At 38.6% G+C, this 937,693-nt stretch overlaps 2 protein-coding genes across 3 annotated transcripts; both read left to right on the forward strand.

The window, feature by feature from the left end:
• The first annotated feature begins 159,802 nt into the window (after window positions 1-159,802).
• On the forward strand, window positions 159,803-905,113 carry GRID2 (glutamate ionotropic receptor delta type subunit 2). 2 transcript variants are annotated; one of them, XM_075149577.1, is made up of 16 exons: window positions 159,803-159,890; window positions 313,327-313,482; window positions 590,484-590,768; window positions 607,680-607,885; window positions 663,946-663,999; window positions 671,717-671,890; window positions 677,084-677,245; window positions 685,476-685,595; window positions 742,787-742,888; window positions 763,598-763,795; window positions 770,716-771,028; window positions 794,020-794,158; window positions 804,474-804,669; window positions 834,729-834,895; window positions 900,104-900,344; window positions 904,418-905,113. In XM_075149577.1, exons 1-16 carry the CDS (start codon window positions 159,803-159,805, stop codon window positions 904,838-904,840), a joined length of 3,024 nt encoding a protein of 1,007 aa, XP_075005678.1. In that variant the 3' UTR covers window positions 904,841-905,113. The 2 variants fall into 2 exon arrangements, with proteins under 2 accessions (XP_075005678.1, XP_075005679.1); XM_075149578.1 differs by lacking the exon at window positions 590,484-590,768.
• Window positions 905,114-921,494: 16,381 nt separating this feature from the next.
• ATOH1 (atonal bHLH transcription factor 1) lies at window positions 921,495-922,376 on the forward strand. The gene has a single exon (XM_075150596.1). The coding sequence runs from the start codon at window positions 921,495-921,497 to the stop codon at window positions 922,374-922,376; it is 882 nt and encodes a 293-aa protein (XP_075006697.1).
• The last annotated feature ends 15,317 nt before the right edge of the window (window positions 922,377-937,693 follow it).

Consider the following 937,693-nt stretch of genomic DNA (forward strand, 5'->3'; position numbering starts at 1 on the left):
TAATATTCAGATTAATACAAGGATTGGTTCGATTAAGAAAAAATTAGACTATGAGCTTGGCAGATATTCTGCAAAGCCATTTCAGCAGCCTGAACTTTCAGGATTCTATTTATTGAGGATTTTAATTTTGTTAGAGCAAATTTTATGACATTATCTGATTTTGAATAGAGCAGGTTTTGTCTAAATATTCTGTAGTGGTAATTTTGGGTATCCAGAGCTGGATACATAAAAATCAAGACAAACATTTGCCAAACTTCTTCATGTTCATGTGTGCATGGCTACTGCCAAAACAGAATGTGCAAAAATTGCAAACACAGCTTGACCGGATTAACTATGGGTATTCAAGACTCCCAGTCCTGCATTGAAACTCATAGTTTAAAGTCCACCAAAAAAGTTACAAATAGTAGTAACAGAATTTCACTACACAGAATCATGTTTTCATCTGAGGAATCCCTTGAGGTTCTGGTAGATTGCAAGGACAGTTGGTTCTTACTAATAATACATTTCAGTCTTGCTCATCTCAAGAGTTGATGTATGCAATTATATTTCAGTTCTGTAAATAAATTAACATACACTGAAATCAAGGAATTTTTTTTCCAGGATACAAATGTACTATACTACATTAAAAAACAAAAACAAAAACACTCTTCAATTTTAACTGTATTTTAACATTGTAACAATGTACTATATCTATAGTTGTTTTTTTCCTGGAAAAATGGACTTTTGGATTACACTTTATTAAAAAAATCCATCTATACATTTCAAAAAGAACATTTTAAATGCTACTATTTTCTTGGAGAATCTTTTATAAAGCTGAAACGTAAAAAAACTGGAGAAAACAGTTCAATTAAAGTGAGGGATATTTTTAAAACGTCATCTTGAAGCTGTTTTGTATCAGTATTTTCAGCATTGTTGTGTTATTTATAATACTAAGTGTAAATCTCACCCAGACAAGGGTATTAGCCACATGTTAATGTACAGTACAGCAGTAACTGTAAAACAGAGGTCCTTTGTTTGATCCTCTTGTGTATATAGTAAATCATAAAGCAAGAGCATGTGGACATTCTTTCAGTGAATTGATTCCTTTGTACTAAAAATCTCTAGTTTTTTAAGAGTTCCATGTATAAAATGATTTATACATTTCTCCAAGGCTGTACATATCCAAAGACATGACACCAGGGGGAAAAGGCACTTATTATTTTTTCCATGGATGTACCTTTTTTCCTTTTTTTATATGTTTCTGCACAACATAGCATAACTGTAAAATTTCTACTGAAAATTACTTCTTGTTGCTTCCGTATCTTTTGGTGTGATAGAGGGCATTTTAAGGAGGAGGAAATCCCCAAAGAAAAGCTGTTTCCATTTGAAGCAGCGTCCCATTTTTTGAAAGAATTACTTTGCAAAAGAAACATTATATCTGTGCCCTAAATATTTTTTAGTAATTTAATAGAGCCACACCTGAAATGGTATATCAACTCTAGACTTATCCTTACTTCCCTTACTAGAGTGCTTCTACAGGATGTGTTTATAAGATACATAACAAGCTAGGGCCAGCCCTGGTCATAAATTATTTAGATGGAAAGAAAACAGTTGTCCGCTACTGTTCTTATATTTGGCTTTCAGAGTAGTGGAAAGGGTTTTTTTTGTATACATTTTGCATGTGAATGAAGTTCAAGCTGTGTGCTTGTGCATACTGGAGCGAGAAGTCTTACTACAAACCTCTCCTCTATTTAGGCTATTTAGCAGCACCGGAAAGCATCCTGCAACATAAATTTCTGCCACCTTTTAAAGGCCGACCCTTTATACGTAAAATGACGTAACTGAAATAGATTCCTTTTTTTTAATCCAGACCCTTACATTTAACTTTATTGCTTTTCATTCCAAAATACACACATCCACATAAATGAAGGGCTTTCCTTACATGTCTTTTTTTCAGGAAATTTTGAAAGAGAGTATATCCAGACTAAGATGTTCACATGAGGTTTGGATAAGCATTTGAAAGCTTACCTAAGGATATTCATGTTTGTTCTACAAGTTCATTGCAGTCACTGCCTAAAAATTGATATTTTTTCCCTTTCCTAAAAGCCAGTTTGGATGTAGTGATTTCTGTCTGCTCTAACTGATTCACTTTATACTGTTAAATATACAGTATACTCTGCAAACTAACAAAAATAGGCTATTTCCAAATCAGTACAGTAGTTTATATGACGTAACTTTTGTGCCATGTCTCCACTGGTTTTATTAGTACAACATTGACTTCAATTAGACTATACTGAGTTAAGTCACCTGACGATTGGGATTGCGGCCTTTAATCCAACTGGTCTCAGTTTATGCGTAGGAGATCTCTGAATTCGGAAATCTTTCCTGGTTTACAGAAAAGACAAGAAAAGATTTGACCTAGCAAAAATGCCAGTTCATAATCTATAGCGAATGTACTTTTTTTTTTCCTTCTTCAAGTTCGAAAGCAAAAAAATCCCTGAAAAACTCTTCGTACATCTACATAGGTCATAAATGAAGCCCCGTAGAGTAACAGTGACCTCTAACAAAACTTTGAAATAAATACCTGGAGCAAAAAATCCAGGGGGGTCTTCTTACAGATGTTTGTAGTGGTCTGAAAGCATAAGTTCTGTGTCTGAGTGCATTAATGAAAAATGTCCTATGGCCTCTTTTCGTCCACGCTCGCCACTGATGATTTTTTTCTGGAGGAGAATTTGCTGTTTGAAGCTTGTTCCAGATGAAGAGGCAGTACTGAGTGAGAAAGTACATTGAAAGTAATGGTGGACGTCTTCTCCCAGCTTGGGGAAACACACAGCCTCATTTCCAGGATGTATTTGAGTGTTGTCCAGTCAGCAAGAAGTTGACAGAGATCCCTCAGGAGAAGAACATACTCAAATCATGCAGGCCATGACTGCCTTTCAACAGAGTTTACTCTAACGTGTCCGATGTAAGGCACTTCCAAGATCATTTGGAAGCTTCAGCAGCTGCAGAACATATCTTGCTGATATTTATTTTTTTAACGATAAAAATGCCATGTGCTGTTTTTAACCTAGTAACCTTTGTCTGTTTGGATCTCGCTTCCTCACTGATGATCTGTCCAGTTTGTGAGAGTGTATCCACTGTGATGCATATGATACTAATGCCTTATAGTATAAAAGACACTGGATATCTGTCCTTTCTGAGGGGCTTGAGATTTGCAGTGTATTTTCAGCGTAGGGCAACCGTCTAGATTTACTTTTCTTCTTCTTCAAGGATCTTCTGTTGTTGCAAAGTTAATGGTAAAGGAACTTACTTATTGAAATATTTTGGAAATGTTTTGTATATTAAAATTTTTTTTTAATATACTTAAAATATCTCTCTGTATCTAAAGAAAAGAAAAAAAAAAGGGAAAAAAAGTAACTTTTATCAGCATAAATTTCCTATAAATCTGAGATTCTCAGTAGCCACAGCTGTCACTTGCATTTTGTACAGCTGTGAAATATTTTTGGACTTGCCATTTTTGTTACCTTCATTACCAGCAAATCATTACCCTAATTATCATTTTTTTGCTCTCAATCCTGTACTTGAAACACACAGGGAGGACTGTTGAGGATTTCTGCAGAAGTAATCCTGGTCCTATGAAAGCAGGGCAACAATAAATTTACCTGAAGGTCTCTGTATGATCCCTGGGGATGGAAAACCTCTTCTGATTGATCTTAACTATGAAAGATTTGTAAGAATATGATGGATGTGGCAAGTGTCATATCTGTTAGTTTTCCAAATCCATATGGAAGTTATAGAGCAGAAAATACTCCACTGAGAAGATTTTTCTAGTGCGCAAATAATATTTCCTTATATTTTGTATTGGAACCCTTGCTGTGTCTCTCTGGATTTCAGAAACACTCCCTTTAGGTATGGACTTGTGCTGATTATGTGCACAGGTTGCACCACAGTATCATTTCTGCTTTAAGAAGGCTCCACTGGATTTTTTTAGAATCTGATCATTGAAATGTTTAATATTTTCTCCCAGAACTGTTGTGCTGCTGCTAGAGTAGTAAGCGGTACATTCACAGAAAAAATTCCGCTTCCTAACTGTTGGTGTTAGGATTCCAATTCTAATGCTGTTAGGTGTTAGAATTCCAATTCTGTTGTTGAGTTGTTACAGCTGATTTACATCTACCCAAAAAGACTCTCAAACTTACTTAAACACCTGTATAAACAAATACATTGCCTGATTTGAGCCTAATAGCCCTAATAGGGTAGTTTTTAAATGTATATGAATATCAACAATAGTAGTAGAATTTTACTTATTTTTATTTTTCTATTATCTCAATGCACTTTATATGAGGACTTAATATGAACTGCAAATTGGCTTGTATTCTTTTTCTTACCTAAACTTGATTACAACAGGGTTCAGAGTTCTCTGCTTAGCTTTAAGCATGTGAACTATCCCATCAAAGTAAAACAATCAAATCCTGCTTCTTTGAAAATGTAACAAACAAATAATATTTTTTCTAACATAAACAATTTCATTCATATTTACTGTTTGAAAGGCATGATGTATAAAAAGTATTTTTACTTATAGCTACATATAAATACTCGTCAAAACCCTCAGATAAGGGTAAGAAACAGCCTCCCTTGTCCAGCTATACCATCAGGCTTTGTTTTTCAAATCATTAAGTTTTTAAAAAAATTTATCTATTTCTTTCCCATGGTTAAGAGTGCAGAAAAAAAAATATGTTTTTGTACATACTATACAGATTGTGTGTAGGGATGATCAATATTACAAGGAGAATATAAGCAATCAGTGGTGCATCTGATGTTGTTTAAGCAAGAGGATCAACAATGTATAAAACTCGGTGTAAGTGGGGAATAGATGTTTTGTAGCTGGGAAAAATCTAATGGAAGGGTAAAGAGTGACAGATTGATAGCTCTTTTTCTGTTCCAAGGGTGGTGGTGCATAGCCATTTTCTGTGAAATACACTGAAGTAATGTTTATAAAATAAATCTCTTGGAATAACAAGAAATGAGATAAAATGGTCACGTAACACCACAAAGTATGGATAAGAGTACTTCGATATTTTGATCAAACAGCATCTGAGTGAATTTACATCTTTTTATTACCAGGGTGTAATCTGTATCTGAATGATAAGTATAAGCAGAACAACACAATTGCATTGTAACATAGAAACAATTCAGACCAAAAAAAGATTGTATCCCTAGAGCCTTGCACTTTGTGTAGTCATTTCTAACTATCTGAAGTAGGTTTGTATAATTGTATTTCATGCAGCCATGGTAATGCCCTTACGCTCAGTATCGGCATACTCTAAACAATAAGGAAACACTGAAGAGAGTCGTGACCCGGGCCCTACATCAAGAACTGCATTTAGTTAATAGGGGTCACGGTTTTGGTTTTACTTTCCAACGAAGGACGATGATTCTTCTGAGCAAAATTTCACACAAATATCTCCACAAACAGTTTGGCCTATGTGAAATTCAAACTGATTCGGGAAGAATTAAAATTAGGCCAACTCTGAGTATTTTTGAAAATTGTACATGTTCTTTAATACTGCTAATGACCATTAGACAGCTTTAGGCATTTTTTTTTTAAAACAGAAGTGTTCTGCTTTATGTATTAAAATTGGACATTATATCTGATCATTTTCTCATTGTGTACTTGTTTATGAGTATCTTGCTGTTGAGGATGGGTTTTGTTTTAAACTACTGACCACTATAAAAATTAAAGGACTAATAAGACATTGATTTTTGCATTATATGCTGCTAAGCATCCATTTAATTTCAATAACAGTACACTGCAAGGCCAGTTGTTATATACTACTGAAAACAATTTTTTAAATGCAATTGGCAATACTGTACAGATTACTTGAATTAGAGGCTTTAAAAGAGTAACAAAGATGCGAAAAAGAGATAAATATTCACTTGAAGATTAAGTATAAATAACGCACTGTTGAAGAGTCTTGAAAAGAGTACAGTTCTACGTGAGGCAATGGAAAGCTTTTTCACTGAACAAACTCTAGTCCAGGATTTCACTTTGATGATTTAGATGGTAACTTAAATTTAAAAAGAAAGAAATGAGAATATTTTTTCTAAGAGATAACACACTTAAAAAGGCAACTTAAAAATCATCTTGGAGCAGAATTTACAATAGTGAAGATATTTGCCCCAAGGTACCTAACTTCCAGTTATGTTCTGAAAAGAAAGCTGTAAAATATTTCTAAGTTCTGATTGGACAAGTTCACTGGTGATTTTAGTTTTACCCTACAAAGCAATAAATGAGTTAAATTCTTGTTCTTATTTAACAGGCAAATATTATTTAATATTTAAAAGTGTTCTAACCTTTGCTTTTAGTATCACAGTACCCCCTGTCCTCTGATTTTTTTCTTTTATGTTCTTATTTTTAATTGTTCTGAGGTTTTGTAACTTGTGTGCAATAAGAACCCGATTGTTTCAAATTTAATCTTTGTGCACTGACTGAAAAAAATACATAGCCTTTGGATACAAACATTGTTGTCTCTGAAGAATATCAAGCAGCATTCTGTTGTTTTTTTAATCAGATTACTGGGATATGATTTCTGTGGGTTACTTTGAAGAGCTATGGCAGTTCATAAAACAGTACTATGGGATTCTATTGGTATTATTTAATGGTCATTTGTTTGTTCCTATTTCAAGTTGGCATTATTTTTACTTTTACATTTGATGGAAAAATTAAATGTTTTTTTTGAATATTTATATGGAATTTTAATTTTAAACCTTACTGTAGAGGTGCACATTCAGATATTTCCATATTTGAAGTAAACATAAAGGGCTCTTACAGTTTTTCTTTCCTTTCTGCCAAAAGAGAATTGGTTAATAAAAATCTTATGTTATTCTATGATGAGCCTGTGTTGGTTTTCTATTGAAATATCTTACATTTCTTTGATTTCATGCTTTTGTTGGTGAAAAACATGTTGCACTTTAATAAACACAAATACTTTTATGACTTAATGTTGTTAGCAATCTGTCACAATCAAAAGACTTATATTATTTTTTCCCTAGGTTCGTTAATCACTTGATGAAAATTGTAGATTTAAGCTATTTAATACTGTGCTAATAAGTACAAACACCTCTTCAGAACTTTTTACACAATCAAAAGGGTATATACAAAAATTCTACTGTGTTGCAGGAAAAAAAAGTTTCCATTCTGCCTCGATATTTTGCAAATTCCTTATTACACTATTTCCTGAGTATCAAAGTAATTTTGCATCCACAACATTTCTCAGTTCCCTACTCCACTTCCCACTTGTTCTTAGTGTGAAAATAGTATTTTCTGTAATTAAAATTAGGCCTAATTTTATTTTTTTCTTCTCTTCAGCTTCTTGTTCTGCAATATTCATTTGCTTATATTATGTGTATATTTGTGTATTGTCTGTCACAGTGTTTCAAGTAAGGATGTTATAAAACGCTCCTCCACTTTGCTTCATTTTCCCTGTAGCATATCTAAATGAGTGTCTTAACCTTCAAAGGCCAAAATCATTACTATTACTTTGATTCAAATATAGAAGAAATAAGCAAGTTATCACATTTGTAAGTGACAAATATGAAATATTTGTCATCACTAACAGTGTTCCATTAATAAGTATGAGGACTGAAGTGATTGCTGATCCTGTCATAACTGACAGTCTAGTGGCCAGCAAAGTCCTACTTCAGCTTATTCCTGCATGTAAATAATTCCTATGGGCTGCATTCTTAGTCCAGCAGGTTTATTTGGGTTTGTTTTTTTTTTTTCATCAACAGTAGTATACCATTTTCAGTCCCAACATTGAAGGCCTCAGCTTGGCCTCCACTTCTGCATCTAGAAATGGCTGTAGCTCATTTCACAGTACTTATGTGTCTACTACTCTGTCAGTAATACTGTTAAAAATATATGTCCTACTCTAAGCTGTTTCTTACCGATATTATACATTCTTCAATAGCTGCTCCATTTCAGTGGTGTACATAGTAATTCTTTGTAGCATTTGAGTACCTTGCAGGAATATGAAGCTTAATAGGTTATTTTACTTTTTTTATATACACATATCTTCCAAGGAAAAATAAAACTGAAATACATTATTTTTATATCAGTAGAAGAATAATTTTTAATCTATGACAGTGTTATACCAGTCCATATTTACACAGAACACTGATATTTTTCTGTGAATTTAAATTACTGTATTATCAGTCTTCTACTCAATGAAGCTAATTTGCACAGGTTATACAAAGTGTTTGGGAGCTAAGGAAACTTCCCCACGTGACAACTCTTCTATGAAGCTTGACTGTGTCCAAAACGATGGACAGCTTAGTCTTTGTCTGTAAAGTGCCTGAGAATTTTTTCACGGTTATGTTATATATGTTTCCTTACTTCCCTGTAAATTGTTCTCATCTTTTATGAAACAACAGGACAGGAATTTATTCCCTATCACATAAATATCTCAAAAGCTACTGGTTACTTGGAATGAAACAACGTTCAGCAGACAGCAAAGTTAATTCCTCACTTGTTTGGTACGTATTATTATTTATAATGTTTTATGTTGTAATAACTCTAAAAATACTATGAATGTTGTCGCTTTAGAAAACCACATATAAGAGAATGAGCTAAGTCTTAATTCATGGTTTCAGATTGAAAAAAATACTAATATAAAATTAAAGGTAATGGATCTCAAAGATTTTTCAAGTGTTGGAAATTGCATAACATAATTTGCATAATTTCTGCACTACTCCGAGCTTGGAGTTGTTATGATCTAGAAGCTTTGTCTGGGAGCTTGTGCACACTAGACGCTTTCACAGTACAAGTATTTGGAGAAGGGGGAGGAATGGGTACAACTAAGAAAGAAAGGGCTGACTATAATATTAGTGCTCCTTGCTTTTCCTTGAGAAGTCAGATTGGAGAGGAAGTTGGAATGTCAGGGTACTTAAAAAATGAAAAATTGTGGTAATACCAGCTTGGTTTTTTGGATAGTATTTCTTCCTTTCTCATACCTGCTCTGACAATTGCTTTTTGCAGCAAAATATTTTGAGGCACTAAAATAGATTGAAGTACCAAAATATCTTTTGTCCAAAAGTTCTCACCCCTAATCTGAAAAAAACAGAATCCACATTCAGCAGACTCCAACAGACTGGAAAGACCATTTAGGGACAGGTACCTGCCCATAAAAAATGAGCTTTTGGAACAAGACACTATTAAGGATTTTCTGCATCAATATCAGAACATGGAAATTTGAGGCCTGTATTAATAGACATTCTAAAATAATTAGTTTCTCATTTTTCTCAGGCTAGGTGAATATGTAGAAATAATAATCCTTTCCTGCAATATTGAACAGTGTGAATAAACTTTAAGTAAAACTGTCTGGGTGTGAGTCTGTTGCCTAGGCAGATATGTAGTGCCATTTCAGATGGGGTACCAAGTGTCTGACTGGTACTAACAGCTCTGCCCCTGGATGTGTACAAGACAAAAAGGTGAAAAAATAAAGACAAAAATCAAGACTCATGCTCCTGCAGAGCAACAACTAGAAGCTGGACATGGTATACCAGGGCATCTAAACTAACAGTGAACAGCTTTGTTTGAGCAACTGATTATTATACTCTATTTCAAAAGTGATTATAAATGAATTAGAAATGAATTTATAAATTGCTATAAATTAATTTCCTTATCCTACCCCTTCAAATGTAATTAACCTTCTAATTCTATTAGAATGTGGAAATTTGAGACTGATATTAATAGGCATTGGTGTACATTCAGTAAAGGAAAATCCCAGACCCAGGAACCTGCTGAGATTTTTTTTTTTCTTTGGAAATGCTTGGGAGTATTTCCTAGTGACTGTTACTTCTGTTCTGATTGGAGGAACAGAAGAAATTCTGGGAGGAGGAAAGGGTCGTTACACCAACACACATGCCCACAGATCACTTCTTTGGCATCCTTCTTTGTGAAACTGCCTTCCTTGACCTGTTAAAAAGTTTTAGCCAAAGTCTACTATCATCACGGACTCTTACAAAGAAATTGGAAAGAAAAATGTATTGGAAGGCCTAGCCATCTGATAGATAAATAATTGGGGAATCATCTCTCCTGTCAGCAACCTGTGCTGTGAAGGATACTTCAAAAGAACTTCCTCTGTGGTCTGTGTGCATGAGAGACAGACATTAAAGACTCCAGAAAATGCAGATGTTTGCAGTGCGGATCAGAAGTAGCCAGAAAGCTAGTGATTTCAGGACACTGATGTGTGAGAGAAAAAAGCACTTAGACAATAAGTGTCCTTTTCTCCCCTGAATCCTGCATTCTCCCATTTAGGTGTGATCATAAACATTGGTAGAGTTGGTAAGGTAAACGTTGAAAGGAAGCTGTTGGCTGCGGCAGTCCTCGGGGAGGTGCAGCAAGCACTCGGCTTGTCTAAGTTGCCCTGGTAGCAATGGCACACCACGGTCTGGTTTGGTCCCCCGCTTTTTTACATGCTGCTGTTTGCTGGTAACAGCTAACTTATTTTTGTTGACTTGTTAATGAATTAATCTGTTCCAAACATCAGGGTTAAAATCTACAGGAAAATACACATGCCACAGTATCAGCTAGCTGCCATCATGGTTCAGATAATCCAGTGATAAATAGGAAACCACAGAATCTGAAGAACTTTTGTTTCCCTCCGTCCTCAGCAGCTGGCAGCTTCTGGATGGCTTGTACTAAAATGGCTTTCCTGTGCTGGCTTGGGGAGGGTAGATTCAAATAACCAGTAAATGTCTTTCACTTGGGGAAAGTTACATATCTTAGTACTTATCAGAGAAATGTCTCCCTTTATGTTAACTGCTTCCTTATATTCCTTATAATGTTTCCTTCCGTATTTCAATGTCTTGCTTCCTTGCATTCTGCAGTTATCATCCTAAACTTAAAAGTAACTTGTACTCCTCTTACAAAATCCTTTGAGAGACTGTTTCTATAACCTGTTCTCTATAAATTACGCTGCTGAAGACCCTTGTCATGTATCTCACTTCTGCTGCTTCTGAGGTAAGTCTGCTAGGGCCAGACCTGGTTGCAGCTGGATTGCTTTCTACAGCAGCTGGCTTATAAAATCAGTGAAGAACTTGGACAGTGGCAGCTGACAGACATGAGACTGAGAGTTGCCTTTCTGCCATGGATGTCTTCTCTCTTGCCCACTTCATGCCGGGACATCCCCTCTCTGTCTTGCTTTCTCCAAGCTTAAATTCCTTCATCTCTCACAAGGGTAGGCCTGGAAAATCAGGCACAGAGGCAACAGGTGTTCTTCAGTACTTCTATAAGAAGTCAAATGCTCTGTCTTTGTGGGGCTGAGTTAAATATTCTATAACATACCCTTTCCCACCTCAAAAATAGTGTTTTTGTGTGTTTGGGTTTTTTTTTTAAGATCTCAGGTGACACATGTTCTGTACCAAGTACCAGAAAGAACATTCAAATTGCTGTACACTTATGGCAGCAGATGCAAACCAAATCATATTGTCTTTATCTCTACTTCAGAGCTAAACTCTTTATGGGGACATAATCAGCCAGCCCTTAATCCTAGACTGCCCCAATGAGGAATGTTCTTCCTGTCTTAAGAAATCAAAAATGCAGTGTTTTAGAGCAGGCTACTTCAAGACAAACCTATGATTTACTTAGCTCATACTTCAACTGCAAGAACCACTTGCACTGATGTGGTTCTAAAGCCTTTCAAAAAGTTGGCTCCATACATACTGGAGGACTGTGCTATAAACTAGACACAAAACCATCCCAGGTTTACCCTCCCCTCTTTCTTTAAGGGTCTTTTTTTTAATAGATGTCATTTCAGTCTAGCTTAATCAATTGCTGTAGAAGTGTTACTGAATAAATAGGTAGTAAACCAACAGAAACACATATGGAACATATGCCCTGATCCATATGGAATGTGTGCTCTGACCTTGATACTATGGTATCAGGTAATTTCACATTCTGCCTTCTGAAATAACTGCAGCTTGTTCCACAGCAGCACGGGCATGTGGCCACCAGGTCACATCATATTATTCAGACCTGCCATATGGGTATTTAATTTATCCAGGTGGTTTTAGCCTTCTGTCTTCTGACATAATGAAAGATCATTGAAGACTTTGTGCAGTTCCCAAACCCCACTTCTACATGTAGCATAACTTCACAGATGCCAAACCTTTAGCCCATAAAAGACCAAATTCACTTTATGCTGTATCACTGAAACTGTGATATGTTTCCCAGTGTAAAACTTTCTGGTGGTAAGTATATCACTGCATGGGCTTTACATATATATAATTGAAATATAACACATAGGAAAACAAGAGCTACGGTTGCTTCTTATTTGGAAGGCATATCATAAAGGTTGCTGATTTCTTATTTTACTTTCTGTGATCATTACAGGCAACTGAGAAAGTCAATTACTTAAGGTATTTATAAAGCAGCAAAATATTCATAGAAATTGCTTAAGCTACTTTAAATATTTATAGAAATAATGACAATTTCCATCTGTCACCCTAAAAATGGTACTGATGGTTGCTCAAGATCTGTAATACTCGAAACTGTCTGGCATTCTGAGAAAGGTGGGGCAGGGAGAGAAGCCATTTGTTTCTCTCCTATGTAGATTAAGAAAATCGTGCATACAATTGTACATATGTAAAAAAAACAGAAAGTGATGTCCATGATGCCTTAGGAAAGCAAGATCTGATTTTTAAATAACAACAACAACAACAACAACAACAAAAAACACCAAAAAAGCAAACCCCACCTTAAACTTTATAAGAATAAGTCTTTCTAACATATTTTTTGTATTTTGATAACTTTGAGTCAAAATAATCAATTTGCAAGACAACCTGGGTGAGCCTATTGATGATTAATCTTCTGGGGAAGGGGTGTGATGTGTGTAGAGAAATGGCTGCAAAATTATTGTTTTGATTTCTTGTCTGAAACGTTACCCTACGGCGTAAAGCTGCTGTCACAGAATTGCTTGATCATCACCACTTCTTGCCGCACACTATGGGTCAACAACCCCATTATCAGCAGTATCGGATGGTGTGGGACACACTGGGACTCTTTAAGCAGTTTCTCATGTACCAGAGAAGCAGAGGACTTCAGCAATCCCTAGATGAGATGCCCTGAGGGTTCCCATTACAGCCACTCTTTCAGTGGCTCCGTTACTGCACTGTAACTGCATCCTGAAGGACAGGCAGCTGCATCTGTGCCTGGATTTAGTATAGCTACGTAATTGTGCTGCTTTTTGGTACTAATAGCAGAAAATGGTATCATCCTTCAGAACAAGTACCTGGCAATCACTTAGGTAAGGTCTGGAGATACCTGGGGCTCTTTGGCCCCGCATTTGTCTTGTAACAAAAAGTGTAGTTTCCTTGATAAATTAGTACCATCCAAGTGGATTCTATGGTCTTAAGGCTGTGGCCATTGCTCTTCTAGTACGCTGCATCTGCACTTTGAGGAAAGATGGTTGCTATTCTGGGCAGTCTAGAGACCTTTCGTCATTGTGGTGGAAGAATTGAACACTTCATTGTGGTGTGCGGAGGACTAAGTCACACTGTGAAGGTATTATCGTTAATTGAAATACAAGCTCTTTGAAGAAACTTCTTCTCCCATTTATAGAATTTGACTCACCAAAAAACCCCTGTCTAACATCCTGCAACAGTACTCTGTTTATATTGTGATGAGCTTTTTGGTACATCATAGCCTAGTCAAACTGCTGATACTTAAGCCTCAGAATGTGGTTTTTGCTTAAAAACATGTCCATCCTCTGCTAAACTAAGGAAAAAAAAAAAGAAAGCTTGATTTCAATAAGTAAACATAAGTTATATATGCTAAACAAAAGAAACACTCAAAATATAACACTTCTAGTCAGATTCACCATGTATTTATGCTTATTTTTGACTAATAATACAAACTCTAGCACAAAAATATTGTAAATGCCTGCTGTGGCACTTTGCTCAACTCTCTTTCATCAACCTCTTTCCCAGGTTTTGTCTAGATTTTAGGGTCGGTCAGAAAACAGACTGGATAAGCTGAGTGAATTAAGTTACAACATGGGACTGGGGGGGGAAACTGTATTTTAAGGACAAGTTGATCAAAGCTCCATAAGCTGGTGCTGTTTGTCAAGGGGAACCACACCCCCACCTCCCGACTAAATTTTTTAAAAAATGTAACCCAGGCAAAGGTTTTTGTGGTGATGTGTTTAATTTTTTTTTTTTAATTTTTTTTTAATCCTCTTGCCCTGCTCTCTTGTGAAGAACCGGGATACACTATTTATCATAGTCCATGGGAACTTCACCACTGCTTCTGAAGGCTTGCAAGGGGCAAAATGTGCCTTTCTCTTATTCAATTTTTCTTGTCAGGGATGTCCTGTGACCTCAGAGTAGGAATGCCTATGTTTTTGTGGCTTTGCTCAGATTCAAAGAGTAAGAATGAAGAAGAAAATAATAAAAAGATTTTCAAGCTAAACATAGCTGTGAGAATCAGCTTTTACAAGTTCAAGGTGAACTTAACGAATTTCTCCTTTAAGAAATAAGCATGGCGGAAAAAATAAGATAATCATTCTATTAAAATCTTATATCCAAATGAAAATGTCAAATAACTTCCTTTAAATGCTTTAATGCACTAGCAAAAGCAAAGCTCTTCATCTCAGCCTGTAGTGTTAAGTTAAGGTAGTTAAGTTCTCCTAAGCAACACTTGACCCTCATAGTACCAATGCTCAGTGAGGAGGGATAAAGAGGGACCCAAAATCAGTTACCTTGGCATCCTGGCACAACCAGGTTTGTAAGTGTGGTTTACTGGAAGAAGTTTTAACTTTAAAACAAGCAAAGGGAAAATCCAGGCAATGCTCTGCCTCCTTGGTTTTCTTAGGAAAACTTTTCCTTTTTCTGGTCTTGTTAGCTGTTAATCCTTGAAATAGAAGTTTAGGTGGGTCACAATTACCTCTTTGGCTGTGCTTCTCACCATTCGCCAAAAAAACAACTGCGGAAAGTCACGTGCTTATTTAAGCAGAAATAAAGTGACAAGTTTTCTTGACTTCAGCATTACAAAGGCTGGCTTCTGGCAGAAGCAGAATAGCAAATCTCTCTATAGGAAAAGAGCAATTACCTTAAGTGTAGCTGCCATACATTATATATGTAAAATTGTCACTTTCTTGACTAATTTGATTACTAAATTACTACTGGTTACACACATACTACCATAGCAGCTATTGTCACAATTTAACCTTGCACTTCATTAAGCTCATAAAAAAAATTCTAGCAAACAGCTCAAACAGTCTAACACAAACATCAGTTATTTTCCATGAGCCACTTTGAGGGCAAGTGGGGTATCACTATAACCTGGAAAGCAACCTTTTGTTGTGCCTTAAATATAGTTCTATAGAACTATAGTTCTGTAGTTCTTAAATAAACTTCTTAAGCTTGACTTTTTCTCCTGCTTGTATTCTCATAAACAACACAGCAATAAGGTTAATTCCTGTTTTACTTCATGTAAAATGCTTAAATGTGTGCATATAATTAATGTCAAGAAGGACTCATGTATTCTGGTGAAGCCTATTGGACATTAATTTGCATTTCGAAAAACAGAATTTATAACCCAGCCTGAACAGATTTTCTGAGATTATCCAGTGGCTATAGCATAAACCAGGATTTGAAACTGTATCGCTTAAATCCAAGTGCTATGCTTCTAAAAGCGCCTTCTCTCAACTTTTCTGTCTAACATCTGCATTTAATTTAAAGTGGTGAAGGTGATTACTACACAAAGTGTCTGGGCAGAAGTTGTAATCTGGAAATTCACCTATTTTATTCATGGCAATCCAAAGGATCCGTCTAAATTCTTACAGATATGTTTTTAAGATAAATCTTTGTCATCTTCTTTGCTGTCTTGTGTGTGTGAACATACAAGGTTTTTTTAAGAGCCTGAGGTGGCTGGAGAGATATATTTGCTGAAACTGATTTTTAAGTTGTTTTTTTTTTTAATTTTCAACAGTGGAAATGTAACTCAAATGAAAATACAGAGCTTTGACAGTAAACATGAACAAAAGTTATTTTAACATGCTTTTTGGAATGAAGTAAAGAATGTATCATAAAATTCTGCTTTCAAAGTATGTCCCTAATGGAAATAATGGTGATTGCGTAAAAATAAAAACAGGTTGCTATATTGGGAGGAAAAACCAGAGTTGTACTTGCCCTTGTCTCTTATTCTTTGCTGTTTGGAATTACAAGGATGTTGCTTGCCAATAATCTGGCTGACAGTCACCTTTCGAAGGTTATTGCTTCCCAGCCGGCAGAAAGCCCAAAGAGGAAGGAGAAATATATGCTTCCTTCTTAATTTGCAAGGACATCTGCTGAATTTCTAGCTTGAGAGAAGAAAATTGAGAAAAGGAGTGGATGGGCACAAGGACAAAGTACTAGGCATCAAAATACCAGGTAGGGCTTCCAGAAACCAGGATGGAACCTTTAAGATGCTGAGAAGATAAGGTATCTTTGAAGGTTGACCCTTCATTAGCCCATCGGTAGTGTTGACAAGTGCTTTCTCTTTGTGTCAGGAGCATATTACGCTTTTCCTTTCATCTTTCTAGGTACTGATAAACCCCATAAAAAAATACTCTTTCTGCTCTATTCCAGTACATATATGCAATTATAGTGACAGCATGTCAGCCTGCACTGCAGGGCAAGGAGTAATACATATCATTTTCTCCAGTCTATTACTATCAAAAAACTGTGTCCTATTCTGTGTGACTTTACAGCGTAGGACCATGTTATCTCTTCCAAGCTGACTGTTTTGAGCTAGGATGGTGTGTGTTCTAGGTGACTAACCATTCTTGGTGTCATATTCCATGCAAGGGCCATCTGGAAGGGTTATCCTCCTCCAAGCATGTGACTAGTGGCACTGTAATAGCATATCCCTCTACCTCAGTCAGGTAACAAAGCTACGTTATGCAAAGAAAAAAAGAAAAGATGAGTCTTCAAAGTTTCAAATACATCGTAAGTAATGCATCATAATGCATCATAGTTTGGATACTGAGAGCTGTGTAAGCAATGATACAAGCTCAATACAGGTTAATCTCTCAAATATTTGGAGACACATGTTTTTTCTAACTGAATGCTATATCTGAGCTATTTTTTGATCCTGAACCAGTTCATAGCAAGTTTTTGTAGTCATCACAGTCCATATAATGTCTGAAACTTGGATGTGCCAGTATCAGCATTGTCAATATTTGCTTCAGTTCCTTGTGGGTTTAGAGTATTCCGGGTTGTAGGTGAGGGTTTTGACCTGATACTTGTAAAATTATTTTTGTCATGAGTAATAAGTCAAATCTAGTTCTACTCAGGTTAATGGGAACTTGTTTCTGATTTGAATGACTAAAATTATGAAAGCCAATTTTAATACTTTGGCTTGCATCAACTATGGATGCAAGTACATAAACATACAGTACTGAAGTGAGATCTAAGTGATTAACTTTTGGTGTCTGGGGAATCAAATGAACTACAATTCCTGTACTTTGTCTTAAAAAAATCAGACTTTAAGGGTTTTTTTTTCTGCTTTTCAGTCCAGAACAAAACTGTAACTGAATAAAAACTCATTAAAAGTTCAGTACAAATGAAGAGTGGCTAGAAAACCCATCCCCTACATAAAAAGTTTTAACAGGTTTAGAGGCAGTCTTCCAATAAAATATTAATCCTTACATACAGGCATATTACTTGTCTGCCCCTCTCCTCCTGTCCCAAATCTCCAACACACAAAACAAAGTGAAGCAAAAGAGAATCCAAGGATAAAGATCTTACTATTGCATTCTACCTTTCAGTAGACAAATACACAAAATACAAATAAAAGTAGAGACATGTATTAACAGCTCTTAATAATTAAACCATTGTTATAAAAACATTTAATGCTCTCATAAAGCATTCTTTTCCATTGTGGTGTTTTGAATATTAATGTACCACAATCACAGTTTTAGGTTTATAATAAAAAACAAATGGTTTATCTATGGCAATGGAAAAATCTGAGAGGCTCTTGGGGACAGGGGTGTTTGGAATTTGCTCCATGAAGTTTTATTCCTCCCTTTCCTTCCCTCAACAATGAATTTTCAGTCAAAAGTCTTGCTGAATGGTTTCTGTTACTTTTGTATCTTGATGTTACAAAAATTGTTAGCAGTGGTTCTGTCCAGCTGCTCTGTCTACTCATTCTGGGACACAGCCAGTGGGATTTGGTTTTTTTGTTCACTGTTAAGTGAACCTCTATGAAATGGTAAAAGCTGAACTCTGAAAGTCCTTTTTAATAATTGTGGAACAGATTTCCTCATTTCTCATGCCAGGAATACCTGTGGCTTTTTTTCAGTATGTTTGTGTGTTCTTTTTCATGCACACATTTGCACTCAAATACCTGCAAAATTATTCATACCAAAACACCCTAAAATGTCTAAGCTTGCAGAGTTTTTTCTTGTATTTAAGAAAATCTGTACCTGTTATTAAATATATGTATTTCATTTCTGACCCAGTTTTGTCTTGTTTTTTTTTGGTGTTAGAAACAGAGGAAGAAAAAACTAGCATGTTTTCAGAAAAGCTATCAAAGATCAGAGATTTATTTTTGTCAGTAAGACAACCAAGGAAAAATATACATTTCCATGATAGAGGGCTTCGGGGTTTTTTTGGCAGCACTTTAAACTATGAAAATAGTTGTAAGACACATGCCTATTCAGTAGGAATTCAGTTAGGTAATTGCTAACTTTTTTTGGAAAGCAAAAAAAGTTGTATGATCCTATAGCCCTTTTAAGTTTTATATAGGGCGTCAACAATGGTCCCAGTTGTAAGTGGTATGGCCTTTACTCATTAATAAGCATACTATGGCCAAAGTGCTCTCATAATAAGAATCATAGAATCATAGAATCATAGAATCATACAGGTTGGAAAAGACCTCTAAGATCATCATGTCCAACCGTCAACCCAACACACCATGCCCACTAAACCATGTGGCCCACTTAAGGGCCTCATCTACACGTCTTTTAAATACTTCCAGGGATGGTGACTCCACCACTTCCCTGGGCAGCCTGTTCCAAGGCCTTTCAGTAAAGAAATTTCACTCTTTCAGTAAAGAAATTTCTCCTAATGTCCAATCTAAACCTCCCTTGGTGCAACTTGAGGCCATTTCCTCTTGTCCTATCGCTAGTTACTTGGCAGAAAAGACCAACACCCACCTCACTACAACCTCCTTTCAGGTAGTTGTAGAGCGTGTTGAGGTCTCCCCTCAGCCTCCTGTTCTCCAGACTAAACAACCCCAGTTCCCTCAGCCGCTCCTCATAAGACTTGTGCTCCAGGCCCTTCACCAGCTTCGTTGCCCTCCTCTGGACTCGCTCCAGCACCTCCATGTCCTTCTTGTAGTGAGGGGCCCAAAACTGAACACAGTGTTCGAGGTGCGGCCTCACCAGTGCCGAGTACAGGGGCACGATCACCTCCCTGCTCCTGCTGGCCACACTATTTCTGATACAGGCCAGGATGCCATTGGCCTTCTTGGCCACCTGAGCACACTGCCGGCTCATGTTCAGCCAGCTGTCAGCCAGCACTCCCAGGTCCTTTTCCTCTGGGCGGCTTTCCAGCCACTCTTCCCCAAGCCTGTAGCGTTGCATGGGAATCTCTTTCTGCAGGGTTGGTTGTGATACTGGCTATGTTTAGGGGTTCTTTTTTTTTTTTCCTTGCTTGGCTCTACTGAGTACAACTGCTTGATTCCAATACATGTCCCAATTCATTAGATAAGGTCTATTGTTTCTCTTTTTGTATCTGGATACCCAGTACTTCAGAAAAGCAAGTGCATCCTTCCTTTACCTTTTGTACAGATGATAATTTTGCAAACCAAGAAGAAAAGTGAACAAGAAAGCCAGTTTATAAATCCTGACTTTGACCTGAATTGGGTTGAAAGAAAAATTTAGTTTTTAGTTCATTTTTATTTTTGCAGACTGTTCTAGGAATTAGCTTTTCCTTGTGATGGATTGTTCTTAAGCCGTTCTAGGAGGATAAATTCAACTTGTATTTTAGATCTTTGCCACTTCCAGCTATTTGTTCCCAGATGAAGTAAAGAAACACCCCTATTACTAAGTCAGCAGAACTTGCTTACAGATTTCCCAACAGGCTCAATACATGCAGAGGGTGGGACTGATTTGCAGAAACACAGTTGAATGTTGAACACTTGCTTGTTTATACATGACCAGTTGTCTTATTCCACTGGGAGCATGACATGAGTTTTCCCCATGATAGCTATGGTTCCCAGAGGGCATGTACTTACACCTCTGCTATTTGCTAAGGAAAAGGACTGTTCTTTACAGTTAATACAGTTTTGTTTCCTTTGGGACAATTTTTTGTGTTGCTTTGACTTTCAACAAAGAGGAGTAAGGACTTAACCTGCACTCAGCCAACTTGCCACTTTCACAATTTAAGCCAAATTTTAGCTGGATTCAGTTAGTAATTGCTATGAACTTTAATCCCTTGCTTCATTCCTGGAGCTCAGCGTGAGTCCTGAAAAAACCTGCCACCTGTCTTGCTCTGCAGGGCAGCCTGGCAATCCTGGCTCCCACCTCTAACGTCTTTTGGCCCCTAATGCTTCCCTAGGGGAGTGCACTGAAATGACAATCTTATCTGCAAAGTGTTGAGTTTGAGGAAAAAAACATATGACAAGAGCTAACAACTCTCCTGACTGTCAATATGGGTTTCTTTCTTTTCCATAATGAGAGAGTAGTAAAGCAATTCAAGATAAGAGCACTTTGGAGGAGAAAATTATCTTTATTGAGGATCTGTAAACCACTATATTTCAGATTCCTTATACAAGGAATCCATGGCATTGAAAAAATGATCCATACCTCATATGGGTTAACATCTGTTATGTTGATGTATGTTATGCGGTAATGCTAATTTTAAAAGTTATTTGATCAGAATTTTTTTCTTCTCATGACTCAAAATGCACAGCCTGTATCAGGATATAGTGGAAACATTTTCCAAGAATGAAGCACATGAGCCTGTTTTGTTTGTTTGTTTGTTTCAAACAGGGTTGCCAAAACCTATAAATAGGAATTGGACTGATTAATGGAAAACAGGTCTCTCTTGACCATTAAACCATGCTTAGAAAGTCCCTAAACCAGTGAATGGCTATTGCCAGAGATGGTATAACTTAAATCTAATATTGCTACATATGCTCTGAGAGTTCAACCTGTTGCTCTTCTTTCCTCTTCCTTCCCATCCCTTTGGGCATCCCTCAACACACAGCTTGAACAGAGTTTGCATTTGGGAAGGTGTTCAGTCTTTATGCTCCTTGATGGGATCAGAAAGTCTAACAAAGGCTATTGTTGCATGTTTTGCCCTTCTTGTACCAAAACTTTTACTTTCACAATAGACACATAGAAATTTGTGCAATTATTCAATTTTATTTACAAGAAGCTTCTAAAGAGTCCGTGGATTAGACATGTTTTGGAAGCCTTGGAGTAGGGTCAACCCAGTTCTCTGAAGTGCAAATAATAGGGAACAGATTTGGAGATGATCCGAAATCTGTTGTGTTAGTGACTAGATTAAGCATTTCTGATTAGCACCTTGTTGGTGAGGAATTCATAGACACATAGAGCTAATTTGGTATTAACAAGGTTGCTAAACAAGCAGCAGACTGGAGGTGATAGTACAAGGCTTGTGTTTGGGCGGAATTTACACGCTTTATTGTAGAAATAGCCGAAAGCTAGAACACTCAACCTTCTAACCTCTGACGAAAATGAGGAACCTAAACTTTTAGGTGACAGTAGACAGAACTATTCAGTCTCTCCTTTCTTCCAGCAATCTTTCTGAAACTTGTCTTTACTGTTAGATTTACATAACGTAACTTCACAAGCCTTTGATCTATATATTGGGTTACAAGAGTTGCAGAACACATGTGAGGAGAAACCGACAGCAAAAAAATGATGAAAAAGTAGGGAAGTTGGGAACATGAGTGTATTCTGATGTGAAACAAAAATATAAACTTGTTGAAATTGAATTAATTTTGACAAAACTTTCGTTTCTAACCTCAGGTGACAGAGTACTTCAGGCAAAACAGAGGAAAACAAATAGCGAAGCTGGAAAGACACATTCTGATGTCTTGTCTTTAGTTGTTTTTAGTAAAAAATAATTGCTGAAGTCATACATGAGATTGTGGCAGGGAGGAGAGGATTGTGCACAAATAGGCAATTTAAAAGGTATACAACAACTGGTATGGATTACAAAGAAGCCTGAACTGCAAAACATGTTGTTCAGAGATGATAGTCTCCAAAACTGTTAATCTGTCCAGGTTACAGTAACAAGGGGAGAGTAGGAGAGCCACACATACAATAACAATTTAAAATAACTTAGTTATTTAGGTCAAACATATCAGGAGAACAAATGCACTGCTATGACAGTCTAATAAATCCCTATGTCTCATGTCCAGGAAGGAAATTTGTCTGGTTTAGAGTAATTCAACTCTAACACAAACTTAACACCTCTTGGCAACCAAATTGTGCATACATTATAAATATTATTAACATTTGAGGTTTTTTATAGGTACACGTCATTGACTACAAGCATTCAAGAGCTGAGTAATACTTTTAAAAAGGACTAAATTCTTGGATAATCTTGTTAAAAAAAAAAAAAAAATTGGAGATATAGGCATGGAGTACTAAGCATTGATTCTCCTGTGGTGAAAGTGAGCTGTTAATGGGGGCATAGAAAGCTTAAATTACATGAGGAAACTCCCTAAGGTCTTCATGATATAGATGTAAATGACAAATTTCATGAAATGTGCTCAGATCAGCACAGAAAAAGGTACCCAACTATGTATTAAAACCTCAATTGTGTTTTTTTTTTTTCTGTGGACATAGAAAGTAATGTGTTTAACTTCAAAGAAAGTTTAATATCAAACAGGAGTCCAAGAAATGCCTGAATGTAAGAGAGAGTATCTTCAGTTAGAGAGTTATAATGAGCACATAGTTGTGGAAGGAACTTAAGGTCACCTTTTTGACAGGAAAAAAAAACAAAACCAAACCAAAACAAATCCCAAACACCCAACTTCCAACATGCAAATTGAACATAAAGCTACTCATCTGGGAAATCAGAAGTACTCCAACAGGGTGATGGCACCACAAAGGGATCTGGAGAGCAAATTGCTTTCTGATTAACTCCCGTGCTTCCAGGGTTTATTTTATTTTGTCTCTGGTTGATGCAGTCGGTACAGTCTGTTACAGTACCTCTTATTCCATACTGCTCGCTTCTTTGATTTTAAACAATGAAGACTTGTTGTTAGGAGTTAGGTAACTAGCAAGTATTGTGTTGGCAGGTGTGTGGCATTGTTAGACCCTAGTAATGATTAACCTTGAAATTAAGAACCATAAATGAACGTGGTCCAGACATGGCTCGGAGACAAACCTCGACCTTATAAGGAAAGAAAGGAACGGGTTCATGAAGAGTTCACTACCCTGCTGACCACCGGAGACCACAGAAGACCCCAAAGACTTTAGTGCGCATGTGTCTAGGATCATGTAATATTATAATTAGTTCTTGGAAATTTAATGAATATGTAAAAGTGAAACTTAAAATATGTATGAGAAGCATGGCGATAAACAGAAAGGTGATTAGACCAGGTGTGCTTGATTTGTAGCAAGTCCACCGAGCACCCAGGCCTGAATAAAACAATATCTCTCCTGAGCGTGTGGAATTGGTTACTTGCACGCCAGGCACGAATCCGCTTTTCGGACAACATGGTGAGGACGAGGACTCAGAGCCAGATCCTGGAAGAGGCTAACCGTCTCCTGTCTTCAGTGAAGGCTCTACACTTCATGCAGTGCATTGGAACTAATCATATTTAACGGGCTCCTTCAGTAAGAGTAGTGTTTCACGGACATCCAGGAGATATTCTACAGGCACAGGGTTAGCCCCTAAGCAAGATAATAATTGAAATACACCTTTTTAAAGGTTTTTATGTGAGTAGAGATAGAAGATGTTGCATTGCTTTTAATGAAATATTAAAAGTAAACTAATTTTCAACACCAGAAACTACTTTTCACTTAAAGACGATCAGAAGTGTGTCAAGTGCAGGAGCCTAGGGGAAACCTAATTACATGTGGCATGGTTTCAGTTACCCACAATATCCTTTGAGGACTAGCATGCCAAGGTTGGGACTACAGATCTGTGACCCTAAATGTTTAAGTATTGTTACCAACTTCGACTTTTCAAACAGTGCCAGGAAATCTTAGCAGCAGCAGGGGGTCCAGCAGAGTGCTCCTTCTATTGTGCTGAAAAGCTGTGCTAGCAAAAATGATGCTATTAGTCTGTCGTTGTAAAGTTTAGTTTACCACCAAAGTGAGCCTCAGGAGGAAAGACGGACAGAGGACAAATCATATTCACTGCATTAAAAAATGTCTGTAAATAAGTTAAATCAACAATAGCTGTAAATTACCCACAAGTTCTTTATGAACACAAATTTTTCCAGAGGTCTATAAATGTGAAACCTATTCACCTCTGACTCATATTTCGAACAAAAAGATAAATAGTTGAAGTACCTTATTTTTCTATTATATTACAGTGAACAGAGAATTTGCTCCTACTTGCAGCAGATGACTACTTCCTTCATCTACCTAGTGTCATTTCAGGCAATATTTTGTAAGAACATCATTAGTGCCATTTCCATGGTTTTTTCTTATAGTCAGTGATAAGACACTGAACAAGTGGCAATGGCAGCATGTAATATCATCATTGCACCTGAATTCACATTGATGTGCCCCTTGCTCCCCAAATATTCAAGTAGAACTAATTTAGAAAGGAGGATGTTGGAATCTGAGCTTGGACAATTGCTTGGTTTATGCAAGTTAAAATTCATGAAAATATATCTGAGTAAATTCTATCTCTTAAACAATTCTCTGCTAAGTTTATTCCAAACCTCTGCTTTTGGAGGCCTGTTTTCAAGTGATGTGCTTTTGTGTGTGTGTGTTCCAAGCAGACGCCAAAAAGGACATTTTTACACAGGGAAGTTTTCTGTGAACTTGGAGTCCACTGAAAGAACTGATATACATCCCTACCATGTACGTATTAGATGGCCCTAAGGCTGTTTGTGAAACACTGGTTTTAGCAAGCTCAGATTTTGTAGTTTTTATTCATACAATTTCCATGTTCTCCTAACAAGAAATTGCATTGAACTTCTCTTCTTCCTCTAACAAAAGAATTGTTGTCTATAAAAAATTGCGAACAGCTCTATGGAAAAAGATAACTAGACAATTTTCTGTTGCCCCAAGGAGATGAGGATTTTGTCCTACATTTCCTTTTTCCTTAAAACACTATGATGTTCACCAATACAATTCTTCTGATAAGAACGGAGGAAGCTATCACCATGAAATACTCTGTGGATGGTCTAAGAATGCTAATACTAATTTTGACTCTGCCTCGTCACGCAAGAATGAGCCTACATGCAGCAGTGATTGTCAGTGACCATTGCTTTGTCAAACACTTGAGATTCCTTTTGCCAATACTAGTAATTGGAGGTGCTTATCCTTGTGAAAATTGCTTATAAGCCTGTTAAACCGGGCAACCAACGCTGGAGCTTTTACCAACATGTTTCTACCACATTCACCGCATAACCCTTACTAGAGTTCGCAATGTGTATTAGAGCATACAACAAAAGGCAGAATGTATGATGTTCCAAGTACTCTCTCTAGTCATCTTCTCATTGTAAAAAGAAGCTGCAATAGAGAAACAACAAACTTCATTGGGAAAGTAAACCACAATGGAATTCCATAAAATGTGTCTACTTAGGTATTTTTAGGTTATTTTAGTGTGAGTTGTTAATCTCCTATTACTCCAGTGCTCACTTAGCATAATTTATGATTTCAATGAAGTTTCAGTAACGAACAGAGTAATGCCACTTAGATATTGGTATCAAGTGTGTTTGTTAATGTATAGATTTACGCAAGGTTCGGTAGATGGAGTCACTTCACTCTAAATTGAACTGTATTCTCAGGATGACTCATCACTTGGAAGGCAGAAGGGGGAAACTGTTGATTAGGCAGCCAAATATGTGAGATAACATCTGTTTAAAGAAGTGGCATTCACACCTGGCATTGTCTCATTGGTAGGGAGACAATTCTGTTTGTGTTAGACAATGTGAAGGATTCTTGTAAAGTAAAGCTAAACATGGATGGGCTGATGACAGTTAGCAAGTCAATTTATAGCTCCTGGAGGCATTCAAAAATGAAGAAAAGCTATGAAATATGATGTGCTAGGTGGTGGTTTTCTCTAATGGATGCAACCAAAGAACAGATTCCCATTATCAGAAAGGCAGAAATTCTGAGAGAATGAGTGTCAGGAGCATATCGATAACAGGTCAGCTGGCTAGAGGGAGAGAGCAAGCCTTCAGATTTAATCCTGAGATATGTTTGAGATGGTTGAGCCAAACTCAGTGCTGCCACAAAGGGATGATCTAAGTATTCCAACCTGTACTCCAAGATAGAAGGTCCCAAACTCTTTCCTGTGTCAGCTTTAGTGCTTGACTGACCTCTTGATCAGCCAGTTCTGCTCAATAAACCTGCAGAAAACATGAACTATTTGTCTCTTTCGGAAACACTTTTCTGTTACTTTGATAAGCCAACCTGATTCACTGAAGAAAGTGCCAGACTTAGACAACTGAAGCACTGTGAGGGCACAAATTAATGGAAGGAGAAAATGGTAGAATCCAATTACTTTTTTTTTGACAGCAGTGAGCCTTTAGTTTGGTACAGCTGTCTTATCATCACCTTTGGATTAAGCAGTTTTTAATTTTAGTTTATTGTTCTGGAGTGTCTTATAATGGTTTGCTTCTCCTCTGGCTACAGCATGATTGAACTTGAGGGGAGAGGGGGGAGGGAAAAATTTATCAGTATCACTTTTCTCTTTCTTTACCTGCACCATAGTAGGTCTTCTACAAAAGCTGTCTTTTACAAAACATGCTAATATTTACCTTTCAGTTTGCCAGAAAGCTTAAAGCCAAACACCAGGGAGCACTGTACAATCTTCTAAACTAAAAAATCTGAACAAAAAAATCTTTATTCCAACTATCCTCCTGCTTTAAGGTTAAATTTTTAGTGTCACGTGGGGAGGCTGGTACCTGGCCTGTCAGTAATAGAGATTTTTGTGCTCTATGCCCACATGCTGCCATAATGGGTGAATATTTTTATCTCATTTATAACCTGCAGTTAGAGACAATCATCATTTCCAGAGAGGTTGTCTCTGGAAATCTAAAATTCTGAAGAGCTTGGGAAGGTGGTTTTTTTGGTGAGAATTTGTAGCTACATATTGAACATATAGGACAAATACCTGTCTGCACAAACCAGAAAAGTTTATGTATAATATACTCCTCTGCACAGTGTCTTTACCGTTTTGAAGTACACAAGTGTAGTCGGGGGGGGAATTAAAAGGACAGATGGAGATAGTATTACAGAAAGAATAATGAAAGAGATGGTACACAACCCTGAAAATATTTGAAGATTTGTGGTGCCCCACATGTTAATTAGCAACACCCATTACAGTAAAAGTAATCTGGAGATTGAACATGACTATCAAGTTCACTTATACTACAAAAATGTTTTGCAACTAAACAACATTATGAAATAACATTGTTTAAGGTCTAGGTTCTGGCATATAAAAAAGTATAGCAAAGAGAATAGTGGATAACCCTGATTTCATAAAAAAACACAGAGAGATATCAGAGGTTCCATAATGCTTCCAAGATATAGTCTGAAGTAATAATGAAAAGTAGTAGAATAATATTGATAAAGATGAAGATGATAGAAATCTGATAATTTAGGTCAATTTATTTGGATTCAGATTTTAGTGCAGATACTTTGTTTTTCGTTTTCTTCTCATTTCAACCCCACTTTGGATGTCCCTCAGTATTTATCAAAAATATAAGCTCCAATTCCTATATCACACAGAGAAACATACATACTTTGGTTTTTCAATATTTTTCTTCTTTATAGCTGATGTTTGAAGGACAACCAACATTAATCACAGTCTAAATGTTACCTTACTACTAGTCATCTTTATTTTCATCACATTTCCCTCCCCTAGTGGTGATTTATCTTTGGTAGAGATCTGCCATTGATGCAAAAGGGAGTAATTGTTTCACTCTATCCTGTTTTTTGTTTGGTTGGGTTTTTTATTGTAGGACAAGACTTGTGAAAACAAAAGACTAGCATGCGATCCTGTTCTTTTTATGTGGACTGTAGCTGCACTTGTATCTCACTATTTGAGATTAGTTTCTGTTCATGATCATATTTAAACTTGCCATGATATAAAGCATTAGCTTTATAGAAGTATCATTCTCTGGCTTATTTCTCTGTTTTCCTGCTCCATAGGTTCACAAGGACTGACCTTTGATTACGTGTCCAGTTAGTTCCCTTGGTTTCTTGCACAGACAAGAATAGTTGTTGTAAATTTTTACACTTTTTCTTCCTAAACATAAGAGTTTGCACTATTGCATGTTGCTCTGCAAGTCTTAACCACAAAATATAAAAATGTTGAACTCCCACACCAATCCTGTAGGTTTTTTTTGAATTGATTATCTCTCAATAATGGCCTCTTCCCTTCTGGTGTGCTCTCCTTAAGGAAAGTTACTCCTTCATCTCACAGGTTTCAGCCACTTGCTGTCTGGGGTTCAATGCCAGGGTCCCCATTGCTCAGTCCTCCCACTCGTTTTAATAACTATGGGACACCGCATTCCCTGCTCCTACACAAAGCTGTTAAACAAAGCTGGCTTAGCTCATCCTTCATCAGCTATAAAAACTCTGTTTGCTATACAGCAGTCCCCCCCCCATCATTCACTACACAAAATACAAAATGTGCACCTGTTTCTGTAAACTACCTTCTGTAATTCTCATGTTTGCTGTCTTCCGACTAGGTTTTCTTCTATGTGTGTTTTTAACCCTCCTCTTAGTCACTCACCTCAACCTGCCTATTATTGCTCTCATGCCCACTCTGATCAAACTCTCTGCTAGGATTCATATTACTTCTCTATTTGCTGCACTGCTGTTGCTCTGAATGCTGAAGTCTCTGAAGATAGACCTGAAAAGGCAATGCAGAAAAGGAGAAAAAAAACCAAAAAGCCCTAAACAACAACAAAAACCAGGCAAAGCAAAGTCCTCAGTATTTATTATCAATGCTTTACAAACATATATTTACAACCTAGTCCTCTTTTATCTTATTATAGATTTTTAAATTTTATGTCAGATCTCAAATTTATAAATGTTCCTGTAGATCACTGATTTTTAAAAAAGCTTTATTCTTTATTTTTGATAAAGGAACATAATTCTGTAGGCAATTCATGAATGGTAAAGAATAGGATCTTTTTTTCATTCTTAAGTATTATAATATCTGAAGTATTATAATTATCTGAAAGAAATACTACAGGAAACAAACACAAATCCAAAACCTGTTCTCAGCTACAATCCTATAAATACAAAGTAATTCCATAGAACAGAGTGAAATTATTCCTTCTTGACATTGCTGCCTCTGAAATCCAATACAGAAACATACAGATACCTATTCCCACCCAATTCCGCAGAAACATACAGATACCTATTCCCACCCCACTTGTTCCTTAGAACATGTAATAAGTCAAAAACATAGTATATAGAGTTTATAATTTTTTTCAGATGACTAAATGGAATAGAGTACAATATTAATACAAATCACATTTCTTGGAGATGAAAATAATCTGTGGACTTTCACTAAATTTGTGCTAGAAAATGTAGTTTTTATTTTTTTATAACCTCTAAGCTTCTTCCAATCCATTAACATTTCACTTAAAAACCTTCTTTGACCCTACATTCACTTCTAATTACCATCCCTTTCTATGCAATGTTATTCAATGCAATAGCTTTTCAGCCTCTCCAGATTCACATAAATTTTAAGCTAACAATGGCATTAAAACCCGAAAGGTATTTTTATCTTACACTTATGAAATGTAATCCCTCTTCGGTACTACATACTAACTCCAGGCACCTCAAGACAGAAAATGGCATGTCTCTTCCACCCATTGATATTCTTCTTGCTGATTCCCCCCAATACTTACATTCAAACTTTTCCAAATATAAAAAGAGTTAAAAAAAAAAATCCAAGCTTCCAAAGCTCTTTTTTTCCCCAGATTATTACTTCAGCCTCATCTGCTTTGTAAACACTATTCTGAATGAGTACGTGAAAAACACTTTCTTTAAACTGACCATTTTCTCTCTCTAAAAGACTTCAAATATAGTGAAAGGGCAATATTTTCTAATAATACAAAGTTGACCACCAGCTAAAAGTAGGACTGTTATTTTTATTGCCATTTCTTTTCTCCTAACAGCAGAGTACAAAGATGGGATTAATACTTAAGAACAACAACAACAACAAAATCCTATCCTACCTAGATTGTAAAATCTTTGAGGTAAGGACCATTTCCATGGATGTTTTTTAAAAAACAAAACATATCTTCTAGCATAGTATATTACATAATAAACTCTGACCGTTGACCGAAAGCCCAAGATACTATAAGAGATTTGAACACAGAAGGAAACATTTTATTTGTTAAGTTGGAAGACAGGACATTCAGGTTTTGTAGTGTGGTGTTTTGCAGAGGGTTCTGTTTTGTGGTTTTTTGTGAGTTTGGTTTGGTTTGGTTTGATTTGATTTTACACACAGGGCAATATATACCTATGGAATTGTGGAAAAAAAATGAAACTGCAAGATAGAGGTTGCGTCAGTGGAGACAAGCACTGCTATTTGTCAAAATGGGTTAGAATAAGTTGCTTTATCAATGGAAAAAAATGCATTTAAAGTAGTCATGAAGTTTTAAAGGAATTTGAAATGGCAAAAGACACTTGAAAAACGTAGTAGGAGAGCTAGTTTGTGGATAGTTATGCTGAAGCGAAATAACTCATTAGAAGTACATCGAAGAAGTAGGAGAAAACTTATTTATATGCCCATGCAGAGACTTTAAGTGATCAAAATGATCCTGGGTTAATAATTTTGGGTAGGGCTTTTCTTTTTTTGAGACAAACTGAAAATGCATTCCTGACTGTATATACATATTTATTATTTTGCATTCTAAAATTCCTGAAATGAGTTAATCCTGAGAAGGACTGTCAGGGTCTGCAAGTACCTTGTCAGTACGAGAACTCTTCAGTTTTATCAACGTTATTTTAGCTCTTGTAAAACTGGTTATCAGCAAACTATTTGCCAAAATAAAAACATTTCAAAATTTCTAACTGGGAGCACATTTTGTAGAATTTGACATTGGTCAAGATGAAATTTCAGAACAGGGTAGCATCATACACTATTCTACATGGCTTTAAGTGAAACTTCATTTTTAATGTGTTGGTGAAAATTTGAGCAATTGACAAATGTACAGACCCAGTGAGTGAGCTGACATATTTATTAGCATAGCCCATGTATGACAGGAAGGTAGGTAAATATCTTTTAGTCCTTTTTTTAAAAAGAAGCAAAGGGTTACAAATTTCACTTTAACAAGAACTTTGTCATTTGAAGTAATTCATACATTAGTTATGCTAAAGTAACTGTGACAGTGGTTACAATGATACTTTTAACTCATTCACACTCCAATTGCTGTGTAGGTGTACATGGAATCATGTGCTGTGGCTCATAAGCTACAGCCTCATAAACTGTTTGAGGATCTGTTTCCTACAGAGCAGCAGAATAAAAGTGTGCCATCGTGCTATGCAATCTATCAATGGCTGGCACTCAAAAAAATTTTACAATATGAAATGCATCATCAACAAACCTTCTAATGCATTTCACTATGTTGTTCTATAACTTTTCAGTGATTTGCATTTCTGAAAACAATATGAGACAATTGATTTGCTAAAGTACATCTTGTATGTAAAATGTTGAGAATGTTAGTGGGTCTGTAGGAAACTCAGGCATCCTAACATGGAAAGACAAGTTTCACTGTTTACAACTACAGCATTGTATATAGACACATCTTAATAGTTCATAATACACAAACCTATACTCAGCTAGATCAAAATTCATCACAGGTTTTGGGGTTGTCAATCTGCAGTAGGTCTGGCACTTACAGTATCAGTGCCCAGTTTCTGACACTGACAATTCAGGGAACATTTGCTCCTTATCTCTGTTTCTGTTCTTGGCTAACAGGATTCTGTTTAGAATAAAGTAATTTGCTTAAGATGAGTGCTTTGAATCTTTTTATTAAGTATCTGAAGCATTTCTCCTTTTTGTGAGGATAATGGAGGTACTGGATCATTGTCATTTCTTATATTTAAGTGTATCCTCTGTATTTAAGTAGTCTTCAAAGCATTCCTTGCTCTTGCAGTAGGTTAGTTTTGCTTGTACTGACAAAAACATTGCTGGTGTTTTTTGGGGGAAACTGTACGATCTTTTTTTAGTAATCCTAAATTTTGCATCATGCTAAGCTTTTTTGGGGGAATTTTTGGGATGACTTTCTTTCCTTATGTTTGTTCCATGTCTCTACTACCAAGAAAGAGCTTATCAAAGGAAGGTGTGAAGTTCTAAGAGGTGAAAAGGACAAGTATCGATGTGGCATGTACACTCATTGTGTCTGCTGAGTTCTTTGTTTGGTATAGCTTTACATTTATTTGTATCACCACACAGACAAAAAGAGATGCTGAAGAAATTATAACATGCAAAGAATTGAACTTCATTAAAAAATTACCTCAGTGAAGAGGAGGAACCATGGAAAAGAAAAACCATCTCACTTATTCAGAAAAGCCTAAAGTAAGCCTAAAGTGCCTAAAGTAACTCTAATCTAAATCAGAAGATGATACATAATTTAAATGAGATATAATTTGTCCCTAGGCCTTGCCCATTCTTTGTTCAAAGCAGTAGGCTTTTAATGCTAAAAAAGCATACAAAAAAAAAGAAGAGTATGGAAGAACAATGAAGAAACAAATAGAGTAGTTTGGGGCAGAAAAAGAGGTCGATTGAAAAAAGGAAAGCCAAATGGGCAGAGGGAAAAAAAAAACCAGAGAAAGTGGGAGAACAAACTCAAAGAAAAGCATAAGGAAAAAGAAGACAGTTCAGAGGGAGAGAGTGTTTCTGGGTGCATTTGTGAGGTTTTGAGATGCAATTTGAGGCAAATTAATTTCAGAAACCCCGGGGGGCTTAGGATAATCACTTGCTATATGTCATCTTTTGTGTTAAGTTGTTTAATTTTGTTCCTTGTAATGTGTATTCTGGAGGGATACTATTACTTCTCTGAGTAATTTAGTGGTATTGTTTGTGTTTGTGTTTGGTTTCCTAGGCATGAAGAACACTTTTTATGCAGTAATAGTTCTATATTCCAAGACAATCTTTTAAGAGGATTTCCCTGGTTTCAGGGCTGGAATGAATTGATTCTCAGTAGATACTTGATTATCGAGTTCAATCACACAATATTTGAAAATAAGTATTTATTAATGTGTATTTTGGCAACTAGTATGGCATGGTTTCAATTAGCAGTACAGTTTGCTTAACTAGAATTAATTTGCAGTAATTATAAATTTGCTCAATTATTTCTAGAAACATCAATTATTTACTAGGAAGCTTAAGAGAATATGTTCAAATGAAGAACTGAATGTTCACAAATAGCAGACATGGAAATACAAAGAAATAAAACCTGTCATATTTTTTTTGTGGAAAGAAAGGATGAGGATAGAAGAAAGAGGCTCAGAACATGAGGACATGTGGTTTTAGATACTTCTGCAATCATAAATGAATTGTTTTACTTAATTAATGCACAATAACCTCATCTCAAATGTGCACATAATTGAAAATTGGCTAAATGCCATTTAAATAATGACATCTCCATATTGTGCATATAAATTGCACATAAATCCTTCAAAAACTCCTGCAGGTGTTAGAAAGGATGTTGACCTGCTTCAAAAGCTAGGTGACTAAATGGAATTGGAGATGCCATTACTTTTTGGCACTCACTCCTGAAATTACAGTCTCTTGACCAGAAAGTGGTATCACATGCATTAAAATGTCCAGGTTTCACGTAAAAGGAGTAAGTGCTAAGTGAATGTGGGGTGTGGGGGAAGAGAAGGAAACTAGATGTTGCAAGGTCTATGAAAGAGACTGAATTAAGCTAACATAGAGTTTCTTCCAGAGTTTGGAAATGAGAAAAGTTAAAGAAACAATGGAAAGAAAGAATAAAAGAAAATTTGTATCTTCTAGGCCTCTTTCTGGCCTCTTCAGCTAACCATTTTTTCTCATCTATGACCAACTTGTCCTTTTTAAGATGGAAATCTAGGGTATCTGCTGTAACTGGTATGGTTGGCAAACACTTTTTTTTATTCCTCTATATTTCTTTCACTATATTCTATTAGTCCTGAGAATACTTTTATTTCTATTTAGCCACTGCAGATGCAACTGCTTTTCAATTTCTCCTCTCTCAGTCCTGGACCATGGAAAAAGACTTGATGGCTAAGAGGATTGCAAAAGTGTGTGTCCTTGAGGGTCACACAGGGGCTTGCTGGCTCTTTATTACTGGTGGAGATGCGTGAGAAGAAAATTATCCAGATTTCAGGGCCAGGCATCAGTGGTCATGCTTCCAACTAAGAAATAAGGACAGGAAACGAAATCTAATACTTCAGAAGTTAAGTAAGTGTCCTGCAAACGGCACCAAGGTACAGTAGAAGTAGAAATCACTCAATATACCATGGCACAATGCCACTTTACTTGATGCTTCTATGGATAAAGCTGTCTTGATTCTTATGTCTATTCCATAAAAAACTAATAAGGCATTTAAATGGTGTTTTTCCAGGCTGAACCTGACACTTGCAGCCTCATACTGAATTTTAATTGATTCTGCTTTAACATCCTGTTGATTTGAGACAGTTTCGTTACAATTATTTGGACTATCACACTCAGTTTATTCACCTAGAGAAATACTTCTGTCAATTACTTTACTGTGTAGAATACAGCATATAAGGTATCTTACAGAATTACAAGTGTTTTATTGTATCATGTGATTTGTATAAGAAACAGAAAGTCAATTTAAATGAACTGTACGAAAGGTTCTTTCAATAAATTCAGTACATAGTTCAATGAATAATGCATTGCTGAAGGTGTTTCTAGATATGGAACGTCAGCTAATTTTACTCACTGTCACTTATTTATAAAATAGTGTTTGATGTTTTTTACCAAAGAGCAGAAAGCCCAGCAGTTGTCTGCTGTGAATGTGTTGATGTTGAATAAGCTCCAGCTGCCTGATTGTTTTAGTCTGAATGAAACACGTTGTGAATTCTTGCAGCCATCGTGTATCAGATAGTCCACATTTCATATGAGTATATGCATATTTAATACACACAATCCTTTTTGATTAGTAAATATTAATGCATTTTCTAAGGTTATTAAATTGGAGTCTGTATCCCTTCACAGAAATGGATGTACATGCAGTAAAATTCATCTGCTGTTTCCTACTGCAGTAATACACTTTTTAAAAAATCTAAAATAAACATATTACTTCATATTCTACGCTTTGATCTCTCTCCTACCCTAACTTACCTCCCACAAAATGACATGAGCTGGCCAGATAGACTTTAACTGCAATAAAACCTAATAATGAAGAAGCCATAGTACTTTGGGGGGAGGGGGGTGACTCTTCCTGTGCAACTGGTCAATTGTATATCTCCAGTCAAAAGGACAAGACACAGGAACTGAAAGAAAAAACAGCATAAAGTTGAGTATGTTTGAACAGGAAGATTGAATGAAGTAGTGGCTCACTGATCTAAGTCATTCCATTGAAATGAAATAGTCCTGCCTGATGTATAAGGGTCTAATCATCTGACATATACCTTGCAAGAAAATACACTTCACAGGACGAACTTTTGCTTTCTAATATGACACTGTGGAGAACTGTGTCCAAATCAGCAAACAGATTTTGGCTGTGTATTAATAGATAGCTTCTAGCTTCCATGGACAACAGCAGTGACAAATTGTCTTGTCTGTTACACGGATGATGAGGACAAAAAAAGATAATAAGACATTTTCTAAGTGTTTTTCTTTTTTTTTAATGCTATAAACCAAAACCACACTGAAATTCTCCTCAGCTTTACTGCAGTGTACCTTCACTACTGCTAGAAACATTGACAGCATCACCTGTATCACTCCTTCCTAAGGTCTTTTTTAAAGAGGTGCTGACTGAAATTATCTAATATAGCAGTCTGCATTCTTCTGGCCCTGAATACTCCTCGTCCCAATATTGTTTGCAATTCACTACACCTAGACAGCGTTTTCCTCCTCCTATTCCCAGCACAGAATGCTCTCAGGTAGCTCCTTCCTTTGTCCCTTCTGCAAGGAGAGACGAAACCACCATTCAGGAAACGTTTTCTTTTCAGAATGTTTTTGCTCTGTTGTGCTACCTCTGAAAAAAGGATGCAGTTTTTGAACACTGAGCATAAAACGAGCCCTGGGTTTTGTTCTCAGATTTAACAAAGAAACAAAGAAAAAAACCCAAAGAGTTAATAATCACTCCCTTTTCTTTAACTCCAGTGGCAACTTGCCATTTCACGTTTTTATTAGTAGACTGATGAATGTCAAAGATATATTTTAGTACAGCAGATGCATGTTGCTGGTTGGAATGTAACTGACACAATAATAGCATTTTGATCTACCAAGTATTCAAAGAAATTAGTTTTTAACATTTGTTATCTTAATCAGTGCAGAGCAGCTGCTTGAAATTTGACTTGGAATATGCTTTAATGGTGAGTTCTGGGTGATGGACTTAGTTGCTTGAACTGCGAGACGTTAAATGCTATTAAAACTATTAAAAGCCTAGCACCTTTAAAAAAAATAACCTTTTAGTATTTTTATTCAATCCAAATTTCCTATCAAATGCCTAGAGAATGAGATCTAAATTCCACACGGAACGAACAGTTACTAATGAGAATAAATATATCAAAATAAGGTTATTTCGTGTGATTGCAGTTTTGAACAGGTTAGGAAATACTGTTTATTCAAGACAATACTTATCACTACTGAAGTAGAAATTACATTTCATGCATCTTTCCTTTGAAAAAACTTTATAGATGTCCTCTGAGATCCAATAGGTAAAAATGCTTCAAAACTTACAGTATAGGGAACAATGTTGTTGGTACACTGTAAGATGAAAACTATAAGCTCATGGTTTATTTAAAAGCATATAGATGACTTGCAGAATACATTACAATATTCAAACTGAGATAAGAAAAGATAGGTTTGCATTCGTATCTTTCATGGGTTATTTAATCTGCTCTGTATAGTTTCCAATTTCAGTACTAATAATACCACATTCTCTTCTGAAATTTTTCATTTGTTGAGTGAAGTTTCTGTCGCTTCTTTGTTAGTAGCGTGTATCTTTTTCTTCTTTCCTTTTCTAGTTAACTTTCATTTACCTGTTGTTTATTTTTTATTTTCTTCCATTTAGAATGGAAATATTTCTTGTACACTGCATTCACAATCACCATCTTCATTATTAATCCTGAGAACAGCATTACTAATGGATTCATTATCATTTTGATCACTTAAAAACAAGTTCATTGTCTGATGAGACGCAATTTTCTTCATATGCGTTTTGAGACCCTTGATTTTCTTTCTTTATAATCTTTGTAGACAACCCTTCCTCACAATCTATAAAGATGACAACTTATGAATAGATTGTTAAGATTCTCCTTATTCCTTATGATACTTTTCCCTGTTGCTTGTCTGTCTATATACGCATGTGGAAAAAAAAGTCCTCTAACATTTTTCAATCTTGTTTAATTACAATGGTTAATTGCTTAAGTTCACTTTATTGAGCTGGATATTTCACTTTAAAGGACCTTGGGACCAACAAAAGAAATCCTTTACCAAAAATAAATATTTATTTTACAATGAGCATTCACTCTCATCATCTCATAAACACACACTCATACATAATTCACTCATTTTAACATATCCTTAGAGGTGTCTTATATAAAATCTGAATTTTTACCTATTTTGTATTGGTACAGTTCTATTAACTTGGAGTAACTTATACCGATGGAACTGACCAGGCTGTTTGAGTGCATGTGCACTTTGTTTAGTACTTATACATAGACTTGTTACAGGTGCTTCAATAGAAGAGTAATTTCAACTTCATGATCTGGTCCTCACTCTGTGTTTGAATACAACTGTGGATGAAGATGCATATGTATGCACCTATACACAAATTAAAAAAAAACCCAACTATATGGCCTATAGTCTAACATATATATCTCTTAGAGAAAATATTCTTGTTTCTTCAGGACCAAATCAGACACTTGACTTTTTAAAAAATATGAATTTTAAGTATGCTTCATAAAATCAAAAGGCCAGGTGCTGCTTAGTGTAAGTTGGCCGCTAACTTAACTGAAAAAGGACTGGTTCCTAACTAAATATGTAAGACCAGACAATGATTTCATTGATTATTGCCTAAAAGCCCCCCCATCCAACCCTGAACCCTAGTAAATTTGTGAAATACAAGCATGTAAATTTTTAAAAGTAAGACATTGTAATGCTGGGTAGGAATGTATGATTTAAAGTATTTCAAATTTATTAGTACAGCATAATCACTAAGAAAATACTCTAAGGTCCATAAAGTATTGAACGTAGTCAAATAAAATAACTTTTTATTGCAAAGAATTATTGGAAATGTGAGCCTCTGTTCTACTAGAACTTGAGATATTCAAAGCCTGTCCGTCAGCCTAACACAAATATGATTTCATTAATTATCATTATATATTTGGTAGAATATCTGACTAGAAAATCATTCTAGATGATATGAAGATAAAATGAGATTTATCCTAAATTAAATCCTCATTAATCAGTCATTCTCATAAAAGTATATGCTTGGCTTTTAATACTTGGAAGGAGCAGAGTCATATGGTATTTTCTGATGTGCTTTAGTTTTACTTAAGATGAAACATTTTATTTCTAACTTACTTCATTTAAAAGGACATATTGCAGAAAACTGTGATGATTTGTCAATCAATCCAAATCCTGAAATGTGACAAATAAGATACTTTTCTGCTCTGATTAGCATGTAATAGTCATGAAGAGTTCAAGAGAAGAATTACTTGTTAGTTTGTCTTGATTTGGATTTTTTGGTGTTTTGTTAGCATGGCAGTTGAAAGAAGAAATTTGAGAAAAAAAAGGCTCCAAAGGGAGAAAATAAAACCTTATTGTTGGATATATAACATAGCATCCAAAATAAATCAATCATCTATTAAACAAATTTCCAAACAGATAAAATTACTTTTTTACCACTTCTCACATCCCTTTTTTTTTCCCCTCCATTGGAGATTAAATAAGACTTTACTAATGGCCCTAAATGGGTCACTAGCGGCCACTGGCTATAAAACACCAGTAATTTCCACATGAAGTCCCATAAGCCTATAGGCTATCACATGAAGTCCTATAAGGAATCCGCAGTTCTAAGAAATTAAATTGCTTTTCCCCAACCCCACCTTCAGTTTAACAAAAATAACCACAAAAGCTTTGGTTTGGGGAACAGAAGCAAACACAGGACTAGTTACTCTAGTTCTGGCTTCCTACTCGTTTGCTGATCAGCAACCTCTTCCTCTGTTGGCAGCTAACAGGGTAAGAAGGGACATAAGATCTGTGCAAAGACGAGCAGCTGCCTATTTTTTCCCATTTTCTGGGCAGGATTTTTCCCTCCTGCTGAAGAAAAGATTTTGTCACTGCTCTTCTGCCCTGCTGTTTTGAGGCAATAGCCTCTCTGCTGGAAAGGAATTGGTGCTCCTCGGTAGGTTCTTCATGTCTGGGCAAGGCCATTTTTTTTCCCTTTGCTTCTTTGCTCAGTTGGGAAGGTTGGGTAATCCTCATGGGTTGCTTGTCAACAGGTGATTTAGCAGCAAGTGCAACAGGTGAGAAGAGTAGTAATAATGATTATACAATTTACATTGGTTTTATATTGGAAAGATGTACTGTTGAGCTCTTGAACCTCTGTAAGGGCCTTACTGATAGGAACCACAGGACACCAACAGTCATAGAATCATAGCATCATAGAATACCAGGTTGGAAGGGACCTCAAGGACCTCAATGCAGAAGAACAGCAACAGGGAAGAGGAATAAGAAGCTCTCATCTAACTGCTTTTCTTCTAGATTATTTAGTACCTCTTCTTAAACCACAGTCCCTACAGTTGTAGTCACTGATTACAAAAAGCTTGAGTTTGTTTGCCCTCCCATGCGTACTTTTTTGAGTTTTTCTATGTTAAGTTTAGCTCATGACATTTCATATACTCTCCCTGTATCTGAACTCTGATTGTTCCAAGGATGAATTTCTCCAATTACCTGGGTTAAATTCAGATCAAGATGTGACATACTGTAGGAAGAAGATTGTTTCTCTTTGACCTCCTGCTCTCAGGGCAATGAACAATTTTTGCTTACAGGGCAAGCTCCTGAACCGCACACACATTGACACCAGGAGCAGACATACAAGAAAATCTGATCTGACCTATGGTACATTTGGCAAAAATCCCAGGTCAATCACCTTTTTTTATGTGATCACACCCAGCCCCCCCACCCCGAATATATGTGTGAAAATCTTTGTGTGCAGATTTCAACATCACTACCATTGCTGATTCTTCAATATTTCTTCTGGATTATTCTTAATGCAGCATTTATCTTAGACTCTAACCAGGCTGCTTTTCTTACTCCTTTTTATTCCCTTCTTATCACAACTCCTAAGTTATTCAGGAAAGACGACTGCTAAAAGGTAATCTACATAAAAAATAAGGGATATAAGTTGGGAAGTTGTACCAAATTCAAGTCTCAAATGCAGGAAATTCTACTGAAGATGGATATGCAGGATATGCAGGGGAAGATGATGTTGAAGAAAGTGAGAAAGGAAAAAGCCAAAGGTATGCAATTTACCGTTCCAGTTCTTTCTTTGCGTCACAGTTTTGTGGACCATTGGAATCAGTGGCACTTCATAATTGATTTTGAACTATTTGTGGTTGTTACAGTTGTACTTTGAACTGGTTTTAGGTTATGATTTTTTTTTTTTTTCCTAGATTGGTTTTAATCTACATCATTGCCTGGTATGATTTGCAGTTTGGTTGCACAAATATTTGGACCAAGGCGAGGGTGGAAGTGGACTGGAAGTGAGTGGAACAGTGTTAGTATGTGTGCCCTTTTGATCAGCAGTATTAGCTGAGATGTGAATCCCCTACTGACAAGAGTTATGTCAGCTCCGGTCCCTGAATATGCTATGCAAGCTGGCATAGATTGCGCTGCCTAAGTAGGACACAGAAACACTTTAATACATCCATTATACTGTATGCCCAATCTAAATAGCACGAAAAATATCTCTGTTACTACAGAGGAAAATTGAATCTTGTTGAGGTTCTCCTTTGGCAGTGGATACATTTTGGGACAAGTCTTAGTTGTTTTTTCATGGCTAAGAAGTAGATTTATATATATAAATTACATATCCTCTAATGATGTAAACTACCCACTGACTTTGGTAATACTATGAAAGTTTGTGTGCACTAACCATGAACCATGAGATATTAAAAAAGGAGGGAAGGGGATCAAGTATAAATTTTGTAAAGGAAGTCAAGACTTTGGGCTAAATGGTCAACCCCTTCTTCAGAGTAATCTTAAATAGAAGAACAAATACTGACAAGAAAATATACTTAAAAGAAAGTTATATGAGTAAAACTATGCAAAACTAGGCTATGCAAGGTATCGAACTCAGGTGATTAACACACACACACATTTTATGGCCAGGAATTCAATAACAACTTTGCATAGCAAATAACTTCACACAGCAAAAGACATTTCTATCCTCAACAAAACTGTGTTTTAAATTCACAAACATATCCTGTTAACAAGAGAAATTAATTAAAATATAGATGAAAAAAATACAAATAAATAAAACATCCTGGGATCTGTAATTTCCAATATAAATTACAACAATTCCTTAGAGATACATTGGAGAACTGTGGTGGAACAAATAAAGGTTATGGCCTTAATGATTCAAAGTAGAAATCAATTTCTAACCACAATACAGCTCCAGTTAATATGAGTAATCAAGAACAATACTCTAAAACTAAAGACAAAAATAGCAAAAAAAAATTATTCTAATAGAAAAAGTGCAATTGTAAGGTTTAAATCTTAGCACCACTCATGTACAGGCTTGGGAACTGAACTAACTGCAATCTCTGCCTGACTTCAAACCTTCCCAAACTGACACTGCTGGTAAGAATATTTCTATCTATATATGCAAAATTGTCAATGGAGTTTGACTTCTGACATGGATGTCAAGACACACCTGGTAATCACACCAAAAAGTGAAACACATTTCAAACTGGATTCTTCCAAAGACCCTAAATGCATATCAACAGATATGCACTCTTAAGTCAGCTATGTGCCTTTGCAGACCTACCTTGAGAAACCTTTCTGTCAAATATTATTAAGAAAGTATTTGGCACCTCTGAATATTTTTAGTGGTTTAGGACTTTCCTCTCCCCTCTTTTTCTGACACTGGATTCCCTTCTTTCTGGTGACTTAGGTTTGTACGCTGCTTCTCCACCACGCTTACCCATGAAGAAAATGTTGAGAGAAAATTACTGAAATTATGTTGTGTATGTATTTGTGGATGAAGTAGAGCATCCAAACATATGATAGATGCCTCTAATCAGAAGGCAGGGAAATTACAGGAGTCAGTAGAATCATACTTATTGCCTATATATATGATCACTTCACTATTGTGGATGCATTTAAAAATTAGGAAAATTGGTAGATCTTTTTATGTCCATACACTGGTGGGCTGCAGGAATAAAATTATCTGAAAAGGCTGACAAAGATAAATATACTCTGGAAATAAAGTAATAGGGCCACAACAATCAACAACCAAAATATTAAAGGTGTTATTGTAAGAATAGAAATTAGCTTAACAAAGGGAAAGTTTAGAAGTATGATCAATTGCTGTCTGAATATAGAGATATGTGAAAGTGATTCTCAGCTGAATATTAGAGAAATGTCCTGACACTGAAAACTACTAATTTTCCACAACTACTTCAAATGTTTTTTCTGGGTTTTGGGGTTTGGTTGGTTGGTTGGTTGACTGGTTTTGTTATTCCTAGAACGGAGGGAAAAGAGCTGCTATGCCTTGTCAAGATTATATCCTCTCTAATCTTTTACGACATCCTTTTTCTGCCATGGAAATCACCTGGAAGCTTGCATGGCTTTAAGACAGGGAGACACCTGGTAGTTGTAATAAGCTATGGCAATGCAATGACAACAGTAAATAACCTTCCTCTAAGCTCAAACATTTTACGGGCCCCTGCTGTATGGAAGGCATTTATTTCAGAAAGTAAAACTTCTTAAAGTCTTAAAGAGCATTCTTCCTCCATTTGCTACCTCAGTTTTCCCTATGTTAGGCTAAGACAATTATTTCTCTTCTCCTCTGACTACCCTAGAAACCTCTCCTTTTTTGCTCTTTCATTTAAGCACACAGCCAAAGAAATCCAACCTCCTATACAATATAATGTTTCGTGCTATTGCTGTCCACAGTAGAGATAAGCAATAGCATAACCTCTTGTTATTCCATGTACTAAGATTTCCCTCCTTATTCTGCTTTTTGAAATGGCATTTTATCAAGATATTTTATAGCCCCTAGGAAACAAACTCTCTAACAACTAAAGACAACAGAAGTCAAAGCCTACTGGAATTTTTCTGTAGTAGAGTCAGTTAATCAGTTAACTGGCAATAAACACAGAATTCAGTCAGTAGTTAATTTGACACCCATTTGCACCTTTAACACTCTCTCACACCCTAATGAAGGGTTGCTCTGGCATTATGAAATATGGATGTGCAAACTGGTAAATGTCCTTAGGCAGTAGATGAGGAACTTTCAGTGCATCTTTCATTTAAAAATCAATTAACCAATTCTTGATAGATACATGATTGGAGAGAATAATTAGAAGGAAAATCTGGGCTACAAATTGTAGCAACTGGATAAAATTTGTAGAAGGGGAAGTTGGGGCTTGAATTTCTTTGGACCCGTTTTATACTTCTTGCTGTTTGTGCTGCATGAGTAAAGGGAATCTGTGTGCTGAACCTGATTTTCTATAGCTTGTGATAAAAGTAACTGAATGTGGGTTGATGGGGAGGGGTGGGGAAGAAAAAGCTTCTGCAGCAATTAAAGTAGTATGAGGCAAAACCAATGTAGTTGAGAATAGGTTCTTGAAACAGGATTAGTGACCATTGGAGAGGCTACTCTGGACACAAGTAGCAAAACATCAACTAACCATGCTGTTTCAAAGTATGTCAAACATAGATTACTGTAGTAAGCATGAAAGTTTTTATTCTGCCATTCATCTCCTCGACAACTTTTAAAGGAAATTACATCTTCTGCACTGTAATTTCTAGGATGTAATTACAATAAAAAGAGTAATTCAAAAAGTGGGAAGGATGGGCTTAATTTTACATTGGAATCGAGGTGGCAACAGCATTCCTCCCAGTGAGCATTCATTTCCTTGAAGAGTCACAGCGCTGAGTAGTGCAATGCCAAGCCACACTTTCAAATTGACAAAATTGCAAGAATTTCTTAATGGGCACTGTCCTGTACATGTACTTTCTCTGTCCTTTGTCAACTTGTAACTTCAGCATCCCAATACTACAAAAATATGTGATGTATTAAGCATTAGTAATACCAAAGTTGAGTTTACAGCCAAACTCAACACAGAAAGCTCGTATTCACGCTAGCAGGACAACCTGTCTTTGTAGGGACCTACTAGTGGTCCCATAAAATATTTCATTGTTTGGGGAAAAAAAATACACAAGAGTTTTAGCTCTCATCTTCTTGAAAATATTTCTGGTTAACTTCTGAAAGATGGTACAGTACTTACACAGCGACTCCTTAGAAGCATGCTCCTGTGTTGGAGAGTGGGATATTTAGAGCCCCATTTCACAGCAGGGATTCCTGACCTGTTGTAAAGGAATTGGTTTTGCAACCTGAGGATAACCAAAGGTTTGTCACTCTGATGTCAGTTCTCCTCTGACATATGTCCTTGCTGAAATCTCTCCTTTGGGATATGTAACCTTCAAACAAGTGAATACAGATCTACTGAGATCCAAATGCTCTTTTATTGTGTGTGAACAAAATGGGTACTTTTGCTTCTCTTCAAGTGCAATGTATCATCCTAATAATGTGCTTTAGTCGCTTCTCTCATCAGATAAAGTTTCACAAGTCTGCTTGGCTTCTTATAATATGCCACTGGTTTTGCTGGTTCACTTATGTGCTTGTCCATAATAGCAATGAAAAGCTAGCATGATGTGTTCCATTAGTAGCAACAGTCTCACAGACAATAGGATATTTTACAATATAAATTTGGATAGCGACAGAATTACATTCAACAGTGAGATTTTAGAAATAGTTAAATCCCCATTTGTAAATTATGGAATAATTCTCTCTCAGTTTCAAGTATAGAAAAGACATGATAGGCCTTGTTAAATGATCCAAAAACTGCAAAGCATATTACTCTCAAACTATCCAGATTAGTGTCTTGATTCATTATAATAGCAGCTGCTGTTCACACTACTAAGACTGAGATTCATTTCTACTGTGGTAGCATTTCTATTCTAAATCATATTGCTCAGAAGTTTATGGCTTAGTCACTTACAGATGGCCTTCAGCCAAAAAATATCTTATAGAGATTGTTCACCTTTATGTAGAGTACAGACACAGGTTTATGTTTTCTGGTTTTCCAGTTATAGAGGGAAATGACAAGAGTGTAGGGATGTGTTCAGGAGCAGAGTAACATAGCTCTACATCAGTGGTGTCAGTAGTAAAAAATCTGAGGCTTTGTCGTTTGAGGAAAAACTTTGCAATAAACTGTTGTGGGATTGGAGATTAAAATGCTCTTCAGTAGGTTATTCTTCATGTCACCATTAGGAATGCCTTGTTTGCTTCATTGTGCATCACGGTTAACTAAGACAACCTTTCTGCAGAACATTAAAAATCACCACATTTTTGTAGGTCAAGGGCTGGATTCTCAGGAAAAGGGAAGGACAGTAATTGGCACTGAGGAGATGATGTGCAAAATGGACATTAAAAAGATTTTGTGTTATATGATTCTGAACCTGTTCAGTATTGACACACTAGGGAAACCTGGATCCTTCTACCCTTTCTTGCTCAATTTCAGAGTGTTCATTTCAGTTCATCTGTTTGTCTTTTATTTTAATTGTCCCTTTAAGGTAGAGAATATCTTTGCAGTGTGTCTAGGAAACATCAAATGCAATGAAGGTCTGTTCTCTCACTCAACCTGTGTCGACATGGTAATGTAGTTATTGAAAAAAAACCCCAAACAACATGTGTATTGCTCTGATTGTGCTGCTTAGAAAAGCAGCATACTGACAGCATGAAATAGAAACCATTAGCCGTAAGCTCCTCAGAGATCCCCTTGTACATAGGTGTTGCAGGGTGAGCCAGTTTTCGGGCAGGCAGATCAATGGGATTCCTTTCTCTTTTTTGTATCTTCACATGGGTGATGGTCATGTGCTATGTATAACCTGAAGCATTTCACACCAATTGGCAATCTGACAGAATAGCAAAGAGGGGAGTTGCATAGCTTATTGTCAGCAACCTACATTCACTGGTCGGGAGTAAATGTTGGGGAGGAATTGTTCATGCTGGTAATATTCAACCAGACTTCTGATGTGCTTGTATACAAGTTTGCTCTGGTGTCACAACATGCTGCTTTGTTGCAAGAACTCCTTGTGATACCTCTAGCTCCCAGGACAAAGATCCTCCCAAACTTTGATTCATCTTATACTCTAAAGAGAAAGAAGACAAATTTCTTCGGTTCAAGGTAAAGTTCCCATAATATAACTGTACATTTTCTATTCCTTTTCTGCATTTGACCTTTTCCAAATTTTGGACAAACCTATTTTCCCTCCCTTTCTTTTGTTTCTTTTTGACGTTGGTGATCTGTCACATCGGATCCCAAATGACCAGTTTTGTGTCATGGCCTTGTTTGGAATTGTACCTTCTATTTTAACTTCTCCTTAATGGGCAAAGTAGGACTTTTCAAAAAGCACAATAGAAAATAGACAATGTACTCCTCATTCTTTGGTGAAAGAAACAGCTGGCTGGCATTCGTGCATTTGAAACCTCCCTTTATTCAAATGGTTTAACAAGGGGATGAGGGATTGATTATACCTGTATTTTGCCAAAGGTTATGTACAGAAAATATGACCTTTTCTTTTCAGTCTACAAAAGGTGTCTCAGAACCACTCAGTAGAAGCCTACTAAATGATATTTTCTTTTGGAAAGCCTTTTCTTTTCTAGCTGAATCCCAATATTACTGTTAACAAGCTATTAAGTGCTGTGCGACATGAAATATAAGTCATTGTAGACTATTTGTGCCAGTATGATATAATACTCTGGTCAGCTCATGTTACAGTTTAATAAAAAAGCCACCTAGATATTTATATGGAACTGATTTTAATAAATACAGTATAGCGTAACATATATTTTACCTTATTAGTCTCAAGGTGAGCTGAAACTGTATTGGCAGCACAATTTAGCATTTATAATATGCTTTTATTAAGACATGTTCAGTAATGCAACTTTCTGAAACTAATCACTTTTATTTGTGTGTTTTTAAACATCTTCAGGGAAGTTGATAGCATTTGTCACTCTGAAATACTGAAGCCTGTTACTGTATTGTTGATATTCCGATGGGCACTATTCATCCATGCTGTACACGGCATGCCTTTTAAACAATTATCTTCTGATCTTAGAGACAGAAGGAGACTATATAACAATACAACATTTTTCCACATAAAGTTTTCCCATGACTTTTTGTTACTCCAGAACACAGAGTTGGAGTTATGACAGGGTGCATATGCAAATACCTGAATGAATGACTGAATTAGCCATTTGCTGTGCTGTCATTGCCCAGGTCAGCAGAGCTTCCAAACTGAGCTTTCCTCCTGTATCATAGAGAAACGGATGCTGGCAGGATCGCCTTTGCCATCTGCAGTAGTGTGAATTTGTTCACCTTAGGTGTGCAAGCATAGGTCTTCCACTGGGATGCTAGTAGTGAGGTGTCCACCAGTGCTTGGGAGAAAGGTATCGGTCATGTAATTCCGAGCAGGCATGTCAAGAAAAAATACTGTGTTTTAATTTTATGATACAAGTTTGATTCACAACAAACAGACCAAGCTTGGGAGAATTCTGTTTGCAGGATCAGTGCAGCTTTCCCTCTGCAGTTTCCTTTCCTCTTAGGTAACACCAGAGAACTATAAGGGTTATATAATTACAGTAAGTCGGATGGTATCTCCTTTTGTCTTGTTTCAGAAACCTACCACAGTAGTGACAGAGAGGATGGCTTTGCTTGTTTTCCATCTACCAGAAATCACTCATTCCAGCATGCCCAAAGAATCTGTGCTTAAGAGCAAAAAAGACAAAGTTATTTGTGATTCTACAGAAATTGCTAAGTATGGACCCTGAGTGATACTGCTGTAGCTGAACGCAGACTTCTGGCTTCACAAAACAAAACTGTTGCTAGAAACATTCAAAAGTAAGCAACAATTCATTGCTAACAGGAAATAAGTAAGGGTTGGAATATAACAGCGTAGCAGGATTTTCTTGGATTTAAAGATCTTGGTTAAAATTTGCAGACTCAGACATCACAAGTGAGAGACATATGTCCATTAAATACCAGGGTCTGCATGCCAGATTTGGCCTTTGTGCTCTGAAAATAAAGATGCATGTGGCAGCAGCGGTGCTGTACAGGAGCAATAATAATACTATTGTGCAAAAATGAGAATTGAACTGAAACTGTAAGTGTCCAATGTGGGGGTCTTGGCTTTGCCCCTGTTGAACAAACAACTACCTATCCAGAAGACAGATTCTGCTTCTCCTGAAGTCAGAGTAATGCCAGTGAATTTACTGGCAAGAAAACCCAATAAGAAAACACCAAAGCAAACTGTGGTTAACTTAGTGTAAATTTGAGATTGTAATGAGGTGGGTGACAGATAAATTGTTTGCTTGGTAATTAATATAAGCATCAGATTATTTTTTTTCCACAACTTTAGAATGAAGTTTTAACACACAAAAAAGAAATTGTTCCGAGTGAAGTGCTTTACTAACAGAAATTGTGAAACATCTACAGGCAGTTCTCCCTGCTACTCAGGCCTTGGCAGAAGATCAGTCATATTCCATTATATGGTAAAATTTTGGCATGCAATGTAGGGGATTTTTAAAAAGTCAGAAATATTTTCACTCAAGACTTAAAAAGACCAGAGTTTTTCATCATAAAGGGCAAATACAAAAATCCTGGATATAGGTGTCTAGGCATTCCAAATCTGCATATTGAGGTTTGTTCACTGAGGCTAGAGGCTGAAGCATTTGTGAGAAATCCTACCTCTTTGGAAGTATCACAGATCTAACCAGCATGGTTAGCATGGTAGAGACTTTATATTGAAAATCTGGAGGGCATCTGACAGCATGTCACATAATCTATAATAGCTAAGCTGAGAATAAGTGATATTCACATAGTTTACAGTGTGCCCATGTAAAATAAGACAATACCATTCTGAGACTGTGAATAAGATAGATACTTTTAAATATTAAGGCACCACTAACCAATACAACAGAACTGGATTTAAATACAGTGTTGCTGGTTTCGCCTAAAAAGGCAGGCCAAAAAGTGATGATAATGGCCATGGTAAAGATTGCATCCATGAGCTTACACCTAACTGGCATCCTTTCAAGGAGCTATTCTTGCTTATACTTTGTTTTGATCTGGCTAGCACAAGTTAAAGACCTGTGACTTCAACTGTGAATTTTTTTTCCTTACCTTTTTCCCTCTTAGAAGACTTGACAAAGTCTATGCCCTCTTTCTTAACCCGTTTTTATTATCTCAGGTACTAAAACCGTTATTCACAATTGCCATCTGTATCGCAGATCTCTAAATGTGCTGGATACAATTCGCCTATCACTTACCTGAGAAGTACATAAAGTAGAAAAAAGTCGTGGAAGAAAATTTGGCTTAAGCAGAATCTCTGCAAGGTTACTTATTGCTCAGAGCCAGTGTGAAAACAGAAAAATATAATATACAGGGTTCATTTAGCAACCTTTGGGTGTCAGGCTGAGGTGAGAATCCTGAAGTGTGATGTCATTGGTGCCAAAATCAACATTTAACTATTGGTGCTACTCCTTAGTAGGGGAAGAAGTTACGAGGAGACAAAAGTTAGTGTGTTCCCTCTGATATTGGTAAAAAGAAAGCTCTATAAGGAATTACATACAGAAAAATGCAATACAGGTGCATTATTGATGATTCTTTGATCTATGATCAATTTTTATAGCATACTGTTGACCTGCACTACCCTATTTCATGTTGCATGCAATAATTGAGGGCTACAGTAGCTGAGAAAGCCTTACCCTTGGCTATTCCCTGCCCTTTCTTTTCTTATGCTGGACCTGTTGTCTTTGTTAGGTTTTTCTTAAAGGCTTGTTTTCTCCATGGGAGTTCTGTATTGGTTATTTCTAATATTTTAAGTCAGATTATAAATGAATGATTAATACCAAAAGAATACAAGTTTGAATTACAGCAGAGCCAGGGAGCTCAACAGCAGGACTTCTTTTTATTCAATAGGTTGTGGAGGGAACAAAAAACCCAAAAAGTTATATGGTATTCTCTTTCCCGCTATTTCTAGTTTTTTTTTTTCCTCTAGCTTCCCATTTAATGAAATGTATTAGCTTGAGCCTCAAAGAAAACAAAGAAAAGAAAAGGAGGGGGAAAGACAACAACTTAAATTTCTTTATGTCCCCCTTAGTATTGGGGAGTGTAGAGGAAAAACAATGTAACCTGCCTATCCTTCAGTGATGTATGGTCTAGGGGCCACAATTAGCCCCTTCTTCTATTTTAAAAACAAGGTCTGTATCACCTTCCTTTGCATCTTTCTCCAAATATGCATATAGGCTGAAATCTGAGAGCAAATTACATGTTCCCTAAGAAATCATAAAATAGGAAGGTATTTGATTCTGCAGCCCTAATAACTAAGGAAAAATGGTTGCCTGAATTAGAAATGCAAAAATTGGAGAATTTGCAGCTATATTCTTATTAAAATTTTATATGGATGAAACAAAAATTCTAAGCAGAAAATTAATTTTGCTTCTACTGTTGCTTATTACAGTGTCTTTTCATAATTAGTGAAAGTCATTTGCAGTGTGATATCCAGAAGTAGTCCTGATATACATATATGAATCTAGAGAGAAGTACATACATGAGTTGTGATAATTTGAATTATTAGGCTAGCTTTTAGGCTGAGAAATGTAGCAGATGCTTTTTCTTAATTGTTTGAACACAGAAGTGAATGGCTGATGCTTGGATAAGTGGGGTACACTTACATAAACTAGCAGCAGAATGAGAAAACTGAAGACAATACCTCTTCCCAAGTTTACTGTCTCCCGTACTTACTTGTGCCACTTCAGTGAAGCTTCATCTTAGAAAAGCCCAGATAAAGCTTTCTCCTCAATTCAGTTAGGTATACATAAATATTTGTATGATTGAGTGCCTAAATTACAAGGAGAACTAAAGAAAGATCCACTTTTCTGGGAATGATTGTTTTATCTTCCTTTTTCTCTCTGTTATGTTTTTTGCATTTTGCACAAATGCAACAACTGTTCAATAACTGAATTTTAAGATGCTCTATTTCCCTCTTTAGTGGAAGGAAAGAGCTGCTTTATTTTGTAATGTAAATAAGCAGGAAATCATAATCCTGGAAGCTCTCATAAGTGCAAATACACTCAAATATTCTTTTTCAATACCCAGTAGTATCAAGGAAAAAACCATATAATTTCTTTCATCACAATAATTCAGTTACTCCTTTTACTCCCTATATTTTATATTTTCTGAAATTGTATCTAATTCCCATTTTTTTTTCTAAAAAGATATTCAAATCAGGATCTCAAAATGTGCAATTTATCCAATATATTCTCAACATACTGTTACTGTATTCATCATTGCATGCAGATAGAATAATTCCAGTAAGTGAAAGCATAGCGGAATTATTGGCAAACTGTGGCTTCTTCTTCCTTTTTGGGGGGTATTGCTCTTAAATGCTTCCTTTTATATCAGTATGCGTCTTTTTAGAGGAGTGGATTCTACCACCTATTACTCATTCTTTCATTCAAAGGCAGACCAAAGCTATGTAACACTTTGAGACAAATATTAAATAAAACTTGACTATTTTTTTAAATCTACCTTTTTAAAAAGCAGTAACTCTGCCAATGTTAAGAGGGCTGCCGAAAACTGTGAAACCACATGCCAGAGGTGAAAGCTGTTAAAAGACCATTGTTTCTAGGGTTGACTAATTTGAGAACAACAGAACAATAAAAGGACAAATGCAGATCCGTAATACTGCTGTGATCCTTGACTGCAACTACATGTCTAATAACTCTCTGCAGTCACAAGATCTTCAGACAGTGATGCTAGGTGAAATAGTGTTGAAAACGTGCATAACATTTCAATATCCAAAGTCCTCGAGTATCCTTAAAAATTTAAATACAAAACCACATTGCTGATTTTAATGTCCATATGAATACCTCTGACTATTTCTTCACGTATGCATTGAGAATTGTATTTTATGTATAAAGCATATCTCCCATGAGCTCCAGGAACAAACTTTAAAGATGAAAATTGATTAATGTTTACTTTGCATACAGGCATGGTAAAAAGGGAGCAACATGCTCACTTCTCAGGTGAAGATGTCTATATTAGTTTGCTAGCATTTAACCCCTGTAAATGTATATTTCTTGTAATAAAAAGACATCTCACTGTGCCTTGAGAATAGTGATCTCTTTTCTAAAGCTGGCTAGACATTATTCTATCACTTTCTATATTTGACTAACTGCCAGCATATTTTCTTGTTTTTCTCCTTTACCCCAGCTGGGATCCGTTATGTGTTGGTTATATGGTAAAACAGAAAAGTTGCTAATACTGTTTCCATCTGGATATTTAAATTAACCAACCTGTGTTGGGAAAATGATACTTTTGCTTTTGAGAGTTAAGAAGAAATGAAATCTAAACTTTACATGCAGTAACAGAAGTCTGGGACCCTATTCATCATATTTGTCCTCAGGACAGCAGCAGTCCAACACGACAGTTTGCAAGGAGTCTAATAGATTACATGGAAGCATAGCCCCAGGGAAGAATGGATGGATAGGAGCTCATCTCCCGTGCATTTCTTTTTGGTGGTCTCATTAGTAAGCAGCATTATCTTCTGTGGTTCTTCTGGGAAGACAGCAGAATTATCAATAATACATTAACATAATTCCCCAAAGAATCATGGACTGGAGGGACAGAACTGCCCATCCATTGATTTGTTGTTATGCCTTGTGTTCAACTACAGTACAGATATTTAGGTTTTGAAAGTTTTCAGGATTTCGTTCATATCTGCATTTAACCCACAATCCTTTTGATTCATCAATCACTTCTTAAAATGCTGTAAGCTGTGAATCTTTTGAATCTATTTGTCCCACTATTTCTAACTGTTACTTCTCTCTAGCAGGAGATGCACTGTCCCCTGAAGTTTTGAAAAAATAAATACTTTCCTGAAAGCTGCACCCCAAACACGTTCCCTACTTTCTATAGAAATGAGGATATAATCGTATAAAGCCTACGCTTCAGCAAGGATCCCCTGGACTATGACATTAGAAGCAAAAGCCACAATTGTTTCCAGCGCTTACTGCATATACACACACCCACACCCACATTTGTACACACGTATATAAAAACATATATATTTTTATGCACAACTCTCCATGCACTGTATCTCCATGGCCCTTCAACTGGAAAAGTTTGTTTCCTGTCAAAATACTTGAAAAGATTCATTATTTACTTTCCAAAGATTACTGTGGTTTGACCTTGGCCTATCAGTTCTTAGACAGATTTGACTGTAATGCTCAGAAAATAAATGTCTCTGCCAAAACCACCTTCTGAAATGCAACTGACAGCTGCTTTCTTTCCAAACCTTGTCCATTAAAGAACTCTTGAGAAAAACAAACAAATTTAAACCTAAAACATGAGAGAAATTAACTTATCTTGGCAGAAACTTGGAGATTATTAATAAACCGTAAAGTGAAGAGATTGACTCTACTCTGCAGGGACACCAGGAATAGTGATCTGTCTTGAAGAGCATTGTTAATAAAAGGGATTGTTGGTTTGAAAAGTTTCTCTTAACTTTTAACATACAGGGTGATAATAACTAACGTCATTATCTCACCTGACTTCAGAGTAGTGGTCTAGCTGCAATGACTCCTTGTCCTGGGAGAGGCAAGCTAGTTGTGTTTGTCTAGTATGTCTAGCCCATTTTGAGTGGCAAACTTAAAAGGTTTTTTGGTCATATGGTGTAGCTAAAAGTTGCATAACATGGGGGTTTTTTGCATTTCTTTAAGGCAAGATTTTTATTGTTCCTTGGTTCAGAGCTCCTATACCGTCCTAAAGAAGTCTGTAAGTCTCAGGACCAAATGTCCCAAACTTTGCCTTGCAAAAAGAATAAATGGCCTGAATCACCTTCCCCTCCCCCAACATCCTTACACTTACATAAGAAGAATCAATTTTTTTTCTTTCTTGGATACTTTCAATTTTTTCCAGAGTCCTTCCCCATCGAGAACCAGTGATTACTATGTAGATAAGCATAAGAAAAATTCCCAGAGCAGTGAGGGAAAACGGTCTTCTGGCATCACTAATTATAACTGCAGAAACATGACCTTGTTTACTCCCGCCCTTTCTTGCTTTCCCTTCATTTTTTGAGAGAGATATTTTTACCCACTCATTACATGATTTTAGTTTATCTGGTACTTCATAATGGATGTAGAGTTTCAGTAATTAGACTGATTTTTAAAATGAGATCAGGGACATCTATTCTGCTTGGAGATTACGGAGTCTAGCACCAGCCATGCTGCTTCTAGGTCTGAGAAGCAGTGTGGGTGCAGGGAGAGTGATTCCAGGTCATGACTTGATATTTTCTCCATACACAGTATGATGGAGATATATCCACAGTATGATGTGGATATAACGGTTGAGTAAGTGGAAAGGTAGAGGTCTTCAAACAGCAATCCCTTGCACAGCACAGATGTGGTATAGCACTTATTTTGAAAGCAGTAGTATAGTAACTGAATGCCCTTCTCTTTCACTGTTCTGTCCACCTCCCTGTCCCAGTGACTAAGCACACATTTGCCAGTAGAATAAAAATATATGCTCTTTGAAAGTAGGACTGAAGTTTTCATTTTATAGTTGCATTAGAAGAATATTATCTAGGGCTCAGGTAACAAACTTAAGAATCAAAACTTGATACAAACACTAATCTTTAAAAGTTTGGAAGACCTCTGGGCCAAGACTTGGAAGCTAGAATCAGTACTTTTCAAGCACATCATATATTTCAAACCCATTAAAGCCAGAGATAAAAAAATTAATAAATCTTCAATTGCAACCCTACACATTTTCAAACAGCTCCAGCCTCACTCTTCTAATACTATCATACTTTTTAATCTCCATCTTCCACAAGCACATAGAAGACTGCTTCTGTTCATGCCTAAAAAGTCTTCAGTTTTGATAGGATTGAGTATTCTAGTTCACGCTTAAAAAGAGTCACTATCCAGAAACAGATTATTTTCTTCCCTTGCCAGTTTCTGCCTCATGGATCTTAACACAGTAGTCATTACTAGAGGATATAGGTCATTTAAAAGAGAAAGAGGAATATCTGTCACTGCTCTCTCTGCTCATACAATAGCCACACTTAATGTCTTTGTACATGACTGTTAAGACACCCAGTTCAGTTTCGTTCTCTACCTGAGGCAATTCTCACACCCTGTTGGGTGAATTGTAGCTATTTTTATGTAAGATGTTTTCCATAATTTCTTTAATATTAAGAGAAAAGGGGAAAAATATGAATAGAAAAAGCGGAGATTATGATATCAGAGTCTCAGGCACATCACTGGGCAGGAGAATCCTATCTTCCATTTACTACTTCAAGGCTTATTCAGAAATTTTACTCTAAAAAAGTCATTTAACTTGCAACACTCCTCTTGCACTAATTTGAGCTCTTTTCTCTATTTTCCTCAAGCAATAAAGCTTTTAATCACGAAATACACTATGTAAGCTCTTCTTTCATATAGCCAAAGTAAGAGATTCATTAACATCACCACTTCCCTCTTTCTCATCTCCCTCCCCTGCACTTTTTCATGGGCTTTAGCCCCACTATAAAACATACAGTCTTGCTCTGTTTTGTGCTTATGACTTATGGATTTTCTTTTGATGCTTTTATCAGTGTTCCTGGCAATTTTTTTACTTATATCCTTTAGTCCAACTTGAAATTAATGAACAATTCCAGAACAAAAATCCATTTATCCTGTGCTGAAGCAGACTACCAATCTCAGGAAGAATTCCTCTGAGAAAACAGAGCTGTCTTTCTCCTCTCTGTCTGGAGAGGAACACCACTGGTGTACATGTACTCACGTAAAGAGCTGTTCTTTCATCTCTTTCCAAGCACCAAATAGCATCACCATAGAGCAGCGTGCTTAGGGTTGTTTGGGGTTTTTCCTTGCTTTTGCTTTATTTTTTAAGACCACCAGCAGGATTTAGATGGCTGTTATAGTGCTTTTTGTAGTCCAATTTCTCACAAGAAGAAACCCTGGCTGATTCAGGATCAACAGCAAAGGCCAAGAGGTAAGACCATGTCCTGGTTCTGACAGCAGATACAGCTGAGGCTGAGTGGTCAACTGGTCTCAGCTGTGCATCAGATGCCACCACCACACTAAAGTGAGAGCCAGTAATGTCTCTTTGGGCAATATTTAATGGGAAAAGAAAGTGCTTAATTTGTTACTTTATGTTTAAAGGAAAAGGACAGTTTGTATCTTCTGTGTAAGCAACAGCATTTCTCCAAATACAGGGCTTTTATCAGTGATGTTTTCTGTGAATAGAAAGAACCTAAAACACTTTTGCTCTGGCCAAGAAGGGTCAACAATATATCTGTAGGCTGTGACAAGGTAATTAGCTATTTTTTTAAAAAAAAAAAGTGATCCATCTGACAGAAACTGTAAGAGAGCAGCAGCATTTTAAAGGTAAGCAATTCAGGTTTGATGGAAGATCTGAGCTGAGGCATTTTGATAATGAGATACACTATCTTTTGCAGCTTGTGTAGTTTGGGTGTCTGTGGAAATTTGGAAATCTGTGGAATTGATCGTAACTAGGTTTCCTTGCTTCTTAGGTGTCCTTAACATGTCAACTTTGATTATACAAATCTTTTAAAGGATATCACAAGAGGCAGAAAAGTTGCTTGCATTTCAGCCCCTCACCCTCTTCTCACAGAAGCCATCCCTGCTGCCCCCTCCCCAATCTTGCCATGTACAAACAATCAGTGATTTTTGGTTTTCCTTGGTGCTTGAGTAACTCCTAATGGCCTTTTCTTGTAGTAGCCATCACCAGGGGTATAAAGGAGAAGGGCAGATTGGAGACAGAGTGCTTTGCTAGCAGGCACTGCTGGAAATACAGGAGCATCCTGAATTCAGGTTGGTGGTAGGATGACATGCAGCCATGATCCATTTTACCATACAGAAATGTGCTAGCATTTAAACATTTATATTTGGGAGCAATCTACTTTGGCAGCAGTAATACTGATGTTCCTGCAGTAGCAATTGTCATTCTCTCAAGAAAAGAGCTAAAAAGGAGATAAAATATATTCAAATGTTATTGCCACCTCTCTGCACCTCTATACTGAGATGGGGTAAAGTAATGGAAAGGAAAGGTAATAATAAAAGTTGAGCCTTGCAAAGTTGAGATGAGATCTTTCAGAGTGCAGTAGCAGGTGTTTCTTTAGTCCTTGCTCCTTTACTGAGACTCAGGGTTCAACAGCATCTTAGCTATCTTAATGGTCTGAGGATATGGGGCAGGAAAATGGCCGTATTGTATAAATACTGCACTGCTCAAAGAAATTTTTCTGGCTGCTTTTCCAGGCTGGCATGGGAGAGCTGAGGGAGGAGGAAACCAAATTCTAGTCCGGTATCTTTTAAGCATCTCCTTTCCGCTGAAAGGGTGTAAACACAAGATTGTCTTTCCTCCATGAATGTTGGGCCCTCCTCCTGCCATTACTTGTTCCTTTCAGTGTTTACAATAGTGTTCAACAGTTGCTTCAATTTACCATCATCTGTTTAATGTTTTTATTCATGTTTGCATGGTAAACAGATTCACAAGCTGATCTTGTGGATTAGTTAATTTCTAAACGTCCCTGATGAACTCTCTTTAAAATTCCATTTAACAGAGCCGTAATTACTCAGCTTCTGTGCGCATCTACAGCACTTCACAGGCTGCTGAGGCCCTGCTGTAAGCCAAGGACACAGGAAGAGCTAGGAGGTTTTAATTCCTCTTAAAGTATTATTATGTAGTTTTCCAAAGAGGTAATTTCTGACCAGAAAATAATTCGTAATAGTAGCCATGGCTTGCTGCTGTAAAAAAGAAATACGGCAGGTAGCTTAAAGGAGAGCAGGGCCCAGTCACTTGAATAGAAAATGAAATAAATTTAATACTTGCCTTGCTTTCTTACTATTCTGTGGCAAAACTCTCCAGTTTTCTCATCTGGAAGATGGCGATAGCAGCACTTCCCTTCTTTAATGACATTTTGAGAGCTATAAATAAACAACCTGGATATAGACTCTTTAGTTTTCCTCTGAGCACATGCTTGTTTTGCTAAAGCTCTTGGTCACAACACATGAGAAAATGAGCTTCTAATTTATCACCACTAAACCCTCCAGAAGGGAAAGTCATAATCGGTTGGGACGTTTTTATGTAGGATGCTCTCCTTCAAGAATTTGAATGCTGTTAACAGAGCATAGTCATCCAGAATGCAAGTCAGTGCTTTTGCTGGTGGTGATACTAAATCTTGGGAAAGAAGTTGGCATTTCATGTGATTTCAATGGTTGTGAGGCAAGCACATAATTTCAAAAACACACTCAAGCATCTAATTATATTTTAGACAACTAAATACTTTAAAAAAATCATATTAATAAATCCTACTTGAACCTGTACAGGTTAGATCATCACAATGTCTTAAAATGGAGGCTGTTGCTTTCATTGACTTTCTATCACTTGTAGAACTTACCGTTGAAACTGTTTTAAACTTTCACATTTTATTTTCGTTTTTACTTAGAGAAACCCAAGAAAACTACAAAAGTGCCCCTGGAAGGACCACATAACCTGTTTTATTTCTTGTAACTATTCACATATCTAAAGGAATAACCATAGAAAACCCTCAACGAGTAAATTATAGCCCCCAAAAGTTCAAATAGATCAACTACTGGCTCATTAACTTAATGGATTTGATTCACTTTTGCACTAATGCTGCTTCAAAAAGCAGGAGTTGTGCGAAGAGGTCTTAGTGTAAATGGCAATCATATTTGAAAAGAGTCAGCACTTGAGTTTAGCCTTGTTTGTGGTAGTAGAAATTTAAAGCATCCTTGTGAAATTGAATATGCCTGATCCTCTGCTACGTTAAGGACGCATCAGTGACATTTTATCAATTTCTAAAGAAGTTTAATTGGAATTGGTTACTGTCAGAACGGACAGATTTGTAAGGAAGGAGATCATAAACATAAGAAAGCACAGAATTCTTGTGTCTTCTGGTATATGATGACAAAATATTTTACTATCTTTTTTTAAAAATGGGATTATTAGAACCACCAACTATGTTACGTTACAAAACAGATTAAACCAAGGCACTAGACTACACTATAAGAGCATGTTTGCAATGCAAATGTAAACAATAAGTCGCTAATGCGTACGTTTACACATTAAAGAAATCTTATAACTGAAGACCTGTCAAAAAATAATATCTGTATACAATCTGAAAAGAACCAGAAAATTTTTTTTTTCTTTGAAATGGTTACAAAAATTTTTCACTTCTAAAATTTGAATATAATTTTTAATACAATGCATTTAAATATAATATATGGTACATAAAGTATTATGTTTATAATTCTTTTGGGTTTGCATTTGCTTTCTTTCCTTTGTGTATAAAAGGAGATGGAAAGGGAAGATAAGAATGCAACAAAATTACTGTCTGGAGAGGAAAACCAACCACAAACCAAAAATCATCCTTTATATTGTCTATTATCTAATTCTCAACATCTTCACTGCAAGAAAAATGTGGGAGGGACTTATTTCAAATAATTTTGACCAGCTCATGCTCTTACAAAGTAACCCATAAACTATGCCCTTTGTCATTACATATTTTGTTATGAACATGTCATCATTCGTTCCCCAGGCATGAAAAATAGAAAGCCAAAAAGGAAAGTGCACTTGTACCTTGAATTATAAAGTATTGTCTTGATTCTCACTTCTACCTTTGCAATAACAATACAACCCTATGAGGAATCTTCATTTACACAGAAGATCCTCCTGTGCTTATATTAATGAATAAATTTCTTGTGAACTATGGAGAACTGGGTCTTCCCCTTGAAAAACTTTCCCATACATATGACTGCATGTCAGAACAACAATTTGAAAGTGCAGTTCCATAATATCTCCTTAATTGGCAATGTCTCAGTGGACAGTTTTGGTCCAGTTCAACAGCTTTCCCAAAACTGTAGGAGGTTGTTTTTCCTTTAAGTGTAAAAAGACTAAATGACATAAAATACTCCACTGTATGAAGATGCAAAAATAAAAATGAGACTCAGTCTGTTTCATCTTTATTTGATCTTTGCTTCTTTAAATTTTTAGTCAGTAACTTCATTATTAATAGAGTAGCTCAGAGTTTCACACCTAATTAATGCCTGGTTAAACGCCGTTTAAAATGTGATTTTTTGTTTCCTTGAAAGGTAATTCTAAGGCCATAGTTTTGTGTACATTTAAATTGGCATAAACTGCCCTTCTGTCTAAAAGAAGCAGTTTCTGTTTGGAGGTTAGTTCTGCATAAATAAATAAGTAAATAAATCTGGCTGGTGTAGCTTTGAGCAAAGATTGTTTCTAGCCCCATTTCATTGGGTAGGCACAGCAATATTCATGTCAGCATCCAGAAGCGGATGGTGCAGAGGCAGGGAAGGGTTGCTTCTTTAGGAGGTAGTGTCCTGGGCAACACCTATCAGGGGAGTTGGGGAATTCTACTTGAACTGTCACCAATTAACACAAATTTCGGATCACTGACCTGCATGTTGATGAAGAGGACACAAACTCTTACACAAACCACTTGAGTGAAAACCTACCCTCCCCAGGCTCAACTTGCCATATTTTTGCCACGGAAATGTCATAACTAGAATATTTTTTGTCTCCCACGCACATGTGTTGTCCTGGCCCGGGCTCCGAATTGAGCAGCTCAATCGGCTGAGCAGACGAATGGAGGGTATTTTTGCCCTGCCACATTTTTTTTTTTTGCTTAGATTTTCGTAGGGATTGCAAAAGGCACATTCTTGACACTCAGACATTTCACATTCTGATTTCAAGCCTTAACTTCAAAGCACAAAAGCTTTCCAGCATAGTGTAACGCACTGTATTTTTGTCCCCTAAATGTAGGCTGAACTATTTTAAATGAAACTTGAAGGAAAAAGAAATCAGTCCGATATAGACATACAACACAGAAAAATTCAGTCTGAGCGGCTTAAGTTTGTCTGCTGTTGTTTCTAGGCTAATTTAGGCCACAAAGGATACAAACTGTGTGTGGAAAATTAGTTTAGCGGGAAAACACCAGACTTTTATAAATTCTCTATGTTCCTACGTATCCTGAATTTAGTTTACTGAAATGAAATTCTTACTGTGGGAAGTTTCCAGCAACATTAGCTAGGGTGTTGCTCTAGATAGATCCTATAATAATTACACAAAGTGTAATCTCAGTTTATAATGCACACAAATGTGTGGCTTGACAGCTGGATGAGCCAGGGTTTCAGGCACTTAACAGACACAGCTGAAGTAAAACTTTCAGCAAAACTCAACTCAGGTGCTGAAAAGTTTCAAAAATCTGGTAGAAATTATCAAAATATGGGTTAATAATGCATTTGGAATTTTTAATTTCACATCTTATTTTAATTCTAATTTCCTATGTTTTTGTAAGGGCAGAAAACTTTTCTTTTTTTACTATGAAAAGGTTTTATTCACCATCGGTGGTACAGCATTCACAACAGCTTCATTATGTGGGATTAGAAAGAAATATGACCTGTAAAAATGCTACTCATTCCTACTACTCATACCCTTATGGGTATATTAGAAAGTGCAAAACAATTATCAAAACTTCAGCCTGATCTAATTGAAAAATCTAATTGAAAAAAGAACCATTGAAATGCTTTAGCCAAAGTAACATAAGGAAATTTAGTGTTAAATATTCAGTATCAAATATCTAAAGGAACTACTTAATGTTATCATACTGTACAATGTTTAATAAAAGTTATAGTTCCCACAGCAATTTTAGTTAATTTTTCTTGTATACCAGTAACATTTCTGAACTACTGTACATGTCATTGTTACGTCTTCAGATGATCAAGCAAGGCAATATTGAAGACTAGTAGAAGATCAATGTGAAACGAAGGACTAAACTGAGGGGTCAGAACTAGCATTATCTATTTATGCAATTATTACCATACATTTGGTAATACTAAATTGGCAGCTCCTGAAGTCACATGAACCTATGATAATATCACTTTTTTTTTCCCCATTACTTCTATTTACATGGTATTGCATTTAATCAAGATATTGTATAGTATGAACGGTACATTTTATAGAATTTTTTAGGATCTATGGAAATATTGAGTTAAAAAAACCCCAGCCTAAAAGACAAGCATTAATCAAAGGAGCAGTCAAAACCCTTATCCTACTGTGCTTGTTTTCCCTAGAGCTGATTCCAGTTTCGTGAAAGACACTTTGATTCTTCTGGTTTTTCAACCATTTCAACCTGATATCTAGTTAAAGGAGAAGAAACTCATTAAATAAAGTTCTGGGCCTGAAGGTTCTAAAGAAAGCTTGCAAGTTTGAACCTTAAAAGCTCATGAAACCGTATATACATGATAGGTAAGTAGTATATATATTCGGATATATAAATATAGAGTGATAGATATTGAAAATTGTGCATAAATACCTTTTTTAATATTTGAATGTTTGTGATACTGCAGAGTGATTAACAACCACATAGTACAGCAGGTGTAGAAAATGAAACACTTGGTGTTTTGTGGCTTTCCATAAACCTGGATGTTGGCCCTTCTCCCTACTAAATACAGCTTTTAAATTTATTTTTAAAGCATCAAAAAGGGCAGGTATTGAAAATTTGCTAATTTCTGGGTCCAGTCTTAGAGGAGGTGGACTTTACTGAGGCATCACTGCAACATGTAGGTGTTCCTAGTAGACCTGTTCAAAAAGAGTCCAACTTCAAAACATTTTGATGGGAAACAGAGGAAAAGAATTAATGAGATCTCTCCCTGTCCTGATAAAAGGTTTATTCTACAGCAATTTTCTGATTTTCCCAGTCTTCAGCTGACGGGATATGTGGATTACAGAGTTGGCCAACATACGACTTGTAGTTTATTAGTGTCCCTAAGGGTGCAAAGGGATAAGCTGTCCCACTGAAGTTGTCTTTCTAAGGAAAGAGGAGCAGGAATTAATACATTCAGGGTAGATGATACTAGTTCTACCTTTTTTCCTGTTTTTCCTGTTTGTTGTCAATGAATAGTTGGCAGCTATGTTGTGGTGGGTTTCTCCTGTTGGTACTTGTGACAAATAATCCTACTTTTATCTGATGTTCACAGTAAGGCAAGCTGCAGTTATTCCATTGTAGATTGCTTCTAACTTGGAGTTGAGCTACTAACTTTAACTGCTTATTTTCAGCGATAACATGAGAGTTTTCCTGTTCATTAAACTGTGGAAGAGTTACCAAGTTAACAGTTGTAGCTACTTCTTGCTGAAGTCATTATGTAAAATTCAGTGACAGGGATGCAATTTACTGATTATGACAAACTGATATTGTCCTCGGATCTGTTAGGAACTCTTCTTACTATTAAAAATACACTAAATCTTTAAGAAGCAATTTCCAATTGCCTACTGGGATAACAATACTTGCAAATTGGTTTTACTGTAGCTTAACCCTGTATTTACTTAAGGAGCTAATAGTAAGTTACTGCTAAGGTGAGGAAAATCTAAGCTGCAGAACGAGGCAGAGTGCAGTTGATGTGAGGTTAAGAGTCTGAGATTTTCTGCTATAAATAATAATAAGGCTAATATCACAATATTAAGGTTTGCTCTCTATTGCTATTAGTCTGGAGATAGATAGAGATCAGGGGATTAGTTTATCCTTATGGTATCTGGTTTGGACCTTAAAAGATTATTCTTCAGATGACATTAACTGGAGCAAAAGCTGAGCCCTCATCAGCAGGGGCTGTGCAGGAATCATCTAAAGCAGGAGTCAGTTCACTGATGCTGTGAATCTCCTGAATCAGGAGAAGAATTCAGTCCTTAAACAACTCATGGTTTGGTAACTCCTAAATGGTGCTTTGACTCCATTTATACCTTTTTTCTGTTCCTACCCACAAACTTTTTCAAACCTACCAGGTCACTAACCAGACACTGTCCATCTTTATCCTCTCTTCAGCATTACTTCTCATAGTCCGTACAGGTCAAACTCTGTACCTCTTGGCTTGGAAACAACAGAGAGGCTTCGTAACCCCGTGATAATGGGTGGCTGTCATGGAAAACTGGAGAGAGTGACTTCTCAGCAGGACTGCCTGGTGGAACTTTTAGTTGGTGGTAGCTAAGATTTCAGTATGCTGTTAGGATCACAGCTTTTGCCTTGCAGTCAGCCTGAACACTGCCAGAGTGTGCAGTGGGGATTTTGCTGTTTTTACTGCCCATAAGCTCACTGTGGTGATGGAGATGTGAACCAGATTTATGTCTCAATGTCTTTTTTTTAGGTGCCATGCTTATGTTTAAATTTTGGAAGTAGGAAATAATGTCCCCTCCCTCTCTTTGAATTTCCTTGTTTTTCAGCTTAACTCCAAACGTGTGCTACTGTTCACATGCACCTACTTTCTTCTATGTCTTTGATCCTTTTATATTTGCTCCATTAAAGTTATCTTTAGATTTGTTTGTCTTTCACTCAGACATCAGTCAGCAGCATTGCCTTTGATGGCTGGATCAGTCTGACATTTGTCTGTGAAAATACAGTAATGTTTCCACAGGGAGGCACCAGTCTTCTGATTTCCTTCTCTAAATTATACAGCCCCTTGCTGGGCGACGTTACAGAGGACGTGCAGCAATCTCTGGCTGCAGCACTGGTTTCTGGGCTTATGGAAAACCGGAATCCACACTGTTTTAGAAACTCTGGACTTGTTGGAAAGATGCATCCAAAATTCATTAGATGATTCTTTTTCCTTCTCTGATTTTCTTGAAAGGTGGAGTCTTATTATGTTAGTAGCTAAGATGTAATGACTTCTTACAAATATTTCTTGCAGATTTATCATAGCTATTCCAAGTGAATGTCATCCGCTGACTCCAAGGCATTGAGTTACTGAAGACTAAACAAATAATTTGAATATTCTGTTATTCAAAATGGAGAGGAACCTTGACTGCTTTCTAGTGTGCATGTACGCCCACTTGCATAGACATAGATGTATCAAAAAGACATATTAGGGTTGGAACCAAAATCAACACAAAGCATTTCCTAGATGCTTTTTAAAAAATAATTGTATCTCAGCAACAGTCTTTGTATTCATGCTTCACTAACAGAGTAAGTGCTGTACACAATAATCTTACCTACATAAAATCATAACAAGAACATTAAAAAGACTGTCCTATCATACTCTAACAATATCCCATGGCACTGCTCACTTTTAAAAAATAATCTGCACTTTTGTGATATGCAGATAAGTATTTTAAACAGCCAAAACACTCTTCAATATCTTCTGCTACTTTAGCCTGCTCTTCAGAGTCCAGGAAAAAAAAAAGGGGGGGTTGGGGAGGGATACAATCAAGTTTGGAGAATAAAATGGTATCTTCTTGCTAGGTTTCAGGAACAGAAAATTTCTCATTTACAAATCTATGCTTCAGGCAAAAGTCAATAAAATATATAAAGATTTTGTAGCCTTGTGAGATTCTGTAGTGCAGAAACTGGATACATTTTTATTGAACTTACCTTTTAGAAATTTATTGAGTAACAGCCATGAAGTTCTGTTTCAGCTTCAGAGCAGCATTGCAGTTTTATTATAGTAACATCCAATTGTAGTGCTCTGCATAAAGCTGTTCAGACATTTGTGCTACATCCTCTCTATTCAGAAGCTTTGTTACAAAGTCAAACAGAAGTCTGAAGTTTGTGATAAAATGGGCTTTAAAAAGATTTCTGATCATGAGCAAATATTGATGTATTATGAAAATGACAGATTATCCATCTTTCTCCCCTCTCTTCTAATTTTAACATTTTAATTCATCCATCAATTTATATACGTCTTGGTTTTGTGTCTTCACGCATTAGTCTATGTCATTTACTTTTTGTTCCCAACAGTTAAGACAGCATTTCAAATTTTCTCCATCTTCTCAAGTATCTTTGATTTTTAGGGTTGTGGGGTTTTTGTGGTGTTTTTTTTTTTTTTGCTATCCATGCTGAATTACCAGTGAATAAGCAGTAAGAGGTACCGAGAGAGAGAGGAGACAAGTAAGACCAGAAATTTTTAGGTTTCTGAAGAACATTCCTTAGGGATCTGAATTTGCATTTGTGGGCAACAGAACTGCAGTTGCTTCTGCTAGCATTTCTTTTTGGAGATGGGAAATGTTTTGTTTCTGGAAATTCATGCCACTGATAATAACTGATTTCTTTTAATCAGATTTATTCTGAAGAACATAACCAAAATGTATTGTTAGGTTCTTCTGGGTTTTTTTTCTTCTGTAAAATCCTTTTTTCATTCTGGTACACAGAAAGCTTGGCACATGTTATAAAAACAATGCAAAATACTTTTAGATAAGACTAATATTCCTGTGGGTATATTTAAATCTTGGAAAAAACATGCACTATAACAAGTCTCCTTGTAAGAAAATTATACTCTTGGAATATATTTTCAAGGGGAAAAAAAAGAAAAAAGCCAGAGATTTTGTTTTTTTCAAGTTTAGCAATAGCACGCAAGAATGTATGACCAGGAGTTGAGAAAGAAATAAAACAAGAAGTAACACAGAGTTAAGGATATTCCTGTATTTTTAACACAGAATGATTTTATAATATTTTTTTTCATTCAAAAGTGATTTGATTTTTGATTCATGGCAAATTCTTTTTCTCAAGGCAAACACTATGCCAATATTAGTCCTAGAATCTTATTTAAAAATAACGTCTTTTTCAGTTATAATTATATTAATTTAATACACATTTAGTGGACAACAGTAAGTTATTGAAAGACAACATTTTAAGCTGTTGCTACTTGTCTCATACTTTATTAAAAGGCAACATTGCTATTGCTATTTCTCAAGATCTTTATGCAGTGCCTTAGGTACTTCAGTGCAAGCTGACATTTTACTGTCATGTTTTAAGATTAGGTCTCCTTCTGGGAAGAACATTAAGATAAAAGAAATACAGTCTGACAGTGAAAATGAATGGTTATATAAAGATATTGCATAAAGCTGTGAAGAAAACCTGTCATATACTTGGCTAGTCTAATGGCATAGCTATTAAAAAATAACTAGTCTAAATCACGTACATTGGCCAGTTATCCTGTCTAGAGGCATCCTTATATACAAAGCAGTTCCAGAAGAATATAGCTATGATGTCTCTGCTGAAAACAAAATCCTTGAACCAGTTCTATTGTCCAGCTTGTAATTTGCCCACATAAGTAGGCACACATGTTGATTTTGGAAATCTGCCCCTAATTAGCAGGTGTTTAATATTCCAAATGTATTTGTTCAGGTATCCACAAGCAAGCAAGCTTCCACTGCTACTCTGCATACAAGGAAATTCTCATCCACAAGTTAGTAATGGAAAGTGAATTGAGTTACAAACAGATGCTGAAAGAGCAGCTAATGTCCTGAAAAGAACGTCTTGCAGCTATTCCATAGTCGTATTAATTAAAAAAAAAAAATTGTAGTAAAGAAGTAAAAATGCAGAATAAATTGGGTATTCTCCTAGGACAGAGGAAAACACATCAAATTGTAGAGGCAGTTCCTGATGATATAATCTGAGAGCTACTCTTATCTGTGCAGACTACTAGTGGAACAAAAGGAGAACAGTGAAACTCTGGACCAGTATTACATAGGCTGAGCTTTTATTACCATGCCTCTTCCCATGGCAGCTTAGTGTGTCATATCAAAGGCATTCTAAATTTACAGTACTAGATAACCTGCTAGCAGTGGGGATGGGTATGCGTGCTTTTCATCCATATTCCAGCAGAGGATTAACGGAAAGTATTTTAAAGAATATAATCTATGCTTTATGAACCATGCTTCAGTAGCTAAAAACCAGGTTACATAGTTGCCAAAAAAAAAAAAAGAAAAAAAGAAAAGAAAAAAGAAAAACACATCCAGCCAGCGGATGTATCGTTATATGCACGAAGCCATAACATATTGCTTCACTATTTCATCATAATTCTCCAGTTTAGAGGGATCACTGCACCACTGTGCAAAACACTTTTGAAAAGAAGGAAGGAGGAGAACACAACCTTAAAGTGACAATATTTTGAGCACCAAAACTGTAATTGCTAATCACTGTATTTGCATTAATACTTTGGTGGAAGAGAGTTACAATCCATCCTTCGCATATACTAATTATTTTAAATAATATTAGTCCTGAGAAAAATCTTGGAAAGGACTTTCAAACAAATTAGCTACAGGTAAGAACTTCTGGGTTTAGTGACTTGTTTGATGGTGCCTTATTTGTGTCTTCAGTGGCTCATTTAATTGTTTTTTTCCTAGGCTTTTATCTGATATTACAGATCAAAATGATTGATCAGACATGCTTAACATCTGTTAAGCATCTGAAAACCCACACCGAGCTTGGTTTTAATGTGAGTGGTTCATACCATTTAACAGGCACAAGTTATTATGGGCGTAAATTAATGAAGAGAGGAGATTATTGTAACAGGTGAAAAGTCAGCAGTAAGCTACCTAAACCTAGAAAATAGGTGTTTGCTCTTATTTCTATGTTACAAATAAAAGAAGTCTTCTGCACCACGTTTGATCCAGTGTCCTTTTGCTGAGATAAGATCCTCCACATCGTATCTGAAATATCTGAAATTCAGGCCATGTTAGTCATGTTAGTTGAGATTTGTTAAAAGTTTGAGTTTTGTGAAAAGTGGGCAAACTTCATAGGTGAACCGCAACCGCCAAGCAGAGTTTTCAACAGAAAAGGCTCCATTCATCTAGTTCCATTCCCAAATCTCCTCAAGTAACTGTTTGTAATTTTTTTTTAAATTGAAGTCAACCATGTGTAAAATCCTCCATAATATTGACACCTATGACTTACAGCTAAATAAGTAAACGTAATATTGTACATCTTCTCCATGTTGCTAATGTTCCAGAGATGATCTGCAACATACAAAGAGATTATTATCATGCAAACAATCTTCTGCTTATCTGGAAGCAGATGGATCCTGTCTTAATAAAATTGCCACACTTTATGCAAATGACAGAACCCTCATGTTTCCACATGTTGGATTGCTCCCGAAGGAGGAAGGCAAACAGATTCTGCTGCTGCTGATGCTGGCATTGTTTCTGTTCCCTTTTGCATGGAACATAACAGCAGATATGTTGTACTCAGAAGTATCACAACCCTTCCCACATATCCTTCTTTTAAAATCATGTGGTGTTTAGAGGAGAGCAACAGGTTTCAAACAGTAACAATTAATTTAGATTTAGAAAGCTGAAAGTGCTGGGTTTGCTTTATTGATACAAGAAAGTGTTGACAGGGAAATAGAAAATCTTCCAGCACATCAAAACTGTTATCAGGAATTCATGTCATTTCTGCACATGGGATAAGATGTAACGATACTAAGCTGTAGACAGAGGATTTATGTAAGGAGGTAATGCAGGAGTTTTTAAGAACAGGTCACGCAAACATCTGCCTGGGGTGTCCTTTTCGATGCTCCAAAAGAGGACGATGAACTAGGCAATCCCATTGGATGCCTTTCAACCCAGCACATCTTTGATTTTCACATCGACAGGTACTTCCCTGGAAAGTTTTGCTGTTCGAAAGAATTAGTTTAATGAAACACAAAGGAAGGTGTTACCCTCTAAATGATAGATATGTTTGAAGGACATCCTGATTAATTGGAAAAGATTTTTGAAGGCCTCCAGTTCTTTACTTTTGCCCATCACTGAACTGTTCTGCTAATTTGGACAAGTAGTTTACAATGTTATTTTTTCCTGAGTGCCACATAAAGAGAAACCCAGCTCTAATTTCAGTCAGATGTGTGGTTGCTACTGCAAAAAGAACAATCTCTTTCTCTATAGGCACTAGGTGACTGTTCACTATCAAAATGTCTCTTGGGATGGTCATACCGATAATTTTATTTTTTAAAATTCAGTGACTGTCTCCTTTAGTAGACAAGTATTTCAGTTTGTTTAGGAAACTTGGGTTTTCATAAAAGTCAGTGGGAAATTGCCCTTTGATTTTAATCCTATTGGGTAACTTTTTTCAGTTTGTTTTCTGTCTTCTGAAATGAACTGGGCCTTAACTCGGAAGAATTTTCTTGGCCCTGATGTTGTAAGTCTATGATTTACTCATACAAGTTTGAAACAGTTAGAAAAGTAGCTTTGAATCTGATACTATTTTTTAAGTAAGGACAAAAAGATGTCTCTAGTTTATGAATCTTTAGGACAGCATCCTTTTTTTTTCAATTAAAATATTTTTTCAATCACTCCACAGGTGCAACAACATTCAGAAGGTCTGATATTTATTTCATTACATCATAACAAAGTGAGTATTTTCAGATAGTTAGCTCCAGCCTTTGTGTCAAAAGAGGATTGCAACTGTGCTGGGAAATAACCAGGCCCTTCATCATCCTTTAGTTTGACTTGCCTCATTTGGCATGAGTCTTGCAGATTTTGTGAGAATAATGGATTTTCTTCTAATTATTCTACTGAAGAACTCATCTCTTCATCTAGGCCACCTTTTCTTTTTTTTTTTTTTTTTAGTTTTAATTTCTTTCCCATTCCTAGTGAAGATCTGTGGATGCTAGGTCCATTACACAGCAATTGGTATTGAAAAGTGTTGCTATATTTCCAGTTGTAACAACTGATGTAGCATAATATGAAGGTGTCCCAGGAGACTTTGCCTCTGTCCAAGCTCTGCTCAGCAGAAAAGCAGTGCTGAAGTTAAGTATTTTTAAGCCACGTGTAGCTTTTCTAGATTTCAGGCCATTTGTAAGCAGCCTGTAAGGAGTGATTTCAGCAAACAGGGATTAGACTCTCCCAGCTGTCTTGCATCAGTGTGCAAGAAAAATGATAATATAAGAGACGATACAAAGGCCACTGTAATTAGAATATTCAGGAGTAATCCTTGTCAGGCTTCTTAGCCAGGTTTATTGATGCTTATAGGGAAGAACTTATAGCTACACCAAAACTTTATAGAATACGGCACAGTCAGCAAGGGAAGAGTTTATGTGAGGTGATGAAAGTAAGTTGTGGTACCTGGCTTTCTTTCTTGAAACTTATCAGATGGTCAAGCTCAGCAATGAAACCTGAACTTCTTTACCTCCCCCATGGTTGCTGTTTTCATTTTTACAGCATCCTTTGTGTGGCTGGTACTTTCCAAACAAAAAAGGGAACTTAAGGGAACTGTGTCTTGCTGCAGAGGCAGTGTATATTAATAGTTAAAAGCCATACAAACCCATATAAAAAAGTGGTTTTCACTTCCACTTTCTGTGCAAAAGTAATGCATGTCCTGGTACATCACGTCATTGTATTTTCAAGCTAAAACCATCCATGTTGTGTTATATTTATCTATGTCTGAAAAAATTATCTTTTGGGATTATGATGTGTATTGTGATATTGCCCCACTTTGGTAATTATTAAATTCCTAATAAACAGTTTTATCACTGAGCTGAGACTCCCAAAGGCATAATTTCTCGAGTGCTGTGACAAGAGATGATAAAGCCAAAGGCTCAGTCTTGTATTTATTTTTATTGTCTCAGAAATGGTGCTACTCTAGAATACGCCAGATTTAAACTGGTATTACTGAGGTGAAAGGTTGAACATAATCTCTCTAACTGCTCATTGCTTTCTTTTTATGCATCTCACCATCTGCTTGCAATTGTTTATTTTTTCCCCTTCCCTGCATACTTGGTATTCTGTCTCTGAGAAGCATTTGAAGGTTGTACTCCTGTCTTCCTTCATTAACATGTCAGAGGGTGCAACTGCCAGGACTAAACGGGCATTGTGTATGGTTCAATGGAAATTGTAATTAATGAGAGTGTAGGCACCCCATAGTCCTGATGTGCCTTTTGCAGACTGTCACTCTAGGTGCCATCTTGTGGCTGCACAGGCTTGTATTGATTGCAGGTTTGCCTCTACCTGGGCATGATGGGTACCCTTCAAAGAAATTTTTCCTAGCTCGAGCATTTACAGAGGAGTATGAAAACCATGGATTTTGGAGGGGCTTGTTACCCCTGTCCTTTGCATATACATTTTATATAATGTTCATACCCAAATGCTACTATGGTAATAGCGATAATGCTTTCTCATTACAGATGTTGATATCTTGTCAATGTTTTATCTAAAGCAAATATCGCTCTCACACCATGGCTTTTTGCTAATGATAGATAGATTATGATAATGAAAAGTTTCTTCCCTCTCCTTGTGCATTTTCTGTATTCCTAGACTTTCTCAATAGTGTTTTTTAGAAAGATAGTTGTTTTGAGATTCTTTCTTAAACTTTTTTAATTACTTTAGATTCATTTTCACCAGGTGCCAGGAAATAGCTAGAGTTGGTTAAGAACAGAAAATCTGGGTTGTATTCTTTGGGTTTGTTTTTGCTTTTTTTTCAAAAGCAAAAGATGCCAACTTGGAAACTTTGTAGTAAAATGGTCAGAATCCTAATGCTCTTTGCCGTATACATGCTTTGAGAGCCACTAACAATTTTAGCTGGTTTGTTCATTTGTTTTTATACTTCATCACCGTTGTCATTTTATCTCTCTGTGAGTCTCCTCTGACACTTTAAACCTGAGTCATACTTGGACTCCCTGACTTCTCTGTGTGCTCTGGAGCCTGAGTCATACAGTAAAGACTTTGTTACACTAGTAACACAGCTTTAGTAATACAGAGTGTTGCTGGACTTCAATTCCTTTGAGGAGAAAAGGCTTCTGTGGTTTTGCCCTTGGTTACCTCATAGTACAAGCAAAGTTTGTATAAAAATATTTGCCTTGGCAGAAGAAGTAATTTCCATTCTTTTCTTATCAGCCACAAATCTTTTGGAGATGTGAAATAAGTACATATATAGTTCAGGAGAAAATTGGCTGTAACAAAAATGCCTCCTGCATAGTGTAATGCCACCAAAGATCTTCAAGGCTATTAGATGGCATACAGTGCAACCAATACAAGGTTGTGATATAAAGCATGTTGTTTCAAATATACTTTCAGAACCATTTATTGGTATGTGAAAACAGAATCCAAGAAGAACAGATGTTTTAGATGTTTATTTCCTATTGAGTTTTCTAGACTTCTTGAATATGTAAATTTGCAGATACTAGCCCATCCAGACACCTGAGGGAATATGAAGCTTGGTTTTGGTTTATTGTATCTATCAAATACATATAAGCTCGGATAACATGTCCAGTTGTCATTCCATTTCTTACGTCTGGGGTAGCTAATTGTGAAAAGATTTTACAGAAATGCATTTCAAGGGACATAATTTAAACTGCTGCCATGTACAGGTGTTTTTGGAAAAGAGATACTATTCAGTGCTGTACATAGCTTTTACATGTCTAATTAAACTGCTAATACATTTGTAGCCTGGCTATCATTATTATTTTAAGATCATGTGAAAGTATCTTTATTTAGCTGAAAGAGTTTTCAAACCAGATCTGTACTCCTATGGACATAAAGATGTACATGGAATTATCTTCCTATGTGGTCAAAAATTAGGTTTTGTTTGAAGTTATCAATTCTTTTGCCAGTCTACAAAATTCATTTACCAGCAACAATTTTTTTCAAGCTAAGACAGAAGTGTCATTCTTTTCGTCTGAATAAGAGTAAAAATAGATCTATAGTAATAGACACAGTCTAAAAATCTTCTTGGTTTTATAGCATATAAATATACTAACATGCAGAGGAGCCTAGTTTTCTCAAATAAATTGTCATCAATGATTCAGAGGGATACATGAATAAATTATGACTAACTAGCATCACATTTATGGTTATTAAGCATGTTTCTTAACTTTAAGCATTAGAACTAAGTAATTTTAAATAACCATCTGTTTTCTTACATTAAATCATGGTATTCTTTCCGTAACTAATATTATGCTTTTAGTCTTCCAGGCAAGATAATAAAGCAAAACAATGAAGATGTTTATATATGAATCCATCACCAAAGAAAAACAAAATGCTAACAAGTATCAAGGAAATAAGTAATTAATGAGTATTGTGAGTGAGCGGTATGATATGCAGCCTTTGAAAGACTGAACAAACAAAACATTAATGTAAGCTTGCTCCTGTTGGTATGTAACCTTCCATGTCTGAGTTATGCCAAATGTTTGCTATGTGGCATTTTAATAACATATAAATGACATTCAGTTCCCAGTCAGGTTGTAAGTTATCCTGAATATTATATACCGTACCCGACTTCTACATATCAACTGCTGGTGCTGTATCTCAAAAGGGTCCATTCCATTGCCTATGTGGTGCAATGTATTCAGCTGGGGACATGGCCATGAAGCCTGTAGATCATGTAGAGGATGCCTGGTTTGCAGTTTGCAATACAAAAATCTTGTGGTGGTTGGATTTGGCTCCATGGGAATACCTGAATAACGTTGCTACGAGATGCTTCAGAGCTGTTCTCCCAGTTCTGAGAGCAGATGGAATTGACGGTATTGAACAGGAATTGTTTCTTGTTAGGGGAATAATTTGTCTGACATGTAGATGGAGGGGAATTTCTTCAAGGCTGCCAGTCCAGTTAAAAGACTTCAGTGTCATTTTTGACTGAAATATCCACAGAAAGATATCTTAGATTACACTTTTAGATAAGTAATTTGCATACATTATGTATTTATGTATCAATTTAAGCCATTGCAGATAATTTCCTCCAACTTCAAACTCTGACTGCTACATACCCCTTATATCAGTCTTTTGCCTATTCAGAATACAGTGGAATGGTCACTCCTGAGCTTGACTGTTTTGATCATATTTATCTTGTTTTGCTTTCTTTGCAATTTTTAAATAGTTTGACTTGATTGGTTTATAAAGTTTTGAATAGAATAGGTTATATTCAAGTTTCTCTCTTTAATCAGAATACCTATGGACAGCCTTTCAGTGCAGAAAACGCATTGGCAGTAGAAGCCTAAACTGAAAAGATCTCATTCCCCGCATGCCCGTTCTTCCCTCAAAATCCAGCTCATTTCACCTCTCAACCAGTATTAAGCGACATGTAAAGGAAAAGGTGCAATGTATATAAATAATCACTGTTTTTCTCATTAAAAGATGAGAAACATTTTTTCAGCTTGCATATAACCTAATTGATCTTCATCTGTACAAGGCAGTTCAGCTGAAGCTGTATTGAAGGGGTATACCTCACATATAAAAACAAACAAAAAAAGCTCTTAAGATTTTTGAAAAGGAACACAAGACCTTCTGATATCATTGCTGGGAACTCATGGTTCTGTTGGAGAGAAGTCTAATTTCGCAGTGGATTTCAGCAAGCAGAATTTTACCCCATACATTTTCTTTCCCTAGCAAAAGAAGGAGGGGTTATTTTAGTCAGTAAAAAACAAATTTAGAATTGGAAACTAGTATAATAATTACCTTAAACAATTACAACAATTAAATCCTTTTGTGACTCTAGCTTATCACACCTTAAAGACTGGTGATTTTTTTAAGGAGTCTGATATTCAACAACATCCTCAGGCTGGGAAAGTCATTGGATTTCTCTCCATTCCCTATAGATAGACCATAAGATAACAAGGTAAAAGCTGAAAAGACCTGTCAGCTCATGTCGTCCATCTCTCTGCTCATTCAACAATCCTCCTTACTGTGCATTTTTAGCACTTTGCAAAGGTCAGGTTTCAGTGTCTCACCAAGCTCTATTGAAAAAATATTGCGGAGTCTAATACATACAATCAATTGTATGGCTGTGGAGCATAGTAACAAGGGCCTGATTCTGGCCTGTCTCTAGTTTTACAATGAACACCCTGCTTTGAATTATTGTTATCAATGTTCATGAGAGGAGAGTCAGAACAATTCAAATGCATCATATTTTTAAGTAAGATTGAATTGTATTTAATTCAATAACACTGTTGTATTTATTCATTCCAAAAGTTGGTTTGAATGTGTCATTCTTAGGTAAATACTTCATAGTACGATGAGCTCTTCTGTTTACTTCTTGTCTGTTGCTTTTTTTGAGGAATATGGATTTAAAGGAAAAAAATCAGTTGCAATTTTATTAATTGTATACTAGAGGGATCCTGTGAGCGTTAACAGCTCATTTTTACTTGTAAGTCAGATTTAAAGACATATTTTTCCTCATTATTCTGAGTAGTTCAAATCAGCAAGCGTTGTCATCGTTGCCATCATTATTATTATTATTTCACAGTAAAGATCTCATTCAACAGCATAAAAAAGGTCAACTACTTCCTTTCCTCTACAGTGAGACTCCAAGTGCTTCCATAATTTTCCTTCAAAACAAAGTGGGTGTTAGTTTAAAACCTCCACGCTCCGCAGGTCATTCTGTATAAGCATTAATCCTTATGTTTCAGAAGAAAATACTGTTTATGTCTGTGATGCTTTGACAGTAACTTTAAATGGATAAACATTGTAAAATGCCTCTTCATTGCCTGTATCTTCAATAAAAAGTCAGATCTGATAGGAGATGAACCCACATGAATACCAGATAGTTAAAGAAATTGGCTTCATGAAAACAAAATAAAGCAATGGATTCTCTCCTGTTAGGATATTGAGTAAATAACACGTTGAAGATATGTTTTTTTAAAACGTAAAATACTTTCTGAGTAGTCTGAGAGTAAAAGATGAGGTTAAATAAAGCTATTCTAGCAGAGTTCTTCAGAGAAGTAAAATGCTCACAGAGCCAAAAGGATCCAGGAAACTTAAAGAAAAAAAAGTTTGAATACTGCCAGTCTGTCAGCCTTGAAATCTGCTTGTGACAGTTTGAGAGACCCAAGCAGCCTTTCTGCATTTGGATTTGCTTTAGCAGGGAAGCCAACAAAGAGGTGACCTCTCCTTGCTCTGTCCGCTCAAGGCCACTAGGGGATCCTACTGACAACAAAAACTCTTGTGAGACGTTTATTGCACACCAAGTCTTGCCTCGGATATTGCACTGAAAGTGGGATTGGTTATAGTCCAGCATGCTATTCTGCACATGTTGCTGCTCCATCCTGATTCCTCTGCAACCTACTGTTTCCTCCTTGCTTTTTAATGTCAACAACAAAACCACAAAATAAAACTCAATAATATCTGTTTATATCTGTTTGTAACAAAAGCAAGAGAATCACACAATCTGCAATGCTGTGAATAATACAGCTAGCTGGGGAAATTACTATCCTTGACACTCATTCATGCCCTATTTTTGAAGATGGAGTATTTAAAAGGCCAATAGAAGAACTGAAATGCAGTAGGACTTTTTATTTTTATTTACTATTTTTCCCTCTACACTCTATCCCTAGAAAGGCTGTAAAGGTCATACAGCTCATTTCACAGCAGGGTGAAGGAGCAGTAGTCATTTTATTGAAGATATTTGGACTAGTGTAGCACACAAAAGAAAATGAAGATGAATAGGGTGTTTGTAGTGGTTGCTGGATGTCCTAGATTGCTCCGGTTTTCACCTTAGCATTACTTCACTGGAGCTTTAGTTAAATTCAGACAATAGCATGTCTGAAGCTACAGGCAAATATTAGACCAAAGAGATCTAAAATTCTATTTGAGGTAAACAGTTACATAAAAGAAGAAGGGGTTCAATTACAGCGTAAGTGCTGTAATTGACATTATTTTTTATTTCACAACTTATAAATATCTTCATAAAACCCTCAAAGTTTCCAAAAGGTATAAGCAACGTTTGCATTTGTGATACACTTCAGAAAGTGTCAGGGTTTCAATACAAGTCAAGGACAGGACATTTATATTTCAAGTCAGTCCTTTTAGAGAATACTCAGCATAACCACCTTGCAGAGACAAGTCTTTGTGAAAGAACTGAGCCTTTCCCACGCAACATTTGCCCACCTTTTGGAAGCAAAATCTTCTGGAAGACTGGCACTCTACTGTGGCAAGTCAACAAGTCCTAATTTCAAGCTGTTTTGCTTTTAATTGTTAAAATTCAGGCTTTTTGTGTAGTTTTGGTAATAAAAAATATAATGTAATCTATTATATACATAGGATTTCTCTCCTTGTTTTTCCTTCACCATTCCAGTTATTTGTTACAAAAGTTATCTGTTACACACAACCTGATATCCCTGGAAAAAAAAAATTGAAATCTGCTAGAGATAACTAAGCAGATTTTTCACCTTGGAGTCCTTTTACAAGTCACTGTAAAATGAAAAAATAGGCCAGAACTTTAATACAATCTTTCCCTTGTGTTTTAGATTCATACAAAAAGACCTACTTCCTTTGTTCTCTACTCCTCAAATTGTGTTTGTCCTGCACACCTGTTACACAGAGTCATACACACAGATTTAATGTTTAGATTGCAGTTTCCAAATGTTGGTGTCTACATTTAGTACATGCCATTATGCACCCAGGGGCAAGACCCTCAGAGGTATTAAAAATCAGTTTGAATTATACAGAAATGCATTTAAGGATCTGTGTCAAGGTGCCTCGAAATGCCGAGACCTAAACGCCATCTGGTTCTATCAAAAGCTAATGTGTTAGACGAGTCAAGCAGTTCTGAAAAATCAGGCCACTTAGAGCTTCAATATGTAACATGCTGAGCAACTCCTGCCCTTCAGGATCAAGCTGCTTTTTAAAAACTTAACTTTGAAATGTTGGACATAATTAATTTTCTGCTACAATTAGTTTGAGGCCAAACAATGGAATACCGTCGCAGATCCAGGCTTTAGCTGGATCCTAAAGACATCCTTGCTTTGAAATGTAATATGCCTGAAGAGAGAGAGAGTTAGTCCCACACTCTTTGTTTCTTATGAGAATTTAAATATTTAATGTGGGAGAATGTAGAATTACATATTATGCCAGTGTACTGAATATAGCTATCTAAGGCACTCTTATTACATATTTCTTTGTTAAATTTGTTCTTCAGAAATCTTTTTGATGATTTATTTCCCATGTCAACAGCCATTATAGAGAACATTACTGAAACATTTCACATTATTGTTAATTTTTCATTAGGTTTTATTATTTTAAATTGGTACACTGTTGCTAAAAAACCACACACACTTTATTAACCAAAACTCCTAATGTAGTAAAACCACATGGTATAATTTCTGCTGAGTTTTTTGTTTGTTTTTCAGTGTTTTATTTATGTTTATCCTTATCCAAGGTTATAAATAATGAATGTTTCTCTCAGTAGGCCTTTGCAGCCTAGTCCTGAAATCCCTGAGGTTCGTGGGGAAAGACTGTTGAGATCCTAAACCTGATATCACCCAGCCTAGTGTTTCTTTTGAAAGACTTTGTTTATACCGTGTACATCTTCAGCATCACTGTTTGTGACTTTCGCTGGTCCACAAGACTTATGTCTGTATATACTTCTAAAAGAAAGTAAGAGAGAAATGGAAATGGTGCTTTGCTGGCAGTTGCCTATTCTTTCATCACACACATAACGTTTCTGCATTATGCTCATTTTTGTTCCTCCTGGTGTTGTCTACAAAAAGAGATTTCTTCATATGAATCTAAACACAAAAAGGATGACGATTTTCACCTGTGCTTAAAACTTGTTTGTATTGCTTGGAAAACAGTTATTGAGGATATTCATAGCTTTGGTACACTTATCTGCTTGCCAGAAACTGCTGTTTTCCACAGCTTTGCTGGGGAAATACCCCGCAAATACCCCAAAAACTTTTCAAACTGTAATTCATGAAAACAATTCTAAAAGCTTAAGGAAGTAGGAGAAAGAAAAGAATGAATCACACACACACACCACGACCACCACTGCCGCCACCCATTGGGTCTGACAGCCAAGAGCATCGATGTTTGTGGTTGGGGGTATTTCCCTGTATATAGTTAAGTGTTCCTTATACATAAAACTAATGAAACAGGTTCCCTTTGTCTGACCAAACAAGCTATGTGTGAGCTGCTCAGCACCTGCTCCAAGCGCATTCATCCCTACCATGTTCAGCCAGGCTTGAATCAGCTGCACAGATCAATTATTGTGATTCCTTACTGTTCAGAAAGAGTGTTAGCAGCTAGCCTAGGTTCAGCCACAGGAGTGTGGTAAGAACTGGCAACAAGTGACATTCATAATGGTCATCAACCGTGTTGTTATTAATGTGAGTACTAAATAGTAAAGACTTTCAAAGATTTAATTTACCTTTTTTGCCACTTAGAGTTACTTGGTTTTGCACTTTACTTGGGTAAGATGATAATGTTGATACATTGCAATTTTCTAATGCATTTTTTCCTTGTAATGCTTAGTTCAAAATTACCAGGAAAAAAATTGAATGAAAAGTAGAATTGAAGTGTGGACATGTTCTCTACTTGTTTCAAGTACATTATACATCTTTTTGGTGTCTGAAACTGATGACATTATCTTAGTTACCAATTGGATGAAAAGTCTAACTACCAAACTGTTTTAAAACAAATTGTTCCATCCAAGTGACATACTTGATGAAGTACCATACCTTATACATTAATATCATCCACTCTAGCTGCCCGCAAAAAAAAAAAAGAGGAAAGAGACTCTCCTCAAAATAAAAATAAGTCCTGAAAGGCCTCTATTGGAAAAGCTAAGATTTCACCAGAAAGTTTGCAGTAGCTTAACAAGCTACTTATGGCCTGGATTTTCTTCTTCCTCTAAGATTTTTCTCCCCTGCTTTCACTAGTTCAGCTGCAGTCTGATACCATAGGGTGACGCTACTACAAAGAAGCTATCCCGAGGACTGTGCCAGGATCCAGCATTCATTGTGCCTAGTACAACTGGAACTCATCACCATTAATTAATACTACCAGAGCAATAACCTGGCACAAGCTTCAGAGGTCAAACAAGCAGCACTCTCATCGTAGCAACAGCAGCTCGGCTCTGTAAGTGTCAGGTGATGATGGTCATTTCCTCTTAGGGTTAGGATGCATACAGCATAAGTAGAAAAAAAAAAAGGATTAAAATATATTATAGCTGATGAGAGAAGCACCCCTTTTTCTCCAGTGTTGGCTTTGAAAATATCCACTTTCAAAACACTGAGATGTTTGAAAAATGTACTGATTTTTAGAGTGTAATTTCTAGTTACGACATAGTTGACTGAAACATGTTTCAGATTCCAGGAGTAGCGAGAAAATCTCCTAACACAAAAAAACTGAAATAAAGAATGCCTTGGAATTGCTGCTCAGACATACGGGTGAATAAACTCATCACCGGCTCTGGCACAGCACAGTTAACACAGAAACACTGTGGCTGTTTCTGTGTACTGATCCCAAGTGGTATGTTGAAAGTGAAACACAGATAAAAAGGAGTGTGGGGTCGATGGAGAAGAAAAAGAGAGACAAATACCAAAGAACTTAGCTTGGAGGGACAGGAGGGCTTGACCAGAATTTTTCTCTAGATGTTTTGTTTACTGAATGTAAATGCTTAAAGTTGTTCAAAGGAGCTAACCAAACTTCCCTCCTGTTCAAAGGATTTTAATGTATCTCACGTGGTGCTTTTAAAAAAATTTTGAACATAGTTTGTTTTCTCTGTGTGTTTTAGGAAGCGATTGATGCTGCTTACAGAAATTCATTAACCTCTTCCCAGTTTCTGCTCCTGTTTTGTCTTTTGTTATTAATGTTTGGCCTTTAAGCAACCTGCTCCAGGTTATTTTGAAATGTTGCTCCATGCCAACGGCACCTTCATTCTGTTGCCTCCAAGCAGGTTCATTAAAATCTCTGTGGAATAGCATGCATTTTATTTGGCATTAATTCTAGCACAGCTCCTGAAACAGCAGTTTCTGATTGATCTTGAAAGCTACTTTGGTTTTGGCCTTACTGCAAACCCCTCTGGTGCACCTTGTGCCTTCTAACAGTGTTCATTACAGCCAGCTTTTCACACAGTTTAAACCCTTGGAAAGCTATTGTTACTTTAAGCTTCAGTGAGAGTTCTTTTTTTTCTTTTTTTTTAAATCTGGGGGTAGCATGGCATAAAACACTAGTAAGCAGTCATTTTTCCCTCTGTTAGTCATCTGCTTTCACCAGAACATCTTTCACATTCTTCTAGTTGTAATACCTTTTTCCTGCATATTGACATGAACTGGCATTTGTTTTCATTTAAGCTATGCCAGTTTGCACAACTTTTTTTACTTTCCATGTTAATGGCCAACATCTTACACTGATATAAATTAGGAAAAAAAAAATATCGGTTTACACTTTTTAAACCAAGTACAATTGCAGTTATTTTTATCTCCCCCCCACCCTGCCTTCCCCCAGCTTTGGAAATTTGTTAAAACAATTGCAAGTAATATTTCTAAATCTTGAGTATCTTCTTACATTTGCAGAGAAATGAGTGTTCATATTTCTGTCTGGCACAAGTAAGTCTTAAATTATAACTATTTTCCAGCAATGAGATGCTTCATCTCTTTTACGGCTTGTCTCAAGGACTGTATTAGTACGTAAAGTACTGCATGGTTCTGTGTTTTTCCTACTGATAAAGTGAAAATTATTCAGAAAACCCAATTACTGCTTTGCTAATGTCTTCTCTGAGTGACATGGCTTTATTGGAGAACAGCTGCTTTATTCTGGCCACTCTCATTCTTACTATTAATTATGGCCATATCTAAAATCCTTACTCTGGGGTAGGACTAAATTGTACTAGGTTTGTAGAAGTGTTTACAAAACAGGGGATTCCTGCCCAAATGGCTCCTGATCTAAACATTAAGCAGAGGACAATGGAGGAATATTTGCAGAGTCAGGCAAAGAGAGGCAATATTGATTAGCTTGGCAGAAAGAGGCCTCAGTACAATGGAGCTTACAGGGCTTAAACCTTGTAAAGATCTTAAAGTTTACAAAGGTGTTCTTAAAGTTTTTTGAAGAAGGATAACAAGAGGGTGAGAGGGTTTTTAAGAAGCAAATTCGGTTCAGCCTGACCATCTTCCCCCTCCAGTAGGATAAGGTGATTCAGACAGATAAAAATGTTAAATTAAATCCACAGCTATACTTTACTCGATCGATGATCTGAAGCTACAAGGACTTTCCACAAGAATGTGTGTTTGTGTCCACATGGAAGGGCACCAAAAGTTAGACTTCATTGCTTGTTGCATGTGTTTGATATGATAGATTTTTATCTGTTAGATAAAGTCCGCCTATGTTTTTCCGCCTGGTGGATATCCACTTTAAAGAACTCGGATGAAGATATTTTCACTCTGCCTTGTCTCAACGATTTCCACAGACAAATAAAAGTTGGTAGGAAATATTTTCTGCTGCCCAGGATTTTTCTGTGTTCAGTTTCACTTCATGACTTTTAATGTAAGATAGCCTTGAACCAACATTTGTAGTAACATTACCTTTTTTTTTTTCCTTTGATGTCACATTAAGACATTCACCATGTTTTTGAGTAGAAATATAACATAATATCAGGTTTTTTAAATGTTTGATGTTGCATTTGCAGCGCCTCCTTTTCTGCCATTTTGGAATGGCACTCAGCTTTCAGCAACACGAGAATTAATTCCTACCTGTCAATTCCTAATATCCATCTTTAAAATCTTCAGACTGCCATGTGCTCTACTTTGCTTCTGAGTTCTGCACTCTAAGTTTTTAAGCTGTGAAACGCAATACTGATGTGTTCAAAGAGCATCTTACTGCTGTTCTCTTTCCCCTCTTCTGTTTCCTTTGCACCTTTCCATTTGACTTGACTATTTTTGGGTATCTTTCTTTAGTATGAACCTGGGCTCATATTGAAAAGTATTTTGAACCCCGAATAACCCCAGTGAAGTCACTAAGGATCTGGCAGAGCAGATTGCCAAGCACAGTGTTCCAAGACCGGCTGAGCTCAGCCCCTGTTCTCCATGGCTATAAAGTAGTTATGTACTTCAATTTTACCAGGCCTCTGACTGCATTAAGGATTACTGATATTCTCTGAAAGTATGTCCTCTGTTAACACCCTTTGCAGTTTTCTCCCCTTCTCCTTCTTGCCTTAAAGCCCTTCCCTTTTCCATTTCCTTACGTGCTTCGCTATGGGCTGCACACTGACTGCTATTTCCTGGTACTACATAGCCTGACTCTGAAGCCATCGCTCTACCTACATAGCACACAAGTGAGAATAATGCCATAGCTTAAGCATGCTCATGCGCATGGAATAAGGATCGTTTATCTCTCTTCCTTTTCTGATTATGTTTGGTCCCACATTAGGTCACTCTCCCTTTCTCTACTTCCGTATTTCTTTACTTTTCTGTGATCTTGCTTTTGGCATTAGACAAAAATAAAGCTTTTGTAAGCCCTGAAAGAGTGGAAAGGTTACAACACTGAGGAAGCTAAGATAACATAATTAATCATTCAAAAAGTCTTATTTCCATAGTTAAACGATGAATGTTCGAAGGCTGTCCCTATCAGTGCTGCATAATGTCATTTATGTTTGTTAAATTTTACCCTTTTATAACAGAAACTTAGGGCGAATGAGTGGTTTAGAGGCCGCTAAAAGAATCACTGTCAAAGGTATTAGCAGAAAGTGATTTTAATAGAAATTTATAAAAGTGCCACTTAACAGAGTTTGATGGCAAGGTTCACTCTATCACTTACTACAGGGATGAAGCATACAAAGGAAAAGAGCATGGGAAGCTGAAAAGTCCTTGACTAGTGTAAACACTATTTAGCAACAACTAGAACATCACTGTGTTATCAACCTTATTCTCAAACTAAATCCGAAACACAGCATTATACCAGCTACTAGGAAGAAAATTAACTCTATCCCAGTCGAAACCAGGACTTCGTGTTAGAGTTGGGTTAAGGACGAAAAGATTAAGGAAGACTATCCTGTTGAGTCACGAGGTTCAGAGTAGACCCGGATGGATCAACCCCTAGTCCCAGACTTGGTCAACGGTATATGTCTAAGGGATTATATGTGTCTAGTAGCAGTCCAAGGTTCATTCACAGTCTTAACACAGATCATAAGATTTTAGCAGACTATATTTACTAGCAGGTACTTCCATCAATTCACACACACATGCACACGGATACAGATAGATAAATATACAAAGATATACCTGTTAAAAATCCCCTCTCGAGTTCAGTGAAATACTCACGTCAAATGTCTTGGTATTTCTCATCGCGCGAAGGGTTGAGCCTCGAGGAGTGTTGCAGCCCAGGTCCCGTGCCAGTCAGCGACAGTCCTCTGAATATCGCAAACTCGAGAGTTTGCAAACTCTGAGGAGGTTCCACTCAGAGGGAGATTCTGAGCCCGCTGCGGTCCAGGAGATCTCGAAGGGCCTCACTTGGGACCGCTGTTTATAGGGTCACAAGATGATTGACTTTAGTCACCCGTCAAAACTCTCAAGGTTTCAGTAACAATAGTATCATTCCATTTGAGCTACGACTCAGATAAGGGTGTCAGGGGATGACAATTATCCCTGCTCTTGTCCTCCACTTGGGCCAGGCAGCAGAAGTTTCTAGAATAATCACTACATTCCCCAACCTCAGCTACGCAAGAGTTCCTGATACAGTAAAGGGACGCTTCACCACCTGACTCATTACACCAAGGCCAAGGTTTAACAGGAGTTTCTGAGATCATGGAGCGGCCCAGGAGGCAGGGGGGAATACACCACCACAACCTACTGTATATCTACACATAAATACACATACTGTACATAGTAATATAAACACATATCATGATATTTACAAAATGACACATCTATCAAAGGGTGAAAATCCAACCAAGACATCCCTGCAGCTCACAAAAAAGAGGAGCTCATATCCAAACTCTCTTTACAGGCTTTTCAAAGTGTAACAGAATTATAAGTGAAGAAACATCTTTTTTAATCAATAACTTGACAAAGACCAGCAATTGCAGCAGAAACAACAGAATAAATTCTCTTTCCTCCAATTGCTTGAATTGTTCCTAATGATAAAAAGACAAACAGTACACATTCACTAAATTACCTTATTTAATGAGAAAACTATAACACATTCAGGCACAACATGCAGAATAAGGAAAATGGAATAAAGGGAAATTAAGAAACATTAATTTCTTCTTTTTTTTGTGGCACAACATACCCCTATTCTGAAAAAAGAGCCGTATTCTGATGCCTTTACTGTGACATGGTAAAGAACTGCTCTACATCTAGCTGCAGGGGCTACAAATGGTGGCAATGCATTTTCTGGGTGGAGTTAGCAATGGAAAGAAACTGGAAGGAAGGCGAAACTCCTCCTGGTTTGCTCTTGGTATAACATAGGCTCACTTAGCAAAATATCTGATAAACATGAAAGAAAGCAAAATAACATATAATCTTTTCAAATGTGTTTCATTGGCTGCGATATGCATCCAGCTACAGTACCCATTTTTGAGCAGACATTTCAGAAAGCTCATCGCTGCTTCTGAATGTCAGCACATTTATACATTCTAATATACACGTGCACTATGAAAACAGAGATGAGGAAGGTTATGGATTTGTATGACTTTTTGGCAGTAGCAAGACCATTTTCACATACTATTGAAATTAGAAAATTAGATTTTAACCTCTAACATCTTTTTAAACACAGCTAGGACATAAGTAAACAGCTGTGCTTATTATAGATCCAGAATGTAATAATAATAAAAAAAAATCTAATTTGAAGCTCACCCTTCCAAAGCATTCCTCTGAGATTAATTCTCTTGGCTCCCAGCTAAGGGAGTGGGAGCCAGAGCTTCTCATTTGCCCGAATTGGGCCCTATGAGAACAGTATGTTTGTTCTTTAACATTGTTCAGTAATATTTAATACCTGGGAAATGCAGATTGCCAGCTGTTACACATCATCTCACAGCAATAACACACTGTGATATTTAAATCTTACAGTTATTTTTGTATGAGTGATACTCAGGAAATTTGAAACTTGTCAGTAAATAAATATTTGAGTGTTTGGCTTAACTTGTTTATTGGTACATCTGCTTGGAAACTTGATAATACCAATCAATATTTCAGAAAATTAAGCTAGTAAAGGTGATTGGATGGGATTTTCTTGTATGTTTGTGCAAGTACATAAGCATGGTCTATTCTGTTCTGCTTGAGCTGTAATAGCAAATTAGGAGGCATCCTCAACTTGGGAAGCAAGTTGGTGGAGCAAGCTGAACCTGCAGTCCTGCCTGCACTGCGCAAGGCTGAACTGTGATGAATCATTGGTTGTCACTCCAGATTTTCTCCTTCTTTTCTCCTGTTTGTGTGGTTTGCTTGTGTGCATGTGTGTGTGTGTGTATTTAGGGTTTTTTTTTTCTGTTTTTGTTCTGAGTGGAAATAAGGTGGCAAGAAAGACTATTCCAGCTGTGAGTGCATATGCAAGAACCAGTGGAGCTTCTGTCCTTTTTTTTTTTTCCCTCCACACCTCCCAGAGAGACAAAAAACCCTGGAGCAGTTACAAATGCAGTTGTCTATCCCCATAAATGCAAAGAGCTCCTAACGGGACAACTGCTGAATGGCTCGGGCGCAGGAACTGCCTGACAGCCGGGCTTTCCTTAGGCAGCACTCATGACTTCAGCGAGGCTGAATCAAGCACTCCACTTTGCAGGCTCACAGGATGCCATTTGGAGAGTACATTTTCAACTGATGTTATTATACAGTATTTAAAGGGAAACAGTAAGACTCCCATGCAGGATGGGACTCCATCTGGACTATGAAAAGTGTATTGCTTAGCAACTGTTCTTCTCAATTTTTTTTTTTTTGTTGCAAGTATATCTCCAAACAAGTCTGTCTGGATGTTTTTTTTTTACCCATTTAAAATACAAACAAACAAAAGAGAAAAAGACTCCAAAACCAAGAGCTGTCTTGTAGCAGAATGCATGGCAATTCCTATAGGTCCATGCCTAAAATCAAGACTACGACCTTGCGTACACCACTACGCATTACCATATAAAAAGACGGACTTTTCTGTAAGGCCCAGCTATCCATGCCTAACTGAATATTCTCTCTTCTTATATTCATTCACTGGCTGTGATTTTATGTCTTTTAAAACAAGTGACGTATTTGAGTTAAGAGCTTCCTTCACTTCCTATACAAACTAAGTATTTTTCTTGTATTTAGATTTCTAAAGTCTGCAGTATATTTGAACTTACGAAACATAAAGCATGAATGCACACAAATGTAAGTATACATATACCCATGCATATTTCTGAAAATCTGGCCATGTATCCCCCTTTATCTAAGAACAGCAGATCACTTTCAAAATATTTATTCAGCTCCTTCTCTTGTTCGATAACTAAGAATCAGCATATATAGGTGGTAAGGTGTCCACCAAAAGATTGAGCAACTTCTTAAAACCATATAGTAACACAGGGTAACCCACTTGTGACTCCTGACTTCGAACAGTTCTTTTGCCACCTCACAGCAGCTATTTTTGCAGAACTGGCTTGTAGGAAACAGTTGGGTCTTATACTGTGAATAGGTTTTTTTGCTAGAAAGGCTATTATGGGGAGATAAATTGATGTAAAATCATAATAGTATAAAAAAGACTTCTAGAAGCTGTAGGTTATTTTCTTCATTTTCAAAGAGTTTATAAATCCTGTTCACTTTATAGTGGAAATGTTCACAGATTATTGGAAGCATTTTTCATTTCCCTTGAGAGAGTACAGGGTTAGAATCCGCTGTGCATGAAGCATCCACATCACACACTGCGTTCTTCTGAAACAATCCTCATACTTGAGCCCTTATGAAAATATTTGTTATCTTTAACACACATTTCTGAAGATTCCTGATTAATATTTGAACTACGCTTGCTGGAACTGAACCTGGCTTTTCACGCAAGAACACCAAGTGGAATAAGGGTCTGATTCCATGACCAATCCTTCTATTCATTAAAAAGAAAATAAAATCATGATGATGTGAGGGTTTTTTTCTTCTCTTTTTTTTTTTTTTCTTGATATATTATATGTTCCTCATGTATTCATGTGTTTTGGAAATCATTTATTTTCTGTATGCCTCAGGTGACACTAGTCATGATTTGTCATTTGAAACAAAGTAAGATTTATTGGTGTGAAAAGAAGCAGCATGCATACTAGACCCACAGTCGAGTTATTGTGGGTTAATGAGCTGCTGTCTATTAGCTGAGGTGCCTTGAACGACCATAGTATCTTCTTAGGCTGCAGTAAATAGAAAGTAAAATATATTAACATAAGGCTCCGTGAAAAGAACCTAACTTTTTAAGAAATGAATAGAAGTGTGAGTGTTTATTTTATGTGCACCATAATTTTTGCTCTCACACTGTTTTTGACAATGATGAATTATTTTTATTCTTTTCTTAGTATTTTTTCTTTATGAAATAAATTTCTGGGATATACATTCCTTTTTATTTGGATGGGCTTTTTGATTTTTTTTTCCTACAATCTGAGGCTATATGGTACTTCCCTTCTTACCATTGTAGTCTTTTTATTTTTAACATGCAAGACAGCTATTCCAGCACAGACATAAAATTAGTTTTGCTTAATGGATTTCTTGTCAAGCATGTGCAAAAGTCTTCATTTGCCTCCAATTTAAATTTTTGTTTTCCTCTGGTGACTCATTTTGCTGCATCTGTGTTTATTCTATAACCTGTGGATAAGGCATGTTTTCCTAGCTGGGAGCTGGCTGGGCTTTTGCTCATGACTGCCATGTGTTGGTTTAGTCTTGCATGCAATTCTGTTTTGATTTCTCTGAAACTGTCACTGTCAGCGTTTCCCGAAGGTGCTCCACACAGCTCTTCTGGGAAGCCCTTCAGGTGGAGTTCCTCTTCAGGCTTATGGAAGACATCACAGATGCTTTGTCCTTTGTAACAAAGTTTATTTCCCTCCAACAAATAGGCATACTTCACTGGTCTCCTGGTCTCAGTGATAGATGATTTATTATTATAGTTCACCTGTTGCTTTATAGATTTTATTTTGGTCACAGTGACTTGATCTGTTTGGGTTTTTTTGTCTTTTACAGTTCCTTATTGGTATCATTTCATTCTGTATCTTTTCTATGAGCTTCAGCCTGCATCACTGTGATTTCTGGCTGACAGGAAGAGGCTTATACACCAGAAAGACTAATGACAAGAAAGAGGTTGAGTGATCGTTTTCTAAGATAAATTTCTAGGCAGCCAACAGTGTGAGTTTGAGAACTGTTTTTTTTATCTATGAGAGACTAAACTTTGTTCAAGCATGCCTGTATGTACTTCTACTTACACTATAAACATTATCTATGTATTTTATTTGTTCTTACTATTACTGTATAAAGGGTAATGTAGGTTGCTTTAATATAATTTAGGCTTTCTGTGGTATCCTCTCTGCCCCTCCCTAAGCATCTCCTTATCTATGCTAGTATTCAGGTGCTTGCATACATAGCTACCAGATGCGCACAAGGCTTGCTGCTTTTCAGAAGACATCCCACTAGTGAGGCTTGTAGTGGCTTTATTTATAAAGGTACATAAAGGTTTATAATGTACATAAAATGCAGGAAAATCTTTTGAGATTACTGAACATATGTGTAGTTTAACTTCAGTCTGGCAGCTGTGGATACCTCTCGGCAGAAAGATGGGAGAGGCCTGTGTGCTGGGGAAGCAGGTGGAGAACATTATGTGACAGGAACACCCCCTGGGAAGAAAGCAGAGGACTCTGAAGGCAGGGAGCTGTTGACATTAGGTTATGAGCATCTCCAGTGGATAAAACCCAATGCATGAAAAAGAAACACCTGAAAAGCAAGGAGAAGACCAAGTCAGATTCCCAAGACAGGTAAGCGTTGCTGTGCTCTGACTGGTGCACCCACGAATCAGATCTTGATGAAGCACAGCTGATGAGTGTTTGTGACACCTTCTTAACCTATAAGTAAAACAGAAGAACCTTTTGGACCAAAAGCTGATGGCCATAAGAGAACAGAGAAACCTTGCTGTTGGCTAAAGTGAGTTTGGTTTTAAGTCCACCTTTTTGCTCTGGTTTTTCTTTGACTTCACCTATCTTCCCTTCACTCTCAACTATTTCTCAACAACTAATACTTGGAGTTGACCTATTTAAAAGAATTTCTCCTGTATGTCTTGTTAATACTGAAGGCATTTATTTCCGGTTGTGACAAAGCTGACTCCTTTTCTGTATGTTTCCCTGGGCAAATAATGGGCCTGATCTTTCTCAGAAGGTGAAACTGTCTTAGAAATTAATGGGAGCTTTACCCAAACAAAGACTGTAAAATTGACCCCATGTATTGCAATGTTATATCAAGTTATAAATAAGTGGGTCAGGTTTCAGCTTGTTGATATCTAGACCTATGGTTTTCACCGTTAAGTGGCTGTTGGGTAATGCTTAGCAGAGTGCAATCTGTGTTGTGTTAGGAATTGTTGTATTTGTGGTGTCTAAGATAAAATGATTCTTGTATCAAGTACCAAATGACTTGTGGAATGTAAAAATCTTCACCCTTTAACATTTGCTTAGGAACAGTTAGTATGTTTCTGTTCTCTCAGAATACTGCAACGGCAGAATTATCCTGAAAATTATTTTAATACGGTTTTGTTCATAAAAAAGAAATATAAACATTAGAGGAAATAGTATTGTATTCTCTCTTTTTTTTTTTCTTTCTTTCTTTCTTTTTTTTTTTTTCTTTATGTGGCTGTCAAGATCATTCTGAGGCTGCTTCTGTGTGGCAGGACCTCCTTATTTAGGCTGAAAAAGCAGGTGTGTTATTAACTTTTTGAGTCATGATATTACAGACTTAGTCTCATGGTAGACTGGCTTACTTACCTCTTCTTACTTGGCACTTTCTACTTTATTAGAGGTTGCTTGTGGCTTTGTCTCCTCCTTTGTTACTAATGTGCTTCAGTGTGAAGTGTTTGTGTGTAAATTACTAGTCACCCCATGTTGTTATGACTCAATGGGATGATAGATTTCTTGTTGAAATGAAAAATGAGTTTTATTTACAACCTTCTCCCCAAAGGTTCTGATGAAGATACCTGAGTACAAAACCATTCCTTCAGAGTCTTTTTGTTCCTCCATTTAAAACTTATTTGATAATGTTGTGTGCAAAAAGAACCTGTGTCAGTGCTGCTGCAAAATTTTGGTTGCATGGGGCTGCATGCATGGTCTCCATAAGCACACACAGATCACTTAAGTTTGTGGAACGAGAAGAGTGCTCTATATACCTTCTTCACTACAGTGTGTATATGTGTTGTGGTTTAACCTGGCAGGCAGCCAAACACCACGCAGCTGCTCACTCACTCCCCCCCCCGGAATTGGAGAGAATCAGAAGGGTAAGAGTGAGAAAAACTCATGGGTTGAGATAAAGACAGTTTAATAGAACAGAAAAGGGAAAATAATAATGATAAGTTTAATAGAACAGAAAAGGGAAAATAATAATGATAATGATAAAATATACAAAATGAGTGATGCACAATGCAATTGCTCACCACCCACGCTGACTGATAACCACGTAGCTATTGCTACTTCCTGGAACATGCCTATCATTCATATACTGAGCATGACATCACATGGTATGGAATACCCTGTTGGCCAGCTAGGCTAGCTGTCCTGGCTGTGCTCCCTCCCAACATTTGTTTTGTTTTCTTTTGTTTTTTTTTTTTCCTTGAGCCGAGTGTCCTTGACTAGCAGGGTACTTAGCAACAACTGAAAACATCAGTGTGTTATCAACATTCTTCTCATACGAAATCCAAAACACAGCACTAGGAAGAAATTTAACTGTACCCCAGCCGAAACCAGGATAGCATAAAAAATTATTTGGGAATCCAACACAGAAAGGCACAATGCAGCTCTGGCTCTCCATGGTTGCAGTAGACTAATTGTAAGCAACGGTGACTGTGGATGCAGTGCTGCCAGATAGTTCTCTATGGGTTTATAAATGTGCATATCAGCCCTCTCACATGACAATATGCACAGATCCCATTACTGCTGTATATTGGCTACCTCTAGCAACTGAATGAGCTCTTAAATGATAGCAGCTACTTTAAGATGCTTGCTGTTTAAAATGCCTCCTACCAAATTACTTGTCAGTCACTGTAAAAAACAGCAGTTATTTCAGCTACTACCAAGCCCTTTCCACTTACAAAGACTGCTTCTCTCCCATTCTGCATATGCCTTTGCAGTGTACAGAACCAGTCAGCCAGGCTAATTCCAAAAACGAGAGGAAAAAGGCAATCTTGGTTACTCTTCTCTTTGGCATTTCCTATTCAGTCTTTCTCATAGGTTTTGAGGCTGGAAATATACAGGATTAAGTGGATTTTACTGCATACAGCATCAACTCTGGGTGTTGTGGATAGGGATATATTCTAGAAAGGGAATCAGCCAGCTAGCACAGGGTAAAAGGTGCAAGACTGAATGTTGTGGCTGGAGTGTACTCTTGCCAACTGAGTCTACGGAAGAGAAATATCTGTGTTGGAAGCAGGCATAGCATCTAAAAGAGATTTACCATGAAACTCCTTTCTTTTCATAATAAGAGCTTGAGGACACTGTAGAACTTTGCTATATGGTAGGACATCTTCTGTCGGGCAGACAGTCTAAGCAAGCGGTATCAAACCCAATTCTCTGAGTTTTCTGTAGCTCTTTTTACTTTTTGTCAGTGCTGCTCTACTGTAAACGATCAATTTTTGCCAAAGACCTTGCCAAGTAACTGATCAGAAAAGATCATCTGCGGACCCCGAGTCTGTCCTTGAGGTGGTAGAGAGGTGAAATAAAATGCAAAGTATTCATATGATTGGCATCTAAATCCAAGCTGTGTTCACTGCCAAAGGTATAACTACAGCTGTTGGCTTAACTTGGTAAGCAGATACCGCTCAAGGGTAAAGATAAGACAAGTCAAGAACAAAGGAAAGACTCAATGCCAAATAGTTCTGTAACTCACAAAATAATTTGCTTTACAACAGCCTTAATATTTTAGCATTTTTATGGCAGGAGTATGAGAACATTCTGAATAATCATATATTATAACATATACCTGTAGAGGCACTTTCCAGTAGATGATATAACATTAGGTCAGATTGGTTTTATATACTGTATTTTCCCTATGAAGTAGGAAGAGTTGGGGACTAAAAAAAAAAAACTTCCAAACCCATAAGCCTGAGCCCTAGTGAATTCTCATATTGCTGTGTACAGGTCATATCCTGGGCTTGTCATGATCTGTGACACAAAGCCTTTCAGAGCATACAGTTTGGCCACAGCAGGCAGTTCATAACCTGAAAGACAAGAATATTCCCAGTGAGAGCTGTGTAGCTGTGCTGTGAAACTCTCTAGAGTTTATAGAGATGCACTTATGTGTTGCCATATTTAAACTCTTAAATTTTGCTACGGTTTCTGGGATAAATAGGATGATTTTGCAGAGACTGTGCCTTAAGAGGTTATCCCTTACTTGCAGGGAAAGCAAGCTAGGTTCCTATATAGCAGAGTCCCCAAAGAATGCCTCAAAAAAGGCAATGTCAAATGCTGCTGGCCTGAAAATTGAGGACTTACACCATTTGGGAAGGGTAAACCTGCTGGGTTTTTTCCTCTCAGCGTTACCTAAAATATGAAGATGTGTTGAGAGACTCTTTTGCCTACCCAGATATGTGAAGACCCTAAGATGCTTGGAAATGGAGAAAATCTGACATCTGCAATGTGACAGCTCCCAGCAAAAGAAATTTTTAAATTTAAGTTAGAGTGTGGAAAATACTTGTATGAAAAAGTGCCTTTTTTCAATATGAGAAATATTATGTGCAGTTGTGAATGGTTATGTGAACTCCATGAACTTGGAAAGCAGTTAATTCTCAGTGTCTATTTTGGGCTCTGGATTGCTTAGCATAGTGAAAAAGGTTCAGGTGCACTTTCCTGCAGCTTTAAACAGCCTAAACAACCTATATAACTTTCAAAATTTTTCCCTGTTTTTTTTTTTTTTGACGGTTGTCTTCTGACTAGTAACATATGAAGAAAAGTTAAGGCAAAAGAAAAAAAAGTCCAAGTCTTTAATCAAGTTTTGCTGACATCATGGACTAATTCAGTGCCACAGATTTGCACTTTGCAACAGCAGGCTTTAAAGAGCCTTGCTAGCAGCTGGAAATCATTATAACCTTGAATTCAGGACCAACACACACACACACACACACCCCCCCCCCTTAAAGTTACAATATTGCTATATGGCTGTAGGAACCCTGGCACTGAAGACACAACAGTCTAAACTTTAGTAAGGCAAAATCTCTAGGGTTTGTAGGCGTGAGAAATAGCAAGCTTTGGTAAAAAAAGCGCTGACTGGGGACCTATCTAAGCTCTTTCACAGGGTTGCAAGCTCAATTCTGGAGCTGCAATTCTGAATCTCCTTTGCAGGTGAGTGCCTATACCCTCTTTCAGAACAGGGCACACTCATGGGGTGTGATGTATACCTTCGAAGCTCTCAGCTAGCAAAGTTGTTTGGCTGGAGCTGCTCCACAAGTGGCAGGACTTTCATAGAGACTTGCTATAAAATAAGCAAGGTCAAATTTGGGTAAAGCTATGCTAAATGCTGATCAGACTGCTGATAACCGCTCAAAGGTAGTGTAAGGCACTCAGCAGTGGAAAGGGGATGGAGAATGGGATGGATTGTCTGTGCTCCTTTCACCTTTATTTTCTGTGCCTCGTGACTGTAAGCAGCCTTAACATTATTGGATGCATTTTATTAATTTAACTTTGCTCTTAGGATGCCAAAGCTTTTTTTTAACTTCCCTGATAAAAAGCCTTTCAAGGATCTCATAACTAGATGCTGAGTAATCAGGTCATAGGCATTTGTGTGTATGCCTAGAAAACAAATTGTGATGTTGAGGTGGCTAGTGCAAACGTTGATACTTGGCAGGATTTGGGGTAGTTTTGAGCAGTTTGTCTCTACCTCCTTGACTTCAAAAAGGTTAGGCTGAGTTAATTTTGGCTTTTTGCAGTGCTGCTGAGGAGACAACAGTGGTACCCACTGACATATTATACTGCTGTAAAGATGAGAATTCATAGTCTGTATTTACTTATCAGTAACTGATATCCTTACAGAGCTTTTTTTTTCCCCTAAGATGCTATTTGTGTTGTTCCAATGTTTTATATACATACAAATATTTAAAAAAATAAGCACCAAAACACTCAAAACCAACAATCCACAAAACTTCATGAAAGTAGGCAGGCAAGCTTTTGATGTTGCTTTATGACTCTGAGATAAATTGGGGTATCAGGAGTTGATGATAATTATAAATGAAACTGTATTTGTCTTTGCTGACCACACTACACCAAGTTAAGATAATTTACATAATATGATCTCCATGTACTGTCAATAACACCTGAAATTTAGAGGAATGAGACTAAGTTTTAGCAAGACATAATGTAATTTTCCTATCTTGATGTCAAGAGAAAAGCTAGAGGAAAAATAAAGACACTGTAGAGCTTGCTTTTGCATTTAAGGTTTATAGCAAGCAGATGATAGTATAACAATTTAAGGGCAATCCATAGTCCCTACTGTAGAAGCCTTAGCACCACGTGGTCCTGGCTGAAAACTATGGCACACATTCCTATCATCAGGAATGATTAATAAAAGGAGTAGGCTTTTCAAAGTATAGTTCTTCTCTCTTAATTAAAACTGCTTTATTGGTGCAGGCTATAAATATTATAAAATACAGTTTAATAGGATATGCTATCTGGTTTTGGTCACAATGTTGCTTTTTTTTAGTTTTGTTCATGTGATTTACAAGGTGTTTGCAGAAAGAAACGAGTATCCAATCTTAACACAAGAATTTGGATGCCCAAACGTCTGTTCAGACACTTTTCCATAAATCTTTAGTCATTTGGGAACTAGAAAGAGGATAAAGGTTTGCAAAGAGACTGAAGACCTAAAAGTAACACTAAAGCTGCTGGTGGCAGGTTTATTTCCCAACGAGGTACATCTGTCTTCCATCTCTGATTGTCTTCCCTTCTTTGGCTCCTCTACAGCTTATGAATAAAATCAAGGTTAATGGTCCTCTGATAAAAGACATGCTAAAGGCTTATCAGAAAGCAGATGCCTGCATTTAAGATAGAGAAGACTTACTGTACAGTAAAGTCTTCTCTAAGTCTAAGAAACCAAAGTGCCCTTTAGCTGTTAGGGTTCTTTCCAGGAGTGCAGATTTGTTTGTGGTGGCTCTGGCAGTTCTGGCTGTGTATGTTTCTACTTCAGAAAGCATAAACTAGCTGCAAATCTTTAGTAATTTGCTCTTGTTGTAGCAATATTCTGTTCTTCTCAAAATGTTCAAACAGCATTTCAGCAAGGAAAGGATATTTATTGGAAATGAGGTTAATATGGTATTTGGATGCTGCAAAGTGAGTTGTTTTCTCACCTTTTGTCCAGTTAAAAAAAAAACTTTAAAAACCTGGTAACTTCTATTTAATGGTCTATCAATATGCAATATGATGAGGAAGCTCAAAGAAAAATGGTTTGCAGGTTGTTATGCGCTGTCATGTGGTAGAGATGGCAATCCTGGATTAGGCAATGCTACTGGTCTATTTTTTAATTTGTCCTTTTTTAAATTGAAGTTACTAAATGCAGCTAGCTAATTTGGCCAAATAACATGAAATAATGCTCTATAAGTATTTCCTAGTATGATGAATTGGTCTATTTTAATTAGCAGTTGCTGTTCTAGCTGGGATGAGACTTTAGCTCAAGCAGATCTAAATCAAGCAGTGCCTGTGCTGATGATGACCCCTGGCCTGTCTAAACAAGTACTCTCTCTGCTGCTGCATGTAGAAGCACGATGACAATATCAAATTGGGGAAATTGCTTGCCATGGATTGCTGAGGAGCCTTGAATTGTTTTTTATCTAAAGCTTTGTATCTTTTAAAATCAGATCACTTAGTACATGGTGAAATAAATACTTGAGAGGGTTTATTATCCAGAATATCTCTTATTATGAAACAGAATTTAAAATCAAGGAGGGGTGAGGGAATAATACCTTCCAAAAGCCTGAAGGCGTAAGACAAAAAAAAAACCAAAACCATGGAGCTTTTCTACCCAGTTCATTATAAAACCATGGGAGATCAGTATCAGGACAGAGCATCATGAAATGTTTCTAAATGCAGAGAATAATAGAAGCATTACATTGAGAAGCAAAGATTCTAAGAAGAAAATACTTTCCACTGCCCTCTGCTGACTGCAGGCTATGTAGTGATCTGATTCCGCTCAGCTGTGTGTGCTTTTCTCAAAGCCGTGCACTTGAGAAGTAGGTGCTAGCTGCATTATGAATGGAACCGTGAAGGTGAGTCATACTTTGAGGATAACTTTTTGCTGCAGGTGCTACTATAATATCTAAAAGCTTTTCTTTATGCTCACCTGCAATGAGCCATGATATATTGGCAGATGTAAAAACCTTTTTCAAGTCAACTTTGACTGCCAGGCTATATCCAGTACTTAATTTTGGTGTACTGTCTTTGTACCTCTGCTGCTCGGAGCCATGTGAATTTTGGGCTCCTAGAAAAGTATGAAACACTGTTCTGTCCTATTTGTATTGCATGATGTCAGTTTTATCCCAGTCACTGAAGTAAAAAAGAAAACAAACAAAAAAATCCCTTAGAACAGAAGTTTGCCCTGCCTTTTCCAGAACAGCATGATAAAACTTTGGAGAGTAGAGGGCAAAGTGGGCTTTAGCATTACAGCATCTTCATGCCATCTCAGCCCTAGGCTGTTTTGGGATCAAAACTGTCTTAAGGGTACTTTAGCATGAAGGTGCTGCAACTTTCCTTTACAGGCGATGCTATCACTAACTGGGCTTAGGATATGATGTGAGAGTAACACAGCTCCTGCTTGCTGACCGTGCTGTGGATTGCTGGGGAGCCTTGACTTATCCACCTAAAGATTAAATCCTTCCACTGTAACTGTTTGTAATCTGGATCTAGTACCAGGTTAGGAAATGCAGTGTTATTGAAGCAGAAGGTTGGGGCTGACTCCAGTACTACAAATCAGAGCAAGAAATATAAGATAATTATCAGCATTATAAGAATTATAGCCCTATATAGTATTTCTATACATTGATTATAATCCTTCTGACATTATTCTACTATCTTTCTCCCCCAACTTCTGTAGTGTCTCTATGCTTTAATTTAAACCAGAAATGTCAACACCCTGCACTAGTTTCTCTGAAGCAACTTATCTGGATGTTATGTGCAGATAGAGTAGTGTGGTCAAGCACCAGACACATTCTTCATTTTCTAAACATAAAAGCCAGCAGCACTTGAAAACTAGGCTAATATTACAGGCCAAGTAATGACTCTGGGTCAGTAGACATATTTCGGTAAATATCACTTGGTTAGGTCAGGTCCCAGAAGTAGATTAATCACAGCAAGACGCTTCCCAGGTAAGTCTTTTCTCCCGTCCTGAGCTCTGTGCAATGTGGCTGAATTTTACCTTGTAGCTCAGGTTAGATACAGTCAAGCTATACAGATGAATTCATGGTATGTAGTCATCGTCGGGTCTGAGGATCGTGTAGATGTGTTAGGCACACTTATTACCATGAGCAAAGCAAAATGTGAGGTAAAGTCTCAATTTTGTAATTAAGTATTTTCCTCAAGCTATTGTTTTTCGTGATTGCACTTCCATTCAGAGTGCTTGCAGGCAGCAGCCTCCTTCTGTTTCGTGTTCAGTATCACAAGTGGTCTTCAGGGTTTCTTGGACGCTGCTGCAGTGCAACCTGTCTTGTTGGCAGCCAGAGCTGCCTCTGAGTCCTGCGTCTTCCTCTCCTGTAGATTTGAAGTACTCCTGGCACTTAAGCAGGAACACGTGGGACCTGCTGTAAGAAAGCATGTGCCCCTGATCTGCTGAGTTCAGAGGCCTCTACATCAGAGAGACAATCTGGAAGGTTATATGACTACACAGTGTGAATGCACCTGAGGGTCAGGACATGGATGGATAATGTAGGTACCCAGCTTATCACACCTGTGGTGTCCAGTATGTTCAGTTTACTGGCTGAAGGCATAATTCTGTATGAAATGCTTGTCTAGCCTCTGCATCCTTAAATCAGGTCAATGATCACAGTTAAATGTAGCTTGGAGGAAGGCAGCGTATAAAAGTCTGTCTTTTTCTTTAGCAAGAAACTTGGTAGCAGCAGCTGTGCCAAGATTAAAGCCTGTACAGTTCTGAATAGTTCCATAGATGGAGCACTTGCAAATTGCAATTATCACTGGTTATAAAAGGTGACCTTGTGAAGGAAGGTAAACCCTAAGAATGCACCTGCAAAATAATGTTTTGCTGGCCTATTCTAAAGGGGGAAAAAAAACCTCTTCATGGTTATGTCTTGTATGTTCAAAACACTTCTGTTCAATCAGTTCCAGCATGTTTTCTAAATGAAATAAATCAACTGTTGCTTTTTCTTGCAAGAAAAGCCCTTTAGAGGAAGGTGCATGGGATTTTACCAATTTTAACTATGGCTGCCACTTGGCTCTTTCGTCTATTGCACCCATCTGATGCAAAATTTTTCAGAAATCTTGTGATCTACAGAATGAATCCCAAACTATGAGGTATGATTGCCTATATATTATTGGCTGCTCCTTTATTTTACTCTGATACCTTTAATTCCTCCTGGAATTGGGGTTGTGCAGTAACTTTCAGGATCAATGGCTACAGAATTGCATTTTAAGGCTGTTGTTTCATTCAGCACCTAAATATTGATAATGGCGATAAAGGGGAGTTTTATTTTGAAAGTAGACTTATAGTTAAAATATCATTGTCATTGGCTTCTTTGATAGAAGATCTATCTATTCTAGATACATCTGTCTATTGACTGAGTTAATTAGCTATTAACTGATTTCAATAACTATCAACCATGTATTTCTATTAAATGAGCACAGTTAATTTAGAAATTATTCATCTTGCAAACTAACTGCTAGCTCTGTAAACAGTTATGGGTACAATTATGATTATGTCTTTCTAGCCTCCATTTGATCACTGGAAGTGGAGCTCTGCAAGCTAATTTAAACTCGCTTCACAATACATTTGCAAAGTATAATTGATTAGTACTTAGTGACTGTTCTCTCAGTTGGGTATAGAAATAGCATGCAGATTATTCAATCTATCCCAATCCTGTAGGGCAAAGAGGAGTAAAATGTATCACCTTTTATTTGACCTGAAGTCAGATGATGTGAGACTGGCTGCTTGTGAAGAGAGTTGAAAGTTGTCATTTTCATATTGTCATTTTTCTGAAGAGGATTGCAAATTAATAGTTCTTTTCAAAGGAGAATTCATTTCCTAACAGACTGCTATAAAGTTTTAAAAATGTATTCATAATCAAATTTGAAGTATTAGTTTGGATTAATACTTTGGACTAAATACACCAGTCTTCAGTGAGAATTAATATATCTTCCTTCTAGTTCTGATATCAAGCCGAGGTTGTGTGTTGCCTTTGTAGACAGAGAATAACTCCACAAACATCACTATTAGAAAAATCATATTTTGTCGAGCACTACAAATTAGTATTTTCCATTTCTGATTCATTAAAATAACAGGATAAGAAAGTCTGCAATGTTTTTTTAGTTTTCAATTATTTTTTGTGGAAAATTACTACAGAGATGAGTCTCCAAAGAATATTACTAGCCCCAAAGACTTGTTTTGAGAAGAGTATCCGCTCCCTCTCATGAAAGATTTATGAGGAATTGCCTTTAAATAGAATGGGTTTTCTCACCCTTTTGATAAACCTTTCTGTCTATATAGCTGCAAGGTGCTTCTTCCATGCCATGACAGCTATAGCCTTTTGGTCAATCAGAGGTTTCCCCAACCTTTTGACAGAACCTGTGAAAAGTATTTGAGGGCATCTGCAGTTATTTCAATGCCTCCTAATTACATTTCCATGCAGAAGTACATAGGGCCTCAAGGGAGCATGTCACTATGTGTGTTTCTCCAGCCCTTCTCTTCTCCTCAGTTCTGCAGGACTCAAGTTCAGTGGACAAATTTCTTTAACTTGAAGAGTCATGAAAAAAAAATATTTCAAAGGTTTAAACCTTTAGAAAGTAACCTATTGGATCCCAAGCACTTTTATTCAGAAAATCAGACACCATTGCAATTGTGCGGTTCTCCTACCCGAGAACTAAAACCCAAATCCTCTTTAAAATCAAATAACCTGAAACTGTTTATTTACTCTAGTGGACACTTTGGGGCTGTGTTGTTTGTTTGTTTTAATTTTGTTTCTATTATGACCTAGTTGTAGGGTAGTTACGTGCCCCATGTCCCCAGGTTTTCTTTGAGGCTCACTAACTAATGCACTCAGGCAGGACAAGGGAAGCTGCAGTTAACGGAAGAAAGAGCTGGTTACTCATTTTTATAATTTGATAACTATTTCAGGAATGGCTGTCCTTTTTTTATATTTACATATGTTTCTACTTGCTGCCAAAGCTGTTTGTTTTCTAGTTTGTCGTTATTATCAATGTCTTTACTACAGTCTATTTACAGATATTTGGTATACAGAAAGACAGCAGCATGTATTGAAACAAAAATGTATGGGTAAATTGTTGGTTTGGATCTCTTTCTTGCTAGTCAAAAAGGATATTGAGGGATAGTTAAGTCAAGAATTGGAAATAATATCTTAATAAGTATTAAGAAATGTATAATATTTCTCCTGGTGTTCACAGCACCTTCTGGAAGGTACAGCGATAGAAATCAGTAAGTGAAAAAAATATTTTGTTTGATAGCCAGATACAAAAACATATTAAATGCTTCCTGACAGGAAGAAGTTGTACAACTACTACAGAACTGTACCGTATGATATTTACTGCACAGCTGTATGCTAAGCCCTTCAGGAAGAAGCAATAAGGGGTGTGCAGTCTAGTGACAAAGGCACTCAGGTGGGACGTGAGGAGTTCTGGACACTGCTCTGTTAAGTGTTTTTATTCCTTACTAAACATTCAGTGTTCACAATATATATATAGTGTATATATATATACACCTATAAATACACGTGTGTGTATATGTATAAAGTATTTCGGAAAGAGAACAGGATGTTCCCTCTCTCCCAGGCTGAGCACACTACTTAGTATGACAGAGCATCAATAGCATGATGCTCTTTCTGGCTCTAGAAGAGAAACTGAACCTGGTCTTCAGTTTCCTGAATTGAGGGTACTAATAACTCTTCCTTAACATAATAAGGGAACCACTGTTGGCATTACCAGAACCAGCACTCAGTTGAGAGGAAAAAGTGATCAGGTCCTTGTGAACAGTTCTGTCTCTTGACTCCTGGGGAGGATTTGGGGCTGGAGCAGCTCAGAGGCAGGTACAGTGTGAGCCCAGTTCAGGATGCAGTGGCTCAGGGAAGGGAAGCGTTCACAGACATTGTTAGCATGGCATTTTACATTGACTAGTTTGAAGATCTTGCCACATTTTGTACAAGTTTTTGCGGTGCCCAGCTCTTCCCCATACATACTATGTAAAACCTTGGCCCCTAATGCTGGGTTTGAGAGGCCAGACCCCTTAAAAAATCAGACTCTTCTGTATCTAACCTGTACTAATGCAAGGCTCCTTACTTAACAATGTTTATAAACAAGAACAGTTATTTGGCAGGTGTTATTCATTTTGTAAATCACTTTACCTTCAGCACTCTGTGTCAGGAAAATTAAAGCCAGATCCATTACATCAAACCATGTTCCAACCTATTAGATCATATCACCGGCTTTTATTCCCTTGCGGGTAAATAATGCAATCTAGGGCTGTCCCTAGTGCAGGGTTATAATTAAGGTCTTTTGTAGGCAGGTGTACAGTTTATCTATTGTTTAGAGCTATGCCAATATGCTGTGGTGAATCTGCTCTCTGGCAGGAGTTCCAATTAGAGGGGTGTGACATTTATCAGAGAGCTAATTAGTGAACGCTATTGTATATGTGAAGAATCTAGTAACACAGGGTGCAGATATCCTTATTTTTGTCCCAGTGCCCTGTTACAACTATTAGTGCTAAATCTGAAGTGTGGTGTCCTAGGCTCCCCCCACCCCACCAGGATTTTCAGACCTGTTGGCATCTTCCCATTTCACACTGAAATTTTCTGTGCTTCCTTCTTGTTTAAAAACGATGAGTTTTCTCTTCCTCCTCTTAAGAGACTGGATTACACTGGCTATCATTTTACTTGACCACTATTAATGTTAGCAGTGGGAATAAATTCTTTTTCGTCAGAAATTCTTTCAAGTTTTAAGTTTACATAGCAAATTTGAAAGATGACAATCAGTTTAGAAATTCGGCTTTATGATCAGCGTTTGGATTCCCGTTAGCCTGTGGACACTTACTATAGGATATCAACAGTAGATTTCAACACAAATGCCCAAACTATTCCAAGTCGTTACTTGTATGTTTAAGTGTATGAATACCAACTTTGTAATTCTCCAACAACTCTCTGGTTTTCATATTTTTTCAGGTAAAATATTTCATTTTCCTAAATATAAAAGTTATATTTTTATATATATTTTTAAAGGGAAAATCAGGACATTATGACACCTTCTTTCTCCTGAGCTGTTCTAATAAACACTGTTACAGGATGCTCGGTATCAAATATGTGTGCACTTTACACAATGATTTTTTTTTCTGATTGACTCCTCCTGTTATAAAACTCAGAAGAGCTTGGAAAAAATGATCCCTCCATGGAAATGAGCTCTATTTTGTCATCACATGAGGAGATGCAAGGTTTTTCTTCTCTTCAGTGACAAAGCTATATAACTATACAACCATTTCCTTGAAATCCTCAGGAAGTCAGGGTTGTCCATGAAAAATAACTACTTAGGTCTCGCAGTCCTTCTTTGGCCAGAATTTTTGGCCGGGGAAATCTGCTAGCATTGCTTTTACCATGTACAGGAGCCTTTGGAATGCCAGGCAAGGAGCTCTATGTAGGGTAGTGTCTTCTGTAATTCCCTAATCTTATTTAAAAAAAAAAACAAAAACAAAAACAAAAACAAAACAACACAAACAAAACAAAAAACAAACAAAAAAAACCCACCACAAAAAAACCACCAACAACCAACCCCAACCCCCCCCCTTTTTTTTTTATGGAGCTTGCAGGTAAGTGTGGATTCTTGGCATTATCCGCAGCTTGTTCATGTCAGACTGCTGTGCACCAGCCCGTGAGGTGGACTGTGGCATTCACTTCAGTGTAGTCCAAAATTACACATCTGAATTATTCATATGAATTATTTATGTATGGTATTATTTAGAATGGAGACGAACCCCTTTCTCTGTAAGGTTGTACATAGAAGCGGCATGTTAGTGTGAAACATTTTGCTTGTGAACACACACGTGGAATATATTATGATGCATTTAAAAAGATCCACAGACTAACCACTGCTTGATTTCTTCAGGCTTATGTATATTTTTGAAGGCTTTTTGCATTTGTAGCTACCATAATGAAGACAGCCTTCTGCAGATACGCTGCTCTCAGAAAGCAAATGCTGCACCTAGGTAAGTAACTAACTTTTTCAGGCACTGCCTTAGGGGGAGAAAAAAATCCAAACTTCTTAAAGGTCACTTTGTAAACCAAGAGTTTGTGTCAAATGCTTCTGCAGCTCCGGACACTCTCTAGTGGTCACTTATAATTGAACACAGTAAGAAAATATCATATCTTGTCTTTTTGTCACTTGTTCTTTACCTCTCTGAGGGGACAACTTCCCTCCTCCCCCACTTGCTTTTGCATTTAGGTAGTTCCATTTCAGTATATCTCACTAAACAATGTTGCAGATGGCCCTATAGGTACTTTTTTTTCCACAGCAGAAAAATTTATCAAAATTATTTCTTTCCCCGATAAGAAAATTTTAGAAAATAAGTGTTAAGTTTCCAATTTTTTTTTTTTAAAAGGAATGAAATGTGAAACTTGATTCTGAAAAATGTTCCTTTCTATGTTTGTCAATCCATTGCATAAGAACAGTGCCAAATTACCTGTGCGTTTGTGCTCCTTTCCCTGGTTTGTACCGCGCTTAGCATGAGATGCATGGTTTTGTCTTGATCCTGGCAGAACACAGTTCAACTATAGAGACTCCTTTGGTGATATTTCTCCCTCCCTGTGCCAGCATCTTCCAGCCTTTCCACCTGCTTCTCTGGCAGCTGGATGGCACGCCACGTCACCTCGTTCAGTCTCGTTTTCCTTGCAGACAATGCTAGACTGCAGACGTTATTTCCGTCACCCTGGCTTTCAAGATGGCTCCTACCGTGCCAAACTGCAGAGGTACTCATGACGTGCAATTTGATAGCTGGCTTTGAGGAGTGCCCACAAACTTTAGTCACTACCTGGAGGCTAGCGGCAGCTGGAAATACCTGCTGGGCAGCTGGGGTTAGGATGTAGAGCCCTGGAATGGCCTGTGCTGCTGCTCAAGGATCTCTGTCCACGTGAGGGTCTCTACCTGCCTTGCTCTTAGGCAGCAGGCAGTGTGGGGTCTAAGCCGTTGGTGACTGCGGGGTGCATATGCAGACAGACAAGCCTTCAACCTTCTTGCAGCACATGTGAAGGAAGAAACAGGAGAAGGGAAGGCAGACTGTTGTCACCAGACTAGAGATACAAAGTTGCTGACATTAAAGTTGCCTGTAGCCATTCTTAGTATGTGAAATTTTGTTTGAATGTTCATCTTAAATGATTATTATTATGAGACAGTACTATTATCGCTAGTGATAAGTTGGTCTTTCTGGAACTTTTTTTTTCCATGATATTTTAATATATTAAGTCAAGTGCGTAGTTTTGCTTTTATTAGCTGCCTGTCTTTAGCATATCTATGGGGAAATTCACAGATGTGGTTAAGCCAAAAGCTTTTAGTAAAGTTTTGGGAGAATATTAAATTACCTGTAGAAATTAATTTTATGAGAATGCTGATGTAACGCTCGCTAAACAGCACATCTATACTTGCCTGAAGCCTATTAAGCTTTACAGACACAACACACTCTGCAAATACTACACTTCACAGCATCCCAGAAATTTAAAATACGTATGGCTTTAAACTCTTGTACCATGCAGATATAGTATATCCCATAGTAATGCACAAGGCAAGATGTACATACAAGATGTAAATCATGTTATTGGAAATGTGCATATATGGTGTCCATCACTGACTACCTCTCTTGCAGCTGGGCTGATATTGCTAGTTGTGTTCATTTCCAGTTGGGCAAATCAGTAAAGAAAATAATCAGTGTGCAGGGTACTTGCCTTATGAAAACATCCACTTTTAGCTGTGCTAACAATAAGTAGCCAGTGAGAGTTATAAATAATGTTTTGAGCCATTGCATCCAAACTGGGAGCTAGTGCCATCCTGCCTTCAGCCTTTCAAGTGCTCATTCAATCACCCTCATCTAACTGCTTAGCATATAACTGTATTTTGAACTTGACCTGACTGTGGTACGAATGCACCTTCATCATTTGCAACAGTAGAAAATAAGTGGGGTCCTTGAAAGAATGATAGGCAAATGAATCTCACTGACGGTAACATCAATTAACTTAGTAATGTATTACAATTGCCATCAGTAAAAAATACAAGCCTGAGCAATCTTTAGCATATCAGAGCTCCACAGGATTCTGGCCTTGCACGCCTTGCCAGTGCAGCATGTTAAAGGGTAAAAACAGCCAAATAATCCTTGCGGAACTAATGAGTAACACTTCAAGTTATACTGGTGGGTCCAGTTCAGCATGCCTGCTCCTCCCTCTCCTCATGCATGCACAGTCCGAGACCATCCTCCATCAAAGCATGCTCTACATAATTGTAATTGATGGGTAAAGAGCTTTCAGAATAACACTGCAAATGCATACCACTAGCAAGCTGGTGTTGGTGTTGCTGGAACCATGCTTATTAATTAGGACTCTGTGGACTTCCAAAACAGTCCATTAGCACACCATGGCTTCAGTGTGCTGCTTCTATCCTTTGGTTCTCTGTTGCTTGTTTTAGCTGCAGAAAGATGGGGCAATTGTGTTAAACAGGCCCTAGAGGCCTTACTGTGGAGGCATGACTTGTCAGTCAAGGTCTGCAAAGAGATATTGCAGGCAATGATGCTTGTTCCCCTCTCTCTGTGAACCCTAGAATATGCACAAGGCAAGGTAGTAACATTTTCACTACTATGCATGTGACTGGCATGGTACCTGCATTTGCAGGACTTAGTTGCAACTTCATAATGAAATAACTCCCATGAAGAGCTAGTTTAGTTTTCGCCTACCCAAAGATGATCCGATAAAGAGCCTTCTTTAGTAATTGTCCTTATACCAGTCTTTGGTTTGTTAGATACAGGATTTCTTGAGGGAAGGTGACTCTTGAGGGAAGGTGACAGAGTTAAATCCAGTTGGCGGCCGGTCACGAGCGGTGTTCCCCAGGGCTCAGTACTGGGGCCGGTCCTGTTCAATATCTTTATCAATGATCTGGACGAGGGAATCGAGTGCTCCCTCAGTAAGTTTGCAGATGACACCAAGTTGATCTGCTCGAGGGTAGGAAGGCTCTGGACAGGCTGGATCGATGGGCTGAGGCCAACTGTATGAGGTTCAACAAGGCCAAGTGCCAGGTCCTGCACTTCGGCCACAACAACCCCAGGCAATGCTACAGGCTTGGAGAAGAGTGGCTGGAAAGCTGCCCAGAGGAAAAGGACCTGGGGGTGCTGATTGACAGCCGGCTGAACATGAGCCGGCAGTGTGCCCAGGTGGCCAAGAAGGCCAACAGCATCCTGGCCTGTATCAGAAAGAGTGTGGCCAGCGGGAGGAGGGAGGTGATCATGCCCCTGTACTTGGCACTGGTGAGGCCGCACCTCGGATCCTGTGTTCATTTTTGGGTCCCTCACTACAAGAAAGACATGGAGGTGCTGGAGCGTGTCCAGAGAAGGGCAAGAAAGCTGGTGAAGGGCCTGGAGCATAAGTCTTATGAGGAGCGGCTGAGGGAACTGGGGTTGTTTAGCCTGGAGAAGAGGAGGCTGAGGGGAGACCTCATCGCACTCTACAACTACCTGACAGGAGGTTGTAGCGAGGTGGGTGTTGGTCTCTTCTCCCAAGTAACTAGCGATAGAACGAGAGGAAATGGCCTCAAGTTGCACCAAGGGAGGTTTAGATTGGATATTAGGAAAAATTTCTTTACTGTAAGAGTGGTCAGGCCTTGGAAGAGGCTGCCCAGGGAAGTGGTTGAGTCACCATCCCTGGAAGTATTTAAAAGACGTGTAGATGAGGCGCTTAGGGACATGGTGTAGTGGGTATGGTGGTGTTGGGTTAACGGTTGAACTCGATGATCTTAGGGGTCTTTTCCAATCGTAATGATATGATTCTATGATTCTTTTTAAAGTTGATGTTATCAGTCCTAAGCTTTTAAATTAAAGCGAGTCCTTGATGGATTTCCTGGTTAAAAAGCTTAATATCCTGCATCATCTTCAAAAAAAAAAAAAAAAAAAAAAAAACCACAAAAACAAAAAACACCAAAAGTCAAGTATTTGAAAGTAAGAAAGTGCAGGAGTACTAACTGCAAGAATACTAATTCTACATGTTGACTTTTTTCTCCCTGTTTCTGTGTGCATTCCAAAGGTAGGACAGCTTTTGTAAAGAAAGAGGAAAAGAGGATGTGACTGACTGTCTACATCATAATATCTACTTAAAAGGGTAGGATTAAGATGGAACTTATTGTAGTGTTTGATTTTCTAATTTAATGTTCTCCTGTTGCAATTTCCATGGTTTCCATTTCTTTTGGAAAGATGATAGTAAAGATTAACGCTTTCTTCAACTCTTAAAATATATATATATATATTTTGCATGTTGGCATTTTCAGTTTTTCCTTTTGCCTCCATTTTCTGAATGCAATGAGAATATGCAATGTGAGGGAATTATTTAATGTTTTTCTTTTCACCTTTTTTAAAAAAAACTTTTGTAAATGACAGCTTTCCCAGATTTATAAATTTTAAAATTTTAATTGGTATCAGGAAAAACATACTTTTTCAGCTTTTTTTCTTGAGGGTGGCAAGGCACCTCCATTTTCTGAAGGTTTTTCTGTTTATTATTTAATTACTTGCATAAAACTGGAGGATTTAAAATGTTTCCAGAATAATCAGAAAGAATCCTAGGCCTGCTGATAGTTTTAAACATATGGAACTTTAGATATGGATGCTAACCTATTTTGAAAATAGTAATTTGCAGGAAAGAACCTACTTGCAAGCTGTGGCTTCCTGAATAATTATTAAAACTTTATTGTTTTCTGTTTTGACATAGCTAGCTACCGTTTTTTGGTAATTTTTTTAATGATAATGACACATTTAAGTTCACAAATGTGGCCATCTCAATTCCTATGAAAATGATGCATACTGTTCAACAGAAGTCTTAAGGATCATTGCAGGGCACTCAACTAATGATGTGATATTTCATTATGCCCTTATCAAGGAATGTACTATGTAATGTGATTGTAAGTGATTTTTTTCAATTAAGGTGTACCAGTTTCCAGTTATAACTCTCTCCCCAGTTAATAACATTTCTTCAGTCTTATTAAGGTATGTTATGCAAGTAACCATTGAGAACTATCATTTAGTTCTTCTGCAAGTAACAAAAGCAAAGAACTAAGGAGACCCAGCTAGTTTGACAGTTCAACCTTACATAAACACTTTTAAACTAGAGCTTGAAAAATAAAGCATAAAGTTTAAACTTCATTTAATCTCCTACATCGAACCTATTCCTGCTGCCCTTATAGCAGAGAAAATGCTCTTTCACCTCTGGTGGTAACTTTATATCCAGGCTTACAGGACACAACTTCTCTTTGCTTTTTAGTGACTCTGTCTTGTGGGAAACAAATATCTGTAATTTCTCAGCAATAAAGGTTCAACAAATTCTGTTAGAGTTCAGTGCAAATGTAACAATCCTGTGCATGTTGAATTGCTGCTATCTACCTAACAAAAGTATAAGGGGTACTATTACTATTCTATTATATTATTATTCCTAATAGCAAGTACACTATATAACTTCCTTCCTTCTCTTTTTTTTTTTTTAAATTTGGATTTTATTAAAATTCAGATCTGAATTCTGCCATTGTTTCTGCTGTTGGGTAGTAATTTTCACTGCAAATAGTAACTCAACGCTACTGGTAATGCAAAGTGTTATTCAACATGATTAAGGGTATTGTAATCAGCCTAAATTGTTAATCTTGTGTAAATACTATCGTATTCTGGAAATGGGAGAAATTGATCTCTTAAAGTGAGTTAGAAATATAATATTAATAAATTGAGATTTACTTGTTTTGTCCAGATTATAAAGCATAAGGGACATTTTTTTTCTTCTGTATCTCAACAGATATTCCATAGTCTAATAGATGTGCAAAGGACATAAATTAGTTTGAACTTCCTTCCTGTGATTTAACGTATTCACATATAGTAATCAAGGCATAGACATCTTCCCTGAGTTATACACTAAAACATAAGTAATAATAGCATAGTTTAAAGACCTCATGGTTGCACTGTCAAGCAGAATATGTTTTTGTCTAGTTCTTATAGGGATGGTTAGCTGGAACATCTGCAATGGGACAGCATGAAGATTTGGGGTCCACCACCACTTCCCCATTCCTTACAGTTTAGATTGTCCCTAACTAAATTCATATTTATATTTAGGTTGGGTAGAAATCAGGGGTTGTAAATGTATGCAAAATATGGGCTGACAGCAATTCCTGCCCTGGACACCTCTAGATGTCTCAGTGATTTGGCAGTGAAGGTGATTACCTGCTCTTAGTCACAACAATGGGCTTCTGGGCATAACAAGGTTGAACTAGACAAAAAGCCTATAGGGCCAGAGAATTAGCATGACAGGACCCAGGTGGGTGAAGGAAAAGAGCAACTTTGCTGCTGAACTTAAAAGGCAATTCCCTTTTTCCTCTCCTCCTTTAAACTTAATGAAAAAAAAAAAAAAAAAGAAAACAATGGTGGAGCAGTGAAAAAGAGACAGTTTCAGACAGTTGATTCAAACTATGAGGAAAGATACAATGAGGTAAAATAGTAGTTTTTGTGACACAGGTTAGGCAAATACATATGGGGGTGGTTTAACTGTGTGCAACAGTGCACTGGTTTCAGGGTCACAACTACACCAGCTGATAAAGTTGCTTTCTTCCTTGGGTTCCCATTCATGTCTGAGAGGATGCAGAGTTACTATGTAAACAAGCACTTCAGGAAAGGTAGTTACTCATGAAAAGTTGCCTGATACTTACAAGTTCTAATTGGACTTTTCCATCTGTCACATCCATTAAGCCATTGCATGTCCATTGTGACTGCAGAGCAGAAACATCTCTTGTGCCATGTAAACAAGCTGTAACTACTTTAATGTGAAAAGAGAAGCATGATGTGATTATAACTAATATTAGACATAGCATTGTAATCCTATGCTAATAGGATGTCTAGATCCTTATGTCTAGATCCTTATACTGTGTTTAGATACAAGTGGAAGCAGTGACACGTTGCAGCAAAGGAACATGATGGAAAAGAATACATTATAATCTATTGCAAATACTTACTGAACAAAATACTAAGGAGATCAACTCTAGACCAGAAGGGCAATCCATAGAAGCTCATGCTGTCAAGGACAAGGCAAAAGAAGAGACTGGCTGGAGGAGAAAACAATATAGTTATCAAATAAGCTTCCTGTAATGAGGAACAAGTACAAGTAAAGGCTTGACAGAAGATCTCACCAAGTAGAATTAAATAATACAAGAAAAACGAAGGACTTGGAGATGAGTTAGACAAAGACTAGGGACAGTAAATGAAGAGAGAGGAGGGAATGGATTGAGGAAATACAAATAAAAATGCATGTGAGAAGACAGGAGATTTACATGAGTATGAAGATGAGGTGTAATAACTTTGAAGCGTGAAGGGGTCTGTCACCAGAGCACAATGAGGTGGTGTACTGTCTGCTGAGAATAAGGACTGACACAAATATGAAAAATTCGCTATCAGACAAGTAAGATTTTTAGAACTGCTGCCCAGTATATGTGGTAAACGTCCAATTCTAGCCGATTTTGAAATTAAGCTTGTTTAGCATCTGAAAATACATTATTTGGCATGGCTATCTGACCAAGACCATCCCTTTTGCTCTTATACACATAGAAAGTGCTGGTACCTAAAAAGAATGGTTTTGATATGTATTCATCACACTCATATGAAAAGATCTCAGACAACAATGAGGTTTCATGGTTGTTTTTTCTTATTAGATCATCTTTGAGTTAGTTTACTTCATAAATGTCACAGAACCTCAGTAGCACACACACCTATAGGACAAGTAGTTGTTTACAGGGAATCCATTGCAGCTCACATGGTGCGACAGGAGATGAATGGAGGCTTCCTGACACCCAAATTAAGGGAACAAAATGAAAATTGAGCATGGAAAGTGCTTAATAGTGCAACAAAAGATAGGGTTGCTAAAGAAAATAAATCTATTTTGTTACAAAATTGTAGCTTAGAGTTGTAAGGTTTAAAAATGGTCACAGCTCTCTAATTGTATCCCATTGTCCCTAATGCATGAATGAGAATAAAAAGAATGTGTATAATGTTTTGATCTGAAACAGTTGTTTTAAAGTAGTGTTCAGATGAAGGAACGAAATTATAATATGCAGTTATTCTTTATTTCATCATTTTAATTCATTATGTCCATAGTTTATTACAAATTTATATAGTCTACAGAGGCTACCAGGACAATCACATGATTTCTTTCTTAATCTAACAGTTGGTAATAAAAATAGAGTTTAAAAGCAGTAAGCAGCCTTTGCTGGGAAAAAAAAAGTTGTGTTAGTGTTTGTTTTAGATCTTGATTACTTTTGTTATGCTGAGCGTTATTGAACGTTTTGTTTCAAGCCACAGCAGTGACTTTTTAAAAATTTTCTTTTCTGAATTTTTGACTGAAACAAACCCAAATTTTAAAGAAACTCAGTCAATACTATTTAATCTAGCTATATAGTAGTACATTTTAAAATAAAAATTATTCACATTTTTATTGAGAAATTCATAAAGTTAGACAGATGAGAGCAAAAGGAGATGAAATAGAGAAAATTGGCCATGCAGCACTTGATTTTCCTCTCCTATCTATAACGTTTGACCTTCAATGATCTTTGTGATCTCTACTTACTTTTTCACTCTATCCAATTGTACTATTTTTCTGCACACACATCCCACTACTAGAAACCTCTTCTTCAAGAGGCTGCTTCTTCCAGATGACAGACACTATCATATTCAGGTCAACAAATTGATATTCCTTTTTGTGGATAAGTGTTACTATTTAGCAGAAGGTTTAAAATGCTTTCCAGAAAGATATTTTATTATCGGGGGCTGTACAGTACCAGCACATAGTGAAATCTTTTACTTTTCCAAAATGGAAGCTGCAAACTGAACTCCAGATGGATTAAAACTCAAAATCTCAAGAGAAAAATGACAAAAGAACTTATTTCCATGTGAACAGATCAAAAAAAAGAGAAAACATGGCATTACCAAAAAGAGCAAAGTCCCCTCAGACTTCCAGTACTATTCCTGCTTTACAGACAACATGTAGCTTTTCCTATACACTATATTCAAAGCGATGTGAAGACAGATCAGTATGGGTAAGGGTATGATTTAGGATGCTTAGAAATAACTTTTAGGATGGATTATCTGTTAAAAAGAAAACAAGTGAGAGGTGCTGATAGCTTGAAGTGTTTTTATTTATACTGGGGATACTGATATCAATTAACACTGGGACAGAGGGCTGTTATCGTAATGGTTTCCCCCTGAGTAGTTAGAATTACAGCTTCCCCTGCCTTCTATTTTAAGTTTCTTAACCTAGGTCCCCCCAAATAATTACTTCTCCATTTTTATTCAATATTATGTTAAGGATTCTGTTCCTGTACAGAGGACTACCACAAAACCAAAAATCTGGGTAAAGCAGGAGTCCCTTTCCTCATGTGTTTTTCCCTTTATTTCTGAAGACACATAACATTGGGGGGGGGGGGGGGGATGTGTAGAGAGAGAGAAAAAAGAATCCCTATACAGATGCCAAATCTTGAAAAGCACAATGGATATAGCCCAAACATACTGAGAAGAGATTAATGTGTTATTTCTATAGGACAGATTGGAAGACTATTAAAAAACAGAGGGAGGGAAGGGCTTAAGGGAGTCCTTCCATGCAGGGAGCCTTAAGGATAAGGAGGACGATAATGATGATGATTAAAGTACGATCCTAGAGCAGAATGTAAAGGTTAGGTGTTATATACAGTATCTGCTAGTAAATTATTATTATGTTCCTTTTCTGTGATGGAAAGGCACTGACATAAAGATTGATTAGATCCAGGTCAACTTTATCAGCTCTGGAAACATAAGTGAATAGATTTCCTTTTGAACAGATACTGTTGACTTGCCTGGCTTGGACCGATTATGTCAAGTAAAACTGTCCTATACCACATGTGTTTTATCCCAGTTATTTCTGTGACCTAGAAATACTTTGCTCACATGGAACTTTGACTTTGAAGAATATAACTTATTATATGAGAAGAGGAAGTGCAATGTAGAGCAAGTCACAGATCCATTGAGACTGAAACCTTGATAACTGAGAGAAAAGAAAAAGTACTTTGATACTCATATGATGCCCTGTAATTGAAACATTGGCTCACTTGAGTTACTGCTCCTATAAATTCAAGTGCACAATATGAAGCGACAATTTTCTCACCGGAAAGAGGCAAGACCTTGGCCCTTTAACAAGATATATTCAAAATAAGGAGGTGCTGCTCTATGCGTTAGCTTCAGAAATATTTGCAGTTTAAGACGTACCAATTAATAAATCACAAATGTCTTAATTTGCTGTTCTCATATGAGAAACTACCTTATTAAGTCATCAGACTGGCATTAAAAGTAATAAATTGCATATACCAAGTTTATTTTTCATAACTGAGAAAAAAGATAATTATCAAGGCTGTAAAAATAATGGTTTGGTTAGATTAGTTATTTATCTTTCAGGAGAGTGGTGTGGAGTTTGTTCTTTTAAAAACTTGATGTGCAAAATGCAAGTGCTTTGCAGAATTTCACCCATCTCTGAAAATGAGCTCTAGTCCTGCACTATAAATGTTCCTTAGCTGTCCTTGCAGACATGTCATCCTCTCCTTGGGCATCCTTAATCACAAATTGCTACGATCATATATAATATTCTGTGCTAAACTATAAGCAATTGTAGAGTAAGGCCCTCACTAACTGGGACTTGCTACTCTGTTTTGCAGTGCTCTTACTCCAGTAAATGGAGTTCTCTCTCACCCATCCCCCTCCAAAGGACATCTGTAAACATTAGAGAATAGAAAACAATTAGAAACTATAGGAAAATTTATGTGTCAATGGCTATTAAAATAATTAAATCATTGGAACAAAAATACTCTGCTGTTTCATCTAGTAGAGATTTTATCCTAATAATTTTCATGCTATAGGAACCTTCTAGCTTAAACAAATTAAAACATGTGATTAAGCTCACGTGTGTGTTGTGAAACTAAGAAAGAGGTTTATAATAATAACCTGGTCACTATCTGCTCTAGTAGAAATATGAGAGTCTTTCCAATGAAGCAGATAATTATTTACAAGCACTCCAGGGTACCCAGCATTGGAACTGTCTAAGAAAGAGAAATTATTTTAATTACTGTTTTAAGTAACTTAATCTCAGAACTGGCAAATTTCTTTTCTCAAGTATTCATGAGCAATTTTTTTCATCAACATGATCTCCCATTACTGAATTCAAGAGCATTTTAAGGCGTTGTAACTTAAGGCAGCGTAGGTTATAAGAACATACCATTTGGCTGCGCTAACAGTAAGTAATGTCCTGCATGAAATTACTTAACATTACTATTTGTAATGCAGCAGCATGTAAACATCTCAGCTACCACTGATGAGCTTGAGACTGCCCCTGTAAAATAATAATCTATATAGTCCACAACGGAGGAGGAAGCAGTGTCCTCCTGTCAGGTGTCAGATTGCCCTGAGTTATATGGGTGCTCTTAGACAAAGCTGCGGCTTGAACACTGTCAAGGGGAGGTAACCACACCAGTGCCCCTCTTCCCAGCAGCTGGAGTAACAGCGGTCAAAATTGTGGAAGCTTGTAAAGTTCAGCCAATGCAATTCAAAACTGTAGGAATGAAACTAGGTGTTAGTCTAGCTAGTTAATTTATGACTTCAGAGGCATGCACTGGGATCCTAAAACTGATCTTCTCCACCTGACTTCTCTGAAGCATTTAATAGTGCTGCAAAGGTAAAAGGGATTTTCAACGGTCTACTTTTTTATCTTTGGGCAACGGACAGAATGTGATGTTATAATGATCAGCTGTAATGCCATTGTGTCTCCAGTGTTGGGTTGGTGAAAGTTGTGGCTTTTCTTGTTCTATCTTGTACTATGTAATATTAAAATGACTGGAATGTGAACTTTATTTGCGTTATTTAAGGCTTTATCTGCTGCTTCTTTTACTTTCTGTGTTTCTCATTCTTCTTGATGGTTGCATAAGGGTTGTATTAATTCTCTAAAGCTAATTTTCCTCACTGGTAAAACAGTTAACAACAAAAAAGGATTTTTCCATCCCTCATATAAATCAGCTTTGTTTTTTTCCTAATCTTTATATCCATCATGAGTAGTTTTCACAATATGTACTTCTGTTGAAATCTCAAATCCACGGACTTCCAAATGACTGCATTAGCACTCTAGTCTAAATTGAATCCATGTGTATTATTAAAGCCCCATGATGCAAAAGAACTGCCAAGAACCTGCAAACAGTTTTGTTTTATTAATGTAATATTGCAAAAGTAGTCCAATGACTGCGATGGGAAAAATAATTCCAAAATGAAAAATACTAGATTCAAAAAATTTTTATAATTTTTCTGCAGTGTTCGCTTGTATCTTGCTGTCTCTGTTAAGTGTGCTTGTTGGAATCTACTATGCTAAAATATTCCTTTCTACCAGACCCCAAAATGTGAGAAGGGTATGATTATGATTGAATCGCTTGCATTTAAAGCATCAATTCCTCATTTAAAAGGTTTGGCTACCTTCCTGGTGTTGCAGATAAAGAAAGAAAATTCTAGCTGTCTAGCACTTATGGTTTTATAAAAAATGGAACTGAATTACTTTTTTCAGCATTAATTTAGTTATGATTTGCACAGATCACTTTCCTACCAGGCAAAGGGCTACAGAAAATCTGGTCATCACTGATTCTTCTTGGGTTTGCCTCAATGTGACACTGAGAGACAGCAGTTGTTGCTAGTAGAGATTCTTGTTTCTAATTCTCTGCCCCTCAAAATCATGAGCACTTTCTTTTGTTTCATAATGTGGATTCGTCTGTGTGAATGGAAAAGTATATATTCTGTACAAACTTGATTATAAAGTATCACCATACAGAGGAAAACTGAACTACTTTTGTCTTCTGAAGTGGAAAATAGAATGTAAATATGTCTGTTCATATACTTTTTATATCTGGTTATTCACTTTTTCTCCCATTACACATATTTCATTCTATTTAAAGTGACTTTGTGGTACCTTTCCTTCATGATAGCAGGAATGTAAGTCAATAAACCAGAGACTAATAAAGACGTAGTATTCATTAGAGATATTACAGCATTGGAGGAGCTTTCTGTAAGCTGAAATCAAATACGCCAGTAGTGTAAATGCATTTCTACCAGGGAAAGTGGCTATCCCAGATCATGGTTTCAGAGAAAATTATTGGTTCATAATTGGACAGTTAATATGTGGAGTTTTTAGATGTTGAATATGGTTCAAAGTTTGTGTTTTCTGCATGTTAAAATGCCCATGTACATATGTTGTTGTGTACCATGGTACATTTGGCAACAGGAGATAGACTACTAGAAAGATTGCTTCGTTTTAAGTGGTAATTTTCCCAGTATTCAGAATGACAGCTTGTTTTTAAATATCTGGACATCTGTGCCTTAAAATTTGCTGAAAGGATAAACCCCACAATAACCACTGACCTGCTATAGCAGTCATATGTGAGGCCTTTACCTGAATCATTGTGCTCAGGGCATTTAATGTGATCTCTGTACAACTGAGTATCTGAAATTTCTAAGTGGATGATATTGTCTCCTTGCTTGCAGCTACAGTACTTCAGTTTTATTTAGTTTTCTGTATTTATAGCTTAACATCATGGAAACTAGATAGTTACAGAGGCTTCTTAGGCTTATCAACAAGAGATATCTGAAAGGTGATGGAATTAGATGACCCAGGAAAGAGATTAGACCTTTCTGCAGAAAATAGCTGTAATTTATGGTGCAGACTAAAGAAAGTTTACTCTTTTTTTTTGTTCACTGTAAAGTTACAGAGCATGTTTTTGTCATCTTCCTTCAAAGATATTTAAAGGCATGGGTTTGTGAGCAAAAAAAGGGTTTGCTGCACTCTTAAGAATGGATTCAAACAGAAACCAAGTCTTGAAGTCTTGATTGGACTTTGGAACTATTAGTGCAGGGCTGTGTCTCTTCCTGGTTTGTTTGGGTTTTTTTGTTTGTTTCTTTTTCTTTTTCTTTTTTTTTCCCCCCTTCATTAGGTAGGAAGGAACAAACCCAGAACAGGCAGACTTAAATCAAAGGCAAAATGTAAAATGGGCAAAATGGTATAGAACGTGACATTTTAATGCAAACTAAGTAAAACATATTTTAACTGCTCAGATGTGTCGATTGTCTTTAACGGAGAGATAGATCCTAAAGCCAGCCTGGACTTCGGTTTGAATAGTATCTTAGTCGCTGTTTGCACACTTTTACCCTAACTTTTAACCACATGAGGACAAGACTAATGTATTCATGTCAAGACCAATTATTAAGGACTTGGTTAGTATAGATAGATGGTGCTAGAAGGTGAGACTTCATGTGTGTATCAAACCCTCTGAGTTGTGTTTTGCTCCTTCAAACATCGCTAAGTGCCATTTAAATACTGTATGTGTCATAAGAGGACTGAACTTGAAAGTCTTGAAGCTGAAATGTTGAACTGAAGTTGAAGTTGGAAAAAGGTCCCAAAGCTGAGATGGATTGAACTGTGTTGGTAAACATGTTCAAATAGTATTGAATATATGATTTCTGTATCCATTCCAGCAAGAATTTGAAGATTAAATTGACTTTTGAAGTATATGTTAAGTGTAGCAACTGAACGACAGCAAGGAGTAAGACATCTCTGTATTACATACTCTACTGAAAATGCTAGTATAGTAGCTCTCCCAATGAGACAAAAAGACACATCAGAAGGACAGAGTAGATAAATCACAAAAACAGGGCAAGCTCTACGAAAACAGGGCCAGAAAAATGGAATAATGGATTCCATTTAAATAAAGTGTTTTATTTAGCTAGTGTCAGACAGGAAAAATTTCTAGGCATCATGACCACAATAAAGTTAGAATTTAAGGTGAGATCTAAAAGGAGACTTTTTTCTGAATACGTCTTCCATAAGAGTTTTTTCTCATGTGCAGAAGGCGTACTGTGGAGGGAGGGAAAAGCCTGGAAGTGGTTTCACCATTAGGTTGTGGTCAATAGAAGTAAATTAAAAGACCCAAGAGAGAAGGGTCAACACTGAAGACAGTCAGACCCAACACCAAAGGCAGTCAAAGCAAACCTGTCCATTCTCGTGCCGTGCAATTGTACTCTGGAGATGCTTAGTTCAACTTTCTTGTCATCAGCAGCCTTTTCCTCTTGGGCAAAACTGCAGGTGTAACTTGACTTTTCTGTCATTAATAAGAGTAGTATTTCACTCTGAGGGCCTGATCCAGCTCCTGTTACTGATTGACATGAACTCCACTGGGAGCAAGAGTTAGCTGTGCCAGAGTAGTGTTTCTTGTCAACTGTGGGAGTCTGGTAGATGTACTCGTTAGGTAGCATACTGCAAAAACCTGTCAGGCCTTCATATTCACAGATAAGTAGTCTCTAAAAAAAATCAGAAATGTAATTAAAATATACTAATGATTTGTAAAACCTGGTTCAAGAAAGTACATTTCACTTGCAGATCAAAGTTGAGACTAGATTTAGCGAAGGGGTTGTTTTCATTTAAAGTGGGCAAATGAAGGGCTATGCAGAAAGATTAATGAGCAAAATTCAGGTTAAAACATTGGAAGTCAATGGTTCAGTTAAGGACAAAGGAAGATAATATAATGGAAAGGTTGTACTGGGACAGGCTGAACTTTTATTTAGCTTGCTATCTTGTCTCTGATAGTGGCTGGGGGGGAAATGCAAATGCTTGAGAGAGAGTATAAGACTGAGGCAAGTGTGTAGAAATACTTCATTACTGTAACAGCCTCAAACCATTTATGACTTGGAAAGTTACTGAGCTAGAAGGGCTTTCTGTGTATTTTTTAACCCTCAAAGGATTTCTTTTCCATGAAGATACCCAGGCTGTCCTTGAGCTTGCAGTAACTTGCAGTATCCTGTGGCCAGGAATCCCACAGCTTTGTTGAACCTCCTCCTTCCTTTTGGTTATATTAAAATTGTCACCCAGTAATTTTTATTTGGGACACCTTAGCTCTTGTATCAGAAGAGGTGGTGATCATTCTATACCTTTGCCCTCCTTGCCATTCGTGATTTAGTAGACAGTTGGTGGACATCCTCTTTATCCAGACTATATGCCTCTATCTATTCATTCGTAGAATAATTCAGGTTGGAAGGATTTCAGGAGGTCTTCAAGTGTAACCTCACTTCTTTGTACAGAATCCATCTAATCCTTTCATCTTCCTTTTTTGAAGACTTTCCAGTTTTACTAGAGCGTATGTACACAGAGGATCACACTGCACAGTCCTTGAAATGCAAGTTTGCTATGAGTTTGTAGAGTGTTGTAATGATGTTTTCTTCTTTGTTCTTTATTCCTTTCTTAGATATTTGTACCTATCTGTCTGTTGTTTTGGTTTGTGGTTTTTTCCTTGGTTTTTTTTTTTTTAACTAACCTCTTTAAACTGCAGGACATAGAAGATTTTATATGTGATAAAGTTGTGTTTGTGAAGAAAAGTCATGTGTGCAAAATTTTTCCAGTTAAAGTACAGGTACTCATTGAAAATCTGAACATACAAAATACGTTACAATTCAGTTGAGAGCTCATTATATCTATGAAGTTTTTTAAGAAAAGTAGTAACTGTCTGTCTACTATTAATATTCATAATAATGACATAAGATTAAGACAAGACCTCGTACTTAACATGATATTAAAGATAGAGGATGATGGAGGAAATTTATCATAGAAAAACTCTCCCTCAATTACTTTTTAAACTCGGGGAAAAAGTAAAATTACAGCATTTTGCGGTAAATAACACAGCATATGTTTAAATTGTGGAATTCATTATCTTATCCACACAAGACTTCTGTTGTATGTATTGTAAATAGCAAATCTATAACCAGGCTTTAGAAAATCTGAATTTTTATCCTAAGAAACTGCAAATTTATATCTCTAGTGTAGACCTGTAGCAGTGGAATTTTGATAACGCTGCATTTCATTTGGATGTGCTTCTGTCAACATAGGTCATACACTTTCATAGGTATGCCACTTTTGATCATATTGGTAGTAATATAAAGATGGCCCACACATGGACAAGGACCCAAGTCTAATGTTATTGAAGGGAATAAACTACATAAAAGTACATCCTTCATCAAAGAATATGTAAAGCAGAGGTAGTATATCACAGAAAGACTGAGGCTGTATCAGACTGAACTTTCCCCTTGCTTCGGACAAATAAAGCTTTCGTGCCAGGTGAGATGTGACAATAGCGGGTATAGAGCCCATTACCCATTCATCCTTTCACATCTGCTATCACTTCTTCAACTAATGTAAAAACTACCTTTTCGCCATCTGTAGAACTGTATCTGCATGGAGTTTTCATGCTGGTCACGGGTATTGCTGAATGCTGTCTAACTTTTATATAAACTTTATTTATAAATGTGCCCCACATTTCGACTTATCTTTAATGTCATACATGCAGCCTTCTGAGGAATAACATGGTATTATTGGCGACTGTGCTTATAGGTAGACTGACTATACAGATGCTGATGATGAGCAAAATGAGGAAACAAGACTTGCCTACTGCTTTATCAGTAGTGGTGAAACCTTAGCTTAATTAGTGTTTCTAACTTTTTGCACCATGCTTCATGGAATTTGCGACTAAGGGAATAAAGTCTAGAAAATTTCACTGACAAAATGATAGGAACCTTAGGAAACTGTAAGGTTTGGAGAAGTCTTGAAGTCAATGGATTCTGGGATATAAAGAAGACAGGCAGGAGACAAGGTGATAATTTTCAAGTATATGTGAATTAGCTGCAGTGAGAGAATGAATTATTTTCCATATTCTCCTATGCATCAAACATGATATAATGGGCATAAAATAAATTAAAGATGTGTTTTGTCATGTTAGAAGAAGTTTTGAAGCAGTTGGAAGGAAGGCTTGAAGAATTTATATCACTAGAAGTTTTAGAAAGATGTTGCAGAAATAATATAGGAGTAGTAGCTACTGGCTTGCTACCAGGAGATCGTCTCTTGCAGATGTTTTCTGTAGGTTTTTTACTCAGGATAGAAGATCTGCAGCAAAGAAGTGATTTTTACCTCCATAATTCTGCAAGAAAAGTAATGTTGAGACTGATTCTTCTGCATTGCACCATCAGATGTTGGTATTAAATGGAACAACAACCTGAAGATGATGTGGAAAAGAGACATAGAAAATGATTGACAGGCTTGAGAAAATGTACTAATGGGCTATTTTAATCTAATAGAAGAATCATAACAAGAACTAATGGCTGGAAGCAGAAGATGCATAAACTTAAATTAGAAATAAGGCACAGATTTTTATGCCAAGAGTGATTAACCTTTGAAACAAACTGCTGCGGGGAAGTGTGGATTGTGTATTTCCTGAAGATTTCAAATTGATACCAAATGTTCATTCTGCCAGTTAGGCTCCAGTTAGGCTTGGTAACAGTCCACAAATAGTCTAATCTAAATTGCAAGTGGAATTGATGTTTGGTTTGGGTTGGGTTTTGGGGGTTGGTTTGTTTTGGTTTATTTTCATTACTAACAGTTATCCTGATCAATTTTGGCTTCTTCCACTCATCTTGCCACAACCACATCACCTACTAACCTTTCTTTTGGATTCTAGTTGGTATCAGCCAACTGAAGCAGTAGTGGAAGCAGAGTTTGGACATGGGAGGGCCGAAATAAACATTAGGTGGTTATTTCTTTCTTTCTTTCTTGTTCTGTTGATTATAGTCAAATCTTGGTTATTTGCATGCTACAGGGAAAATGGGCAAAATTTTAACTGGTGAAATATTGGAAATCAGATTAAATTATGTATTCATGCCTCAAAGACTATGAATGTATTAATTCATATCCAGCTGCTACTAGAAGATGGCAATGGTGCGATTACATCTGTTTTGTAATTTGCACCTTGCCTGACTTAATGCTATTATAGGTCAATTTCTTAAGTAATAAAAGATAATAAAACATTTTTTTTTTCTTTTATGATATCTTGATTTTGGTCTTTAAAGTTCACCCATAAATTGCACTATAAATTTTATGTGCAATGTCATTATTCAGTATTAAATCCAATGTTCTCTGCAGTACTAAATTCAGTGCTTTAACCACAACTATAGTGTACAGAACATTGTAATCAGCCCAATGGGATGATACCACGTTCACATTGCCAGACTCCTGTAAACTTTTTGACTATCATTAAGACTGTAGTCGTGATAACAAAGGTCTTTTCACAACTGTCCTGTATCCTTTTGTATACGTATAAGAATATAGCAGCGTTTTTAAAGTGTAAAAGTTTGCCAGAAGTAAGAAACCAAAAAAGTTTGGGGGGGAGGGGGAATCTCTTTCCTTACTTGACGTTTTATCAATAGGAGAACTCAACAACAAATATTAGGTTCAGTATTCTTTGCTTGCTTAGACCACTTGTTTACTACCTAGTTAATATTTGTATATTCAGTAGTGCCTAAAAACACAATCAAAGCTTGCTCTGCATACAATAAAAACTTGTCCCTGGCTCCTGAGTTATACAGTTTAAGTGTCAGCTTGTAATATCCTTGCTCATTTTGCAAAGATATATACTTTGCAAATAGTCATTTTGGATTAAGCAATGTACCATCCAGAAGGAAGAAAGGATGCGAAATGTGGCCCTAAGGATAAGATTCATCTCCCTTAAATTAGCTATTCGAAGTGCAGTTAGACATTTCCTACTCGATCCCTCTTAATATTGATTCAGCTCCCTGGCCCGGGCAGACACTTCCCTTGTATATCTAATGTACTGTACTTTGAACAGTTAGGAGCTTGACTTACGTGGTGCACTTCTGGGCTCTTAGGCTCCTGCTGTGATTCTTAGAGCTCCCAGCTTTCCCTGCATTGGTTTCTTCATAGATGTCCACTGTTTGCTGTATCTGTCCCAATTCCTTTTTATAGAATCATGTAGATTGGAAAAGACCTTTAAGATCATCAAGTCCAACCATAAACCTAACACTGCCAAGTCCATCACTAAACCATGTCCCTAAATGCCACATCCACAGGTCTTTTAAATACCTGCAGGGATGGTGACTCAACCACCTCCCTGGGCAGCCTGTTCCTTTCTGGTTTTTGCAGAAAGATATCTGAGGTATTCTGTTCCCAATAACCTCATATAAGGTGAGGCCCAGGGGAGCAAGAGTATTGCAGGGAAGACAGAGGCCAAACTGAAAACCATGACAGTGGTTTATGTTTCTTGGCATTGTGCATCAGGATCATCTGGATTTCTCTCCTGCCCACCTCATTGTTTCAGACTTGGTACCTGAAGTAGAGATTGCTTGCTACTTGGTGCAGAGTAGAGGTCTGAGGCAGCAGGGCAGCTATTCTGGATAATTGGAGGGTTTGACACTGGGATACCATCAGTAAGAAACGGTGAGAGTAACAGGAAAAGCTCCTTATCATGAAATGACATGTGGGGAAGAAGTAAAGGGAATGTGCCAAAGACTTTTATGCAGCTCTGTCCTTTATGAAAAAACTCTAGGGGAAGAAGGTGAATTTCAGAAACGCTTTCAGAAGCCTTCAACATTTCAGAGCAAAAGGTGGTGTTGTCTCACCCAACTCACAGATAAGGAGAAATCCCAGATTTATGTAGTTGTGCTCTACAAGCATCTAATAACTCAAAAGATGCTTGCAGACATTTGATCTGATGGGCTAAGTGTGGATCTAATCATTGCTCCTGCTCCCACCTCTGCATGAGTCAGATGTGTCACCTTGAAGAAGTGTCTTTGCTTTCTCTTGCTGCTGGTTTACCTATGCATAATATGAAGACCATAATATCTAGCCAATTAGCTTCTGAATTTCAGTACATGGATGTCGCTAAATTTTGTCCACTATATTAAAGAACTAAAATTATCTAGAGGATGAGCTAATCAGCACTGCTTACTAACACCCATCTACTTGTGAAGCGCTCAGGCATTACGTCAACTGCTGTATGTTTGGATTCATTATGCTAGAGTGGGCCCACATCCATCTCTACAAAGATAGATTATGCAATGCTTACGTTATTCTCTCTCTCAGACCTTGGCTAACAATCTGGGACTGTTATAAATCTGGGATTGTTATAAATCTCTGCTGTAATTTCTATTATACCAGACTGGGAATTGAGTTTTTTCTCTTGTGTGCTTATGGTAATGCATTGCAGGTTACCAAAATTACCACTTATTGTATCCACCAAATGCAAGCCACTAACTGACAAAATTACCAATTACTATAATGCAGGTAATTGTTTTTCTTGAGGTTTTAACTCTTCTTTTATGGGATTCTTAATTCCTTTAGATGTTGTTCGTAACCATCTATCTAGCAAAACAAATAGATCTGCTGCTGCTTCCTCACTTTTAATTATTTTTTTTTTTTTCTTAAATAGGTGTTTCTCATTCATCTTGGGTTCTTATGTGTTTTCTGAGAAAGTTGAAATGGAGTTTTCCACCTTGGAATAAATGTAGCAATAGAATAAGTATCTGTTTTCTGGAGTGTTTTCACTGAACATAGTATGTATGCAGAAGAGCTTATGCGAAAAAAAAAAAGGCAGGGAGGATGGAAACAAGTGGTGTATAAATAGTTTATATCAAAACATTAAGTATTATGTCTAGATATAACTTGATAGTTTTGTCTGTCTTTGTAACTACATTCCTGCAGAAATGCTATTCTATGCTTCCCAGATAACTTTTAGCAAGCTATTTAAGTATTTAACTAAGTTTTTTTTGTGTGGGGTGAATAAGGTAGACAGAAATCTCTCCCTCACAGATACATGCTTAGGGATAATTAGCTAAAGAGCCTAATCTTGCATTTCTTATCCATAGCATGAAAGGTCAGAAGGCACATGTGCCTTCCCAGTGATACTGGCACTTGTATTTGAACCATTCATTTGGAGAGGAGAGCCAGCTCTGTTTACCAGTGAATGAGGATGGAAGACACTTGCTCTCTTCTTTAATTTGTCCCATCTTGGTTTCCACGTACTTTGAGATATCCCCAAAGAATACAAGTTCAGGAAACTGGTAGAGAGACAAAGATTTAGTTTTACAGGTGGTGGTAGGAAACTCTCTTGCAGCAACGGAATTTAAAGTTTGGGGGAGGTTTCTTTTAAAACACTTCACTTGTCCCACGATATCCCATCCCTCTGTTCAAATAGGCATTTTAGTGGTACAGGCCTGGCATCTGTCCTGTGTCTGACTTGCAAACTGAAGTTCTCCAAATGTGTCACCGCCAGTATTGCTACTGGGGTATTGGAGAGAAGCAACACTTTCTGGAGATCCATAATGCAAACTCTTAAATATATTTGTAAGGACTGTAATGAAGTCTGATTATTATATTGTTTCCCAAGAGCTAAAAGCAACCTTTGTCTATATTGAATCAAATATTAAGTGTTTTGCCACTGAATGAAATGCTCTGTCTTATCTGTAAATGCCAGATGGCAGATTATATTTGCTCATCTGTCTTTGAGGAACGTATAGACAAGCTGGTCTTTCTTGCAAAATCTGATAAAAAGCTTGTCTCTCCTTTTGCCCTAGAATTTTAATCAAATTAACTGCTCCCTGCTTGTGATAGGGTTTACCCCATGGGGAAGCCTGCTGCCGTCCACTTGTGCAGTATGGATGCATACTTAATCTGTTGAGATGAGAGACACTTCAAGGATTATAGGGCAGTGAAATGGTCAGCAGGACCCCCTTCCTGTTCACTTCCAGACTTTCTTACTTTTATGTGATCTTTCCTTTTTGTTGCACAGGTAAAAATGTTTGTAAATTAGAAAGTGCTGCTGGTGTAGTATAGTAAGTATATTCTCTCAGGCTTAAATCCTACTTAATAAAAACAAGTTCACAAACATTTAGACATAATATCTGTGTCCTAACCATAGCAAGTAAAACGATAAAAACTAATCTCTTCCAACCCCTAACAGAAATAAACTCTACTCATTTTTAAGGTTCCACTGTGTTTCTAACCTCTTTCTTCAAAGGAATACTTTCTCACTCTATACTACACATTGCCTTTTGTTCCCATCTTTTTCCAGCATATACTAAATCCACAACTACATGAATCCATGGTTGTCTCTTACATTTCAGTTCAGACTTACAAACTTTGTTTAGATACAGTTCTTTACTAAGTTAGATAAGATAGCTGAATCTTTAGTCAAATGTCAAGGGTTAAATTCATGCTGTTGATTTGAATTTCTGTCACCTGCCTTCCTGCACTTCTCTCTACACTATTTTACGTAGTTTCACAAAATGTTTAACAGGTGCTAGAAAAGAAAAGCTGGTTCAGAAAAAATAAAGGTCACTCAAATAAAGACACAAAAATACCAAATGCAGCTAGAAAAGGCTCAACCACTTAAAAGGTCAGATTAAATAAGACACACTGTGGGGTAATTTGCCCCCCAGTTGCTTAACTTTTATGAAAGTTGATGAAAGCTCAAGTGAAAGCTCAGAGGTGAAGGAGCTGTGTTTTTCGAAACAGTTTCTGAAGCAAAATTTGATAAAGATAGATGACTCTTCTGTAAGTTGCCCTTCAAAGATACCTATTCACTGAACAGGTGAATATCTTTGTGCGATGATCACAAAGCAATTGTATCTGCTCTGAGGTCTCATAAAACAAATACTTTCAGATAGAATTATAAAGGGACAGAGGGAAGGAAGTTTAATAGCTGTCTTGGTCTTTGGCGCATCTGCCCTTGAATTTTTGTGTAATGCCTCTGAGTGTTGACAGATTGAAAGCTGTATTATGTGCCACACATTTGCAACTGATAATTTGTTTTTATTAAATGTTTCAATTTTTTTTTCTTATTCTCCTTTGAGAAAAGTAATGTATTTCTGTTACTTGTAGTGTATGTCAGTGAATGCTTTAGGAAGGTCATGTTGTCAAAGAGCTTTCCTGTATGCTTGTGGTAAATTATCTGTTTTACATCCATCTTTTCCCTTTTATGTTATAGAGAAAGGTTCAGTGAGATGTATTCAGAGCAGTTCTGTTTCAAATATAATACTTACCAGTTTTAGGACAACTCTTTGGGCATGGTTCAGAAACTGGTAGGTAATATTCTACTTGCAATGAAAAGAGATCATATGTTTGTGTAAATACATGTGTAAGGTACTATCTTATATATGTTGTTCATAAAGAGTTAACTTATCAGTGAAAGGAAGGAGGAAGAGCTAACACTGGCTATCGAACACGTTTCTCACGTTTGTCTCAGAATCTGGGAAAATCGGCAAAACCTTTGGGAAAATTGTTTTTCATCGTAAGAAATTTCTTATATTTTGTTAGTTGGTGTTCTCCCCAGTTTTCTTCAATGTTTCTGTAGAATGACTGGAAGGCTTAATGAGGAATCATAGGTCACAATACGATAGTCATATGCTTTATTCCAATTATCATTTAGTTACCATTAAGGAGTGTCGTCTTTTGCAGTTGATGCTTTTGTATTTACAGCAATTGTTATTCCACAAGAAAGGGGGTTTGAGGTGTGGTGTTTGGTTGTGTGTGTGTGTTGGGAGGGATTGTTTGTTCTTAATTTTTTACTTTTCTAACTTTCATCCAACTTCCATCTGGAGAGTGCTGTTTCAGACCATATGTAAGCCACACTGGTAATCCTGAATCTGCACTGTGTAGGCATTGAACTACAAGCAGAATTTGCTGGGAATTTACAGACCCTTAAATGGTATTGAATTTCCCTCTTCCAGTGGCTGTTTTTCTTGCAAAGCCGTTGTGTCAATAGCAGAGTTGGTAAAGAACTGAGACTTCATTTGAAGGCCCGGGAGCCTGGCCATGTGCTCTCTGGTGGAGATAGTTCTCACAGTTCTCTCCTTGGTACAAGGAATTAATCTGCAGGACACAAGAAAAAGCCTCTTTTCTCTGGTTACAGGAGTTCTTGAAAATGGATAAATATTGTTCCATGATGTGAAGCTTATGTCTCTCATGAGTGACTGAATTTTGAGGCTTTTGTTTATTGGTCATATTTTAGGCAGAGTGTGTCTGATTGTCTTTTATTGTGCGCTAGTTTTATTGTATTATACGTAAAGCAAAAGCACTGAGAGCTTAGCTCCACACCTGCTTATGTGTCATGTTAACATTAAATAAAAGGTGTATTTACTCACTTGGATAACATTGTTGCCTAAATGTTTTTAGCAGTCTGCCTTTTTTGGTTTTTTGGGGGGTTTTTTTTGGTGTGGTTTTTTTTTTTTTTTTTTGTTAAATAGGCAGTTAACTTGAAATATTCTGGTCAAGATGACTGTTTTTTCCACAGTTCTGTCCCATGTTTGTTCTTAGGGGTTCAGTTTACTCCATCAGCTTTGACATTTAATCTTTGTCAAATTTGCTTTCTGGTTTTCTGGACAGAACAAATTGCTACTACCTGTTAAGTTTGATGTAAATACAAACTTAATGTTAAATCAGGAACTGATGGTTGTCATAGCAGGAAGGAACTTTCCAGTTGAATCGCAATATCTATGTTATTACAATATATGCTTTCTCTGACATAATCAAACACCCCACTTAAAAAAATTCAGTGCAGGAGAACTCTATAGTACCTATGAAATTCATGAGTGTTGAGGGCTTATACTTGAAGGTTAAAGTACATGTTAATTAATAGGACCTTTAGCATACATTTTAATGGACTGGTAAATCTCGTTTGGGTTCTCTTCCATGCTGCTCAGAGTGCTCCTTTTAAAACAGCTGAGATGAGGGATACCTATATGTTCATAAATATACTATACGCAGCATGCCTTTGAATGTGGAAAAAACCCTAAATTAACATACATCAGTGGGACTCTCCTAGATTTTCCTCATGCTAACACAGTATGTGCTTTCATTTTTTTTCTCATGAAGTTGGAGTAAACTTCAGAGATACATATAATTTACGTTATATGTATTTACATTCAATTACAGAATTGATTATTCTTGGATTGACATTTTTGCTTTAAAATTTACATTTTTAGCTATAGGATATATGATGTTATACTGTACTTGTGGCAATCTTGAAAGACATTTTTGTATGCTTTTCAGCCTTCTCCAGAAAGCACAAACAATACCCAATGTATTGTTGGAGACCATGTAGGAGATTTGTAGATGTAGGAGACCATGCAATACAATTAGTAAATATCTGAAGCAATAGCTCCAATAGTTTCTTTGTATACATAATCACTTTATAATTCCAAAAATAGGTGGGTTTGTTCCTGTAACACTACACTAACACTTCACTACAGTAGCATTCCAGTTGTATTTACTTTATTAAGTGTTTTTCTTTGTCTCAGTCTAATTGGGTAGAGTTCTGTGAATAATATTAGTATTTTTAGAAGGCAATAGACTGTGCACTCTTGTGCAAATCTAAGTTCCTATACATTGTTTGATAAAACCAAGCAAAGCAGAGTAGTTCTGTTTAATGTTTGTATTTAAAAAAAAAAAAATTACTAAGACAAATCTGCTGCTAAAGATGCATTTTTCTGACCACGCGCTATGGGATAAAATTCCCCAAATAATGTGTAAGTTTTTGATACTGGCTTTCTACTGAGAGGTAATCTTGAGGTATTCACCGCTTCTAAAAATAGAAGGAATCAAGAATTTTTCATCAAAACGCTCTAGTCGTGGGAGATTTCAGATACCTTCTTTAGCGTCTAACTGCTTACAACTTCTTTTGCGGTTTCAGTTGGATGTGCTATTCTTTATCACTACATCTCAATGTAAATGAGCTGTGTGCTGGGCAAGCAATTATACTTTCCCGGTGACTAAAGCCATTTCTGTACATGGCAGCATGTAAAAATTCAGAATGAAAAATTGTCTAAATGATAAACAACATGAGTTTATGACATTTCTACTGAGCCATGCCAAACAAACTTGTGTTTTACATTCAGTAATTAGTTGATCATGCAGATAAGAGAAGGTAGTAGATGCAGTGAGATAGGGCTTTTTAAATCTTTGCCAGAATAACATTTATTTGTTGTTTTGCTGTCTTTTTTTTTTTAAGGGTGTATTGCTCACTAAAACAGATGCAGTGCTACAAAATGGTTAGAACACGTTACATTGTATTACACTTGAATCCCATTGTGCATGCCATAAGGTAATGTCACTATGATATGGTACTATATTGTTAGCCTGTAATGCTCTCGAGGTCCAATCCAAACCCAACTCAGTTTTCAGTATCTACTGCTCCTGTTTTAAAGTAAAATCAGAAATAAACGTGCACAAGCCAGCTATTAGATTCTTTTGGCATGACCTACTAGGTTTTCAACAAACCCACACTGTTTATTGGCTTTCGCATGTTTACTCCCACATGTTCACATACTGTCTTCCTTACTATATGCCTGATTACTCCTGCTAAAACATAAAGAGCTGTGTGTCCCGTTTCCATGTTTCAATCACAAATTAGCACATCTTCCTTTTGCCAGTCCTCTGTTCTTTCTCCCATTGCCTGATTTCCTCAAGACCGTTTTTATGCCAGGGGGACTTCTTTGGGTTACTTGTTTAAGGAGTAGCAGGCCCCCATTTGAAGATAGGAGCTCATCTCACAGACTTGAGCTGAGCAAACTCCTGAACAGTGGAGGAGGCAGTGCTCGGAGCTGACGGGTTGAATGGACCGACTGGAAGCCTGAGCAGGATGGGAGAAACAGGAACTGAATATACTGATAACACAATAACAACATGGTGCATTTCGAGTCACAAGCTGCAATTAGGTTTTAGCTCTTGTATTACCAAGCCACTTACTCACTTTGCCCTGTTATAACTGCTTAACACTCAACTTTTTTTTTTTTTTTAATTTGAATCATGCCTAACTTATAGAAAGGCATCCAGTTTCATTCTGAAAACTCAAATGCTCCTCTTTTCCTTGGCGTTGTACAGGAATTGTGAATTCCTTTCAAATCTAAAAACCCTGTACCTGATTTACAGCTTCGCCCTGCTTGAGTCTAGAAACCACTGGGCACAATAATCCTGACTCAGCACTTTAAGTGACCAGTCACTGCTAGTGACCAATACAAACTCTAGTACAGCTGAAATAGTCTTTGTGGCTGATTAAAAATTTGTATCAGGCCTTCAACTGAATGAGCAGCACTGAACTGAATTTTTAGCCAGAATGTGAGAAATGGCAAAGGGAAAAAAACTTATTTTTGGATGTTTTAATCGCTTCCAAATATTTTGCTTCCTCTCCATGCGTTATGGCCATTTGCTTTTTACTAGTTTTAGTGAGGATAATATTTTGCCAGGGAGACTGCCTAAAATGTGAGAATTGAGGCTGTGGGTAAAACATCTTTAATGGTTAAGGACAGACTGTCTCTGCTCCTGTTCAGAGGTAAAGAAGAGTGTGAAGGAGTAGGTACTTAGCTTATCCCAGCCAACTCTGTGATTCCAGCCAAATTGTAGAAAGCCTCTTCTAATTTTCCAGCTTCCTGACTGAGAGTAAATAGGTTGAGGGGGGAGTGGAAAGCAGAACAAAATCTGACTTCAGTCCCTGCTCACAGAAGGAGTGTCTTTCCATGGATGAGAAGAAATTATTTCTGTTCTGTATACCATCGTCTTTTCATAGCCTATCTAGGTGTAGAAAATATGTTAATTTCACCAAATAGTAGAAAAATTCATAGCAACAATTAACTCCAGTGGTTACAAAAGCATATGTTAGTTTCTGAACCTTTAAGACACTTGTTCTTATCAAAATACATTTTGAGAGGGAAAGCCCCAAATATAAATTAGAGGTACACTTTGTAGAAAAGGATTTGCACAGATAAATGAACATGATGAATGTATAGGAAAGAAGCTACTGACCATTTGGAAAGGTAATAATAAGGAAAAAAAATGTTGCTAGATTAGGACAGCATGCAGTACTCTTCTAGCCAAAGTACAAAAGAATATTTTTTTTGTCACTTTCAGTGCAATGTATAATAAATACATATATTAATATAAATATATGTTCTTCTCATGTACGAGAAACTGAAAGATAAGATATTTGTATTCCAAGCCCTAATGTTAAAAAGTTTTAGGATTGATCTCTGCTGGCAGATATAATTCTTATTTTTTAAGCCTCTTCTCATTTTTTTTTTATACCTGTCAAGCTAATACTCCTGTTTGTTTATTCCCTCTCTTTCTTTGTACTAATCATTGAAACAAGAACCTACTTGTGATAATGGGTTTGTATGTGGATCGGTGGTGTCATCATGAAAGGGTGACATTGAAGTTAAAAGAAACTACTAAAGAGGGACTCAGGGGAAGTGAAGCTAATTAGTCAGGTTAAAAAGGGATAATTCATTGCAGTCTTTGTCTTAGAAATACATTTCAAAGTTTCATTTCCATTTCAAAGTTGCAGACTTTAACTTGCAGAATTATCATGATGAATGCAGCTGGAGAATAACAATCTGGTTCTTTCTCATTGGTAGCTGAACAATATTCTTAATGGCATGTGTGTCCCATGTCATCATCATTTTAAAAAACTTAGAAGACCACATTTCAGGGTGATCCTTCCCAGTTACTTTGAACACATTTTCCTTCTTTGCTTTTTTTCTTTTTCTTACAAAGCTTAAAATAATATGCACATACATATGAAAATAAAATTCCCTGCCTTTGAAAATCTCGGCAGTTGAAGTTCTGCAGAGGATTGTGTAGCTGTAGGTTAGTTGTATCTATATCTTACAGAATATAGAAGGTACATGAGCAATCAAAATGCCTTCCAGTTATCTTTACCAAAGAGCAAGCTGGTGAGAACTGTGGCAGTCTGTATAATCGAGGTTTTGTTTTAATTCCCTCTAATCAGAATGGAAAACTTTCTGAATAGTTTCACTTGGGTAGATAACTTTTGATCAGCTCTTTCAAGCGAAGTCATTTTAGAATACAAGGAAACTAATGAAATATTACTTCTCTACTTCAAAACAAAAGAAAATACTTTAAAACTTTTCCAGCAATTATAGCTCTGAAACAAGGTAACTTATAATGAGCAGTAGTTTATAATCTGTCAAGTGCATGCTCCAGTAATCATACATTTAACTGGAATGTGCCAAAAAAATCTTGTTTCCAAAACACAAATAATGTTAATTTTATGCTGTCGTCTTAAGCTAAAAATTATACGGTGAAGGAAAGTATCTAGATGGCAGGAAATGATAGAGTTAATATTCCATGCTCCACATTAACTTTACCTATTGTATGTGTATATCGGGACATGTATGTTTTTTCAAATTATATTTATACTACCATACAGCTATTTCTAATATAGACACTCATCTTCTCATGTGATTAACTACAGTTTATGGCAACAGAGTACCTTCATATTGTTTATAGTATAAAAAACCCAACAAGCAATTCCTATTCAACAAGCCAAAAGCTAATTATAACAATGTAAAATAAGAGAGAGAAATATCTGACACGATACCTGAATCTGCAGTTGAGCTAGCTTTACAATTTAAAAGGTATTTGGGAATAAATATATTTTGAAAGCTGAAGAGAACAGGTATACCAATGATTGCTGACTAAATTGGAATATATACTCTTGCCAGAAGAGCTTACCGTATTTGTCTATCCATAAAGGCCTACTGGAGAATTACAAGGAAGCACTTAAAGTGGAAAAGAATGAAAATAATAGCTGAAATACTATAGAGGATGCTTAATCATATAACTTAAGTATTATTATTACTGACAAAACAGAGAACAAAAGTAAAAATAAGATTTCTCCCCTTGCAAGTGTACAGAATAAAATAATTTCTCAAGAAAGAAAGTACTGAAAAATACAGTAAATTGGAGTAACTTAATACAGCATGTAATTTAATACCTGTAACCTACAGAAATTAATTTGCTAGTGTTTTGAATGAAATTATAGTATTGATACATAATATAATTAAAATACCGTAGACATGACCCTTGTGTTTAAAGACCTGATTCCACAAATTAGATAAGCAGCCACAAATCTCACTGAAGTCGACATGTTGTAGCCTTAAAACTCAATGGATTTGAGTATATCTGACGCTTGCAATTCTAATTCTAAGTAATGTGGTCTGAAAAAGATCCTCCATGGGAAGCAAATCCTATAGAAGAAAGACGTAGTACAATTTCTGTAGCAGACAGGTATTCAGAAACTTGAAGACGGTCTAGATGGAAATGCAGGTTCTAATTTGGCAGGTAGGACTATTTAGTGAGGCTGCAGCAGTTAACAATGTGGGCCTTTGATATACAGAATTTTCTTGAAAACATGAATAATCTTTCAGTTCGATGTTCAGAGCTTTTTAATATCTTTGTGTTCTGTGACATTGAAATAAACACAGAGCTATTGTTTATTCAAATAGTAGGCCAGTATACTCAACAATCAATCACCTCCATTTCTTACTACTTTTCTTTAACAATACTGAGCGAGAGAAATCATTGGGAATAATTTTGTTTGTGAAACACTTAAATTGATAACATCTGCCAACAGCCTGGCCACAAAATGCAATAGCAACAAATTTCCCTGTGTGATATGGGGGTTGCTGTCTCCTCCCCCTTGCACTTTAGAGGACCACTTACTCAATTTTCTTTACATAGACAGGTATATTGTAAAGAGACCATGTTAGCTTAGGCTTTCTTCATTTTAAGCTTTTAGCATTTACATTGATGTGAGACAGGGTGGTTCTTGACCTTTTGAAGTCATTTTGCTTTGGCCATTACTCACTTGCAAGCTCATTTGAAGAGCACCTCCGTATCATCCTTAAGGCAAGAACTTCGCTTGTATAATTATTTTACTATGCAAAGGTAAAAAAAAATCTCTGCTTGGTAGTAGATTCTGATAGTTTAGATGTGTTTTTTCCCCTCATTCCAGTGGAATCTTAATTATGCAATTATGTCAGCCAGTCTTTTATGTCAGCAGACAGTCTTTTTCTCAAAAGACTATTTTTTCTATTAGGTAAGTCTGTGAAGTAATCTTTGTTCCATTATGACCAACAAAACCCCGTGGCATTGTGACTTCATTTTTGTTTAATTCCCTTATGACAAGAATTCCCTCTACAGAAGTCCTGTAGAAAGTAGCTCTTAGTTTGCTCACTGCCTATGTAGAATACCGGAGTCACCAGTGATGGGACAAATTTGTGTGGTGTACTTTGTCCTCCCTTCTCCTTTTTGTGTCTGGGTGTTCGAGTGTGTGGTGCGTATTTCTTGATTATTTTGTTGCTGTTTTTAAAATAGCGGAAAGCGGTATGTAACATGGTGTACTGTTGAGTGGGTAGCTAGTCGTGTCTTTTAAAGGATGTCAATTCTCTGTCTGAAATGCCTTTAAAATAAAGTGTTTGAACTGAAGCCTATTGTAGTCAAAAGGAAGATTCTCATTTACTTGCATGTGCAAGTCAAATGGCTCAGATCTGAAAAAGGGTAAGCAGTACTTTATGTGCCTGAATGAACAGTGCCGTTCCTCCAATTAATAGGGCAGCAAACAGGAAACTTGAGATATAAGGTGTTGGTAAATGTTGTTTTCTAATAACATGAGAATTTAAAAAAAAACTTTTTAAACTAAAACTACTAAAATTCTTTCTACAGTTACCCAGGGTAATGTACCATATTAACCTAAAATATCAATGGTAAGTTTCTCTCCATCATTTACAAAAAGAATGAGCCACAGGGAGACTTGCTAAGAAAATTTATCAAACTCCAGAGATATGTCTACTTTTTTTTATTAAGTGATGGGTCATTCAGCCCCATCAGCTGAGGATGAAACTTCTAATTAACTAGGCCATCGTCATAGTTTGAGCAGACATGAGTAGAGCTGTTTAAGACACTGTCATATGTCAGACACAAGACCCCATTTTCCTACATGGTGAAGGTAAATCCAGATATTCTGCTGTGTCAGGAAGCTTAAAATGAAGCAGGTCTTGGCTTCTTCTCTTTAAATGACAGAAGAAATAGAGGGAGATTGATAGGAAAATATATTGGACTGCAAACTAAAAATGGAATCCCCATTCCACATGGGGATGGTTACAAGTAGAGGCCACCTTTCTTCTGTGTAGAGATCACCTTACTTTAACATTGGCCTGTATCCATTCTCATATGTAAAGCAGGACGTAAGAATTGCTTTTAATTTCAATGGGAGTAAAGAGAAATGTGTATTTCTATGAAATAGAAACGCTATGTCTCTATGGTCTGTTGTTCCAGTTCAGTAGAATATTTAATCTATGAATACCAATAAAATGAGGGAAGTTTCTGAGACTGCCTTCTACTGTTCATTCACTTAAAGCCTAAGTAACACTTAAAATATATAGAAATAATAAGCCATTAGCCTAGTTTCAAGAGGCAGGTTGGAGCCAGAGGTCCTTTCCAACCTAAACTATTCTGATTAGTCACTGCAAGAGACAAAACAAGCAACAGCATAAGTACAGTCTTTATATTGAAGTGCAACAGTATATTATCAGAAAACACCATTTTTTTGGGCTTTTTTTTCCTCTCTATTTTAGGTTGAACTCTAGTAAATCTTTACTGGATTTTCAGCTTAGAGTTCATCAGCTAAATTATTCAGATTACAATCTGTTTAGGCTTCTAACAGATCCCAGAAATCACCAGACTCTTCATAAATCATCTCTACAGTGTAGCTGCAAATTATCTGATCCAGAAACATAAAGCATTTTCCTGTAGCTGTTGTAATTGCACAAGTCTGGGTGCTGTATCTGAGGACAAAACCACTCTCTTTTGTGATTCCAGGACTGGGATATTAGCTGCATTTCTGGTTCTTCTGTTGGAAGAGTCATTGTACAACTGATTCTCATCCCTTCTCTCCCCTTTACTCAAGATTTCAGACTTCTAAATATTTAGTTTGGGCTTTTTTTGACAGCTGTTGAGTGCTGCCCTGTGCAAGACACAGGTTACTGTTCAGACCACCCCATGGCTTCCATAAAGCATGTTTGGCAGTGGGAATGGCTGATCCAGAGGTTTGGGCCTAGAAGAATACAGATTTGTAATTTAAACCAGCTATCACTATGTGAAGCTGTCATGGTTTACCTGGCAAGCAGCCAAATACCACGCAGCTGCTTGCTCACTCCCCCCCCTCCCCTACCCCCCCCAGTGGGACGGGGAGAGAATCGGAAGGGTAAGAGTGAGAAAAACTCGTGGGTTGAGTTAAAGACAGTTTAATAGAACAGAAAAGGGAAAATAATAATAATAATGATAGCATATACAAAATGAGTGATGCACAATGCAATTGCTCACCACCTGTGCTGACCGATAAGCAAGTAGCGATTGCTACTTCCTGGATCACGCCTACCATTCATATACTGAGCATGACATCACATGGTATGGAATACCCCGTTGACCAGCTGGTCTGGCTGTCCTGATTATGTTCCCTCCCATCTTGTGTGCCTAGCTCAGTCAGTAGGCACGGGAGCTGTCCTTGGACCACGAAGGCACTTAGCAACAACTGAAAACATCAGTGTGTTATCAACATTCTCCTCATACTAAATCCAAACCACAGCACTAGGAAGAAATTTAACCCTATCCCAGCTGAAACCAGAACAGAAGCTTATGAAATATTTGATCAGGGTGTAGAGCAAATTTTTGATCATTTACACCACCTGTTTGATCATGGTGATTACACTCAGTTCCATCTTGAAACTGTCAGCTTGTGTGACTCTTTATATTCTCCTGCTATTAACTTAAACGTTATAACCGTGGTGAAATTTTTAGACTGGGTCAGTACTCTCCTGTAAAGTAAGAGAGAAGTATGTTTTGATCGGACTTTCTGCCTGGCTGTCGTTACTATAAAAGATGTTGGGGGCAGGGTATGAAGAATGCTGCAGTCTATGCCCCATCCCAAAATTACAGACAAAAATTTAATTAATCAAAATAACAGTGACAATCTCTGTTTTGCTGGGAGCCTCACAGTGCTTACAGCATTGAGGGATCTCACAGATGCAGAGCAAAAGAGCTACGTGACAAACATGGTTGGTCTGTGCACAGGAAGGTCATGCTGAGTGACATCCCCTTGTCTGAGGATCTGCTACATGTTAATATGTGCATCTTCATATTTGAGAGAAAAAAGGGTTGGGGGATTTTTAAGTCTTAGATATTCCAAGTGCTGTTTCCTTCTTTTACACGATTAACATTATTATGGTGTTAAGGATGTCAGGAATGGTATTTGCTATCTCTGCTCGTCTCATGGCCAAGCAGTTAACCTGGGGAGAAGGATAAGGTGCCCCAGCTGCAGGCTGCTGTGCAGGTCTGGGGAGTGCTTAGAGAGGCACAAGACCCTAGCTGTTAAAAAATAAATTGATTGTTTGACTGTGATTATCTGTGAAAAGTCTAGCACCTACGTAGAAAAACATCATGAATGTGAAAGCTGGAAGTGCAGATGTGCGATGAACAGAACTGTGATGTAAACCAGCACCAGTGGTTCATGTCTGTGGTCTAAAATCCAGAAGAAGGGCAGGACTATATTATCTATGATGTAGAATGTATGCAGGTGACTAGGATGCATATCCAGAAACGATGTTTTTGCCATGGAGTTATTACTAGATGTCCTTTAGGATGAAGAAGAGACAGGAGGGAAAACTAGATGAGAATGGGAGTTTAAAGGGGACGTGACAGGTCTTGTGGGCTTTATTCAGTTGTTTATGGGCACAAACTTTTGGGGTTATGCTTTCCTGGCATATAATGCCAAAGGCCATGATGGCTGCTTTCACAGAATCATAGCATACTTTGGGTTGGAAGGGACCTTTAAAGGTCATCTAGTCCAACCCCCCTGCAATGATAGGGACATCTTTGAATAGATCAGGTTGCTCAGAGCCTCCATGCTTTGTTGTTAGTCAGATTCTGAGGGAAAAATTGTGTGTGCAAATAATCACACAAGGTGGTAAATTCCCTAGTGCATAGAAGTCCCCAACCTGAGTATACGTTTCATACACTCCTCAAAATTTTTACCTATTAAACTAAGCAGCCTCCCTCACGCTTTGGGCATTGAGGGCTGCAAAGGTTATCCCCCCAATTCTTTCAGCACTGATGACTTGCAAAAGACCCCTGAGTTACTATTGCCAACAAGATGTAAAAATTTTGAGGGAGGCCTCCAAATCATACAGGAATGGGATTATGGTGAAAACCCAGTGCACATCCTGTGAGAAAGAGGGCAGAGGAAAGGTGAAGGCTTATTGCTTATAGATCCCTTTCAGGATACTATGCTGGCCTCTACTTGCATGTCCATGTATTTGTTTATGTTCTTTAAGCCTAACATTTCTGCGCTTCTTCCTCTCCTCTAGATACTTATCTTCGGAGGGAAAAAGGGGATATTCAGCCCCCTCCATTCGGTGATTTACATATGTGGCCGAAAAGTAAAATATTTGAAACTGTCATGAGTTACAAGGTGATAAATATCAAGTAGGATCCTACTCCTTGGATGGCTATGCAGTCATTGATTGGGTGCTACAGCTTTTGAATTTAATGGGTGCTTTTCCCATGGTGCTATTGAATGCTACCATGAAAATGACTGGAATCCTCTGGCAGGTGCCACCTTTAGATATTTGTATTGCGCAACACAGCAAAAGGTGGACCATGCCAGAGATGCACTTTTCAGCAGTAGGACAAATGCCATTACTCTAATTGCAAGGATCCTATTTTGTATAAATACTTATACATTTATTAAGGCATAGGTGTTTGTCTCTGGTCTCAAATGCAAATAATCAAACAAGAAACACTGAAAGCAGTATCTACTTAAAAATTTTGTGGGCCACAATGTTTTTCCGAGATATGTATACAAGGAATAGAAGATCTTGTGTTGATTCGGAAACACTGAGGTGTCCTTTTTTCTAAGGTCTACCCTAACTGTCAGATGATGTCTCTCTTGATGTAGCTCTGTTCATGGAGTTTTCTGTACAGCTGAGGAAAAATAAAGTAATGCCAAGAAGGGACTCGCTGCACAGGATTACTAGCAGGTCTTGTAAGGTTGACACAAAATCAATCATGAGAGCCACCAAGAAATGGAAGTCATGTGCTTTCCTGAGGTTCTGAAATTCAATATTGATGAATGGTGCATGCCTTGTGGTAAGAGACTCCTTCAGCTTTGGAGTAAAGCAATGGGTTGGCAGTCTGTTGCTTGACCACCTTTTTTTTTTCTTTTTTTCTTTTTTTGTCTTCTTCTTTCTTTGAGGCATAGAATTTACCTGCCAAGGGTTCTTTACAGGATTTTTTTTTTTTTAATGTCCCACACATTTATGAGCACAAACCCCGGTGAAAATCTTTATCTCTGTTACCAATACAGAACCATGTATATGAAAATACCAGTAGCTTGAATAAAGAGTAGAACCTAGATACTTTCTTACACGGTTTCCCACTAAGCTGATATTAAGCAGAATCTGTTACTGAAATGCACAGAGCAAAATAATCTTCAAATATCTCTTCACAAACGATGAAAACAAAAGCCTTTAGACTTGGTGACCTATTATTTTATTGTTGAAAGATATAACTGCTGGATGAACTTTCACAGTCTTCAGCTCACTGTAAATAAAATCCTAAAGGCATTTTAATGCAAGGTTTATACAGTGAGGTCTTGCCAGGAGATGAGAAAGATATCAGAAGTATGTCTCTTTAAATTGTCACTCCAGGTAAAATATGGGCTATTTGTATACTTGTTTTGTAGGATTCTGTGCTCATTATATCTCACTTGTTTTGTTTATTCTTCCTGTTTAATGTTTACTCATTTGTAACATAAAATCTGTCTTGCAGCCCTGCAAGTGTAGCTTAGATCTAACAGTCAAAATGACTTCTTTCCTTTTCACGTATTGTCTGTAGTCGGAGAAAGCCCGCAGGCCTGTCGCTTCCCCTAACTTTTCCTGCGCAACCCAAATCTTTTTGGATTATTCCCCTGGGCTGCTGATCCAAACCCATTTAAGACTAATAGGTATGTACATGTGTAACTGAGTGAATGAGAGAGGGTTTCATAGATACACCTGTGGGTCTGCAGTCTTTGCTGGCAAATCTATTGAAAATGTTGACTGACTGTGGCAACTTGAGAAGTTTTAATTAGGCATGGAATTAATATTTGGAGAAAGCACAAAGTTTAGACAGATACCTTTCTGAGACTAAGTGAATGCCAGGTGAGAAGGAGCAAGTTTTCAAAGTATGTGTTTAAAAAACGGAAAGTAAAAATACATGATCCAATTACTAAAGAAATTTTATGCACTCAAGGAACACCACAAATTGACAGCTTTGAGTGAAATGAGTACATCAGCTGAAAGAAATCAGAATGTCTGAAAGTGAACAAATGATGTGGAAATGGTCTGATGTATCTAGATAAGTTGTTAAAATGTCAGCAGCGTATTACATTAGCAAAATATAGATCCTCATAATTGTCAAGGTCCCACACCTACTTATAAGTATTCTTGGTGATCGAAGTAGCATTGTTAGACATAAAAGACAAATTTAAAGAATATATAAAAATAAATCCATTAGATGTCATTGAGCAGATTTTATTTATGATAAGGGATGATCGATACATACCTATCATAATTAAATTTGCAAGGAAAAAATAAATTAATACATGACAATCTCTTTGATTATTTTCATCAAATTAACTTGTTTTTTTTTTCCCAACTCTGTCTTAAAAGCGATCTGAAAGATTTGTGGACCTATGATTCATGTATAATCTTGAACTTAGCAAATTTTAATCTAATGAGAGGACAAGCCTTCAGGAAAATTCCTGGGCTGAGAAAGAGACTAGGAGTGGAAGTCATACTTTTCCTAAATGCTGTTTGATTGATGTTGTACATTTATTATCACCACGATCATTAACTTCCATGATATGGAAGAACAGCTGAGATAAGACTTTTTTTTTTAGAGAAATGAAATATTTCAGGGGTATCCCATCACCTTTCAGTATATACTATACACCTGTCCAGGATACAGAGAACGAGTTCTGGATTTTTAACTACCATCATTCTACTGCTGATTAATGAAAATAGTTGGTTGATGCTCTGAAGAGGAGTAGTTTAGGTCTGCAGCTCAAATAAAAGCCCTAATGTTTCTAGGCATTCATGAATGTTTAAAGTAAAACTTTGAATCTTGCCTTGCATAGCGGATCACTTTAAGACCTGTTTCATACAGTGAAAACAAACCAGACTTTGAAGAAAATGTGTTTGGTTGCTGAAATATTCATATATTCATATAGATATTATATGTGTATATATATTTTATATATATATGTATGTGTGTATATACATGTAAAGTTAAAATTTAAAAATTTTTTATTGACTTGTGAAACATTAATGCTCCCAGCTTTATCTGAGGTTTTTCTTTACTTTGTTTCTTTACTATTTTGGGGGGTATGTAAGATATCCAATAAAACTAATATTTACATGCCTTATTGAAAGTAAATGGAAATTATTTAAATGTTGAGAGGGAGGACTTTACTGCTGGTATAACAGGCTGTAGCTTTGCTCTTCTGTCTTTTTGGTAGCTTCTTTAGTTCAAAATGATATAAGCACATATTTGATGTTTGGGAGGTTTTGATGGAGTCTCAAAAATATTGTGTCTTTCAAGGAACTTGCAGTTTTCCCCTGTAAAGGAAGGGGGCTTTGCTTGGTTCCCTAGCCAGACAGTATAACATTTTGTCATATAAATGTCCAAGGCATCAAGCATAGAAAGAAAACGAGTATTAACAGAACTTTTAGCAAGAGCTGAAAGCTACGTCAATGTAAACAGAAATACCCTAGGTAAATTCAAAGCCAGTAACAAATTGTGTTTATATTACATACTGTATATGAAAACAATACAGGTAAAGTTGTCTTAATTTCAGAAGTTTTCTAAGGTTCAGTGCTAGTATTCTAAACTGGAATAGTTTTGTACTTTGGGAATAGGTTTTCTTTTTAAAGAAACCTCAGATCTACTCTCAAACGTACAGTATCAATATACCCGTAAATTTAAATTCAAAGTGCACATAAATACTGACCTGGAGGTAAATATATGTGGATTTTTGCCTAGCAACTGTAGGCACTTTTTTGCCTCCTTTTAAACTCTGCTCCACAATCAAATTATGAAACATGACATACTTAGAAAGCAAACTATCTGAACGTATGTGAATATATTTGAAGTTTCCTAATCACTCAGACAAAACCCAATGAAATAACTTATCTTGTCTTTTATATTACTGTGTTGCCTGTTTTGTACCATTATGATAAAAAGATGGCTTACTATGCTGAGCAGGCACTGTTAAAAATAACATGGAAACTTATTTGACGCAGATAGTTTTCACATACAGTACATGTCAGTAACTCTGAGACGATGTGGACTAGAACTGCCCATTAGAAGTCATCAAGCAGAGTGTTTCCCTGAAAACTGGAGACCTACAGGTCTCCTGTGTGATGTCTAAGTGGTGTCATAAATGTCACTAGCCAGATGAAATGTTTTTGAGGGTTTCCCCCCCCTCCCTTATTTGAGGCAAAGATACATGTTTTGGAAATGTGTGTGTGGAAGCTAAGTTGCATGAGGATGCATATTCAAAAAATTATTTTGGTTAAAAATCCAACAACTGAGAGTTGCCTGACAGCTATTATGTATCATTAACACTTAATGTTTATTAATAGTTTTTAACTTTTTTCATAGCACAGCATTAGCTCTGCCCATGGCACCATTCTTTAGCTTTTTCTCTCTAAGATTTTTCAGACTGACTTCTACCAAGGGGTAAAATGTACAAACGGACAAGAGCAATGGGGAGCATTCCTTGTTGCTAAACACTAACCCTGTTTCTCTGTCTCCCTGGCAATTTCCCTCTCATAAAGCATTTTTGTCCCTCCTCTAGATGTACTAAAAGGAGCTGAAACAAAAGGTAGTTGCTTTGATATCAGGCTGGAGTTCAGGAAGAAGTCTGTATGTTATATTCTGCCTTTCTTTGAATGGTTATGGCCTGCTGGGGATGCATCAAGTTGGGAATGGGCTTTTCTGCTTGTACTGACTTTTACTGCAAACTCTTATAAAGACTAGATGAATATATCTTTGATGCTTTCACCTCAGTCTTTCACTTCCTCTTTTTTATTTTTTAAACAAAGATGGGTGCACATCCTTGCCTTTTGCCTTATGTCCCTCAGCACTTTTAAAACCAAAACTGAAAACACAAAACAGTTTCAGTGCCATTGGCTCACTCTGCTATGGCAACTTCAGTGTAACACCTTAGGAAAAAAAAGTGGAGCCATTTATAATATACATGGATTTGGTATGTAATACAAGCAATCTATTTCACAGATGTTTTCAAAGTTTTTAAATCTGTGTCCTTCCTGTAATTAATCTTAAATCTTACCAAGTGCATCCTCAACAAAAGAAAGGAGAAGGAAAAAAAAAAAGAATGACATCTCAGAATAACCGCTAATTCTATGGACAGGGCCATTCGCTGCAAAAGTAGAAGGTCCAAATTAAATCATATGTGAGAATGACCTAAGCAGAGAGTCAATCTCCCTTAGCTAGAGCATTATTTATAGAAAGTGGGACAGCTCTGTCAGATGAAGCTCAGGTGCATTGTTTAAATTGCTGTACCAAGGAGTACTACTGAGCTCCTAGAGCTGCATTTTCACTCTCACTGTGTTGGGCTCTACTCCTAGGTGTGTACGAGAGCCTCTCGCTTGCCAGTGATTTGGTTGTCTAGGGAAGGCAAATGTTTCTGTTCTGGCCAGGTCCCCTCTCGGGGAACCATGACCTGAGAGTTCTGAGCACCATTCAGCCAGACCTTGTTTACAGCCTAATAATTTAGGGACTCACCTGATGTACAGAGATTCACTGTGCTGCCTTAGAGCTTAATCTGTGATGACACTGCTTATTCTGTTTTTTTTTTCTTTGGTTGGGTTTTTTTGGATAGCAATGTATCATGCAAAGGTTTTGTTTCAACCTGGAGGTTTCCTTTTTTTTTTTTTTATAAGAAAAATTAAATTGACGGCAAAACTCCAACCATCTACTTAAATGTACACCATTCTTGAATGAGCCCCTTTGTATTGCTTTGTATACCACAGGAAACTGAGACTGGGATTCAAAATTCACATCCATCAGCTGGCTTAGTATTATTTCCCATAGGGTTCATAAGAGTCCTCTCCTGCTTCAGTCTTTATCCACAGCCCTGTGTTGTTTTATACATGGGTCTGGATAACAAAAGATCATCCAGAAGAAGGAGCACATGTTGTGGGTATTTTTTTCCCCCTTAGTCAAAAATGCTGGAAAAATATCATATTACTACATATGAAACTAGTTTTGCTTCCTCTGGATGCTTTTTGTAAGTCCCCAGAGACTTCTTTTTCTTTCTTTCTTTAAAGGTGGCTTTCTAGCAAATAGGGGAGGTCACTCCCTTATTTCTGCTCCCCTGAGTAGACCCAAAAATTCAGTTCTCACTTCATTCTACTAAAAGTCTGATTTTTGTATTGAAATAATTCTTGTTTTATACCTAGCTTGATAGAAGACAGAGCTAATTAGTCTAAAGTGCTTAATTCATTACCCGATTTTTAAAATTCAGTTCTGGCTGCTGGACTTCGTCCGTGTAACCCTTTTAATGACTATATTCAAGTTCAAGTCCAAGTTTGATAGCCTCCTGTAAAGCCACTTTCTTTTACGAATGAGTAGCTGCTTGCTTTCTATTCGTAGTGAGATTGAAATCAGACTTCTACTTTGTATTGTGCCTGGTAGTTTCATCCAAAGTTGGGGGTAGGAGAATCTCTCTGACAATGTGTTTATTATAGTTGCCTATGCTCTGTCATCTACTAAAGTACATATATTCTTTTTTTTTCGATTTAACTTTGACAGCCAAAAAGGAGACATGGCATTCCTATGGATTGTTGTTTTTTATGCTTCATTTTGTTAAGAACAGCAGTAAAAAAATGTTATGGAGAACTGATAGACAAATCGTATGCCATTAAACTCCAGTCTTTCAAATTTGTATTTGTGTGTTCAGCTTCTTGTACATGGGAAAAGCCTCTGATTTCACTCCAACTCTCTGAAGCAGAAAGTTGAGCAGATGTGTTTAGCCTTGATTTGGTTGAGACTTTAACTGATTTGAAAGAGAGTCAGGTAACCAAGTCTTGATGTTAACACAAGTTTCTGGATACATTCAGAGTTTTAAACCCCTGAGGTGATTTCCTGCTTTCCAGTTTGTGCCAAGATTCACCTGTCAAAAATGTGTTAAATGTGATTTAATGCAGTTATTGTTTCCCCCTCACTGGGTGCTTCCTGTGTCAGTATGAAATTCACTTTGCGAGAGTAGCAGTCTAAAATCTGGAACTGCAGCTCATCAATGAACTTGGAGAAGTCAAGGGCCACAGTCTGATGTGCATACCAGTATCAGCTGTCCTTTGCTCCTTAAGCAATTCCACTATGCTTCCCTGCAATTACTTGAGGAGTAATTTATATTAAAGAACCAAAACTCTATGTATTTGCATATATGTGTCACCATGTCTGTATATATGAAAAAGAGTAAAAGTGGGAAATAACAACACAGTTACAGCAGACCTTCAGTGAAGCAGAACTTGCTGAACCTGAATAACTTTTTGATACCCAAGAGAAGTGTGCAATCAGGCCACAGATATTCAGGCTAAATGGTTTACAGCTTTTCAAATAAGTAGCTCATGTGTCAGTAGAAGTCCATTCAGATTTGTGCGTGTAAGGAGGGTCATAAAACATGTAATTGCTTATCTACAAGAATAATTTATATGCATTTGCAATGTTAAACTACCTGGAGAATTGTCTAATAAAGTAAGTGGAAGGTGGAGGTTTTTTAAGGTGCATAAAGTGCTCAGCTTTTCTTTTCAGACCTTGCTAAGCGTCCGAATTATGTTGTTGTTATAGCATAACATATGCAAGGATTCTGTTTATTGAGCACCTCCCCCTTTCTCCATAAATAAATGAGCAATAGAAGTACTGAATGTTATTGAGCCTTTCGCTACACTTTGACAATATTACTGTCAATATCTTCTTTCCTGAAGATTAAAATGAGGCTTTATGGAGTAACTTGGGGGGGAGGGTGGTTATGCTCTTAATTACTGGGGTGTAGAAAGTATTCAGTGCAAGTAACACTTAAAAGAGCGAAATTATTGTTACCACTTGCCTTTTCAGAACAGACCACAAACTTGAAAGGCAACGGACAACAGAATGGGGCACTTTTTCATCATTCCCAGTGGCGAAATTGTTCTCAGCATTTCACCCAACAGGTAGGTGCTCAGAAATATCTTATACTTCACTGGCCACCTAAATGTATACTGACCATCCTCTTATTTTTTGTGACTTACGCTGATGAAAAAGAGACAGACCAGAAAAGTAAACATTAAAGAGGAAAAATGAAAAGAGATTAAAGAACATGGAGAACAGTAGCAGTTGGAAAGCTTGTAATATAAATAGATAGTGTAGAACTCTTGTGTGTGCATGACGGAGATGATGCAGGAACATTCAATATCTGGAGTCATCCAAAACACATTTTACAGTCATGCTAATAGGAATCATTTCAATTTATCAGCATGACTTACTAATTTGAAGAAAATGTTTAACCTAGTCAAAATAGAAAATGCAGCTTTTTTCTTTTCAAAATTCACTTGTTAGTAATTCTAAGCAAATGAAGTAGGCATCAATGAAAAGTAGGTCATAATAGGAAGATAATTTTACTTCGTGTTTCCTTTTTTCCATCTACTCGCAGGGTTTTATTAGAATTGTATGTTTTCAAGAGGCTTTTTGAAATGAAGTCTTTCTGACTGGCTTTCATTGAAATAGAAGCACTTCAGAGTTGTATGGCCTTTCCAGTCCTATTGGGATGGTTATACAGGGTAAATATTACGTGAAAAGTACTTGCAGAAGCCAGGTCCAACTGAGAAAAATAGGTTGTTTATTTTAATTTTAGGTACTGTACAGACAAAATTGAATTATCTTAAAAATAACTACAAATAATTTATCATGTTAGTAAGGTACTTTCTTCCTTGCCATGTCATCAGATCTAATGGTTCTTTCTTAATTTATGACAGAAATACTGTGGAATAAGGTAAATGTCAAATATAATGATGCTGTTTGTTATGATGAAAACACAGAGAGAAGGAAATTATGTTTAATGCATCAAAGCAAGAAATTTCAAATAGGTTATTTCAGCTACCTTGATTTAGTATTTCTTTTGGGGAGAAAGAATGAAGGAAAGGTGAGGAATTCTTACTGAAAATAACTGTGAAATTGTGCGTCATAAAGAATGGTTAAAGTCTTTTAGATATGGAAACATATTTCTCTCATACATGAAGGACATACGAACTCTTTCAAAGACTACTGGACATACTAATATCCAACTATGTAATGACCAATTAGTGCCTTCTGGCATGAAGAATTATTTGACTGTTCACATAAAGACTAGTGATTTATGTAGTTTTCGAATTTAGCAGTCATCTTTCTCTACCTGGGTCTTCATTTAGTTCAGTTAACTTCTTGTTTGTTGGAAAAACTTGGCACCAATAATTGTATTGGACAGCAAATCTTAGGCAAGACATGAGATTTTATATTGTACTGAGAAATTTTTTTTTAAAAGCCAGAATGCAGAAGGTAGCACACACTATAGCTCCAATATTGTGTTACAACAACTTATCAAATGTTTCTGGGATCCTGATACTAAAAACATGTGCAAGTTCACAGGTAAAAGTAATTTTTTCTCATGTTGCTGCCTCTGCTCGAAGGAGGGCAGATGGTATTCAAATGCACCCAGGAAAGATAGTGGATAGTTTTGGCGGGGAGTTCTCTGTACTGCAACTTGGGAAATCCAAATTCTGCTTTGGATTTTATGACATATGACCTTGGGAATACACTTGACTTGTTTCCCTTCCTGACTTTTGTTTTTCTTGTGTAATCAGAGTATATTGTATTTGTGGTGAGGACTATCTTGTTATGCATTTTGTGCTGCATCTGCCTCAATGAAGGCAGAAGTCTTGCTAGAAGTCCCAATATAACACTAATGATTACTACTAAATAAAAATACAGTAAAAAAATATCTACAGCTTTGCAGGTGCCAGCGTAACTCCAGTGTTAAATAACTAGCAATGCCTGCACTATTTGTCTTTCACAAATAATTGAGTCACATTCTTGTTAAACCACCAAATTTAACAGACTTCCTGCTAACTTTTCCAAATAGGTAAAATAATTTAATGTGCTGGGTTTTGCCTGTGCTTGAACCATGGGCTCACAGAGCAACAATAATTCCATTTTCCAATACTAAGCTTTTCTGACTATCTCTTCCACCACCCGCGGTAGTAAAGACTGAGCTGATTCTGGTCTTGCATGATATGAAGCAAACAGACAGCATGTGGGATTTCTGGTTCAGTGATGACTTCTGACTGGCCTTTCTTTTATTGTCACAGTTGAAACTCCCCCCTCTCTTCTCAGCAGCAGTGAAGATGTAGAATGAGATCAGTTAAAATGGTTTGCTCTTGGTTGGCTCTCTCACTCCATATACTATCCAGAATAGCCTCAGCCCTTCAGGTGCGTGACACTAAAAGGCTACATGAAGAGCTACTCAGATCTGAACTGTGACTTCACCGTGCTCTGACACTGCTCTGCTACTGCTCTGCTGTCTGTCTTTCATCAAAGTTTTTCTACAGATTCCCCTTCACTCTAACGCGTCATGTTCTCAAAGAGAGTTTTCCAGCCTTCCTGACGGCTTCTCCTCTGTGCGCACCTTCCCCAGTGACTGGTGTATTTAGCTTGGTGGCTTCTCCACAGAACATAAGCAGCCCTTGTTCTAGTTATATTATGGCCTGAACCTGTGGCTAGAATGAGCCAAAAGTCATTAACGGTTATCGGGAGAGGAGCTAGGAGTGAGATGGATGGACATCAGACAGAAAACATACACATGTATTTTACCGATTGCTAAGAGTCCTGGCTCTACATTTGTCATTTGTACCCTACCCAAGCTCTTAGACCTGACTGCACACTTGAAGTGACTCCTCTCCTGCTGCCAATAGAAGATCCATAGGCAGAAACTGTAGCTGTGGCTGTGGGTGTCAGCATATCCCCTGCTTCTCTTGCTTCCCCTGCTGGCTTTCTCCACCATTTGTGACTTGCTTTTCACCTGGCATAATTGTGAAGTGGCTTTGGCAGAAAGTGCCTTGCATCTCTTTCACCTTTCTACAGCTCTTGAAGGGAAAGGAAAGAAGGGGTAAAGGGAAGATAGCGGCAAGAGCCATGATTGTGAAATGTGATGAATAATAGGAGGAGGAATATTAGAAAAACACAAAGTGCCAGCAAGAGAGAAGAGTGAAACTGTATATATACAGTGTTGAGGTACGGTAAGGCATCTTCAGGAGGAACCAGGAAGGAGGAGGAAACAACTCTGCAAAGTGGTGAATGAGAGGGAGTTTGAGAGAGATTCTCAGTTGGGTGCTTACAGAGACAGAAGGATTTGGTGTTAGAAGAATTTGGCTTGATATTTAGTACTCACTGGGCAGACGAAGCAAGAGGTGGGAGAATTTATTCTCTTGTTTCCTTTTAACCTAGGCAAGATTGAAAAGATGTTACATATATAGATATCTTGGAGCACGGCATTCTCTCCTATGCCAATGAAATGAATGACTTGACACCATTTTTCCTTCTGTTTTGTTTTCTCAAGGTTTTTTTCTGTTCAGATCCTGCCCAAGAGGTCTTACTGCTATTAGGCACTGTGTTCTCCCTCCAGTAACATAACAGCTTCTAAGTGAGGTACATAACAGGATGGCTCAGGCAGCGCAGGAGATCTATAACACAAGTTTAAAGGGAAGCAAAATAAATCTACCTCGGTAGCAGTCCCTGCTAATTCACTCTGATAACACTGGTTGCTCTAAGGGTTACTTCATAACCACTTTCTGAGTTTTGTGTAGTGAGGCTAAAGGATGAGACACAAGCTCTCAACTAAACTCAATAACAATGTAGTTAAAAAAAAGCAAAAAACTTTTAAATTCTTGCTATGTACTGCACAAAATTTTTTTAATTTCTTCTGCCCAGCAGAATAACTCTTGATTCTGGTTTGGTATTTGTTCTTTTGTGATAAGATATTCAAGGCCATAACATGCACTCTCTGTTGAAATGCGGTAAATATTTGATGTTCTGTTTATTTGTACAATGGCCAAATGAAATTACTTTCTATCTGCATGTGCACATACACACACACACACACACGCTTGCAGATATACACACATTCACATGTTTAAGCTATGGAGAAACAGAATGAAGGAAATTGGATAAAGGATATAATACTTTGCATTTGAAAAAATGAACTAATTTAGTCCTCAAACTATTCCATTAAGTAAAGGCAAGTTTATCCCCATTATTTGGAAGTGGTAATAGAGGCCCAAGAGTGCGTGTTTCACTCAGTGTGACAGGACAGATGCAGTCAATGTCTGGGCCACTACTTAGAATTCAAACAGCCCTATTAACCTGGACCTCTTTCATAATGCAGAAACAACCTTAAAGTTGGCAGTAGGCTAAAGCTTTCATTTAAAGGTTATGTGGCGGTCACTGAAGCAAGTCTACTTCCTAATGGACAGATGTCCTCTTAACTAAAGCCCTCCCAGATGACTTCTTGTTTGAAGCTATGCCAGGTAAAGCGAAGACTGAGTAGACATGTCAACTGAAGTAACCTCTCAGAGCTAGCAGCTTTCCCTGAGAGTCTGGGCAGCAGCTCTTAGTGCCAGAGGAACTTTTGCTTGTGTCACATGGTCTCTTGATAGGTCTGCCAGTCAGTTACTTTGTATCAGTAGTTTAAGAATGCATTTATTTTAAAAAAATATAGCAATGCAAGGTGTGGGGTATTTGTCAGTTTGTGTTTTTAAAACGGGGGAAACTCAGTGTTATTTGTATTGAAATGACATTGTCAAATGGAACATGTTGTCCTACATAAATTAGGGGATGGAGGACCATGGCTGGTTGTCTTACTATCATGAAATACTTATCTGGCCAGCCTTGAGTACACCAAGTTTTAAAGTTAGGCAGATCTTCTCACAGCCTACATCATAATAATCAGAAGTAACAAGAACTGAATTAATATTAATGATAACTTTTTTTTGCCTTGTCACATGTAAATTAGGGTATGATCTGGGAATGGCATCCTTATGGGGAGATCCTGTGCCCACTGAAATGGCTCTCTGCAGGGAGCTGCCTATGCTGATCCGTTTGTCAAATCTGCTTGTTAATCTTTCGAGAGTTGTAGTACTGAGGGTGTTGCAGGGTCCTGTGTTTCATCTACAATGTTACTATTTGTTGGTGACAAATCGGAACTTCCAAATATCATCTGAAGAAAGAAAAAAAAGCACATGCTTCTGTATAGCCATCAAAGAAATATGGAGATTCACAGAATTACTGTAATTTTTCCGTGTCAGGAGCATTCATTTGAAAAATGACCCACAAAGAGTCAAAGAAGAAGTAGAAGCTGCAGTGAAAATGAAAACAAATGATATTAAAAGTCCAGAAATAGAAACCAATCTTAGCAATAGTAGGTGGGCCTTCCTGGCCTTTCTCCCATGTTCAGATGGTATCAATAACAATTTGGGTATGACTGTTACATATTTGTGATTGATGGTTCTCTCCTGTAACAGATGATCAGTTCTTCTTAATCCCACCCCTTAATGCAATAATATTGAATTATCTTATGAAAGAGAGGGGAGTAAATTAGAACCAAGTAAAAGAAATATTATTTTTCACAGCCAGTTGGCACTGCTAGAATTCACTGCTACAGAAGATCACAGAGTTTAATGCTGCTGGTTTTTTTTTTTTATTTATTTTATTTTTAGGATAACTCTTTGACTGTTAACAAGGTTTATAACTATGCAAGGTAAGATGAAAAGGCTAATTGAATATCAGACTTCAAGATAGGAGGTGATAGCTTAGTAGGGTCAGGAAGGAATTTCCCTTACCTCTCTTTCCCACTGTGCACAGCACAGAACAGTGGGATGGGTGCATACTCTTTTTTTTTTATCTGAAGCAATAACTTACAGGCCTTCATGAAAAAGGCATTGGTGCAAATGGACTGGTGGACTAACCTAGGGTGTAATCTGATTTAATCTCATCTAAACAATACACTTGAGTATAAAATATCGCATTCTAATGTGCAAAAGGCGTGTTTAATGCTCATGCATGGGAATGGTAAATACTGGCTATGTAATTTAGTAATGTCATTATAAGGCTTAGCTATTCTGTTTATCTCTCAGCACTGAAGGTCATAAGTGAGACTGTTTTATCACTATGTTAATTTCTTCAAATACCTGAAGGATCCTCCAGGACTTAGAATTAAACAAATCAAAAGTTGACCTCTGCATGGTCAGATCTGTTTGTATGGCCAACCAGATGGGAAAAAGGGTGTAGTATTGTCAAAATTACGCCTTTAGATGAGTGAAAGGCATGTTATACTTTTGTATTTAGCTATCTTTTCTCTGTAGATAGAAGCTCAGGTCCGATTTCTTGGTTAAGGTAGCAGTGTGTTTTGTGTGGGTGTGAGGAAATAAACATTAGATGGACACTTTTCCCCCCCTGCTTCATGTGTTTTACAAGAACATCCTTTCTTTGCTGCTCCTCTAGGGGTTGCATTAATGTGCAACACTGTAATAGCTGATCAGTGGAAATATAAGGTACATCAACCATTAACCACATTTTAGTTAGACTACTAGAAAGAAGACAACTACTCCCTGTTGTTAGAAACGTCGGTTGGTCAATGATGGTGCTTCTCCCATGGATGCTAATGGTGAAGCTGAAGTGATATTGATATAACCGAGGATGTTTTGGGAAGGAAAATGTAGTGAAGGAAGAGCAGCATGGCTGAAACCTGTGGGACTTAAGTTTTGAAAGCGCCTGAGGCAGCAATCACTGAGAATGGTGCTCATGGCTTATTAGGGGCCTGCATTCGCTCAGGTCTGATTACTAGTCTTTTTTTTTTTTTTTGGGAGGGTGGGTGGAGGGATAATATTTTCACAGTATCAGTAACTCCCATTCTGGAATTCTTTTTTCTTTAACTTTTTGCAAATGCTTAGCATATATTGAATAGAAAAGACCATTATCCTTTTTCAACATTTTTCTCTGATACCTTTTCTCTGATACCTCTGAACTAACCACATAGCATAAGATTTTTTCAGTCTATTTAATTGGATGACACCAGTTTTTGTTTTTAGTGAATAAGAATTGAAGAGAATGAAAATGAGGAAGTGCAAATGATTTTTATCTCTGTGGTGGATGCATATTAAGTCAATAATGTGTTCATTATTTAAAGTAAGTTTATTTGAATTTACTTTTTAAATTTACTTCAGTCTCATTCCTCTCAAATTTTCAGTGTTCTTTACCACTGGAATTACTATTCAGAGCTACACTCCAAAAGCATTTTTTATTAGTTAGAGGGTATTTGTGAGCTACAAACTCTTGGCTGTGCCTCCTGTTCTGCTGAATGTCTACAGACTTAAGCGAAAATTTGCATTTAGTGTGGCCAATTCAGGATACTGGATGCTTTAAAGAGTCAGTAAGGATAGCTGGTTTCTAGATAAGACCCCAAAATTCTTAGTATTATCTAAACTGAGGATTAAAAAGTTATAATTTTCCAAAGGTTTCCATTACATTTCCTATTCTGCCTACTGTGCATTGTACATTATTAAAGAGTACTGCTCTGACATGCCCCCCAAAGAAGCGAATTAACATTTCTTGTGAACTCTGTTCTTTTGTGGAGAAGTAATAATGACTCAGGCAGCTCCAAAAGTTTCTCAGAGGAATCAGAATTTATTACTTGTAAAATTAATACCCATTACACTCACTGATACTGTGCATAAACTGCCATTTTTAGAAAAAAAAGCCTTTTTTACTATGTGCTGTTATCAATAACAGATCTGTCACTTGCACAGAAGATATGGGCAAATGCAGCACGAGTGACATAATTTGTGAGACTTTTGCTTCACATTGCTCATCATCTTTTCTTCTCTTTATGTACTACCTTTTCTTTTGTCTCTTAAAGTCAATTTTAGTTGTGATTTGTTACAGCTCTTATAAGAGAGAAAGCCCACTCTAGCCAGTGAAAAGATGAGCCCTGCGTTGTGCTTTGGATCTGGCTTTTGAAGCCTTTTGAGTGTTACCATTTTTAGGGAAGTACTCACCTGCCAATGTGGACTAAGGAAAGTAGAAATTGCTGCTGGTGTTGTTTTGTTTTTTTATAGATTCAATTATCTGGCTCCTTAACACTGATTTAGTTTGTCTTTTCTTAAAAATCTTATTTCTTTCTCTTGAACTAAATCCTTAAATTTTGTAGGTATACAAGTATGCTTGTTAACTAGTTCCATGGCTGAAAGAAGACATATGCAATTCAGGAGAAATACACACATCAGGTATAATGAACTTAATCTAAGTGCTATAACTAAGGAGACGCCTTCAAAAAAGTTGTTTCTGAAGCAAAGGGGTTGATCAACCTCTATTTAGACTTCTAAAAGGACTACCAGGTCTTATCAACGGCTTATGTGAGTTTAGGATATAACCATTATTTTGGAGCAATTCTTTGACTTCTGCATTCTGTCTCTAGTGTGACTAGAAAAATCGAAGTCAGAAGAAAGTGTCATAAGACAGAAAGTGGGGATTTAGACTAGTTTATAGGAACATACTTAACCTCTCTGTGCAATTCTTTGTGTAATGGGGATAATGCATTTGACTACAGCACAAGAAGCCTGAGGATTAATCGGTTAATGAATTCATAGTAACCTGAGCACAAAAAGTGCACTCTAAACATTTTCCCATCAAAATTTCTCCACTACCTAAAGAGAGAGGAAGGAAAAAAGCCAATTCATTGCTTTAAAGAATTGTGAGAATTCTATCAAGAACACAGATAATTAAAGTCATATTAATAGATTTTTAGGTCTTCATTTTCCCCTTGAGGCCAGGTGTCCCTGATTTTTTTTCTTTTGTGGTGGTTTTTTTTCCTTTTCCCCTTCAAGCAATGTCCCTGACTCAGTTGTCAAAGACCAAGAAGCAAAAGTGTCCATCTAGCTTTGAACTTGATACCTGCGGTGGAGTTACAAGGTTAAATAAATGGGGTGTTGTGTTTTTTTTTTTTAGCTGAGCGTAACATTTCAAAAAAGATCTTCTCCCCCCCCTTCCCCTAATGTATTTTTAGGCTGTATGCACTCCTGCCTATGTCTCTTCCTTAGTCCCGGCTGAAGATTTCAAGGGAGATGAGAGCTCTATTTTGTTTCTCCCTTGTATTGCAGATAGGGGGAGGAGGTGGTTATTAGAGAGAAGCGCTCTCGCTCGCTCCCTCTGTTTCTCTCTCTCTGGCTGATAGCACTTATCTCTCGCTCTCTCTCCTTCTCCTAGGTGATCCATTTCTAGGCAACGTGCTGGCTGGTGCTGGAGCTGCCAGCTCTCTCTGCATCCCACCAGCAAAGCAAGCTCCAAAAGCAACCTGCAGACCATCATCTGCTTTCCTCTGCCTTGCTCCGGGCACTCCTCTCGCTCCTGCCCTGTCCAACCACTACCTTGCGCGACAGAGACAGCTCGCTGGGCTTGATTTGCAGATTTCTTTTTTTTTTTTTTTTCCCTCCAGTTGTGGGAAGCAATTTTTTTAAGCGAAGGGTGGGGGGAAATCTCTGCATTACTATCTGCATTACCTTGAAGTTCACTTTGTTTTTTGGCCTTCGGGGGGGCTTTTCCTGCAGGAATCTGGCTGCTGGAAGCGGGATCGCCTGCTCTCCCGGCTGCCCGCTCCTCCTCCCTCGCTGAAGGCGAGCTATTTGCTGCGGGCTCCGGGGGCTTCTCTGGCCAAGAGGGTTTGTGTGTGTGCTTGTGTGTGTGCGTGTCTGCGTGTGTGTGTGTGTGAGCCTGTGCGTGGTGTGGGTTGGAAGTTGCTGTGCAGCAGCCGGGACCGAGCGGATCCCTGGACCCGGAGGAAGGATGGGGATCGTCTGACCAGCAGAGGCGTCTGCTGCCCGCGGCGGCGCCCGGGCTGGATGAATTTGCTGCCGGCGCTCCCAGCAACTCTGGTGCTGCCCAGGAGCCCCCCGAAGTGACGCGGGGATTCGCCCAGGGGAGAGGCGCGCGGAGCCCCGGGCTCGCTCCCTGCCCAGCCGCGGCTGTGCGCCAGACACCGGGATTTACACGCTCCGCCGGCGGCACCTCAAACTCTTGGGTTTCCTGCGCCGCGCTATCCTCCGCGGTGGCACCGTTTGGCGAAGAGATCTGTTGTTATAAAGCCTGGACCTCCGGAGGAGATGGAAGTTTTCTCCCTCATCCTGGTCGTGTCCGTCTGTTGGACTCGAACCTGGAAAGCGGCGATTGCAGATTCAATCATTCATATCGGTAAGGGGGTGCTGCGTCTGCTGGTGCTGCTGGACACTTTTCCAGCTCTCCTTTGCAACCTTCCCTCTCTTGGCAGGCTTCCTCCCCTCGCAGCCCCCGCTCTCTTTTAGCCCTTGCTCGTTTGCCTTTTTTTGTTTGTTCCCCTCTTATAACTGCTTTCCACCAGGATCTTAGGCGTCCTCTTTCCCCCCTACCGCTCTGTGTAAAGGTTTCTTGTCAGCGGGGTATGTGCGTGCTTTAGACCTTGAGGTTTTGCGCGGCTGATGATCTGGGGGGGGCAGAGCTCGGGCACTTCCCCGCAGCCCCTCAGCTCCAGCTTGCCTTCCTCCTGCCCCGGCTCGCCCTCGGGCGCGGGGACCCCAAGCCTCCCCCTATTTCCCACACCACCGTGACAGCCACGCAAAGGCCCCCCTCTTCCTTCCTTCACCCCCCCCCCCCCCCATCCCGCCTTCCTCTTCCGCGGCGGAACAGGTGGTTTGGCAACGTGAGCGCTTCCCCTCCCGCGGGCGGGCGGACGCAGGGGCGGGGGGCTCTGGCTGCCCCGCGCCCCCCTGCCCGGGCCGCCACGCCGCCGGCCGGCCGGGTGCCTCCCGGGGCCGCGGCGCCCGGGATGGATAGCGGCCTCCCCCGTTGGCGACGGGTGCAGGGGGGCAGCTGGCAGCGGCGGCGGGCCCCCCCTCCCGGCCGCGGCGGGGCCGCTCGGGTGATGCCCAGGCACGCCGCTGCCCGCACTCCCAGCCAGGGAGAGGGCGCCGGGCTTCCTCCCTGCCGCCCGTCCCCTCTCTCTCCCCGTGATGCGGAGCCACCCCTGGCCCGGCAGCCCTCCCTCTCGGCGGGCGCATCCTGGGAAGCGCCGAACCCCGCTGCCGAGCGGCGTTTTGTTCCCGCGACTGGCGAGAGCGGGTCGCCCCCTACGCCGGCCGGGGGTGCGCGGGGAGGGAGAGGAGGAGAGGAGGCGCTTCCCCCGCGGCCGCTCGCCCATCTGCAGGCACCGCACGCAGGCGGAGCGGGAGCCTGGAAACGCGGGGGCGGGCGGGCAGCCGGCGCCGTGCTGCCCCGGGGAAGGTGCATTTGGGGGCAGGGGTTTTGGGGAGGTCCCCGGCCCTGTGGCGGCCCCGGCCCTGGGGCAGCCGCTGCTCTCCCCGGGGTTGGCTTTATAAACATGTCTGCCGGTGCCTGTCGTGGGGATCCGTAGCGGATTTCTGTGAAAGGGGAAGTGGGTGGGAAGAGCGTGTGGGAAGCCCGGCCGTCAGGAGCTTTCCTGCAGGACACCGATATTTGGGCAGCGATGCGCCAGCCCTTCGTGTAGCCCCCCGCCCCCCCCCACCGCCACGGGCTACCGCTTCTCTTAGGTACCGCAACTTTATAGGGGTCAGTCCTTACAGCTGTATGCGACTGGAGCATCAAACATTGCAGAGGGGAGGCAGCGCTTTATGCCCTCCTCTTAAAGGGCGAATGCCTTTTTTTTTTTCTTTTTTTTTTTAATTCTCCCCAGTTGTAGACTGTTAAAGCGACACTAGGAGACAGTTACATCTTACGATTTCTTTCTTAAGAGCTTGTAACAAGCCGATCAAATCTTAGGATTTGGGGGGAAATTTGGCTGTGTAGCAGATAAAGAGTTTTTCTTTCCCCTGTCTCCCATCCTCCCGGCTAACGGAGCGTTGCTGGGCGTGCTGTATGCCTTTGCACTAGCATCAAGGGAGACGGCAGCTTTTCTCTCTTCGTGTTAATGACAATTTTGTTTGTTTCACTTGTTTATGTATGATGAATGCAACACATTTTACCACTGATGTTTTTCATAATGCTGTTGGTGATTAGATGCATCAACAGAGTAAATCCTCACTGAAAGCAAAAAAATACCAAAGTAGTTGCTTCTCACACGATTAATTTGTCTTGAGAGACAATTAGTACAAGGGGATTACCTCTTTTTATAGACTGGTTTATGTTGCCATGAAAATGGCAAACTGATAATTGTTACACAGAGCTTTAAATCTATTAGAATGAATACACTGAAAATAAATGACCTGAAATTAGAACTCATTTAACACTAAATGGGTAGACAGCTAAATATTCCTACTTGTACGGCTCCCAGATGAAAATCTGGCCCCTAGTAACACCACCGTATTTTGTGACCTGGATGTTCTGACCACTTTTTGTTTTCTTCCACTTGTACTGAGTAAACTTATGTATAAAATATTTAGACGTATATAATAAACTGTATTTATTTATATGAGTTATGAAAAGCAGTAGCAGGGTACTCTAGAACAAATTAACCACAGAAGAATTCATAAAGCCAAAGAAGAAAACAAAATGCTCAGTTCAGGGGAAAAGAAATACTACCAGAGGTAGTATACTGATGCCTTAGGCAACAAACAAAATAAATGCATTATCTTTTTCTCATTCTACAGTATTAAGGTATTCAAGTGGAAAATATTTTCCCATGTTTGGGAGGGGCAGATGGTCATAAGAAATAACATGTTACCTGTGCATACCCTTTTTCTGATAGCACTCTCTTTTTCAGTAATGTACCTAACTGTCTTGCTTTCCTATGTATTATTTGGTGTGTTTCCTGAAAGGGATGTTTTCTATATCGAATCACGTTATCAGCCATCTCTTAGACAATGACAGAAAATGTTACAATTTAGTGAGTAGGGAATAATGACTTGGTGGTGGCAGTGGGAGAGGTACAGTGACTGATATTTATCTGTGATACGCTTTTTCATATTTCTGTCTTCTGAATGATTATAGCTGCTGCTTTTGATCATTAGAGCAGGTCTGTGTGCATGTAAATGCGCACATTTAAAAATAAACATTTTCCTATATTATATTTTGACCGTTGGTAGGGCTGCTTATAGTCTGTACATTTCTGCTGCCCTGCTATTATAAATAGGAACTGGCAGTTCAGAAAGACTACATTAAGCACTCTTGTGAAAATGTTGAAATGAATCGATTCCACTGTAATTTTCCTTACCCCTATATAAAAAAGAAAGGGGCAGGGTTACCATGTCAAAACTGTGCAATTCTGTATTATGCTGCTTCTCTCAGCCCATGCATTGAGTAATTTCATCAGCCCCACATTACTTGATTGCTTAGAAGTTTCCTAATGATCTGTATGCTGTAGGAAGAATCTGAAAGTCGTGAGTGGAATGGCAATGATTTTGTGTTTTATGAGGCTATTCAAAAAGTCGCTCTGATTTATGTAGCTCGAAAGCTCCAAAGTCTTTGAGATTAGCCACGCTGCCTGATATTTTCTTCATACATCAGGCATCCCACACTCCTCACTCCCTAAACAGGAGTTTAGAACAGTGCTTTAATTAAGCAGGGATTAGGTGGCATTCCTTGTCAACTGCACAGTTTGTGTATGCTTTGTATCTTCTACCGTTGGTCTCGTGCTTTTTTATTTTGTAGTTTGTGCTCATTTTTTTTCCCTTGACATGTACATAGTAATATATTTGTATGTGCATATGGATTTCTTATTGTGCATATAGAAACATATATGCACATACGTGTGTATTAGGTGCAGTAAAATCACCTAGGGCAGCAGTCACATAATATGATACGAAAGTTGTTCCTGAAAAAACACACTTTTAGCCTTTTTAAAGGCTAATTCATGACAGCAGTGTGCAGCCATAGTTCAGGCACCCTGATTACTGCAAGTTGGTTTTTTATGTTTATCAGTGGCTTCAGTCATACGCAGTCAGTTGCGTACTGCTCTTAGCTTTTTTATTTTCAATGGCAAGTTCAGAAATTATATACTATATAATTATATATATGTGCTTTTACATATATTTATACATATGCTTTTAATTTTTTTTTTAATATATACTATATTTTTTTTTCTAAGAGAGAAAATTAGATCTGCTCTTCCCTTACTCCTCTCAGCTTTTAGACTTTGCAGGCCAGGGCTGCTGCATTCCTTGTGTTACACAAGTTCCCAGCATTGCTGCGTCCTGAGTTTTGGTTCATACTTTTAAGCTCTTCTGTACCATTAATAATAATATCAAGGCAATTCCAACATGGGGTCTGTTGCTTACGTCTTCTGTTGATGTGGTAGTGCCCTTAAAATGTAAAATTTTTTTGTAAGGGAAAGGGAGTCATCTAGCTTGGTGGTATGCACATCCATGTTTCATTCTGTAAGCCGTGTACTACAACGCAGCTTGGCTTGTATTGTGTTGTGCATTGGTAATAAGAATTTAATTTGCTGTGCTATTGGTAAAGCCTCATTAGAAGGTATGTAGTGTATGTCACTAACTGTTCATTACAGTATTCTCACATATATTTTGTAAAGCGCAGGACAAGCAAGCAAAACAGATTTATTAAAAACAAATAAATCTCTATGTGTCTATAGTGTCTACAGATGAGTGTTCAGGTCTCTGCTTTCCCTGCTCTAGAATGTGCCAAGGTTACTTGCTTATTTTAAACATACATATGGATGAAGACCTGGAATACAGCGCACTGTGGCTTAGCAGCCAGTAGGTTTTATTAGTAACTATGTTCTACTTAAATGCACAGCATGCATGGCATACTGTGTTTCTATGTGCGCTATTTCTTAAACTCTCTCCCAGGTGCTTAGATTTGTGTCAGTATTCCAGTCCCTATAATGTGTTTTAGTGCTAGTTACTCTGCAGCTAAAGAGGGATAATTTTTCATGCCATATATTATGGCTTGCTATCCTCCAAAGGCATGCTTGCCATTAGGTGTCACTGCTTTCTGGAGTGTTTTAGTGATCACTAGGGGCTTATCCAGAGTCTGTCATAATCCAGGTGAGTTGCTTAGTTGACTTCAGAAGATTTTTAAACTGAGCCTATGGATTGCTGACTACAGCAAGCGGCTTCTTTTCATGTTCTTAAGTAATTCTTAGCGTTACTTCAAGTTCTTTGTCCTTGGTAAAGACGGAGAAAAAAACCCCAGCCATCCGTTTTCAAGTGGTGTCCTAACAAATGCCTGACATGGCATCGCTGCTGCTGCTGTGTGCTTTCAGATGACTACTTATGGATGCACAGAGTCTTTATTCTCACAATGCCATCTTTGAAAAAACACACTGGAGAAAAATCTTTTAAGACTGTGACTACATAAACCTACCAACTAAGGTTCATTTAACTTAATGAACAAAGGCATTAAATATGGTTCTCTTCCACTCCCTGGCCCTGTAAAGCAAGTGGTATTGGCAGGAGATGACTTTTGTAAGCCATTAGGTTACTCCCTAGATATAGACTTGAACTGACATCATTTTCTTCCATTTGATATATAGCTATCTATAATCTGCCATGACAGTCTGTTTTTGCTGAAATTTATTGGAGGCTTTTGCCTTTTGAGGTTTGTATTTTTACTCTTTGTCACTGCTACTCCATTGCTGCTTTTTTTTTTTTCAGCACGCTAACGATGATTTTAAAAATAGACTATATGAAAGAGTAGTTCTATTTGGCTATCAGTTTCTAGTTAATTTTCCTAATCCTGAACTATATATGACAGCATGGTAAAACTCTCTTCATCTACACACTCTCCAACCATAGTTTGTGTTTTAGACCTTTAATGTTTAAAAAACTTATTAGACATAGACAATTACTGTTGCGGTTTGGACTTAAAAATGACCAATAGGAAAAGGAAACAGTATTCATAAAATTATCTATATTTTGAGCAAATGTAAGAAAATAATCAAACTCTGAAAACATGTTATGTAAGTATATATTATGATACATGATAGCTTGATATGTGCAAAATGTGGACTTCAGGTGATACACTGGTAATGAGGCAAACTAGGATATCTTTCTGCATCTGCAAACTCAGATGTCACTTTTTGGTTTTCTTTTTCTTTTTCTTTTAAATTAGATTTGAATTCCAGAAGGAATACTCATTTGTTTGTGCTATCTAGAAGTGCCAAGAGGCAAGTATGACAGTCACAGTCCAGCAGTAAAGCATTACACACAGTTTGCCGGCAAACTGTTGTAGTGGCTGGGAACTGGGCATGAAAGCTCATGTTTCTCAGGAGCATTTTGTACCCCAGACTGACTGGCTGTCTAGCAACTAGCTTCCTACTGGGCTTCTTGGATACGGATGCGATTCCTTTCCTTCTGTGACGTTATTTTATCTTCCTGCACTATCTACTATGTCCATTAGCAAGTAAGAGTAGCAACTGCTGTTTGCTTGCAGTAGTTACCAAAATGAGCTACATTGGCCTTTTTTAGAGTAATGTCGGCCATGGCTTTGTTGCTCGTCTAGATTAGTGGACTGTATTGGAGAAGGTGCAATACTGAACTGGTGCAATGTGGCACTTGGCATGGAATATGTGCTAAATGCATGTGAAGTGAGTGCGCTGCTGCGCTAGTTAAACCATCCTCAACACAAAGTGAGGAAGGCCTGGGCAAAACTGTGTGGGTACGGCTGGCTCGTGCGTTCGAAGCAGCCCAGGGAGAAGGGAAAGTGCTGTTGTCTCCCACTACGAAGTAGAATTTAATTGTGTAGTCTTGATGTAGAAATAGTAATTTAAACATAGAGACTAAAATGGAAGCACCTAGTGGAAGAATGGGTGAGGAAAAGGTGTCTGTCTTGCTATATCTTTCTGTACTTCAGTCTCTTCCCATGAGCACCAGCAGGGCCATTTCCTCTGCTGTTCTTCATTATAGGAGTCAGGCTGTGTTTTCTGGATATTGTTGGCCAAACAGTTTATGTGAGAGACGATGGAGTAAGGGAAAGATTCTCTTGTGTCTGCAATCGCTATAATTAATAATGTTTTTTGTGACTTGGAGAGTTACAACTGATCTGTTTAACAGGGAGGACACAGGCTGAAATTGAAGGTTAGTAGATGAAATGTATTGGCGTTTGGATGACAGTTAGGAAACTTGGCAAGGGAACAGGCTTGAAATTGTGCAGTGCTGTAATTTTGTAAGGTTCAAAATTTATATCCTAGTTTCAGTGATAATATACTTAATTCAGAGAAGGAGGTATTTTGTATTCTGTGTTGTACCACAGAGTGCACTTCAGCTGGAGAGTCTTGTTCCTGCTTTGGTCTGGGGTAACCGCATCAGCTCAAAGTGTTACATTAAAAAAACAAAACAAAACAAAACAAACAAACCATAAAAAGTGTCACTAGCTTAATGAGAAAGCATAATACAGTAAATACAATATTCCTCTGTAGCATTAAAGTTGTAGTGGAAGAGGTGGTACAGAGACAAATACTGTACTTTTAGTCCACTGTAGACTGGTGGATTTGTGAGTGCAGGGTTAGATTTAAAGTAGGTTTTCATTGAACATTAGTTCTGGAATGACAGGGGAGTAGGGTGGAAAAAAAGAGAAAAGGGAAAAAGTTTCCTGAAAGTTATGCCGCGTTTATCTGACAAGCTATGCTCAAGAGGAAATTGAAAAAGAAAATGAGTAAAAATGCAAGGAGCAGAGGAAAATAAGATATCAAAGGCGAGAGCCACTAGCGCTCTCTGTTTCTGTTTCTTCGGGAGCTATATAATATTCCTGTAAGTGCTATGCTAAATGGAAAAGTTCTGAACCAGAAAGGGAAAATGTGAAATACAGAATTTAAATGAAGAATTATATGTGTATTTTAACCTATTAGATAACACTCTGTGCTGAAATGCTAATTATTCCTAATTGTTGTATTTGCTTTACCCATGAATAAAATATCACATATCTAATAAAATATGCAGTGAAAATCACTGTAAAATTCCTCTTGGAGTCTTTCATGCAGATTTAAAGGATTTAATCTTTTACTTCTTCATTGCTTTTTAAATCATTAACTTTCTATAATCAGTTGGATTGCTAAGGCCAATATCCAGTGAACCTAACAATAATTGCTTGTTTTGCAGAACAATTTTTTGTTAGTCCAACCATATCTTTCTCAGAGGCTTAAATCGAGTTGGTGATTTCATTATAATAATTCACTTGTGATAAATCAAAATCAAATAACACTGCTCCGGTGCTGTGGAAAGTAGCTCTGGATGAGAACTCCAGAGAGAGCAAAGGATGGTGTAGCAGCAGACCTGAATGTCAGGCCTGGATTTGCTGTGCCGTATTTTAATGTATACAGATTTAACAATGACCACTTTTGCAAATCCATTTTAAATAGAGAAATGAAAATGTGCATGGGGCAGGCTTCCCTGCCTTGGGACTCCAACTCAGAACCTGTGTTTGGGTCCCAGACCTGATGAAAAGATGGTAACTTGATTTGTTTTTAAAACACGCAGGAGCTCGAGTCTGACTGACTGCCAGCTGAGCTTAGGCTCCTGAGCCATCGGGATGTTTTGAAGATGTCAGTTGTCTTTTTCACAAGAGACTGTTGCAGAGTTACCTCACTGATTGCAACCAGAATTAAAAGTTGTCTGACAGTATATCATGGGCTGAATGCACACAGCGGGGACATCTCTGGACCAAACACTATTAAGCAAGGATATTTGTTGTTGTAGATCCTTTGCCGTCCTGCAGTCTTTATAGTGTTCAGCTTAAAATATCTGAGAATGTTTTTAAATCATTTTATGTACTGGAGAACTGTTAAAGGGAAAAAGATCTGGTTCTCGTTCCGTCAGGCCAGTGTAGAGTACTGGCAGTGTACAGCCAGTGTACAGTACGGGCTGTGTGTTAAATGACAAGTGAAGGTGATAGCTATTATTGGTAGTATTAAAATACACATACTTCTTCTCCCTTTCACTATTTGTATTCATTTCTTTCTCTCTCGTATTCCAAGTTCATGGCAAGCAGTTGTGATGGTTTCTATGTTCTATACTCTTAAATATGTATTTTCTGTCCAGGAAGAACAAAGTTAAACATACCATAACACAAATAACTGTTATTTGGACAGATGAAGCTTTTTACCTTTTTATTTCTCTGGAATTCCGCTTATTTGCCCTCTTCTGAGACAAACATACCCCGAAAAGTTGACTATCCTGCTTAAGGCTAGTCTGTCTTCAGCTCTCCCCTTTGTGAACATACAGACGCAAGCAGTATTGCAGTATATCCACTGATATATTTGCTATAAATATCTTTTAAAATGTACTACACAGGTACTATTTAAATTTCCAGCTCCATGATACAGGCTAATAACTAGCATATACCATGTATAAACACTCACTTTTTCAGTAATCGGAGGGATTATTCTTTCTGAAAATATTTGACTGGATTTTTCTTTAATTTGGGATGACATTAGTATCTACTTTAAGTAACAACACAGAGATTTGGGAGGTTTTTTACTTGCAGGAAGTCATAATGTGAATACAAATCGTGAAATGGCACCCCACTGTGCTAGAAGCTGTACAAATATGAAACAAAAAGTTGGCTGTCAGAAGACTTCAAGATGAAGTAAAAGAGAGGGCTTGGATCTCTCTGTGACTCAGATGGTTTGTACACCAGGATACAAATTTGTAAATCTTTTGGCGTCTTTCAAAAGACAGATTCATTCATTCATGTTCGTGAATGATCACTCTGGGTATGAAGGAATGAAAGCACATAGATATGTCTACCGGGATGTACTGACTCGGCAGATGCGGCGTGGCTGATGTCAGTGTTTCCCTGGTTTGGGGCATGTGGTAACAACAGTTACAGTGCTGTGAGGTAAGAGAGTTGATGGGAAATGGAGGTTAGTGATGTGTGTATAATCATTACCTGCAATGCTTTATTGCCAATAACATTGGTTAAATTGGCAAAATAAAAACAATCATTATCACATCAGCTGCTAACATATTAATCTCTGGCTTTACCTAGTACAAGAACTAATGCATGGTTATGCACATGTGTGCGCACTCTCTCTCTGTTTGGACAAATATTTCATGGTACAGTTTTGGAAGATGTCTGGGTAGAAACAAAAGAGCCCTTTTTGGGAAGGTGGAACAATATATATTGCAAAATGCCTTAGTTTGTTTAAAAGAGATATTTAAATATAACCAGTGATTTTAAAAGCATCCACAGCCTCATTAGCTAGCCTTGCAGAGTTTCTAGAATGTTATTGAAATATTATTGAAACAATCTAGAGAAATGATTTTCCAGCTCCTTGGAGTAGCTCTCCTGTTACGGAATTGGATTGTATCCTGGACATACATGAGAAATGCCCATCTACTTGAAAAAGTTCTCTCACATTTTTGCCAGTGCTGCAAAGAATACAGGGACTACTTCAAATAAAATGGCTGAGGGAAGTGGGCGGGAGAAAAGCGTGTCCTGTATGTAACATATATATGCTAGACAGGGAATGATCAGAAGTGCTTGGTGTCACCATCACAGAGGGTTGATGTCTTAGGGACATCATCGATGCTGTGCCTACCTGCAAGGGGAGGAGGAGTTTGCAGGTAAAGGACAGCACGAGTTGGTGGGAAACAAAGCGTTATCAGCAGCAGTGCTGTGGGGAAGGTTCTGGTGGTGCCTTCTACATGGGAGTTTTGGAAGGGGGTGGAGGGTTGTGGTTAGCAGTGGTGGGAGTTTGTTGGATGGTGGAGGGGTGCAGGAAACATTTGGAGGGAGCTAGCCTGAGTGATGGGCCAGGCTAGCTTTCTAAGAGTACAGGATCCTTCTAGGGAATATCAGGTAATGTTACACTTATGTGGGCTGGAGACTGGGCTTTAAACAGTTGGGACAGGCCATATAGAGGAGGTATATATGTATGCATTTCAGGAAAGTTGGGAAATCCAAAGGAGCGAGGCACTGGAATGGCCCAAGTATTACTGAAAAGAATAATAATATAACGCAAACGATGCATTGAGTACAATATATCTAGAAGATAATACTAAGTTTTAAAGAAACTAAATTATAGATTAGAAAATGGGATTGTTTCTCCCCGTCCAGCCTCTATAGTTTTATTGTAAAGCATTTGATTTCTGTGGTAGATCTTAATTTTTTTTTTTTCTTTAGCTGGTAATTGTACCTGGTTACTTTGTGAGATCCATTGTATCTTTGTATTGCCTAGTACCGTTGTACACAGATACAAACAATGAGTATTGAAAGTGTCATCTTCCACCCCTCTGCTCCCTGGAAAACTCCGAGTGTGTTGTACCCCCCTGTGCCTTAGCATTATCCCTCTGATTAAATAATCTTCCTTAGCTTCCTCTGTGCAGCAGTTCATTGCTGGTCTGTGCTGTGCCTCCATGTAAGCTCAGCTTCTGTGGCTGGCGAGTGGGAGGAAGGGATGCACCAAGCCACAGCTTCTGCTCCATTGACTTTTGACTAATTTAGGAAGGAAGGAAAGGGAAAATAATGCCGCATGCTTCTGGATTCAAAGTCTGTGGTGTCGTCCATGGAGTGAGAGGGAGAGCTCTAGCTTTCTCCTCCTCTCTTGAATAGCTGCATAACTTGCATTAAAAGTTAGACCTCTCTTCAGCGAAGCTCCAGAGTGGTGAGTGGATCTGCTTTCATGCTTATCTTGCGGCATATGTCCTCATTTGGGCTGTTGAGGCTGAAGTCTGGTTTTCTGTCAATATCAGCCTTGTCCAACCCCCATTCAAAGCAGCAAAGGGACAGCCGCTGACTTGTATTTCCTCTAAATGAGACACAATAAGAGTTGGGTATAATAGGTTTTTAAATATTTTTCTGTTTGAGATCAATGATCTCTAATAACAGGGCTGAATGATGTATGGGAGGGGGAGGTAAATACTTCCTCAGGGGAAGGTAGATAATGATAGCACTTGGAAACTGCTATTGCTGAAAATCATCTTCTGCAGGATTTAGGAGTAAAAAAGGAAAAAAAAGCTGTTCATTAAAGTACCATGGGGTTTTTTTTTTTAGCTTTTTTTTTTTTAAAGGGATGCATTTTTTTCCCCCACTTTTTGTAAGACTGCCAAATGTCCCTGAGGCTAGAATTAATTGGCTCTTTGTGTTGTGTCAAGTAAGGAGTACAACTGTTTTCAAAAAATAGTAGGTTTACAGACTCCCATCCAGAACATGAAAGGGAGAGAGAGCTAACTTTATATGAACAAGGTTCTTGCATAATTTTGTACCACTAGCTTGGAGTAACAAATAGACTGTTGAAATTGTCAGTGCTTTGGAAGCAGTTAGTCATCCCTGTAGCCCCCATCCCTTCGTTCTGCCTAATCCTCCCTGTAGAACCAAGCGTGTGCCATTTTCTTTCCCTCTCACCTCCAGGCATCTACAATGAATAATCAAATGTCTGGTACTTAGGAATAACAAGCGTTTGGTTTTTGAGGCAGGTTTCAGAATACGTGCCATGGAGAGGTATTTTGGTGTTAGCATTGCTTTAGTAATACAACAGAGGTTACCAGTTGTGGTTCATTTCACAAATTCCACCCGACCATTTTGGATTCTAAGGTATTTTATAATTTTTAATACTGCTGTTTCCAAGGCCACTTCTCATGATGGTAAGAAGTCAGTGGACAGCAGCAGATGCAGATGTAAGCTTTGAAATGGCTCTTTTATGGAGGGGGTTGAGGAGCTTGTTGCATTAAAATTCCAAAGTGTTAACTGAAACGTAATAATGCTCTGACAAAGTGCTACTACCATCTGCTAGTGAGGATTAGTACTATTTAAAAATCTCCATAATTCCCAGAAAGAGCAGAGGAGTCATGGCGTGAAGAAAAGTCTAACTCTAAATTAGTATTTTAGTTCAAGGAGTCGCAAACTGTTTGTGGGGACCAGTGCCTACTAGAGATTTTGTGTTACACTCAGCTCACATAAAGGAGTAAGTCTTTGTGGTATATGACTAGTGATGCCTGTTTCTAACAGTTTCCAGCTGGGCCCCCAGTTTTGCAGCAGAATCCTTTCTATTTACAACCACTTCTCATTCACATCACAGTAACAATTCAGTGGTAATTACAAATACAGTTTGTATGGCAAAATAACAAGGGAATGTGCTCACCATGGATATTTAGAAAGCTTCGTTCCTTACCATTTAGCTCTCGTGGACTGAGAAACAGTTCTTTTCTTGGGCTTCCTATGGGGTTTTGAACACCACCTAAACACTCAGCCCCTTTTGTATGTGAAACTCGCTCTACACTTAGAGGACGATCTGCTGCTGGAAATGTTCTCAGTAGAGAACATCTCCATCCCCAGACTTCTCTCAGCTGAACATGCAGAAATAATTCAATGTCTAGTAAGAAGAGGGTCAGACCAGTTTCCAACCTATTCCAAAAGCCAGTGTTACTTACTGGTATCTGTTAGGAAATGCTTTCTGTGACAGTATTAAGGCTGCTTTACTCGTATTAATGAACAGCTAAATCTTGCACAATATTTAAAGAAGGGAGCAAGAAGAGAAATCTAATAATGACAGACTACATGTAGCTGTTGATCACCTAGTTTAGGAAGGATTTTGGAGATCCATATTAAAAGATGCATTTTATAAAAATTCCAGTTGAGAAGAAAAGGGAAAATGTGGCCAACCAGAAGCATTTTTGGTGTCTTTCTCTTCCCTCTCCTAAAAAGGATTCACCGAGTTTTATTTATTCACAGTCTTGCACGGATTATAACTAATGCTCTTTAACTAGCTCCGCAGAGAAGTAGATCATATCTCTCATATGCCTTTAGCCGAAATAATTTTCGTCAATATTTCTTGCTGGGGTACAGCTAGCGCGCGCGCGCGTGTGTGTACATATGCCTGTTGGTACAATGTGGTCCATGTAGCTAAGACATACTAAGACCAACTCTCCTGGACGATATACCAGTTCTACCTTTTATCATAGCTTTATATTATTTTTCCATGCTGGAAGTACAACTGGAACTGATTGTATGTTTGAAGAATCAGATCTCTTTCGCTTGTTACTTTAGGTGTAAAGATTTTCACCTCTTCCAAACTGCCCCTCAGGAACCCCTACTGCTTTCCTTTTTTTCATGTGGAAGGGCTGATCACTCATAAAGTTACTTGCTTGAGGCGAGTCACTGGAGATCCAGAGTAAATGCAAGATTTCTTAGCTGACTGTTGCTCAATCCGAGCAGCTATGTTGTACTCTCATTGAGAGGTATTTTGGTTTATCCTATGTGAGAGAGGGAGTAGAGAGAGCCACCTTCTATTTTGTTAGTAAACATCTGTCTGAGGCATGGGGAACAGAGGCTGTTTGTACTGTGAGAATAAGGTCGTATCTTAAGGGTATTCTTGTCATGCTCTTGTTTTTTGCTCAGACAGGTTTTTGTTTCCTTTCATATCTGGTGTATATGGAGAATTAAGAACAGATGGATTTTCCACACATTTACAGTGAATAATAGGTTGATGAAATAGAATTGGCCAGTCCACAGTCGTCAGTCAGTAAACCTGCCCCTTCAAGGGATCTGCATGATGACTGGGTGCTGAGTAATCTCTATCAGGTCTACTGTATGAGAACAAAGTCAGACGTATTCCCACATCATTTTCCCTGCTTGTCTTCCCATATTTAAGTGTTTATCTTCCCTCTTAAAAACTGCTTTAGTACTGACAGATGCAAAGCATATACGAGCAGGAACTGAACTTTATTAAGAGGCAACTTGTGATAGGGCTAGGGAGGGCAATTTCCATCTCATGAATCCCTTATTTTTTGGAAGGACTCACAGCTATTTCTAGCAGCTACCTTTTCATTGATCCCTCTCATTCCCAGCACCTCGACAAAGAATGGGATGGATTTCACCAGGAGCAAGGGAAGAAGCGCTTGTTCTAGTAGCACCAAAGAGTAAGGGATAGGGAAGGGGGGAGGTGGTTTGGTTGCAGGTCATCATGGAGTTCTTGCCTCCAGCACAGAAATGGTGAAATGCTGTACAGTGGACGTGTTCATTATCTGTTTCTTCCTTTAGAATCATGGGGTCTGAACATTTTTAGAACTGTGCAGAAAGGTGCTTTGTGAGATTTTAAAAAAAATCTTTAGAAGTGCTCAGAAACACGTCTTTATGGTGAATCCTCCTCAGTACCTACCCCTATTTATAGGTAAGCAAATGTCTTTTAAAAAGCATGATTGCCAAAAGGTAGAGCAGCCTGGCTGAAAGTGAGTAATGTTGGGGGTCTAAATGAGACAAAACTGAGAGTGAGTTAGCCCAGGAATATCCTGGTATAGTTTGCTGAGAAGCCACCCATGGTAGCTAAACCAGCTGATAGCTTTGTGTCAGGCTGCATGTAATACAGGGCCGGTGTAATGTTGCCCTCCTTCCATTGCCTTCTCACCAAATAAACTAGGACATGCTCCTTGACCACCCGACCTTCCTGCTTTGTGTGTGTGCTATTGCCTACCTTTCTCATTCCCAGAAAGCTTCTTTTATGTCATCCCATCTCAAGTTTGCCCTTATCCTCCTACCACAGAAGCCACTTCCAGGGGAGAGTTAAGGCTTTACCTGCATGCCAGCAGTTTCTTGCGCTCATGAAACGCCAAGGAGTGAAGCCAGGCAAGTGGAGAGTTTTCTGACGCTTGGCTGGTACTTACTGCAAGCAGTTGTCTGTCTCTCTCACCGTGTCTTGGGCCAGTCCCTCCAGACTGAATTTGACACCTGCAATGACATTTTTCATCACAGTATTTGCAAACAATACCCTTGGCTTTTTGGAGATCCAGACCTTTAAGATAATGTGACTGTATATATGTTGATTGGCGTGTAAGCCTTTATGTTGGCATCTGGCACAACTGTTGGAAGGAAATGGAGAAGTTTCTGGGGCAACAGCTTTTCAGGCAATGGCTGTCACTGAAATTCATAGCTAAACGGCAAGAAAAGTGTACCTTGTGTTCCCTGGTGCTATTCATCTAATAGCATTGCTTAGTATCCATGTAATAGTACCTGAGATCATGGCCCTGTTTTATGTGTTGTCTGTGTACATAGTAAAAAGCAGTCCATGGTGAAGTTTCTGTAATCTTGCTGTCTTGTTGTTTCTTGTCAGCTTCATTTACTTGGTCTCATGCCCCAGGACAATGCTCTTGTATTCGTGTTACCAGAAAGGCAAGGGAAAGCTTCAATAACAGTTTTAGCCTGAAACTATGTGGGAAATGTTTCTGCTTCTATTACCTCTTATTTTTCCCCATCTGTGCCGACAGATTATATTTATTAGCACAATATAATTTTTGGAGCCAAAATACTTACTAAAATCCTCTTAAACTGCTTATTTGCTGGTCTGCTTCTTGTAAAATAGGATTTTTAGGTTCTTGCTGGTGTTATTTCCATAGTATACTACAATGCCTTTAAATGGCATTGGTTTGTGTCCTAGGGCTAACTCACCTGGGCACAACACCAAACTCACTTTTCCTTGGTCTTCTGTTCAGTGTACAGTCTATATTCAACTGCTTTTATACACAATCAAAAGTGAAAAGCAGATAGAGAAATTCTGTTTTTTTTCTAACCAATAATCATAAATTGTGCAGCCAAGAAGTTCATGCAGTGGCACAACAAAGGATTTTGCATACATTTGTTTTTATGTCATGCAAAACAATATTTTTGCCTTCAGCTGCTGACCACTGAGGCTGCTGACTGAATACAACCTTCAAATATTTTCAGACTTTAAGTTTTTCCTATTCTGTAAAGATCGGAAAGAACTTGTCATCGTCTCATCTCATCTGCTGAGCAACCCAGACCATAGTGTACATTTGAATGTGTTGCTGGATTTGGATGGAACTTTATTCCTGTGTTATATCTTTTCTAGGTAATAGCTCCTACTGGAACTGTCATCAGGATAAAGACTGCTAGCCATGCTCATTTTTCTCATTTCTAACTGGGATGTGACAAAGGGTTAACAGCATTTTCAAAGTAGTCACTGACTGCTGCTTTTTTTAAGCAGGACATGTAATCCATAGCTCACGTTATTTTCGTAATCCCCGAGGGTTGTGGTTGTGTGGTCACTAACACAGTCTGATAGACATGAATGTGTGTGGATAGTATCTTTTTTAGGGTATATGATGGGGAAAAAAAGAAAAGATTTCCCATATCACACATTAGAAAAAGCTGCCAGAGCCATTTAAGAGGAAGCAAAATGGGCTATAACTCTCTTCTTACAGATGACTGTTTTAGAGTAAACACCATGTCCTCTGTTGTAGAACATTTGGAGAAATAACATGTCTACCATTAGGCCTAAAATCTGTTCTCTGCCTTTTTAGACTCCATCTCACATGACTTCTGAAGTCAGTATGAATCATTCCATTGGCTTTATTGGACTTTGGATCACATCTATGTTTATCTGATTCCTTCTTGTCCTTTTATCCTTCCCTTTTCCCTCCCATCAACTACTTCCTTGCCTTTTTTTATTCAAAGTCATTAGTAGCTGCCAATACTCATAAGCAGCCTTTCAGTAATGCATGTGGAGTATTCATGCGTGTGAGAGCTGAGGGAGACTGATTAGGGAAATCTTCACATTTCCAGATTTAATCATAGGTGGAAATCTCACTGACACATTATTCCTATTATTGTTATAATTTTTTGTATTGCTTTAAGTATTTTTGTCTCAAGAATCAAAAACCTTATTCAGAAGCTGGTTAATTCCCAGTGAGCTTAACGCCTTTCTGAAGCATCGATCACTGTCAACTGTTAAAGACAGGACACAATGGACCATTGGTCTACATTGATGTCTGTCCAGGGCAAGCCCCATATATCTCCTACTCCATGCTTTGTTCTTATTTCCACTAATAGGAAAGGAGATGAAAAGCAATTTTATAGTTAGGGAATAAGACTAGAATTTGTGAAAGGTGGATTCAATTTTGGACTCTTTTCTGACCTTGAGGAAGACATACAATGATTGAAGTATATGAGCTGTCAAAATGAAACCATCAGGGCTCCTTATGAGCTAGAGTTGCATAGGCTGGGTTGTACCCTGTTCAGCTGCTGTCTTGACTTGTTGAACCTCTGTTTTCCATGTGGACAGTTATATCCCCTTACTGAACACCTTTTGTCTCGTCTGCTGAGTTTGCACTCCTCAGGTAGAGCTCTGTCTCATGCTGTGTTGTATCTGCATGGCCAATCACAGTGACACCATTTCAGCTGAAAGCTTTGAAGTTTACTGTACAACTGTTAGTTGTAAAAATGTATTTTTTGCATCAGTAACTAGAACAAGCTATTCTGTTTCAGGAATGCAAAATTTGAATGCAAGCTTATTCTATTATATGCTTCCAAGATGATTGTTTGTGGGTGATGGAGCAGGACTGTTTGCTCGGTTATACTGGAGGGTGGAAAGTGCTGATGTGGATTGCTACCGTTGTGGGCAGGAATTGGGGCTTCAGGTGCAACCTGCAAATATATATGTGTATTTATGAAAGCAGTCAAGCTCTAGCTTGTGTAAAGGTAGCCATGACAGTGTTTCAAATGGCACGGTAAATGCGTCTCTCACGGTATATGAAGCTACCTGTTTCTTTTTTACATATTCTTATCTGCTGTTGCAGACAAACTTGCGTTGTCTGAAGGAATTGCTCTATTTTGCACTTGCTGCAATATTTTCAGTTAGAATCTGGAGTACCCAGTTTGAAAAACTAAAACTGAAAATTGTAAATGATTTCCTGAATTACCAGAGGGTTATTTGTTTGTTGTTTTTTTTTCTCTGATATATAGCAAATTGTAAATCCATTGTATAGCATTGAAATTCACCAAATAGCGGGCAGATTAAAACCCTGTCATATATTCTACAATGCAAGGCAAGTATTAATGTCGAGAAGTGTACATCTCTCTTTGAACTTCTGGTTATATTTCAGGTGGGCTTTACAAGCTTCTTTTGTTTCACACCTTTCTTTCTTCTTACCAAGGCGCTGTCTTTAAATACAAAAGTATTTTGGAGAGCTACGCGCCCATTGGAAATATTAACAGAAGACACTGTAATAGCAGTTACCAGGAATAGCTTGCTACAGATATTGTGTGTTTTTGAAGGAAGGGCACCACTAAATTGATGTGTGCCCTGCAAAATGTATACGACGTGTAAAGCGGTCTGAGTGATCAGATGACTTTCAGAGTAATATGTATCTAAAAATGGTCCACAAGAAGGCCCTAAAAATCATCTCTAGGGTCATTGCTTATGTTCATTTTTCAAATATTTTTTTTTGGGGAAAAATCAGTTCAAAGTTGCCATAAGTATCAAAAAAACAGGTGAGCCATGACACCTGAGCAAAGAAAAAATTACTGAACAGGGGGCCTTCAAGAAGAGTGTTTTCTCTGCATGTCCTTACTTGTATGCTGACACTTGATCAGCTTTATCTTTTTTGTGATTCAGATAATGTCCACTGTTATGTTCTGAAGGATGTCCTACTGTTCTGTTTTGTGCCTGGAGTTTCTATAATTTGGGATTCATCCTCCTCATCTAGCTGTCCTAGTGTGCAAGTGTCAGTCTCTCCAGTTGTGTCTCTTGAGGGCAACAAACTTCCTTCAACTTTCTTTCCCCATTGCATCTGTACAGGTAGCCGAGGTATAAAGCATATCATATACATATTCCTTTATTTGTTATCTTGTTACCTTATTGTAACAAGGTAACAAATCCATGGTTTTGCAGCATCGTATGCTTAAAATATTTGAAGGGATTAAGTTTGAATAAGCTTTCAAAAGTTCATGTACTTCACAGCTTATTTTAAAGTAGTTCAGAGTCTTCATCTGGAAGTCTTGTTAAAATAATGAATATTTTTATGGTATTTCATGTCAGGCCAAGCAGTGTAAAAGTAGGATTTTTTTTTTTAAAGTTACCCAACAATAAGTCTTAAATGTTAAGGATGACTTCACATTTTAGGAAGATTTGGATTGTTTATTATGCTGGCTGGATTAGTCAAATCCTACTTAAAATACTCGTAGCAAGAAATGTCAGCACTCAGTGTAGAACTTTAGCTTTAGGAATATCTTCTAAGCAAATAAGGTCAGATTAGTAGCGCACTTCAGAAGTGAAGAATAATGCTGTGGTTAATGCACTTGACTTGCACTCAGGAGATTCCCAGGGGTTTTTTTCACATTTCCACAAATTCTTGGGTGACATTAGGCAAGTCACTCATCCTGTTTTATTGTGTGAATAACTGTAAGTAGCATGGGCTCCGTCACAATCTTCAGGATATTATTTCGCAATTATTAGGATTTATAAGGGAACATGGAAAAATTGGGGCATCCTGAACAGATAAGCAGTATCCGGAGCTTCAAAACAAACAAACAAAAGCCCCTGCCTTGAGCTTTTCTGTGTCACTTTGAGGCACAGTCAGAACGTTCTGTTCCCTCTGAATGATATGATCTGTAATATATAACTAACGTTGTATTGCCAGATCTTGACAAGGTGATGACAGCATATATATAAAATGTTTTAGTATGGCAGTGGGAATACTTCCTAGACTGTTCATACACATATTTACTTATATAATCACATGCCACTGCATACATTTACTATTTTGTTCCCCCCAATATTCAGAGAGACAATTTACTTGCACCATTACTGAAAATGGAATATTGCTTCTATTTCAACAACTGATTGAAAATAATTATTTGAAGCATTTCCCCATTTCTGATTGAAGGTTTGTTATAGAACCACGGCTGACCCACATGCTGATATCAAAAGTGAGGGTAGTTATATGTAAAGAAAAAAATCCCATACCTTACTCTCTTCTTTTTATTACAGAAATTACATTGGTGGGCATTGGTTATTTTTATAGCTTAATGAAAACTTCCTTGTAAGTTGTCTTTTTTTTGTTTGTTTGTTTGTTTTAATGCTGTGCTGTTTAAAAATGATGCCTCAACTCAGATTGAGACCCGAGTACTTTGGCTATGTGGATATCTGCTATCCAGATTGGTAATGTTAAGACTGGTGTTATTGTAGAGGGTAAACAATTCTTTCTGGTTACTAATGTTTATTTTTCCTGCATACTAAGTATTTTTGCTTCTGTTCCAATATGCATATGTAGCTCTTCTTCTGTGGGTAATTCTGTATTTGTTTGTGTAATCTACAGTGTTTTCTGATAGATTAAGGAACTCATTTGTCTTCTAATTTTCCTCTTCCTTATTCATCGTTTGTAGCTATGTAGAACAATGATTAAGACAAGAGGGAAGAAATGTTGTGTGTTGATTGTTCTTTAAATCCATAGCTGCCTAATAAAAGGGACAGTCAGCTATAAACTCTGTTTATCAGTTAAACATAGTGTTTCTTTTTGGAGGCTGTGTGTGTATGTAGTATTAGCAGGTAGGTGGTAACATTAGCAGGTAACTTGGCCTTCTGTATGTAAATATTGTTATTTTTGTGTACCCTAGTGGCTTTAGTAATGTTTTGCTGATATTCTTGAACTAGACCTAATGCAATATCCAGTTTTGTAGGAAGCAAGTAACTTGGTTTCTGGAGCACAACAGTTCTAAAAACCTCCTACAAGACTCTGTGTCAACTTTGCCCATTGACTTTGCTCTGAATGGAAAAAAGATGTATTTTTTGCTACGTAAAAAGGTAGGAGAAATACATTCCCTGAACTCTGAAGAGAAAGCAAATGAGTGTCCTAGATAAGATTAGTCTATATATTTTAACATTTTAAACCATTCTGGAATTATACTGCGAATTGTTAGATTAGCTGGTCAGAGCTGTGCCGGAGGATGATAGATTTTAGCCATTAGCACATTAGCAATGTGAAAAAGAGAAACACACTTCTATTAACAGGGCTGATGGACCAGTCAAAGTAGCTGGAAACTCATTAGGTGATGTATTTCCATCAACACGTATGTCTGTAGCAATTGAAAAACACTTAAGGAGTTGGAGATTTCAGATTATGATTCAGACACTTGCCTTCAGTAAGGCATTTGTTTTTGTGCTAGCTGTTGGGCTTAGAAACATTTCTTAAAATGCTACAGAGAACTACTCTGCGGTTTCCTAATCCCCATACCGTTGTGCAGCTATCTGATGTCTGCAAAAGGCAAAAGAATTTAAGGTTATGAAGAGCAAAAAGACAAATACAATTTGCAGAATCATTTGCTTGATTTGTGTGTTTTACCATACATGAGATTGGTGTGGAAAACGAACGATGAATACATGACAAATAATACATTTATTTGATCTGTACTTTCAAAATATGAATATAATTGCATTCCAGTACTTGTTTGCAGCAGTGTTTGCTGTCTGTGATAACTTCTGGGCTGCTTGCGGTCAAATGTGAGCAAAATCTGGCTTTCACAGCATCTGATTCAGACTCCATGGCCCCTTGACTTCCAACTGCTGGCTTGAACAACTTCTGCTCTAAGTAATTCGAGTTTTTTATTTTCTAGTAGGAAAACTCTTTTTTTTTTTTTCCCCCCACCCCCCTTCTGTCTGGCAAGTGATGGTCTTCAAAAGATTTCTCTGCAGCAGAAACAAGGAAAAGCCATAAGGACTCCAGTTGTTCTCTCCTTCCTATGTACATCCCTCTGTAAAATATCACATTCTTTTTAATCACAGGTGCCAGGCCACTGCTGCTTTTTCACTCTGTTGTGATGTTTTCCAAGGAGAATTGTTGCTCTTGAAGTAAATGGTAGCTGAGGACAGAGGGAGCAGGTTATCTCAATGTGTTCATGGACTAAAGAAAGTCTGCAGTTTCTCCAGAATAATTTCTTGGCTCAGTCAGTTCCTCTGAGGACAACGGCTTTGAGGTAACTTGCTAGAAAATCAGTGGAATCTTGGACTTTTTGAAAATCAAGTTAAACTCTTCATGAATTTTTAATGAATGGTTCTGTAAAGAAACGCCTTCAGTGTCCACAGCATGTGCTAAATTACAAAGTCTTTCTCTCTCTGTGTAAATGTACAAAGTCACTGAATAATTACCAGATTAGTCACTGAACAGTTACAGTGCTTTAAGGATGAAGACACCTGGCCCAGCTACTCAGCAGAGTTCAGTATTCCGTTAGCCTCTGAGGTGCATCTGGGTTCCCTATCATCTTTTTTCCTGTTGCTACTGTTACCGTTGGTTTTTATGCAAGAAGTTGTGGTGGTATCACTGGCATGTAGGGAAGGAATATGCATGAATTCAGCTTGGATGACCAGCTAGCCCAGTCCCTCAGTTTAGCAGAGACAGAAGTGAATACAGCTCTAGTAAAATTAAGTGGCAAGAAGTCAACTGAAACATAAGTAATATTATTAACTTTATTGTTAAAAAATAACAATAACTTTAGTATCCCAATATATTTACTAACCCAAGAAATACAGGGGAACCACACAGAAAAGGACTTTGCTTAAATTACGTGGTGGTGATGAACAACATTCTTGGTCAGATTGGTCGTTTTCCACTGGTGCCTTATTGACTGAGCTGGTGTTGATCTAATGGCCTGGGAACTAAGTTTAGTTTGTGGCAAGGAGGTTGGGGCTGATTCCTTGTGATCATTGCTGGCCTTGGAAAAGATTATTGAAGCTGTATCTTTCACAGTACTCATGGAAAAGAATCTGTAGGTGAGAATTTTTTCCTGTGGTTCTAGTAACATAAAACTGTAACAAACTTCATTATTCACATAAAAGTAATTTGGGTTAATTAAAGAGAATGAATATTCAATTTCAGTTATCAGAATTTTATTTGGTTTTGTTTCTGTTCTGCTGTAATTTTAATTGCAAATATATATTTTGCCTGTAGCAGTCTTTGGTTAAAAAGAAATACACCTCCATCCGGGGCGGGGGCGGAAATCTCTTTCTTCCAGTTTCTCAAACATCTCCTTCTAACGGTATTCTCCCATCATTACTGATATTCTTTAGAAAGGTCTCCTACCACTAATGCGACTAAGTTAGACAAAGAAAAGTCACTACAGCATAGGAAACATGCAGACCATCCTGTATTTGGCTTTAAACACTAGATTTTATCAGAGGGTCTTGAAAAGGCCATGGATTGTCTCTTCTTGAGCAGTCCCCTTCAGCGTAATTTTCATCGGTTTAAGAAATATGATCTCTTTTGTCTCTCAACTTAATGTTCAGCTGTATTGATTTTGGAAGACTGAGGCATGCAGAACATGCATTATACAGAACATTTTTCAGAGAACTTCAAAGATTTTCAATTTGCTGACATGCAAATTGAATTTAATGTGATTATAAATTTAAACACAAAATTAAATTAAATAACCTTTCTATAATTGTGTATCTATTTTGTAAAAAAAAAAACTTTATATGCATCACGTTACTTTTGTCTTTAAACTGCACACCCTGGTTTTAGGTGCATTGCAAGCATTATGAATTGACAAACTGGTTGAGAAAAAAGCAAACAGATTCTGCTAAATTAAATGGGAAATTAAATGTACTGTATATAAAGAGCATAAAGTATATGAAGATGATTGTTTTTTTTTCAGTCAGCAAGGCTGTGTTTTGCTTTGTTTCTGTACAGGGCTGTTTGTTTCCAGGTGGGAAATACACTCCACCTGAGAGGAGGAAAACTAGCATGCAGCTGTTTTATCTTTTTGTGCCACATTTGCTGATGCAGAGTTAAAACAAAATAATCCCAGCAAGCTAAAATTCCTGGGGGAGCAAAGTGTTAGGTGTGGGGAAATGGTATGGAAGAAGACAGACAACTTTAAACTGCTTTTTCAGAATTTTGCTGGTTAAGGATTGCTTAAGAACTTCTCGCATGTCTGAAGTGAATAAACCGTGGTCTATGAATTTCAGTAAGCAGCTGGTGTAAATGAAGCTTCAGAGGAACGGTGACTGTAACATTTGCCGTTGTCACACTGGTAGCTTACCCCACAAATACGACCACTTTCCAGAGGACGATCCCACGCTGTGGGTGAAACTAGCTCCCCAGAGACTTGAAAATGTCTGAACCCTACAAAGTCACTTAGAAAGCAGGCTGAATCTCAGCAGTGCTGCTTAGTGTAAGAATGACAAGGCTCAGAGTGACTTCTTGTCATACCACCTTTAATGATTTGTGGCTTGGGTTCATGGACTCCCTGGTGAAAGATCTCTCACACACATATGCTTTCTTGGGATTAACAGTAACCTGTAATCAGAAGCAAGAACTGTTTAATACCAAGTAGTAACAAATTCCTAAGCCTCCGGTCTCAATCACCGCCCTGTCAATGCTGCAGAACGAAGTAGGTTTTTCCAGCGGCAGGAGGTGACCCTGCCTGTTGGGGTAATGGGAGCCCCTCCGGCACAGCCATCAGCAGCCTCTTCCCAGCCCGAGAGGGTTAGCTCATATTTATAGCTGTTTTTTTGGCAGGCAGTGCAGGCCATACCATGAGCCGGTGTTCTTTGCCTAGCGAGTGGCAATTTCTTATGGGATTCAGTGTTTCAGCTTGTCCTGTTTGAGGAGAGGAGCTTTCAGGGTTGCTGAGTTTGGGCAGCATTCAAGGCCAGGGGCGCACACTCAAGCTTTGACAAGATTCAAGGCCAGGGATGAATGCATGGTCACACTTGTACAATTTTGCCTTGTAATTTTATTGCATTGCATGTACTTCTCTGTGTGACAGCTTTTGAAGCAAGTGTGATTAAAGCTTAAATATTTCGCTAAGCATCCTGTCTCTTTATACAGAGTTTTGCTGTCCCCGCTGGAACACCATAGTAAATCGCTACTTAGGATTCTCTGTGTGAACGAAGAGCCGGTGGAGTGCTGGTTACATGTAATCAATTGATAGCTAAGGAAATCAAATGCTATTATTACATTTATTTGATGCTGCTTGAAACAAGACTCTCTATAGATTAGATTTATACTCTGTAAGTATAAAACATATAACTTTCCTGCATGCCATATTGATTTATATTAAACCAGAGTAATGCATATTGATTCATATGTGCAATTCTGTTCTGGTGTGTCACAGTCCCTCCAACAGCATCTCCTGGTTTGGTTGCATTTTCTTTTAGTGATATTAAACAGCCCACCATAAATCCAGCTTAACAGGTCTCCAAAGCCTAGCGGCATTGCCCCAGGACGTGGCTATAGGGCAGTTTGCAAAACAACAGGGTAATGATGTTTTACTGTGTTACATTTTGCCCTCTGAGTTGGTGAGAGGCTCTTAGGGTAAGGACACAGTTGCAGGTATTTCTAGTATTATTACCATTAGTATTAGGAATATTGAGAAGTACTCATGTAAATGTGCAGTTTTATTGTTTCTGTTGAATAGGAATAGAATAGTCTATATTTGAACTTCAAAACTGCGAGCCATATGGGCTTGAGCAGAAATTATCAGTTACACATTATGAGAGTCAGAATCTTCTGCTTTCTAGTGGGTACTCATGTAGCATCTGTTTAAAAACATACCATCCACCTCTATTTTAGATCTCTAAATTTTGCTTTAATTAGAAGTGACTTGCCTGTCAGTGGACAATAAAGTGGATAAAGTTGTCTTTGCTAAAGGTATTTATAAGAACTAGGCATGTTCTCTAGTTTTATCTTAACAAGCCTTTTCACTTACAAAGCTTATATGCACACTATTCTGTTCTTTTAATCTCATTTGTTTATGTGGCTATCTTCCCCATACTAAAATTCCCTCCTTTTGAATACCACACCTTTGACCTTTATACTGGAGTTTCAAAGATACGTGCACAACCTAACAGAAATCTCAACTTCTATTCTCCTTTTCTTTCTTGCTTGCTGATTCATACTATAATGAAAACAAACTTTTTACTTTTCTACAATCATTGAGTTAAGAGGATGCTGCCCAGATGAAATCAGTTTGCTCTTGCTGAATTTGTTTGACCCTCTCCTGGACAAACACTAACTGCCTGGTTTTTGTAACACACATCAGAGAACTAGTATCTCTCCTTTGTTTCATTAATGCTTTTTCTATAGAGTCATTTCTTAATGAGATCAGGGACTGGGTAATTTATAATCCTACAGCTGAGGAGGTTACAGTTTATTACGTTAATAGAATAAGTGTTTGCTGCTAAACCACGGAGATCTGCTTAATAAAATAGATGATCTTATGAAGGAAGAAACTTTTCCAACCATTTGGAAGAATATATTCAAAATAACGATTGTGGGCAGGAACCTAGTGATAGGATGCAATCCAAAGGATTGGCTGGAGCTTAAAGGAGTAGACGAAGATGAGTTTATGGGTCTGAATTGAAACCAAGGAGGCTGCTACCTTGAGGAGAGTGTTGTCTAATGCCACCAGAGCTTTATAACCCTTTCTAATTTTTCTGAGCCTTGTTTCCCTCCTTTGTTAACTGTGGATGGTGCACATGCTAGCAGTAATCTTGGCACCTCAAACCATCAGCAGCCATCAGTGAGATTTTCCCTGGCTATTCCCACGGTCTCAGAGACTGGCATGCCACAACTCAACCTGAGCAGAAAATGTGATGCGTGGGGGTACATTACAAGGCCCCAGCAGTCTGGCTGCCCTGTGGTTTCAATTTTGAGGTGAGTGGTGGTGATTTATAATCCAAGTGTGTGTTTCCGCTCTCCTTTTTATGCTGAAGCTGAACGGGATAGATTTTTTTTTTTTTTTGAGATCCTCACTAGCTTAAAAGACATTAGAGTCACTGCTGATATAAAACTCATATTTACAGAAGTTTATAATCGCAACACAAGACTAAATAATTTAGGAAAGCATGTAATATACTTGCTGTGAGTCTTTCTTATTTTTATTTTAAATTAGGCAAAATTTTAGCTTTCAGAGAATTTAATTACAAGTGAGCAACCTATAATGATTGTAGGAACGATAAAAGCTTTCAGACAGCTGTACAGAGGAGGAATACTCCAAAGATGGATCTTTCAAGGAAACAGATTGAGTTGGTTTTTTAGTATTACATGTACATGTTTGTGTGAAATCTCAGACCTATTGCTGTTTTGACAGATGGATTTTGGTTTTATATTGAAATAATTTTATGGATAGTAAAGTCAGTCTTTGAACAAGTCTTTGAGCTTATCATCCATACAGCAAAAGTTCTTTCACTGTCTTGATTTTTGGACAGAAAAGAAAGATAGTATTATGAGAGGGCATCTGCTAGTTAAGAAGAAAACCAAGGAATATAAATCATACATGAAAAAGAAAGAAGTTAAGAAGAAGAATTAAGAATATAAATCATAGATTTAAAAGAGGAAGATTATGAACTCTGTAATAAGAAAGAATTGGGGTCTAGCATAAACAAACACCCCTATAAATTGATAGACTTTTAGGGATTTGAGGAGAAAAATAAGTGCACTGTATTCATTAGTTACAAAGCCCTTCTTCAGTAATAATCTTAAGCAATAGACATGTTTTGTCCTATATGATCTTACCTCTTCATTGGAAACTGAGGTAATGACTATTGACGTTTCCAGGGACTTCTGAAAGTGCTTTAAGCCTATCCTAGTTAGTTGTTCTTCTGTTTGGCAGGTACGTGTAACCTTTTCCTGCAGCAGCAGCTAGTTACTAAAGGATATTCAAGGAAGTACTTTGAACTAATTTGTACAAGCTGTAGTCACTAAAATTTAGGACAGTTGAGAGTTTTCAGCTAGACTTACTAGTATCTCCCCATGTTTTGTTCTGCTTTTGACAGATGTTGCTTTTCACAGATGTGGAGTGAGCTTAAAGTTGCTTTCTGTAGCTTACACTACCACTGTGCTCACGCTTAGATGAACAGTTTATTCTTAAATCAGGATACTTGCATGCAGACAGTGAAACCTAAACCGTTGCTGAGTAGACTTGCATGGGACCTAGGCTTCGCCTGACAATATGGATATTGGGCTTGTTAGGTGTCAACTCCGTTTGCCACCTGGTTCTTAAGAGGAAGAACAAAGCTGGGTATGACAGGCTTTCAGCAGCCTGTCTGGCTTATACATAAGCAGGATGTTCAGGTCTGCTCTCAGGCATTCAGAGCTCTCCTGCCTGGTCCCTTTCTGACCCAAGCCATGAAGAAGTGCTCTAGGAAATTCTAGGCACTAGAATTTGTGCCTAGACTTGCCTTGGACTTAGCATAAGCCATGGATTTACAGCCACGTGTATAGTGCTGGCAAAAATGGAGTTGGGCTTGTTCTGGTTTGTAACACAGACAGATACATTCCCAGCACTAACAGTGCCTTATATACTCTCAGGAGGTTTCAAGGGTTTAATTTTGCTCTGACTGAAATTAGTAATTCAACTCTCCTTCAGTTATAAGGTAGAGTGGGAAGAGAACTGGAGGATATATATTTTCATATTTGATTTTAAATGCTGTTTGGATATTTCTGTTACCAGTAGCTTTACCATTATTAGTTGCATATTACAAATGAGAATAACATATTCACATAGAATAGAACTCAAAAATGTTTGTTTCTTTCTAGTCACCAGTCGTCTTTGTCAAAGTCTCTGTGAGGTGATTATGTTTAGTGGAAACAGGAGAATTTTTAAATCTTAATTTGAAAAGTTCATTTCTACTTGCTTGTTTGAGGTAAATCTGGCTAGAAGTTAATCTACGAATGACATGTTTTTCTGAATCATGGAGCCATTCTACAGTACATTCAGAGTAGCCCGCACTATAGGATTTAACTATTGTATTTATATAGATTATATACCTGATTATTTAGTCTTGTGGTGTTAGAAATCTGGACTAACTCCATAGAATGCTGTTAAACTAGTGACCAGTTGTAGGTACTGGAATTAGTAGTAGTACTATAGTACTTGGAGACTGTGGTCTTTGCCAGGGATTCTACTGTGTTACTACTAAACTGATAAAGAACAAAGATAACTTGAAATTCTAAAGCGCCTACAGTGTGAATACAAGATGAGACAACAGCTGGATGTAGGCAGTTACATCCGGACAGATACTGTGGGACTGGATTAGTCAGCTTTGTAGGCAGTCCCAGAAACATTACTGTAAGAAGGGAGAGGAGAAACAGGTCCAGAATTTCTTTCGGGGGGGGAGAGGGGGAAGGAAAAGTGGGGTTTTTATTAGCTGAGCATCAGTGAAGCATCAGAACTGATATTAGTTGCTAGTATTGCTTGAATTATTGGTAACAAAGGATGAGTAAATAGAAAAGATTACACCAAAATGCTGTCTTCTAATCTTACAGAGAAAATGGAGGTATGTGTTTCACTCCAAGTGATCTTATGACCTTTTATAATCAGTTATCATCAATATCAAGTAAGCACCACTGCTGTGGGCATTGCTTCTTCCTGCTGTTACCTGGATTGTCAGAGGTGAAAGAAAGGCAATGTTGCAGTGTACCCTGAACTGATATTGGTGTGAACAGAGATGTTCACACATGGTGGACTGGACACTTGCTCTTTGAGAGATGCTGTTTTTCCCATCAACTTGTTTTATCCATTAAAAGTCTCAAAAGTCATTTTAAACCATACATCAGTGCTCCCCAAATGAAACTGAAGCCTCAGACTCCTCTCAAATTCATTGCTGTGGAAGGTTATTGTGCTCTTTCGGTTTTGTCAGATATGCTCACCCACCCAAATCTGTCTCCCAAGCATGTGTACATGTGTGTGTGTTTGCCTTTTTTTCTCAAGTAATGTTTTCCAGAATGTCAGTGTCAAATAATAAGGAAAGACATTATTTTGACAGAAGCTCGGGGATGCTGTGACTGGAAGGGGCATGTCCTTCATAGTAAAATCACGGAAACTTTTTACCTTCAAACTGCTGTTCTCCTGGAGGCAGGCCAAGAAGAGCGCAGTGTTTTACAAGCCAGTATGACAAAGGAATAAAATAGTGGGGAAGAAGGGATTTAGGAAATGGAGGTTGTGTGACTATCTAGATGTGATAATTTTTTTTTTTTTTAAATCTGATTTTGCTATTTCAGTTTCTAAACTGTTTGCCAGTGAAAAGCTGGGAAGTAATTACTGTTAACAGTGTTTTCTTTTAATTTGATAAACCTGGGTTGGCTGGAGTGACCGTTTTTAAGCAATTCTTTAAGCTTCGATGAGTCTGTTAGTTTACTGCATCACTTTCTGAAAAAAAGGATGCTAATACTGCAGTCTGTGTCAATAACCTTCCTTTCCATGCAGCTGCTGAGTTCAAATGAAATGCCAACATGGAGAATGGAGGGTGGATTTAACACTGCATGATGATTTTTTCACGTAGAAAGAAGCAAGGGACAAGCACAGGAACTACAGATGGAGGAGTAGCGCATTTTCTTCATTGTTCATTAGTTTGACAGTCCTCGTGGAGTCTGTCAATAGGTAGTACTGAAGCATTCATTTGAGTATTTTGTCCTACTTCCCTTCACCAAAGTTGACTACAAGTCCCGAGCAAAACAAAAAGCCATTATAGTAGGATTTTGGAGCACAATTGCTTATGTCCAGCAAGCTGAAACCCTTTTTCCTAATTTGATGCCAGTGATATTTCCACAGACATCTAGTCCTCTGCAGTGCCAGAATTTCTACCATTTGTCGCAGGCAAATCTGCCTTGGCTTACACAGTCCCTCAAGGCTGATAAGCCTTTCAGACCTACTCAGACAGAGACCCTGGAGTCTGTAAGGTTGAGTCCTCAAACTGAATTCTCCTTTCCAGTTGCATTTGGTATCATACTGGCTTTTCTTTATTATCAACTAGTAATCTAACTCCACTCTACAAGGTAGGATGAAGAAGTTACTGCCCTTGAAAGAATTCAGAAGTCTAAAGATAAGCAAAGCTGTCCTCATACCTGTTTTAAAGGTCTGGACTATGGTGCCTACTCAGCTCAGTTCTGCTGATATATTTCATGCGTGTTCTGGTGCCGCAGAAAGAATTTTTTCTTGCCCCCGATGAATTTCTGCACTGTTTGGATCTGTGACACGCAAGAAAGGTCTGAGTTCCTTTTTAAATCTTTTTCTTTTTTTTTTTTAATTAAAAATTCAGACCTTGATGTATTGCGGAACTGATTGTGGAACTCTGAGACACCAGTTTTGTTTTTGTACTTTAATTATACCCAGCTGTTATCTATAGTTTTATCCTTCATAAGCTTCTTGGAGTAAAAGTCTTTGTTACGTATTTGCACTGTAAGTAGTACAATTGGCTAACAAAGCACTGACATAAAGATGTTATTCAAGTAACACTTGAATAACTGGAAGGAGTCAAACTTTAATTCTTTGAAAATTCTCTTATTGTTTAATTAAAGTGCTAGGGTTGGAAAAAGAAGAAAGAAGCTGTCTCTGTTACAAATTGACTACTTTGTCTCCATGTAGAGGAAAAACAGAATTTTGGTCACATCTCTGAAATATCCAGCAAATTAAATAAAACCAAATCATAAAGATCTGTGCAATCAGGAAAATCTCTAATTAAACAAAAACACTTGTTGTTTTAGAATAAATCAGTGTCTCAGGCTGCCTTTGCGGGCAGTGCAACAAAACCATAAGTCATCGATCTGTTTCTTCCTCTTTGCTATTAGCTGTAATTTTCCTCCCTTCATTCCGGTTGTCTTCCTCCTCACAAGCTGCTAATGCAGATGCGGTCAGGTGATGATTTCTATTAGAAATGTTATCCAGCACTGCTCTGCTGCTTTTTGGAACAAACGAAAGGCTCCACTTGGTCTCAAATGTTTAACTCTGTGATCCTGTCATAGCGAGGTTGGCATCTAAAAGAAAATATTACCAACTTCAAAGCAAACGATACCAAAGTCCTTTCAATCAGAGCTGATGTAAGAGGTAGACACTGACACTAGAGGGTTCTGGCTTGGGCCGAAGCAACAAGAATTACATGTAGCTCCCTAATTGAAAGAGTTGTACAAGCAAGAGAGGACACGCTATTCTGGTAGTTTTCTAGGCTCAGTGCTGACTTATTTTATCCAGCTAAAACTTTCTAGTAGGAGTCTGAGTAAGCTGGCCATCTGAACAGGATGACGAGACCTATGCCCGGGATTTTTTTTGGCCTATGTCCTCTCATTCACTCTGCAGGAAAATACTAATGGATAGGTTTTGGGTGTTATGACCATGGGACTCTTTCCGAGGGCTACTTGGAAAAGACAGGATCCACCTTACAAAGCTGGGAAAAAGCATCTCTGCCAGAAGGCTGGCCAACCTGGTAAGGAGCGCCTTAAACTAGGGGCATGGTCCTGGGCAGCCAGTACTAGGTGGCCCTGCTTGAGCAGGGGGGTTGGACCAAATGCCAGAGGTATCCCCCAACCTCAGCCATTTTGTGGTCTTAATTAACATGTGTATTCAAGTTGCTTCTATTAAAAATGAGCAACTTTTTTAAAACAGTCATGTCTGAGATGATTATTTCCTGTAGATCAACAGAAAATAACTGTGGTAATTGTGTGGGGTTTTAGGAGTGACTGGTGCGTACAGATAAAAAAATATTTCCATTCTGCAGAATATATATAATGGTCTGAATGCCAGGGTTGGAAACTGGTGTTAATCTAGGTGTGATTGCTGGTTCTCTAGACTGCTGCAGGTCTTCTAAACCATTTTCTTTGGGGTTTTGGTTTTTTTGGGGGGGTGTTGATTTTTGGCGTTGAGGTTTTTTTGGGTGTATTGATTTTTTTCCTTTTTTTTTTTTTTTTTTTTCTTTTTTCCTGTTCTGTGTGTAACTTGGGGGTAACGCTTCAGTACTGGAAAGAAGCTGTGAGGAGATTAAGTAGATAACCTCAGAAAACCACTTTGGTTTTAGCAAATGGCTGTCTATGGATATGATAAGCAAAACTTTCTGAGAGGGGATTTGAAGAAGGTACGGTAAACCTCTGTATTTTGATGAATTTGAAATTTGAGAGAAAAGCAAAAGTGAGAGGAAGATACAGAGACTTGAACAGACTGGTTTAGAGTGGGGGAAAAACAGATAGGAAAACAGAGATATATAGGCAAGCAGGGAAGCATACAAAGAAATTTAATCTCTACAGTACAAAGGACAGTCAATGGAGGGGGCAGATAAGAGCTGTGGTCACATCAGCAGAATTAAGAAGGTGGTATCTGTCAGTGCAAGAGTTTGTGTGGAGGCAAATGATTACACACACAATAATCATGTTTTCTTCTTAATAAACGGTTAACAGGAACTTTCTAAAGGCAGCATGTAGAAAATGGCTGGCTTTTTTTTTTTTTAAACTTGTCTGCATAACCTGTGCCATGAACCCCTTTTCCTGCAAGCAGTAGATCTGCCTTTCCTGAAGGAGCAGCAGGATTTGAACCTCAATCTGTCAAATGCAGATAGACCCATTAGTCATTTATTTTGTGTGGTGACTCACTAGGTGACCCAGTCTTACCTTTTCATGTCATCTTGCACAACAAATTAAAACTTGAGTCTGTTACCCAGAAGCAAAATGAGACTGAAAGCTACCGAAAGGCTTTCCTTTCAATTAAGCCTTAAAGTTTATCAGCTGACTTTGGTCCTAGCTTTCTGAAGGCAGATTTGAAGATGCAAATCTGGAATGTTTCTCCTTCCGATAGCTGCAAACTGGAGCTATAGTGAGCTTTCAGGTAAAAAAAAAAAAAAAAGATTTTTCACATACCTGTTGAAATGCTCTATAGTTCTGCCATAGAAACATTTGAATTACTGTGCACTACACTTCACTTACTCCTAACAAACTTAATTAGAATAGCCGCAGTACTGGGATATCTCTCTAAGGGTAACCTAATGATATGGAGATGCAATGACTGCTACTTGATCAGGGTAGAATTAGTCTATGTTCTGCTCAGTGGCACAACAGCTCCCTGGTGCTGTGCTACTAAATGTTGTTTAACCAGGTGATAAATAACTGTGAAATTCTGAATCCTGATCCCTTTTAATGCAGCAGATTGAAATGGGAAGCAAACAAATTGTGGTAAATCTCGTTGGTTTTAAATTTTAATTTGTTCTAAGTTTTATCTTGCTTTTCAGTCAGGGCCTCCTTCCTCCACCAGGAGCGAAAATTTATTTATTTATTTATTTTTAATTTTACAAATGTTTTCTATTCTGTCATATTCCTTTTGTGATTTGAGGGTGACGTTAGACCTTTTCTTTTCAAGCATTTCTTCATTGTTTGCTTCCATTTTGAATTTCCTGTAGAGATTTAAGAAAATATTTGGGGTCACGGTTAGCCGTAACACGAGAGAATATATTTTGTGTTTCAGCTGTTCAGATGTCCAGCTCTCAACAGATGGGGTAAAGCTGCAGGTCAGATGCAAATAACATGATATTTCTGTTTAAATCTACTAAATATCTTCAGAACAGCAGCCCTTTTACCCACTGTCTATTCTTGTCTCTGACCTAAACAAGGAGAAAAACCCAAACAGCTTAGAGAATTGGACGAAAGCCTCAAAAATGAGAACATTTATGATGTATGAGTGTCACAGATGTCAGGGAACTGATGGGCAAGGGTATTGGTCATGGCTGCCAAGGCTACTGATCTCTCTGTTTAGCTGTGTGTACATTTAAGACATAGATTGCTAGATGACACCAGTGATGGATAACAAGATTAGTATATCTTTTATTAAATGAAGTTTAAAAGTTCTGAAGTAATATTGATGTTAATATGGGTCCTGGCCCACATCAGGAGTCACTGGGCACTACTGCAATGCTAATAGGAGTGGTGTTGGGGAGAACCAGGAAGCGCTGAAAAAATGGAATTTTAAAAAGCTTTCAGCTGGAGTTTCTTTCACATCTTATTTGAACTTGCTTACACATCCAGAGTGAAAATTACTGCGTAGAACATTTCCATGAGACCCTTCATCTTTGTTTTACTTAGAAAAAAAAAAAAACAAACCATAAAGAATGGATGTAATGACTGCTTTGTTAGGGAACAGCACACTTTAAAGTTCTGAACAAAAGCTTTTATCTAGTAGCAGGAAATTTTGCTTCTTGGAAGCAGCAGGAAGACACTTCTCTTGTAGGTCTGTGCTTGCCCATATGCAGGTGCTACGTAAGCATTTAGGAAAATTACATTTGTTCAGTGTCGTTGATAATCACAGGAGTTCAAATTCTTTTCTAAGGTGTCCCCAATGTGTAAGCACAAAATTCCAGTGCTGTACAAATAGTACAGGGCTTATTGCTTTTACAGGAATATTTGATGTAAGCAGTCTTGTCAAACAGATAAAAAATTATCCAATAATGTGAATAACTAATAGGCCTTGACTGTAGCTTGAAAAAATGCTGATCCTGATAAGGATCTAAATCGTTCATGATTAAGTTGGATCAGCAGTGAATGATTTTGTGGATCTTTGGCTCCATTCCAAATCAAAGGGTTGGATTTTTGAAAGTGAAGGAATTGGATTTACATGACTTACATTCCAGCTTATTTTGTATTTGAGCAATCAGATGGAGATTTTTCCTAAGTCGGTAAATGTTTGGGTTGCCCAACTCAATGCATCCAGCTTTTTGGGAGTACTAACCATCTGCCTTCTGGGTTTGGGCAGAATCATTAGTCCTTTCCAGAAATATTGACTTTAATCTTTCACTTACTTGGCTGGCTTAGTTCCTAAGCCAGTTAAATTTTTATTTACTGGAAAACTGTCATGTAACAGTAATTGTACCAGTATTTGAAAAGCAGAATGGTAAACTGACTGTAATACAAAAAGAAAATAAATTTAGCAGTGAAGAAGGTCAAAATTTAAACTGACCTGAGCCCCAGTCTAGCAAACAAATATGGGAGAAACTATGAATTTAAGTAGCCTCAGGAACAGTGAAAAAAGGAATCAGGTAGTACTAAGCAGAATAAACCGCCTCAAACACTGTTAAAACTATCACTTCATTATTTTAGGTTGCTATAATAATTGTTTACTTCATTTCTTTTAATGTGTGTTAGGTTGTAATGGGCCAATAAACACTATCCTTTTTCAGGGTATTTACAAATCTGAGAAAAGCATTTTGTATTACTACTTTAAGTGGAACTAATCATGGAATTGAAGTCGTGTTGATGGAATTCATCACCAAACTGCCCATTGACTTCAATGTGTATGACCCATACTAATAAGTCTGCAAGACAGGAACTGCATTTTAGATGTAGCTTGTATGTTGAGGTCTTACCAGTTGTCTATCCAAGTGGAATATGTAGATAACATTCACACAAATAACACCAATCAGCTTATATAGCTTTAAAAGTCAAGCATTCACAATGCTGGACAAATATTCTCCTTGTGTACCTACGTTAATTGTCTTTACATTATGTTCTTTTTTTTGCTCTATACAGCTTCTACCTTACAGTGCATTGGATAGACTGAATGGATTCCCTCTGTGAGCAATTTTGACACTTTGCTTTTACCTTGATGTTCAATGTGTATCGCTATATCTTTTTTACTGCCCTCCATTTAAATTCTTTCTGAAGTCAGAATTACTCACTTGCTCATGAGCCTTTCCATGGCACTCATTGCCATAGTATCTGAGTGCATCACAAACATTAATGAATTTATTTTCACAACAGTGACTTCTGTTGACTTCAGTCACTGTTGCGAGTGCTCAGCACTTCTACAAATCAGACCCTAGGGTCTCCAGGCAGGCAACCAGAAAATGAGAGCATGCAATTGCTGACTGTCTGTGAAAGCCCACTATATGTGGGTTTTTCTCAGGTGGGATTCATAGATGCTTGCTGACAGCAGAGTGTTGGCAAGACTGGGGATTCTTTGGTTGCATTCCAGGCTCTGGTGTGGAATATACTCTATTTACTCCAAATTATCCCATGTCTGATTCCACTTTTTTCCTTTCCTTGTTCTAAGCTCTTTTTCTTCACTGAGACCTTGTTTTCACTACTTAAGCTTCTTGCCAGCGAGTCTCTCTCTCCCTTCTGCCATTGTATGATTCAGTCTTTTTCTTCTTTTTTTTCCCTCCTCTTCTTCCAATTCTCATTATGAGATTCCTGTTCCATTCTCCCTATCCTCTGGATCTAAATCTAAATTTAACTGTTTTCTTCCTGTTCCATTGTCCCATTCCACCACCACCCCAGCTCCCTTACAGTCCTAGGTTTAGTTCAGATCTTTGTTTGCTTTCCTTTATATCAATTCCATTTCTTCACCTTAGCTCCTCCGTCTCAGATTTCTTGCAAAGCAAGTCCAGACTCCGGCTCTCCAAGTTTTCTACATTTTCTTATATCCTACCATTCATATTTCTGTTTGTCCCAATCCTCATCCAAAGTGTTATTTCATTCCTGCTTCCTCTGCTTCTAATGAAGTCCCAGTTTCCCCCCAGGGCCATTCTGGATGCCTTTCCCAAGCATTTTTTCCTTGAATTTTAGACACCCCCCACCCCCCGCCATTTCCCTTCAACCTCCCACTGCCAGTTTCCTTCTTTAGTCACTTTTCTTACCTACCTATGACTGTCACTCGCTTTCCCTCTCCCCTCCATTTTCCCCTTATTCTCCCATACCCCTCCTGATGTCTTTCTTGTCCCCTGTTTGTATTCTTGTCATGAAGGTTCCTTTGCTGTGCTCTGTCCTCCTGTTCCAATAAATCTGGGAAAAGTACTAGAGAAACGAGCTGCCTGTTCTCTGCTCCAATTCCTGGACCTCATTTGCCTGCAGTCTGCTAGAGCTGCAGCTTCAGGGACAGTCTCAGTCAGTCTTGGGCTGGAGCTCATCAGTGTGGAGTAGGCAGTGAATTCAGATCAGAAGAGACCTTGTGAATCAGATGTCAGTGTACATTTGAACTCTCTTGTGTCAGAGGTCCACGAGGGTGGCTGCGGCATACCTTTGAAATGAAACCTGGGGGCACTGGGAAAGGATGCTGAAACAGCAACATGAGGAACACTATCTGTTCTACAACACCAGTTTAATTGCCTTTGTTTAAAAAAGATAAATTAGACTCAGATATTCACTAGAGAAAAAAAGTGCTCAGGTGGTTATAACAATGATAAGGAATTTATAATTGTCATATTGGAATACATTTGTCTGAGTGAAAAATTGACATTACCTACAGATTCCCCCTTCCCCTCCCCCGCCCCTGCTTTTTTTTTCCCCAACAGCCAAAGGTAGATGAGGCATATTCACATCAGGTAATCAACTTTTAGATGAATGCTGTTGTGTCACTGCACTTTGACTTAGCATGTCATAATTTTGTATATATGCAGCTACCTGACTTCTGTGTGCACAGAGAGCTATTCCATTTGTTGGTATACATAAAAGTGGAAGCACTTCCTAGGTTCTCAGTATTTCAGTTGATATAGACTAGTGTAAGGAAACATGAAATATACATTTTTTTCCTTTTCTGTTGAATAGTCACAGCAATTTTATACTGGCTTCTGGGAGAGGTGAATTCTTTTAAATATACATTCCTTACAGAGAGAATCTTAGGGAAATAGTTTTAATTTTGATATGTTGTTAGAGTATAAAGAAAAGTGGAAAACTAGGATTGGAATGGACCTCAAGAGGTAATCCTCTTGCCCCAACTAATTTTATGTGTATCGTTCCAAGCAGATATCTGTCTTGCCTGTTCTAATTACAGACTTTCCACATCCTCGCCAGGCAACTTGTCACAGTCTGTTAGTCTTTTCACTGTTTGAAAGTTTCCATTATGTTTAATATGCATTGTTCTTGCTCCAAGTTGAAGCCATTAATGAACATGGAAAACAGGCTATTCCCATCCTCTTTGTTAGCAGCCTTTTATGTACCTGTGGATTATCATCCTTCATTTCCTCTAGTTTATCTATAACCTATCCTCAGTGATTATTTTGCTAAGCACTGAGATCTCAGATGAGAGAATTTTATTCTGGCTTCATAAGTACTATTTGTGGGAACTTATCTGAAATTCTGAAAAGGCAGATACTATATCCAGGCCAGCAGATGGGTAGATTTAAAGGGCTGAAAAAAGCCTTCCTTGTTTACCTGGACAAAAATTTCTCTACTATATTTCTTTCAGATCTTTGTGGACTATTTTCATACTGAACTTGTTGTCCCTAACAGACTTTTTTTCCACTGTGTGTTGTAGATTTTTCAGGGACTTTGTCTGCCTTAAATTCAGACTGTCAAGGTGCTCCTGCTTCTGTAACTGCATAATGAGTTCAATGCATTTTAGAAGTAACTGGGAACTAAGTTAAATGAAAAACTTTTTCCTTAGACAAAACACTTCTACATCTTTCTCTGAAAAAAAAAAAAAAAAAATTGAAAGCAATTATTAAGAAAATGTCTATTTATACGTGTGAAATTTAGAAAAATGTGTTATGGTTTGGTAAACAAACCACAGAGGATATAAAATGTAAAGGAGCTAAACAGGTTTCGAGGAATGTGAGGGAACACTAAAAACATAGTTAAATTTTAACATGTGGCTTTGGTGTCTAAGCATAACTGTCTATTCAATCGCTTTGCCCAGCAGCATGGACCCACTGCAGTTGTTTTCAGTGCTCCCCATCCTGTGAGCTGATCTAAACATTTTGTTGCCCTGTTTGCATGGCAAGAGGATTGTTCAAATTGGTTTATTTCTTCCTCATCTGCTTTTTCTCAGGTTCCCTGTCTTGGTTTTTAGTAGTTGGCAACCTTGGACTTCACCACCCTGGTGAAGCACAGTAAAGAAACACGAGCTTGGGTGTAAGCAGGTGTATGCAGGACAGGAGGACAGGAATAAGCTTGGGGCGCAATGGGAGAGCAGTTGAACTTGTAAATTGAATTTACTTGCTGAGCCTGGGCTCGAACTCATTCACAGTTGACGGTGAGGATCGGTGAGACCTGATTGTAGGGTAGACATCTCATGTTCTTCTACAGACTGTCTACAGAGAGTGTCACAGTGTGCTTATGAAATAGCTATTAACAAACTTATTGTATTAATCTAATTTTATGATCAGGTGTTTTTTTTGGTTTGGTTTGTTGTTTTTTTTAAAGGCTGCATACCTGACAGCCTGGGCTATGGGAATGAAGCAAAGTTGCATAGATTGGCCTTTGCTTGCTTTATTTGATGCAAGGCACATGGAAAAAGAGGCAGTGGAATAGAAGGCAACATAGTCTGGAAAACTTTGCTCTAAAGAATCAGCATTTGCTGAATATGCAGCGAGTCACACAAACTTTCATGTTTGTTCTTTTCTGGCACCCCCACCTGATATACATGATATTTCACTTGAGGAAGTTTTGAGTGGTTATAACGTTAATCATATCATTGGAAATGTGTTCATAGAGATACATAGTGGGTTCTAAGATATAGTTTTCTAATTAGCCAGCTACAATCAATTGACTCATGGACAATTTTACCTTTAATTGCTGCCCCTCTGTTTCTTCTGTATAATATGGACCACCTAGTTTTACAGGAGAGTTATGATGTTAGATTAATTATGTTTGTTTAAAAGAGGAGTACACTAAGATAATACAATAAGAGATCCATAGAAAGCCCATGAGGAAAGTAATAATTCTGTATTCAGCACAGGGTTTGGATCATGTCCAGTAAATACACTGTGGGATCACACTCTGGGTAGTGAATGTGGAAAGAAAAGATGAATAACTATGAATTGAGTACTATCCATACCCTGCCTCGAACAAAACAGATGTCCTGTAGAAAGATAGTGTTTGAATGTAAATAGAGAATATGCCATATGCATACAAGGATGTCAGGGAGAGTTTGTTTAGATAGGCTTATTTCTGGAATCTTCCAACATCTGAGGTATTGAATTTGCCACTGCCATATTCTTTAAATGCTAAGAATTTCTGTGGGGGGTTGTAAAATTCGTGATACCTGCATTTTATAGGATGCCTAGCTTTAGTTTAGTCTATTGCTATAAAAAGCATACTGGGAGTTTTCTGGAAGGAAAACAAGTATTGGGATAATAACAAGGTAATATATGAAAGAGTAGGTCATGCACGTGGAAAAATAGTGCTATGTAGTAAATAAAATGCAAGGTTATATAGGATAAACAAATTAACTATGTCAGGAAGTAATTAAGAATCCCTATTGAATTTCCTTGCCTAAATTTAGTATGAGTAATAAGACTATGTTGATAAGTGCTTGATCAGTGGAGACAATGAATGTTGCATTCCAGGAGAGGTCAGAGACACTTGTCAGGAAACACAAGAGAAATGTGTTATTTCAGCTTACCATGACTGCTGCCTCCCCATATCAATCGGGTTGTAGCTATCAAGTCATTTCAGACTAAACTTTTAGACAGCATAAATGACTTTTCATTGAGGAAGCTAATCAGAGAATCAATAGAGGGGCAGTTTATTGACACAATGTTATTACCAAAGTACATTCTGTAACAACGTGCTTAAATTCAACATCCTTTCAGGAGCAACAGAAGTCAGAACAACCAATACAGCAGTACTTAATTACGCAAACGGGAGTTTTAGGAAAATGAGGATGTTTAAGAGAAACTGAGAGGCAGCTAAAAAAATCATCTTTACAGATGACATGGATATTGTTTCAAGCCACTGTACTGGAAGCTAAAAAAAAAAAAAAGCATTAAAGCATTTTAGAAAGACCAAATTAAAAAAGCATCATTGTTAAACACCAAGATTAGAGAGATTACTATACACACAAATGTTCTTCACAAAATTGAATCCCCATTCCAATATGAAAAATAAAAAAAAATGTAAAATCTGTTATGTTAAATGTAAAAAAATGCAGTAAGGCAGAGCAAACAAGATTGAGGAAGAACTTCCAAAGACTTTTGTCTAACTCATCAGGCGTGGGATGCTTGTCAGGTAGTCTGTAAGGCCAGTGGAGGATCAGAGTATAAGATGTTGAAGGACAGCACACACACACACACACACACACATACACACACACACACGGATTTGTTGCTGTAACAGTAAATGCAAAATAAATTGGGCAGATTCCCACATGGTAACATCTTTTTTTTGTAGGAGTTGATTAGAGAATGTAATTCAGTAGAAGAGGCAGCAGAGCAAACTGACAAAATAAGCAGTACGTATTGGTTAAAAATATCTAAACCTGGTGGCATTTTCCCAAGAGTTCTAGAGATCCTTTAAGGGTGAAATAGTTAAATTGAACTGTATTTACTGTGTTGCCTCTTGCCTAACGCTTCCTTGGTACCAAAGAGTTGGAATAAGATTAATGTGATGTGAAGCTATAAAACGATTTCTTGAGAGTATCCAGGGAGCTACTAACCAGTAAGCCTGTGTACAGCAAATTGATAGAAACTATAACAAGGAATAGTTATTGGACATATAAATAAGTATGATATACTGGGGAAGACTCAACATGGCTCAGTCATTCCTCACTGTTAGAATTCACTTTGGGGGCTACAGTAATCCTGTTGATACCATCTGCTTAGGTTTCCAGAAATTATTTGAAAATGTTTCTTGCCAAAAAGACTATTGAAAAAACTAACTAGCCATGAGAGAAAATGAGAGGTACTCAACATAGATAAATATGTAAAAAAAAAACCCAACACAACAGGGCGGGAATTAGTGTTCAGTTTTCTTAATGGAGAGGATGTCATAGGATTTTGCACAGGGGTCTGAATATTCTGGAGAAGTGGGTTTATAGTGACCAATGATGAAATTCTCATGAGATTGTCAAACTAGTCAAGATAATGAAGAGAAGGAGCAACTTCAAAGAGCAACAAAAAAGCAGATGAAATTCAGTCTAAGTAAATGTGAGGACATGCACATGGAGGTAGAAAAAAATCCCAATTGCAGTCATACACAGTGATGGGTAACCAATTGATTACTGCTTTTTATGAATGAGATGTAGGTCCTGCAATGAATAACTCTAGGCAGATGTCCTCTCAGGTCTCTATGGCAATCAAAAAAAAAAAAGTGACATTAGAAATTATTCGGAAAAGAGTGGAAAACCCCCAGAAACATTTTTTGTGATTTTGTATAAATTCACAGTATGCCCATGTCTTGAAGACTATCTTAGAAGGATATGTTAGAACTTGCAAAGATAAGAAGAAGAATGACAAAGTTTATTAAAGAATTGCTTTCTCCAAAGTAGCAACTGAATAATCAAGGACTCCTCAGTCTAGAAAAAGATATGACTAAAGGGTATACCCAGAAATCATTGTTAGGCTGAGGGAAGATGAATGGAGACTTATTATTTACAGTTTCTTTCTCTACAAGAACAATAGGGCATCAAATGAAGCTAGCAGAAGGCAGTTTCAAAACAAGCAAGAGAAGATGCTCCTCAGAAGACACAATTAAGCTGTGCAAAACTGTGCTGTTGGGTGTTAGGAATGCTGAGTGGTTTTTATGGATCTAAAAAAGCAAGTGCACAAAAGCAGGGAAAGAGATTTCAGAGGGTTGTTAAATATAAATATACCACCACTGATTGAGAAAGCTCCTAAGCAGCAAATCACTGGAGGTAAGGAGCTTTAGAATGATGGCACAAGTATGGGAAAGGAGACACAAAGTGTGGATTTATGATGAAAGGAAGCAAATAATAACAGTGGTGAGGATGGGAAGGTGTGAATGTGCTATATGAGAAAGGGTGGAGACAGAGAGGAAGAGGAGTGAGCAGAGCTGGTAGAAACTGCAGATGGCTGAAAGTAGCAAGAATGGGAATTTGGCACCAATGCTGGGTAGCACTGATGTAATTTAGAAAAGGAGTGGTATGAAACCCACAAAACCACAAGAGAATGGCAAAGGAAGGGATTTGAAAATTCGTATATTTTGTGTGTGTAGCAATATTTCTTTCTTGGATTGAGTGTTAGAAAGCCTGTTGATCCTGATCTAATAATACGCTGTAGGTTAGTTGATTTGAAATGTTTGATTGAATATTTTTAAAGTACAAGAATCATATTTAAGATATGTTTGCAGGCTATTGTTTTTAAAAAAAGTAACATAAGAATGTTTACGAATCAGAGCTGTCTTGAGATATAAGTTCAAGTACAGTGAAAGTTTCTTAAGTATGTGTTTTCTCACATGTACGATAATGAAATTTGGGATCATCAGCTAGTTTAGTAGAGTTACAGAGCCCATACTGTAACTTCATTCCCGGTCTTGTCATAGACCTCTCTTATATCAGTACTATCTATGTTATTTTGGTTTTATGTTGTTTTGTTCTTTTATTCATTAGTTCTCTATTTTGTCAGAGCACAGTCAGTTTAGCTTTTTAGCATAGCGAGCATCAACAGAAACATCAAAATCTTCCAGGTATCTAAGCAAAAGAAAGTAGAAATGAATCTCTGTGAACTCCATTGCTGCATGTTCTTTAACAAAAATTCCCCAGTGAATGAAATTATATTATAAGCTTTCCAAAGAGTTGATTACAGAGAGGCTGAGGAAAGACCACTGAGTATGAGGTAAGTGGCTATGTTTTACATTAGGCTGAGACATAAAACTAAGGCTGATAAACACAGTGCTTTCAAAGGTATGCTAAAGTTGAACTTAAAGTCATAGTTAATAAAAGAAGCAGGGAAGAGGACTTGTTGCTTACTGAGTAACTTGTTTGCCCAAATCACTGGTTAATCCTTAATATAGTTATTTCTAACATCTAGTTAATTCAGACATGCAAAGCACTTCCCAATTACATATTTTATACAAAACAAAAATTATCCAGTAGAACGACAGTTCTAGGAACTCTGCTAAATCATGTGGATTGCTCTCTAACATCTGCTAGTGAAAGACAAAGATTTTGTGGGGTACAGTTTTGCTAGATATATTTGTCTCACTTAGATTTAAAAGAGAATTAGCTTCCCTTTGAAAGCTGATTCCTTTGATTACTAGCATGCATGGTTTCATTTCCAACCTAATATTCTATGCAGAATGCATTGCACATGACTCCTCAGTAGTTCTGTTATTTATTTGGGCTGCAGTGGGAGCTGGTTCAGAATTGAAAATCCTGTATTATGTGTTGGACAGGTATTAAAGGCAAAGTATGAAACCACAGAAACCACAAGGTTTACCTGATGATTGTTTTTTACTGCAATTAGCTTAGTCTCAGTGTTACTAATTGGATTACAAGTGAAAATGCAAATAACCCTGGGTTTTCAAGGTTTGAATGAGGAATAACCATTTTACAGTAGTTTTTCACACTAAAGGGAGTTCTCTCTGAGGCTTAGGTCTTACCTGTCATTCAGATGGACTGTGATCATGATTTTGGGCCAGCCTGACAAAGTTGCCTGGTAGTTGGTAGTTACCTGCCTATATAAATGCCAGCAGCCATTCTAGGACCTGGGGAGGTTCAGTGAGTTTGAGTTTTCCTTGAGAGATGCAAAAATATCTCTCTTTCCTTCTCTTTCACTGGTTGTCTGAAGATTGTTTCCGAGCTGGCATGTGATATGGAGATCAGATTATCTCCCTTTTTTTAGGGATGAGATTAGGAGAATCCTCCTGTTGACTTTAAGGTGTCTCTGAGGTTGTCAATGAAAGTTGATGCCATGTCATTTGGTTTGCAGGTATCTAATTTCTGTATCATACAGAACATTTCACAAGACTATTTGGTGACTGTTACTTCCTCAGATAGGCCTTCATAATAGTCCCAGTTTTTAGGTCTGATTTTGTGGCCAAATTTGGTGAGTTATTTGATTTGACTCCGGTATACTTACAGAGAGCTTGGGTCTTTGCTTGACTGAGTTTTCTTACATCGCGTTTTTAAATGCATTCTGATTTGAAGCAGAATGCTGTTTTTCTGCAGATGGAGCCTTTTTTGTCTGTCATATTTATTTGTGTTTTTCACATTTTCTGCATAAAGTGAAGGCAATTACTCTACCCTCATTTTGTTTAGAGGTTTTTCATTGGGCTTGCAGTGTTACTTCCATTATCATCCATTTCTGGAAACTTTTTTTATTTGTAGTTCTATGAAATGCTCAAACTGCATATCTGCATCAGTTTTATCTCTCTGGCATAGTCTGTCCATCTAGGAGTACTTATCAGTGGTGAAAGAACATTGCCTGTCTAAGAGCAGTTATCAGTGATAAAAGGACTTCTGCAGAAAAGAAAGGAAAGGGATATTTTACAATGAGTTGTAGAGATATTCAGGAGAATGTTTTGTATTTGTGATTCTGGGGTCCTGATGCAACTTTTATTGAAATAGTGACTTCAAATGGATAGCGTTTGGTTTCAGGCATAAACGGTTTGTTAGGAAATAGCACACTGAGTTGTGTTTTAGGTAGGAATTGTAAGATTCCTTAGAGACTGATCTGCCACTTCTAGTACATGCTGGACTGCCATTTAAGTCACTGGGAGTCTGGGATGCCTGAAAAATAATCAGGTTGTTTCATCCACTTTAGATTTTTTTTTTCTTTATTTTAAGCAATTCATTGTAGTGAATTGTCACTGGGTAAAAGGACAGGTATATTTTAGGTCCTCACACCTGTTTGAAGAATCTATACCATCTGCCCAGTATTGCTGAGAATTGACCAATCCAGTGTTTTATTGCTCTGAATCACTAACAGGGAATGCTATTATACATGCTCACATGCTGTTGTCCTTCATTTGATGAATACTAACAAAACATTAAAAAGTGCTGATATAATACAATGGATAAAAGTATAAGCCTCTTGATTGATAGTTTCACTTAAACAGTACTGTGACAAAATAGTGTAAACCATATTTCTTAATTCTTTCAATACATAACTATACAGGGTTCCCCCCCTGCTGCCCCCACCCATCCCTAGGCCCTGTTGATCTCAAATGCACTTGAGTCGTCAGGGGAAAGCTCAGTGAGGTCATCAAAACACAAATATTGGGAGAGGAATACTGTTTTCCAGAATAATTTAAAATTATGTGGCTGGAGATGTTACTGTTGCCAGGTAATCTGAATATTTAATTGGAGCTCTTTAAGTGTGTTTTGAGTGATCTCATGGCAATCTTTGCTACCAGTATGATGAGACAAATGCACTTCAAGACCTATTAAGACAAGTGATATCCGTGTGAATGATACTATTTGAAATGACTCTACCAAAAACTCTGGCAGTGCTCTTTTATACTGCCCAAAATTCTACTACTAGACAAGCAACTTTTAACCAGGACGGCCACAATGAGAGCTTGGTGTGATATTTATGTAGATCTGTATTTGCAAATGAATTTGTTGGTGGTTTTTTTCTATCTTTACAGGTCCTATGATTCTTTTTCCTTCAGCTGTAAATGACACGGAAATGCTTTCTTTCACATCAATTGATGGATCTTTCTTCAATTGCTTCTGAAATGTAGAGGGTTTCACTTTCATTTCAGTCCATTTCATTTTTTTCCATTTTATAAACACAATATACAAACACATACATTAAAGAGGTTCTTGTGCATGCATGTTCTGGTGTCAAGTGACAGTTTCATGAAGACTACTGTGAATGTTGTTAGACTAAAGATAAGTTCCTAAATGTACCTATCGTTATACATGTTAAGTGTTAGACTAATCATAGATTTAGATTTAGATATAGATATCTTTATTTACATAAGGACAGACACAGTTTCAACAGAGAAGGGTATTTTTATTATGGGATATTAAAGTTGGCAAGTAACAATATACACTTCACTGATATTTCCAGTGGAAATCTTAATTCCTTTGGAGATCTATAGACACCATGTTAAAAAAGACTGACAAACTTAATTACAGTTGCTTCATAGTTAAACTTTCAGCTGTGCACTGAATAATAAAATCATTTTTTCTATATTTTATTCATTATCCCTTCTTACTGAAGACCTAAAATTGAAAGATTCATTAATGTTTTCTATAATTATATGTGCTTTCAATAAAAATTTGTTTTTACTTGATATAATTACCATTTGCATGTAGTAATTGAAATAAATTTGCTTATGTAAATCAGAGTACTTCTTAGCATAAAGCTACTTTTAATAACCATGTAATTTTATGAAGTTCTTTATTCCTTTAAACCAGATCTTGTTTTCTAATTTGTATATGCCTAACATACAAATTACTTGTGTTCCCCATATCTCACTAACGTTTTACATAGTTTTAATTGCTAAACTTCTTTTCAAGTACTTTGAATGGGAGAGTTACACTGTCTTTCACACTTCTGGCAAATAGGATTTTATTTTATGACCCTCTACATAATGAAGAGACTTCCACTGTAGCGAGGTGGGTGTTGGTCTCTTCTGCCAAGTAAAAAGCGATAGGACGAGAGGAAATGGCCTCAAGTTGCACCAGGGGAGGTTTAGATTGGACATTAGGAAAAATTTCTTCACTGAAAGGGTTGTCAAGCATTGGAACAGGCTGCCCAGGGAAGTGGTGGAGTTGCCATCCCTGGAGGTATTTAAAAGACGTGTAGATGTGGCACTTAGGGACATGGTTTAGTGGTGGACTTGGGAATGCTAGGTTAACGGTTGGACTTGATGGTCTTAAAGGTATTTTCCAACCTAAACGATTCTATGATTCCATGATTTGAAAAGCAGATTAAATAGCAAACCCCAAGCTAGTCCTCTTCTTTCCTTCCAACAAAGTCCATGCAGTAGCAGAGACAACGAATTTAGGTGTAATCCATGCACCTTCTCCCCTCAGTGGTCCTTCTAATTACACAAAAGAAGATTTTAAAAACTACTACTAATAAAAGTTGCTTCTTTGTTTCCTATGTCTTCCACAACCACGTGGCTGTGTGCATGGCAGTGCACTAAAACTGATGCAGTCAACTGTTGCTTTGTTTTCTTTTTATTTGCGAGTATCTGGTGCTACTAATATAGTTACCCAGCGTAGTTGTTTGTAGATGGAATTTGTTGCTTACCGGTGCTGTAGGAAGTGAAACTGGGAGAAGACCTTTGCTCAAGAACTTTGAATATTTCATCATTACCAGTCCCTTTTCTTACTTTCTTACTCAATTCTATTTTTTATGGTCTTGTTTGACATTTTTGGCAGCTCTGTTAATTAAGCAGAAGTTATCCCTGATTAATGTACTGTAAGCTGCTTCTGAAATGCTATAAATAATGTGGTGATTAATTGCTGTATCCAAATGCAGTCATCCCTTAGCATATTTCACAGATGGATTGTTTTGGTGAAATGATGTCCCATTCTCATCCATATTAGAGACATTGATTGCAGAAAAACTTATCACTCAGTTTTTCTGTTTTCTTCCAAATAATTTATGTCTCTTGATCATTAGGACAATCTATATAGAGAAACCATTTTGAAAATACAGATGTAATATTCCTGCGCATTCTGTACAAGACCATGCATTGCAATTGAAAGAGAATAACATGAAATGTCTGAGCTCTGGAATTTTCAACTTTGTTCAGTTCTTAAAAGAATGTTTACTAACCACGCACAAAGAAAATATACTCCTTGGCAGATAAGGAAAAGATTTTAATATCGGTTAGTAAAACAACTGTGGTTTTCATGTTTTTTCTTGCAAGGCAGGCATAAAATACACAGACAGAAGTGTGATTTTTTTAAGTTGGTAATGTCCAATTTGGGTCAGAGAAAAGGCTGAGTATAATGAACCAAAAGCTTATATTAATATTTCTGAATAAATTATCTTTATTTGAGATTCTGGTTTTAAACATACTAACTGGAAGGAGACTAGTAGTGCTAAAATCAGCAAAGATTTTTCAGAATTTGTCCCTTTCAGAAAAGGAATTCTCTGTACCACAACAGCAGAACTGTTCTACTTGATTTTTAGATCTGCTTAATATTTTGCTTCTACTAACATTGACAGAAAGCCAGTTATCTTTTCCCACACCTGTGAATAGAGTATTTTAAATTGTGTGTGTGTATATACATAGATGCATGCATGCACAAAGAAACCTGTGGGAAAAAGGTGGCACTTAGCAATACAGACAAAGCACCGGCTTGAAATCAAAGATCTAACAGGGTAGTTGGACATTTTCATGTGGATACCTAATTAGAGTAACCTGCTCCAATGACTTTTGTATGGGGGTGGACACTATTGGTCATGGTTCTGTATTGGCCATGAAGGCCTGCCTATTTGCTTCATAGTCCACTGGATCAGACTCTGGCTGTGTTTCAAGGACTGCAGCAGTGAAACAATGTGGTTCAGAAATTTTGGACTGTTACTCTCTGTGAGAAAGTGTGTTTGTCCAGATGGGATCTCACTGAAGGACAAGTCTATGGGTTTATTATAGAGGAGGGGGTAGGGGTGACTGTTATTTATAGGAAATTTCTAGTCTCAAATGCTTTGAATATCACCTTGCAATCGATCTTACTTTCTACTTCTCTGTTAGGACTGAGTCATGAGCAGTTTGTAGTAATATAATAGTAATATAACAAAATCAAACTTGCATCATGACTCCACTTAATAAATCTTTTGTTTAGTTTGTTTAGGAATAATTTAGAATGATTATATTAGCTTAGTGTATAAACATTAGGATTATCCCATCATTTTAGAGAAGACGTTTTTGAAAATTCTTTAACCTCAATTTCCTCCTCAATTTTTCTAGAAACCCAGATGGTAAATCTAAGTGCTATCTCTGTTAAGAGCCCTTGCTCATTCAGCAGGAAATAATATCATCCCTGGTCCAGACTGTGGGCTTCTTTGTTTCTACGTGGCCTTAATGATGACAGTGGGATTCTTTGCTGATACGAAGAAACGGCTGACAGTCTCAGCCCATTGCCTTTAAACATGGTGTTTAAGAAGTATGGTTTGCTTTAGCTTATTAATAAAGTTGTCTTGATTCCAACATAAAAACAGTATTGAACTCTTTCTTTCGCTCTCAAAAAAAAAAAAAAAATACTGACCTCTCTTTATGACTCAATAGCAACAGCCTTAAAGATGATTGTCTCTCAATTTGGAGACTGTCTTCACAGTCCAGATTTGTACCATAATCTTCTATTCCAGTACGAGAGGAGAAATGTATTTCTGTAATTGTCCTGGGTAATTCAGAGAGCAGAGGAAAATGAACTGCTGGTATGTCCTTTTTTATAAGTGGCGATGTTTCTTTTCTTTACCATCTTGATATTGTGTTTGTATTGATGTGCAAAATGCATTACTTGAAAATGGAGAAGTTAAATCTTCCTGCATTTGCAAGCACAAAAACCAGTGAGAAAAGATAACATGGAAAGCTAGGGAATTCTCAGTTTAAAGATTTGTAGGAAAATGTAGGTGTTGTGGCATTTGAAATAGCTCCAATCATTACTGATACTTCTAGCTGACCTATTGTTATCTTTAGTCTAATTAGTAATTAAGTCTGTGTGCTGATCTCAACTTCTTACTTCTTTCTGTACAGTTGAGAAAGTATGCTAGTATTGCTTCAAAACTTCCCCCTCCCATTTGAATAGACTTTACAACAGATAAAGTAAATGCATAAATATATAGAGAAAGAAGATAAAAATAAAATATTTCATCAGGTATTTCCTGAATTGATACCATCAATATAGAGTTCTTTGTATGTTTTAGAATCTGCCCTACATTTGAAAGTACTCTCATACGATATTTATTGTAGATGTTTAGAGTGGAGTAATGTACTTCTGTTCATAAGGTGCAAACAGATAACCCTGAGAGCACTATGAACAAAATATTTAACAAAAATAATGTATATATTATAGCATATTTTTTATGTGCTTTTTTAAGCCTCAGGAATATCTTCCCATGTGTTTTACATGCACCATTTAGATCAGTAATTTATGAAAACATCAAGTATAGCATACATTCAAACTGCAAACACAGCTGTTAATAAGAAGGGCAGTATATTTGCAAACAGATGTTGCGCTGAACCAACCTGCCCTGCTCTTTCTAATAGGAATTAAAAATCAGCTTACTAGGAGTTCAGCTGGCAGGTATTCTTCACCAGTTGTCTGTTACTATTGACCATTTTTCCAATTAGTGCTCTCCTTATGATCATAGGACAAAAAGGCGTTGCTTCGTCAGCCTATATATAAGGCGGCAGAGAAAAATCCTAAATCTTAAGGACAGTGCTTCGCTTCCCCTTCCCAAGAGAGAGATATTGTCAGATATATCCTAGAAGTGAGCCATAGAAATTGAAGCCTAAAATCACTTCAGTCATTTTGCAAACTCTGATTCTCAAAATAATGTCATGTGCTACCAAAAGTTTGAGAGAACTGAAATGTGAAAAAACTGAGAAAGATATCTTTCGGCTGAGGACAAAGCCAGGAGAACAATTACTAAACTAAGGATATAAAGTTTCACATTTGGTGGGTAGGGAGATAACAGATTAACTATGAAGAATGTCGTAGTGATTTGTAAGACTGTATCAAGGAGAAAACAGCATGCAAGGGCTTGTGATACATTATATATAATTTCTGTACTGAAATGTACAAAAAGAAATGATGTGAATGCAGCTGATAGCTGCTAACTGTGAAATATCATTGGTAAGATTAAATGTCTGGATAGAGAAAAAACACTTCAGAGTGCAAATCTGGTAATCTTTGAAGAAAAGATGTTGGCCCATAATATGAGTGCCATTAAGAAATGAACAATATTGCACCACTGCAGGGGGCAGGCTATACATAAAAACAACTTCTCTTGTGGTGACTTACACCTTAGCAAGAGGTATTGTGTTTCACTGCACCTATATTGGATATTATGGGGTAATAAGGAATGTGATATTTTGAAGATGTTCACTTAGAGTTGCCAGTTGATCTCTATCTCAAGAGCTATGCGCTATAAGAAATACAAGAAGCTGATTTTCTTTTAGGTTTTTGGTGGGGGGAGGGGGTTGGTTGGTTTTTGTTGTTGTTTTTGTTTGTTTGTGGGGGTTTTTTGGTTTTGGCGTGGTTTTTGTGGTGTTTTGTTTTTTTTCTTTTTTTTTTTTTTTTAATTCAGCTGGTATTTGATGATCTTAGCTTTGCTACTCTATGTTGATGTGTACCTTGTGCATTTCCTTGCAAGATCGGGGTTAAACTCCTCCTGTTGAAGGGATTCAGATCCTTCCCCCTTATTGGCATAATTGTATAAAATAATTGGTTTGTCTTCTGCCATCTTGGGAAGTCAGAAATGCAAGTCTATTAAGCTTTTTAATTAACTGTTTAAAAAATGTAGTTGTTTTAAGTGAACAGATGTAGTACACTCCAAACTATAACATATACTTTCCTAAAAGCTAGGATGGAACACATCTTTTTTCACTAAGTGTCCTAATTTGTGGTCTAAAATGCAGTAGATATACTGTCAAATATCTATATATTTTTTTAAATGGTCGTCCAGAAAGAAGTGTTATATACTCACCTTTCAGAAATTTAGAATTCAAGGTCAAATTAATTTTAAAATATAGTGTGGAAGTAAAGTTTTATTGAAACAGCTTTTATAAAGGTGACACCTTTTACAGTGGCCTTTTTAAATTGAAAGAGTGTAAATTACACATTTTTGAGGGCATAAAAGCTACGGCCAAACTGCATTTCCTGGAATAAGGACACTTAGTTTCTCTTGCAGATGGGAATTTATATTTTGCAGTATACTGTCAGAGAGTCGGTAAAACTCAATTTCAACTCATATTTAACGTTCACTTTTTCACAGACTTTTCTAACTAATGGACAAGTTAGTAGAGCCTATAGGAAAACTAAAATCCAATGACAATTGGTAAGACGTGTAGAATCATTCTGTTGTGGTGGAAGAAATTTACTTTCCATAGTCAGCAAAGAAAATAGACCTACAACTGGAATAAAATATGTGCTTTTAAATATCTGGTTAAAACAGTCAAGTTCTGTATCTTTTTTTTACTTTTGGGTAAACCACTCCCCAGGTATCTCTGTAAGAAATGAAGAATCAAATCATAATCATCTGCTTTACTTTAAATTTTGAGTGGCTAACTTGAATTGAGTTGTTCTTTTGAAGTAAGTGGGATTATGTGCTTAAAATTAATCATGTGTTTATGTACTTTGTAATGGAGTTATCTTAATTTGCAAGATACTGAAGTCTTCTGACTTTTAAAGGCAAAGTTCATATCCATTATGTATGTCTGTCACATAAGTATGAAAAACTTTACCATAGCTGCAATGTTAGGTAACATTTTCAAATTTACACAGGAAATCTGTACTCTGGTATTCAGTTTTATGTGCATGGTGCTCACACTGGGCAGCATATGAGGGGAAAAAAGTTCTGTGAGAAGTGTTCTCCTATCTGAGAGTATTGCAGTCAATGAGAATTTGCCTTTCTGTATCTGCAGCCTACAGCCTTCATGTTACTATTCTGCCTGTGGTGGGTTGGACGGCTGCCAGATGCCCACCCAGCCACTATCTCACGCTCTCTCCTCAACAGGACAAGGGGAGAAAACAAGATGAGAAAGCTCTTGGGTGAAGATAAAGACACAGAGATTACTTACCTATTACATCATGGGCAGAACAGACATAGAATCACAGAATCATTAAGGTTAGAAAAGACCTCTAAGATCATCGAGTTCAACCATCAACCCAACACCACCATACCCAATACACCATGTCCCTAAGCACCTCATCTACACGTCTTCTAAATACTTCCAGGGATGGTCACTCAACCACTTCCCTGGGCAGCCTGTTCCAAGGCCTGACCACTCTTTCAGTAAAGAAATTTCTCCTAATGTCCAGTCTAAACCTCCCTTGGTGCAACTTGAGGCCGTTTCCTTTCGTCCTATCGCTCGTTACTTGGGAGAAGAGACCAACACCCACCTCGCTACAACCTCCTTTCAGGTAGTTGTAGAGTGTGATGAAGTCTCCCCTCAGCGTCCTCTTCTCCAGACTAAACAGTCCCAGTTCCCTCAGCCGCTCCTCATAAGACTTATGCTCCAGGCCCTTCAGCAGCTTCGTTGCCCTTCTCTGGACATGACTTGGGGAAAATTAATTTAATGTTCTGCTAATTAAAAATAGAGTTAGGATGGTGAGAAACAAAAACAAAAATTAAAACACCTTTCCCTCCCCCAGCTTCTTTCTCCACTCAACTTCACTTCTTCATTCCCAGCTCCTCTACCTGCTCCCCCCTTAGTGGTGCAGGGGGATGGGGAGTGGGGATTGCAGTCAGTCCATAACAGCTCCTCTCACTGTTCCCCTGCTCCAGCGTGGGTTCTTCATGGGCTGCAGTCCTTCAGGATAAACTTGCTCCAGCGTGGGCTCTCCATGGGCTTCAGCATGGATATCTGCTCGGGTGCCTGGGGCACCTCCTCCTCCTCCTTCCTCACTGACCTTGGAGTTTGCAGGGCTGTTTCTCACACTTTTTTGTTTTCCCCCCTATCTCTTCTCTACCAATTGCTACACAGTTGTCTTTTTTTTTTTTTTTTTTACCCTTTCTTAAACACACTCTCCCCGAGGCGCCGCCATCTTGGCTGCGGGGCTCAGCCGTGCCCTGCGGGGGGTCGGTCTGAGCTGGCTGGAACCGGCTGTGTCCGGCCCGGGGCAGCCCCGGCCTCTCTGCACAGACACCGCCCTGCAGCCCCTACTGCCAGCGCCTGGGCGCCTGCACCCGGTACAGCATCCCACACCTTCTGCCATCCGCTGGTAGCTTATTGTGTTTTATAGGTTTTGTGAAGGAGTTTTTTTGAGAAATGTTCTTCAATTTAAGCATTCGTGCACAGTGGGGAACAAAATCAAATCTTTCTTCCAGGGCCTGATTTGACAACAGCAAAAGCAAGCTGATAGTGTGTAAAAAATAAATATACTCTGTATTTATTTGTTTTTGCATAACCATATATTGACAAAGGTGGGGAGCATTTTTTGAGGTGTTTTGGACATCAGGAAGGCAACCAGAAAATACTTTTGAGAGAGGTAGAAAGATTTTCCTCATTTTTTGGGAAAGAACAGTATTACCTTGTGTCACTTGGGTGTCACTGACTTGTCAAAGTAATGGAAGCTGCAGAAAGCAAGAAAGCATCACCAGTGAATTGACCAAAGCAGCAATAATCACACATGTATATTTGAGGTAACTATTAAGATTTCCATATTCAACAAATGAAATACTGTTGTGAAGCTCTACTTTTATCTTTGGGTGATGCAAAAAATTGTGAAGATTTCCTCCAAATCTTCTTGCCTGTTTGGTGCTTTGCCCAGGAAAGACTGAGATGGGATATTATATTGATAATTATTTACAGAAAAAATCAGGCCCACAACTACAACAACTGCTTTATGACTAGCAGATTAATAGCTGTAGGTAGATATTGTCAATAGGACACAGTCAAATTTTGAAGCTGAATGCCAGAGATCATGCTGCTTCTGGGCCCCTGCCGGGCCTCAGCAGATCTGTGGCAATATTGGCTATTTCTCCAGAAGAAAAGGATTTTGGGGGGGGGCAGGAAACCTTTATATTTTGCAAACATTAACTACCTGGAGCTATGAATGCAGCAAAATTGTTATTTCCTGAACTAACCTAATTCCTAAGTAATCAGCAACAAGTGAATTATTAATTGTTAGCTCTAGCAGTGGACTTTTTCCCCTCCACTGAAAACACTGATAGCACTGACTGAAACACAGTACGATTCAAATAGTTTTACCTTAAAATAACTGCAGTTATCAAAATAACATTATTTCTAATATCCCAAATGCTGTACAAAATTAAGAGTTATAGTCTGTCATTTTTTCTTTGAGTAGTCCATAATATGGATTTATTACGCAAGGTAGCAAGATTTCTCTCCCCAGCTTTGGACAGTTGGACCTAGAACGGACAGAAGTTTCTGTACTCAGTATAGCAAGGTACAGGTCAGGGTACTGCTTGATATCCCAGTCTTAGATGGGAAGGGCTGAAGAATAACAGTAAACAAGATGATGCTTTTGGCCAGATGCACAGGGTGCAATGGAAAAACATGTGCAAAAATGTGTTGGCATTCCAAAATGTGTTTAAAGTTGTTAACATTCTCCTGTCTCCATCAGAGAACTCTAGCATGTTTATTTCTAGACAGAAGAAAAAATGCTTCTGTTATAATCCTGAAATTCATGATTCTTCTGTTCTATGTCTGAAGGCAAAAAATGAGAACTGAGCCCCAACCAACCATGTTAATTTGTGAAATTGTGCAGTGGATTAATGCCTCCATTTCCTATACTGGGATATTAAAAAAATCAGTATTACTATGAAAAAGTGATTCTATGTAACAAACCAGCCTATCAGTGATCATTATTCTCTCTGATGTAAAGCAGAGTATAAACACCAGAAATTTTACATGTATGTCTTCATGTGCATATTCTGTATTAATCTTTATGCTGATCAGAACTCATCTGCATTACATGTTTCAAATTAATAGATATATTAAATGCACTTTAGTCATGCATTTCTAGATGTATTTGCATATAAGTTATTTATAACAGTAGGAGAGGTGACAATTTTGAGAGAAAAAAGATATCTGGAGAAGTATGGTTATTTGCTTATTGTTATCAGGAACACATAATTAACATAAAGCATTGGCATTTATGTTTCCCTTATCAACAGAAAAAAATAGTATAAAAGATTTCTATAACTAAACACTATAGTTTTCTATTTCTAAACACTATAGTTTTAAAATGTTTATGGATAAATCACTAAAAGCACTTGGCGATATGTCCATGATATGGGGCTGCTTTCATGGTTACAGCTTTACCCAACATGTTGGAGGCTGTTAGAATTATTTTGTTTTCCCTATTCTAATGAAGATACAAAATTGATTATTGAAACTTCGAATTATTTTCAGTAGTTATGGCTTTCTAGTTATGGCTGTCTACGCTTTCTTGTTTGAACTGGAAGCCCTTCCCTACAGTGTGGACGGAAAAAATAGGTGAAACTTAACAGAGCAATTTTTGAAAGGTTTTTCATCTATTGAGACAAGCATTCAGTCAGAATTTCTAGTATTCGTGACTCTACCACCAATAGCGTTGATTGATAAGTATAGGGTCTACTTAAATAATTGAGGCTGTGGGATGTCTTTGGCTACGGGATCTTCTGTATCAGCAAAAATCTCAAAAAAGTGAACATTTCCCAAAGACATTATTTCTTTACCTGTGTTCAACTGTAGCTTATCATTTGCATTACTTAGATACAGCCACTGAATATATGTAATATCTATGGTGCTGCGTAAGGTCACCCAACTTATTTTAACTTTTTTTTGTGTGGTTTTAATAGAGAATAGGAAATGCTTCTCTGTAGCTTCTTGTCCTCAGCTTCCTCTCATTCAATTGATCTATTTATACATTTTTTGCTTGTGAACTCTTTTAAAAGGTATTGTTAGCATAATGAGGTACATGTTATGCATTGGTGGTAGAGCATTCTTTTATTCCCACCCCGCTGGGAATAATAGCCCCATAGTAGCTTTAGGGAAAGTTTTTTTTTTTCACCTGGACCAAGACAGCATCTCAGTATGGGTTAAATCATACTTTAAACTGCCTAAACACCAATTTCAGAGGCAAAATTACCTCAGATATTATTATAATATAATTTGATTAAGGAAACTGGTCATCTGGTTGGAAAAAAATGTTATGACTTGGGAAGGACAGAATGTACTTAAGATGTTGAAATCCTCATAAATAAGCTGTTTCTTTCATGATGGTAGTTTTATACAGAAGATAATAGAATGAGATCTGTGATGATCATGATTAATAATGAAGAGTAAACAGATGTTTTGCAAAATGGATTTTGTATGAAATGTTTGATTTGTTTAAGGAGAGAAAACAGGTTCAGGTCCTCATCTAATATAAATTGTTATAGCTCCATGGAGAACAGTAGTATAGATGCTGAAATATAATTCTGTATCTGTGGAGGTATTTTTAGCCTACAGAAGAATAGCAATAGCATTAGATGATCAAAATATAACATTATTTAATACAACCAGACTTACTTTTACATAATGAAATTGTGAAGTATTTAGTTATGTGCCTTTTTATTATTTGCTGTGCAGTTGTTTTTACTTTTTAAATCAATTTTTTTTTTGCATGGGTGGAAAGAAGACCAGGGAAGTTAATTCTGAAGTCAAGACTATTTACTACTTTGAAGTAATAGTTCAGCATTTGGTACTGGCTTGTTTTCTCTTATTTATTCCCTTTTAGATATTTGCCTGACTGGTATATCTAAAGCTCATACAGTGTGACCCTTATAGATTGTGCTGAGCAATCCTTTCCTTTCTGGTAGTAAGAGACAACATGGAAGTCTTTGGTTTGGCCCTAGTTAATGAAAAGTTGAATTTGTTAACGGTACATTTAGGCTGAAAGTTTGTATTTCTGCCACTCTTAAGTGCTCTTCTTACTTGTATCTGGAAATGTTTTTTAACCTACATAGCTTGACATCATTGCCCCTGTGTTGTCCTCTAGCTGTATGGGCTACCATTTATTAGTTGTTGGAAACAGATGCGATTCCTGTAATAACTGAATAAAGAAACCCCGACAGCTACTTTCAGCCCATCTCAATATAATAATTTTGGCTAAAATACAAGATAAATTAGTGCTGATTGAATTTAATTATGAGTGTACAAGACCCAATCTGCAAGGACAGAATGACTATGCAAAGGAGCATAGTACCACCACTGCTGTGGCTGGCTTTATGGGGTTATTTTATGTATGGTGTATAAAGCTGCAAGTATATTACATTAATGGAGCTGGACATGACCTAAAATATACTTTGATTTATTATGTTAGATGGGAAAGAGCAAATTTTGGTCAAAGTGCCCCAATCAGTCAAACCACTGCTTAATTGTTTGCCTGGTGGAACTCTACAGACCCAGAAAGTGATATTTTTGCCATGTCCACATTCTTCAACTGTATTGGATATGCATGAAATATGTAGCATTTACCTGCTTAGAGTGTTAAGAAGATTGCTTCCTTTGTATAAAGAATGAAAAATACTGCTTTTTCTTAACAGTGTGTGATAAGTTCTGTGATTCGGAAGAGAAATGGTATCATTTCTACACAAATTATTTCAGTACAGCTTATAAACTTATAGCCTTTAAACACAGCCATTTGATCATGTTAATATTACAGAGGGTTTTGAATGCAGCCTTCTTAAACTTGCGGGCTGGGGAGCAAATAATATATGTATTGGAGTGCAGCGTTTATTCTTGTGTGCTCTCTTCACACACCCTTGAATTTAGGAGTGGGATGACATCATAGCATTATGCTCTGGTTAATTGTCAACATCCCAGGAGCAGAAGCAAAACAGCAGGTTGCTGTGGCTTTATTATGAAGTACAGTATAATTTAAAACATTATTTAAATAAAAATACTTTAGATTCAATGTGTTGTCACCGAAATCCAGATACCCAGAGAGGCCTTCAGTACAAGCACAGACTTGGAAGTGGAGGAGACTTAAAGTTGGGGAGGGTGTGTGAGAGAAAGAAAGGGAGAGAAAAATCAACAGACATAACAATGAAAAAAAATTCTCCAGAGATATCTGTGGCAACAGTTTTAAAAGTAGCCTTTATCTAGATGTGCTGGAGACCTTCTATATGGTTTTGGGAAGAATTCTCAGGCTAAATCAGCTGAAGGGTATGGAGTGCCTCTGCTAGTCTTTATTTTCTGTCTTTCGGTTTGTACCTCAAGTCAGGTAATGTATTTTATTTTCTGCTAACACACACAAATCTCTATGTTGCATCCACATGCAGCAGGTTCATTTTTACCTTGCTTCTCTGTCACCTGCTCTGTATCTTGGCTAGTATGCATTAAACTTTCCACCTATACATAACTGTAGATTAAATCAAACCTTCCAACTCTGTATCTTATTTTAAAGTTGGGTTTTTTTTTTTTACTTATGTTTTTGGTAAATAAAATTTAACCCATACAGTTCCTATCTGTACAAAAAACCCAGTTGTTATGAAATGTGCATGGTAAATATGTGTACTTCTGCTAGGTGTATTCCTGTTAGACTGAGATCCATATATTCATGGTTGCTTGTTGTGATCAGGCAACAATTGTTTAGATCCCCAATGGTTGCAGGATTAGAGAGTAAATTTAAATACCAATTCAAATAAGCAGTTGTTTATCAGCCATTAATTTGTGTGTGTTGTCTCCTTTCTTTTCTTTTGAAGGACAAAAGCAATTTTTTATAAACAGCACATTAAAATATCGGTGAAAATATGACTAGATTCTGCAATAGGGCAGTGGCGATTTATGCCAGCTGAAGAGTCTTGTCAGAGGAATCTGACTAGGCAAAGACTTAGCATATGTTAACTTGCAAGTAGATGCACAAATCTTTACAGAAGCTGTGTCTTCATAACTTGTCTCTCCTAATGATATTATTTGTCTTCGTGAAACACCAGAACAGTACTTATCTTATGGGATATATGACATATTGAGGTAAAGAAGAAGGTTTACGTGGATTGAATTCTGTGATCAATCAGACAAGATGATAGTTTCAATTTTCTTCCTGTTGTTGTTCTTCTCCCCCAAAATAAATATACACATTAGCTCAAATGAAAGAGATTGTCATTCACAGACATTCCTAAAGTGCACAGAGGGAATATATTCTAAGTGATTCTCCATATTTTCAGGGCAAGGCTGCTCTCTACCAGCTCTATATTAAAAGGCAGTTGTGGCCAGATGTGCTGTTTGTGACTCATGTGCCCCAGTGTATAAATCGTGAGCTACTGCTAGTGAAGCGCATCCTCACTCTCAGACCTGTAGTAACGTTTCCCCTTCCTGACGGCTGCTTGCTCTCTGGCTCCCCATCCATAGCAGACCCTTTGTAAGCATTCCCTCCCATGATATACACTTAACACACAGTGTTAAAACTTTTGGCTCCTTAACAGAGAATGCCTATGTCTATACTCTCTTAGCAGAGTCAGTGCTAAATAAACTACACTGTCTTTATCTTCAAAATGTTATGAATTGCCCTGTATCACTAGTAACTGCATTGTGCATCCAAACATGCGTTGAGTTCTTTGAGGGTACTGTAATTGAATTAGCAAAATTCAGGCTTGATTAATTCGTCATTGTAATCAGGTTTCTAAACAATTCACGATAGTCTTGGTAACTTAACTCTGAGGGAATGATAAATAGCTTTTTATGAAGGATTAAGTAATAGCTGACCCTGCTTTGGGCAGGAGGTTGGACCAGATAACCTGATGAAGTCCCTTTGAACCTGAATTATTCTATGATTCTATGAAAAACTATTAGCATACATTTCCAAATGCAGATCTTCAGCTGACATGATTCAGAAGACTTCCTTCAGAAACAATAAGCCCAGGTCACTTCACAGTTACCCTAAATTTTTATGTCACTAATTACTTTTTTTTTAAACTAGCAAATTTTAATTGTCATACTATGTCCTGATGAATATGCCTTTCACCTCGGGCCTTAAATTATGCTATAAATATTAGTTATGCCTCAGGATTCTTTGCAATATTATAAAGTACCATAGACTCCAGTTGTAAAATAATCAGTGGCACAGCTAGGAGAAGATTCCAGGAGTCCTAAACCTTGATTTCCAGCTATAATCAACACCATGCTTTCTCAACACCAACCATCATGCTGATTTGCTGTGCATCAGGATATGTATGTTGCTCACAGCATTCCATGTAAATAACCATCTTTATTCAAAATTTATATTAGATGTATACTGATTAAAAAAAAAAAAAAAGACTTCCTGCCACAGGCACAGCAACTTTTCCAAATGTGAAAATTATATAAGTCTGTCATGCACTATGACATTCAATATAGTACTTCATGACACGCAACATTGGCATATGTGAAAGCTCTGGGAAAAATATGCAGAAGGGCAAAGACATACTCCTTACATTCTGCTTGTGCTAGGTTTGTATTTTCTGTCTCAAAATTGTCATTGCAGGCCTAGAAAGAACCTTTGATGTTTAAAACACACAATGTGTCACAAGAACAGCCTGAGGAAGGAGATGCAAAGGCAAAGGAAGAAGGATCATTCTCTGTTTGCCCTTTGCATTCATCAGCGTCTTTGTCTTGTTCCATCTGCCAGCAGAAGTTATGGGTAAAATAGCATCAAGATGAGACAAAGCTTTTGTGAGTCCAGCTATCATCCAAAACCAGCATCACCTCCTGCAAATTACTATGAGTTTTAGATAACCTGTCTACTGTAATACCTTGTTAGGAGTAGCTGAGTGATCCAGACGGCTTTTATGTTGCCTTCTAACTACTCACAGTTCAGCCTTAATTTTTGCCCCTTTGAATCTGAAAAAGTTAAAGTTTACGAACCGTGGGAAATAGAGTAGGGATTTTCTAGTCTGCCAGTAACTTGTTACCATGGTTCTTAATGAAATGCACTTTCATCTGTTAGTGTCATCTTTGACTAAGTTCACACTATGATTGACTCCCAAACCAGATGTAAATTTGCCTTTGTCCTCATCAGTCCAAGAGCGAAGGTAACGCTACAGAGTGCTTGCCCTTAGTAATCTCTACATCCCTTTATTGTAATGATTATTTCTGGTCTTTTTTGGGTGGTTTTTTTTGTTTGGTTTTGGTACAGACTAACTGAAATAATGCGAAGCCTGTGTTGTGGTCTGCTGATGTTGTATTTTTGAAGTAACAGAACAAGGGTAGGTGTTACATGCCATGGGACTTGGTATAAGGATGCATGAGAGTGGCACAGAGCTCGCTGGGAAACTGTTGGAAAAAATGTTCCAGGTCTGCATGGGGGAGTCAAATGAGGTGTAATCTTGTCCATACTGCATATGGGAAATAATATCTGGAGCAAAATTATCTCAGAGTGAGCTGGGGGACTTGCTTGTAAAGATGGTTTGTAAGTGTGGAAAATTAGAGGATCAGGACTCAGGAGCTCATGATAACAGAGTCATGCTTGATAATGTACTGAAAAACCCATTGAATTTTCCAAGCTGTGTTGAATGTGTCTTGAAAATTTAAATGGGGTAAATGTGTAGGATGGAAATAGATGGCCTCTTCCACCCAATGTGAGGAGGTTCCTAAAAATTCAGGCTCTTTTCTGAAGACATTAGAGAAGAGAAAGGAATAGGAGTTTTTCTTAACTCCATTTGCAAATATGGTTTATTATAGAGTAGGAGAAAAAAATTAGGGAAGAAAAACTGACAGTATGTTTTTCTTCCTATATAAAGCGTGAAGAATATTCTTCTGTCACACCTTATTACATAAAAAGACAAAACTGACCTTTTTTTCTGATTTGTCCTTAAAAAATACATGCTGCAAACAATGAGATTTGCTTCTATTATGGGATACTTAACCCTTAATAGCTTACTTAAAACATTGTATTATTCTTTAAATATGCATTTACTATTTAAAAGAAAATCCTGTGTCATTAATTTACTAACAGCAAGTGTTGCCTTCTGCTTTTCTCACAGCATCTCTAAAAATACTGCTACTTTAATTAATTCCATTTCCACTAACTACTTTATAGTACATTGTTGGGTCTTGTCGTTTAGAAATTTTGGACAAAACAAAACAAAAAAAAGGATTTTAATGTTTTCCTCACCTCTTGCTTACTGAAGGTAAAAGCCATGTGACAATATGTGGCATACCTGGAAGATCCTATTTTGTTGGTTTTTCTTTTCTGTTTTGTTCTCATTTTTAGTAGTTAGTAAAGACTAACTAGTAGTAATAGAAATTGGTCTCACATTAATGAAATATAGTTTTTATTTCAACAATAGTTACAGACCTTTCCCTATAATAATATTTTTATTAGTTCTAAATATTGTTTAATACCTCATATTTGCTGTTACTGAAGTCTTGGAAAGTTAACTTTTACATTTATTTCCACTGTTAAAATGTTGTTATAACTCTCGCAGATGTTTTCTGTTCTCTGAGGGAATGGCAAGGAAGAGGTAAAAATTTGAAAAACATCATTTGCATTGTTACATAGAAGTATGAATTTTTTAAAATGTTGTTTATTTTTCCTTCCTAGGGAATTAATTATGTCTGTTCCATTGAGAACAGTTGTCAACTTAAAGCTCTTAAAGTTTTACAGTCAAGTAATTAACAAGAGACTTGGATACTGTCATCTGTGTTAACAGTTTTATGATGAATGTTACTTAGTGTAAAATTACCTTGCACCGTTCCTATCCGCTTCACTGCTGCAGGAATTTATCCACTTTACAATCAAAGAAAGTAAACATGACTTGCTGCTTGTAGAACAGAACAGTATTTGTAATAACGTGCAAATTTTCAATAACTGTTAAAATCGCAGTAGCTGAGCTTCATCTTCTACCTGATGGATGGTATGTGGTAGAAGTGCCTCTCTGAGGGCACCTCCCTGCTATAACATATTACCAACTCCTATTCAGAAAGTAAGAGATCATCTGAAAAGTGGGTGTTGCTGCATGAAGAGAGAGAATGTGATGGCAACACACTGGTCAAACGGTGCACACCAGTTTTTCATTAAATCCCTGTAAAGCAATTTCTGCTTTGTAAAAATAGTGGAGGATGATCCTTTGGGATAAGGCTTAGGGTTTTTTTGTGGTGAGTTCTCTGTGAGGACACAGCTTCTGCTGGTGCAGAAGGGAGGAAGGTGTAATGTGAATACATCTCTGAGTCAGCTCATTTATATGAGCATCGTCACAACTTATTTATGGTAAGTGAGTTTCATTCCCAAATGCTATTTATTTCCCTTGGCGAAGGCTGCAGAGGGAGGCAAGTCCTGGGGAAAAAACCAACTGGATATCTCTGAGCCTCAGTTCAGTATGTGAAACCCCCTTATTTTCTAGTAAAAGACCTTATACTACCTATGTTGTGTACACATGAATGAAAATGAAAGTTAGCCCTACCAAAAGTGCTAACTATTATGTGAGCATGTATCAAGCAGATGCTTGACTGTTGTGTTTAGAGGTATTCGGGTCTGAGTCCAAACTGGTTCTTGAAATGAATTTATTGATATTTAGCTACTGACCTCTTTGCTGCGGAATGTGAACTTAGTTATTATATAAATTCACCTCTAGTTGTACCATTATTTGTGAAGGCAACATAAGACTTGGTGGGACAGTGGCTTTTGACTTTATGCCAAGGGCATGTAAAGCACTCCAGCCATCAGTCCATAATCTGCGTGACCAAAATACTGTATTGATTGAATTTGAGCACTTTGTTAAATGACACAACTGGTGTTTAAATTAATAGGAGTAGGGAGGCATTTTCACAAAAGATGTATTTGGCCTTGGCATATTGGGATGGTATATAAGCCAAGCTGCTTTGCTTTTTCCTGCTACCACTTCCCTTGCCTTCCCTGCCTGTGCCAGAAACATTGTTCAGATGCCATATTTGCAATTTGTGCCCATCCTCTGACTGCTTTGCCTCAGCTGTGTAATTAACATTACTACCTAGATTACAACTGAATTAAGTTTAAGTTCTTACAGGAGTTTAAATCACTTAGTCAAGGCTATTTTGGCTCAGTTTGGTTCTTTGCCGTTTTTAAGTGAGAAAAAGAACCTCTCCTTAAAAAGAACCTCTTCTGTTTTGGTCCAGGCATTCAAATTGAGTCTACACACTTTAACTACATTTTTTTTTCCCCCAAGTTGTTTTTTTTTTTTTCTCAAGGCAAGAATGACTTCTCTGTTCCTCTTTATATAAGCCACAGTCACCCAAACAAGTCAGTTTGGTACTGCTTTCAATCCCTGGGCCAATGTTTCAAGTTTCTGAGTTAGCTGTCTTACCTGGACCTGGTCTTACATCTTGCATGGGCAGGTAGTGCAGTGCTAGGAACATGCTTTGGAGTTCAAACCAACACCCTTTCTGCCTAGCTCTTCTGATTCATCACATAGTGATTACAATTCCCTAAAGACATGGAGAATAAAACCTAGTCCCCTTCCAATGGTATTTTAAAATAGTGTGATATAATGCTGCTTTTTTTCTAAAGGGGATCTAAAAAACCAAGTAGACGGTATTTGCTATCAAATATCTGTTCCTAGAGCTGTTCAGTTAGTGTACTACCTCAGCTTAATGAAACATTTTGGTTAGGAGAACTGTTGGCCACAAATTCAATTATGCTCTGCTACAACCTGTCCTCAGAAAACACTTTGCTCAAACCTCTTTCTCTACTTTCAGTTCTATATATGAAATTTGCAAAATGAAGAAATTTTCCAGCAGAGTTCCAGTTGGATTAAGGACAGAGTTAAGCTACATTAAATCAGATTTTATATACTGTCATTGTTGATCTTAATACAGTAAGGTTAGTTTTACTTGGTGGTACCTTGAACGTAACATCTACTATCTTCTGAGAATGAAAAATGTGTTCTGATCTGATGGGGACTTTCAAATGCCACTTTCAGAACTAAACTGTAGTTTTGTCTAAATTTGCTCCAATCTCTTGTTTTTCTCTTTTTACCAGATCTTCTTTGTCTTTTTTTACTGCTTCGTACAAAAGAAAGAATTCACAATTAAGTGTGTATCATGTTATTAAAATGATTTTTCTGTTTAATCAATATAATTTTGTTCTTGGTAACAGTGCTGGGCTTTGGATTGCTTTTTTATAAAGCTTGCTAGAAATCAGTTTTCTTCATGACTTGCCCAGCAGAAGCGTGGGAAATAAATAGTGTAGAAAAAGGTGGCTCTCATAGTTGCTGCAAGAGATCTCTGGGGAAACTTTTCTCTGAGTGGCACCTCAGCCTAGAAAATAAGTGGGACTAACTAATATATAACCAAGTGTGTTGCCCTAGAATGAAAGTGAGACTTTTGTTCTCACTTTTACATCTTTTTGCATCTAATTCAGCAGTGTTTAAGCAACTACCTAATTTTAAATGCATGAACAACCCAATTGATTTCACATGCTGAAGTGCCTTAAACTCTAGGGCAATGCACGTGGCCTTTTATTCCTTTTGAGAAGAGGAACATCGGTGTTTGGGTCAGCATAAGAATTATATTTCTATTGTAAGGAATTGGAGGCATTCCTTCCAGGAGAATATTCATAAGAATTACATTTGTTGCCTTGAAGTGAGAGTTGTTAAGAGCAAGTTATTGTAATGTTAGAAATGGTAATATTTTATGGAAGTAATTTCAAGAATGATTGTTTATATCTTTCTCTTTTTTAAATTTTCCTTTTCACCAAGCAAGCATGATGATATTGTGACATCTTTTAGCTACTGCACTTCAGTCTCCTTATAATGCAAGGGTTCTGCCAGGTAAAAGATGTCTTTCGATTTCTGATTGGAATAGTGTTCATCAAATGTCAGAGAAGAAGTTTTTGGGTTTTAGCTTTTTTTTTTTCCCCTGGGATAAGAAGATCCCCGCGGTGATTCCTTGAAAAATGTAAGACTTTCAGGAAAGTAGGAATAAGGAGGATATTTGAAGTCAATAGGACTATCACAGAATGTAAAATCCATACATTTGTGTGTTTGTGGAGGGGCATGTTCTGCGTTTTGCTGCAGGGAAGTCAGTGTCGGAATAAGGTGTTCATTTATACTTCTGTGAACCTTATTGTTTTGTTTTCAGTAATAAATTACTGGTGGCATATAGAATTTTGTTGTTGTTGTTTGCCATTGCGTGAATTAATGTATATCATATGTAACTAACCTTAAAGCACTGGCAAAAAACCAAGTGATTTGGTACATTTCAGGAATAACTCATGTCAGCGCTAATTAAAGTTTGAGAACAACTTTAGTATTTTTGCATTTGAATAATTGGGGTATATTATCTTTCTACAGAATATCTACATATGTGCTTTGGGGAATTCTGTGGATGTAGCGTTGACTTGTGCACTATTGGAAGCAGCTCTAGAAAAATCACTGTTGTATCAGTTGGAGCTAAATATTAGAAAGAGGTGAAAACCAGTTTTAGTTAAAATGAACATTTCAAAGCTTACTTCCTGTCTTTTCATTCCTATCTGTTCCTTCCTGCATCCCACAAGAATAAAGTCATAGTTCGGGGTGAAATAGAGTACATAATTTTTTTTTCTTGTTTAGTTTACTTGTTGTTTTACTAGCCTTTCAACTGAGGAGATGTATTTGTGTGTTAGACTCTGTTTATTACCTGAGAGTGATCAAGCTATGTAGCATGTGAGAGTTAGGAAATTGAACCTGCTGCTTGTATTTGCTGGTGATTCAGATGTTTCTATTGTTCATACAACATTAATGATGCTTTTTGCTAAATTGCCTCTCCAAACTAAAAAATGCTAGAGAAATGAGCGACTTTATTCTCCTGTTTTGATGGTAGCATAGTCAAATATATTAGTCCCCAAATCAGTTGTTCAGATATTAGAAAAGACAGCTTCATTAGCAGTATAAGGTTTATATAAACGATCATGCAGAAAGGATTTTCTTGCTGTCCTTTCTACGGTGTTTCTGTGTATCTCTTTGGTTTCATGATGTAGAACTGCAGAATCACTCAGGTCAGAAGAGATCTTAGGAGGTCCCCAGTCCAAAGTCCTGCTCAAAGCACAATCAGCATTAAATTCAGACCATGTTGCTCAGGGCTCTAAAGTCTCTGAGAACAGACCTTCCACAACCTCTCTGGGTTCTGATGCTTCATTATCCTCATGGTGAAACCCTTTTTTATCTCCCCTTTAACCAGTTGGAACCACCCTTTTATGGCTGTTGTCTCTCAACCTTCCACTGTGCACCACCATGAATAACCTGGCTCTGTTTTCTTAATAGCCTCCTTGTAGGTAATGGGGGCCTGCCGTTAAGTCCCCTGGAGCCTTTTCTCTTCAAGGCTGAATAAATCCTGTTTTCTCCAGCCCCTGACCATCTTGGTGGCCCTTCAGTGGATTCACTCAAGTTTACCATAATCTTCCCTGTAGGCTAATCTTTCCAGCAGGCTATCAGCCTTCATTTATTCCAGAGTCCACTGCTGACTCATCTTTAGCCAAACAGCCAAAAGGACGCCTGGATCCTTCTCAGCAAAGCTCCTAATCTGGCACTTAGCCCCAGTAGTACCAGTGGAAAGGGTCAGTCCATCCCAGGTGCAGGACTTTGCTTTGCCCTTGTTGAATTTCATGAGGTTCCTCATGAAATATTTATTTATATAACAATAGTGTATTGTTTAATTAATTTGTACTTTGTTGTACGGTGTGTCTTACAACCTATGTTCACAAAAAAACATAGAAAGGTAGACCAGGAAAAATCTCAGGAAGTTATCCAATTCATTCTATCTGCTTGGGGCAGGATTATGATGCTATTGTATGCTGATGCTGAGATATACCATACATCCATTTTTTAAAAATTTTATATAGTAGTATGCATTAGCTGTGAAAGCATTTATATTTTTTACAACACTGCATATTAAGTATTATCACTATGAGGGGAGAAAAACAATGGCTTAGTAGATAAGACATTCACTTGCAAATTAAGAGACTTGTACCTTGTCATTGACCTGTTATATACCTTTAACAAAGGTTCTGCTTGTATTTCTCACACTTCTTTTTTCATCCAGTTGTCAAAGCATGACATTCTTCCTGCCACCTATGGTGAACAAGTAGTAGAACTATGGCATCTTCTTGCTTTAAAATTTAGTAGAGTATTGAACCTTCATTCTCAATGTAATGTTTATGTTCTCCAATGGCTTACAAACTGGGGTATGAGGTAACACAGAAAAATAAATAATGGCTTTAATTGAGATGAAAGAACATACCTTTAAGCAGGTCATGGTTATACTGAAATTTAGAAAACCAACAGAAAAATCAGCAATTGCTTTTTCTACTTGGCACTGTGGAACACTCTCTTAGGCAACATTTGGAAAAGGTGGTTGCCACTGTGAATAAAAACTTAATTTCTTGTAGAGCCTGTGCTTTTAAGTCATTCATACTGAGTACCTTTTTTAACCAGGTTCTACAAATGCCATAGTTTTTCTCAAATTTCCACTTGACCTCAGCAGTCATTAGCATAACCAATCGTTTTTCGTTTTTGTTTGACTTTTTTTTCCATTTTGAAGAATGTCAGAGGTGCTATATCATCCCTATAGTAATTAATATCCCTTGAAGTGCTAGATTTTTTACAGAAGTATGTGACCAAGTTTCCTTAGAATCATAGAATTGCTTAGGTTGGAAAAGACCTTTAAGACCATCAAGTGCTTAACCTAGCACTGCCAAGTCCACCACTAAACCGTGTCCCTGAGCACCACATCTACACGTCTTTTAAATACCTCCAGGGATGGTGACTCAACCACTTCCCTGGGCAGCCTGGTCCAATGCTTGACAACCCTTTTGATGAAGAAACTTTTCCTAATATCCAGTCTAACCCTCCCCTGGTGCAACTTGAGACTGTTTCCTCTTGTCCTATTGCTTGTTACTTGGGAGAAGAGACCAACATCCATCTTGCTACAACCTATTTTCAGGTAGTTGTAGAGAGCAATAAGGTCTCCCCTCAGCGTCCTCTTCTCCAGACTAAACAACCCCAGTTCCCTCAGCTGCTCCTCAAAAGACTTGTGTTCTAGACCCTTCAGCAGCTTCGCTATCCTTCTTTGGACATGGTCCAGCACCTGCATGTCTTTCTTGTAGTGAGGGGCCCAAAACTGAACACAGGATTCGAGGTGCGGCCTCACCAGTGCTGAGTACAAGGGCACGATCACTTCCCTGTTCCTGCTGGCCACACTATTTCTGATACAGGCCAGGATGCCATTGGCCTTCTTGGCCACCTGGGCACACTGCTGGCTGTCGACCAACACCCCCAGGTCCTTTTCCTCTGGGCAACTTTCCAGCCACTCTTCCCCAAGCCTGTAGCATTGCCTGGGGTTGTTGTGACCCAAGTGCAGGACTCGGCACTTGGCCTTGTTGAACCTCATACAGTTGACCTCGACCCATTGATCCAGCCTGTCCAGATCCCTCTGTAGAGTCTTCCTACCTTCAAGTAGATCAACACTCCTGCCCAACTTGGTGTCGTCTGCAAACTTACTGAGGGTGCACTTGATCCCCTTGTCCAGATCATTGATAAAGATATTAGACAGAACTGGCCCCAATACCAAGCCCTGGGGAACACCACTTGTGACCAGCCGCCAACTGGATTTACCTCCATTCACCACCACTCTTTGGGTCCGGCCGTCCAGCCAGTTTTTTACCCAGCGAAGAGTATGCCTGTCCAAGCCATGAGCAGCCAGTTTCTCCAGGAGAATGCTGTGGGAAATGGTGTCAAAGACTTTACTAAAGTCCAGGCAGAGAACATCCACAGCCTTTCCCTCATTCACTAAGTGGGTCACCTGGTCATAGAAGGAGTTCAGGCTCAAGCAGGACCTGTCTTCCATGAACCCGTGCTGGCTGGGCCTGATCACCTGGTTGTCCTGTGTGTGCTGCTAGATGGCACTCAGGATGATCTGCTCCATAATATTCCCCAGCACTGAGGTCAGCCTGACCGGCCTGTAGTTCCCTGGATCCTCCTTCTGGCCTTTCTTGTAGATGGGCATCACATTTGCTAACCTCCAGTTGTCCAGGACCTCCCTGATTAGCCAGGACTGCTGATAAAGGATTGAAAGTGGCTCGGTGAGCACTTTTGCCAGCTCCCTCAGTACCCTTCGGTGGATCCCATCCAGCCGCAGAGACTTGTGCACGTCTAAGTGGTGTAGCAGGTCGCCAACCATTTCCCCTTGGATTATGGGGGTTTCATTCTGCTCCCTGTCCTTGTCTTCTGGCTCAGGGGGCTGGGTACCCGGAGAACAACTGGTCTTACTATTAAAGACTGAGACAAAGGCAGCATTAAGTACCTCAGCCTTTTCCTCATCCTTTGTCACTGTGTTTCCCTCCGCATCCAGTAAAGGATGGAGATTCTCCTTGGCCTTCCTTTTGTTGCTAATGGATTTATAGAAACATTTTTAATTGTCTTTTATGGCATAGATGAAGTTCTAGCTGGGCTTTGCCCCTTCTAGTTTTCTCCCTGTATAACCTCATGACATCCTTGTAGTCCTCCTGAGTTGCCTGACCCTTCTTCCAAAGGTCGTAAGCTCTCCTTTTATTCCTGAGTTCCAGCCAAAGCTCTCTGTTCAGCCAGGCGATTGTGAGACTTCTCCCAGCAGCTTATAGAATATTTCATCTGCCTCTTCATCCTGGTTGGGTGGTCTATAACAGACTCCCACCATGATATCTGCCTTGTTGGCCTTCCCCCTGATTCTTACCCATAAACCCTATGGTCACCATCATTAAGCTCTAGATGATCAAAACGCTCCCTAACATACAGCACTATCCCACCACGTCTCCTTCCTTGCCCATCCCTTCTGAAGAGTTTATAGCCATCCATTGCAGCACTGCAGTTGTGCGAGTCATCCCACCATGTTCCCGTGATGGCAACTATATCATAGTTTTCCTGCTGCACAGTGGTTTCCAGGTCCTCCTGTTTGTTGCCCATGCTGCGTGCATTGGTGTCGATGCACTTCAGTTGGGCTATTGATCCCACCACCTTTTTGAGGGGGGAAGCCCTAATTCCTACGTGACTGTTCTCAGACACTTCCATGGTTTCTAACACATCTATAACCCTTGCGTCTTTGCTGCCGCATGGATCTCCATCCCCTACCTCCACTGAGATGGCAGACCAAAGGACCTCGCTAGTCCACTATCCCTCAAACACTGGCGTGCCGCCCCCAGGCTTCTCTCTAGTGAGCCTGGTTTTATTTCTTTCCCCCTTCAAATCTAGTTTAAAGCTCTTTCAATGAGCCCTGCTAACTCCTGTGCAAAGATCCTTTTCCTCATTTGAGACAGGTGTACCCCATCTTTTGCCAGCAGGCCTGGTGTTGCGTAGACCGACCCATGATCAAAAAACCCAAAATTCTGCCGGTGACACCAGGCTCGGAGCCAGGTATTGATCTGCTGGCTCTTCCTGTTTCTTCCCTCATCATTCCCTGCAACTGGAAGGATAGAGGAGAACACTGCTTGTGCTCCTGATCCCTTAACCAGTCGTCCCAAGGCCCTGAAGTTTCTCTTGATTGCCATTGGATGACTTCTTGCAACTTCATCGCTGCCTACCTGAAAAATCAACAATGGATAATAACCTGAGGGCCGTACCAGGGTAGGAAGCTTTCTCTTCACATCTTTAACTTGGGCCCCAGGGAGGCAGCAGACTTCCCTAAGAAGTGGCTCCAGTCTGCGTATTGGGCCTTCTGTTCCCTTCAGAAGGGAGTCTGCTATGATAATGGCTCGTCTTTTTTTCTTCATGGAAGCAGTTTTGACGCAGGGCATAGGTTGACTTAACCTTGGCGACACCTCCAAGCTAGATGAACCATCGTCCTCATTATTGTTCGGTTCCACTGGCAGAGCTTCATACCTATTGTACAAGTATGTAGGTATTGGGAAGGTGGGGTAGTCACAGAGGAGAGGTGCCTGCTGTGCTGGGGAGGAACTTGTCGCCATTGCCCCCCTATCGCTTAAGTCACTGTGTTCAGCCAGGCGGAGAGAGGATACGGGATCCTTTGTTTCATGTGTCCTGTCTGCCTGTGGGGCCTTTCTCAGGGAAGGTAGGGTGCGATTCCAGGAGACTCTGTTTCTCTCAGACTCCCTGATACTCCTCAACTTACCTTCTCCCAGAACTATGTCACTAAGTGGAGGAGTTCCTCTACCTGGGCGCACGTCCCAAAGGTGTGCTCACTGCTGCCGTCCCGTACTGGCATAGGAGTGGGGCACAGCCTGCAGCCTGGCACCTGGGCGGCAGTGTGTTCCCACTGGAGCTCTGTCTGGGAAGCTGTATTAGTCGTGGTGGGTGCAGAGTTTAGAGAGGCCATGGCTTTCTGCCGGGTGGATACCATTGCTCACTGGTCGAGCTGGCAGAACTTTAGCACCCTTCCTGCATGCCCTTCTGTGTGAAGTGCCATGTAAAGTGCCGCGCCATGCCCTTGCTGACATGCCATGTCCTGTTCGCCCGCTCTGTTTGTGGTGCTACTTGTCGGTAGCACTCCCTAAGGGCTTCTTTTATATGTGTGGGGGCTTGGCTGCTGTTGCTTCTGGCTCCACCCAGGTCTTGTCAGCTGCTGTGGCGTGGGCTGCAGGCTGCTGGCAGCTCTCTCAGCTCCCCTGACATTCTCCCTGTTCGGGAAACCCCCCTGTGCACTGTGCTAGAGCGCTCCATTGCCAATCATGCCGGCACCAGCGCTGCTTGCCACGGCGACTGATCAAGTTTCCTTGCACACTTGGAAATCTTAATACTATTATGTGTAACTACTCTTGTTTGCTTTCTGTCTTCACTGGAGACTGCACAGGCATGGTACAAGGTACTTGTGAGAGATTGTGTCCTATTATAAGACTTACTGTAACTGATCTGCCTTGCAAAACATGGCCAATGAATTTCAGTTGAGTCACCTTTTAGTTTATAGTGGTGGTAAAGGTTATAAGAATACCCTTCAGGAATAGGTTAGTTCATGCAGAACTGGGTCTGAGTGTTAGCCTTGCTTTAACTCCAGGTATGACCTATTCAGCCAGGAGTTCCTCTGTTGGAGAGGAGGAGGATATTTTGAAAGGAAGATGTTCAATTGCCTATGTTTGCTGGTCACTGAAAAGGAGAGGGGGGAAAAAAAGGAGGTGGGGTAAGTGAGGAAAACTGAACTGAGCGGATGTTTGGTAGGCAGAAGGATCTAAATCTTCCACATAAGATGGAATATTATGGCCATATCATTCTTGAGGCACTGATGTTCACAGAACTACTCATCGTAACATGTAGGACTCTGAAGACAGAACAGAGTCTCTTACTCAGAAAACAAGTGCTACTCTTTTTGAAAGAGAAAATCCTACCTGTAATGGCTGTAGTGCTTTGTTTTGTTACTGAATCCCGATTTCTGATTATTTGTTCTTACTTGATCTAAAGTTGTTTCTTTTTTTTATCATTTTATAAGGCACTTCTAAACCCACTGAGGAAGAGGGGAGGTGCTTTCAAATGGACTTATAAAGGATTCTGGTTTGAATCAATTTTGAGGTCAGAAGTTAATTCAGAAGCCTTAGACAGAGCTCACAATAACCATCACCTGTAAGCCAGTATGTCTAAACTGTCTTTCTTTGGTTTACAGGGCAGTCTTTTTCCGAAAGCTTTAAAATGTTGAGTAAGTGAGGAGGATGTGTTATTCACTCTTATCAACGCTGTATTGACTCAGCAGTATTGCCCTATTTACACAGTGGGCAATTTCAGTTCATTATCCATAACAAGCTTGTGTTTATGTTCTTCTTCCTAGTTAGATATTTCTGTACATATTGGCATTTACAAATTAAAAGGTCTATTTTTGACAGATTGGAAAATGTGTGTAATTTCTTAGCACTTTTGTCCCTTACTCCTTCTCCTCTGACTCTGCAGATTATTTGTTTTTAAAAGCAAGTAGTCGTCTTTGTGTTGAAAAAGGAAACAAATAGCAATATGCATTACAGCAATTGATCACTAAAACAAAATATAATTGATTTCAATATGTGGGAGCTCGGGAAGGGAGAAATGCTGTTTCTTTATTCCATTCCAGCAGGTGGGAATTCCGTTTCTGGGAGTGTAAAGCTAAAAATATCAATGCTGGGTACACTTTTTTCCCATATTCCACAATCCCCCCGCCATATTCCACGGATTGTCCCTGTTACGGGACATTTAAATGATTGTTTATATCCCAGTATACATGTTGTATTTAATTAACCTCGTGCCTTGAACTAGTTTCTGGCTTGTAGAAGAATCAGCTGCTTTCTGAGACAAAACTGTCAAACAATGTCACTGTTGACAGTAAAAAAGGCCAAGCGCAGCCAAATGACTAAAAGCCAGGCTTGCCTTTTAAAGTCCAACAAAGTACTTTGTGTCAAAGGTAAAACCGGCTGATGCACTCTCCCCTATTAGCACTCACTGTTTCTCTTTAGATGGAAATAGGAGTGAATGATTAATGTAATGCATTTCCCTATTGAGACAAGAAAGGGATGGCATCTTAGTTCTGTGAACATCGAGACATTAAAATGATGGTGTTTAGTACTTTAGATGCACGTGAAAGTATGGAGGAATTTTACAAGGTATCCTAAGAAAATGAAGAGCATGCAAAAATCTGCAAGCAAAGTTTGTAGACTATTAATCCTGTAGACTTTGATTTTTAAAATTACTCTTCTAAGGTCTAGTCCAGAAACGTGAAAATACAAGGTTGTAAAGAATGGCATCTGAAGTCTCTAAAATTTTTTTTATTGATTTCACAGTATCACACACAGAGTCAAAGAATGGTTGGGGTTAGAAGGTGCCTCTGGAGGTTGTCTAGACCCCTGCTCAGAGCAGCTCAGCTAGAGCTGGTTGCTCAGGACCGTGTCCAGTTGGTTTTTATATATCGCTGAGGATGGAGACTCCACTACCTCTCTGGGCAACCTGTGCCCAGAGGTTTCAACCACCCTGACACTGAATAAGTGTTTTCTTATGTTTAAATGTGGCTTGTTGTATTTCAATTTGTGCACATTGCCTTTGGTCCTTTTTCTGGATACCACTGAGAAGAGTCTGGCTCCATCCTTTTACTGCCCAACGTCAGGTATTTATGCACATCCAGAAGATCCCCATGAGCCTTCTCTTGAGGTCCTTTGCTGGACTCTCTCCAGTGTGCCCATGTCTGTGTTGTGCTGGGGGGTGCAGAACTGGACTGAGCGTTCCAGGTGTGGTTTCACCAGTCCTGAGCAGAGGGGAAGGCTCTTGCTTCCCATGACCTGCTGGTAATGTCCTACCTAATGCAGCCCAGGATTCTTTGCCTCAAGGGCACGTTGCTGGCTCGTGTTCATCTTCTTGTCCACCAGGACTTCCAAGTCTTTCTCCTTGGATTCTTACACGTTTCATATGCTATTCTTGTACACTGCTCTTGCACAGCCACGTATTTCTGAATCGGGCAGAGAGCAACATTGCAGTTAAGAGGCCCAAATCCAAACAGGAGCTGGGGGTAGTCAGCCCTGCAGGATGTACTTGACAATTAGCATGATTGGGTCCTTAGAAAAGGACTGGCATACCAAACAAAAACGCCTCAATAGCCTACTGCTAGCGGTTGCTGCCTGATTTTCTTTTTACGCTCTGCTCTGGATTCTTTGTTGAGAAAAATTCTCTGTGCTTAAGGTATGCTAGATGTTCTCCTTATGGCAATAGAGAGGTTAAGGGCAGTGATTTTCACACCCCCTCTCTCCCCTTTCCCTCCCCTCCACCCCCCAAGACTTTAACAAAGAATTGATAATAGGAAAGAAGCTTCAATCTTTTTAATGGTAATGGCTTAATAAAAGCTTGTGTTGTTTCAGGAACTATGTAGCTGTTCAAGGTGTCCTTTTTACTTAATTATTCCAAAGTGTGAAAGTACTTCTTGATTCTTTTTGAACTGGAAGATGATCAGTTTTAGGTTCATTAAATCTTTTAAAAATCTTCAAAACATATTCCTGTCAAATACGTATATGTAGTTCACAGAGCATTGTACTTGTATTTGACATGTACTTCTACTTTGTCATGTAATGAGCTTGGGAAAAGCTAATAGAGAGGTTTGCCCAATTTACTAGTATTTTATGCTAATGTGAAAAGCTCTAATTTTATTTGCAAAGGTGTTGATTTATAGATCTACTTACAGTTTGCTACACAAAATGGGAAATTTCATTGTTTGACATGAATTATGAGTTGAGAAGGCTTGTGAAGGAAGACTCTGTGGGAAACCAAAATACTCTAGAACAAGAAAATCTATTAACATTGAAATGAAGAAATAATTATAGAACTTCCTGTCATAAAAGTCACAAGGTTTTTCACTGTTCTTTCTTTTACCATGGAAGTACCTCTTTTTGCTTCAGTATATATAATGTATACTCTTTCCCCTACAGAAAAATTTATTGTTTGTTCACTTGGAAGGAAGGCATAAGAAGGAAAATGTGGAACATGGTTACAACACTGGAAAAAATTGTCTTCTGTGTTTCCCCTATTTTATTTAATCGTTTTAATTTTTAAAAAACTTTATTTTAATATTTAATTTTGTAAAAATTATTTTATTATTTTATCACATAATCCTTGTTTCAATACTACATGTAACTTCCATGAATGTTTCTAAATTCTATCTACAAAAGGTCTCTAGATTTTATACTAACAATAGGCCCTAAATATAACCTGAAGATTTTACAGGAGGTGCAATAGGATGGTAAAGCTCTCAAGCACCAGTAAGAATTAGGGGCAGTTGCTATTTTGCAGAACACAGTTTTTCTCATGAGTAGATCTTTGAAAGAATGATTACCTAAATGATTTCATCTGCACTTTTCCCCTTTTCTCATACTATCTTATGCAGATATTTAAGAAGTTAACACTGAGACTTAGATATGCTTAACGTAATGTGAAGTTACAGTATTTTTTACTCAAGCATAGTAACTTTTTTTTAAGTCAAGTTGGATCTTGCTCTGGGTTACTCAAGCACTTCCCGTCACAAGGTATTGGGGAGTATATCATGACATGGTTGCAAGTGTGCAAGCTATCCAATTGTCCCCACTCTTTCCCCGTGCAGAGAAGATGTTAGGTTCTGTGAGGAAGACTGACTAAGACGGCACTATTTTCTCAAAGTCTAATACTTTCTGTATTCAAGCTATATTTCATTTAGAAATTTGCTTCTGTTTTCTGGAATCCTGGGGATAAACGTTCAGTGTCCAAGTCCGGTAAAAAAGGGGAAAGAAGTCTCTTTTTTTGCCTTACTGTAAATAAACCTTCCTTCATCTCTTACTGGGTTAGTGTTATTTCCATGCAAGAGAAAAACTTTGGCATTTAACCAGCATTTTCTATGGAGTTCAGTCATCTGACCTCCATGATTTTAGGACAGCATGCATATATTGAAACACAATGATTGTAACTTCTGGAAGTTGAAAATTATTGGGAATTAGGCAATCAAATTGAATATTCTGAAACTGAAATTTGGATAAAGCTTCACACGCTATGCTGCCTTACATTCTTTAGTGTTCTCTCATTGTAGCTGGCAAGAAGAAAGAAAGGAAAATGATAAGTATGTTCATTCACATGGCATTAATTGAAATTCAAGCATATGGTGTCGGAAAGGTAACATCTTGCTGAAAGTTCAGGTTTACTTACTAATGTAAATGAAAATACTGATATGAAAAGTGGCTGTAAAACTAGAACTTTATAAATTATCTCATTATACATAGTGTATCCAAAGAAATGGCACAGATAAAAGGTTGCTTCTCACATTATATTTTACAAGACTGTATTATGAATTTGGATGTTATATTTAAATTGTTTTGGTAAATTACATTTCCATTAGTACAGTACTGATAAAACTGAAAGTACATCTCACTATCTTGATCATAAATCAAGAAAACAGTATTATTAAATGCAAGCGCTTAAAAATTGCAATGGAACTATTTACTTATTGAATATTTTATGGTTCATATGTGACTGGCTATGAGATTATATTACAGCAATTGTAAATATAAAGTGGTTGGAGGATATCTTCTCTTTGCATAAATGTACAGCTTTCATTAAAGGAAGAAAATGGTTGTGTTTTTAATACAGAGCTACTGCTTTCTAGGGTTAGCTGTATTTTTTTTTAAATATCTGTGATTCTTTGTGTATTTCCACTTAAATTTTATTAACTGTGTGTGGCTATGATTGGGTATCTTACACACTGAGATTGTGCAACTTGATTAATTTTTCCATTTCCTATCTCACTCCACATTTATGTTCCTGTTCTCTACCTCCGTTATGCTAGCCCAACAAACCGCTCTTCCTCCTAAACAGCCAGTATATAGCTTTAACTTGGGCAATAAAAATATACACAGCTGTGCAGATTTTAGTCTAAGCCTTCATAAAGCATGATCGCCACTGCAGAAGGAGGTAAGAGTTGAAATACATAGATGGGGATGCGGGAGTGAAAAAGATATAGGTGAGATTGGAAAGAGGAACTGATGGGTAGAAAGTATTCAATGATTTAGCTGCTTATCTCTTTTTTTCCGTTAATTGCTATCTTGGAGGCATGCTGACTACATAGTAAATCAATACTTTTGCATAGGAAGCAGTTTTCCTACTTAGATGTAATTTTATGATTCCGTATAGCCCGTGGATTTAACAAACTGTTAAGTCTGCAGATAAGGAAGACACTGTAGGTAAATGATAGGTACAAAATGAGGGTTGTCATAGATGTGCCAATGATCATAATTGTGAAAATAAAGGGAAGTGACCATGACTTGAACAGTTAAATGACAAACATATTAAACCATGTCGTTTTTAATATCACCTGTTCATATTTTGCTTGTATACATTATTATGCATTTTAGTTTGCTGTGTTAGCTACAGAATATTCCTCAAAGAACTCCTTGTATAGGTCATGACAGACTGAAGGAGATGACTGAAACAGATAGAGAGTGAGAGGTTGAGATGACAATAAAGCAATGAACGTAGATCTCAGCTCAGCATCATGTTGATGCAGATGCTTATTTAGGAAGCAAATAAGGCTTTAAAATAATTACAGGTCATTCATTTTTGTAATATATGCTACTTGTCAAATGGTCTTTGAGCTATTTCAATAGTATATTTTTTTCCTTGTAATTCACTAAAGCATTAGGTGATGATTTTAATCCTGACTGCCAAAATACAAAAGCAGCCTATAAAAGTTTTAAGAGAATCTTTCCCATATTTGTTTAAATTTGTCTCATCTAATAATGTGAACAATAGAATATATGAAGCACCAGTTATGCGTATATTATTACAGCAGGCCTGAATGTGAAGTTCTGGGTACTCAGTTGTAGCAGATCGTTTGAATGTATCATTAGATAGTAATAAAACCTGCAGCTTCTAAAGTGCAACTGATACATTCTTCTTGACTAACAGGCTAACAAACAGAGAGTGTAATGATTCATATAGGAAAGGATAAACCTACATTTTAATATGCAAAAAATTCTAATTTAGAAGAGCTTGCACAAGTTGTCAAAACCCCCACAATGAAGAGTTAACAGTTCCTACTCATCTGCAATGAAGTCTATTCTAAAGACTTCATTAAAGAAGGAAACTACAGATGGCAAATTACGGTAACTGTGAAATAAGTTTCCTCGGGGGCACTTGGAAAACTTGTAGTTTTCATTTTTTATCAGGGAAAGTGATGGTCAGTGTCAACAAAATGCAGTTTGGTATTTTTTTGCCTTTCTCTACCATTTCCTAGCTTGCTTGTGGGGGGTTTTTGGGTGTAGGATGGTTTTGTTTGTTTTGGTTTTTTTTTAAAACTGGTATGTCCTATAAAATTGCATCCCTTCCCCAATAAAATTATTATCATTTTACAGCTATTTATATTTCAAAGGAAAATGATTTTCCAAATGGTTTACTGAAGCTCATCAGGAGAGGAAAAAAGAGATCTAGAGTGAAAGAAAAGAAAAAAAGGTCATGTATCAAAGCACTATATTTGAATTAGATGAGAAGGCAGAGTTTTGTCATTTATTCTTTCTGGAATTTGAGTAGTATATTTCCCAATAATGCCTTGTATTAATCTGGAATTTTACCTGTACAGAAATTGTGGTGTGCCAAATTAGAAGTATTACTTCCTAGTGTAGTAGCTAATCAACAGGATTGTGTATAGGAATAAGGTGTTCATTTTGGCCTCTGAGAACTTTATTGAGACCTTAATATATGAATCACACTGTCTCTGTATATGATGCCACAAGGCTTTTGAACTGGATTGTTATCAGTTTAACATGAAAGGGGTTGCTGGCTTGCAGACATACTACTCTGGAACAGGTTTTTCTGCTGTTCTGGAGTGACCATCAGGGTGTGCACAGGCAGCTGTAGAAACTCATGGGATTTGTGTAGGGCTTCAGGTTGTGGATGCCAGTGGGTCTTAGGTGCAGCCCTCCATATTCATAGTTTAGAATACTTGACTAATTTTGTTATTCATGCTGCTTCTCTAATTTATCCAGTTCTCTCCACTCTAAGCCCTTTTGGGGGCTACATACTGAAAATATTTGAGAAGGGAGGAAAAGAGATCTGACTGGTCCTTCTGTGCTTGATGAAGGATGGTACCTTTTCTCCTGCTGCAGGGCCTGAAGGTGACAGGACAATCTTCTTGTGTACATGCTAAATATTTCTCCTGGGGGCGGGGGGAAGAATTTTGAAATGACATATTTTAAGATATTTTAATTATCTTAAATTAATTTTTTTCTTTTTAATTACCTTTTGCTGCTGAAGGATTTCCTAATATACAGTAAAAAAGGGAAGCTTGCAGATTGTGTTTGAAACTTGGATATAGCAGGAAGCAGAGCAGAAGTAGGAAAGCAAAGGTTGAGAACACCAACAAATAGAGAGGAACTCTTATATCTTGGGGGTGTGATGTGACAGTGTGGTGACTAACACAGATAGCCCAAAGTCAACAGGGCTGTGTTAGAAACACCGTGCTTAAATGAAGTCTTTTAACTCATAAAAGGCTGAACTCAGAAAGTTGTATCAGCAATGAAGAGATGCTTTAGATCTCTTCGTCTCCTGCATTAAATATGTGAGGTATTTACCCTGTTATTAATGCAGACAGGCAACTTGTAAGTATGTGGAGAATATTAATAACTTAAAAAAAAGAGAAAAATTATTCAAATTATACTTGTATAGACCATTTTGTGATAGAGAAGAAATGAAATAACTAGAAGGAGTGAAATAAAATAGTACAAGTCCACATAAGTGAAACTAACAATTTAGAAAATTGTCTTCAATACTCATTTGTCATTAATTTAATACTTATTTGCAAGTATGTTGCCATGATATTTTTGTCACAGCTTACAACTGAAAACAAGCAAAATTTCGGAGAGACTAGAAGCTATTGCAGACTTTAAAATCTTTTGTTGTAATGTTAGATGTAATGGAAATGATAATTGAGAGCTTGCTGTAGGTTGTTTGGATCTACAATCTGTTATTTTCTTCAAAAGTCTTAAATTGTGGAAAATATCTGTAAATTCCAGTTATGATGATTAATTAGTAGCCATCTTATTTCAGTTTTTCCCTGGGAATAGATTAACTATCTATAGCTTTTTCTTAAATCATTGTGTGGTCATGGCATCACTTCAAAATGCCCACAGTTTTTGGGCAGTGAGAAATTTGAAGTCAGGTGGCAAATTACTGAGAGGAGGATTCTTGTAGTTTTTCTAGATGGGCTGTCAGAAGAAAGGGCCAAACATTATGTGGCACTGGCTCCTCATGCAATTCCCAGAGCAGCCATGTAGACTGAATTTAAAATCTGACAACCTCATCCACCTGTGTTCTGTGAGGCATTTTCCAAGGGTGAAACTAGGTTTAAGATTTCAGTTTAGTTCACTAATACTAGTTAATGTTTGCACATTTAGCATTGTAGTATAAACTTACAAAAGAGCAAGTCTCCAGTCTGAATGAGACTGAAGTCTGAGTTGAGGCAACGCTTCCCTGACTAAGAGTTGCTTTAGATCGACATGTCTGGTACACTTCAGTATTACAGAGATAAACACTACAAACATTGCCAAGAATGAAAATTACTTTTATTTGCATGTACAAGGTACATTTATACCTGATTTTGGTATTTTCTAACCTCTTTACTTTTCAAACAAAGCACGTTAACACTGCTTATTCATATAGAAAGCTTTTCGTATTTTGTTTATGTATAAATACAAATTTAATATTTAAAAAAGTGACTATATAGATATGTGTGCAAAATGTGCAAATATATGCAGTACGTGCAGGTATGTTAAAAGAAAATACCATACAAGGGAGTGCATAATGGTGGTGCGTGGTACAAAGTTTCATTAACAAAACTCATATCTGTTCATTTTTATTGTCACTTTGCAGATTTCTATTTAACAGCAAGTAAGCAATCATAATAGAATCATAGAATCATACAGGTTGGAAAAGACCTCTAAGATCATTGTGTCCAACCGTCAACCCAACACCACCATGCCCACTACACCATGTCCCTAAGGGCCTCATCTACACGTCTTTTAAATACCTCCAGGGATGGTGACTCCACCACTTCCCTGGGCAGCCTGTTCCAAGGCCTGACCACTCTTTCAGTAAAGAAATTTTTCCTAATGTTCAATCTAAACCTCCCTTGGCGCAACTTGAGGCCATTTCCTCTTGTCCTATCGCTAGTTACTTGGCAGAAGAGACCAACACCCACCTCGCTACAACCTCCTTTCAGGTAGTTGTAGAGCGCGATGAGGTCTCCCCTCAGCCTCCTCTTCTCCAGGTTAAACAACCCCAGTTCCCTCAGCCGCCCCTCATAAGACTTGTGCTCCAGGCCCTTCACCAGCTTCGTTGCCCTCCTCTGGACACGCTCCAGCACCTCCATGTCCTTCTTGTAGTGAGGGGCCCAAAACTGAAGACAATATTCGAGGTGCGGCCTCACCAGTGCCGAGTACAGGGGCACGATCACCTCCCTACTCCTGCTGGCCACACTATTTCTGATACAGGCCAGGATGCCGTTGGCCTTCTTGGCCACCTGGGCACACTGCCGGCTCATGTTCAGCCGGCTGTCAACCAGTACCCCCAGGTCCTTTTCCTCTGGGCAGCTTTCCAGCCACTCTTCCCCAAGCCTGTAGCGTTGCCTGGGGTTGTTGTGGCCGAAATGCAGGACCCGGCACTTGGCCTTGTTGAATCTCAACAAGATTAGATAATAGATAGATAATATTTGGGATGAGATATTTGATACTGATATTTGATACTGATATTTGATACTGATATTTGATACTGATATTTGATACTGATAATAGATCAGTCATGAAAATTATATAGGAATCGTTTGGGAGTTTAGTGATTCAGAGGAGTGACCTTGCATCTTTCCATTGTTGTGTTTTTAATATAAATGTTGTTGTCACAATAACAGCAGTGGTGGATATTCTTTCCTAAAAGAGAGGATCTCTTAGCAGTCAGTATCCCTGAAGTCATTCTTACAACCTCTTCAGCCATCTGTCTTTGGAGCTTAGCAAACAGCTTGAGATGGTGTTGTTGACCCCGTGGTGGGAATTTGTCAGTGTTCACAGTTTATTTTGGGTTTTTTTTGGTGTGTGGTTTATTTTGGGCTTCAGTTTTTGTTCCCCCCACCCCAATAATAATTAAGAAAAAAAAGTGCTCTGATCAGGAATGAGCAATGTTCTGTGACGTAGTTATTGTTGGGTGACTGCTTTTCCCATTCTGGTAGTAGAAAATTAAAGAAAGCTAATGGATTCGTTGCTTAGCCTAGGTTAGCTCAACATAGTTACTTCATAGAGCAGACCTCAGTATTATTAATGTTTATATAAAAGTAGCATTTTACTGATATGTTGAATGTGTCTAGAAACAGTAGCCTGTAATAGTTTTCAGCCTGTTCTTCAAGAAGTGGGGTGGAATAGAGCAAACGAAAATTATTCAAAATTTTTCACGGGTAATTTCATAAAGGTGGGCTGACTTTCAAATTGCAACTGAATGAGAATCTCAGTATTTCTTCTTTTCATGCTACGAATATTTTTTGATAATTAATTAATTAATTAAAAATATTATATTTTCAGTTATATCTAGCTATCTTAGTCAAAATCTTTTTTTCTTCCCTTCAAGCTAAATGGCACTGAACAGAAACCTGACCACTTGTGAATGTTTTGAGTATATCAGAAAATTTTGCTTGTCTTTTAGCCAACAGCTCTAATCCATCTTTTTACTTTGGTGGATCACCTTTGGGATGGAGCATTGGAAATTTTTCTGGGGATAACTCATCCCAAAATTCCATTTAGGATATTTGAAGGTTTGCAGCTGTGAAAAATAATAAAACTAACCTATAAAGGAAGCTGATTGAATGAACCAGAAGGGAACAATAGAGGTCTCTTTCCACCTATTTTATGTGTAGGCTGAGACTGGAGTTAAACATACAGTCTGATTTACCAGTCTTTTCTGCTGCTTCTGTTCTTCTACCTCATTATTTTGTGGTTAGGAGTTACAAATTAGTACATCCTGTATGGAGCAAAGATGTTCTCTCCCAGTAATACAAAAAGATATTATATTGGTGAGACGTAAATTTATGATCACAGCTTAAATACATGTCTGTCTTTCACTTTAAAAGTCCAGCTTGCAAGGCCATTAGAATGATATTTGCTTCCCTCTGTCAGAAAATAAGTTGTGTAGAGATGTGTAGAGTTTTTAATAAAATGCTTTAAATCCTTACTTAAAAAACATAAATGCATCATACTTTAAAGAAAGATCTTAAGCTTCTGTTGTTCCTATCTGAAGAATCAGCATTCAATAAATTTTCCAAGTAATTTTAGGAAGTTTGAGATACCTACAATGTAGGTTTTTCAGGCGTGTGTTTATTGTCCTCTTTATATTCTTTTTCCCCTCCAGTTACTTTTGATCTGAACCTGTGCACTCTTCATCTGCAAGGTTGCTTTTTCTCTCCAGTGAAGGCCATTGTTATGCTTGAAAGTCTACAGGGTGATGCTGCTGTTCTAATCTTTGGCACTGGCTGTGTGTAGCAACGTGAGGGTAGAAGTTCCTATGTTATTTTCATAGCAGGCACCTGACACCTAGAACTAATTCAGACTTTCAGACAGAGTAGTTTCTTTTCAGAGATAGTTCGTCTAAAAAATTGCATGATTTGTGTGAATGTAATTTTGACAATTTTCAATAGCAAAAAAAAAAAAATCCAAATGAGTTGAGAAGCTGTATAGAGAGAAAAATAAAATATTTCATACTTTAATGCCAGTGAATGTAAAATATTCAGACTAAAATGAAATAAAAATGTTCTAGTAAAAGTGTTAAAATGAAATGAATTGTAAGTATACAGAAGGGACAGCAGTTTTACTTACTGAAATATAACATTTTAATCTGAATTGAATGATTCAACAATACTAAGTTTGCATTCACATTTCAGTAGTCAAAAAATATAAATATTTTCAAAATATAATTTTATGGGTAATTTTTACTTTTGTTGGAGTCAAAACAAAGAAAAAACTGAAATGTTGGGATATTCTATGACAGACAGCTTTCTAACAAAGCTGCTGTTGGATTCTTGCTTTAGTCTTTCAACTGATGGGTAGGAATAGGAGTTCCCCCTAAAATAAATAGAAGGGGCCAGTCTGGACTGTGATTATTGGCCTGTCCCAATTTTAAAGGTTTTGCAAATGGTTTTATACGTGTGATTTTCGGGAAGCATGTATGGCTGCAAAACTAACACACACTGCCTTTCCAAATGTTCAATCTGAATAATTGCTTTTTTAATTCAATTTTTTAGCTGTTTTTTTTTTACCCATCAGGATGATCTCTCGGTTCATGTTTCTCTCAAATGTATATTGGTGTGTGAATGAGAAGCTTGGCTTCCATTAGCCTCCATCTTTTCCAAAAAAGAAATCATATAGAAAGCCCCCAACTCTGTGGCTTAAAGAAATGAAACACCATCAACAAGAAATAGAATTATCTGCTATTGGGAAACTGAAAATACGGCAGCAGCATCCAACTTCCAGTAGGCAGACATCTGCCTGCAAGAAGGAAGACCTGTTCATTCACACATATACTATCACAGCTCTTGAAGAATGCTGGTCGTCTTAGGAAATCTAGATATACAGTCTGTTCCTTTTTTGAAACAGCCTTAAATTAGTGTTTATATACCATTCAAGATACCTTTTTTGATGAGTTTTTAATGGCATGACCTGTTTACCCATTCTCCCTTTGCATCCAGTGAAAATGGGATGATTCATTCCTGTTAAAAAAAGACAAAGAAAATGAAAAATGCATTTACTTTCATTCTCTGCAGAGTGTCAACACTATAAATCTAAGTCAAGTTTATGTAAGGAAAATGTATCAAGGAAATTCCTACTACAATATATGGAACTTCTTGTTCTTCTGCATTAGTAGAGTACTTTTTGGTCCAATGCCAAATCAGATTTTAAGTAACATCTCAAGGACAAAACTTCATTAAAATAGAAGGATTAAACCATGAAAAGTTCTTCCAAATTATGTAAATCTCTGACACTTTGGTTAACTGGAGCAAATCAATGTCAGAGGCTAGCTTTCTGTCCTTTATTCTTTAGATATATTAACATCACAGAGTCAAGTTATGGAAACATGGACTGTGTCTCATTCCTAAATAACAGGAAAGATGAACACAACATGGAAAATTATTCTTCTTGGCTATAACCTTCATTTATTCAAGGCTTTGAATTTGTGTTTGGACTGCAGGTTGGAGCAGGGTAACAGAAGAGACTCAAGTTTATTATGAATGTATTTTTAAAAAGAAAGAAAAATCCAGGCCTTCAAGTTTTGATGTTGGGTTTTTTGTGGGTTTTTTGTTTGTTCGTTTGTTTGTTTTTATAAAAAAAAAACTTTAGTAAGGCTTGATTGTTACTTACTTATTGCTCAGTATTCTGTGGCTACGTTGAGACATCCAGCATTCTGGTGTAATGAGTTTATTGTTAAATGTTGTTAAACTAAATGGTGTATAAAGCTGGTATATCACTGCAGTGTTTATTTACAAAATCATGAGGGAGGATCTCTTCATTTAATGGTGGACTTCTCAGTCTCACTGGGGGAAGTATAGGCTCATATTTTGTTTCTTATGAAAATTATTTGAATGTGTACATGATAATGAATTACTGGGTTGTTTTTGAAGTACAGTTCTGAATGTGAGAGTACTGATATGTAGTACTGCTTCTTCCTTTTTGATAATAAAATCCTTTATTTAGTTTTTACAAAAGTGTTTGATTTGCACTTTTTCACATCACAATTTTATATCTAGTTAAATGAAGTAAAATACTTTATCACACAATATTTTTTTGATGAAAACTTGAGTTGTCTAAAATTAATATTATGTGAATGTGGAGAAAGCTGATGACCCCAAGCTGTGGATTGTCCAACCACTTTTGAAAGTACTGCTAAAAAAAAATCATTGAAAAAACAGCTGGTGAAATAATGCGTGAAAATTTAGAGTGCTAGAGTCTTGGCTTTGAACACTGATGTTTGCTTCGTCATAGAATAAGGTAATGTTAAGGGCAATGTTGTGAAACAGTGGGCAGCATAAAGTGCCATGTAGATCCTTGTGATCTGCCTGCTGATTTATGCATCATTTTTGCCAAGAGAAGTCCAATACCACATTCTCCTGCATTGAAATGGAGCTTGTTACTCTGCTTCACTACTAACATAGTCAGTGGAAGCTGCAGAACAGACTTTTCCAATCATAGTGCCTGAGATAACTAGGAACACAGGTAATAGTATACATACTATTAAATTATTTTAGCAATTTTGTAAATGCATTTTTCCAGCTGTGATTCCAGGGATTCTGGCTTGTGTGTGTATGGCCTTTCATCTGAGGATATCAGTGATGTTTATCATTATACTTGCAGCATCAGTAAGATACAGTTTAAGTGTTGTATATTATCTACATTTTGAAAATGGTTGAAGTACCTGGAAGCGATATGATTCTTATTATCATTGCTGAAGATACATTCGAGGAAATGTGTATATATATTTATATATATATAGTAAGGTTCAGTGACAAGTGCTAGTCCTTTTTCTCAGTAGAGATAACAGTTTGGAAGACAACAGCAACAACGTGATGGAAATCTGGTGGTTTGTCAAAATGCCAGTCCAGGATGGAAAAAGTGATTTGGAAACTGCATTCCATGGAGATATCTATGACATATATATAGGGATATATATGGATTATGGATGACTAGGAATCAGAATTTGGCAATATTGAGAAAGAAAAAGAAAGATTTGTAAAGAATTTACTTGCTCTGCATTGTCTCTTATATTATCTAATATCCGTCCAGGTTTGTAGCCTTTTGGGGTTTATAAGACCTCGATAGAATTGAAAGAAAGTGTGTGGGGGGAGGAGAGAGAGCATGTTTTTTGTGGGATGAATTCTATATCTAAATGTGTAAAAGAACTGGTATTTATGATCCTGACTGTATTAATAAGTGGGCCATAATAAAATGCTACTTTAAAAAGACTAATCTTTTAAAATTACATGTTTAAGCTGTTGGCTGCTTCACTTATATGTGGATAGAGAGAATTCCTCTTTCTTTAGCTGAAAGTAATAATACCAAGAACCAATTTTTTTCTATCTTTCAAAGATTTTTTGGTTTAAAGTTTTCACTTAGGTCAGTAAAACCTGCATAAATACATTACTGGGAATGGCTTCTAAAATTAGCTTTGTTTAACCTTGCAAGAGAGCAGTTTGCCTTTGCATGCAAACCATATTCTCTTCTCCTGTCTGCAATTCTTGCCTCTTTCGTGACCCAAAATGAATACTAATGAAACTGTGGTGACTGACAACAGTTCCTCAGTGGAGGATGCAGTATTTTTTTGATTTTAAATAGGAACTTAAATATAAACTTTTAAAGACTCCTGGGCTTCTTATTCTCTGTATTTCTGTATATTCTGTTATTTCCGTTATTTTAAAAAGTATCTCAAATTATAAATTTAACCAATGAAATAATGAATTTTAATCCATATGAAAGTAAAATACACCTTTGCTCTTGGATTATCTTAGCTGCACAGGAAAAAATGTAGGATTCTGTGAGAAAGTGTTGTGGCAATGGATCTTTTCATGCTGAAAAGATGAACAATGCGATAAAGAGTCAGGTAGAGGATAAAAAGATAAGACACCAAGATCTGAAATAAAAAAGTGATAATTTTAATGGAGTTTGGCCAGAACTTGAAATCTGAAAAACGTGCTAATAGTTTGCAGTTGTGCGGATATTATGGTGACTTAAAAAGCAAGATGAGCTAGAATAAAATCAAAAGAAAAATCCTTGCAGGATACAAAATGAGCTACTATATTCTAAGGATTATGAAATTACCATTGTTGTCTTTGTAAATGAAAAAATTCTGCCTGTTACCAAATGTCACTTCTGGAAGAAACCTCTATATGTATTAGATTAAAGGTCTGTATCATGGAAGTTGAGGCTCTACTACGTTAAGGGAAAAGCAAGTGCATGGAGACATTTTTGCTTCCCAAAGTGACAAGGGGTTGGTCAATCACAATGACTTTTTTTTCCCCGAGGAAATAGTACTGGACTACTTACAGAAAAATACATAAGTTAAATATTGAAGAGAGAAACACAAGCAAGATGTGTGTAAAACATCAGGATTTTGACAGGTTTTTTTAAGATCAATAGCAAAAAAAGGTTGCTTTTGACTAGAGTTGAAACCAGGAGACAAGAGAAACATTTTGAGACAATAGTAAATCTTATATTTTCTTCTGGAACTTTGAATTTTGGGTAAATCCTATAAACGAGAACCTGAAAGAGACCTATGAAATATTTGTATGCAGAGGTGAGCAAACATTTCCCCTCCACCCTCAAATGTGCATGTATTTTCCTCTGTCCTCCTCTTTTCTGAAAGATACTTAGAGCCTAAACTTGCCTAGGTATAATTCACATATGGATAATACAAGTGCGCATTCACACACGCACCTGCATGTACTCTGTGCCTGGTGAGACATTGATTGTAAATACATGGGGGGGGTGTGTGGATTTCTTTTTTCTTCTTTTTTTTTAAGCTCAGTCTATTTGAGGAAGATTTAACATCTTCATTAGAAATTTGGAAATGTTAGTGGAAACTGCAGCCACTTCTAAAACCCCTCCTTATAGCTCTGTGGGACCAGAGAAAGTGATGGACCAAATGGACTTCCAAGTTCACGCACTACTGCATGCTACACCACCAGAGTTGTATTTGGTCACCTCTGTCCAAATCTCCTCTTTCCATTTTAGGGTCGGTTTTTGCAGTCTTGCCTCTGACAACTACGCTTATGATGTCATTGGCTTTTTCACTAAAACTATATCCCACTGTAAGGGGGAGGGAAAAAAAAAAGGATGCTTGATCATGCTTGGGTACAGGGTCATTGTGTCTTAGGTTTGCATCAGTCTTGATAGCAATCCTCAGACTGCAATTATGAAAGTAGACTTAGCTGACAAGCTGATGGGGCAGTTCCTACCAGCTGAGTTTCCTGAGGTAACATTAAGCTGTTTTTTGGATAAAAGCTATCCAGCAAAAATCTTTTCATGTATCTGGTATATTTTTTAATATTACGCAGTAAATCCTAAAACACATTGTCATGCCATCTGTCAGAAGCTCTTCACAATATTGGGCTGAAAGTATAAGCTTTTTCAGTAGATAACTGACATTCAATTCTTCTAGAACTGTAAATATAGCCGAACATAACTTGGAAAATAACTGGAAAATTCTGCTTCCAGTACCAAACTTCATGGCTATACAAATTGAAGCTTTCATTATTTCACTGTATTACAGTTCTGAGAGAAGGCAACTGAACTTCTGCTGTGTCTGAAACAGTCTTAGAATATAAAGATGTTCTTTTATTACAAAGGACACCTTTAAGATGCTGTTTTTTTCATGGATAAAAATTGCCCCATCCTAGAAGATAAGACTTTTCCTACCTCCTCTGCTTATTTTACTACCAAAGCAAGAATGAAGGGCTTCATCATCAGTGCAGCCTAACAAAGGGGAGACTGTGTCCCCTCACATGATTGTTTTCTATGTCCATTAAATAAAAGAAAGCCTGATCACATTATCTGTGGATTGTTTCAGTGGGGAGAAATTGTTGATGAAAGCAGATCTCTGTTGCAATCCTAGTTAAGCACAAAGGATGTATTAGGTCCAATCTCTCCATGCATTAGTGAAATCAAATAAGAAGCAGCTTCTTTGGTGACATCAGTCACCATTTTTAGGAAGCATTTGCCTTAAAATACCCCAACAGTCTCTTCCTAGACTTTTTCCTGTTACTTCATTTTGTTTTCCTTCTCTTCTGAGATTCCTTCCTCTCTCGTTCACTTTCACATATACTTCATGCTTTAGGTCTCCAAGCAGTTTCACATTTGCTTTAGTCTGTAGTACCAATGGTCGTCTACCTCTACGTAGTCTTAGAGTTGTTACAGTCTTAATAGTTAGTAGAGTTCTACTTAGTCTCAGGCATGTCCTTCCATAGTGGGTCTGACTGTTGTTTTAAATGAGGTTGAAAATTAGTCTTCTGTTATGGTGCACACTTTTGGTTCTTCAAGCTTTTTTCAGTCCTTTACTTGTGCTGGATATCCTTCCTGGTACACTGCTTGGGTTATGCCACAGTGCAAGCACAGCTAAGGAATTAGAAATAGTTAAGCTAATAGGGAACAATATCTACTCTGCGTGTTCTTTTTTCTTCTCTCTTTTTTTTTTTTTTTTTTCATTTCTTTTTGTCCTGCGGGTTTTATCCTGTTTATCCGGTGGATTCAGGGTCATACAACTTGTTCTGTTTACAGTTCTGCTATGGGCTCTATGTTTAACCATAAAGAGTATATATATATATAGTCTCTCCAGGTCCCTTTGTATAAATAGGATCAGTTCTAATCATTTCATACAAGATGGCTGTTTTGGACAGAAACAAACCTCAGAATAAAACTATAGGGCTTGGTTCTAGTGTCTGACACCTAGGTAATGATCTTGCAGAAATCTATTGAGCTACTAGTGACAAACGTAGTGTCTTATAGAAATACACTCTAAACAGAAGAGTATTTTTGAGTTTTACAGAAATATCACCATTGATTTCTAGTTTCTAGTAGTGCCTAAAATATGCTAGGTTCAAATCTGCTCACACAAAAGACAATAGTCTATAATAGGAAGAATTCAAATCTTAAAGGAGGGGAGCAGAGTGCAATTGTGCTGTAAAGATAGATGACATACTGATAGTGAGGCCTGGTAAGAATATAAAGGTTTTACACTCACATGTTCTACAATGCTACCCCTTGTGTTATTAGTTTACCTGGGGTTTGTGGTTGTGTTGGGTTTTTTTTTTTGGAGGTAGAGTGGTTATTGTGATTAAGTTAACTCTTGTTGCTGAGAATCTTTCCTGTGAAGGACAGGGAGTCATTATAACTAGCCACATGAATAGTCTTCCTTCTTTACCAGTTACCTGTATTGCTTATGGTTCACTGACTTAAAATCTAATCTAGTTGAAAAGGACGCATGATGTTAACAGACAAAGCTTGAATACCAATGGATTACTTCTTCTGTACAATGTGCACTTAAGTATGAATAGAAATGAGTCACTCATACAAATATGTAATTGTCCCAATTAGGTGGCTGTGTATGGTTATGCTTGCCTGCTTGCCTCCCCGTAAGTGATGGATTTCCTGAACAAAAAGGTATTTTGTTAATTTGATGACTATACTTACAAGCCAACCGTTGTCATGTTTTTATTGAGCTGTTTTCGGTGAAGGATAACGTATTGTGCTTAGTGGTTTGTCAAGTACTTAAAAGAATGATGGCCGCATGCAGTGAGGTATGTAAAGGATGCATGTTAGCAGCAAAAGCAGCAAAACGGAGAGTGGAGAGTTTGTTCTTTATACATAACAGATTAATTCTGGAAGTGAACATCTACTGAAGATTCCCTGCAGCTGCAGTGCTCTCTGAGGAATAAATAAAAGCAGCATGTGAATAATTTTGTCTTCCTTCTCCCCACCTGGCTATTCCTATTCTGTGTGTTGGTTTTGCTGCAGAAAAAAATGATTACCTATGACTTTCACTTTTTATTTCTTAGAAAAGCCTAGCAGAGACTGAAATGGATTGGAATTTTAAACTTCTTAGCTTTCTATAAGTTCGATTATGGTTTGCTTATCCTGTTTTTTGACCCAAGTCTGTGGCAAGAACTGTTACTGCTTATGTTAGTACAGTTCACCTTCATACTAACTTGGTCTAAATGACACTAGAAAATAAATGTAAAGTTCAAATTCTGGCCCGTGTCTTTTTTTTTTTTTTTTAATACCTATCTTCTAGGGCATCATCAGTTTATCCATTTAAGAATCCGTACTTATCAATATTCTTTATAAAGATAGCCACAGAACAATCCTATGGGAGAGGTTCCTGATTTACTGAAGTGTCCTTATAAAATACACAACAGAGTATGTACAGGATAGAATCCGAGGACTTATGATGATACATGTTTTCAGCTATAACTGAAAATAGAAGAGTAGTTATGATGTTGAAGCCTGTTTTATTCATCTTCATTCATTTGCAACAGGTCTGTGCCATGGAAATAAAAAGAAAAAACAATGGGGGTAAAAATGAGCAGCAGCCAGTTGGAGGAGTACCTCAAAACAGATATATCTGTTCTTAGAGAGGCTGCATCCATTGCATTCCTCTTCCATTTGTTTCTTGTTCACCTTTTCATGTGTGGGTTCTGTGCAGCCAATTCTCTCTTAGAGGACGCCTCCCAGGAATAAAGAACTGGTTCTAAGAGCATTTCATGTGATGCTGTGTTGTTGTCAGATACTACAGGTAGGATAGTAAACTTGGTAAAAATGACCAATAACAATAAAAAATATTTTCCATTGGGGGAAAAAAAAATCAAGGATAAGTGAGGGTATTTTTATTCTCTGACAGGAAATCAGCTCTTTTTCCGTCCCAAACTGGTTAGAATTGTTTCACTGTGATTTATAGACTATAACTTCTGAAGCCTGCTGAGATCCTGCTGCATGAAGTTTCTGATTTTTTTTTTTTTAATATTACTTTGTATGTGCTATAAGATGCCTAAGATCACTTTGCTTTGATAAAGAAAATGAATTCTAACAGTGACTTCATCTGTCTTTCTGCTCCTGAATTTGGTCTTACTGTACTATTTTGTAGAACACTTTCAGAAGGAGTTATATTATTCTAAAAGCTTCTTACTATTGCGGATTGATCCAGACACCTTTGTTGCCAAGGTAAAAATACTAAACACAATTTTTTAATCTTTGCCTTATGTAATTACTGGCTCCTCTTGGATATCTTTCATCAAAGCACAAAGATCTCAAAGCAGTTTTAAAGTCAATGTAATCCCTCCAACACTCTCAACTTGTTATCAACTGGCAGGGCCCATGGCCAAACGGGGAAAAGAACTTGTTAGCATCCCATCCCCATTTATATTATAAATAATACAAACAGACAGGAAGGCAAGTTTACTAGACTTATTTTTATGCTGCGGGGCTCTTTAGCAATAGTAGCTATGCAGCATAAATGACACGTGGAAGTGCTGGTAAGAAGCTTATTTTTTGTTCTTGGCTTCAAACTTAAGACAAGGGTAAGGAACTGAAAGGATAGGTCCCTATCATTTTACGTTAATGTTTCTCTCCTTTGATGGAAATGTTGCTGGTGGGATAATTCGTATATCATTGATATTGGTGTGCTTAGCTACTTATGGATGCTGGGCAGGGCTAACAGAAGTGTGTTGCAGTGAAAGCTGAGATCTTGAAAAAAGAAGTACGAAAGCCCTTTGTAGGGAAACACCTAGAATCAGCTTGGTCTTGGAGACAGGGCTAAGGAAGCAGTAGTGGTTCAGAAAGGGCTCAAGGGCTATGGCATACGTGTGCAAATGGACTGCAGATCACTCCACGTGAGGACAGAGGATCTCGCAAGCAGTGGAAAGTTAGATTCTGTATATTTAACTCTCCTTGGAGTTATCTGGAATCTCAGAAAGGTGTTGGTAAACCTTTTGGTTGGTAAAACTGACTGTGTAATGATTATGTTTTGTAATGGTAATTCCAAGTAGGAAGTTCTAATTGAATTTCCTTTGCATATCACCCACCTGGGAGAGAAACACTCGTTATAAATGTGGTTGAGCAGGAGAGTTCTGGCAGCCAGCTGAAAGAGCAACTTGTGTGTTTAAGCTTAAGGGAACTTAAATCTCAGGCTTTCTGTTGATGATCTAGAAGAACTACAGCAGCAAAACCGCTTGCCATCTTGGCAATGAGAGAACTTGACGCATGAGCTGAAAAGCTCCTACTGTAGGAAGAACCATTTAAAGGTTCTTAGACATCAATATTGTACTTGACTCAATGCTTTCAGGTTTTTTTAGCAGTAATTGGTTGTGTCATTTGCATGTAAAGGTTTCCTAGTGTGGGAGTCAGTAGTTCTCTCAGTGCTTAGAACCAGAGGGAGGAGAAAGCTGGTTTTCCTTAAATCTTAGCATAGATTATTTACCATAAGCGTATCCAAAGGTATGGTTTTAGTCACGTTTATTGAAACCATTTCATAGAAGATTCTTTTAAGCTAGCTGTAAGTGGCCTATTGTGTCCCTGGCTTTCTACTGGAAGTGAATGAAAGAGTTATAACTGCTTTCAGTCCTCAGGCCAGGCTCTCTACACGATGGGAAGTGGTCTGTCTAAGTGTGCAGATATGCTGTCATTGGCTCTCATGCCTTGGTTTGTCCATTCATGTTTCTGAGGTGGAAGAACGATTGAAATACGTATTTCTAACAGGTGTCTTCCAAACCTGGCATGTGTTTGAACAGAGTTGCCTCTCTGATGTTAAAGCAGCTGGAAGAGGCAAGAAGGGAAGTAAAACAAAGTGCGTTGAAGACTGGCTGCCCAGGCACTTTTTAGTAAAAAGAAAGTGCAGCTTTGTGCCACAGTTGGGCAAGCATCAATACTGGAGAACTGCTAAATCTTACCAAACATTTTAATGGTCTCCAGACCTTGCAAAGCTGTGAAAGCAATCTGGGAAGGTAATGAAGAATCCTTTTTACTAGATATCCAGTACAATTTTCTTCTTATCAGGCTTCCACTGTGGGAAGTGTCAGCCTTTCTTAGTGTTGCATTTAGCCTTGTCGAGAACACAGTCACAAAACTGCAAAAATGAAGATGATCAATGTTTTTATTAACCTATTTTTGACTATAGAACCTCAAGATTGAATTAAGTTTAGGTATCCAGCATAATAATGGATCCAGAATGTTTCTCCTTACTTTAATCTCAGCACAGAAAAAAAAAAATAGTAGGCCATGTCATGCTTGGCAGTTTATTTTCAGTAATGGGGGTCCTGCCAGTTTGAGACAATCCTAAGCAGATGAGTTAAAGGCATTGGCCTGCCTATAGAAATTGGAAAGAAGTGACCAAGTAGTTGATGCACATTAAATTAATATATGCTAATTTTACACAGGGGATGTAGAGATGTCTCTGTCTGATTGCACATACCTAGCTTTTCTTTAGTTGCTGGCTTTTAGTTTACTTGCTAACCTAATTCTCTAATTCCCCCCAAAAAATAGAAAGGAAGGAAAAAAACTCACAAGTTTCAAAGTAGATGTTTTGGTGCAGTGCTTGTATCTGTCACCAAAGCTTTTACACAGCTAGACTCATTTGTTTTTTGTTATTGCTGTAGGTTTTTCCTTTCCTATTAGATGAAATGTAAGTGTTACACGTTGCTTAGATCTCATTAGTTTGCAGTGGCAATGTTCAAGAACATTGCCAAGAACATTTTATTTCCTCAACCTATTATTTCCTTCTTTTTTTTTAAAAGGAAAGTTAGATGGTAAACTGGTGGCGAATAGTTCTCTCAATAAGCACTGAAGTCCTGTCAATATATCAAATATAATAGAGTTTACGAATACAGATACAACATAGGTATACTTCATAACCTGTTTGTAGTAGTGTAGTGACAACTAAAAAGCAGAGACAATATCCTGGAATATATATATTGCACTTGTTGCAGTGTAGGTCTGCAGTTCATTAGTGCATGCTGCAGACTTCTAATTTCAGTGATCTCAGAGATGATCTTAGACATCTGCCTGAATCTAATTGTGTTTGGTGTGTTTTTTTTTTCTTAGTGTCTCTGCTCTTAGGGTGATTTTCTTTAACGTGAAAAAACCTTCTATATTCCATGATGTGAACACATTAGATTAAGTATCATTGGAAATGGTGTGACTTTTCTCTTAAGAATGTATTAAAAAAAACTAAGAACAAAGCAAGGAGAGGACTTAATAAAATTGCATTTTTAATTACAGTTGCTTTCTAAGCACATTTTCTACTTTGTGGCAAAAGCAATGTGTGTGTGTGAGCATGTGCACCTCTGTGTATGTGTATACATGTTTATATAAATCAATATATGTATATATAAACCAAAATCTTTTTATTGATTGAAATATGCCTTTAGCCAAGTCATGCTGGCTAAAGGATAGATAAAAATGTAATCTCAATAGATGACGTGTGCTACTCACAAGAGCCCAGAAGGACTAAGTATATGTGCTGTGTAGGATACCTGTTTAGGAAATAATAGTCCATTTATCAGATAATATATTAGATTCTTATCTTTCACTTCAGCAAAGCAGGATAAAATTGTGCTTCATCTCTATTATGCATTCTGGCATCCAGGTCCCAAATTCCAGGGGAAAACAGTGAGGCCAGTAATATCTGTCTCAAATACAGCTACAGATAATTGGTTAATTCAATTGATTGAAAAAAGGGTTAAAAGGCATTATTCCCTCATTATTATTGTTATTAATTATTACTATTAAGAAAGTAGCAGGCAGTATAGTTAATGTCAAAGATTTAGGGGCTTTTGAGCTACGTACATCAGAGGCACTTCTGAACAGTCTCATTGCTATTCCTCTCGCAATATTTGGATTCTCCTTTCAGTGTGCAGATCATTAGGAAACTTTGAAACAATTAAGTAATATAAGCCCAATGAAATGACTCATTCTATTCCTGGGCTTATAGGGAATAGTGGATGTGCAGGCTGCTAAGTAGAGCCTGCACTGCATAGTGAGTAGTCTTGATGTGAAGACTACAAGGTACTGAAAACTAGACATGTCAGCTGACCATGGAAAAACAAGTGCAACTTCATGTAGTTTTGTATTTTTGCATGCAAATGTAATCACAAAACAATCTGTAGCTTTAGGAATAGATGTCACTGTGTGGAAAGAGACCAAAAGAACAAAGAAATTTAGAAATATAGTCATCCATAGTTAATAAGGCTGCCCTCTGCCTTCTACCTTTTTTATTAGAGCTGTGTCTACTCTTTCCTTCTCTACCTTGTAGACCTTTCCAGTCTGCACCTGAATATTTAATTCAGTATTAATCTGTGTGCATTGAGAATGCTATGCTCCTTGCTAAAAAGGAGAAAGGGAGGCTGAAAGAAGTGACTAACTCAGGTCCTCAGGTGAAAAGAGTGATTTTTGCATTGTAAATAGGAAGGAATGTTTTCAAGAATGACAGGGTTATGATAGAGATGGATTGCTTTAATTTAGGGGAGCAGAAGTGTTGTGCAGTTAGGGTTCCTGAGACCAGGAACTAATTTAAGCATAAGAGAAGGAAATACAGCTTCCTGATGTCTGTATAGGTGAAAATGTGTCAGCATAGCTAAAAATGAAGTAGCCACCTCAAAGACTTGACTAAAAATGTGAATTCTGGAGTTTAGGTGATGTCCAAGAAAAGACTAGAGTTTTACTCTCTTATCCATGATCAACTCACCGTGAAAGAGTTAGAATTAAATAGATCATCTCTGAAAACAAATTTCTCCAGAACAACTTTTCTTGCATGATGAAATTCCCAACAATTCTTTGAAATAATTTTATATTTTATTTCAAAGTAGGGACTAATAGTGGCAGTCATCAGCTTATTTTCTTTGATTGTATTGAATTTTGTATTCCTCTCTAAAGGATTAAAAATAAATCTGTGGAACATAAACAACTCCACCTCATTTTCCAAACAACCAGCCTAACTTCCCCTATAACTTTAGTCATTAAAACCCACCAAGTTATATGAAGGAGTTACAAAATTGTAAGGCAAAAGATAACCTTAGCATATATTTAGTTCAGCAGAAGGAGATTAAGATTGTCAGAGGTGAGACACATGCCGTACAGTTTTAGCAACTTCTCAATAGTTTCTTGTAATACTGGATACACTTTCAGCACCAGTCTGCTTATTGTCAAGGTAATTTTTGACTTAGATTTACTGGAGTACTGAAGACCTTTAGAAAATTATCACTGGAGCAGTGTCTCATGCCGATGCCTGACCTTTTTTTATCATTCGTAGAATCATAGAATCATTAAGGTTGGAAAAGACCTCTAAGATCATCGAGTCCAACCATCAACCCAACACCACCATGCCCACTACACCATGTCCCTAAGCGCCTCATCTACACATCTTTTAAATACTTCCAGGGATAGTGACTCAACCACTTCTTAGGGCAGCCTGTTCCAAGGCCTGACCACTCTTTCAGTAAAGAAATTTTTCCTAATGTCCGATCTAAACCTCCCCTGGTGCAACTTGAGGCCATTTCCTCTTGTCCTATCAAAGGATAGGATTCAAAGCATGTTCTTCTATTCAAAGCATGTGCTTCTATTCAAAGCATGTTTTTCTTATTCTCTTGAGGATAGTACTATACACCAAAAGTCATACCTGGCTTTTTAATTCTAACTCTTGCACTTAAACAGAGTTGTATTTGCTTAATGCTATAAGTGGTCATTAAATGTAACCACTTACCTTGAGGACTCTGTATCGCCATTTATCCTTCCTCCCATGGCTCCTTGCAGTTTTAACTAGTTGCCTTGGTGTCGTGACCATCCCCGGAGCTGTATCTTTGACATGATACTGGATTGCTAACAAGATAATTTTTATTCATGCACAAGTGCTGAGCACTCTCAAATGAACAAGTCTCAAGGTATGCATGAAAAACAATATAGCAGCAGGGGAGAATTATTGCCACACTGACAATAGAAAATCATTGATATGAAGTTGTTTCCTATGTGTTCAGTGGTGCTTGGGTGGGTGTCCCGTTTGTTTTAGATGGGTAGTGAGAGGTATTAATATTCTGAGTGGAGGTTGCTAATCAAACAAATGTGTCTGCAGAACAAGCAAGGAAACTGTGTAATTGTGTCTTACTATTTCTTGCAGAGGAGCTGCTATGATCAGTTTCTTCCTGAAATGTAGGTTATGTAAAATTGAAATAACACGATATTAAGCCAAGTACTGTAATGACTTTTTAAAGAGAAAAACAACCCCTACTACAGACTCCTATACAGAATCACTGTTCAGGTTTTTAAAATATTTCCCTGGAGTGTTTGAGATCCAGATGATACAGGAGTGTCTAGCTGCTTGAGAACCTGAAAACAAAATTAATGGATAAATTGATCAATCCATTTTTATTATTCATGAACTTTGAAAAAGCAAAGTAGAATGTGGTAAATCTTATTGATCTGATTTTCTGTTTTCTAAGCATTTTATAAATTCTTATTAATCTACCTATTGAATAATTTCTAGCCAAATGGGAAGGCGGTGGGAGGCAATTCTGTAGATTCATCTGGAAATATGTGGGCTGTAGACTGGGGTCAAATACAGGTTTGTAACTTGCTATGACATTTTATGCCTGAGTTAGTCACTCTCCGTACCTACTCCCTATAAATTTCTTCAGTTGCAGCATATATTTTTAAAAAGTCTCACTTCCTCACTCCTGGATACAACCAGCCTCTGGTTGGGAGAAAGCTAATCTGGGAATGGGGAATGGGCAAAGTCAGGACTCAGAGCCATTTAGAAAAAGCTCAATGGCTGGGTAAAATGTGATGTGTAGGTATCTCTGAAACATCAGAGGAGAGATTAAGGCACCCGGTTACTGAAAGGGGTGGCAGGGTGACTCAGGCTTTTCTGTAGTTTTCAAGACAGAAGAGGAAATTATAGAAGAGCCTAGTCTGTAAAAGAGGCTGTAGCGATTGCTTTGATTAAAAGAGGAGCTGGAGAATACTCCGTGCACAACTTTCATAATAGTTAAATAGGATTTATATTATTCATCAATGATGGTGTTACAGTTAAACCACAAGGGTATTTTCTGTAGTTCTTTTCTCATCATTAGTAATTAGAATGATATTTGCGTGTCGATATATGTCATCTCCTCACTAATTAGCACACTACTCCGGTGCGATTTGTTCACCGGAGCTAAAGAAGTAGAACTGCATCTGTGAGTCATCCAAAAAATGCAACTCTGCTCAGAAAGCAGAAGGTCTACACCAAAGTTTAATCTGTTAGCAGAAGAAACATGTAAGTTCAGAAAGAAAAAGGTTTTAGTGACCAAGACTCCAATAGTTCAGTCTAGTCTGATGGAAATCAGAAGTGCGGCTCTACTGATTTCAATGTCATTGGGTAACCTTTGAAAATCAGTTGAGTGGTTAGAAATCTTCAGGCATTAGGATTATTTTTTTCTTTTTTACCAATAATTGACTATAGCAATGACTTCCCAGTAGGATTAACTATTTTAAGTGTGCATTATGTTAATATGCATATTCGTATTCATGGGATATCATAGGCAGCAGAAAGAGGACTGGTCTCTTTGCTCTTCTAGTTTGAAACTTCCTTGAGATATGGAAATTTCATTGTCATATATTTCAATTCAATTTTATGACAAGCTTATACTTCTTCCTTTAACGAAAACCATTTGTAACCCAATTCTTTCCATGCTTTGAATTTCCTTCAGCATAAACAGTCTTCTTCAGAGTGATGTGGAGTAAACTTTTTTAAAGATAGGAGTTTTTGTTCTGTCTTTACTGCTTTTTCTTCATATTTTAACATTTCTTCTCCCTGGAAGGCTTCTTCTCTGAGAGTTGTGAGATGCACGTTAGTTGTTACATTGGTGCATATGCTACTATATTATATGTTGCTATGTTCTTTGGTGAAAGGGCTGAGAGCACAGACTTGGTAATGAACTCTGAAGAAGGCAGGGGGAATGACAGTGGGGATAAACAAATGTCAAAAATTGTACTTAAACTATAAATTTTTCAGCTTCTTAATTGTTGAGATCTTAGTCTCTTACCCTTTGGGAGCAAGTGCCTTCACTTGTTATCCAGTTGTCACAAAATCTTCTGGCTACTGATGTAGTGTCTGAGTGTGTAGCAAAGCCTGTGAGACTCAGGTGCCAGACAAAAAGGAAAAGCAAGGGAGGGGGCCAAGTCTCTTTGATTGTCTAGTTGTGGGGTCTCATTTTTGTATCTCACATCATGATCTGTGCCTGTGGAAGATAAATGTGATTTAAAAATTTGGAAGGAATAAGTATTTCAAAACTAAAAACTTCTTAGCAGCAACAATTAGCATTTTTCTGTGAAAAATCTGGGGGAAGGGAGGGCGAGAGGAACCAGTGATGCCCATGTGCCCATACTCATTTTGTGGGTGTGATAACTTCAGTTTCTATCCCAATCTTCTTCTTCTTCTTCTTCCTTGTTTTTTTTTTTTTTTTTTTAATATTTCTAAACGGAATGGAATAACTGAAATCTCAAGTTCTGCATAATTACAAAAGTTTTGTGTTGGCTGTTGCGTCAGAAGGCTATTGACCAGAAAGGAAATGAGTAATTGATGTTATCTGTGGCATTAAGGAAGGCTCTGAAAAAAAGAGATCTAATGGGATGTTGGCTTGAACACAGCAAGAATGATGAATTTCACCTATCCTATAGAAATCTCTAACCCTTGTTTCTGTTCTTCTAATTAAAGCAAGAGGGGAGGAATTTTTGCAATGAAAATAGAAAAGGTAGTGCGGCATTTTGGGCAAAAAGGAGTATTTTCCTCAAACTGTGGCCAGATTGCTCAGAATGTGCTAATGAAACTAGGTAAAAAGTTAGTACAAAATTACTTGCGCTGCAAAAAGCAGATTTTTTAAAAAAAAAAAACAAAACAGAAAATTAATTCCTATTAAAATAATTTGGTGAATTGTTCACCCCAAATGCTTTGTTCCATTTTTGTATTGTTTATTTGTGACATAGAGCTATGTGATTTCCAAATTCCATTACTTTACTTAACAAATCTTTTTATGATTTCTGAAAGCAAAACAAACCAGATTAATATAAAACAATTGTTTTTGAGCTGTCAAAATGGTCATCTTCAGCCCAATGCTGAATGATTTCTATGTACTCAACTTTTCAAAATTGCTGTTGAACTCCAAAATTATTAAACATGTGCTTTTAACAGACCAGTTGTGTTTAAAACCTGGAATTTCAAGATAGGGAAAGTAAAGAGATGTTGAAGTTGGTTAGTGACGAGGTTGTTTATGGTGTCTGTAGGAATGAAGTATCATTTACTCGTCTTTGGGATTATTGTGTTGAACTCTGCCTTCTCATGAAAATATTTGGGGGGAGAAGGAAGAAATATGTTCCAAAGATGGAGTAGGAAACTGAATAGTTAAAAATAAAAGCTCCCGAGGCGTTTCTTTGTTTTCTTAATTTTCCTCTTAAAGGTAGAAAGGGTAGTAAATATTATAATGCAAAAGTTAATATTCATAGAAAGATACCTAAAGCTAAACCAGAGCAATTTTATACTGTGTGTGAAACAATATATCAGTTGCTAGTAGCAACTACTGTAAAATACTTTCCCTTGTAACTCCCACTTTTCACACATCTATAGCTTTCCTTAACATTCCCTCTCTAAAATAAAATTTTCTCAGGATTTTCCTTTCAATCATTACTGAATCAAAAGAAAATGCGAGAAATATTGTCTAGACTATTTTTTTCTACCAAGTTTTTTTTTTTTAATAGAGATATGAGAAAATTATTTATCATTTGAACTAGATGTATTACTAATTGAAGATATTTGATTTTTTCGGTATAAATCTTAGATGTGGTAATTGCAAGCTTTGAATGGTCGTATGAAAATTAAGATTAGCTCTTTCCTCCTTTGATATCCTTTCATGGTATTGAGACCATTATTGTATGACTATTGTGGAAGCTTTTTCATCTTTAATCAGATCAAATGTTAGTCTTAGATGTTTTAAGGGATTTCTAAAGCTTTTGTAAGTATGCTGTCAGGATTTGGATTGTGTGAATAAATTAATCTCTGATGGTTTTTCCCTGGGGTGATTTCAGGGTAAGGGAGGCAGGCTATAAGGCATTCTGTTTCTGGAGTACAATGTGGTTATTGTCAGTCTTAGGGTCCTGGGCCATTCTGTCAATGCCCAGCAAATGAATGTTTCCTGATCTCTCTGTATCCTCTCCCCAAAGCCAATTTTATTTTGTAAAATCATAATTAATAGGATTGGAAAGGACCTGAAGAGGTCAGGCACTCATCCCTCCTGAGTCTTAATACAAGAGTTGTTACATTTTTATGTTGGGTAGATAAAGCAAGTTGAAAATAAAGAAATAAAAATAAAAAATAGAGTGAGGAGAATTCCACATGAATTTTCTTAAAACCCAGTGAAAACCCCTTACTGTTCTGTCTTCAGAAGTCAGGGAAGCCGGAATTGTTTTCCTTCACACATAATGGTTATTTTTCTGTCTACAGCATTAATACTGTTGTTGCGGAATCTGGGTACTTCAAGTGCGTAACAACGCCAGTACAAATTAGGATAGGTCAGGCAGAAGCTTTATTAACTATGGTCATCGTGAGAGAACATTGGGACACTGTCTCCCCCTCAGTGCCTCTGTCCTCTGCCAAGTGGTTGCAAGGAGACCCAACCTATAGACTGAAAAAAAGAAAGAGATGAGGAAAAACAATCATTTCAATCTTAACAAAGCCAAGTGTCCAAGTAGCTTGCTAACTGCCACAGTTCAAAGAAAGAATCGAACAGTAAATATCATGACAATGTGGGGAGATGGCTCTTGGTGGAGCCTATAGGAGTGGCACACCAGTATTACCTTAGCTCAGAAGTGGGATGTTGGAAACAATCACAGACTCAGCTTTAAGTTAAAAGGGATGTTATTTTAGTGAAGATAACTTCTTAGCTAGACCTCTCAAATATTAAATATTATTAATTTTACCACTATACTTCTTGCCTTCAATCTTTCCTCACGGATCAGGTTTTCTAGGTCTCAATGTCCTCACTGATGTCCTGTTTTTGTGTTGTGTGGGTTTGTTTTGTTTTGTTTTCCAGAGGACCATCTTATGGTCCATCACTGGACTTATGTCCTGGTTTCAGCTGGGATAGGGTTAAATTTCTTCCTAGTGCTGTCTTTTGGATTTAGTGTGAGGAGAATGTTGATAATGTTAAACCGCGACAACTTATATTTTTCTTTAAGTGATGTGTGCAAAGTGGAATGCACTCCTGCAGCTTCCTTGAGAGCACTCTGCAGAGAGTGAAAGAATTAACTGATGTCTTTTGTAAGCTAAACACCACTTTGTACATCTCAGTGTGATGTTTATCTTTCCCTGTAAAAACATAACAGTGTTTACTTATGTTGACTTTGTGATCCATTATGATATGTAAACTGTGTTCTGCAAAAATATTGCCTAACTTGCCATTTTTCATCTTCTATTATAGAAAATATGCTGCACCCAATGGGGCAATAGTCTTTTAAGAATTCAGATGTTTATAATTATGCTAAACAATTAAGAGCTCATATGACACTTCTGCTTTTAGGATTAGAGGCTTGCTTTCTGTGCATTTCCCTCTTCTTTTATTATAGGAAATTCTGTTGTGTTTCTGTAGTGGCATCCCAGATCTCAACACATTTTACAAACATTAACTAGGAAACCTCAGCACTGAATTTTTTTCATAGAGATTCTAGGTCCTTAGGGGAAATGGTTTCTTTGTTATGAGTGCAAACAGGTTAAATAATTTCCCATATGTTGTCTGGTATTAGTCAGTGATCTATAAAGTTTAGCATAATTTTTATTCCCGGTGAAGCTAACAAGATTAGTTGTAGAAAACCATCTTTCTTAGCTGAAAGGATCATACCTCTGTAAGGGCTTGTCTAGCAGTTGAAATCCAACTGCAGAGGCTTGTGTGATTATTATCTTGGTACTGTTAATCAAATCAATCATTAGTAATGTCTGGTTTTCAGAATCCACCTTCTGAATCTCTTGGATTGGCAAAGAAAATATGGGATTAACAAATAAAAAACCCTCTCAAAAACTGTCTTGGGCGGTTGAATTTCTTGTAAACTTTTTCCGTGCTTGTTTACGATAATCTCTCCTTCTGCCCCAAAAATGTTGTGGAATTTATAGTGGGTCTGTTGTGTCGTTATGTGGTACTTGTGTCTTCAGACTTTCTTCACCAATGATAGAAGTGTCAACTGCTTGAGTAGTGCAGAAGTCAATAAATACTGAACCTGTGTTAAGTTTTACTGTTTTTCTTGGCATTGTGCATTACTTCTAACCAAAGAAGATGCAAAAGACTTCACATGTTGCAGAGGTCTAGCTGTGGGCTCTTCTGTAGTCAGTTGAGAACAGTCTATTTGATACCGAGAGTGAAATCTTGTAGATGTCATCTTAGGAGTCATCACTGCATTTCTTCAAATGCATTTTTGTATCAACATAACAAGCTTCATGCAATGAAAGGAACATTGAATTGAAACAATAGATTACATTTTAATAATACTTGATCCAGAATGCACCAGAGAGATGTTTCTTGCTCAGTGAAGTATGGCACTGTGATCCCAGTCTTTTCTCTAATTTAGAAAGCTGTGGCACTGACATGGCAGGACTGTAATTTAAACACTTAGAATGCAAGTTCTGGTGATATAAATCCAGCAAAATATAAGCGGTAGCAAAAGCATGCCTGTTCAGACTGCATCTACTTACTTCTAATCAAGTTTTCCTATGAGGTGTATTTTAACTTTCTCAGTTTTCATTATGTAATGTTTAATTCAGGCCTTAGTCTTTGTTAATGTTGAATATTTATTTTTACTATTGTTATTTTATAGCATAAATCCTGCACGTAGACTGTTTTCATTACATTAGACCCTGTTCAAGTAGTTAAAGAGGGTGCTGCCCTGCGCTATTCACAGTCTAGGTAAATTTAGGAAAAAAACATTCAAGGCTTGTCTGGAAAGACTATATTGTTCTCTGGTGCCTCAGTCTACGAATACAGTAAAATATTTCTCATAGTTGCTCACTACTATCCAGTTGCAAGAGGACTATTCTATTGTGTGCTCAGACATTATCAGTTGAGCAGTGAAATGCTTAGGAATATTTGAAAATGTAAATAATATACATTTGAACTTTGACAATGCACTTTTACTTGCAGCTGATAATGCACAGATTAATTCTGAAAGATACGACTCTCTCTACAGTGTAACAGGACAAAAATACATTTTTTTCTAGATAATTGCCTTTATCATATACTACATGCTGTGACAAAATTGCTCAAACGAGAAGTCATTGTTAAATCCCGAATACCAAGTATCAGAAATTTTCTTTCCTTGGGAATTGTTTGGAAAGTTGCCAAAAGAGTTTCTAAATTTCAGGAGGCACTTCATTTTATTAGCCTTCAATGTAAGGCAGTGTTGAAGCAAGGTATAGCAAGGTGGGTTACCTTTGTGCACTTGCAATTGTGGCCTTACAGCATTTTTTCAGCTAACGCCAAAAAAATACAAGAGCAGTAATACCATTTTTGTATGTTAGCTAAAGAGTTCCCATTTCCTCTTTAAGGATGATGCAAATTGTAATGATAAAGATATACTTCCTGGCTGAACACTGTTTATTTCCCAGTATTCTGAAATACTTTTTTAATGCTATACTTCTTAAAAATCTGACCATTTTCTCTAATATATACAGAAGTTTGTGATTTTAAAAAAGCATTGAAGGAAGAGTTAGATCAGAGACACCATTACAGATTCTTCGGTCGTCTTTAACTGTTATACACATGTGCATCATTCCAACTTTAAAAAAAAAACCAAAACACAAAAAACAAACAACTGAGAGATTTCATGTAGTTGTGTACAGTAGTTATCAAATGCTTAATTTTGCATTTTTATTTCGGTGAACATGTCACCTAATCTGCTACATTCACTTGTTCTTACCTCCTCTCCCCCAATGAACTCTTCATGATACAAGAATCTTTCTTTTTTCAGTTCTAGGATAGGCTTTTTGAGATACGGTGATCAAAGCTGCATTCATTAAGTGGCTACACCAAGGATTTGCAGAATATGAAAATAATTTCTGTTTTATTCCCTCTTCCTGTCTGAAGAATTTATTGAACTGATGTATTCATAGAACTTGCCGCAATATTGTATGCCGGGAGGTTTCACATAGTTTTTAGTAGGAAGTTTTACAGCTTTCCCCCAAACATTTTTCTATGATTTCCTTAAATATGTGGAACTTACTATGTCAATTCCTATCTAAAAGGCAGAAGCAGAAAAATGCATTCACTGTGTAAACATATTTGCAGAAGTGTACTAAATACTGTGAAGGCAGAGCTTCACTCTAAAGCTGGCTCCACATCAAACAGTTTTAGGGCTTGATTTAAAAAATGGAGATATATTGAAATGATAAGTGGAAACTTATGGTAATAGATTTGTACATGGGAGGATAGTTGATGTGTACGTCTGAGATCAAAGTACTTGGTTTGGTAAAAGATTCAGTGTTTGCTAAAACATCTTGAAATAAATTTTGTTTTCTCCGTATTTCCAAAAAACAAAGGTGACATGCTAAGGTGGAGAAAATAACCAAGGGACCAACTTTTTCAGACTTGATTCTAAAAAATAGCAAGGATAGAGCTCAGAGTCTGAAAGCAGAAGACCATTAGGATCAAAGTGTTCTGAAAACTCTTAGAAACATAATACTTCAAAGGACCACTTGGACCACTGAGTACCATCTCTCTGACTATAAGAAAAAGAAGGAATGATAGCAGAAAATCAGCTGCAATGAGCATTGAAAGGTAGACTTCAGCCAACTTATAAAATAATTAGATAGAAGAAGTCATTTAAGGGATAAAGGTCTTGGGAAAGGTTCCTTAAAGAGGCAATATTAAAAGCACAACACAAAATTATTTTGATGTAAAACACAGAGAGGAAGTATATTAAGAGAAAAATATAGTTTAATCAGAGCTTTCTAAAATCAGAAAGAATTATTTTGTAAGTGGTAATAGCACCATCTTGCTAATGACACATATAAAAGGATGACACAAACATGTAGGGACAAAATTAAAAAGATGTAGAAAGTTCCAGTGACTAAAATACATTAAAAGGCCATAAAAGTGTTCTGTTTGCCATATTCGTTGTTAAAAGAAAACAAAGGAAAATCATAAATCCATTGCTTAAGTGGGAGGAAGAGAAAATAATGGATAGCTCAAATGAAGCTAAAATGCACTATTTTCTTCTGTGTTTCAGGCCTTTTAAAAAAACTTACTTATAACAATTTAACATAATTAAAATTGACAGTAGGATGAGAACATAGGCCAGAACAGGAAAAGCACAAGTCAAAGAATATTTATCCCAGCTTGGTGTATTTAAGTCAGCTAGGTCTGATGAGGTTTACATACAATCCCTCAGGAACTAACCGAATCAATGGTTCAGAAACCAGTGGTGTTTATCTTTGAGAGCTCATAGAGGATGGGTTGGCCCCAGAGGGCTGAAGAAGAACAAACATAGTAATTAATCTTTCAAAAGAGGAAAAGCAAGTGTGACTGATCTAACAGTCTTTCTTTCCTAACTTCAAGAGTTGAAAAGAGGCTAGAGTAAATTAACAACCAACCAGTTCTTAAGAACCTAGAGAACAAGAATAAGGCAATATGATTTTACAAAGGAAAAATAACGTCAAACCAACGTGACTTCCTTCTGTGTAGGAAAGTTTGCCTAGCACATGGTGAGTTCTTTGGTAGTCTCGCACATGACCTTCAAAAAAAAAAAAATTGTAAATAATGCAAATGCAAGATGATTCTAAGACAATTACGCCTCATGGGTAACCCTGTTTATAGTAATCATCACTAGTTCTCTGTCATTTCATTAAGAAACAGGAATCACAGTCCCAAAGGATGTAAAATTATATTGTTATAAATTTTCAGAGATTATCTGGGATGAGTAAGATGAAATTGAATAAGAGCAAATATAAAAGGTTTATTTATAATCCTAATTAGGAATTAAAAAAACTGGATTCAAGACTGGAAAATGGAATAGCTGGGTTGAAAACAGTATAATAGAAAATCGTATGGGACCTGGTGTTGAAAGGGAAATAATGGAGCAGAAACTGCATGACAAGTTAACAGGGTAATGACAAAAAAAACCCAAAACAAAAAGATGATTTAATTAAGGACTGCAGTGTTAAATGTAAGGCTGCAGACATTTGTTTCACTCTCCTTATCAGCAGTGGAACATCTTATGCAGAGTTTTCTGTTTCATTCTGGCCTTTGGACTTGAAGAAAAAGTTGGACAAAGTCTATCAGAAGCTGACAAAATGTGGGGTTTTTTTTGTGGATTGCTGGAATATCTGCATTTGAAGAGTTTGGAATAAAAAATATTGGGATGAGATGTTATTGTCTTATGTGTAAAAACCCTTTAGAAAAATGGAAGTATTCAAATTTGTATTCGAGGAATCACTGCCTTTAGCCAAAGCAAGATTTAGTGAAGGCGTACAGAGGAAAACTTCTAGGCTGGAGAAATTGGACATAAAGAGGAGACTTTCTCGGTGCAAGAATGGCTAAGTACTGGACTAGGCTGTGAATTCTCTGTGCTAGGAGGGGATGTTAGAACGGGTAAAACAAGCACAGGATTGTCTGACTTTTTCGGTGAGGGAGATAGGTGAAGTGAGTTATTTGAGGTACTTTCTAGCAGTATGTTTCTTTGTCTCTTGTTTCTAACTTATAAAAATAAGGTAGAAGATACAATTTAGTAATATCTCATTCTAAGGGTAATGCATTTTTTCTCAATTTTTATTCTTACTTCCTGGTGATGAGTTGATCCCTGAGTGCAGATCGTTGTAGCTGGAATTGGCACGGGGGCAGGAACATGGTGTTGCTGAGAGCCTTTGCCGTGAGCAGTTTTCCAGTTTTTTTCTTTTCTTTTTTTTTTTTTTTTTTTAATTTTTTAAACAGATGATGGTCAGCACTCCCTATTTGAATAGCACCTGCTGAGTACATGTAGGCAGAGCTGATAGAGATCTTAGCTTTGACCTGTTCTCTTCTGTAAAGGCACCTCCACAGCTTTCAACTGTGTTATACCTCAGAAGGATCATTATGAAGGCACAGCAGAAGAAAACCATATGCAATCTGCTTTAGGTTCAGTTAAAGCATGGCTTTTTGTATTAAAATAACTTCCTGTTGTAATGACAATTCTGTTGGCCCCTGCAGCAGTCATGGAGACAGAATCTGAATGCCTTCCCAAGGAAGAGAAACTTGCTTTTTTCCTGTAATTTGTGGAAGAGCACTTTTTTCTAACTGCAGCTTATATTTTAGTTTTCTCAGCATTCTTGTCTGACATTATGCTTCAATTTCTTTATCTTCACAGAGTGACAGTGGGAAGTAGCAAGGATTGTAATATTTAAAGTTAGAAAGCAACATTTTACTGGTGGTTTTTGGGGACCTGCATAGCTCCACCCCCCCCCAACAGCCAAGGCTCTGGATCTACAAACAAAAGCAGGGAAGGAGCTAGACACACTGAATATTTATGGGATGTGTTAAAAATGAAAACGGAGATCTCTCTTCTGGAAATGGAAAGAATTTACTACAAACCATCAAATCAGGAAGCCAAAGTTTGACCAAGACTTGAATCTAGGCAACCAGGCAAATAGGTCATCACCACTGCTACTCACAGTCTGGTTTAGATGCCACTGCTACTCACAGACCAGTTTAGATGCAACCTCTTTGTTTTGATTTTATGAAAGTGGATAATGGTATTTATCTCATCTCTCAGGGGAAGTGTAAAGATTAATATGCTAAAGGAGGTATTGTGGCTAAGAAGCTTCAGTAAAAGGAGTCTTTGCTAGTTAATGGGAACCTGCCAGCACATCTGCATAAACTGTCAAGTATATCTGGTCTAAAGACTAAAATTAGGAAACACAAAACATGGCAATCAGGTGTTTTTTCACACTACTTCAGAAATTTGTTTACTACAATCTAATATCTATGTATATACACACACATAACATGCACAGGTGTGTGTATGTATATATACGTGTGTATATACATACACACACATTTTTTATGTGTATATATACCTATATCTACATGCATACAGAGGGTGAGAGGTGAAACGAGAAAATACATATTAATGGTGCTTCAACAGCAGTTTCCTGCAGGTAAAAATAAAGCATCCAGAAAGAGCTTAGGCTTCAGTAAAGGACTAGATTGGAAAGGTAGAAAATGTTACACAAAATTAAAATAAATCCAAGAAATGACAGAATGATTGTGAAGAAATATCAGGGATGTTGTTAGTTTTAATGAGCAAAGTGTAATAGAAATATTTATGGACCACACGGATAACATATGGGTACTGTAGTTTCCTGAACTCCCCACTCAGTGTTGGAAAGTAGGAGGTCAGGAAGCAACTAAGTTTGAATATTACAAATTACAGCACAGACTCTAGTCCCCCAAAATACCAAGACACAGAATCATGATATTATTATGAATAAAAATTGAAAGAGATGTATTAATGACTATGCTCCCTAACAAAGGATCATTGAGGCAGAAGCAATGAAGTTGGAGTAATCCTTTGTGATTATGCTCATCTACATGATTGGCTCAGCAGGCAAACAAAAATAACAAATAATTGATTTGTATAAGGGCGCCAGGTAATATACATACTTTGACACTGCTGAAAAAGCACTGACTCTAACCCAGAACATTGTAAATGTGGAAAAGTGGGAAGAAAGCTCTTACTGCTTTTGCCTTTTTCTAATTGAGTTGAGATAAATGTCCCAATAGCAGAAGATATATTGCTGTAAGTCATTTGGATAGCTTTATGTGAACTTTTATAAAAAGAAAAAGAAAAATTCCTTATTTTTTTTTTTTTATTTCAAATGTCAGTTCAGTGGTTTCTAAAGATCTGACTATAAATCAAGTAAAGCTACTATCGAGGCTTTTTGGAAAAGTTGTGAAGAACAAGGAAGTTGTGTTGCCTTCTGGTAGCATTTAAGCATGATACACATTTACACTACAGAAATAACATATCCTTTGGTAAATTGTTTTAGTTTGGACTCGTCCCAGTAATCCATTTCTGAAAGGGTTACTTGAAACATGGCAAACTTTGTTCTAACAACCACCTTCATTCACATGGTCGTTCAAGCACCCCTTTTCTCCTGTTCTCTCTCAAGGACTTATGTTTTGTCCTGCAATTAAATACTTCACCTTCTGGACACTTCAATTCTTGTAATAAGTTTTGGCTGTGTTTAAGGCTATGGTAACCTTTTGCTATAGTTAGCCATAGACCAATGCTGGATAGCTGTGATTTCATTCATATAGCGGATGTCTGTCTTTCTCTGGTAATTTTTTTATTTTTAAATTGTTGCAGTAAAGGTAACTGATTTTTATTTTGTGCTTATGTCTATTGGTGTTGCAAGAGAAATATTTTCCACTTGGCAGAGCATTTCTCAAGGCGTGCTATAGGTTTGACAGTTACAAAAAAGATTGGTACTGAGATTGGCAGTCACTGTGCAAGGAAGACTGACCTCAGGAGGCTGAAAACCCTATATCTATTTTTAAAGTTTTCAGAAGCTCCTTTTGCACTAAGGAAAGTCTGCCTGAATGTTTGTTTAAATGGATTTTCCAGTAGGAATAAACCTTTAAAACTTTCAAATGACTGTGAGGGCTTTCTCCCTTGGAAGACAGAATTCAAGATAGCTTTTGCTGGCAAACCCATTTTGAAGATTAGGATTTTTTATCTGAAAAGTCAAAATAAGGCTCTTACAATTTAAATGACCACAGGGAATTTCCTCTTCCTATGCTTTTGCTTTCAGCCAAGATAGCACCCAGAAGAACTATTGTGTAAATCAATTAGGGGATCTAGATTATTAGTATTTCACATTTGTGACTAGCTGGGGTTTTTAATTTTATTTTGGTTTTTACTTTAAGACCTATTGCTGGGTAACTCAACCAACATGATTAAAAAAAAACTAACTGCCTTCCTGTTCCTCTCCCATAGCTGGTAACTGTAGCACCAGTAACTCAGTCGCTAGAGGATAGCAGGAATATAAGAAATACTGGGATGCTCTCTTCCTTGAAATTAATTACACCATCATCTCTTGTTTTATATCACTGCAACTTTTTAAAACAAAAGGAATCTCCAGAAAGTAGAGAAATAAATACAGGGGTGCATAATTTATTTACGGGGCCTGACACTCTTACTAAGCTACCTTGAAGGATTCAAAAGTAGAAACCGATAACTTGAAAGACCAAGAAGATATCAAGAGCAATAAAATATTAAAAGAATTAACAGTGAAGCAAAGTAACTTACAGCCTGAATTAGAACTATTACTTCCTTCTTCCTAGCCTTTGATTACCTTGGCCCTTGAATTCAGAGTGTCACTGATGATACCAGCTTGATGTTACTTGTGTTCTCCATGGAAGAGGTGTCTCCACCTACTGCATAAATTTAGCATGCTTCACTTAGATACAAGCTGGCAGGCTTTACTTAATTTACTTTTGTTCTCCTTCAGAGAGTTCATATTCTTTGCATTTTAAGTTTCCTTGATAATAGGATGCTTCTGACTTAAAGTTGTGTGGCACCTTTCCATAGCATTTTCTGCCAGCGCAATTCTGTATTCTTAGCTGCTCAGTCAAGATTGCAGCATCCTGACATTTCTGTCCCGAAAAGCCTGGACCAGAAAACTTTGTTCTTACATAATGCAAATGCTTTAAGGAATCGATCTTACCTGCAGCTAATGATCATCTGCCATTGTGGATTATTTGAATTTAAATCTGCATTAGATTGCAGGGTTTTTTTGGGGGGGTTGTTTTTTTTTTTTAGTTGACAAAGTGAACTACATATATACGTGTAGCATAGTCTCAGTATTAGGGACAAACTGTGCTGGCTCTTGAAGAAAGCAAGTAATCAAGTATTCAAATTACGTATTTCTTTTTTTGTGCACACTCCCTTGTGAACATGTACCCAGAAGGTACTGTTGACTCATGGTTTTAGAATGACATTGGAGCTCCTTAAATCTGTTCCCTGCAGAGCACTTACATGTTTTATGACCTTTGGCAAATCAAATTTTTCTCTTTCTTCTTTTTTTAATTTATTTCCTGTGATGGAAAGAGAGGTTTAGCAGGGATGTCCAGGCAAGTGTAGTATATTTCAACCTCAGGATTGTGCCATCTGATTTTTCTCAAGTCAATATTGCAGCTAATAAATTTCTTTTGGTTTTCTGGTGATTTTTTAAGTCACAACTGTGTAGCATGCACATAAAATTAACTGATTTGTAATTTTAATGCATCATGGACAGTGTGCTCAACTCTATGCTGTCACGCTTAGGGCTAAGTTTGCATTTTCAAGATACGAAATTAAAAAGTCTGAGACAAGATCAACGTAAAGAACAGGAAAAAATCCTGTAATGACTGCTGATCCATAGTCTGTCATCCAAACCTAATGGGTATTTTCAGTCTCATGAATATATTCTTTGTAACTTTTAAATAGTACTGAATCAGTCATGAAGATTATAAATTGTGAAAATGAAATGCGCTAATGTAGTGTTTTAAATTTTCATACCAGTTTGAGTACTTGCATGACCTTTACAAGATAAAATAAGCTTTCTAGGTTTAGTATGCACAATTCAACACACAGGTCAACTTCCAGGTCTAATGAGAGAGGGAGAAAGAGAAATCTATCAATCTGTTGGATGCAGTTAACTGGTAACTTGGGATTTGTGTGCCACCTTATGCATTCAGATATTGATAGGTGAACTCTGTAGATGCACAGTCATGTCTACCACCGAGTTTCTAGCAGAGCACCTTGGGTTTTTTTCTGCAGATAAAATGGTTATGGCTCAGAGGAGACTTTATAGGTAGAGGCTGTTTTGATATTGCCCTGAACTTTCTTGTATGCACTTAGTACGAAGGAAAACTGTGTTTTTAAATCAAGGGAACTAACCTATAGTTCACTTGATGAAGTTCTGTTGATGGAAAAGAGGTTTCAATTTTAACATGAATCGGGTGGTCGAGGAACTACCAAATATCTGTGAATCATGCAAGTACTTAATATCTATGGTTAAATTTATGATCTCGCTGGGACTGTGGAAGCTTCTAGAAACAGCAAAGTGACAGGTTAACAGTCATTATAACTTTTACAAGAACAGTTTATCAACCTGATAGGACAGCATCTGCAAAATTAGTCATGGTAAGGGTAAGCCCTTACATATTGTGAGATGTTATTGGTTTTCATTAGGTCTGTTCTGTTTACATACTCTCAAATTTACTTGTTTTCGTGACCTTCACTATCTTTTTGCATAGCATTAAGCCTCCTAATAATTAAAATTCTGTCAAGATTTTGTGATGGGTTTTCTTATGAACTGTCACACATGCGGTTCGTTAATTGTTTCTGTTTCTCTTCTTAGTTAAGATCATAACTAAATAATAGGCACATAAATTAATCATGTCCAGTTTTTCTCACTGTGCACGCAAAAGCAATAGCCGTGAGCATCTCAGTTTATCTGGCATGCATACATTTATACAACTATGTTAGTATGTGTTCTCTTCACATTTTACATCCATTTACGTGTTAGAATATGTATGCGATTAAAAATCCAAACAACAGTAGTCCTTCTTAGTATTGTGACAAAAAAAATGTGGAGTATATCTTTGTTTTGTATCACCCAAATTACAAATTTAGATATGGACCAGTGCAGATGTCAGAGTATCATAGAAAGTTAAGTCTGATGGTAATGAATGCGGCCTGTTTTGTGGTATTATTGAACTCTTGAGAGAGTAAAGTGCTACTTAAGTATCTCTAATTGCCAAGACTTCTGGTTTGACGAAAAGTGCTGTGTGCTTTGAGGCATGAATAGCCTAATATTTGCCATTCTGGATGATGTTTTGTGGAGAGGGCTCTAGCAATGCTGCATAACAACATCTCTCTCATTGCTTAGGCATCGTACACTGTGTGTTTATCTCCTGCTTTTTCAGCTTCAGGTTTTCAACACTGGAAGGTTGGGGATTTTAAAACTGCATTTCATTAATATGATGCACGGATGTAAATATCTTCATGACTTTCTGCACAGAATAATATTCCTTTCCCAGCACAGACCACTCTAAAAAGCGGAAGCACGTTAAAATTTTGGCCCAAAATCTGGTTTAGTTGAGCCATACAAGATGTTATCAACAAACTCCAAGACATTAAATTTACTTACAGGTTTCAGAACAGTACAAGGAATAAATCTAAGGACTATAAATAATCTACGAATAGTTTACAGTTCACCATAGTGTTTTCCCCATTCTTCTTAATACTATAATCCCCCCAGAGCAAACATACTTTAGCATGTGAATTATTTCTATTTAGTGTTAATTGCTGAGAAGATGGTTGTCTTGTTGATACGGTGCTTTGCCTTTTCTTCATTAACATCCTGAAAAGCTTCTGGTTACTAGATGCTTGCCAAATAAACCCACATATTAAATAATGTTGGGGTTTTCTGGTGGTTTGTTGGGGGTTTTTTGGGTGGGTTTTTTGGGATGGTGGTTTGTTTTGTTGTTTTTTGTTGTTTGTTTTTTTTTTTTTTTTAGTGAGTAGTGAGTAGTGAGTTTTTTAGTGAGAAGTAGCTGGCCTACAGAGCTTATATGTTTCAATTAAGATTTTCTGGTATGTTATACTGTGGCCCTGGAGTCAGCCAGTTGAAAAGGGAAGGGAGCCTTTGTGTAGAGAAAGGAAACAGAAACTTTTGCAGACTGTTCTTTGAACAAGCGTTATAAAACTGTTCAGGGGAACCATCTAATAGAGAAATCTGTCAGAACAAAGATACAGCTTTATAGGACAAGAATCTTGGCTTAAACTTAGAGCTATTTTCAATCCCGAGGCAAATCAGCTTCTCTTCTTTTTTATTTTATATTTTAATGGTATGCTTTGGGTTGCATTTCTTAGTAGCACGTTCTCTGCACAAGTTGGTTTTTAATGCCAATACAAATGCAATGATAAAAAATAGGATGAGGCTCTTTAAAGTAGCAACAATATATATTAGGAGTTCTGATCCTTTTTTTCATTCTCTATGTAAGTTTTCTTTAGATATTATTTCTGATTGCTCTCCAGGTGTTCTGAAAAGCCCAGAGGCCTGAGAAATACAACGTTTTAGACTAAAGTTGAAAAATGGTCCTAATTGTTGCAAAATTATGTGCTAATTTCCTAACATTGGCAGAAACTACAATTAAAAGTATAAAAGTGAAATAAATTAGCAAACATGGATTTTTATAAGGTCATCCTGAAAAAGAAACCAGAAATTAGAAAAGGCCCTTTCATGCAGTCACGTACTAAATTTTGAGGAGCTGTGAATAAGGAGCCAGTTCCATTTGGGCAAACCACATTGAAGCAAAAGCTCAGTATTTGCACGATTCGTGTCTAGTGTAGCTCACAATAAATGTTTTACTATGCTTTTAAAATATGGAATAAAACGTACCTATTTAAAATCTACAGAGGAAATAATTGTAGCTAAGCTAATGATCAATGTTTATTGCTATACTGTTTATTAATGTTGAATTTGTTCAAATTAAATTTTGTTGACAGTCTTCTCAGACGATTTCCCTAGAGTTTCATATGAAAGTATCTATAACATTTTAATACACTTTCACGGGAAGAAGTGTGTATAAATATTAGTGTAAACTTGAGGAACTGTTGAGAAATTGTTGTCTAAAGGAGCGAGATATTGGGTCACAGACCCTTCTTGTTTCCCAGATACAGTTGCGTCCATCTCTTCCCTCAGAATTTTTTTCTCTTCTACCTATCAAAATCTCTTCTTTCGCTCCTTGTTGACCAGGCATTAGGGATGGTTGTGTTCTCGTTTGTAGCATGGAAGACTTGTTAGTGCTTGAAAAGTTTGTATTGTCTACTCTGTATCTCTGTCTTCAGCCTTGTTCTCTGGAGTTGCTTCAGTCCCTTCAAATATCCAGGAGCTGAACTAATTAATGGTGTATCAGTTTTTCATAGGGTGACTAACAGGAGCTCAAGCATCTTAGAGTATATGTTATTACATAATTTGTTGCAAATTAGCTGACAACTGCTCATTTTCATTCATAGCTGCTTTGGGCTGACTGTTGAGACAACAGAGAGATGTCTGAGCTAAAAGTGCAGAGGAAAGTCTTCTTGCTTCAGGGCCTTCAAGCATATCCAGACCTGAAACCTCAAAGCACGTGCTGTGGCTTTTTGATCCTGTGATTATGTATATTGCATTGTGGGCAAAACCTCTCAATCAAGCCTGCTCCATTGGTTAAAGTCTGTTGGAATAATTGACTGATATGTTGCTTGGCTCTTTGTTTCCCTTTGCACATAACCAGCCTCTGTCTCTGCACTCAGATACAGATTTTACTTATCATTATAGCAACATATATACATATATATATGTTGTGGTAACTACTGTTTACGGGAAGAAGTTCTTTAAATTTCAAAAATAACATGAGCGCTCATCTAGAACGTGGGACATTAGTCCAGTAATTAAAAAAAAATCCAGACAAATGAGTAAAATGTTTCCTGTCTGCTTCTACCCTGTGCCATTATCTTTTCAGAACAGAAAAACAGACCAAGTCAAAGATGAGTTTGTCAACATGGTAATATAGGCAACATGACATCTGGAATAGATTTCCAAAGCCCCCTTATGAAATATGCACTGGTCACAGTTTCCCCTAGCTGCAAGTAGTTACTGCTCTGAAATCTCCTTTAATTTAAGTACAAGAAGAAGAAATTATGTCTATTATACAAATACAGTGAGAAGCATGGGATGGGGGGAGGGGGGGGAAGTTGAGAAAGAACATGATGAGCTTGATCTATAACTTTCAAAGTTTCTCCAGAAAGAACTATTTTCTTTCTAAAGTATTAGTGGATTTGAGTTTCTCAAAGCTATCTTGGTTTTCCTCAAGCAACCAGATTGTAGCACGCTCTTTTAGTTTCGTTGTTGCTCATAGCCATCCTGTTTTAATGAGCAGTTTGAAATCTTGGGGACGGGTTGAACAGTTAGCTCTTAGAAGCCTATCAAGTGTAGAACTCAGCTCTCAAAGAGTTTTAAAGGCAGCTTTAGAAGGTGGAATACAACTGGGGGACTGAACAATTAAAAGCAGTTCCCTCCTGCTTTCTTACAGCTATTTGGTTTTTGTTCTCTCTTTTTTTTTATTAATACAAGTAACTAAGAATTAAACTGAACAAGAGATACAAGAGATAGTCATGAGGTTTTGCTAAGTGTAATTCAACTAAGTTGCTGCAGCATCCTCTTCACGGTCTGAAATACAGCTGGGTTGAAGAGTTCGGGTTCACATTTACATACAGTGTGTTCGACTGTTGACTCTAAATTTAATTTCTGACAGCTCCAAATGCCTTAATGGAATACAGACATAAGAGCAGAGACTACTTGCTTTTAACAGCTCATCCTATGAGACACACAACCCCTGGGGGATGCATGTAGAAAAACACTCAAAGGCTGAGCCAGTTTTGTTTCCTGCCATTCTTTTGATGGGAAAGGAAAAGTGTGTTACCATGTACTACTGTGTCCTTAGGGCTGCACCATTCTGTGATGGTATTAAGCCTGATCTGAATCCAAAGACCAGTGACAAAAATAGTTAAAAAAAAAAAAAATTAGATGGTCAGACTGAGAGAAAGAGCCAAAAATAACTTGAAACAAACGGAGGGGAATGTAGAGTTTCTATACTATATTCTTTTTTTTTTTTTAATTCTGCTTCTTTATGTTGTAGGGCTAGATGGTTTAGATTCTTCTTTTTTTTTTTTTTTTCTTCTCTTACCAGTTTTATCAGTCCTTTTGCTGGAGATCTTCCCAGTGCTTATAGCTCCTTTGGCCCTTAATCACAAGGATTTCCTTCCAACTGCTTTACCAGATGTCTGAGTTAGATATGTGTTCATGAAAACAGAATGTTTAAGAAACCTGAACAAAACTCACTTTCTTGCTTATTAAGTCATATATCACTTCTTCATCATTCTGAAGATATAATTCTTGTAAGATTTCCAACGTATATTCATCTGAGGAAAAAAAAATCCTACAGATTTTTTTTTTTTTTGAGAGGCCTTTCTGCATCTTTCCAGAGACACTCATTATTGACTCGCTTTAAAATACAGAAAGATAGAAATCATTTACTACTTGCTAGTTCTGCATATCACTCAGATATCCATGTAAAATAATGGGGAGATCTTTGCCAAGGGATTTTCTCAGCTTGTGGGTACCATCAAGGTTAAACCTGCACTAAGCAGACTTGGTCCCCAGAGTTCTTAAAGATAGGGTGGACAAGAATCAGGCATTTTAATTCATTAAAAACTTTCTTATTTTAATATTTCTTTTCAGTCCGTATTGGAAGAAAATAGTAAATGAAAGGGAAAAGCATTTTGAGGTAACCAGTGGAGAATATCATGTTCACTTGAGATGTGAAGGAATCCAGCTCCAAATCAGGACTGAGTCTTTAGCTCTGTCTCAACCAGAATTTTTATCCTGGGCTTCAGGTGCTTTCTTAACTGATCATTGTCCAAATAAAGGCATTAAATCTGAAGGACTGTCCCTGTTTGGGGAAAACATGTTCTTGAAAAACTTTGAGACACAACAGGAGAGTACAAAAGATACAACTAAGCTAATCAGAGCAGGTGATAGTATTTGTATGTCATTGCTTCTCATGTCAAGTATTAAATCCAGGGAACTGTTGCTTGCAGGTGCACTTATCAGATTAAATCTGGTTGGTGTTTCAAAGCATTTGTTGGATTTCCAGGTTAGAGTGCAGCCTGGGTCATTAAAAATCATCAAGCACTTGTATCTTGGATTGCAGGAAGGCAAAGTGCTTTGCTGTCAGACTGTGAATGTTACGCCAGCTCCCTCCTGGCCTCTTGTCATGAATGAGAGTATCTGGGGTGTTGAGGTGGGCACATTGCTGGCATAAAATTTTGGCAGAAGCCAGGCTCCCCTCAGTAGCGTCTGTGGGACTGCTAGAGGAGGTGTTAATGCTGTTCAGGTTTGGATCCAGATAAACTAAAGTTTGTCTCCTGGGTGTGGAATCTACAGGAGCCAGTTGCCCTGTATGCCTGCCTTCTGCACCACTCTGCCAGCTGCAGGAGCTTCACATCAGCCTTCGGATGATGTTACAGGCTTTCTGGTCTGTTGTGCAAAAGTTACCTGAACATCAGCTTTGTGAAGGTTTCAAATGTTTTTTTGTGGTCTTCCACAAAATTGTGTGTTTCCCTGTCCATTCTTACAAGTGAATAGCAGATCATCTTCCAGCTGTGCTGGAATCAGGAAGAAATGAACTTCAAGACACAGTTCTATGAAGACACTATTTTATTTATTCTGTTGGTATTTTTCGAAAGCTCTCAGAAACATTCTCACTGTTTTTCTCAACCCAAAAATTAGCCCATCAGTGTGTATGTCCTGAAAATGAATGGGGGAAAAAAAAAAAAAAAAAACGTGAGCCAAAACATAAGAGAACAAAAACCCTGTACAGTAGAAAGGCAATGAGCATCAGTATAGAAAACACAAGAGTCCTGTTTGTTTCACACTGACGGTTTGAACTACTCCTTGAAGAAAGGTTTAGCAACTGTCACTGTCATTTGAGTCAGTTTGCTGACATTTTGCTGGAAGAGCTAAGAAAATAGATCTCAGTTATAACTCTCTGACTTTTATTTTCTTCTGTGGTAGTAGAAGCAGTATCATCAAGGTCTCTGGTATTTAAGGTTTCCGGCCCCCACCAACAGCACCTTTTTTCCTGCTTGAAAGTTTGGATGTGAATTTTTTATTTGTTGTTGTTATAATATACTGGTGCCCAACCATGCTATTGATTCTTTAGTAATAAGCAAGTCACCTCACCTGCAAAGTCCAGTACACTATATTATAAGATTTTTATTTTTTTTCCCAACAGTCGTCTTTATCCCCATGAAAAATGGCATCAGAAAGCCAGCTAAATAGAAAATGTACTTTCAGCTTTACAGTTCCAATTATGACAGGGGCAAGCATCATCTTGTTTGGGTCGGGAAGCAAGTACAAGGGCCACTGCTTACCACTGAACAGTAGAGAAAAGCGTTTTTCTATTTGTAGTCCCCATGGACACCTTCAGTCTTTTAGCACTCCCATGCTACACAGAGTTCCAGCTATCCTTTTTTTTACCCTCTTGTTTTTGGCACAAAGTCATCCCACAGAAAACAGCCACAGGGAAAGATTTTACAATATTCATGCAGAATTAATGCAGATCTATAGAAGAATTTCTATGTAAAGGAGAGCCTAGTTGTAATTTTTTATTTTTATTTTTTATTTTGGGTCATTTATTTCTGGTTAGAAGGTAATGTTCAGGCATCAAGACCAAATTTTGCCTACCGTTCAGGCATCAGTTGTTTGTGTTGCTGCCTAAGACTGTAAGCTATAGTTTTGAGCTTTGCAGGTGAGAATTGATTATAGTAATATTTACTACCAGTTAGACATGTTAATTACAAAAACATGTAAGTTTAGATAGGATACAGGCATCTCTGCTTTATGATGCATATCCTCACACCAAATGAGTTTTCTTTGATTTATGTTGATGCAATTAATAAGATAGGAATTAAATACATGCAGACTATTGTTTCTATGTTGTTAAGTATTTGGTTTTGATGTTACAGAATCTCCTGTCGTTTAAACCTATATTGCTCTTTCTTTTCTCTTTTCTTGTTTATCTCCATTTCAGGCTTCTCAGACAAAAATCATTAGCTAATTCTCAAATTGAGTTGCTCCAATTTCCCTCTTTAACTGATGCATACAAGCCACCTTTTCAACAAATTTCTTTGTGACCCATTCAACCCACCTGACAACCTGAACAGATGTCCAAAATTTTACCTATCATAGCAGACAGCTATCATCCTTAATCACTTACTGGTGTGGATGATGAGCCATTTTTGTTGAAGAAGAGATTTGTCTGCTGTTTGTCAGGCTGACCTTTAAGATGATCTCTATTGGAATTTTCCACCTTTTGATTTGTTTGTTCAGAGCATATTGTCTGGTACCATTGATAGTGCAATAACTTAACAACAAGCCAGTAGAGCCAGTTGAAGATTTGGCTTTCCTAAAATAAGATTTCTGTTCCCACCTGAAGACAGTTTTGAGAGACAAGCATTCTTAACTTTAACAAGGTGTGTGCTAATATAAACTTACAGTACAACGGTTTTCTCTCGATGTCACGTCTATTTTGTTAGTTGGCAAAAATGTAGAGAAGAAGAATCAGACAGAGAGATGGGTGGCTTAGGGTCAAGCTGACCATGGCTGTACGTTACGTGAAGCCGTACATGCCCCAGACATAAGTACTTTTATATTCAATGCAGTTGTAAAGGCTTCTGGTTCTAACACCCAGTGGCAGGCGATTAGAAGAGCTGACAGCAGGACTGCTTACGCATGCAATGAAATAGCTCTTTTTATTCTAAAAAAGGCACATCTGCCCTCCAGGCCCATCTCTAGAGGGTCAGTGGTGTTGGCTCTCAGCCATAATATTAAATGCAGCACCCATGCAGGGTTGCATTCTTGATCTGTTCTTGGACCAACTGAGTGACGAAAACATTCAAGAGACATAGCACCGAGAAGAAATATTTTCTCAGACCATTAGCAGTCATGGCAGTGCTCAGGTAAGCTGAGTACCCAAGTTCTTTCTGGTTTGACTGACAGCTTTTTTTTTAATATGACAAGAGACCAAAATTCTGACATTGGCTTGCTAGTGAAGCAAATGTAGGAGTATTTCTAGGGAGAAGGCTATTCATGATTTGGATAACCCAACCATAGCCATTCTTAAACTGGTTTATATGTTATGGTGAGGATTTACACATTCATCTAGGCTGTAGAGTGAGAGAAAATATATCCTCATGACATTTTGAACTGAATTCTATAAACCTTTAACTATAAAGTTTTTCTATAAAACCCTTTTTTTTTTATTAATATACACCCTTTGAAGAGCTAATTATATCTGAGAGAATCCTGCAGTTTTCCCCTCCTAGGGTTTGCACGCATTCTGCAATGCAGAAAGGGACGTTAGCTGAGTTTTATGCTGGTTATTTTGTGTTTGGCAGGTAGCAGGTTTTTGCTTTACTCTTGTCTGAATTATATTTTATGGGAAAGACACATGCCGCAACAGCACAGTTAACTGAAAAATACAGGCCTTTTTACTTCATTAATAAGTTGTATGAGAAAAACTGAAGCACTGTGAATTTTTTCATGCTGTAATCTGTTGGCAAACTTCTTCTTTATCAGTGGGCGAACTGCCCTGAAATGCTGTGGGTTGGTTAACATCCAAATGAGAAGTTCGGGTCTTCTGGCTGCACTTTTCCTTTCTTTTGAGGGTTATTTTATTCTTTCAAATAGAAGCTGAAATCCTATATGGTTATATACCGTTAATGGGGTGCTCAGTTTATTGTAAGTGAGTGAATGAAGATAACTTGTTATTTTAGAAACATTCTGCAGGAGAAGGTAGCCATAAGTTTTGTGTGATTGAAGAACAGCAAAATTAGATTGTGTATTATTTTCAGTTTATTATACAGAACCAGTATAAGCAACTGAATTCAAAGGACAGGTCTTTAGCTACTCTTCTCTGTTTGTGATAATAAAAAAAGTGCCACCAGGGCTTCATAGATCATGTTAACTCCTTCAACATTTGGCCATGATCAGGCCTGAATAACTGACATCAATTTGTGTGTTTAATTTTTATTTGGATTAAAATAAACTATCAACAATATATCCCAGGTGATCACACAAGTTATAATTTAAGATCCTTAAATATACAGACGTCTAGATAGCTCAACAGCAGACTAATTATGTCTCACTATATTTTAATTCTTATACTGTTAAAACAGCAATGGCGAATTATATAATCTGGTAAAATTACCTTCTCTGAAGCTTGTGAAAAACGACATTCTTCTATGTGGCAAAGCTTGTTGTGTCTCGGGCATAAATTATGCAGTGTGGTCTAATGAAAGTAGCAATAAGGAAGCATTCACCATTTTTCTTTATTGGGGCTGGCTAACGTTGAATGCCTGATTACTTGTGCTCTGTTTTTTTTTTTTCTTTAACTTTTAACTTCAATTCCCCTTTTAACCTTACCATGACATCAATTTACAATGTAATTCTTTTTGTGCCTTTATAACAGGTGTTTATAAGCACTGGTGGAAAGTAGTACTTTAAAGGGATGTTGACAATTCAAAATCTGGTCATTTTCAAAAAGATCAATTTCACAGTGGTTTCGGAAACTGCATCTGATTCTGGGTCACCCTGCCAATTTTGTGTTCTTCCAAATGCAATTTGATGTGTTTTATTTCCCTTGCTGTGTTGTTTAAAATAGTAATATACCAATGAAAATGAAAGGTGACTTCTTGACTATAAAAAGAGATGTGACAATTACCGTATAAGGAACTATGTGTAGTTCATACAGTTAATGTAAGGAATAAAAGAATATTGTTTTTTTTTTCCCCATTGGTATTTTTAGATACAGTTAATATAGTGTGTTTGTAACCAATAAAGTGACACTCACCTCTTCAAATGAACATCAACCTTTTTTAACTGAAGAAAATTCTTTCAATATAGTGAGTTTGTACATGAGTAACTGTGACTAAAGGTTAATACATCTTCAAACTGTAATAATGTTCCTTGGACTGGTCATCTGAAAAGAGAGCTGTTGGCCCCTTTGTCTGGAAACATGAACCTTTATTTCTTGAGCTAGAAGGCAAGCCTGGTAATTTAGACTCTGCAGTTTCAGAATCGTAAAATGTCTTTGGGATTTACTGGTTAGAGAATGGTGTGCTGTATAAGTTGTACTCGTTCACCTTAATGCAGAAGCCTTGCAATTCTCAGTCTGATTCTGTTCTGTACAAAGGGAAAGTAGTTTTGCAGCGAGGGCAGAAAGATATTTCTAACCCAGAGCAATTCACAGTCTGAGTCATTTGAGGCTTGGTAAACTACAGTCAGCATCAGGTTGGCTTTCATTTAGAGAATGAAAGGAAAAAAAAAATATCAGAGTTAGTATTTTCTACAGAAATCAGCCAATTGCAAGATGTTTCAATTTTGATAAGAAACTGATGGTGATGAAAACCACATAGAAGCCAGGCAGGGTTCCAACAGAAATGTTCCTATTGGAGAAGAGGTACCATCGGAAACTTGCCTAGTTTCTTGCCAATTCTTTTTCTCCATGCTTGGCAACTGGCCTGAATGATTGCAGAGTTTATTCTTTGTCACCATCCAAATCTACTTCTGGCCAATCTACTTCACCTATATGTTCCTCTAATCTCTGAGCCCTTTTCTGGATCTAGTGGGTGTCTGCTTTTCATTGCCTTGTCCCCTCATTCTTCTGAGTGGAGAAACCTTGCTTTCAGTTCCTTGAAACCCCTCCATGCCCTACTGATGCAGAGCACAGATCTTGCAATCATTAGGCTCAGTGTTTTTCAGACAAGGACAAAGTTCCCCAAAGGTGCCAGAGCTCTCTAGTCTTTATGTTGAGTAACATTTTTACCCAAGGTCTTCCCATCTGAAGACTTACCAGTTTGTTTCAGACGTTCTGTATGTCCTCTGTAAGATAAAGTAAATTTTTAAGTAAGAGGTGCATGAGGTGCTCTTAGTACTGCCACACCTACTCTGGACAATGATGCAAGAAGGATAAAAATAAAAACCCAAAAGAATCTAGCACTTCGGAGGTATTCCCCAGAATGTGTCTTTGAAGACTTGTCTTAAGGGAATCAAAGCAGCAGTGAGCTAGCTCTGCTGTGGAACAGAAATACAGCTCTTGCAGCTACTCAGTCTTGACTGGAAACAGAGTTAACGTGAATCAAAGCAAGAGGAGAGTGAAAAATGAGCCTAAAGCAAATGAAAGAGATTCAATTTCTGTAATTCAGTCCTTACTGGAAGATAGCTGTGTAGAAGAAAGTTTCTAAAAAGTATACTCTGCAAGAAATCTTTCACACTAGAATTACTTGTGTTGATCTTAACTTTCTTGAGTGTGCTAGCACAGAGGAGCCTTTGACAAAGAAACTGTTTAGCATGTAGTATTGATCTCATGGTTAGAGGTGCTGAGTACCCAGAATCTCACACAGAAAAGGTGAATGGAGCACATCTCAAATGTCTTCTAAAAACACTGCTTGCATACAAGCATATGCCTCACTTTAGAAATTGGAGCAATACTGATTTTACTGAGACCATTACATGAAGTTAAGTACATGTCATCCTTTCTTACTAGGAAATAAAATGCTGAGTCTGTGTTCGCACCTGTCAGACATGGAGCAGAGCATGGGAAGCGTTTCAGGTTCCAGGTATGAGGGATTTCAGAGAACAGCGACAAAAATGTTTGCAGATGAAGGCGTTTTATAAGGAAAAAATGCCGAGACTGTCCAGACAACATGGTGCAGTGCTCCAAAGAGTATTGGGTATCCAAATGAGGTAATTTGAATACTAGAAGCCGTACACTTATTTTAATATTTCATTTGGGTTAATCTGGCTGGGGAAGTATATACTCTGAGTTAGCACCCTCTACTGATGCTATAGGCTGACTGACTTGCAGTTAATTTCCATCTATGTTAGTACGTTATCAGTAGACCAGAAGACTCTAGGTTCTTGATTGCAAAGGTTAATATTACCAGACTTTCAATAAAGTTAGTAGCTATCGAGTTAGAGAGGAATCTAAAAGCTTGTCTTCAAAGGCAAGTTCACTTTTGTAAGATTAATGGTACCTGTTTTTAAATATATATAAATATATATATGTGACTTTTTCAACAAAATCGTCTGTTCCCAAATGAGTGGAGGTGAAATTCATGCAATGCAGGGTGTCCAAACTGATGACATAAATTCCATTAGGGCAGCATGCTCCCAGGAGGACAGACAGACGTGAATTTTTAATCTCTTTTGTCTGCTGGAGGGATGAGTTGGGAGGTGATAAAGATCTATCCTGTTGTTACTTCAATTTCATAGACAGCAGAGGATGAAACTTCTCATAAACTTGGGCTGAAAAATTCTCACTTGGAATCAATGTTTGTAAAGCAGTGCCAGAATGCTGCCTCTTGGTAACCAGAAATAACAGTGAGTACTAACCTTCAATGGATTAAGAAAAGTCACCCAGTACACTTCTAATGACAGCAACAGAATATTGTCTGGAGTCTGAAAGCTTTTCAGAAGGTTATGAAACTGTGCCTGATGGGCAGGCTTCAGCGGTAGGTGAGCGCTTTGGGCAATTTTGTCATCAGCTGTTTGCTGTGTGCTATTCTTTCCTATGTTAACTTTGTTAATGTCTGACACATCGACGTTCACCAATCTGCAGTAACAGCCTGATTCAATGCCCAGTGAAGCTAATGGATGTCTTTACACAGGGATAAGTTGATTTTTAGATTCCAGATGCTCTTCATTGCATATTGTAATTAGCACCATTGTTCTCAGAAAAGAGAAATGACATCTCTGAAATTGGAAATGGCATATCTGCAAAATGATAGAAATTTTGCTGTTGCATTGGGACTGATTGATTTCAGTCTTAATGTAGTATTTCTATTTAAATTAAATAAAGCCAGACGAAGTCTAATGATGTAAAATGTTATTCTGAAGTCCTTCTAGAATAAGTAAAAATGTATACTCCATGCTACTAAGCCTTTATATAAAAATCTTTACAACTTATTTCATTATTAATACCTAATATTGGAATCATTGAGCTAACCAGTAACGTCAGATTAGCAATGCTGCAGGATGTCATAACAGTAATTATTACAGGTAAAAATCTTCTCCTTATAAAATGGCAAGTATGCAGTCATTAGAAGTTCATATATGGGGCAAGTCTGGCCTAGTACACCTTCTAACAAAAAACCTGATAACTATGCTAAAGCTTTTCTGATTTTAGCTATTGGATGATAAGAGCAAGCAAATGTGCCAGCGAGGAATCCCAGCTAAGGTTTCCTGACTTCCTGAATTCTCACTTTGATAGATTCATTTGCATTCCCTTAGAATATGGGCATTTACTAATTTTCTTTGAGTTGCTAGGCAAATCTGAGGCCAAGACAAATTCTGCCTTAGGGCTCCAATGGTGAGGGATGATACTTAGCCCAAACCAATGTAGTATCAAAAGATTGCACAGTTCTTCATGTACTTCATACAATTTCTATGAGATTGGAAAATTAATATTATCAGAAGCCTTTGGAAAAATGTTATTTTTTCTTTCAAAAAATAGGGTCAAAATATAAATGATGGCCTATTCTGCTCTTATTTCCATTTGCAAGCAGCCAATGATAATTTAATTATGTTGATTTAAATCTGATGTAGGCTTCTGAATTGAGTTGATTTATAAAAATAGAGAGTTCTCTCTTAACGCTTGTGCTCCTTTCTTGCAACCTCCATTTACTTCTCCACCTACTTATTTGTGTTTAGGTTGCAAGAACGTGGATGTAGGAGAAGTGCAGCAATTAGGGTTTGTCAGGGAAAATAAATAGATATGCAACTCTAAGGCAATACTATACCTGGAAACTGGGGAAATTGAAGTCACAATTGCTTTTAAATAGCTTTGTTTTGAAGAAGTCACTCTAAATGTGTAACTGGGAGTAAAAGTTTGGGATGGAAAATACAAAACATCTAGAAGTGATTAGACTTATTTTGTTACTTCTTCCCATTCCATTTTAAGCATTGTGTTTATATTCTAAAGGCAGACTAGGATTTATAGGTATGACTGAAAAACATGTTCCTGAGAGAGACTGCAAGGGAATGGAAAAGCTTAGTGGATGAAGTTAGGAATAGATGGGAGATAGTGTGGTAAATGGAGTAGAGAAAAAAATTGGTGCTAAGGCTGAAAGGGAAAGAGAGGAGGTGAGAAGACTACAAAAAAGGATCCAGGTACCTGTTCTGTTAGTGAACAGAACACTGAAAACCAAGATTAAAGAAAAAATTAATGAGACTTTTTAAGAGGGCCCTCGTTTGATTGTGTCGTAGGCTGAAGTCACATAACAAGTTTCTTTCAGGGACATTTCCCACAGGATGAAAATGGTATTATTTGGTAGTCAGTTCTATTACCCACTTAGCAAGTTAAAGTTGAAGCATGTAGATGTGAAAAACGGCCAAAGGGAATTTGTTCTTTTGTTTCCAAACTCTGCAGATGGTGCATCCCAGAAATTTCAGGATATTTTGCTCAATAATCCCTTAAAAATACAGGGAGTTTTTGTTGTTTGTTTTTTGGTTGTGTTGTTGTTTGGTTGTCTTGTTTGTTTGGTTGTGTTGTTTGGTTGGTTTTTGGTTTTGTTTTTGTTTTGTTTTTTTTTTTTTTTAAAGTCATTTGCAGTGGGTCATGATCAATGCAGAATGCACTGTCCAGTCTTCTAATACCACTCAAAACATTTTTCAAAGAACTCAACCTTGGCAAGCCATTTCATTTTTCCCTATTTCTTCATAAATTTGTAGAGTTTGAAGTAAGATGGAATTACTCAATAATCTAGCAAATCTTTCGTACTTTGGTGGTGTCTTCAGAAGCAGCATAAGGTTGGGAAGCAGTAGTAAAGTTTAAAAATCTCTCAATGCATAACTGCTGGTCAGGGGTAGTCTGTTAAGTCCTGTAACCTTAAGTAAACATCATCTTCTCCCCCTCCTCCTAGGAGGAGCTATGCTATTTATTTAACTTCTGGATGTAACTTTTAGGATATCTTGCAGCTTAGAAAACATTCTCCTATTTTTGCGGGTGCTCAAACTTTCCTGAAACAGATTGATAGACCTCTGTTTTTTTTCATCCCACTTTCCCTAACATCATTTATTTCTCATTTGATTCCCTGTCATTGCAATAACCTGGGGGTCCTTAGAAGCCTGTCTTCCTTCCTGAAGCTTGAGGGTTAAAAAGAGTAATGTGATGCAGTCTGTGTGATTGATAAAGAATAGATATCACAGTCTTTCCTATTTTGTCTAGCAGGGTGATTTTCTGCCATCCATCTCTTTGACAGCCTCTCCCTGTAGGTTGTAATTTCAGTCTTCCTTCAAATGTGTGTAGGCCAGAACCCTAGCAACTTATATTTTTATCATCTTTTGATTTCATTCATAGTGGCTGTGGTATAAGCATCTCTTTAGGCAGTTCCTTTACTTGGCCACAGGGAAGGCAAGACATGGCATTCCCTACGCTGAGAAATGTGTCGCTTTCCCTAAGGGGAAACCTGAAAGGAACCAGTTTGCAGTGTGCGTAGATTTTGTTGTTGTTCTTTCAGCTCAAGGCTAGTTGCCAGTTTAATCTGTTTTGAAAATGAAACAAAACCAAAGCTGCCTTCTGGCTTGTCATTGACTTTTAAGGTCTTGCAAGTCACTGTCCTTGCTCCAAAAGTTCTGAGCTTGAATCTATGTTAGGCCTCATGCTTTTTTGAGGGATGGTTCACTTATGTGTTCATTTACCAATAGAAAAAAACATCTGAATAATGTTTTTATTCAGGACTGAAGTCCTGGACAGTGTTTTTTCAGGAAATGTGTCCGTTTGTGACACTGCAGGTAAAATATTTTCCTAGAGGATAACACCTTTATTTTTTTTTTCTTTTCACCTCTTCATTTCTAAATGTCTTTACAAGATAAAACAGTTTTCATTAGCATTTACTAAATTTCATTTCATTTTTTAACATTTTATTTTGGCTTAAAGAACTATTTCTTTACCTGGATGTGAAAAAAATGTAGAAAAGCTGCAGTTTTTCATTAAAACTGGTAAAATAGGAATTGTCTCAAATACCTGTAGTGCATTCAGACTTTGCCCATGTTTGAATCCCAACTTGCATGTCCAATGTTGAGGTTTCTAACTCAACGTGAGCTCTTTCTGCCCACAAACACAGAGCTGGCTTAGGCTGAGTTATTGATCAAATGAATGGTCAGGCTGCCTATCTTTAAAAAGAGCATGATTAAATTTTGGGAGACTGCTTCCTTCAGAACCTAGTCATTGCAAAGCAATAATAATAAATGCACATTACTTGTATACACGTGTATGTGTGTGTATATGGCAGCACACATGCATGCATTGGAGAGGTGTATCCCACCAGCGAGCACCTTCTTTTGAAACTCTTTCATCCTTGTAGTGAGGAGGGAACACAATGAATTTCCCCGAGAGACTGGTTTAGTTTCAAAAGGGGAAAAACACTTCCTGCTTCCTAAGGGGTTATTTTTGGAGTCCTTTTGAAAAAAAAATAAATTAAACGTGCATGTGTTTCTTTAAAAGAGCGGCTCCGGCAGATGCGGCATGGTTCACAGCATATTCTTCTTGAATCCAACGGGATGAGTGTAAGTTGCCAACAATAGCAACAAAAGATGGTGGTGGAGGGAGGCAGAGGGAGAAACAGAAAATGTGTTGACAGTGGATCTGACCGACACAGACCAGAACAATAGGATGCATGTTTAGCATGACTGGCTCTATTCATTCTCCTGTCAGCACTTGGCGTGCCTGCCTCTCAAAGGCAGCAAAGCTGCAGGAAGTGTCCCTTCTCACACAATGTAGAGGGAAATTTCCTTGACACTATATTCTTCAGCTGCAAATGGATGGTCCTGGTGGGTTTTTGATTAGTGAGCAGATTTAAAAGATCTGGTAACGTAACAGTAATGATGCTAAAGAATAATATGCATGCATGAGAAAGGCCTATTATATGTCAGCCTAGTGAATGTTGACTGAGTAAGCTTTTCTCTTGTGCTACAGAGCACAGTATTTGAGCCTGCTGAAATGTGTAGGAAAAACACTGTCTGCACCCTATAAATGCCATTTTTTGGTTCAGATTACCTCAACTGCAGATTACCTCAACTGCAATACCACCACTACTCAGAGTCCTAAGGTAGCACATGATCACCTGCTCTTCAAGAATGTGTTTACTGTGCAGCCCGTGCCACATTTTCCTTTAAGTACAACCTCAGGCCACTATTTAATCACCTGCCAAGCCCTTTAATTTGGCAAGAGAGATGCTTGAAAATGACATGTAAAAAGTGAACCTCCAATTACTCTATATTTGCAGTACATCAGCACAGTACTTCACTTGCACAATAGCATTCTGTTGCAAAACAACTGTGGCCACTTCAGGTTGCCTGGATAATGCCTCTAACCCTGCTGCAAATCCATGGGAAGTAAAGCAAAGCTAGAAACTCTTTTTTACTAACTTGCTTGCCATTTCTGCCTTTTTTTTTTTTTATCTCATCTGCAGCTTCCAGAGCTGCTCTTTTCACACTGTCTCCTGTTTGTAGGATTTGCAATTAAAAAAGCAAATATATTCAATATATATTCAAATATATATATATATATATATGAATATATATATATTCAAATGTATTCAATTAATTTATAGTGAAACTTAAACAGATGGACATATGAGGATTCCTGATGAAGAGTTTCAGTCTGTACCTTCTGGTGATTTGTTGCTCCCTGGAGTAAGAGCTAAGCTCTTAAGCATTGGTTTCCCATGGTTGATAAAAACCTTTGTGTGTTTAATTTCCATGCCCTACTAGCATTGAGTCTCCAGTGCTTGGTGAGAATCTGGTTTTGAATGGTTTTGTTTTAAAGATGATGATATGTGCTCGAGACTTGTGGAGATATCGAGCAATCCTGCGTGCGTTGATAATCTATTAAAGAATGTGGGCCAAGTGTCAAGCTCTTCCTGAAACCCACAGAGTTTTTCAGGTTTCTCAGGAAATGTGTCACAAATAATCATTCTGAAAATTAGTTCTACTTTCTCAAAGAAGCACTTGATTATATCCCTACCACGACTGTTTCAGTACATGAACAGCATAAGTAAGTGAAAGGCGCGTTAGCCTCTCTGCAGTGATTATCATGATTGCTTTCCTGCTTGCTGCTTATAAAACTCTTTTACAGGCTTTCTTTTTATTGAAATGGTAATAAATATTTTTTTAAAAACACAGGTACTATTTCCGGTATCTGAGGGTAACCTGGTACTTGCGTGCTTTGCAGTAGAACCACCACACGCTCCTTGAAACTTGGTTCTGCGCCCCATTGCTTTCAGAAGATGATATCAAGATTTTGATATGGTTGATAAAAACTGAATATACTATTCAATAGAGAAAAGGCTGCAAAAAGCAGCCCAGAAGATACTGGAAGATATTTTCAAAAGCAGATTTATTTATTACTTAAACGAGAGTAGAACTGCAGATTGCAATTGATTCTTCAAATTTTTTTGGAAACACAGGCTACAAAATAAAGATACTGCCAATAAAAGGTGCATGGATAGCTATTTACTGCTGGATTCTTAGAAAAAATAATCTCATTATGGGAGTTTATTAGAAAATACTTTCCCTTTTGCATTTAAGAAGTTATTATGGCTGCTCAATCACTCTTAATCATTATTTGATGATCTTATTGCACATAAATTTTCCCATCTCTGTATGAATTCAGGTATTATTTTTGTTCCTGGAATTCTCTCTAACTCTTCTGCATATTTCTGAGAATAAAGTAAATATAAAAAGAACAAATGCAAAAAAGGCAGGTAAGATGCAAATCCATATTTGTAGTATGGTAAACAATCATATGGAAGAGGAAGATGGAAGATTTAGGTGAAAACTATAAGGTTTTATAATGACTCAGTAGTATAAGCGTTTACTTAAAAGAAGCAGAACTGACCCCACAAACTTTTTTTTTTCTTCCCCCCCCCCCCCCCCCAAATTCGCTGCACTTTTGGGCCCTTATTCTTTGGGGTTATAACCACCTCTGAAAAATGAACCTTGAGACATGGACTCATATATAATGGACTATATATGCTAACTCTGAAGAATTGTAATGGAATAGTTAGTTTTTGTTAGTTTTGTCGTTCTTATATGTTCTAGGGTAGAGCTTATAAATCCCAAATGACCTCTACCTGACCAATTTTTATTATACTTTTAGAAGGCTCTGCCTTCACTTTGAAAATATGATGTGCCATTTCTCTTTGAGGAGACATGTTCTTTTGCTTCTTCACTCTTTCAGAGAGTGTGTATGCATGAGTATGCACAGATGATAATTCTATATGGTGTTCCCCTTCTGTGAGCTTGTACATGCGTTTTTGTTTTTTAATAAAAGTTTCCATGAATTTCATGTTGCACGCTGGCTTATTGCAGAGTGTAAATATAACAATGTGACCTTTTAGAGTGATGTTTTTATTTCTATAACCTGCATAGATAGGAAAGGAACTTCCCTGCCACCTTACATAAAGAAATACTGAGGGATTTTCTAAAGTAATTGTAGAAGCAAAATATGGTAAGTCATTCATCTTCAAGCCCGAGTAATAGTTTTCTTTCCAATTTTCTGCACATATGTATTCAGACACAGAGAAATAAGATAAGCAGAAATAGAGACTAAAAGCTTCTGAGGATAAGTAATTATTCCAAAGCTAGTTTATATGAGGTGGAATAGCCAGCTTTATGTATTCAACATTATAAAAAGTTACCCAGGCATCAAACTTGCATCAGCTACTGGGGCGTAGATCAGAAGCACTCATGGTCTGCATGTGTGTATTGTGGTTATGCTTGTTCTGAGATGACCAGAGAGGAAAGCTGAAACTTCAGCCAGAATACATCTTGGTTTCTGTAAGCATAGCTGATGACAAAGGTGTGCTTTCAAATCTGAGAAGCAGAGGAGTATAGTGTGAAAGTCCTTTGGGGTTTACAGCCTTGAATCTTCTACAGGAGTCGGATGCATGAACTCCTTTATCTATGAAACATAGTGGAATGTGGGGGGGTCCTGCAATTTCCTCATATTGAAGAACTCTTAAAAAGCACTCAAGATCTCTGCTCAGTCTTCTTCTGTCTCAGGAGTTTAAACTATGTCCCATGAAAATGTCCCAGCCACCATCACAGCATCCTGGTACTCTGCAGCAGAGGTATTTTCAGCACTGGTGAAGACGTTCTACTGTCCTGAAAATAATTGGCAGTTTATTGATGTAAAGCCCATGAAAGTGAAGGAGGGATGGGAAGAGAAAACGTGGGAAGATTTTGTAGGCTAATGACTCATCTGGCAGGGCTCTGCATTCTTATCCCTTCTTCAGTGCCTGGTGTAAATTTTACCTTATGCTTCAGGGAGTCTTGTTTTGGCATTCTATTTCTAAGACCAAAGAGGAAAATAATGTTATCTGTATGTGGGGGAAGAAAAAAAAAAAGAGAAAAGTGGAAATGTTTGTGAATGAATGGTGTGTAAGATGTTTTACGAGGCTTATTTTTCTCCAACCTGTAAAAGGAACCATCAGGAGATGTTTCACTGGGATGACTAGAGACTAGAAGAGTAGTAACTGAAAGAAAACCCTCTACAATCCAAGAATCAGGGAAATACTTTTTGTTTGTCCTGTCAATCCAATGAGTAATATCTTTTTTCTGTAGAGTATTAGCTATTTTTGAGTTTTGATTTTTTATTTTTTTTTCCCCCAAGAGGAAGGAAGTTGAATTTTGCTCATGATACTGTGGACTGCAACCTCCAATTTGATTTTAGAGCTGCATATCTGAGTACAGACTGGCATTGCATTGTATCTGGAACACAGGATATGGAAGAGGAGATCTGGATGTGAATACTTGATGTAGTCCCATTTCTTCAGTAAATATTCCTCTTCATTAAGGGCTAGTTTAGTATGCATACTCTGTTGTTATGCAGCATGTACATAGCTCTCAAATCCTGTATTTTTTCTCAGGAATTTTATCTTACATTAAACTTTACTTTGTAAACAGTAAATGATTGCACAGTGATGATCTAGCATGGGAAATCATGACTCCAGTAAAGAAATACTCACTTTTAAAAATGAGGGATTTGGAGTCATGCCTGCAGCTGTGATCTAATTCCTAGAAATGCCTTTTTTGTTACTATTAAATATAGGGTATTTAGATATTCTCTTTTTGCTTGGAAACAGGCCAACAAGAGAAATACATTTTAAAAAAAAAAAGTCTTCTAAGAAATCAGTTGTGTTTGGAACAGTCTGCTGGAGAATCCCTGTAGCAGTGCATAATTTTGCAGGGTTTTTACTAACCTCTGGTAAGGAAATCAAGTACCAGGAGTTATGGGTGCAAGAAGTATTTATATTAGGTAGAATTCTGGTGTAGTCTTGTGGAATCATTTGGCAAATTAATTCAACGTTCTCCCAGATAAAATGTGCCACAGTATACTCAAGGTATTCTGTATTACTTGGTAATAATACAGTAATAATTAATTAATAATGATGCAGTAATAATTAAGTGATACAGTAATAATGAGATTCAAAAACTGTAGACAAATTTTAAAGCTTTATGTCTAATCATGTGGCAGGCCTGCAGGCAAAGTCAATGTGAGCTAAGTTTACTCATCTTTTCTCAAACCATAAAAGGACTTGATTAAGGCAGAAGTAACTGGAAAATGGAGCTAAATGTATCTGCTGAAGTATTTAAGTGCAAAGGAGGGCAGAATTTGGATTCTGGGGTTGAACATAACATGTGTCCTGCTTTGTAAAACAACTTCCCAATTTCCTTTAATGTTCATATTTCCTATGTACAATGATTACTGGGATTGTTTTCTGAAAGTTGCAAAGGTAGTTTATAAGAAATGTCGTTTCTTAAACTAGTGAGCTGGAAGAGTTGGTAATACTAAAAATGATTACAAGAGGAATGGTATGAAGGTTTTGCTTCTCGCATGGGTTTCCCTGTGCATTCATCACTTGGGTACTTATCAAACGTGACAGAAAATAAAATGCACATTTTTTTACAGGTAGTGTTCTGCTGACTAAGAGAAAACAAAACCTTGACCTGTTCCCAGGATGTTGGTAACACAAACTATTTTAGGTTATATTAGTGTTTTGCTAAAAAGAATTTTTTTTTTTTTATACTGGTGGTTTTGTTTGTTCTTTTTATCACTTTTGTAAATTAATAAGAAAATTTTCTCAAAATGATCTGCTGGCTACAACTGGCTGTTGCCAAAGAGCTTCTTTCTAACTTTGGTTGGCTCCTCATGAACTTGAATTGATCAGTAAAGATCAGGCAATAATAACAACAACTTTTATCCCTCCACACATATAAATTCTGGAATTTTTTTAATTAATTTTCCAGTTTCTACGTTGCATCTTTAAATTTGGATATGGTAAATGACACAATATTTTTTGTTGTTTTTCCTGTATAATTTTAACTTTTATTTTCTTTAGCTACTTTCCAGCTTGCAATTTTTTTTTTCCAATTTCAATAAGATGTTAAAATTTGTAAAAAGTCTTTGCCTAAGTTACTGGATATCAAGTCTATTCAAGTTAAAGTCGATTCAAGTTAGAACGATTTTCAAGACATTACACACAAGATTTTTGTCACCTTCAGTTTACAGCCACTTCACTTAAAAACAAACAAACAATCAAAAAAACCGCCCCAACCCCCCCAAAAAACAAACCAAGAAAACAAACCAAAACCAAACCCCACAGCCTCCCCTCCTAAACATCTCCGAACAAAAAAAACCCGAGCCCCTTTTCCTATGAAATTTTCAGATAAGGTGGGATCTATAATAACAGCATACTTATTGTTATTTTAATATCAGTGTTCCAAGATTATATGTGTTAAGTGATAAAGACAGGTACTTTGAATAATCAGGTTTTTATTAGATTCTTCCAATTTTGATAGGCGGCTAATTACTGAGTGTCTGAGCAAGTCACTGTACATCTGCTTAATATTCCTTAATCTCTAAAATGGGAATGTAATTATTCACTTTCATATGGTTTTTTATAAGTGGTTCTTGACAGGAGATAAATTAAACCAAATGCATTGTTGTAGGTTTTGTTAAAAAAATCAAAGGTCAGGCTAGTTTCTCAAAAATATTTGTGAATTTGGGGTGATTTGAGTTTATAACAACTGTGGACCTGGAGCTGGAGGTTGAAATTATGCTTCATTTATTTTTTCTATAGTTATTTCTTTAAATGTTAGAGCAATAGGTTCTCAGCCTCAGGTTTTAAGTAGCCTATTGTATAGCACTGTCTTAGGAAGTCTTCTACAAATGTGGGAAAAAGGAAGGGAATGTTTGGATTGAAAGAGGTGTCTGACACATCCACAGTTAATGGAAATAGCTCAGCTGCTGCCTTACTCTTACCTTTTAAGTTTGCCTTCTAAGAGCACAAAAATAATAGAAGAAACAGCTGTTCTTCATTCATCACACAGTTTCTGTCTTAAAATCAGAAATTATGACTTGATTTAAAAAAAAAAAAATTACAAACATATACTGCACCCTGGAAACTACTCTATAGTAGAACTTGACTACATTTAATTGACTTGAAGTGAGGCTTTGGGAAATGTAAATTCACAGGCATTTCATATGACAACGTTATAATTTTCAAAGAGCTTTATATTGTTGAAGAACTGTAGGATTATTAAAAACAAAGCATGAAGTCAAATTGCAGCAGAGAATTGAAGGAATTTAAAGGAGACCTTTTTGGTCATATTTGGTGTGTCTTATGTAGAATGACATTAAGCTTTCCTTATTCTGCACTACTTCTTTTGCCCTTTCTGAAATAGAAGCATCATTACCAGAGTTTATTGGGTGAAATTTTTGAAATAAAAAGTCTAACATAGCTTATCTGTGAGTTATATTCTGAGTCTATTTTTTTCATACAGACATGTAAATTATGAGTTGTGAAAGTAGAAATTATTCTCTCTAACATGAGTAAGAACTACAAAGATGATGTGGTACTACCTTCTATAAAAAATGGCAAGGAATTTAAATATTCAACATCCATGATCATGAAGTCACTTTAAGCCCATAGCCCTGAATATTTGGAGAGCAAATTTTAGAGCAACAAGGGCTGTCCTTTTACCAAAAAGATAAAATACAAATTTTACTATTAAGGAGAGTAACACTAGTTCAGCAAAATCTGTACTGAGGAGTAAATAAGAAACATGTTAGTAGAAAGAGGGTCATTTGTACCTTTTTGGAAAGTGGCTATTTCTTAGGGCATTTTTGTATGTATTTTTTATATTGAAATTGGAAACTGATTGCTTCCGGATTTGTTACCCTCTGTGTAACACAAGAGTGAAAAAGGTTACGTATGTTAATTTTCAACTGGAATGTAAATTGCACTGTACAGGACAGTCCTGTCTTGGCAAGAAAATGGGCTAGATGCTTATGAGACTAATTTGTTTGGTTTCTCCCATTACCATTCAAAGAGCATGTTTGTGTGTAGATTTTCTGAATGCCTCTCCTCCAGCAGAATAAAAACCTGCTCGAAAGAATAGAAAAGAAAAGCTGTTTAAGAAAAGGATTAATTTCAGACTCAGCCTTTACATTTTTTAGACAGGCAGATAAATCCGTTTTTCACTGCTGCTTTCCTCGTTGTTGTTTAATTCTTGTCTGTGACATTCATAACACTATGTGTGGGATCAGACAGATTTTTAAAAGCAATATATTTAACAGGTATCTCTCTGTACTTCTCTATGGTACTCAGAGAAGTTGTGCATGCCCCATCATTGGAAGCGTTCAAGGTCAGGCTGGACGGGGCTTTGAGCAACCTGATCTAGTGGAAGATGTCCCTGCCCATGGCAGGGGTGGTTGGACTAGATGAACTTTAAAGGTCCCTTCCAACTCAAATCATTCTGTGAGTCTATGATATGCTGACTCAGCACCTCTCTGTCTTATTTTTTACAATGAATAGAAGGCTGGATTTATATACTGTCGTGCTCAAGAAATAACCTCTTATTCCTGTAATACCCTCCCAATGGCAATCTTTAGTGTCAACGCCTGTATTTCAGTGTTGTAAGCCAGGCTGCTCTACTGCATGAAATGATGAAACTATTTGGAGCAAAAGGCTTGTGTAAATTTTAAAGTGAAATAGGAAGGAAAAAGCAGAAAAATGCCCTCCAGAAAAATCTCACACTGTAATCTTTGCACTTTCATGTCTGTGAGTGAGTGTATGTAGGCATATGTTTATGTATTAACAACATCTCTAACATATTGGCAATCTCATTCTTCACAAAGTTCAGCTGAGTGGAGTAAGGTGCTGCAGCTGCTCCATGTCATAAAGAAATGGTTTGGCAGCAGTCTTCCCTCCATCTCTACCTAGCAGTCATCATCATTTGATTAATTAAAGCATTAGTTTGTCTTTCAAAAATTACAAAACAGAATTGCACATAGAGGCAGAGCAACGAGTATGAAAGCAGGAGACAGTAAGCAATGACAAATGCTTAACAACAATTTTGGGGTTTTTTTTAGGATGCAGTCATCCTTGTTGACGTTGCTTTGTGAGGTGTTCTCGCATTCACAAGTAGGGGCTAATAAAAATGGCGGAATAGTGTATCAAATCAGTGTTTACTCTGGTTCTAAAATAACATATAAGCAAGCTGCGAATGTACATTATATGGTTTCTTTTTAATATTTTTTTCAAGAGTGCAGATACTATTGAGCAAATTTATGATCATCACACTAACTTTCTGTATGATATATTAATAATGTAGCAATAATATCTACCAAACCAGATGCTTTTCACAGCTAGACCCCAACTTGATAGTTATGGATATGATAGAAAACATGAAAAGTTTCTCATAACTATCAGCTCATTTGTTGCATAATGAATGTGAAGATGATATCACTGTAGTTAATCACCGCATCAAGTTTATAGTGGAACAGTACACAGAAGATATCTTAGTTCTTATCCTGTGGAAGGTACATTGTGTATAAAATGTATTGTTTATATGATTATAATACTGTGCTCTGCTGCATCTGCAGAAGTAGATAGCAGTCTCCAATGCCACAACAGGCATTTGTGCAGTATTTTTCAATTTGCAGGAACAAATTCTTTGTGGCTCTGCAATTTGTGCAATCAATTAGTTGACTATAAAAAATGCAAGATGTATGTCAATTGTTATTCCTTTGATATAGTAGTTTTTACACTCATTTTCTAGAGAAGCATCGCTTAAGTTAATGAGAATGTAGAGCAATTGAGAAGGGATTTTATTATTTACCAGGAGATTTTCTAGAATTGCCCTTTTTAAGACGCCTTTGATTATACATTGCATAGAAAAAAAAAAGCGCCTGAATAAATGTATTTTTTTAGTAGGACCCCAATGTTTTGACTTCCTCTCCCTCTGCCCTCCTTCTCCTTGTACTCTCTAGCCAACAATAACCCTTCCCAAAAAGGGACTGGCAAATGACAGCTGGTTTTTAATGAGATTAACAAGACTCAGCAGGTGAGTTTGACAAATTTTACAATTTGTTGTATTACATATAAGTGTAAAATGGTGGTTTAGAACTTGAGAACAATTAGAAATACCTGTCAAGATGAGCTTAAAATAAAACAACGGTGATTGGAAAGTGTTCGTGCTTGCGCATACATGCCCGATGGACAGTGTAAATAAGGAGGATAAGATCTTAAGAGTCTGTTTTTTCCAAATGTGAACATAATTCCCAATGACACTGATGTGTATCCATAATGTTGCAATAGAATTAAGGAGAAAAAAAAAATCCAGTGTGAGTACTAGTACTGCAAACTGTGGGAGCAGTAATTCTCAAAATTTCCTAAAAGTTCCACAGATATCCAGCACCTGTTGTGGCCAAATGAATTGACCCCAGACTACCTCTAAACATACTAAAATTAAATTTTGTAAAAGCAATGCTAAGACAATTGAGTCCATACATTCAGGCTTGTGTTTCAGCTTTTCTAGAAATTCTGTATTGCTTTATAATTAATAGGTTTGACATACAATTCTTGAAACATTGGCTCTCACTTGTATGTAAGTCTGTTCAGAAAAGCTGATAAAAGGCTGAGTCTTTATTTTCTTTGACAACCTATCAAGCCACCTTAATACTTCCAAAACTGGGTAGTATACTTTAGAGAGAAAAAAAAAGAAAATTAAAAAAAAGAAAAGGTGTAATACAGTGGAATACCCTCCTGTAGTCAAATTGTTTAAAACAAATAACAGACTTCAGAAACAAGCTGAGCTATAGTGGTTGATTTACTGTGAGATTGGGACATTAAAAAACAACTGTGCTGTAGCAGAAGAATGGAGAGTTTTTCTGTGTTTAGATGATAACTGCACTTTTCTTACTTTCGCTGTATTTGAAACAGACTTTGCCTCTAGCAGTTTGAAAAACCTGTAAAATTCCTCATTCAAATTCAAATATTTAAAGTTAGAAAACAAGAAACAACAAAGAGAAGGAATTGCTGCATCGTGTACGTGATGTTCCAGCCATATAGCTGCACTGAGAACAGGGGGTTAAACACTTAAAAAAGGAACAGAAATGGACCGTGTATTTTTATGGTGTAGCTCCCAGCGTGAGCAGAGGTACCTTCTGCAGTGGTTAGAGTAAGTGGTGCCGTGCAAAGTTGGCAACGCCATATTAAGCTCAGCAAAGAGTCTTGTTTTAAGGTACGACATGAGAGAAATTATTCATATGCCTAAAGTTAGGATCGTACATACAAAGCATTTGCTGAACTTGGGTGTGAATGGGAAAGCACGGTGGAAAACTTTTTCATTCTCCAATCCATCTCCATCTTTGATTTAATTGTTCTGTCCAACCCAACTAAAGGGTAGTTTCTCTAATTCCTTAAATACCAGTAAAGTACAATTCATTTGTATATGTCCACCAGATTGCAGAACAAGATGGCAAGATTTGCAGGGAGGATGGCTTCCCTTGAAAATTATGTCGGTTTTTTGGTTTTGAGGTGGGTGTTTTTCATGTATTCTGATTGGGTGTGGACTATGTATTTACTAATTTTGCTATTTTTTTCATTAGATTAAAAACGGATGCAATTGTGGTTGATTAAAGAATGTATTTTGGAGATAGCAGCAACCTGTATGCAGGCGTATGTAATGTATGGTCAACCACTGTCAGTGATCTCAGAGAAACTGCCATTGCTTATGGCATGGCCTGGAAAGATCAACACTTCTCTATCAGAAGTAGACCTTTACAAAAGTCCATTGAAAAAAAAAATGACAGTAGGCCTGATGCTTCTTTCGCTTGAACATTCTTGCATCAGTGGTAATCCAGAAACTTCACTGCAGATTCTCTGGTCTCACATGTACCACTTAAAGTCACAAGTGGACCTTCCGTACATATGTGTAGATTTAGTTAAACTGATTACTATAATTACATGTCTGATGATAACTAGTGAAAGATATGTGCTGATGTATTGTTCAACTTCTTGAACTGTGCCTGTAAAAATATGAGACATATAAAGTGGAAAGAGAAATCCTGCCTTTGCAGTTTGGCGGGCAGGGGGACATTACTTTCTCCGCAGAAGAAGCTGGCACAGGTGCTCCTAGGCCTACCCTGCTGTCTCTTTCACTGTCATTATAGGACTGTAAAAGTCTTGAAAAACTAAAATGAACAAACAAGTAGCATTCTCAAAAATTTCAGCTTGGCCTAGATGTACTCTGGTGCCAAGATCCCCGTGGTGCAGATCTGGGAGCCTCTAGGCAGCAAACGCATGAGGCTGATGATTTAAGAGGGTACTGGCAAGGGACCGGCTCTGCCTTGAACTAGAGCCCCACGTTGGCCCTGTGTGAGCCAACCATGGTTCCCAAGGGTTGGGGGGCTTGACAGCCAAGCCCTGTGCCACGCCTGGCATCCGCAGTGTGATGTGCGAGGTGGCTGAGGACATCTGCTGGAAACTCCCTCCTGTTACAGAGGAGACAGAGGATTTCCACTGCCTTTGTGCTGCAATGACAAAATCAAGCTTACTGTGCCCTTTCTAAAGGGTTTCTAAACCCTTTCTAAAGGGTTTCTAAAACTCAGTCAACTTAAAAGGGAAAGGCGAAGCATGCTGATGTTTTCCCTTCATTGACAAAATGAAGATGTAATTGCATATACTCGACTGTCTATCAGTTAATAGAGAAACTTAACAGCAGCTCTAAATGTGTCACAAGTGAAATTTAGGGTCCAGCTGTATTAGTGCGTGCTGAATACCATGATAATGGGTGCTGCATACGCAAGGGAAGGTCTCTGCATTGTGACCTTGTAAATTCCTCCATGAGCACAGCCAGACTCTCAAACACGTCAAGTCCCTCTTGTACTTGTTGACAATAATTCTATTATAATATAATTTGCCTTCTAAAGCTGCATGTATATATTCATTCAATCAGACATGATAGTATGTGGTATAGTCAGGTATTTATCTGGATGGATTCTATAAAAATTTTCCCAACCAGACACTCATATGGCCTAGAAATAATATGGGATTTTATTCTACAGAATCTCAGGATCTCAAATATCCGACTCATTGATTTAAGCCCCAAGAAATTAATGTCTCCTAACCTAATTTCTTATAGGGGAGCTAGACCTGTGGCGATGCACTCATAGCCCTGCAGGACATCTCAGATGAGGTTTGCCATGAGGACTCAAAACTCCCAGCTTCCAGTTCTGAGTGTTAACAGCATGGCCATCCTTCTCCCAGCAGCTGTGTTAAGTTTCTCATTCAGAATAATAATGTAATAACAGCAGTTGAGAAAATACAGTGGAATTGGATTCATACACTGCAACAGACTGGCAATGTTGGTGGGACAAAGAATTTTCATAGAATCAGCAGCTGCTGAGAATGTCTCAAAAAGTTACTGTATTTTATATTTCCTCTTTTTTCTTCCTTTTCTCTCCAAACATTCCTGGGCTTATGAACTAGTAAATTATTGGGTAATGTGTATATTGCTTTTATTGGTGAGGTACGTGTGTGCAATGTTATAAAGTGAAAATCAAACTTAGTGCTGAAATTGAACTGTGACCTCAGTTCACAATGGCATTTAATCTGTGTACTCCCCTTCCTCTTTGAAACGAGGTACTTAATTTCCTGAGACTAGTATGGGCCACTGACGTCCAGAAATGTCATTCTTTCATAGATAATAAAATTATAATACTTGAAAACACTGCAAGCAGTGGACTTCATCCTTTTTTAGTCAATAGAAAGATGAACATTGGTTTAAATCTCTTCACACTTCATCCTTGCAGTCATGACACATTTCTCTCCCATTTTTACATTTTCTGGGCTGATTCCAGTAGACTGCACAAATTACTCTAGAAATAGCTGATAAGATGTAATTTGGATTATATTTTTATGTGTATGGGTCAGTAGGACAAGTGATGTTTGAAAAGCCTTTCTAATGATGTCATTGGTACTTGGTGAACTTATTGAGCATTTGTATGATTTGGTCTATATTCATTTAAATTGACAGATTTCTGGTGACATGGTCGAGTGCGAATGAGATAGTTAAACACAAAGAAGCCTCTTGCTAAGCTACAGGACATTATTGATGTGCTGAGGGTTTTTAAAAAGCCAGGAGAGAATTACATTTGTGCTGTCCTCATCCAGATTCTGAAATAAAGCTGAAAGTAATGACATGTTAATAAAACGGGGGGGGGGAAACTGGTGCAAAGTAGTTGCTGTGTCAGCATGTCAGCTCCTGATGCAATCATGGGAATACTCCTTGAGTATAGTTAGAAATGACATGTTTAGTGTGAGGCCTGTTTTAGCTGAGGTGAGCAGTGGCAGTGGAAGAGAAACGAACAGCATCAACTTTTATATAATTTTGAAGACTTTTTCCCTTTGTAAATAGTTTCTATTTTCTAAAGAGCAAGTGTCTTACAGTATCTGTAGGAATAATTTGCTTTTTCTCCTCAGCTGTTCGTTACTTTCTGTAACAATTTTTCCTATAACTGAAAGGGTTCATTTTCGACACATATTCCAAATAAGTTTGCGGTCATTCCGGTTCTCTTGTTTTGCAGCTGTACGTGAGGAAGTGAGAGAGCATGTAGCTCTCACTACAGAAGTAATTTTAAAGTGTGATACCCTTTATGTGTTCATTCGGGTTGTTTGTTTTTTTGATTTGGTTAAAAGACTATATTTGAAAGAATAAACATCAAAACTTCAGTGTGATTTCAGACCTCAGCAAGGAAAGAAAATCATACCTAATAGAAAAGTAGTAGGGCTGCATTTCGACCTAGCTCTAAAATTTTGATAGATCTGTTTTACATCAGAAAATTCACTCCTGTCAAGCAGAGCATGATTCCTGAAACCACAGGAAAAGGAAAATATTCCAGCAATGTTAGCACAATCAAAAAAATGCCTTTTACCTTTTTATTGAAAAGACTTTTCTTTTAGAAAACGAACAAAAATTATAACCCCCTCACCTGTGTAATGTAGAGAGATATATAGACACATGGAATATAGTTGAAATAAAAACAGGGACCTAGAAATGTATATATGAGAGTAGGAACAACTTCAAAATGATTCAGGGTTTGGGGGGGGGGTGTTTGTTTGTTTTGGGGGTTTTTGTTTGTTTTGTTTTTTTTTTTTTTTAGTTCTCCAATTTTATTTGAAAACTTAAATTAAACTTTGAGAATCAATTATGAAATAAAATTTCTCTTATCACTGTTTGAAGTGTAATGCACGTGCTGCTGTGCACTGCCATCTCCTGAAACAAACAGTGTCATCTTTATTTATATCTCAAAAGGCTTTTTGTGTAGCTAAGTTAGATACGCGAGTGAATAAGGCCTTAGTTTCTGGCGGAAGACAATCTAATTCCTGCTAGGATGCTCAGGTGGGAACTATGGTTACAATTTTTTTTGCAATTCACCTGTATATTTATTTGTTTTACTTATGGAGATACTCCTACACTAGAGCATGGGTAATGTCTTGTTTCTGTGAGGTAGCTTGTTCAAAATGTCAAATATAGTAGTGGTTAGAGGAGAAATTTTGAAATTTGCATCTGATACATGGAGCCGTGAATGAAATAAGCAGTGGTCAGAGCAAAACTGGAGCAATTGTACTACAGTGAAAAAGAGCATCGTTTGTGAAGGCTGCATGGGGTTTCATCTAATCTGGTTCCTTATACGTGTAGATGCTGTCAGAGGTGGGATTTTTATCAGACTGAGAAATGGGAGAAAAACCATAGGAGTTTATTAGGGATATCTGTGTGTGAAAGAAACAAGAAAGATTCTCAAGGAGGTTCCTCTGTTGAGAAGCTTGATGATGGACTGGTGAATGCACTGTCGTGGGAGCAGTTCTCTGCTGCCCAGTGGAAGGGCTATGGACTGAAGGGGATTTTTGTGATGGCACATGCAAAAGAAACACTAGATAACTTGGATTTTCTGCAACCTTTACTCAATAAATGACCTGGATTACTTTGGGGACAAAGCCAGGCTTAAGATGACATTTCCCAGCTGTAGAATAAGAAGCCGTACTCCGCAGTGTTGGCTCGAAGGTCTTTGTTTTGCCATGCTGTTCTGCAATACAGTCAACTGCTGTCATGTGCGTGTTCACTTCCTTCCAGTGTGGCAGAATTACTCTGTAGGGTCAGAATATGACTAATAACTATCATTATTTTCCAACTTTTTTTTTTGCTTCTTAATGTTAACCTTGTTACTTAGTAGCTGTGTGAAATTGTTCCATCAAATGTTTATTAACAATGTTTGCTGGACTGTGTCTTCATCATCAGTATAGGTGTATCCTCAAAATGAAGCATGTGTGGTTTTTGTTTGAACTTGTTCCACGAGGTTAGAAACAAACATGTTTTAAGATATATCATTGGACAAAGTCTTTGGTACACTTAAATGCTACCTGGATATACAAATAGTCATCTTTGTGGAGAAGACATGGTTTGCAGCATCTTGCATACCAAGCGTATTCTCAGCCATGTGCCATTTATGGAGATAAATAAAACAAGGGAAATAGAAATGAGGGCAAGGGAGAAAATGAACATTTTCAGCTGAGATTTGCACAGAGATGACAGGGGAATGAGGTGGAGAGGTAAAGAACAGCTGTTCCAGATGGCAGCAGCTTCAGGAGGGAAAACGCTGGAGTCAAAGCGGTCAGATTGTAGGAAGGGATGACGGTCATGTAGGATGAGTGGTGCTGGCAGGGAGATGAGTGTTGGAGGTCAGTGGGAAAAACACGATAAACGCTGTGTATGAAGTTTATTTCTCTTAAAGTAGCCATTTCCTGTAAATGAATCTTTTTCAGTTCTTTTCAGCACTGATTGCAGGTATTTACCTGAAATCATCAGTGATCAGCATTTTCTATTATCTTTGGCTGCCTCGCCACTTACACTGCCTTAGTTGAGTTTTGTATTGACAACAGACAGTCAAGAGTAAATAAACCTGAAAACTGAAGAAATTTCATTAAGATTAAATACAGTTTTCAAAAGTCTGTTTTTGAAACATCCTTTCTGTCTCTTTAATCTACTGCCTGGAAATGAAAGCTTTAAAGGTGCTTGAAAATCTAACAGCCTTGATTTGAGGGTTTTAAACTATATAGCATTCCTCATAGGACTATAACAGTGTAATCTGAGCCATCTCTGCATAACTAGTTCATACAAGAAGCAAATGTAAAATAATGGAAAATTAGTGATGCTAAAAGTGACACTATAGTTTAAAGAAAGCAAAAAAAGCTAAAACCTCTGGTTAGCCTTGGAAATCTTTTTCAATACACCTGAAGAATTGGCTGTGCTAGGGTTGGACAACCCTCACTCTGCCAACTCCTCCCGAGTTTAATGGTTTCCTGTTTACGATACTCTGCTTGAACGTTTTGGGGAAAAAAGGCAGAACTTTCGTCAGATTTATAAAGGCAGATATTATTTTAATTAACCGCTTAAAATTAATTTACTGATTTCAAGAGTCAGACAGTTAGCTGGAGTGGTTGTTTTACAACCAATAGGAATTAGACCTGAAATAGTTTATATCAGCTGCTGACCTGTCTGTTGATCATGGTTGTCAATTCTAACTCATTTTGCCAGTGCTGCTACCATTTTAGGCTTATTCTCACCTCATTTGAACTTTATATTTAATTGTCACTAGTCATGATGTTAAATATATATCCTAGCCCGTTGCAGTCATTCAATGTGTTTAATGGCACCTTTGGAAAGGTAATTAGTTCTTATTTCTTGGCCATGTTCCCATACAGATAATTTGTTTGGTGCTCAACTAGATTTCCCCAATATTTCTAGCCAGAATCAATGCTTCTCCTCAATTTATATCTTAAATTATGTCAAAATGTAGAAATTCTGTATATTGTGAAGTAGCTTCTGGGCTGTGTGTTGAGAGAACTGCTCTTCAGGAGTGAGCGAAAGGATGATGTTACAGCATAAAATGTCTTAAGTGTTTATTATTAATGCTTTGGGATACTGCAGGTGAAAGCTGCAATGTGATTTTTGTTCTTTTTTTTTTTCCTCCCCCCCCAGGGGCAATTTTTGATGAATCTGCCAAAAAAGATGAGGAAGTTTTTCGAATGGCAGTTGCTGATCTCAACCAGAATGATGAAATCTTACAAACGGAGAAAATCACGTGCTCAGTGACATTTGTGGATGGCAACAATCCGTTTCAGGCGGTTCAAGAAGGTAGGACATCTAAACAGATTTCCTGCTGTGGTTTCTGCAGAGACATGCAAAATACTACCCTGATAGCTTCCTAGCTTTATGAGAAATCTGTAATTTTTGTTGGCTTCTTTTTACATAGAATATCAAATATTGCATTTAATTTTGGATTTAGCTGCTATGGTTTGTGTTGGTCTAGTGACTTCAAGTTATAAACTTAGCTTTTAATCCGTTTTGTAAGTAAAGGCTCGTGAAAAATGGTAGAGAAGTCAGACACAGTTTGCCTACATCTTCCCTCTTCTGCAGGCTGTTTGAAGTTATTGTCAAACCAATAGTCCTTACTTTGACTTCTTAATACTACTTTTTGGTTAATTTCATGCAACTAAGACCACTTAGTTGGAAAATACAGGTTGTTGTGTGGATAACCTTGTCAGCTCATACACCTGAAAAAGTTACCTATTTTATAGGAGGGATTAGAGATAACCTGATGACTCAGAAAGCCACTTGTGTCCAATATGAGTTTGCACTCAGTCCGTCCTTTGTCATTCCCCAATTATTGGACAAGAGATGAGGATGATGCTTTGGGCTCCAGTGATAGCGGTAGGATGATAACAGGACTCAATATTTGAAATCCCTCTGAGCTGGATTAGTAAATCGCTGGTGTGACTGAGCAGTTGTCGGGAAAGACAGCTATATGAAGTCTTAAGAAATATGGATTCAAATTTGTTTCCTAAGCATTCGTTATTTCTTTGCTGTTCTGCCACAATAACTTCTGTCTGAGACGCAGATGATGTTTATTGTAGGTATATTATTAAACTTTTCTTAACAACAAAAAAAAAATTGATGACTTTCTATATCCTTATTGGATCTGTATTGACACTGGAGGTGGAACTTGAGATTTAAGCAGCAAACTTCCGAAGTGTTGCTCCGATACTTGTGAATTCAAAGGTCAATACCTGTTTGGCTTCAATGCACTATTGACAGGGCAATATTAATGAAAAGGTCTTTAATACTTATATGACAATTTTTTATCAGTGGCATTCTTAATTTTTGAGAATTTAGGATTTTTTTTGTTTTGTTACATTTTACAAGTGGATAGACTTGTATAATGAGAAGCGTTACAGTCTGGGTTTGATAAGGCTGAGGCAGAAAAAGAAGTGATTTTGAAAGTATTCTAATCAGAATCAATTAAATCTATTGCAATCTGAAAAGGCCAACATAAAAACTGAAGCTATCGGATACTTTTAGAATCTAGAGGGGGTAAGTGGGGTCAATCTTTTTTAGATACTTTCCGCACTGTTAGTATTTAAGATTTTTTTCCAATTCATCCAGGACGGGTAATGTTAGCTGGTGCTCTGTGATTAACATTGATTAACACTGAAACTTAGCAATTAATTTCCTTTATCATTGTTAGAGCAGTTGCAAACTATGTCACAGAACGATGTTTTAAGCAACTTATTTATTTCTAACCTAAAGAAAGTAGGAGTGTCTAGTAAAGTAGAACATTCCAAAGGAGTTAATGACCTGATATTTCAATATTCAATTACTTATTTTTTGCAAAAGTTACATTTATCATTTTTGAAAATATCTTGGTATAGTCAATATTTGAAATGTGAATGGAGTAGATTTGACATAAATTTTATTACCATGTGTTGCAGGGGAAAACGGCTGTTGTGATACTGATGAATTCAAGAAAGTATTTGCCAGTAAAAATTGTTTCTTGTAAATGCGTGGTCAAATACAGCTACATGGCTAGCAAAGCTTCATATTCACTATCTTTTAAGTACTCTGTGTTTTGTTTGGCAAAATTTGAGTGAAGAACAAAGGTTGCATCTCTTGCATGCATCTATCTCTGAAATTTTGCTTGTTGAACTATTTTACCACAGTTAATGTGTTTTCTTTTATTTTGTTTTAACTGAATATAGGCTGAATATAAGCTGCACTGTAATATTTCTATTACTTTGCACCAGTTTCCTCCCTTTCTCCTTTCTTCCACATCTTTATATCACTTGCCCCCTGTTCTTAATTGGATTTCTTACAAGCATTAGTAGCAGGGAAGGGAACGTCTGTAACTGTTGCCACATATTTCATAGTTTATCCCTTGGAAAAGCACTTAGCCACAATGCACTATACTAAACACCAGAAAAAGATAATTTAAACACTCAGACTATTTCTGTATTCCATTTGTAAAAGAAATACTAGAATGAGGCTAAATCTCATGTTTTTAAATGTGTATGGCATTCGGTATGCCTAAACTTGCCGTTTCCATGCCAGCATGACCTTTTCCTTGGAAGCATAACAACACTAATATGAGTCTGAGGTACCGTAGCCTCTCCTTTGAAGTAGAGCTTAATGTGCAAAATTTATATTATTTATTTATTATTATATTCTACTGTTTACTTATTTATATTATGTTTTTGTATAAACTGCTTGAAGTTTGCTTTGTTTTAGTTCGCAATGTCTGGGTTTTTCATGGTTTTGACTTTTTTTCATCTTGTCTAAACTACAGAATAACCTTAAAAAAAAAGAGCTTTTAATGTTTGGTAAAATGTTAATGTAAAGCATTAGAGCCATAATAATAACTTAAAATTGGTCTAATATGCCCCTTTTAGTGAATACCAAAAGTTCTTAAAAAACTTGAATAGGATTTTGAATTTCAAAAAATGATAAGTTATGAGCAAAGATCTGATAAAACAAGAGATTAGGTACAGAGAAGGTATTTACAAATTTATTTTTCATAATGATCCAGTAATGGACAGCATGTATTAAGTTCTACCTTTTATTTTATTTTATTAGCAAAATTAGCAAGTAACTCCCAACAATGTAAACAGGAACACTCAGATACTTAATACTGATTTTGGGATGTAAAGATAATTAATTTGAGAGGATCGGCTGCTGTGCATTCTTGCTGTTCTTCCCTCTGAATCTGTTTTCATAAATTATTATGGTGCCCTGAAATGTCTTCCATTTGTACCTTAGGGCATCTCATTAACAGTTCTGATTGAAGCGATGAGACTGTATTGCAAAGCTGAGTGGTTTTATGCTAGAAGAGCTGTGAATGACATGCCCCATAATATCATTGGAAGTGCCCTCAGGGACCATTTATAGGCATGTTGTAGTGCACGGAAATAGGAGGTGAAACTGAGTTTCTTTAAGTTAGGGAAATTTTTCTCCCCTTTGGTATACGCTCTGTCAGAGAGGGCCAACAGCGAGTGTGATGCATCTGGTTTACTGTGCGACTCATGTTTGCATGTCGACATCGTAGGGTGGCATGGGCACCCATCAGGATGGGATGAGGTTGGAGTTGCCCTGCAAGGGGGGAGGCAAGTCCAGGGCAAGCCTGACTGGTAGGTTGGGGTGAGGGACCAATGAGGTGCATCACCAAGTGTGCATAGCTCCAGTCTGATGGGTGCAGGGGAGAGTTTGCAGAGGAAGAAAGTGGCTGAGAAGGGTGGCTGAGGCATGTAGATGGTGCATCCCATGCCCTCGCAGCAGCTGCAGCCCAGTCACTGAGACGTGTCACAGTGACATGCACCTGAGGAAATGTCCAACACAGCATGTTCTTTCCTCTCTTCCTTTCTTTCTTCCATACAAAATACTTCACAATACTTATAATATTCTTTTATGTGATGTCTCGAAATATTTTTGTGCTTGTGTGATTGAGAGAGGAAGAATATTGTGGCTGGCTTTTTTATGCTGTGCCCATGTCGAGTGCTACAAAGGGAAAGCAGGAATTTAAGTTTCCTTTGTATAGACAATGAAAGAAGTAGGGATAGTTGGTTTTTGCATGGCAGCAAGTTGGTATTCTAGCACTACGAAACGAGGAATTTTTATGCTAGATCCATACTAGTGGCAATAATATTAGCGTAAATTTTACTTCCTTTCTTATGTGACTTCAATTTACAGCAGAATTTAAATAGGGGTAGGATAGGCCTTCAAAAGGTTTTGAGTTCTACAATATACTTAAATTGTAACTATTTTTGAAGAGAGTCATGTTTCTATATTTCTTTTTAATGGACTGGGTTTTTTTTTCTTTCACTGGGAAATGTGGTCGAAATAAATACATCGCTTCTTTCTTGTTTGTCAGAAAATCATTGTGTTCTCTTATCTTTCTCTTACTTTTATTATTCTTGTGCTTACTTCAATACACTAATAATTAAAGTCTAAATTTTATGGTTCAAAGCCTGCTCTTTCCTCCAATCCTTAATTTCTCATTAATAATATGATCATATGGTTGCTGGATGGCTAATGTGAAATATGCAATAGCCTGTGCATTTTTGTGGAATTCGCTGCAGGTAGGCAGATCACTAAATATCTGTTTCAATCCACTGCTAATGATTCTCTAAACCCTCCTTGTCTTCTAAACATTTTCCACAAAGCCGTATTCTTGCAATACTGATTTACTTATATTTGAGGGAAGGTGTTTTCCATTGATGCAGGTATTACTGTCTGCCATAATTCCTATCCCAAGGCAAGTGGAGGGAGGGCGGGCTTTGGTAACTTGAACCAGAGCTCACACTTTGGCTCGTGCTGATCTGCCCCCGTGGGCAGCACAGTTTCTGTGCCCCCATACTGCCATTTCCACTTGCACGCGAAGAGTTACAGAGCAAACTCTGCAGGAGTTTGCAGTGCTTGAGGCATCCGCAGCATCTGAAGGGTTGTCAGAGCTCGGCAGGACCCACGTCCAAAGATGTGTAGGGTCCTTGGAGATCCATTGCCAATATTTTAAACCTCATGGCAAACATTTTCTTTTATTTGGTGCTGATTTTTTTTTATCCTGCTCCTTTCTCCTACCTTCTTTTTTGACTATATAATGTTTTACCTATCTTAAATAATATCTCTATAGTAATCCAATGTTTTCTTCTATAGGCTACGTATAATGCATGACCAATAGATTTGACTGATGCTGTTTGAAATCCACTTTGTTTGACAAGTTTTCATATTGCAATCATTTATATGTGGGGTTTTTTCTTTTTTTAAACCCACCTTTTTGTCATTCAGGTTAGTCACCAGGGTATGCTTACAGACACCAACTCAAGCTTTCGTAATGGCTTTTGAAAGCTTATTGTGATCAGTGAAGTAAATAAGGCAGTGAGTCATAACTAAATGGGATTCAGCTGTAAAGTAACAGAGGTTTGTAGGACAGCAATATATATGAAGGTCACATGCAGGATTTTATTCAAGCAAAGTTTTTTGGTCAGAAATTACGGCCCAATGGATACATCTGCTTTGGCCTTTGGGACTAGATTAATGTAATAAGATTGTCCTTTCCCGTTTCTCTGATTGCTGTAGAAACCTGTTTAAATCCACAGATTTCATAGACTGCTAAACTTTCTTTCATTTTGTGTCACTTATTTCTTCAAATTTTTCAGCCTTCCTTGTGCTGTTTATTAACAAGTACATGTTCAGTTTGAGATTAAACCTTTACAGAGTTGCACTTCTTCACTACCTTTCCATTTCATTCCAGGTTTGCTTTCTTATTTCCCAATAAAATTGATTTTGATGTGAAATTATATTACTAATACTGAGGAGGAAAAAAATCATTTTCAGCTAGGATTTGAACTATAAAAAATTAAGGGAGAAGAAGAGGAGAAGCATTTCAATAGTGATATAAAACTCCATTGTAAAATCAGAAACTGTCCGAAATGTTTGCAATTGCAAATTGCTTGTATCATCAGTACTTCAGAAAATATGGCAAAAAATCTTTTGAATTTCCTATCCTCTGTGCATCCACATAATGTACCAGCAGCAGTGGCACAGAGTCCTGTTCTCAAAGTGCTGGGTGAGAAGCCTGGTACTCTTACACAGGCTTTGTTCTCATTTTAATCCTGCTAACTCCACAAAATCAATGAGATCTCCAATTTGCATAAATGTGCCATGGGAGTCCAAATGTTGGCAGCTTAAGAAAAAAGATTTTACAACATTCATGATAACATCATGACAGTTGGGAAGACAGTGGTTGCATGGGAGAAGATGGGGAAGAGTGAGTATTAACTGAACTAGAAAAGGGACACGTAATAGAGGCTTAGTTTAGGAGGAGCAGGATGCATATTTAACACATTTTCAGCAACAATTTCAAAGCTATTGTGACCTTCCCTTGCCTAGAAGTAGTCTACCCAGAGCATACTGCAAACTGTAAAAGAGGATCAGATTTATTTTGAGTAAGGCCTCATAGTGTTACAGCAGTTACAGCAATTGCAAGACTTCCACCTCTCTCCAGTCTTTGAATTTTGGGCTCCGATGTTTTCCAGTTCCTAATTCTTTCTGTAGTAATGTTTTCTCCAACTGCAAGACAGCTTCCATTATCTTTGTTTCCAGTTTGAAAGCAAACTCTGGCAGCTGTAAACTGCACTAGACTTTCAGATACTTGAAGATAAAAAAAATCCTTTATCTTCAGCTCCAAAAAATCCCCCCCCAAATCCAAATAAATTAAAAAAAAAAATTTAAAAAATCAGTCCATCAAGAATGGATTTCTCCAGGGTGGCTTAAGCAGTGTGAGAAACACAGTTTGAGGAAAAGAGGTGCAAACCTCAGCAATCCTTAGTATTCGCAGATGGCAAATCTAAAAAATTTAAACTACAGATATTAATGCGGTTGAAGAGCCTTTTCTGAAGTATGCTTTCCAAATCGTTGAGCCAAAGGGGGAAAGAGGCTTTCTACAGTGCAGGCTAGGGCAAGATCCTGCCATCTTGTGTTATCCACGTTGTTACACAGAGTACCTAAAACCCACGGAATATACGCTTTATGAGTGCTGTGTGTCTTTGTTGTGGTTTAAGGAAAGAATATTAGTGTTTCTATGGAAACCACTTTTCTTCAGGTGACCAGGAAACCCAGTAGCATCCCACTGGGCCGCATCACAGCATTCAGATGCAATGATACGGCTGGAGGTATTTACGTAGGACCACACATCAAACCAAGGACTAGTGTTTCAGAGTTTGCATTACCTACCCCACTACCTTTCTGCAGTCTTTTTTTCCTTCCGCTTTCTCATGACTTTAAAACAGCAGGAGTGATTTTCCTAACAGTGATGCCATTTGCCGTTGCCAGTTGCCAAAGTTTGGCTCAACATTAATTTTTACCGCAGATTTTGACATTCCTATCAGAGCTTCCACTTTCAAATGACAGACAGGAATTTTAATAGGCTTGAAAGAATTTCCTTCCCAGGCTTTTGCTTAAAAAGCATATGACTGTGAGGTAGGCTATTAACCTCTTTACCTCTTTTAAAAAGGTGAATCAAATAAATGAACAAATAACTGGACAAGTGTGATGCCCTTTGGTGGTGGAGTGTAGGGTGAATTTTATCACATTACTATAGGAGTAGCTAGATAGGCTGATATTCTGCAGTGCTTACACTTTAAATCCAGATTGGATCATTTCTGATTTTGCAATGTGCATATTTCTGCTTGCGGTTCACAAGTGCCCAATATATTTTTCATACATTAAACACGGTACTTCAGTCTGCTGTGTTAATGTACTCTGACACACTGCTAGTGGTTTACTTTTAAAAGAGCTATACAAATTGTGATGTGATTAAATAATATCAGTAGTACATTTAAAAGTTTAAAGCCACTGTGCCTGAAGGCTTTTGGGGTATTTTAACGAACAGAAGTATAGAGACAAAACAAATGAGAGATGCTTCATCTTCCTAGATGCCAATTATTTAGCTAGCACCCTAGGCTATCAGTCCCCCAAAGTAATCTCCTTAAATAAGTAATGGACACCCTACCCGGATTTCCTCCCCGTCTTTTTGTGAAACAATGTCCACTAAAATCACTACAGCAGTCAATCATCACTGTCCGACCAGAAATGTATATTCCCAGACAAGCCTCACAGCCTGCAAGCTTGCAGCAGGTTGTGGTAACTACCAAGCAATAAACTGCTGCATTCAATTGTTTTCTGCTATACGGCGTCCTCTCGTAAAATAATGTTAATTTAGGATTTTGCTTTTGCTTTTCCTGAGTAAATTCTCTGAATTAACCAAAAGTCACGAAGTCTTTGTTTCATCTGACAGTTTAGGTACAAACATGTATCCAACTGCGTACAGATCCATATTTGCTGTATGCATCTATAATCTGTGTTTGTCTAAAAGTCAATGTAATTTATTAATTTTATTAATTAATAATTAATTGATTAATTTAATTCTCCCCTTTGAGCCTTCCTTGCTCTTCTTCCTTCCTTTCTCAAATATATTTTGTTTCATTTACAAGCTTTTTTTGTTGTTGTTGTAATCCGTTAGCTCTTTGGGCACAGGCTGTATTCTTAAAGTACACTGTTTTGTATTTGAGGCAATTGGGTATTTATGTGATGCAAATAATTTTAAACATACTGCTCTCTCTCTATGTATATAATCAGAGACAAACTGTACTTTATGGAGGATAGTAGTGTTTTAAAATCTAATTCTGATAATGAGGAAATGAGCCATGACACTCTGGAGGTGAAGCCTGAAGTGAATTATGAAGGTCATTCTTTTAGGTGGGGAAATTAATTATATTTTAGCCGGTTCCCTGTTACTTAGACCCTTTATATTTTACACTACCGAGTAATTTTGACTAAATATCAATTTATGAAAAATTATCTGAGCAAAAGAGAGCAGTTACAAGGACAGATTTTGAAACTAGGCAGTGTTCTATTAAAACACTAATCATATCAGAAACCCATAACCTTTCATGTTATCTTTTTGAAAGCATGTCTGCTGTGGGATTTTAATGCTCTTTTTCTTTGACTGTTGATGTGTCTTTAGCTTCTGTGGTTATTGGCCCTTCTGAAATTTTTTTTCCTCCTTAAAATCCAATCTTTTGCAATTCTTCATTGTGTAGTATGAAAGAGTATTGAGGTAAGCCAAGCCACTCTGAAGGATGCAGCTGTTAAGCAGAGCACTCACAGGGGGAGATGCAACAGGTAGTGTTGATGGTAATCAGAAAACATTTACTCTGAGCCTGGAACAGACACGAGAGCCTTTGCAGAGCCTCTCATGTGCTGTTGACACACAAGAGGGAGTTTGAGATCTTTATGTAAGGGTATAAAGCACTAACGCATGGGACTTAAATTCATGTGGAAATTAAGCACCTGCTTAAAGGCTTTCCTGAGCAGGGATATATACTTAAGCAATCCCAAGTCAGTGACTTAATTTTCTTTGGCAGCTGGTATCCATTATTCTGTTTACTTTAAGGGCATATTTTCTTCAGAAACTTGAAGATCTTAGCAGCATTTTTGCATCCTGCATCTCTGGTTGCCCGAATGACTGTGCCAGATGGCTGTAGCTCCTCTGCCATTGCTGGAAGCAGAAAATGTGGCTGCAGGTCATGGCTGTGCCCTGTGATATCTGGAAAAAAGTTTGAAATCACAACGAATCTTCCAGAGTGCCAGGCCGCAAAACACAGTTAAATAAGTAAAAGCCTACAGAGGTTTTGCTTCTGACACTATGTTTTATGACAAGAGGGTTATGATGTACTGGTCTCGGTCATCACAAAGTACCAGAGTGCTATACTCAGAAATTGCAGTTTCATGTTACAGGTAAACAATTTATGTTCATCTCATCCCTTCATGACCTGGTGCAGGAAAGGAAGCCAGCAAGCAGTTACTTTCTTTTTCAAAAATGTTATGTCTCTTTGGTACCAAATTGTGGCTCAGTGGCAAGCCTTGTGATAGCCAGTCCTTGCAAAGGGCAGAGGAAGGGAGTGTGATCCCCCCTTCCAGGTGCAGCCAGATGTTGGACCAGCTTTGCTGTAATGTTGGGCGCCAGAAGCTGAAAGCAGTCATTAATTGGTCAAATACAGAAGCAGCCAGCTGCCCTAAGAGAAGAGACTTTTGCATTTCTGAGATGCCATTTCAGTGAAAAGGGGTGCCAAAACTTCATTTTCTGAACAGAGAAGAGGAATGTTGGGAGAAGATGAAATCCATCTACCAGACTACCAGAAGGAGTTTAAAAAAAAAAAAAAATTACCTAGGTTATAACAGCTAACGTGCTCTCTAATGGGTGCAATTTGAAGTGTGAGGTGATGCAAAGAGATGGACTTGTCCAGACACCTGTAAAAAGGCGCAGTAGCTCTACTTGAAACATATGAAATTTGAGTTTCTTCCTGAAGTCTTTGCTAATCCTAATTCTCTGATAGAAAAAAGGAAAAGGGAGTAAATGAGTATAGATGAAGGAAGAGGACAGCTTCCACTTTGTTTTCTTGCCTTTCCAATATTTTCTATCTTTTTTTGTGTATTTTTCATTTAATTTGGCACTGATGGGTCAAATGCTGAGCCAAAATCATACTCTTCTGTGTGCTTGGCTCATTGAGTTCCACACATTGGGGAAATTATTTCCTCTGATGAGAGGGAGAGAGAACCTGTGCAGCATAGCAACAAGTAGTACCTTTCCTAACTCAGTTGTGTTAGACAAACACAGCGACCTTGATTTAGAATAGTAGTAACTGCGTGTAAAAAAAACCTCTGGAAACACTAATTGAAGACAACGTTTTTAAGTAATTTTCTTTGCTGTGTTAGTTCATCTATGGTATTAAAAGATGTACTGTTCTACCTTATCTTCATCTTGAAAAAAAATTAACTATTCAGAAAAGCATTTTTCTGTATTCCAGGAAGCAAGACTTTTCTTTGTAGTCTTTGCTAGTAACAACAACTTCCTTCCTAATAGGCAAATTGTATCTTTCAATACCAGATAACAGCCTTATATTGATAGTTCACAGGAATTCTGTAGTTGGAGCATTTTTTTCATTGACTTACATTATTTGGAGGATTAACCTTTTAAAAGAAGGTCGTCATCCAGGGAAGCCCTGTGCATAGTTATTGCTTGGCCCTATGAGTCACACTCAAGTCACAATTTTTTAAGCATAAAACATACTTCTTTTTCAATATTTGTCAACTTCTTTTTTGAAGAGCCTTGGAGGAAATCAATATTTTGTTGTTTATATTATGTTGTTTATATTGCAATACACTATGAAGAATTTCTGTAACACTGTTTTGTTTCTTTCTCTCTGCATGGGAACCCTTGACCCTCATCAATTCATACCTGAAAATGTATTATTAAAGTTCATTGTGAAGGGTTTTTTTGCATCAGAAGGGAGGATAAGCAGTCATAATTCATGTAAAGTGCTACTTAAACCTTCTGCCAGCTGAGCCTTTAGGTCAGTAAGGCTTGCTTGAGGTAGGTTCTGATTCTTCGCAGACAAAATGCCATCAAAAATAATTTGACAGGTTGCGATGTGTTACGTAGCATCAAAATTCTTTGAGAATTTGTTTCCACATATAAAAAGCAGTTGTGGATGTAATAAAGGGGGCTGGGTATCACTAGTCTCCATTACTCCTTCTTTCAATAAACTTAGCAAGAAAGGCAATGTGTTAAGATACTTGTTTTTAGCAAGTGCTGTAATCCTAAGACTTATTGGAATTTGAACAGAACTAGTTCCAAAGCTCAAATAACTTTCTTAAAATGAAATGTACCTGTTAAATGTATTTGACCATGCCAAGATCACATCTCAGGAATTTCTAACTCTGACTTCTATGTCAAGTCCCTAAACTAGGTTGATACATATAATAGATTTGCCAGTTCACATACATTTCTCCTCTCTCTTTGGGTGATTTTTCTGCTTTTCATTCATTTCATGAGCAATCTAACTTTATGGGAAAGTTAGAAGCTGCTATGAATCAGCAGATGCTGTTTTCTTATCCGAAACTGAAGAAATAATTTATTTTACAACATTTAAAAAAAAGCGAGTTCAAAACTGTCTGTGGATAAGTGATTTCACATTTGATTTGATAATGAAAAGCAGAATTGTGAGTAGCTTTTCTTCATGTGAATGCCTCTTGTATTGCTAAACTATAGTATCCTCCCCCACAATCAAATTCTTGAGAACTGCTTGAGCTTTTCTTTAAGGGATGACCATAACATAGCCACTCCTGTCCTCTTGCCCAGTTTATTCCTGTTGGTTATTTCTAGCTGGTCATTGGTTATTTCTGACAGTGCTTGTTTTTATCTGGCCAGTTTTTATGACATGAGTATACAAGAATCTAGAACAAAAGTACTGAACTTTAGCTGGCATTATGAAAGAATAAAAATTCCAGACTCTGAATTACCTCTGAAAATCAGTATGGTTACTCATGCTTGGAAGCGTCAGGCTCAGCAAATCTTTCTAATAATTTCAGTGAGATCAGTTGTACAATAGCAAGTTGGAAAATACTATGTGTAAAAAAAATCCTTGGACTCAACAGTGTGTCTGTTTTGTTTTTATTTGAAGTTAAGGCTGAAAATGATAGAAACAAAATGGAATCAACGTAAGTTATCAGCTTACTGTAGTATTTTGGGTGTTTTGCAAAGCTTTCTCGCTGCATGAGATCTTGGTGGGTGCCACTCTTCAGTAGTATTTATTTCAGAGTTCAACTCAGATTCTTCACAATGCAAAAGAGTGTTCAATCTTAGTAAACATAGCTAAAATGTAGGAAATTTAAGAAAGGTCCGTCAAAAAGCAACAGAAGCAATGTAGCAAATGAGACAGATTGCCATCATATTTTTTTCAGAGAAGATTTCTTTCTCACAAATTGACAACCCGAACTGTCCCACTTATATATGGGGAAAGAGTGAGGAATGGTACAAAGTGAAAAATGTGAAAGTAACATTTAAAAATTTGTTAGTGCCTTTCCAAACATGCTTAATATCATACATGTTAGACTGCAGTGGTGTTAATGCTAGATATTTTGATAAACTATCCAAAGAGCAAATGCAAAAATTTCATGGTGGGTTTTTTAAAGCTTTCTAGAAGATGTAGAAGCAAAGTAGACAAAAATGTAAGCCAATAAAAATGGCTTGAAGTCTTCTTTCCTTGAAACCTCCTCAGATTTTGAACGTTACTGGTGATATGGAGCCACTTGGGAAGCAGTGCAGGATTCATTGCAAGACTCATATTACTTATATAAGAGGGTTTGTACATTTTTGGGAAACAAACATCCCAGCTGGAAGCAAGAGATTTTGAATGCAGTTTTTGGTGAGATCTCTGCATCACAGGAGATCTCTACTTGCTACTCAGCTACAGGATTAGAGAGTGAATGAAGGTTTTCTTATCTAGTAAATTATCAGTTTCTCCAGCTTTTCAAATTGCTCTGTTTCTTGAGGTGAATTAGGCTGGCCATTTTGATTTCAAAAGATAAGTGTAAATCTTTACACACATACTATTATTCAGACTTTGCAGAGTTGGAGAGCTTTAGAAGTACTGGGGTGTCTGCGTGTGGCTACTGAAAGGGTTAACAGACTTTTCATTTAAGTCAGGAGAGTTTAGTACTAAATAGTTTATCTCTCTTAAAGACTACAGAAAAGCTGGAAAAACACTCGTGCGTACAAAAAAATCTGTGCTATTTCTTTCTGTTTCTTTGTGGAACCTGAAGAAGAAAGGATTGCAGCCTCGGAGGGCCTCAGTTGTGATGCACAGAAGACTTGCGCAAAATTAACCAAATTTATTTCAACTGTAAATATTTATCAAGCAAGAGTAAATGATGTCATTCCAAAGTCTAAAATGCATTTGTGTATCTGCTTCTTTTGTAACAGGAAATGAAAGAAACCTTTAGAAAAATATGAAATGCACCTACTTGTCATGAATTGAATAATTTAAATCTAGTGTGACTGACTAATCCAAGATCTCTGTTTTCCTCTCAATTCTACTGAGGAGTCTCAAATTCTGTTAATAGAGTTGAAAAGCTATCTCCCATGGGGTTGGGTTATATCTTTTTACTTGGTGTATAGGTCACAGAAACAGATATATGAAGGGTTTAAGCCTAATTCTCTCGCTCTCACTTTCAAAATAGGAATTGAGTAGAAACCCATAACCTCTGTTGGAGTCTGCAGAAAGCCTAAACAGTGACATTGCAAGAAAGGAATGGGTCTGCATTTTTCAGCTAATACAAGGAATCTGAGGATAGTTCTTCAAATTAGTCATCTGTATAAATTCTTTGTATTTATACCTAGCAATGCATTAATGGAAAAAAGTACTGCAATTAGAAAAAAAAAAAAAAAAAAAAAAGAATAGTTTTAGGTAGAGATGTGTGTGGGTATGTACAGGATATTAATTTGTGATAAAATTCTTATAGTAACCAAGGGTACAAGAACATACATGATGTCATCTTAAAATGCATCAATAACCTTTTCCGTTAAACCTGTCGTTGTAGCAGCAATTTGAGCATTTGAAATAAACATTTCCTAAAGCTTTTACCTGGCATAAAAATTACTTGGCAGAAGTATCTGCCATGCAGGGTCATTACATCTGGCAGCTGGAATATATATCTAGAAAGAATAGATTGCATTTTTGGAAATATCAGATTTTTGGAAAAGTAAAATATCATTCCCACGTTGTATGTTACACATGAAAGTGAAATGATGAAAGTGAACTTTGAAATGTTTACCTGTTTTTGGTAGCTTGTCTATCAGCTCTCCTAAAGCTCACTCAAAGTCTGCAATCTGATTATTTCTTAGATTGTTTCTTTATCTCCATATTCATGTATTAAATTTAATAATAAGATTTCATATCTTGATTGTCACTATAGAATTATATAGAGCATAAGCATATAAGTGTAAACTTAAATGGTCTGTTTTATGAGGTTTACCTTTGCTGTTTCCAGGCTGCCTCTTGAAACTGTTGAACAAAGTTTTGTCTTTCTGTATACTGTGCTCTGGACTTAACCAAATTTGGAAGGAGCGCATGCTCCTTGGCTGGGTTCCCTATGGCAGACCTCTTCATTACAGATCTGCAGGGCTCTGGTCATATGGAGTAGTAACAAGAAATCTACAGTGGGCCAAAGTGGGATGAAGGTTACTTTGTACCCAGACAAATTTATTCGTGTTAAGCTAGGATATGAATTAAAAGGGGAGTAACTATTTCTGATTGAATCTTTTTGCGGTCTCTTCTAGTCTGCAGAGATTATTGGCTGTGAATGTCCACGAAGATATTCCCTTAAGAATAGCTATTTTGGAACAAATTTCCATGCAGGTAGAATCTAAAGTATTCAAATTTCAGACTACTTGAGACAAAGATTCATCATAAGGTGTAGGGGAAAAAACAAACAAACAAACAAAAACCTTACTGTTTAGGACACTTTCCTTTGGTTTTTTTGTGGCTTAATATTCTCGTGTGTGTAAACAGTTTATCTGGTTTGGAGAAGATGGAAGAAGAGGATCAAGAGGGAGCAGAAGAAAACTTCTTAGTGCTCCTGGAGGTGGAATTTTCCTATGTTTTGTTTTAGTGGTTTATTTGGCTCTCTACCTATAGAACATGAGGTTTTGCATAGCATTTAGTTTTCTGCAGAATAAGTAACTTGTATAAGATTTCATTACAGACAAACTGTCTTGTGATCTTACTAGGAGCTGCTCGAGGGACAATTGTCATTTCATGCAGTTTTACCTCTCGGGGTAAATAGCAGTTTATACAAAGCCTAATTTTGGAATTTTCTAAAATGTATTATAAAATACGTATTTTCCCATGAGTGTACCTGCACTGTATCTCAGCCTTATACAGTTATCAGACTGATTGATACCAATTGTAACCTGTCCTCTAATTCTTTATCACCTCCATAATTTTCCATTATTCTGTTTGTCATAGTTGATACCACACTGAGAAGCCTATAGTTATGAGGTCGCCCTCCTTCAGTATAGCAATAGTAACATTTTTAGTGTTGCAGAAAATCTCCACTATTTCAAGTTTCATTTTAAAATTTAGTACCAGCATATCAGCAATTATTTCCTCAGCTAACTTTTAGGATTCTTGGATTACAGACATTTAGCTTTACTGATTTGAAAACATTTCTCCTTGATGAATGAGATAGTTTCCAGAAAATTATGTAAACAGATACTGAAAATGCATCCTTTTATGAATAGTAGTGCTGTTTTTCCCTACTGTCTCTCTTTGCAGCAGTCAGCAGCCCAGCCTTCCTATCTGCTTACAGCATCAGTATTTGGGCTGTTTTGAAGGGCTATCTGCATTGTGTGATGATGATTCGTCAGAAGAAGCAAGGCTATGATAATGCAATGCAGATGTCCAAGTAGAAGAGAGAAATATTCCCCAGACTGAGCTAATACCACTTACCATTTGCAAGTTTTGGAGGCTCCTGAGTGTGCTATTTAGCACAATGCGTGTTGTTGGAGGCTGAGAAATCCAGGGATGGGGTAGAGGAGGTGTTTCAGAGGATGAAAATTGCTATCACTTGAAAGGCACCGTACCTGAGCAGCAAGGATTTGACATCCCTGAGCATCATGAATCTGTTCCATTCCCTTCACCCACTTCCTGTGACATCACGTTCTGATTGTTTTCAATAGCTGTACAAACAAATTAAATCTGTTTATTCCAACTAAAACTTTCAATACAGGATAGACAAGCCCAAGTTTATTGCCTGATTCACTTTTTGCTCCTTGCTCTGTGTTATTGCAAGAGGGCAAGAGAGCTTCATGTTTTATTCAGTTAATATAATGTATATTTAATTTGCATTTTTAATGTTTTCGAAGGTGAAGGATAACAACTTCAGCAGCGCTGAACATGGTAATTTAATTGGTTGTAGGGCAATTCTAAGATTCTCAAAAAAAGCTTCATTGGGAAATCTTGCAGAACATTAAACAAGCGTACCAGTCAAAAGCTCACCTGTATTAAACTGTCACCCTCATCCCACGAAGTAACAGGGAGTTACAACTGCGCAGCTGTCTCAGTGTTGCCTGTTCATTTCATTTCAAGTGTTTGCAGGAGGACAAACAAAATCTAAAGGGATGAATGGAAGCCATCAAGGCATGCTAAACACTGCTGAATGCTTCCTTTAATTTCTTTGTCACTAGAAATTGTTGAGGTTATAATTTTGAAGTTATTACTTGTGTACCTGAGAAATGGAGGAACAAAAAATGGCCCATATTAAAAGGGAGTATATAAAGAATGTGATAGTGAAATTTATGTCTCCTAATCCAATGTCTGCCTGCAGGATCGGGGCTTCTAAGACAGCAACTTTTACCTGTATGGATTGCATGTTATGAAAGATGCCACAAATAAGATGAGACAAATACACCCTGTGGCTAGTGTATGCCTTTTGCCACGTTGTTCCTGAGTTAAAGAGATGGGGACAACTCTATCAAGCAAAAGGATCTGCATTCTCCAAATTAGATGCTGAGGTGATAATATTTTCAACCAGCTAATAAATGTTCTGAAGTGCGAACTCAGATAGAAAAATCTCTTTAATCAAATTAAAGTAATTAAAGCTGGTGCAAAGAGGCTATTTATCTATAGTGTGTAATTGTACCGCTCACGTTTTATCAAGATGTGATTACCAAAATAGAGATCACTTAAAAAAGAAATTAGGTACTGTTTTTACAATATGTTTAGGTACTCTTTCTTCAATATGACTGAGTGCCCACTTTTTTGTACTACTTATAACATTGGTGGTAGATGGAAGCCTCTGTTTGCTTAAAAAGATGTATGTCAGCAAAGCTGTTGTCCTGGTTTCGAACTACATACTTACAGAGGCAATATATATGCTTTCCTCTTCCAAGCCTGCTTCTACATCTTCATTCCAATTTATAGTTCTAGACTAGCGCATAATACACGTCTTTTACTGTTTTCTTCTTTTCTATAAAGCTTCAATTCTTTTGAAGGGTCCCTGAAACGCAAGATTTCTTTTAGGTGAAGTTGAAAGTTACAACATGGATATGAAAATAGACAGTGTTTAAACCAAAATTTTTTACCTGAAGTGGCTGAATCTTCCAAGATTCCTCTCCTGCCTGTTCCTACAGTGATATTTCTTTATTATTTTTGTCCTTCTGGTATATTTTTTACCATGTGGAAACCAGAATTATGAATATACTCATTATTACTTACCTGAAGTTGACGAAGATGTTCTGTACAATGTGCAGGAGGTTGGCATTTTGTTCACTAACTTTCTCTTCATCAGGCATATTTTTAGGCTGCTTAACTCTGTAATGTATTTGACATAAGAATCGCCAAAAAAAAGGTGGGTGTATTGTGACTCACTGGATCAAATATCCTTGCACCTCCTACTGCCCCCTTGTACACACAGAATGGGTCAGGGGATGATTTCATTGAAAACACTGATTTTAAATTTAGGTCACAATAATTTCAGCAGCATCAAGCCATAGCGTTTGTAAGGCTGTTTAATCCTGTATGAATTATTGTTTAGATAAAGGTGATTAATTGCCAGCTGCCTTTCAGTTAATGGCAGTATGCCAAGAAAGCACTCAGAGGCCTCCCTGTTGACCCATCTATCCATTGTAGTGGGTTGGAGTCGACTCAAGAATTTGGCTTTAGAGCAGAAAACTTCAAAGAAATTTGTCTGCCAGGCTTTTAACTTCTTTCAATTATTCTTTATATTAATAAAATGCAGATCTGCAGCACCATTTTTAATGTCTGAATTTAGGTAGAGGGGGAGGAGATAAAATTGATTGGGAATTGTATTAGTATTGTTCTGTCATCCCACCTACTAGCAATTGTTAAAATTATTATTACAGGTACATTAGTAATAAACTCCAGTCAAAGCTGTCTCCAGTTGTGGCTGTTTTCCTAAGTCATTGTTCTCTTTTGAAAGTTAGTTAATTTTTATTGCCTATTCAATTACAATTTCTTCTACCCATCACTCTCTCCTTTTCTTTCCCCTAAGAATATTTGTCTTTGCAAGACGTTACCACACAGTGTAATATATTTTTATCTACTAACAAGTTACCAGGGCCCATTGGAAATTGTATTATTACAGCATATATGGTGCAATAACCTATTCAAAAATATGAAGAGAAAATCAAGGGAGAGCAAATTTATTTTCATTACACTTATGCTATTTGACACTTGTAATTTTTTATGTGATAAACTAGTGCTTTCAGATGAAGAGCAGTCGGAGTGTGTGTAATTCATTTGTGTATACTGCAGTGCAGGGTTGTGAAGGAAAAGCAGGACACTTCACCAAGTAACTCTACAACACAAGTGATAACTTCCTCCAGCCAAGTCCTGCATAGCACTGGCAGCCCTGGCTAAATGAGCACATAATCCCCAAAAAAGGAATTGTGGGAATTTGACTCCAGGGTTGACAGACACAGTGCTGCTTTAAATGTGCCTTTTTTTTAATTTTGAATTTAACTGTACAACAAGAGGCCTGAAGGGCACCACGCAGAGACAGTTAAACACTTGTGCAAAGGGGTTTCTGTATTTATAGTGAAAGAATAATTCTGCGTCTGAAGCATTGGTTTAAAAAATGGTATTAGTGAATGTCACGGTCATGTTTAAAACAAACAGCAGAGTCGTACATGGTATTTTGGCAACAGGCAGCTAGTGTTATGCTCTTTCATTTGTGATACAGGTTTTTTCCCCCTGAGATTACCCTGCTCATTTATAACCAAAGAGCTCTCTGATAAATTGTCTAGGTGCAAATACAGTTTTACAGGAGACTTCATCACTTAGAAATATTTTTACAAGAAAATGTTGTAAGGCCCCAAGCAGAAGCTCTTAAAGCAAGAAGCTTTAACATTATGTATTACTAAAAAACTAAAAAGTACAGTCTTTCTTTACATGTACAGAAAGCCATGGAAAGAGTGGTTACTGAGAATTGTCCTTGGAGCTGTCCAAATAATCTTGGCACCAAATAATTTCTCGTCTTTTTGTTGCATATTTTATTTCTGTGTTTTTGTTTAAGGTATGAGCATGTATTTATACACCATGATGTATACAAATAAAATGCAAGATTGCAGCAAACAGGAGGTTTAACAACCTTTTGTAATGCTTGGTACATGTATTAAGACGTTACTTATCTATCTGTCATACATCAGTAGTGCTTTAAACCATTTTTCCAGCTAAGGTTTTTACTTTGACTATGTTAATGGGCCAAATCAGCAAATGAGAAAGCATCATGGGATAAGGAGGAGAGGAACTGGCATGTGGTTTGTTGAGTTTGATGCAGAGCGTGTGACAACAGGTTGGCTCCAAGAGGCAGGAGGTTGACTCTTTGTAGTCTTCCCATGGTGGTGGGTTTTGCCCCACTGATACTTGCAGATCATAACAGTGCGATTCAGCAGGCTGGGGTTTCATACCTGGAAAGTTACAGAAGTGCCCACTGTTATTCACTTAAGTACCTTTGAAACTAATTTGTGCGAGTTCAGCATAGAGGAATTAATTTATATCCATAAAGTATTGTAGAGCAAGAGATGAGAACTTCTAATCTGAGGAATAGTTCTGCCTGTGCTTTCACTGTAGATCCACATATCGAATAAGCCCCACACCCCTGGGAAAGAACCGAACCCAAAGCTTGAGATGTATAGCAACTTTCTGTGAATGACTGACATTCAGGATACCCTTAAATGTAACTGCAGGCAACTTTCTATTATCTCACTCTTCCAGCGTAACAGTTTTAGACTAGAGGAACATATTTTATGATACCTTCTAGCCTCATGATACTCCTACACTGAAGAAGATGCTGTTTCCTTTCACCTCATCACTTCATTCATTGCTCTATGTGGTCGCAGGAAGACTTTACATTCAACTTGGTACACATATACCTGGCAGCACAGGGCAAGCATCTGAGAATACAAAGAGCTGCTGGAAACTGAAAAGGTCCCTAATATTCTCCCTATAGGGAGAGAAAAGGGGAGAAAAGAGCCATGACGTATGCATTTTTGCAGACAAGTGGAAGGAATGGGGGAAGAGATACTGGCAATCAAATGTCGATTCCAGCAATGGAACAAAGAGGGATATAAAATGGTGACTGATGAGAAATTGTTAAGAATACTTATTGTATTTCCACTTTCAAAATCTAAAAGTAATGTCTTTCTTCCCTTCCCTAAGGTACAAATGTCCAGTGTCCTGACATAGGTACATGACATGCTGCTGAAATAGGCATTACTGGGAAGGAGGTAATTTTTTCATGCCATCAAACCAATGTGGTGCTAAATCAAGAACTCCTTCCAAAGCATTGTAGAGATAGATGCCTCGGCTCTACAGGCATCTCAGTAGCAGAAGTGCACACAGGAGAAGTGCTGAGCAACATCTGTATTCGTTGCACATGGCTTCCTGTGCTTGCTTCCCAAGCTCCTCTTTGCGCTTGTTGAGCAGAGCTTTCAGTGCCAAGTCCCCACGAGCTTCTGTCTTGCTCCATGTCTTTTTCCTCCAAATTCTGGTTCTTCTTGCCTGCTCTGGACTTTCCATGTTTGTTGACTCAATTAATTCTATTTGTCCACCTTTTCTGTCTACCTATCCCTCTCTTTCTGGAATTAAAGAGCAAAAGCCAAATTGGTTGAAGGGAAAAACTGAGATCATATTGTCTAACTCCATATGTGATTAGCTAGAATAAGAATTATGCCTCCTGAAGTCTGTAAAGCATTAGTGTATATTATTAAATAGTGTCTTTGTTTTCATCCACAGATGGATGGATATTGAGTTAGACAAACTAATCCCTGAACAGTAATTTTTTTTGTACCGTATGAGGTTTAGGTTGTATTTGAAATCCTATTTGATGAGACAAGCAGAGAGAAGCAGATCATGTGGGCTTTACTGATGTGTAAAAACTGGTTTCTTCCTTTTCTGCTTGCAGTATAATAGTCAGAGGGGAATTTGTTAATGGTTCCAGGAGAATGATATTGCTGGGTTAGTAACAGGGACGTGAAATAGAAAACATTTTTTGCCTGACCAAATGGCCAGCTTTCATGCTTGGTCCACTAATGTCCTGTTCCACTAATACCTATTGGGGAATTCAACAAATATTTTATTAGAAGGATCATAAAATTCTACTCAGCCAGCCTACGCCATCAAACTTGTTTGATTTGATGTTAATGTGCAAGTGCTTATTCTCATTGTCTGGTTTGTTGTTAAGATGATCATCCTCTTCTCTCATAATCATTATAAGTGGAAACAATGAGTCTTTGCATCTGCACTGCTAAGATTTCATGGTGATTTTATAAGTCTAATTTAAGCAACCATCTATTTTGGAGTGTAGGGATTTCTTAATTAAACAGTTAGGCTTGAGCTTATGTTTTATATTTCTTGTCAGAGACAGCATCAAGTACTGTTACAGGCATATAGAACAATTGAGGCTTAATTGTGGAATGAGATAAACGCATAAAATCCAATTTCTATTGTTATTGATCTCCCATATATTTCAATGAGATAATTTATGCCTACATACAGATGAGTAGGTCAATTGGAGAGCAACTTATACCTTCTTCTGAGGCATCAGATCTTGCTGCAGGAGCTAACAGACTGCAGACATCAACCATTCCACCCTTTAGCATGGTAATAAGACAACCCTCGTTAATGGACTTACTGGATTTGTTCTTTATTGGGTATTGCCATCAGTCTGGAAGCATGAATACAGATAATGCATGATGATAGACTTCATTTAAGCAAACTAACAGTAGTACTTAAAATAGAGTGGGAAGACTTATTCACTCCCAGTTTGGTGTGTGATTTCAAATCCCTTTGTGAAATATGTCTATTTTTTGTACTTTTTTTTTTTGTTGTTAGTTTTTCTACTGAAGAGTGGCTGTGTTTCTAAAATGTAATGAGCTCTCACACCACTGCTTAAATAACATTCTGGCAGTGTTATATATGGAACAGAAAAACCTAGGGCACAGTGCTGTGATGGGTATGGATTTCACAGTTACAGGGATTCTGAAGGCAAGAGCTTTCATTTTTATTCTGCTCTTATACTTGGCAGCTTTTAGCGTTATGCCTATTAACTTTTATAGATGTCATACATTTTTATGTTAATGGTGCAGCTTTGAGTATAGTGAGAAGCTCAACTTCTGCTCATCAAACTACTGTACAAGCAAAATTATGACACTTCTTTAAAATAGTTAAAAAGCTACTTTTATTGTTTAATGTCAATTTATTGCTTTTATGGTAAAAAGGGATTTTTTGGAGTGTATCAGGACTAGCAGATCTTCACACCTGTTTAGTAGAAGGATTTATACTTAATTTTATTTTTGTAGCTGTCGGCACTGGCAAATTCAGTTTTGCTGAGGCTCGTGCCAGATTTCACAGTGAGGTAGTGGAAAAGCACCTCTGTTTCTGTGGAGCTTCATTTCATCACTGGATAATGAGTATTCTGGCAGTTGTGTGTGCCTTTGCAAAGTCCCACACCCAAAGAGTATAAAGCCTTGTTTTCTTTTCTTCACTACAGCTAGAGGCAAGTTTCTGATTTCATACAAAATCTTGTGTGATTCTTGCAAGGGAAACACCATTTGTAGTGTAGGCTTATGTATCCCAGAAATAATTCAAAGACAATCTGTATTAGAAATCATCCAACAGCATGAAGTAGCCAGTGAACCACCTCTGTTCTGCTGGGAGAGCTCCTGGCACAAAAGAAAATACACCGGCAGAAGGATTCTGTAAGTCATTTGTCCTTCTGTACGTGGCTACCTTGGCAGAAGATTTTCCACTGACCTATACTATTTCCTCACTTAGCAGCTCTGTTTCTCCCATTGCTCTTCTGGTAGAGAAAGGCTAAATGTTATGCTTTGGTTGTGAGTAAGTTTAGTGTTTGTCAGATTTTTTTTTTTTTTTTTTTCCAGAGAGAGAGAAGAGACAGGTGTAAATTTTGGTTATAATTTCTTGACCTATGTGAAAAGATGCTAAGAATAAACAGTGTTTGCTTCCTTCTCTGTTGCTTGATAAGTTCCGTATCCACCATCCATTCATTGCTAGGAAAACATCCTTATTTACAAACAGATGTCCATCAGATTCAGGAAAGTACAGAGTGGAATGCAGCGCATTGCAAAATTTGGCTGTAAAAGTATTATAGTAGTGTTTTGCAAGTACAGAGTTACACACACAGTCACAAAGTCAGTGTACACCATGGACTACTTTCTGTTTTACCGTGCCCTTTAACTTCAGATAGAGGCAAAACAGGGAGGATGTAGTCCACTGCTATTCCTTGTGTGACCTTGGTCAAATCATTTAAACACAATTTCCTTGGTAGAAATAGTAGAAATAGTTCCTTAGGGTTTACAAACTGTTGGTAATTGCTGAATATGCTGATGTTAATAATCAGAAGCTTCTTTTCCTCTGCAATTGTACAGTGACCTAATCTACCAGTAGACCTTAGCCAAACTGCCATTTTTTTTAATGTGTGTATGTGAATCTGGACTTACGATAAAATAAACTCATGAGAAAATTCACTATTATTTCCAATGTTGGCTTCGCATTCGATCACATACTGTTCCTTTTTTGGAAATCTGGTGTAAGATTTTAAAAGTGTTTTCCTCGTTTCCAACAAACCAGTGCAACTGTTGCTATTTCTCCATGGTCCTTTTCATCAGCTTGGTTATTTTTTGATTTACAAATCATAATTTACTGTTGTTCCATATGGACTTTTCATACCAATGTGGGAATTTTTTCATTATACAAATTCTAACCAAATATATGATAAATAGCGGCATTGTCTGCATCCCAGGTAGAGATGGCCCTATTCCAAGACAAGAGATTTTGTTCATTTGAGCAGTATGCAAGTTTGGAAGTTCAGATTTGTATAGCTGAGCTATATAACCCAAACCCCAACCAAAAATCTTATAAATGCCATTTAATATACTCAACTTTTGCTCTATGATTGAAAAGAAATATAATGTCTGTGGCTTATTTAGCCTTAACTTTACCATATGTATGTCTGTGATTGTCCAGTGATTTGCATTACCTATATGCATCTCCACATAATAAAACAAGGGAATATCAGAATTATTTACGTGAGATCGCTGAGTCATACCGGATAAAAAAGAAATCAATGCCTCTCTGCAACCTTTCAAAATTAATTATTTGCAAAATCTGGATGGAAAACATTACCAAATTAAAATGACACTATTTTTTGATCCAGTTGGCGTAATTCGTGAAGGACCATACACAGTTGCTAATTAGGAAAAAATCAGCCCCTGTCAGCCAAGGTGGAAATATCAAAGATGAGCAGCAGATCCGGTGGAGAAAATGTCTGGTATATCTGCCAAGTAGGATTTAATTTTTATCGGATGTCATTTCTGTCTGTGACTTCCAAAAGGAGAGCAATGATGGGGCATGAGAAAGACAGGATGAGCACTGCTGAGCCCAATGGCTAGGCAAAATAATTCAGTAAATTCAGTTTACCTTTGGTAATACATTCAATAAACTTATTAAGTGCAGTTAGAGTAAAAGCGAAACAGAAATTATATATAAAAATGACAACAGGACTGAGCACAGTGTTTGGCAGGGGTAGACATGACCCTATACCATAGATATGAGAGGTCTGAGATTAAAAGATTCTCTTTTTTGAGAGTGTATCTAATCTGTATGATGTGTATTAGTCAGTGAGTTTCTCTTAGTTTTGAACCAGGGCCATTTAATTTATTCCTGGAATTACTGCAGTAATACTGCTCTCAATTAGTACTAATCTCTCTCCTTTGGGATGTAATGCAAAAAGTAAAATTTTCAAGAGGGTACTTTTAAATGTTAATTTTTTTTACATAATTTTTGCTGCTCATTATTATTGTTTCTTGCTCATTTTCCTTAAGAAATATAAATTATAAAGGAAAAATATTCTATTATTATTACAAACAGAAGAAGGCTTAACAGATCTCAGCTACATTAAGAAAAGTAAAATGTGTAAAATCTTCATCATGATTTAGATAACTTTGTTGTACTGTAGAATACATCTATTCAATAGATGTGTACTATAACAAATGAGTGTGAGTGTTAGATATTTGCCGAGCATAATGATAAAGGCCCAGATCCAATAAGGTATTTAGGTTCCTAATTTCTGCTAATATTCTTTGAGGATAGGAGAGTTAGGCCTTTGAAAATCAGTGACATAGCTTCTTATGAGATAGTTATGCGTAATTATATCTACTGTATATTGAGTAGAATCTTTTTAATGTTCTATACAGACAGATCAAGAACATACTGTTCATGTACCAGTGGAGAATTTCACAATTTCTTTTCTTTTTTGTGTGGTGTCTGAATCCCTTATTTTTGTTATATCTCTTATTGACTAAGTTGCTTAGGCTGGAAAAATAAGAAAGGTATTACATCCAAATTTAGAACAGCACAAATATCGGGTAGACTGTAAGATGTACTGCTAAGTTATCAAGTTATCCACAGTGAAAGAAATTACTGAATGGGAAAAGCAAAGGCTCATTAAATCTAGTTAAGTGGTGATTTTGCCTCCTTCCTTCTCACTCAAAAAAATCACAATTTCTTCATAAGGAAAAAAAGCAATCTGGTATGAGAGCCAGCAAGGTAAAGCACTCTCTTTGTCTACTGTGTGTCTCATAGATTCTCATTAGCCATCCCATTTGGCAGTCTGCACATAGACTTTAGATTAGTTTGCTTTGCAACCAACAAAGCATCAAAATCAGGAGACTTTTGCTATCAAATAAATTAGTAAAGTGGTTTATTTATCTATCCTATCTATTAGGTAGGCATCAGAATATGTTTCTATCATTAGAAAGATGCAAGAAACAATTAGAGGCTGCTGTAATAACATACATATCCTCTCTATATATGTAAATAAAACACATTTATTTTGTTTTTTATATGCGCTCTACCTGAAGAAGCTTTCTGACGTGGGCTGTCATAAGCAGCTGGGCAATTCAGCCTGTCCAGAGTCATCCCCATCAATTGTAGGATGGATGAAAATCTCAGTTCTAGATTTTCAGATCAGAAGACAACTGGCACTGACCATTTCTTTCTTTTTTAGTTTCCAGCTCCTGCAGCTGTACCTATAGTGAATCTAGTACTGAGGGGTAAATTTCTAGCAGGCTTTTCCTCCCAGCACCATGCAGCAAAATACCTTTGTTTATAAGTGAAGAAGGAAGAATATATACCCTATAAATCTGCGCTTCTCACGAACATGTTTTTTATATAGCATAATGACTATGCTGGTCCAAAGGTGCAGGATACTCTGTCCATGACTAAAACTGTAAAGGACAGAAAGGTACAACCTGAAGTTAGAGAGGAGCTAAGAAGTTTTGGCTGCTGGCAGAAATAATCAACATTAGTTCAGAGTTCCTTTGGCATCCTTGTGCTGAACACTTGAAAATCCTACAGAACCTTTATTTTCTTGCAAAAGCAAACTTGGCAATCATAATCATCTGTAGGGAAAGCACTTCAAACATTCCTTCCAGTTGGCGAGATTGGTGGTGGGGTGGGGTTTTTTTTGTTTGTTTGATTTTTAAAATTGATTTTATATTCCAGTGTTTGAAAACACTTTCCAAATAATTGGAAATGTTGGTGTTTTACTGCAGTGTTTAATATTCTGTTTATCTCCACATACACAGACTTTCTATCTTCTCTCTCACTGCCCAGCCAAGTGTTCCTCACAACATGACTTGAAGCCCTGTTAAATCTAGCACAAATACCTATATGTTTGCAGGAGATTTGTAAATAATGTTAATATTTGTTACCTCTGGCATGAGGAGCAGGCGGTCAAGTGCAAGCTGGTATTTTTGCATTTGTAGGTATTGCAAAGTTCACCCAGATTTTCGGACAGGGTACGTCGCAGCTCTGGTGCACCCAGGGTTTCTCGCAGTGCTTTGCCCAGATTGCGATTTTGTGCACTCACACATGCCCTTTCCAGAGTGCAGGTTTTTTTCCACTGCCCTGGCACAGCAAGCTGCTTTACATCCTGTCACTCTGTATCCCTGTCCCTCTGTATCATTGCACCCTTCAGGTGATGGGAGCTGTTGCATTTTTTTCCCTTCTTTCCTCCTGGTGAAAGTCTATTACCCCACTACGCAGAGAGCCTGCGGATACTGAAGACTGCATGAGGATGAAGCTCAGCAGAACCTCTGAGAGCTGCCTGGTACTGAATTAATATTGCTCACTGAGCTCTGTGCCTTCACAGTTATTTGGATTTGTTATTTTAAAGCTAACTGTTCCATTGTAGGCGGATCTCAGAGGTTCAGCCTCTAATTCCTGCATGCCAGCATAAAGGCCTTTGACTGATATCTGACTGAAAAGACTTAAAATAGCTTCTTTGATCAGATACATTCAGAATGAAGGGAGAAAAATGTAACCTTTGGAAAGACCCACAGACCTGCACTTTAAGCAGAGGGTAGCATTGGGATACCTGTAGATAAGCTCTGCAATTATGCCTTAAGATATGATGCTAAGTAAATTAAGTAAGCTATGAGGAGGCAAAGAAAATTCTCCCTGCCTTTCCGTAAATTGTGCTAACATAAAGAAGATATCAGTCACCAGATTTAGAGCTTGGCAGAAATTTCCCATCTCAGGTCAGGTCAACAGGATACTTCAGAAATCATTTTGGGATGGAATCATCTTTTCCCTTCTCTGTTGCAATTTGTGCAGTTAGCCAGCTCAGCATCAAGGAGGTGAACGGAGGTAGAAGTAATAACAGATTATGCCCCCATTCTTTCCAGTTCTGCACGATTTGTGTGTACTGTATGGTGTCCAGTTGAAAAGTGATCTGCTCTTTGGGGAAATATTGATTGCATTTGTCAGCAATGCAGAAGTGGTAACAGAAGGAGAAATGATACAGATCTGAAGTGTTCATCAGGATGGCTACCCCAGCATCCAGGCAAGCAGGTGCAAAGGGTGTCTCAGAGTACTTTTGTGTGTCAGGTTGGCTTTTGCTCCTACATGAGCAACCTCCTTCACTGCTTTTTGAATTTTTTCACACTTGCATTAACATGTTGCTTAGGAAAGTGTTTAATCGCGTATGGGACCCATGTTGAAATGAGAACAAGAACCATGAACAGCACTGATAGGCCCATATTTATGAAATAAGTTCACTACATCTGGGTTGCTACTGTGTTATCACTGGCGGGAAAGGGATAGACTGTTGTTCATCCAATTTTAAAGCAGGAGTGAAAGCAGCTAATGATAGATAATCAATTTGAATGTCCTTTGATTTTTCCAGCTCCCTTAAATATGCTATTTCTGGGACTCTTGTCCCAACTCAGCTAATAATATTATTTTGCAGATGTAAAGAATCAAAATTGTCTTGCTCTTTAGAAACGAAGATATATTTTTATTCACTTTCTAGGTGGCCTCTTGGAAAGCTCACTAAATGCAGAAGGTGAAATGGGGGGGGATATAATCCAGATATTATGCCATTATGTTGCCATGAATTGTGTGAGTAATTCTGCTTTCAAAATTGGCTTTGTGGTGACAGGATTGTGTCAGGGAGATAGGCAAGTCACTCTTTGGAATATAGTCTGAAAATTATGAAAATTTCGGAGCAATTGCTTTCTAGATGTGATGTGGTGAAAATTAAGACGGGCTGCTTTTACAAAAGCTTGAAGCAGGCACCTCCTTTTTATTGCAATATCTTTTGTTTCTTCTAGGGTCAACTTGAGGCCAATAGCTAGCACTCTGTAAACAGGATTATTATCTTAGAAACTTTATTTTACTGTACTTTGTAGCTAATGGCTAATTTCAGTGAACCACAATTCTTAAAACAATTTAGGTAACAGAATCAACAGGATCGTTTCATTTCAGTATCACTAATTATTTCTGGTGACAGATTCTAAGTGGTCAAAAAGAGGATGGAAGTAGGAATTGAGATTATGGTGAAAGAGGGGAGTAAATCTGTACTCTGTCCCCTTCCCAAATCAAGGCCAGTCGATTAACACAGCAGTGCTGAAACCTTTTTGGACAAATGTCAGCAAATAGGGCTACAGGGCTTGTTCTGCCTGTAGTCTAAATGGGTAATAACTCCCAAGTGCCTTGAAGCCAGACAGCTTTTCAATCCCCAATCTGAATTATTGCTGCAATTTTAACCTGGTTATGTGAATAAATCATTCTAAAAAAATAAAAGTAAGAGGATATTGAACAGCCTGAGTATTTATGGCTTCTGGTTACACTGGTGCCGGACACAGGGCAAGAAAACCAATTTCCAGGGGTGGCCTACTTCATACATCACTAGTCAAGTATGCTAAAGTGCTGATGGCTAGGAACACCTAACTATGCATGATTAGACCATGGTGGCAGCACACATTTTTTCCTTTTATGGTCCTTGGCTTGAAATTTAGAGGACACATCACTCCTCAGTTTAAAAGATCAGAGGTCAAGAAGTTTCAATCTCATCCTTCTCACATCGCAACTTTCGTTTTATTTTTCTGCCCAAAACACTATTTAGATCCATGATTAGATACCGTGGTGAGAGGCACTAAAACATCTGTCTCTTTTGCCTGTCATCTGTCTGTCTCAACAAACTAAATACAAACTATGAACTAAATGTGAGAAATAGCTAAATAAGGCCAGGTCATTGCAAGTATGTCCCATTTTTCCCTGTTGGATGTAAAGCAGACTAGGACTAAGGGGAATGACTAGGTAGGCTATCCAGGTGTTTGCATTATCTTGCCATACGTGTGATGGTGGCACAGATCAGGAAGTCTTCGAAACAGGAAAAACATGAAAAAAATTGCAAAGATAAGATTACAGCCCTATGCCTTAGGCCAGCAGCTGTGAAATTGAATCTGTGTTGCAATCCGACATTCTAATGGCATCCTCCCAGACTTTTTGCTGATGGGAAGTTGCATCATTGGGCTTTAAGCAGATGAGTAAACTCTTGCTTAGCTTTTAAAAAATAATTTAAGAAAATCTCCACATTATGATGACAGTTACTAAGCTCTGGATGTGACTGCAGTCCTGTGAAATGTTTCTGACACAGGGAATTGTGTGTGTTAATTCAGTTGATATGGGGTCCATACTTCTTGAAATAGGAAGTTAAGAGGTTTTCCTTACATGTGCATAGGGAAGATATACAGGGCTGTTGATTCTTAAAACTGCCTTGGATTTTCAGTCTTCATACCTGAAAGAATTAATAGCCTCAACACGTACAAAGACATTTTTATAACAGTATAATAGTGTACAATAGGATGTGTTATGGAGTTTTTGCTCTCTTCTGAACTATCTGTTAAAGGTCTGGTGAAGACAGAAGTTGCCATCATCCATTTAGTACAGTCTCCTTTGTTTTCCTGTGCTTTGCAGTAATGAAGATAAGCAAAACAGAATCAGCCTGCAATACAAGGACTTCTTTTTATGTTCAATAACATTTATAGTTCTGCATACTAAGAAAAAATAAGCAAAACGTGTCTTTCAGTATGCATAATAAATACTAGAAGAAAACAATTGCCCAAAGCAATTGGGTAGATGCTGCCTGGTCAAGCTCCCTGAAGCCTCTGTCACTGCTTACTGGTTTGATAGACGAATAGCCTGATGCAGTGTCTGGCAAACTCTGTGTTGTTAAAGACTTCAGCAATGCAGCTGCTGTATGGTTTTTAAGATTCACTTAAGGAAAAACATATCTGAATGCATTTTTGTGTAATTGTAAGTGATTCATTTTAACAAATTTGTAATCTCCTTTTCTCTGTATGACAGTCACCTTTGTTTTCCCTTTATACACACAGCTGAATTCTCCTTTTCTTCTCCCTCATCTCTCTCGAGTTTTTATTACTGAAAATGTAGCAGGCATATTGGTGCTTTGTCACTGCCCTCTGAGACCCAGAGTTGTAAAATGGAAGACAAGGTCATGCCACAAATGTATGAATTCCATTTCAATTTGTTAATATACATACAAATAATATGAATTATTTGAAATTGGATGAAGTTCTTGAAAACGAGAGTAGAACACAATTTGTATCAAGCAGAAGATGAATCAAAACCCTAAAATATATTTTAGCATTTTTTTCAACAATCCCAGACTAAATAGTGATGGAGAAGTACAGAAAGTTGGCCACGGGTACCACTTGATTAACATTTTTGTTTTCAGTATTTCCACATATAAAGCTGAGCAAGCAATTCAGGTATTTGTGGGGATATATGAACTTTGCTGAACTTCTTCAAACTCTGTATCCTCTTTTCCTTATTCACTAGTTCTAGCATGCAACTTTGCTAGCATATCAGTATGTTTCTAATGACAGTAATGATGTGTGAAGAATGCAACTTTAAATGGCTATAGTTAATTATAGCTATTTTTCCCTCTCTGCTCTCCTGCAAAATTGTTTCCTTTTTTATTTAATAGCCAGTGATCAAACGATTTAATGAAATGATCTGTGGAGAGTTTCTACTGAAAGCAGATTTGACACCTCTAATAATTCAAGAGGTTTTGGCTCATTTCTTAGGAGAAATGGCTTTAAAGAGTCTCCAGGGTTTTAATATTAAGTTCTGCCTATAATTTAACTTTTGGATACTGTTTTTAAGAATGCAGTCTCTTCAAAATTTTATTGTTTGCTATTTAAAGCCTAGTATTCAAATGATTTAATGAAATTATCTATGGAGGTCCACAGTGGTCTAAAGCAATCTCTCGTGATAGACTTCAGCTACCTTTAGATTGAGCTATAAAATGTTACATTAGTTTCTAGGTTTCAGGAAGCACCGTCTCCATCCAAGAGATCTTATTAAAATCTATGGACCCTTTTAGCACCTGGATTAGCTGCCAATGCTCTGAGTAAATACGTTTGAAAGAAAAAGGAGGCCAATGTCTTTTCTCTAAATTCCTCTTGGTTATCATCTCAGGTGTCAGTAAATTGGATATAGAAATTTGAGGTAGAAATGTGCTTTTTCTCTTGCAAGTGAATGTTTCTTTTGCCTCTAGGGCACAATGTGAAGCCTACTGTCTTCTGCTCAGGGGACGTGTTGCATGATGACAACAGAAGAGGGGTATATTTGTATTCTTTTAAATTCTAACTTCAAAATTATTTTAAATTTTAACTACAGACAAGGGTGGGAAGAGGCTTGGGGCAGGAAGGAGAGGCACATGGGATGGCAGGGAAATCAGAATTGCTGTGAGTGGATTAGAACAAAGCAGCTGAAATGGAAGAAAAAATTTATATGCTAACTTATGCCTCCTGTTGCCATATTATGATAGAAATAAGTTATGCAAAAGATAGAAGTTTATGCTGAAGTTACTGTAGCAGACAACAGCATTTTTCTGTTGCATATATGAGCTTTAAACTAGCAGAATACCTCTCCGAGGGCAGAGATATTGGCAAAAGAAGAAGTGTGAGATGCTCTCTTTATCCTTTCCACTCCATTAGTGCAACAATGTAATGAAGTTTAAGTGAGGTAGTTTGTTATGATGGAAGCTCTGCCTTGGTGCTAACCCATACTGTAGAGGAGGTCATGCACTGCAGTGTCAAAGAAAATCAGTGCTAATGGAGTAACTTAATGAAAATTAATTGGGTGTGATTCTGTTTCTTACATGTAAGACTGATGTAGGTTATTTTCAGCTGCTTCTTTGCTTAAGGTTAAACTCAGTTTGCTTAAGATATCCTATGTTCTTTCTTTTCTTCTCTTATTGACATACAAGTTGAAGTACAGTGAAATGATTCTAAGATTTGGAGAATTCAGAGTTGAGAAAGACATACGAGCCCATCTAAGTCTGTTCTTCTGCTAGGCCTTATTAGTATCTATTTATTCCCTCATTCCTCAGCATGTATGTTAATTGATGTCACAATAAGGATTGTGTTTATGAGGCAAAAAAGAATTAGATGTGACAGGACATGCTGCGTGTTACATATCATCTGAACATAAAATGTGGCCTTTTCTCATTCAGTGACATTTTCAGCACTGCCTCAACTTTGTTATGGCAGCTGCAGACTATAGCCTATAAAAAAGTATTTTCCATATCATTCCATGCAACTGGCAAATGTATGTTGATAGAAGATGAAGGATAGGTATCCTGTTATGTCTTTTGTAGAACAGTAATTTAGGTGTTTACTTGGGTTTTGTATTGCCCTTGGGTAAAGCCTACAGATCGTGCATTTTCTGATGTCTGATGTGCTGTTTATTTACTATTTTTGCATGTACCAGAAGGTAGCATTTAAAAGTATAAATATTTGTGGATGGAGAAGGAAAAAGGAAAGGTAACAAATACAGTTGTCTATATTCTTATTGTTGAAAATGGAATATAGTGTTGATTTATGTTATCATCCCATTTTTGCTGTAATGTGTTCCAGGGAAGATCAAATTGCCTTTGTTCATGTTACTGTCACTACAACTCTGGAACAGTACCTGTACGTACCACAGACTGTATAATCTGCCATAAAATATTATCTAGTTTTACACTTTCTGAAGTAGAAAAATAAAAAACAAATGGCAAAATCATGGCAGCCCACAGTGCATCTCTTGCTTATTCTTGTGCAAAGTTCTTGTGCCTTGAAGAGCTGTAAATTAGATTGCAGAAAATTGTTTGGGTTGCAACTCAGGTTAAATGCCTTCAATTATTAAAAGGCATGCCACTACAATCGAATGTGCATTGCCTCAGAGAAAAAGAACTTAAAAAACCCCAAACCTTCAGATGCAAAACACACATGCTCAGTGTTGCTTCCCTCCAGAATTTAAGTAAACACTGGGACTCAAAAACTGAACTTGCACATATCTGCTTTCCTGCTACCCCCATTCTTTTAGCTGATTTCTAATATGATTATGATTTTTGTTCCTATGTTGAGACTGCTGAAGGAATTGAGCAAGTTCTTAATTTTTGAGAGAGTTCAGTGATTAAAGCACCTGCTTTTCTTTGTGTGAGTGGCCACACTGATATGTGCTATGAATGTGCTTATCCTTCAGTGTGGTATTTCCCTTGTAAGATGGAATACTTTGCTAGCAGGAGTTAGTGCTAATACATTTTTGTTTTAGACAACTCCTGTAAGCTGCTAGAGATATCCCTCAGTTTTCTACTGAAAGACCAATGAATCATTAGCACTGCAGGAGAGAGTTGTAATGAATTCTGATTAATCTGTAATACACCACTGCTCCAACTTTCTTTGTTAATGGAATTTTCAATTAGATTAATATTTGAATTATAAGGGTTTTCATCAACTCCTTCTGTAAAAGCTGTACATGCAAGTGGCATTACCATTTGAGAGTATTTAGTTAGCAGAAACTATAGAGAAGCAGTCCCATCCTGACATCTCAGTCCAGAGTCTGCAGGAATCTGTTCATTCTTGTAATGGTTTTCCTCAGCTTCTCTTACAAACTAAATATAGTGACCAGTCACTACTGCCAAGATGTTTTCCCTACCTACTCTTTTCACAGACTGATTGCCTGCATTTTATTCCTTTCTAGGCAGATATTTTCAGCTCCTTAGCAGACTGCCTGAAAGAGGATTAGGTGGGCAGTGGGTATCTGGACTGGGTTTTGGTGTTGTATTGCATAACCTACTGTGTCAGAGGCTGAATCTGCAGTATATTTGGTGTACTCAGACAGTTCCCCATGTTTACAGATTGTAAAACCTGTGCCCTGTTTAAAAATTTTTATCTGACTCATGTTTCATCCAATTTTTCTCAGTCTTCAATGAGGCAGAACCTCAAAATGTTAGTTACTGTATCTCCACCTCTTGAACCACTGAGAAGACTGTGCTCCAAATCCTTGATGATTTTTATGAAACCTGGAAAATACAGGTTTTTAGTTCTGCAGGAAATGATCAGAGAAGCTTCCATGAGAGCTTTTAGATGATACTCAATAGCCTTAATTTTTGGAAGTTTTCATGCTGGAGGAACTCTGTAAGCATAACAGCAAGCCTCCTGGAAGGCAAGGAAAGGTAAAAGGCCAAAGATTCCTCAAAAACTGCCATGGATCTGTCTGGAAGATGAATGGATTTGGGCAGCATTTAGATAATACACTAATCTAATCTTTCTGAGAGATTGTAAAATAGATCACATATAAGGTAGTTCTATGTTTGTATATATCTCTCCTCTCCTCTCCTTTTATTAAAAAACACTTAAGTTATTTGGCAGAGAAATAACTGCCTTACTGTTGTTTCTGTACTTACAGAACAGTAATTGTTCTGTACTTACCAAACAACTATTTGATGTATTTTGTGTATTGGTATGTTTACCAAATAGTGAAGAATATTTACCAAATATGAGGGGGATAATGTTTCAGACTGAATTTCTTGAAGCACAAATAAAGTTCTAGAGAACACGTCACTATAAATGCATATAAACATGAATTTCATCAAAGTGCTTGATAAACTAGAGTAGTTTTTTAATTATGCAAGATAAGCTGGTACTACTGCCGAAATTATGAGCGAGATCAAGTGTTACCTGCAGGAAAGATCCAGGAAGTTCTACTTAATAACAATAAGTCATCAAGGAGACTGGCACTGAGCACAATAGGGCAAGTGTCTTGGAAATTAAAACGCACTGTACATAAACCCATTTTTAGAAAGCTAGCTCTCCAACGAGCGTACAAAATAAATTTTAAAAACATGACCACAGCATGCAAGAGTCATGAATTTAGGAAGCTTCCTGGCAGAGTTGTGGTATCTATGGGAGAGAGGGTGCAAGCAGAAGTGCAAGTTTGTGTGTGGGTAGTAAAACTTCTTAGTCTTCCGATGAGAGCTCATGAGTTCATGTTTTGCGTGATGGAAGAGTCTCACAAATATTTGGCATTCTGTAGGTGTGATGAGACTGAGCCAGCTACATCTTTTAGGAGGATTTGCCTAGAGTCTCTCTTCCCAAAAGACAAAAATAGCTTTAAATCCAAAAGCCAGACTCACCTTGAGTATAAATTACAGCAATTAATACTTTAAAGCAGGAAAAAAACTCAAAATAGCCATGTAAACTGAAACTGACGTTAAAAGTTTACAAATTTTACTCTGCCTGACTTCACTCCACTTGCAGTCTTCACATTCCTTCCCTGCTACCACAGCCTTTCTTCCAGGCTTGGTTTCACCCCAGCGATTCTGTGGCTAGAAGGCAACGTTTATGTGGTCTCCTCTGGGTCTCCACATAAAGGCTTTTATCCATCACCTCTGAGGCCTGACTGCGTCTGCTTCTCACTTCTCTCAGCCATTTCTGCTGTCCAGGCTTATGTCCCTTTGATAAGCTCCCATTCCCAGTCCTCCTTCAGGAATTCCTCCCTGCTCTTCACTCACCTTGCATCTTAGCCCCAAGGAAATACTTGCTGTCCCCAGAAGCTTCATCGTGACCCAATGTGCAGCAGCAGGACAAAGTAAATAACAGCTTTCTCCCTAATGTGCACCCCCAATGCGCTATGTTATAACATACCTTATACAATATACATGTATGTTATATAGTAAATCGCAAATTAAAAATAAAACAGATGGTGGTCATCACAGCAAGACATTGCATGTTTGCAGGAGAATGTAAATACATTAGAAAATCAGCAAAAGTCTGGAAGTGTTGGATGTGCTCTGAAGACTGAATAATATGCAGAGGATAAAAAGGTATACAGCTTTTATTCACTAACGACCAATTCATGGTAATACTAAGGTCAATGGCAAAGCTTTCCCTCATTTCATTAGAACTGGATTTGACCTTAGTTATTTTTACTTAAAACACCCTGAGGAATAAAAAGAATAATCAGAATGGCAGTGAAAAGGATAGTGCAGTGGATACAAAAGAGAAAATATCAATAAAGTGGAAATGTATTTAACATTATGATATATGGTCTTGTTAACCTAGACTTGAAATACTATGCATGGTTTTGGCTGTCTAATATAACCACCTGCTACATTAGGAAGTAGAAAATCAAGACCATACATGAATGGTGATCAAGTCAATGCAGGTAACAAAAATGTATTTTATGAAAAAACAGTGCAAAGATAAAATTTTAGATGAGGGATAAGAGACTGAGAGATTACCTCATTTTTTTTTCTCTACACATGTTAAATATTATGCACTGTAAAAGAATATGAAATATGACTTGTTCTTTTCTACTTGCAGGAAAGACCTGTAATTGTAATTCACTGTCACACCTGGAGGCAGTAGAAATTTGGGCTAGGTATACGATAGGGTTTCTTTTCTCATAGTTCTTAAACTGCAGAACAGTTTGTCATATGATGCTCAGGCATTCACATGTGACTAGCAAAGAATGATTTTAAAGGAAGATGTCTTCCCTCTATATTCTTGATAAAAGATACAAATGAAAGTATTCTCTCTTCCTTCTGCTGTATTTTGCCTACCATCATATTCATATCAGAGCTGTTCTTTTGTATGACTGTAGTTTTTCTTGGCAGTCTTAAGTGTATTATGAGGTTTCAGAGCTGATGTTTGAGGGTTCAAACGTGTTCAAACGTAATTTAGCAATGCTAAAAGAAACCAAAACAATTTAGAGAATTCATTAAATACAACAACATGACTGTCTCATGGGGTCATTTGCTGGCAGTGGTAGTGGCAGGTCTTTAGGAAAAGAATAGACAAGTACTTTGTTTGGTTTCCTGCTACAGCTGCTTCTTTGTGCTTTGCAGGCCTGGGTGGGCTTCCATGAAGTTGGTTAATCTGTTTTTGAATGCACATACGCTTGCATATGTAGCCTGTAAAAAAAAAAAAAAAAAAAAAAACAAAACAAAAAAACAAAATAAAAAAACAAAGTATGTGTTTTTATTACATACTTAATTTCCAATAATTCTTTTCTCATCTCAGTTTCTCTGCCATGAATTTCCAAGACAGCAAAACTTACTGTTTATTAGATGGAAGTACCAAACAACCTCTCTCTACCTAAAATATCATCTGCAAAAAATATGAGCGTACTTCATAGTTACATGAAGCAAGAAGGATCAGGAATTCAGCTGTAAGTTCTGTAGGGATCAATTTGAAAATCTACATGCATGTATTTTGTAGTTGAAAGTGAGGTCTTAGGACATACAGGTGTACTAATTATGGGCTAAGCAGACTGATGTTGTTGCAAGGACATGAATGTACCAAGCAGATCTTTGGTCTTGTACAGACAGTTCTGTTCTCATTTTTTAAAATTTTCTCTCTCATAAAACACAATTATGAAAGTGGAGTGTTAGTGATACTGTAGATAGCTGTGCTCATTTTCAATTAATTAAATGCAATTCTAGGATGCTGCCTGGCTTTAAGAAAAGCATAGTTCATGAAAGTCATTTTCTTTCATGTATTGTGATAATCCTTAATTTAGTTTGTTATAAGTTTACATGCTTTTAACTTTCAACTGCAGGTTTATTTTGATCATTTAATCTTCTTTGAGTAGCATGGGAAGGACCATTCATCTTCACACTACTTTATTAAAACAACAAAATACTGAAGTTTCTTACATGGATAACACTAGCAATCAGATCCAATAAGAAAAGCACAGAGAAGAACTAATGGCCAGGCTAGAAACATAGTTGATTCTTTCCTCTGGACTTTTAATTAGAAATGTATAAATTTCCAGAGGTTCAATTTACTTCATAGAAATGAATCATCTCTCTCAAGTTCACTTTCATATGTTTTTTTCTCCTCTAATGGGTTGTATCTTACTTATGTTCCATAATGCAATCTAGTTTTCCATACATTTTTTCACACAGTTCTGTATATGCAAGGTTGTTGTCCACATTTTATGTCTTTTTGTTTGTTTGTTCCCAAAATCCTATATGGAACTTTTTCAAGTAGAAATAGTTAGACACCAAGCCTTGGGCTGTATGGACATAACTTTCACTCACTACTTCGGCGCTGGTTACCACCATTACCAAATGCTCAACCAACAGGGTGGAATATTTCCTTTTTGCCAATTCAGGAGACTCCAGTTTTCAGAGCTTTGTCTCCTCATTGGTTTGCTCAGGAGAGAAATTGTGTTTTGCTGTTTATTCTTTGCAATGCAGATACATGCAACCATTTTACAAAAGCTGAAGACCTAGTCCATTACAATTATGGCAAATAGTTTATGGATTTTGTCATTTAGCTGAGATGGGACAGTTTGGATGTGACATTTGGACAATCGCTAACAATCATGGACCTATGGCTATGTCTGACATGCAGAGACTGTGTTTTCTTTGGTGTTTTGCCTTCAGGTTATGTATTAGGTGTAGGTGTGTTGTAGGTTTGTTTTGTCTTTGTTTCTCACCATCCTAGTCTATTTTTAATCAGTAATAAATTAAATTAGTCTTCCCCAAGTCGAGTCTTTTTTACCTGTGATGGTAACTGGTAAGTGATCTCCCTGTCTTTATCTCGATCCACGAGCTTTTTCACCTCATTTTCTCCCCTGACCTGTTGAGGAGGGGGAGTGAAAGAGCGGCTGGGTGGGCATCTGGCAGCCAGCCAAGGTAAAATGCACTACAGGTTGTGAAGTTAGTTATTTTTAGAATGGTGCAGTTTACTCTTTGAGTGTGTAGAGAAGTACAAGGTGCTGGGAAAATATGCAGAGTTCATGGAGGAATGCACCTTCCCCATCCAACCCGGGGACCTGATCTCTGTTGCAGATGTGTTGCAGACCTGCATGACAAATGTGGTAGGGTCTGAATTTGCTTTATGATAGAAAGGGATTCAGTGAACTTTCATTTTCTAATAAAGTAGTATGGAAACTCCAAACTGTTTCTCTGAATATCAGCTGCGGAAACTGTAATTATAGCTATAATGAACTTCTAATGTCTCTGCTTGTCTGAGGATAGAGTAACAAAACAATGTAGAAAAGCTTCAGGGAACTACTTTTAATCTGTAGTCTCTTAAGAAGCAACTGTGGTTTGAGGGAGTTCAAAAGCATCTGGATACAGATGAATCTGTATAGTAATATTGGGAATTACTCTGTTCACCTGCTCTTGAATTCCTACAAGATTTTTCTTATTTTCCAAAACAACTGGAACAGGGTAGTGCTAGAGAGATATTAATACCAGTTGCTTTGTCAGTCATGCTTTTCTTCTAAAGTAAAGAGGGAAGAGGGAGAGAGGAAAAACGGAAGTTCACTGACAACTATATAGCTCCAGGTTTGTGCTTATTCCAGTTAGATCTTTTAGCAATGAATAATTAGTAAAAGTAGAAACATTTGCTGTCCAGCACTACTGATATGCCCCATGGAGCAAGAAAAATAGAGTTAATGAATGCCCCAGGATTCTGATGCAAATATTCACACTCTGCCCTAAACATTAATTTTGTCTTTTTTTTTTTTTTTTTCCTTTTTCCCCTGACTGTAATGGTCTGGGTTAAATATTGTCTTCCAACCTGCAGAAGTACACTTGAAATGGCTGTAGTTCTGTATGTTAAGTGTCTTTGATTTTTATTTCTGGCTTGCTCAAGTGCTTGTCACAAATTAGAATAATACCCCTCTTCCTTTTTCTGTATTGTATTTCCTTTTCTTCTGCTTTTTTTAGAAACTGGGTTGCTCATGAAGGTATGTTTTTCAAATACGTTTCTGCATTTTACTTTCTAATAGCATGACAAAGATGGAGTAATTAACGCTGTAATAAACTATCTGACTGAGTTAGCTGGAGGGAATTCCTTTTTTGCTTAACTTCCAACATTTATCAAAACCTAAACTGCTAAAAATTAAATTGGGCCCTTAGAGATAACACTTCCTTAGCAGTGTTGTGTTGAATCTGACACCGACATCCAGGGGTTATATTCAGTATCGCTTGATTGGCATAAGTGAAAATCAAACTAAAAATTACATCACATTTCTAAAACATGAGATTTTATCTTTGCTTATAGGCATTGCTTTCGCCTCTCATTATAAATTAAAATTACAGCTAGATGCATCAGTATTCTGTACAATTGATGCCCAATATTATCAATTGTCAGGTCTAACAGATATCAAAGGCAATTCTTGGCCCATGTTGCCTTGACAACACATCTTGATTTTGGCCTTCTTTGTCAATTCAAATTCTTGAGTTCATAGAATTTAATTAAGCTGCCTTTTTTTTTTCCTGAATAGGAATCATTCAGGAATGCCACTGAATTTGAAATACATTCAAATAAAACAATTAAGAATTGGATGCTATAACAATTTGTTTATATTATCTGCTGGAAACTGAACATATCTTACCTTCTTATCATCTGCTCTGCTATGAGGTTTCGTTGTGTGCGAGACTGTCATCTAGTCGAGACCCATTCACTGCAGTTGTTTCTTCCCCCACACACTTTGATCATTTCTATAGATTCAGTGTTGGAGGATGTGAAAGGTCGTTACTGCCATTTAACCAGAGACCTTTCTTCGAGGAGCTGTTGCTGAACTATAGAACTGTGCTTTTTGGAAAGCACCGAGCTTAATGTTAATGTTTCTAATGCTGCGGAGCTGATGTCAATCCATGATAAGGTGCTTCAGTGGTTCATTGCCTCCAGTGTTAAAAATATTCTCCTTATTTTTAGACTGTATTAATCTTACTTCAGGTTTTGGCCATTCATTTGTGGTTCTTCCATTTTTCTGCTTCATGTATTTCTTAAAGACTGTAATCAAGTCACTCCTTCATGTTCCTTTAGATCACTGAAACAGATTACCGCTCCTTTTTATGGCATACTTTCCTGGTTCTTTAGGGTCAGGGCTTGAGGTTGCCTTTTGAATCTTCTTCAGTCTTCAACAATTTTTCTGAATTATGAACAGCCAGGCAGGACCCAGCAGTCCAGTAGCACTTTGATTCAGTGATAGATGCAGAGGTACCAGGACCCTCCTGAGCCTACTCAGTATTTGCTTACCTATACACATCCAAGCTCATTTTTTGACCTACACCATTGCAGAGAGTTGCTCGGGTTCATCTGACTAGGTGCTGTGACTTGTAAATCTTCATCTTCAGACACTGTTCCCTAGGAGAGTGTAGCCATTCAGTAAATCTAGTCTTTGCTGTTGACTCCTAGGAACATGAGAGTATAATAGTCCACATGGAAAAGTAAAAAAAAAAAAAAAAAAAAAAAAAAAAAAAGGAGGGGGAAAAAAAAAGCACATGGTTTAGTTCAAAGCTGTCATTACAAAAGTAAATTACATCCCAATTTTGTATGAGAAGACAAAAAAGAAAATCAGACTTTTGGTGTTTGACTCCTATCTACTTTCCTCTAATTTAGTTGAAAATCTGTGTTTACTATCATTCAAAGTCACTATCTATTTATTGGTCTGCTGCTCCGTAAAAGGGTAGCAAAAGTGACAAATCATCAATCAAGCTGGAGTATAAGTGATCTTTTAATATAGTTTTGTTTTCAAAATAGATAACTATTGACTGACAAAGCAAATTACTTGTCTGCACAACATCTTAGTTGTTGTCTGTTTCTAGCAATTTCCTTTCTACTTGAAATTCAAACTTTCACCTCTTTGATGCAACGCAGCCCACTTGCTACTATTGTAGCGCAAAGCTGTATTTGTTACTGCATTTGTGCCTCTAAATTACGTACTTTAATAAATACCTTAAATAGACCATATTCCAGTTTCTGGAGAACCTTTTAAAATTTAATTTCACCATTTTCATGGATATAATTTCAGGTGAAGATTTTATCAAGAAGGCATTTCATACTGCATTTCTTCAGTTCTATTCAAAGAGCAAAGGACAAGTACCTCTGTGATGGGATATTTAATTAATGCCATTTAGAATGGGAATACATGTTCTTTTTTGGCTTCAAGAAGCTGAAATAACACAAAATGTTGAAAAAAATATGACAATTTGTTTACCTACATTCATCTGTGACTGAAGAAATACACCAGCTGTGTTATTCACATAAGTCCAACAGCTTGTAGGTTTTCTGTAACCATTTTGATCTGGAAGGAGCCAGGGGTTTTGGGGGGGTTGCTTTTTTTTTTCCTTCCCCTTTTATGCTGGTAGTGATTTATGGATTTGTTTGCAATAGCACCAAAGGTCCCCAGTCAGAAATAAGCTGTCATTATCTGTTCTGTGCTTAGCTGCCTTTGCCTATGAATGGGTCATCTAGTCTTTCAGTCGTGTTAAAAGGAAAACGCAGTAATTAGGACTAAAAAATAGGAGGAGAAGGGAGGAAGGACAAAGCTCAGTATAACAAAATATGACCATGATTTAAGATAGCTTTATACTTTCAAAGTATTGTTTTATATGTGTCAATAAATAAATTATACTGGTTTTCTGCAAGTGCCACTCAGTTTGGCCATAATTTCTTAACTAATAGCTTTTATGAATCATAGGCAAGAATTAATTCCTGAAGAGAGATTTATTGGAGAAAAAGGCAGAGTGTATAGAAGAGCAAGGTACCCAAATAAAAAAAAAAAACACAAAGCTAACTTGTGTATTACAAAACTGCCTTAGAAACAACTTTGGTTTTTTCCTCTCAGACTGCATCCTTTACTCTCTATGCCAGATTAATTTGGACTACAAGGGTGAGACATCTGGCACTGTAAACTCTGTCTCAGCATAGGGAAAGCTGCCCTTGGCACAGCAGGCCATGAGGATTCTGCAGGATGGGGGACAGCTTGTTACATTAATGTGCAAAGAACTATCTATATTCAAGGCTTCTTGTTTTACTCCCAAACTTCTCTCTTGCAATTTTAAAAAGCAAATATTTGGTTAAACTATAATTATAAATTTTAAAAAAATGCACATATCTTTAAAAAGCTTTATGCTTATACATTACAAATATAGTTGTTCCACAGGATTAAGCTTCTTCCTGACATATGTATGATTTTTATCCCTAGCTTGGAAAGTATTGTGACAGACTTGAAAGCATGTTTAAGATACATTTGTGGAGCACAGGTCGTGTCTGAACTCTGAAAGATTTGGAGCAATTTTTGATTTGCAAGGAAGAGTTACAAGAAGGCTGTATCAGAGAAATTGGAAAGTGGTTCAATTAGCCCAGTGCAGATTTAAAGGAGTGAGTTTGAGCTTTGAAACTATTACTTGTAATTCACTTTTCTGAACTGGGAGTCCAAGGAAGTCTCAAAATGATTCTAGATGTTATTCATTTTTGTACCACAGGAAAATCTGTGCCTCAAGTGTAATAGCTCAGAAGGCCTGGGATAGACCCACGGTTTATGAAGAGATTTCTGTTGGATTCAGTCAGAGCCTGTTTGAATATTATGATATCTCAAGAGGTTTTAGGTTGAAACAAGTGTTAATAAATTTTGTCTCACTTTCTCCTCTTGTCCGTCTCTCCAAAGGTACTCTTTGACTTTGCAGCAAAGAGCCCTAGTTCAGGTCGTAGAGCTTAGCCTATGGGTGATAACTTTTTGTTATCAGCAATGAAGAGCAATACCCAGGCGGCGAAGGGCTAGAGAAACCTTCCCAGAGTGGCTTCTCGGTGGTCCTCCTCTGCCCCCCAGCAGGTGTTGCAGATTTTTTTTGAGAATGCATTGGCCATTGAATTCAAAATAATGGGGAAAAGCAGAAAGAGCGATAGTGGACCCATGCTTTTTCCTTAATATTAGACTAAGCATGTTGCACTGTTTTTTTCAGTATTTGTTTTCGTAGCTCTGAGCATTTTTCTTTGGTACCTAGATACTGAGAAAACATTCTGTATGTCAAAAAGGGTGGCCTTCAGTCTGCATAAAAGGGTGAGGATCTGCACCCTGTTGTAAAAATGGGATTGTGCTAAAATTAGGCTGAATATCCTGATGGGAGCTAACAAGAAACTGATAGCACCATCACGGAAAAATGCTAGGAGTAGTCAGAGTTACAGACTTTTAATCAGCAATGAGTATTTCTGCACATGGTTCTACATACGCCTTTTCACCATGCGCAGCTCACGTAATAAATATTCATATTTATGCAAGTTCACGAAGCATCATATGAAAACTTTCAGCCAAGAAAATACACAAAACAGAAGCAAAGAGGCAGTCTCGAACTGCCAGCATATAAAAAAGGAGCAAAATACATTTTAGTGTAGCTTTGTGAAGAAATGAAATGTGTGTTATGTGAGAAAGTAAAACGCCATGACCCTGCACTCTGTATTCACACACGCTAAAGGCAAGCTGTGCCTGGCCACGCAGTTCTTCACCCAAGGCCTCCTAGCTTTGCCATCAACCCCAGCAACAGTTCCAGAGACAACTTACAGCCACATAACAGCTTGGAAAATCCTCAGGGACTCAAGTACAGGCCGATGAAAACTAATACTGTACAGTGGCAATGCATTTTTTTTTTCAGTGGCTTTTATCTTTCTGTATAAGGCAACAACTTCCTTTTAGGCCATTTTATGTAAGTTTATTAACTACATTACAAAAATAAACTAAATCAATGGAAACATGAATACTCTAGTTACCTACAAGTCTTTCATTTTGGCATTCCCACTAGGCAATTTGGCAAAAAATCACAAGTTATTGTTGTGTTGTGCAGCTTCAATGTAAGACCTGTTTTCCTAATTATTTTGTGCTATGTTGTCGAACATCTTAGTAACATCAAAAACTCCTTCCATATTTTCTGAGAACTGAATCTCCCTCCTAGTATTAAGAAAATAACCTTGCTCAACAACTTTTTTGGCACATCAGTGGTATGTTCTTTCTCTTGGTTGGGAAACGCATCAGATTGCCATGCAAGATTGTCATGGTTTAACTCCAGCCAGCAACTAAGCACCATCCAGCTGCTCGCTCACTGCCCCCCTGGTGGGATGGGGGAGAGAATTGGAAAAGTGAGAAAACTCGTGGGTTGAGATAAAGGCAGTTTAATAGGTAAAGCAAAAGCCATGCACGTGCGCAAGCGAAGAAAAACAAGGGATTCATTCACTACTTCCCATTGGCAGGCAGGTGTTCAGCCGTCTCCAGGAAAGCAGGGCTCCAACACGCGTAATGGTTACTTGGGAAGACAAACGCCATCACTCCGAAAGTCCCCCCTTTTCTTCTTCTTCCCCCAGCTTTATATGCTGAGCATGAGCTGTCATATGGTATGGAATATTGCTTTGGTCAGTTGGGGTCAGCTGTCCCGGCTGTGTCCCCTCCCAACTTCTTGTGCACCCCCAGCCTACTCGCTGGTGGGGTGGGGTGAGAAGCAGAAAAGGCCTTGGCTCTGTGTAAGCACTGCTCAGCAGTAACTAAAACATCCCTGTGTTATCAATGCTGTTTCCAGCACAAATCCAAAACTTAGCCCCATACTAGCTACTGTGAAGAAAATTAACTCTATCTCAGCCAAAACCAGCACAAAGATTTATCTAACAGTTTCCCCCATACATACGTTGTACAGTCTGTATGTCCTGAAGTTATTAGATTTTACCGCAATTTTTTTAGCAGGGGAGTAATAACCTGCCAAAATCTTGGATTTATATGAAGCAAAATTTTGAATAATAAGTTGCATAAGCAGAGACAGAATAGATCTTTGATACTGCTCATGGGTCCTCTAGGAAACAATAGTGAATGTCCCGTTTTGTTGCTTGATTATTTCTTTGAAATGTTCTGTATATTCTGTGTTGCCAATGCAGTATAATTTAGAAAGCTGCCATTTAAATCCACATATCTTACTGTGATATTAAGTGTATTTAAACCCCATAAAATGCCTCTAATTTATTTTTCATTTAGTCCATTTAATAAAATAGCAATAATGTTCTTTCAAGTGAAGGTTATGGAAGGAAAATTGCTCCTACTTTTAAAATATACTCCTCAATTTGCTGTACCATTTATTGCACTGCAGAAGTCATTTACCCTCTGGAACATTCACTTAGAATAAAATTATTGCTTAATTTCTTTAAAAAACACTGGAGATTGGTCATGTTCTTCGTAATTTTAAATGAAATTTTGTACATTGTTAACGCTTCATGGTTATGCCTAGCAATAAGTTTGAAATTTAATTTATCCTTGGTATTGTTTTTGATTTTGCTTTCTGGAAGCTTTGTCTTCTTCCGCAGTCTTTGGAGAGGTATTAAAGATGACAAAAACTGTTATACTGATGATGCTTAAGTTATCTTAAAGTGTTTTATGATCCACTGCTGTTGCTCTCAGGTTTCTTCTTGTTACAGAAGAAACCAGTTTTAATATAGCCTATATTGGCTTTGAAGATGTATGGGGAAAGCACACCTGGTTCACCAGCACTGCTGGGACAACATGCATTTCTGATGTTCCCATGTGCTTGGAAGACACTAGGAAGAAATGTTAAATTAGCTTTAAGCCTCTTGAGTCTGGTCAAAGTCCAAGCACCATTTCTGTATTAGGAACCTTCTGTTCTCCTCTTCTCTTCTTGCATCCCCCACGCAAGCCTTTCCTTCAATCAAGACTGTATTTAGAGGGTGAAAGTCCAAGACTGAGAAGTGGATCTGTAACCATGACATTTTAGAATTTCATTTCTGTATTTCAGTGATTTTCATATAAAGTATTCTCAATTTACAAGTCACAATCTGTGTTTTCTAAACTGCCAGCCCTACATAGTACCTCTGGGAGCTGTAAATCAGACTGTGCTGCAACTTTAATGGTGATGTTGTGCTTAAATTATATTTTTCATTGTATAATTGCCCTCCACTTACACCTGTGCAGTCCTGTTATTTTCAGTCAACATGAGTAGTTGTAACTGTTTGGAGCTGCTGATTTGGTACATAAGAGCAGAGCTAAAATCACTAGTTTGCCTTTGTTGTCCTGCAAACTATGGCCTTGGTGTATGCATCTTTGCAGAGCAGTTTTGTTGCTGTCTAGTTGAACGTTACACTTGCGACAGTATTTTATGGACAAAAAAAATCAAACAGCCCTCCCCACTACACTGGAAAAAGATATTTCCAAGATCAGTTCAGTTTAGGGATGTGAGGGACCATAAAAATTACCCCTTTTAGACTTTTACCTTGGGTTTAAGATTTTAGTCTCAGGCCACTTGCTATTGTCTTTGATCAGTTCTTTACTTGAATCTCTGAAATTTATGTCTTAGGCTCCTAATTCTTTCAGATATATCTGCTTAGTCCCAAAGACTTACATCTTGGTCCAGGAAGGTTCAGGAGTATGGAGCTTGAGTCACTTCTTCATTCTTGGGTAATTTGGGACTCTTACAGCTTTCATCAGAACTAGGAACTGTCTGCCTTCATTTCCAAAATAGAGAATTAATCCATTTGTCACACTTTTTCCAACCTGAAACAAGTTTTTTTTTTTTTACAAGTATTAAAATGCCAGTGATAATAATCATAATTTCTTTCTTATTTACTTATGAGTGTTGACGGTACTAAGTGAGTTTCACTTAGGAAAGTTATTGGTCGTCTTTAAGGTTGTCCTATTATTTGTTTGTCTTGAATCTAAGTTCTTTGCCATTCATTGAGTGGCTCCTAAATATCTTTTCTCAATATAATATCCTGCCAGATGTTAAAGCAAATAAAACTCGGAAGATACAGATAACTGGCCTAATAGTGGAAATTACAGTGGCCTTAACAAAGTAATTGTGTTGAAATAAAAAGCTGTAAATAATCACATATGTTGTCTGGCATAAAGACAATGTGATTTTTCTTCTTCTGTAAGTAGTCAGGTGTGTTGGTGGAGATTGTGTCATTAGTGAGTACGTGAGAGAGGATGGGCAGTCACATAGTAGTCACACAATGTAACCACAAAGAGTTTTTGGTTAACCTGGCTAAACAAATGGATTGGATTACTTTGTTATGAAAGGTCCTTGTTAAGAAGGAATAAGTATGACATAAGAAATAGAAAAATACTGGATCATGCATGAAGTGAAAATGAGGAAACAGTAACTGGAAGCAAAAACAGGTGGAAGAAATAAAACAGTCTAAGCTCTCATGTGGTGCTTGTCGTTGACCTTAAATATCTACCTGGGTAGTGAATATTTGAAATGCAGAGCCTTTCTTCTATTCATATTCTGATGAAATATTTTATTAAAGAAACAATTTTTTTCAAAACCCACTTGTGATTTTCAAGTTGTTTCCAAAGAACCGAGCACATTGCGAAAATCACTGCTTTAGCCCCACGGTGCGAAAAGGGACCTTTGAAAATGTCTTACGACAATGATGAAAAAGAGGAGAATCCTTTCTCTTTATGTGTGAAGATAATGCAGAAATGTTGTAGCAAGTGTATCTATAATTACCTCTGATGGTAAGACAAATGCCTAGATTCAAGTCTTTAGAATATCTTGTTGTACTTCTATATAGACTGAAACATCTATAAATCTAGTTTCAGGATCACAGTGTGGCTTGTGCTGTAGTTAGTTAAGAACATATTGTTTTAAATATTTCTTCCAGTTTCAAAATTAACATTATTGCATTTTGGCAACACTTAAGACAGATTGTTCTGTTGTTCCTAAATTATTCGTGAACTTTCTGTAATACCTTTCACTTTGTTTGTGGTGCCATTGCAAACTCTGCAAATGGGCCCAGATTTAATTTAATGAGAATTTCCTGTATGTACAGAACAGTGTGGGTGTGTGTTTAGAGATGCACAAAATTGTGTGGGCTTAAAAGCATGATGATTTGTTCTTTTGGTGTTTGAAAATTAATGTTTAATTCCCAAGCTCTCAATGTTTTTTACTAGGCACGTACGAGCACTTCTGGTAGAATCTGCATGAACATTTGATTTCGTATGGCTTGTGAACAGAGGTTTCTTTTAAACTCTCATGAAGGGGAATTAGACGTTATCTGAAGTCAGAACTTCAGATAGACAAGACTAGACTGGCACTTGCTCACTTCCCCTTACACACAGTGCAATCTCCACATATTTCCCAAAAAGAGTGTTTGGTTAAGCTAACATTTGCTTTACTGACCTGAAAGGCATCATAGGAAGTCTCTCCTTTTCTCCTTCTCTCTTTTTTTTTTTTCTTTGCTGTTTTGTATAAATGAAGCCTAAGTACTTACAAAGTGTAACAAAAACAGTCTGTGGGGAATGCCATTTGTTTAATTTATTCAGCTCTTAAAATCTGTTATCTAGCTGCCTCAGGTCTCCTGTTTTTTATGAGGTATTTACGATTGTTTGTTTGACAAATTACATTTCTGGTGTTCTCTTCTCAAGTTTACTTGGATTCTCAGAATTAATGCTGTCTTTTCGTGAGGAGCGGAGTGGGACAGTGTTTTTGGAGATTGTGATCATGGTCCCTGAGAATAACTTCATATCATACAGAAGTAGTCGGTGCTCTTGAGTCTTTCAAAGGATGATAAGGATGCTGCACCCTGCCTTCTTCAGCTTAGAAAGAGTTAGCTTTGGAGATACTGTAGTGTTTTGAAAAACATGAAGGAAGTGTATCTGAGTTAAAGTAGGGTTGGATGGGAACTACTTTGCACACCCTGGTCCCCATAAAAAGTACTGTAAGAGGAAGCTCGCCCTCCTTTATCAGTAATTGTCCAGCTAGTGGTTGAGGTATCAGTAGCATCCGTAACAGCTTCTTTCTTTGAAAGATATTTTTGTGAGAAACAATTAACACATTGATAGCAGCATTGTTTCTTTCTTTGTGTCCTTTTAAACAGTGGTGTGGTGTTCAGGAAATGTTTAATTTCCACCTGGAATTGGTTGTCATTTCAAAGGGGCTAAAGCAGAGCTCTCTATTTCCTCTCCATTAGTGCAGGGTACAGTCTTCCTAATTGCTGTGGGCAGTATCATCTCTTTTCTCTTGTTTGGCCTATAACCTTGATCTCATTCTCAGTTTTGACTACCTTTTATATCCCGGCATCTGCTTTCTTCTTACATGATTTTCTTCTTATGTGACAGCACTAACATACAGCTTTTGTTAGCCATGCGCAAATCTAAAAGTCATAACATTTCATATCCCAGTAATGCAATATTCTGTTTTCTGGTCTTGGCAGATGCTATATTTTCTGATTCACATCTATTCAGAGCTGCTGCCAAAATATTTTTCTTAACCTGTGACTTAGAGCATTTTGCCTGCTCTCAGCTAACCTCTCTCATGGCCCTCCCTTTCTCTATCATGTCAGAATAAGATGTGTATTTTTTTTGTTAATGATGCTGAATGCCTTTCCCAGCCTATGTATTGTTTGATATCACGCTGTTGCATCCTGTTTCAGTCAGCCCATGGTGTAAGGATTTTGTTACCTGCATGTTAGCATGCTAGTATGCTTCCTCCTTTTAGCTTGGGAAGCACTTGCATTGACACACACAAACATCCACCATGCCGTTTCTCCATTATATCTTTCCTTAATACACCCTTTGTCTCTAGAAAAAGCTTGACAACAGTAAGGCAACTGGAGTGCCTGTCATGCTGACTACCAGTATCTCGTTGTTTTCATATTCTCCCTGGCTTCTCTCCATCAGTTGTCTTGTGCCTTGTACTTGGACTGGCAGGTCTTTAGGGCAGAGACTGTCCTTTTCATTGTTTGCAGTCTGACAGGGGCTCAGGAAAAGCTCCTAGTTAGTACAAGAGGATAAAAAAATGCTAAAAATACAGGAATTATATATGTTGGAAATGACCAATATACAAGTTGGTAGTTACATAATGGCTACTTTTAATAGAAGAGCCATGAGTCTAAAGTCTGTTATTTTTGAGGAATGGATAATTTTCCTCTTTGTCTTTTCCCCTTTTCACACACTACCATTGCTTTGAAATTTTGTTATCTATATCTACTAAGAGGGTGGTTTATTTGCCTTTTTTAAAGATATATCTACAACCTGAACTACTTCTGCCAAAAAAGGAAAAAAAAAGAATTAAAAAAAAAACCTGTTGGATAGATTTTTAAAATTTGTGGTAAGCCCAAGGAAGTGGATTCCGAAAGTAAAGGAAAAAAACTTGCAAAGCTTAGAAATTGCTATAAAGGAAGTTCTACATAATTTTGCCTTGAACTATGAAAATCTGGATCAAACTTATACCTTTGTATCAAACATAACTTAAGACAACCAGGTGTCTGCTGAAAACTTGTTTGATTACACACTTGGAAAATATTTGCATAAAGCTCACTGTTCTGACTAATCTGATAAAATATTTTACTTGTAATAATATCCACTTAGAATAGAATAAACCAGGATATAATTCAGGCAAATTAAATTTGTCTTCCAAATGTAAATATCAACACAACTGAGCTTTTTCAGCTTTTTACTTTCCAACCTTTCCAAGTGAGACTTCTCCTTGGCATCCTGGAGCCTTAGGAGGCAGGCACTGACGATGCAGTTCTCTATCTTGTGGGGGTTACTGGTGAACATCATCTTTGAGCTAAATCCCAAGACTATTTTTTTACCTCCCTGAGTCTTTCTCTCTTGCAGCGCCATCTTTTTCTTACCCTTCCACTTTTTCAAGTTCCAATAATTTGCTGCAGCATTGCTGCTTTCATTTCTTTTTGGAAGCAGAACTACAATGATATTTCCAACCTATCAAGTATAATGTCACTTTCCAGGATTCTCCAGCTGGTTTTTGGTTCCTGGTTTGTTTGGGGTTTTTTAATGCTCTTTTTCCTCTTCTCCACCACTGGAGTAGCTATGTGACTTGCTCTACAGATAAAGCAACTGGCCTATTGAGGCCGTGATCCCGCTTGCATCAATGGCTGATGCTTGATGTGTCAGAGGTAAACAGGGCAGGAAAACATACATTGTGTCTTGCTGAAGATCTGAAGCTATTTCTAGAGGAAGTATTCCTTTGTGATCTCTGTGGTGAAGTCTTAACACCCAAGAGTGTGACATTGTGTCTTCACTCAAGCTTTCTTGCTTTAAATGAAAAAAACTGCTTTCTATTTTTATACCTGTTACCAATTACAAACTCATAATATAAATATTTTCTGCAGAAAACAAATCTAAAGGGAAGTAAATCTTATCTCAGCGTACTTGTAAACTAAACTATTGTATTTTATCTTGGTGATTTATCTTTACATTTCCTATACCAGTGAAATAGACAGCTTCAAGTTATTAAAGTGATTGTGCTATTGTGCTTGCAGTATTATTTTTGGTACTATGAAGTTGCATTTCTATTTCGGGCCTAGTTGTAGCAGTAGATCATATGAAAATCCAGCTGTTATATTTGTCATCATTGTAGTAAACAGGTAGAGATTTGAATTTATACCCATGTATATAACTTAAGCTTCTCTTCTACACATACAACAAAGAGCATTCCAATATATAATATTTCCATTTGAAATATGGATGGCAAAGACATGGGAAAATTATTTATTCCGATGCATTATCTAAGTTATTAAGCATTTTCATCCCCATTTATTCATTCCGTTATAGTCATAATGATAATAGTTTAAAAATTACTTTAATTAATAGGAGTCGTTTGTGCTAATTGCTGGCATCTACTCTTTAATGCCACATGTCCATAGCCATGCTTCAGCTGAGGGGTGAGAGACTGCTGTATACTGAGAGCAAAACTGTGCTCACCTTGTGCAATGTAGAGGCAGATGGCCTGCAGTTTTCTCTTTTTTTCCCCTATTACTGGGGCTGAAATGACCTGTGATTTCAGGCTGAGGAGCAGTATGGACTTCACTAGGTCAACTGTGTTGGGGAGACCTAGTGCTGCCACATCACCCACATCCCCTATTCCCATCTTCCTTCCATCTTCCGAAAATACCTCTTTAAGTCCACATTTTGCTATTAGAAAGGTAAAGCTGAATCTTAAATGGGGTAAAAGATATAGCTCGTCATTTCTGAAATATTCTGAGCTCTGTATTAATTAGTGAGGGCTCACGTGTATATGTGCATGAAGCTCACTTTCTTTGAAATTTACTTTTCTGTATGTTACAGTGTTTAGTAGCTAAATTTGAAGCAGTGAATTTGGTTCAGACTATTTCGGAGTCCCTCGGGATGCATTTAAGAAAAAGGAGATAAGTAATACCCAGGCTTTCCAGATGTTTTCAGATTGCAGAAATGAGAATTTGGTTCAAAGCAATACTGAGAATCACAGATCCTGAACTAGAAACAAAGATGCACTCACATATGTATTTACTGATTTGTCTCCAGTAAAATTTTAGCCCTTTTTGCCAGCCAAAATAACGTTCCAAGTATTTCTGGAAAAGTCAATCACTTTGGCCAAAGAGGGCTAGGAGAGACTAGGACATGATTCATTTAGGTGTTTGATGTTTGGGGAAGCTTATTTGAATTTCTTGGGCATCTCTTGTCACAAAGTATCCTTTTAGAAAAGAATGCAGGAACTGTGCTGTTGGTCTTTGCAATTAAACAGTTTAGTCATGAATAGCTTTCACCTCTGAGATGCGCTTCTCAGATTCTCAATTCTGGAGGTGCCCCTAGCATGGTTCATCCCTCCCCTTCTCTTTAATCACTGCTAGTCCTAGGCAGCACATGGGGTTTTTTTGCAGCACAAAAGCTTTTGTATATATTTGTCTGGAACAGAATGGAGGGTTAAGCATGGGAGGTTGGATTTTCAGAAGCGTACAAGTAATCTGGAAGCACTTTCTTGGAAAAATCAATGGGAGTTGTGTTCCCATGTCGTGTAGGTATTTTTGAAAATTCCAGTGAAACATCGAAGGCTTTGGAAAAAGTAAACAGTCTTAAAGTCACTTAATGAATCTTAAGGAAGGTGGAAAGAGAGACTCTCTTGGAGTATGTATTTTGCTTTTTCCTGCATGCAAGCAATGAACGTCAATATACTTGTATGACCAAATTCACCCATTGCTGAGCTCATGTGCTGTTTGATTCTATAATGCATGCTGCAGTACTTAGTTTTATCAAAATAAAAGAAAGATAAACAAGAATATTCTTGAGTCCTTAAGACTTGGTTCATGTTTTGGTCTTCTGCTATGTTGTTAACTAGAAAGCAATCTACATCTTATGAGAACCATATTCAAATCTTACCTCACTAACACTGGAAAGTTCCTTGGAAAGATTGATAATTATTCCCCACATAGAACTTTCTGGGGATGAAATAACAGTAAGGAGTAAAAAAAAAAAAAAAGAAAGATTTTAAAACTGCTTTAAAATGTTGCTGTTAATGCCTTAATACTTCTTTTCTTTGTATTTGAAAAGGGGCTCATTACCTCTGCAAAATAACATACAGTTTCATATTTTTTCTTTCTTTCCTGTGCTTTTGGAGAGTTGGCAAGGGATGGAGAAAGCTGCATGATTTTTAAAAATTGCAATGCAATGCAAAGCTTGACCCAAATTTTCCAGACAGTGAAAGGTTTGAGCAAAATCATGTTGAAAGAGAGACAGTGTGGATTTGAAAGAACGCTACTGATGGAAAGAGCAAGCATTGCTAGGTTCAGTAGAGAAGAGAAAAAATCATGGACTTCATCACTTAAAAGAGAACAATTACACTGACAGCTCCTTGATTCCCACCACTTCCCCTGCTATCACTGCTCTCTCTGCTCCCTCCTCATCCACACACATCCTAAAACTCAGTTTGAAAGAGAACCATGTATAAGCTGTCCTCTGTTTCTTTTCCCTCTTTCCACTCCTGTTTTCTTCCTGTGCCATTAGATTAAAAAAAAAAACCAAACAAAAAAAGAGAAACAAAGCAAAGCAGAGTGGGATTAGAAGGATGAGTCATGAAGTTGGAAACTTATAAATTAAGTGAAGCCCTGATAATGAATACTCTAAGTGGAGTTGTGCAAGAGTAAGGAAATAATTTTCTTTTTAAATAACAAATAATAAAAAATCCCAAGGGTTTAATTTTAAATTTTCTCCTGGACTTGACAGTGACTAAGAGTTTCCTTGTAGGACCAGTTCTGCTCCCATTCTTACTACTCTGCTTCTGAGAGGCTCAGTATTTGCTGTAGCAAGCAGAAACCAGCTGTCAAAATGAGCTAGTACATGTAACAAATATAACAATGTTTCTGCAGTGTCCTACCATCTAATTTGGGGATTTGTGAAATAAATTTAAAAAAAAAAAGAAAAAAGAAAAGAAAAAAAGGGGGGGGGGGATTTTTTTATTTTTAAGAAAGATCAACTAGTCCTACTGTAGAAATCTTCCTGGCAATTGTGAGAAACCAAATATCATGGAGTTTACAGATAGAAGTGGAATTAGATTACTTATGGAAGGAATTAGTTAATTTATTTTCAAGACTAAGGGGTGTCGGTTTCCATTTAATTGGAAATAATACCTCCAGTTCAAAGATCACCTCTGAGCTCTGGTTATAATATGTTAATGACATAAAATCACCCAGATATAAATCATTTTAAAGACTGCATTTTCTGAGCTGCGATGCACTCTGCTAGTGCCAAGTAATAAAAGCATAAATCAGCTGCAGTTTTTCCTCCTGCATGCATTTGTGCACAACACGTCCAGTATTTTGATGGACAATAGCTAATGGATCAGAAAGACCTCAAAAGACTTGTAAATCTCAAGAGAAATCTGATCTGTGTTGCATTCATAGTTTGCTATTATTTTGAATGAAATAAAATGAGGGTGTGTCATGAACATCATATTGAAAGTAAAGATCAATACATACATTTGTTTTGTGACATGCTGATTTTGATTTGAGGAAAACCAGTTTTCTTTAGCTACTGCATGTCAGGTTTTAGGGACCTGTATGTGGGTTTGGTGTGTCACACCATGTAGCTGCATATGCTTTCTAGAAGGAGGTGCAAAACAGCAGCATTGGTGGATTGCAAAAAATAATGATTAATGAAGTCCTACTGTGTGAAATGTCTTACAGGCTGAAATCTGGATATAGCTGTCGGTTGTGTATTTTACACCTTTTCCAAACAGAAAGCAGGAAGATGCTTATTCTCTTTATAAGGGGTTCTGGGCACAAGAACTGCATCTTTTATTTGTTACATATCCAGGCTGGGCTTACGCACATCTCACCTTCATCAGTTAGCAGGCTACCCTGAACAACCAGGCCAGATCTAACAGCTTCAGGCAGAATGTGATTATTCATTGTTTTTTAAATTTAGGACCTGCATCTATTTCAAGGCTGGAGCTGATGGCAGCCATCAGCCCCAGCCCAAACCACCTGTCTGTGTTCACATAAACAGCAGACATGCTAGGAGGATTATGAGATTAATGTTTCTACCATGTGCTCTTTAATTCTTTTGTATTTATTTAAAATATGCTAAGTAGTGTTTATTTTACGGTTGAACAGTTCTAGCAGTACGTTGGAAGTTGCATCTACGGTTGGCTATTTAACCCCAACCATCATGGGAAGTAGAGTGTGTCACACCTGTCACAAAAGTACAACAGCAAACACAGGACCAAGCACGGAACCTTTTTTATTATTATTGTTATTATCAGTACGTTCTGCAGAGTCAGTGTCAGAGGCCTTGATTAACACAGGGCGAGAGATAAGCTCTTGTGAGTTGATGCTAGCAGAGTGCTGGGGAATTCAGAGTAGCACATTCTCTGGGTATTGCTTATTCCATTACACCGCACTGCTGGCCTATCATGTTTTTACATTACCCATTTCCCTATGATTGATTTTTAAAATGACAGAACGTATTTATTTCATATCATAGAGTTTAAATATGTGCACAGACATTATGCAATGAAAAGAAGCAGACTCTCCTACAAAATCAGCTGAATGCTGTAAATGTTTTTTTTCTTTGATTAGGAATCAGTTCTTGAGGAATCGGTTACATGCACTGTACAATTCAAATGTAGATCCTGTCCCTGCACAGGGAGGCTAACGTGTATCAGATGGGAGGACAAGTAGTGTTTTCTAGGATAAGATGGGTATTTATGAGCAAAGGCGATGGTTGTGAATTCTTTTCTTTCTCAATTATTATTGAAAGTCTACATTGTGTCAATTTTAATGAAGAATGGGTAGCGAAGTGGAGAGGAAATGAACCAGGCTGTATTGATTGTGTGGGAATGTGAAATTTCAATCTGGTCTTTCAAAATACAGTGAAAAGCATATATAAAAAAAATCACTGAAATGTCCTGTCTTGTGCCATTGGCACAAGAGCCATAGCAGTGGCTTTCTGTGTACGAGGCTCGATGTGGTTTCCAAAACCTTAAATACAAAACCTTATGTTGGCACCATGTGTGTGTTCTTTTGTCTTTATATTTTACTTTCCATTAGATACCAGGTCGATACTAGTGAGATCTGGTTGTTGACTGCTGACCTTGCTGCTGTTCCTGCCAATCAGGAGCATCCCCTCTTCTTGCTTATATACTTCTCAAATCATCTGCATTCTCCAGAAAGATGCCATTTCTCTGGTCTCCAGACTAGACCTGCTTTATTGCTTGTGTGATATGGGCATGGGACTTGTTTCGTATTCATTTGAGATTAGACATCCTTCCCAGTTCAGTTTGTTTTCTGTTTAGGCACATTGGAAGTTGTTTGTGTCAATCTGAAGTGTGTATCTCCTTTTTGTCAGACAGTCAGTCCAGAAAGTATCTAATTCTTGCAGTTCAAATTCCTACCAACGTTTGGAAGAAGTTGGGGAAAAGAAAAATTGTTGCTTCTGCTTCTAAGATCAGGCAGGTTTGTCAATCCAAAACTTTCTGTCAAACCAAATACTCCTGCCAGTTTTGGCAGTGTTAAGACTTCTCATCAAAAGTAAACACCCAAAAGTACGGATACGGAAAGCCAGGATGCAAATTCCCACCCTGACTGATTCAAATTCTGGTCTTGAATATGCCACATTCCTGCTTCGTGTTCTTTGAAATCCTCTCATTTGTAAGTGTGCCACATTGTATTAGTAATTAACTGCTCATTAGATCTGGAGTTGGAGTCTTGCTGTCCTGTGCTGTAGGTGAGTGACATTAAATAATGTTTAATTATTTGTAATAATGCCAGGCAGAAAAAAAATCCATCCCTGAAGCAACGTAGCAGCTAGGACACTGTCCTCTGTCAAAGGAGATGTAGTTTCAAGTGCAGCCTAAATTGGTCTGTTCAGGACCCTGGCTTGGGATCTCCCAGATGACTGTGGGTTGATTGACAGTTCTGCTTAGCGGTATGGCTTTGCTATTTTTGCTTTACTCAAGAAAAAAAAAAAACTTCATGCTTGCATGGGAACTTCCATAGCCTTTTAGCTTTTGTGCTGAGCAGTGGAGATTCTCACAGCACAAGAGTAGTGGGGCTCAGGTCATCATCCAAACAGCTAAACCTCATTTATCAGCAAAGAGGCTTTACACTGAAAAACTGCTAATGTCAAAATAACTCCATACAAATAGTAATAGTCTCAAAGACTAAGATTTTTCCATCAAATAATTCCAAGGAACAAAAAACCTATATGATACATTAGATATATAAATTGATTTATAGATATATATATAACAAAGGTCTAAAGAAACAATTCAGAACACCTCTGAAGTTGAATAGAGAACAACAGCCTGTGTAGCTTTCTTGAACCTTCCCACTCAGTGGGAGGGATATAATTCCCTTTCAGACTTTGTAGGAAAGTGCTGCATAGCAAGCTGAGGGATTATTTATGAAAATCTTTAATTATGTGAACAGTTCCTTATAGCTTTCCATTATCTCTCTATTTCTATTATTAACAGAAATTGCAAAACATAATTCTCTACTTTTAACGGAAATAGACTTGAAACATTATGTACAATTTCTAGAAAGACAATGCTTGGAAGCCTTCCTTTTGTAGAGATCAGATTTGGTAAAGGATGGGTGCTCCATTTCAGTCCCTTTTTCACTTGCACTGTGTGTATGCCTTGTTAGCAATACTATTTAAAAAAAACAGCCATCACTTGCATCTAGCTAAATACTGCTAATAACTCTGGGACTGCTAGTCTAGGTGACCATAGTCAGAGGTATCCTGAACAGCGCATCACTTACTTTGAGCAGGATTGCCACTAAAAATACTGGTAATGGTACTTCTGGAAGTCATTGAAATAATCTCAGCAATTTTTTTTTAAAATTTTTCTTTGTGTAGGCTGGGCTTTCTCCCCCGCATAAATTGCACAGGAGAATGTGTCACATATGAAATTGTACCTGAGGTGAAATGTAAAGAAGCAACTGCTGGTTTGTATTCTCTGGGAAGTCAGAAATCTACCCGTCTCTCATTAAGCAATTTTGTATTTTGACCTTTTTATACTGAAACAAAAGAACAGTGGAAGTTTCTGAAATGAAAAATGTTCACTCCTTCTCCTTGAGCGCCTCACTGAAGTACAAATATGTAGTTCTAACTGATTAGGGAGCTTGGAAATGAAGGGAAGTAAGTATATGTCACAACATACATTCGCAGAGAAAACAAAGAGAAAAATAGGTAGTGAAAATGAAGTGGAAGTGAATGCTATTTTTGTAACGTCACTGGACTACGCATACATGCCAGATATTTTCCGACATTTCACTTTTCATGACTCACGTTGCTATATATTGCTTTATTTTAATGTTCCACATTAAATATCCTGCACATTCAAAAAAGTGTTATACTTGCTTGCCATATCGAGAATGAAGATTCTCAGAGTGACCCGGTATAAAATGCTCATGCTGCTACGAAAGACTGAAATTAAGGGCCAGTGTGGTTTGGTTTGGTTTGCACAAGGAAACATTGGATCAGTGGAATCGAAGAACAAGTTCTTCGTGTTTCACTCTTGCAGGAGAGAGTAAATAAATCACAGCCTGAATCCTGCCATTCATAAAGAGCTATAAGAAATCAAGGCAAGTTTGGATGTCAGTTAATTAAAATATAAAAGGGAAAGGAATTATGAAATGTAAATAGCCTAATGAAGTGAAAAGTGGAGGATGCATGGCTTTTGAATCAATAAACCCCAAAATTTTGAGGATTATTCTTTATGCACCATGTTAAGCCTTTAAATCACATGCATTTGACTGGCTTAGCTTTGCTCAAAAAATAACCTGCCTGTTATTATTATATTTTAATACACTTCTATATCATAAGAAACCCTTCGCACGAGATTCCCCAGAAGTAAAATAAATTAGTTTAGTATTTGAATCACTAATTAAATGAAAGAGGATAAATGGAATTTCTCTGAGCAACTTGGATTGAAAGAATCCTCTAGGTACACAATATATCTTTAAGTCTTTGTGGCTGTGGAATTTCAGTACTAGAAGTATTATGCAACATTTTAAAATCTAAAATATTTATAATCAAGAAAAACTTTAAAATTTAATGGGAAAATTCTCATTGTAGTAGTTGTTCTTGCAGTTCTTAAAAATAGAGGTAATTCTGTATAGCGTGGCATGCCTAAAAATAAGGAATATCTTAAGGTTGCAGTCTGTTGAACTAAGAAATTTAGAAGCTCATGGTAGAAAAACAAAGGATGTGCATGATGGTTTATTGATGGAGTCCTAGGTAATCAATTCTTTTTCTCTTGGCCTTCCTCCTTTCACACCCTGACTTGTGCATTGCTCCCTTGTTTTGCTCCGTTCTTTCTATGACACCACTTTATCTGTGTCAGCTTTGTGCAGGGAGACGTGAGTTTCCCCAGCCTATGCTCTGAGCTACCCCCAGGCTATGTGAATGTGGTAAGCACAGTCTTGAACCCAAGCTATAATACCCGGTCTCTTTGAACAGATTATTTCCTTTGGCTCAGGCTTTGCTAACGGCAGTCTCCCTCGTTTGGTCAACTGTGAGTGCACACAGGGCAAGCCTGTGCCTACCTGAAAAATACTATTTTTTTCTGTGACTGTGTCACATGCTGGGTCACTCTGAATTTGCTCCCTTGTCTTCAGTTTTATACTGAGTGATTCTGGGTTCACTGACACTGAGTCTGCATGCACATCATAAGCTCTTGCTTGGATTGTTTACAACTGGCATTAAGTATGTGTGTACGGTTGTTAGAATATATCTTTGTATTTGAAGACCTTTGCTGTTCCTAACTCTTGTAATCTGTTGGGTTTTTTAAATTTTTTCAACCGTATTGTTGAAAAATCGTCTTGTTCCTTGAGACATATTTCTAAGTGTTGATAGAAGTTAAATTTTCATACTGACAGAATACATTCACAGTATTGTGAGATATTTTAGCTCTAATCTGAAAAATACTGTTAAAAGATCCCAGTTTGTCACGAATGAGTGGTTTTAAGGCCACGTAAAGAATCACTGGCAAAAGTATTGGCAAAGGGTGATTTTAATAGAAATTTATAGAAACGTGACTTAATAGAATTCTCTATTACTCATTACAGGGATTAAATACACACAGGAAAAAATCGTATCAGAATTGTGTTGAAGTGATTTGTACAGAGATTGAGGACAAAAGGGTAAAAGGAACTCTCCCGTTGAGTCACGAGGTTCAGAGAAGATCCAACTGGACCCAATCTTAGTCTCAGACTTGGACAACGGTTTGTGTCTAATACAAAAGGGATAAGAAGACCCTCCCGTTGAGTCACAAGGTTCAGAGTAGACCTTGCTCTCTAAACTCCTTCTCAGAGAGGAGCCTAGGTGCGGCTGGATCTACCCTTAGGCTCAGACCTGGGCAATGGTTTATGACTAAAGGGTTAAGGGTGTTTAGCAGCAAGTGTGTTCAGCAGTGCCTAAACATTAATCAATTTGACAGTTACACAAGGAGTTAGCCAAGTTACTACAAGTACTAAAACAACTTAACTACAGATTATACTTGTTAGTAATTGTACAGATAAATGCGCAAAAAGATCTAGATCAATTAATACGTATATATATATACGCATATGAATACGGTACCAAAGCTAATTGAGTTTATAAAGGCCTAAAGCTAGCTAAATTTATAAAGGCATACCTGTTAAAAATTCCCCCTCAGTCTCGTGAAGTACTCACATTCAATGTTTTGGCATTTCTCAACAGGCTAAGGGTTGAGCCCCGAGGAGTGTTCCAGACCAAATCTCGGTGATCCTCTGAGTATCGCAAATTTGTGAGTTTACGGACTCCGAGAGGCGTCGCTCTCAGAGGGACATTCTGGATGCAGCCCGCTGCGGTCCAGGAGAGCTCTAAAGGGTCTCACTTGGGACCACTGTTTATAGGTTTGCAAGATGATTGGCTTTAGTCATTAGTAAATTTCCATTTTGGCTACTCTCCGAGGTGGTCCAGGGTAGTAATTATGGTATTGTTTCATGGTAACAATGGTATCATTCCACTTGAGCTATGATCCAGGTAGGGAAAGCTTCAGAGCTGTCAGAGATGATGAATTATCTCTTGTTCTTGTTCCCTACCTTGATCATGTAGCTAGTGTCCCTGGTACGATCCCCATATTATCCATGCAAGAGTGCCTGGTACAGTCAAGGGATGCTCAGCCGCCCAACTCGTACACAATGGCTAAAGCTTAACAGAAGTTCCTGAGATCATATCACAGCCCAGAGGAAGGGGGCGGGAAATGCACCACCACAGAGTTCTAACTGGGGTCTCTGTTTCTGTTTCTTCTTCTGCAGTATGTGTGTGTGTGGTATTTCAGTTATGCCTAATTTCAGTGATCTAACAAATTAACATTGAGAAATACATTCCCTTGGTTATGATCTGCTTGCAGATAAGCTCAGTAGTCTTTTTTAGCATTACTTTTTAACCACCATAATAAACATTTCATCTTTCAATCAGCCATAAGAGCTATTCTCTGCATGTTCATCTGAATCTTACTGTTGGAAAGATTGCTTCAATTTTAAAATGCAAAGTGAGCATATCATTGTGATGATTTACAACAGACTCATGGTGTAAATGTTTAAGAAGGAACACAATATTAAGTTTTTTGTACCTAGCATTAACAATTTACCTAAGTGATCTACAAAAGGTATTTTTGCAATAAAATTATGAAATAAAATAGCAACTAGGTGCAACATTGGGTGCTAAGTAGTAATTCTGTAATATCTTACAAATCTATGATCATATACTGAAGAGGTTGTGATAGCTGCAGGTTTTGAGGAATTGTGTGTGATGACAGTGGGGAAGTTTAAATGGTCAGGTGAATATTGGGCAATGTTCATCTTGCTATGTAAGTATCCTAACAGGGAATCAAACTATTACAGTGAGCCAGTGAAGATTTATTGCCCAATAACCTGATGACATTGTTAAAACACCTCTGAATCTGTGAAGATGAAGTCCTGACTCACTGCTTGTGACTGCCCGCACTTTTCCTGTGGGTTTTAAAAGAAGACGACAGAGGGAAATCTTCTATTCCAGATATTCTATTTCACCTATTCTTTCTGGGAAATGTAGATGCTTAGGATAGGATCTTAAAAAAAATAATATGGTCTTCTGAATTCATAGTTAGAGGCCAAAATCAATGGCCTGTGTTTCCAGTACTGAGGGGGATGGAGGGGCTGGCAAGATGTCTATAACAGGAACCCTAAGGTGGTAAATCCTTTTGAACATCTGGACATTTATTCAGGTGATTGTTTTGAAATTTATAAGTGTTAGATCATTAACACTGAGATTATTAATATGATCTCTGCCACCCTAGCATCTGGATGTCTCCCAAATGCTAATGAATTCATTCATGCAGCATGGTAGTAAAAAAAAAAATTATCTCCAGTTTGCAGACAGGGAATAAATATTGAGTATTGCTACATTCCCAAATCTGCCAAAGACAGTAGAGAAATTATCTGTGATTTGCCTAAAGTGAAAGAAATAGAAAATATGTGACAAGGCTGGGAACTGAACCCACAACATTTGGGTTCTAGGGAGGACCTTACTTCTGTCTTCCTCAATAAGTTTCGAAAATTATAAAAGCATCCTGTCATCCCACAGAAGACTCAACACTTTTCTTTTCATCTAGAGGTGTCAGAGGGTATATAACATTGCTAATGTGAATTCTAATTCATGTAAATTACTTCACAAGTGTGGCACATTTCTACCCAAACAGTTTTTATTTCACTGAGTACTTAGCATTTAGTTTGGCTGTGGAGGATGATGCATGCTGAAACATACCTGACATAATATGAAAACGGCAGTATTTTGTGGAAATGATACAGGAATAATACATAGATAATCTGCTCTGGTGACAGTGATACATAACAGCCACTTGCTTTTTTTCTGGTGAAGTGGATACAAGCTAAACACATTCATTTTATGCTATTAAAAACTCAAAAGACTCCATGATTATTTTAGTCCTTCCTTTCTTCTTATTTTCCATATACTTCTAGTTGGTAAATGGTATGTTAACCTCTTTCAGAGGATTCCCCAGTTCCTATCCAAAAGAGGAAGCAAGGATTTAATCAGCCCTGTCCTCATTAAAATCTTTCTAATGTAATCTGTTGTTCTCAAAAAGCTTAACCTCAAATCTACCAAACCTATTTTAATTATGTTTTAGATGGATTGTGTCTGGAACCACGCGGTTGCTGAAGCAAATTAATCCATTACATCAGCCAGTTCAAATTCTTTGTCTGTGTGAGAATATTTACAAAAGATCCACAGACTAGCTAAAGACACTCAATAAAGCTTTTGGAACAGTGGTTTTTTATACTTTATCTTTTTGTCCCTCACCTATGCATGAAATCTATTAAAAAAAAAAAATAAAAAAAAGACAATATATGCTTCAGTGATGCGTATTTTTAGCTCACAGAAGTAGATATTAAGAATGATACTTACCACAGGTGCACTCAGCAGTGAAGCTATATTAATTTATCTAATTCCATCTAAAATCTGTATAACCGTAATAGAATTGCTACAATTAGGAATTTGCTACTGAAAACATGCAATAAACAATAGATGCAGCAGATGATGTTAAATAGAAAAATAAATTTTCGGTTAAACTGTGCTGTCCTGGAAAAGTTCATTTTCCATGGCAAATGATCACTTTCTGTTTAATAAACAAACACTAAACAACCAGAGAAGTCAGTGTGTTGACCAATTCATTAATCATTTTTTAAATCTTGCTAAATACAGTTTATTGTCTTCAAAGTACTGCAAATGACTTCAATTAGCTTTGAAGTGTGTTCTTTCTCCTTCTGACCATGCCTGTAATTTTGAACGGAAGAGGGCTTTCTAGTTTTCAGATGTGTTTTTTCCACATTTCAAGATAAAATTCAGCCCCAAGCCTCCTCTAACTGCCTGTATCCATGAAAGAAATCTGGGACATGGTCACAGTTTTTCCTTCTCCTCCCATCTGGACTCCTTGGGTGAATGGGAATCTGGAAACCTGGTGGACCTGTTGGTGTTTGGTCAATAAACAAGTTTAGTTGTGATCTTTATCCTGTCGGTATTTGTGAGGAATGATGGTAAGCACATAGTCAGACTGAGATTTTTAAAGAAAAATATTTAAGTAAATAGGCTGATGTCAAAAGTTGAACATTCAACAGCTCATGGGTTAAGTCACTATACTTGAAAGTCAGACCTATTCTTGTGGCAGCTGAGTATGTATTTAGGAGCTCATTTACAGGGTATCTTATTTCTGGAAATCAGAATAAGAGATTCCCAAGGAAGGTGAAATACTGATCCTCATTCCATTATCTGCTCTCAATCTATTATCATCTTCAAGTCTTGGAATAGGAAGGTCATCTAATAAAATGCAAGGCAGGGGAAAAAAGTATAAAAGAGTCACACTTGGAGAAATGGTGAAAGGAGGAAATATTGCAGATGCTTATTATCTTTGCTCATGCTTTTCTATGTCTCTCTCTTCTCATTCCTTCTTGTCAGTTTATGGGAGGGGGATGTTTTCAGACAACAGGGAATGCTGTAGGAAGCCCGAAATAGCAGGACTGCTCAAGATGCTGTTAAAACGTATCTCAGAGGAGCAGCCACCTCTGGGTGTGCTCAAAGTAGACAGATCCCTTTTCCTTATTATTTAGTAAGGGAGTGCTGGTAGAAGAGAGCATTTTCCCTGGGTGCAGCTCTGAGTTTAGGAGCCCTGGTCCCCTGTGGCCCTGCAAATGTGATTGAAAGCTCAGCAGAGTTTGGCGTTTAAATGCAGTTTGGCCTGCGCTCAGTGCAGTTTAGCGCGGTGGCATGGCACAGGCAGAAAACTCAGCTGCAGAAACCGCATCTTGCTGCTCTGCTTTTGGTTATTCCAGTGTTAAAGTGCCACCCGGGAGATCGTCTATATGGGCTGGTGGCTGACTGATCATTTGTTTTCCGTAGCTTTCATATTCCTGTGGCTTGCATGGTTAGACCTTCATATGCTAGCTCAGACTCTGCTCTTGGGGTCCATGTTTGTGAGAGTTCCCAGTAACGTCATGTGAGGTGAAGGGTTTCTTGCAAAATTGGAATCCTCAGCTGGTGATCTTAACACTTAGGCAAATATAGATCTCAATAAATTCCATAGTCTGCTCTTTTTTTTTCCTTTTTTTTTCTTCATTGTTCATTTCCCTCCCAGTAAAGAAACACCACGTGCTTGACAGGATAAATGACTTGAGGTCATTTTTCATTGGGACTGTTTTTTCCTATCTGTAAAATACTTAGGAGTCAAAAAAGCTGATGATTTCCCTGATAATCTGTGGGTAAGATTTTTAAAGTGGGCTTAAGTCTACTAGAGAGACAGAAGTGGAAGTATCTCATAGCCATATCTCCAAACATCTGCCCGTGCCTGAAGTGATCTATAGTGGGGGCATTTAGGTTCTAGTTATTAACAATTTTTATGTGATGTTAAAAGCTTTGCTGTGCTGTCATATTTAATGAGAAAAATTACAGCTATGACTTGGAAGAAACAGTTTGAGATACATTGCAAGATAATTTTTATACTTCCAAATACTTGTATGGACATATTTGCTTTAATCTTACCATTGCTTTGCTATGGAGAGGGAAAAGGAATAAATACATTAATTATACCTGTTAATAAAATTGTATACACTCTTACAAATCATGCTCGAATTTCATCCTTAAGGTTAATGTTTAAGTTGTATTCATTTATTGAATTGATTCTTTCAAACCAATTCTGTTTTGACATTCACATTTGAAAAATGAACCCTATTTAAAACTACAAAATCTTACATGATTTGGCATTAAAGGCAAATGTTATTGCATATCAGTTATGTTGTGTACAACCTTTAGATTGCTAAATTAGGGAAGAATTCGAGGTCTCTGACGAAACCATGAAACTGATGATGTTTAAATTGTTAGTTCTTTCTTAGGTGCACCTTTCTCCACATTTGAAGGTTACAAGCTTTTTCTATGCCATATATGTCTTTGCTAGGCTTTATATGTCTTTGCTTTGATTTAAAGGGAAAACATTTTTCTGATGAGCATTAACATTGTCCTCAGTGAGGTTGTCTTACATTGCAAGACAGCAATTTGTTGCAGTAAATTGAAATTAATTAGAAGTTAGTGAAATTGTTTGAGCATAAATTTTCCTTAGCATTTCTAATATCCTTTCAGCCATCTGTTTCTGTGAAAAATGCTGGAGAAGACTCATAGGGGACCATGTACAGTGCTTGTCTGTATATTATAAAACTTTATTTTTGTTCTATTCAAAATGTTTTGCCTGCAGGCTGCTGAATATGTTTGTTGACCTGTTTTCTCAGCTGATGGTTGCACTCTCAATCATAGCAAAATTGATCTAATATGTTCTCAAAACTGAGAAGATAAAAAACCACAGTTAAATATTTTAAAATTTGGAAAAAAACCATTCAGTATAGGCACCAAATAAAGGTTTACTTATCTGCTGTGAAAACATTTTTCTGTGTCTTCAGACTGAACTGATATCTACAAATTCAACAAGTACTTTTAACTACAATCAAGCCTTGAAAAACAATTTTTTTTTCCCTAAACAGAAATATGTCATATTTTCATGAATATTTTTCAGAAAGTGAACCCTTCCACCACCAGCTTAAGGAAAAGAAACCTACTGTGATTACAGTTTCTTTGAACCAGGCCTGAATAGCAAGCTCCCTTTTAATGCTGCCAGTATTGAAACCAGTTACTGATTTAATTCTTTGAATATGATTAGAATTTGCTTGTCTTTACTTTGATTACGGTGGGAAAAAATTGGGGGGGGAGGGAAATCAAATATATTACCTTTAAGGCCAAACCAATGTACAAAACATTAGCCTTCTTGTTGACTTCAGTGACAAGTGCATTACGTATGCTATTTGTTGACTTCAATCGGTACGGCTTCTGTGATGTCCTATGTTTTAAGTCTCTGACTTATTGGGAAATTTGTTCAGCCAATGTATTCAGGAGCTGAGTAAAACTTAAAGAGATATTGAATGATGAATATTAGTATGATTCTTTAACAGCACAGTGAAGAAGGAGGGTGCGTTATGATGCAGTTTATTTATTTTTTTATAAATGGATCAGGTATTTTTCCTAACTAATAGCTTTCAAAACAAGGTAGATTATATTTTTTTTTCTCTTGCATTTTTTTGCAAAGTTTCTGCCTGCTTTTCTAAAGGAAAGCGTGAATGCTTTCATTAAGTCTGGAAGGCAAAGGAAAAAAGAAAATGGTGGTAGGTTGAAAGGCATTCAATCCCATAAAACTTGTTGAAAAAGGAGCACCTTACAGAATTGCTGTTTTAAAACTGATTTCTCATTTTAGGGCACAAAGGTGTGATACACTTTAAAAAAAAAATAGAGAGAGACCTATAGAGAAGCCAATGCATAGTCTAAATTTGTTCTGAAGAAGGTAAAACAGTTCTTCAGTTAAATATTTTGAGAACTGCTGACATAATTGGTGTATATATTTTCTGCAACACTTTGCTTTAAAAGAGTGCATTGAGTCATTTTTTATTTCTGTAATTTTGGCATAAACACAAAACAAGTCCATTTTTTTCTTAACTGAGATCAGTAATAGTCATAAAGTTCACTATGTAGAGAAAAGTTATTCCCAGGAACTTTCCCAGCTAAACGGTCCCCGACTTTCTCAACTATGCATGATCCTTACCCTAAGAAATTTATGTTCATTGGAAAAATTCCTTGGTGTGACCTGGATCAGAGCGCCGATAAATCTGGAAAAGTATTCTGTGGAATTTCCCTGGATTGGAGAATGTTCTTGGGTTCTTCAAAGTCTCTTATGCAAAAAAAAAAAGAAAAAAAAAAATAATATAGTGTATTAATTGCATCCCGATTGCTCTGATGTGTGACCTGATTCTCATCTGTGCAGATATGTTGTCTTGTGTCAAAGTTAAATGTAAGATAAATTACTAAAATACTATGGGTGACAATCGTTTTTTTGGGTAACTATTAGCATCAGAAACTACATTGGATAATGTGTTAATGCATGTGTTCTCTCTTTTGATCTTCTAGATGTTGAAACGCTAGCAATGGTATTTGGAATATTTCAGTTTAATTTTTTTTTTTTAAGTTTACAAAGCTAGATATAAGCATTGAAGGTTCTCAATGGAATTAAATATTAAAGCACCCTGAAGTTACTTTTAGTGCTGCAAAATGAGAAAATGGAGATAAGAAAGAAAAAACATGCTCAGCATGTAAATTTACATTTCCAAGTAATAGGATTTGGCTCGGAACCAGTTTGTTAGGTTGGTTTTTTTTTTCTTTTTTCCTCGTCTGTAGTGGTTAAAGCAGTAAGAATGTGCCAAGGAGTATTAGATTTTTACAGTGGTGCTATACCACTGGAAACAGGAAAAAGTCTAACTCAGCAGGCTATCATTGACTATTGTGTGCTAGATTTCTGGAGACTTCTTGAACAGGATTTGTGGGGCTAACAACAGTTAGTTAAACTGCATTTGTCGTTTGTTTGGAACAGACTGTATCTGCTGCATTCTCACTACTGTCCTCCAGTTATATTCAGGGAGCCAGATTCAGTGGGAATTTTGGCCTGCTTTTACTATATAATCTGGACAAGTCATGTGTGATCTTCCTGTCTCTGGTCTCCTACTGAGTCCATGGTTTGGTTGTTGGACTCAAAAAGCATTTGATCACAAGCCCAGTTATCTCAAACAACATATCTGAATAACCATGAAGAAGCATTTCTTCTCAAGATGTCATGCTCTTGACTTTCCCCATGCAACGTGAAAGAATTATATTCCCTCTTATTTTCTGATAGTATTGAAGAGCTGCACTACTGCCCTTCCTACATCTCTGCTTTCTATGAAAGTTTCAACGTCTCAGAACCACGTGAAAGCTCTGGCAGTTTTCGCACAACCAATATACCCAATGGTGTATTAATAACCATTACAATCTGTATTCTTCTAGCTGCTTCTTCTGTTTGTGACTCATATTCTTGCTGTAATTTGGATGATAAATTTCAAAACAAAAATTGCTTTCTGTTTTTAGACATTGTAACTCACCATGAAAAGTGCTGTGATTATACAACTGGGCAGTGCAATAATGAGAATTTGGTGTCAATATCAGTATTAGCTGAATTTTCTGTTGGTTAAATACAATTGTGAAACACATTTTTAAGAAGAAAATAACGTAAGAATAAATAACAGAAGGGAGGGAAATTTAGTGTTGTGTGGAACTGTTACTACAGTTTCATTTTCAAAGCAACTTCTGGTTTCACTTATGCTTTAGTGATTCCAGACAATAATTTCTTAGATTGGTATCTGAGGTAATCATTTTGAGTGTAAAATTTTGTCTGCACACTTCTAGATCTTACTTGTAGCTCTTCATTGCTTGTGTATTAGTTATTGCCTTTGTTAATATTCTTAGAGATTGAAATAAAATCAAGATAAGTAAACTGAAAGACAAATATCCAACTGATACAGCAGCAAAGAATGCTGTTATAAATCTTAATTACTGCTTTTCTTTTACATTTGTCTTCAAAATCAACAAACTATTCAAACAGACAGAAATAGCACCAAGCATATTGATGCTGGTTTCTGTTGAGTCTGAGTTAATTTTAGCAGTAAAACTACTCTTCTTCTATCCTTGAGAAGACAGCCTTGTGTTTCTTCTCAATATGCATCATTTCCATTGGACAGAGTCTGAGCTAAAATCCTCAATTTCTCTGTCTTGTTCCAATGAGAGTAGGAATTGGATGCTTAATTCCTGAGTTGATGAATATGATACCTATCCTACAAGCAAGAGTGTCTGGAGTTCTCTTATAGACTACCCAGGCAAAACCACTTACCTTACTTACCCTTTTTCTTCTTGATCTTTGAAAAAGACGTCTGCAAAGATTTGGTTAGAGTCTTATCCAGAGTGTAGTGAGGAGCAGAAAATAGAGAATTTTGATTTCAGGCATATTCAGTGCACCTGAACCGCAAAATGCTGTTCCCTCTGCATAAGTGTAAGTTTCAAACTTCACTGGCTGAGTGATAATTGGATTCAATCTCTTGTAAGGGGTTTCAGGAAGGTAATTTTGTCTTTAATTTCTAGCAGTAACAAAAAGAGCAAAAGGCATATTATAAGAAAACAACATTTATGGCAATACAATGTAACAATATTCTGATGAAAGAGCTGATCTACATTCGTGCTTGATATTGCAAAGTCCAATGAATGTTATGCATTCATTTTAACATTAATAAATGTGAAAGGGATTACAAAAAATCTATCCTTCCTAATTAATTATTTTACAGGATCATAAATCTGTTTTGATATTATTACTTTTTGTAGTAAGATATAGGTGTATATGGTATATAGCCCTTAAAAAGAGTACAACTGTTCTGCATTCCTGAATATAATTTTAAACCTCTTAATAATGACCTAACTTACAATTACATATTGGTCCTGTTTTACGCTTTTCCACTTGTACTCTGTGACAGTAGACACTGAATCACCATAAGGAAATCAATGGCTTTCTAAGCAACAAAGAAATGGAGATTTCGTATAGGAACTCTCAGAACCGTGTGCTCTAGTGTAGGTAGTATGTGGACCTGCAAACCTTACTCACACAGCTATTAATGTTAAGCAGAAATTAACATTGCCCAATCCTTTAGCACTAACCACATGCTAGAATATGATGCCTTCTGACATTCAGAGTCACTTTAGCTTCCTGGATAGGGGAAGGCATTAAAAATGTAGGCATGTCGTCATAGTTCACTTTCCTGCAATGTGTATTTTTAGGATAACACATTAAGGTACGTCCTGAATGTTTTGTTGCTGACTGTACTTTTCTTGTCCCAGTTACTACAGCCTCTGTAACTGGTGGGTTGAACTTTGCCAGTTCCCAGATGCCCACCCAGCTGCTCTGTCACTCCCCCTTGTCAGTGGGACAGGGGGAGAAAATAAGATGGAAAAGCTTGTGGGTTGAGATAAAGACAAGGAGATTGCTTACTAGTTACTGTCAGGGGAAAACAGACTCAACTTGGGGAAAATTGATTTAATTTATTGCCAATTAAAATAGATCTGGTTAGTGATAAACAAACAAACGAAAAAACCCACCAACACCTCCCTCTCTTTCCGTTAAAATTCAGTCCTTCATCCCTGCCTCCTCTACCTCCTTCCCCACAACAAGCGGTGCAGGGGGATGAGGATCAGGGAAGTATCTTGCAGTACCTTGCTCTTTATTCACTATGAAAAGGTATTTCCTTATGGAAAACATTTTGCTCTGAAATGTCTTCTGCAGCTTATTATGTCTTGGAAATCCCCCTCAAAATCTGACGTGACAGAGTGTGGAAGCAGTGATGAACTGTAGTGGTTTGGCATTTGAAATTGAAATGGATGAGTTTGAGCATCATGTTGCTTAATGAAGCAGATATTTTCTCAAAAGGTGTTTCTGATTTTCATCATGCCTTACCTGCTATTTCTGCCTTTGCCTTTCAAGTTCCATCTTGAAGGAAATGCTTGTGGATTGATCAGAGTTCCCCCCTTTCTCTGCCAGCTGTCCTTTTCTTTAGCTCTGTCCTTTATCTCTAAATCAGAACGGCATGAACTAGTTCATATAAAGTTAGCTTTGGAGTCTTGATTTAAAAAAAAAAAAAAGTCCCAAAGAAAGGCTGCCTGTTTTTATTTATTTATTATTCAATTCGAATAGTTGAAATGTTCAGGTAGCCTATTCATAGGATTTTTTTTACTTTTGTCCAAGTAAAACAGTTTCTGACATAGAACTTGAATTCTACTAACATTATCTGCTCTTTTTTATTTTCTACTAACATTCTCTGTTCTTTTTTATTTTTTTTTAATTCATCTATTGATAGTATTAAATTAGATTATTATTTCAAGAAGTAATAATTTGAAAATTAGAATTAATCCAGAGCTTTGGATCTAAATTCAGAATTTCATGATAGTTCAATTTCAAAGAGATAATTAGGTAATCCTTCTCTCATATATCTTTAGTCTAACTGCAAGTTGGTGCGTGAAGAAAGTAAATGGTCATTTTGGCTTCAGTAGAAAGATATGAATGTATACAATTTTTCATGATCCCAGTATAGATTGTCATGTTCTCATGGTGAGAAGATAACATATTTTTCCTTTGAGTTCCTTCCACAAGCTTCAGTTCATAATTGTCATGCTTACCCTCTGTCTTTAGTGAGCAAGCTTTTATTTTTCCCGTGCATCAAATGAATTTTATACTGTAAACTGTAGACAGTATGTCAACGGCCTTGGTTTGCTTTCTCCGCAAGTTACCCATTGATTTGTTTTTCATGTTGCCTCATAGGCCTGAAATGGACTATATCATCTTATGTGCCAGGTAAGCTTGCTTGACTTGAAATCCATCCCACAATCTTGTTATTTTTGATTCGCCTTCCAGCTCTGGTCTGTGCTTCTACTCCACTAGTACCCTCTAGCTTCTTAAACTGATGAAGTTTCAGCATTAATGTTTGATAGTTGTGATCAGCAGAATTAATTAAATTCAGTTGACCTCGCCTTATTTTGTATGGGAGCAGATTTTAAGCTTGTGTAAGAAAACAGGACCTGATTTTTATTTTCTGTAACTATATTGTCATAAATAGGAACTGGTTCAATAAAAAGGAAAATCTAGATGTATTAAGAAAGAGACACATTGTTATTTTTCATATAGTATGGCATTATGACTAACACTTCATTTTGAAACAAAGCACAAAGAGGAAAACCAGCCTCTTTATTTTCCTGTAGTAGTAGTAGATAGCATGGAAGGTTGTATAGACCAATTGTTCCTTTGTCCTCCCTACACAGCTAGTGCAACCTCCCGCCCTCCCCGAAAAAAAAACAAACAAGCAAACAAAAAAAAACCCACCCCAAACAAACAGATCATAAAATATGAAAAGCCAGTGTTGATTTATTCCGTATTCTAGGTAATTACTTCCGGGCGTCACCTCAGTTGTGCGAGAGATGTCAGTTGTTTGATGGCATTTTGAAATCAGAGATTTGGCATTGTCATGCCAATTGAAATTTCCTTTCTTTCAGCTGCACCACTTGAAAGATCAGAAGTCTTGTGCTAGTATGGTAGAAAATTATTTTTATTTCACTCTATTTTATTTTTTTCTCCTGTGTCCATGCAGTACAAGACATGTGCAGCTTTAGGACTCTCAGTATATAAAATAAAATAATCTACACTGAGGAACATACTTACCTTATGCTGACATGTGCTGATCTGATTTTAATTTGTAATTTTCTCCAATATAAAAAATATGTGGAAGTTTGTTTTATTTTTGTTGAATTCTGAGAAAGATAAGAAACTATTTCTAGAGACCTTTAGAAATAAATGGAGTTAAAAGGGTTACCAAATTATTTTGTCATTGCTCAGGAGAAATCTCCAAGAAGAAAAAGAAAGATTTCTATTGAAATATTTTCAAATATCAACATTCAAATGGTTTTAAAATACATTTTCTCTTTTTTTAAGCACCTGTTGTGTGTGTTGTGTATGAACACCCATTTCTGGCCCTATACAAGTTTGCTTTTTTCCCCTCAAAAAAAAAAAAAGAAAAAGAAAAAAGAAAAAAAAAGAAAAAAAAAGAAAAAAAAAGATAATTGTTGTAAATCTCCGTGTCATATTAAAGCCCCACTTGGCTCACACTGATTAGTATAAATTAAATATAATGGTAATCAACCTCAGCATTTAGCATGTGATATGGAAATCTGTGATTTCCATTGATTGCAGTGAAATTATACATATGCTATTTACGCAATATGCGAATAATGCAAAAATACTTTTTTGGTATTATATATTTTGCAATTAGGCTGTATCTTTAATCCTAGGACGGTACAGAACATTTCACAAACTATGATTCTAGTATAGCAACAGCATTTAAATGTATGCTTAACCTGAAGCACTTAAATACTTTCAGTGAAGTCAATGCAATTACAACTGAAAAATTGCTGGATTTGGGTGTGTCAGTACCAGTGGACTGGATATCTTGTGTGTACCAGTAATCTTTTTGACACCCAGCTGCCATCAGGGGAGTTTTATCTGCTAGTACTTCTGATTCTTTGCAAAATACTCGAAGACGCTCTCCTTAAAAACTTCTGTCTCTGAGAATGAGGACATTTCAGTAATAGTCATCTTTGCTTTTTCATCAGTTGCATTTCCTCTTGTTAAACCAAAGAATTGGCTTCATGGCTGGCTTCACCAAGATCTTACCCAACGGTTAATAAAGAAACACATTTACATTTACAAAGTATGCCTTTTGTTAAATGAATATGAAAAAGTGAGGGGAAAATGTGTCTTTTCAGCTCTTCTAAAATAATGAAGTATGTGGACTTTAGGTTGCTACAGTATTGTTCATTCCTAGAGGAATTACATTCTTTTACAGCAAGTTAAGTAACTGTGCCACACTGATGCTCTCATAAGTGTCATTTTTAAGTGACATTTTAGTTTATTTGCAAATCTGTGACTGTAATTCAGACAAGTTATTTAATTGCTGATAAGAGCAACAAAGTGAGTGAAGCTGAGCATTAGCTGTAGGAAAAAGTAAAGCAATGTCACAATACCCAGTTGCTGCAACCCCTTAGAAAACCCTCTAGACAACTGAAGGGTTAGGGAAGTGAATACAAATTGGGGGAAAGCAGAAGAATAGGATATTAAAACCAGAAAAGAACCCTTGTCAAGAATAAATTTTACAGGATGTGATAATAACAACTTAAATATGCATAGTGCCTTCCAGTCCCCCAGTTCTGAAGTGCTTTGCAAACTAATGATGACACTGCTAAAAAGAAATCCATACATGAAAAGCGGCAGCTTTCTAAGACACGATTAGATAGAAGAGACAAATAGTTTTCAAACAAAACTGAAAATTGAGCAAAATATCTGAACCATTTCCCATATGTGAACTCCAGACAGTCCAAACAGTCTGAGCTTGGAGATAAACATACTGCTGAAGGTTTTTTCTACTCAAATATTACTTCATCATAAAAGCATAAAGTGATTAATTATGTCCTGTCTGTTTTGTACTATTGTGACATGTAAGCTTGAAATCAAACTGTAAAAATGAAGTATTGGAATTTAATTGAACATTTTTCTTCCCTGAATTAGTGTTAATTCATTTGATTTTGATACAAATTTCATTTCTACTTTTGAATGTTAATGACATGTAATAAAAAAGTTAAATACAGACATGTACCTTGTAGGAAAAAAATCAGGAAGAAAAGAAAATTCATTTAACTAATCAAAATTATGTGGAAATTTGGAGCATGTTTAATCCTGGTTTTAGACTTTTCTGTTAATGCTTTTCTTAGTGACATCTTGTTCTGAAAGGACTCTTAGAAATCTCTTTGGAAGAAAAATGATGGAATCACCTCTCTCAGCTTTTTGCACATGACACCTGTCATTGATATATTTAAAAAATTAAGAAAAGGACTGCTAGTTTTTTTTAATGCTTGTATTGGTGAAGTTATGGGTCATTGAACTATGCTTAAATCTAGGATTAGAATCTGAATTTGGGAATTCAGATACTGAAGAGGTCTATTTATTGAAGAGTCTTGCAAACCTACTAGGATTAATATGGTGGTTAACATCTGAAAGATACTTTGGCTCACGTGTTCACATGTGTCATTAGACTATAATTAAAACAAAGGTTAGGGCTGGTTTGAGAAAGAAGCTACTGAAGACCTCTGGTTATTAGTTTTCTTTAGGCTTACAGAACTAAAATTGATACCAGGTGGAACACTCCTGAAGAAATGTTTAGTTGTTCAACGTGCGTTTTTGTAAAGTTAAGATTCCTTCAGCTATGATAAAAACTAGGGTTAGGGCTGCAGTTAGGAGTAAGATTCCAGCAATCAGGGGTAGAAGCACTGTATTTCTTTTTGTGCTGTGTCAGTGCCCCAGATTTTGGACAAGTGCTGGTATGAGGAGGAGCAACAGCTGACTTCTGCTTTCACTATGTAAGAAAAGTATGAGGCATTGCTCTGGTTCAAATTTCCAGTTAAAGTAAGGGGTTTGGAAAGTAAGAACTTAAAGATACTGTCAGCTGTGTAATAAAGGAAGATGTACAGGACTACCTGCTGTTAGTTGTGTTGACTGGTTAAAGCTAGAGGTCAGGTTAGGTTTTGGGAATAAAAGGTTGAAAATCTCAGTTTATTGAAGGTTTTTGCAGGGTCTCAGGGAATAACACAAATGACAGAATTAACTCTCAATTTTGGTAGCATTTTGGTTCATTGCCATTTTGTTAAGCTTGAATTAAGGTTGTGGGAAGAAAAGGCTTAAAATAGTCGTGTAGTTGTCACGTAGGATGAAGATGGATATGAAAGCAGATTGCGTAAATTTATTTTGGTGCAGAAGTGTGGCCAATGGACTACAATTAAATACAGAATTATGGTTAGTATCAGAGCACAGGAAATCAGTGAAGTGCCCTCTTTACTGTAGGCCTATCCAAAGCATTGGGTCCTAGTCCTTGTATTGGAGGAACAAGTGTCTTATACTTCTGGATCAGGGTTGGAGATTGGGAAATTAAAAATCTAGGAGGTCAGTTTATTGAGCAAGGCCTGGTGGAATGTAAGCACACTGTGGTGAAGATGTGGGCTGGAGAACTTTAGTTAAAGCCAAAGTTACAGTTAAGGCTCAGAAGACAAGTGTTTATGGACCCAGTGAGCATTTCAGGAAATAGAAATGTTCAACTAAGCTAATGTGGAATAAAAAACATGTCCTTGTTAATTTTTTCTTCTAGAAGCCAGTATCTCCACAAGGGGAGGCAAGTGTTTAAATTGTAATGATTATTCAATAGAAGGTTAAATAGTACCTAAAGACTGATTAAAAGCTAGATAACTGAGTAGGTAGTTTAGTCCGGTAGTCAAACTGACAATGTGTGTGATTCTACCCTAAGAGAAATATGATTATAAGCCTAACACTTGGGTACAGTCCTGAAGAAACTTAGAGATAAGTGACTGTTTCAACTCCTCCATGAACAATATTGTGCACAGACTCCAGATACACCTTAAAACAATGTACTTGATGTCTTGCAGCTGTATGACTCTTACTTTGACTGTACACATCATAGCATTCACCATCAAGTGGATGCCTGAAAAGAAAATGAGTGCAAAAGCATTGACACTGGGTATAAATGTAATTAGCAAAGATGAAGGAAACAAAAGTGAAATTGTAAGCTGAGAGTTTGTGCTTTTAGGCTGGTATACTTGGAAGAAGACCCCAATGTATGAAGTTGTGCTTTGCAGTGCCTTAGTAGCAAATGCGGTGGGATTCTTTTTTCCATTCAAAAATGAAATATGTCACTGTAGTTGCCAGACCTTTGATCACTCTTCACTGTGATTATTTCTGGGCTTGTGGAGCTCCTACACAGATGGTAAAATAGGCTGATGTAGTATGTCTCTGAAATGACAACATTTCTCATGCTGGAAGGAACCACAGCGTGCCTCTGTGAGGGATATCTGCATTGCTATTGCTAGCATTAATGTTTTGGACCTCTTTTTTTCTTCTTTGGGAGTTGCTGTGCACATAGGAAGGGAAAACAAATACCAGCATTATATGAAGGGGTATGATTTAAATAGAGACGTTGTAAGTTACAAACATGACATCTGCCTTCCTTGGCAAGAGAACTGAGAATCTGGAATGAGAATGTTTTGGAACTATGGGGATTCATTTCAGAACAAGGTCAGAAACATAAAAGCAAATTACATGGGCCAGTCTGAACATTATTTTTCATTAAAAATCAGTGCCCAAGCTTACTGTTAGATATATTATTATGACCATATGTTAGGACTAAAGAAAAACAAAATGCATTTGGAAGATGCCATTGATCCTTAATGAGTGTGCTGTCTGTGACTTAATGAAGCATATGGCTTGTCCAGTTCATGAAATGGAAGGAATTTTCACTGGGAACATGTTGACATGGCAAATGCTTGGTACATTTTAGCCTTCAAATTGTCATTTTTACAGTATGGTTTGCTGCAGCACTGAACATGCTTTGACCTTCATAATGCAGCAAAAAAACAATTGGAAATTGAAAAGAATTTCCAGTGAAAGGAAAATTTGACTTACTATGGCAACATTACTGGTTTTGATAATTCATTTTAAACTTAATTTATTCTTGTTATGTGAGAATGAGATGTGAGAATGAGGTATCATTGCTAATCTTGTGTGTAACAAAATGGTATCTCTTCATGGTATAAGATTTTTAAAAATCATTTCTTCTAGAATGAGGGGTGCCAAAATGCATGTGCAGTCTGGAAGTCGGTATTTCAGGTTTATCGAGTTTCTGGAGGTTTATCAAGTTTTTGAATAATTTAATTCCACTGAATTCAGGAAATTCAGTGTCTGGAATTTCTGGAATTCCAAAATTCAGACAGATTTCACTGTGATTGATCAAACACACGGAACATGTCTAAACGAGAAAAAAATACAGCTGTTTACCCAACTGTTTACATTGCAAAATCAGTAGAGGATTGTCTCGATGGCCAGCTTGGTAGCTCCTGTTCCTTGTCCTCACAGGCAAGGGTGGGAGAAGTGTGATATGCTCGGGCCCCGATGGGAATGGAAATCAGGGTAAGAAAGCACTTAAATAATGACAAAAAAAAAAAAAGGAGAATTTTATACCTTGTGTTTGGGGGTTCACCAGCCTGTCACTGATGGCAGCTGAGGGGGTGGGTAGTGCAGGTCTCTCTCTCTGCCCTACACAGGCATCACAAGAACTGACTAAGATAAATAAATATTCAAAGAAATGCTGCAGAATCTGGCCGTTTTTCCTTTGTCTATCATGTGAAATCTTTTAACTCTCTAAGTGTAGAAGATGACTTGCATGATGTTTGGTCTTGATATCTCTAAATCTTTGATTTCCGAAAGTTATGGAGTATGCTGAAGGGGAGGTATCAGTTTTGTGGTATCTTGCATCTTTGCACATCATAGTCAGCACACTGAGTAAATGGACCTTTGGCTGAAGCCATTATGGGTGTTCCCAAATTTTTGCATTATCTTATGTGTTTCATCTGTAAACATGTAATCCACAGTAAAAGTGCCCTAGAGAACTGAAACTGCATTCAAGTACGTGTACTTAGAATCATAGAATCATAGAATCACTAAGGTTGGAAAAGACCTCTAAGATCATTGAGTACAACCATCAACCCAACACACCATGCCTGCTACACCATGTCCCTTAAACTTCTTAAGCTTCTTTTCTTTACTGGGCACAGAAGTGCCTGAGACATCCTAGATCTTTGCCAATATGATGTTTTCAACAGCTTAAGATTTTATATATATATATACACACACATTTCTATTTCCCCCCTATCTAATTTAACTCACCTACTTCTTGAATATTAAATTCTGGGACTTGTGCAGTGTGTTTAATTTAATTGTCATATTAATCATGAACTTGAGTACACAGGCTTGTCTGTCAGACAAGCCCCAAGTTTTTCCTAACCAAATGTCCAAAGCCTGAAAATGATGAACAGAGATGACAAAAACGCAGAACTCATTTTTAAGCAACATACAACTGTCATTGATTTTAGGTGTTATTTATTGCAGCAGGCAGTCCCTTTCCAAAGAGATGCTGTATTAAGAATTGGTTCCTTTACATTGGTAGATAAGAAAAATGAATAGAAGGTACTGTAAAATATGTAATCAGTTAGTATAAAAAATTAAGCACTGAAATGACAACCAAGCCTAAGTTCCGCTTTCAAAACCATGAAGTCTTATAGGTGTGTAAGACAAACTTGAAAATGGAATTTAAACCCTAAGCCATTCAAAACTGTTCTTAGCCTTACAATAAACTCAAGCAAAGGGACTAGTCATGTGTGTTAAGTTAGGCATATGCATAATTCTTTTACAGAATCAAGGCCTAAATTTGTCACTTTAAATAGCACTGGCCTATTTTACATTAAACTGACTTTTCATTGGAATCTCCTCACAGGAGGAGCTCTGAGTGGCTCCTTGCAATCCAGGTGCATAAGTGGCCTCAAAGTAGTCTCCTCTGTAAAGTAGGAAAATAGAGAAAAATAGAATTATGACAGAGGGGGAAGAAGAGAACTAGAAAAGGGAGTTAAAAAATTAAACAAGATGACTGTACTTGGAAAAAACCTTCTATTCAATCTTTAAAAAAACAATGCCAATAATTTGAAAATTAAAGGCTTGACTTTGTGGTGGTGCATTCCTCCCCCCTTCTTTTCCTCTGGGCTACGACACGATCTCAGAACCTTCTGTTAAGCTTTAGCCATTGTGTATGAGTTGGGCGGTTAAGCGTCCCTTGGCCGTACCAAGCACTCTTGCATGGCTAAGGTGGGGAACAACACTGATCGTACCAGGGACACTAGCGACATAATCAAGGTAGGGAACAGAAACAAGAGATAATTCGTCATCTCTGACAGCTCTGAAGCTTTCCCTACCTGGATCATAGCTCAAGTGGAACAATATCATTGTTACCGTGAAACAATACCATAATCACTACCTTGGACCACCTTGGAGAGTAGCCAAAATGGAAATTTACTGATGACTAAAGCCAATCATCTTGCAAACCTATAAACAGGGGTACCAAGTGAGACCCTTTGAGCTCTCCTGGACCGCAGCGGGCTGCATCCAGAACGTCCCTCTGAGTGGGACGCCTCTCAGAGTCTGCAAACTTGAATTTGTGATACTCAGAGGATCCCCGAGATTCTGGGCTGAGACACTCCTCGGGGCTCAACTCTTCGCCCGTTGGGAAATGCCAAAGCATTTGACGTGAGTTTTTCATGGGACTCGAGGGGAATTTTTAACAGGTATACCTTTAACTCTAGGCCTTTAATTTAGCTGTAGTACCATATATATGCATATATGTATGTGTATTGATTGATCTAGATCTTTTGCGCGCTTACAGTTATGTGTGTCCCAATGCTTCAATGTCCCACCACCCATTGCTCTCAGCGTAGTCTTTAGCAGTCCATTGTATCGTTCGATTTTCCCAGAGGCTGGTGCATGGTAGGGGATGTGATAGACCCACTCAATGCCATGCTCTTTGGCCCAGGTGTCTATGAGGGTGTTTCGGAAATGAGTCCTGTTGTCTGACTCAATTCTTTCTGGAGTGCCATGTCGCCACAGGACTTGCTTTTCAAGGCCCAGGATGGTGTTCCAGACAGTGGCATGGGGCACAGGGTATGTTTCTAGCCAGCCGGTGGTTGCTTCCACCACAGTGAGCACATAGCGCTTGCCGTGTCGGGTTTGTGGGAGTGTGATATAATCAATCTGCCAGGCCTCCCCATATTTGTATTTCAACCATCGTTCTCCATACCAAAGAGGCTTCACTCGCTTGGTTTGTTTGATTGTAGTGCAAGTTTCACATTCGTGGATAACCTGTGCAATGACATCCAGTGACTGTTATAGTCCTACAGTAGATAACTCTTGTTTTAGACACCAGCTTAACTGTATCAGAAGAGCTAGTTCTATTTTATTTTTTATTATTAAATTTCTTTAGATCATTAATATTGTATATCATTATTTCTATGGTTGCTATCAATAGTATAGCAGTGAAAATCACCCAGATTAATGAAGAATGAACTACGATGAAACCGAGCAAAGTGGAACGATGATAGAACTGGATGAGCGCAGCAGTACCGAAATGAGAACTGGCTTCAGGATGCAACAGCCCAACACCACACACCATCTCTTCGGCCCTGAAAGACTGTTATGACAGATGGAGCCCAAAGTCATGGACTAAATGAACTCCGTGGACATTTTAGAGGGATAGTCCATAGACCAAGGGAATGATATCTGTGCATGCATGTATATATATATATGTGTATATATAAAGAAAGATAGTGGTGGTTAATTGAAATGTATTAAAAAAGATACTAAGAGACCTAAGCACGACGTAAATGGTATAGAATAAGGGGTGGATACTGTCTGTTGCTGGGGTTGAAGTAGCCATGGTGCCTGTCACAGGGGTTTGAGTAGCCACAGTGGTTGTCGTGCGGGTTGAAGTAGCTACAGTGCCTGTCGTGGGGGTTTGAGTAGTCACCGCCTGTTGCCGGGGTTTGAGTGGCTGCAGTGCTTGTCGCACGGGTTGGAGTAACTGCAGTGACTGTTGGCAGAGTTTGAGTGTGAAGTAACTGTTGCCGGGGTCTGAGTAGCCATATAATGATCCTTCCGCGCTGACCGATAACCAAGTAGTGATCGGTACTTCCTGAATCACACCTACCATTCATATACTGAGCATGACGTCACATGGTATGGAATACCCCATTAGCCAGCTGGACTGGCTGTCCTGATTATGTTCCCTCCCATCTTGTGTACCTAGCTCAGTCAGTAGGCACGGGAGCTGTCCTTGGACTAGGAGGGCACTTAGCAACAACTGAAAACATCAGTGTGTTATCAACATTCTCCTCATACTAAATCCAAAACACAGCACTAGGAAGAAATTTAACCCTACCTCAGCCGAAACCAGGACAGTTATTGATAGATCTAAATCTTTTACGCGCTTACAGTTATCTGTAGTTATATATGTATTAATTGATCTAGATCTTTTTACGCATTTATCTATATGGTTACTAACAAGTATAACCTGTAGTTAAGTTGTTTTAATCTTTGTAGTATCTTGACTAATTCTTTGTGCAAGCTGTCAAATTGATCAATGTTTAAGCATTGTAAGACTCTAAGTTGCTCCTAAAAACTCTTAACCCTTTAGTCATAAACCGTTGCCCAGGTCTGAGACTAAGGGTAGATCCAGCCACACCCAGGCTCCTTTTTGAGAAGGAGTTTAGAAAACAAAAGGGTCTACTCTGAACCTCGTGACCCGACGGGAGGTCCTTCCTATCCCTTTCTGTTTTAGACATAAACTGTTGTCCAAGTCTGAGACTAAGATTGGGTCCAGTTGGATCTCTCCTGAACCTCGTGACTCCACGGAAAGGTCCCCCTTTTAGAATTTACCTTTTTACCTTTTTATCTTTTAACCCTTTTACTCTTAATCTCTGTACAAATCATTCCAACACAATTCTAATACGATTTTCCCCTGTGTAACTTAATCCATGTAATAAATAATAGAGTGAACCTTGCCATCAAATTCTGTTAAGTCATGTTTCTATAAATTTCTATTAAAATCACCCTTTGCCAATACCTCGCCAATGATTCTTTACGCGGCCTTAAAACCACCCATTCGTGACAGACTTTCAGTTGCAGAGAATCTCCAGCTCCTGTTGCCATTTACGTCTCTTCTCACTCTATTAAAAAGAAACCCATAGTCAAATCATTACGTGCTCTTGTAAATTGTACACACAGATATTAACATGAGTCCTTTTAATGTTTTTATTTTTGAAAGAGAGGAAAAATTAATTTGTCTTGTTGCTTTAAACACTGGCACATCATGTTGATCTTCTGTTTGTTCAGCTGTCACCTAAATACCCAAGTTGCGTTATCTCACTTCAGAATAACATCATACCTGACAACTTAAGGATCGAATGGCTAATCTGTGGGGATGCACATTATTTCCCTCTAGCTATTAATCATTGCAAATATTCAGAAAAATTGTTTGTAGCCCAAGGGACCATTAACAATATTCAAGTATAATGGTTTTGGAGGAGGGCAAGACTGTAACGCCATTCTGTTCGGGGAGGAGACCTGTGTTGAATATAAGTGGTGGACCTTGGCAAAACTCCCACTGGGGAGGCCAAGGGTTCTCCATTGCCTTCTAGTATTCACGTCAGAAGTTGTGGGGGTACGGTGGTGAGGTTAGCTCAGTTTTATGACACAGTTTTGGAACACTCAGCTTCAGAAGCTTTGAAGTAAACAGATCTATAAGTCTGGCTGTACAGGTGCTTTTTAGTGCTTCCAACTTAAAAATAGCTTGACCTTACTGCAAAACTCTTAGAAATACCTGCATAGAGGAAGCTTCCCTTTGCATACTGAATGCAGTGTGGCCGCTTTGCTCCATTACCTTTTGTGTGGAGTCATCCAGGCACAGGGAGCCCCAATGTGCCTTGATTTTGCCCACTTCTTACCAGGCGCAGTGTTGTGGGGGGCGGCTTTCCTTTTTTGCAGAGTCTGGCAGAGTTTGAGGGAGCGCAGGAAGAGCTTTCCTTGTGTAGAGAAGTGGCAGGGGAGTATTGCTGTGCTCTGTATATATTGCCTGCATAGCTTCTTAATGCGCAAGTCATAATCCAACATTCGTGTTAACAGTTGATGTGTTACACTATCCGTACGTTACTGTGGATTCTCTAAGTTGATGAAAGCTAGAGAGAGGAACGCCAGGATTTGCTTGGATCCCCATCCTGTGTATGTGTGTGTATGTGCCTCTCTGTTGGTGGATTCCTTATGGTAATGGGCTATTTTCAGACATGTTCCATATATAGCTATCATCCTTATATAAACCAGTGCTGACTCTTAGTTTCTGACTGGATGTTGTCCTGCTGCTAAAAGCTACTAAAACGAATAATGATGACATTTCAAAACTTACTGTTATTTTTAATACATTTTGAGATTGAAAAAGGAAAAGTGCTTGAGAGCACCTAGTAATGTTATGGTTGTGTGTAAGATTTTCATATCACAAGAGTCATCTCACTGTTTATAATTTAAAATATTTAGATTCACATAATATTTTGTAGATGTATTGAAATAACTGTCAAGCAGAATCTAGGCATATTAAACTGCTCAGTTGGAAATGTGTAATTTTGGTGGTGATCCTAGTTATCAGGAAACATTAGAAGTTACTTAAAGTTGCAGTTAGAAATTCCGCACAACTGTTCATCGTTGTTCTGTTCCACTCCCAAGCCTCAGACCATTCTCTGACCAGAAATTTGCACATTGTCCTGTTTTTGTAGCATGATGAACCTCATTTTATCCACTATCAAACACCTACAGTTGTATTTTTTAATAGATATCGAACCTTTGGAATACTTGAAGCTTTGAAAATAAAACTCTGCACAAAACCACAATTCTGACTGGCTCATCGGAACAGACCATGATTAGATAATATTGTGTTTTCTTACTGTAGTGTTATTACTGTGCTGAGGTTTTACACAAATAATAAGGCGAGTCCTGCTCCAAGGAGCTTATAATCTTATTTATTAGCTGTACTAAATCTTAGTACAGAGTGGTAGGAGGTCCATCTGGCAATTAAGAACTAACTAGAGAAATATAGCTATAAGTGTATTAGCCAAACTTTATAGAGCCAGTCACGCAAAGAAAGCAAAATTATATATAATATAATTAATTACTCTATGCAATACTTACCTTGAAGCTCTTTTTTCTTGTTACTGTTTTTTTAAGTCATACTGTGGCTTGAAGGATCATGATGTAAGCTAGTATAGCTTTCTGCAGAATAATTTAAGCAATTTCAATTTGATAAATGCAATTGTGAATTATGGGGCATTTAACACCTTTCTTCCCCTGTATTGTATCTGGAACTGGATAATGTAATTCAAAAGGATGTTTTGACTTTATCAGTTTTGTTTCCATATTGAAAACTATTTTGATTGTCTTGCAGGGGAGAGAGAAAAGCGTGATAGTGTACGACACTTTCTATTCTTTAGAGAAAAACTCACCAAAACCAAATACAATAAATTATTGGGCAAAGGTTGTCTGTCTTTGAATCATACACAAACTGTCCTGCTATCTCCAGAAAAGAGCAAATTGACAATTTTGCAGTAAATATAGTGAAAGCTTTGCAAATAAAACTTATACTGTTCTATAGTATGATGGAGGTATTAGATTCCTGCCTCATCATAATGATACCAGAAAGTAACTATTTTAATCCGACATATCATTCTGAGAATGAATTAACATGATTTTTTTTTAGACTGCATTGTGACTGTTTGGGCAAGAAGTAACATTTTGTTTTATTTTGAATACAAGCCATTTGTCTCCTGTATGCTCTGAATCAAAATCACCAATCAGCAGTCCACCTGAATTTTACTTACACAGTTAAAAAAATCCAAACCCTATACATTTCTTTTAAAGAGAAACCTGCAAAATTTCTCTCATTTTGGCCTATCTTTATCTCTCCCTGTTTAGGAAAACAAAGCATTTATGATGCACTTTTTGTGGTGCTGTTTATCTGTTGTTTATTCCTTGGGTTTTCTCCTTGTATTTTTTTTTCTATATCTGCTGATCTTATGCTTTTTCATGTCACCACTATTCTTTGGCAGAGCCATGTTTTAATACTTTTATGCTCAGCAAAAATAAAACCATGCTTAAGGTTCTGTAAAAAAATGTAATTATTCCTACATGTAATAGAAAAATATGGAATTGCCATTTTAAACAAAAGTTAAATTTAGAAATAACTTTGCTCTGCTGTTGGTTGGGCCAATGGAGCACATGTATGTCCAAGAAATCATATGCTCCATCCCCTCAAGGAAGTATTGAAAAAGGCAGCTGTTTCAAATATACTTGAGAATATTGTCCCTTCTTTCCCATGGACTGCTGCTAGCCAAATTGCTCTTTGAAGCTAGAGGGTGGCAGTGGTTGAAGCTATTGCTTGCTTCTTGCTGATGAAATGACAGGAAATTTGGTATACTTCACATTAGAATCATATTAAAGCATTACTTAATAGAAGCTCACAGTAGTACAACAAAGCCCCCTAATCTACCAAAATGTCAATGTAAGACACAGAATTAATTTTGTCCTGCGAACCAACAGGCCATCCCCAATAAAATCTACTTAATCTCTGCAGCACTTGAAGCAGGTACGGAGAATTATCACCATTGTGTGGGTGGAGAGCGTGAGGTGGGGCAAGGACGTGTGATTTACCTGGCATCTCACAGCAGCCAGCGCCTCAGCTGCAAGGATGCTGAGGAGCCGTGCTTACTGCTTTCCCACGCAGTAAACAGCAACTCTGACTTTGAAAGAAATGGGAGGAGCCTGGTATTGCCGAAAATTATGATCTCGGGGAAAATGCGAGTGGGAAATGGGAATGATGTATGCTGCAGCACACGGCTTATTCAAGTTTAAAACAAACATGATAGAAATCAAATAAGAAAAACTAGTCAAGCATATTCTCTTTCCCAGCATATGTTGTTAGTAAAGTGGGTTTGCAAGGTCACTGCTAAAGTAGCATCACTACACAATCTAAACAGAAAGTGCCCTCTGTCAGCTGTTATCAAAAGTTCACCTCAAGGAACTTCTGCACTTTAATGTCCTTAACAGATCATAATATAGTCAATGAAAATTGGGCTCTTTTCCCCTTTTTGGTAGCCAGAGGGTCGCGTGTGGTTGTTCGACTGGAATGTGGCAAGTTAATCTGGGAGCTAAGACAAACAAGCATAAGAAAATGTCTATATTGCTGATAGCATCCCACAAAAGTGGTAGCCATCAGCACTTTAGTTGTGGGTTTTTCTCATATAAGTTGTACAAAATGTACAGTAGCTCTCACTAGCCAACGAAAGCATGAAGAGACACTGCTGGAAGAGTAATATGCTGCAAGGAATGGAGCTTCTCAGTAAGAAGCAAATATCTAGAGTAGATAATGATAATCTATTTGCATTCTTTAGGATGCATTTTAATCTTCAAAGATTAGTTTATAACCTACAGTCTGGTCCACAATGACCCTTTCAGCCTTATTTTTCTGTCTCCCCTGTGCATTTTGAGCTGCTTTTTCATTTCTTTCTTGGAACTGCTAAGTTGGTAGAGATCAGTGTTGTTTACTACTTTCATTTTAAGCAGGGTATTTCTAAATGTCTGCAAGGGCTGCAACATCTTAAAAGCTGGGGAGGAAAAACATAATAAAGACTGTACGCTTCTCATTTTGCTCATTCTCTATCCTTTTATATGGGAAATTACACAGCCCCTTCAAAAGCAGCCTATTCTCAGCACCAGATCAAATTAATAGTGTCAACACAGTTTGGATGCTGTTAGTTTCTATTTTTGATCTGCCTAGCCTCACATTGTAGGTTCATGACTACAGGCTGATTCCAAAATTCCAGCACTTTTAGATGTATTTTTTTCACTCTTTTTTTTTTGTGGAGTGAAATTCTTCTTCATAAAGAGAACCAGAAAAAAAGGTTTTCTACCATTTCACAGTGTAAGGGGAACTTCAGTGGCCCACAGGTGGCTTTGCAGACTTGAAGCACACGTGCTACAAACCAGATGTTGATAATTTTTGCAGAAGCACCTTTACCTGGAATGTATAACAGGAGCTTGGGGCGGGGGGACGGGACTGTTTCCCTTCACCAGCTGATACAAAGGTTTTTATGTTAAATTCAGTGTGTAAGATATTTGTCTAAGCCCTTCTAAAATAAATGGAAAGGTAGCTACCTTCCAAGGGGTAATTAATCCTGTTTTAAGATAAAAGAATTCAGGAGCCCTTTGGAGCTTCCTCTTTCCTTCCATTGACTAAAAAGAGTATCTGTGTGGGTGGCTTAGATTTAAACAACTCTTAGGCATCTAACTAAATTGTTTGAATCTGGTTAAGATATGTGCACCAGAGTGTGGCTTTGGTCCCCCCTCCTCTGTCTTAAAGGCTGCCTTTGACATGATGCCCCTGTCCTGAATGCCATAGCATTTGTATTGCATCTGTTATCTCAGCCCTTTTGAGAAGACAAATGATACACAAGTAGAATTTTTGTGTGGTTTTATTCTTAATTGACTTTAGACTGTATAGCATTAAACTTCATTCTTTATCCTGCTCCTCTTAAAAAATAGGCAACTTTTATACGTATAACAACAATGCTTTTGGCACTTGATAACATACTAAGGGATTTTTTTGATCTCAAATTTATCCTTCTGAGACTTTTGATTCTTGGAAAAATGATCAGAAATCTCCCCAGAAAAAGCTTTCTGATAGCTCCTTAAAATCATAAATGGAGCAGAAAAATGTTGAGTTTTTTGATCACGTTTAAAATTTTCTCTCTTCAAATTTCAATTCGCTTGGGAAAATCAGTCAAGGAAAAGAAAACTCTAAAGCTGAACTTTTTAAATGTCAGAAAAATGGGTAATTTATGGTCTATGATATTCCTCATTTTAGCTGAACTGGTCTCTCCATCTCTTATATGCAATCACACCTCAAGGTCTACATTTTTAACTTTTGCTACAGGTTCATTAAAAACAATAGAATTAATGCATTTTCTTCTCTCATTCTTTGTGTGTTATTTCAAAGATAGAAACTAGTTAGCTCTCTTTCTTAACATCGTCACGTCTGGTTTATCAGCTCACTTGCTGAATGTATACACTGTTTAATTCAAGGCCAGCTAACAATTTTACTTAGTGTACAAACCTTTTAGTACTCAAAGTAGGTTTATATTTAAAACCCTAGCAGTTTATGACCTTGATCAAATGGGTTACTGTGGTTGTTCTCACCTGGTTGGTTATTTTACCTCCATAGGTATCAGAAAGTAAACAAGGATACTATATTTGTATTTGGACTGTACATTTCTGTACAGTCCAAATGCCTGACAATTTATCTAAGAGAGACGTTATTGTTTAGCTAAAGAAAGAACACAGTTCTGTTGATGTGTGTATCTCTAGTATCGATAAAACATAGTGATAATGGGATATCAAAATTACTTCATTTACTTGTTTTTATGCTTTTTTTCTGATCTTCCCAGTTAACCTCACATATCTGTACTGTCTTCACATGTACTTATAAACTGGTTTTGTATGTAACATAGTTGTCAGATGATTTTTGTTAAGTGGGTATATATTTCTGGGATACTTGCTTGAAAGAAAGAGAAGTTGGCAGACCTTTATGCTATGTATTTCAGAGCATTTCACAAATTATTTCACACTGATCAGAGTCCAGATGTGCATCCGGCAGTGTCCTAATTCTGCAATGTGCATAAGCCCTCCATTCCTGTCCCTGCTGCTGTTGCACACTGGTTGTTTTTGACAGAAAACCTAAGAGTATGGCCCAAGTGTCACTGCACGGATGTCATCCCAGGTGATCAGGGATCCATGTCATGCATCATATAAGAATGCAAAAGCAGCCCAAGAGACTATACAGGTGTTATCATCATCATGAGTGGGGAACATCCTCCTGTGGTTTCTGAATTAGATGATAGCAGTAATGCTAGAACATCTTTTCAATATTGACTAATCCAGGTATTTTCACTGTGACCATACATATGATCAGAAAGAGACGTAGTAGTTTTGCAGACTAAGTGCTCACTAGTGAACAGTTAAAGGATTACGCTGTTTTAGACAATTTATAAACAATAAGCTTATTAACTTAAGGAGCTCAACAAAGCATTATCAATGGACATATTTTACCCTGCAGGCTTAGCAGATATTTTACTAGCAAAAGTGTGATAAGGTTGAGAATGATAAGATTGCCGTTCCTGCTCTGCTATATGTACTGTTATATGTACTGCCATAAGCACAAAAAGAATATGATTTTTGTGGGTTTTATTCTCTTTAAGAGGAAAGATTTGACATAACAGGAAATGTTTAACAAAAATATGTATTTGGTGCACTAATTTAGCTCAAATAAATTAAGCCTCAGTCTCTCAGTGTTCTGCCTACCCAAAACAATATCCCACTGATGTTCTCATTTATCTAGTACTATTTGATTATAGTAAAATAATTACTAGCTTTGAGAGTAGTACTGATAGTATCTCAGAGCTGATGCTTCTTACACTCTTGCATGTTTATGACAGTTCTTTTTCAAGAGAGTAATAATCTAATGCTGGGTGGATTTCCCTGTAGGAATGGGAAGGTTTTATAGACATATAAATAAAATGAAGTTTACACTAGAAAAACTGTGCAGCGGTCCATTCAGCAGACAGATTTGTCTTTCCCATAACTTCAGTCTGTCCTTGCTGAAGAATTTGTTAAGGAGATATACTTTTCTCTTCGAACAGATAAAAATTATGCACACAAGTGTATGGCCATACATCCTACAGACTAACATGTGTACCTTTAAGAGTGGTACAGAATGCAGAGAGTCAGAGAGGTTTTGCAATCAGGGTATCTCACTTTCCCAGGTTCAACGTTTTTGTATACATGTGCAGCGACAAAATACTCTACTCCTAGGCTGCAGTGATCCTCAGATGGTGAAGCTCACCGATGTCACTGGTAAATAGTTCAAATCAGACTTAGTCATTGAGATTCTTCAAGAACAATTCTTTACCTCAATTCTTAAAGAGCTTAAGGACCAAGCAAGAAATAAGGTCCTATTCAGAAGGGCATTCAGCCATCAGCAAACTCATCCCGAAATTTAAATATACTAAGATGGGGAAAAAGCTCAGGTAAATACTTCCAGGAAGTCTAAGACTGAATGGTTTTTTGCAGTAACTGATTATCATGAGTTTTTATGCATTCAGCTCACCTTCATTTAAATAGTGCCATGAAGTTTTTAGTGTTTCTACATTACTGCTTGAAGGTCAATAAAAAGATCAGATTAAAAGATGACTTTTACTTACCTTTATCTTCAGTCAGATTATGTAAATCTGACATTAAGATATGCCTTCTCATAGAATACCCAAATACTCAACTGTATTTCTTCATATTCTTTGTGTTGGAAGCTTTCTAGTTTCTTTAATTTCAGATTTCTTTTATATGGTGGTCGGTCCAATAGCAGACTGAAAAACAGAGGCGTTTTTGAGGCAAAATGTTCTTCCTTCAGCAATAGCAATGAAAAAGCTCTGTTGAAAAGACTGTGTTAGCAAGTCATTTTAGAGAATAATATTTGGCTGCAAGCTATGTATTATGAAACATTTCAGAAGACAAAGAGCAAAGTGTTGTAATTGAAAATCACTGAAATGAGAAATATACATGTGTATATAACAGACTGAGCAGCTAGGAAGGGAGAAATAGGTAGCTCTTTCACTCTTGCAAATTTACTAGAGTGAAATGAATTCATCCTATTAGAGGCAGAAAAGCATTTACATTAACACCACTGGGACCAGAATTTTACTTGTGTGTGGTTTCCCTGGACCTGTACTCCTCTCCACCCTTTCATCCCGCCAGGGTTTTGCTCTGTCCCATGGTAGGTACTTTAGGGGATGTGATATAAGTATACATAAGAGAAAATAAGTATGTTCATAGATTATTAGTGTTCTTTGCATTTATTTCTTAGCAGGCACTTTCACTGGCAAAGCATAGGAACCCTGCTTTGGCTATTATTGACACTAGGTTAAACTGTTTTGTACTCTTCAATTGACTAATACCCGATTAATGTATCTCAGCCAGATAGAACTTGACATGAATTGCACAGTTATGAAAGACTTTCCTACTTTTCTTTATAGCAATCTGAAATAAAAATCCACTAAGATTTGTAAGTCAGTTTATTTTAAAAATCCTCTAATATAGCTAATACTCTTTGACTTCCACTTTCCCAGATGTGCCTGCTGCCCCTGGATGCAGTCCAAGGATGCCTGTCACTTACTCAGCCAGTTTGTATGACATTTAAACCCTTTCTTTTAAAAGAGGGACTTCTCCTAAATTAGATAACTAAGGACAAATTCTTATCTTAGTAAAACCAGTGTAAATACAGAGAGACAGATTCTGTACAGGTATTTTTTTTTATTTCATAGTTCATTGTATATTGTAAAAACCAGTTAGCCAGAGCCTGTAGTGTTACTCAGTTGTTTTTCTCCTTTGGCAGAAAAGTTTTAGAGCAGATGTAGCGCCTAAAACTATACTTTTAACTCATTTTAAGAATGACATAGATTACCAATTTTATTTTTTTAGACCTTAAAAGCCTCTATAAACATTTATACCAAATTTTGTATACATCCTGTATACAAAGTATTAAAGTACCGTATAAAATACTACAAATTCTGCACAAATGTCCTGCAGCTAACGGGAGGATACTTACTTTTCTGCTATTCATTCATATTATTAGTCTCCCCAGTGACACTGCACATCTGAAACTTGGATGTGATTGTCTAGACCATTGACGCCAGTTTGACAGAATTCATCGTAATTGTTACAGATAAGTCAATCCATGTACATTCTTACTTTAGGATGCCTGAAGCGGACTGAATGTTGAATAGGGCCGTATTTTTGTGTGCTTACCCTGGGTTACACTGATTGAAATTTTGGTGGTGGAATGCATAAGGAAGCAGTCAGAAGCATCTGCTTTATAGCATATTACCTGTGTAATGTTGTGTAATGTGCATGTAGTTCATATTCGGCACAAATGTAACATATCCTCTGATGAAAATACAAAAATACACTCTGAGAAATCTTGGTGCAAATTGGAAAGGATGTGGCATTAAGTATTTCTAGTCTCTAGATGAGCGAGCAGCTTGTACCAATGGAGAAAAAGAATCACATGAAATGGAAGGCAAAGCACCAGAAAACAGATGGACATATGAACTCAGGCATCTAATTGCAGTACATACCATATTACTAAAAATGAGCTGTAGGGAGAGGCATCAGTGAGCCATAATACAGCGTGCGGTCAAAGTGAGACATGTTAGACACTACACCAAATCTACATGGAAAGCTGTTGGAATGATATTTAATTGGAACGTTTTTATCTCTTCATAACTGAATGGTTGTGTACTTATTCAACTTCTGAGAGCTGAAAAAGAAATTTTAAACAGCTCTCAAAAATATGGTGATAGTTACATGTCTGGAAAAACTTTAAATGTTTTTTTTTCATTCAGGCTGTATCTTGGGTACTGGTAAACGGACAGAAATTTAAGGAAAGAGCTATAATATCTGGAAATTAACTTGTTTTACTGATTTACTTCAAATAGCTCCAAAATAATAATATCAGAACTCTGATGCATTAAGAAGCTCTAATCAAAGGTAGGTAGTCAGGGATGTCCTGCATTCCCCAGAAGTTAGACGTCATTGTCACTACTCCAGTAAAAACATCTGCTTAGTGTTGAGCAACCATAAAAACATTAGGCTGCTTTAAGAAAAGAATAGCGACAAATGCTGAAAATACTATAAAGCTGTCGCGTACATCACTGGTGCAGTATTTTGTGGAACATGATGTTCGCTTTTCCTGCCCCATTTCAGACAAACCTATATCAGATAGGATAAGCATGTAAGGGACATGGATTATAGGTGGTGGAAATCTACTAAATGCTCTTATTTTTCTCTTAGCAAACGTCACAGCTTATTAAGAGATAATCACAGAGATTATTAAAGCTTTCTGCCCTTGACTGCAAACTTTGAGAGAGACTGAATGAATTAATATTTAGCATCAAAATCCTAATTTTCAAGGAGAAAGCCTTGCAATGAAATATCAATTGGATTCCAGAAAACATGGAACTTATAAAACTGACAGTCAATGCTGAACATGAGCTACATAAACTGTCACTGTAAGTTGGTGTCATTCACTTCAGGTACCGTGTCACTTTCAAGTTGACTGAACACTTAAGATGTGAATTTAGGCAGCTTTCTGCCCTGTCAGTATCATGTATTCTCCCTTAATTTTAATAGTATTAATGCTGTTTTTTTATTTATACTCCTGTCTATCCTCACTTCTGTTAAGAAATTTTAAGTATCACAATAAAGACTAAGCAGCTGTATTTCATATTGTGCATTGTTATAGTTAAATATATTAATTAGAGACTTGTTAGAGGCCATAGCAGTGACATATTTATTGGAGTAACAAGTGCTGCTTTCTTCTTCCAGAGCAATAAATACCCATTTCAGAAGTTTCAGAATTTTAAACCTGCAATACGTCAGCCATTGTTTTGCAGTTCAGGAAATCATAAACACTAAGACAGTCCTATATCTTCTGTAAGTCTACCCTTGGGGCAAATTACCATGACTTCTACACAGCTACCTTAGGAATTAATTTGACCCGTAATATTCAGAGCATTAAAAATTTTAACCTCTCTTTGCTATCTACTAGCTTTGGGAAATGTCCTGTGTTGTGAGACCCCATGTTCCATTTAATTTTACCAATACCTGAGGGAACTGGCTTTTTAATTACACTTCTGGCTAAGAGAACACGAACAGGATGGAACTAGATGAATGATATTTCCTGGAAAATCAATGGGCTAATTATACAGAAAAAGCAAAGCTCTGTTTCACTTTTGCTTGAAAGTCAAACATACTGCCCTTACGAGATATGACTCTTTCTTATAGACATGGTTCCTTCCTTCATTTATGAATGACATTAATCAAGATGCTATAAGACATGGCAACAGAATACAAAGGTCAGGGAAAGAAGACATCCCAATTTTGATTTTGAAATCAGCCATGGGTTCAGTCATGGTTCTTAGTTGAATCCTTTGTGTTTTCTGGATGAGTCAAAATTAATTGCTAATTTTACAGAAGAATATTAGATTATTCAAAGAGGTAAATAATCTTTTGTGCCATAGTGTAGGAAGCTTTACATTTTTTTCCTTTTAAATCCATAAAAAAAGTATGGATTCTTCCTTTTTTTCAGTTGATTTCATTTTAGAAGAAATGTCTGTGTGATTGTAGTCCTTCTTTGGATAAAGTCTCCCATTGCTGTGAGTTTCTTTTGACCAAGTGTCAATACTGATTATGTATAAAGTGAAGATTGTCCCCCTTTTAATAAGATCTGGTTGATGTGATTTATGAGGCTAGTGCCACTGAGTATTAAGTGTCTTATTATTTGAAGTTTCACAGTACAGCTCATAATGATTTCCGTAACTCTTCACCACTTTGCATAGCTTCAATAGCTCTTCACTTTCCTGTTTGAAAATTACTACTCAGTTAATCCAAAAAGTGCATGCTAAGTTGCTGCAGCTTGAGTTTTTAAGGAATTTTTTTTTTTTAGCTGAATTGATATAAAATAAACTAAAATAGAACGTGGAGAAATTCCCAGATCAAATGCTTGGATCAAACATATTTGAACCTTCAGAAGCATTTTATTTCCGCTTCTAATTTTATCTGTAATGATAGGTTCTCAGCTTTCTAGACTGTTATGTGCCAGCCACGCTGTTGTTCAGATTGTTGTGACTATGCAGGTATAAGTGTGAATTAGGTAGCAGAAGTTTCTATATTGAGCTCTGGCCTCATGTACTCCACCCCTGCAAAGCCTGACTGGCAGCCCTCAGGGTATGATGCTCTTACAACTCTCTTAATCAGAGAACATTACCTTTAATGTATGATGTATCCTATACCTTTGTCAATTCTGTTAGTGAATTGGGACCCTCTAACTCAGAATTAGTTCAGGCAGTCTTGCATAGCCTCCCTCCCTATGCCCATTACATTACAAGAATACTGGTGCTCAGCAGAGTGTATAGGAGGGAAGGAAGCAGCAAATTTGCAAAACAACAGAAAGTCTGAGGCATTAGCAGCTCAAATCTACACATCAAATGGTTTTTTTCTCTTCCAGGAGCTATAGACAAACCCTACCTTCTCTGGGTTTCATTTTTTCCATCTTTAAACTCATTATTGTAATCCTTTCCAGCAGGCAGAGGAACGCTGTTAAGTTTAATTAAATTTAATGAACAGCTTTGTAATCCTCCGATGACATTCACTACAGGAACATCTTGTACCATTATTTATTTTCCAAATGTTTTTACCTGGTTAATGGGGGAGAAGGTAAACAAATAACATGTACAGAAGCAAAAAAAATTATGGTCAGTAGATGGGGGAAATTACACAGAGAAGAATGGTAAGAAAGAAGTAGATGAGATTAAAAAAATGGAAATCGGGAGAATCGCTTACAAAAAAAAAGTGAAGATGATGAGGAGAAAATACGTATCTCTGTGTTCTTTTATGTAGCATATGCACTTTGTTTGGCAATATCTCCTAATGTATGCCTTGCACATTACATTTTACCTGCCATATCTGAAGCTCTTTAATAGTAAATGGAAGATTTTATCTTTTTTTCCCCCCCCCCTCAAGGTTTACTTTCCTATTTCTGTTACTCTTCCTTGTTTGGAATCACTTCCTTTGTTACTCATTTCAGAAACCCAGTAACATTTTTGTTATCCTTTGTATTTTGTGTTAATAACTTGCACAATTCATGCTTGAAATTCTTTGAGTGAAGCTCACACTCTGACAATTTTTCTTTCTTTTTTTTTATAAACTTTGTATGATATGGTATGGTTTATAAATTGTCATTTTCAACTTCTTAAGAGCACAAATGTTAGGAGTGGTGCCTTGCACTGTTTTTTGATAAATCTGTCTTCTAATGTCTCCTAAAAGACTTCTTCCATCTGTGTTGACTAAGGCTATGATTCTAACAATAAACAGTTTGGAAAGTCAGAAGTTCACCACATACTTGTTTCCTAATCCAGTAAGAAGGTTAGTCATACTTCTGTATCTGAATGCTTTTTGAGATGCATTAATGAGTGTGCAGAGGTGTGAAGATCTAGTGTTATTGCTGTTTATTTTCAGGCCAGTGGATGGAATAAGTTTTGAGTTTTTGCCCATGGCAACCAACTTCTTTGACTTTACACTTATGGAGGAAAATGCTCCACTGTTTTTGCAGCTGTTTATTTTCTGATGATTCCACATTTTCTATTCTTGACAGGTCTAAAGTACTTACTCCTAAATTCTAGGTTGGGCTTGTAGACAGGAGAGGTTATAATAAATGTGACGAAAGTGTGCGTTTCTGAGTGAACATCTAGACTGAAGTTCTGCAATGCTTGGGATTTGCTGGTCATCCAGAACGCGCTACTCAAGTCCTTGTGCAGCCGTGAGTGCAGACTGGATCAGTAAGGGTACTTCAGACTTTAAAACATGTTCACAGATCTCTTCCTAGTCATCGAAATGTCTTACATGTTGTTCAAGAGAACATGTGCACATTATTGTTTCCTTTTTCTAAAAAAAGATCTCAGGGATAGATGGAAACTGAAAATGGGTGCCAGAGTTGCCTGGGATAAACTAGGTATCGAACATGCTCTGTTGATATTTCTCCATAAGGTGAGATGATGATCTGTGAAGGTCTGCAGAGATGTATGGGGCAGTAGATGGAAAGACAGCTACGAAGGCGAGTTCAGAAATATTACATGTAAGAGGTTTGGTAGTGAGGACAGAGCCTGCTTAACTGGTGAATGGCAAGTGAAGGGAGCACTGGACAGGTGACTAGTTGCAGGCTACTCAGTCACAGTGACAGCACACTCAGGGTTCATAAAGTCCTCTCGCAGAAAACTTCATCTCCCTTTTTCAAATTTGCTCCCTTTCACTTTTAGGAAAAATAAGACTCAGAGAAGTGAAACGCAGAAGACAAATCTTGTTACTTCCCTTTTAGTGTCCTATTACTGTACCATAGGCCCTGTCTATTAAGGTTCAACTGTTTCCAACTGGTTAGAGTTTCTGGATTATTTAGATTAAATATTGAATTTCTGTTGTGATAAACTTCAAGTTAGGAATGAAAGTTGTTTTGAAGAGCTTTTTTCATATGACTATCTTGAAATTAACTGTGCTTTACTAGTTTAAAGAAATTTCAGTGCACTGTGTTTCAGTGTTGCAATGATTAGGTAATGTGGGCATCATCAAGTTATTTGCTCTTAGTTTAAGACATAACTGGTGAAATACGTATACCACACATTTCTGAAAAGCATGACTTTACTCATATCTGCAATGCAGATAATTGACTTCAGGGTCAGACTTACAGTGTACATCCCAGCATGTTTTCAACATTAGAACTATATACTTGAGTCTTTTAGCACTTCAAAATGTCTAGTGAGTCACATTTGGTCTGTATGTCATTCTGAATGGAAGGGGCTTGTTTGTTTCTTAGACTTTTTATTTGGGAACAGACTTAAAAGGGTGATTTTTCTGGTACGTGCATCATTGCTGTTAGTGCTTTAAATGAATCCCGTAGTAAGACTTTCCAGATGTCCTAAAGAATAGTGTTCTTTGTTTTACTTCTTACTTCTAGAAAGGGGTTGCAAGATTACAGAGTTAGGTAAGGTCCATCTTTTCGTATAGACTTTGGAAAAGCACTGAAACATAACTGCATACTAAAACCTCTCAAAATTTGCTCATGCAGTATATAACTAAGGTTTCCCTGGAGCATCAGTATTTATAAAAGATGCAAACTGGGATGAGAGCACTGAGATTATAATAAAGTATCATATACCTAATCTAGATAATCTCATAGACAGACTTCTGTCCTGGATGAATTAAGAGGCTGCCAGAGGAGGTATTTAGTCAGGAGTGGGAAACCATTTGAGACAGCTTGTTCAGGCCTACGCTTTGGGTTTTGAACCGGACCCAGATGCAAGTGTGTCATTAACTCCTGAAGCTTTTTCCAGCATTTTCGGCTGCATGATGGAGATCACAAAGTATATTTCAGACAGTAACATGAATATATCTTGTGCTTTCTGTAGCAGACTAGAAAGGGCATTGGGGGGGCAACAGCAATAGAGAAAGCAAAAATCTAGCCATGAAATGAGGGTAGAATAGCAAAACTGAAGAGCTCTTGCTCCAAGAGTGAGGTCTGGGCTGTCAGAGTGATGGTGAGAGATTTAGGAGACTTATGTTTTTCAATTAAATACTAATTGAAGTACTGTTGTGTCAAAGGGAAAATAAGTTGACAGGAGAAAGCAGGAAGGTTCTTAGGAACCAAAAACAATATTAGTGGAGTATGAACCATGAAGCTGTTCTTGCAAAGAGGACAGGGCATGCAGTATTAGCAGCTACTCTGAAATCTTGACTCTGACCCATTTAACTGGCATCAGGGGATGTTTAAAGAGTGTCTGCAGTTTGAAGGTCACACAGCCATGACAGGCGTGTCAAAATAGTTGAGAAATGGTGTATAACATGATAAACAATTTTCCATAGTGGCTTTATTCAGTGATTGTGGGGGAGAGAACAACTGCGGCATTAATTGTAGTTAGTGAGATTCATACTAATGCAATAGTGGATGCATATACATCCATGTAAATACATACCATACAAATTGTTGGCACGTTATCTGCGCTTTTGGCACTTATGCGAAGAAAGGCCCTACTTTAATAGATGTGCAGTGACTTATGGTTGCCATGGGAACTGCTACTCTACGTTTTGTGAGAATGTGCTTATTATTAATGTTGCACTCATATTGAGATTTTAACACAGGCTTTTTTATTCTAATTGGGCTGGTTGTGTGTATTCCTGCCCAGCTAAAAAGCAGCTCAAAACAAATGAGTGTTTTCATTATTAGATGCTTATCAGATCCAGAAACATGAAGAAAATTGCTTTCTGTCAAGGCGAGGGGAGAGAGGAGAGCCATTGAGCCTTGCTCTCATTAATTTTACAAGAAGGGAAGAGTGGTTTGCAGTTAGCACATGAAGATAACGTCTGTTTACTTTGGTAAACCTTACTGGAAACTTGATAGGTTAAATTTTAATACAGTGCTTCTGTAGGCTATCATGAGAACAAATGGAAGTATGATTTTATTAGAGAGTTTAGATAGCGTTTATTTTTCCGATCTTATTTTCACAAGCTTTTGGACAGACCTTAAACAGAAAAATCTGTTTCAAGTAAATGGATTATAATGTTGAATTTTTGGGAAAACCTTGGAGACTTAAGAGGAGAATGGTCAAGAGACTGGCAATTTTGTATTAGTGGGATGATAATGACAATTATGAATGGGTTATTCTAAAGGGACAATAATCTTTTGTAGAAACTGTTCTGGTAAGTGTCCAAAATGTAATTTGTTTGGCTTACTTGGAGCTCTCTAAAAATTAATCATTGCTGTCAGAGTGCATTCCTTAAATTGATACAGTAAAGTTTTAAACTTTAATAAAAATTTTATTATTTATAAATAATGAAAATCTTCCCTCCGCTTCCTCAAAGGTGCATCTTCCTTACTATTTTATGTGTTTGTGTATTTTAAATTAATTTAGTGGTGTACAAATGCTTCAACCTTGGTAGCTGACATGCAGGTTCTAGACCAGGACTGTTAATAACTTTGGATAGAGAGACAGACATATACATACATGTGTGTATATTTATGAGTAACTGAAACAGTTTTGAAATTCACTGTGGATTTTTATTAGTATTTCTGAATGGCTAAGTAAGGACATTTTGGGGACCTTTTGTAGTACTTTTTCATGACACTTTGTTCATGTGGTACTTTCTTTTGGATTTCTTTTCTTTATCAGAAGTTTACACTCAAAGAAATAAATTCCTAATAGCAGAACTGGAGGCAATTAATTACTCAGAATGTAATGTTTTCCAGCAGTGAGATGATTCAGCTGTAGAATTCAAACTTCCCACAATAACTTGTTTCAATAGCACAGACCCTGTTAACTAAGAACAAAGTAATAAAAGTAATGAGCTCTTAATGAATCTGTTAAAGGAGCTGAGATGAATGAGAGTGACTCAGGCTGCTTGGAAAGCAGACTTTTGATAGTTTCTTTGACAGCATAGGGCAGTAACAAATTACAGCTGTGCTTGGAAGTAGTCTGTTAAGCAGCTGCGGCTGAATGCCTTCTAATAATTTAATAAATGGGAGATAAGGTGTCGTTTCCTTGCTGATAACTAGAGAGCAAGAGATTTGGCCCTCTTGAAGTTGATTATGACAGATTTAGATCCTATTTATCTTGACTTCTTCCTCTGCTCTGTGCTGGTTGCTCAGTGGCTTCCTAGTCAAGATTTCCATTAGGAGATCTGGTGGGCATTACTACAGGAAATGTTTTGTGCCTTTTCAAAACAAAGTCCCATAGAGGTGGGATACTGCATGAATGAGTCCTGAGCTGGACTGCCCAAAGAGGGGAAAGGTGAAGCTGCAAGAGGATGTGGTGGTTCACTTTTCAAAGTAAAGTCGACATTTGTTTTCCATACTTGTTTAAGCTGCTACTTTGAAAAGCCTAGGAAACCTGTTATCAATGGAAATTTTGCTGGGCAGTGATTAAAGTATTAAGGATACAGGGATCACAAACTAAAATGACACATATAAGATGTGAGACTAGCAAAATGAGATCATGATTATTTTCTGTGAGAGGTTATCTTATTTAGAAAAATAAGTCTTTCTAATCTGAACCTCAAACACACAAGATGTCAATAGAATTGCACACCTGGCTGAGCCCAGTGCACTTTGCCATTCCAAGGCTTAGTAAATTTTCTTTAAGAAATATTGGTGTGATATTATGAAGTGATAAAAAATCAATGAGGCAATGATTTCCCAGTCAGATGGAGTGTTTTGTTGTTAAATTAATTCTTTCACCTGGGGCTGCAAGGGCTAAAAAACCTGGGAAAGCATTGCTGGGTGACTTGATGGAGATTTACTTGCTGTGTTATTCCAGAGAAGGCTCAAATGAATCTGCAAATGATGTTTTTGACTACAGTAGGGCACCTGCAATTATTCACTTTGCCACTCATGGAAGACATCATTGATTAAATTCCAAAGCCTATTGACTATAGTGGTGCAGCTGAACTTATTCTCATCTTGAGATTCTGCATTTACAGGGTGCGCTTTAATTGAAGTTGTTTGTTTGGTTGGTTGGGTTTTTTAAATGGAAAGTAGAGATATGGAATGTGTTCGCTATTAAGAGAGCTCCCCTCTGAATTATTGGCATTTTGTTTCTGGCAAGATAAAATATGAGATGCAGGTTTAAGAACTAAAGTAAGAGGTAGGTCTATTTGCAATGGAAAATTTAAGTTATTTCCTGTAGCTTCTGGTGAGATGGTTAAAACTAAGCTGAAAGATAGACAAGAATTCCTCAGTTTTCCATGTCATTTGTGTGATTTGCTGCCAGTTATGACACTCATAAAATTATGAAAATGACATTAAAATGCTGTACTGAAAGTTTCAGAACTGGAACAATCTGAATATCATGGGCTTTTACAAAATGAGAGAAAATTAACAGTATTAAGGGCTTTGTCATAAAAACAAATTGGAAGTCATGTAAAAATGAAGCATGTCGATGCCATCCCAGAAACAAAGGAGCAATTGTTTAAGTCTGAGTGACTGTAAAATTAAAAAGGAAAGTGAATTTGTTTTCAGTATGTTATCAGCAGAAAACAGAGAAAATCTTTAAAATCCTGCTGCCCAGTAAGTAACTGCTGTGAAAGTCTGGTATGTCAACAATTTAATCTCAGTACAAAAATGTCTTTGAGAAGGAAGTGGTGTCTTTAGATAAGTTAAAACAGACACAACCATCACGCATGAATCTATATCGACACTGAGCCATTTTCTGTGCATCTGTTTTGATCTCTACCTCTATGTTGGCCATTACCTCTTCAATTTAACACACAAAAGCAGCGCAGGATGCATACCCCAGCATACTTACAGATAAGGTAAAGACAATGACAAAGTCTAGATGACCACAGCCACTTCGAATGGCTTATGAACTCTGCATTTCTTTTTTGGATAGTCATCTAAAAAGTTTAAGTCTATAGTGATGTATTCCTTAGACTGATGGGAGAAGAAAACTTGAGGAAACTGAATCTTGGTGTCTCAAGTTTGGTATGAGTCCTTTTCCTACTGAGTTATTAGATATTTTAAAGGAGGAGTGACATTCTTTTCTTTTTTAGGTAGAAAGTAGTTTAAGCACCTGACTCTGACAGAAAGTTACGGGCTTTCTGAACCTGAAATTCTCTGCATCTCTCCCCGTCCTGGTAGTGGAGCTCAGATTCTACTGGTTATTTAACTTGTCTTGAGATTAAATATATTGAAATCATGTTTAAATTTCTGCATTTCTTTGTGAACCTGGCCTTGATGGAATTAGGTTTTATTTTCCTTGATTTATTCTTTGCTGCCATAGGCAGTGTCCTGATTACAGGTTGGCTGTTGCTGATCCTGTTTTGGAGCCACCTAAGTCTTCCCAGAGCCTAGGTAGGAGATGAGCATAGGTGACACTCACCTCCACAAATTCAAATTCCTTTCATTGGTCTAGCTGTGTGTTCTCAATGCTCATTGATATTTCCAGCTGTCTGAGCCTTGGTAATCTATAGAAGTGAAGTGATCAGTGTTTATCAAGATAGGCCTGTTAATGGAGAACAATGATTCTTTTCTGGCTTCTGCTACTTTCTCCAAATAGGAAACAGTGACTTTGGGAAAAGTTAGAGTTTAACAGGGGGAAAAAAAAACCAACAGAACTTTGAAAAAGTTATGTTTAAAAAAAACCAACCCCAAAACTATGTCTTAATAGCTTTTCCTGTCTTCAGCAATGCTTGTAAATTACCGCACTAGGCTAAAAGATAGGAATGAATTTTCTTCACAAATCTCCTGTAAAAGTGACTGAGTTATAAGATGCAAACTCTTTGTTTTAACCCTGAGTGGGGTTAAATGTGTAATGAGGTAGCAGAATCTGCTTGCAGTAACACAGGTGAATTGTTTTCTGTTCAATTGGATCATCTGCTAGTGATGTTGGGTTAAGAACTGTAAGAGTTTGTCAACAAAACATTTTGGTAGCCATCACTTCTTTCTCAGGGAAATTTCAAATCCTTTGTGGTATGAGCAAGATCTCTTAGCCCAAGCGCTTTTCATGGTATTATGGTCTCAAACTTGAAAGTTATCACCTGCATCTGTAAAATGTGTAATTGTGAAAACTTGTCTTGCAGTTGTTTTCATATTCTTGTAATTTAGAAATCATTGTTATCCTTTTTCAGCAACTGAAGTCTTGCTATCAAAGAGCTTTCTTGATGAAAGAACAGCTAAGCAAATATTACTTGCCAATAGTGCTGTAGTGCTGCTGACCCTCATACAAAAGAAATGACCTAATAAGCCCAGTTTTAAAATACTTTTATTCTGTCTTACTATAGGATGCAAAGCCTGACTTTCCCTTGTCAAAACGTGTGGGATAATAGCAATAGCAAGAGGAGCACTGAAGTGCTGCCGGTGAGGTTAATTGGCAGGTTTTGCTGCTTGGGAAGTTTTAGGTGGTAACTTACACAACATTAAGTTAAACTTCAGTGTTTTTGAACTTCAAGGGCAACTTAAAATGAGACCATTACTCTCTCCTCTTTGTGTTCATAAACCATACTGAAGTAAGATCCAGATAGCCCCTACTGTCTGAGAAACTATGACCCCAAAAATGAATTGGAAGTTTACTTTGACATGTCATTTGGGGATCTTTGTAATGATTAGGGGAGCTAGAAATATCCATCTTTCTGTAGCTATGATAACAAATCCGAGTTCTGAAAAATCTCTCTAGACTATCTTAAAAATTGAAATACGAATTGTAGGTTTGCAAGTATAACTGTGATATATAATTTTAATTTACTCATGCAGTGGTCAGAAAGAGAATCAGAACAAAATCACAGACATTTTGGGTAATAATTACATATATTTTTTAAATGTTTGTTCTGAAAGGGCTGCTGGTATGATAAAAAATGAAATCCCTCATGCTATTGAACAAGTAATATGACAGAGGTTAAAATAAATAAATAACTGTTGAGATTTAGTAAAACTCGTGAGCACGTGTTGAACATAAAAACAGCAATCTCACTGGTTATGCATTAAAGTGCACAGACAAGGTACCTTTCAAAAAGCTACGTTGCTATTCTGAATCTCTGAAGTGTTTCTGTCACTTTGGCAATGTAACTTGTATCTGTCAATTAGTCTTATAGAAAAAATACTTCTCCTTGCTAAAGGCTTTTAAGCTCTGAAGTTCAAGTTGAAAATAAAGGGAAGGTATTCATTTCTGGTCAGAAAGCAGAAATTTTTTGACTCTTGTTATATTTACATCCTTTCTTAATTCGTTATTGATTCTGGAACAATCTTGAGATGTATCTTGATAGTTTAGACTGCATAAATGCCTGGGGCTGAGTTGAAGAAAGCATCATTTATTATAAAGTTTATTTCAGCTGATCACTCTTCTTTTGAAAGCCAGATACATAATGGGAAAAGAGAGCCTTGTAGGCTAACCTGTTACCTGTCCACAGCATTTAAAGGGATGGCTTTTCAGGGGAAAAAGCACATTTCAGTATCCTTGTGGGTGTTGGGATGAGGAAACATGGCAGTTTGAGATCTCAGACACGGTCTTTTCGTCGTATGATTTCATACAAATGCAACCAGATGCTGTAAAGATTTAACCAATTTTCAATAGAGGATGGGGTCATAAGGAAGGGCAAAAAACGCTCTTCTAAAGTCCTTATGTTTAACTCTCACTAACATCTGGGTTTAGTAAGTTAACTGCTAGAAAATTTTTCTGAGATGACTTTTTCAGCAGTAAGCAATCAGGGCAAGGTGACAAACAACATTATAAGCTCTGATATTTTACTGAAATTGCTGAAGGGCAAAAGTCTTCCAGTGCTGGTGGTGAGGAGAGGATCAGTCCTTTGTGGCAAATTATTTTTGCAAGCAAGTTCCGTAACTTAATAAATGCTGAAGTTGAAGATCAAGCGTTGCAATACATATGAGCCTAGGCCATGTTTAGATACTTTAACTGTTGGGGGTTTATTGTTGTGGTTCCCCGCCTCCCTCACCCCCAAATGCAACACTCGAGGTATTTTTATTTCTGGCTTAGGCTGGATCTAGACAATTGTGTCAAAATGAGAATTTTACTCCTTAGTATTTATTTCTCTGTACATTGTAACCCCCTCTGCCTGCATCTGCCCTGTAACTTCTTCCTGAACTACCCAGTTCAGCTGTGTCTCTTCCAGAGGTCCAAGGTCTTGCTCCAACACAGCCCAGCTATATAATCTGGGCTCAGATGTCTGAGAAAATTGAAAAAATTGTGAAGTTATGAGAAAGAGCTGTGAGAAAACCTGTAAGAAAAAATAATTTTAAAAAAGGGTAAAATTACAGGCAGAGGCAGAACTGTAGAGACAAGGATTATTAGTACCTCAAAGAATTGAGAGGAAAAGAGGCGATGTGGAAAAGTATAAAAAAACTAAAGTAAAGAAAATGGAGAGGCTGGTTGGAGGTCAGCAGATGTAGCTGTGAGCCAGTCAGGTCCTTGGTGCCAGCAGAGGTGGTGGAGGGTGGCAGCTTGGCCGCACCGGGAATCTGCTCCAGGGAGCTCCAGAGGCTGAGCCCTCTCCTCTGGGCTTGGGTCTGCCTGGCCAGCAAAAACCCTTGGAGTCTTTTATCAGGGTAGTGAGTAGCCTAGCGACTCTTAAACTTACTGTCTTGTGTGTGTGCTCATCAATAAATAACTGCTTTATACTTTAAGCTGTGTATGCACTGCTGGTGCAGTCTCTTTGCACATGCCCGAATAAACTGACACAAAAGAGGGTTGGCAACACACCCACCCACCCACCCAACCAAAAGGGCGATTCCAACAAGGTATCTAAGTACTTAAAGGAGAAAAAAAAGAAAAAAAAGATTCCAGAACACTTTTTCAGCACAGCATATACGGTGCTTCCTTTTCTTTCCTTCCTCAGTGATGTACAGGTAGGACAACCTAAAAGGGAAAAAAGTGACTCAGGGCTGTTGAAATCCAGTTGCGTTCTCACTTCTTACTTATCTGCCTGTTAATTGATGTTAAAGATGTGGTTCCAAAGACGAAGTGTACCATTACTGATGATTCTCTAAGTATTTGCGTAGTCTACAATTTCTCTTGCAATTGTTTCAATAGCAGTTGTAGATGGAGTACAACTAATCAATATTATTGTACCCCAGCAATTCAGGGTTGCATAAGGTGTGCGGAAGATGTATTTTGATATTTCAGAGTATGTGTGTCTTGTACAATTTCTCAGTTTAAAATTACTTTAAATTTTAATATATGTTAATCCACTTGATTTTTGTCCTGACCTTCAATATGAAAAGCTTAAAACCGCTGTTTCAGTAGCTGCTCAGGAGAAGAGTTGACATTCTATTTGGTTTATTTCCTTGTCTCTCATTTAATTTTGTTTTGCATTTTGATTTTGGGTTTTTTTTGGCTGAAAATTCAGCTTAGCTAAGAAGAGACTTATAAAATATGTATCACTGGGAATCATATTTTCTGCTTTGAAATTTATATGCCTAGTATGTGAGTTCAATCCACCCTCATTATGTCTTTTGGATAATAGATTCTTTCATGTCCTTCTTCACCCAGCCCCTTCTCCTTTCTTTCTCTCTCTCTCTCTAATGTAATGTCCTCATTGAAATTAAACTCTATGCAGTAATAATCCTTTTCAAGACATCACTGCCAAAATGTGCCTGACATTTTAAAATATTAGATTTATTGAGAAGAATTAATCGAGTCAAAACAGGGAGATAATGACATCTTTTTAAAGACCACAGTCAATTTATATGGAAACCAATATTTTATTTACAGCATGGTATGTTAAAATACTTGGTGAGCAACACAAGGTGAATGCTCTGGACCTGACTGTTATTTTAAAAGGCTGAAATTAGTTTATCCCATTAATTTAACCCCATATAAAGAATGGAAACGGGCAGATGGTTGGTCGTTTTCGAAGACACTGACGGAGAAATGTTCTGTTTGGTCTATAAATTCAAGATTTTCTTAAAATTATGACTACTTGGTGCAGCTCACAAAAAAAAAAGGAAAAAGCCAGGTGAAAAAAGAAAAACAGAGGATAAAGATTTCAAATAGATGTAGTTGTAAAGCTACTTGCAAATGATTGTGGCAGAGCTGTGGATGGAGAGAAGGGTACTGAATAAATGCGATAAATGCCGTAGGGCAGTGGTACTCTTTCTCTTAAGTCCTATACTGAACCTTCTTGGACTTTTGTAATTTCAAGCTAGTGCTGTGTTCATTGCAGGTGCAGGACATCTTTATAGAAGGATTTATGCTTGTGTTAGCAGAATTAACTCAGTGGCTGGATGCAAATCTATTCTACTCTGGACTTTAAAAAATGCAGCTTGTTGAAGGGGTTGCAGATGAATATTGTCCTAGTTTCAGCTCGGATAGAGTTAATTTTCTTCCTAGCAGCTGGTATAGTGCTGGTTTTTTGATTTAGTATGAGAAGAATGTTGATAACACACTGATGTTTTAGTTGTTGCTAAGTAGCGTTTACTAGTCAAGGACTTTTCAGCTTCCCATGCTCTGCCAGGTGCACAAGAAGCTGGGTGGGAGCATAGCCAGGACAGCTGACCCCAACTGACCAATAGGGTATTCCATATCGTATGACGTCATGCTCAGTGTATAAACTAGGAGGCCTGGTCTGGGAAGCAATGATCACTGTTTGGGGACTGGCTGGGCATCGGTTGGTGGGTGGTGAGCAATTGCATTGTGCATCACTTGCTTTGTACATCCTACATTATTATTATTATTATTATTATTATTATTATTATTATTATTATTACTATTATTACTATTATTACGACTACTATTTTACTTTATTTTATTTCAATTTTTAAACTGTATTCATCTCAACCCACAAGTTTTATCATTATTATGCTCCTGATTCTCTCTCCCATACCACTGGAGGGGGGGAGTGAGCGAGCGAGCAGCTGTGTGGTGTTTAGTTGCTGGCTAGCGTTAAACCATGACAAATACATAAAACTAGAAAGAACAATGAACAAAGAAAAATACCACATGCAAAGATGGAGAAAATGAAAGATGAAGGGCTTTTCCTTGAGTTGAGTTAAAGGTGGTGGTGGTGGGGGAATCTGACAAAGAGGAAACATATTCAGTGCGAAGACAAGTAAGCAGCCTGTTAGACCTAAGGATACAACAAACAAACCCTGCTGAGAGGGTTGAACTTTCAAGTAACCCTGCCTTGTTTTACATTTCTGTCAGAAGGCAAGCTTCATTTATGTACAGTGTAGAAGTTTTAAAGGTGAGGTTTTCACTAAGGGGCCTGAAGAGTTAATGTTTAAGACCTATTTTTTCAGTAAGAAATTATTGATCCCGTTTCACTTTTGTGGGTTATTTCTAATGAAGCACTACTGCCACAAACAATATATATGTCTCTAAGCTTTCTGTTTCTCTTTTCAGAACATGATTGTTTAGACGTGGTTGGGCAGCCTCTGGTCCATATATTTTCTTCCTGCTTGCTTGCTTCTTTCATGTAACATCCATCTGGGAAGCTTCAAAGAAAGTCCTGAGCACAGTATGCCTATAGGAATAGGAAAACGCTTAGTAGATAATTGAGTCCTTATGCTAGAACTGATAAGCAACTGGAAATAAATTGACTGCAAGAAATTCATATAAAGGTTTATGACTCTTTGCAGTTTACAAGCAACTCCTCACCTGTCTGTGAAGTATTTAGTAACTAGAACAGTGCACAGCTTAAAATGGTCTCAGACAGATCTGATCGTTTGATAGACAAATTGGACCAATGTAAACATTTGTGCTGCTGTGATTTAGGAGGACTAAGAAAAAAGGACCTTAGACAAGTACATTCTGAATTGTTCTACTTTCAACTTCTATTGGTCTCTACATTTTTGTTCAATTAAGTAAGTGTCAGCTAAGCATTCTGTCAATGGGCTTACAACAGTGATTGGTACAGTCTCCTTTACCAGAAGAAAGTAAGTGATTTTGAAAGATGAAGTGGTTAAAGTGATTTTTCCAGAGCACTGTAGTTGATATGTGTGTGTTCATGTGTTTATGTGTATATCTGGCTGGTTACAGCCAGACTTGGTAGTGTGATAGAGGGTCTCCTAGGTAATTAACTTGCTGCAGATTTCCTATAAGTATACAAGCAGGTGATGGGAGATTCCCTCAAACATTTCTGAAAGGGCTTTACAGGTGAAGTTAAGTGTGTATGTGAAAGAGAGAGATTGAGATTCTCAATGTTAATTTAGGTAAAAAATAAAATTAAGACTTCCTGATTGGAACAACCATGGCTTCATTGGCTTAGACACACAGAGTAGGATGATATAGACACAGGTGTTAAAGTTGTAGCTTTATTTTTACAATGTAATTGACATAACTGTAATTGAGCATAGGCTGCATTTAGTACATGGATATAAGGTGACCACCCAAGATGGTGAGGATATTAAAAAAAATCCCTCAGGGGGAAAAAAACCAAGGAGATGCATTCAGCTGAATTTGAAGTGTTTTTCTGCTCCTTTCCAAGGTCATGGTCTGCCAGGTTGGGTTCTGTAATGGGTTTTCTTAGTCATAGCTCAAGAGCCATCAGGTGGTTTCTGGATCTGCTAATTGCAGGGGCTAATAACTAAAGCTCACATGCTAGGTCTTTTGATAGTTTGCTAACTTTGTGACGCAGCAGAGGAACACCTGCTCTGGGCACCTTCTGTTTTTTCCTGATGCTGTGGAGGAGTATGTTGTTAGTCCTTGTCCATCAGGAAAGAACAGTCTTCTTGGTCTCTGCTGTATTACCCGACCATGTGCTTGTAATGCAGATGACTCTGCTTCTGTTATGGCCTGCTAAAGCTGAACAAAGGAGCTGCTATTTACTTTTTGGCAATTTGCTAGCTCAGGTGAGTTCAGACTTATGTATTCTTGTGCGCCCAGCATGCAATCATCTTTCTTATTGGGGCTCTGATGAGGGTGGCCATTAGTGAGTCATCTTCCTGCCTGGCCAAATCTTTCACTAATGGGAAATCTTCTTTTAAAAGTAAAAGTTTCCAGGCAGAATCTGGGCAGGGCCCTGAAACTGTTATTGTTACATGCAGCTGTTTGAGACCAGGCACATAATTGCTGAGAGCATCACAGAAAGTACCACTGCCACTGAGTGATCATTAACAGCACAGTCTGGACTGAATTCAGCACTTCCCAGCTGGCCATAGTCAAGAATGGAATTACCAGAGTAACTATCTTAAGCAAAAATATCAGCATTTGTCTCTTTACATTTTGTGTATATATAAAATAGTTGCATGAATACATTTGTTGTAGCTAGAAATGCAAGATTTATTCTTAACTACATAGTAGCTGAGCCTGTATTTTGTATTAAAAGGTAAAATAAACTTCAGTAGGAAGCCCTATACTCATGATCAACAATAGATTTTTACTGGAATGCTTAACTGCTTAACTGGCACTACTGTGCCAGTATCTGAAATTATTTGAGTTTGGATTATAGCATAATACAATTTGACACCGGTAGCTCTGTAGAAATTTTCAATACGTAAATGCATATGCATGTAAACCTGCTGAAGTGATTTTTCTATTCACTCGATGTGCTTTGGATGATCAATCATTAATAATAGTAATAATAAAAACCCAAGAGGTTATGCCCTTCTTTAATTTTGGGGGATTGCAATAGCACCTGTGGGATTTTATCATGCACCTCTGAAATGAGTAGCAAAAACTGCTGTTGACTTTGGAGGTTACCCTGTTAGTATTTATAGCAAGTTTGGTGCTTCTGGGCTTTGCAGATGGTACCTGCATTGGGCCTGGAAGGATCCTCTTTGACTCCATTTGGGCTTGGACAATGTCCCATCTTTGAAACTGTTGGTTAATCCCAGTGGCTGGAGGTCACAAAAAGGGGAAAGATTTATACAGGCAAGTACAAGATGGATTTGGACTCCAGGCTCATGTCCCTGAAATTGCTTGCTCACAGAACCTGCGTGCATATATAGTGAACTTGAAAGCTGGGCCAGATGTGGAGGAGCACCAGTTCTCCATTTATATAGCTATCACTTGTATTTAGAGTGCCTTCTAGTAGGTCAGTAAATCTTTGACAGAGAACATTTGTACTTGTTTATACATTACTGAGCTTTCAGATTCTCTGGTACATGCTCCTCCACCCTTGATGTTTTAAAGATACAAAAGCTTTGTGTAACTCAGAATACTGTGCTGCAGAGCCCAGACTGTATTTCAATATATGCTATAGTCCCTACAGAGATTGTTAGAGGTATTGGATGAAAAATCAGTCAAAATAAAGTTGAAGGAAAAGGAATCAGTGCTAATGAATACGGGAGGAAGAAAATTACATTAACTATAAACTGTATAAAGTTAATTGAGATTAAGTACTTGCAGCAGTATTCATGCATGCACCTTCTTTCTTTTGATTTTTCAATATATTCCGTGTGAGGATTCATGGCAGGTATGTTATTTTGTTCAGCAGGATAATATGATTCATTGAGCTGTCCTGCAAAGGACGGGATGAAATAATAATAGGAAATAATGGGTGATTAATTGTCAGCTCAAATTCAGCCTCAGATCTTGATGTAATTTTCTGATTTGGATACATGGAAATTTTAAAACTTGCCCACTTTCCTAGGGTGATAAAAGCAGCATTGCAACTGGGCCTTTTGCATCTTTCTTCTTGTACTTTGCTGTAAGACAAAATTTGACTACTTTCACTACTTTCACATTTGTAAGTCGGAACAGCTTGTTGTACAGGTATTTTCCTTCCCATCAGGATTTAATCAAAGTCCTGGAAATTGATCCCCTCAGTGCAGTGTCAGCTAAATTGACTGGTCACCGTTGTGTTTGCACGCAGCCACTTGTAACGTGGACGTGTAATACAGGTTCCTTCCCCAATAACCGTCACAGTTTACAGATAATCTATGGCAAGTGGGAAGAGGGCAGGATTGCACATCTGGAGATTAAATTGAACTGCATGGAAACATCTGTATTTACTGCAGTTGTGCAGACTTTTTTTTTTCCCTTACTTTTTTTTCAAGTGGGTGGCTATTGTTAAGATGTTCTAACATGGCTTGCAACCTCTGTTACTATACACAGTTTCTCTTTGGGATTTGCTTTGTGAGGAACAGTAAGATGCGTAATGGTTTGGAAATCTAAGCCTGGAAGGAGCCAGAAGCTGTGAATGGCTTCTGTTGTAGTGCACAAGCTGCTACAAAGCGGGGATGTCACAGAGGCAATGTTAGTTTAATTTGCAAATGGGCTGAGGAGAAATCGTAATATTGAGTATGATTAAATGAAATCAGTGTACAAAAAAATCCTATAAGCAAAGATGCCTCCCCCCGCCCCCCAAAAAAACCAACCAACCAAAAAAACCCAAACCACCACCCTCCCCCCCCCAAAAAAAAAAACAACCCAAACCTTAACGCTTTAGATTGTCTATTTAGGGATATTTTAAGTGCATTACACTGATGAAGCACTGAGGATGAAGTTTCACGTCAGGACTCTACGGATAGGTACTACTGAACTTGATAGGAGAGTAGCAAATCTCTCACAGGAGGCCTCTTCGTCATTTTCACATCAGTACAGTGTAATGAAAACTAAACATCTGGGCTTAGGATGCCTAAGTCCTGGGAGGCAATCTTAGCCTTTTTCTCACTTCTGGGAGAACAGCTCTCTCCTTCCTGGGTGTTTGGCCTCATTCTGAAAATTTTGCATGGATCAGCCTGATTCCCTGTCACCTTTCAGAAAAAGCTCCTCTCTGCTTTTCTCGTCTTTCTCATCTTTCCTTGACATTGCTTAGATCCTGAAGTATTTCTGAAGATCCAATTCCTGTTAAACTGAGAGTTTTTGAAGTAAGCATATGTATAATTAGAATTTACTGATGCTTCTTTGAAGAACTGTTCTTGCACTCTTTGAATAGCTCTAATGAGTTTCCTTAGTTCGATTTAGAAACATAAGACAGCTCAATGTTATTGTAAAGAGTCCAGGTATGTTTCATAATACATCTTATGGAAATGTTTGATGCTGCAAAAGAAAAAAGAGAAAGTCTGGTTTTGGGGGGTTTATTTTGTTAGTGAACTACAGACAAAGAACAAACTAAGAACAAAAACTGAAGCTACCATTTGACGTGATAAATATTGTTTAAAGATGTCTGACGCCAACCAGATTCACTGCAGATAATAGGCTTAGTATAGGAAATCGTTTTTGATTTTACATGAGAATGACTCAGCACTTTGTTAAAAAATGGGATCTATTGCTCGGTTAATGCAATGAATTAAATAAAATCACTTTCAGAAATTACCTAGGGGAGGGGCAGTCTTGTCTCTGTCTTATCTCTGATGCTTTTTTTCCTTTTTAGATGCAAGTTAAGGGCTCGGAATTGAGCACAAAGGCACAATAAAGAAAACCTAACTATCTTTCATCAATAGTTCTTAGGTAAATGTGTTAGGAAATCTTTGGTGTGTTGTCCTTATCTTCTCGTTCCACTATGCATTAGATCTCCAGGGAGAGTTAAAGTCCTTAAAACACACCATTGGCAACAAAGGCTGCCTTTCAGAATTGGGTACTGTTGTGCAAATCAAAAAGCATTCTGTTAACATCGCTGGATTTATATTCGGATTATGTTTAAAAAAGAGTGTTTTCTCCTTGAAAAAGTAACCAAAAGGATGTACTTCTTAGGTAATGCCTTTTAGGAACTTGGCATTGTTTAGTGAAATCTCTAGCTTGATGTTTGCATGTGAATAGACATCTTTCAGAAGTAATCCAAGAACTGGATGAGAAGAGAAAACTGTTGTTTAGTTCCTCTCTAGGCAATTCAGTTGAAAATATGGTACCCAACACATTTTGAATAAGAGTATTGTGCTTTCAGTATGGCCTTGGTTCTTCTCCTGTTTTTGACAACCTCTCTTCCATCTTCATCTGATACTGTATTAGCAGAAAATATTGACTCTAGTTACAGAAATACTTCTGACTGACAGTGATCATGAAAATATTAATCAGTTTTATTCAAAATCGCATGGAACATCTGCTAAATATCAACTATGGTTTTTAGAAGTACCATCCCCGAAACTCTCCATAATCTGAGAATTTGATGAAAACCATTTATTTTCCTTATATTCAGCGCTGTGACATTTTTTCTTTTGGAAACAGAAGTGTGGTAGCTTTTTCCTGTTTTGCGGGATGGTGGGATTTAGATAAGTTTTGGTTCCTTTTTTCCCCTCTCTCTAGCTGGGGAAGAATAAGTACAGCCAGGCAAATTAGGGGTAAATTTGTAGTTCACTAGGTAGTCTGTGGTTGTGCTCGGTGTAGATACTCTCAGTTCTTTACTCCATTGCAGAGAGATACTTTTTAATTATGGTAAGAATCCTTAGAAGAAAAAAGGCAGTTATGAGGAAATAGTGTGATATGCACTAATATCCTTCCTATTTATATGCAAACTTATCCTATGTAGAGAAGCCCCAAAAATATTACCTACAATATATATTCACAGTTTTTTTACCTGAGGAGTAATACATGAGAATCAAATAACACAATTTGTGTTATCAGCAATTTGTCCAGTTCTGTCTTAATGTTTTCTGCATTAATTTTGTTTCTTTGCTTGATTGTTAAACTTCTTTTGCTGTTCTGGAGAAATTATTCAGGGGTAGTATAAGACGTGTTGATGCCATCTGTTTAATATTGAATTTTTACCTACAGAGGTAACGGATTGGGAGAACTAAAACCCATTTCAGAATATAAGAAAATATATGATTGTAAATATCTCTTCCTCCAGGTGGACTTGGAGGCATTTGCCTTCATTACTTTCATTACTGTGCTTACAGGAGACTTCCCCCAGAAGTGCTCAACATCTGCAACTCAGAGGTGATGGGTGATGGGTGATGAGTACACTTATACATTGAACTGGAGGAGTTATCTGATAATGCTAGGGTCTGACCCTTACAAGTTTCCTCTGCTGAAAAAACATTCACGAGGAATTTGAGATCAGTCTCATACTGCCTAAATAAGATGCGTAACTCTGCATGGTTACCTCTAAGCTTGTATGCATTCTCAGACCTATTTGTGAGCAACAGTGATTGCTTTAAGGCAAGGAAAATGTTTTTGCTCTGTGTGGGAAAGACATTAAGTGTGTAAGTGTGCTCCCAGTTAGGCATGCAATTGCCAGTTCTAGCTGGGAACTCAGGTGCATAACTTCTGGAAAATTGCTGTCTGGTTCACTGTCTCTGTCAAATCATCAGTTATGCACCTGCAAAAATGTCTCGCTTCTGGCTTTGTTGAGTAAGTTTCCCATGATCATTCCCAAGCTATGTAGCAAAGTGGAGTTGCTCCTTTTCCTGAGGATATGATCTTGGTAGTTTTTATTGCTTTTTTGAAATTATTTTTTATTTTTTTAACTTTATCACATATTTAAAGTGTTTTTCTAGTAAACAAAAGCAAAAATTGCCTTGTGCTTTTGAGCCAGTTAAGTATTCATGACAGTAAGACACGCTCCCATTTGGGAGCAGGGACATTTAGGAATTGTCAATTTTGTCTTCTGTCTTAAAATTATTTGTTGAGTGATGGTGGAGGAAAAAAAGCCACACACAAAAAAACCATTAAAGGACAAACAAGACAGGGTTACAGTAAAGCAAATAAAGCTGCTTAGCTTATATTTACCAAATGCCACAGGGAGTAGCTGCTAGTGAACTGTACAATTTATTTAACTATATATACTCTGAAAGGGTTTATCTTGAGTGTTTTGTTCATCTGGAGAAATATGTTCCAAGAAAAAAGAATCCCAAAATTCAGAAACCTGCACCAGTGTCTGTGAGTTCACACTTGCATATAGCTAACTTGCAAGTAAGAACAAAGATACATGTAAGTAAATCGTGTGTTTTACAGCACAGGAGTTACTGAGGAAAAAAACCGGAAGGTTAGGCATTAGCTAACACCTGGTAGATGTTGCAAACCTAGATACATCACAGATTCAAAGAAGATTAATAATTTGCTTATATTTTATCAGTGCAGTTGCTACCGAGTGCTATGAGAAGGGTGGTGTTGAGGCAGCTCTGGAGAAGAGCAAGGGAAAGTGGAGGAGGTGAAGGATAAGAGAGATGGAGGTCTGAGGGGAGAGGAGCATCCAGCCAAAGTAGGAGCGAAAGGATAAGAGCCTGATGGAAAGGGAAAACCTGTCTCTGTAGGGTTGGTTATGGAGCGATGGTGGTGGTGAGAAACAGAGGATGACATTGGTGGGGAGGAGGGAAAGTGGAAGTCACAGAGGCGAATTTAGGATGTTAATCGCAGAAACTTTAGGTTGGAAAAGACCTTTAAGATCATCAAGTCCAACCATAAACCTAACACTGCCAAATCCACCACTAAGCCATGTCCCTAAGCACCATGTCTACACGTCTTTTAAATACCTCCAGGGATAGTGACTCAACCACTTCCCTGAGCAGCCTGGTCCAGTGCTTGATAATCCTTTCAAGTGAAGAAAAAATTTTTCCTGATATCCAATCTAAACCTCCCCCAGCACAACTTGAGGCTATTTCCTCTCATCCTATCACTTGTTACTTGGGAGAAGAGACCAACACCCACCTCACTACAACCTCCTTTCAGGTAGTTGTAGAAAGCGATAAGGTCTCCTCTCAGCCTTCCTTGTCATTAGTATATAAAATGTATCTAAACCATCTTTGGGAGAATATTTTGCTTTCTATTTTAGCGTTGTTATTATTATTGAGAGTTCTGAAGCATGTGGGCGGTGGGAAGAGATGGCAGGAAAAATCAGGCCGTTTAGATCTAGAGCGTGGCCGTATGCTGACCTCAGGGTACCATGCAGCAGGACCAAGCAGGCACTGCGTAAAGGGGCAAATGGTCTTTTCACTTCCAGGCGGAGGATGTGCCCTGCAGGGGGAGTGTTATCTACGCAGCATCATTTGCCCTTTAGAGATAGGGCAAAACCTGCTCTGCTGGTTTGGTGTCTGGACAGGGCTCTAAGCAGGATTGATCACAGCAAGGAGAGGCATATCAGTGCTTTCTTCATATTATGATTGGAGCAGATTGCCCTGAATTATTTTACCCTGATGATGTGCATCTCTCACATTCAGATCCATCTCCAGGCTTGCAGCACTCCTCCCTGCCCCCATACCCTTAGTATGTAAACCTAGGCTAGCAGATCTCCAATGCAGAGAGTCTTTATCTGTCAAATGTGGTCATGCCCCAGAGGCTCAGTCTTTCTGCTGCATGCTAGCATCCAAAGGGTAGGAATTCTCTACTTTTGGTGTCTGATGGTCTACATGGAAAAATTCAGATGTATGGAACCATCTTGGAGTGCTCCCAGGGTAATACACTCATCATTATCCCAGGTGTATGGAGCTTCTTTCCTGACTGTTTGCAATGAATTGCAGTACTGTATTTTGGAAACAATTCTTGGCTGTTTTCTTCATTGCTGAGGTTCTGCCTGGCCATTGATAGAAGTGGTGGCCAGCTTGACACCAAATACAGGCCAGCCTTTTCTCCTGGTTTTGACACCAGTGAAGTTCTGTAGGACTGGGGCGTGGCCACCTGTGCCAGGCTCTGTGAAACTGCATGTTATTCCTCTTCATACTGAGTTACTGTGTTACAGAATTCCTGCAAGGTGACGTGACTGCTCAGATGCTTTGACTGATGTTGGCACTCTTGGACAAAGAATTAATGAGAAGTGGAAAAGGGAAAGTAACAGTCATTAACCATGCAGTGATAGTTTGAGAAATTAACACCTGTGTGACTGGCCATCTCTAGACCTTTTCAACCATGAGCCTTTTCATTTGTGAACCAATATGTAAGTCAGTATTTTAGGTCCTGAAGCCCTCACAGGATAAAACATCTCTGCCCTGTCTGTCTTAGACAAATGAGCTTTTGTCACATTGAAGACCAACCCCTGCCCATCACGGGTGCTGTACTAGTTCAGTTGACCTTGACTCTCTAAATAGGAAGCACGGTGATCAGATCTCTTGATTTGTGGCCAGGTAAAAAAATTACCAAAAGATTGTGTAGGAAATCGCTTATGACTCTGCTTTTCTCAGTTTAACTGCCAGTGGATTAATTTCCCTGCCTTGCCTTTCTAGAATAGATGAGAACAATCCTAACCAAAACTTCTGTCAGGTTAGCATCAATAAATTGAATTTCCTCCTTCCCCACCAAGACAATAGCAATGTTCTCCTTTCTGCAGAGTCTTTAGGCAGAGAGGGGATTTTCATCCTTCTGCTATGAAAAAGAGAGGTAGGGGAAATCCAGATGTTCTGCAGTAGCTGCAGAAGCTGAACACCAATTATATTTGTCTAAGTAATCAGCAGAGAACAAATTTATCCTTCTTAAATGCAGGTCCATATGCTCATGGATTGTAGCCATACTGTACTGGTTACTGTTTTTCATGCTCTGTGTTGAGGGGTAAGGAAGGCTGGAGTGAATAAATGTATTTGGCAATATTAAACTTTTTATTGTAGGAGCAGGAAAACATTTGTGATCGCTGAAACTGTCAAGGTTTACTGCAATAAATTGAAACTTTCAGGTAGAATGATCTGTGACCTAACGATTGTATGGATCACTTATCAACTAATACAGATGCTTTTTGCAGGTTTAGGGTCAGCACTTATTTAGATATCCATGGAATCATAGAATGGTTTGCTTGGAAGGGACCTTAAAGATCATCTAGTTCCAACCCACCTGCCATGGGCAGGGACATCTTCCACTAGACCAGGTTGCTCAAAGTCCCATCCAGCCTGGCCTTGAACACTGCCAGGGATGGGGCATCCACAACTTCTCTGGGCAACCTGTTCCGGTGCCTCACTACCCTCATAGTGAATCTAAATCTACCCTCTTTCAGTTTAAAACCATTTCCCCTTGTCCTGTTGCTACAGGCCCTGCTAAAAAGTTTGTCCTCATCTTTCTTATAAGCCCCCTTTAAGTACTGACAGGCCACAGTCTCCCTGAAGCCTTCTCTCTTCCAGGCTGAACAACCCCAACTCTCTCAGCCTGTCTTCATAGGAGAGGTGCTCCAGCCCTCTCATCATTTTTGTGGCTCTCCTCTGGACTCACACCAACGGGTCCATGTCCTCCTTATGTTGTGGGCCCCAGAGCTGAACGCAATGTATTATATTGCTCTATTAGGATGCTGCTGAGTCACAGAGGCATTATTTCCTTCCTTGTTGTTAAACCTTCTGCTGGGAAGTGATGGCTTCAAATTATATATGAAAGCTGAAGGACAAGGCTTAAATAAATACATATCCTGGAAATAGCATGCATGCTTCAAATATTTTTAATAATGTGAAAAATTTCTTTGCTATGTGGATTGATGTACTTGTAAGAAAATATACTGTATCTTCACTTTGTAAAATGCTGCATGTTATTCAGAGATACTGGCTGTAGTTTGAGAAACTAGGTAGTTCTAGAAAAGCAAGGATAAATGGATTTTGAGGAAAAGATAAACTGTTTCAGGAAATACTTCAAGATGTAGAGGAACGTATGGTGGACTTGTGGCTCTAAGTGCTACTGAGAATTGCCTCTTATTAAAGCTGTTCACACATGAGGATTACAGAATGCTGAATAATATTAGGGAAATTTTAAATACGTTTTTGCAAAACTGAACATTTCTGGAATGGCACAAAATACCTTGATGTTTACTTGCTCATTAAAATATCTGTCATAAAATGTAATTGTTACTTGCCTGTATTTGTGGGAGCATGAAGAGAATTTTGCAGTATGTTTTTAATCAATTATGTTTCTATTCCATATGTGAATAACACCTGTATGTTCATAATTCATGTTAATTCAGGTATTTCAGGACAAAGCTGATCTTTGTAGTTATAAACATCTTGGAATTTATTAACAGATGTGACTGTCATAAGGCACTATTTGAATGGAATTTATTAAACTATTAACAAATGTTTAATACCTCATAGGAGACTGACAAAGGTGAATGCTATTATCTAACCATGTCTAGACTACTTGTCAGACTAGCAGAGGAATTGGTAAGTCTGCTATTTTTAGTTAGGATTAAAATAAGTGACTTGAACTAGAAAGTGAAGTTTAGTATGCAAAAATATCAGGTAATCAGCATATGTTTTATCTTTGATTATGATCTCTTTTTATCATACTTACAATGTATAGGACTTGTATGAGTTTAATACTCACAGTACTTTAATGAGAGATGCTGTGAGAATGATAGTGTATTACCACTGAGCAGTACTGAGTATTTCAATTATTTGTATGTATTTAATGTTAGTTCTTTGAACCTATTCTTGATTTTAGATTGGAAAAACCGTAAGAAAATAGTGAAGTCACTTTTCTAAGTGACTATGATCAAGTCCCAAATTTTGCCGAAGTCATTACGAGTGTCTCCTTTGATCCCTGTGACCTTTGGATCAGGTTGTAAGCATTTCATGTTTTCCTGTAATTTCTCTCTTCTTTCTTTGACATAGTGGCATACTTGGGACGTATCCTGAAGTGCTCTGGGAACTGAATTTGTTTTGCTTCTGAAAAAATTATCTTTAATGGAGATGTCCTTGGACTCTCATTCTTTGCTTTGAAAAAGTATTTAAGTATGATGGCGTTACCCAGCTCCAACAGACATGAGTTACTACAGTAGTTGATCTCAGTAAGGTTTTTGGTGTAAACATTTGCTGTCTATATGAAAACTACCATTTTTTCATTATATTGACCAAAAAGAAAAAAAACATTTTAAGCCATTAAAACTGGCTGATGATTTCTTACACTGAAGTAAACTACAGTGTTCAAAATTCAATTGCAAAAAAGGAAAAAGTCTTATTTCCCCAAATGCTTTTTATGTGCAAATAGCAGTATTACTCATAATTAGTGTTCACTCCAGGTTTACTACTTTGAATATCAAGAAAAGTTGAGTACATCTCTGTACGCAGCAAGACATCATGTTTACGGAAATTCTGTGCTATTTAATACACAACCTACAATAGAGATATTGTGGGTTCACTGCATATTTTTCTACAGAAAGTATATTTCTCTCACAGTTGGACTGAATTGAATTGCACTCTTTTATAGGACTTCAGGGAATGCTGGGTGGGGTTGTTAGAATCATGTTTGCTTTAGACCTATATTCTGTCTTTAGATCTGTACATTGGGTTTCCATTGAGGTTTTTATGTGTCCGCTGATAATCATAGAAAATCTCTACATGATGCTACAGCTTCAAATGGATTAGGATGTGGTTACCTAAGAGACTGCTTCTTTTGCACGGCCATGTTTCTACAGCTGTTAACAGCAAACTCACCCAAGGTGAGTTTGGTGCATGAGAAAGAGGAGTCAGGAATGCATCAGCTCCCTACAGCTTCTGCCTTCCCCCTTGGTTTGCAATACCAGCATTTGCTGGTGCCTGCCTTCTTACCATCTATGTATGCAACACTCATACTTTCTTCTTGTGACATCCAGATTTGGGATTGGCATCTGGAGTGGCTGATCTAGTCTCTAAAATGAGAACCAATACAAACTGCTAAGACAACCCTGCAGCCCATTTCTCCCTTCAGCTTTGAAGAATTTAGTATGTTTTTTGTTTTGATATTTTTAATAAGAGTGTGTCTGTCACTGTTCATCTGTGCATCCAAGGATTAAGCTTCAAAAACTCTGGAGGAAAAGACACAGTTATTAAAATGTAAACAAAAAGTTAGTGTCTACCAAGTTTTGGTAACATCTACCAAGTTCTGCTTAGCATCCTTTAATACTTTGAGGCACGTGTAAATACGGTATTATTCATTGTTATTGTACACCTTCCTACTGGAGCAGCGATGAATTTTTCCACATGCATTTGCCTGCTGTGTTGATTGAATTTAGCCCCTGCATTCAAATACGAGGTGTGCTTAGGAGCTGCAAAACATAGGCTTTGGCTGCTTGTTTCCAGCCGTGGCATCTGGGTGATTGGCTCTGTCCTCGTCTCCGACCTCTTGTCCAGCTCCGCTGCTCAGAACTGTAGCAGCTGTGAAACTGTCCATAGGGGCTAGCAAAGGGTTAGACAGCTGCTGGGTAATTATGCAGATGCGACTGTCAGGAATTTAGCTCCCTGTTTGATGTCTGGGAACATACAGCAAAACAGCATTCTGAATTTTTTTCACAGTCTCTCTGCAGACCACGCACTCATAATGGTTTTAAAAGACTGCCTATAGGTATTTTCTTGGAACATAAAAATAAGGTCTCATACTCTGGCCACTGAGCCAGTATATCCTAGTGCTGCTGTTATTTACACTTTATATTTGTGGCTCAGTGACATATGGGAGATTATACTTCAGAACTATTGGGTGCTTTTTTGTTAGTTTAAAAAAAAAAAAAAAAGAAAAAAAAAGAAGAAAGCTTTGGTTTTCCTCCAGATAAAAGTATTATATTTATTTTCTTATTCTTGGGACAGTGACAAATTAATCCAATCCAGTGACAAATTAATCCGATCCAATCCAAGGTCCATATTATTAACAGAACTGGGTCTGGACCAAACCTCAGAGCATAGAAGTAGTCCATTACCCATAAGATGGGACTTTGCCTGTCTCTTTCTCTATCACTTTGATAGCAGGGTTTGCAACCCCTAACCAGCTGTCACCAGGGCCTGCACACCAAGATTTGATTCCTTTCTGCTCTGGTACCTGCGGGTGCCGAGTGCTTGCTCTCTGCCAGGCCCTGCGGTTCATGCTCTTCTCCCATTGAGATCTGGAAGCTTCTGCACAAGGGGAAGAGGTTTTCGAGATAAAACTCCTGCAGAGCTTATAGGTGCAGTACAGGCTGAAGTCCTTCAATGGTACAGTCCTTGCCATCTGGGATTTTAAGTCCAGAAATGTTAGGGGATGAATTGAGTACGAGTAGTAGCATAGCTGTATCTGCTCCAGAACCTGCTGCAGCCTGAAATGCTACCGAGTGTAGGAGGAGAGGTATCAAAATCCTGCTGTGCATGGCAGAGCCACTAGAGAGCCCACAGGAGAAGTTGCTCTGTGTTTATTGTGACATGCGAATGTTCACAGGAGAAGTGATGAGTGTGTGGCTCCTCATCAAAAAGTTTCTGTTTAAAAGTAAAACAGCAATAAAATTTGGCATGCTGTCAGATTCTGATTTTATGATGGCAATATTATAATAATGTTGACTTTTAATTAAATGAAGTTGACATATTTTAAGTCTGCAGATTAACCATCTGTTGCTGCATTAATGAATATCCTTCATGGCATCAGATCAGGACCCATGTTTTGTTATGTTTTGCTTTTTTTTTTTAATTCCCCCAGATAGCTTTCTGAAACATATATTTGTTGATTAAAGCATGAAATATTGGCCAGAATCAATTTGGATTAGGCATTTATCCACTGCTGGGAAATGAACTTTGTGCACAGGATTGTATTTTCTGTATTTCTGCACTTCTTCTAGGTTAAAATGTTTCTGAGCAAGAATTTTTGGTCGTCTTTACTACTTCTCCATGCCAAATACCTTCCTTTGAACACCACCTTCTGATTTAGGGCTTGTGAGAAATCTCTGTTAACATACATATCTTTTGCACAGACAATTACACTTGGAAGTTCTTCTGGTTTTCTTTATGAAGGTGGGATATTTCAAATGACTGTGTTAACTTAAGCAAAATATCTTCATGTATATGTTTTGGATATTGAATTTTTATCTTCAGCACCAGATGTATTGTGCATAAAACAAATATTGTTTTGTACAAATGACTCCTGCAACCAGTAGCTAAACAATATGCTTAGTTCCATAATGACAAAGAAAGTAGCTGTAAAGATGTTATGCCATAATTTGCAGCTGCATCTTGCTTTCCTTTAGGTATTTATACTGCTCATTACTGATATGAATTTTCTGTTTAAAAAAAGAGTTAATTTTACTATAACTTAATCTAGACGAGCATTATTTGCCCTCTATTGCCTTTCTGTAGGGAGTTGTTCGGTATTGAATGTGCTTCCTGACTTACGTTCAGAATGTCATTTTTTTTGTAGATTCTTACTGTTTTCATCTTCTACTCAGACCCTTTTGTGAACACCAATTAAGATGTCTTGCTTTCTTTAACTGCTGGAGATATAATATTCAGTTTTGTTTCTCTTGAGAGGGAGCTTAAAACAATAGCAATGGTCAAGCTGGTTTACATGGACCACTTTACTCTTACTGGTGACTGTGGAGATGGGGAGGAACAAGTCTTCTGTGAACAGTAGGTGAAGCATTAGATCATACTCCTAATGTTGGTCCTATGCAGAAAGGGGACCATGTTGAGCACAGCTGGAAAGAACAGGTCTGGTACTTGACTTTGCAGTGTGTTTTTTCCAGCCCTGTGTTACAGATCCTTAATCCTTGTGTTATCCTCAAAACAAATGGTTTGGCTAATGAGAGTTGGGTTTTTTTCCTTTTTTTTTTCTCTCCTAACTTAAGGAAGTATGGCAGAAGCATGTGAATAGCTTGATACACATCCTGAATTCTTTTTTTCACAGAGGGTATGAAGGTTCTTTTGAGATCTCAATAAGAAAGGCACAGACACTCGAGGTTGATTAATGAGTTTATTACGTAAAGAATGGAAGTAGCAGAAAAGGTGATAGCAATAGTAGAAAAGGTGATAGCAATCTTATGTCCTTCTGATATTAAGAGAAGTAGCAGGCAAAGTGATACCAAGCTTAAGTCCCTTCTGATGCTGGGAACCTTGGCTATCGCAACATCAGACGAACCCCTTCAAGTTGATCACTCTACGCAGATCCCTTCCATGATGAGGTGTCGTGGTTTAACCTGGCAGACAGCCAAATACTACACAGCCGCTGGCTCACTCCCCCTGTCCCCCAGTGGGATGGGGAGAGAATCGGAAGGGTAAGAGTGAGAAAAACCCGTGGGTTGAGATAAAGACAGTTTAATAGAACAGAAAAGGGAAAATAATAATAATAATGATAGAATATACAAAATGAGTGATGCACGATGCAATTGCTCACCCCCCGTGCTGACCGATAACCAAGTAGCAATCGGTACTTCCTGGATCAGGCCTACCATTCATATACTGAGCATGACGTCACATGGTATGGAATACCCGTTGGCCAGCTGGGCTAGCTGTCCTGGCTGTGCTCCCTCCCATCCTCTGCTTGGTAACATGGAAGCTGTCCTTGCAGGGTACTTAGCAACAACTGAAAACATCTCTGTGTTATCAACATTCTTCTCATACTAAATCCAAAACACAGCACTTGGAAAAAATTTAACTCTATCCCAGACGAAATCAGGACATGAGGTTTGTCAGCATTGTGGTCTTTGGAGATTTCATAGGATTTTCTTAAAAGTAAAGAAACACATTCATCATTTCTGTTGTCGGGTAAAGGAATGTTATGTATAGGTATGCAGCTTAATCTAAAGGTAAGACAAGGTATGTAGATTGTCATGCACATGGACTAGGTGGGAACCACATACAGGCTCCTTCATTACAAATTCATCAGCTAAGTTTGTCCAGCAGCCACCGAGGTCTGCTGAGAGCAGCGCATTCCTATGTGTCTCCATAGGAACAAGTTAAAGGCAATCATGATGTATGCTCAGATTATATAGTAGTTACTCACGCTAACATATAGGTCTCTACAAGCAAGGCCTGTGGTTATACTCTCCCTAGATTCTGCCTGAAATCACTGTCTCCTCATTACAACATATTCTGCAGTAGCCCGCTACAAATTCCTAGCTGGTTTGCAAAATGGCTGGAGCAGCCATTTGCGTGGCATGGTGTTTGCCAATAAAAACCTCACGGTGTGGTCCAGGCGCTCCCCTTGCTGCGTGAAGAAGCTGAGTGATGAGCAACTTTGATAGACATCCTGTTTTATTGAAGCCATCTTCTCTGCAGCAAGGGTCACAGTCCGACTCCTAAGATGAGGGACAGAGAGAGGAAGAGCTCCGTGCCTGAACTCCCCGGGGAGAAGGCCTTATGTGCTGATCATTTAAAATCCTTAAAAGTCAGATGCTGTCTGAGTCAAGATGGATATCTGGCAAAACAATGGGGAAGTAAAGGCAACCCTGTCTAGGGCTTTAAAGTCAACAGTGCCATTTTAATGTTAATTTTCCATTTTGAAAAGCAGCCTTTGAAAACATCTTCTTCTATATGTCTGCAGGGATATGGCATGGTATCTCCCATTAATTTGATTAATTCCACATTTAATAATGTTCTACTGCAAACAGAACTCATCAGTTAACTGCTGGATTTATTCTAACATTTGAAGAAAAAAAAAACCCTCTTGAGTGTATAAGAAAACTATTAGAGGTGGTTTGTTTTTTTTTTTTTTAAGAAGGGGAAAAAGCTTTGCACTTTAGTTAGTATAAATGTTGTTAGGCTTTGATATACACATTTTTCATGCCTAATAACTGATTGATATCATTCATCAGTATAATTTGAATCATTGTTATCCTGAAGGGAATTGCCTGATTAAAAATATTTATCTCTCAAGAAGATGAAAGAATGCCAACGTATAAAAGATTAGCAAGTCAAATTTTTTAAATTCAATGCAAAACCAGAAAGTAAAAGGTTTTCTTTTCCTCTTGCAGCAGCAGAGTGTGAGGAGCTAGCCTCCCCCTCGCTGTATTTTCCCTGCGTTGGAAGAAGCTTAAGCTACTTGGTGAGCACTTCTAGTTTTGAGATCTTCCCAGTAACCAGCACTGATCAATCCAAATGCCAGTTCAGCTGTGAAAGGGTTTGTGCTTCAGCTACTATTAGTGTCTTGTGATAGAAATTAAGTTCATAGTCTTCTTACAGGTTTTCCTTCTCATTATTACCACCTGCTCAGACACATTACGGCAATTCCTCTGGAAGCCAAGACTTCACCCTGTGTCTGTCTATCACTCCCTCAAATTCCCTCCCTTCAGCTCTTGAATATCAGTTCATTTAAATAGACTGCCAGCTGTACGAGAGAGCTGGCCTGTAGCTGTAGCTGTTGTCTTTTTGGAGGCAGTTTAACCCAACCTGGTGCTGCGTGGTTTGACAACCTGAAGCTGTGGGAAAGATCTGTGAAAATTAATTGGGCTTCCACCAAGAAAGCAAAGTCAGGCTTCGGAGTCCCGGTCTTTTGGTGATGGGCTCTGCAGCCAGCTGAAGGTCAGCGGCTCTTGTGGGTGGCAGCACAAGCGAGTGCAGCTCTGTCCGAGCTGTACTGGTCGCACTGTATCGCAGGTGCCAAGATGATGGTAGACTAAAGCAACCTGTGGAGGCAAAGCAATGGAGGTTGCCAGGGAAACGTGATTTCTTGAGTCTGAATGAACATAGAATATGAAATATCGACATAAATACTGTTATGCTTCATTTCCTTAGGATGCAAACTCAAAATAAATAAAAAAAGTTGTCAAGCTTTATTGTTTCTATCTGCTCTGGAAATTCTGTTAATTTTATCGTGATGAGATCTTCTTGTCAACAGAGCTTATATTCAAGTGTTGTGTAGTTCCTGTGTGCAAACATGGGAGCCTAGAGGGGAGAGCACACAGGTTTATGGTTAAAATCATAGAATCATTTAGGTTGGAAAAGACCTTTAAGGTCATCAAGTGCAACCGTTAACCTAGCACTGCCAAGTCCACCACTAAACCATGTCCCTAAGCACCACATCTACACGTCTTTTAAATACCTCCTGATGGTGACTCAACCCCTTCCCTGGGCAGCCTGGTCCAACGCTTGACAACTCTTTCGGTGAAGAATTTTTTCCTAATATCCAATCTAAACCTCCCCTGGTGCAACTTGAGACCGTTTCCTCTTGTCCTATTGCTTGTTACTTGGGAGAAGAGACCAACACCCACCTCACTACAACCTCCTTTCAGGTAGTTGTAGAAAGTGATGAGGTCTCCCCTGAGCCTCCTTTTCTCCAGGCTAAACAACCCCAGTTCCCTCAGCCGTTCCTCATAAGACTTGTTCCCCAGACCCTTCACCAGCTTCGTTGCCTTTCTCTGGACACGCTCCAGCACCTCAATGTCTTTCTTGTAGTGAGGGGCCCAAAAGTGAACACAGTATTCGAGGTGCGGCCTCACCAGTGCCGAGTACAGGGCAACAATCTCTTCCCTAGTCCTGCTGGCCACACTATTTCTTATACAAACCAGGATGCTGTTGGCCTTCTTGGCCACCTGGGCACACTGCCAGCTCATGTTCAGCCATCTGTTGACCAGCACCCCCAGGTCCTTTTCCTCTGGGCAGCTTTCCAACCACTCTTCCCCAAACTTGTAGCGTTGCATGGGGTTGTTGCACTTAGCCTTGTGGAATCTCATACAATTGGCCTTGGCCCATTGATCCAGCCTGTCAAGATCCCTCTGAAGAACCTTCCTACCCTCAAGCAGATCAACACTCCCACCCAAAAGTGTGTGAGGACTCCAAAATGGCTATGTTAAGACTCCACATACAGCACATTTTTTTGGTTACTTTCTTTTTAGCTTGTGCTGGTTAGTAATGAGTTAGTGATCTATGGTTTGGTGGAGAGAGCATATTGGAAGGTGATATTTTGTAGTGAAAATACACCGGCTGGAAATAATGTTTTGGTGAATAAACACAGCACAAAAGTTGATCTAGAAAGGTTACATTAAAATATGTCTAAGAAGTATCTAGCATTATGGAGGTGTGCTGGTTTGGCATTATATTGCATTTAAAGTATACAACATTGCTGCATCCTTGTGAACCTAAAGTAAATTGTTCTTGTATATGACTTTATTTTTTTAAGTGTGGGGTTCTGTTTTGCTTTTAACAAAAAACTTCAAGGTTGAACTGCAGACTTCTAGTCTTCTGGTCAGAAAGCAAACACATTAGGGGGGAAATAAAACGAAGTGCTGCAGAATTTGGGGGACATAGCTAGATGCAAACTCTGCTTATACGCTCATATTCTCTACTTGTCTGAGCTTGTTTTGCCCAGCAGCTCCCTTTTGCAGTGACTGGAGCAAGAGAAAAAATGGTAGGCATGTGCTAGTATGAAGCCTCAGCGAATAACCTCTGCCCTGAGAAGGGTGGTTTTCATCTGGGAAAGAACCGTGACTTAAATAAGGGCTATAGTACCTGCAAAGACAATTATCATTCAATTGCACACGTCTGGCCTCAATTTCTTGTATGCCCCATTTATCTTCATAGGATGGAAGCTCAGCACACAAGGAAATAATGTCATGGGAAGCTGTTGCTGTAAGATTTTGACAGCCAGAAGGAATTTTGATAAATCCTTCATGTAGCCAGGCAGGAATACTTAAAGGTGATACAGAACTACATTTCTAAATGGGGAAAGCTATGAGGAAAGTTCAGGCTCTTATTTTAAAATGTAGAATTGGAATAAAATTTGAAATTCTAAGTAAATGAAGACCAGCTAGGACTAGAGGAGGTACAGCTCTAGCAAGACTCTACTACATTAAAGCTAATGTATGTGGATGTACTGATTCAGGTAGTTTTGCCTTCTTCTCATTTATGCAACATAGACATGCATGAAGTGGATCAAAGTCTACTGTCACAAACATGAACATTAAGCTAAAACTAAGTATATTTAACGTTAAAAGAAAAAAAGAAAAAATTAGAATTTACTCCAGGACCAAACTGTGGTAAATAAAGGAGATCAGGCACTGTATTATGAAAGCTTATGGTACAGGCTACTAGAGTTAATAGATGAGCACAGCACTTCCATGTGTATCTCAATGCAAGGAGCATAAACAAGAATTTGAAATGCTGCAAATGGAATCGTGAAGCTGGGGATCTATTGCCACTTTTACTGTTAAATGTGTGTAAATCTGAGGAGGACTTGTTGCCAGTACATCCATTATTCCATTTTCTTCCAGAGATAATTGTCTTAAAATAGCTGATACTACAGTACAGTCCTTGATTTTTTTTTTTTTAATTATTATTATTCACTTCGAATGGGAAATTAATCAAAGCGTGCAGGTCTTGGCCTTTAATAAAAAGGACTATCTCTAAAGCCAGCTTTCTTCTTCTATGTGGCTTTTGGTCTCTAGGTGTATAGAGAGTTAGACATATCAAATGCAAACTCAGAATAGCATGTCTGGTTTGCCTTTTACTAAAGTTTTTCTTTTCAGAATGAAATACATCTATCTGCCTGATGGTTTTTTTCAGCATTGCCACTGGCAAATGTGGACCTCCATGGCCAGAACGACAAGGTATCAAAGTCTCACTCAGTGCATGACTTTAGCTGAGCACAACTTGGTCAAAAGGTAGAAGGGCGTAATGAGAAGTACATCAAGCCATGGACAAGAAATCACATGGAAGTGATTTGGACTGAAGTTTAAATATGCATAAACTGTATCTTAATAGCATTGCTCAGTGTTTCTTAGCCACACGGGTTTCCCTTTCACCGTGTATACAAGCCACAAGGATTTCCCTTTCCACATGAAATACCACGTGCTAAAATTTTTTCTACTTCTAACTCAGAACTTCAAAAGCAATCACTGTTTCTGACAAGGCAGCTACTTGGTTAGTAGCTGAGCTTAACTGGACCAGAGCTTGATTGATTGTTTTGTATTAAGTGTGTCAGAATTGTGCTTTGGTTAATATAACTAATATTTATGAAATTTTGTTCCAGTTTGCTGTAATTTACAGTTTATCATTCCAAATGCATCCTTCTAATGCAAAACTCCAATGAAAACTGACTTAGCGTTTCTGATAGAAGAAACTGCCACTTGGTGAATACCATTATCAGCAGAAATTTAGGTTGTTGAGTTTTTAATAGACATTTCCTGATGTTGTTTAAAATAGTCTGCAAATGTAATTATTTAGACATAAACAGCATGTAAATAACCATGGTGCTCTTTCTACAGAAAGAAAGCTCTTTACAGAAGCATTCAAAACATACCTTAGATGTAGGAACTGTTGATGGTATTTCTTGCTGCCTGTGACAGACTGACAACTGCTTAACCAACTCTTGCAAATCTGTGTTCATTATCTGCTAATAATTACCCACCGACTTGTGTGCTCTAAGTCCCTAAACTTTAGCCTATTGCAGGTAAATGGGGGGGAACACAAAACTCTTTTTTCTCAACCTGAGAGCTATGGTTTTAAAAGCATTAATCTGAAACATCCTGAATACAAAATGCAGACTGGGAATTTTGGCTTCCTTTAAAAAGATACCACGGCCTAGATCTTCCGACTTCTTTCACGGTGCTTTGCAGTGTTCCAGCAGCTAGGAGCAGCAGGGCAGCTGGCACAGCTTACTGCCCAAGGAGTGTGCTGGAGGGAAGAAAATCCCTTGGTGGCATCGTGCCAGGAGAGCTGTCGTATTTCACTCCTCTTTGCAGCCTGTAATATGAAATACATGTCAGAGGACACCTTGGGGAGCAGGAGGAGGGAAAAAAAAATAGCTGGAGTAAAACCCAGAGTCCGGAAGGGCTTTGTTTACTCTATCGCACTTGAGCACAATTTAGAGCAGCCTTAAGGTGGCTTCAATTTGTGATTTGATGATAAAAGGAGAGGGGGAAAGCCAAGGTATAGCCACCAGTGCATCAACAGGATCAGGATAAGTCCTAATGCGAAAAATTCATATTGAATTTATTGAAGATTGGTGTAGAAAGACAGCATGCACAAACTGTAAAGACAAAAATAATAGAATTCAGTTACAAAGTTTGAAAAATACAAATAAAACTTCCATACCTGTTCCTCAACTTGAATTGGGCGTACGGCTAATTTCAGAAATAATTCTTCAAGTGGACTAGATGAGAACAGGAAACCTGTGTTGACTTCTACTATCAGCCAGCCTGATTTTTGAAGTGTACAACAACAATGGACAGAAATTGCCCATAATCTCATAGGAACCCTATTGCTGTACTCTGTAGTATATTTTCATTTTCAGAGCAAAAGGATATTGAGGAGTATTGAAAAGCTAAATTTCAACACAACTTCAGAAAGAAAGGGTCAAGATTGCAGCCAGCTGATTTGTTTAAATTTAGTTGTCAAGGCAACAGTTGCAAACTGTTATGAAATTTGACAGAAATCTTTCTATAATATAATTCATATAAGTACAAATTTTGTCAGAAAATATGAATGTTAGGATTGCAAAAATCAAATATTTGAAAGATAGGAGATACCAGAATTAAAATTGCCTTCTATCAAGTACTCCATTACCTTTTTGTATATAGTTATATTGTAAGTTTTTCCTATGGGGTCACACATTATTTTCTCAGAAGTCTTACATAGTGAGGTAATTGTCAGTTGTCAGTGCAGGTACTTGTACTTTTAATCCTCTTCAATGTATATCTGAATGTTGTATTTAGTGCACTTCATTGCAGCTTCTCACTAAATACTCTACATCATCATTATCAGTGTTGTAGTGGGAACTTTGTATTAGAGGGCCATGGTCTTGAAGTGCTGTATAAACTTTAATGAATTTATCCTAACCATACCCAAAGGGAAGTTATTGCCTTATTTCTATTTTACAAATATATGATTGACTTTTCAGGAGATTATGACCAAAATTGTGAAGCAAACATTTGTTTGAAGAGACATGATCTGAATTTTCAGAAGTATCAAGTTTTTACAGCGGTGTTTCCATTCAGAAAACAGCTTCGGTCAAATACAGTTGCAGTTTGAATGCTTAGCGCTTCTGTAAATCTGGCCTCAGGTGTTGCCCACTGTGCATGCAGGAAATGAGAAAGACACAATTAGTAGCCATCTGTGAAATGTTTGCCCAGCATCACACTGGAGCTCGATGGCAGAGATGGGGATGGAATCCAGTTCTCCAGAGTAGCATTCAATTGTCTTCATGATCAAACCCTCATTTCTCTTCTGTCTGTCTCCAACTCCATTTATTAACTCCTTGCAACGTTGGCAACAAACGAGGCATGGACAGCAACCTTCACTACTCAGCCCTGGTTCATTCGTGTCGTATGGTCCCACACTACACACTGGATGAAGCACTTAGCCTGCAGGAGAGGAATAAAAAGTACCTTTGTGAAATTAAAAACTGATACTGTATAGAGAACTCAATACAGGTATTTTGCCTAGGTTTTGAGTACTTGGCATTACATCCTTAATATTCTTTTAGTGCAGGTCTTCTGAGTTTGAAATTTTTTTTTATATATATATGTGTGTGCATTGGTGTGCTTGTGTATTTAAATAATTACCACAATATTGGCCACTATTTCTAAAATCATATGCAACCTAGACACACGTTCACAATATTAGGTACTATAAGGCTTAGTGTTGAGGAGTCTGGGAAGAAGTTGACATTAGTAGTAATAGTAGTAGTAGTAGTATTTTAAGCTTTGACTTGAGAGTAGAAATGAACAGTTCTTAATCTGAAAAATGCAGACCAAAAAGAGAAAAGAGAATCAATATGCCTTGGGAATTAATTTAAAACAGAATGTCAAAATGGAAAGGAAAAATGTTTCAAGAACAGAGCTGAATAGTGAATTCTTCTGTAAATACCTGGAAGATAACTTAAATACAGAAAGTCAGTAGTTTCATGTTATTTATTGTAGGAAGTATGCCTTGATTTCATAGATTTACTCTTCTACATTGAGACAATTTGCTCTGTTGCAGTGCCCATCAAAGAGCATTAAGGTCTGAAGGTGAGAGACAAAGATGTCGGGTTTTTGGTCTCCTTCAGGTTTCCCTGAGGACCTGATAATAATAGATTCTGTGTCAAGGAAATGTTGGGAAAACTGCTTGAATCTCAGACATTCAGATCGCTGCTTCATCTAAATCAGTTTGCCAAATGCATTTTCATCAAGATTTAGAACTTGAAAACAACCCCGTAGATTTTCCAGTCAATAGTATGTTCAGATCTATTAGACTGGCTATCGCTTAAGACTCTGAGGTAAGTTAACTGCTTAGATAAACTACAAAAAAACCCAAACCTAACTGTCTGTGTGCAACGTGATACCCACAGGATGTGGCCAGTGAGCTCTGTTGATGAGGCTTCGAGGGCAGCCGCAAGTGGACATGATGTGCAAGGAGTACGGCTGAGTTCACAATATGGGGGTCTAGGCAGAGTCAGGGATGGGTGGGTCAAAAAGCCGAGAGCTGGACTGAAGCCATCAGGGTCTCTGTGTACAAAAAAGCTCTCAAGTACTGTACTCGGCAGACTCTGCTTTCTGCCTTTAGGGCCCTTCTGCACTCAGGGTTTTCTGTCACTGAAACCAGTCAAAGCCAGCTCTTGATGTTCTCCAGCATCTGTGTAAACAGCATTACTTGCTGATGAATCGTCATTTGCTGGTCCTCTGTGGGTCACTACTCTTTTGGTGTGTTAAATGGCATATTCCAAGTAAACACAAGCATGCTCAGCTGGGTTTGCAGCTGAACCAAAGTCCTGTGACCACCCTGTCATCTGCTGAGACCTGTTATTTACTCATTGTTGCACTAACAAAGTCATGATATTTGTTTTTATTATTATTTTTAGTTATCCAGAGCCAAGGCAGAAGGAGTAGATCATCGTCTAGGATATTTTCTGTAGATGCTTGTTGTGATTTAACCTGGCAGGCAGCCAAACCCCCGCAGCCGCTCACTCACTTCCCCCAACCCCCACCCCGGTGGGACGGGGAGAGAATCGGAAGGGTAAGAGTGAGAAAAACTCGTGGGTTGAGATAAAGACAGTTTAATAGAACAGAAAAGGGGAAAAAAATAAAAATAAAAAAAATAATAATAATGATAATGACAGAATATACAAAATGAGTGATGCACGATGCAATTGCTCACCACCCGCGCTGACCGATAACCAAGTAGCAATCGATACTTCCTGGAACACGCCTACCATTCATATACTGAGCATGATGTCACATGGTATGGAATATCCTGTTGGCCAGCTGGGCCAGCTGTCCTGGCTATGCTCCCTCCCATCCTCTGATTGGTAGCGCATGGAAGCTGTCCTTGACAGGGAACTTAGCAACAACTGAAAACATCTCTGTGTTATCAACATTCTTCTCATACTAAATCCAAAACACAGCACTAGGAAGAAATTTAACTCCATCCCAGATGAACCAGGACAACACTTTTTATAAAATAGAGTCCAGCAAACAGACAGTTGCAACAACAGTTGCTTATGGCTGCTTAATGCCACCACATAAATAGCAAAATGGTGACAGCACCATTATGGTGATTATCTGTGTTTTATTACCAATACAGGATAGAGCATTGGGACTGCAATATTATTATTATTATTATTTTTGTTGTGCTCTTTCATATACTTAATGTAGTGAACTGAAATGAACTTTTTTTACACAGAACTTCAATCACTATGTATAATATTTCTTGATTAATGTAATAATTATATGTCTGCATAGGAACTTTAGGCAAGGATATTGATTACAAGATTTGGTAACAAACCGGTGATGTTGATAAATATGTGGAAAATGCATGTGTGTACATGATTCATATGGATATATTGCATGTAAATCTTACTGCATCCATCCTTAATCCAAAAGAGAGACAATTAAATGCTTCATAGTAGATAACACACTGTGTTATAATTAGGGATAAAATTCAGGAGACCTAACTCAAGATTTTTTGTTCTAACCACTGTTCCTGTAGTAACTTCCTTCTTGGAACAACATGGTCATTTCTACAGGTGTTGTGTCTATAGAGACCATGTAATAGTGACAAAAGGCACCATTAGGAGTGAGTGGGTGAGTACGACGGGCGCAGTATTGTTATATTTAGCTTGCACATCTTGGGATCAATAATGTTAAATGCCTTATGGGAAAGTTCTCCATACTGTAAATTTTAAAGTTGGATTATGATTATTTGAGCTTAAAAAAACAGTTTTGACTTACATTTTTCATAGTCTGTATCCTGTGTTTAGCTGGAAAAAATGGGGGAGGGAAACCCCAGAGGTAAGAGATTTCGTATGTGCTGAAGTATGAATTACTGTTCCACGTAGTACGAATTGTCTATTGAACTGATGTGACTTACCTTTTTGTCTCATAATTCCTGAGGGTAATTGCCATGTCAAGTAGTAGACAAGTAGAGTAATAGTATAAAGCTTTCTGGGGAAAAAATAGTTTTGATTTGCTCGTTTGCAATTAATATAATGTTTTTTCTTCTTATCTTAAAGTCTATAGTTAATTAATGAATTAAATTCTGTGTACATATCTGGACATTCAGTGACCTAGAGACACCAGAAGCTGGTACCAGAGAGTAAAAACAGCAAAAGAACTGCAAATTGTATGTTAAATCTTTAATACCTCTTTAAACCTTAGGCAGAAACCACGTATAACCAGCAAAATGACCCGAAGTTTTGATGTTATCAAACCTGAATCAATTTAACTAAATCAAAGTACTTCTGAGTAGTTAGGTATACAGAATAACTATATTTACTACTACTAATCTGCGTAGTGCTTCTATGGGATTTCATAAGCTTAACGAGTTTAGCCATGACATCCAGTATCAACATTGGCACTGCTGGAAATAATGTGAGGTGTCCTCTTCCTTTTTATTTTACACTCTAATGGGGCTTAAAACTACTATGCTATTTGCACTGTTGTGCTTATGATCAGAGGTCAAGCTAAAGAACTGAGCAGACCTTTTTAAACCCTGTGATACTTTTGCACGTGTTGTGGTTTAACCCCAGCCAGCAACTAAGCCTCGCACAGCCACTCGCTCACTCCCCCCTGGTGGAATGGGGGAGAGAATCGGAAGGGTAAAAGTGAGAAAACTCATGCATTGAGATAAAGACAGTTTAATAGGTAAAGCAAAAGCTGCGCACGCAAGCAAAGCAAAACAAAGAATTCGTTCACTACTTCCCATCGGCCGGCAGGTGTTCAGCCATCTCCAAGGACAGCAGGGCTCCATCACGCGTAACAGTTACTTGGGAAGACAAACACCATCATTCCGAACGTCCCCCCCCTTCCTTCTTCTTCCCCCAGCTTTATATGCTGAGCATGACGTCATATGATATGGAATACCCCATTGGCCAGTTGGGTTAGCTGTCCTGGCTATGCTCCCTCCCAGCTTCTTGTGCACGTGGCAGAGGATGGGAAGTTGAAAAGTCCTTGATTAGCGTAAACGCTACTTAGGAACAACTAAAACATCAGTGTGTTATCAACATTCTTCTCATACTAAATCCAAAACACAGCACTATACCAGCTACTAGGAAGAAAATTAACTCTATCCCAGCCAAAACCAGGACAGCAGGAAAAGGTATGTTAAATTTAACCTCTATGACATATTCAGTTTTCCTGAAATTCTGGTATGACTTATACAATGCACCTGTGTTCAGGGATTTCTTTTTAACTTGATTTTGAATGAATCTAAGAGTCTTGATGAGGTCATAAAACTATTTTGACAAATCTCAAGAAAAACTCACCTGAATTAATGTTTTATTTTGGAGCCAAATAAAAGTAATTTCTCATATGTTGTGAGAGCTCAGGATGTTTTTGAGCTTAGATGAATTAAAACTGATAAATCAGTCTCAATAAATTGACACAGTGCTTGGATAGTTTCTTCTGTAGTTCCCATTACATACCATGCTGTATGTACACTACTATTTTGTCACGGAAGGGAACTTCCATAATTTATCCCAGAAGTGATTAATTCATCATGTTAGATAGTAAGCCACTAGAAAACCGTTTTTTTTTCTGTACGGTAAGCATTGGACATCAGAGTTACACATTTATGATCTGTAGATGCATAGTATGTCATGATTTTTGCTGTATTTTCTGTTAAAGGTATATAGGTTAACTGAAATTTTTAAGGGCATATAGGAGCATGAAAAATGCCCTTTTTCAATCTAAACTGCTACTAACTTAGAACATTTATTGACTAAAGCCTTTGGATACTAAAGAATCATTTAAAAAACCAGCATGTATAGCTGGTGAACCTCTGTCATTATTGGACATTAGAGTCTATCCCATGCTTATAATCACCATCTTGGGAAAACGCCCAAGAAAAAGCACTTTGGCTATTTCTGTTGTGCAGTTATCATATTATGAAATGCTATAAAAGCAGCTAAGGATTCTTATCAGTCATCACCATCCACCAGTCTTGAAAGTGTGTCTATTTTGACTTCAGGTGTTTGTGGACGCATCTGTACTGCACCCATAGGCTTCCCCAGGGATCCAGTTTCCTTGGCTAGTGCCTAGCGGTGTCGGTAGGGTGCCCCATCTGGTGCGTGTGGGTGAAACCTCAGGAGCACCCACCCTCCAAAGTGTGTGCAGACGGTTTGGATGACTTGCACCTCACAGGGACCCACTTGGAATGACCCAGTTCTGCCAACACATCTCTCTAAAGGACATATGGCATGGCCCACACCATCCATCTCCCACTGCTGCCGGGATGCTTCCACACACGGTGTGCTTCTTTGGAGAGTTGCTCTGCCCAAAGCTCAGGGAGAAGATCTATGCCTTCCTTTCAATATAGAGTGTGTAGAAGCAAAACAGTTTTATCAGAGCTATCCACAAAGCCATGTGGAAGGTCAAGGAGGTCTATTCTGAAGTAATAACAACTGTTCATGGAGGTAATCCTCTTGCAGAGAAGATCCAGAAGGGCTTTGACAAGGAAGCTGCAGTCTGAAATGTGGAATAAGCACATATTTGGGAGGAGAAGAGAGAGGGAAAGGAAGCACACTAGACTTCAGGAATGGAAGAATGTCTTGTAAGAAAAGTGGTCAAACATCTTGACATCTGCACAATTGCAAGCTTCCCTTAACGAGGTCCTTAGACAGCCTTAGTAATATCATATGGCCAGCAGAAAGCCTCTTTCTGGGGAGAGTGTGCCTCAGTCTATCTGTGGACCAGCAGCTGCCAAAATATCTTCACCAGCTCTTCTCTAGAGCTGTAAGGTAGCCAGGAGGAATCCACAGTGAGCTACAAGGGTTCATCTGGACCATACCATTATTTTTACCCTGAATGAAGAGGGAAGGCCTGCATTAATAGTCTCTGGGAACCCCACCAGGCCCTTAAGGAGTAGGAGCAGCATGTCAATGAATATGTTCCTGGATCACCTTATATTATGAATGAGTTGAAACTACATGAGGGATCCTGAAAGAGGACTGCAGGATAGAGTTAAGAGGCAGTGACTATGTGAGGGTTGTTCCCTGAACCAAACTTCACATAAGTGCTCTTGTCTTCCAGACTGGCATATGGTTTAAAAAAGCTAAAAATCAAAAAGCTAAGGAATACTGCTGATCTGTTTAAGGAGTGACAGCCTTTTTAATCTTTTTTCTTTCCAAAACATTGCATATTGAGAACAAGGGTTTATGCTGACCTTGTCACCTCTTTTCACTCTAGTGCAGGATGAGACTGCAGAAAAAGTAGTGTCTCCTTATCGTGCACTCCTTGCTTGTTGTGACTTAGGGTGAACTTTAATCTGGAAACAAGAAATGGAGAGCTGCATCCCAGATTACAAATGCTTCAGAGAGTGTCTCAGACTGCCTAGGACACAAAAGGGAGGCAATAACATAGGACCAACAAGACTGTTATGTCCTTCTGGAGTGGTAGCTGGAGGTTGAGATCCCTCAGCATCTAAACTGGCACTGGGACATAACACCATGAGTCTCTGGCTACCAGTGGTCAGGACTGGGAGATCAGCCATCATCTCCTCTTCCACCACAACTGTACTTGCTCCCAGACTATGTCCTGCACTCTCTGGACTCCTGAACCTGAGCTCAGCTCATGGCTTGTCATGATGCCACACACATCTGAGCATGGATGAATAATCTGATAACAGACGTGTTCTGAGTGCACTGCTCATATTTTGTAATATAATGGGTAATGGCTCATAATTTTGATGCAAGGACTAAAAAAGACAAGGACAACTTAATTTTTGTTTGACATAGTTAGATAGTCTTTCAGACTATCAGTCTTTCCAAGGAATGCTTTATTTTTCAACTTCCTGTAAGGGTCAAGACAGACATGGTTTGTATTTATGTTCCTTTTCTGAGTTATCTGCCCTTCCATGGAAATAGTCTCTAGTATAGGATTAAATCTGAAAAGATCTTGAGGAATTTTTTCTGTGGCTAAGTGCTCTCTTTCAGAATAGTACCAGCTTGTATTGGCCCCAGTAAATAAAGGTGGCCTGTATAAAAGTGTTTCATAGCAGTGCTTTGAATATTGTGTACTTGTCCAGTAAGAAGAATAAAAAATAATTTTATTTATGTAATCTGACTGTGCTCTGAGTAAAATATCCCAGTGTCACCGCAAAGAGACTTACCTTTTCATAAATATTCTCTTTTGTATTTGTTTTTTTATTTATTCTCTCAGCAGATGGGTAAATCCATGCAGTGCTGCTGAACGTAGAACCTCTTTCAAGGTTAAGTAGTCCTTTTGCAAGGCCAGTACAGTTTGCTTACACTTAACAAGATACTTTTTTATACTTGATAACAAAGTGTTTCTATGGTTTATAACATGTTTTCTGGATTTACTGCCCTACATGCAAGTGTGGTGGCCCCCAATGGGACTTTGCAACTGCAGGAGTTTCCAGCAGGTACTTGGCCTGGCATCCAGGGGGCTATAAAGGTCTAAGACCAGAAGCTGCTAGCAGGATTTGTCTTGCCACGTGCTAAGCTGGAGCTGCAAAACATCATGGACTTCGAGTACCCCAAGCGCTTTTAGCCCGGCAGCTTTTAGGTCTTTCTCCAGCACCTGCGTTGTTGTCCTGGGCTGCCAACATGATGAGTGGGAGAAGGTTGGGGAAGGTGTGTGCATGAGGCCGAGACTTCTTAGCAAGTCCAACAAGGGAGTCTTGTGTTAGAAAAGAGTATTCATCCTGACATAGGCTCACATGGGCTAAGGCACTGCAGGGTGCCCTATGTTTTTAGCAGAAATTATTTTTGTCTGTGTTTGGAAGGATGTAAGGGGGAAGGGTACAAGCAGGCCTCTTTCATGTTGTAGACAGGATAAAAAGCAGCTCAGGAGAGAAGTGCTCTTCATGTGGTATATTTATGATGCACAAGAAGGAAGGGTCTTTTAATAGACCAGGAAGGGAAGTCTAGCAAGGGCAGGTGGTGGAGTTAAGAAGTGCTGGGGGGTTTCTCAGTATCTGATGATGCACTGCTTAGGCACCCGGCAGAAAACGCACTGTTGGCTAAGGTTTCCTTGGGTACTCTGGCCATCAGGAGAGGCCTGAAAATAACGTGGCAGTAGGAAGGTGCCCTGATGTATCTAGCTGCGTTCTAGCGTGTCCTGGGAGGAGCGTGTGAATTCTGAGGGATGACAATGTTATGTAAATAACTTGCCTGCCTGATATTGTTGTGCATTAATCCTCCTGATAGCTGGGGAGGGTCTGAAGATCAAAATAGAGTGCAAGTGTCTTCTCTTAATGGTCCCAGTCCACAGAGCATATTGCCTTTACTGTGATCCTAGAGAGAAACCTGGTCAATTTAATTTGTGTATGAAATAAGAATCTGTTCCCAGCTGTTCTTTACCACACAACAAAAATGTGTTTTGATGAAGGTAGTATGTTTTTTGCAGTCTTGTGTTCCATACCTCCAGTGGTTACTTTTCAAATCTATTTCTTTACCAAAAAAAAAAAAAAAAAAAAAAAAAAAGCAAACCTACACCTGCTTCATTGTTTTGTAGCTCTAACAAGTGCATATAACATGTTTAATATTTGCTTAGATTGGAGATATTAGGTTCCAACTATTGCAAAGTGGGATTCACTGAAAACTTGCATTCTTTGGTGGTCATAGTTTTAACGATAGGTGAGGTACAGAATGTTTCCAGGATGTTGCAGCTGGGATAGTGTATAACATAGTCTAACCCATTGCCACTGTAATACCTCCCCTGTACAGCCAAAGCTGATGTATTAACTTTGTCAAGACTTATAGAACTTCTCATGCCGATAGAGTTATTGGAAATTGAATTATAGATGGGGAAATAATACAGATTTATTTAGAAATAATACATATTTATTTATTTAACTTTACACAGCATTTGTAAGTCTCGATTTTTAGTTTGCAAAATCATTAGATATATAGTAGTCTCTCTTCCCATTGCTTCCCTTTCACCCTGCAGAAGGAAAAAATCTAAAATAAAACCCTCAAGCTCTGGCAAGTGTTGCAGCTTGCTTCTCTGTTCTTATGTACGGTGCTTTGGGATTGTAGAAGGGTTAGGAAAAGATTTGTGAACCATTGACCTGTTCTGTTGCAGACAGCAAGATATCTCAAATTCAGAGAGTTCTGCTGGCTATACAGTTTATTCACTCATCCTAGAAGAATGTTTTATATACATGTGTGCGGATATGTTGAATGTGGGTGCTCTGCTTTGTAGCAACTGTCTGAAAGAAAATATAAGCCCTCTCATTACTGAGTGACAGAGATAAAGGTAAAAGCTGTCCAGTAGAGACTGATGTATTAGAGAGGAAGTTTTATGAAGTCTCTTTTCTATGTCAGATCTATTGATGGCCAAATGTGGCAATCTCCCTGTGGTATCCCTCCTGTGACATGTTAGTTATGTTTCTGTTCCTGCATGTCCTGATCCTTCTGACTTGTTTTTGATTACACTTTCCAAAGTCCATCTTCTCTTGATCCTGTGTAAGTAGTAATTATATTTAATTAACAATTCACTGGTATTATTTAGAACATACTGTAAGTTTATACACTTATATTTTTTAAATGTGGTGCACTTTCAATCAGCTATGTTAGCTAAGGAAGTATAAAATGAAACAAAGACTTCTAGGCTGTATTCTTAAGAGATGGAAGGATTTGTTTATCAGGCCTTTAAAAATATATAACTGTACTTTTTATTATAGTACTGTACGAGCAGTGTGAGCTATAGTATATGAAGAAAGGCATGTAGAAGCTCTCAGGAAGATTTACTTGAGCATTATTAGTGGACCAGTGCGTGGTCTGGAGTTCTGTCAGTTTAAGGATTTTTCCTATTGTAAAACAGGTTTATGCAGGGTGTCAGAAAAGGGTGGACTAACAAGTCAGTCTTGCAATTACGCTTTTTTACAGCTTGTGTTGTACAAGGAGAAATTGATGGACCTCTGATAATTTGTATCTCAGACTTGTAATGACGTGATAATGTTTTATTTACAATTTTTTAGTCTTAGCCAGTTTCTCCCATGGAAGAGAAAGGACTACTTCTTTGAGAATTTACTAGCATATACCATTATCTATCATTTTAATAGTACTTAGTTCATGAATGGTATGTTTATTATCTTTATATTACTGATTTTGAAGTCTTTCTCAAATAATTGATTTTTCATAAGGGAAATATAATGTAGACATGCGTAGAGTTGTTTTCCGTATAAAGAGTTGTAGGACATGTCAATGCTGTGCACTGGAGCACAGGTTTATGCTTCCAGATCAAGCAGAGACCTGAGTCAGTAAGTCTGTACCAGAAGAGTAAGTGCTAAAGTGAATACACCTACTCAGGTCAAGAAGCACTAAAGCCATGTTAAAGTAAGTAAATTGGCAGCCAGGAAATATTAGTTGTACCCCACCACACTAACTTTGCAACTTCTGAATCTATGTGGGCTTATACTTTTGCCATGATATTGTGCTCCCTCATGCTGCTAGTCTCTCAGTCCCTGGCTTTTAAAGGTCATTGTTTGTTTTCTACTGTTTCCCTGTTTCTCCATGAGACTGCTTCTCTTAGTTTTTTACGTGTCTAGCAAAGGTGTCTACGTTAGCTGGATCAGATGGACTGGAAACTTTTCAACATATCCCCTAACATGCTCTTTTCTTTCCCTGTCTTGCACATCTGAAGTTGATGATACTTATGTTAGTTCTTTCTACCTCTTGTGTTTCCTTTTTACCCTTGGTATCTCTTTCTACTTCCATCTGATTTCTGGCTTGTACACCAGCCTCACACTATTGTTTTATGCGTTAGTAATTGCAGTCTAGTTTCTGTTTTCTGATATGCTTCTTTATCATGCTTAAAGTTAAAGAAAACTCATGACATAGCTAAAATGGCATCTATTGCTGTACCCCTAATTAATGTCTCCTTTATCCCTCAGAGTCTTGAGAAGATCAGTCTTTTGATCCTATGCTAAGCTAAAAGCTCTTTCTGCTTCAGGACAAGCTGAATCCCTTACCCATACTATGGTGTGTAAACCTCGCACTGTGATCTGTCTTGCTTACAGCTGCGACCAGTTTCTCTGCATCTGCCTCTCCAGCATCCCCAGCACCAGCTAGCAGCAGCAGCACCGCTGCCCCAGGGGCAGCAGGGTGGCAGCAGGGTCCTGGCCATCCCCAGCAGCCTGGTGGGCATACACAGATAGCTCCTCGCTGGAGTGGGAGGGATGGGTCTCCCCGGGAGGTCCTGAGCGTGGAGCCCATAGGAGGTGTGAGATGAGCCCACAGCTACTGCCCCCGGCAGAGTGCATCTCTTTGTCTACCTGGAGCTGAGCTCAGTATGTTTGACTGGCAGCAGGAATGGAATTAGTATTCATTCAGAAACATGAAATCCATGATAAGATTGCCATTGTTTTCTTGTTACCTTTTTCTTTTTCTTTTTTTTTTCTTTTTATGGTGGGAAGGATATTCAGAAAATAATGGTTTTTTGAAAGATAACTGTGCTGTCTGGAATGCAAATTTTAGTGGGTCTCTTTTTTTCCTTTTGTGCTCATCTCGCTGTATCTTGATGGTGCTGCAATAGCTTCCTGTACTCAAGATGGTGTAAGCACTTAGCAAGCTCATGACTTGCTATGCTAAAAGTGAACAAACAAACAGAAATTGTAATTATTGGGTTAGTCCCTTTCTTATACAGAACATCAAAACCAATCAGTTGGCTGATATAATTTGTGGTCTATTCTAAATGGCTCTCATTTTATTAATTTGCCATTTCTTCTTTGATAGACTGTATTTAACATTTGGGTGAAAGAAGCTAGGAGAGAAAAGTTTTAAATAATGAGCAGTTTTTTTCCTTACTATTCCACAGTAGATTCTGGTAGTAGTCATTATTATTTTTATTAATTCTTTTTAAAGGAATTTAGAATAATTGTTAGAAACTTCTTGCCATTTATCCAAAGAAGTGGGTTGAACACATTGGTCTTATTCTACCTAACAGGCAAAAAAAAAAAGTTCAAAATCACTGACTAATGCAGTAATGGAGGTCCCAGGCCCTGAGTGATTTGGTTTTTTTGTTTGTTTGTTTTCTACATATCCATTGCTGTGATATCAAAATACAATGTGCATTAGTACACATATTTTAGTCAAGGGGAAAAATTACTTTTTAATTGTATTAAAATGCTACAGTAGTGTGGTTTAAGTTTTAGAATCTGACAGATTAACAGCATTAGATTAATACCTGGTTACAGTAATTGGATATTGGTAACCATGTTGTTAACAGAGAGATCCTATTAACTTGTTTATGGAGCTGCCTTACATGGCTAATCCAATTTGGAGCTTAGCATTAATTATAGCAACACGGAGATGAATGGATATTGGGTGCAGCACCTTTCTGCAGGGAAAGTAGTTCTAGTGGGATAGTATTAGTTAAGTTGCATGGATAAGTGAGAAACATCTGAGTTTGATAAGAGCATGCCCAGAGAAAGCTAATCTGTGCAATCATTGTACCTGGAGATCAGGATTGTCTGTACTTCTGGAAAGGAGCAGGCTCCACAGGGGTGTCCTTGTTCCTTGCCACAAGGTGAAAGAGGAGGTGATTATAATTTGCATCTATGACAATGCAATGCAAAGGTTTGTTTGCACACTTTTATTCTGTGTTTGCATATAGTGTGCTCTAGGTGTTTAGTTATCTATACGGGCAGAAGTGTGTGTTGGCTCACAAAAGGTCTTGCCGTTGGGACATGAGTATATAATAGTTTGGCTGAATTTGAGGACAGAAAGAAGGAAATGAGCCCCTTAGCCTAACATACATGATACTTGCATACAAAATTTCGTTGACCTTGTGCTAAAGTTGCTAAACAAGTTGACATAAATGAAATCAGGGCAAAACTAGGTAACTCGCTTTGCAGTCCACCTAAATGTAAATTATCTGTGTTGATGAATGTGGGGTTAGCTTGCTTTCCACTCTTGTATCCTCTCTTCTGTATGAATCTATAGTCTGCATGTTAATGAATACGGCTATAAGAGTATTATTTTGCTTTTATGCAGTCAAACCGAAATAGATGGGAGACATGGTTCAAATACTATAAAGTGAAAGAATGGCTTAAACTCTGGTGTTGCACATCTGGGTTGAGTACTTTTGGTTTTTTGAATGAAAGTATGGTATGGTTCTGTTTCTTGCTGAGTGAATTTTTGCTCATGGTTTTTTTTTTCAGAGTCTCTTTCTAGGTGAAAATTTACAGCAGACTGATTATGCATTGAAAAGATTTGTTCATCATATTAAGTGAGATAAAATGTCAAAAAACATTATTGCAATATTGTTTTCCCTGAAAAGTATAGGATGAACAGAAAAGTGGCAGTAATTAAAACTTCTTTTCTATGTTCTGCGTGGCCTTCAGTGATGAAAAGGATCTTAACCAAAACCCACGTTTAAAGATTTTTGTAGCAGAATTTACCAGCTCGTGAAATTCTATAGCTCTTCACGTGCAGTGTGCTTACAATGCATACATGGAGTTGATAGTCAAGTAAACTGCTGACGTTACAGCCTTTCTATCTTGTCTCTTATTTCTTCTGTAGAGTCCCCAAATTTGGCCTCTCACTCAAGTCTTCCACACAGATCTGTCTCTGTCTAAACTGAGTGCTCCATTTTTCTCCTGTACTTTCCTGCAGCATCCCCTTATACTTACACTTAGCATTTCAGAGCTGACAGAATTGGGTATTCATGGAAAACATATGCAAGATTCACCAGGCAAGGATTTTAAATGTCACAAGGTGAAATTATAACACTTTTGAAGTCAGTGACAAAACTCCCTTCAACTACAGCAGGACCTAGATTTTATCCTCAATTTTTAGGCCCAAATAAGCACTTCAGACGTGAAGGTTACCCACTTCGGAGTTCACAGTGAAAAAAACTGTCAAACGGAGAAGTAATGGCTGTTCCAGAAAAAGAGTCAGAAATTAGATAACAATGAATTAAAAACTCTGTTGTGTGTTCTTACCTGCTTGCCAAGGTCATATTTTGCTTTCAGCTTCTAAGCTGGTACTGATATATTACAGACTCGTGCAATGGTATGTAAACTACTTTACATTGCAAAATGCAAAAGAAAGGGAAAAATGGTGTCACCGTGTCCTCTCTATACAGTGCTAATGTGGGGTGACCAGGTTATTGGAATTAAAATCAGTTTCTGTCCTTTTAGAATCAGACAAGCAAGTGTAATGATTTTATGCAAATGTTGAGTAAAGCAAAAATGCAGGTTTTAGTCAAAGTGACTTGGAGGATGTGCTTTCTTTCTCCCCCTTTTTTTCCTCCCTCCAAGACTGTTAAGCGAATGGAACAGACTATCAAGTAAGCACACACATTTCAACTGTCCATGCCAAGCTCTCAAAGCATGAAAGCACAGGCACAGTTTAATTAAATTTATCCAAGAAATCCCCGGACTAAAAAAATAGATAGATAAATATACAACACTAATGAGACTGTTCTTCTCTCCACTGATATCAGTGGAAGTGTGTGTTTATGGACATAGGAAGACATCCCCCTGCCGCTGTATATAATGATCAGTTTGTATTCAGGACTCACAAAGATGTTTCATCTGACTAGTCTCTACAAGCGTTCTTTTTGGAGGGCTGAAATACTTGTCAGAAGTCTTCAAAGTTTGAATGACTCTGATTTACAATACTCATTAAACTTTTGTTTATTAAATTGAACCTGTCAATACTAATTAGTTCATGCTCTCCTGTTTTCCCTTTTAGACTTTGCTGTTGAACAGGAGAAATAATGTGGTTTGAAATGAGATTGCAATGTATGATTTAGCGGTAATAGTTACCTCATTTCAGCAGCATGGTCGAGCTCCTGTCCATCCAGGACAGAGGAGGCAAATAGCAATGTTTCCCTGTAGGCTCCCTCTCAGGTAACTAGGGAAGCTTGTCTGATGCCAGACTTTCTGTGAAGTGCTAACCACAACTCAAAGTGGATGTCTTTTCACGCTGATGTCCTGCTCAGGCAGGAGCTAAGCGCCTGAGATCTGTTTCTGTGAGTTAGGTGATACACCTTCTCATGAGCTGTCACGGTGACCTACACAAGCACCACCAGCAGCAATGATTCTAATGCCAACAAGATTAGGCAAGCAAAGGAGCTTCATCTTGGCCTCTTTGTTTGCTACTGCAGGTTTACATACATAACGCATCTGTATGGGATCACAGTGCCTTAGTTCTCACCTTGGCAAGCAGTCTTTGCAATGCAGTTGGCATGCATAGAATATATGAGGAAAGACGACTTCTGAGGTGCAACATATGGGGGAAACCCGTGTTGCTTGAAGACACATTGCTTGAAGTAGACATACCTTCTGTAATCTGTGTCACACAGGTGGCTCAAAACTGATGGAGTCAGCACACAAATGGTGTCACAGGAACATTAAAAAAGAAGCTAGAAAACTTTTTAAAGAAATAAAAGTCAATTTCAGGAACATCATTTTAAAGCTGCTATATAAGAAATAAAGCCTGCCAGACCACCCATATAAAGTTTCTTGAGCTTGGGATGTACTGCTTAGGTAAGAGGGAGTATAATAGGTCATCTGTCATAGATCAGCTTGAAAATCTATCACTACATGCTCACCAGATCGTTGTGTTGGGTGTCATGTTGCTGTGCCTATGTGTTTACAACAGTCCTTCATCAGGGAAGGCTGCAGCCCTTGTTCTCTTTTAAGGCATGCTGTGGCTCACTGGTATGGATCCTACTTGCCTAGGTCTCAAAGATCAGTATTTCTTTTTCCTTCCCATTATATCCCAGTTGCAAATTTTGCAAAAGTTTTGAAATCAATCATTCTTCATTTTAAATAACATGAGAAGTGCATACATCTAAACAAAACAGTCATTTGAACACTTTCCTTCCCTACACTTTTCTCAGTACTCTGAGGCATGTTGATGAAGGCATATCGGCATTATTTCAGAGACAGTGGCTGGTCCTATGATTAATGATTACAGTAATCCCATTTTCACAGAAAAACTTGACAAAACTGAGTTGCCAGTTCAAACTTTTTGGCGTGCCCCCTGTTGTGCCAATGAAAAGATGCTTGTCCTGTGTGTAGGTGAAATGAGGGACAGGGAAGAAGTGAATGCCTTTTTTTTTTTTTCTTCCTTTAAAAAAAAAATTCAGGAAGTCAGTGGTGCAGAAATTTCATAATGAAAGGAATTGATACTAGTACATGGATTCCCAAGTTCCCTTGCAATTCAGTTGAATTCCAGTTGACTTAAGGACTGCATTGTAGCTGCATTCCTATGCTGGAACTGCTGAGAGGAAAACAAGGTTGTTGATCATAAACTCGTCAATTGGTACTGTTCAATGCTGTGAATAAACTGAATGCTTTTCCAAAGGAAGGCTTACAAAACACAAAATATGATCTCATTGTCCTTTAGCTTGAAAAGGTGGAAGAACGAATCTTCTTTAAGGCTCAGAAAAATCTTCTCAAAAAGAACCCTCCAAAACCAAAAACTCTCCACACAAATCAAGATCTCTTTCATAAGAGGAAGAGCTAGTATAATGTACCTTGTATCTGTAAAGATAAACCTCTACTGTTTTAATGGGACAATTATTTCAAAATACAATTTCTTGCAAAAATCCCGGATGTTTTTGAGAAATTAATTCTCCCTGAATATAGGGAGAATATATTGGCATTGTTATGCCAATGAGCTTCACTACATTAGGGGTCAGTCTCAAGTAATGTTAAAGGAGTTGCATGGACTTTGGCTACAGTTTCTCTTTAGTTTTTGTGAAAATATAAGAGCAAATTTTACTATTACATTAGATTACATTTTAAACCTAATGGAGATAATGTGCTAAAGTCACAGTTGCAACACATTGTAATGCGTTCAGTAATTATGGACTGCAGAAGCAATTCTGCAGAAGGGCTGTTCAGCTTTCAATTTGAAAAAATTAGCAAAGGTTTGTCTTACAAACATTGAGAGAGACTGAGGAAAACATCTGATATTGGAGTGTCTAATTTGGGTCTATATCTTGGTTTCAGTTTCTGGAAGAGGGAACCGGCATATTCTGTTATTGGTGTTTGAGTCAAAACACATTCATCCTTTCAGGATTCAGGTGTTTCTAAAGAGTTTTTGCCTACAGATGTGTTTAATAGGCTCTTTCTGTGCGATGGAAGTTACAGTAAAATTTGTGCTATTTCAGAAGGCTTCCTAAAGATCCTCCTCAACTACAAATGCCTTTCTGTGTAGGAAGAGACAAGAAAAGATGCAAATGATTATTTAAAAGGAGACAATAGAAAAGGAGCAGATATACCATTCTCATCTGTATTATGCCATTGGTTTTTTTTTTTTTTGTTGTTTGGGGTTTTTTTTATAATTTCTGTCCATTTGTTTAGATATCTCTGTTTTTTGGAGAAAGAGACAGCTTTTTTATTTTGCCAACACACATTGGTTTAGCATTGCTGTGGTTCTGCTCCAGAACTGCGGGTTCTGGGATAATAGTGGCAACAAATAATAATGATGCTGAAAGCTGGTCCAGATGTTTATCCTGAGGTTAAAATTATATCAACAATACAACTGGACATGATTTGTTTTCTCTTCTTCCTCCTAAAGCAAGGACATATTATGACAAGTCAGGATGGTGAGCAAAGGATGTTCTTAGCCGTTCCCTTAACCTATTCAGCAGCCCATTTGCTCATTCTTATAGCTTCATCTTACAAACTGGGATCCCACAAAAAAACTTTGGAAAGCCTTTATTTCATAAAACATTTCATGAATCTGAAATGAAAACCTTGTCTAGTAAGTCTTCATATCTGAATTCATGAGAAATAGAGATTAATTTTTTTTTTCCTTAACTGCATTTGATGTATTGGTAGCATTCATTAGGAAGCCTGTTGCAGAGTTCTGTAGCTGACTTTATATAGAAATCTTTGGGGTTTAGAAGAAGAAAAAAAAATTCCCCAAAACTGTCATTGCCCATTTACAAAACATGAATGAATGGAAATGTTTGTCCAGAGAGAACACGGTTGGCAGCTGCATAAGGCTTAATTACTTTTCCTGCAATTGACTGGCTGTTTCCATTTTGCAAAGAAAATGCCATTCCTCTTTGCGTAAACCATCAGGAGAGCAGAATGCAGTAGTAATGTTGCTTTCCTTCTGCACCCCTCCCACTGGCCCTGGAAAGTGGGTGCTACACAGAAAATCATCATCTTCCTACTTGCATGAAGATCCCACTCCTTAAAGGTGCTGATGCCCTCCTCAATGGTGGTGAGTGGTAGCAACATCCACGTGACATCAGTGAGGATTGCTGGCACGATGCAGTTCTTGAGAGGCACTTGATGTCATCTCCTGCAGGATAGGTCTAAGGTGCATAAAGAATGAAATCCTTTCTCACTAATTACAGCGATAGCTTTTTTTTTAATCGTGTTTCTGTTTTGTAGGCTGTAGGTTATGAGAGTGAAAAGAAGTGAGATGTTTAAAGGAATACTAGCTGTCAGAACAGTATATTCTCTACCAAAATATCCTATCCTTGGTTTACTCTCATATGTAAATGACAGATTTAATTATAATTTACCCTTAAAATGGGGGGGGGGAGGGGCAAGGGAAGGGGAGTAGGTCCTACCACCTGCTAAAGAAAACAGTTTCAAAACTGAAGTGAATAAAAATGGTACTCTATTAAAAAGTTTATACAGCTTTTTTTTCTTTTGCCCATTCTGTCTTGTCATTAAATACTTAGAATGACCTGAAATGTATGAAGGCAGACAAGAAACAACCACTCTTGCCATGTTTTGAGAAATTCAGGTACTGTAATTTGGTACACGGGAAGTACATTAGACACTATGTGTCTTGAAGTAGAGACCATTTAAAAACTGCAAATCCACATGTATCATGCTTTGTTCTTCTGAGTTACAGTTTGTCTTGCATTAGTAAAATTGGTCCTGAATCAGGAAACACTTAAATGCATATTTTTCCTTTTCATTAAGGGGGGGAAAAAAAAAAAAAGAAGAAAAAGGATTGGTATATCATTACAATACTGGCTATAGAACTTCCCAGAATTATTCCTGTAAAGAGTGAGATAATTTAGGCTTGCAAAAGCATAGCTTCCCATCTAGGTTTAAAGAAAAGCACAAACCCCTCACCTCTAGGAAGTTATGGATATTTTATGGTTACCAGTGTAATTGTAGAAGGTGCTTTCCAGGCATGTTTTTTAGAGCTGGGCTGTTTCAGTCCATTCCTTTTTACTGCATTATTGAAGTCTTTGGATATAAATTGCATTAAAACACAAAGCCTAATTTGACAGTGTTTCTTTAAATAAATAACATATCAAAGTTCTTTTTAATAGTGTTCAAAAAGAGTATAAAAATGCTAAGATTTGGTTTTTAAGGAAGAGAACTTAAAAAAAAAAAAAAAAGATATGTTAGTATGATCTCCAGCATGAGTAACATTGGGTTATTCATGCAAATTGAAGGTATCTGTATCTAGGAATGACAATGAGTTAAGCTAGCTTAACCATTCAAGCAGGCTTGGAGCCAAGTGGATCGAGACCAAAACTGATGAAAAGTTCGCTGAGCTTTTAAAATATATTTATCTCTAATAACCTGTAGTATTGCTATTTTAAGGGTTTTCTCTAGAAAGTTAAGGATACTGAGTTTCCAATTGGTTTTTGAGAGAATACTGTTCAGTTACTGACTCCAGGACTTATCTCAGGGCGAGAACTCACTGTGTTTTGGGCAGCTTTAGCACTGATATAAACTGGGCAATAAATGTTTTTTCAACTGCTTTTGACCTCAAAGGGCAGTCTGGTTTACAAGCAATAAATAAGAGGGAGGTAAGTTAGATGGGCAATACCTGAATTCATCTGTTGTTAAGACCCACTAGTGGAAATAAGAAATCTTCCTTCAAGTCTTGTGAAATGGGTAAGTTCTGCAGGGCTGGGGTCTCTGTAAACCCATGATACTTCCTTTCCACTTGTTGAATTTTCTTTGCTGTTTGGGATTCTTTGTGCTAGCTTGAAGATAAATGTCTTTCAGGCCTGAACTGAAGTATCTGCCTCTGTGGAGAAAGAGCAGTTCTTCGAAAGAACAAAGTCATGTGTTGGGATTTCAGCTGCTGTCACCAGTGCTTGAAGTGCAGCAGCTGGTTGGTGATCATCAATTTGGGGTTTAAGGTCCTGTGCATCTACCTTGCAGAAGAATTCAGGGGCAGTTGTTCCACCTTTCCTTAAGAAATATCGCCCTGGATTCTCTTTCTGGGTTAACACATCCCCCGTAGGAAGAAGGGGAAGGACATCAGAGTAGAGAATAGACAGGAGGGTTTCAGGTTATGTTTCACACTTGCTTGCATGGGCTGTAGTGGGAACCTTTGCAGTGGTGAGTATAGATCACAGCACCCTCAGAGCTGTCCTGGCTCTGGCTCGGGCTCAGGCAAGCGGTGCTCCCCCAGAGGCTGCAGGGTGGCTGCAGCAGCAATGGGTCGTGGCAGCAGCTGACCCAAACGGCCGCGTGCCTCTCCCCCTTGCAAAACCCAGCACCTTGCTGGAATCACGAAGCTTGCGTTGCACAGGGTTGTTTCATCAGCTCCATGTCCCATGCAGGAATGCCTTCCCCAAGGCTAAATTCTGACTGCCTTCTGTTCCTGGGCAGGAGCAGATACAGGGGTAGCGGTGGATGCAGGGCAATATACCATATTAGACAGTGCACTCCAAACTAGTGGAAAACAAGCTCCAGTGTGAGAAATGGTAAACTGTGCTTTTCTGTTCCATCGGCCCAGGCTCGTGGAGTGAGCAAAGATCATTATGGCCTGAGTAAATTTACAGCACAATTGTTGTTTGATGATGAACAGAGATGTTATTTTAAATGTGTGGAAATAATTCCCTATATATATTCTCTCTATGATTTTGGTATTTCAGAAATCCTCAATGAATCCTAAGTGTCTCATTTCTGGGCCCAATCCACATCACTCGCGACAATCTGAATATTACCTCTGACACACTGAAACCTACGATTTTATCTATTTCTAAGAAAATAATGTGTGTGTGTTTGATGATATTTAGGAGCAAAACTCACCATTCTTTCTTACTCCCTGTCACCTTGGTGTTTGATTAATGCAGTTGAAGCTTGACCTTTCAGCCCTGGTATGGCCTTCTTAAAGAGGTTCACAATTAATGCTCTGCCTCAGAGGAGGACTTTTTTAAAATTATTATTATTGCACGTAAACTCAGGGTGGAATCCGGCTGAAATTTTTGAAGCATATTCACCAAAGTTATAGAGAGCCACACAGACAATATGTCCCAGCTTGGGTATAAAGGAAATGGCCAGTAAAATATTTTTGGGGAGCATCCCTGCAATCCTGTGACTAGGCCGACCTCCGTAGCTACAAAATCCTTCAATTTGGTTTTACTGTTTTTGTAACTAAACAACTTGACTTTTCTGGTTTATGTGGCTGTTGCACATCTCAGCCATATTTCTGCCTTTTTGATTCACTCTTGGGAATCTGTACTTCTTGCAATTTCTTCCAAGAGGAAATTGATGTGATAAGGGGGTGACCCCTTTGGCTTATCTTTAGCTCCTTTTGCTTATCCATGAATTTACTATTTTCAGAAGAGATGGAAAGTATCCAACTAGAGTAGTGGGGGTGATTTCCACACCATAGCCCACACCATAACATCTACAACCCTGCAGCTGAAGGCCCCTGTGTCACCAATTTCCCTTTTTTCACAGCTGGCCATATGCAACAGGAAGGTTTGTAAGTAGGTCTTTACTGTAGCTGACTTAGTTCCCTGATGCAGAAAGCATGTCAGAAAAACGTATCAAAAGGTTATCAAAGCACATGACAGGGCTAGTTCATTTGACACCAGTGGCTAGCCCTAAGAAGGAAATTGTGGGGTAAGCACAGGTGGCCTTTGAGCTATGATAGGAGCCTCTTTACTCTGTGACCCTCTCACCAACCTGGTCAGCATAGCTCCTGAAAGTTGGATCTTTGCAGACAGACTGCAAACTAGAGTGAAGGTAGCAGAAATGTTCTTAAATATATTGTTTATTTACAAAATAGTTTTTAATGTTTTTTTTTTTTAAACAATAACATATGATCTTTAATGAACTTTTTTTTTATTTTGTAAAAAGTCAAATTTGGAAAAAGTTCTAATAACTGAAACGTAGTAGCATTTAATTTCAGGTGAGAAGGACTATTTCTTTTTGCCTTTTTTTGACTATTTTTCCCCTCACTACAATAATAGAGGGGAAAAAAACCTCAGTTTGACCTAAAATCACACACAGAAAATTAAGTATTTTTAACTTTTACCATCAAAACAAAAAAATATATCTGTTCAGCTCTAGATAATCCCATATTTCAATGAGTCCTTGAGTACCTTTGCATAACCTTTGACTTTTATGCTTCAGTGTTCCCACTGAGAAGAAACAGAACAGTTTGTTGTTTAGCAGATGGGGTGGTTTGGAGTCAGTTATGCTGGAAGAATATTTTGAAGACAAATGAACTGTGCAGCTGGGAGAAGACTACTGAAAGGAAGACCTTGAGAACATGCTGACGTACCCGCTCCCCTTTGCTAAAGCTGTGCATTCCCCTTTATGTCAGAGGGATATATCTTTTAACATTGAGAACAAACATAAAATCCAATTTAATATTTATTTTTTTTAAATAGAGGTATATTTTAAAATTACTCTGCAAAGCTGTGGTTGTGTGGAACTGGGGGGAAGAGGAGCTGAGGGTGTTGTAGCATTTGTTCTCTCTCCTCCTTAGACTTCCTTTGTAACCTGTGGTAAATTGCTTACTCTCAACACCTTAAGCTTCTATTTGTTAAAATGAGGATAATGTTCTAACACTTCACAGGAGGTGAGAAATGGAATGTATTCATATCTGCTGAGTGTTTTGAAATTCCTATAAATTAGGTGTTATAAAAATGCAAAGTATTCTTTCTTGATAGCAATTTAAATACGAGAGCAGCATTAAAATTTAGCTCTCTAACTTTTTCCTTTTCAAAGAGGAGCCTTCCCTGCAGAGATCTTATTCATCCTTACTGAGGTGTTTGCACTGGAGCACCTCCAGTCCTGCAAAACATTTTCTCATGAGATTGATATTGGCGAAACAGTTACCTGACTTGGGTGGATTGGCGTATGGCTAGGAGCTCAGGTGCTGCTTCACTTACAGTAGAGACAGCCTAAATGCATTCCAACTACCTATAATTGTTCATGCATTTACCCCTTTCTGGTTTGCATTTCAAAGGTCAGCAGATCAACTTGGCAGAGAGTCTCCAACTGTTGTACAGACGAATGGGTTAAGGCTTCTAATGTTTAGTTTTATTTTTATTCTTCCAGCTTAAAGAAATGGTTGGTAGGGAAATAGATGACCTGATAAAATTTTGTTGTGTAAGTTTATGATTTTATATTCACTTATAAAGTGATCTTGGGACATACAGGGGTTATTCTGGCATAATGTAGAATTTAAAATCAAGCTTTACTCAGTCATCTGTGATTAGGTCCTCAGGAGCGATAGAGTCTTGCTGCAGAATAGCGTTTTTACTTCATTTCATCATTATTTAAGAGGGATGAATAGTATGCCCTCCAGTAAAGACAGGAATAGCTGTGAAAATGCATAACTGTAGCCCAACAGAAAAAGCCCTGTCCCCAGCAAGAGGCCAGCAGGTCTCTTGTTGCTTCTGCCCTTCACAGAGATGCGATGAATGGTGTGCACCTTGGATTTTTCCTTTTCTTCATATACCAAGTTGCCTCTTTCTTTCTGTCACTTTGAATGTTGCAGTGTTTCTCAGGCACTTGTTCCATTTCAAGAGAAAATGCACTGAGGGGCCCACTTTAGACTTTTGTATCGACCAACAGTGAATAAACAGAAGGTTTGAACTGCTCGTGGTAGGGAAAAGTTTAGCCTGCAGTCCTTCACCTGCTACCAATAGGTTGTTGCAAAGGTGCATATTTCTTTTTCTCCTTCTGTGTTTCTGCTGCTCTACTTTGCACTTAATTTGGTGTTGTGAGCTTGTGTCAGGTGCGTGCTGAGCTACTCACAGGATGTACGTGCAGTGGCACAATAGTTTATGAATCCCAACTGGCCTTACGCAGTAAAAGTGCCGTGGTGTTCAGGTTGGCCAATATTTCAATGCCTGCAGTCGTGTGCAATAACAAAATGTCTTGTAACACAGTATGATATTCATAATAGTTTTAGGCCCTTTTAGATGCTTTGCCGTATAAGCATCTGGGTAGGAGGTTTCTTAACCTGGCATGTAAGGTTTACCAAGACAGCTAAAATCTGAGTGGATCTTCTGTGTATAGGTCTTTAGTCATTCTGCATGAGTAAATAGTATGTGTGTATGTTCATACAAATTGTGGGTGTAAACTGAGAAAGCAGTATCACATACTGCTGTTTTGCACATAACCACTAGGTTTCTGGCTCCTAAAGTCAGCTGCTGAGTCTCAAAGGTATTTAGCATGAACTTGACCCTCATAAGGTCTATCACCAATCTACCACCCTCACATAGGGTGGCACATGTAAAAATCTTGAAGCAACAAGGTGGGTTTTTCTTTTAGGTTTTTGGATTGATGGAGGCTCATTTACAGCTCATCAAGAATTTTGTGTGATCTGTACTAGGCTTTGATTAAGAGCCAAGCAGCAAGTATGATACAGAGAAAAATGCCATTATCCAAACTTAGCCAGGTGTGCTTCATGCAAATTTTCACTGAAGTCTATTGCATTTTAAACCATATGCTAATTCACGTTAGTCTTAAAATACATAATTGTAAAAATGCTGGAAATGAAAGATTTTTTAAAAAAAACATAATTGGAAAATGTCACAGTAAACCAGGTATTAAAACTAAAGATGAGCTTCCTGTAACTTACAAACTATGATAAAGAGGAAATACTGTGTACCATCTGAAATCAACTGTTCCATTAAAAATGTTAAAGCCTACTCTATACCATGTGATAAAACATCTCAAACTTCAAACTTGTTAGTAGTATATCTGCTTGAAGCAAAACCAGTTTTATCTACTGATAAAACGTGACAGATACTGTGGAGTGGGGGTAGATTTTTATGCTATCTTACGTTGGGCAACTTGCGAATCTGAGAGGTCTGTTTTCCAAGTAATAAAATCCTTTCCTAGCCAGTACTTTTGATGGTCTTTTAAGACCTGGGGGCCTTTGAATCTTGCTAGCTCACTACAACTGAAGCAAGCATGAATGTTGCGCAGCATATGTAAGCATTCGGTGCATCCTCAATCTACTTGGAAAAAAATGTTGCGGGGCATTGCTTTTTGAGCGGCTCACCTTCACTCGAGCTGCACATTTGAAGAGTCAGTGATGGCTAGCTTTCTTTTTTCTGAATCTCAGTCTATCAAATGAAATAGAAGTAGAAGAGTTTCACTGTGGGAAGGAGATTTCCTGCTGATATCACCTAACAATGCACTTTCTGATTTCTGTACCTTCAATGAGAAATGGCTACAATAATGCTGGCAAGTGAGGGACTGGTAAAAATACTTGCTCTTGAACATTAGCTAGAGTCTGAAGAAATTTTCAGTAAGATCTTAAAAATGCTGTATCTCACACTTCTCCACTGTTCGCCCTTTTTTTTTTTTTTAAAGGCATCCTAAAAATCCTATTTTCATTAAATGTCTTTAGCACACCCAGTGTTAATTCTGGCCCTAGATAACTTGCCAGTAGGAAACCTTCATCTCTAAAATTATCAACAAATGCTGTACAGCAAAAGTACAGGATCCAACACGGAGCTTTTCCTTTTATTTTATAAGAGCATGTATGTAGTTGTGGGCATATGTGATCAGTGAGAGTTTTGACTTGATTATATGCAAATTTAATTATCGATCCTTTCTGGTGTGATAGATTAATTTTGGTATAGCTCGAGCTGTTTGTATAGCCTTTGTTCCCAGTATATAGTATTCTCAGCTACTCGGGCAGGCAGTATAGGCTGTAATGGGATTAATAAGGACTTTCCATTGTAAAATAATTGTCAATTCTCTGTATGGGTGTATCAAAGCAGAAAAGAAACCCAGCCGGGTTAAGCCAATGTGCTCGCATATCAAACCCTGTGGTCTTCACCTATCTAACTCTTTCTAGTGTTCATTTACATAATTATGTCAAAGCAAAAACTGACTTTCCCTCACAATCAATTTGACATTAGTTGTACATGAATTAAATCTTTTAATTCTTCCTTTTGTGACTGGAGGGATTAGCTGGTGAGGCACAAATGAACAGTGATTAGAAAACCGAGCAAAGTGGGGAATTTGCTGGTGGAAGGAAAGTGTGGAAATAGGTATATCTCTGGCCAAGTTTCACTCTTATTTGGTTCATGAGGTTAATGACAATATGCTAGAGATTTGCTTCGGGTTACCGAAATTTCAGGCAAAAGTCTCAAGTGAAAGAAGGGTCAGAAAGGGAATCCTCTTCAAGCAAAATTGCTCTTTTATTTAAATCAATGCCAGAGGAGACATCTTTGCTCAGTGGCTGGAATATATTATCCTTTTCAAAAGGCCAGTTGAAAAAGATTCAATAGATAAGCTAATTTTAAATCAAAAGTTGTGTGATAACACATTAATCTCCCCTCGCCTGACACTATCCACCCAGGAAAAATTAAAATACACAGGCTTGGGGCTGACCCAACATAAGAAATTTGACCTACCTGCATAAGTTGCAAGGAGGGACAATGCCAGTATGTGCCCGAGGGCAAGATCGTCGGGGGAAGCTGTGGAGAAACTGAAGTCTTGAGCTGCTGTAAGGTCCCACAAAGCACTAACAAATGTATTTCAAACAAAGCTGCAGTTGAAAAAAGCACCATGAGGGTGTATGCCTTTATATTTCTAAAATCAGCCTTCCCCAGACAGTGCTTTCCTTATTGATTGAAATTAATTTCTTCGTGTCTACTTTCTTTCCTCTGGTCCTCAGTAAGGGAAATGGCATGTACTGTGTGAAATCTTCACAGCCATCCACATTGTATGGTTGGGAATCGCTCTTGAAGGTGAGTTGATTATTCTTTTTCTCTTTTGGGGGCGTTCTTGTTGAAACAGGAATTTCCAAGGTTTATGGACCACAACATACCCTGTTTGCCATCTCTGGACATAGCCTGCACTGTGCATACCTCAAATACAACTGGAACTCTGTATCTGCCAGTTCAATAAATTACACTAAATAAGGCAATTTGTCTTTCAAAACTGATCAACCCAATTGGCTTAAAAGTACAGAAGCCAAATGAAAATCATGCAGGTCTGCTGAAGTTGCACCTGCGGTACAGTGGTGTGTCCCACTGGCTTCACTTGAATCAACAGCCTACAGAAGTGTCTTAGCTTCTTGAGAGTGCCTTACTCTGGCTGCTGGCTGAAGGGATCTGAAAGCTGTATTATTTTAAAACATATAATTTTCCCTTCTTTTTTCCTGCAAAATAAATTAGATTTTTCTCCTGAATTTGAGCAGATTACCCATATGATGAAAGCACTTTTATTTTTTTGATCTTGCCTTTCTAGCATCCAGACTGAGAAGGTGGGAAGGGCAGCTGTGAAGATGAGGTTGGTGCGGTGGTGTTGCTATGAAGGGGAGACTAAGGGGACATGGTTTAGGAAGTTGGAGGTAGATAAATTATGGAATTCTACTTCTGACCGGTTTTATTAAGCTACAATTTGTATGTGGCGTTGGGCACATTGTTTCTCGTTCCTTGACAGTTAGTCCTAACTTGGCAATGGATGGAGCAGTAACTCCTTCCCAGGAGGTGCAGCAGGTAAATAGGAAATCTCGTTTTAAACATTTCTTTCTATATTCTTTAAAAAATGGCAGCTCTCTCTTGTTTTCTGCCCATTTTTGACGAAAATCTCTGCAGCTCAAGCTCAGCCATGTTTGTAAAGCAGAATAGTAATTTCAAATTTAATGCAGGCATTACAGAACATGGTGTGTTCATACTCAGTAGCATTACGCCTCGGATTTCTGACACAGCTTTTCTCATAAGGCCCTGACTTGCTTTTGTATGAAAGATGAAACAATGAAGCTGTTACAGAAACAGATCACCTATGAAAGTTTCCAGCAAACAGCATCTAAGAAAATTTGCAAGCACAAGCAGTGCTTAACGCAATCAACTGAATTGTTTTAGCTTCTGAAAACATATTATCTCTTATTAATGCCTTAAGCTCACTGGATGTTGTTTGTGCATTTATTTCCATAGTATAAAAATAAGAAAATCTCTCTTCCAAAAAGCAGTTATTAGACTTTTTGCTCCTTATCTTAATTTGAGCGATAATTAGTAGTCATAATCAAATGTTTAACTGAGGCATATATCCTGCTCCTGAACGTCAGCTGCCAAGAACTAGGATGAAATCCTGTCCAAGGTGATATACTTTTCTAAAGATATATAGCATGTAGAATGCAGTGCTAGTATATAGTATTAATCAGGATGTCACAGCTTCTGAAATGAGCTCCTGTCAGGGAGCATATATCGGTGCTCTTGCTGATAATGGCCTTGCTAATTTATGACAGACTACCATGTCTGTAATAATAAAAAATCTCCTCCTTGTGCTCTTTTGATATTTTCCCATTGATGCATGTCATTTTTTGAACAGGATAAAAAAAGCTCTGTCATAACATAAAATATCTCTGTTCTGTAAATGCAGAATATGCTATTATATAAAAGGAAAATGTTATACTGCACTGTGTAGGCAAGATAATATAAACAGCTTTGTGTTGTGTTTGTTCTTGGGTAACGGAATCATTTATCCAGTCACCTCTTCCTCTCCTCTGTTTTGAAAGAGGATTTTTAGAGAAATGTACATAAGGTTTAGTTCATTTTAAAATTATTTTCTGACTTCAAGAGTGCAGAAGGTTTAGTTTTAAATCAGTATGTTGATCTATTGGTAAAAACACCATTTTACAAATCACAAATAACAGATTATAGTAATAACTTGTTGGTAGTGAATCTCTCTTGGAAAGAATTCTTTATCTGAATCCTTAAGCTACCTTGTTCTCAGTTTAGACTTATTCATTTTATGAGTGGAGCCTTTTTTATCAGTGAAACAATTGCAGGAAGCCCTTTGAATGGTCTGTTTCTGAAAGTATAATTCATTATGCCTAAGTAGAAGGTATTTAGTATAGTTTATTCTAGTAGGCTCTACTGCTTGTAATTTGAGTGCTAGCATTTTGGGTAGATTTTAAGAAACGGAGTTTTGCAAAGTCAATAAATAGGTATCACACAATATATGAAAATTCACATTTATATACTGACAGTGTGTGTATTTGCAGTGTGCAAGAAGAAAATTGCCATCCAAGTTGAACACTACAAGATGGTTAGAAGAGGCTAAGATATAAACTATTGGTGTATCTGATGTATTTTTAGGAGAAATCAAAGGGTAGTCCTTGAGAATTCTTGCCCAAAAAGCTGTGTTGCTTTTGAAGGCTATTTCAGCACTGGGGGAAACGCAGTTGGATGGATGGGTGTTGCTTCCTGTGAAAATGCAGAGCAGCTCTGAAATTTGAGCATGCTCAAATACTTTGCTCTCAACCCTCAGGTTAAAAAAGTCCCTGAAGTACACCAGTCAGTTCATGCTGTCTTCTGCTCTCAGTTTAGGAGAAGTACAAAGCGTAAACACCTTCTTGAGAAGGAAAATACAGGATATATTTTTCTAATCAGAAGAGGAAAGCATGACAAAAAGTAAGAGTGGAGAGCTAAAGTCAGGTAAATTGAAAAGATTTAATGATGATGATGTGTTAATTCAGCAGTGACATAAACCACTAGACACAATAGGGAAATCTCCAGTGTCTTGGTGTCTTCACACAGGACTAGATGACATTTCAAAATGTGTAGCAGTGGTAGTCAGCTATTCATTGCACATCTGTCTAAGTCTGCTGCTCTCGGTGGTGCTTAGAGTGACAAAGGGCTTACACCAAACCTCTCATCATTTTCTTCTTCTCACGCACTATGACAGTTGTGAACAGGCAAATCCTTCCCTCTCTTTTGACTTAAGTTCCAGGTAGAAGAATTGAGCAGGAAATAACTTTTTTTTATGTATCATTGAACTACACTGCCATTGGGGGTTAACCCCAGTAGGCAGCTAAGCACCACACAGCTGCTCGATCACTTCCCTATACCCCGCCGCAATGGGACGGGGGAAGAGGAAAGGAAGAGTAAAAGCAAGAAAACTTGTGGACTGAGATAAAACGTGTAATAAGTGAAGTAGTGGAAGAAGAAAGAAAGAAAACAAAATAAAACAAGTGATGCAAAGGCAGTCACTCACTATCTCCCACAGGGAGACCAATGCCCAGCCAGTTCTCGAGCAAAAGATGGCTAACTCCCCTAAGCCCCCTCCTCTCCACTTTTTTGCTAAGCATAACATTATATGGCATGGGATATCTCTTTGGTTAGTTTGGGTCATCTGTCTGGTTGTGTCCCCTTCAACCTCTTGCACACCCCCCAATCTATTCACTGGGGGAGCAGAGTGAGAAGCAGAGAAGGCCTTGATGCTGTGCAAGCACTGTTCAGCAATAGCTAAAACATTGGTGTATTACAGCATTGTTTTGGTCACAAACTTAAGACACAGCACAGCTATGAAAAAAATTAACTCCATCCCAGCCAGACCCAGTACAGCTAGGCCAAAAAAAATGTCATATGAAAGGTGGTTGATTTTTTATTTTTTCTAGAAAAATTTTTAAAAAAATTTTTTTTCCAGGTGAAAAATTGGAATGGCCATTATCATAGAGGTCCAATAAATCCAATGCCCTGCAGGAAGCTTAGGCTAGCAACAGGAGGTGGAAGTCAGTAGAAGTACAATGGTCACCTAGCCTGGAATGTCCATTAGTTTATTGACCTTAATATGGGAGACCTGAATTCAAGAGAGTTATTTGGAAACTCTTCAAACTCTTCAGTACTGCATTACTGGCTCTTGTGCAATGAAAGTTCTCTTTGGAGCCTGAAAAAAAATCTTCTGTGAAACAAGGCCCAATAAAAATGATATATTTCTGATGGAGAGGGGGCTGGGGGTGGTTGTTTATTGAGCCTTTTCTGGTGTAAAATGATGTAGTCGAACATTAAATTTCGGTTGTTGCAATAAAAGGTTCTGCTAGATGATCTATGTTAGCATAACAGTGGTATTCTTGCAATGCTTCTTGCACCTTTTTATTCCAAAAGTAGCATTTACCTACAGTCTTTGGTTTTTTGTTTGGTGGTTTTTTTGGTGTTTTTTTTTTTTTTCCTTAATCTTTATAGATCATCGTCTTTCTTCATCTTTATATATAAGGGACAGACACCCACACTCATGCATCCTCTATATCATATGTTGGCCTATAGTCAGCACGAGGTGTTGCTTTTATAGGAGTCCCTGAAGGTATCAGCATGAGGAACAAAATTTATTTTTCTACCGCTACTGCAGAAGATAGTTCATGTCACCATTTCTAGTAATACACACAGACACACACACATATATTTATACATAATCATAACTTCAATGGAATTCGACCATAATGGCCATAGGAAATGTAATTCTGGAAACATTATTCACAGGGATCCAGGAGACAAGGAGCCTCCAGAAGCTGGGTGATTCAAGAGACTATTTCTGTCTGAAGTAAAACTTCTTAACCTCCTTTTATCAGTGTTAGAACTATCCTCGTCAGCATTTTTAGTACATACTGAATTTCAATATGAAAACTTAATAATTTCCTGTATGAGGTGTATGGACAAAAATTGCCTGTGCATTTGTGGAAAGTTTGTATTTTTTAACATGACAATTCTCATATAATAATGCTAAATAAATGGAAGGCTGTTATTACTCATAAAGAAAGATAAGTCTTAAGAAGGCTTGAGTATAAAAACCAAAAGATTACTTTTAAAGTTGTTTTAATTATAAAGTAGAAAGCATACTGTATAATGAAAGGAATTTGCTAGAAATGTTGTAGACTTCAAAAGCATAACTTTTTCTCCAGCAAGCTATTTGTAAAGTTTATTTAATAAAACCATCAAACTTTTACTGGGAAAAATGGCTATTGAGTAATGTCATTATTAAGAGGCTCCTGGAAGGTAAGCGTGGAACTGACCTCACTCAGACCATTGGAGAAGAGGCTTGAAGGGCTTTAGTGAGACTGCAGGGTGGAACGGTACTGCAGGGAAAGGAGCACTGACACACTGACTAGTGCTTGTTTTTTAGCGCCTAGGAGGCCTGACTGTTATTCTGGCTTTGCTTTAGATTTCCCAGTTAATCAGTTGTTGGATGATGCATGTGGGCAGTTCAAGGAAAAGGGATTAGGGTGACTTCTTTCACATGAGTTCTCAAGTATGAAGTGGCACTCCTTCCCCTGCTTTGTAAACCTTTTTATTTTCACTGTGCTGCACCTCCTAGCTCCTTATTAAGCATGCTGCATGGGGCATTTTTCTCTTGGTAGATATAGAGTTAAGCCCTCCCCTAGCAGAGGAGCAAGAATGAGCCAAGAGCTGTCCTTTCCTCACTGTGAATTCCCAACACTAAGTTATTGTTTATGCAAGGGGAGTAAGGACAGCATCACTGCTGCCTCTTCTACTCTTTGCTGTGTTTCGCTACGAAATCGGAAAAATGAACGTTATATAGTCTTGGGCAAACAAGGAATGGTAGGTGCCTTACAAGGAGACTACTGTGACTGGTAAACCATGTCATTTCAAGGTGCCTCACGTTATAGAAGCTGCAGCATGACAAGGATTGACACCATTTTTGGCGTACTTCTGCTGGTGAACTCTTGGCAGTTGTATGATCAATCTGCAGACTTCAGGCTGTTTCTTGCTCAGTCTGTAGTGTCAGTGGAATCATGAAATCTGCCGATTTCCAGTGTAGGGACCCTGAATGCTGTTTGTGCTCTGTGACACAGTCATTGGAAAGTTAGATTAAAGATGCGTAAGTCCTTTATTGGATTTGATCCCTCGTTCCCAAAGGAAGCAGTGCATAGCCCTGCACTTTGTTTTGCTTTCTCTTTGCTGTATCCCACAGCTACTGATGAACATTCAGCTCATCGCTGGTTAAAAGAATGTGAAGGAAAATGCCTTAAAGAAAAATGTATTGATTCACAGTACAAGAATAAAGTGCTTTATAAGAAAGCACTGAAACTTTTTTTTTCTTTTTGAGTAAGTATTATGCATAGAGGGAAGTATTCAGATCAGTGATTAGAAAAAGGAATTCATGGTAAACAAAAACAAGTTATACTAAACTTTTCAGAAATTAATGCACAGAGGTTTCAAACTCTGTTTCTGTTTCATCTCTGGATGAACAGGATGCCCAAAGACAAATGCAGAGGCCAAATCCATAGTCACTTTAAAAGGAATGGAAGATGAGTGGCAGACTTGCAGTCCTTTTTCTTTAAAATACTCAAGCCCATTTTTTTAAAGAACAGTGTCAGTGGAAGAAGCTGGTAGCATCTTACCCAAGCCTATGAAACAGCCAGATGGTTACAGTGGGAGATACAGCTTCAACTCCCTCTGATCAAAAGGGGATAACCTGAGTTTCATATTCTGTGCAAGCCCCCTAACTATTGGCAATGGGAAATAGCACCAACCAACGTAATCTGTGACAGTTTTGCAATCAAACCTCAAACATTAAAATCTGGTTTCAAACTATCATGTGAACATGGCTTTAGTTAGCAGCTAATTTCAGAAGTGCAAAATTTTTTCTACAAACAACCTAATTGATCAAAAGCACTTGTGTTCTACTAGGTTCCACAGTCCTCAGTGAAGGAGAGTAGACGTTCCTAGCTAATACCATGCTCCCTCTTGTCCGAGCTCTTAGAGAGGCTGGAAGCTAATCAAAATAATCCTCTGTGATGTCTGAATTATAGGCATCCCTGATAAGGAGCCTGCAAGAGATCTGTGCACTTCAGTATTCTTTAAATTTGATTTTGAGGACTTCACTGGGACTTACATTATACATGAAGAGTTGCAGCTCTGCCTGCTCCTTTTAAGAACAAGACCTCCTCTGTCCACCCAATCTGAATGGCCTTGACAGGACTTGTGTGAAGTGGATAAGTTACTCGAATGTTGAGACCTCAGAAGCTTATGTGGGACAACAAGGTACTTCAAAGGTCTGAAACAGTTGCTTTTTGTAACTGGCATTTTGAGGGTCATTTTTTTGCCTCTTCCTAGCTCTCAGCTAAACAGTAGCGATGCAATTCTAGACATACTGTATAAGTATTTTTCTATAAGCAAAAAGAAGTATTGTGAAGCCTTGGAAGAACAGAATATTAATTATTTTTTCCTCAGCTGTTGTGCCTTGTGCTGGACTGTTTTGAACATTGTTTTGTTCTTAGTAGATCAGTCCAAGACAATGGAGTGCCTTCGTGCCAATACAGATCAGCTGGTTTTGTCTTTTCTGCTTAAGACATATGGAGTCTGAAAGGAACTCTATACTGGATCAATAGTAGACCATTAAGAAGACAAAAATACTAGTCTAGAAGTGGCAGCAATGGATTGGGACTTGAAAATCTCTTTTCTACTCCTGGCTCTGCCAATTTACTTACAATTGGACAATTTACTTACTGTCTCTCTGTCTTACTTCCATCACATGTAAAATTACTATATTAGTGCTTTTGCAACAAGAATGACTATTAAGATTATTCCTATGGCTGTGCAGTGCGTGGAGAAATAGTGTGTTGTTTCATACCCAGCACTAGAGCAGCCCAGCGGTAAAGCTTCTTGCCTGCAATTAAGCTAGATACTACATCCAGGACCAGGGACTGCCATTTTCTGTGTAGAAATTACTGACCTGCTCAGGGCAAGCTGCCATATGTCCGTGTGGCACTGCATTGGAAGGGAAACATTGGATGGGATGTACAGGATATTAATATGTGTATAAACACCTTTCTCTCTCTTCCACATCAGTGTATATGGCATTTCATTTCCAACGAAAGAGACTTGTATTTTTAGTGGATGCCAATAGGTAAAACTCAGTGGAGCTCAGGTGATTTATATATTTGGCCCCATATTTTCTTCTGCCTAATCCTAATTAGATGTAAAGCAGTGGTTTGATTCTGTTTCCTCACTGAATGCTGACTGATGCTGCAGTGCCTTATCTCTGATTTTATTGCTACTGGCCTTTTCTGCCAGCAACTCTTTTCCAGATAAATGTGAGGAATTTTTATTGACAGCTTATTTTAACAGATCTTATGATGAAGGATGTTTCTGTTGCAGAGGTAGAGAGCAGCTGTGAGATGGTTTTTACTGGCTATGATCCAATTTATCTAAGTTGTCGTCTTGCTGTGACTCATCAAGTACTATAAAAAGTAGATGTGAAATGGGCCGGGGGAAAAAAAAAAAACAAACTCACCTCAGAGTAAAAAGGCACTTTATGTCATGGTGTCGTGCATTAAAGCAGGCCAAGAAGAGCAGACTCATGCTGCCAGTATAGCTTCTCTTTTAGGTAAAGCTGTGTGTGGTGAAGTTCCTGTCTAAAATAGCAGATGAATTACCGCATTGAGTTCAGGTGTGGATCTTGAAAAAGGATTGCAGTCATAAAACCAAAGACAGACAGCATTTGGAGCACTTGTCCTGTCTAGGTAATAGTTAGTTTACATGTGTACTGTTATCCTCCTGCTAGAAAATGTGGCAGTGCAAGTTTGGGCCAATTGCCCCATTTTGCATAGAGCCTTAACATGAAGAGACTGATTCACCAGCGGTATCTGATGGTAGGAGTCGATTGTTTGCTTTCCCGCCCTTTGCCTTCTCCTCAGCTGCATGAAGGGAAAGGAGGAGGTTATTTAAAGTCACCTATAGAAGAGTCATGGATTTGCATTTGCGATAGGTACAGGGTGGGAAAGAGAGGAACAGATACAGATCGTTTTGGAAACAGTCTTTGTAAATAGGTATCGAAGCTGTTGTGGTCTTACAGGCAAGAGTAAACTGTGGAAGAAAAATGGCCGGGGAGTAACAGTTTGACAGACATATTTTGCTATCTGAGTTCAAATTAAACGATACTTTCAGCTCCACAGTTTTCTTAGGAAATGGTAAGTAGATGATAGTACATACAGTGTGTGTGTATAAATTTTTATATACAGATATAGGTGCGTATATAAAATGTTATATAAGCTCTATATAAAAGTATTACTGTTATATTAAGCCTATTTAATTTCTTACGGGGTTTTGTATTCCGTATGGGTGGATGCTGCCAATGTTTATGAACTGTGTGTATTACCCAATGACTCATTTCTGAGTGAGGTGAAATCCTATGATTTAACATTTCCAAAGGAACCAACCCAAGGCCTATTGGCATCATGAGAACTCACATGGGCTTCATCTCAATCTCTAAACAATTAAATTGAGTCTGTGCTTTCTAGCTGGAGAAGGTTGCTCTAGTGAAGCAAAAAAAGCAGATGAATGGTGTTTCAATGAACAGTATTTGCAATAGAATGGATAACTTCAGCAGATATTAGAAATGAGTTATTTAATTTTTTTATGCTTTAAAAACAAGAGCTCCTCTTCTTGTTGACCTAATATTGTTTTCTTCATCTCCATTTTGCATTAGCAGCAAACGTGGTAGGAATCTGGAAAGACAATAAGCTTTTGATAAATTTCCAAAATTTAAAAATACACATCTTTTCAGATTTTACCTTAATTATGTCCTAATCACTCATTTTAGGTGTTAATTCAAAGCCAATTCATTTTACTCTAATTAGTTTCAGGTAAGTCTTTAGTGACTGTGGTCATGAAAAAATATTTATCAAATATCTTAAAATTTCTCTTATTACTTTTAAAAAATGCAGTATGAGCAGCTTAAAAATTTGTTCCTTTTTTTTCCTGTCGTCTTTGACCCGAAAGCTATTCCCTTCCCACAGCAGTATCAGATGTTCCCATGTAAAACAAAAACTGAAAAATTTATCAAGCTTTTAAAAAAGATGACGCAAAACCCAGTAATTTCCTTTGGATTACATTTTAAACTAGTATCTTCTGGAGTGTGTTAGCTCAATACGTAGGATTTGGAAGTTAACACTGGTGATTAACATCTGTGCTGGTTTTATTGTTCCAATTTTAGTAGCCTTTGGAAAAAAACAAGAGATAAAATTATTTCTGGTAGAAATAGGAATAAAATAATTTTAAAGTCCTAAGGTTCTCATTAATTTTTAGAGACTTCTGTTCACATCATGCTCTTGGGGATTGGGGTTTTTTTTGCTACAAACTGTTAAATACTAGCAAAACATAAAGGGTAGGTCAAGTTTCAGTCATTTCTTAAATTTCTCAGTAATGCATCTTTCATGATTTTAGTCACAGTGGGTTTTTTTGTCGTCATGATTGCACCATTAAACAGGACTGTCTCATGTAGCGACACTCTTCTAGGGTAGTTAAACTAAGATAAGCCTTTTCTATATTTAGTTATGATTTTATTTATTTATTTATTAAACTTATAGAGACTGTTCATCCGGAAACGGTATACTATTTAAAGGTGTTTTGCCACACTTGATCCTTTTTGGTTTGTCATGGATAAGCTAAGGTGGGTAATGATGAATGTACTTAATTTTATGAAACCATATTAAGGGCTTCTGATCAGTTACGTGCAAGAAATAACCTCCTGAGGACAGGGAGTGGTAGTAACGGCCACCGTTTTATCTGTTGCTTGAAAGGTATGAAGCGATTTCCTCTGTGGAGGCAGAAATTCCTCATAAGTTGATAGCTGGGACCTGACTTAGTGTCCTTGAGAGATTTATAAACTGGGGAAAGAAGTAATTGTGCTTTTTAAATATTTGGAGAGGTGACCCTTGAATTTGCAAGGTTTGTGAAGAAGTTGCTTAGGCATTGCTATATGACTGATTAATCCCCCAATTAATAACATTTATACTGAAATGGCTTCTTATATTAGTAATGGCACCAAATGACCTTGACATATTTATGCATAAAACTACTTACTATATATAGCAATGATATTAAGCAGTTTTTGCAATTTGCAATTAAATAGCTTAAAGAGGCTTGTACCCTTATTGACTGTTTAAGCATCAAAGATATTCTACAGCATATTTTCCTATTTTCAGCAGTTATTCTTGAATTTATGCATTCAGACTGCTTGTAACACGGAGTAGGCTTTAATTAAAATATTCCTAGAAATCTCTGAGTTAGACTTAAATACAAGTTTTCCATAAGGAAAAAAAAAAAGAGGTTACTGTTTTGTTTTTGCGGTCTTGAAAAATCATGTGTGATATATTGATTTCTGTAATCATCACTGAGAAAAAGGTTTCTTCTGAAAGCTTTCTGTACCTACTTTTTTACTGTATGGAAGCAGAATCTTTTTAGAAGCCTCTTCAAGTAGCCTGAACACACACTTCATGGAAGAAAACTGTGCAATAAAAGTAGAAGTCCTTTAAAGTGTATTTTGAAATTTGGTAAGGGTACAGACAAGTTTTTAAAATCTAATACTGCAAAGCATTCCTTACAAGAACAGTTTAGTTGCCCTGCTTCTGTTAATGCTGATGTTTGTGACAAAATGTAAAATGTAGGTATTAGCACCAGAATCTGGACCTAAGCAAGTGGAAAACATTGAGAGAATAAAAAACCTTACAAAATAGCATTTAGTGGAGGGATAAATTGACGGTACTTTTCTTCTTTAGTACTTGAATTAGAAGAAAGAAAAGTGCTGATATAGTGTAGCTAAGTATTTCACAAATGGTAACATGTCAACCTGAAAGCTTTTTTTTTTTTTTTCTGGAGTGGGGATTTTTAATCTCACAATATTGCTTCCACTCGATTGACTATGAAATACTGCAATTCCTCAAAATCAGATCCACAGTTCAGACTGACCCCTGGAAAGAGGGCTACACTGGCTATTAAATTAAGCATCGACTCAGGAAGTTATCCACATGGTTACAGGTTCTGCTTCATTGCCCTGAGAGGATTCAAATCATGAGCTCAGTTTGCTCGTTGGGATAAAAGAGCTCTGCCATTTTGACTGAAAAAAAACCCAACAACCCACTGAGCATTTTTTAACCCTTTGAGGGGTTGTTTTAGCTTTGAGGTTTATTTTGAATGAAACTTTAAAGGAGGTGAAGGAGGGTGTCCTGGTTTTGGCTGGGATAGAGTTAATTTTCTTCCTCGTGCTGTGTTTTGGATTTAGTATGAGAAGAATGTTGATAACACGCTGATGTTTTAGTTGTTGTTAAGTAACGTTTACTCTAGTCAAGGACTCTTCAGCTTCCCATGCTCTGCCAGTTGCACAAGAAACTGGGAAGGAGCATAGCCAGGACAGCTAACCCAACTGGCCAACGGGGTATTCCATGTATAATGTATATAAACTAGGAGGTGTGGTCCAGGAAGTAGCGATCACTGCTTGGGTATCAGTGGGCGGGTGGTGAGCAACTGCATTGTGCATCACTCATTTTGTATATTTCACCATTATTATTATTACTATTATCCTTTCCTTTTCTGTTCTATTAAACTGTCTTTATCTCAATCCAGAATTTTTACTTTTTTTTTTTTTCCCTCCGATTCTCTCCCCCATCCCACTGTGAGGAGCGGAGTGACTGAGTGGCTGTGTGGTGTTTGGCTGCCTGCTGCATTAAACCACAACAGAGGGAGAAATGACCAGAGAAATGAAGCTTTCCTTCTGTTGCAGACCATCTTTTTGGGGACTCCTGGTGTTCTGAGAAATGTGAAACTTCCTTTTCTTCAGCCATTCCTTCAGTATCTGAAACAAGTTGCTTGCAGTCATCTTCTATTCTGACAATATATTTCACACTGTGTTCCATCAAATGTGTTCAGAGTTACTCTCATAACTCCAAGATTTTTTAAAATATGCTTTTATACCACAAAGTACACATTCTGCTATTAAGTGAACTTTCAGGGAGTGAACAGATTTCTTTCAGGTAATTAGGGGATTAGGAACTTGCCAGAAGTAGATTTTGTTTGTTTGCCTGGTTGTTTATTTATAGGAGCCTAAGACTGTTCAGATAAGCTGCAGTTCCAGCCTTGGCACATGTCAACTTTTTAATTATTCTTCTCTTAAGTAAATTCTTTCTTAATCCCCTTTTGCTGTTCTATATTCTGCATGTGTTCTTTCATGGTTGTAGAAACCTTACCATTTTTTCCTCTGCATAGTCTCTTTTTCACCTTTCTCACAATACCTTAAAATTTCATTGGATCTTAATGAACAGTTTGGACTGGTTTCATAAAAGTGATAAATAATGCATGGATCATTAATAAAGGGCTTTTCAGTCTTTCCCTCCCTCCTCGTCTTGGGAATATTCCATACTTTTTTTTTGTAAATTAAGTGATCTGCCCATCCATTCAGGGTAAACTTAGAAGGGTATGTGGACAGAATGGAAGAGGTGACTAGCACCCCTGATAAAATCTACAAGAATAAATGCAAATGACAGATAATCCTTTTAAAAAACCAAGCCCAACTAACTATATGAGAAGGCTGCTAAAAGCAAGCAAACCTTTCCTTCCCTGTGAGGTCTCAAAACACAAGATAATAGAATAAATGCATGGTATTGGTTAATACACACCTGGCTTGGGGATTTAAAAAGACATGAGTTGGGGTCCTGGGTGTCTCTGTCCGACCTCAAAAGCATAATTCTCTTCCCCTGTTTCCCATCTGAAGTTGTGAAGGAAAATATATGCTTGCTTATTAAAGTGCTCCTAGAACTAAGTAATATTTATGCAGTATTTTCACACTACAAAACACTATTTTAGGCTCAAATATTATTGGTATTTCATATTGTCTTGTGATTCTTATTGTTTTCCATACTTTCACACCTCTGAATACAAAAATAGAACTTCTGTCGCATACCCAAATTTCAGTCTCCCTATATCTGCTGATAGCGTTGCAAGAGGAGAGAAAGCATTATTTTTAGTACAGGTTGCCATTGCTTCACAGGAAGAAGCATAGTTAATATTCACTTGGATAAATTATTGGGATCTTAAGTTATTTTGTTAGTATTCAAATGCCTGCTTATTTTATATTTTATAACGGCAAATATGTTTCTATGCCGTTAGGTTTCTTGTGTTAACAGAGGAGGGTGCATGCACAGCACACACCTGCTCAGCAGCTGGCAGTCTCAGGAGGGTTTGCGATCATATTCGCACAGAGCTCTTGCTGTTGAGCCCCTACAACCCGTGCACAAGCGGGGAGTGAAGATAGAGGGAATACAGTAAAAAATGTGTTTATTGTTTTGTTAGTTTTTCTTTTTCTTCTTTTCTGAATTCTTCAGCAAGTCGAATATCTTCTGGGACCAACCCCCAGGTTTGGTATAAATCTTTAGCACATGGTAAGGAGATTGGAACAATCCTAAAGATTGATGTACTGGGGTGAATATCCAAATCAAGCGTGTGCTAGTTCCCCATCCTCTGTACTGGTCTGCTTTGAATTATATTCAGACTTCTTTTACCCAGGTTGTCAGGAGCTACTGCGGGCCAGTGTAACAAGGGTTTCTTCTCCCCAAGGAACAGTTGATTTCTGAAACCAGGGAGACATGCATGCTTCTCCACATGGGTTTTGTCTGTTTTGTCTTGGATTGCAGCTGCTGATGCTTCACAGGTTGTTTTTCCGCAAAGTTTTTGTTTTCATTTCTGTTTGGTCACTGACATGATCCTTGCTCACAGAACAAGCAGCACACAGTATCTTTTCTGTAAATAAGCAGTTCACATCCTCCCTTCCCCTGGGAGGAAAATTCTGGCTCCCCGTGCATCTTCCAAGCAGGTTTCCCCTTATATACCCACTCTTGTCCTTTGTTGTTGGGCGGAGATGGACATTGACTGCGGGCTGAGTTTTTGTCCCCTTTGTTTCCCCAGGGACTAGTTCATAAAAGACTTCTAAAACTGGTGGAGTGACTCAGGGACCGAGGAGTCAATTCCCTGGTACATGATCATGGTGATCAGCCTCAAGCAAAGGAGACATCAGTGTTGTGATTTCTCCCCCAGTTCAGTTTTCTGTTCTTGAGAGAATGTGTGGGGTGTTTTGTTTTATTTCTTTTTACACTCAAAAAGATTTTTTTCAATACATAATCATGCATCATCTCCCTCCAAAGCCTTGGAGGACAGTTTAGGTCCCTGTAGCCCCTGTGATTTTAGCAGCTACTGAGAGGCATAGTGGTTAATTGGAGATGATTGGAGGCAATTTTCCTCATTGTGACATTTTGCTTTGCCATGCACTGGTAGAAAAGACAAGCTTTGATAGGAATTTCAACAAAATGGAGATAGGAAGGTGCAAACAGGTTAAATAAAACACTGTTTTTACCAAATATTGTCCACTAGTTCTAAGGATAATTGTTTTGCCATTGAGATGCATAAGAACGTAGTATGTATGCCGAGTGGTGGGTGGGACAACTGGGACTGCAGAGAACAGAGATCCTCTTCTGTGAAGCGTCTTATTTATTTAGTATGTAGATATTTTAATCTGAGGGTATCCAGAGGTTGCTTTAGTTGTGATGAAATGGGGACAAAGAAAAGGTTTGTCTGTGTTGAGAGTTTGATTCTTCTGTTGCCTTTGGCCCTTGTTCTGCAAAATATAAAACGCTTGGCATATTTTCATTTGCCATTAAGACAGCATGTACCTAAGGTTAAGTATGCAATTAGGTCTCCTCTAATAAATGTGCCCTTTGTCAACACATCCTTTCACTCTCTGGAATCTAATATTAAACATGTATTCTCCTAAAATTTGCGATAACCGACCTTTAACAGTTCAGTAGATCAAATGATGCTGCCTCTTCCGCTGTGTTCAAAGCCAGTTAAACACTATGTATTCAGTCAGCGAATGACTGGCTACGTAGCCATTTAGACTCTCAAAAGCATAACCTGCTACTAGAGATTCTATGTTGTTCATGCTCTTTCTGCGAGATAAATGTACAAAGGAGATAATGGGCTGGATCTCCCGCCTTCAGGAGGGCTGGGAGTCAGATTCCCAGCTCGGGTGAAATACTGGGAACTACATTCATTTGCACAAGCAGTGGAGCAGAAACTGCTGTTACATTTTCTCTCTGGCTCTAACCTGTTTGTAATGCGGCTTTTACTGTAGTTTCCAGGTCTTGCACTCAAAATCCAGCTTAATTTTAAATCTTTGTATCTCCAGTATTGTTAAATTGTCTTCTATGATGGTTTCCTCCTGGATATTTTGTGTATAATTTGCTAGGGGGTTGTGGTTTGTGACTCAGGATCTGCTTGTTTGCTCCGATTTGCAGCTGAATGGGACACCATATAATGATACCGGTATTTGCATTCAGCATGTGCTGTGTAAAATCCCTGACACCTGATACATGTTGTATGCAACATTTGGTGTTCCTGTGGTTTACTCCCTCCTAAAGACCAAGTATCGCTTTTTTCCTTCTGATTTAATTCATTCTCTAATGCCTATGCACTTTAGCCACAGTATTTGCAGCTTGTTGTTTGTCAGGAGTGTTTCATGTGTCATTTAATACAGTGACTTGGTCCAAAGTACTGAATGTGAAACTCTCTGTTTGGTTACACATTCCAAAGTTAATTAGTCTTGGATCTTTTCAGTTGTTTCCTTGGAACACCTGTGGAATAGTCTTACTAAAAGTTAGCAAAGTACTCTCTCCTTAAAGGATAAGCAAAAATAAGCGGAAAAAAATGACAATGATTCTTTTGAAATCAGTGTGAAAGTCCACCCTCTTACTGCCTGTGATTTAAAAAAAAAAAAATTTATTACTGAAATGTAGCATTCTGGTTTGTGTATTTCTTTTGCTGCTAACAGAAGGAAAAAAAGAAGAAAAAAATCAAGCCCTTATGACTTCTGTTGTACAATAATACAAAATTGTTGATTCTAAAAATGTGTAAGCATCCCCATATTCCATAAGTGCATGTTCTCTCTAGAAGCAGGCTACTTTTAAAAGAATGGTGAGGCTCAAATTTCCACATCCAACTTGTAGGTATTTCTATTTGAAGTTTTAGCTTTTAATTTGTTCTTTTTAGTTTGGTGCTAGAGAAAGTAAAATGTAAACGTGCATTTCTGGGATCACTGGCAGTGATGTGAATTGGTCTTAAACAGAATATGTATGTACATATAAGTTCAACTGCTTTTATCGCTAATATTAAGGGGATATTAAGTTAGGCACCAGGCAGAACAGTACCATGAAATAAATTGCGAAAGAGATTGAGTACGCCTTAGAGTTCTGTCAAGAAAAGAAAGTCTTTGGATGAAAGCATGTAAGGTCAGTGTAGTTGATATAGCTCATGAACAGTAATTATAGATAATTAGTCCCTTGAATATTTAGCACTGAGATAGTTAACGAAAAGGTCCTAGTGTTTTGCAATGCCGGTAAAGAGTCTGAAACAAACCTGGTGTATCCTAATAGACTCTGTCTCTTGGAGTGCAGTGAAAAGGTCGTATTGTGATTGCTAATCCAAACTGCATTTCTTGCAGGCAAAGGGACTAGACCCTGACTTGGTTCTTTTAAAGAAATTAATCTTCTGAGCTGATGCCACATGACTTCAGATAGTAAAGCACTAGATCTTAAAGATAGATAAGACCATGCCGTGCTCTTGCATGAGGTTGTGATTCCCTAGCTGCACTCATTTCATTATAGCCTGGAGAAGGGCAAAGCGGTGTGACAGAGCATGGCATCTTTCTAAACAACTACATCAGTAGAAACCCCCTGCAGAATTTTAAGTCATTCATCATCTTCCCACCCTCATCCCTCCTTGCTGTGCTGATAAAACTCTTTGCATTCATTATCGAAACACATCTTTCTGTATTAGTATGGCCCTGCAGCCAAAGCTGTTCCCTGCTTCGTTATGTGAGGGCAGAAACTATACAAACTTCTAATTTAATGTGTTTTCTGACAGTCTGGCATTGTCAGACTGCTTTTGGCAACTAACTTTCTTTTTTCCGTTGTTCTTGTGAATCAAAAATCTGCAAGTTAAAATGAGGTGACATATTTGTTTGTGGTTTGCATAAAATGGAACAGAAACACTTAGCACAAACTTTGTTAAAAGGAGACACAAGACTTTAATAATGGACGCCCAAAGCAAATCACCCAGTTTTAATTCTAACCCAATATGAGTTGTAGACTTGGGAAAAATGTTGCCTGTGCCCTGCCATGTTGTATCTGGTATACAACATCACCCTGAATATGTCTTACCTTAGCTCAGCTAGTCTTAAGATTGGGTGCTATTTAAAGTGAGTACGATGCACAGGATTTATTTAGTTTTTGTGTGAATCTAAACAGCGTGGGCTGTAATATGTGACCATCTGTCTAAAGGAAGAAGGAAAATTTCGTTAGAGTTTTCATATGTATTTTTAAGTCTTATTGGAAAATTCTGATGGTATGAAACGACATATTAGATTAATATATAAAGGAATAAATTGAAAGGGAGAGAGTGTGAACGAGGTCCTCAAAGACTAACGTATATTTTATCATATAAAAGACTTGTATATGTAGCAGGTTTTCTTGCATGTGAAAACAGCAAAGAGAAGACAAAAAGGTAAATCTCTGAATATTGCTGAATTCTTCCCTGGAATGTTATTTGCCTGTGACAATAGGGGTTGTCGTACCCGGTTGCAGTGGTAATCTTAGAGCACACGCAGGCATTGCAGAAACTACTTTGGGTTCTGCTTAGGCACATTTCATACACCCTAGCTTTCAGTATCTTCCTTTAGTGGGACCGGTTAAAGGCTCGTAACAACCTGCCATGAGCACAGTCAGCTTGGACTTTCCATAAACCTGATGCTGGTAGAGTTGCTTGCACTGGTATCATGGCTCCGCTTTGCTGATGTAGGGTGACTCCATCAATCCTGTTTTCTGCTAAGTGTCAGGAAAGACTCTCTCTCTGTTGCTGCTGGAAGCCCTGAGAATTAACATGGTACAAATAAGTTTGTATATACCCATTTACAAATGTTTCCTTTTATACTCAGAAGGAGGGAGCAAGAGAGATTTAGGTGTATAGATGTTTTTCAAAGGAGGTCTTGAGGGGGGAAAAAAAATGACTTAGTTGAAGTTTTGCAAGGTAAATACCAGTGCCTTTTGGGTGTCTGAGTACAAAAGGATTAAAAACAACTTGCTATTTCATTCGAAGAAAAGAGCAAATGAAAGACAACAAGCCTACCTGCCAGTAAATTCTCAATGCTTTTTCAGTAACAAATTTCCAAATCCTTTGTTGCCACGCTGTCACAAGGGTCTATCCTGCTGCCATAAGCGTGTGGGGAATTCATAAGAGCTAATTCCCATAACATTAACAGGAATTTTGCATGTAAATCTTTCACAAAGAGGTTTCATATGTATTTGAATGAGACATTGCATTTTATTTTACCAGCAATCTACAGACTTGAATATTCCTTAGTATTCTCTGACAGACCATGACAAAACACTTAATAGGGACACAATGGGTCGTTCACAGCTGTTATAGTCTATTGTGTTGTATGGCGTAATTGGGGAATGTTTTAATCCATTGATGCTCCACTCTGAGCAACATGGGTTATTGACATGCATGTCATGGCAGCACTTGCTACAAGCTAACAGTCAAGCATCTCCAAATGTTCGACAAGCTGCAACTCTGTAATGCACATATGCTATGGAAGATGTATCATAGAAGCTACTGATAGACAGTAGACAAAAATCTTCACAAGAATTGTCCAGTGGGTGCTCTTACACACCAGTAACCTCAAAGTGTCAGCCTGTAAAGCTCTGTGTTTCATCGTGGGAGGGCTGCCAGAGAGACACACTCCCCTAAGTTTGCAGCGCTTTGCTGAAACAAACAGCATCAGGGTTTTTTTGATGCTGAAGATTCCTTGAATGTGTTATGCTGTGGAAATAGGCACTTCCCGTTCGTGATGGTTTTGGCTCTGTCCGATTTAAAGCCAGACATCTGTGGTTTTGTGAATTGGAAGTAATCTTCAGTGAATTTTAGTTATCTTTATGTATGAAGGTATGTAAATATTCATTTAGCCTAACATGAACTGGGGGTCATCCTTGAGATCTGCCATTCGTTCAGGGAAGTGGCAGGTTCCACTACCTATATAATTGACTCTAGATACAGAAACAGATCTAACTAGTGGAAACCACTGATAATTCCAGCTTATCAATACTAGCTTTCAACTTTGCATATTTAAATATAAATTTAAATGACATTTCCTCATGTAGAAAGAAAAGAATTAAGAATGCTATTGATGTCCGAAAAGCGGATTCGTGCCCAGCGTGCAAGTAACCAATTCCACACGCTCAGGAGAGTTATTATTTTATTCAGGCCTGGGTGCTTGGTGGACTTGCCACAAATCAAGCACACCTGGTCTAATCACCTTTCTGTTTATATCCATGCTTCTCATACATATTTTAAGTTTCTCTTTTACATATTCATTAAATTTCGGAGAACTAATTATAATATTACATCATCCTAGACACATGCCCACTAAAGCCTTTAGGGTCTCCTTGAGGGTCTTGGGTGGTCTCTGGTGGTCAGCAGGGTAGTGAATTCTTCGTGAACCTGTTCCTTTCTTTCCTTATAAGGTCGAGGTTTGTCTCTGAGCCACGTCTGGACCACGTTTGTTTATGGTTCTCTTTTCCAAAGTTACTCTTCACTAGAGTCTAACAATGCTTCCAGGATACACAATTTATACTAGTTACAATTCTACACACCTGCAAACACAACACCTGCTAGTTACCTAACTTCTAAGCAACAAGTCTTCTTTGTTTAGAATTACAGAAGCGAGCAATAGAATTACAGAAGCGAGCTGTATGGAATAGTAGATACTGTACCTACTGCATCACTATGATAAAAGAGTAATGTTGAGTGGCCCGAAGCCCCATGTAACAAGAGTAAACAAGGGATCCTGTTACTTAAGGAAATTTGAGAATATGGGAAAAGGAAGACCTACATAGAGCCCTGGAACACTGTTTTTCCCTGGCCTATGGTGCACAGAATTGTTGATAAGTTGCGGGAGAAATATTAAACAGAGGCCTGGGCCTCTTATCATGTGTTGGGCATCTTAGAGTGTCTTAGCATTGGGAGAAGGTTCCAAAAGTCTCTGGAACAGATGCAGGCAGTAGGGCTCTCGGAGGGAGTTTCCTGGGAAGGTGGAATTCAGACAATGGCTTCGGGGTAAATAATTTAATATATAGAAGCACAAGTTGTATGACCAACTAGTTGGTGGCATCATTAGCTTTCAGCATCAATGTCTTTGGTAAATGATTAAACAGCAAAGCAAAGAGGCAAGTGTATTTTGCTGGTATGTATTTCCAGATTTGAATAATTCAATAATCTTGACATGAAAAATAAAGATACACACTTTGTATGTCTCACACAGGTTTGGAAATTCTGATGTGCAGCAGCTTTCCAAAGAAGCATGTTAGAAATTGAGAAGCTTATTCAAAGCTTAGGCTGCCAACTGAATCTGCAGTAGGCAGGAATTTCACAGGGACAGCTTGTTTTGCAAAGTATCCTGCTGCTGCTTTCTTCTGGGATGGAAATAACCAAGACTAGATTTTCTCCTCCCCACCCGTCCCATATTTTTGAGCTTCAAATGAAAACAGAAAATGCGAAGGAGTACAGAATTATGTATTCTCTCAGGGTAATAGGACTTACATACATAGTAAGAAAGAATATGCACATGGTACATGTAAACAAATGCTGTTATATGTGAGCCTACAGCATCGGGGCTTTTTCCTAGCACCCAGAAATGAATTGTCACAAGCACTCAAAAGTGGCTTGTGTTCAAAGGCAACTGTGTGTAGTGAGATTTATGTACTTCATGCTGCACAGTACATATAGAATCATAGACTCATTTAGGTTGGAAAAGACCTTTAAGATCATCGAGTCCAACCGTAGATATATTGAATAAATAAAGTACATAAATAGAGACAGTCTCCAGCTCCGTGGAGTTCAGTTTGGGCATTTCCCATCTCTGAAACCCTTGCTCTGTCACACTTAGCCAACTAACAGCAGGTGTCTTTGCTAAGAGTCCTCCTTCTCCCTGCCAGATCTGTGCCCTTCCCCTGAAAACGCAATCTTTCGCTCCTCACTGAACACACATGAGCCCAGAAGATAGTAATAGATTCATCAACCTGTCCTCCCCTGAAGGATCACAGCTAACCTGATTCAGCACAAATATTTGCTGAGTTAATTAGATGACTTCTTTCACCTCAGAGTAATTTGAAGTAAGGTTTGGGTTGATTCTTGTAATATTTAAATGGATGTACGGGTTCTTGCTTCTTTCTCACAGTTTCTTGTTTTGTCATTGTGAAGCCATCTGGTAAAAAATTGACTTTTCATTCAATTATTCACTTATTTTATATGATCCTCTTACAGATTTATGTATGGACTGTGTTATATTTCTGGAATGACTAAGTAGCTTTGTCTACCTGAGCCCATGTAGGGTGAATCCCATGGAGCATCTCTATGATAGAAAAATAGTTATTGGAAAGTGTTCATAAATCTTTCACAGTTTCTGTTTCATTTTGGTAGCATCTTCACCGAGCTGATCAATAACAGAGTCTGTCATTTCTCTTGTGCTTCCTGACCTCTTTAGGAAGATACAATGTTGTCAAAATCACAAAGGAACATACTTCTTCAACTTATATCACCCCCAGTGCAGCAGGTTAGAAAATTGAGATCACTCTCAAAATGATTTTCAGATCATCTCCTAAAAGTTTTCTTAGAGTTTACACTTTCAAACATTTTTATATCTGTGGGATTGAAAGTGGAACATGTTTTTTCCTGTCTCCTTGGAGACCTTGAAATTGAGATGGTGTTTATTTTAACCTGTAACATAAGCAAACTTTAAAAAAAATAAAATCTGTCCCTACTCTGCTGATGGCTTATAAGCATACTCTAGGAATCAGTTCTGTAACAGTCTGACAAATGGAAGATTTAGGAGATTTTTTTTCTTCCCATCCTTTTAGGTTTTTATTCTTATAGAAATATTATCAAGTTTGTTTACTGGGTTGATTCAGATATAAGCAGAGTTTTAGGAATAACTAAATTTGTGAGAGAATGATAGTGTTACCAGCAAAAGCCAACTCCATCTCTTCTACAGCTCAGTGTTTTTCCATCTCCACTGCCGTTTCCCCCACCTCCCCCAATTTCATAGAATCATAGAATAGTTTGGGTTGGAAGTGACATTTTAACGTCATCTAGTCCAACCCCCCTGTGGAGGCCTGTCCAACCTGACCTTGAATGTTTCCAGGGATGGGGTTATCTACCACCTCTCTGGGCAACCTGTGCCAGTGTTTCACCACCCTCATCGTAAAAAATTTCTTCCTTATATCTAGTCTAAATCTACCCTCTTTTAGTTTAAAACCATTCCCCCTTGTCCTGTCACAACAGGCCCTGCTGAAAAGTTTGCCACCATCTTTCTTATAAGCCCCCTTTAAGTACTGATAGGGCGCAATAAGGTCTCCCCGAAGCCTTCTCTCCTCCAGGATGAATAACCCCAACTCTCTCAGCCTTTCTTCATAGGAGAGGCGTTCCACCTCCTTGATCATTTTTGTGGCCTTCCTCTGGATCTGCTCCAACAGGTCCATGTCTTTCTTGTGCTGAGCGCTCCAGAGCTGGACACAGGACTCCAGGTGGGGTCTCACCAGAGCAGAGGGGCAGAATCACCTCCCTTGACCTGCTGGCCACACTTTTTTTGATGCAGCCAGGGATACAGTTGGCCGCCTGGGCTGCGAGCGTACATTGCTGGCTCATGTCCAGCTTTTCATCCACCAGTACCCCCAAGTCCTTCTTGGCAGGGCTGCTCTCAATCCCTTCATCCCCCAGCCTGTATTGATACCAGGGGTTGCCCCAACCCAGGTGCAGGACCCTGCACTTGGCCTTGTTGAACCTCGTGAGGTTCACACAGGCCCACTTCTCAAGCTTGTCCAGGTCCCTCTGGATGGCATCCTGTCCTTCAGGCGTGTCAACCACACCACTCAGCTTGGTGTCATCTGCACGCTTGCTGAGGGTTCACTCGATCCCCCTGTCTATGTCATTGATGAAGGTATTAAACAGTACAGGTCCCAATACAGATCCCTGTGGGACACCACTAGTCACCGATCTCCATCTGGACATTGAGCTGTTGACCACTACCCTCTGGATGCGACCCTCCAACCAGTTCCTCACCCACCGGACAGTACACCCATCAAATCCATACCTCTCCAGTTTAGAGAGAAGGATGTTGTGGGGGGACCGTGTCAAAGGCCTTACAGAGGTCCAGATAGACAACATCTGTAGGCCTTCCCATGTCCACTGATGTAGTCACTCCATCATAGAAGGCCAGTACGTTGGTCAGGCAGGACTTGCCCTTGGTGAAGCCATGCTGGCTGTCTCAAATCACCTCCGTGTCCTCCATGTGCCTTAGCATAGCTTCCAGGAGGATCTGTTCCATGATCATCCCAGGCACAGAGGTGAGACTGACTGGCCTGTAGTTCCCCAGGTCTTCCTTTTTTCCCTTTTTAAAAATGGGGGTTATGTTTCCCCTTTTCTAGTCAGTGGGAACTTCACATTTCTTTGGCGGGGAAAAAGCATGTCTCGGTCCAGAGTTCTGCCTTGCTCATAGCTACGTTAGTTCACAGCCCACTTACAGTGTTAATAATGTTGAATGGCTGACTTAGATTTTTCATACACGTGGCTTAACACTGAACACTTTTTTTCTCTCTTTAACCAACATCCTAAATTGCTCCAAAGTAAAAGTCAAAGGCAATTGTCCTGTAAGTGTTTGTGAGCAGACTAGAGCAAAAAGTGATCTTTGTATGTGATCAAAGTTTTGGATCAAGTCTTTTGTCAATCAGCTTTTATTTAAAGGCACAGAGATATTTCAAATAAAGTATTTCATGCCTCTTTAAACATGTGTACAATCTTACACGTACACACCCCATTCTGTCTGTTTTGAGGTGAATTTCTTGCCTGGGGAGTTAATTCATTTGAATAGTGAGTTGCTGACACTTTGTGCAAGATGGAAGACCCCTCATCAGACAAAGACTAGTCTTTCTGGAGTTATGACAGTACTGCACTTTGTTTTCACATTCATGCAAAATTATGTGATTACTTCAATGTAATTGTAAAAAAACCTAATTTTGCTTCAATAGCTATTTCAAAAGGGGTTTATTAAATGGATGAGAAGTAGTTATATTTTTCCCTAGTTGGGATTTTCCTTTAAAATATCCTATCTGCTTAGTATCATTATATTGCTATTACTGTTAAGATTTCACTGCTTCCTTTCTTTTGAGAAGAAGACACACCAGCCTTTTTGTAACAAGACTGGACAAAATTTGACTTATAGCGAACTGGAGTTATTCTCTCCTAAACAACAGTCAGACTTTAATTGATTGGCAAATTTCTCCATTCCTTTCCTCTGCTACTTTGGACCTTAATGAGGACAAAAGATACAGACTCTTTAGCAAGAATTTGTTCTCTCTTGTAATGTTTGATTTCTGGAGTATTTGAAAGATTGAAAAGCTCTGTTAAAAGATAATCTGAGTCAATATTTTATAATAACCTTTAGTAAGATTGTCAAGGAAGACTTGGAATTTATGACTTAGCATTGAATACGTTGACATTTCTTAAACAGAAACAGCAATAATATAAACAATACGCTGCATAGTTCACCATCTGAGATATATATACACATATGTTGTATATATTAAAAATATTTTTCTTGGCAAATGATATGTGCTATACGTCTCCCTTTTATCAGTATATATTCAGGCCAATGAATATTTGTTTTCTCACTTGAGAAAATATCCAGAAATTTTAGACATTTTTAATCATAATCAAGAGAGAAAGATTGAAGACCATACTGGAAACACTATAGTTTTCACTTCTTATTTTAGAGGTAGAAACACTTGATGTGGGCAGTTTGCAAAGTGCTGAAAGGAATGTCATATCCTATTATTTAACAGAATTTGTTGATGATCTGTACCTCCCAGTTCTCTTTTGAAAATCCACTTCCTCATGCTGTACAAGTAGAAATATACATAGTGGCCTGTACCAGTGGAAAAGTGGTCGATTCCAGTCCATACTTATTGATTATTTAACCTGTATAAAAATAACCAGAATGCATCTCTGTCTTATTCTACAGTATTCTCAGCTTGCAACATGAATTAATGTTTTATTTGGATAATCACAGAGCTGTGGATCAACTTCCATTGCAAACTTTGGCAGATCAGCTCACCAGCAGTAGTGTGAATGCGGTCACTTTACCATCCTCACTTTCTGGCAATCTGTGCATGACACTGCATGATCCTATCTGAGGAACTTGCTTTTTAAAAATCTATTATGTTTGCAAGATCCTTGGCAAAGTATTATTGGACACTAAAAATTCACTTTTGGAATAAAGGTCAAAATTCTTTTTATGATATTACCATATTACCTAAAATAACTTAGTATATGTTAGAAATAGAGTGAAAGTAATTTTGATCCATAAAAATTAATGATTCTTTGTGATTTTTATTCTTTCAAAACCAATTATGCAGATTGAAAGCTAGGTTTGAATCAACTGTTAGATGTGTCCCCTGTAAAATATGGGCAAAACTGCTGAAATTACCAAATTAAGTATAAATTATATAAATATTCATGCTGCTTTTAACAATCATTTGCTATTTATAAAGGAAAGTAATATTTTCAGGGAAGATTGCTGTATGTAGCGATTGTGTAATCATCACTGTACACTTTTGTTATTAACAGAATTTCTAATGTGGTAATATGAAACCCAGAGTTCTTAATTTCACTTTCCTCTAAATTTTTGTAAGTTCTTACTTGACAGTGCATCTTGATTTGAAAAGGCAAATGAGTAAAAGTAATCTACAGACTTTGGTAACTTATTACTGTCTTCAGAGTCAAGTCAATCTTCAAGCTGCAGCTTGGCATTTAGAGGTATCTTCTAATATGAGTATGGAATTTGTCTAGCATAAACTGGCATTACTATATCAGTGTTTTCCTGCAAAATACAATGTCATTGTTTACCTAAGCATGTCTAGTGTCTGCTGTAAATAGCTAAGATTGTGATGAGGAGCTAGGAATGAAGGAGTGAAGTTGAGCCTGGGAAGAAGGTGAGAGTGGGGGAAGGTGGTTTAGTTTTTGCCTTTTTCTCACCATCCCAATCTATTTTAATTGGCAATACATTAAATTACTTTTCTCCACATTCTGTGTGGTTTGGCCATGATGGTAAATTTGTAAATGATCTTCCTGTCCTTATCTCAACCCATGAGTTTTTTCATCTTATTTTCTCTCCCTGCCCTGTTGAGAAGGGGGATTGAGAGAGTGGCTGGGTGGGCAGCTGGCAGCTGGTCAACCCACCCCCGCAACGTCAACCCACCACATACAAAGAAAATGAAGATCTAACAACAAGTTTGAAACAGATTTAACTCCATAGTAAGCCCAGCAAACAGAACTTTCCACAGAGGCAATAACATTTGGTCTCAAAACAGTTGTTCCACCAGTATATTCATAGTTTCTCACAGGAGATGAAGGAACAGGAGTCAGTATTCAGACTACCCAAGCTTGTCTTTTTCAGTTCTTCACGTTCTGTCACTAAATTGACATGAATAAATTGTCTTTCAAATTGCGAAGTCCATTTAAACCATAGGCTATGTTAAGATAATACTTTTGGTAATTACATAATTCAGCAGTTTACCAAAATGAAAATGTGTCCCCTTAATTCATCCACTCTTTATCATGACCATAACTAGTAACAAATTGATTGTTTACTTGCCCATCAAAACATTTTTCATTGTCGGCAACATTACATGTATATGATATTTTTCCTATACAGTAGCTAGTATTGTTCCATTTTTCTAGTTATTGTATCAATTTGAGCTGAAATGGAAGATACAGGAAATATTAAGTTTTATCTCCAAGCAGTTATGAGTTTTGAGAGATTGTTCACCTGTAAATGCATGTGGCATAGGAATACTGAACCTAATTCTCCATGTGTATAAACATTTTCTGGTTTTGTAAGTTTGACCAATTAAAAGCTACCATCTTCAATACTAATCAGCATGATCAAGCAATTAAAATTTAGCAGTGAGAAATGCTGATTAAACTGAAGTTTTGTGTCTCAATTGGTAGCAGTTTATGGACTCATGCTACTCTTGAAGCAGGTTGGTTGACATTAGCTTTTGGATTTACAAAATGCTGAGACATAGACGTGTTCTTTTTTCTCATATTCAGGAGAGTAAATGGCTTGCTGGCAATTTACCTTTTAAATGCCAACTGCTGAATACTGTCTGTCTTTTTTTTTTTTTTAATTGTCTTTTTTCGTCCTCCTGAAACATTTTTTCCCAGTCTGTGTGGGCTTACAGGATTGACCTCTGCCTGTAGATTTTCCCCTAAACTCTTTGCAATCCTGGCATGTCTATGGACTGGATTCCTGAAGTGAAAATGAATTCAGTCCTTCATGCTTTATAAAGCAGCTGAGTTGTGTGCAGTCCAGTTACTATTTTCATGTATTTTGTTAGCCACAGGAGATTTCTGGTACAAATAGTCTAGCTAGCAACATTTGTCTTCCCCTGAACCTGATGTCTCTTATTATGTTTTAGTTTCCAGTTGGTGTGTTTTAGACAGGGTAAAGATACTCTTCATTATTATTCCATCTGCATGGCTAGGTCTATGTAAATAAACAGTAACAATACTAATAGTGTGGAATCCCTAAGAAGTTCATGATCTTTCTGGATCAGATAGCAAATAATGCTTACTTACAACTCTCACGAGCAGGCTGTAAGTGCATACGAAAGCAAATTATACCTTGGGTCCTTGAGACCTTTTTCTCCTTTCTGAAGCTGATTAAGTAATGTAAATGCATGCATACATACATAATAAACATCTGCGTGGTCAGACTGCCAGAAACAAACACATTTATCACCATTGCTGGGGACTTGTTGTGTCATGCAAATGTGTCGTCTAAGTCTTATACAGTGGCAGCCCTGTGACAGAATTAACAAGATTACATGACCTCCAAAAAAAGCTTTGCAAAGCATTACAGATAATGTTATGCAAATTGACAAGCAGCACAGACAAAAAGCTTAATAATTACTCCTTCTCCCTTTTAAAACATTTTTCTCTTTTGGAGGTCAAGCCAGGTTAATTTATAGAGTCCAAAAGTGTCTGTTACACACACTGTGGTCGTTTTTCAGAAAATGAAGAAAAAAAGCCAAACAGTTTAAATTAGGAAAAGTGATCAGTGCAGATTATGTTAACAGGTCTTTTCTGAGCCTCAAAGGTCAGGGAATTTCAGTTTACAACTGGACAAGCTCCAACAGAACCAGCACTCAGAGTTAATGTGACCCTGCTGGGTTAGAAAATTATTTTAAAAGACCAAAAAATCCCCAACAAACCATTGAAAAGTAATTGCTCCAGCAGTGATATGCTTCTGCGTTGAAGGATTTTTTTCTGGATAAACTCAGTGACGTCTAATTTATGGGTCATAGTTCCTGTAGCCCTGTCTCATGAATGCTTTCTGACAGCAAAACTTTTCTCATCAGAGCACTTTGTCCTATTGAGGCGTTTGCAGAATTGTGCCCATTGGCTTGAACTTGGATCAAATATTAAAACTTTACTGAAAAATCTCTTTTCCTTGGTCCTACAGACAACAAAGTGGTTAACTTTGGGTGTTTTTAGTAGTAGTCCTGTCAGCTTCAAATAATTAGTTATACGCAAGTGTCAACATTTTTTAGGGAACTGCCTTTAATCATTAATCAATAATGTTAAGAGGATCCATACTACAGCAACTAGATGGACTTGAGCTTGTTTGGTAATTGGTTATACTTCATGAGATCAGCGTGAATTGTAAATCCAGTGCAGAATATGGAAAACTGAAGGTTTTTTAAAAAAAAAAAAGGACACAGGCATTGTTGCATTGTGCAGTGGAGGACAGAGCGGGGAGCTGGGCACTCTTGAATTTTCAATTTGGATGAATCCCATCTTCTAATCATCTCCACCCACCCCCTCGAGTAAACTTGGAACACCCTGACTAGATTTCTTTCAAGTGAGTTTCAGTTGGCAGATCTAGCCTGTTGACTGCAGGGCATGCAGTCCACAGGCCCAGCACAGCTCCAAGTTAACCCCCGCCCAAAACTTGGGAAGTGTGGACACCGTCAACTGTATCACTCCTCAGGTTGGCATTTGCTGGGTCTTGCTGCTAGCTAATGTGGGCTGTTCTCTGAGATATCTCGAGAGCTGGAAACTGTGCTGTGGAAGAGGTGCCTGTGTGGCTAAGCTGCCCTTCTTAGTAAGGGCTTATCAGCGTTATTGCATTGGCCATCTGTAAGACTTTCCAGGGTCAGTCATATGTAGTACTGACCTCACTGTGTGAGCAAGTCAGATCATGGCTTTCTAGACCATGACTAACCATGTTGGGCAGGTGAACACATAAATTTCTAAATGTCTAAGGTTCTCACCAGCCTGAAAGACAGTCAAAGCCAGCTCAGATTTAAATTCAGTAGTGGTTTGGAACAAAAATCTCCTATGACATTTTGAGAACTTCTCTTGAAGTCTCTTTTGAAAATGAAACACTCATGACTCAGTCATTGGGGGGGCAGTTTTGAGAAATGCCTACATGAAAGTGGAATGAGCAATAGAGATGTTGATAAATAAAGAGAGTGCTACCAGTGCATTTTATGTAAGACTCTCAATGCAGATTTGTTGAAGGCAAAAGTACTTGTAGTATCATGTTCGGTGAATGACTGGTTTAAATTATTAAATCTTCATGTAATGTTTGACACAGCTCTGAAATCCATTTTGCAGCATTTTCATTAAAGATTAACAGCCCAGAGTCAGAACTACTTTCCCAACTTCACCATAGTAATAAAAGGTGGAAAAAAAACCCAAACAAAAAAGTCATGGTCCTTCTGGAAAAGTGAAGAATTTGGTCAAAGGTTCTCTAAAGAAGTAGTGTGAGTTGACAACATCAGTATGGACCTGACTCTGGGTTCTGACTGTAGGGCAAAAAGAGGACCTAATATTATACAAGAGTGAGCTCTCACGGGCTTTTTCAGGTTAGTGCAGCTTGGTAAATAACTTTTTTTTATTCAAATCAAAGCTCAGTTCCCAGACTGTTGATATTTTCCTGTTATTAATCACAGCCAAACTTTGGAGTCACTGCCAAACTATGATGAATGACTAAAGGGTCAACAGAAGGTAGCAGAGCCCTAGCTGATACTGGGATCGCATTGGTCTAGGCAGACATCGCACAAACACATTGCAGGAACGTGGAGCTCAAGCAGAGAATGGGAGAAGACATAGCAAGGGGAGTGTGGTGTTTCATGTCATACAAAAAGCTGGTGTTAGGATAAAGCCTCCTCATCTTTTCACTCAAAGGCTACAACCTTAGCCACTTGGTCTTTTTGCTTACTTGCTTTTTACAAATAAAACTTGGGGGTTTATATGTATCCTTGGTTGTTTTTTAATGCAAGATCTGAATGGTAAAGGAGGGTAAAGAACTGTTTGTAAACCACTACGGTGGTTTCAGTGTTGCGCCGTTCAGTATGCTCCAGTATCATCCATTATAACATTTGGAAATCTAGGGATAAGGAACTGTCTACAAGTCAGTGCAGAAGTTTCAGTGTTAATCTGTTCAGTGTGTTTCAGTATTAATTCATAATAACGGTTGGAAATCTAATCATTTAGTTAGACGGATCTCTTCAGTATAATACCTTGGACTTCTGCCAGCTAAACACATGTAATTAATTGACCAGGTGGCCTCAGCTCTGTCTTCAGTTTTGCCTTTTTCTCTTCCTGTTGGCTCACCATGGATGTTTAGAGACTTTTTGCTTCATTCAAACTGATTATCTTGGTAGGGTAAAAAATTAATCTTGGATAACAAAGAAAAACTTTTCTGCTTGCAGGAGCATTATAAATGCTGAGAAATTGTTTTTCAAGGCAAATGATGGATTATGAAACAATAGAAGAAAAACTTGGAAGATGAGAACAATCACAAGACCATCAGGCTAAGATAACCAAGAAAGCCTTTAAAAATATTATTCTTTTCTCTATTCAAGGTGGTATATTGCTGTGTTCGTTTGTTGCTTTGTTAATTATGGATTATTATTTTAATTTTTCTGCATTGGGTTGTTCTTGTATTATAGAAGAATGCATCTTGTAGGTGGGTTGTAGGCCACCATCTCCAAGATGAGTATATTGTTGCTTGTGTGAAAGTAAGAATAAAGAAATCACATGTTAGAAAATATAGGCCAATTGATGCAAGAATCAATTGGGGGGAAAAAAAAAAAGCCAACCCTCCTCTACATACAACACTGCATGGGTGGCTACATGCATTGTGTTTTTATTTACTGAGTTATAAAGCATCAGCTATTGGCCACTGCCAGAGGCAACCTGTTGTGTTACTTCATTCAACAGATGATATTTTGTCGCAAATCCTCTGTTTCTTTGAGATCAATAGAATGGCTGGACTGCCTTCTGTTTCTGAGTTTTTCATGTTCTGTAACAGAATGACTCGTTTATAAATGTGCATTTTAGTCATGTTAAGGAAACTGATAATTTAAAAATTGGTCTTTTCCTCACCTGTGCAAACGTAAGAAGAAAACACCATTTGATAGAATTAATTTAGGGCTAAAATTCAAATAATCTTCTGATGTCTGAAACTTCAGTGCTCTCAGAAAAGAAAATACTTTTCAGTTCATGAACCCTAGCAAGCTTTGCAACTGTTTACTTCTCCTCACCCCTTTTTATTTTCTTGATTAGATACCAATTTATAGGAATTTCAACAAAAAGACTACCCAAGGGAAATTAATCTGTAAAATCCATTTGAACACTAGAGTTCAAATACCCTCTCTACTGAACAAACAAGAAGAGGAGTAATGAATATTAAACCAGTGTGTCCTCATTACAGCATAACACCTGAGAGTGTGTAACTATAATCCACAAGACATTGGCTGTGTAGATCTGTGGCTTTTTTCTACTATGAAAGGGTCAGGTCCTCCAGCACATATGAATTATCATTATTATATATTGACTCTTCTAGTTTTATTTTCATGTAAGCTAAATATTATGATTTTTCTTTCACATATGGTATCCATCATTTCAAACAAAAGATCCTCCTCAGTCTTAGTTTTGAAAAGAAAATTTACTGTTATCACACAATTCAGGTCCAGGTATTAACTATAGTCTCCCAGTAGTTGTGGTTTATACTAAGATATTCTCCAGAATGGAATTAACCCAAATGATCTCAACTATCTGTTATTTGGCCCAGTTGCATGTTCAGAATCCTGTAAATAATAGCCAAGAACTTACTTAACTTGCACACAAGTACATTTTGTGTACAAAATGTAGTTACTTCTTTGCACAACAAATATTTATGTTGTGCACCTTCTTGCCAAATGATGTAGATACTTAAAGTTTATATAGGTTTAAAAAAGTCCAAAGCAATTAGGCAAATTCAAGGATGAAACCATGCCTGGAGGACCATTAGCTAAGGGACGTCAACTCTGGTTTTAGCCAACAGTAGTTGAAAGTTGGGCAAATATGTTAGCAGGGTGTTTACTTTCTAATTATCCTGTGTCCTGGGCTTTGTCTGGATCTCATTTCTGAATGGTAATGTTAGAGTAAGTTTTCAAGTCCCGCAAGGGGCTCCAGTTTATACCAGAAAAATCCATTTAGAAAATCTGTTTCAGTATGATATCATGCATTAAAATACCAGACACTTGGATATGATTCCTGATTGCCTTGTATGTTCATGAAATAATAAGATTCCATTTGTACTTTGAAGGAAAAAGTATTTCAGATTCAGTTGATAAATTTAATGTAAATATTGATAAGTAACTCCTGTGATACTTTCATTTTTTTTAAATAAAAATCCCAAAGATTCTGCAGTTCATTCTCTGCCTTCACAAGTAACACTGGGATTTCAAGTGTTTTAAAAAGTATATTTTATATATTGTGTCAGACATCAAACTGTTGTTTGTTACTGCTTTTAGTAATGTAGAGTTCAGCAGTGAAAGGTGAACAAAGCTCTTGAGCGTAGCGCTGGCATTTCTAAAGAATATTGCTGATAAATTAATTAAAAGCAGTATAAAGACATGAAGCATCAATATTAATGTTTGATAGCGCAGCATAAATCTTCATAGTTACATTTGATTCATTGTAACTGGGAAGCAAATCATTACAGGATATAGCTTTTCTGGCATTGTTTTTTTTTCCTTGTGAATCCTGAGTAGTGTCACATAAAATTACACAATAAATTCTTCCTATATATTTACAGACTGTAAGGTTTGTCATGATTGACACACATTGAAGTGCATGCTGGCAATTATTTGTCAGAGTTGCTTTGAAAAGCAAGCCCTGCCTGATAGTATTATCCAAGTGCTGAAGACGATGTAAGAAAACATTTATCTCAGACCCAAAGTTTGTTATATTTTGTAAGTCAATGGTGTACAAATACGGAAGGAAAAATAAAACCAGAAAAAAGCCAGAATTCCCCAGACTTTTGTAGTTTGATGCATAAACTGATCTATAGTGAAGTTGAGGGCAGGTGTACAGTTCAGTTGCTAGCATATGGCCAGCTAGACCCTTTGACTTTATTGTGCACATTAAATAATCATGTTCATGAGTTAATTTCAAACAGATGTGTTTATAGCATAAAGTGTACGTCACTTGGAAACTATGGCCATAAAAGTCTGAAATGCCTGTTTCCAAGACTGCAATGAAATGGTTTGTATTAGTAACTGTTGAAAGCAGGGGGTTCTCAAATAAATTCATTGAAATATTTTGGAGAGTTTGCAGTCAGAAGGTAATTTTCCATTTTTACTGGCTTCATTAAACATCATCTTCAACTGGGAATCATAAATATTTTCTGGATTGATATTTCTACTCTCTTTGCAACATAGACTCTCTCTGTTTGGTGTTAAGTCCTTACAATTTTGAATAAGAAACTTGCCTGATAAACACTGATAAATATTTTTTAGGAAATATTTCTAGTTTGGAAGCTGATTAGTCTGGTTAATAGAAGTATTATTATTATGACACATTAAATCATGATAGGTACTTGGACTATGCTCTTTTGATTATCATCTGTTTTTTTTCCTGTGGCTGTTTAAGTCCTCATCTTTCTGTCTCCTTGCATCTCCAGCAGTTGTTTGCCTGTGCAAAACCTAGTCACTCAATTAGATGTTTGCACTCATTTGCTACATGTCTCCATGCACGGAGGGGAAAGAAGTGGCGTGAGAGCCACATGTTTCCAGCCTATTAGTGCTCTAGAAAGACCTAAAGCCTCAAGCAATTTTAAACAGATTTTGAACATACAGGTCATATTAGGGTCCTAGCTGGGCAATACTGGATATCCAGCTCACTTAATTGTTTAAAAGGTATCCTTTGCAGTGATCTTTGTCACACTCTCTACCTTTTTGCACTCTTATTCTTCATTTTCTCTTCATTCTCTTTCCTTCCTTGCATGCCATTTTTATATAGCTGCTTTTTTCTAGTTGGAGTGGAGCTGTACAGATAGGGCAGTATTTTGCAGCTGTGTTTCATCTTTTGACACGTCCATCACTTACACAGGAACTGGAGCTTGCATTTTGTATCAAACTCTCTTCTGTGCCCAAGTGTCGCATGCTGCTGGGGAATGCAAGCAAACAGGTAGGCAGCTAATGACCACATCAGGTGCTGTATCTTGTCTTTGTCTCCCTCATAGCAAAGAATGCCTTTTGTTGCACCAGGACTTAAACTGGCAGTACCCCACCAAAATCAAGCCTTTTCGCTCTGCGGTAATCTTCAACCAGCTGGGACTGGAGAGCTTCAGAAATTGAGTTATTCCCAGGCAGAGATTTCTAAAGAATATGCTTTATACTGACTTATTACAATACGATTTCTAGCAGTGGTACATTTTAAAATACCCATGTGATAGCTCTGGGGTCTGGCCATGTGTCTCAGTGTGTAAGTAAAACTTCAATCCTCCTTCTTAAAGTTAGGTGATAAATCTTTCTGTTCGCTGATAAAAATTCAAATCTCTATTTTAGTGAGAAACCAAGCACTTTGAATCTAATTCATGGCTTCCTCCCTGAGTACTCCATGAGCTTATTTTAAATAAACCAGCCATAATTGTTAATAATAAGAGCTGGAAAAAAGAGTTTCTTGCATAAGCTGGAAATTGTGATTTATTCTGGCAGTCACGTGCTGAATTCAAGTGAGTAATGCAGACAAGATGGGGGAATGCCTCTGGTCCCTGATCTGTTCTGCTCACTTGACATTGACAGTCCATATATCCTTGTGTAGGTCAGACCAAATTATTACGTTAGTAATAGAGCATATAAATGTAATATAAAAATGTAATATAAAACAGAAAAGCCCAGAAATTTATTTTGCGTGGCCACTGAAGCTGTGTCCCAGGTGTAACATGGACAGTGTATTAAAATCTGCTCACAACTGAGATGAGCAGAGACGACATACAGCCTGGTTGTTCTCTAGGGAGACAGAAGTGAAAAATCTTAGCTTATTTTCTGTGCTCTTCTAAAATGAAATCTTAGATACCCTTAACATCTGTGGCTAAAAAAGCATTTGTGGCTCATTGTGGGTATTGAAAACAATAGATGCTGTATAGGCAACAATATGTAGTGGCCTAATCTGAAAGTTAAAATTGTTTTTGAGAGAAAATTCAGCAGCTTTTACTGCCACCACTGAAAGATAAATGGGAACTGAAAATAATTTTGTCTTGCTTTTGATGTCCTAGTAATAACAAGGTTTTTAATGCTTTAATAATACAAAGGTAGCCGTACTATATAGTATTTCATCTTGTTTAGCCAGTGCTTAGCTAGTGGGGATGAAGAAAAGAGCGCTGCAAGAATTCATAAGGCAAATACTGCTCTTCCTGTAACTGCAGTAAATCTAGCCCCCATAATGTCTGATTTATTGTCTACAGAAGATACCATATTTCAGGATGAAAAAGATGATACAAGGGCTGTGTCCTTTTGGACAATTAACAGTTTCCATGACTGGTTGTACCCTGATTTGACTATCTAAATGCCTCTATTCTAATAAGTGAATTTGGTACTTTTGAAAACAGTTTTTTAGTGTTGGATTGTCATGCAGTATTTTTCACTGGAAGAAGAGTGAAAGCAAGGATTCTTCTGTTAGTAAAAGCTGGGATTCTTGGTTTTTTTCCTTTCAACGGCTGACAACCTCCTCTACTTGACAACTGGCACAATCTACGCATGCAATGCTGTATTTCTCAGGAATTTTGCATATCATAGGCAGAGGTGTTGGGAGACAAATATCTCAGTGATGATTTTCACTGATCATGACTAGGCTGATAGCTTCATTTCTAGGTTTGGGGTTTTTTTAAGCTGGTTGCAACTAATTACTCATGATTCAATACATATACAAGTATGGTAACAATGAATGCAGCTGGGAGGCTTGCAAAAAAAAAAAATCACATCACTAATTTTGGAGAGTAGAGGGAAGAGCTAACATTACATGACTATCCATATTAATCCATTTCTTCATTTTCAGAAGTCTGTATCTATTGAAAGATAATTTTGCAAGATGGAATAATGACTGGATAACCATAACTCACTTAATGAAGTTTTACTTTTGTCACTATCTCATTTACTCCATTTACTTATTTACCTTCTGGGAGAAAATTCCTTCATATCACACAGGTTATAATATCAACTGGGATATATAGATCAAATATTTAGTCTAATCCCAACTAGAAACTTCTAATAGCTGGCCATACCCAATATTAGCCAGCAGTGTTCAGGCATGTAAGTGTATTGCAAGCTGTTTCTTTGTGCAACTTGTACTATTACTGAGCAGTAGAAATTCCTAAATGTAATGCAGGGTTCATCTAAAGTAACAGTTTTGGCTTGGTACACCTTTACCCAATTGTTCATAATAGCTTTAGAAGGGTAGAGGCTTTGGAGGGATTGGTTTGCTAAGATATTTTTCCATTCCTGCAGTTTTCTCTTGTTTCTTCTGCATCTTTCTGTTACATTTCTGTTCATCTTAAGGAAAAGACCAAGCTCAAAATCTGACTCAAACATTTCAACAGAGCTTCAGAGAGGGCTTCAACAAATCCTAACCATCTTATGGCAAATTTTAATATTTCTATGCATAGTCTTAATATTCAAAATGGTTCTGAGAAGGGGGAAGGATCACTACTTTGCCAAGAGCTCTTGCCAGGAACTGATGTTTTCTCTGTAGATTTGTACACCATATGTCTGGTGGGGAAGAAGAATCATGGTAGCGTAATAAAGCTGCAGAAATTAGCATCAGGAAGATTTAAAATCTGGGCCCAAGGAGACCTGAATGTTGAGGAGAAAAAGTAAGGCCTTATTTTCAGGTTCTGAAAGGATAAAGCTTGTAGTACTTTACAAGCGAGATTGCATTGTGTTTGTGCATCTGAATATAGCTTCTGTTATACAGAAAATTTGTAACGATTAGACTGTTGTGGGCTGGATTCATTAAAGGGATTAGTTTGTGTTTGGGCATTTGTGTTTACGTAGCTATATGTGTGATATGTGTATGTAAATCTATTCTCACACAGAAGACTTTGTTAGTTTTAACTTCAGATTGCTAGACAACATATCCCACCAACACAACCTGTAAGGGGGGGCGGGGGGGCAGGGAAAGCTGTTCTTTCCTGTATTCCTCACTCCACGTTGTATTCATTAATTATGTCTTTTAATTACTAATTACTCTTTCCATGCCTTATGCAGAAACTTTGAATCTGTTTTCATTCCAGATGATAGCGAAGCAGTTCAGACTTTGACCCAGTTTCCTGAATATAAGGTCGTGATTTTTTCTGATGATGGTTGAAACTGTTATCAATGACATTATATGTTCTTCCACATGTTGTTTTTCATCGTTTGTAAACTTACAGACTTTGTAACTTGCATGCTTTTGTGTGAGACAGGACTGCAGATGGAATTTGTGAAAGAAAACCATCTTGAGTTGTGGTGTTTTGGAAGTTCAGTGTATCATGTTGGTCGTCTTTTGTTCTCAATTTGCCTGTATTTACCTCAAATTCCACTCCTCTTTTAATATGGTCTGGGTATTATTTGCGATAATGGTGACATATGGATGGTTTATTTAACATCAGTCAATGAACTGTGGGACAGCTGAGCTTGGTGGGAAGTGCTAGCGCTTTACCAAGATAATTGCTGTGGGCAGCTCTTAATGTGGTGACGCCTCAGAAGTCATTCAGTCCAAATGTGACCCCCCTTTAAGGGTTCTCCCTTCCTGTTCTTCCGTTTCTACCTTGCTTTGCAGAACATATCCTCCTAACCTTGGTTTGCATTCTCAGAAGCTTACCTTTGTCAGAAGAATGTGGTCTTAGCCATCTGTTGAAGGATTGCTCCCTAGTGGCTTATCTAATAAAATGTTTTTTTCTGGAAATGTCACATATAAATAAAGGGCAAAGATCATTCGGCATCTCTGCCAGAGCCCCTCCATCATGCTATGCTTACTGTCACAAGACATTTAGTTTCATAAGAGAGCAGCTGTGCCAAGCGTTACTAACGAAAAATGAATACCAGTCAAAACTGCTTTGGCTTTGACTGCAAAACCTGCAATTCGGGCCAGGGTCATAAAAAGCTTGCAAATATGCATTAGAAGTCAGCGGCCACTATTGCTCCCATGCTGTCTGTCGAATGGGTGGGCTTTCCCTCAGGTTACCAGTGCTCTAGTTCATGTTACTCTCCTTGCATTTGCCAGGGGTCCTGCACGGTGGTTTCCTCTCCTATCGGAAATCACCATAAGGACTTCTGCTATGGCCACAGACTCCTTTCCTAAAACAGGGGAAGGGCGGGAGGCTGCTACATCTAGAACACAGGGTTTTCTCTAATAAATGGAACAATTTCTTTTAAAGTTATTGGGTTTATGGAATTACGGAACATGGCAACGTTGACATCTTGATTTATCTTTTTATTTAAACCCTGATGAGGGAATTTATTATACTGATCGAATCTAGTCAGTTTGCTTATATATTCTGTGACACATGGAAGTACATGTTATCTGGGCTGGGGTAGGTAGGTGTGTCACTTTTTCTTACCCTCCTGCTTATACGCATACTACATGTCAGGATGACAGATGAATAATATGTTCTTTAGTCTACCCGTATATTTGCCCTACCTATTTTTTCTTGCTCTTTCCAGGTCTCAAATTCCTTTCTCCCCTTGATTAGTAACCATGGTGCTTGTAATGTGCGGCAATTATAGATTGGAACATACCAGCATAGAGTAATTTATGCAAAAGTAATTACTTAAATGACTCTTCATTATATTGCAATCAAATCCTAGATGCTCTAGTATAGATGTTACATATCCAATCTCAGCATGCTACTTAAAGTCTTTGAGTCCAATTCTGAGATGATGTAAATCAGTGCAGCTCATCTACACAACTCCAGTCCTTTGAGAAGGGCTGCACAGGCTAGTGCAACTAGCTGATTTACAGCTATAAAAGAAAAGAAATTGAACTTAAAAACTAACACAGAAAGCTAGATCTGAGTGAGGCTAAAGTATTCTGAGAACAGTAGTCTCAACAGTCTAACGACGACAGCAATCGTATTTTTTCTTCTCTGAAAGTCATTTGAGATAATGTTCTGCATTGTTACTTTAGCCACTGAGTTAACCACAAAGTGGTGAGTGATGCTTATGTCAATTTAGACTGTAGCTGGGGTTTTTTGTTGTTTGGGTGGGGAGGAGGGGTTGCTGGCTGGCTGAAGACCTTAGCAGTGTGGTAGTCCCAGTTTATCTTTCGATCCTGTTTAAGCTTTAAAATAGCAAAGTTGCCTTTGTCTGTTCTCTCAGCAATTTTAGACAAATCTGACAGTGGCGCATTTGGAGGACTGCATTGCGAGATGTATAACTGAGGCTTCAAAATGTCCTAAGGAAATTAGCATGTCTACTTCATGTTGCAGGGTAGTGATGAGCGTTTGTAGAGATAGTTGCTTCAATTCAAAGTATTATAATTGATGGCACTCTGAGTAATGTGGAAACTCAACCTCATTTCCTCTGTAATTCAGAGTGAAATCTAAAAACACAGACAGGTTCTTATCCACCATGAAAGCGTTGTGCAAACACTATTTCTGCATTTTAGGCTACATAGCTATGTTTGCTGCGGTTTGAGTGAGTGCAAGGAAAACCCTTTTTGCTGATTGCAGTTTTCATTATATTCAGAGAACACATGCGTGGAACACATTTAGTTCAATCAAGTCTTATGGAAAGTAATTCCAGGAAAGTCTAAAAATCTCTCAGCTATGGTACTTAATGTGGTCAGCAGGAAATGCCAGTGAGAATCCATCCATCTTTCTGGTTGAACTGCTTTGTCATTAGATAAGCAGCATGACATCTGTGTTTCACAAAAGTATTTCTTCCAGCAAGAAACTGTTTCCCACTTTGTATGAAATAGTTCAATGCTAAATGTCTTTATTTCTTTGCAATTCCACCTCCTGCCCTCCTTTCTATTTATTATGAGACAATGGCAAACTGATCTCAATTTGTGTGTGAAGAGGTGATGCCACATGTGAAACATTTTAATGTATACCCTTGGCTAAGTTTGTTTATATTAAAACTGTTACTACTTTGTTTTCATTATTTTATTACTCGGCTAGTCTGTAGGAGATTACTGAAGCTTTATTTACATGTGAACGTGCATGTGAACTTCACTTCTAAGTTATAGCTGCATCTTACCATATGTCTAAATAATAAAATTAAACCAGGTGCTGACTGAAACATACTGTTCATACAAATTTACTTTCAATTCATCCTTTGAGACTACCAAAACAGAGGCAAAAATGAGAGGTTTAAAGAGACACTTGGCTTATTTCTATTACCCGTCTACTTTCAGGACATTTTATATGTCAAATATCTTGTTTACATACAGAACAGCAGTGTACAGTTTCCCATTATTGAGTCTTAGAGGAATTTTTTTTATAATATCAAAAGATTGGTTTGGTCAATAAGTTTTTGTTCTATGAAAACACTTTAGTTACTAGAAAATGACCTAGTGACCTTCTGTTCATCACAGCAAGGACTTCTAGTCAGAACATGTTGTTGTGCTCTGAAAGACATTGTATAAAAATGGCATCGTCGAGTGGCATGCGTCCTGAACAAAACTTCGACAACAAGTTTAATGCTAGCTGGAGAGACAGTACAGCTGCACTAGCATAGTGCTACAGTTGGGATAATAACCCCAGACTCACATACTTCATTGCAAAACCAAAGGAGAAAGTCATCTTTATATGAAGAAAAGACACTTGCTATTATTTTATGAGTAGTTTTCAACTATCTAGTTGGCAGAGATTTATGGAGGCTTTACTTAAATTTGGATGCAGAGATCTGAAAGGTAGGTTACCCGGAACTGGTGAATGTAATGACTAGCTTGAATTGTAAAAACCACAGATTTTTGTTGCTCAAGAAAAAAGGAAAGCATGTGCATCACGTCCATGACATTTGAAAAGTGTTTCCCTTTTTTACAACACACAATCATACAATTTCAGACTTTACAGGTTTTTTTAGATAAAGGATCATCCATTTGTCACTAGTTCTGGGCACATTTAGCTCATTTTACAACATTTGGAAGTATAGCGCATATCTGAGGCAAGGATGTCCATTTCTCCTGCAGATTTTTTCCGTTTGGAGGATGCATCTAGCTAGTAAATGAATATATGATTACCCCATGTTGGGACTACATGGTCATTTTTTCAGCCTGCCACGGGAGCAGGACCACTGAAAGAGCACAGATTTCGGTAGTCTCTAGCCCAAAGCATCTGGCAGGTTGATGGATGCATTAAAGGCCACACCTCTGGCTTTGCTGTTGTCCTTGTGCTAGCTAAATGAAAGCTAATATGGGGTTGTCTTCCTGGCTAAAATCCTACCTTTATGTAGTTTGTTGATCAACTTAGATTGTCATCCACTGAAAGGTGTAAAAAAGCAACTCTACAACAGATGTATGTTCCCATGCAAATGTAGTTGGTGAGAAGTGATGATTCAGGAAAGCAGACCACAGCGGCACAGTTCTTGCTCTCAGCCATTTCTTTCCTAAATATACATCATCAAGGCCAGAGTATGCCTTTCCCTTTTCTTTTCTTTTTTTTTGATTACCAATTTTGCTAAAAGGAACGATTTCATTTGAAAAACAAAAACAACTTTAAAAGAGGGTATATTATTTAGGGTATTTGAAACTTGAAACTGAATTAGAAATACGTAAAACATGAAAATTAGTGCTTTGAAATGTGTGCCTGGGGTCAAACTTGCGGGTTGTGAAAAAGCATATATTCAGCTTTAATTGGGTCCCAGCTGAGCCCAGTGGTGGAGGGGTGGAATGGGGGCAGAAAACTGTGCTTTTGTTAAAGGTGATATAAAAATATGGCAACTTCACAGTCTTCATTTTGGATATGGGCCCTCTGTTTTTTTAATGGTCCGACCCTTCATTTTTCTGTGATGCTCCAGTCTAGTGAATAGGCCAGATTTCTGTAAATATTTAATGAAATTAGAGAAGGAATTTACCTTAGTCTTATTTGTATTCCTTTATGTCTCTTTCCAAATACTCAAGAGGGTGTATGGTTTGGTGTTTCAGATCTGCTGTGTCACCGTTAGTCCTGTTTACTTCATGGGCATGATGAAGTATTTAAGTCTATAACAATAATAATGCTATGTATTTAAAACTAGTGACTTTTTATTGATGGTAAAATGCACAAGTAAAAAGACCTTCTGTCCTTATGAGGAAAATCTAACCTGAAGATTTCTGAAGTTTGTCATTTTGGTTTTTTTATCTCTAGTTTAAAATTTTTCTCTTTCTGGACTCTTTGTTTTTAATCTTGGCATGGAACAAACCATTTCTTCTTGGGTAAGTGTATAATTGTATCTTGTACTGGAGCCTTCAGGAGTTTCATTTATTTAGCTATGGAAAGTGTTTGTCATATTAATTTACTCAAGGTCACCCTTGGCTAACAAAGAGAGAGATAGTGGACGTTTCATTAAGTAAACCTGAAGAGTCTGTGTGGAGGATGAGAATGAAAAAAACCGTACTGTATTGTGTCAGTCAAGTGGTTACTTTGAGAAGTCACCATATTGAACTGGAAAGAGCAATGAATTTCCATTCTATTTTAGAGATGAAAAGGAAAGGGAAAGAAAATCTTTCATGTTATTATGAGTTGTCATTAGTTAGGATAAATTTTGTACTAAGGAACGCATGTCTGAGTGACATGGTTTTGTTATTTTCAACGTTGGTGAGAAAGATTATCTGAAATCTGTAACTAATTAAAACTGCATAATTTAATAATTAGATTTAGTTAAGGAAAATTGTATCCAGTTTTGACAACCTGAAAAACAAAGTTCTCCCAAATTACCATTTTTGTGTTTCTCTATTTCAATTCACAAACTGGCAAATTGACTACAGAAATACTTTACATTGATGTTAGAAACCAATGAAACACTACCTGTAATCTCACATTAAACAAAATATGTTTGATAAACTGCCAAATTATAACACTTAGACCAAGATTTACATGGATCCATTGGTTTTGACAGAGTAAGCTCCTAAATTATTTTTTTAATCTGTCCCATAGTTCTTTGCTTTGAAAGTTGTACAGAATTAGCATTTATTTTTATTTGTCACTTATTAAATAGGTTGTGTTAAAGTGCTTAGGTCTTGAAAAGGTCTCCTGAGATCAGGTTTTGTGTCATATTCCATAAATACTGAATTAATCTTGAAGTGTTACGATTTCAGGTAATAACACAGTAATATATCCTTGTCCTGGCAGACCCACAGTTGTTACGTTATAATGATTCATTTTAGGTATCTTTCATAATCTTTGTTTTCTACAGATATGGTGTCTGCTTAGCCTGCTACTATAGCAATGTGAAATCTACAGAGGCAGCAAAAATGAGAAAATATTTGAATGTATGTTTCAACATTGACACCAATAATGCACTTTACCGAGTTATTCTCTGTAGCCCTCAGCTTCACCAGGATTCCTAAGTTCCGCCTTTTTTTCTGTTTTGGAATGCATGAGAAATGTACAAAGCTCTTCAGGATTTAGAGTTACTCCAGGGATAACAATTATTTCTTGAAAATGTGATTCTGCTTATTTCACTTTTAAATGCTTCATTTCCTGACTGCAGAAAGTATTGCTCTGATTTACTCCATGAAGCTGTGTGTCCTATCTTCTAAGGTATCAGAAAAAGATCTGATATTTCAGAGCTGTTCTGTTCTTAAATAATATCAGACTTTGCAAAAAAACCTTCTTCCAGTAGAAGTCTCAAACTGTAGTATTTTCTATTTTGCTGATAAACACACTTTCTGGGGCTAGGACCATGGTAGGCAGAACATAGCCAGGCTGTTAGTAACAGTTGTCTTGGCATAAGAAATGAGCTGTCGAAGGGAGAGTAAAAAGACTGGGCTCTTTGGTTTGGAGAAGAAAATGCTGTGGTGAGGATATGACTGAGATAACAAAACCATAAAGTAGAACAGGGCTGCATGTGCCAAAACTATGGGAAATCAAGTTACAGTGTTGAAGAGAAAGTACTTTTTTTGTTTGTTTTTGTTAAGAGTGGTATTGAAATTCTGGAATTTGTTGCCAGAGCAGAAAATGCAGATAGACAAGAGTGGGAGGTTCACAGAGGATTAGTCAAACCTGTGGGTAGCAGGTTCGTGGTAGACATTGCAGGAAAGTCGTAGGGAAACCTTTTCCATCCAACATTCCTGGGTGAGTGACTGGAGTTGCCTGGGAAGAGGAAGTGGGAATGGACAGACTGCAGATATCTGCTCCCAAATAGCTTTTCCTACTGCCACAGTCAGAGAGACAGCGTAGATCAGCGTACTCGGTTTCACGTGGGGTAGAGCAATCATTGATCAAAAGAGCTGGCCCAGTAGGATATTTCTTACACTCTTGAGTAAATTTGCATTTTAAAAAATGTCCAAAAAGTGTACTAGGAGTTGCTGAATTTGAAACATACTTTGTTTGAGCTGTTTGCCTGTCTCATGGTTTTCTTTTGCCTTTATTACTTTTAACATGTGCTCTCTTCTCATACATACAGCAAGAGCAAAATCTCCAGATTCACTCCCTCACTTTTCCCCCACTGTTCCCCTGTGTATGTTTACCCAGTTTTAGTCCTGTGACATAAAGGCATATGTATTGCATGTACATGCATTTGAATCTTGCACAATTCTGAATCACTTCATAATTTTGTGGTAAAATCTGTGTAGTGTTATTCCAGACAAATCATAAACTCTAAAAGTGCTACCTGCTGCCAACCCAACTGCAGAGCACTGTAACAGGTTATATCTTGCCCGTCTAGCTATGAAATATGGCTGGACCATAGCTTTGGAGGAAAACCAGCCACATCCATTTAATGATGCTTTCCCTTCTTATTGCTGTTACTGACTTCCAACACGAAATGTAGTCTCCAGTTATAAATGCAAGTGGACGTTAGCTATGGTTCTCTGGTGGTGTATGGAAATAAAACTCTGGTGGATTATGGAAATAAAACTAATAAAAGCAAGTCTACTCCTATGCTCCACTCCAGTAACCATGTCTTGGGAACACAGTGCAATTAGTGGACTTCGGCTAGCTGAAAGTCTCTGCACAGTTTTCCTTCAACTCTGCAGGCAAGTTCAAATGAACCAAATGCACGGCTTTGGTAGATAAGTAATAAGATAAAGAATTTGGATTCTGTGTAGGTGCTTTGAGCTTTGGGGGATGGTGACTTAAGAAGCATTATGCAGTTTAGTTTGCATTGCCCAGGGCTTGCAGAGTATTGAATATCTGTCATATATATATCCAAAATTATTACTGGTGAGGGGAGAAGTTTAGGATTAAAGGATTAAAAAATATCCTGCCACAAGATGAAATGTGACACATTCACAAAGGATATAAAATCAACATCAACAGCTGTTGGTAGTTCCGAGATCTAGAGAGGAATTCCACATACCAGAAAATAACAAAGAATAAGCAAATAGCTTAAAAGCTAAATTAAAGGAAGGTTTCTTGAATCTTTAAAAAACACAATGTAGTTAGTAAAATATATGAATTTACAAATTATTTAGTGGATAAATGACCAGGTTACAGCTTTGCATTGGATAGCCAAGACTGCATTTTTTTATATAACTTGGTACTGCCCTTACTCCTGTCTCTGTACATTTGCCAAGAGGGCATAGAGAGAAGAATTGTTTCACTGAGTTGTTGAGTTAAGCACTTGCTCACTGAAGTTTTCTGATTCAGAACTTACGTAACTGAGAAGCAAGTTTTGTCGTATATCCTATGTGGTGGTGGGTGAATACTGTGTATGTGTTCCCAGGATGCTAGCATAGACAGTTGTTCTCGTAGACTGGAATGATAAACATCTTCCTTCAAAGAATATACAGGGGTAGAGGTACGCTTTATTTACTGTAGGCATACCCAAAGATTTTGCCAGGAACATGAAAAATCACCAAGTTCAAAAATGATCATGGTATTAGTATTCCTCTGTCCACTCTAACCACTCTAACAGGATACTTCATGCATACTGATAATCTGTGTAAGAATCTGTTAAGCTCATAGCACAGAGAAAGACAAAAATCAGTAAGTATATGATGTTTTTTTTCCATGTGGGATATTGCTTAAGGAGCAGGACCCCAAATTTCTATCTGTGAGCTCTAACGCTGTCACTCCAGAAATTACATAATCTCACTGTTGCTTCTATATTTTTACCTCTTTGATCCCCAAACCTCCATCAAGGGTAAAATAAATTGAATGTAAAGATTGCACACTGTCAGTATAACATAGTGAGGTAAGTACAACTTACATAGTTTTTCTGCGGCTAAGCAGTGTTGGCTTGGTGTAGGAATTTTGTGAAACACCCTAATCCAGTTCATCCCGTAGCCTCACGAGAGAGATTACAATATCCCATTACCTTTACATGCTCCCTATCATTAGGATTAGAGTTGCGTTCCTCCGATGGGAAAGAATGGTGTCATGCCATTCATGTTGACATGAGCAACAACGTGATACCCAAATAAACGAAGCAACAAATACTCAGTGCTCTGTAAATGAGCTCTGTATAGAAGTTTCTTTCTAAACAAGTAAAATCTACTTAAAATGCATTAGAGGAAATTAAAATAGGATCTAATTCGGAGCCCACAGAGAAACAGTGATCTGCTCACAAGTATTTTCCTAAAGAGATGAATAATATGCATTTGCTTTGAATTATTCACTCCAGACTCCAGACTGGGTGATTCTCACGAAACTGTGCATAAAAATTATTGGTAGATCCTAAAGGCAGATTTTACTGAGAGCTTTCTGGAGAATTTTTTGAATTCATAGGTCTTCCTGTAGAGATCAGCTTTTGCATACCTTCACTGATAAGCTAGAAAGCTTTGACAATAGTCAGAACCTATTAAGGGCATAATTGCTGATGAATGGCAAGACATTTCACTTATAATTCCAAAGTATGCTTCTTACATCAGCGTGAATATTTTAACTGTTATGCAGAATTTCATAGAGAATTAAATTCCTCCTGTCAGATTCTAGAGAATCGTAAAAAGAATCTGTAGAAAGTTTATCACAATTTAATCATTCAGTTCTGGTATCTGTAAAACCTTTTTTGCCTCTCCACAGAGCCTTGCTGTTATATTATAGGACTATTTCATATGGTATTCATCAGCTAATTTTCAAGTAAACGTTTGTTACTATAATACAAAAGGGACTGCTATAAAAAAGTGAAATCAAGCTTGTACAAATAGGAACATTTCAAGTGCTTTAAAATGTGGGGTTCGGTTATTGTTCCTTTTAATGGGCAAATGCCAGTAAATTTTGGCTGAATTTCTAGGCAGCATCAACCGTTTTTAGAAATGATTATGTTTATATCATATGTAAATGACCTTGGAGAAGGACATATTATAAAAAGATTGTGCCACTAGCAAAACCAAACTTTGGCTGATGCTGGTAACTTAGACTTTATGTTGTGTCCTTAAATACAGTATGTCTCTAATCCATTAAAATAATCCAGTACTGCTTTCTACTGGTAAAGATATACTTTAATAGATTAGAGACATAAAAGTTTAAAGGGCAATGAAACTGAGACCCAGAAGTAATAATACACATGCTACAACAGGAAAAGTGAGAGAAATGCAGACTTTGACTTAAGAAAATTATTTGTAGGTAATATAGGCTGCATAGAACACTACATGACAGCAGAAGAAAGAGGCAAGGCTTGTAAATGGACAACTATGCTTATAGTTAATTTGAAAATATTTTGGCACAAATTGAAAAAATAATAAAATTGCATTTGGAGTAATTTGTGCACTTCCAGTGACCTTATAATAAGAAGGGCATTGCTAAGATTAGGTTGCAGCAGAGACCTCTAATTTACAGTCTGCAAGATGTGAAAGATGAACCAAATTTGATCTGTGAAGCTCTAGGGGGCCTGTAATGAGGGGGGTATCATCAAGGTGTATAAAACCCTGGGAGAGAGGGAACAGGACTGATGTTAATATACTATTTTTAGACATAAGTAATTTAAACCACCAACATATATAAGAATTTGTGGAGTGAGAAGAAATTAATTCATAAGAAATTGAATCATTTTCTCTATGCAGAGAGTAGGTGAAAAACAGACCCAATGTTCTGAGTCAACATTCAGTAAATGGTCCAAAAGGGAGATGAGCAAGGTTTTGAAAACGTTAGCTTATGGTTTTGTACAGCCGTGTTTGCTACTTATCGAGGTTTCTTAAAAATAGAGCTGATGTCCAACCACCACCTTTGCATTTGGAGCTGAAGGGTGTATACCCACTTACCTAAATACCTTTTCTTTCCCTGCTGAGACAATGCTGATTTTTGCTCTTTCATAAATGGTAATGGGGAGGGAGAGCCTGCATGCCTGAATGGGTTGCAGCGGTCATTAGTCCTTTTGCGGTTCCCAGCTATGTCTATTGAAGACATCTTTCTGTCAGTGGAAACAGTGGGTCAAAACATCCCCAGACAAATTATTTTCTTCTATCAGAAAACATGTGAAGCAGAGAGAGAGTCTGCCATGTCGTCTTAAAGATCACAGTGCTGTAAACAGCACCCACTCACAGAGTATTCAACATTTCCTTGTGCCATTCTCAACTGTTAAAAAATGTAGATGTATAAAGGCAAGGAATTCTCTAGGTGCTGTTAGCAGGTAATAAAACTGGCAGTAATGCTGTTACTGGCAGTGTTGCTTTGTCAAAAGGAGCTGTTTTCTGAAAAGGAGCTGCACTAAACAGTTCTGCACATCCTGTGGGTGATTCATCTCTAATTTGGTTGGCAAAATAGTGATCGGCATGGTAGAAAGCTCGTCAAGGACTCACCTGCTCTCTTGGACAACTACAGAGAGATAATAATGAAATGTTATTGGCTTAGGCATCATTACACTTTGAGATCCCTTTCAGCATTTATCAATTTTACGGCAGCTGCCGGCTTTTTTCTGCTTTTTGTCAGGCCTCATTCATTTGTATTATTGTTTTGTCAATGGAGAGCTGTGTAATTTTTCCCAAAGCAGAGCTATGCATCTTCTAGCACTAATAAAATTCTTGTCTCTTTTCATTGCAACTTGCCTCCAGAGCAGGACCTTCTGACATACTCTGCAGCACAGGAGATAAAATAATCAATAAGCCCGGATCTCAAAATGAAATGCAACATTTGTTTTGTTACTGAGCTCTGCATGGCCTAAAACAGATGGGTTTGTGATGATGCTTTTAGTGTGCTCATAAGGATTTTTGAGTCGTATATGATTTTTATTTTGAAAATATAAATTGAATGAAAGGCTACTAGCACAATGACTTGGCATCTATTATCCTCCTTCACAGATCAAGAACTATAAGTGATGTACAATTAGAGCAATGCTTAATAGAACTCTTGAAATTAAATGGAACTATAGCATATTGCGTGCATAAAGCTCTCTCATTATTTTCTGTTGAAAAATATTGTAGTCTATCTTTGTCATTGCTTGTATGGCTGCTTGCATATGTTGGTCTGTGCTTCTCAGCTTATACGGTGGCAGATAGTAAATGTGTATGCAATATGGTTAGTAAACATTATTTATCTGATGGTGGCAGACGTGAGACAAAGTGTGGGGTTTATGTGTATTTATCCTTTCTATATTCGTCTGATTAATTTTCCTTGCCAGAATATATTAGAATTCAGTTTCTGTCAGATATAGTGCGGTAGTTTAAAAATAAGGGTAAATATAAAAAGAAAGAGCACCTTCATACTGCTGCATAACCAAAGAGGTGCTGTTTGACTACATAAGAGATATCCTTTATCTAGGTTGAGATTTGCTCCATTATTCCTGGGCATTCAGGGAAAGCAATGTTGTTATGGCATTCTTCCAGATAATGTCATTTTCAAGGTGGATAAGAGGGATAGCCAGAACACTTTAGTGAGTGATTGCTATTTGATATTCTCAATTGGTAAGAAATTGTATCGACGAAGAGCATCCCCTCCTACATCCATGCATAACTGCAGTCAAGTCCCAATGTCTCTTATTCAGTCGTAGGGCAGCACTTAGCTGTGATGCTGTTAGCACAGGCAGATGGCCATTGCCCCCTTATTAGGACACTGACCGAGAGAGCTGACAGAAATGTAGTAACAGATACACATGGGCTTAGACAGTCCAAACAGATCTGAAGCTCTTCTATTGCCTGAGAGTTGTCTCAAAAAATCTTGCAATATACCCAGTACGCTTCAGGAAGCAGCAATAGCTTAAATGCACGTGAAGAATTCATACCTTCTTTGAAATTAATGTGCTCCTGTTACAGACAGTTATTATGGCCAAATAAAAAAATAGTATCAGCAATCTTTAAAATAATTACTATACATAGGATGCAAAGCATTTCAATCAGTCAGCTAGAGGAAAAATTGCTGCATTAATAAATGTCAAAGATCAAAACAAAACTATTGTTCGAGATTTTTGTAAACTTTGACAGAGGCGGAGAAACTTTCAGTTTGCTATCTGCTTAGGATTAGTATAACTTCATTTTTGTTGAATGTAAGTGAAACAATTGGTGAAGAAAACTTCCTAAAACCAACGATCTTCTGAAGATGAAAGATATTTCATAAAGCCGTGGGTCGACTGATCAGTCAGTTACCTTCAGGAAGCCATGGAGGTGCTCCGGTTCCATCCATTGCCAAGGGTTTAGTCTCCCCGAGAGGAGAAAGATGCTCTAATTACAAGCTGTGGGAGATAATGAGTGCTGTAGCATTTGGCCAGAAACCAAAAGTACTACTGATTTGGGATGGATATTCCTTCTAGAGGCAACCAAAAGAGGCAAAAAAAGCACTTTAAAATAGTTGAATACCCACTTTTTAAAAATCCTGTACCCTCAAGAGTGGTCAGTTAGATCATGTCAGGACCTGGAGGAGGAAGCGGGGGGTTTGCATCAGGCTAATCACATTTCAATATTTAAGGATGTCTTTTTGATTTTCTTTTTAACTTCAGCTTAACCCAAACATCAAATCTAGAGTGTAGGCTGACGGTGCAGACGGTATGCCTTAGAGATTTAAATGGAAATAAAACACAAATGGGACAGAAAGAATTTGTAGTGAAAGATACGTGTGTTATTCCCAGTCTGTAAAAATGATCAACTTTTCTGTGTCCTGAAGTAAGAAGTAGTTCTTAATATTGCCTACTGTGCCACTAAATTGAGCAATCTCAGGGAATTACAGTGAAATTGATTAATTTATGGCAGGGATGTGAAGTAAACACTGAGAAAACAAAGGCTTCTCCTTGAAACATTTTATATTTGCTTTAAGAGTTCATATGAACATTAAGAGGCTTTTATTGTAACTATTTCATTGAGAAATTTAATTTGCATGCTCAGTGCACTAAAATTTCTTTGGTAGGGAGGGATTTTGTTTCAAGTTTTGCTGCTGAAACATTTCCTAAATATTAATTTTTTGCAATGTTGCTCCTTCATCTCACTGATGTAGAGATGTTGTCTGCTCATAGTAATTCATCTTTTATGCACTCCATAGGTCACTAGCATTCATTTTTGTTACCAATAAAGAATACATATAGTCTTAGAAGTAATATGTGTATCTCTGGTAAAATCATTTTCTGTTCAGAACTGTGATTCCTGACTTTATGAATCAATGGACTACGATCGGTTCTCAAGCATAATATTGAAACCACCATAAACCATTATCAGAGTTGCACTTGAAAATACTTTAATGGTTCTGCCATTTACTGTAACCTCACAAGATCATGGCTTGGAAATCACAGAAAAACTGGGAGTTAGACTATTTAATAGAATAAACACAATAAAACAAATTGTAGGTTTCACTGACATCCACTGGAGCAATGCTGGAAATGCACATCCTTTCTGGATGCAGTGGAGGCATTTGAGCCTTGGGGATTCACCTGTGCAAGAGGATGAGTAATATTCATAGACCTGCTCGCTTTAAAGGCTTTATCAGAAAAAAGGAAACTGAAATTTACAAATAACAGAGATTTTAGCAGTACTCTGTATGGATTACCCTGGTGATACTTATTTCTCTGTCCAGCAGAGGCTGTGGAGACTTGCACTGGCCGTACGTGTACAAGATATGAAACTTTACTTTCTTTCCAGTAAAAACTTAGGAAAGCATGGGCCTAAATGTAGAAATGGGTTCATTATATTTGGTTTTAAGATCTAGAAAAACAGAAAATTTATTTCCATTGCTAAAAGAATAGCTCTTTGATTACTTAATGGAACTGTAATTATGAATGCTAGATCTCTTCTAATAAAAATTGTAGTCTTAATTTAAAAGAGCTAAAACTTCAGATACTGAGCACCATTAAAGTGTTTTCCAACCTTTAGAATATGAGAACTGTTCTCTTTCATTTCATTCTTTGAGGCAAACCCCAAAAGAAAGGTCACCTCCTTGGAACCGGGAGGAAAAAATGATTTGCTGATGAAATGGCACTGCAACTGATTGCTAACCAAGTCATCAAGATTTTCAGGCTATCAGTCATCTTTCTTTTCATATCACCACAACTCTTAGTGCTCACCTGACTTGCTAGCTATGAAACAGCATTCATCGGCAAGCACATTTTCTGCCATTTTTTTCTTTAGTTTTAATCATACGTGTGTACTATGCCAGTTCAAGTACCAGTGGAAGTGATTTCTAGTTTTGACTCTGAGTATCATCGTTGATCTGGTTTTACAACAGAGGACAGAACTTTCACAGTAATGCCCAATCTCTCTGCTAGTCTTTAAACATCTTAGCTAGTCTTTATAAGGCCATACAATTAAGTTCTCTACGTTCATCACTTCAAGGAATATTTGGTGTGTCTCCAGAAAGGCTAATCTCAGTCCTTAAGTATGGTGATGGCCATTCTTCACTGGCATCTCCATCTCATAAAAATCTTCAGGAGTTATTGGCAAAGATAAAAATTTGTCTAGAAGGATTTACAGCTTCTTTGTCTGCCTTGGCTGTCAGATATAGCAAAGGGCACCTTTGAGAGAATGCCTTTGGCGTTCTTGTGGTGTCAGTAACCTCGTGCCACTAAGAGAAAAGATATTTCTTCAGTTATTCATCAGGAAATCAATGGATAGCCACAGTCTTGCGGATCCACGTTGTGTACTTGCTGTTACTTCCAACCCTAGGAATTACCTTATTGATGTCACGTCATTATGGAGCTCTTTTATCAATAACACATCTTCCAAGGGATATTAAGTCATTATGTTAGATCCGATAAAGTTGCTGCGGAAAAAAAAAAAATCAGGGCCTGATGGAAGTCCATTTAGAGTGCTATTTTTTTTTTTTTAGTACAATTGTCTGAAGACTTGATAATTGTCTGTGCTGGATAATCTGTCCTTTGCAGCCCTCCTCCTCCCCCCTTCTCCTCCCCCAAATCCATTACTGGTTTCATACATTAACGTATAAGAAAATATTTTTCTAGGATCAGTAACTGTGGGTATAGCTTCTAGTCTAATCATACTTTTGAAGAGAGAGAAAATAATAACCTCCCTCTGGTTATCATTTATGATGGAATTGTGGTAGATGGTCTGAAAAACTCTCTGCAGCCACGGGAGAACACATTCGTCCCTGCCTTCAGCTCTCAAGGCTGATGTTATAAAATTGTCTTCCAAGAGTCTAGCTTATGGAATGTCAACAAGATCTTTGGATAAATGAAGACGAAAGTACCTTACCTTATCTAACTTCTACTTCAGGCAGAACAAAGACAGCGAAGAACGTACAACTGAGCACCATCCTTAAGTTATCTTTTTATTTAGGCTGCTGATGCTGCAAAATAGGGCTAATGCTGGTGCCTTGATACTTTATCTTCCATTGCAGAGGCCATGGAGTTAAAACCAAAACAAAACAAGCTAGGGAGATTGTTCTTTGCAACAATTTAGTCCAAACTGCCTTCCTGACTCTATTCTGAATCTGAATTTTCCTACATAATGACAGACAATTTTTCTGAACCAAATCCGCTCAGACTTTTATTCTCAACAAATATCTTGGAAGAGATGCTAATGCATATCTGATTAATTACTCTTTTAATTAATTGGCTTTGAAAAGTTGAAAATCATTATTTCATAAACACTTACTTGCAAACTATGGGCAAAAGCAACTGTACTATAACTGTAAAGAAATAGACTAGCTTGGTGCAGAATTTTACAAATGAACATAAATCTCCAGAGGCATATCAAAATAAACAGAAAGATCTCTCTCGGGACAGATTCTGCATTGGAGACGCAGCCTTATTGCCATTGTTTTCAGTCTATCAACACAGGTGGTGATTTTCTCAGGTTTTACATCAGGACTTGGGCTGCATGTTGTATGTTATAAAGGGGGGACGTTTCTTTTAGGTTTTTCCAAACTTTCTTAATATTTAGGTTTGGATTAAATTCTCATGAAATACCATTATGATTTTTCATTCCTCTTGCCATAAGCTAATCAAATACCTAAACATTCAAAACAGAACAAAACCAAACACATAAAAGCTTTATAACTACCTCAACAATTGTCTGAAAAACAACAAAAAAAAATTACATATTTTTTAAGGTTATCTTATACCTTAAAAAAAGCTGAGGGTGTGTATAAAACTAGAGACTTACTGCAATGTATTATTGATTTCACAGTTGCTTCTTAATTTTATCCAGAATACTGGTTTTGGGGAGCAGTGGGGAATGGATGAATAAAAAAAGAAATAATGAATATGTGGGCTTTTCCTCACAGACATGCAGCTGCTTCTCGGCTGAAGCACAAAAAGCTGTGTGTTAATAGCATATAGCAACAATGTAAGATTGGAAATAAAGAATAATATCATGCCTAATGAAAACTGCCAATGCAATTTATGCAGGTAGGATGTAATTACCCAAATTGGAATATAGCCAGACATGAAAGCATCATACTTTCTGTTTCAGAAAATGCAATGACTACTTATGATTCAATAAGCAGGAATTTTTTCCAAGACATTTGCACATCCAAACCCTAGTACTTTACATGCAAATGTAAATGATTTGTATATTGCTGCTTCAACCATTGATGCATTTTTGTGCTTTTAACATACTTAAGCAGAAGAACTAGGGAGCTATTCCCCTGAATCTTTAAAAAAAACCAAACAAACACTTCCTGTGATATACTGTTCTAGATGTTTTGTCGCTCAAAGTCTTAGAAGGATTTATGTAGCTCGGGCACATTTTAAATACATGACTTACCAGACTTGCTTTTAAAAAAGGCATTGCTGTGGGAGTATGTTCAGATTAAAAAGAGGATGTTTGTTTCATATCTCAGTCTTGTTGCAAATTTTTTCTGAAAAACCCAAACACTATATAAACATTGAGTAAATTATTCTAGGACAGTATTTTCCTGAAAGTTGCTGTGTTTTATATAGAAGACTATGATAATACAGTAGTCATTTGAGGCTGAATTTAGAATTGATATGGAAAGTGATGTAGTTCAAGACTTGGACTCCAATATTACAATGAGTTCCACTTAGCAAAATGTCATTTATATGCCCTTGAACCATAAAAAAAGAAACCCTAAAGTTATGGTAGAAGGCAGTTCTCCACTCTTCTCATGTGTGCTTTATCTACATGTTTTAGTAATTTCTATTGGCTGGATTTTTTTTTCATGAGTTTCTTCTGTGATTCAGCCTTCACTGCTTTCCATACTATATACCAGCCCGGGCAAGGGGATCAGATGACCTGCATCATTAACAAGTGAATCTGAACCTGAAGCCCAAGTTGATTTCACATATGACTGAGGGCTGGAAAAACACGTAACTTGTATCTTTTCAGATTCTTTATGTGGGCTTATTTAGGCTTACTTAGATCCACTTCCGAACGTTGCTCTATGAACAAGTATTAGTCCTGGTTTATAAAATTAAAATATCTTCTGTAATCTTAAGCTTTCTTTGAAGTTTAATTGAAATTAGTGGGACCTATACATTGTTGCCTTAAGAAAGTGCGTTCCTAACGTTATGTTTGTACACCTACACAGATTCCAATAGTGCAGTTTCAGTAAGTTTGTATGTTCTTTCAGACATATAATTAGTATGCCAAGAAGAAAGATACTGAACTTTTTTCGTTGTTTAGTAAAGATTTACTTTGGGTTGGTTTGACTGAACTTGAGAGGTTGATGGTGAAATGGCACTTTGGAGAAATGCCATATAAGAATAAATCATTATGAAATAAGCTTAAATTGTCCTTAACTGTGGCTCTTTAATCCTATTACAGAAGACTAATTAGTGCTAATGCGTATTTTGGAACTTTTCAAATGGTAGTTTTCCCCTACTCATCATACATTAAAAGGTTCACATTCAACTGGCATCATTTTTACATAACCGAAAGATGATATGGTAAATGTACATTTTGAATTTTCTCATATAACATCCATTCATGATATGTTGACACGTTCTTTCTGAGACTAATCAAGGTGATTTCATTAGCAGTACTCATTTCGGGAAGGAAAAAAAAAAAAAGAAATAATTTATCTTACGTTGACATTTGTGCCTTCCTGCAGTCCCCAGATCTTTGTTGTCATTGTTGTCCTTACTTACGAAGGGTGGTTCCAAACAGCAGACAAAATAGGCAGTAGCACTAAAGACAGCAGCAGACTGACTATGTTGCTGAAGCCAAAGGAGACAAGTTTTGGATGTTTCAAGTAAGCAACCAACCTAAATGTCATCTTTGGCTAACCCTTTGCACCTGCCGAGGTCCTGTGCAGCAACGGAGGGCAGCTTTTCCAAGGAAACCATAGTCATCTCTTTGCCAGTGTCAGCAGGAAGAGAAAGCTCTGTTCATCTCACCTCTAGTACTTCTCAGTCCTCCTTTTTCTGTTCTTTTTCAATTTATCTGTCCCGCCTGTCCTACCGCAGCCTAGGAGCAGACTCTCACCCTTTCCTTTCCCTTTACCATGTTAGGAAGACATGGATGTGTAAAAGCTGACTTCATGGGAGAAATAAGAAGCAGGACAGGCAGAAATAGTGTCAACGTAGACAAAAATGTAAAGGACGCTGACACGGTGTCTCCAGGCACTGAGTCAAGTGACATGAATAGCCACCCTGTATTCCTGTGAGTTCGCTTTGTCTCCAAAAATCAGGGCGCTGAATAAAAACACCCATTGGGAATGGCCCCTGGAACTTCTTAACCTCTGCACAATGACTGGGAATCGCTGCTAGCTGGTGTGGGGACCGTTTCACACCCTAGCGTGGGCATTACCTAAGGGAGGAGGAGTAACACAAAGGTGACTGGGGAAAGAGAGAAAAGGGAAGACCTCTCAGGTTAGGGCAGATTAGAAGGGAAGAAGGTTTTACAGGTGATGGGTAGTGCTATTTTTCATTATCCAGACCTTTCCTGAACCAGTCTCCAAGACATTTTACCCCCAAAATTGCCTCCCTGGTGTCAATGACCATTTGAGTAATCCACTGAATTCAGTAAAGAAAGCATCCTGACCAGCTGAAAATTTCCTCCTATATAGTTGTGGTAACATTTTGTTTGCTTGATTGTAGTTATGTAAGGTATATTTTAAATATTTCAATAATATTTTCCTGAAAAAGATGACAATTTCTTTTTTCATATTCAAGTATATTTTATTAACTGCCTAGTTCTCATTTAAATCAAAAGGAATTAGGCATCTAAACACCTTTGAAGATCTGAAGTTACATCTAGAAAGATTATTAAAAATGTAGGGCTCTGGGGTACCTCAATATAGTAGATGACAGAAGTCAGAGAAGATGTTTTTAAAAAAAAGGATGCTATGTTGGTACATGTTTACTTAGTTGTAAAGAGGGTGGTGAGTTTTTGGTGCATGCTTTAAAATATATTTTTACTTTATTGTAAATGTATTTTCCAAATACTGAAACTGTATAGGCTGGGTAATTAATTTGCATCAGATGAGCATTTTCAGAAATTAGTATTTGGCCAACGAATGTCTACTTTCAAATAGATATTTAAAACCTTTTCTTTTGCTGAACATGCCACTGAATTTGCTTCAGATTAGATAATTATCTTTCATTGTCCTTACATTAAAATCAGCTGAGCTTCATTCAGCTTTTTTACTTTTAAGTCTTGTAATTAACTTTTTTATAAAATATGAATAGAAGACAGAAAACCTGGGAGTTTCTTGGCTCCAGGACTTGGAGAGTGACAAATTAGCAGAAAGAGCTGAAGAGGTTGAAAACTCTACCCACATCCTTAGTATTATTGATGGAAGTATCATGGGGAAATTGAGGTCATGACACTGCTAGAGCTCCACACGTATAGCAAAACTGACAGGTGTAAAGACTTTCATCCTCTCTGATATCCTTATGTTCTTCCAAATACAGTAAGTGTATAATACAATGAAATTTCCCTCTCTAAAATTAGTATCTGCAATAAATTTCTGATTATTTTCCTTTTATTCTTTTTTGATGATAAAATGTTGACCATGGAACACTAATGTTCACAAAAAGAATATGTAAGAGTTGGAGGAAATTTTTTGGGGAAAAATAATAACAAAAAAAAGTAAGGATAATAATAACTTTCAAAAGAAAGTTTATGGAGGAATAGCAATGAAGACCACTGGGATTGTGGAAAACCCTTGTAAGATAATATTCCGGTTCTCTGAACAAAGCAATCTAAATAGAAAGTAGAGTTGGATAGAAATGAAAAGCATGAAGACGATCAGAGGGCTGGAGCACCTCTCCTGTGAAGACAGGTTGAGAGACTTGGGGTTGTTCAGCCTGGAGAAGTGAAGGATCCAGGGACACCTTGTAGTAGCCTTCCAGTACCTGAAAGGGGCCTACAAGAAAGCTGGAGAGGGACTTTTTACAACGACTGCTCATGATAGGACAAGGGGAAATGGCTTTAAACTGAAAGAGGGTAGATTTAGATTAGATATAAGGAAGAAATTCTTCACTATGAGGGTAGTGAGGCACTGGAACAGGTTGCCCAGAGAAGCTGTGGATGCCCCATCCCTGGAAGTGTTCAAGGCCAGGCTGGATGGGTCTTTGAGCAACCTAGTCTAGTGGAAGGGTCCCTGCCCATGGCAGGGGGGGTTGGAACTAAATGTTCTTTAAGGTCCCTTCCAACCCAAGCCATTCTATGATTCTATGAAATAATTTATCCAGGGGTTCAGGTAAAACTGTTGTTTTCAAACTTAAATTCCTTTATTCCAGTCAGTTTTCTTATGCACAGATCTTTTTACACATTCTGATCATTTTCTTATAAAGAGATTTATGATTAGCGTGTAGAAAACACAAAGGCTTTCATTTATGAATTAAAGCTTCTAGTGAAGCTAATTACATAACAGACCTGTATGAGCCTGTGTCAATATACTGGACTACAGACACCCTCTTTGCTTCTCATTGTCTAAAAACTTCTGGCCTTTGGTGTTGCCTTACTTATGTACTTGGAAGCCATTACTAAGAAATCTTCAAACCATTCCAGCCACAGATATCTCCTCCTGGTGCTGTATTACTGGGTAATGTTCAATCTTTATGTTTTCAGAAATCTAAGAAAAAGGGATACACCAGTAGGAGAGACTTGAATCCAGGTTATGCACATTTCTTTGTGGCAAATCAGATCCTATAGGGAAACAGTAATACAGTTTATACTGCATTACTGTGTGTTTTGGGTTCACAGTATGGCAAGGCACAAGTTTTAGTCCTAGAAAAAGCAGATCATCTCTATTATTCTCTACTCTTTCTGTGCAGAATTCTTCTTTTGCCAGGGATTGTTCATCCATAAAGGTAAATCTTTGTAACTGCTTGAAAATATGGTTAATGGACGCTCTAGATGCCACTGTATTTTATCCTAATGCTTGTGCTATAGGTGCAGCAATGACATTTCTTTCAGACATTCATTTTAAAATATTTTGATAGTAGTCCTTTGGAGTGGAAGCAAAGAGGGTTCACAACTGTTTCTAAATCCTAGATTTCCCTCCTCCTCTTTCCCTTTATAAAGCAGTAGTCAGACATTGAAAGACCTGGAAAGTGTTGCTAGCCAAGGCTGATAGAAGCAAGGTATCTCCAACTAGTGAGAAAAAGGTGACAAATATATTTCCATAAAGTAGGAATCTGTAGTTGTGCTCCAGATATTGGCACAGACACAGGAAAACAATCAATAGTGGAAGTTATCTGTAACTGACCTAAGGAGTGAATGTAAGGTACCTCACTAAAAAGAGGTTAATGTAGCACTAGCGATTACTTACAGCCAGGGGAATTCTGCAGATGTTTAGAAAAAATACCTTAACAGCATTCTGGGCTGCCATATAAACAACATTAGTGGTAAACTCAAACATATTTCAAATATATTTGAAAACAAAACAAACAAACAAAAACACTAGTAGCAGGCCTTACTCTGAGATGTGTTGTAGCATTGTGAGATTTACTAGAGATTTTGGGGGGCCTGACTATAGCGCAGTTCTGTCTGCCATATGTGGTATGATTCTAGTCCTTGTTGGTTACAGCATACATCTAAAATTATTTATTTTTCAAGTATGAGTTTCAACAATAACAAAAGGCCAAAATTATTGCTTTGAACTAGCATAAATTGGTGTGGTTCTATTAAAATCACTAGAGCTACACTGATTTATATCAGTTCTGCTTCTCAAAGGGGGTTTTTTGATGGTCTGATGAACTCGTTCCTACAGGAATTACGTGAAAGATGATAGCTACAAGATGATATAACAGCATCTGATTGCTGCTACAGAACAGACTCTTCCAGAAGTAATTTTTCAAATAAATGCATTGCATCTAACACTTATACAGGTTTCTTCACATGCAAACTTTCCCTGAAGCTCCAAAGCACTTGGGTATTACTGGGATGTAATGCTAAATAATCAAACAGCTTACCTATTCAGGTTTTTAAAATGCAGCATTCACCAAGGTATCCGAGTACCTTTCACAGATGCTAAGAACGCTAATGCATTAAGTCATAGAAAAACCTGTTAGGCAGACAGGCATTAAAATTTATGGATTAGTAACATGGCATGACCCAGGTTTCTGAGCAAGGCATGTGCAACACTCTGTGGGCTCTTTATTGGGACTGATGAAAATCTCTGCTCCCAGGTGTAAACGGTTCCTGTACGAAGTCATTAAGATCAAAGTTTTGCTATTCTTGGTAAAGTATAAAAGACATTAGAGTCCCACGTCATTTCTAAAGAGGAATCCCAGAACTGATTCACAAATTCGTTTGCATACCTGCCTCAAATTACTTATGCACATCGAAGTTCTAAGCATGTACAGAATCGCAAGATTTCCTTTTCCAAGTGTCTCGCTCACTTTATGTGGCTCTTTCTAGTTAATACATAATGCATGTCAGACTGTGATACGTGGTGGTAGCAAAATGGACAAGTTCTGTTACTTCCCTGGTGTGTGAAGATAGTTTAGGAAATCAGTGATCACCTTTTGTGCAGCCACCGCATTGTACGGCAGAAACTATGGATTTCTAATAGGCTTGTGTATCATCTCACACAACTACACAATAGCCATTTTAGTATAAACCAAAATGCGTATGCCCTAACTGAGAATGTTTGGGCAAGCCTGCAGACAACCCAAAATACTAATCTTGAGAATGTAGTATAGTACTACTATATGTAGTAGGAAGGTGTTGATTCCAGAAGTCAGTGTGAGCACCAGAGCATACTGAGAAAATCATGCAAGAAAGAAGACAGGAAAAGTCTATGAAATACAGCCAAGACATAGTCGATGGGAGAGATGCCCAATATTAAGGGACAATGAAGACTAGCAACCTCCTGACATGTACATTTCTATTTCATTTTTCCTCCTCTTTCTTGTGGCATTTTCCGTATTGGAACAGATACATGCCTCACATGTAGTAAGTCCTCTTCATGTAGCAGGTGGCTCCCACTTTATAAAGCAGCAATGACTGCTGTTTAACTTTTATTGGTAAGCTTTTTATGGTAGTTGTCTTTAACGCTAACTTTTTTTGTGTTGTCCTTCAGGCGCTTCTTGCTAGGAAAAGTAGTCCTGTACATAACCTTCACGTTCTCCTTCATTTCTTGCACGGACGTTGAGGATTATCTGGCTGGGTTGATTTCTTGCTTCTCATCACTAATCTCTTTTGTCAGCTTGTCCATTCTTCAGACGTTATCTATTCTTTTGAAGTTCCTCACTTCTGTCCCTCATATTCACTGAAGGAACAATGACAAAAGATCCAGTGAAAATAGCAGCATAATTTACGTATTTCAGCTCTTTCTTTAGGCTAATGCTAAATGTATAGCATTATGGCCTTCCTGGTCTCTTCTACCCATTGTTTCACACCTAGGATATATTAAGACTGTAGTGATCAATAAGAGATAAAAATTATAGCTTGTTGGACTTGTCTGTAGTTGAAAATATTAATATTTGACTCTCAATCATAATGGAGGACTCTTATATTTTTTTCCTTGTTATTAACTCTCCCACACCAGCTGTCTTCAACACAAAAGCAGGCAGATGTCTGCTGACAGCTGTATTTAGAAATTAAAGTGCTTTCCAGATTTGAATCCAGGATCTAAAATTTTAAGACCAATGCACAGGTACTGTGGAGGTGAGAAACTGTTGTTTCCAGCCAGGTTTCATCTGAATACTACATTGATCTATCGTTCCAATCAGTGTTTCATCATGTTCCTATCCTAGGAAAATAGCAGCAGGCAAAATTGCACTGGTTCACAGCAGCTCAGCAAGCTGATATTTATTTTTGAGAAGATGCCATATTTTCGAGAAATACAACACAAATATATCAGACTGATGATGTAGTAATCCTTATCTCTGCGGAAGTCCACCCAGGAGGAATGTTAAACTGGCTTCATATGTTTTCAGCATTAATTAGCATTCCAGATAGATTACTGGGAGTCTGAGCCCTTAGGTTGCACCAACACAGTATCATATTTCAGAGCTGTGTAAGCACAGTAAAATTTCTAATCATGTGTTTTGTTCCTCTACCTCTGGCTCTTGTAGTCAAATATCTGTCAAACAAGTCAGTCAGAAAAGATAAATATATGTGTAAGGGCCTAAAGCTATTTTTCCAAGTGGAACCATGCACCTTGTGGTGTAGAATTTTGGAATAGGGAAGAGCTTTTATATTATTATTATCAACCTGTTGCAATATTTGTGCTGCAGCATCTGGGTATAAGAGAGGGTCCTGCATTTCTCATGGTGGTTGTGGGGGGAATAAGTTGTTCCTGATTGTAATTTCAAGCTATATTGCGAGAAATAAAAAGTTGTTCCTCTCATGGGTTGGCCAGCAGCCAGCAGCCAAGCACCCACACAGCTGCTCATTTACTCCCCTCTTCCACAGGATAGGGAGAAAATAGGAGCAAGGCGAGAAGACTGAGGGATCGAGATAAAGATGCTTAGTGAGTAAAACAAAAGCTGTGTGTGAAAGCAAAGCAAAATAAGGAATTTATTCACTTCTTCCTGTTGGCAGGCAGTTGTCCAGCCACTTCCTGGAAAGCAGGACCTAAGCATGAGTTGCTTGGGAAAACAAACGCCATACCCACAAACATCTGGAATTCCTCCACCTTTCCTTGAGCTTTTATTGCTGACCACATCATACAGTATGGAATATCCCTTTGGTCAGTTTGGGTAAATTGAATCCCCTCCCAACTTCTTGCCCAGCCCCAGCTTATTAACCAGGGTGTCAGAGTGGGAAAAAGAGAAAGCCTCAAAGCTGTGCAAGCACTGCTCAGCAATAACCAAAACAGTAGTCTGTTATCAACGCTGTTTTAGCTAGAAATCCAAAGCACAGCACCTTTCGGGCTGCTACAAAAAATGTTAATTCCATCCCAGCCAGATGCAGTCCATTTCCTCATCTTCTAAGAAAGAGCTGTTGCTACTGTTTTTTGGAGTCCAGCAGCAGTAGGCAGTGTTGTTCTTCATTTAAACCATCCCAAAAGCATGCATCATCCTGGCATCAAAAGGTCAAACTTGGTGAGCATCACTTTAGGTCAACCACTGCCAGCGGCCAGTGCCTGACCTCCAAACAGCGCACCCCACCATCCTTTCACCCGTGTTTACTCAGAGTTCTCTTTGATGTGTTGACAAGGCTCTTAACTGCCCTCAAGTCTGGGCTTTGCCTTAAAATTCACCGCTCAACCCTGAGTGTATTACTGTTGTGCCTTGTGTCACAGCTCATTGAGCTACATAATAATTCCACATGCATCACCACTTCTCCCATAGTAAAAATGCTTGGCATCCAGAGATGGCATTATGGTAAAGGTGGAGTGCGTGCTTCAGGAGCAAAGGTCTCAAAAGGCTAAGAAATAGATTAGTAAAAGCTACAAAAGCAACTGACACATTATATACATTATACAATACTTTTGTCATGTATTTGAGATTCTTGTGGGAAAATTAACCCCTAAACTCATCATATGTCCATTTTTAAAACAGTTTTGGTTCTGATAACTAATATATTTTAAATTCTATTTAAAGAGTTTATGAGATGCCTGTAAGATAAAACAGCTTCATTCATTGGAGAGTTTTCTTCTCTCAAACCTATTAAAAATTCAAGTATCAAGCATTCCAAGTCCCTGAGCCAAAATTCATAAAGCTTTTGATACATTATTTTACATAAACAAACAGCCATTGTGCCTGATGAATTGATGTTGAATGTGTTATATTAAATTTTTAGGTTCCCCGGTTACTTGGATAGGATTCTTCACTTTGCAGGATTGTCTGGTTTTACTTCTTGTGTGATGCGGAAAATGATTACTATACTAATTGTTCCTAGAATATTGTACCTGCTGTTCTTCAGATTCAGAACTGATCCCACTCTGAAGACATTCCCCCCCCCCTCCTCCACTTACTGAAAGTAATAAACTCATGCCTTTCTTTTTTAAAAGTAATTGAACCACTTTAAATGTGAAAGTCTAGATTGTCTTTACACTGTCTCTTCAATTCTCCCACGCTACTTCTTCCCCTCTCCTAGCACTTTCCAATAGCTTCATTGCCTTTTGTTTTCAAGCCTCTGTTTCTTCTTAATTTTAGCTTGTCTGAATGCCAACTCTTTTTCTTATTCTTTCTTCCTGATGTTACTTTGGCTGCTAGGTTTTCGATTGCCATGATTTCACATGTTCTACTCTTCTTCAATCTATACTCTATATATTTTTTTCTTCATTGTTTTACAATACTGTCTCGTCTTACTTGCTCTTCAGAGTATGTGTATCTTTCTTTGTCCCATTTCTTTCTTAAATTCACTTTCACAACTGTTTCGATCCCACTTTCCTTGGTAACTTTTTACTCATTTTCCCACTGTTCATCCTCTACACCATGTCTTTTTTTTCCCCCACATCTCTTCCTTCTTTCTGACTTCAGAATGTTTTGGGTGGACCTAAAAGAGGATGCTGGCCCAGAGGAAGGTTTGCTATGCCAACTTCCAAGCCCTATGTGCAAAATGAAGGTGTTTGATTTTTTTTTTTCTTTTCCCTCCTCTAAATAAAAGCAGGGTTTGCTCCATATTAGAGTCTGGTCATCAGCCAAAGATTTTTAAATACCTTTCTCAATTTTACAGGGGCTAAGAAGCATGTCCCTTTTTTTCTTGGTGTTAATTTATCATTTTATGGCAAATTGTGTGGGAAATTACTTAAAACAGGAAACAATCAGATAAGAACTCTCCTGAATCTGATTACAGCAAGCAAGGAATTTTCCTCAAGAAAAAATGATAACATTAATAACAGATGTTTTGGGCAAATGAGGCCAACATTTGCTTCTGTTATATTTGATGCACTTACTAAATATAGATTTAGGTTGCATGAGCTGTTCAGAAAACATAAAATATTTAACTGCTACTCCGATGTTAATTTGTGGTCATAGGCCCCACATGTATAATGGGATGTGGTATCACAATATTTATTCTGAAGACCAAGTAGAAGACGTGATGATACACAGCTCTCATTCTCTGAAATTCTACCTAAAAATGGCACTGGAATTCCAGCCATAGCCTGCGACTTTTCTATATGGACAAAAGTCTGCCTGCATGAAAAAACACACAAGCAAAAACAAGTGTAACAAATTCATGACTCTGATTAATTACACAAAAATCTTTATTACACTCAACAAATTATAATGACAGCTACCTACCACAGTGGCTGAACTTTATCTGTTGTTATTATAATTCTTTGTAAGGCTGTATGTAGAAAACCAATTTCAGCAGCATTTCCCAAAGAGTTACAGGTTTTTCTTGTGGCTGTAAAAACCCTTTCAGTCTAGGGACAGAAAGATTTAGTCAAGTGGTCTATATACTGCTGTTCTGCAGATTTCAGTTTTCCCTTGGCTTGTTTGAAGAAAACAACTTAATTTGCCTTCTCTGGCTATCATAATCCAGCCAAATGATTGTGTAAGCAGCTGGCCAAAACTAGAAGACGCTGGCTTGGCCGAAATGGTGGAAGCGGTAGCCCAAACCGTAAGGAGTCTGGGGACAAGGAAATGAGGCAGCATTATTAGGCAAGATTAGGCAATTCCTGTTAGGAAGGCAAGATCTGTACGAGCTTGGCTAGCGATGGCCAGATGGATTAAAGGAAAGTAACCAAATATAGGTGCAAATATTGGAGCTGTTTATGCTCCAGAAAAATTGAAGTTCACCATTAAATTTCATTTGAACAGGCAGAGCAACACAGATGATAGAGAAGGCTCTGGTGGGAGGAGTTAAAATAACCTCGGTTTATACTGATGAAGGCATAAACAGGAATTTTAGCTATATGGAAAGCAGGAGGAAAGATGGGTTCATGGAGGATACTCAGTAGAAGCATGCAATATTGGCTGTTTCTTCTACTAAGTACCCTCTTTGAACCCACCTTTTCTCCTGCTTTCTGTATAACTAAAATACCAATCCAACCAATCCTCACTGGAAAGACAGTTAAAACGAGTAAGGGCTTTGGGAAAGAAAAAGGTCTTTTCCCAAAAAGACAGCAAATCTTTTGCTGTGATAAGTTCAAACTGATGGCGAGTCTTCCAGGAAGATGCATGAGAGAGATGGACTCAGTATCGTCAATCCTGCACATTCAAACATAATTGTAGGATGGGCACAAGGAGTATTTTTTATTTTCTCCCTTGCCATTGACATTTGCACATTTGGTTTATCCTTTTCCAGTGTATATTTTCAAGATCCTATCTGCAGTTATTATTTTGAATAGTCTCATATTTCACTTTAAAAAAAGTTATGCTGAGACCTGCGTATGATCCAAGCCTTAAAGGACTACACAGTATTGAAAAGTTTGTGGTAAAAATATCTGGTTGTAAATTTCCTTACACCTTTGATTCTACAGCAATAACAAAGTTGAAATTTAAGTATAATTATGTAGCTAAATAAGGGCATGCTTAGAACACCCAACATAGCTGTTGAATTGTCCAAACAGTTTGGAGATGTATTTAGATACATCCTGAGCCATGTTATCTTTTTTAATAGAACTGAATAGCTTTAAATGCAGACTAGTCTACTGAGGCTGCTGGTTAATGTGCCTCTGTCATGTTCAACATTTCAAAGATCATGTTTCAAAGACAGTTTATTTTTAAATTGCATTTTAGTTTCTGATACAGTGTCTGCAATTTAGAAAAAATCAGCAAATGGGGCTAAGTAAATGCGATCACTTTTATCCTGTCAGTATTAATTTTCCACAAAATATTTGGAATGATTTCATATTCTGTTTAAATGAAATACTTTCAGTTCTCTCAATGAAAAGATAGCACAGCTTTTGAATATATGCATTGCGTGCTTTGCCGCTGTGTGTACTGCTGGTGCCTGCTTGCTTCACAAAGTCCTATCTGGCATAAAGCTGACTCTGTCTGTGAGCACAGTTTTGCTTTTAGTTCCTCCACAGCGAGGGCTGGAGAGGCAATAATAGCTGCCAGTACTGCAACTCATTCCTACAGTAACTTTAATTTTGAAAGAGGAAATGGAAAGTATGGTCGTCTCTTTGTTACATGCAAGACAGAAGAATACAGGAGCTTGTTCAATAAAACAGTTGGATGAATTACATAGATTTCGGTGGCTTGAATTCCTTTGAAAAATAAAAGGAATTAGATTATACATACTATAATTTCCATAGCTAAGGCTAGCATAATTGCTGTCTCAATTCAGGAAACTATCCTCCTATTACCATGTTTGTACAGTTTAGCTAGTCTGCATCATGGTGGTAACTGTCACGCTTGGAGATTGTTTTGTATTCTTCTAGTGAAAGAAGAAAGCAATGAAGCTTCACTTTTTTTTTTTTTTATGCTACATGAAATGAGGCTGTAGAAAGAGAAATAAAAGCAGGCAGATTTGGCTTCTGTGTTTAATCAATAAGTGTAAGGAAGCTATTTTAACAAAAAAGCAGACTCAACTTGTAGTGTCGTGCTTCTTGTGGAGTCAGCAATTTATTGAGTAAAGCTACGGCGCAACTCCCAAAGGCGCAGTCTGGGGAAGCTTCTCGGGCGTTTCTTAGATCTAGCAGCAAGGGCAGCTCTTTCACCCAGCACCTCAGGCTTGTCCAAATCACATTTAGTGTAAAATGGAGTGCATGTCTAACAGGGAAGGAGATCTTGTTTGAGAGTATGATAAATGTCTCTAAGACTCATTTGCCGTATCTGTAGAAAAGAAACAATTCAAACATGATGTTAGGGCACTATAAAATGAATGGCATTGCCATCCTCTGCAGGCTGGCTACAGGGAAGGACACTTTTTACATGGGAATATTTATCTATTACGTTTTCATTTGCTGCTGGTAGCATTTTCTGATGAGAAAATTTTTCTCTTTCTCCTTTTGCCTTTGTATAACTTAGATGGTTTTAAGAGCTGGCATTCTATTTTCCCACACACATTATGTCCTGCTTTATATTGAGGAACATCTTTCCTTATATTCTCTTTATGAGGGAGGTCAAACCGTGGAAGAGGGGTTCAGAGAGGCTATGGGATTTCCGTTCCTGGAGGTTTTCCAAACTCAGCAGGACAATGCCCTGAGCAACCGGATCTAATTTTGAAGTTAGCCCTGCTTTGAGCAGGGGGTTGGACTAGGTGACCTTAAAAGGTCTCTTCCAACATACATTTTCCTGCTTTTCTGTGGTTATTAGAGCTGAGCTGCGTTTTTTCACAATAATTATAAACGTGGTATTAGATAGCTCTGAGACTGATCTATTTTGGCATACCAGTGAGTGATGGGAGTATATAATTAATTTCTAGAACAAGTTTTTATTACCATTCTTAAATACATAACCAAGGGATTAGACTTATAAATGGGGAGGTGGGATGGTTTAGGGCTAAACTAGCATGACTATAGGTTATGAAGGACAAGTAGTTGTCTCTAGTGATTGGAATCTCTGCCACCTGTCATTTGTTTCATTTTTACCAACCCAGAGCAACTGGGAATGATGACAACTGTTTAGTTTGTTTTGCATACAACCCTGACTTGTTAATATATATTCTGATCACTTCTAATGTGCAAGTGTACAGTATTCCTATAATTAACATCTTTCAGATAACTGTTTATCAACCTGCTTAAAGAACAGTTAATGAATTGCCCTATCTAAACTTTCATAATGTCCTTAATAGGTGGCTTACAGAGAGGTTAAGGATGTTGTATTGCAGTTTTGTAGAGCTGTCTCAAGGATGTGACTTGCTAGTTTTGTTGACTAGCAAAAGAGGTGGAGGAAATGAACTTTTAGTTAACCTTAAAGAAATGTATCTACTGTTGCAGAGAAGTATACACCATTTGCGATGCTTTTCCTTTTATCAACCTAAGAACACTCTGTAGCTTGTTACTAACTAATAAGTGGAGAGGGCATTTAAGAGTAAAATATAGTAAAATTTATGTTTTAGAGTCTTTTGTTGATGATAGCATTTCTAAGCAGTTAAGATGATCCCTGGTTTTAGGAGTCTGTGCTATTCACATCTCTAAGTTAGAGTTACACCGCTAAGCTTTAAAGCATAAAGCTAGTTCTCCAGACGAGGCACCCGGTTGCCACTGTTGATCTCTTGTTTTCACAGAAGCTGTAAGACTGCTCCAGGGTGGACTTCCATAATTCACTGTAAGAGCGAAGTAGAGCCTGTATTTCACAGAAGCCTCAGGAACTGGGTTTTATAGCAAGGGCGCCACATTCAGTAAAGCACACGGGTGTACATTCGCACAATTTTTTCTTCTTTCTTTTCGACTAGTGCAACCCCTTCACAAGTTTTTAGTAGAAGTGAAAAGAAGGTATGAACTAGCAACAAGACTTGCTTGAATATGTTGTCCCTGGTTTTCTGGTCCTTTTGCAGAAATGCAGCTCAGTTAGTGGTCTAGTAAATTGTATTGCTGAACGCTTTTGCATAAGTTTGAAGGTTCCTTTCCATGAAATGGATTGCTATATAGGGGATGAAGAAGAGAGGAACAAAAAGGATTGTCCATATTAGAAATATGAATATATTTGGCAAGGTGAAAGGAATTGGGTTCATTTAACTTTAAAAACTGAAGGCAGTAACACTGTTCAGTGATGTAAAAAATGACTGGAAGAGTGCAGGAAGAAAGGATTCTCAAAATGTATTTAAGGCAAAAAATAATAGGAGTAGATTGCAGCAAGGGAGTCCGAGGTTAGATATTAAGAAACACTTTTAAACTGTAAAGATTTTGAAGCATTGTAATAGATTGCCTGGGGAGACTGCAGTATTTCCACCTTTTGTAGGTATTTAAGAATAGATTAGACAAATATCTGACAGGGATAGTTTATATATAGTTGATCGTGTTGCGGGGACTTAAATGACCTCTTAAGATCAATTCCAGTTCTCTGTTTCTGATTCTTTGTAAATAATATGAATTGTGCAGACTTCTCAAGATGCTTACTGAAACCCAAATTTTCCATATTATCTTTGTTGCCACAATCAAAAAATGCTTTGCGTTCAAAAATGCAATGGATTATGTATTAATTTTGGTCATATTATGTTTGGTTATGTTTGGTGTTGGACGGATAACACTAATTATTAGTAAATACTAATAGCAAAGAAGGGTGATGTAGGGAAAACAGGATTTAATATGTCCCAAGAATAGAAAGGAATGGACTACTTTTGTCAAAAATTTTCAGTGGGAAAAGTTACGGAAATAATCCACATACCTCTGATTACATTGTAAGGACTTTGATTAAAATTCCCTCAGAGAAAATTAATGGGAAAATTATAACATTTCATTTCAAGTGGAGTTTCATTTTAATTCCAAGCTTTGCTTTTTCATTTGTATGATGTTTCATGACGTAAGTCAAAGCACAAAATATGACAATGGTTTTTGACATGTCACAGTGTGATTGATATGTCAAAATATGACACGATTTAAAAAAAAAAAGTTGTGAAAATCAGTAAAGGCAACTAGTAAAGATTATGACATTTTCTTTTGCTGGTCAGATTGCCTCTTGATTGTTTTATAGTGAAACAGTTGGATGCAATGCAATGACATGATCTTGTTTTAACATGACATTACATATGTGTTACTGAAAAGATCTGTTCACTGAGTTAGGACACTGACTGCTAAGCCTGTTCTTCCCAAATCAGTGCGTCCTTTGCATTTCAGTTTCAATGAATTGCATTTCAATTTCAATTTCACCTTTCACGCTGTCACTTTCAAACACATCAGTCTCTTTAGCCTCCTTGAAAAGTGTAAAAGAATAGCCAGTGCTGATGCTACAGGTGGAATAATTGAGAAATTAATAGTGTAAGCTAGTGAATGTGAACAAGCAGAATTTTAACAGTTAAATTGTTTGGGTTTTCACTTATTTGCCACATGTTATTAAGAAAACGTTCCATTAAATGTTAAATGCTGCAAGTAGAGTGTGAGGGATTTTTCTTATTGGCTCATTAGAGTTACTCTCCTGTGATTTTTTTTTTTCTGTAGATCATTAGTGTTGCTGCACTTCTACACCTGACTCTAAAGATTATCACCTGGGTTTATCAGGTTCTGGGTTGTATCAGGAAATGAAGCAATAGATAAATTGGTTCTTCACAACTTAGTTTGCTTTTGCCACTTTGAACTAAGGAACTGACAGGAGCTAGTAGACGTTTGACTTTCTGATGCATCCATATATGAAAAATTTCCCAGAAAGTAAGTGAGTGTAAAAGTGTTATTAATATTACAATAATCAATCTTTACTGTGGATTTTCTGCTGTACAGAAATAGGATTATGTAGTAGTATGAAATGTAATGGATTTAAGAAAATCCAGAAAGATTTGAGTATGGGTAAATTAATCTCTTTTTATGTATTTAATAAAAACATATTGGTGTGAAGTTTGCATTACAGAGACATGGTAAAGAAATAGTTATAATCTGTTAGAGTAATCAAAAGCAAAATATACAGTTCATTGTAAATAATATTTTAAAATAGATTAAAAGTATTAACGTATTCTGCTTGCTGGAATTACTGAAGAGTGAGAACTTTATTCTAGGGGGGAAAAAACAGTGGATAATGAGATAGCTTAGAGAAGGTTGTTGGTTTAGATGAGAAATGACAGGAGACAGATTACATAAAAACAGCTTAGATCTTTGAATCTGAGATGAGAAAATAGTTCTCAATAAATGTTAAAAAAATAAATTATCATCCTTTATGTCTCACCATGATCAGAATCAACCAATTCATTTGGGCTGCATAAAGCCATTGTGTATTCTGGAAAGAAGAAAAGTACTGTCTTAATGTGCAAAATACGATGTCAGAGCAGTGAAGAAGGCGCCAGTCTAGGCAGTTAATGGTTTTGTATTGTGTAGAGTTGGCCATTTGGCATGTTTTATGTTTTCTGAAGTCTTTTCCCAGAATGCCACAGCTGCAAACCTATAGACCTGGGTAAGAGCAGAGCAGGGATGTCAGAGGAGAGACCTTCTATGGTTGTTCTGTCCTCCAGGCCAGGAAACTGAAGAGGTCAGCAGCAAAAGTACAGTTACCTACGTGCCGGGCACTATATATTCAAGTGTTTAAATCGCCATACTAATGTGTGATCGTATAATGTGCAAAGGCATGTGTTTTGCTAAATTTGTATTGTACATGTGCAGCTGCAATGCTTGTCTCTGCAGTGTGGGGAACATAAAAGGGGATTTTCTTCTTTTTTTGTTTGGTTTTGTTTTTTAAAAGTACTGTGTGAAGTTGTTGTTGTAATGCCTCAGCTGGACATCTCTCTCACAACTGTTAAACAGTTGTACAGAATCTAGTGTAGGCACAATGATTCCCTCACGCGCTCTCTAATCAACTGGTGGGTGGCTGGGCACTGATTAATGTTATTATAAGTAGTAGGGGGAAAAAAAGATCAGAAGGGGATAACGGAGTATAATAATACATTGTTTATCAGTAGCTGCGTACCTTTTCTAAGTTGTGCTATTTTAAATCTGAGTGTAATTAGAAGAATAACTCAGAGGGGAAGGAGGAAATGTTTTGCTTGCTTTTGCCGATAAAGGTTTGCTGTGCTCAATAGTTCTTAGAGTTGGAATCCTAGTTTTGAGGGGCGAAAGAACACTGTTTTCATTTATATTGGCTTTGTAATGAAATACCTGTTGCAGTCCCAGATAATAATGAGACCTGTAAAAGCCCATGCTTTAGTGACAGCACAGGTGTGAGGCTCACTGAGTGACGAAAAGGTAACAGTTAACTAGTGTTTTTCATTGCTTCACTCAGAGTAGGGAGCATGGGAACTCGAGACTGCTGCGTTTTCAGAAATGGAGTACCTGGCACTCTCTGAAGATAAAGCTTCCGTATGAAATCTCATACGGGCAAATAAAAACGTTAGACATATTTGATAAAAATATTCTAAAGTCAGTAGTAGGCAAAGAGCAACTTCACTTGATTTTTGAGAAAAAACAATATATATATAATACCTCACTTGGTTAAAATAGCTCCTTCATTTTGTTAACAAGCACAAATACAACTTTGAGAGTGTATATGATCTTTCTAATAATTTGAGGGCCAGGAAAGTTCAGTTACAGTCTGACAGTACTTTGAGACTTTTTCCCTTACAAAATGAGGATTTGGGCCTTTAGTCTGCAAGTGTTGTTGTATATAAATCCTTTTTAATACACAGATTATTGAAATGATAAGGAAGACGGACTCTTCTAAAATGCTTCATAATAGTTCAGTTTAGATACTTGACCTTGGTGAAAACCTCATTGAATCAGAACCTTTAGAATTATAAAATGTTTGGAGAAGGGGAAAAACCTATTAGATCATAAAATCTGGTTTTCTGCTGTCTCTCAGACAGAGGGTATATCAGATATTAAACTGTTGCTCAACTTGATCTTAGCCAAAGGGTTGGGGGGATTTAAGCTTTGTAATAACTCACCTGTAGAGTTTTCACTGGGGTATGAACACATCATTGTAGCCATCTGTAATAATTTCATTACAGGTAGCTTTCTGAGTCACAGATAAGTGTCTTCCAACAGTTTTTATTAGAAGAAAATTCTGGGAGAATATTCTTGTATTGTACATGAAAATGAAATGGCCATTTGAGAAGATAGATGCCTTTTTTGAGGCTTGATTTTGTTGCCTCACATTTGCAAACCATAAAATTAATGTTTATTCAAACAAATATTGAGACAAAAGCACAATGACATTGTGGTAATGAGAAAAACAGAGGGAAACGTGTTTCATGGAATGATGTGAAATAAGTTCTCATACAGCACGCATTTGCTAACTGAGGAAATATATGGATTCTAGTCCATTCCAAATACTACTTTTTTTTCTCCCGCTTTGTTAAATTATGCAGTTAATATGTATTAATTAATTGCAATATCAAGGCCTGTTGGTTGATGTCTTCTGCTTATGGCCTTACATTGCTTGAGGGGAAGGAGGCTGTGCTATAGCTGAGAAAGTCATTCATGTTGTAATAAAATGTAGTGGTGCATATATAACCTTATATCCTAAGATGAAAAGCATGTGCTTGTCTCATTTTCATATTTCATACATATTGCTATGTATGGCACGTTTTGTACATAACTTCAAGCTGGCTGAGGTCCAGGCCTAATATATAGTCAGTCACAACTGAGAAGCTGGTATTGAACTACTGAGATCAACCACAGGAGGTATTCTGAGAGTTTCAGTGCTATTGGGGAAAGAAAAGAAAAGAAAGGAGAAGGTACACGGTATATTGTCAGTGTTGTGGGCATTTAAATAAAACGTAACATCTGGCTGATTGCCAAGCAGTTTATTGGGCAGATGCAGGATTATTTTAGCACTGCAGTTATGCCAGGTTTTATTAGTTTTTTACACCCCATTTAATTATCGAACAGGAACATTTGTGAGAACTTTACTAAATTAACTTTGGGGGAGAACATGGATTTTAGGATAGTTTGCAGATTCTGATCATTTTTCTTTGCCGTGTGTATAGCTTTGCAGCATTACTATTGTGTAGTGTTTCTAAAAAAAAAAAATCACTCTATTTGTGAGTATAGCTGTAAAAAATCCTTTCAAAAAATGTAAATGGGGATTTTGTGAGCCTGAGTATCTGTGTGGGCCTACAGTAACGCATCTCTCACTGACCTTTCCGAAAAGAAGAGTTCTGCCACAAGCTGTGCCTGAGCTTGTATATGGCCTCGTGGTCTTCTACGGTAAAAAGGCACAATTATTTCTGATGCAGAGTGGCAGAATCATGCCACCAGAAATGAAACTAGTATCATCTCCTCTTTGCTTGCTGAGATATTCCCTTTTGACGTTGATCTTTATGCATTAGCTGCAGCAGAAAAATGGCAAAGGCAATGGCAGGAGGAAATGTCCCTTGGCTGCTGTGGAGCAAACCTGGACCTATGACATGGACTTAAGAGTTGAGTTCAGAACTGAGGTGCTCTGTTTCACCCTCTTCCAAAGAGGTGGTGGCTGGATGATTTGTTGAACTACAAATGTTCTCCTGAAACCTGTAGGGGAGGGAGAAGCAGCAGCAGCTCTATCAGTGCTGAGTCAAATAAAGTGATCCGGTTTTCTGTGCTCAGTATCATGTAGAACGTAGGACCAGTTCTCTCTCTGGTTAAAATTATTTGTGGGAGTCTATTGATGTATTCCAGATTGCCCGGTGATTATAGGAAGACTGAAACTAAGTAATTCTGTAGGGCTTTTACTTTCCTTCTGTCAACACCAACCACTCCACCTCCAGTCTCACAGCCACAATAGCCAGATGTCTTACCAAATTGGGCTGTCAGAATAGCTTTTTTTGAATTTCAGTGGAGTGTGTAAGATGGAAGAGCTTTAGATCATTTCTGAAGGCAGGAAGCAGCAAAGATTGGCTTTAGCCTTATTGGTCCTTATTGGTCCTTATCTTTGCATTATTCTTTCCAAACCATGCATCATGCAGTTGGCCTTTTGCAAGATCTGGGGATTATGATGGATGGGATGTCAGTGGCATAAAGGGTGTTTCAGGTATAAAGGAGGTGGAGATTTGAAGGGACCCATATTGAGATCTAATAAGGTTGGGGGAAAACCCTGTAACTCCAATGCTGTAGTAAAGGTTTGGCAAGCTGGGTTGTTTCAGGACGCTTTCGCATGTGACTGATATTGAGGGTTGTTTGGTTGGTTGGTTTTTTCCTAAGATCATTTGAATATTTTTTTAATGTATTATTTTATTAAATGGGCAAGCCTGCCCTTCAAAGTTCAGGGAGTCATGCTACTCTCTAGCAGGAATCTGACTTCAAAACAGGACTGGCTGCTAATGAATAATAGAAAATAGGAAAAAAGTGAGAGCGGATGGGAAATGAATAGTTGTATTTAAATTTGTTTGAAAGTCAGTGTCAGTGGTCTAATCTGAACTGGAGGGCACAAAAACCTCTTGAGCCATTCTGGTGGCTTTCAACTCGAATGTCAGTCAGCCTATGCAATGAGCTGGTTTCGCAAGATTTTTGTTACTTTGAGTTCTATCTGATTTCAAACCCTGTTATTCATTTCTCATAAGGCTTCATAAGATCCAAACCAGGAGATGTATTTGGAGCCAGGAATTAAAATGTAATGCCTTTTCTTTGAAAAATGGAGCAGGACTAAGTGTGATAACTCTTTTTTTAGTCTGGTTCTTGAGGATGTTATGTTTCCTGAGTGAATTCCCTTGAATGAAGGGTATATTTTTAAAATTAATTTTCAGTCTCTTTTAGCAGCTATATCTTTAATACCAATAAGAAATGACTTGGAAAACTGCTGTGAAAACTGAAAGCAGGGGCTTTGGGCATTTAGTCTGCTTCAGTGAACTATAGATCGCTTTCTACAGCTCATGCCTTCATACCTATGTTGCAGGTAGAGAAATATGGGAAAAAGAATCAGCAGTAAGTATTAGAGGGGTTTGGTAAAAGGATTTTACTTATCTTTGTTCTGAGTAACATAAACCTTAGCTCACTTGTATTAGTTTTTCTGTCTGCCTTCCAGTCTTTTTTCTCAGTATGTATGTTCATACTTAATCCCACATTATTCTGATTTATTGACTGCTTCTACTTAGCTTAATTCATGCCTATCCTTCACTATTTGAATAAAGTTACCACTATGTTTTGTTCCCATCACTCTTAGAGATGTTAATAGGCTGTTGCTATCATGTTCGCCGTTCTACCTTGTACATTTATTTTGGAGTGCATTTCCTTTATGAAGCAGTGAAGGGACAAGGGAGTGAATATACCAACTTCTTGCTACTAGCCTAAGGTTCACTGTGATTAAATGGAAAAGGCATTTTATAGATATCTCAATGGAATGTAAAATCCATAGTGGCAGTATACAAATGCAGTCAGGTTCAGCTGAGGCTTTATGACTTCCTTTTCAAACACAACACTATTAAAAAGATGGTCAGCTGAAATTCAGATTAGCTGAACTCTGCGATTTTTAGGCACAGAGAATTTAAATAGAATAGGATTCTTGAGGAGAATACAACCATGTTGTCGGAAATCATGAGAGGTATAAACAAGATTAATAAAGAATTATTCATTTATTCACTCACTGGTTCTCACAGTACTTGAATGGGTGTTGTAAGGTGGGGAAAAGTCCATGAAATCATCTCAGAAAGTGTCTAAAGAAACAAAAGAACGGTCTATAGGCAGAGGGACTTGTTGCTCCAGGAACTTTTGTAGGCGACAAGTTATAGTGAGTTCAAAAAGTGGGGCTTTTTTGCACTCATCTTGGTACACTCCCCGCTGTCTGGGAGGGAAGAAGCAGAGGGAAAAAGCAGATAAATCTGCCCATTAGCTAGTGAAGTGGGGAGTAAGTTAATGCTTTTATCCAATTTATATGCTATAACCAGATCCAATCTGTCTAGCATATTTTTCATAGTAGTGTGCTAATGCTTCTTTAAAATCCATTCAAAAATCTGCTTGGAGACAAATGAGGCATAAGAAAAGATGGCAGGCTCTGAAATCAACTAGTGTGCTGAATAGATACTGCCTGGTTTGTACGAATTTAAGAGAGTAGTAAGAACGAGTTATTCCCCCAGGGGAAGAGTAATGCTGTTTGTCAGAGTGGCAAAATCTAGTTCCTTGAATCCAAACCGGTGACATATCTTGTTTACTTTATCACTGCCTCCTTTTGTAATTGATCTGAAAGTTCAGCTGTTGCAGAGAAGTGACAAATCGTTGGTGCCTTGTATCTGTGGAAACTATCTAAGAGGCTTTGTAAAGGCTGGTGAGGCTGTAGCTGGTAAAGATGTAATCTCATGAATGGCAGAGCAATTGCAATCTGAGAGGCAGAATGGAGATCTTAAAAAAAAAAAAAAAAGAAACATTGGATGAAATCAGATAAAGCTGTGATTTATTTCATATGGAAAAGAATAAGATGCTGACCTTTGTGTTTGGCTGCAGGTTTGCTGAAGCATTTTCAAACAAACACTGATATTTTTTTTTTTTCCTTGGGGCCTGGTGTTTCTCAAAAGGTGTGTCTGAATTTAAATGTATTGGATCGTTCCTCCTTACTGCCCTCTTACAACATTTAGAGGAAAGGTAAATGTGGGTGCAGTAAAGGTCATGTTTTAATTTCACCCTCAGTTCTCCAACTCTTTTGAGAAATAACATTTATACAAATAGGTAATATTCTATACGTTTAAAAATGTTTTATGAAAAATTTGGTCCTTGAATTTTAAAAACAAAGGAGAGTTCAGCTGACCTGGGTTCAGCTGCTCTTGACATGCAGCAGCAGAGAGTGGAAGCATGGTCTTAAGTTATATTTAACCAAATTCACTTAAGCACTAAAAGGATGTTAAACAAACAAAAACCAAAAAAAACACAACACCTCCCCACCACCAGCACAAAAACCCTATATTTTGTTGACAAAACCCATTTCCTCAACTGAGGAAGGAACTATGGAGCAGCGTCTTTAAATGATTCTACCTAAACAGTAAAAAGGCACAGTTAAGAAAGAAAGCTAAGACAGAAAGAAGACAAAAATTAAGGCAGCAGCAGGGTGAGTGCTCTCTACAAAACAGAGCTGTTTTGAAAGTATTCAGGGAGAGGATAGAAGATGGCCTAGAGCTGTCAAGAACTGCTGTTTGGAGTGTTTCTCTTAGGTTCCTGGCTGGAGCCTAGTTCCCAGCAGAGTTTGATGGGAGAGACTGACAACCTAGGGAAGTTAGAGGAGAGATCAGTGGCCTTGTACAGCGAGGGCCTCTCTGTATTCACTTACTTATTTCAACTGAAATTACATACACCACCTGTGGCATTGGGATAACAGATCATCATTAATATCCCCCTAGATATTTAGAATTAGCCACTAACTAACTGAAAATTTCCGAAGTATTATGTACTTACCATTGCTATCGAAGATGGCACATTTCTGCATATAACTCTGAAAGTGTACTGTGCGTTTGATCATTTTGATGATTGGCATGGAGGTAGGCTTTTCAAACAAAGTGTAGACTGAACACCTTTTTAAATCTATTTGCAAAGCTATCTCATAGGTCTTTCAGTAGAAATGCTATGCTTCTGGTTCCTTTAACTGATGTTACTTAAAACTCTGTTCAGACCAAACTGAAATCCTATACATTCCAAAAAGACTACATGGACTTTTCAGAATCTTAAAATACATAATTGAAAAATATTTTTAATTATTGAAAAAGAAAATAGTCTTATTTTAAAAAAAACTCTCCTCCATGTAAAAGTAAATTAAATAGATAAACCTTTCTACCAGAATATGGCAAAGAGAAAGCATGTTTCATTCATGTAGCAAGCTGCTATTTTACACTGATGCAAATAAAACTACATGTGAACTAACAGCTGCTCTCAAACAGATTGCTGCATCTCATAATCTGCTAAGGGAACACAGCTGGAGAAATCTGCAGAACATTTTTATCTGTAAATCAAACATAAACTGGGAAAGCATTACGTACTGTACATATAATAACATCAATGTTTACAAAGAGTTTCCCCATGCTGTACGTAGGGGAAATTACTTCTGTTTTTAGGCTGTCTTCTACAAAATATCCAGCCAACCCATAATTTCCAAGGTATTCATTCCTACCTCAAGCTCTTCACTGTCTGTCTATAGCATGCAGATGTAAGCCTGCACAAGCGCAGTAAAACATTTTGTCTGACAGAATATGAATGTGAATACCATTTTGACTTGAAATTGTGTTGTGTCCTTCGTTTGAGTAAGATGTTGGTCTAGGATGGTCAACAGGTAGTCAAAGAAATCCTCATATCAACCCTAAAAGAAGATATTTCTGACTCAGAGAAGTAGGCAAATCTGTCAAGCAGATTTGCTGCTTGTTTTGCTGTTGGAGAAGACAAACTTTTCATCTTTCCTTTAGTGCATAGTTCAGACCCTTGAGGAAAGCCATGGAGGCTGGATCTGTTTCTAAAGGGGTGAGGAAGAGTTACACCTTAAGCATTCGTAACGTTAGAAGTGACATCTTTTGCGTTAACTAACTAACCAAATAAATAAAACCTGAAAATCACTCAGTTTTAAATCAGGAAATACAAGCCTGTAGTACCTATCTTAGTATTTTCTCGCCCCAAAAAAAGTCACTTCTTGTCACCAGAGAGAAGTAAAACTGTCACTCATCATCCTTGACCATAGCTCTATATTAGCATGACCATTTTGACTGGCAGATGCTAGTTGGTAAGCTGAGCCAAGAGTCAGCATGAGAAATGATGAAAAGGGAACCATCTGAGATGGTTAGTTAAATGTATAAACTTCAGAGGCTGTTAGGCTAGTAGGTAAAAGAGAAATCAGTGTATTAAGCCTTTGTACACTGGAGATTTAATGAATAAATGTTTGTGGAGTTGCTGAAGGCAGAATAGACCAAAGCATACAGACATATCAACCCTTTAAAAAAACCCCAACATTTAGCTGTTTCTCTGAGCTGGAGTCTTCATCATGTAATGCCATAGCAGAAGAACACAGATACATTTGCATATAAGATATGGTATAAAAGAAATGTAAAGGGATATATTTGGAGTGTTGTAAAGCATTGCATTGTTTACAGCTAAGAACTCCATGGCAGGTAATTGGTTATGCTTAAATATTTACATAACTTCCAGCAGCAGTTAAGAGTTTTGACTGGAAGAAAATTATCTCTCTAGTGCTTTTAGAGATTTACCTCTGGTTGTATTTTTTTTTTCCCCCCTTAATATACCAGGTAACATTTAGCTCTTTATTACTTCAAATGCTTGTTTTCCTTTTATAGATCAGTGCTCTAAGTGACTGTAAGTGCTGAAAGGGCCTGATTCAGCAGAGCATCCTAACAGGTACATGTAAGCTTTGCTGCATCAGGAATATTGTAGAGATAACTACAATTCTATTTAGTTCAAATAGTTCAAAAATGTTTACCTGAAGTCTGTGCCTGATGCTCAGGGCCAGTTCTGTCCCTTGAACCAGCAATTATTTCTTTTTACATTATGGTGTGAAACAACTGCATTTGCTTTTTGCATTTTGGTTAGTGGCCATGGTACTGTGGCATTTCATTCACTTCTTCGTCCTTTGATTGTTTTGGTGTGGCTTAATTAGTTATAAATAGCATTTATTTGTGTTCATGCCTGGTAACTTCATCCTACGCTTCCAGGTAAAGTGGAGAGATGCAAAATTCTGCCTTTCTATGGAAATAGCCGTTAACATGAGTCTACTGGTTACAAAGTGATATATTCTGGAACGTACTTTTTAGGGAACAGAGATATGTCAAGAAATTTTGCAAGTGAAGGAAAACTTAGCAATGGGATGAAAGTTAAAATATCTCCTTTTGTGGTGAAGGAGAGTGTGTTTTTTCTGGATGTCTTTGATTTGCCATTAAAGCCTTTGTTCTTTTCTAACTTCTTTAACTTGTAATGAAAGTTTTATTTTTATAGTTTAAATACTGCTTTAATTTCCGGTTAAAGAAAAGTGAGTATAGCTGTAATGAAGCATTATCTGCAAAGAGTGATTTTGAGTTATAAATTTCTTTTTTTGGAGGCACTACAATTTATTTTTTATTTTACTGTGCCATGCTTTTATCTACATTAAAAACAATCTGATCCATAATATTTCATATTCAGGCATTGCTTCCTGAATAAGAGACTAACTTTGTTATTAAAGAGGACAGCTAAAGCATATAAATAAGAAACGTAGAAAGGCATACACAATGGAAAAATATTAGCAGTTCCTATAGTCACATTAAACAAGATGCAAATAAATTGCTTTGTTTTCTCCCCACGTAGATCAGAGCTTTCTCTTCTGAGGGTATGCAAACACAAGATGAAACAAACTAGCAGTAGTTGAGGAGTATATAGAAGCCATTTAAATGCCCAAAACTTGTCTTATGATACTGACATGTCCCTAAACTCTACTTTTATACCAAATAATTCCACCCAACGCTGACTTACAAAAGTGACTAGAAAAATTTAAATTTAAATGAATTAGACTTGTTAAACTAGAATTACTTAAGCTATTTACATTGCAATTGGCTGCACTTATCGTAGCTGTGAACTCCCAGAAGTGGCAATGAAACCTTGTTATGGCTTGTGTTGATTATCGTCTGTCTTAGTTACCAAAAGTGCAATATATTTTCATCCCATTTAATTCTGGGAAAGGAGAAAGGGACAGTGATGTCTGATACAGAAGCAGCTTTCAGCCCTAAGTGAGAAATTAAAGGTGCAGGTTTTTGTGAATGGGTCAGATGAGTAGTTGCCAAATGCAGATTTGAAGTTGAGTGTTTGGAGTGTGGGTTGGTTTGGTTTGGTTTGGTTTTGGTGGGGGTTTTGCGGGGGGGGTTTGGGGTTTGGTTTGTTTTGTTTTCATTTGACCTTGCAATCAGATTTCTGCTGTTTGAAGCCATGTTGCAGTTATTTGTTAACCAAAGCATTTCAGTACCTTACACACTATTCTTTTGCACTGGAAAATTGACTGCTGTACCATCCTCTTTTACATTTCACAGTCAGAACAATAGATACATTTAATGCAGATTACCCCTGGAGGATGAAGATAATTTCATGTTGAAATTGCAGACATGCTTGATCAGAAAGGATCAAACTAGCCTTTGCTTTTAAAGTGACATTTTTTTTCAAGAGAAAATTTGAAGACTATTAGATTAAAAGAGTAACTGCCTTATTTTGGTACTGACAGGGAAAGCAAAACTGTTTCAGAAGTTAAAATTGAAGATCTATAACAATTAATGGTGAGGTGACTTTTGACATCTTATTCAGGCAAATGTGTGCTAAAATGCATTTGCTGTAATTGTTATTACGTTCTGAGTTCATTTTGAAGGGTGGTTTTTCTTCACAGCCTGCCTCACGTTCTGGTGCAAGATGGAGAATTTTCCCGATCAGATTTTACAGGGGAAAATAGAGGGTTCTTTTAAAAAACTAAATGGGAATAAACAAACATTTGTGTGAGATTTAAATGTGCTGAAGCTACCTGGAAAGTGCACAATACAGTTAAGCCTAAAAAAAATTTTAGAAAAAGAAGAATAATTTTTCTCTATTCACTTCATAACCATCCCAATGCACAGAAAACAAATCATGAATATGCATTTTGTATATGTGCATTACTTCCAGCAATATTAAATAGTTTTGAGACATTTCTGGGGGAAATGTGCCATAACACAGCACTAATAGAAATTAAAGACAGAGATTTGTTCTAAAAGCATTGCCATGTATTGATTTTAAGTTTTCAGAATGCAAGAAAATATTCAATGGAAGCAAACAATGAATCTTTCACATCTGTCTTGTGCAAGTAAATAAACAAAAGGGAAATTATTCTACACACAGAATTTAAGTTTTTGAAAGTTTAGCTCCTACATCAGTAGCTAAATGAAGTGTGAGTTAATCTTGAAGAAGACCAAGTAAAGTCTTGGGGACTTCATTGCTTCAAATGAAAACAATAGAGTTTCCACCTTCTTTTCTCAGACCATGAAACCACACAGGAGCTTGTCTGTGCCTCAAACCAATGGGATCGGGATGCAAAGTGGTGTACGGGGTTCAGTTTCTAGGCATTGTGTACAAAAGGAATGAGTAAATTGCTAGCCATTATCATCCAATTGAAGCTTCAGGTGATTTCCAGTGTGTGATACAATTCTCAACTACAACTTTCTTTTAGTGTAGGTAACTTCTCTGTGCTCCCACAAGGCTGATTTTAAAGAATGTACAGCAACACAATGGTAAAAGACTTTGTAAGAGCAGGGTGTGCTACATGTCATGTTCACAGGAGTATAAAATGTACAGTGCTAGCAACTAACAGAGACTTGCAACTAAGTGCAAGCAAATCTGATTTAAAATTTGATACCTAGGAAAGAGACATGAGCATCTGGGTTTGGTTTTGAAAGAATGTATTAAGCAAGAGTGAGAGTAAAAAAAACTAGAGCAACAATAGCAACCTTCGGATAAAATATATTAGTGTAATTAAAGGACATGAATTATAAATATACAACATGGTAATCAGTAAGAGAAAAAGAACTCATAGGCCCTCCAGAGGCAGTGTTGGCATAATTGTGGGTACAGACATCATGTTTTATCATGGTTAATGTTCTAGATAGAAAAGACTCATAGACGGTAAGAGAAGGGCAGAGTGCCTGCATTTATTTTGTGATTAATGGTTGTTCTGAGATAGGTGGATTTTTTTTTTTTTGCAAATGTTAATAGTTTGCACTTCCCAGTTTAGCCCTGCCTCAACAAACCAAATATGTATAGAGAGGTTGGTGCATTACTGTTGGTTTTTTTTAAATAAAAACTGGAAGATAAAATGTATTTTCAACCTATTTCACCTTTTTCCCCATCTTCACCACTCTGCCAGAAAACAGGAAACCTGACCACGTCAGGGAGTCCTTTATACTAACGGTATTCTGTGCCTCTTTCATTGGAGAATCATACCCAATCAGAGAAATTAAGAATGAAGTTATACACACTATATAATTCCCATTTACTCCTTTTTTTCCTCATTACCATTTATAGTCATTCCCTTTAATTAATTTTCTTTTTTTTTAATATCTATCTTTATTAATCAAGACAATGGCTGTCCATAAGAGATTGCAATATTAGATGAATCTGCTGAATTATATTATGGTTTGTTGCTCATGGTATTTTTATTTGGAGTAAGAATCTGGCAAAAAGCCAGGAAGACATGGTGCCAAAACAAGTGTCATTCTAATAGGGTATCAGAGCAATTTCTTCTCAGATTGCTTTTCTTTTTCTTGGTTTTTATCTTTCATTTATCTCCTATTTTGATTCTCTTTTTTTAGTGATGGTTTCTCTGTTGCCGCCTTTGTTGAAAATAAGACAAACATTCAAAATAAACTTTTGAAGACTTCTTGACACAGTGGGCGTTTCAAAAAGCAAACTGAGTTTACAGTTGCCAGCAAAAAATACTGTCTATAACCACAACATAGACCCCGTGCTATGCTTCATAGGCTTTATGTAGCCAATGTTTATCAAGCACTTTGAATGACAAGCTTTGCTTATACCTAAGGACCTCTTAGTTTTTTAATATGACACAGTTAATTACATGAAGTGTTAGAAAGCACACAGTTCTGTTCAAGGACTTGCCTTTTTGTATTCCTTGCAAGTGTGCTGTACTCAGCTCTCAAATGATTGAAAGAGGAATAAAGATATTATAGGAAACTAGTCGTGTACAGTTAATTGTCAGATCTCAATTTAAAAAGAAGCAGCAAGCTGGTTCTCTCTGTTCCCAGAGATATAATTGGGAATGTCTCAGAATGAAATTCACTCGGCAGGGGAACGTGGTGCATTTCAGTTTTGCCTTCTCCCAAATGTGTGCGGTGGCATCCTATGTGATTTACTTTTGTTTCATTAGAACAGACTTATTAGAGTTGGGACATCAGTGGGACATCTCTAATGAGACTGATTTGGCATAATGAGAGTGGATGGAGATGACTGTGGCCTAATTGGGACATTTTAACTAAGAATTCCACTTAATGAAGATGCATTCAACAAGTGCCAAGGGGTAAAAGTGCGATTAACCAAGTCTTAAATAAGCATGAAATTCTAGACTTTGGCCATTTAATGTAGCTTCCAGATAAAGATTGAAGGAAATAAATTATTATTTTTGTTATTTATTATTTTGTTTTCATTTACTTTCTTCAATGTGTGTATATGTATATATGTGTGTGTATATATACGTATGTATGTAAGTGCTTTAAATATCCAGTTGCCTCAGTCAGGACAATGGCTGTCCCCTGAGGATTCTGTCTGAGTTTGTGAGATTACAGAGTTTCTTATTTATTTATTGAAAAGTTTAATTAACACTGAATGACTCAAGCATATTTACAATTTGTTAAGTCCCTTACCAAAAAACAACAGAAGCATCAGTCATTTATCAAATGCTGGGCAAGAGCTCCAGCTGTGGTGAAGCACGTAGAAATAAGACAAAACTGGTCATCATTATCAGATACTTCTACTTCTTCAGATCTTTTGTAGTTTACCTAAAATGGATCTTAACCAGCCCTGTGTTGGGATTTTCAGAAACAATCCAATGTCATTTTTTCCCCCTTTTTTGGAAACAGTGGGCTAAGCTACTTACATTGGCAAAGTATGCTAAGTATCAAAGTATGGCAAGAGCATCAGCAAAGCAATGAGGAAGTGGAAATGCAGAATGTTAGAACAATTGTCCTGGAAATCATATAAATAGTTAATATAACGTATATTTATTTCAATATATTACTTTTCCTGTAATGTGCCAGCACCATTGAGGGCCGTGGTGCTCTTTAGTAAGAAAGAGCCACTATGCAGAAGATCTAGGTGTTGAGGGCACCATCAGACCTGGGGGGAGCAGCACTATGGCCCTGCCTGTGCAGTTTTGGTATACTTTGCTTCTCTTTTTCCATAGAGTAACACCAAGATAAAGGTAGTTGAAAGCATCTCTCTTGAATTAAAAACATTTGCGTTATAATGTTACAGGAACGTCTGTCTAGTTCCATCTCCTGTTAATAATTGGACTAAAATCTAGTGCTCTGTAACTTCAGCTGCATTTAGTTGCTAGCTGCACCTGAAATGTGATGGGCACTGTTGATGTAATAGATTATATACTTTGACAAATAAACTCAGATAGAATAGAAAAGGAGTCATGAGTTCATGTGAATTTTCCTATTCATATCTGAAAATTCATCTGTCTTGGGACCTTTAAGATTGTTTTAACAGGTCAATTAGACCTTTCTAGAGACATTTAATAGGAAGGCAATAATGTAATTTCTCTAGGCGATGAAGTGAAAAAAATGTAGAGCTTCTGACTGAGGAAGTGTTGTTTGTAGAGACACAGAGTCTCGGGTGAATGGTTATCTCTGGGCAACCAGGACCCTTACTCTGTACCCACAAGCCCTAGGATGATGCTCAATGTGGAGGACCGGCACATAAGCCACTGCTGCTGGTGGTTGACTTTGTATGTAAAAGACCTTCGTGTCGGTGATCGTTTGTCATTAGATCGGTGGCAAATATTTGTTGTGAGGTACTGCATGTTCCAGGGAAGCATGTGTGGTTTGAAAGCGAAGGGGGTGAGGGATGGTGAAGGGAATAAGGCAAAAAGGTAGGTGTGATTCTTCCTCTGGTCAAGGACTGACTTGACTGTTCCCATGGCAACAGAGCTCAGTGCTCTCCTTAGGCAGCTGCTGATTACACTTTGAATTTTATTTGCATTCATGATTAAGGAGGAGTATAAAAGGACTGAAGTAAAGAATTAAAAAAGCAATAAGAGGATAAAAGACCTTTCAATCAGTGCTCCTCAGAAGCTTTAATTAAAAAAAGTAGAAGGAGGGGGAGGGAAAGAAACAGAGATGGAAAATGATGATAAAATTTTGGAAATTTTTATTTAATGGGTGAATTACTGTTTCCAGAGGTATTGGAAGGATTGCTAGCATCACCATGAACAACTTACATTTCGTAGCTTTATACCATGTAAAAAGTAGAAGATTTCTTCATTATAGGGAGGGCTACTGTTCTTCAGTATAAAAAATTCCATCTAAAAGTGTATTTAAGTTAAGTATTTACAATACATTAAAACATCTTGGGTTTTTCAGACCTGAATATACTTTTCATGAGACTGCTCCGATAATGCGCGTCAGCCTGGCTTTTTAATCTGTTTTATTGTGTCTTGCATTATTTTTACCAGTCATCAGAATTCTATATAATAAATACACGTCAAGTGTATACTACATGTTTATGTGTGTGTATAATACATATGCATTTATTACACCCATGTAAAGAGGGAGAGGTTACCACTGAAATTCAGAAGCAATGGCAGTTTAGAAAAGCCTCCTCTTCTACCCTTAATAATTGATGTGCAACTTGGTCAAATTTCTGATGTCATTGAAACAAAAAGCAGAATTTGGCATTTCAGATATACTTTGGAGTACGTGATTGTGAACTTTTTTACATTCCTTCTAATAAAATAAAACTTTAAGAGTCTGACAGTAAGCAAACAGTCCCTTGCTTTCCAAGAAAAGGGGGGTTGTTGGTAGGAATAGGGTTTACAATGGAGGAGAGTTTAGCCATTGCCTTCAGTAGAACTAAGTTTTCTCTATGTATCTTCATCTTCTTCCAAGTGCTGCAGCCCAGTCATGAAAAACTGCATTTTTCGTCATGACTGATATGTTTGTATGATATCATTAATAACACCAAATTAAACAATTGTAAAACATTGCAATGGTATATAATAATACAGCTAATTAATACATTTATTATTTCTGAAGTGCTTCAGGATTTGTCATTTGTCAAATACAGAAACCTGACTCAGCTTTGTTGTCCGATTTCTATCTGCTTTTGTCTATCAAGTCTCTCTCTAGCCAAATACTTTCCAGATTGCAGTTATTGTCATGGCTATGTATGCCCTTGACTGAACCGAAGTGACACCCAGGAAGTAGGACATTTCTCTTTTTGAATCAAATACATATGGAGAGTTAGGTGGTTGGGCAGTGAGGCAGCCTGTGAGTATTCACACAGAAGAAGGGAAACTGGGGCTTTTGCACCCATATTTTGCCCCAAGTTGAGTGGAATTTAACTGTGGATACTGTTTACGGTCTTGTCTGTATTTCTAGCCTGCTCTGTATTTGGTAAGCAGTATCTGTTAAAAGGAGGAGCTGGTTTTAGATAGCAACTTTCATCTGGGTGAAGAGAGTTGCGGCTTGTTTGGTTAAGTGATCATGGTTAATGGGTATTCATCGCGTCTGGTACATTGCAGCAAATTTTTAAGCTTATTTGCCAGCTGGTGAAAATAGTCTTTGGAATGATGTATGGCAAAGGAGACACAGGCTAACAGAAATAAACATATGTAAGTGTCTAACCTCTAGATGAATATACACAAAATTAGTTCTACAGAGTTTTTGGAAACTTTGAAATTGCTGTCATGTTTCAAATTTAAAAGTGATGCATTTTGATATTAGCTGTTGGAATGAGAGGTGTATAAATATGAAAAACAGGTTCCTAATATTAAATCCTCATACCTGAAAGGAGGTACATATAAGGACTGAACAAAGCAAAATATATAGCTTTCTATTGGGAGATATTTATGTCTTTTTACAGACACTTCTAAAGTAAAATGGTTCACCTCTAGAAATACTTTCTTTTAAAAATTGTTTAAGGTTTGAATCGGCCTCTGTCTTCAACAACAAACTAACTAGCCAAGTTTTTCAGCTAAGATAACTTATTTTGGCATAGACATCCCGCCTATTGAATGCCTCTTTTCCTCCTCCAGTAGTATTTGGAGTTTTGATCCTGCAAGATTTAATATTTTTTTATCAAACCACTAACCTGTCTGTTATGTCAAAAGATGATTCAAAATTTTAAAGGGTACTCAGCAGGGAATACTGAAGAAAATAGGTATTGAGAAGATGAGTAAGAAAAAAATGCAGAGGGTATCATTTGTCACTGCTGAAACTCATCGCTGATGTGAAAGAGATCTGTGAAGAGCTGAGCATTTCTACTAGAAAATGTCAGAATCATGTTTAAGTGAGATTTGTAACAATACACATGATGAAAATGAATGTTTACTGCTACTGTGCTGTGGTAAATCTGATGCTACAAGGAAGCAGGCTACAAATATACCCAGAGCAGTGACCATTGCCTCCCCAGTCCGATCCCTTCAGGTATCGGATGTTCATCTTGCATGGATGCATGGGCCACAGTCCCTCACTGCCATGGAGCACCTTCTCCTCCTGCTCCAACCTTCATCTTCTCTGCTATTTTCATCACCCCTCCCTCCTCCACATTGCCTCCCCCTCCTTCCCGTGTTGTTTTCTGCCCTTTCTTAAACACACTCTCCCTGAGGCGCCGCCATCTTGGCTGCGGGGCTCAGCCGTGCCCTGCGGGGGGTCGGTTGGAGCCGGCTGGAACCGGCTGTGTCTGGCACGGGGCAGCCCCGGCCTCTCCGCAAAGAGGCCGCCCTGCAGCCCCCGCTGCCAGCGCCTTGTGACATGCACCCTGTTAGCAAATGTAATTTTATTTGTTGTTGGTTTGGGGTTTTTTTGAAAGAGTATGCCAAGAATATTAAAGCAGTTACGTTATTGGAAAACTGTTCCAATACAACCTTGCTATTTTAAAGAAGTAGAAAATAATTCCGCAGGAGAGTCACAGGTTTGACAAAAGATGGGGGAGGTAACTGAATGTGTGTACCCACACACAGACACAAAATTGCAAGATGCAATATTGGTATTGCTGATGGAGCTAGCATGCTGTTGGAGAATTGTAACAGGCCACCCTGGAAATACAGTGTGTTGGATTTATAACGATGGTGTTAGTTGTTCTTCACGTTCATCAGCGGATATTGACAAACAAGCAAGTGTCCAGGACTGTATTTTCTGCATTCTAGTTGCTAAATTAAATAATGGGACTAAGTATGTATTTTTATATACAGTTCCTCCCCCATGTGCCACACAAATCATGCAGAGTGGTAGATCCTGGCAATATAACTTTCATCACTGTAAAAAAAAAAATTTAGTAAGGAGAAATTCTCAGGTGTTAAAAGCCAACAGATATCTTTCTGGCGCTATCTTTTTAGTTTACTGTCATTTTGCAGTCTAGGAAGTATACTGGGAAACTGCCACTTCAAGAAAACAAGTGCAGTTCAGCTGTACAAGTTTCCATGGAGTATGAAATAGTCTCATGAAAACAATCTGAGTTTTTCCCTGTATTTCCCTCCTAAATCAAAGTTGTAGAGGAAAATGACCCTAGATTGGTAGTATCTGTGAAGTGTTTTGATCGCAGAAAATATCTTTCACGTACTAAACTAACGTGACTGCCAGTTATACTAAAGAATAAACACAGATTGCCTTAAAAATAAGGCATCTGAAGAAATGTTTCCCCTTCCTGAATAAGGAATCTTTTAGATGTATTAATTTCTGAAGCAAACGTAGAGGTTTTCTAAGCTTTAAATGAATTGAAATTGATGTGGTCTAAATGATTTCAGATGTACGCTTGCATGCATGAATGTGATAAAAATAACCACATACAGCACATAAATGCTTGAGTAATGCATGTTGTAATTGTAATGTCTAGCTTTAGAACTCGCGAAATGATTGCAATATACATGAACGGAAGGACATATTTTTAAATTTACGGCCAAAATGGACTGCGGTCAAATTTGAGCTAGCTAAAGCATTTGGAAAAAGTTCAGGTAGTTGGCAAGCCATAAGCTGGCTGTTAAGGAATGCAGGATATACTGTCATCTTCTTCTGGGCGTGTGGATGTTTCTTTCTGTACTTTGATTTTAGTGAAGTTTTTGGATAATATATATGTTTACTTGGTTATATTCCTCTCAAACACCACCCCCCGCCACCCCCGAATTCTGTTTTTAAAAGAATAATATTTGTCTGTCATTCTGGCAAGGAGTCTATTACATATTTCACATCATGGTGGGTGTGGTGTGCTGTTTGAAAATCGCATTCTGATGAGAGTTAGCACGTGTTGGCTTGGCAACAGTTTTTTTTAATTTAATTTCTGCCATCCTAGATGTTATGACAATATATAATCTAGATGCCCCTACTCCTAGGAAATCACTTATTCTGAAAGGTGAACATTTCTCGTGTGCTGTAAATATGGGACATTTTGATAAATCATTGCATCTGATGTACAAGGTTCTCTCTGACATCTGCGAGTGATTGGCGAGCCCCAGTCCTGGAGGTCTCTGGTTCCAACATCTTTTTTTTTTTTTTTTTTTTTCTTTCCCTCTCCTTAAATTGGCAAATGCGATATAGTAGGGAACTAATGCCTCTATCAGAGCAGCTTGCACTTAAGTTATAATGGATTGATTGGCCTGCGCTCAGGCCAACAACCATTCTCACAAGTTGCTATTTTTGCAGTCTTTGCCCACATGAGCCAATAGAGCACTCGTAACTAATACACATTTACATGGATTTTTTTTTCTCAGTTTCTTTTTTCCCCTCTTTCTTTTAAATAAGCTAAAAATCAATGCAGCTTTCTGAGTTCTTTTTGAAGGGATACAATATCTCTGCTGTTTGCTTTCTCTATGATAATGTTACCATAGTGCTTGTGGTCAAACATCAGTCACTATTTCCCACAGAGAAGATTTTGCTCCTGAAGTTGGACTTGGCACATCATGGCCAATCATCCCACGGCGAGTGAGCCATCAAGAGTACTTACTGTCTCTGTTTGCTCTGCAGGGGGTTGTTATCTAGTGAGATCACCTTTGCATATCTACTTCTCTGCAACACCAAAAATAATTTATAACTAGAAGACCTATTTCTATCTTCACTTCTGGCTAAAAACAACACAGTATTTTGTGTATGTGTTTTGGGGTTTTTTTGACAGCTTCTTAGCACTTTCCAGCTGATGACTCATGCAGTTCCCCATTTCCAGGCTATTTAGTCAGTGTGGTGGCTCTCGGGCAGCTGCTGATGTGGGCCATCATTGTGATCTGACATTTCTTTGGTAGAGCTAACAGGAAGTCTGCTTCTGTAAAGGCCATGAAATTTGGAGCCCCCTGCTTGTTTTTCCTATAAATCTGAGAATATTGATTCCTCCAAAGCCTCTCTACAAATGCCAAAGGGAGTGGAAAAAAATAAACATTTTCTTCTCTGCTCCACTTTTTTCTTATCTATGTTTCTCTCAACCTGCTGAAGTTATTTAGATGTATGGGTCTCTAAAAACATTCTCTTTACAAGTCCTTGAGAGAGATGCTATGAAGCAATAAGATGTGGCAGTACTTTGCAATTGTTTAAGGAATCATTATAAAAAAATCACAATTAATTTACTGCTTTTTTTTTGTAAGCTTTTTTTATAAGTACATTCAGGCTAGGGACATGCCTGAGCCACTTAGAAACATAAATATCCCTCGTACCAGGGTTAGTTTTGGCAGCAGCAAAGAAAGATGCCTCTCTGAAGTTCGATGTCCAGGCTTGCACTTGGTGAAAGAAGGATGACAAAGTAGTAAGGGGAAAGAAAGTTTTAATTAAATGTGATGTTTTAAGGATGATCTGATGGCTTAGATCCCATCTAATGACTTAGCAACCTGAAATGGCCTGTGTGTAATAAGTAAGGAGGAAAGCATCCTTGATGTTGTTATCCCCTGCTTCCTGAAGGATAACCAGGAGTGATGAAGCCTCTCTTTTAGGATTAGAAGCGGTGTTATCTCCAGTAATCTAATATGATTCTCCTGATGTTACACGGTGCTTTTCTTAACCTCAGAGTACTGAACAGTACATCCCAATTGATACAGGGCAGTACTATATCAGGTAGGTTTAGTAGTTCTCTTATCTTTCTAGTAAGTGTTATGGAGGTTTAGACAGGTTTCCCCTAGGAAAAATGGTACCAAAGAAATAGAGGGCAAGTGAAAGCATAGTGGATTTTTTTTTTTTTAACAATTCCGTGACAGCATGGAGTTCTATTTGCTTATACTAGCTTTGAATTTGACCCAGTTTTTCCACTCAGAACAAATGAATTATTGCTAATAGGAATTCCACTAGCGCTTTTTTCCATTATATGTAAAAATGGAGCTCTTGTGCATGCTCCAGCAGTAGTTATTTGGAAATATTTATGCAGGTCCACAATGGATTGGTTTTTTGCCCCCAAAGTAACCAGACAGGTTAACATGGTGACAGGATGTAGAATATTTGCCTTCCTATTCCTGTTTTCAGTGATTTTTGGATCACCATCTTGAACTTTTGGGTTCCCCCTTACCCCAGATGAGTGCCATGAACATTATTTCTAGCTTATGGTGGGACGATCCTGGTTCAGTCTTTCCTGTTGCAGCAGTTTCAGTCTATAAAAATAAATATTTACTGATCCTTTTAACTTTTCTCTTTTTCACCTGCACTCTTTCACTAAATATAGCCAAGGTTTGAAGGTTGGTCATTGTCATTTTTGTGTTTTTAATGTTTGGGTTGCAAGGGACCTTTAAAGGCCATCTAGTCCAACCCCCCTGCAATAAGCAGGGACATCTTCAACTAGATCAGGTTGCTCAGAGCCCCGTCCAACCTGACCTTGAATGTTTCCAGGGATGGGACATCTACCACCTCTCTGGGCAACCTGTGCCAGTGTTTCACCACCCTCATTGTAAAAAGTTTCTTCCTTATATCTAGTCTGAATCTACCCTCTTTTAGTTTAAAACCATTCCCCCTTGTCCTGTCACAACAGGCCCTGCTAAAAGTTTGTCCCTGTCTTTCTTATAGGCCCTGAAAAGGCTTATAGTTACTGAAAGGCTGCAATAAGGTCTCCCCGAAGCCTTCTCTTCTCCAGGTTTAACAACCCCAACTCTCTCAGCCTTTCCTCATAGGAGAGGCGTTCCATTCCCCCCGATCATTTTTGTGGCCCTCCTCTGGACCTGCTCCAACAGGTCCATGTCTTTCTTGTACTGAGGGCTCCAGAGCTGGACGCAGGACTCCAGGTGGGGTCTCACCAGAGCAGAGGGGCAGAATCACCTCCCTTGGCCTGCTGGCCAGATGTATTGGGTTTGTTCAGATGCAAAGTAATAGAGATTACTGAAATCTCAAAATATCTGGGTGAGCTAAATTGTCTCCCATGTAACTCTAAGTTCAGTATCACTGTCTCATGATTAAAGCTGTGTGCGCTTAACAGCATATCTGTCTCATAAAGTAGTACAGCCAAGAAATTTCAGTTCGGGAAAGAATAAAAGCAAAGCAGAGTTAGAGGAAGTAAAGGGTGGATTCCTGTAAGTGCCTACAATGAAGCTTTTTATATTTGTATTTTTGGTTTTGGTATGGTAAGAAGTGACCCTAGTTTCTGTTAAAGAATATTTGGGATGGGAGCAAAAGGTTTAAATGGCTTGATTTTAAGAGATAATCCTTGAAGCTTTACATGGTTTTAGTTTCTTTTTTTATGTTCATACATTTTACTATCTTTTTTGCATTTCCTGTTTGCTCGGCAGGTTTTTTAGTTGGGTTGGTTTTTGAGGGGGGCTTTGGTTTTGTTTTGGTTTTTTTGTTGTTGTTCTTTTCTTCAAAATTTAATAACACAAAGAAGAAGTGAGCCCTCTCAGACAATTCCTCATAAGTATTACTCTCTCTGGCAATCTAAAAAATGGCAAAATATTGGTTAAACATCAAATCCTGTTATGTATTTATTTTGATTTCATAATGCTATCTACCCTAAGTTAAATTAAATAATACACATTTATCTTTCAAAATCTATGTAAAGGATCGCCACAGGGTTCTTTATATTGCTGGATTCAAAGATTCTGTATCAGGGTTTTTTGTGCATGGATTTCAAAGGGATATCTCATTTACATTTGAAAAGAAGATTACAACTGTGGCATAGAAAGAGTGTGTTATCAGGTACTAGGATAGAGTGTAAATTTTTGATTTGTCAAATGCTCTATGACCACCTGCAGTAAAGGGGATAAGTTACCTTACTGTTCTCACAGGTCACAACAGGATAAGATTAAATACATGAATTACAATGGCAGCAATGTGCATTTACCCTAGCTTACTTGAGTGCCATATCATTTCTCCTTAAGAGGAGTGAGCCAATCGTAATTCCTTTCCTTTAAGATGCTTGCTGGATATGTGTTCCATATACCTTCTCAGCAGTCTACTAAAGACAGCTTGGATGATGTGGGATTTCATGCCTGTGTGCAATTAAACTTCTTGGTTTGGCTGCTGAAAAGAAGAGATTAAAAGAATAAAATAAGAAAAAAAACCCACTTTATTCCAGTAGACAAGAAGTATCTGCTCTACCTGAAGCAAAATGGTTTGTCTGAAGTTTTTGTAAGAAGCAACAAGGGAGGGTGAGAGTCTAGATGCACAGAATTCCTAAAGGAAGAGATTTTCTTTTTTTTTACACAGTAGCTGAGTGATTCATGCACAGAGTCTGGATATAGGACGCACAAATTCTTTTCTGCCACAAAGATTTTCAACTTATATCTCTCATAATCACTGTACTCTAAGGCCAAAGTGTCTGATGGGAGAATAGCAGACTGCTGAACCCGTGGGTTACAGTCCTTGTTCCCTTATGTGTTTGACAGCCTATGCCAAGTGAAATGGTTGGAGAGGCAGTCTGGGGCTTCACCACCCGATATATTCCTGTCCAAGTGGTAACAGACTCCCTTGGACTGGGGCACATGAGATGGTGTTGTTAGGCAAAGAAGAAAACTGGGTCTAAATCCTCCACATCCTTAATGATCGCTTTAATGGCTTATGTGTTGATTACATGTATAGGCATTACTCACAAGTGGTAAGTCTCTCCCAGGCAAGCAGGACAACACAAATTGTTTTTTCCAGCAAGCCTGTAATTAATGAAAAAATTCTTCCAGTACTGCAGGCCCTCAACAAATATCTGCATTTGGGTTGTAAGGGCTGCATCACATAAAGGAAAAGTAATTTAGAGCTGCGGCAAAGCAAATGGGTAAAAAGAAGGGTTTATGAGCCTAGATTCAGGTGAACCAATTTAATTCTGGAATTTGAAGGCATCAGCAGCCTTCTGGATGAAAAGCTGGTGACTTTTGCTTGCAAAGACAACTGCTGGTAAGAGTTATGAAGAGGTCCTGACTTAAGTCTTCTAAAACACTGTGTCTGTAACATGATAGTTAAAATCCTGCAGCAGCCTGTCTGTGCCGGGGGTTTTACCCATCCTGGAACAACGCTAGTGGTAGTGATAGATTTCCCAAAAAGATGAATTCAAGGCTTTACTTTCAATTCCACTTTCTGTCATATAGCCTTAAATACATCTGTATGGGTTGACCTGAATTGGTAAAATTCATAATGCAATTGTTATGAACTCTAATAGTCCTTCTTTTAATATTGTATTACAGAATAAATGCATGTCATACAAAGTAAACATAATAGTACAGTGTGTCTGCATTGGACTGGTTGGAATTTTTTTTCCCCTGTAATTTAGATTGCTTTAGGCATGTGCTAGCTTAGTTCAATTTGTAAGACCTGGTCTTTAGTTTGTTTAAATTGCCATAATTTATAGTATACCTGGCAGTGACCCCTTCCTGTTCATACCAGCTTGGAAAGCCAAATGGTATTGTAGATGGAAGTTATGGGGTGAAAACAGTAAAATCTAGAAAGGTAGAGTTCCTCTTGACTGATGTTTTAAATGAACATGGAAAGAAGAATGGCCATCTGTAACTAATGGCAAAGTCGGACAAAAAGCAATATTTGCCTGCCAACAGTTCCTCCTTCTTTCTCACAGATGTCTGCCTCCCCAGTGCCAGGCTGTCTGTCTTTATTAAAGGTTTCCCTGGTCTAGTTTGTCCAGGCTTACTTAACATCATAAGGACGTGCTATTTAAAAATCCCCTCACTTGAAGTGGCCGGGTTTCTGATTCGCAGAATTGCTAATCCTCTCTATTTCAGCTGCAGGGAAGTGGTCATAGCCTGTATTTTAAAACAGTTGCCCTACTAATTTTATCATTCTTCACATGAGCAGCATTCCCTATAAAGTGTATTGTTTCGTCTAATCTATTTTTCATAACAACAGTACTGTTAACAATTTTAAAAATAAAACAATGGTATCAGTCCGCTGAAACAGTATTGTGTGCTATAGTCTTCCTTCATGAAAGGAGAAAACACTTTACAAATAACAGTAGTCCCTAGCTCTGCAGCGGGATGTGCTTGTGCTCTTGTGAATCCCTGAGCCTGTGCCAGCCCCTATTAACAGCAAAAAGACAATAACGGAAGACAGTGGGCAGTTTATGTATTCTGCAGCCAGAAGGAGTTTCTATTTCTGTTATATTCCCAGGTATAAAAAATTTGCATGTGAAGTAAGCTGTCCTTTAGCGGATAGAAACATGTGATACAGTGACATCTCAGTATACGCATGATTACAAGGCAGTAGGATATGGTTTATTGGGGATTGTATCTCAGAACTAACTATGAACAGCACATTTGTTGTTTTTGAGAAACAACTGAATCGGATCCTAGAAAAGGTAAAGTGTGAGGGTGGCTTGAGGACTGCAGCCCTCTGAAAGTTCCTCCCACCTCATAAGCGCTTTTATGGTACCTTTCATTGTTGTTCTCCAGTGAAATCTGCAAACCTGGCTTGTGGTGGTAGACTTGGAGACCTTCCCAAGAATCTGCACATGGAAATACAAGGGAACTGAGCTCCCAGGCTCCTCTGCTGGAAGTTCATGTAGAGGACCTTATTGCAAATCACAGTGTAGATAGAGGAATATCTATATAGCTAACTGTCTTTATGGCAAACATAAAAAGTGAGGTTAACACATAAGTTCCATGGTGAAACTGTGGCTGCAGTTTGTTCCACCGCGGAGGGTAGGACAAAGGCTGAAGCACTTCATATAGGTCTCTTCAAGGCTCTATCTTTGAAGAGAAAGGAAGTCTTGGGGAAACAAGGCCTCCCTTGGGATAAAGGCATGCTGGTGATGCCAGACTGGGAGGCATTCCCAAGGCATTTAATGTAGTTGTAATCACAATTTTAGATTGCCACCAAAACCTCAGAACCTTGGGATGCCTTAATTGCCGATCAGCACCAAGCAGTCCAAAAAATATGAGGTGATAGGAAAAAAAGCGTTTCTTACTGGAAGAAACTATTGAGGCTGTTAAATTAGTGGGAAAATTGCTTTAAGCAGGGCTTTTTACTGCATTTCCAGGGCCATGTCCTTATTTTTCAAATAGATGAAGACTGAGAACAGGTTAGGTGGTTGCACTAATACTAAGTATGCGCCTGTGTTGATTGAAGCTTTACAAAGCACTGACCTTAGACTCTTTCTGTGTTTGGATGACTTAAAGGCTTAGAAATGCAGGCAGCTTTCATAAATGATGGAGACTATGTTCTTGAAGTTGAAGCCTGTCTTTTTTTCTTGGTTTTGCATTTGGCCCATGCAACTTGTCCCAGAATATTGCTGTGCACAAGCAGAAGTTGGTGATAGTCATGTGATATTTTCTGTGTATACATACATATTTGTGTGTATGGCTGCAGCAGACATACCAAATAAGAAAATGTTTGCATCTAATTCCTAAAAAAAATTCTGGTGTATCAGCTACATTCCTATTAAAAATAAGCTGTATCAAAAGCAGCAAGGGGGAGAGAACGAGAGAAAAATGCAGGCTAACTAACAGGGCCTTAGTATATAGCAGTCTGAAATTTCCCTGCTAACAAAGGAAAATAATTGGTTGTATGGAACTTGAGAAATGGCAAAGTGTACTTGGCTGTTTCCTCACTAATTCATAGGCAAAGATCAGGCATAACTCTTGGAAAAGTCAGAAAACTTCACACCTTTCAAAACTGGTGAAATAAGATCAGGGCTATTTGCTAAGCTTAAGCCTCCTGTTTTATGTAAGTTCTGCAGAAACGGACTTTTAGACAGTGGAATAATGTACTAGAATTATGCAAACTCATGCGTTACAATGCATTTTGAAATTATTTACTCTTGGCAGCTAGTTAACTGAAATTAAATTTCTGAAAACTCATCTTCTTCCTTTTTTCCGTGGAATGCCTCTTGCGGCATGATAATGAGATGCAGTGGGAAAGGTAGGCGGTGTCTGTTCTTTGATCAGACCAGCCCAATGGCAGAAAGACCGTGTAGGCATTACTACAACGCCCTGGGCAGTGCTCACGTTACAAAGAAAATTGTGCTTTACTCAGTCCTAAAGAAATATTTTTGAAACTTCAGCACTTTTTTTATTGTACATGCAGGATTCAAACAGCGGACTTAGGCATTCAGAATGCCACTTAGATATAAATGGACCAACCTTTTACCGCTCACCTAAGTACTGGGCAGAAAACCAGACTTGTGTTTTGTAACTCCAGCTTTTCAGATGTGCCGCTTAATCTGTAATATACTTCAGATATTGTGGTAAAATGGGAATAACTATACTTCCTTGCTTTCATAAAGTATTGGACATGCCTGAATGAAAAGAATACTGTTTATGCCAGTTCTTTTCTCTTTTTTGCCTTTTTGCTCTCCTTTGGCATGATATCTGTAGTACTGCAGATCGGGCAGTGGTATGTAGTACTCTCGTTTAGTGCCAGTTTCAGGGCATCCCTGCAAGGTATGCAAGCTAAATAATGGTGGGTCCTTTTTTCCACATGAGCGCAGAACTCAGTACTGGAGCTAAAGACACAGGTGTGATGTCCCAGAGGCATTTGACACCTGAAAAGAACTTCCCTGAGCTTTGTGCCTCCCCTGTGATGTTGTGTAGAAAAAGCTGGCTGAAAGGAATGACACTATTTGCAATCCGCAACCAGGAGCTCTCGATACACACAAGCCTGGTTCCTCTCTCATTCACATCCGGTAGTGACAGACCAACTCGCTTGAAACTCGTGAGGTGATACCAATGCAAAATGAGTAAATGTGCCAAGAAGGCAGAATCCTGTAGCGGAGTCAATACTCTTCTTGTATGGAGTTACTGTGGCAGTGCATTTCATGAAAGAGCTGGAGAAAGGGGAGAAAATCATGTCAATCACTACATGAAATGCTGCACCCACAGGATTGAAGACTGCAATGAAGGAATAAAGTTGCTGGTACCTGAAGTAACGCAGTGAGCATCGGTGCTTAGATCCAATAGCAATTAAAAGTTTTTAAGAGAGCTAGGAAAAAAATTGTAAATTCCATTTGAGAGAAAAGTGAGAGAGCAGACTCAGCAGTTCAACTGCTTCACTCCACGTGGTGTTCCTGCATGTGGCACTGCTCTGCGCTATATAGGCTGTGGAAAACTACTTCTGCTCCAGTTTTGGAAGCTGAAACCACTTTTTCTTTTTTCTTCCTCACATGGTTTGGTGTTTGTCAAAGAGAGATACAGTTCTAAAATGCTACTTACAGGCAAAGGGAAACTTTGCCTCTGATTCCAAATAGGATTTGTGTCAACTGGTTTCTGATAGTTGGTCGGGTATGTCTTTTGTTGGACAAGTGTTCCTTCATTGTCAGAAATGCATTTTAGATCTCCTGGCAATCCTGTTTTACCATGGTGTATGTGGTTTAGAACAACTGCTGCTTCCAATTAAGGTTAAGTGTTTAGTGTTACCCAAATGCTCCTTAGTGAAAATGTATATTTTCCATTTCGGAGTTATACAAATTTATTTTTCTGTGACATTGGAAAAAGATAAGGGAAAGGAAAAGCTGCATTACCTTCTTTACCTGGCATCTCTTGCAACCATTAAAGTCAAAGCAATCTCAGTAAAAGGTTGCAACTGGCACCAAAGGAACACTGCACTATTGTTATTCCTAAGCAGTAAGGAGTAAGAGAGCAAAAATAGACTCTCAGACTTAGGCACGTTTTGTCTTCTCTCTCCTTCTCTTCACATGCTGAGGCTGCTGCCAAGCCCTGCTGCTGCTTTGTCTATAGCATGCACCAAGTTGATTTTTCCTCAGTGCTCTTTTAACTGACACATTTGTCAATGCAGTGGCTCTCTACCGCTTTGGCTGTTACAGTACCACTGTCACTGGCCTCCTTGCTGTATCTTCTGCTCTCTTCCATTACTCCCACATTGCAGCAACCCGCATCCTCCTTTTTGATGTCTAAATGGATTTATTACTTCCCAACTGCAAATCTCACTGCTTCATCACTTACTGGCTAACATTTAACATCCTTCTTTATGACCTTAAAACTGTGATTACGTTCCTTTACTCTTCATATTCCTTCCGAAACCCTATGGGTTCTGGTTTTTGCCATCCCCATGCCTTCCGCTAGTACTGTTTTAACATTTCTGAATTTATATATTCACTATATAAGCATTGCACCCTTAACCCATTTTAAATGTGTTCTTCTGGTTTTCACCGTTTTATGTGGTTGTTAGTGAATATATAGCTTATCTGAGGTTGTTAGGACCAATCACGCTGCATGTCAGATGTGAAACCATGTTGATGGTGTTTGTAAGTAATACGAGCTTAGAAGCTGGATTCCTCTGTCACTGGTGCCGGATACCCAGTCTGATACGAGTATATATCTTTCTCCAAAACGCCTGATCATGAGTGTGTATTTCGCAGGAGTTGAATTTTCCATGCATGGAAAATTTCTATGCGTTTCCTCTCTTACCTCAATACCTTATGATTTCCCTTCAGTTGAACACTGTATCTGTAATTTTCCTTGTGAAGTGATTACTCTTTTATTGAATACTTTTAACTATAATACATTCCCCATGTCTGCTGTTATTTTGTTTTATCTGCCAAGACTTTGTCTCCCACCTACAGCTCTGCTTTTATTTACCTCATTCATTCCCCATTATGTACATGCCTGTGTCTCAATGTTGTGGCACATGCCCCCCATCCCTCATAATCAACAGTGCTCTTGCTCTGGGGTTGCTGTGCATCCGGAGCTCTGTCACTTAACCCTGTTGTTGTAGGCCACATCGCCTTGCCTTTCAAATCTTTCCTCTTCATGAAGCTTAGTTATATTGGACTCGGACATAATGGCACACTAATGCACAAAACAAATAGTGAAAAGCTGCAACAAAAGACTTTGTTTTCAGTCTTTCTGCAAGTTTTAGCTTGGCATGGAAAACAATTTCCTTGCTTTGCTTTCTGACCTTGGGCAAGTAATTCCCCTTGGCACATCTATTTTTTTTCTTCTGTGAAATAGAGATGAGGATGCTGAGCTTCTTTGCAAAGCATTTTCAGAGCTACAAATAAAAAAGTGTTCTATAAAAGGTGGTTGATATTTTTATTCTTATCATTATTGTTATTCTGCCTGTCAGTCAGCGAAATAAGCACAACGTCTATTCTTAGCAAATAATAATGGTGGTAGTTGTTTTGACTCGTCTAAGGTTTTCTTGAGTGGCTAAGTTGCTAATGGAACTGATGTTCTGAACTCCTACAGACTTCTCAGTTGTTTCACACCCATGTATTTTTTGAAACTGATGTATTGTCTTCCTTGCTTTCTTTTTATTCTCATACAAAGCTCTTTTATCTTGATGTAGAGTCTGTTTCCCTCTTTCATGGCAAATGCAAGGTCTGGCCTTAGTATTGTTTGCTCTTCAAATTGCTCTGTTCGATTCACTTGTCTAGTAGAATTGCCTCTTTTTTCTTTCCTTAAAAAAAAAAAAAAAGAATTAAATGTGTGCCTTTTTATGGCTTATGAAAATACTTTTCTCTCTACAATGCCACATACACACACACAAAAAAGTTGCTCTACTCTCCCCTTAGCAGAACATTCCCTGAATATTTGCTGTTTGCACTGTAGGAAAGAAGGCTCTCCCAGACTGCTGTTCACAGATTTCTTTTCCTTTGGGGGATGGTCTTATTTTGAGCAGTATTGTTCAGTAATATCTATGCTTGGGAGAGTGCCAAGCTCATCCAGGGCAGTACAGGCAGCTCTTTCCATTGTAGGGCTTCCAATTAAACTAATGCTACCAGCTGTGTGTTCTTTTGTCTGCCCTGGACTAGGTTGTGGTATTGTGCTTTGCACTGCATCTCTCCAGCAGAGCCTGTTGTTTCCATACTAATAGTTTGGGCAAGAAAGGGGAGCTATGAAACATGAGCATTCAGAAAAGAGAGGGGATGTAAAGGCACCTCTAGCAATGTGAATTATGCTAAGAAATGGGCCTTCTAACCTTGGAAAAAATGGTTGGGGAAAACTCAAATGTAATCCTTTGTTATTTAGATCATGCAAAAGTGTTTTACAAAGGTGTCAAAGTATCATAATTGCCAAAGCATAATTGTCAAAGAGAAATCAGATTACTCACCCAAAGTTAGTCACGCAACAAAGTAATGGTAGAGGTGGGACCAGGATATGAGCCTTCAGATACTCGGTCCAGTGCCAAGTCCTCTAGATCTTGTTGGTTTTTGACATTTGAGAAGATGGGGTGAAGTAGGTGGGGGAAAAAAATTTTAAAAAAGAAGAGGTGGAGGAGGAAACATGAAGAGGGAGAGTAAGTTGCTTTGCCTGGCTGGAGCAAATCTTAAGGAGAGAGGGAGAACAGGCAATGGGAAGATGAAAGCCAATGTTGTGCAATGTGCAGGGGAAGAAAAAGCAGATAGGAAGGTAAAGTTAGATCCGAGAGAGAAAGGCTGGAAGGGAAAATTGCCTGCCAATCTGACTGATAGGTGGCAAGGAAAGTGTAATTTTTGTCAAATGGCATCAAGTTCAGTGTTTTATTTTCTTAACAAGAATGTTGCCCTGGCTTGTTTTGAGCAAGTCCATAAAATAGAATTGTTGATGCTCAATGTTTTGCTGTTGATGTTTTTTTTCCAACTCTTCTACACAGACTTTCAGAGAACACAGAACTATAGTAAATCCTTATGATTTTATCGGGATATTATCTTTTGATAAAATTGTCTTTAATTTTATCTTAAGCTGCTTTAAGACTCAGACTTTTTGTTTCTGTATAATTGCTTCTATGCAGCAATTGTCTGCTCTGCAGCAGGCAAGCTAGCTATTAAAAAGGGTATCAGACACTATGTGCTGCTTAATAACTTCTCAAACAGTGCTGGTTAGGGAAATTAAAAGATTCAGGAACAGTGCAAGGGTGAAGATGAACAAAGTAAGGGGCGGAGGAAGTTGCACAGTAGTCTAAAGTAATATATGCTTCATCATTAAATAGGTAATCAAGTGTAATCCACCAATGGTTACACATGAAATGAAAAGATTTCTTTTTGCTGAATGGGTGAATGGAAGTTGCTCATGCAACACTTTGAGCAAGGATGCTGGCAGTAGGTGAGATTTGGCTTGTGTCAGTGAGGGACCAGCACAAAAAAGGGAGGATTTTGGAGTCGTTGGAATCTAGGCATGGATTTCCCTGCATTCCTTATTTTCCAATGGGCTACATTAATTTTGCAGATAGACATCCCTGTTGGGATGCCAGGATCCTAGAGGTCAATTTTGTGACGCGTCTCTAGCCCTTTCTCCAATGAATGTCACTGCCTGGCTTTAATTGATTTAAACTCCTCCTTTCCCTACCCCTCTTCACCCATTACACTCATATCAAACCTTTCTAAAACAGTACTGGCTAGCACAGTCTCCTCTTTCCAGGTCTGTCAACACTACAGCCTCTTTTTACCTCTCAACCATAGGCATCCTGAAAAGCTGTGGCACTTTTTTGGGAGTATACTCTTGTTCATGTGCCACAGGAGATGGCAGCTAAAGCCATCCTTCAGCTGAAGATTTGTGGCTGTGTAACTTCTTTAAATTGTTGGAGGTTTTTTAATGTTTTTCAAAGCAGTTCAGGCTTCTTGAAGGGCTAGGAGACATCACTCCTCTTGAGACAAAGCCTGGGTACAATTGCTGAATACCAGGTGAAACCAGATTTGAAAAACATAAGAAGTTGTACGGCTGTTTCTCTGCCTAATGTGGTAATCTGGCAAGATACAGGCCCTCTATGTGCTCCTGTAGAATTGAACAGAAAAGCTGCAGGTTGGCTTGCAGGAAAAAATAAATAAATATAGACTTTTGTCCAAAAGGAGAACTTCTGGAGCCTTGCATTTGGTAGCCTTTGCAAGCTTTGCTTCTTTCAATCTCTCCCATTGCATCCTGCAAGAGGTGGTGTCAAAATACCTTTAGTGTATAAATCTTGCCTCCCTCCAAACTTGTGAGACTTCTAGTTTATTTTTTCAAGGCTCAGATGAATTATTAAATTTTAATGTGACGGATTAAACGTTACTGTAATCGGCAAGGCCTGTATACAGGAAGAAATCTGACGCAGAAAAGACTCTCACGAAATGCTTTTCAATAAAAACTTCCAAAAGTGGTTGTGGTGTTTTGTGCAACAGAGATGCAAATGCGCTCTCTGATAATATTTTTTACTCTTAGGTATCAGAAGTTTGGGTTATTTTTCCCAAACAAAGAAATCCCAAGGCTTAGGAAGCACAGCTGTTAAGACTCAAACACAAGTTTGTTTTACAGTCAGGACTGTAAACTAAAATCCCTTAAAGGTTAATTACAAGTGAATTTAAAATACTGTTAGCAGTCTGAGTTGTGTATAGTGTAGTGGAGGGGAGGGGGATATTGGCTAATGTTTACAGAGAAGATGTAAATGAAGTGGCTTTCTATAACCTTATCAAGAAAAGGAACAGGACAGACTGTTATCTGCACTGCAGAGGAGAATATTCTTTAAAATCCAGTCAATAATATTCCCCCCCATCTTACCCTTATTTCCTTCTGAATAGTTTTCAGGATATATTAAAAATATACTATCACTTATCTCGAAATAATTCAGTTCTAAGTCTGGGATGAACCATTGTGTTATGAAGGAAAAATAATTTGCAAGAGCAGAATTGCTATCCAAAAGTGACTAAAAAGATTTATTGAAAATTTGAGGCCAGGCTCACTAGTTCGTGGGTCTCATAATCACATTTCATCCATACTTTTTGCATCTGAGATTATGAACATGAAACAAAAAGACCTGTAGTTTATCTGTTTAAAGTTCTTGTAAGTTTTCATGGCTTTTTTCATGTGAATACATTGTCTTTCTGCAATGAATTCATGAATGTTTTGGGACTGTTGTTTAAAGATGACAGATAAAGACCAGAAAAAATACTGCATTGTGGTTAGCGTGGCCACTTGATGGGGAGGGAACGGAACATCTCAGTGGAAGAAATCTAGACTTTAATCTTATTCCCTTTGCAACGGGGAATTTGCATGCTATGGTCCCTCAGTCTTCATCAGCATCCTGAAACTAAGAAAGGATTTGAGGAGCAAATCAAGAAATAATAGCTTATATTTTCAAAGCTACATAGAAGTTCTGATAGCCTAATATCCATTTATTAGGTGCTCAAGTCACCTGATGTTGTATTTTGCTCCTTGAATCAGCTGCTTATCCTAATTTGGATGTGGTTTAGTACAAATAGGGTGATGGGAAGGGATGATTAATTTCCAGAATGCATTAATAAATCTGTAAATACTCTCTTCATGGCTAATGTATGGGGAAAATCTGAGGTTCTCATGGATTAGATTTTTCTCCCTGACCTCTGACTGGATCGTAGGTTCCTGGCTATTTTGTTGAAATGGGGAAGGAATCTGAGTATCCTTCCAGGCAACTTGTGATCCATCTGGTGGCGAATCGTACAGATCCCAAAAGAGACTAAGAAGATAAAAAATGTTTCTGTGGAAAGGCTGTACTCACCTTCTGCAGAAATCAAGGGAAAGTTAATTTGGCCCAATTGTCTGGAGCCCTCCTGGTTTCAGAGTCCTTGGAGCACTTCCAAAACACAGAGCAGATACACAGGGAAAATACTGTTCATAACCCCTCACTCTCCATCCCCAAACAGAGATATCGGTGAGAAGAGTTTTTTTCCCCAGCTTCACATTCAGCTAAATAGCTTTAAGGCACTACTCTACATGGGTAATATGCGGAAAACATCCAGGAACAGTGAGACTGAAATGATGCCAGCTTTGAAAAGGATGTCCAGGGGAATGACATTGGGGTGTCCAAGTCAGGCCCATGGGACCAGGACTCTGGGAACAGGGTTTAGATCTAATTTCTATTCATTCAACACATGCTCAGTCAAACACTACTACTGTTCTGGAAGCATACTTGTAGTTTCTAAATTATAGAGGATGAAAAGGACCCTAGAATACATCTCTGATTATTTAAAGAGATACCACCCACTCTTTATGCACAATATTTAACATCAAAAAAATAACGTTAAGAGTTGGTCTGACTTTGTTTAACTGGCAATTTAAATGGGAGCAGAATTACGCTGTAACTGAAGTCTCCAGAGATCTTACACTATTTTTTTTTCACTTTGGCTCGTCGGTTTGTGGTGTATGAGGGCAATTTGTTATGATTTATTATCAGGAAGAAAAAGGGAGAAATAAGTAAGAAAATGCTCACATTCATAGCAATAGTTAAATCTTAGTAGCCCTTTTTTTTGATGCTTCTTATTTATTCCTGTATCTGTTTTTAAACAGATTTGCTCTTAATTATAGATTTTTTTTTCCTAAATTACAGCAACCAGTAGTTATTTAAGGACCTACCATTTTTTTCATTTTACAGAGAACGCATTTTAAGGACACATTTGTAACCATAGCCATTTAAATTCTGCTTTGCTGGAAATGCTTATACAAGCTGATAGCCTAGATGTAAATTATTTATTTCAAATTGCATTGGCTATGCTCTTTATTTTAAAAAATAGCACCATAAACACAAAATTAGGTTTATTTTCTTTAGATGTTGTGCCAAACTAACTTAGAAGAGATTTTACTCTAAAAGATCGCTTTTTCGTTACTGGCGATCAGCCCACCAGTGTTGGAAATTCAGTAACTTTGCATTTTGAGAAAGACAAGATAAGCTGAAGAGTTAAATGTAGTGCTGGGTCCATGCCAGTGTGTGCTATACATGAGATAGTCTCTATGTATATCTACAATGGAGAAACATTTTTAATTATCTTATTTTATAGACATTTCTGATATTCTCTCTACACAATGTGTAAAATTCTGTGATCAGTTTTATTCCTTTAGCTGGTGAAGATCCAGTTTTCAATAGCATCCACTATCTGGCGATTATGGGGCGAATTAATGTCTGGGCAACTTATGTTCAAACATAACTTATGATATGAAACAGCAGTGTTTTATAAACACTATTACTAATTTTCTGTTCCTTCTTTGTTAAACTTGCAATGGAGCTGTGTGTGCAAGTCCATTTGAATGTGACATTTCTACTGACCTGAGATCATAAAAGACACAGCGGTATTTTTCTTTCTCTAGGTAATGGTAAACTAATATTCCTTGATCGTATTGGCAGTAGAGTAAATACCAGCTTGGAAATACAGTCTAAGGAGGTCATAGTAAATTAAATTGCAACAGAGTTTTGAATGGCAAGGTAGCATTTAAGTCCTTTTATATGTATATGTGAGTGCATGGAATTTTTTAACACACGTGGGAAAAAATATAACTTGGATATTTCAGGCTCAAAAGAAATGCAACCAGAATTTCAAATATGTTTGAACTAGAGTTTTTAGTCAATTGATAAGATACAGTTGAAAGATTTGGATCACTAGGAAAAGGATGTAACAGACCTTTTGTTTGTGAGGGGAAAAAAGGGTTAAGGAAACGTGTAGACCTCAGTCTTATGTTTTTTACCAATCAACTCTTCCACTGGAGCCAACAGAAGTTCTTCTTGGCTAAGGAATATGTGAATATCGTACGTGATAGTTTGACATATCGTATAGGCTTTAATTTGTACGTGTATAAATTGTAGAAATTATATTTCTATTAAAAGAATAATCCAGTTAGACTGACTCAGAGGAGAACTCTGCAACTCATGCACACATTTTCCAGAAAAGCTGCCTCTGAGATAACAGCCTTTTCTCCAGCAGTTAATTCTCTGTGTATTAAATAGTCTCTAAGTGTACAGGAATAAGGTCCATTTGCAAGCATAATTAAGTGCATATTGCCCGAATCCAGCACACACGATTCTCATAAGTGTATCATGGAAGAAAGAGCCACACGGGCAACTTCAGTCCTGAGGCTATTGTAACAAATGTGGTGCAGTGTCAAGAGAGATGATTTTAATCCTTTATTCAGTTTGTTTGCCAGTATTAGCATTCGGCCCTGTGGAGCTAAATGTTCCGTGCTGTTTTCTTCCCCTTCATGTTTCAATAACAATTTTCACAAAAAGCATGTTTCCCACTTCATAACATTACAGGGAGTGTACTGGTTATTCTCAGTCTGAAAGTGTGCCTGGAAATTTAGACATTTTCAAGCAATTTCTGTAATGCAGTCCAACTCTGCTATATTTTTAAAAGTCATGTTTGAGAGACTGGAGGGTCACACTACATATTTTATTCAAGCAGGTGGCATCAGGACCATATAGACTTAAATTTTCATTGAATTAGAAAAGCAAAATTGAATTTTGCAAAAGCAAAATTTAACATGAATTTTATTTGTCTATCAATATCTAGCTATAAGAATATCTACTGACATATAGATAGCTACAGGTATTTATTGATTGATAGATCAATATATCAATAGAAATAGTTTGTGTCTCAAGTAATAGCATTCTCACTGGGATTGCAACCTAAATATCGCAGTACTTAGCGCAGGAGAACCATATCAGGACAGAGATTCAGCATCTCCCTAAAAAAATAACTTGACAAGCCTTTTATCTTTGTTGAAAGTGATGATGAAGAATGTAAACAGGCAGCATAAAAGATGAATAGCTAATAAGATTGTTTTGAAATGTTCTGAATATTAGAAACTTGTGAGATACTGATTTTTTTTTTTTGTCCAATTACCAATGATATTTGGTACTTTTCTGAAAAAGGGTACTTGTGGTTATTGAAAATGTATTACCTTTAACCTCAAGCCCAGAAGGTGGCCCAAAAGCTGAGGTATATTCAGAGCGTATATAGAGGGAACACTTTATCCTAAGCCAAAACACTTTGAAACCCCTCCTTGGGAACACTCGCCCTCCCATATTTATCTGCATGAAGGAGTTCAGAAGTGTTCCCATTGGACAGAGCTTCAGCAGCACCAGTACACCCTGGGAATGCACAGTGGCATGTTCCAGATCTCTGTATCTTAACGAGAATAATGCACTGGCTTTAGGAGAAGGTGGTTCTTTGCATTCATGACCTCTGGTGCTGTCCTTTGGCTATAAAGTCAAGCTCCACATGGGCCTGAATGAGGAACACCATTCCTCACACTGTAAATATTCCCCCACTGAGTGTTTGTGGAGTGAAACATTACTCGCTGTGACTAAGTGCGATATGATATGAGACAACAGGTCTAGCGCTAAAATATATTTTCATATTTTTAGAGGAATATATTCTCACATGTGGGTTTCTTGTTTTTGGCTGCACCTGTCGTGTGCAGAATATTCCTGCAAAATAAGTAATTGCACAGTTTAGTATTAGATATGCATACGTAAATACATATTACTCTTTACTGTCCTATTACCTAATTTACATGTGTAAATAAAGGTTAACTGCACATGCAGCTTTGCCAGTGACAAATTGAGTATTTCAAAATTTAGCCTTGGGTGTGCTCTGGGGTATTATGCTACAGGCCCGTGGTGTTTCTTCATTCAAGCTCTCAAGTCTTTTAGAAACCCAATATAAACACTTGACTCTGCTGTATTTCACAGGGTAATTCTTCAAAATTACAGACCTAATAATTATTAATTCTTTTGATATTTATTGATTGCATTAACATTAATCATGATAAACGCCTTTGGTATTAATGTGGATGTCATTGGTATTGTACTTCAGACTGTCTGCTGTAACTCAGCCCACATTAACAGGACCATTATTTACAAGGTGTTATTTTTTGCCTAAACAACTCCATGCCTTTCTTACGGAAGTGAAGGGAGTAAATGTATATAAACTGTTCACTGAATTTTGAAAACATTTATAAGACTAGCTTTTGGTTTTGGTTTTGTTTTTTTTAATTAAAAAAAAAAGGAAAAGAATAGGTCACGTAAGATTATTGTATGTATCTCTTAAAACCAACTCAGTTTTTCCTTGGACAAGTTAATGTACATAATTATATTCAGTCTTTAAAAGTTGACAGCAAGCCTGAGCTGTTATTTCTTCAAGTTTTCTCTGTATAGTGCAAAGATCTTATTCATCGAGCTGTTGTGCTAGACTTTGAGGAGTGCTTATCTCTTTGGGTGGTCATGTTAATTTGGTAGCTGGAATCAGTTCTTACTGTTCCTCACAAGGCCCAGGGGTGGGTCTCATTTTCAAGGGATAATTCATTTCTGGGCATGGTGGATGGGGCAGTCTTCCAGCTTTCACCACAAGACAGCTCAAAGTGAATAGAAAAGCCTTGTGATTTTCACGAATTTTAGGTCTGAATTATTCAATGTGCAAAATTTTACCCATATTTCACCTGATTGAACCTGTTGTGTTTCAATTCCCAGTGTCTGCGTTTCAACAGCAAAATAGGCCCTACGCTCTGAACCGCTCTCATCTTGAATATCACTGTGTTTTCTTACAGCCTGTGACTTGATGAACCAAGGCATCCTGGCCCTTGTCAGCTCCATCGGCTGCACATCAGCAGGATCCCTGCAGTCACTGGCAGATGCCATGCACATCCCTCACCTCTTCATCCAGCGCTCAACGGCAGGAACACCAAGAAGCGGCTGCGGGCTCACCAGGAGCAGCCGCAACGATGACTACACACTCTCTGTCCGCCCCCCTGTCTACTTAAATGATGTCATCTTGAGGGTGGTTACGGAATATGCTTGGCAGAAATTCATTATTTTTTATGATAATGACTATGGTAAGTATTTATTTAGCAGGGTGATTTTTGTCAAATCCATAATTCTGTTGAAAGCAGTCACATTACATCTTTATAGTCTTCCAACAGATTATGTTTTGCAAGTGAACATTTATGGTTCTGTCAGCATTTCACAGCACCTCAGAGAAATCTATTTCGAAAATCCATCAACGTTTACAGGTTTATTTGATAGCTTCTTTGTTAGAGTTAGCTAATAAATGGAGAACTTATCTGGCTTTCTACTCTGCCAGTGTTTATGAAGCATAAAAGTTTTTAGCAAGCTCTCGTTTTTTGGACTATAGAAATACAAGATGACAATTCAAGAGACAACATGTAAGATTTTACTTTCTGTAGAATTGTTTCTTGCGTGGGGAATCTCTCCTCTTTGTTGGCATATATTTGATGGTCAGAAGCTGAAGCAGTGGTGAATGTAGGACAGAGACCTTGGCATGAATGAGCTGTTATTCATAAATGTAAACCAGAAAGAACTTCTGTAGAGCAAAAAACTTGAGGAGGAAGGCCTGGAGAAGACAATGTTTTTTTTTTTTAGTTCATTCAGTGTTTCTGAAAGGTGCTGAATTGATGGTGGTTGTGTGATAGAATAAGTGCGACACAGACGGCAGCATCACAAGACTCTGCTGTCCAGCTCGGTGACTCAGCCGAGTTCGGTATAGATCTTTTCTACAGCTGAGAGGAGACCTGGACAGATTTCTGTAGTAGAGGTGCATTATCTAACTAATTTTATGATCTTTTTTTGTATGGAAAATTGCTTTGAAACCAGACCTGTTTTCTTCAGATGCATCCATTATTCATAAGTAATCATGACTGGTTTGGATGAACATTTTAAAACTTATTTTCAAAGTTAAATCTTCAAGTTATGGAAAAATGTTCACTTCAGCAATTTGCTGTGTATTATATCTGGTTCATTCAGGTCAGGTGTTATTGATTTTTTTTGTTCCTTGGCTACATAATAAATTCTTAAATTAGAAAGATAGAAAATGATGAATAGGAGAGTTCCTATTTATAACAAAGCAGCACCTAAAAGCACCAGCCATAGCATAAGGAATACACACATAAAAACCCATCCAAAAACCTTGCAGCAAGGAGTATTTTTGTTCATCTTTTATGAGTTTGTGCATTTAAGTGCCAGTGTACCTACAAAGACGACTATAATCTTGCCAGCGAAAAGATATGGTTTTGCATGTATTTTTGAGTTTAAAAACCTCAAACAAATTTTATAATAATATTTTTTAATAATTATATTTGTAAATACTAGTTTTAAATTATCCAAGTTTCATTATTTAATTTGAGAATGCAGTTCAGACACTATGTCATTTTGTCCTTGATTTCTGGGTAAGAATCTCATTATGGTATGACTTATGTAACACAGATGCCTGCCTGCAAGGAATAAGTTTCAGACCAGTAGCTCATTCAGTGACACATCATCCCCAGACGTTACACGTGGCAGATATTAAGTCTTTCCACCAGCCTTTATGGCGTTCTGACTTCAGTAGTCTACAAGCAATGCCATACTGGCCAAACCAGATTGGTAATCTGACTCTGATCAGTGATCACTATCACCTACATTAGGAAAAGGTGCAAAAAAAAATTCTTCATTTAGTATGTACTGAGCAGTCTGTCCCCTTTCTAACCATTTGTGTGATTTGTGTATTTTGGGTGGGTTTTGGGGGGTTTTGTGTTGTCCCTTTTTTTTTTTTTGTTTGTGTGTGTGCATAGTTTGGGACTAATACCATAAATAGAAAGATTTTAAATGCAACCTGAGATTTGAGTTAACCTGCAACTCTGAATAGGGCTATTATCTGTGCAAAGGTATAATGTTTCTTTAAATTGTGCTAAATCCTTGATTTCAACAGCCACCCTAGGGCAGCAAGCAGTTTCTATACTCTCTTTATGCTTCCTACAGTTTCTTTATAAAATTTCATGTTGCTAATTTCATTGACTGTCTCCTCCTCCACTTTTAATAAGGAACAAGAGAGCAGAAGTTTCAGAACACCATCTCTAACCTGAGGCCTCTCATGTTATTTCCATCACCGTGAGAGTTGTTCTCTGTCTCTCCTCTTCTTGCTCATACCGGAATGCCTCTCTAATTCCTCACTGCCCTGTTTCAGGTGAAATCATTAGGCTTGACACAGTATTTTGCCCGTTCTTAATTCTCTTAGGTTTTGATCTATGGCAGTAGTTTTCCTTGTACCCGTGATGACATTATTTTCTTAGCAGTTCCTAGAAAACAATCTTGCCAGGAGCTTATTATAAATCTTAACAAATTATGTTGCTTTCTCCCTTTTTCCTGCTATTTTACTGATATACTCAAAGCATTTCCAGTATGTTAGCAGTGCACATTTTCTCTTCCCAGGTTCTGTATTGACCAAAGAAGGGCTTGCACAGAGGAAGGGGCAGAGAAATTCAGGGAGTGAAAAGAGGAGCTGGAATCACTTGTTTATGGATTGTAGAGTGGAGAAATCTGAATTCAGTATTCACCCTGCTTTGAGCAGGAGGTTGGACTGTGTGACCTCCTGAACTCCCATCCAACTCTAATTATTGTATGTTTCTGTGATGTTTGAGAAAGCCATTCATTTAGATGGGTCTACAGATGTGAAGTATTTAAAAAAAAAAAAAAATTCCAGCATCAGTTTGGGTTTTGTAAAAGAGACTTGGCCCAAGAACCCCAGAAGAGCTTGAAGAAGGGTACATTGCTGTTATCTTCTGTGACTGTTTTAGAAAGAAATCAAGACTGGGCATGCAGACATAGGGTGGAGGTCCAGGGTAAGCCACCCCGTTGGTCAAAGTGTCAGTGCAGCCTAAGGGCGGTTGCAATTCCCTCTGAAAGATCCCAGTCCCATTCCTCAGCTTGCCTGAGAGAATCTGCCGCAGTATGAGATTTATTTCTTTTCTCAGCTCATACAGACCTAAAATCAAATTCTGGTTGGAAGCTTTGCTCAGTTTAACTGCATGCAGCAGTTAATATTAGACATTTTAATGTAACATTTAGTATTAAACATTAAAGTAGGTGGGAGATCAACATTTGCATTAGAATTAAATTAATATTAGGAAAAGATTATTGATATGTTCTGCACAGTCCTCTGCAGAACTAACACTTGTGCAAACAGAGCAATTTCTTGCCCCGGTGGGGTTTGTTTTGTATGTGGTGATCTTTCCTTCTCAAGGGGTATGTCATAACATTAAGTGATGTCTCCATAGCAGTAAATGGCACTTGAGAAGTAATGGGAATATAGATTCTGATATGTGTTAATCCTTTATTTTTTCCCATTGTTGTCATCTTTTTGTAAGTTAGAAAACATGAAAACGCTGTTAGACTGACTCGTTCCAGCAACCAGCAGAATTCCAATACTTTCCTTTCTGAGAAATTATTTTGTATAGTGATTTTATTTAGTGATTTATAACAAAATACTTTATTTGTATTACTGAAATTATTTCCATAAATAATTTCACTCTGTGAAAGAAAATATGCCTTTCATATTTTAAATACATTTTCCTACAGTAAAACTGGGCTCATAGCCAAAGTAAATACTGTGGTAAACCAGATCCCTTGCATCTTTAAAAGAGGCTGCAACCATTTATATGTCAATTCATCAATATCATAGTTTTTTCATCCTATGAATTGAATTGCTTTTGACTTTTATCTTGCAGTCTATCATAGATTCCTTTTCATTATCAGAGAGTTAGAGAACTGTTTGCAATTAGAAATGTGTCTTTCTGCAGGGCCGAGAGTTATTCCCCAATGTTATCCTTTAAAACTCCCAAATTCTTTTTTGAATGTAAGTAGACAAGTATATTCAGTTTTAACATTTTAACACTTTTTCTATCTAAATATTAGAAGATTCAAGTCTACTTAAAGGTTGTTTACCAACAAAGAAAGTTAAAGTCTCTGAAGGAAGCAATTCTTTCATTAAGTCATAACCAGCTGGGTGTTGAAGTGATGCAGAACTGCATTTCTGAAATAATTGACATCTAAGTTTTTAACTGATGGTTTTTTCCCCAAGTAAAATTGTAGGTAGGCTGACTATTCTAAAACAAAACAAAACAAAAGACACCTTGATAATAATAAAAAAAAGTATTTAGGGCAGGCACGGGAACCTGGTTTGTGCTGCTGTTCACTGCAGCCATGGGACACCTACCCTCTGTGGAAGAGCTCATGTGCCCATGGTCCCACAGTGCTTGTGGGTCTGTCTCAAATATTCGCTTCAGAAGGCCTCAAAGACAACATGGTCCTGCAGGCCCTCCACCAGCCTCAACCCTCTCATATAGCTGGGTCCATTCCTGAAGGAATTCAACCTCACTATTGCTGTCTGTTCTCCCCTAAATGCTTTGGAGTATCTCAGAGATGTACAGGATGAATATTTTTATGATGAGGGTGGTGAAACACTGGAACGTGTTTCCCAGAGAAGGTGGTAGATGCCCCATCCCTGGAAACATTCAAGGTCAGGTTGGACGGGGCTCTGAGCAACCTGATCTAGTTGAAGATGTCCTTGCTCACAGCAGGGGGGTTGGACTACATGAGCTGTAAAGGTCCCTTCCAACGCAAACTATTCTATGATTCTATGATTTTGCTGCTGTTGACTTAGTTAAGCTGAATAACTAGTGAAAGGTTTTAGTAAAGCCGTAGTCTTTTGTCAGTGGTAGAGCCAGTAACAAATGTGAGGCTAACACACAGTAACAGTTAATGAGTGAGGAGCTAAGAAAAAAGAACATTTTAACTTGAGCAGACTTAGGTGGTATGTGTTTGTATCTCATTTACTACAATTGTATCTTTACCTTTAGTGTGTAAACTCAGATGAACTTGTGAAAATCAGAATGAGATGAGTCGTCTTTTCCCCCGTCTTTGCTCTCTGCTGGGATGATCTAGTTCAAACTCCAGTGAAAATACTGCAGTCAGTCCCCTTGTATTCAGTGTGTTTTGTTCCTTGAGGTAAAACAAGATAAAGGCCTGCCCAGCACATGAAATCTGATTTTGCTTAAGAAGATTTCATATGAGGATATTAAAAGTGTTCAAGGACAATTCTGCGCTTCTTCAAATGCCTTTAAGGACAGTGTTCTTGCACAGTTAAAGAGTAGGCGGCATGAAATGCAGCAAAATTATGCAGTAGATTGATGCCTTTCTCAACTTGCTATTAAAATTACTATCCACATGGTATGTACAAGCCAAATTTACTTCATTTAAGCAGCTAAATCGGCTCCTACTCTTTTTATTCTTGACTGCTCAGCTCAAACCGTAGGATCACTGTGTTGCAGAGGGTAGCTGTGCATCTCCTTCTTACAAGCCAGCGTAGAGACTCGGCAGTTCCTCCACTAAGCCTCTGAACTCTTCCTTAGGACCATCAGCACCCTTTTCAGTGAAGGCATTTTCACACTGGACACTATAAATGTATAACTTATACCTTTGGAAATTGCAAAGTTTAGATTTGTAAAAAGAGCCACTGACATCTTTAAACATTTTGAGCAAGCTTTGCCAAGTTATTATGTCTTTACTTTATGGTTTCAAGTTCAAAGCAAACAAAATGCAGTTTGAAACAACAAATCCTGCCTCACCCACAGACGGGCATCTGACAATGGCCAGTCCCCAAATAGTAACATGAAAAAGACCCTTACACATTCAGTCACAGAGGAAAAGAAATGAAGTAGTCATTTGAAATCTGAATGTGTGAGCCCAGGCTATATAAGCAGAGTAATTGACCTAGAATCCCAGCATATTGTTGGTTTTTATCTCTGTGGTGTATCAACAAGGGGCAAGCTTTTGTAATTCATATCTTACTCTTCAGGCAGTTTACAGTTCACTGTATTTTCCGGGAATACATAGATATTTTTCTGTAGTAGTAAATTCTTTATGAAGAAACCAGTCAGTCATTGCAAGAACGTAATTGTGAATTTTGTGCAATTTACCGTGTAGGTATCTCTGCATTTCTAAGATGAAAGGGAGAAAGCCTAGCTGTTTGAAAACATTTATTTTTAATGTTTTGTTGGTGCTGAAGCAGATAGAATGATTCTGCACTTTATCTAGAAAGGTTGGGGGAATATGATTGTTTCTGGAGAATGAATTTTGTCTTATTTCCTATTCTCTTTTGTAGTGGTGGAAGTAATATTTTAAAACCCTTCTGTATTTTATATTAAAAAAAAAAAGTTAAGAAATTCCACTTCTCTGTCCAAATTTCTCGCCTAACTTTGTGTTTTTCAACCCAGTATGCCTTTGATACTTTTCAACCATCACTGTTGATTTATGCCATATTTACTGATTCCAGGACTAAGATTTCTTTGCTTACAGTTTTTTGACCTTCCTACTAATACTACGTGTATTTGGCAATGGACATTTGCCATTCCCTTAGGTGGTAATTTAATTTTAAATTTTGTAAAGGAAAGAAACAAAACAAGCATTAAGGCTATGAAGGGGATTTGCTCTGTGAGGCTAAAGGAGGCATTCCCACAGCAAATGGCGGTTGAAGAAGTAATTGAAGATTTCACTGAAAGGGAAGGGAGGAGGCTGCAGTAGGAAAGAGTTAAGAGGACACCTGTCTCACAGAAACTTCCTCATGGATCTCCCCTCTTGCTCCTCAGCATACATAAGGATTTCAGATTATTTGTGCACCAGGAAAGAATGAAGGCAGTGGTATCAGGTACCTGGCCACATCACTAAAAAGGTGTCTCAAGCTCAATCTGAGGGAAGATTTTGGAGAAAGACAATAAAATACAATCTCAAGGAGGATAGGAGTGAGATCTGTATTACTGAGGATTCCAGCCTAAGTAAAGAGGTCTGTGAAACTATGAAGATAAAAGAGAGCATTCTCCCCATCCCTGCCCGAGGAAGGTGGTTGTTTTCAAATAAATTGACTGTAATGTTATAGGATGGCAGTACTGTTTTCTAAAGATCCTGGAAAAGAAGGGATTATACCTGGAACTCGAAAGGCTGAGCTGCCTGCAGACAGGCTGCCTCTCCTGTGTTGTAAAAGGGGTGATATTCTGAGATGATGTCCATCTGTACGTTTGAGGCCTGGATTCCTAGTATCTCCTTTAAAAACCATATAAAGTAAGTAATTCCATTGACACTTTCCTGCATACACATTTTCCAGAAATAAATATATGATGGCCACTGACAAAGATGTGCTTGAAACCATAACATTTTCAAATCATTTAAAGTTTTAATGCAAGTTTAATAAAGATTCATAAAAGAATCACATTCTCTTTAATCGATTGCAAATACTTATAATTATCCTAAGGCTGTTTTCAGCTGCCTGATGACTATAATATTCTCAAGTCTGTCTCCAGACAGTCTTAAAACTGTTTATTACTCATCTGGCTCTTTGCCAACTTCCCGTACTCATTTACTTCACTGTGCCTCAATAAACGTATAATTAATTCAAGCTTATTATTGAACTTTTTTTTCCCATTAGTATTTATTATGTCATCCAGATAAGGAAAGGAACATGTATTTTTCATCTGTGTAACTTTAATGTGTCACTTAATTATATTGCAAGTTAGCAGCTCTTTGTGAGAACTTTATGAACAACTTGCTTTTGCTGGTTGACATTACCACTGGAAATTGAATATATATTTTGATTGACTCTAAAATTATTCAACTTCTGAGACAACTGAACTATTCTATAAAATTTCTCTAGTGGAACAATGGCCATGCTTCTGCTTTTCAACCATGTAATCATTGGGGGAATGCATTCCAGGAGCTATAAGTGAATATGTAGAACGGTAAGAGAGGGTTTGTCATTCGCTCACGTTGCTGTCTTTAAGGATGGAATGGATAAAACATTTGAAGGCTTGGCCTGACAGCTGTCTGTGTTGTGTTAGTAAGGAAGGAAGACCAAATTTTTTATTATATCTAGAATTTCAGTACTGAGGTCAAAATGAAACTGTAGATGTTCTCCTAATATCTGTGTAATGGGTAATTGCTGTAAATGAGGTGCTATCTCGAAGTTTAGCGGAGGTATGAAATTTCTTTCGTATACGCACAGTCTGATAGTGTCAGAAGAAAAGTGACTTATTTTAAGAATATTTGAATACCTGAACCTTGCACTGATTTCTGTTACTGTTTGCTAAGTATTTTTCAACTCTCAACACATTGTTTTAATAATTTCTCAGAAATATTAAAATTGAGTTTGTAAACTTTTATTTTGGCAGCTAAATAAATGTGCAATAATTTCCTCTTTTGAAAAATGTTCAAAGTACTTTGCATGTTGAATGCAAGAAGTTATACCACCATTGGAAAAAAGGCATGACTTAAGCATAATAACATCGTAAATGTCAGGTAGTATCATAAATTGAAAAGAAAACTTCTCTCTGAGAGTTTTAACCAGTCAAGAAAAAGAGGAAGCAGAGAGACAGGAAAAAGCCAGAAAATATTTATTATGTTATTTCTAAATCTTAGTTTATCAGCATTGCTTTCATAGCTTATGTTCTTCACAGCACCAGTCCACTCATAAAATATTCCTGTTCCTATAGCGTAAACTTTTAATCAACGGAAAAAATTATTGAGGAGCAGATTGATGCACAGTCAGAGAACAATTTGTCTTAAGTAAGATTATAACACACATAGTCACACTTGGTTTATTACCAGTCTGCAAGGACAGTCACTTTGCTGTTCCCCACCACCTCCTTGCAAAGGGATGCATGGTTCCTCATGCTTGTGAAAACCAACAGGGAGCAGTGGGGACCTACAGGGTGAGTCGGTGTATCATAAAGACAGAAGTATAGATTACTTGCTATTAAATAAAAGTGTATATCTAGACAGAGGTATGGACTCTTGTACAGTTGTATAGGATTTAAGTATAATTTTTCAAGTTTGGCATGATTTTTAACAGGAGAGTAAATGCTGAAGATAAACAGCGCTAAGTTCTAAGCCATTATCATCTTTGGAGGCACTAGGCAAGGAAAATTTATTTCTTTGCAAGAGGTTGTTTTAATCAAAGGCAACTCCTAGAAGCCTTTTGGAAATCTCTAATGCAAACTGTAGTCAAAAAGAAATTGAATGAAGAGGTAGAAAACAGGTTACACAGTCAAAAGTACGTGATTATAGAATATATTGACTTGTCAATCTCCATGATATGAGGGGGTGATCACAATCTGACTCCCTTCCTATGTTTGAGAAGCTAAGGTAGCAGCTGATACTGTTAAGGATTAGTTCTAGCTTCAATTTTATTTATCTTTTTTTATCCTTTATTTTTTTCCCCCTTTCTTTCCAGTTAAAAAACTGAGAAACTCAAAGGAAAAATCTTGTGTAAATCACAAGATTTACACACAACCTTGTGTAAGGTTGGAAACCTAAGTCTTCCAGGATTTAAAAACTGGAAAAGTTATCTCTCCCCCAACATTGATTCAGCTACTTGAGACTATCTATATTGATTTTTCTTATTTAAAGGATAATCTCTAATAATTGGTCTATGGCATGACACAAAAAATAGCTAAGGTAAATGACATTTGGACGATCCTTTAAAATAAGGATTACGTAGACATTTCAGTAGTGCTACAATAGTTCAATATCAAACAACAAAATTGAAGTTACTTGTTTTTATTATGGTTTGAAATGGAAACATCTTCAAAAAAGAAAAAAGTATATAAGTATATTTTTCTTCCTTTTTCTCAACTGGATGATATTAAGAAATTTGAGAAAATTTGTTGGGTTTTTTTTTTTTTGGATGTGTGAAATTTCAGAAAATTGCAAGCAAGGGAGGAAAAAAAACAGTCATTCTTACCATTTACAAATTTTCAGTTTCCCCCAAGAAATATCATCCCCACTTGCTAAGTTCCAGAAATTTTGATAATATAACTGAGATGTCATATGTAATTAAACATTTGAGCTTAAATTTACTTATAATGAGTTGAACTACTGCTATATTCTCTGAAGCTAGATCATCCAGTTGAAACAGTTCAGGTAACTGCTCTCTCTCAGTTCCCAAATGTTAATATGAAAGAGCTATGTGGATGGTTTTTTTTGTTTATTTTACTTTGGAGGTTCACTAAATCACATATGAGCTGACTAATGAGAGGGAATTCCACTGCTGTGAAAGCAGGATGAAGGACTGTTATTGAATCATCATGCTAAATTGTTGTTTTCCTCAGTCTAGATCTTAACCATGTTAATAAATATCAACATGTGCACAGGAACACGAACACTTTGCTCAAGGCTTTAAACAGAGCAGTGGCACCATCAGAGTCCGGCCAGAGCTGCACATCTGCCTTGTGTGCAGTGCATTTCCATAATTAATAGTTGCTGTCATGTTGGCCATCATTATGTAAGGAAGAATCGCTGTGCTAGACTTATAAAGCTTTCTTGATAAAGGTTTGAAGAGTGTCATTTGTTATACAATGGCTTTTCTCATCAACTGTTTAAATAAAGTGGTCTTTTGTGTAAATCAGCCAGTGAATATTTATGACAGGTGCATTCACCTTTACTGCTACAGCTTGAATCAGTTGGCATTTATCATCTGGATACTGTGAGGAAAATGTTCTCAGATCGGAAATGGTATCAGAGAGAGGATGAGCTAATGACTGTAAACCAGGTTTGGAATAACAAAAGTGCTGAGTAACAGTGAGCGTCTTGTAATTTAGATGGAATACAATGATAGAGGTGGATAGATTAATTTATTACCGTTGGTGAATAGTGCCATCTTTTTCTTCTCCTGGTCATAGTGTGATCTGAAAATTTTTTAGAAACTTTGCATCTACTTCTAACTTGTAGATTTCTCATTTTTAATAAGGGTGTAAGAAGTACTTACATGTGAGTTGTTTATTTAATATTTGCTGTTCATTTTGTACGGCTTGTAAAATCTTCACTGCATATACATGCTGGTTTTCTTATATGAGATGCCTGAACCCCAGCGTATTTTGTTCTAGGATGTCCTGATCATTAGACTTTCCCCAAGATGGATTAGGGGACTTGCTCCCTCTGAAATTATTCTTCTGTGTAGAAACAGAGATAGCAAAGGATAGTTACATAGGTCCAGAGAGAACAAAGAAGTGAAGGACATCTGATCCAGTGATAAAAAAACCCTTGTGGAAGGACCACTTTTATTTTTTTATATTAAGATCAGGTTGTGGAAGTCAGGAATCTTCTTGTACCAAGTGTATCACATGTACAGTGTAGAGACCTCAATGAAAAGAGAGCAAAGACACAATTTCTCCTTTATTCTGGCGTTGAGGAAAGCTGCAGATTTTAAATCCTCTTGGTCTCCTGAAAATACTGTCTCCTTCTCCCTATCACCTGGCTGTGCGTAATTTCTGCCACATAGCTGCTGAGCTTTCCATTATGCTATTGTTTGTGTTATGTGAGGTCTGAGTGTTCCTGTCAGGTTGGTCATTTAAGGAGTTTTACGTATAGGACCTGTAGTCTGCTCTGAGCATGCTCTGCAACAGCATTTAAGATACTTACCTGTTTCTTGTGGTTTCTCCAGTATCAAAAAGATTGTTCAATGAAAAGACAGCGTGGGTTTAGGTGCTTGCACTCAATTTGACTTGTGCTTTATTTCCTAAGTTCTTTCTTAGGTCAGATCCACAATAACTGATGCAGTAATGACAAGCCTGTGGTAAAGCTGGCACCCGAATTCAGATCTCAAGTTGAGTCGTATCATGCTGAGTACCCGCATTTGAATATATCATCAGGTCTTCAGAGCTTAGGAGGTCATGGGCCTTGCACTCAGCCATGCAGGATGCTCTGCACATGCACCTCAGCTACGGCTGCAGCCAATCTGGTGTGTCCAGTGTTGGACCTTCTGTGCAAGCAGTGCAGAGCATAAGACCTTCCTATAGACCTCTGCCTTATGGTGGCATGGTTATATATGGGAAGGTCATTTCCAACAGAGTCCTTGATAAGTTTTGCTTGCCTTGCTCTTTGTTTATTAGACTTCCCAAGCCAACTTCACAATCTCTTAAATCGGCCACAATTTTGGGTCAAAAGAGAAGGTAATGTTTTCATTTAACTTTCCAGCCTGGTTTAACCCTATAGCTGATGCTGAGTTTCTGACTGCAGAATGGTACTATGTTCTTGTGCGTGCATGTGTAGAGTGGAAGTGATGTACAGTGAAAAAACAGAAAACGTAATACTAACTAATAGTGACATGAGTTGGGAGAGGCGATAGCAACTTTGGCTCTAGCATTAGTCTGTCTCTCTGTCGTAACTTTGGCTTTCATCAGTAAGGAGGATAATTAATACTGGTGATAATGGACAGCTCTTCTGCATTTCTGAAAATGACTGTGACTCATCTGATTTAAATAGAAAACAGAAATGTGTCTTCTGGCTGGGCAGCAAGTTGGCTAGCAAATTCGGGGCAAGAAACACCTGTGTTCCAGACGTGAACAGTCCTGTGTCTCCGCAGTGGAGCCATCTGTGCCACAGGTTGCTTGCCAGATTTTTCTGCAGAAGGAGTTTATCTATTAGAAAGATGATTCCACAGTGCAGTGTGGATATGTGCCACTTTCAGATAATCCACGCAGGAAAGATAATGCTGCCCATTCAGTGGCAGCATCTGTTCTTTGGCATGCACTTTGAATATGATCATTGCTAGTGACTTGCTGCTGAAATATTGGAAGCACCATCATGATTTAAATAGCATTTAAATAGCAGGGTGGTTTTATGTGCTCTCTGCTGTTTCATGGCAGCAGGTGAGCATCACCAATATCTCCATTCTTCTACTGGGTAAGCTGAGGTATAAGCAAAGTCTGTATTTATTTCCTGCCCACAGCTTTGTGTTGTATCAATGCCAAAGGCAGAAGTAGTAAGGAAGTTTTATGAATCCTGGTTTGGTATCTTTTCCATTAGAATGGTGCTGTTTTCCTGAAAGCATATCACACAGATACCATACTGTTGGCATGGTCACTAATAAATGTAGAACTGTAGAATAATACTGGACCTCTGCCCCTTTTGGCCCTTTATTAGGTGAAGATTCAATATAATTGTTTAATTGTTTATATTTGCAGATATTCGTGTTGAACAAAGTCATTTGATCCCATAATCTGGCTTCTGTGACAACACAGATTATACAGAATATCAACCAATAACTCCAGTGTGTTTATAAATTCAGGTCAAGTGAAATTACATTCTTGTTTTGAAAGGACAAATAAAACTTTGTTTGGTGGTTCCTCCCTACCCTGTTCTGCTGTCGGAGAAGAATATATGGATTTATGCTATAGAATTTAAGTTTTTAAAAAGGCTTTCATAGCCTAAGTAACTTTTCCCCCTGATATTTTGATGGTGTATCTAGATCCCATCTACATGTGTTCCTTGTACTTCAATAATTTTGACTCCAACTAGTCAGTTTTATCCAGTTTTTGTTCCATTTGTCTGGATGTTGAGTTACTCTCAGAGTGGGTGAGCCTCGGGAACTTTAGAATGAAGGGGTTAAAGTGGAAAGAAGTTATTTTATCATTTGCATAGAACTAGGCATATTTGTAGCAGTTCAAATAATCTTGTTGCTGCCTAAATTGGTATTTAAAGTGCCAAAAAAATTTCTAACATCTCTGATTAGATTGAATTTAATTTTCCTGATTTAGATATTAAATAGAAACTGTAATTAGTATCTGATTCTCTTATGAAACTTTATTTTTAGGGTAAGGCTGTATTTTATTCATGCTTAAACTATTCTTGAAGTGTTTAGTAATACTGGTATTTCGGCAGTGTCTGAAGAATGGGGTTGCAGTGCTGAATGCCTAAAATAGCTTAAACACCTAAAATACCATTTCTTTCCATTTTGATGGTATTTTAGAGCTCTAGACAAGAGACACAACTTGCTGATTGTAACAGTCCAACTTCCAACACTAACCCTGTTTGAATTATTTTTGTGGACTGTTTGATTATAAGCTATTACATGGTTATTTCTTTATAATTTGAAGTATCTCGATAATGTGGTGCCAGAGGATGGCTATCTAATACTCTCTAGTTAGTACATCTCTGCTGGGGAGACAGGCAGAGCATTTTCTTTACCATGGAGACTGAACTTTGTTTTCATTATGTTACTGTTTGTGGCTGAAAATAAGCGGGTCAAGGTATGAATGTCTAAACCTCAGATCTTCTTGATAGGGCTGCTGGACTTCTGTGAAACCCAGAACTTCTCTGATATCTTATATTGCCATAACCTGAAGTCAAATGCCAAAATGATCTGTGTTTGTCAGAACCTTTAAATTTCAGAGTATGTTGGCCCCCCAAATCCTCAAATGCATAGCTCAATAAAAAGAGTATTCACTAGGCTTGGAAAAGAGGAAAGCTTGAATTTAGTTTTGGTGCAGTTTTTCCAGCAAAGTCAAGCACAAAGATTTCTAGCTCAGGTATTCCCAGCTTTTTCCTGAAGACCCATCAGTTTGGATGTTGGAGTATTCCTGCTAGGCTCCCTTTGGGCCGCGTAGTGTTCATCTGCTGTGGTTACTAGCCAGACCTTAGTTGCATTGGTCTTTCACCGACATAGTTCCCATGTTAAATCCACATGTGACATCTCCATAATCTTCTCAAGGGCTTCTCTGTCATGTTGCTGATGCTTTGCTGGGGGTGGGGAGTTACGTAATTCTCCCCCTGTAGCCCGGACCTCCAGCCACGTTTGCCTCACGTTTGCAGGACTGACCACAGCTGAGTGCTAGCAGTACTGCTCTCTCAACAGCTAACAGAGGGTGCCCAAGGTCTAGGCAGTTTTGGGGGAAAATTTTAGAACACTTCTTCACAATATTTTTCTCAAAAGGAGTGATTTTCATTATTTCCTCTGGTCTTAAAATGAACTTCAGTTCCTCTAAAAGCTGTCACCTGCCAGTGTAGCTACTGGAATCCTGATAAAGTAAAACAACAGCTACATGCTCTCCTATTCTGTGTGGTTTGTCTTGGGGTTACCCTGAGCTGTTACCACAATGTGCCAGCACAGCGTCACTTGTATCACCTGCAAAATAGACCACCCTAAGGGCCAGCCAAGAACCCTTTCCTGATAGAGTTTATGGCTGTTCGTGTAACATCTCTTCTAGGGCTTAGAGTCTGTTGTGCTCAGGCATCCCTCCAGCCTGCTTCCAGTCCAATTTTCTAGCCTTTTGCTGTCCACTTGCATCACATGCGAACTGCATCTAAGGTGCTTCCAGTAGTATGAAGCTTTTGAGATTCTCCACCCCATATTTACTCATCCCATGTTAGAATTAAATAAAGCCTTCCCCCCTCACCCTGTATAAGGACAGGGATTAGGAGAAGATGATAGGTGAGGATGAAAGATCTCAGAGTAGCCAAGCAGTTGTGAAAATCTAATTGGAAGCTTTCTCAAATATAAGATGTTTCATGAAGAAAGATGCATGATCAGCCTGTGGCCTCAGGTCTGACCATTCCCCTGGCAAACGAGTGATTGAGACAAGGAACTGATAGAGCTCCAGGGATGCAGGAGAGAAGCAGAGCAGGAACTGCAATCCAACAGGGATGGGATTGAACACCACACACCTTGGAGAGCCCAGATCTGGTATTCTAATGGGAGAATACTTTCTTGGTGGGTTTTAACCACAAATGCCCTCCTAAACCTGAGGAACCTTTATTTTCAAAGAAATATTTCTTCAGAAATTCCTTTCTATGTTGGGTTACTGGTTTCCTTTTTTTTTCCCCCACCCCCATAACTAATGCCTGTGTCAGACAATGTCTGTTTTGTTGGCTCTAAGGCTGCGTCTTGTTCCTCTAAATGAGATCAGATGGGTATGCGGGAGGCTTCCATGCCAGCAGGGAAGGAAGGTTGTCCTGCTGAATGTCCTCTGGGAGAGCAGGTCTGAGCGATTGCCGGGGAGAGGAGTCACATCAGGAAACTGGTGATTTAGCTCCAGAAAAAAGATTGAGAAACTGCAGTGGTGAGTAGGGGTCAAACAGTGAGGACTGAGTCTAGCTGGAGGGATTTTCCTGAGGTCCAGGAGACCCTGCTCTGACTTGTGAAGTCATTGAATAATTTTAAATTTTAAACTCAAAGTTTGGTTTTTTAGATAAATCCATTCAAAAGAACAGGAACAAACAAACAAGCTTTTCACTCACTCTTGTGGAATTCACTACTGCAAAAGGCCTTTCAAAGGCTTGGACCAGCTTGAAGTAGCACCACAATGTGAGAGTACCCAGCCATTCCAGTTTGGGAAAGACATTAAAGATATTACAAGCTAGGTGGTGAACACAGTTAGCATTTTGTTGATCAGTTCTCCTTTCCAAGTCATTTTTAAAGAAGGATTTACTCAGAGTGAGCCAGAAAGCTCTGCTAGAGCAGTTTGCTGTGGAAGAACTTGGTAAATTCAGCCAGCAGCGTCGGTATCTGTTAAGAGCAAGCAGTACCATTGCAACTGTGTGTCTGGCTTTTGTTTTGTTTTTGAAGGAAATAAATAGCTGTGCAATTTAGAACAACATTAAGACTTTTTGATGAATGAACAGCCCAAGCTTCACTTAGATACATTAAGCTACATAGCATTGCAGTGGATAACATAATTTTGAGTCCCACAAAAGAAAGCAATCTGCTTCCTATCTTCCTCCCCTTCGGTTGCCCTCCGACAACCCTCACCTAAAGGAAGCACTGTGTTACAGTCATCATAGCTTCACTGGTCTTTATGGATTTTAGTGTGAAAGTCCTTTAAGAAAAATAAGGAACAAGTGTGATGATTGAATGACCACATTAGGAAAGTTGCTAGAAATATTTGTAGGTTTGTTTTCTAGTAGTTTTTTTGAACAGTAGTTTAGTTCTTTTGAACAGTAGCTGATGTGTGGCCATTCTTTCTCCTCTTTTAGTACTTTAAGAAATGCCATGAACATAGCTCAGGAAGAGCTCCGATGAATATTAAGTGAAAACCCATAGGGGTCTACCTGACACTGAACAAAATGCTTTTGTGAGATGAATTGAACAGTTATTTGAATCTTTTTTCCACTTACCAATTAACATCTTGTTTGGCTTTTGATTTTCCTAGATATCCGTGGAATACAAGAGTTTTTGGACAAAGTTTCTCAACAGGGAATGGATGTAGCATTGCAGAAAGTAGAAAACAACATCAATAAAATGATCACGGGGCTTTTTGCCACTATGCGAATAGAAGAACTGAACCGCTACCGGGACACTCTGAGACGGGCTATTCTTGTAATGAACCCCTCGACAGCCAAATCATTCATAACAGAGGTATGTGTTTATCACTAGTAACTTCTTGTATTATTAACCAAGACTTCAGCTGTTTGTCAAAAGATTCCATTTATTTGACTTCATAAAAACAATCAAACAAAAAAACCCACCCCAAAACCGCAACGAAAAATTTAAATATTCGCTCTTCAAAGATCATCATGCAAGGATATTTTTTCATGCTCATAAATGTGCATACAGAACAGTATAACTACATTCTGCATGAGCAAAAGCATTTAGGAAATATGCAGAAGAATTAGCCCTCAAACTTCTGTTTGAAGCTCGTGGATATTGTATTGCTATTTGCTTGCTCATTGTGTCCGTCACTAAAAAATCTTTACAACTGACAATAATTTTATTATTATTTACATATATATAATAGGTATTTGTGGACAAAATGTGTTACCAGATTGGCATTTCATTTTTTATATGAAACAATGTTCACTAATGATCTGTTATGTACCACTGAGTAGTAGTAAGGTAATGAAATTTATGAAGGATTGGATCTGAATGAAGAATTTAAGACAACAGGCTAAAGTTATGCTTATGTATTTAAACAAAAGCTGCAAGCAATATGGACAGAATTTTCAAAAATTCAGCATATAGAGACGGAAGACTTGCATATCGCATTCGACTATGACTTGTGTAATTTTTTTAAATGAATAGCAGGGCTCTTTTTATACAGCACTGTACTGTTTCAAACGTGGTTTTTTACATGTGTGTATACTCTTCATCATCAACCAATGGTTAAAAACATATTTGTTTTCTGTTCCATAGAAATGCACTTTCTCTCTGCAATAATTTCTCTTTGGATCTATTTGTAACTTGCATTACTTTTCTTTTATACTTTCCTATAAGGAAATAAGCAGAAATTGAGGCTTAAAAACTAACTCTGCATATGTAATCTCAAGTGAATGCCTTTCAGGAACATTAGTTGGAAGAGGGCTTTTTTGTTTCTTTTTGAATTTTTTTTTTTTTTTTGCTCTTGTTTTTTTGGCTAGGCATTCTGCTGTCCTCATTACACACTGAAGCTTGCTAATTCTGAGTAATGAGGGTTTGCTGCTCTATCCAAATGTCTGCAGTGCCTTATAAGATGCAAACAATTTGTGGGCATGTTTTAGATTGTTCTGCACTGTTTTCATCACCCCAGTCACAAATGTTTTATTTTTCAATAAGTGGCATTGTAAGATATTTCACATTCCAATGTGAAAGCAGCAGGGTTCAAGGCTCTAACTACAATAACTCAGCGAGACAAAACTCCTGTATTGTTCCTAAAGAGAAGCACTCTTTTTAAAAAAATACACTTTCTTTATCATTTATTTTTACACATTTGAGCATAGTAACAAAGTCATTGTCATCTTTTGAGGTTGCCAAGTATGTGTTGTCAAGAAAGTAAACAGTTTAGGGTTCTCACTTTGGCATTGGCCACTCAACCCCCCCAAAAAACAAAAAAAACAACAAAAAACCAACTAAACCAAACCCCCAATCACCCTCCCCCCAAAAATACCCCAAAACCAAACACAAAAAACCCCAACAATAAAAAAAACTCCCAATGTTTGTCCTTTCTTGGAGACTGTAAGACTACCAGGAAAGGTCATTATCTTCTTTTGTGACCAGAGGCTTGCCAATGTGACGCTCATCTACAAGAAGGGCCGGAAGGAGGATCCGGGGAACTACAGGCTGGTCAGCCTGACCTCGGTGCCAGGGAAGATTATGGAGCGGTTCATCTTGAGGGCGCTCACAAGCTGTGTGCAGGACAACCAGGGGGTCAGGCCCAGCCAGCACGGGTTCATGGAAGGCAGGTCCTGCTTGACCAACCTGATCTCCTTCTCCAGGTGACCCGCCTAGTAGATGAGGGAAAGGCTGTGGATGTGGTCTACCTGGACTTCAGTAAAGCCTTTGACACTGTCTCCCACAGCATTCTGGCACTGGTGAGACTGCACCTCGAATACTGTGTCCAGTTTTGGGCCCCTCACTACAGGAAGGACATTGAGGTGCTGGAGCGTGTCCAGAGAAGGGCAATGAAGCTGGTGAAGGGTCTGGAGAACAAGTCTTATGAGGAGCGGCTGAGGAAACTGGGGTTGTTTAGTCTGGAGAAGAGGAGGTTGAGGGGAGACCTTATCACTCTCTACAACTACCTGAAAGGGTGTTGGTCTCTTCTCCCAAGTAACAAGCGATAGGACGAGAGGAAATGGCTTCAAGTTGCACCAAGGGAGGTTTAGATTGGACATTAGGAAAAACTTCTTTACTGAAAGAGTGATTAAACATTGGACCAGGCTGCCCGAGGAAGTGGTTGAGTCACCATCCCTGGAAGTATTTAAAAGACGTGTAGATGAGGTGCTTAGGGACATGGTTTAGTGGGCATGGTGGTGTTGGGTTGATGGTTGGACTCGATGATCTTAGAGGTCTTTTCCAACCTTAATGATTCTATGAAAGAATCTCACATCAGGCTCTATGTTACAGGTTTTGCCAGCGTAACAGCATTTATTTGGGGTGTGACGTGTGACTGGTAAAACTGATAACAGGAGCCTCTCAATAGGAAGAATTACTCAAATAGAAATATGATTACTGCCATACTTTATTTTTGTTGGTGCGGGGGAATGAATTACACGCTGTGTAATTACACTGTGCTCCAACACTCAGTGTCTGTGCAAGGAGAAATTTGCTGGGATAGCTTTGCCAATGGATACTAAAAACTATTAATTTCCAGGTGAACCAGCAGCTGTACTGTATGGGCAAACAAGTTATAAAGCCTATGAAGTGCCAATGGGTTAATATGTTCCTAAATAATTCAAGTGTGGACATGCTTATTCCAAAGACTCTGTCTTGTGCATGATAAGTTTAACTTGGAAATTCAGTTTAACCTAGTGGATTTAGCATGTAAACCTTATGAAGTTAGTAAGAAACAACTGCATATGTAGAGAAGCCCTTGTTTTTTATGGCTTTTCTGCCCAGGAGATGCTTTTGGCTGCCTAGTTGGATTCAGCTGTCAGCCTCTCTCCCCAGACCTCACGTAGTTTCTGCTGCTTGGTCCCTTCTTAGACGACTGATTTGGCTGAACCCCCTCATTGTTTAGCTGAGAAGAGGGTTCATTCACTCTGCAACAGCTGTAGTAAGCATGGGCTTGATTACTATGCAAGTAACAACTTTTCCAGGGTAAATAGTCAGACACTGGCCTGTGTAAATAGGCAGTCTGTAAACTGGAATTCCTTGTGGTAGAATTTATCTTTTTTCTGACTGTTTGAAATTCTTATTTTTAAGTAGGAACATTCTGGGTTTGAATTTTCTTTCTTTTTTAAAAGCAGCATTGCTTTTTTATGTTAAATCCCTTCTTTCTCTCCAGCTTTTGTATCTCTAGAGCTTGCAGAGATGAGATCTATACTTATATATTCAAGAAAATGGAGATTAAGATGTAAATACACTGCTCTGGCTATGGAGGTTAAAACCCACCTTCTCTTTAACCATTATGTATTAATTTGCCCTCTGTAGGGCATGGAAAGGCAGGAAGACTTGGGAGCAGGTATCACAGCATCTCTCCTTACTGGCTAAAGGATTAAGGTAAAGAAAGAGGGAGGGGCCAGCCAAATTCTCTAATATCCTTCATTGCTTTGAGCTGGGGATGGAGGGGCAGAAGGGAAAAAATTCTGCTGAAATAGTAACATTCAGTGGGGCTAAGGAGTACAGAGGTATGGAGCTAGCGGAGACTGGGACCTCTTCCCAGATCAGTTTGTGGCAGCACCTGGGAAAATCCTTTGCTGGGGATATATTGGTGACTTGTTCAGTTTTTTTCAGTGGGTTGTGGTCTTTCTGTACCTTCAAATAGTCACCCAGGTCCCACAGATGAAGCAAAATATTCCCACTGAAACTTTTGTGATTACTGAAAAGCAGTATGTTATCTATCTATGCTATCTGACAGCACTGGTGACTGATGTGAATTATGTGCCACTTGTTTGCTTTTTATTTTGGGATGGGGTTTTTTTGCACGTGTTCTTCTGATCTGTTATGAACTTGCAGGATATGAAAAGCCATATAGGGGAAAAGGAAAAGGAATAGGATGTCCTTGCCAGCTCAGCATGAGAGCAAAAATCCAGGGTCAAGTGGCAGAAAACAAAAGCAGAAAAAAAGAAAAAAAAATCACCTGGTGTTTCAGCAAAAGAGCAGGGACTCTTTGGGCCAAGAAAGTCTCTATCACCATGTCAGCGTTGGCAGGAAGGCATCTCAAAACAACAGTAGGAAAGGTTTAGGAAAAGGAAGAGAGAAACCACCCCAGCGTTGAGCCCATCTTGCAAAGCAAGGACTTCTAAAGCCAAGTGTGAGAAGGCTGGGTAGGAGGAGGAACAGGCCAGGAAACGCAGGTTGCAATGGAGGTTCTGGGGATAACAAAGCAACTTTGAGAAACAAGACTTTAGGAAGCAAACCAAGTATCCTCAATGCGGCCAAAATGCTGTCAGTACATCTCTGCTTACAATTTTATTTCTGTTTAGCTAAGGAAACTGCCTTATCAACTGTGTGCAGAAGTATGAATGTGTTCTTCTGTGCAAAGCCCCCAGGAGCTGATAACAAGACTACAAAAGAGGGATGATGCAGCTGATTCAGTTTTTTAGATATAGAGGAAAAATTTGTCAACTAGGGGAAGATTTTACACATTGACAATCGAGTAAGCCATGGGTGAAAGAGCCCTAGCATCAGCCACGGATTTTCCTGGAGTTTTGACAAGCAACCTCAGGAGGGCCTTGGTCTAGGAGCTGAAGACACTGCCACCTCCAGCTGTCAGTTCTTCCCCTTGACGGAGGGATTACCACCCCAGCAGCAACTCAGCAGATGTGACTGTATACCTTGCTGCCCCTTGCTAGGTCCCTTCTCTTGGTTCTGTTGCAGGGGTAGTGACCTCTTACAGAAAGAGGTGAGAACACTTTTTAACCGTAGCAACAAGATTCAGCAGTTAATCTAGCAAAAATCTCAGAGCATTGGCAATGTGTATCAGCCAACAAAGCTGTTGTGAGGGCTTGACAATTTCAAGCCATCAATGCAGTGAGCATTGTCAGTTCCCAGATTGGAGAGACCACTACTCTTCAGCTCATTGTATACTATATGTTTTGTGTAATTAAAAATATTAACATTTCATTATTCCAAAGGCTCCGTTATGCAACAAACTTGAAGATACTGAGCCCCATAATGTCAGGACTTCAAGCATGCAAGTGATTATGCTAGAGATATTGGAAATGTTTACTGTTAAACGTCTATTTAAAGTTAAGCTTACATGCATCACAGAACTGGGTTATAATTATTCAAAATGTATATTCAGCAAAACTATCAGCTGCCAAAACTGAGAGCTATAGCAATACGTCCTGTATGTTGACCTGTGTGTATGCAGACTTTCTTATTGTACCAACCTCTATAGGTGCTGTTTTATTTGTCTATATTCATTTTCAAAGAAAATTAAAATTATGTAGCATTTAGGCATTAGTATGATCTACTACACATGATTTTTGTGAATTAAAATGTATTTTTTTTCTACTCCAGGCTGATGTGGGACAGGCTAAAATAAGGTTACGTTGGATGAAGAGAAGCTACACTACTACTTTCATAAATAAAAGAACTCTTTATAAATGAAATGTGAAAATTAGACAAGGAAAATAGAATAAAGCATATAAATGAAGTACTGAAGAGTTCTTGCCATGTAGTGGGCAAGTGAAAAAGAAAGAGAAAAGTGAATGTTTAAGGAACAAATGTAATTTAAAAATACCTTATGTTATTGAACCTTCACCGTGTTTTTTCCTAATGGTTACTGTGAATAGAATGAGAATTAACATTTATTCTGTGAACTGAGATTATTCCTGGTAGCAAGTGTCCTGTTTTTTATTATATTTGATTATTATTCCTCTGTTGAAAATAATAGGTCGTTTTAAACTGCAGTATTTGAAAAAATATGATTTTTTCATAGAGTGACATAGTTATTGTTTTACCGGCTTTCAGCTTTAGATCTGATCATGCAGCAAATCACAGATCCTTTAGATCTAAAGACAGGGATTTGCTTCAGTGTTACATAGCATTCTAAACAGGCTTATTTCTTTAAACAGCTTATTTGTTGTGAATTAGGAAAGTCTATTCAACTTCTTCTCCACAAGGTTTATTCAGCCTTTGTGTGTCCAAAGTTCATGGAAGCTCAGTCGTCTTTTTTTTTTTTTTTTTTTAATACAAAACCTTATTCTATGATGCTGTGGTCATTGGGTTTTACATGTATCCTAAGGAATGTTACGATGACATTTGGCTGGTTTGTTCTTCTCTTTCTTTGAATTAATAAAGAAAATTATCCTGTCTTTAGTCAAAAGCATGATATACAGACATGAGGTGAAGTGAATGCAGCTGAAAATAGGAGTTAAGAATCTGATGCACCTGGGTGCTATTTCCACTGAAACCTGTGGCAAAAATTCTATAGTTTCTAGTGGAAGCAGATAGCAGTGGTTTTTGTTCACATGTGGACAGATAACATATATAGCAGGGAGAGATGGAGGACTCCAGATAGAGATCAAGTCCACGTAATTAGCTCTGGAGAAGACATTATCATCTAATGCATCCCTTAACTGCATGTGCTAGGTATTACCTTGCCTTTATTTGCGGCACAGCTATTAGCTACTGTTTGCCACAGATGCCTCTTTAAAATCTTGTAAATCTCAGCTTTTGATCTTTTGCCATTTAGAATCTGCTGGTTTGCTTTCACATATGTGCCATAGGCTGCCAGTCCCAGGTACATTCAGGAACAAGCATCAAATTGGGATTTAGGAAAGTTGAATTGTCATCTTCTGCCATGCATGTGCTATGTGACTTTTGAATGTGTTACTGAATCACACTTCATTACTACTTCCTGTGATAGAAAGTAAGAATAATGCCTGCTTACCTGTGTATAGTTCATAAGAGCTAAATAGTAACATTATTTTGTGTGCATCCATATGTTTTCTGCAAAAGTAAAAGCACATTCATCTACCATCTAAAACCCACACTGGGTTTTATGTTTTTAAATGAACTCTGCTGCCTGAAGAGTTTCTTCTTGTCAAGGCACCATGGAGATTGGATGAGAAATGATTTGTCAGTTGAATTCAGCAGTGATGAACTGATCCAGTGATGGACTGGAAAAGCATCCACAGGTCTCATGGGAAGCCTGTTGGATTTCCTGTTAGGCTGAGAGGTGACTTGATGGTTTACCACATTTGTATGTTCGTCATAATTTTCTGGGCCCTGCTGAATGTAGTATTAGCTAGTAGCTAGTTGGTGCTAATAATGAAAAAGGTAATTTTTCCATCATGCAGATATGAATGATCATTTCCTTCAGAAATTTTCAGTGTTTTCTTTGTGAAAGTTTATTCATGATCTCTGGGAATTTTTAAACAATCCTATTTACATAAAATACAAGTCTGAAGTCTCTAAAGGCAACAGTTGTTCAAGCAGTGATGAAGGTGAAGGATCATCAGCAGCCATATGAACTTGCCTACTGCTATTTTTTATCTCCTTTTCCTATCATTTTATCATAGGTGTATATGTTGATTATGAAGAATTATACTGGAATTTACCTAGGAGAGATGGTCTTCAAAGGCTAAAATCAGATCTTGCACTGTCAGTGACTCTATTTGCTCCTCTGTCTTTCTTATAAGTAAGCTGAATGCTCTAATCACCAATTTTTTTTAAGAATGTTTGAGCTTTTTAGACCTGCACTGTCCTGTAAAGCATACTTGCCTTTTCTGAGGCCATTCTCTACATCATAGTTTGTGGTGGAATAAATCCCATTCAGCATGCTCAACTGTAATTTGCTGTTGTTAATTACAACGTAATGAAATATATCTTCTTCTTTTTTTGTCTGTCTCCAGAATTTATGGCTGCAAACTGAGCTAGAGGCTTAAAGGATATTTTACTTCATAGGATCTTCCAAATCTCTAGTAAAGGGATGTTCAGAAAACATCTTCAGAATGCTGAACAAGTTGAAACTTTCATCCTTTAAATGTAGCAGAAGAGTCTCTTTGCTGACTTTTTTTAACCTGCAAGAAGGGAAGCAGGGGTCTTGGAGGATTCTAGATTTTACCTTTCAGTAAAAGTCTGAGAAAGTTCTTGGATTTATCGTTCAGTCTAATTCCTTGACTTTTATGCTCTTGCAGCCTTGAGTATAGGCCATCCAGCTGATGGCTGAATGACTGGATGTGAAATTTTCTGTTATTTTTCTATGCTTGATGAACGGCATGATGTTGGTACAGATTTTATATGCACTTCCTTACCATAGGGTACAGGTTCAAAGATAAAACATTTTAGTTACAGAAAAATGAAAGAAGAAAGTAAGTCTTAGTGGTGAAATAAGTCAGCTTTAAAAGGATTTGTATCATATGCGTTGTTACCATGACTGTAACCTAAAGCAATCCTGCTTCTGTATTTTCAGGAAAGTATCAGGACGAGAGCGAAATTCAGGTTCGCAATGTAGCGATGGGGTTCTCGGGGCAGAATGCAGTGCTTGCTGTACCTAAGGTGGTTTATTTTAGTATCTAAAATGAAGAGGAAACATCATGGGAAATCTATCCCAACACAGAGGGAAGATCTAGAAGAACAGGAGCTGGTGGCTGTCTGCAGGTCCTTTGCGCTGATACGAATTTTAGAACTAGGACTGTACCTTGCTGTTGCTAAAAAGTAAGGTTGCGTATTAGTAGCCTGGAGCTCAGCTGGTACATTTTTGTTGGCTGCGTGTTGGTTTTGTTTCTTAATTAAGGTTGCTAATAACAGCAGCTGAGGAGAAGCAGGATACAGGCATGCTCATCTTGCAATCAGCCATGCCTCATATGCTTGTGATGTGAAAAGTGAGAAAAAAGCCTGCTTGACGTTACAATATACTCTGAGGATCATGCCGTGACTGTCTATGCTTTCACGTCCTTTACTGTGGTTTTGGTGGTACAAGGAGACCCTCATTGAAGTTTGTGTCCAAAGTCAATATGAACTGGAGCATTTGTGTGTTTTACAACATAAGAAAGTCACAGCATATTTCTGCACTTTTCTTCTTTCTGGATTGTCTTCATTTTGGATTTACAGTGTTTAGTGATGTGCCCAGAGAGTTGTGGTCAACGGAGTTAAATCCAGTTGGTGGCCGGTCACGAGCGGTGTTCCCCAGAGCTCAGTACTGGGGCCGGTCTTGTTCAATATCTTTATCAACGATCTGGACGAGGGGATCGAGTGCTCCCTCAGTAAGTTTGCAGATGACACCAAGTTGGGTGGGAGTGTTGATCTACTTGAGGGTAGGAAGGCTCTGCAGAGGGACCTGGACAGGCTGGATCGATGGACCGAGGCCAACTGTATGAGGTTCAACAAGGCCAAGTGCCAGGTCCTGCACTTCGGCCACAACAACCCCAGGCAACGCTACAGGCTTGGGGAAGAGTGGCTGGAAAGCTGCCCAGAGGAAAAGGACCTGGGGGTGCTGATTGACAGCCGGCTGAACATGAGCCGGCAGTGTGCTCAGGTGGCCAAGAAGGCCAACGGCATCCTGGCCTGTATCAGAAATAGTGTGGCCAGCAGGAGCAGGGAGGTGATCGTGCCCCTGTACGCGGCACTGGTGAGGCCGCACCTCAAATACTGTGTCCAGTTTTGGGCCCCTCACTACAAGAAGGATATTGAGGTGCTGGAGCGTGTCCAGAGGAGGGCAATGAAGCTGGTGAAGGGCCTGGAGCACAAGTCTTATGAGAAGCGGCTGAGGGAACTGGGGTTGTTTAGTCTGGAGAAGAGGAGGTTGAGGGGAGACCTCATTGTGCTCTACAACTACCTGACAGGAGGTTGTAGCGAGGTGGGTGTTGGTCTCTTCTCCCAAGTAACCAGCGATAGGACAAGAGGAAATGGCCTCAAGTTGTGCCAAGGGAGGTTTAGGTTGGACATTAGGAGAAATTTCTTTACTGAAAGAGTGATCAGGCCTTGGAAGAGGCTGCCCAGGGAAGTGGTTGAGTCACCATCCCTGGAAGTATTTAAAACATGTGTAGATGAGGTGCTTAGGGACATGGTTTAGTGGGCATGGTGGTGTTGGGTTGATGGTTGAACTCGATGATCTTAGAGATCTCTTCCAACCTTAATGGTTCTATGATTCTATGACATTTATTATACATGGATATTCTGGCCTATGCCAGAGGATAGCACAATTGCAGGATGTGAACCAGGTCTACCTCTCTGGTGTCAATAGCAAACACTGTAATGTACTATCTTGTTTATAAAAACAAAATTTATTTTGTTAATTAAAAATGCCCATACGTTTTTTATATAGATGTATGTATGACAATATGCATGACTATAATTGCTCTGTGTCTTATTATCAGTACAAATATTTACACAGTCAGAATTTTTGTAGTTATACAATAAAATTCTTCTTCCTGGAGTATAATAAAGAAGAAAAATACCCTGCTATATATAAGCTTTGACCAATACTCTGGATTTGAACCTACTTTTTTCTTCAAATTTTGGAATTACCCAATGAGCTTTTAAAACTCTTCTTCTATTCTTAATTCTCTTTATATCCCAATCTGTAACTTGGAATGCATGAGTCTAAGTACAACTCTTCAGTTTCATTACAATTGCATAAATAATTTATTACAAATATATACAAAAACTATAGTTAAACTACTAGTGTATATATCTGAGAGAAAAGAAGAGGAGCTTTAGTGATTAAGTCCTGAGTAGAAGATGTATTATGTACTTTATGAGAATCTCATAATATTTGCTGTTTGGTTATGCTTTCCTATAAATTTCTTTCTGTTACTCTACATGGCTTTTAATGACTCAGTCATTGACATTCTCTTCTTTGGGGTCTTGCTGGGTATGCTGTTTTCTGGACTAAAACAAATAACTGAGGGGTTGACCTCCCCTGATGATCTTTAAAGACATAATAATTCTTTTTTTCTTCTATTTGTGTTGGATATTCTTTGTCCTGCTTTCTTAAATCGCTATCATAGTCAATTATATTCTCCTGTTGTTATACCATTGATTTTAATTGGATCTGATAGTCTTGGTTACTGCTTATCCTTCCTCCCTGCTTTTATAGCTTCACTATAAACACCTCTGTTGTGTTCCTCTTGAGAGATAAATGACTTCCTGTAGAGAGCAAATTGCTTCAGCCAGCCAAACAGAATAAATAAATAATAATAAAAAAGATATAAAACACATTAATGAAACAAAGCTATTATATACACATTGGTAGAGACAGTCAGTGTATTCAAGTACGTACTTTGCACAGAGCTGAGGGTGGCTGATTCATGTAGGTGTTATAAAAAGCCCATTCTGAACATCTGCAACACTAATATGCAGTTGACTGCCACAGGATGAGTGTCTTTTTGAAATAAAATGACAGTTAGAGAGGATTAACTTAAAGTGGAGATAAGATCTGACAAAACTATTTCTAATCCAATTCTTCCTCCAAAGTCATGCTGCCTGATTGGCAGAACTGTTCTGCCTCCTTCTTTCCAACTGGTAAATAGAGGTATAGCCAGTGCATTAGCTTACCTAGGTTTCCCTAAAATATAACTGATTTCCAAGCTACCATGAGAATTCAGTGTTGAATGTTTCTAACCCTAAAGCACAATTAATTGACTCATAATCAATGAATATCTAAATTGTTTTGTCCATCTGTTAGACTGAAATGAGGAGAACTAATAGTCATTAGTTCTTCTATTTTAAAAATGTTCCCTGTGGCACTAATGAAGCTATCTTATTAGTTTGCTCTAAAGTAAAGATAGAAGTTTATACCCTATCGCCCCTTTCATAGTGTTTGCTGGGAGTTTGCTTATGAAATTTAGCTGAGCAGGATCTCCCATGTTTTTCTCCTTTTTTCAGTATACATGTTGTAGTTTTATTCTGGCTGTAATGTTTTTGCCACATATGATTCAGAAATCTTAGTGTCAATTTAAATTCTTTCTTTTAAAATTTGGTCAACCAAATTGGATAAGTATCTGCAAATAGATAAACAGCACCTTAATAAAAATGCTTAGTACACCATTAGAAACAATTGCTATAATGATGGGTACCTCAAGATTCAGCTTGCTTTTGTGGACACTTCATAATCAGCAGTGATATTTTTGAAGACTGTTGTAAGATAATTTATTCTATTTTGGAAGTACTTAACAGACAGTAGCTGACTTTGTGGTCTCCACAGAGCGTAAGGAGTTATGGACTACTGAGATCAAGCGCTGATTTTAGCTTTAGGCAGTATTAGTTTCTCATTTCCCCACACAATTTTTCCCTAGTTAGGACTTGTATTATTTAGTTTATTTATAAATGGTTTCAAAAGATTTGTGGTTTTTTGTCCTGGATGCTCTCATTTCAAATAGAAAATTAATTAATGGTTGTGATTAATCTCAGAATTTCCATAAATGAAAGTGACAGCTGCTTCTGCTGATTGTGAGAATAGATGTTAAAAGTATCATTTTGATTTTGTAAAAACATGTTATCTACTGGTTTCCTATGTCATCCACACTAGGGCCCTATCTTTTTATTAAAAGCCCTATGCTTCCTTGGAGGTTCACTCATTTTATCTCTACTTAGAAGTGACTAGGCAGTCAGCGCTACTAAAGCTGTAACTAAACCCCAATTCTGCAATGAAAAAACCATAGACCTCTCTAATTATTGCTTATGAAAAAGTTAATTACACAAGTACTAAAGTGTGTGTGTCAGGCTAACCCGCTTTTGGGACGTTGGTAACATTAAGGCTTCTGAGACCAGATTCGCTGGTGTAAGCTGCCAGAAAATTTGTCCTCTGATGAATGCAAAAAAACCATGGTAATATGAAAAAGTAGCTAGCGCATCATGTGGTGTTACCTCTTCAGGATCCTCTAGGACAGAACTTGCCACGAAGTCGCTGGGTGCCCTTCTTTGGGATTTAGACTGCATCCTTTTGCTCCTGGCACTTTCAGTGGTCACCCATCAGTTAGCTGTGGCACTAGCTGTTATACATGATAATCAATGAACCTGAACATTGAAGAGGTGGTCAATGGGGGGTTGGACTAGATGATCATTAAAGGTTCCTTCCATCCCAAACCATTCTATGATTCTATGATTTTTCTGAAACAAAGTCTGAAAAGTGATACTGTACTTCAGACTGTTAGGGTTTCTTGAAACGTAATCTTGAGAACAACATGAGATTTGCTGGGTGAGTGAATCAAAGTTTGTCTTAAGATAAATAAATATTTTTATCTTACAAAAGTTTCTGTATTTCAGAGCAAATAAAGAATGGGAAGCAGTAGGAGTTTATGCTGTCAGCACAAATTAATTTAAGAAACAGTGGCTGGACATGAAAACACAAGGAGAAAGAAAAAGAGGAAAAGGAAATTTGCAGGAGGATACTATTGGCCTGCTGTGTTAACAGAGGAAAGCAGTCTGTTTTGTTTGAGCTTTTGTGCTTTGTCTGGCTTCTGAGCCAGCGTTGCTGAGGAGTTAGATGGACACAAATTCAGAAGAGATTAAATTAAGAGATTGATTTTTGTCAGCTTTCTTCAGGGATTAGGTAAATGAAGTAGCCTTGAAGAATGGTTCACATGTGACATTCATTTGGTTATAAAGGCACCAGAGCAGGGGCTCCTTTTAAATCCTCCTCAGGTAGTTGGAGACAGGCCACAAGACGGCCTTCAGGCAGTGCCAGCTTGCCTTAGTTTAGGGAAGTAGACTGATTTTCATTGTGTGACTGGGCATTTCTCTGTGGCATTACAGTGGAAAAAAATCCCACAGGTTATTACATATGTTATGTGCCATTTTTGCATTGAACAAGAAGTGAGATGTGCTGAGGAGGAAGTAGAGGAGGGAAAAGGGAAAAGGAATTGGATGATTCAATCTTTCTCCAGTTTCAATCAACCAGTGATAAAAGCAGCTTCCCACAAGCTCTAATTTAGAAGAGACTTTCAAAAATAACATATTTGGCATTTTGAGATGCTCTGAGGAATGAAAGTTTTTCATGTGTGATCTTAAAACAGAGTTCATGTTTGAATTGCCTGGATATGTATGAACAAAGAGAGATAATGCATCCTGAGAGTCCTTGCAGCTTTCAGAGATAGATATGTTTTTCATAAATAAACACTGTAGCACTGAAATTTTCTTCTCTCAGGAGAGAGGTGCTGTTGGGTCTACAGAATTCCTGCTTCACAGAGAACCCTGCATTTGGGCCCCTTGGCATCTCCAGCATCCCCAGGTGATAACATGGTAGAGACATACCTCATGGAAGCCTCAGGGTACTTTGGGTCAGAACTTTTCCAGGTGCTTTGATGTTCTATCAAGGGCACAATATAACTTTCTGTCTCTTTAGCTGTTCAAATCGATGTGAGCTCTTCAAACCTGAGCTGAACAGTGTCTCTTTGGCCGTAAACCATTCTGTGGTTTACAAAATATCTGAGTCATGTTTGCCTTCTCAGTGAAGATCTGTTTCTCTGAATGCTCTGGTGGTTTGGTCTCAGATGAAGTTGGATGGTAGTCTGGAGGGTAGGTGGTGCATGCTCTGCTCTTTATCAATGTGGTTGTCTGTCAGACTCTAAATTGGGCAACTTTGAAGAACCAGTGTGTGATAACCATCTGCCAGGTTTGAACTGTGCACCTTAGAGCTAAACGCATTAGCTAGTGTTGGAAAAGCCAAGTCGCAGAACCTGTCCGTATTCTGCAGATCAGCACAGAGACGAGCCTGCAAAATCAATTCAGCTGGTTAAAATGTACACTTAAAATGTGTAAATTACACCACACTTCATAGCCCCTGGTAATTCTTTCGCGCATGCTCATGGTAGCAATGTAAATGTGGATCTGGTTTGTGCTTCTTTGATTTTTGTTTGGTTTTTTTTTTTTTTTTTTAAAGTTTTCTGTAATTTTAGGAAGTTAAAATTAATAATAATAATAAAATAAAAGCATGTTTTATTTGTATACTATTTCACATATATTCATCTAACACATACGTAAGCCAAAAAGTGGACTTGTAGTGCAGAAATCATGCCAGCAGTACGCTGCTGTTGGAATCAATATTTAAGGAAGAAAGCCTGTGGTTTCTGTTTTGTAAATTAGTTAAATGTTGGAAAAACTTCATTGACTGTAAGAGCTCAGATCCTGACTGAAGCCAGCTAAGAGGTTTTTTCCATCAAAAAAATTCAGGTTTCCTATGGTCTGTGGTTCCAAGATAGTCAGGCAGACTACCTGAGAGCCTGGGCTCTGAAATCTCTTTCATAGAATTTCAAAATTCTTGGGTTTCATTCCAAGCTGGAATAAAACCAGATTTTCAAATATCTACATCCCCTGCAGAGTTACGTGACCTTTTTTCACGCTGCTCTTCTCCTGACTAGCTTTTAAATTTACTTCCAAGCCGAGCGCGTTACATTTCAGCCTGGTGTATTATGGTCATGGGTCTTTCATTACAGAGAGAACATTACTGTCTTTGCTGTTAAGGCATCCATATTCAGGCATTTGAGTATCCGTATTGCCAACTGCTAAGTTTGGGCTGAAAGTACTTTTTCATTGTCCATTTCATCAATCTTCGTTTTAATCTTGTTTAGATAGTGGCTGCCAGCCTGCCATTGCTGAGGATCCTAATTAGGCTTGCAACAGTGAATCCAAGCAGACTGTAAAACCAGTGTTCAAAGAGGACACAGAAAGCTAAGTGCTGTCTTCAAACTAGTTGACAGACTTACGCAGGCCAAAGCACAGCTGGATCCACCACATGCACATTGAACACGAGAGGAGGCAGAACAGGGTAAGAGATATGTACTGCCACTTTCCCATCCCAGCTGTCTGATCACACCTGAAGTGTGTGAAAAGACAAACCCCTCAGACTATATTCACTACCTTTGCCGTTGCCTATGGAGGTGAACCATGGGAAACTTGGTGAACCACATCAAAGACTGCTGACAGATCCAAAAATCAGTGCCATCATCTGACTTATGTCCATTATCAGAGGGAAACGATCAACTGAAGAAAGAAATATGAAAATGCCTGTTTAGGCCCTGAGGTCTAAAGGTAAACTGATAGGTAGAAGGAGGGACATTAATATCTGATTTCTTACAGCTATTTTGCCACAAGCAAACATACATATAATATATGTAGGTATATGTATTAATAATACAGAAGTTCAGAGAAAGAACTAGTAATGAAATATAGAGTCAGTTCTGATAACTTACACGTGCTTTTATTTGTGCTAATTTTTTTTTCTACCCTGGAGATCTGAGAGAGACGAGTTGAGATTTACTTTCAGAAAACAGTATTAAGAATATATGAAATTAACTGAATTTTTATTTGAATCCAAAATTGAAACTTAAACTCACATTGTCATTTCTGTTCACTGTCCTTGTTATATCAAGCAGCCAAGTCAGAGGCTTTACAGTATATTGTCTGTCTCTATCAGTGCAGTGATGTTCCCTGTATAACTGTTAGTGTTTGCTCAAGGAATTTTTTGTTATGTTTGTACAATACAAAAAGATACATATACTCAAGGTTTTTGATACTTATAATGTATGTTACAAAAAATAGGGAAAAGAGGTATGTCTCAATTGCATACTGCTTTCCCTTGGGAGAAGAGGAATAGAGGCATAGAATTCCCCTTGGAGAAATTTTTGGAACTGCTTTCAGTTTTGACGAATGCTTTGGATTTTCAAATAAATTTGACAGGATTAAATTTGTTGAGTTCAAATATACACATATGTAGTAAGAGTGTGAAATACAATTTTAAGCCTGGTACAAATGTGCATCCCCTCACGGGACTGGGAAGTAATATTGCTTGATGTGAAAACTTACTTTTCTGATTGACCTTCTCTGTTATAGAAAGACTTCAGAAAGTGGAAAGAGTCAAGGAAGGGCAAGGAAAATTAATGATTGTTGAGAATCACTTTAAGTGAATAGATTCAAAATAAATGTATTTCTGTAGTTTGCTTGCATTCTGAACACTTGATATAGTTTATATTTCAATAAAATTCATATAGTTTCCACTTAAGAGTATTTTATTCTTTTGACTGCTCTTTTCTATATATTTGCCTCTTCTTTTTAAGGTAAGTCTTACTATAGTCCCTTTACCACATTATGAAATTCCTTTAATGTTTAGCCTGATAAATCTTCCATTGAGCAAGATTTTCGAGATGCCCTGTACATCAATTGTTACTTAAAATCAGGTGTATGACTTCATCCTTCTTGCCTTGGTGACTTTCTAAGATTTGTGTGGAAACATACATATAATATGGCTATGGTCTCGTTCCTTTTGTATACCAATTTTAAAGAAGATTTTTTTGCCACCTCCTTTTCTTAGGAATACAGGGTTTGTTTGTCTTCATCTCTAACTGTGGAATCATTTGCAGCCTCTCAGTCTTAAGTGATTATGCTTGATTCCATATTGCAGATCCCTTTCTGCACATTGCTGCCTTCTCTCCGTTTGTCGCTGGTGCCCATATGGACCACAGTCAACAGCTCGCTCTCTTTGTGGGCCTACCACATATTGTCAGAGGGAAAATCGACATGCAACCCCTACTTATTTTGTATCTGACAATAACATTTTCCATATCTTGTCCCTTCTGATCAGATGACATCCTGCTTTTCAAGGGGTGACTGAGTCAGATCCTCCTTTGTGTGATGATCTGGTGTTCACACAAAGTCCCATTTGTGGTTTGTTTTTTTTTTTTTTGCCTTGGCAGGAGTTAATGCCCTGCTGACTTGAGATGCCCTTACTCCTTAGTAGCACACAGCCTGCTAGGGTGGAGATATGACTGCTTTATGATGTCCCTGCAAACTTTATCAGTATGCTACTTTGTCTTTTTGAATTTATCCAGTTCAGTCAATCTGACCTCAAGATAGTGTGCTTGGGATTTGAAGATGATGAGCTGTCTGCCTTCTGTGCACATTTCTTGCTTGCCTGAGGCAACCACACCTGTTGCACTCAGTAAGACTAAACTGGGACTTTTAGCTTCTGGTTACTTGAAGATTTTTGGTTTTCTTTGTTTGATCCACCTATTAAATTTGATGCTTGTTTTCATATTCCTCGAGAGCCAAGGTGGAGAACCCCATAACCTCCTCACAGCTCATAGTTCAACTTCCATTGCAGCCCCCTCCTCCTTTATTCTGTTGACTTGAGTTCATTCTGCAGTTTCCTTAGTCCTGCACTTCTCCTTGCTCAAGGATTTCACTTCTTGTCCTGTGGCTTTTGCTATTTTGATTTAATATTATGTGATATACAGAAATACCAGATTTCAGAAGAAAATTTCATAACTTTTGCCAGAAAATACAGCACTTAGGGGTGAAAGTTTATTCTGAGGCAGAAGACAGTTGATGAATTTAAGACAAATAGCGTATTAGATGTTTTTCACAAGAGCATATTTCACACCAAAGCATATCTGTGCAAATAAATAGCATTTTTCTACTTTTCCATAATTAATGTGTTTCTCACAAAAAGTCTTCCCTGATTCCTTTTGTATGACTTTTAACTGATTTTCCTGGTGTTGCTTATTTTTTCAAGGAGCTCATATCTCATATGATAGCTGTAGGGTAGATTTGTTTGACACAACCCATTGCTGTTAATATCTTTTGTTCAATGTGTAGAATTTGAGTCTTCTGTCACATTTCTGCACATTCTGTACAAGGATGTTTCATTTTTTCTACATTAGTGATATGTATTATATTTTTTCATACTGGTAATTCCCTATGAATTTAAGTTCTGTGTTTATCAATAGTAACAAAGGTATAAATATATATTCACATCATCCCTTCACTACATGATAATTTTAAAATATGAATAATCACATTTAGGATGGAAAGGGAAGTTCTTTTCTCATTAAGATTTTGATGGTAATAGTTATTAGTCAACAAAATTTACCAACATCAGTAAGTCCTTGTCTCTCAAAGGTTACTATGGTGAGTTTTACCAGTTGCCTAGTTCATCCTAGGCATGACTCTCACAGTAGGGATGCTGGTGATCTGCAGTTGGGCATAATTATTTCCTGCCATATTCTGTATGTACATAATGTCTGGAAAATTATGTTTGTGAAATAATAAATTCAGGATCTGCTCTGTGCTGATGACTCACAGATTTACCCTCTCTCTGGATCTTCGTCCAACTTAAACGTCTTCCCTGTCTTTCAGACATCTGTTCAATGTCTAATCACCTAAACTTAAGCAAGTTTTAATCTTTATTGGTTTACTCTAATTATTCTGGGCAAGCCGCTACATTCTCATCCATCCCTTATTGCTCAATTTTGCCCTTTCTCAGGATCTTCACATCTGTCTAGTGTTTAAATATAGCTAATTCTGTCTAGAAAGTAACCTTGAGGTGCAACTTTCTCAATAAAAGGTGCATAGCTACAATTTGCTCCTTGCAATTGCAAAATCTCTTTCTCTGATCTTGATAAATAAAATCTCACCCAGCTTGAAGCTATTCAAAATGCTGATGAAAGATTATATTTCTAGTTTGTTGCTCTAATCATCTACCTGTTCTTGGGTCTGCCTTCTTAGTGGTGTAGAACACAAAGCTTTTGCTTTTTCTCAAAGCCTTTTTGAAGTATTGAATGTTGCATTTTGTATTTTAAATGGTGCTCAGATGTCAGCTCTTGTTTGCTTTGCCCATCTATTATTGTTCATTGCTTTCTTTCTCAGTGATCTTGCTTCTGCCATGACTTTCCCTTGTATGTGGAAAGAGCATGCTACTGATTCAGACTGAACCAATTCATTATTCTGCTTCAAACCTTTCCTTAGAACTTTTTTGTCACCTCATCTATGATTAACTTGACAATGTATAGGCAGCTGTTACGCTGAAGACAACTGCCTACTGTGGTGACTAATATTCGCTTGCTTCTTTGTATTCCTCATTCACCTGTCTGTCTATCTACATAACCTATCATCTATCTTATTTTTACACTTCAGATGCTAACTTTCAGAAGGCAGGTTCCCTCTCTCATCTTTATGCATGTGCCCAGATAGGTTTTGACCTATAGGACTTCCTCGTGCAATGTGCAATGCTATTAAGAATTTACTTGTGCTGAGGCCCCACACTAGCTTAATCTCCTGTCTGCTGTGGCCCCACCTTCCTCTCTGTCCCTAATTGCATGTTGCAGATCCTTTGTGCCAACTTTTTCACTTGTTCAACTGTTTGCTTAGTTGTTCCAAAGGGCTATGATTCTATGATTCTAACCCAGCAGATAATTAGCCACATTTCATGTAAGATGGCTACAATGTTACTTTCTATTAACAGTCTTCAAATAGATGAAGTACCTTTTTTTACTGCATCTGTATCACCAATTAAAACTTGAAATGTGAAGTGTGTTTCTTGATGTTGTCATAAAGCCATGAAATAATATTTAATGTAGCTCTAGTATGAATCGGTTGGTACAAAGAATTATTAACATGTGTGTAGAACTCGCAAACTAAATTATTACTGAAAACTTTGGAAGTAAAATAGATAATCAAAAACCACCTCAGGTAACACAAAATATGACAAAATCCCTTAGAGTTAAAAGTGAAAGGTAATTCCAATAAAACCAGCTGAATAAATTCTCGTACCATTGTGAAGGAAGAATGAGGTTTTAGTTCCCATAGTTAATGCGTTCAAATATATTGTATCATAAAGAATGATATTTAAAAGAGCTGAGTAATACTGAATGCATAAGTATGTGCAGTTGTAATGATTGCACCATGCAACTTGCATCTTTTATATTTTATTAAGGTTTTGTTCATTGACACTTATCTCTCTGGTACCTGACCTGGTCATAACTCCTCATCTTCCAAGAGCAATTCTGTCACCTCTGATTCCTCTGGGGGGAATTTTAGCTACAGAAGAGACTACATGTTACAATTTCATATGTAATATTCGTAGATTGGTCCTGCTGAGTGCATACTTGTGTTAGGTACTGTAAAAGCATAGGAGGATAAAATATTTCTGCTCTAAGACTTAGTTCAGTACTTCAGTCTAAATCATGGTTTGCTTTATTTGTACACATCAGAACATTGTATCTGGATAGAAGCTGTTCTTCAGTGTGCATATCCTAATTTAATTTCTTGTGCTCTTTTACAGCCATAGCCACTGAGGTGCAAAATTATTGTCTACATCTTCCTTCTATCCATTGTGATTACTGAAAGGAAAAAAAAATCCACAAACATTTGATCAGATTAAATCCTAGGTGTTCTTCATATCGTAGAGAATTTCTTAAGTCATTGGTAAAAGTAACATTTAATTTTCTGCAGTTTGAACACATTGGTTATTACATGTGGGTTTCTCTCTATTGTTAGCCTCCTGTAGATAGTTGCATACATTTTGATTTATCTAGTGCAACATTACTTCCACAGTTGGTCTTCTACATACACACATTCTCTGGAAAGAGAAATTAGCCTTTTGTGCTCTCATTTTTAACATTTTCCAAACATGGATGTGTTCTTCAATATTTGTACATTCCTATAAAGAGACAACAATGCATCTCTGGCTCTAAGGTTGCATTTCCTTCCCTCTTGCATCCCAGATGAATTATCTTTGACATTTCCAGTTTTGGTGATGATTGAACCACAAATCTTTCATTTTTAAAGATGAAATTATCCATAGCAATTAGTTCCTCATAGAATGTCAGGAACACTGTTTTGTGTGACAGATGGGTAAATATTTTCTCTTGGTTAACCAACAACAAATATTTGTGGTAATGTGGAATGTTGGGGCATCATTTAATTACAGTCTTTAAATCAGTCTATTTTGAGGCATATATTTCCTTCATCTTTGTTAAACTTTCTACACTGTTTCCATCTTATGAACAAGGTGGAACTGGCATAGTAAGACTGTAGGAAAAATTTTCAGTAGTAGTAAGATGTTAAGGGACCTTAAGTCTCACTTGAAATGTGACAGGCATTTATGCTTGTAAACTTCAACAATGCTGAAGTAGACTTACCATCTCAAATACCAAAGTCACTCTAAGGGAGAGGTTAATCGGAGGTGGAAGTCAGTATCACAGACTACCTGAGTCTACATGACATGCCAAAGCAGAGGACCATCTTCTCTCACACTGCAGTTTCCACTTGTGCAGTGGAGTATCTTTCGTTTGTTTGAACAAATTATTTGCCTACATGTATATATAATTCCCAAACAGTTTATGAAATTATTTTCAAGGAATGTACCTTTGTTTTCAGTAACAACGAAGTGTTTTCAAGTTATATCAGTTCTTGATAATGTTAAAACAGTTTCTTTATTTCAGTAGGACAGTACATTGTGAGATTAACATATCAATTAAGAACTACTTGCCAGTATGAGAAAGAGAATGGAAGATGGCGTAAAACATAAATCTTTATTGCCTAAATTGAAAATAACAGAAAATTCAAAATTGATAAATAGGAGGTTATTTATTTTTATGTCTATGTCGCATTAGTGATGCCGAGTCATACATAACTTAGTAAAAACAGTGAGAACAATTTAAGCAAGCAAAGTTCATTCAGGTAGCATGTGTGGCCTCAAAACATACTGCCTCTTTACCAAAAAAATAATTCTTTCAAGGACATGGTGTTGAACTGACTTGCCTAAAGATGCTTGCCATGATGTTCAGTGACAAGAGAGCACACACTTCTTTTGCTGTTGCGAACTTGAAGTTGTGTTAATCTATGCCTATTCACACTGAACTCTATTTCTGGCATAGTTTGTGCCAGTTAGTATCTGACACAGGGAGCCCTCGTGCTGAGGAGGTTATTCAGACGATATCCATCTCTTGGAGAGAGACAGTTTGGTTTATTGTGTCCTGTGACACTGGAACTGGTTTTCTTACCAGTGGAGCTCTAAGCACATCTCTAAACAAGGTGAGAACCTTGACAAAGGTTCTTATTTTACATAGTGATTTCACGATGTGTCTTTCTTTTTTGAAACAATTAGACGTACGATAAGAAAATATTCTATATTAATAAGAATGCCAATATCCATTGCACTTTCATTTTTGGTAAAATTACTTTCCATATCCATGGCTTTTTATGTTTTCAAAGTACTTCACAAGCATTAATAGTTTAACTAAGAAATCCAGTGTTTTGCATTGCTGTTGTAGCAGCTTTCTTGCTGTAAAATAGAAACTGATTTTGGACGCATTAGGAAAAAGACAGTAAAAAGAGGGCAAGAACAAGTGACACAGCTACTTAGAAAATGTGAAGTTCCTTATAAAAGCAGCAAACATGCGATTCACATTGTTTCAAATATGGTTGCTCAGAATTGTATCAAATTACCCCGTCTCAGTCTTTGAACCAGTAAAAGACCTCACAATTAGTTGAAGATGTCCCTGTCCATTGCAGGGGAGTTGGACTAGATGACCTTTAAAGGTCCCTTTCGACCCAAACTGTTCTATAATTACAACAATAAATTGTGCCCATCATCTTGTATTAGATGCATATAATCTCTAGTCTGGAGCTGAGACTTTCAAATTTTTTTTGAGACTGCAGAGTGGATTTAGAGAACTATTAAACGAAAAATTCATTTCAATTTTTTATGAGTATGGAATAATATCAAAGAGAGATTTGTTCATAAGTCTGTTTGAAATAGTTATGGAGAGAGTTACTCTGACATCTCTCAGGCTGTATGTGATATTTCATATATACTTTCCTGCAGTTTTCTTTGTTGAAGCTCATTCCTTGTCACTAAGTTGCTGGAGCTTTTGTTTCTTTTTTATGCTTAGACATAACATACAAGCATATACAATCTAAATAGTGAGCAAATGTAAAATAATCTTTGTTTTGATTAATATAGATTAGTACTGTCCTTAACTTACTTTATTGTAATTCTAATAATTGTGCTTTGCCCTTCATATAATTGAACAGTAACATGACACTTAAAGAAGTACTGAAGTGTATATCCCTGAGATGAGGTCTACTGTTTTAAGTAGTATCATGTAGCAGAAAGTCAGGAATATTCTGATTGGTTCAAGTTGTAGAGGAAAAATATGGTGATTCAAACTGAAATTTGACATCAAATTTAAAGAACCTAGGAGAATTAGGCATCAAATTACCATTAAAACTGGAAGTTTATCAGTCAGCACTTGGGGTTCCCAGAAGAATCTGTCCTTCACAGATGGAAATGATCAGGACCTCTGTCACATGTATCATTCATATGATTTTATGTATGTTATTTGAAATTAGTTTAGAAAATATTTAGGGCTGTAAGCAAAGACTCATTAAAAAATGTCAGACACAATTAATTCAACAAGCTTTCACATTGCAATAGGAAAATCAAGACAGGTCATGCTTTTCATTTCAGAACGAAAAAAGGACAAGATATATTCCTACATTTGCCTCAGAGAGTGGTAAGATTTCCAGTACCAGTGCTATCAGTCCTTAAGGTAACTGCTACTCTACAAGGCAGACAAGGAATTAAGCTTTGAATCTAAATTTAGATAACCACGGTAGGCTCCTGATGTTATGAAATGGCAATACACCATCAAGCTATTCATATAGATTGGGCTGAATCATCTGGTTTCAGAATCTGAAGGCAAAATGACTTGAGAAGCATGCCAGCATTCAGTTTAAATCCTTAAATATATTAAAAGTTAAATCTGTTACCATTAAATCTATATTGATACCTGAAAATCAATCGCTGACATGTAGGGAGGTTAAACATTTAAAATTCCCTTTGATTTTTACCCAGAGTTTTCCTCAGTGGAAATTTATGTGATGTAGACCTTTTCGAATTCCAGCAGGTGGGTTAGTGTTCAAGTGTGCGCTTAGGTATTGTTTTGGCTACTCTTTTAAAAATGTTGGCTTTATGGTATAATATTTAATGCCCATATTATGGTATAATGGTATAATATTTTGATGCCCATAAAATATCACCTGCCTTAGGTATCTCTTAGAGGTAAATACACTCCTGTGTTCTATATGGTGTATCTAATTTTTTTTTAATATATAATACATATGTGTTATGTTTATAACAAAATCACTATTGACAATTCATGTAATGTAGGTGTGAAATCTGTGGGGTTACAAATCTCAAGTCATAAGGATATACGTTCAAACTCCTACTATTGTATCGGCACCCTGATCGAGCAACAGCTCTGTATGTGTGAAGATGGCAGAGACTGCGGAGACAAAAGGTGCTCCTCAAATAATAATAGGCAAATTCAACCATCTGCATTATAAATTACTCATTCAGAATATCTGAAAGAGAATTCCACTACATGTTTAAGTGTGTATAAAGAGGGGAATATTTTCAACTTTAGCTTTAAGGGGACCTGATCAGAAGAGATAATTTTTGAGACCTCTAAACTTTAATGAGGTGCAATGAAAAGACAGTGTTTGAAAGTTTTTTTTGGAATGTAAAGTTAGGAAAATAAACCCTTCGGAAGCATTTTCTTTTCATCATGCTAAAGATATAACTAAAACTATAAATACAATACCATATTAATAATAATAATAAAAAATATACAGGCATAAAAGCATAAATCCATAGCAACAACAATATCAAGTTTGGATGGGGATGAAGTGAGAAAGTTAAATTAAATTGTTCTGATATTTCACTAGAGAGAACATATTACAACTAGCACATTTTCATAAACCTGTGAGTTCACGCACATATAGGAGTTTTTGTAATGCAGGTAATTGCCTTTGTGTTTGGGGCGGGAGGTTGGTAACAGACGAATTTCCAACGGGTTGTGCCTATGGAATACATTTTAACAGACATGAGCTTTGTCCACGGTTAGAGCGGGTAGGAAGCTAACTGAGTTCAGATGGTGTAATGTTGAACATCACTTAATCCTCTTTGCTGACAGGAAGGGTATATTAATATGGAGTGTGTGCTTCTCCTGACTTTCATTCAGGTCAGAGCGTGGGTGGAGCAAGCTCATATTTGTTCATAATATATTGTGCAGATGCAAAACCCGAAATTAATCAAAATACCATTTGGAAATGCTGTTAGAGTACATGTGGCTTTGGGTTACTGAGGTTATGAACAGATTAAATGGATCTTTGAGTAGTCATACTATTTTAGAGAGCTAAAACTTGATCACAATTCCTCCAGGTTTTCAGATCTCTCTTCTGGGTACAACCAGTGTATTTATAATCGAAATTTCAGTGGCATTTTTCAGGAATAGAACACTTTACAAGTCTTGATTCCTGTAATGCATATTCCTCCATATTTACAGAAATGGTTGTAATCTTGGGAGGTAACGTGTTATAATAGAAAGGAGAGCTTGGAAATCCAATTGCATAATTAGAAGGTTTTATACTTAATGGACTGTACCACAATTTCATTTAATGTATTTATTTTATACTGCATAATAAGTACCATTATTCGCCCCCACTCCCCAGATCACTTCTCTATCTTGAAGTGATGTTGCAAGTCCAAACTGGGCAATTACATAATGTAGAGAGAAGTAGGGGAAGCCTCTTTTTTAGTATGTTTGCTCATTAGATAGCTTTTTTATTTTAAAATATGTTTTAAAGCTGTTCCCAGGAGTCTTTTTTTCTCATCTTAGGAGCCATGGTCTACTGTCCTCATTTCTTTGTCAGACATGCTTTTTTTTTTCCTTGACTTCTGAGTATTAATATTTTAAAGAGAGATATTTGGAGGAGAGGAGGAAGGTCACAAACTGTTCAGCAAAGCTTAGGAAAACACCAAATCAGTTTCAAGTCTATAGAGAACACAAACCAGGCACTATAGTTTAAGCCTTTAAAATTATAAAGTAGGTAAATTGGATTTTTATGGAAATTTCACAGAAAGGCTCGTATTTCCAAACACAAGTATAATATCTGAACCGAGGTGAAATCCGCATGAGATCTGCTGACTTTAAAATTCAGCACTTTCATTTTATGCCATTGAGCAAAAAACTAATTTTTCTTTTATTCATATTGGATAACTAACAAAATGAAATTTTACCCTCTGTTGACTGGCAATACCTTGCATTAGACAAGATGAAGTCATTAGAGAAGCATTATAGCTTTGCTGCATTTCAGGGTCTGCTGATGTTTCCATTTACAAGTCCTGGCTTTCAGGGGCTTATGTAAAACCAGAAGTGAAAATTTATTTCCAAGGAAAATTGAAAACTTCTGTAATTATGGAATAATAAATTAGCGAAAAGAATCCTTGAAGATATATGATGACCTCTTGCAATTGTAGGGGTGGGTAATCTACACTCCTACGCCTGCTAATTAATTGCTCTGTAAAGGTGGACAAGCCCCTTCACTTCTTGGTGGCTGCCACACCTTCATCTTTTTGAAATTCACGTACTTGGGAAAGAATCCTTTTGCTATGGATTTTAGCCACTTGGTTTAGTTTAGCACAGTTAAAATGACCTAATAACAAAGCTGTTCAGTGCTGTGAAATGCAGGAGCATGTTTCTGTTTTCAAGGGTAATTGAAGATGTGGAAGGTAGATTGATCTTGAATGACATTTGCTTGAGTCATTTCAAATTGGACTGATTCCAACCCCATCGAAGGCCAGACCCTCAGCTATATCTCCCACTTAATAAGCTACATTGGCATAGGTGACTTACGGACCTCAGTCCCAATTTTTTGTCATGCAGAAGAAACTAGACTAAGATTAATGCAAAAACTGCTTTGCATTCTAGTAAAGTGTCCTTGTCTCACACTGTCAGGTGTTTGAATAATACAAACGTGAAATATAATCTGTTTTGTGATAACTTATCTGACACTTTTTTCTCACGCAGTTTTCAAGATTTGTGTTTCAAATGATGCAATTTAGTGATATATCATCTTTATCACTTCAGATTCCTAGAAAGTATTTGGAACAGTCAGGAAAAAAACTGTTTAAGCTTTATAGTCAGAACTGTGTGTGTAGTCCAAATGCACCAGTAAATGTTTCTTCTAGCTAGAAGACTTAGCGCAATCATTTGTTATTTGGAAAGTTACTGAATAGCTGCTTTAACAAGCTTAAGTCAACACTGTAATTCAGGAACTTTTCTACCGTCTTAACAAACTCCTAGAGGAATGTTTCATTAGCCTGGTGTCTGAAAAGTGTAATTTTCTGAAGTGTAAAAAGCATTTGAAAAATTTACTTGGTGATTCAGGCTAGAATGCTGCAGAAAGGGGAAGTGTTTTGCTAGGTCTCTAATGTGTTTTCAGTGGCTACAGAATGAGGAATGAAGTCCAGTACTTCCATGGAAAGGTCCCTTCCATTTCTTTCCCTTCCTTTCCTTTTGAGTAGCGTGGCTTCTACACTGTAGTGCAAGCAAAAAAGTGGAAAAAAGAAGGGGTTTTTAGGCCCTGTTCTGGCATTTCTGTTGTGTTTGTATTTCTGGTTTTGTACAGCAAGAACACAGGGCTCATGCTCCTGTAAGCAATTGAAAGGGACTCTCAGAAATAACAGGAAGTAGAAGATTGATAGCTGCCTTTTTGATAGAGGCTTAGTATTTTAGAGGAAATGCATATTTGGAGTTCAAACCTCAGCGCCTGGAAGAGACAGTGCTAGCAGCTTAACTGTTTTTCCGTATAATGCTCTTTCTATCTTTAGAAAATGCTGAGCTGCAATAGTGGAAGGTCCAGGTGAGGGAAAGCCCTGCTGTGCCTTTATCTGAAAGGTGGCTGCTTACAGTGGAAAGAAGAGCTAAGCAAGAAGGGGAAGAAGGTCTTCTGGGTCTTCCCCCTCTTTTAACCTGATGGTAGCTATCATAGTGAACTACAAGAAATGGTCATGACATACTCAGACACTGTAGGAGAAAAGACACAAGTATGATCCTGTGATGGGTAGAGGAGTCCCTGCTGTCCTAAACAATGTGCTAAGACACTCCTTGCAAGTTATAATCACTCTGAAAGGGTTTTCTTTGTTGGTTGTTGTGTTGTGGGTTGTTTTGGGAAATGGGGGAAGTTGGACTAGAAATTAAAACAGCATTTGTTTCTTACTGATATCAAGTACTGCGCATAAGCTATTAGAATTTCCTCCTGTCTTTCATACCATCAAAGGAAAGGTCATGCTATTGCAGCTGTGCCCACTAAAGGTAGAGAAGAAAGGAGCAGTGCAGAGGTCCTCCTTTCTTCTTTTATCTTATCTTGGCTGTGTTCAAGGAACAGAGGGCTATGAACTGAAACAGTCCTTCAGAATGAGTCTTTTGCTCCTTTCTTCCATATGGTTTGCGTTTTCCATCCTCTACATCAGTGGATTGTCTAATCTGGTTGTTCATGTTAGGTAATAAAAAATATATTTCTTAGGAATTTGAGCAGTCGTTAACTGTTGTTTTCAATTCCTTCTAGCAAGTGTAGTTATGCAAAAGTAAAATGCTGAGTAGTTATGCAGTTTATTTAGGCATATAATCTAAATTTTGACCGATATTGATATTATATGCATATTAAATACCCTTAAGAAATCCTGTAAACTGGCAATGAATGTCATGTAAAGAAGCTTTCACTAATGGCACCTTGGAGAAAACAGAACAAAAACGTGCAAATCCAAAGCAAGAAATGAATCCCCTTACCAATAGTCACGTAAGAATCTTTTGCAAGCTGAAAGCTACAGAGATATTACTATTAATACACGTTTTTAAAAGCAACACTTCTCCTATACTTTTATAATATAGATTATATCTTACCCCAGAAATCATCCTATAGTAAGTATTCTAAAAAAAGATACTCTATAGAATCTATACTATTAAAATGTCAAAATATTGCCAACCAAAACAACAGCTTTGCATGGAATATTGGTGTATATATTGCTATTTTTCCTCACAAACACAGCAGATGAATTTAGGAGAAGCCAGACATGAAACTAGCTAGCTTTCTGCTGATCACTGACATGATCTCTGAAGAATACCACTCAACCATATATTGCAATTACAGAAAACACTGTATTTGTACTGAAATAAATCTGCAAAAAAAACCAAAAGAACAGAAGCAACATGTTCTGCCCCTGGGAAAGGTGTTCAGCTTGGCTTTATTATGATTTACAATTTAAGGTCGGTGTATTATTGGTGGAGCTGGGCCGTGGAGGGGGAACTGAACCAGCAATCGGGTGCCCTGAGGAGACTGACACTATCTCTTACTTTCTCATGTTCCACTCAAATAATTTCGGAGACTAAGATGTAAAGATAGCAATGTAGATACAAATGGACATTCAAAAAGTTGGGATTTCTGTTGTTCTTTGAATTAATCTTGTCCTTAGGCATTTAAAAAAGATTTTATCTGCAGAATTATTCCACATATCAAGGGGAAAAATAATCTTTTGCATAGATTTGGACATAATGGATTTTTCCTCAGGTCAGAACATCAGGTTCATATAATTGTCTTTTTGAACTGTCGGTAAACTAGGAATGATTATATTATTATGGTATAAATCCAAGGGCCTTTGGAATTAGGTAATGGGATCTCATGAGGTTTCCTTATTTCAGGAAGGGGCAATTCAGGTGATGCAAACAGATTGCTACATTTGCCAAACAGAAAAAATACTCTTCCTATCTGGTAAGCCAAGTGTTTCTGAATATCGTTTGAAAAATATTTGGTTGTCAGATCCTGAGGAAAGAAATGCCAAAATGAATACATCTTCCTCTGAGATCTCCTGGCTTCACTTGCCACATCCCAGCTAAGCAATGGCTAAAATGATTACCCAGAAATTGGCAATACTTGACAAGAAAATATCAGCAGAAATTAAAAAAATATATAATAAACATCTCGTGAGAGAGTAAAAGTGAATCACTTTAAAATATCGGACCAGTGCAATTGGAGTAATTAAAAGTACCTAGATTACAGAATGAGTTGCTGCATGAAACCGTTTGAAATAGTTGTATGCAAAACATTTACAAGCTAATTAGAAAATGTGACCACCCTATAAATACTGATGCAAATGATTATTACTTTTAGAAAATGAGCACTCTGACTTTATCATCATCCTCAGGCTACCATCCTAATCATCCTACCACATGGTTTATTTCTTACTGTCCTGTTGTAAATTCTATATTACAATCAGAATGGAAAGAACAGAGTGGGATTTTTTTAGAAAAATCCAAGATACAGCTTTGAAAGAAGAAGTGCACAAGTGAGAGATCTACCCCAGAGGTAGTCAAGTGTCTACGAGCTATAATATGATATTGTGCCTGACATAACTATGATACTGTCCTGGGATCTTGTGTTTAGCACGCCTCCCCCCTGCTCCCCATATCTCCCTCTCTCTCCTTGGACATCAGTTTAGTAAAATTAATGCAAGAGCCTTTTCTTGTTAACTGAAGTGCCCTTTTCATTCTGGGTTTCTGTCTGATTAACAAAGGAATTTGCCAGGATTTGTCAAGAACCTACGGAAATTACACCTCTTTCTTGTCTTCTCTTTTTTTTCCCCATCTTTCTTACCTAATTGTATAGCTATAGTTAAAGCTGAGTGTCCTGGTTTCGGCTGGGATAGGGTTAAATTTCTTCCTAGTGCTGTGTTTTGGATTTAGTATGAGGAGAATGTTGATAACACACTGATGTTTTCAGTTGTTGCTAAGTGCCCTCCTAGTCCAAGGACAGCTCCCGTGCCTACTGACTGAGCTAGGTACACAAGATGGGAGGGAACATAATCAGGACAGCCAGCCCAGCTGGCTAATGGGGTATTCCATACCATGTGACGTCATGCTCAGTATATGAAGGGTAGGCGTGATCCAGGAAGTAGCGATCGCTACTTGGTTATCGGTCAGCGCGGGTGGTGAGCAATTGCATTGTGCATCACTCATTTTGTATATTTTATCATTATCATTATTATTTTCCCTTTTTTTTTCCGTTCTATTAAACTGTCTTTATCTCAACCCACGAGTTTTTCTCACTCTTACCCTTCCGATTCTCTCCCCGTCCTGCTGGGGGTGGGGGGAGTGAGTGAGCGGCTGCGTGGTATTTGGCTGCCTGCCAGGTTAAACCACGACACTGAGAAAGACTTTTAGGAGGCAAGTTCTGTATTTTTTACCTCCTCTCATTTACATCTGAAGCCACTTTGCTTAGCTTTACTTTCATATTCCATTTCTTTTACTCAGTTGTGACTGAAAATGTAAGAGGGGAAGATAGTGGAGTACTTTGTATGAGAGAAGAATAAGGATTTTTCAATCTGTACAGTTGTTCCAGAAGAGCTATTCCAGAATTATTTCCCTACAATCCACTTTTCCACTTGGAATGGAATGTTTTATTTTGTTACAAATTAGTTCTCTCTGAAAGCAAAGGTTTCTGATGAAACCAAAGATGAAGACACACATATCTTGGGCTTAACTCTTAGAGCCATGCTGAGGCATAGTATCTGTTGTGCTTTTTGAAAAACATTGAGCCCAATATTAGTTGAATTTCAGATATAAATACACTGAGTTTTATTTTCCTGGACCTCACTTTTGTTCATGATTGGCTATTTCATTGCACTGAGCTGGGTCAAGTTATCATAAAATGAAAGGAACTTTAATTTTGGGTCAGTTTAGGCCTCTGACTATGGAAACATAGTTTGAGTCTTAGAACATATAAGAGACTAATGCCTGTATATGAGACAACTTGATCAGTGTAAGTGCACGTGAAGTTAACTCATCCCATATGAAAATTTGATATCAGTTCCAAACTTTTCTTATAATTTCCTTAATACTGCTTTGCTAAATAACTGTCTTCCTCTTTTTATCATTTATAGCTTTACTAGCAAATACTTGGCTGTTAAACTGCTTCTTTCATTCTGATACTCATATAGAGCATTATAGAGGCCGATACCGGCCTCCTTTCTGAAATCCAGTACTTCTTTCCACTCTGATTTCTAAGCGTTTTAGAAAAGTGCTTCCCAGCTTGCTTTTACTGCAACACCTAGGAATTAGTGAACTTAAGTTCTTGGGAATACGGGAACAGACTTTCACAATTGCTTTAAATTGGCCAAGAATCAGGGCTTCTGAGATGCCCCGTCCTTAAAATAAAGTTTAAACAACCAGCGCATGATGAAACGGGAGAATAAACCCTTCAAAAGTTTTTGTTTGCTATTACTTTCTTCAAAATGCTAATAGCTTATGGCTTCTAATAATAGAAGGTCTGATCCTACAAATCATTGTAAATTCAAACTGCAGACAGTGGGAATTATTCACATACAGGCTTCACAGCACCTCATTAGCTGGTGTTACAGTAACTCTGCCATTGCTTATTTTAAACTCTCTCCTCTTAGACACTCTCCTGGACATAGTCTATGGGCATTCAGAAGAAAATATTTGCTAATTAATGAGCCAGGGAAGTGAAAGAAATCACTCTTGCTACAGAGGATTCCTCCTTATTTCTCAAGATAGTAATTTTGTTGCTTGCTGGCATTTATGACTCAAACAGTGTAGTAAGAAAGAGGTGGGAGAGAATGGGAATTGAGGTGAATTTTCATAAACATACATTAGAGGCAGAAATTTTGCTAACCCCTTGAAGTTGCATGGCCTATTTTTATCCCCAGCTTGCAGTTCTGTTTTTTTCCTGGTATCTTAAAACAATTTAGTTTAATATCAGCAGTCTTATTAGGAACGTGCCAGCTGAGAGAATGAGGCTCCAAGATCATAATAGAAAATGGAAAGAAATGTTTTAAAACAAATGTGCAAGGGTTTTTTTAGCAGAAAAGGTTATTATTATGGTGAGGTTTTTGACAACAGGTAGTTCTCAATATCCTGCCCCTGTCCTTGTCTTGTGCTTAATTTACTGCCTACTTTAGCATCTATACAAGATGCAAAGAATGACATAGTCCCTGCACTATGACAGCGTTTTAACCTTAAAAATCCAGGTAATGTGTAAAGCAAGAGACTTAAATCAGTCACCAAGCAGGCCGCACTCTGCAGTGGCATGTGTGTCTGATGCTATTAACTCAGTGAAGAGAAAGGAGGCGCTCGGCTGCTCAGCTGTTATTTCGCACAACAAATTCGATGCAGCATTTGATTCTTGGAAAATACAAACAGTGCTCAGAGAAAGCAGTCGAGTCTGCAGGCTCTCGCTGCCCTGGAAGCCCTCACTCCCCCTCGCCCTCCCAAGGGAGGGTCACATTTCCAAGTAGGTGTCACAGAGACAGTGGGACCCTGTAGCCCACAAAGGACAGAGCCACGCACCGGGGATTTTGCACTGTAGGAACAGCAATGGTTCCATTTTTGCAGGCAAAGCAAAAGAAACCTTGGGTTTGAAAGGAGAGGCAGATCACTGGTGCATTTTGTTCTCTTTCCACATTGCGGTGCTGCTGCTAGGCCTTCAAGAGCAGCATTTCTTGGCACTGATATTTGGTGATAGGGTGGGCGTAGTGGTATCAATTCACACTGTTTACAGTAATTGCAAGTAGGTAGCCTGGCACAGAGCAGTGTTTCAATCTCAACACTGCAAGCCTGTCTTAAAATAAAAAATTAAATTCTTCAGGTATGGGTTTAATCCTGATTTATTTATTTAATTTTTTGAATAAGGAGTGACAGATCTGTTACTCTGGCTCTTTGCACTGCTCTGCCAGGTAGCGCTTATGCTGTCATTTTCAAAGGGGGAAGCGACTTGCCCTCTGTCTATAATTTGTAAAACAAGCCAGAAAAATATTGTCACTGCTCCTCAATAACTGTTTGTCCCTGTTTTCTCCTATTTTGGACTTTTTGTCTTTTTGTTCTGTCATGTTCAGCAGAGATGCTTCACTGACAACGGTGTCTCCATGTCTTTCCAAGTAGAATTGTATGCCAGTTCCTTGCACTGAGTGAGGCAACCTGTTTTGGGGGGATTCAGGGGCATATCCATTACTTTAAAAAAAGAAAGAGAGAAAAAATCCTATACCTGAAATGTCTTCATTACCAATGTCTGGACAGCTGACTAATGATCAAGAAAATTGGCTGTATTCTGTCTCTTGTTTCAGCTCTGAAAACTGCAGTATGGAGAAATACTTGAAGAAGCTCACACTTATTCCAGATAGGCAGACATATCTATTGCTGGGTTCCTACTTTTGATATACTCCCCTTCTAATTGTGCTATGCGTTCATGATACGAGAAGTTAGTGGGACTTTGTGTCTATATGTATATCATATAGATCTATATATACTGAACTGGCTTTGTCTGCTCTTCCATTTACTCTTGACCAATGCAGTCTCTGCCTGCTGACCCGCAAGCACCTGCTGTATAGGGAAAAGATGTAAAAAAATCAACCACAACAAGAAGGAATGATTGCTTAGAAATTGCACATGAAGAGTTCTGTGATAATTTTAGACCTGGATCAGTTCTTCTGCCTGTTCCCAAACAGAGTAAGACAGGAGAGGAGGCACTTCAGGAGAGGGCTTTCTCACAGGTGAACAGGGTGGGTTCATGGGCAAGTGTTGTTGCTGCGACAGAGCAACCAGATGGGATCCCCCCCATTTCATAGTTATCAATTAGTGGTATCACAGAAAGATTGAGGCTTTATTTGGAGGTTTAATGAATTGCAGTCAGCAGGATGCGTGTGTGTAAAGAGTGATCGAGAACTTTCCACTGACCACAAGAAGTGTCCTTTCTCCAGCAGAAGAAAGGACTTGTTACAGGACTTTGTCAAGTTGTGTTGAGTGTCTGAGGCAAAGCACAAGAAATTCGTTTTCATAATTCTGCCTATTCTAGCAAATAAACTTACAGTTCCTTAAGCATTTGAGTTATATCTACTATTATTTGTACAAGATTTAGGATTCTTAAGTCACCTCATCGTTGCCATACTGTTATTTCCATATTTCTCCACTGAATACCAACTATGTTTTACATATAATTGGTAATGCACGTTGTATATTAATATAGACTGCGAGCTCTCCAGAATGCACTACAGAATATGGAGCATAATGGGTTCCTACCCTGAACTGGAGCTGTTAATTACCTAAAATAATAATGCCATAATAACACCGTCAATGTGTATATATTTTGCAGGGGAAAAAAAAGGAAGGAGAGAGATAAAGATATGGTTATTGCCTTGACATTTTGGTAATGAGATTTTATGCTGAGCTGGAGTTCAGGAAAAGCACAGCAAGGGAACCTAATAGAAAATGGGAAGGAAAAGAGCAAAGGTTGGAAGGTACAAGGGGGAGCTTTGAGGTGCCACACAATTATGCTCATGTCCTCTGCTGAGCTTCCTCTGCTTGCCTGTCTGTTTCTGACAGCATCAGCTCTGAGGCTGGGGGGAGAGCATCACTGCAGTGGCTCAAGGCATCTAGTAGTTAGTAAGCATTGCCATAAATACAGAAATCTGTCTTTTTATATGTGTCGCTGTGGATTATCTAACAGCACTTTTTTTTTAACGACAAACCTGTGGGAATTACTACATGCAAGTAGATAACATAAAGAGAAGCCAGTCCTCCTCCTTCCTAGTTGGTTAGTGTCACAGGTGCCCCATGTCTTGCTTTCTTATCAGTCATTGCTTCCTTTGCTCTTTCCTGTGTTTTCATATTTGATTTTGTTTAGGTTAGATGAGCGGGCGGGGGACTTGGTCATTTTGAGGGTGTACTGGCCATACATCCAGTGTTTTCCAGTTGTTTTATTATTGAAAGTTTAGGTGTTTTGTATGCACGTAAAGGCAAGTGCACATATTCTTGCATGTGGCTGTGGAACTACCTAAGTATATATATATTTCATACTAGTGCATTTCTCATTTTGAAAGTAGTTTTATTTAAGACGCCCTTTGAAAGCTTATATGTGAAGATCTCAGCATTGCTATCATTTGCTTCAAGCTGTGGGGAATCATTCCCATAGGTGTTATGGAACTTTCATTTTGGATACATATAATTTGACATGAAAGTGCAGCATGCTGGTTGGAGCAAATAAGAGAGGGGCTTAGCAAGGTAGCCTTGTGATTGTAAAAGAACAAGTGGGCCAAAGCAAAACTTATTATACGTAATTAATAGGGTTTTGTTTCAGGCTGTGGGCCAAGAGGGGTGTCTGTCATCTTCTCTTCTTGTTTTAAATTGTCAGAAAGCTTAAAGTAAACTCCCCAGACAATATATTCTTATATGCAGATTAACCAAGTGCCTTGAGAATTCAGTGAGGCTATGGAGTATGTATAAGACTCCATGTATAACTCACTTTGGCTCAGGGCCCCAGAGAGACTTCTGAATAGAAGGATATATGGATGCATGTAAGATTTTTGCTTTTCGTGGTTCATTCAAATAGTTCTTCATTCAGTTACTTTTTTTACTTTCTTCTGACTATTCTCTATTTCTGCTGCAAGTATACTACAGAAAATAGATTGTTTAGCATAAAATGCATCTACGTATACATATATGCAGAGCTACTTTTTCCCCTGTAGCTGAAAGGTTTTCTTTAAAAGCATACAGCTATAAAATTAAGATAAAATAGTTATAATTTATCCTGGAAAAAGCTCAGTTTCTCTATTACCTAAAAACATAATACTTTGGTTGGTATATCAAAATACTTCTTCAAACATAGTTTTGCAGGACGTGTGTACATATTGCCTATGAGCAAAAGAATCAGTTTCTGACAACATATTCACATGCTTGTATTAGCAAACATAATTAGCATTAATATGTTTTCATTTAGTTGGGATAACCTAGGTACTTTGTAGCCTGATTTTTTTGGAGTGCTGACTGTCCACTGGTCCTCATAAGCGCTCAAAGACTCTAAGATTGAAAGCATTGTTCTGTGTTCAGCAGTATGCCCCTGTTGATTCTCCTGCAGGAGTACTCTGAGAAGCAATTATCATGGTGAGAGAAAAACCTAGAAATAAAGCTCCGTTTTCTCTGATTATTCAGTGTTTTTCCGTATGTGGTAATATGAATGGGTAAACCACAAACAGTCCCAAAATTTGGTGAAAAGAAACATCAGAGGGCGTGTCCAGCTAACCAGTCTTTGGTCTTAGGAAAACACCTAAGAATCAGTTTTCAATAACTGTTGTAATATTCCTAGGTTCTCGGAAGATTACAAATACTACAAGAATAATTGTTTTCTCAGGGTATATTTTAAAACCTAACTTCAGTCATATCCTGGGAACTGAAAATCAACTACTGTTGAAGAAAATTCTTTTCAAAACTTTGTGGAATAATTTGAATTTAGTTCCATTCACTCTTTGATTCAATCAGACTGCCTATTTGTTACATGAAAGCATCCTGCTTGCTGTAATTACTTATTTCTTTTTTTTTTTTATGAATAGTGAGCGCTACAGAGTTTGAAGGCAATGAATTTGTGAAAAGAACCATAATGAAACATTTTATTAGGAGAACTGTTAATTGTCTGTTTATTGGAATCACTAGAGTGTTGTGTGAAAGTAGCAACTAAGCAAGAAGTAAACAAAAAACCTCTCTATTATCCAAAAAGTTAATGGTTTCACCACCAGGACTATGTACAGTGGCTTAGTCTTGGTTAAATTTGTGTCTGTAACTCATTTTGTATTTGAAATAAAAACTTTCTCAATAAGTTATTTGTAGCGGACTTGTAGATCCAGTGGTAAAATTTCATGTTTTCTCTAAATTGAAAGGAAAAACTGTCTTAATAATGGGAGTGATAATAATCGGAACAACGCTATGGTTGATGTGCGAATATGCTGTTAAAAAAAAAAAGAGAGAATTAATTTGTTGCTATGATAAATTGTTACTTTGAAAGCAAGACAGATTATACCAGTTCCATAATTAACTGTAAATGTTTCACCCCAAGGACTTTGTTTAGCACAGTAACTGATTGAATAGAAAGGATTGAAAAACTGCAAGTAAATCAACAGGTCTTAAACAGCTTGTGCCCAAACCTCTGTTCTCCCTGTGTCTCCCAAGCATTGCCATGGTATGTCAGTAATGAATGTCCTCAGAAGGAGAAGGTGTACCCTTGATTTATTTTGTAAAATCTAAACTGGTATATTGGTACTGTTCTAGGCTCTGATGTGCAACTTCCTGCAGTCCATGAGCTAAAGAGTTTGCTTATTGAATTCAAAGTTCACATCCAGCTTCAAATCTCATCGAGAAATGGTTCACAGGGAATGGTTCACAGTTCTCTCTAAACTGGAGAGGTATGGGTCCAGTGGGTGAGGAATTGGTTGGAGGGATGCATCCAGAGGGTAGTGGTCAACAGCTCAATCCAAATGGAGATGGGTGACAAGTGGTGTCCCGCAGGGGTCCATATTGGGACCAGTACAGTTTAATATCTTCATCAATGACATAGTGGGATCAAGTGCACCCTCAGCAAGCGTGGAGACGACAACAAGCTGAGTGGTGCGGTCGACGTGCCTGAGTGACAGGATGCCATCCAGAGGGACCTGGACAAGCTTGGGAAGTGGGCCCGTGTGAACCTCACGAGGTTCAACAAGGCCAAGTGCAGGGTCCTGCACCTGGGTCGGGGCAACCCCCGGTATCAATACAGGCTGGGGGTTGAAGGGATTGAGAGCAACCCTGCCGAGAAGGACTTGGGGGTACTGGTGGATGAAAAGCTGGACATGAGCCACCAATGTGCGCTCACAGCCCAGGCGGCCAACCATATTCTGGGCTGCATCAAAAGAAGTGTGGCCAGCAGGTTGAGGGAGGTGATTCTGCCCCTCTGCTCTGCTCTGGTGAGACCCCATTTGGAGTCCTGCGTCCAGCTCTGGAACCTTCAGCACAAGACAGACATGGACCTGTTGGATTGGGTCCAGAGGAGGGCCACAAAAATGATCAAGGGGGTGGAATGCCTCTTCTGTGAAGAAAGCCTGAGAGAGTTGGGGTTATTCATTCTGTAGGAGAGAAGGCTCCGGGGAGACCTTATTGCGGCCTATCAGTACTTAAAGGGGACTTATAAGAAAGATGGGGACAAACTTTTTAGCAGGGCCTGTTGTGACAGGACAAGGGGGAATGGTTTTAAACTAAAAGAGGGTAGATTCAGACTAGCTATAAGGAAGAAATTTTTTACGATGAGGGTGGTGAAATACTGGCACAGGTTGCCCAGAGAGGTGGTAGATGCCCCATCCCTGGAAACATTCAGGGTTAGGTTGGACGGTGCTCTGAGCAACCTGATCTAGTTGAAGATGTCCCTGCTCATTGCAGAGGGGTTGGACTAGATGACCTTTAAAGGTCCCTTCCAACCCAAACTATTCTATGATTCTATGATCTGGGGGCTTAACTTCAGGCTAATTATAGTCACTGTAGGAATGCGGCCTTTTCCACCATAGCGCTTACAGGTCATCTGGTTTAAAAATAATAATAAGTTTCCATTTTTTATGTTTTGGGGGGGCAAGGGGATGTAGTACCACCATCTGTCTCAATACGTTGTACTGCAGGAATTTGATGCCTTCAATATGAAACTGGATAAACCATGAAAAAGCACAAACCTAATAAAATGAGACATGGCCACATATGCCATGTATATGCATATATATGCCACGTATATGCCTGGGACTGATTTTTGCTTATTTATTTAAAATAAGCTTGGCAGAGGCTAACTTTTCTTTGTCAGTATTTGTTACATACTTTACCTGCCTTAATTACAGAGCTAGGGACACTTTAAGAAATTAGTTCATTGTAGTCCCCTCTGTCTTTAGTCATTTGCATTGGTATTCACCTGTGAAGAAAAGATACAGTAATACAAGGAAGGTGAGTTTCTCTAAATCTCAGGTGAGAAAATATCATTGTCACAAAAGCAAGGGCAGATGAGAGCCCTTCACACTGAAACTATTTTTTTTTTCAAAATTATTTGGAAAAGTCTTTTTAAGTATCTGTATACGATCATTTTCAGAGACACTTTCTCTTCATTCCCATGAGCAAGTTGTGCTTCTGCCCTAATAAATCCCTAATGTCATCCCGTTATTCTGGGAATGAAGTGAATAGCACTGGCAAATAGCAGCAATTGGCTGAAAAAAAGTCAGCTTCCACTGCATGAAGCAGGGTCAAAGGTCTTGAGCCTGTAGATAGAGGTTTGTTCCTACCTTTAAGACTGAGGCAGCAAATAGACCTTTAGGGGAAGTATTTCCTTGTACCTAGTTTCCACAGTGTAAAATATAAATATACATATATAAAAAAAATATAAAATCTTAACTCATTTTAACTAGGCATATTAAAATCTAGGTGTCTAAGCTCAGCAAGTATAAATTGGCAGAGGTCTGCTGACTTAGCTCTCTTTTTGGGGACCGGAATCTCAGATGGTAAAACATTAGCTTATTGGACCTATTTTACAGCATGGTACTGTACTAAAGAGAAGTCAATTTTTAAATGAACATTACACAGCAGTTTTCCAGGTTATGTAAGGAAAAAGGCTGAATCAATTTATATTGGCTTCATTATGTCACTAACCAACATAGATTCTTCACTTCTAAGTTTTGGACACTGTCATAAATAATTCACATAAAATACTATAAGCTCCTTTTACTAGGTTTTTCTGTGCTGTCATGGAAACAATATAATTTGTTTTAGTGTGAATAAAAGCTTCTTAAAATTATCTTTGTAAGGGATATAATTTGGGACCAAATTTAATATGGACACATATCCCTTTTCTATTGTAGTTATATTGTCATTTTGAGCAAAGAGGAAGGTAGAGGGATGAAAAAGAAAATGCAGACTTTGAAAGATTTGTGTTCTCTTCCTGAGAGTAAAACACAATGCAAGTAAACTGGAAATGGTTCTTTTCTGTCTGAGGATTTTTGTTTGAGATTCAATATCCACAGAATTTCCCTGATGTTTCCTTCGCTTTAGGAGGGTGTAATTTTTGCTTTATTCTATAGGTCACGTTTTTAAAATCAGATATACATTTTTTGGATGTATTCTTTCATATCTGTATTTAGTGGCACTTACTGTAGCTACTGAGTAATAATATTTCAATAGTGCTTATACAGAACAGGTATCGGGGGTTTATTAGTGTGTAAGTTTCAATCTAGAGGCAGTGTGATGACTGTTAATTTTCTTCTTGTCCTTTTTCTTATGGCTTCCTCCAGGTTTCCTCTATGCTTACACAGCAGAAATGGTAAAATTCCAGTTAATTAATGTGCTTGAGATTATAAAGGAAGCTTTCCAGTCTAAAATATAAAAATGTATTACAATTGCATCGATGTTGGTCACTTTATTATCTGATTTAGTACTTTTATAGGTGCATTCATACTAGCACCAACACACGCTCTAACATAGACAGGCCTCAGGCAGTGTTCAGTCAGCACCAGTAAGGTTTGAACGCTGTTTAAGTGCTCACTAGCACCCACCAGCTCAGCTGCAACAGTGCTGGGAAACTGGATATTACTTTTGCTAGTGTGAATGTAGCTGAGATTGCTCCTGCTTTGTTCATGTAGCTGGTAGGCAATACCTTCTTTCTTGCTTTTCAAAGCAGGAGACTGGTTTCAGAAAATTCAGTCTTTTTTTTTTACCTCACCATTATTATCATTTATTTGTAGTAATGTGTTTTCCAGCTGAGTCCAGGACCAGAATCCCACTGAGGACAAAACTATATTAAAAATGAATAAAAACCATTCCCTGTTACGTTATGTTCCATGTAACTGTTGTAGCGCATTTCACAATTGTTCCTTTCAATATTATCTACTCCTGGAAAGGAAGGTACAGCCATACATCCTCTCTCCTCTTTCCCATTTATACGTGCCCTGATCCGTAAGGGGATAATGTGAGCAGAGAGGAACTATCACCCCTACTTAGAGCCTTTTTGAGTGTCTCAGTAATGAATTATGACAGTTGTAAGTGGTGTAAAGCCCAGGCTCCATGCCCCAGTGCAAAAGAGCACCCGTAGCTAATATGCAGGAGGTCTGGTGCATGTGCATCATGCCTGCATATCTGCAAAGCACTGCCCTGTCTCAAGTACAACAGATGGAAACTTGTTGCACATGAAATATAGGCTCATTCAGAGTGTGAGAGCATGGTGTGATACCTTCCTGTGATTTCCACTTGTACGTAAGACAAGAGGAAGAGCAGGAAAAAAACATGGTTGCAATATTTTTACTTGTAGGGACTTTAACTTACAGGTCTGATTAACCTAGCATAATGTTTTCAGTGCCTCCATCTCCCTGAATATGTATGCACATGCAAAAAAAACCAGCATAGGGTTTCAGGAAGCATACATCCACAGAGTGAACAAAGCCTCAGAGACTTCCAAAGGAGGCAGTCCGTGCACTTTTTTCAACTAGGTGATGCCAAGTACATTTGTACTTTAAATGCCCTTTAAACAAGTGAAACACAGCTGTGGGTCGCTGTGGGGAGCCGTGGTGCGTGTATAACGGTGCACTACAAATGGAGTGGGTCCTGGAATGTAATGAAAAGCCTGCTGCCTCTGAAAAGAGGTTTTGTGCTTACAGCATGAAATATTCCAAGACATCAACCCTTATTTTAGTTACATTAGGTGAAGGAGTATGACTTTTCATTCCTTTCCGTATATCCCTCCTCATACTGAACCAAAGCAGGAGTTCTTGTCATGATACCTCTAATCCTAGCTACTCTCAGATCAAATCTAATTGTGGAGTTGGGAGATACAGTACTGCATATTTAATTCCAAGTTTTTTGTTGCATTTATTCTCAAAGTAAAGACAAAAATAATAGTCCTTTCTTTAAAATGCCAGAAGTATAATCATAAGAACAGTGATAACATCTTGCTAGAGAAGGTATCTCTTTTGTTTCAGTTATTGCTCAGTCACGTGCCAGGATGCCATTGTTAGACATCATACAAGTGCAGAACAATAGTGATAAAAATATCTTTTATTGCCATAAATATATATTAAAAAAGTCATCTATCGGCTATTGAAGTGTACATTCAGGAAGATTCATATTTTGTCAGAAATATGGTACTGCTCTGCTTTTATCTTCTTTTGCCCAAGGGAGAGTGAAATAGATACACAACAAGCAATTCTGATGGTCTCTTTTCCATTTTGGAGACATGTTATGGTGTGTAGAGAGGGTCATGGATCAAAGTTTGACTCTTTTTCAGTAGAAGAATTTTTCTATGATGTTTATGAGAAAATTTTCTGTGTTCCAGGATCCTGGAAAACACCAGATTTGGGAAATAAATTTAGGGGCTGTATTATAACTCATGTAAAGGACATTTTCACATGTACAAACATACATTTCTGATCTCTCAGAAAAAGTTGACAGCATATAAGACAAGACATGGTAGATGAAACAAACAGGAATAAATGTGTGGTGCATGCATATGTGTATACATGAATTGTGTGTTGAAGGACAAGAGGAAAACAAGCTTGTTTTTTTTAGTCAGCACAATGTTATGTTTTCAGGTAGCTGTATTTTGTAGCCTATGTTGTAAGCATCAGACATTGTGGTAAGGAAGTTTCCATGATGCCGGTGCAGAAAATGATCTGAACTTGAATTTCTCATGATTCCTTACAGCTTTTGTCTTTCTCACTGAGCTTTAATCCATATCTGTCTCTCATGAACTTTAATACATATCTATAGAAAGACTCCCTTTCCCTTCTCCAAGTTTCTGGTTGATCGCCAAAGAGATTTTACTGTTATTTTTTTCTCAGTTTTATTTTTGTAATAATTCTCTTGACTCCTCTAGAAAAAATGCTTAGTTTGCACATAAGAAAAAGTACCATAAAAAGGTGTGGTGTGAAGGCACTGCCTATCCAAGAGGCAAGAATTGGGAGCAAATGTGTCACAGTTTCCCTGGCTGCCCTTGCTATGACAGCCAGGGAGAAGGCCTCTTGCTCAGTAGGGGGCCAGCAGCCAAAAAGGCTGAAAAAACAGAGGAGGGGAATACCCAGAAAAAGCAATAAAATATGGAGCAAAGGCTCTGCTGGTGCAGTTTTCCTCTGCCTCTGAAATCTTTCTTCTCATCCTAGTAAAATGTGGCGTTGGCAGATGAGAAGATGTGGTGACTCCAGGTAGCGATCTGGGGCTGAGAGGGACATAAGTGCCCATCGTCAGGGTAGGCAGTGCCATACATGAAGCACATAGAGGATATACGATGTGCCCCTAAAAGCAGCTATAGAAATGTGTTTAGTTGCAGTTAGTTAGCAGTGTCTGAGCAGATATGTTTAATTGCACGGCAGTGTCCAGTGATCACGGTCCCTTCTTGCTCACAGGTGAGGTTTGTGGATGGGGAAGGGATTCTGGGGACATGGGAAGGGTTTTGTCCCATCCTGTCACAGACTTAGTTTTGGGAAATGGCTCAGGCACTTGCCTGATATTTGACACAGCTCTACTGGACTGTGCCGGCCTGTCTGCCTCGGGCAAGATGGGACTTAATTGGACTTGAGATGGGCCATAATTATGCTCACACATTCAGAATTTTGCTTAGGTGAACAGCAAACTTCACTGTAATTTATTTCTTCATGACAGATGTGTATTTCTCTTACCTCCTGCATAATAGACCAAATAATGACCTTCCTAGATCATTGTGATTTTTTTCTTTGTGCCTTTCTTCCTTTTTCTTTATCTTTATTCTTCTGACTGGCTCAACTTTGCACTCTGTATACCTGGAGGCCCACAGAGGACTTCTGATGTACTTGTTCCCAGTTGAAAATACAGCCTTATGGCCAAGTTGTTTTTCCCATCAATCAGTCTGGAGAGAATAGTGCTCTATCTTGTTGATCATTCTTGTGTAAAGCTCATGTATCACTTCAAGGATTGTCTGACTATTGGGTCTGTCAGTTTGCTTCTATCACCATCCAAAAACAAAGACCATGTGCCCATAATATTAATAGTGGGAACAGGAGAGATATATTACTGTTCTGGTTCAGGTTAGTCAAAAAGGATGATTGAAAGAATGCTGCAAAAATACAGTGCTTAAAGGTAAAAAGATGTTTGACAGTACCTGTGGGAAAAAGAAATGTGATTCTAGAAAAATTATTACATTCTATAATGTGCCTTTCATAATTTACATCAAGGTACCTGTGCCGGTAATCTCTTATACATATGAATTATTTTCCTCACATGAGTAATTTCATCAACTGAGTAATTACACTGACTTTAGAGGGACTGTTACCATAAGTATGAGTCAAGTTACTGATGTTTATCGATCTAAACTCAAAAAAGACAATTAAAATCGTTTTTAGCTTCTTTTTCACGAAAAAATACAGTTGGAATCCAGGCTTAGACTAGAATGGTTTTCAATACTTCTTTTTGCAAAAGTTAAAAAGGTGTTTGTTTTTCTTTATAGTTCACTTCACTAAGGCAATCGTCGCTTTCACAAACTTAAAATGAACAACTAATTCTATTTTTAACAAAATGCATGCTGTTTTTCCTTTTCTGGAATGCTCAAATCTTCTTAAAGTTCTCCCACTCTTTTCACTTTTCTCCATCAAAGCTTTTCAATTTATTTTTAAAAGATGATAGCAGGGATCTAATTTAAACCTCTTTGTTCAGTAAGCCAAAAGAAATGGACAACTGTTCCACAATGAAAATTCGAGAAACAATTCTTAGCAACTTAATCCCCGTAAATTATTAAAGAACTGTATGGAATGGCTCAAATTACGCTCTGTATGTTAAATGCTGGGAAGATCATGGAGCGGTTGGTTTTGAGGGTGCTCACGAGCCATGCCCGGGACAACCAGGGGATCAGGCCCAGCCAGCACGGGTTCATGGAAGGCAGGTCCTGCTTGACCAACCTGATCTCCTTCTATGACCAGGTAACACACCTAGTGATGAGGGAAAGGCTGTGGATGTGGTCTACCTGGACTTCAGTAAAGCCTTTGACACTGTCTCCCACAGCATTCTCCTAGAGAAGCTGGCGGCTCACGGCCTAGACAGGTACACTCTTCGCTGGGTAAAAAACTGGCTGGACGGCCAAGCCCAGAGAGTTGTGGTGAATGGAGTTAAATCCAGTTGGCGGCCGGTCACGAGCGGTGTTCCCCAGGGCTTAGTACTGGGGCCGGTCCTGTCCAATATCTTCATCAATGATCTGGACGAGGGGATCGAGTGCTCCCTCAGTAAGTTTGCAGAAGACACCAAGTTGGGTGGGAGTGTTGATCTGCTGGAGGGTAGGAAGGCTCTGCAGAGGGACCTGGACAGGCTGGATCGATGGGCCGAGGCCAACTGTATGATGTTCAACAAGGCCAAGTGCCAGGTCCTGCACTTCGGCCACAACAACCCCAGGCAACGCTACAGGCTTGGGGAAGAGTGGCTGGAAAGCTGCCCAGAGGAAAAGGACCTGGGGGTGCTGATTGACAGCCAGCTGAACATGAGCTGGCAGTGTGCCCAGGTGGCCAAGGCGGCCAACAGCATCCTGGCCTGTATCAGAAAGAGTGTGGCCAGCAGGAGCAGGGAGGTGATCGTGCCCCTGTACGCGGCACTGGTGAGACCCAAGCCTTGGAACAGGCTGCCCAGGGAAGTGGTGGAGTCACCATCCCTGGAGGTATTTAAAAGACGTGTAGATGAGGCCCTTAGGGACATGGTTTAGTGGGCATGGTGTGTTGGGTTGACGGTTGGACACGATGATCTTAGAGGTTTTTTCCAACCTGTATGATTCTATGATTCTAATACAGTTGGGAGAAAGCTCTGATTCCAGGTCTTAATCCATACAGAGGAGGAAGTTTTGAGACTTTAGCATAGATTTAGGCTTCTTATGTTTGATTCTTCACCTTCAAAGGTGATAACCAGTTTGATTCAAAGCCCGTGTTCAACTCAAATACTCAAGTTTTCTCCTTAGATTTCAGATTTCCAAATGGAATTCAGCTTTAAAAAAAAAAAAAAAAGTAACAGATAAAGAACAAGAGATCTTCAGACATCAATTTAGTACTATCACTATCTAGTTATGTATAAAAGAGATTACAAGAAGTTCTTAGCAAGAAAGGAAGGTACAGGCAGTTGTACAACAGTAATGAATCTGAATTTCTGAATTTACATGAGGGTTTGAATCACTTTGTTCCTTTGAAATAAGCAGTTTCTAAGTGGGAGGTACATTATTGTTCATTGAGAATACTATTCTACTTTCTAGCAACTGTCTTCCAGTGCAGGTAGCACAATATGCTCATGCTTCTGAGTTAAAGCCAAGTAGTTTCAGAACAGATCTGTGGTGGTTTTGTTGGGTTTGGGTTTTTTTTTTTTTCAGAGTCGTTATTACAAACACTTTTCATGAAGATAATTGGAATATAAATCAAAACATAAATTTGGAAATAGCAAAACCAACTGTAAGAATAAAATAATCCTTAAAATGAAAGATGTTTAAATTACTTAGAAATATTGTTTTAAACCTATAGTCTACAGGTTAACCGCAGAGAAAGATGCATGGTTTTAGATTCCTATAAAATAAATACATCATTAGCTTTTCTCAATGATGAAGGAAATGAAAAATTTAAAATAGTCATTTCTACCAGACAGAATGCATTTTTATTATGTGTTCTCAATACAAGTCTATGGTCATATTCACTGAAGTATTAATGCTGTTTTTATTTACTTTTATTGAACATTTAACTGTTGACTTGTTTTCTTTGGCATGGGGCTGATTTATCTACTTGAACTGCCTCCATCTCTTAAAATCTTAGGGCAATGGACTTGTTTCAAATATAATTAGGATGGCAAGCCAAGTCAATATAAAACTAATTATTTAGTAGAATAACCCCATTCTTGTAGTTTAAAAGTATTATATTTTGAAATAAATTTGAAAAAAGGGAAAACTGATCACGTAGTTCAACTACTTCTTTCTTTTTCAAAGAAATGCGCTCTTGTGAAACAAGCAAATGAAGCCATCTCACCTCCTCTTAGGAGGAGACTAGAAGATGTCTTCCCCCCACCCCAAGTGCTGTAGAAACTTCCTTTTTAATCCTTGGTTACTAGATGACTAGTGGCCTAGGAATTTTTCCATCAGGTTTCACCCAATGTATTCCTTTTTTTGCTTAGAAGGAACTTGAGGGAAAGGAATCCCAGAAAGGGATTATGCTCCATAAGAATAAAAATAAGTATTGCCATGTGTGGGGTTTTTCCCTCTCAAGAGTGGAAATGGGTAGAGATTAAAATTAGATTCCAAAAATATTGCCGTCGGTGAAAAGAGATTTTTATGAGCTTTAGTTTCTGGTGTGCAAGAATCAACAACTGATTTCCCTACTGAGAAGCTCAAAGGCTAAGAGCGGAGACACAGAAATCGTCTTGCTGTGGCACCAGCAGGAAGAAATGGTACAGATAGCCTGATAAAATGGTGATGGTTTAATGAACTAGCAGCTAGAAGGGGCGGGGAGGTGGGGGGAGAAAAAAGAACTTTGAGACAAGCTCAGGTTTTCCATGCACAGGTCCTGCAGTGTTTAACTTAGTACAATATACTAAATAGTACAACTCCATGCATTTACCTTTGCAAACTTCAGATCAGTTAAGGCAGTCTTCAGTTTATCACCTAACTTTCTTAGTACTGCCTGTACATTAGCTGTTTAATAGTCTTCAACTTTCATATTTTGCTTTGCATACCACTGCTTGAGGAGCAATCTATGCTAGAGGAGACTGCTCCAAGTGTCCAAAGTAGTCAAATCACATCTCTTCAGTTAAAGGAAATGCTGAGAAATGGCCTCTGACTTCTTCTATTTGTTTGGTGGTTGTTTTTTGGGTGGTGGTGGTTTTTTTGGTTTTTTTGGGGGGGCGGGGGTGGCTTCCGGTCTCACATATGTTAACAGGAAGCCTGTTTTTTATCATATCTTAGTAATCAGCAAATTGCTATGTCCCTGAGTGAGAAAATTAGGTCAAGGCATATATTCATCTATAAAACAGCAGTGGTGACTCCAAGAGGTTGGTCTATGAAAAGACACGGGCAACAAATCTAGTGATATTGGACGAAAGCAATTTACCAGTCTTCCAGCTGGAAGAGTGCAGTTCAGATTACAAGATTACATAAATGAGACATATTGTAGACAGAGGAAGTTTGGAAGAGGTTAGCAGGGAGTTTGTGTCCCAGCTCAACTCTTGGGAAAACTAACTTTCTAAATCACTTTCTAAATTATTTCAATACCAGCCAGTTCCAAAACAAGGGATTATGCAATGCCATCTGTTGGCTTTTGTGAAAATCAAATGGAAAATGTAGTTTGCTTGGTGGTCCAGCAGAAAGAGATTCACAATCACTACCACAGCTCCTGGTGGAGCAGAAAATTAACAGGAAGGCCAGCTCTAGTTGGAGACACTTTTCTTCAACATTTTGAGAAATGAGTCATGGCTTCTAGGTGGCTTGTTGTAGAGTAGTCCCAACTGTAGCAAAGGTAAAACTGGAGCCCAGAAGTCTCCCGTATGTTTCAAACAGGAGACACTTGAGATGGCCAGATTCTGTATGGATCTTTTCATACATGCAACAATACTGCTCATTATATGTTTGCAAGACTTGTCCGACTTGTTGCATATGTGTGGACTTGAATTTTGAAGATCCAGAACAGTCTTCCTGGGTTTTCTTTATAAGGGTTCTGATCTGTATCTTGTAGTTATGGCCCACACCTGTGGACCCATATCTATAAGAAAGAAGAGATATAGAGAACTTCTTCTGTCATTTTCCATTAAATTACATGCCCTTTGTGTTGGGAAGCTATTTTACTTTCTTGCTTATTATTGCACATGCGAAAAGCTTGCATGCTGGCACTGCGACTGCTTTATTTGCTTTAGATTGTCTTGCATTTAGCCCATTTGAAGGGTTGAGCATGAACAATAGAAATAGTTGTGATAAATTGTCAGGCTTTTCCAAAGATTCAGAGGTTCTGGAGTTACTGCCGATGACAGATGGTTTGTCCTTGCTCATCACTTGTGTTCTTGACAGCATTCTTCTGCTCTCTGCAAAATCTCCCTTGGTGTGTAGTTGAATTCTTTAGAAAAAGAAGATTATTTTCTGCTTCTTGCTCATTGGTTCAATAGCATCTGTGTTTGACTAAGTGGAACACCTTCCTCATGAAGCAGAAGTTTGATTTATTTTAATAGGGTGTTAGGAGAACTGCTGGAGTTTGACATGAATGCATTTCTAAAGTTACAAAGATGTTTAGAATGATCTTTTATATCCATTGCTGTGGATTTCTATGGCTGTATGAATGGCACTGCGTACTCAACAGGTTGTATCCTGTGCTGCAGGATTTATGCAACTAATGATACAAAGTTTTTAAATGCTCCAGTGTGAACTCTCAGTCTGAGCCATGGTTGAGTGGGTAGAGAGTGAATTTCTTTTTCAGTTTTTCCACAATTTCATGAAGTCTATTTCCAAACTGGCCTGCTAACTTGCTGCTTTGATTTTTAGTACTGGAGAATGATGTGATATGGCATTAAAAATAACTGAATACTAACAGCCTATAGATGAAAAAATAAGTCTTTGAAGTTTTGGCTATATTGGCTGTCCTCTGCTTGTTCTCTGACACCAATTTAGTTGGGTGAGACAAGAATGTGTGAGTTGCTATGGGCATTAGACTGCAAGGATGCAGCTTCTCAGTTCATACCGGAGTTCATCTGTTTATGTATGTTCCTGCACAGTGGAGGTACTCAATGGCACAGCAAAAGTGCCATCTCAACAGCACAAAATGCCTTTTTTAGTATTGTTTCAAATATTTACCCTTTCAGTAAATAAAAACGGTCTGAACTGCACAACAGTTGATACAGAATAAGTTTCTGCTTCTTTTAGCTACTGCTAGTACAATTCAGCACGGTTAAGAAAGCAAAATATATTTGGAAGCATAAAAGCATCCATCTTGGGTTAGACCAAAGATTTTTTCAGTGTCGTATCTCCTAAGGCGGCCATAAGTGAATGCCTGAGGGAGCAGTAAGAGCAGGGTAGGCATATATGACACTGTCTGCTAATATTCTCCCAGCTAGCAGCCATGTTTAGCTTTAGAGAGCTTTCTGCATCGAGTATAGCTTTGTGTGTTTAGTAACCCACAGCTGAATTCTTGTACAATTTCCCCTAAGGGAAGTGTGAAAAGAGAATTTGTCAAATGTGTGCATGGTTTTCTTTGTTTTGGAAAGGATCAACTCTCCTCCATTTAATATCTGTGTAGGATTTTTATGTTCAGCCCTCATTATGAATGCACACTCTAGTTTTTCTCAGTTCTAGCTTAAGAGGTGAGCTGCGTAAACAATACGTTCACCTGCCTTCTGTCTTGTATGGAAATTTCCGATCTGTCCCTTGCCTTTCAGGAGTGCACAGTGCTGCTTCCTGTCATGGAGCCAGCAGAACTGATAGATGAATCTGAAACTTGCATTGTATTCAGATGCTTGGGGTCTTGAAGCCCTACCTCCTACACACCCCCATCAAATTGTTTTATTGCTTCTAAAATACAGCATATCAGATTTCTTTTTCATTACTGCCCCTATGCCATTGCAAGCATTATTTTGTACATTCCCTATTCCCTGGCACAAAACACAAGTTCATGCCAGTTCACTTGATATGCATGCAGATGCGAATTTCAACCAGAAAAAGATCATCACTTAGATAACAAATATGTGTTTTAACTTTCTGAACATATTAGTCATAGAGACCTTCTACACAACTGCATTATATACTTCTATAGAAGCTGTGTTGTATGTGCTTTTAGGTTATGATCAATTTTAAGCAGAACCAGCCAGTTTTAAGCAGAACCAGCCAGGTTTTTTGTTTGTTTTTTGTTTTTTTTTTTTTTACTTTAATCTTATTTGTTATCATCCCTTCCGAGTGAAAATGCAGTGGCTTTTTTAAGCAAACAAAAAGCAAACTCAGTAGATAGACAAGGGTGCTGTGGAACATTGTGTCATGACTGTAAAGGCTTGCTGTGTCCAAGTAATGACTGTTTTACTGATGGATAATTGGATCTAGGTTGTGTTGCTGTTGGCTTTAGATATTTTTTTTTTTTTTGAAGTGATTTACTATAATCTCGAACTTGTAAACTTGTGCTTAATAACTGCTGATTGAAGACTCTTCTGACTGTCAGATTATGCATATGATTACGGTTAGTGTTTGAAGAAAACTTTAGGGTTGAACAACCATTTCCTTCAAGCATCAAAACTGAAAGTTTACATAGAATTGTATTTGTTTATTTTCTGTAAAACAGTGTCTGTGCCTGTGCATTCTTCTACACTGAAAAATGTAAGAAGCACGATAATTTGAAAATATTGGAAGGCTATTAATGATCATAATAGTATAGTGCCCTGCAATTCATACAGATATAGTCAGAATGTGCACTGCCCAACTTTAAAGTCAATTAAATGGACAATATAGGCCATATTGGGAGAAGAGATGTTCAGAGGCGAGGGACTGAGGTGCAGCATCCTGATCCTGCTGAAATGGGCAGCTCTTTTGTGAGTGATATAAGTGGGACTTAGGATTTCATTAGGTAAGACTGAATGGCCCAAGGATTAAAATATGGCCTTGAAATCCCTGTCTGATGCTGAGTCCCAGTTTAGATATAAATCTATATTTCATCAAATAAAATAAAATGTAAAAAAATATATCTATCAACTTTCTCAGGGCATCATCATCATCTTTTTAAGCAACCACTGTCAATACTAGAACCAGCTTTGGGTGGATGGGCTAAGGAAAATGCCAAAAAGCAGCTTCTGGCAGACTGAAAGGGAAAGTGAATTCTTAAATCAGGGGCTGTTTGTAGCCCATTTAAACTTAGAATATATTAGTTTGAGTGTCTCTGAGTACATTACAAGTTCATCTCAATTTGACATAAGCTTTTTGAAAATGGCTTTAATATTAAGTAGATTCATGAATGCATAAACTTTAATGGATAAAACATGATCTTTCTACTGAGGAGTTTCGACTGTAACTAAAAAATGGATGCATTTCATCTTATTATTTGCAAGTTGTGAATAAATTTGTCACAGGTAGCCTGAGCTGTTTGAAATAGTAAGAGTGACTTGTGAGATCAGTAAGCCTCTTCCAGAGTCTGGCTTAAGTGGTCTGTGAGCTGTACATAACAAAAACAGTGACACTTAGAAACATACACTGTTGAAAAGGCCTTGTCTAATTGAAATTTGAGAGCCTGGGCAAAGTAGATACACAGAATCAAGTATTTATAAAGAAACTAAATGAACTGAAACCAAAGTTTTAATGGAAGATAAAGTGCATTAAAATCTGATCAGCCAAAGCTTCAGGCACAAAGAAGTGATCAATTCCACTTTTACTGTGTTATTAATAACTGAACAGAAAACGTGAATTTTGATTTTGTGGATTCCTTCATTCTGAAGTTTTGGTTGACTGCCATTTTGAAGCAGAGAAAGAGCTTAGGAACATAATTATCATTGTCACTCCCCTAACACCACTGGGAGCCTTGACTCCGAGGGTGTCCCTCTGGCAGGCTGCCTTGGAGCCACAGGAACCTCAGGAGACCTCATCTTGAGCAGAGTAGTTAAGGCAGAGCAGACATTCCCGGTGGGACGTCCTGGAGCCAGAAGTTAGGAGGGACAAGGTTGCCAGGAACCTGACAAGAAACCAGAAAATATGTCAGATGTGCTGCTTTTTTTTTTTTTTTTTAAATTCTGATTGCTTTCAGCAGAAACATATGTAGATTGACTAGCAGAATTGTTTCTGCTTCAGTAAGGTGTTGATTTGTTTTGTCTTAAGGAAAATTTAAATGGCATTACTTATGTTGTAAATGATATAAACTTTCTATGCTTGGGAACTTTATATAAGGAGCAAATGCTCCCTTGAGAACCTTGTTACTTTTCTGTCCATTTTTAACCTTTCTCTGTTCCTGGATGTGGTTGTCTTCCAACTGGTTTGTTATGAGAGATCTGATTAGAACAGCCATGCTCCAGTTCAAGCCTCCTGGCTGGGCCTGTTGTGATGCCTCCCATCACTTAGTTATTCAATTTCTATCCTGTTCCTTTATATGTGCTGTGTGGGCCGCCTACTGTGGAGAATGCAAGAAAGTGTCAAAACAACATGACAAAATATACTGTTGTCACTACAGAGAAAGAGTAGTGAGTCTAAATTCCACATAAAGTGAGGACCCTGATTCCTACTGCTAACAATATTGACATTTTCCAGGAGTACATTAGCAGCTATGGCTTTCATTTTCCTTCATTTCTTATTGGTGCTGTGAGAGATTCAAATAAGAAGTCGGTTCATATAGTGCTGCTCTTGAGTTTTTTTCCAGTGTCTCCAGATCAGAATTTCCAATCTTACCTATCATTCAGGTAAATAAGCAGTGACCCCAATTCTAATGGCCTTTGAATTAATAATGAAGGTTATCAGTATGTGGTTTTTTGCTGCTCTTAAGAATTGTGGCAAGTTAAATTGTTCTCCTTTGAACGTGGCACAGTATAAATTGCAATCATCTTCGGCAATCGCTATTTGTGTTGGTCATCATTAAAAGACAAACATGACTGTTGTGCAGTGGTCCAAGTAATAACAGCCCAGCACTAGTCATCTACTTGAAAGCTAAAACATTTTAAGTTCCAAGCCTTGTATCAGTTTTTGTCTTTGTGGTTTTTTCTGGGATTCAATACCGTTGTAAATATCCAGTAGTTTTGAATTTGGAATCAAGATGAGCATGATGATTATACAAATAAAATGGGATTAATTAGGTTTTAAAACTATTTCAGTGTCAATGCTAATTCAATTTCATTTAGAAAAAAAATATAAAGTTGTCCAGCCTTTTCTGTAGTTCGTTTCTGGCCTCCCTCCTGCCAATGATTTTTTTCCTAGCTAATAAAAGCAGACCAAATGTATTTTTTTCCCCTCTTTGTTTCCACTGCAAAGGTGAATCAAACACAACTCACCACAAAAGTTTAGTGGATTCAATGAGGAAAAGAATAAGGCTGAGTGAAAGATAAGTTAGGAAGTACATTTTCAGTCCAGCGTGGAGGCAGCTCCTGGGAAAATTTTCAGCAAAGGAAAGGAGAGGGTGCGTGGGAGGAGGATTAGAGGCCCTCTGTGCGTGGAGCCTGGGACAGGCCATCATTCATCATCCCTGTGACAGCCCTCTTTCTCAAGAGAACCCTTTCGTCCCCACTCTTTACATTTCTATGAACCCCAGCATTTGTGGTGTGGGTTTTTTTGGTTTGGGTTTGGTTTGGATTTTTTTAATTCACAGGCTTCCAGGGTAGGTGTACACTGGAAAGGCCTTAGAGGCAGGAGATATAGAAATCTGACAAGAGTTACTTAATATTCATTTTCTGTTGCTCCCCCTCAACACACAATATTAAGGCAAAAACTATTTCATTTTCTCCTCAGTCAACTGAAACATATTCTCTTCTGTGATGCCAGCAACAAAATATATTTTCCAAGTTTAATTAGCAAGTCAAGCAATAACACAAATGCTTCTGCAGAATTTTGCTAAAGGTTCTCTATCCTCAGCTGAATAACAAAGGTCTTCGAGAGCATGTGCTTCAGTTTTTGTCATTTGCAGAGAGCATCCATTTAAATTTTTTTCTGGCTTTCACAAGTAAGCTGACTGATAGCTGGTTTGTTCTCTATTTCAGGTCGTGGAGACTAATTTGGTTGCTTTTGACTGTCACTGGATCATTATAAATGAGGTAACTGTCAAGTGAACGTTGTTGTGAACTATGAATCCTGTTTTCAGGCTTACTGACAATATTCATGCTGATCTTGACTTTGCAAACAGGAAGCAGTAGCTACAACAAAGTTCAGGCATGCTGCGGGAGTGGATGGTGCTTAATAAAAATAGAATGACAAGTTCTTGGACTTCGCTGTTTTGTCTTGCCTATTTTTAAATAGAAGTCCTTCAATGAATAAATGGAAAATAAAATGAAAAAAACCTTTTCCTTCTGAGTATCTTGAGATTTCACCTTTGACGTGAGCTGACAAGTTTTAGAGGATCTTTTTAAGGTCTTTTTTCATATGTCATCTTTTGTAATGGAGTGCTTGTGTTTAGTTTATATTTTAATGATTTTTCTTAATAATAAAAATAATAATAACAAAATCCCATCTTTCCCTTTCCTTTAAGAATTCCCCTAGCACTCAGTCATAGTTGAGACCCAAACCTATTGATGTTAGCGGGAGGCTTTTTGGTGGACTTCTGGATCGGGTCGTGTATGAAGGTCATGTATGGATGTTCATGAGGGGAAAAAAGGAAGAATGTTTTTAAACTGTGAAATAGGTTCTTCCATGAACGCTTGTCAGCTAAAATATGACAAGTCAATATGTGAAGTAGTTCTGCATATAAAACATTGAGCAATGCGGTTGTTTTTAGATTTGATGGCATTCAGATTTTTCTTTTGTTTTATGAAAAGCAATTTAGGTCCAGAACAGCTGAATTCCTTGGGGACATAACATGTAGATCATGCAACTCCTGTATATTCTCAGGATAAAAGATTGCTCAGAGATATTGCTTGTAAATTCCAGGCCTACTCTCTGGATTTACTGTGCACTTCTGTTTTCATACTTAACTACTAGATTTTCATTAGTACAGTGTGCTAATAATGAGGTAATTTAATCCAAAGCATTTTTTTCAAGGTTATAGTTGTTGCAGTGGGATTGTATTCTGGCCTACTCGTTTAAAGCAGTGGATTTTTAGCCAGTTTTCCCTGGAGAAAATTATGCCTCAGAAGGTGCTGTGAAGACAACCCAGGTCCAGCAGAAATTATTGGTTTGGGCCCTGCATTGCTCCTGACCAGTAATGTGTGTGTTTACCAGCACTGAATGAGGTGGTCCTCACTGGTTAAGAACCCAGCTTTAAGCTACAGACAGTCATGAGAACAACATACATGTTTTCTTTTTCTTGTCAGATTAAACTAGAATTCACTTGTAGTGAGTGGAATCTTGAAGTAGAGTGTTCATCTCTACTCTTCAGAGTTAACAGTTATTATTTTAAAAAGAGCATTAACTAAATCTAAAGCAGTCCACCATTAACCTCTGTATCAATAGATTAAACAACAATTTCTTAGGCAGGGCCCAGATATTGGCTTGCTGTTCAAGTTAAAGACGCTGCCACTGGTTTTTCATTTTAAATGTTATTTGAATCAAAAGTTCAAAAGAAGGTACTTGCTTTTAGCTGTGTCAACTCCTCCACCCTCAAAAAGCAAAATAAAACTGAGGATCGATTCCTAATGTACACGCTTTCTCTTTGCTTTTTATTCAGAAATTAGTGTCTTTGTGGAAAAAAATTCTGCTTTCTGAGCATTGTTATTTGCACGTTGCAGCAGATTAAATGACACAGCGATCAAAGTTGTTACCACTCTGAACTGCCTTCTCCACTCCAAAACTCTTCCTCTGGGCTGTGGTCCCAACAGCCAGGAGAGCTGAATGATGTATGCAGAGAAACATACATGATCCCTTCTTAGTTTTATAGTCTTGTATGTGAAATGGGTGAAAGCCGCAATTAAATTCATTCTGACAAACTGTGCTGTAAACCATAGTCATTAAAATCTCTGTGTCTCATTCAGTCATTCCTGCTGTTGGTTATAAAGAAGGTGAACATCTTTAATGCCTCCTCAGTTTAATCTGCTTCTGGATCTAAATCCATATTCCCACTTAAGTAACTTACTTGCAAAATCTGTTTGTTTCAAAATGCTAATAATCTCAATGCTTTGTGGACACAAAAATCAGATTAGCAAAAAATAAGATTTGTAGATAATGATATGGAATCATGTTTTGCTCAATTTTTCCTTATCACTATGTTCAAATTACAACAGAAATGTTAATATTTCCTGAGTGATGAATGTTGCATAATGTTACTTGCTTATTGCAACATTTTACCAGTTCACTAATAAGATCGCAATGCCTCCACTTTGGCAGTGCAAGATTTGGAAGTGCAATGATTTACGTGCCCCTTACTGTGTGGTATATAAAATATCTGTCTTCACATCCAAGTCCATTTGATATGGTTGTCCATTAGCTGTTGATGACCACCATACAGACTGTGAAATGGTCTCAGAGCTCTGCCCATTTTGTTGCTTACATAAATCTTTTGTGACATCTTAGACAACTTAGACATCTGTGTTTGTGTGCCTGTATTGGCTAAATCAGACTGTCAACTAGGTAACTGTAACACTGCTTCTCTGGCCTCCTAATTTGAAAATCTAAGATGATCTATTATAGTGAAAATGCATTGTTTTGTAAAATCCACATATTATTCAAATAATTCCTTGCAGTGAGATACCAAAATAAGCTGGAATTGTCTTTCCTTTTCCATCACTGTGCCGAGGGCATACAACACACTTACCGAGTATAGTAATACAAAAAGAAATACCACCTTCAGTTTTGTGATCAGGAATCTGCTTAGGCTTTGTGAGGTAACATCTGTTATTTTAATTGCTCACTTTAAATGCTATAATGCCTGGAAAGAGTTCCTTAATTTTTATTGTCCTGTTAGTTGCTATTTTATGTAATTGTTTGAAGACTGTGTATCATAATGGAAATACATGTGTGGGAGGAACGGGGTTGTTCCCATAAAATGAAAGGATTCATCATTTGCTAAAGCATAATACATCGCATTAGTCCTTTGCAAATATTACAAATCTCTTCTGATCAGTGCAGTCAGCTAAGGAAACACTCTCCAAATAAATGTTCCTATTTCTTCAGGGCCTTAAAGCAGATGGTGCAATTCTTTATTTAAAATTTGCAAGAGTGATAGATTTGAATGTAGACATGATAAAATATGCCTTAACAAAATGTGAGAATGGATTTCTCACTCTCTCTCTTCCCCTGTCCGTCTGTCTCTGCTTGCTGTTTTTCCTCTGCACAATAGTAAATATAACCTCAAAAATATAACCAGGATAGTAAAATTATATTTACTTATGACTCTTAAATCACAAGTATACAGTAAGCTTGGATTTTATTTAGTGGAACTGAAGAAGGGGCATTTGTATGATTTTCATCACTTTTCTTTCTTTTGCTCTTTTTAAATGAAAGAAATGTCCTCTCTTAAATTTTAAATCCATGTATATCTTAAGCATTTTCCCATTCAGGATCATCTTACTATGCCCAAGACATAGTTCTCTGTTACTGTTGTTTACTCAAGGACAGCCCAAAACACTTTCCACTGCCTACAGTTACCATACAGGAGGTGAAAATATTAATTCTACTCTGCAAAGGATTGGTTGGATTTCATTTGCAACAATGTGCACAATTATGACCAGTCTATTAAAATTAAAATTGAACAGGTGCACAGAAAAGTTGATTTGTGTGAGAAGAGACTGAAAACGTTGGCTTGATTGGCCTATGAAAACAGAGACTGAAAGAGGATATGCTCACTGTTTGTAAACACATACAGAGTGTGAATAAATGCATCGTTGGCAAGGGCTAGAGGACAAGGCTGGCACAAGAACAAATGAGTTCAAATTGCCCATGAATAAATTGAGGGCAAAAGTTAGTAGAAGGTTTCTAATTACCAGAGGCATCAGAGTCTGGAAAAACTCCTTTGAGGAGAGGAGAAAAACCCCAAACTCTCTTAAAGAACAGGTTATGGAAAAAGATCCAATAGGTTTGCCCATCATAGTACAAGAGAAGTCTGGAGGACCCACAAGGTTGTATTCAAAGCCTACTTTCAGAAGAACACACGTTTTTCCTAGGAGAGGGCTGGTCCTCGGCTGGTGCATTCAGCTTGTTCCTTAGTGTTTCAGCCCAATGCACTCTACCATGAAGAAAACCATAGGGCATGACTATGTTTTAAGCTCGAGCAGCTGGATCAGGTCCTAAAATCACAGCTCAGTTCCAGGAGCTCACATAATTCTACATTTTAGTATGGATAATTGATTAATAGTAGCATTAGAGTTCATTTGAACCCTTACATTTTCCAATGCTGATGGCAGGTCAGGTGTGAAATGGTACAGGTTGGCGACTAAGCTGCCAGCTCTTTTTTTCAGACAGGTGGGAGCCAGTGGACAGACTGACTTAGCCCTGCCTTCTCCAAGCTCTTGGATCTTCTTCTCTGAAAGCTAAAAGTTGATTTCTTCTCGTCCTATCAGTTTCCTCTTTTTCGTCATCCTCCCCAGAACCTAAGAAACCTTAAGGGAGATATAACGGAGCAAAAGATTATGCAGTTCAAGATCTCCCTTTACTTGTCTTGGAGTTTCAACTAGTTATGCCTTTCCCTCAACTACTCCTCTTTGGAAAGTGCTGAGAAATTCAGGAAGGGCGTAGCACAGGTATGCTATGGCATAGGCAGTGGCAGCCCAGAGACCTCAAGGGGGTGTGTAGCGGCCACCCTGTCCGGCTCTGTCCCCTGGTCACTGCTGCTGGCTTTTGGAGGAGGAAGAAACACTCTCCTCTCTGAGTGTCATGAAGGATGTGATGAAGACACGGCATGCACTGGAAAATAAGGCATGTACAGTATACGATAAATACTGGAATCATCTCCTTGGCCTGAAGTTGAGCTGTTTCCGTAAGAAAAGGTATTGCTGCCTTTGTTTGGTGCTTATTACAGGAGCACGTGAATAAATTCTTTCCCTCTGCACCAACTGCACTACTGGTGCAGTTGTTCTGTGGTGAACAGTAAGTCTCTACCTAGGTTGCTTATCTTAAAATAATGAGATGAAGCTGAACAACAATGTATATTATGCGTCCAGTGTATAGTCTTGATTCCAGCTGGAGTCTCTGCCTGATATGTGAAGGTGATCCTCTTCAGTTCCCTTTTTCTAATTCATATGTAAAGAGCTATTAATTTAAAATAGCATTTCTTTCCTTATTTATTTGCCTACACAGATGAAATGTGCATCTAATTTTATCTTTGTTCCATTTGAAATTGGACAGCCTCCCCTTTATTCCAAGTTCAGACCAACAAAAGAAGGGTTTGGAACTATATATTGAACTTCTGATTTTTCCAGAAAAAAGCCACATAACCTAGCTTAAATTTATACAGGTGCCAACTCAGTTCAACTTGGCCAACTTTGTAAACTTTTTTGATATTTGGTGCTTGTATAACAGATCATCTACCATCCTTATATCATTATACTGTACCCTCCTTTGAAGTGCAAATGAAAATTGTTTCCTCTCATACAATAGTTACTTTATATAGTTTTCTCAAGTCAGATCCAAAATTCAAGAATGAGAGATGATATTGGAGAGTCATTATATAAAAGGCTCATCAGTCAGTCAATGCCAAGTATTTAAAAAATGACAAAGAAATATATAACAAATGACTAAAGCTGAAATTGGGTTTGCATGGCATTGCTCTCTTGTTAACCTAAAATCTGAATTTATGATATGATTGATGGAATTCACAGCATTTAAAATAATAGCTGTCATCAATCTATTGGTGTATACACCTCTTTGGCAACAATATAAAAATCTCCTTGGTGTTTGGATTCTGTTATTAGTTCCCAGGTGATGTATAAAAATATGAGAACACTCTAATTAAAATGCACCAAAAAAATGCTGAATACAGAAAAAATAAATACACTCTTGAGGCAGAAGAGAGAAATGTTTGAGCAGCTGAAAGTCAAAATCTCTTTTTAAGTATTATTTAGCAATATAATGTGGCCATGCAGGTATCAGTTTTTACATTATTAGAACAAGTCTAATAGTCTTGCTCTTACAGTTTGGGCACGGTGTATAATGAAACCAGGCAAACTTTTTTAAAATCCTCTGAGAAAGGATATAGTTTAAAATCAAGATAAGAAGTTTCTTGAGCTCTCCTTTTTACCTTGCAGCTAGTGAAATGATACAGACTAAATGAAAAGACAGCATCTTAAGCTGAGAGAAACCATTATCTATGGTACATCAAGGATTAATCGACCAGAAATGCAAGATATTACACTGGACACAGCTGATGCCATGTGTTATTTTTGTTTGCAGAAAAATCTATATTTCATAAAGAACATTAATAACAGATGAATTCAAAAATTGTGACAATCTGTGAAGAAGAATAAAATACTTTTTCTGTAGTCAAGAGAGTAAATAAAAATTTACATCTCATATATTTTTCTTCCAAGTTTTAAAGGAAATAAGCAAATGACAGAATGTCCAAAGAAGTTGCTTCAAAAAAATTTTTAAAGAATGTTAACTGAAGCTCCAAAAAAAAAAAAAAAAAAAGCCAAAGTTACTAGGATAGTTGTCTTAACATTTAAAAAGCTGCTTTTTCAAAAAGCTTGGCTTCCTTTTCACAAGAAAAGTTCTGTGATTTGATTTCATATCTACCTGCTGGTGTCTCCTAAGTTCTTGATTATGAGTATGGATCAGGAAGCTAGAGGTAAAAAAAGATTATGGCATTTAGTTACAGGTATAACAATGCAGATGTGCTGTATCCTTCAAAAAAATGAAAAGCTATAAATATACCAATAAGAATCAGAAATATTCAATAAACTGTGACTGTATGCAAGGGTATGTTAAATGCAAGCTGCTGATAGGAGCTCCTCAAGCACCTCCCTTACTGGGGGAGGTATCCACAAATTTAAACGTCTAGATAAAGTTTGGGGCATCAGCCTCTGTAATTAAGACAGATTATGGACAAACAGTTCAGTATGATGAAAAATAGATTCTAGTTAAAAAGATTGAGCAATTTTGTAGATTATTTCTTCTGCTTTACAAAAAAAAACAGACACAGAATTGTCTTGAAAGCTACCAGCTTGACCCTATTTGAGTCGTCAGAAAAAAACCATTTTAAGCTTAATATTTCACATATTGATGTATTTACTTAGTTATTTTTTCCTTTAAAGTGTCTGTCCGTAGAGCTGAGTGTTCAGCTGTAAGCCTTAATAGGTACCCTATGGAGTAAAAAGTCGGGTTTAAATTAGGTCTTGCTATAAACAAGTGCATACACACCTAGAATGCTCTAATGCATTTTCTTTGCCCTTTTGGTAAATGATGTTTGCTAACTTGGACATTGTTTATAGGTTCTTGATATTCTGTTTCCAGGAAATGAACACTTAAGGCCTAAATAATTGTTTGTACCTTCACAGCTCCTAAGTAACTTAGAAATACATCATGCTATGACTTCCTACGGATTTACACATTATCTGCCAAGGATGCTGTGAAACACTTTTAAGTAAAAGATCAAAGGTAAAAGGAGAGGGAGAGAAAACCCAAAATGAAACAACTAAGCCCATCTACAAAGATTTGGTGAGGTTTGGGCACAGTACTTTTTAAGCTTCTGCAGTTATTGTAAGGGTGGTTTGTCAGTTGTTTTAATGAGCATGCATATGTTCGTTTTAGGTTATGGCAGAGCTTGACAATAGCCGTGTAGCAATAACACACCTCTTGGTCCTCTCAGTTTAGTTTTTGTTTATAGTCTGGTGGTAACATTTCTGTATTTTAACTTTTATGCATATTCTCTCCCTTGCCCTTATTTTCCAGGAAATTAACGATATGGATGTGCAGGAGCTGGTGAGAAGGTCAATTGGAAGGTTAACAATTATTCGACAGACATTTCCAGTCCCCCAAAACATAAGTCAGCGCTGTTTCCGTGGCAACCACAGAATATCTTCATCACTGTGTGATCCAAAGGACCCTTTCTCCCAAAGCATGGAGGTAGTTCATATACCAGTCTATTCCCACCTGGGAACTGTCTTTCTAGATAAGTTCAAGTTTTTTCCCAAGGGGCTTAGTGTAATTTAATGTTTATTTTTCATGTCCTCTCTGACATGTAGTTTAATGGCTTATGGCATAACAAGAAAATACTTTGGTGGGGGGTGAGTGTGACTGGTGGACGAGAACAACTCTCCCGCTCCACAGCAATTGAGAAAAAAGTCCAAAAAAGCCACCTGATCTCCAGGTAGTGGGGTAGTTGTTTTGTTGCCCTGCTAAATTTTATTTTTTGTCACCTCACCAAGAAGAATTTTCTCCCCATAGCCAATGTCTCCTGAGTTGCCGTGCTTCTCTAAGCCTCAAATGTGTGGTCAATAGGAAAGCTTTTGTGGGGAACACCCACATCATCTGTTTCAAGTGTCTTGGTGTATGCACCTAAATCTACGCCTATGTTCCAAAGAGGCCTTATTTTCAGGGTTGTTAATTACAAATCACAATTAAACTATAAGAGTCTTCCTACTACATGAAATCAGCAACAGGATCATGGTCCCTATCCTCCTGACTTCACATAGTTTTTCCAAGAGCAAGTCCTCTCTCTCTCTCATATATCTGGTTAGGCTTAGTCATGACAAAGCTATGGTAAATCAGGCGTGTGAAATTTTATGTCAATTTTACTTTGGTAAAAGTATGTCAAGATGTCAATTTTACTTTGGCTTTTTTGCGTGGTCATTTGTGAAGCTGTGGAAAGATGACTGCACTGGTGGTGATGCAGGAGGACTATATCTGACTTGGCAGCAAAGAGAGCAGTCATCTTGTGATGCTGAAAGAAACGAGTGAGAGAAAACACTGGGAGAGAAGTAGGGAGGTGTTGAAGAGTGTCCTTGCTTAAAATGAAAATATGTAAGGGGAAAAGAAGGAAAAGTGTGGTTGGTCTTGCCCTGTTTCAAGTCAGCTGTAAGAGCCTTTGCCTCACTAATTGTTCAAAAAGCAGCCAGTAAGCAACTGTTGATGACATGAAAAATTTTGGCCATAGCACACTGCACACTGATCCTGTCAGAGTTCTTAAAATAAACGGGGCTGTGTAAGGTCAATAGATGCATAGGATATCTCTAGACGCTATTTAGGAACTGTGAAAAATCTTTAAGTTGCACTGTTCTGTTATGGCAGCATGATCCTAGGGGGAACTTTGGTAGTCTATGGATAATGCATAAAAACTGAGGGTGTGATTACATGCAGCCGCTAGAGATTGCAAAGAGCAGTTTTCATGAACAAAGTTACTAACTAGAGCAAGGCGTAAAACAAGAATCACGTATCGATGGGAGGCTTCATGTTTTGATTTATTTTCTCTTCAACTCACTTTCATTTCATTTTCACTTCAACAGTGAACTGACTCTAGGAAAGGAAAGTTCTAGAAATCAAAGTTTATTCTCTGCAAATTGGCAAATTCCATGTAATGTGTTAGATTGGACCTTGTACCTTAAGCTGTCCTTCTTGATTAACCTACAGCTTGGAGAGCTGTAATATTCCTATTGAAAGCTTTCATAACGTTTCCGTTCAAAGGAATGATGGAAGCTTGACTGGTTTAACTGTTCTGCACGGTTCAGTTACTTTTTTCATGCTGCACTTCATTAGTAACTGAGTGAGACGATACTAAAAAATGAAAGGAAGAAAACCTCTGACACAGTTTCCCCTGTGTCTTCGTATGATGCACAGACCTTTGAGTAGCTGTGGGGTTTGTTCGCTGTTTCTTTGTTCTCCCCAACAATATTATAAATTAACTTTTATTCCAGTGGAGAGTTGGAACAGTTTATAAATTGAAATTTCTAATGCTTTTTTTATGCCATCGAAGTGTGACTAATCAGAAATATTCTCTGGAAATTGTAAGGGTGGATTTCTTGATTTATTTTTTCTGAATTACTCCCCCTAAAGTCTATGTGAATAATTAATTTTTTTCAACATCTTAATTAAAACACTGAAAAATATTTTGGTGAAGATCTCTCATTGTGTCTCTGGGATTTTCTAAGTCAAAAAAACTTCTATAAATTTGTATCATTTTGAAGGAAGGAAGTTAAAAACTGGATTCACAGAAGTATTTAGTACCATAACCCTTTTGTCTAAAAACTATGTACAATAGTCTAGGTATGCATAAAATAAACACCGTTAATCCAGATTAATCACTCCTACTTAATCTGATTGCTAAATACCTTTCTTCTACACTCTGGAACAAAAAATCACATCTGAATTTTGAATTGCATCAACAGGATGTTATGCAGTTAGATACTGCTTGGTAATGCAAGTGTCCAGCCATTAGTTTAAGAGACTTGGAATAAATAAAGGATCAGTAGGGATATCAGCCAGTGCGTTGAATGTCCCAGTAAATTTATGTGGGAAATTAATAAAAGTGTAAAGTGACTTTAATTTACAGGCCCACTCTGTGCATGGGGACAGTTACTAATGAAGCGTACTTCTGGTAGTGACAGGGAAGGGTTATTTTGAGAAGCAGAAATTAATCGTAGTGTCTTTATCATTGCATTATCAGTGATTGATTGCTGTAAATGTTAAGCTGAACTATTAGTGAAGGAATAACAATGCTTAATAATTGCTGAACTCTGTACTCCTGAGCCCTGTTAGTACTTGATGAAGGCCCAGCTATATTACTCTTAGATTAGTGAGTGCATCCTTCCTCATGAACTGTGACAACAGTCTTCTATTCCCATGATATTGGGTTATGGACGCTACCTTGAAAGCAATGTCATTGTGTTGGGAAATGATGACTTGGCATCTGTAGCCCTTCATGTACCAATTTAATCTCATTAGTGACCTTATTTTCTCTGCTCTCTAGAGGGTTGGGTTTTTTTCCTTTAGTGAAGGCTTATGTAAAATAAACTTGCCTCACAGCATAGAAATAATTCCTTCTCTCCCCTGAAACAAATGTCCCTATGGTGCTGAGTTCTTTGGGGAAATACAGTTTAGCTGAAATGCTTTGAATTATTTGTAGGTTTACAATACACAGACAAATCATCCAAGTTATTTTAAAAATGCTTGATTAATCTGAACCAACATCGTCAATCCATGCTTTTAATCCTGTTATGCACAGTGATGCCTGTCCTGTGCATCTGCGGAAAGTAAATTAATTCCTGGGTGAATATTGAAATGGAAATATTCACAGCCACTGGAGTCATGGGAGAAGGCCGAGTAAGAATAAAGAAGCATCTTCCAGAAAGAAGGAGTGAAGGATCATTGTCATTTAAAGAAAAAGAGAAATAAGGATCAGAAGTTCTGTGTGTTTGTGGTACTAACAATGTAGAGTTGTAAAGGCAATAGAGAATCCCAGGAGTTTATCAGGATGGAAAGCAGCAGACCATTAGATCTCCTTCAATAAAATGTGGAAGGCAAAATGCCCCAGGAAATTCTGGCAAGGTAAGGAGAAAGACGACCTCTTTCCTGGATGCTAGGCAGGAAAGGAGTCTGTCACAAAACCTTCCTGTGAGAACTGTACAGAGCAGATTGCAGATGATACAGGCAAAGCCAGCATAAAGATGGAATTTACATAAGAAAATAAAAACATTAAAAATAGTTTATATGGAAAGGAGTAATTAGGCAGGAAGAGAGGCTGGTTTTTTTCTCTCTCTTTTTTTTTTTTTCTCTTTTTTTAAGGTGATGTGTGGATTTGTCAATCGGTGTCTCAGACCTTCAACATTATTGTCCTTCTTTGGCATACACCCCCTCCCAATAACTCTAGGACTTTCCCAGTCTTTGGATATTTTTAAGACGTAGAATAGGAGCATTCTCCACAAAATTGTCATACTTTCCTATTGTAAGCTTCCTTCTTTCAAGGTTTTGAGCAGACCATCTCTATGGAGAAACCCTTACACAAAGCAGTCAACATATTCCACAAATCTGGGAAAAGCCTTTTGGTTTGTCTGTGACTGATGGAGAAAAAAAACCAGCAACCTTGCCTCAGTTAGCAAATTGCTGCTGACTAATTTGTTTTCAGGCACTAGGAATGCTCTACAGCCCTCTTCATAGTGCAGCTGAGGAAACTGAGCTTCCCTCAATAACTTCAGGTCCCATGGCTTCAAATGACCAATAGGTTATCTAAAAATAATATTCTCAAAGGTCCTTCTCATTTCTAAACTTCATTTCTCTTCCCAAGAACCTCTGTTCAGGAGAGCTGAGGTTTCTCTTTATGATACTGTTAGTAACTTAAATGTTCCTGCCATTTGAGGACAGAAATGACTGAAATAAAGCTATATTGTGAATTACTTGTTTCAGAAGTGTTCATGAATTCTGAGCTTCTGTTCTTTTACGTTGAATTGTATCTTTCACATCTGACTTTGTACTGAGTGCATTTAAAAGTACATATATAGAAATAGTACATGGGTAAGTGGAACTGGCACACGAGTAATTTCTTTTCTTGAGTTAAACTGTTCTCTCTTTGATGCCAAACTGGAACTTCCTAGCACTGTATGTGTGTAACTATCCTCACAGTGAAACATAGACACATTTACTCAGTAAGAGTTTCATTTACTCAGTAAGAGTTTCTTCCTGCAAGGAATTAACAGCCATTGCCAAATACCCTGATAGGAAACACTACAAATTGCAGAATCGACATGCAACTGCATACAGAGAAAGATTTCATCAGGTCATATTTCATTCCAGAAATTGCCTCAGTCAGAATTGACTGCAAAAATCAGGAACAAAAACCACCCTGAAATGATTTATTTTAAATTTTCAGTTTCTGTTTTTCAAAAGAACAAAACAATCTTGAAGAGAATTTGATGGTGTACAAATATTCGGTGACAGAAAAATTGAAAGTTGCAGGCAACTGGTTAAAAGTAAAAGAAACTCTGTTTACATTCATGAGTAGGGTTTTAAATCCTGCAAGTGGAGCTGTGCCAGTGATTGGGCTGACTGTACTTCACAGGTAGTAGTGTTTTGTAGTGTAGTAGTGTAGTTTGTTGCTGCAAATGTGCAGTTTGTTACTGCAAATAACTTGTAGTCTGACAGCCCCTAGCTGCAGTTTCTGCCAGAGCCAAAGATACGACTTTTTGACTCTTACAGTTTCTTCTTAATGCCAAATAAGCCTTTAATTACCAGAGGATTATGGGTGAGGCAAAACAAATGATAAATTCTGGCAGCTGGCAGGAGACTACAAATAGTAATGCTAATACTCCCTTTTTAATGTCTTTGCAGATTTCAAACCTGTATATATACGACACTGTCCTCCTGTTGGCGAATGCCTTTCATAAGAAGCTGGAGGACAGGAAGTGGCACAGCATGGCCAGCCTCACCTGCATCAGGAAGAACTCTAAACCCTGGCAAGGAGGACGATCCATGTTGGAAACCATTAAGAAGGTACCTTTCCCCTGTATTTCCTCGTCTTTGATTTCTAAAATACTTGCATTAGGCAGTATTTCCTTCTGAGGTGCGTACTATTCTTGCCAATACCAGCAGTGTCTTTTCAAAGCAATGGTTTTGATATATTTACAGTTTCTGATTGAAAATAGTCTTTAATTGGTTTTGTTTCTTTTCCATGTCATAATAAGCATATTTGAAGTGAAGTCAATGAGTTTGTTTACCAAAACTACCAAACTACTAGAATTTTCAAGTATGAATAATATCCTATTGAAAAAGTGTCACAGGTTAGGAGATAAAGCAGATAAATTTACTATTTTATTTGTTAAAAAAAAAAAAGAAAAAGGTTGCAGAATTACACTTGGGTAATGTTCTGTGGAATTTGCTGTTGCACTGCTATTGACATTAATATAGTGAAATAATAGAAATGAGAGTGAGGAAAACCCTAACTCATCTAGTGTATATCTTGCCATTGCAGAACTGTTCCCTATAACAGTCTCTACAGTGCTTTATCCAATGTTAAACTCTCCCTACTTCCCTGTGATTATTTCATATCTTAATCATGCTCATGCCCAAGATGCTTTTCCTGTTCTTCAGTCTTTAAAGGCATTTTTTCTTAGTTAATCCTTTTCTTCATGATGTTTACAGCCTCCACATATTTACAGACAATTATCACAGCCTTTTGGGTCAGTATTTAGTCAAAATTGCATAGACTGGTAGTTTACCCTTCCCTATAAGTTATTCGGTTCAGTCTCCTTATATTATTGATGTCTTTCATAAAACTGCCTTCTCATTTGTCTGCATGTACTTCCTGGTAATGTATACTTACATTTAAAGTGCTGGCAATGCCTACATTATAAATACAGAAAAAAACAGGACAGTAAAAGAAAAAAAAAAAAGAAAAAGGTGCTTTATTTACGGCATATAAAAGGACATAAAAATAATTTAAAATATAATATTGTTTCAAGTTGTTGCTGTTCTGCATTAGATCTTTAAGTACACCAGAAATTATGATGATGCAGGCTCCTTTGAACTCTGCTTATTTTTCCCCAGTCCCAGGTCAATCTGCATTAGCTCCAAAATAACAGTTCAAGGCTTTCTTTGGTGGCTGTCCCCAGTTTCCATTCTAATAGTTTGAAGTCATGAGACTGCAAGGATTATCCAGAACACATTTCTTATTTCAGGGGCAGGATATGGCTTTAAGGGACTCTAAACTGTATTGCTCTTAACGTATCAGAGCAATTTCAAATTCACATTTGGCAGTTCTGTGTATTTTAAGCTACGTTTCAGGCTAGGTTGGTTCTGGAACTTTTCTTATCAACTTGAATTTTGTAAATACTATTGCACACTTTTTCATTAATAAACTAAAAGCTATTTCTACTTACTCAAATCCAAATAGGATGTCTGAGCCGGAAACGTCAAAATACCCACTTCCAATTTAGAATTAGAATTTACTATCTGAGCTAGAGTTTCAGGCAAAGTCTGGTAGACCTACTAGCAGCTCTAAATTTAGAAGTACTCCATCATGGAAAGGGCTGCTGACTGTTTTTCATTATGATTATTTGCTTGCTTGTGTTGGTTGTGGATGTGAGACTGATCCTTTTCTCCTACATAAACATCCTTTATGCTTTTTCTTACCACCATCTCATCTCTTTGCATCTCAAACAGAGTTTATTCCATTTTTTGCCACATCATCCTAGCTATCCAATTTATCTTCTTCCAATTCTCACCTCCTAGAATGATGTGATTAATAAAACAAACTCCTTCTGTGACTTTTCACAGAAGAGCTGCACTATGTTGAAGATCAATTTATGTAGCTCTTAACCCTAAAACATGACGAGAGATGTCCAGGAGAAATATGAAAGCATTCAAGAAGGAAGGAGCAAGTGGAAATTCCAGGGTTGTGGTTAGCTTGCTAGAAAATGAATCAAATGCCAAGGAAAATCCTGATGTGTGCAGCTAACCAGGCTTCCCTCCTGTTGCTTTTGGGTTTCTTTGCTAACTGAATGAGATGGCTTTGACAAGAAATCATTTTATTGGTGTAAATTGAATAATCCAAATACTCCTTATACTGCATTGTGCTGACAAAGATTAATTTCTAGAAGTAACATGCTAAAGTTGAAAGTCAAAATTTAATCCAAAATGAAATACAGAAATTTCCTATGTGTGTGTATGTCTGTACCATTTCAATCACTAGGCAGAGGAAAGCTACAAATTGCAGCTGAGCACTGAAATTGCACAAGAAAAAGGAATTCTGCTTTAGTTTTGTGGTCTACCTTTTTTTTTGTTTCACTAAAGCACTTATGTAAAAGAACTTCAGGATCACAGCTATGTACAAAGTTGATTCATTGATGAAGGTCTGATGAGGTATCAGAAAAACAATAACATTAAAAAGTAATGGAAGGAAAAGTAAAAAAACCTTAATCTCTCTTCTTGAGAATGCTTCCGTTTTCCATCTTGGTTTTTTTCTTTAAACATCGTTTCTCTCCTGTTGTCTTGGAACATCCTCTAAAACAAACTGAAATAAAAAGTTTTTCTCAAAAGCATACCAGTTTTCCTTAATTTTGAAAGAAAACAGGAAAAAGTTACCATGTGGTATTTAAATAGTTTCTGAATAAAAGGTTCTGCATTTTCATTTTGAAATCACCACTCTTTCAAAGATATAGTGTATAATGGAATATCATAAGAAGATATTGTTATAGTTCAGGGTGAAGGAACATTCTGAGATTTCTTAAATGCTCCTGGGAAAAGAACTTCCATCCTCTCTACAATTTTAATTCTACCTTCATAACAACCTGTATCGCAGAGCTGGAATCACCGTCTTGCCCCAGGTTGTCCCTCTCCTCAATGTAGTTTTAGCAGGTGTCACATTGTAGCTAAATATGGTGGGGGGAAGAGTTAAGGAAGAGATGCCTAATTCCAGCCTGCCTGCCTTAGAAGAGGGCTAGCAACTGAAGTAGCTGTTCTGGCAGTGGAGGTGATGTTGCCATCTACTGCTGTGCACAACTGAGTTCTTGTTGCTAAAAAAGCAAGAAAAATTAGTTCTAGAGGAAGCTTTTATAGAAGAAAATCTATTTTCTAGAATTAGGGATCCAGAAACAGGAATATCTGGCAGTGTTTTAGCTGCAGAGGGAATCTCGCTCTGATTTCTGGAGAGGAAAACAAGAAAAGAGATGGGAAATCTCTATAAGCTACAGGCTGAAGAAGGTAAGAGAAAGGGATGCTGATGTTCTACCTGCATCAGCCCTTGTTAAAAATAGAACTCTGGTGGTAAATAAACTAGTTTCTTTATGACTAATGAGCTGATTAGGGAAGAGTAGGGAATGAGGGGGAATTAGAGTTTCAAACATTTCTTGAAATGGCAAAATAGCTGTCTGAATCATTCCCTATTGTCATTTGTTACTTTTCACTGTTGAACATTTGATTCCTGCATTGCTATTTCTACAAACAACTCCAAAAGCTGTTTTTCCTGTGTGAATTCAGCTGATTGGACAAAGACTAAAAAGCCATTTTAAGCCCACTACAATTATTAAAATCTAATATCTGTTTCTACCCATTCTGGAACTGAATAAATAGTTAAATTCATCAGGAAATACAATCCTTCTAATGAATTTGGCCAGCTCTAGCAATTAGTTCTTAATTCACTTCAGTAATAGGAACTATCCCGAAACACATGCTCACTTGTTTATTTCTCAGTAAGGCTATTTCACAGTGCGAGAAAGAAGTATTACTAGAAAATAATTCTACTGTGGGAAAAATTAATCTTCCCGAATAGCCTGAGAATAAATGTAAGTAGGATTATATGGAGGATCAACTCAGAAAAATGACATCAAGTTACTGCATATATCTTCTCTCACGCTTACCTGATCTCTTCCCGGTCACATTTGTTTAGCTCACTGACAAACAGCAAATTTTTAGTGCTAGCAGCAACATAGAGCCTACTCCTTTGTGGAAAATGAGCTGTACCTCGTGCTGTTTCATGAATCATGCGTGGAATTGTCAACTAGTTCTTGTCTCAGAAATGTCAGTGATGTTCAGTGGTGACGTGCAAAAAAGATGCCAAATTGTTTTTCAGGCAGTAGATTAGGTTCTTTTCACTAGCAGCTAAAAATGGTGTGTTGAGTTGAAAACTCAACAATGTTTTCAATATCAGATTTTTTCAAGAATAAAATGTGAAACTCATATTTAATGCTTATAGAATTTTTTTCTGCCTGTAACCACAGTTTTTTCCTTAATTGCAAAATAATGTCTGAGCATAACCATATTTTGAAAAAGAGGAAGTTTGATCAGGAATCGTGAGAGCAAGTACAATATTGTATGACTGATGATTGGCCAAGCTGACATTCCCAAGTGAGGTCCTGACTGCCGGGTAAATAGTGCTTTCTTCAGGGACTTATGGTATAGTAGTGCCTAAGCATATATAAACTGTAATTTATTTTGCCAGTTTAGATGGGACTCAGGTAGGCTTTAACTATATTGCCAAGCTTTATAACAGCTCTGCAAAGCCCAGAACAGTGATCAGAAATGCAAGTAAAACATTTTTGTCCTAACAACTGACATTTCACTCTTCAGTTTTAAATGTGTCAGGAAATTGCAAGGTTGCAGCTCAACCTTAGAGGAATTTGAGAGAATAGATAATAAATCTGTCTTCATTTTTCCCCAAATAGCATTGTTTCTGTAAGTTAAATGGAATGAAAAATTTCTTTGACTCTTACCCATTATTGTAATTAATGCTAAAATAACTTGGAAAAATCTCATCAGGAAGTTACTGGATCAGTTGCTGTCATACAGATGGCCATTTTCTCTGTGATCTCCTTCCACTATGCATTAGTGGAGGGATAAAACACGTGCCATAAATCAAGTAAGTGTTTTAGAGGGATCGACACTGTGAAAGACTATGCAGAAAAATTGGAGCAGTGTCCTGAAACTCTTCCTAAGCAATATGCTGTCCCACTCCATCAGCCCTAAACAATAAAACAGGCTCATGTAATCCTCGTAAAAAAAGGCTGTGTGGGACAATGAGGACTAGCAGAGAGCAATAACAGGATTGCCTGGCCTTGCAGGTCCAGCAAGGTAGGTCCCAGATAGGGAGGAGGCATCAGGATCTCCAAGAAGTTTCCTATCAGATTTAGTATTGTTGTTGATATTATATGGGTGGTTCTGTTTGTCTTTCTGCCTCTGCCCTTCCCAAGCCAGGAGCATTCCCATCTAATCTGAGCTCTTATTACACTGTTTGCAGATGTACACAGTCTAGGAAAGAAAGCTCTAATCAAAGACACTCTTACATGAGAGATTTTCAAAGCATGATAAAATTGCTAGAATGTATGAATGAGAAAAATTGTTGTTATGGTTACCGCTGGATTTCAGACAAATAAAAAATAACTAACAGGCTTACAGTTTGTATCTTGCCCCAACAGTTGCAGCCATTTAAAAATCAAGGTAAATAAACTTACACAATGGTTTAGGATAGAGATTCAGTTCCAAAATATGGTAGGTAAGTCTGTTAACCTGTACTATATGTTTGGGGCCGTGTATTTCCATGGAATCCTGTATTTTCTTAAAAAGTGGATTTCATTACTTCAAATGTAACTGAGGTGAAATACTTCTTTAAATGATCTTATTTTTTATCATATTTGCTCAAATAAGGACAAAGGTTATAAAAAAAAATTACTAAAATTTTAAATTGCTGTCTCAAATCTCAAAAAATCATTTATATTTTAGTCATGATTCCATCTTCATGTCCCATAAATTCTTGGGACACTCTTAATTTGGAAAATAAAGTCGCTTTAATTTTCTATATTGAAAGTTCCCAGTTTAAAACCATTTTGTCACAAAATAAGAAAAAAGGAAAACACCTTCTGCTGTACAAAACATCTGTGTTAACAGATTTTTGTTGTTGTTGTTGAATATTTCCTTTCTTTTATCATTTTGTTCCAGAGTTTTCCCTTTCTTTTTCCAGACCTTGCTTGTGGCTCACTTGAAGTCATGGTGCAGCTCAGGTGGTCTATAACAGTCTAATTAATTTTCATTCTTTACTTACCTCAGACCCACAGGTTTAATTCACATTGTGGGGGGAAAAGTTTTAGGAAGTAATATAGGAATATATATGTATACTATAATAAAAGCAGTATATGGTAAGGGATCAGAGTGGTGCAGGACTAGGAAGAGGTGTATACTGTTAGGGAGGACAAGTCAGCCAGATGGAGGCTGTTGGGGGTCAGATGGGGATCCCAAGCCTTGCAGATCTGTGCTGCTTTGCAGGCATTTCTATATCACATGTACCGTGAAATTCTGGTTTAATTAATCGAAAAGCCAGATGAGACCATGTGAGAAAAAAGGTATGTGGAACAGATTTTTATTTCTGGTTCGTGAATAGGATGTAGTCAAATTTAAGCTAGCAGGAAAGGTTTATATTTGTGAAACTCAGTTATTTACCTAAGGATACGTTCAAATGATTTTGCAGGTAAACACAAGCTCACTCTGTCTTTACTCTTAAACCAGCCAGAGGTGTGCTAACTCCAATCTAAAAGCCATGAAGGTGTGATTATTACAGGATTGTGCTCAAGCTAATAACTAACCTCAGTGTCATGCTAACCATAGCAACATGCATCAGAGTTGCCTGGTTGGCTCTCACTGAGGGCAAAATGACCTGGAGTCTTCCTGAAAAAGACTATGCAGATGTACCCTTAACCAGGATGTTGATTTTTCTTTTTTTTTTTTTTTTAATTTTTATTCTTGTATCTCACTCAAAAGGTAAATATTCTAGAAAAGATTAAAAAAATACATATACACAAAGTATTATCTTGTTTTTAACTGAAAATGGAATTTCATTAAACATTTATGTATTATTCCTTGACAATATTAGTCTCTAGTAGTCTTTAGTAAGTTTTAAAGGTATTATCTCAATGATCAGCTTCCTTATTTTTATTATAATCGTATTAATGTTTTATAAAAGGATGACCAAATTTTGTTAATTCATACTAATCTGCAATGGAGATGCAAATTTTGTACTCCTTCCCAGAATTTCTCCAAATTGAAGATGTGAGAATAGAGCTTTTAAAATCATAATTCAACAAGGCTTATGTGCTTAGCTAGGTAGTTTGTATTGCAAGAATTTATTTTCTAGTTTTTTCAGTTCAAATAATAAAGCTCTTAACTGAAAGAGCGATCACAACTGCAAAACTCTTGCCTTATGTTTTGAAGAAAAGCTATGCATTTTATATGGTTTTACACTAGAGGCAGATTTTTTTCTTGTGCATACTTAAAATATTCAAGTTTTTTGGAGGAAGTGAGTTAAATATCTCATTTTCCCTGAAACTGAAAATTGAAAATTTTTTCAAGGCTAAAGGTTTTCATTGTAGGCATTTCACGTGGCTCTGTTGATTTTACAGTTCAGGTCATCACAGTTCTTATACAAAGATGAAATACATGTCATGTTGAATTAACCCTGGAATATATTTTGGGTATTGCTGTGGCATGTATAGCCCTTTCAACTCTGATCCTTTATAGTAAATATTCACTGTTTCATCTTTAGTATTTTAACCCCTTCTGACTGAAATGTAAAAAAGTAAAAGCAAGCTTGAAAATATGCTGCATTGTTGCACATCTCATGCATTCTTAGTAGTAGAGAAGAGTTGTGGAAGAAAACAGAAAAATCACGATATTCAGCTAGACAAGCCCCTCTTCATTTGTGCAGATCACTTATGTTGGGCCCAAAAAACACCTAACTTGATTCAAAACTCAACCTGATCTTATGTGGAAATGTCTTTTGGGTGAGAAACATTTGGGGGGAAAAAGCAAAAATAAACAAACAAAACTAATTTTTGTGCAATTTCTTTTATATATTTGTCTTTAGTTTTGCTTCCACTACACTTAGTCGCAAAACTTTTTTTTTTTTTTTTTTAATAAGACTAAAATGTCTATTCTATAGAATACACTGATGGGTCAAAGAACAAAAATTGGAATGCAAATACAGTAAGAGTAAGGCTTTTGTTTGTATTGCATCTGCTTAGCATTGCTGAGTTTGATTCTTCTGTGAAGAGCTTAAATGATGCAGGAACAATTTAGGCTTCAGAATTTTTAGGGAAATGTGGTCTTTGGAAAACGGTCCTAATTCTGGTAGTTGTGTATGTATTTTGCAGAGTTAGTGCACAAATCCCTTGGAGAAACAAAAGGCTATTACAATTGGCTACTTCAGAGTTTTCACTCCATTCTCCTTTTTTTCCAATAGGGTGGAGTGAATGGCTTGACCGGAGAACTGGAATTTGCAGAAAATGGGGGGAATCCCAATGTGCATTTTGAAATTTTGGGGACAAATTATGGAGAAGATCTTGGCAGAGGCATCCGCAAGGTGAGGCTACATATATTCAAACAAGAGGCTATTTTTACTGATTTTTTTAAAAATCTTTCTTGTGTTCCATGTTAATAGAAAAGTGTTCGATGGCAGATAACATGTTGTTGTGTATCGTTAAGAGGAATAAGAAATAGGAGAAAAGTCTTGAACTTCTAGATACCCATCTATTTTTTTTGTTGCAAAGAAGCCTTGCAGTAGGTCGCGTTGATCAAGGTGGTGTTTGTAATGCAGAATGTGTTAAGCTGCTGGTCAACTGTCCCAAAAGACCAGTGAAAGCTGTTGTTTTGTAACCCTTGCAACCCATTTCCAAAATAGCAAATTTTACATTGAATTATGTTTAGAGCACCCAGATTGACACTTGATACTTACAGTCAAAGTGGGATGCTGCAACCGTTAGATGATTAAAATTCATAGGTACAGAGAGAGAAAGTCTGTTGTAACATAGACAAAATTTCTGTAATCTCTTGTCTTCATGAAATAAGTACACAATATTTTTAGTAGAAATTAACTTTTACAGAATAAGTGTAATGTTATGTATTCAGCTGCCAGACACTGTCCAAATACTTGGACTTAGATTGTTTGAGGAAATGGCATACATCTCGAGCAAAAATACTTTTTCTTCGTATTTCGGTTTTCCTAGTCTGTAAAGATAAATTTAGGTCCTGTGTAAGGAATGGTGGAAGCAGATCTCTATTTGCAATGCATATCCTTAACTTTGGACAACTGCCCATCTGGAATGGCAAAAGTAGCAAAAATCATATGGTACCTCTTAGGAAAATAAAAGACTAATAGGCTTTTCCAGGAGCAACTTTCCTCAAAGACCGACCTCCTGAAAGATAATACCAAGATCTCTTCATTTAGTGTATCAGATTACACTGGGTTTTATATGTGAGGAACCTGAAGTGATTGTCTGAAAGCAAATGACAGAGAAAGCTATCTTAATATATGTAAACTGGTTCCATGTGTCAGTGTCACTATGTAGTGAAGTATATCATTTGTCTGCATACCTTCTGCAGTAACAGATAAATGCTCTGAAAGAAAGGAGAGATAAATAAGAAGCTAAAACTGTTTCTAAACTCCTGAAATTTCTCCTCCGCTTTTCATTGGAATTGTTATTCCATTCCTGCTGTTTCATCTGTTGTCAATACCCTAATGTACACACGTGCCTATAGCTATGTCACCTTGAGCAGAGATCCTGACAGATGCTTCGGAAGCTAAATGGAACTGGATCTTGTTGATATTTGGAGGAGCACTTTGCAAAGTCTTTAGGCAACCAGGATGTTGGATGAGTCCTTATTCCCTCACCTATAAATTCAGTCTGTTTCAACATATTTTGACATGATTTATTTTCGATGCTATGCATTGAGAAGCTATTTATTCTTTAGAGCAACCAGGTAGTCCTTCTTAAGACAAATCTGTATCTCTTCATTTAATTTAATTGGTTGACTTTAGCTGGCTTTTTTACTTCAAACCTGTCTGGGTGAATGCCCGAGTGAAGCATTAAATTGAGTTCTTCCATTTCACAAAAAGATAGAAGAGAGAGAGAAAGCCATAGAAAGGTCTTGGAAACATAGAAGTACAAAAAGACTCCCTAACCTTTCTAACACTTTTAGGATGTTATAATTTAGATTTATAGTGCAAATTTAAACTATGGTACAGTTTACTTTTAAAGAAGAGATTAACAACCATGGGCACACCTAAGTTGTGCAAAACAATGAGATAGTACAAACAGGCTTTTTGGACCTTCCTTTTTTACCTTTTCAGGACAAAGAGACATTCACTGTCTTCAAAAGGAAATAGATTTGAAGTTGGTCAAAGAGAATAGAGTTTTGCACAGAATATAATTAGACCATGAAACTTGGTGTCACAAAACCCTGTTCAGGAGAAAAGCAAAGTTTAAAAGTAAGATCCTAAATGTATGTAATTTTGTTATGTTTGCCAAGATGAGCGTTTAAAATTAAATACAGAGACTATAAGAAAATTTTCCTGTTGACGGTTGCACTCTAAATGTCGATCCTTAGAGTTTTCTAATGTGCTGCAACTGGTTAAAAAAAAGAAAGTGTCCAGAGCAGAACAGATTTAATCTATCACAATTTTTTTTCTAAACAGCATTCAGTGATCCAGAGAAAGCTTTAGAAAGAGTCCTGGTGTAGAGAAAGAAATTTTCTTTAGAAAGAAATTTCTGTATATATTGTGAGAATGTGATAATTGTTCCTGGAAGCATCTTTCAAAAAAATTTCAAAATAATTCCAATTAAATATTGTATTTTTTTACACTACATTGAATAGTAAAAGGATTTTTAAAAAATATGGTATTTATAATCAATGTCACAAAGTTAAAAAAACAAGCTGAGGATCCTAAAACCTTTACATCAGAGATAGAGAAGAAAATAAAATTTTAAGGGGAAAATGCAATATGTTGGTTTTACTCTTTTGACAAAAGTTCACATATTTTATCTTTGATTAGGTTTTACTTTACAGTGTACGGGCCACTAGTGTTGGAAGCAAATCACAATAATTACAGGAGTCAGCTATATTTTTGTTAGCTACACTAACTAAAGGGCACTTCAGATTTTCATGTATTTAGTGGTCTGACTACAGAACTTCCTAACCATTTTTATTTCTCAACTCTAGTGGAAGTAGCTGCAAATAGCAGACTGACTGAAATTTCTAAACAAATGCATCTTCCCTAATTAACATGTTTCCAAGTACTTTTCTAGGCAATAATGAAGGGTGAAATCATGACAAAAGCCCCATTGAAGTCATTGGGACAAGAAGTTCACACCAAGTCAAGTGTGTAAAGAATTTTCTTTTTTTTTCTCCTGAGGAACAATCAATTGATTTTAATTACAGCAAGTAAAATTTTAAAATGCACTCGAATTTCTCAAGAGTCCAAATTCTACTTGAAGTCAGTTCTGTTTGGGTTCTGGAGTAATTTGGTTACTTCTGAAAAGTTCACTTATATTCACAGGTTAATATTCCTAGGACTCAATAAAGCAAACAATTTAGGAAACACCAAGAATTCATGTTTGTGTTTGGTTTTATTGGCCAAATTAAGCCATGTGTCTAGCAGAAACTGTCTGCAAGTCCCCTCCTCCAACTTTCATGGGCTACTGTCATACCTGGAGAGCAGTGGGAGCATTCATGTGGAAGTTCATTGCATTGGGGTCCTCCAACTAGTGACAAGTTAGCAAATTCAGGAGTGGGATTTGCCTGAAATACAAATTGTGTACCGTTATGTCTGTAAATGCCATCCATCACCTTGCAGACCATGGATTGCTTAGGCTATGTGTGTTGCCAGATTTGGGTACTTGGAGTAATACAGTCAGATCACTGCCAGATACTGATTTTATTGACACCAGAGGTGTTACCATCCCAAAGGAACTGCAGAAAAACTCTTGCTTTTACACATGATGCTGTGGCTTGCGTTTGTGCAGATATAGTTATATTCATTGGGAAACATGGGTGTATTTCTGACATTTCTCTGTTGGCATTTGTCTGTTGGTATTTGACATTTGAGTATGTATTCTTTGACATTTAAATTTCAGTGCAATATTTTTATCTATACTGCTGAAATAAAAGCTGCCATTCCTCTGAATAACCATCCAACAAACAAACGAACAAAGGGGAGTTGATAGCTCAGAGCAGTACTGTCTTATATGTTAGTGGTGTAAAAAACAGCACTGCAGAAATAAAGTGGTTTTCATATTTCTTCTAGTGCTCAATGTAATTCAGAATGGGCCCATCCTCAAAGGTTCTGGGCTACACCTTTTGAAGTTTAGAGGACTTTCTTCCTGTTCCCACACTGTTTTTCTTACCACCTGTGGACATTTGGAGATCATGGTGCATTTTGTTCTGCCTCCATATCCCTGTTAGCATGCACCCACCTCCTGTGCGTTTCTCTTTTGTTCTGAAGATGGTTTCTGTCATTTCCTCCCAGTGGAGGAATGAGATGACATGCCAGGCTCTCGCATCTCTTCCTCTCTGCACCACGATGTCTATGACAAGGCTTTCTCTGCATTCAGGACACCTAGGGATGCCTCGGAGTAAGGGTAGAACCGTGGGCATGCAGGAAAACAGATACCCTGGGTGGGGCACCTGGGTAACCCAGGATGCTTCAAGCTCTCCGTATTTGTCCAGTAGGATTGTAAGGCTCTGTCCTAAATTATTTTAATTTGATGACCTTAAGGAGGAAATGTTACCTATTTTAATCCAAGGGATATCTGTAGTGCAAAGCATTTCATATAAATGTGACTGAAGGCCTTTGGCTAAAATGCCTGACAGATGTGTTGTTCCTCCTTCCTTCTGCCAGTGCGAATGACAGGACCTTCCCTGCGGAGCCAATGCATGCAGATTTTTATTTCACAGATTATTAAGGGTTACATGGAACATTCTATAGTTGTGTTATTTGTTCAGAGATGGGCAAATTGTATTGCATTTTTTGTTTTCATTCTAGTAAAGTAATTGTTACTTCTGAGAACAGTTGTTGATTACAATAGTGGCATTGCTTTGTTTATCCAGTATATAATTTTTTCTTATATTTGCATCACGAAGCAACATATGTTCCAAGTGTATATTTTGATCTGGGGGAAGCTGCTATCTTTTCTTATAAAGTTAAAACATTTTTTTTTTGCATCTTTTATCTCTTATTCTCTTTTGCTTCATTAGGTAAAAAGAGAAGTTACATAGTTCTGCTGACACTTATTAACTAACACTATTTAGTACCAAGAGTGGACAAAGTATTTTCTTCTTGGTTAGCTACTGGACATAAATGATGGGTTCACCTGTTCCCTTTGCGATCGTTATCAATAGTTGAGCTCTGTAATGTGATTTTAAAAATGTATATATATCAGCACCTAGTACTTTAAGCTGTGATCTGTTTCAGCTGTTTCTAAAGGCTGACATGCAATTTATGATGTGACTGAAAGATATACTTGCAATTTACAGAGACATGGTGTATTTTCTAGTGAGTTGAAAAGAAATGTTGCTGTGTCTGACTGCTTTGCCTCTAGTGTTGATAGAAAAAATGGACCTGGCACAGTACTAACATGATACTCTCTCTAAAGCAACTTTAAATACATAAGCACCCTGCTAGAAATTAAATAAACTACTTAGTACTAAAGGTAAAGAGGTAATTAAATAACTTGGTGAACTGGGACCTGCTGCTTGAGTTCAGCACAGTACTTAAATCTGCTGTAAACATGTTGAAGAGTACCATTTCCTTCCTTTATTTAGATGAAGATACATTGACTGATTCTTTACTTTCTGCATGCTTCTGCAAAGCTTTTGTGAAATTTCAGTGAAATTTAATTTTGGAAAGTGTTGGGAATTTGCGTGTTATCATGATAAAACTAGTGTTAGTAGAGAACTGTGATTTACTTGACAGTGCACTTCTGTTCAGCTTAAAAGACAAAATAAATACATATTTGAGTCTAAAGGAAAATGGAAAAAATGCCTTTATCCATAATTGTATTCCTGATTTTTAAAAAATTTAAAAGTTTAAAAAGATTTCCCTCTCTTTGTTTTTGAATAAAGCATTTTTTTTTAAAATCTGAGACTGCAGAAAGAGAGACAGACTGACTCAAAGTAATCAATAGTGTACCTGGAGAATTTGTCAGGTTTTGGACACTCTGAATCAGATGAGGGAGGAGGGGGGGGAATCTAAATCTTGGTGCTGGGCTGTCCAGGTGCCTGCCCTGACCCCATGCTGTTTGTCTGAACAAGTGAGTATTTCAGTGTTCATAAACAAGCAGAGTAAAGAAACCAGACGTGGATTCGGTGGCTTGGTGGATGCTGCCACAGGAATATGGAAGACCAGGGTTCAAGTCCTTCTTCTAGTGACCATTAATAAATGCAGAGCAGAGCTGCTACTACAGCGTTATGAGCAACCTGTTTCCCATGAATTATTCACCTGTGGAGCAGGACATCCTCTAGGAATACACGAGAGCCAGGATAAGGTTTATGAGCAAAATCATCCAGAACACAAACTCTCAAACTCCAAACTAATGCCGACAAAGCCAAGGCAAACACAGTGTAATACAGACATATTATCCCACCTATTTCTCCTTAGAAGCAGCACAGTAAGACATGTCTGCTGAGCTCCAGTGTGCTCAGGCATTTGAACATAGTAGGACCTGTTGTAAAACAGAAAGGTGATTTTAGGCTGTAAGACAAACGGGTGTCCAGGTTTCCCAGTCTAGAATAATAAGGTTAAGTGCCTGGGTTAAAATTCAACTCAAATAATTAAGATACAGGTTTATCCAGTTTTCAGGATGCAGGTGGATGGCTTTTAGCCGTGACATTTATAGGGCTAGAGGAATGGGATTTGAACCCCCAAAAAATCTTTCAAGCCTCTGAGTAACTGCGGCACTCTGAATGAAAGAGGGGTTTGCTCCTGCATTGGGAACAGTGGGCAAAAATGGAAATGCAGGGTGGCAGAAGGGGAGAGTGCAATGGGACCTTGGGGAGGAGCAAGGTTGATGTCTCTTGATGTCAAACAGAAATTTCCCTTGGGAACTTGATGCTCTAGTATTTCTCTTGGCAATTTTGGCAGGGATGAGTCCATCTCTCTTTTGCTCAGAATTTCCATTCTTGTCAAAACGGATATGAATGTTCTTACTGAAAACTGCTTTCAGTGGATTGGGAACTGCCTATTTTGACTGATTGCTTTCATTAGAAAGAGACAAATCTTTTTTATGCGCTTTAAATTATATAGTTTCATGGGTTTTATTCATTTTTGTTCATAGGGATAAGAGGTTACATTTTACCTGTCTCCTGTCAAAAATGCAGTTGTCTTGACAGCAAAGAACAGGAGAAATATTTTCTACTTTCAAAGCTGTGTTTTTAATTTCCTTTAATATCTTGTTATGACAATGGAAACTCGAGAAAGATCAGTCAAAAAATAATTAAAAAAAAAAAAAGCTAGGAATTGTATCAGTAACTCCTGGTTTCTATTGATGCTGCTAGGCAAGAGCTTAACCACAGAGGCTGCTGTGTGATTGTTCAAAATGGGCATAAGAGCAAAAAATGATACAGAACTTCATTCACTTCTTTTTCGCAGCAGAGATTTTTTTGTCTTGAAAAATTTTGAATAGCAGAAATAGCGTGGTGGTTTTTTAATAACTAGAGTGGGAAAGAGAATTTGGATTTGAATGTTGGTCATGTTAATGTAGCATGTGAAACTTGATTTGTATCTGTTAGACATTTTTCCTTCATTTTTGGGTTCCTCTCTTCCTCTTGAACTGCTTGCAGTTGAACAGAGGTCAACCAGGCCAAGGGATTATATCACTTTTGTTTTTCCAAACTCGATATTTACCATTAGTAACCCTTTACAGTTTTCAGTATGATTGCTTAGGCCACTTTTGAAATACCTTTAGTATGGTTATATGGCTTTTTCTTCTGCTTAAGTAGCTGTGAAAGCCTTCTGGTGAACATGGATCTGCAGAACTGGCTGGCAAGCTGTGGTGAATTTTCACCCTCAAATATTTCAGCTGAGCAAATTAGCTTTGTAACTCATTTCAGAGATCTGAAGTGCTTGGGAACTTTGAAGTGCCCCAAAACTGACATTTTGAATAATGTCAGAAGGAACTGTGTATGATTTAAGAATGGACTTAATGCTTCATTGACCTCTCAGGCAGTAATGCTTCTATGTGATTTTGGAAATCCCCTTAGGGACTTCTCTTCACCTTTAAGGGAGCACTCAGTGGGTGCTGCTTCAAGAATGTGGTTCATCATCCTTGAAATTAATAGGATAAAACACTTAGCTCAACTTGGAATTACTTGTTTTTAAGGTGGGGATTCTCAATGAATTATAGGTACCTTTCAGAATTAAAGTTTTCAAAAGTTTTCAATGCTTGCCTTTTGCTCTTTAGAGTTTGTCTGTTCTCAGTCAAAACTATCACCTGACGAAAATTGCTTCATTTCACAAATACTTGTAACGGGAACAAACATATATTTTTCCAGTAGTAGGAAGAAGTAATAAGTGCATTTAACCCTCCATTAATCCAAAAGAAGGGGATGTTGTAGTTAATTTATCATGTGAAGAGGGTGATAATAACTATATCTTCAGTAAGTTAAATATTTCCATCCAAATTTGGATGGAAATTGGGTATCCTAGTCAAAAATTAATAGTAATTGGAAAACCATGTAGACAGGAGAGGGAGGTGATAAAAAATTGAGCTGCTTATTTTAACAGGAGGCATGAAGAGGTGGTAGTAGGAAATGGGTCATTTAGCTTTAGCTTTTGAGGGTGGTGAAGGGTATTGTTCAGTTCTCAGAATTAAGAGCTCAATGCACAGCCTTGGGAAGGCTGATACATCTAAGGGTTATAACACAGATCTTAGTCCATAATACGTGGAAGTAGATCTACACAGATTTCACAAGATTTGATAAATTGCTTTTTTCTTCAAGAACACAAGCCAAGACTGACACCATCAGATGGCCTGCTATGTCCTGCTATGGCCAACCATGTCTCCCCATGATAGTGAATCATAGAATTGTAGAACCAGCCCAGGTTGGACTTCAAAGATCATCTGGTCCAATCTTTCAATGAATTGTTTCTAATTTGCACATTTTGGGAGGGACTTCTCTTTGAAGGCTGTGCTGTCTTGTAGGCTGATGAATGTCAGATGAGCCCCTATGGTACATATGAAAGGCCTGAAGGGTCATGTTGAACAAAATTTTGCTGGTACAAGTTTTAAAGTAGGCAGAACTCTCTTCTTTCACAGTAAGAACTCTTTGTTCCAAGCTAGTCTATTAGCAGGAAAATATGAAAACGTGAATATGAAATATGAACGTAGGAAATATGAACACTGAATATTCATGTATAGCAGAGATGAAAGCAAGTTGGTTTGGTTTTTGTTTAGTTTTTTTGGGGAGAGGGTTGTGGTTGTTTTTTTTTTTTTTTTTGTGGAAAGACTATTTCATTGAGCATGATGCTGAATGATATTTTGTTGAGAGCAGTAGGAAGTATCTTCCTGCAGTGGGGTAAGCGGCTCTGATAAGCCCAATGACCTTTGCCTCTGTGGCGATAGAGTATTCAGTGTCACTTTTTACTAAAGCAGGGAGAACCCAACCCCAAACATTTATTCATTTTAGTCCTCCCTCCACAGGCTGTGGGATCTAGAAGAGCTAGCCAAGTCATAAGCTGATCAGGAAACTGGTAATTGAACTCAATGAAAATTCAGGGCCTGTGGATTTCCACTGAGAGCACCCTCTATATATCTGTATATCTATATATATATGTCTCTATGTAATATCTACCACCCTCAGCCTCCACAGCTGTGGGCATAGATTCACAGCGGGCAGGAATGTGAAAACATCCATGAAGCTGCTGAAGGCTCCCAAATTCATCAGAAGCACGTAGGCATCTATAGGCAAGCGTCAGAAAGACTTAGGTTGGCAAAGAGTCAAGGATCAGCTGTCCGCTGGTGAGAGGAGAGTGGTGCCCACCGGGGAGAACAGCTTGAGTCGACGGGGAGTGTCATGTTTGGGTTGGAACAGAAAATGCCTGTGGGTACAGTGGTTAGGTAAAGAGAAAGAGGAGAAATGATGCGTTGAACGGTGGAAATTGCTTTCCGCTGTTGTTAGCACATCATAGCTGAAAGTACAGTAAATCTTTGTTTGTTGTGGTGTTTTTAAGACAGATAAGAAACTAATAGAGATATTTGAGAAGACAAAGAGGAGCATCCCTGTGATTTCAACTTGGATGCTGTATCATTGTTTATAATGTAGTTTCCAGCTAATTCACTCAGCTTATGTATTTCAAAATATGACAGAGTTTACTATGCATAAATCATCATTTGTAAAGTAAAAGTTTTCAATTACTTTTTCTTATCTGCCAAAAGAACTTCAGAAGTAGAAGTGATATTTCATTTTGTCTCAATATTGCATGTATGGCAATGTTGAGATATGGATATGTTTCCCATAAAGTGGTTATAGCTGTATCCTACAATTAAAAGAATCTTAAAAGTGATTTCCAGAGATAAAAAGTTACTTCTGTGTAACTGGTAAGGGCCACCTCCTTGCACCTTTTGCGTTCTTTACAAATGATAATGATGAGGATGATGAAACTTTCAATGACTTCATATTATTTATAGTTCTTTCATAGTGTTGGAAGACTTTTATGATTCAGCCTTAAAATTACAGTGCTCAGATTTTGCCTGTTCTAAAGTTATGATATAATGCCTTAATCACAGGTTAAGTTACAATAAAAATTAATAATAAATACTCTTGTCATGGTGTGTTCCTGCTTTAAAATGCACAGCAGAAATAATAGAAAAAGTGATATGTATTGAGTCTCAAATACTTTATATTTTCATCTTGGTAAACAACATTAATTTCTTTTGATAGAACTGTTTTTTCTGAAAAATAAAGCTTTTCAGGAAATTGTAAGCACTAACAAGGCTTTAAAACTCTTTAGGCTAGAAGTAAATGGGGGGGAATATTATGTTTTAAGGAATTTGGTAAGGTGTGTCTGGCACTTGTGGGGGATGTTTGCTAGAAAACAGTCTCATCCTTACTTCCAATCCTACCTCTCTCCGTTTCTCAAAACCTGTGAAACTTATTATGGCCATTTCTGTCTCAAGTATAGCAGTGGATAGAATATTTTTCATGTGTAAACAGAAAGCGGTAAGATGGGATAAGTTGAAGAAGGGCTTCTTTGGAAATTTGAGCTCAAATTACCTTTAATATGTAAAACATGTTATGATTTGGTTTAGAAAAATGTAGTGTAATGTCTCGAAACTGGTATGTTTGATTTAAAAAAAAATAAACTGAAGTTGATAAAATTTGGATTTAAACTAATAACTTACTAGCTATAAGTAATAACTTTAACATATTTGCAGACAGCAGAAACATATATTGAGAGTAAAGTGCATGATATGCTACAGGAAATGGTGTGTCCCTTAAATCCCTGGAAATAAAGCCCCTTGTTTTTTCATGGACTTATCTGACATTTCTATCTAGAAAAGATGGATAAAGAAGCCAAAGCAAAACCAGAGATTAGGAGCCAAGCCATGGCTAGAGCAAGAAATAAAGGTTGTTTTGCTATGGCTGGGCCATTCGCTGTTTCACGAGTGATCCCAGTGTTATTGCAGATATTGCTGGAGTTATCTCTTTATTACTGCCACACTCTGCTCTCCTGTGCTAATCATGCTACCCTTTATGTGTATTATCTTTGGCAGTTTTGTGTGCTTCCAATTCATTTACCTGCTGCTTTGCCTCTTTGTATTTCTTCCATCTCGTCTTTGCTTCCTCATTGTGTCCCTTGAAGCTCACATCTAGTCTCATTTTTACTGCATTTTCCTGATCCGTGCTGAACCAGGCTGCTTCTGCACCTTATCTAGTCATAAAGCTATTAGTCTGAAATGCTGGATTTGTTTGTGTTTTTTTTTTAATGTACTTTTATAATAATTAATTTGCTTATAGCTCATAAAAATCTGATTTAACGTATGCATTCTAACAAGTGCCTTAATAATGAGCCATCAGTGTTTTCTATGAGTATTTTCATGCAACGTGCAGTTTGTATACACCTCTACTGATTTTGCATTATAACTTGATTGCTTTTAAAAATAATAGAATTATATTTTAAAGCCTTGATACTGGTGTTTTGCATCAGTTTGCCTCTAGAATGTTTTAGTACTCTAAACTTATTAGTATTCTGAATTAGTACTCAGGTACTCTTAGCTCTCTAAATTTATTAACTACTGATAAAATGTGTTATTTCCCCATTAAGTGTGCATGTCTGAGATCTCATTAGTCACTTTATTTTAAGCTGTGTATTATATTACTCGAGACAAATATTTGACATAAACATATGAAGTAAGAAAATAAATATTTTAGTTAGGATCTAGTTAAATAGCATATATCCATGATTAATGCACGCTTATCACTCACTGGAACAGTGTCAATTAATGCAATTTTGCTGAAATATTTATTAAATTCTTAAAGGGAGTATCAGTCCCACTCATGTCACAGTGGTTAAACAGTTTTATAAACTTTTTTTCCTTGTATCATTCCTGTCTTCATTAAGAGTTATCTTCATCTTCCTATTCGTCTTTGCTCTGCAGCAACTACCTTGTCTTGCCATCCCTAGACCAGCCGTCCAGGCCTTCTGTTAGGTGTATATTTCTTGCTGCTTCATTCATTTTTTTTCCTCAGATTACAAGTTCTGCTTCTGACGTTGGAGACTGCATGAGCCTGCTTTGTCTTGCAAACTGTGTCACAAGGAATGTTGCATTAGCAAAGAATAACGTCTGAGAATTTCCATGCTTTGCTGCAGGGATGTAGGCAATGGCATAAAATGCATGAAAGGTTCATTTGCACACTGGAAAAACCTGCTCAGAGAAGGTTACAGGAGGGGTAGTCAAAGCTTTGAATTAGAGAGGGGGTCTAGTTCACTGTCAGAGCGGTTTTGTTCACACAGTGGATTTTAGCTAGTGATGGGGGTTGGTGGGTGTAATTCCACGGAGTTTATTCCAGAATGGGGCTACAACCTGGAAAACAAAGTGCCACGTGTGTGGATTTTTATGTTAGCTCTGTAACAGCCTGTTGCAGAGGAAGGAACAGATAAGGTGGACTTTCTGTTCTACAGTGGTAATGATACATGGAAATAGTTTATCCAGAAGCCCAATCTACAGTACTTGGATAGTCAACTGTGTCTGGTTGCTAGCAGAAAGGTTTTAAAGTACAGCCTTTTGGTCAGTATAGACTAAGGTAAATTGTATTTCCTCAATATTTTGTGACCTATTTGTTCACAAATTACCTCTTCAAATACGTTTGAAAGACTAGAATAATTCACAGCTAGTTTGGTCTACAGTAAAGTTATAATGAGTCTCCTGATACGCTTGATTCTGGATAGTTAAATTGATTTCTCTGTTTGGCCTTGGGGCTTGTTGTACGATGAACAGCATGTGGAAGTTATTGTCCTCTCTTGCTACTAACTTTACTGCTGAAGACCTTACACCCTGCTTGCTTTTAGCTTTGCCACTTACTGTGTCTGCAGGAAAGCAAACATGACAAGACCAACTAAGTGATGGATATCTTCCCACATGAGAATACAGTCTTTATGTCGCTTTGTGACTGTAGGCCACCAACAGATGGCATTAAACAGGGATTGATGCGCTGAATACAAATGCTTTTAACATCCCTATGTATTGAAGCGTTTCTGTTCAGTCCAAAGGGGAGTGAATTTCACATCAAACTGATTTCATGGCAAAGATTTTCATGCTGCTTTTACGATTTGGGGGGGATGAGGACAAACATGATAGGAAACTTTAGTAAGAAATTTTTATCTTCTTTTTCTATAGTATACCGCATTCCCATTTGTTTAATGTGTTCAGTATGTAACATCATACCCCACATTTATTACGCATTGATTCCTCTGAATTCTTTTTGGTTCCGGTGTATATTCCTTCTAAGTTTTATTAGGCTCTTTTCTAACAGCTTTATAACATCTAAATTGTCAGTCAGTCCATTAGTCATTAGAAGCTGCTTTCTAGTTTGTTGTGCCACTTTAGCATATTGAGGCAAGTCATTTCTGCAAGAGAAAATGAAAACATCAATAAAGAAAACACAGAATGTTATGATACCTTGTTAAACAAATGTTTGTCCTCATCATTATTTTATTTCTTATTCATTCTATTTGCCTTAGAGAGGATAAGCCCATATATGTGTGTCTGGTCTTTTTAAATCCATTTTAAAAAAAGGACTTAAAACCGCTTTTAACCTTCAAAGACCATTGATAAAATGAAGTTGAAGTGTATTTCTCTCTCTCTCTTTTTTCTGTTTCTTTTCTTTTCTTTTCTTTTTAAACACTTTTACCATATCTTTTGAAAGGTGCCTTGGCAAGTGCAAATATAATCATATATAATCACATGCCAGATTGGCCAGGTTCTATCATCAGTGTGATCTCTCTTAAATCATGTTGAACATAAACCCCAAAATCTTTCTGTAGAAGACAAAATATTTTCCTGTGGATTACATCTATCCATTGAAAGGTTACATGCTCAGTTGTTGGTTATTATCTTAGCTCAGTAAAACAATAATCTTCGCTTGGGTGTGAAAAAGAGAAAGGTGCTGGCTCTTGCCAGCTGTATTTTTCAAACTGTGGGGATAGCAGTAGGTTCAGAATTGCAAGAGGCCATTGACTTGAAGATGTTGCAGTCCTTTGTAGACCACAAATAACAGACTTACAACAGATATTTTAATGAAAGATTTTGGAGTAGGACAATTTAAACTTTTCAACCTAAAAATCTTGAGATAACCTTAGGCAAAAAAAATGGATATACTGACTTCTTCAAAAAAATCAATCATCCTGAACAGCATAGCACAGCTGCTTACCTGTAACAAGATCATTAAGAGTTGGGAACAAAAGCAGCCCTCTAACTTGCCATTTTGGGTTTTGAAAGAATAGAAAGTATGGGATAGAGCTAAGCGGTAAAGCCCCCACGTTCTGGAGAAGGCAGCTAAAACTGAAAATAAAACTTACACACTGCTATGAACCTGGCTGTAGAAGGCAAGTGTTTCTTAATATTCTGCTTTGAAAAACCTGTTTGAAATAGAAAAAAAAGTTAAATCTTATTTCATAAGGACTCATAGTTTTATCCATAATCTCTTTCTATTTCTTCCAGTTCCAAACACAACAGTACACTTACTCAAGGGTGGGAGGATGTTAGTTAAAAATAATACAGCATCAGTTGAATGCTCCACAGAATTTAAAATTAAATGTCTGCAGAGATTATTTGCTATCATGCTTGCTATAAAGGTATATGGCTCTTGTGTGGGATCTTCTAATAATTTGAGATATTTCACTGCCCTCTCTTGGTGAAAGTTAAAACTGGTATCTTTTTCACAAACCTTAACCAAAGAGCAAAAAGGATTTTTCCTTTGGTGCAAGTGTTATTTGCTAGGAAAACATAGCAAGTTGAATATTGTGGATTAATAAGTATCCATGAAGTTGGGATGGTTGTACTCTTTATTTCAGCTTGAAGTTTGTGAGTGAGCTCACTGGTTTTATCTATGATGTGTGGACATATGTGTATAGGAATATCTATTTATGTATTCAACCTTATACAAACATCATGACAATATATCCTCTTCCATAATTGTACAGAAATATTTTAAGAACACCTTAAAAAAAGTCTGTGTGTCTCGTGAGCAGTGAAAAAGCTAATGGCATTTTAATTGCTTGCTGTAATAATAAGCTAGTCGCTATTTTATTAAAACCTATCAATTTTAGACAGCTAATTCAGACGCATGTGTTAACTAGTAATCTCCCTCTAAAACATGTAGAGGGAGGTGCTGCCCTAGAAGGCATTTCAAAACTGCAAAAGGTATCTGGAGATATTAGCTAGGTAATTTCACAGTTTAGTTTCCAAGCCTATAAATATCTTTCCTCCTCCAAATCTCTGTGAAAAGATCAAGTTTTCCAGGCTCCCTGAGCCAATGCTTCTTGCCTGATATTTGGGAGCACTGAGAAGTCATACACAGAGCCTTAAACTGTGACTAATTTCCTAACCACATGCTATTATGAAAGGTTTTGTGAAACACATCACAAAAACATGAGCTTTGATTTCTGTGCCATGATTAAATCTGATTAAATTAAAACAAGGACTGTAGTTAAACTTCAGTCAATTCTGTGTTTACTTCAAAGTAATCAAGCAAATTCTTCATTGATAGCATTATTGGTTCAGAAAGGCTGTGAATTTATACTGCACGAGGGACTATAATTTAGAAATGCCACAGATTTTGTATATATAGCTTGCAACTCCCGAAGGGATCATTTTTGCTGAAAGTTATGTTTTGCCATATATTTCAGGAGGTCTGTGTTATGGCAACACTCCTTTATGAAGGAGTGAATGGGCAAAAATAAACCAACATGTCTTGTCTTTTGCTAATGTGCTTTTTCAAGCCAAAGAAGTAAAAGAAAACAGAAATTTGGTACATGTCCAGAACCACGTAAGCAGCTCAGAGTCTATTCTGTTGCCGAAGCACAGGCATGCTGCTTTGTAGTGAGAAATATTAAACCACAATTTGCCATTATTGGTAGCATAGCAAAATTATTAATCTGTGTTAGATGCTTTTATACAGAGCAATGACGACTTCTGTACCAAATGCAAATTTGACAAGTGCCCCTCTCCCGACCTGCTTGGTTTGAAAGGACGGAGGAGTAGACACGTCAGTGGCAGAAAGTTCGAGCTACACTAAGAGTGCAGCAACTTCCAAGGAAAAAGCTGAAAGGAGGGGGGCAAATTGTGGTGGAAAGACAAGGAGAGCCTGCAGATGCTCGAAAGAGAAGGGATTTGCATGTTTACTGCCTGAAGTCGCTCTTACCCTCCAAGTAACTCTTTGTTACTATGCAGGATGTCTTTCAAGAAAAGTTTGCTTTTTTCCTGTCCTCTCTAGCATTCAGTAGGCAGCACCATGACCTGACTTTTCACCAGAGGGTTATCAGGAACTCTACAGATCATCCAGCCTATTGTTTGCTGTCCTGCTTGTGGTCTGCATCCAGCAGCAGCCCTCGCTGAGCATCGAGTGGGGAGCGGGTGGGCTTTTCTGGCTTGTGGCAATATCAGCAGGTCTGACTTTATAATGAATGAAGGTCATTCTTTATATGAATTCTCTCGGCTCCCCAGCAGTTTAGCCAATCAATCTGTAAGGAGTTTCTGCAAATGTCACCTTGCAAACTGACTACACGCTTTGGCAGGAAATTAGAAGGAGCAAAAACAATTCAAGAACCAGGTAGAGAGATGGTTATTAATTTTTTGTCTGTGTCATTACTGAAAGAGGAAACAATCATATCTCTTTCAACACAGCAGAAAAAGAAGAATCATGACACGTTTTAAAAATGCAATATATTTCACGCAGCAATCTTGGTACACAGTGTTGTGAAGTGCCTCAGGGCTGCCATACAGTTCCCTGCCTTCTTTCTTGTGTAGCTGTTATTTCAAGTCAGTCTTGTGGGATATGTCCCATCTTCTACTGCATTTTTGAAGGAGACAGATTCACAACTAGCTGGTATTTTTTACTGACGATTTCTGTATTAGTAGAAAGGCCAACATTTTAACTTGGAAATACAAGTCTGGGTGCTGATGCATTTCTCCACATAGGCCGTGTATGGGATTTGACTAGTCTGGGCGATCGCCACTTGAAGGTGAGTTTTAGGCTGAGAAGTGGTGCAAATTAGAGACGTGAGTATGGGGCAAGCCCATAGGAGATCCAGGTGGGTGGTAGGGAGAAGCCCTTCAATAATGTTGTGGAATGGCAAGACATCTCTTTTCCTCTTTATTTTTAGTTTCTGATATCACTGGATGATATAACAGCAAGGATGTTCATTTTCCTGTTCCCCTGTCAATGTGGGAACAGAAGAGTTTTGAGGAAGAAACACTGTTTTGGGAGAAGTGTGGGAAGGAAATGAATATGGCTGCTTCCTATGCTGGCTTTCCGTGTTGTTTCTTTTGTTTTGTTTTTGCTGTCCAAGAGTTCCACGTACACGGGGTCAGTGTGAAATGCCAAAAGCTGGATACAGATATCTCCTCTGCTCCCCTTTACAGTAAGATCACTGTCCAGCTTTTACTACTGACTTCCTAATAAGTTGAAAAAATAATCAGGGAGAAACATTTATTTTTAGCCTTTTGCCACTGCCCTCCGACTTCTCCCCGTACTTCAACTAATGAAAAGAATTCCCAATGCAGTGCCTGCTTGTAATTTTAAGACTCGAATAATTAATTATTTGTATATCTTATTTATGTAGAAATAGTTATAATGCCTTTAAATTGCACCCCTCTCTTAAAGCACAGAGTACTAGGAAGAACTGGGATAGCTGAGAAAAATTCTTGGCTGAGCTCAGTTTCATTTTAAGTTCATACAGAAGCTCATTAATATGTATGCGCATATACCTATGTACATATAGGTGCCTGCACACAAAAGCTGGTGGCCTAGAGTATTCCTATAAAGCCTTAGGCCACAGAGCTCTCTGTGTGAAAATAGATTGCCCAGCCTCAAACACAGAATGTTCAGAAATCCTGAATGCCCCAAAGGCGAGTTGGTCTTTTGACTCCAGGTCTTTCTATCTGTTTCTAAAACCCTGAGGCTTTTCCCTCCTGGCGATCATACATCTTTTGGAAATCTCCGTTTCAGAGGGTGTCTAAGTTCCTGGGAGGGATCGCTTGCTGCAGGTCTGCAAAAGACTCATGGGTTGCTTAGGACAGTAGCACATATTATTGGCCTGCCTTTGTTTTTATTCCTATTCTTTCCATTGACCTCTCTTTGAATGGAAAGTCACCCCATCTCCTCTATTCCCTAGTGCCGATGATAAATTCAGAGCTTTACCATCACGATATTCTTTATAGCAATAATGAAAACATTATGCCTGAGACAGTCATAGGAAATTGTGCCTGGGGTTTAACTTCTGAGAGTAATAGCTTTACAGGGAGCCATTTTACTTCTTGGTTTCTCTTTTCTTCTTAACCTCCAGCACTGTTGTCCTTACCATCTTAACTCTTAATATTTTTGTCATCAGTTTTTTCCTTCTTTTTGCCCCTCCCTAACCTGATGATAGATAGACAGACTCAGGGAAGCTATCAAATTGTATTTTCTTCTTGTTCTGCTGAATGACTCACCAGACTTTTATCACTCTAATGTAAGTGTGTAATGAGCCAAGTGACTTGGATGGGGAATTAGAAGAGGGTCACTTGCCATTTATTTTTGGTTTTAGGCTTTGATGGAGCAGTTCATTAGAACTACCACAAGTCCTGACAACAGATTTATGAGAAGGAAATTATTTTATTTTATGCTCTTATCTTACGTCATGCTATGGTCTCTGGTCATGATTGGATATCACTTATTATGGTCATTTCTATCTTGTTTTGGATTTATTTTTTCTGCCACGTGGTACTCCTTAATGTTTGCTTTTCAAATTTTGTTCCTGATGTTTCAGCATTAGTGGATTTGTTAGACCGCATGCTCTATCTGTGGCATATTGGATTGATTTTTCTATTGGCTTGAGTTATTCTTTGTGATAGATCCTCTTTGCTGTAAACTGTTTTTATCTTCCTGTAGGCTAGATAGAATTCTTCTTCACACACACAAATACATACATACATATATATACTTTTTGCTGGAATGCTTCATTTCATTTTTTTTCTTCCAACCAGAGTAAATTGTCTCCAGAAATTTCAGAAAAGTTGCTTGAAAACCCTTAGATATATTATATACCTCATGGTTTAATCTGGCAGGCAGCCAAATACCACGCAGCCGCTCACTCACTCCCCCCGCCCCCCCAGTGGGACGGGGAGAGAATTGGAAGGGTAAGAGTGAGAAAAACTCGTGGGTTGAGATAAAGCCAGTTTAATAGAACAGAAGAGGGAAAATAATAATAATAATAATAATAATGATAGAATATACAAAATGAGTGATGCACAATGCAATTGCTCACCATCCGCACTGACCGATAACCAAGTAGCGATCGCTACTTCCTGGATCACGCCTACCATTCATATACTGAGCATGACGTCACATGGTATGGAATACCCCATTAGCCAGCTGGGCTGGCTGTCCTGATTATGTTCCCTCCCACCTTGTGTACCTAGCTCAGTCAGTAGGCACGGGAGCTGTCCTTGGACTAGGAGGGCACTTAGCAACAACTGAAAACATCAGTGTGTTATCAACATTCTCCTCGTACTAAATCCAAAACACAGCACTAGGAAGAAATTTAACCCTATCCCAGCCGAAACTAGGACATCCTTTTAGGTGTCCCTTTACAGTACTTTAAAAATGGTGTGGTGGAATATACACTAAATAAAAAAGCCCACATAGCCAAAGTTCCTATTCTTTCTTGTGGTAGGATATTGATATAATTAACACATCAGTAATTAAAAAAAGAAGAAAAATTATATGTTAATCATTAAACTGTAAGGTTGTAAGATGAAACTTGTAAACACAACTGTGTAAAAGCAATTTTAGCTGTGTTTTTAATTGTGTGTAATATAAATAAACACATATATGTTAATTTTATTTACATAATTGTTCCTCAGAGAGGAAAATATCATCCCACACTAAAAGTATAGTTGATGAAAACACTAGAAGCATGGAGAGTTGTTTTTTGCTTAGTAGGGGTTAGATACCTAAATTTACAAAGTTAATGGGCGCTAAGAGTCTTAAGTATCTCGGAAAATGAAAGCACTTAGATTTATATGGCCAATTAAAGATTTAAGTTCTCAAATTTAGGTGCAGAAGTAATAACATTTAAGGCATTTTTATAACTTTACAGGTATTTAATCCATGTAAGAAAAGGTTCAGAACTGTATGGTCAATTAAGCTCCAAGGATGATTTATCCATGTGAATTTTAAGCACTATATATTAATTTACGATTTCTTGGTTACTTGTCTGGGTTTTTCTTTTTACTATGAAAAAAACTACCTGCTTAAAAGCAAATGTGCTTTCTGGTAGCAAAGCTATTTCCTGTGAATCTGAGTGTCTAAGTTACTATCATCCGACATCTTCAGATGCCTCACCAGGTGAAAGCTGGTGTAGTATGTCGGAAAAGACAAAGGGAAACTGTAGCACCTAGTCTCAAAGATCGCATGGAGTGAGTTTTACTCCTTGAGGTAATAATTAACTTTGCTCTTCTCCTGCATGTTTCCTCCAGCGAAATTATATGGTGTACAGAAAGCATGCTCAGTGCAGTCCTGGAAAGCTTTCTGCTCATTTCAACTTCTTCAGGGATTGTGCCTCTCTTCACACAGCTCTTCGTGATCTAAGGGCCTGGGCACAAGCAGTTCATTTGAACCGTTCGCATTGGACCTATCTGAAGTGATCTCAGAGGTGCCCCTCCTGACTTCTGTCCCCCACCACACTTATTCAGGCAGGGAGACAAAAGGATGAGGTCAGTTAATCACCATGACCATCTCTCGCAAGGGCTAGTGCAAGCCCTCTTGTCTCCTCCTGCATTTGGTCTGCAGGAGCAGAGCTTGCTGCCAACAGTGTACCTATATATAGTTTGTGGCATTTAAAATGTCAGTGAAACACCTTTAAGAAATCAATGTTTTCAGGCAGAAATGTGGTTGTTAGGAGAGCAGTATGCTTTTTTTTTTCCTTCCAATTTTAATTTCAAAATCCTGCAAGTTCAGTTACATACAAGTTTACAGAGAACAGGGGATACGGGAAATTAGTTCAACCTATTTTTAAAATCTGCATTTAATTCAAGGCCTTGAATTAATGTGGAATGTAAACTACATTTTAAAAGTTTACTGACTTTTCAACATAAGCATTTTTTCCTTTGCTGAATATCACTGCTTACCCCCACCCCATTTTGTTACTAAAAACAGTAGGATTGGGACAGTATGCTTTGGAGAGACTTACTGAGACTGTTGAAGATTTTTCATAGAAAGAAGTATAATTCTAGACACTGTGTTGAAATAAATGTGTAAAAGTTGTAAAAATTACTACCCATCTACTGTTCTTTGGTGAAGAGGGCCTACACGATTACAGCTGAGCATATGAAAATAAGATTGGGGGGGTTGGAGGTATATATATGCCTTCATTTTGTAACTTCTCTCTTTAAAAAAGCTACTGCAAAACTTCATGGTTTTCAGAGTCGGTTTTTGAAGCTGCCAAGACAATATGGGGAAAACTTTACAACTTCTGTTCAAATTATACATCATCTGCGGCTTGTGAGGCTGATGTTTGCTAGCGGCTCCCCATAATGGTGCTACTGTGCTCTGTCAGTGAGTAATTGTGCCATTATAAGGCAAACCCCAGAATATCTTCCTGAATTTCACAGCCTACTTAACAGCAAAAATCATTTGAACGCTGTAATTATCAGATGAATTTTTCACTTCCATTGTTGCTGGGAAGAGAGAACCCATGTGCTCGCTGCTGGACTGGCTCTGTCTTTCGGAGCAGCAGCTTGATTGCACTTCCCTTCTCAAGGGCCATTGTCAGACTGTCTATATTGATTTACATTAAAGATGCATTGTGCTTACCAGAGATTCCCAGCATGATCTGTGAACATGGCTTCTAATCAATCTTATTCTTGTCCTTCTATCGCGTTACAATTTCTGTGCAGCTTAACACCTTGATAGAAATCGTCTTTTTTCTTATTATTATTCTCTTTAAGAAACTGAACTGATTGCCTGAATTATCTTGCCTGATAATTAGCTGTTACCTGTTAAGTCTGTTGTGACATATAGTAAAACCTTGGATAACTGGCAAAGGCAGCCAGCTATACAACCACGCCATTCATATGATGTAAAAAAAGGACAAGACATCTGCTGTATAGAGAGAGAGAACTGGAAAATTTGTAAGTCTACAGCATGGGGTTAGTATCTACACAGCAGTATCAGAGGCAAGGAGGTATCAAATGGTGGAAGCAACATCCTCAGCATCAGGTTGAGGTAGTACTCCAGCCTGGAATGGAGACATTTCCTTTTTGTGCTCTGATTCAAAAAAAATGGGAGGTTAGAAGTTCCTTAGGTAGCGTAGACTTCATGCTTCCCAGAATTCACAATATGAACTTTAGTGCACCAGACTCGTGTATCATGGCTTGTTCATTGATATCTGCAACCAGTTTTATAGATATATACACACAAATATATAAGATTATCTCTTCATATTCCTTGGCCTTAGTGTTTATAGCGCTTGATGTTTATTTACCATGTGAATATACTTTTATGTATTTTTATTCTGGGTGGAGAAAAAAATTGCCTCTATTTTAGTGTAATACATCTTTCCTAAGTCCTAACATTGCATCTCTCTTTTTCACATTTCTTTTCTTACTTCATTTCTCTGCCTGCTAGGCTGTCACTAAAAGCAGAAGTGCTTTTAAATGCATAATTGGTATGCACATTACCATGGGGGCTCTGATGTGTAATTAGAAAGACACCAGGAAATGGGTTCTCAAATAGTTAACTCTAAATAGATATGCATAATCAAGCAAAGGGAAGAGTATGACACATTGTTCCCCACAATGTTTGTAGCTTCTTCAGACAAGTCACCCCCTCAAGCCCCTTCTGATTTTGCAGGTACAGAATGTGAGTAGTTTTATTAGAATAAATTTAAGGTGCTTTTCTGTCTTGTCCCTTCTTGAAATATATCCCCTCCACCCCAAACATCAGCAATTGGGTATATCTTGAATTAGAGTAACCTCTGGTTTGAAGATTACAAAAACAATCTCAAATAACAAATTCTGCAAATTTTACAAGTCAAACATGCTTTATAAGACATGTTCAGTTTCATTTTCAACATGCATGGTACTTGGATATATTCCTACACTAAAATTTAAAGTTGCTGCCTGCAAATTTACCACCTTGGATATCTGCATTAGAAGACAGCCAGCTATAATCCAGAAATTACAAGGTGGATTTAATGTATTTCAAGTATTATAGAATGTGGTGCTGATTTTTGGGTGGGAAAGTTTCATTTATCTTTTGTAAAATAAGGCAAATTACATAAATCTAAAAGATTTTATTAGGTTCTAAGTTTTCCTTTAATCATCTTATTCACACTAACATAATAGCTCAGTTTTTCAAGAGGAACTACTATTAAGTTAGTTTCCTTTTTTGCTTTCTGGGATGGAGATTTTATCATTATGTTTACAGTGTAGCCTTGTAGGCAAATATAAACTCATTCTGAACTGAAAAATATCCCTGTGCTACATGAGTGCAGTCAAACCCAGACTAAGTAAACTTGATTCTTAGTAAAAGTCCTGGAGAAGGCCTAACAGAGGCAATTTTTTCTATTTTTTTTTATCTCAGAGCATGAGTTAAGCGGCTGCCTTACATCATCCAGTGTAAATATAGATCAGCTTTGTACTTTATGTATTTAGAGAATTGATAAAAGCAAATAAAAATACTGAAAATGAAAAGCTCTGTATCCCCATATGACGACACTTAAAATAAATAAATAAATAAAATCCTTTAACTTCATTGGGTGTAATACATATAGTGAAAATGCTCAAGTGGTTTCTATCAGAGCCAAATAACTTGAGACATTTATAAAATTCACATACTGAATAATGATAAGTCTACACTATACAAGTGAACCATGAATATAAATTTAATATGCTTACTAATATCATTTGGCTCACTCAGTGTAGTCATAATATTGACTGTAGCTCACAGATTAGTTCTGGGTTTCATATCTATCTATTCATTTTTGTGTTGCTGTTTGGAATTAAAAATGTCATAGCCAGAAGATATGAATAAGTTTTATTAAAAAAAAAAAACAACAAACTGTGCAACTTCATGTAAGTTCTGCTGCATTTTACTTACCTTGTAGAAATAGTCTGTTGTGCAATCTTTTTTCCCCGATTAAAGGCCTGATCCCAAGTCCACTCCTTCCTTTGATTCCAAAAAGCTTTGTGGTGAAATTCTTAACTACCTGTTTGAATCCACAAGTGAAGTTTTGATCTCAGTGAAGTTCAGTAGCAGAATTCCCACAGGATGTCGCTTTTCCAGGTTATATTTTTTCAACACTAGTAATTCCTGACTTTTTCTTCATATGTAGAGCTGGGCTAATCTAATAGAACTAATGTTGTTAAAAAAAAAAAACAACCAACCAAAAAACCAACAACCACTAATTGTTCAGTTTGTGAAGCTTCTGCCTGCATATCCAAGGGTTGTAGGCATGGGAGAGGAAGGAGTACTATAGAGGAATGAATAGAGTTGCATTAATGGGAGGAGGGGCAAGCATGAGTATTTGCACATATTGTTTCAGTGGTTTGCAGTGTAATATTATTATCACAAAAAGATAGTGGTAGTATTTAATAATAAAAAAGAGAGGTCTGATTTTGGCTGCAACGAACCTATTTCAGATAATACAAGAAGGGGTTGGCAAGGTCCTCTAGTCCAATACGCTTTGTTGAAGACTGATGGAGAATGCTTAAGGAATAGTAGAAAAACCTTGCAGTCCCTTCATGAATCGTTACGCCTTCCAGCAGCGCAACTTTTAAAGACTTCTTTGATTAAGATAGTGCCTTTGTGTTTAATGAACCTGGATTAATGGATTTTTCTTTATGCTTTTTGAAGCCCTCTAAGGTTTTGATATTCATGCAAACCTGGGACATCCTCCCCTTCTTCCTTTGTCATTTTATAGTTAAATTTGTTTTTTCCGATGTACTTTACATTCACTTGTCAACACTGAATGTCATCTGTAGTTGTATCATGGTCACTCAGTACCATGATATCTATCTGAATTCTTTGTCATTCATTTTCATGTTTAATCCTTTGAATTATTTAGCACAATATGCAAACTTCATCACTCTGCAATATGTCAAACAGCACAGATCCCAGGAGATTAGTACAGATACCAGGATATTAGTAATACCTTGCTAATATGAAACTGTTCCTTTCTTCTTATCATTTCTGTCCTTTAATGCTGTTTATCTAAGAAAGAACTTTCCCTTACATGCCATGACAGCTTCTGCTATTTGTGACTTTAATCTATAACAGGCATGTTGTTTCCCCCCATAATTCTGTATTTAACAGCCCAGTTGATAATTCTGTTTAACCTCTCCCAGTTTCCTGGAGGCTGTGGATGTTTCTATCTGTAAACAATGTGCATTTTTTCACTCCAAGTCCTGGAAGGAAAGAAGGAAATCTTAACCATAAATCTTGAGCACTCAATAATCAGTCTCTCCCAGAACTGGAGTTGTCATATCAAATGCATATTTTTGGAAAGGCTGCTTGAGATTCCTACTGAATTTCAGTTTTCCATTTTGTAAATCCAGAAGTTTGATTGGAACATGAGTTCTGCAATATAACACTTTCCATAGGTGCATAAATATCCTCAGACTCTTAAATTTTTTCTTAAATGGAGTACCCTGAAGTAAAAGTAATGTAAATAAGTAGTAGTGTGTATTCCAATTGTGCAAAGGCTCTGAATTCATACAATATTAATAAAGGTTTTGATTAATACTTCCACATAAAACTAGAGGATACAGAGTAAAACCTTTTCTAGTAGCCCCCCCGCCCCTGTTTCTGCATTTTAATGAAAGCTTTGTTAATATTTAAAATGCATTTAAAGCCTCAAGTGTATAGGAAAGCTATGTAGTTAAAAAAAGATATAGACATTTTATTAGGCAGAGCTATTTGAACAAAAGGATAAATGTCAGGCTAATAATGTCAACGACAAACTCTGCAACTTGCAACATAATTGAAGATTTTAAATTGTATTTTGCAGTTTCATCCTGTACCATAAGGAAAAAAGTCATCAGCCAAATACTTTGCTCATACTTAGTCACTGCAGCCAAATTGCTGCTGATTTATTCACAAATACTTTAGTTAATAGTATATCTTCTGTTAAATATTGTAACACAGCACTTGTGGGCTACTGGTGTGCCATGGGACTATAATAAATCAAGTAATGTGTTCCTGTTAAACTGAATGAAGTATTTTAATAAGCAAGCCTGATTTGTGTAGACATTTCCATTCATCGGACTTGAATATTGCGCTGTATAAGAAGGAACTATGCCCAATATAGTTTTGATCGTGATTTTTCTAACAGATTAAATCATAGGAGGAAAAGAATACAGTCATTTCAGATTTGAGCGCTTAGTGTGAAAAGTCCCTGGAAAAAAACAGCCAGGTAGAAAAAAAAAAAAGAATTCTTTTTTTACTGCTCAATGCATCCAGTCACAGAATGCTCTAAACTCCCTTGACTTGTATTTAAAGTAGATGTGTCTACCTTTAACAGCCAGAAGCCAACCCCTTCATTCAGTAAGGTTGTACAGAGCTTTAAAATAAAGTGCATCATGTTATACTCTGATGGTGAACTGCAGTTTGCTTAGCAAACGTTGCATGGGAATATGATGACTTGGTACATTCATATGAGCCAAAGGTCTGTCTTTAAAGTTTGTGTGGTTACAATTACCTTTGCCTTATAAAAACTGGTGAAGTTAGGTGGCCTTGCAAGGTCCCTTCCACTTTCTTCTTCAATTATTTCTTCTTTACCTCCCACAATGCTTAGGCAGGGAATAATCTTTCTATCTCTTTCTTTTTCTTCTGGTTACTGACAACCTGGCCTCTTCCTTTTCCCTATTTCCTGGATGTGAGTTCCGCCTATTTGACATGGGTAGAAGAAAGGTAGGAGAAATTTGTCTCTGTGGATACCATATTCCCAAGTTCACTTGACCTATGCGCTGTGTCTTGCTTGTTCCGTGCTTATTCTAGATAAAATTAGAACTACAAATCTATGGACACCGCTAGAGATTTTCGGGAGTTTTTTACAGGTCAAAAAGCTGTATGTTTTGTCCTCTGGATGTAAAGTGATTGAATTGTTTTAGCCAGCGAGGATTGATCTAATGAGGTGTTGATTTCAGCTGATATTGTCTCTTCATGGAACTTCTATAAAAATCAGGCCTAGATTGTGGAAATTTGAGTATCTGGAAATGTACGTACTCTAAATCTGTGGCCATGTTTGTAAGCACAGGTCTTTGACTTTCTCATGATCATCAAATGTGTATTAATATATCTGTATGTGTATGTGCATGGACATGTGCGTTCATGTAAACTTCCATTAAAATGATTTTGAAAGATTGATTCCCCTCCCCAATTCTTAATTTTAAGACTGTAATGTAGCACATCAGGAATCCTGAAGTATGGTGAGAAGTAGGTGTGTAATAGTGTAATCTGTTTTACATATCCTCATTCATTTGTTTATCTTCATTTATTCCAGTGGTTGAAACCAATGAAACTACTCATATAAGTAATATTTGGCTTCAGGCTTTTAGCACCATATTTATGAATGACTGAAGTCAAATGCTTTAAACCACAATCTTAAAAACTTGATATTACTGCAAGATGGAATGTAGTTATCAACTATACTCGCTTTGCTTTTTCAAAGCTCTTCATCCCTCTGTAATGCTATCTGTTAGGTTGCAAAATTTGATGTTCCACAGGGCCTAATTTCTTACTATATCTTCACTTGTTTTATCTTCACTTGTTTTATCTGCACTTGTTCTCCCTCATTGCTCCACACCAATGCGTTCACCTGTATGCACAAATACACGTTTGTGATCAGCAATCATTGTCCTACCAGTAATAACAACAGGATTTAATTTTGAGCACTGATAAACACTTGTGAACTGCGTGAAAAGAATAATTACCGTTCAATATTATTTTTACTAGTAAAATATTCAGAAGATAATCTATGTACTATGCTTGTGTACAGCTTGTGTACAGCAAAGCTGTAGGAAGGGCAAAATAGATAATATATAAGCTGAAAAAACCCAGGTGCCTGGCAGCTACTCTAGAATAAGATTAGGCAAGATCCTCCTTGGCAAGAGAGGGATGTTACACCTCAACACGGGAGAAACGTGGCAATCCTAGCTTTATAATGCTTCAGCCGAGGTTGTCTGCTAGCTCTTCAGGTTATTGTGGAGTGCGAAGCAGTGGGGTGGCTCCGTCTTTTTGCAGCATTTTTAATGGTTCCTATCAGCTTCTGGCATGGTGGAGTGGAGCAGCCTGCCCTGCCTGTTGCAGCACTTGCTGTGATTTCTTCCTTGTCCTAAGGCATCCTGATGTTGTGCAGGCAAATTCATTGTTATGTCTTGAGATCAAACTGCTATCTACATTTCCTTTTCTAAATGGCTTTTTTTTTGTGTATATCTGCTTCTTCTCTCATTTTTCTCTTATGCTATCTTTCCTCATCTTAGCTGTGGTCTGAATTATTTTGTGCTTCATTTTAAATCATATTTTTTTTGTAAAGCAAACTCTCTGACTGCATGGCATTTATGGCTAATCATGAAATCACAGTGTTTCTTTCTCCATTAAAGTTGAACATGGTGATTTTATAGCCTCTTTTTGGGTTGCTGTTAAATATCTTATGCCTGTTTACTGTAAAAGCACTTTTATTTGTCTGACGGTAGATGAAGAATTGTATATATTTTCCTTAAATAGTTTTGGATGAAAACACTTCATTGTGAGACAACTGCAATTCTGTAAACTTGTCTTAGGTTTATTGGTACTATAAATGTAAAATCTGTCCTTTTACAGTTCTTAGAGTATTTTCTGCCAGAGACTTCATGAAGTTTTACACTGATTAAATAAGAGGCAATCTCAATCCAAAAAATACATGTAAACATTTTCCTTGTGCATTGGGATTTTGTGCTAGAGATTGAATGTCAACATGAGTTTTTCTTTTAGCCCACGGTTAAATCCTGGCTCAGACCCCACTGCAGAAATTATGACCATTTGATGGGTTTCTAGCAGCCTGTGCAAGAGAGGTTGATATTCTCCACCCACTTGAAACAGGAAAAAGAAATATTTTTTCATCAGAAATGACTGTCTTATTTTTTCATGTACAACTAATTTCAGGGAGGGTGTTAGACACAGAAGACGTCTCTTCATTTGAGTGAGCCTGAGACGGGTTTGCGCCCAGCTATATCAAAGTTCTGGAGATGAGATTTTCACTCCTATCTGTAACCCCCTTGCTGTGCTTAGGTCATTATTCTACATCTTGTTAGAAACATAGTCTCCTCCCACTTTCAAAAAAGAAAAAAAATGTCATTGATACGCTGAAGCAACCTGTGTTCAAAAGTAAGATGCAAACATCAGTGAAAAGTAGCTCAACACAGCAAAAGCGAGTGTAAGTGCACAGTTAGTGCACAGTGCTGTTTAAGTTATGTCCATGCAAATTTAGTGCTGGAAATTATACTTTTAACTCTCTCCGAACAACAGCATTTGAAAACCTTCCCTTTCCTGATGCAGTTTGGGTTTTCTTCATGTACCCCCCACCCAAGCACAGAACTGACTGGTATTATTCACACTGGGAGAGCTGCATGCCTCTTAACTTGATCTGAAATGCCTGCCAGAAGAAATGCAAGCAAAATGCAAACAGCTAGACTAATGACCAAGTTACCTGTCATCACAGTTTCAGCATTATAGGCCTGTTTGATTAGATCATTAATTTGGAAATGCCAGGTTGTCTGGTTCTGGCTAAAATTAACAGGTTTACTTTTCCAAGGACAGAGCTATGTTAAACACCTCGAGAGAAAAGTTGGGAGTAGAAGGAAAGGTCAGTGTTTACTTAAGAAAAAAGATAAATCAATGTAGTGAGCTGAAAAATCTTGCACTTAAAGAAATTTAGGCAAACTGACTTTGAGAGGAGGGAGAAAGGGGGATTGCAGTGCTGACATCCAGTCTTATATATGTATGGTTTATGATACCTATTTCGGGCTCTTCTCAGAAATCAAATAAAAGACGGAAATAACTACATTTCACTATCTGCAATCAAATTGGGCAACATTTGACTTGATGTTATTTTTTGGAAAAAGAGACAGACATCTATATAAACGTAATAATGCTTAGACCCTATTAGCAGCTTCCATACCCATCTACCAAAAATAGATGTCAGTCACTTTCTTGTAAAGGTATCTAACAGAAACATAAACCTCAGCATTGTCAATTATATTGTATCGATATTTCTTTTATTTTCATCTGTTTGTGTGTGTCAAATTTTTGTGCTCCACTTCCTTATGTGACGATCAAATAGCTTTACATTGGTGAAATGTGTAATATAAACTAAGGAATTTTTTCTTTCATTATTTTGCTTCTTTCCGAGTAATTTACACTTATTAGAGAATGGGATAACTGAATTGCCTGATAACCTGGCAGGGCAGGCAAGGTATATAATTTTTTTTCATTCACTGGAAAGTAATTCACTAGTAAGATAGAATTTTTCTAAAGTATATCTTTGGCCAACAAATATATTTTTTTAAAAGACTTTTTAGAAACATTGGGTTTTTCATTTTTATTTCCCAGTCTGTTGATACTGAAACTTGAGTATCAAAGGAACATATGCATTTTGGAAACATCAAGAGCACCTTTATCTGCGTTCTGTGAGGCTTCTGTCTTGGAAAATGTGAATTTTGCTTTTGGTATATTTTCTGGCTCTTTTTCCCGGTGATTAAAAAAAAAAAAAATTGTCTTGCCTCATAAAAATATTCTGAGACGATAGCAGGAATAATAAATGGTACAGAGATCTGACAACTTGCAAATTGTAAGTGTGACTGCAAAATATATGTTGTGTGGGCCCATGGCTTACATCTACACAAGAGACGACCACAAATTTGGTATGTGCTGCCTGCTAAGACAGCATTATAGTAAGTCTTTAAAGAAATAAAATTGCATTTAATGAACAATAAATTAAGAAGAAAAAAATAGCTTTATTTAATGATCTACAGAATTCTGGTTTTATACCCGTATAATATTTTTGCACAGGCATGACTCATGGAAGTTCTAGCTACATCCTCTTTGAGAAGATACTCACGTTCCCTTATTTTTTTAAAAGCTATTAACATTTTCCCAATCGAAGAGAACATGGCTCATAAATCCCTGTTCCAAATTCTGCAACCCCACGGCTCCATATGTAAAAGGAGTCTCCTGGAGAGCTGTGCAGCAAACTGGAGAAAATAAGTGCTACTTATTTATTTGTGGAGTGAAGGGAAGTCAATGGGAGAGGGGGCTGAAAAGGGGAGGAGATTTTCCCCGGGCAACTCACCTTGTAGAGTGAAAAGAAACAAAGCTTGTATGTATGTATGTATTTATTTATTTAAAACTGCCTTTGGGCTTTTGAGCTTGATTTAACATTGTTTGTTCCAGTGAGATAGGCAACTGATGTTGGATTATGTGCTTCATGTTTTATAGTTTTTGAAGGCACAAGGCTGTTTATGGGGGATTTAAGTTTCAAATACGGATGCTAGAAGTAAATATGTACAGGGCCAGATTCAGGCAAACACTTAAGGCCATGCTTAAATTCATCCTTACTAAAAGTAACAATAGAGCAATGAAGCATGTACTTAGTTGTTTAGAATGTGTTCAAGTTCCAATAGGAATAAGCAGGCTTATGTGGTACGTGCTATCCTGCATAAAGCTAGTTTCCTAAATAAGGTTGATGGATGAGGTTTGAACATCAATGATGTTCTTTTGGCAATGCTCTGTGATATGGCATATAGGTCTTTCGGTTTTGTAGCACAAGAACTGCTGTATGAAGTCAAACTAAAAATCAGCCTAGCCCTATAGCCTGTTTCTGACAATGGCAGTAGTTGCTGCCAAGGAAAAAGTATTAGAAAAAAGTCAATATGTCTTCCTGCATTCTGGCTTTGTGCTCTGTATATATTTCAAGCAACCATATGGGGCTGGCAGATACTTATTCACTCTGCCTGTCTTAGTGTTCGTAAATGACCTTACACATACTTAAGTGACATTAAGAGTATGAAAAATAAATTTTTCTGGAAGATGCTGGTTGCCCGTTTTTAATATTGTTGGTATTATACAAGTTGACCATTCTCCATCCAGTGCCAACTAATGAACTCCTTTGCTTTTAATTACGGCAATTGACTTTTGAGTCCAGATAAATGTTATTACTGCTGTGATTCCTAGGTTACCATTTTCTAATCATCCCAGTCTGAAAAGCACTTGAGTCTTTTAGCACTTCCTTATTTTTAAGTACAGGCTAAAATTCCAGTGACATCTGTGGTATTTTGGTAGATAGAAACCAAGCCTCACCATGTGCTTGTATTATGTTCCTGAATCATATCCTCTGCTTTCTGGAGGGATGGAGAGATTGCGTCTAGCAGACAGCAGGAAATAAGAAAGGAAAGAGGAAGGGATATAAAGAATGAATGAAAGATGGAGTCATAGACCCAAAGATGACAGAAATAATATTGGCATATTAGAAAAGAGCTTGGAATAAAAAAAAACAAAGCAAAATCAAACAAGACTGTGTGTTTAACTAAGTTAACTAATTCACCGATTAAATTAGTGCCCCAAACACAGAGGCTTAGAATAATTATTAAAACAGAACAGATGCTTCTTTCTAAGCTTTATTTTGAGATGAGCTCTAGGTAATTTAAACTTATATCACAGGATGCATGCATTACACAAAAGTAAGCATTGTTTTTATTAGAAACTTTATTACAAACAGAATGATTTGGAGAAAGATCACTAGAAAATGTTATAGAAAGAGTCTCACAACATATATGTTACAATCAGGACGGATCTTGTTAGTCAACTGAAAATCCTGAAGTCAATGCTAATTAGGTCAGAAAAAAAGGAAAACAAAATAAATTCAAATGTTTTAAGGAGAAGGTGAAATGAAATATGCTGTTATTTATTTTCTGCACCTGGCATTTTTCTCTTGGTAATTCTCAGGTGAAGTGATTTAATTCAGTGTTGTGTCTGAGAAAACACTTTAAATGTGTCCTTTTTGAAAAATATATTATGTCTATAGCCTGTATTATGATCTTATGATGCACCTTGAAATGGATTTAGCACTCTCGCCTTTAAAGATGCTTTAAGGCTCTTTTCAAATCCTTAAAAGCAGAGTCTGCAGATTGAGGCCAGTGCTATCAAGACTGGGAATAAATCAGAGAATCTGGATTTATACCTGAAACTCCCAGGGCGGGAAATTCTCCCAACACTTCATGTGACAGGTTTAAGCTCCATAATGTTTTCTGCATTCAGGTATAAATCCTTTTATAATGAAAAGGAGAAAGGGTAGCAAAAGTTTTGATATCAGATTTCCCCTATAAAATCATATTTCTACCTACATCCAGATCCAATTGCAAAAAATACTACTCCCTGAAAATCCGTCAAAAAACTGACTTTTAATAGACGCACTAGCATCTCATTTTAGCTCTTAGCATCACTCATTATGTTGAAAGAGATGAGGAAACACATCAAAGAAATTATATAAAAGAAGGTACCATATGATACGCATTCACCTGAAAATGTTCATGACAGTAGCCTTTGTTTTGTTCCTCTAGTCCCGCCACCATAATAAGATTACTGCTACAGGTATAAGGGTTGGCGGGATCAAGTCCCATTATTATTCTAGAATAGAGATTGCTCAGTCTTTGTGAAATTAACATCCATATTGACAAATTATACAAAGCTGGAAAGCTGCATCTCATTTACATATAAACCGTCTTTACTTTTTCAAGCAAAATAAGTACTTCTAGGGTCAGACACTCTCATGTTAGAAATTGTCATAGCTCCAATTCCAATTTACATCACTGAGGATTTGCTCCACTGCCAACAACAGAGTTAAGAAAATGAATGAATTTAACCCTTATCTGAGTTCATTTAATAATAGCATGTCTGCAGTTCGTAAACTAATCCTTCAGCTCCAGCATAGCCGTGGGCACTGTTGTAGACAACATTTTCAGCCCCTCCACTGAAGGATTTTCTTTAAAAGTGTGCAGTTCAAAGTGCTTTCACTTCTCTTGACAACCTGCCTATCCATTTTATTATTGTCATTGCTTTCCCTCAGGCTCTGCCAAGAAGTTTGCACTTGCAGCTTGATCAAATTACATGCTTTTCCTTGATGTGAACATGTAAAACATCATTTGCTTGGCTCAGGAAATGATAACAAATTACAAAATATCCCTTATTTACGTCACTGATTCAAATCCAGTCCAAGCCACTAGTGACTGTCATCCCTAAATAACCCGTATGAAACTGGAGAGAGTCTTAATCATTTTAATTTTATAAATGAAATATTTCTTGAATGTGAATGAGAAAAATTCACATATGGTGTAGTTGAGCTGCAGCTGAGCTTGAGTGGAAAAGGAAAATATTTCCAGCAGATGCTGAACTGTAAGGCAGCGCTTGATTGACATTGACATCTCAAAATAATTGAGGAACAGAGGTTGCTCCTTCTTGTATTTTAATTCACCAAATGGGAGCATTAGTTCTCCTCCCAGTCACCATTATGATGGTAATATTAGTACTGATTAGGTATCTAAACTAAATATTAGTACTGATTAGGTATCTAAAATTAGTACTGATTATGTATCTAAGCAATAATCATAATAATGCCACCACATAATAAATAGCAAAGGTAGTAATTTACATAAAAGGTACTATTACCAATTACCTCTAATAATGAGAAATAGAGGAATGTCTCAACAAACATGCCAATAATACTTTTCTCCACCCACGTTTAGAAGCTCCAAAAAGAGAGAAATAAACCCAGCAAATCCTAGTTGCTTTGTACATAACACTTTGAAGTAAGACTATCAAGTCTAATCACACAAATCAGTTATGTCTCAAAAATATAGTCAAGATTGCTTGAATGATTTAGTGTGTCCATATAAAAAAAAAACCACACAACTTTTCTTTCAGGCAAGTAAAGCCACATTCTGTTTTACTTGGGTTTCACTTCTATGATTCTACACTTCTTTGTATTTGTGGTGTTAAAATTCTTGCATGACTGCTTATTTGGTGCTGGGTCATGAATTTCTTCAGTCATGCATATTGATCCCTGAATTTTTCTCCATCAATATTATTATTATTTTTTAGGGTGTAGAGGACAGAGTTTAGTCGATATCACTGTGTTAAAATAGAACTGCTGTCCAAAATTCTTAAGATTTATTGGGTTTCATATTAAAATTAATCAACTTGATATGATTAATAATCTTTGACAATCACATAGAATTCTCCCAGGTAATTCAGTATGTAAATGAAATATTTAATATTGGATCATTATTTCTGAGAATGCATACCATTTGGGACTTCATATATGATGATGGATCATAATCTTGCAAAGAAAGGTATCTGACTTCTTGCCAAAATTAGAACTGTCTCTGGAAACTTTCAGAAATCTCCTTGGCCTTCACAGCAATTGATGACATTCATTTTAAAGTACAGACATAATAGATATCAGCTTGTGTAGCTCAGGAGTTTCTAAGTTAAGCACATCTACATCATATTTCAGTCTGCATCACTGAACTGAAATTTCTTTCACAATTCCTGTTTGATTTACAGTTTTGAAACATTGTTGCATTATTTAACATGGCCCTTAAGCTAGTCTCATATTACAGATATGTTTTTGTGTATTTGATAAATCAGTATTCAGGGTAGGAAGCATTTAACTTGGTCATGTTTGTGATATCAGATTGTTGATATGCTGCAAAGAAAATTAAATGCACTGTTCTCATTAACAGCAGTGGGAATTGAATTTACAAAGTGGAGAAGAGAAATCTATTCTTGCATTAACTCTGCAGGCCAGCTCACGCCATGTGTTAATAGAATTCCATCTGTGTTATCTAGCAGTTTTCAGCCTCTCTTAAAAGTAATCTGGTGTTTGACTTGTGTTTTCCATAGCATCAACTGCCTGCCAGCACGTAATAAACCATGCAGTTTTGAGAGCCACAAGGTTGAAACAAAAATATCATAAAATAGGATGTTTGGTGTTGTCGTGAGTGCTATATGCAGTGAATGTGAGTACAATTTGTCTGAGTGTTTGCTTAAGTCAGCTTCACAGGAGATAGTTTGTACAGGAAGGTAGTGAGGTCGGTATTACAGTTGTCAATGTATATGGGAAGCAAAGGAGTGCTCAGAGTCTCTAGGCAATCAGCTCAGGGCTGATTTTGTAGCAAAGGGAGTGCTGGAATGTCACAAACTTCTAAAAAAGATGGAAAATTTTGGTACAAAAGTGAGTTCTGGAGTCTCATTCTGAACTGTCCCAGTTTAAACTTGGGCCTGTAGTTACCTAACCAAATACGTGTGTCATTTCGGTATTCATAAAAGTTTATTTCTTTTAAATGGTGATAGGCGTTTATGAAAATATACTCCTAGCATCCTAAGGTAGCTAATCTATCCAGATTTAGAGAATTGGAATTCAGGCATTAAGTTCAATGCCCATGCAAATTGTTGGAATCCCTTGATATGACTTGAATACAGACCAAGATGATGTAATAGTTGAGAATAGTCACAGTCGATAGGGATCACTCAGTTTATCTTTGGCAATGAGATCCTTGTGTGTTGGACAGCATTAAGAGAATTTTTTTTTTTAAGTAGTATTTTTTTCCTATCTTTTTTCTTTTCTTTTGAATCTTATCACTACCAACATGTTCCTACTGAATTGTGTTTGAAGATCACTTGGAGTGATAAGAGCCCTATGGAAGAATTGTTGGAACTTTATCTATATTGTACTACAGTTCTCACCAGCATTGACCGTGATTGTTTGAATTGCTGCTCTTATATGAACACTGCATCAAGAAATAAATTCAACACTTATATTCCTCTTAGATATATATGGCTTAAAAAGCATGACTTTCAGATAAAGGTAAATTCATTGTCATCACAGCTGTCAACATTTTACCTTTGACTATATACATTTTAAGAGGTTCATTATATTCTTGCAGTTTCAAAAGTAGGAGTGTGAGGTGAAAAGGGAACACTGATTCTTTAACGTGATATTGATGATAACCTACCCTTTAAGGTTTAGAATGGGTCGTAAAAAGCAGATCGTGATCAAAGGAGATAATGAAGACTTATGAAAAGATATTGAATTTTCATTGAGTTAATTGGATCCAGAACTTCTTGGCCAGGGCCTTTGTCTATTCTTTGTGTCTTTCCTTGAGGGTTTTTTTTTGTGTTTTCCTCTTTTGCAAGAATACACCTTTATGTCTGATTCTGCTCATTTGGACAAGATATTGGATATGGGGCAGTGGGAAGCTTTTCATCACCCTAAGTTTCTCCTATATAACCCACTTGGGACTATAGGTATTGCAAGTGCACAATCTTCTGTGCCACGGAAGAGGCTTCATGTTCATCTTAGCTGTGTTTTGGAGGAAGATGATAATAGCTTCATTACAGGAAAAATCCTAACTCCACTTTTAACTTATGCTTTATAAGTCCAGATCCCTTGTGCTTATAGGTTTTGCTGGATTCATGCAATTGGAATGAGGCAAGAAAAAATTGTAAATTGCATTAATTTGCATCCATTATCCATAAATCTTAAGGAGGTACCTGATATGGCAGCAATAAGCTTTAGGAACAGGTCTGTGAGAGCTAGTTAATTTACATGTTGTGCAACCTGGCTCTGAGCCAAAAGAGTTGTTTTTGGTTTTTTTCTCTGTGCATTCTCTACATTTGCCAATGAACTCAGATTATATAGATTTCTGCAGCTGCAATGAATGCAGTATCTTTTCTGTCATCTTCTGGTTTTTTGGATTTTTTTTTTTGTTGTGCTGTTTCACTGTTGCAGAGAAAGCGAATAGCAAATACATAGCAAATGCATCTGCTTGGCATAAGAACAAAAGCAAATCCAAGAAGCCTGATATTAAACTCTAGATTTTAAAATTGCAGGTCTTATGCTGTAATAATTAGAGGTTTTACAAAATTATTAACACAAAAAATTCAGGAGAGAGCTTTTCTGTATTCTAACTAATCCCACCCTTTGTGGTCCTACTGCACATCTGTTATTTCTTATGGAATTTCACTCTCTTTAGTTATTAACTCATTTCCTAAATTCTAACAATATGCTGAAGGTTTTGCTTATGTATGTGTTTTGTCTAGGAATGCTGGGACTAAGAGATGCAGGGATTAAAACCAATATATGACTCCAGAATTAATATTTGCGGATACTAATTTGATTCCAGGCAGCTTTGTAGCCTACATGAGCTATTAGAAATGCTGGTGCTATTGCCAGGCCTATGGCACAGCCCAGAGCTAGGGGTCTGTGGGGATGGCTTGAAGTCATCCATTGTAGCTTATCTTCCCTCTTTGGCTAGGAATTCTCTGCTAAATACTTGTGCCAAGGATGCGTCACAGAGTCCTTTCCTATTAGATGATCTGATAAAGAGTTTCAGGCATCCAGTCAAAAAAGTGAAATGCTGAAGTGATGGTCTGAGACTTTGCCATATTCTGGTTTTTATTAATTCTGTCAATACTTAAAAGCTATGAACAAATCACCATGAACTGAGGCAGTTCATTCCGTGAGATAATTTATTCACAGTGAATTTTTCAGCCACATTCCTTAAGAATTTGAGAAGAGCAAAATAAAAATGGGACTGAGCACGCTAGACAAAGCACTCTGATCCAGAGATGCCTGAAGTCAGTAGACTCTCATCAGTTTCTTGGGTCTTTCATTCAGGACCTGAGTGAAAGATTTAGCTGTTTGCAAAAAATTTTTTTAATATGATTTCTGTACTAGCTAAAGAATACAAAAGATATTATTTCTTGAGTGTCAAAATTTGCTTTATCTTTTGATCTTTTACATTTAAGGAAGGATGTGTTGTTGTTTTTTAAGGTATTAATTCAAACTATGATATGCGCCTATGATTGATTTCAAAGTGGGAGAGTTTGAGTTAGAATAAAATAGCCAGCCTGATACCTCGAAAAATTACAAATCACTGAGTCAAGCCTACCTTTGAAAAGACAAGTTTATCCTATTCAAAGAGACATTTTTTCTTAGGTATTTTACATGAGAACCCTGTGATCTACTAAACAAAAAGAAAAAAGAGCTCTTTGCTTTAAAGAACAAACAGCCATTCCTGATGCTCAAAGAATCGTTTCATCAAAGAAGAAACAGCAGAAACCAAACCCATAAAATAGTGTTGTGGGGTTTTTTATGACTGATTAGTAGCAAGCCATTATCTAATCTGTCAGAAACAGCTTCATGAAGTCCACAGGAAATTTCAGGTTTTCAATGCTAGTAATACATACTCTTAAAAGTGCCTTTTGTGGTGTGATTGAAAACAATTGCTAAAAACCCTGCTAAAATCTAAAGCTCTAATTCTAGTGTTCTGAGCTATGAATTAAGACTTGTGTCCCATTCTGTCAAGAAAAGGCATATTAGCAAGATTTTAAAGTTTATCTAAATCAGATTTTACCAAGATGATCTAGCACCTGAGTTGTAGGACTATTTAAAAGTGAAAATAGCAAATGGAGCTGTTTGCCTATCTCAGAAATGCTTCAGATAGCATATGCAAACTTTTCACAGACTGTTTCCATGCTGAACTGAGCTTCCTGTCCCAAATAGCATTAAAAGTAGGTCATGACACCTTTAGGTTTTTTTAATTTTGAGAATACTTTTTTTCCCTGCAATCTTCCTTTTGTAAAGAGTTGGAAAAATTTTTGTCCTAGTTTAAAAAAAATAAATTAAACGTCAGTCAAAGACAAAATCCAGAACATTTCCAGCTAGAAAATGTGAAACAAGTAGCAAAATAGTAGGAAGAGGACTTGGTAGAAGTTATGCTAAACCACTACCTACTGTATTATACTTAAAAAAAAAAGCTTTAAAGCATTTCCAAGGTTGTTGAATACTACTCAGAAATTAGAAAATTACCAATTTGTTTGAACACCGGCTTTCATAATTCAAATGATATGTGTGTATGAGTTATGACAGAGTTTATTTTACCCTGAACTGACATTTGGTATGGAAAACTTTAGCCTATGTAGTTCAAATTGCCAGTATCAAACAAATGAAAAAAGATGCTTCATAACACAAATCATAGGGTGACCTTAATAATTACTGATTAAACCTCCATCTATTATACCTGTCTGGTAATACATCAGTTTGTGCTATGATTTTGTATTCCACCTGCTGTTAGTTTTGAGGTCTATTTATATTCAAGCAAAACGGCTTGTTTTCCTTTTAAATATTTTTATCAACCTTCTTCAAGAAACCAGCCAACCATCATTGGCAAAAATTTGCAGATAACTAGAACAGTTGTCTACTGTAAAAAGCAATCTGGATTAACTGACAAACTGGGATTTGAAGAATCAGTCTTACAGGAGAAGAGAATTGTTTGGATGGAAGATACAGACAGAAATTGCTTGGATGAAGGAGAGGCTTTAAAATCTCCAACATTTTTCTTCACTCTACTTACAGAAATTTGCTTTCCCATTTCAAAGGCATCAACTGCCTGTGAAGCACATGGACAGGATGTCCTGCCTTGATGTCCAGAGAGCATCACCTTCAGATGGAAAGGGCTATCCTTAAACTTCTCTTTTAGATTATGCCTGGCATCTCACTGGTGTCTGACTGGAAACCTGGATCATGTCCCTCCCTTCTTCTCCCCAATTCTTAGTTTTGTTAACAATGCTGACTTATACGGCCTTTGAGTAATGACATTTACAATGATTTTCCTTTCTTGGGAAAATCATAGTTTGCAGTGACACAAAAGCTGTTTCTTTTAAACAAAACCTCTTTGGTCCTCTATTCCCAGTGTTTGGTCACTCTAACAGCAAAGAATTGCTTTTGCTGCAACCTATGACTGTTGCTTTTCATTCTTTCATTGTGCATCACTACCAAGCAGTCTGGCTCCATCTTCTCTGTAACCCTCGCCTCCACCAGTTATAGGTAGCAATAAGATTCCTCTTCATATGCTCCTCTCCCAGCTGAACAAACCTAGCCTCTCTGCTGGCTATGCTGTTGCTAATGCAGCCTGGGCTACAAGAATATAGACCATGTCAATAGCCTTGTTAAAGTTAGGCAAACTGCCATCTCCTCATCCATCGAGCCAGTCCTCCTTACTGCAGAAAGCAATTGGCACATCAGGGTTGATTTGGCTGGTAAATCTCTGCCAGCTGTTTTTCAGCACCTCCCTGTTCTTTGTGACTTTGAAAATGCCTCCCAAAGGGGTTTGCTCCATAATCCCTCAAAGAACAGAGGTTACATTGGCCAGTCTTTGCCTCCCTGGGTTCTCTTTCTTGTGCTTTTTGAAAATGAGGGTGATGTTTGCCTTTGTCCAGCCGCTATGACCTTTCAAACATTGGAGTTTTGTAGTGACATCCACCAGCTCTATCAGCCCTATCGGATATATCCTATGCAGTCCCATGGACCCATTTGCTTGTTTGAGCATCCCCTCATTGATTTCGCTGAGTCGTGAGTAGTATTTCATTCCCCCAGACTCTGACACTAGGTGCAGGAACTGGAAAGCCCAGCAACAAACCTTGCCAGTAAAAGTTCAGGCAAAGAAAACATGTTCCTCAGCTGTTTCTGTGCTTGTTGTCTCTAGGTCCCCTTCCCACTGAGCAGCAAGCCTGTATTCTCCATAGCCTTCCTTTTGCTACGGATATGCGTGGGGAGCCCTTCTTTCAGTCCCTTCATATCCTTAAATCTCCTGGATGCACATAACTTCACCTGAGTGCCATCCAATTTCCTGCCTGCTTTCTGCAGATAGCTGACAGTGTGCTAATTAGCAACTCACCTGCGCACTGTCTCCAAAAAACTGATCATTGTGTTTTGGTCTAGAGGTTAGTAGTCTTGGCAAGCAATCTTACCATGGTGTTGAGGTTGAAGAGACCATCTTCAGGACTGTCAGGCAGGCTATTTTATGTAAGGAGTTGCTATTTATCTAAGCCATGATTTTACCTTCCCTAACTGTGTTTTTGGCTTTTTGGTTTACTTTATTTTGTTCTACAACTCCTTTTCGACCTATCTCCATCATAAGTAATCTATTATAACCAAGGACAGTCAGGCCTATAGGGAAAAGGTTATATCTTTTATAAGAACAAATAATACAGTTGGAGGAAAAACAAGAAAGTTTTTTTGTCTCAGAGGACTTTCATTGGTTTTCTGAGCCCAAAGCTTGTTCTCTTCCCTGACTATATCTCTTGGTGTAATAAAAGATACTACTTCTCTCTACAAGCCTAGCCTGTTCATAGAATTACACCAGCAGAGCTACGACACTTCTATATGAGCAGGGAGACAGAAGCCTACACAATTCAAAATAATGTTTATATGTTAAGGTTACCTGTTCAATGTAGTCATTCTAAGCATAGCAATAATTAGCACAGAAATAGACTGGGCTGATTAGAGAATTTTTTTCAAAAGTGATATGACCCTAATAGCTATCTGGAGATGGGAACAGAAGATGCCAGTGCATTAAAGTTAGGAATAGACCTGGTGGAGTGCCTTAAACCTTGTTTTAATCAGGGAAATAGCATATAAGAAGTAACTGCAAAGAAATATTGAGGAAATTCTCTTAGCTACTGAAGTGAGATAATTATGAATACCCTTAGCTGGGGGAGAAGGACATTAGTGAATATATTATAGTTTAATACATTGTTAATAGTTCTCTGAGTTTTCAAATCTATCTTTATAAAAAAAAAAATCACAAAACAACTAGACAGCTGGTTTAGGTGCCAGGGGCTTGGACTTACCACTGCTTGTTTGCTTAAGGACCTAGTCAGTTTTGATTCTAAAACAGAATGACAATTACTGAGAGTAGGACTATCATGTGCTGTGTAATGCTTACACTAAGTTACGGTTAATGCTTACTTTGGAAAGTATGTGGTCTGTATTTTCATGGGTTCTAAAGCTGGGAAGAATTGAATTGATAAATGCAGATGTTCATGCCAGAAACCTGATAGTCCAATCATGAGGAAAAGATGTTCTGTAAGGGCAATGTGTCCAGCCAAATAAACCAGCATAGCTTTCTGATTATTGAATGCTCTGGAGAAACTGCCTGTAATCTCCATAACAGGAGCTATTAGAGGATATTATGTTATGAATAAATTTGTATATGAAAAATAGATGAATTATTCACTTAGTTTTAGTGCATCTTGCATAGAAGCATTTTACCTTTCCTATAACAGTAGAAATTCTCATTTTAATGAGTGTTTTAATGCAATGAAAAGTGAGCTGAGCGTAAATCCCAGGTGTTGTACTAAAAATGGAGACATATTCAGGACCTATTCTAGGAAGAAATATAGTTGCATTTGCAGGTGTAGAGATAGGGTTGGATCCTCAGCTAGAATAATGAGGCTTATTTTCACTAAAATACTCTGACTTACACCAACCAAGACTCTAGCCTTGAATGCCTTATATTCAGGTTCACATTTGCAAAACCTGATTGCATATTAGGAGTGCAATGAAGTGCAGGTTAAATGAATAATATATAGCTATGTCAACACAGTTAATGAAAGTGTCTAGAGTAAAGTGTTTAAATCAGAACTAACGCTGACAGGCTAATAGCCTTCATCTCCGCTTTAGACAATGGATAGATGCCACACCAGGTAATAGGCTCTTTTGACTTCTTTTTTTTTTTCTCTTCAGCCTGAAGTAGCAGACTTACAGCATATTACCTGGGATTGCATAGATGGAGGTTAGTCTGACAGTGAAATTTTAAAAGACCATGATATTAAAAAAAAAAAAGGATAATAAGTAGGGGAAGTTTGTGTTAAAGTCTGAAACTATAGTAATAATGCCTTCTTTCTAAGTTTATGAACACTCAGACAAGAGTAGTCCAGACAAGAGTCAGCTTTCAAGCAAGCACTCTTAGCCCTGAAGATTTTTACATCTTTTCTAGTGTGGCTGTTAACCTTAGGATTAAAGATTGAAAGATAATTAGTGTCCCCAGTGAAAAGCTTCAAGTGTGCAGTGGAAGATAATGTAGTGGTACCCACAGGCTGTTGAGAAACAGGACTCCAGGATTCTGTTCCTGGGCTGTGCCTAACATTTGGAGGGATATTATTATTTTTAAGTCACCTTTCCAACTGAAGAAATTTCTCTCTTCTCTTGGGAGGGAGCTTAACGTACTTACTTTCATCAGCATAGCATAAAGGCTGTGATTCTGGCATATCCATGGGTAGATCATACAAAGCAAGAATTCTTGGACATTTCCAACCCCTCAGTAATTGGTTGTACAGGGGAAGAAGCCTGGTAGCTATCAGGCAGGCAACATAAACAAGGTACAGCTGAAACTCGGGGAAAAATTAGGTCAAAATACTTGATTTCGGCTATATCTCTAATGATAATTATGATCACAATAAAAAGCTCCATTACACAGGTTACTAATGCATACGGTAACGTAGTTCTTACCTCAGATTGTTTACAGTCACATCAAGTGGGTGCTGTTGAAGAAGGGAAGCAACAAGGGATCAGGGCAAATATAGTAGCTGTAATGTGCCCAAGGGGCAAGTATAATAGCTGTAATGTGCTCAGGAAGGTGATTTGAGCCCAATTACTGATTTGTTAATATAATCTTAAGGTAGACATTTCTCCCTTCTTAAAAGTAGTAGATCTTTTCAAATGGAAAGATAATTTTAAAATTTATATTATCCCTTAAAATTAAACCCTGGAAACACTGTAGTGATGAGCACAGTATAACTACTTAGATGGTTAAATAATCACTGCCATACATGCCACAATATGTTCTTAGAAGGAGCTTTGCAATATTAAACTAACTAAAAAATTCTTTGAAGTTCTTACTTTCTTTACACGATTTCACCATTGTGTATGTTAAACAGGATCTATTGTGGGAATATAGTGAGATAGCAAATATAATTCCCATCCTTTGCAAGATTGTTTCTGTAGTTTTAATTACTAAGATATACTGTTAATTTATTTTTGTGACAAATTCTAGTGTCATTAAAGCAGTGATTTTCATTTGTAACAGAAATTTATTTTACTGATTCAGCTCTTCTAGAGAGGGCTTATTAGAAGTGTCAATTCATCTTTTAAACTAATTGTTTGCTATTTTCCACAAGGATCCTTTATTTAAGCCTTCAGGTATTCTACTACATATCATTTGCCATTTAAATGTTTATGATATGTAGATTGTTCTGACAAGCTTGTTTACCATAATAAGAGCAAATACTTGCACTGTATGGAGCAATGAGTTTGTCAGCCATTCAGGTTCCTCAGAGAAATCTACTAAAAATGTTTTGTCTTGGTAGGCAAAACTCAGCTTTTTCCTTCCCAAATTCTTTAACCTTCCAGTTTTGTCCAACTGATGGTAAAGTAGAAGAGATTTTTTTGTTGTTGTTGTTAGCACTTCTCAAAGACTTCTTAGAAACTTTGTGTCTAATTGTCAGAGTAGTTTTTTATGCATCAGAGAGAGTCATAGCCTGCCTCTGTAATACTATTTTATTGTGGTACTTTTTTATATTTTCAGTAGTAAATAATAGGCATATAGAAATGTTTCACTTTTTTACAAAATGTTATACTACTCATCTGAGCCCTTCTTTAATAGGCAACCTTTTTTCCCACTCTTACTTCAGCATATGAAATTTATGCCTCTGCTTCTCTAATACAGGAGCACACACTCCTCTATGTGGCTCCATCAAACTAGCTACGAACAGATCCTGCTCGGGTTTAGATATTCTTCTGTGGAGCACTGATTACTAGTAAATCCAGTGGGCTCCAAACTTGCCTTAAACCATATATGTTGTGTAATGCACACAAGTGTAACATAAACATTTTGAACAGTTTTGTACAGTCTAACTCTCAGCTGTGATTGCTGTACAGCATCACCACCAGCAAAACCCATTGTGCAGTCAGAATTTTGCCTCTGGGGTGTCATTGAGGGCATCATCAGAAGGCTGTAGGAACATAGGTCTGTCTTAGGGACAGACTTTCTGCTGCATAATGATGTAGCAGATGTCCTGTGGTATATAGAAAGGAAAGAAGCTGAATGTATTGTCTGTGCTGAAGGTGAGTTCATAGTGCTGGTAGTTAGAGAAGAAATTGCTTTTGATCATTATCAGTATAACATTTGGTTATCAGCATAGCAGTTCTGTTAGGGCCTCTAGCACAGAAATAATTTCAGTAACAGTTTATTGATGCTAAAAAGGCCTGTACTTTGGAACTAAGGCTAGATCATCTGGAATCAAAAATCTTAGAAAGGATTATCTGGACCCAGTGGAAGGACGGACCCCTGGTATGAGACAGACCATGACATAGTTCCTCAAAGATTTCCCAGTGCTCAGTGTTCCTGGCTCCTGTGCTGATCTTTAGGATTTTAGGTGAACACATCTGCTCTCACTGCAGTTTCATTTAGTGGGAAGAAGTTCCCTTTCATAATCCACGACCATCGTTGGCCATGACCATCTCCTCAAATTCACTCTTGACCTTTCCGTTCTCCACTGCCCCAAGCCCCGTGGTCCAAAAACAGCCTTCAGAAGAAGCTTTTGCTTCTTCTCAGCTGTTACTTGGTACTGGTACTCTGGTCACTGCTGTGCTAAGTTTTTTGGTTTCTTCACTGTCAGTTCTGATTCCTAAGAAAGCTGCTCTGTGCTGAGGGACTAGAAAAAACACCCCACAACCTTATTTGCTTTACTACCAAACTCTCAAAAACGTATGATCCAGTAAATCACTTGTAATATCTGGTCCATAATGCATTGAAAACTGGTGACACTCCTGCCATACACCCTGTGAGCGTGGGTTATACTGGAATAATACTTTCTAACATATCAGTGACAAAATGCTGCTTTAATTTACCAGCCAGCATCAAGCTAGTAAGTTTGTGACATATCCAACTTAGCAAGCCTCTTTTTTTTCTGTCAACACTGAGAATAAATCCTGGATTTACGAACGGAATATTGATCTATGTGTAAGCAAAGATGGTTTCAATCTCTGCATTTCCCATTTAAGCATCACGGGAATCTGAAGAATCAACAGAAAGCAATTTATCATCTAGGGCTATGCTTGCTGCATTGTCATGTTATGTTCTCTGTAGTGAGAAACTTGAAGGCAATATTCGAGTAACAACTTGTTTTGGTTTGCCCCTTTTCACCTAAGGTCTCCATTCTTTAGGCAATCTCAGGAGTGCCTTCACATATGCATATATAAAATGGAAATTAGTTAAATTGGCCTTTCATGTGAAATTCTCATACTCCTTCAGCGTATTTTTTTTTTTTGTTGGTGTTGATGCTTTGTGAGCAGATGTTTCGTAGTCCCTGTGCCTGGGAAGAAAGTTGCATGGTATGTCTGAATAGGAGATGCTCTTGTCAGCTCTTTCTTTCTTTGTACTATATTTAAGAAGGAGCTGGCAAATTCTGTGCTGAACAACAGAGTGTAAGCTACTTTGATGCTGTGTAAGTTTAAACAACTTCTAGACAGGTACAAATATGCTTTAAGATATATATGTAATCATCTGTACTGAACAGTGGTGCATGTTCTCACACTACCTCCATACTAATTCCTTTGCCTCTCATGTTGGTGATGAGAGGGTGAACATGTCTGAAGAGACAGAGACCCACATTCTTTGGGATAAAAACAGTATCTTATCACATGTGCTTCTCTTTGACTTTGTATCTGGAATTTGGAAGGAGTGTTTTCATGCCAGTACATCAGTGCCTTGAGTAAGGCAGGGATGTGTTTTTCTGAGTCTGTTTCTTACTCTGTTTTTTGTGCTGAAGTTAAGAATTATGCAGCAATGCCAAACATGCTAAGTGTAAGTATATATTTAAAAATGGGGGCGTCCTCTTTCAAAGGTTTTCAGAACATGTATTTCCATGGTATGTGCATCCTAGGAACATTTCCCACCCTTTATCCAAGTACTGTGAATGCAACTCTTGTTTTTCATGCGTAAGGAAAATCACAGCAGCAGTAATTATCAAGGAGCATTCAGTAGCCAAATAAATAAATACATCTACTTTTGACTAAGTAGTGGTGGAGTATTGCTTCGTTCAAAATCCTTTAACCTGCCAAAGAAAAGGGGAGATTCCCATATGTTATACCTGAAAAAAGTATACTTCATAACATTGTGCTTCATATGAAGAGATAACCAGATGTAGAGTTTGTTGATGTATTTCTGCGCGAGCAGTGATGTGATAATTCTGTTTAAACTTCAAAAATAGGGCTAAAGAGGTGCCACTGAGATTAGTCCAGATGTTCTGTAGCCTCATTGGGCCTCACGAGTACCTCAACACAGTGTTCCTTGTCAGCTGCCTGTTAAAACAAGCACAGATTTCTTCAGTACAAGCACAGGTCTGTACTACTGCTCTACTACTGCAGCTCCTGTGCTAGAGCTAGACAACAGCTTTTTTTTGTCTTCCCAGCTTGGAGAGTGATGAAGCTAATACACAATTCTCCGTGTGGATTTACTTCCAGAACTGACTTCCGGACTGCTAATTCTGTGGTTATATTCAAGCGGAGATAGTCATTGCAGAAAAAAAGCCAAGGTGCTTCTCAGCGTGCCTGCTCACAGAGCTGACTGCAATGCAGTGTGGAGTAACTCAGCACTGGCAGCGGTCTGCTGCAGAAGCAGGGTGTTCAACATAGGCCAATTTACTCTACTCTGAAGGATTCACTTGTGTGGTTTATTGGACTGAGTTTGTTCAGAATCCTGCTCTGTAAACCCACTTGTCTCCAAGTGAAACAGTGCTGGTTTTGTTCTATGCTATTGCAATTTTTATTTATTTCTGGAACGCTGCCTCCAGAATTTTTGAGCCCTGTGACAATGCAAACAGTTTCTGTTTACATTCCACCTTGTCAAACCTTTTCTGAAAAATCAAATCCCCAAAAAGCACCTTACTAAGCTGAAGGGAAAGCTGGGAGGCTATTGAAGAATATTCGTATGCTCCCAGGGAACAGATGAGAAGCTGAAATGTGCTGTGCACGTTTTGTTGCTATCTGTAGAGAGGGAGCTTCGTGCAACCCAGTGGAAAACAATATTTTTCACTGTTTGTCTCTGATCAGGTTTGATCAAAGGTTTTACTATGATACAAAAATCTTATATATTGTGATCTAATATGAGCTGGAGTAGTAACTTTGAATATTTTTGTCTTTGATTTCATAAAGATGCAGTGGTGTCCCAGCACTAAATGGACCAAGTTCAATTATAAACCCTGATTTTTTTCTTTTTTTTCAGACCCTACATGATTTAGATAGAAGACATCTTTTTAAACTCTTAAAATGCTTAATGAGAAAGGAGATGAAGATTTGCAATTAAAAATCAAAGTGATTGTATTTAAACTGCGCGCAAACCTGAACTTACTTGGTATTATCAATTCCCCTGGAATAATTCAGACATCAGTGAGCAAGGTTTCAGTGTAACATGAAAGTGATATTCATGAATTTTACAGGATGAACAACTTTGATAATCTAAAGGAGGGTTTGCCTCCTGAAGAGAAAAGAAAGTGTGTGTATGTGTGTTTTGGGGAAAGATTATTACTTTCTCTTTTTTTGGAGGAGGAAGAGTCTATTTATGTCATTTTAAGTTAATTTATTTATGTCACCTGATAAACTATGATAAGGTGATAACATGGACTCTAACAGTAAAATATACTGTTTAAAAAATCACATAAAAATAGATTTTAGACTTAATGACTAATACCAGTTTTCAGTGAAGCTTTTTTTTTCCAACCCAACTTCCTGCTGTTCACGGGGTATTCTGGGTGATGCGCGGCCAAGTCAGGTTGAATCATAAAGGCTCAAGTAAGCCTAACACACTCAAGTAAGTGTGTTACTCATCTCAGGTGGTTACTGGCCTCTCTGTAGCTTTTCAACAAAAAACCCCAGCCACCAACAACATGCTTTGTCAGCTGTTACACTCTTACCTCAGTTTTCAGCAGAAGGAGAACAAAACCTGCCTCCTCACAAAGGTCGTTTTGGCATTCAAGCAATGCCAGAACGTGCCAGGAGCCTGCATGGATGTGCTTCCTCTGTGCTCTGGGTTGTGGTACAGGACAAATAAAGACGAGCGGATACTTTCCCTGTGAATGCTTGCTGCCGAGGCAATCCCTAAGCATCACCGGGATTTTCCACGGGAGTTTTTCCTGCACAATGATCCACAGTGCAGTCACCAAATGGCAAAAGGACAATGTCTGCATTGGGTCAAAGAACAAGCTTTTCTGAGTATTTGACTTTAATTGAAATATGGAGGCAGTGGGGAAGAGATCACCACCTGGCTCCTTAATATCCTTGTCTGGGTCTTTTCCTCAGAGTTGTGTAAGGATTTCAGGGGACAGGAGTGAAAAAAAATACGAAAGGTGAAGGCAAGAGAAGCAGAGCCATACAGTAATATATTTTGTTAAGTCCCATCTCCCTCATAACATGAGAGGAGAGGGAGGAGTTGAGGGGAAGTTTCCTGAGAGAGAGGACTGCCTGAGAGAAAAGGAGATCCAAGGGCTAAAGAGAAAGGAGAAAGGACCCAAAGTGAAAGATGAGTCAAAGCTGGATGAAGTGAAAAGTGAGGTGCCTTTACCAACCCAAGCCCTAAACAAGAAGAGCAAGACAGGAAACAGCAGGGAAGATCAAGGGGAAGAAAAGCAAAGAGGAAAGAACATATGCTGAAAGTACACAGAGAAATGGCAAGAGGCATTGCAATATAGGAAAGAGCAAGGTAACCGCAGATTAGGGAACGGCTGGGAGCACTGAATTCAGAGAGTACTAGAGAAGGAAGAAAAGACATTTTCCAAAGACAAGAGAAGACATTTAGAGGTGGGAAATAATAGATTGAAACCACCAAATCTCAAATGAAAGGGAAAATAGTAATAGAGAAAGTAAGCTAGAGATGAAGGGGGAAAAAAAGTGAGGGACCATTAGAATGACACCATCATCTTGGGGAGATCATGGAATCATTAAGGTTGGAAAAGACTTCTAAGATCATCGAGTCCAACCGTCAATCCTGCCGCCAACTGGATTTAACTCCGTTCACCACCACTCTCTGGGCTTGGCCGTCCAGTCGGCTTTTTACCCAGCGAAGAGTGTACCTGTCTAAGCTGTGAGCCACCAGCTTCTCTAGGAGAATGCTGTGGGAGACAGTGTCAAAGGCTTTACTGAAGTCCAGGTAGACCACATCCACAGCCTTTCCCTCATCCACTAGGCGGGTCACCTGGTCATAGGAGATCAGGTTGGTCAAGCAGGACCTGCTTTTCATGAACCCGTGCTGGCTGGGCCTGATCCCCTGGTTGTCCAGGACATGCCTTGTGAGCACCCTCAAGATGGTTCATTATCTTTGAGACATTGTGATTTACTATACTTTCCAAAAATCATACCATTAGAGTTCCTCTGGAAGCTTGGCCTAAGCGCTAAGCATGAGCTTCAGGAGTGGAGCACACAGTGTGAGAACAGCTATGAAGTCTGTGCTTTTTTCCCCATATAGTCAACATTTGTTAGTGGTCTAAAACATCCAGTTATAACTTCTGGCACCAGTCTGGGTGCATGAGTCCTTGAGAAAATATTGAGTCAAGAGCTGGTAGGCAAACAAACAGCAGGTTACCAGCAGGTAACTTTCCATTAACTTCTTTATTTCAATTCAATAAGAAAAGGAAATTTGGGCAGTCCCCAAAGCAAAACATTTCACTAACTGCGTGAAGCGCTATTCTGCCATGTGCTTTGGCTTTGAGAAAAGAAATTCTTACTTAGGTCACTTGCACTTGTGTCTGTGATCGGTTAACAAAACAAATAGACCACGCTGACTGCTGCGATTATAATCCTTAAGCCACTGGATATAAAGCTAAACTTGGGTATTCACATTCTCCTAACATAGCCTGAAAATAACAGAGCGAGCGCAGGGGCAGGTCATTCCTTCTAGTCCAGAGACAAATTAAAGCAATAAAGCATACTGTACAAAATAATTAACTGAATGCACAGAACTACATAGGTTTCACCACAGAGAATGTAGGAGAAACAAGTGCTGCTATACATTACCCAATTTGTTGAACACAGCATTTTCTATTGATTTTAACAACTTATTATTTGCTGACTATTACCTAAGCTCCAGTGAAGGGAGAAGTTAAACACAGAAAGCTTTCTTGCTAACCAGCGTATTAGGAATTTGTTGTGAAGAACAAAACTGATCCTTGTTTCTTTAACCAAGCCCAGGAGTACAAAGGCCCTCGGTTAACTCCTGGCCATCAGACTTTTTGCAGACTTGGTTGACCACTTGTTGGGTGCTGGCTAGGGAGCTGAACTGAAAGGGCTCTTTAACCAGGTGACAGAGTGTCTGACTAAATTTTTCATAGCTGACACTATCAGAATAACAACCGAAACATATAGTTTCTGGCGTTTCTTCTGTGAGACATAGTCTTTCATCTACAGGATTTAGTCTCTGATTTCCCAGTCACTGTTGGACATATTAAACAACAGCTGACAAGAGGCATCAGGAATACTCTGTGCAAAACTATTTCTGTGTTGACCTGCTTGAATTTTGCCTAAACTGGTGTCCCAGCAAATTTTGTAAATGCTGAATCCACACATCACAAAAAAAACTTTTTCTTCATTATTTTTTGTGTGTATCCCATTTTGAGTCTTTCTCAGGAGAGAGACTCTAACTCTCCTCAGTTAGACTCTCCTAGCTGAGTGCTGTTTCATGACAGCTTCATAATGTCTTTTCCAGTCATGTGAATTTATAATGCTTTTGAATGGAAAAGGGCATCGTTAGCGTGCATTTCTTCTGTTGAAGTCATATGTTGGAAAAAGCCAGTTCCTAAAGCAGGTTGGACCTGGGTGAAAATTGAGTACGGAGTTTCTGGAGAACATATGGGTACTGCAGGCAAGGAGGCTGGTATTTCTATGGGCTCTCTTATGAGCTGCTAGTGGAGCGGTTCCTCAACAGTGCTTTGTGGTGGGCATTTCCACTGGAAATGTTTTGTCACGCTGTTTGTAGTAAAACCAAGATCTTGGGTTTTTTTTTTTTCTTTTTTTTTTTTTTAAATGCCAGGAAAATAAAGGAAAGAGGAATGATAATAATCCTGGTGTCCTGATCGATTCCAGTCGCAGATGTAACGGTGTTTTATCTTTCAGATTTTCCTTGCAACTTCTCTAGAATGTTTTCTGCTCTTATTTGTTTTGTAGTGTTGCTGTGATGCAGTCTGAGTTCAGAGGTGGTTGCATTGTAGTGCTGGATGAACTGGTTCCTGTATATTTTCTATATTAGTTCAAGTAACAGAACACTCTACACTCTCCTGGAGTGGCAAGCACTTAAGTACTACATTTGTTGTATCAGTATTCTGGTTTTACTTATTTTCTGTGATTGTCCTCAACTGTGATCACACTAGGCCAATATATTTTTCTCGATTAATTGACACAGTTTTAATCTACATTTTACTCTGCCAGAAAAAAGTGAAAGATTTCAGGTTTTCAGAGTTCACTAATTTCATAGGAAGTAGGAGAAAAAATCTGGCTCTAAGCTCTATCATAAAGGCATTATAGATTTTAGTGTTTTAAGTTCGTTATAAATCAGTGTCTGGAAATTACAGGTATACATAATATAGATTTTGCCTATTTTAATATCAATATACAAATTAAATTGTTCATACAGGCAAAAATTTCTAATGACGAAGCACCTCTGCAAAGGCAGGTCAATTTTTGGCTCTGCCAGCAAAACAGGAGAGAGAAACACATTCTAATAATGATGATAGAGGGGATAATAAGCTGGGAGGTGGATGATCAGAAAGAGATCGTAAGCTGGATATCAAAGGAAGCAGAACATCGACGACTTTTCTATCTTCATCATCTTATATCCGAATGTAGCAGAGTGAATGCTGTAATTAAAATAAACAAAAGTAACTGCACCTGAAGTACAAAGCACTATAAATGACAAAATTCATATGGTATGAAGATGACAAGTACTATGCTCAATAGAGAGTTCCCATCACCCATATTGTTCTATACAAGTCAACCAGAATTAGTGTGAGATTCTGTTGTTGCCTGATCTATTCTCTCATTTCAACTATCAGAGACAGAACAAAAGAAAAAGAAAGTAAATGCAGAAGCAACAAATGTTTTGCAGAAGCAGTTAAGCAAGAGGTAGAGCTGAAGAGGTAGCTACATACCACCCCCACCTTGCTGTTTCAGCAATAGTTACCTTTACTCCTTGATGCAATGACAAGCTCAAATTGTCATCAATAAATGTTGATTTGTTTTCACCTAATAACAGTAAGCAGCTCCCACTCAAAATCAATTTCAACTTTATTGGCAAGGCACTGCAGATTTGTCTTCACCATGACTGCGTTGCATAAAAGAATAATTGAATTAACGAAAATTAAATGAACAATAATTGAAAATAAAATGTGCCTTTTTAAAGGAAAATTAGTGCTATGCTAAATTTCCAGGAATCAGTTATGTGGGTTTTTTTTTCCTTAAAAAGGTAGAATGGTTTGGGCTAAAAAGTAAATTATAGAAATATGTACACATTAATGTACATAATTAAAAATAGACTTTAACCTTGAAAGGTTACAAAGGCTCTTCAGTAACTTCCTAGGGTTTTAAATCTGGCAAAAGCAGTACAGTTTCTGTGGTAATTATACTTCCAACACATTTGGATATGCTACTTGGATCTAAGTTCTAATTAGTTTCTTTATGTGACTAAGAATGATAATCGCCGAATTAATTTAATGTACTTTTGTTCTGAACTTAGTGCCATTTTCAATATTTTTAATACAGAAAATGTAGACTATCAAATGCTTTGCTTTATAGGATGGCCATGGTTTATCACATGCAGCGTATGGTGCACATTTCAAATACATTCACTACATTTCACTGAATTATTACAGGTAACACACTTCAGCAATTAGGTTATTCAGCTCAAAGTGTTGGGAGGGCTTTGCCAGAGGAGTGATGAGGATCTGGAAATGTCAGCAGTGCATCCGTACTGCTGTGAACAGCTAGACATGCTGTGGAGGTATAGAAAAAGCAGAGATAGTTACTATCATCTGTTGTTGGTCTTTGTGATCTAGATGGGAACATGGAGTAAGGAAACCAAGCAGTGATAGTTTGTGCTTTTATTTAGAAATAGCTATTGGAAAGATGAGTAATTGCAAGAGATGAATATGATGCCTCATATTTTAGTTCCTCCTTATATCCTATTGCTACTTTCAATGATTTCTGCTGGAGTGTTGAATCCAGTAGATCCTTGATTTAGTTATTACTTGAGATTAAAAGTGTGTTCAGCATTACCCTTGCTCGTTCCCTGACAATAGTGTAACCTTAACTTCAAAATGGGAAGAATTAGGACAGCTCTGAACACTCCTGAAAATGGCAGACAGAAATGACTACATTGCTTTAAGACCATCTTCTATTGGGAAACATATCTCTATATCATCGCAGAAAGGTTTGGGTTTTTTACTTTTTGAGGCACTCATTTCTTAAGGAGGCATTTTCAAAGAATTGATACGAATACATTGAAATTAAATAATTTAGAACTTACTCTAAAATAGCCTAGTGGGTATAATGAAGAAAAATATTTCAAATGGTCCTCTTAAATTGTTAAATGTGTGTACTTGGAATTTGTTCCTTGTTTTGTGTCTCACTTTGAAAGATCTATAAAACACATACACAAAGGCTTTTCCCATGAAGAACCGAAAATAATGCTTTCTGTCAAGTTGTGTTCAATCACGGTCAGCAAAGGTACTCCTCTTCATTCACAGACCCCTTCAGCTGGTTCAGGCACCTTGCCATTTCTGTGACTGTGCATTAAAGTACAGTAATGTTTTGGATGGTTTACAATTTATATTTCTCACAGATTATAGGGTTGAATTCTCTGAGAGACTACTCTTAGTAGAGGCCACTGGGCCCAGAAGTAACATGCTGATGTTAATCTTGTTTTTGTCAGAGCAAGACCTTTTGTGCCTTTAAATAGGGACATGAAAACCACCTGGGTTTAGAGGCTCAAGTTAGCTACCCGAATCAGAAGATGAGCATCCCTCCATAGATTTCATATGCAATCCATGGAGAAGGCAATTCATAGCAAGAACTGCTACCTCTTTCTCTATATTTTTGACTGTATAACAGGTTTACATAGGCAATTAGTTTACATGCCGTAATCCAGACTCTGCTTCAAAGTCCTCTGGAGTCAGTTGTCACTATTCTGTTGGGTTTTGGATTTAACACTGGTAATTGTACAGACCAGATGAATGTGGTAATGAATTCCAAAAATGAAACCAATAATGTTTGTATGTGGTGCTAAGGGATGAGTGGTTGGTTGGTCTGTTTCTCTGTATCCAAGATAAGCATCTACCATCATGTAAGAACGTAGGTAAGTTATATGTTCAGAGAAGCTAAATTACAGGTCAATATCTACTAAATTTGGATTGAAAGGCAGTTAGTCCTGGAGAGATCCCTGAGAAAAAGCTTATGTTCGTAGAAGCCCGAGAAATACGACAGCACCAATGCAAAGCATCTCATAGCTGAATGCCTTTTTCTGATCATCTGTTGCAATCTTTTCTCAATATTGTGATATGCCTATCCAATAGTCTTTTCCTCAATCATCTTTAAATGTGATTTTTAACCTGGCTAAAAATCACTGCTGTTTCATTATCAATGAGTAGTATAAGCTTTAATTAAAACTAGTGTAAATCCTTTCATCAGAGTTCTGCTAGGAAAAATGGGCTGGAACAGACAGTGTGCTAAAATTATGGTAGCTATTATTTCTCCAATTAGTATATTACTGAAAGTAAGGTAGAAATATTGTTACAGCCATACTACTTTTTAAATGTTTTTCATTAATATAGAAGTCCTCCCTAAACTCTTCTAAAGCAATACATATGCCCCCAAACCCTGGATGCTGTCATCCATTGCACACTGGTATTTAAAAGTGATATCCCTAATTGCTTCATTTGCAATTTAAAGATGAATCTGTGCGCAAGCCCTTCCCTGACTTTCCATCCCATTGATTCCAGAAGGTGTTCTGTTTATTTCATACGTTCCTGCTTAAAGCCACCTAAGAGGAATGACTGGCAAAGTTTTATGGGCAATGAAGAAATTATTTCTATTTTCTCTTTCAGCTCGGCTGCTGGAATCCCATCATTGGTCTGAATGGGTCACTAACAGACAGAAAGTTGGAGAATAACATGCGAGGAGTGGTTCTGCGTGTGGTGACTGTGCTGGTAAGCAGATCCTCATCCTTTTGCACTAGCAGGAATGTATTTTCTTCCTTTGGCCTCATCTTTTTAAGTACACCATTTTACCAAGAGCTTAGTCGGTGTTCGAGTGTCTGATTTCAGCTTGTCAATATGAGAGCAATGGAGCAATTTCCACAAAATAAAATTATTTATCAGTACAGTTCATTTCAGAGAATGAATCAAACACATTAAAACCCATTTCTTCCGCGGTCACGTACTAGATTAGATAATACAACCATACATACTGATAAAGGGCAACTTCAAGTGCCCTGTTAGCTAAAGTTACATAGCTGAAAGTCTAAATGATTCCTAAGATGTAGCTGCCTTCCAATTACCTTGCCAAATTGAGTGCAGTCTGACACAAATTGCCGCACACGGAAAATACTCAAGATCAGCTTAGGGTGAGTAACATTAATTCAGTAAAACATCTGCTGTCCCCTCCTAGCTCTTCCTCAGCCAGGTTCTTCCCCTATGTGGATACCTTGCGTTAAGCAGCTGCAGCAAAGCTGTTGGTTTAAAGCTGAACAGAAAATATCTACCAGAATAGGAAGGTGTTTTGTGATATGAGGCTAGTGTATTCCCTGTTATAAACTTTGGCTGCTTGAGCAGAAGTTGTTTGAGTGGAAAAAAAGAAAGAAAGAAAGAAAAAGAAACAAATATGAGATGTTAGGCCTCTTTGGACCGATGCCCAAACACAAAGTTGACCCAGGGCTGCAGAACTGTAAAGGTTATATTGAGCTACTTCTCTCTAATATCTACTCATGTTTTTCATTACCGATTCGGTGTTTGAGGGCCTGACCGCTTGCTTATAAAGAACAAGGCAAGAGTGGTTTCCATGGTTTGCATTGCTGACATTGCATCATGAAAGAAAGGGGTGGAAAGTGAAATCACCGGAGAGTGTCAGTGCCACAGACAGAGCAGTTTTGTACCCCTCCAATTATTTTATGGGTCTTTAAAAGCTATTATCTGTCAGGGTGTTCAGTCTGTTCCAGCTCTTAGTACACTAGACGACTTCCTGTGATAATATCTACAAAACAAAACAAAAAACCCCAACCAAATAAGAAGGATGAATGCACAGAAAAAGACAAAGCAGTAGGGTGGGGTTTTTTATACTTTAATTGCATGTTCATCAGAATAGCATCATGATGGCACTGGCTGGTCTTTGCATTTTGCCTGATACTCATGTTGATTGATTCAGTATAATTTTCTGTTGACAAAAATGATCTGTGGATGTTGTCTAGCAAAATAAATTCAAATTAGTGTCTTGGACTTTTTTTTCTTATTCCTTCTTCCCTCTCTCCCCACTCTATTCCTCTGATTTCATCCCCAGTTATTTTAGTTAGCTTGCCAGAGAGCATTTTTCTTTCAAGTCATTATAGCATGAATATTTAGCAACTTGCAAAAATACAAAAAAGTCATTAGTTATGCTGATAAGATTCTGTATTAATAATAAAAACAGAAGGCAGATATTTAAAGTTCAGCACACAGCACATGGCAGTTCAGTCTCCTCACTTGAGTCCTCATCCGCTGCCTCACGTGAGCACACAAAAGCCATTCGGTTTTGTTGACAGTTTTAAAGCACAACTGATGACAACTTCCATGCTCAATTAGTGAAAAACACAATTAGTCTGAATTGTGCTTTGTTAAAATCTGCTAACTTATCATTTTGCTAACTGACTCTCATTTTATGTAGAATGTACACTGAAGGCAATATATGGGGAAGATGCAAATTATTCATATTGGCTTCACAGCATAAAACTTCCTTCATTCTTTTCAAGTTGTAGAGCTTTGCATGGCTGGTCAGTGCAATCTAGACAAAACTGACTGTGAACCACACTACAAATCGAGATTCGTTTGATTTTACTCAGCAAAGATGAGAGGCAAGGATTTTGTAAACTGCATGAATAAAGGGAGGAAGCAAATACTTATTTAAACTCATGAGCCAGAAACAATATTTTTGACTAGCAGTTCGCTTGACTGATGGCACTTCCCCCCAAATGCCAGAAATCAGGAAGATAAAATACCATTTCTCCCTCATCCACAAACTCTAATGGCTGAGAAAGAGACAGGCAGACACTGACAGAAAATCAAGCTACTAACCAAAAACCTGAAGAGAAGTTGGACAGTGCAGATGCCAGAATTGCAAAGTGCTAATTATTTCTAACCTCTTCTAATCTTTGGATATCCATAGATGTTGCTGCCACCCCTGTGGGTGACAGAGCATTATTTAGGTTTCTTACCCTTTAGCAGTTTCTTTTACTGCTCTTACTATGCATAAGTACTATGCATATTCATGAGGATATGCTGGCTTCTAAGTCTTAGTTTAATCTGAGACTTAAAATATGAGCATGAAGATCCACCCACTGTAGGAGAAGATCAGATTCAAGACCATCTAAGGAACTTGAAGGTGCACAAGTCCATGGGACCCAATGAGATCCATCTGCGGGTCCTGAAGGAACTGGAGGATGAAGTTGCTAAGTCACTATCCATTGTATTTGAGAAGTCGTGGCAGTCTGGTGAAGTTCCCACTGACTGGAAAAGGGGAAACATAACCCCCGTTTTTAAAAAGGGAAAAAAGGAAGACCTGGGGAACTACAGGCCAGTCAGTCTCACCTCTGTGCCTGGGAAGATCATGGAACAAATCCTCCTGGAAGCTATGCTAAGGCACATGGAGGACACGGAGGTGATTTGAGACAGCCAGCATGGCTTCACCAAGGGCAAGTCCTGCCTGACCAACCTACTGGCCTTCTATGATGGAGTGACTACATCAGTGGACATGGGAAGGCCTACAGATGTCATCTATCTGGACCTCTGTAAGGCCTTTGACACGGTCCCCCACAACATCCTTCTCTCTAAACTGGAGAGGTATGGATTTGATGGGTGTACTGTCCAGTGGATGAGGAACTAGTTGGAGGGATGCATCCAGAGGGTAGTGGTCAACGGCTCAATGTCCAGATGGAGATCGGTGACTAGTGGTGTCCCACAGGGGTCCGTATTGGGACCAGTACTGTTTAATACCTTCATCAATGACATAGTGGGATCGAGTGCACCCTCAGCAAGCATGCAGATGACACCAAGCTGAGTGGTGCGGTTGACACGCCTGAGGGACAGGATGCCATCCAGAGGGACCTGGACAAGCTTGAGAAGTGGGCCCGTGTGAACCTCACGAGGTTCAACAAGGCCAAGTGCAGGGTCCTGCACCTGGGTCGGGGCAACCCCCGGTACCAATACAGGCTGGGGGATGAAGGGATTGAGAGCAGCCCTGCCGAGAAGGACTTGGGAGTACTGGTGGATGAAAAGCTGGACTTGAGCCAGCAATGTGCGCTTCCAGCCCAGGCGGCCAACCGTATTCTGGGCTGCATCAAAAGAAGCATGGCCAGCAGGTCGAGGGAGGTGATTCTGCCCCTGTACTCTGCTCTGATGAGATCCCACCTGGAGTCCTGCGTCCAAGTCTGGAGCCCTCAGCACAGGAAAGACATGGACCTGTTGGATTGGGTCCAGAGGAAGGCCACAAAAATGATCAAGGGGGTGGAATGCCTCTCCTATGAGGAAAGGCCGAGAGAGTTGGCGTTATTCAGCCTGGAGGAGAGAAGGCTTCGGGGAGACCTTATTGCAGCCTGTCAGTACTTAAAGGAGGCTTATAAGAAAGATGGGGACAAACTTTTTAGCAGGGCCTTTTGCGACAGGACAAGGGGGAATGGTTTTAAACTAAAAGAGGGTAGATTTAGACTAGATATAAGGAAGAAATTCTTTACAATGAGGGTGGTGAAACACTTGAACAGGTTGCCCAGAGAGGTGGTAGATGCCCCATCCCTGGAAACATTCAAGGTCAGATTGGACGGGGCTCTCAGCAACCTGATCTAGTTGAAGATGTCCCTGGTCATTGCAGGGAGGTTGGACTAGATGACCTTTCAAGGTCCCTTCCAACCCAAACTATTCTATGATTCTATATAGCTGTTATTAGCATATCATTACTTCAAACATATATGTTGCTATAGGATAAATGTATAGGGCCTTTACTTGTTGCTAATTATAGCTTGGTTGCCATCTTTATTCACATCGCTTATTACAATGATGCAATTATGTTATGTTTACTGGAATAGAATGAATAAATAGATATAACATTTGAATTTGAGTGGAGTCTTAGCTGGGATGCCATAACACTGGAAATGAAGCAAAACTATAAAAAAAAAGTATTAATACTTGTTTTCTCTCATTTTAAAATTAGACTTTTAGTCCCTCTATTTGTTGTTATTCAATTTAGAAAAACATGTTCTTAGAAAAACTTGGTCAAGAAAGACACTGCCTAGAATTTCATTAAGCCCTATTCATTTTACAGCTATTACCAAAGGAAATTTGCTGTTGAGGCCATTAATTTTGTGAAATACAATAAAAATTTCAAGTTATAGTTTGGACAAATCAACAGAACTCTTCCAGGTAAATCAAGGCCATAGTAATATGTGAAAGTGCAGTGTTCATCTCGTTTTATATCTGCTGAATAGGACAAAACTGAAGATTTATGTTTACCCTGTGTGATGAAAATGTGTGATTCTTGCCTTTAATGTGAGGGCAGGAGGGATTTCACCCATCAACTTTATTTTAGCGATGATGTTTATCTTACTTTCTTTTCCATCTTTCTTTGAATTCTTCAATTAATTCAATACATTTCTGTTAAAAGTAAAGAATCTATTATTGACTATGAATGATTAATTATTGTTATTAATTCTGCCAGTTTCTAACAGGATGGTCTTGATCAAGGGAAACAAGAAGGCTTATGTTAAAATTAAATAATAATACCTTTGAATATGAATAGGTTTCTTTTTTAAATTGGGATTTAAGAAGTTAACATTAATTTGTTAATTTGTTCTGTTAACGCTTCAAATCTCTCATGTCTTTCTAGATAGCAACGCTGCTCCTCTTCCAATTTTATTTTGTTATGCCTTCAGGTTGAAAAGGTCTGGTTCTAAAAATTGCAATAGAATTTGAGAGCATAGCAAATTGCAACACCTGGGTTGTACTGCATTATACTTATTATGAAATGAAACATTCTGCAGTCTGAAAATGATAAATGATTGCAACTAATTTCCCCAAAACAGTCCTTCAAAAAGCGAGCGCTGAACAATTCCCATCATCTGCATCCATCTACTGATTCCTTTCCCTAGATAAATTTAATAATTATGGGCTACGTATCTGCAGATCCAAAACAAAATATCTTTATGAATATGACAGAATACAGTATGTCCCCAAATTGGAAATATCTGGTTTCATTTGGCAGTGAATCCTGGCTCCTCTGACGTTAATGGGAATTCTCTCCTTTGCATAAATAGGAATAAGAAACAATTCTTTGTGTTTTATTCTGAGGGGAAGTACAGTCATGCCTATAGTCACACACGTGTGATTCAATGTTTTAATCTGACTTAGATTAGTACCACACTTTCTACACTTCTAGAAAAGGTTTATTTTGTCTTACTTAAATATCAAATGTCTCTGTCTTGGACGCCTTCCCCACATGCAGCCGAAGTTTGAACTTTGTGTTTGACAAGTTACTTTTTAGTTCAAGTGACTTGCTGGTGAATTTCTGAAACGTATTCTGAGTTTCTGAAATATAGCTCAATCAAAGGTCAGCATAATAACTCCAAACAAATTCAGAGTGTCTCAAATGAACAATTGTCCAAGAACAAATTTAGCTAGGTATCCATTTTGGCTATTTCAGTTATCCTCCTCTTTTTCAGCTGCTCAGTTTTATTGAAAGGGAGCTAGAATACAGCAGATATTTTCATAATATCATTTTAGTAGCAGTGGCAATCCATGAATTATTCATATGAATGTTAAGATATCAGAAATGGAATGAGATTTGGCCTGTTTGACAATGAATAGGCCAGCAAGTATTTGCAAAACTATGTTTCTAAAAACGCCCCTGTTGTTTGAAATTCCCCGTTTTAGAGAATTAACACCTTGACTGAAAAACACAGAGTCTTTTCTGAAAGTGCATAAGGTATAACTTCCTAATGGTGTAAAATGTATTTGTGACTCTACATGAAAATTCGATACAGCTCCCGAACAGGAGGCATGTATTTTCATATCTGGATGGTTCTGAAAATGCAGGCAGGATGAAGGAAAGAAAAATAACAGCAAGCAATAGTGAATTATGCTTTGCCATACATCCCTAAGTACTATTTCTTGAGAGTTATGCCTAGGTTACTTGCACAGAGCTAGGTGGACCAGAGGGAGTTTGGTGACCCTTGGCTCCAGGTGGGCACTGTGCACATGGTGTAGTGAGAGGTCTGGCAGAAGGGTAGACAACCATAGCAAAAAAAAAAAAAAACATCATTTACACCAGGGAAAATATTATCGTATGTAGACTAGTGTAATTCTCAATGGTTGGCATTAAATGCATGAGTGTTTGTTGCCCAGATTAGGAAAGAAACAAACGAAAGCAGACAATACATTACAGGCATGAGCTGGCAGGAGGTCTGCATCTTCAGTCTCTTTTTCTATTGAACTTACTACCCAGAGAAAAGATGAAAAGTAAGATATGAAGCTAAGTCCTGGTTTTAAAAGCTGAGAATGCCTTTGGGATTTGACTTCCAACACTGGTTTAAACAATGTAACAAAAATCCTCTCCAAGAAGCTGGAGTAGCTTTCAGAGTGAAAGGAAAAAAGAAAGGCACAAGAGAGATGAAATAAGACAGTGTTTAAGCATACACAGAGGAACAAACAGTCAGAAGTGATAAAGGATAAAAAAATGGCAGGACAAAAATATCAGTGAATGACTGTAAAATAAAGACCAACTGCAGCAAAGATTATGTGTGGGATACCTCAGGAAATATTGAATAAATATTTTATAATCATGTACAATCAGAATAGTCTCATAGATAATGCCTCTTCCATTTTCTCCCATTTTTTTGGTGCTCATTTTTCTCATGTAGTCTTGATTCCTTTTCCCACTTTCACAATTGAATGGTGTGCACTTCTGTGAATCCTTCTTCATTCTGTCAGGCTGCACTTGCTATGCACCAGTGCCTACAATCTTTTAAAAAAACAATTTTAATTAAGGCATGTATTATATTAAATTATATGTTGCTCTGTGTCTCAATATTATTGGCATATTGGACTATAGTGCACCGTCGTGAATTTCCTATGGCAGCAGAAATGCCTTAGGAGGTGGTAAGGTTAAGAAACATTACTTGACTATCTTCATGAGCTGTAGTGTTTGTGTTTTGAGTAAACATATTTTACCCTTTTACCTGTAAGGGACAAATCCTTCTTTGATGACCATTTATGCATCTGAGTTTCAATAGCAGAGAAGCTGTGAGTGATGTAGTTTGTTCTATCTGGAGTCTGTCATAAAATCTCTATATACTATAACTCAGTAATGTATTTAGTATATACCATGTGTGCTGTAGTTAAAATATTTCAAAAATACTTGAAGTTTTAGAATATTCCATTACTAGTTGTAAAGAATGCATAATTTCCTAGGCAGCAACAAATCCCTGTGTCTTGATTTCTCTTCCTTTTTGCTTCCCATATCCATCTTTGAAAGAAAGTTGGAAAGAATAGGTCTTTTATAGATAAACACATCAAGAAAAATGTTTAGAGAAATGGTGGTAAATTATAGCAACAGTGGTAGAGGTGTTCATTTCATTGGTAAATGAATTAAATCATCAGGAGCAATGATGCATGACAGGATTAGGCTCACTATTTACTATTCTTCATAGTTACTGTGGTTGTTGACATGAAAGCTGTCATTCAGTATGAGATATGCATGACGAGACTGGCTTTCGCCTGTGAAAAAGTCAGTTGGTATTGCAATATCTTTTCATGGGGCAGATTTTCCAATTTGGAAACTTGAATTTAGATTTCAGAGCATGATTCTGGTCAAGCATTTATTGAAACTGAAATTTTAACATTAAAAAAAAATTATTCACTTTTACGGGTTTTAATAATAGTTTGCTCATTCCTAATATAAGGAGGATTTTTTAAAATGTCCTGGGATGTATGCTGACTATGAATCGATTTTTACTTTCCTGAAATGTTATTGTCATATATGTTAAAAATTAAAAATGGAACTTAATTGTTCTTTGATTGGTCAAAAGTTTTCTCAACGATTTTAAGGTTAAGCAAACTATTAATAGTTACAGCAAATGTTTCCCATCACAAGGTAAGTGTAGCTCTCAGAACTCCTATTACACTTTCTAATGCAAAGAATACTTAGGCATTCAGTTGTAAGAAGGCTGTGGACTTTGCTTTGTCTGACATCTGTCCAGGAAGAGTGTCTTGTTTAGTCTAGGTAGTTTTATCCTGAGTCAGAGAAAGGAAAGAAGGTCTTAGAGATTCTTTCTCGCTTGCACTTCCATGAAACCATATCTATTTCTAGGCAAATAAAAGAAAATAGCTTGGTATTACTGGAATAAAAGAACATAGTAACATGTATAAAGAATTACAAACTAAGGAGGGGGTTTTGCAGGAGCAGTTTCTGTTGACCAAACTCTGCTCAGAAATTTTAGTCAGAATTATTTGTAGCTTAGGTATTTTTAAATGTAGAGTATGCAGGAAATGCAATAGTGTTGTTATCCCTAGACTCTATAAAATATGGTTTATACTGCTTCTTAAGTAAAGATTTCATCTTATGAAGGTACTGGTTAGAAACAATTTAATTCTGAAAAACAGGCACTTTTATTGCAGTTCTAAGCCTGATTATGTTATCTCATGCTCTTCACATAGAGACTTTAATTTCTGAAAATGAGGAAAGACATCTAGACTTCAGTTGAGCCAGGTATTGTTAGAATGCAAGGAGATAGTGCTGGGAAATACTAGCTCCACAGTGAGACAGCTTTTTCCTGAAATTCCCTAGTTTTTAGCTTATGCTCTCAAGCAGACAGAAACTTTAAAGCTAAAAGTTGGTAATAATTGCATTATGTGGCAGTTATAATTATGAACGTTCAAGAGAAGGCTTGATACGTGTCTTTCTCCCTCTTCACACTTTTTCCTTACTTACCCTGCATAGCAAATAGCACCTACTATTTTTCTAGCTTGCACTCCCATTCAGCATTTCAGGAGCTATTAGCATATAAAAGTTGCCCCTTAAGCTCTGGTGCCTTCTGGTGCTGACTGTACATATCCTAGCTTACTGCACAGGCACAACCTTCCCAAATACATTTTAGTGCCATACACTGAATTAAGTCCAAACTTTCTACACTGTGCTAGTCAGCTGGGATGCTAATCTCTTCCAGACCTCTGTAACCTTATCTCTGCCATTATATTGGCCATATTTCAACACTACTCCTCCCCTCCATATATGCAGACAGCACACCATCGTTACATGCACATCAATGTATTTAATATATTTGGGTGCCTAATGAAAAAATTGAATCTTTAATACAGAATAGAATCATGGAGTAGTTTGGCTTGGAAGGGACCTTGAAAGGTCATTCAGTCCAACCCCCCTGCAATGAGCAGGGACATCTTCAACTAGATCAGGTTGCTGAGAGCCCCGTCCAATCTGACCTTGAATGTTTCCAGGGATGGGGCATCTACCACCTCTCTGGGCAACCTGTTCAAGTGTTTCACCACCCTCATTGTAAAAAATTTCTTCCTTATATCTAGTCTAAATCTACCCTCTTTTATTTTAAAACCATTCCCCCTTGTCCTGTCGCAACAGGCCCTGCTAAAAAGTTGGGTTTATCCTTGCAGAGAAAGTGGCAGTATTAAAGCAATAATAGAAAAGAAAGAGAGGAGTGGAATTTCTTTCTTAGTGACTAAGAATGATGACCCATAAACAGAGATGGAGGAAAATAAGGTTCGTAAAGTGCCTCCTGCCCTCAGCCATCTGCCCTACTTCTCTTCTGAGGGTTGCCAGCCTTGTTGTCCTGGTTTCGGCTGGGATAGAGTTAATTTTCTTCCTGATATAGAGCTGGTATAGAGCTATGTTTTGGATTTAGTATGAGAATGATGTTGATAACACACTGATGTTTTAGTTGTTGCTAAGTAATGTTTACCCTAGTCAAGGACTTTTCAGCTTTCCATGCTTGGCCAGGTGCACAAGAAGCTGGGAGGGAGCATAGTCAGGACAGCTAACCCAGATGGCCAATGGGATATTCCATACCATATGACGTCATGCTCAGTATATAAAGCTGGGGGAAAAAGAAGGAAAGGGGGATGCTCAGAATGATGGCGTTTGTCTTCCCAAGTAATTGCTACATGTGATGGAGCCCTGCTTTCCTGGAGATGGCTGAACGCCTGCCTGCCAATGGGAAGTAGTGAATGAATTCCTTGTTTTGTTTTGCTTGCATGCGTGGATTTTGCTTTACCTATTAAACTGTCTTTATCTCAACCCACGAGTTTTCTCACTTTTACCCTTCTGATTCTCTCCCCCCTCCCATTGTGGGGGGGAGTGAGCGAGTGGCTGTGTGGTGCTTAGTTGCTGGCTGGGGTTAAACCACGACACCTGTTTAGGGTTACTTTACTAAGCAGAAAATGGGGACAGGAGCCATTTCAGCTGTTCCCTTGCAATTGATCAATGTTGATAACTGAACACCATAATTGGCACACAAGAACCCATCGGGGCAGAGTGTGCCTTGATTAGGTATTCCTTACTTTGCCAGAGATTTAGATTTGTAGTCTCCTCCCCCTAATCCGCCCATTCCATTTTCCTCTATCAGCAAATATTTGCCTATGTATTTGAGTTTCTTCTGGAAAACACTTTGATTTTTTTCTCAAGTGGTACTGTACTGTAATGAGATTTCCTCAAAATATTAGTAATTAAAATTATTATTATTACAACAGAAGCTGATAGTCCTTGATAGAGGCAGAGCCTGTCTTTCCATTCCTCTTCCCCCCACCACACCTGTACAAGGGCCAAATTGAAATTGTTACTGACTGGGCACAGGTTTTGTGTAATAGATGTTTTATGTCCCTTCAAGCTACCTAGCTTGTATTAAAAAAGGTAGGTCATAAACCTTAACAGTTATTCACACTGCACATGCCTACTGTGATTATTTGTTTTACAGGCTTTAATTTCAGAGCCTGCTGGGGAACCCAGCCCCTTTTGATTTCAATTAATATTTCCAATCCATTTTTCTAAAGTAGCAGGTGCTGTATACTAGATGAGGTGAATATCAAGGAATTCAAATGTATTGGGACCTGGCTGGGGCCACAGCTTGACAGCAAGGTAGATGCAATGCAAAACCTGGTAGGACCAACCTTATTCATCTGTATGTCAAGGGCTACCTCTCAAGGCTCCTTAGTTCTTATTTTCTCACTGATGCTTACCCATCTGCTCTGTGGGCATATTTGCATTCCAGAGTGATTCATATAGTTCACAGAGCACACAGGAAATTTGGCTTTTAAACAGAAAGAGGTTCTTACTCTGATTGTAATTATCCTTCCATACTATGCAAGATAGAAAAGGAGGTGAACTGCATGACAGTGCAATGTCATGAAGCATTGTGTGAATCAGTTACGAATAGGAGCTCTTGCATGGCTGCTGGAAGAAGTATAATGCAGCTCCCAGCAGGTTAATATACCCATACTACATTTTTGCGAATTCCAGTATCTGAGCTAGCTACATTAAAGCTAGCATTGTGCTGTTTAGACGTACTCTAAAACACTCCAATCGATTCCAATCTCAATCCATATTCCTATCATATAACTATAATGGTTCAGAAAGAGCTATTAGGTGCATTAAGTTATTGTGAATTAAGATCAATACACAAAGCTTGGCTGCACCCTAATAGACCATTGCCATAGATCGCTTTGAAAGAAACCTTAGTCCCATTGCACAGCAATGGGAGATAGAGGTGGCAGGGAGGGTGGCTAACAATTTTTGCGTATTTCTTCTAAATAGCACTAAACTAAATAGCATAATAAATCCAGAAGCCACCATTTGATTCAGGAAAAAAAAAAATTATTTAAAGTACTGTAACTGAAAGCACAAACTCATGTCTTCTTGAAGATGACAATAAAACTGTCTTTAAAAAAGCAAGAGACTGAGCACGTGCATAAGGACAGTGGTAAATAAAGGCCAAATTTAAAATACCCTTCCTTTAATACAGTGTTCAGCTTCTGGGACATGAATTAGCTTCTTGCTGCAAGCAAGGTGACTTTTCTGTTAGTACAACTGACTTTCTAATCAGTCTATTTGAAAAGCACAGGATCCGAGAACGGTGGTTTTCGATGCCAATACTGTTACACAGCCCGTTGGCACAATAGGATATTGAATGAATATAATACCTTAATTATCCAAGATTTTGTAGGTTTGAAACCTTCATCTTTGTTTTAGTGTAATTAAGGGGTGGGGATTGTGTTATGTTTTGCAGTGACTTTTATAACCGTTGCTAGTGGGAGATTTTCTGTAATGAGAGAATGAAATGTTTCAATTAAATTTTGGTCATTGATTCTAACATGAAGTAATGTACATTGCTGTTCAATTAAAAATAACAAGCTGCTGTGCCGTTCCTAGCCAAATAAAACCCCTAAAACAGTGGTCAATAAAGCACTTGAAGAAATTAAAGATTTGGGGCTGCATATTTCACTGAAATCTTTTGAGGAAAGAAATGCAAAATGGCTAACATTTAAAAGTGGAGGAGTAAATTATTTTATGAGTCGAGAAAAAAATAATTATGCCTAGCAACAAGACAATAGCATCTTGTGCTTGAAAATGTTTTGGTTATGGTTTATGAGACTTAGTGCTTCTTGTCCATTGTAATGGCTGTGCTTGGTCATCCAGCAGCCATCGGAAAGGGAGTTGAGAGATCCAGTAATGAGAGTGAATTTCACTTTTGGGAGCAGTTTCTTAGCATTTGCAGGTGATGGGAATTTTAAAGTGTCACAGTGAATATTTACTTCATGTGATTGCCGAGTCTCTGTTTGGGCTATGTGAATCATTTAATGTGCCTGTCCATTGTTTCTAGAGTCAGTGCTGAGCACAGAGCGACAGTCTTGCCCACAGACGAGCTTCATTTCTTGCTTCTGTTTTTTGCTCTTTCTACTTTCAGTAGAGAAGAAGGAAAGATTTAATGAATACATAGTCCCATTTAATGAATGCAGAGTGTCAGTATTAAAGTATTATATCCCAGTGTGTTCAGAAATTTCTAATGAGTAGGCACAGAGGTCATTTTCATATGCTTTATGAATTCTAACCACCCATATAATTACCTAATTTCAAAATTCTCTTCCAAATGTAGTAGAAGCACATAAGGCCATCCATCTGCAGTTTTAGAGTCAACCCCAATATGTGTTGTAAATCCCAGCAGTGATCAGTTTCTCTGATGTCACAAGCCAATAACTTTTTGTTCACTTAATAATTTCTGTATAGCCTCCTGGCTAGGAAGTTTTTCTGCCCATGCTAAGGGGAAAAGAGGATTCAGCTGCGCAGGAGAATAATCCCAAACATTTTGGTTTGGTTTTGCTTTTCCATTTATAAAGTATATCCTAGCATTTTTTTAGTGTTTTTATCTTTAGACCAAGCATAAGACTCTCATAAATGTGTCATGGCTCCATATAGCTTCTATCCTGAAATAAGTCCTAACTTAAAGCCACAGAATCCACCCTTGTAATTACAGAGAAAATCTGTCTTGTAGCCCATTCAATGATCTCCTGATGATGTGATGTGCATATAAAATCATTAACAGCTGGGCTGGGACCACCATTTTGTTGTAAACAGGCCATTAAATGCAAATTTTTCTTCCTCTTTCATATTTAGTTAAAGTGCCATGTTGAAGATTTGAATGGTGCTTTTTCTGTTTTTTTTCCAAGAGTGTTTTCTTTAATTTGTCTAAAAAGAGAGAATCTATACAAAAATACCAGAACCTCCAAAACCTGATTTTCATTGAAGAACTAAAAGATGACTATCAAAGCTTGGAATTTAAAGTCACTATTCTACTGGCTGCTAAAAATCATTCCAAATAGAGACTCTGGGTTTAGGGATATACTTTTTCCCTACATGTAAGTTGTCCCTGAACGCTTCACAAGCAATCATTCTCTTGCTCTCCCTCCCTGCCTCCTCTAAGGCCTGAATTTATTGCTTGACTTTATCACCCACCTCTGTAGCACAGTTACAAACCAGTGTTTCTCTTTGACTGTCTAATTAACATAACCAAGTTAAACTGAGAGTAATTGTTCTTTTCTGCTATTTAGCTTAAGTATTGCTCCTTTTGTTTTCAAATGTGAAGGTCTTCTGTTCCCAGAAGCTTGTCTCTTCTTTCTTATTTTTACCCTTTATTAGGTGGTCTAGTATAGGATATGTAACGATTACTTCAGACCAACTATTACATCCAAATTATTGGCATACATCTGAGAATTTCATAAGAGTAAATAAAAACTATATTTTGTACTTTTAATCTTAGACTCTTGAAGCACTTACAAAACCTTGTGTTACTTCATTTTTATGTGCACCAGAACCTAAGTCCTGAATAGGCAAAACTGTTAGCCCTTTATCTTGTTGGGAAAAGTAATAAAGTGCAGCATTTTTTTCTACTAATCTAGAATCTAGACTGCTCCAAGCTCTATACTAGCAACCTCTGATTTCCACTGATATGTTTAAAATAAAATAAATTCTCTATCCCCTACTTCCCACTGTGTAAAATTTGGGGCAAGGGTTGAGGGCTGGGTTTTGGATGTGTGACATTCCTTTTTGTGCCTATATTGCCCTGCTATCAGTTCTCCCTGGTGTAGGGCACGTTACAATCTGTGTTGTCCCCTTGCAGTTTTACCTTGGTAAGCAGTCCTTTCAAGAGTAAGACTTTTCTCTCCCTAAGTCTAGACATCTCATTTTTGGATCCCACCTTCCTTTGTTTTCATCTAATGCTTGCGTTCCTCTATTGGTTTTCCTGCATTTACACTCATGGTTTGCCAGAACACAGATACATATGTAAGTACAAATGTTTTAAAACGTTAAAATAAGATAGAGGGAAAACAGTCTATGGTTAAGGCATTTGTTCCTGACCCAGCACACTTGGATTCACTTCTCAGCTGCACAGGTCATGAAATCTGTGCATTTCAGTTCTTCATGTGGAAAATAGCGATGATAACTCTTCTTACTCAACCAACTATTTCAGTGATAAACTCTAATTTGTGAAATGTGCTCAAATAATATTGTGTTGTGCATCTGAAGATAGGTTTGGGTAAGATGTCTGAGCTGCTTAACCATCCCCTGATACCAAAAAGGGCACATTCTTGGTATATCCTCACTTCTGCTTTTACAGTCTTTCTCCATCGCTTGTCCTGGCTCTGGCATTTGTCTGGACCCCTGGCAATCAGATCAACTCACCTGACAAAAATTGAGTAGAATTACTTTAATAAAGGAACCAAGCATCACCAGAGCTATTGCATGAAAAGGTAGCCAGTTGCTCTGATGGGAGGAGGATGTTAAATTCTATCAGGCTTAGTATGTAGCATGTTGTTAACCTATGTCAGTCTTAATGTGTAGCTTCTTCCTTAAAAAGTTTTATGAACCTAGTGATAACAGAAAAATGAATGGAGACAAGTGTTTTTGTGAGCTGCTTCTCCGATGTACTTACGCTATCATGTCATCTTTCCCAACATTTTCCTTTTTTTATGCCATGTTGCCTTAATCTTGGGTCTGCCTTTAGCCTTCCTAAGATGTGCTTGTCTGCTAGCATTTTGCAGCTTCTCTTGCTCAGAAATCATCTCTGGAACCAGACTTTGCCTTCTTACAGCTGTAAAAAGCAATATGCACAGCTTCACCCAATATAAACTTCACCTGTTAGCTGCTGACTTTCATTTTGCTGCAGGTAGTATTGGCCGTGTGGTGCTTAGCTGTCTACCAGGGTTAACCCACAACACTGTGTAAAATCCTTTGATCCACATCGAGTCTTAAACACATCCTCCTCTGTATCAGGGCAGCACAGCTTAGATCCCAAGAAGAAACCAGACAGTGATAACCATGGAGCTGTTTTGAGGAGGAGCCCTTATCATGGGCTTAGCAGTGCTGCATTCAGTTGACAAGGAAGCACGTTGGGGGTAAAGTAGAATGAAAGTAGCTCCTCTCTTAAAGGATCTCCACTGAGGTTGGATGCAAAGCCATCCCATAAATACATCTGATGGCTATGGGGCCCAGTGAGGCAGATCATCCATCTTGCAAGAAGTTAAGGGGGAGCAATACATTCATTTCATTTTTTTTTCCTCCAAAGAAGTCATGCACATTGTGGGCCGGAAGGAGGATCCGGGGAACTACAGGCCGGTCAGCCTGACCTCGGTGCCGGGGAAGATCATGGAGCGGTTGGTTTTGAGGGTGCTCACGAGCCATGTCCGGGACAACCAGGGGATCAGGCCCAGCCAGCACGGGTTCATGGAAGGCAGGTCCTGCTTGACCAACCTGATCTCCTTCTATGACCAGGTGACCCGCCTAGTGGATGAGGGAAAGGCAGTGGATGTGGTCTACTTGGACTTCAGTAAGGCCTTTGACACTGTCTCCCACAGCATTCTCCTAGAGAAGCTGGCGGCTCACGGCCTAGACAGGTACACTCTTCGCTGGGTAAAAAACTGGCTGGACGGCCGAGCCCAGAGAGTTGTGGTGAACGGAGTTAAATCCAGTTGGTGGCCGGTCACGAGCGGTGTTCCCCAGGGCTCAGTTTTGGGGCCGGTCCTGTTCAATATCTTCATCAATGATCTGGATGAGGGGATCGAGTGCTCCCTCAGTAAGTTTGCAGACGACACCAAGTTGGGCGGGAGTGTTGATCTGCTGGAGGGTAGGAAGGCTCTGCAGAGGGACCTGGACAGGCTGGATCGATGGGCCGAGGCCAACTGTATGAGATTCAACAAGGCCAAGTGCCGGGTCCTGCACTTCGGCCACAACAACCCCAGGCAACGCTACAGGCTTGGGGAAGAGTGGCTGGAAAGCTGCCCAGAGGAAAAGGACCTGGGGGTACTGGTTGACAGCCGGCTGAACATGAGCCGGCAGTGTGCCCAGGTGGCCAAGAAGGCCAACGGCATCCTGGCCTGTATCAGAAATAGTGTGGCCAGCAGGAATAGGGAGGTGATCGTGCCCCTGTACTCGGCACTGGTGAGGCCGCACCTCGAATACTGTGTTCAGTCTTGGGCCCCTCACTACAAGAAGGACATGGAGGTGCTGGAGCGCGTCCAGAGGAGGGCAACGAAGCTGGTGAAGGGCCTGGAGCACAAGTCTTATGAGGAGCGGCTGAGGGAACTGGGGTTGTTTAGCCTGGAGAAGAGGAGGCTGAGGGGAGACCTCATCGCACTCTACAACTACCTGAAAGGAGGGTGTAGCGAGGTGGGTGTTGGTCTCTTCTCCCAAGTAACTAGCGATAGGACAAGAGGAAATGGCCTCAAGTTGTGCCAAGGGAGGTTTAGATTGAACATTAGGAAAAATTTCTTTACTGAAAGAGTGGTCAGGCCTTGGAACAGGCTGCCCAGGGAAGTGGTGGAGTCACCATCCCTGGAGGTATTTAAAAGACGTGTAGATGAGGCCCTTAGGGACATGGTGTAGTGGGCATGGTGGTGTTGGGTTGACGGTTGGACACGATGATCTTAGAGGTCTTTTCCAACCTGTATGATTCTATGATTCTATGATTCTTTGCTTTTCCAGACTTCCCTGACTTTACAGGCTGTGAAGTCTGCTCTTGCCCCACAGAAGCTCATCAGTCCCCTAGAGAGGTGTCTCCAAAAGTGGGAGAAAAGGAGAAGCAGGAACAGTGGCCTTCCTTTGATCACTTCACTGCATGCTGGAACAATTTAGGTTTAAAAGGACCCTTGGATGGCATCTGTGTGAAGCAGGGCTAATGTTAGAGCAGGTTGTTGAGGGCTGTGTCCAGGTGAGTTTTGAGTATTTCCAAGGATGGCGATTGTATGGCTTCTCTGAGAAAGACCTGCTTATATAGTCTGAATTACCACTTGCTTTGGGGAGAAAGTGTATCAGGATTTTCCTGAATTTATTGGGATCAAATGGAAGCTTCATCATCCAGGTGAATTTTGCCACCTCCAAATTAATTAGCTTGTGAGTTTTTGACATCTACTTTCTACAAGCTTAATTTTTGTTCTCATTATTTTTCTGTTCAGTAGGTGAGAAATGTATTGGCTGTTTTTGTTTTGTGTATTTTCTTTCTAAAAGATCTCAAGGATGGAGACAATCTTTTTAATATCAATATTGTAGAGATGTATATCTCTTTCCATAGGAGCTCCCATAACACCCCCCAGTGTACAAAAAGGCAACTGGCATAGTTTCAGCTTGCAGTATTTATGGAGGAAAAAAATCAAGACAAATATTTTTGTCCTTTTTCAATGCCTTCTGAGAAATGTAAACAATTACAAAAAAACATAGCAATAGATTTGTTTTGCTTTCTTTGGAATATGATTACATATTTTGCTGTCCAGACTTCAACAGAAATTGAGAAATGTTAGTTGCTTTGCATAAAGCTATTTGATTATTTTTCATTAAATGTGTAGCACACTGGACATTGTTGGGTTTTTTAAAATCTCTCAACAGCAAACAATATTACATAGCTTAATAAAAGACTGAAATCAGTCGTGACAAACTGCATTTTAAACAGTGTTTTAAATCAGTACAATTAGCAATTGCTTTTTAACTAACTGAATAAAAATTCAGTTTATGAGCAACTATTTTCTAATAACTTAGAAGTGATAAGAATAAATCCTTTCTAATATGAAAATTATCAACTTCTGAAACACCCTTTGTACACACAAATCTTTAGAATTTTGTACATAACAGGCTTAGATTGATAAATTACTCTTTTTTTTGGTGGAAACATTTTTTCCAGCAGTTTTGAGTCTATGTGTAGGGAATCTCTCATCCAAGTGATCAGCAAAGCTGAATTCACTTTGTGTTTTCATTTAGGAGAGGCTTTCATCAACTTAGTCTCAATCCCTTCAATGTTCTTGGAACCCAGGCGCTGAAGAACTACTTTAAAAATTCACTTGCACTTGCTGTCCTCCATATTTATTCCATTTGGCTGATCTTGGAAAATTTGGAAGAAGGAAATTCTGTCTGACAACTGGGAAATAATAACTTGAGACAGTCAACCCTTATGCTTTTTTTTTCTCCTGGTGGTTTTTTGTGTGGTTGGTTTTGGGTTTTGTTTTGGTTTTGGGAGTTTGGGATTTTCTTCCAGATTTCCCGCAGTCAGAAAAGAACATCCTGCCAGTGCAGTCTGGTTGCATCCTTGCTTCTCTGGCAGCATCCTCAGCATGTGACTATCCTCATAAATGTTAACTCAAGCATTTACAAATTATGCTTTCTTATCCCGAGAACATCCTGCCTGCAATTCAGTTATACCTGTTCATATAGAGTGACATACTAAGAAACTAAAGATATTTAGTGAAGTATTAGTAAAAAATTTGTGAAAAGTGCCTTGGCTTCAAAGTCATTGACAGAGATGAGTAGTAGAATAATAAAGAAAAAAAATAATTTAAACAACAACAAAAATGCTTCTGGAGATACAATTAATGTTTGGACCACAAATACTATGGAAAATCAATTCTGTTTTCTTCTGTATGCTTGTGGGTTATGCAGACTAGGAGGAAGTGGTCAGGCAGTGGTTTCATGTGGTTGTCATGACATGCTAGAACTAACTTTTTGCCCCTCAGAATAGATGTTTCTGATAAACTCATACTAAATTACAACACCATGTAAAGAATTAAAAGAAGAAATGTAGCATATTTAAAAAAAAAACCCTAAGTGTTACAGTGCCTTTATGCTTTTGGGGGGGATTTGATACTTTTGCTCTACCTGGGTAGATCAGACAGATGTTCTCAGATGAAATAAAGAATAAGTGAGCTCCATCTATGGCAAATATATGTTTTATGTTCAGAAATATGATCTCCTTTTGTGTTTCATTTTAAAAAGATGTGAGGGAGAATGTCTAGAAATTAAACACTCAACAGGAAGAATAATAGAGAGGGGAAAAAAGACACTAAAGTTAGCCAAAAATCATCTTTTTCTGAGCATGTTATTAGAAGTATTAATAAAAAAATGGAGGAAACAATTACAGATCTTGGGGAAAAGGAAAAGAAAAGCATATTGTTTGGAAATCTTACCAACCAATTCCAACTTTCAGTATCTATTTGCATCCTTTATTATGGTCATCTTTTTGCTGACTATTCGCCAATAGTTCTTGTAGACAAATTTAAGTCCCATAATTGAGTCTCCCCAAACTAATCAAATGGATGCTCTTTGGATAGAACTATTTAAAGTCAACCAGCTTATATTCAGATTCAGATTACAGTAGAAGGACAAGAGAAATGCATGTTTCTGCAGTACAGCCTATTTTTCCATGTTTTTCATTTTTTACAGCATGAATTAGTAGTTGCGTTTGTCAGATACAATGTTTGCCCAGCCAGTGGAAACTGGTAGCACTGTAGAATCCTCCGTATTTATGGACAGACATATAAGTACATATCTGCCTTGCCGAGCATAAGTGCGGACAGAAGGCATTACTGAAAAGCATTTCAGTGGAAATGTTACAACAGAAGATTTACTTCTGAAATACATAGTAGAGAAGAAAATTTGTTTGTTAAAGTAAATAGATAAGAAAATAGCATTTCACAGAATGCAAGAGGCACCACTAACAATGTGTTGTAGGAAACTTTTGTATAAACAGTATTTAGATAGTTCCTCCTTTATTTTTTAAAAAAAAAACAACACCGAAATGTGGCATGGCATTGCTTTACTAACAGTTGCCTTCTTTGTTTTCTATTTAGGAAGAGCCCTTTGTCATGGTGTCTGAAAATGTTCTGGGAAAACCGAAGAAGTATCAGGGCTTCTCAATAGACGTGTTGGAAGCCTTGGCCACTTACCTTGGCTTTAAATATGAAATTTATGTTGCACCAGATCACAAGTATGGGAGTCCTCAGGATGATGGGTCATGGAACGGACTGATAGGAGAACTGGTATTTAAGGTAAGGTTATTAATAACTTACTAAATAAGGTCATGTGATAAAGCCAAATAATACATGGTATATTATGTTTGCATGAGCCAGTAAACTTTTTTAACGAGTCAGTGATAGCACTTTGTTCATTGCGTGTGTCTCCAGCATTTGATAGTATGCCAGGGTGCATTGGGCGATAAAGAAAAAGCTAGAAATAGTGCTTGCTGGTTACTAAGAAGCGGGGCAATCTCTTTTTTCCAACCAAAGTACAGCAGTATGAAATCTGAATACAGTCAAATAATGGGATGCACAGCATCCTAATTAATTTGGCAAGACCTGACACAAATGAGTTGAAAAGGCTGTTCGAAAGAGGAAAAATTGGTGTTGCAGTAATTAAGTGATACATTACATAAATAATGTATAGCACTTAGAAAAATGTTGGTGTGATGAATACATGAAGTATATAATCAACAGAAAATGTTTTATTGATATATAATAACACATTATGTAGATGTATGAATCAAGACTAGTATGTTCTCTATTCTGTAATTAATAAACCATTTAGTCTATTTAATTTTACATTAAATGTTAAATATTGTATCAAAAATAAATTCAACCAAATAAATGTGCCATATTTTTCTTTTTTTTTTCCCCACTCTTCACATCTTGTCTGTTTGCAGTTTCTCCCATTGAAAGAGAAAGACAGGGCTATGCAGACTATTCTGCTGATGTCTCATTTGTGCCGTGAACATATATAATTTATTTGCTCTTAGTTAACCTGTAGAGGCAGCTTTTACAGCTATAGAGACCTACATTTGTTGTTTTTCCTTAAATAACTGCAGTAGGTATTGATGTAAATAACTTACTGGTTGTTTATGGAAGTGCTTTTCCAAATCTGCAGGTGGAATTTAATTGATAATCACAGCAATGCACAAGGAGAGCAATGTGGTTAGAAACAGGACCTAATTATTAAATACTTCAGCTAGAAGTTAGCAAAATGCTGGACAGTAAAAGAAAAAAAGAAGGGAAAAAAATTTAAAAATGGAAAAACAATACCCATGGGAAAAAAAAAACTAGTGATAGGTTTAACATATTCTGCCTTCCTGAGCAGTAGGAAGCCTGTTGGAATGGAAAACCACCACACATGCTGTACCCATGGCACAGTTCATACATCTACACTGTATCTTTGCCATCTCCCTATGCCCTTACAAAGCTGGAACGTGCAATGCTGTGATCATACAAGGTAAGCTGGAGCCACGTAGAAAAGTATATCTTCCTTCATCTTCTAGACTTTAACAACTAAAAATCTCTTGTCTAATTATGAGATGTAACACTACAATGGCCTATTGATTTATTTTTATCATTTTTTCTGCTCCTTAAATCTGATGTTATATACTATACCCTACTCTCTACAGCGCTTGGCAAAGGACTCAGCAGGCCACTGCATAACACAAGCTGGAGGCGTGTTAGTCCTAGATAGCTCTGGAGATGGGCCTGGAACATTTTTTATTTATTTGAAATGAATGATTCGTAGGGCAGAACTCATAACAACTGAAATCAAATGGTTCACTGAAAAATACGTATGGCATTCTTGCCCCCTTAGTAAGCAAGGACTCATATAACTCTAATAACACCCTTAAGGTGGTAACCACCTAGACATCTGTAAATAGATGTCATGAGTGGAACAGATTTACCAGTCTGTTACAATTTTACTGTAAATGAGTCTTAATGGATATGAAATCTTTCTGTACAGTTAGAAAGTATGAAGAATTAATGGAACTGCATTTGGAATTCAAAAAACATGTTTTCCCAATACTACGGCAATGTATAATATTTCATCTTCCTTACCCCTTATATAATTGACAGTAAACGTTCACTGTGTCCTCCTCTCCCATTCTCTGTCCCTCTTAAGGCAAAAGAGAACCTCTGGGTGAGCAGGCAGTGTGTATCTACCCCTTACCAAGTGCAAGCTGTTCTTGAAAGGTGAAATGAGTTCTGCACCCAGAACTCAAATATCTGTTTGGCAACTTTGTAAGAGGAAGCAAAGGAGCAGAGAATAGTTTTAAATTAAAGATCTAACCTGTTTAAAACAGAGTGTTTCCTTGTTTTCCCAACCAAGTCTTACATAATAGTCAGGCCAACATGTGGAGGAAATCCAGAAACAGAGGGAGTGCTCTTTGCCTGTTAGTGCATGAGCCAGAAATGAGTTGGGAACAATGTATTTCTGCAAAAGACAAGTCCCACTCAAGGGTAACAGAAAATAGCTGCTTTCTCTTTTTGAGTGCATCTCATTGAGAAGGATGTCTGTGGCCACTACAGAAGATGTGCCATATGAAATGGCAGTTGCTGTAGCAAGCACATAATTTCTGTGTTCAAGATCAACATATGCTGTTTGCATTAACATGATTCAGCGTGCAACAGGCTCTGATGCAGGTCCTGGTATCAGTGAGACAGTCCCAGGCTGCTCTTGTTTGCAGCAGCTCTGCTTGAGCTGCAGTGCAGGGCAGAAGCCCTGCGGTGCCAAGTACGTGCCCTAGGACCACAGCTGACCTCACGGACGTGAGATTATGCCAAGTTCACTCTGTTCCAGCTTTGAAGACAAGGTGCCTGTTGGCCGCTAAAATAGGAGCTGGAATCAGCAGATCAAAGCAATTTGAATTTGGAAACTTATTCAAGCCTCCCCTCCTTTGATCATCAAGACTTATATTAGGTACACTTGCTCCATACACCTTCTCCTGTCAAAATAAACTGAATGTAACCGTGCTATGGTAAGCTTTCTGTTTGCTGAGCACCTGAACCAGAAGGTCTACAGAGGATAAATGCCCTTTGAGAGGGGCACGCGGTGCTCTTGCTCCTCTCCTGTCAAATGACCAGGGCTTTTAGTGTGTCTCACAGAGCTTCAGCTCACAAACATGATTAGTTCAGAAAGCAGCAGCTTTCTGTGGAGAGGCTAAAATCATCTCAGGGGAGCAACGCTTTACCGCAAATCTTTCTCTTGCTGTTATTTATCTGTGGCTTTTCACAACGCTTTCTTTAGTTGCCATCAAGTTCGCATTACCAGACAGATGAGTCCGTGTGACAGGCAAGAGAAGAGGCTAATGCCACTTCTGGGAGAGGACAGTAGGCTTTCCAGCGCGGCTCTGGACTTCCTGGTGATATTCAAATCCATCAACCATTATTTCCCACATTTCACTATGCTACCTTGATTGATAGGATTTTTTTCCAATGAGGAGTCATCAGGAACTAAATAGCATAGGGAAAACTGCCTGATTCCACTTAGGTCCATCAGAAAAGGAAAACTAAATACATGCCTAAACATTTCTAAGAGAAACTGCAAGCCAAGTAGAATCCTCTTATAAGGTTTTTTTTTTAATGCATCTTCCTAAGGGAAGTAGCATAGGAAGGAAGAAAGCATACAGAGAGGACAAATTGAGAAGGAAAAATAATAGCTGAGTAAAAGGAGAATTATTTGGATGTACGTGTGTTAACTTGAGCAAAAATGTCTCTGATTAGTTTTTGCATGTCCATATTAATAACTGCGTAACATGTGGGACTGTGGTTTATTGCTTCCAGCATTCATTGAAATTTGATTTAGCATTGAAAATGGATAAAATGAAAGGCCTCATGGGAGCAGTTTAAAGTAGATTCATTTATTTTCCCTGTTCTTGGTCATGAACCACAGGAGTCATCATAAGATTGCTTTCTGTGTGTACGAGATGTGCTTGCTTAAGTAATAGCAGAGGGGCATTTCAGGGATTTCCAGGCTTTGCTGATGAGCGAGCTGGTTCTGTGACACCAGTAACAAAGCTATCAGACCCATTTGGTCTTTTTTTTATTTTATTTTCTGATTCTGGTAATGTTGCTCTACAATGACCTCAGGAGAACTGCTGTTAACAAATATAAATTCTTAAGCAGGTCACATAAAGAAAAATAATGCCCTCTGTTATTTTTTTCAGTCAGTCAGTTTCATTCATCAGAAATGTGTTAAACAGACATCTAAGATGCTGATAGTTGGTTGATTTTGGCACTGTGAAAACTTAGTAAGTGGAGAATTTTACATGTTTATAATTCAGATTGGCAGCTTTACATCTAAATATTGATGTAATTGCATGCATTTGCATTTCTATCTCAGAAGCACTAAGTGAACCTTGACTTCTTCAAACTGATGTCTTCTCTGATCCAATTTGACGTGTTAATGATAAGCATTTAATTTTTTTCATCTTCCAATTTTGATACAAGTTGACAGAATCTATATGTAATTAAGAATGCTCACCGTCAGTAGATCAACTATTAAGTTAAGCCTAAGCTTGGTTTTGTGCTAAACATATAGTTTTCTGGTAAATTGGTGTTTACGATTCAATTTAGTAAGTTAAGAATATGAGTTGTCATATTTCAGTGTAACCTTTCTTTTTTTTTAAACAGCGAAACACAGGAGTACTGAGAGATCAGGACTTAACTCTCTTCTTTCTATTTTTTACTTTACTACCGCTAATCAATCGCAAGACATAATTATATCATGATTGCTGCTGCAGCATGACAAAGGAAATGCAACATTTCCACTAGCACAAAGTTGTTCCTCTGTCATAGCTGGCTGATAACAAGAGTGGAACCATAATGCTGGGGAATTTGGAGAGACTGCTCCCCAGAGATGTAAAATAGAAGCAGTATTTCCACAGATACATACTGTGCTTTTTCGTGCAATGCCCTTCAATGTATTTCATGGAGAAATATGTTTCCCTTTAAAAAAAGGGGGGGAAAAGCAAAAAAAATTCTATTAGTGATTCAGTCCTACAATAATCTATTATTTGGTAAAGGTATGTTTACTTATGTATATTGCTTTTCGGTGGAGAATCTTTAAACATCTTACAAATACAACTTGAATTAGCACCCCACAATAATCCAGTGTGGTAGGGAAGTATTTTAGTAACATGCTGATAATTAATAACACAGCTAAAGATTAAACAGCAGGAGTTACGTCTAGGACTTTTTGTTTCCATGTGCCCTCCTTTAACCCTGAATTCCTACTTCACTTTTTGATATACATTCACGGAAAAAACCCCAAACAACCCTTATTCATTAAACATAACCATATTTTCCTGTTTAACTTTTACATTTGTAAATTATTTTTAAAACACATTTATATTCACAATTGTGGAAAACTGTTCAAATGATGACTGCTTTGCAATTTGCTCACTGGAGCTAGGACTTAACCGTTAGTAGATACTGTGAATCGCTCGAGCACTTGTTGACCAGAAGTTTTATAATCAGAGGATAGAGACTCAAATGATCTGAATGTTTCCATGGACAATTCTGATGAAATTTCTACTTGGATTAGTGACTGAGTTTGCTGCTGCCCATGGGCAAAGGACAGTTAAATCATCACTCACAAAAATTGTTAGGAAGGGAGATGAAGTGAATTAATGAAGCCACGTTTTCTGCTGTGCACATCAACACAGCTTCACTTAAGACACTAGAGAATTTAACCCACAAATTAAAGCTGAAGCTCTAATTCATGGCTTTTAAGAAAATCAATATTTTCAAATACTCTTTTGTCCAAATCACCAGCCTCCAGTATGTTCCGCCACTTTCTCAAGCCAGTGAACAATTAATATAAAGTAACTTTTTAATGATTTAAATTATTTTAAACCGAAGTCTTAAGTGCACTGTGATTAAAAGTATGTTTGTACCATTGGCTGCAGAGTGTTTTGCAGATGGTATTAAAAGAGCCCAGATGATATGCAAATTTGATTCTAATCAGTTTCAGCTGCCATACCCTCCCACTTAATATTTCACATCACATTTCTAAGGAGCTAGTAATCTCTGCTTTATTTGGGTGAGAAGAAAGAAATTCAAGAGAGTTAATAAGATTTGACACAGTACTGAGACTTTCAAGCCTTTGTGTTCTCCTCACCCTCTTCTAAAGGACCACACACTGCTTTAGGCAGAACAGAAATGGATTAAATCAAACTAGTAGCAGCTTAACGTATTTTAAGTACTCTTTTTCATATTAAAATATCTAGAGTCTTATAGTCTTTTTGTTCAGTATTTGGGCTTTTTTAAATGGTGTTAATGTGTCTGCTTTAAATATACTTTCTTGTTTTCACTGCAGTTCTAACTGTACATGTGAAAAGTAAAATAGGACCTGCTGTAGTTGTGCCTGGTGTCTCTGGAGACCTAATACCCAGACATGCTGTGAAATACAATTATTAGATCAGGGAATGTTATTCATCCTTTTCTCATCTGAAATGGGTTCTTTAAATTACAAAAAATGTAAATAGCACAAAGAAAGTCCAAGGTAGCTGCAGGACAGGTTGGCATAGAAAGGAATGCTTAGCAGGAGGATATAGAGGAGTAAATAGTAAAGGAACTGAGGAACTGTGTGGAATATCTCCTCTTCTGCACTTCAGACTCTGCAGCCAAAACTGATGTTTTTCGGAATTTCAAGCACCCCCAAAATCCCAGGATATATGAAATGCCCGTTACCATGCAGTGGCCCTTTGTCATGATCATCATGTCATCAAAATGTTGGATACCTCGTGGGTCTGTGAGGCAACTAATTTCCTCTGATTTGAAATGCTATACGCAAGGTCTGCCTTTTGCCACAATGACAATGATGGCTTTCATAAGCCAGGCTGAGAAAAATGACCGCAAGTAGATTTCCTCCAGCTATTATATGTATTTGAAGTATTTTGATTACTTGGAAAATAACAATGTGGAGAGCTAATGTGCCCAAGTCCACCAAGTGAGGTTTGCTTACAGAAACTAAGACACGCGGTACAGCTATTCTGTTCAAGCCTTAGTCACATTTCTGTGTTCACATATAGGATGCTTAAGACATTGGCCTTGGCATCTGCTTCTTGATAAGTTTAGGTGCTATAAATCACAGAGGAACAAAGATCTTTTCTGTAGAGCCTACTTATGCATGTTGTTCTCTCTCCCTCTTTCCTCAGAGAGCTGATATAGGGATCTCTGCCCTAACCATCACCCCCGACAGGGAAAATGTGGTGGACTTCACAACGCGTTACATGGACTACTCAGTGGGCGTGCTGCTTCGAAAGGCAGAGAAGACAGTGGACATGTTTGCCTGCTTGGCACCATTTGACCTCTCCCTGTGGGCATGCATAGCTGGCACTGTGCTGTTAGTAGGGCTACTGGTCTACCTCTTGAATTGGCTCAACCCCCCGCGCCTTCAGATGGGATCCATGACCTCCACAACCCTCTACAACTCCATGTGGTTTGTGTATGGATCCTTTGTGCAACAAGGTAAGAGACAGAGGGAGACTCTGCCTCCGAGAAAAAAACTATATATCCTCCCCATTGCCATAGAGACCTTCCTCTTCCCTGCATCCCTCCCACAGCCCATGAGGGACCAGGAGCACTGGAAAGCCTTGTGCTGTAAGGTTTCTAAGACTTTTGGCTTCCCTGTGTGGGAACCATGAGAAGTTCAGAGCACTACATGCTAGCTTGTTTTGATTTGTAGTTGTCTAATTAGAGAAAGATTATTTTTCTCTGAAAAAAAAAGTACTTATCATCTGGAGAATTATTCATAGTTAATGTGAGTGCTATATTCTTAGGCAGTCAGACAGAAAATGTTGGGATTTGGCTTTTGAACCAAGTTTAGACTAGTCACCAGTGCTAAATGGTCTTATTGTATCTGATATTCTTTCCTCCCTCTTCTGATTTATCTCGGGTTTCCTATATAAAGACTCAACCTTCTCTGGCCTTCCTGGGTGCTTTCTCAATCCCCTCTAGCATCTGGTGTAGCCTAATTCTGTTTATATTCCCACGTCCTTCACAATCTACCTCTTCCGGCAGAGCGTTAACCATGCATCCTAAAGACATCAGGGACTGCAGACCTTGGCTTGGTATATACTACTTAAAATTCTGGTCTACAAATTAGGGTTGTAATGCCAAGTGGAATAAGAAAACACAACTTCATATGAGAACAAAGATTTAGATAATAACACTTGACAACAAAACAGAATGAATACCTTCTGGCATATCCATGTAATTGTTCATCAGTCACTTCTGGCACTGCAGGTACACCTATTTGTAATTGCACGGAGCATCTGCTCTACAAAGAGCCATGGCCACTGCAGTCTTAAAACTCCCAGATAGTTTTTTGGATTTTAACATGAATTTGGATGGAACACTGTAGGTAAAAGCATCATATTTATGTAACACTGGTAATATGTAATTTAGAAATTACATTACTCCCTATTAGAAACAATCAGATGACATCCATAAAAGCTAAAGGTATGCATGAAAATCAAGTATGAAACTCCTAGAAGGGAAAAAAGCTGAATTAACACCACCATCCAAAAAAAAGATGAAAAGGTGAAGTTGAGAATTTCCACAAGAGGTGTGATTTTAAACACATCGACTTAGAGACATTACTTTTAAAATTATCATTTTCATTGAGCAGTGATGGCCAGCTGAGGAAAGCTGAAGAGATTGTTTCATGTTTGTTGTGGATTTTTTTTTTAAGGAAAACCAATAACTTCAGAGCCAGCTGAGAATTGCAAAAGTTTTTTGAATGTATGTGGGTGGGTTCATAAAGTTTTCTATCCAAAATATTCCAAGTGTAACTGTTCAGGGAATCCAACTGTGAGAGAGCAGCTGGTCCTTTACAGAACTAGACTCATTACATCTGTCTGCTTGTTAGGTTAAAACTTGTGAATTAGTTTCTTTACTGCATGAATGCGAGTAATTTTACATAGGTTTATTGCTTGATATTAACCTTAGCATCCCTGCTGTACTCCCAACATCATTAGTCCCTAAAAGCTTTATCGGAGACTGCCCAGCAAAGGTTTAAAGGAGGCAAAGCTAGTTTAATCACACACTTCAATCTCATGAATTATCATCTGAATTGTTTGCCTTATGTCTATCCAAGTAAACCTGTACTGCCCAGTGTCCCGAAGTTTCCTAAGTCATAGCTCCAGAGTAGTAGCCCGCAAGGGAGCCCTTCAATAGATGCTCAGTTAGCTTACAAAGAAAAGGTTTTTCTGACCAGTCAGTAAAAATGAGTGCTTGAGGAGGGCTTAGAGGGAAGTCTTGAATTAAGCAAGAAGATGAGGAAGAAATTAGATCAAAAGAAGTGAGACCAGATGACAAAAAAGCAGAATTTACTGGAAAAAGCAAAGAAAAGGAATTTGCTCAAGATCTGCATCCACTCCCCATGGTAAGAGGGTCATGAGGTGCAACTCAGTATTAGAAAAAACTGCTGGTGGGACATGGCAGCTGGGAGCATCAAAATTGTTGTGGGACTTCAGAAAAAGAAATTCACAGAACTTGGAAGGTGAGAGGCATTTATTTACAGAGAGAGAGATCTTATCACCCTACCAAGTGGATTTTCAGCACAATTCTTTAGAATCTACTAGAATAATATAAAATGTTCACCTGGTTCCTCACAAACTGAGTGAGGGGAAGCTATAGATATATTTCTCCTTCAAAGAAGAGGATAGTCCTTAATTCGCTGGAAGGAAAAATGACAAAAATTTAATAGGGTTGATACAAAAATATATGAAATTTACAGACCAATTTAAACATAAAGACTCAGAAGACCTCACAAATCCAGTGCAAAAGAGTAAAAGATCCCTTTATAATGTCAGCCTGTATTTCACATTCAATTTGAATATAACAAAAACTGTATTAGCTGAAGCGTTATTGTTTACTAACCTTTATGAATACAGGCAAATGAAAGTAATTTCCATTGACAGGCTAACTGGCTATTGTGGTAATTTTGCTTCTGTTTTCACTCATCAGCTCTTCATTCAACAGAAAAACTCCGCAGGTTTTATTTCTTTTGGAATAGCAAATCTGTTGCTATTAATTGTGATTGGCATATCTTAAGTGTGGCAGCATGGGACATTTCAAATACTGTCACGTTCACTTAAGAAGTCATTCAGCTGCTGATTTAAAACATGACAAGGTACTCATTTCTATCAAAGCATACAGCCAAAGATGCTTTTATATCCTGCACTGAGAGAAACAAAGCAGCGTGAACCAAGGGTTGCTAGTGCTTTGGTAGTGCTGGCTTCTTTCTTTGGGGCTAGTGAGTGCATTCCGGCGTCGTCTTCTCTTTCTTTCCTTTAGCTAGAGGAAAGATTTGCAAGCATGCGGGCTGGCTCCAGACCTCCAATGGCTCTGAAGACAAAGAGGCCTTTGGTGCAAAAATACAAGTCACTTTTTAGGGAAACTCATAACCTATTTTGATTGAAACAGAAAGGACTTATTTTGCTTGTTTCTTCTGAAATAGTTTAAAACTCTGCAGATTTTAGCAGGTAGCTTCAGACTGCTGTGTCACTTTGTATTTTCTTTCAGCCTTGACTCTGATGTTCTGATCAAATTCTATTAAAAAGTTTTAACCTTCTGCAATTTTTGAAACATCAGAGAAAAATGCTGTGTCGTTATCTGTAGACTAGAGTCAGCACAGAGCAGTCCAATAGTTTTTAAGGCAGGTCTATGATTACTGTCATACTCAGTAGCAAAATTTAACTATTTTTAATTGTTTCCTTAAAGGTAGACTGAAACTTAATGTCACTGCTGCTTGTATCATTTAAACTTAGGTCTTGAACTTGGCTTTCAATTTCTTTTTTGCCCATATTGGAGCGACCAGTCTAGGTAACATTTTGAGACTCTCTTAATATAGAGGTATATTTTCTCTCAGTTGCCCTTTTAATTTTATGTTCATTCATTACAGAGGTCAGTGTGTATGTATTTATAGATGTTATCTTTGTAATTTTAAAATACATGTGATTTTTTATCGGAAGAGACAATTTTGAGGATAGAGCTGCAGTGTAACTGGGGAGGCTCAATTAATATAAAAGTGTGTAAACTGCAAAGTGGGTTTTTTTATTCTGTACTCAAGCCCTTCCTTTAAAAAAAAAATGATGGCCAGTGCATTCATTCAGCAGAAAAACTCTGCAAGTTTTATTTGTCTTACAACCCGTTATACCCACTGAATCTGCAATATACTGTGACCACTAAGGTGGCAGAAACTTTTAGGTGATCTTGGCTGTGCAGTGCTGTGGATTTTATTAAAAATAAATGCTTCTGACTCTGAACTACTCATCCAGGCATGAGTTTCTGTAACACACATCTATTATCTCTGCGTTGTTTATTTATGTCTAAAGAGGAAGCAAATTCATAGATTCAGACTGTGGAGGATTTCAGTTATGTTGAAATTTAGTGTCATGACTTCTGAATTTGTTCTTTTCCACTTGCTCATCTTAGAAAACTAAGTGGCAAAAGCTCTGTATTTTGCTTCTTTTCAAAATTAACTTTTGCCAGTTGGACAGAAAATGTTAAGGTTTCTTTTTCAGTAGCTTTCCTCTGTCTCTCTCTCCATATTTCCCCTTGGCTTCTCAATCCACTCCTCACAGGTTTTGCTTTCTGGCTACCTTACACTGCAACTGGTGGTCACCATTGCTGCAGCTTTCTTCTTGGGTATCACTCGTGACCCCACTGGTCATGCTGCTCCTGCTCTTCCCCATTGACTTGGCTCCTCCCTAGGCCTCTATTGTTACACATTCAACAAAAAGAAGACCTGCCCCTGGGGAGGAACCACCCCATGCACCAGTGCATTCTGGGGGTCACCCAGCTGACTGAGCACTGGCACAGGTTGCCCACGGAGGTTGTGGAGCCTCTATCCTTGGAGATATTCAAAAGCCATCTGGATACAGTCCAAAGCAACTGGCTCTAGGTGGCCCTGCTTGGGCGGGGGGTGTTTGGACAAGATGACCTTCAGAGGCCCCTTCCTACGTCAACCAGTCTGAGTGATATATTATAATGTTATATTATGTTAGTCTTTGCTCAACTTTGTAATATTCTGTACAACCGCATTTTTCTTTCTCTTCAGCCCTGGTATTGTTGCTATTCCCTCAAATTTTGCCCTCATTAGAACATGCCAATGTTGGAAACCTGCCATATGAACTGGGACCAAAGAACTGTCTCAGAGAGGAAATTGGGTTTACTAAAAATTTTACTAAAAACTTCATCGAGATTAACTGAATCAACTTGCTGCAATGGCACAATGTTTATTTATACTTGATGAGAACCTAGTTTAATCTCCTGAAGGTTTTCTATTAGCTTCCTATTACTTTATGGGCTCTTGTTATGAAATACTCTGGAGAGCACTCTGCTCTCACCATTACTGGAGAAAACCAATGATTTAAGAAACAGCAGTTCAGGATTTAGAGTTATTCCCAACCCTTTTTATATAGTAGATAGTTTTTTGAGACAGGTGAAATGCTGCATAATTATTACCAAGAACTTGCAGAGGCATGTTCTAGAGGATTTTATTTTGAGAGCAGTCTCTCAAATTTTGCTTCAGAATACAGTGATAAGCTTACTTAGTTTAATAGAATTCAACTGAATATAGACAAAGTAATGAAATTATATAGAAAATTACAATGGTTTGTATTTAATATAAAAGACACAAAAGCAAGACTTTGTCTCTCTCTTATCCTACTCTGTACATTTTACTTTGAATTTTTCTGTAAGAGGAGGTATTTTTGAACTGGACTGGTGGGATTTGAGATTATGCAGATAAAGATGTAAGGCTCTGTTTCGGTTGGAAATGTCTGTAAGAAAGAGAACCAGGCAAATTTTTTTTTTTTTTTTTTTTTTGCTATAACAGGAAATAGCTTTAAAATGGCTGAATCATTCAAGATTTAATCACTTCTCAGTGACTGCAGCAAAACAAACATTCCTTACAGTTTTATAAATAGGGTTTGACCATAGGATAATGGGTGCTTAAAATATTACCCGCAAAAGTATTATTTTCTTCAGAGATCTTGATACTCTTGCTTAATCTAGCTAAGTTATGAAATGAATGATGTGAAAGCACCATTGGTGGGCTATTTTTTTATCCACTTATGTTTTGCTTAATTTAAAATGCTGGTCACAACTGGAGGTGTTGATTGGTCATCAGTGGTGTCAGTAATGGCCAATTATGTTCGTAATGCCCAGTAAATGAGCAAATCTTACTGTTTGCCTGGTTTGAATTACATTTCATAAGAGCAATAAAATAGACTCCAAGCCTTGGCACTTCTAAGTCATTATAATACTTCTCGGATGGTTAAAGCTGCTCAGACTTCTCAGTCTTTTTCCTTGTATAACCACCCAAGGCGTGATATAATCCTCCTGAAATGCACTGCCTGGAGTGTGCTGTTGCTTAATAAATTACTCCATCTTGCTTATCTCACCCTTGGCATATCCCTATCAGCAGGAAACCATTATGCTGTAACAATGTATTTTTTTAGTGACATTTTCTCTTAATTAACTATACACCAATCTCTATGTATTTAATATTCAGGGGAAAATCCTAAAAGCATTTTGAAAAAAATGTGTTAGAAATCAATTCTATCTTCACATGCCATATTTAGTGGTGGAACCTAATTATTTTTTAAGTTTAGCAAATCAAAAAAAATCCAGTATAAAGGCTTTAGGACTAAGACTTAGTTCCTAATTTAGACTCTGCATCTGATCTGCTGGCTGACCGTAGAAACTTCATTTAATATCTTGTATATCAGTTCTCAGTTGTAAAATGGAAATATTACCTATCTTCTTTCATAAAAACATGTTTTATATCTTCTGATAGAAAGCAAAACTTAAATGCCAGTCTCGTTAATGAACAATTTTTGTTGCTCTTCAAACTAATGCCAGATCTTGACATATGCCTGTAACAAGGGGAACAGACTTGCTGAGCCTAAAATGCACAGCACTAAGCTGGGAAAATGGAAGTCAGATACCAAACACGTTAGAAAACAAACCAGTCTCTGCATTTTTCTAGCACATACACCAGCAGATATATTTGTGACGTTATAGTTCCACCTTTAAACATGAAAACCCCAAATTCTCATTTTGTTATATTAAATCTAGGCTTACGTATTAGTATGTATATGTACCTTCATAAAGTCATCTCTCTGAAAGAGGTACTGCAGCCCTGAGGTATGTATGCTCCTTTTCCACGTGTCTCAATGGTTTGGCCAACCCTTTTGACAGCATCAAAAAATAACTGAATTTTGGCAACTGTGTCCCATGTCTCAAATGTGTTTGGAAACTACAAATGATCACTGGAACTGACAACATATACTGAGAATTATTGTCATGTATATGGTACACATTTGCAAACATTTGATGTAGCTTTATGTGTATAACACTTTCAGAGGTTTATTTGATTGTCTCTTTTTGAAAATGTAATTCCAAGGGATAACCATGTTCCAAGTAAAATGTTCAGTAGTGTGGGCATTTGTTTGCAGCAATGTGATATCACTAGCATTAACCTACCAAGAGATATGCTTGGATTTTCCCCTAAATTGAAGTTAAGACTCAGGCAGTCCTGGGAGGCATCTAAAATAATGGATTTCTATATCTTGTCTGCACCTGCTTGCTTGAGTAATAGCACGGAGTACATGAGGCAGTATATTTAGAGATGTTGTGTCTGACACACCTTCTGTGAGGAGGTGGAGAATGAATAGCAGTGTGAAAGCCCAAAAAACACCTTCATTCCCCTAGGACTAGCTCCGAGCCTGATTAATTGAGTGTGAGAAGGTAATGTCTGGCTGGCTATAGTATAAATGCTGATCAAGACCAAATGAGGCAAAATGGAAAGTAGAATTGGATGTCTGTGGCATCTATCCTTCTTTCTGTGTTCTTTCAAAAGCACCCTAAGGTGAATATTCTACTTAGAACACTTACTTTAATTGTTATGATTTCTAATACGACTTTATACTGTGTTTGAGCAAGGAATGGATAAGTTAGATTCAGATTAAGTAATCAGTTTTGACTTTTCAGAGTTCAGCTGTATATAATATAATTTAATTGAGGAAACAAGGGAGAACTATTTAGCCAGGAACTGAAAGTTTCTTACATGGAGAAGGACTGTAACCCACATTTTTATCTACAAAGATGTTTAGAAGCTGAAGAGGCAAGCCTTATTTGTCCTGCTATTTGATTTTCCTGCACAGAAGCTTACACTTAAGTTGGCAATTTTGGTTGTTTAAGGTAGAAAGGAAGTGAGAAATTAGTTTTAGCTTTATTAAAAATACTGCCTCTCTGCTTGGATGACAGCAATTTCATCCACAAACTGATCAGCCTTTTTCAGTGGAGGATATCCAAGGCAGCAGCTGAACATGGGTTTAGAGGGGAACCCGTGGTAGTTTTCCATTGCTTTTCTGGTCTGTGGGGAGTCCCTCCTCTGCAACAGCTGTGCCATAGCTGTATCCACCCATGCAGCTCTTCTTCATAACACCAACTGGTGGGTAGGTGCCAGGAAAATTGCCTGCAAACTGTAAAGGCAGGAGTGGCAAAGAAGTTTTGAAGCTGCTGACAGGAAAGTCTCCCTTCTTCAGCTGTTGAGGTTTTTTTCTTCAGGCCTCTTCTAATATTATAGAATTCATAGAATCATTAAAGTTGGAAAAGACCTCTAAGATCATCAAGTCCAACCGTCAACCCAACACCACCATGCCCACTAAACCATGTCCCTGAGCACCTCATCTACACGTCTTTTAAATACTTCCAGGGATGGTGACTCAACCACTTCCCTGGGCAGCCTGTTCCAAGGCCTGACCACTCTTTCCGTAAAGAAATTTCTCCTAATGTCCAATCTAAACCTCCCTTGGCGCAACTTGAGGCCATTTCCTCTCATCCTAAGATGTGTATAAATGGAGTAGGCCAAAATTAATATTGAAAGGAAGCAAATAATGATACAAAGTGAATCTTTTGGTTAAGATAACCAACTTGCTGCTTTCCCTGATTGCTGAGATGAAGGTCCACTCTCAGCAAATACAGGAAAATTAGACTGTTGGATTTTTTATTTGTATTTTTTATTTAGTCAGTTTCCCAGCATGCAAATGAAGGGGACTGCCTTCACTACAGCAGCATCCTGGTGTAGAAATCTCCTGCTGCTTAATTTTTATTCTTCCAGTGTCAATAGGAGAGGGAGAGATCATAAATTAGGACTTTACCTTTTCAGTGCTTTTGAAGTTAGTGAGGTTGTGTTGGGTTAAAAATGTGTGATACCTCATCTACCAGACAAAAACTGAGATGAAGGAACACGTGTGGTTTTGACTGAAGAGTCTGCTTTCCCCACACTAGGATAGAGTAATGATAATAGAGTAATGAGGAAAGAGAAAATCTTCTGCAAACAGGTTGTTAAGGAACTGTGATAAATCTGTTGAGTGGCAATGTTCGTTGTTCATGCCTAGATATACTTGCTAATAGAACATTTTCAGATATAAGCCTGTATTCCGTTCTTACAATAGCTTCTTTCATTTCTGTATCTAGCCCCAAAGACGAAAATCCTCGCTATCCAGTAAAGTCATCTTTGAAGTCGCCTTTCACTTACAACAAATCTGAGTCATGATCTTAAGCAGGGTGATAACTGATTTACAGTAAAAAACAGGTTATTCAACTTTCAAACATAAGCATTTGTATTAGTTATTTTCATCAATAAATTACATTATGCCATTATTCTCAGTGAAACTTAAAAGGAGGAGGGTTTTCTTCTTTCCTCTGTTCACTATGAACTGTCACGGTATTACTTTAGGTCATCTGAGTTTGAGAGATCACTGTGATAACAACATTGCAGGGTGTACCTGAAGTGGAATTTTAGTCTAGATTTTAAAATCTGTTATTTAGGAACATAATTAGAGCTCCTGCATTAGTGATGATTGAATTCCATAAGGTTAGGAGTTCATTGTAGAGAAGCACTCTGAAAATTAAAGGATAACTAGAATTAGTGACATGAAAACTGAACTAATGTATCCGAGATGTCTGTGATTCACTTGCTTCTGAAGTAGTCAGGTGCCACTCTGTGATGATGGATGCTTGGAAATCTTGCAAGAACAGATTTATAAAGCATTTCATAATACTTTGAAAGTTCAAGCAAAAATCTATCTTTCAGTATGTGATCTTTTTCAAAAATTCCCTTCACCCCAAAAGTATGGAGTCACAGAGATGTGTAGAGGTAAAGAAAAAGATCATGGAGAAAAGTACCTGTCAAAAGACGCAGAGGCTTTACTGGAATTATTGTTTGTCCTTATGATCTCACTGAATTGTCTTTTGTTTTGCTTGGTCAATAGTTGCTCAATTTCAGCCAAAGGGGACTCTTTCTCCCTCATGTTCATAATATCCTCCCTGACAGGCTCTTAACTAAAGCAGCACTTTAATACCTCATTAATGACATTGTTCAGTTTAATGTTAATTGTATGTACAGATGGCCTGTTTGCAGTCCATTGTGCAGAGTTCTTTGTGCTATTCCGGAAGGCACTACATACAACACTGTCAATAGCCTATGGAAAGGCCACCACTATGCAAACTGTATGTGGCAGCTAGCTTCTTAGCCATTTATGAATATGTACCATAGGTGATAATTCTGGTTGATTGTTTGAGGCTTTAGAGTATTTACACCCAGCCATTAGTAATAGGGAGATTGGGTCTCAGCATCTCTTGGCATCTAATCAGAAGGTTGCCGGTGTGCAAGGTTATTTGTTAAGATCGGCTGACAATATTCTCTAAAATAATAGCTAGCATATATCATTTTGATGCATTCACAGTGGCTGCAAATAGTACCTTTATATGAGCATGCAGTCAGGTGCAATCTTAAAATCACACATCACAGCCTTATGGAAGAGGATCCCCAGAAGCTCCTTGTGTTTGTTACACATGCATGTTGAACTCTAGTCTGTGTTTGCCTCCACGTGTGCGTATATTTGTAACTATATCATGTAAAATTATTGTCCTATGTTGTAAAAGTGGCAACAGAAGATTACCTGGTCAGAGCTTCTTTTGAGCAAACAGCTGTTGGTAAAATTGCTAGGCTTAATGCACAATTATTTATGATTATGTAATTGAATGGTACTGTATTTGGTAACCCCAAAATTAAATTTGAAACCCTGCTAAGTCTTCTGATAAAAGAATGCATTTCAGCCACATTAATACGAGAGATTTTGGCCAACTTATTCATTAGAGGTGAGCAGCAAGCCTCACAATTCCAATCTGGTCATAGTTATAGCAACGAAAACATTTACTTTCAAATATCAAGATTTGCATGATATTTCAGCATCTGGATGTGTGTAGTATAAGTCTAGTAATGCTTCATTTAAAAGCTCCCAGTAACTTCAGCAAATACAAGTGGACGCCTCCATTTTCAAACTTTAGCTGCAGTCATTACTCTTCTTTTGTAATGACAGCAGAAGAGAGAAATGAAATATACTTTTATGATACATTTGCCAGAACTTTTAGAAGCACTGTAAAGTGTACCCATCCCCTGTCTCTATGTAATGATGTTGTACAAGTCACTACAATGTATTGGCATTAAATTACTGCACACTATTACTTGTAACATTTTATTTTATCTATGATGCACTTTGATTTTCAATTGAAAATATCACATTTTGCTAATTCCACAGAAAGATGGAATTTGACCACTGCAAAGTGCTAATATCTGAAAGAAGTAATTTATTTTGTGGGTCTAGGTTTAAAAACCAGGAATTAATTCCTATAGCTCTTGAAGATTCATACTGTAAATACTACATAATAGAAATGCAAATCTGATTAATATGTGTTCCTGAAGTATCGCTGATACCAGGAGAAGCTAGACCACAGCCATTTGCTACATGGTGATATGACATGCTTCCCTTCCCAACTTTTGGCTCATTGTTGCCATTTCAGCAAGATGAGTGGAAAGAAACAATTTATTGTTGGGAAGGGAATTATAAATATACTATAACTAATATGTTATGCTAACATCATTTTAATCAGGTAATTATTAAAGGACTGTTTGGCCTTTAAGGACATTGATTTAATGGGAATTAATTTAATGATTGAACACTGTTTGTGTAACATTATCATTGCTAGCGATGCAGAAAATTGGAATCTCAGCTCAGCTGAAAAGAGGTTAGACTTTCCATTATCACATTAGATCCCTTTCTTCTGGAATGCAGTTATTAGACCCTTTTTTACCTTTCAGTATATATTTAAATGTTTCAGTTCTATCTAAAAGTCCCTGAGGAGAAAAAGTAAGTAAAAATGTTCATTATTGTACTGTTCTCATTTTTAATCAGAGGCTTGAATTTCTGTTTAATATAGCCTTAAACAAAGTCCATTGGATTTTGGTTTTGAATTGCTATTGCTTCTCCCGTGAAACAAATTTTCTCTGTTTTCATTCTTTGCTTTCTTCTCTCATCCTGATCATTATGTTTAGGATGAATAGGGGTTTGGTTTGTGGAATGGTTTTACAGCTATAAAAAAGCAGCAGCTTTAAAAAGTAGTAGCAGACAAAGTGCAGTTCTATCTAGATTATTCTGATGCTGAATCCTGCACGTTCTAGTCACAGCTTAGGAGTGATTTAAAAGAGGTTCTGACCCATTCATTCTAAACACGGAAATGGTGAACAATATAGAAAGCCTGTATTCAGTACCTGAGGATTAAGACAGAGTTAAAGCTGACCTTTATATGTACAACTCCCATTTACCTAAAGGGATGTTGTATTTGGCTGCCCTCCTTGATTTGCCCTTAGTAGTGCTATTGTCACAAATTACTTTTCAGCTTTATAGAGCCTCTAACTACTGTTGTGTATAAATTAGATCCAGGGAGAAAAGGGGGGCTCTACATAAACAAGTGATTGGAAGAGTGTAGTGAATAGCTGTGTCTAACAGACTTTTGCAGATAGATTATTTTTCAAACAAAATTTTAATCAAGGATGTCTATGACAGTTCCTGCTGTATCTTGGCAGAGTTTTACAAGGGAGTCTAGTGGCCAAATTATTAGCCCTCTGTCACTAGAATGAAGCCATTGCAGTAGAGACAGCAAGCTGGGCAGGTTTGGTATTTGAAGACAGATAGAAAAATAATTTGACAATAGAAGTAGCCCTCTGTAGTGTTATATAGTATATAGTGTTTTAGACACCGTAGGTTGCTAACCCAGCGGTGAGACAACACTGTAGTAGGCTGAAATGCTTTGGGTAGCACTAGCCCTTTCCTTGGTGCTAGAGCATTTTCTAGCTTCAGAGAGGAGGGTTTCAAAGAACATGACTGAGAATCCTATGTTTCAAGCAAAATAGTTTTTGAGTAGTCATTTGCTCCATCTTTTGGATATTTCTATTTGTCCATCAGGTTATGTCAAGGCCGTCTGACCAGATTTATGAGATGGGTACACTGGGCCGCAACTTGATGAGGCAAGTGCCACTGGTCCTTGATTAGCCCCAGGATTTGAAATCTCAGCATGGGTAATCTCCTCTTATTAATGAGGAAACAGAGCTGAGCAATGAGCCTTAGTATGCAAGTCAAATGCCAAAGGCACATCCAAACAGATGCACAGCAGTAGCAAATAAAGGATTTTCAGAGGGAGTTTGCAAGATTTTAAATATAACTTGCAGGTCATTACTGGCCAGCAGTAACCAAGAGTGACAAGGTAGCATGGTAATCTCTCTTTCAGATTGGAGCTGGCTTATGCCTGGCCTCCTTGGTAGGAGGTTGGAGAAAGCCTACATCTACCTGCACAAGGTTGTGCATATACACTCAGGTTAGCTGGCTTCCAGAGTTGTTGATAAGGATCTGTAAACATGTATAAGATGCAGCTTCTCAAACTACTTTACAGATTTCAGATGACTAGTAGTGATTTGAAATAAGCCTGAAGGAGAAGAAAGATCATCTCAGATATTCTCCCTGTCACATAAAGGGGAGAAATAAATGAGGAGAGCTTTCTTTTGTGGATCATTACTTCCTTTCTGGGAGGGCAATGAGGGCAGTGCTTCCCATCCAGCTGAAAGGAAACAATCTTCCAGGCAGCAAGTGTAATGAGATTAGTCGGGGGATCATTATACTAACAACAACAAATGGGAGAGAGTAAGTGATTATTTACTTCAGAAGTAAGACATTAAGGGAAAAAAAACATTAATCAGGGCACCAAATGACAAAGTGAACACGTTCTTTAATTGCCTATAGACCAGTGCCAGAAATCTGAGTAATAAACAAGAACAGTTGGAATTACTCATGAATATAGATTTGGTCTTCGTGGTGTTACTGAAATCTAGTGGGAACACATGACACTATGAAGTACTGAAAGACAGATAGACAAGGTGGGCAAAAGGGGAAGAAGAGTGTCACTATGTCAAAATGGCATTAGATATTTCAGAGACATTGAGAACTTGGAAAGAATTGATCTTAATTTCTTGTGGGACCGTGTGCTAAGGGGTGGAGCACAAAATGAGATGGGAGTCCATGTCTACTGTAGACCACCAAATCACACTGCAATAAAGAATGATTGGTTCCTCTAGTGCATATCTGTAATGCGTAAAGGAAAATGTGAGATATGATAGAGGAATTCAATCTGAATGATATATGTTTCAAGTCTCAGGCTGCCCATGCTGAAGCAACTTGAATGCACATATAGAGCAGATGGAAAGAAAAAGGAACATTGATTGCACCAAAGAGTTAGAAGCTACAAACTTCAGGAAAAATGACATGGGGAGCAAGTGTACACAGAGGTGAGTCAGAATTGAGAACAACAGGAAGGAGGGCTTTGAAAATTTTATTAGGAGCTAAAGGAACCTTAATGATAATGGTGCATCAGGTGAAGGTGATACCATTCAAAATAGTTATGCCAGAAAGGCAATAAATATCTCTCTTCTGTGTTTGTGAAAAAGCAAATTAAATACTTTCCATGTCGCACAACTCAAGAGGATGTTAAATGGCAGCTACAAACATCAGACATTTTCAAATCAGCAAATCCAAACAAATTTCACCCAATGTTTTAAAAAAGCTTGCTAAGGAGCTTCCAGGACCATTGTTTGTTGATCTGAGTCCTGCAGTGATGGGCAGGGTTAAGAAAGCTTACAAAAAATGTAATGTAAAACCTAAAGACCAAACTGAACCTTCAAGTCAAGAGTTTGTTCCGTCTTAATATATGGATGTAACGACTTGAAAGACTTCACAAATACAAACAGACACTTAACCGTTCCAAAAGATATCACCATTAAAAAGTCTGGTAATGAAGATATATATTTATACAAAACATTAGCATTTCTCAAAGAGTACAACAACAGTCCTCCTCCTCAAAATCATCCAGAGAAGGAGGAAGGCTGTAGAAATAACAGGACAAAGGAAGCCAAAGCATGTCCATGGTAAGTACACCAGTAGCATACAGAAAAATGCTTTATAATGTATTGCTGGGATCTACACCCAAGCCAGACACCGAACAGTACCTGAAGAGAGAGAATACTGCTGGAAGCTGATAACAGAGGATACGCAAGGAGATTTTCAGTATAGGCAGAGTTAGGATATGTTTGGTTTGTCCCTTAAACACAGTGTTTGACATATAAAGGACACGTGTTCAGCAAAAAGAATAGGCCAACTATAAACTCAGAAGAGCTCTAATGCTGTTGGAGTAGGCATATGAAAATGTCTCCTCTATCAATTGTATGCTAGGAAGATAGACACCAAAATTTATCTAATATTTCAAATTTTAAGCTTAATGAATACCAACATTTCCATGAATTTACAATGGCTCCACTAAATTATTTTTATGGTAAATAGAAGAAAATATGAACATTTCTAAATATTTCAACATTTTAAAATGTTTAAAAATATCTCTTTTGAAGTGGTTTTTGTTTCTCATTTACTTCATGTTTATTTCTAGAAAACTAATATGCGAGAATATCTTGACAATGAAAACCCTACTACACATGACTTTTACTATTTTATTAAAAAAGTTGCTTGATCTTTTGGATTTGATGGAAGCTTTTATAATCACTTTAGTAAGAAAAAAATGTTTTCCTTCCAATCCTGCTACTTCCAGTGAACCAAAAAACCAATTCCTATAACTTACTACCTAATATATTTGGAATATCGTCACAGTATTAATAGTAATGGTAGTAATAACACCTAGACGCAGTGCTCTCTCATTAGGAAGCAAGACCTGAAGAAACGTTTCATGTGTGAAACAACATATTTGAAGGTCTCTTTTCATATATAAATTAAAAAAAAAAACAAAACCACTACATTTTAATAAAAACAAAATGCTAGGGGAGAAGCAGGTGGTGTGGTAAATAAAAGCAATAGCTGGCTCTTGAGCCTGTCCAGACCTTGTAGAATCTGGCTGCCAGCCTTGCCTCATGCTCAGTTCCTTCCCTACTCTCAATCCCCTGCAATCTGCCAATATTTGCAAGGCTAGGGAATTCAGCCACTGATTTACAAGCTTATTTGGAAGGCATTACCAATTCAAGTGGTTGTATTCTCCTGTTGGAGAATACATGTCATGCCTGCTGTGGTCAATGGGCATTAACTTCAGCACACAATATAATATTACAAACTCAGGTTATGACATGCCAGCTTATATGTTATGGAAATGAATGCACTCCACACAGTTCAAGGAAGAATGGAAAAGTATGGGTGAAAAATGAAAAGAAAGGAAGAAAAATTCATGATGAGAGATTTTCCAGCAACTTCCAAGCTGCATTTATTTCACAGCTAGTAGAAATAGGTACAGGCTTCATTGACTGTAAAGTATTTTTTTTTGTCCTGTACTGCATTGAACATTTCCAACTGAAAACAGGAGAGATTTTATATTATCGAGAAAGTTTTTAACAGAACAATAGCAATAGCTAATGCCCTGAAAGACTCTGCCTTTGAAGAGCTCTGCTTTGCACGGTTTTGTAAAGATAACAGAGTTCAGTCAAACTTTAGGTTTTGTTTCTCATGGCAAAAATAGCTGAAATATAAAATGCCTTTGCCTCTTTGTTAATACAAACTACTCCCCTTACACCCACTCTCTATTAAATGTCCCTTTCACAAAGAAAACATAAGACGTACATTGATCTAAACTGTTTGCAAAAGAATTCTACACTTTATGTTTGTGCAAATGGAAATTGCAGATGCACAGCATAATTGCTGTGACTGTTCTAACAAGCTAAAAGCTAAACTGCAGCCAACTCCAAGTCCTTTGTGTTTTTTCCCAAAGGCCAATAATTCACTGAATGTGGACAGAATTTTTGCAAGAAAAAGCAAAACCAAAATCTGTCCCCAGATAACCCACCCTATTATTTCTTCACCTTCCTTTTCCAAGCACAATCAAGATCCTTGCTTTCAAGTTTGATAGTTTTAGAGTTCCTCAACAAAACAGTCACAATTAACATAATCTTCATTGTTCTCAAAATTATCTGAAAAATTTATCTGGCTAAAACTCCTTACACAGAAATTCAGTTCACTGCAGACCTCTCGCAGAGACTATTGCAGCTTAAATGATTGAAATTTGACAGTGTTATTCGCAACTGAGATACGTTCTTAAAGTGAGAATGGTAGGGTAGCCTTGATGGTAAGCATTGGTGACAAATTGAGTTTTGTCTATAATAAGAACCTAGTCTTTGGGATTTCCCTGGCAGCTGTGGTTATCAGAAATAGAAATTGCAAGCTGTGATTCTTGTAGTGTCCTTCCTGTAGGAGAAGGGCAGAGGCTTCTCATCCAAACCTCTCTTCACATATGGAGTAGCTGCAGCAGACTGCCAGTCCAGCTCTCAACTCCCCCCAGAAACATCATCTAGTAGAGTTATCAAATTCAGGCCATAGAAAAATGGTGGGGTTTGGCTTTTCTCTCTGTGTGTAGTTGTTTATAAAGTACATTTCAATGATTAATCTTCAAAAGGCATTATTGTTCTCAATAATCAATCCCAAGTTTTTCTCAACATTGTGGGCTTTATGCCAAGCTAATTGCTTTAATAATAGTAAAAAAAATTTTTTGAGCTGTTAAGCAAATTAATTTTATTTATAAATATTGTGCATTCCCAGTGAAGTTGTTAAATCGATATTAAATCAGAGAGACACCTTATCTTGCACATTTACTGCCTGGATGACTAGTAACAAAAATTGCATCACATTTCAGCAAGATGGCTGCCACCAGGCTTGATCTCAGAAATGCCAACTGTAGTTAAAAGTTCTCCAAGAAACATTTCACTGTTTCTTTTTGTCCACAAAAAAGAATTTTTTCCATTTCTATCGGAAACACTTTCATAGTTCTGGACTACGCAGATGAATGCAGTTTTTCTTCAGGCAAACAATTGACAAATCCCTGAGAACAAGATGTTTGGAGAAAGAGCCTATGCATTTTGAATTATTCAAATTTCATAGAATCATAGAATCATTAAGGTTGGAAAAGACCTCTAAGATCATCGAGTCCAACTGTCAACCCAACACCACCATGCCCACTAAACCATGTCCCTAAGCGCCTCATCTACACGTCTTTTAAATACCTCCAGGGATGGTGACTCAACCACTTCCCTGGGCAGCCTGTTCCAAGGCCTGACCACTCTTTCCGTACAGAAATTTTTCCTAATGTCCAATCTAAACCTCCCTTGGCACAACTTGAGGCCATTTCCTCTCATCCTATCGCTAATTACTTGGGAGAAGAGACCAAACCCCACCTCGCTACAACCTCCTTACAGGTAGTTGTAGAGCGCGATGAGATCTCCCGTCAACCTCTTCTTCTCCAGACTAAAGAGTCCCAGTTCCCTCAGCCACTTCTCATAAGACTTGTTCTCCAGACCCTTCATCAACTTCGTTGCCCTTCTCTGGACTTGCTCCAGCACCTCCATGTCCTTCCTGTAGTGAGGGGCCCAAAACTGAACACAGTATTCGAGGTGCGGCCTCACCAGTGCCGAGTCCAGGGGCACGATCACCTCCCTGCTCCTGCTGGCCACACTATTTCTGATACAGGCCAGGATGCCGTTGGCCTTCTCGGCCACCTGGGCACACTGCCGGCTCATGTTCAGCCGGCTGTCAACCAGCACCCCCAGGTCCTTTTCCTCTGGGCAGCTTTCCAGCCACTCTTCCCCAAGCCTGTAGCGTTGCATGGGGTTGTTGTGGCCGAAGTGCAGGACCCGGCACTTGGCCTTGTTGAACCTCATACAGTTAGCCTCGGCCCATCGATCCAGCCTGTCCAGGTCCCTCTGCAGAGCCTTCCTACCCTCAAGCAGATCAACACTCCCGCCCAGCTTGGTGTTGTCTGCAAACTTACTGAGGGAGCACTCGATCCCCTCGTCCAGATCGTTGATAAAGATATTGAACAGGACCGGCCCCAGTACTGAGCCCTGGGGAACACCGCTCGTGACCGGCCACCAACTGGATTTAACTCCGTTCACCACAACTCTCTGGACTCGGCCGTCCAGCCAGTTTTTTACCCAGCAAAGAGTGTACCTCTCTAAGCCGTGAGCCACCAGCTTCTCTAGGAGAATGTTGTAGGAATTTAGTCCAGAATTTAGTCCAGAATTATAGAATACCAAGATCTCACCAGACTGTGATCCTCAATTTGCATATTTTTCTCATGATTTCATTCCTCCTTCTTGCCTGTAATTCTCTCTTGCAATTTTTGACTTGAAGAAACCTTTAAACCTTACTGCTAACAAGGGAGAATAACTTAAAAGGTATTAGAAATCTGTACGGGAATTGTATAGGTTCACATTTTATCACCTAAGGTGGGTTTTTCCTGATATTGAGATCTGTCATAATTATACATTATATTGTTTGTATTGTCAAGACAATGCATTATTTTTCTTACCTTCCGATATTTAGCTTAAAGCACTTGGGAAGAAATTGGAATAAACAAAAATTCATAAGATAAGTTGCAGTCTAAGCCTGTCATCTGAGGTAGGCCAGCATTAAACTGGTCTAGGATTGATGAAGGAGAGCTGCATTAGATGAGAGTGGGAGGACTAAAAGTAATTTCTTTCACTGTCACTTCTATGGTAATTCAGTTCTTTCAGAAAACTCCCAATAAGATCGCTTTTTGCTAGTTCAGTTTACTCTGGAAAATATCTTTTCCTTCCTGCACATGAAATCTGAAAATTTTAAAGGCAGATTAGATTTTTAAATGATTTTTAGTACGCATCAAAAGTGTCAGCTGAATTATACTAGGTAGCCACAACATAGGTGATCTACAGGTACTGGCATTTTGTGCCTCATTATACCCTTCTGCCAATGTATTGGAAGGGCCAAGTCTAAAGAATAATACAGCCTCTGTATTCATATGAGGACTGTCTCTTAAGATGACAAAGCATGCTGCTCCAGGACTGCTGAGTGTCTTCTTTGATTTCCATTTGTTTCATGAGTGGAGGTCAGTATTTTTAAGTGTTGCTTAGCATGCTACAACAGTAGTGTTTTTAGTGTAACCACAACCAGCATGTTAACTCCCACTGATGAATTTTGCAGAAACAAGGTGTGATGGGATAGATTTTACTCTGGTCACCAACGTGAGTTTACGTGGCACCAGGTGGTCCCCTTTGCCATTAGGGGTTATTAAGCTTTGTTGGTATGATATGAAAGACAACAGCAGGGAAAGACTTGTTTTATCATCTTGGTTCTCTCCTCCCTTGCATTGTGTGTCCTGTGCATAGCCCCTCATAACTAGAATATGCTGTCATCATATGCTGAAACTCATGCTAGACATTGGGAAGCAGAGCCCTGGGAGGTTTGCATGCATATCCCTTCTGCATACTAATTTGCAGTCAACAACAGTGACTGTTAGGTCTGTAGCTCTTTTTCATGGTGATGTTAATAGAAAACTAATGATTTTTGCTCTCCTGAATTATGTGGTACTCTTCTGCACTGAGAAAACGTGTAAATTTGGACTGAAAGAAAACTCCGGAAAGTTTTATCCCTAGTAACAAAACTGGGGGAAGGGAGTGAAGAGGTTTCTTAAGGTGAGCTGTCATGGTGCGGAAAGTGTTTTAGCAAACAGTACAATAGAAAAAGACTGTATCGCATTAAGTCTCCTAATAGATGCCAAAGAAATGATACTGTGGCAGTAAAAGATCTCCTTTGATTTTTATTTCTTTCTTTCTTTCACTGGGAGAGGTGGAGTAGCCTGCCTGTACTGCTTAAACATCATGTACCTATGCAGTTACAGTGTCAGTCCTGCTTTAGAAATGGTGGTTTAAGAAGCGCCAGTGCAAAGATTTTAGAGTAGCGGCAGGAATGATGAATTATTTTGATATGTGTTTTGTACATGTACTTGGATGCAAGCTTTGTCCTCAAGTTTCATTTATTAACTGCTGATAATACAAGGTACAACTGTGAATTAGGAACAAGACTTCACTAAAAGCACTTGGGATGACCAGCACTCACAGTTTTTTAAAGTCTATTGTTAACATGGGTGTTAAAAAAGAAAAGTAACAGTGAATAGGGGGGTCAACCTTACCGATAAGTAGGAAAACTGCACCATATGAACAGTAGGGGAATGCTGTGGCTGTGGGGTCTATGATGGCTTTCATGGTCACTTGTAGCACAGCATCCTCTCTTGAAAACTAGAGGGCAGGAGTGTGACTTTCAGTGGTCCTTTCTTTTCTGACATTTCATTTCAATAAAAAAATGTGAGAACTTGAAGTTTTACTCATTAAGCTGAAAAATGAAAATGCAAGGATGTCCAGGAGATCATTGGCTTCTTCTCTATCACTCTACCCATTTCAATTCAATATGAAGATTATCTGCAGGGATTGGCACCTGAAAGTTAAAAGGACAAACAGCCTGTTCCGATAAATTGATATAGCTGTCTGCTCTTTTCATTGTATTAAAAATCATTTTAAAATGAAATATTCCAAAGACATTGCAAAAACTTGTAAAGTAGAAATATTCTATTAAAAATCATTTAAAATTTATGTGGGAGAGAAAACCAAATCTTTAGATGTTGAAGTTAATGTTCATCTTCAAAAGTCCTTATATTGAAATAATATCTTCCAATCTGATCGGTAGATTTTTATTTCAGATAATTACATAGCATCTTGGAAATAAAAGGAAATTTATTTCTGACTGTGCAGGTCTAATATAGATTTTGTCTTTCGATACTGGAATTCTTAAAACACAAAGGTTTTCAATACTTACATACCAAAAATATAAATTAATGGAGTCAGTTATTATTTCACATATGGTACAATTCCACATCACTGAAGTAGGAAAAAAGCTTCAAATCTGTTTACTGTATGGTGATGCAGAGTTCCCAATGGTTTTTATAGGTAGGACAAACTTTGAACAAAACAATAAGGTGATCCTTCATATTCAAGCATTGATTAAATATCTAGTTTGTGTACATAATTGAAAATTATTTGTATTTGGAAAGGGAAAAATTGTAATTTGTATTCTTATTAATCCTACTTGCTGGGGAAACTTGAAGAGTTTTTGCATAAGTGAAGATCCAGTACAAAATACTTACAGATGATTGAATCTGTAACAAACTGTTTTTGCTCTTGAAAATCCCAGCTATTGTACCATCATAAGATTTTGTATCTGAGAAAGCTACTTCAAAAATAATGACAGCTTTTATAATTGCTGAGTATAGGGGGAGAGGAAACGGGTGAACATCTTGAGCTGTTGGCTGTGGGTCGTTGCTGCATTCACCTGTTCCCCCTAGTTACTTGTAGCTGTGACAAAACTTATACTGTAGACAAAATGGGTATTTTTAAACAATGAATTTTCCTTCATCTAAAAAACCTGTGGTTCATATGTCTTTAACTGAAAGAGTTCTTTCAAAGACTCTGAACTAGTGTGTTTTGGGGGCAGCTATTTGAATTAAAAAAAATGCTTTTCATGGCTTGCTAAACTGGGCTCTGTTCACACAGGTGGTGTGCAGCTCTGGTCCTGATAGGTTTAGTTGCTGTTAATGTTGTGTTTACATAGCAGTTGAATTTTAAAGGAAAGCAACTATGGGAATACAAAACAATTTTGCATTCTTCTTCAGTACATGTGATTTTTTAGGTTTTTTGCACATCCAAGTTCACTTGCAGCAAGTTGTACACATACATATGGCTCTCATGAGCACCTGCCTGCCTACAGAACTGTGAAAAATAATTGTGTTTTGATGAGGTTTTTTAACTTCATGTTCTCAAGAATGCAAGGAAAACTTAATTAAGGTTTGTAGATAAGATCTCCAAGGAAAGAACATTGTAAGAATTTACTTTTGCTCTTTTTGTTCTGAGATCTTGAAGTTTATTTCCATTACTGGACAGGACTGGCAGATGAATTGCAATTAAAGGCACAATAGCAAAAGAGATTAAATACAGTCATGACGGCTGACAGTGTGGGCTTCCTTCAGTACTTTTCATTGCATAAAAAGTGTGGCTCCAAGTCCTGCTCAGTTTACTATATCAACGTGCTTTAGTAGAACCCTGCTGACCTTGGGGCCTAGTTCTCCTGAGCAATGCATGAGCAATGAGGATCTGGATTTCCTTCCGCCAAATGAAAATTCTTGCTTTTCCTTCTTCCCCACAGGAGGAGAGGTTCCATATACAACCCTGGCAACCCGACTGATGATGGGGGCTTGGTGGCTTTTTGCTTTGATTGTCATCTCCTCCTATACGGCAAACCTAGCAGCTTTCCTCACCATCACACGCATTGAGAACTCCATCCAGTAAGTCGATAAAGAATGAATTGAGGGAAAGGAGGGTGAACATATATATACACGTAGAGGGGTATGAATGTTCTAGTGAATGTGAGAAAAGGGAGAAATTTTTATCATCCTGAGAAGTAGTTTGGAAGCTAAAAAAATAACAATATACCATAGACTTCCAGTCTCCCTGGAGAAACTTTGTCTTTAGGATCAGAATTGTTGGCCTCTGGCAGATACTCTTCTGTGGCACATATACATACATATGTATGCACATATACATATTTTGAAAGAAGCAACGGAGTTTAAGATAACCAATGTATCAGTATTTGAAATGGGAAAATACAAATTGTTGCTGTGTGTTTTCAGGCTATACTTTCCATTCAAATGCATCCCACAGTACTTGTGCTCTAACACTTTGATCAGGAGGAGCCCAACGCTTCTTCAATGTATGGGGAGCTCAAAGCTGAATTCACCTTTTCTTGCCAAGGCAAAGATGTGTTAATAGCAACAAATAATAAAAATTCACTTACTAGTCATCTTTGTTCCTTCTGCTCCCAGGTGCTCTCTTACTACATTAACAGATCACATTGTTCTCTTTTTTTCTGTCTATTAGTTCTTTTGCTTCATGCCTCCCTAATGTGAATGTCCCTGTCTTCTCCTGTTCCTTTTATGGTGAACTGTTTTTCTGTCACAACTTCCAATCCGTTTTTTCCAGATCATCTCATCTCTCCATACCACAGGAACCTTTCTGGGCTCCTACCCTCTCACTGTGCTCTTTTGTTCTCCAGTCTCCTCTTCTTCAGCAAGCTGCATGCTGAATTTTCCTCACTCCCACTGCTCCAATGACCTCCCCCACCCCCAAATCCTTCCTCTTGGGTCAAAGCAGAGACTAGAAAATACAGTGAAGCATTAGTTAGCCAAGCACTCCAAGGGGTAGCTGGCCATTTTTCCATAGCAGGTTCTTAATCTTGAGGCTACAGGTCCATGAAAGTATGTGAGTGACAAAGTTAGCCTTTCCCATAAATCCTTCTTTGCAAAAATGATAGAGTGGCTTTAAAGAAGAGTTCTGCTGAATTTCTTCCTCCGGAAAAGTTAGAACCCGACCTTCAAGTCAGGCTCAATGCTGACCTTAGGGAAAATTCAGTTTTCTCACTCCAGTTGTTGATTCAAATCCCTGTCTTCTGTGTATCATCACCTAAGGTCTTGCTGCCTCTGGTTCAGCTGCTTTCCAAATCTCTTTGAAATGCCCCCTGAGACAGTGAGCCACTAGTGTAGACTTGGCAGGGGGAGCCTTGGCCTCCTGTGAATTCATAGGTTAGGTTCAAGTGTCACTGCATGCCAGCCGATCACTGCGGTCTCACTAAGGCACTTATCCTCTAGGTGAGGATTTTCCACATACTAAAACCAATCCAGGCTTTAACAGCACATGGACAAGTAAACATCTGCAATAGCAGCCAAGTCTTATTTGCAATTGGAAACTGAAGCTCAGACCCAAGAAGAGAAGCAGCACTTTGAGTGCACGGTTATCTCCTGACTCTCCCCATTAGGAGCATCCTCTTGCACTTTTTCTTTCTCCCTGCTCTTTTTGGGGGGGGGCGGGGAAGAGTTGGTGTCCTGTGGCCCGAAATGCCCAGGCATTACCAGTCCTTATTCATTCCCAATTGGAAATGAAGTGTCAATGGTTGTTATCCTTCCTTTCTGGGCTAACAACCTCAACACTTTCATCTATTAGAGGGCTAAGCACTCGAACAGGGAGACATGTAAAACAGACTAAAATCACCTGAGTAAATTATTCCCCTGTCACAGTGGTATTACCAGTTAAATCAGGTTATCATTTTCTTTTGAGATCTGAATAACAGACTTTGAGATCGTGAAGTGTTGGAGGGGTATTTTGACACAACCCAACTGTTTGACTCTGTAGTCCCAATTATAATCCCTTCATAATTTATAAGGGAGTAAAATGATATTCTGCATCAATATTTGTCAACATTGATCTTAAGGTTTTGAGGGAGGCTGATTTTTTTTTAAAGTTTAAAAAGCCTTACATTTGAAGGAATGTGAAAAAACATGGGAATTTGTACATGCGAAATAAATAATAATGCTATTCAGTCATTCAGTTTGTCCTTACAAATATGAAATATGCCTTTTCATCCTGCTTTGAAATTATGTCCCTTCTAGTTTTGTAGTAGTCCAAAAAATGTTTAAATTACTGTGACAAATGTCTGAGTTTTCTTATCATGTGTAAAAAAGAATGAAATATACACAAACTGCAATTCAATACATCTTCAGCTTCTTCTTGCAGTTTATTATGATGTCACTAGAAAACCCTCAGTGGAATTCTGAGGTTATTATGTACAGTTGGGACTACATTGGTCTTTGTGCTGTATTATTTATGGGCAAAGTCACTGAAAATGTTTTATTCAGTAGAAAACGTTGCAGCTGGAAAGCTCCTGGAATGAAAGAATGGAGACATTTTTCAACAGCGCTTGCAGCTCAAAAATAGAGTAATTGGATGTGTTAAGTATCCATTAGGGAATGAAGTTATCCTAACTATGGTGGGAGTGTAAAACTTTAGTTTACAAAACTGCCAAAATTGGAACTCAAACCAGCACATAAGAGGGAGGCTGTTTGTTTACCATGCTGAATTACTGCGAAGTGGGAAACATGAATAAGCAATAAAGAAAAAAGCTGATGCTCTTTTTTTTTTTAACAGAGCAAATTGTACCTTGGGGAGCTTTGAAGGCCAGAATGGAAATGAGTTTAAGTATTTAAAGAAAATAAACCAGATTCTGCTTGTATCAATGCTATCCAGCCAGCTTCAGAGAAGTCAGAAAAATGAGAGAAATTTATGTCAGTGGGTTTGCACAGATGTAACAAGTAGTTAATAGGTTTTCATTTCAGGTTTCCAGCTAGCATCAGATATTAAAGTGTATTGTTGAAGGTACTGTCCTTGTGGTGTCTTTTACGAAAGATAGGAGGATTCAAGCAGCCCACAGCACATTTCATTTCCATGAAACATTTTGGTCGTTACTGCATTTCAGCTTTTGGATGTGTAGCCAGTTTGTGTTCAGAGCTCTTGCAGCTTCCTTTTCTTGGCTGGTGTGAAGGTTGGGCCACTCTTTCCTAGTTAGTGCCTCATGGTATCCAGAAGCCTATTTTGAGAAGAAAAGCATACAAAATTTTGTTAGGCAATACACTAGGGAGGACTAGTGAAACTTTCCCTAGAGAATCTCGAAGTAAAACTTTGCTGTATAGTCTCACTTGAAGTTGATGCCATTTGTTCTCTGCTTCACTGATTAATTTGGATCAAATTGTTACAATTTTTAAATTAACTTAGAGGAACAAGAAGAATAAGTGTGGGCGTTAATCTCCTTTTCCAAGCAAATGGCTACTCTTAATACCTTTGGGAGCTCAGCTTTTCATCTTCTGCCAACAGGTAGTATCAGGAGTAGAGGCATGCAAGTCATAAAGTAGTTCCTAGATGTATCTTTTGTTCACACTTGACCCACATTGCAGATGGCATTTAAATCAAGACAGTCAGCATTTCAAATGCCAAAACATTGTGGCAGCAAAGCAAAGCATAATTTCTATGTCCCTTAAATCTTCAGATCCTTGTCTCAAATGCAACATGAATGAATAATAATTAGGAGTGGCTTTTCTTGGTAAATGCCAAATAAATTTGGAGGTCTCAAGCTATTTCTTGTAGGTGCTGATAATGTGAATTTCATCACTGAGCCAGTATTGCCATTACTGCGTTTTATGATTCCGCGTTTTAGGACAGAATTAGAGTCCATTGGCAGAGAGTGATTTTACTCAAACTGCTGCACTACACTGTTTTCCTGGGTAAAGGGAGGGTGTTACCACCTTCTCACGGGCACTGAAATTTTGCAGGAAAGTTGAGGGGGTGGGGTGGGCAGAGGGGAAGTCAAAAGATTTGTTACATGTAAGGCTGGTGTTAGGTGGTTTCAAGTTTAAATCTAATCCACTGCTAAAAGTGTGGAAGCTTGATTAAGACTTTAGATTATATGCATTATGGGGGAGAGTCTGCGTCTCGTGTCTTCTGTAAAATAAGTAGTTCACGTTACGTTCTTCATGTTATAAGTAGTATGTCCTATTTGATAGGTGAGACCTCTGCCTCCGAATAATAGAGGCATAGCAGTAAAGCATGCCTTTTGTCATCCTTGTTTTGCCTAGTCATTCTTTTCACAACATTTTTCCTAAACCATGATTCACTTGAAGCTAAGATGTCCCCAAGGCTTTAAACAGCTCAATACAACTGCCTACAAATTTTCTGCAAGGGGGGTTACACAAGAATGCAGTAATTGGAGTAGATATTTCCTTACACTGAAAAACAGAATGTTCTTTAACCTTTCCTTTACCGTGGTTCACCCAGATCTTCAAACTGGCTAGCAAGCAGTATTACTAGTTTCTGAAACAGCTGTCACTGCCAACAGTCAAATCTCTTGGCTTACTGTGCCCTGTTCCCTAAGCCAGCCTGTGAATTAATCCTTAGTGTCCTAGAAAAAAGGAAAAAAAAAGCATTGGAAAGCTTTATCTGAATTAGTCATAAATAAAGACTTCAGTGTAAGCCATGACATCAATTATTTTCTTCTAAAATTAGCGACTACTTCTTGCAGACTGTTCTGTGCAACAGTCAAGTCTAACAACACAGCTAGCTTAAATCGATCTATAACCCAGACCTACAAAGATACTTTGAACCCCAAGCCTCTGACCTCAGTGGTATTTAATCACCTAAAAAGGAATTTGGTTATTCCTTTATGGAGCTGACCTTTTGTTTTTCTACATTTTGTGTGTACTTTTTAAACATTTTTGGCTGACATACATGAACAACATGTTACCAATTCTAAGTCTAGGATTTGAATTTATAGAAGAGGGTATGCTTTCGGGAAGGAAACATATGCAAATCCTAATATGATTTTTTTTTCTTCAAGTTGAAAGCAGAGATAATTTTTTATATTACAAAGTAATTAATTTGTACTAAGCCAGAAAATGAAAGTGACCAGACAACTGCTGCCTGATTAAGGTGCAGAATACTAAACAAAATCAACAAGTGCTGAAAAATACATGTAGCTGCTAATAATTCATCCTCAAATGACTCAATTCGTCCTCAGCATAGCCCTATATTGTAGTTAATTTGTATGGGATAATATTGGTATTATCCCAGTAATTGCAATGAGAAAAAAAACTTACTATAAAGACCACACATAACATTTTTTCCCCACAATGCTTCATGAATGATAACCAAAAATAAGCTGAACTGTGATCTGACTGCATGGTCACTTCCCTATAAGTAGAATTTTTCTACATGCAAGCTCAGTTAAAGCTATTTTATTTTATAACAATTTTTTCAACTATATCTGCTTTTTTTATTTTTAAACACTTTTAGCATTCATTACTTTATTGTTTCAAAATTAGAAATCCAAAGAGATAAATGTTTTAAAATGTGGGATTATAATTCCTTTACTCATGTTAGATGTGTGCTTTGCTTTGCAGGTATTTCAACTGAGATCAGTAAAACTATTGCAAAATTAAATTCCCATCCAGTGCGGATAACAGTATCAGAATTTGGGCATCAAAGGATACCTCGTAGGAATTAATCAGTTTGACAAATAATTTTTCCTTATTTTAAGATTTGGTGTGGCAGCTGTTTGGTGAGACTGGGTGACCCAGTGAGGCTGGGGGTTTATGTCTCCACTAAATGTATTTGTCTGAATAGAGAATGAGCAATAAAGGTATATCAAACAATGTGTAACCTACAAACCAGGCTGCAGGCAAAGTACTTATAAAAATTCTTTCTTCTGGAAAGGAATCTCAATGGTTTAATAATTTTATTAGTTCTGTCAAGGTTTGTCGGTTCTCTTTGTTTTGCTGTACCTTGGCTGCTAGGTTGTGAATGTCATTCCAGTAGTTTGCAGAGTTGCAGGTTATGAAAAACAGTTTCTGGAGGAGGTCATATATATTATGATCCCATTTGACATGTTTGTGTGAGGGGATGAAGTCACTAATGTGATAGGTCTTTTCCATTTTTGCAGCTTGCCTATGCAGCAGCGTACACACATGTACACCTCAGATGCTGCAAAACTTTCTCTCTCCTCAGCATAGGGTCAGGTGAACCAAAGCCTGGGGCTTACTGCTGACAACAGCATTTAGCGCATCTGTAGAGTTTATACTCATACTTGTTTTGCTCTTGTCCTCTCGCCATCATTTTCTCAGCATAGAGCAGCACCTACGACTGCAAAGATGTAGAGCAGGGCAGCTGAGAGGCATCCTGTGTTTTAAGGTAGCACTCCAAACAGTAAAGAACCGCAGACCGTACTTAATGCCAACTGCAGTTGGCAGCTACAACATGCCTTCCTGAAGACATCAACATAATTCTCCTCCTTGTTATTTCCCTGCTGGTGATGCCTTTGTGTGTGGTGGCTCTCTTGCTTGCTTCTCAGACTGTTTGTAGTACACTTCCCATACCTGATTGTAGTACACTTCTGGACTAACAGCTCGTGTCTTGTGTTGGTTTGCCTTTCTGAAAATAGCAAGGTTGTTTTTGTAGCCACAAAATATACAGAGGGGCTGTTTTTCTTTTGTGCTGTTCTTAACTATACTGTTTTGTGGCAGCAGCTACACATCTCATTTATATACCAGTTAGCAATAATGTTTCAGAAAACTGCTTTGTTGCTTGTTATATTAGAAATTATATGGCTAAACAGTCTTGTAAAGTAATGATTGCAATTTTGCTAGGTGTTGTCACTAGAAATTGGCGACTCAGTAAATAATTTTTGCATACTTTTCTAGCAATATGTATGACAAATAACACAGCAATTACAGGACATTACAATATGCATCCTGTGACTGGTTAAACCATGACACTGTTGCACTTCAGAGCACTGCCAGGAGATACGGAAATGCATTGGCAGCAGCAGCAGCAGTAACACAGAATGGGTGCATATAGTATCTTGTATTTATCTAGAGCCTTTCATCAGTGATGCTTTTGACAGATAGATTGTCAATGCAACAGTAATACACCTACTTCTACACAACACTTTGCCTAAAGGTGAAAGAGAGAAATTTTCACCAAGGCCCACCGCTGTCTATCAGAGTGCCTTTCTGCAGAGCGGCACCCCAGCCTGGGTTGTTGCAGGGGGTTATTCCTCCCCAGGTGCAGGGCTTTGCATTTGTCCTTACTGAATTTCACACCACTCCTGTCGGCCCATTCTTCCAGCTTTTCTAGTCTGCCTGAATGGCAGCTTGTCCTTGAGCAATCGGCTGGTTCCCCAATGTCATGTCATCTGCAAACTTGACAAGAGGGTGCTTACTCACCTCCTCCAGGTTATTGGTAAAGACATGTCCCAGGTTAGACCTCTGTGATACCTGAACCAACCTCCAGGTGAGCTACCCTGTGAGCCTGATTATCCAACCAGGAATTTATCCATTTGGTTTCCCACCCAGCCAGACCTAATGACCTAATTTGGATATAAGAATATTGTGGAAGACAGTATTGAAAGCCTTGCTAAAGTTAAGGTAAACTACATCCATTTCTCTGGTCTTGTCCACAAACCAAGGCGTTTTACTGTAGAAGGGAACCAGGTTGGTCAGGCATGACTTACCTTTGGTAAATCTATGTTGACTGTTCTCGTTCAGCTTCTCCTCAGAAATGTGCTCTAAGAGGACACACTCCATGATGTTGGATAACCAGCCTCAATTCCATGAATCATCTTTTTTATCTTTTTTGAATATAGTCTGGACGTTTCCTTTCTCCAGTGGTCAGGGATCTCCTCCAATCTCCTTCATCTTTCAAAAATTAAAGCAAGTAGCCTTGCAAGGACTTTGACCAGCTCTCTCAGCACACTTTGATGCCAGGACCTGCCAGGTCCCATGGAATTCTATGGGTCTAGTGCTCTTAATCAATCTCTGCCTTTCTGGTTGGGATTTACTTGACCACCTACAGCCAGTTGTTCATTGCCTCCTTGAACTCTGCCTATAGTCACAGAGACCTGGGAGACCTTGTTGGGGAAGAGTGAGGCAAAGAAGGCACTGAGCACCTCAGCCTTAGCTGTGCCTGCTGTCCCCCTCACAGGTCCACACTTTCCTTGTTCAGCCTTTTAGTTCTGCAAAAGCTGTTTTTGTTACCCTTGAGGTCCCTCGAGAGCATCCACTCTAGCTGAGTGTTGGCTTTCCTAATGCTATCCGGAGTTGCCAGGAATGTTTCTAAATTCCTCTTTTGTAGCGTGTCCATACTTCCACCTTCTGTATATTGTTTGATGAGATGAAGGCCTTCTGAAAGATTTGGGGGTTTTTAGTAATTTCAAAGTGTAATAGATGATTGAATTGCTTTCCCTTGGTGGTTATGTCTAATCTTCAGGACTGATCTTTAAAATTGTGTCAATCCTTATTTCAGTTTATTTATTAAACCTAAGTATAACATCTTAGTTGTTTACTTTTGTAATTCCCCTGATTACAACTAGAGCCTCTTAAAAATATTTACAGTTTCCCTTTCACACACTGTCTATAATGAGGTTTCACATTTTTGCTAACAGCTCAGACATTTCATATTTAGTCATTCAGAAGTCATAGATGTTTATCTGGACTTGATAATTTTTTTTTTCCCACTTTTTAATTACAAGTCAGCCATAGTATTTATTCTCCGGATACCTTAGTGTAGTAAAGTCTTACATTTTTCTTCCTAGAAAAGGGCATGTCTCAGTTAGTCCTCTCATAGAGGACCAATATACTGGGTTTCAGGATAAGCTTCATCTAGCAGCTCACCTTTGATGATCCCATATGTGTACTGATTCTTTGCAGGTTCCCTGATGCTTATGTTCTTGAAGCGGAATGCCATCTTGTTGGAGAAAGAGGAGAGGATTGTGGGGTTTTTAATACCATTAGTTATTTACTCTTCAAAATTAAATTTATCCCTTTCTTATATTTGCTATATGTTATCTGCTTAGACTTTAACTCTTGTTCAATGTTTTTCTAAGCCCATATGTCTGAATTTCAAAGGATTTCTTTTCGACTCAACTAGCCTCTAAACCCTTGCCATTGAGCTCTATTGATTTCTTCTTTTCCTGCTTTGTGTTGTGTTCAGAGGCATGCATATCCTTTGAGATCTGATTACTGTTTTCTTCAGTGCCACCCCTGGAACACCTAAGAATTCCTTTTTTCCCCCCTGTAGGGCCATTTTCACTTGCCTCTATATTTACATGTTTCAGAAACACAACTTGGAATTTTATGAGTTTCCTACACTTGTGTTTGCATTTTCTGTGGCTGCGATGAGTTTTTACAATTTGCTATTGCCTACTTCAAGACAGCACTCAGACCCTTGATTTGTCCTTAGATGTCATCCCCTAGATTTGTGCAGTTTATACAAAGTTAATTTGTGCCAGGAAAGCTGTAATGAGTTTTAGGCACTAGACATATTGCAGTAGTTATTTTGAAACTTTAATGAATGCCATTAAAGAAACACAGGTACGGGAGAGCAATTCTATAGGACAGGAAAATAAAGACCAAGAGGTAAGGAGGCTTTAAAGGGTTCTAATATAGCTTTTTAAGTCCAAAGCAGGGTTGACAAAGCCATATTTGGGATGCTTTAGAAAATTCTAAACTGGTTAATTTTTGTTGCTTATAGGGAACGGATAAGACTAGATAATCTGTAAAGTACAGCAAATTTATTGGACTAAATGACATGGACTGTGATGAAAAGACAGTTCATGAAACCACAACAGAAATCTTCCTATTACTGAAAATAATGTAGGATGTGAACTGCTTTGTGTGATGGGTGCACAGTTCAGCACAGGCATACCACTAAAAAGCTGCTCTTCATTGTGTAACCCGGCAGCACATAGAAGTACTCAGCCCAGGTGCTTTAGGCTAGATTCAGCAAGTTCAGGTGCTGACACTCCAGCTCGCCGGCAGCAGGGTGTGCGGTGGCACCGTACTGTCGTAGGCGGTTACTTCTGTTGAACTTGCTGTGTATGGCTGGAGGGACTGCAATGCTCCCTTCTCTCCTTTGCCTCTCCTCAAAGGAGCTCTCGGCATTTGACAGGATCCTCTTACTCCTTCCATTGTTGTCTTTTCACCAATTTCATTTTTTCCGTCCCTTCCTTTCATTTCATTTTCCTCCTTGTGTCTTAAACCATAAAAACAATTTTTCAGTCTCACTTTGTCTTTTAAGAAAAAAAGAAAAAAAAAACCAAACAAACAACAAAAGAAACTGGCTTGACAGCCGTCTTCCTATGTGTTGCCCTTTGCTTGCCTGCAGCTCCTTCCTCTTGAAAATGTGGCTTCAAGTCTCCTGTGTCTCTTTTCTTCACCAACAATTAAGGTCTCTCCAGGATCTCTCAAGGCAGACGGATATTCCTTATGGTACTGTCTTGGACTCCGCAGTCTATGAGCACGTCCGAGTGAAAGGGATGAATCCTTTTGAGAGGGACAGCATGTATTCCCAAATGTGGCGGATGATTAACAGAAGTAACGGCTCAGAGAACAACGTCATGGAGTCAACCGCAGGCATTCAAAAGGTACTGGTATGACTTACTTTTTGCTTCCCATTGGAGATGCTCTGCTGTAACACCACATTTGCTTAGTTGTTGTTTTTGACTATAAGGAGTGCATTTGCACCCAGAAAATGATCATGCTTGGTACCAATTTCTGCAAGCCCATTGCATCGGCACGGAGGATTGGGACTTCCCAGCTATGCAGCTTGTTTTCAACCACATTTTAAAGTGTAAGTACCTAGAGTGTTTGCTCTGAAAAGTATTTATAGGTATGAGAACTGAATGCATTTGTTAGGATGCAAAATGGAAATAGGATCATTGGACTTATAACCCCAGAAGATGTGGCAATGTACTGTACGAAGCTTAAAGCACCTTGAATACAAGACATTGATTAACTTATTTTTATACATTCCTGACGCTGAAAACCTTGGCTTTCAGTTGTAGCTCTGAATCATGTATGTTTTGAGAGAGGCAGGCAGAAAAAGATGATCTGGCTTTAAATAAGAGTCTCACAGACACCTTCTATAGTGAGTTTAGCAGTGGAAAAATACTTTGAGAGCAGGAGTCAATTTTTGTAGGTACATTTGTGAATGCAATAGTTCCCTCCCATGTTTTTTGGTTGACAGCTACAGCTTTTATAAGAACAGTAGTACATGAAAGGGTTCAGTATGAGAGTGAATACGGGTTAATGAGTGACTGTATACAAACTTTATCCCTACCATTGTTTCTTCACATTTAGAGTTTTAAACCAAATCTGAGAAATATCATATTTTATAGATTTTATTTTAAACTTCAAAATTTGAATATTAATTAGAGCAAATATCCATGAAGTTGTGTGTTCACTTGTTTTAAGCTTGTTTAGAGACTTCTAAAAATCCAGACAAACTCTGCCTTTTGTCTCCACCAAAATTCATTTGCCAGGAAAACCTGTAATTTCTGGTGTTTTCACACTGGATACAAACATGTTAGAGAAAGAGTATGTTAAAAAGAATTATGAAATCACTGGTGATCTCTTGATAATAAAAGAAACACAAAATAACAAATATTCTTTAGAGTTTTAAAAATCACTGATCCACCCTCTGTATAACTGAGATCATATTTTCTCCTCTGAAGGACTAAACAGCGAGAAAGAAGAGGCAAGAGAGGCCCTGGGGAACTGCACTTTTGAAACCCCTTTAGAAAAAGTCATAAGCTGAAAAAGCAAGAAAAAAAAAGACAGTCTGAAGATTTATTGGCTAGACGAAATTGCTTTTTTTGAGAAAACACATTTTAGCTCAGTTTGTAAGGGGCTGATAAAGCTGGGTTTTGCCTTTTGCATAAAAAAAAATCCTGCCCTCCTTCTGGTTTGCCTTCCCAAGTTATACTAAAGGTTTCAGAAGAATCAAAAACCAGAGCACGTCAAACACAGCTGTGTTGACTAATGGCTTTTAGCTGAAAAAAAACAACCAGTGTATCATGCTGGCAGGTAATTCCAGATTACAGCCTTTGATTTCTCATTCCTGGAAACATGGCAGTTGTTGTCTTAAAATCTACAAAACCAGAAATATCTAGGTTCTTTAATTTCCCATGCCTCTGCTTCCCAGGAACAAGCACTTGCAAATTATAGCGTTGAAAAACCAAGTTGCAGCATGTGAGCAAGCCAACCACCCTCCAATTTTAAAATACCAAAGGGCTCAGGCCCAATTCTAATGAACATACATATCCACCTATGTGTGTGCAGTTTCTCCCCTTCTTTCACCTTACAGGAAGAAATGACACAGAAAAAGATTATTTGCCAGTTGCTGTTCACACAGAAGATCGTATTTGGCCTGTTCGGGGAAAAAAGCTGGATGAAGAATGTGATGTTAAAAGCTAGTTTTAGGCAAGGAAAATTAATATTTAAAAAGGTAACTGATAAGAGGCAGAGATTATAATCTCTGTAAAATACTTCCAAAAAATGAAAACATTTCAGAGGAAAGAATTCATGGGTCCCCTTGGCCTACTTATATACTTCGTAATGTTCTTCAGGGTCTTGAACTAATTTAACTGGCCGCATCAGCACTATTAACTCAACCAGATTATAACCCTGGACAAGCTAAGCCAACAGGTCTCCCTCTGTGCTTCATTTTGTTTCTACCATTAATCAGCGCTAAAGCATGACTGAATAGCAGTTTGTCCAAGCTCTCCGAGGCTGTTACCTCGGCACACATTCCTGGAGTGCCAAGTGAAGGCTGAGACTTATTGAGTGCTTCCAAACAGGTACAGGGAAAGGGTTTTCCACTAGGCTGCCTAATGACCATGAAGTGACTGTGATAGGAGGGTCCACCATGTGCAGGAAGGATGTTATGGACGCGGTGGACATGTTCTTCTTTAACAACACTCCCTGCTGCACCCTCTCCAAGGTTAAATAGGGTTTGCAAGTAGCCATTGCAGAAGAGGCTTTGCGAAACATGTTTGTTATATCTTAAAAGTCCTTTAGTTTTGTCTTGCTTTTATTCTGCAAATTACAGTGGAGCTGGCACTCTTTTTATTTTGAGGAAAGTAGCAGTTTAATACTAATGTATATATAAACAGAGGGAAGGGCAGGGGGATCAACCGCTGATTTACTCATCGCATCATCCCGCTTGCTCAGCAGGACTGCATGCTTGCTGTACCAGTGACTTCATGGGGAATGGCACCTGTGTGAGTGAAAATACAATACAGCCAAATGACAATGATTGCATAGTCCCATTTTGCATCAGGCAATCTACCGCTTTGACCTGCTTTTCCTGGCAGGAGGGCAGGGCAGGCAAAAGAAATAAGATGGCAAGATCATGCCGTTGTAAGTTTTCAGGTTTTGATATTTATTGGTCCTGCTCTTCTCATAAATGAGGTGCATATGTATCACTGTGTGTGCTCCTATTCCATCCATAGTGAACAGCTATATACACCATGAGATCTGGTTAGAAAGCAGCTGGGTAGATTTACCCTGAAGGGAGAGCAGACTTTTAAATACCTCAAACAGGAGACAGCCTGAAAAGTGCAGGCACTTTAGATATTTTCTGCCACATATTGTCCCTTCCTTTCTCAAAAGGCAACAAAAAGCAGTTGAAGATCTGAATTGAAGGTAGGGAAGTATTCAGTTGTTTGTCTTCCTGCTCTTTCAAATCAAAATGGAAGGGGAGGTAGCTGTATTCCTATATATGTTTGGATTATTCTGGAGAATATTCACTTTTATTTTCTTTTTTTCTTTATTATTTTGTGTATTTCATTGATTTTCCTTTTTTTGCATAGGTTATGAAATATGCATCTCATTCTGTCAAAGGAATCTCTATTTCACGGAAGTTATTTATTTGGAGAGGATTTACAGAGGCCTGAGTCATGCCTGCTTAAACATTCATTGAGGACTCCAAGAAAAATCATTTAGGCTTAAACATATCACATTACATACCTCTTTATGTCTTCTTAAAAAGCACATTACCTTGCTTAATCCTTTACAAGCACCACAGGCTTTCCTATCCTTGGAACTATTCCCATTTAAAATATAATCAAGCGTTTCCATTGTGCCCCTGTCTGCTCTTTCTTCCCTAGAGTATAATAGTGCCTAATGCCCTATCCTACCGACCTTGTTCCTCTGAACATGATACCATAGCCTACAGCGTCTACATTTTTCTCAGCAGTACAAAGTGGAAAATTCCTGCATAGGCAGAATCCGAATGTGTTTGAAACCTCTGTCAATTTAACTCTATCTGCAAAATATTTAGCTGGTAGGAATCTTGTGAATGACTGTCAGGTGAAATAACGTTTCTGGATAGTGCGTTAAAGGAAACTCCTCTTAGGATCTCATAATATTTCCTCTTCAATTTGCACAAAAGCAATCAAAAGCAATTTGGTCTTGAGATTTTTATTTTCTTGTGATCCTACTTGCATTGCCACGCTAGCAACTGTTGAGCCCTTTTGTTTTCCCTGAACGCTCTGGATGGCACTTTTACCTTTCTGAGAATACTGTAATAGTAATAATATTGTTTAAACTACCTATGAATAGGCCATAACAAAGCTTTGCTAAGGCGGTTTGTCTGGGGAAGAGAGGGGTAATAATTATTTGCGATTCTGTGCTAGAACAAATTGTTAATAACTGTACATGGTTATTCTTAATTTGTTTTCAGCAGTAGCAACAGCATGAAGATTTCTATTGATGGGCCACAAAATTCCTGAATTAACTAATTATTGTGATTTATTTACACATTTGCCATTGGAACTGCCATTCTGGTGGCAGACACACTGATCACACCACAAAAAGATCTAGTTAATACATCTGTGTTGTGAACATTTCTGACCATGGAGTTGGCCAATAAAAAGACACTGAAAACAAGAGATAACCAAGACAGACTTTTTGGATATTGGATCTGTACTGTGATTCAGCAGTTTGACAGTGGCTAAGAAAGGGATATGAAGCGAAAAAGGCAAGAGCATATAAAAATGCTGGCACTGTACTCCAGTCCCCCGTATATCTTTATTCACTACAAGGGGATCGGCTACGCTGTACAACTGTTGGTTAGCAAACTAATTATCAACCCAGACACTGGTTCCCTGATTCCCCTCTGCCTCTGGAGGGGATGATGATTGGGCAGATGAGACGTTCTGTTGCTGCTCTACAAGTAAGAAGGTTCAGGAGTACCCATAAGACCTTGACATGTTCAGCCCCACAACTGAAGGTGCAATTTATCTATTTTGCAATTGCCCTCTCCTGCACAGTCCACAACTTGGAGCTGATAGGTGCCTGGGGGTACCAAAGACACCTGCTGTCCTCACTTTGTATTATCATGAGTGGTCTGGTTCCATGTTATTTGCTATATAGCGTCCTTTTCCTTTAAAGCAAGTCTCAACATAAAACCTGAGCCAGATTTGCCAGTGAACTGCTCTTAATAAGGACAGGAGGAATGCCTGATCCACTGACACTAGCATGTTTAATGTCTCATGGCTTGCCATGTCAGTTTATGGGGGTGGGGGAGTGGGGTATATTTCATTGCAAAGCATATTTCTCATAGCCTTATCACAAATTGGCTTCAGTTTGGATTAGCCTAAAGAATAATCAGCTTGGAGAAAGATCTGCACCACCCACCCCCCCCCAATCCTGTGTATCTTTGCTTCCAAATCCAGAGCTTAAACAAACTTGCAGCAGTGCAAAAATTTAGAATCCTGACCAGAAAGCACTACAAACACAGTGTGGTGTTACTTTCAGGCATTATCAAAAGGCTAATAGTTATCTGGATTAGCTCAGGGGATCAATGTGTTTTGGATGTATAATAACTGATCTGTGACAGTTAACAGAGCATGAAGAAAATTCTGTGCATAGCTTTAAAAATGAGATATAAAACTGTTTTCCTGCTGCCTCATTTTCTCAGAATTCAAGGTAGGCTCAACGAAAGGCTTGCTCTCCCTCACGAACGCTCCTAAGCATATACCAAAGCTTGGTCTAACTTGACTTTCCAGAGAGTTTTCACAGGTTTTATCTTGAGTAGAACACCTGTAAAAGTTATTTTCTGCAGAGTTTGGCTTTATTCAAATGAAAATGTAAGTCAAAATTTGAGTCAGTCTACATATCAAGAAATGGATCTACATGGACGTGTGTTCATCCAACAACTAAGCAAGCCAACTACTGCTGTATTCCTTTGTGTCCAGTTTCCTGAAAATTTTATCTGTTTATCTTCTCCTGTTTCATCTTACATGCTCCTGAATATACCTTACCCCTTTTGCTCTCATTGAAATGCCATCCAGGTTGCTCATGACTTCTGTTCAAAGCTCAGTCTGCATATGCCTGCCAGTCACTTTAACAGCCTCAGATGTCACTGGCTGATGTCCTGCTGTGGTGCCATGACATTCTACCTTCCATGACTGTCTTTGCTTGCTCTGTCTCTTATCTCTCTATTATTTTGGAGAATTTTCCAGATCTGTCCTCCAATTTTTGTTGGCCATCCTACATCCAAGACCATAGTCTTTTCTATCTGTAGCTCATCCCTGAGTATTCTCAAGTCCGAACAAATTCAGCTAGTGGTTCCAGGGAGACAACTTGCAGTTCTGCTTCTCTTACACTGAACTGAGTTCCTTTTATCTGAAATAAAATTTGTGTGTTTTCCTCTACTGTCTTTTCATGAATGTCTGACCACTAACTTAGTTCAACCTAAAACCTACAAGAGCTGACCTTGTAGTCTTCATTTTCTTTCCTGTGGCTTTCTATTGCTTGAGCTTGTGTGTCTATTTAAGTTTTGCCAATTTACCTTCCACAACATGTCTATGATTTACCCATACAACCTCCAGTCCATCACTTCAGTACTTTTCAGTGTTATTTTCTCTGGGCTTTACAAAGCACTCTTTCTGCATTTAGTTCTGTTGAAAATGCTCCTGGGGAAAAAAAAAAAGAAAAAAAAATTTCTTGAGTTTCAAGGCCCTTCATGATTGATTCTGACTCTCCCTGTAGCTTTCTCATTTCCGAATTAGAAATCATTTGTGTGAGCTTTCAGTGCAACTCCTTTTTCAAGCAAGTATCTTCATGCTTTCTCCAAGGACTCTCGTGTAAGGTATGAAGTTTTCCCTCAAGACAGTAGTCTTGTCTTTTCTTCAAACTCCTTAACACTCTCCTTTGTTATTACACTAACAAAAACCTTGACAACTAGGTCTCTGGTGTACTGTGATCGCTACCCATCAACTGAGCAGCACTGTTTTGTTGATGCTTTATGCTCTTTCCCTTCGTTTGGCTTATTTTATAACTGCCAAATAAGAGGGGAGAGAGGAACTCACACTACAGTCATCTAAATACCATCATAGATGTGATGCGGGTGAAACCAAAGAACTACTATACCCCAGAATGAACTAAATTAATGAACACAACAATTATCAGAGGAAGAGTATTTCTCAGAAAACAACCTCTCTGTGTCTGACCTTTCAGCCTTCATCCTCAAAGGAGAGCTACAGCCTAACTTCAAAAGATGAGCATGGGAGTTAAATTTTGTAAAAGTCAGATACAATATAAAAAGATAGGGGGAAAAAAAAGATTTTATTAAGAAATCTGTCCTTATTATATCTTGTTTTCTTCAGCTTCAGTGGTGCCAGCTACACATTTCTCTTGAATTGTCTCATTGATTAACATAATTGCATTAATCCCAGAGAGAGTTTTCTAATCTTGAAGTTTTCTGCTTGTTTTTGAGAGGTTTTGAGAAGGTTTGTTTGCTTGAAAGCTTGGTTATTTAGGGGTCCCACCACAGATATATCCCTTCTTCTGTTTAAAGATAATTCTCTCTTAAAACCTTGCTTCACTTAGATCCTTAAAATGTCATGACTACAACGATACTCCCATCATGTGTAACTTCAGGTGCCTAATTTAGATGCCCAAGTTTCTTTCCTAGCTATTGTAGACAGCCAATTTCCTTCTCTAGACAGTGGTTGGGAGTGCCTAATCTGGGAACCTATTTTTCTTGGTGGCTCATTTTGTACAGTACCTATCAAAATAAGATCATATTCCGTGACTAGACATGGCAATAAAAATAAGAAATAGCAAAATATACCCTGAGGAACTAATTTTGCTTGAATCCTGTAGAATTGCATTCTGCAGAGAGCTGAGTCCAGACTTTTCAGCTGGAGAAAGGATGGCAGACCGCCATTTGAGGAGTGAGCATGGGATCGGGGGGAGTCCCCACCCTTCATCCTGATGGCCAAATACAAAGCTACGTACTTCACGCCTTAGCCTGTTTCTAACCCTGTCGTCATCTTTTTACAAGGCAAAACCGTCCAGAGAGGAAAATTGATTCCTTTAATGTTGGAGATTTCACTTGGGGTTTCTCTTGTGTGGAAATGGACTAATTAGGATGGCGTCATGAGAGAAACACGTGGAGTGCACCCCTGTCCTGACAGTAGGAGACCAGCTCTGTAGAATTGTGTGGTAACTGCCGCTATAAGGCACTTGGTCTAAACCAATCCTCATGCACCCGCAAAAAGTAGAATTAATTTTGTATTAAATAGTCCACAGATTCCACCTGTAGAGATAACAAATAGGAGTCTTCCTTTTTCTTTTTTTTTATTTCTGGAGAACTTTGGATATTTCTGATAGGTGGGGAAGGTAGGACCGCAACACCACGCTCTGACCGCAACATGCAGAGTAATTGCTTGTGGCTACCTGTATGAGGAGTTTGTAGCTGGTAATGCTTAGTTTATCCCCCTTATATCTCCTTGTACCTTTTTCTGGTAGTGTGCAACTCTGGGAATTGCTGCCAGAGCAGTATGTATCCCCATTTGTTTCTGTGGCCATATCACATCTGTATACCATAATCTCCAGCTTTATATATGAGAGACTTTAAATTTCTGAATAACTAAGCAGCATGAGTACTGCTTTCATTTGCACTAGCAAGTGATTAATTGTAGAAATTCCGAGCTCCCTACTGAAGCTGGGATTTTTAGGGGATGGGAAATTTTGGAAGGGAGCAGGGAGAAAGAAAACTGACAATTAGGAAATAATTTAAGAAAAAGAGTGTAAAAGCTGAGCATGAGTATGTCAGGATAATGCTCAAAGGGAATTTTTTTGCTAGCGTTATTTGTTGCTGAAGTTTTCTTAGCTGGCCACACTCAGTATTAGGGAGGCACCTGTTAGAAAGGGTGGCATAAGCAGAAAAGGATGCTGAACCCACCCCTACAAACGAGTATCTTAATTTGTGCATATTTGGGTCTAACAGAGCAATGTTATTGTCATATTCCATTAAAAAAGGTTTCTGAATATTTATTATGTGATGAGTGTATTTATTATGCATTAGCACAGGAGAGATCTGAAAGAGAAACAGCTCTCATGGGTGCTGTTATAAACCATCTCATGAGTGAAATACAGGCTTTAGTAAAGAGTACAAAACAGGAGATGTCTTTACGGATATATTTGAAGCAAAACGGAAGTTCTGCTGCATGTTACTCTCTCACTTAAAACCAAAACAAGATGATGTTCTCCCTTCTGTTTATCAGCTGCAGGGGCCAGGAAGGGTTTGGGAGAGGAAGACTCTTTGGGGCAGAAAGGTACTGAGAGTGCAATTTTGTACGGTGTCTGTTGTCATCTCTGCACTGCTGCTAGAGTGACGTTAGTCCTGATGTGGCATCTTACAGTGAAAGCATGTGGGGTATATATAATGAAAAAGCAATACAGGGAATCTTTTGCTAGATAATAAACTTTTGCTACTTTTTCCAACCCATAAATCTGCTTCTCATGCAATTGTTAAAATTGTATGTGCTACTTTCCTAGGCTCTTCCACCTATGGCATTGTCTCACCAAAAAAGAGTATGTCCAACAGCTTTAAATGACCAAAAACTGTAGAGGGATGAGCAAGCTGTGCTGGGATGCTAGCAGAGCAGTGAACCTCCCCTTGTGTGTCAGCAGCTTGTGGAGGGGTATACCCTTCTTCGTATTTTTGAGTAGCACGTATATCTCAGGTTTTATTACTGCAGGGTTACTTTGAGCTCAGCACTCGCTGCTCTGCTCTATTAGCACCTGATGTCTTCACAAACTGGGTGCGCTGCTTGCATGTCGTTCCACTTTGGCAAGCCATCATTTATTTTGATTTAGCAGGAATTGGAATGAATATCACATAACAAGTCCTGTAATCCTTTAGGCCTCTGAGATTGCTCTTTATTAAACAAGAGAGACTCCTGATGGAAGTTACAAACTCCTACGAATATGCTTTCCTAGTCTGGCCGCATCAGATGTGGGCCATTTCTGTGCAACCTATGGGGAAGCAAAGCTTTGGGTGAGTAAAATGTCCTCCTTGAAGTATTTTTTGTTACTTTTTCAGGTCAGTTCTTGTAGCCGTTTTCCTATGGGAGGGTGATGAAAAGATTTGAATTTGTGCAGTTTAACAACCACACATTTTCTTTTGTGCCCAGATCTAGTTCTATACCCCTTTTTCAAAACCATCAGTGGAAAAGGTCTGTCAAAAATTGCTGCCTCAGGGAGAAATAGAAATTTGGATTATGTCTCCTCCTTTGTTGGTTCTGCCTGCCCTTCCCCTGCTTTTTTTAACTCCCTCATGCAAAGTCAGTAGTAAAGCCACAGCTCCCTTGCCGAACCCTCTCTGTGGCTCACATCCCTTTCCACGGCAGACAGATGTGTCTGTGCTCTGATTCCTCATTTTGGATTCTCGTTATCCAAAGAAAGAAAAACTCTCTAAAGTGTCTGACGGAGAAGAGTAGTTTGGCATTTGGAGCACTCTTTGGCTACAGGGGACATGAAGGGTATTCGGCATCTATTATTCTGGTCCTGTGAGCTCTTATTTCTCCATTTTACCTCCATTAACTTAATGCTTTTCCTACAGAGGTTCTGTAACATTTCCAGGTTCATGAAGATGAATAACACCACCATACCGAGGTCTCTGGGCACTACACAGACTCCTATGCAGCTCTAGCAACCTCGGCTTATTCTTTTCCTTCTGAATTCTCGCTTCACTTTGTTCCCTCCTTCTTACTTTTTCATTTTTCTGTTTTTTGACCCTCTGTCTCTTCTGTTTGGATACCAGCTACTCCAACTTTTTCCCAGCTCCCTAAGCTTTTCTTCTTTCCACCCTTCACCTCTCTACGTGGTCACGCATATCCTTTGCTATCTCCATCAGCTTACATTGTCTCACTGTTTATCTGTGCAATGAATTCTGCAACTTTCAATTCGCAATCAGTTGAAGCTTTCCAAAACTCTGACTGTCACTTTGAAGCCCAGTCACAGGCTCACAGTGTGGTGGGCTGCACTGGGGACGTATCACACACAGATCAGGGGAAATGCAGACTCTGTTTAATGATCAATAGATGGAGACAGGAAAGCACACTCTTGCTTCAGGCATGGAACTTGGTAATGTATTCACTTTCTTGCTTAAATGCTTCCAGCTATCATTTTGTGTATTAACATATTTTAATAATACCCAAATACGTTGTGATGCATTAACAAATGCAAATGATGGGATTGAATGCAAGGCTGTTTAAAGGATATATGTGACAGAAAAAAGACATGAATAGAAGTAATGAGAAAGGGATGTATAAAATGTGCTGTATATTCCAGCTCTAAAACATTGGACTATGAGGCTGCAAGTCTAAAATGGTGAGAGAGGTGTAAGAGGTAACAGATTTGGAGCTGCTGTACCAATCGTTCATAAAGCAGTTTGACAGATTAATATAATTTGTGTTAAATAACTTGTAACTAAATGTCGTGGTTTAACCTGGCAGCAGCCAAATACCACGCAGCCGCTCGCTCACCCCCCCTGCCGGGTGGGATGGGGGAGAGAATCAGAAGGGTAAAAGTGAGAAAGACTCGTGGGTTGAGATAAAGACAGTTTAATAGGGAAAGCAAAAGCCGCGCACACAAGCAAAGCAAAGCAAGGAATTCATTCACCACTTCCCATCGGCAGGCAGGTGTTCAGCCATCGCCAGGAAAGCAGAGCTCCATCACGCGTAACGGTTACTTGGGAAGACACACGCCATCACTCCGAACGCCCCCCCTCCTTCTTCTTCACCCAGCCTTATATGCTGAGCATGACGTCATATGGTATGGAATAGCCTATTGGCCAGCTGGGCCAGCCGCCCTGGCCACGCTCCCTCCCAGCCCCCTGCACATCTGGCAGGACATGGGAAGATGAAAAGTCCTTGACTAGCGTAAACAATACCTAGCAACAACCAAAACATCAGCGTGTCATCAACATTATTCTCACACTACATCCAAAACACAGCACTATACCAGTTAATAGGAAGAAAATCAACTCCATCCCAGCCAAAACCAGGACAGTATCCACCCCTTATTCCATACCATTTACATCATGCTCAGGTCCCACACTATCCAATACATTCTCATTACCCACCATCCCCCTTCCCATCCTTTGATATAATACACAGATATCATTCCCTTAGTCTATGGACCACCCCTGTAAAATGTTCATAAAATATCCATAAATGTCCACAAAATGTCCACTGCGTTCATTTAGTCCATGACTTCGGGCTCCATCTGTTATGGTGGTCACTCAGGTCAGCAGAGGTGGTGTGTTGCATGGAGTTACTGGGCACCAAAGCCAGCTCAGGTCGGGTCACTGCTGCACTTGCGCTGCTTCTTGTAAAGTTTGTCCTCCGTTGGTTCAGGTGGTTCCTGCTATAGTAATTCCTATAACACGCAACTCAAATCATGGGTTACAACAATTTAAAGGTATATCCATTACAATCTCCACCCCTGGTCCCTTTGGGCCAGATCATAGGGTTTAACATTGCAATGAACTCCTCCCCTTGCCCCTGCTCCGGCTTGGATTTATCCACAGACTGCAGTCCCTTAGGGTGTACCTGCTCCAAGTGGAGCCTTACCTATGAGCCACAGTCTCTCCAGAGGTATACCTGCTGCGGCACAGGCTTGTCCACAGCCACAGTCGCTTCGAGGTGCACCAGTTCCAGTGTGGCCTTCTCCATGGGCCACAGTCCCTTCAGAAGTAAACCTGCTCTAACATGGCCTTACCCATGGCTGCAACCTCTCCAGGGGTGTACCTCCCCTGTCATGGGCTTATCCACGGCCACACGCTTTGAGGTGCTCCAGCATGGCCTCATGCACAGCCACTGACACTTCAAGGTGTACCTGCTGCAGCATGGACTTATCAACAGCCACAGATGCTTCGAGGTGTACCTTCTCCAGCGCGGACTTATCCTTAGGCCACAATCCCTTCAGAGGTATACCTGCTGCGGCACGGACCTAATCACGGCCACAGACGCTTCAAGATGTACCTGCTTGGGCATGGGCTTATCCTCGGTCACAGACGCCTCGGGGTGTCCTGTCCCGCATGGACTCAGCCACAGGTCACAGTCCCTTCGACTTGAGCTCACACTGGAGTTCCAGCCTGTCCAGCACAGCAGCACAGAAACAGCAGCGATGCCCTGGCCATCTGCCAGCCCAGGCGCATCCCCGTTGCTGTTATCAGAATGTTCCCAGGCACAGCACAGTAAGACGATCAGCAGTGCAGCAGTACAGCAAGCAGCGAGAGCAAAAAAGCAGCCACTAACGAGCACAAGACTCTAATACACATTAAGGCAAGCAAGCCCCATGGCAAGCACAAGAGCCTGCGAATTAATAGCTAAACAGCAGTAACAGCTATAAATTCAATCATCTAGCACATTCCAATCAAACCTGTCGTTATCTCGAACCCTTCGAGCCCCACGTTGGGCGCCAAAAAGGACTGTCGTGGTTTAACCTGGCAGCAGCCAAATACCACGCAGCCGCTCGCTCACCCCCCCTGCCGGGTGGGATGGGGGAGAGAATCAGAAGGGTAAAAGTGAGAAAGACTCGTGGGTTGAGATAAAGACAGTTTAATAGGGAAAGCAAAAGCCGCGCACACAAGCAAAGCAAAGCAAGGAATTCATTCACCACTTCCCATCGGCAGGCAGGTGTTCAGCCATCTCCAGGAAAGCAGGGCTCCATCACACGTAACGGTTACTTGGGAATACACACGCCATCACTCCGAACGCCCCCCCTCCTTCTTCTTCACCCAGCCTTATATGCTGAGCATGACGTCATATGGTATGGAATAGCCTATTGGCCAGCTGGGCCAGCCGCCCTGGCCACACTCCCTCCCAGCCCCCTGCACATCTGGCAGGACATGGGAAGATGAAAAGTCCTTGACTAGCGTAAACAATACCTAGCAACAACCAAAACATCAGCGTGTCATCAACATTATTCTCACACTACATCCAAAACACAGCACTATACCAGTTAATAGGAAGAAAATCAACTCCATCCCAGCCAAAACCAGGACACTAAACAAACAAACAAAAAGTCTATTCCAGACACCAGGAAATGCAATTGCAGTGAGTAGATCTGTAGTAAGACTCCACTGTAAGACATTTAATAGTCCCTCATGAAATCATTCCAAAGTTTTTAATTCTAATACTCTTATAGCTGTAAGTAATAGGAAAGCAAAAGAGGATAGCTCAAGGAGAACCTGCAGCTGCTCTGATAGCAAATTTTTAGACTATCATCCTGAAATAATCAATACATTATTGGTAGGCAATGAAATGCTAGTGAATAATAAGGATGGTGCAGGAAAATTAAATTGTAAACTAAAAAGCACTGGCAGAATACTTAGGAAAATCAACCTTTCTAGTCTCTAACGTATATGAGTATCAAATATCTAAGTATCAGAACCTTTAACTAAAAGAGATGATTGCCCTTAAAGTCATCCTAGTCTCAAAACAGGAGGGAGAAGAAAGTCCAGTGTGATTTAAGATATCATCTAGAGAAATAAGGACAGAAAAGGCTAATTTTTCAAATACAAAAAAGGAACCCAAAATTTTACCTACGCATCCCCAAAATGGCGTTTATGTTTAAAAACTCCAGGTCTGTGCTTCTAAATACCTGTGCACATTTAAATGCAAGTACAGGTTGTAGAGAGATCTCTTAAGGTCTATCTTAAAACATCTGGTCTGGGAGACTGGAAACTGGGCAGACTTTTGCTGCTGGCTGCTTTTTGATGGATCAGATGGTTGTAGAAAAACAGTTTCTCTCTCCTGTTACTCCAACCTGCAAGACACGGCATGTGTCCGTGGTGCATAGGCAGCGACAAATGAAAATGGTAAAAGACCTTTCATTCTCTGGCATTAACCTGGCACCTTTCATATGCAACAAAATCCTGAGAAAGCCAAACAAAATAATGTGTTTTTTCTATACCATATATTATGATGCCTCCCCCTACTGTCTTTTTCTGACCTGATTCAAGCAACTGAGAAGGTGTTTCCTGAGTGCTTTTCTTGGAAAGAAATGTAGATGGAGTGAACTTTCCAGCCACCAAGTTAAAAATTTAGAAGTAACAGCACGTCATTGAGGAAGGTAGGCCAGGTAGGTAAGCTGGCTTTCTTAAAGTGTGTCAACTGAAAATAAAGCTAAAATTCTTCTGTTAAATAAGCAGAATCTTTCCTTAGGCTGAAGAGTAATGATGAGTGTGGTTTTTCCAACATTTTATTCTCTTTAGTTAAATTGCGAGCAAGCAGTTTATGTCTCTCTGTATTTGAATTAGGTGGCAGAGTTGTCCGGTTTGAAAATGTGACTACAATAAATCAGTTTCTTTTTAATAGCCAAGCTATGGGAGGAGAGGATTAAAGTGCCATGTGGAGTATTTTAAGAAGCATTTTAACCAGGCTGTAATCACATTTCAGTCTTCTATCAGTCTGCATAAAATACCTGATCTAGATAGACTGCGCAACTCCCTCGCTGGGATTACAATGGCAGGAGAGCGTTGTTTACCACTCCCAGCTCTAAAGCTTTTCCACTGCACGGGGGTTGATCGGTGTTTGTGGCTCTTTGCAGAATGCCTAGTTAATCAAATAAAACAGACCCCATTCCCTGCTGAATGTAACAGAGGGAGGAATATAAATACCAGGGACTGTATCAAGATGGGTGGAAAATACAATGCATCTGTAATGAAAAGCCAGTAGATAAGCAGCTGTATTATACAAGTCTGTAAGTACCAAGCTGGCCATAACTTCAATCAAAGAGCAGAAGCTTTGGTTGTTTTATCGCTCTGACCTCGGGTTGGGATTTCCTTGTAATACTGCCGTGGTTTAACCCCAGATGGCAACTAAGCACCGCCCAGCCACTCGCTCACTCCTCCCCGGTGGGATGGGGGAGAGAATCAGAAGAGTAAAAGTGAGAAAACTCGTGGGTTGAGATAAAGACAGTTTAATGGGTAAAGCAAAAGCCATGCACGCAAACAAAGCAAAACAAGGAATTCATTCACTACTTCCCACCAGCAGGCAGGTGTTCAGCCATCTCCAGGAAAGCAGGGCTCCATCACGCGTAACAGTGACTTGGGAAGACAAACGCCATCACTCCGAACGTCCCCCCTTCCTTCTTCTTCCCCCAGCTTTATATGCTGAGCATGATGCCATATGGTATGGTATGACCCCTTTGGTCAGTTGGGGTCAGCTGTCCCGGCTGTGTCCCCTCCCAACTTCTTGTGCACCCCCAGCCTCCTCGCTGGTGGGGTGGGGTGAGAAGCAGAAAAGGCCTTGACTCTGCGTAGGCACTGCTCAGCAGTAACTAAAACATCCCTGTGTTATCAACACTGTTTCCAGCACAAATCCAAAACATAGCCCCATACTAGCTACTGTGAAGAAAATTAACTCTATCCCAGCCAAAACCAGCACAAATACCTTTCTAGCAAGAATTCTCAACCTGTGAGTAAACAAATCTAGAACATGGCACCTTGCCATTAGTGAGTCTTGACCCTAACCAGGATACAAATTCCCAGGAAACCTCAAAATCTTCCGCTAAGCACTGGCTGCAATTCCTGAGTATTCCTTTGTATAAGAGATGGATGGCCAGGACATCTTTCTTGTGATTGATCCAAGGTATTGCAACATACTTTGGTCCAAAACAGTCTGAATTTGTGACCTCTGTGAGACACTGAAAAAAATAATCTGTGTCCTGCAGCATGGAGAAGTGGTATGGGCTAGGTTCCTACACTGCAAGTGGTCAGAAGAAGACAACAAATTCAAATTTTAAAACCTCTAAATTTTGTTTCACGCATGCAGGAGTTCTGAGCGTGGTTGTGTTTTATGTGACACTTCAAGTATGCACTGGGGAGGCTGCTGGACTGGGCCTCTCAATGTCATCTCATTCATGGGTCTTCACTAAGCATTGGTATGAGAGAGGACACCAGTCTGCTCATCCCTTACAGAGGAGAGGCACACAGCTACTGCTTGCTCAAAGGCAGAATTTGGCATGAAAAAAATCAGGTGCTTATAAGCAGCAGTATCTTCAGAATCAAAATTTTGGCCTCAAGGGCTAAAATTTTGCTCAGGTGTTGTCTTTACACACAAGTTGTTATACGAATCTCTCTTGGAGTCCCAAATGTTGCAATTCACAGCATAGTCTGGAGACAACACACACTAATGTAGGTGCAGATCGGGCAGGTGTAAATAGCAAAGGTGTTTTTCTCACAATTTTTCAACACACAATTTCTCACAAAAGGAGAATGTGAGTATCAGTTAATCAATGTTTGCAAAACGCTTTCAGTCCATCAGATGATGCTATTATTAAATTGAACATCTTTGCTTATGCTATAGTTGTGCTGAAAGCTAAATGAAGGAGATGGTTTTCTTTAAACAGTATCTTATTCTTCATTAGCTTGATCATTAAACCATTTTGGATTTAACAAAGTGAGCGGCAGATGGAACACAACAAAGAGAACAGAACAACAAAAAATGAAACATGATATGAGATCATGGAAGAGGATCAAAGGAGACAAACTCAAAAGTAAATCAAAAGAGCTCATACCAAAATTCTGGCTAAAATAATGACATAAAACATATGTTTGGGAATGACAACAGTTGTGGAAAATACTTGGGGTATTATTTTGTCTTTCCATAGATACCAATAAAGATCTTGATTTAGAGGATTGTACTTCTGAATACGTTCTCTCATGCTGTGGTGTTGAGAGTCTCCCCACATTATCAGACATGATATTGGTTTTGCAAAATTAAAATGAAGTTTAGTGGAAAGGAGTGGAAACATCAGCCAAGCATGTAACTCAGGATCACATAAATTCTTTGCATCTGATGGATTTTACTGCCCTTCTTGCTGTACGTCTCCACTCCTAAACTAACATTAGCTTTTCAAAATCTTGAATCTCCCAATTCAGCCTCTCATCAACTGGCTTCTCCACCCGTTTCTCCACCTTCCTAGAACATCCCACCAAAGCTTTGTCCTGTCTTTCTACAACACCCTTTCTCATATCTTCAGAGTTAATTGCTCCCTACATCCAACATGAGAAATCATTAGGTCAAATTTGTCATCCATTGAAAACAGTCAGTGGTAGACCTTGGCCCTGTTTGTATTTGCATCCACCAATTTGGAAGCTGACTTGACTGTTCCAGACCTCATGAACCAAGTAACGTGGAGGGAAAATCTCATAAGAGCAAGAATTACTTTACATAACATTATATAACATCCAGATCCATTCCTAGCTGAACGAAGACAAATTACAAATAACAGAGAAACTTGCAGAAGGTTTGTTTTGCATTTCTTTCTAACAGTAGTCCTAGGCCTGGTGGAGTTTCTTCAGTCCCCATAGAGTTTTACATGACACACTTTTTGACAGATCCTGTGTCAAATTATATTGTGTCGTTTCATGATTTATACTGCACACATTCTATACGGCTTTCAGTATGTTTTAGTTATTACTACTCTATTAAATTACTACTCTGTAAGCTATGAGGTGTTTCTAACACCCCATGACAAATTTTATGTACGTTATGCAACTGCAGTTTTGATTTAATCTTTATCATATCATACTCAATCTGTAGAATTTTATTTTTATTATGCTCTTGCCATATTTTATGCCCTTACAGGTCTGTGTTTTATCTCTTGGTTCATTCAGCTCAAACATTGCTAGGCCTAGGTACTGCACGGAGTGTGTGCCCCATGTAGGTACAGAGTAAGTCCATTGAACTGAGTATTACTTATTCAATAGCTGCCAAATGTAGATGCCTGTACTAGGCCTTAGATTCCCATTGAACTTGCATTATTGGGCTCTAAATAATTTGAAACATGACAAAAAGAATAAACACAGCTAAAAAGAACTCAAAAAAGACAAGAAAAATATTATTGTGGTTTTACCTTCTTCAGCTACAATAAAATATGCTTTTCATAGATATGTCATACATAAGATAAAGGAGGGTATATTTTCCTGGCATTGTATTTCCTCTGCTTTCTTGTATACATCTTGTGAATTAAACTTTTTCTAAAATATGACATGAATGATATAGCAACAAAGATACTACATTGGACTTGATGTAGGTGTCCATCAGTAGGAATTATGCTTTCCATTTGTGACTGAAGGGATCATATCTTCAGAAGAAGAACCCACGTGTGTGCAGTATGGTATGCGTATGATGTTTTAATATAACTGAACACAGAAAGGAGGTGCGTCTACACCCAAGCACTGCGCAGCTGCAAAGCTGTTTGTGCGAGTTGTGCGTACAGATGCACGCACGCAGCTGCTTTTCCTGAAAACTTGGTTAGGCATATATCGCCAGTTTGTGAGAAGCTGTGTAGCATCCTTTAATATCTTCCTAAACAAGTGAAGAAGAAATTGTGTTTATTGTTTTCCATTTTAAAATCCATACTGAAGGAATGAGGAACATGCCAATAAAATAGACCTGGGCAAGTAAAATTTTTTTTTTTGGTTTGGCACCCAGTTAAGGCTTTTTCTCCACCCTCGCCACTGTGCTGGCAGCTCACGTGTTCCCAGGTGCAGTGAAGTACTGTGGCTTCTCTCTAATTCTTCCAAAGCCAGAGAAAAACTGCAGTTCTTCCTCACATTTAGTATATATGTGTTCAATGTAATATTCCTTTCATGGCATAGTTCTGTAAAAGAGAAGTTATTTTTAAGTTAGGTTATGATATAAATGTAACTAACAATTAACCATCAGTTTAGATATTCATTCTTCTTATAGTTAAGGTCCAATTTGTTTTTCAGTAAAATAAATAAGACAACACTGAATGAGATTACATTTCCTAACAAGGTAGTGGCATTTTTCAAGCCATCCCCACACAGATGCTAGGTGATACCTGCCACACATTGGATGAAGTGCTAGAATGTCAAGTTGATGATTTTATGATGCTATTGCTTGTGGTTTTCTTTTTCCTTTCCTGTTGTTTGGTGCTAAATAATGAAATCATTTCATTCGCTCGAGTAAGATATTTACTGGTATACATGATTAGCTGGGCACCTAGCTGTCCATGCTGCATGCATAAATACCTGATTTACAAGTGCATTGTGTAACTATGAAAATCGCAACTGATGTTCCTAATTCTAGGTGAAATGCTACTTCATTTTAACAAGGCAAATCAGCTGATTGCATTGTATTATCACGATTAAAATTGAAAAAACCCTGTGCCATCATTTTTTCCATTCCATAAATATTTTAACTCCACTGTTCTCATTACTCATCTCAAAGACGTCTTAGCATTTTTATTAATGTGTTAGGACTAGAAGTAGTACTTGAATTTAACCCAATTGTATTATATTTTTCAAAAGAACACCAGTGACACAGGGTATACACATCAAACTCAAATTAAGAAAATGAATAAGACTGGCTGACTAATTGCATTGTACATTTACCAAAGAACTATTCTTCTCATTTATGATATAATAAGATTTCACAGCATATTTTGTCCAAGTTTGAATCCGAGAGGCTCAGGCAAAACGCAAGGAGACATAAGTTTCCGTGATTTAGCAGACTTATGGGAAATCTACAGTGAAGAAGGAAATACAGTTGTTTATTGTATTAATGATCGTATTTATATGTGTTTAGATTTTTTTAAGATGCCTACAAACATAGATCAAGTAAACCAGAGTGAGTTGTCATTAGGCATTTAGCCACTGCAATATTACAGTAATATTCCAAACTCAAACTGTGTAAGGAAGGAGGTATTTTTATAAAACATTGTTTATCTTTAAAAGCTCTAAAATTGTCAACATGTCATCACAGGATATTTCCATATTGAACTATTAAGTTTTGACCAAAATGGTTTTTCCTTTTGAAATGTTAATCCATTGCAGGGAAAATAATTCAGGTTGAAGTCAACTTTTTCAAAGAAGATATTCTCCAGTTTGGATTTTTGCAATGCTTTTCCTTAATTCAAAATCTTGAAACTCCTTGTGCAGAAAAATAACTAGTTTCTGTCCAACTCCATTTATCGCTTTCATCAAGCAAAAGCTCTGTGTTTAACATTATCTCTCTGAGTTTGTGTCAAGTGTACTGCCCAGGAATTTCAGTTGATTTATGTTTCAGGAGAAAGAAGGGATTAGAAATTTTTCATGAAAAATATCAGTCCTGAATGAATCCTCCAACACGATAAGGAATTGAATGATTGTTTTACAACATTTTTTTTTTTTTAGTTGGTGTTTGGCTGCTGTTTCCTAGTTCTGCCAACTGTAAACTCATTTCTGGCACGTGAGCTATTGCGTGGGCAGGTCAGGATGAATTAGAAACAAATATAATGGGAGTCTGTGACTTGCATTTCATTCGTTATTTACAAAGGTGTGCAAAATGAATGTTATAGACTTGGATAAGTGGAAATGCCTGCACAGGTTGTAGCCAGAGACAAACTATGTTGTGTACACTTTAAGGCAAAGGCTGTAAGTATTTCACTCTGTAAGGATGCAAAAGCCCAACTATCACCTGAAATTGGAATTGCAATAAACATATAAAAACCTTAGTTGAATGTGAAGAGTGCTCAGATGCATAAGTTACACTGGTTTAGGTGCTGTCTGAACTTGAAACTCCTTCTGGACACTGTTTACATCTTCATTCACGTTTGTACATAAAGAACCTGGGTGCCTGCTCCTTTACCTGGACTTGCTCTGCCTGGCAGAGGCTTAGTTGTGCATTTTAAATGACTGTAACCATATTCTTTGTATTAACTGTTTTACGTGAGGGGTTTGACTTCCTAGTTGGTGACCGTGAAATGCTGAGTTTTGGATTGCAGGAGATGTGCTGTCTGTATTTTTCACCCTGGCACCCTGCCCTCCCTAGCAGCTTGCTGCAGGGTGGGCAGCAGCAGAGAGGAGCTAGCTTTTAAGACTACGGAGACAATATGTGACAACTTGTTAGGTTGTGTCATCTTCTTAGTTGTCTGCATGGTGACAGCAAGCAGGCAGTCTGAACTGAGTAAAAAATGCCACTGCACTGGTCGTCTTCCTCCCACAGCTCCTAATGTTTTCCATGAGTCCTAAACTACAAAAGACAGAGAAAACCTTCTTAGCTCAGATCTGTAATGTTTTCCTTTCCTGTGGGTTTGAAGTACCTTCTTGCGAGAATTAAAATGCATTCAGCAGCAGGGTCTCCAAAGACCTGACAAGCTGGTGACAAGGGGCGGTGTGGTGGCATTAGGAACCCACACGTTAGAGGAATAACAATGCTCTTAACAATGCACTGACCTGGGGATACAGGAACATTTATTTGTGCAGCACCCGCCATCTAGGCTGCGTGGTCAGAAGGAACTGACCTGCCTGCAGGAGACCTGATCGGGCTTAAAACTGTTGCTTTAGCTGGAAATACCATAGGGCAGAAACTTCTCTGTGGAGCTTTTCCAGAGTGCTTTGCTGGAAACCCTCTGTGGCACCAGTCTGTGCCACCGTTCAGCAGCCTGAACTTACAGCCTGAAAGAAATACTTAGAGACACCCCAGGGTAGCCTTTATTGAGCTCTCAGGGAAAGGGGATGCCAGGTATCGCTGAAAGGTAGAAACCTTAAGGGGTTGGGACAAATCTCAGTCCGCTTCTTTCCGCAGCCACATAAACCACTGCGCTTAAGGGGAAGATTCACTGCTAGAGAAGAAGATTGATGGTTTCGTGCAGGTTTGCCAGAGGAAGAAGTAGCTTTCAAGACTACCAAAGTCTGTGTGAAAGCAAACTGATGTGAAAGCACTGAGCTTTATGGTCCGAACCTGCTCCTTCGTGCCCCAGCCCAAGCTTGTGAGGTGCAGTGCAGGTTGCCAGCAGTTAGTGCTTCTTGTCTCCTCCAGGGTACCAAAATGAGGGGAAACATGATAAACTGTTGTGCAATGTAATTTCAGAGGGGGAAAAAGAGGGGTTGAGAAGCATTTCCTTTGGAGCTTCAGGATTCTGTGTCTAGATTTGCAGTGCCAAGCTGGCTCCATCCAAACCTGGGCAGGAGATGCTTATCAAAGAGAGAAGGATAAAATGGTTCAAAAGAAGATAGTGAAATTCTTTTGCGTGAGTAGTGGAACATCCTGAATCCTATTACCACTGTAAAGTGGTCAGAGCTCTTGTACAAGGAATATAAAAAAACTGAAAATTAAGTCAGTTTCTTCAAAAGGTTTCTAAATGAAACTGTATTGTTTCAAATGAGCTTTTACTGGAGGATTTTTCAGTAACATTGGTAGTTTTGCAAAGAATTTTCTTGTGGTGAAAGTTCTTTTTCAGATGATGAATGGTTTTGATGAGTAGTTTTTTGACTTTTGATTATTTTTCTATCCTTGCAGTTGGTATTCAGTAAGTATTTCTTTGAATAAGGAATGCTGCCCAAGAATTGCATTTAGATTGACTCTGCTTCTAAAGAATGAGGACAAGCACCCTTCAGTTAATGTCGTGCTGGATCGATTTAATTTAAAGAGGGATGCTGCTTCTCTAAATTCACCTGGTTTTATCTTCTTCATGATACTTTAATCCACAGAATTTTACCTTTTTACCCAAATTAAGAGGATTGATCTGTGTACATTTTCTCATTTAAATGTTCTTTTATTGGGGATTAGCTGCCACAAAAATACAAATATATTAGAAGTGGGGAGTCACTTTAGTGATATTTTGTTTAAACTTGCCTCATTATTGAGACTGCCACTTGGCTACCACAGATCTAAGTTTTTTGAGGAACCTGAAGTGCTTTCATATCATTTCTGTATATGACCTTCACTGGTGATACACTTAAAATAGTCTCCATTACTATCTGCAGCACTTAGTTGTCATAAAATAAATGAGAAGCTGGCATAAAAAAAAATTGGTTCCTTACCTTTCAAAGGTCTGCTTTGCTGAGATTTTTTTTCTGTTGTTTTTTTCTCCTGTTTCTCTCCCATCTGAAATTAATGTTAGCTGTAATGAACCTGTGGTTCAGCTGCGTGTCAGCGATTAGTGTGATCTGATGCCCTTTTAGTGCTTTGCTGTGATTACCTGGAGAAGCAGCTGTCTCCGTTCTCCCACCACCCTCAGAAATTGTATCTTTGATTGGCCTCCGCTCTGTTTTGCTCTGCTTGTTATTTTCTTTCTTGTAACTTACAAGATGCGTTTAATTACAATGGCAAAATGTGAATGCACTGAGCACTGGAAAAATTCTAACACAAAGGCGCCCTCTCATTACAGAGCTCTCACACCTGAGTAATCCTTCTAATTCTGGATGAATTATTCAAGGTCTGCCCAGTGTAACAAGTGAAGTGTGATCATGAGGCTTTTCTCAAGAAGTTGGTGGCAGGTTGCATATGAGGAATTAATGCTTTTCCTGGTGAAGTTTTATTTGGAGCAAACAGACATGCCATTGAAGCTGATATGACAATGTAATGAAAGATAAACTTCATACTGAAGAGGAGATGAGGCTGGGATTTCTAACCTCTTCTTTCTTCCCCTAAACTCCCCGGTGTTTCATTTCCTGCTCCTGTTCACTTCTGGGCACTAGCTCAATAATGCTTTTAGAAATGATTCCACACTTCTCTGTTTGAATAAGTACAAAGAATAAGTTTCAATATTTGTCAAATAGTGCCCCTTGAATTTAAGTAGCTCTCTATAGACCCTGCAAAATGACATTCTAACGGGTTATTATTATTATTATTATTTAATTAGCTGCTTGCCTTGATGACTGAATAGAGTTTTATGTATATAGGCATTTTTATTCTGCACTCTTAATACCACCACAGGAATCCAACTCCCGTATTGCACCACAGAGAGCTGTCGGTCAGATTCGTATTCTGCCTCCCTGATTGCATGACTGCATTTCACTGTTAAGTTCTGCAGATCAGCCACACATGCTGGCCTGCAAGGGAGTGCAGGGCAAGAAGCTCCAAAATTGTACTTCAGAACTACAGAAAGTTTAGTTTTGAGAGAACTGTAAACTAGTGGGTTTTATTCAACAAAGATGAAATGTGAGATTTTATTTCACTGGGATCCAAATAGAAGTTATCCAGAATTGTGCCCTTTGTGAACAAAACCAAGACTTGAAACCTTTGTCCCTGGAGGAAAACAAATTAGCAAACGAGAATTTCTCTGAAGGCAGAAGATCTGACTTCTGCTTCAGTCTGATAAACAGCAACTTTGTTGGCCTCTTGCAAGAGGATTATGGAGTTCAATGTGTTTCCATTCCCTTCTGCTGACAAAAACTCCATTGTGAATGCCATCAAGCTGTTTGGCAACATCTGACAACACGAAAGTCTAAATTTAAGCTACCACCACAAATTTTATCTTTGCCTTTTCCCATTTCAGAGTACAATATCCACATTATGTATATTAGCTCTCACTCATATAATTGCAAGTGTTTGTTCAATTTTGTTCCCTCTTCTTCACTCCTCATGTAACAGCAGCCTTGGTGAAGCTGTTTTGTAGAATGGAGTACAGCCCTCTGCAGGCTGCAGCTACTGCATGCTTGCTGAATATGCAAAGATTATGTCAAAAAATTAATTTTTATATTTATATATGCCGAAGTCTTAGGTCCACACTGATAGGCATAGGGCTAGCAGCATCGGATGATGTTTTTCCCCTTTGTAGTCAGTGCAGTGGAATGGTCCATATTGGAGAACGTGACCCTCAAAGCACTGTATGGAGCAGGTGATCAATCAGTGTCCTTGACTGGGTTTAGGTCAGAGCTGGAGTCGCTGCTGCTATGCTGTGGAAGAGTCTGTTTCTGTTCAGGTGTTCTTGGCTAATATACAACTGACAACTTCGTAGGCAGGGAAAGTTGTACAGCAGTTGGAGGGGAAGGATGGTGCCTGACTCATAATGGAAATGAGTAGAAAAAGCATCACCATTGTGCCACCGGGGTGTAGGTACAGGGTATTCAGAAAATATGCTTCATCAGCACTACCTAATAATTTTCAGATTTTCTTCCAGGAAATTAATATCACTTTAATCAGTTGAAATTTAACTGAACTCCCTGGCCTTAAAAGTTGTGTTGTTTTTGTAACAGGTAACACATTTTATGTATAATGAAATATTTAAAAGAGGTCTGCAGGAAAAATAAGTGCCCGTTCTGTTTAACCTGCAGCCTATTGTGTACATTTTTTCTTTTATGAGGATTCTTTGTATTTCTTTTGAAGAGGAATTTAAAATACAGAAAAGATATTGTCCAAGAATTCAAGTATGAAAAATGGCAGTAGTTGGTTGTTATTTACTTACAATTATTTTTTTCTGAAATTTATAATTTTCTAGACCTAGAAATGTGTTTTTAGAATGCTGGAGTTGTACACAAATACATTATTCAGCCTACTCTGCATAATGGGTTAGCTGTAAGAAGAAATACTATCCACATCCGTGTTGGCATAAAATATGTGCATATGCAATGGTGTAATGGCTTTAAATGCTTTCCTCGTATAACTCAACTGGTTTTTGGTGGAGTCATCAAAGATAAATTTTAGCTAATATCTACAGGCAGGGCTTCAGCAAATAAAAATCTTGTAAATGTGCAGTGATAGAAAATAGAAATATAACAGCCTTATAGAAATAGTTTTACCATCTATGTGCTGATGGCCCCTATTCCATGTAACAACTTTTTTCATAATAACTCCTTTGGAATTGTTCACAAAACAGTGAAGTCGGGTCAAGCACTTCTGACAGGTACCATGCCTCACAGTTTCACTTAACAAACAGTGTAGCACATGAGTTCAAAATACCCTGATGAACAACTAACAGGTTCAATTTTGCCTGTAATTTTTTCTTCCTATGGCAATAGTCACCAGATACTCCAAAAATCTTTTTAGCCTCTGCTATACTGACAGGTGGGATGCCACAGGGAAGGAGACTGAAGTGTCAGTTCTCCATGCACTGGCAGACAGGAAAGCTGGGTTTGCTGCTGAATGATAATACGCTGCCCTCCTACAAACGCTTCCCTGGCAATCCTGGGCTGTGCGGTCATGTGTGAACAGCATTCAGATTTGCTACCATCCTGAAATGTTATTATCTCAACACAAAATGCCAATATAATGATGTGGAAATGTAGAATCAGGGATGCAGATCTTCTGCGAGTAGTGAGTTATATAGAATACAAAGAACTGTTTCTTTTTCCAGGGAGATTTTGCTTTCATTTAGCCCCCATAATTGACTGACTGTAAGCTCCTTAACTTTTTCTCATAATGCAGAGTTGGATTTTTTGCTGTTCATTTTGAAGCCCAGAGTGGAAGTCTTCAGTATAGCTATTGGAAAGCTACAAAATATGTGCTTCTCATAGTAAGAGGGAGAGAGAGGAGGATATAGGTTTTTAATTGACATTTTGTTCTGAAATTCCCTTCTCCTTTCACACAGAGCATCATCTCCCCCTTTTCATAGTATAGCTACCCCTTATTTGTAGGTGTAAATCTAAAACATCAGCAGTGTTCCAGATATTCTATACTGTAACAAAATTTTATTCCTAGATCTTTAGGCTAAAACCAGTCTTAAGCTGTGTGAAAGATCCATGGGCAGACGGTTTAGACTATGAATCTCAGAAGAAGGGTATGCTGAAAAGGGAATCATATGCCTCCTGAGCTGCCAGATAACTGATTCTCTCTTAGCAAGACAGGTGTTTTTCTCATATATAAAAATTAAGAATTGGAGACAGTTCAAAAGTAGTGTCACTGCTAACGGGAGGACTGAACTGATAGATTTGCAAGAAAAGATTAAAGAAAGCTATATCCAGCCCAGCTAAGTAACAGAAAGGCTCATCAATAATTGAAAGGTGTCAGCCCCAAAGTGAGAGTATTTAGAACTGCAAAAGGAAAAATAACTAGGAATGACATAAGAAAGTTAGTTTTAAAAAAAAACGTGGTAAAAATAAATACGTTGAATAGCAATGAAAACTGTTAGACTGAGGAGTAGTTCCATAAAGAGAGTGATTGCAAACATGACAATAGCATGGATTTCCTCCATGGATTTGAATTCCCTAGATTTGTAAACGGATAGGGCAAAAATGCTAAAAAGGATGTATTTTACTGCATGGAGCAATCATGTGTTGAAGGTAGATGGCTGGGATGATCCCTTCTGGCTCTTCAATCTCTTTCTTGCCCCATGCACTTTAACTGAGGCTCACTGTGATCTTATCTATGAAAAGCAGTATCTTTGTGGGAACCTGAACTGTGATATTATCAGGTCTGCTCCAAGGATCTTGTATATACCACTTCATCACAGATATTATTGACAGTAAGTGCTTTTACCACTTTTATATATTCTCACTGTAAGTTGTTTTACAGCAAGGCAGACAAATCAAGAGAATTTTTCCTGACCAGCTGAGCAGCTGATAAGTCTCTTTACAAGCACTTAGGTGAATTCAATGCACTAGGAGACGTTAAAAGGGTGGGTTAGGACAAAAGCGGGTGTCAAAACATAACCCTCTGCTCTTGCCATCACCTCAAAGGTTATCTCCCTGCATGTAAAATTACTCCTCTTTTGAACCCCACTTTTCCTTAATTCCTTTGTTTGGAAAGTCCATCTGATCCTCTTCAGGACTCATTTTCCCCCTTCTGATCTTCTGCTTTTGTCTCCTGTTTTCCTCCCTTGCTGTCTGCACATCATGATTCTTTTTCAGGCTGAGTCATTATCCTTTTAAATGCTCCTAGAAAGAGCTTTTTTCTCAGTCATGCTATCTATTTTTTAGCCAAGTGGTGCCTGTGGGAAGATCAGAATAACCCAAGCTGGGAAGAGTTCTGTGAGTTGCCGTGCCTATAAGACGAGCATATAGGTTGTATTGTTTGTTAACAGCAAGTTCACCTCTATCCTTTATTCCCTGGCTGTTTAGATAAACCTTAACCTCCACTGGGAGGCAAAAAAAAAACCATTCCTGACCATTTTCAGAGCCTGAAGATTAAAACTGACCCAGTCCTGCATTTCTGTGTGTGTATATTTTGAAAAGAATTTTCTTCATCCTGCCAATCATGCAGAGTCCACAGATAATATGGCTCCCTTTCTGCTCCAAAATCTGCACAAATCCTCCACGTACCATGGCTACAAATGGAAATAGGAAATATTCCCTTTCCAGGCCTGCAGTGCCTAATTCAGATTGATTATGCATGAAAAGGAATGTGTCCCAAATGCAGTCGTTCCTTGTGCACTACATCTTGTGAGCAAGCAGCCGGTGTGGCTTGCTTCAGTAACTTTTATATGTAAACAGTCTTTAAAAACATAATCTACATTGTCAAAGCCTAATCTAAATGATGTACTGACATTGCTTATTTTGATATGCTGACTTGGTTTTGAATTCTCTCTGGGTTGCCTGGCCCCAGATGGCCTTTTTTTGTTTTGTTTACTTTTCACTTAGCTGTCACATATTTATTCCCATTAGATGTACAAAGTCAATGGGTTCAGCCTAGTTTTACAGCTTAGTTGGCTAATATGGCATAGGGAAAGCGCTGAGTGAAGCCAAGCAGCGGGTCAGGAAAAAAGCAATGTGATTCTTCAGGTCTGACATAGAGACCAACGAAACAGAAAACTGGTAGAAGATCTGGTAGAGCAGCTAAAGATTATTTTTTTTTTCAGAAAAACATGATTTGACTGGAAAGTAGAAATTCACTGAAATAAGGAAGGATTTGTTTAGACTGAATTTCTGTTTTTAAAAGCTTGCTTCTGAATAAATGCTGGAATGTTTTATACATCCCATATATTTAAATGGAAAAAAAAATCTGGATTTGTTTCAAATGTGAATGAATAGTAAAATGTTACTTTAAAAGCTTTTCAATATAATGAGTTGTTTTGGATTTATCTTAGTCAAACTCTTAAAATGGCTTACATGATCTTGCTGTACGAAAGTCTTTGAAGATATGTGAAAACCGTTCATGCCAAGAAAAATAATCCCCAAAAATCTAGTTGGTGTGATTTAGCCCACAATCATGCACAGAGTCCAAAAGACAAACGGGTGTTCATGACATCTACGGCAACCTGAAGCATGACTGAAATGTGGGCCATCTTGAACAGTGGTCTTCCATCTGGATAGCCATGCCTACCCTCCCACGCTTCTCCCAATATGAATACCTACCTTCCCTCTAAATGGCTGATTTTACGGCTGAAAGAGAAACTTAGTGGGGGACTTGGGGTGGAACTGATGGAGGGAGCCTGATGTTTGCTTTGTTCCCGGAAGAGGGACAGTAGAGGTTTCCTGCACGGCGCTGTTTCACTGGTGGCACGTTGTTTTCAGATCACGTTTCTTCCATTTCTGCTGAGGTGCTCAGTCAAAGCACCGCATGGCACCAGTCCCAGTGCACTTTTTGTGCTGACAGCTGTTGGACACCCAAACTTCACTTTCCTTAAAGAGCAGACTGTGCTGAAACTGCCACATTTTTAGGTGCACTGACCTCCTTTTGGACTTGACAGTCCGTAGTCTGAGCTTTTCCTCTGTTTACCGCAGGTGAAATATGGGAACTATGCCTTTGTATGGGACGCAGCAGTACTGGAGTACGTGGCCATCAACGACGCAGACTGCTCTTTTTACACGGTCGGGAACACTGTTGCGGACAGAGGATATGGGATTGCACTGCAGCACGGCAGCCCCTACCGAGACGTTTTCTCACAAAGGTAAGGGTTTGGAGAAGGAGGAGCATGTCCTAAGGGAAGGTCTCTCTCAGCTCTGGACCCTTCTTTTAATTTAGTTTTCTGCGAAGGGAAAACATCTTGTGCTTGCAATCCACTTCATTTCTTACGTAGGCATTCATTTCCTTGGCGATGTAGGATTACTCACTTTTCTGGAAACTGCATTAAAATACTTCGTGTTGCTCTTATTTGAATTGTTCTTGTTTCTTTTAGAAAACATTAGTGAGATAGGCTGAACTTCATTAGCAGGAAAATAAGGAAAGAGTTGATTCATTTGTTATAGAGGGACAGCATAACTCAATCCTTCCTGTTACAGAAGCCTTTTCTTAAAGCGAAAAAAGTAAACTTGAACACTGATGGGAAAACTGAAGGGGATGAACAAGAACATATGATGTTTCAGTGAAAAGACCCCTATTTGTACCCAAAAGCTTAGATGCTTATCCCAATACTAATCGATCTCTTGGGCTACAAAAGTGAGATCTCCAGAGATGCTTCTGGTACTGTGTTTCTACTAGGATCAGAAATACTAAATTATTTGTATGTATTGTGCCTTTGCAGTATTTGTGCTTCACTCTAGTATTGATTCCTAAATCAGGATGTGTGTGAAATGTAAAAAACAACCAAACGTCTAAAAAGTGTAATATCTGTTGTCTGGCTTTTAGGAGAAGATGTGGGCTAATCTCATGATCCTTTTTCATTCTGAACCTATTCTCTCAACCCGGTTTCTAATGATTGCATTTTGCAAAATTTTATAGTTGCTGTGATGGAATTTCTTTTGTGTGGTTGCCATAATGAACGTGAACCATTATGTCATACGAATATGCTTCATTCAGGCTATTGACTTTGCCTTCAGTCCATAGAATGAGGTAGAGGGAAAAAGTAGTCAATAAGTAACACTATGCAGATTCAGAGGAATCACTGTCTGCTCACACATACTTCATGAACAGAGAAGGCTTGAATTCTTTGAATCTGTTCTATGTTGGGAATGATTTGGCTGAATTTTGTGCTGACATAGCAATAACATAATACAAATGTTCACAGGATCAACAAAAAATTTAATTTCAATGAAACATGTATATGCTTTATATATTACAATTAGAATTATAGGCAATTATTTACTGAATACTTTAATACTTTAATATTCCAGCCATGACCAGGCTGGCTCTGCTAAAAATCTCTGGCTCTGTAATGTTCAGGGTCTCCATGCAAAACAAAGGAGTAAAATTTCTTCCTGTAATCTTCCTAAGAAATGCTTCCAGCTGTTAAAGATCTCAGGTGCTATTCAAGGTGTTAAGTCATCCTCCTCAGAGCATTACCCATGTAAGCTTGAGTACAAAAATTTGAAGACATAGGGGAGTTTCATAGGCTGTCTCTTTACTACTAAATATAGTGAACCTGTAAATACAGTGGCATGGCATGGCTCATGCCTGCACAGATGAGCATTCTTCATCCCCACCACCACTGCACTCCCAGTCAAGGTGGATGTATCCAAACCGCCCCTTAGGGACCGCTTCTGACATCATTTATATACTTGTTATAGTTCTCGGTACATGGGGAAAATGGTCATGGCTCGTTCTGGTAAGCAATTATCTTCTTCGTTGCAGTATTCAGTACCTGAAGAGGCTAGGTTACATCTTCTTCTGATACACTGCCTTTATCGACTTCTGGATCATTGGTCTGTGCAGGCCTGACATTTCCAAGTACAATTTTATTTTGTAATGAAATTTCAGCGTGTCAGTGTATTATTATATCTTGAAGCTGTAGGAAAGCAGAAAGAAGCATAAAAATTTGCACATATATAGCTCTTTTTATCCGAGGATCTTTGAAGAAATATTTAAATATTAGCATCCCTCAGTGGAAAATAAATGCCTTTTCCATTTAATGCTTAGGGAATCCATAGCATAAGGAGACTTAAATGAATTTCCAAGGTCAGATGTTTTTCCCTGGTGGAATCAGGGATCACAGACACTCAGATTTCCTCATTTTCCATTTCCTGCTATAGTTATCAGAGTTCAGGTGGATGAAGAAGGGGATTATTTGTGAGATATTGGGCCACAGGAGGGTGTGGATGGTTATGCAAAACTTAGCACTGATGAGAGAGTAACTCATTACATTATCAAGAGTAATGGTTGAACAGAGAAATTGGTATTTGCTTGGAGTGATGCTACCTACTGGAGAATTTAGAGAGCCTGAAATACATATTCTGAAAATGTGTGTGCTGCCCCTTAAATTTTTATTTCTGTATTATGAAATCATTTTATATCGCACTTGTAATTATGTCCATAAATATAAATTTACAGTTTGAAGCTGTGAAACACCGTATAAGAAACAAACACATGAAAGAGAAAGCATGCTTACAAGATAGCTTACAAGGTTTTGTTCTAAAAACCCTTCAGTACTGTTCCTTATGATTACTTCCATGTGGTTTTCACAAATCATCCTTACTTTTCTTCCTAATGAAAAGGCTGAACAACCTTCAGCTGCTGCAGCCTGCATGCTAAATAGAGAGGGAAATAGATTTCACTGTATAGGATTAGCAAATGTTCACATGAATATTTCACATTCTTTAATGCAGTAGGGAACTGGTTTGAAATATATTGGCATTTCTTGATCTTTCCCAAAATAAATATATTTATGTGAAAATAGAGGGCTTCTCTTTTATGAAATTTCTTATAAACTCATAAGCTGCACAGTGTTAAAACCCTAGGGTGCAGCTGTAAAAGGTCTGGCAAGCTTACAGGAGATTTTGGTCTCAGTGCAGGAAGCACGGGCACGAGTTTAAGGCTTTTCATTACCTTTTCTGAACATTCAGGCGATTCCCAGAGAAACAGGAAAAGAGATAGAGAGGTGTAAACACCCATGCCTTCCCTCCAATGCTATGGGGCATGAGCTGCAGTCAAGACAACACTGTGGTAAAGTTTAGTCATTTGGGATTTCCAAAAACACTCTTATGTTTGGGATGTCTACTACGTTGTCCTTCAGGGGATTAACACATGCAAAATATTGTGGCCTTTGGGGACTGCAATGATATTCACCTGCTCTGTGAAGTATTCCAGTCTTTACAGGAGTTTACTCATCAGTTAGGCTACTTAAGAAAGGCATTAAACCTGTGATCAGTTTGAAACGCTGAGGTGCCACCAAAACACATCCAGGGCCTTGCAAAAATTAAATTCCCTGATGTCATTTCCTCCTGTAACTGACCATGATGGCATGCCCCTTTATACCACCGGCAGTTTGTGAGGTGCTAAAAAGAAGCCTGAAACAACTGATAACATTGTGAGAACCAAAGCTGCGGCGATGGTCCTAATGGCCATGTACCTGCGTTTGGGATGTGGGACCATAGCTGATGACCACCTGGTTATCTGGTACCCACCACACTGAAGAAGCACACAGTGAAGCTGCAGTGCCCTGAGCACGGTGCAGAGCCGGTGCTGACAGCCGCCCTGCTCCCAGCCTCAGACTGCTGCTACCAGCTAGTGTCCGTGTATTTGCATGGGATGAGGTCCTACCAGTATGGAATGAGCCTCCAGTTACCAAGGAACCAGAAGTTAAAATGTTTATATTAGGCTACAGCTAAATTAACACAAAAGGTTCAGTATGTACTTGATTTTAAATTGATGCAATTAAGCAAGTATTATACAGGAATGTGCTGCCTTTGAGGTACGCTTGCTTGCATTGGTTCATATTGTGTTTATAATTTTACAGATTTAGGGTGATGCCTATACCCTTTAGAGGGAAGAGTGAATGCTCCCACATATTTGAACTGATGCAATTTAAAATCAGAATTATTCCTACAAATGCAAGTTTGGGTATAGTGAAATATTAGTGAAGAGTGAGGCAAAATGCACGTCACTTAGGAACTCCATGCGCATTTGCTGGGCTTTTAAAAAATTCATTCCAGCCGCATCGCAGAAAATGAAACCCTGTCCAGGATTATTCTTTCCAGACTCAAGGAAATCTAATGTTTGGGGGATGAGCAAAATGTTTTTGATGAGAAAAGTTATACCGTTCAAAGTGCAATATCAATATGCCTTCAAAAAAGCATTTTGTGCAAGTACGGTTTAGTGAAGGAGAAAGGTAACCAACTGAAAGCACTGTAAAGAAACTGCTCTTTCAGACCTTTCTTTCTGGCATGCAGAAAATCTCTTCTAAGCCAAACCAAAGATATGAGCAGCAGTGACTGGTCTGACTGCAGAATGAGATTGGCTTTTTGCTGTATTGGGATGGCAAAGTGGCCAGTGGGGGTCCCACGTAGTGCCTGTGACCACTCTGTGCCTAGCGCGCTCTCTGAAAACAGGTCCTTCAAGCCCATCCTGCAAATAGGTGTGGGGCTGTAGCACGAATAATATAGAAAATAATTTGGGTAACATTTGAATGATGGAACTGTCGTAGCATCCTGACGACTTTATTCACGTGTTGCAGATCTTAACAAACATGTCTGGCCATGCCATTAGGCAGCCAGTGGATGTACTCAGGTAGATTGCTGTCCCCTTTTCTTTGCCACTAAGACTTAACCTTCTGAGCACCAGCAGCCTCCAGACAGCATGTCGGTTTTCTCTCTATATATTTTTGTCTTTCACGGTAATGACAGGGGCTTTAATAATAGGAACTGCCAAGTTTTGTAGGAGAGTTTGAAGAGGATGTGTCATTTGGTTCATGAGGAACTGTGTGCTGACACTAAATTTGACACCTGTTAAGAAGTCTTTTCAGCCCTAAACTTTAGAACTTCCATTGCACCCCTGGGAGGTATAAATATAATTGCAAACTCTTTTCAGAGTGTTTCATAGGATGTCTGTTCTTCCTACAGTGCAGCAGCAATGGCTCAGGTGCTGCGCTGGTGGCTGGCTTTTGGTGGGGTCAAGGAGGGGGTGGCAGCAAAGCGCTCACGTCCCCGCTCACGTCCCCCTTTCCTATGCTGGCTGACTCTCTTCTTCTGCAGCGTGTTGGAGGCAGAGGGAGAGGAAACACTAGTTTCGTACTCATCAGAGGCCAGCGGCTGGCTTTTCACTTAACTAGAAGCTGTCAATACCCAGTACCAGTGAAAAATCAAGCCGTAGTTGTTTTGCATTCCTCATATCCCAAGAGCATCCATGTGTGTTCTGCCCCAAAGACTTCACTTTTAAATAAAAGGAAACAGTGACAACAGAAGAAAAGGCAAGATTGCCCTCAGAGCCCACAGTGTGCGACTCTTGCTTGTTGTTCATCTACTGGGTTTCCCCAAACGGCACTCACCCCGGGCGAGCACAAGCTTACGGACATTTAAAATTGTCTGTGTACCAAAAGAAAAAGCAGCAGTTGCATACCTCCTGGTGGTTATCTGTGAGGGATGGGGTATGCAATGGCATAATGTATGGAAGGTACAACTACCATATAGCTTCTGTAGAAACCTCAGATTTAATTTGGCATAAATCACAAAAAGGCGCAAAGAATTTGTGTTGCAGCTAGAGAAGCCAGCCATTCTTTCTGTCCTGGGGGGAAAAAGAAGTGGAGACTTATAATGATTTCCCCATGGCAAGCTTAAAGACACTTCACTAGCAGCAAGCGTTGCACTTTCAGGCATCCAAAACTTTGGAGACAAAGAGGAGGGCCATCGTTTCGGTAGTGTTTCGGAGTCCCCCTTAGCAAATCATTACGGATATGCTTTAAATAAATGGTATGAATTTTCTCTTGTCCTTTTTTTATCTCATCAGCAAAACCCTGAGTTTTGGAAAGTTCCTGCCCTGAGTCATAAATATGTGTTCTTCCTGTCTCCTCACTATTAATTCTCTCTCCTTAGATTTTCATTCTGTGTGTTGGAGGTCACAGATGTCCAAAGACTTCAGCACAGGGAAAATTACTTCCTCCTAACTACCTTGATTTCTGTTTCTGAGTCCTTGGGACTATGTACCCCTTTCTTTGAGGAGATCCTCCCCTCCTCTTTTTTTTTTTTTTTTTTTATGAAAACCCAAAAGAGTGTCCCTTACTCTCTGATTTATTTTTTACCAGCTATGGGGAAAATAAGAGTTTTGGATTACATCCTAACCCTGCAGAGGACTGACCATAATGATCTAATTGTATTTTTCTTTACAGTGATCATCTGCAGGACGGTGGATGTCTTAGTAAGACCTCAGCTTTGCTTTGCCTCTTTGTTTAGAATTGAAATACTATTCTGAGCTGTATATATAACATCCTGAAAAATACAGCAAAGAAACTAGTAAACACAGACACACACACACACCCCTGAAGAACTTTTTTCTTATTATTCCAGAAAATTAGAAAACTCTGTAGATTGAGAGAATTATTGGACTTGAAGCAAACTCTTGAATTTAAATAGAAAACTTTAATTCTTAGAGCCTGCCCTTAGATCAAGTCACAAGTTCATATAGCTGAAATTACATTAGTGAGAGGAAAAAAAAATTAATTTCAGATTTCTGAGCAATCTGACATGGGAATCCAGGCTTAATTGATTCAGATATAGTCACTGTTAATAAAAGCCTTAACTTCAGAGTAGCACATAATAACATTCTTGACCGTCCAAAATAACACAGTCTATCCTTATTTTTTGCTGTCTACATTAGACTCATAAAGGTGAAACTGGGAATTGCATCAGGCCCTAGGTCTCAAAACAGGTCCACTTTCCTTTTTCCTGACCCAAGTCCTCCAGGATAAACTGCAATTGGCCTTCATGCCAAGAAACTCACCTTGTGGAAGTGCCGCTCAGATAGCCAGCCGCCTGCCCCGGCGGAGCAGCAGGGTGGTCACATTCTGCACACCTCACTCCCAGGCCGCCGAACCCAGGCTGAAGACCTGTAACCTCAAATGGATTATAAAAAAACATGTAGCTTCATTCTGATTTAAAAATATGGCATCTATTACTTCATATAAAGCCCTAGCAGAAAGCTTTTGTCCCACCACTATTCTCTCTTCTTTCTTCTACCAAGCCCATGACCATCTGATCGAGCTTACAGTTTTCTGTAATCCTGTATGAGCACAGTGCTAATAGCTTTCCCCAAGGACCAGATGATCTGATGTTGTCCCTTTGCATCCTACTCCACTAACTGCCTAATGCAGAGCTGCAGGTTTTGAAGATTCCTGCACTGTCATCAGAAGTGTTTCCTGGCTTTATCATCCATTTGCATCTCACTTGCTGGTGGGGGCTGCTGGCTGTAGGACTGCAGAGAAGCTGTGGCTCCCACACATTGTGTTGCGAGAGCAGGAAAAAAGGTTTTATTGATTCCTGATGGTGTGCATTTAGTGCTTGCAGGTCTCACTGTAGAGTCATGATTAGAAGTTGAGAAGAACCTACAGAAACACAGACTTTAGCAACTTTTTAATATGCTGTAATATTAACTGATGGGGTGGGTTAAAAGATTCTGCAGCAGGTCTGAAGTTTATAACATGCGCTTAATGGAAAATTAATTAACGAAAACATATAAAGGCAGCGAGCAGATTAGTGGGCTTTTTAAATATACCATAATATTAATTGATGGGGTAAGTTAAAGGATCCTGAAGTAGCAGCACTGAGATGAAGCTTGAGAAAGAAAATCATAAGGGAAAGGCATTCGATCTTCTTGCCTTCGTACAGCATAGAGTTATGAGAATCAGAGAGCTGCCTGCCGTGCTTCATCACGGGAAGGCACCTCTGCATCCAAACAATGCTGTGGTGAAGGAGTTGCTGCGGTTTGGAAAAGAGATGCCATGAAAAAGACAGCTTCATGCCTTCTCTTTTTCCTAATCAGTGCTCACTTTCAGAAAGGGAACTGCATTTAAAGTTTCAGAAAGGCAAGCCAGGTAAGCTGTTTATGCCTACTAATTCCACATCATTACCCACGAACAACCCCAAAGAAAACAGTCTAATTGTAATGTGTTAAATTGCCAATAGATATCGCTTTGCAAGCTATTTCTTACTACTTTCTATCCACTTCTCTAGCCTTAGGCACCTCAGACTTGGCGTGTAAAATGACCAGATATTACCCAGTGACACGTGTGCAGAACAGCCAGTGGAAGCAGTGTTGCTCATCCAACTATATGGAAGCAACGTTTCTTGTAAGCTGAGTTGTTCGTGTGTTTTAAAGTTTTATAGAGTGAGTAAGTGCGTGGTTGCAGAATTTGAAACTGCTTGGTTATAAATCTGATGACAGTAAAGCTAAAAGAAGTCTTGGCAAATGGCTTCCCTCCAAGAACTTGCCTTTTTATGAATTCCTAAAGAAGAGATTAGGTTTACAGTCAATGCACTTTCCTGTAGTGATTTCTGGCTACCTTCTCTTATGTCTGTGTGCGTCAGTCTCAAGAGGAGCAGGTTTAACTACTCACTCCGACTCAGCTGGGCAGCAGCATTGCCTTTAAAGTGGAAAGTGAGTGCAAAGCTTTCCCTGCAAATAGGAAGGATCCAGCCATGCTGCTGTCCTGACGACAGAACCGTAATAACCACAAATAAGAGTTTAGCTCGCCTACCCCATACCAGCACTACCTGCCAAAGGTTCCTGCCTCTTGACCTAAGCTGCTCAAAACACTGGTCAACCCATTTCAGTTAAAATGAGCAAAAGTAGCAAAACAGGCAAGAATAATAGATCTTTCCTAACCCATTTTGTTGGCTTAAAAGTTAGTTAACCTTTAGCTGGACCACAAAGCTCGTCTTCAACTGGTCCTGTTTTCCAGATAAAAATTAAAGGCTTTTGCCTGAAAATAAAGCTTGTTTTCAAAGCTAAATACACTGTGGTAAATAGTGAACTTGATGGTATGACAACTGGGGGGATTTATCCATACCTGAGCTAAGAATTTTGCTTCCGTCCATAGAACTGCTGCATCAGGGGCTGCCTCAGCCTGCAGAGATTTCCCCTGCCATAAAATACCTGTCTGCTATTTGTCACCCATCCTTGAATCGTTGGTAGGCGAAGGAAGGTGCTAGCCTTGCTTGATTACTCCAGTCAAGTTCGGAGGTAGGGGAAAGATAAAAAGAGTGCATGGAAAGTCTCCAGAACATAAAGCCAAGGAAGAGTGGTAGCAGGGTTTGTAGCAGAGGTATCTTCCCTCACTAAAACAAGATGCGAGGAAGAAGAAAGCTGGTTGCAGGGACAGAGGGAGTGAGAGGAGAGGCACCGAGGAGAGGGAGGAGCTGGATGCTTGTGAATGATTATGGGGGCTGAATAAATGGAGCCTTCCTTATTGCTCAGCTCCATGCAGATTAGCGAAGTGAGAAATCTAAGGAAACTATCCAGAGAAGCTTTCTGCTGTGTCTCAGAGCAAGCCCATGAGTTAGGTTGCTCCCCAGAGCAATCAGATGGAAACTGGGAGGAGGAGTCGGACAGTGTCCCCGGGAGGGTCACCAGTATGTCCGAGCGCAGTGGTTAGAGAGGATTGGATTCGTTGAAAGGTGAAGATGGGGCGAGGAAGCCTTTACTCTCTGAATGTATGGGACCTGAGTAGCCTTAAGGAAAAAATGCTCTGGGGATGAGGTATCACGAGGTCTTAAGGACCTCTGTCAAATCCCAAAGAAGAGTTGGCGGTGGCAAGGAAACCAAGGCAGTAAGCTGCAGAGAGGCTTGCGTCAAGATTTTTGTCTGGCGTGGTGTAAACAGTAAGTGGCTTTAGAAAACTTCTGTGCTGTGTGCTTCAGTTACCACATAGCCTGGCTGGGCCGCATCGCGTACCAGAGCCCCTGAAGGTCTGAGTCACGGGAAGCGGGCACGTAGGCACCTGGAGAGTGCATCCAGCTGCCCTGCTGCGGCTTGTCCTGGCACGAGCACGACAAGGAGCACGAGGTTGCAGCACATCAAAACCCAGGCACAGGCAGCAGGAGTGCTTAGCTAGGCTGTGCCAGTCGGATCCGAATTTCCCTTGAAATATTTCACAGACCTAGTCCCTAACATCGGCCTGGTTCAGAACAGGCTCCCAAAAAAGCTCACCTTGGCTCTGTAGTTTTTTGAGGGGTCAAAACAGATAGAAGCATTTGCTAACATGAATCAGTTGGATATGTTCCAGACTCTTGTTTGCACAATGTGTTTTATTTGCTGCTTTAGTGCCAGTCGGGCTAGGTTAGCCCAAAATAAAGCAGGGCCCTGATCCCAACCGTCATGGCTCTGATAACTTTTGTAAAAAACAAGTGGCTTTCCAGACCCGGGTTTTGTACTTAAACATGGCTTCATTCTGCTTTATGACTAAGTGCAAGCAGAAAAAAAGGATGATAAGGCCGAGAAAAAACTGTGCTTGCCACTTTATTCATAAAACACTTTTGCAAAGTGCATTTAGTAATTTGCCATTGTAACCACCTGCATGCAGAGCTTTCAGTGCAGAGCTCTGACGCTGTCTTTGGTTCATACTTTGACTGCTCAGCTAAAACTTCCATTTGTATGCATTTATTCTGCTTCACACATTATGTTATCAGTCACTTTCAATATTTCAAAGTCACAGCAGTCTTTTTCTGACATACATTTGTCAGAATGAACTGCCTTGATTGGTGTTATTGCAGACTGCAGTTCCTGACTAAGGGAAAAGTCTTATATAGAATCAGAATATTGAAATTGCTCAATAAAACAATAGATAAAACAGAATAAAAATAGACTAAATGAACAGAAATAGATGCTTTAAATGACCAGCCAAAAAAAATTTAAAAAGAAGGAGGAGAGGACGGCAAGGCAGGATTTATAATCTCACACAACAAAATTAATCAGGAAAAATCTAATTTTTTAAGTTCATATGCAAGGTATTGAAAATTGCTCTTTGTTGTTGCCTGGCAGTGAGTCAGTAAAGTATGTTTTACTTGGACTTTCTCTTAATCAAATACTTTATCATATTGCTGTAATGATCACTCTCAATAGAAGGATTTTGATAATAGTCCATTATAGTTACAGCACAGTATAACGAGGGGCTTTGGCCTAGCTGGAGAGGGTGCCTACACTCCTGAAGAAGTAGTAGTGGTAGAAATTTATCATGGCAGATGAGCACATCTCTCTCTATCACATGTGCTTAATACCATGCAGGGGCTTTGCTAGTTCACTCTAAAAGCCCTTACAGTTTAGGACTGAACCCAGGGGGAAGCACACTTTTTGGAAAGGTAATGATCCTTTTATGCTTATTGTAATTTTTAAAAAATTTTTTTTCCTTCTATTTGCCACCGTTGTCTTCGGCTGAAAGAACAGTATTACAATAGGTGAATTTCCAAAGCAGTAAAGAAAAGCTGCTTCTTAATTACCTTGCTTTGTAGATAACTACATATTACAGCTGCTCCCACTAAAGCAGAAAGGTTTCAACTAGTAACAGGCATGAAAGGGCAAAATAACTTTACTGGATGCAGTTTCATAGGTGGGATGCCTAAACATCACCAAAGAGATCATCAGTATCTCCAAAGATAGCAGATTCCTACACAAAGCCCATAAGACAGATAAGCTGTTGTTTTGGATTTGTTTTTTTTTTTTTTATTAAAAATTCAAATTTTTTAATTAACAAAACCAAACAAACTCCATTACAGTAATATTTGGAGAGAAAAGTAGCAGGGTAGTAAGCCCAGATTTGCAGCATTGAGAGCAGGGATTAGAAGTTCCTGACTCAGGACTGCAGTTTTTCGGCTTTGCTTGGGGTATTCCTAGAGCAGCATGCGAGAGTAAGCATGCAGAACTGAGCCTTGAGTTAGCTGAGAAGTATGCACGCTATTTTTAATATTGTTTGATTGTATTAATTTCCTTGGATTTGAAGGGACTTTAGTTAATTAGCAGTGGAACTTCAGATCATGGAATTATGCCAGATTTTTACTGGTTTAGCTGATGGGAGAATTTAATCCTATAAATATGTCTTTGGCACAATTTAGATGTAAGGCTCAAGTTTAACAGCCCCATGAAACAGGGGATTTATGTTCATTTCTTTTTATGCCTGTGAAGTACTATGCAAAGCTACAGAAATGTATCAGCTCTGACAGTCACACTTGTGCAGCGATCAGGGCTTTCAAAAAGCCATCGGGGTTCACCCACAACATCAAATTCCCCTCCGTTCTTCCACCATTTTATATAAATCTGGAGAAAAGTGTAAAATCTATGGAAGAAAAGCAATTGAAAATGAAGCATGGTTAAAACCCAGAGGAAGTGAAGGTTTGTTGATGTTCTTCATGTCCCTCTTAAATTGGAAACACCTACAACCCTCATTTTTATTTTTTTTAAGAGCAGCAATCTTGCTTCCCCTTAAATATATAAGGCCTCTTGAAGATAAGGGGTTTTAGATAGAACCACTGACAGGTGTTTAACCCAAGAACAAATATATCCATGGCTGTATAGGTAAGTAGGTTGCTGTGCTGGCAGCAATGTTTATATTTTATTCTCACCCCCAAAATGAAGTGTTTGTGTGCGTAGCTGGACCGGCAGCAGCGAGCGGAGGAATAACGCGTAGCAATACCCTCTCCTTCTGCTGTGCAAGCGAAGGGGCTGTCACTCCAACTTGCAGTGGGAAACTAAGCTCGCCGGGGGTGAACGACATATCCAAACTAACTCCGCAAATCACTCGGCCAGCTAGCAAAGTCGTTGCTTCTCCCACCACCCCTTCTCTGCCCATTTTCCCAGCTGTTTTCGTCTTCATTCCTAGTGCAGGCCACATGGCTTAACTGTTTACTTGCTCTGAGGCCTTTTTTTGTAGAAGAAATCCGGAGTGGTTTTGTCATTGGGTTTTTTTTAAGGCTAAAGTTAGGAGAAGCATCCTCTTTGCTTCCACCGAGAGCTGCAATAGCTGAGATTAAGCGAGGCTGCGGGCTGCGGAGGCAGCACAGCCACGGGCTGTGCGTGAGCACAGCATCCTTCCTCTCGCTCCTGCCAGCTTTATTTCGAATTACCTTGTGCCTTGGCACCACCGGCTGTTTCCTTTTTTCTGCCCAAAGTGCTTTCCTACTGCTGCTTCAGCTAACACGGACCCTTTCAGCTGCGTCAGTGCTGTGTAGAAACCTGTTGTCCCTTGCGCTGCCAAAAGGGATAGTGGTCTGCAGCGGGGCCCCGCGGGGCAAAGCCCCGGGTAGGTGCAAGGGAGCAGCCCCTGGCGTGGCTGGGCAAGGTCTGGATCTGGGAGGTGCAGAGAGGGCTGTAAGCACTTGCCCCGTTGGGATCGTGGTCTCAAAGCCACCTCAAAATCAAAAGTGGTGTTTGGGATTGGTACTGCTGTTCATTGTGAAGGAGAGAGGATTTTTATTTCCTTTTTTCCCAGTTTCTAGGAAGTGCGAGTGGTTTGTCTGTTCATTGGGCTGAACTGTCGTCATCTTTTTGCTTGTGTTTGAAATAAAGCCTGGGTAAGCAACTGTCACCAGGAGACTTCTGTCCCAGGCTAGCAGGATTGGGAGCAGACCATGCTGTGCTCCTTTCAGCCTATTGCAATTCAAGATGTTTCCCACAGTGCTGCATTTCAGATTCAATTCTGAAGATTCGCTTGCTCACAGAGAAACTTTCTCATCCCCCACAGGCACTTGCATACACACTAGTATCTTTTTCCAAATTGAGGAAAAAATAGAGATGCCCAGCCCTTCATCTTGGCTAGGCAATGATAAACTCCTTGCTAAAATTTTTAAATGTTACAGCCCTTTAGATCACTAACATACATCTAGCTGATCCTTTACAGCTGGAATTATTGCAGGGCTGAATCGTAATAGTAATGGTGCAGGTTATCTCTGTGTAAATAGTGCAGTATCTTCATTTGGCAGGAGAAATGCTGCAGGTCTGCATTGATATACTGATCTGGATAAACAGGATAATTTATTCCTATCTGGAGTCACCTTCTTAAAATTCTTTTTGTGATGCTCGCAGGTAAAAGTGATGACTTACTGTTCATGGATATGGCAATGTACCTGCTGTGCTGCCTACAAACCAAGGTCTTTTTCCCTGTAGGCCTGATGCTGGACTTCGTGAGCCTCTTGCTATACTGCCAGTGCTAATGTAAACATTGCATCTGGGCGAGAAAGTTCCGTATTTCTGTCTGCTGTTCTTTTCAGCAGTCTGCATTGCTTTCATTTGGGGCATTAGCGATACTTGCCTTGAGTCATAGTGCTTTGACAGCAGGGTTGCAGGAAGCTTTCTTGGCAACATTTGCTTTTCTACAGAATTGTTTCCTGGCTGGAGGTTTATTGCGCACTCTGAACTTGAGCTTTCTTTCAAAGAAATTTCAGCTAAGTTTTTGGACTTGTTTTTAATGAAATGGAGTAATTTGTGGTTGAAGGAGGAAATAGTATGATATTCAGGGATTATTTTTTAACTCAAAATAGGGAACAAATTACGAAATTATGAGGCGATTGTTCAAGGCCTTGTCAATTAGAACTGCTGCTCTTAGCACACCATTTCTCCTGTGTTACCCTGTCTGCTCCGTGATAACACTGTAGTTAGCTAAATTAGCTAGTATTAGTTAGATACTTAAATGTCATTAGAAATTCTTAAACTGAAATCTTTGTTAAAGTTGAAAGTAGAAGCCCACTATTTGATAGAAAGAAATAGGAAAGAGTGCTTATAACAATTCCAGAATCAGTCATCATAAAATGAGGAAAGTCTGAATTAAGGTTCCACATCAAAGAAACCTGAAGGTAAGGGATGCAATTAATTCAGTCAGCCAGCTCCACATCAGCACTATAATGATGCCATGCAGTTAGCCTATGCTTATAATTAACGCATTTCCTTAGTTATTAGAACTTGAGTAGATAAAAACAAGTGTGCTTATTTCTTTTCAATTTTGTAAGAACATGTTAGATTTTTGTCTTCAGATGATTACTTTGTGGCAGGGATGGGAAGGCCAGTAAGCTGAAAGTTTAGGAAGTTGAAAATGCATGGGAGGAGGATGCCTAATCCTGATTTGTGTTCTGAAAATCTTCCTCCAGCTTTTCCTACATCAGTGTGAGATCCTTTGTGGACCAGGGTGCTGGACTAGGTGTTGTAGTGGCCTTTCCAGCCCTACTGTCTGCAAATCCGCTCACTATTTTAAACCACTCTTCCCCTGCCATCAGCCTGCTGCCTTTCTCCTCCAAGCTTATAGTTTGCTCCTTTGCAGCATCTCTCCATCCTATTCAGGGCAGTTAGGTCACCCTCAGCAGCGTATGTGAATGCTCCAGCCTGGGACGTGGATAGCCCAGGGACACCCGGGGGATCCTGCAGATTGCTGGCTGTCCATACCATGAACCCACAACCAACTTCCCATGATCTGCTCTACTTCATTACACTGCTTATTGAATTTTGCTAGTGGTATTGTCTTTCGTACTCTTGGGACCAGCATCAGTTGTCATGGCAATTACTGTCAGATGGTTGCAATTTGTATGCTTGGAGGAGGGTAGGAAAGCTGATGGCCAGAAGAAGTAGCAGTTCAAAGAAGCATAAAATATCAGTTACTAATACTGCTTAGCGACCAAAATGTTTGGGGCTGTAGCAGTTGGTAGATTGACTTCAATCAGTATCCTGTGTGGCTTTCACATTAGCTCCTATATGAATATTATTGGTTTGGTTTTTAATAATTGCAATGACATTTGAAACAATTGATGAAAGAAATGGGTCATTCTCCATGAAGTCATTCTTCGAGTTGCTATAGTAGTCATACGTCTGCCCATCCTACATGTGTTTTGACCATTTTATACTAGGAAATAGTTTACAAAGGAGCCCGAAGACATGTTTGAAAAAACATGGACTCTTGTTAGTGTCCTTTAGCCTCTCCATGATGCTTAGCCCCAGCTTCCCTGGTGCTCTAGGGAAGAAAGACTGCAGAAGTGGAAGCTAACTGCATGTCTCCCGTCATCTGACCGTGTTACGTTGTGGATGGGGCCCACAGGCTGGTATTTCCACCTCAGTGCTTTTGAACATTGGGCCTGCCTATTGGCACTTCTAACATGGGTGGGCTAGTTTGGTTATTTTTTTTATGAAGCGGAGGCAGAACTAAGTCTGAAAACTTCTTCGCATAAGCTTGAAGAAGATCCACATGTGATAACAGCGTGCCATTACCACTAACTGAATTATGGATTATTTTTCCAGATGATAAACACAAAATAGAAGGTTTCATATGCTCATCTACTAAACCTCTCCACCCACTAAATTTCTCCCATGGGAATTTTGTCTGTATTCACTGAGGAATTTGAAATCTTTGTAAATAGATATAAATTATCAATTTATGTCTATAAAATGCAAGATAAAGAAAATTATGTAAATACACCAGGTGCTCATAAGAGTAATCTATCAATGCTCTTTTCGGTAAAAGAATGACAGAGAAAATGAGTAGAGTGGAGCCTTGAAGCAGTATTACAATATATGCCTATCCAAATATGCTCTCCTGGGATCTTCTTTTCTTAACATAAAACAACCCTTTCCACGCAAAACAAGGCTGGGAGGGAGGAGAATTGCATATTAAATTTGTTCAGTCCATAGCTCCATAGACAGGATCAAATTAATTTCTGTAAAAATTTAGAGAAAATGCTTCACAGCCCTTTAAGTCAGATACACCTAATAGGACAAAATTATGTCTCTGACACATCTTGGTATTAATTTGTTATTTTGCTGAGCAACTTGACACAAACAGAGATGTTTGGAGGCATTCCAGGCTGCATGATGGTCGTTTAAACAAGGAGGAGAAGAAAGATCTTTAGCTTATTGATTGGCAAAAGTCTGGGCAAGAGTTATCTACTTCTCTATTAAGAGTCTGGCTTTCATAACGGAGGGAAAAGAGGAGTCTTTGCACACAGGTTGTCACATACATGTTTCAGCTTTGCTGCAGGGAGGCTCTGTCATGTGCCTGCTGAAGTCGCACAGCCAGTTTTCCAGCACCTTTCTTAACCACACGCCTTGGAAAACAGCAAAGGTTTTTGCCACATGTTGGGTAGTGTTTTAAAACCTCTCAACGGGGGATGTATCAATATTGATCTTGTGCTGGAGACTGCATTTCCTGATGCTTTGCTCTTTTGTAATGAACCCCTCTAAAGTCAAAAATGGGCTAATAATACTCATTTCACCGGGGTCTCAGGGGAATGGAGGCAGGTTTCTTGTCACACTTGAGCTGACAGTTTTCTGATTGATGGCATTTAGGGGAAATTGAAAGAGCATTAAAGCCTCATGATGCTGGTTTATTTCAAGAACGTGACTTGTTCAATATGATAATAAAGTGGGAATTTTTCTTCTGTGGCTTTTATGGGCTTGAGGTTGTTTAGGATGAAACGATGGATAAAACAATGGCTGAAGTCAAGTCTATGTGTCTCTGAGGTGGCCGGACGCAAGGTAACAGGAGCCATTATAAAACCCTTGGCAGTTTTTTGCTACAGAGAACTTGACAGCAAAGCCAAAAGGAAACTAATACTGCAATGATTCATTTCATGTGGGAGGCCAAAACTTTTAGCAGTGTCGGAAGGCATTTTGCCGTAACATGCTTTAATTTCATAGTTGTGCTGACATTGTGTATCGAGGATTATTATCAGCAAAAGGCACTACAGACTTATAGATTACAGGTTTGAGATTATAGATATTTAGAGGGCTGGTGAAGTGAGAGTTAATCTTATATTCCTTTGTGGACACGTAATGAGTGAGAGGAAAGAAAGTCCTTCCCAGTATCACATGTTAGCGCAGCGTAAAGGGTGTATCCTCACAGGAAGGAGAGGTGGTCCCTGAACCATCCATCCATCAAACACTTGGATTCAACCTTCAGCTCACTAATACATGTGTTTTACCCACTAATAATAAATTCAGAGTAATAGTGTTATAAGCCTCAGTACTGAAAGTGGGTTGCTGTAAATAAATATCTGCTGGACCAGGAAGCCTGAAGTTAATAAGGAAACCTTAACTTTTGAGTAGAGTCTTCAGGGTCTCACCAAAGTGAAATTATCATTATTAATATCCCCTGCAGAGCTCTGAAATAACTTTGCATTTACTTAGCTATTTATATGCTCACTTATAATAATATTTTAAGTAAGCTTGGTTGGCATTAATAAAGTTAATGGTTTATTACTATTATATAGCCATTTTTATTTAGAAAGACCACTTACTCTAGGCCATTGAAAGCTAAACTGTTTTCAAAAGCCAGCTATTGGCAGCTGTGTGACCCCGCACAAGGGTCTCCAGAGGTTCCTTTACCTTAGGTTCTATGAATTGCCTCTGCTGTGGTTTTTGGGCAGCGATCCCTCTCACATTTTTGCCATACAGGGAGCTAGGTTTGGGGTTTGCAGCTGGACAAGCCGGGAGCCCCACACCAGTTTTCCCAGGCAGGCCTGTGGAAGGGGAGCACCAAGGGGCACTGGCAGGAGGAGGGCAGCACAGAGACGCGGAGGAGCGGTGAGATGAGAAGTCTGTTGTCCTTCATCCAACCATGTGTCCCCCTTACCATTGGGGCATGCCAAAACCCATTACTGTTGCACTGGGGTGCTTGTTTTAAATCTGCAGTCCAAGATCTTCATTTGTCTGATAAGAAGACCCGAGTGACAAAGCTACAGGCAATTTGCTTTATTGGTGTTATATGACTGTAGGAATCAAAGGGATCTGCTGGGTCACCGAATCCATTATCCTGCTATGATAGGCAACACACCATATGAGTCCTTTCATAACTTCATCAAGCGCCATCTCAATACCAGTCCAGGGGATTTTTGTTCACTTGAGTGCTTTCCCCTGGGAGGTCTGTTGTTTTTCTGGTTCTGTTCCTGCTGGGAAGCTTTTCCTCCTTCATGTGGCTCCCAGGGCATTCTTCACAGTGCAGATTTCTTCACAGACAGTGTGTAACCGTTTGCTTTCGATAACATTGGCTTTTCCCTCATATTGCCTTTCTCTCTCACTGTTTCTGCCTTCACTCACTCTCAGTTTTCCTCTTTTTCATGCAAGTCAGAAAGGCTTTTATTCTCCTGAGATAAGGTCTCTGTTCTCCTGTTGAGCCCTGTATCTCATATCTGCACCAGTTCTGGTTTCTTGAAGGTGAGTAAGGGCAGTTGTGCAGAGTGTGTCAGGTGAGATCACCCCTCTACCTTCCACAATTTGAATCAGAAATACCTTGCTCGGCGTATTCTGGTACAGCATTTGCCTCTTTCACAACTTCATCATGTTGGTGGTTGTTAGTCATTATTACACCCCAACCATTGTTGACCTCATTCATGTCCAAGCGATGAATTCCCAGCTCGTATGGTATACAGTTCCTCATCAGCTGTGCACTCCAACCCCCAACGTGGCAAATAATTTTTACTGAAACCTCAGTAAAAATGGTAAACATAGGAGGCAACCACAAGACAAAAGGCAGCAAACCTTTAATCAGGAAATAAATGTATGTTATTGTTATTTATGTATTTATAAGTTGTATTTCAAAGAAAGAAAAAACCTTTTGAAGAAACTTTTGTCAAGTTTTGAGTTTGAATGATAGATAAGGAAGTAATTTTCAGATGGAGGTATCACTCCATGGCAAATTGACTTCAATGTCTGTAAAATTCATAGAGGTAATTATTATGGCCAGGCCACACAGACTTTTTGGGACAACTGTCATCTTTTTTTTTTCCGCCTTCTTTTTTTTGGGGGGTATTATTTTTGGTTTTTTTATTCTGAAACTGAAGATGGCCTTTGGTAGAAAAATCCCAATCGTCATTTAGTAGCAATGTAGTAATACCAGTTTGTTCATCTGCGTAGGAAAGAGCCTCATGTGAATGTGTTACTGTGGTTCAGCAAAAAAAAAACTTTATTTGGTTATTCGGGTTTTTTTTTTTAAGAGATAGCTCAATTCCATTCACTTTTCTCATGCCCACACTCCTTCAGCATAAAGAGAATGGTAGCATAGAAGAAAATGCCATTGTTGTAAACTAAAGCTTACAGTTCTTCCAAGCAAGTTTCTTGGAGAATAATAAATGCAGATTGCATCAGAAATGTAGCTGATGATAATAACACAACGTTTGGTCTCTGATTATTCATTGTAGTAGGACAATTACAGGAATCTTGAATTTTTCTATGGTGCTATTGAGATTTACTACACTTCATTGCAAAAAAATGCAGAACAGCCTTGGTGAAAGTAGAACAAAGTCTATTTTTCTCTTTTCTTATAGTCAGATATAGTATTTGTGATTGGCACCAAGAGCCTGGTTTCATGTAAGAGCTGTGAGATGAAAAACATAAATTGCCTCAGTGCTCTTCACCTGGATCCTGAATCTTTTAGCAAAACCGGACTTCTGAGTCTCCAGCAAAAGCCAGACTCTGGTGTGTTTCCCGTGGATTGAAATTTTATTGCAAGCATTTTGCACTAGAACTACTGTTATCTCTGCTTGATAGATAAATTCATTATGCTTTCTGATGGATTTTTACATGTCAGATAACATATAAAATACTGTTGTTATTTGACAGGGGTGGGCTATTGGAAAGTAATAAATAGAGCCAAACAGAGGCACTTTCTTCCCTAAACACTTTCTTTGGATCGACAGCAGCTGCATGTTTTCATTCCAATAATTGGAAGTTTTCAATGCAGGTATACTGCTATATCTGTAGGAGAGATTTGATCTGTGGTCATTGAGACATAGTTCATTTTTGGCTAGTACTAGTAAAAATAATTGCAATGTCAGTTCTGTACCTGAATTACTTGTGATAGATATACTTCTGGATTAGGCAGTCTGCACTCTGAAATAATGAGAAATGTCAGGTTTTGGTTAAAAAATGAGCAGTGAAATATCTCTGCAGGTTATTATCACTTTGAGGGATTGTGGTTCCTCTCCATTATTCCCTCCACTATTGTTGAATTGTCCAATTTAAGTGAATAACTGTGCATTCTTTCTAGAAACTGTTGGTGGGAGCCAAGGAAATAAAATGTAATAGAGGGATCTATTACATAAAGGATACCTGTATATAATAGCCATTGGCAAAGTTGGGAGACAATAGCCAGGAATCATATTCACCAAATGGAGAGGGTTTTTTGTTCTGTTTTTCAAAAGTGTGAGCTACATATACTGAGCAACCCAGTCCTACTAGAAAATGCTTGCTTTTGTACAGTCCCTGTCAATATTTTTAACACAGCAGACTCACGGGTTGGATGTCTTCTCCTTCATTAAAACTCATAAAGCTGCTATTTAAATCTTTTATAATCATGCATGAGTAACTATGGAAAGCATTTAACTTGGTGCACTGTCACATTTGTAAAAAGTAGAGCTGTACTTTAATTTTCAGAATTCACAGTTTTCCATATGTCCTGCAAAGTCAGCTTTAATTTCTATCCCTTTTTAAAAAGTGCATTAAAGCATTACCTTCCAGTCTGACTGGAGAAAAGGCAGGGATAATTCAGAATTTTGCAAGTCTTTTCTCACCTGCTCTCAATCATTGACTAAATCCCTGAGGATCAGCTCATTGCAGCAAACTCTGGGGTTTTTTGTTTGTGCAATTTGTTACCGAAGCAAGTAAGTATTTGCTGGAGTTGATACTTGCCTTTGACAGCTGCATCTTTAGTGAGTACAAATATGCTCAAATTTCATTTTTAGTTAGAGGTATCCAGGCTCTGGTCATCTTAAAACTACAACTTTTGTGTAGGTCAGCCTGCACAGAGGATGCTTGAAAAAAACATTGTTCCTTGGTTTGTTTGTTCCTTCAAGATTTCTTGCCATTTGGCACAAATCTGTTCCAGCATGCCGAGCATCCTTTCTGTGGGGAGAAAAGAGTCGGATTCTGCAAAAAGTCCCTGTTGGGAAATTAATGTAGACCAAACAAGGGCTGTACTACCATGAGGGATATGTGGAGCTCTTCTGCTATCTCAGCAGCATCTTGGAGCTTCCTTCCCTCGCCTCGGTTTTGCTGGGTCCATTTGGGCTGAATTACCCACATGACCCAGTAGAAATACAAAACTTGTAGCTTTACAGGCTTCAACAGCTTTAGGCCAGTTCTGATTACATATTTAGATGAAGAATAATAGGAAGCTTTAAGAAAGCAAACTCTGTTTTTAACGATAGCTATCCTATATGCTATGGAACTTGTTGAAATACCCTAAGCAATTAAATCATTATGCAGAGTTGCCAGATTTCATTGCTTAAGTCCCAGCTGCCACTGTGGCCCATGAAGACAGTATATTTCTAAATGAGGAACAACCTTCTTTTTTCTCTTTTACGTTTGAAAAGTGTAAGACAGGCCGAAGTGTCATGCTTAATTCATCTTTAATGATAATGTATTTATTTGTTTTCATTTTGTAAGTGAATTTAGGATTTGGTCTGTGCAGGGAGAAGAAAGGAAATCAACAACTCTTTTCTGGGCTACGATCTTCTTGTGCTGTGTGCCAAGTCTTATTATGAAGCAAATTTTTTATGGCCACATTTCAAAGCCTTGTATAACACAGATTATAATAAAAATGTTCCAAGGGTCTAGATCCATAACAGTGCTGGGTGTCGCTATTGTACAGAATTTAATTTTCTCTCATCAAATTGCATATTGCCACAGTATGTTGTGTCTGTCTTTTTGATTTACATAAACATATTTCAGAGTAGCTGAGGTATGCTGGCATGATGAGATGAACACGAAATGTCATCCACCACCTTAAGTACTCTGCATTGTCTTTTTGTTGTTATTCCTTACAGGTAGTGCTGCTGCTGCTCTGTTAAACAGGTTTTCATTCATTTCCCAGTCCTTTTTGTTCTACTTTACTTAATGATCCATGTCAGCAAGTAGATCCCAATTCAGAACAAAACAAAATAAAAGTGATTTTCCTGGTTGTATTAAATTTATTTTACAACGCAAAAGCTACCAGTTTGATTCTTAGCTGGAGCAGCAAAGGCTGCACGAGTACTTGGGTAGAGCCATGGCAGGTGAGACCCTCCGAGGCGAGGGTGCAGGTGAGCAGGTTTGCATGCTTTTACCCCTTGAAAGAAGCATGCTTTTTACCCCCAAGAAAGAGGCCAGGAAATTTCCCCTTGCATGCTTTCTCCCACGCTGCCCTGACTGGGGCAGAGGCAGTTCTGCAAATTGAAGAAAACGCTGCCCTTAACACAGGAACAGGAGATGGAGGTGGAAAAGGCTTGTTAGATCACTCAGTTCATTTCCCTGACAAAGCAGACCTGTCCTCTGCCTTTCCCGGTGCTTCATCTGTCCTCTGCATTTCCCTGTGCTTCTGCTGTCCTGGGTTTTTTCAAAGCGGAATGAATCGAGTATTTTATCTAGTCATTAATAAGAAAAACCTCACTCTCCTTGGCACTCCTGTGTTTCTTGCTATAGGAAATACTATATTATTGGTTTACCCAGGTTTCAGTGCTTTGTACTCCGTGATGGTAGTCTTTTAGGCAACCGCTATCTAATTTATATTAGATGAGCACTATCCATTTGTATGGTACCCATCACCGTGGTGTCTGAGCACCAAAGTGACAGCTTTCTTTTCCCTTCCTGCATGCACAATGGGTTGGTATGATTTATGATCGTCAGCTGTATTCTTAATACTTGTGCTTGTGTGTGCGGATGTGTTTGTTTAAATGAGTTGCGGCAGTTTACAGAGCTTGCTGATTTTAGCCTGTATCAGCATTTTCCGGTGTGAGATAAGACAGGCCTTTCTATCATTTCCCAAATTCCCAGCTTATTAAAAAACAGCAAATGAGGAACAACTAACCAACCAATGCAAAAATGACTGGGTGCTGTGGTTACGGACAAACCCAGCCTTTCCACCTCTGTGACTGGTGCAACTCGCCCAGCAAGGTCTGCCGGCAGTTTTGTAGCCTGCAACTGCTCCTCAGTCAGGTCCGTGTGAAATCCCAGCAAAAGCAAAACACCCGTGAGCTGGAGCCTTCCTACCTTGGAGGCCCCGTAATTTGGGGTTTGTGATGGGCTAATGTCGCTTTGCCTCCCTCCCAGCTTTCTTCTTCGCGGATCGAGGTGCCTCAGCCGGCAGCAGCACAGGGCAGAACTGATGGCTGCTGCATTTATTCCTCTGTCGTTTCTGCTAGCGGTTAGTAGGACCACCTCGCATTGCTAATGCTCTGCTTATTGTGGTTTAAATGTGTTGCCTTACTTCCACTTTAATCTCCCCAGTGTTGAAAACCATCCCCAATTAGGGCAGAAGAAGGCTTTTCCAACCTACCGAGGTTTGTTGGCATAATGTTTACTGTCAATGTGTAGCCTCCTCTGGCTCAAAAAGTACATCACACATAAAAATGTCATCTCTGATTCCATGCAAAATATCTGTTTTGTCTGAGAAGTTAATTACTGATTTCAAACCAGCTGAAATGAGGCCTAATGATGGCCTTCTCTTAATTTTTGACAAGTGATGGCTTGATTGAAACTAACTTTACATAGCTTCAAATGTGAAATTTAGTTGCAATACATTTCCATTTCCTCAATTCCTCCAAAGACAATGCCAGAGACCAGTTTATTTTCTGGACCTTTAACAACACGGAAATTGCAAGACCAGAGCAATGCAAAAAGAGGTATTGTGAAAACTCTCAGCAGATGATGCTCGAGTCTGCAGCTGAAGCAGCAGGATTGTACAGTAGCTAACCCCCACGCCTAGCGTCCAGGTAGTAGCAAGGCAAGACAAGTGGGCCTGGCACGTGGCAGGGCTGAAGAAGGCAACAGGCAGGAGTGACACTGATGGGAAGCTGAGGTTGCATATAATAGCTAAGACAAGCTTTCAAGGTGGTTTCTTCTGTTGTTGTTGTTGTTAAGACGACTGAGCAAGGGAAATGGGTGAGTCATCACAAGGTCGTTTTCCTTGCCCCGGTGCCTGGATGATGGATGCGTGGATGGCTGCTTGAATTCGGAAATGTTTCGCCCCAGTGGGCACACCTACACCTCCCCGTGCTCTCCAGGTCAGCTTCAGCTGAGCGGGGATTTATTCTGCCTCATTCAGCACATCCCCGTAGTGCCCTGGCCTCACCTCCCTCTAGCCCCGCTCTCCGGGAGCCGCGCTAGCTGGGGAGAGGCACGTGGAGCTGAGCCTGCCTTCCTCCTCTGCTCACTAGTTTCGGGGAAATTAGTGCGTGCAGCCGTGTTTTCACAGTTGCGCCACTGCTCAGTTTGGCGCTGCTGCTGCGCAGTGAGGCATTTTACGGGTTCGTCTGTTATCAGCAATAGGAGCTGTCTTCTGTTTTAAAGGGTGATTTCGGATGTTTCAGTTATTTCCTGGGCATAGCAAATATTTCTAGCCGTTCATCCATGAAGCCATCAGTTAGACTATTATTTCCTTTTCTTGCCTTCAGCAGGAAGGTGGAAAGGTTCCGGTTTATTTCATCTTTATTTTCCTTGCTTTTTGTTTTGCGCGTGACCTTAATACTTGATTAAATTAAACATCCTTTGTCCCACCAAAGTTTTTCAAACCCAACAGGATTAGGCCTTTAGCGAGTTATTACGGAAGCAAAGGCTCTACCTCAAGACTAAGTGATTTCCTGCCTTTCTATGTTTTCCTGCCAGAAACAATGAAAAATGCACAAGAGACAGGAATAATGCAGTCTTATTTAGTGAGCGTCGAATGTAGGGTCTGTGTTATTTACACTCTGTCATATTAAACTGAACTGAATGTTTGTTTGACATCTATCTTTGTGTACCAGGCCTTATTCTGATGGCAGAAGGCAAATTAAAAAAACCCTGGAAATCTGGAGAAGAACACTGACTTAGAAATTGGTTGGACCTAGGCAATAGTGCTTCTCCAGATCCCCCTTTTCTTCACTAAAAGTCTGGTGGTGGCTTTGCATTGAGTTCTCCACAATACGCATTTTGGTTTGAATAAGAAAGCTCTCATGAGTGCAAACTTCAGCTCTTCACCGTCCCAAAACTTTAGGTCCCCTTGGATTCAAAACGTGTGCTCTTTCTCCTTGTCTGGTCTCTGTAGCTGGGTTATCCATCACCTACCCAATGTCTGCCGGTAGACCAAAACGTCATTTCTTCCTGAAGTTTCCCAGCAGGTTGTTCTTCTCTTCTACCAGGAATGTCCCTGCCTGTGCCACTTCACCTGGGGAGATGGCTTACCTGTAAAGTCAAGGTGATGAAGTACTTGTGCCAAGCTATGATTAGTTTTTCCTCCTCTACTTCACTATCCCAGCCTGCCACCCAGCCACAGATTTCTGATGGCCACCGCTGTGACTGCTCTCCTGGGCTGGAGAAGGAGCAGCCAGAGCCCAAATAATTGGGAAAGCAGAGAGCTTTTCACACCTCGTAGCTTTATAGGGGGCTGTTTGAAGTCATTTGAAGAGGAACGGGGGAAGATGAGCAGTGAAGGGGGCAGAGAGATGGTAAAGAAACCTATATGTTTACCCTTCTCTCCTAGCTCAAAGAATAAGGTGAGGTATTTAATCATATTTTATTTAAATCAGAAGATTATTGTTAAAACTTTTGTTGACTGAAGCCACCGGGGAAGCGTACATTTAATGTAATGCGGGATTCTAATTCTTAACATAATTTTACAATTTCACTGATTTTCCCTTTCATTTGGAAGGCTTGCTCTCTGTCTTTCCACTGGCTGTTTACATAGTGCTTGAAATTTTGACAAGCCCTTGCGCATTTGATCCATGAAGACATATTCTCTTCTCCATCAGCAAACACAGCTGTTGGCTGCAAACTAGGAAGGCTTTGCCATAGATAAATCTGCAGGTTTTCCCCCCATTGTCTCCTGCGCGAAGGTCTCCGCTGAGAAATGTCACTCACCTTTAAATCAAAACTGACCACTCTCCCTAATGACTGCGGATGGAGCCCGCTTCGGCTTCGCATCTCCCTTGTTGCCTGCGAGGCAGAGATTTCCCGATGCCTCCGCGTGTCCCTGCACGCTGATGAGCGCACAGCATCTGCATTGCAGTTCCTCCATCCCTGGGACGCTGCAGATCCCTGCAGTCCCTGCTGGATGGGTGGCGGTGGGTCACCACCCCGCAGGGTGGGAGCCGGAGGTCCAGCAGGCTTTCCACCCGTGAAGGAGCCACCAGCTCCAGGGGTAGCTTTTCGGACTGGGCCCTTTTTGGGGTCCCTTCTGGGTTGGCAGGGTGTTCCCAGGTGGGAACCCACCATGAGTTCCCTCCTGCTCTCCTGCTATTTAACTGCTCTTTTCTTCTTCCCTTTTCTGCAACTGGTAGATGTACCAGTTCCCTGTCACCCTCGAGACACTTTCATGATTTTGGAGAGGTGGGACAGGGAGAAGGAAGCAGCGATCGAACTCCAGGCAGATCCTGCTGGACGTGGGCTGTTTCTCCTGGTTTCATCAGCCCTGCAGCTGCTCACGTGTCTCCACCCCGCTGCCTCCCCGCTCGCAGCGGTTTGATATTTTCTCCTCTGGCCCAAGGGCTTTCTCTTTGTAATTCGCTTTTCACTTCAAACCTTGTGAAGGAGAGACAGCATGCCTCTGAGCTGGGACTAAATGGTGCACAAGGCTCTGAATCTCTAACAAGCAGCTGGCTGCAGCTCTGAATATGATCTAATAGGGAGAAACATGCCCAACAAACTCCTGCCACGTTCACTTGAAGCAGGAGAGATTTGCACGTACATGCTTTTGCTGAAAGACTATATTATGCGGAGCATGCAAAGTATCCACTGCTATCCATTTTTAGAGCCATTGTTAGACAGAAAATTAGCATCGTGGAAGAGACAGTGGGAGATTTCTCCTTCTCCCCTCCTCTTCCTCCCCTGGTACAGTGTCTTTATTCTGTTTTCTCTAGTTCTCTTTGTCTTACTGGCATACTGGTCTTCTAACTGTCCTTTGTTTCATTTATATTGAAATCAGCTGGCAGAAAACAAAGTTCACAGCATATATTTAGAGCCCATGTTTTTGAGACCGTTAATTATTATTTTCCTTCGTCTTTCCTGGGAAGCTGCTCATGATTTGTTTTCAGGTTCTTTTCATTAGTGTTTACTGTCATTTATTCTGAACTCTGGTCTTTTCCTTTCTCTGCCTGTCCCTCAAAATGTTGACCACATGCTGGCTCTGCTTTGCATTTCTGTATCTGAGTTTGTATTTTAATATTCATTAGGTATTTGTACTGACAGCCCATCAATACGTTAGATTAGTATATATGCAGCTAACAAGTATGGTACATGCTTAGCTGACTTATAACAACATTAAAACAGACAGACACAACAGATTGTCTCAGCAGGGTTTAATAAACTGTACTTAGCCACAGTCCGTCTGAAAAACAGACACACAACTGCAATGTACAGTGCTCCCCTAGAATAATAAGATAAACAGTAAATGCGCTAAGCTAAACATGTTTTGTTCTTCTGATGAGAAAATTAAACTTTCTTCCATCATAGAAAGCTGTTTCTGTGGCTTCTATTCTTTTAAACAAGTAAGCTTTCAGTTATAAAGTACCGTGCATTTTAATTCCAGAAAATATTTAATGAACATCAAATAATACTGGAGTTGATAAAAGGCATGCGCAGTTTTGCATTACTCTACTCATTCTCATGCAATGCTTTGAAGGTATTGAGATCTCTGCAAGTAATTAGTATCGTCATTAGAATATCAATTTTTTTCCGTTAATTAATGCTAATGTGATTAAAACGGGAGCTTTTTTGCATAAGACTTATTATCTCTTCTCTATGTGAGTGACAAAGTAGCTCTTCTAAAACAGGCAGAAGAAAGCAGGCAGAAAATTATGTCAGGTGAGAGGAGAAGAGAGCTTCTCAGTTTGTTCCTTTGCAAATGTTACTGTTTCCCATCCAGAAGTTTCCAGAAGAAATCTCCTGCCTTGCCTCTTGGAGAGAGCACAGACCCCCTATTGCATTACGTGCATCAGAGGCATCTTTTTAATCATTTTAATGTAAAATGTGATATATGTGTAATATATATTACTCATATACCCTGTTTCTCTGTACTCAAAAACTGTGTGATTAAAAATGCACAAAAGTGCTATAATAGACAATAGCCACTTAAAAAACATGAGTGGAAAGGGTTTTGAAATGAAGTATGTATCTAATCTTTTTCAGCTTTGTCCTGAAACATGTGCTCATGTAATTAACTTTGCTGATACGAATCATCCTTTAACTCCAACGGAGTTACTAAAGAAGCCTCTTATCCTGCATTAGGGCATTAGCAGTGCTCACACTCCCATCAGCTTAAACCACGGTGGTCCCTCTCCAAGCACTTCACTTACATCAGGCTCAGGACCGGAGCGTGGATATAGTTGCTTCCATGCCGGGATGCACTTGGGAAGAGTTTTGCCAAAAGCGTAGGGCTTGAGACAATCCCCTAACCAGCACTGCCCTTCCCATTGCTTTTGATGGCCCATCAGTCTGCTCCGGCCGCCGAGGAGCACAGAGCAAATAAGCAGGGCAGTACGCTGCCAAAAGGGAAGCTAGGGTTAACGTACTTATACACACGAGAATAAACATGGGGAGCATTTAAGTATAGTCCACGTAGCAACAGTCTCTAGGCAGCAAGGTACTTGGGCGCTAGAACTGCTGGCATCCTCCATGAGAGCACACGGAGTCACCCTGGGAATCGGGAGATTCCTTAGCAACGTGTTTAAACATACTTCTTAAAATAGTGATTTTTTTTTTTAATCTTTTTGTTTTTACTTGATCTCTATGTATCTATTTGTGGTGGAGAGTTGTTGGCTTGTTCATTGTTTAAAATATTCAAACTTGTTCAACTTTTTCTCTCCATTAGTAAACAGTATAAAGCATCTCAGAAACTGGCACTGGATGCAGCAGGAGTACCTCGGCAATGTCAGGCGACTCTTTAACATCAGATTTTGCTCATTTTCATAAGGAGGGAAAAATCAGCAGAAGCAGCGTTTCTTGCCTGGGTAATGCCGCTGTGATCAGTTTGAGGCATCTTCTCCGATAGAGAGAGTGAAAAGCCACTTGTTAGAAATCACAGGTAATTTCTCACAGCCTTGACTAGACTTTATATTCTGGAAAGTCAGGGGCCTTTCCTTGCATTTTCATTTACTTACAGTTTTCTAAAAGAAGACGAGAAGAGACACAGTGTTAACTTTCTCCCTAGACTTGTTTCTTTGGGGCCTCCCCCCAGCCCTGCACCATCTCTCTTTTCCAGGCCACATCCAGCCTCACTGATGCCCAAAGCCGGAGTGAGACACTGCCGATGTGGGATGGGAGGCCCCAAGAGAAAATTGCTAGCTTATTAGAGATACCTGTGCATTTTTACTGATAACATTATCCCCACCCAAGACCGTAAAGCTATGCTGGGTGGTTTACAATTGCCATTGCTTTTATGAACCTTTAAGAGCATTCCAATTTTTTCTCCCTGTGTTTTTTTTTTCTTATGGATAGTCTGCAAATTCATCTATTTATGTGGCACTTAAAAGTGCCGGGCCAGGCAGTAATTTTCTTTTTCATAAACAGGGTCTTACAGACCAACCTCCAAAAAAGATGCACAGGTCTGGGAGTGCTGGTGCTTTTAGTTCATTAGAAGATGGGTTCCATTTCTGATGTGGCATTACAAATAACCCCAAAATATAAAAGGGATTAAGAGATGGCTGTTTATTTATTTTATTATTATTTACAAATGCTAGGATATAAAGCTCAGTGTAAAAACTTGGAAATAAGATACGTAAGTGGAGAAACTGTTTGTCCTAGAACTGGAGAAGTCTGAGAGCTGAACAAAGCCAGGATATGTTGCAAACATCTCTGGTTCAGGCTTGCTCCAGGAGTTTGCACTTAAATGCAGACAAGGTGGCATCAAACTTTTGGCAGTAAGAGATGGTAGTTCCCAGGAATACTGCCATATATCACAGAGCTGCTAGAACACGTCTTAATCTCTTTCATTGAGTATTTAGCCAATAACCACCCAGATAGTTTGGTAACTGTCCCATCTCAGCTATCAGACAGCTATTGTGAGAGCACATTCATACATAAATATGTTCAGGACCATGCATTTGTTGACACATGTTGCTGGGGGTCCCGCTGAGCCAGCAGGGACACATTGTGGCTTTTCATACTTCCCCTTCCTTTTCACCATTTTCCTCTGCAGCAGTCTGGAGGCAGCAAACGAGCTGAGCAGCGCTCCCTTGAGCTGCCCCTGACCTCCATTGCAATTTTTCTGTTTTAGAGATGTCTAAAAGCTTCTCTAAAGGTGGAAAACGCCCATTCCTCATTTTCCAACCAGAAGATGATGACAAACAGTAATCAAGTTTGTGTGTTGGGGGAGGCAGTATAGAGAGACATTTCCCTTTCCAGTTGTGTTGAAGCTTTCCCCATCGGTGTTCTGGTGAGGTTGGCACACTGCTACAGAGATGTCATTTTCCAGAGGGGAAGTTTTCACTTGCAGTTTTTTAGCCAGCCCCTGGAACTGATATTTTTTTTTATATTGTTAACCCCAAACCAATGTTCTTGCTCTCTTTCTCTCAGTTTGCAGAATTAGATCTGTGTTTTCCTATTGCCTTTAAGCAAAACCTTGCATTGCTTCCAGTATAGCTTTTAAAAGCTAATAGTATCAGGAACCTGAGTTTACTAGAGTCATTAATTTACTTTCCTCCCAACAGCCTTGGTCTTTTCTGGCATATGCATACTGTGTATTTCGTTCTTATGCTATTTTTCTATAGAGCTGTAATACGTGATTTGGGAGGAAGAACTATATCATGCTATTTAAGCAAATGGGGCTTTAGGACTGCCACGATTCCTCCAGTGAGCTATAATCACCCTGTGTCACAGAGCCTGTCTGATTGAGACTGGGGGGCTCAATAATGAATCCTGAACCTGCTTTATCCTTGAATGAGTCCAGATGCTTTGTTAGATACCAGTTCTGTTCTCCCTCTATTCCCTTTTTTTTCATCTCCCTTTTTTTTTATGTCAGAGTGAATTGATCCCAGGCTGCTCCTCTGTACTCTGACACTCCTGAATATGGAAGTGTCACTGTAAAATGAACCATGGCAAATTCTTAATAAGCTACCTTCAGAGAGAGTTATAGTTTTTGACATTTAGTTATAGATTTATCCCTTGTGCAGGAAGCCTCATTCATTTCATGCATGCTAACAGTGGTGAGAAAAGTCATTATTAAGTATTTTTCATACTTGGGTCTATTGAACAGCCACATCACATGCACTGCCAGCCTCTAGCAGGAGCAAGAGCAGGAAATGGAGGGAAGGGCAGAAGAAATGGAGACACTCTATGTGAAACCTATGGGCCAAACTACTTTCACAGAATAATAGTTTTAGAGTTCCTGTACCATCATACTGGGTTGGTATCAATGCTTCATATTCAGAAAGCTGCTACCAGTTATCCGGGCTTATTGATTCAGGTTACATCAGGGCTCTGCACTGAATTCCATGAACTCAACCCTGAAAGCAGCTATTTCTGCTGGTAATAAATAATAATTGTTATGTAAATTTAAAAAAAAAATTTACATGTTATATATTAAATTAATTTTGTTTATATAGTACATTATCTAGTACAGTTATAATTTTAATAAATTAATAGTAAAAAAGAAATAACTTGATGACCACTAACTATGAAATTTATCACCTCAATTTGCTGATATTGTGTCATTCTCACCTAAGTATTTATTTTGAATAAATAAACTGAATAGAAACTGTAAACAAAATCCATTAATTCATCTAGCAAATCCCAGTTTTAATAGAACGGTGAGATACTAAAGTTCTGCTTGTAAAAAAACCCCAATATTCTGGTTTCTGAGATAAATACATATGGGTCTGGAAACAATAATGCTATGTTCACCTGTTCTGTTTTTTAAAGTGGTACTAGGTGCAGCAATTTTAAATTGATGCTTTGGACCTGACAAAAAAACCAAAACCTACTTACTATTTTGTTCCCTTTGGTACATGTAACAGTAAATATGTCGCTGAGTGTAAAACCCATCTGAAAGAGGAAAGAGCTGCTCCTTGTCCAAGGAGCACGACTGGAAAAGTGTATGACTATTTTCTTCCACTAAGAAGCTTACAAACGTGTCCAGAAGGTGCACTGCCCAGTCTAATGTAACTGTGCTCAATTTTGCTCCTAGCAGCGAGCAAATCTCGCTCAGAAAATTGCAAAATCTCTGTTCCAGCTTAACTAGTATGATTAAAGGAATGGCAGTGACTTCAGGTATTAATATTTTTTTGCAAGATATACAGTCTGTTTTGTAGTGTTGTTATCAACTCTCTTTCTCTTCTCCAAAGATATTACACTTTGCTCTGGTTTTTCAAGATCAGGTGTAGCAGGATATTTGCAGAAGTGGCACCGAAGCTTATATAAAGCAATGCATACGTAAGAGAAAATAATAATCCTGCAAAATGAGGGAAAGATCCAAAACACATCAAAGCCAATTATGCCCTTCCAGGAATTTAGTAGTCGTTGGCTTAGTCCCCCGTCACCTATCAGCTTGTTTGTTGATTTTTTTTGCCTTTAGGAGAAAAACAAAGATGAGTTCTTGAAAATGAAGCAGTCTGTTGCCACGAGGACTGCTGCACACACGTGAGGGCAGCGTGCCTGCTAGCTGTCTGCGGTGGGCTGACCCCCCTTTCAGCTCTGGTTTCCAAACTGAAAACTACCGCCAGTGCAATTCTGAGTCTTCATTCCTGTGCAGGCACAGTGGACATCATCATGAAGCCCAGAGAGACTGGTTTTGGGGTGCAGTCAGACCCCCAGGTGTCTAACCTATTGTGTTTGCACAAAGGTGCAAGTAACGGCCCCTGTGGTCACAGTGATTTGCACCTCTCTACGGACTGGACTGAAAATGACAAGTCCAAGTCTGGGGTGGTGGGCTATGAGGGCAGATTAGTGTGGAGGTACCTGATACAGTGCTTTATGAGCAGCTGGGGAGGCTGGCTGCAATCCTGCAAGCTGATAAACCCAGGTACCTGCTCTACAGGAGCAAGCCAATGCCAAACATCTGCCAGGAAGGGCCTCAACAGCACCAAACTTTGAAAATTTAACTGTGAAAGTTAAGTAAAGGTGTTACTCATCTCCCCAGATAAAGATAACATGCTGAAATACAAGGCTGAGTTGAATTTTAAAAAAGGAAAATACTCCTAATTGCATAATTAGACTGTTGCAAGAGATGAAAGGGCAACGCTGTGCAAAGCATGGCTAAGCAAAAAAAAATTGATGAAATGCCTATCTACCTGATAAATAAGACTGAAGGATCTGTAAAGTGTCTCTTTGTGTGTTGCAGGGAAATGCGGGTTTATTAATACCAAGCAAGACATAAGCATTAATGTCATTGGATTAGGAATAAATAGAGTATTGTCATCAATATCAGACCACATTTTTTCAATGCTACTTTCTAGGTTGTTTTTGGTGTCCTGGCATGAATTCCTCATTTGGTCCTGTATGTTACTTTTATGCAATTCTATGAGACAATCTGGAGTATTTATAGTAATTTTCAGGTAGTAATTTTAGTGACCTATTGGGTAGTTCAGTCCAATTCCAATTAAAATCAGTTGCTAGATATTTATCAACTTCAGTCAGAGCAGCGTCTTACCAGATATGATCCTGATCTGTGCTTGTGTGTATTTATTATACCCTAAATTAGGCCGTTAAATGAACAGAGATGCACTTAAGATAATGCTTGTCTTACGTCTCACAGGAGAGTAGATTAAAGCAAAACTTTGATTTGTTTAAGGGAAAGAGTTCTGCCAAGATGCAATGTATGCTGCAGATGGACACTGAAGCTGTTTGGAGGCTTGACACATTAGGAGAAGTCTCAGCAAAGAGAGATATTTGGGGCAGGATTCTTTAAAGAGATCAAATATCCATTAAAAAATCAATTTATGTGAGTGTCTGGATTTTAATGCTACAGATGTAGGGTTATAATAGGGCTACACTTCATCTGGGAATGGGTATATGTAAGTATGCATATGCATTTTGGCCCAATGAAAATATTTATGCTTTACCCAAAATAGTATTTTTAATTAAAGAATTTTGGTTAAGGCTGCTTCTTTATTGCAACTAGAATTTTTGACAGTGTGTTTGCTCCTGCTACACGGGTGTATGTGTCAAACATGTCACACAGATCTAGGAGCACTCTTTTACAAGGTCAGCTTTTTATCCTACTCTACTTTTTTTTTTACAAGCTGTTGGTAACCAAATTACCTGAGCATTTCCAGTAGTGTCTTGAGCAGGTTGAATAACGTCTCAAAAGGTATTTGTTTTCCCCGGGTTTCCCCCAGGGCGAGGGGTGGCCGTGGGGTGTGTGTGGCAGTGTGTTAAGATGCCCCTTGCTATGTATGTTAGAGTGCCCAGCTCCAGGGCACTCAGTCAAAATCCAAAGTGGTTATTTTTGGCTCTAAAGGGGAGGAGGAGGAGGAGGAGAGGTTTGGGACAGTCCTCCCTTCCGATGACCTCCATTCCTCGTGTCCCATTCCTACTCACTCTCTTGTTTAAAAAACATTCAGGTGTTAAAACTTAAGATAATCTTTTACATATTTGGGGCCAGGGAGCATCTTTTTGTCTGGGGACTCCATTATCATCTAACGTAAAGAACACCCAATAAGTACATTTCAACTGACAGATAATGGTTGTGTTTTATTTAAAAATTTAAAGCAAAACAAAACAAAGTAAATTCTTTATCAGATGCATTAATTAAAGAAGCTGCCTGTTTCCAGCTATGGAAATTGGGTGCTTACTGAAGTTCCCTTCTCTGCCAGCCTGTGCAGACTGATGCCTTTCTCCCCCTCCTTAAAAGGCCTAATTATGCCATAGGCAGCTACCTTGTTCTGTTCAGTCTCGTATTCTGCCACATTACCATTAGAAGCAGAAAGAACTAATTAAATAAGTATACTAAATGACTATTTTCTCATTCATTTATTCTCTGTCCAACCTCATTGAGTATTCTCTTTTAGTCAGGGAATAGGTAGGGGAAGGCAGACCCTGTTCTTTCATCGGTTCTCGGGGGCTTAGGCTGCCATTAAGGCTACTATAGTTATATATAGGTTATTTTTCAATTCCTTTTACATTCTCAGATTGAAATCCACTCCCTCAGCATATACTGTCCTCTATTTAAAGGCATCAGAGGAACACAAAATTTAATCCTGCTTCATTCCAACTTTGTTTCAGCATATTAAAATTTCAGCTATAAAAGAACTCTGGGCTCCTTTGATAAAGGCATATTGGGTCAAACCAAACTCAGCAGCCTGTCCCTGATGCTGGTCATGCTTGCAGTTTACCAAGTGTATGAAAACCTGGCGGCTGATGCTCTGTGGGTTTGTACTGCTTTTCTGTGGGAAGAAAAGGAGTTGTAGACAGCAGCAGACGTCCCATTTCCCCGCTACCTCCTGTCTCTCATTAACCCTGGGGAGGGAGAACGAACGGCGCTCTGCGAAAGGAAAGCTCCTTTAGGCAAGGAGCAGGCTCCCATTAGCTTGTGGGCATTCCCTTTCTGCCTCATGTCTGAGCAAAGGGCAGCTCATTGTATTTTAAGCCTCTCTTTGGATGTCAGGAGCAGAATGTAGATGTTACCCATCGAGAGTTCAGGAGACAGGGCTCCACGCATTGTGTAAAATACAGTTCTGAAAACTATATAATTTATCAGGCAGATGTAATTCCATCAGGGGGTTCTGGAGACGGTGCAAACCACATCATCCAATTATAGCCTGGAAATTCAGTTACTGTGCCTGCAGGAGCAAATACTGCTCTTATATCCTATAGTGTGATTCTGCAAATCTCGTTTGGATGGAAGCAGTGCTGCCCTCTCCCCCCTCAGCACAGTTGCAGAAGTATTTGTGGGATGCATTTTGGTAGAACACAGGCCATATAAAAAATGTTACTAGCTGAAGTGACAAAAGGTTAAGGTGAACGGAGTGCAAGTTTTCCCTCATGAGCTCTTTTCTTGAATTCCACTATAGCAGGTTTAGTACTCAGATGCAATCCAAGAAACATGGCCAGAAAAGCAGAAGGGTTAATTAGATATGATATGTTGGCTTTAGTACAAAATACACAGATCTTGACTAGTTTAAGTAAACATTTGTGTTTGATTAGGCTCTGCATGTGCTAATATAGAGAGACTGTGTTGTAATAGAAAAGATGGTACAGACTGAATTTATGTCAGTCTGAAGGATTTTTTTAATAGGAATGAGAAGTGTTGAATTATCCAAAGATTGAACCTTTCTGTGGGTGACGTAGAATTTGTTTTAGACGTGTTTTATAGAATCATAGAATCATAGAATAGTTTGAGTTGAAAGGGACCTTTAAAGGTCATCTAGTCCAACCCCCCTGCAATGAGCAGGGACATCTTCAACTAGATCAGGTTGCTCAGAGCCCCGTCCAACCTGACCTTGAATGTTTCCAGGGATGGGGCATCTACCACCTCTCTGGGCAACCTGTGCCAGTGTTTCACCACCCTCATCATAAAAAGTTTCTTCCCTCTTTTAGTTTAAAACCATTCCCCCTTGTCCTGTCGCAACAGGCCCTGCTAAAAAGTTTGCGGCTATCTTTCTTATAAGCCCCCTTTAAGCACTGATAGGCCACAATAAGGTCTCCCCGAAGCCTTCTCTTCTCCAGGCTGAACAACCCCAGCTTTCTCAGCCTATCTTCAGAGGAGAGGTGCACCAGCCCTCTCATCATCTTTGTGGTCCTCCTCTGGACTCTCTCCAACATGTCCTTCTTATGTTGGGGGCCCCAGAGCTGGAAGCGGGACTCCAGGTGGGGTCCCACCAGAGCAGAGCAGAGGGGCAGAATCCCCTCCCTTGACCTGCTGGCCACGCTTCTTTTGATGCAGCCCAGGATACGGTTGGCCTTCTGGGTTGCGAGCGCACATTGCTGGCTCATGTCCAGCTTTTCATACCCCCAAGTCCTTCTTATAGTGTACCATGAAGGGTTTTGCTGGATTTGCTGTTAATGTGCTATTCCTGAAGGAAATATTAATGCTCTTAGGGCCGAGTGCTAAACCTCTGATATGTAAAAACAACTCCCAAAGTACTCATTTGGCATTACACAAGAGTCGTACTTAATCTTTAGAGTGTATAGTATTTTATTATGATTGCACATGTTGACAAATGCTATCAAACCTCTAAAATACTAATTTATTTTGTAAGCAATATATTTATTTTTATTCCATTGAAATAATCAAGCTCCGTCTAAGAGGACGCTGCGTCTGGCTTTCTAATATTGAAGTTCCCTTGATTCGGTCATAATCCTCTCAGTCCTGACACCAGAATTGAAAGCAGTTCGACTGAGTTTTATAATATCTGTGTCTTCATGTGAGCTGTCTCCACCTTGGCCAGGGCATTGAAGGTTCTTTAGTATTTGCCTTAAGACCAGGAAACAGTCTAGAGGTCAAGACCAAATTTTTCTCTCATCTCATAAGACAGATGCACGTCCGAAACCCCCACCATTCTGATTTTTATGGATATCCCAAAGTGCTTTCAGATGTATCCCACTGCAGGAAAAGAATAATAAAAGCTTGGTTATCAGCTGCGATACTAAGCCACAGCACAACAGTCGGCCCGTCAGGCCCCACGCAACTTTCTTATGCTGCCACTGTCTTTAGCTATATGGGATAAATTAAATGGATGGGGTTTAGTTCTGGCTGGCTTGTGTGTAGCTTTTTAGACATCAGTCTTTGCAGTTCCATATTGAGCTTTTGCAGTTGTGTATTGAGCTGTTAGAAGAAAATAATTCTTTTTCCCCTGAACTTCTGCATATTTGAATTCAAAATATTTTAGCGAGGCAACGGAGGTTTGGTCTCAGCTGAGAACACATAAAACTACAGGCAGACTTAGCAGTCTACACTCTCACTTGAATTCATTGCAAGTGAAAGGTGCGCACTGCCTTGCCATACTAACTATGGATGGATTGGTACCTGCAGATAGATGCGGCCCATCAGCTGTCCATAGACCCTGAGCTGTCAAGTGTGTCCTGAGAGCGAGCAGCAGCTCAGAATTAGCTCCTTCACAAGCAACGGTGTCCCTTCACGCTGTGCACCGTGCCATGGGGCCAGCTCCTGCTTCTGCGCCTGCGGTGAAGCTTCACACTGGCTCTGGGCATCATCTGGGTAGAGAGTGAGTTTGCAAACTGGGGCTTCCATTTGCTGAAAGCAAAACTGTAACAGAAAAGGCTGCTTTAGGCTCTTTGCTGCATCTTGCCTTCCCCCTTACATCAAGTGTGATAAAAGCTGCAAAAGACCAGGGAAGAGGGCACGGCAAGCTGATCTTTGTGTTAGCACGGAACGTCCTACTTCCTCAGATGGGGATGGGCCCTCACCTCTTGGCTCAAGTCATTTTAGGACTTCACAGGGCTCCAAATCCAATCTGTGAGCAGAGAGACTGCTGCTTTTGGAAAGCTATCCTGGTTGCCAAATGCCTTGTTAAAATGCAAAGTTCCTCCCAAACAAAAGATTTAATAAAAGATCATTTTGCTTTTACGGCATTTTTTACAACCACTGCAGTGTATGGTACCCTCAATAGTTTTACAGCCCCCTTGCCATTGCCTTGAGTTTACTGGCCCAAATAATATTTATAGACAGTGCAGACAGAGGTGCTGTGAACATGGAATCTGCTAGCCAGCATCAAGGATGATTCACAGGACCAATTTTTTTCATGAGATGAGATTTGCTAGTAAAACAGAACTCATATTGTTTATTATTCACAATTTTTCACACTCTGAAACATTCTGTTCAGCCTTCTTTATTTCACTAAAACTTCATTTGGAAGGATTTTTGCTTGTCAGTATTTGAGCTCTCCTGGTATTTTGAAATAAAGATTTCAGTTCATTTTTCCCTTTTACAAGGTTGGATCTCTCTTATAGCAGATGCAGCTCTCCCACCCCATCCTCCCATGGAAAAGGCTACTCTGAAGATCTAAGATGAGGATGTGGGGAGAGGGAACAAAACCCACACATTTTATGTGATGAGGCAAATAGTTTAATACATGGCAAAGGGGAGCATAGCTTCCCCTCCAGCGCTCTCTCATATGGTCATCCCTCTCAACGGGGGCTGGCAGGACGGATGGAAAAAGGTGTGCAGGAAGAGAGGAGGACTGTTGTGCAAGGGGCTAGATCCTGAAGGACAGAGAAGAGGCAGAGGGAGATAAAGGAAGAGGGCTTTTATATTGTTTGATGATTTAACCAGTCTCCTCAGCAGTCTGTAAGTGCTGCCGTCCCACACTTAACATTTTATCCCTTTAAATTCTGCCCCAATTGGGGCAGGCCATCTCCATCTTCCCCGGTTCCTCTCTGCCTTGCCCCTCGTTAGCAGCCTTCGTTAGTGAGGAGGCACAGTTTCAGGAACAAAAGTAGAAGCAGCTAGGATGAAAAGCCCAAATGCTGTTTTTCTTTAGTACTTCTGGTGCAGGGGCACAAAACCTCACTTAGGACCTGCCACATCCAGGTCCTCACTCATCTATTAGTTTTTGTGTAGTCTCATTGTCCTTCGGAAAGTGTAATGGTCTCTCGCATAAGATTGCAGGAAAATCCACATATCAAGACCAGCTCCACTTCTGTTTGTTTTATTTCTGTGTATGGTCATCACTCCTGGTCTGTACGGAAATCCCCTGTATGTCAGAAACAAGGTTTGTCCTTGGTGCACTGCTCCTAGAGGAACAGGGCTTTCTCCAAAAACACTTCAGATGTAGCGTAACTCCGCTTTCACGTGGATAAAATGGCCGAAGCTCTTTTCATCCTTCCTTCCTTCCCACATCAAGCGTCCTTCTGCCTCTGTCAAAACCTAATTACAAGTGAAGATGTCTCCCACAGAGGACCTCTTTATAACCATAGCAACTCTATCAGCAGCTCGAAGTCACATTGCAGAGCTGCTTGTCGGGAAGGAGCTTTTCTTGCTCAGAGGGGGCATCTGCAATCGTATTTTCCCTTTCTGTAATGAAAGCAGGAGAAAAGCACATCCGAGGCTCATGTTTACTTTTTCTTGGACATGTGGTGACTCTAAAAAACAGACAGACTGGAAGAATGGTTAGAATAATATGAATGAGTGGGGAAATGCAATTTCCAAACACAGCAGTTACATTGCAAAAGAAGCTGATGATTCATGAGCATTAGCAAAGTGCTTTGAGCACCTTTTCAAATGACATTAATATTGTTATTGCTTTTGCAGTGGCTGAGAACTTTTTATTGCACTTGTTTCCTTTTTAAAAAGTAATACTAAGGCTGTTTTCCAGAATAGTGGCGGTGTGTATCACAGCTATTGTTCTGACAATAAATAGTTCAGTGAGGTGTATTGGTTTATTCCAGCATTGACTGCTCTTGTATTAGCTCTCTGAAAATTAACTTTAAAATGACATCGCTGGGTCTAGTGTTTATAGTTTCGAAAATTTTCAAATCAGTGGTCTTCACATTTCAAACAGGAATATTTCTTTGCTTCCCTAGCTGCCAGCTGCGTCAGCTCCGTGCTAACTTAGCATTACGGTTGAAAAAGTTTCTCCAAGCAGCATTTTGCCTTGAGTGACTCAGTGCACTCTCCTTTTCTTTTGGCATGTATCGGGGCCCTGCATTCAGGTTGTTACAATCCACCTTCATCTAAACAACTGTGTGTGTAAAGATTATTTCTCAGAAAGATGTGTACCGTGTTCTTACTTACTTGGTTCACTCTGAAGTGGAATAAACTGCATGGAAACGAGACCTTTGTAGTCACTGTGTCCGTTTTGCAGTTTGCCTTAACCCAAATTAGCCTTCACAGAAACTGTGAAATTTTTGAGATTGTTTCAGGAGGGAAAAGAAGGCAAGAGGAGACAAAATATGCTGGGATGGTGACATAAATTTCTTTCTCTTTCAGAAATTGGGCCCAAAAATGAATGTTAAATATTGACATAAAAATGTTAATAACAATTTTTCTATTCAAAATCAATTTTATATCTAGTTGTCTTTCATTTCACTTTAAAAATTTGAAGTTTTTAGACACTTAAGTCTGAAACAAAGTATTTTACTCTAGGCCAGATGAAATATTTTGTTAGAAACGAAATTATCTTTTTCTATTACAAACAGCCCCTAAAATTAATTATTTGGAGAGTCCTAAGGAGAAACAATGGGAGTTGAATATGCAAGTTGGACGCTACTGAGCAGGCAAAAAGGACTTGTTGTTTCTGTATGCAACACTGGTGAGATTTTTATTGGTCATTAATACTAAATTCATTTCTGGTATACAGATACATCATAAAAATTCAGAGCTATAAAAGCAGTCTGGAATCTGAGAAACATGACTTATCATGAAAGATGTTAGAAGCTCAAGCTATTCAGCTTATCAAAATGAGAGAGAAAAGGTGATCAATTGTGGTGTGGTCATAGTGTGATTACGTGGGAAGAAAATTTTTATAACAGAGTACTCTAATCTAGAAGAGAAAAGCATAGTGAAGTCTGAAGGTTGGAAATTGAAGCCAGATGAACTCAGTCATGAGTTAAAGCTTGGGGTTTGGTTTTTTTGGTTTGTGTTTTTTCTTTTGAACAATGGTAATTAAGTTTTGGAACAATTCCATGGGCAGGGAAGGGGGGGGGACATGAAAAATTTTCTAGTAGTTAGAAATTTTAAATCTTATCTTCCAGAAAGATGTGCATTCACTCTAGCACCAGCTGGGCTTCTGGCAGGAGCTGTGGGCGGAATTGTCTCTCTCTCCCTCTCTCTCTCCTGCAGAAGACGATGCTGTGATGATGATCTTTTCTAGCCTCAATAGCCTTAAAGTTTGATGGCATATTTTACTTTCTAAAATCAGCATTGCTTATTGTCAAAACTTAGATTTTTGCCTAAAGGAAGAATGTCTGGACTTGATTCATGATTTAAGAGACTCTCTTCTCAGTTTTGGAGATGTGTGTTTTTAAGTTATTCTAGTACAGAAAGAAAGGAAGTAATTTATGTCAACATTATACAGACCTAATTTTAATTTCCAAGGTTTGAACCTGGATTTCTAGAATTGAGAGTCAAGCTTTGCAGTATCCCTCAGACAAAGTTCTTTTGCAGAAACACTTTCCATAATTATATTTATGGATCAAGACGGGAGAGTAGATACAGCCTATTGGTTATTCATTGTATTTGAATGAGGACGTAGAAACTCTGAGAGGAATTACATTTTTGTAGAGGAAATGTATTTTTCCTGGGGGCTTAGAATAAAAGATCGATTTGTACTTTGCATTATTTTGCCTCCTCTTCAACGAAGTTGCAAATCAGGCTCTCCTATATGAAAGCACAGGGCGGCTGTTCCCTGGTAAAGAACTGAATCTGTATTGCTTGGCTATTACTTCTGAAGCTTTAACACAGAGCCAGCTCTTCTATGGATGGTAATGCTCAGAAATATTGCACCTACCCCCAGGAAAAAACGTTGCAAGAAAGCCATGACTGCAAGTGCATGAACAAAAACGGGAATCGCAAGTACGAGCAGTTCTATTTGAACAAAAAGAGAAATTGCAAGTATAAGCGTTCCCATTTTAACTGATGTTCCACCAAGCCACCATGATGAATAAAATATTAAATTAAAATCATCAAAAATTGAGCCAAACTGCCTTCTCGGAAATAAGTAATTATATATGCCAAGCTGGGTGCTGAAAATACAATTTGTAGGTTTTGTTTTACCATTGCAGTACTATATTTTCAAGTATTTTTTTGAAAGCTAATTCATGAAAATTGAGTGGAAAAAGACCTTTGGGCCTAACTCTTCTTGTTAGGTTCAGGAGGTGCCCTTTCTCTACACAGCGCCACACCTGAAATTGTGTTTATCCCTGATGAAGGTAGAAATCCTGTTTCTGTTATCTTTCAGGGTCTGACAGAGGTGCATGGCTTGAGATTCTCGTATGGGATCTCTGCCCGTGACAGTGCCATGGCCATAACTCTCATGCATGCCAGGTGGGAAACACTTTTGTGAGCTAGGTGACCCTACTTCAGATCTTCCACAAGATGTTCCACCAGTATGTTTCCATGAGTCCCACTGTTCTTTGGGCAGCCTTTTTGATGACAGCTTTGGTCACCTTTGTGACCAAATCCAATGATCTTATACGCACCCGGGGGTATACTTGAGCCTAGTTCCTCAGACATTTAAGAAAGATGTAGTAGGGTGGATTACTAGAGCATTTCTGGCACCAGTGTTGGAACCATCCATCTAGCATCGTCCCACTGGCATACCCCCAGAGGATCAGATCTGTGCTTCAGTCCTCTCTCCACTTTGACAGACAGTTTTCAGGAGCTATTGGGGCAAATAAGAAATACTTTCCAGCTGCAAGGAGGGGTAACGTCGTACAACATCTCCAGCTTCCTGTCTGGGATATTACAGATGTTACAGATACTACTGGGAAGTTGTGGCCCTGCCCTTTAGCATTGGTGTTCTTTTCTGCCCTACCTACATCCAAGCAAGCAGACAGAATGTGTTTTCTGCCAGCTAAAGGACATCTGTGTCTGCTGGAAGCAGACAGCTTTGTGGTGATGTTGATTACCAGAGTGAGCTAGTGGCAACAGAACATCTTTTCCAATCTATGGAGTGCTATGAATCTTCAAGTAGCTTCCTATTTTTAAGTCACTTCAGTGTTCTTCAGGAGTCCTTATAGCTGTCACATCTTCTCATTGTAATCATGAACATGAGTTATCTTACCCCACTGACAACGGGTTCCTCAAAGCTATGGTTGTGCATTTCAGTCTCTATAAAAGAGTATGCCTCTTTTATAAACTGCCCTTGAACCTTTCAGGAGCAACTATTGATCAGAAAGGCTTCAGCTGAAGGCTTGCATGAATCTTCCATCCTGTATGTTCTCTGTAAGTCTTATGAGATGGCCTTAAGTCTCAGAGTTAACCTGATGCTCTCCAAGTCTTTACTCCCACCCAGGAGAAGCAATCTTTTGTGCAAGATCTGAAAAGGACAGGTTCTATATTCCCCTCTAAAAGGATAACCCTAATAGAGAATTTAGTTGAGTTTTTACAACATTGCAGGAAAAATGTAGCAAGGAAATGCTTTTAATGCTGTTTCTGTTAAGATATGAGCTGTGTAAAATAGTTCTGTATCTTCAGAATCTGCTACAGATCTCCTTGGCCAGAGCCACTTGAGTATCCAGCACCTTAGGATGCCCTTAATGATTTTCCAAACATGCAAAGCAACAACTTTGTTCTAAGTTATGTGATTTCAGCTGATGTGATTTTTCAGAATTAACATCAAGATCGGTTCCCAACTGGATAGTGCAGTGCAATACCCAGTACTAGAGAAGGGATACTTACCTACATCAAGGAGGGTTGTGGGGTTTTACTTTCTTCTTTTTTTCTGTTTTGCTGGAGGCAAGAGGACAGAGGAGCGATCACAGAACAAAAAGGTTATTTGCCAATAACTCCTTTTCAGCAGTCTCTTGTAGAGTAGGCATCCACAATACTCCACCACATTTGGCTTGGAGATGGACAGAATAATAGGACTGTAGGGGATAGGAGCAGGGACAAAAGGCACAGCCTGCCACCTCAGGGCAGAGCAACGGCACCATTTTCGAGTGCAAAGAGGGAACTTGGGCTCCAGGGCATTCCCTCAGCTTGCAGCTGAGGCACCAAATCTCAGAAGGATGGGTGGGTGCAGGCAATACTTCCTTGGGGATGAACAAACCCCTTTTTGGCTCAGCTACAGTTTCCTAGAATCACCTAGCAGACTGACAGCCACATGGGGGGCAGAAGACCAGGGATCACATTTTCCACCTCTGCAAGTTTGTCCATTGTATTTGCAGAGAAGAGAGTGCAATGCCTGCCATGGCAAAAAAACCCAACCAATCAACCAACCAACCAAAAACCCCCAAAACCCACTGAACAAAATGTCCATTGCTATTGATTTGCTTTGTTGAATATCATGGGATATTTAATTCCATAGTAGGGGAGCTCTACAGAATGAATCTGCAGTCCTGGGGGAAAAAAAATGGGTGTTTTTTATCCACTAGTACAATTCTGAAATGCAGTAAATACAAGTTGTGAGGAGTTAGAACTTCAGTGCAGTGTGCAAGCTGCGGTCCTATTTAAAGTGCATCTTCCATTAGAGCAATGCTGTCTTGTGAAAAAATTACCTTCCCGTTAGAGGACAAAGCTGCTCTGTAATTAAGATAATGATTTTTTCTATAGTTGTCTCTTATCTTATTTTTCTAGCTACTTTTTTTCTTTTCAACTATTAAGTTTTTGAAATTACACGTGTTGGGAAATCTTTTACAAGGTGCTAATAAGAAAAACTGAGCAGCCGCTGAAATGAGTCAGCTGAGGGGTGTTTTTGCTTAACTTAGCCCAGTGGGAACAGATAATAATCTAGTGAATAAGAAAGACTCCATGTTTGAAAGGCCATAGTCTCCATTCTTAATGAAGTGGCTGTGCTGGCAACCTTTTCTGAACCAGCGTCTTATCAGATGCAAACCATAAAGGCATCGAGCTAAGCGACATAGCTATGGTTGCATCATTTTTATCTCTGCACGGTGGTTACTCTATGTTGGAGAGAAATCTGACACTGTAAGTACAGCTTCATACGGCTGCTTTTCCCACCTGCCCCTTGTAACTAAGAGGGAACTGGGGAGTTGTCCTGTATTTTCTGTCAAGGTCAGTAATGACCTGGAGCTCATGTTGTACAAGCACTACGAGACAGGGACCTCTCTCAGCACCTCTCAAAAGCTTCATGTGTGCTTCCATATAAATTGCTCCTCTAAACCATGGCAGCCTAATTAAGAGCTTTTTGTACTTTGTCATACTTGATGGCTCCTGAAGTGAGGTGGGGGCTTCACACCTCATTTGTTGTTCTTAGCATTTCAGCAGGGTGGGATGGGGAGGGGGGCAGTGCTGTACAGGTTAAGAAGTGCTGCTGTGAGTAATTACGAGAGGAAAAATAGCTTTGCTGCTTGACTGCCCTGTGAGGTATTGCATGCTCCATAAAGATGATGGAGTTTGCCTGCTACCCTGCTCTAACAGGACCACCTGCATGCGTCTGGTGGTCTCAATGCCCACACTGAGATCTCATATCAGTACCAAAGCAAAAAGCACTAGTGCGGGAAATGTTCATCTCTCTTTGAACAGCATCTGCACATGAGAAAATGTTGCAACATGTGCTCCTTGTGATCTAGTCGCACCCCTTTTGAGGTGCTGGCATTCCCCAAACCTTCTGGCACTCCACCAGGATATTGCTGCAATACAGTGACATACAAGATAGAGTCAGATATAAGTCATGAATATAGTCGTGTCTAAGATGCAGTCATATAAGGGAAAATTCAATAGCGATTCAGGGCAGGGCTTGTCCTGGTGATTAGAGATGGACTGGGTGGACCTTTACCACCACTGTTTATAATGTGGCAAGAAAGGTTAAATTGCCCAAACCTATGGTCTATTTTTGCAAAATCCTGAGATGCTGATGTTATTTAGCTGCTTTGGAAAACATTGCCTGAAATTCTCAGCTTGGGAGATAACGTGCTGATGTTATAAACTGTGTGTCAATATGAAAAGAAATTAAATTCCTTACATTTTAAGGTCCCATGACTAACAAGCTTTGTGCCATTTTTCTGTGTCTCTATGGAGCACACGAGCACCTGTCTCTCCAGTGCCACTTACCAGGTAACTCCTTTTTTTATCACACTATCATAAAAGCCCTCATATGTGATTAACTGAGATAGAAGGCAGAGAGACTATAAAATTAGCACGTTTACTTTCCTTGGCTACTTACGCATACTATCAATGGTCCTCTCCAGCCGAATGAGGTCAATCAGCTTGATGACCCCATTCCCCCCGCCTCTTCCTCCCCCTCCCCCCCCCCCACCCCCCCCCGTTAAACCTTTAGTTGCAGAGGGTAGCTCCAACAAGGCATGGAAGGTCAAAATCTCCTTGACAGAGAATTAGGCACTAAATGCCCATGGGGCCGTGAGCCCTGGGTGGAGAGAGATTTGCAGTTGACTCTGCCAGCACCATGCCTCCTTAGTGCACCGACCCTCCCAGCCTGGGGACATCCCCCTGCAGCTAAGGGGGACTTTGCCAGGGTTAGTGCCGCAGGTCCCAGTCCCCCACTGGGATTTCCTTCCCCTGTTGTAGGTGGCCTCAGTTAAATGTCCTGTCTCAGCTTCAGCCACCCAATTATCTCTACCAGCCTAATCACCTCCTGCGGGCTGCGCTGCTACCTGTCGGGTATTTACAGTCTCCGCTCATGTCCCATCTCCACCTCTCTTTCCTAAATGTACGATTGCTTGTCTCAGCCTCAGCTCATAACCCTTTATCCTCTAATCTTTCTTGGCTTTGTGTGTGACCTGTTTTGCCTCCTTTTTAATCTGTGATCTATAAAGCAAAAGTCAAGTAATATTATGAATGGGAATGTATTGCATCCCCTCGTTTGCAGGCTGAAGAGAAATCGTGAAGGTCTAAAGCACTGCACACCCCAAAGTTGTGAATCAGAGCCCCAAAAAACAGATATTAGCTTTTCAAAAGGGATATGTTTAAAGAAAAGGAAATGCATCTTTCATTTTCCTGTGGTGTTTAAGCATCTTAGAGTGACACCGTGGCAGTTCTGCCCCACAGCAAGGCAGACTGCAAGCAATGAACAGCTAACAAAATGCAAACCTGAAATTTTCACTGGCCTTTCTCAGCATGTTCTTTAGGGAAAAGGCTCTTTTACGAGAGTTGAAAACGCTGCCAATGCAAAGGATCAGCGTGTCCAAGGAGCATGGACGTTTCTCCATGTGTTTTCTGGACATAAGACTTCAAGCAACCCTGTGATCTTAAATCTCTCCCTTGCAAGCAGAGCCCTCCTTCCCCAACTTCAACATCTAAGCATGTAAACAAGGCTGAAGCATCCCAGAAGCCACTGTAATGTGGCCGCTTATCCAATAAAGTCTCTTCCTAGCCCCAGGGCCATGCACTGGACTGGGAAGACAGGTAATAACACCAAATGCAAAACAGGTTCATGTCCTCTGAACAAAAATTACAAAAGAGAAACCTGAAAATACAATGCGTCCCAAAAATTATTTTAAAATTAAACGTGAATCTCTTTTTCTACTGAAACCCCCCATCAGTTGGTGAGTCTTCACATGGGATTTATTCTTTGCTTTATTTATTTAAGAAAAAGAAACAAAAAGCAAGCAGTAACTCTGAACTTCATTCTTACCTCTAAAGGGTTTCACTTGAAACCTGGTTAAACTCAAAGCTTGCACTAAAAATAAGTTTAAAAAATCCATAGTGTATCATGTTAAATATTAATTCAATTTGCAAATATGTGCACCATCTTAAGGAGGTCATCTATCAGGAAAAGAAGTAAAACCTGACTTCTCTTGTAGATGTGAACAAGAACCAACTGTTTTGTCAATATTACTGCTCTAAAGTAAAATGTGTGTAAGAAGAGAATTAGCCAGTATAAGTATCTTTTTGCTGCAAAAGCTTTCTGTGCTGGGCTGCCTGGCCTGGCTTTCCCCTCTGCCAGCAGCAGCATTAAACCAAAATACGCCTCCCACCCCTGTTACACTAGCTGCTGCCTCGCTGTGCTGGCTTCTCTTTCCAGCAAGGGGAAAATTGCTGCCCTATTCTGCAGCTGGTTCCATTTTCTTTGATCCCATTCACCTGTAATTAGAATTACGTAATAAAAAGACACAGCCCACAATTATAGACTCCTTGGGAACAGGTTCATTCCCACAGCGCGGGCATGGCCTCGTGCTCAATGTGTTGCTGGTTGGGATCTCTCTGGCTGCGGTGCTCTGCTCATCATAAGAGATGGAAATGGAGAGAAGGTAGGTGTCGGGAGGCAGAGGGTTTGCTCTGACTTCTGAAAAGTAGTCAGTGCTGCTGCCAGTTCTCTGTAGTCTTTCTAACTCATATAAAGAGTTTTTCTTGAGCAGGCAGTGTGGGTGAGTTTTGCCTTTTCACATCCATGTCCTCCCTGTGCCAGAGAGTGTCATGAGTGGCTAGTGCAGGCTCTGGTCCAAGAGCAGTACAGCTGAAGGTGGTCCTCTCCAACAGAGAAATGCTGTGCTGGATATTTAATTCCAGTTTGTGGAAGAGCTGGCTGGAAAGCAAAAATTCTGATTCAGAGTGGGGGCGGAAATAAGGAGAAACCTAAGCTGCGGTATCTGTTTTTTCCAGAGGCTTACAGCTCTCCTTAATGCAGGCGGGTTCCTATATCTGATTTTCCTTCACCCTGCAGTAGCTTCCTAAACTAGAGATTTACTTGCAGGGGCATGAGTCTCTTATCACTGTCTCTGGCATGACTTCTCTTCTCTACCTGATAATCCCCGTTACAAAGGATATATGGCTTCCAGTCCTTGCTTTGAATTGGGCAAACAGGGTAGGAGCCCAGTTTGCCTACATTCTGTGTGTATATCTTTCTCTCTGAGAAATTTGGCCAGAATATCCAATTTGACCTGAAGCCCAACCAAGAAGGGAGGATTGGAAGGAAAAAAAAAATCTTCTTAGTTTATAATTGAAATCAGAATTAGAAACTAATCTAAACAAAAAAACTCATTGGAATCTGCTCAGCCCTAAATATCCATATAGCAATCTCCATGGAAAGCTCCCTCTAGCATCACTATCTCCACAGTCAATCACAGCCATTACTGAAGGTTTTTTTTAACCAATTCTCAGAGTTTGGGTACATCTTTATTAAAAAAAGGTATTTACAGAAGTCTGGCAAATCCACTTTCCCTCCATGCTAGAAAAATATTCAAGGGAAACTTTAGCCAGATGCTTGGTGATTAGCAAAATCCTAATGAAAACTGGTTTATATAGTTGATCATAGTTATATGAATCTTAGAGCAGCATAAGTGCACTGCAAAAAGCCCCTGCCTCTACTTTTTGCCAAGCATGAGAGGAATGAATCTGAGATTACCTTAAGTTTTTAGCTATTTAGCCCCAGCTGCAGGCAGTGTCCATGAGATGTACTGCAATACATATCCTTGATCTCTCCCTTCAGTCAATCGCTCCCAGGGAGAGGAGTATCCCCTGGAGCTTGTCTCCAGGTATTTGTGAGGTCTGACCCAAATTAGGTGAAGAAGTTGTAGTTAAGGAGAAGCACGTTATGCAAGGTGTGAATGGTGCAGAGCTTCAAGGTGCCCAGTGGTGCTGTAAAGGACTGGGAAATTTTACTGCTTTCCTGGGAATGTAGAGAAGGATCTCAGTTCCTTCTTCCATCACTCCCTCATGTCCCTGGCCACTGGTGCTGCTCTAATCCCTCCAGAGCTGGAGAGGGGCTGCGGTACTGCCTGGCTGCCGTGAGGGCCGTGTCCCTTCCAGCTCCCCTGCAGCCCATCGCCTTGGGGTTCCCCTCGGGGCCGAGCCTGCCCGGAGCTCAGCCCTGCTGGTAACCCTGGGGCTGTGCCCATGCTCAGGAAACGCCTACGACCAGCAAGAGAGAGGCTGTGCTGCAGCACAAGCCTTCAAAAGCTGTCATTGATGTAGAGGCTGAGCAATAGAGTCAGCCAACTGTTTGTTCGGGAAGTCATGGCTAATACACTTTCACATCTTTGGCCTTTTCCACCTGTCATGTAGCCTGCCAAACTGCTCTTTTTCCTTGCCTTCTCTTTTTCCACCCCCTTCTCTTAGGAAAACAAATAAATATACCCACTGCAAAAGGGAACAGAGAGAGCAGGGACTGGGTTCAGCCACTACTTCCACCACTCACCTGAGGTTTGATCTTGCCGAGCCTGCTTCATGGTCTCTGCCTCAGCAGAGTGATAATACTTACTGTTAATGAAAATACTTCTAAGATTAGGTACTTTCAGAAAATTAACATAGCACATTCCTGAAATTTGTCTGAAGTTATGACAACTTGCTTATAGAAATTCTCCTGTGGGAGAGAAGAGACAAATATTTTGAAAGGTTTACAAGTTAATGTGATGATAAATGCCAGGATCTTATTTTTCAGACTGTTCTGTTTTACCTTCTCTCCATTCCCTACCGGGGGCTGCGTTACAGCTCTGCTCCCAGCAGTTGCAGACAGCTGCTGGTTGCAGGGGGAGAACTCCTGTGGCATTATTTATGGCAGCTCTCAGTGAGAGGACAGTGATTTACTGTGTGTCATCTTCTGCAGCTGTGAATTTGCAGTGTGGTGACAGGGCCATTCAGTAGAATCCTAATTTTCAGTCTGACACAAAGGTAAAGAGAGGTGAACTGGCTGGGTAAAAATAAGAACCTGTTAATATCCTCCTTTGCCCTCCAACAAATAAACTTTTACTTTCTAGAATTGGGAAATTAGGGAATATCCCGCCATTCACGCTCCTGTCTTTTCTGCCAGACAGCTTTTCAAATGAAGTCGGGATAGTCTTGATTCTTCCTCTAAACTTGGGACACTTTAATTTTTTTTTTTAATATGGATCCCTTTCTCTTATGTCTCTCCTCCAAACTCTACTTTTGACTGCAGCGGATCTTGCTAGGGAGAAGTCTCTGATGGGACCTGGTTGTCACCAAGCCTGCCCTGTGCTCTGAGCTGAGCAACATGCAGCAGGGCAGCAACAGGAGCCCTCGTCTGGCCCTCAGATCTGCCTCTGCTGGCAGAAAGAAGGAGCTTACTTCTCTGTGCTGTCAAAAAGAAGGTGCAGAATTTGACCTCATGCCCTTGATCTTGAAAAAGATATGCACAGATCATCTGAGCAGGCTCACCGGCTTATCCAAATTGAATCTCAGTGCCAAGTCGCTTGGTTACACTATAAAATGGTTAAATTCCCTACAAAGCCATTGGCATTCTGCAGAGGGGAGTTGATAGAATAACACCTGGGAGTGCCTTGTGGTTTATTTCTGGGGTTATTTCTTTCAGCTACAGTTTATCTGGCACAAAGCACAGGAAAATGATGCGATACATTTTGTAATGTTACATGGCAAACCCTGGTATTGCTTTCTGTCAGTGGTAGTGAACCACGCCAGTCTGCTGTGGCACAGTATCATGGGAGCGCGAGCAAGCCCAGCCCAGCGGCCCCTGCGGGAAGCTGCTCCGTGGGCTGTGCCTACTGGAGAGAGAGGAAAGGGAGAAGGAAGGAAGGGTTCACTTAGTGCTCCCAAGGTTCCTCCTCTGAGATTTGGATGATAGAAATTGCATAACTGCAAGTGGGGTTAATCATTTTGTAAAAAAAGTACAGTAGGTACAATAACAGAGGGTAAGTGTGTCCGTTGTCCGCTCTGGCTGACTATGAAAGACTTTTGCTTCAAAGCATCTCCATAATTGCAGATTTGGTTGGTCAAGCTGTAAAACACTTTTAGGATACAAATGGTATGTGCTGTCATTGCTATACAATCTTACATTTCGCATGTCTCCTATTCCCCTGAGCTGAATGGAATATAACCTTCAGGAGTTATCAACAGATTGGGGGGGAGGGGAGGGGGAACCTCTCTAAAACCACAGAAACCTCCCAAACACTGAGAAACAATTAGGGGCTCTAAGACTGAAGAACTAACTACTGAAATTTTGTGGCTTACTTTTAAAAATAGGATGTAAGAAAATTGCTTAGTTTAACCATGTGGACTTTGATAACCAAGACACACAGTGAAAGAAGGCAGAATTCCTCATGAAAATCACTAAATTTTGTTACAAAATGTCAAATGCTTTAAAATCATCCAGGAGTTAAAAAAAAAAAAACAAACCAGCCTGTACTATTGCTCTGTCAGGAAGCTGATTTTTATTTTAATTTTTTAAACATTCAATTTAAAAGTTAAGATTGAGGTTACTCCTTGAAACTTTTCCTGTTTACATTATTTCTAACTTATGCTTATGTACATTTGCTGTTGAATGTAATTATTGAACACTCCAATATGAAATAGTAGAAATACAGGGCATAAGAAGGGAATGTTCTTGCGGGTGGCAAGAACTTACTCTACTTACCCTTACTCTCTTATTTACTTTTCTTATTCTATGGAAAAGTCTCAGTTCTGACCTGGATGGATGAGTTGCAAAGAAAAGTAGTTATTTCCTCCTGCTTCTGCCTGAGCTGAAATTTCTGACAGAAGACTTAAGTGTGCTAGTGGCTTTGCTGTGTGTATATTTTGCCTAACAAACTTGTTTTGCACAGAACAGGCATCCCTCAAGTTTGTGTAAATAATATGGGCCTAGATTTGAGGAAAAAAGATACACGGTGAAATGCAAAGCTTCAGATCCTCCTGCCAATTCCTTCTGCTCTGCTTCTTCTAGCAGCAAAAGTAATGGTAGATCTGGATTGCACTGCCTTGTTCCAAAGCACAAAAACTCAGAGGCCAAAAAAAAAATACCATTATGCACGTGAACAGGTTCAGCCCTTGCTTATTGCAATGCAGAAGGGAACAGAGGATCTGATTAGGCAAAGTTCAGGAGACAAGAATAAAGCCAAGCTAGCTGGCTGCAGCTCTTGAAAAACTGCGGCATTACCAGGGAGATGCCTTTATTGATGGAATACACACTCGGTCCTCCTGCAGATTGTTATCCAGATTGAATGGCACTCAGTTTTTGTCAAGGCACTTCTCTGTAATATGGAAATCTCCTGTAGCCAGTAAACACTGTGCTGCTTAAAGCCCTGATTCCTATCATGCAAAGTAGAGTGCAGCCCCTCAGGACACATACTGCAGTGGAAGATGGGCAATAAACAATCACTTATTAACTTTTGTAACCCTCAGTAGCTAGCAGGGTTTCTGTGCCTGGCGGCTTCACCTCTGTATTGCTGGTAGTCCTGTGAGGGCACTGAAAGATGGTCTGTCTTCAAAACCTGTCATAAGCTCTCCTGTTGGCAGAAAACCTACATACACAGGATCAGCAGTCTGGCACGCTGATGCGTTATTGAAGGTAATCGCTAAATCTGATGAAGAAGAGGGACAAATTCCTAGCTTATCTCCCCATACATAAGAGCAACATGGTTACAAGGGCAGCAGTAACACATCAGTTAGGGCTGCGCATAGATTGAGCATAGCACAACAGTCAGGCAGCTTCTTTGCTTGCAAAGTTGCACTACTATATCTTTCATCATTTCCTTCTACACCCAGGGGAGGTTAAAAGATCTGAATGCTTATCAAGGTAGAGAAATTTATGATCTCATGTGTCTCTGAGGAAGGTTTACCTGATGCACCTTGGAAGGGAAAGTAGGCAGAGCTAGCCCCAGACCAGCTGAGGTGCCTTAGGCAATATTTCTAGGGGCACCCACCTCAGGCAGATCTATTTGTAAGTTGGGCCAAGCTTGGGTCAAAAGTGTGGTTTGATACACGTTTAGCCTGAACAGCAGGAGTAGCATTTCTCAAACTGCAAGATTTAATGTAAGAAATCTTAATATTTTTTTTTAAGGGTGGTCAAATTCACTCTTCAGTGTCTGCTGTAAATTTGGCAGGGACTCTCGTAATTTCCTAGGTAGAATTGTGGCAATTCCTTAGGCTTTTCCAGATAGCCACTGTACTGCTGTGCGTCTTTGAAGAGTATTCATTAGTATGATTTGAGAAAGGCTTTAAAGAACAAACGCGTCTGGGGGGTGTCTCTAGAAATGGTCTTCTATGAAATGCTTTTGCTTGGGAGAACAAATCAAAGTAATGAATTAAATTTTGAAGCACTAATATATTGTATGGGATACCTTAAACGTTTTCACTTACAGTGCCCAAAGGATTGTTTGGAGAGGGCTCTCCTCAGTGTAATATTAATCTATAAGGTTGGTTAGTGCAATGTTCATGTTCAGAGGTACTGGTTTCAAACCCCAACATGTTTAAAACCCTGGATGGGAACGGATCTGGGAGGCTTTCACTACTGTAACCAAGTACCTAGGAGATAAAAGCCTTTGAGATATTTTTAAATGTCAAATTTCAGACACAAAGCATATTACTGTGATTTGATCTTCAGACTCTGTATTTATCTGTCTAGCTTCTCCTATTCTATCAACAACTCTGTTCACCTTGGAGATAGCTTTAAACTATTGATTTGGGTTCTTTATAATCCAAATGATGACATTTACATTAAGCTGTGTAAATCATTCATTTAAACACTATATAAAATAAAACTTTGAAGGTTTTGGTTTTCATTTTATAGAGCTTAAAAAAAAGCACTGGGCAAACAGTTTAAAAAAACTGAGAGCATCATCAGCTATATATTTTGTCATCTTTGCTTATGTAAATAGCAAATAAATGTCAAATATCCAAGTGCCACCTAGATCGCTTACTTTAAAAATGAGCTGTTCTAGACTGTCAATTAACAGGACTTAATGTGACTGATGTGTCTTTTGTTTCTCAAAATGTGGATGTAGGTAGTTTGTGTAAGAATGAGCCTTTGCACTGCCTGAAGCATGATTCCAAACAAAGATGATCATTTCCAGATTCTTACACTAAGATGAAAGATCTTTTCCTGCACCCAATAATCCAAATATCACAGTGTGCTTAAGGATGATGCTGACATTTTCAAAGACCACCCAAGGTGTTCCCTTTCAGACTGCAGATATGCTCTGGGTCTCTGTGGAACTCACTGTCTTTTCGTTTTCAGCTCTCTTGCATCTTTTTGGCTTGCTTTCATTCTGCTTGTTATTAATTCATTGAAGCCCAACTTTGATATTAGCAAAGACCATATTGTCGTAGCTGTAATGAGTGCTTGACTTCTAAAGGTAGCATAAACATATACAATATATAAAACTTAAAGTTCACTAGTCACCACAACTCTTAAGATTAATCATGTTAGTAATTTGATTTCTCATGTAATTGCTTTTTAGCTGAAGATGAGGCTTGCATATTCATTCAGTGCTAGGTCAGGTCCTCAGTGAACTCCTCGTTTATTTATCCTTCTCATAGGACATCAGCAGATGGTCTAAACAGATTAGTTAATGGTCTAATTTTTTAAAAATTTTTTTTTTCCTTGAAAGAAAAGACAAACATTTTAATATTTCATTTTGGTGTTTTCTTAGTGAAAACTTCTGGTGTTTAATTTATCACTTTGTGCTCAAAAAATCTGAGAATGAACTAGGTTAAATAGTAATTGACCCAAATAAGTGTCCGTTTGCATCTCATTCTTGAAAAAAACAATAACAAAGTCAAACTAAAGTACTTTTTTCAATTGTTTGCTTTCGCCTGCTAAGCAGGAGAGCAGTTCTTTACATGGCTTGTTAACCACAGGGCTTCTCAGGTAGAGGGCAGTTAACAAGTGACACTGGAGGAAATGTTTGGTCAGGTGAGATGTTGGGGATAAGACACCTAAGAAGTACGTGGTGACTGGAAGGGCACTTTCCAAGCTTTCAATTTTTGGCTACTCCAGGTATCCTGAACAGATGCAGAAGAATACCACTTTTGTCACAGCCTGAGCAGAAGGGTTGGGTTCCCAAGCGTGTTCTATGTTGGTCTCTGCTGTCTGTAAGTTAATGATGAAACTCCTGCTGACTTTGGACATTGAGGTTTCCTGATTTTGTGTGAAATCATCAATTATTCAGTTCTGAAAAAAGCTACTGATTTGTTTACATGCAACTCAAGTCCTCAAGTTGTATATATGTAGTAATACTGTCTCCTCATATAGTCAAAATGTCATTTATGACTGCCTCTGGTGTTGCACAAGCATTATTGTAGCGGACAGTGTGAAGACAGTGTAATTTTAGGAACGAGCGCTATCTCCATTCCACGGCAATGACATGCAACATCACAGCTGATCTTTGGATCTCAGAGATGATGTTGGAAGCATGGCAGGTTAGCAAGACAGCCTTGCCCGGTGCAAACCGAGGAGAGGAGGTGCAGAGCTGTCCCGGTTGTGGGGAGCGCGTCAAAGTCTGCTTCATCCTTCTGCAGATTCCACGAGCTGTCCCTGCCTTCACATGCATGGACTTGCTTTTAGTTTCTGGTAATGAAAGCAAGAGGGAAAATTAGGCCCCAGGCGTTCATGTGGCCATGAAGTACTGAATTTTTTTATAAAGCTTAGTAACTGTCATTTTTCAAGTAATTTTGTAAAAGAGGACTGGAATATGGGTAGTGCACAGGAACTAATATACCTTGAAAGTATATTTCTTTGTTTTAATAAGGTTGGTGATGTACCATGACTCACCATAATGAATTAATTTGGTGTTTACCATAACAGCACTGAGCTTAATGAACTCATGATATTTATGCGGCTTCTGTAGACATTCACTTGTCATTTGGGATTTATAAATAGGTACTAATACTTCTATTGCTGCTTTCTCTTAAGCAGGAAAGATCTGCATGGTGAAAGGCCAGTTAAGGTCACCTCAACTTTTTCTATATTAAAAGTAAGCAGAAGATCTTGAATAACTTGATTTGTCTTTATCTAGGTTTCTGAATTGTTACTATTGAGCAAAGCTATGCGGCTTGGATAAAACTATTATAGAGCTATTAAATAGAACTATTAAAATTCCACTACAGTTGTATAATAAACATAGTTAATATCTCTTTTTTTATTACTGCAGATGCCGTTTCATTTAAATTTAGCCTTCTGTATTTGAGAGAGAGTGTCCATGTAAGTTTAACAGATTTAAGTAAAAAGTAGTTCACTAATTTGAACAAAGTGATGCTAATTTATGGGATCCAAGTCATGACTGCTGCATCTTCAGAAGTGAATGGTTTATTGCTGAGCAAAACAGAAGGTCAGCTGCTTTCTCTTGTTTAATGTTGTTTGATATGCAAATTCTTAATGCTGAACAGCAGGTCTGGTTCAATACTGCTTCTTCTACCATATCTAGAAGGTGAGATGCTCATCCTTGTTTCTGCGCACTGACTTCCTAGTGACAGCAGCATGACACCGAGCACTGCTGAAGGGCAGATCGGAAGGCAACCACCTGCCCGCCCTCATGGGGCACAAGCTAGCTGGGTTTAAATCTGCTTGGAGTCCCTGCCAGAAAACAGGCTTCACAGCTGGACCTGAGGGCACTCTTTTGCTAGGTTAAGTGGTAGGAACGGGTGGAGAGGGAGCACAGCTTCGTCTAATCTGGCAGCCCAAGCTGCATTTGGCTGGCATGAAAAATTTCCTCTCATGGAGCCCGTGATTGGCAGCTCATTAAAATGCTGGCTTAAAAAAAAAAAATAAAACCACACAGAAAACAGTCTCTTCAAAAACCAGCATTTTTGCTTACAGATATCAAGATCTGTAGTCAAAAGAATGACTGGAACCGCTATGATCTCTCTGCCTCCAGGTGCTTTGCTCATCTTGCAAGCTCTCCTAGCATCGTCTCAGTCCACCTGCATTGCTCCCATCTTTCTTTCAGCTCAGGACAGCTACTTCTGCCCTACACCTTCCCATGCCTCCTCCACCTCTGGGCCATATTTTTCAATGATCTGGAACCCCTTTTAATTCTAGGCTTAGGTCTAGGGATGGCTAACTGGGTAGTGCAGCTGGTGCCGGGCAAGCAGCCATTTCTGGATGAACATCTTCCCACCAGGTCTCTAAACGCTTCTGAGTTTTATTTCTGACCATTCCCTATCTCTTTATTCTGTATGTTTGAGCAAGACAAAATCGCACAGGAATATTCCCTTCCTGTAGGTGAATACAGATATATAGAATCATAGAATCATTAAGGTTGGAAAAGACCTCTAAGATCATTGAGTCCAACTGTCAACCCAACACCACCATGCCCACTAAACCATGTCCCTAAGCGCCTCATCTACACATCTTCTAAATACTTCCAGGGATGGTGACTCCACCACTTCCCTGGGCAGCCTGTTCCAAGGCCTGACTACTCTTTCAGTAAAGAAATTTTTCCTGATATCAAATCTAAACCTCCTTTGGCGCAACTTGAGGCCATTTCCTCTTGTCCTATCGCTAGTTACTTGGCAGAAGAGACCAACACCCACCTCCCTACAACCTCCTTTCAGGTAGTTGTAGAGAGTGATAAGGTCTCCCCTCAACCTCCTCTTCTCCAGACTAAACAACCCCAGTTCCCTCAGCCGCCCCTCATAAGACTTGTGCTCCAGGCCCTTCACCAGCTTCGTTGCCCTCCTCTGGACACGCTCCAGCACCTCCATGTCCTTCTTGTAGTGAGGGGCCCAAAACTGAACACAGTATTCGAGGTGCGGCCTCACCAGTGCCGAGTACAGGGGCACGATCACCTCCCTGCTCCTGCTGGCCACACTATTTCTGATACAGGCCAGGATGCTGTTGGCCTTCTTGGCCACCTGGGCACACTGCCGGCTCATGTTCAGCCGGCTGTCAATCAGCACCCCCAGGTCCTTTTCCTCTGGGCAGCTTTCCAGCCACTCTTCCCCAAGCCTGTAGCGTTGCCTGGGGTTGTTGTGGCCGAAGTGCAGGACCCGGCACTTGGCCTTGTTGAACATCATACAGTTGGCCTCGGCCCATCGATCCAGCCTGTCCAGGTCCCTCTGCAGAGCCTTCCTACCCTCCAGCAGATCAACACTCCCGCCCAGCTTGGTGTCGTCTGCAAACTTACTGAGGGAGCACTCGATCCCCTCGTCCAGATCGTTGATAAAGATAACCTTCACTCTCCTTAGCAGCTTCATGATGGTCCATGGCTGTAATATGGTGTAAACGTGATTTGTTGGGCAGCTGGGGAATGCATCAAAGTCAAGGCTTTGAGCATCAACGTGCGTCTCCCGCAAGGCCCCAAGGATAAGGTCAAAATAATGAAAACTCATCAGGTCTCAGTGAGGCAATGAGGCCCCGCTGGTGTGAGAGGAGGTGAAAAGGCCCCCCAAGAGCCTCCTACTTGCCTGTCTCCAACTTTATTCCCTATTTCCCTCCCCATGGCTGGGACTGGCTCTTCCCCAGGCAGGAGGCAGCAAGCTGGGCCGGGCAGCAGCCATCCCTCTCCAGCACCAAAGCCCTGGGCCAGCCTCGCAGGTAGCACCTGCGAAAGCGGCTCTGCTGTTGAGAGGGGGGCCTGCTTTGCCAAAACCTAAAGCCCACTGAGGGAGGTGCAATAGGAGTTGGCGTCACTCCAGTTACTGCCGTGAATAAGAAAGATTTAGGCAGTTGCTTCACTGAAACAAAACAAACCCTCCCTGTGGGTTCCTACCTGTGTACTTTGATAACTGAAGGATGGTCACAAATCAGGTTAGTTTTACAAGAGGGGAACCAAATTCCGCGAAGACTTGGCACCAGAGTTTTGTCAGAAAAGCTCCAGTGTGGAGCTTTTGTCCGAGGAGTTTGACTCTTAGCTAGCCACTGGAGAAGTTACTTGAGCTCTTGGAACCACCTGGCCCCATCTGCAGGCACCAGGCACTCCCAAACGCAACACATGCGAGCTACCCAGGAGCTTCCCTGGGAGTCGGCGCAAGGGCTGGGACCTTGGCTCAGGCCCCAAGGCACAGCCCATCAAGGTACACAAAGCTTTTTTTTCTTTTTAATTTATTTTCTTTTTCTCCCCCTTTCAACAGTGGGCATTCGTTGCATGGCTCTGCGCACCTCCTCTCTGCAGCAGCCTGATCCTGGAGACTAGAGCCAGAGTAGCACCTCATCATCTTCTCTTCCTTGTCAGTGCCGATGGTGAAGTTATCCCTCTGGATAACATGTTCCTGGTGCAGGAAGCTGATATTCAGTAACCTTCGACATCTCAGAGCATGCATTGGCGTTTCTGATCTCATTGTAAATGGCCTGTCACATCTCTTGCTGCTTGCTACTACTGATAATTTGGAAAGAATAAAACAAGATCAAAAAAACCAGTGTTGTCACAGATGTCTCAGTTTTGTAGCATTTGTGACACCTTGCTATCATAATAAGTTGGGGGCTTTTATCTGTGGGTATTTTGCAGGAGTAATTACATTTCACTGCCAGCAGCAAAGTATGTAGTTACAGAGTGGAATCCAGCCTTATTCCCATTGATTCAGTAGGATTTGTTCACATCACTGTCAGATTTGGAAACCACAGGCAGTTTAGTTTTCTGTGCTAGACGTCACTTGGCACTGTGAATTCAGGGCCAAATTAGTTAAAGTGCATGCAGACATTTTCTTTTGTGCGCTTAGTAACTTTACATCATTGCCTTGAAAAATGTTACTACATTTACTACTACTGTTACTACAACAGTTTACCTGCTAGAGAAAAATATATTAAGACCCGCACTCTATTCATAAGCAAGTTTTAAAGGTCATGTTTTTCAGACAAATCAGATTATTTCAATATATAGGCTTCTTTTGTAAGCTTTTTAAGACTATGGTATTTTGAAACAGCAGGAACTCATGCACCCCACTTATTACTTTCCACTACTCTTACTACTGCTTATGTGTTGTAATACTACTCCATGCCAATACAGCAGGCTCAAAGGAGCCAAGACTGTTGTGGAAAAGTTCAGATGTAAAAATCTGGGACTTGTGAGAAGAGGCACTTGCTGGAATTATAGCGTTTAGTGCATCATTATCATTCGGAGCATTTAGTTAATGCATTATTATTTTAGTCACTTATTAAATTTGAAAATCAAATATCAAACTGATTGTAGTGTCTGCCACCCAACAGGTATCTGATTAGATTGTATAAGGGCACCCAGCAGGAACTGCAGCAAAAGGACGTATTTTTATGGAAAGAGTGCCATCGTGTGGGACGCCCCTGCAGCGCCCAAGTGGAGCAGTGCCTGCGTGCTCTGCACGCTTGCAAGAAACCTCCCTTCCTCATGTTGTTTTGCATGGAATTGCAATAAAAGTACGATTTTCATTTCTGAAAATGTGCTACAAAAATAGGAAGTTTTATAACTAGGAACAGGTTGGTAGTGTTAAATCTTCTTAATATGTTAACTCTTATTTTGGTTCCACAAACAGGTGAATTCAGAAAAAAAAGTGTTTACTAAGTCTAATAGAAGCAGGATCTCCCTTTTTCTCTGTTTGAAGTTAGATATTCATGCTCTTATAATTTCTCTTGATATGTATTTTATCTCTCAACATCTGTTTTCAGCTGCAGTTTTACAAGGCTCCATTATAAGCTTTCCATTTCTCAAGATTTTCCATGTAATTATACAATTACTATCCCTGGTTTCTGCTTCTTTTTTATGTTTTCCTTTAAATAATTGAACTTATATGTTACATCCATAAAGAAAATTGCCAATAATTAGCAGGAGTACAATTAGGAATAAATCTCTCTTAAGGAACAAGCTAAAGTTCAGTGTCTTTATGCAAATGCCTATCATTGGAAAGATGTCTTGTGTAATCAGGAATTATACTGACAAGTGAAGAATCATTTAATTAATGAGAATAGAGCAATCATTTGGATGGTTCATTCTATTACTGACTGAGTAAAAGAGAGAAAATATCCCTGCTCAGGGATTAGAGCTGGTGCTGGAAGAAATAAGTCCCACAATGTTGTTCTGTTATTGCCTTGTGTAGATAGTACGGTAATTCCTAAATGTAAAAACACACATGCCAAATGTTTGGATTGGGCATCAAAAATTAATCTTCTATTACTCCACAAGAACTTTTACAAAAGGGTTCTGTTTATGCTGACTATCTGCTGCTCCTGCTAATCTGTCAGACTGGAATATTTGGCTCAAAATACTCATGTAAGTCTTAATGCAGGATGCTAGGGCAGTGAGAACCAGAATTATGGTGAGTTATGTTTGTAAGCACCGTATGCCATGATAGAGAGTAGTGTATGGACTGTGTTTGCAGTCGCAGAGGAGTAATTATGGTAGGAAAGGACCTCCGGAGGTCTCCAGCCCAGCCCTCTGCTCGAAGCAGGTCCAGTTAGGTCAGGTTGCTCGGGGCCTTCCCCAGTGGGCCTTTGACTATTGCCAAGGATGGAGATACCGCAAATTTTCTGTTCCAGTCTTTGACCTCTCCCGTTTTCCTTTCATCTAATCAGAATTGCTCATGTTCTAGTTTGTCCCAGTTGCATCTCTTCCTGTTATTGGTTCTGGCTCCAGCTTCTCTACATGGTCCTAATAGGCAACTGTAGGCAACAATGACAGCAATCCTGCGTATGGTCCCCATACCTCTAAAGCTCCTCCGAACATGCATGTCTCATAACAGCTATTCTGTCTCTTGCAACAGAACAGAGTGTCCTTCTGTCCTTGAATTATTCCTGCCCCCTCAGGAAGCTTCAGAATGGGGCTTCCCTAAGTTGGCATTGGGTTTGGGACAATTCAAAATATAGCCCGGCAACTCTGACCTTGTTCACCATTCTCCAGGGCTGGACTTTCAGTGATGTACTGTCAGCAGGCATTGCACAGAATTTGTCCCACTTCTTATAAACACAAAGCTATGCAAACAAGGTGATTCTGGCATCTCTAAAGCCACGCGTATTGCCTGCAGTCTGTTCCTCAAGGGCACTGTTCCCTTTGGTACAGCACAGCGGTGGACAAACAGTTCCCCTCTGAAAGGTCAGGATCTCAGCCACAGGATGTACTCCTAGGTAGGAAGCAGAAACTCCAGAGCTGTGCTGGGATTTAAGCCACTGATGGCTGCATGAAGTCTCCTATTCCTGGTAGGACCACAGCATAAGTATATGGTCATTTAGATGTGCCATAGAAAATTTAGTGGCTTCATCGACATGCCTACCTGTTCAAGTGGCATTAGAAATGGAATGATCTCTGTATAGAGCAGTCGCCCCGTGCTTCCGAGGTGCATTCAAACTCCTTTTCATAATACTGCATTTTTCTGAGGTTGAGGTAGACCCCTGCATTGAGCTGTTATGGGAGCCGTGAGTCAGTGGGAAGCTTTTCTTCCTTCTTTGACACAGTACAGTCTCTGGTAGCAACATCCCAGACCTCTGCTGGTTTGTGTGCACTTGGATTTTTTACATGCTGTGTCAAATGATTGCACAAGTAATTGTTTGCCTTACAACACTGAAATGAAAACCAAATTTATTACATGAAGGAAAACATTCCCCCTGTTTTATTCTTTTTAAGTGTAATCGTTGAATTTTTTATTTTGGGTAATGCACAGATGCACCCAGCTGCTACTCTAGTCACTTCTGGATGTTTTCAAAAAAACATCCTCCTCAGGAATAAATGAGCTAAATATGAAAATCTTTTTCCAAACAAAATTCTCATTCCTCGAACTATTCATCCCACAGGAAGTCTAGTTAAATACTTTGGCCTTGAAAACTGCCCAGTAGATCTTTGGCGATGGGCTGGGTACGTAGGTGCAAGGACGAGTGAATTCCACAGCAAAGAACATTCCTATGGAAATCACTTAGCAGCAGATCGCACACTCCCATTGAGCAAGGTTAGTTTAGGTGTTTACTGACTGCAACTAATACGGTTCTGCTCTCTCTCTAAAACAGCAAGCAAAAATAAAGATAAGTTTACAATAAGGTAACCTGTATCCTGTGGTACATCTGAACTGTATTTTCCTTTTTTTTTTTTTTTGATTGAAATGTCTCTTCTTCAGTGATTAAAATGCAAAATATATATTGTCAAATACCTAATGCGCTACAAAAGTCAATTGACACAGTTTGTAGTGAAAGCCAGTTAAGAAAATACAGTATATTAAGTAAAGCATTTTCATTAAGGGTCTTAAAAGAAGGAAAGAGAGATTGGTATGTGCTTTCCTGTATCTAGAGTGGAGCATGGATATCCATACGCTCAGTCTTACAGGCAACCCCATGTTCTGGCTTCCTTTTCTGGCTAAATCAGTCCGTCAGCATTTATCAGCTGCTTGGCTTTCTGAGACACATGGGAGGGTTGCAAGTAGTCGGATTACATCCTCGCGCTCTCGGGTGCCACCTCCGCAGCCCCACTGTAACCCCTGACTCTGTGCTTTCTCCTCAAGGATTTTGGAGCTGCAGCAGAACGGCGACATGGACATACTGAAGCATAAGTGGTGGCCGAAGAACGGTCAATGTGATCTTTACTCATCTGTGGATACCAAACAGAAAGGAGGTGCCCTGGACATAAAAAGTTTTGCAGGTGTTTTCTGCATCCTCGCTGCTGGGATTGTCCTATCCTGTTTCATTGCAATGTTGGAAACGTGGTGGAATAAAAGGAAAGGCTCCCGGGTTCCATCAAAAGAGGTATTAGACCCTCCATTTCTCCTGGGGAATTTTCATGCACCCTAAAGATTGCTGCCTTGACTTTATAGCATTAGAGAGGGTGGGGAATCAAACTCAGAGACATTTCCTTAGCTTCCTGATTTTTTAAGGTAAATGTAGTTCCTCAAAATCTCTTTAGCTATTCTTTCTAGGAAAGCTTGAATGAAAAAAAAATGTGTATTGATGATGTATAAATATGCAACTATTCTGAGTAAAACACAACTGTTATTTGTAGAATAGTACATTATTAATACATCAATATATAGTTCATTATTCCCATTGGTGAGAGCTAATTCTCACCAGTAAGTTCAAAGGTTTCTTGGCTTCTTCTTGAAAGAAATATTCCCTAAGCTCAGTGGCTGAGTCTTTCAAAATAGATTTGCAAAGTTTAGCCCTTTAATCAGCAGTTAGCTTCTTAAATAAGCTTGTCGCCATTTTCAGAAATGCTAACCTCTTGAGACTTCCATGAACTTCAGTTCTCGTTATTTAATCTGAAGTCCAGGGAAGCAAGAGTACGTTAGATTTTTCAAATTCAAGCCAGACTTATTTCTGAAACCTACTACAGACTTGTTTCAGGAAATCTTGGACGGAGAACACAGGGAGATATGTTATTTTACACCAGAGATGAGTTTGCTTCTACACCTGCATGTGTAATGCTTTCCTTCCCGTGGCAATCTGTCTGTCCCTTTACCAGCCGTCTGAGTCTTATGCGGTCTTACACCAAATTTCTTACCTTCATAATTAAGCCTTTAGCTCTACAAAATAGTAGAAAAACATTAGGGAAAAAAAAAGTTATTAAAATGTACTCGGCAGCGATGCCCAAAGCTGAACCTAAATATGAGCTTTAATGTAGCACTATCAATTATAGCTTTTCTATCTGTGTAGCTTAGACACATCTGTGTAGCTTGTGGGGTATTGCTGTTAATTTGTGTGCAGTGGTCTCACCTTCTCTGCAGTTTCTCCATTGTGTTTATTCCTGCTAATCTAATGCTGTGTAATCAGGCAGGATTAATTACACTACCTAATTAGACAGCATTGGCACTGATGTTAGAATACTTTTAATCTTTTCTTGCCTGTTTTAATTCCCAAGCTTTTTTTGGTTCAAGATCTGGACCGGACCATTATTAAAAGAAAAAAAAAGAATCTCTAGTCTTTAAATTGGGTTTCTCAGGAATGAAACCATATAGTTTCAACCGGTAAATTATTTTAAAAACCTCAAATTTACGTGATTGTTGTTTACCCAAACTTTCAGAACTTCATACTTCATATTTATCTGGTGCAAAACATAAAAATAAATAACAAAGGAAAAGAAAAAAACAACATGGATATTTTATATAACTATAAAATTTCCTATTTCAATTTTCAAACGCAGAGAAATTCAAGTGTATACTTTCCACAAATGGTATAATTTGGCCTCCTTGATCTTTGTTACGTGGTCATTAGCTTAGCATTTAAAATTGCATCTCAACGCTAAATTGAAAAGCTTGGCTCAAAACTGAGTTTAACGTGGACGTACGTGCTGAATGTCCCCGCTATCCTGGATGTGGGGATCATTCAGCAAAGAAATACATCTTAACTAACTTTCTTAAAATTCATTTTAGCTTCCATGAAATCCATTGGCTCTTCCAGGCCACTAGTCCAGAGTCGGGGGTCAGATTGGGCCAGTTTGTGGTCAGCAAGCCAACCCTTTTTCCTGGTGGCTGCCATCTTGTGCTCCAGAATGCAAGCATTTATACTGAAAAAAATTGTCATATGGTTGCGAAGATAACATTTCGGTCGCGTACCAGAAGTAATCCATTCAATGATGTCTGCCTGAGTCTGCAGACAGCCTTAAACGGTAGCTCTGAGAGAAGTATGAACCGCCCCAGTAATCTCAATGGGATGTTGACTCTGAAGCCTGATGATAATTTAAATGTGAAAACTGCTGAATATTTCACTACTGATCACACAAGAGAGAAGAGGAAAGATCATATTATGGAGATATGCACAATCTTACTGTGAGTGGGTCTCATTTTGGTGTATCGATTGGGTGGAGATCGGGTTGTGGGCTAAGCATGGGAGAATATCACCGCTTATATATTTTCACTGGTCTGACCCTAGCCCCAAATGCATCTCTGTAAGAGAAGAAAGAGGAATATTTTGAGTAACTTATAGAGGCTCAGAATTGATGAAATTCCAATCTTTTCCCGATTGGCATTTTAAATTACAAAGTGTTTGTATGTTTTTTCAAAATTAAAAACAAACAAACAAACAAAAAACCAAAAACAAAACAAAACAAAAAAAGGAAAAATATTTAGGGCTGTCCCTCAGAGACATAGTCATGACTTGCACACACTAACAGAGCCTCTGTATATTTCTTTAGCTTCTGATGTGGCCCCAGTTCTCTTGCATCCGTATGCAGCTCCAAAGTTTTTAGGAGAGAGCGTTTGGTGAATGCGTTTGGTTTTGGTGTCACCTGTGTGGTTGTTATGTGCATCCATGTCTATGTCCACATGTGAATAAATTATAGACAGAAAGCTAAGTCCGAGAAATGGGCACTGCATTTTTTCCCTTCCGTGATGAACTCAAACCAAAGCCTCTGTGGTCAGCGATCCCTGATGCCCCTTTTCTCCTGGTTTGTCTCCCTGTCCCTGCCCTCGGAGGGTAAAATCCCGAGGGGAGCTAGCCTCTCAGCCTCCTTCCAGTCGTGCTCTGTGTTCGGCGTGGTACCAGTGCAAATATTCGGTGATCTGTTTTGCTAAGTAGATGAACTGCAGTTTGTTCTAGGTGTGGACTCTTTTGGAGTGCTTGACTTCATTGCTAGACAAAGGAGGGATCTCAAGCCCATTTGGTATGCTAGGCGTTTTGCCATTGATTCAGGGAGCTCTGGATCAAGCCAGTCATTGAGTTGCAGTAATCAAGGCTGGAAGTCATCAGTGCACATCTATCGGCTGCCTAATTATCCTCTGTGAGGTCCTAGAGTGTGAGATATTTCTAGTGGCCTGGAAGAGCCAGTAGATTTCACAGAGATTAAGGTAAATTTTAAGGTTAGTTGAAATCAATTTTTGTTCTGAATGAGCTGCGCTACCTAGACTGAGGGAATACCCCTGTACATGTAAACTTAATGCCGCTTTGAATTAAGCTTTGCAGTTCAGTAGAAATACCTATGTACAATACAGGTGATTTATTGGGTCACCCAGGTCTTTCTCCTCTTTTTTTAACTTCCGTGCATTTAAATTTTCGATTATAACAAACAAACCTGTTTAACTGAGTTCTTTGGGAGGAGAGATTTGATAAGGAAAGGGGACAGATGTAAGAGGAGGAATGATATATTATAATAAATACACCAGGCCTCCATCTCTTCTTCTCACCCACAAGAGTGTAATTCCGTCAGAATCAATGGAACTGCTTCTTTGTCGGTAAGGGGAGAATGAATCCCTCTTTCGGCATTGTAATTTAAAATTGCCCGGTGTACTCCTTTCTCTGTGGTGTCAGTGAGTCACCAGTGCTTGGATTTTTGTCTGGAAGTTCAGCTTTTCTATGCCGCAATTTATATTATAAAGGCAAAAAGCAACCTGAGATGTTTTTAGCCCTTCCTTAAGCCCTGAGAGGATGACAAAGACGGCAACCTGATCCCTCACAGCCTCCTATGTTGACATTCAAACTTAGTCCTCATTGCAGAGTTGAAGAACTGGCATCATCCCAGGCATTTGAGATTATGCTTTGCTTTCCTGGTGCAAAGTATACTGTTATTCAGCTGTTGCTAGTCCAACCCACCTAGCTCCGAGCCTGGCTTTTCCTGATGGAAAACCATCTGGTAGCGCTTGGAGATTTGTTGTTCGGATTCAGGGTTTGAAGGTAGCTGTGGTGTAAGGGTCTGCCTCGGTTTGGCTTAGCCCACCCAGCTTCAGGCAGTGGGGGTGTTTACAGGTGATGTTCAGAGACGCTGTCAGCTAACAGCCAGCTGTAGTTAATTGTGCGTTGGGCTTCCCGAGCAGTTCGGACCATACTGTGAAGCTTCAACCCAGCACAAATGGTGATGGTGAGCGGTGCCTCTTGTTTTTCTCATTCCCCAGGACGACAAGGAGATCGACCTGGAGCACCTCCACAGGCGCGTGAACAGCCTCTGCACAGACGACGACAGTCCCCATAAACAGTTCTCCACCTCATCAATTGACTTGACCCCGCTGGACATTGACACTTTACCCACACGACAGGCACTGGAGCAAATCAGTGACTTCAGAAACACTCACATCACCACAACCACCTTCATACCGGAACAGATCCAGACTCTGAGCCGCACGCTGTCTGCTAAAGCCGCTTCAGGTTTCTCCTTCGGCAGCATGCCGGAGCACCGAACTGGCCCTTTCAGGCACAGGGCACCCAACGGTGGCTTTTTCAGAAGCCCCATCAAAACAATGTCATCTATCCCTTACCAACCAACTCCTACTCTGGGGCTGAATATCGGTAGTGACCCAGACCGAGGCACCTCCATCTGACCATCAGACCAAGTTTCTTCACTGCTTCTTTTTTAGGACTCCCTTTGCAAGGAGCAGCTGTAATATTGTGGGACTAACACGGATGTAACCTTTTTTCTTTTCCTTATTTTTTGGTTTTGAGGGTTTTTTTAAGTTGTTTGGGGGTCATTTTCTGTTCTTTTTTTTTCTTTCTTTCTTTTTTTTTATTTTATTTAAGAATCAGGATTATTAGTAACAACTCTTCCTCCTCTTCTCTACTTTCTCGGTCTGGTCTCCTCTATCTCCCCTTATTCTCTTTACTACTTGAATCACTTATTCTTTGGTTTATCACCACGTTAGGTTTTGGTTACTTCAGGCTTTTCATATACTTTAAATATAGGAAACGTGCAGCGATTCATGCATAGAAAACCCCTGAGGATTACTTTACAGAAGGGCATTTGCTCCTCCTCCCCCAATGCCTTTTTTTACTATAATTGCAATAACTTAAATCTTTTTCATGTATTCTGCTGCATCCAGTCAGCGCTCCACTGCTGCGTGTCCTTTTAACTGTGGACCAAAGGCAAACCCTGCAGTTTAAAAAACTGAAAAATTTTAAAAAAAAAGGCAAAAATTAAAAAAAAAAAGGAAAAAAATGAAAGCAAAACAAATTAAGTTAGAAGACCATTCAGGCCCCATAATATGAGAATGCAATTTTGTAGGATTACAAAAAGCCATTACTATGCCAGTAAAGACTACAGTTAAATCTACTTTTGCACTGCAACAGTGCATATGACCTTTATGTGATTGTACAGTGTTAAAAGTTTTTCTTATGTACAGTAAACTATATCATATGGCAGAAGCCTCTGTTGTGTTAAATAAATTAGTATTTCATACATATATATATATACACATACATACACACAGGTATGTGTATATATATACACATGTATATATAGCTATAAAATGGCAGCCGTTGCTATTGCAATTCATTTAATAAAGCTTTAGTAAAAATGTGTTGTATACAGGAAAGATGTACAGTGCAGGGGGTCTTTTCATTTAGAAAAGACAGGTTGCTTTAATGTTATTCTGACTTGCATCGTTTGCCAACAGAGCATATTTTATACTTTTTTATTAGAACATCCGGGGCAATTTAACATTTGTACCTAGATGTAACTCCTTTGGTTAGGTTTGCATTGGCTATTGAGCATTCTATAAGGCTAACCTTGGTAATTTTACTTTTAATTAATTAGACAAATGGAATTCTCTCTTAGGTATACCACATTCATGAACAACTAATATAGCTCTAGAGAAGTTTAAACATAGATCAAAGGTTAATAAATTATTTTCCAAATCAGTACAGTTGATCAATACAATAATGGTGTTAGCAGAGGAAAAAAAAGCCCTCGAGAAATACAGATGTGGCCTTAATTATAATCACCTATTGTTCTAAGGAAAAAAAAAAGTGAACAGGCGCTCATTTTAACCCTTTATATGTTAAGTTAGATTTAGAGGAGCTATGTATTTTTTACATTAGTGCCAACTGTATAGAACAAGAGAAAGAACAGCAGTGAGAGCAAAACCAGTGCCCACTTTGGCACCAGCTTTTTAAAGTAACACTGTTACCTGTTAGAAACGTAGGAAGAGCTTTCAATTTGTAATCCTTGAAACTAAAAATGCGGTTAAGTAGAAAGCAAGCAGTTTATCCTGTGAGTTTTTTGGTTTGGTTTTGTTTTTAATGCAACCATACACTTATTTTAACCTAACTCATTCTTTGGCTAGGATTAATAGGAATCAGCCTATGTGATTTGCTTTAGGATAAATTAAAAGATATATTCTTCAGATCTATTCTATTTTGATGCTAATTCTGTTCTGGGGGAGCATCTTGTACTGTCACTGTTTTTTGTACTAAATCTTCAAATATTGTCTACTGTGTAAGGCAGAACAAATTCTTATCGTGCGAAAGGCCATTTTGTTTCCAGGGTAGCAAGTGTCTAAAAGCATGCACAACTTGCTTCCCCCTTGTAACATTCATGAACTCATCCACACTTCTGAGTAAAATAAAAAAAAAAGAAAATTTCTTTCCAACAAGCTACGTAGGGACATACCAGATGTTGCAGTGATTTTAGCTATTAAAAAAACCTGTTAACCATGTACGATATTTAAAATAGGCCTATTTTGATGTGTTGCCTATTATACAGATACACAAAACACTTTTTGGAGGCCTCAGTTACAAGTGGCAGAGCTTTCTGTGTATAATTTGTCTAAATAATTTGTCTAATAAAATTGTTTTCTAAACTTGTGTTTCCTCCTGTTTAATTGCTGAGTGCTGTGGGATTTTCGGTCTGTGGCAAGGCGTCCCCTCGTGAAGGTTTTTGCCGCACCGTTACTGAAGGGGATTTAGCCCACGGAGATGGGATGAGCTCGCCAGGCTCCCGTGAGTCAGCTCAGTCTAGAGCATCCATGGAAATCACCGAGCTTTACCATGTGTATCAATGTCAGGCTTAGATTTCAGAAAACATATATGGACAGCATTTCGGAGAATGATTTTAGAGTTCATTGGCACTGACATGTAAGGGACATGATTTGTAGAAATACTGCATCCCACCTCCATCCTTTTTAGTGTAATCTAGGAATTTTCTTGGAACATGGTCATTGTTTTTATAGAATCGCATTCTGCCATCTTTATGTGGACAGAAGTTAGGTTGCTCTAATACTGGACATATACTGCCTTTAGATTTGATAAAAGTTTTAATGTGAGAGAATTTAGTATTTCATTATGGCGTTCTCAATCTTAAGTTTCATTAACATATTAAACTTAATGGCCTCATCGTTAGTAAGTCATGCAGGACGTACTGCAATAATGTCAGTCGTGATGATTTAACTTGCAACATCCAAAGTTTGTCTGCTGGCTTTTTACGTTCAGTATATTTCATTCACTTGAATATTATATTTGACCTCTTACAATTTTCTATTAAGCTTAGCAGGCATTCAGGGGATTTCATTTTATAGTTTCAAAAAGACATTGGAAGGAGTCCTCAGTTCATTGCTACATTAAAAAAAAAATCTGAATCAAGATAACATAGAAATCTAAAGGCAGTTAGATTATTGGAAATGATTTGAGATTAAAATTTAGAGGTGCCTATGCACTAATGCCAATAGGCTTGTACGTCAGTGGGCACTAAATGCCTAGCAACAGGATGCTAGAAGCTTTTATAATTTGGCTACTTTTATTATTTCATAAAAATCAGCCAAGAGACAAGCTCTACTTATTTTCTCTGAGGCAGAGCTATGGCAAACTGAGGCACTGGCCCTACAAGCCCTTATGCACATTACAGTGTGTCTAGTAGGGGTTCCCTTAGCCACAAAGACGCTTGCATGATCAGGGGCCTCATTTTAGGCTATTCCTGATCTGTAAAGTAATCAGGACCTCTTGGAAAGTGCTGGCCTGCTGGCATCATAAGTCATGCACTTGAACATAGGCCTTGTCCCTGTCCCTTACGCTCACAGACACGCCTCTTTAGAGCTGAGTAGTTTTACAGATACTACTTATGTACTCTCTATAATAGGCTACATGAAGGCGAACCCTATGTGACACTTCTCCTCCCTTTCTTTCAATACAAATCCAGTGAAGTAATAGTGTTAAAGACTGTCAAAGTGTGCCTGCTGCAGTAGCTCCACTGGAAATACAAGCCAGCTGTATACAAAGATGAGTTCTTTGCATGGTGATTCCAGTCATACAACCATTTTGACATACCAGCTACAAGCAAAAAGCGAGCAGTGGAAGAAAACATATTTATCTGATTTCAAAGAATCACTTAGTAAGATGTTTCTGTTGACCAAGTGAAATACCTGGTGATGAAAAATAGTCCTGCTGCGCCAATCAAATGAATGATTATAGCTGTCACTGACAGCCACAGTATGACTAGAGCCAGTGTCTCCTGGGTTTCCCTCCTGTCTTCACAAAACAACGTGCTAGTATCATTTCTCTAAATAGATCAGATTTTTTTAGAATTATCTTCTCTTTCTTCCCCACTCATGTAGAATGCTACAAAGTGATGAGAACGTAAAGCTGCCGTCCTGTGCTTGAACACTCACTGTAGCTGGGTCAATACGGCCTAATGGAGGCTAATACCCCAGATAAGTTTAATTTCTCAAATCTGCACAAAGGTGATGACATGGAAACTAGCTTCCCGTGTGCACGCACGTGGGTGTAGCTCATGAAAAAATAGAGTCTCCAAAACAACGAAGGCATCGTACGAACACAGCCCCGCTTTACCCGTTTTTCTCTCAGTCCCGATATCCGTGTTTCCAACTCTGTGGAGCTGTTTTGAAATAAATGTCAAAATCAAGTATCTGCTCCTAAGAATGAGTCAAAGACAAAGTTTTTGATAAACACTGGGACATGAACACATGCATCCACACGTCACATCAAGACCAGTGGGCAACTGCGAATGCATCATCACAACCTATCAGCTTGTCACGTCTCACGCAAGGCGTCGTTCGTGAGGTCGCAAATAGCCTCCAAAGGAAGGTCAGCGCAGGCAAAATGATTCACGGCCTAATGAATTCCTAACTTAAAAACTGTACCAATGCCCCAAAACTACAGGAGCCATGAATTTAACGAAAAAATTACCTTTCAAGAGATATAGTTATAAAAACAAATTTATTATTTGTCAAGACTTACAAATTCTGCCCGCCAATCCCATTCATCACAGTGGCGTGACGCTTTGCATGTATTACGGAATTTATTTCTATAGCATTCGTCAGAAGGAAGGAAAATCTTACAGCCGGAAAACTGAACTGTCAAGTCGTTAACTACTGTGCTCCGGCTCACACAGGAAATCTGAGGCAGAAGCAAGAATTCAGCATCTCAGAACCAGTTCACTGCTGTAAGGGGAAAAGTAATTTTTTCCTCCCCGAATGCTCAGAGAAGGACTTTTAGCTGAGGATACCGGGGCAAGAAGGAGGAAAGCGGGAAGCCAAGGAGAGGGTTGCACCACCTGGGTGGGTTGGCAGTGGGAAGAGGCAATGGTTGTCCCAGTCACAGGCCAGAGAGACAATTTCACCCCTGCTCCTTCTGCCCCAGCAGCCATTTCAGACCAGTTTTGGCCCCTTAAAAGTGGCAGAGGCTGTCACAGATATACCTGAGGCTTGTAAGCAGGGCTAGAGAGGCAGATATGTAGGTCACACATTTCTCCCTAGCTCCCACCAGAAGTGGTGTGTGAGCCCACCAGCAGCCGGAGAGTGGCACGAATCGGGGCAGGAGAGCCTTTGTACACCAGGTCAGCATCCCGCAGCAGGGAGCTTTCCCCAGAGGTGCTGGTCACGCTGCCCAAAGCAAGGCATACGCAAACAGGCGCAGTGACCGTATGAGCCCCGCTACAAATGCCTGGGATCAATAACTGCCATACCAGTGGAAAAAGAAAGCTACCTGCAGCCCAGCAAGCACATGTCACTCCACCGTGACATGACAGCTCAGTGCTCCTGTAGCTAATTCTTCCTACCAGCACTAGTAAAGCCAACCTTTTCTTCCAATGCAGGATAATTTTTCCCCCTTCTAAAAAAAAATGCTTGTGTCCCGTTCCTTGTTCCAAGCAGGTGATGTGCCAACACAACAGGGGATAAGGGACTGCTGTGGAGTGCCAAAACAAAAATTAACAACAGCTTTATTTGAAAATCCAGCTATCATCCATTATAAGACTGACCCCCTTCTAATCAAAATAAGGAGTTTAAGGCAAACCCGTTAATTAATAAAAGGTGTGTGGGGGTGCACATGCACGTCTTCTTGAGACAGTCTTTGAGCCCCTGAAGTAACCATACAGCTGCAGGTGCTTCCCTAAATTGCTCTCCTGGCCTGTGCCACAGCCGTCAGGGCTGTGTAATAACTTGGCCTCACAGAGCGTGGAAACTGGCAGCTCAGGTACAGCCTCTGCCAAGGTGTAACACGCAGGTTTGCTTTCGCAGCCCTGTAAGTGCCTCGCGTTACAGCCCACCAGGTGAGTGCTCTGCAGCTGGGCTCCCCCCCCAGCTCTCAGCTGCTTGCTTGCCCCCTGCGCCCACCTCCATTTGACCCTCAGCACCAGAGTCAGGGGAGGCTATGGAGAGTAGGAGGAAAGGAGTGTTTATTTTGGGGCAAAGATGCCCCCCACCCCTAATTTGAGGGTTCACACCTGGTTGCCCACTAGGACAGACAAACATTGCCTGCCTTTCCCCTCCCTGCGGAGCTGTGGCAGCATCATTGCGACGCAGGGTGCAGTATCCCAGTCCCTCATGCTGGCACATGACTATAGATGGGACATCACTGGAAAAATGTAGCAAGGCAGGGAGGTGGAAACCAGCCCCCACCTTCTCAGTGGCTCCTCCTAACTACGCAGGCTTTCCTGTTAGCTCTCTGACTATGTGCGGGATCTGTCATCAACTGGATCAAAGCCCCGCCAGCAAACATCCACAGGAACCAGCCTGATGAACGGAAATATCATATCCTCCTTCTACACATAGGAAATTGCCCCACTTGAATCTAACTTTTGTTGCCACTCAGAGAAAGGCTCAGGGGTGTCACTTACTCCCCTAACTCAACTGCAGAGGACCCTCCTTTCCCACTCGGCACAGCCAGAGGCAGCCAGAAGATGCTGTGGCAAGCATTTTGCCTGGGACCTTGGTGCGAAGGTGGTAAATGTTATACGACTGCTAGAAATTAAAAAGCACAGTTAGAAAAAAAAACCTTCTCACAGGTTGTTTATGTTATATTTGCCTCGCTCTGCCAGTCTAGCTCATGCCCCTGTCAAGTGCCAGGAAAAAAAAGGGGGAGTGGGCAGCTCTGTGAGTGCATTGTAGGCCTGCCACTGCTGGTTAGCTTGCCTTTCTCCCCCACTGGCCAGGGACATGCTTCTTCACACACACAGTGGGGAGGTCTTGTTTTGTTTTGAATATTCCCTGTATATGAATATTCACTGTGGACCACAGTAAGAGTAATCGCAGCTGACCCATGTTGTTACTAATTAATTCTTTTGCTTACACACAGGGGAACGGGAGAAAGAAAGCAAATACTGTGAACAAAGCTAATAATGTGGTTACTTGCTACTCCTACTATCCGACACATTTTTAAGGAATAGTCTCTGTGGCATGGCAGCAAACACAGCAAGAAATTGATGTAGTGTAACAGAAAAGCATGTTACTTTACAAAATAGTGCTCAGGCAACACTGTAATGGTTTGCCTTGCTCCAACTTTTCCAGACCTTGCTGAACAGTATCTGCTGTTGCTTGGAGCAGTTTTATATCTCTGCAGGTTTAGGAGACTGCAGATGAAGTTTTCTTCTTCCCCCTCGCCCTGCCCCCAACAAAACAGAATTCCCTAAAACACTATATGATTAAAAAAAAAAATCCCATTAGGCTATCTATACAATTGAGAAGGTATAGCTGATATGGGACACAGGGAGCTTTGTTTTTCCTACACCAAGATGAAAGATAGGTAGAAGTAGAGCTGATACACCTGGAAATCTGACTTTTGAAAGACATATTTATTGTCTCCAATAAATGTCACTGTGATCTTCAGTTTTAAAGGCTTACTGTATTATCTACCAAATGTAGGCCTATTCATATGTACATTAGGCCTGTTATATCAGTTGTTTGAAAAGGGAAAATGTATTTCCATAAATATTTCTAAACATTTATTCCATAAATATTGACACATAGAAGCAGCTTTCCTTCTAAAACTTATAGCCATGGGTTATTATCCATGGTGTATAGTAATTTGCTGGAGTATAAACAGAAGTTAACCTGGAGTACAGACATGAATTTCTATTTCATAGGTTGAAGCCGTGTAAGGAACTAGCAGGTACAGTGCTTTTGCATACATATCTCCATCCATTGCCCCACACTTCGTCTTCCTGAGTGCATGGTGTCACTTGCAAAAGCATGGCCAAAAAAGGGGGGAAAGATGGGAAAAAAACCACTGGTAGCACTGGTTACTCTGTCGCTGGAGTCAGAAGCCCCCGAACCCAGCAGACTTTTTCCTTTGCACAACACCTAGCTGGATTTTTTGCTTATGAAGAGTTTTGGCTTTAACTGGTTAATTCTCATACAAAAGTGACATGGCCCAGTTCAGCGCTTGTGTTAATGACGAACAGACTGAAGGGGCTAAATTTGTCCTTGTCTCTTAGCAGTAAATCCAAGCCAGGCTATCTCGTGCACGTCTTCTGCCTCGGATAACCGCTGCATTTACTCATTGCTGGCTTGACCTGGCTCCTCGTTGCGGTCAATGGCCTTGCACAGGTGAGCTGCGCTTTCCCGGGGGAGGGAGCCGGCGGCGTCGGCCGGAGGCGGGAACCTGCTGAAGGCTGCCAGCTCTGCCCGCCGGCTGCAACAGGCCTCCCGGGAGACGCCAACAGCCCGGCCGCGGGCGGGGAGCGGGGGCGCGTCCGCACTAACCCCGGTGATGCTGCTGTTCAGGGAAACTGGAGTTTTGTATTTCGGCAGCTTTGCGTTGTGTGGGAGCAAATCCGAGTTGGAGGAGTTGCTCTTCCACCAGGGAGGCTGTTGCCCCTCCAGGGACAGGGGCTTGGCCAGCCTTTGCCCTCAGCTGAGCGGGGAAACCAGGGGAGGAAGCAGCTGTGGAGGAACGGGCATGATTTTTGCGGCGGGGACCGGCAGCCCTGCCCGCCCTGCCGTGCCCGCCGCTGCCCGGATGGTGGTGCTGCCGCACCGCCTCCGGCTCCCGCACGGCGGCGGCGGCAGCGGCGGCGCTCGGCTCCCGCTGCGGCTCGCCGGGGCCTCGGTGGCGAGCGCGGCCTGGGGACGGGGGGCTCCTTGTCCCCGCAAAGTGCCTCGGGGGCGCGCCGTCGGTTTTTCGGCTCCCCTCCGGCAGGCGCTCGCCGTCCCCCCCCTTCCCTCGGGGGGAGCCGTTGCGGTGGGGGGGGAGCCGTTGCGGTGGGGGGGGGAGCCGTTGAGGCGGGGCGCGCGGAGGCGTGCGCGGCCGCGGTGGTCCCGCGGCTGCCGGGCGGCGTCCGGGGGAGCCCCATTTCCCGGGAGACGGGGCGGGCCGCGCCGCTATGCCGCCGGGATAATGGCGGGGGCCAGCGCCGTGTCACCTCTTGTGTGCGCTTTCCAAAGAGGAGCCCGGGCGTGGCGAATGGGACACAGACCGCCATTGTGCCGGCGACACTTTAATCGCCCACACCTACAATATTCAACCTGTTGCCGGCAGAGGGGCAGCCCCGGGGCGCACACCCCACCCGAGGGGCTCGGGGGGGAGGACGGGGACGAGCCGGTGGGCTTCGCTGCCATCTCAGGAGGGTGAGGCTTTGAGGGGGCTGTCTTCGGTTGCGTGGCCTGGGCTCTGTGAGCCCGCCTGCAAGCCGTGCCCACCAAGCAGCTGCGGCACCAAAGCGGGTGCCCCGAGCTGGGGAGACCCGTCTCCCTGGGAGAGGTAGGAGAGAAATGGGCCAGCATGCCCGTCCCAGCAGGCTGTGGCAGGGCACAGAGGGACCCGTGGAGACTTTTGTTTAGCAAAGCAGCTCTTGCTGGACATTGCTTGCGCAATGCCTTCCCAGCTCTCACCAGCATGCAAATGCACGCAGGCCTGCAGCAAAAATAATTTCTAGTGGCATGGATGCAACAGCTGCACTGAAGCAAGAAGTGGGTTTTTGTGCTTATAGACAAGGGAGGGTGGGATGGCGGTTACTCCTGCCATCCTCTCCAAAACTGAGCCACTCGGGTTCTCACACTGAACACGTGTGTGACCCACACAGGGGATGTCACACGGACTGCGAGAGCTATACACCCAGGCTAGTGAAAACTGGGGGTTCCTGATGAAAGCTCTCCAGTGCCTGGCCTCAGCAGGCCATCAGCATCAGTGTCTAGCCTCGCCTTCTACCTCAACGTGGCTCTTGCACACTGCAGGTGAACATTAGACTTCACCCTGTGGGAATTCCTAAAACTTTTATGGAATTCAAAACATCCTGCTTGCCCGGAAAATAGCAATGCTTACAAACTATAGCAAGTCTTCCTCCAGCTCCGGAGCAAACAGATCTGCAGCTCGGGGGTATGCCAGAGGTACAGATCTTGCCACAGGCAGGATTTTGCAAGCCTACTGCACAGGAGAACCGCTTCCCAAGAGCTACAGGACTGCAACTGAGCATCGCTGTCTCTGAACACAACCGATAAGGACACCTGTTACAGGCACTGCAAACAACGCTCCTCTGAAGCTGTCTGTTGTCCCATAGACTGGAAAAAGTCTGCATGGCTTGGCATTTTCAGATGCCTCTAAAGCTTAAACCTCTTAAAATGCTTAATTTTTGTCATATGCAGGATTTGTTTAAGAGCATTTAAAAATCTTTCTGTGCTGGGGGATGCATGTGTGTCTTAACTCCATGAAGAAAAAGAAAAGACAAAGAATTATTCTGGTTCTACTTTTTTAACAAGTATTTAAGAATTCTTAAGCCATCCTAATTTACGAGGTAGTAGAACAGATGAAGATGTTTTCAGAGGGATTTGTTTTCACAGCCTTTCACAGGGGCAGTTCCTGAAAGTTGCTTTGGTGCTGTGTTGTGTTGGAAATTGGTTGTTCCTAGAAGCCCCTGTGCTCTTTGCTGTCAGGGATTAAACAGGAGGATTTCCTGTGGATAGCAATGTAGTATTTTTTCTTGGCTGACAAGTGTTTCTTTCGTGGGGAAATACTCTCTGCTCTGGGGGATTGATGTGAGGTGCTGATCAACACCAGCTTGGGTCCATTCACTTGCTTTTCTCCGCTTAGAGGGACCGCTGTTCTCTGCATTATTTTGGCTTCTGTGACTGCAAATATTTACTCTTTGCATTTTAGAGCCCACCTCTTCTCGGGAGACCTGCAAAGGTTCAAATTCCAGGCTGGCATTTCCACTACCAAGAAACCCCCTTCAGGCACTTGGCTGCCTAATTGCCAAGAGCTTTATGGGTGATGGATACAAGAACCCCGTGTCGAAGGCCCAGTACAATTGAAGCAACCCCCCCACGCTCCCAGGTTACTGCTGTAGTAACGCTGTTGTTGAGCGGCAACGCAGACTGTTTAAGATGTCAGATTTTTCCTTTTTTCCTCTTGCTTATGTGTCAACTTATTTTTTCCCACTTGTCCACTGAAATATGTTACTACTGTGCCACAGAGAGTCTACAAGCTAAATTTTTGTTTTGTACTTCAAGGCTATGATTAGAATCTTTTCCCAGAGCAAATCTTTATAACTATACTTTGTGCAATGGCTAAAGCAAAAGAGGAAATGCTGTGGCGACCAGTTAAAAAAACCAAAATATCTAATACCAGCAATTCTACGTGCCTAGAAATCTGGAGTACTTACACTCCCTGGGCTCTTGTGCAAGAGCCATTTAGAGCAAGTGGAGGTGGCAGATGTGATTTGAAGGCAATATATACTGGATGGATGGATGGATGGATGGACGGACGTTAATTCTCTGATCTTAAACAGATGAAGTGGTGTTCTTATGCTGTAAAACTGTTGTTGGCACTGGTCATTTTCATGGTTAAGTGATTTATATCAGTAAAACGTATTAAGTAACAGCCTAATGAAAGCGTGCTAGACAACACTTGTTTTTAAAGCACTTTCTAACATGCAGTGTCTTAAGCAGGAGATAGTGTTGTGTTGTTGCTCATTTCAAGAGTGATGATGCACCTGTGGGTGGTGCATGTGAGCGCTCACAGGCCCGACAAAATTGTTCCCGCTGCAAAGGGCAAACGAACCACACCTGGAGTAACATCACTATTAAACAAATGAGGAGATCAAGGATGGGGAAGGTATAAAGCCTCTGACACAAACAGATCCCTTGGGTCTGACACTAGTGTTTCCATTGCATTAAAGCAGTCTTGCATTGCAAGAAAAAGCTTCCAAATCTGTTCAGGTATGATTTTTTTGAAGTCTTCATCTCTTCTTCCTCCAAAGGCTTAGCTCTGGGACACGCTTGGTAATGCAGATCCTAACCCAAAAGCTGCTGGTCTGAACTATTGCCAGCTCTCCAGGTTACAGTTCCTGTCAGAAGCAGTAACCAAGCAAACACAGACCTCTGTGCCTCTGTGCTCAGACTTCCCGAGCTTAGGACAGGAGGAAACTGCTTGCTGCCTTCCAGACCGGGTCCTCTGATCGTCTGGGGCGATGGCAGTACTTACCAGACCACGGCAACAGCCCTGCAAACCCCTGCGTGGTGGTTCGTGATGCTTTTGTTTTGTTTTTCTGGAGGCCTGTTGTTGAAAGTGTCCCACGACTGTGAAGTGCTTCAACTATCAGAGGCTTTGGTGGGAATGAAGGCATTTAGCAATTTTAGAGGAAACTCCTTGCCAAGCTGAGTGTAAAAACAAAGAAGTGTTTAAAACAAAGTGACCAAAGGAAAATTGTTATTATTAGTGATGCTTCTTTGAACGTAAAGCTTTTTATTTTTAAAATAGAAGCATAAATTAAATTCTCAGTAACCATTACAGCCATTTAAATAAAGGGGCAAAGTGTATGTAGGTATAAATTCTATAGATAAGATTTCCAAATATATTACAAAGCTGAATTCATTATGCCTTACAATGACCCCAGGAGGGAGGCAAGTATTGTTACAGCGATGCTTTGCATTTCTCTTGGAGGCAGTGGGAGTACTTGTGCTAGGATTAACTGTACACAACAGAAAGTGTCTGCAGGGTTCAACTCAGAATGTAGGTCTGCACTAGATCTTTACGGGCATAAACGTCACCAAGAAATGGGAATTAGTTTTATAGACCCTCAAAGAGTCGAAGCGAATGACGTTGGGTAATTGCAACGATGTGCCCAGGAAGATTGCTCTGCAGAAATGAGAGCACGCCTGTGTCAGTGGCAACGCGGTCCTGATTATTCACGAGTGGAAAGGGGCAGGTTTCACAAACATTGGAGTCCATAGTGATGTCCCAGGTACCTGGGCTTTTGCATTCCTTGCAGTCATCACTTCTAATGTGTATTTAAAACACATTTGACAGTAAAGCATCAGGCACTGTTCATAGGAGGAGTCTAAGGAAGATTTGCTGCTGGACCCTCCTCTGCTTTAAGCTCACTTGCTCTGAATAATGTATATATGAACACTTCTTTGGGTGAATATTCTGATGATGCTGTAGATGAGACTGAAAATTATTTGTGTGTCGTCTTTATGTGTTTGTTGTAGCTCACTGTAGTAGCTTCTAGATGGGGTTTGCCACTCCAGGGTGCCGGTCGGTCCCTGCAGGTGGGCAGGAATCCCCTTTCCCTCCCCTCACCAGAGGCCTGGGCAGGTTGTGGTTTGGATCCAGCGAGGATCACCTGACTGTGGTAAGCAACACGCACAACTTTGTCTCTATCCACTCGTGTGTTTAACTGGCTGAAGGCCAGATCACGAGCCAGGGGAGAGATGCTGAGAGGGTTCCCCCCTGCTTTTCGAAAGGAAGGGAAGAAATGGGAGAACGTGTGGAGAAAGTGGGGCAAGGGAAGAGAAAGAATAAAATACTTCCTAATCGGTGGTGATGCCTGCAGAGCAGCCGGCTGATCTTGAAATGGGATTGAATGAGCAATTAGATTGTTGAGTACAATTAAGCTAAGGGCTAACCCATGTGCTTTGTGTGCTTTGAAAATGTCTCTGGCTGTAATGATAGAGGAGGCTTTTTGCAAGTCTGTTCTCCCCCCGCCTTTTGTAACCCATTTTTCTGTAACACTAATATGTGCCTGACCCCGAGTTGCTGCTTCAGCCCTTAACCAGGCTGGGGGGGGGGAATGGAGGAGCTGGGGGAAATCTGCGTAAAGATACAGGGATAAGTTTAGTTTGTTTTCCTCTGAAAGCTTTCACACTTTCTTAGAGAGAGTGGGTTCATTTTCAAGGCTTCCTACATTCCTGCTATTGTACAGTAAGTGTTTCAGACCGGTGTGCCTGTGTTTCCGACTCCTGTGAAGTTCCCTTTGCGGCAGGGCGTGCCTCGAACCGCTTCAAAAGAACCAACTTCTACAAAAGAAAAAAAGAAACTCAAGTAGGCTTGAACATACAAAGAGAGGGAGAAAGGGAAGAGAAAAGGGCCGGGCAGTGTTGAATACAAAATGAGTTCAGCCAGCCCCAGGAGTTCTTCATCACTTACATTTATCTTATTCTGGGAGAGCAGAGCTAAACCCAGCGCTGACATAAACCGCCCTTTGCCTTTGACTTTGACTCGGAGCGCGTGTGCGCGCACAGCGGATGCGGCCTACGCAAAGCAATGGGTTTCAATGAAATATTTTTTCCCCCTCTGAGCGGTGGTGTTGGGGAAAACGGCTTTTTGTGCGGCCTGCCCTTTCAAAGGCAAACTGTCGAGCGAGTCTCAAATGCCTCCAGTTTCAAAGCGCGTGCTCGCAAAACACGTGCTTGAAAAATAAGCGTCTGGTAGTGTTTCTCAGCCGGGCTGGCCGCCCGAGGAGCATGCCGGGGTGTTAGGCTGACCTCCGCTGTGCGCTGTAAAACCGCTGCAGTCCTGCTAAGGGAAGCCCCCGCAGCGCCTGCCGGGAGTGTGGGGTACCCAGAGGCCAGGGCTGGGCCATGGGATGCTGATGGGATGCCATTCCCCTCCGTGCCCGGGGTCTTGGCCAGGCGGCCTTGGAAAGCGGGTGGCTTGTGGGCTGGAGGATTGGGCCTGCTGTAAGGGAACAGCAGCCCCGTGGCCACCGGCTAGGAGCGAGGTGTTTAAGACTTCAACACCGCACCATCATCGCTCTCCCCGTGCCCATGAGCTTGCTCGGCTTCTGAAACGCATGTCAGCAGCTCCCACTCGGCAAAGCTCCCGCTCATCTCCAAGCTTTGGCCCCCAGTCCTCGCATCAAGCAACTCGCAGCCGCAGCGCCCGGCACTCGAAACGGGGACACGCAGGCTTAACCCTGGGGAGGGGAGTACAGCGGGGCTCCCGCAAAGCGAGCTAGTCCCACCAGGAGCCGGGTGAGGGAACAGGCGGTGCCTGGGGACAGGATGAAAAGCCAGAAGGTTGGGTATTTGGCTGGCAAACAGTACTGTGCAGCACAGCGGGGAGAGGATTTTTTATTTTTTTTAATGATAAAAGCATCTATGTGTGTGCAGTAATACGATAGGAGCTTATAAAAGTTGCTGCCAGGTACAGATACATGGCCTGCCAACTTCATGGATAATACGCAGAAACAAGGCATAAACTTCTGTTCCTTTACATCTTTCTTACCAAGTAAACGTTTTCATTTTGATCAGAAATTGACGACTTGTTTGGGCTGGGGGGGAAATCCAGCAGCTTTGCCTTTGAAACGTAATTGCCAGCAGAAAAGAACAGCGAAGGCTTGCCTCGGCTTCTTTTTAAAGGCAGCGAACCACCAGCGTCCTGCTTGCTCGAAAACATCCAGCTGTTGGTGGGAGGTGGGCCCCGGGCGCCCAGCAGCTCGGCGGCCTCATGGACTGGTCAGGTTGCTCATTTTATGTCACCGCCGCGCGGCTCCGAGCTGCTGCGCTCCCTCGCTCCCTCCTTGGCTTGCGAGTCATTCACGTTTGAAAAAACGTATCTACCTCATACTGTGCCCGTCACTTTGTTCTCAACACGCCTATTCACACGAGCAAACCTCCGCTTTTCCTCCTTGAGCGGGCGGCGGCGGGAGGGGCGGCTGTTCGGAAAGAAAGTCAAGATGCGTGCGCGGAGTTACCTCCCTCGCCACCACCTTTGGAAGCTATTGTGGGCCCAACAAAAGGACTTGCCCGCGGGGCACCGGGACCCTGGCGAAAACGTGGCAGCTCCGGGTGCAAGGCTCACGCGCTCTCCCGGCTGCAAACGCCGCCGTTTCTCACCTACCGGCTCCCGCGCCGGCTCCCCGCGCGTCCCTGGCATTAACGTGTTAAAATCACGGGCGTACGCCGGGCAGCTTCGCAGCTCAGCCCCTGCGGAGCAGCGCAGCGCCTCCTTCACGGCCGCCTGCGGCGTCCGGGCTGCCGGGGCGCTCCGGGGCACCCCACGGCAGCGTCCCGAGGCGGGCAGCGCTCCGACCCGCCGGCTCGGACGGCGTCGCTGCGGGCCGAAGCGAGTGCCGGACGGACCGACGGCTACCCCCGCCCGGCGCGGGGAGGCAGGTGCCTGCCAAGGTGGGCATTTACCGGAGCCGCCGGGGTTTGGCCGGCGGGGGCTGGCCGGCGGCCCGGCGGGGAAGGAAAGGGATGTTTCTCCCCCGGCGGGCGCGACGGAGCGTCCTCAGCAGCGGCGGGGACGGCCGGGTGCCGTTGCCCGCCGCGGGGCGCCGCGCCGCCAGGGCGCTTCCCGACACCCCCTCCTCCGCACCGCCGCGCGCGGGGCGGCCGCCAGGCGCGCGCCTCACCGGGCGGGGCGGGGCGGGGCCGCGCGTGCCGCCGGCCCCGGCTTCCCCCCCTCCCCGCCCCATCCCCAACCTCCGCTCCCCCGCGCCGCGCGCCGGGCGGGCCGCGCCCCGCGCGCCATTGGCTCCCCGCACGCGCCGGCCCCCGCGCGCGCGCCATTGGCCGCGCCGACACGCGACCGGCGCGAGTGGAGGGCGGGCGGCGGGAGGGGTGGGGCGCGAGGGAGGGAAGGGGGGAGCGGGGGGGGGGGACCCCGGCGCGTGCCGCTCCTTAAAGGGGCGCGCGGCGCCCGGGCGACACCGGAGACGTCGGGCCGCCACGCGCGAGGCGGGCGGGCACCGCCGCGAGCCGGGCCAGCCCTGCCCTGCCCCCATGGGCGCGCGGCGGCCGCGTTAGAGCCATGAGCCTGCCGCGGGCCGCCTGGGCCGAGGGCGCCCGGGAGCTGGGTCCGCCGGGGCCAGGGCCGGAGGCGGGCGGCTGCGGCTTCGCCCCGGGCTGGCTGGGCGTCTGCTGCGCCGCGCGCCTGCCCGCCGCCTCGCCCCGCTACCTGCTGCCCGGGGAGGAGGAGGAGGAGGCGGCGGCGGCGGTGGCGGAGGGGAGCGCGGCGCGGGGCGGCGGGAGCAGCCCCGGCGGGGCGCGGGGCACGGCGGCGGGCGGCGGGCGGCCGCGGGGCGGCGGCGGTGGGCCCGGCCTGCGGGCGCAGGTGAGCGGCGTGCAGAAGCAGCGGCGGCTGGCGGCCAACGCGCGGGAGCGGCGGCGGATGCACGGGCTGAACCACGCCTTCGACCAGCTGCGCAACGTCATCCCCTCCTTCAACAACGACAAGAAGCTCTCCAAGTACGAGACGCTGCAGATGGCGCAGATCTACATCAGTGCCCTGGCCGAGCTGCTGCACAGCCCCGCCGCCCCCCCGGACACCCCCGGCAAGGCCGAGCACCGCGGGGCTCCCTTCGAGCCGCCCTGCGCCGCCGGGGCCGGGCCGCCGCCGGGGCCGCCGCCGCCGCAGCCGGGGCCGCCGAGAGCCTCGCCCCCCGGGCACGGCAGGACTCGCTTCCCCCCGCCGCCGGCCGCGGGGGGTTACTCGGTGCAGCTCGACCCGCTGCACTTCCCCTCCTTTGCGGAGGGCGCCCTGATGGGACAGAGAGCCCCTTCCCCCGCCCTCCTCATGCCGCAGCCCGGGCAGCCGCCGCAGGAGAGGAGCAAAACGTCGCCCCGGTCTCACAGGAGCGACGGGGAGTTCTCGCCCCGCTCCCACTACAGCGACTCGGACGAGGCCAGCTAGGGCGGGGGCGCCGTCCCCAGCACGCCCCCCACCCACCCGGGCCGCCCCGGGGCCGCGGCCGCCCCTCAGAGCACGGACTCGGCCGCGGGGCGAGCAGCCGGCCGCGGGGCCGTCTCGGATGGCATCGGCTGCCCCCGGTCGCTTTGAAATCCGCCCCCTCTTCTCCCACCCCCGGGCAGCTCCTCGGTTTGTCCAGAGTGTTAGCGAGTGACTGCACCCGCCCTACCTGAAAGGGTTGGTTGTTGGGGTGTTTTTATTTTTAGTTACCACTTTTAAAGTTTCTTTTGCCTAGAAGTCGTTGTCGTTCCCTCCTGCCAACACGCCACCTTGCAGCGCGGAGCCCGGCTTGCGCCGCCGGCGAGCAGCTGATGCTCAAGGAGAAAGTCTGGCCCCGCTGCTGCCGCTGCTGCCCGGCGGGCGGGGGTGCCGCCGGCGCCCTCCCCACCCGGGCGTGCACCCGCGCTGACACTGCGTCTTCCAGGACAGCGATCCTGCCCTGGGTCGTATTGCTGTGGAAACACACACACACAAAAAAAATATGTAAATAACCCACCGTCTTGTCCTGTAAATAGCGGAGAAAAGGTGGATTTTCCTTAGCGCACCATGTCGGCGTCTTTTGGGGGGGAAACTTGGCGCAAGCACTTTATCAGCGGCTGGAGATGCGGTTTCAAGAAGAAAGCTACAAATTAACTGCCAATTGGAGACCTATATTTAATTAAGCCACTTAATCCGAACGCTCTCTTAAAAACGAAAACAGATTTGTCGTGTCAAACTTTTATGTCCGTTTTATTTTGCTTTTGTGGTAATAGAAAACGTATTTATTATGGAGTGTTTGCTACTATTTCTGCTTCTCTTTTTTTTAAAAAAAAAAACTTTTCTACGACAAGAATCGTTTATTTTAATTTTAGCAAAGCCAGCTGCCATTGTTTTATGTATTTTAATTTTGAATTTTTTTTGAGATCAAATAAACGTTGGAAAAAAAAAACAAAACCAGCCTGAAAGCGCGGTCGGGTTTAGCTTTTCCGCTCGCACGCCCCGAGCCGGGGTGGTGTCAAAATTCGGCGGCGGAGGGTGAGCGGGACAGCCCCAAGAGGCCATGCCCCCGGAGCCGGCAGGCCGCCCCGGCTCCCTGAGGAGGAATCGCGCGGACCCCGGGGTCGGGGGGGTCTGTGCCCCGCGTGGAGCAGGGCTGCCCCCGCTGCCTGCACCGCCGGGATCGCCCCGCCGTTCCCGGCTGAGCCGGGGTAACTGCAACAAGTGCAGGGTGAGGGGCTTGGCTCTGCCCGGTGGCCGCCTGTCCCTGCGCCGCCGCTCCAGTCTCCTTCTTCCCCCCACCCTCCCGGTCGGGGACACGAGCGGGTCCCCCCACGGAGCCTCTCGCGGGGGGAGATGTAAGCCGTGCGGAAAGGGCTGGGAGCGGGCGGGGAAAGCCGGCGCGGTTTTGGGGACAGGCGAGCAGCGCGGCGGGTGGCCGGGGGAGCAGGATGTGGCCCCTGGGCTCGGGTTAAATCCCGGGGAGGGGGGAGGCTGATGTTTTGCCCAGCCTGCCCGTGACACCAGACCGCCGGCTAAAGCGGAGCCGTCCCTTTGCCGGAGTCCCGCTGGGTTCAACAGGTGACACGGGGGGGGTCTAAGGGGCGATCGGTTAACCAGCCCCCGCGGGAGCGGAGCCCGTGAGAGTGTGGCTTTCCCCCGCAGAACCACGGCACCTGCCCCCCGGTAACCCCGGGCTGCCGCCCTGCCCTGCCCGCCGCAAACACTCGCCGCCGCCGCCCCGTACCTGCCGAGGAGGGGTACGGCCCTGCAGGGTGAAAAGTTCATCGGTAGGGTCATTTCCCTTCCTAAAAACCGCCAGCTTTTTCGGGGTGGGTCACTTTTGGTTTACGGCGTTTATTTCTGGGCTCTGGGAGCCGATCTCGCTTCTTAGGGAGCACGCGTGGGCTCCCAGCACGGGAGTGATGCGGGAGAGCAAAATATCACCGATTTTTTTTTTTTTTTGGGGGGGGGGCTGGGGGTGTTGTTTTGTTTATTTGTTTTGTTTTGGGTGTGTGCCCAAATGTGCCGCCGTGACTCGGGGCAGTACCCCGCGGAAAGGGTCCCGGGGGTGCCGGCGGGGCGGCCGTGGGTTGGAGGGGTGCGCGCACCCTCCTTCTGCCCCCGCCGTCCCGGGCGCTGCCTCTGCGGCTGCGGACACGCCAAGGGGTCGAAAAGTGCAGATCAAAATCCTCCCCGCTCCCTGGGACGGGGTCCCTTCCCCCGGCAGATGAGCGCACGGCGTGGCGCAGTTGGTGCTCGCAGCCGCAGCGCAGCACTCCCTGTCTGAGGGTCTTTTTCTTCTTCTTTTTTTTTTTTTTTTAACTCTTCTTTGAAAGAGATACCCAGCCGCATTTCCATTTTAAGGTTCAGCTGTAGAGTTTGCATAACAACCGCTTGGCAGCCCCCCTCTCTTACACTCCGTTAACAAGCTGTAACGTATAGCTGCAGGTTGCTATAATCTCATTAATATTTTGGAAACTTGAATATTGAGTATTTCAGACTGCTCATTCCCCATATGCCAGGCCACTCCCGCTATGCTGGCTGGTTCCTTTCTCTCCATTATTAGCAATTAGCTCCTACCTTCCAAAGTCAGATCCAAGTATCCAAGATACTAGCAAAGGAATCAACTATGTGTTGCAAGCTAAGCATGCTTAATATCTCCCAAACAAACAAAGAGACAACATTTCTTTAAGTAATGAAGATGGATAAATCGCTTTATTGAGCTTGCGACAGTGTTTGTTTTGTATAGACTAGCGCAAAGTTTTTTAACAAGAGCGGGGACGGGCACCAGCCCCTGGAAGCACTTTCGCCCGGTTTGCTACTTCGTGGGGTTTTATCATCTTAAACGGGCTTTTATTTGAAAAGGGCGAGTCAGAAGCGCACTATCCGAGCGTTAAGTTTTGGCTGAACGCTAAATATCCTCTGGGGTGTGCAAAACGACCGGCGGGGGGGGAACTAGAGGAGGTGGTCGCCTTTGTGCGAGGCGCACGGCGGCTCCGTTGCCTTCTCAGCCCGGGTCTCCGGATAAACCACAGCCGCGGGCTCCGGTGCGGGGCTCTGCCCGCCCGTTTCGGCGACGGGGTTTAGCGTGGGGATTTCGGGGGTCGGAGGGGGGCGAGGCGCAGCCGTGACAGGGCGCGGAGCCGGGGGGGGGGGGCGAGTTTGCAGCGCGGCGGCCAGAGCGCATCGCTGCCTTGCAGCTCTCCGGCTGCTGTTTGCTCAACCTCTGGCCTGGGGGAGGGAGGAGGGAGGGAAGGGGGGGAAAGGGTTAAACCCGGCGAGGGGAGACCAGAAAAGCGCAGGGACCATGGCGGGGGGCGGGGGAGGGGGGAGCTGGCCGTGGGGCCAGTGTTTCTTAATTAGAGCGGGGCGGACAATGCGATGGGGCGGACAATGGGGGGGCCTGGGGGGCGGAGGGGGGGTCTGGCCTCGCTCCCGGCCGCGGTGCGCCGTGTCTGGAGCGGAGCACGCGTTGTCAGCTGGTGAGCGCAGCGGCCTTTCAGGCGGCTCCCCAGGGAGCTGCGCGCCCGCGGTGAGCTCCATCGTCACCCCCTCCCCTCCATCATCATCATCATCATCGGCCTCCTCCTCCTCCTCCTCGGCGGCCCCCCAACCCCAGCCGAGCACAACAGCCAGCATTCAAGCCCCCTTCCCTCCCTCCCTCCCTCCCCTCGCACAACAGCAGCGCAGTGGCAGCCACGCCACCTCCCAGCAACCAGCAGCACGCGAGGGCACCGCCGGGGCACCTGACAGAGTCAAAGCCAAAGAAAGGGAGACAAAGGAGGAGAAAAGGATACGCAGGAACGGCCCAGCGTGTCTGCTCCGACAGAGCGGAGAGGCAGGCGCCCACAGAGGGACGGGCGAGCCCACGCGGAGGCCGGTGCGCACGGGCGCACACGCGTGGAGGCGCGCACACGCGTGCACACGCTTACAGGGGTCCGAGCCGCTGCAGCGGGGATGGAGACAGGCAGTCATCCCCCGCTTCCTACCGTGCAGGAGCAGGGGAAGCGCCCTGGTCCCTCTCCGCCCCACGGCCCCGTCCCCGCGCGAGGCACCTCCCGGCTTGGGCTCCGCTGTGCACCCCCGACACGGGTGGTCCCACCTCTGGTACTGCCACCCCCGGGCACCAACCCCGGCACCCGGCAGGAGCCGTCCTTGGGTCCGGCCACCCGCCCTCGCATCTACCCGGGACATGCCCGTCCGGGAGAGCGGGGAGAGAAAAATGCGGGGAAGGGGGCGAGGGGGCGGCTTGTGGGTGCGTGAGGCAGGGACCCTTGCCAGCCCGGCGCGGGGAGCATCCGCTCCGCGGGCAACCCAGCCCCGCAGCGCCCAGGCTGTGGCGAGGAGCCGCCTGCGCTCCCCAGGGACAAGGGGGCAAATTGTCCGGCCCTGGTCAAGTCCTTGCAACGCTGCAAGGGGCTTTGCCCGGGGCTGGGTGTCCGGGGGGCCGGGGCCGGGGCCGAGAGCGGGGCGCGCAGCCGGCAGCCCTCCCGGAGCTGGGGTCTGGCCCCGGAAAGCCATATGCTGCCCTGCCGCCATTCCCCCGTTTAACTTCAGGCTGACCCTCCCAAAGTCCTTTTTTCGGAGCTGCTGCACCCCCCGGAGAGTTAGGCGAGAGCGCGGCTCCGCTGTGCGCGCTGCTCCTGCGCGGTGAATGCGCTGCCTCTTTCGGCTTTGGCCATTTGCAGGCTGCCCGGAGCGGGGAAGACAGAGAGGCCTCTTCTGAAGTGCTATCAAATGGCACGGGATGCCTTTGGGAGCCCGGCCAAGGCGTGTCAAAGGCGGTTTGAGCGGCGAGGCATTTAAACGCTACAATGGGTGGCTTTCTGGCGTGTGCTTTTCTCCCTCCCCGGTTAGGACCGGGAGGAGAGAGAAGGCATTTTTACCGAGCTGCTGCAGGGATGGGTGCGACACCCCCCAGCCCCCCAGTCCGGCGCTTCCTCGCGGGGCGCCAGCGGCGGAGCGGCCGCCCCTGCCCCGTCCTGCAGCCGGGAGCGCTCAGTTCCTCCGCCGCTTCCCGCGGCTTTTCGCCCCCAGCTCGGTTTAACCGGGGATGCTCGGCGTGTGTGGGTGCCCACCCGCCGCACCCCTTCAGCAGGGCGGGTAGCCAGGACTTGCGGTGGGAGCTTGTGCCGACGCGGGAACGGGCTCTCTGTAGCGCTGCCAGGGAAAGCGAGGTTTGGGAGTGGGAGAGGAAATCCCCTCCGCTTATGAAGAGATTTCTTTTTGTATTTCACCCCAATTGGTTTCCCCGTTCTCTCTTTTTTTCCCCCCCCCTCCTTCCCCCGGCTCTCCCCTCTCTTTATTTCCCGTCTGCTCCCTTCTTGTCTTCCTTTCCCGGTCCCTTGCGGCGGACACCCCTTTTCCCCCTCTCTTGCTCTATACCGAGGCAGCAGCCCCGGAGAGGCGCGCTGCCGCCGCCGGGGTGCCCGGGAGAGCGGCGGGCGGCGGCGCGCACCCGCCGCGGGCGAGCGGGGCTGCTGCACTTTTATGGGGCGGTTAATCAACTGCATATCAGCGAGACAGCGCATCAGCCCATCTGCTTGATATATATTCAGGAGGGCTCCAGCCCTTTTGAAGTCTAATTTCTTCCCCGGGAGAACGCGCTGGGTAATTTACCATCATTTCATCGGCAGGGCGGCCGGCGGGTTAACCCTTTCCCCAAGCGCTGCCGCCGCGGGTTTTCCTCCCGAGCGAGCAGCTTTTAATGCCTCGCCGCCTCGCCGCAAACTCGTGAAAGTGCCTCTTTAATGGTACGTGACTCCCTGAAATAAGACACCCAGCCCACCGGCACGGTAACCCCCTCTTCGGCTTGGCAGATTGGTGTTTAAAAGATCTGTTAGGGACAAGCAAACCCCTCGGTCCCACCGGGTCAGCGCGTATCATTTCACCTCCAACCACCCATTAATATTTGTATGTTTCAAGATCTTTGGTTTGGGGTTTTTTTGTTCCCATCCAGTGCTCAGCAACACCGTTTTATCCAGAGGCAGAAGCAAGAGGTGCGTAGGGTGGGCAGTGAGCAGCACATCACGTACGGTCTGTGGTGCAAAACTGCGCTGCAAAATCCTCTTACTAAGAGAGTAACCGAGCCCTTGCGCGGCAGGAGCGGGAGGCACGTTGCCCCTCGGCGTGCTCCCCGGCGCTGCGGGACCCCGGCACGCGTGGGGGGCGGGCGGGCAGGCAGGCAGCGCAGGGCCCCTTCCCAGCTGCCGGTGATGGCTGTGCGGGCAGCGCACCGGGGCGGGACACGCCGGGGGGGTGGCCGGTCGTCCCTCTATCCCGCCCGGGGCCGGCGCGCCCGGGTCTGATCCCGGGCGGGCGCCAGCCTGCACCCAGCTCCCGGGCAGGGGAAAGCGTTTGACTCTGCAAGTTTCTGAACTTTTATTTATTTCTTTTGCTTCCTTCCTCCGGGGCTGCCGAGCCGGGAGATAGATACGCTGGCGACGTGCTCGGCTACTCCGGCCCGCCTCCCAGGTGTAAAGTTTTCTGGTTTAGGGGACAATTTGAAATAAGCCTGAGACCGTTTAGCGGCATCACCTGCTTCCCATAAAACCCATAAAGCAAACCTCGGGGAGCCTGCCCGGAGCCGCCGCGCCCTCAGTCCCCGCCTGCACCTCGCTTATCTACAGTCAATATTTTCATCCTGCCCGAGGAGGGATCCTGCTCGGCTCCGGCTCCGGGGCGGCCTCCGTGCCCAGCAGCTACGGCCTGGCCGCCCGCCGCACCGCCCCCCCACCCCGGCACCGGGCCGCTCCCGCTTCTCCCTGCGAGCAGTGCGAGGAGCCAGGCTTATTTATTGATTAAATCCATCAGCCCAGTTTCTGAAAGAGCCGTACACGGTAATATGTCCTGCAACTTCTTTTCTCTAAAGTCCCCTTTTAAAAAGGGGGTGGTGGTGGTAGTGCGTTTTTTATTCTAACATGGAAAGGTTAGTCCTTTTGCCCAAGTGTTTTTCAGGGAAACTTACTGCCCGCGGGGAAGCTGGGAGAAGGCTTGCTGCTGGTTTCCACTGTAGCAGGATTAGGCTGTCCACAGGGTTAGAGCAAAGCTGGGAGCCAGGGGAAGCAGGGATCCCTGTCAGAGCGGATACTGGGCTCTTTCGTACTCCGTTCTTAAAAAAGCAATGGAAAGCGGGCTAAATACTTCCATACAGTTGTTTTTCCTTGGATTTCGGTTGCTGTGGGCAAAAGTATCACTTCAGTATTTGTTTTGTATTTACCCACATTTTTTTTTTTTAATTATTATTATTTTTCCCATGCAAGTACTAAGGGCCAGTGTTTTACCAAGGCCCCTCAAAATCCTGACTCTAGGCAAGCTGTGATGATTTATAGGATGACTGTCATAACTATGTACTCAACCCTACAGAAACAGTACAGTTGAAAGCTTGACTAAAGCTTATATGAGGGCTATTTATATAGTTCTCAGTCCCTCAGCCGCCCCTGGGTGGGTATTATCCTGTCTGTGAAGAAGGACCTGAGGCCCGGCAGTGTTAAGTGACTTGCTGTGGACAACAGGAGCCCAGGGCCAAACCAGGGCAGTGCAGGTGTGTGCCGCCTTCTGCTTCTCGCACCATGCACTTTCTTCCAGTCACCTCAAAAGCATTTCCAGTTACAAGGCTTTGTTCAAAGCAAAGGATATTCAGCCTGCGGCTGGCTTTTCACCCTCAGAGAGGTGGTTCACCCAGGCCATGCCTCTTGGTAGGGTCATCCTTTCCCAATGCCCGGGGATGCCTTGCCCCAGCTGTAGCCTGTTACTTAGGGTGGGTAGAGAGGGAGGGAGAGGTGGAGTTTTCTGTTGCAGGGTGAAGCTAAGCAACACTTTGGGAAGGATGGCAACTGGATACAGGCTTCTGCGAGTAAAATAATTTTCCTGACCCATAGGTTGTTCCCTCGTCAAGTTTGATGAGGAGTACCTGGAGGTGGGGCAGCCAAAACGAGGCTGCATACACGGCTCCTGTTGGAGCTTCCTCTCTGGTGTGGGTGAGAGCATGGGCCTGAGGTAGTTTTCCAGAGCACGCAAGAAGGTAAGGCACAATCTGATGTGCAGAACACGCAGTACCCACCGGCCTCGGTCACCTCTCGGGTAGGATGAATATCTGTTATTTTTCTGAAATTACCAGTGCTGCAATGTTCGTAGTGAAACTGTGATAAATACAGCCAGACTTGCATTGTTATGTTGCACCACTTACCAGAATGTCTTGCAAGATATTCTCATAGCAAATTTTCATGTGGTTCTTCTCTGGTCATGGAAAGATTTCTGGATGAAATCAGTTATATTATTTGGCTAGCAAAGTCTCCAAATAACCCCCTTCCCTACCCTATAGTTTGATGACTCCCTCTCTGCGTTGCAGAATATCCTGAAAGATTTTTGTTTAAAAAGGCTTGAAAAACTGAAGTCTAGTGCTGTGAGAGTGGAAACTGGGACAGAAGGGCTCTGAATTGCCATCAGGTTCCCAGGGTTTGCCTGTTGAGAAAGATAGTGAAAGCTCAGAAGCATTGCTAACTTTGGGGTTAGCAAGATCTCTTCACTTGGATGCTGCTCTTGCCTGTGACTGCTGACTATATCCTTGAGGAACTGTAGCAAGCAGTATTCAAAGCCGAGACTGCAGGAGTGATGCACGTTTTGAGGAACGGCAGCTCCTTTAGGATTTAGGGGTGTTGAAGACTCTGTGCTGTTAATGTTTTTATGCTCTGTGTTTTTAATGGTGATTTCACAACCTTGGCCTGCAGGTTTGGGCTGCTCCAGGGGCTGGGACATGGTTCAGTGTGATTTAAGCAGCTGTGAGGGACTGGTAGCATGCTAGGAAGTTCCTAGTACTGCCACGCACCTGCCTGGTGCTGCTGTGACACTTGGGTGACGCCCCCGTGGCAGGTATCCCTAGGCCTGCACCCCTTCCACAGCTGGAGCTTGTGGTGGCAGCCCTAGAGCACAACCTCTCTGATGCTCTCCAACGCTGAAGGGTACCTGGCTATGCGTGGGTGTGTGGCTATTCTTCTATAGAGGTGTGTGTAGGGGGCACTAACCTCTATGTATGCCTGGTTAAACAAGAGTTTAAGAAGTGATTCATAGTCTTTCCACTAGTATTGCCACTCCCGGGGGAAGTGGTATCTGGAAAGAATACTTCTATCTTTGATTTCCTTTTGTTTTCCAAGTAATGGAAAAAAGAGCAAATAGAAGAGCATCTGTCTCAACTGAAAAGAGTGGGTTAAAACTTACCGTTAAGACTCTGTGGTCGTAACTTCAAGCATTCTTGAAAATAGGGAGCAAGAAAAGTTATTCCCCAAAATAGAAATAAGAAAAATGAAAGATGAGCATCTAAAGCCAGGCTTCTGGTTTTCAAAAGCTGCTGAGTGTTCAGAGGTTTTCCGTTGTTTCTGTGGCAGTTGGGCGCTTAGCCTCTTGCTTAAATAGTGAAGTGGTATCAGTGGGTGCGTTTTGCAGTCCTATTTATTATACTTGCACACCTTGACAACATTGGTGGAGATGATGTAGGGACCTGACCCTGAGATTCCTGAAATGATGGTGCAGGATCAGGGGCTACGCAGAGGATCAGCAGGCTGATCCTGATCAGGAGACTGAATAAGACTCTTCAAAGTCTGCAGCAAATATTTGGAACAAATAGATTGTTGTCTTCCTTTGGCAGACCTTTAATTTGTTTATTCAAATAAAACCCTAGCAAATTATCAAAGCTGAGAACATTTTTCACGAAAGCATCAATTTTGATGGATCCTCTTGATTTTCAAAAACTAAAATTTGAGAAATGTAAATGAAAGACATCAGGTCAAGGTGTTTATTTGACTGAAAGGAAAAATCACAGAGGCAATTCTGAGCAATGCCTTGCCTCACCAAAACCTGTGGCCCACTTACATATCAATCTCAGTTTGCATTTCCTGCAAATGTTACAAATCTTCATGGAAAGACGAAGCAAACCGGTTCTGATAATTCAATGCACTTTTTCATTTTGGTTAATATGTTTTTAGGATCACTGGCTTCTTGGTGAGGTTCCTTGAGTGTTAATCTTTTGGAAAGAACATTGATACTCTCAGAAAAAATCTTGAGTTGGAGCAAGAAACATTTTATTTTACTAATGGGAAGCATCAGATAGTTTAATCAGCTTCACATATTTTAATTTCTACCTCTGAGTTCAGTTTCAGATTTTGATGATACTAAATTGGTTTGAATAACAGTGTTATCATCTGGCCCCTGCTGAGCTGTTTAAAGATATTAGCTCTACTTTTGGAGCTTTTTGAAAAATTATTTGAACTGCAGTGTCAGCATGATCCATTTCCGCTTTTCTCCTGCCGTTTCAGATTTTCCTCTAGCATTACATTATCTAGGAAAAATAGGTGTTAATGGCAACCATCCTTCAGAAGTAATAGGCTACAAAACTGGTAATAGGAAATTCCCGTGTTGAGTATACTGTAAGTCCAACGTGAAAATCCATGAGGGGTCATAATTTCCCTTTCTACAGGATCAACCTGCAGGAAGAATAGTTTGGCCAAAACAAAATGTATTTAACAAAGCTTTTGTACTGCAAGTAGTAGGACGCAGTTATGTTTAACAAAATAACCTTTGAAGTTGCCTATAAGCTGCCCCCTTGATTTATTTAAAATTTTAGGTTTACACACCCTGCAATAAACTTTTTTATTAACATTTTATTGCAACTGAACTTCACGGCTTTTGCGCTCGCCTGATAACAACGCGGTAACTGCTCCGGGGCAGGTGTTCCGAAGGATGCCCTGAACCAACAGAGTGAAGCCTGACCTAGTTCAGCAGTCGCCACAGAAAAGCACGACGCGGCGCCGCTAGCGCTGCCGCTCCGCTCCGCTCCGCTCCCGCCGCGCGGGCGGCCGCTCCGCTCCCCAGCACCCAGCCCGCTGCCGCGCCGCTGCGGCTCTCCGCACGAAGAAACGTTTCCCTGCAGGGACTGCTCTGCCCGGGGACGGTACCTTCTCACCGCGCTGGGAGCCGGCCCCGGCCCCGGCCCCGGCCCCGGCCCCGGCCCCGGCCCCGGCCCCGGCCCCGGCCCCGGCCCCGGCCCCGGCCCCGGCCCCGGCCCCGGCCCCGGCCCCGGCCCCGGCCCCGGCCCCGCCGCCTCCCCGCGGCCGGCGCTGGGCGGCGCGGCGGGCTCTGTCCATGGTAGCCCGGGCAGCTCCCTGCTCCGCCGCTGTGCTGCGGGCTCTAGAGATTCTTTTGGGGGTTGTCGTGTCTTCTTCTTTTTCTTTTTTTTTTTTTTAAATAAATTTATTTATCCCTGCTGGTTGACTCCAGTTTTGTTTCCTCCGTTTAGTCCCTTCCTGCTAATACCGACTCCTACAAAAAAAAAACCCCAACACCACAGTGAAAACATTTTCACCCCGCCCTGTTTAATGCAGTGTGTATTTTTGATCTATATAGCATCTACAGCCGTAAGACCCGAGTAATATGTGAAACACAGGCCCTTGGCTTATTACGCAGGTGACATAGTAGTCATTTTTTCTGGGGTCTACAGGTTGTCTTTTGTGTAAACTGTGCAAGACGATTTTCATTATGATATAACTGAACACAGACAATATTGATCCAATCTGTATTTCAATTTGTGAGCTTTAATATGAAACAAAATATTGAAGAAAAATAAATGCTCAGAATGAAATATAAAGATACAAAGTTCTTAGAATAACTGTGCTAAGAATCAATCTTAAGACTGTTGAATCTTCAGGAATGCTGTCCATCGAGAGATCTATGGTTTGGAGATTTAATTTAACAATATTGCTCATCCGAAAAAAAGTACCATGTCAAAGTAAATCCTTTGGGCTGTTGAGTGGGTGATTTCTGACATATACATGAGAGAGATATACAAGGACTGGACAGGACTAGTGACTGTAGTAATTAATTGTTTGTGTGTGGCACGGATCATATTTTCAGAGTACAGAGCTGATAGACCGAAAGCTTCAAGACAAAATTCAGCGCCCCTGCCCTGAAGAAAGCAGCACAGGTGTCTGAAATCACAGGAAGCCTCTCCTTGCTCTCCTCGGTCAGCTAGCTGATGTGAAACAGCAGCTCTCTGCTGTGAGCTAACATCAGCGAGGAGACATTAGCAAATCAGGGGACAGACTTTTTCAGTGTCTCCCTGTCTGGCTCTGGCACACCAGTGTAGCACGCTGCACTGGCAGGGGTAAGCTGTGGAGTTATAGGCAAGGCCTTCGCTCTCTTCCTTCTTTCTTTAACTGGATTTCCTTCTAATTGGTCTCTGAAGCCTAAATAAAGGATGCAATTGGCAGATGCAAAGTAACATTTTTTCCCAAAGTATCACCCACAATTTTTGCATAACTTGATCATTCTTTGAAGCTCTCAACATTTGGTCTTTTTAAAACTGACTTATTAGCTTAGTTTATCATAAGGAAGCAATCTCTCTCCGGAGCTCATAGTTTCTGGTCCTTCCCTCTGTTTACACAGCCCAAGCAGATCTATATCGGCAGGAGCCTCTCCCTGAATTGCCTCTGTGTAGGGAGAATCCCAATAGTTTGTGGCTGGCAGTGAAATACCTGTTTCCTTCTGAGCTGGCTGGATGTTAACCTGTCCTCTGCTGCAGCAAAGCCTCCATCTGAGAGAGACAAGAAGCAAACAGGATGAAAAACTGTGTAGGAGAGGGGTATTTTCCGTGGAAAAAAAAGAAGTAGGACAGAGACATGGAGGCTTATCACTGATTGAAATAAAAGCACTGACATAAGTAGGTATAAAAGACCATAAGTAGGTAAAACAAAAGATAACAAAAGCAAGGATTAAAAAAAACCAATTCCTGCAGAACAATAATCTGTCAGAATTTGCAATTATATTACAAAGCATGCCTGATAAAATTAGGTTGTTTGCATAATAATTTAGTCCTGATATAAAATCAGAAAGAAATAAATGTTTGTAGCGTTAAAAAAAAAGAAAAACAACAAATGAGAAGTATGGCATTTGAAAGTAGGTGTTTCATTCCTATAAAAGAAAGAATGACAGAATCGTGTGTCTTGGATCCGTGGTGAAACAGGAACTTTTCATCCTTCTAAGAACTGTAGTTCCAATTTCCTTCTCTCACCTTGAACCAGTGCAGGAATTGGAAGCTGTGGAAGGATCCTTGTTTACCCTTCTCTGTGTAGTTGTGCTTTGCTGAGGCATGGCTGAAAACGGAATCTGATTTTTTTTTTTTTTAATTGTTTGTATTATGATAACATTCTTTGTAAGCAGGTGAGTGCTGGAACGACAAGGGTGTAGCTCTTTATTACTCTAAGTCATCTTTATGCTCATAAATAAGCCTTTGGAACTGAATGGGATTACTCAACTGTGCAAGACAGCACAGGATGTGCCCATAAACCGAACTAAAACAAGCGATCCAACATAATTCAAACAAGGATCCCATGAAGCGAGAGCCCTTGTTGCTGATATTCTAAAGATTGTTAAAACAATCATAGCATATTTCATGTTGATGTTGGTGCTTGAAGTTTCACTATATATTTCTAGCTTTGGTGATTTTACGTGGGCAGCTTTAGAGTCTGCAAAGCCCTGCTCGCACAAAGAAACGTATGTGTGTTTTAGCTGGAGTCATAATGGGTGTCTCATTTAGGACTCCAATGTGATCACTCAGATAAGGGTGGTAAGCCCTGGCTTTGAATGTCTCGTAATCGTTTATGTGCTTCATGTACGAATGTATCTGAAAGGAATTAAAGCAGGTGAATTGGCTGGATCGGTGCCTTGAGGATCTCTTCCACACTCGTTAATCTTTGCCATTTAGGTTTCTGAAAACTGGATGATCTTCTAAGTCATAAAATGCATCTCTCCCCTTACAAAAGAAATAGATCCCTTACCAGATTCATACTTTTATTTAAGTATGCAAGTACTTATTTCCAGGGCGTTTCTGTTGGTTGGGTTATGTATGTGAGACAGATCTCTGCTGAAAAAAAAGAAGAAAGCAAAACAGGAAAGTTCATCTCCTTCACTTAGAAGTTTACTTCCTTCCCGTTTCTGCAGCAGACACAACTGTTAATTTGCCAGCACAGCAATTTCTTCTGGCACGGGAACTGCCCATTGAAAGGGTTGCTACAACTCTGTGTGAATCTTCTACTAGAGGGCTCCAAAACAATGGTGTTTATAGTGGGTGTCTGCCCTTTGCTATGCAGCCATAAGGGGTGTTTCAAAAGCCCCCTACACGAATGAATACCTATTCAGTTAGCAGATGGGGATTCGGGAGGGTAGGCAGAGCCCGGCACGCAGTATTGAGCCCAGCCTGTTGCTGTGCCTGTTTTGAAAATTCACGTAGCTGCACATGTGTGTGCATGCTATTTTTTAGTCTGAAAAGAGGTGGTAAGTCATTCCTAAGAAAGGGTGGTAAATTGGATAACTGAAGAGCAGCTTCACTTGATATCAACAGCACTGAAATGTTTAGTCCCACTTGTAACAGGGAGGTACGGTGTGACAATGGAAAAGTCAATGAATCAGCTAAATATTTTTCCAGCATAGAGATTTGGTGTTCAGATTTCTTTGCATTTTGGCTGTAAGTTTAGCTGACTCAAATTTTATCCAGGTTGGGGTTCTCTTGGCTTCGTTCTGTTCCTTTTCAAAATGATGAAAATGATGTTTTCTGAATGGGCAATAAAAACCGAGCGCAGACAACAGGGTGTGTGCTTGATGGCCTTGCCAACGTCTCTTGGCCAGGTGGCATAAGGCCATAGGAGCGTGGCATAAACGTGTCTTGTAGCATTTCAGTGGTACTATAACGTGTATTTTATGGCTGAAATAAAACACACACATAATTCCCTTTTGAAGCTTTGTGTAGAACTTGCGTCACAGAAAGAAAAGAAAAAAGATAACTTAGTGAGTTTCTGACATGTTACTTTTATTTCTGAGATACGTTGGCAATAGTGCGAATAAAGAAAAAATAAACAAACAACAAACCAACCCTGAATGTGACACACAGCTGGATACAATTTTTCAAAATATCTTCGTAAGTTTCTGGTTTTATTAGTGGAAATTGTTTAACTGCTGAATCTTTAAAAATCCTTTCACAAATGTCTCTTGAGAGGATGAGAGTATTAAATTTCTCAGAATTTGTTTTGTCAGTATTTAATTTTTTAATGCAAAGGATATAAAGGTTTAGCTGTTGGATTTCATTGGAAATTAAGCAGCTGTGTATTTTCTTAGTACAAGATTTTCCTCCAAAAATGCTTTGATTGTTTGCTAGGTTAAGAAAGATATGACTTTTTGATTTATTATATTGTCACTATGATATCATTACTCCTTTCTCTTTCCCCAGTGTATCTCTC

This window comes from Calonectris borealis, chromosome 4, assembly GCF_964195595.1.
Source record: "Calonectris borealis chromosome 4, bCalBor7.hap1.2, whole genome shotgun sequence".
In the NCBI taxonomy this organism is placed as follows: domain Eukaryota; kingdom Metazoa; phylum Chordata; class Aves; order Procellariiformes; family Procellariidae; genus Calonectris; species Calonectris borealis.

Bases quoted from the DNA above. Each gene is read 5' to 3' on its own strand.
- GRID2 (XM_075149577.1), top strand. From the start codon at position 159,803: ATGGAAGTTTTCTCCCTCATCCTGGTCGTGTCCGTCTGTTGGACTCGA. The intron at 763,796-770,715 runs GTAAGGTTATTA...CTCTTTCCTCAG, and splicing joins TAGGAGAACTGGTATTTAAG to AGAGCTGATATAGGGATCTC. The intron at 794,159-804,473 runs GTAAGTCGATAA...CCAACAATTAAG, and splicing joins CGCATTGAGAACTCCATCCA to GTCTCTCCAGGATCTCTCAA.
- ATOH1 (XM_075150596.1), top strand. From the start codon at position 921,495: ATGAGCCTGCCGCGGGCCGCCTGGGCCGAGGGCGCCCGGGAGCTGGGT.